Below are 1,153,433 nucleotides of genomic sequence, written 5' to 3'. Positions count from 1 at the left end.
TTCCTTGGTGCTGAGTCTCAGCTCATTCTAGAATTTCTGCCCCACATTACCAGGAAGGTCCACACCCCTGGGAGTCATGTCCCACATAGACAGGTGGAAGGTGATGAATTTGCTTGTTGTGTTGGCTGGAGAGAGAGGCCACATCTGAGCAACAAAAGGGGTTTTCTTGGGGGTGACTCTTAGGCCTAATTTTAAGTAGGCTTGACCTCTCCTTTGTTGGGTTAAGTTTCATATGAACAAACCCCAAGACTGGGGGCTCAGCCTATAGCTTTGGTTGTCCACACTGCTTGTGAGAATAGTGAGAACTCAATTTGGGGAGGTTGAATTTTCCCCTGTTCTCACCATTCCCCAAAGGGGACTTTGCAAATACTTTTCCACTCACTGAGCATATCACTCTGGGATTCATTGGGGCATCAGCTGGAGAAACCAACAAAATCTCATGTCCTACCCAAGGTTCCATGTACTTATGGTGTTCAACCAACTATCTACATAAGTTATATTAGGAGATGCACTACTCAAACTATAAATTTTGTACCAAATAAACATTTTTTGCTTTAGTCTCACACATAAGTTGAAATTTAAAAATATTAATTACCATCTATTTTCAGCACCCTGCAGTAATGACATTCTTTTGTTCTTCCTCATGCAAAAACATTTTTTTTAATTTGTACATTTAGTCACTATCATTATACACTCTAGGCATTCCTAGATTATACCAATTCAATTTTTATTGTCTTTATTTGTGATTTCATTTATGCCCCCAGCCCTCCTCCCTCTATCATTCTCACATTCAGCTTCATTCAGTGTTTTAACATAATTGTATTACAGTTAGGTAATATTGTGCTGTCCATTTCTGAGTTTTTATATTCAGTCTTGTTGCACAGTCTGCATCCCTTCAGCTCCAAGTATGCAATATCTTACTCTATTTCTATCTCCTGATAGTCTCTGTTACCAACGAAATATTCCAAGTTTATTCACTAATGCCAGTTCATATCAGTGAGACCATACAGTATTTGTCCTTTAGTTTTTGGCTAGTCTCACTCAGCATAATGTTCTCAAGGTCCATCCATATTGTTACATTACATATTTCATAACTTTATTCTCTATTACAGCTGCATAATATTCCATCTTATATATATGCCACAGTTTGTTTAGCCTCCCATCTGTTGATGGACATTTTGGCTGTTTCCATTTCTTGGTAATTGTAAATAATGTTGCTATAAACATTGGTGTGCAAATGTCCATTTGCGTCTTTGCCCTTAAGTCCTTTGAGTAGAGATAGCATATAGAGATGGGTCCTGTTTTTTAACCCATTCTGCCAGTCCATGTCTTTGGGGAGTTTAATCCATTAACATTCAGTGTTATTACTGCATGGGTAGTACTTTCTTCTACTATTTTGCCTTTCTGGATTTTATATGTCATATCTAATTTTCCTTCTTTTTATCTTTACTCATAGTCTTCCTTTCTACACTCTTCTCCACACCTCTCTCTCCTGTCTTTTCATATCTGTCTCTAGTGCTCCCTTTAGCATTTCTTGCAGAGCTGGTCTCTTGTTCACAAATTCTCTCAGTTATGTTTTGTCTGAAAATGTTTTAATTTCCCCCTCATTTTTGAAGGACAATTTTACTGGATATAGAATTCTTGGTTGACAGTTTTTCTCTTTTAGTAATTTAAATATATCATCCCACTGTCTTCTTGCCTCCATGGTTTCTGCTGAGAGATCTACGCATAGTCTTATTGGGCTTCCCTTGCATGTGATGGATTGCTTTTCTCTTGCTGCTTTCAAGATTCTCTCTTTCTCTGACTTCTGACATTCTGATTAGTAAATGTCTTGGAATATGTCTATTTGGATCTATTCTCTTTGGGGTACACTACACTTCTTGGATCTGTAATTTTAGTCTTTCATAAGAGTTGGGAAATTTTCAGTGATAATTTCCTCCATGAGTTTTTCTCCTCCTTTTCCCTTCTCTTCTCCTTCTGGGACACCCACAGCATGTATATTTGTGTGCTTCATATTGTCTTTCAAGTCCCTGAGTCCCTGCTCTTATTTTTCCATTTTTTCCCTATATTTTCTTTTTCTTGCCAGATTTCAGATGTTCTGTCCTCCAGTTCACTAATCCTATATTCTGTGTCTTGAAATCTACCATTGTAGGTTTCCATTGTTTTTTTCATCTCTTCTACCTTGCCTTTCATTCACATATGTTCTGTGATTTGTTTTTTCAGACTTTTGATTTCTTCTTTTTGTTCATTCTTTGCCTTCTTTATATCCTCCCTCAGTTCATTGATTTGGTTTTTGATGAGGTTTTCCATGTCTGTTTGTATTTTCTGAATTAATTGTTTCAGCTCCTGTATGTCATTTGAATTGTTGGTTTGTTTCTTTGACTGGGCCATATCTTCAACTTTCCTAGTGTGATTTGTTATTTTTCACTGGTGTCTAGGCATTTAATTACATTAATTAGTTTATTCTGGAGATTGCTTTCACTTCTTTTACCTAGGGTTCTCTTGCTGGTTGAATGTGTTGTCTCTCTGTGTTTTTACATTCAGTTCAGCTTTATCTGGACCTCTACCTTAAGTTTTGTTTAACAGAGGAGAATTTTTCAGTTCTTGTTTTCTTGTTTCTTGCCCTGCTTGTATGGTGCCTACCACCCCCCCCCCCCAACACACACACACTTAGGAGAGTCTACTTAGATATTATAGACCCAAGTTGGATTTTCCCAGACCAAACTGGCCTCCTATCAGGAGGAAAGAGTCAGCTGCATCGGTTTTCCCTGAGGGTTTTCCTAGCAGGTTGAAAGACTTCCTGTGAAGTCTCTGGACTCTGTTTTTCTTATCCTGCCTAGTATGTGGCATTTGCCTGCCTGCAGGTCCCACCAGCAAAAAATGATGTGGTACCTTTAACTTTGGCAGACTCTCCCCGTTGGGGGCATGGTGGAGACAGAGGAGAAGTTGTAGGCTGGTTTTAATGGCTTCAAATTACCAAGCCCTGGTGTCTGAATTCCTTGAGGGAGGAATTCCACCTGAGTTGGGATTCACTCCTCCTCTAGGGAAGGTACAGACTCCAGACAAGTTCTCAAACAAGCTTGTTTCTGCCTATGCCTGGGGCAGTTGCAGCCTGAGAGGCTCTGCCACTGTATCCAAAAGCAGTCAAGCATCTGTAGAAACACAGCCACAAAAACCTCTGCTTCCCCCCTTTTTTTTCCTTTCTGTCAGCCCTGCCCCCTTGGCACTGGAGCAAAAATTAGTGACCTCGCTTTGACCAGGTTCACCTGAGCTGGGGGCCTATTTTTAGTACTCAGAATTTGTTAATTAATTCCACAATTGGTGTTTGGTTGGGCTCAGCCCCTGCTGCTGGTAAAATCTCTTTCCTTTCCCCTCTGGGAAGCAGCCTGTGGGGGAGGGGTGCCAGCTGCCATGGCTTGGGGAACTCACAGTTCTGGGGGTGTTGCAGCAGGTCCAGCTGGTCCAGACTGGGGTACGCTGTGTGTCCAGTCACTGACGTGGCCCCAGGAGCTGTTCTGTACTGTTTCTGGTTATTTAGTAGTTGTTCTGGAGGACAAACTAAAACATGCACATTGCTAAGCTCCCATCTTGGCCTGGAACCTATTATTGTGTTTCTGATGCTCAAGTTTTTATACCTTGAGCTGTGTGTCTTTTACTAATTAATTTCATCCCTTCAATATTTATCTCTATCATCCTTAAAAACATCTTTGCTCTCTGGCAAAAACTACATGTTTCAACCTTCTTTTTCAAAACTCATTTTTTTTCCTGACTCAAGACATTGAAATAGCTACCCTCTAAGGATTCCATATTCTCTTCAGTACAAAACTAATCAGAAACAAATTAGGCATACCCATTGTGCTACAGGTAGAGTGCTATACTGTTTTTAAATTTTACAGAAAGATACTGAAAAAGAAATTTGATTATTTTCTAGAATCAATTTTAAAATTGATATCTTTAAAATTTAGCATTATGCTTAATATTATGTTATTTTGTCTTACATTTTCAAGGAAGTTTTTTGAACCACTAAGAATTTCTTTTATGCAAAAGGCAATCAGGTGATTAAACCTTAACTTTCTTAGTTTCTTAATGAGGAAATGAAGAACTTTCTGATTTTGTCAAAGCAATCCATGTCAATAGAATTGAAATAAATCAAGCTCATTTCAAGTTAATAAACATTATTGATCAATCTTCATGTACCCTCTCTGTTTTTAATAATTTTATTTATTCCATTTATTTTCTTTGTCATTTAGAAACGTCTTTGTGATTTACAGTGCAACTGTTTTGCACTCCAAACCCTTGCTTACTTAGAATTTATTTTAAGTGAAGAAAGAAAAGTCAATATAGAACTTCTCCAATGTCATTAACAATGGTACCGGCAAACCACATCCACCCTCTTCAGTCCTTCTCCTAGCAAAGGAATGTCTCCATTTCCCTCCAATTTTACCATCTCCTTTAGCCACCATTATTCCTTTATTCATCCCACATTTTAAAGGAATTCATTACTATATGAACAGAAGCTAGAATGGAATGCATATGCATTTACGTATATGTGTATGAGACTATATGCTTGTGTATATAGTTCGGTTATATTTTTCACATCTCTCCCGTGGAAAACACTGTTTATTCAGCTGAGCCAAAATGCATTTCTTGCCCCCTCCTCTCTTGCTGCTTCTCATTGTAAAGGGTAGGTAAACTAAATACTCACTTGTATGGTGACCATTGCAATTAGGCCATGTGACACAGTTCTGGGAAATGAGATGGAAGTTGCTAAGCCTACTTACAAATGATGCTCATCTTAGCATTTTCTTCTAAAGGAACTCAAACTATTGGATGGAGATCATTCCTGTAGTGTTGTAGCAACACAATAAGATTCCTACCTATGAATTGGCATGAGATACAGGCAGAATGGGATGCACTAGTCTGTACAACATCTTTAGGATTTGAGAAACAAGAGGACAGTGGTAGTTGTAATATCTGTGGATGTATTTGGATGTTATTGTGCCATCAAGGTGATGAAGGAAGAAAATGACAAGCTCAAGTCGGGCAACTGTCAGCTTAGACCACACTGTGAAAACCACTAGGCTATCAGGATAGTTTTATGGTTTGAATTGCATCCCCAAAACAGATTTGTTCAAGTTTTAACACCTGGTCTCGTAAATTTGATCTTATTTGGAAATAGGATCTTTGAAGATATTGTTAATTAATTGAGGCCAAACTAGATTAAACCCAATATGACTGGTGATCTTGTAAAGTAAAAGAAAGAGAGTGTAGATAGCCATATGATAGGAGCAGCCTGATGAAACTGAGACAGCCAATATTTTTAAAGACCCTCATTTTTAGCAATCAGAGGACATAATATACCAGAAATCAGTCTATAAACTTATTTGGAAGGCAGCAGTTACAAAGAAGGCTATATTTACAATGCTGTATAAGTCCCTTCGCTAAATTCATGACCCTGATAGGGAAGAAGGGACCTAAAATATGAAATAATATCTGGGTGTATACACAGGAGGATCTTAAACCACTAAATCTCCTGAAGCAGAAATGGCCCTTTCCTTTTTGCTGAGGGGTCACACCCTCCCCTGACCTGCAGACAGCAGGAAGCCCTCATCTGAGGAAGATACCTCACAAGATGATCTCTGCATTCTTCAAGAGCTGACTCGACCTCCACTTATAGCTTCTAGATAAGTGATTTTCAAACTTTAGCCTGCATAAGAATCACCTAGAGGGCTTGTGAAATCTTACATTGCTGAGTCCATCACCTGTAGTTTTTAATTCTATTTAGGTCAGGACCTGGGAATTTGTATTTCTAAAAATTTCCCAGGTGATGATGCTGCTGGTCCAAAGACCACACTTTTAGAACTACTGTTCTATAACAATAGTCAGGTACAACTCTCACCCCAACCCAGATAGGAAAAGATCTCTATCCTCTAAGGAATAAAAGGATCATTTATATTTTTTTTAAAAAAGAGCTAGGGTGGGCAATGGTGGCCCAGTGGCAGAGTTCTCCCCTGCCATGCCAGAGACCTGGATTCAATTACCAGTGCCTGCCCATGCAAAAAAAAAAAAAGTAGTTGTAAAATTTGATGAATTTGCACCAGTAGGAGCCAGGAAAACATGCCTGAGAGTGGATCTGAAGGTGTTGGATAGTCAAGGGTCAGATATAAAGCTGCTTAACAGAATTTATTGATATATAGACACTCTTCCATGACGCAGTACACTAGAAATAAAAACACTTGGAACCAACCTAAACATGCTGCTGGGATAGTTACTTGAAACCTGGAGATGATAATGGCCTGCAGTAAATGAAATAGAGATGCTAGAATTGCCTAAGCAGAGTATTGATGAAGAGGTCAAAGGCTCAGAGAAATGGACATGTCAGAATGGACTTATTCTATATCACCAGAAAACCCATCAATTATGGTCCTCAAGAAGGCCCAAAGATAATTTCTTCATCAAGGCAATAAGGAAATCATTGCATAAAGGTGGCTTCTTTCTGTAAATCAGGGTTGACAACAGGGCATGCTGCTGTGCAACTGGGATCTCTACTTTCAATGGGGAAGATGGGATTCCAAAATAGGAAAGACCAGGTGGTACCACTTAACTTCCGCAGGCAAGAGAGATATAGGCAGCAAGGATGGAATGACAACCAAGGGTTCTAACCCATAGGGATATACAGCAATGGTTAATAGAACTGAAGAGTTCCTAAAGGCAAGCTAGATGGGCAGACAACATAGACACTGCTTCTCCTCTATAGCCAAAAAAGAAAAAAGTGAGTAGCCAGAAGTTTGACAACAGACACTACAAGGAAATTTTATGATCCTTCACCTAGATTCCAGGCTTGAGCCAGTTCTCAAACCAAGATCCCATTGATCGCAGGGGAGGTTGATGTCCTTGAGGAAGGAGACTACAAAACTATAAATATCAACAACAGCAATTCCTCCTATCCATTACCAAAGTGATGGATGCATCCAAATACATGCAAAAAAAAAAAAAAAAAAGCTATAAAATTTGATGAATTTGCACCAGCTATTAATTATCGAAATTTTATACTGATCAGAGTGGAACACCCAAACCTTTCCATAGCTGTTAAATACAAAGACTGAAATAATACTGATACAATGGAAACATTTTTTTCCAAATAAACATTTTTTGCTTCAGTCTCACACAGAAGTTGAAGTTTTAAAATATGAATGACCATCTATTTTTCACACCCTGAAATACTGACATTCCTTTGTTCTTTCTCATGCAAAAACGTTTGTTTAATTTGTACATTTAGTCACCATCATTGTACACTCTAGGCACTCCTAGAAACACTTCTTCATGCCTACATGTTTGATGGTAATCACAAATGGAAATTAAACAACCACAACCAGACAAAGGCACGACAATTGTTGGGGATTGAATTATGTCCCCCAAAAAACAAAATCAGATTCAGGTCCTAAGCCCTGGTCTTGTGAGTTTGAACCTATTTTTAAATAGGACCTTTAAAGGTGTTATTAGTTAAAATATCCCCAAACTGAATAAAGGTGTACCTTGATCCAAATGGCTGAAATCTTTACAAGTGGAGGGAATTGAACATGGAAGAGAAGGCTACAGAGAAAAGCTGGAAATCAATGGAACCTGGAAGACAAAGGAAAGGATATCACCATGTAATGGGAAAGTCAAGGAACCCCAAAGACTGACAGCCAGTCAAAACACTACAGACCCTGAGAGGAAGCAGGTGTTCAGCTTCTGAAACTTCAATAAATTCCCACTCTTTAAGCCAACCCATTGTATGGTATTTGTCATAGCAGTCTGGGAAACTAGGACAGTAACCAAGGGCTCAGATGCACAGGAGTAGAGGGAGGGAGTAAGCAACTCAAATAAGCAGAAGTGTTGTCCAGGGTGAATCTAGGCTGGATGGTAAAGGAGAGAAATAGTGAGTTTCTGTCACATTTCAACACTGACTACAATAGTGATGTTTCTGGTTTGTCCCGCTAACTTTCTAGCTGCAAGTGGTTTATTTGGGGTTTTAGCATTGTTTTGGTTGTTGGTTTTTTTTTTTTTTTTTTTTTTTTAGAAATTGCAATCCGCCACAAACTTGAAGAACCAATGACAGGATGGGGTGACCTTATCATGAGGCATGAATGTATCTGAATGGTGCCAGAAGTGGACCACACCAGATGCTATATATGCCAGCCATATCCCCTCACCCTCACCATCTGTGCATGTCAGCCTAACTGCCAACTGCAGCACCTTCATCTCTTTGCCTCATGACTCTCTCTGGCCACTAAAGCCTGCTCTGCCTCCACATACAGCAGACATGGATTTCTTGTAAATGAATGCCCCACAAGAGCATCTATTAATCAAACACTGATATAAACACCCCAATTCCATCTCTCTGGTGAGATAACTCTTAGGCTTATATTTTACTATGTTTCAGCCCATGTCCTGGCTTCTTTTTCTTCCCCTCCTGGTTTCACGTCCTCACTCCCCTACCAGTGTTTTGAGGATCATCCCCAAAATAAACTGTTTGCACCCAGATATTTGTTTCTGTGTCTGTTCCTGGGAAGGAGTACCTATTAAAATATAGGTAAATAGAAAAAGAAAGAGAAATGTTCTTCTCGCTTCTCATTTAGGATTTTAGAAGATCATCATCTAACTCGGCCATCATCAATATAGATGTCTGATGGAGAGTGGAAGCTGTATTGAGTCACTTAGACATAAAGAAAGGGTTAGGAATACCATCCCCAGAATCTGTGAGGTTTGGAAGAGATCTAGAAATTCTCATACAAGCAACCAAGTGAACAGACATCATCAGGCTTGCTAGAGGGAAATGAAATGAGTCTTGTCGAAGCTACTGAGGAGAGGTAATTCTACCAAGAGATAAAGTGGAGCCAATTTTGGAGGATCACTGTGCCCTAAACACGCAAAGAGACCATACCACACATTTCATCAACTTTCAATTTCTCTAAGTAGTTCTAAAAGAATGCCTTATAATTGCAAAACACAAGGGACAGTGTCCAGAACCCAAGGAGAGCCCATAGCCTCACATGGACCAATTCCCACTTCTTGCATCAACATGAGGCTACATATGCCCTCCTTGAACCCAGATGCCATCTTCCAAGTAGGATAGGAGAGGAGACATCCTGATGGGAAGTTGAACTTCTAAATGTCTGAATACTTACATAAAATGAAACAGCTTTAAATGAGTAAAGACCAAGATAATTTTAACCAGAAAATTTATATTCTGTCACTACACAACCCACACTATTTAGCATGGGGGGTTCAAGAGGAAGTTTGTGTGCTAATGTCACCCCTACTGCATATAGATTTAATGTCTTTAAAGTGTAACTTAATCCCAATTCTTCTCATTTATTAAGGGAAAATGCCTTTGCAAACTATTTTTTTTTTTAAATGAAGCCCTGGAATACATGAAGAAGTATATTAATACACTTACACTTTCAAGAGCTGTGAAAAAAGACAAGTGCATCACCACAGCAGACTACACAGGCGGAAGAGTCCTTGGGGTGCAGTTGGTCACTCACCTGAGACCAGAAATAAATGGGACTATGACTTAGGAGATTTGGACCACAGGGGACATGTAAGGACCCAGCAGGCCCTCTCTTCTCCTCTGTGGCCCTCTCGTCCTTCTTCTTCACCTGTGTGTGTCCTATGCCTCCTCTTACCAATTTGTAATTCAGCCATCCTGAATCAAAGTGCTGTGAAGAAAGATAATGCCACAGAAGGGGAAGCTCCAGAACCTTGAACCTGAAAAAGTTCATTCAGAGGAAGAAATAGTTTTATATTTAAATTTTAAAATATCAAAAACCCATGAAACGTGACCTAGCATATAACTGCAAGAACAGTCATGTGAGGAGATCAGTGAGCTCCAGTTGCCTATACAACTATTAGCTTGAGCTTCAGACCCACATCTGTATGCATTAAGATGCCTTAAATCACAACTTTATAGAGAGTACTGTGCAAACTATGAAGTGCTTTATAAGCAAGAATATTGATAATGGAAAACTAAAATGAGAAAGACAATGCCACATATAAAATTTCTTTTACAGACTCTACCTGATAATTGGTATGGGAAAAAAAAAAGAAAAAGCGAGGATTAGATTTCTATATGGCTGGGAAGTGGGGAAAATTTTGGTGGTGAGGGAATCAGGGTATCGCTAAACCCTCTGTCAAGGAAAGCAGCAAAGTGAAGTAATTAAAGCCCAGATTTGATGCCAGATGGGCTTGGATTTTAATCCCAGCTCTGCCACCTGCTACCTGCGATCTTGAACAACTTATTTGACCTTTCTGAGAATTAACTGAATGTTGTATTAATTGACTGAGATCATATAAAGTCCCTAAAACATTCTAGATGCCCAATAGCTATTAATTTTCTCACCTATTCAAATCCACTTTCCAAAGCTAGGATAGGGAGGCGTAGACACCAAAATAAATAAGACTCAATATATAGATAAAAATGGGGGAAATCCAGAAAAGTGTGCAAAGGAGCACAAACCAAAATATTTTGCAGAAGGCTCTTTGAGATTCTAGCGTGTGCATTTTTGATGAATCTGCATAAATATTTCTATCTAATCTAAATAGTCAATTATTCGCTTTATAACGATACCTCCTAGCCATTTCCAGACTCCTCAAAGTCCTCTAGAGTCAATCTGAAATCACTGCTAAAACTGGGGAGCCTGTTAAAATTATGATCCCCAGTCCCAATAGCCAGAGTTTCTGATTCAAAAGATCCTACTGCATTTTCACAAATAGGTTAACATTTTGCAATAGAAACCGAGTTTTTCTCCCTGTTTTTCTTTCTTTCTTTTTCACTGAATTGTCTTGTTCTTCCCTTATTCAGTCAGAAACAGCATTACCTGGGGACAAAAAAAGTAACAGGAACAAGAATCTCTGATTAATAGCTTCCAGGTTACAAAATGCACCTTTTAATACCACAGAGACCACCGCTTTGACAGAAAAAAAAAGAGGCTTATTTTGAATACCAAAATCCAAAGACTATGCCATAAACAATAGACTTGGGGAACAGCGAGATAAGCCCCCATTCCTCAACCCCTATTCCCACCCCACTCCAAGAGTAGATAAAGCTTGCTGAAGTAGGGGAATAGGAGTCTTGCAGAAAGAGAATAAATTAAGTATGAATGTACAATTCCAGGCCACAAAGATTAGACCAAAACTCCTCCTCACTGATGCCATGGAATCATTAGAAAATCACTCTGGAATTTGGATAGAACCTCAGAAAAAAGGGGGAGGAATAGAACTCTGAATTTAACTAAGTTTAAATCTACAGTGACAGAATAACTGGGTTTAATTGAATGTGAGTTGATTAATTTTTCTGCCATCAGTTAGGAACAATAGCTATAGGCAGAAATGAAATTTGGTTCTATGAAAAATTTATTTTGCACATATTTTAGAAATTGTTCCACCTTATACAGTTTAAAAGAATCCTAATGTAAACTATGGGCTACAGTTAATAATGTAATTATAATTATATTGCTTCATCAATTGTAACAAAGATACCACGCATGCAAAATATTAATAGGGAAAGCTGAGTGAGGGCATTGTATGTGGGAATTCTGAGTTTCTGCAGGATTTTTCTGTAAACCTACAGATGGTCTAATAATTTTTTTTCAATCTCCCTGAGTACTTCTGATGCAGTTGGCTGTAAACCATACTCTGAGAACTACAGTGAATTATGTTGAGTAATTCTAGGTTCTTGGTAGAGATCTATTTGCTAAGCCTCTCCTGTAAATCAAAGATTATATTATTATGTGCTTCATAGTGTTAAGTATTAAATAAGAATCTTAATAAACTTTGACAAAACACACAAACTAGGACAGGCCACAGTGGCTCAGCAGGCAGAGTTCTCGCCTGCCATGTCCAAGACCCAGGTTCCATTCTGGTGCCTGTCCATGTAAAAAACAGAAAGGCACAAACTAGGTTTTAATTTCACGTTTTGGCATTCCTAATCAAGCTAATGTATGTTTTCTGCATTAGTGTACCTCACTTATGATAAGTAATCACTCCAGAGAACTTTCAAACATTGTTAGAAGATTCTTGCCTAGTCCCTTCCAAGGCTTATGGAACATACTTTCCGTTTGGTTTGGAGATTTTTTTTTTTTTGCCTACACTCCATATACTTCTAAACATAATTTAAAAAGTTGGTGTTGCTCTATAAGGGCTTTTGACTAAAAGCTCTTGACTAAAGAAAGCAAAAAAAAAAACTTCCTTTCATTTTAACTTCAGAGGATAAGGCATATTTACTATCAGTCATGAAATTTCCTCAAAATATTTCATTGAATGAAAAAGCCTGAGGAAAGGTTGTACCTCTTAAGAACACATCGTATAAATAAGGTTGATCTTTTGGTATTAGTTAAGGTGATGGAAGATGCTGTAACATACAGACCTAAAATCTCAGTACCTTGCCACCAATGAAGTTTATTTCCCATTCACATAAAGTCTGATCAGGGCAGGCAGGACATGCTGCATTCAGGAATCCAAGTTGACAGAGGCTTCTCCATCTTCCACATATGACTTCCAACATCTTTCTGGACCATGATACCCAGCCAGCAGAGTGGCAAAGAGAAAGAGTGGAGGATAACATGGGAGCACTTTATGGTCCAGACCAAGGGATAAGGCATACCATTTCTATGTCTCCTTAGACAAAACTTTTGCCACATGGCCCCACTTTGATACAAAAAAAAAAGCTGGGAAATGATAGTCTTGGGATGGACAGCTGCTTCTCACCAACAGCTCAACATCATGGAGTGTATCAGTCAAAGTCAGAAAAAAAACAACTCCATGCTAGGTGATTCAATAGAAAGAATTTAATACAGGGAATTACTCACAAAGGCATTTAGAAGAGCTGGAAAAAAAAACTGATAAAGACAAAGTAACCCCAAGATTAGCAAGCACAAGAAATTCTAACACTTCTGAAGGTGAAGTAACTTAGAAACAGGCAGTATTATTGCATCCCAAGAGTTAGAGTAATCTGATAGAAGCTGGAACCATGGTTGGTCTGTACAACAGGTGCTAGAGCCATCAGAATGTTCTGCAAGTCCCAAAGACCACACTGAGTTAAAAAGAGGGGAGGAAATATTTTGGCTGTTTTCTTCTTGCCACCTCCATTCCATTCCTGCATCTTATGCCTCTCCTTGGTCAAGTTTAGTCAAGAGACAGTTAGGAAGTCAAGGACCCCTGTGTTAGAGCAGGGAAAGAACAAACAGGCAAATAATCAGCACTTCCAGAAGCGTGAATTTTTGATGGACAGCTAACCATCTTGGCCACTTATTTTATATGACCTAAACAAAATAGAGAATAATTATGTAGATCTTGGCGAATATGTACTCTTTTCTGTCACAATAAGGAAACGTGGTACAGTTGCCCAGTCTTACAATAAATCATACCTGAATACGCTAATAGAATGAATGGTCTTTTTCTATGTCTAACATAAATAGAGGTATATTTATCATGAAGATAATGAATTTTAAGTTTCAAGACCCCTTACTACTTTCAAGGTCCTGGAAGAGCCCTAGAAATATATTCATTTGGACATATTTTTTTGTAAAAGTTTCAAAAGAAAAATATTTTAACTGTGTTGGCAAAAGATAGTGCATCTTTCCATTTCAAAATTCCCTCCACCATTTTTCCTTGGTTAATATTGTCCACAGACATTTTCAGGATTTGGTTAAGAGAAAGTTGAGCGAGGATACTTTCAGTTTGGTTTTAGAGAAATGCGTGTATGTTCACAGTCACTTCCAAATTTAGCTTAAGTTGTTATTAGCCATCCCATTGTAGGGATGTCTTGCCATAATACCACAATCAATATGTTGTCTTACTTGGGGTTGTAACAAACCCATAATGCATGGCATGAAATGAGCACCTTCTGTGGTATCTGTGACCAGACTTAGAGAACAGTGGAGGGGAAATAAAGTTTTAATGTATGGAATAAGAATGTGATATGTAGAAAATTCTACTGAATACCAGCTATGTAAAATTGTAAGCAGAGGATTCAGTTCTCATGGATACTTACTCAAAATGGAAGTTATCTCCATTTAAAAATATATTCAATAATGCATTTTATACAATTATAAAGACATCATATTTTTTCTTTTTTAATGGAGTTGTACCATAGAAGGTACATGTGCTTGAAGGGCATAAATGTGCATCAGTAATACAAGTGAATATGACTGTGTGTGAAATACAATGTCCTATGCATCTAACATCAACAATTTTAAAAACAAACAAATTTCAGTCAGGTATGTTGGAGAAACATTTTGTTTTCTTTACTGGAAATGACATTACAAAATTTTTGTTATAGGACATGCAATGAAAATGCATGTAACTAAAAAAAATATGTAAAAGGTAATAGAGATGTCAACTATTAATTAAAGATATATTTTTTACATTTTATAGATTTTGTGATAAACTATGTTGTCAATTTTTAAATTTTTCTCATTACTATGTAGATATTTATTACTATGTAATATTTCTCATTACTATGGCAAATATTTATGTAATTTTCTATTCATCATTTTGTATTCTTATTCTTGATGAAGGTCTCCAAAATTCTATCATCTTCAAGAGCCACAAAATCTTTCTGTGTTTCCTAAACACAAATTTTAGGGTGTACTTAAATAACTTCTTCATGTGCACCATTGTAATGTGCAGCACATTTAGGAAATAATTAAATTTATTAATGCAACATTTGGAATGTTTTATTGCAGCAGAATAGTTTTGAATTATCAATGAGAACATTGATGGGAAAGCACTCTGGAAAATAAATAAGTGCTATATCAATGCAAACTATTATCTTTATTATCCTTTTAAATACAAGCATCTGAGCTCTCAACATTTGTTTGATAACTATTTAGTGATCTTCCACTAAGTGCATGGCACTCCTGGGAACTATGGAGGATATAAAGATGAAATATGCCCAATACTTGCCCTCAGGGAATTCATAGTCTCAAGCATGATAATACTGTATATTGAACACAAAGTCAAGATATAAACTCTATGTCAGCAAACTTCATACTTTTTAAATTACAATCCACATTTTTAAATGGAGATCATGATCCATTACACACACACACACACACACACACACACACACACACACACAAAGATGTCACAAAACGATATTTGCCCTTACCGCATGCTGAGTCTCGTAGTTTTCTATTCTATTCTACTTTCTTCTATAAAATGCTGGTCAAAACCCTCTAAATTAATTCGATGTCTCACTAATGGGTCACGATCTGCTATCTGAAAACTACTTTTCTACGTGATTATTTTGTCTTATTGAGTGTGGACCTAAAATCCAAGAATTTAACCTGAATGAAAATGTCCTTCAGTTCTTATAAAATTTGGACCCTATTGGGTGAAAAAAACACATTGCAATCCTAACAGACCTCTTCTGCCAATTGCTAATACATTGTATTAAATTATACTATAATATATTGCAAAGACCTATAAGCAGTCCCTCCAAATACATACATACACACATGTGCGTGCACACTTACGCACACATTCATAAGCCTTCTGTGTGTATACGTTAAATTTCATTGCTTTTCACAGTGACAACTGCAATGAAAGCTCCCTGCAGGGAATCACAGGAGTCTGAGCAAGGGGTTATTTTAGTGATTCTTCACGATTCAAGAATTGCATTGAGCCACAAGAGATTTCTGACAGAACTTGGCAAGCTTTGCATTATAGCTAAGATTGTTTATTCTCTCGGAAAATTTGTCATAAAGGGGTTTGGCTCTTTTCTAAAGTATGGCATGTGTGTGTTCATATATATGCTATATATAAATATTCTATAGAAGATATAGATATCGATAGATGATATAGAGATAGAGATAGAGATGGATATATAGAGATACTTAAAGTCTTTAATGGCAACATTTATATCTAAGTTATGTATATGCCCTTATAATGGTAAATAATTATTTATTTAGAAAATTGATCACTTTCATGGAATGATACTGAGATCCTACCCCCTTGCTACAGAACTTATCATTATTTAAAATGCACTTTCCAAACTCAATTCTTCATGTCTCAAAAGATGATTCACAAAAATAGGTGTAATCATCGTGAAAACAGAAAATGTTATTTAAAATGCAAGACTATTAACCAGCTTCTATTTGTCCAGTTGATGAACAAAAGATTTACTCAATTCAATGTCCTCTTTGCATTTGATAGAGAAATAATACCATTCCCCTTCTTCAGATTTTCTCTTGACCTCAGAGATCAACAGCATATTATGTCCCTTTGGCCATCTCAGAAGTGGGCAAAAACAGACTGGAATAAAGGCATGACCAGCAACCAAGAAATGCCCCGGTGTAATTCCTGGAGGCTCTTCTCAAACCCCCACGTGTTTCACCGTGATCAAGGTGCCATGGGGACTAGTGAAAGAGCTGTTTAGTGATGTGAGGGTCAGAGATGATGGGAGTGGAAGGATAAGAAGGTGGAGAAAGTCAAGAATTGCTGTATCTAACTATATGTTTTCATCTATGCGTGTACCAAATCTATGCTTTAAGAAAACGTATGTTTTTCACCTACCAGTTACTGAATTCAATAACTGGATGATCAGGAGTTTTCTTATTTTGCAAATTAGTAGTCAAGTGCAGTTCCTGCATTTCCCAAGCTCCCAGTTCTCTATTTTTTTTCCATCATTTCCCACATTATTCTTTCCTGTAACCCATACTTTCCATAAGTCCCAATCCTTTAAGTCTGACTCTTTCCAAAATGACTCTTTTAGACCTAAAATCTGTTGAGCACTGTTTCCTCTGACTGTTACATCTTTCCTCCCTTTCCAAATAGGCAAAGTCTTAATCATTTCTCAGGCTCAGGCTCAGATAATTTCTCCTCTGTGACGTCTTCTCTGACTAGCCCGAGCAGTTCTTCTACTATTCCCCTTCATTAGATACAAGTTCTTTGAGAATTAGGACTGTATCATATTGACATTCTATCTTAGTGTCTTTATAAAACCTCATTTTACAATATTGAATTGATCAATCATTTGATCCATGGATAAATATGTCTGTTCCTGGATGCCCTACTTTATTCCGAAGCACTAGTCAACATTCTTCCTGAATTTTTCAAACGTTTTCATTAGTTTACTTGAGTAGTTTGCAATTCTTTCGAATTCTGTCTTTTTCTTACCTAAGATCTAAGTAAGTATCAAGGTCTTGTCTCATTTGAGGAATGTTATCACTGACAGTGGATGACTCCATTCCTGGAGTATGTCTGTATTACATTGGTTCCTTCTAATAGTCAGAGGAAAGCTATTTTGAAGGATTTGCCATTGCTATTACCATATTTTTGTACAGAAAGACTCTAACACAGGAGATATATCTAACAAGCCCTGGGCCAATAACAAAATTAAAGTTATCTGTTGCAGATTCTGCTGAATTTGAGGATACTTTCCTCCCTAAGTCAAACATCTCTGTCTGAATATGAAAATTTTTATTTCATATGGGTCCCAGGTCCCAGTAATGGCACTATTTCTTCAGTAATTGTGGCCCAAATGTAGGAATTGCTCATGCCTTAACACTGAGTCTTTGTAGGCTTGTCAGATCTAACATTTCTGAAAGGGAAAAAAGTGTTCTCATATCCTTACATTAATTATTCATTATTATTATTATTATTATTTGCAGGCAGCAATTTGGAACTATTTATCTGTGGTGAAACTTAGTTTTAATTTCCTTTTGTCTTGCTTGGAACTCACAGACAAGTTTTTCCTTATTTTATAAAATAAAGATAGCAAAATACCAACAAAGCACAATTTCTAAACAAAAGGAGTTTTTATTAAAAAAGGGATTTTATTCATTTTCCCTTCAATACACTGATGCAACTTTTCAGAAAATAGCTCAACAACCTTGGACCACTTTGTCTAAGAAAAATAATCAGAACATATGAGTTTCACCTGTTCCCATAAAAAGGAAAAAGTGTTAAATGGAAGCATTCCAGGGATATCAGGCACCAGTTGGGAATTTTTCCATAGAGTCCCCCAAAACATAGCTCCTGCTACTTTTTCTTTAGGAAGGCCAAGCCTTCAAATGTCCCAGAGAATCAGTCCTTCCACTTAATTTTCACCTACAAATAAAAGGAAGTTTATCCTCCAACCCAGGTGACTGGTGGTTCAAAAGGGTGGCAGACTTCAATAACGCTTCTAATGCAAGTCCTATTGCCTTTCAATAGAATTCCCTGGTTCTTGATTTTGCCAGCCTCTTTGGAATGGCTTCAAGTACCCCTTTCCTAAACATTCATTATCTCCTTCCAATCTTCTTGTCAATGGTCCTTAATATAGGTTCATAATATTTACCCCAAATTAATGTTACAGCTATCACTGAAAATTAATAGGTTGAATATTAGGTAAAGAATGCTCCAATAATCTTATCAAAGAATAAAGATCTGTACTGAGGCAGTACCATGGAAAGGAAAGTTTCACATTTAAGAGATATTTCAGAGTTAGATTCAAAATAATTTAGTGACCAATAGGGGGTGATGGAAAAGGAAGGAACTATTAAGAAAGAATGGAAATCAGACTGCTCTTCTAGTTAATAGTTACCACAGTAACTTGAAAGGAAAGTGTGTTAACGTGTGCATATGTGTGTGTGTGTGTGTGTGTGTGTGTGCATGTGTTATTGTGACGAATCCATCAAAACAACTAAGGTAAGCCAAATGAGATTTCCCATATCAGATCATTTTTGACCCATAAAAATGGAAATTTCATTTGACTCAACCTAAAGAATTAAACCCAGAAGAATCATTCTCATTGCTGATCATCTCATTGGCATATTACCAACTTTCCATTTCTGATATTCCTTGTGTGTTTATGTGCATTCAGGGAAATGCTCAGTGAAAATAGTACAAGCCTCCTTAACTCTCTACACTACCAGCAGATCTACAGATGCTTTCTTTTTAATAATAATAATGCTAGATAAGTGCACTTTCACAAAGATTATATCATATTATCCTCACAGTAATATCTCCAGGACGATATTATCCTCATTGTACATATGGAAACAGGCTCAAAGAGGTTAAACAGCTTGTCTGATGACAAATGGAAATAATGGCCTCTAAGTATTCTGGCTGCGAGTCTGCTGTTCTTTCCACTGTGCATGGACTGCCTATCTGTGAAACAGAAAGGAGGAGATGAGGAGAAAAAAACAAAACAAGGTCAACTTTTATGCTCTAAATGGTGATCTCTGTACATGAGCTCCCCAAATGCTTGTAGCAACTTACAACCACTATTTACCCTTGTCAGAGTAATTATACTTACCAGTATCTCACATTACATCATACGAAGCTTCTCAGTTGAGAAGACACTGGACTGTCTCATGGTACAGAAAGTTTTCCTGTCCTGCTGCCCTTTGGAAAATTCACCTTCCCTTGTGATATCTTCTTTCCTTGCAAAACTCTGTACTGTCTGGAGAACATGCCCACTGTGCTTTCTTTGTTTCGTAGAAGAAGCCTACAGAAGACTTTAAATTTCAATTTGAAAGATAAATAAATGCCTTCCAAAAAGGATGAATGTATTCCCCTAGGCCTCTTTCATTAATATGAGCTTCATGAAATACAGAGTTCAGTAGTGGGATTCAGGGTTAGAGGCAGGAAACCACACAAATTTAGAGGCACCTTAAAAAAACGGGAGACGAAAATGTGGTTTATTAGTTACACTAGTTACAGAATGAACAGCATATTGTATGTGCTGTGTTAGAGGTATGTTATGAATAACAAAAGCCCTGGAGCATTTACATATTTGTTTTCAGCAATCCTGGCAGTTGGATTTCACCATTCTGTGCCTCTTTGCCAGAATCACTAAACACTGGTACATATGGCATCTGAAGTACCATATGCCATAGAAAATGTTAGCTGATGCCTATACTCTTATATTATATTTTTACTTCAGATTTTTGCAGTTTGAACAAAGAATAGTAGAAAAAACAAAATATTGGACAAGCAGTAAACAGTAAAGTGAAAAAAAAGCCTTCAGAGAAAGCAAATAAAAGAAATGAATCTATCATGAGTTAACATGGTTAGATGATAATGAATAAGATATGGAAAGTAATTGTTTTCAACGAACAAATTTAGATAGCACTCTATTCTACTATTTTAGAGCTAAAGTCTACAGCATGAATTGTGTGTTTTTCTTACTTTGTTCTCATATTTCTTGCTAAAATCATAGTCTCCATTTGATTGAAGTTAATTAACATATAAGAAACAGGCAATGACATTTAAAACCCAAGTTAAACAGATATATTCAAATATCAGGAATTATTTTGCAATTTAATGCAGGTTGTTAACCAAGATTTTTAGCTAGCAAACAGCCTTTTTGTTTTTGTTGTTAGACACAGGGAGACTCTAAAATTAAAATCAACATAATTGAATTGCTAGTTCTCTCAAAACAAAGAAATAAGCAAACAAAAACTCATGCCCAACACGTTTCCCAATAAGAAAAACATCAAAATAACTGGATAGCTCTGTTATGTAACAGATAAGAGATAGCCCTTTGGGTATGATTTGGTGAATATCCCAAAGGAATCTCAAAGGAAAACTGTTCACTTACAATTTTCTGAGGGCACTTTGCTCTTCTTTTTTTTTAATGGATTTATTTTTACATGGGCAGGCACCGGGAATCGAACCCAGGTCCTCTGGCATGGCAGGCAAGCATTCTTGCCTGCTGAGCCACCATGGCCTGCCCGGCACTCTGCTCTTCTTAATAGTGTGAATAACTGGATACAAACTTCTTAGCCTGTGTTTTGTGATGGGCTGGAATGGGCAAGACATCCAAAATTGAGAACGTATTAAGCCACCCAACTCAGTGGCTGAAATAAGTGAGCTTACTGAGTAAGGAGTGAGGGAAAAAAAGCATGCCAATGAAAAGCATAAAATTCATATTATTTGGGCTACAAATCATCTAATAATGTTAACAGTGTAAAGGTACATCTGTATAGTGATTAACAGATTAAAAAAAAAAAAACACTTGTCCTTTTTAATACAAAATAAACTATTCTACATAGTTGACAGTGCTTTTCCCATTTCCCTGATGAGAAAACCAACCCAGAAAGGGCGCATTACTTGCCAATGATCACTTCTTGACCTTATATCCTAATCCATCTATTGGAATCCCATCCCACTCTAGAAGTGATTTTTGTTACAAACTGGAAGCTTGAAAACAAGATACCATTTTCAGAGGAACTGTGTATTGTCCAGTAAGATGCAAAATTCTATGTGACATAGAGTCATCAACTTTTCCTGAGTTTGCTCTGATTGAGGGCTATGAAAAGGCCTGAATAACCTCACGGGCTGCATTTCCCATGTCCCAATTATTCCAGCATCAAGAATCCCAGGGTCCCAAACTTATACAGAGAAACCAGATACATGAGGTTTCTTCTGTCATGCTACTGTAATCCTCCCTTGGCAAAGCTCCAAACCTAAAAAAATTAACAAAGTAGAGATCCAAGTCACTTAGTCAACCAAGTTTATTGTGCATCTACTATAAGCATAACATCACGTATGATTCAGAAGTGTAGAACTCATACTGGCTCTCAAACAATTTATAATCTATTTGGGAGGGGAAAACAACACACAGGGAACAAAGTATAATAACTGTTAAACTGTGCAATTTAATAACATAAATACAATAGAATTGAAGAAAGCAAAAAGCTGCACCTGGTGTCAAGGAGTACAAGGTGGCATCAGTTCCCTAGGAATAGGGGGATGGTAAAGAAAGGATCCAAGTTTTGTGGGCCCGAAGTTTATACAATTTGGGGAGACAATTTTAACAAAAACCAAAATTGCAAATAAAAAATTTGATCCAAAGACAATATTTACTTAGAATGAAAAAAAATCACAGATTTAAAAAATCTAACAAATGCTGCAAATGGAATAATAATATATTTTTAACTGTGATATATCACTACAATATTTTCATACATTTATGGACTGTGACCACTTCCATATAGCACATTTCTATACACATATTCTTTAAAGAGAATAGAAAAGTAGTGTACTCTAACACTGTTAATCAAAGTTTATTGGTAATTATTAACTTTTAGAAAAATATTTCACCTTCACAGTAGTTAGTGGTAATGTCATGCAAATTTTTTAAGTAGTCAAATTGGAATAACATCTATTAATTTTCATTCATATGCAAGCTGTAGGATTTCAGAGCATTTTAAGTTTTCTAGTACAGTGATTAATCATCAGTATTCTTTGAATCAATGATACCTTTTGCCTGGTTTGTTTTCAGTGTCACCATTGTAGTGTACAGTATGAATTTTATTTTTAATGTTGATATTTTGTATCAAATTAAAAGAATTTTAAATATTTTCCATTATTCTTATGATTCACTTTTTTCCATTAATTGTGTTATCAAGCTATCCAAAAGTGTATTCATCACTTCTATTCAAATTTTATCGCTTCCTCTTTGAAGTACTGCATTTGCTATGCTCTGAAAAAAAATTTTTAGTTAAAATCCATTTTTTTGTATCAGAATGACTTTTATTGCTTTATTTGCTAATTTTTTATTGCTTTTGCTTCATACTGCATTGTCTTTTTCAACAGATGAAATTTAACTTAGGGGATTTGTGATACAGAGCTGTTGGAGGGCTCTTGAAACAAAAAAGGCAACATGAGATAACAACAGATAATGACAGGAAGCAACCTCCACTTCTAGGGCTGAAGAACAAAGGGAGGAAACTGAAATTTTCAGAACCTATACATTCAGATTTAGAGCTTTATGAAGTTAGAGTTCAGACTGGAGGCGGGGCATGACCCTGCAACTAGATCCACAAATCCTTCCTCAATAACTCCATCTCCAATCCTGTTTTTTTTCTTAAATGGCTGGCTGGTTCTATATTTGGTTAAATCCTAAGTGCAGCACTATTCTGTGCGGTCTTCCTTTCCAGAAGCCCAGAATTTTCCAGACCATGAATTTCTAGTTTCTTTATACCCAAGTTTCAGTTCTCAGCTTATCTCTTTCCTGTTGCATTTCACTATAAGCTGCAAGGAGAAACCAAGCTGTGCTTTCCACATTGAATTGGAAAATCTCTTCTGCTAAATACCCAAGTTTGTGGCCTCTAAAATCTGCCTTCCATCTAAAACCAGCAGTCAGTTTTTGCCAGATTCTTTGCCACTTTAAAACAAGGATCACCTTCCTTCCAGTTCAAAATAACACCTGCTTCATTTCTGTCTAAGGCCTTATCAGAGGTATCTTTAGAGTCTCTTCAAAGCCTTCTAGGCCTTGTCTATTCAAACTCCTCACAACTCTTCCAGAATCTTCCCCTTCTCCTTTTAAAAAGCCATCCCAACACGTTTGGTATTTGCAAACCACAGTAGTACCCCACTTCTCTGGTACCAAAATCTGCATTAATTTGCAAGCTGCCAGAATGCAATACACCAGAAGTGGAACAGCTTTTACTTAGGGGAATTTAATAAGTTACAAATTTTCAGTTCTAAACCTATACAAATGTCCAAACTAAGACATCCAGTTAAAGATATCTTAATTCAAGAAAGGTTGCTGGGTCTGGAAACACCTCTGTTAGCTGGGAAGTCATGTGGTTGGTATCTGCTAGTCCCTTGCTCCTGGAATCAGTTGCTTTCAGCCTCTGTTCCTGTGGGGGTTCCTTGCTTTGCTTCTCTGGGGCTGGCTTTCATCTCTTGGCTTCCCTGGCTCTCTCAAGTTTCTGGCTTGCTTGACATCTCATGTCAACATCTGCTGGGCTTCGAGCATCTCCAAACACCTTGTCTCTGTTTTCTGAAGGAACTGTTCTCCAAACATAGAACAACAAGCTCTCTCTGTTGGCTCTCCTTTATCAGCTCAGCTCTGAAGTTTCTGTTGGCTCTGTCATTTCTGAACTCTCACCAAAGTGTTTCCTGTTTGAAAGGTCTCTAGTAAACTAATCAAGCCCCACCTTGAGAGGGTGGAGTCCCAGCTCCATCTAATCAAAATGTCACATGCACAACTGGGCATGCCACATCTCTGTGGAGATAATCTAATCAAAGTTTCCACCCTAGGGTGTTGAATCAGGATTAAAAGAAATGGCTTCAAGAACAATGTCGGGCAGCAGGCAACAATGTGAATGAACATGCGGGACATTTAGTGAGACAAAATAAGCCAGAAACAAAAAAACAACAATGGTATGGTCACCTTTAGAAAATGCTTATAAGAAAACAGGGGACTAGATTATAAGCTTTTAGAGCAGACACATTAAGTCTGAGTGGGTGATTATTATTTCTGGATTTTGAGAGGATTTTTTTATATACAGATAGATATAGATATAGATATAGATATAGATGTTTATAGATAAGAATGAAGCCAAACGGGTTGGGATTAAAGTAATTCAGAACATAGGGGTAAGGAAGTCAGTGTCTATATTTTAGAACTACACATACTCTTTGAGATCAATGGAAGAAAGATTTATTTGATCTGGAACTGAAATTTTTTTTAGTGCATAATCTAATTCAACCTATATGTATAGCTCATTTGAACAACTGAAATACAGAGAACACAGAATGAGAAAGAGGTCCTTTAATCATGTATAGATTATTGTAATGCCTGGAAACATCCCAGAGTATATTAACCAGAAATTCAAAAAGTATTGGCAAAGTCCTCTGAGGGAGGGGAGAAAGAACATGGAACTATTAAACCTTACCATCAGGGAATCCCCTGATACTGTGTCAAACTTTAGGGACACCAGAATCAATAGGCCATACCTTCCATCATGATAGGCATGCCTAAGAGTTACTTCTGGAGGACCTCTGTTGTTGCTCAGACATGGCACCATGGATCAACAATTCCATCCTGAACAAATGGGGGAAAAGAAGTGTAATTAATAAAGTATCAGTGGCAGAGAGAGTTCAAATAGAGTCAAGAGGCTACTCTGCAGGTTGCTCCTATGCAAACTTCAGGTAGACCTTGCTACCTATCATAACCTGCTAATCCCTAACCAGAACCATTCCAGCCAATCCTAAACCTAGGATTCCTAGGGCAATAAATAAGATTTCACAAGGGCAATAAATAAGATTTCACAAGGGTTCCAGGCAGTAGAGAATCTTCCAGAAACCTGCAACCTCCAGATGGGTCCCTGGTTCAGATAAGTCCTGAAACCTTATGAGAATAAGTTTGGAAAGAGGGATGGAAAGATCAAAGGTGACGGTGGAATTATACATAGAAGATAGGACTTAACAAATGAATATGAATGCTGAATCATTAAATTGATAACTCTTTTAGCCTCCAGTATTTTAGAGCAGCTAGAAGTAAAAACCTAAAATTGTGAAATTGCAACCCATGTCAAAGTCTAAAATATGTTCTACAACAAATTGTGGTGCTGTGTTTTGAAACTTATAGCTTTTTTGTATATATGTTATTGTTCACAATGAAAGAAGGAAAAAAAGTTGATTATGATGATAAAAAAGTATTTAAGGCTGCTAGCCTCCTATATTTTGGAACGGCTAGAAGGAAAAATATGAGAGGATACTATGGTACCCCATGACAAACTCTGGGATCTATCCTGTAACCACTTTTTGAAGAGCGCTTTGAAAACTATTGCTTTTTTATTTCTTTGCTTTGTATATATGTTATACTATACAGTAAAAAAAAGTTTTTAAAAAAAGAACCTACTAATTATTTTATATGTTATTCTAATTCCTAATTTTGTCATTCAGGCTTATTTTTATTTCCATTTTGATTTCTTTTGTTCCCTTTTTAAAATTCTAGCCATATATGCTTTTTAAAAAAAACATTTATTTCCACCCTTATCTCTAATACAGAGATCTAAAGCATAGTTTTTTTTTAATACTATTGCTTTAGTATCATTAGATAAATTTTCTTGCATAGAATTTAAATTTTCATTATCTTAAAAATATTGTCACTCAGCATAGCCTCCACAACCCAGATGTTATTTAATGAAATATTTTTTTCCTTTTAATTCTGTATATGCTGTTATTTCTATAAAAACAGACTTTCAAATTATGTGTACCTTTCTGCCTGTTCTCATAGTTTTGGCTACTTTTTTTTCATTGATTTTGGTATTATGTTCTTTAAAATGAGTAAATTCAGTACTGCTAGGTTTGAATTATTTAATGTAATTTTAATCTTTATTTACCATTGAAATTTTGATTGTGAACTTTAATTTATCAGAGACAATGGAAGCAATCACTGCTTATTTAATATTAGACCATATCTGCATTTCAATTTTTCTTCCATTTTAGATATTCCTTTGATTTTTGTATATGAGAATGGCTTGATTTTGTTTTCTAAATTGGTAAATTTTTTTTAAAGATAAATTGAACCCACTAACATTTAATAATTGTAATGTTTGTGGAATGCATAAATAAATAAATGATTTTTCAGATCCTTAGGGAAAAAAAGGAAAAGAAATGGCTTCCCCAACAAGATTGAATCGGGAATAAAACATGGCTTTTCTGGGGCACATAATACTTTCAAACTGGCACAATAATGTTGCCTCATTCTATTTTTAAAAACCTCTTTTTTGGTTTACAGTCCTATAAATCTTAACACATGTGTAAATGTGTATATACAATCATTACACAGAATACCTTTACAATCAGGATACAGAAAAGTCCAATGACCATCCAAAATGACCTTATTCCATCCTTTTATAAGCATAAAATCTGCCCACCCTTAATTCCTGGTAACCTCTCATGATTTCTCCATCACCACATTTTGTCTTCTCAAGAATGTCATTTAAATGAAAATATACAAGTATGTAACCTTGTCGGCTTCCACTCAACTTGATGCCTTAGAGATTCATCCACACTATTGCATTTATAAATAAATCATTTTTTGCTGAGTAGTATTCCATTATATATGTACCAAAATGTCTTTACCCAGTCCCTCATTGAAGGATATTTGAATTGCTTTTATTTAATTTAGCTTCTTTGATCTGTTATTGCAAATACCACATGATGAACTGGCATAAACATGGGAATTTATTGACTCATAGTTTTGAGGCTGGGAGAAGCCCAAAATCTAGATATTAGCAAGATTTGCTTTCTCCTTGAAGACTGTAACATTCTGGTGCCGTCTGTAGGCAATCCTTCAGGTTCATTGGCTTTCCCATCATGTGATGATACTGTATCATTTCTTATCTGGATTCCTGCTGACTTCCTTCTTCTCCCTCTGGTCTTTTCTCCTCCCGGCTTCCTGTTTCTCCTATTGATGAGGCGTCCAGCAGTCTGGATTTAGATCCATCCTGCTTCAATCGCCTGCAATTAACTAAAAATAACATCTTAACGAGGTGTTATTTACCATGGTTTCATACCCACAAGAACAAAGACTAAGATAAAGAATGTGTCTAAATTGGGACACATAATTCAATCTACTATACTAGTCACACTGGTGTGCACATTGGTGAATAGGTTTGTGTGTGAACACAAGTTTCCATTTCTTTAGGATAAATACCCCAAAATTAGGTTGTTGAGTTATTTGATAAATGTATGTTTAACTTTATTACAAAATACAACCAAACTATTTTCTGAAATGGCTGTGCTATTTGTTATTTGCCCCAGATACATGTGAGAATTCCAATTGCTTTGCTTCCTTACATCCTCACCAACAGTTGATATTATCAGTACATTTTTTATGTCAGCAATTCTAATACAATAAATGGTTTTAATTTGTGTACTCATAATGGCAGATGATGTTGAACATCATTTCATGTGCTTATTTGACATCCTCGTTAGTGAGTGTCTGTTCATATCCAGGATTACTGGGTTTTCCTTTTAGCCGTGTAATTATCTATTTTGGAAAGCTTTACTTCTTCACACTGCTACAAGCCATTCTCACCTGCCCATTCATTTCAACCTGGAGAACTCCTTTTTTGACATTTCTTGTAGGTCTTTTGGTGATGAACTCTGTTCTTATTTATTCACGAAAGTCTTGAACTCTTCCTCATTTTTAATGGACAGTTTTCCAGATAAATAAGTTTTGGCTGGCAGTTTTGCTCTTTCAGTATCTTAAGTATGTCTTACGGCTGCCTTCTCGCCTCCATAGTTTCTGATAGGAAATTGGCACATAGTGCTGAAGATGATCCTTTTTTATGCGATGAATCACTTTGCTCTTGCTGTTTCGAGAATTGTTTCTTTATCTTTGATATTTGACGTTCTAATATGTTGTGTCTCGAAGTATGTCATTAGGGTTTATCTTGTTTGGAGTACATTGTGCTTATGTATATTTAAGTACACATGTATATTTATACATAAATGTACATTTATGTCTGTTATTATGGTTGGGAAGGTTTCAGCCATTATTTCCTCAAATATTCTTCCTGCCCCTTTTCCCTTCTCTTCTCCTTCCGGGACACCTATGATACATGTGTTTGTTCTCTTCATGATGTCACTCAAATCCCCGAGACACTGTTCAACATTTTCTATGATTTTCTCAGTGCTCTTCTGACTGTGTGATTTCAAATGTCCTGTCTTCTAGTTCACTGCTTTTCTCTTCTGCCTATTCAAATCTACTGTTGTAGGCTTCGAATGTATTTTAAATTTCCATTATTTTGTTTTTATCCATTTAAATTCTGTTATGCTCCTTTTTATACTTTCTAATTCTCCTCTTTGTTTATACATTGTCTTTTTAATATCCGTTCTATATCTATATTTAGTTTATTTCCATCCATGTTTTCCTTTAGCTCCTTGAATTGATTTAGGAGATTTGTTTGTATTTTGATTAGCTTCTCCAATGTCTATGTTTCCTCTTAGATTTTAATTTGTTCTCTTGAATAAGCTATGTTGTTTCTGTTTCTTTGTCTGGCACATGATTTTTTTGCTAATATCTGGGCATCTGATTATTTTGAAGTGTTAACTCTGAAGTCAGTTTCTCCCTTTGGCCCGGGGTTTTATTGTAGGCTGGCTCTGTGTTAAGGCTCTTCTTTAATGTTGGGTTTGACCCAACATTAGGGCAGCCCATGTTTAACTCTTAGATTTTTTCTGGCTTTCTGCAGCTCTTCCTTGCCCTGAGTGTGCATTGTGACTTTGCAACTGTTTTACCTCCAAGAAAAGATTTATTTTCCTCTATTCCTTCTCCAGGAGCCCCAGGATATTGTGTTTCCTCTCTAGCAGCTATGAATTTCTCAGCTGCTCTCCAATGCTAAGGACTGTCTTTTCACTGTTGCTTTCAGTCTTCTGCTCACTTTGCCTTACAGTGGTCAATTTTTCCTCTTCTTCCCAAGCAGCTTTTCTGCCCCCAGCAACTTCTACGTTAGGTATCCTGCCCCAGGGAAACTGATGGGGCCGGTATACAAGAATGGTTGTGTTTTCTTTGTTTGTTTAGGTTCACCAGGAAGAGAGACCTGGTTGGGAGTACGCACCTGCTTTAGTTTGCTAAAACTGACAAAATGCAATATACCAGAATGGGTTGGCTTCACACACAATTGGGATTTATTAACTTAAAAATTTACTGTTCTTAGACTATGAGACTGTCTAACTCAAGACATCAAGGACAATACCTCAACTCTGTAGACAGACTTTCAGCATCTGGGACATCACTGTCACATGGGAAGACACATGAATGGCATTTGCTGGCCCTTCTCTCCCAGGCTTCATTGCTTTCAGCTCCTGACTTCAGTGGCTTCCTCTGTTTTATGTTCCTTTATACTTTCTAATGCAGACCCTTTATCAGATATATGTTTTGCAAATAATTTCTCCCATTCCATGGTTAGTCTTCTAACTTTCTTGATAGAATCCTTTGAACCACAAAATGTTTTAAATTTTGATGAAGTTAAATTTTCATTTATTTTGTCATTTGTGATTTTGGTGTCATATTTTTAGAAACCATTGCCTAATTCAAGCCCATGAGGATTTATGTGTGTTTTCTTCTGAAAGTCTTATAGTGTTAGCTTTTGCATTTAGGTCTTTCATCTATTTTGAATTACATTTTTTTTTAAATTCAGTGTGAGGTAAGTGTCCTACTCCATTCTTTTGCATATGGATATCAGTTGTTCCAGCACCACTTGTCAGAAACACATTCTTTCCCATCAGGTTGTCTGAGTATCCTTGCAAAAAGTAATTGACCATAAAAATAAAGGTTTATTGTGAACACACAATCCTATTCCACTTACCTTTATGTCTGCCCTTATTCTAGCACCACACTATCACAATTGCTGTAGCTTTGTAATAAATTTTGACGTTAGGAAGTATGAGTTCTCCAATTTTGTTCTTCTTTTTCTATATTGTCTTGGCTATTCCGTGTCCCTTTCATTTCCATGTGCATTTTAGGATAGGCTTGCCAACTTCAAAAAGCTAGATGGGATTTTGATAGGGCTTACATTTAATCTTTAGAAGGATTTGAGGAGTATTCCCATGTTAATATTGTCTTTTAGGATGTCTTTTACATAGGTCTTTAATTTTTTTCAGTGCTATTTTGTAGGTGTCAGTGTACATCTTTCACTTCCTTTGCTAAATTTATTTTAATCTATCCATTTATTCTACTTCCATTATCAAAATCCTGATCCCACCCCACATTATTTCTTACCAAAACATTCCAATAATCTTTTGACAGCTCTTTGAACTTCCACTTCTTGTCTCCCAAACCCATTCACCTCACAGTAACCAGAATGATACTTTTAATATCTAAATTATATAATGCCTTTTGCTTTTTTTTAAATCCTTCAAGTACATTTCATTTTCACATGAGAAAAAAAATGAAATCTCCTTTTCATGGTTTCCAGGGCTGCATGAACTTCTCTCCCATATTTTATTTCACTTAAATTCATTCATCATGTCCTATGGAATTTAGATTCAGTTGTCAACTTGGCCAGGTGAAGATGCCTAGTTATATTGCTGTGGACATGAGCCGATGGCATCTGAACCTCATCTGTTCCTGATTACATCTGCAGTCAGCTAGGAGGCATGCCTGCTGCAGTGGATGATGTTTGAGTTAATTGGCTGGTGCTTAAATGAGAGAGCTCAAAGTAGCACAGCCCAAGCAGCTCAGCACACCTTCTCTCAGCACTCACAGCACAGCCCAGACCTTTATAGATGCAGAAAGGTATCACCCCAGGGAAAGACGTTGGAACCCAGAGACCTGGAGAGAAGGCCAGCAGAGATCACTTTGTGTCTTCCCACGTAAGAAAGAATGTCAGTTGAAAGTTAGCTGCCTTTCCTCTGAAGAACTATACATTAACTAAATAAATCCCCTTTTATTGAAAGCCAATCCATCTCTGTTGTGGTGCATTCCAGCAGCTAGCAAACTAGAACATGCTCAGACTTTCAAACACATTAAGTTCTTTTCCACTCAAGGCCTTTGATATGCTGTTTTTTCAACCAATCATTCTCTCTGCTATCCCCAATCACTTCACACAAACCCTTCTACATAGCTAAACTACTCATTCACCAGATATCAGCTTAAATGTTACTTCTTCAAGGAGATTTTCTGTTCACCCAATCTAAATTAAGTCCCCTCCACCACCAGAATTGTTCTTGTTCACAGTAAGCTGGCTATTTTTCCTTCCTAGCATTTATTGGCAAATATTTAATTATGAGTGTATATGTTTAATGTTGGTCTCTCGTGTTACAGCCTTGGCTTGATAATACCACTGTATTACCACTCCTAGCATAATGCCTATTAGCAAAGAGAGAATGTTCCCATGAATACTTACTCACTGACAGGAAAGCAGAGGGAATTGCACAGAGGCTTTGAGGTAAACACTATAGCATGAGAATCAATATGCAAGCTATAAGGGAGAGTTTAGAATTCTTCTCAGTTGGATAGTGAGAATATACTGTGGAAAATAGGAGATAATGATAAATACATTGGTTAAAAAGTATGTATAGATTGGATAAAGTACAGAATGAGAAGTTGGTGTAGAATTTTGGGGCAGGAAAGAGTATCCCAAAGAAAATTATAACTTGAGAACATCTAATCAGAATTTAGAAGGCAGCATAGATTGGGGGGCTTGAGAGTAGAGAGGTCATTTGCAAGGCTGTTACGAACATTCCCACATAAGGTAGCATCTAGAGTGAACACTCTAAAATCACACCATTCTAAATTCCATTACCAGCACTGCCACTTGAGTAGTGGTGCAAACCTAAACTAACTATTAGATGTCTTTAAGCATGAATTTCTTCATCTGAAAGTAGGAATAATCATATTAAATATTATTATGTAGCATATTTTGATGTGAAGCTAAAATGAAAATATACTTGGTGTGCTGGTTTGAAAGGATATATGCCCCCTAAGAAAAGCCATGTTTTAATATAAATCCCATTTCATAAAGGTAGAATAATCTCTATTCAATACTGTATGTTTGAAACTGTAATGAGATCATCTGCCTGAATGATGTGATTTAGTCAAGAATGGTTGTTAAACTGGATTAGGGGATGACATGTCTCCACCCATTTGGGTGGGTCTAGATTGGTTTATTGGAGTCTTATAAAAGAGGAAACATTATGGAGAACGAGAGATTCAGAGAGAGCAGAACAACATAGCCACGAGAAGGAGGGTCCACCAGCCAGCAACCTTTGGAGACGAAGAAGGAAAATGCCTCCCGGGGAGCTTCATGAAACCGGAAGCCAGGAGAAGATGCTAGCAGATGATGCCGTGTTCACCATGTGTCCTTCCAGCAGAGAGAGAAGCTCTGACTGTGTTGGCCATGTGCCTTCTTACTTGAGAGAGAAGCCCTGAACTTCATTGGCCTTCTTGAACCAAGGTATCTTTCCCTGGATGCCTTAGATTGGACATTTCTATAGACTTGTTTTAATTGAGACATTTTCTCAGCCTTAGAACTGTAAACTAGCAACTCATTAAATTCCCCCTTGTTAAAAGCCATTCCATTTCTGGTATATTGCATTCTGGCAGCTAGCAAACTAGAACGCTTGGCAAAGTTTCAATAAATGTTAGTAATTATTTTTTAATAATAGAAGGAAAACACTGGGAGTGAACAAGGGAACTAATGTATCATTCTAAATCAATATAATTTATAACATACATGTGAGTTCTGCCCACTATTGGTAAAATGATTTATTTATAACATGGTAGAAAGAAAGGAAGAGAGAGAGAGAGGAGAGGAGAAGGAGGAAAGGAGGGAAGGAAGGGAGAAAGGATGAAAGGGAGAGACAGAGAGTGGGGGAGTGAGGGTTATATGAAGGAAAGAGAAAGGAAGGAAGTGAGAAGAGGAAAAATTATTTTTTTAACACCTGTATGTTAGGAAGTAAGAAACCTGCACTGTGTAATGGAGACCCAAAGGAACACCTGTCTAAACATACTCAAATGGATTATTCTCTGATGTAAAAGTTCGAGATCTGTTCTACTCCACAAGATCATCAGATTCAAGTTCCTTCCACCTTATTATCTGCATCTCCTTGGTCTGACCTGGTTCACCACCACATCTGCATTCCTCACAATGAAAAGAGAGCATATCCCTTCCTCAAATGCCACAGCCGAGAAGTTGCTCACCTCATTTCTGTTTATTCACATGCTAACACGCATCGTCAAGGGAGACTGGGAAGTGAACTCTTTATCCTGTTTGACCTTATGCCCAGCTCAAAGCTCTAATTCTATGGAAGATAGAAAGAATAAGTATTGGAGGACAAATCACAGTCTCTGCCAGTTATACTCCTACTATCTATGGGCAAGCACTGTGAAAGTTTTGCTGTATTTTCTTCCAATTTTTTTTTCATATGGAATGAATATGTTCTTGAATACATTTTCAAGAAAGTGGTAAAAGTATTAGATGGCAAATTGGTTTTTAAGTTTTCTTAACTTTTTTATTGTGAAATATAACATATATATAAGAATGATAAATTTCAAAGTGCATTTTAACAAATAGCTATAGAACAAATTTCAAAGTATGATATGGGTTATAGTTCCACAATTTCAAGTGTATTTTACTTCTAGGTGCTCTAAGACACTGGAGACTAAAAAGAAATATCAATATAATGATTCAATAGTCATATTCATTTGTTAAATCCTGTCTTCTCTATTGCAATGCTTCCTTCTCCTTTGATCCTTTCCCCAGTCCTTAGGGATATTTGAGCAATGACCATTCTAACTTCTTCGTGTGGAAAAGGAGTATAGATGTTATGGGGTAGAAGGACCCAATTCATGGATTCTCTTGGAGAGAATGGTAGCTCTGGATTTCAGATCTTATCTGGCCTAGGAACCATGTGGAGGTGTTAGGTTTCTGAAAAATAAATTCAGTGAGTGAAACTTTTATAGAGTCTAGACAGAGCCTTGGGTTAATTCTTCAGGGTTTACAGAAATACTATTCGTTGGGGCTTGACATGCCATGGCAATTAACAATATCTAAAGCCTTTGTAAGAGTAACCTCCAGAATAGCCTCTCGACTCTATTTGAGCTCTCTTAGCCACTGATGGCATTGTTAATCCCTTGGTGCCAAGGCCAGGCTCATCCCTGGGAGTCATCTCACACATTGCTAGGGAGACTTATACCCTTGGATGCCATATCCTACATAAGAGGGAGGGTAATTATTTTACTTGCAGAGTTGGGCTTAGAGAGAGAGAGGCCACATCTGAGCAACAAAAGAGGTTGTCTGGAAGTAACTCTTACATATAATTATAGGTAGCTTAGCTTCTCCATTGCAGAAATAAGTTTCATAAGATCAAGCCTCAAGATCAAGGGGTTGTCCTATTAACTTGGGAATCCCTAATGTTTGAGAGAGGGAGTATCAAAGATTTCCCAGGTAGGAAAGTTGAAAAGTTCCATCTTTTTCTACAGTCCATCAAGGGACTTTATCAATACTTTTTAATTATCTTCCCAACATACTCTAGAATATATCCATATATTACATTAAGCTATACCAAATTGTGAGACCTTGTTCCCAACTCTAGACTCCATGTGTTTTGGTTGTTTAACTGAACTGGCCAGACAGATTAAGTTAGACTGTGTCCTATAGAAAATTAAAATTTTGGACAAAATAAATCCATCTTCCTTTGGTCTCATACAGTAGGTGGAGTTCTAAAATACAGGCATCATCATCATTTGCCCAGTGTTCTGATTTATCTTAGTCCCAAACAGATCAGCATGGTTTTTATCTCTAATTAAAGTTTGATCTTTTTTTCAACTTCTCTAGCAGTTGCTGTATGTAGGAATGCTGACTTTCAGAGTTGCAGAACTCCACCTCTGAGTCTTAGGTGTCACACAGGTACCCAAGTTCCAGGAAAGTTCCGGGTTATAAATATATAGCACAGCATTTCAGAATTTAGAAAAAAAATGCTTTAAGTTCAGAAATAAACATGGCTGCTGTAAGAGCTTACAATCTAGACCACAACATTCCTATAAGTATTTTCTAAGAGACCATAAATATTGTTCTTTTGTTTCTGGCTTATTTTGCTCAACATAACATCCTCATGGTTCATTCACCTCATTGCATGCCTCCTGGCTTCACTTCTATCTGTAAGCCACACAATATTTCATCATATGTATGCCATAAACATCAGTGTGCAAATGTGTATTTGGGCCCCTGCTTTCAGTTCTTCTGAGTATGTTCCTAGTAATGGGGTCACCTATTCATATGTCAGCCCTGTATTTAGCCTGCTGTGGCTCCACTGCATTACCCTTAGGAGGGGCTGCCCCATTCTACTACCCTACGAACATTGAATAGGTATATCTTTCTCTCCACATTTTCTCTAGCAGTTGAATCTTTCTGTTTACTTATTTATTTTGAATCTGCACATTTTGTTGAGATATATTCATATAGCATATGCTCTATCCAAAATAAACAATATTTCACAGTATCCTCATTTAGTTGTACAATCATCATCATCACTCTCAATTTTAAACAATTTTCATTGCTCCAAAGAGAAAAAGAACTGATAGACATAGCCACACCAAAGAAAAAATCCTAAACTTCTTTAGCTCTTGTCCCCATCCCATTTATTTATCCCTAGTATTGTTGTGGTACTAGTGGTGTATTTCTGTTCAATGTAGACCATAGGATACAAGCAGTGTTTCTCTCATGCCCCTCTATTAACAACTCTTTGCACAAGTGTCATACCTTTGAAATAGTTTATGCAAGAGCTTATTTCTATTTGTAGTGCTAATCAGTGAGGTAAATGGCTCTAAACAAACATTTTCAATCATATTCACCTTCAATATGGCACTATTATTTATAATTCCACCAATGAATTACCATCACTTCTATCAATTCCCATATTTTAAGTTCAACCTTGTTAACAAGTTTGTACATATTAAGTAACTGTTCCCCCTTCTCAAGCTTCTGTCTATCTCTAGGCTCCTTATATTCTACACTTAAGACTCTAGTTTACATTTTCCAAGGGTTTCATGTTAGTGAAATCATACAGGATCTATCCCTTTGTGTCTGGTTTGTTTAGCAGAGCATTTTGTCCTCAAGGTTCATCCATGTTGTCATATGCTTCAGGACCTCATTTCTTCTTACTGCTGCATAATATTCCATCATATGTATACACCACAATTTTTTTTATCTACTCATCTGTTGATGGATACTTGCATTGTTTCCATCTTTTGGCAATTGTGAATAATGCTACTATGAACATCAGTGAGCAAGTGTCTGTTCATGACACAGCTTTCAGCTCTTCTGGATGTATACTGAGTAGTATATATAGTGCTGGGTCATAGGACAACTCAATACTTACTTTTCTGAGGAACTGCCAAACTGTCTTCCACAGAGGTTGTACCATTATGCATTCTCACCAGCAGTGAATAAGTGTTCCATTTTCTCCACATCCTCTCCAACATTTGTAGTTTCCTCTTTGTTTAATGACAACTACTCTTGTAGGTGTGAGAGGATATCTTGTTGTGGTTTTGATTTGCATTTCGCTTATAGGTAATGAAGATGAACATCTTTTCATGTGCCTTTTAGCCATTTGTATTTCCTCTTTGGAAAAATGTCTTTCATATCTTTCGCCCATTTTATAATTGGGTTGTTTGTTCTTTTGTTGTTGAGTTGTATGATTTCTTTATATATACTGGATATCAAACCCTTCTCAGATATATGGTTTCCAAATATGTTCTCCCATTGAGTTGGCTGTATCTTCATCTTTTTGACAAAGTCCTTTGAGGCACAGTAGCATTTGATTTTGAGGAGTTCACATTTATCTATTTTTTCTTTCATTGCTTGTGCTTTGGGTGTAAGGTTTAAGAAGCTAACTCCTATTAGATGGTATTGAAAGTTCTTCCCTATATTTTCTTCTAGGAGCTTTATGGTACTGGCTCTAATATTTAGGTCTTTGATCCACTTTGAGTCAATTTTTTGTATAGACTGTGAGGTAGGGGTCCTTTTTAATTCCTTTGGCTATGGATATCCAGTTCTCCTAGGCTCATATACTGAAAAAAAATATTCTGTCCCAGGTCAGTGGATTTGGGGACCTCGTCAAAGATCAATTGACTATAGATCTTGTGGTCTACTTCAGAACTCTCAATTCAATTCCACTGAACAATACATCTATCTTTGTGCCTATGCCATGCTGTTTTGATCACTATGGTTTTATAATAAGCTTTAAAATGAGGAAGTATAAGTTCTACCACTTCATTCTTTAGGATGTTTTTGGTTATTCAAGGCCCCTTTTCTCTCCAAATAAATTTACTAACTAGCTTTTTCAAGTCTTCAGAGTAGGTTTTTGGAATTTTGATTGGTATTGTGTTGAATCTGTAAGTCAATTTGGGTTTAACGACATTTAATCTGTAAATCAATTTTGGGTTTAATGACATTTAATCTTTCTATCCATGAAAACAGAATGTCTTTCCACATATGTAGGTCTTCTTTGATTTCTTTTAGAGATGTTTTCTAGTTCTTATGTAAGTTAAATTTTTTTCTAGATACCAGATTCTTTCACTTGTTATTGTGAATGGAATTTTTTTCTTAATCATCTCCTTAATTAGGTCATTATTGATATAATGTTTTTATATTATGGATATTTGGACATTAATCTCATATGCACCACTTTGCTGAATTTGTTTATTAGCTCAAGTAGCTCTATCATAGTTTTCTCAGTATTTTCCAAGTATGGGATCATGTCATCTGCAAATAATGAAGGTTTTACATTTTCTTTCTAATTTGGATGCCTTTTATTTCATTTCTTGCTGATTGCTCTACCTAGAACTTCTAGCACAATGTTGAATATTAGTGGTGACAGTGGTCATCCTTGTCTCATTCTCAATCTCAAGGGAAAGCTTCATGTCTTTCACCATTGTATCTGATACTGGTCTTGGGTTGTTCTATATGCCCTTTATCACAATGAGGAAGCTTGCTTCAATTCCTGCCTTTTGAAATATTTGTATAAGAAAAGAATGCTGAATTTTGTCAAATGCTTTTTCAGCCTCAATCAAGATGATCATGTGACTTTTCCTTTTTAACTTGTTAACATGTTGTATTACCATGGTTGATTTTCTTGTATTGAACTACTGTTGAATGCCTGAAATAAACCTCACTTGATTTTGGTGTGTATTTCTTTTAAGGTGCCATTAGATTGGATTTGCTAGCATTTTGTTGAGAATTTTTACATCTATAATCATTAAGGAGATTGGTCTGTTCTTTTCCTTTCTTTATCCAATATTAGTATTAGAGTGATGCTAGCTTCATAAAAGAAGTTAGGTAGTGTTCCATTTTCCTCAATTTTTGTAAGTGTTTGAGCAAGAATGGTGTTAGTGCTTTCTGGGATGTTTGGTAAAATTCTCCTTTGAAGCCATCTGGCCCTGGACTTTTCTTTGTAGGTAGATTTTTGATGATTTATTTAACCTCTGTACTTGTGATTGGTTTGTTGAGGTCTTCTATTTCTTCTCAAGTCAGGGTAGATTGTGTGTTTCTATGAATTTGTCCATTTCATCTAATATGTTGGCATATAGTTCATAGTATCCTTTCCAGATTTTTTTTTTCAGGATCCACATTAACAACCCCCCTCTCATTTCTGATTTTATTTATTTATATCCTATCTCTTTTTTTCTTTCCTGAGCCTAGCTAAGGATCCATCAATTTTATTGATTTTCTCAAACTACAAACTTTTGGTTTTACTGATTATTTCTACTGTTTTTGTTTGTTTATTCTCCAATTCATTTATTTCTATTTTAATTTTTGTTATTTCTCTTCTTCCATTTGCTTTGGGATTAGTTTGTTGTTCTTTCTCTCATTCTTCCAGATGAGAGTTAAATCCTCAATTTTTGTTCTTTCTTCTTTTTAATATAGGCACTTAAGGAAATAAAGTTCCCTCTCAACACTGCCTTTGCCACATCCCATTAGTTCCAATATGTTGTATTCTCATTTTCATTTGCTACAGATACTTGCTGATTTCTCCTGCAATTTCTTCTTTGATCCACTGATTGTTTAAGAGTGTGTTATTTAATCTGTACATATTTGTGAAAATTCTGGTTCTTTGGTGGTTATTGATTTACAGCTTCATTCCATTGTAGTCAGAGAAAGTGCTTTGAATACTTTCAATCTTTTTAAAATCATTAGGACCTGTTTTGTGTCCCAGTATATGATATATCCTGGAGAATGTTCTGTGAGCACTAGTGTAGAATGTATATCCTGATGTTTTGCAGTGTAACAATCTATATATGTCTGCTAGGTATAACTCATTTACCATATTGTTTAGGTTCTTTATTTCCTTATTGATCCTCTGTCTGGTTGTTCTATCAACAGAAGAGAGTGGTGTATTGAAGTCTCCCACTATTATTGTTGCAATGTCTATTGCTCTCTTCAGTTTTGTCTATGTTTGCCTCATGCATTTTGGAGCTCCTTGATTGGGTGCATAAACATTTATGATTATTATTTCTTCTTGGTAAATCGTCCCTTTTATGAATATAGAGTGTCCTTCCTTGTCTTATGACATCTTCACATTTAAAATCCATTTTGTCTGATATTAGTACAGCTATTCCTGCTTTCTTTTGGTTACAGCTTGCATGGGATATATTTTTCCATCTTTTCACTTTCAATCTATTTGTATTCTTGGGTCTATAATGAGTCTCTTGTAAACAGTATATAGATGAATCATATTTTTTAACCCATCCTGCTGACCAGTATATTTTGATTAGTGAGTTTAGTCCATTAATATTCAAAGTATTACTGTAAAGGCAATTCTTGAATGTACCATCTTATCCTTTGGTTTTTATTTGTCAAATCTACATGTTTTCCCTCTCTTTCTCTTTTTATCCTTTAGGTTACGCTTACTAATACTCTTCAATTCTGTGTCCTCCTCAAGACCTCTCTCTCCTGTCTTATTTTTCAGCAGACAGAACTCCCTTTAGTGTATTTCTTACAGAGCAGGTCTCCTGTTAATAAATTCTCTCAGCATTTATCTGTGAAAATTTTAATCTATCTTTCACTTTTGAAAGACAACTTTGCTGTATAAAGATTTCCTGACTGGAAATTTTTCTCTTTCAGAATCTTACATATATCATAACACTGCCTTCTATTCTCCATGGTGCTTGCTGAGTACTTCCAACTTAGTCTTGTGTGGCTTCCCTTGTATATAGTGAATCTTTTTCTCTTGGTGCTTTCAGGACTTTCTGCTTCTCTTCAGCATTTGACAGTCTGATGAGTATGTGTCTTGGAGTGGGTCTATTTGGATTTATTCTATTTGGAGTTCATTTGACTTCTTTGATTTGAAAATTTATGTGTGTTATAAGGGTTGGTAATTTTTTTCCAATTATATCTTTATATCATCTTCCTAGCCCTTTATTCTTCTCTTCTCCTTCTGGGACACCAGGGATTCTTATATTTGTGGGTTTCATTTTGCCCATCATTAACCTGAAATTCAATTCAATTTTTCCATCTTTTTCACCATTTGTGGCGTATTTCTCAGGGACTGGAGCCTAGCCAAACTTAAAATTTTTTAATGTTTCTCTCCCTCTCTATGTTCACTCCCGGCCCCCATATCGGTAACCTAGTTCACTGTTCCCCCTTCCCCCTCTTGTTGTAGACCGCCCATTTCCATAGCTCATCTCAAAGCCTGCAACCCTTCCTGTTATGCTCAACTCGTTCCATACCCCTAATTTCTACCCTCTGCCTGGCAACTGCCTACTACCTTGCATGATTGGCTGCCTCAGTGTGACGTGTAGACCCTTAGCTCCACCCCTCCTCCGAGTATATTTAAGCCTGTTGCTCGCCCAGCCCCGCGTCCTCGATAGAGCCCCAGGGTCTTCGGACCCCAGACGTCTCACTCTTCGGGTTCCCGGGTGACCCATCCCGGAGTGTAACAATAAAGACTTAAAACCCGCATCTGGCCTGAGTGACGACTTCTTCGCGACCGCCGGCAGGGGAAAGACGCTGGCTTCGGCTTACCCAGGTTAATTTCCGCGAGCTCGCTCCCCAACCCCACCCGGTGTGCCAGCCGGCCTGACCGACTGGAGCTCTCCGACGGCAACCATTGGTTCTTTAGCACATTCAAATCCAGTTGTCCTGTCCTCTAGTTTGCTTATTTGTTCTTCTGCTTCTTCAAATCTGCTGTTCTGTGTCTCTAGTGTATCTTTCATTTCTGTAAGATCTGCTATTTTTATTTATTCTTTCAAATTCTTCTTTACAGTCTTCTAGTGTCTTCTTAATATTCTTTATGTCTTTATCCAACCCAATGTACTTATTTAGGAGAGTAGTGTGAACATCTTTGACTAGTTGTTCCAAATTCTGTGTCTCCTCCCATGTTTTACTTTTGTCGTTTGACTGGGTCATCCTTTTTTGCGTTTTCATGTACTTTGCGATTTTCTGCTGTCTTCAAGGCATTTGATTATCTTGATAAGGTTATGTTGAAAATTGATTTCTCTCACTAATCAAAGATTTTGTAGTTGCTTGGGTTTGCATTGAAGACCTCCTTTTGCACTTGGTTTACACCAAATCAATGCTGAGACCTGATGCAGGAGGTACAATTCTAATTGAGGAGCTGATAAAAGCTAGACAGAAAGGTAATTTACCAGACTGAGCTTTCCATGTCTTCCCAGCAGATGGTGCTCTTGGGTCATCTCTTCCCCTCAGGCTCACCTCTCCCTGACTAAGTCAGCTGGCTGGGTCGGACGCAACCAGGTGAACATTCAGCAAGGCTGCAGGTCTTGGTTCATGCTGGAGAGGGGTGGGCAGTGTGCCCCTTGGTGGAAAATCCATTTGTGGTTACTATGGGTCTGGTGGTTCCCAGACTACCACATGGAATGACCATGGAATATGGGACTGAGTATTTTAACTACCCCTGCCCACAGCCATCCCAAGAGTGCTGGCAGTGCAATACAGCTCACTCCTTCATCCCCACCTATCCACCCACACATGCCATGAGTGCTTCAGTCCTCTGTGGAGAAACGTACAGGTAGCAGGACCCAAGGAATCTCATCTGCCAACTGTCAGATCAGCTCAGCTCAGTGTCTCCCCCTTCTCCCAATGGGAGGGACCCCCTGTCTCAGCTAAAAGCAGGCATGCACAGCAGCATTCCTCAGGGGGTGGGGTAGCCACTGTGCACTGCAAGGTCTCTATGCATATGTAAACCAAGTCTGCTGGCATCCAGGTTCCCCACAGGAGCTCTTGGCTGTGGAGTTGAGAGAGAAGAGCCCCCAAGCTGATACAGAGGTGGGAGTGCAGGAGCATGCTGCTCCTTTGACACCTGCTCTGGCCTGCATGTTGCAGCTTGAGTCAGGCACAGCTACGACTGAGTAAAATAGCCCTGCCCTCTCTATAGTAATGTCTCCACTTTTTCATCCAGGTCATCTCTATATAATTTAGAAGTCCCTCTCTGGTCACATGTGCCCTGGAACTACTGTGTCAGTCATTTTTTTGTCACTTCTCTAGATGTTTCACAGAGCAGCAGTGAATTCAGTCTACCCTATTTTGCCATCTTCTAGGAAGTCCCAAAGACTGGGATTTATATATGAATGGAGAGAAAATTATAACTGACTTCGAATTTCTACCCTAGTGGAGGTGGGTTAAGGGTACATCAAATGATGAACATAAGGGTAAACCATGGAGTATACATGTGATGGAATATTTGGTGAGTGCAGGAAGGAATGAAGTCATGTGGCATGCAACTAGGTAAATGAACCTTGAGGAAATTATGCTGAGTGAAGTAAGCCAAAAACAAAAGGACAAATAATATATGGTCTCATTGATAAAAAATTGACTGTAATGAACAAACTCTGAGAATTTGAGTTCATAAGTTAACAGGAGATAGAAAGTTGGCAGAGATTGGGCAAGCAATGAATAAGGAGAACAGAATGTTCAAATAAGGTTCATGTAAAGATTTCTAGATTGTAAGCTTTTATAGAAGTCACATCTGTTACTGAGTTTTAACTATTATTTCCAAATTCTGAGATGCTGTGCCCTTTGAGTATAACCTGATAGTTCCCTGGAACATTAGGTATCTGAGCAACACCTGAGATGAAAAGTTAGAGTTCTGTAGCTCTAAAAATCAGCATTACTCCATACAGCAACTGTTAAAGAAGTTGTAAAAGAAAGCAGACTCCAAGAGATATGAATGAATGGATCTGGTTAGGACTAAAGTAAATCAGAATACAGGGTAAAAGATGGTATTGACTGTATTTTAAAACTTCAAGTTCTGCATGAGACCAAACAAAGAGATGTTTATTTTGTCCAAAATTTGAATTTTTCTGTAGCACACTATCTAATTTAACTGTTTAGTCAGTTTATTTTAACAACCTAATTACATGGAAACTAGAATAGACAATGAGATCTTATTCTGTATAGGTTAATGCTAATATCCAGATATGTTCCAGAGTATTTGGGGCAGAAAATAAAAATGTATTTGGAAATCACCTAGAGGGACTGAGGGAAAATGTGGAACTATTGAACTTCCCCACCTGGGGAATTTCTAACATTCTCCCAGACATTATGGACTCCCAATTTAATAAGCCAAGCCCTTGATTTTGAGGTTTGCCCTTATGAAACTAATTTCTGCAATGGCAAAGTTAGGCTTGCATCTAAGTATGTCGGAGTCACCCCAAGAGATCCTTTTTTTTATTATTAATTAAAAAAAAATTAACTAATACAACATTTAGAAATCATTCCATTCTACATATGCAATCAGTAATTCTTAATATCATCACATAGATGTGTGATCATCATTTCTTAGTACATTTGCATTGATTTAGGAAAAGAACTAGCAAAACAACAGAAAAAGATATAAAGTGATAACATAGAGAAAAAAATAAAAATAATAATAAAAATAAAAAATAAAAATATATATATAAAAAAGGAAAAAAACAAGAAACACAAACAAACAAACAAACAAAAAACTATAGCTCAGATGCAGCTTCATTCAGTGTTTTAACATAATTACATTACAATTAGATAGTATTGTGCTGTCCAAGAGATCCTTTTTTGTTGCTCAGATGTGGCCTCTCTCTTTGAAACAACTCTGTAAATAAACTTACTACTTTCCCCCTCTACATGGGACATGATTCCCGGGGATGAACCTGGCCCTGGCATCATGAAATTGGCAATGCCTTTTTTACCAAAAGGGAGAAAAGAAGTGGAACAATGCAAAGTTTCAGTGGCTAAGAGATTTCAAGCAGAATTGCGAGGTCATTTTGGAGGTGACTCTTATGCAAGCTTTAACCAGATGTTGCAGGCTACCATGGTATGCAAGTTCCAACCCAACAGTTTTCTGAAAACCCTAGGAAGTAACCTGGGCTCTGTCTAAGTATCTATAAAAAGTTTTGTTAGTAAGTTTATTTTTTCCAGAAACTTAAGGCTTCCACACAAGCCCTGAAACTCAGAGGTACCAGCCTCTCCATGAACATCAACCAGTTTAATTCACCTACCTATAAGATCAATACCCCTTTCCAGCACAGACGAGGTAGAATGGTCATTGCTCAGTTATCCCTGAAGATTGAGAGGAAGATCAAATGAGAAGGAGGAGGTGTAACTGAGAAACTAGGATTCAGCAGTGGACTCTGACTAATGACTCATTACAAAGATTTTTCCTTTTAGTGTCTATTAAACAACAATAGAAATGCCAGCAGGAAATACCTGAAGCTGATGAACTATAATCCAATAGCTCTGGTCTTTGAAAACGATTATATAATTATATTGCAAAAAAAGTGTTAGTTGCTTGTGTTTGATTGGGTCTACTTCAGATTTTTTTTCTGTTTCACTGGTATATACTTATCTCTGACAATACTACACTTAGTTAACCTACCTCTATTGCAAGCCTTAAAATTGGGTAGAATGCAATACTATTGATCAATAAGACAGAGGGGTAAGGAGTTTTGGATGTTTGAGGTTTTCTTTTTTTTTATTTCTTTTTTTAGAGTAATGCAAGTGTTCTAAAAAATGATCATGGTGATGAATGCACAACTATATGATGATACTGTGAACCATTTATTATATAGTTTGGATTGGATTGTACAGTGTGTGAATATATCTCAATAAATTTAAATAAACAAATTTCTATCCTGAAATACTGAAACAATGACTGTTGTTTGAAGATTTTATGGAGAAGGGGACCATGCATAATGGTCTTGGTTTCAGCCCTTGAGGTGTTTGTAATGGTGGCTGAATATTCTGTTAGAGATAGTCTACTGAAATTATGGGATCAAAGTATAGATAACAGGTAATACAGAAGATATAATCTTCTGAGAATCTACTGCTTAAAAGTGTTAGGATACTTGACATCAAGCACAGTTATAAATTAATTATCCCGACACACTGAATATGAAAGGACTAAAGAGCAAAGGGCGAAGGACAGAGAGTTATTGAAAACTCACATATATAGAGGTAGTTTTTATGTCCAATCCCTATAGAAAAACAGGCACAATTAGTTTTCAAATATGAGTAACAGGAAATAACGTGGTCTACCTGGGGGAAAGGACAGGCTCTGTAGACAGATATATGAGATTCCTCGCATTGCTGCACCTCATCATCCCTAGCTGTGGGGTCTTGAACAAATTTCTCACACAATCTGAATTTTACCAGCTTCATCTACAGAGTAGAGATAACCCTTACCTGAAGGCTTGTTTTATGCAATAAAGATGATTTATTTCAAGTGCCTACTTCTGAATGGAAGTTATTATTAGCAAGAAATAAACATTTATTTTGTTTTTTCTTTTACAGAATATAGCTTTATTGATAGAATCTTACAAATAAAACATTATAGTTCACATCACGTAAGTTATTTTCTTTTCTAATTTCTGCTCGTAACACCTGAGTTAAAAAAAATACTGTGATGGAATTGCAGAACTATAAAGGGAAATATGAACAATAAAAACCTAACCTCTCTCTTTTGCAAAAACCAGACAACTTTTTTTTTAAGCAGATATCCAGCATTATTACTCTTTGGAAGAGGACTTATTAAAAATATACCTTAGGCAAACACATAAGCCTTCTTTTATAAACCCAGGTGAAAGACCAATTGGGTGAGTCCCAAATTGACACTAGACACAAAATATCTTTGGGTACAAGGACAGAAGACAACCAGCATCCTGGGGCAAGGGGGAGAAGTAGCAGAATCCCTGTCCTTGCATTACCATTCCTGCACGGGACATATACCTTTCCTCATCAAGTTAATAGGAGCTGAATCATCAAAGAATTTGTTTTATTAATTTCACACATATTTATTATTTATATATTGTACATGAAGAAGTACTCATTTTTGCTTTCACTCCTAATTTTCAGTGTTGCCATAATTAACTTGTTTCTCCCTATTAAAACAGTGGCTGTCAACTTTTTATACCGATATATATATATATCAGTTCACTTCAGTTTTCAAACTCTAGATTCTTAGGCAATTCTGAAAGGAAACATTTGTTTGTGCTGTGTCTATCACAAACACTCAGACTATAACATTTTTATCTAAGATTTCAGGAAAGAGAACATGTTTCTTTCTCCACCACTGTCCTCTTCTGTCATTTTGTCTATGGGTTAAGTTCAGGTTGAGAAGAAAATGTCAGGGGTGGAAAAGTTGAAAAGAAGAAAATTTACTTAAAACCTCAAGTCCATACGAACTCTATACTCAAGGGAAGTCATTATAGAATATCCTGTTGCTTTGGGGTGATTTGTTATGAGGTAGTCACTTTCTCTGAAGCCTGGCTTGTTTCCTTGGAGACAATAGTCAGCAACTAACTTAGCTAAGTGTTGCAAGACTGGTCCTAAACAGGAAGCCGCAGAATAGATGACAGGCCTGGGGCTACCCAAAGGAAGTCAAGAGGGTGTGTTCTTAAGTTCTTCCACCTCTGAGCTTGCAAATCCTCCCAAAACTTCTACAAATCTTTCAGAGGTGCTAGTAGGAAGCTTTAGGCTGAGAGACTCTGAGAAATGATTCTTAAAATTTGGATGCTTAGGTTTACAAAGCCTGTAAGGTTTAAGTGCCACTCAAAATTGTACACCAGAAAGGATTCTCAGACAAATTTATTTGTGAACAATAATAGTAGTGTGTTGGTTGTTCTCCACTGGTCTCCCTGAAATCCGTTCTTTTTCTTTCTCGGTTCAGCTTTGTGTCCCCAGAAGCTGAGCTGAGCAAACTGCATCATCATACTCTCTTGCTGACTAGCTTCCAGATGGGTTTGGCCAAATGGAAGGCAATAACAGGATATTAGAGAGTATAAGAAGACAAAGATTGGGTGTTTCTTCTCTGCTTCCGCCTTCTTATACAGCTGCCTTTCTGGCAATAGTTGTTTACCCTATGGCTCTCACTTGGCCTTTCTTCCAAGGTTTCAGTACTTACTGGGCTCTAAAAACACTAATCTCCTAATAGCATCTTGCTGTGCTAGTTTCTGGATGCTTTTCAGTTGCTGTGTCTTTCTGGATGCATCTCTTTTGTTCTCATAACCCAACCACACCTCTGTAAATATTCTCTTCATATGAACCATTTGGGCTGAATTCTATTTCTTTCTGCTTTCCCAACTGATACAAATAATTACTATGTATACTATCATCTCTAAGACTCACCACTACCCTCATTAACAACACATCATTAATTACTAACCCATTTTACTGCCGAGGAAATATGACTTATACAAGTGAAATACACAGAGACACACATATGATTCACAGAGCTGGGATTCAAACTCTAGTCCATCTAACAACCAAAGTCATTTTCTTTGCTTCATTTAAATTTGTAAGCAAGTTCTATTTATACTTTTCTTGCAAAGATTAATTTCATTTAAATATGTTGCAATTTATGTCAACTGTCTTATGAACTTATTAAGCACGAGTCCTCATTTTGAAATGGAATTTGACAATATTCACAAATAAATTGTGAAATTCAAGTGCAGTTACATTCTACTGGTAAGTTTTAATGACTATAATGAAACAGAAAACTTTTACTAAAATCAATGATAAAGCTTGACAACCTGCTCTTGCCTGATGCTAACATTAGCTCATCTTTGCCCTTTGGTTGTTTTGACAGAAACCCTTTGTTGCAACCCAACAACCATTCCCATTTCCCTTATCCTTATCTCTTTTACACCATAAAGGTTAGTTTCCCAGACTCCTTTGCACACATATACGGCTACATGACCCAGTTCTGGCTAATGAAAAGTGAAAGTATTTCTGTAACTGATAAAAAGAAGAATCACTTATTTTGCTTCTGTGCCATTCTTTACACTTAGTACTATGGTGTGATGCCTGGGCTATTACAGTCATCTTACAACCATGAGCCATTACACTTGAATTTATCATATTTAATTAAGAAAATACAGGATGCTCATTTAAATTTGAATTTCAGATAAACCACGGTTTTTAGTAAAAATATGTCCTAAATATTTCATAGCAGACATTTACACTGAAAATAATTATAATTTTATACATTATAAGTATATATACAATAAAGAGCTATTATAAGATTAGATTCAATTTAAGCCCTAAATTTTGCAAACCTTGAAACTTCAAGTTGTATTGTTGTTATATTGTGAGTTATATTGTTGTTAAGTACTGAATTAATAAAATAAGAAATACTGAATAGATAAAAAAGAATATTTATATGATATGTGTGTGGCATAAGGAAAAACAATATACTGAATATCAGGTTACCCATCATGTAGTGTAAGAAAAAAACTTAAACTCAGAGGATTTGAGTTTAATTCTATTTGGATTTTATCATTCCTTTGGTTTTTTTCATCACCTTGCTTTCCTTATTTAACTTTATTTCTTTTGAAAGAATACTAACCAAAATAAGACCTTTACATTTTAAAATGCAGTAAATATAACCTCACGCACACATAGCCCTCAAAAAAAAAAATTACAAGGCAAGGGAAATTCAATATTAGAAACAAAAAGGTACTCTTTATCTTGGAATTCAGAAAAACATTATAAACTCAGAAAAGTCGAAGGTCACAGAGGCTGGTCAGGTTCCTACATAGAAAAAGGCAAATGTCATAACCCTAAAAACAAAGAAGAGAGAAGTTAAGGGTAGAAGTTTTAGTCTTTGTGTGTTTTTAGACAAGAACCTCAACTCTGAGGTTTTACAAGCAACTCCCAGGTCCCTCTCCCAGCGTAGCGCTCTGAATACAGACCCCTGCCCAAGCCTCCCTTCTGAGATCATGCATATGTTTTCTTGCTAAATGACTCTTCACACCGTTATCTCCTCTCGGGATACATCTGCTGGGTGCCTCACATCCTGAATTCTGCTTTCATCTCTTCGTAGCTCAACACATTGTTTCCTCCAGTCCTGGTGCCAGGGTGGAAGGGAGCCATCTCGCCCGGCCGCACTCTGGGATTGGCAGCAAATGAATGATTGGCAGCGGGCATCTCTGTCAGGGCTTTGGCATTCGGCAGAGTAGAAGCCCTGTGCTAATGAATGCCATCTACACCTACCAGATGTGTCACTGGGTGACATGCCAGATCCTTTACATAATGCCATTCTGCCGGACACAAGACAGCTGGAGGGAGGGTGGTTCTTTTAATGCCTTGGGGTGGGGGCGGTTCTGCCTTTCCTTTATTTATTTATGTATTTATTTGTTTATTTATTTACGTTGGGCTAAGACCCATAGCTGAGGTTGTCTCCCACGGAGATATCATGGCTGCAGGAGAGCTGAAGTTCCCTAAATATCTTTCCGGCTGTCCCCCACACTTTTCACCTCTTTTCCCTTTCCTTGAGTTCTCACCCCCCTCCTCCATCTAGACTCAGGAAAAGCGAATCATCTTTAAGTGTTAAAGAAAAAGGAAATGTCACTTATGTCATCTGAAATGAAAAGAGGAAAGGAGACCACACTTCCATACACCCCTCCCCCCAAATTTCTCTCCTTCGCAATGCTAAATGTGTCAGGATGCACTTCCCACATCCCATCCCTTTGACAGCCTTTCTCTTGTTCTTTCCTTTTCCACAGTCCACCGGAAACTGGAGAGTATTGATCCCCAGGGATCATATCCTGTCAGTGCCTGTCCCACGTTCTGATTGAAGTAGTTGTCTTAGCGTGGAGAAGCCCAAATATCCATGGTTGGATAGGAATGCTTCCTGGAGTGGGATGGACAAAGTGGGAGGAAAGGGAAATGAGAAAACCACTTCTGGCGGACAGCGGTTGTGTGCACAGAAGAGTGTGTGCGTTCTGGTCTCCCAGATCATCCCCAGGGATGGAAGCCGGGAGGGATTCCAGGGTTCTCTGCTCTTTCTATAGATCTGCCAATCGAGGCTACCCCGAATCAGGGGTCTTTGAGAATCGCAAACTCTGCTCCCAGTGCTCAAAGGCCGTACCCTGTCACACGTCTCTGCCCTTACTTGTCTGCACCCCACCTCCCCACCACACACACGCACGCACTCGGGCGGGCAAGGCGTCACTCCCACTCGTAGATCCCTGGCCCTAACCCGACTCCCGCGCGAGCCGCCAGGCCCCTTCTTTTGCACCCTCACCCCGCCCGCTGCGGAGGCTCCAGATGGCTGCTCCTCGAGCTGGGCTCGCGGCCCCCAGACGCCGCCCGGCAGCAGCCGGCGGTCGCTCCCTCCCCCCAGCTGCTGCGGCAGAGACGGGGACCGCGCTCCGGGGCGGGAGGGCTCCCCAGCAGACTCCGAAAGGGGCGGGAGCCGGGTACCCGCAGGAGCAGCGCTCGAAGGGTAGGAGCCCCGCAGCCCCCCCAGGTGAGAAGGCCGAAGGGGTGGGCGCCAGGAGGGGAAGGGGAACCTGACAGCTCCCGTACCACCACCACTATCTCCACCAGTATCTCCACCATCCGGCTGCCACCTCTCCCGCGCCACGGGCGGCGAGCAGCAGTCACCGGCCTAGGGATTCCGCGGGACAGCGGGTAGTGGCTGCGCCGCCGCTAGGAGGAGCGCCCGGCCCCCGGGAGCCCAGACCCGCAGACAGGCTCTGCCCGGTGACCCGCTCGCGGGGCCCGCCCCTGCCGGGGAGAAGGCCTTCCAAGCTTGGAAGGTGCCCTCTTCTGCCCAACAGCGGTAATGCCTTTCGCCTCCGGCCGTCCCTTCACCGTTTTTTTTTTCCTCTCGCACTTTCCTCCTTTCTCTCTTTCGATTTGCTTCTCTCTTTTCTTGTTTGCCTGATTCTCTTCCTTTTCGCCTTTCCTGTCTGCATTCTGGAACTTTGCGGTCCTTCCCTTACCCCTTCACTGTCTCGGGGAGGGTTTTATCTGCCGGCTGGGAGCGGGGAGGGGGATGCATTTCGCGCTTAGGCGCTGGCCGGTCTCCACAGGTGCTTCCCTGGAGACTTGCGAAAGCAGCCCTGAGAATTGAGGCTGCGGAAACGCAGGCTGGGAAACTAATGGATTTGGAGGTGGGGAATGTGTTTGGGAGCAGCGCTTCCCCGGAGAGCCGACCTCGGAATTCTGTTTGCTTGACTGAAACATAAAGTTCAGGGGCTTGGTACCGAACTCCTTCTTTCCACCAGAAAGTCAGGACACTCGAGGGCATCCTCTCTTTACACACACACACACACACACACACACACACACACACAGGGAAGACCTCAAGTCGGCCTACCCGGACGGTCCTTCCTGTTTTCCAAAGAAACAGTTGGATGTGGGGGCGGGGGGGGGGGGAAGGGGGGCTTCAGATCCCCGCGTCCATCTGACGTCCTCTCTAATCCCCCACTTCTGACACGTGCCCACGGTGCTTTCAGACCTCGGCTAGCCCCCGCGCCGCCGTCATCCGGCATTAGACCCGCCGAGAGCAAGTTCCATAAGCTCTCAGCACAAATCCCCTCGGAAACATTAATCACAACGACCAGAGAATGCAAAATGTGGGCCCTTACGGTGTCTGCCTTTTAATCCTGAACATAATTCTGGAAAGCAGCATCAGACAAGGGCTCTATTAATCCCTTATACGAGTAAATGCGATCTCTGACCTGCTAGAGTTGCTTTCCTAATTTCACAAAGAGTTAGCTTTGCTAGAGGAAATGTTGAAGCGCGAAGGGAGAGGAGACAGTGAGAGGAGAGCCGCGGCGCATTAGCTCAGTAATGGTGTGCACTTCATTCAAAAGGCGCCCCTGAGGTGCAATGGAATCACTGGCCAGGAGTCCGGATATTTGGCATCGGAGGGGAGGCACAGCTAGTGCATTAGCTGGGCGGGAGGAGCGAAGTGAAGTTGGGGGCCCAGTTGGAACCCAGTTTTTACTTCCAAAGGCTTGGACCAATGACCTCAGTTGGGGTGAGGAGGCTACAAGCTCGTGACTGAAGGCTGAGGGGCGTACCCTCAATAGAGAGGGGTCAGGGCTCCTCGCACTTGAGATTTAACTATCATGTTCAATTAATCATATTTCCTTTCTTCCATTTTATTCAAAACCATCTTCCAGTTCCCTCATAATCATAATTTGCGCCATTACCTTTCATCTTTGATTAATTAGGAAACCGAAAAAGATAATGAAGGGTCGAGCCAATAAATTAGCTTTAGGAACGGACCGACAGACGTCCGGGACTGCCATGTGGGTGGGCAGTGCCCACCGACGTGGGTCTCGCGGTTCCCAGCGGCGGCGCTGGGGCGGGTGAAGGAAAAGGCGCCCGACGCCGGCTGAGTGGAAATCCACATTGAATTAAATCCAGTGCGTACAAGTAAAGATTTCCTAGCGTTTCCCGTGTGAGTCTCGAGAAGATGGGAGAAGCAGACTGGGTGGGGAGAAGCAGACACGGAGTGAGTGATTGTTTTTTTCGGTGAGGCTTCCTCACCAGCTGGTGACCCAGCTGAAAGCTCGGTCTCACTAGCGTGGAGGTCTGTTTCTTCCAGGGCTGAAATGGAGTTACATTTACTTCTGTATCCTCCACACTCCATTGCCCACTAGTCTGAAGAAAGGAGGGGAGGGGGGCGAGGGAGAGGGAGAGAGAAATTGATTGGTTCCGTTCTTATTATGATCCGATCGGTAGCTCCCTGGTGAAACAGGACAGCTCCTAACGCCGAGGCTCTCCCTGCCCTGGCAGAGGCGCCGGGCGAGTTCCGGGCTCTTCTTTTCTCTCTCCGTGAAATCGATCACGCCTCCGGACGGCTAGAGAGCACTTTGCCACTCTTCACAGTTTAGCCCCAGCCTCTTTAGCTTTCAATTGAAAACCAATTAAAGGTTTCTATAAATCTGTTAGCACTCCTTTTATCTAGGTATCCCTGATGCATGCGATATTGCCCTTTAGATGCCTCTTCCTTGTTTTGTTTTACAATTGTTGTACCAATATAATGCGGCCTTTCTTCTCCTGTCTCTATAGATACAGATACACAAGGAAAACCAAAGCTATTCAGGCTCCTCGTTTGTCCAGCAGACTAACAGTGGTGCCCTTTCTCTGCTGCTGCTTTCCCTGCTTCGGGAGCAGCAGTTATGGTAGAAGCAGATGGCTACTGATTGGGGGAGCTTTGTAGCTCTGATACTGAATACTTTATGGAAAAGGACTTTATCATGCTTCGTTGAGCAGAGGAACAAGGGGGTGAGATTTATGGCCAGGAAAAATAAATCTTTTCCAAGTTGCAGCTCCTTCTCACCAGTTGTCTTCTCTGCCCAGGGGTCGAAACACTGAGGATCTGGTTCTATTTCGTTTTATTCTCCTTTCCTCTAACAGCACTTTTTAGTCAGAGTCTTGGGGTGGGGGAAGGCATATTAAGAGCCGGAGGTTTATGAAATATCCCTGGTTTTTTGTTTCTGCATCAGCTTTCTCTAACCTGACATTAAAAAGCAGAAGGTATGCTGGTGTTTGTGCCATGTTTTACTGGATGTTCTGTTATTTGCTGGGTTTAAACATCATCATCCTATTCTCTATAGACAACAAAATGGGATATAAGTGCTCCCATCCAAAAAGTCAGGAGAGGACTCTGGTACTGAAAGAGAGGTGAACTGATGAGGCATATGATGATGCAGGTATGCTCCCTACTCTGAAAGAGTCTGCATGTGAAGGTAACTGAGAGATGTCTGTAAAGGTGACTAAGGTTTTGAACTCATTTGAGTTTCCAAGCTTCGGAGAATACACAAAGCCCAGCCCTCTACTGGACACCCAATTAGCCCTTAGCTATGTCCACATCTTTTTTCTTCTCCTCATCTTACTTCTGCTCTTGCTCTGTGTCTGCTGCTAGGACTTAAATTCTCTGTTCCTCTTCCCAGCACCTGTTCCTCTAGGGCAATGCCACCCTCTCTTTCATACCCTCTCTGAGATCTTCCCCTCCCAGGGAACATAACATAAAGTCACACAGAAATGCTCTTAGCATACTGAGGACCATGTGCCCGCTGGCAGCTGTGCACAGAGAGATGTGCACCCAATTCCAACTCTTCATCTCTGGTCCTTCAGCCTTCCACTTTAGACAGACCCCTAGTCTCTCTTGTTTTTAAAAAGCCAAATTCAATTCAAAAATATATATATATTTTGAGCACCTTCCATGTTCCAAGCCCATTTCCCTTGCCTCTTTAGATACTTTTAGCTTTGTCCTCTGAAACTAAAGTGGACAGGCCAGGGCAGTCCTGCAGCTTCCAGAAGTATCACTTAACTTTCTGCCACAAGCTACTTTCTTCCTATCACCAGAATACTACCACCACACACAAAAACAGGTAGCTCTGCACCTCATTTCTCCCTGAAGAGGAGAAAAAGTGAAGTAGGAAACCTAAGATTAAAAACTAATATTTACCCATCCTATAAAGGGACAAGCATGGAGAAATGTTGAATAAGTAACTTCAGAGCTCTTACTATGTGTTATGCTGGATGCTCTGTCAATCTTATTACATTTAAATTTTGTGATGACCTTTGAGTTAAGCATAATTATCACTCCTACTTAACAGAACCCCTGTTTCACAGGAAACAGAGGCACTGAGAGGCTTCTAGCAGTCCAAGCAAGTGGCCAGCTGGGATGTGCATCCATGGTGGCTATTGGCAATATTCACAGCCACCTTCTCAGAGAGATTTTCTTTCTGCTATTTTATGAGGAAACTAAATTCAGAGAGGTTAAGTGACTTGCTCAAGAATGCACAGCTAGTAGATTGGAGACCCTGGGTTCAAACCTAAGTCTTAATTCCAAATTAAGACCTCTTTCTCCCTGCCTCTCGGATCCTTCAGAAGGACGCTGAACCACGAGTCACAACTGACTGCTGTGGCTGGGTGCCCAGCCTAGGTGGGAAGTTTCTCAGAGCGTGCCATGGTGGGCACGAGCCAAACATAACGTGCCCGCTCTGGACTGCCATGTGCGGAAGGGTGCTCTGCCCAGGCTTCCCAGGCCAGATTTGTAGCTTTTGTCTGCAAGGCCTACAATGCTTACAGCACAGCCCACCCGCTAGTGCCGGGGGCGGGGCCTGACGATCAAAAGTGCTGGAACCCGCTCAGCTCTAGGGTCAACAGCCTGGAGGGATTGTTAAGGGGTCAGAACTGCTTGTCTGGAGGCTGCTGAGAGCAACTAACCTGCCCTCAAGGCCCACTTGCTTCTGAGCTCCAGCTGAGCCGCGGCCCTTCCTAGGAGGCTGTGACCTTTCGGAGGTTGCTGAGTCCTGACCCCCAGGTGCCCATTCCAGGCCCTGGTTTTCTGGCCACAGGACCCACATCAAGCTGTGACCCACATTTACCTACTTTTTTCATTCCAGTCCTGCTTTAGCCCCTGTCGAGCCCTAACTTCTCTGCTTTTCTAATGCGGCATTCCAACCCTCTGCTGATACTAGGCCAGATGAAAGGGTCCCTAGGATGGATGTGTCAGGAATAAAAATCCAATCTACCAAGACAGAAAACAGGCCGCACTTTCGTTAAGCAGGAAGCACGATTACGGTCTGCAGTTAGAACATCTGGGCCTTTCAGAGGTACAGGGGAGCCTTAAACAGATTCTTGCCTACTGTGTCCTTCACTACCTCCCTTTGGCCTCCCTAAAAACATGGAGGAATCCCCAGTTTTCACTGAGTTTCTCTGAAATCGGGTGTACATTAGATTTCCCACATTTTCTAATGGGGAAGAAAAGACAATGTTAATAACTAACAATGATGAGCACCTGAGTATTCACCATTTTCCAGGCATTATTCTATGTGCTTGATAAATATCAACTTAGCTTTCACAATAACTCGATGAAGAGAGAACGCCATTACTCTCTGTTCACAGACGAAGGCTTAAAGCACAGGTGGGTTAAATTACTTGCCGGGTATGGGGAACCAGGATTCGAACCCAGGCAGCGCAGCTCTGCCGGTGGAGGAGGTGATGGATTGGCTTGAACCTGAGTTGTTGGTTCTTTCTCTTGGGTCAGCTCTCCAGACTTCTAAGGGGAATGAATGTTCTTTAATGAAGATATTGAGACCTCAGCAGGTTATCTAAGCCCGAAATGAAACTAACTCCGGTTCTTGGAGGTAATCTCTTAGCGTCTGTTCAACAACTGGCTGTCCAAAGTCCTCTGGCCTTGGTTCCTTTACTGAACTCTCACTGAGATCTCCACCCGGAAGGCAGCTCTTGCCTGCCTTACTTTGACTAATGGGGGAAAGTAGGGCTGAGAGAAGTCGCCGGCAACCCAAAAAGACGTAACGTGGGCTCAGGCTCTGACAGAGGATGTCCCGCAACCGGCCTGCAGCGACGATCTGCGCGGGGGAGAGAGGGTCTGGATGGGGAGGGGGGGTCCATGAGGGATGTGAGACCACACCCTCAGGAAAACTCTGCACGGCCAGTGGTCGCTCAGGAGAGACAAGCATTGGCACTATTCCGAGGCCTTAGGAAGCTGGAAAACGTGGCATGCACTTGTGAACTGCGGGCGGGAATTTCCCTGCTTGGTCCAGGGCGCGTCTCGAGTGCTCTGAGCACAGTGCGTGGCCTCTTCCTGCCCCACGTTCACGGTTTGCGAGCTCAGCGTCTAGAAGGGCAAGCCCCCGCTGAAGGTGGCTTGTCTTGTTCTGCCCTGCTCCCGTGGCTGTCGGTAGTGTGGAGACTCTGCACTCTGGTGAACCATCGCAAGCGTAGTGGGAGGGATATCTGCCTTTGGGAATACCGTCTAGGCAATGCCCTCCCCGGATCTCTTCCAGGGAGACCTCGTTTGACCACATGGAAGCTGAACTTCGTCGTTTGGCCTTCTCTGCATTCGCATCTCTATTACCGTGCTGTTTACTGAGACACTGAGAACCCAAACTTCGGAATTGTCGGAGGTCTAGTCTTGCCGCCCAAACTCCGCACCTAAACTCAGAGCTGTGAGGTTTCTTGGACACTGAGCAGCTAATCCAGTCTCCCAAGCAAGAAATAGAGCCTGTTGAATTCTCAGCACGTTGGCTTTTCCCAGGATAGTATCACAAGGTCAGGGAAGTTTCACTTATCTGGAAACATTAACTTCCTAGAGACTCAGAGAAACCCAAAAGGATATACGTAATGCCATGAGGCATCTGATCACACACACAGGTACCAGACTCTATTTTCCCAAAATCATCTTCCGTGAAAACATGTAACAAGGAGCGTTGACTACTTCATGGGCATACAAACTAGGAAAATGTCCTGAAGGTTTTACTTTTCCTGCTACCCTCAGCATTCACCCCCATTCTTCTTAAACACACACACATAGTCTCTCTCTCTCTCTCTCTCTCTCTCTCTCTCTCTCTCTCTCTCTCTCTCTCTCTCTCTCTCTCTCTCTCTCTCACACACACACACACACACACACACACACTTGACTGTATCTAATCAGTTATAAAGTTCAGATCTCAACTGAAGGTAAGGTTTTGGGGAAATTTTAACATCCGCGTGATTATATGCAATACTCCAAGTATTAGAATTGAAGAATGGTTTGTGTTTGTAGTTTTAAAACAGTTTTGAAAATCTGTTGAAAAGTTATGTGATTTCCATATAATGTTTGAGGAGGAATCCCCCTACTGACCTTAGATTAATATCCCTGGGTGAAATCAGGAAACACAAGCAACTCATTTGAATTTGACATAATAAATGATAGTTTTCATTCAAACAATTTGCAATATGTGCAGGGGAGCTGTTTAGGTATGAGAACTTAATTTGTAAAGACATTAGACCATATTTCCAAGACTCTAACAAAGTGATGCAAATCATCATTGTTGTGGTTGCTAATTGATACCTACTACCCAAATCCTTTTCTTTTTTGCCTTCCTTCTCCTTAGAGAAAACCAGGTCTGTCTCTCCTTAGGCCTCAGGAAATTATGTTGTAGATGACAAGTCCTAGACAGGGTGCTTTCTGCCTAGACTGCTTTCCCAAAAGAGCAATGCTTTTTGCTGTCCATCCCCCAGTACTCCAATTTTGCACAGTTTAAGCCAACATCTAAGAAAATTAGACAAGATCACAGGCTAGGGAAACAAGTCTGCCCAGGATGTACCCACTGTGTTGATCAGTACCTGTCTTTTTAACACAGTCTAAAATAGAGAGGGAAGGGGGCAGAATTCTGCCACTGAATCTTGAGACAATCTCCCTTGTCCTGGGTAAAGAAATTTGAAATAGAGCCTCTCACCTTGATATATTCCCAAGGCCTGAAATCAGTCTTCTCAACATCTCATGCTCCTGTCCATTTGAGCCTGCTAGACAGCCCATGATGCCCAGTATGTCTGTAAAGCCTGGCCTGACACTTTCTCTGAGGAGTCTCAGAGTAACTGACCATGGGTCTGCCTACATTTCCTTCCCCTCACCCCACCCATGTACTGTATCTGTTCAAAAAACTGGTGAGTTTGAAAGAAAACAAGGCTATTCCTTGCAAGATCTCTAGGCATTCAGTTGGGGATGGGTACAGAAGCTGGGAGAATCCAGGTGATTAGAATGCTAGATACTGGATTTCATTCACAAGTCACACACACAAGTTGATATGAGATGTTGGTTCCAGATGTGTGATATTTGCCTCCAAATATCACTTTGTATTGTTAGCCTTGCTAGAGGTCATCCTGGCAGTCATTAAGCCAGTTGATTACAACCAAATCTGGGAGAGAAGCTGAATAAAAACAAAGCTCTCAAAGATTGTTCAGGTCCCAGCTGAAACGCCAACAGAAATATAGGTGGAACTTGGGATCCTTGCACAGAAGGTTTTAAACCCAAGAAAGGCAGATTATAACATAGTAATAGCAATAGTTGTAGAAGAAGCAGTCGCAGTAATAGCAGCTGTCATTTATTGAGAAAGAGGAAAAGTGTAAGAAAGAAGAGTGTGAGTCAGGAGTAATAATCGCTGCAGTTGGGGGCCTGGAGTCCCTCCTCTCAGGCTACAAAACTGTCCTTCCCTTAGACTCTGACTCTCCCAGGATCAGGCCAGAAAGCATTCACTCATTTAGCACCCAAATGAACCAACCACAATATTTAGGGTGAGGAACAGACCCAAACCAAGCTTGCTCTTTATATTTATATATAAAAAAAAGAATGCTTCTCTACTCCTCTGATCCTTTATCCAGCACAGCACATTTCTGTCTCTTCTTTATTCTCCAAAATGTAAGTACACACACACATAATTAAATGACCCCTCAATTTCCCTTTTTAAATCTATCAAGTAACATTCTCCAGTTAAAGGCAAAGTGATAAGAAATAAATTAATGACTCTTTGGACAATATTTTTGGAACAAGAGTGGTATTTCCCTCACTCTTCTACCTGGCCTTCTGTATCTGTTTCACATATAAGTTTATTTCTGAATGGTGAGGGAAGGGAATACAATGCCCTCCATGAAGTTCCACTTTCTGCCTCTCCCTTCCAGAGACTTCCCTTCAGGAAATTAATAAGCTTAAGAAGAGCTGCCACCGTCTGCTTTGTTGGCATCGTCTTGTCTTCCAGTGAGTTTTTCCTTTCACCATGAGTTGTCATACTCTTTTGGCAACCAAGCCTTTGCTGTATATTTCTTTGGAAATAGGATTCGAGAGGGAGGAACCAAAACCTAGAAAGGGAAAGAAAGAAAAACACTGTATTTTCATTCTGATAGCATAGTCCTTCTAAGTAAGTTATTCGTAGAGACTTTGCCTGCCTCATGTCACAGATACCGAGATATTCTAGACCCTGTTTCCGTACACTGGAAGGAGAAAAGGAATTCCCATCCTAGCACTGTCTAATAACCAGATTTATTTTCTTTCCCTTTCTCCACCCTCTCATTTAAGTCATAAAGGCACCACCTAGAATATCATTCATCAAACTCTCTTCAACCATTCTTCCAAACAACGCTATAGCTATCGACACATATACTTTTACTATGACAGCTAGAAGACTTGCTAAAGTGGAGCAAGGTATTTACACCCTTCATTGTTATCCCTCTAGTCACTTAATTGGAAATAAAATCCTAGGGAAAGGGCCTCTGAATGTATGCATAAGCCCATTGTTCCATGTGAATTAGATAAAACTTTTGACTTAGGTGCATTTTTATAGTACCATCTGAAATTGAATAAATGCCTCTACTTTTCATTTAGTATCACTGAATTCCAATAAGTAATATTGCAGAATGGTTTCACAGTAGGTTATGTATCATGTTAGCTTGTAAATTTCTAGAAAAATAAAAATAATTTGTGTAGTCTTTACTTCCTATTAATGATTATCATTTACACCACTTATTTTACCAAGCAAAAAGTGTACCACTTAAAACACAGGAAAATCCATGTCTGTCTGAAATTTAATCTTATAAATATATATTTTTTTACATCAGTCATCGTAAGACAAAGAGTTGGTTGGATTCATAAAATGATTGAATTTTTTTTATTCGAGGAAATTTATTCTGAAAGCAGGAAGAGAAATCTGATTAGAGAGTGGAAAAGTTGCAATGAGAGGAGACATCACCTGACGATTCTTCTCAATAAACCTCTCCCCTCTCTGATGCATAGACTTGTCACTGTTTTCTGGTTTGCAACTTGGAAGCTCAAGAGTTCCCATCCCCAACTTAAAAACTAGAAATATTGTTAATTTTATACAAACTGAAGTCCAGGTGTCAGTATCTCATAGGAGACATTATCTTAATGCCCTCTATATTTAAAAAGAGAAAGATTGGGCAAAAGTAAATTGCTCTCCATTTAGAGCTCAAGGTTTTCTTAATATACATATTCTGGTATGGAGGTATTTGTATTTACAGTATGGAAGAGGAATGTTTTAAGTGACTTGCATGGACAGATTGAAAATTAGGACTTTTCCTAGGAAAGGCAAGCTTCCTACTCTGCAAAAAGCAGGCAAACGAAGACACTGAAGAGTGTTCTGCTCAACAGATTAATGGAGTTAGCTTGCCTGGCATACCTCTTCCCCCAAACACAAATGTAATCTTTTGCTCTGTTGGGCCTCACTTTCCAGGGAACCACAGCTAACTCATATCCACTTCCCTGTCTTAACTTGCAGTTTACATCTGTATTTCTTCTGCCCTTTCTATTTTGCTCTTCTCTGAATTCACTTGAATACCAGGTCACTATCCTTCAGCTTTGAGAATTCCCCAGCCTCCCAGATGTTTGAGACAATACCTTCGACATTTATAACCTTTTCCTCCTTTCTTTAAACATGTGTGTGTGTGTGTGTGTGTGTGTGCAAAATAGAGAGAGAGGTATTGAAGCTGACATTCACTGGAGTAGCCCATTTCTGGCTAATATAGTTGCAGATTCTCATATACAGACACGTGAGAACCTTCACTGCTTTGGTCATTATATGAATCGCCCTTAGTCATACTATTTAAAATCGTCACGTTTACAAAAGAGAAAAGATAGTTTAAGATGAAAGAAAACTGTAGTTAGAAAGCTTTCTAGGAAAAGTCCGTAGTTAACCTAGAAAATAAGGGAGAATCATCCTTTCCCCCAGTATTTGGGGATTTTACCGCCCTTCCCCCGGTCCCAGTGTAATCCTAGACAGCCGGCGCTGTTGTATCGAGGGGAGCCGGAACTTGTGTGTGGGGTTGACCCGAATCGAGAGGAAAGAGAAGGCAGCAGAGGGAGCGAGACCAAGGAGAAGAGACCTCACTAAATGGAGAATTCCCGGAACTTCTTTATTTCTCCGTGGCAAAATCCCTTTTTGGTCTCCCTGGGATGGCAGATGCGCTCCAGGAAGGGCGAAGAGGATCGCCGTCTCACTGCGTGCGGGGGAGAGGATGCCACGCTGTGAGAGAATCAAACACTGTACATACCTTTTCCTTTGAAACTCCTCTATGCCAATTACCAATATACTCATTTTATTTCCACACCGAGTTTAATAAAATTAAAAAAAAAAAGGCCTCCTTAAATCTTGGATTTGCTTCGTCTGCTTCGGTGGCTACATAATCCTATTTATCCTAAAAGTGACAGGCTGTCCACGTCAATGTAATGGCAGTGGGGATAGAACTAGAGGAGTGAAAGCGTCTACACCACTCAAAGGCCTTCCTTCCCTTAGGAGTAGAGAGTTGAACTGCAAAAAAGAACCCGGAGATCCTCTGGCGAAAATGTGTTGCGGTCCCTGTTAAAGGAGTCAACTTTCACGCTGTTAAAGACTTGAAGTCATTAGCATCAGCTGCTGCACTGGAGGGCGAGCCAGCGCCCCTAAGTGGCTTAGCGCACAAACGAAGATCCCGGGACCACCGGGGCGACTGCATCCTCAACTCCACCACCGACTGGAGTGTGAAAATCTGTCCGTAGCCCCTCTCGGTAATATTTCTACGTTAAATCATTCTTCCTCAAACTAAGAGGTCTTATATCTCCGGCCTCACGCATCTTGGAAACCCCGGGAACTGCAGAACGCACCAGGCAGTGGATGGAAGAACTGGGTAAGCTTTAAGCCTGTCACCTGGGTTTCTCACCCACCCCCAGCACTACCACCCAGATACTCGGGTTCTGGGACCAGGCAATTACTGCACGTCCCTTCTGAGGGCTGGCAGCGTCCGCATTCCCCCCATTTTCCGCCGTCGACCCCATCTCCAGGTCCACGGAAAGGCTAAGCTGGGTTCTCACCAGGAGCATCCTCTCTGAATCCTTGGGAGGGTGGGATAGAGAGCGGAGCTTGTTTATCACCCCCGAGGCAACTAGGAGCTCTCAGCAGTATCAGCTCTAAGGAGAGCGAATCCCTCGGGGCTAATCCCACTCCCCCTCCTCTACAGAACTCGGACTCGGGGGAAACACCTGCAAGGGTCCCCGCGCTCGCTGCCAAGGATTCTCCGAGTGCCTTGCGAAAAGATAAAGGCCCTCTCCAATCCTTTTGGTTCGTCCCTTTCCGACTCTGAAACTGATTTTCACCTCCAGGACCGAAGCTCTAGAGACGGGGCGTCTCACAGAGAAGGCGTTGCCACTGAGGGAAAGACGCTCAGGACCTGCCTGGCGCGGGCAAGACCCGGAATCCGCTGCAAGGCAGGCGGCGCTGGAGGGAGCGCCCAGTCCAGCAAAGAGTTAAAGGGAGGGGACGTGGGCTGTCACGCGTCATTGGGCAGATTATGTGCAGCAAACAAAAAGTGTGTGTCTGCGTTCCAGTCAGTCACTGCATCGGGTCCATCTGTACAACTCTCTCCGTCTCTCTCTCTCTGTCTCTCTCTCTCTCTCTCTCTCTTCCCATCTCTCCATTTCTCTCTCCTCTCCTTAAGCAGCGCGGACAGGACAGCAGCACCAACACCTTTTGACATGGAAATACACTGATACAATAGGCAAAAAGAAACACTCGATTGCATCTCTCTGGTTCCAGGTAGCCTTCTTTGGGCGATTCGCTTCTGACCTTATTCCTGGTAAGTCTATTTGTATTGATGCGAGGGGGATGGGAGGAAGGCAGGTTTGGTGGAGTGGAAAATTTTGTCCCTCGTCTCTTCATTTTCCAGAAGAGGGGGGAAAATAATTGTTGCGGGGCTCTCTACTGCCAATAAGATTATACAAAGGGAGGAGCGGATGGGAAGCACTTTGCCAGAGAAGCGAGCGACTGTGGAGCGCGCGGCCGCCAGACAATGCCTGCCTAGAGGGGAGGAAGAGTGGCCGGCAGCCGCGACGGGCTTTGGGCGAGCCCAGCCGGCTCGGGGTAGAACAACCCAGGGCGCGGTAAAGAGCTGGGAAAGGTTGGGCAGCAGAGGCGACCGCGCGTGGGCGGGAGAAGCCAGGCTCCCGCGGCTGCCCTCGGCATGCCCAGCAGTTATTGTGACAGGCTCAAGGCTCGTGGCGGCGGTGGCCGCGGCGACGCGGACCGCTATTAGCCTGGCTGGCGTAGCGAGGACCTTTTCACCGTATTGTTAGGTAGAACTGCATTTTAATGACTGCCTTCCTGCTGTTGCCCCAAGTGATGGGGCGACCTCCCCGCACAATGAAGTGTTTGTGTGAAAGAGACTTTTAAATGGAAGACAGAAATTGGGGCATAAAATGTTGAATTGGACGAAATTGAAAAGGGGACTTAGGATTCCCTTGAAAAGGAGATGAGAGGTCCTGAAGTTTAAAGAAAACATACTTTTAAATGTGCGATTGGAAATCAGAAAAGCTACCCTGTGAGCGGTAAAAATGTCCAGTGATAGATGCTGTTACATAAAAAGTAAGTTTCCACTTCATGGATATTTTCTTTTATTTCTACTGTTTGGCAGATACAGCCCAACACTTGACATTTGGGGGATGAAGCAGAGTGAATGGAAAAAGAGGCTGCCAAAGTTTCAGGCTCTGTTAGATGGGAAGGGAAAAGAAAGCACCACATTGTAATCAAATTTACGGGATTAATTGGTGAATGAAAATTAAGATAAAATGGATGTTACTAATATTTCTCCAAAATGAACAGCTTAAGATAAAATGGATATTACTAATATTCTTCCAAAATTGAACAGATTTCCAAGAAAAGAATTAGGTCTACTTGTCCCTGCTATGTAAAATTACACAAAACATGCATAAATAATTGTCAGTGATGACATCATGAAGGAAAAAACTGCTTGGGGGAATCTTTTGATCAGTCGGAAAGTATGAACAATGCAAGCAAATTCACAGTCTGTTTAAAATGCTGTGTGAGGGTGTGTGTTTAATGATGAGAAATTTTGTATGGGGTGTCCAGTGGCAGAGGTAGAGAAACATCCCTTTATGGCAGCCTAATAGGGAGCTCTTCATCGGGGCATTACTTTCTAAATTCTGTCGAATTAAACAGCTGCAGAGCCTGCAGTAGACTACTCAAGTGGAGCTGCCCCCTCTTGCCCAAATAGGGTCGTATCTGGGGGAGTGAGAATTCACCAGTCATTACACACCTGATATTTCAGACAAGGGACACTTCAAGACTGCCTGTACCTGCGCACTTCATGAGCCACATGTGACTCGATCCACCCTCTTGTATAACGAGGTAACTGGGATTCACCCTCACCATAAATAAGCATGTATAGAAAAAATAATTACCTCTGCTTGCTGCTTTTAATTAAAGCCTCGGAGGGACAGTGCTGGATTATGGTAATGAGCAGACATACGTACCCTCTTGTAGGCTGCAGAGAAAGGTTATCTGACATGGAATCAGTGGCCCTGACACTCCACTTGAAATCCATTCGCCATGCTCTGCTGTCTCCGCCTGCTCGCAAAAGCTGCTCCCCTCTTTGGAAGAAAAAAAAATCAGCTCCCCAGCACCCAGTTCAGTACATAAGAGAAGAGATCCTCTCCTTCTCCAAGCATTTGAAGTTTTTTTTTCCAGTCAGTAAAGACTATATAGGCTAGTAAAAAATCCTATTGTTCTCCCCTCACCCCACCCTCCAAAAGCCCCATCTTCTACCAGGTAATGCAGAAATGACTAGTCTTTCTAGCTCTTTCTGTTATTTCTCCCAAGCAGCCAGTCCATTCTAGAGCCCCCACTATTTAAAAATTGTTTGAAAAAAGAAAAGAAAGCACCTCGTAGTTGGCATCTTAAATATCTGCCAGATTTAATCTACATTTTAAAATGTTTTGCAATGAGGACTATGCCACAATCAGTCAAGTTCAAGAACAATCTGTATAGCAGTTGGAACGTTCTGCCGGGATCTGTAGTAGTAAAGGAGTAATGAAACTTGCTTTATTGTCCTGTGTATCTGTCTCCAGTGATGGAGGAGTCCAGCATCCAGCGAGGTATTCTGGATGGAGATGCTAAGGCTGTCCAACAATGTCTGACAGATATTTTTACCAGCGTTTATACAACCTGTGATATTCCTGAGAACGCTATATTCGGCCCCTGCATCCTGAGCCACACTTCTCTGTATGACAGCATAGCTTTCATTGCTCTCAAGTCCACAGACAAGAGAACAGTTCCTTATATCTTCCGGGTAAGTCTTGGCCAATGCCGCATTGGTGTATGAGGGTAATGTCCTGTTGAAAGTGGACTAAGAATCATTCTAATGCAAGCTGAAACAGGTTACAAATGTAGAAAATGCAAGTATTCCCATTTTACAAACCAAAAATAGAAGAAAATTTAATCAAATTACTGTAAATCCATTTTCTGGAATAAATAGCTATGCCAGAAATGTCTAGATGAGTGCCTCAGTTCTGAGCTTTCCTGGTGATGAAGCAACTACTTAGCTCTTAGGGAGATTTCACATAGGCTGAGGCTATTGCTTACAAAGAACTTTCTGCAAATACTTTTGTAAGTATCTGGTACTTTTTACCTTCCTAGCTAGGTGGCCTCCTCTTCTACATATTTCTCCAGTAACACTAGTAGTGTCCAGAGTTCGTATTTAAATTAAAATGTTGATAATTTTTAGCTTAAGCATCATTAAATCCATATATTTGAGTTTGAAGATAAAGGGCTTCTCACTTCTCATTCTCTATAAGGAATGTTATTAATTGTTCAAGCCAAAATAAGGAACATGGATACTACAAAATAATTTCTAAGATCTAAGCTTGCTTTTTACTTGCAAAAGAAACAAAATTCCCCACACTTTTGTAATGTGGGATAGTTCGGAAGTTGTCAAGAGGCTCACAGGTAATTTAAATTATAAGAAGTTTGCTCATTTGATGGCTTGAATAATCTGTTTAACTGATGCAGCAACTCAAAGCCTGGCTATCTTGCCTGCTGGCTATGCCTCATTTCTTGAGGATGGGTGTCAACCTGTGCCAAGTGTTTGGAAGCTTTCTCTCAGATAATTACTTGTAAAAGACTAACATAGAGGAAACGGCCCTGGGTTCCTCTGGCTTCATTCTCTCCGATGGTCTTTCTCCTTTTCTCCCTTTCTCCCTCTTTCCCTTCCCTCCTTGCTTCATGTCTTCTTTCTTCAATTGTAGGTGGACACCTCAGCGGCAAATGGTTCCTCAGAAGGTCTCATGTGGCTGCGTCTGGTCCAATCAGCCAGAGATAAAGAAGAACAGAACCTAGAAGCCTATATAAAAAACGGACAGCTCTTTTACCGCTCCCTCCGCAGGATTGCCAAAGATGAGGAGTTACTTGTTTGGTACGGGAAAGAACTGACCGAGTTACTCTTGCTCTGTCCTTCTAGATCCCACAGCAAAATAAATGGTAGGTTGGTTCGCGACCCGCGTGTGGGCCCTAGGTAGCGGGCAGGAGACGTAGGGAGTGGCGGGGGCTCACCACGCGGTGTAGGGCAGCCCTCTTTTTCCGTTGGACCTCTCCTAGTAAGCCTCTGAGATGTACTCCAAAATGAAGCTAGTGAGGATAACTCGGAGGATACTTGGATTAATAACTATACTTCCCTCAAATAAGGAGGGCAAGTTAGATCAGATCCGACAGGATATTCTTTTCTTGGATACCCAGACCTTGAGAGAGGACGGTGGATTTGTGAAGGGGGTGGGAGGTGATGCAAATTGGCCTGGGGACGATGCTGGGTAATTGTGTGTGTGTGTGTATGTGTGTGTGTGTGTCTGCGTCTGTGTGTGTGTGTGAGCACGCTCCTATGCTGTTTGCTTACTATGCAGGGTCGTCCCCTTATACATGCCTGGAATGCAGCCAGCGTTTCCAATTTGAGTTCCCCTATGTAGCGCATCTGCGCTTCCGCTGCCCCAAGAGGCTACACGGCGCTGATATGAGCCCCCAAGACGAGCAAGGTGGTGGCGTGGGTACCAAGGACCACGGGGGCGGCGGCGGCAAAGACCAGCAGCAGCAACAGGAGGCATCCTTGGGTCCAGGCCCCAAGTTTTGCAAAGTCGGCCCCATTCACCACTACCCGGCCCCTTCGCCCGAGAGCAGCAACCCACCCACCGCTGGCAGTGGCGGCGGCGGCGGCAGCAGCACGAAACCATCCACGGACTTTCACAACCTGGCCCGGGAGCTGGAAAATTCCCGGGGAGGCAGCAGCTGCTCCCCAGCCCGGAGCCTTGGCAGCAGCAGCAACGGCGTCAGCCACCAGGAGGCGGAGCTGAGTCCCGACGGCAACGCGACCGGCGGCGCCAAGGGGAAGAGGAAATTCCCGGAGGAGGCGATGGAGGGCGGCGGCGGCGCGGGGCTCCTGGGGGCGCGAGGTCGCTTCGCTGAGCGGCCTCTACCTGCTTCCAAGGAGGACCTGGTGTGCACGCCGCAGCAGTACCGCACCGCAGGCAGCTATTTCGGCCTAGAAGAGAACGGCCGCCTCTTCGCGCCGCCCAGCCCGGAGACTGGCGAGGCGAAGCGCAGCGCCTTCGTGGAGGTGAAGAAGGCGGCCCGCGCGGCCGGCCTGCAGGAGGAGGCGGCCACGGACGGCGGGGGCGCCGCCGTCGAGGACCAGGACGCAGGCGGTGGCGGCGGTTCCTCCACGCCCGCGGCCGCGTCGCCCGCGGGCGCCGAGAAGCTGCTGGCCCCGCGGCCTGGGGGCCCCCTGCCCAGCCGGCTGGAGGGCGGTAGCCCCGCGCGGGGCAGCGCCTTCACCTCCGTGCCGCAACTGGGCAGCGCGGGCGGCCCCGGAGCCGGGGGCGGCGCGGGCAGCGGGGCCGTGGGCGGCGCCGGCGGCGGGCCGGGAGCCGCGTCGGACGAACGCAAAAGCGCCTTCTCGCAGCCGGCGCGCTCCTTCTCGCAGTTGTCCCCGCTGGTGCTAGGCCAGAAGCTCGGCGCACTCGAGCCGTGCCATTCGGGCGACGGTGTGGGCCCCACCAGACTCTATGCTGCCGCCGGCGACCCTCTGGCTGTGAAGCTCCAGGGGGCTGCGGACCTAAATGGGGGCTGCGGGGCCCTGCCGGGCGGCGGCGGCGGCAACGGCTTGCCCAAACAGAGCCCCTTCCTCTATGCCACAGCTTTCTGGCCCAAGAGCTCGGCGGCTGCGGCGGCGGCAGCGGCAGCAGCGGGGCCCCTACAGCTGCAGCTGCCCTCGGCTCTCACGCTGCTGCCGCCCTCCTTCACCTCGCTGTGTCTGCCCGCGCAGAACTGGTGCGCCAAGTGCAACGCCTCCTTTCGCATGACCTCCGACCTTGTGTACCACATGAGGTCGCACCACAAAAAGGAGTACGCCATGGAGCCCTTGGTGAAACGGCGGCGGGAGGAGAAACTCAAGTGCCCCATTTGCAATGAGTCGTTCAGGGAGCGCCACCACCTCTCCAGGCACATGACCTCGCATAATTGACGCGGAAAGGACACCGGCTTTCCACGCGCGCACACGCACAGTCAAGTCGCCTGCAAGAACCGAGCACACGAGGACATCCACCATCCTGCGCCCCGAAGCACTGCACCCAGACACATTCTCTCTCTCCCTCCTCCTCCTCCTCCTCCTCCTCTTTCTTCTCTCTCTCTCCCTCTGTCTGTCTCTCTCTCCCCCTTCACACGCGCGCGCGCACACACACACACACACACACACACACACACACACGGTCTTGAGAGGAGCCTTCTCATTTAAATGTTTACTGCGACATATACACACACGAGACAGAATGGTGGAATTTTGATTGGGCGGGTTGCTTGGTGGATTTTCTTTTGAACGCACGCATTTTCACTTTCCCAAAAACAAAGGTACATTTTTAAAAATGTCATATATTGCAACATATTGATGCATTTGTCATACGTTTCTACTTAAATTATTAAGCACTTACGATTTAGATGTAATAATTATATGTAAGGGCAAAATTTATTTTAGATATAAAGTAAAGGAGGAGGGTGAGATGCTTCCTGCATTTCTTGATGACAGTTTGTGTTCTTATAAATATAAACAAAACGGATAAAAAGGGGGTCTCGATTCAATTTAAGTTTCCAGGGGGAAGTGCATGTATCATGAAATGATTATGGACTTCAATGAAGAATGTCATCAATTATGTAAATATGTATTTCCTTTTAATACAAAGTGTAATTTTGTGTCAGTGAAATGGAGTCTGAATAGTTATGTGTTTCTTTTTTTCCTTGAAAGATTTATTAAACTTTATAGTTTATCTGGGTATGTTGGATGCTTTGACAATAAATGACTATTTTCTTCAAAGCAATTATTTGGAAAGTGTTTAAAAAATATTTTTGGTATCTAAAGACCAGAATTTGAGTAGGCAACCTTTATTTTCATTGACTCACTGAAAAAAAAAGGAGGAGATAGCAGAAGAGAGGGACAATAAGCTCTACTCCAGCTGCCTTTATTTATTCTAAGCACATTTTGAGCCCCCAAAGAGTGGAGACAAGTATTATCATTTAGAACATCTTTAACTGGGAAGTTTGGGGTTTCTTGATCAAAGGACAAATCACTTAGGCAAGGATGCCTGCCATGCAGCTAATCTGTCACCCAGACATCAGCATTCTTTTCAGCAGCAGGATAATTAGCATGTTCACAAGTGGCCAGAGACAATAATTTTCAAGCCTGGATCAGGGAGACCAGATTTAAAAAACAATAACAAACAAACAAACAAGAAAACTCACTTTACGTTCTACCAGTTATACCTACACAGAAGAATATCTCCTACTCCAGCATCCTACAGCATTCTGTTATTATCCTTTAGAAGACTACCTGGATAATTTTTTTTTTTTAAAGAGATCAAATTGAAATGACCATGGTTTGATGTAGTTTGTGTATTGCAGAGCTCAGCTTTCCTTCCAAAGGTTGGAGCAGATGCACAGCCTCTAGAGAAAAACTAGTTAAGAATCTTACAAATAACTTACTCCTTTCCCTACCCTTTCCCTTATGAAAAGTCCCTCTGTCTTCTTCATATACTGACAGTTCTTAGTTAAATGAAGTGTACATATGAAGGTGTCTGTGCCATGTCCAGCAACAATTAGGCACAACAAAATGAATAATGATCCTTCAGGTCTAGGGGTAGCATGCTTAATCCATGGGCATCTTCATCTCACTGTGTGAATGCTCTAGAAACAGAAACTGCACTGATTTAGCTATTATGGGAGATACATTTTCCCATTTCCCCCTGCCTTCACATCCTACCTATCCTCCCTCTGTCAGAAGGAAAACACACGTGACAAGGTCTAAAATGGGAAAATTGCTCAAGGCATCACTGCAGGCTATTCATTGGCTTTACCTCAAAAAGATTTCGAAGACTTCATTTTATTAAGGCTATTACAGAACAAGTTATGATTAGGGCAGGGAACAGGTAAGGATCAGGGGTAGGGCAAAGTGATGTATCCATAGAGATTGTGAACAGTTTGATGATAAATGAGGGTGGCTTTCTTAAGATCACCCAAAGTGATCCTTCTTTTGGTGCTACTTTTCTTTAAGGCCTGCTCTCAGTTTTCCTAGGGAAGAATTGGATGATCTGATACATCCAAAACCCAGCGAGGGGAGAGCTGTGGAAATTTCCAGTTTTAACCCTGCTGTTTGTGACTAATGTGGCCCTACATCACTTATCTTATTGGCATCATTTAATTTCCCTACATCTTGGTTTTCTAGTCTATGAAATGGGCAAGACATGTTCTCTTCTCCTTATATAAAGTTCTGTAGCACTGGGGACATATTTTTCCTAATAAATTAATTGGGCTCCAATTAAACTTGACAAAAGCTTTTCAGAGAAAAGACCAAGATTGTTTATGATGAGAATTTTATGGCAAGAAGTGAAGATACTTGGGGACAAGGGGAGGATGGGCCTCAAGGGATCCTCAAATCACAATACCTGTGAGGCAAACAAAATCAGCCGTGCTTGGAATTTCTAGAGCAAAAGTGTCAAACAAGCAAGAGAAGTCATCCTGGGGCTTTTCCAAAAAAAAAAAATTTTTTTTTTTTTATTGTCCCGTCTTTTCCATTCCAACCCTTCCAGAATCTCTTCTTCAATAAGCCTTCATTACTTTTTTTGGGGTTCATATAGAGACAAATTTCGGTCTAGGGAAAAAAATAAGCAAATACTACTTTTTAAAAGACTTTCCTTATAGTCTGGAATCAGATTTTCTAAAGGATACATGTAAACATTGGCCAAGCCTTCCCTGTGTTTTCTTTTGGATGGTCATTAACTTAATCATACCACCAGGAATAAAGCTGAACTTTAACTGAGCTACTGGCTCTTGCACTCCAGATAGGTGTGCTCGTGGCAGACAATTTAGTACTGGGTAGCCTTGCTCGTCGATCTGCCCGCAAGACCGTTTTGGCGGGAAGTAATAGTGGAACGGTGCCCACAAAGCTAGTTTTACCCTCAGCCAAAGCAAACTCAGAAATCGTGCATTTAGTGCTGCATTTTCAAGCTTTCCCATATTCTGATCCATGCCATGTGTGAACTTCCTCAGATTGGCCTTTTCGGAATTCCATAACCCCGCCCATCTGCTGGGCTAACCGAGGTCGCCAGCTGGGGCCACGAGCTAAAGTCTGCACACAGCAGGGAAGAATAGGGACACCGGGCCGTCTCGTCAATGAGCCGAGTTGGTCTCGCCAAGTCCAGTGCCGGGACCTCAGGCCCTGAACACTGGGGAAAAGGATAGCCGACGGGTTGCTGCACAAGTATTTGTTGCGTCCCAATCAGAGACACAATGCTTGGGATTGATCCCGCGCCTAGATTCTGCGATTTAAGGGCGTATTCTCGGAGCGGGAGTGGACTCCAAAACCCTCTCCGTACTTGTCCCTTTACTTCTGCGAGGCGTTTGAGGGTGGGGGGACGGCTGTATTTTCCAGGGTGTGTTAGTGTGCAGCGTACTCCCGAAGGCGTGCCGGAGCGCGGGAGCAAGCAGAGAGACGCGCACGCCATTCTGCGCGAATTCGCAGATGTTGGATGAACGAGACCGAAACCGGAACCTCCCGTCAAAGTCCCCAAGGTCTCCTTGATCCACTCCTAGGCTCTGCGTTCCTCTGGCACCTAAAGTCCCTTGTCTTGCTGTCACACTCGCGCGGAATCAGATGGCGAGCACAGAATTTTCGCCGCCTTCCCGCGCGCGGCGGGTGGGGAATCGTATCTCACCCAGGTTCCGCGTCTTCCTTCCTTCCCCGCCGGCTCTGTCCCTCCGAACAGCAGCGCCCGGCCAGCTTCCCGTCTTCTAGTGAGTTTTCCCTCCCCGCAGCTTATCTCCTTAGGCAGCCCTGCCCAAGGCTTGGGACCCAGAGCGTGGGAAACACCTGGAATGAGCCACACCCAAAAATGGAGCTGAGAAATGCCACGTCGATTCCAAGGTCCCGAATCCCAGAGTGGCCTGGCCTCGCGGGTCAGGATTTTTCCGTCTCAGTCTCCACCCACCCCCAGTTCTGCCTGCCCGGTCTCCTGTTCCCCTTTCCCCACCCAGGGCAGGTGTGCTACGACGAGGCCCAGACGCCCTCTTTCTGCAGCCGCCTTCAGCGCCGGAGCCCGAGCGCGAGATGTGGGTCGGACACGGTCAGCCTAGTAAAAGCGCCGGGCAAGTACAGCAAACACATTTAGATTTTCTTTCTTCTCCCTTGGCCCAGTTTTATGTCCTGGAATCAGTTTGGCTCATTCAATAGTATGCCCCGTTTCCCCTGCCCCAGCCTCTCCCCACCTCCATGCTCTTTCCCTTAAGCATCTCTGGAACTTAGTGTTCTTCCCCGCAGTTTTGCGAGGACCCCCCACCCCCACCCTGTCCTTGCATGTACAGACAAACTACATGTATGGGGAGCGTACCAGGCCAGCATGAAACTGCACCACAAAGTCTTGCCATTAACTGGAAATAGAGGACTACCTCAGCACCCGGGTATTGAAAAAGATGGACAAGTACCAAGACACACACACCAACACACCAACACACCCCGCACACCAACACACCCCGCACACCAACACACCGCACACACACACACAAGTGCCCCCCCCAAGCCTCCCACCCCCACACGCACACTGCTACCTCCTGAACAGTTCCTCCTACTAGAGGAAGGGGCCAGCATGTGGCTTTTGGGACTGAGGTGATTTGTCTTGCTTGGACATTGCATGGTCTTTCTCAGAAGATGAAAAGCTGCTTCTGAGGGGTATAGAAAATTTAACTCCTTCATAAGCCAAACTGAGAATGGGGTGAGAAGTTGGAGCAGCTCCTTTTCTTCCTCCAAATGCATTTTGTTTGACAGATAGGCCATGAGGCCCAGAATGTTGAGGCAGAAATATATACCTTAGAACGATGACTTAAATATCTCTGGCTTATCACCTACATGGGCACAGAGGAGGGAAGCTCTCCGTCTCTCTGCTTCGCAGATCATATTTGTAATACCACCTTAAATCTAACACTTAAAACTTTTTAGAAGTATGTCTATTCTCTAGGACAAGTGGGTAAAGAAACTGAGGAAAGTATTTTTTGAAATTCTTTTTGTTTTTTGTTCTCTAGGACTAGAGTTCTAGGACACGTGCCCTACCATTTGGCTAAACTAGTTGTGCTAATTATTACATATTTATCCCTTTTCCAGTTGTGTGCATATGTGTATGTGTACTGAAATACATATACGTGTGTGTTCGTACATATGCACATAGATGGAAATTGATACAAATAAATGTGTCTATCTATATATAAACATACAGATATGTTATAATTACAAACAGATGTATTTCAGTATACATACATGTGCACCCAACTCCCAGGCACTATTCTAAGCACTTTTCATATGTTAATTTAGTTCATTGTCACCCCTACCCTCCTAAGAGAATAGCTACTAAGGATCCTCCCACTCCATCATGTTTTAGGATCCTGTGATTAGTGTGTCTGTCACTCTGGAATAGAAAGATGAAATATAACAAAGTGCAATGGAAAGAATAGTGCCTCTCAAGTCAGGAGACAGGCTCCAGATTTTATGGCCTTTCCATCTACATATATCAGTTTCCTTTACTTGAAAATGTGGATATTAACCACCTGTTGGCTTATCACACAGTAGTGTCTTGAACAGCAAATAAAGTCATACTTTTCATACCATTATACATGACTGACTTTTCTGATGGAGAAACAAGATTAAGTTTTTAGCTTCAAACTCTCTTTCTAGGGTAGGTTTGACTTCCTTTAATGATTTTTGCTCATTTTGATCAGAAGGTGAAATAACAGCTGGTTTCATTTTGTGGCTGTGTATATAACTCTATTCTCAAATTTTCATCTATGTTCCAAGCTTACAGGAGGGTCACAGACTGAAAAATAAAGTAAACCTGTTTGTCCAACCATGTAGCTGTAGCTTTAATGGTTTTCCTGTAATAATATAAATTATTACTACAGTGCATTCCATACTTAAAAATTATAAGCCAGCATCATGTTAAGGATAAAAAGGGTTGTAATAACTTGTCTTGCTATAGAAAGGATGGTCAAAATGTGGAAGAGTAGCCCATTCTCCTCCTGGGGTTCCATGTAACAAATGGCACCTTGCTTTAGAAGGCTGTGCTGTGCTCAGTGCTTAATGAGGACATTTGATCTGCCCACCACGATGATCTATGATTGATACTCATTAGACAGTTAATATAATCTGAAAGGTTTCTTGACTCCAGCTCAAGTTGTTTAGTGCTTTTAAACAGATCTTGTGCCATAATGCACTATTTTATCATGCATTTCTCTTCTTTTATAGTATTTGAAAGAATGACTACAACATCTTCTTCTCTTTCCCAGATTCTTAAGGGAATAAATTCTTGGGGGTGGGGTGGGATATTTCGATCCTTTACAAACCAAGAAAAGGGATCAGATTTGGGGGAAAAAATCAAACGATGAAAAGTAACTAACTCTATCAGTTTTTGGTCCCTTTGCTTCTTTTCCCATACATGTCCTACCACCAATTTCAACTTCCTCACATCCTTTTTATGCATTTTCTCTGGAGACCAGTAGGACTTTGGATTTCAGGGGAGAAATCCAGAAATCAGTCCCATTCTTGATCAAAACCCTGATTACACTTTTCTCTGGGGAGTCACCCCTGGGTAGGTGTGTGGGTATTATGCTGGCTCCTGGGAAACTCAAAGTATTTTTTTCTTTATTTTGTTATTTTTTTTGGAGTGTGAAACTTTTTTTTGAAGCCTTTGTTTACGTATGTTCTCTCAGACAAGTAAATGAGATAAGATCTGTTTTCCTTTTGCAAGATTTTACTGGGCTTTGAGAAATTCAAACATAGACAAACAGCGACACCCAGCCCAGAAAATGATACAAATCATGCAGTTAAGATAATCTTTGTAGCCATGCTATTCATTCCTTCTCTAGGCTCAAGGGTTCAACTTATAGGCTAAGTGAGGGTGGAGGAAAGAAAATACGGATAATATTATGGCATCATCCGTCCTAGAAAGATTAAAAGCAGAGTTGGGAGAAGGATGAATTCTACTTTTCCATTAAAATGCTTTGGAGAGAATTCAAGTTAAAATATTTGATTTATCTGGCCTGGGTAGAGATGAGGCTTATCTTCAGGGGCATTTGTTTTGCTCTCTTAAGTCCATTTCAGAATCTCCCATCTTCAGCTGCCTCCTGCTTTCCAAAATCTTACTTAGACTTTGCCCCTCCAGAAGAGAGGTGATATCAAAACTTCCAACCTGTATGAATCAGTAGCAAGAAGAATGCTTGAATTATATGAAGGTATTTTCTCCATTTGGTTTTGGGGAGGGCTTAATTTCTAATTTAAGGGCAGCCTAAGGAAAGAGGAGGCATTGATATGCAAAGGTCCTTCTCCACCTGTGATGATATGATAAACTGCTCCCAAATCAGAGGTGTTAAGGGACCCCCCCCCTTTGAGACTGCATTTGAAAATATTTATTAAGCCTGGAAACATGCCTAAACTTGAAACCATACTTAGAAGGTCTAGCTTTCAAAAAATCTAGTTCTATAAAAATCTAAACCATACTTAGAAGGTCTAGCTTTCAAAAATCTAATTCTATGCACAGTAAAGATAATGGCATGGTAAAACAAGTCTCATCAAGTCACATGACTGCCAGCAGTTCACATCTCACTTTCTTAAATCCTTCAAATATTCAGAATGCATTTACTTTGGTTTTAGGCCAATTTTCTAACAGCTCAGAAACAGGGACTTGGGATTTCAGATGTCAGCTGAAAATTTCACTCTTTTCTGGAATGGAAGCTTTCCGGATAAGAAATTTACAGCCTACTCATTCTCCAGCTCAAGGAGTCGGGAGCATAAGATAAGGATTCTGAAGAGAGGAGACCTTTATTAATAACTTCAGATCTCACTTTGGAAAAGGCTCTAAAAGAAGGTAATTTCCCTAAGACTCCCATTCTCAGAGATTTTCATTATAAATCATAGGGTACTGATAGTTCACAGAAGAAAGGAAAAAGCAATATCTAGAGAACATTATAGAGGTCCCAGAAGGAGCGCTCTCTCTAAATCTCCTAGGTTGCTCATTAAAAATGCAGACTCCTAGCCACAACTCCAGAGAGTTGATGAGCTCAGGTAGGGGGCAGAGTCTTGCATTTTAAGCAACGCCCCCAAGTGAGTCTAGAGTAGGTGGTTCTTGATCTACTTTAAGGAACACTGAGAAGGGGCTAAAACCATAAACAGTGCTATGCAGACAAATTAACATGTTGGAGTACCTCAATTTAGAAACTGCCATGTTCCTGAAATATTGAGGGTAAATTGAATTACAGTGCTGTGAATACAGATTTTTAAATTTATTTATCTTCAGTGATGCTCTATCTTATTTCAGGTTGATTTTCAATTCTGAGTGATTCATAATACATTGACATTTTGCTCTTCCTTTCCCGCTAAAACCTGGGTCATTACTATAAATAACAACAACAAAAAAATGAAAATGCATGAGAAAGCTCCTGTTTAAGAAAACCTTTAAGCTAAATCTTGTGGAAATTAAAAAACATTTATGTACCACCCCTGAGGGATTTGCTTTTTAGTTTTTTGGTTTTAATCTATGAGGGTCTCTAAAATTGTGTCACAACTGGTTTGTATGCATATGACCTTCACCAAATCAGACTGTAAACCCAAGCCCACAAGAGCTCTCTCCAGCCACGTTTTTTTTTTTGAATGGATAATAGCAGCAGAACTGAAAAATTCTTGAGCTTCCAGTTTGTTCACTACTCCAGTTTTGTGCCCACCAATCGATGGCAGCTGCTCTGTGCTGGCCGATGCCCACACAGAGGCGGCTGCTTTCTGATTCAAAGCCTCTGTTGATTCAAAAGCCACTGACTCCTGCTGCAGAAGCTACTGGCACCGAGAAAACGGATGCTCCCAATCCTTTCATCTCATTTATTGACTATTTAATGCTGTCCCCTTCCACGTAGGGCTCAATCCTCAGTCTGAGTTGACTAGATCAGAAGAATCTGCCAGTAATCAGGTAATACAGTAGTCACAATCACACATTAATTCTGATTTTGCCCATTATCCTTGAACACAATATGGTCTCCTTGAAAGCATTGTTTAATAAGCATAGCTATGATAATTTTTCTCTGCTAGGCTCCTATGTATATGTCTGGACATGCTTAAATGAAAGGGTAGCACTGGAGCTGTAACTACAAGATAATTTTAAAGCAGACACATCTCTTTAATAGCAGAGACAGTACTGCTATTTCCCTAGCTGTATGAACTTGGATGAACTAACTTCTCTAAGCCTCAGTCTTCTCATCTGTAAAATGAGAGGGTCAGACTAGATCAGAGCTTCTCAGATTTTAGAGTTCATAGAAGTACAAGGAAGCTTGATAAATGTAGCTGGTTCCATTTCTATAGAGTTCAGAATCAGATAGTCTACCCCTATGGAATTTAGGAATTTCAATTTAAAAAGCAAATAATACTTGTCTAGATCAGTGGTTCTTCACTCAGTTCCTTTATATTAGGAACAATTAGAAAGTTAAAAAAAAATGACGTATGTGTGCTCCCACTCCAGATCAGAATATCTGGGCATGGGACCAGGGCATTGATGTACTTTAAAAGTTTTCCAAGAACGCTCCTAGATCTAGAACTCCAAGTTCCAATTCAAGGTTCTGGATTCTGTACCACAATATCTCAGTTTATAAACATGGAGCGTGCCGTGTATGCAGATTTACTAATCAGTTTTTTATAGCCTATTGGACTTGACAGAAAATAGCGTTTTAAAATTATTAGTTCAGGACCAACATACCTGTAAGTACAAACACAAATAAAAAAGCAAAAAAAAAAGCATTTCAAACACACACAGAAACATGTGATTTAGTAGGTGATTTTTCAAAGTCATGGTTGAAAATAGGCTATGGAAATAGTAATGCATTTTAAAATATTTTCACCTAATCTTGAAATGGTATTTTAAGAACAGAACTAAAAAAAAAATTTGGTGCTTTTTGCTACCAGTAATAAATAGCAAACTTGATTTTAACTAAAATAACAAATCACTATCAAATTTTCAATGAGATCATGTATAATTTAATTAGAATTTTAATTATGAGCATCTGTTAGGAAGAATCTATTATTGTAATTTTAATGCTGGGTTTTATAAGACAGCCATATACCCTTTGCTAATATATCCCTAGTTTCCTATGTCTCATTCTTGAGGTTCCTTTATTTTTAATTTTTAAATGGGTTTGGTTAAGCAGAAAGATAACCATCGTAATCTTGGGGGTAAAAAAAACCCCTTTAGACTTTAAAGAAAAAGATATGTTGCCACCTAGTGGAACATGGGCAGAATCTTCTGATTATAGTTCTCTTAAAAAATGTTTTATTTTCCTTTAGTTAGAGAATTTGTAGGTTGATAGAAAAAATCATGCATAAATTGCAGAATTCCCATATACCGCCCTATTATAATATCTTACATTAGTATGGTAACTTTGTTACAATTCGTGAAAGGAAATGTTAATAATTGTACTAGTAACTATAGTCCATAGCTTCTAATAGCATTCACTGCTTGTATTGTACGGTCCTATGCTTATTTTCTTAATTTTTATTCTCATAATGTATAACATATTCCTCAGCACTAAATATATATGTGGATGTGATTAAAGGGCGGAAATTTTAGGTTTAGTTCCGTTTTTAAACCACAAAATGGTACAAGATTTTTTAAAATTTTTAATTGGTCATGAATAATTCTGCTTAGTCATTTAAAGGATATTTTCCATGTTCAGCTGCTATATCACTTTTGGATTTTATGTTATATATTCTTTATATTTATTTTGCAAACCTCATGTATATACAAGTGCCACCTGCTGAGTGATATAATTGAACATAGTTTTTCTCAAAGACATTTAGCTAAAATGACAAAATAATTTATAGATAAATATGCAAAATGTTCACCACCCAGAGAAAGTCAGTAGTACCATAAATAGCTAGTGCAAATATAGTTGACTGAGCTTGGACAAGTCACATCTCTGGCCTATTTCCTTGTCTGAAAAGATGAGGCTGGACTAGATGATATGTAAGATAATTATAACTCTGAAGTGATTAGAATCTATACTTAAAACACTCACACCCATATTTATTAAGCTTGAGCTACTTTGAATAATTGAAATGTCGGTGACCTAATAGGTGTTTATCTCTGGAGTTATGTTTCAGCATAGTACCAAAAGAGGCTTATTAATGCGAAGGAAGTTTTTATCTATTTATTTGGTTGCCAGGTTCCCAGAGTTTTTCTTTTTTTTTTTTCCATAAGAGTTAAGGTGACCTGGCTAATTTTAACTGCAGTAATTTTATTTTAACTAGTGAACTTATCCTTGCAGCCTGTGTTTGGATATCGCATCATTTATTGTTTCCTGTCCTAAACTCTTAGGAAGTTGCTGTTAACTCTTTGACAGTTGCTGACCTTTAGCAGGCATGGAGCATGATATTAAGCGCGTGGTATTTCTGTAAGAGCCTTTCTTACCACAGGTCAGGGAAAGAAAAGCGAGTTTAGAGATACTTCCCTTTTAATAGCCCTTGGTATGTCCCGTCCTTCATTAGTTAACCATACTGTGAGTGTGCTCTCTGGAAAAGATCCTATTTCAAATGATGTAACTCAAGGAGCTTAAGTTATCAAATTGTTTTGGCTCAAATTGTTGGATACAATTTCTTTTGGTACAGTGTTAAGACAGAAGTGTTACCTAAAGACTGTCTTTCAAACAGGATGGGCTTAATATGAAAATGTCAATAAATCCAAGGGAAGTAAGGCTTATTTAGAAGATGTCATGCAGTACAACAGATAGGCAGTTTGCTATAACCACTCAGAAACTGTATATCATATAAGCATTGATAGGATAACAAGAAAATAAATAAAACTTATGTTTGAGGCAATGCCCAGAGATAAGGAAGACAGAAATATTAATTTTAAAATTTCAGGTAACTTTACTTTCTTTTCCCCTCTATATCATCCCACCCCAAAAACAAGATAAGAAAAGGAAAGGAAAAAAGAGAGAGAAATGGTAAATTGCACAGATTGTATTTTTCCTAAGTAAATTCAGGGAAGGTTGCTTCTAACAGCTGAGGAGATGAGTGAAGGCATCCAGGATCTCATTTTTCTTCTTAAGAACTACTTTTGTGCCTTCTCTTTAGTACTATTTGGTTCCTAGATGCGTTTATGTTATTCATTGCCCATTTTACCTATTCTCATTTCAAACAAGCAGAACTTTGGGAAAATAAAGTTACAAGCCGCAAATGAGAAGCTGGAAACTACTTGCCTTCTTCGAATGATTAACTGTTCCTTTTTTATTGCTATATCTATTTATTTACTTTTTCTTATTTATTATTTTTAATTGTTTTTATTTATTATAATTGATTATTTCTATCTATTTATTGCTATTACTAAAATAATTTAGTAACCAGGTCCACTTAATTTCAGAGGTAAAGTTACTTTCAGTTTATAATGTGAAATGCTCTTTATACTATGAGCTTAATGGCTACCTCACATCATTTGCATTGTCAGTATCACCAGCCTATTACATATCTTCTAAATCCTCGATTAGGTAGGTAGTCTCAACAATAAAATATGGGAGAGGGGTACGACATGTCTGAAACAACAGTTGGATGTGACAATGACAAATTAAGGGTCATGACATATGTCACTAGAGAAGCTATTTCTATAGGTTTCAAAAAAGAGAGAGACAGAGAGACAGATAGAGAGAGAGAGAGACCTCTCAGATTGATCTATGACTTACATTTCAACGTAATTTAATATATTAGTTCCTTGGACGGGTACATCTGTCAATTGATGGCCATTATTACTCTCTTTAAGATAGTATTTCTTCTCTGAATTGTAACGGAGCAGTACTAAATAACAAGCATAATGATGAGATGATGACATATCTAGTAACTTATAATTCAAAAATTCCATTTCCATTTAAGAAGAAATCTTAACAGCAGACTCATGCGGGTAGTTTAAAACGTAACTTTGTTTTAACTGCATTAATATTTTTCTTTTTATCATCCAAATGCACATTCATTAGTTGGACATTCCGGGAAAGTTGAGTTAGGGAAAGCTTAAGCTCTTTGTCATAATAAATAGAAGAGATTTCTAAAATCCTGCATCTCAAATTTCAGGCATTTTCTATGGTTGTATATAGTGAAATAATGAAATAATTTGGAAATACCATGGTATTCAGAATTGCGAGAGTGTTAAAATGGAAAAAATGCCCTAGAAATATAGGCAAAATTGAAAATGGTTCCTTCAGATAAAATGTCTTTCTCCTTAGGTATAAAATGTTTTATTAATCCTCAGTTCTATTGTACACATTATACATATGCATGATAATAACCTTATTTATATTCAACTTAACTATTCATTTGGCAATAAGCCTAGAATATCCTAGTGTTCTAAGAGTCAAACAAATGCCTCTGAGATTCAAAGTCTTTGTTTCTGTTTCAGTATTTCAAACCAAAACAAGCCTTTGTCTTCTTATTGTTGTACTCTAAAAGGTGTATAAATTGACAGGTTACACAAGCTGCCGAAATGCTTTCTCTATCTACCCAGCATTAAAGCCTTCATTTGGAAATTACATGTGATGATTTAAATACCTCTGCGTACTTGAATGGATTTATGTGGCTTCTAGATGGCCGGGTGAAAGCCACACGTTTTTTTGTTTTCATTTTATTTTAGGTATGTTGGTGGGGCTGAACTTGTTAAAACAGGGTTCTGAATTATTGGCTAGGCAACTAGTAAGAATGACTATTCAGATATTTAGATTCCTGATGACTTAACAAGTGTCCACCGCCCTTCCTGCTGTTCAAGGCTGTGTTGGAAAGTGGAGCAAAAACAGGTTTTGGAGTCAGAAAGAACTTGGCATTCCCACTTAGTAGTTCTGTTTTGTTGCAATACATGCTGTTGGCAAGTTATCTTACATTTATGAACCTCAGTTTTCTTCCCTGTAAACTGGAATATTGAAAAACATATAGAATTGTTATTGGGATTACAGATAAAGTATGGAATGCCCAAGTCACACTATAAGCACTAGATATATAATAATTATTATTTTCCTAACATCCCTCTTTAGATTTTTGTGAATTTTCCATTCTCTTGTGGTCTTTCAACTCTTGGGCCACAAACTCTTTTCTTAGCTTTGTGAATGAAGAGACACATCTCCTATGCTTTTTCTGCGTGAGGAAGAACATGTCGTTGGGAAAACTGAAAGGAGATATCCTAGGATACACGGTGTTCCTTTCTTTGTAGATGGGAAATTGAGATAAAGTTGAGGTCTGACCCATGGACTCCTCCACTTCTCAGAGTGGTTTCCTTATCTTCTCTAAACATCTTGGGTAAAAATCCATTCCCCCAGAATCGTTTGGAAGCTCACCACTCTGGAACTCCCTTCCCTGGTGGTCTGGTGGAGCCAGGAATTTCTGGCCTTTAGGGCACACCGGCCAGACCTGTTTGCTCACTCAAGCTTGGAGTGAGCAGCGTGGGTGGTCCTGATAAGCCAGCCACTTAATGGCCAAGATAAATTCTGAGCATCTGCGTACACTGATGAGACAAGTTGTCAGGTTATATTCTAAAGGAATAAAAACATGCATTTTATTTGTACATTATCTGGTTAAATTCTTAAAAATGATTCTTTATGGAATATTTTCAAATATCTATGCAACTTTGGAGAAAAATTAACCAGTCTCTTAAAATAGCCCTTTATCTCTCCCTTTTCTAAATTACCTAGGTGCTAGAAGAATTTAAACCAAAATAGCTATGTTATAGTGAGTATACATGGCTCTGTAGTTTCCATTCTAAAAGAGAATTGAGTAAAAAGGAGATAATAGGAGAGGGTCAAATTCAATCCTTGTTCAATTCAGATACGGTCTGAATTGTTTGAAGTGTGTATGAAGAGCAAAAGAAATTAATACTAAGCTTACATACCTCAACACATTTTCATATATCCCTGAATAGATGTGGGTCTGAGCTAGCAGAGGCTAATTGACCATTACTAGAGCTTCATTAATCTTATAAAATAATATTACATTGTTGGGGAAGACCTATAAGGTTCTGCTTCCCCTAATCTAAAGACGATTACTTATCATATGACAATTTTCCTCAGTTATAAAAACTAAAATGATCAGAGAATTGTCATATACTGTTCTGAAACTGTACAGTATGCTTGCATGGAAACATCGTTTCTGAATACTTTTCCTTTTCACTCAATAAGTTTCATCTGAATTTTTTTTTTACTTTTTGGAAAAGTGGCTCTCTCTCCTTTATTTTATACATAAAATATCCTGATGAGACATTCCATCTTCAACTCGGTAAGGACCTCTTTTGTCTTTACTATTTCATTCTACTACCATAAATCAGCATTTTGTACCCATGTGTCTGTAATGAGTTTCCTTCAAGACCCTGAAGTCAGGAAACAACTGGTAATGGTTTATAACACTTGTTCAGTGGAGGATCTGGGCTTTTGCAAAGGATTAGCCTGCTTTTAGAATTTGAGAAGCCAGCATGTGCTGTCTGGTCAGTCTTGTAGAGGTGTGCCTTAGGCCAGCAAAGCGGGGAAAAAAGAAATGAAATATTGGGGTCCAGAAACTCAAGTGCAGCTGAGATGCTATAACTCATTTCTCATGAAGGTAAACTATAACAGTCTTTGACTGGAAATGCATTTTTAAGCAATAAACACCATTCCACATGTAAAATGTATGTTTTAAAGTTTACTTTATTTCAAACACATTAGATTATATAAAAATTTGTGAAATCATTTTGAAGTGATTTTTACAATTTTGAAAATAAACAAAATAAATACTTTGCATTGCTAAATTTTTTTTTTTAGCATGGACAGGCACGGGAAATTGAACCCAGGTCTCCGGCATGGCAGGCAAGAACTCTACCACTGAGCCACCGTGGCCCCTAAATATGTTTTTAAATTAATATTATCGTGATTGTGTATCCACAGCAACTTATATTTACACTAAAAACCTTTATGTTTTCCAACATGAAAAGAGCCAGCTTTGTGAAGAAGCTAAAAGTCCACTAGAGGTCACTTTTTCAACTTATTTCCCTTACCAATTGAAAATTTCACCCTTGATCCTTGATCTTTATATCTTTCTTATATGCTTTCATTCCAAATATTGGATTTGTTTTCTCCCAGCAAAATTTCAGCTACTTCTCAAACATCTTTTTTCTGCAATTTAATACTACTCTTAAGAATTGTTTGCTTTTCCCTGGGGCCATTTATTCTTAATTTCAAGTGTATTTCTCCATTGTGACATTTTTAATATAGACTAATCAAGTTTGTATTTCTGATTATTTAAATTTCTGATTATTTCAATACCCAGATTTGAACACTTGTCATGTGTGGCTGCTTTCTAAAGTTTGATGGACTTTACAATGCTGCATTAGTATGAAAGAACCCGAGGATATACAGCATTCTTAAGACTTGTAAACATGCGCTCAAAATTTTTTGCTTCTCACCACAAACATCAGTACTACAGACAAAAGTCCAGTTTCCATACCTGTTGAATTATGTCTCTGAAATTCACCATTTTTACATTTAATTTCCTTAGCGCTCCATTAGAGCTGTTCTGAATCACTTGTGGAAAAAAAAATGGTATTGGCTCTTATTTGTGAATGCCTAATGTATTTTGCTTTAGCTAACAGAAGGGCATCTTTTTTCCCCCTTAGGCTTAGGGTTTGACTAGCATGAAAATGTTCACAAGCTGCTGTTATAATGTTAGTATAACTCCTTGTGCGAAAAAGTAACATTACAAACAGAGTCCTGTGTGTTTTCTATTAGGCCATAGAACATAAAGTCACTATTTCTTGGCTTTTTTATTAATATTATCTAAAAATTGGGATCACCTAGCTAGTTCTAATATTAGAACCTAACTGGAAGAAAGAATAGCTGTGGTGAACGGTTTGCCTGTGACTTCAAGCTGAAACGTTATTAACGGGGCTGGCTGAAAGGGCCAACGCAGGCAGACATCAATGGCTCGTCGTTCTTTTCACTGTGATGAAGACCGCCTGGCTAGAGAGTGAGCATGTAGCATTTGGCCGACTTCTAGAAAGCTTTGAGTGAGGACAGAAGGCAGAGCACACAAAGGTCGATGGTCAGCACAAGCCCATGAAGGATGTGACGGTTGCAGACGGGCAAAATAGGGATGGAGATGTCCTTTACCACGGCCAAAGGATAGGTCCTGGGAACCTCTTTGTGTGCGAGACCGTCCGTGAGGACTCTGCTGCCCCCTGCGGGTGAAGACTGTCTTTCGCAGCGCTCCCCGCTGCGCTGGCCCTCCCCTTGGCACCTGACCCAATTCCCGCATTCCACAGGTCCTTGGAGTCCGGTTTTGTTGCAAAACTCTCACCCACGCTGACTAACAAAAGAGAAAGAAAAGTTGATATTTAATAAAAAACAAAACCAAACCAAAAACCTAACCTAAACTCTACTTAGTTTACAATGTTAGCTAATAGTCGCGTTCGTCTTTTCATACATTTATTAGATATTTGTATTTCCTCTTCTGTGAATTGTTTATTCACATTTTTTGGCCCATATTTCCATCGGATCACCTGTGGTTTCAGGCTGATATTTAGGAGTTTTTATGTTTTTTGAGTATCAAGTGATTTTTTAATATATACACGAAAATATTTTTCTTCGGTCTATCACTTAGTCTTTATCTTTGTTTATGGCAACTCTGTCATAGAGAAGTGTTTATTTTGATGTTGTCAAATTTATCAATTATTTCTTTTATAACTCCAGTTTTGTGTCTTGTTTAAGAAGCCCACTCCTACCCCTAAAATAAGCGTATACCTTATATTTTCTTCTAATTCGTGCATACTTATCCTATATGCTTATTATTGTTGTTGTTTATGTCTTCAGATTTTCTGGGGATTATTTTTTGAGTATCCTATGATATGTTTCTAATTTCATTCTTTTTCCCAAATATTTTTGGCGCTACTTAATGAATAGTCCATATTTTCTTACTGATTTGAAACATTGCTTTTATTGCAATACATCTTTGGGAACATAACTACTATTATTACTATTTGTGTATTTCTGTGTAACACTGTATTTGAAAAATTACTACGTTTTGTTAACTAGTAGATTAAACTCTTTCTTATTCGTTCATCTTTCTCAAAATTGACTTTGCTATTCTTGCTCATTTACACTTTCATATTATTTTCGAATCAGGGTCATATGCTTTAGATAGATATGAAAGAAATGAATTGTCTTTCACTTAAGAGAGATTAAGAAACAAACCAGCATTTGAGGTCTGCTAAAAGACCAATTCACTTATTCATGGATATGAGCTGTGGGGTACCTACTGGTACAACGATATTTTATTTTTTTAAAAGTTTAGAATGTTCTTAGTCACTTTTATCCATGTTTGGTTAAGGTACAAAGTTCTGTTCCTTTAGGATGAGATAGACTATGTTAAAGAGTTTGGGGAGAAGGTGTTATCAGCTGTCTGAGTCATATGAAAAGAATCTTGTATGACTTCTGTGAAGTGTCCAATTCTATTAATAAAGACCTCTTCATGGCCCTTATGGAGTAAGTTAGCTTCTAAGTTTACCCCCAAGCAGTTGAATGCACACCTGTTGGATACGGTTATTTAAGATCATCCATTTAAATATTGGAAACTGCTTGCCACTAAAGGCAACCTTCCAACTGATCCTTGACAAAACCAGTTAATAATCAGATAGAAGAGAATCATATTAACCCAATAGGATGATAAAATTGCTATCTGTCACATGGGATTCAATTTGCTCTAACAGACAGTATAGTCCAGTTCAGCGCATATTTTTAGAGGTGCACAGACACAGTCAACCACACACACATACACACACACACAAACACACTACACACAGAAGTTAGTTCAATTCTTTCTGGAAAATGCTTTGTTCACTCTTGAGTCATTAGAGTTTGAGACAGTGCTTGATATATAGTAAGCTGTCTCCTAAATGAATGTAGAATAAATGAATAAAATAATGTTAAAAGAGATTTGGGTTTTTATCCCTTTTCTTTTTCAATTATATTCACATAACCAGGTACAGTTGTTTTATTTTAATTAGTTTTATTTAGAATAGTTACTATGTGCCAAGTACTATTCTAAATACCTTATAATTATTAATATGCTTGATAGTCATAAAACCATATGAGGTAGAAACAGTTATGAATCCTGATTTGTAGTTATTCAAATACTGGAATTATATCATACTGGTATTGTAATTAGAATAAAAAATAAGTATTATACTCTATTTATTTATATATAAACACAAATGCCCTTCTTGGCCCATATTTTCTTGCCCCCATTGTTGCTTTGAGTAAGTGTTGGGTTTCGAAGATTTATCTTTAAAATAGTAATAAAATAATACTCACGTGGAGCAGGCACAGTGCAAGGAATAGAACAATGAACAAGAGAGAGGAGAGCTGGTCTGCAGGAGGCGTACATTATTTTGGTGAGACAGACATAAAATGGAGGTGGATGAATAGATAAACCATAAGGGAATTAAAACTTTGGGACTGGTAAAAGATCAGAAGTCAAAGACAGCCTTTCTGAGAAGATGTCATTTGTGCTGATACATAAATGAAAAGAACAAGGCAACTATGTGAAGAACTGATGAAGAGACAGTCCAGGAAGAGGAAACAGTAAGTCATAATGTAGTAGCAAGATAGACAAAATTGTCAAACAGAGAGTTACCGTTCTTCATACTCCTGATATATTCTCGTTTTCCTCCTTACATGACTAGATTCCGTAATCCATCATTTAATAACATTCCCTTCAAAATTCCTTCAACACGTTGCCTCTCCTTTTGTTTTAACTACCTGGCAAAATACTCAACCAGGTTAAATACCCACTTACTACATGCCAGCACATAGGCAACCAAATATGGCTGGAGAAAAACATACAACCATGCTAACGAGTCTCACTTTAACTTTGGGACTCCTCATTGCAAGTGGACCTTAGCGTTGCCCAGAAATACTGTTATGCTTCCAGGATCAAGTCATATGCCCATTGTCTCAGATAAACTATCTGCATCTGTGGTCAAATAGTCTGCCTTATTGCCTGTTCGTTTGAATAAATAGTGCATGCAGCAGCTATGTGAGGACTACTTCTCTGTTGTACTCTGGGTCTCATTCTCTCTCTGAAATGAAAGGGTCCCATTTCATTCTTTTTCCTTGGGAGTATCCTGTTATTGCAGGACCATTTGTTGAATTTTTTGTTTGTTTGTTTTTGTTGGTTTCTTTGTTTGTTTGGGAAGTGAATGGGCCGGGAATCGAACCCGGGTCTCCTGCATGACAGGCAAGAATTCTACCACTGAACTACGCTCACACCCCCTCATTCTCTTCTGATTATGCAGGGGTTTGCTTGTGAAATTGTTTTGTTCTTTTCAGGTCACCAAATTATATCCTATTCCTGGATCATTCTCATCATTAAACAAAAGTGACAATACCTCTTTTCCTAAAGGTAAACCTTTTGCACATCTATGGTCAATTGATTTTCCCCAAGGGAGTTAAGTAAATGCAATTAGGAAAGAATAGTCTCTTAAATGAATGGGGTTGGGGAAATGTGCAGAAGAATTAAGCTGGACCCCTACCTTATTATACCATATGCAAAAATTAACGCTAAATAGAGCAAGAATCTAAATATAAGTGCTAAACCATGTATGCTGGTTTGAACTGCTTGGTGGGTATAAAGTGTATGTAAATAAAATATTTTTTAAAAAGTAAACATTAAAAAAAATTCTTCCTTCATCCATATCACCCTCTAACCACTGTCTCATATGTCGGCTCTATTTTACAACAAAATTTAAAATCCTCATTTATACTCACTTCCTCTTCTCTCATACATTCTTGACTCCATTACATAAACTTATCCTCTGAACCTGTTCCCGACACAGCTTTTGGAAAGGATGGCAATGATCACCATGTTGTCAAGTCCAATGGTTATTTCTCAGTCTTTAATTAATTCAAAATTTTAGCACTTTATTTTTTTCTTTCTTCATTTGCCCTCTGTACTACCTCCCTAATAGTTCTGTCCTAATTTCACTGGCTGAGACTTTTCAGTTTCCTTTGTTGTTTTATTTTTATCTCCCTTCTTTCTTAACTCTAACATCCTTGAACTACTGTTATTCTCTACCTCCATTTATTCACCCACATCCATGCCTTAAAACATCATTCATAGACTTGCTGCTCTCAAATTTGTATCTCTTGGCTTCCTAAAAATGTATGTCCTTCTTAAAACCCAGACATATATATATATATATAACTCCTATTTGACATCTCTCTTGCATGTCTAACGTGTAATTAGACTTTACCAGATCCAGAAAGAATTCTTGAGTCACAGACCTCTCCCCCTAACTTGCTCTAGCAGCAGGTCTTCTCATCACGATAACAAATATATTTTCATAATTTCTCATGCTGAAAACCTTGAAATTATCCTTGATTCCTGTTTCTATCCCACTTTGCATACAAGCTGTCAAATAAATACTGTTTGTGGTACATCAAAATATGTCAGAATATTATCTACTTATCATCAGAACTAAAACCTGGATTATTATAATAATCCCTAATGCTTCTCTCGGCTGTCACCTTTTCCTGCCTCCAGGTAATTGATCCAACTTACATGTTAAATGAATGACTCACAGCTGTACTGAGACTAGGCTGTAGAGGAGGCCAGAGTTGCTCCAATTGGACTAGTTGTGGTGAAGTGCTATTAACGATTGGATTTTGATACTTCTCACACACAAAAGTAGAAAGAACAGAAAAAAGAAACCATGTACCCAACTTCAGTAATGATGAACTCATAACTAATTATTTTTCGTCTATGGCTATCTGCTCATTGATTTTACTAAAATTTTCCAAGCACTTCTAGACATTAAACTTCATAAATATTTCTATATGTAATTCTAAAAGATACAGGATTTTTAGGACAAATACATTGTCCCAGTTTAAAAATTAAGAATAACTCCTTAACATCATCAAATATCAAATCAGTATTCAAATTTTCCTGATGGTCTTATACCATTTTTTTTATAGTTTGTACGCATCAAGATCCAAATTGCAATTTATTTGTATGTCTCTTAAATCTTTTTCTTTTTAATCTGCAAAGCCTCATGTATTTTTCCCTTTAATTTTTTTCCTTGCAATTTATTTCAGAAAGAAGCTGGGCTCTTTGTCCTATAAAATGTCCTACATTCTGGATTCTTCTGATTGTATTTTTTAGTGTCATTATGTCATGCTCCTCTCCACCTTTATTTCCTGTAACCTGGAGGTAAGATCTCTAAAGATGTCAACAGAATTCTTTGTAGGTGGTATTGTGAACAACCATGAGGAATCACACATCTGCTTGTCTCTGTTGGGAATGACGATGACGATTGATGCTCACTGCCTTATTCCATTATTTCATTAGATGTTGCAAAATGGTCATATTTCTAATTTGATCATTTATTCTCCAATTATTAGCTGGAATATTTCTGTATGAGTCTCATTGACTCTGGAAATCAGAGCCTGAGACAAGGACATGGATGCAGATATTTTATTCTGAAAGGTGATCCCAAGGAACAGGATTAGAAAACATGGAAGAAGAAAAGAGGGAAAGGCAATACAATGGTGTGTTACTGAGTTGGTCATCACTGTGGGCAGGTAATTGGAGACAAAAATTCACTGGGATCCTCTAAGTAGCTGTGTAAAATAAATTGCACATTTTTTTTTTTCAAGGACAGAATGAGAAATTTATCCTCTGATTCCAGTTCCCCATTACCCAGTGGTTGATGCCTGGGCTCCCTTGTTGCCACATAACACACACATTGAGAGAGAGAGGTGAGTTATGGCAAGTGGTCCACAATGAATTGATTGAGACTCTCTGGAGTGGAAAGCAAGAGATACATGGTATCATTGAGGCAAGGTGTTTTCAGGTTACAGCTGCATGAAGCTGGTAGTTCAAAGTAATGGCTAGAATGAAAATTAGAGCAAGAAGTGGTAAGTTGTTGAAGAAAAGCTGCATGACAAAACTTCTATAAAAAAGGAAATTTGCCCCCATTATCTATTTAGTTACCTTGAAGTTCAGGAAAAGCAAACTGGATTGCCACCGTTCCTATTTCTTACCAGTTTTCAAAATAGTGAGTTGGTTTTCTAGTATCCTCCAAAGATACTGGTCACTATGTGTTACTATGTGTGTGGTCATGTGCTTTTTTGGAAACATCGTAGTACGATGTTAAATGTAAACATACTTGTTTTAAATCCATTGTGTGTATAATTTTTAATGATGTTAAATTTTTCCAGGTTTGGCAATGGTTACCTCTTGAAATTGTCTTGTGAACACTTTGTAGTCATTAATAACTTCTTTGCATTCTGGTTAATAAAATAGCAGTTTGTTTGTCTCAGACCTGCAGTCAGTCTTACCTGTCAAGAGCATTAGTTCTTCTAATAAGAAATGGTATTTAAAGATTACATTTTAGACGTAAGGGATGGATGTATCTTGAAGGTAGAAACAACAGAAGTTCCTAAGTTGAAACCAACAAAGAAGACTGAGAAGCAGTGTCTGGTGACTTCAGAAGCAAACCAATGTAGTAATCTGGGAAAAAACCGAAGAAAGGGTTTATGTAAGGGTTGTAATCAATTTAGTCAGGCGTTTTTGAGAAGCTAAGTAAGACCAGGACTGAGAATTGTTCATTAGATTTAGTGACTTGATGTCACTAGTGACCTTAACAAGAGCAGTTTCAGAGGTGTATTGGAGACAAAAGTAGAATTGGATTGAGTATAAGCTGTATATACTTAAGTGCTCTCAATTCTATTTCATTGAACCATTTATCTAGACCTGGACCAGTACTGCACGATCTTAATTACCGTACCTGCATGGCAAGTCTTATTATCAAGTAAAGCAGGTTTCTTTTCCTTACTTTTCAGAAGTAACTTAACAATTCTTGATCCTTTACTCAGCTTTATGTATTTATATGGAAAATCCAAAGAAACTCACAATGACTTGGACTAATAGGAGAATTTAGCAAAATGGTTGATAGAGCAATATACAAAAAGTCAATTGCATTCCTAGGCAAATTAGAAAATGTAATTAACAGGAAGATACTTTTATAAGAACATCAAAGAATATAAAATATCTTGGAATAGAATATATGGACACAACCTCTAAAAAGAAAACTATAATTTATAAAAACTATATATAAAATTATATTTATATAGTCATAATATAAAATCATAACATGAGGAAACCTAAATAAACTAGTATACCATGCTTGGATATGGGAAGATTTACTATTACAAAAAATGTTATTTCTTCTTATTATATTTTACTGTGATTGGTGGAGGAAAGAAGACCGAGGTAGAGCCTTAGTGAGGATTTATACTTGAGAGTGGGAAAAAGTAGAAGAGGGGAAAAAAAAGAACTCCCCAAAGGGGCAAGGAGGCAGAAGGAATGGCATGATAGAGTGTCTGGTGAAACAAGGCTGGAGAACATTTCCAGAATAATTGAATAGCCAGTGTAATATATTAATGCCAGGCTAGGTTAAAAATGGTTGGATTTGACAATTAGGAAGTCATCTGTGAGTTTTGGGAGAAGAGCTGCAGGGAGTGAAAAAGTGAGTGAGTAGCAGGGAAATGGAGACTGAGTTCAGAAGATGAAAGGAGGGAGAAACAATAAAGATGCTAGCTTAGGAGATAACATGGTCTATAAAAGATTTTTTAAAGTAAAACTTTTTTTTTTTTTGGATTCGGAATTTTAGCTTAATTATAAACAAAGGGAAAGAACATAGCAGAGTAATAGGGGCTAGTCACTGTATTCAGTGACCACAGACAATGGTCCAATGGGACGCTTGCCCAAGTTTATTTTTCTTAAAACTGTCAGAAAATACCAAAATTCATTTCATTCTTGTTAACCAATGACATATAGAAACTTTTTCGTTCCTTTAAGTCTCATAATTTAGGTTGTAATGGTAAGTTTTGTATTTGGTAATTTTCCATAATGCTATTTTTCATTGAAATTTTAGAATTTACAAATCTTTTCTTCCCATTTTATCTCATTCAAATCTCAGAAGAAGACAGATTGCTTAGATTGGTTAAGTAGTGTTGCTCTACATTAAATACGAGGAAACCAAAAATAATTTTTTGTTTCACAGTGTTAATACTTTCATTTTCAAAAAACAGTAGTAAATTAAGGCTCTTTGACTTAAGCTATAAATAACCATGTGGACACAGAGCATTGCCGAGTCAAAAAGATATGTATAGGGTGCAAGGGTAGTTCAGAGGTAGAACTCTTGCCTGCCATGCAGGAGACCTGGATCAAATTCCTGGTCCATGCATTTTCCAAAAAACAAACAAATAACAAAAACAAATAAACAAAAAAAATTTTAACAAATGTTTCCTTCTAAATATTGGTTAACATTCTAATTAAGGAAATTAACAGGAGAGGGATTTAGTTCCGGCTGATTTAAAAAGGACAGAGTTTAGGGTGGGCAATGGTAGCTTAGTGGCAGAGTTCTTGTCTGCCCTGCCGGAGCCCCTGGTTCACTTCCCAGTGACTGCCCATGTAAATGAACAAACAAACAAACAAACAAAAAAAGGACAGAGTTTAGATATGTGCATGAAGGGATGGCAGGATTAGGGAACTTCTTTAATTATAGTAAAGAGTAACAAGACAATTATGTTGTTTTAATGTATTTAAAGAGTTCAAAATAATGATGATAGACATTATTTTAATTAACTCTAATTCCAACATAATATGACTATACACCTAATATGATATTTCACCTATGTGAAATATCCAAAGAATATATACAGTTTTTACAATTCCATTTGACTCTGATTTTTATACATTTCCATTTCAATTGATATTCCAAATTTTAAAAATATATAATTACATCATCAATAATGAAATTTAATACCCCCTAGTCCTTCTTTGACACTCAATCTATCGTCTGAGAAGGCTGGAGCAGAATAAGCACGTCAGTTTCCTTCTTTACGTTGAACTGCACATTGAACTTTGGAACTTTTGATTTCTTATAATTTCATTCAGTCTATCCAATTTTTTTCCTGTACAGTGTGAAAATCATGGTCTTTATCAGCACTCAAACCTAGATTCAAAACCCTACAACTTACTAAAACCTTGCCTTCAGACAAACCTTGTGAACCTGTCTTCTCACTTGTGAAATGACAAGTGTGACACATCCTGGACTTGATGTGAGATATTAGCAGAATAGCATAAGGACTCAGCATACAACAGATATTTTATACACATTAGTTCTCTGTCTCCTGTGTATTTCTTCTTTAAACTTCTTCTGGAGTGTTTTATTCATAGAGCTGTTCCTACAAAAAGTGAAGCAGTTTATCACTTGCAGTCCCAGTGATTTCCCTTTTCAGATATTAATGGCCTTTATCACCAATGATCTCAAAATATGTACACAGTTCTGTAATTTAGCTATTACTCGTGCTTAATATAGATTTAATTATGAAGTCCTTTGAGATTGAAAGGAGCTGTGCTGGTTTGAAGCCCTGTTTTGATCCTGATCATGTTTTGTAGCAGCAGCAGTTTCTTTTAATCCTGATTCAACATTGTAGGTAGAAACTTTCGATTAGATTATCTCTTCAGAGGTGTGGCATGCCCAACTGTGGGTGTGGCCTTGTGATTGGATAGAGATGTGAGTCCATCCATTCCAGGTGGGTCTTGATTAGTTTACTGGAGTCCTTTAAAAGAGGAAACATTTTGAAGAGAGAGAGCTGACACTGATGTGGATGCTTGGAGAACAGTTGCTTCAGAGAACAAAGACATGGATATTTGGAGATGCTTGGAGCCCAGCAGACGTTGGGTGTGCCTTGCCATGAGATGTCAAGCAAGCCAGAATCCGGAGAGAGTCATGGGAAGCCAAGAGATGAAAACCAGCCTCGGAGAAGCAAAGGGAACAATGCTCACAGGAACAGAGGCTGAAAGCAAAGGCGCCCAGGAGCAGAGGACAAGCAGAGGCCAGACATTTGCCTTTCCCAATGAGAGAGCTGTTCCAGACCCAAAGGCCATGCTTAAATTAAGGTACCTTCCCTGGATGTCTTAGTTTGGACATTTTCATAGCCTTAGAACTGTATGCTTATAACTGATTAATTTCTCCTTTTAAAAGCCATTTCATTTCTGGTATATTGCATTCTGGTAGCTTAACAAACTAATACAGGGACTTATAGATAATCCAGCCCATTTTTCAATTAAGAAAGTTAAGGGCCAGAAAATTTAAATAATTTATTCAAATATGCATTTGACAGTGCTGGTACTCAGTCCTTCTTCCCTTTGTCTTCTGCTCTCTGGATTACACCTCTTTCAGCATTTTAAGCATCTTGATAATTAGTGAATGAGAAATCTTGTGTTATTTTAAAATCATTTCTGGCCCTAGTAAGTAAGTGGAAGGGGGTTTCAGTGATGGCTGAGAGGTAATGCAGATGTTTCAGACAGATCCAGCTGCATAATTTGCAGGGCCTGATACAAAATGAAAATGTAGGGCCCCTTCTTCAAAAAGTGAAAAGAAAGAGTGCCATTAAAAATACTAAAATAGAAACCTTTTTCTTATTTTTCTCTTTCAACTTGTTATGGTGTTTTTTCATTTACTATTTTTTTTAAATGATAATAGAGAAAAAAAAAAAAACTACACGTACCATACCCCTTACCCCTCGCTTTCATTTACCACTATTTCAAACTGAATTTATTTTAACATTTGTTCCCCCTATTATTTATTTTTATTCCATATGTTCTACTCTTCTGTTGATATAGTAGCTAAAAGGAGCATCAAACACAAGGTTTTCACATTCACAGAGTCTCATTGTGAAAGCTATATCATTGTTCAATCATCATCAAGAAACATGGCTACTGGAACACAGCTCTACATTTTCAGGCAGTTCCCTCCAGCCTCTCCACTACATCTTGAACAGCAAGGTGATATCTACTTAATGCGTAAGAATAACCTCCAGGATAACCTCTCAACTCTGTTTGGAATCTCTCAGCCATTGACACATTGCCTCATTTTACTCTTCCCCCTTTTGGTCGAGAAGTTTCTCTCAGTCTCTTGATGTCAATTCTCAGCTCAGTCTAGGGTTTTTCTCAGTCCTTTGATGCTGAGTCTCAGCTCATTCCAGGATCTTTGTCCCACGTTGCCAGGAAGGTCCACACCCCTGGGAGTCATGTCCCACGCAGAGAAAGGGAGGGTGGTGAGACTGCTCATCATATTGGCTGGAGAAAGAGGCCACATCTGAGCAACAAAAGAGGCTCTCTTGGGGGTGACTCTTAGGCCTAAATTTTAAGTAGACTTAACCTATCTTTTGTGAGGTTAAGTTTCATGTGAACAAACCCCAAGACTGGGGCCTCAGCCTATAACTTTGGTTGTCCACACTGCTTGTGAGAATATCAAGAATTCAACTTGGGGAAGTTGAATTTCTCCCCACTCTCACCACTCCCCAAAGGGGGCTTGCAAATACTTTTCCAGTCACTGATCAAATCATTCTGGGATTAATCGGGGGATCACTCTGGACAAACCAACAAAATCTCATGTGTTACCTGAGATTCCAAGTACCCATGACATTCAATCAAACCATCTACATGAGTTATACTAGGAAACACTCTAGTCAAAATCTAAATTTTGTAACAAACATTTTTTGCTTTAGTCTCACACATAATGTGACATTTTAAAGTATTAGTTATCATCTATTTTCAGCACCCTGCAATAATGACAATTCTTTGTTCTTCCTCATGCAAAAACATTTTTAAAATTTGTACATTGTACATTTCACTATTATTTTATACACTCTAGGCATTCCTAGATCACACCATCTCAATCTTTAACATCTATCTTTCTTTCTGATTTCATTTATGTCCCCAGCCCTCCTCCCTCTATCATTCTCACATGAAGCTTCATTCAGTGTTTTAACATAATTACATTACAGTTAGGTAGTATTGTGCTGTCCATTTCCGAGTTTTTGTATCCAGTCCTGTTGCACAGTCCGTATCCCTTCAGCTCCAATTACCCACTATCTTACCTTAGTTCTATTTCCTGATGGTCTCTGTTACCAATGACATATTCCAAGTTTATTCACTAATGTCGGTTCATATCAGTGAGACCATACAGTATTTGTCCTTTAGTTTTTGGCTAGTCTCACTCAGCATAATGTTCTCTAAGTCCATCCATGTTGTTACATACTTCATAAGTTTATTCTGTCTTAGAGCTGCATAATATTCCATTGTATGTATATACCGCAGTTTGTTTAGCCACTCGTCTGTTGATGGACATTTTGGCTGTTTCCATCTCTTTGCAATTGTAAATAATGCTGCTATAAACACTGGTGTGCAAATGTCCATTTGTGTCTTTGCCCTTAAGTCCTCTGAGTAGATACCTAGCAATGGTATTGCTGGGTCATATGGCAATTCTATATTCAGCTTTTTCAGGAACCGCCAAACTGCCTTCCACAGTGGTTGCACCATTTAACATTCCCACCAACAGTGGATAAGTGTGCCTCTTTCTCCACATCCTCTCCAGCACTTGTCATTTTCTGTTTTGTTGATAATGGCCATTCTGGTGGGTGTGAGATGATATCTCATTGTGGTTTTGATTTGCATTTCTCTAATGGCCAGGGACATTGAGCATCTCTTCATGTGCCTTTTGGCCATTTGTATTTCCTCTTCTGAGAAGTATCTGTTCAAGTCTTTTTTCCATTTTGTAATTGGATTGGCTGTCTTTTTGTTGTTGAGTTGAACAATCTCTTTATAAATTCTGGATACTAGACCTTTATCTGATATGTCGTTTCCAAATATTGTCTTCCGTTGTGTAGGCTGTCTTTTTACTTTCTTGATGAAGTTCTTTGATGCACAAAAGTGTTTAATTTTGAGGAGCTCCCATTTATTTCTTTCTTTCTTCAGTGCTCTTGCTTTAGGTGTAAGGTCCATAAGATCGCCTCCAATGATAAGATTCATAAGATATCTCCCTACATTTTCCTCTAACTGTTTTATGGTCTTAGACCTAATGTTTAGATCTTTGATGCATTTTGAGTTAACTTTTGTATAGAATGTGAGATATGGGTCCTCTTTCATTCTTTTGCATATGAATATCCAGTTCTCTAGGCACCACTTATTGAAGAGACTGTTCTGTCCCAGGTGAGTTGGCTTGACTGCCTTATCAAAGATCAAATGTCCATAGATGAGAGGGTCTATATCTGAGCACTCTATTCGATTCCATTGGTCAATATATCTATCTTTATGTCAGTACTATGCTGTTTTGACCACTGTGGCTTCATAATATGCCTTACAGTTAGGCAGCGTGAGACCTCCAGCTTTGTTTTTTTCCTCAAGATACTTTTAGCAATTCAGGGCACTCTGCCCTTCCAGATAAATTTGTTTATTGGTTTTTCTATTTCTGAAAAATAAGTTGTTGGGATTTTGATTGGCATTGCGTTGAATCTGTAAATCAATTTAGGTAGAATTGACATCTTAACTATATTTAGTCTTCTAATCCATGAACACGGTATGCCCTTCCATCTATTTAGGTCTTCTGTGATTTCTTTTAACAATTTTTTGTAGTTTTCTTTGTATAGGTCTTTTGTTTCTTTAGTTAAATTTATTCCTGAGTATTTTATTCTTTTAGTTGCAATTGTAAATGGAATTCGTTTCTTGATTTCCCCCTCAGCTTGTTCATTGTTAGTGTATAGAAACACTACAGATTTTTGAATGTTGATCTTGTTACCTGCTACTTTGCTGTACTCGTTTATTAGCTCTAGTAGTTTTGCTGTGGATTTTTCAGGGTTTTCGACGTATAGTATCATATCATCTGCAAACAGTGATAGTTTTACTTCTTCTTTTCCAATTTTGATGCCTTGTATTTCTTTTTCTTGTCTAATTGCTCTGGCTAGAACTTCCAACACGATGTTGAAAAACAGTGGTGATAGTGGACATCCTTGTCTTGTTCCTGATCTTAGGGGGAAAGTTTTTTCATTTACTATTTAATGTTATTCTAAGTAAAGAAAAATGAAAATAAAAAAATTTAATTATTAGCGGGCGTTTTACCATTCACCTTCATTGTGCCAGGTCAGTTTTAAATGTAAAAATAAGAACATTTAACTCTATGCAGAATCACTGAAATTATAGAATTCTATTTTGTACCTTGTGCACATAGGTAGGTATTTTGCTCTTATCACAACAGTGGAAATGCTGCACAAACTAACAACTGTTCTTATTTCCTTTCTAGATAGGCACACATTCTATCAATACACTACCTTCAGCTTAATGTTGAGTAAGGAAGGTTTGAAAAGGAAAGTAAAGGTTTGAAAAATTGTCTTATGTTTCCTTTTTCTTCTGTGTCATCATTTTCAGCATATTTGGTGGGTAGTAAAACATGACAGCATCGCCTTTTTTTCTGCATTCAAAGCAAGTTTTGGTAGAACTGAAAGCCTGGCCTCTCATGCCTGTCAGCGCCCTCCCTTCCCACCGTAGTCTGTCTTAGATGTAACAGACTTACTTTGGACTAGCTTTGAGTCTCGCTGGCTTTGAGTGGCCCACAGTTCATTGGTCAGCTAGAATTCCTGGCTTATCGGGCCACAACGAACACCACATGTGAATGCGGAGGAAAGGAACAGTGGTGGTTACTCATTCACACCTCTTCCACTTACTTGTGTGTTTGTTCGTCCCATTAGACTTCATTTACAAAACACAAGTTTAAAGACCTAACTATTAAGACTTTCAAGATGGCAGTACCAGAACATTAAACTAAGTGTAAGGTCCTTCTGAGCCTAGGGCCCTATGTAACAGCACAGGCTGCATTCCATGAAGCTTGTCCAACATCAAATGTTCCTAAAATCAAACAACCTAGGTGGATACCTGGCTTGCCTATGCAGCAGGACAAACTTATTCCACTTTGTGTCACCCTTCTTGCCTCATTTCTTTCTAGAAACTTTTATCCAGAAATTCTTTCTTCACTCTTTACATACATCTTCTACAGAGCTCCTACTGCTCACTACCCTTTATTTTATTTTATACTCTTTTTTATCTCTTTTGTTTTAACTTAATTAATTTACTTGATCTTTAGCATCTCAATCATCAGTCATATGGACTATCTTTAATTAACTTCCTTCTTTTCAAAAACTTTTATTATTAACATTGCACATGATTCAAAAAGCTATTGTCCCTTTATTTGTATCATTCTTTCTGAAATACATCTTACAAATACCAGTTATTTCTACATAAATTTTGCCACAAATAAACCTAATAAGTTTCCATGTTGGAAAGGTGATAGTCTCCTTATAAAAGTAACAGTAGTAATTACTTTGCCTCTTGAAACTTTGGTCCATCTTCCTTGGTTTTTTCTTTTAAATATTTATAGTGTCGTCCAAACTTCATTTTTTTCCAAGTATGTAGGAACTAAACTATATTCCTTCAGCAGCTTTTTATCATTCACTATTCTAGTTCCTTTGAACTATCAGTAATATCAATCTACAATGAGTCATTAAGGAGAAATAGGAATAATAATCAAATTTAAATTCCTTTAGTATTTTATATTTATCAAAACATACATTTCATACACAATTTCTCATTTTATTTTATTTTTATTGATTTATTTTTTGAATGCTGTGCGGGGAGGTCCCATTTCATTGTCTTTCCATGTGATTATCCCATCATTGCAGCTCCATTTGCTGAATTTTTGTATGTTTGTTTGTTTGTTTTGTTTGTTTGGAAAGTTCATGGACCAGGAATCAAACCCGGGTCACCTGCATGGCACATGAGAATTCTACCAGTGAACTACCCTTGCATCTCCCTCATTTGATCTTTATGGCAAACTTGGAAATGATCAAAAATATATTTTTAGTCTTAAAATTAACAAAGAATTAAGTACTATATGTCAACATAGTATGTATTTCTCCCATACTCCTGAAGTTCAAACTTTCACAAGAATTTCTTTGGAAATTATATGTAGCCGTCTCTCTCCTCTTCTCCCACCCCCCAAGAAATGTCTCTAACAGAGGGAATATCAGGCCTTCATGCAAACAAAGAAAATAACCATTTCGGGGTAATTACAGCTAGTTTGGTTGATAGCCTATTGTGGTCACCATTCTAAAATCATAACTGAATAATTTTAAAATGAATGTCTTTACTCTAGTACATTTTAATTTGCACTGTTATTTTTTTCTAGGGAAAGTGTAGAGTACAGTAGAAGAGGAGACTGAGTAATCAGACCTCACCCTCCTGTATAGACCACTGTGGTTAGCAGAGCTTCACGTTTCATTTTCACCAACCGTGGGTAAAAAATATAAAACCAACTTCAAGCCCCCAATTTCTTTAAAGATATTTCATATTTTATTTCCCTTCAAAATTTAAATTATATACACTTATTCTTGAAATCAATATTGCTGCAAAATATCCTTTCTTATTATACCAGCATCTAAGGAGAACTTGGAGAACCATTCAACCTTAACTGCTTATTAAATGAATCAGCATTCCCTGTTTACACAGCAGAATAGTCAGTAGAAACCTAAATGCATTCTTATTCTGATTATATCACCTGATGAAATCATATTTCTATGATATATGACATTTATAATCATATATGTTATAACTGTATATTTATAATTATATTTATAATAATTTGATAGAACTACTAGGCTATCTATTCTTAGGTAAGTTTTAATGAAAGGTCTCAGTACTTGCTGCCTTCTTTGTATTATATTCTGATGATAAATTTCTATTTTAAATTCAGATTTCTTTTCCTTCTGCTAACTTTCCATTCCTTTAGCTGAGACACAAATACTTCAAATACCTTTTAACATTCACACTTCCCTTCTCAGTGGTTTCACTTTCCTTCCTTTTCCTTTCTCAGGTGTTCAGTTTCTCTACTGTCAGGTCCTTCCATCCCCTCCCCTCCCTCCTTCTTCCTTCCGGTTGACATATCGGACTGGGAGTTGTCAGTTCCCAAAAAGCAGAAGGTGAAAGCTTGCTCCTATCCCGTACTTTCTGACTGTTCCCCCATGCTGCTCCTCCTCTCCATCTCCTCACCCTCCCACTTCTCTCTACAGCCTCCTTGTGGCTATCTCTTTTTCTAGCATATTCTTTCTATTTTTTCTTCTGTCAGTAATTTCTTAATTAACTGCTACTGAAATCCAGGTGGTAGATATTACAACGTAATGATAGAGGTAGAAAGATAAAACTTACCTAGAAAGAGATGCTTAGGCCCTTTAAGTCACCGGAGAAGGGTCACACTACCAGCTAATGCTGAAACTTAGACTAGAGTTGGTGTCATTCTTCCCAGACAGTTCCAGGATGGCTTTTTACTTCTTTGACACTTTGGGTCCTTATAGTAGATCTTGGCTTGCCACCACCGCAATCTCCACTAAAATGGAGTTGCCCTGGTTTGATGAGATGCCATTAATATGTGTTGTGATTTTCCATTCATGGGAGGAAAAAGTATTGCAGATGTTGTGAATATCTTAAGAGACTTATCTATGAGGACTTACAAAGTATTGAGGTTTTTGCTTACATTCACACAGAGATGAAGACATACATCGTATTCCAGGGGCCCATGGAAATAACTCACAAGAAAAAGCCACCAGAATGTAAAATTACTTGATGGAATCGCGAGGAAGGACTAGAAGGGACATGATAGCTGTTCTCAAATAACTGTTCAATAATATAAAGATTAAATAAATACATTTATTTCCAGAGCCTAGAAATTGGACCAAAAGCGGAAGCATAGTTATACTGCTGTAAAGATAGCGAAGGAGGTTTTTACCGAATTAGACAGTTTACTTTCCTTTATTCACATTATGTTCTTTCTCCACAGCTGAGTTCACTCAAGGTGAGAAAAGTATTTTCTCCATTTTATTGGCGATTCTATCATGTCCTCCAGGCCTGGCTCGATAGATGAAATGAAACCTAAAATAATTTATTAAGTCCTCTTATCACAGTGTTTCTCCACATTTGGCAATGTCTGGAGACACTTTTAGTTGTCAAAACGAGGTGTGGGATACCACTGGACAGAAGCCAGAGATGCTGCTAAACATCCTTCAATGCACAGGGCAGTCCTCCACAAGAAATTATCCTGTCCAAAATGTCAGCAGTGCTGAGGCTGAGCAACCCTTATCTGTTGAGACAATAGCCTGGTTTGTAAGGCTAATTCTAATTAGTCCTGCTGCCTGATCCTATTTTGAATGCCAGAAGCCAAATATTACATCGTTGTTTCTCTTTATCAAATCTTGCCATGTGCCCCTTTCTCAGGGAGTTGGATACATTGGGTCAGGTTAGTGAAAGTTTTATACTCACAAAGGATAAAAGAATATTTACAATTTTCAAAATATATTTTTTAGAGATATCTCACTATTAGAAGTAGTCATAAATAGCTTCTTAATATAGCCGGATACTATTTGAGCTATTAATTTAAATTCTTTCTATTTTCTGTATTTCCTCTTTCCCTACTCTCCATCCAAGAAAGTGTCAGTCTCTGCATTTTATTTCCTTAGAGGAATTATGTGACTGGATAGAAGCAGAAGCAGCACACAGATATTCCGGGGTACAAATACCAAAACCCTTAGGAGAACCTAGAAGGTTTGTGAAAGAAGACAAAGTGATAGGAGAGTCTTAGGAATCAACAGGGTGTTTTAAAAATTCAAGGGTAGAAATAAGCTTCCCACCCATAGGCTAAATGTACAGTCTCCAATGTAGGAAGGGGTGATCTGGAGATAATTGTAAAAGGAGAGTGCTATCTTGGGGTTGCAATGCACGGGCAGTATTAGTTGGCATGAAAAGCTTAGAAAGAAGTGTCTAATGGATATATACGGGAGATACAGCACACTGATATCAGAGGTTCAGTAATGTGAAGAGATGGTTTAGAGTGAAACAATGGTATCCCTGAGACAAGGTATATTAACAAATGCCTGATAATGCAGGACTGCTAGTTCGTCTGAACCCTGCTCCAAACATGGAGTTAGGGATGGAGCGCCCTAAGAATGACTCATTAAAATTTTGCCAATGAGCAAAATTTATGAGGGCACAATGAACACTCATAGAAACTAATCCAATTGTTAGATAAAATGAATTTTATTTCTTACATCTGAGGCTTTGGAAATTCCTGTCTGTTATAAGAGTTGTATTCAGTTCTCTGCCACTGAAAGATGTTTAAGAAAAAGCTACTCTCCTCAAATAATCACAACTTTACTGCTACACAATGTAAGATAACTTTTTTTAAGCTGCTAAGTATAGTGGTTGTGAAATAAAATTAGTGGGTTACTACATGGGGAAAAAAACAGTTTATGTGAGAAAGAGAAAATATCAGAGTACATGAAACTTATCACACGTGGTTAGATTAAATATTACTTTGTGAAACATTTGTGTCAGACATACCTATGTATGTATGTACCGGAGGCCAAATAAAATGTATTTCTCAAAACAAACAGACAAAAAAACTGTGATAGTATATTTACAGCATAAGATTCCCCATTTTAACCACTTTCATGTGTACAATTCAGTGATATTGATGACATTCACAGTATTAGGTTACCATCACCACCATCCATTATCAAAATGTTTTCATCCTTCCAAACAGAAACTCTGTACCCATTTAGTATTAACTCCTGGTTGCCTCTGCTCCCAGTCCCTGGTAACTTCATATTTCATGTAAGTGAAATCATACAATATTTATCCTTTTGTGTCTGACTGATTTCACTCAACATATTATCTTCAAGGTTCATCCCTGTTGTAGCATATATCAGAACTTCATTCCTCTTAGTGGCTGAATAATATTACATTGTATGTATATGCCATATTTTGCTTATCCATTTCCTAATGAATATTTCATTCCTTATACCTTTGATTATAGTGAAAAATGCTGCCATGAACATTGATATAAAAAAAATCCCATTTGAGTTCCTGTTTTCAATTCTTTGGGGCATATACCTGGACTTGCCAGGTCACATGGTAATTCTATTTTTAACTTTCTGAGGAACTGCTAAAGTAAAACAAAAATGTTTTAAGGACACTGATCCAAGAGACTGTTAAGACTAATTCCATCAAGCTCTACATTCCAGTTTACTGCCTCATCACAAGAAGCCTCTTGTCCCCATACAACTCTGCACATTTTCTCATCTAGACCTCGTTTTTCTTCTTTCCTAACTCCCACAAATGTTCTACCATGTCCTCTGGAACTCATGAATTAAAGTCCATTATATCTTCAACTATATTTTTAATAAACTCTTCATCTTCTTGGCTCTAACTTAATCTTCACTCTCTGCAATAACTCTGCTTCCTCTGTTAACAAATTACTCAAGTCACAACTGTTTTTTTCTCTCATGCCCTGTGTCCTGAATTGGGTTAAGTGTTCTTCCAGAACCTTCCTCTAAAACCTCAAGTTTGTAGCTCACCCATAAGATTATACCGCTTCCTATCCTGCTTTTTAGAGACATCTACAAATACCCAAATCACCTTAGTTCTTGAAGATGTTACATTCTGGCTCACAGTCGCTCTCTCTATATAATACTTTCCCTGTTAAATCTCTTAATGATTTCCAAATCTGTATTATATATTCTTCAATACCCTTGCCTCACAGTTTCTTGATTTCCTTTCCTCTAATGGTCGTCTCTACCATCCACAATCATGGTTGCTATTTTAGACCTTTAATTGCAACCTCTCCTTTCATCCCCCCAACAAAATCCCATTTGCAAGTCTTCCACTGTTTGACCACTGCTTTCTATCTTTTCAACTCATCCTCTCTAGGATTTCAATTGCAATGAAGCTTCACCCCACCAAGGACCCACAAGCCATTGATTTTACCACCTTTCCCTCCCCTTTAATGTTATTTCTCTCATCTTCAGCTTAAATTTTACCACCTTAACACCCTTTCTTCTCTCTCTGTATTTCAGTTGGCTTGCAAAACTTTGTATAACTGCCCTTGGGCAGCTGGACATGAATGAAGAAAATGCCTTAACTATGCTGACTGGTTTTACTTTAAATTTATTACTACTTGCTTTAATGTTCTCTGGTAATCCAATTACATTTCCCTAGACCATTCACCCTAGATGATCCTTTCTTACCTCTTCTTTTTTCCAATCTCTAATAAATTCTTTCCTCTTCTCACTCCTCAGATGAAATAGAACTTATCAGAAGTAATTCCATATATTCCCACCATCACAGCTTCAAGATGAGCTGCATCCCTGACCTTTTGCTCTGCCTTTCCTCCTGCTGCTGGAGATGATGTCTGTACTTTCACTTACATGAAATCTTACCCAGTGGTTCTCAAACAGGATCGATTAGCTCTGCCGGAGACATTTGGCAATGCCCAGAGATATTTTAGATTGTCATAATTCAGTTCAGGAGTGAATGTTTCTGACATCCAGAGCTAGAGGCCAGGGGTCCTGTTACACACCCTATAACATATGAAAGAACCACCCACAATGGCTGCCCCAAGTGTCAAGTGTGCTAAGGTTGAAAAACTTTGTCCTACACTAATGCACTGAATCCCAACCTAGCACCTCTCCTTTCCTTCTTTTATATCATCAACTTTTCCCTCTTACCTGCTCATTCGAAATACAAACATATTGTTTGTCTTTTTCTCATACATGAGATCATATAAGGTTTTCCTCTTAACTGATCATACTCATACAAATATAATTAATATGCCTCTTATCTTAAATTTTTTTCTCATTTCCACATTCCTTTCCACCCACCTCCGCATTTCTCTGTTCCCCTTAAAAATAAAAAATTTTGAGTGAATGAAAGCATTGTTTGTGATAGGTATCTCTAAATCCTCTTTTCTCATTCTCACTTGAACCCATTGTGATTAAGCTTTCTTTCTCACCATCTTTCTTTCTCACCTTTGCAAGGTTAGCAAAGAATATCATGTTGTTGAATATAATGGTCAATTTTTATTTCTTATCTGACCAATAAACATTTTTTGACCTATTAATGTGTAACATGTTGAGCAATCACTTCCTCCTTCTTGAAATTGTTTCTTCTCTTGGTTTCTGACCACCCCCTTCTCAGTTTTTTTTTATCTTACCTTACTGGCTGAGGTTTTACAGTCTCTTGTTCTCTTTTTCATTTTATTCATATCTTAACTTGGAGTCTTTGGACCTCTTTTCTATTTATATTAATTTCCTGGGTGATTAATATCATGGGCCTCCTTGCTTTTCCTGGATCACATTAAGCATGTTTTTCTCAGAATATTCTTCCTCTAGATATCTGCATGGCTTGCTTCCTCACTTTTTATGTCTGTTTAGTGGAATTTATCAGAAAGGCCTGCCTTGACCATAAATAGGATTATTCCCTCTTCCAATCTGGTAGCTCAATCCTGCTTACTATTTTTAGTATTTTATTTTTTAGTACTATATTTACTTATCACTTGTCTCACTCCACTGAAGTAAAAGTTCCATAAAGGCCATGAGTTTTGTTGTTGTTGTTTATTACCCTATCCTCAGCATTTAGAATAGTTCTTAGTGAAAAGTGAGCACTCAAAGATACATTTTTGACTTACTAAATGGATTTTGTCACTACTATAATTGACATTTAAAACACCACCCCTTTAAAAATTATTATTAAATGTAATTAGAAAGCATAATATAATGTAAATTACTGAAATTGAATTCCGTTTTGCAATTCAACTCTCCCTTGAACAAGATTGACATTTTTGGAATGCTGTCCTCCTAGAGGAATATCTTTTTGCATGAGGCAATTTGTCAAGGCAAACATAATAAAATATTGATGTAATTCCATCACAGCGAATTAAATGGCTTCATACCATATAGTTACATAGTATCAAGGCAGCATCCAAATCCAGCAAAGCAGCGGTCCTTAGTGATTCACTATTTTATAGAATGTTTATGCAGCAGTCTGTCATCAGGAAATATTTTCTCAATTGAATCATATAAGAGATGTATTTTACAACCATTTCTAATTAATCGTTTTGAAAAGTCATCTTAACAGAGCTACAGAGAAGTTAGAATTGGAGGTTTAACAAGGTGTTCAGTCTCTGAATCTTAGAACTCTGGGTTCTTAGGGTATTTGGAGGTGCCCAAGTGCTTCCCTCAGATCATTGTTTCTTGAATGGAAAAAAAAAAAAGCAAAGCATCAGCACTAAATGAAAAATAAAATATCACTGTTTTTCTTCGTTTTCCTCCCTGCACGGTGGCTACAGCATATCGACTGCCTTCTGGCATGTGCACTCTGGGTGACTCTCACGTCTGCTGGAGTACCGCAAGCTTCTCTGTTATCATGGTGTGATCCTCCCAAGCCAATTTGGGGCTGCAGGCCACTACTTCTACTTTCATCACATTCTCTGTTTGCGTTTGTTCGGGGGGTTCCTGTCAACCTGCTATGACAGTCTGTTCTGTCCTGCTCCTCTAACCCTGTGCCACCATCTCTGTTCTTTCTCTGCTATCAGTAGTTCCTGAACTCTGGTTACCGACAGCTTGCCAACAGCACACTCTGTGCCCTTGTCATCTCTAGCCTATCACACCTGCTGCTGCCACCTGTTCCAGTACCTTGCCAACATCTCCCCTACTGCCTTCAGTGCTGGCCGTGCTCCTTCAGGGGGAGGAAGGATTTCTTTCTTAATCAGTGGCTGCTGCTGGACAGTGTCACAATGAAACAGTGACATCTGGGAAATATCATGTCATCTGTCCTTGAGATGGTGTACTACTCTCATTGTTGCCAAGATATTTAACCATGAAATTCTGAGGTCTTCCATGTTTCCTGCTGTAACAATCCTTTCTTTTCCTAGCTTTCTAAGAACCTCAACTTCCAAAATAAAATCTAATTGTTTGTTAAAACCATTCCAGTTAAACATTGTTCTTTAGTCTTCTTGATTCTATTTTCAAAATTTAGTTTGATATGAGAAGGGAAAGGGAGGGATATGTTGTAGATGAGCACTTGGTTCCAGTTTCAAGCATATTAGCTAGGATAATAGAAATAAGTCTAAAACAAAGAGACCTATTATGCTTACAGGTAGGTCCGAGTTAAACATTTACATTTTAATGTGGATATTAAATTGGTAAATGATCTGAAGAAGATCAGTAATTATGATACTGGTAACGGCATCACATACTTTTGGGTGAATGGTGTGTCCCTAATATTCTGTTTTTCCAAAATGCTGGAGAGAAAGCTGCAAGTGGCAAGAAAGAGACAGGAAAAGTGAGAAAATATAATTCGGATTTAATATAAATTTTCAGAACACAAGATTTTTTTTGCCAACTAAGAATCTAATCTTGCATATCAGTAGAATCATAGATTAATAGAGACCCTAAGCTTAACGGATAGGAAAAGGTATTAAAGCACTATGTAAGCTATTAACTGTTATGCAAGTATATGGATTTTACTTGAGAAGGTTATTTCGAAAGTAACACTTTTGGAAATTGTAAATTGACATCCTAATAAGGCAGTCTATTCCATTTATGAATAGCTTTAATTGATAGAAAAATTACATGAAGCCAAGATCCAACCTCAGTAAACTAGATCAGTGCTCTGGAATGATAACAAAAAAAGGAATCTGATCTAATTTGCAAATATTTCAAATATTTGCAAAAACACCTTTGCAAAACTGTTAAATACAGAGTAGTTATGTTTCTGCATTGTTGGAGGGGATGGTGAAGAGCTATACAATTTTTTGAAAAGTTATCTAGCAATATATATTGAAATGAAAAATGCATGTATCCTTTGGCCCAGCTATGCAAGTTCTAAAAAGCTATCTCACAGAAATAAAATTATTGGCATTTCTGAATGTTTATTATAGCATAATTAGTAATAATGGTAAAAAATATTGGAAGTGACTGGAAAGACTATCAAACACTATATATGTATTGTTTATCTATTCAATGAACATAAAGAAACTGTTTAAAAGAATGCGTTAGATTCATATGTAGTGATTTAGTCCAAGAAGGCTACCCTTGGTATATTTTTATGTGAGATTTGTATAATCATGTGTACTATAAGAGTTAAAGCAAACAAAAACCAACTCAAACATATATTTCAGGATATATGTCTGTAATAGTATAGAAAAAGGTATGGAAGAACATCTTATAGAATGTTAACATGTATTTTATTTTAAAAAATATCCATCTCATTTGTTTGAATGTCTGCATTTAAAAAATATGCTTTTTAAATTTATACATGAAGTCCATTTTTTTTTAAAAGATAACGCTCAATCAATGCTGTTTTAAAATTGTGCATGAAATTGTGGTCCTTCCAGGACTTTTGGCTTGGAAATGAGATCATTTTCCCAGTCACAATGGCAAACTTATAACTCAGGAACCATGATTTTTATACATTAATCATTAAAAATCCTGAAATAATTGTTCAACTTGAATTAAGTTAGAACAATATGGCCTCTGTCATTTTTGAAACATAGACTTTTAAATGGGATTTAAATTGGTTATGCAATTGTCAAAGAATTACAATTTCAAAACAGGCATAGTTCTCCAAATCTTTTATTTCTTATGTTCAACATCCCATGCTCTTTCAACCACACAATATGATAATATTCTCAGATCCTTGATATTTTTCATTCTCTAGCTCTATTTTAGGATATGTTATCCTGCTTTGGACACATTTGTCCACATCCTTATTACAGTATCCTAATATTACATTTGATTTTTGAAGCTTATCATAATAGAATTTCTACAGATATTGTGGCTAACAGCCCAGATCTTTTAGTTACGTGTTGTATTTGTGAATATTCTAACATGAGCTATGTTAGGCCCTGTATGTATCTTGTACCTAAGCAACTTATTTTTTTCTCCTAAATGTTAGACTTTACCATCATTGATTTTCAACTTGATTATGTTCACCACATAAAAATAAAAAAAGAACTACATTGTATATATCATATGGATAAAACTATGTGAAAATCCACCTTGAGAAATGTACCTTTGCTCTATTTGTCTACTTGCTCTGTAATAAGTCAAAGTGAAAACAACATTTGTTAGAGTCTGAGCTGCCCTTCACATCAAATTTTCAAATCAACATTTGTGCTCCAGCCTAGCTTAGAGCTTATCATCCAGTGAAGGTTAACAAAAAGTGTAGTTAACTAGACTCTAATCCCAGAGAAAGACTTATGACAAGTTCTATGCCATTCGTGGTTGGAAAACAAGTTCATATAAAAAAGGTACTTCTCTATGTATTTAATAAATCATACTGCTGATTTTTAGCTATGCGGACTGACCCCTACTTTCACAAAAACTTTGTCAATAGAGTAATGTTAATTTGATACCCTTAAGGAATTGATGAAAAGACACTGAACTCATTTTAACCAAGTGCCTGAAAAAATTGTTGAAATAAATGCCATTTTTGGAGGTGGACTCAGCAGGACTAATTGTTCAACTTCTTTAGCTTAGCAGGGTGGGAGACAGATGTGAGACAAATAATTGTATAAGGAGCAGTGTAGGAAAAAAAAATACAGAGAGATACAATTCTGGGAGTAGGGATTCTTGGAAAAGAGTGGAAATACTTTAAAACAAAGAGCATAGGAGGATCTAATCTAGATTTGGGATGGGGGGTGAGTTAAGAAAGTCTCTTTTGATGGAGTTCATTGTAAACTATATCACAACAAAGAGAAAGAAGAAATTAGTCAAGGAAAATGGTGGGAAGTGTAAGGGTCATTTCAGGGGACAGAGAGCATATATGTTCCTCCAACATTTCCTGCCCCAATTCTTTTTGTTTAATATTTTTATTGAGAAATCTTCACACACAGACAAACCATGTTATACAATCAATGGCTCACAATACTACCACACAGTTGTGCAGTCATCACCACAGTCATGTTTAGAACATTTGCATCACTCCAGAAAAATAAACTAAAAGAAAAACTCATACATCCCATATTTCTTATCCCTCCCTTTCAAAGACCACCAATATTTCAATCTACCCAATTTTTACTCTTTATCTTCCCCTACTGTTCATTTAATTTTTATCTTTATCGTTTTTTTTTTTACTCATCTGCCCATATCCTGGATAAAAGGATTACTAGACAGACGGTGTTCACAATCACACAGTTACAGTATAAATATTATATCCTTATACAATCATCTTCAAGAATCTAGGCTTCTGGAACACAGCTCAGCAGTTTCAGGTACTTTCCTCCTACCACTCCAATACACCATAAACTAAAAAGGTATTTCTATATAATGCATAAGAATAACCTCCAGGATAACTTCTTGAACTCTGAGACTTTATCTTGACTCATTTCTCTCTTCCCCCTTTTGGGCAAGAAGGCTTTCTCAAACTTTTTTTGAGATGCCCGGTCTGGAATCCCCCGAGATTCAGTTCCCGTGTTGCCAAGGAGATTTATACCCCTGACAGTTGTGTCCCTAGGTGGGGGTGGGGGGTGGGGGAGGAGGGCAGTGAGTTCACTTGTTGAGTTGCCTTAGAGAAAGAGGCCACATCTGTAAATAAAAGAGGTTCTCTGGGGGTGACTCTTAGGAATAATTGTAAGTAGGCCTAGTTTCTCTTTTTCAGGAAGAAGCTTTCCAGGGGCAAGCTCAAGATCAAGGGCTCAGCCTATTGAATTGGTTGTCCCCACTGCTTGTGAGAATATCAGGAATTCCCCAGATGGGCAAGTTTAATAGTTCCTCCTTTCTCCCCAGTCCCCCAAGGGAATTTGCAAATACTGTTTTATTATTTGCCCAAATGACTCTGGGATATATTGGAGCATCACACTAACCTGTACAAACCAACAAGACTTCATGCCTTATTCAAGATTCCATGTAATTATGGTGTTCGAATAAACTGACCATACAAATTAAATTAGATAATGTGCTACCTAAAATATAAATTTTGCACCAAATAAAACCTCTCTCCTTTTGGTCTCACACAGAAGTTGAAGTTTGAAAATATGGACCATATCGTCCTTCACCCAGTATTCTGGTTTACCTTAGTCCTATCCAGATCAGCTTCATTCATACCCCCCATTTTTCATTTAAAAGGACTGAGTCACATACCCCTTATAATTTAAATTGCATTGCATATTTCTTAGGGCCAATTAAAATCAAATTAAAATCTTGAATGTGGTGATGGTTACTCGACTTAAATTTGTCGAAATTCATAGACCAGTGCACTCAAAAGAATGAAGTGAATTTTACACTATGTAAATTATTAAAAGAAAATTTTAAAAGTACAAATTAAGCATAGCATTGATTCCTGTTGGCCAGTTGTCATTTTGTTTTCATCTTGAAAAGCAATAGGTGACATATAAGTGTGCACAGGATTACATATGCTTCCTGGAAACTCCAATCTTCCCTAAATGGAATGCTTGCTCTTGTTTTTATTTGTTTGATTGTTTTGCATTTTTAACATAAAAGAGGCTCTTTGATACAGCTTTAATATATAGGCAGACTAGGAAAATCCCTAGAAGAAAAGTGTTTTGTACTATACTGATTTGACAAATAGAGTGCTCTTTTAAGACTTTATTCTGATCCTACATGACTGGTGCCTTTGCTATCTAGAAGAGATAGGGCCATTCTCACTAGTAGAACACATGATATGAGCACCTCAATGTCATCACTCCAGGAATGGGAGGACATGAGAGATCATTATTTCATAGCCCATAAAACTTGCAGATCACTTTTGTGAAATTGGAAGCCTGTCGTTTCTCTACTTGTCATTTGATACCACTGTCTCTAATATTTACAAAAAAGGAAATCCCTTGCAATTTATACACCTCTTTTGCAATTATACATTTACTTAGAGTATACATTTAAATAGCATTTTCTTTACCTTTACAGAATTGAGGAACTCTGACTTAGAAAAGGCAAGTCTATTTATAGTCATTTGTTGACTTTCATCACAGTGTAGATCTCCCTCTTCTCCAAAGTGATTTTCTTAGAAATCTATGAGGAGAAAAAGGGTTGAATGTTAATGGTTAATAATACCGAGGTTTACAATGCACCAGGCACGACAGTTATTTGTTATTGTGCATTAGTTGTTGTTAGTAGTTGTTAGTTATTGTTATTGTGCATTAGTTCCTTAATTTTCACAACAACTAAAGTAGCACCCAGATTCAATCATTATTACTTAATGATTGAATAATGAGGAAGTTGAGGTCCAGCTAGGTTAAGAAAGTTGCTCCAGATTGCAGAACTAAGGAGTGTTCTAAGATTTTTGTCTGCCCCATGGACAGGGGCTTTGTGTGCCAAAGTTAGGTGTACTTGTGGGGAGAACTAATGCTGAAAAATTCACCCAAGCAGCAACTGAAGCTGATGTTTAGATTTATGTTGATTTTTTCCTATAGGATGCTCACATCTTGTGTCAACTCATATTAGGACCTCAGCACTTCCTGGTTCTCAACATTTATACAAGAATGCAGATGCTTGTGATTCCCTTTAAGAAGCTACAACAGAAGTCTGTCAGAATCTTCTGAACAGCTTTAAGTGGCAATATACTGAGTGTAAAACAATTGCAAAGGAAGAGTACAAAGGTTTCCCTCCCTCTTAGTAATAAATGCAAAGGAAATAAAGATAATAATAATAATTTCCAACATCTTCACCAGCTTTACCTTAGTAACAAAACAAGATCCTTTCCATGGAAATAGACAATTCCTTCATGATTTTTTTTTCTTAAAACACATCGGCTGTTTGGATTTTAAATCTTAGACTTGTCCAAAACTTTCATTAGGCTGATGCTTTGTTATATTAAACATACAGTCCTCTTGCCCATCTTTCTCCAAACAAATCAAAGCACATTACAAATGAGCCTTAATGCATGGTGAAGTCCTAAAATACTTTTTTAAAACTTTGAAAATTAATCCCATATAAGAAAAACTCTTAAAACTGACAAATTTAACATCTTTGTTTTATTGTTACAAAATGCATTAGATCTTGTTCCAAGTAATCTTTTCTAGCAAAGTAGCCCCTGAAAGGTTATTTAACTCAGTCACTGTGAGGTTATTTGTTTTATATTAGGATACAGTTGCTTTAACTACCATGAATCAGTCTGGCTGCTAGAAATGCATTCTGACATGAAGATCTAACGCAAAGACCTTCTCTTTTGAAGGGAAACAAGTTAACTCAAGAGATTCATACACCCTCCCAACTAGTATACTTGCTGGAGGTCTTATAGTCAGAAAATATGACACATTAGTGACCCTTACTGCTTTGCTGGTTCTGGCAATAAAAAGGATTGCTGTTTGAAGAAGACAGTTTAAAACACAGATGGGCTACTTTGCTTTGATTATCTTTGGGCTTGTCCTAAGAATAAGGCAGATAAATCTCATGTATTTCATAATCCACAGATATTCACTGGAATTATCTTTTAGCTGCTGAAACACTTGTAAGGATCATAATCTGAACTTCTAAAAACTACTGGACCAAGCTTTTGATTATTAATTTTATGTTTTACTATCTGCATTTCTCCAAGCTGAACTGATTAGAATATTCTTATACTTGCATATTAGACTTTTTCGTATATTAATGAAGTGCACTATTTTGACATATTTATTGCAATAAATTATATGTGCAATTATTTGACATTCATTGTCACATTTGTGTTCTTATTTGTTCCTCAAAACAAAGGACATTGGAGCAAAAATTATTACCCCGATTTTTACAGAGAAGAAAATGGAACTCTGAGATTTAATCAGGACACCACAGTTCTATGCTGTGTGTGCATTTATATGTGGGGTGAGCCGTTGAGGTAGAATTCAGTTATACTGAATTCCTTTGGGGGGTCTTTCCCACTCCACCTCCTGCTGCCTCCACAAAATGAACTGTGTGGAGTCATGGCAGGCTGCCATTCTGCTCTGCTTGAATCTTAAGGAAATCTGGACTGTACAAGGTTTACTTTGCTTTGTTTTCAAGTATGGGTACTACGACAACCAGCTACATTTCTGCCACAGAGTCCTCATTTTTCTGGTCTCAGATATTTCTGAATGTTGTCATTAAGATGAAATTCACACAAGAAATAAGTTTTAAATAGTTAAGTAATGTTTAGTATGTACATGTGTGTGTAAGAACAAGAGTGAATCCCTTACTTTTCTTTTCCATATTGAGTTCCTTCACATTTGCCTACACCATTTATGGAATGGAGTTCTAAAGGAAACTGAGGATGAAAACAAAAGCAGAGGGAAGTAAAAGCAGGATCCCTGATGCACTTTTACACATTCAGAAATCATGGGGTGAAATAAAATATCTGCACCAGGATCCCTTTTTTTATCCTCCCTAAAGTCGAAGTACCTGAAGAGTGGCTATTTCAGCAATGAGTCTGAAATAATGTAGCTCAAGCTAGGGAGCAGACTCTCAACCATTAGATTTATTTATTCATGGAGCAAATATTTACTGGATAACGACAATGTGTCAGACATTATTCTAGATGCTTGGCAAATATTTGTAAATTAAACAAAGATTCTTACCCTCATGGAGCTTATATGCTAGCTGGCTGAGGCAGACAATAAACAATAAATGCAATACAGAAGTATGTCCTATAATATGTTACCGGTGATAAATGAACACTGTCAGAGCATGGCTTCTGAAACTAAACTGTCCAAGTCTGAATCCCATCTCCTCTACTTTCTAGCTGTGTGACCTATCCACTCTGCGCTTAAGTTTTCTCATCACCAAACAAATAGACTAGATGATAGTGCCTACTCCATAAGGTTGTTGTGAGCATTATATGAATTAATACCTGGCCACAATGCCTGGCCCACAGTAAGGATAATGTAACTGTTTATTACATAAATAAATAATTTTGATTCAAGAAAAATAAAAAAGAAATGCAGCATGAGGATGTTAGGAGGTGTGTGGGGATCTTTTTATAGAGTGTGGCCAGGTGACATTTGAGAAGAAAAAACATTCCCCTTAAAGGAGATGAAAGATTTAGCCAGACAAATATATAGGGGATGAGCTTTCCAGAAAGAGGGAGCAGCCCATGGGAATATCCAAAAGAGAGAGCGTATCTGCTGAGTGGGGAAACCACAAGAAGTCAGTATGACTTGAAAGGAGGAAGCCTGGGGATTCGGAGGGCCTTGAAGGTCACCGGGAGGGTTTGAGTGAAATGAGAAGTGACTGGTGGTTTTAAGAGAAGTGGCATAAGCTAACTTTTATCTTTAAAAATATTACTTTGCTGCTTTAAGAATAAACTGTAAAAGGAAAAGTAGAAAACTGGGAGACCAGTAATTGCAACTCCCCATGTGAGAGGTGATGGTGGCTGGAATGAGGATGGTTGCAGTGGAGATGGTAAGAAGTGGTTAGATTTTGGGTATACTCTGAAGATGAAAGCAAAAAATGTTCCAGATAGACTGGATATAGGGTTTGCAGGAAAGAGAAAAATCAAAGATATATCCAAGATTAGAATTTATTTTAATGATTTCTCCAGTCTGCCCTCCTTCCTTCTTACAATTTTCTGCATCCGCCCCCGTTTTCCCTTTATATCTAATGCCAAGAGAACTCCGGAGTCTGGGAAGAATCCTAATGTAAAGAAAGGAGAGTGGTTTCATGAGAGACAACAGGACAGAAGAGAGAAGAAAAATCCATCTGGAGGAGGAATTCAGGCTGGCAGCTTCTCCCACAGAATATCATGGACATCACATCCAACTGGAAAGATGCAGATGGAAAGGCTTGATTGCCTGATCCTTGCAATACTCAGCTCTTAGGGTAATCCTTCAGAGGATGAGGCAAGTTCAAGAACTTCCCCATAACTAGTATGAATTTTTGCATACTGTGAGCATGGGGAAAAATTGGGAATTTTTTAAAAACATAAATATCATACTAAAACCTACCTTGAAAAAAATGGGGGCTTTTTGTCTCTTCTCTCCCTCCATCCCAAAATGTTTTCTCCTTCTGTTCTTCCTCCTCTATGTATGAGTATAAGCCATAGATAGATAAATATCTAGATGTCAAATAATAATTGACTAGAAATTGATGCTAACTTCCCCCAATGTCTTTCAGACTGGATATCCCAGTCTCTACATATAGAACCAGCCCACTTCCACCCACACACTGAGAATGGTGGTTTTCTGAAGGAAAGTACCACATGGGGAAAAATTCTTTTTTGTTCTATTTTTCATGTTCTTTCAACATTCCTAGGCTTCCTCTCTCTTTTCTTCTTACTTTCCCTCCTTCCTTATCATCAGCTGGAAGTTAGCTGTGAAAGCCATTTAGAGTTTGAAACCTGAAAGTCTTAGTATCTGTTAAATGATGTACCCCTCAAAAAGGAATTTTCCTCAAATCTGACCACAGTCATTCTCTCCCTAACAGATGTTGCGGCCCCAGGCTGCATTTCTCTGGGAGCAGGAAGAGGAGGGGGTAGGGATTCATCAGCATCTTCCATCAGAAGTCAATAAGCTGTCATTTGGCCCTCCATGGCCCTAAGCAGGTGCTCCTTCCCTTTCTTCTGACAATAGCGAATGTTCCCAAGACCCTCAATGACAGCCCCTAGGTTAGTATTTAGTGGCTTCACTGACAGGTGTTTCTCTGTATAACTAGACAACAGGTGTTTGCCCAGTGCAGCCTGCCAAAAGCCAGGGAACCCGAGTAGAAAACAAAGCCCATTTGCGAAAATGATTATTGTAATTAAGAGCTGTGGTAATGTAAAGGATGAAAACACATGCACACACAAACTTAAACTCTCATGAATCCTCAGTTCCCTGGCTAGAAGAAATGATAGACAACAAATCACCCTGCATGATAATGTACTTTTAAATGCCAACGTTCTCACTTCTTTTGGGAGAGAGGTTTAAATAACGATTGAACCATCTTTTGAAATCATTGTGCATAAGGATCTTCATTTAGGATTTGCATTATTGTGCACTTAGGAAATTATAAAGCAGTGCATGCTGAAAGGAGCTTTCCTTTGAGAAGTTTAGGATTTACTTGGGAAAACTGAAACAACTAAACAGCTATGCAATTATTAAATCAAAGTACTGGTGACTCTCCTTATAATTCCAAGTTCCATTTATGACTCTCAAGTCCCCAGCAGGAAATGTCTCATTTACAATCAAGAAAAAGTCTTGATTGTTATATGGTGTGTGCTCTCAATCTGTCCCTTGAGGATTGCACAGGAATTATAAACATAGGGCACGCAGTAGAGTGATTTGCATAAAGGAAATTCATTTTAAAACATCTGTGAATATAAACTTCTTCACTCATATGTTTCAGGAGCTAAGCTAAAATCTTTTCACTCATCTGATCTGAGCAAGCCACCAGAAGGAAAAAAAAAGTATGGTGTGGATTAAGGTCAAGGACCCATTAGATATCAAAAAAAGTTGGGGACTTTACCAACATGATTTTTCATATTTTGTATATGTGATCCTGATATTCAAAGAAAATTACATTTATTAAGCCCCTTTGCTTCATTTAAAATTCCATTTTGTTTATATTTACATTGGAACTAGGGGGGAAACATAGGGAGGTCAACTCTAGCTGTTACATATGGGGATTATCAAATGCTTTTATATAGTGATCGTTGAATGAAAGGTCCAGGACTTTTTGAGCTAGCTATTTTGCAACAACAGCAATAAAAGATTGGAAGATTCAAAAAGTGCTTCTCACAAACAGTTCTTCAGTAACCACATCATCTAGAGGTTAGAGGAAGGGAATTAGTTTTGTTTTGTTTTGCTTTAATAGCTTTAGGTAAGCAGAAATTACTTTTCGTACTTCCCAGAAAGTACTCAATTGTAGAAAAAGCATGCAAACAGCACTTCTCTAAAATGTAAGGCTTAAACTTTTCTGGGGAAACAAAAAAAATCTAAATCAAAGCAAAACATTGACTTACTATTGTTGAAGGCTTATTTCAAATTTTGTGCACTTGCCCTACAACAGTTGCATCTCAATTATAGTCCTCTTTCCCCTTTAGCACTAATGGAAAATAAACACCTTATTATGGAAAAGCTAAAGCATAGTTTGCGTGTGCTGGCTTTCAGACTTTGTCTGAGAGTTCAGCTTTGATCAAATTACTTTCTGAACAAATGGCCTTTGAATTGGCTCGTGAATGAATAACACATGCATGTGGTCTGGTTTCTGCAGCCTCCTATCTGTTTGTTGTTGATAGTAGGCTTGGTCTCACTTCTTTTCTCTCTACCCCTTTCCCATTTGGCACCCAGAAGGATGCCCTAAAAGGGGTACTGAGCTTCCTTTCTCTGTATTCCCATCAAGCATCATTTTTCATGTATGAAGGCCCATTTCCTCATGGCCTGTCTCTCAAGGTGTTACAACTATTCTAATAGCTTCTATTCAAATCACTACCCTCTCCCATATTCATCGATGAGAAAAGTTTCTGAGTCCCTGCCCTTCTTCTCATTCCATGCACTTCTTATAGGAATTAAGACTGGAAGTACTCTACTTTTCTACCAATGCCCAGAATGCCCCCTCTAGACATTATTAGATACAGGCTGTGCCAGGAACAAGCTCCCTACAAAGAGTAGAGTGGGCTCTGTTTGGGAACAATGGTGGCATGTGTTTTTCACCCATTTGTAACAAGCATAGGAAACTGCACTTCCTGTCTTCTATATCTGGCCATGGGTAAGATAAGGGGCTTCTAGTAATTTAAGAGTTGTTATTTCTTTGCAGTTGGAAAATGTTTGCAAGATAGCTGGAGGTTTATAGTGTTTTGGGACTCATTGCATAGATGTACCAGAAACTAAACAAAAATATTTCACTAGGTTACTGGAAAGCACAAGAGTTGAGCTCAATGAGAAAAAGTAACCAATTTCATTGAGCCAATTCAAGTCACAAAAGACCTCATTTTAGTAGCAAAGGTTGGCATGCTTTCTGACATCAAAGATGTGGAGGAGACCAGTGCAGGTTGCCATTACACAACAGCCCCCTTCTCAGATAGAAGTAATAGATGCTGCAGGAAAGGCAAGAAGGTCTAACCTCAGGCCCTGGTCAGTTTCTAACAATACCATCATCCCCCTCCCACCTCTCAGTCTGTTTATCTCTCACACATGGCCCTTCCTCCCTCCTCAGCCTGCTCAGTGTCCCTTTAGCCATAGACTATGTGTTGTTGCAGCTGCTGCTCACTTGGTGGTGAAAAGCCAGATCTGGATGAAATAAAGGGTCCTGTGAAGGTTCTCACTCCTCCAACAATGCAGTTGCCTCCATTAAAAATTGTATAAAACTAGAGAGACACCACCAGAGATCTGGTTAGAAAACCTGATACTGCTGTCAGGATACAGCGCCTGAATATGTGGGAGGGTAGGTGTGGCTGCTTTAGGCTCAGAAGAAGCCTTCCCTGGAAAACATTTTGAAAGCCACTGGTTTCTCATCTGCTTGGACCAAGCAAACAAACAAAAACAGACCTTGTCTTCCATTGTAAGGTTTGAAACCTAAGAAAAGGCCAACCTCACAGTGCTTGCACCTCTAGGAGCAGAGATTTGGCGCCACTGAGGTAGCTGGAACCAGTGCAATCTAGTTGGCAGTTAGAGAGCCTCCAGAGACTCTTTCTCATGCTTCCAAGAGTTGCTCACCCCCTCCCACTATCTGCCACTTGCCCCTCCCTCTGTCCCAGGCCAGATGTCCTCTGAATGTACCAGGTGCAGGTTCCACCTCTGAAACCTTGGTCTTGTCAGCCTTGGCCTCTGTTTACAACCAGAGAAACATTGAGAATAACACTTCCCTTGGGAGAAGGGAAGCTTGGACTCTGACTTCTTCATCTTGGTCATTCCGTTGAGCCTTTGCACTCCAGCCCAAGGATAAATGTAACTGTATCTTCCTTTGAATTGATTCCTGTGGTTAATAGGGTGTAGCTGCAACCACAAAGGAGGTGAGGCATAATTGGTCACTCAGTTTTCCACACAGAACTAGGGGCAAGTGGGAAAGGGGCCCCAGCGCCCAGCTTGCAAAAGGTGAGTCCGAGGTGATGGGACTACCAGATCTTGAGGGACTAGAGAAGGTGTGTCCGAGATGATGGGGACTGTAAAGTGAGCCTAAAAAGGTTAGGGTTGCAGCAGACCCACGTGCAGCCTCTGCCCCCTCCCCCCCATTAATGAGACCCATTAACCTGTTGGGTAGAGATTCTGGCCCCTAGTCAAGGGTTGTGGGCAGAACATAGCCTTTAGAGAAGCTGCAGGTATCCAGGCACAATCACTTTCTCTTTGACTTTGCTTCCAGGGCTAGGAAAGAGCAGGAATTAGGGAACCACACCTCGCACAAGTTCTTAGCGCACTCCCTTACAACCTTAACCAGGCTTTGCAAGTTGTAAATGGATCGTGATAGTTCCCGGGAGGGGGTGGCTTTTGGCGATTCTCTTTCCCGAAAGTCTGCAGAGAAAAAGTGGTAGGGTTTGTTCTTTTTTGGGTGGAGTTTACACCAGCAAAGCAAGGGGTAGCAGATGAGAAATGAGAATTTTTCAGACCTCGGATTTGGTGTGAACACAGATTCTGCCGAGTCGCGCTCCGGGGTGGATTAGGAAGGGCGCAGTCTAGAGCTGACCACGCTTTCCTCCACCGAGTTGCGGAGGGAGGGGTTTGGGCAGCTCAGCGCACTGTTCAGACTGGACGTCGTCTCCTCCGTTTCGTTATTCAGCTTTGCAGGCCTGTTTTTCAGGGCCCAAATTCATGTTTAACCTTTTATTATAACTTTTTAAAGTTTAACACCTACCCTAATTGGTTATGCACACCCAATGCCAATTCTGTTACAAGTGTGAGCGCTTGAGTGTTCATTTTCCCCCCTTAATGTGGAAGAAACAATCCCGGGCCTGGTTCACCAAATTTAGATCACTGCCCATAAGGGCTGGTTAATTCTCTTCTTTCAGTGGACTCCCGGGTGTTTCTAAAGCCTCATTATCGGACCTGGGAGGAGGCCATAGCGCACTTAGCCACCCGCCAGGTTGAGGTGGACTAAAGCCTAAGCAGGTGTCCTGCCCTATCTAGGTCTCTGTAAGCAAGTATTTGATTCTCAACTGGACTCTACATGACTGCTTCAGTTTCAGTGCAGGTGGGCTCTGAGAAGCAGAGAGCAAGAAGAAAAGACAAGAGGCCAAATCTCCGTTCCAGAAGCCTGGTCTCCCAAGAGTCCTAGTCGCCTTGGCCTCTCCGGTTTGGGGACGAGGCAGATGGTGCGATTGGGGAGGAGGCCACTTTACTGTTCTCTCAGCAGACTCCTCGTGAAGAGGAGGGGGAGAAAGAAGCAGCGGGATTTGCTTCGGGGAACCGTTGCCACTTTAGGCATGAAAGAGTAGATTGTGACTCGCGTGGTGCGGGGCGGGGACGCAGGGGGGCGGATGGAGGTGGGCGGACTTTCTGATAGGATCCGGCAGTGTCTTAAATCCTAACAGCTTTGTCACCGGCCTTAGGGCATCACCAGCAGAAGGCACAGTGCCCAGTCTCAGCATCCCACAATCATCCACCCCGAAGGAGGCAACTTCAGCCAAGTAGACCGTTCTGAGGGACCGCTGGGTCTGTTTTTCATTGTCTACTTTCAGGGCTGCCTTGTAAGAGTCTGCCTACCCACAAAGGTTAGGCCTGAAGTGTACATCTTCAGCCTAGAAAAACGGATAGAGAAGGTATGTTCCTCCCAGAACAGCATCTTATCTGGGGTGTTAGGAGCATGGTGGCCCTGACGTGCACATCTGTGTGCAGTGTACCCTTTCTTTCCCTCCTGAGCTCGCTGCCTTGTCCAGGTGACTTTCTTACAGTTGCCTTGATGTTAAGTGCTTTGACCACTGGAGAATTCCGATCCTGGACACCTAGGTCCATATACATTCTATAAGCTTTTCATTATTGAGATAGGAATCCTTAAGTGGGTACTCAATAATGGATAAAGGTGTATCTTAACGTCAACCTTGGCTTATGCTACATTGGCCTTATCGGTCAGTATCTGAGTCTTTTCATTGAAATGACTGATGAATAATGTATCAGAGCATAGTTTAAAGCTTCAAATACGTTTTCAGAAGAAAATTATTCCAAGAATGCGAGTCAGGTTTATTTCCCAGATAAATGACAGTCCGGAGCGATTGCATACAGGGAAATTCTCCGTTCTCAGGTTTCCTGAGCTTGAAATCCAGCACGCGCATCATTAATCATTCATGGGGTCGGTCCTTCAGTCAATGGCATCTCGGAGTAAGCTGAAGCGAGCTATTAGCTAATCCTTCCTGCCAAGGGGATCTTGGGTCGAGAGAGGACAACTGGGCTGTCAGTCACATATGCTGGTGCCCAGAGCCTGCCGCTCTTGACCCGGTCCCTAGCGCGGTGTGCATGTGCGCTCACTCTCTCGCAGAGACAGACCGAGAGCTTCCCAGAAGGGAAAAAAAAAAACGGTAAAATGTTCAGTGTGACAGAGAATTTCCAACAAGAAAGCAGCTCCAGTCTTGGCATAATGTTCAGCTTGGCTCTCAAAAAGAAACTCATTCCTTGAACTGTTTAATAAATAGGTAACAACAACAGCAACGAATCCAAACAACAGCAAAAACAGCTTTCACTCCCAACCGTGCAACACCAAAGCCTTCCCAAGTTAGGCTGCTAATCCTGATTTGTTCCCCTGCCGAGAGCACTTGACGCAGTGCAATTCCCAGGCGGGACGAGATGCTGGGGGATTCCCGGAGAAAGGGAATGTGATAGCGGGATCTCTTGCGGATGGGAAGGAAGGGAATCTGGAAATTCGGTGTTGGACAGGTAAAAGTGTTCTGCTGGGACTCTAGTGTGCGGCGAAGGTGGGAAGGACAAAAAAAGGGAAGATGCTGCGGAGAACCCTTTTCCACGTTTCAACTCCGTATTTCCGCCTCTGCTCCCGCAGAACTCGGCCGCTGGTGCCCCGCTGAATTCGTGCGGCGTTGGCTGTAGACAGGGACGAGAGATGGCCGGGCGGCGGGTGAAGACTGCTGGGGTGCATGGACCCGGTGTGGGCGTACCTAGCGTCCCGGGTGCAGCTTCCCTCCACCCGGCTTCTCCTCCCACTCACTCTCTCCCATCTCCTCCCTCCTCCACCCCCCTTCCCGCCCCCAGGACCGTGAGGCTCCCTCCTTGTACGGGCCAGTGAGTACACAAAGCGGCGGGTGAGGGGAAGCTTCCCAGGCGTGCACGGAACAGTGAGATCACTGGCGTTATAAATATCCCGGTACTAGCGCTGAGATCTGCTGCGGTGGCCAGTCGGCATCTCTCTCTCTCCGTCTCTGTCCCTCTGTCTCTTTCTGTCTGTCGGTCCTTCCTGCTCGCTTCCTCGAGGCTATGTCCACCCCGTGCGGCGAGGTGGGCAGCGCCAGAGGCACTCAGCTACACGGGGGCTACAGAGCCCAGGACCAGCCTTGCAAGATGCACTTAGGACCCCCGAAACTGGAAGAATGAGCTTGTTCTTCTTCCTCCTCCTCTTCCTCAGTCACCTAATCCTCAGCGCCTGGGCTCAGGAGGAGAAGCGCCTTGCCCCCAAAGGGCACCCCGGATCCGCTGTCACTGATAGGAACCCTGAAGGAAGCAACAGTAAAAGGAACAGCAGTAGTAGCACCACGTCTTCCTCTTCTTTTTCCTTTGCTTCCTCCTCCCCGGTGGCTTCTCTGGGCAGCCAAGGGAGCGGCTTGGAGCAGAGCAGTTTCCAGTGGAGCCCCTCGGGGCGCCGGACCGGCAGCCTCTACTGCAGAGTGGGCATCGGTTTCCATCTACAAATCTACCCGGATGGCAAAGTCAACGGCTCCCACGAAGCCAATATGTTAAGTAAGTTGCTTCTACAAAATCCTACAAATCCATCCTTGACAGGCGGCAGGAGATTCAGAAGGGAAACGGGGCGTTCTATGGGCCGCAGGCTGCTCTTCCTGAGCCGGGCCACCAGGACCCGGCTGGGTATTCGAACCGGAGGGCGGGTTGGGTGGAGGTGCGTCTGGATGGGCGCGCGCACGCACCCCTCGGTGTGGTGTGCGTGAGGAATGGCGAGTCCTTAGGTACAGGTTGCCTGGAGGCTGGTGCAAACACGGGAACCTCCTTTCCAATTTGCTCTTGGCCCCAAAGACGAGCCTCCAGCCGCCCTGGGGAAAAACAAAATTCTCGTTTCTTTTCCTGTTTACCTTCTGCTTCTGAACTAGGCTGACATTTTCCTTTAAGTAGCAAAGCGCATCCCTTTTCCCCATAACTGAGTTTTTTTCTTTGAAGAACCAAGCCTTAAATACCCAACTGCTGCCATAAACGTCAAGTTAGCATCATAGATACATACTTGTGTGTGTGTTGTGTGTGTGTATAAATATCCTACATATGTATGTATATGTGTGTTTTTGTGTATGTGTGTTTATACCCACGTACACAAACACACGCACACACACACCAGCTCGGCAGAAGACAGTAATCTGGAAAACTGGACAGTTTAGAGAGAAATACATGATGGATGCTGTAATTACTTACTCTAGAGTTGGGTTTAGTATCTTAAGTCATTACAGTAGCTTTGTTAGGAAGGTCAGACCACTTCTGGTCCCCAAGGACAATTAGGGGAAAGTTCTTTATTTTAGAAGAACCTTAGAGGAGGTTCAATTCAGCACAGGTATAAACTGTGTAGGATTTTTTTTTTTAAACCAAGTTAGACATATTCTTTCTGATCTTTCTTTCAGCAGTCTCTCTGTTTTCCTCCTCTCTCATCTCAGCTTCCCTTTTACCCCATCTGAATTTCCAGTCCATCACAGATGCTCCTCTGTCTCCTCTCACTGCCTCTAGGAAGCTTAGCAGAGACACGATTAGGGGTTGTGTGTGGGGCTGAGGCGATATCTGCAGGGCTTATCTGTGGAGCCAGATCGCTCTTGCAACGGAGGTCGGTCCACCTGATAGAACCATAACCCGAGCCTCTGAGATGCGTAGGGAGAACCGAAACGTGACCGGGAGATAGCGCTGCGCGCCTCCACCAGAACCTGGAGTGTAGCTCCCAGGAGTATTTAAATTGCCAGGTCTCAGACCAGCCACACCGAGAGCCGCTGGTCTCCTCTTTCCCGGCGCTCCTGGGGAGCGCGTGCCCCACCGCAAGGCTCTCAGCCTGGCAACCGTCTCCAGAGCCGGGTTGGCGGTAGGCACCACAGTGGGGTGTCCGGCTTGGTAACTTCCTCCGTGGGATTAAGTAGACCAAATGTGGAAGACCTGGTGGCTCATGCCTGGAGAGTAGCAGACCCACACCCGCCACCTGTCTCTGTCTAGTCTTTTGTGCAATGCCGCTCCAGCTGGAGGCAGTCGCGGGCGGCGAGGCACCAGTGCCCTGCATACACCTCAACCAGCCCGGGGGCTCCCACAGGCTGCCAGCCTCCCTAGAGGTGCCTGCTTCCACCTTATAAGGTTCATTTCACTTTTATCAAGTAACTCCCCTCTTTTGGTGCTAAGGGGCTAAAGGGTGAAGGTATATCTTTCTTAGATTTCAGGGGTGAGGAGGGTGGTGTCTTTTTCAGCATATGCATTTGTCCTTCTCATTTTGTCCCACCCAACTCTTCTCTCCATCGGATATCAGAGTGTCTTCTCCACTTGCAGTAACCCTTTCAGCTTTCTCGTACAGGAGAACTTCGTCTATTCTGTTCTTGTAGTTTACCCAGGAAATCAGCACTAGCAGAGCACAGTGTTTGTGTTCCAAGGAAAGACCCAAAGTTACATGGTACAAAGCAGCGAGCTGTCGACTAGGAGCTAACAGGGTGTGTCTGGGATGGGTTCTGGTGTAACAGGGATCTGTGACAAGGCTCGCTGCCAAGGTGTTCATCCTCTTCTCTACTTTGATTTTTGGAGCCTAGGCCTTGCCAGAGGGGAAGATGCAGATATAGGAGGGAAAATGAGAACAGGTCAACAAGGAAACAGGATACAACAAGGATATTTTCAACAACAACAACAGCAACAAATAAATAAATAAACACATCTGCCTATATCTATTATTCCCAGGGTATAACTTATTTAAACATCCATGTTGAAAGACATGTATGAAAAAAGAGGGAAATTTTCTAAATAGTGCCTAGGTAAAACTTTCTTGATTTAGTGAACCTTTTCATAATTCATTCCAGTTTACAACAGCCCTTCAGATTCTAGTCTGTTTTTCACATGCTTTACGCTCATTCACTTACTCGTCCTTTTTTTCTTGTACACAGCATTGGACGTTACCTCGCAAGGCTTGATATTTTGATTATCTTTGCGTTGGGGTTTCTTTGATTTCATCTTCTCTTCCTTTTGACTTCCCTAAATTTTTCTCACAGAAGAACACATAATATGAATGCTTCAAATCATAGTCATTTTCTGCTTTGTGATGTCTGGGCTGTTTATATGGCTTTGCTACTATTGATCAATGAAGCATTTATGGAATATCTCTTGTTTAGCAGAATGACATCTAGTTTGGAAATGTGAAATGCTCTCTGCCGTTCAGTAGCAGTGAAAAAGAACCAGTTGCCTGCTAACTTGCAGTTGGTCATGAACCTCCTGAGGGTAGCACTTGATCATTTTCTGACGCTTTCCAAATCAAGGCGCTGGCCATGGACTCTTTCATTTTATACCATCATCTACTTCTATTGTCTATGAGCTGTCAGTGAAGGAGACTCCTATTTTTTGTAGTCACAAGCTTGCTACTTCAGAAAAGAGTCAAAGCTTTGTCATGAAACTGCGTTCTAACAGATTCTCACAAATCCGATAGTTTTTGGTAGTATTTGCCATATAGAACAAAATGAATATATGTTTGACAAATATGATTTGACAGTAATTTTTTTGCCAGTTGTGGATATTTTCAAGTTACACCATCAGAACACTGTGGCTATAGATTTTGAAGCACAATTTGCTTAGTGTAGATGTACAAATTCATATATTGTTAGTTTCTCTTATACAATAGCTATCCTAAGTTTTGAAGACAGAAAGTGGAATTAAATGCAGCACATATAAACTCCATTGAGCGGTACATTGAGGAGGATTGAGAAAAGAGGGATGACAGACCTTAAGATCCAGATAATGGGTAGAAACAAAGGTGTTGCATTTATTTATATTCTTCAAGTTCAGTTTCAATACAATGCTTCTGTTGACTTGTCTTGAGCTACTGAGGAATAGGCAATCAGAAACTCATCAATTTAGAGGGGATACACAAAGCTATTTATATTAAAGCTATTGATACACAAAGTCAAAATATTCACATAAAATGTGAAACTTCCAGTTATCCATTTTGGCTACACAGAACCCTTGATTTTACTGATTATTAAAATATTTGTATTTGCTATTAATTTTTGTGTCATACACATTCAATCATTAGACAGTTCACAAGCCTAGTTAAACCAGAATCTATATATTCTATATTGAAAACCTCATGTGGAGAATTGCTGTTATTAATTTGATCAATGAAGATTGCTAAACTAAATATTTTCAAGACTCAGATTTGATAACTTGGCACAAAATATCTGTTGCCATGTGGCCACAAGTAGAGAAACTTCACTTTTAAATTATTTTTCTTGGAGGATTTTTTTGTGGGCTGCTTAAAGTTTTGAATGAATGCAATATCTATTCATTTCAATATCTTTGTCACTGAGAAAAGGGAGAAGTTTATATAATTGTGTCAATCACCATCAATAGTGCCCTATTATATTAAAAAATCTGGAGGGGACTAAGGTAAAAAATCTGAATATATGTTTTATTACTGAAATAATTTTACTTTCAATGCGTGCTTATGCTTGTAAATAGATTAAATAATCTATGTATATCTAAAAGACATCAAAAAGGGCTTGCCTTATAATTCCTCCTTCATTCAACCTAGATGTCAGCCCTGAAATTCCACTAATAGGGAATTATTCTTTCTGTTAAGCAATCTTCTTTTTTAAATTTTTATTTCATTATTTCCTAAAAAAATGCTGATTTTAATTAAACATAAAGTAAACTCTAGACATCTGTCATTTTTCAGCCTAAAAGTTAGCAAAACTGTTGACATAAGGCACAAGATTTTTTCCTCATACTTGTTATGTGGCTCCAGTTATATATAGATAAAAGTTTATGAAAATGTCAACATAAAGATAGAAGTCTAAGATTAAAATAAAAGTGTGTTGAAAAAAACCCCAAAAAACTTATCAATATTCCTTACTCTACAAAATAGCACCAACAAGAAGAGTAGAAGTGTTATAAAATGTTACGATAGTGTTTCAGACATGCACCTTGTCTGACTTTCCACTCCCTTGAAAATGACTTATCATGGAATAAGAAAGGATTAAAAAGTCTCTGGTTCGATGCACAGACTTTTATTGCATTTTTCTCTTAGATGAGATCAGGGTGTGAGGAATGTTTTCGCCCCTGGCTGTCACTACTTCTGAGTTTAGGAAAAGTGCGAGGTTTGGGGTGACATACTTCTAATCTGGAGAGCTGCACCTGAGTAGGAGGAGTTTGGGGAAGCTGCATCTTTTGGGAGGGGAGTCCTTACCTATGCTTCCTCCTTCACTTCCCTCACTTGGTGATAAGGAGATATTGAGAAACTTGTCGTTCCCTCACTTGTCTACATCACATAATGTATGGCAGCTTATAACTGGGCCCACCAGTTCCTGAGTTCCCAGGGCACTATTGCAGTCACTGGGAGGGATTTAGCTAAGGGTGGCCTGCCCTTGGGTTTGTGGGAGAAAATATTCCTGAATATGCTGACAGCATTACCACTGCTGCTATTATCATTGTGGAAAATACCCTAAATGGGCCCAAGAGTAGACTCCAACCCATATACTGAGGCAAGGGGGATGTGCCAGGTAAAAAGAAGAAAGACATATACATCATTTACTTCCTCTACTAGCCTTGGTGTGGGGGGCAGGGGAGCATCCTGGATCCTTAAAATCTCCCTTAGTTACATGTCTGTCTACATTTGCATAGTCCTATAAACACAGGGCAGCAGACATTAAAAAATTCAGGTCTTGGCAGTAATTGTTTTGGGTGGGTTTGCAGCATTAACCTGAGTATTGGAGAACTGTAGGCACTGTGGGTTTGATCTCAGCCATCGTTTCTCTGAGTGGTAAATCCAGTAGGGAAAAACAAAAACAAAGCACTCTTACTATCTAATTCATTTTCAAGTTTTAGAAAAAAGATGAGAATTGTGTTTGGCTAGTCTGAGCAGCCTGGTCTGAATTGTGCACAAGGAGGTGGCACCTTGGGTGTGTTGGCAAGAGAAGATTTGCCCTGTCAGTGAGAGGGTTGGGTGGCTCTGCTCCCACTGAGTGGTTGGGAGAAACTGAGGCATGCACTGTGACCACATACAGTTGAGCTGAGGAAGGCCAGAGTCCGGAATGTCCTCTTCTTTTGACCTTCTTAAAAGGGGGCCTATTAAGAATGATAACACGTTGTCACTGTCACTTTAAGGTGAATTAATTTATACTGAATCCTTTTCCCCTAAAGGAGAGAAGGCCAAAATATCAGTACTAAAACATGCATCCATGTATGTGTGCACAGGAGGTGTCTTGAAACGGAAGAAGGGGAGAGCGATAGGATCAAATAAAACAATCCAATTTGGCAAGTATTCATTAAATATCTATGATCTGTGGGAAAAACTTGGCCTAAGTTTTGCTTGTGGATACCAACTTGGCATCCTCAACATTAATTGCAAATTTTTTTATCAAATTATTACTGGCTCCTAATGGTAGAAGTCAGGAAATTACTGAAATTTAAAAAACAATCAGTTTTAGAGGCATGCTTTCTGGGATATTACATATAAGCAATTTAATGCACATAGTCTAAAAATGCCAACTGTACAATTATGTAGAATTCTTCAGTGCGTTAAACTTACTGAGGGTTGGCATAGAAAAGTTGGTAGGCCGGTGATCTCTTGGGAGAAAGTAGGGAACTGAATTTTAGGGCTTGCAAAATCTGCTCCAATATTCTAGAAGAAACGACAAGATTGTGAAATCACTGCCGTAATTACCTTGGAAATTAGGATCTTAACATTCTCCCAATATTGCGCCATACTTACATTAAGAGTTACAAGATCTTGCTGAAATTGCCTATATGAAAAAACAATTCTTTGATCTCACCTCATCTCTTTACTCTCCTGCATTCTTCAGAATATTAGGTAGAACAGTATGTTTAAAAATATATTTTTTTCAGCTTTCAGTTATTATAATTTTCTTAAAAGATCTTTCATTCTCAGTGAATACATCATTTTTATACTAACACTTAACAAGAAAAGAAACCATGCAGTATCTAGTAGATGCTAAGCTTTCATATATATTACTTCAATTATCCCATACATAAAATTCACTGCAATGCAAATTCTATATAACATTTGCACACAGAATGTCCAATGTGTCATGATGAGCCAAAATAGGTATTTCTGTCATTTGTTAGAAACTGGAGGCTTATGTAGGCAGAGGTAGTATTTCCATTAAACAAGTATTTGTAGTGCCCTTTTATCTGCATATCTTAAATATTAGTCAGCAAACACACTTAATGAGAATTTTACTTTCTGTACTATCATGCATTTTCCACTTAATACACAATATATTTGCATTTACTAAACCAGGTGATTTTCCAGAGGATGGAGAGAAAACCTTTATCAATCTAGAACCATGAGTAAATTGGGAGTCAACATACCTTCCACCAACTCTATATTGTCTCTTTTGTGTGTATCATTCTACCCACACACAATTTTTCTTGTTCTCCCTTTTTTACCCACATATATGCAGTGTTTCCAATAACATCCCCTACCTCCTAAATATCTAAATACCTAATACCATAATGCTTCCTCAACATTATTCTGTAATTCTGATAGATTTAAATCTAAAGTTGCAATAGATGTACTCTGCAACATTATTAGGAACAATGTTATTACAACATATTACATCTGTGCTCTTTAACTTTACAAACATTCTGTGTTCTTGATTACTATTTGATAAAATGATAATGCTGTGACTCTTTAGGTGTGCATTACAGTCAAGTAGTTTGGGTAGCAAAATCTGTTGTAAACTGCATTTTGAAAATATTTTGAAGAAAGGATTTGTGGGACACCAGCTTCTTTAGCAATTTCTCCCAAAAAACAAAACTGGTTCCTTTCAAAGAAGAATTTTTAGGTTTTTTTTTCCCTAACAAACATGAATAAATTGGTAGTGGCAGTTTCCCTGGGGTGTGTGTTATCCACTCCAGACTAAGAATGTTTATAAGAAAAAGAAATTTTCACCCACTCCTTTTTCCCCATGAACCTCCTGAGTATTTTCAAGAAACCAATTTGAATAACAAAGCAGAAATATTGCTGCAATTATGGTTAGCTCACGTTGCACACTACAAGTGCTCAATAAAGACATTCATATAAATGTGTGTGTATGTATATATATATATATATATATATGTATAGTATATATATATACAATATACCTCCTTGTAAACAGAATTATTTTATATGTACTTTAAATGCTGCTGGGAAAGGGCTATTTCGAGAAAATATGAATTTGTCTATGCAGCATAGAATCCTATTGCAAATCTCTGATTAGTATATATCTTCAGAATATTATAGATTAAAATGTTAACATGTTCTTCCCTCTTCCCTCTGTCCCTCCTTTCCTTCCTCCTTTCTTCCCTTCATTCCACTCCCTCTCTCCTTTCCACCCTGTCTCCTTACCATGTCCCCTCCCACCTGTGTTTCCTCTCTCTCTTCCTTCCTTTTCTTCCTAGGACAATTCTTTTATAACTCTAGAGAATACTCTAGTGAACTGTAGTATTACATTCTCTTTTTATTTTCAATTTTATACAGGTAATTCATAGAAAAATTATGCTTTTCTCATATTCATATAACATTTATATGAGTTTATGATCAACAGGTAAGAATTCCAACTAAATGAGTTACATCTACTTAAAGTAGTCTGTGAGCTATAGTGTATGATTCTCTTGACCCAGTGAAGGCACACTTGCAAATTTATGTAAAAGACACAGGAACTTGATTTGGAAATACTAACTGTGAAATATGACACATGAATGATAATAAAAGACCTCATTTTTTAAGAAAAATCATATAAATGCAAGATGTCCAAACCTTAATCCATTAAACACTTCATTGAGCCAATAATCCCAAATTATTTATAATGCTTTCAATAACTTGTTAGTGCATCTTTAAATGAACTCTCACTAAGTGATTGAGTATGGCATATTGCTTACTTATACTTTTACAATAGTGGTGATTTGGGAAGAAGAATTTATTTTATTTAAGTATGTATTATTTCCAAGGGTTTCAACTGTTTATATTAGTTTTGAATATGGAATTTCTGGCTTTAATATGGAAAGTAGTGCATTATCTCTGAGGGAAAAACAGTAGCTGAGATTATTTTGAAAAACATGTAGGAAAAAATGTATTTTCAGTTCATTTAGAACTTAAAAAGATTCTGTTGTCAAACATTGTTTACTAAGAGTAGTTTATTATATGTTAGAAAAAAATTACTAATGAAACCAAACCAAACCTTTACATTTTAAATTAATCATTTTAAAATGAACACTTTAAAGGCTATTCTTTTTTTAACATAGTGAATACCATGAAAAATAGGATGCTAAATACTAAATTTCATTTTTTTATGGTGATAAGGAATAGAAAAAAATCTATGTAGAAATGTAATCATCCATACTGATGTATAGAAGAGTCTGTGTTTTATTTTGGGATTTCTGTCATCCTAGGTATTTTGGAAATATTTGCTGTGTCTCAGGGGATTGTAGGAATACGAGGAGTTTTCAGCAACAAATTTTTAGCGATGTCAAAAAAGGGAAAACTCCATGCAAGTGTAAGTAGAACCACTTTATATTTGTTAAAGAAGTATTGGAGATTTTACATTTGTAAAACAAAACAAAGTGTTTACTAATATTGATAGATAGGACAGACAACTTGCCCAGAGAACCTAATATTTTAAAAAATTATATGTACATTTAACTAAGAGAATGGTGTATGTTTTTTTGTGTATGCACTTCAATGTCTTATTTGCTTGGAAATATCATTTGAAAACAAATGTGGTAGTTTATTACTTACATTCCAACTATACAGAAAACATTGTGGACATAATATAGTATGTAACAATTTCAGTTTATATGCTTATGGTAATTTGACTTTATTTTATAAATGTGTGTGTCTTTAGTACATACACTTCTTATTTAATTGTGATAAACTGTTCATACTACATTAAATTATGTCTAAGTAATGTAACATTTTCATTTTAAGTATGGAGAGAAGCACCCAATAATGTAAAGATTCTCACCCTCTGTAAAAAAAAAATGTAATTGATATATTTAAGAGATTCTCATCTTGTATTTTCATCACTTCAAATGTAATTACTTCTTAAAATATGAAACATTTTTCATTCTTAAAAAATTCTTCAGAAATTTTTGTTTGTAAATAAATCTGCAAACTATTGATTTCTATGTTTTTGTTATGGAAATGCCCATTACTTGGGAAGCATTGTAACATCTTAATGATAATGAAATATGTTTAGCTTATTTTCCTCATCTGCAGATTCTGTTTATTTGTATTAGCCCATACCCATGGCACTTAGAAGAAATTTGCATTTTTCTGTAGTGTACTAAGTTTTGTCGTATTAAATCATTTTAAAAAGTAATTATTTCTCAAAGTTAAGCCTTTTTGCTCTTATTAAATGAATTGGATAACTATCACTTTTTATTTTTAATTGAGTGTTATTAGTTGCAATTTGCTAGTTGTGATTTCTATTTTAGAGACCTTTAAATATTCAGCGAAAATTTCGTTTGATTCAGTGTCTAAGATTTTTTTACAATTTCACTTTCATTGGCATCTGAGGGTGATTTGTTAATACCTCTTGGAAGAGACATATAATTCAAGTTACTTCTATAGTTAGTTTGAGGATTAATTGTGAAAATACAGGTAAAGCTCAAAAAGCCATATTTGTCACACTGTAAGTGTTTAATAAATATTATCTATCACTATATGATAATCTGAGTGCAATATAAATATAATAATTTGCTAAAATTTCAGTTTGTTAAAATAAATGAAAAATCACTGTTTAAAGTCTTTATCTCCCATTGCAAGAATTATACAATTTTATCTACTTCATTTTCTGAACTGCTTATTATACTCTAGTAAGCTATAATATTCATAAAATAATTGTGATATTTTTGATATTTTTCATTTATTTATTTAAAGGGCAAAGTTTTGCATTGCTCTGTAATGCAAAACAAAACAAAACAAAACAAAAAAACAAAAACAAAAAAATAGGTCCAGGAGAGAAAACAATAATTGAACACATACCTGAACAGAAAAGCTATTCTGTAGTTACTGTGAGGTTTTACAATATTAAAACACCTTCAAAATTTAAGCATCACAATACACAATGCATATAAAGAATTTTTCTTTTATTGGTTTGTTTGTTTGGGGTGAAAAATCATCATCTTAATTTTTTAAAAATTCTTGATTTATGCCCTAACACATGCAAAACTAGACTAAATTTGGACCAGTTTAAGGATAATTGCCACAGAAAAGAAGTATTACAAATGGATGCCAATTAGAAAGGTCAAACTAAGAGGTTAGGAAACATGATCCCTCTGTCAAATGCAAGTAACAAATTTCTAGAAATTTGACCCAAATGTCTAAGGATGGCTGGTTGAAATAATGCAGATAATGCAAAAACAGCATCTGTTATTCTTTCTCATTTTGGCAGGCTGAAGTTATTTCATGGGTGACTTTTTAAACAGTGCAAAGCAAGTCTTGCTCTTGTCACTCACTGGAGCTCTTTGATATAAAAGTCATTCTGATGACTTTGAGCTGAATCGTAGATAAAAATTAAGCCCTACAATAATGTGGGTTCTTTTAAAACCAGTGGTCCAGGTCTGCTTTTTCTTGGACAATACTTTTTTCTCTAGCTGGAGACCTAATAAAATTATAGAGTGATTTAGTTTTAAGGACGTTGTATTTAGAAATAGTATTAATCCTAGCAATTATCAGCTTTATGCCCAGATGGTTTCTTTCCTGTTTTTAGTTTCTAGTTAAACATGTTGAAAAATTGGTCTTGTGACTTTAAATATGATTATTTGATTTCTACAAAATTACCATCACCATGAAGCCAAAAACCCCTATATTTTTAGGATTAGATGTATACTTTGTGAGTGACCTTAATAATTGTGCAGAAACATTTAAATATTACCTTTAAAGTTTTATCTACCAACTAAAAATGTAAAGTAGTCCTATAATTCTGAGGAAAATAGTGCTCAAACTTTATTGAAAAATATTCATGGATAATTATAGATTTCTAATATGGTTTCTATAGTAAGAATCAAGGTATTAAAAATTGATTAGGAAAAACAATATTTCTATAGTTCATTAAAACCTTTTTCATTTGCATAAACTCATTACATAGTAAAGTGAGGAAAGAGTCTCAGATGTTAAATTATTTTCTAACATGACACAGTTAACAAGTGACTGAACCAGAACTATGCCTGTAAAATTTTCTCTCTGTCCTTTTCTTTAAATGCTATAATACTTGGTAGACAAAAGCTAGTTTGAAATAATATGTTTTGTTTCGAATCAATTACATTGTTTTAATCTATTATTTTTAGGGGGCAATCCCAAGTCTTTAATAAGATTCCATATTTCGTCTGAAAATGAATACAGTGGTTTATTCGTAGAGCATTTGTAGCACTGTTAAATAGCTATAAAAATAGACAATTTTGGATTTGTGATTAAAGTTGCAAATATGACCTTAATTTTCTTTCTGGTTGCTTGTTCTCTCTCCCCTTCCCCAGTCTTATTGAGGACTTTGTGGACTGTCTTTTTTGTGATCTACTGTTGTGTCTCCAGTTCTTGATTGTAATGCTTATGGAGGAGGGATGTGGCTGTCACAGTACTTATCAAAGACTTCTACGAATGTAGGTTAGTCAATAAGATGATGAGTACATAGACACCCTTCTTAAGATGAACTTTCAAAACTGAACAGATATGTTTTGTTAACAGAAGATCTTTATTTAGCAAATGCTCAAGATCAATGGACACAACGATGGCAAACAGAAATTTCAGCCCAGAACAGTTGGATTTAGGCAACGTTTATGCTGATTTCATTTTTGTGCTAAGTTTCTTAATTCAGTAAGAGACGTTTTATTTGAACTTCAATCATTCAAGTGTGTATTGCTTCCTGCATTCATTCAAGCACCTAATATACACACAACTCCTTTTAAAGGCTTTACTAGCATATTCTAAAAATACAATGCAGCAAAAATCCATCACAAAGGTGATTTCAACATTTTCTCGCAGCATGAAGGTGTACAGTTTCTCCTTGCCAATATGTCCCAGGAATCTTGGAGGGTAAGAGGAGATGATTATTTCCCAAAGAGCCATAAAGTTTACTAAGAGCCATCACTGAGACCTCTGTCCTCTTTCTCAGCCCATTCCCAAGCTGAGGTACTCTCTGGGATTGAGCCCCCTTTTCTTTCAGGCTCTATCTTTCTGCCTGCCTCTCTGTTCCTACTTCCTTTCCTTCCCATCCTTCAAATCAAACAGGTTTATTGTCTTGCTTAAAGTTCCATTAAGAGTCTTTCTGGATTTCTCAGAGATGGGTCAAGAGGTAAGAGTGAAAAGCCTTTCAGGGTGGTGGTGAAGAGTATAGTTAGATTGTCCCAGATGCTAAATCCCACCTACTAGCTGTGCCATTTTAATCTCTCTGCTCGTCCATTTTCTCACCTGTAAAGGAAGAAAATGAAAGTAATGATCAATTGTGATATCTGGGCATTTTAAATGTGATCATATACATATATATATATATTTATCAGTCACTTAGAGAAGTGCCTGGATCTTTTTAAAAAAGATTTTCCATAATTTCCTCTCAGGTTGCTGTTTGATGATGCTCAACCTTGACTCTTATAAGGTTTTCTGATTTTGGGGTCAGTCAATTGTGACCTACTCAGATACTTAGACAAGCCCCAAATCTTATTTTATGATTAACGTTCTTTTCTCCCAAACTTTTTGTGCAAACAGTAGCCCGTTATCTCCTGGGTTTTCCTTTATCCCACAAATCTAATTTGAAAGCAAAATTCTCAGGCTCAAATTCTTAAAGAAGCAAGGATTTCCCATGGTCAGTCTTCTAATTCTTTCCGAGTCCTCTTGTGCATCTTTTTTTTTTTCCCTTAAAATAATTGCAGTTCCAGGAAACGTTAGTTATTGTGTGTAAGCTTCAGTCTTTACATATAGTAGGCAAGATAGCTTGTTAGCTGCTGAGGAAAAACGTTTTAGCTCATCTTAAAGATCCAGGGAGAAGCATGTGGTAGAATTATTTTTGTTTCTCAGGGTTTTACGGGATCATGTTTGGAAAGAAGGCTAATTGCAGAGTTTACGAAACAAGCATGGAATGCGTGCTTGATCGTTAGCCTTCAGCAAAGGAGTACAGCATCCTCCTTTCCTGATTTCAGAGGGTGCCAGCTGGCTTGCCTGCCTAGGATGAGAGTCTGGACTGGACTTCCTGAGCTAAGGGCAGAGTGAGGAGGAGTCAGCACCCCCAACGCTGGGCATGTTTGCTGAAAGGAGAGATGGAAGACTTGAGCAATAGTTATCATCATCATCAAAAACTAACTTATTAAGCTCTCCAGTTTGCCAGTCAAGACGATGAGCTTTATTAAGGCATTTGAATAGAAACATCTTTCGCCTTCCAAGAGATTTCGATTTACATAAGAAAATGGAAAGTCTAGTGATTCAGGCACCAAAATGGATTCAAGGTTCTGCATTTGCAGTAAATGACACTTCTTCCCTTCATCTTGCACTGGTCAGAGGGCCTGTTTTGCTGAGGAATTCTGGGTGTGATGAATTGACTTGGAGCTTCAGAGATTCATTTAAGCTTAAAGCAGAAAATGGTGTTATATCTCTCTGATGGTTTGGGATGTGGCAATTGTTTTTCATCAATCTTTTAACATGGAGCAACTTGAGGGCAGATCAAACTATAAAAAAACTTAAGGTATAGATATATATGATGTTATAGAAAGAGCCTCAGTCTAGGAATCGGAAGATCTGCGATTTAAGTCTCAGGCCTTCACTGACCCTTGATAAAATGGGCTTCAGATGGATCATTTTCCTTATTTTGCAGACTGAACATTCAGATAACAGTATCCTAATAATAGTCATAGAATTCTCATGGGAAATGAAATGTATGTAATACACCTGACACGTAGTATCCCCTAGTAGCCCAGCTTTTTGGAATTATTATTAAGAGAATCAAAAAGAAAACTCTTATCTTTTTTTTTTTGGTGTGTGGTCCAGGAATCAAACCTGGGTCTGCCACATGTAAGGAGAGCATTCTATCACTGAACTACATGCATGCTGAAAACTCCTATCTTATACTGTGTTTCTTCAAGTGTGGTCCTCACCTTACCTGTATCAAAATCACATGGCATGCAGGCTAAGGAGGCAAGTTTGTGGGTTTCACCTCAGACTCATGAAATACAATCTCTGGAGATGTGGCCTAGGTATTTGTATTTTGAACAGGCCACCCAAGTAACTTTAAGGCAATTCATGAAGTTGGGAGAAGAAAGCCCTTTGGTTGGGAGAAGACAGCCCTATATTAGCTCAGCTTGTTTATTATTAAAGCCAGCTTACACATTTCCCTGATTTCTCAGTATGAGGAACTAAGATATAAAATAGATGAATACTCAGTGTCAAGCAGGATAAATGGCCATGCCCTGGAGATAGCGTGTGAAGAATACGATCAGCCTATATGGAACTTTATATGGTTAAGAATAAAGTGCAGGTCTTCTGGGCCCATGCTGCCCTGCACTAGGGAACACTGCTTGGAAGCAATTGGAGCAGAGCCTGACTTTCATCTCCACTCACCACCAGGGCTGGGTTGTTGCCTTTGTGCAGGGAACATCCTTCACAGCCATACAAAACAGCCCTTAGGTGGCTTAGGCCACCTGTTTTGAGCAGCCCCATTGATGGAGATAGTGGGAACCAGGTAGCACTAGAATGAGTTAGGGGAACCAGAAGCTGGAATGCATGCAGTAAGGAAACTTTTCTGAAAGCTCAACTCAATCTATAGTGGGTTTTATTATGGTCTATAATGTATAATTTAAGGAGTTCTTGCAATTGAAAGGAGGTTTTAAAAATTTAAATTACCCTGGGAAATTTATTATCCCAAATTGTCAAATGGTAAATGTGCATACTTTGAGTACCTGTGGCTAAGAACTATGCTGCTTAATGGCCCTCTGCTGAACGATGCTTCATGCATGCATTAGTTGCAGAGCCTTACTTAGTTCGTAGGGTCACCACCTTGCCTGAACCAGGCTGGAATACTGACTGAACACTTGATCCTTTGAGAAGAAACTAGATCTCCTGATGAAAAAGTTCACTGAAATGTATGTTTCAAATGGTTCAGTTTCAGCATAGCTGGAAGAATTTTTCAGACAAAACATTAAATTAGGAGCCAATTAAGAAAGCCAAAACAGTCTGAATGCCTGTACTCCTGTTATGTGAGATTTGGAGTGGCTGAGGGGCTGCAAGTAGCGTGTGGGATCTCAGAACTCTGAACATCAGATGTCCCTTGAAAAGCTAGAGCCTGACCAGTCATTTCCTGCAAAAACTTCTCTTAAAGTTAGAAACTTAGAACATGAATCTTGGGGAGGAAGGGAGAAAGATTTTGGATGGAATAATCATAGGCATTTGGGAGGGTGAGTTTTCACTCCTATCAATGACCCTACAATGAGATAGATATATTGAATATACCATGGTGTGTGTGCATATGTGTGTGTGTGTGTGTGTGTGTGTGTGTGTGTGTGAGCCACCTCAACAAAAATTGACATGTTCTTTCTTTTCTTTGTCACCATAAGGTAAAACCCAAGGGTTAAATAATGCAATACACTTACAAAACCTAACTCGGTCAAAATTGAACAGAGCAATCACTGTTTTCTTAAAATGCAACTACATTTTAAGAAAAATGAATTCATATGCAGTTAAACATATTTACTATTCTTCAATGAAATCTCCACACCTTTCCAAAATGCAAATACTGTTATGCAGCAGGTAACAGTCCAGATGGTGGTAGCTTTTAATTTTAAAATAAAAAATTTCAAATTATTTAATTAAGTAGAAGAGTATTTAAGTTCTTTTAAAAGCTGAGCAGCTGTAGGCAAATCTACATTTAACTGGAAAAAAAAGTCTTTTTTTAATAAAAAATATGAACAGTAACTATGTGATCTTCTACAGTGATATAAATATAGCACCCTTGGCCTGGTTATATAGCCTTGTAGATTGTAAGCCTGGATGAAAGGAATCCCATAGTTGGTGACTCTTTAAAAGCCCAGCCTGTTAGAGATAAAATCCAGGGAATCATCAGCAAATTTACGGACCATCTAAATACATAGGTTCCCAACCCCCAAATGAAGAGTTGTATGGATTGAACCACACTTGAATGTAAACAACTTGGGTAAACTGCCATCCACAAGGTAAAGGTTGGGAAGGCTCTATTATTGGTTGTCTTCCATAATTTGCACAAGACAATAATTCCACGTGGCTGCCAACAATAATCTGTGTGGGTTGCCTTGCAGTGTTCAGACATTTAGATTATAAATCTGTAGTCTACATTTCAGAGAAAAGTTCGGCATTTTTAGAAAGACCCAGAAAAAAAGGATATTTTATTCCAGTATAGAACTATTTGGTCCAACATTGAAAGTGCAGGGGCCAAAATTTTTGGTGTTCCCAAGCCTAAGAATTCTATGTAAACTGTGCTCCCTGGAATGGTGAAAAGTGTGGCCTGGCTTGGGCAGGAATTCTTAATTCTTTGGGAGTAGTGGACTTTTTTGAGTTTGATGAAAGCCACAGATCCCTGCCCTACAAAACTATTTTGATTCTTATAATAATGCTATGGGTAAGAATTGTGGATAAAGAGGCTTCATTTTTGATCACATCTCTGTCTGACTCCACTGCTCATGCTCTTTCTCCTACACCTTATTCTTTCAAACTCCCCAACACGGCATACTAAACTTTTTCACAGCTTTTACTCACCTACTTTGTCAGCCTCATCTCTTGTTACTCTCCCCATACATCCTAAGTGGAAGTTACACTGAATTACTTAGAATTACTTTTATTTTTAATTTTTTTCCCACCTGGCAGGCACCGGGAATCGAACCCGGGTCTCCAGCATGGCAGGTGAGAACTCTGCCTGCTGAGCCACCGTGGCCTGCCTCATGCTGAGTTTTGAACATACAGTTCCCACTCCCCGAAATCCTTTCTCCTATCACCTACATAGCTAACATCTAGTTGTACTTGAAGGCTCAGCTCGAATGTGATCATTTCTAGGCTTCCCCACTCTCTTAGATGCCCTTCTTCTGTGCTATTATTGTACCCTCTGCATACTGCTGTCATAATTCTATTTTTCAAGCTGTACCATGATGGGATTTTACACGTCTGCTTTTTTCACTATTCTGAGATCTTTTCAAGGGCAGCTATTCTGAGTGTGTGTGTGACTGAAGCATCGCTAGTCATTCTGAATTACTTTTGTCTTTTCTGCATTAAACATACTCTTCTGTATCATGTGTGAGAATACATCTTTTTCCTAAAAAAACCCCCTAAGATATGCCGTATTAATAGGGCCAAATGCTACCTCTCTCTCAGAACGTGCTTGTTTCAAAGGGATAAACACAAAGTTATATAGTTTCACCAGGAGATAATTTTGTATGTACTTATTCTGATTTTGGGGGGGGGTGGCTTAGGAGGAAAAATGACAATTCTCAAAGTCATTTTAAACAGTAAAAATATGTAAATATATTAAGTTCCAATTATAATTTTTATGTGTGTTAATATGGGTCACTAAGAGTGTAGGAAACAGAAAGTGTTACAAACAAGAATAAAATAACAGCAAAGAAATAAAAAATAGCAAATGTAAAACAACTTTAAAAGAAGCAAATGAAAAGGAATGGTACAGGGCAGGCCATGGTGGCTCCGCATCAGAGTTCTCATCTGCCATGCTGGAGACCCAGGTTCGATTCCCGATGCCTGCCAACGTTAAAAAAAAAAAGAAAAGGAATGGTATAGCAGGAGTCAACTGAATTCTTGTTTTTTTAAATAGTAAAATCCTTGAATTTTATTACAAACTGAAAATATTGCCACTACTTACATTTCCTCTTTTTTTTTTTTTCCCTCCTTCTAGGCCAAATTTACAGACGACTGCAAGTTTAGGGAGAGATTTCAAGAAAACTGCTATAATACTTACGCCTCAGCAATACATAGAACTGAAAAAACAGGGCGGGAGTGGTATGTGGCACTAAATAAAAGAGGGAAAGCTAAACGAGGCTGCAGCCCCCGGGTGAAACCCCAGCATGTTTCTACCCATTTTCTGCCAAGATTCAAGCAGGTGGAGCAGCCAGAACTTTCTTTCACAGTTACCGTTCCTGAAAAGAAAAAGCCACCTAACCCCATCAAACCAAAGGTTTCGCTTTCTGCGCCTCGGAAAAGTCCCAACACAGTGAAATACAGACTCAAGTTTCGTTTTGGATAATATTTCATCTTTGCCTTGTGAGAAACCTTTCTTTCCCCTCAGGACTTTCTATAGGTGTCTTCAGAGCTCTGAAGAGAAATGTCTGGAAAGAGCCTCAGCTAGGCTACACTGTACTGAAGTCAGGGCATGTGTTTCAGTTTGGCTGAAGCGGGACTGTCTTCTGATAGCAATTGAACTGGAATTCTTTGTACTAATACAGAACACTGCCTCGGTTCAGCAAGATGTAAAGGCTTTTGCTTTACGCTTAGGAGGTATTTAGAACTCTGTATTTTCAGGAAGTTAAATAGCATGGACTACATATTTTTCTGACTTTTACAGATCAACTTGAAAGAACATACATGGTACATTTTTTATTTTTGGTTTCCAAAGAATATTTTGGTGCAGATAAAATATTTTATTAACTTTTGTTTTCTTGTTTTTGTTTTTAAAGAAAAGTACCTCTACATGGAGCATATTTTCTTAATTTTGTTGTTTTAATTGATAGAACATAAGCATCCATTTTAATATGGCTTATGAATTATACATATGTTTATAGCCCATTTGTAACGTGGATTTCTTTTGCGTTTTTCCTACTCATCGCACTTTTTATTATTATTTTTTAACATACCTCAGATAATGTAAGTTTATTTCTACATCTTAACATGTTTAAATTCTCTTCCCCAGCACTAAAGGCTCAGCTTGCATTTTGTGGGTGTGTGTGCATGTGTGTGTAAATTCCTATTACATGAATTCTACTCTTTTGTGGCTGGATTAGATTGGAAGTGAAGAGAAAGAATAAGGAATTGAAAACTGGAAGTAAGGAATAGGATTGCAGGTACAGGTGCACTAAATTTGCAGCATCTCATTGAGATCTAATTCTTTCTTACGTTCATTTTTTCTTTTATCTCCCCTCTGCTCTCATTCTTGAACAGCTGGAGGGATATATTTTACGCTGTCCATCAAGCGTACAGTATGAAATGAGTGCTTAAAAATACCTCTTCTATGGACCTCTGCTATCCCCACAGTATAGAGCCACAGGGAGCAACCCACTTAGAGAAAAAACATGGAGAACCGAACGAGATGATTCATTTAACAGCTGTCCATGTCACATCCCATTGTCAAAAATATTCTCATTATTCAGTAACCCACTTTGAGCTTCCTTTTCTAAAGTAACCATTGCAGTGAATAGATCTGCCCTTTCATAAAGAAGTGTTCTGATATATAAATAAAAGCTGGACCAGCAATATGGGAAACAATTTGGGAATCTGATGAGTTGAAGACGACACTTAATTCTCAGACCAAATATGAATTCTAGGTGTAAATCATAGAAAATATAAAAGAATTTATGTATTCATCTATTTTCTTGGTAATCATTTTTAAGGAACTCTACGAGATATGCGTTTATCTTATATTCAGAAATGTGGCAATAAAAAACTATAGTTAATATTTAAAAATATGTCTTTCATAGTAAGAGCAAAAGAGCTCATAGAAAGTTTGTGGTTTGTGTTTAATCATGCTTTCAAAAAATTTAAATACTGATAAACCTTTCTTTTCCCTTAGAATGAAGTATGATTTACACTTGGTGCCCAAATTCAAAGTGTAAACTTATAAAAATTGAATTTACTCCCACTTAAGCCCATTGCTTTGTTTCAATGGAAACAAACTATTTTAATTCATCCATCAATTAAAACATCATGAATCTATTCTAGTATGGTATCTTCTTAAAAGCCAATAATCTGATTAGACATTGTTTGCAGTTAATGCATACTTTTAAAAATATATAAAATGAGTACTATACAAGTTTTAATTAATTTACTCATTAAAATTCACCTCAGTTAAGTGAAACAATGAGATTGTGTGACTGAAGTTATGTCCGATTCTAATCCTATGGGTACATCATCTTATATACATATTTTATAAAGGTAAACACATTCCCTTAGTTTACTTTAACCAATTAAGAGTTGTACATTGCATATCAAGTTCTTCATACACATGAAAAATTTAACTTGTAAAATAGGAGACCAAATAATGGACTGTTAAATGAGCTAGGAAAACATGATATTAGTGATGATTAACAATAAGGTAAAAATAATGAATATATATATTGTATTCTATTTGGCTAAATACTGCTGGTAGTTCATATTAAACCAAAAAAAATTGTTTTTCTTATACTCCTAGTTCAATGTGATTTAGCATAAGAAGGTTAAAGTAGTGTAACTACCAAATATATACTATGCAAGTCAAGATTCATTGATTTCAAAAAATTTTTTTAAACTTGGCTTTAAACTTTCAATAATACATCTTTTGTATATGGGCGATACACAGTTACATTTAATTAATGTTCAGTGAAACATTATTTACCTAAATTAACTAATTGAATAATCTCATGTAAAGAAAACTTACTAATACCTACTAATTTCTTAGGGGGCCCCTGCTTAGGCCATTTTTCATGGTTTTTAAGTAATCCATCTAAAATTAGACAAAGTTATTCAATTATATCACTTGAATTTATATTAAACTTTAGGAACGTAATTTGCCTAGAAGATAAAAACAGACACATGTAGATCAACATTGCAGTTTTATTAATTAAATCACATTTAATATAGTTAAGTTTTGATATTTTTTATTTGGAGCCTCTACAGAGGTAAATAGAGGTTTCCACTAAGTTGTAACAAACTGTGGATTTTATTTCAAAAAGTCTATCATCATTTCTTTCTAAATAAACTGATTTGAGAATGTGGGTGTATATAAATTATCATAAATCCCTTAGCAGAGTTAGAGTGGCCTAACAGTTCAGAGTCATGCGACAATAAAGGGGATATTAACATAAATTATTTCCAAATTTAATAATTATTTAGTTTTAGATGTTTTTATTGCGTTTAATGGAAACTAAAATATCATAACTCTGATAAATAAATTTTTATAATATTGATCTTGAAATAGAAAACAATTTTTCACTATTAACATTTTTTACCTTTTCAAAGAAGAATGAATCCAAACCATGACTTCACTCATTTTAAGAATAAAATGAGAGTATTGTACTAAACAAGTATTTTAATTCTGATATTATTCTCTGAGAACCCTACAGAAAATTCCCTGTAGGGTTAATTTTAAAAAATGCAAACAGCATTGTATGCACTTTTGCAATATAAAGTAAACCAATATAACTTGTCAAAGGAATTCTACATCTCTTTTAAGAGTTATGTCATTACTACATCTAAAATTCTCATCATGTAAAAATCCATTTTTTAGCCAATGATTAGATTTAAAAATATTAGAAAGAAAGGTAAATGAGCATGGATCATTTATTTTGTTTTTAGTTCCAGTCCAATTAAGATACTAATAGAGGGAAAGAGTCAACCTCCTCTACCTTATTCTCACTTTATTGGAAAGTTGCAGGAGAGAGAAGTTACAAGAATTTAACCTGTGCTGAGTCAAAGAGAAGAATCCAACCTTATGTAAGTCAGTGGAGGCATTTTTACATCCAATAATCACAGACAACATTAAATCAGCCAGTCAATCTGCTTATCAAAAATCAGTATTTAAGTGACTTTATATAATCAAAAAATATTGGATTAGAAATCAAGGGCTCTCTTATATACTTTTTGGTTAATTAAATTGTTGTCCTGACTCTAGTATAAAATTACTCCAGATCACTCTTCAAGCCTTTGTTTCCTTCTCTGCATTCTAGTACATGATCTCTAACATCTTTTTCAGCCTTATCATCAATGACTGTATGAACCTTAAATTGTTGCAAGTTCTATGATATACCAAACAAGGAGGATGGTTCCTTCTTAGATAAAACTAAAAATCTACCTAGGGAAATGAGACAACCACACGAAAAAAAGTCAATAAAGTTAACACAGATATTTTTGAAAAGGCCTTGTCTTAGATTTTTTTTAAGAATGAGTGTGAGATTGAAGAAGTGATTTAGAAAAAAGGGATCAAATCTGGGCTCAGCATTTCATGAAGGACTTTGCAAATTTGAGTTCAACTGGAGGAGAAAGGTCAGAGGAATATGTTGTTAATAATACATTCAATGTATTATTCTATGTATTATTACATTCTATGTAATGTAATAATACATTCTATGTATTATTACATTTATAATGTATAGGTCTCTGATGTACATTAGGTGCTCAAAAATGCTGATAGGATGGATAGAGATGCATAATGTATTATTTCTAGGACCTTAATTAATTAAACACACAATTATTGAATATCTCTTTTGTGACTGACATTTCACTTCTTCCATGAAGTCTTTGGGAATTCATGAAGAAATGTTTTACATCACTTCTCTAAATAGAGGCAGCAATGACACCCCTTTCCATCACCATTCCCTCACATTCTCTATAATTAAGTGTATATTTTCTAAGGTCTTGTCTTAGCTAGCACTCGGCACTCAGGTAGTGAGACATTCATTTCCTTGCCCTATCCTTTATCAGTATGTTCCTTTCTTTGCACATTGCCCAATTCAAAATCAGGCTAATTAAAGGCGCTTAAGAAATGCTCTTAGCTGATAGCAATTTTGAATATTTTTTCCTTATGAGAAACTTTTTGGGGAGTCTGTTTTCTTTTAATTCACAGAACTTTCCATGATATGTATATAGGTCTCTGACATACATTAGGTGCTAAAAAATGCTGATAGGATGGATACAGATGCATAATAACATGTACTTGATGAAGATGATGCTTGCTGATGGCTAAGAGAATTTTCATATTAAATATGAAACAGCTCCTACAACAGAAGTAAGAACACCTGCTACTTCTCTCATTGGACTTGGACATTTCAAACACAAATTTTGAAACCAAACTAAAAATATCAGGCATTTGCAAACTGTATTTTGATATCAATAAATTAGTCATCCTGCAATTTATTGGCAATCATAAATATAGGTCACTATGCAAACTGTGATGGTTTTACTCTCTGTAGGCTATACAAATAGTCCAGTAGGATGTCAGTAGGTGTCAGTGGGAAAGTGAAGACATTCATTTTTGGTAATTTGTTTTTGGACATGTTTTCTTCCCCTTTCCTCAGATAAACTCTCTCTATAGAGAAGACTGACTTTTTCCTGTACCCTACAGAGAGATTAGTGAATGCATAATCACACGGTGACAGGTCTGGTTCCAATGTGTTTCTCATTAAATTCTCTGTCATTTTCTCTGTGGGAAACTGGAAAATTTATCAGATTTTCATACAGGGAGGTGAATTTCTGCTGAGGAAGCAGCACAATGCCTTTTACTCTCTGGAGTGCAATTATGGTTGTGCTTCCACAGCATTGCTTCCTTTTACGATAGCGCTCCCTTTATAGGCTGCTTGCATTCCGTAACCTGTTTCCATATGTTGATGTAGGTTATACATCTACATCTTTAAAAAGTTTGCTAGTTGTTCTATATTCTCCTCAATAAAATGTCCCTGAAATATCAGTATAACTGGACACTAGAATTTTAAATGTACAATGAGAATATACAATGACTTCTGTAACAGTTACCATCATATTGGGGCATGTGAAAGAATGAGTTTAAATTTTAGAAACAAAAAACAGCACAAAAGTAGTATGTTCTCATTCAATTCTTTTTTGCATCAAGGATGAAGTCCAAAGGGATGAAAACATGTTTTCTGTTATAGAAAGGAAGATAAAATAGTCTTGAAAATATCTTCTATAAATCCCTTTTGAGGCCTACTGTTCCTTTAAATTATATTAAGAAGGGAAGTCCTCATTCTCATTTCTGTTGGCTAGTTGTAGCAATGTATGATAAAATTGGTTGTTCCTGAGAAACAAAGTATGTTTTCATCTTAGAAATAATTCTGCCTAAGATTCTTTGCCTTCATTGTCTAGAGACAAGAGACAAAATAAGCGAAAAACAAATATTTCAACATGCTGGTGCAGAGCACAAACCACAAGATTTCACTTCTATTAAACTTGCAAAGAAGTTTAGTATTTAATGATGCAAAATCAACTAGGTCCAGTAAAAATCCAAAGTCCAAAGGAGCCTACTCGACCTAAAGGTATAAAGACATCTTGGTCACTGATATTTATGGCAGCAATTTCTAACAAAAGCCATTAATGCATTCAATGTTCACTTGGTCCCTATAATATACCAGGCATTTTGGGGTTCTGGGGATAGAACTAAAAACAGGGTCTGTTTCAGGGGAAACATATTCTTGCTTATATTAGCAGGGCAGGTGGATTATATCTTTTGGGTGTTTTATTTAATTATCAGTAGTTAATAATGACATTTGTTCTTGTCAAATGAATTTAACTAATACATTAGGAGGCTGTTCATCATAATGGACACCCAAATGTACACAGTATTATCTACTTGAGAAGCAATTCACAAGTTCTTTTGGTGCTCTCTTTGGGAATTCAGAACATTCTTTCTATTGGTTATAGACATACAAGGTATTTACAAAGATGCAAGATTTTTCTATGCTTAGTAAAAGATAATTAAGATCCACATAGGCTTTTCTAGAGAGACCTCAAATTCTTTTTGGTGGAGTCAACACTGATCTGATTTCTGGGTTTGAAAGATCAATGACATTGATTTCAGAATTGCTCAGAACTTGGAAAGACTAACTTGTGTGTCCCAGAGTTTGGTTTATTTCCCAAGACAAAGATGTGCGCAGCATAAAAACACATCTGTGAGTTAAAAAAACAACAACAAAAAACAAGAAGTGAATGTGGTCCTAAGACTTTCCTAAATTTCCAGCATTTTTCCTACCCGTTAGTGGGAAGCAGGAAAACTAAGATTAATTTAGTGTATTTTTTATAAAATGCCATCTCCCACTGTTAGTCTTAAACAAAGGATTATATCAGACTCCTTTGTGAACAGCTGCTGATTTTGTGGTGCTGGGATTAGCACAAACGAACCTCCCCCAGGACATTTGAGGGGTTGGCAAACGTTGCTGTGTCTATCATGGGTGTTACTTACAAAGGTACCCTCATAGTGGTTTCAGCCAACGTTCCTGTACCGTTGGCCAACAGTCAATAAATATTTCATGTCTCTTCTCCCTAGAGTTTGCTCATAGGACCACCCTGCAAGTGCCTGCCTCCGTGGTCAAAGCAGCATGCTGTGGGCGTAAAGGTAGTTGCGGAGCCAAAGGCAGGACGTGCAGAAAGAATTCAATGTGGTTAAAATCTGGGATCACTGGTCTGGCTTTGGGGAAACTGGAGACTACTTCATGCCAACACTCATTCTGTGAGGAGAAGCATGTCTACTGGGGGATTATCTCCAAGCATCCGTGTGACTCACATAAGGGTAAATGGAAGGAAGCATTCATAAGAGGTGAGCTTTCAGATTAGGAGAGAAATAGGGGCCTTTTTTACTTCTCACAAGGCTTTAATGGTTAAGACAAAGAATTAAATCTTTTTCCTTTTAGAAAGGGAGTTCTTAAAATTTCCAAAGGACAAGGACCCAAGTGAGAAAGAGTTCATGTTTCCCTAACTCTTTGAAACATGTCATGAGTTGTAGATCAAAACAGTAATGCACTAACGTGAACACCAAGTGAATTATCTGAGGTTTGGCCAAGGATCTAATTGCTCAATAAAGAAACTCAAAAGCCAGGGAGAGTAGAACGTGTTTTGCATTACCTAAGAAAATAAGAAGAAGACTGACAATGATATATGACATTGACTTTTGGACTAAATATTAGTTTTCTTCCACCCTAATAGAGGATGTGTCTAACTGTTGTAAATTATGATTTGCATAGCTGTTTATTTATTTCCTGCTTGTTCGCTTCATAGACATTGACTGAATACTTATTATATGCCAAATACTGTACTAAGTATTAGATACTCAGAGATAAATAAGACATGTTTGCTTCCCTCAAGATACTTATAGTCTAGAATAGAAGATGATAAATAAACAAACAGGCCCCATAAGCACAATGGTGGAGGGATTGGATTCCAAAGTTAATACTAATAGCCTTTATAATTCAGATACATTATTTACTACTATCCTTTTACATTTGAATAAAACTTTGTAGTTCTCAGAATGTATTTATCTACCTTAACTCATTAGATATAGAAGTAAATCACCTAAAAGGAAGTATATAACTTCTGAAATGTTGGAATTAAGACTTGGGTGTTGTGGTAGTCAGTCCAGATTTCCTTTTTGCTCCCGTGATGTTGTGCCCCAACCGCTAGAAATGTGAATTGCTCAGGGCTGTATTCTTTGGTCTGACAGAACTGACCTGCCAGAAATTCCACCTTCTCCTAGGGACACCCTGAGACCAGTTACTGGCTGAGTCACAAAATCAATGGCCTTACCCCCTTGTCTCAATTTGCTGTAAGTCTGAAGGGCTGTCCCAACCCCAAAGCACCTCTAGGATTGGCTCAGGCCTCGGTTGTAACCACATGGAAGACCAGCTTCTACCTTTACCCTGTCTTCTTCACTTCCTTATTAGTAAGGATGCAAGATAAAATACAACGCTGCCAGTTAAATTTGAATTTCAGATAAACAGCAAATAATTTTATAGTATAGTATGTATTTCCAAATATTTCATAGACTTACTGTATTTATATTTGCTATATCTGGGAACCTTACAGGCGTAACTCTTAAGAGCATTCCCCCCAATAAACTGTATGCTAATCTCAGCCGGTCTCAGAATCCATTTCCAGGCAACCCAATCTCTAGGAAAAGTTACTATGGTTAGTAAATACCATGGATTGCCAAGGATCATCAGAGAAAATTCAGAAGGAAGCTAGAAGAGGATCTTCTCACCACATATGGGGGATATAGTCATATTTTAACATTCTCATGGGCTCTAAGAACTCTATACTCATAAGCAATGCCAGATTCAGACATTTCAGTGGTTATACAAACCCACAAGTTTTATTTATCCAAAGTGTGATCTTAGGCCTGAACTTTCTGCTCTAGCACCCAAAATATTAGCTGGAAGTATGTGTGTTTATATATTGCACTAGAACACACGAACTGCAGTTTTCTAAATTACATAAGGAATGTAATAAATTTATGACTTATAATCACAATTTCTGAAAGTCTCTTAAAAAGTTGATCATTCCCTCCTTCGTGAAATGCATTTTTTATTTGATTTCTGATGTAAAACATGATCCTGGTCTCTTTGTTAGCTCAGTGGGTGCTCCTTCCTAGTCTCTGGCTAGCTTCTCCTCTATCTGACCTCTAAAACTTGCAGGATCCCCAGGATGAGTTTTTGCCTCTTTTCTATTATCTCTTTAAACTCCCTCCTCTGCTTTAAATATCAAATGTATGCTAACGACCCTCAAATTTAAATCTCTATCCTCAACCTCTCCCCAAGTTCCAGGTTCATATAATTATCTAACTGCTCTGCATTGCTACTTGGAAGTCTAACAGGTATCTCAGACCCAGCATGTCTAAACTCAACTCTTGTACCCAAACAGGTTAAGCCTCTTGATTTCCTTGGTCTAGTAAACATGATGATTTATGCAGTGACTGGAGCCAAAAGTCTAGGAATCATTCTTGTGCCTCTCTTTCCCTCATAAACCTCATCCAACCCACCACTATCTACTTTTTTTGGCTAATCCTTTAGAATAAATCCTGGCTCCTACTGTTTCTCTCTCTCTGTTCTTTAGCTTTGTACATTGTAATAGCATCCCAACTGGTTCCCTGCTTCCATCCTGCCCCAACAATAGTGGATATTGCAGAGAATTCAGAGAGAACTTTTTAAAATATGATCATGTCACTTCCTTGCTCAGAACCATCAACTAGCTTCCCTGTACACTAGAATGGATCTAGTCCTTTCCTCCCTCTACTTTTCCCTTCAACAGCAGTCAATCTTCCCTAACCATGATTCCCCATTCCCCGAGTGCCTTTCCCCAGTTCTTCATTAACTCCACTTTCTCCCTCTTTGGAAATGCTTTTTCTGCTGATTCTATCTAAATGTCTTCCTTCCATCTCATCTACTTATTTTTTAGAGCATTCTCCCCCTGTGTTTCATCAGGGAAATGAATATAAGGAGTCTGTCACCCTCACTGGAATGTTAGATATCTTAAGGGAAGATGCCTTGTTTGGCTTATTCACTGCAGTATCTCTGGTGTCTAGCAATGTGCTTGGCACACTGGAAGTACTCTTTACTTACTGATTGAATGATGACTACTATCCATTCTATGTCAACACTTGTTTTGAAGACACTAATTTATTTCAACTTGATTGTCATATTATGGAACAATCTGAGCTTAAGATACATTGCATCGCTTTTCGTATTTGCTTATATGCAATTTCGTTTGTCAGAAACATTAATTATTTCAGCTGATCCAAGCTGCGTAGGAATAGACAAAGTGCCCATGCACACGCCTCAGGAAACTGAGCCACACCTATTCACATTTGGTGTTACAAATGGCCATCTGATTCCAGATAACTGTACTTCACCCACTTGGCAATAAATCCCAAGATATGATACTACTGATGGCCACCCTCGTTTCGCAGCCCAGCACTCTCCCTCTTTTTAACTTTCTTGTCTTTCCTTTCAGCCCTTTTAGATATTTTCCTGTCTCTTCTCAGTTCACTTTCCTTCTTTCATGATAAAATTTTTCTTTCTGTCTTCTCTTTTTCTTGTACAGAGTACACTGGTATAAGCAAACTTCAAGATATTTTTTAAGGTAAAACACCATAATTATTTTAATATTTATATATACTTAACTAATTAATATGTGTAAAACTGTCATCATTTTTATTGGGTTCCCAACTGTTTTTTAGGTGTCACCAATGAAGTGTTTGGGTTTCGTGCCCCAAATCCCGTTTTCTCATAGGCCTTGTATGGAGATATTTAGGAATGCATATATTATGGTATAGCAGAAATGACTGTATTTTATCCTTACAGAAACTGAGATAGAAAGAATTACCCCTATTTTACAGATGAAGCAAAAGAATGACGTGCTTGGTGTAAGCCACAATGCGTTCTCTTACTGTAATGGGCGACTTTAGTCTTGTCCGTGGTATTCTCTTATTTTTATTTTTTTCTCTTTTTTTAATTAAAAAATTGTAAGTTTACAGAAAAACCATGCAGAAAGTACAGAATTCCCATATATATTTTCTCTCACACATGCAGTTTTTGCTATTAACATTTTGCAATAGGGTGGTAGCTTTGTTACAATTGATGAAATAATATTATTATAAATATACCATTAAATATAGCCCACAGTTTAAATTAGGGTTGACTTTTGTTATACAGTTCTATCCTAATGTATTTTTTTTATTCTTTATTCTGGTTATATATATGCAGATATTTCCCATTTTAACCACTTTCAAATATATAATTCAGTGGTGTTAATTACATTCACAATCTTATGCTAACATCACCAACATCCATCACTCAAAATAGAAGTTCTGCATCAACTAAAGTTAACTCCCCATTCCCTTACATCAATCTGTGCCCCTAGAAACCTGTATTCTAGTTTCTGACTCTATGAACTTTGCATATTCTAATTATTTCATATAGGTGAAATCATACATTATTTGTCCACAGATCCTTAAATCTTAATATAGATGATGTTTTTTAAATATATTATGACAGTTATTATGGAGATATTACTTAAAAATGTTTTCTACTACGTTGAATAGTTTTCCCCTGTGTGAAGCTAACTTAGGGCCTCTGATTCTTTTTTTATCTTTTAACTTTTATTCTAATAATATATATATGGCCTAAAATTTCCCCTCTTAACCACATTCACATCTATATTTCAGTTCTGTTGATTACACTCACAATAACGTGCAATCATCACCCCTACCCATTTCCAAAATTTCACAGTCAATCTAAATAGGAATTCTGTAAAAATTAAGTGTTAATACTCCATTCGCTACCACCAATCCAGGTCCTGGTAACCTATATTCTAACACTGAGTTTGCTTAATCTAGTTAGTTCATATCAGTGAGATCTTACAATATTTGTCCTTTTATGCCTGGTTTATGTCACTCAGCACAATGTCTTCAATTTTTGAGAAAGTCCCACTTATTTATTTTTTATTTTGTTGCTTGTGCTTTGGGTGTAAAGTCTAAGAAACTGTTATCTAAGACAAGATTCTGAAGATGCTTCCATTTGGGGCCTTGTACCCTTCCAAATAAATTTGATAATTGGATTTTCCATTTCCGGAAAGTAGGCTATTGGAATTTTTATTGGGATTGCATTGAATCTGTAAATCATTTTGGGTAGAATCGACATTTTAATGATATTTAGTCTTCCAATTCGTGAACATGGAATGTCCTTCCATTTATTTTGGTCTTCACTGATTTCTTTTAGCAATGTTTTGTACAAGTTATTTACATCCCTGGTTAAATTTATTCCTAGATGTTTGGTTCCTTTAGTTGCTATTGAAATGGAAATTTTTTTCTTGACTTTCTTTTCAGATTGCTTATTAGAAGTGTATGGAGTCACCACTGATTTTTGCATGTTGATCTTTTTCCTGACACTTTGTTGATTTTGTTTATTAGCTCTAGTAGCTTTGTTGTAGATTTTTCAGGATGTAGATTTTTTCATGATCTATATTGGATCATGTCATCTTCAAACTGTGAAAATTTTACTTCTTCTGTTCCAATTTGTAAGTATTTTTAATTCTTTTTTCTTGCCTAACTGTTCTGGCTAGAACTTACAGGACAGTGAGGATTAAGAGTGGTGACAGTGGGCATTCTTGTTCTGGTCTGGATCTTAGAGGGAAAGCTTTCAGTCTTTCACCATTAAGTATGATATTAGCTGTGGTTTTTTCAAATAAAACTCTTATCACGGTGAGGGAATTTCCTTCTATTCCTATATTCTAAGTGTTTTTATCAAGACATGATGCTGGATTTTGTCAAATGACTTTTATGTGTCAATTGATGATGTGATTTTGCCTTTCCTTTTGTTAATGCAGTATATTACATTAATTCATTTTGTTATGTTGAATCACCCTTGCATACCTGGGATGAAACCTACTTGATTATGGTGCCATTGGATTTGATTTGCATGCATTTTGTTGAGGATCATTGCATCTATATTGATAAGAGAAACTGTACTTTAATTTTATTTTCTTGTGGTGTCCTTTTCTGGCTTTGGTATTAGGGTAATGTTGGCCTCATTCAATTAATTAGGTAGTGTTCCCTCCTCATCAATTGTTTCAGAAAAATTTGAGCAGATTTGGTGTTAATTCTTCTTGGAATGATTGGTAGAATTTACTTGTGAAAGCATCTGGTCCTGGGATTTTTCTTTATAGGGATATTTTTGGACTGATTCAGTCCCTTTACTTCTGATTGTTCTGTAGAGATCTTCTATTTCTTCTACAGTCAGTGTAATTTGTGTATTTCTAGGGATTTGTCCATTTCATATAGGCTGTATATTTTGTTGGCATATAGGTGTTCATAGCATATTCTTATGATCCTTTTTATTTCTGTGTGGTCAGTAGCAATGTCTTCCTTCTCATTTATGATTGAATTTATCTGCACCTTCTCCCTTTTTTTCTTTGTCAGTCTAGCTACAGGTTTGTGAATTTCATTGGTCTTTTCAAAGAACCAACTTTTGATTTTGTTAATTCTTTCCATTCTTTTTTTACTTTCAATTTCATATATTTGCTCTAATCTTTGTTATTTCTTTCCTTCTGATTTCTTTGGAATTAGTTAGTTCTTTTTCTCTAGGGCTAATTTTTTCCGTGGATGTCTTATGTGTTATGTTGCCATGTTGATGACATCACTCAATTATTATTATTTTTTATGTTAGCAATCAGCTTTGACCTTCCAAGTAAGTTGTGTATATGTGAAAGAAATGAGGCTTAGATAATTTAGGCCCAAAGTCTACTACTGAAAAAGTCTAGACTGAAGTTTTAGATGATATACCCTTTTTATCAGGTTCAACTAACTGAGTTGATAATTGCTTGAGTCCATGCTTCATTTCTTTGTTTTTTATTTATTTATTTATTTTTTTGCATGGGCCGGTTCTGGGAATCCAACCCAGGTCTCCAGTTCAGCAAGTGAGAACTCTTGCCACTGAGCCACAATTGCACCTCCCAGTGCTTCATTTCTTTTGTAGGTCAGATATCCACTTATCATTCACTCATTTCAAATCACACAGGTTAGTGGCAAATACAAACAAAGCTAGTTAATATATTGATAACTATTTTAAACATAGAGTTTTAAGAAGCCATGACTTTTATTGTAAGAGAATATTTATCAAACATGTATTTTGTGCAGATATGTAAAAATAACTAAAGGATACTTAGTCTTCCTATAGTGGTTTCATGCACGTTTGTCTTGTCTCTTTTCTGTAGGATAAGTTCTCCAAACTGGGGAGCCATGTGAGTGTGTTGCTCTGTATTGTGAAATGCTGAGACTAGTGAATGGGAGTCTGTGTCCTGAACTTTGCTCTGTCCTGAATTAACTGGAAAAGCCTGGCCAAGACCTTTGATACCTTCGAATTTAGAATGGGAAAATTTAAAATTTCCCATCAATGTGAGCTGGATTTTCTGCTACTTTCCCTTCAGCCCAGTTTCCAAATTGGCTGCATTTAAGTCTGAACCCCTGTTCATACTGTAAGTACTGTCATGGGGAATCTTCTGTTCTTCTTCCCTAAAAGCGCCACAGATTTTGGCAACTCTTTTAAAATGGCCCTAGTGGAGAGAAAGGAATAAGAGAAAATCTTCTCTTAGGAACACACAGTCCTTAAAACTTTTAAACATGGAACTCTCATAAATTATTCATTTAGCAGTTATAGATGCTTAGGAGAGGCAAGTGTCAATCAGACCTGGTTAGTTTAATCAGTGCAATTAATTGAATTAATGAAAAAAATCAACACTTCTTTACTTCTTTGTTATTGTAGGCCAACTCTCAAAGTTCATTTAATACTATTCTACTTTGGCTCAGAAGGAGTTCATGAGATTATTACAATATGGCGCTAACCAAAAACCTTTAAAACTCTCCTACTAGATTTAACTCTTGTCTACAACTTGACTCTTCCAAAATGGATCACATTTCCTAGTATCACTCCAGTTTTGCTGCTGGTGTAGAAGTATCTTTCTTTTCTAAGATTCTTGTATTCTCCCTTATGGTGAATTCTTCCAAATGAAAAGAAAAAAAGAAAGAAAAATTTACCTGTTAACACAAATAGGGAAAAAAAAAGCCAAAGCAGTGATATAGACATATCATTTAGGTTAGATTAAATTGTTTCTAAGGCACTATCCAAATCTAAGCTTTTAAAAATGCAGAAAACTTGCTCACTAGTTGTAACCATGTTGATTGACTGACTGCTACATTAATAGCAACTTAAATCATCTGGTCAAAATCTTACTAAATTAGAAAACCACAGTATTAGCCCCTGTAAATACTGAACTTAAGATGTGCTTAACTATTTCAGTCATAAACTACATATTCAATAGTGAAGCACTCATTCTGAAAGCTTATGCTCTTTCTCTAAGAGTTGATAAGACTAATTTTTCATGTAGCTTGAGTGTGAGAAATGAGAACACTACTGTTATCAACAGCCCACCAAATGAGCAGACTCCTGAATTCTACAAAACATGGTCTGTTCTGTCTCCAAAATATAGTAGGGGGCAAAGAAAAGGGCACATGAAGAAAAATGGCATGCATATTCTTTGCAGAAGTTTTGACCACTGATATGATTCAATATAGAATATGTCATTTCTACATAATAAGATTCATACTTGCCATTATGAAAGTATTTTCACTTTTGATATATTCCCTATTCATGATAAAGTGTGACAAATGATAGTCACAGCAATTGGACACACAATATCTTTCTTCTAAGACTCTGAGTCAGTCTTCTTGGTGGATTACTAAACACATTCCAGAAATCTCGTAAGTTACTACTGGTCTAAAAATGGATATAATTAAAGATGAGTAAACCTACCGCAGAGTTTGATGTAATCTAAGGTAATTAACACAAACTATTTGCAAAGGACTTTATTCCACTTTTCTAAAGATTGCGTATATGTTACTACAAGTTCATATACTTTACCATTACAAAAGGGACCCCTGTACAAAGACAGATAAATCTACAATGTTAACATCTCTGTTGGAGACAGATCCAGTAATATTATAGTTGTGACATTGACCAGAGCCAGCCTAAGATCTGAGAAGCTTTCAAGAATTGCATTTTCTGAAGGATTTACCCAGTGATACCTCTAGTTTTAGGAGTACTATAATTTTGGAGCAATAACTTCTAATGCCTAAAATCTGATTGCTCCACCTTGGTTACTTTTATTGCTACGCTACCAGCTGCTTTCCATGGTGGGATGTGGGTAGGAGAGATCATTCACCACTCAAACCCTTCTTTTTCAGGTCTGACAGAGTTAATAAATTCTAGAAAATGTGACTCTTTTACCTGCTGTCTCATTTTCTCTCAATTTAGACACTATCTTTCCATAGTAAGGCTGTCAATTCCAGGTGGGCTTACTGAAAGAGCTACAAAGCAGGATAAGACTTTACATGTAATTTGTTCTATCTTTTCATTCATAATTAATCAGTACTTCTTATATATATGCCAGTCACTGCAGTAAGTCTTTTCACCTTATCTCTTTAATCCTTATAACAACTGCATGAGTAGGAGTAAGAAACTGAGATTGAAGGATTATATAAATTTCTCAGTATCAAAGGGTAGTAAGAGGCAAGGTTGGCATTCTAACTCAAATTCAGTGACTTCAAATTCAATGTCAGAAGGAGGGATATGATTTTAGTTTATATAGTATGCTCATCTTTGAAACTCTGTACTTTACTGTGTAGTTGAAGACCCAAATTTTCCTTTTTATATTGAGACAGCTTGGGGATATTCTAAGGTTTAGAAAAGAAGAGCAAATGTCAGATATGACTTTGATTCACTGAGTCTGAATGTGGACAATGTAAGAATTAGTCTGTTGGTGTACATGAGAGATTATGGAGAGCCAGGGCCTGGGCTCCCTCTCCATATAGAGAATAAGTTACTGCATGTAGTGTCTGCATGACCCAAACAGAAGTTAAAGGTTGATGGACTTTCTCAAACAGGAAAATAATATACAGGTGGTATCATAAACCACTTATCTTGTAAAGCTTTGAAACTCCTCTCCTCTGATATGTTGATAACAAATCTCCAAACCCTGTGTCATGAGACTCTGCTAAACTCTTTTCTCATAACCTATGGAATGGCCTTTTCCTAAACCCTTGTAAGCTGCCCCCGTGCAACCTCACCTTCATGAGGCACTGGCATCCATTTCTTAAATGACTTCCATCAAGAAGAATCTTCTCCTATTCATAAGTCCTACTAAAATTCATATCTAACTTCATGCCTAATGTGTTCTTTGGTCTTGGGGCTGCACCAATCCCTGTTTTTCAAGAGCTGGGTTGGAATAACTGGTAAGGATGGCCTCCCTCCTAGATGGATGAAGACTGCTGTGAGAATATGGGGATGACCTAAAAACTTCAGTAGTATTACTGTTTTGCAACAGATTGTAGGACAACTAAATCTTAGCAAAAAGAAAAAAGAATGCCAAGTAGTGGTTGACATGGCCTTGCTCATTTTAGGAGCCGTATATATGGCCACAGAAACAGAACAGGTAGCAAAAGCAACAGCTCACCATCTAGAGGAAAATTAAAAGTTGACAGAGATGCACACCTTGCCCAGGAGGAAATGAAAGATCCTCTGACTGATCGCCTGTGCCAAGTGGATGGTCAGTTAGAGATTCTGTTAGTCTCAGTTAGATATGGCTGAATCAGAGGCCATAAGTTGCTCATGCTTGAGTCTGGAGGATTTCAAGTACTCTGGGATGGGACCCCAAAGCATGGGACCCCATACACTCCTCCTCAGAAAAGGAAGGGGAGGATGAAGAGCCCCAACAGGTTCATCCTATAATACAACAGAAATGGAAAGCATTATAAGATCAACCCCTCAGGGTTCAGCAAGTCCAACCTCCTGAACAGAAATTACATGTTACTATGAGATTTTATACTACTACTGAATTGGGTGATTTAGACAAAAAACTAGGAAGTACCTGCCCAATTGGCTTCTACAGTTATGGGATAGAGCAGAGGGGCAGGGCTTTCTGGAGAAGAGATGAGTAAATTGGCATCTATTATAAGCCATCCTTTGCTATGAAAATTCTGGCATGCTAACACAGCTGAAGCAAAAACTGCCTCCTTATTGGTATGGCTGATTGATCGGTGCAAGGCTTCATGGCGGATATACAATACAATATCCCCATGGTTAAAATATGGAGGAGCTACAAGATTCTTTGAGGGCTGGGAATGAAACATGCCATTTATGCCACAGCTTTCATAGGTCCTTTCATTGAAGCTTTCATTGCAAGAATGAAAAACATGGTATTGCAATCTACCCCCCATCCCCCAACCATTACTATGGGCCTCTCCTGTCTATCCGAAATCTTCTAGTAGGATAGCCCATCTCCCTTGCCACTTATTCTGTAGCTGACCTCAGAAAGTCAGAGAGGCTACAGAGAAAGGAAGTGAGAGTAAGGACAATGGGAAAAACTCCTTGTGAGCATGAAGGTCCTAATCGGGATAGCAAGCAGATGTGGGCGGATCTCATTGCCACTGGCATAGAGATAAACGATATAGATAGGCAACCTAATGCAGTCCTTGTAAAACTATGGAGCAAACAGTTTAAGAACCAAATATTTAATAAAGTGAGTTCCCAAGCTCCCGAGAGAGAAAGGAATTCAGGAAAAAAACACCATTCAGAGCTCCAGTCCAGAACTTCGCCATTCCTGAAAGAGGTTTGGCAAGCCTCTTTTCCTCTTTCATAGGGGACAGGTTGATTTTCCCAGATATGAATAACAGCTGGGAACCCTGGGGATTGGAGACCACATGTAAAATTAATCATCTTCTGGTCCCCTACTTATACAAGGATACTTATACAAGAATTAGCACTTGTAGATAAGGGAGATGAATGTACCATAATTTGTGGAAATGTAGCCTGATTTAATGAACCCATGCTGGCCATAGATAGCTATGAGGGAAAGACAATCAGAGACAAATGGCATAATTTAACCTTGCAAATTGGAAGATTGCCCCCCTCCAATTGTATATGGTATGTATTTCCTCTATACTGGAATATATTTTAGGAATTGACCTTCTACAGAATGCCATGTTGCAGACCACTATAGGGGAACCCTATATCCAAAGTAGAGTGATTAGAGCAGTACTGAGAACAAGCTAAATGATTCCCTGTAAAATACCCCTGCCTCAGAGGGTCATGGTTACATAACAATATAAACTTCTGGGAGGACACCAAGAAATCTCAGCCATTATCAAAGAGTTGGATTGGGCAGGGATAATAACACCCACCCATAGCCCTTTCAATAGTTCTGTATGGCCAATATGAAACTCTGATAAAATGTGACATATGACAGTAGATTATCAGGAGTTAAACAAAGTAATACCACCTTTGTTTGCCGCTGTCCCAAACATCGTTGGTTTATTAAAAGAGATTAGTACCAATTGTGTCAATATAATTTTGTATTGGATCCTGCTAATGCTTTCTTTAGTATTTTCCTATAAAAATCAAAAGCCGGCCTGCATTCACCTTCACTTGGGGAGGCCAACAATGGACTTTCACAGGTCAAATTTGTGTACATAACCCAACCATCTGCAATGGTCTCATAGCAAAGGATTTGGCTAAGTGGAAAAGTCTTGCATGTGTAACTCTATTTCATTATACTGATGATGTCGTGTTAGCCAGTAACCCTCTTTTACAATTAAAGAGTTATAGGCTCATTGCTATCTCACCTTAAGAGCTGGGGATGGGCAGTCCATTATACTAAAATGCAAAGCCCTGGCTGTTCTATCAAATTTGTGGGTGTTGTATGGTTGAGTAAGACAAAAACTGTACCTTCTGCTGTAATTGATAAGGTGCAGTGTTTCCTTGTGCCATAAATCACAAAACAATGAATGGTTTTCTTAGGGTTATTGGAGACTTTTTGTTCTTTACTTAGCCCAAGTGTTAAAACCTTTGCATGTTTTGGTTAGGAAAGGGCATCCCTGGGAATGATGGAATACTTCCCAACAGGATGCTTCTGAAAGGGAAAAAGGGCAATAGCGCAGGCACAAACACTGAGACACATAGATCCAGACCTGCCCTGTGAATTGGATATAGCCAGCACTCATATTGGCTCTGGATGGGCTTTGTGGCAGAGGCACCATTCTAAATGAATGCCCCTTGGCTTTTGCTCACAATTGTTGGAAGGAGCAGAACTGAGATACAGCCCCTGGGAAAGCAATTGTGTGCTGCATATAATGCCTTATTGCAGGTGGAGGGACTGACACAAATTTGCCCCATCACCTTGAAAATGGCCATCCCTATTCAGGGGTAGATAACTGACACAGCTTCTAAGTCATGCTCTGGCAATGCCCAACTGAGCACACTGACTGAATGGAAAACTTACCTGCTATAGTGCAGCGTTTTCCATACCAGCCCTCTAAGTTCAGAAATGCATGGGAGTTTTGGACCAATGTCCTGTTTTAAAGATGCAACAGTTAAAGTCACTGTACCTGAAATAGTTATTGAAGTACCCACAATAGGAGGCATGGGTACCATTCCCAAATCTGCTTGATACATTGAAGAATCCGCTAGCATGCAGCCTCCTACATGGACAGCTGTGACAGTACAACCCAGTACTAACACTATCTGGTAGAAGATTGGTGCTATGGAAAGCAGTCAGTGGGCTGAGCTAAGACCAGAATGGATGGTAAAAGTGCATGACCCAGGAGGCATTCTCTCTGTACCAACAGCTGGGCTGTTTGAAAAGGCCTTTTGACCTGGATGGCAACCTGGAAGCAGGAGCAATGGACAGTCATAGATTGCCCCCCGCTCCCCCAGGGACAAGAAATGTGGAAAGACATCTTTGATATCTGCTAACAATGAAAGGTAACAAATGTCTATAATGGTCTATAATGTCCCTGCACATAGTCCCAACACGTTACCCTGGTATGTGGAAGCAGATGCACTCACATAGATTCAGAACAGCACGGCTGAAACCAAGGGAAGCAGTGGAATGGCTTCATCAGAAAAGTGAACATTGAGGGTATTAAACCCTGTGGCATCTGCCCCAGGAGTTCCAGCTGTCAATCACATATCAACAGCTAGTGGACGTCACTAGAAAGCGCCCTTTGTGTTCCTTCTATCAGTGATGTAGGGTATAGCAACAGAAGGAATGCATTGACCAGTCACAAATCCCAATGACTCGGTGGCAAATGGATTACATTGGTCCCGTTCCACTCTCAGAAAGGGGAAAGTATGCATTCACTGCAGTAGACAATGACACAGGACTTCTGTTAATATTTCCAGTGGAGAAAGCTAACCTGAGATCCACGTAGACTGTCTGGAAAGGGTAAGTGTCTGGTATGGAGTGCCTACAAAAATAAACAGTGATCAGAGGACCCCTTTCACTGGGCATATAACCCATCATGGGCTATGGATTAGAACAGCATGTGGGACATCTCATCTACTTTATAATCCCACGGGTATGAACCTTATTGAGTAAATGAATGCTCTCTTAAAGGAACAATTGAAAGATGATAAAAGGTCCTTTCAATAATGGAATAAGACTCTATCAGACCTTAGTCTATTTAAATGTGATGCCTCAGGCAGCTGCACCCATTCTTATTGAAATGCTAATGGAAGGAGTGATGCAGGCACTGAAAATACAAGTTAAAAGGCCAGCCACTTCCCAGCCTAAAAAGGGGAATGAAAATAATTTGTTGTTGCCTATGCCCCAGGCCATACAAACAAGGGAGAATGAGGTCTTTCGGACTTGGTGCTGGCCTATGCAGCTGCATTAGCTGGAAATCTTAAGCCCCTTGGGGACTAGGAGTCACCTAATATATTGTAACCAGACCATCATCTATACAAAAAATGCCTGTTAATTTTTTTATCAAGAATCTGAGTCCTCCTATTCCCATGAGAACATTATGCATGACTATATGGACCCTTCTTATACCCAGATTAACAACTGATGTAACTGTAGGGGACTCTCAAGATTTGCAAGGAGAGAATATCTGGTATTTAAAACCTCCCCATAATGTTACTCTATCTGGTACCTTATTATTAACCAATGGAATTCTGATGTATATATTATTAGATCAGCAGGAATTAGCCCTCATTGTTCCCCCAGAAACATCTGTCTTCTCATCCGCAGGACCCTAGCCAAATGCCTTCCTACAGTAGGCTTCAGTGGCAACTCATGCCCGCAGTCATACCCATATTGGGTCTGCATGGCTTGCCATGCTTGGGCGACACCAGCCTTCCTTGGACTGGGACCCCTGTGAACTGGACTGTGTGGAGTACGCTGCTGGCCTGGCAGAATTCAATGCATTGAAAAATATGGAGAAGAATCTTCTCATTTAAGACCGAAGTCCAACCACTGACTTATAATAAAATGAGTGCTTACTTCCCCTCCCTTGTATGGAAACAAGTGAACCAGACCTGACCCGTATTGGGGTATGTGGTATGTGATAATTTATGATGACTGATGGCAGAAACTATAACAGTAGACCATGCTGCCACTGTCTGTATGGAATGACTCGATGGAATTTGTGATGTGGGGAGGTTACCCCAGAATTGGGTAATTTTACTGTTAAACTACAAAACAATAGTCTTTTCCACTGGAAGAATATTTCCAACCAACTGGGGGGAAATCTTTCCCCTAAGGAATGTCTATGGATCTTTAGGCAAGATGGTTGGGCCTATTTACCCTATAACTGGAAGGATGCTATATGTGGGGACAGCCCTATGTCCCTGCTACATTAGATGACTCTTTATTCCATACTCTTAGTAACTGGGAAATGGTTAAAGCTATATACAGAATAAAACATACTTCCTTGTGGTATTATCCTTTAGCTATTTTTGTACAAAGTGGAGCTGCAATAGTTACTGAAGAACATGTGGCAGCTTTAGCCAATCATACTGCCCAAGCACTTAGTGATTCCAAAATAGCTAAATCCTTGCTATAACCACATGGCTTAGGAAATTAGCTATACAAAATAAAATGAGCTTAGATATCCTCACTGTAGTGCCAAGAGTCACCTGTGCCTTAATTAACGTATAGTGCTGTATATATATTCCTGATCATTTGCACAATGTCTCACAAGTTTTAAATCATATGCAAGAGCATGCACATAATATTGATCAATTATCAGTAAACTCCTTGTCTAAATAGTTTCATTCCCTTTCATGGCCAAGGTGGTATCTCTTTGCAGAGTTGTTATCTCTATGTGGGGGGCGCCTAGTATTCTGTTGTCTCTTATACTGTTGTTGTGGAATATGGATTCAATGTCTGCCCTATGGTTAATGTTGTCTGCTCTGTGGGCTGAATGGTGGACACCCAGGGCCCAGACTGCCCCTCCGTATAGAGAGTAAGTTACTGCATGTGGCCGCCTGCATGCCCTGGACAGAAGTTAAAGTCAAAGGGAGGAAAAGAACGTACAGATGGTATCATAAACACCCTTATCTTGTAAAACATTGAAACTTCTCTCCCCTAATGTTAATAACAAATCTCCAAACCTCTGCGTCATGGGACCCTACTGAAACTCTTTTCTCATAACCTGAGGAGTGAGATAAGCTACCTCCTTGCATCCCCACCTTCAAGGAGTACTGACTTCCATTTCCTGAATGCCGCCATTGGAAAGAATATTCTCCTGTTCAGAAGTCCTAATAAAATTCATGTCTAACTCCACGCCTGATGTGTTCTTTGGTCTTGGGGCTGCACCAACCCATGGTCTTCATGAGCTGGGTTGAAACAGAAATGCAGTAGCACAGGAAATAACTCGACAAAATGAGAGGTTGGATGTGGATTGCAGATATGCTTTAGTCACCCTGTACTATTAGAGGTACTCACTAATCTTTTGGCATATTCAGTCTTAATTCCTTCTTTTTCTTTTTAGGTGCATGGTCCCGAAATCAAACCCAGGTCTCCCGCATGGAAGGAGAGCATTCTACCACTGAACTACCAGCGCACACAAGTCCTTATTCATTTTGATCTGTGAAGAATAACATGGAATTTTTCTTTCCGTGGTTATGCCTAGAGCTATGCCTAAATGTGCTTTCATTTTGGGGATTAAACATCACCATTTATTTATTTTTTTGACATCAAAGAACCAGAAAACAAATTGCAGGAATCAATTGTCACAAAACCAAGGCCTATCTTTGAGATAGCTTAGTCTCATTATAATTGACCTGACAGTAGCTTAGGAGTCGTTGAGAATATTTTCCCTTTTCTTAGTGTCAAGATTCAATTGATGTATCACAGATCCCTAAAGGTATGTAGGGAACTCTTCCCTTAATTCCATCCTCTTCATTTCTAAGCATCTGTAATAGTCATGGTTGGGTTCAATGAGAGTTCTGCTTGCCTTGAGCATGAGATCATGCCCTAAGTAATTACAGTGAGCCTGTGGTGAAAATATGTGGTGAATATAATGTCAGAAAATCATGCAAATTTTATTATCCTCAGTGAAGTGGTGGCTGGTGGAGAACTTGTCAGTATTTGCAACTTGAAGCCTCTAATTACCTTGATTTACTTGTAGCACCATTCATAACCTTGCCGCTGTGCTGTTCCTGACAGCACTTTTGCATTTTACAAGAAAGGAATAATGCTATGTAAATAATTTAAAAACAATAAATCATTTAGAGTGGCTTTAAACCAAAACCTAATGCAGTTACTGGCTGAGTACTTGCTACACTTGACAGATAACTGGCACGAAGCATTCATCTATGTATAATAAGTATTTACTTTTAAAACCCACAAATCCAAAACAGGCAGAGTGAAGAAAAATGAGAGGTGAGCCTCTTCTACCCTGAATGGTCCTTGGTACCTTTGTAAGGTGGAACGGGAAAGTGAAATTAAGTTCTCTATATGGGACTGTTCTACTTAACACCCAGATTTGCTGAGTTATCCTAGATAAATTACTTAATTAAGACTGATTCTCACAAGTGGAGCGGCTGTGTTTTGGAGTACATAAACACGGCTGCGGCGGCACCAGGCCCACGCATACGCTGCAGGGAGAAAACTGGAAAGGTCAGGGAGAAGGAGGAGAGAAAACAGGGCTGATATGAAAACAGTTCCCACCTACTCTCAAGGGGTCATTTCTATTGCAACAAGACAAAGCAGATAATGAAAAGCAAAAAACGCAATAGCAAAAGCCTCCACTTAAGAAAAGGTCAGGACTACTTCCATTATGCTCGAGGGAAAACTGGGTCTGCCAGGTGCCTTTGGACAATTGAGTTCCTACTGGGTGCCAACTCTATCATTATCTCTTTTAATCCTTATAACAATTTTCTGAGGTAGGTATGATTATCCCCTTTTATAGATAAGAAAAAATTGATTAGATTAAGTAATTTGCCTGAGATCATCCAGCTAGGAAGTGATTGTCAGGATTAAACCTGAATCTCTCTGACTCAAGCAACACTCTAGCCCCATCCCCTTCCTCCACCTTTTTTTTCTCACTAACCAGATTTATTTCTTAACATCATTTATAGATTCATTTATGTTTTTGACATATTTGTGAGTTGGTCCTGTGAGCATTAAAAATAGTGGACTTCCTGGGCAGGGTGTGTTTCTGAAAGTCATCTAGTTGGGCTACATCCAGCTATTCCTCTTCCTCTCTTCAGAAAAGGGTGCTCATAGCTTCCACCAGAACACCCAGTGACAGGGTACACGCTCAGCATGTGTGAAATCAATGAGAGCTCCATTTCTTCACTAGGCCCTTCTCCCACTCCAAGGGTTATTCTCCCCAAGTTCCCAGGCAACTTCATTCTTAGTAATATGTTTCTCTTTCAGGGAGGCCTCAACAAGTCTGTTAAAATCCCCCAATATTTTTCCCCCAAATACTAACATCAAAAAATATATTTTCTTATATCATTGGTTCCACACTTTATTCTGCATAAGAACCACCTGGAAGGGTTGCTAAAATATAGATTGCTGCTTCCCACCCCTGCACCACCCCCCACCAGAGTTTCTGATTCAGCAGTCTGGGATGGGCATAATCTGCATTTCTAACAAGTTCCCAACTGCGCTGGTTTGAAAGGATGTATGCCCCCTAGAAAAGCCATGTTTTAATCTAAATCCCATTTCATAAAGGTAGAATAATCCTTGTTCAATACTGTATGTTTGAAACTGTGATTGGATCATCTCCCTGGATGATGTGATTTAGTCAAGAGTGGTTGTTAAACTGGATTAGGTGAAGACATGTCTCCACCCATTTGGGTGGGTCTTGATTGGTTTACTGGAGTCCTATAAAAGAGGAAACATTTCAGAGAGAGATTCAGAGACAGGAGAGAATGCTGCAGCACCAAGAAGCGGAGAGTCCACCAGACAGCGACCTTTGGAGATGAAGAAGGTAAATGCCTCCTGGGGAGCTTCATGAAACCAGAAGCCAGGAGAGAAAGCTAGCAGATGATGCTGTGTTCACCATGTGCCCTTCCAGCTGAGAGAAAAGCCCTGACTGTGTTCACCATGTGCCTTCTCACTTGATAGAGAAACCCTGAACTTCATCGGCCTTCCTCAACGAAGATATCTTTCCTTGGATGCCTTTGATTGGACATTTCTATAGACTTGTTTTAATTGGGACATTTTCTCAGCCTTAGAAATGTAAACTAGCAATTTATTAAATTCCCCCTTTTAAAAGTCATTCTGTTTCTGGTATATTGCATTCCAGCAGCTAGCAAACTAGAACACCAACTGATGCTGATACTACTTGTCACTGGGCCACAGTTTGAGACCAACAGCCTAAGAGAAATATTGGATGCACCTGCTGCCATTCCATTAGAGGTATTATTCTATTGAAACAGAAAATAAGATTATCTTCCTGAGAGTGGGAAAATCTACCTTGAAGGAGCGGATACTCCCCAAATTGTCGTCTTAGAATAGAAAAAGTCCTGAGACATGGAACTGGGTTTTAATGATGGCCCTTTGAAAGAATGAGGGCACCCTTTCTTTCTTAGGTTTAAATTCAGAGGTATCTGGGTAAACACCACCAGGTTCTCAGCTAACAAAGCTAGGACTAGGCAAGGAGTTTCCCAGCAGCTATTTAGGTAGGAAATCTTAAATTAAGGGACCCCATAAATTTGGGCTTGTCAGTTCTCTACTTAGCTTTGAAGGTTGATTGAAGGTTATTCTCTTTGTTTGATTATCTTCATTATGCTTTAACCTTTAGATATATCTTATTTAAATGTTTTAGTCTGACCTTTGGTGTACAGAGAAATGGGGAACAAGTAGACAGTACATATCTGGGCCAGGCTGAAAAACAGATGGCCAGCAAGGACAGAGTGGTGATGTGTGAGATTTGGAAGAGGAAATTTCTTTTTTTAGATCTCAAGGTGGGATTATTAGACATATCCTTGGTAATTCCAGTGGCCATTCTTGGAGGTTGTGGGCTTAGTTTTATTAGGCAAGACGGTAGGCGGTTCCAGTTCAGGGTTAGGAGGAAACTATCTAAATTAATTCATACAAATGTGATTGTCTTTATTATACAGAGTAATGGCAATTTAAAAAGAAATGTTTCTTAATCACAATTTTGATAGAATTGATGGAATTCAAGAATGGAAGAAACAATTGTTATTTTATTTTGACTGGTAGGTATAAGCTGGATAAGACAGTCTTTGACCGAAGTCCCACATTTCAGGGATTTTTTTTTTTTGCTTATAATACTCTATATCCTTCATTTGATTTGTGCTGAAAGTATCACTGTCTTAGAGATTTTCTCTTACTTCCTGTGCTGGTTCAAAACTGTTATGTACACCATAAAAGCCATCTTATTTAAACCAATCTTGTGGGGGCAGACCTATTGTCAGGTGGACTTTTGATTTGGTTTTTTTTGTGCCCATTTAAGGTAGGTCTTAATCTGCTTACTGGAATCCTTTACCAGGGAGACATTTTGGAGAAAGCACAGATGCTTGGTGACAGAATTGCCACGGGAGATGCTAAACGAGGACTCACAGAACCCGAAGCACCCAGAACCTGGAAAAAGCCGAGAAAGGTTAAGAGATGAAATCCAGAGTTTGTCCCCAAGAAGCTAAGAGAGGGCCCATAGTTGCCTAGAGAGAGAAAGCAATGAACTGTGAGCAAAGACCAGCACATGCCAGCCACATGCCTTCCTGGCTGACAGAGGTGTTCCAGATGCTGATGGCCTTTCTTCAGAGTCCGGCTTTAGGAAACCAAAACAGATCTGAATCATCAGGCAAGGAAGGGAATTACTGTACTGCCTGGGTGGTTGATCTTGACTATCAATGGGAAATAGAACTGCAACAACACAATGGAGGTAAAGAAGAGTTTTCCTGGAGTACGGGAGATTGGCTAGTTTGTCTCTTAGTACTACCACGCCCTGTGATTAATGTAAATGGAAAACTGCAACAACCCAGACCATGTAGGACTACCAAATGGTCCATAAACTTCAGGAATGAAGGTTTAGATCACCCCACCAGGCAATGAACCATAGGCAGCTGAGGTACTTGCTGAGGGTAAAGGGAACATGGAATGGATAGTATAAGAAGGTAGTGATAAATATGAGCTATGACCCCATGATCAGCTATAGTGTTTTTTGGGGGGGTGGGGAGTGAGGGTAGGGGGTGCATGGCCCAGGAATCAAACCCAGGTCTCCCGCATGGAAGGTGAGCATCCATGGCCAGCTATGGAAACAAGGACTGTAATGGTACGAGTATTTCTTCCTTCCTTTGAGATGAGGATGTCTGTATGTGTACATAAAGCAAACATCTTTGTTTCTTCTCTATCTTATCCTTTTATTATATGGCATAAGTTGTATCAGTCATGTTATAGTATTTAGGTTAGAGGATATCAAGTTTAAGCGTGAATGTTACCCAAGGACCTGCACCCTATCCTAGAGAGATTTAGTGCATTTCTGGTTGGATGCAGGTCAACTGAATATTGTTAGGCAAAAAAAAAAAAAAGCCTATAATTGTGTTCTATTTAGAGATTAAGTATGGTTTAATGTGATGTATTTGCCAAGTTGTCAAAAGGTGGACTGTGATGAAGTTCTTGTGTCAGCTTGGTCAGGTGATAGTACTGCCCAGTTGTCTGGCTAGGCAAGCACTCACCTAACCTTTACTGCAAATATATTTCATGGACTTAAAACACCAGTCAGTTGATTGCATCTATGGCTGATTACATCTGCAATAGACCAAGGGAGTGTCTTTCACAATGAGACAATCCAAGAGTTTGGTTTAATGCAATCAGTTGGATTTGATTTGGTCAGTTGGATATAATCTAATAGGTTGGAGACTTTTAAGGAAGAGGTGACAATTTCAGCAGTCAGAAGGCAGAACTTTCTTCTTTGCTTCAGCCAGAATTCTCTTGGGAATTCATTGAAGACCTTCATCATTATTGCCAGCTCATGGCCAGCCCTACGGAATTTGTGCATCCCCACAGCTGAGTGAGACACTTTCATAAAATCTCATATTTATAGATATCCCCTGTTGGTTTTATTTCCCTAGAGAACTCTGACTAATACACCTCCCAAATAGAAATCTCACTGCCCTGCCACACTCTGACACTTTATCTTGTTTTTATTTTCCCTTGTAATATTAGTACTACTTGAATTAATGATTTGTTTATCACCACCTGTCTTCCTCATAAAATGAGGCTACATGTAGAATGACATGTTTTCTTTTTTCTACTCTATTTCCAGTCCCTGGCACCTAATACATGTTGCATACATATTTGTTGAATGAAAACAATGAATGATCTTTTCCTGTTTTTCATAGCTTCTCTTTTCCTTATGAATGTATCTCAATATCTTTGGAAAACATCAACATTTTTCCACAGTTCTTCCTTGGGTCTGGAAAGGTGAAGGAAAGAAAGGAGTTACAATCTATTCATATATTGTAAATTAGGTGTTTATAAATTAAGAGCTGATCCTATTTGCTTCTAAAAGAGATTCTTGTGTATTAAAAATATGTAATGCCCTGGCATGTAGCATGTGTTCACTAAGTGTTGGTTCCTCTCCTTATTCTAAATTTTCAGTGATCCACATATATTCCTGGTTCATTGAGTTTATCCTGGTGTTCTCCAGACTGTGGTCCACAGTTCCCCTTTACTACCAGCAGGTCCCTCGAATTAATAAATTCGGAAGGACGAGTATCAGGTGAGCTTTTATTCAATTAGTTGTACTGGGCAAGGAATCAAAATATTAGCACATATGTGCCCCTTCATGTCTATATGGAATAGACAAGAGACATTGTATTGTGACCCCAGTTGTGTTACATAACATGTCTCTAAACATAATTGTGGAACATTATTCTGTTCAAATGGATTTGAAATGTTCAGAGGAAATGCATTGTTCTTTAAGAACTAAAACCAAATGGCAGCATCTTGACTATAAAATCTGCCAGAAGCTTACAAAAGCTATTGAGAGGCAAATTTGCTGAAGGTTAGACACTTATGAGATGGGAAACAGTTGAGGATAAGATTTAGACCTGAAAGAATTTTGTGTTTGGTGGGAATAGGTCATCATGGAGGAATGAACTTGATGGACCTTTATAAACTGCTCAGAGCAGGTTTCTCAAGGTGTGATCCCTTGTCCATCATCATTGGCATTACCAGGGATTTGTTAGCTATGCAAATTCTCTGGTGTTATCCCATACCTACTAAATCAGAAACTCTGGAACTAGGACCCAGTAATGCCTCTCTGGGAGAGTGTGATAATTGTAAAGTTTGAGAACACTGGCTTGGAGCAATTTTTTTAAAGAAAAGAACAAAAATGACAGAAAATGTATTGAGCTAAGGTTTCAGAATCTTAGGGATCCTTTTCTATAAGGTAGGGTGCAAAAAGTCTTCCATATTTTGGGGGGTTCCTCAGATGATTCTGATGGATGGCCTGAGTTGAGAATTATTGCTATAGAGACTTAAAGCTTGGAATATTGCCAAACCTAAAGTGGAATGAAAGAAAGTTAGTGATGCTTTCTTAAGGCACAATTTAATAAAGTACAGGTCAGTAACAGTTACTATTTAGTTGAGTTATCGGTTTCTATCACAAATGAGGAAACGGCATTGTTACTGTCCCTATTTCTAATATGACCTGTCTTTTACAGAGCTGCTGGTGGTCCCATGTATAAATAGATAAGTACACTCATAAATTGAGCCTACTACTCCATTTGCAACCATACTGAGGGGAAAGGGAAAATAATAAAGTTCATGAAAAGAACTTTGGTCTCAGAGTGAGAAGATTTGCATTGGAGCGCCTGCCTTGCCACCACCAAGAGCTACAATTAGGTGATGTAAGTTAAATTTTCTGCGCCTATTTCTTTATCTGTACTGCTGACTAAGCTTCGTCCCAGTTCTGAAATAAAAGCTTTACTCATTATTAGAGTAGTTTCTTTTGTTTCATGTAAGGTGGACATTTGTATATTATGAAGAGATCACTACTACAATGCATCTCAGATCTCTATTTCCCAGTCTTATTCCTTTGTCTTTTTCATCTATTAAAGCTAAAAAATAAATGATTTTCGGTAAATAAGATTGACGTGTAAGAAAAATGCAGAAATTGTTAGAATTGTGTTCACTCTGTGAACTTAGAATCCACTTTACCTCTTCCAAATGTAAAGTCACAAGAGCAATCAGAGCCACCATTAAGTTACCTGTAAAATCAAGTTGTCAAAAATCAAGTTGTCGGGCGGGCCGCGGTGGCTCAGCGGGCAAGAGTGCTTGCCTGCCATGCCGGAGGACCCCGGTTCGATTCCCGGCCCCAGCCCATGTAAAAAACAAACAAACAAACAAAAAATAGGGCGGGCCGCGGTGGCTCAGCGGGCAAGAGTGCTTGCCTGCCGTGCCGGAGGACCTCGGTTCGATTCCCGGCCCCAGCCCATGTAAAAAACAAACAAACAAACAAAATATAATAAAACAAGAAAATGTTTCCCTTCCTTCCATCCTTCCTTCCTTCTCTGTCTTTCCTTCCTTTCCTCCCTCTCTCTTTAAAAAAAAAAAAAAAAAAAAATCAAGTTGTCATGAAAGAAATGGAATTGCATGCAAAAAGATAAAAGCTTCTCAGGTTTCATTTTCTTTAGACTACTGTTAGGTAAGCTTACATTTGATATTGTGTTACTATTTTTTTTTTCCTTTATGATGTCCATTTAGAAACTAGGACTGAAGAAAGCTTGGCTGCATCACGTTCCTTCCTTCTCATACATGATGCTCCAGATAGCATGCTGTTCTGAATGGTACCATTTGAAGCCTATCACACAATTATTATACTCTATTCATTATGATTGGTTTCAACTGCTGGGTCTGGAAACCACGCAAAGATAGGATTCTAAATTCAGTACTTAGGAAGGAGACAGGGCTTCTATTTTTATTACTCCTGTACTCTATCCCTTTTACACTTTAATGTTGTAAATATTCCTTCTGCTTTAGCTTAAACGATCTCTTTTTCCGTCTCTCTCTATTCCTCCTTCCCTTTTTCCCTCTTACTCTAATATACATCCAAATATTAAATCAGAAGAACTCATCTAAGAATTTCATAGAAACATTTTTATTGTTGAAGTACAGGTCAATCAATAGATGTTAATTTTTATTTACATGTTTTGACAAATAATGATATATCTCTATTTAGATATATAGATGGTCTTTAACCAAAAAGTGGCTTTAGAGGCATTACATGATCCAGATTAGAAGGTGAACTAGAAAGTACTGGACCAGAAGAAATGAGAGCTCCACATGATAGTACTTTCTAATTATTGTGAAAGAAAAGTGATTGTTATTAGGGTGGATAGAGATGTACTTGCTGGATTTCAGCAAAAATTCTTTACACAGCTGACAGATGGAATCTAAAAATAGCATTGTGATTCACTGAGCAGAGCCTACCTTTTACCTCTACCATTCGGATCTATGTAGTTATATTAGGATACTTTTTCAGGTGTGACATTTATTTTGTGTCTCATATTGAAGTATACTGAATTTAGATCCAGAGTTTGAATTAATGTACCACAAAAGATTAAACCAAGATTAAAAACAAAAGAAAACAAAACGTAATCATTTTGCTGTCAATAAAAATGTTAATATCAGTGATAGCAAAATTATTATTACATAACAGCTATTTAAAACATGATTTTTGTGTTCATTTCATCGCTTCCAATTTATTTTTCATGTGTATTTTATAATACATATCCAATAGAAATAAAAAACAATATATACTACGTATATAATAGATTGATATTTTATGTATATAAAGGAGAACCGCCTATCCAAGGGATGATTTGTGACAGAAATTCTAAGTGACAAAGTTAGTTAGGTTGTAAGTGGGTAAATTAGGGTAATGGGTTCATCCACAATCAAAGGCAACTATAGTCTTTATTTATTTTAATCGATTTATTTTTTTGGCATGGGTAGGCTCCGGGAATCGAACCTGGGTCTCCAGCATGGCCACTGAGCAGAATTCTCGCCTTTCGCACAGCCCGGGAGTCTGCTTTTATTACATTGCATTTGACAAAGAGTTATATCAGTGATAGGAAAAGGTAGAAACAAGTAAGGGTGAGAAGCCAAGTTCTGTATGGAGATGCTCATGGAGGATATTAAGAAATGCTTGGAAATGGGTGAGCATCAGCAGGTATAGCTCCAAGAGGACAGCTAACTCTTATGATGAAAACTGTCTTATTTTCTGGATCTTTCCATGGCCAATCTATCAGCTTCTTCATTGCCTTTGATGCCACAATGACGGGGAACATATTTCCATTCCTTGGGAAACTTGATTAATCTTCTCAAAATCTGCTCTGTGGACAACATCTCTTTCCGAAGCCATTTTCCATCCATTTTCTTTCTACTCATCAATCCATCCCTTTGCCTTTGATGACAAACTTGTTATCTGTTCCAGTAATGAGTTTATCCAGGCTTTGGCTCTTCACTTGCTCAATTGCTGTGTGGGTTGCCTGCAGTTCAGCTCTTTGGTTTGTCTGCTGTCCAGAAATCCTCTCACTTACATTTAGAGGATTTCCAGGTCCCCAGTAGACTTCAAATCCTGCTTTTGCACCATCGCTACCATTATTTTTGCAGTTGCCATCTACATAAACAGTTGGAGTGTGGTCTCGGCCCCTGCCAGAAGACTATCCCCGTCGTCTCCAGGAGCTCATGTCGTCCTTTTCCAATCCGATCATTCAATGTCTCCTGGTATCCGGCTAGGGGTATCTTTGGTCTTCCAGATATAGCCTTTTATTTTTACTTTTTTAGAGAAGAGAACAACCCCAAACTAATAAAAATACCTATAAATAAGATGGCTTAATAAGAAAGTGATTGCTTTAGTTTAAAAAGAGAGATACAAATGAGTTATCAAGACAAATTCTCCAACTATGAGGTATGAAGTATTTCAAATACATAGTTAAGCAGGCAGACATACACATAAACATACATACACAATCAGAGTGATTACTTTGATGGTATAATTTATGTGGTACATACAAGACTTGAGAAATTGGATGCCTAGGAGACTTCTCACAGTCTATTTTACATCCGCTGATATTCAGTCAGAGCTCCTGTTACCTCTCTTCCTTCATTCCTTGATATAAACAATAAAAACTTAGGGCAAGAGAAATTTTAAACTAAAAAAGAAGACTGATGAATAAGTAGATGGATGAGGAATATTTTAGTACTGCCTCCCAGGCCTATAGTCTCCATACCCTTTTATAATCAATCCTTTTAATAAAAAAAAATTTGGTACTACGTCCAAATTTTATATATTTATTTATAAATTGTACAATTACTTCTGTACATAATTATCAATGATATTTATTAAAACAGAGTTAACTATTATATTGATTTATAGCATATCCAAAAGGACAGTTTCCTGTGACATTTTTTTTCATCTACCTTATTATCTTTCCCCATCTTTCATCAAGTAGGTGAGATGTAATTCTTATTCGCTGAACATTTTTTGAGCTCCTGTTATGTCCTAGGTACCATGCTAAACTCTCTAGATGACAGATAGATGAAATGGGATTGTCATATCTCATCTAGTGTGTGCCTAGTGCCCCTGAAAAAGACACAACCTGGACGTAATAGCAGCAGTTGAATTATTGTGGGCATATGGGTTCAATTCAGGCTGTGATTTGCTATTTACTTGCCCTCCATGGAAGGATTGCTGATTCCTGGGGGGAAAGGAGGTAGTAAATTGATCGATAAGGTACAAAAGTTTTAAAATGATATATACTACATAGTAGGTAATACATAATATGTTATATTATATAACACAATATATAAAATATAGAGAACAAAAATACATATATTTCATTATAAATAGATAATTTATAGTATATTCTTATTTTCTTTCAATTATAATGACAATAAATATGAGTATAACACATATAAATTAGTAGTTAATATTTTCAGGTAAATGGATTAAGAATGGAAATACAATTCAAAGTCTATTTGAAAACTTATGTGCCAAGCACTGTGCTAAATTTTTTACTTCTATTTTCTCATTTAGCTCTCTAAAACAACAGACAAGTTGTTGTACTTCTGTGACTCCCAATTTATGAATGAGAGAACAGAATTAGGAAAGGTTACGTGACTTGCCCAATATCATAGTAGCAAAAGTAGACCCAGGATTCAAATCCAGGTCAGTCTAGTTAATAGTTAAGGCTTGAGAGTGACTTCTAGAATGTTTTCCTTACTTCTTTGCTAATATGGATGCTCCAGTGTTTCAATGAGATTAAACAACAATGAGATCAAAATCAACTCTGAGATTAAAATCAGCAGCATTTAAATACAATTTATGGGGGCATGTTCGGATAAGTCACTTGTAAATAAGAATTTTTGTGGTTTGCTTTATTGTAAAATATGATAACTTGGGCTATCAACTCTGCCAAATTTTAATATACATTCAATAACTGTTTTTATAATAGCTAAAGTTTGGTCTTAAAAAGTAATGTGTGAGTGGGTAATTGCTAAAAACATGAAATAGAACCTGCTAAACTAGAAAACTAAATGCTTAAACTTTCCTTGTAATTATATTCATTGCCTTTCTAGATGCACATAATATGGACTATCTAAGAACAGAGCTGACCTTGCATTGTTGATTAATCTTCCTTCTGATGTGGGATTTTAACCTCATCTCAAACATTTCACCATCTCTCTCTGTCTCTCCCTCCTAACTTCCAGATTAAATCTCCTCAAAAAACATAGTATTTTCTAGGAGAAACTTCATGGCCACACAGCTTGTAATATTGCTTGGGTTCTGGGGATCACAGTACAAGGTCAGGTGGTTGCCCCCGAACTCATTGTCTTCTCTGTGGTAAAACACTAAACTGTCAGCTGAGCTATTTAAGGAATGTCTAAGAACATTTGTATTGAGGACAGCTGTGTGCATGCTAGATGATTTGGGACAGAAAGACATGTTAAAAGTGTCATGTATTCTCAGAATCAATTATGTAATCCTTGACTAACTTTTATTGATTTGCTATCAGTCATGTACCTATTACTGATAGTTTTTATTATTTAATGTATCACAAAGTGATTTCAGAAGTAGTTTTCCAAATAGAGTGGGAAAGTTGCCATATGTAGTTTTAGTTTCCTGGCTGCTAAAACAAATTCCACAAAATGGGTTGGTTTAATAAGAATAATTTGTTGGCTACAGAGTTTGAGGAGAAAGCATGGTCTTGTCTACACCTTGATTTTGCACTTTTAGCCTCTGAAATCATGAGACAATAAATTCCTGATGTTAAGACAACCAGTGAACCAGTGGGTGGTATTTGTCATAGCAGCTCTCTCAAACAAAGACACAATTTATAAAATGAGTAACAAATATCAATATACATTTCTTTTAAAAAGTCATACAAATGTCCAATAAACACATGAAAAGATGTTTGGTATCGTTAGTCATCAGGCAAATACAAATGAAATCACAAAAAAAAATACCACTTTGCCTCCTAAGGTGGTCTTTAATAAAAAAGTCAGGATACAACAAGTATTAATGAGAAAGGGAAGACATTGGATCCCTCATACGCCACTAGTGGGAATGTGAAATGGTGCATTGACTTTGGAGAATGGTGTGGTACTTCCTCAAAAAGTTAAACACAGAGTTACAGTTGACCCAGTAATTCCATTCCTAGGTAAATACCCAAGAGAAGTGAAAATATAGGTCCACAAAAAAAAGCTGTAGACTAATTTTCATAGCTGCATTATTCACAGTAGCCTAAAGATGGAAACAACCTAAATGTCCATCAACTGATGAGTGGATATTACATTTGGATTTCTGGTATATTGGTACAATGGAATATTGTTCAGTTACAAAAATGAATTACTAATGTATTACTACAACGTGGTGAACTTCAAAATATTGTGCTGAATGAAAGAAGCTTAGTTACAAAAGACCACAGATTGTGCCGTGAATCATTGTATGATTTCATTAACATGAAATGTCCAGAAGAAGCAAATCTATAGAAATAGAAACTAGATTAGTGGTTGCCTAAAGCTGGCAGAAGGAGAGTAGGGGAATTGAAGGGAGTGGGGTGGTACTAGGTAATGGGGTGCAGGATTTCTTTTTTTGGATGATGAAAATGTTCTAAAACTGATGGTAGTGATGTTTACACAACTCTGTAATATGCTAAAAACCGATCAATTGTACCCTCTAAATGAGTAAATTGTATGGTGTGTGAAGTATATCTCAAAAAAAAAAAACTGTTACAAAAAAATGAATTATTTCTGAAACAACAATCACATACTTTCAATATTAAGTATCCAGTACTTTCAGTGTGAGTTTTCCAGTTACATCTATGCAAAATAAACATTTTAAACTGTTTGTTTTGAAGATATCTCTATTTAGTCTGCATGAACAGACATCCAATATACTTCAAAAATATAGATTCTTTTTAGCTTTAGTTTGTCAATTATTAGCATTGTAAAGTTAATGGTTGAAGAGGTCAAAGGATATGAAATAGGAGAACAAATTCTGCAGACTTTTTTTTTTCTAAACAGGTGCACACTATCCTGAGAAACAGTTGGTGTAACCCTTATATCCATTTTTGGTTGATATCTTGGTCTAAAATACTATTTGCAGAAAGTATTATCTTGCCAATGAGTTGTACATTTACAACCTATCCTTCTTACGCTGGTATGAAAATAATCTTAGGGCATTGCACTAGAATCCTGGAAAAACCAGTGCAAGAGCCAATTCTGTTTGCCTTCTTGTCTCTCTTTTGCCTCTGAGCCTTTCTACTTAATAAATCTGAAAAATGTATTAGTCACAGTGGTTTTGTGATTCTATTTTTCTACAGCTCTGTGCTAAGTGAGCTGTTGCACTTCTGAACTAGAATTTCCCTGCTCTTTGCCATCTTTCATCCTGTGCTTTTCCAGACCTAAAATGTCAAAGTATCAAGCAGATGGGATTACATTTGGGACACTGCTTTGGGAGGGAATGACTTCATGCTTTTTTTGCAGATCTGTAGTTGTGTCATTTTAAAAGACAATGAACAGTTAATAAGAAAAATCTCATTGAGTCGAGTTCTGTCTCAATTAACTACTTTATTTAGATAAAATATTTGACACTGCAAAATAAAAATAGATTAGGCTGCTTGCTGAGGTACCTAGGAAATTGAAGTAGTCTAGATTTTCAGCGATAAAGAATTTTTAGTAACTCTTCAGAGAAGAGGGGTTTTAGGTACACTGGGCTATACTTCCAATCTCTTTTTTGTGCACCTGGGCTATAGAGGCTAAAACACTTCCGCCCCCATCTGGTCAGAAGGTAAGAAAGGCTCCCTTTTGCCAAGGTCCTGCTCCCATGGAGCATGAGGGAAGAATATCCTTCTTATGCTTCTTAAAAGACTCAGTCTTAGGGTTCTCTTGAGTAGAAGGTACAGCATCACATTTTTGTGATGGGAACGTACACTTTAGTTTTGTTATTCCCCTCCCTTCGCAAATTGGATTTTGGACCTGCCTGACTAGGATTATGTCCTAAATGCATTGCTGAATATGGATAGGAAAAATGTGAGTATAAGTAGTGGAAAAACAGTTGACCAGAAATCAGGAGTCCTTCTAGCCTCTATCACTGGCTCTGTCACAATTCCTAGCCTAGGATAATTTTTCCTTCATTTAATAAATATTTTAAGCATATATTGTATACAAGGTCTTTTCTAGATGACTAACTTCATTGGACCTCAGTTTCCTCATCTGTAAAATGAAACAGATGATCTTTAGGCTCTAACTTGATTATTCTATGATACAGAGAACAGAAACTAATAACACTTTTGACTGTTTGAATACCTTTCTTCCAAAGAAATCAGAATTTTCATCCATATTTTCACTTTTTTTTGATACAGTGCTTTCTTGTTCACTAAGATATTTTCCATTTTTCCAAGTGGTGTTAATAAAATCTCAGAAATGCCTTAAGCCACCACAAAAGTTAAATTAAAATTGTGTGTGTGTGTGCGTGTGTACACAACACTACAGTAAGGGAGATATGACACAAGGCAATCTATGTTATCACAAATTTTTAAGATAGTTGGAGTGTCTTTACAGTTTCAGTTTGAATAGAAAGGATAGGACAAGATATTTTTTCTTGGAAGATTATTGGATTCCATTCCAACTGCTCTATTTTCTTCTCCTTTTCTAGAAAATTAAAAGCACCAAATACACATGGGGAACAATCTGGTTGTGGCCCAGTTGTGGTTGGCAAAAGGTTCTTGGTCTCGGACATATCACGGACTATGGCGATGTTATAAACTGCCCTTCTCCACTGGTCATGGAGGTTTCAGCCTTGCTCAGAGTCACTGTGGGATATAGGAAGGAGGAGGAAGTGGCCCTTAGACTGGCAAGGAGAGCCTCTGCTCCGGTCCTGTGTGTTAAAGCTTGTCCTCCTTTTCCAGTTCTGCTTCTCTCCATTTGAGTCGTTCAAGAGGCCAAAAAGACACATGTACCCAGATCCGGAGTCTTTCCTTGTTCAGTAGGCTTTGTGCACCCAGAATCCCAGTATTATCTGTCTTCAGGGCATCCAAGAGACCCTTCTGCCCTGCAAGCACACGGACCCCTGCCCAAAGGGGTCAGGGTGGGGTTGGACCTCATATGCATTTGGCACCAGGGATGTGAGGAGTAGGAGGGTGGGTTCAAGGACATGCAAATTTGGGGTGTGGGACTGGGAGTAAGTATTAATTCTTCTTTATAAAAACAACCCCCCATAAAATCTCCACCCTCTATTCTTCAAGGAGCAAGGGAACTCATTTTTAGAATAATTTCACTGGAAGCCCAGGGCAAGATGCTCAAGTTGGTTAAGATGGCCCTTTGATCCACTTGGCCACTCCTTCAGGCATTCCTCAATCCTTTTGGTGATTTCTTCTCAAAAAGCACAAGATAGCCCCATGTGTATTCCTGAATGCTCTTAATCTCTAATCACAGCAGTTTACTCCACTGGGGCAGGGCTCCCTGCTTCCATGCACCTCATCCCTCATCACCCAAATCAACACAGATAGGTCTCCATTTGTTACAAAAAGGGCTATGCAGTTGTAAGCAGCTTAATTAAATAATTAACTCAATGTATCTCCGATGATCCATTTACTAATGATTGTGTTCTTTCTTCCAGGTAATGAAAGGCTGTATCTTGTTATAATCAACACCTTCTCAAAAGGCATTTCTAAGGAAAACCACCTCTACAGTAAAATGAAAAGTCCGAGTATCCTCACTTTGGAGAAGCAGAATCACCTGGTGAGGATCAGTCTTGTTGCTGTCCCTTGTTTGTGCTTGGAGTTTTCTCGTACTGGTTAGCGTTGCCATCATCTCTGCTGCCATCACTCCTGTGCTGCTCTCCTCTTGTGTGCATACAGTTGCCTTGTCCTTACTGAGAAGGCAAACTTTTTAAATACACTTTTTCCTAAATACAAAAGTAGCATAAAAGGGACATCAACTGATTACCAGTAATTTAAGAACAACCTGATTTACCAAGCACTGTAAATTGTGCTACAGCACAATTGTTGAAATCGCAAGGAACCTGGAATTCTCAGTCATGTAAGAAAAACAATCATTTCAATAGAAAAAGGTGGGAATGGGGACCAGAATCTAGTTTCAGATTCAGAACAACGAAGTCTTTTTAAGGTGCAACAGTAATGATCCTTGGCTGGAATTCAGGTAGGCTGCCAGGGGAGGTTTTGGCTGGCAGGTCTGAATGCCCTCCAAATCACACCATATTTTGGCCTTCACCTAGAGGGAGAAAACTGATCCTGCCAGGCATCATTGACAGACAAGGGGGAAGCACTGTTTAGAGCTTACTTTCAGGCTGGGGAGATGCAGGTTAGAGTGCCACCCACCGGAGGCTGGGCTAAATGCATTTCTGGGGGAAATATAAAGCAAAATAAACAGAAGCAAATCCAATTCCTCGCCAGAAGCAACAGCCAAGGTGATAGCTGGGGAAGCAGGGTAGACTATGGAGTAGAAGGAAAATTTATATTGCAAATGGAGAGAATAATAACAGAACACATCACAAATAGAAAAGTCAAAATTGGTTCTGGACTAAGATCCTTAAGAGTTATTTGATGTTATCTGATGTCCTTGCGAGCAGACCACATGGTTCAAATAACCCATAATTAAAATAAAAAGCAGAAAACATGGTCTCTGTTTTATGTTCTCTCATTTAACTTCACCGTTTTAACATTGGCTTGAAAGAAGCTGTAATTTATTATCACGGTTTCTCAGTGGGTAGATAAATATACAAAGGGGTTATAGGACTTGATTACCGTTCACAAGTAAATAAATGTAAGAATTAGAAGTGCACCCTGAGTTTCTAAAACCTAACCCCCATTACTATATGTACTAATTGTTGGCTTCTCAGGAAAATTGCCTTAAATACTTTTCTCTTGAACTGACCAAAAGATATAATTGCTTTTTATTTCTATTAGTATCCAAAGATCTACATAACAATTATATTAGCCCCAAAAGCCTATTAATTAAGATTGCTTAACATGTGGAGGAACAAATTGGTTATGTAATCATGCATATTATAATGGTAAATACATTACATAAGCCTATAATAGAAAGTGTGCAAAAATTTCATTAAAATAATATCATTATTCATTTTTGAGTAATTATGCAGGTTAACTTCTAGAAATCAGGAACTTTAATTTTATTTTTAATTGTTTAGCATATTCTTAGTCTGTTTTAAATGAACAATTAGATTTCCTCCTGCATGTCAGTGATTATTTGGAAACATCAAGAGATTTAGGTTAATTGAAGTGATTGCTAATATTCACTCTGTTCTTGATAAACTGCATTAGAAGAATGCTTTAAGCCTCTCATTGTATTTTTAATCAAAATAAGGGACAATGTTCTTAAACTATATTTTTAAAAAAATGTGTCTATATTACATGTACATTCTTTCTGTAATGCATAACCTACTGGGAAAATTATGAAAGAACTGATGGGGTAGAAACTATTTTGCTCTCCGAAGTGGTGATAAAGAAAGGCTCTCAAAGTACTCTCTAATCAATTTTTATTATCAGCCCTTTGCCAAAACCCGCAAAGTCCAGTAATTGACTCATAAAATTAAATAGTAAAAGGAAACAGGAAAAAAACCACTTTAAGAAGCATGGTGCATTATACATGGTATCATAAATGAAGGTCTAATTTGTCATTATTAATGCCTTTAGTTAGTCATAAATATGCATATAGAGTCACATTTTAAAGCTTTAGTCTTAATTTTTTCACAGAGTCATTGACAACCATTTCAGTTGTGCTGCTGACCATGAGGCCATGACTACACCTCCTTCTGTCTAAGTATTCTATGATGAGAGACAGGGACACAGATCAATATGTCCTAGGAAAAAGTACTTAAAGACATTGAAATTATCAAAGTATCAGCCATTTTGAAAAAAAGACACAGAGCTAGTAATGTATATATTGGAATATTCATATGACAATAAGATATTCTAAGGAGGCATAGAAAAGAGGAAATTTTAGGAAAAAGGCAAACATAATTTTTAAAAATGGTAATGCAGTCCTGATAGAAAAGCAACAACTGGAGAATCTTTTAATATTATTTCATACTTGGACATATTTGTGTTATATCCATTAAAATAAGTTTATATTGAAAGTCCACACTGTTGAAACATCAGTAGAAGACAGCAATATTCATTCTTAGTTTTTAAAATCAATATTTCCATATTCACTTAGCTAAAGCTAACTGTAAAATTTTAGCAAATGGTAATGCTATCTATTCATAAAAAACTTTTTGTTTTTTTCATAAATACGTTCTAAGATTAGTATGTTTTGTGTTGAGATTATTTGGCTACAGTTAGCTTTAGTCATGTCTGAAGTTTCCTAAAAGTAATATCCATCTTATCTATTTTGCATTTGAATATCAACTTGCTGATGCTAAATAAAACTTTTCTTCCACAATACCTACAACTAATGACTTTCTACATTTTTATTTAAAGGATCTTCTATATCTTGACATGTACCACCTTTGACCTAAATTTGCCACTTCAGTTCCACTACCACATTGTTCCTTAGAAATAACACCACATTGCTTGAAAATTTAATTCTACTTATTATATGACTGGCTGGCCATATGGACATATAATCTGGAGAGGTGCCTTAAGACAGTCATGCCTAGGAGCCAGAGTGTAGAACATAGCCCTATGAAGTAGGTATAAAAGAAGGAGGAAATATCTTGTATCACCTTCCAATTTCTACCTGAAATTGAGACTTCACACAAGAAAGAAAAGAAATCTAGGTACATTTCTTTCAGTTAAAGATATTTAACTGAACATTTCAATCAGATAAAGATTGGTTTAAAAATTGTCCACAGACTACTATTCTCAGGCTAAAATCTGTCCAAACAATTTTTATGAGGTGGTCTTATTGAAAAATGATCTTCCTGTTTCACAATGAACTGCATCTGTGGTGGTCCTTTCTGAAAGTGGATCTTGAGAGAGAATTTTATTTTCACATCTAGGCATCCATATCTTTCCTCTTTTTCTAGGTATATGAGATATGTCCCTGTATGTCTGAATCATGGCCCTTGAACTGTGTCATTGCATTTATTTTTGTGTGTCTGTGTATGGGGTGTGTCCTGTTAAACAGAAGCCTGTGGTCTCTTAATGCCAGATTCTTGAGGAATGAGGAAATGAAGAGTAACAGGGAAGACCTATGAGGTTAAATTTCAACTATGGATTTACAGGATGACATGAATGTAGTAATTTACTACATTCAGAGGAGATGGAGTATGATCTCTACAGTATTATGACTCCTGGAGACTGCCTGGGAGCAGAAGTGATAATAACAAGCCACTCACTCAAGATTTGTTTTGTCAGGCATACCAACCACAATAGCTAGCTGTGGTCCCTTTCACCTTTCTATAGTTTCATGGAAGCACTAAGTGATTTCCTATGAGTTTCAGTTGACTCAATGAAACTTATTAGAAATAAGTGCAAATGCGGTTGATATTTAGTTTCGACTATGTTCTCTTTGAATCTAAGACTTTTATAAAATATCAAATGATTACTTTTATAAAACTTTCTTGTGATGTGCATTCTTTCCATCTTTAAATTGTTATTGAGTACCTAATACATGCCAAGCACACTGTTGATGCTGAGGATATACTAATGAGGACTGGTAAGACAATATCTTTATTATATAGATTGTACATTCCAATAAATAAATATGAAAAAATGTTACTGGACTGGTGGTTTAGTATGAACCCTAATGTATATGTGACATTTAATTTGACATCACAATGACAAGGAGGAGCTAGCTGTGAAAAGATTGGTACTAATGGGGAGGGATGGCACTTTGGGCCAAGGGAAGATGATTGATCATGATGGGTTCTGGAAACAGAAAGAAGACCAATATACAATAACAGGCCATCTGTTAGTGGGAGAATAAGGTGGATTGACGTATATATTAAGATCAGAAAAACAGGCATGTAACTGATTCATATCTTTGTAAACTAGAGGAAGGAGTTTGGATTTTATTTCAAGTGCAATGGAAGTCATTGAGAATTTTAAATAGGAGACTGAGGTCATCTGATATACATTTTAAAAAGAAACAGTCTGTTCCTGGACCATGCACCCACCCATACCCACCAACACCCCCCCCGCCCAAAAAAAACAAAGAAACAGTCTGGCTACTGTGTGGGATCTGAATGAAGGGAGGAAGTAAGAGGGAAAGTAGGAGACTAGTTAGGAGGAGATTGTAGCTATCCAGGCAAGAAGTTACACTGGTTTGCATTGAGATAAAAATTGTGGAGATGGAAAGAAGCAGATGGTATAGAAATGTTTTTTGGCAGTTGATACAGCTAAACTTACTGATGGATTCAGTGTGGGGTGTGAAGCAAAGGCAGATACAAGTTGATTTCTGCATTCTTGTCTTGAGCAACTGAGTAGATGGAGTTGCTATTTCAAATGGGGAAGATTGAGGGTGGGACAGAAACAAACACATTTGACCACATAAACTGTGAGACACCTAATGGGTGTTTGAGTGGAAATGTCAAGGTGGTAGTTAGATATGTGAGTATGGAGTTTTGAAGAGAAGTCAAGACTAAAGACATACACTTGTGAATCTCTAATATAGAGAGATTATTTAAAGCTATAGAACTGGATGTGATTATCTGGGAAAGCATAGAGTCAGAAGAGATGAGAACACAGGATTAAGTTCTGGGAACACCTCAATATTTAGAAATTGAACCAAAGTGGTGGAATTAGCAAATATTAAGAAGGAATGTCAGTGTGGCATGAGTGTGCTGATAGAAGCCTAGAGAAGAAAGTATTTCACTGAAGAGAGACAACAGTCAGTTCTGTTTAATATCACTGAATGTTCAAGTATGTTAAAAGCAGAGACATATCTCTTGGATATGATAGCAAGGAAGGAATTGGTGACCTGGAAAAGGGTCAACTTAGTGAAGTGGTGGGAAAAGACGTTTGACTGGAATCAGCTTAGGAGAGCACCTAAAGGTGATGTGATGGCAACTATAGAATACTTTTTTTTTGTATGCTGTATGGCGGAGCCACATTTCAATATTTTTGCATGTGAGTATCCCATTATTGCATCGCCATTTGTTGAATTTTTGTTCGCTTGTTTTGCTTATTTATTTGTTTTATGGGAAATACATGGAGCGGGAATCGAACCTGGGTCTCCTGCATGGCAGGCAAGAACTCTACCACTGAACTACCCTTGCACCCCCAGAATACTTTTTGAAGAACTTATTTTTTTTTTTTTTTTTTTTTTTTTTTTTTATTAATTAAAAAAAGAATTAACAAAACAATTAGAAATCATTTCAATGTACATGTACAATCAGTAATTCTTAATAACATCACATAGTTGCATATTCATCATTTCTTAGTACATTTGCATCGATTTAGAAAAAGAAATAAAAAGACAACAGAATAAGAATTAAAACAATAATAGAAAGAAAAAAAAACAAAAAAAACAAAAACAAAAAACCTATACCTCACATGTGCTTCATTCAGTGTTTTAACATAATTGCATTACAATTGGGTAGTATTGTGCTGTCCATTTCTGAGTTTTTATATCCAGTCCCGTTGTACAGTCTGTATCCCTTCATCTCCAATTATCCCTTCTCTTTTTTTTTTTTTTAATTAACAGAAAAAAAGAAGTTAACCCAACATTTAGAGATCATACCATTCTACACATGCAATCATTAATTCTTAACATCATCACATAGCTGCATGATCATCATTTCTTAGTACATTTGCATTGGTTTAGAAGAACTAGCAACATAACCGAAAAAGATATAGAATGTTAATATAGAGAAAAAATAAAAGTAATAATAGTAAAATCAAAACAAAACAACACAAAACAAAACAAAAACCTATAGCTCAGATGCAGCTTCATTCAGTGTTTTAACATGATTACTTTACAATTAGGTATTATTGTGCTGTCCATTTTTGAGTTTTTGTATCTAGTCCTGTTGCACAGTCTGTATCCCTTCAGCTTCAATTACCCATTGTCTTACCCTGTTTCTAACTCCTGCTGAACTCTGTTACCAATGACATATTTCAAGTTTATTCTCGAATGTCCGTTCACATCAGTGGGACCATACAGTATTTGTCCTTTAGTTTTTGGCTGGATTCACTCAGCATAATATTCTCTAGGTCCATCCATGTTATTACATGGTTCATAAGTTTATCTTGTCTTAAAGCTGCATAATATTCCATCGTATGTATATACCACAGTTTGTTTAGCCACTCTTCTGTTGATGGAGATTTTGGCTGCTTCCATCTCTTTGCAATTGTAAATAATGCTGCTATAAACATTGGTGTGCAAATGTCCGTTTGTGTCTTTGCCCTTAAGTCCTTTGAGTAGATACCTAGCAATGGTATTGCTGGGTCGTATGGCAATTCTATATTCAGCTTTTTGAGGAACCGCCAAACTGCCTTCCACAGTGGTTGCACCCTTTGACATTCCCACCAACAGTGGATAAGTGTGCCTCTTTCTCCACATCCTCTCCAGCACTTGTCATTTTCTGTTTTGTTGATAATGGCCATTCTGGTGGGTGTGAGATGATATCTCATTGTGGTTTTGATTTGCATTTCTCTAATGGCCAGGGACATTGAGCATCTCTTCATGTGCCTCTTGGCCATCCGTATTTCCTCTTCTGAGAGGTGTCTGTTCAAGTCTTTTTCCCATTTTGTAATTGGGTTGGCTGTCTTTTTGTTGTTGAGATGAACAATCTCTTTATAAATTCTGGATACTAGACCTTTATCTGATATATCATTTCCAAATATTGTCTCCCATTGTGAAGGCTGTCTTTCTACTTTCTTGATGAAGTTCTTTGATGCACAAAAGTGTTTAATTTTGAGGAGTTCCCATTTATTTATTTCCTTCTTCAGTGCTCTTGCTTTAGGTTTAAGGTCCATAAAACCGCCTCCAGTTGTAAGATCCATAAGATATCTCCCTACATTTTCCTCTAACTGTTTTATGGTCTTAGACCTAATGTTTAGATCTTTGATCCATTTTGAGTTAACTTTTGTATAGGGTGTGAGAGATGGGTCTTCTTTCATTCTTTTGCATATGGATATCCAGTTCTCTAGGCACCATTTATTGAAGAGACTGTTCTGTCCCAGGTGAGTTGGCTTGACTGCCTTATCAAAGATCAAATGTCCATAGATGAGAGGGTCTATATCTGAGCACTCTATTCGATTCCATTGGTCGATATATCTATCTTTATGCCAATACCATGCTGTTTTGACCACTGTGGCTTCATAATATGCCTTAAAGTCCGGCAGCGCGAGACCTCCAGCTTCGTTTTTTTTCCTCAAGATGTTTTTAGCAATTCGGGGCACCCTGCCCTTCCAGATAAATTTGCTTATTGGTTTTTCTATTTCTGAAAAATAAGTTGTTGGGATTTTGATTGGTATTGCATTGAATCTGTAAATCAATTTAGGTAGGATTGACATCTTAACTATATTTAGTCTTCCGATCCATGAACACGGTATGCCCTTCCATCTATTTAGGTCTTCTGTGATTTCTTTTAGCAGTTTTTTGTAGTTTTCTTTATATAGGTTTTTTGTCTCTTTAGTTAAATTTATTCCTAGGTATTTTATTCTTTTAGTTGCAATTGTGAATGGGATTCGTTTCTTGATTTCCCCCTCAGCTTGTTCCTTACTAGTGTATAGAAATGCTACAGATTTTTGAATGTTGATCTTGTAACCTGCTACTTTGCTGTACTCATTTATTAGCTCTAGTAGTTTTGTTGTGGATTTTTCCGGGTTTTCGACGTATAGTATCATATCGTCTGCAAACAGTGATAGTTTTACTTCTTCCTTTCCAATTTTGATGCCTTGTATTTCTTTTTCTTGTCTAATTGCTCTGGCTAGAACCTCCAACACAATGTTGAATAATAGTGGTGATACTGGGCATCCTTGTCTTGTTCCTGATCTTAGGGGGAAAGTTTTCAATTTTTCCCCATTGAGGATGATATTAGCTGTGGGTTTTTCATATATTCCCTCTATCATTTTAAGGAAGTTCCCTTGTATTCCTATCTTTTGAAGTGTTTTCAACAGGAAAGGATGTTGAATCTTGTCGAATGCCTTCTCTGCATCAATTGAGATGATCATGTGATTTTTCTGCTTTGATTTGTTGATATGGTGTATTACATTAATTGATTTTCTTATGTTGAACCATCCTTGCATACCTGGGATGAATCCTACTTGGTCATGATGTATAATTCTTTTAATGTGTTGTTGGATACGATTTGCTAGAATTTTATTGAGGATTTTTGCATCTGTATTCATTAGAGAGATTGGTCTGTAGTTTTCTTTTTTTGTAATATCTTTGCCTGGTTTTGGTATGAGGGTGATGTTGGCTTCATAGAATGAATTAGGTAGTTTTCCCTCCACTTCGATTTTTTTGAAGAGTTTGGAGAGAATTGGTACTAATTCTTTCTGGAACGTTTGGTAGAATTCACATGTGAAGCCATCTGGTCCTGGACTTTTCTTTTTAGGAAGCTTTTGAATGACTAATTCAATTTCTTTACTTGTGATTGGTTTGTTGAGGTCATCTATGTCTTCTTGAGTCAAAGTTGGCTGTTCATGTCTTTCCAGGAACCCGTCCATTTCCTCTAAATTGTTGTATTTATTAGCGTAAAGTTGTTCATAGTATCCTGTTATTACCTCCTTTATTTCTGTGAGGTCAGTAGTTATGTCTCCTCTTCCATTTCTGATCTTATTTATTTGCATCCTCTCTCTTCTTCTTTTTGTCAATCTTGCTAAGGGCCCATCAATCTTATTGATTTTCTCATAGAACCAACTTCTGGCCTTATTGATTTTCTCTATTGTTTTCATGTTTTCAATTTCATTTATTTGTGCTCTAATCTTTGTTATTTCTTTCCTTTTGCTTGCTTTGGGGTTAGCTTGCTGTTCTTTCTCCAGTTCTTCCAAATGGATAGTTAATTCCTGAATTTTTGCCTTTTCTTCTTTTCTGATATAGGCATTTAGAGCAATAAATTTCCCTCTTAGCACTGCCTTTGCTGCGTCCCATAAGTTTTGATATGTTGTGTTTTCATTTTCATTTGCCTCGAGGTATTTGCTAATTTCTCTTGCAATTTCTTCTTTGACCCAGTCGTTGTTTAGGAGTGTGTTGTTGAGCCTCCACGTATTTGTGAATTTTCTGGCACTCTGCCTATTATTGATTTCCAACATCATTCCTTTATGGTCCGAGAAAGTGTTGTGTAAGATTTCAATCTTTTTAAATTTGTTAAGACTTGCTTTGTGACCCAGCATATGGTCTATCTTTGAGAATGATCCATGAGCACTTGAGAAAAAGGTGTATCCTGCTGTTGTGGGATGTAATGTCCTATAAATGTCTATTAAGTCTAGTTCATTTATAGTAATATTCAGATTCTCTATTTCTTTGTTGATCCTCTGTCTAGATGTTCTGTCCCTTGATGAGAGTGGTGAGTTGAAGTCTCCAACTATTATGGTATATGAGTCTATTTCCCTTTTCAGTGTTTGCAGTATATTCCTCACGTATTTTGGGGCATTCTGATTCGGTGCATAAATATTTATGATTGTTATGTCTTCTTGTTTAATTGTTCCTTTTATTAGTATATAGTGTCCTTCTTTGTCTCTTTTAACTGTTTTACATTTGAAGTCTAATTTGTTGGATATTAGTATAGCCACTCCTGCTCTTTTCTGGTTGTTATTTGCATGAAATATCTTTTCCCAACCTTTCACTTTCAACCTATGTTTATCTTTGGATCTAAGATGTGTTTCCTGTAGACAGCATATCGAAGGATCCTGTTTTTTAATCCATTCTGCCAATCTATGTCTTTTGATTGGGGAATTCAGTCCATTGACATTTAGTGTTATTACTGTTTGGATAATATTTTCCTCTAACATTTTGCCTTTTGTATTATATATATCATATCTGATTTCCCTTCTTTCTACACTCTTTTCCATATCTCTCTCTTCTGTCTTTTTGTATCTGACTCTAGTGCTCCCTTTAGTATTTCTTGCAGAGCTGGTCTCTTGGTCACAAATTCTTTCAGTGACTTTTTGTCTGAGAATGTTTTAATTTCTCCCTCATTTTTGAAGGATAATTTTGCTGGATATAGGAGTCTTGGTTGGCAGTTTTTCTCTTTTAGTAATTTAAATATATCATCCCACTGTCTTCTAGCTTCCATGGTTTCTGCTGAGAAATCTACACAAAGTCTTATTGGGTTTCCCTTGTATGTAATGGATTGTTTTTCTCTTGCTGCTTTCAAGATCTTCTCTTTCTCTTTGACCTCTGACATTCTAACTAGTAAGTGTCTTGGAGAACGCCTATTTGGGTCTAATCTCTTTGGGGTGCGCTGCACTTCTTGGATCTGTAATTTTAGGTCTTTCATAAGAGTTGGGAAATTTTCAGTGAAAATTTCTTCCATTAGTTTTTCTCCTCCTTTTCCCTTCTCTTCTCCTTCTGGGACACCCACAACACGTATATTTGTGCGGTTCATATTGTCCTTGAGTTCCCTGATACCCTGTTCAAATTTTTCCATTCTTTTCCCGATAGTTTCTGTTTCTTTTTGGGATTCAGATGTTCCATCCTCCAAATCACTAATTCTATCTTCTGTCTCTTTAAATCTATCATTGTAGCTATCCATTATTTTTTCTATGTTTGCTACTTTATCCTTCACTTCCATAAGTTCTGCGATTTGTTTTTTCAGTTTTTCTATTTCTTCTTTATGTTCAGCCCATGTCCTCTTCATGTCCTCCCTCAATTTATCGATTTCATTTTTGAAGAGGTTTTCCATTTCTGTTCGTATATTCAGGATTAGTTGTCTCAGCTCTTGTGTCTCATTTGAGCTATTGGTTTGTTCCTTTGACTGGGCCATATTCTCAATCTTTTGAGCGTGGACAGTTATCTTCTGCTGCTGGCGTCTGGGCATTTATTCAGATTTCTCTTGGTGTTGGACCCAGCAAGGTTGTAATATTTTTCTGTGAAATCTCTGGGTTCTGTTTTTCTTATCCTGCCCAGTAGGTGGCGCTCGTTGCACACGTTTGTCTACGGGTCCCACCAGTAAAAGGTGCTGTGGGACCTTAAACTTTGGAAAACTCTCGCCGTCCTGGGGGTTCGCTAGCCGAAACGGCTTGAGCCAGCCCGGGGTCCGAACGCAGGGAGGGTTGCTGGTCGCCGCAGCCAGGGAAAGAGCCCGTCCGAATTTCCTAGTCGGCCCTGGGCAACAAGCGTGGCGGGAGGGCGCCAGCGGCAGCGGCCCGCCCGAGAGAGTGCACGTTCCCCGGGAGTCACGGGTTTGGAAGGGGCCTCCCCCACCCGTCACCGTTCTCCGCGGCCTGGGGGTTTCCGATCCAATTCTCTCAGTTGGTCAGGGGGCTGCGCGTGGTGTGGGCGCCAGCCGTCTTTGTTTCAGGGGACCGCCTCTCCAATTCTCCCAGCCGGCCCGGGAAGGGGGAAGGGAGTAACTCCGGCCGCTTGCCACCCCGCCCGGTAAGGCCCGCGCGCCTCGGCGATCTCACCCGAGCTGCTTCTCTCAGCCAGCCAGCCGTTCCAGGATGGGGTACGCTGTCTTTTTTATCTCTGTTGTGGCTTTGGGCGCTTTCTGTATCGTTTCTACTCCCCTAGTAGGTGTCCTGGAGAAGAAACTAAGATCCGCGCGTCTTACTAAGCCGCCATCTTCCAGGAAGTCCTCTGAAGAACTTATTTTTTAATTAGAAATTTTTTTAAGGCAAGCAGATAAATATTACAGTAATTTAAAAATGTGGTGTCAAAGGAGTTTGCTTCATTTAAGGATAAGAAATACTAAAACATGTTTGTATGCTGTTGGGATTATCCATAGAGCAGGAAAAATTAATGAAGTCAAGGACAACATTATTGACTGCAAGATTAAGTGCCTGAGACGTTGAGAGAAGATTGTGTCTATACTATTAGAGGAGTTTATTTTTGATAGGAGCAGTGTATCCACGAGAACGTGAGGGAAGGCAGTGATCATTGGCCCAGGTTGCTGTAAGCTGGTAGACTGGTTGTTGGAAAGATTACTTATATATGTCTCAATTAATTGTGGGTGTCAATATTATCAATCACACGGGAGTGAGTATGGCACACATTGGGTTAAAGTGTGGGTGCACAAACAGCAATTTTGGAAAGAAAAGAAGACCTGAAATAGATTTTTTTTTCACCTGGAAAGCCAATATACTAAACAGTATGGTAGTCTTGCCAAGGATGGTGAGTGCCCATTTGAAATTTGTGACCAAGACATAATTTTATACAGTTCTGAGTTTTTCTCCAGCAAAATGCATTATTGGGGAACAATTTTACTCTTTCCCTCCTTTCTCAGAGATTTCCATAGGTTACACCTAAACACTTAATGGAAGCATGAGTTAGAATATTGTCATAGAATTCTGAAGCTAGGTGTGACTTCAGAGACCACTCAGTCCTAATTCACTCTTTTACAAAAGACAAAATATTCTATAGATTTTAAATGCTTAAAACACAACATTCTCACATTATTTCTGTGAAGTCAGTTTTCCACATTTAAAATCGATTTTTCTCACATATTCTACTCTATTATAATACACATACTTTATCATAGCAACCATAATTTTTTTGACTTATTTATAAATTTGCTTCTTCAAATCTGCTTATTTCATCTTCTTCTCTCTTTTTCTCAGTCAATTACCAATTCAGGCCCTTCTACTCCCATCCCTGAATTGTACTGTTTTTGAAGACATAAGGCGACCAGTCTCTCTTTTCCATTGTGTTCTCAGTGTCTAGTATATTGCCTGACTTTTTGGTTACACTAAATTATTGCTTGAGTGCATATGTTTTACTTTGGCTTTGATGAGTGAGAATCACTGAGAAAGATGACTGAAGACATCTTTTATTATGATTAGTTCATCTGCAGTAGAGAGTATTTGGTATCATGGAGAAGTTCAGCTGAGTCCAGTGAGTTGAATTAGCTCTTAATGGAATTGGCACCACTTTGGTTAATGCTTCTTTAGGAAGCCAATATTGTTCTTGTTTTTTTAAATTTTGTTTGTTTATTTCCCTTTCCCTTTCTGTATTGGCTTAGTTGCAAGGCTCTTTATTATTTAGACTTTCATGTGTGGCAAGAATGAGTGACTCAGAGATGTATGAGTGAAAAGTTTGTTAATACTTATAGGTCCTAGAACAGAAAGGAGAGGAACACCTCGCAGAACCACATGGGGAAACACGTCAGGAGTGTAGGCTCAATCAAGTAAGTGGGGAGTGAAGTGTTACAGTGGACTGGGGGCTATGTCTCCTAAGTGTTATAGGGGTAGAGCTGCAGTGGTTGGCCAAGCGTAAGTGGGGATAGTGGTGTTTGTATCTGACTCTTACAGGGCACGAATGCCCTGTAGGATGCGGGTAGGAGAAGAAGAAGCTGCTTATCTTATATAAGCAGGTATCAGAGGTAGTCACGAAGAACCTGACAACAGGGTCAAAGACACATTATGACAATGAAAACCTCTTATGCTATTATTGACCTTGGAGATGCTGAAGCAGCACAATGATGTGAAAAAGTCCCTATTTCATTTTAACTCATTGTGATAGATCCTGTAATGCTTCAGTTAACAGGGATCTTTGGACTGGATTATGTTGGCTTTTTGTGTTGTGGAGATGTTAAAGGTGAAAGGTGTTTATGTGTTGGCTGGAGGTGATGGCCAATAGGAGTCATTGCGGATTTTTAGAAGAATATATAGCATGGACAAGTTCTCCAGTGGAGGGTGAGGTGGGAATGGTGTGGTGTTGGTCCCCTGTGTGGTGTGGTTTTTTTTTTTTTTTTTTTTTAACATGGGCAGGCACCGGGAATCGAACCCGGCTCCTCGGGCTTGGCAGGCAAGCATTCTTACCTGCTGAGCCACCGTGGCCAGCCCTGTGGTGTGGTTTTGTAAGCACTATTTGGCTTCCCACAGTGTTTGCATGTATTACAGGGTGGTGGTGCAATCATGGGATTTATCACTCATGGTTTGGTAGTGTGGTCTTAGCTGTTGGGAATTTTCCAGAAGGTAGACAGCAATTTCAGTGAAGTGAAGCTCCGGGGTCATATTGGTGAAGACATCTCTGAAGCTGTTGTTGGATATTTGAGTCAGGAGTTGGAACTGGGTGTAGTACAGTCCAAGTGAAGAGGGTCTGGTTAGAGCAAGCCCTGGGAGAGTAAAATCTGTTGTTGCTGGCTCCTTGGTGAGGGGTGTCGTTATCTTCAGTGACAAGCTCTTGGCCTTGGGCAACATCACTTAAGGTGAAGTCATCTTCATCAATGAGCTCTTGGTCTGGGGTGATGTCATCTGTGGTGGCCAGCCCACTGGGGTAAAGCTAAAGCCACAGGGTCTTGGTTAGTGGAATTATCTTGGGTCATGAAGGCCATGATTTGTTTTCATAGGCCTTGTGGCTACTGGATTCACAAATCTCCTTTAGAGTTTTGGGATGATCAGAAGTACATTTATTGAAACTTGGGGCTGCTTTTTGGGGGACTTGAGATATTTTCATCTAGGAAAGGTATATTTTCTCAGCACATTTATAAACTATATTGATGTCTTAAGGTGTTAAGAAAAAACAATCCAGGGTTGCTTCTGCCAGCATAAGAGGTAGTGCACTGAAGCATAGAGTTCGTAATATCAGAGGTATGAGTTGGGGGTAAGCATGTAGCCAGTCTGTGGCCACTTCACCAGACAGTACTTGGATAGTTGTGGGTCTGTGGACTATCTTGTTTAGGAATTGATGCTATTATACCCATTTTTAATGTATACCCCTTATGAGTGGTGATTTATCCATGCTCAGTGGCATGTTGGTCTAAGATAGTATACTATGTTTGTCAGCATGTCTGGTTGGTACAATTTTAGAGTCAGTGTTAGACTCCCTGTGTTTGGTTGCTGCAGGCTCTCTTTGTTATGGTTAGGCACAATGGGTTAGCCAGCAAGCTAATAATCTATGCCATGAACAAGAAAAATATAAGCTATAGCTTGGGTGAGCATATTTTTTTTTTACATATGCAATCAGTAATTCTTAATATCATCACATAGATGTATGATCATCATTTCTTAGTACATTTGCATCGATTTAGAAAAAGAAATAGCAAGACAACAGAAAAAGAAATAAAATGATAATATAGAGAAAAAAATAAAAATAAAAAATACAAAATATATATATAAAAAAACACAAACAAACAAACAAACAAAACTATAACTCAGATGCAGCTTCATTCTTGGGTGAGCATTTATATCTTACCAGTTTTGGTGAGGTGTGTCCAGCAGCTTGAGATAGCTGTACCTCCACCAAGGGAGAGATGTTGGGTCTTAAATATCTCTTTAGCTCCTAGCCCAGTATCAATTGTACTGAGAATGAATATACAGGGTACACAAGTTGGGAATATGTGGCACATCTCAAGATTCACCTTTCCCCCAGGATTTCTTGCATCCATCTCCCCTATAATTATCTCCAAATACAGACTCCCCTTCTCCTTTATCAACACCTAAGAGATTTTCTTTCCTCTTCCTTTAGTCATTCACTGTAGTCAGAATAATCTTTCAAAACCATAGTTGTGATTACTTCTCTTCAAAAACTTTTGGCTCTCCTTTGCATGGTGAATATGGTGAAAATTTCTTAAATTGACAAATCCCACCTTGGTCTGCTTGAATCTACCATTCCATCTCTCCCACCCTTATACATGTCTCTCACTACAACCAAACTTATCTAGTCATTCTTCCTTTTCTTACCTTGAAAACTTAGTGTGATTCATTCACATGGACTTTCACTGAGTATCATTTCTACATCTCATTCCTCACATCCAGCACAAAGTACATGTCATCCTTTAAACTTTTCTTGCTCCCCTCTCCCCAGTTAGAACTGTTTTTTCCCTTCCTCTGAGTTTGTACAATGCTTCAAAATCTCTCCTTGCCTTGAGTTAACATTATTCTGTATTTTTTTTTTCCGCATGGGCAGGCACCGGGCATTGAACCCGGGTCTCTGGCACATTATTCTGATATTGTTAAGTATCTTTCACATAATAGTTTCTAAAATCAATGAGTGAAACACAGAACACAATTTTTCAGAAAACATTTTTTGAGGGCTCACACTGTTCCAGGAGCCATGTCAGATACTATGATTATAGTGGTGAACAGAGTTGACATAGTATTTGTCTTTGTGTGCATAGAGTTTTTAGGGAGCATAGACATTTAGCAAATACTTTATTGCAAGTGAGACACAACAAAGGGAGAATTAATAGGACACAGGACAAATATATTATAGGGGAAGTTCTGGGTTGAGTTGCGTTCCCCCAAAATATATGTTCAAGTCTCAATCCTTAGTCCTGTGAATGACCTAATTTGGAAGTAAGGTCTTTGTAGGCGCTATTAGTTATGATGTGGCCAAACTGGATTAGGATGGGCTTTAATTCAGTGTGACTTGTGTTCTTATAGAAAGGGGGGAATTGGACATAGACAGCCAACAGAGGGGAGAATGTCCAAACAAATGAAGCAGAGAATATTGTGGATTGCCGTAAACTACTACAAGAAGCCAGGAGTGAGACATGGAACAGAATATTCCCTACAGGCTATAAAAGAAGCATAGGCCTGTTGACACATTGTGAGAAAATGCACTTCTGTTATTTTAAGCCATTCCATTTGTGGTTCTTTGTTATGGCAGCCCAGGGATGGTAAAACAGGGCCCTAACATCCATCTATGTATGTATGTATGTATGTATGTATGTATGTATGTATGTATGTATGTATGTATGTATGTATGTATGTATGTATGTATCTATCTATCTATCTATCTATCTATCTATCTATCTATCTATCTATCTATCTATCCATCCATCCAACCACACATATACATGGTGTTTGAAGACCCAGAGGCAAAAGACATGATAGCTCCTTTGTAAACTTAAGGCAGTCTGAGCAGTCTGGTGCCGTTGGAACATGTCATATGTTAGACGAAGGGTACCAAATGAGGGTCAGAATGTGGAGAGCTTGTGAGTTGCATTAAAAGCATAATTTTACTTTATCTTAAGGGCAATTTCAAGCCAATGGAAGGCTTTAAATGGACAATGATGAGATCAGATCATCAGATCATTATAGTATTTTTAAACAATTGCTCGGACCCTGACCACATTTTGAAGAATGGATCAGACGGGGACCAGGAAGATATAAGCAGATCAGAAGAAAGTTTCTCTCCGAGTTCAGGAGTCAGTCTTCAATTTAGGGTAAGAACCAATGGCAATGAGGTCAGAGGGAAATCGACACTTTTACTACAGCTGCTTGGGAGATAAAAATAACAGGCTGTGGGTTTCAAGAGTGAGGGAGAAACAAGGTTCAAGACTGATGTTCAGTTTACTGTCATGAGTCACCCAAAGGACAAGGGCCCATATGTTGAGAGAGTGAACATTGGAGAAGAAGCAAGTTTAGGAGGTGGGGGAAGAGCATTAATTCTTTTTACAGCCAAAATGCGTTTGGTAGGCAGTTAGCTATGTGTCCTGGACCTCAGGAGAGTAACCTGACTGGTTATATAGATTTGGGAACCATAGGCATGCAGGACAGAACACATAAAGTACTGTTGTTACTGCTAGTACACACTTTTTCTGTCCTTATAGTACTGTGTCTCAGCAGAGTGTTTGACCCTATGTAGCAACCCAGGGGTCAGGAACCCCTCCCCTATGGAAACACATAGCATCCTGAATGATATTCATTAAAACTCCCCTCCCCTAATCACTGTTGGTAACCAATTCTCATGGGACTCTGCTGAAACTATGTTGTAACCCAAAATTGCTAGAGTCTACTGAACCTTATAAGCCACTCCCTTGGCACTCCCCCCTCTCTTGTTTGCATGGAGTGCTGACTTCCATTTCCCAACTGACTTCCTTTGGGAATAATTTTCTCCTGTTAATAAGTCCCAAATTTTAAAACTCATGGGTAGTTTTCTGCCTGGTATGTTCTTTGGTCTTGAGGTTGTGCTGAGATGTAACATTTGGTGAGTCAACCAAGAGACTAAAGAACTGCTAGCCATAAAGGGCTTGAGTATAGAGAAGTTTGAGTCCCCAAGGGGAACCCCTGTATGGCCTGTAATGAGTTCTCTGGTATTTAAGTCTTCCAGTACTGGGGAAGGAGACACTGCAAGGGTAATCCTAAGGTGGTCTGTTTCCTTGATGTGAAGAGTGGTCACCTACTTGCTTGACTGCACTGCAGTCAGTTGCTGTTGTTCTGTGCAGTACTGCTAACTATAGCAGACTGTCTCAAGGAAGACAGAGAAATCCACAAGTCTGTGGGAGTAATCTGAGGGTGGCCTGCTTCCTTGACATGCGGAGTGGTTGCCCATTTGCTTGACTGTGCTACAGTTGGTTGGCTGTTGTGTGTGGTATGGCCAGCTAAAGCAGACCATCTCAGAAAGACAGAGAAATCAATAGATTTGAAGGATGCATTGAATGAGAGGCTACATCATGTAAATAGGAGTTTAGAAATATTGGCATGCTGGTACGCTAGAGTGAATGGGCATGGACTCCCCAAGTGGGGCATTTCTAGAATTCACCAGCCTTTGGAGATGAAGAAGGAAAAGGCCCCCAGGGACTTTCATGAAGCAAGAGGCCTGTGGAGGAAGCTAGTAGACATCACCATGTTTGCCATGTGTCTTTCCAGTTGAAAGAGAAATCCTGAATTTCACTGGCCTTTCCTGAGTGATGGTAACTTCTTGTTGGTGCCTTAATTTGGATATTTTTGTAGACTTGCTTTAATTGGGACATTTTCTTGGCCTTAGAACTGTAAACTAGCAACTTAATAAATTCCCCTTTTAAAATGCCATTCTAGGGCTATGCGAAGGTAGCTCAGTGGTAGAATTCTCGCCTGCCTTGCTGGAGACCCCGGTTCAATTTCTGGTGCTTGGCCCCCCTCCCCCCCACACACAAAAGTCATTCCAGTTCCAGGGCAGCAGCTAGCAAACTAGAACAGTGCTGGTTTGAAAGGAAGTATGCCCCCTAGAAAAGCCAAGTTTTAATCAAAATCCCATTTCATAAAGGTAGAATAATCCCTATTTAATAATGTAAATTTGAAACTGTAATCAGATCATCTCCCTGGATAATGTGATTTAGTCAAGAGTGGTTGTTAAACTGGATTAGGTGACGACATGTCTCCACCCATTTGGGTGGGTCTTGATTGGTTTATTGGAGTCCTATAAAAGAGGAAACATTTTGGAGAAAAGGAGATTCAGAGAGAGCAGGACAACATAGCCATGAGAAGCAGAGTACACCAGCCAGAGACCTTTGGAGATGAAGAAGGAAAATGCCTCCTGGGGAGTTTCATGAAACAGGAAGCCAGGAGAAGAAGTTAGCAGATGACACTGTGTTTGCCACGTGCCCTTCCAGATGAAAGAGGAACCCTGCTCATGTTCACCACGTGCCTTCTCATTTGAGCGAGAAACCCTGAACTTTACCAGCCTTCTTAAACCAAGGTATCTTTACTTGGATGCTTTTAATTGGACATATCTATAGACTTGTTGTAATAGGGACATTTTCTCGGCCTTAGATGTAAACTAGCAACTCATTAAATTCACCTTTTAAAAGCCATTCCGTTTCTGGTATATTGCATTCTGGAAGCTAGGAAACTAGAACAAGAACATTAACCAATTCTCCCAGGACTGTGCTGAAACTACATTGTAACCAAATGTCACAAAAATCTGCTGAACCTGATAAGCCAGACCCTTGGCACTCCTCTATCTCTTGTTTGCATGGAGTGCTGACTTCCATTTCCTAACTGTTACCATTGGGAAGAATGTTTTCTGCTAGTAAGTTCTTAATTAAAAACTCATGAGTAACTTTCTGCATGGCATGTTCTTTGGTCTTGTGGTTGTGCTGGGCTGGAATACATTGTGACCATTCTCTTCTCAAAATGTTACCTTTATGGCAATAAATTGTAAAGAATAACCTATAGAGCCACTAAGAATCAGTTTTTCTCTGTTCCAAAGGAGGTGGTTGGGGTGATGATACCCATCTCCTATTCCATAGGCCAGTAGTAGTTTTCAACCCTTATCTACTGCTAATACTCATCAACCCAGTCCTGGAAAGCAGTTCCATTTTATACTTTTCTTTGTCTTTTCTGGGCCCTTCCTTTCACACTGTCACTTATTAGCAAAGAATGAGAAAATTCAGGAATAGAAAACTACATGAACACACTACATCTCCATGACACAAAAGCTGTGGAACCAGGACTCAAACACTTTAAAATAATTGAGACTGTGTGGAAGTCCAGTGAGTTCATTGCAAGAAATATCCTTAAATAACTTCCATGTAAGCATTATTACAAAGGGAAAAAGGTTCTCCTTGGTTGGTGGTTAGGCAATAGCCTTCACATGTAATCCACAGAAACTTAATAAGCAACTGGACAACATTCCAGACCCAAATCTCTTATAGCAAGCATGAATATTTTTTCTTTCTTACAACATGGTACTTTATTAAGTCCACCTGAATAGAGTCTCAAGTTTTTACTGAGTGTTTAGCATTATACTAAAATAATAAACAAGGCATTAATCATCTGTATTAGCTAGGATTCTCTAGAGAAACAGAACCAGCTGGAGATATCCATAAACATAAAATTTATAAAAGCATCTCACATAAATGTGGGAAAGTAAGGGTCCAAGGTCTGCAGGGCAGGCCATAAGTTGACAACTCCGATGAAGGTCCTCAACCAACTCTCAGGAGAGGCTGGCTGGCTGAAGCAGGAAGAGTGACTATCTCTTCTGAATACTCCTTAAAAGTCTTCCAGTGATTAGATTAAGCATGACTCATTGCAGAAGACAGTCCCCTTGGCTGACTACAAAGGCAATCAGCTGTGGATGCAGCCGACATAATCATGATTTAAGTCCATGAAATGTCCTCATAGCAGCAGACAGGCCAGTGCTTGCCTGACCAGACAACCAGATACCACCACCTGGCCAAGTTGACATATAAACCTGACCCTGACATCGTCCTATAATGTCAACCAAAAATATGATTTCTTTTCACTTTCCTAGCTATCGTCATCTATTGCTGAATATTTGGAAACAGAAAAGTGTAGAGCTTAATTTGAAATACTTTTATATACTTCATCAGGTAAGCACAGAATCAAAGTCTGTTTATTTCAAAGGAAAACTTAGATTTCACCCACATTCTTATTATCTTTAATTTTACATGGTCATTTTTTACTCAATCACTAAGCTAAATAAGGTATATATTTTGTTAGTTTTTCATAACTTATGCTTCTTCTCTCTTACATATTGGGGTTTTGTTGTAAATATACATAATCTTTGCTTGTCCTTGTGCAAAGGATGAATTTCTGAGGTTGGTGCAAAATTCCAAGTTTCAATCTTAAAAAATTCTGATCTCAAGTCAGAAATGCATGGTATTTCATGATCATAACAATGACCTTGTAATGAGAAATGGACTTGCTGAAACTCATTAAATTCCTCATTACACTCTTACCTGTAATTTCTCAGGTGCAGGTTCACAGGTGGTTTTGAATTTCAGTTGAAAGTTAAGAAAAAGAGATAATGGAATTATATTAATAATTCTAGACATTCTGTGAGGAACAAGTCTACAAGCCTAAATTTACACTTTCTGCCCTTCATTTTTACATTAATAGAGAAACATTTGTTGAAAATCACTCTCAATTGATGTTTCAAAGTGGAGGACTTTACTAGACTCTGACTGAAAATATTTCCTATGATTGTTTAATTCTAGATGCTTTAGAGATTAATTCATCAAAGGGCTTTTGCCCAAATGGTAAATCTAATGAGCTTTTGCCTGAAAATGAACAATCACAATGGATTATAACAGAACGATATAGAAAAAATAACCTTCAAAGTGATGAAAACTTGATGAAGAAGAGCTTCAAAGCAAATGTGGTAATAAATGCAAGCACTCTGGAGCTTTAACAGGAAGACTTTTTTTTTTTCAGTAGTACATGATTGCATGATTGCATCATCAGCACCCGAGGCAATTTTCATTGCATTCCTTTCTTGTTCAAGGACATGACTACTACTTTGAGCAAACACTTCAACCTAGCTTTCAAAGGTTTGCTACCAGCTTTGCCTCTTCTATCTAGTCAGTTTCATTTCTTCTACTGCCATTTCTGTATCCCTCAGAACTGTCAAAACAATTTGTGGCTTTTCCCAGAGGGATCAGATCCCTCCTGTCTCCACATTTCAAAATATCATGTTCCCTTTTCTCCTATTATTTGTGCCAATCCATCTTTCCTTACACAATTTGACCTCTTTTTTTCCCTAGTAAACCATAAAACAATTTCATAATTAGGTCCATGTAATAGAGGCTCTTCAAATCACTATTACCTCTGCTTTCTCTCTGTGGGAAAATGGGGAATAATAAATTATGCTAGTATTTTCATCTTTAGGACTTTGACAAGCCATTTACATTTATTCTGCCTCTATATTGGGAATAATAATAATGCTACTTTTTTGTGATGATTAAATTAAATAATACACATAAAGTACTTAGTATAGGGCTGACACATGATAAGGACTTAACAAATATTAGCTATTATTATTGTACTAAAAGAAATACTTTTATTATCTATACATAGTACATGACTGAATCTTTTCTAAACCTTTTCTTGTGCTCAATTCACCCAGAATAATGCCTCTTTCAGGAGAGAATGACAGAATTCTCTAAATAACAGAAAATGCTGAGAACTATGTCCCCACAAGCTGGGATGTTAAGTCACATGAGTTTATTCTCTATTGGACTATTTGAGTTTACAATTCCCTTATTTTTTTAGATATTAGATGATGTCATTTTGCTGATGGTTGTTAATTTTAACACTGATACTAGTTAATGAGTCAGTCCATGAGTAGCATTTAAGATGGTGCCTGGTATGCAGGGAGCATTCAATAAATGATTCTTCATCTGCTGGATCAGTTTATTATGTTATCAGTGTTCTGGGTTTCTCTCTCGCTTCTTTCTCTTCTCCCAGCTTCTATGATTAATATAAAAATAATGTTCAAAATTGTCTTTTAATGCATTTCCAAATATACTCATTATATAGGTGTTAATTTCCAAAAGTGATTTGTAAAATGTTAAAATTCAGAAATGGGTTCTGAAAAGTTTTGCGAGCTGCCATGTTGGATTATTTTCAACCCGTTTAAAAAATGTGAAGCTATGTTGTAAAAGAACACAAAAATAAGTCTGTAGTAAAAACATTTTCTTTTTAAGTTTCCACATATATTTCACCCTTTAAGAGGCAGCTTCAACAAGGCAAGGTTTTCACTGTATGCTTACTGAAATTTAAAAAGTTAAAAAAAAAAAAAAAAAGAAAGCAAGTACTTGGGACCAAAAGAAGTCTTTAAAGATATTTTTCTTGACTATGTTTCCTTTAGAAAATTCACAAATTTTGATACTTTTCCTCATACTCAAACATTAGCAATGATTCACCCACAAGATAGTATTTAAAAATAATGTGACAAAATCGTTTATATTTTGTTATTGCACTTGGTCACAAAACCATTTTCATAGACCTCTACTGTGATACACGTACCCTTGCAGATATGGACCTTCAGTTGCCTGAGAACAGACTTCGGTATTTTTGTGCTGCATAACATTGTTTTAGAATGAGATTGAGAACGCTGATCCACAATATTTTGTCTAAATACTCTGGAAGTACGTAATTTTAAACTCTGGCTTGCAGTTTGCCCCGTTGCTCCACATACTTCACTAAAAAATTGGGGGTGGGTAATTTGACCCGGAGCTTCCAGGAGTTAGGCAGAAGCTTGAAACTCTATGAAAACACTGGGCGGGGTTAACGCCCAAGGCGCCGCCGGCCTCCAATTGATTGGCAGGAACGAAGTGGGTGGAGCCTCCTCGTGCCTCGGTTGCTAGGGCCGCCGCGTCCCAGACTACCGCAATGGATCAGGAAGAAGGCCTAACCTCTGTGGACAATATAGTCACTCAGTTCAACACCTATGAAGATTTCCTCGACTCGCAAATCACTACAGTCGACTTGTACTATCTGGAGGTAAGGGCGGCTCCTACTCCGCGTCTCGCCCCTCAGTCCCTCACCCTGTCCCGGAGTTGTGCGGCGTGCGCCCCCTGGCGGTTGACAGCGCCAGTATGCGGCGTCTGGTCTAGGGTCGGCGGCGCTCAGTCGGGGAAGTGAATCGCCAGGTCCCCCACTCCTTGCTGTCCCAGTCCGGGCCGAGCTTGGGCCCCTTGTACTATCCGGCGCAAAAACACAGGGGCGCATTCACACACTCAGACACCCTGAGGTGTCCTCAGTTTCTGTGTCTTTGCCTCGCCTTCCCATTCCCAACTCACTCTCCTTTCAAACCTGTTCTTCTGGGCTCCACCACTGGGCTGAGAGGCCTGCTGAGCTTTCTCCCCTGCGATGTAATTCCGCCGATTCATAATAAAGAACTGTATCAAAGGGCAGTATCCTTGTTATAGTGAGGTTTAACGTAAATTATGGATTTTGAAGTTTGAAGGGTCCTTTATCTTCCAAAACATATTCATATGCTAGATATGAAAACCGTTTTAGGGAAATGGAAAAGTCAAATTCTACTCCTTTCTCTGCCACGGACATATTATGTGATCTTGGACAAATAATTTGATCTTTCTGGAATAATCTGTTAAAAAAAATCTAGGTGATATTTCTAGCATATCTCCCAGGTATAAAAATAAGCTTGCTAATATATATGTATCTTTTAAGATGTATGCTTTTACTGAAGTTAAAAAAAGTTTGTAACCAGAAAGAATGATTAAAGTAGACAAGGATTTTATAATCTGCCTATATATGACATTCTCATTCTTGGTAGATCACTAAAATATAACAAAGGATTTTTCTCTATGCTAATTTTAAGGTTGTCCAGTTAAACCAATATTTGGTATCCTTTGAACAAGTTAGCCTCTTAACTATTTATTGTCTCTTTTCAGAAATATTCATATATTATACAGGAAACATTCATGGTTTACTTGGAAAACATTTATATTTTATACAGGATGTACAAATTTGAGACAGGACAATAAAAAAACACACCATTATAGCCACAACGCTATTTTAGCTGCATTGTAGTGATTATGTTGTTCAGTCAGTTGTCCATTATATACAAATGAATTTTTTAATAGTATCATTTACAGAGGGCCAAAAACACTTATCTAAAGGTAAAGGCACTCATGTTTAATGTGCAGTTTCCATAGTCCTATGAACAGACAACAGTTATATACACTGTAAACACCACGGGGCATGAAATTCATTTTTGACCACAGACATCACTCTTACAGGAGCAAACGTATAAGGTCTAAAGTAAGGTGCCTGACTTTTCCTTTTCAAACAAACTTTTCATTTAAGAGAGCTGCTGTGTGGTTCACTGAGCACTATTTGCTCATCTCAAATGTGGTGCCAATGCTGGAAACGTTTCTGGCACCTATTCTGGGGAGTGCTTGCAGAGTCTGCAGTGTACTCCTCCGACTGTTCTCCATGGGGTGCAAATCTTCATCCTTTGAGAATAGATTTGATTTTTTTTTTTTTTAAGAAAACAGGCATAGTTATTCGCAGCCAAGTAAATTAGACTTGAATGCCACCCTGGATCAAATGTGAGGTACCACTATAGAAAAATAAGACCACTTTTCTTGTACAGCTCGTACAGTCCTAGTGGAGTAAGATTTTCCTAGAGTGACTGATGACTCTGTGAGGCAACACTCATTTGAACGGTATATCTGGGTAGTATGTTTGCAGCTTTAAAAATCAGTTTTTTTCTTTGGTTGCCTTTCACATAGACTTTAATATTCCTCTTCAGTTTCAGTCCCTTATGCTTTCTTATGGATTCTCCATTTAAAGCTGTGGCAGGCAGGGATCCAGTGATTGTCATGAAGCTCCGGCTTACAACTGGGGAAGCCTTTATGAGACCGATGGCAGCACATCTAATATCCTGGCCCATAGGGCAATGCTTGGCAATAAGATTTGGGGTGCCACTGGCACAGGGACTTGTACCCTTTCACATGTTTTTTCTTGCCCTGCTTGCAAGGATGCTCTCTATAGTGTGGAACTCAAACCCAGCAAGAATCTGCTGTCTTGATGTTGTAGTATTCAATGATGAACTTAAAATAGCAGCAGGTACATTTATGATCCACTAAACTCTTGGTGGGAAGTAACCTAAAGAGTTTCACCATAATGTGGTGGGACAAAATGGCCATGTACTGCTGAAGTTCCAAAAGCTGCTGAATTCTAAACCTAGTCTCCAGAAAGTTTTGAGACAGTTCCTTCTTCCAACTGGGTGTCTCAAGAACTGGTAATGTACTTTCCACAGAAGATTGGAGGACAAGTGGTTCAGCTGAAATGTTTTTTCTTCAGATACACTCTCAGCCTCAGCAGCATCTTCAAGCTGGCTGTCCTCTGAAGACTCTTTTGTTGTGCTTTCTTCAACTAGGAACAAATTGGCACTTATTAGGTGGCAAAAATAATATCCTTGGAAGTGGGTCGTCACAGGGGTTTAAACTAGAAGGCTTGTCTTTCCCGACCTTGGACACAGTGATGTTGATGCACAAAGATTCTTTTCTTCTTTGATCAGGATTTTGGCTAGTAAGCAGCACAAGATCTCTGCTTTTAAAAGCATCAACATTTGTGGGCAATTCAGTGGCTTGGGGACAGGTCTGAAGAGGAAAAAGCAACCCAACAAGTTCCTCTGTCATTTCCACAACACAGTTATTGCTGTTTTTCATGTCAATTTGCTCACCTGGCAAATTCTGCACTGTCCATATGGAAATTCCTATCTGCTGGTAATGAAGGAGAGCTGTGAGAAGCACTGTTCCAGGCCTGGTCCGCTTTAGGAGAAGAGTGGTCAGCTCTTGAGGGGCTACAGTCCACAGATACAGACCCCATGGGATTCATTTGAGTGTCAAGTGCCTCCAAGTCACCGTTTTTTGTTTTACTTTCATCAGCCTGAGTGCCATTTGCAAACAACACCCAGCCCACATTCAGACAGAAGCTGTTATTCCTCCAGAGGCTCCCAGGCTCATGCTGGTTCTGTTGTTTCAGACGCTGTGACTCCAGTTTGGCTACCATGTCAAGGACCTGGGCCGGCTCACTCTGGTTCACCAACCTCAAGATTTCACTTCTCCGTGGGTTCTTCACAGGTTCCTGGGGTAAAAAAGAGCTCAGAAGCTGGAGGGACACCTCTGGATTGCCCAGAAAACCTCACAATAGCAGATGAATTTGTGCAGCTTTTTGCACAACTGTCTAGCAGAGCTCAAGGAAGGCTGCCATCTGTATGACCAATAGAGGTCTTCCTGCATAGGCTGCGTCGCCACCGTCAGTCACATAATGCACAGAGCAGTGTGCAATGCCACATGCAAAAAGCTCACGCTGGTAGCACCTGCTGTTGACTTCCCTCATCTTTTCTAACTGTATGTTGGCTTTTTTAAGATCTCCTGATTTCTTCCTTCTTTTAGTAGCTCTCCCATCAATATCCCAAGAACTCTTTGTTTGTTAGATTCTATCCTGTTGCTACACTGGGGGGCTGCAAAGAATGCAATTTTCCCCTTGGTACTTCCTGGTTTCACAACAGCCCAGATATCCAGTGGCCCTTCTCCTTCTACACCCTGCTGGATTATCTTAGGTGGTGCGTTCTTTTTGGTTTTAACGCTCAAGCTGCTCTCTGCAGGACTCTTCCCACTCATGTTGCACAGAACATTTGGAGAGAGGATTCCAAAAGGCTTTCAAGATGAGGCTTTACTAAGAAAGGTTGGAGGAAAGATGCTTATTTTCATGTAGCTAGTTCTGCAGTTTTCATCTCTTATACCCCATGTGGTGGCTCCTAGGAGTTCTCAGAGCCTCCCTGCTGATTTCTAGAGGTCATTCTTTCTTCTGGAGTTTCCAGTGTGGCTTTAGGTGCATAACACAGGGCTTTTCTTCTTTTTAGTAAGTTCACCATGAAGTGTTTACAGGTAGAAGGTTTGTCTTCTAACCTTAACCGTCAGTCTCCTCTTAGGATTGACCTGTGCTCCTGCCCCACCTGGGGCCAGTCCAGGGGCTGCATCATCCTGGTACTGTGGCGGTAGGAGGCCTGGCTTGCTTTCCACTGCTGAAGCCCATTGAGCACTCAGTATGGCAGGTGGAGGCTTTCTAATATTTATACAATATGTATAAAATTATGAAAGTGAATTTTATGCCTTGCACATAAGTCAGTGAAATGGGGTGGTGGGGTGGTGGGGAGAATGAACCCAATGTTTCTAAACAATGTTTGATAATTGAACTTTTAAATAAATAAAAATGAAAAATAGCCAGTAAACATCTGAATAGAATAAAATCATCTTTATAGCAGATGTAGCACTTGTTGCCATGCTTAAGACTAGTATCAATAAAAAAGGTTTCAGTTTTTTTTTTTTTTTTTTGCATGCTGTATGGCAGGGTCATATTTCATTCTTTTTCCCATGTGAGTATCCCGTTGTTGCAGCACCATTTGTGAATTTTTTATTTGTTTGTCTGTTTTTGTTGGTTTCTTTTGTTTGTTTGCTTTTATGGGAAGTGCATGGGCCGGGAATCGAACCTGGGTCTTCTGCATGGCAGGGGTGAAAATTCTACCACTGAACTACACTTGCACCCCCAGTTTCAGTTTTTTTTTAAGGCAGGGAACTTAAAACACCAATGTAATTAGGGGTGAGAAATTAATATATTTTGTGTATTATCAATTAGAACTTTAAAGGTCTCCCAAATGGAAGATGGTGATTTGGAGAAGGATAAGGAAAAAATTATTTTAATATCTGGCATTGACTAAGCTTATTCTTATTGTACTTTCATAAAAATAAGATTTAGATGAATGATATTAAGGCAAGTCTATGTATTATTGGTTTGAGTAATGAAAATTAAAAAGTGCCATTATTCTTTGGGTACCAATATTCTCGAATATTTTTTGTGTATACAAGTTAAGTGTCACATGGAGACAAATGGACTCCCCTGAATTACTTGCTCTTTTTTTTTTTTTTTTTCTGTTATGGGCACCCAAAATGGACTTTGCTTTGATTGGAGCGAATTTTTAGTGACAAATAAGAGGTAGCATATTGTAGTTGTGGAAGAGCCTGGAGTTGTGATATTTGGTTTCTAAGTACGCAATGTTACATTTTTAATGAATTAAAAACTCCATTTGTTCACATACAAAATTAGGATGCTGACTAGATTTTGTCCAAAGCTCTTTATTATGTACAATTCTATGAGTCATCTACACATTCATCCTTCCATCCGTGCATCCAAGATTTCTTCCAACCACTTTTTAATTTAATAATCCTTCACCAAGGACCTTCTGTGATAGATATAGCCTTAATTGCTAAGAATTTAAGACTCATTTCCAGTCTTTACCTCAGATTCATTTATTCAGCGAACATTTTATAACAATGTACTGTCCAGGTACTTTATTGTGTAGTGTATTATTGTGTAGTATAGTATAGTATATTACTCTACTGCAGAAAGTTATAAATTTATTCCCGTAATAAGTTATTACCAATAACTTTCACGTGAAACAGTCTTACTGTCTATTCCAGATTTCTACTCTCCCCTCTTCCATCCTGCTCTGTGCCTCTGGAAGCTGACCTCTGTGGTTAGTGTTAACATGGCCCCTTTGGTTTGGGGTTGGTTTGGGCAAAATAGGAGATACCAGCAGAAGATCACAGGACTGGAAGAAAGAGGTCAAATAACTTACTCCCTGTTGACTATGGTTTGGAAGTGACTGCATTCCTTAGGTTTGCCAACTTCTCATTCCACTGCTAAAGCAATCTTTCCAAGTTCTGGCAGCCCTAGTGCACTGGTCATGGCGGTTTCAACTCTGCCCAGAGTGCTGGTTTGAAACTGTTATGTACCCCAGAAAATGCTCTGCTCTTTTAATCCAGTCTTGTGTGGCCAGACCTATTGTTGGGTGGTTTTTGATTAGGTTGTTTCCATGAAGAGGTGACCCACCCATTCTGGATGGGACCTTTTGTTTAGATCGTTTCCATGAAGATGTTGTCCTGCACATTCAAGGTGGGTCTTCATCTGCTTGCTGGAGTCCTTTAAGGGAGAGACATTTTGGAGAGAGCTGAGAACCAAAAGAAGCTAAGAGTGAAAGCACATGCCCCAGGAGAAGCCTGAAGTACCCACAGGAGCTGAGAGAGTCTTTTTGAAACCAATCCAGGAGAGAAGGTCCAGCAAATGTTGCACTGTACCTTCCCATGTGACAGAAGAACCCTTGATGCCATTAGCCTTTCAACAAGGTATCCTCTTGTTTATGACTTAGTTTGGACATTTTTATGTAAATTTGTAAATTTATAACCTAATAAATCCCCTTTGAAAAAGCCAACCTGTTTCTTGTATATTGCATTCCAGCACCTTTAGCAAACCAGAACAACCTCTGTTCTAGAAACTGCTTTTTCCTCTATCCCCTTTAGGCCTAGTGATTGTTAATGGCTTCCCATTATTACTAGCCCTGGATACTTCACCATCCCCTATTGGTTTCAGTTAATCCTGCCATTATCTTTGTAAATAGTGATATATACATATATTTATTATATTATATATTATATATATAATTTATATGATTTATTTTTATAGAGATATTTTTAATTAATTTTTTTGTTTAAAAAACTAGAGGTTTACAGAAATAACACGCATAAGATATATAACATACAGAGTTCCCACATATCACCCTATTACTAACACCTTGATTAGTGAGGTACGTGTGTTACAATTCATGAGAGGATGTTTTAACTATATTATTAGTTATAGGTTTAAAAATAGGTTTCACTGTTTTGTACAGTCCTACATTTTTCCTTTTGATTTTTATTCTAGTAATATATATATGAGTTAAAATTTCCTCTTTTAACCACATTCAAATGTATAATTCAGTGCTATTAATTACATTAACCGTGTTGTGCTACCATCACCACCATCCGTTACCAAAACTTTACAATCAATCCCAACAGAAATTTTGTACAGTTTAAGCACTAACTTCCCATTCCTTACCGCCAACCAGCCCCTACTAACCTATATACTAGATTCTGACACTATGAGTTTGCTTATTCTAATTACTTCACCTCAGTGAAATTGTACAATATTTGTCCTTTTGTTCTCTAGCTTATTTTAGCAAACATGATGTCTTCAGTGTTCACCCATGTTGCTATGTGAATCAGAACATCGTTCCTTTTTATTGCTGAGTAATATTCCATTTTACATCTATACCACATTTTGTTTATCCATTCATCGGTTGAAGGACATTTGGGATACTTCTATCTTTTGTCAATTGTGAATAATGCCACTGTGAATATTGTTGTGCAAATATCTGTTCAAGTCCCTGTTTTCAATTCTTTTGGGTATACCTTGTAGTGGGATTGCCAGGTCATATAGTAATTCTTTATGAGGAACCATTAGACTGTCTTCCAAAGTGGTTGCACCATTTTACATTCCCATCAGCAATGACTAAATGTTTCTATTTCTCGACATCCTCTCCAACATGTGTAATTTTCTTTTTATTTTGAATAATGGTAATTCTAGTGGATGTGAAACAATATGCATTATGGTTTTAATTTGCATTTTCCTAATAGCTAATGATATTAAGCATCTTTTCATGTGCATTTTAGCCATTTGTATATCCTCTTTAGAGAAATATCCATTCAATCTTTAGTCTATTTTTTTAAATTGCATTGTTTGTCTTTTTATTGTTGAATTGTAGGATTTCTTTATAGTTTCTGAGTTTAAACGTTTACAGATATATGGATTCCAAATATTTTCTCCCATTGAGTAGGTTGTCTTTTAACTTTTGTGATAGAATCCTTTGATGAATAAAAGTTTTTAATTTTAATGGGGGGTCCTGTTTATATTTTTCTCTTGTTGTTCTGCTTTGGGTGTAAAGTTTAAGACACAGTTGCCTAATACTCTGTCCTGAAGATACTTCTTATGTTTTCTTCTAGGAGTTTTGTAGTTTTGGTTCTTACTTTTTGGTTTTGATCCACTCTGAGTTAAATTTTTATATGGTGTGAGATAGAGGTCCTCTTTCATTTTTTTGCTTGATATTCTTCCAGTACCATTTATTGAAGAAACAGTCTTTCCTAGTTCAATGGACTTGGCACCCTTATCAAAAATCAATTGGCCATAGATGTGAGGGTTTCTTTCTGAAATCTTAATTCTATTCCATTGGTTTATTTTTCTACCCTGGTGCCAGTGCCATGCTGTTTTGACCACTGTAGCTTTGTAATAAGTTTCAAAGTCAAGAAATGTGAGTCCTCCAACTTCATTCTTCTTTTTCAAGATATTTTTGGATATTCCATGCCACATATCCTTCCATATAAATTTGATCATTGGCTTTTGATTTTTGCAAGAAGGCTATTGGAATTTTGATTAGAATTGCTTTGAATCTGTAAATAGCTTTAGGTGGAATTGACACCTTAACAATAAATAGTCTTCCAGTTGATTACCATGTAAAATCCTTCCATTTATTGAGATCTTCTTTGAGTTCTTTCAGCAATATTTTGTAGTTTTCATGTACACGTTCTTTACATCCTTGGTTAGGATTATTCCTAGATATTTGTTTCTTTTAGTTGCTATTGTAAACAGATTTTTTTCTTGCTTTCAATTCAGATTGTTCATTACCATATATGTGTTTCTATGTATAGGAAAACTGCTGTTTTTGCAGGCTGATCTTATTATTCACCACTTTGCTGAATTAACTTATTAGCTTTAATAGATTTGTGGTGGCTTTTTCTATATATATAGGATGGTGTCATCTACAAGTAGGGAAAGTTGTACTTCTTTTCCAATTTGGATTCCTTGTAGTTCTTTTTCTTGCCTAACTGATCTGGCTAGAACTTTCAGTACAGTGTTGAATAACAGTAGTGACAAAGGGCATCCTAGTCTTGTTCCTGGCATTAGAGGGAAAGCTTTCAGTCTTTCACTGTTAAGTAGAATGTTGGCAGGGTTTTTCATACATGCTGTGGTGGTTTGAAGCTGTATGTATACTGGAATAAAATGTCCTTAAATATAATCCATTCCCATAGGTGTAAACCTGTGTAAGTAGGACCTTTTGATGGGACTACTTCAGTTAAGGTATGACCCTCCCCCTCCCCCCATTCAGGATAGGTCTTAATCCTATTACTGGAGTCCATTATAGATGAATTTAGTATAGCATGGAAGCAAGAAGCTGAAATCAATGAAACCTAGAAGAGAATGGAGAGACCAGGAGACATCAACACATGCCTTCCCATGCAGCAGAAAAGCCAAGGATTACTGGCAGCTGGTTTTTGGGAAGAAAACATTTCCTTGAGGACACCTTGATTTAGATATTTTCATGCTCTCAAAACTGTAAGCCAATGAATTCCCATTGTTTAAGTCGATCTGTTTCATGGTATTTCCTGGAGCAGCCTAGGAAACTAAAATATGCTTTTTATCATGTTAAGGAAGTTTTCTTATATTCCTACTTTTCTAAGTGTTCTTATCAAGAAAGGACGCTGGATTTTGCCAAATGTCTTGTGAAAGTGTTTTTGTTTCCTTTAGTCACCCTTTTTGAGTTTTCCATCTATTGCTTACCAACACCCTGGTCTATATATTATCATTCAACACCTTGGGCCACTCTAAGTACATAAGTAGTATGTAAGTATAATAACTACAAAACCGTTGATATGATACTTGTTGAGGAATGAAGAAAAACATGGAAAGAAAATCAAGTGTGACAATAGTTAACTATTTGAAGAGCTGAGGAGGTGTAAGACAGTTAAGGAGGGTAGGGAGACTCTTCCTTTCGATGCCCATTTTATTTTGCTCATTTTACTATATACTTGTAAAACATTAAATGAAATATACCCAGTATTAACAACTCCATTTATCTCTGCTGATCAAATAACAGTGTTAGTTCTGAAAGTTAGTAACATCTTACCTAATTAAACCAATCCCCTAAATCAATAAACAAATATTTAAAAAGTTAGTCAAATTATTGTACTATGATTTTTTAGGTTCTTTCTCAGTAATTGTGTCAGGTTAAATGAACACAGTCCTTTCATCTCAATAGCTGTCTGTAACCACTAAAAAAGGAAAATTCCTAGTTGGATTGCTTTTCTCAGTTAAAAGATCAAGTGGTGTTCTTAGAATTATTTAAAAATTTCCCTGACTGATGAATCCCAATCATGGCCAAACTATTTACAGAGATTATCAACATAAAGTTTTACTTGGAGAATTATTATCCAATTATTTAGAAAATAGAAATAAATAAACAAGACAAATTAAGCCTTTGGGGTATACCTTTAAATTACTTCACAGGTATTGAATGAGGGAGGATCTAGGAAAAATGTAGTAACATAACATATCTTAATTGTACAATAAGCCAACCAACAAACAACCACTTTGTTTTTTACTTTATTTATTGCATCAAAGTGCAGAGTAAATGCTATTCCCTATGAAATAGCTTCATATATTTTAGTATCTGCTACAGTCTTTTATTTGTTCAATAGAAATCAAATTTAGCATTTATTAACTGCTCTCAGCTTTAAGGAGTGTATTAGTTAGGGTTCTCTAGAGAAACAGAATCAACAGGGAACACTAGCAAATATAAAATTTATAATCGTCTCACATGACCGCAGGAAGGCAGAGTCCAAAATCCGCAGCGCAGGCTGTGAAACCGATGATTCCAAAGGAAGGTCTGGATGAACTCCAGAGGAGAGGCTCACCAGCCAAAACAGGAAGAGAGCCTGTCTCTTCTGAATCCTCCTTAAAAGGCTTCCACTGATTAGATTAAGCATCACTCATTGCAGAAGACACTCCCCTTGGCTGATTACAAATGGAATGAGCTGTGGATGCAGCTGACGTGATCATAATCTAATTCTATGAAATGTCCTCATTGCAACAGACAGGCTAACACTTGCCCAACCAGACAAACAGGTACCACCACTTGGCCAAGTTGACACATGAAACTGACCATGACAAGGAGGGTCCTTATTTGTCATTAAGCAGATTTCTTGCCTAAGTAAAAATACCTAGTTTCCTCACAGATGTGAATTCTGTTAATCAGCAATGAAACTGAAGCAAGACTTGTGCATCTCCAATACTTCTAAAACTATATGATAGTTATAAAATTAAAATGTTATGAGCCTAATATCCTCTTCAGTATCTCAATTATCTGTCAAACAAACAATTCCCTAAACTTATATTTTGTATGTTTATATTACAATCCATTCAACTTTTATTCGTATTGATCTCAATAACAAGAGTAGAATCTTGGAGAATTCCCAAGGAGAGTGTGTAAAGTGAGACAAGAACAGGGGCTTAGAAAAAAATACTGAAGAACACCTGTTACTTCTGGCATGGAAGTGGAAGAGGTACTCAAAAAGAATAATGAGAATCAGAGGTCAGAGGGGTAGGGGGAAACAAAACAGAAGAATAGGGTGACCCAAAAGCAAGACATAGTTGGAGAGCACAACTAAACCCCCCCGAATGACATTTCACAAAACTAGGTGAAAGTTGTTCTCATGAATCCCAAAATAAAAGCTGATAGGGACAAACCACCAAAAGTCATAGCACCTATAAGGTATCATCCTCTGTGTGGGAGAAAACAATGGGCAACTCAAGGACCAATGATCAGGATAATCCTCAAATAGAGAGAAGATATTATATGAAAGTGCAAAGGTTCAATTTAAGAAGAGCAGCGGAAACTAGGAGAGGTGAGTTCAAAAGTTCTGAAGGAACCTTTTTAAACTCATAAAACTACCGCCCATGGCTCACTTTTGGGCATTGCTCTATTCTGTGGAGAAGTGATTAGGAATACAATAAAAAATGAGCAGATTTCAAATTTGAAATTGAAACTTGAAAGAAGAAGGTACAGATAAGAATGAAGGAGATGAAAAAGAAGGAAATCTCAGAAAACAAGTGCCGTATTTTTTTAATACTATGAAAACAAAATAAGAAAAAATTTCTGTGAGCCACATCTTCTAAAAATTCAGAAGTAGTGAAATTGAGTATGTAAAAAGCATTAAAGTCAAAATACATTCAAAATTGTAAGAAAACGAGAAGGAAAAGAGTAACATCCTTATGTACAATAAAAGCATGTCATAAAGACATGCTTACAGAATGGAGGAGGACTTTGTCTTCCTATTTGAATATAAACTAAAATATATTAAAAATTATATACATATGAATATATGTGAAATAATTCAGAAATGAGGTGAGAGAACTCAGGAATGAATTAGGAACAATTGAAAAACAACTTCAAAAAGAAAAACTAAACTAGAGAAAACACAAGAATGAATAAGCACAAGAGATAGTATCTTAAAGAAATAGAAGCTAAAAAAGGGAAACATTTTAAAAAATAAAAGAAAATGAAGAAAGAGAAAGAAAAAGATTAAAGAAAAACTGACAGTTACTGAAGATAGAAAGACAACCTAACCCAGTAGTCCCTGAAGAAGTAAATCAGGGCAAGGGAACAGAATAAATTACAATAATAATAAACTATAATTCAAGAAAACTTTAGGAACAACAAAAGAAATCTGAAACTACATATTTGATGAACACCCATGCATGTGCCTGCACCCAAGTCACGCCCTTCAGCTTTGGGCAAGAGCTGACCTGCGTAGCTGGGCCACATCTGCTCCCAGCCCACACAGGTGCAGCCACAGCTTGTTGCCCCTGAACTCTGTGCATGCATACACAAAAGCCCCGCCCCCTTGACAGTGCACTCCAGGGCCCCGCCCCTCAGACCTGTGCACCCATGCAGCCACATCCTCCCCCCAGCTGGGTTCCCACATATTTGTCCACTGACTTCTTGACACTTGCACCCGAGCCCCTGTCCCACAAACATGCACACTTGCTCCACCCCCTGGCTCAAGTGCCCTGCTCCCACAACTGGCAGGTGTTCATGGGCGAATCTGTGCTAAATGAACACTGCCCTGCACTAGCATGCGCATCTTCTCCAACCTCCTCCACCATGCCAGGGCACTGCCTGCCCAGCACCAACCCCCCCACTCCCAAGACCCATGTCCCGGAATCCCAGTAGCCTGTGCCAGCACTTACACACTCTCACATCTGCATCCAGGGCCCTCTGGACCCCTCCCCCTGCACAAGAACATGCCGCACTCTGTTCCCCCATTCCCCAACTTCTGTGTGACCTATCTTATGCTCTGATACCCACAGCCCCTAAGTCCACATGCCCACCCACATCCTACCTGCACACCAGTCCCCATGCATACGCACAGCCTCCCCATCCACCTCCCACCACATTCTACCTCTGTGTCCCCCATGCTGCACCCTGCTCCTGTGCTCCAAGTTCTGCCTGAGCTTCACCCCATACCTTGTCTGCTGTACTGCACCTTCACAACCCTGAAACTGCACCCCATGCTCACAGGCACCACCATAACCTGTGCCTATACCTGTGCTGCAATACATCACTGCACTATTGTGCCCTGCCTTGCTCCCCCCTCATTCTGCTCCACGTCCATCAAATGCAAAACTTTAGACTACTGAAGGAAATCAACTTCCAAAGTAAACCTATCAAGATATTTACATGCTTCATAAGCAACAGAAGATCACTAACCATATCATGATGCAGACAGATATAGCTCAGTCTAATGACCAAATTAAAACACCAGAAGAGACACAGACTTTGGAACAACTAATCAAAGATGTTAAGATAACTCGACTGAATAAAATAAGTGGGATAGCTAACGACATAAAGGAGATCAAGAAGCACTAGAAGAGCATAAAGAGGGATTTGAAAGAATAAATAGGAAAATAGCAGATATCACAGAGATTAAAGATGCTGCAGACCAAATAAAAAATATACTTAAGACACACAATAGTAGATGTGAAGAGGCAGAAGTAAGAATAAGCAAACTAGAGGACAGGACAACTGATTGCAAACACTCAAACCAATAAGTGGCAAAAAAGATGGAAAAATTTGAATTGGAACTCAAAGAAATGATGGACAAAATAAAGCACACAGATATAAGACCCATTGGTGTCCCAGAAGGAGAAGAGAAGAGTAAAGGGCTAGGAAGATTAATTGAAGATATAATTGGTTTAATCTGATTGGACAGATTAAACCTTATAAAGGATATAAGTATTCAAATCAAAGAAACTCAACAAATTCTAAATAGAATAAATACAAATAGGCCTTCCCCAAGACACATACTAATCAGTCTGTTAAATGTTGAAGAAAAACAGAAAATCCTGAGCAGCAAGAGAAAAACAATCTACTACATACAAGGGTAACCACAGAAGACTGAGTTCAGACTACTCAACTGGCACTATGGAAGCGAGAAGGCAGTGGTATGATATATTCAAGATCCTGAAAGAGAAAGACCTCCAGCCAAGAATGCTATATCCAGCCAAATTGTCCTTCATAAACTGAGGGAGAGATTAAGATTTTCACAGACTAACAAATTTTGAAAGAATTTGTCAACAAGAGACTAGCCATGCAAGAAATATTAAAGGGAGTTTTGCCAATTGAAAAAAAAAAAAAAACAGGAGAGGGAAGTCTGAAGAGTACCAGTAAGGGTAATTTACAGGATAAACAGAGAAAGAGGGAAATGAATATATAGCTCTGACAAATAAAATCCAAAAGATAAGTTGGAGGATTCAAGAAATGTCTTTTCAGTAATAACTTTGAATGTTAATGGACTAAACATACCAATTAAAAGATACAGATTCGCAGATGGATTAAGAAATATAATCCAGCTATACGCTGCTTACAAGAGACTCATCTTAAACGCAAGAATACAAATAGATTGAAAGTAGGAGGATGGAAGGAGATTTTCCACACAAGTTGTAACCAAAAGAAAGCAGGAGTAGCTATACTAATATCAGACAAAATAGACTTTAAATATAAAGACATCATAAGAAGGACATCATAAGAAGGACACTATAAATAAAAAGGGCAATTCACCACGAAGAAATAACAATCACAAATGTTTATGCTCCCAATCAAGGAGCTCCAAAGTACATGAGACAGACATTAGCAAAACTGAAGGGAGTGATAGATATTTCAATAATAATTGTAGAAGACTTCAATACACCACTTTCCTCTATAGATAGAAGAAACAGAGGATCAATAAGGAAATAGAGAAGTTAAACAACTTGATAGGTGAATTAGACTTAACTGACATATATAGGTTGTTGCACCCCCAAAACAAATGATATACATTCTTCTCTAGTGCTCATAGAACATTCTCCAGGATAGAGCATATGCTGGGTGTGCTGGTTTGAATGAATGTATGTCCCCTAGAAAAGTCATGTTTTAATCTAAATCCTATATCATAAAGGCAGAATAATCCCTATTCAGTACTGTATGTTTGAAACTGTAATCAGATCATCTCCCTGGAGATATGATTTAATCAAGAGTGGTTGTTAAGATGAATTAGGTGATGACATGTCTCCACCCATTTGGGTGGGTCTTGATTAGTTTCTGAAGTCCTATAAAAGAGGAAACATTTTGGAGAATGAGTGATTCAGAGAGAGCAAAGCAGAATGACATGGCCATGAGAAGCAGAGTCCACCAGCCAGCAACCTTTGGAGATGAAGAAGGAAAATGCCTCCCAGGGGGCTTCATGAAACAGGAAGCCAGGAGAAGAAGCTAGCAGATGATGCTGTGTTTACCATGTGCCCTTCCAGATGAGAGAGGAACCCTGACCGTGTTCACCATGTGCCTTTCCAGATGAGAAACTGACTGTGTTCATGATGTGCTTCCTCACTTGAGACAGAAACCCTGAACTTCATTGGCCTTCTTGAACCAAGGTATCTTTTCCTGGATGCCTTTGATTAGACATTTTTATAGACTTGTTTTAACTGGGACATTTTCTTGGCCTTAGAACTGTAAACTAACAACTTATTAAATTCCCTTCTTTAAAAGCCATTCTGTTTCTGGTATATTGCATTCCAGCAGCTAACAGACTAGAACAGATTATCGTACCAGGAGTGGGGTGCTGCTGCTGTGGGTTGCAAATGCCAAACAGGCTGGAATAGCTTTTTAAATGGATAAGGGGAAGAGTCTGGAAGAGTTGTGAGAAGCTTGATAGAGAAGGCCTAGAATGCTTTTAAGTGACTGTTGGTAGAAATGTGGACTCTAAAGACACTTCTGTTAAAGACTTAGACAGAAATGAAGCATGTGTTACTATAGACTGGAAGGAACGCAAACTTTATTTTAAAATGGCAGATAATCTGGCAAAATTGACTAGTGGCTTTGGCTGGAAGGCAGATTTTAAAAGTCATGAACTTGGATATTTAGCAGAAGAGATCTCCAAATTAAATGTGGAAAGTGCAGTCTGGTTTCTCCTCACAGCTTATAGTGAAATGCGACAGGAAAGAGATAAGCTGAGAACTGAACTCTTAGGTACAAAGAAACCAGAAATTGATGTTCTGGAAAATTCTGGGTTTTCAGAAAGGGAGACTTCAGAGAATAGTGCCCCAGATCAGGTCTTGGCCAAATGTGAAACCAGTCAGCCATTTCAGAGAAAGCCAGGATTGGACATGGAGTTATCCAGGAAGGATTTGTGGAAACTCCTTATGTCTGATGGACATGATACAAACCTACTGCATAGAGAGCCAAAGAGAGTGCTGTGGGACATGTATAAACGGAGCCGCTGCCAGTCTGGACTGGGGGATTTAGAGAAGGGACACACTGGAGGAAAAATAACTTCAGAAGCAAAATCATGGAGGCTGAGGTCTGAAGTCAGGAAGCCTCGGACCAGGAGAGTGGACCCATCTAAGCCCATGGAGAGGGTGAGTTTGCCCCAAAGGCAGAGGATGGGCCTTCTACCTCATTGCAGTGGAAGAGTCATGCCGCCTCAGGCCTTGAAGACGGTGAAGCACATGCCTTGGGGTTTGGGGAGAGCCAGGCTGCCACCACGTGGTGGGGTTGGGCATATGCTCTGGAGATGGCAGAGATCCCGGGTGCAGCCCCAATGCTTGGAGAGGGTTGAGCTGAGAAAAAGGTGGTCTCCCCAATGTCCTCCAAGCTTGCGTTAGGAGAGAGGCAGGCCTCTGCGTAGGCCTTTGGAAAGGGTGGGACTGCTGCTTTCTAAAGCCCTGAAGATAAATGATTCTCAGACTTTGAAATCTAATGGACTTTGCCCTGCCGGTTTTCGAAACTGTATGGGTCCGGTGACCCCTGTATTCCTTCTTCCCTATGAAAGCGTGTATATGTATCCTATGACTGTTCCTCCTTTGCATGCTGCCAGCAAATAACTTGTTATGAATTTCCAAAGGTCCAAAGCCAGAGGATAATTTTGCCTTAGGACAGACCATGCCTGTAACTAACTTTGATAGGAGTTTCTACGTTTCTAGCTTTGTATTTTATGTATATTGCTACTGAAATGGTTTAAATATATTGTTATGAAATGAATGTATTTTGTATATGGGGAAAACATGTCTTTTTTAGGGTCCAGAGGGTGGAATGTGCTGGTTTGAAAGGATGTATGTCCCCTAGAAAAGCCATGTTTTAATCTAAATCCCATTTCATAAAAGCAGAATAATCCCTATTCAATACTGTATGTTTGAAACTGTAATCAGATCATCTCCCTAGAGATGTGATTTAATCAAGAGTGGTTATTAAGATGAATTAGGTGACAACATGTCTCCACCCATTTAGGTGGGTCTTGATTAGTTTCTGAAGTCCCATAAAAGAGGAAACATTTTGGAGAATGAGTGATTCAGAGAAAGCAAAGCAGAATGACATGGCCATGAAAAGCAGAGTCCACCAGGAAAATGCCTCCCAGGGAGCTTCATGAAACAGGAAGCCAGGAGAATAAGTTAGCAGATGATGCTGTGTTCACCATGTGCCCTTCCAGATGAGAGAGAAACCCTGACCGTGTTCACCATGTGCCTTTCCAGATGAGAAACTCTGACTGTGTTCGCCATTGCCTTTTCACTTGAGAGAGAAACCCTGAACTTCATTGGCCTTCTTGAACCAAGGTTTCTTTCCCTGGATGCCTTTGATTGGACATTTCTGTAGACTTATAATTGGGACATTTTCTTGGCCTTAGAACTGTAAACTAGCAACTTATTAAATTCCTCTCTTTAAAAGCTATTCTGTTTCTGGGATATTGCATTCCAGCAGCTAGCAGACTAGAACACTGGGGCTCAAAGCAGGTCTTTGTTAATTTAAAGATATTGAAATTGTTTGAAGCACTTTCTCTGATCACAATGGAGTGAAACTGGATTATCAGTAACCACAAAGAATGAGAGCTTTCACAAATACATGGAGATTAAATTACACATTCTTAAACAACTGGTGGGTCAAAGAAGAAATTGCTAGAGAAATCAGTAGCTATTTGGAGGCGAATTAAAATGAGAACACAGCATATGAGAACCTATGGGATGTGGCAAAGACTGTGCTGCAGAAATTTATTGCCCTAAATGCCTATATTTTAAAACAAGAAAGAGCAAAAATTAAGGACTTAACAGCTCACTGGAGAAACTTGAGAAAGAACAGCAAACTGACCCCAACCAAATATAAGAAGAGGAATAACAGATTAAAGCAGAGTTAAATGAATGGGATAACCAAAGAATAATAGAAAGAATCAATAAAACCAAAAGTTGGTTCTTGAGAAAATCAATAAAGTTGATGGGGCACTAGCAAGGCTGACAAAGGAAAAATGAGAGGATGCAAATCAGAAATGAGACCCTGAACAAATAAAATAAATCTTAAGAGGATACTATGAACAACTATACACTAACAAACTAGACAACTTAGATGAAATGGACAAATTCCTGGAGACACATAGGCAACCTACACTGACTCAGGAAGAAGTAGAAAATCCCAACAAACCAATCACAAGTAAAGAGATTCAATCAGTTATTAAAAATCTTCCTACAAAGAAAAGCCCAGAATCAGATTGGCTTCACAGGGGAATCTTAGCAAACATTCCAGAAAGAACTAACACCAATCCTGCTCAAACTTTCCCAAAAAATTGAGGGGAAAGAAACACTACCTAACTAATTTTATGCAGCTAATACTAAAACCCGGTAAAGATGCTATAAGAAATGAAAACTACATGCCTAATACCCTAATGAACATAGATGTAAAAATTCTCAATAAAATATTAGCAAATCAAATCCAATAGCATATTAAAAGAATTATACACCATGACCAAGTAGGGTTTATACCAGAAATTCAAGGATGGGTCAACACAAGAAAATCCCTTAATGCCATACAACACATTGACAAATCAAAAGTGAAAAATCACATGATCATCTCAATTGATGCTGGAAAAGCATTCGACAAAATTCAGCCTCCTTTTCTGATAAAAACACTCCAAAAGATAGGAATCAAAGGTAACTACCTCAATATGATAAAGGAAATACGTAAAAAAGACCAGTAGCCAGCATCGTACTCAATGGAAAGAGACTGAAAGCTTTCCCCTAAGATTAGGTACAAAACAAGGATGCCCACTGTCACCACTATTATTCAACATTGTGCTAGAAATTCTAGCTAGAGCAATCAGTCAGAACAAAGAAATAAAAAGCATCCAAATTGGAAAGGAAGAAGTTAAACTCTCATTATTTGCAGATGTTATGGTACTATACTTGGAAGATCCTGAAAAATCTACAGCAAAGTTATTTGAGCCAATAAACAAACTAAGCAAGGTGGCAAGATATAAAATTATTGTGTAAAAATCAGTAACATTTCCTATATGCAAGCAATGAGCTAGCTGAGGAGTCAGTTGAGGAAAAAATTCCGTTCAAAACAGCAACTAAAAGAATAATGTATCTAGGAATGAACTTAACTAGGGATATAAAGGACTTGTACACAGGAAACTACATAACATTGCTAAAAGAAATCAAAGGAAGTCTAAATAGGTGGAAGGACATGCCTGCTGATGGATAGTAAGATTATATATAGTTAAGATGTCAATTCTACCTAAATTGATCTACAGGTTCAATGCCGTAAATAAAAATTCAAACAATTTACTTTGAAGACTTGAAAAAGCTACCTACCTAATTCATCTGGAAGGGAAAGAGACCCCGAATAGCTGAAAGCATCCTAAAAAAGGAGAATGAAGTGGGAGGATTAATTCTTCCTGTTTTTAAAACTCATTATAAAGCCACAGTCATCAAAACATCATGGTCCTGGCACAAAGATAGAAGCGTTGAGCATTGAATTGAATCAGGAGTGCAAAAATAGACCACCAAATCTATGGTTATCTGATTTTTGACAAAGCTTCCAAATCCACTGAACTGGGACAAAATAGTATTTTCAACACATGGGCATGGGAGAACTGGATATCAATAGCTAAAAGAATGAAAGAGGACCCCTACCTTACACCCTATGCAAAAATTAACTCAAGGCAGATTGTGGTAATTAGATTCAGTTGTCAACTTGGCCAGGTGAGTGTACCTAGTTTTGTTGCTGTGGACATAACCCAATGGTACATGAACCTCATCTGATTTACATCTGCAGTCGGTTAGGAGGCGTGCCTGCTGCAATGAAGGATGTTTGACTTAATTGGCTGGTGCTTAAATGAGAGACCGCAATGTAGCACAGCCTAAGCAGCTCAGCATACCTCATCTCAGCACTTGCAGCTCAGCCCAGGCCTTCAGAGATGCAGAAAGAAGTCACCCCGGGTAAAGTTGTTGGAACCCAGGGGCCTGGAGAGGAGGCCAGCAGAGACCTTCCTGTGCCTTCCCACGTAAGAAAGAACCTCAGTGGAAAGTTAGCTGCATTTCCTCTGAAGAACTAACAAAATAAATCCCCTTTTATTAAAAGCCAATCCATCTCTGGTGTATTGCATTCTGGCAGATAGCAAACTAGAACACAGATCAAACACCTAAATATAAGACTAGTACCATAAAGCTTCTGGAAGAAAATCTGGGAAACATCTTCAGTAATACGAGGTAGCTTCCAAAACTTTACACCCAAAGCACAAGCAACAAAAGAAAAAATAGATACATGGGAACTCCTCAAAATCAAATGCTTTTGGACCTCAAAAGACTGTCAAAAGTTGTAGAGAAAATATTTGGGACTCACACATTCTATAAAAGGTTTGATATGCTGTATACAAAAAGAAATTATACAACTCAACAGCAAAAGAACAAACAACCCAAATATAAAATGGGCTAAAGATATGAATAGGCATTTTTCTGAAGAGCAAATAATAGAGACTCAAAAGTACATGAAGAGATGTTCATTTTAATTTGGTATAAGGGAAATGCAGATCAAGATTACAATGAGATAACACCACACACCTATAAGAATAGCTGCTATTAAACAGGAAACTACAAATGTTGTAGAGGATGTGGAGAATTAGGATACTTATGCACTGCTGGTGGGAATGTATAATGGTATGGCCACTATGGAAGACTGTTTGGCAGTCCCTTAGGAAGCTAAATACCAAGTTGCCCTATGACCCAGCAATAGCACTACTTGGTATATACCCAGAAGAGCGGAAAGCAGTGACACAAACAGACATTTGCACACCGACGTTCATAGCAGCATTATTCATAATTGCCAAAGTTGTAAACAATCCAAATGCCCATCAACAGACAAATGGATTAATAAGCTATGGTATATACATATGTTAGAATGTTATGTAGCAGTAAGGCGAAATGACATCTTGAAGCACCTGACAAGATGGATGAGCCTTGATGACATAATGCTGAGTGAAATAAGGCAGACACAGAAGGATAGATAGTGTATGATTCCACTTTTATGACCATGGCTAAGGTAAAATCAGAGGCTTATAATACAGAATATAGGGGACTTAGAGATACACAGAAGCTAGAGATGGGGGAACAGTTAGCTAATGAGGTTGAACTCCAATGTAAAGGAATAGATAGGAGTGAAGATAGTTCACTAGTGGGTCTATAGGTAAAATTACCATATTGAAGGCGAACATGATTGAAAGGGGTTGTATAGACCTATGTGTCCCACTGATTAACACTACTAATATAAATAAGTTCTTACATGATAATTAAAGCATCTTCAGAGGTACTATTTACAAATGGGTTAACATCCACAGGACCATGGATTGGAACCTGAACATATCTTTTGTGGGGCACATGAATCAATTCCCAACAGATATCTAGGTATAGAAAGCATTTTTACCTTTTTTTATAAGGTAAAGCAAATTAAGTTATCATCAGACTTTTTAACAGCAATGCTTAAAAGCCAGAACCAAATGACATGACTTATTTAAGATATTCAAGGAAGAAAATGTTAGCCGAATGTTTTATACACAGCAAATGTAGCATTCAGATTCAAGGGGCACAAATTATTGTCAACATGAAAGAACCCATTTTTATCACAGTCCCTTCCAAAGTGATGCTTTAGACAACGTATGTTTTAGATGAAAACACATCTAAAAATGTGTTTCACACACACAAATTGACTAGAGTGAAATCCATGTGAAACTGATAGAGTTGAGCCTCCACTGATGCTAATACCACAAAAAGAGAGACAACTGGAAATTAGTTAATGAAGAAACAAAATACCACCTATAAATGTGACAAGTGATAGATCAAGTCTTTGTATCCAGTTGCTAATTTGCAGGAAATTGAAAAGACAGAGGACCACACTTAGCTGCACCATGAATATGCATTCAGCAGAAACTGGACTGTGAAAAATTGTAGCTCAAACTACTCAGGTTCTTCATTGACTAGGAAATGAACAGGAAAGACATAAAGTTAGGGAGGAGGTAAATTAAAAAAAAGAAAGATATCTGTAAAAGTCAGAGTGGTGACTCCTATGAGAAGAAACAAAATGGTAATTAGGAAGGGGCACATGGGGCTGCACCTGAGATAGGAAGTAAAGTTTTATTCTTAATATGAGTGGTAGTTATGAGGATGTTCATCTTATAATAATTAATTTAGCTCTATGTCTGTTTTATGTGGGCTTATATCTGAGTTTTAATTATTTATTTGTATGCTGTATAGCAGGGATCACATTTCATTCTTTTTTCCATGTGAGTATCCCCTTATTGCAGCAGCATTTGTTGATTTTTTTTGTTTGGTTGTTTTTCATTTGTTTGTTTGTTTGGGAAGTGCATGGGCTGGGAATTGATCTGGGTCTCTTTCATGGCAGGCGAAAATTCTACCACTGAACTACCCTGCACCCTCTCTGAGTTTTATTTTAAAATGAAAAAGTTTACTTAAAACTACTGACCAAACTTCAACTCTAAGATAAATCTTTAAACTTGAGTGATATAGTAATAAAGGTGATACTGTTTTGCTTTTTCTAAAAGGCTCAGCAATATTTGAGAGCTTATAAATAGTAGCTGACAAATCTGACCTAGGTATTCAAAATTCTAGTTTCGTGCACAAATGGTGGTAGTTTAACAGTGTTCAATTGCTAAAGAAGATTAGTAAGATCCAAAATGACAATCACACAAATCTGCAGTTTATTACAGGGAAAAAGATTGCAACATAGCAACAGCATTAAAGTAAGATGGTTTTTAACAGTCAAAGCCTGCCTCACAACAAGGGATCAGGAGAGGCCAGGTGCAAATCTATGCCTATATGGAAAAGAATACATTGAGAAACAACTCCTAGCATACCCCTTGATCTTGGTACAGACAAAACACCTAGCCAAGTGTAGTGTTAATTTCATGTGTAAATTTGGCTAGGTTATGGTGTCCAGTTGTTTGGTCAAGCAAACATTGACCTTATTATTACTGTGAAGGTAATTTATAGATGGATTTAAATCATTAGTCAGTTGATTACATCTAAGGCTGATTGCATCTGCAATCAACTAAAGAGATTGCTGATGAGGGAACATTTTTCCAAAGGTCATCTACTTTGTGTGGATGGAGAAGTGGACAAAATAAGAACATAAAGGATACATGGGAAGTGGCAAATGGCAGAGGCATATGTGGTTGAACTTCTAAGATGGAAGGGGCACTATATATCCAAGTAGACAAAATGAACTGGCCAGTCATTTTAGTCAGCCAACTTCTGTCATTGGTCGCCTCAGTGCTGGCATAATGGACACATTGAAGTAGTGACTACAATGACAGATATGGAAGCTGTGCTTGGGCCTAACAGCTTGGGTTTGCATTTATCAGGGCTGATTTAGTTATTGTCATCTCTGAGTGGCGCACCTATCAACGCCTTTGATATGGTACCACTTCTCAAGGCAACCAATCAAATTCCTGGTGGCAAATTGACCACGTGTAGTCCCTTGACTCTGGAGGGGCCATTAATTTATCCTGACAGGATTAGAACACCTATTACAGGAATAGATTTATCTTTCTTGTGTCAGAACAGGGGGTCCACAATTATAGCAAAGGAGCTATGAAAGTCAGCACCTGACCAGAGTCAGTTTGGAGGTGATACCTGAAAAGAATGGAGCGCCATCTTCCAGGATGTAATAAATACCATGAATCTAAGTTCTTTTCATTGTCCTATGTTCTCTTAGTCTATGAACTAAGAGTTTGAAACTGGAGTGGCCACACATCATTCCTCCCAGTGACCCACTTGTGATCTCTTTCATCACTGTGGTCTTTGTAAAGCTAGAGGACCTGGGCCTAATGGTGGCACAATTTTCATTAGGTGACTTGGTGAGGGTCCCATTGAACTATAAGCTACAACTGTTGCCTGGACTGTTTAGGCTTCTTGTCTAGGAATCAAGAGGCAAGATGATAAGCCACCACCTTCACAGGGTTAATTGACCCTGATTGCCAGGAAGGGGTTAAGACTACTGTTAGACAATGGGCCATGAAGGTTGTGTTTGGCATGCACGTGATTTTCTTGGATGCCTCTTGGCACTCTCTTTCTCATTTGTGGTAGTAAATGGACAATTGCAGCAATCAAAGATTAAAAAAGGACAAGACTTAAAAAGGTTCATACCCCAAGAATGAAGGTCTGGCTCATACCACTAATAAGCCACAGCCAGCAGAGGTGTTAGGTGAAGGTGAGGGGAATCTAGAATGTATAGTGCAAATGGAAGTATTTGTAGAGGTCCTGAGGTGAGCTGTAGCAGCCAGGTGTGCAATTCATTCCATTATTCTTCCTTTTCTAAAATTCCCCCAGGAAAAGAGGACAATAGGAATTCTTGAGGAGCTGCCATCCTCAAGCCTGTATGAAGTAGCTTTAAACAGTACAAATGGTAGACGTGATGGACCCCTTCATATCTTCTTTTATTTAAATTATACTTTCCTTTAATACATCAGCTCAAGTGCCACTTCCTTAGTCCCTCACAACCCCAATCTCAACTCATTTTCTCCAATATCCTCATAGAACTCTGTCCCTTTCCTTTATAGCCCTACCATGTTTATATTTGCATACCATTTTTTTCCCTCCAGTATCTAGCATGTATCTGGTCCATGGCAGATGCTAATATGTTTTAACCAAATAAATGAATGCATGAATGAATCCATCTTTTTCATGTTTGCCTTATTTTATTTGATTTAATGAAATAAAATTTCCCTTTCATTCAATTGTCCTTTTTCCCTGGTGTTTTTCCAGTTTTTAGAATAATTATTTTACTTTATTCTTTTTTTGCATGGGCAGGCACCAGGAATTGAACCCGGGTCTCTGGCATGGCAGGCAAGAAGTCTGCCTGCTGAGCCACCGTGGCCCGCCCTAAAATAATTATTTTTTATTTCTCATTTCGAATACCAGTACACCCTATTCTCAAAGACTTAATGGGGGAAAATGGGCTGTTTTAATGATTTCATAGTGAACAAGAATATAGTCTCAAACTTACTTCACTATAAATGCTGTTTGGTTCTTGAGAGATGAATGAGTGAAAGGGTGGTAAAAAAATTTAATAGACCATTCTGCTATGAATTAAACTTCTTTTAACGCCTTGATGATTTCTTATTCTTTACAATTACATTTAGAAAAGTAAAATGGAATAATCAATTTAAGTGACAAAATAATATATGAACATACTCTTATAATAATGAAAACTTTATAGATCAATCTAAAGTCCACTCGTTGAGAATTCCTTACCAAATTTTAGTCATCTTTCTCTTCCCCAGAGGGAACTGCTGTCATGTGTTTGTATGTATCGTTCTAGTCTTTAGTACATGTGTTTGCATAAATATAAGAATATTCTTCAGAAATATTTATTACTGTTTTGTTATTTCCTTCATAAAAGTTTTTATATATATATATATATATACATCTGTAACTTAAAAAAAATATAGAGCATGTCTCCATACCACTCTACATAGGTTCTCCTATCTTTAAAATTGCTCTACTGAATCCATAGTATCTTTATACCATGGTTTACTTAGGTTGGTCTCCCTCCCTCTCTCTCTTCTAGCCTCCTTCCAAATTTTATTTCCTACTTATATACCTATTAATCTATGCTTGTATATATGAAAAAAATTAAGTCAGTAATGCACTAGAAAGCAAGAATGGATAGCACTTTAGTGGACCAGAAATCGTGCATATTTCTGATAGGTTAGAAAGTAGAATCAGATTGGCAAATGAGCAATGAATACCAGTATTAGAAAGGTAAAAACAGACTTAAAGAAAACTCAAGTTAGAGTCACTAAAACACAAAGAGCAAGAGGGAGCCTATAATTGATTAAAGAGGTAAATTCTAAATAGTTAGGCCAGAGGCAGCGTTTGACTCAAAAATAAACCAGAGAACTGCTCTCTAATGGAAGTTAACTATATGCCTGATGAGGAGTCCTGGAGGGAATAAAGGTGTCTAAGAGATCTTCAGAAGTGGACTTGAAGTAACTGAATAGTGCTAGAAGCCTACAATACATCTGAGGAGGAGAAGAAAATCTGGAAATAATTACGCATATTATGTCAATCCCTTCCTATTTTGGTAATGAGGTTGAGAGGATACATCGCGCCTTCCATCCTTTTTCATGTCCACATATCTTCAGGTGGGGTCTGCTAAGTGTCATATTGTGCTTTTTTACACAAAACTTCCTTAGTTGTCTAATTGGAGGAGAGTCCAGTTGGGAGACAAACCTGTGCGACTGCAGAGGGAATCCACTCTAGTGACCACACCAAGTAACCCAGTCCTCCATTCAGAAGTTGTATACTCAGGCTTCTGAGGAAATACAACAGCAGGAAAGAAAAGGACCAGGATGAATACAGAGAACAATTTACTTCAGACAAAAACAAATCATTCTTTAAAAGCCAGAGAGAAATTTAAGTAAGTTCCAGTTTTCCACCTCAGAGATATTTTGGAATTTATTAAATCCATATTCAAAATAATAGGCTATTATGAAATGGGAGCAATAAAAGAGCAAGAAAGAATTCTTGAAAATTAAAAACATAATTGAAGCTTTTTTTTTTTAAAGGAAAGACAGAGAGAAGGAAGGAAGGAAGGAAGAAAGGGAAACATAGACAGATAGAAGGAAGGAAGGATAGAAGGAAGGAAGGAAGGAAGGAAGGGAAACATCTTTAAACATTTTCTTGTTTTATTGTATTTTGTTTTTCCGTTTTTTGTTACATGGGCTGGGGCCGGGAATCGAACCGAGGTCCTCCGGCATAGCAGGCAAGCACTTTGCCCGCTGAGCCACCGCGGCCCGCCCTGAAGCTTTTTTAAAAATGCTAAATAAGAATGGATACTTCTATAGGACAAATTAATGAATTTCTCAGAATGTAGAGCAAAAAAAGAGAAGAAAGTATGAAAGAATGATATGAAAGGAAATATGAAAGAATAATTTCAGGAGGCTCAACATTCATATAATAGACATACCAGAAGGAAAGCATACAGAAGGTGAAGAGGAGGAAATATAATAAGTCATTTCTTTGCGTTGGAAATAAGTACTGGATTGTAAGGGCTTGTGGCAGCTCAGAGCCTGCGCCCATTCTTAAATGACATGTAGCAAACCTGCTTTAGTGAAGGACAAAGCTCCAGAAAGTAAACAGTCTCCCTGGAGGGGGAGGAGTGTGCCCACAGATGTAAAACGGCATTGATTGTATCTTAGTCATAAAATTAATCTTAGCAAAGCATCAAGTCTCAAGCCCCTTTAATGATTAAACTAGAGGCCTGATGTCTTCATAATATATGGAATGTCTTTGTTCTAGTCATATTTTGCCCCCTGCACCCCTATCTCTTTGCAAAGTGCTATCCCTCTGAATTGCTGCCACTGGAGAATTTCTCCTGTTCGTAAGTCCTAATAAATCTGTGTATACTTCTCTGCCTGGTGTATTTTTTAGTCTAATGGTAGCTTCAGCCCATCCTTTGCACAAACATGATCTGGATCTGACCAGGTCTTATTAACTGTGTAGTCAATGAATAAAAATGATCCATTCCTAGGCAGATAATGGTGGAATTTCAAAACTCTGAGAATAAAATAATAGTTCAAAATAATTCATGATAATTTATCTATAAATAAGAATCAGATTGATCATAGACTTTGTATTACCAGTACTGATTCCTAGGAGAACATAGAGTAATATCTTTAAACTTCTGAGGCAATTTTATTTTGAATGTAAAATTTTTCTTCCTGGCTGTACTGAATATTTTCTGTTTGGCCCTCCAGATCTACATTTTATCTACTCTAACATGCTTGTGCTCTGAGCCCCATGCGCTGACTTTTGTTGACTACTTCAACCAGGCTCCCTTTCCCTTTGGCCAGTTGGGTTCAGCCAGTAGGAGATAACAAAAATAAATTAGAAGCCAGGAGAGAGAGATTGGGACATTTACTCTTCAAGATTTCTTCCCTATGGTGCTATAAGTTATCAATGGATGGTTTCCTCTCTCAAAGGTCACACCGCATACCAGACAACTCTGTCCCACAGCTATAGCTCACTCTGTGTTCCAGGAACTGCTCCCTCCCCTTACTCTCATAGACTAGTACTGCTAATGTCTTTAAGATCCTGTCATCCCCTGGTATTTCGTTTTCCATCAGGGACTTCTCTTAACCCTGTCCATCCCTTTGTAAATTGACTCAGCTATTAAATTCCCTTCAATTAACTCTTTTGAATGTACCATATAGTAAACTAGATAAATAGTTTCTAGTTAGCAAATGGGAGAGCAAAGTAAAGAATTCTGCTTTTTAATCAAGAACTCATAAAACTTACCATCCGCGGATCTTTTTTGAAATAATAACTTGAGAAAATGCTTTATTTATTTCCATGTGGAGTTTTCAAATTTATTAGTATAAATTTGTATATAGCTTTTTGTTTTTAATCATTGTAATTGTCACATTTCTCATTTCTGAAATTGACTTTTTGGGTACTCTTTTTTTCCTACCATTAGTCTTGCTAAATGCTATTTTATTGTTTGATCATTTGTTTTAAAGAATAAGCTCATAGCATTTACTGAGCCATTAGAGCTTACTTGATTCAATTTATATTTTGATTTATTTCCATTTTATTATATTTTGTTATTGTTTTAATTTATATTTTGTTTATTTTTGCATTTGTCTTTATTAAATATTTTCTTCTACATATTTTAGGTTTATTTGGTATACATTCTTCACCTCCTTTAGTTGAATGATTAGCTGTTTCTTTTCAGACTTTCTTTGTCTATTCAGTGCATTAAAGCAATTTTTTCCTTCATACTATTTTAAAAATTTCTGTCAGTATTGATATGTAATATCTTTGCTAAAAATTTTAAACTCTTTATTACAAAGGTTTTGGTTTGCTAAAGTTGCCAAAATGCAATATACCAGAAATGGAATGGGCTTATACAAAATGAATTCATTTAGTTATAAATTTACAATTCTAAGGCCATGAAAATGTCTAAATTATGACATCAACAAGAGGAAATCTTCACTCAGGAAAGGTTGATCACATCCAGGGTTTCTCTGTCACATGGGCAGGCACATGGTGACGTTTGCTGTTCTTCTCTCCAGCCTTCTAGTTTTAAACAGCTCTTTCAGCTTTTGGCATCTCCTGGGGCATTTCTTTCTGCATCTCCAAATGTCTATGTCTGAGCTTTCTCCTAAATGTTCTCCTCTTAACACTCCAGTAAGCTAATTAAGACCCACCTTGAATGGGTGGGGTTACATCTCCATCTAACCAGAAGGTCCCATCCACAATTGGGTGGGTTGCATTTCCATGGAAACAACCTATTCAAAAGGTCTACCCAGACAGTAGGTCTAGGGTGGTGCAAGCGTAGTTCAGTGGGAGGGTTCTCGCCTGCCGTGTTGGAGAACTGGGTTAGATTCCCAGACCATGCACCTCCCCCACCCCCAAATAACAGTAGGTCTGCCTCACAAAATTGGATTAGGATTAAGAGAACATGGCTTTTCTGGGGTACATAACAGTTGCAAACCAGTACACAAAATAAATTTTAAAAAATCAAAATATAAGCAAAAGCCTGACAGTATTTGCAAAGTGCATTTTCAACTTGCTATTACAATAAAACCCTGCAAATCAATAAAATAAATAAAGTCCAATAGAAAAATGAGAAAAGGATACAAGATAATTCTTATTTGGGAATTAAAAATCAACATGAAAATATGATTATATTTACTATTAAGGAGATAAATGCAATTTTAAACAATGATAATTTTTTTAACATACCAAATGGGTAAAATTTAGAAGTGATAGTATCAAATTGAAATGAAAGTATGAGAATATAATACTTTCAGGTGTTGCTGGTGGAAATGCAAATTGGTGTGACCACTTTTGATAATACTACATGCTAAATTTTCAATGTGGATATACCATTTCTCTGATTTTCTAATAATTAGTGTTTATCTAGAGAAAAACCTGTGAAAAGAAGCATGCACTATATATATATATATATATATTGTATGTTTCTCTGAAATAAAATTGAACAATTGGGAAATACCCAGATATTTATAAATTTGAGGAGAGAGACCAGGGACAGGAGACTGGAATACTAGGTAGTAGCTAAAAACAACTAGATTTGGATAGATGCCCCAATAAAGCTTCAGTTTCCATGATTATATAGTAGCATGAAAAATCAACTCCAAGTTATGTGCACATAGTATAATATCATTTATGGAAAGAACCTAAGCAGGTTGAAAGAGCAGCATCCAAACAATCTGTGATAAAATTGAGGGAGCAGAGAGATCAATCAGTAGAATTCTAAATAGAAATTCAGAAATCAATCTTAATATATTTAAGAATTAAGTAAACAAAAGTGAAGAATTTCCAATCAGTAGAGAAAGGATAGTTAATTAACAAATAATGGTTTCACAGTTGCCTGATTTTGAAAAAAAAAATTGAAAATGTAAAAGCACTTTTTTTCCAATACTGAACACCAAAATATATTCCAAATGCTTTGAACATTTAGATGTGAAAGCAAAACTACAATGTGTTACAGTAAAACAATGACCTGGTATTTTAGTTTTGTAGGTGTTGAAAGCAGATACAATGAATGGGTTGGCTTAACAATAGGACTTTGTCAACTTACAGTTTTGAGGCTGTGAAAAATGTCCAAATAAAGGCAACTTCAAGGTGATGTTTTCTTCCCAAACACTGGCTGATGATTATCTTTGACTCCTCTGCCATGTGCCAAGGCACATGGTAGTGTTTACTTGTCTCTCCCTTTCTTTTTTTGGATTTGTTGATTTCAGCTGCTTTCTTCCGTGGCTTTCTCTCTGTCACTGTCTCTTTCTTTCATTTTCTTTCTGCATTCATCTCGATTATAAAAGACCCCATTAAGAAAATTAACACCCATGCTGGCCATGCTTTAGCTGAAATAACCTTATCAAAAGATCCTACTTACACTAAGTTTACACCTACAGAGATGGATTAGCTTTAAAAGCATTTTTTTCTGGGTCACAACAGTTCCAAACCAGCATACCTGGGAAGAATATTTTCACATATTTTGCAGACATTTAGTTAGTATATTCAGTACACTTACAAAGTTTTTACAGATTAGTAATAAATGAGTAAAGGATTTAACAAAAAGAAGAAATATACATGACTGATAAACCTATAAGATAGTGGACTTCACTAATAATCAAAGCAATGCAAATCAAAGCAGTAATGTTTTTCATTGTCAGAGGAAGGAAGGTTAGAGATTTGATCAAAATTAAAAGTATTATTTGAATTAACAATTCTACTTCTAGGAATTTATTTATCTTTGTTCAATTATTTAGTTGGTAGGATGTTTATATCATTGTGATTTTTAATTGTGAAATATCTGAAACTATTTAAATGTCCAATAGCAAAGGATATATTAAGTTATTTATTCACTCAACAATTATTTTTGAGTGGTATGCTATGCTAAATAGTGACCTAAAGCTACAATAGTGAACTATGTACAGTATTGGTCCTCACAGAGTTTATGGAACACGTAATCACTAAAATGTATTGTATGTATACTTAATAAAAACATGTTCAAGTTATATTGCTAAATGGCAAGCAGGTAAATGCTGAAAGACTTTGCACAGCATGATTCTATTTTTGCTTTAAAAAAAAATACTGCCATGTCCAGAGCAAGGATCAAATCTCTACTCCTAAATGTCGGTGATTTTCTTTCAATGGTAAGATCGGGGGTGATATGCTTATCTTTAGCATCTATGTTTTCTACAACAATCATGTATTACTCTTTTTTTTATTAATTAAAAAGTTAACTAACAGAACATTTAGAAATCATTCCATTCTACATATACAATCAGTAATTCTTAATATCATCACATAGTTGCATATTCATCATTTCTTAGTACATTTGCATCGATTTAGAAAAAGAAATAAAAAGACAACAGAATAAGAAATAAAACGATAATAGAGAGAAAAAAAAACACCTATACCTCACATGCAGCTTCATTCAATGTTTTAACATAATTACATTACAATTAGGTAATATTGTGCTGTCCATTTCTGAGTTTTTGTATCCAGTCCTGTTGCACAGCCTGTATCCCTTCAGCTCCAATTACCCATTATCTTACCCTATTTCTATCTCCTGATGGTCTCTGTTACCAATGACACATTCCAAGTTTATTCTCTAATGTCGGTTCATATCAGTGAGACCATACAGTATTTGTCCTTTAGTTTTTGGTTAGTCTCACTCAGCATAATGTTCTCTAGATCCATCCATGTTATTACATGCTTTGTAAGTTTATTCTGTCTTAGAGCTGCATAATATTCCATTGTATGTATATACCACAGTTTGTTTAGCCACTCGTCTGTTGATGGACATTTTAGCTGTTTCCATCTCTTTGCAATTGTAAATAATGCTGCTATAAACATTGGTGTGCAAATGTCCGTTTGTGTCTTTGCCCTTAAGTCCTCTGAGTAGATACCTAGCAATGGTATTGCTGGGTCATATGGCAATTCTATATTCAGCTTTTTGAGGAACCGCCAAACTGCCTTCCACAATGGTTGCACCATTTAACATTCCCACCAACAGTGGATAAGTGTGCCTCTTTCTCCACATCCTCTCCAGCACTTGTCATTTTCTGTTTTGTTGATAATGGTCATTCTGGTGGATGTGAGATGATATCTCATTGTGGTTTTGCTTTGCATTTCTCTAATGGCCAGGGACATTGAGCCTCTCTTCATGTGCCTTTTGGCTGTTTGTATTTCCTCTTCTGAGAAGTGTCTGTTCAAGTCTTTTTTTTCCATTTTGTAATTGGATTGGCTGTCTTTTTGTTGTTGAGTTGAACAATCTCTTTATAAATTCTGGATACTAGACCTTTATCTGATATGTCGTTTCCAAATATTGTCTCCCATTGTGTAGGCTGTCTTTTTACTTTCTTGATGAAGTTCTTTGATGCACAAAAGTGTTTAATTTTGAGGAGCTCCCATTTATTTCTTTCTTTCTTCAGTGCTCTTGCTTTAGGTGTAAGGTCCATAAGATCGCCTCCAATGATAAGATTCATAAGATATCTCCCTACATTTTCCTCTAACTGTTTTATGGTCTTAGACCTAATGTTTAGATCTTTGATCCATTTTGAGTTAACTTTTGTATAGGGTGTGAGAGGGTCCTCTTTCATTCTTTTGCATATGGATATCCAGTTCTCTAGGCACCGTTTATTGAAGAGACTGTTCTGTCCCAGGTGAGTTGGCTTGACTGCCTTATCAAAGATCAAATGTCCATAGATGAAAGGGTCTATATCTGAGCACTCTATTCAATTCCATTGGTCGATATATCTATCTTTATGCCAGTACCATGCTGTTTTGACAACTGTGGCTTCATAATATGCCTTAAAGTCAGGCAGCGTGAGACCTCCAGCTTTGTTTTTTTTCCTCAAGATGTTTTTAGCAATTCGGGGCACCCTGCCCTTCCAGATAAATTTGCTTATTGGATTTTCTATTTCTGAAAAATAAGTTGTTGGGATTTTGATTGGTATTGTGTTGAATCTGTAAATCAATTTCGGTAGAATTGACATCTTAACTATATTTAGTCTTCCCATCCATGAATATGGTATGCCCTTCCATCTATTTAGGTCTTCTGTGATTTCTTTTAACAGTTTTTTGTAGTTTTCTTTGTATAGGTTTTTTGTCTCTTTAGTTAAATTTATTCCTAGGTATTTTATTCTTTTAGTTGCAATTGTAAATGGAATTCATTTCTTGATTTCCCCCTCAGCTTGTTCATTGCTAGTGTATAGGAACACTACAGATTTTTGAATGTTGATCTTGTAACCTGCTACTTTGCTGTACTCGTTTATTAGCTCTAGTAGTTTTGCTGTGGATTTTTCAGGGTTTTTGACGTATAGTATCATATCATCTGCAAACAGTGAGAGTTTTACTTCTTCCTTTCCAATTTTGATGCCTTGTATTTCTTTTTCTTGTCTAATTGCTCTGGCTAGAACTTCCAACACGATGTTGAATAACAGTGGTGATAGTGGACATCCTTGTCTTGTTCCTGATCTCACGGGGAAAGTTTTCAGTTTTTCCCCATTGAGGATGATATTAGCTGTGGGTTTTTCATATATTCCCTCTATCATTTTAAGGAAGTTCCCTTGTATTCCTATCCTTTGAAGTGTTTTCAGCAGGAAAGGATGTTGAATCTTGTCGAATGCCTTCTCTGCATCAATTGAGATGATCATGTGATTTTTCTGCTTTGATTTGTTGATATGGTGTATTACATTAATTGATTTTCTTATGTTGAAGCATCCTTGCATACCTGGGATGAATCCTACTTGGTCATGATGTATAATTCTTTTAATGTGTCGCTGGATTCGATTTGCTAGAATGTTGTTGAGGATTTTTGCATCTATATTCATTAGAGAGATTGGTCTGTAGTTTTCTTTTTGTGTAATATCTTTGCCTGGTTTTGGTATGAGGGTGATGTTGGCTTCTTAGAATGAATTAGGCAGCTTTCCCTCCACTTCAGTTTTTTTGAAGAGTTTGAGCAGGGTTGGTACTAATTCTTTCTGGAATGTTTGGTAGAATTCACGTGTGAAGGCGTCTGGTCCTGGACTTTTGTTTTTGGGAAGCTGTTGAATGACTGATTCAATTTCTTTACTTGTGATTGGTTTGTTGAGGTCATCTGTTTCTTCTTGAGTCAAAGTTGGTTGTTCATGCTTTTCTAGGAACTTGTCCATTTCATCTACATTGTTGTATTTATTAGCATAAAGTTGTTCATAGTATCCTGTTATTACCTCCTTTATTTCTGTGGGGTCAGTGGTTATGTCTCCTCTTCCATTTCTGATCTTATTTATTTGCCTCCTCTCTCTTCTTCTTTTTGTCAGTCTTGCTAAGGGCCCATCAATCTTGTTGATTTTCTCATAGAACCAACTTCTGGTCTTACTGATTTTCTCTATTGTTTTTATGCTCTCAATTTCATTTATTTCTGCTTTAATCTTTGTTATTTCTTTCCTTTTGCTTGCTTTGGGATTAGTTTGCTGTTCTTTCTCCAGTTCTTCCAAGTGGACAGTTAATTCCTGCATTTTTGCCTTTTCTTCTTTTCTGATAAAGGCATTTAGGGCAATAAATTTCCCTCTTAGCACTGCCTTTGCTGCGTCCCATAGGTTTTGATATGTTGTGTTTTCATTTTCATTCACCTCGAGATATTTACTAATTTCTCATGTAATTTCTTCCTTGACCCACTGGTTGTTTAAGAGTGTGTTGTTGAGCCTCCAGGTATTTGTGAATTTTCTGGCACTCTGCCTATTGTTGATTTCCAACTTCATTCCTTTATGATCTGAGAAAGTGTTCTGTATGATTTCAGTCTTTTTAAATTTGTTGAGACTTGCTTTGTGACCCAGCATATGGTCTATCTTTGAGAATTATCCATGAGCACTTGATAAGAAGGTGTATCCTGCTGTTGTGGGGTGTAATGTCCTATAAATGTCTGTTAAGTCTAGCTCATTTATTGTAATATTCAAATTCTCTGTTTCTTTATTGATCCTCTGTCTGGATGTTCTGTCCATTGATGAGAGTGGGGAATTGAAGTCTCCAACTATTATGGTAGATGTGTCTATTTCCCTGTTCAGTGTTTGCAGTGTATTCCTCACGTATTTTGGGGCATTCTGGTTCGGTGCATAAATATTTATGATTGTTATGTTTTCTTGTTTAATTGTTCCTTTTATTAGTAGATAGTGTCCTTCTTTGTCTCTTTTAACTGTTTTACATTTGAAGTCTAATTTGTTGGATATTAGTATAGCCACTCCTGCTCTTTTCTGGTTGTTATTTGCATGAAATATCTTTTCCCAACCTTTCGCTTTCAACCTATGTTTATCTTTGGGTCTAAGATGTGTTTCCTGTAGACAGCATATAGAGGAATCCTGTTTTTTAATCCATTCTGCCAATCTATGTCTTTTGATTGGGGAATTCAGTCCATTAATATTTAGTGTTATTACTGTTTGGGTAATACTTTCCTCTACCATTTTGCCTTTTATATTATATATATCATATCTAATTTTCCTTCTTTCTACACTCTTCTCCACACCTCTCTCTTCTGTCTTTTCGTATCTGACTGTAGTGCTCCCTTTAGTATTTCTTGCAGAGCTGGTCTCTTGGTCACAAATTCTCTCAGTGACTTTTTGTCTGAAAATGTTTTAATTTCTCCCTCATTTTTGAAGGACAATTTTGCTGGATATAGAAATCTTGGTTGGCAGTTTTTCTCTTTTAGTAATTTAAATATATCATCCCACTGTTTTCTTGCCTCCATGGTTTCTGCTGAGAAATCTACACATAGTCTTATTGGGTTTTCCTTGTATGTGATGGATTGTTTTTCTCTTGCTGCTTTCAAGATCCTCTCTTTCTCTTTGACCTCTGACATTCTAACTAGTAAGTGTCTTGGAGGACGCCTATTTGGGTCTATTCTCTTTGGGGTGTGCTGCACTTCTTGGATCTGTAGTTTTAAGTCTTTCATAAGAGTTGGGAAATTTTCAGTAATAATTTCTTCCATTAGTTTTTCTCCTCCTTTTCCCTTCTCTTCTTCTTCTGGGACACTCAGAACACGTATATTTGTTTGCTTCATATTATCATTCAATTCCCTGAGGCCCTGCTCAAATTTTTCCATTCTTTTCCCTATAGTTTCTGTTTCTTTTTGGATTTAAGATGGTCCATCCTCCAGTTCACTAATTCTAGCCTCTGTCTCTTTAAATCTACCATTTTAGGTTTCCATTGTTTTTTTCATCTCTTCTACTGTATCTTTCATTCCCATACGTTCTGTGATTTGTTTTTTCAGACTTTCCATTTCTTTTTTTTGTTCATTCCTTGCCTTCTTCATGTCCTCCCTTAATTGATTGATTTGGTTTTTGAAGAGGTTTTCCATTTCTGTTCGTATATTCAGAATTAGTTGTTTCAGCTCCTGTATCTCATTTGAACTATTGGTTTGTTCCTTTGACTGGGCCATATCTTCGATTTTCCTGGTGTGATTTGTTATTTTTTGCTGGCCTCTGGACATTTAATTACCTTAATTAGTTTATTCTGGAGATTGCTTTCTTATCCTGCCCAGTATGTGGCGCTTGTCTGTCTATGGGTCCCACCAGCAAAATATGTTGTGGCTCCTTTAACTTTGGAAGGCTCTCCCTGCTGGGGGCGTGGTGGAGACAGAGGAAAGGTTGTAGGCTGGTTTTAATGGCTTCAAATTGCGAAGCCCTGGGATCTGAATTCCATGAGAGAGGGATTCCACCTGAGTTGCGTTTCACCCTTCCCGTGGGGAAGTTTCAGGTGGTAGACAGCCCTGAAAGCAGCCTGTTTCTGTGCCCGGGGCAGTTACAGCCTGTGCAATTCTGGCGCCGAGTCCAGATGCAACCAAGCCTCCGCAGAAACAGCCCCAGAAGGTTCCACTTCGTCCCCTTTCCTCCCTTTCAGTCAGCCCAATAGACGACTTTCGCCTTGATCAGTTTCACCTGAGCTGGGGGCCCACTTCTAGCAGTCAGAATTTGTGTGTTAATGCCACTATTGGTGTTTGGTTGGACCCAGTCCCTGCCACTGTTGGAGACTCTTTCCTTTCCTTCTGGGAAGCCACCTGTGGGGGAGGGACGCCGGTCGCCGGCCGCTGCGGCTTGGGAAAGTGCACGCGGCTCGGGAAACTCACTGTTGCGGAGTCTCGCAGCCGGTCCAGCTGGTCCAGACTGGGGTACGCTGTGTGTCCGTTCTCTGTCGTGACTCTGGGAGCTGTTCTGTACTGTTTCTGGTTATTTAGTAGTTGCTCTGGAGGACGAACTAAAATGTGCGCACCTTACTAAGCCGCCATCTTGGCCCCTCCCATGTATTACTTTTTAAAGAAGAAAAAATAGGGTGAAATTGACAGCACCCATTTTGTTTTGGGATGGGTGGCCAGGCACCCAGCTTTCCAATTGTCAGACTTTTCATTTCTGAATCCTAGGTCAGGAAACAGAAATAGTATGTATTATTATTTTTTCTTAACCAACTTTCAGATGGGTCTAAGATTTTCTTTTCCAATCCAAGTCTATGTGTCTGATTGAAATTTCTTATAGTGTTTGGAAAATTATGGGTTCTGGAAATAAGGATGCTGTTAAGTACTAATGCTTGGCATTAGGTGCAGCTTTATCCTCTGTGTCCTTTCAGGGCATCATTTTGGGAGGAAAAAAGTTGTGTTAGAGTTGGTAAGTCAAGATTCCATTTTAAACCAAATCCTCTGTGATAGTTAATTGAATGTGTCCACTTAGCTCGATTATGGTGTCCATTTGTTTGGTCAAGCAAGCACTGGTATGCTTGTTACTATGAAGATATTTCATGGATTTAAATCATTAGTCAACAAATTGTATCTCTGACTGATTACATCTGCAATCAACAAGGGAGATTGCCTTCAGCAATGAGAGAGGTCTCATCCAATCAGCTGAAGGCCTTAAAGAGAGAAAGGATAATTTCAGCAGTTAGAGAGAAGAATTTCTCTCTCTACTCCGGTCAGCTTCTCCTGGGGAATTCAATATCACTTTCATCGAGTTTCCGACTTGTGATCCGACCTATGGATTTCGAACTCGCTATGGTCTCGTGAGCCAATTCCGATAATAAATATTTTAATATTTACAAATCTATATCTATTTATATATAGATTATATGTATATATATGTATCAGTACTAACACACCCGCATATATAATCTCTGGATGTTCTTTTCTCTGGAGAATCCTGACTAATACAGGTCTCGAGAGGTTTAGCTCCTGGGATAATCTTGCACATTGTACCTCCCTCAGGCTAGTAGTTTTGCTTTTAAATAGGATTATTCCAGTGGTACAAACTTGTCATAATGGAGAAAGGACTTGTAATTTTATCAGTTAGAGCATGGTAATGGTAGGTGGGGCAATCACCGTCAACTTTCTACTTCTTTTTTCAGTAGATCATACCATTTGTTGCAATATAGATTAGTGTAGGTAAGTGCAGAACTCTCTAAATTACTTTGTGTAGCCCAGGTAAGCAAGGCACTCAGGAATTCCTAAGGCACTCAGGAATTTACAATTCACTTAAAGCACAAGATAAATATAGCAACTTTTTGTTTTTACTCTGTTGATCTCGAGGGAATTATATTCTTATAAAAATACACATTCTTACAGAGCTGAGTTGAGAGTCCTTCCCAGAAGCTCATTTTTAGTAATATATTTAAGAGAATACACATTCAAATTATCTCATTTTTGGAAACCAAATCCAAAATATACATTGCTTTTTTCTAATAAATATTAATTCCGCTAGGGGGAGCTATTTGCTCAGTTTTGTGTTGGGAATGGTGAAAGGGAAATGTACCAAGCAGGGTTCTGGTCAAAAACATGGCAAATGTTTCTGGGCCTCCCAAGGCTGATTTTTCCACTGTAAAGTACTGAATTCTATGTAGAATTCAGTATTTGCTTTTTAATGTTTAACAAAGAAAGTAGCAAGTTTTCTTAGATTTATAGTCTCTAAAAATGTTGTGGTTTTTCTGTGTTTGAACAGACCCTTTAAAATAGCCACTATGGATTGAATATTAATCAGGAATCCTATATTTTCTCATTTGATTCTGTTAGCTCCTTCATTCACCAGTGATATATTAATTAAGAGTCTTTAGCAAAAATTATATGTTGTTTTCACTGTATTTCAGACTCTAATATTTTAGTTAAGGTGATAATATAAGACTATTATTAATATGTAAACATTTTTAAGTAATAGTTTAGTGATTTCATGTAAAATGATACCTCTTCAAATTTTGGGGAAATGATATTCTTTTTTGAATATAACATGCAAATGACAAAAATGTGTGAGGCAATTCCTAAAGTATCTGAAATATAAAAGGCCTAAAAAATTGTGGGGGAATTTGTTATTCAATTTGAAGCTTTTTTTCCCTGTATTCCTACTACCCTGTTTTTATTGGTACCAACATCATATGTAAATAATATATTACTAGTTAAATAGGGAATTCGTCTGTTCCTCTTTATTTTGTATTTGAAGATGTAATGCTCTGTGTCATCAGTTAATTGAGTTTAAGGAAGTAAGTCTCTGAAATGTTGAATAGTCTAAAAGAAGCCCAGTTTTCTTTTTGTGCCATTGTTTTTTTAAAAAAGTCTTTTATGAGCACTTATGGTCTCTTATTTTATTGTTTTAAAGATGCTCTATTAAGTGTATACATCTGTTCTCATAGATTAAGTAAAAACACAACAGACTTTTGTCCTCTATCCTCTTAGAGAAAAGTTAGTGATTGATATTTTATTCTCATTTCAGTTTATATCTATGGGAATGGGACTACCAGTTCAGATGGACGTGTGTATTGTTAGAAAGAATTCTAATTTTTCATAGTTTATAGATTTTGTCTCATTTTGAAGTAATAAATTTAATTTTGCCATTTAAACAGTTACTTAGTGTACACTGGATAAAAAATAAGATGCTTTATTCACCCACAAATCTAACAATTGGTTTTCTGTTTAGGACGAAAGTCTCGCCCGCCAGTTGGTGGAGCTAGGCTACCGAGGGACTGGAGAGGTGGTGAAAAGGGAAGATTTTGAAGCAAGGAAGGCAGCTATAGAGATTGCAAGCCTGGCTGAAAGAACTCAGAAAAAGTAAGTGTCCAGTTCCAAACCTAGATTTTGTATTTCATTCTAGAGTTTCTGGAAGAGTCCCGTGTAGTTGACATTATTGGAATTTGGAAACATTTGCAGAAGCAAATAGAACTTGGAATATTCCGAACATGTGTTCTGCAGATCAGGAATGGAAGAATTGTAATCTGTTTGCAATAAAGCCACAGGCAACTTTGAGCTACTAATTTAAGAAATATAAATACCAGAATATGGTCAGAATCCTAATAAAATCCTGTTAAAAGTAATTCAATATTATTGGTTTTATGCATTTATGCACTCAATTATGAGTGACTTTTGTTCCAGCATTCTTTGTATTTTTGAAGTTTATAAATCTTTGGCATCATGTATGTTCTCACATTTTTCAAGCTTTCATTCATTCAATTCCATTCATGAACACTGGCTTTTGTTAATGTGACTAATATATGGTTATATAGCATATGAATCTAATTAAAAATGTTAAAGACAAAGGGATGTACACCTGAAGTGAATTGCACTAAGTTAATGACAGTGTTAAAAGGACTTGATGAAGTAATCATCTACTTAGTTTTTTAAAAATGAATGATTAAATTGTAGATGTTGGTATATCCCGTAATCATGTGTAGAAATTCCCGTATATTTATTATTAGAAAATAACATTTGGTGGTGGAATGTGAGTTGATCTGGGGAATGTACAATTTTAATAGATAATTCTTGTTGTTACTGTGTTTCAGAACAACAGAATATTGGAATTTATCATAATGATATTCAGTAATATATTAGTTTTCTGTTGCAGTGGCAAATTATCACCAACTTAATTGCTTTTAACAACACAATTTTATTATCTTATAGTCTGTACATCAGAAGTCTGGGTACAGCGCGGCTCAGATGAGCTTTTCTGCTCAATTTATCACAGGGCTGAAATCCATGCGCTGGCTGGACTGACTACTTGTCTGGAGACTTTGAGAGTGAATCTGTTTCCAAGCTCACCCAAGTTTTTGCCCGCATTCAGTTCCTTGTGATTATAGGATGGAGACGATCCCTGTTTCTTTGTTGGTTGTCAGCTGGTTGCTGGTCTTTGTTCCTAGAGCCTGTGCACAGTCCTTCTCAGGGTTTTCAAATAGCGCACTTCCAGCCACAATGGGTAGAGTCCCTCTCGCACGCCTCATTTCTCCAGCTTCCCCCTCTGCACCATCGTCTTTCTTACCAGCAGTCGGAGAAAAATCTCTCCTTTCAATAGCTCATTAAAAGTTTGGTCCCATCTAGCTAATCCAGAACAACCTCCCTATTTTAAAACCTGCAACCTTAATTACAACTTCAATGTCCCTTTTCCCATACAACGTAACATATTTATAGGTTCTAGGGATGTCTAGGGCGTGGATATCTTCGGGAGGCCGTTCTACCTAGCATAGGTCAAAAATTTACTGCACTCAAAATTACTCACTTTCAACTTCTGTTCTTAAAAAATGAAATGAGAATGATATCTTTATGTTTTGTTTGTTAACTTTTTTTTTAATTAATAAAAAAGTTAAAAAAAATGAGATGATGTGAATTGTAGGTGAACAATTTAATGTGTCTTTTATAAAGTTTCAGGAGGAGTATTCACTATCTGTGAGTATCAGAATAATTGTCTACCAGTCAGGAGAAGTGCTCAGATATTTTGTGAGACTTTATAGTTTTATTAGCAATATAACCTACTTTATTTCAAGAGGGGTTGGTCATGTTTAAAGTATAAGTTCCATCAGTGACACATGTCTATCCTTATGTTTGAGGATCAAAGTGGGTATTTCCTCTATGCAAGGTCTTTAACTGGCCAGAGCTGGAAGTCATCAGGTTACTTAAGTGCCATCATGGGAAGCTAATCCCCACCCTGAGCTGCTAGATTGGAAGGCTTTTTTTTTTTATCTGCAGATTGCTTCTGGTGGCTTTTTTAATGGGATGGGCTCCATATGTTCTCCCTTGCCCCGTGAGAACCACTTTGCTCCCTCCCTTCCTGGTCCAAGTAGATTCAACAGTAGTACCAGCAGAGGGTGTCTTAGAGTCGCATTTGTCCTGGTCCTTTATTTGCTAGAGAACCACTGAGAAAATATGCATGGAAATCTGACCACATGCCAACTGGTACCAACTCAGAAACACTTCTTTCAGATTATCTTATTTTAATTTCTCTAATATGAAGGTGAGCAACTCCAAACAGATCATTGTCCCTTGGTCTAGCAGTCACAGAGGACCCATTTCAAGAACTGCTGAGATCTAGAAATATGTTAGTTAGTCATAATATGTCCACAGGACAAAGAGACTAGAGAGAAGAAAATTAAAGATATTCAGAGGGGGAATTTTGTTGATGGGATGTCTTAGAGAAAGGTAAAAGATGAAAAAAGTAATTGGGGCTTTTATTCAACTAATTTATTTCATGAATATCCATACATAGCCATACTGCATTAGGAACTATGCAAGGTTCTGGGGATATAATAGAGCATATGACAGTACCTCCCTTTGAGGGGAGAGGGTTATAGAATGAGTGCTAATCAGAACAGAACTTCATTTTAGGGTGATAACAATGTTTTCGAATTAATGGTAATGGTTGAACAACTTTATGAATAAACTAAAAATCATTGATTGAATCAGACACTTAAAAAATCAAATACTGAAAAAGCAGACACATTTATGGTATGTGAATTTTATCTCGATTAAAGAAAGACAGTTGCAACAGAGGAAGATAAATGCTGTCATAGGTGCTATGGAAACACACTGAAGTAGTTCTCAATCAAAATGAGAAGTGAAGGGGTGTAAAAATCAGGGTAAGCTCTCCCTGAGGCATGACTGCTTAAGTTGATGTTTAAAGGATAGGTAGGAGTTAATCAGGCAAAGAAGGGTGTGAAGATGGACACATCCACTTTGCCTCAATTCTATGATAAATTCACCTTCTTGACAAGTCATTCTTCCATCCTCTTTGTCTTAATATTTACCTGTTCCTCTGCTAAGACATTGTGTTCCTTAAAATTGTACCAGCTTATTTCTTACACTCCACATTTATTGGATTGGCAGAAGGTGGGCAAGTTTCTGCATTCTCCCAGCTCACTCAACCTTTGTTTCAGAACCATCTCTGCTCCACTATCATGTAAATATCTCTCTTCTACTAAGATTCATGCCAGCTAGCTTTAGTATCCACAAAGTTGAGGCTATAAAGACTGAGAGGAAAGGGGTAGAAATAGTTTAAGTGGTGGCACTCTTTTTTTAGGACAGAGTATTTTCTCCTTCAGGTGCTGGCCATGATGTTTACTGAGGCAGATACAAGCTTAAGCTTCAGATAATTTCCCTTTGTAGTATAAAGTTCACCTGAGCTCCATGGGTGGTAAAGAGATGGTGGCTCAGACTGAGAATCGGGTTCCTGGTTTCTAGTTAGTGATAACAACTCAGTCATCCTTCAGGCTGAACAATCTCTTGGATGAGCTTGAAAGATCATTAGCCTCCTCACTTTGGATCAGCTTGTCTTTTTAGGATGAGTTAGACTCTCTTAAGACTGGTTCCAGAATAATGACCTTATTTTACTGAAACACAGCACATGAAATGTGGATGGATAAAGTAAATGGTAGTCCTGGTTGAGCTGGTAATTGTATTGGTTAGCCGTTGCCACCTTTTTACTTTTTTGACGACTTTGTAATTCAGATCCTGAATGTACAGGGATCCCGATAATCTTTTCTTTCTTTTCTTTTTTTCCTTGATGACCCAGGAAAATGCTCTTGTGCCCTTTTATCTTCAGATACATCTGGAATTAAATTTAAAACCTGGGCAAGTCATTAATCTATATCATATTAGTCAACCTAGTCAAATATCAAGTGTCAGTTTTTACATTTTGGTGTGTTTGGACTTGTCTTGCTCAGTTTGTGCTTTATTTTTATTAGAGAAGTTGTAAGTTTATAGAAAAATCATTCAGAAAATACAGTTACCATGTTACCCCCCATTATTAACACTTTGCATTAGTGTGGTACTTTGTTATAAATGATGAACAAATCTTTTTGTAATTATATTATTAACTAGAGTCCATAGTTTACCTTAGGTTTCACTGTGTTGTACAGATCTGTTTTTAAAAAATTTCATTCTAGTAACCTATGTACACCCTAAAATTTCCCCTTATACTCAAATTCACATATAAAATTCAGTGGTGCTACTTGCATTCACAATGTTGTATTACCATCACTACCATCCATTACCAAAACTTTTCCGTAACCCCCCAAATAAATTCTGTCCAATTAAGCATTATCTTCTTTATCACCACCCTGGCCCCTGGTAACCTGTATTCTAATTTCTGACTCTGTACATTTGTTTGTTCTAATTATTTCATATCAGTGAGATAATATAATATTTGTCCTTTTGTGTCTGGCTTATTCCACTCAAAATGGTGTCTTCAAGGTTCATCTATATTGTTGCTTGTATCAGAACTTCATTCCTTTTTATGGCTGAATGATATGCCGTTGTATGTGTAAAGCACATTTTGTTTATCCACTCATCTTTTGATGGACACTTTGATTTAACAACTTGGAATAATTCCGTGAACATCAGTGTACAAATATATGTTCAAGTCCCTACTTTCAATTATTTTAAGTATATACCTAAAAGTCGGATATCTGATCGTACGGTAATTCCGTACTTTCTGAGGAACTGGCAACCAGTTTTCCATAGAATTTCCACCATTTTACATCCCCCCAACAATAAACGACTGTTCTTATTTCTCCACATCTTCCCCAATGCATGCTCTTTTCTGCTTTCAGTAGTACCCGTCCTAGTGGGTACTAGAAAGATGTCTCATTATGATTTTGATTTGCATTTCCCTAATGGCTCATGCTGTTGAGCATCATTTCCTGTGCCTTTTAGCCATTTGGATATCATCTTTGGAGAAATGTCTATTAAAGCTTTTTGCCAATTTTAAAAATTGGGTATGTTGTTGAGTTGAAGGATTTTTAATATTCTGGATATTAAACCATTTTTGAGTATGTAGTTTACAAATATTTCTTTCATCCTGGACTTTGTCCTTTTTTCTTATCTTTTATTTTGAAAAACTTCAAACTTACAGTAAAGTACAAAAATAATACATAAATATTACATAGAACTCCAGTATACCCCCTCACCTAGAGACCTAGGTTTACCAGCTTTTAGCATTTTATGATGTTTATTATATAACTTTATCACCTGTCTATCTGCTCTATCTCAATATATGAGAGCATGTTGTATACATCATGCTCCTCTAACACTTGACACTTCCAGGTACATTTCCTGAGAAGAAGAACACTCACTAAGTCACCTTAGGTGCATCCGTCAAGTTCAAGAAATTTAATGTTAATAGAAAACACACAATCCATATTCCAATATTTTCAGTTGTCCCAATTACATCCTTTTTTCTGGGTTGTTGGTTGCGTTTGGACTTGCATGCTGTTCTGTGATGCCAACAGTTTTTCATCTTGATGACATCCCATTTATATTCTTTATCTGTTGTTGCTTGTGCTTTATGTATAAAGCCTTAAAAACCATTGCTTAATACAAGTTCATGAAGATGTTTCCCCAAGATTTTTTTCTAGGAGTTTTCTAGTTTCAATTCTTATATTTAGGTCTTTGATCCATTTGGAGCTAATTTTTTTAATGTGGATTGAGGGAGAGGTCCACCTTCATTCTTTTGCATATGGACATACAGTTTTGCCAGCACCAGTTGTTGAAGAGATCTTTCTTTCTGGAGCGGGTTTGGCACCCGTGTCAAAAATCACATGGTCACAGATGTACAGGTTTATTTCTGAACACTCAATTCAATTCCACTGGTCTATATGTCTGTCCTTATGCCATACTATATTGCTTTGATAACTATAGCATTGTAATAAGATGACTGAGGCGGTTGAGATCTTACCCTTCTCAGGCTAGAGGTGCTACATTTGCCTGTGCTCATCTAAAATCCAGTAAGGGAGTACCAAGCGGTGTTTAAGTGAGTCACCTGAGTTCAACACGTGTTCTCCCTTCCATTCTGTAAAAGCAGCCTCACCACCTCCTGCTGATCAGCATTAGCTACTTTTCACAAGACGATTACCCCTCTTCTTGCTTGTTGGTTCATGGGCACAAGGAGCACAAAGTGTCCAGGTGGCAGCCATAATTTGTAGTTCAATAGAACCCTTGTGTTTCTTGGTGACAGTGTCTTAGAGGATGGCACCTTGTCCTTAAAGGATATTGCTTCTACACTGTCACTTTAACTGTGCTTTTAGCAGACTGTTCCACTTTCAGGCAGACAACTTTTGGATAGAATGGTATGTGACATAAAACCAGGAGATCCCATGGTCTTGTGCCCACTCCCACATCATAATTTTTTTTTTTTTTTGCTGTCAAGTGAATTTTCACATAGACAAAAGGACTTAGCCAGTTGATGTCATTCAGTCTTTGCCAGTAGCCTTCTCAAGGTTGGCATCATATCACATAAAAAAGATGTGAAGTTACACAAAGGCCCAATAGCATGTACTCCCTCTTACAACTGTCTGGCCTCACTGGTCCTTATGATGACTATAAGCCCCTGGCTGCTGGGTGTTAAGCTATCATTTGGCACTGTTGCATCGAGGTACTATTATTCATTTCTCTCATTGAATGAAGGTCTGGGGCAAATTATTCTATTTTCAGTCCTGGCCTGCAGAGGAGAGCCACCTCTGAACTTCTTAGTGATTCTGGTGCTAATCTGGCCAGTATATTTCTGATAGCTTTGGTGGGTGAGGATTCTCTGTTTCTTTCCATAGACCATAATTCTCTGGTATGTCTTCTCTGGTATGTTATTCTAACATGTCTATTTTCCTGAACCCTTTAATCTCTTCCTCAAAAATTTTTTTCTGCAATTCAGGTATTATAGCTGCACTCAGCGTAGGCCATAGCTTTTTCCAAGTTTCTTGGAACCACTTGCCGGGATTTCCCTGGAGAACAGGGGAGAAGAAGGGGTGCTGCACAGAATTAAGAAATGACAGACACAAGAAGTTAGTTAAGTGGGGTCAGGGGACTCAAGCTCATCTCCTGGTGTCCCGAATAAACTGACATCCACATATTTATTGTGTTCTCACATGGAAACTGCTTTAAGGAGTATAAATCAAAGCAAGATTATTTTTGAATATCTGTCATGCCTGCAAAGCTACAAAGTTTGGGTCACAGTTCCTGCCCCAGAAACTTTATTTCTTATCAGAGTGCTCTCTTTTCAGATCTCTTTGGGCTCTTGAGTCAGCATCCTTGAGAACATCTGCTTCAGCAGTTTACCACATTAGCAGGGCATGGCGTGCCTATGCCCCATGTCCGCAGTCAGCCCTGAGAGCACTTGCTTCTGCAGTTCACCACATCAGCAGGGCACAGCATGCCTATGCCCCATGTCCTCACCTGTCAGCCAATCGCTCGAGCCTTCCGAGAGCTGACTCCAACAACCACTCTAGAAGTGAGTTTGTGTGATTTCCTGGAGTTACTTACCAGAATGCCCCAAGTCAATGAACTCTGCTCATACAGTCTTATTTTCCGGCTTCCCGGCTGAGTACCCCTCTGGCCCTTGCTGGCATATGCTGTTTAGGTCTTGCCGCTCCTTTTCTCCCTCGTCACACCTGACATGTCTGGCTGTGGCTTAACTTCTGTTATAGGCCTCATGGCCCGAAGTGGACGTGGGGACAGCTCCTGTAGTTGGTTCATATTGTCTCATGGGAACAAGTTCTCTGTCTTTTCTCGTTGCATTGGGGAAAAGGGAGGGTGCTAGCTCTTTTTTTCCCCCAGTTTCTCTCCAAGTTTATAGTATTATGAAAGTGCTATAACAGCAATACCATCAACAGATGCATTCTGCTTTTTATACAGTACTTCATATTTTACAGAACATTTTTCCATTCATTATTTTCATTTAATTCTCACACATGCACACAATACGGATGATAGCTTTTAATGTAGAAGAGTGGGCTACTGCTTCAGGCAGAAGATTCAGAGGTCTGAGGAATGAAATTCTTCAGGAACATTTACTCTGATGTCCCCATCCTCTTTGTCAAGAACCTAGGTTTTCTTAACTAGAGCTTTGATTTTGTTCTATCAAGTCTGCCTCTGCTGAGTGTCTGATTTTCTCTGGACTTTGCCACTGTGACTGTGAAATGCTGGGCTTGACCTTCATTTTGTTCTGCTTGCTGGCTGCATGAAATGAGATTTTGTTTTGATACTAGACAAATACACTCTCTAGCTCTTGTATTTTGTTTCAGTTGTTGGTTACTTGTTGATACATTATCAACCTATAGGTTATTAATTGAATTTAGCAACAACTATCTACTTCCATTGTTCTCATATTTATCATTCCCCTCCTACATTTCAAATGACTGAATCATCTTTTTTTTAGCAGAGCATTCCCCTCCAATGGCATGGCATCACAGGTCACCGCAGGTTAACATTTAATACTTGGACCACCACCTTGTGCCAAGGCTGTCTGCCTGCCACTCACCTCTAGGAATGGGGACCTCATTACTAAAGGCTGATTAAAATAGTGTCCCTCGGATCACTTTTTGTACACATGTACTGATGCATATTTGCAGGAATTTCTCTTGAGTAAAATGTTGAGGTTTTAATTGCTGATCCTAGCATATGTAGCCATTTGATTTTAAAAATAAGACCAAAAACTTTTCCAAAGATCATATATAATCTATATGCCCATTGGCAGTGGATGAAAGAAGTTCTTTATTTATTTCCTCTCCAACACGTGATGGTTTCACATTTCTTAATTTTGTGTCAGGTATATGGATATAAATCATAGCTTGTTTTGGTCTTGATTTGCATTTCTAGTGAGATTATCTCTTCATATATTTAATGACCATTTGCATTTCATCATGTTTGAAATGTTTGTTCATGTATTTCACATTTATCTGTTTGCTTGTTTTCTTCCTTATTGTTTTGATGGAATTTTAAAGTATCTCATCCTGATACTATTCTATAATGAGTTATATGTTCTAAGAGAATGTTCTCCAATTTGTAACTTTCATTTTCACTTCCTTTATAATGTCTTTTGATGAAGAGGAAATCTTAATTTTATATATTCAAATTTATCACTTGTTTTCTATTAATAATTATTTTCTGCGTCTTGCTTAAGAAAACTTTCCCTGCCCTATCATCAGAAAGATATTCAACTATATTTGCTTCTAAATATTTTAAAATTTTGTTTTTGACATTTAAGTCCTTTATGCAAGGAGGGTAGTAGAGATTCAATTATTTTTGTTTCCATGTAGATAAGATAACTATTTGTTTTCCAGTTCCATTTTTGAAGAGTCCTATCTTTCCCCATTAGTTTAACATGTCACCTCTGTTTAATGTGGTGTATCTTTTTGGACTTTCCATTTAATTTCATTGGCTAGTTTGTGTGTTTCAATCCAATATTATGTCCCTCTTAATTATTATAACTTCACAATAAATTGAATTGTTTTGTCAGATTTCAAGAAAAATATTGGATCTAATTGGAATAGTGTCTACTTTTTAGGTCAATTTGAGAGAGAATTAGCATTATAAAGGTACTGGGTTTTTGTATCTATGAACATTGGATGCATCTTTATTTATTTAGACCCTTTTAAACCTCCTTTGGTGAAGTTTTATAACTTTTTCTTCACAAGTCTTACAATTTTGAACTAGATTTCTTCTGAAGTAATTTATAATATACCATAAAAGTGCCCTAAACATCCCATTCTGGTTGTTTATAGCTTGGTACAGATATAGAATAAGTTTCTTATATTGATCTTATCTATTTTCTTATACTGTTACATTATTTCTTATAATTTGTTTTTTAAGAATTAAATAAGTTAATACTTAATAAGTATGCTGGTTTGAAAGGAAGTGTGCCCTCTAAGAAAAGCCATGTTTTAATATAAGTCCCATTTCATAAGGTAGAATAATCTCTATTCAACACTGTATGTTTGAAACTGTGATTGGATCATCTGCCTGGTTGATGTGATTTAGTCAAGAATGGTTGTTAAACTGGGTCAGGGGATGACATGTCTCCACCCTTTTGAGTGGGTCTTGATTAGTTTCTGAAGTCCTATAAAAGAGGAAATATTTTGGAGAAGGAGAGATTCAGAGAGAGCAGAGAATACTGCAGCACTACGAAGCAGAGTCCACAAGCCAGCGACCTTTGGAGATGAAGAAGGAAAATGCCTCCCGGTGAGCTTCATGAAACAGGAAGCCAGGAGAGAAAGTAGCAGATGACGCTGTTTGCCATGTGCCCTTCCAGCCAAGAGAGAAACTGTGAGTGTGTTCACCATGTGCCTTTCCAGATGAGAGAGGAACCCTGAACTTCATCGGCCTTCTTGAACCAGGGTATCTTTCCCTGGATGCCTTAGATTGGACATTTTGATAGACTTGTTTTAATTGGGACATTTTCTCAGCCTTAGAACTGTAAACCAGCAACTCATTAAACTCTCCCTTTTAAAAGCCATTCCGTTTCTGGTATATTGCATTCTGGCAGCCAGCAAACTAGAACAACAAGCATTTTAGTTTTAAGTGTCTGACACTTAAAATGTGCTCAATCATATCAGCTATTCTTATTATCAGTTCAGTAATGCAGGTACAAAGTGAAAATGTCTCTAACTCAGGTAGCCCATGTGGAACTAAAATATGATGAGTTACCCAGTAAGTGGATATTGATGCGTTATGATAAAATCAAGCCTTTGTCCTCAAATAAACATTTCCTCCTAAACTCTTATCACTATACTCATCCCTGGTATTCTGGTGCAGCTAAAATCAAAATGTTTTCCATTAATCTTTTATTCCTCTGATACCACTGAGTTTCTCATCTGGTCTTTGACAACTCTATTTACAGGGATCTTGTCTGGAAGGACTACTGATTTAGAAACAACTGAAGATTTTCTTGTTTTCTAAGTTCCCTGAGTATGAGACCAGATCCATGACAACTGAGTGCATTCTAATAAATCCTTAGATTCTTAAAATTAGGGTCATGAGGGACTAATTTAATCATGGAGGTGGGAAGTCCAGTGCTGGAGTGGTAGAAGGTAAAGTCTTGAGCAGAAGAGTTCTTTGTTATGGCAATATTAGGTACAAATGATTAGCAGAACATATGGAAAATCTTTAAAATAAATTAACATTATAGAAATAGATTCAGAATTAAAACTGAACTTCTATATTTGTTGAACTGTTTTTACCAAGTTCCAATGTTATCACTTTTTGTTTTGTACTTTATTTAATTTATATATTTTTCTCTCTTTGTGTGTATATGTCTTTGTATCTCAATGTTAGATATATAAACTTTCATGGGAGTGGATTATTTGATAGTAGATTGATCCAATTGAGGACATTTTCAGTATACTATAATGAAAATTATTATTGGTAATGTAGCTATCATTTGCTGATACATACTAAGCACTTTGTATGTTTTAACTTGTTTAATGTTCATAGCCACCTAGATATAAGTACTTTTGTTTATATTTCACAGATAGAGAAACTAATTGAGGTATGCAGATTTTATTAATCCAAGTTTATACAATGAATAAGTGGCAGAAGCAAGACAGAAACCTTTGTAGTTTGGTGTCAGAACTTGGCTTCTTTACTACCATATTCTTTTGCTTAATATAATAAGTAATGGCATTAAATGTCATATCTTCTGAACATAACCTCTTTCTTATATATTGTTCTATATATTTTCAACCATATAAGTAGTGTGACCAAGCCAATGCTAAGGTAGAATCATATGTACCAAGTACCGCCTGATAATATTGGATTTGTGAAAGAATGGCATGAAATGTAAGTTTATCTTTATCAGAAACAAACTAACCTGTTTCATTCACTCTTAAGTAGCAAGTTGGGCAGTGGAGCTTTTTGATGACTTAACATTCATGTCCTTAATATGTTGACTTTAACACAATATTAAATTAGTTTTGAAAAGCTGCAGGTGTGTTTGGGTAGCTTTCCTCTCAAAGTAGTGAATTTGTAACATTAACAAAACTGTTTTTACACCTGGATTTGGACAGTGATAATGAACTTTCTCAGCCTAAGAACGAATTGGGACTCCTTTTCACATTTTTTTCTGTGCTTTTAAAACATTTTAATTCTAAATAGTTTGGAAAAGCTCACAGCAATAAATAAATAAAATTGGTTTACATAGGTGCTAGAAAACATTTCCTTTTAATGTGATTGTTGCTCTTTGTAACAATAATTTTCACGCAGAAGGGGCTGGAGTATAGGAAATAATTTGCTTATAAATTCCAAGGTTGTTATCTGTAAATTTAAAATGTTGCTCTTGGTTTGAATTCTTTTCCTCTTTTTAAAATATTAACTGATAGTTTTAACATTATTTATATGTGAACATTAAGCTTATTCCTGACATAGGTTCTTTGTACTGGCTATTTTTTTCTGCTTGGGAAGTTCTTCTGCCTGATAGATCATTTATGACTGGTTCCTTCTTGTCATTTAGATACCAATCTATATGTCATCTCTTAGTAGAGGTCTCATCAGACAGCCATCCTAAACTAGCCACCCAGCAGTCACTTGCTTGCTACAACATTGCCCTATTTTATTTTTCTTTGAAGTCTTATCTGATATATTTTTGTCTATTTTGATTTGTCTATATGTGCAATATCTTTCTCCTCAATTGCATATACGTGCCTCATGAGCAGACATTTTTTCTCTCTTGGTCACCACTATCTCATCAGAGTCAATCACAGTGCCTGGTATATAGTAGGTTATCAAATTCTGGCTGAAAAAATGACTTTTTGATTTAGGACTTGAAGGTGTCTGTTGCTTTATGTGTTAAGAATGAAGTAGCAGTGAGGTGGTTTGTCACTCCCTTTTTGCAAAACTAATGTTTATTCAGCATTGACAAAGGAAACTCAGGTTTGACACCCATGGCCTAAACTAAAAATTAAGTGATTTAACTCATGTAGTTTGAATCTATATTATTTAAAAACAGTTCACCTTACCTAAATCGTCATGTATCTTACTGAAAATCATTTCTATTGTGCCGTTACATCCTTATGTAAAATTGCTCTAAATGAGATTGCTTGATCAAAGTTTATGCAGTTTTACATTCCATCACTAAGCTGTCCCCCAGAAAAAGGCACATCTCAATCTTTCAAAGGTGTAAACTTGAGGTGAAACTTCTGCATGAGAATTTGCCTTTCAGTTAATTCTGTAGCTCATTCCATTTCCCTAAAATCCTGCTGTGGTATGTCAGCTATGTTGGCAGGTGATATTGCCTAATGGTAAAAATGATCCCTGATGGTAAAGTGCACTTGGATAGTAATAGCTCATAGGAAGATACACTTTTGGGCTTTCCTGAGTGTGGTGACTCTTGTAAACGCGTCCCCTTAAAGGATTCTGGACGTCATACTGGAGTTGTTATGCTAGCTTTGGACCTCTGCGGTGCATGAGGCTTTGGAATTTGGGTAGATTCTGTGTCAGCCACTTGTGGGTCTTATTTCCTTTTACCTGAGCCGCAAAGATTCCTACAGAAAAGAAACACCTGAGGCTGCCCTACTAGCGGTATATGGTTTGTGTCTTTAACCTTCTGAGTAGTTTGATGGCAAGTGTAGCCTATGGTAATCTTGGGAATCAGTGTTTAGTTGAACCTTAGAAAATCTATGATGGGTGTTTTAGTTTGCTAGGCTGCTGAAAACAGTATACCAGGAAATCATTTGGCTTGAACAATGGAAATTTTTTTTGCTTATGATTAGAGCCTGGGAATATGTTCAAACTAAGGCATCCTCAAGGTAATGCTTTCTTCGTGAAGACTGGAAATCCTTGGTTTCCCTGGCATATGGCAAGGCACATGGCAGTCTGCTGGTCTCTCCTTTCTTTTCCAGGGTTCCTTGCTTTCAGCTTCTTGCTTCTGTGGCTTTTTTTCCCTCTCTCTTTCTGTATTCATCCCATTTATAAAGACCTCCAGTAAAAGGGTTAAGACCCACCCTGGGCTATGCTTTAACTGAAGTAACCTCATCGAAAGGTCATTTTTACAATAGGTTTACACCCAGAGGAATGAGTTATCTATAAGAACATGGTTTTCTGAGGTACATACACTGTCAAACCACCAAAGAAGGCTTTCTAAAACTCTGACTCTAAGCTCTGTTTAGTATGACAAAATCCTTGTTTAATTTTGATATTTTAAATATTATTCGTAGGGATGTTATATTCTTTTGATTTCCTCATCATGAAATGGGAATGATAATACTGTTTCCATTAAGTTTTTGAGTTTTTCACAGCTTGTTGGGTCATTTAAATGTATAATCTACTCCATCGCAGAATGTATTTTGTGCATATGACAGATTCTTTAATATTTTTAAATTTAAAGAATAGTAAGGAAAAAGGACAAAAATGCATTCAGTAAATGCTTGTATATTTATAAAGGGCTATTAAGTTTCTCATGTTAGTATATTGAAGTCCTTCTGCAAACTTTTAATTAGTAGTCCTGTTTCAAATATGTCAATCAGTCATTCAATTTATTCATGGAATATGAATTTAAGACTGGACTTATTTCTAAGTTTCATTAGACTTAATACACTTTAATAAATTTCTGAGTAGCACATTATTTTACTTCATTATAGAGCCTGTCTTCAGCTCCTAAAAAAGTATTTAGATATAACTCTTAGTATAGTTATTAGATATAGCCCTGACAATACTTATGAATGAGACCAACTCACATTATTTTATTAGCTCGCACAAAACTGTGACATAATGGATATTATTTTTTTTTAATTTTACATACCCATCAGGGTGTGCCATATCTTACCTGAGAAAAAAGTAATATTACACATACACAAGACCTTAAAGGAATGAGTTTAGATAGACATAGGAATGTCAGTATATCAATTTAGGGTAGGTTCAACCTTCAGAGTATTTAATGAACTTTGTACATTTTTTCCCAAGATGTCAAAACAGTATTTAGTCAGCTTTGTACATTTGCTTCCAACGTGTTTAAAGGCCTAGTTCTACAGAAATAGGTCAACAAGCCTTAGGTTAGAATGATATAATAGTGGTTGTTTTCTTCTAAGTTTTGTATTTCCCAGTGGATGTCAGATTTACTCTTTATCCATTTATAATGCAAACAGTATTAGATATCATTCATATTTATCAGGTAAAGAAAAACTTTTCAAACTCCGATACTTGTGAAACCCTTCACAATATTACTATGCACTTGTTGACTATATGTTATGTTTAGGCTATAAATAAGTATCATCTCACGTGGTTTCCACAGTAACCTTGAAACATTATTGTTCTCATCTCCATTGTATAAACAATTGTACTGAGGCACAGAGAGGCTATACTATCTTACTCAAGGTTAAACAGCTGGTAGGTGGCTGAGATCTGCATGATCCAAAGTTTGTGTAGTACCACATCTATGCAGTCTTATAGGGGAAAATATAAACAAGAATAGCCAAACTTTTTATTACCCTCAGTTAATTATTCTTAAAAACAGGGTTATGTTTTTTTTTTTTTTTTTTTTTTGCTGCTTAGTGATAGGGCAACAAGGCTAACTAAATTGCTATATCATTAAATTGCAATACAATAGAGAAAATACAGTTTTTCATTTGTGTACTATGTCAATTAATGGAAATAAAAATTAAAATAATAAAAACAGAGCACAAAATAATCAAACATACAGAGTACAGCCCTGCCTCCTCTCACCTGAGGTGTATGAGTTTTCTATTGCCATGAAAATTCTACGTGACAAACAACTCCAAAATGTAGTGGATTAAAATTATAACAACCATTTATTCAGTTCAAAAGTGTGTGGATTGACTGAATTCTGCTGCTGTGGACCTGGCTCAGATGATCTTGGCTAGGTTTGTTGCCTGGTCTTCGGTCAGCTGGAGGGTTGCCTGGGATAACTCAGCTCTGCTCCATGTGACTTCTTAACCTCTATCAGACTAGCTTGAGCTTGTTCTCCTGACAGGGTCAGGGGTCTAAAGGAGAGCAGCCTGGGCTTAGAACTGGCACACTTGCATCTGTATTATTTTATTCACCAAAGCAAATCACAAGGCAGCCCAGATCCAAGGAATGGAGAAATAGACTGTACTTCTTGAGAGAAATCACAAACATGTACTAGTTTATAGATACAGGGAAGGGTGTATGAAAAATCAAAGCCATTTTTTTTGCAATTATAAATTAAACTGCATCCTGAATGTGATGTGTTTGACATTCATTTGCTTTGCCTTTTATATATTTTATTGTATCTATATGTGTTCTTTGTTGTTGAAAAATCGTCACACACAGTCATTCTATATATAGTATGCAATCAATGGCTCACAATATCATCACATAGTTGTGTATTCATCACCATGATCATTTTTTAGAACATTTGCATCACTCTAGAAGAAGAAATAAAAAGAAAAAAGAAAAAACTCATACATACTGTATTAGTTAGGGTTCTCTAGAGAAACAGAATCAATAGGGAACACTTGCAAATATAAAATGTATAAAAGTGTCTCATGTGACATCAGGAATGCAGAGTCCAAAATCCTCAGGGCAGGCGGTGAAGCCGACGACTCCGACAGAAAGTCTGGATGAACTTCACAGGAGAGGCTTACCAGCCGAAGCAGGAATGGGGCCTGTCTCCTCTGAATCCTCCTTAAAAGGCTTCCCGTGATTAGATTAAGCATCACTCATTGTAGAAGACACTCCCTTTGGCTGATTACAAATGGAATGTAATCATTTGTAATGATCATTTGTAGTGATCAGCTGACATGATCATGATCTAATTCTATGAAATGTCCTCAGACAGGGCAGCACTTGCCCCACCAGATAAACAGGTACCACAACTTGGCCAAGTTGACACATGTCCCTAACCATGACAGTCCACCCCTTGTCAACTTGGCAGCTATATATATGTATCACCTTAAACTACACTTAATTTCCAAATAAAAAAAATAAAACACGCATTTTTTTAAACCTGACAATACTCAACTGTCCTGCATATACTGGAAACACATTAAATCTCTCCAGAATAGGGTGGAAATCCTTGGGCAACATTCATTCTTAAACTTGATATCTTACAACTTAAATAATATAAGATGAAAAAAAAAGCATTACAGACCTCGTTTCTGTAACTGATCATGTGGTCGAAGTTCATATTTGTCACTACCTTCTTCCACTACCCATTCCATGTTCCCTTTACCCTCAGCAAGCAAGCATTTCAGCTGGCCATGGTTCTTTGCCTGGTGGGGTGACCCAAACCTTCATTCCTGAAGTTTCAGAGCCATTGGTAGTCCTGCCTGGATTGCATTGTTGCAGTTTTCCATTCATTTTAATCACAGGGCATGGTAGTACTAAAAGACACCGTAGGGGATCTCCTATATTCCAAGAAAACTCTTCTTTACATCCATTATGTAGTTCCAGTCCTACTTGCTCCTGATAGTCAGGGTCAATTACCCTAGACAATAATGTAATCCCTTTCTTGACTTGTTGATCCAGTGGCATAAATAGCCCAAAGTGACCAGGTGGCAGTCTTAACTTCCAGTTTAGTGGAATCATTGTTGTTTCTCCTGGAGGGAGCATACCCTGTTTTGGAACTAAAACCTGGAGACCAGCAGAGCTCAGGGTAAAAGGGACAGGAAGCAAAAATTTTCCTAGTGGATCACTAGGGGTAATAGTGAGTGGTACCACACCCCTTTCCACCCCTTGGTTCCTGGACCCATGGATTCTGGCTATGGGAGAAACAGTACCATACAGCAGATACTGATTCAGAGCATACACAGCTTCCTGGAGAACATCATCCCAGCCTTTCAAGGTATTGCCACCTAGTTGGCAAAGTAATTGAGTTTTTAAAAGGCCATTCCACTGTTCTATCAATCCAACTGCTTCTGGATGATGGGGAACATGGTAAGACCAGAGAATTCCATGAGCATGTGCCCATTCCCATACTTCATTTGCTGTGAAGTGTGTTTCTTGATCCGAAGCAATGCTATGTGGAATACCATGACTGGATAAGGCATTCTGTAAGCCCATGGATGGTAGTTTTGGCAGAAGCATTGCGTGCAGGGAAAGCAAACCCATATCCAGAATATGTGTCTATTCCAGTTAGAACAAATCGCTGCCCCTTTCATGAAGGGAGTGGTCCAATGTAATCAACCTGCCACCATGTAGCTGGCTGGTCACCTCGGGGAATGGTGCCATATCGGGGGCTAAGTGTGGATCTCTGCTGCTGGCAGATTGGGCACTCAGCAGTGGCTGTAGCCAGGTCAGCCTTGGTGAGTGGAAGTCTATGTTGCTGAGCCCATGCATAACCTCCATCTCTACCACCATGACCACTTTTTTCATGAGTGCATTGGGCAATGACAGTAGTTTCTGGGGAAAGAGGCTGAATGGTATCCACAGAACGGGTCATCTTATCCACTTGATTATTAAAATCTTCCTCTGCTGAAGTCACCCTCTGGTGTGCATTCACATGGGACACAAATATCTTCATGCTTTCTATCCACATACTTCTTCCCCAGACCTCTTTGTCACCAATTTTCCAATTATGGTCTTTCCAAGTCCCTGACCATCCAGCCAAACCATTAGCAACAGCCCATGAGTCAGTATACAAATGCACCTCTGGCCAGTTTTCCTTCCAAGCAAAATGAGCAACCAGGTGCACTGCTTGAAGTTCTGCCCACTGGGAGGATTTCCCTTCACCACTGTCCTTCAAGGACACCCCAGAAAGGGGTTATAATGCTGCAGCTGTCCACTTTCAGGTGGAGCCTGTGTGTCGTGCTGAACCATCTGTAAACCAGGCCCGAGTTTTCTCTTCCTCAGCCAATTCACTGTAAGGAACTCCCTAAGAGGCCATAGCTCTGCTCCAGGAAAGAGAAGTCAATGTGGCAGGAGTGGAAACCATGGGCATTTGGGCCACTTCTTCAGGTAACTTACTTGTGCCTTCAGGACCCGTTCTGGCTCTACCTCGTATATACCATTTCCATTTTACAATAGAGTGCTGCTGTGTACACCTAACTTTATGGCTTGGTGAGTCAGACAACACCCAGCTCATGATAGGCAACTCAGGTCTCATGGTAACTTGGTGGCCCATGGTTAAGCGATCAGTCTACTGATCTCTACTGGACTAAGGTCCAGTAGCAGGCCAAAACTTGTTTCTCAAAAGGAGAGTAGTTATCTGCAGCAGATGGTAAATCTTTGCTCCAAAATCCTAAGGGTCTGTATTGTGATTTTCCTATAGGGGCCTGCCAAAGGCTCCAGACAGCATCTCTATTTGCCACTGACACTTCCAGCACCATTGGATCTGCTGGATCATACGGCCCAAGTGGCAGAGCAGCTTGTACAGCAGCCTGGACCTGTTGCAGAGCCTCCCCTTGTTCAGGTCCCCATTCAAAATTAGCAGCTTTTCTGGTCACTTGATAAATGGGCTGGAGTAGCACACCCAAATGAGGAATATGTTGTTGCCAAAATCCAAAAAGACCAACTAGGTGTGCCTCTTTTTTGTTTGTAGGAGGAGCCAGATGCAGCAACTTATCCTTCACCTTAGAAGGGATATCTCAACATGACCCACACCACTGGACACTTAGAAATTTCACTGAGTTGGAAGGCCCCTGTATTTTTGTTGGATTTATCTCCTATCCTCTAATACGCAAATGTCTTACCAGTAAATCTAGAGTAGTTGCTACTTCTTGCTCACTAGGCCCAATCAACATGATATCATCAATATAATGGACCAGCGGGATGTCTTGTGGGAGGCAGAAATGATCAAGGTCTCTGTGGACAAGATTATGACATAGGTCTGGAGAGTTGATATACCCCTGAGGTAGGACAGTGAAAGTATATTGCTGATCTTGCCAGCTGAAAACAAACTGTTTCTGGTGGTCCTTACTAATAGCTATTGAGAAAAAAGCATTTGCCAGATCAATAGCTGCATACCAGGTACCAGGGGATGTATTGATTTGTTCAAGCAATGATACCACATCTGGAACAGCAGCTGCAATTGGAGTTACCACCTGGTTGAGCTTATGATAATCCATTGTTATCCTCCAAGACCCATCTGTTTTCTGCACAGACCAAATAGGAGAGTTGAATGGGGATGTGGTGGGAATCACCACCCCTGCATCCTTCAAGTCCCTAAGAGTGGCAGTAATCTGCAATTCCTCCAGGAATCCGATATTGCTTCTGATTTACTATTTTGCTAGGTAGGGGCAGTTCTAGTGGCTTCCACTTGGCCTTTCCCATCATAATAGCCCTCACTGCACGAGTTAGAGAGCCAATGTGGACATTCTGCCAGTTGCTCAGTATGTCTATACCAATTATACATTCCGGAACGGGGGAAATAACTACAGGATGGGTCTGGGGGCCCACTGGAGCCACTGTGAGATGGACCTGAACTAAAACTCCATTGATCACCTGGCCTCCATAAGCCCCCACTCTGACTGGTAGTCCAGATTGATGTGTTGGGTCCCCGGGAATTAATGTCACTTCTGAACCAGTGTCTAATAATCCCCAAAATATCTGATCATTTCCTTTTCCCCAGTGCACAGTTACACTGGTAAAAGGCTGTTGAGCTCCTTGGGAAAGGCTTGGATGAAGATTAACAGTATAAATTTGTGGCATTGTAACAGGTTTCTCCCCCAAAAGGACCTGGCCTCCCCTTCATTCAAGCGGCTCTGGGTCTGTAAACTGTTTCAAGTCCGGAAATTGATTAAGGGGCCGTGACTCTGTGTTTTTGTAACTCAGGTTAGACTTCTGTTCACTTGACCTAGAACTCTTTTGTTTATACAGCTCGAACAAGAATTTAGTAGCCTGCCCTTCTACTGTATTTCTAGGTACCCCATGTAGCCAATGCCACAAATCTCTGTGTGTCGTATAATTTTGACGCCTGCTTTGAGTTTTCTGTCTATTATAATAGCCACGTCTATCCTGTCTTTGGCGATTAAGTGCTGCCACCTGGCTTCTGCCAACTCAGGATCCTGTCATCCCCATTGTGTTTAAAGATTCCAGGTCTGTGACAGCAGTTCCTACAGTAATGTCTGACCTACAGAGAAGTGCAACCACAGAGCTCTTTCGGGATGATGGTGCTAGTCTCACAAATTTATTTCTCACTGTTCTGGTAAAAGGTGCATCCTCTGGACATTCCTGGGGTGTAAGAGCAGGCTTTGCATGATAAATCCACTCTAACATTCCAATCTCTCTAAGCCTCTGGATCCCTTCATCTACATTATACTAGGGCAGTTCTGGCATTTCAGCCTCAGGTAATGTTGGCCATCTTTTGATCCATGTTTCAACCAACCATCCAAACAAACTGTTAATGCTTTTTCTCACCACTCCAGCTATAACATTGAATGCAGGATCTCTGCTTAGTGGGCCCATATGAATTAATTCAGCCTGATCCAGCCTTATATTCCTCCCACCATTATCCCACACCCTTAAAATCCATTGCCACACATATTCCCCTGATTTCTGTCTATATAAATTGGAAAACTCACACAGTTCTTTTGGAGTATAATATACCTCCTCATGTGTGATACTTTGTACCTCACCTTTAGGGGCCTGTTGGGATTTTAGTCTAGTTATAGGTCTGGAAGAAATGAGGGGTGGTTGGGGTGGTTCATGAAAAGAATTAGAAATATCTTCCAAGCCATTTGCTTGAGGGCCTTCAGTTGCAGTTTCATCTGGTGAAACAGGATTAATCGCTCTAGGGCTAATCCCTTCAGGAGGAGGTTGGGTGGCTAATTCCTCAAGGAAGTCTAGAGGTGGGGTGGTTATGTCCTCAGGACAAGCTATTACAGGGTTATCTAGAGAAGACTCAGCATGATCTAGGGTTTCAACCTCACCCCCAACATCATTATCAATCCATATGTCACCATCCCATTTTTCAGGGTCCCACTCCTTTCCAATCAATGCCCTCACTTTAACGGCAGACACCATGCAATATTGAGATTTCAGTTTACGTTGTAAAGTTGCTACTCTAACAATAAGATTCTGAGTCTGATTTTCAGAGATCTCAAGTCTACGGCTACAGGAAATAAGATTTTCCTTCAGGATACTCATAGAAACGTCTACATCTTTCAGACGGCATTTAAGCTTTTCGTTTGAAGCCTTAAGCCCATCCCTTTCACCCCTTAATGTAGCCAGTGTATCTAACAACAACCAACCAACATCTCTATATCTCTTATTTCTACAAAACTCTGTAAAGGTGTCAAAAACATTATCCCCCAGAGTCTGGTTTCATACAAGTGAAGCATTAGGAGAATCGAATGATGATATTTTGACTATCTCTTTTACCAGCTCACCCCATGGATTGGGAGTGTCATTCTGATTATGGGAATCAGAGTCCTTAGTGTCTCTGAGTCCAGTCAGAGTAGAAAACCATTCATAAAAACCCATTTTTAAGGTTCTGTTTCTTAAGAACCACTCCTGGTACCAAATGTATTCGTTAGGGTTCACTAGAGAAACAGAATCAACAGGGAACACTTGCAAATATAAAATTTATAAAAGTATCTCATGTGACCGTGAGAATGCAGAGTCCAAAATCCTCAGGGCAGGCTGTGAAGCCGATGACTCCAATGGACGGTCTGGATGAACTCCATATGTGAGGCCCACCAACTGAAGCAGGAATGGAATCTGTCTCCTCTGAATCCTCCTAAAAAGGCTTCCTGTGATTAGATTAAGCATCACTCATTGTAGAAGACACTCCCCTTGGCTGATTACAAATGGAATCAGCTGTGGATGCAGCTGACATGATCATGATCTAATTCTATGAAATGTCCTCAGATAGGCCAGCAACAGACAGGCCAGCACTTGCCCCACCAGATAAACAAGTACCATAACTTGGCCAAGTTGACACATGTCCCTAACCATGACACATGCCATACACTTTACCCCTCCCTCTCATTGACCGCTAGTGTTTCCATCTACCCAATTTATTTTACCCTTTGTTCTCCTTAATAGTTATTTATTTATCCATGTTTTTTACTCATCTGTACACACCCTGGATATAAGGAGCATCAGATACAAAGTTTTCACATTCACATAGTCACACTGTAAACATTATATCTTTATACAATCATCTTCAAGCAGTTAGGCTGCTGGAACACAGCTCAACAGTTTCAGGTACTTTCTTCTAGCCACTCCAATATGCCATAAACTAAAAAAGAATATCTATATAATGCGTAAGAATAATTTCTAGGATAACCTCTTGACTCTGTTTGAAATCTCTCAGCCACTGAAATTTTATATTGTCTCATTTCTGTCTTCCCTCTTTTGGTCAAGAAGGCTTTCTCAATCTCTTAATGCCAGGTCCTGGTTTATCCTAGGCTTTTTGTCCCATGTTCCCAGGGAGATTTACACCTATGTTAGTCATGTCCCATGTAGGACAGAAGTCAGTGAGTTCATATTCTGAGTTGGCTTAGAAAGAGGCCCCATCTGAGCAACAAAAGAGGTTCTCTGGTGGTGACTCTTATTCCTAATTTAAGTAGGCTTAGCCTATCTTTTGCTGGAATAAATTTCATGGGGTGAACCCAAGATTGAGGGCTCAGCCTCTTGATATGAATATCTCCACTGCTTACAAGAGTATTAGAAATTCTTCACTTGGGGAAGCCGAATATTTCCTCCTTTCTCCCCATTCCCCCAAGGGGACTTTGCAAATACTTCCTTATTCACTGCCCAAATCACTCTGGGGTTTATCAGAGCATCACACTGTGGCAAGCAGGCTTTGGAGGAGACAGGCCTCTCCCCCACCCTTCTGGCTCAGCTGCCTCCCAAACCCCCACCCTGAGGCTTCAGGAACAGTGAAACTGCAAGTAGGCAAGATTCCATGCATTTATGATGTTCAACTACACCGACCATAAAAGTTAAATTGGGAAATGCACTACACAAATTATAAATTTTGCACCAAATAAACATCTCTCCCTTTAGTCTCACCCAGAAGTTGAGGTTTTAAAATATGAACATTATCATCCTTTACCCATTGTTCTAGTATACCTTAGTCCTATCAAGATCAGCTTCACTCATACCTCTAGTTGAAGTCTGATCCCATTTTCAACTTTTTAAACAGTTCCTATATTGGGTGCTTCTCACTTTCATAGCTTCAGAGCTCTAACTCTGAGTCTCGGGTGTCACATAAGTACCCCAAGTTTCTGGGAAAGATCTTGTTATATACAAACAACTCAATGTCTCAGAATTTACAATGAACAGTTACACCTCATGAATATATGTGACTCATGAATATATGTAAGCAGTAAGAGCTTACAATCTAGGAACCCTTTATAATAAGCCCCAACCTTATAACCCATGCTCTCAACTTTTGTTTGCTGAATTTTAAATTATAGTTAGTCCATATGATTGAGGAGTGATAATATTTGTCTTTTTTTCCTGACATTTCATTCAACATTCAGCTCTTCAGGGTCATTCGCCTAGTTGCATGCCCCACAACGTCATTCCTTCCTATGTCCATTGTATGTATACACCACAGTTCATCTTTCCATTACTGAATCATTGTAACCTTAGGCCACCTCCATTCATTGTTCGTCAGAAACACTGCTGCCATAAACACCAGTGTGAAAATGTCCATTTGTGTCTCCATACTCAGTTCCTCCGTATACTGAGCAAATAAATTTGAGGATCATATGGGAAACCCACCCCTAGCCTCCTGTGGAACCACTACACTGCCCTCCAAGGGGCTGCACCTCTTATTTCCCTGCTGATAGTGATTAGGAACATCACTTTCTCTGTATTTTCTCCCGCACCTCTCTGTTTATTTTTAAACAATTTTATTCACACATCATACACATCATATGCCAGACTAAGCGTATAAACATGCCTTCGCCACCATACTCTATCTAAAGACATTTCCTTTTCTTCACAAAAAAACCCATGTCCCTTCCCATCCCCCTGCCTGTTAACATTTAGTTTTGGTGTAATGCTGTTGTTCTATTCAGTGTTACTACTGTTGACTATAGACACTGGTTTACATTGATTGTACTTTTCCCCATATACCATCTGTTTTCAACACCATGCAATACTGACATTCAATTGTTCTCCTTCAAGCACAAACTTTTTTTAATTTGTACATTTAATCATTACTATTGTTTACACTAGGCATTCTTAAATTGTACTCTCTGATTCTTAATCTCTGTCTTTCCTTCTGGTTTCATAAGGGCTCGCAACCCTTTTCCCTCTATCATACTTCCATTCAGTTTCATTCAGTACTTATTTTATTGAGCTACAATCAGGTGGTATTGTGCTACCCATTTCTTAATTTTTACAATCAGTCCTGTTGCACAGACTGTATTCCTTCAGCACCAGTTGTCCAATTTTTACCCTGTTTCTATCTCCTGATAACCTGTGTTCTTAACTTCAATTCTCCAAGTTTACTCTTTAATGTTAGTTCATATTAGTGAGACCATACAGTATTTGTCCTTTTGTTTCTGGCTAATTTCACTCAGCATAATGTCCTCAAGGTCCATCCACAGTGTTACATGCTTCATGACTTTATTCAGCTGTGTGATATTCCATTGTATGTATGTACCACAGCCTTTTTAGACCCTCATCCATTGATGGATATTTGGGCAGTTTCCATCTCCTGGCAATTGTAAATAATGCTCCTATAAACATTGGTGTGCAAATATCCATTTGTGTCCTTTCCCTCATGTCCTCTGAATAGATACCTATCAATGGGATTGCAGGATCATATGGCAATTCTATACTTAGCTTTCTGAGGAACTGCCAAACTGCCTTCCACAGCAGTTGTACCATTTTACATTCTCACCAACAGTGAATAAGTGTGCCTGTTTCTCTACAACCTCTCCAGCACTTGTTGTTTTCTGATTTTTTTTTTTTTGACAATGGCCATTTTAGTGGGTATCAGATGATATCTCTTTGTGGTTTTGATTTGCATCTCTCTAATAGCCAGTGAAGTTGAGCATCTTTTCATGTGCCTTTTAGCCATTTGTATTTCCTGTTCTGAGAAGTGTCTGTTCATGTCTTTTGCCCATTTTTCAATTGGGTTGTTTGTCTTTTTATTGTGGAGTTAAAGAATCTCTTTATATATTCTGGATACTAAACCCTTATTTGATATGTGATTTCCAAATATTGTCTGCCATTGCGTAGGCTGCCTCTTTACTTTCTTGACAAAGTTCTTTGATGCACAAAAGTTTTGAATTTGAGGAGTACCCATTTATCTATTTCTTTCTTCAGTGCTCGTGCTTTGGGTAAGATCTAGGAAACCTCCTCTTACTACATGTTTTATAAGATATTTCTCTTTACATATAGATGGGTCCTGTTTCTAACCCATTCTGCTAGTCTATGTCTTTTGATTGGGGAGTTATCACTGTAAAGGTAATACTTCCTTCTACCATTTTGCCTTTTAGATTTTATATGTCATATTTAATTTTTTTCTCTTTTTACCTTTACTGATGTTGTTTATTTCTATACTCTGATCCAGACCTCTCTCTCCTGCTTTTCCCTACTGTCTGTAATGCTGCATTTAATATATCTTGCAGGGCTGGTCTCTTGTCCACAAATTCTCTCAGTGATTGTTTGTCTGAAAATGTTTTAATCTCCCCCTCATTTCTGAAGGACAATTTTGCTGGATATAGAATTCTTGGTTGGCAGTTCTTCTCTTTTAGGATCTTAAATATATCATACTACTGCCTTCTCACCACCCTGGTTTCTGCTGAGAAATCCACCATGCTCTTGTTGGGCTTCCCTTGTATGTGATGAATTGTTTTCTTCTTGCTGCTTTTAAAATTCTCTCTTTCACTTTGACATCTGACAGTTTGATTAGTAGGTGTCTTGGAGTATGTCTATTTGGATGTATTCTGTTTGGGGTACACTGTACTTCTTGGATCTGTTATTGTATGTCTTTCATAAAGAGTTGGGAAATTTTCAATGACTATTTCCTCCATTAGTTTTTCTCCTTTTCCCTTCTCTTCTCCTTCTGGGACACCCACAACATATATATTCATGCACTTCATGTTGGCATTCAGTTCCCAGAGACCCTGCTCATATTTTACCATTCCTTTCCTGTATTTTCTTTTGCATGTTGGATTTCAGGTTTCCAGTTCTTTAGTTTACTAATCCTTTCTTCTACCCTTCAAATCTGTCATTGTAGGTTTCTATTGTTTTTTTTATCTCTTCTATTGTCTTTTGTTCCCATAGTTCTATGTTTTGTTTTTCCAGAATTTCAATTTCTTCTTTTTGTTTGCCCAGTGCCTTTATATCCTCCCTCAACTCATTGATTTGATTTTTGATGAGATTTTCCATGTCTGTTCGAACATCTTGAATCAGTCATTTCAACTCCTGTATTTCATTTGAATTGTTGGTTTGTTCCTTTGACTTGGCCGTATCTTCAATTTTCCTAGTGTGACTCATTATTTTTTACTGGCATCTAGGCATTTGATTTCCTTAATTAGTTTATCCCAGAGGTTGTTTTCACTCTTTAACCTTGGATTTTCTTGCTGGTGGCTTTGTTTTCTATCTGTTCTTTCGTATTCAGTTCAACTTGTTCTAGACTTCTAGCCTAGGTTCTGTTTAACTGATCAGAATTTTTCAGTTTTTGTTTTTCAGTTTCTTCCCCTGCCTATATGGAGACCCCCACTTTTTTTTATTTGAGGAGGGTCTTCTCAGATATTACAGACCCCAGTCAGATTTCTATGACTGGACTCACCCACATCTCAGGAGAAAAGATTCGCCAGCATCAGTTTTCCCTTCAGAAAGACTCAGCAGGTTGTTAGACTTTCCTAAGAAGCCTCTATACTCTTTTCCTTCTCTTGCCCAGTATGTGGCACTTGTCTACCTATAGCTTTCCAACATGGTAAAGTGATGTGGTGCCTTTAATTTCAGCATATTCTTCCTGCTGGGGGTGTGGTTGAGACAGAGGAGAGTTTGTAGATTGGCATTAATTGCTTCAGTTTTCCAGTCCCTGGGGCCTGAATTCCTTGAGGGAGGGATTCTATTTGAACTGGGTCCCACCATTTTCTTGGGGAAGGTACAGCTTTTAGGGAATTAACTCCTTTCACCTGACTAGTTACTTTGTCTCTTGCAAGAGCTTGATTCTGCCCTTGCTTGGGACAGAACTGGTGCCTGAGAAGGCTTCTAGTTCATCTAATGAGCTGTTAAGAAGTAGAAAAAGAAAAAAAAAAATTCCTTTTCAGAGCAAGACCCCCACTCCTGGAATTTGTCAATCAAGAGCTTAAGTTGTACATGGCTCTATGTATCTGCAGGCTCTGTGTGCTCTCCCCTCCCCACTTTTTTAGGGTCCAGTCCTTTTCCCGTAATTTGTACTGTCCCACTCAAAAAGCCTCATTTTTTTCCTTTCTCCATCGGCCCCATCCCCATATATGTGTTCTTAAAAGAGTATTTTAAATTGACTTCATAAAAAGATTATATTGCCATATGAATCTTTTGGTATATGCTTTCCTCATATTTAATACTAGCAATCATTTACATTGTTGTTTGTTGTTTAGTTTCTTTATTATAGACTTCCATATAATATTCTACTGCACTCATCACCGTTCAATTTTACACTTTCCTGTTGGTGAGGGTCTAGGTTGCTTACAGGCTTTACTGTTGTGAACACTGCTTCTACAATTATGGCTCCTGAAGCCCATGTGCAAGAGTTTCTCCCAACATACAACATAGTTTGGAAAATGTCGGTTGTTTAAAATACATGAATGTTTAACCTTCCAATGTGGCTGGACCAATCTGCCTTCCTGCCACCAATGAATAAAACAATGTTTGGATCCATATCCCGTTTATGGTAGTTCAGGTGTCAGCTTGGCCAGGTGATAATGCCCCGTTGCTCTGTTTCTGTGGACTTAAGTCATCAGTGTGTGAAATTCATCTATGGCCGATTACATTTGTGGTCAGCTGGCGAGTGCCTTCCACAATGAGTGAGCTTTAATTCAATTAGCTGGAGGCTTAAAAGAGAGAGGTCAGAAGGAAGCTCAGCAGCTCCGAATACCTCATCTCGGCACTCACAGCTCAGCCTAGGTGTTTGGAGACGCAGAAAGGAATTGATCTGGGGAAGGCCATTGGAACCCAAAGTCAAGAGAGAAGATAAGCAGACGTCACCATGTGCCTTCCCATTTAACAGAGAACTTCAGATGAAATCTAGCAGCCTTTCCTCTGAAGAACTATAAATTTTTAACGAAATAAGTCCCCTTATTAAAAACTGGTCCATCTCTGGTGTGTTCCATTCTGGCTGCTTTAGCAAACACCACCATCTAATGCTTGTCTGGTTGTTTTATTTGTGCCAATTAAATATTTTTAAAATGGCTTCTTATTGTGGTCTTGATATGTGTTCTCTTATCACTAAAGATATCGAATAGTTTTTCATATGTTTATCAGTCATTATTATGAAAATCCTGTTTGTGTCTTTTGCCCATTTTTCACTGGGTTGTTTGTGCTTTTCTTATTTATTAATTCAGGGATATTTTATATACGTTTGTATTAGCTATATAACTTCTTCAACTAGCTTCTCACAGTTGGTAATTTGCTTTTTCAAGGTCTTCAAGGTATTTTTTGATAGTAAGAATGTGAAATTAACTTGACTGTGAGGTTACTGGGGAGGCACTGAGTAAGTTGTACTTTTGTGTGTGCTAATTTATAGGAAGGATGAACGCTGGTGTCTCCTGCACACATTGCCTAGATTGTGTTCTGACATTTCAGAGAAGGGCTATGACTGGAGACACCCAGGAGGGGCTCAGAAGACATTTGAGAAATTATGAAGAAAGTAACCTATATGTTTTATGACTTATATCTTAAAGTGAAATAATATTTTGCTTTTTCTTTAAATCACCGCAGCATTTTTCCTTTACATCTTTAGTTTTCAGCATTTCTAAACAATTAAATGGTTATGTGGTGTATTGTAAAATACAAGCTGCTGAAAAATACATATTTTGGAGAAGTAACAGTGCATATGAAATGAGAAATTTGTACATAATTAATTAGGTATCTTCATGAAAGAAAACAGTATGTAGGATAAGAGAAAATACATAAGAACTGACAACTGGTTGCAAATAGTTACTTAAAATAGTTCAAAGTAAAAAATTACAGTTATCAGCAACTCCCAAAAACTCAGAAATGTGTCATTTAAGAAATGCTTTCAAAAATTTTAACCAGTGCAGATGTCATAAAATGTATGTTTAATGTTTATTATTACAGAGTAGAATGTGAATTGAAATTTTTAAATTCAATGCAGATTTAAAATGTGCTGGGAACTCACCAGTTTCACAAATTTATCAACAAATCCTTCTGTAAATGTAAATTCCTCAGCTTGTTTTGTTATTGTTGTTTGCAAGATGCTCCTATAAAGTTTGTTAGATTAAATCGTTCTTTGACTAGAAGAAAATAGATTTTCTACATACATATCATGAAAAAAAAACCAGGTTTCTAAAATGTCAGGGAGATGTAAATGTTGATGGTCATTTTGTGGATTGGATGAATTTTTATTTTGTTTTCACAGCTTTTCTATTTTAGCTTTTGTAGAAGGTAGAAAATTGTTCTGAAGCTGTGCATGTCTAAATTTGTTTTTTTACTGAAAAGGAAGGAATTAGTTGAAGCACCTGAAATCTGATATGAATATGGAGGAAAGTGCCACAGAATGATAGCACACATAATTACAAAGCAAAGAGGCTTAGAAAGAGCAATCTATTATTGGGAAAAAAAAAAAGACAAGTACACCACTTGGAATATTTTATCAAGAGAGGGATACAGAAGTGAAAACTAATCCTTCTGCTGTACTTGGCATTATTACTGTATTTGATTTTGGTCTTTACATTTGGCAAAGAGTATGGAGACTCTGGAGACAGTCCAGCGAAGATCAGCAAAAGTGATGCAAGGAATGGGGACTAACTCCTCAGAGAAGGCTCGGTGGGATCAGGACTGTTTAACTTGGAGAAGGGAAGGATAAGCGGTGATTTAACTGTCTTCAAGTATTTGAAAGGTTATTATATGGAAGATGCAGAACAGATGTTCTTTACTTCCACAGGAGACCAAATAAAAGGAAATACCTTCAGATTGTAGCAAAAGAAAAAAGTTCAGTTAGTCATAAAGATGGATTTAACTATAAAGAAGGGATTAAACACTGAAACAGGTAACCAAGGAATACGGGGCAGTTCAATCCTTAGAGATCTTTAAAACCAGAAATAGATAGCCATCTGCCTTAAATAGTTTTAAGTGTCTTCCCACTTCAGTGCAAGGAGCTAGCTTAGCCCTCCTGCTAAAATTCTTCAATGTACTGTGCATGCAGTTTTCACTCTTGTGAAAGTTACCTGGAAGGCAATTGTTTAGGAATGTGTACTCAAGGAAAAGAAGCTAGAATTCTGCAGAGGTGGGTATTACTGATCTCTTCCTTACTCCATAGGTATTGGTGATTTAAAGAGGGAGAAAGTGCTTCTTAATCTGTCCATTTGTAGAACTGCAGTATATGTGGCCTTTCTTCTTTGAGCTTTCTGGATCTGCAAGGATAATTCAGGAAATCATAGTAGCTATTGTTATACTGAAGGTCAGGTATTATATTATCTCATTTAATCACAGGGAAATGGTGCGTTTCTTCTTTCACAGATAAGGAAACTGAAACTTAGAGAAATTCAGTAATTGGCTTAAAGTTTCTCAATAAGTTAGTGACAAAGGCAGAACTCAAACCTTGGTTGGCTTCTCTCACTTTACTGTTCTAGGGATAAGTTGCACACACTTAGAAATATCCTACATTGATACTGGAAGCTTCTATTAATATTTAGATTATGCTGAACTCCAAAAATAATAATCTGCTTTAGGAGAACATAAGTAAATATGTGTTGAATATACAAGGACTAAGAATTAGATTTGGAGTAAAATTTGGTGATGTTTTGTGACATGTGTCATAATTAAATTGCTCTCCTTCACCAATGCAGCATTATATGTATCCAAGGATGAGTATTTCCTTTGGTCATTCAACCCACGAGTAGGAAAACTGAATGGTGGCATCTAGATGATGTATTCAGAATTTGAACATCTAGATTTCTGAAAGGTGTAAATGATATGGAAGACCACAAGTGATCACACAGTTATATTAAATTTATGGTTGTACCAGAATGTAACTAATTTGGAGGAAATTTAAAGAAATAACAATTCATATACATTATTTGGTACTTAATTCATCAAACCTGTTCTCAATTCACTAACTGTTCTCATTTATTACTTCACTTAATTTTATTACTGCCTGAAGTTGATTAGAATTAACCTAATCTTAATCTTTGTATTTCTACTAAAAAGTGCTTCTGGGAAAATCCAGATGGATCAAGGAATATAAACCAATGCATTTATTTAAAAATTATCAATTTACATGTTATAACATTTATATCATTTTAAGAAAAATGGTGCCTTTCTCATTTACTTATCAATAAACTACTTTTGAGATTCTGGGCCTATGTATCTCACACTATTAAATTATCGCATGGTTTCTTTCACTGTTTTGTTGTGATTTCAGATGATACTTGGGTAGTTTACCAGACTACTGGTATTAAGGGTCCTTGAAGGTTATTTTTAGGATGAAGTTTCTCTTTGCCCAGTTTCGTTTCTGGATTCCAGAATTCTGACTTTTTTTTTTTTTTTTTACTTTGTGATAAACAGAAAGAAGGAACAGTTATATATTGATATCATAATAATAGATAACGTTTATTAAACATCACTATTAATGTTCCTGCCTTTATAAACACAGGGGACATTGTGGCAGATTGAGTTATGTACTCCCAAAAATTATGTTCTTAATCTTAATCCATACCTGTTGGTTGTGTATGCATTGCAAATGGGCTATTTTTGGTTAAGGTGTGGCCAACTGAATCAGGATGTGTCTTAATCCTCTCACTGGAGGCCTAGAATTCAGTAGGACCCAGAAGAGAAAGAAGAGGATATTGCCATGTGTTGGGAAAGCCAAGGAACCCAAGGACTGCTGGCTAGCCAGGACACTACTGACCCAAGGAAGAAGTAAGCCTTCTATCCTCTGAAATTATGAGTCAATGAATTTTTGTTTTTAAGCCAACCCATTGTGTGTATTTGTTACAGAAGCTGGGACACTTAAGATGGACATTGTGTATTCTATGCAGTCACTTGTTTCTTATGTGCCAGGTACTACTCTGAGAGATTTGCATGTATTAACTCCTTAAAAACTCATAATAACCGTACAGAGTAGGGGCTGTTATTAGGCCCATTTTACTGAAGGAAAAAACTGAGTCACAGTGATACTATGTAACTTAACCAAGTCACTCAGCCAGTAAGTGGCAGAGTTGGGATTCATACCCAGGTCATCTAGAAAGAATGCTTTTAGTCTCTGTACTCTGCTGTCTCTCTACTGAGATCACTTGCCTATACAAAAACTCATAATGGTCATTTCAACTTTTAAGCTTCTGCACTTAAGTTCTGATCAATTGCCTGAATACTATGCAGTTTTTTCTTATTAAACACTAAGCATACCAACTTTACAATACAGATAAGTATATAAGTTGCTACTAAATGCAATGTGCTTTGCCTGACATGTTTTGGGATGCTAAGTTATGTAAGGAAAAGCCCTTTTCTTTAAGGAGTTTTTACCAAAAGAAAGGAGTAAAGCACGAATTCACCTATTATTACTTCAGGCTGAACAATTGTATGAAAGAAACATAAGCTACATATTTAAGTAGCACAGAGGAGGGAGAGATTTGTTCTTGTTTGACAAGTGTGGTGCCATGGAAATGCCTTAGAGAGAGAGAGCGAAGGATTTGTATTAAGTAGGGTGATCATGAGACATGTGAATACAGACAGTGGGAAATAGGGAAATAGGGGTATAGAAACTGATAAAAGTTGTGAGTCATGATTTCAAATTTCTAGGAGATAAGTCTGATTGACCTAAATCAAATCAGTTGTGGCTAACAGAGTCATATGGTCCATTGTCCTCTCAGCAAGCATGAGGTGTCTTCTCTGAAAGGGAGGCCCAGTCGGCTCCTTGGAGCAGGTGTGATGAGAACGTAAGGGATGGAGGACATCTCTGGTATAGTGGGACATGTCTGGATAAAGCAACTAGAGAAGTATATTTTTTCTGAATCCCATTTTTTAATGAAACATAGTTTAAAAACTTTTTGTAGAGCATCAAAAGAGTTCTACATAATTCTAAAGTAGAATTTCATCAAGCCTAGGGAATAAAAATGAAGCACAATCATTAGGTCAATGGTTTTCAAAGGTTTTTTTCATTTTTTTCTTTAGCAGAATCTTTTTGCAAATGAAATCTCACATGAAATCCTCCCCCAAATAAAACGAATGAGGTGGAATATTTTGGCTGGATTATTGTCAGAGGGCATGGAACCCAACCTATACCATCTTCTGAAGGATAGATGTTTATATGGTATATGAGGCAATTCCTTAAAATAAAACTCCTTATGTATATATACACACACATATACATATATCCTATTGGCTCTAAAGAACTCTGAATGATACAGGTGGCTATTTATATACAATCATATTTCATATCCTATTACATTTACAAGTGTTTCAAGTAACTCCAGGTGCTGCACTGTGATAGAGGGGGAGGTTTTGATAAGAAAGTGGTTGTGATGTGACCTGCTGTTCTGTGTCTCCTTAGCACCCATCTGTCCCTTGAATTTTAGATCCTGTTCTGTTATTACTAAAACACAACTCCGTTTTTGTCATTCTCTAGCTCAAAACTCTGCTTCCCATTACCCAGGACCTCAGCCTACTTTTTCAATCTATTTTCTATGATTCCCTTTCACATTTCCTTTCACCAAAACAAACTATTCACTGTGTCTTACACAGACCTTGTACAGCCCTGCCTCTCTCCCTTTCCTTATTCCTTTGCTTGATCATTCACTTAGCTACAATGTATTGGAGATCTGCTCTGTGCCAGGCACTGTTTTGTTATACTGTCTGGAATGGCCTCTCTCTTAATCTTCTCAAATATAAATCCTATCCATTATTCAAAGCTCAGCTGAAGCATTTCATGATGCATTCTTGATATACCTTAGTAACCCTACTCTCCTCTTCTTGTGGGCTCTCATAACATACTATAGTATTATCTGTATTTTTCCTAGGAGAATTCAAGTCCTATTTTGTGCTATCATAACTTATATTAGGTTTTTAGAGCCTTTATTAGATTTACCATCTCCTTGAGGACATAGGTTATGTTTTAGTCCCTTTGCTTCCCCCATAATCCTATCATGTTACTTTGTAGCTTCTCATATGCATTTATGGGACAAATAACTGAAATTAGATTTAAACCAGTTTAAATACAGACTGATTTCTGTGTTGAGATATTAGGACAATATATTGATGATGCTTTGTGGTCTTGGTATAGTGGCTTTCTAAACAATTGGAATTTACTGATTACTTATTTTATATTCCCATAAATTTTTATTTCCTTCTGGCTTCCCCTTACTTAAAATGTTTAGATAAAAAGGAAAAGCAGGATAAACTCAAAGAAAACAATTTAATATAAAGTAAATCAGGTTTTGAACCCAAAAACCCCAGACCCTTTAAGAGAGGAACTCCATGAATGGATTTTAGGGAGTCTTGGAACTTCATGAAATGATATGCACATCTTGTAATGGTTGAGTGTGGTAGTTTGCAGGCTGTATGCTCCCTAGAAAGGATCATGTTCTTTTACTCCTTTCCTTTGGCTGCAGATCTACTGTAGATGGGACCTTTTGATTACATTATTTAAGTTACGTCCAGGGTGGGTCTTAATATACTTATTGGAGTCCTTTAAAGGAGATGAAATTAAGAGAAGCACATAGAGAAAAGCCCTGGAGAAACTGAGAGGACCCACAGAAGCTCAGAGAGGAAGCCACTGGAGCCATAACTGAAAGCAACAAGATCCAGGAGTGAAGGAGCAGCGAATGCCAGCCATGTGCCTTTCCATGTGACAAAGGTGTGGCAGATGCCAACAGATTGTCTTTAGAGTCCAGGTATTGTCCTGTTGATGTCTTGAGTTGGACATTTTCATGGCCTAAGAACTGTAAATTGTATGTTAATAAATCCCCATTGTAAAAGCTAGCCCATTTCTGGTATATTGCATTTCATCAGCTTTAGCAAACTAAAACAGTGAGTCAATAGTTGTAATGCAATTTCCAAGTGGAAAACACACTTTTATACAAAACACAAAACACAACAAAAATTACTGTTCTGATTACTTTTCTTCATCCATCCACTTTATCCTGGTATTTCAAAGAATGGCACTACACATATATGAAAGGCTTTTTAAAACTAAGCTCTACGTATAAATTAATTTTAGAAATTATTATGGTTGTCAACAAAACTCCATGCCATGGAAACAGTAATTCATCATGGTTTGCTAAGAGACCATTCATTAGTAGGACTTAGACAAGTAAATGCCAAGGTTGTTTTTTTTCCATTTTAATGGAAAAATATGAAGTTAACAGGTCCAAAGACTGAACATTATGAAAGAGTATGCAATGTGCTCCCTAAATACTAAAAAGTAGTGAAAAATATACCTTACTTCAGGGCCACAACTTGAGTAACAGAGAAATCAGTGACCAGACACACAACACTATCATTCCACTGAATTTATACTAATAACAATACACTGTAATTCAGTGTCTTAAGAAATTGTTGGTATAACACACTTAATGGAAAACAGGCCTCTGCACTTTAAGAAATAAGTGACCTTTTCTTCCCTCACTAATGTTAAAACATTGATTTTCCATTGCCACCCAAATTAAAAGAATCCTCAGTTTAGCCCTCTATAGCCTGGTAGCAAGCTGCATTTTTAACTTCATCTTCCAATGATTTCAGATAAAAATCTTAAATTTCTTATAACATATTTGAGGGCCTCATACCTTTCCAGCTGTCTGCCTTTGCTCATCATGCTGGTTCTTCCTTGCCTGGGAATAACTAATTCAGCTATTCATTCAACCAGTTTTTACTGTGTCTGTTCCAACAATGAACACTGTGGTACAAGGATGAATAATATATAATCTGTCTTTAGGCAGCTAATAATCTAACCCCACCATGTAAGTAATTAAGTAGAATAAGGTAGTAGTGGGTTCTTTATATGTTTGTCTAGTACAAGCATGTGTATAGTACAAGTATCCATGCAAAAGAAATAGGTTCTTACATTAAAACCTATATAAGATAGACCTGAAGCTCTCTTCTGACAAATCAACTTTCAAAATAGAATTTTGCTGGGAGGATTTGCAACCTAGGCATTTTATACCCCAACTGCCATCTTTGTGTAAAGCACAATAGAAATTTGTGTACGTGGAAAGGTTTAGAAAGCACTCTCACCCATGTGCCCTTCTTGAAAATGTTATTTTAAGAAGTATTCTAAATGACTAAGAAATTAACCAAATAATAGAGAAATCTTATAATAAATGGACTATTGGTGATCTCTGAAATCCATCAAGTGTGACATAGCTAAGGTTGCCAGATTTAGCAAATAAAAATATAGGAACCCAATTAAATTTAAATTTCAGAGAAACAATAAATAATGTTTTAGTATGCTATTATCCCAAATATTATCCATTGTTTATCTGAAATTTAAAATTTAACTGGGCATCCCGTTTTATATCTGGCAACCCCAAAAAGCAAAGAAAATGCCTTTGAGCTTTAAAAGCCATGGTATTTTAACTGCAAGAGCCCAGATTTAAAGGTCTGAGTGCTGCCATAATAACAGACTTAATAATAAAGGGTGTAGAACTAGATTGCATCCTTTCACTCACTAATCATTCTCCAGACAAATCCAATGGGAAGAAGTGAGAAGGGCCTGGAATGGAGGCTGGATCTGATGGGACTATTCAGAGAGGCTCAGAGTACAGACAAAGGCCAGGCCCAGGGAGCCAGGTCTGGGTGGTACCTGTGGACCAATTCTCTTCTTCCGGTGTGCAAGATTTATCTTTGAGCTATGGAAAATATTAACTGGCTCCCCCTTCTGTGGGAGGGACCTTTTTCATACAAAGTCTCGTTCTACCTTTAGATCCAGTCAAATGGGCCCACTGCCCCAGGTTCCATGCCTTAGGGAACCAACACTTTGAGTGTTTTTCTCAAAACGTTCTGTTTCCTGTGGTTCTTGAGACACTGATGTATCAGCCCAACACAACCTCAAGACCAAAGAACATGCCAGGCAGAAAGCTGCCCATGGAGTTTTAAATAGGGATTTATTAACAGGAGAAGATTCTTCCCAACGACAACCAGATGGGAAATGCAAGTCAGCACTTTTGCAAATGGAAGTCAGCACTACTCACTGATCAGAGGAGGAGACAGGGTTTTATAGTGAGTATAGACAAAGAAGACAGAGCCAAGAGAAAGCCTATACATGTTCCTAACAAAGTTAACTATTATAGTAACATTTCAAGGTTTCCTGAAACGTACAGGATATAGATTCAGCATTGATACATTATAGGGAAAACTGGGTAGATAATCATTAAAAGTACCATTTCAAGGTTTTCTGAAACATACAGGATATAGAATCATTCCAAGAAGTTTCAGGTGGTCTATTTGAGTATCTTTATCATTCTTTCCTCCTCTGGAAAGGTCGTTTTCCTTCTGTCCTGTGCTTTGGTCATGCAGTCTGCTAAGTGCTTAAAGCTCTTTTTATTTTTCTCTTCTCCTAAGGGAGGGAGTCCTGACCCTTGGGTTACCACACAGGGGGTGGCAGTACCTTCTAGGTGGGGCATGGCATCCTGAGCTCAGACCTGTCTTTCTGCTTTCTGGTTGCTGAAAGCTCTTTTCTTCAATGTTTTTAATGTCCTCTTATGGTTCCTGGACTGGAGTGGGGCTGGGCCAAGATCAGTTACCTTGTGGGCTACAGTTCCTACTTCTCCTTTTAGGGTGTCTCTCCTATCCTGGACATGGGACCAGTCAGATTTCACTAGAGCTCTGGGACTCACACCTATGAGGTCAACTCAGGCTGGTGTGTGGGTCCTAGTTTCAGCAGGTAGTTTTGGTGAATGGATCTCTTCCTGACTGGAGCAGTATTTCTTTCTCTGAGAGCCCATAGTGCCAAAATGGTGCTGACACCCTGATTGTAGGTGAGTCACTCATATGGACAATGTACCAGTTCAGGGCTCTGTGCTACCGACTGAACTTCGAGTTTTAATTGCTTGTGTGGGCCTGTGCGTCTCCTGTGATGTTGCTACCTCCAGTTTAGTACACTGGAGGATGGTAGAGGCAGCAGCAGGTGACCCTTATTGGCATCTGAGGTGGTCACCCAACCCTTCTGCAGGCTCTGCCATGTATCAGGCAACCTTATGAGGGGCCATGCCTTATCATATCAGAGAACTTTAGAGACCATTTTCTGCAGCTCCAATGAGCCCTCCTGATTGATGACCTCTCCTGCCTCCCAAGACTGCCTCCCTAATCAGTCTTAGGCCATGTCAAAAGAGGGAGAGACATTCCTTGCCCCAGTGGTACTGCTCTTCTCTCTCTTCTTGTGAGCCCTCCTCTACCCTCCTCACCTTTGGTGGTGAGTGGAAGGCAGTGATGCGACATTGAAAGAGATCACATCTAAAAATGCAGTGATTATGGCCTAAAGAGTTCAAGAAAAGACGCTGTTGTAAGATATGTTCTTCTATGTTATGAAATTCCAAAGGGTAAATGACCATATAAGGAGCCATAGTTCATTCTTCCCTGAATATTCTGATTAAGACTAGCATTTGTCACCATTGTCAATAAACACAAAGTCATCCTTTGAGAGTCACTGGACACCACCATTCATTGGTGGCACCATGGAGGATGTAATTGGCATGAAACAACTGGTGTGAAGGAACTACAGAGGTAAGACTATCTATACTGTGTCAATACAAACATGTTCTGAAGAGCCATGCACTATGAGTAATAACAGGAATACTACTTTTCTTTTCCTAAGGGAGTTAGGAAATTACCTTTGGCAATAAAAAACATAAATCGAGAACTCTTGGACCTGTTCAGGAAGAGATGCTGTCTAGATACTAGGAGGACCCTTCGTAGGCACTGATTAGACAATAAAAGTGTTAAATACCTGTTCAGGTTCAGTCCGAGTTCATACAAAGCATGGATCGCTGCTGCTGAGAGACTGAGAAACACCAGGCACAAAAACAGACACAGATTTACTGGGACTTAAAAACAGGAGACTCTCTGCTGGTGGCTGATCTGGAGGGGTAGCACGCTGCAAAGGGACAGGGGTGCAAGTGATAGGATATGATTTTAGAATAAAGTTATCCCATATAGTATGAGGATATTGGGTGTGTAGTATAGTCATTAAAAGGGCTTAGGACCTGATATTTTATTAAGATTAATGTTTAAGACTAAGAAACAATCATTGCCATTTTATATCCATGATTACATTCTTCTCCCTCCAGGGATATTTTTACTTTCTCGAACTTTGTCTGGGCTAAGGCAGTCTTGTTATATGCTCAGGGTCTTATTCCCATTTAGGAGGGGGACCAGGCCTTAGGATACCATAATCTACCCTCATGTAACAATTGTGTTGACCATAGGACAGATTGTATCCATATACCAACAATAATATAAAAGATGACAGAATAGTAATAATCCCAAACATAAGGCAGATAATCCTACAAAGAGATGCCATCAAAACTGAGTAAGAGAATTAAACCAAGTGGAAAGGGGGTCAGTAGATGATTGATCAATATTGTGTATATGCTCTTGCATTTGATTTTAAGTTTGTGAAATATGTGAGTGATCAGGAATATATACCCAACATTGCATGTCTATAAGGGCACAAGTTCCACCTTGGGCCACAGTTAAAATTTCTAAATCTATTCTATTTTGTAAGACAACTTTCTGTAATTCAGTTGTCTCATCATTTAACAATAATATTGCCAATTTAGATTCATTAAGTGCATGAGCTGTATGATTAGCTAAAGCTGTTATATGCTTTTCATTGTAATCATTGTAATCATTGCAACTCCTCTTGGGGCAAGAATAGTTAAAGGATAAAATCATCATAAGGTATATTTCACTCAATATCTAGATTTAACCATTTCCCAGTTGCTAGGAGTGTGTGGTAAAGAATCATGTAATGTGGCAGGGACATGGAGTTGCATACAAATGGTAGTGTTACTTTAATTAACGCATAATAATTCACTGTCATGTGTCAAGTTCCTTCAGGTTTCCGTACTGGCTACACAGAGCTATTAAAAAGACTATTTCTTGTTATTAATATTCCCACTCTTTTTAGTTGCAGAAATTTCTTGATGTACCTCAAGAGCTTATATTTAATGGCTCAATCCTCTGCAAATGTGGTACTTTTACAGGGAACCATTATGCTTGCCCCTTTAAGACAGCTTTCACTACTCTACACCAGAGGCAGAATTGTCCTATGGTAGTTTGTAATGTGGAATTTAGGAGACATACAATTCCTAATATATATTTGGGTATAGGAGAAATGTATTCAGTGTCTTCTGGGGGTGGGGTGGGGGGACAGTCTCCTAATTTGTAAAATCAAATTGTGTCATTTGGCTCTGATTGTCTTTCGCTTAAAGCCATCTATGCCCAGCATTGGTTTGTTAAATCGGGTCACATTTCTATAAATTAGATTACATTCAGCTCCAGTGTTTACTAGTGCCCACACTCTCTGTTTGTTAGTAGGGGACCAATAAATGGTTAACTCTGTATGTGGCCTCCCATCCCTGGGATCTCTGGTTATTGCTTGTACCTGGGGGTCTTGACCCCACCCCTACGGGAGGGGATATGTAGCTTGCCAAATCTCCTTGTGGTGTGGAGGGTTCTTGTGTTTTAAGAGGGGTTTCTTGTTGGTTTATCTTCCCCTTCAGCTGTTCAGGGATTCATTTTGGTAAAGCTTTGTCTTTGGGTGATTGGCTCCAAAATATAACTAAAACAGCATTTGTTTGTTTATCTACAGTTCTAGTTCTGCCCCTATGGCAATTCTATCAGTCCGGATTTGCTTATGTGAGACCCGATTAGGGCCATTATGTTCGTGGAAAGTCTTTCCTGTTACCCTCACTCTTCCAGAGCCGCTCTGATTCCCCAGTGATCTGCAGTGGCTTGAGCAGCTCTCGACATGGGTTGTCCCACTAGAGAATTCAAAATGGACACAAGGGGTCCATACAAATGATTCGGAGCAGAGGGCAGGATGGTATCTTTCATTCATACTGCAAAAATTTCATTTTGTGAACTGCAAAATTCTCAGAATATATTGCATGTTTCATCCTGAGACTCCATAAAACATCTTGCAGTTCTTCCATAGGTGTTCAATCGTGAGTACTGTGTGGAATATCTCCTTCATCAGGACAGGGAGCCTTTCATACAGGCATTAGCCAGGCTAAAAAAGATACTGTTTCTTCTTGATTTAGGTTGGCATGCAGGCACTGGTGTAGGGTTGGGTGCATTTTAACAGATGCTAGCTTACTCCTTTTCATCCCAGTTATTATTACACCCTCAGTGTAATAATTACATAAGCCGATTAGGTAATGATTCTGACTTTCTGCCTATAATGCTGCCTGAGATCACCTAATTCAGCAGCACTATTATCTGTCATAGTAATGTTGAGCTTCTGAGGGTCCACCCCATGGTGTTTTTAATTTTTACTGTAGCAGTGGGTTTGCCTGCCAGGGTGACTCCTCTTCCCATACTTTCCCATACCTCTTCCTTTTTCTCCTCTTCATCCTCAGATTGGAAATCTTTGGGATCTTAATCCCCCCTGGATTAGTTATTATTCTCTGGACTCAAACTCGGGGTAATTTTGAACCACAAACTTGAGCATATCTACAAGCTAAAGTTTCTAATTGACCATTAACACCATACAGGTGCTCGGTTAAGGCATCTTTCATGTCAACTTGAGCAAGCCATGTGCCCTCTTTTAATTTAAATCCTTCTCTAGATGGCAACTGTTGTTTTTGCCACCTGTTCTGTCTCTGTGGCCATGTGTAGGACCACTAAAATGTGCCAGGCTATGGCTGCTGCTACTTGGCATTCTCCTTTCCATTTGCTAAGTTTTAATTGTCTTGTTATCTGTTGCAAAATAGTTAGCAACCCTGCTGGAGTTTTTATGGCATCACCATATTCTCACGGTATCCCCACCAGTCAAGAAGGGCAGCCACCCCTCCCTGCACAGATCATGCAGGCCAACCCAGAATTTCTCCCACTGAGTCTCCCTTTTCTGGACTCATGCCTACTGCTGCCAGTGGTATCTCAGTCTTCTGACTGGCTCGTGAATTGTTCAGGCTTAGACCAAGTTCATGCAAAGCATGGACTGGTGCTGCCATGAGACCGAAAAGCATGCCAGGCACAGAGGCAGACCTAGATTTATTGGGACTTATGAACAGGAGAGAGTCTTTGGAGGTGGCAGGTCCAGAGGGATAGTGCACCACCTAGGGAATGAAAGGGGCAACATATATATATGATTTTGGCACAAAAATATCCCATGTAGTATGAGGATATTGGTCCTCTAGTATAATCATTTAATGGGTTTACATCCATGATTACATTCTTCTCCCTCCAGGGAAATTGTTTACATTCTTGACCTTTTTCTTGGTTAAAACAGTCTTGTTACATGCTCAGGGTTTTATTCTTGTTTAGGAGGGAGCCTGGACCCCAGGCTCTGGGCCTTCACAGTACTTCTTACCTACTGCTAAGTAATCATTGATCACTAAAACCAGTACAGAATTTTTTTATCATATAGAATTTTGAATGTCATAATATATTATTTAATGTAATTGTTTATAGATATACAAGCCCTGCACACTTTAGGGGCAGTCCACCCAGACCAATTCTTTGACCATAGATTGTTCATAAGGAGTGATACCTATTCATGCCTGAGCGCATTTCAGTGCACAGATATTTGCAGGAGACAGTACCCCTTTCAAATCCCCCAAGGCACTGTATACGGCCATGGACATGTAGAAGGGTCATGGAGATATGCGAAGGTTCCCTGTGTGAAATTAAATCAGATCACTCCAGCTGATAATCTCCACCAGAGCTTGGGCACCTCGTTTCCAGTCATAGTCACATAAAGATTGAAAAGTTTATTTGAAAAGTTTCAAAGCAAACTAAATTATACAACAAAGTCTACATAGAAAACGACATTAAATTAAGTAGCTAGAAAGCATTAACAGGAAGAAAGGAGTATAGGGTGTTTAGGAATTTTATTTTACATTTTGTTATGTGTGATAATGATATTGTATGTGTGTGTGCATGCCGTGTCTATATTTTAAAATTATTTCCATTAGAGAGACAAATGAAATAAGATATATAAAATTTCCTTTAAAATATTTGAGGCATGGGGAAGATAGAAGGTGATAGATTAAGATTTATAAAACATCGATAATTGTGGAGGCTGGGTGATGGGTACTTGGGGCATTCAATACAGGCATAGGGAATTCACTGTACAAATATTTATTAAATCAATGCACATTTCCTTCAACTCCTTCAAATTCTCATAGCATTCTATGTTACTCTAGATAGCTCATGTATGTTTTGCTTTCTAATAAGTGTTAGAAATTACTAATTTCTAATGAGTAATTACTATTGCTTTCTAATTAGTAATATAAATATTTTTATATTAATATAAAGCTCTATTCAATATTTCTATTTATTAACCCTTTTTTTTTAACCTCTTGCAAAGTCTAGCCCTTAATTTTAAATACAATTTTTTTATACGGTGTTCTGGTTTGCAAAGGGCTGGAATCCATTATACCAGAAATGGAACTGCTTTTAAAAAGGGGGAATTTATTAAGTTGCTAGTTTATAGCTGTAAAGCTGTGAAAATGTCCCAATTAAAGCAAGTCTATAGAAATGTCCAAGCTCAGGCATCCAGGGGATGCCTTGGTTCAAGAAGTTTGATGACATTCAGATTTTCTCTCTCAACTGGAAAGGCACTTGGCATACATGGTGACATCTGCTAGCTTTCTCTCCAGGCTTCTTGTTTCGTGAAGCTCTCCTGGGGGCATTTTCCTTCTTCATCTCCACAGGTTTCTGGCTGCGTAGGCTCTTGTTCTCATGGCTCTGTGGCTGTCTCCAAAATGTTTCCTCTTTTAAATGATTCTGGTAAACTAATCAAGACCCACCTAGTATGGGTGGAGCCATATCTCCCTCTAATCAAAGATTATTACCCAAAATTGGGTGTGTCACTTCCTCATGGAGATAATCTAATGAAGTTTCCAACCTATAGTGATGAATAAGGATTAAAAGAAATGACTGCCTCCGCAAGATGGATCAGGATTAAAACACGGCTTCTATAGGGTCCATAATCCTTTCAAATGCACATACTATATACCCAGCACAGTGTCTTACATGTGGTAATTTCTCTATTAATATTTGTTAAATGAGTAATGCATGCTTAATATATATCTATCAAATTGAAAGTGATAACTGCATGCCAAATGACACTTATGGAATTCTTGCATTTTGTTCCTGGTAACCATTTCTTCACTGGGAGCATGAAAAAACTATTTTCCTTTACAATCGAACACATTATTACCACTCATAAATTTATGAGAATTTAAGTAGCATTAGAGATACTGTTGCAAGATCAAGGATTATTCTCTCCCCTTCCTTTTCCTAGGGGAAGGACTGATTTAGTTCTGTGAAGCAAGAGTTATTTTCTTGTCCAATTATCTCTCCTGAGGTCCCTCCACTTAGAATCTTTGTAAATGTAGGTATATAAATACAAATTTTTCCAATTAAGGGAGTCTTGCCCTTAGCAAACTTCTAAAGAGTTGTGTTCTGGATCTGCAGTAATAAAATTCAGGAGAGGTGATGTACTGAATTTCAATCACATGTTGCGTTGTTACATATTCACTGTTTCAAAACATTTCCTTTAATGTAGCTTTTGTAAAAGAGTGGCATTGCTAATTAAGTCATAGAATGGGCTAGGGAGTGATTTTACACTGGGGAATGAATAGATGCCTGTCAAAAACTGACTGAATTAAAATAAAAAAGTCTGGTAAATAAGGTAGATGAAAGCTGATACTACTAAAAATACATCAAATATGTTTGTGTGTGCATATTTTTAAATTTATAGATGAAAAAAGGGGATCATTTGTTCACCAGTTATGCATAGTGAACAATTTGATGATGTCAGTATATTTAATAAAATTCACCACCGAAGACAGTGAAGCAGTGACCTTTGCTTAACAGATTACCTAGAGCTTTTAGCTTTCTATGTTTTTTTTGAATTGACTCAATGGCTGCAGAAAGGAATGAAGCCATGAGGCATGCAATGAAGTGAATGAACCTTGAGGACATTACATTGAGCCAGAAACAAAAGGACAAATATTGTATGGTGTCACTGATATAAACTAACTATAATGAGAAAAGTCGGAGAATTAAATTTGAGAGCATAGGTTATCAGGAGATAAAAAGTGCGCAGAGATTGGGCAATTGATGATTAAGGAGTATAGAATAGTCAAAAAGGCTCATTGTAAAGGTTCCTAGATTGTAAGCTCTTGCAGCAGTCACATTCTTTCCTGAGTTTTAACTGTTACCTCTAAATTCTGAGATTCTATGCTCTTTGTGAATAACCTGGTAATTCCCTGGAACTTTGGGTAACTGAGTTACACCTGAGACTCAGAGAGTTCTGCATCTCTGAAATCAGTATTACTCCATTCAGCAACTGCTAAAGAAGCTGAAAAAGAGATCATACTTCAATTAGAGATATGAGTGAAGCTGCTGATAAGGACTAAGGAGTGAAAGATGATATTGCCTCTATTTAAAATTTTCAACTTCTGTATGAGACCAAAGGAAGGGATGTTTATCTTGTCCAAAATTTAAATTTTTTGTGGTGTACTAATTTAACCTGTCTGCTCAGTTTATTTAAACAGCACAATTGCATGGAAACTAGAAAGGGAAGGAAATCTGGTTATTTTGTATAGATTATTGTAATACCTTGATATATTCATGAGTATTTGGGGTGGAAAATAAAAAAGTATTTGCAAAGTCCCTAGAGGAAATGGAGAAAAATGTGGAACTATTGAACTTTCTCATCTAGGAAGTTTCTAATATTCTCTCAAGCATTGAGGGCTCCCAATTAAAAATGAGCCAAGCCTTCTATCTTGAGGCTTGCCCTGTGAAACCTATTTCTGTAATAACCAAGCTAAGCTTTCTTATAATTATGCCTAAGAGTTACTTCCAGAGAACCTCATTTGTTGCTCAGATGTGTTCTCTTTCCCCAAGCTAACTCTGCAGGTAAACACACTGCCCTCCCCACTACATGGGACATAACTCCCAGGGGTGTAAGTCTTCCTGGCCTTGTGGAACATGACTCCCAAGGATGAGCCTGAACCTAGCATTGTGGGATTGACAATGTCTTCTTGAAAAAAAGGGGAACAGAAGTGAAACAAAATAAAGTTTTAATGGCTAGGAGGTTTAAAATAGAGTCAGTAGGTCATTTTGGAAGGTACTCTTCGGCAAGCTTTGGATAGATTGCAAATTGCCACAGTATGCCAAACCCCAGCCAACAGTATTTCTGAAAATCCTAAAGAATAATCTGGTGCTCCATCTAAGACTCTAGAAAAGTTTTATCTATTATGCTTATTTTTTTCAGAAAGTTTTTCAGATGTCTCCTATGCCAGGTAAGCCCTGAAACCCAGAGGTACTAGGGTCTCAAGAATATCAACCAGTTTCATTTCTCTATCCCATAATGTCAATACCTGTTTACAGCATAATAATACAGAATAGTTTAGAATGATCATTGCCCAGATATCCCTGAAGATTGAGAGAATGATCAAATGAGAGGGAGGACATGTAATTGAGAAGTTAGAATTTACTAAATGATTATGGCACTGACTCATTATAGAGATATTTCTTTTTTTGGTTTCTAGTATATTAGAATAGCCAGAAGGAAATACCTGAAACTGTTGAACTGTAATCCAAGAGTCTTGATCTTTGATAATTTATGTATAACTATATAGCTTTCATCTTGTGACTACGTGATTGTAAAATCCTTGGATTTCACATCCCTTTTACTCAGTAGGTAGGCAAATGAATAATAACATAAAAACATGTATGGAAAAAAATTGCTTGGGAATATGGGGGAAAAAACTCTTATGCAAACTATGGACAATAGTTAATAGTACTACTTTAATGATCTTTCATCAATTGTAATAAATGTAACTAATGTCACAAAATTTGTATAATTACAAAAAAAGTGCTATCATCAATTGTAATGGTTTCTTCACCAGTGCAAGTGTTGGTGGTGGGGAGATGCATGGGGATTCTGTATTTATGCATGATTGTTCTGTAAACCCACAACTTCTCAAAGGAATTTTTTTTAATAAAAAAAGAAAAAAAAACATGAATTTGACATTTAACATATCAATGTTAAATATAAAAACATTTTATATTTATTTGTATATATAAATATATATTTATTTCTCTGATCATATCCAGCATTTATCTACTAGAGATTATTTCAGTTATTATTTGAAGGAAATAATGAGAGGAGATGCGATGTTATATTTATTTGCAATTTCTTTTGTTTATACTAATATGACCATATTTATGTTATGTTTTCTGGAAGGGTATGGATATTTTCTTTATATTGGCATATGGAGTTCTGTAACAATTTTCTAAAAGGTGGAGAATATATGAAGATTGAAGAGTATCTATTGTTCTTCATAGTCATTGAAAAAAAGTGATTTTAAAAGCTAGAATTCAGCATTTATAAAGCTGGAATGTAGTTAATTTAGGTGACATATAAGTTAGAATTTTCAGAGATTTTTAATGATTTTTTTTTTCTTGGGCAAGATATTAACAGCAAGCCTCTGCTTTCTCATGTATAAAATGAGGGTAAATGAGAATACCTACTAACAGGGTTGCTCTGTAAATTCAATGAGGTAATCTGTCAAGTTTAGTACAATGCCTAGCAAAAGGTAAACTTCAAAAAATATTATCTATCATTATTAGTAGTGGAAGATTTAGTACACATTCTAATAACTTTTATTAGATTGCTAAATCCACTAACTATTTTAAACAGGGGGATAGTATTTAATATGAGAGTTGAATGAATCAGCATACTGTCAACACTGTGAAGGTAATTCAGTCCTTGCTGTGTTTTTCCCTAAAAAAAAAAAGGCTATTTGATACCATGTCTTCTAGCAATTCTAAATGTATATTATTTTCTTGAAGTAATATATTACAACAAATTTAAAATCTGATTTTGTTTTTGGACTGTAAATTACTTTTAAGTACTTATGCATAGAAAGTGTTATATATGTGTAAATTAGTTTTAATCTACACCTTAGAAACTGTGGAAATAACCTAATAGGGAATCCACACTCCTAGGAAGTTAATTAGCATTTGAAAGCAACAGTTATCTGAATCAGTTCAAGAAATTTCATTAATTAGCATAAGTGATGTGCGACATAATTTTTCTTTTATGAAAAAAGGAATTCTCAAGATATGTAGACAGGATAGAAATAGGCACTACCACTTTTGTATAGCTGGATTAGAAAAATTAAGTGTATCCAGCAGCTTAATCAATTTGGAGTAGTACAGATATTCCTTCACCCCTTTATCCCACAATTTAAAGGAGGTTCATTGTTTTAATCAACTAGATACTCAGCTGAATTATATAGCACCAGAAGACTGTATTTGTCTCTAAGTTCATCTTTTATATAAGCTGCTTTTTGGAGAGTTGCAGAACAAAGTGAGGATTTCATGGAACTTGTAGAACAGAGTTTGTGCCTGCTCGAGATAAATGCTTGTATGTGTGGCACAATACATCGTGACGCCAACACCCTTTTAAATATAATCTGGTAGCAAATTGTAGAGGAGGATACTTTCAGTTCTCATCTATCTTTGACTATTTGAGGTGGCTGATACTTAGTAAAAATAAGAAACAAAGAAGAAAAATTGACCTGTTTTGAATAGCCATACAATTTAGTTCAATTCTCAAAGACCTACTGGTTTTATCCCAGGTTTTCAAGCTTGCAGGTTAAAATCTCAGACAAGGAGTTTAGTTTGGTTAGTCAGTTAGTTTTTTCTGTCCCTGGTATCTTACATTTGGTGGTGTGCTGTATTGGCTCATACTGACTCACAAGAGCTGGTTGGGCATGAGCAGCTTGAAATTGAAAATGGTGAGAGTATTCACACACTGACCTTGGCAAACTCTATAAAGCAGGGTTTTTATCCTGAGGACTTGTTAAACGTCTACCAATATTCCACTAAATATCTCTTAGAAAGTGCTGGTTTTTCATGGTCTGGTATCCACTTTGAGTGGTCTGTCTTCATGGCTCACTGGTTAAAAAAAAACATCTCGATTACTTTTACTGTGGAAGCTTAAAAAGTCTGTATTTTAGTTCCCTAGGCTGCTCAAAGCAAATAGCATGAAATGGGCTAGGCTGAACAATGGGAATTTATTTACTCACAGTTTTGAAGTCAAGAAAATGTCCAAATCAAGGTATTATTAGGGCGGTACTTTCTTCCCAAAGACCAGCTGCTGGTGATTCTTGACTCCTCTGTCACATGGCATGGCATACGGTGGCATCTGCTGGTCTATTCTCTTCTAGGTTTTGTTGATTTTAGGTTTCTTGCTTCCCAGACTTTCTCTTTCTGTTTCAATTTTATTCTCTTAAAAAAGACCTTAGAATAAGATTAAGATCCATGTTATTAAGTTGGGTCACACCATAACTGAAGTAGCCCCATGAAAAAATCCTGCTTACAATGGGTCCACATAACACAGAAATGGATTAAATTTAAGAACATGTTTTTTTTTCCCCCCTCTGGGGTACATATAGCTTCAAATATCCACAGTCAGCAAATATTTAAAAAGCTCATATATTTCCTGCTTTCTTTTTGGGACCCACATTACTTTGTTGTATGAAGATGTGGGACACAGTAAGCTATAACCAGAAGTCACAGAATTGGCCTGACCCTGTAGCAGAAGAGCTTGATTGAAACAAAATTCAGAGATAGAACCCAAATAAAGTCAAGACGGTTGATGGAGCTGAATATAGAAACAACGGTTCATGTATTAATTTCCACAAGCTTTTAAAGAATTTCTGTTGACAATAAAGCTGTCACAGATCTGTATTGTTCTCTATATAAATAATTTTTTTATTAAATTAAAACTTTAGTTTTGAGATAATTGTAGATTTACCTGCAATTGTAATACACAATACCTAGATGCCATATACCTTTTACCCCATATTCTCCAATGTTAACATCTTGCCAATCCAGAGTACATCATAACCAGGATATTAAGATTGATACAGTCAAGATAAAGAACATTTCCATCACCACAGGGATCCCTCTAGTTGCCCTCTTTTTAACTACATCCACTTCTCTCTCCTCCTACCCCTCCTTAACCCTTGGCAGCCTCCAATCTATTGGCTCCATTTCTATAATTTTTTTCAGTTCAAGAATGTTTTTTAGATAAATGGAATAATTCATGAATGTTTGTATTTTGGATGTTTTGTGGAAGTTTTTTGGTGATGAGATGCAAACACAGGTAGCAAGACAGCTGACAATGCATGAAAGGACAGTTTTGTTAGGTCAAAGCCCTTGAATATGTAGAGCGGATAATGGGGGCCTGAGGTTTATCTGACCTAGGCTCTTGCAAGGGCCTTAGGAGGGAAGAGAGATGAAAATATGGGTCTTAGACTTTTGCCTTTATCGTGAACCCAGAGAGGAGGATAGGGCTTTCCAACAGATGCTGAAGATTGGCAGAGTTAAACCTTATATAGTGAAAAGCAAAAGGGGTAAGGGCCATTTGGAGAAGTTGACAGCAGCTCTTGTCATGCCTGTGGTCTATCTAGTAGTTGAGATATTTAAGGACATATTTAAATTGTTCATTATGGTTTGAATGATCAGTCTAAATAAGAGCACTATAATCATAATAAAAACTAGTCCTATTACTAGTAATTGGGAGTTCTGGTGGAGCCAGTCTCCTTAGGTAATGGGGTTTAGCCATGAGAAAAGGTCCCAGGTAGGCTTGAAGATAGTGAGGGTTTGGGAGGAATTATACATTTTAAGAAAGGTGTTGGGATTGTAGTAGTTAGGTTTAGGTGTCAACTTGATCAGGTGATGGTACCCGAGTTCTTCTGTTGCTGTGGACTTAAATCATCAGCATGTGAAATTCATCTATGGCTGATTACATCTGCAGTCAACTAAGGGGAGTACCTTCCACAATAAGTGATATTTTAATTTGATCAGCTGAAGCCTTAAAAGGAGAAGTCAAAAGAGAGAGAAGCAGCTCAGCACAGCTCAACTTAGTGCTCAGAGCCAACATAGACCCAGATGTTTGAAAATGCAGAGAGGGAACACCAGGAAAAGCCATCTGAAACCAGAAACCAGGAGAGGAGGCCAGTAGAAGTTTCTGTGGCCTTCCCCTGTGACAGAGGAACCCAGAAGAAAGCTAGCTGCCTTTCCTCCAAAGAACTGTAAATTTGTAACTAAATAAATCCCCTTTATAAAAGCCAGTCTTTTTCTGGTGTATTGCATTCTGGCATCTTTAGCAAACTAAAATAAGGATTTAGTGTATCTGTTTCTGCATCTTTAGTAAATTGCATTGGACTTGTCTTGAGTTGTTGATGCACATGCAACCGGCTCTGCTTGTCGTAGCACAAATTCTACCCTACCCCCTTTATCCAGCAGATAGTCCTATGCTAATCTATTGTCAAAGGCCATTTGAGCCAGGGAGCAATGCTGTTGTTGCATGAGGCCCAGGGACTGGTGTACCAGTTGTACATGGTGGGCTATGGTGACTGACAACTGTTGATAGGCCTGGAAGATATTTACTTGTTTTTGTAGGGATGTGGCTCCCAGAGTGGCTCCAGTGACCCTGGCAAGGACTCCTAGTCCTAAAAATATGGGGCCAGGAGGTTCTTTCCATAGGCTACTGTCTGTACTGTCACATGTAGACCCAGAGTCATGGGTCCACAGAGGGCCAACCCCTATCTGGCAAAAGTAGTGAAAAGAATGGGAAGTGTTGACCATCTAAGGTTGGGGCCACAGAAGATGCTGATTGATGCATCCATCAGAGTATAGGTCTCTTGAAGGGCTGTGTGGAGATAGCTTCAGTTGTGTGGCCAATTGGTGACATTTGGTCAAGGGGCCTGGAGTCTGGGCAGATATAGAAGGTAAAATAAATGGTATATTAATTTAATATAGTCATTAAGTTCTGGGTCTGTGCGACCCGCAACTTCCTAGTAGGCATATTTGTGAAGGACAGATAATAGCCACTCTGGGGTCATCTTGTAGTTTTAGGGGTTCCCAAGAGTCATTGATCTTTGTCCCAAACAGAAAATAATCTGGGGCCACTTTGGCAGGGTATTGTACAAGCTTTGGGGTGGAGGCCTGCCCATGGTGGTGGCATTTCCATTGTAGTAGTTTATGGGATGCTATTTCAATGATAAACACAAAAAAATTGTCCGTAGGTAAATATAACAAAGAGGTGGTTCAGGTGTCATAGGGAAAAGGATGGTGAAAGTAGAGATATGCACATGGGTTTGGAAGGTACTCTTAACAGTGAGTAGGGAACCCTTTAGTTGGGACTGTAGGGCAGGAGATATAAACATGGGTTTGGGGGTTACTCTTAACAGTGTGCAGGGAACCCTTGAGTTGAGATTCTAGGGTGTGCAGGACCGTTAGGGGTCTGCGAATCTCAGAGTGAAGTGATAATTGTGAAAGAGTGGTTTACAATTGTGCAGACTTTAAGGTACTGCATGAGCTTGCTGGGCAGACAGTTGGCACTCTGTGCAGGGTATAGGTCCAAGTCTGAGTACCAGGACTTCAAGTAGTGCTTTAAGCACTGTACTCCAACTTTTGCAGTGGATTCAACCCAAGACAGAGCCCCTTCATTGGTCATGGGCAGGAACAATATTCATCTAAGGCAAGCGAGGTGATTGCCAGTGGCCAACCCAAGGGTGGATATACTGTGCTTGTAGCAATCCATAAAAATGGAGAATTTTGTCATGAGTTTTTAAATACCATTGCCCAGTTTTCATCATGATATCTCTGTAGGTTTTGTAAATGGTTGTTGTTATAGAGCTCCATGACTTTTAGGGGGTTGTCTAGGATGCACCTAGCAAAGGCTTTGGCTGCATGTTTTCATGTAGCCCTCTGCATTTCCCTCTATAGGAAGAATATGTTTTGTTGAAACTTACATGCCAACTGTGGACATAATTAAATGGATATTAAGTTTTTGAAAATCTTTTGCAATCTAAGCTCTTATCTTAGAATGGGTTTATGTTTGGTAGGGTGGGTTAGAGGACAGTTAGCTGTGCAGGTTTGATTGGATTATACTCATGAGAACTTTGGTGCTGTATAACAATCTTATTTAGGTTATTACTGAGTCAAAACTCACTTATGCATTGGTGTCAGTGGGACCATTTGATGGATAGCCTTGGCCATTAGCTATGCTTGGTGGCATGTTGGAAGTAGGTGGCACGTTGGAGAGCAACAGAGAGCCGTCTCTTCCATCCCATTCCTGGGTACAATTTTAGGATTAGTCAAATAATATTTGAGCATTCCTGGGCCTGTATGTTAAGGCCTTGTGGTTTGGTAAGTAAATCTATGACCCATAACTTCCTGACACCTCCAGCAGTGATGGGAAATGGTTCCTTATAATTAATATGGCAATGGAAAGAGGTTTTATCTCCCATCCTGTGGAATGTGACCATATCTGTGGGATATTAATGGGCAGGTTTGGAGCATAAACCAAGCTTTTACTATTTTAGCCAGTGATGAGCCTAGAGGAAACCCCTTTTTTGTGCCTACTCCACCAAAGCAGAGGGACCTCTGAGCCCTGAGGCACCAGGGGCCCAATATGTCAGTTGGGAGGGAAGCTTGGGTGGTCTGAGTGGGCAGTTTCTGAAGGACCTACCAGATATGCTGTACAAGAATGAATTTTTGGTTCTTTTTTGGTAAGGCCGTTGAACAGTGATTCTGCTATGTTTGAGTCAAACATGTGTGGAAATAGATGAGGCTGCAAGCTGTTTCCAAATGTGGAGTCTTCCACAGGGGCCTTTCTTGTTTTCCATTTGACCCAAGAATTAATGAAGATATGGAGGTAACTGGCATCTTAGAGGACCCTGGAGGGCTGACTGGACCACTTCCATCAGTGTCAACTATCTAGACCCCAAACAACCATGTTGGGTAGGTGGGGTGTTTGAGGTTGGGTGATACGCTATGGCCCTTCAGTGAGCTGTGTTGCATACAATGATAGCATTGTCATCAGAAAGATATACCAACTCCTTTTACATGTCAAGACAGTTTTTTGCAAGGGGTTTCCCACTTGACTAGAGGATGGGGTAATGGGGGAGTCATTACCAGCATCTCAAGATCCATAGCAAGAGGCTGAGCATGGGAAGCCACATTCTCTTTTAATTTGAAAAAGACCTGTTTGTCAAGTTTAGCCCTCTCCTATGGGTACCATTTCCATTTTATCAGTGAGGCTTCAGTGGCTGAGCTTAGCTTCTGCTGGGAATTAACTCTCACATATGGCATTATGAGAATCTGTGTATGCAAGCAACCAATTGTGGCCTTGTAGGTGCCTCTGCTTTTTGTTTTTTGGTTACTGTGTACTCATGATACCTTGTCATGTACCTTCCCTTCTTCAGGGGGTCTGGAATAGAAACTGTGGAGTTTGGACAATTCTCAGTGTTGTAGAATTGAGTTGGGGCTAGGACTCCCCAGGAGCTGACTCTCTCTCTCTTCCTCTTATGCTGTTTCTGGGGCTGAGTCCAGGAGATTCTTACTTCTTGGAGTCCATCTGGACCACCTGTTGCTGTGGTCAAATTAATTTTCATACAGAAAATGGGCTTGAGTAGTCATTGAGGGCAATGTCAGCCCCAGCATCAAAAGTGAAAGAATGTGTCACCCTTAAAGTCACAGGAGACAACCTGGTTCTCAGTGTAGCTCAGGATTCCCTTTAGGGGATACTCTGAGGCCTGCTTTAGCACCTTGTTGCTGTCATCATATTTGGCCACTTTCTCCAGATCGCAGGCAAGATTCACAATGGACACATTATGGGTGGGCAGGGGTGAATGTGGAAGATCATGCTAGTGAGTTTCCCATTCAGCTCCAGGATGATCTTGGCAGCCCTGGGATGATGTTGGCAGCCCCAGTAAATGCAGGAATGAGGTTCTGGGCAGACTCACAGCCACTAGGATTTTCTTGGGAGTGGGTGGGCTATCTACCATCTTCCATATGGCAGTGATGGACTGTGGACATGAGTCTTTTTGTGATGCCAAAGTTGTCATGGGTGGCCTTGCCCAAGGGCACCAGGCAGTTGGTTGTGCAGGAAACATTGCTGACAATCTTGAGGGAGTTGTCAAACTTCTCATGGTTCATGCCCATCACAAATATGGGGGCATAAGCCAAACAGTAAGAGATGATGACGATTGGCCCCACCCTTCCAGTGAGCCCCAACCTTCTCCAGAGTTGTGAAGACACCAGTGGACGACACAACATATTCAGCACCAGCATCACCCCATTTGATTTTGGTGGATCTCACTCCTGGAAAATAGTAATGAGATACCCATTGATGTCCAGCTTCCAGTTCTCAGCTTTGATGGAGCCTTTGAACTTGTCATGGGTGGAATTATACTGGAACATGTAGACCATGTATTTGAGGTCAATGAAGAGATCACTGATGGGAATAATGTGAAATTTGCTGGAGTTTACAGCAGCTCTGATGACCATGCTTCCAATATGGCCAAATCCATTTATTCTGACCTTCAACATCATGTCTCAGGGATATAACTGGCATTGCATGAAAAAATGAAGTTATCTATCAAGTGGGGAGGAGCACAGAGACAGCACCTCTGTTTTTTAAAAGAAGTCCAATAAACAACCAGGATTTTCCATGCTTAGTCCAAGGACTCCAAGAGGCATATTTGGAGATAACCAGGGCCCCTAATTTAAGATCTGCTCCTTGTGAGACAAGGAACAAGGCAAGGGAAATGGCTCAGTGTGCCGATTCTAAGGAACATTGTTGGGGCCCTTCCCAGTGGAAAGTGGCCTATGTCCATGTGATTCTGTGTATAAGCCATAATGAGAATGAGAGACATGGAATGTATTATCTCCAGAACATGAATAATCCTAATAGGTGTTGTGCATGCCTTGGGTAAAAGGTGGGCTTGTGTTTGATTTTGGTGGGAATCTATTTGCTCTCAGATGACCACATGATACCCAGAAATTTGACAGAGTTTGATGGACTGTGTATTTAATGTGGTGCTATTGCCAAGTGTCATTTTTGTAAATGATGTGTGAGTGTGGCTAGGTGCCCTTTGGAGAATCATCCCTTAATTGGATGTCACCTATATCGCTATATAATGCCAGTAACAAGCAGTTTTTTAAAAAAGACTATTTCTTAAAGTCTTGGTAGCAGCAATTAGGAATTTTTATTTTTAGGTATGGACTCTGAGTAAAACATGTTGGCTAACTCGGTCACAGCAAAGCAATTGGCCATGTTCCTATGTATATCTTTTATTAATTAGTTGAGTTAGGAATGAGAATACTGATAGGCAGACCTTGTGCACTAATTTGGTATAATTGTTGTTTAATGCCCCTTCATTGGTGGAGGCTTTAAGAACTAGCCCAATAAGACTATTGTATAGGGAGATGGTAGGTATAATGACCTTGAGGAGGTTTTGGTTTATAAACTGGAGCCCCATAGTACTTGTTTCAGGCTATATTGAGGCATTTATCATTTTTATTGGAAGGGGAAGTTCCACAGGGATCCCATTTGGCATTACTTAATAAGGGACTCAAACCTTTGGTCTTATTCCAGGTGACCTGTTAGGTATTTATAAATGTTTCCTATAGGAAAGTAAGAGTAAAAGTATCACCACTAGGGGTAGCTGTTTAATAAGAGTTACTCTGTCGTCACACCTCCCAGGCGAACAGGGGACTGAGTCTTTGAAGTGCAGGAGGAGGAGGAGTAGGGTCCTTTAGGGGAGGAGTCTTCTGGAACCATGTAGGGTGGTTGCCTGGACCTGATAAGCCTTGACTCTGGTGGGAGACGACACATCCTACCAATAACTCATCCGGGTCCATAGTTTCACTGATAGTGTGAGCCTTGCAAAGTTGAGCAAGGCTGCCCATGCAGCTGGGAGTGGGGAGGTGAGAGGTAGGGGTGGGCTCTCTGTAAAAGTGTCAAAGAGGGCCTCCCCCCAAATCAGAGACTAACTCTGGGTCTCTTTTGTCTGAATGTTCAAAGAAATGTCATGCCTATTACATTATATCAATTGTTTTAAGCTTCAATCATATGTCATTAATTGTATACAGTGTGCATATGTCTTGGTGGTAATACCTGTTATGGATGGGTATGTCTTTTACTTTTTGAGGTCATTAGGGGAGTATCTCAGAGCATTTAGTGATTTGGAGTCCTTGGCAATACCTGCTAGTCATTTCATCAACTGGGTGTGTTACTAATAATTTGGACCTGTATTGAATACCCTTAGCAACCAGTCAGCTGTTGTTTTTACCTCCAGCTGAAGAAAATCCTCAAGAATGATTTGAATTTTCAGTCTGGTAATATTTCTGGCTTCAGTTTCAGTATCTTCCTTGTCTGGGGTTCGTTTGACCTTTATAGGTCATTACTGGAAAAATTTCTGAGTCCTTCCACTCTGTCTCATATTCTGCTGCCTTTCTCTTCAGAGTGTCACAAACACCTCAGAGGGGTTAGGGTCCACAGCTATAAATGCCAGGGTGGCTGGATCACTGGGCAATTCTCCCAGATCCTCTGCTCATAAGACTAACACTGTAGTATGTTGATGTGATGCAGCACTCAAGAAAGTCAGGCATATCGCATGGGGGTTTTACATTTCTTCATCATTGAGGAACCTCACTGAGGAGCCAGCACAATGTGATGGTGTCCCTTGCATTTGCTAACAGATCCTCAGCCTATGGGAGCAGAGGATGAAAAGGGGCAGCAGCAAGGACAACAGCAATGTAAAGATCACGGTGGTGTGCCACGTTATCCAGGCCAGAAGTAATCTTCCTATGTTCTCTGGCAGGGGAAATACTCTGTAAACCCAGATAAGATATAATACCCTTGGACAAAGTCTGGCAGGTGCAGCTCAGACAGGACTGGCAGTGGAGCGTCCCATCTTGATATAATGCCGTCAATGGGCCTCTGATTCGGCAGACACAATCAACAGCAGTCCTGTGAGTCCTCATCCCTTAGGTAGCCTAAGACATATAGACCATTAAGAACAGTGTTAACAACAAACAAAGAATAGTGGTAGCTGCAGGTTTTTTTAGATGCGCTTTATCAAGTTGAGGTAGTTCCCTGTGTTACTATTTTTCTGAGTGGTCCTTTTTTTTTCTTCTCATGAATGGGTGTTGAATTTCATCAGTTTTTTTCCTGAATTGGTTGAAGCGATCATGTAGTTTTTGTAGCCTATTACTATGGGGGATTATTATCATGATTTGGAGCGTTGTACTCCAGAAAAACATAGTCTTATACTTAATCCATTCCTATGGGTACGAACTCATTGTGAGTAGGCCCTTTTGATGAGGTTACTTCAGTAAATGTGTGGCCCAGCTTAATCAGGATGGGTCCTAATTCTATTACTGGAGTTTTTTTTATAAGAATGAAGATTCAGACAGATAGAGAGAAAACCATAAGCAGGAAGTTGAAAGCCAGTGGAACCCAGAAGGGAGGGCCCATGAGGGGCCACCAGGTTCACTGCCATGTAACAGAGGAGCTAGGGACCAACAATTACCAAAAGCTAGCCCAAGACTGCCAGTCTTCTGTGGAGAAAGCATTGCCTCGATGATGCATTTAATCTTTCTTGGCCTTTTAGAAATAACAAATCTCGAATTTTTCTATTCATCTCTATAGGAAGCCTTCTTATCCTGCATCTGAGAGATTTTTTCAGTCCTCAATGAATGATGTGAACAGCCCCTAAAATATGTATGACATTTTGGGTAAGATGTGTACATTTATGTAGAAAGGCCATTGTTTTAAAATTAGATCCTCAAAGTTATATGATCCTAAAAGATTAAGACCCATTCCGCTATAGTATGTAGTTGCCAATGTTAGTGTTGTTTTTCCTTTCCCAAATCAAGGAGCTGCTCATTAAATAGCAATTTAGGTATTTAAAGGGTAGGAAAATGTCATAAAATTTTTGTGAAGTCATTTCACCTTTATTTCATCTCCTTATAATGCTTAGAAACCATATAAAAAGGCAGAAGGCAGTATTCTGTTTATTTAAAAATATTTAGCAGCAGGTTCAAATTTTACTTTTCTTTAGATTTTTGATGTGTGGTGTCTATTAATTTTTAGGTATTAATACTAATTAACAAACAGTCATTAAGTATCTCCTGTTGGCCATATATTAGATGCTATGAATATAAAGAAAAACCATTAGGCAATTTCAAGGAATACCTCTTCTCTTAAACTTTACATTTCTCAGAAGATAATTAATAAAGTTAATATTCTAGGAAGCAAGCCACTAGCGAAGCCAGAGCCCCACTAAAAACAGAAACAATTGATGGAATATGGTTTTGGTGAAATTCGTTTGAGTGCCCTACACTGACCTCTGTTCTTGTTATTTTGCCTGCTTTCTATCTGATACTGTTCTTTGACTCTATATGATAATTCCTCCCATTTGTGGTTAACTTTTTTGTCTCTAGTTTGATTCCTGGTTATATAAAACTGGGACTTTCATTCTGCTCCTATCCTTACCTATCCAATTCCTGCTGTAAAAAGCTTGTTTTAAATGGAAAACAGGCAGGGGCTATTCTTTAGCTATATTTGATAAAGTGATTTGGGAAGGAGTTAGGCTATAGAAGTAATTTTAATAATGTAAGTGATCTACATGGGGTTGGGGAATGGCTGGGGTGCAGAATCTGAAATCTTGATCTTAGTAGCATTTTGTTTTAGCCTGTTGTATTAATACTCTAGGAAAATAATGTACAAATGTAGTACCATATGAAGAAAATGTCTCATTGGAAGAAAAAAAATGAACTGATTATGGTAAAATATACTTCAGCAGAAATAACACTGCATTCTTTTAACGTACTATCATGAATAGAGGTAAACCAATATTTCCAGAGTTATTGACACTCTACATACAGCGTGTATTTTTTTTGGCCTTAAACATTTTCCCAGTAAATCAGATTCATTGCATTTGGCAAGATTTTCAGAAAGAGCATGAGGTTATTTCTGGGATGAGTATTTGACAAGTTCACACAATGTTCAGAGTTCAAAGTTGAAATCATAGTACTGTTTTTCTTGACAAGAGCTCTCTCTGGCAAATTGCCTAGGAAAATCTGGTAGATCTCCATGCATCCCTCCCAATATTCAACTAATATTGTAAAATCAGTCATCCGCTGTGACTGACTACTTGCTCTTGAGTCATTTTATTTGAAAGAGATGCCTTTTTATTAGCCTTGTTGAACACGGGTGAATTTTCTATGTGAAACAAAATAGGTACAATTACAGAAAGACTCAAGTACTCTTTGGACTAAAAATTGATGAGAAAATACATTGTTAAAGATAAATTTTTATCTTTAAGAATGTGAAATATCTTAGAAAATTATGTTATTCATAAGATTTATTTATATAAATACCTACCTATTTATCTCTGAATAGATTTTATAGCCTCCTAGAAATGTTTCTGCTTTAATTGCATTTGATAATGTGTTATCATTGCATTTCTACTATGACATTAACATTCTTCACTTGCTAATTTATTTTGGTGGCCGTGGTGCTGAAATTTTATGTCATTTTGAATTATAAACTCTGCTTTATGGAATTCTTATACTACATTCAGTTAGTATAGATGCAGATAGATACTACAGCATGAGTCTAAAATTTGATTTTAAGAAAGTGAGCATGCTATGAATAAATATGTATAATATTAACTAACTTGATTGTAGTGGAGTTCTTTGGCATCTATTTAATAGGATGAAATATTACTCTTTGAAAGAAGTTGATTGGGGGTAATAGCTATAATTCTTAATTTGTCATTGCAAAAATTATGTAAATGAAATATTAGTAAATATTCAAGGTTTAGATAAAAGAAATGGCTTGGATGTTAAAAGAAAAAACTAAAATTGTAAATCCCTATGTTCAAGTCCAAGTTTTCTTCTCTATGTACTATTACTCTCTCTGGATTTTGTGTTTAAATTGGTATCAATTAGAACATGCAGCTTTATAGCAGTCTTCTAATTTTTTTCATCTAACAGTGTTCATAAACATTTTTGTCATCGTACCGTGTTTTTCCATACTTTTCATTTTAGATTTTTGTATATATTTATAAGTGAGATACATGCCTTTATTAATAAATATTTATTGAGCGCAAATTATGTTTCAGGAGCTGTTTAGGGCGTGAGGATTCCTTAATAACTTAGAAAAATCCCCTGCCATATGGAGTTTACTTTACAATGGTGTAGAAGGTAATAAAGAAAACATACAAATCCAATGGTCAATTCTCAGTTCTCATCTTTAACTTGTTAGTGGCATTTGAAACGTGATGGTTCCTCTACCTTACGATATTTTCTTTCTTTAGCCTTGTAATTGTCCTAGATTTTCTTCTCTGGCTGTTCATTCTCAATTTCTTTTGCCGGTTCCTTCTTATCTCCTGAATTTCTTAATTTCGGAGTATCCAAGGGCTCAGTCCTTGAGCTTCTTTTCTTACTTTCCTCCTTTGCTTCTGTAATAATATCTATTAGTATGGTTTTAAACTCTGATAACTACCTACTTTTAAATTTCCAACTTAGACGTCCCACTGATCTCCAGACTCATTATTGAATTGTTTACTCCACATCTTCTCTTGAATATCAAATATACTTGAAATCCTAAAATTCCCTCCAAAAACCTACCCTAGCCAAAATCCTAGAAGTTATCATTCACTTCTCCCTTTCTCTCCCAATGCACATCTAATCCATTGCCTTTACTATTTTTTGTATGCTGTATGGCAGGGGTCAATTTCTTTTTTTTCTATGTGAGTATCCCCTTATTACAGCTCTGTTTGTTGAATTTTTGTTTGTTTGCTGGTTTGTTTGGGAAGTTCATGGGCCGGGAATTGAACACGGGTCTCCTGCATGGCTGGCGTGAATTCTACTGCTGAACTACTCTTGGATTCCCCCACTACTTTTTTTTTTTTGTATACTGTACGGTGGGGGTCACGTTTCATTCTTTTTCTGTATGAACATCCCCTTATTGCAGCACCAGTTGTTCAGTTTTTGTTTTTTTTTTGGTTTTGCATTCATTCATTTGCTTGTTTTATTGAGAAGTACATGGGCTGGGACTCGAACCCAGCGAGAATTCTAACACTGAATTATCCTTGTACCACGGCCACTATTGCTTTTTTAAGCTCTTTTTCCCTTTGCTTCCTCAAATCCAGTTTTTCTAAGTTATTTGCTGCCCCTGCAATACTCCAGATATTCTCAATCTTAAATCTTTTACCTGAAAATCTCTTCTTCCAGATATTCTGATGGATTACTGTGCCAGCTTGAAAGGATTTATGCACCCTAGAAAAGTCATGTTTTAATCCTGATCCAATTTGTGGGAGCAGCTTTTCTTTTAATCCCTTTTCAGCACGGCAGGCTGGAAACTTGATTAGATTGTCTCCGCCAAGATACGACACACCCAATTGTGGATATTAACTTGATTAGATGGAGATGTGACTCCACCCATTCCTGGTGGGCCTTGATTACTTTGTTGGACTCTTTTAAATGAGGGAGCATTTTATAGAAAGAGACAGAGCCACGGAATCTGTGAGAGCCATGAGAACTGTGAAAGCCCATGCTGCTGGGGACCTTTGAACTTGAAGAAGAAACACACCCCTGGAGAGATTCATGAAATGAGAAGCCTGGAGAAAGAGCTAGCTGATGTCGTCATGTTCACCATATGCTTTTCCAGTTCAGAGAGAAACCTTGAACTTCCTTGGCCTTTCTTGAGTGGAGGTAACCTCTTATTGGTGCCTTAATTTGAACATTTCTATAGATTTGCCTTAATTTGGACATTTTCACTACTTTAGAACTGTAAACTTGCAGCTCCATAAATTCCCCTTTCAAAACATTGTTCTGTTTCTGGTATATTGCATTCTGACAGCTAGCAAACTAGAACAATTACTTTCTGAAAGTCCTTCAGGTTTATATCCCAAAGTCACCTCAGTGATACCTTCCCCCGACCAATCCATTTAAACATTTTATCTCATTTGCCCCCCTGTGGCTATCTCATCCTTATCTATATTTCCTGCTAGGTTTTTCTCTATTGCATTTATCATTCTCTAACATGCTGTATACTTTACCTACCTTATACTTGTTAGATCCTCCTCCATTAGAATGTGAGCTCCAAGGCAGGGATTTCCACCTGTTATGTTCATTTGGCATGCCCTGGGTCCTCAGTGGAATGTGGTGGTCCACAGCAGAGAAACTACATCTCTGCAGGTTTAAATTCTCTCTTTCTTTCCTGTTTTTTTTCCTTCCTTCCTTCTTTCCTCTTTCTGTCCTCCCTCTCTCCCCATTCTCTTTCTCACTCCTTTTTTCTCCCTCCTTTACTTCTTCCTTCCTTCTCTTCCTCCTTCCCTCCCTTCCTTTCTTGCTTCTCTTCTTCTTCCTTCTCTTAGTTCTTCTTTCTTACTAGGCTTGGTAAAGCCACTAACTTAGGACCAGCTCTTTTACTTCTAGCTCTCTGTTCGACTTGGCCGCCACTTGGTTGCATGATAAAGCTGTGTCCTGTCTCTCTGGGATATCTGTTTATTCTACTATTTGACCTCTGCTGCTGGCAGCTCAGTAGCCTCTGAATGTCACTGATTTGTGGCAGCAAATGTTATCCTAATTTGGGATTGGCTTTCCTTCTACTGAGAGGCCAAGCTAAAAACTGAAGTCTGTTGCATGCCAGCCTTGTTCTGGATGGCTCTCCTTTTCTTCCCGTGGTACTCTACCACATTCATACGATAGTTCATTGTCCCTTGTAACAGAATTGTAAGCCTTATGAGGGAAGGAACATTTCTTGAATCCTCAAAGTCTAAACAGTGCTTGCTCCATAAAAAGAAGATCATAAGTATTTGTTGAATGATAGAAAAGTGACTGAATCTCACTTATGAATATAGATAGAAAAATCTAAAAGAAAATAAAAACAGAAAATATCTTATGATGATAAAATATTGGGAGTTCTCACTAAGTTCTTCCTTCTATTTGTTTCATCTTTGCTATTTCTAGGGAAAGGTCTTTGCAGTTTTTGGCACAAAATTACCAAATATTACACAGCACAAACCTTAATTTCAAAAATGTACTTTTGTGCATTTCAATGGGAATCTGTAATTGAGAAAAGGGGGGTTAGTGTGCAAAACTTGCCATCTTTCCCAGAACATACCCATGACATTTTTAATGAAAAAATAGTATTTCTGAGCTTTGTAATTTCTCATATGTGCCTGAAAGAGCACTAAATGACTCCCTCCACTCTCAAAGAACAAAGATTTACCCTCATCAAAGAGACTACAAAAATGTGTGGCATGGCAGGTTTTGAGCAGTTGTTTTGCTACACCTATTGTTCTTAGTGTATTCTGTTGATCTGTTTGTTCCCAAATTGTAAAATATAGAGATTAAAAAAACACTCCTAAAAGATGAAGTTTTATAATTTCTCCTTAAATGTTATGTTTTGGAAATGATACATGTATCATATACTTGAGTGATTAGAAAATCATTTTATTTTGTGTGTAGATGGGATGTTTCTGCTAATGCTTGGACAGCTTTCTAAATAACATGTCCCAAAGCCTATAGCTATGCATTTTCTAAAATGGTCTGTGCTGGAACTAAATTCTTATTCTAGGAGTGGAAGGTGTGTTGGTTTGTTAAATGCTGCCAGAATGCAATATGCCAGAAATGGGTTGGCTTTTATAAAGGAAATTTATGAAATTACAAGTTTACATTCTAAGGCCATAAAGATGTTCAAAATAAGGCATCCAGAGAAAGAGATCTTGATTCAAGATGGGGCTGATTATGTTTGGGGTTTCTCTGTCAGCTGGGAAGGCACATGGCAATGTCTGCTAGCTTTTTCTCCTGTCTTCTCGTTTCAGATGACTTCCCCGGGCTCATTTTCTTTCTGCATCTCCAAAAGTCTCTCTATATGTCAACTCCAAAGATTTTTCCAAAATGATTCCCTCTTAAAAGACTCTAGTAAGTGACCCTTGAAGGGTGGTGTGTAGTCCGGTGCAAGTTGCCGGAATGTGATACACTAGAAGTGGAATGGCTTTTAAAAAGGGGCATTTAATAAGTTACAAGCTTACAGTTTTAAGCCTATAAAAATATTCAAACTAAGGCATCCAGGGAAAGATACTTTAATTCAAGGAAGACTGATGGGTCAGGAATACTCCTGTCACCTGGAAAGTCACACGGCTGACATGTATCTGCTAGTCTCTTGCTCCTGGGATCCATTGCTTTCAGACTCTGTTCCTGTGGAAATTCCTCACTTTGCTTCTCAGGTTTTCATTTCTTGGCTTCCCTAGGCTCTCTCTAGGGTCTGGTTTGCTTAATATTTCATGGCAACATCTCCTGACCTCCAAGCATCTCCAAACACCCATATCTCTGTTCTCTAAGTGTCGGCACATGTGAGCTCTGGGCTCGGTTGTGTCTGAGGCTTCTGTTCTTTCTGGCCCTGTCTAAAATGTCTCCTCTTTTCAAGGATCCCAGTAAACTCATCAAGACTGACCTGGAATGGTGAAGTCACATCTCCATCTAATCAAGAGTTCACACCCTCAATTGGATGTGTCACATCTCTATGGAGATAGACAAAAGATTCTAACCTATAGTGTTGAATCAGCATTAAAAGAAAGTGCTGCATACACAAGATTGAATCAGATTAAAACATGACTTTTCTTGGGCACATAATACTTTCAAACCGGCACACATAAGAATTTATTTTATGACAAAGGTAACATTACAAATCAGTGGGGAAAAATAAAAAATAAAGGTTACTCACTAATTGTCTTAGAACAAGTAGATTACCTTTTGGAAAAATTCTCTACTTTAACCGTTACGAATGGATGAAGTTTGTCAATGCACACGCATGCATATTAAATTATAAATGTGCAAAAGAAAAAATGATTTAGATTGTAAAAATCGGGATGTCCTTTGGAAGCTGGGCATAAAGCAGATGAGTCATGAGCCTCCATTCTAAACCTCAGACACTCCAGGCCCATTCTAGGCTCAATGCCCATACACTTCTTATCCCTTTTCTTAAACCTCATCTACCCACCTTAACTCTAATAGCATCAAGTCCTGCTCACTTCCTTTAGATTTTTATGCAGACGACACCTCTCACTGAGGTCTACACTCTCATATTTCAGCCGTATCCTAATCTTCTTATTCCCCTGCTCCCTATTGCTGAATTAATTTTCTCCTTAGAACCTGTCACCATCTAATAAAATGAAAAATTATTTTACTTATTTACCTTGTTTATTATCTAAGTTTCTCCAACTAGACTGCAGGAGCCATGAAAGAAGAGAGGATTTTTCTGTTTCATTCACTTCCCAAAGCTAGACTACCTGGAGCATACTAACTGGTCAAAATATGTTTGATGGATAAAGGAAGGAAAGAATGAATAAATGATCAAGGAAGTAAGAAGAAAGCCTTGAGAAAATGTGTAACTGAAACCAAAAGAGGAAAAATTACCATAGTGCTATCGCATAGAGAATCCAAAACAAATGTGTCCATTAGAAAAAAATCAGAATGTCACTAATGATTTCAGCAAGAGCAGTTTGGAAAATAATTTTCCACAGGTTTTTTGCATTTCAGCAGTGTTGCTAGCAGAGCCAGAATATCTTTCCAAATATGTTTATATAGATAGAGAGAATAGCATGTTTGTCACCTGCACTGGTTTGAAAGGATTATGTGCCCTAGGAAAGTCACATTTTAATTCTATTCTAATCTTCTGGTTGCAACCATTTTTTTAATCCTTATTCAATAACATAAGCTGAAATCTTTTGATTATATTATTTCCATGGAAATGTGACTCATCCAACTATGAGGATTAATTTAGATTAGAGGGAGATATGACTCCACCCATTAGGTGGGTCTTGTTAGTTTACTGGAATCCTTTAAAAGAGGAAGCATTTTTTAGAGAGTCCACATTTGGAACCACAACAGAGCCCACACAGCCAGAGACCTTTGGAAATAAGAAGGAAAATGGCCCCAGGGGAGCTTCAGAAAATAAGAACCCAGAAGAGAAAGCTAGCAGACATTGCCATGTGCCCTTCCAGCTGAGAGAGAAACCCTGAACATCATCAGCTTTCTTGAACCAAGGTATCTTTCCCTATATGTCTTAGATTGGACATTTCTATAGATTTGCTTTAATTTGGACAATTTCACAGCTTTATAACTGTAAGTTTGCAACTTAATAAATTCCCTCTTTTAAAACCCATTCCATTTCTGGTATAATGCATTCTGGCAACTAGCAAACTAGATCAGATTTTGGTACAAGAGTGGGGTGCTACTGCAGTTTGCAAATACCAAACATGTTGGAATGGCTTTGTAAATGGATAAAGGGAAGATTTTGGAGGAGTTATGAGGGGCTTGATAGAGAAAGCCTAGAAAACTTTGAAGAGACTGTTGGTAGAAATGTGGACTCTAAAGATCCCTCTGATGAAGAACTAGACAGAAACAAGGCGTGTGCTATTGCAAACTGGGAGGAAGGCGATCCTGGTTTTAAAATGGCAGATAATCTGGCAAAATTGACTAGTGGCTTTGGCTGGAAGGCAGATTTTAAAAGCCATGAACTTGGATATTTAGCAGAAAAGATTTCCAGATTAAATGTAGAAAGTGCTGGAGCAGCCTGGCTTCTATTCACAGCTTATAGTGAAATGCAACAGGAAAGAGATAAGCAGAGAACTGAACTCTTGGGTACAAAGAAACAAGGAATTGATGTTCTGGAAGATTCTGGGCTTCCAGGAGGGGGGCCCCAGAGAGTGGTGCCCCATGTGAAAATTTGGCCAGATGTGGAACCAGTCACCCATTTCAGAGAAAGCTAGGATTGGAAATGGAGTTAGCCAGGAAGGATGAGTGGAAACTCCTGCTGTTTGATGGGCACAATCCTTGCTTCCTACATAGAAAGCCAACAAAAGTGCTGTGGAACCGCTGCCAGTCATGACTGGGGGACTCAGAAAAGGGACAATGTGAAGGTAAAATAATTTCAGAGACAGAACTATGGAAGCTAAAGTCTAAAGTCAAGAAACCTTGGGCCAGGAGAAACAGACCCACCCAAGTATTTGGAGAGGGTGAGTTTGCCCCAAAGGCAGAGGATGGGCCTTCCACCTCATTGCAGTGGAAGAATCCTGCTGCCTCAGGCTTTGGAGAGTGTTTAGCAACTTCCATGAGGATTGGAGAGAGCCTGGCTGCCACTACATGGAGGGGCTGAGCATGTGCCCCGGAGATGGCAGAGAGCCCTGCTGTGGCCCTGATGCATGGAGAAAGTGGAACAAATGAAAAAGCGGTCTCCCCGATGTCCTCCAAGGTTGCATTTGGAGAGAGGCCAGCCATTGCATAGGCCCTGAGAAAGGGTGGGGCTGCCCCTTTCTAAAGCCCCAAAGATAAATGACTCTCAGAATTTGATATCTAATGGAGTTTGCCCTGAAGATTTTTGAAACTGTTCGGGTCCGGTGACCCCTGTGTTCCTTCCAATTTCTCCCTGTGGAAATGGGAATATATAGTCTATGACTGTCCCTCCTTTGTATGTTGGTAGCAAATAACTTGCTCTGAGTTTTACAGGTCCAGAGCCAGAGGAAAATTTTGTCTTAAAACTGTCCATGCCTGCAACTGACTTTGATGAGATTTTGTACTGCTTTTAACCTTGTATTATGTTTGTATTGTTATGAAATGGCTTAAGGATTTCTGATACGTGATGGGATTCATGTATTTTGTATATGGGAAAAACATGTCTTTTTTTTAGTGTCCAGAGGGTGGAACATGCTGGTTTGAAAGGATTATGTACCATAGAAAAGTCATATTTTATCCTCATCCAATCTTGTGGGAGCAACCATTTCTTTTAATCTGTATTCAATAATGTAGATTGGAATTTTTGTATCAGATTATCTCCATGGAGCTGTGACTCACCCAGCTCTGCATATTAACCTTAGATTAGTTTAACCATCTGAGGTTGGCCTTGATTAGTTTATTGGAATCCTTTAAAAGAGGAAGTATTTTGGAAAGAGTCCCGGTTTGGAACCAGGACAGAACCCGCACAGCCAGAGACCTTTGGAGATGAAGAAGGAAAACAGCCCTGGAGAACTTCATGAAAACAAGAAGCCAGAAGAGAAAGCTAGAGGACTTTACCATGTGCCCTTTCAGACGAGAGAGATCCTGAATGTCATCAGCCTTCTTGAACCAAGGGATCTTTCCCCGTATGCCTTAGATTGGGCATTTCTATAGATTTGTTTTAATTTGGACAATTTCACAGCTTTAGAACCTGTAAATTAGCAACTTAATAAATTCCTCCTTTTAAAAGCCATTCTGTTTCTGATATATCACATTTCAGCAGCTAGCAAACTAGAACACCACCCATTTTAAGAAACTGTGTGCTCTCTCAACTCAGGATTCCTCTCCCATAATGCACCTCACTTGTGTGCAGGTATCAAGAGCCTTATTTGTGTTTTCCTATGAGAACTGGAGCACAGAGAACAGGTGCAAAACTTACTGATAACTGACTATTGACCAGCGCTGTGAATAATAAATTTTCCTGTATTGCTGACCCGTGAGTCTCAGTCTTCGGCTAGTGTCCGCAAAACTATGACAAGCTAACATATTAGTGTGTGGATAGGGTAAAATCTCAGACTCTTCACAGTTCTAGCTAGACAGATGGCATAATGACAGCATTAGCAATGATAAAAATCATTCACTTCCACTCAATAAAATACTAAATAACACCTTAGAACCATCACCTAAATTTCTGTTTCATCATATATTTCTATTCAGTTGCATAACATTCATGTTACATAATTCACTGCAGAGTTTTCTCTGATTGTCATTACTCTTAGCTACAAGCACTATACATACTCTGGCTAGGCTTTTCAAAAGAGAAGAATGAGAGTCATATGGAGCATAACTTCCCAGACTACCTAAAATATGAAACAGAGATGTCCCAACCAATTCATAAATTCACGGGCAAGAAATAAACACTTATTTTTATACACTACTGAGATTTTGAGGTTGCTTGTTGTGCAGAAATAATTAACTTATCCAAAATCCAAAATGTCAACACCTTCAATGTGATAGCTTATTTCTCTCTCATGCAGCATTCCAAAAATTGGCAGTGCAGGTATGGTGGTATGGTGGCCATACTGTACAGTTACCCAGGGATGAAAGCAACTTCTATCTTGCTGCTCTCCCTCCCTCTCCACAAAATTATCTATATTTCTTGTTCCAGGAAAGCTTACTACCTTACCTATGTTCTAAACACATGATAGAGTAAGGGTCAGAGAAAGGCAACTTTCCTATAAAGACATCCTATTTTTCGCCCATCAATTCTTCTCACATTCTATTGGACAGATACTAATCACATGGTTACATCTTTCTCTCCCTCTCCTTCTCTCTCTCTCTTACCTTTCTTGTACATAGCTGAAAATTAGGAGCTATATAATTGTGAAAGAAGAAAAAAGAGGAAATCTGAGTACAACTAGCATCCTTTGCCACAATCTATCCATGTAGCACCCAAATATCTCTGTCTTTCACATGTAAGATCTTCACCTTTCCAAGGGAGCAAACGCTAACATCCTATCAGTTACTGAAAACAATTAAAAGTCCCTCATCTATGGGTAAAGAGTAGTCGTCTCCATTAAGCATGGATGTGCAGCCTCATGGTTTGGAAACCTGGAAATTAAAATATAAGTTTGTCTGTCCCCAACATATTCAATACTCAAGGCTTTTGAAGAAAGAGAACACAACAATCTAAAATTCTCCAATTCAGACGAGGGTGATTGGGAAATATATAGCAGTTATTAGACCATGACAATTATCAAATCCCAGTAGGGAGGAACTGCAAATATTACCTGATCCAACAACAGATTAAGCCCCTTGGTTAGCCCACCTGGAAGTCCCTGATCTCCTCTATGGGAAGAAATATCTATTGTTCTTCAAAGTCTTTGATTCTAACCTCTGGAAGGTGTTCTCTTTTCTTCCATCCTCCTTTCTCATAAACTGAGTAGGCATTAGAGAGATTACTCTGCTTGGAGTCTGCAATGTTTTTGTAGCCTGTTTCTTGCTTTTCCAGATTTGGCAGCTCAGGGATTTCCTAGGGGTTGAACAATTACAGGCTTTTGCAGGCCAGGTTGTTGTGCTGTAGCCATACAATTACCTAAAAAACTTAGCAAGCTTCCAGGCAATTTGTTTTGGATCAGTTCCATGTGTAAGTAACTAGAGCCAAAGATCTAATCTGGATGTAGTTTTTAGGCCTGAAGATGCTTGTCTTTTCCTTAACCCTGTGTGCTTTGTTCACCCCCTCTCTGGGTGGAAGCTACCCAGATTGAGGCTATATGAACCACTTGGTTTTGGTGGGAAAGCAATATCCTTAATTTTATTTTGCCTCTGGTCTGGCACCCTCATCTGGCAGGCATCAGACTTATACCCTACTAAAGCAGTGGCTTTGAAGCCCCCAATTATAACTGATTTGGTTTCGAATACAGAAGGAGTTGACTTTTTCAACCCTTCAAGTCCTCAAATTATAGGATTCTCAGTGAATTATTTTGCTAGCCTGGCACAAAGAGCTTTTCTTAGAACTGTATTCCTTTCTACTTCTGTTTGCAGATATTAACTCCAGCCTAAGTTCACCTCTTTCACATGATTTTTCTGAAAGAGCAAGAAGCAACCAACACATAAAAATTCCATCTTTCCTATGATATCCACTAATGTAATGGCCTCAATTATCATATAGTCTACCTTCTAAGATAGTGCAAGCAACAGTTATAGCATCACTTTGCCTTAACATATAAAGGATCATCAGGTTTTCACCTCCGATATCTGTATCTCTGCTTCTTGCCTCTCAACTGCTAAGCTTATGCCATGTATTCAAGTTATGTCATTTTATATCCCCCACTTCTGATACCAAATTCTCTATTAGGAATTAGTTTTGGTATGTGTAACACATATTCAAGTAAAGCACATAAAGAAATTAGAGGTTTAGTCTTTTCTCATTGCAGTCTGGATGTAGTAGTCTAAAATTCTGATGGGGCAGGGTAGGTGGGGGGAGGCTCAGGCTCAATTTATCAAGTAACTCAGTCGTCTCTAAGATATTGCTCTTGTCTATATGTGCAAGATAACTTATCACCATAAACAGTTCTCTAAAAAGTAAACTAAGGAAAAAGAAGCAAAAGAATATATCCTGGAAGTGTCACACATCAAAGGAGCTTGGGAAAGAGAATCTTTATTTGGTGTAGCCACATGTCCTGCAAGAAAAGCAAGAGTCCTTTTTAATGGGAGAAGGAAACAAAGAATTTTAGGGGAAAAAAAGGAGTCTCTGTTGTAAGCTTATTTACTTGGATCTAACATATTTGTGCATTATTAACTAATATTTATAACAATAATGATTCAGTTGTTAGAACATCATTTTAACAATAGATGCTATTTAATGATATTTTTTAGATGTTGTTCTAGTTTGCTAGCTGCCGGAATGCAATACGCCAGAAATGAAATGGCTTTTAAAAAGGGGAATTTAATAAGTTGCAAATTTATAGTTCTAAGGCTGAGGAAATGTCCCAATTAAAACAAGTCTATAGAAATGTCCAATTTCAGGCATCCAGGGAAAGATACCTTGGTTCAAGAAGGCTGATAGCATTCAACGTTTCTCTCTCAGCTGGAAGGGCACATGGCAAACATGGCAGCGTCGGTTGCCTTTCTCGTGGCTCTGCAAAAGGACTCTCTCCAAATTGTTTCCTGTTTTAAAGGATTAGTGGGTGGAGCCACAACTCCATGGAAGCTACCTGATCAAAAGTTACCACCCACAGTTGGGTGGGTCACATCTTCATGGGAGCAATCAAAAAGCTCCCAGCCAGCAATACTGAATGAGGATTAAAGGACATGGTTTTTCTGGGGTCCACCACAGGTTCAAACCAGCGCATTCCAGCCTTTGGACCCCAAAAAGACATACTCTTTCCAAAACACAATCATTCCATAACAATATTAGAAAGCCTTAAACCATTTCAGTAGTAATATAAATGCAATACAAAGTCAGAAACCGTATAAAATCACATCAAAGTCAGTTACAAGCATGGTTTGTTCTAAGGCAAAAATTTTCTTGGGAAAAAAATTTCCCTGGCTCTGGACCTGTAAAACTCAAGTTACTTGCTGTGAACATACAAAAGAGGAATGAACTTCATAGGATGCATAAATCCATTTTCATAGGGAGGAAGGAAAACAAGGGTCACAGGACCCAAGTAGTTTCGAAAACCTGCCGCGCAAACTCCATTAGACTTCAAAGTCTGAGAGTCATTTATCTTTGGGGCTTTAGGATATGGCAGTCCCACCCTTTCCAAGGGCCTAGGTAGAGGCCTGCCTCTCTCCAAACGCAACCTTGAGGGACACTGGGGAAGCCACCGTTTTCTCAGTTCCACCCTCTCCAAGGATCAGGACTGCATCCAGGCTCTGCCATCTCTGAGGCATATGCACAACCCTTCCATGTGATGGCAGCCAGGCTCTCCTCAAATCCCAAGGAATATGCTTCACCTTCTCCAATGCTTGAGGAGACATGACTCTTCCACTGCCATCCTCTGCCTTTAGGGAAAACTCACCCTCTCCACGTGCTTGAGTGGGCCTGCTGTCCTGGCCCGAGTCTCCTTGACTTCAGACCTCAGCCTCCATGGCTTTGGCTCTGAAGTTATTTTTCCTTCAGTGTGTCCCTTCTCTGAGCCTTCTAGTCCAGACTGGCAGCAGCTCTGTTTATAAAGGTCCCTCAGCACTCTAGTTGGCTTTCTATGCAGTGGCTTCGATTGTGCCCATCAGACATAAGGAGTGTCCACAAATCCTTCCTGGATAGCTCCATGTCCAATCTTGGCTTTTCTGAAATGGCTGGCTGGGTCCACATTTGGTAAATCCTCATATGGGTCACCACTCTGGGGTCTCCTGTCCTGAAAGCCAGGATTTTCCAATTTCTGGTTCTTTTGTTCCCAAGAGGTCAGTTCAGCTTATCTCTTTCCTGTCACATTTTATTATAAGCTGTGAGTAGAAATCAGGCTGCACCTTCCACTCCACATTTAATTTGGAAATCTCTTCTGCTAAATGCCCAAGACCATCTTCTTTCCAGCCAAAACCACTAGTTAACCTTGCAAGATTATTTGCCATTTTAAGACAAGGATAACCTTCCTTCCAGTCTGCAATAACATGTGTCTCATTTCCTGTCTAAAGCCTGGTCAGAGGTAACTTTAGAGTCCACATTTTTGCAACAGTCTCTTCAAAGCATTCTAGACCTTCTCTATCAAGCTCTTTACAAGTCCTCCAGAATCTTCCCCTTATCCATTTAAAAGGCCATTCCAATATGTTTGGTATTTGCAAAGCACAGCAGCACCCCACTTTCCATACCAAAATCTGTTCTAGTTTGCTAGCTGCTGGAATGCCATATACCTGAAAACAAATGGCTTTTAAAAAGGGGAATTTAATAAGTTTCTAGATTACAGTTTAAGGCTGGGAAAATATCCCAAATAAAACAAGTCTATAGAAATGTCCAATTTAAGGCATCCAGGGAAAGATACCTTGGTTCAAGAAGGCTGATGGCGTTCAACGTTTCTCTCCCAACTGGAAGGGCAGATGGCAAACATGGTGGCGTCTGTTGCCTTTCTCATGGCTCTGCAACAAGGACTCTCTCCAAAATATTTCCTCTTTTAAAGGACTAATAGGTGGAGCCACAACTCCATGGAAGCTATCTGATCAAAAATTATTACCACAGTTGGGTGGGTCACATCTTCATTGGAACAATCAAAAAGCTCCCAGCCAGCAATACTGAATGAAGATTAAAGGACATAGCTTTTCTGGGGTCTGCCACAGATTCAGACTGGCACTGCTGTATCTCAAGGTGCAATAACCAAAATATGGAAGTTCCTAATTTTAGCATAAATAGACAAATTTACCTTCTATGTTTTGCTTTTAATACCTGATACATAATAATTTGTATCATTTGATAAATTATTTTATCAAATAATTTTGATTATTGATATTTATCAAATATTTAAATTTGATAAATAATTTTTGAATGAAAGAACTGACCGATTATCACATATTTATTGAGTACTTGCTATGAGCCCATAACTGTGTTAGTAGCCAAAGAAACTAAAAATAGCATATGACATATGAATCCTTAGTGGAATCAGTTGGAAGCGTTTTACTTGATGATACTAGAAACTTGAAGCTTTGGGTAAATCTAAAAAAGATTATGAATACAGTTATCAAAAAATTTCAAGGAAACCCTAAGTGGTTGTACAGAAAATAAAGTTTTTCTAAATTTAATGTTTCTAAAAATAATTTTATAAATTAAAATAAAATATAAAAATTGAATACCTTCTCTTTAACTTACTTTGAATTTACAAGTTCCTCCAAGGGCCAGTGAATTAATTAGTATTTATTTATGTAATTTTTATATTATTCCAAATTGGTAACCAAATACACATTACTTAAGGATTTAGTAAAAATAAGGTAAATTTAACATGAAATTCCCTACATGTGTTATTACTTATTTAAAATTGAAATGTTTCTCAAATAATTTAAATCAATGAAAAATAAGTGAACTACAATGAAATGAGTTTCTGTTTATAACTATCAAAATCATTTGTGTTTTTTATTTGAAGAATAAGTGATTCATTTGTATTTTTGAGCAACTGAGAAAAGCAGAACTTGGGAGTGGCAGTTTATTTTATAAAGTAAAGTAGTATTCCAATTTTCCACAAACATTTTTTTTTTTTTTATGTCCTTCTGTGCTGGTTTGACACTGTTGTGTACCCCAGAAAAGTCATGTTCCTTAATCCTGATTCAATATTATTGGGTGGGATCTTTTTAATTAGGTTGTTTCCATGGACATGTGACCCACCCAATTGCACGTAGGACCTTTTGGTTAGGTGGTTTCCATGGAGATGTGTCTCCACCTGTGCCTGTTTGAAAATGTTATGTACCGTAGAAAAGCCATATTTTAATACTGATCCAATATTGTGGGAGCAAAATCCTGATTTAACACTGTAGGTTGGAATCTTTTGATTAGATTATCTCCACACAGATGCGACACACCCAATTGTGGGTGTGCTTTTTTGATTAGATGGAGATATGACTCCACCCATTCTAGGTGGGTCCTCTAAAAAAGGAAACAGTTTGGAAAGAGCTCAGAGCAGACAGAGCTACAGAAATGACAGAAGCTTCTGAGCAGATGGAGAAAGCAGATGTAGATGCTTGGAGAACAGTTGCTTCAGAGAACAGAGACATGAATATTTGGAGATGCTTGGAGCCCAGCAGATGTTGCCATGAGATGCCAGAACCTGTAGAGAGTCAAGGGAAGCCAAGAGATGAAAGTTTACTGGAATCCTTTTAAAGAGGAAACATTTTAGAGAGAGCCAGAAAGGACAGGAGCCTCAGACATGACAGAGCCCAGAGATGACACATGCTGACACTTGGAGAACAGAGATATGGATGTTTGGAGATGCTTGGAGGTCAGGAGATGTTGCCATAAGATTTAAGCAAGCCAGACCCTGGAGAGAGCCAAGGGAAGTCAAGAAATGAAAGGCTGGAGAAGCAAAGTGAGGAACTTCCACAGGAACAGAGGCTGAAAGCAACGGATCCCAGGAGCAAGAGACTAGCAGATACCTGTCAGCCGTGTGACTTTCCAGGTGACAGAAGTATTCCTGACCCATCAGCCTCCCTTGTATTAAGGTATCTTTCCCTGGATGCCTTAGTTTGAGTATTTTTACAGGCTTAAAGCTGTAAGCTTGTAACTTATTAAATGCCCCTTTTTAAAAGCCCTTCCACTTCTAGTGTATCACATTCCGGCAACTTGCACCAGACTACACACCACCCTTCAAGGGTCACTTACTAGAGTCTTTTAAGAGGGAATCATTTTGGAAAAATCTTTGGAGTTGACATGTAGAGAGACTTTTGGAGATGCAGAAAGAAAATGAACCCGGGGAAGTCATCTGAAACGAGAAGCCAGGAGAAAAAGCTAGCAGACATTGCCATGTGCTTTCCAGCTGACAGAGAAACCCCAAACATAATCAGCCCCATCTTGAATCAAGATCTCTTTCTCTGGATGCCTTATTTTGGACATCTTTATGGCCTTAGAATGTAAACTTGTAATTTAATAAATTTCCTTTATAAAAGCCAACCCATTTCTGGCATATTGCATTCTGGCAGCATTTAACAAACCAACACACCTTCCACTCCTAGAATAAGAATTTAGTTCCAGCACAGACCATTTTAGAAAATGCATAGCTATAGGCTTTGGGACATATTATTTAGAAGCCTAGCCAGGCATTAGCAGAAACATCCCATCTACACACAAAATAAAATGATTTTCTAATCACTCTAGTATATGATACATGTATCACTTCCAAAACATAACATTTAAGGAGAAATTATAAAACTTCATCTTTTAGGAGCGTTTTTTTAATCTCTATAGTTTACAATTTGGGAACAAACAGATCAACAGAATACACTAAGAACAATAGGTGTAGCAAAACAACTGCTCAAAACCTGCCATGCCACACATTTTTCTAAATTCTCTTTGATGAGGGTAAATCTTTGTTCTTTGAGAGTGGAGGGAGTCATTTAGTGCTCTGTCTGGCACATATGAGAAATTACAAAGCTCAGAAATACTATTTTTTCATTAAAAATATCATGGGTATGTTCTGGGAAAGATGGCAAGTTTTGCACACTAACCCCCCTTCTCTCAATTACAGATTCCCATTGAAATACACAAAAGTGCATTTTTGAAATTAAGGTTTGTGTTGTGTAAGATCTGGTGATTTTGTGCCAAAAACTGCGAAGACTTTTCCCTAGAAATAACACAGATGAAACAAATAGAAGGAAGAACTTAGTGATGAGTGTAAGACAGTTTCTGTTTTTATTTTCTTTTAGATTTTTCTATCTATATTCATAAGTGAGATTCAGTCACTTTTCTATCATTCAACAAATACTTATGATCTTCTTTTTATGAAGCAAGCACTGTTTAGACCTTGAGGATTCAAGAAATGTTCCTTCCCTCATAAGGCTTACAATTCTGTTACAAGGGACAATGAACTATCGTATGAATGTGGTAGAGTACCACAGGAAGAAAAGGAGAACCATCCAGAACAAGGCTGGCCTGCAACAGACTTCAGTTTTTAGCTTGGCCTCTCAGTAGAAGGAAAGCCAATCCCAAATTAGGATAACATTTGCTGCCACAAATCAGTGACATTCAGAGGCTACTGAGCTGCCAGCAGCAGAGGTCAAATAGTAGGATAAACAGATATCCCAAAGAGACAGGACACAGCTTTATCATGCAACCAAGTGGCGGCCAAGTCGAACAGAAATCTAGAAGTAAAAGAGCTGGTCCTAAGTTAGTGGCTTTACCAAGCCTAGTAAGAAGGAAGAACTAAGAGAAGGAAGACGAAGAGTATGAAGAAGAGAAGCAAGAAAGGAAGGGAGGGAAGGAGGAAGAGAAGGAAGGAAGAAGTAAAGGAGAGGGGGAAGAAAGGAGTGAGAAAGAGAATGGGGAGAGAGGGAGGACAGAAGGAGGAAAGATAAAGGAAAGAAGAAAGGAAGGAAGAAAATAGGGAAGAAAGAGATAAATTAAACCTGCAGATACTCATGACCTTCCTTTAATTAAGGTATCTTTCCTGGATGCAGTTTGAGCATTTTTGTAGTCTTAGAACTCTAAACTTATTACTTAATAAATCCCCTTTTTAAAAGCCTTTCCCTTTAAAGTATATCACATTCTGACAGCTTACTTGAACTTTCGTCTGTTCCATTAATCTGTTTTGCCTATTGTTTTAATCATTACTAAGATGTTTTTAATTATTGCAACTTCTTTTTGGAAATTTCCAGGTTTTTCACCTCTAATTTTAAAAGGGAATTTTTTTTTCCGCAGGAAAAAGGAGGAAGAATATTTTCATTAAAAATGATCGCAACCTTCGGCAGGCGATGGTGGTTCAGTGGCAGAGTTCTCACCTGCCATGCCAAAGACGTGGGTTTGATTCCTTGTGCCTGCCCATGCCGAAAAAAAAAAAAGCAGTCCTAAAATTGAAATTAAAAAGTATATATTCATTTGCTACCACCTGCTTGTGTGAAAATATTTATCACTGAGATTACTATGAAAAATTTGAGATGGTCACAAAAATTCTTTATGGGATTTGCATTTAGGCATTTCAAATATAAAACCATTTACTAGACAATTTATGTCCATAAGAAATCTCACTTCTTACTAAATATTTTGAAAAAATTAATAAAATTTCAGTTTTACTCAATCTTTAACATCTTTCCTAATCTTTTGTATTTCATATATATATATATATATATTTTTTTTTTTTTACCAAATACTCTTCCTTTTCCCCTCTTCTCATTCCTTCCTCTCCCAGTAACCTATAATCTGCTATCTCTGCAAATTTCCTCAATCTAGCCATCTCTTGTAATTGATACACAATTTTTGTTCTTATGTGTCATGTGTATTTCACTGAGCATATTGTTTTCAAGGTTCTTCCATATTGCAGCATGTGCTATAATGCTATTTCTTTTTCTTATGGCCAGATAATAATCCATTGTGTGTATGTACATGGTGCAACATGTATGTACAAACACACAATGTACAAAATGCGTAAATATTTTGCTTATCCATTCATTTGTTGTTGGGTGCTAGGATTGATCCCATCCTTTGGCTTTTGTAAATAATGTTGTGTTCACTCTATTTAGTTATGTACCTGGTTGGGTCAAATGGTAATTCTATATTTAATTCTTTTTGGAACCACCATGCTACTTTCCACAGTGGCTGCACCATTTTACATTCCCACCATTAATGCACTAGAATTCAAATTTCTCTGTATTCTCTCCAACTCTTATTATTTTCCTTTTTCTTTTTCATAGCCTTGCATGTGTTTGTGAAGTGCTATCTCATTGTGGATTTGATTTGCATTATCCTAATAGCTAATGATGTCGAGCACCTGTTCATGTGTTTATCATCAATTTGTATATCTTCTCTGAGGAAATCTTTACTCAAATCCTTTGTCCATTTACCACTGTTTGTCTTTTTTTTTTGTTATATTGTTCAAGTTATTTATATATTCTGTATATTAAACCCTTATCTGATAGGAACTATCTTCTCCCATTCTATAGGTTGTCTTTTCACTTTCTTGATAATTTCCTTCCATGCACCAAAGTTTTTAATTTTGATGAAATCAAATTTATCTATTGTTTCTTTTGTTGCTTGTGCTTTTGGAGTCACATCTAAGAATCCATTTCAGAATCCTAGGTTTGGAAAAATTGCCTCTATGCTATCTTCTAGGTATTTTATAGTTTTAGCTCTTAAATTTAGGTCCTTTATCCATTTTGAGTTGATTTTTGTTATGGTGTGAGGTACATTCTTCTGCACATAGACAGGCAATTTCAGCAACACCATTCGTTAAATAAACTATTATTTTCCCCACTCAGTGTACTTAACACCCTTGTCAGAAATCAATTGGCCATTGTTATGGGGGTCTATTTTTGGTCTTTCACTTCTGTTTCACTGATCCTTTTGTCTATCTTTGTGCCAATATCACACTCTTTTGATTACTGTTACGTTGTAGTACAATTTGAAATTGGGGTGTGAGAGTCCTCCAAACTTGTTCTTTTTCAAGAGTATTTTGGGTATGTGGGACCCTTTGCAGTTCCATATAAATATGGAGATTTGTTTTTCTACTTATGAAAAAAAGGCTGTTCCATTATAATAGGGATTATATTGAATTATATAATGATTTGGATAATAATTGATATATTAACAATGTTAACTCTTTCAATCCATGAACAGGAGCTGCCTTGCCATTTATTTAGGTCTTTATTTTCCTTCAGCAGTGTTTTGTAGATTTCATAATACAAATATTTTGCATCCTTAGTTAAATTTATTCCTAGATATATTATTTTTTCAGGATGTTATTATAAATGGAATTGTTTTCTTACTTCCCTCTTTGGATTTTCCACTGTGTTTAGAGAAACACAATTTTTTTGAGGGATAATCTTGAACCCTGTTACTTTTGCTGAATTCAGTATTTGGCTTTAATAGTTTCCTGGCTATTTATCATGTTGTTCTCAAATAGAGATAGTTTTACTTCTTCCTTTTCAATTTGGGTAACTTTTTAGTTCTTGCCTAACCTTTTTGGCAAGATCTTCTAATACAATATTGAATAGCAGTAGTGAATGTGGGCATCCTTGTCTCATTCCTGATCTTAAGGAGAAAGCTTTCAGTCTTTTACCATTGAGTTTGATACTAGCTGTGGGTTTTCATAAATGATGTTTATCATATCGAGAAGGCTTCCTTTTATTTCTACTTTTCTGAGTGCTTTATTGATCAAGAAAGGGTCCTATATTTGGTCTCTTTTATATTATAATAATAAAATACAAAGAAAATGCAGTGCATTTTCACCGAGCCCCGTATAGGTACTCCCAAATTAACTTTTGTGAAGGAAATTGTTTACGTGTGTTGTAGACAACAGTTTGTGAACCAATACTTTATAATTCATGAGGGGAGAAGAGTGAATTAATAACTAGTGGATTTATAAAGACAGAATAAAGGAACTTCTTTAAAATAGGAAGTGAAGAGGGCAGTGGTTGGCTGGGACTTCCTGGAAGATGGCGGCTTAGTAAGACGCGCGGATCTTAGTTTCTTCTCCAGGACACCTACTAGGGGAGTAGAAACGATACAGAAAGCGCCCAAAGCCACAACAGAGATAAAAAAGACAGCGTACCCCATCCTGGAACGGCTGGCTGGCTGAGAGAAGCAGCTCGGGTGAGATCGCTGAGGCGCGCGGGCCTTACCGGGCGGGGTGGCAAGCGGCCGGAGTTACTCCCTTCCCCCTTCCCGGGCCGGCTGGGAGAATTGGAGAGGCGGTCCCCTGAAACAAAGACGGCTGGCGCCCACACCACGCGCAGCCCCCGGACCAACTGAGAGAATTGGATCGGAAACCCCCAGGCCGCAGAGAACGGTGACGGGTGGGGGAGGCCCCTTCCAAACCCGTGACTCCCGGGGAACGTGCACTCTCTCGGGCGGGCCGCTGCCGCTGGCGCCCTCCCGCCACGCTTGTTGCCCAGGGCCGACTAGGAAATTCGGACGGGCTCTTTCCCTGGCTGCGGCGACCAGCAACCCTCCCTGCGTTCGGACCCGGGCCGGCTCAAGCCGCTTCGGCTAGCGAACCCCCAGGACGGCGAGAGTTTTCCAAAGTTTAAGGTCCCACAGCACCTTTTACTGGTGGGACCCGCAGACAAACGTGTGCCACGAGCGCCACCTACTGGGCAGGATAAGAAAAACAGAACCCAGAGATTTCACAGAAAAATATTACAACCTTGCTGGGTCCAACACCAAGAGAAATCTGAATAAATGCCCAGACGCCAGCAGCAGAAGATAACTGTCCACGCTCAAAAGATTGAGAATATGGCTCAGTCAAAGGAACAAACCAATAGCTCAAATGAGACACAAGAGCTGAGACAACTAATCCTGAATATACGAACAGAAATGGAAAACCTCTTCAAAAATGAAATCGATAAATTGAGGGAGGACATGAAGAGGACATGGGCTGAACATAAAGAAGAAATAGAAAAACTGAAAAAACAAATCGCAGAACTTATGGAAGTGAAGGATAAAGTAGCAAACATAGAAAAAATAATGGATAGCTACAATGATAGATTTAAAGAGACAGAAGATAGAATTAGTGATTTGGAGGATGGAACATCTGAATTCCAAAAAGAAACAGAAACTATAGGGAAAAGAATGGAAAAATTTGAACAGGGTATCAGGGAACTCAAGGACAATATGAACCGCACAAATATACGTGTTGTGGGTGTCCCAGAAGGAGAAGAGAAGGGAAAAGGAGGAGAAAAACTAATGGAAGAAATTATCACTGAAAATTTCCCAACTCTTATGAAAGACCTAAAATTACAGATCCAAGAAGTGCAGCGCACCCCAAAGAGATTAGACCCAAATAGGCGTTCTCCAAGACACTTACTAGTTAGAATGTCAGAGGTCAAAGAGAAAGAGAAGATCTTGAAAGCAGCAAGAGAAAAACAATCCATTACATACAAGGGAAACCCAATAAGATTTTGTGTAGATTTCTCAGCAGAAACCATGGAAGCTAGAAGACAGTGGGATGATATATTTAAAATACTAAAAGAGAAAAACTGCCAACCAAGACTTCTATATCCAGCAAAATTATCCTTCAAAAATGAGGGAGAAATTAAAACATTCTCAGACAAAAAGTCACTGAAAGAATTTGTGACCAAGAGACCAGCTCTGCAAGAAATACTAAAGGGAGCACTAGAGTCAGATACAAAAAGACAGAAGAGAGAGATATGGAAAAGAGTGTAGAAAGAAGGAAAATCAGATATGATATATATAATACAAAAGGCAAAATGTTAGAGGAAAATATTATCCAAAGAGTAATAACACTAAATGTCAATGGACTGAATTCCCCAATCAAAAGACATAGATTGGCAGAATGGATTAAAAAACAGGATCCTTCTATATGCTGTCTACAGGAAACACATCTTAGACCCAAAGATAAACATAGGTTGAAAGTGAAAGGTTGGGAAAAGATATTTCATGCTAATAACAACCAGAAAAGAGCAGGAGTGGCTATACTAATATCCAACAAATTAGACTTCAAATGTAAAACAGTTAAAAGAGACAAAGAAGGACACTATATACTAATAAAAGGAACAATTAAACAAGAAGACATAACAATCATAAATATTTACGCACCGAATCAGAATGCCCCAAAATACGTGAGGAATATACTGCAAACACTGAAAAGGGAAATAGACTCATATACCATAATAGTTGGAGACTTCAACTCACCACTCTCATCAAGGGACAGAACATCTAGACAGAGGATCAACAAAGAAATAGAGAATCTGAATATTACTATAAATGAACTAGACTTAATAGACATTTATAGGACATTACATCCCACAACAGCAGGATACACCTTTTTCTCAAGTGCTCATGGATCATTCTCAAAGATAGACCATATGCTGGGTCACATAGCAAGTCTTAACAAATTTAAAAAGATTGAAATCTTACACAACACTTTCTCGGATCATAAAGGAATGATGTTGGAAATCAAGAATAGGCAGAGTGCCAGAAAATTCACAAATACGTGGAGGCTCAACAACACACTCCTAAACAACGACTGGGTCAAAGAAGAAATTGCAAGAGAAATTAGCAAATACCTCGAGGCGAATGAAAATGAAAATACAACATATCAAAACTTATGGGACGCAGCAAAGGCAGTGCTAAGAGGGAAATTTATTGCTCTAAATGCCTATATCAGAAAAGAAGAAAAGGCAAAAATTCAGGAATTAACTATCCATTTGGAAGAACTGGAGAAAGAACAGCAAGCTAACCCCAAAGCAAGCAAAAGGAAAGAAATAACAAAGATTAGAGCACAAATAAATGAAATTGAAAACATGAAAACAATAGAGAAAATCAATAAGGCCAGAAGTTGGTTCTATGAGAAAATCAATAAGATTGATGGGCCCTTAGCAAGATTGACAAAAAGAAGAAGAGAGAGGATGCAAATAAATAAGATCAGAAATGGAAGAGGAGACATAACTACTGACCTCACAGAAATAAAGGAGGTAATAACAGGATACTATGAACAACTTTACGCTAATAAATACAACAATTTAGAGGAAATGGACGGGTTCCTGGAAAGACATGAACAACCAACTTTGACTCAAGAAGACATAGATGACCTCAACAAACCAATCACAAGTAAAGAAATTGAATTAGTCATTCAAAAGCTTCCTAAAAAGAAAAGTCCAGGACCAGATGGCTTCACATGTGAATTCTACCGAACGTTCCAGAAAGAATTAGTACCAATTCTCTTCAAACTCTTCAAAAAAATCGAAGTGGAGGGAAAACTACCTAATTCATTCTATGAAGCCAACATCACCCTCATACCAAAACCAGGCAAAGATATTACAAAAAAAGAAAACTACAGACCAATCTCTCTAATGAATACAGATGCAAAAATCCTCAATAAAATTCTAGCAAATCGTATCCAACAACACATTAAAAGAATTATACATCATGACCAAGTAGGATTCATCCCAGGTATGCAAGGATGGTTCAACATAAGAAAATCAATTAATGTAATACACCATATCAACAAATCAAAGCAGAAAAATCACATGATCATCTCAATTGATGCAGAGAAGGCATTTGACAAGATTCAACATCCTTTCCTGTTGAAAACACTTCAAAAGATAGGAATACAAGGGAACTTCCTTAAAATGATAGAGGGAATATATGAAAAACCCACAGCTAATATCATCCTCAATGGGGAAAAATTGAAAACTTTCCCCCTAAGATCAGGAGCAAGACAAGGATGTCCACTATCACCACTATTATTCAACATTGTGTTGGAGGTTCTAGCCAGAGCAATTAGACAAGAAAAAGAAATACAAGGCATCAAAATTGGAAAGGAAGAAGTAAAACTATCACTGTTTGCAGACGATATGATACTATACGTCGAAAACCCGGAAAAATCCACAACAAAACTACTAGAGCTAATAAATGAGTACAGCAAAGTAGCAGGTTACAAGATCAACATTCAAAAATCTGTAGCATTTCTATACACTAGTAATGAACAAGCTGAGGGGGAAATCAAGAAACGAATCCCATTTACAATTGCAACTAAAAGAATAAAATACCTAGGAATAAATTTAACTAAAGAGACAAAAAACCTATATAAAGAAAACTACAAAAAACTGCTAAAAGAAATCACAGAAGACCTAAATAGATGGAAGGGCATACCGTGTTCATGGATTGGAAGACTAAATATAGTTAAGATGTCAATCCTACCTAAATTGATTTACAGATTCAATGCAATACCAATCAAAATCCCAACAACTTATTTTTCAGAAATAGAAAAACCAATAAGCAAATTTATCTGGAAGGGCAGGGTGCCCCGAATTGCTAAAAACATCTTGAGGAAAAAAAACGAAGCTGGAGGTCTCGCGCTGCCTGACTTTAAGGCATATTATGAAGCCACAGTGGTCAAAACAGCATGGTATTGGCATAAAGATAGATATATCGACCAATGGAATCGAATAGAGTGCTCAGATATAGACCCTCTCATCTATGGACATTTGATCTTTGATAAGGCAGTCAAGCCAACTCACCTGGGACAGAGCAGTCTCTTCAATAAATGGTGCCTAGAGAACTGGATATCCATATGCAAAAGAATGAAAGAAGACCCATCTCTCACACCCTATACAAAAGTTAACTCAAAATGGATCAAAGATCTAAACATTAGGTCTAAGACCATAAAACAGTTAGAGGAAAATGTTGGGAGATATCTTATGGATCTTACAACTGGAGGCGGTTTTATGGACCTTAAACCTAAAGCAAGAGCACTGAAGAAGGAAATAAATAAATGGGAACTCCTCAAAATTAAACACTTTTGTGCATCAAAGAACTTCATCAAGAAAGTAGAAAGACAGCCTTCACAATGGGAGACAATATTTGGAAATGATATATCAGATAAAGGTCTAGTATCCAGAATTTATAAAGAGATTGTTCATCTCAACAACAAAAAGACAGCCAACCCAATTACAAAATGGGAAAAAGACTTGAACAGACACCTCTCAGAAGAGGAAATACGGATGGCCAAGAGGCACATGAAGAGATGCTCAATGTCCCTGGCCATTAGAGAAATGCAAATCAAAACCACAATGAGATGTCATCTCACACCCACCAGAATGGCCATCATCAACAAAACAGAAAATGACAAGTGCTGGAGAGGATGCGGAGAAAGAGGCACACTTATCCACTGTTGGTGGGAATGTCAAAGGGTGCAACCACTGTGGAAGGCAGTTTGGCGGTTCCTCAAAAAGCTGAATATAGAATTGCCATACGACCCAGCAATACCATTGCTAGGTATCTACTCAAAGGACTTAAGGGCAAAGACACAAACGGACATTTGCACACCAATGTTTATAGCAGCATTATTTACAATTGCAAAGAGATGGAAACAGCCAAAATCTCCATCAACAGAAGAGTGGCTAAACAAACTGTGGTATATACATACGATGGAATATTATGCAGCTTTAAGACAAGATAAACTTATGAACCATGTAACAACATGGATGGACCTAGAGAATATTATGCTGAGTGAATCCAGCCAAAAACTAAAGGACAAATACTGTATGGTCCCACTGATGTGAACGGACATTCGAGAAAAAACTTGAAATATGTCATTGGTAACAGAGTTCAGCAGGAGTTAGAATCAGGGTAAGACAATGGGTGGTTGAAGCTGAAGGGATACAGACTGTGCAACAGGACTAGATACAGAGACTCAAAAATGGACAGCACAATAATACCTAATTGTAGAGTAATCATGTTAAAACACTGAATGAAGCTGCATCTGAGCTATAGGTTTTTGTTTTGTTTTGTTTTGTTTTGATTTTACTATTATTACTTTTATTTTTTTCTCTATATTAACATTCTATATCTTTTTCGGTTGTGTTGCTAGTTCTTCTAAACCAATGCAAATGTACTAAGAAATGATGATCATGCATCTATGTGATGATGTTAAGAATTAATGATTGCATGTGTAGAATGGTATGATCTCTAAATGTTGGGTTAATTTCTTTTTTTCCGTTAATTAAAAAAAAAAAAAAAAGAGAAGGGATAATTGTGAGGTATAGGTTTTTTGTTTTTGTTTTTTTTTGTTTTTTTTTTCTTTCTATTATTGTTTTAATTCTTATTCTGTTGTCTTTTTATTTCTTTTTCTAAATTGATGCAAATGTACTAAGAAATGATGAATATGCAACTATGTGATGTTATTAAGAATTACTGATTGTACATGTAGATTGGAATGATTTCTAATTGTTTTGTTAATTCTTTTTTTAATTAATAAAAAAAAAAATTAAAAAAAAAAAAAAAAAAAAAAAAAAAGAGGGCAGTGGTTAGAAAGGTTTGACTGAATGAGTCAGATATATCAAAATAAAAAATGATATAAATATAAAATAGAATAAAGAAAAAAATTGTGAGAAATTGAGAAAGCTTTGCCAATTGTTATAGTAATTTAGCACTCAAATATGTGATATTTTTATTTTCTAGTAATTTAACACTCATATAAGGGCTCATTATTATTATTATTTTTGGTATAGTTTATGGCAGGGTCATATTTCATTATTTTCCATGTGAGTATCTCATTATTGCAGCACTGTTTGTTGAATTTTTGTCTGTCTGCTTGTATTTTGTTTGTTTGTTTTCGGGGAGACGTGCATGGACTGAGAATCGAACCTATGTCTCCCACATGGCGGGAGGGAATTCCACCACTGAACCACCCTTGAACCCCCTGCCCCGCCAAGGACTCATTATTTTTTAAATTTGTGTTTATTTCAGTGTAGAAATGATTTTCATGTGATTAAATACTGATCAATGAAACATAGTATTGATGGAATGTGGTATTATCTATTGAAATACTTTCTTTTTAAGTTAAACTAAGTTGTTTATACTTGATTTAAAGTCTACTACTTTTGACAGCTGTGCCAGTTTGAATCTGTGGTGGCCCCAGAAAAGCCATGTCCTTTAATCCTCATTCAGTGTTGCTGGCTGGGAGCATTTTGATCGTTCCCATGGAGAGGTGACCCACCCAATTTTGGGCGGTGACTTTTGATCAGAGAGCTTCCATGGAGTTGTGTCTCCAACCATTGAAGGTGGAGCTGCTTACTGGAATTCTTTAAAAGAGGAAACATTTTGGAGAGAGTCCCTTTTGTAGAGCCACGAGAAAGCCATCAGATGCCGCCATGTTCGCCATGTGCCCTTCCAGCTGAGAGAGAAAAACATTGAACTTCATCGGCCTCTGGAACCAAGGTATCTTTCTCTGGATGCCTTAAATAAGAAATTTCTATAGACTTGTTTTAATTGGGACATTTTCTCAGCCTTAGAACTGGAAACTAGCAACTTATTAAATTCCCCTTTTTAAAAGCCATTCTGTTTCTGGCATTTTGCATTCCAGCAGCTAGCAAACTAGAACAACAACATAATATCTTCATTTCCTTTCCTTTTCTGGCTGTTTTGCACAATTAAGGACAGTTCCAGTGATAGATAGTTCAGATTAATTAAAATCTCCTCCTCACCTTTACCCATTACTCTAAACAAACTGCGTATTGGTGAGAAGGAGCCTAATTCAAGTTTGCTTACACTGATCTGCTAATTGCTCAGTGAGAGACTAGATTCAATCAGGTCTAAACCTAGCCTGTTACCTGGAAAATTGTTTCTGAGAAAGTGAATCTGCCATAAATACTTTGAAATGTGCTGGGTTTGTCACCTGTTAACTTGTACCTAGTGAGCAGGTAGGCACGTAACTCAAGTGTTTCGAACAGTTGAGGGGAGCAAAAAGCATAAAAAAGACCAGAAGAAATGGAAAGATAATTTTACCTCCAGAGACATTAAGGGACCGTGGGGGCTCAGGGAAGCCTGCCCTTTGAGAGTGTGCAGGTCACGTATTTGGCATTTGTAGTACACAACACATTGTAACATGAATCTTTTACTTAGGTTAAAGGGACATGTAGCCTTTGCCTGGCCCTGTGACTATCTTCTAGTCAATTACAGCAGCCTTTTGAGTCATACAGGCCCTCAGCTATTCATTTCATTCCCCGCTTGTTCTTCCTGATATCCACCTCATAGAATAAATAATAGGTCACATGAATCCAAATTCGTTTTTCTAGCTACTGCCATTTCTGGGAAAGAGAAGAGGATAACGACTTCAGAATTTCTTCTAAGAATTTATTGGTCTCTTAGATTTGTTAAGGACATGATTATCTGTATGCAACTAGCTAAATTATATTGCCATGCTGCTGTTTGGATAAAACCCATTTGTAAAATACACACAATAGTAAATTTATTTTAGATTTCAGAAATTTAATGCTTTTTGGAGGTAAAACTATTATTGTTAAGCTTGTTAACATAAAAGGGGCTTCAAATCAAGCTGAATTAAGAACACTGTGGTGCAACAATACGTTTGAAAAATAATGTAATTAAATTATTGCATTTTACTTGATTATCTGTTGAACCATAGAAGTGGTGAGAGTAAATTATGGGATTTGTTTTAAGGGATATAACATATTTCCCCAAATGAAAACATCTGTCCACATTGATGTTTGCCATTAGTCATCTTCAGAGATGCTAATTTAGCTTAAAGCAATTCACCCTTCTCAATTCACCCTTCTCAAATGGTGATTCATTTTAAAATGATGTTTCCATCAAAGACACCATGAGAAATGGGAGTTAAAAACAGATGGCCAGGAGGATGCATTTGGTACTTAGAGTATTTACATAAAGCAGCCCCTAGTGTTTGCATAGGGATTGAGAGCAGAGGAAAAACTAAAATTGGTGCAGGTTATTAACTTGCCTGACTTAGAGAGTCAATGTAAACCCTGTGTAAAACTCATGAAAACCACAATCTTATCAAGTTTCTTGTGATTGGCATGGCATGCATTCATCCATGGGGTTATAGAGTAAGCAGTGAGAGCTCAATCTCTTTCCTTTATTCATGTTTGAGGAAACTTTTTAAAATTATATAAACAGTTAGGAAAGATCATACTTTTGCCTGTACTGAAGATTGCATATCATGCACATTCAGGTATTTAATAAGCAATAGAGTTTTCTGTGAATATTCAGCTAGAGACACTTAAACTTCTATAAGAGTACTTGAAATAAGATATTAGATCTCAGTTTCATCCTTTTATTCATTTGTTTTCAAACTTCAGTGTGGATTTATTTCTCTCATAAATTCTGATTTAGTTAGTATGCTGGTTTGAAAGGGTGTATGTACCCTAGAAAAGCCATGTTTTAATCCTAATCCCATTTTTATGCTTTACATGGTGGACAGATTACCTGAAAACTAGCATCAAAGTTTAGGCAAAATTGGAGACCTCTTCCCTTCAGAAAGAAATGACACTCTGGATTGAATGTGGACAACTGTTGTGGAGTCAATGCCCAGAGCAAAGACCTCAGCATTTCTGGCACATAGGAGTCTTCAAGCAAAATGGTTTTTCACCACCAAAAAGTTCATCAACACCCAGGCACACAGTTCCCTTGTAATTAGTTTCTTACTGGCTTCTATTTGACTCATTCCTAAATGTGAAGAGGTGACTACTTAACATGCATTTGAGGAAGCTTAAAATATAAGAAAGAGAATCTAAGATAAATATGAAAAAAAATCCCATTCGTATATACATACACACATACATGCACACATATAAAACAGATACTTAGATTATATGGGGATTTTAATGAACTTCCTATGCACATACGGTACGTTTTCACATTCTATTCAATATTAAAAAAAAAAACAAGGGTGGAATGCTATGCAAACAACCCTTGGAGAACAAGAAATTAGCCCTCAAAAATTTTTTTAAAAAGTTACGATTTAAAAAATTAGAAAAATAGATGGTGAAGTTGAGAACAATTCCTACAGAGTAGAAAAAATCAATACTAGTAAGTGAAAATTTTCATCTTGTAGCATGTAGGCCAAGAAAATAAGAATATCCTTAAAAGGACTTGACATTTTTAAGGTTAATATTTAAATATAAATTTTGGCAGTCACCAGTTTATAATATTCAATGATTCACATACATATGAATTATGCTTTATCTATTTATTTTCTGGTATTAATTGAACACCTATATGTCTGTCAATACTATGAGCATAGAGATCAAAATATACAAAAATTGCTGTATCCATAGGGCTTATGTTTTGTTGAAGAAAAACATAAACAAGTGATATAAATATATAATATAATGGATTATCATAAGTACTTTGGAGAAAAATAAAACAGGATAGGAAGATAGAGAGTGGAGGGGATGTAGTTTTTAAAGAAATATCAAGAGAGACCTCATTTAAAAGATGACTTTTGATCAAAAAGCTGAAGGAACTGAGGTAGAAAGCCGTGAGAGCAGATAGGAAAAGTACTTCTACACCGAGGGAACATCAAGAACAAGGACACTTAGGCAGGAGCAAACTTAGTATATTTCAGAAATAGCAAGGAGGTCAGTGTGGGCTGGAGTGGAATTATTTAAAGGGATATGAGGTCAGAGAAATAAAGAGGTTGGGCAGATACATGATAAGACAGTATGTAGATCCATGGAAGGACAGCTTTCACTTTTGAGATGTGAAGCCATTGGATGGCTTTTGAAGAAGAATGCCATGATCTGATGTAAAATTATCTTTCTCTAACTTATTATGTATAGGTTGTAATGGAAACAAGAATGGCAGCAGGGGTAGCAGCAAGAGCTTTTTTATTGTAAAAAACCAAGGAAGACATAGTGCCACTTGGACCAGGATGAAAGCTGGTCAACCAGGAGTTGGTGAGGGGTATCAGGGTTTTGGATAAAGTTTGAAACTAGAAAAAATATACTTTTTGATGGCTTAAATATAAGGTATGAGAAAGAGAAAGAGCCAAGGATGATTTCAAATGTTTTTTTTCTGAGTATCTGGAAGGATGGAATGGTTATTATATTAGGTAGGGTAGACTGGGAGAGGAGCAAATACGACAGCTGAAATCTGGAGTTTATGTCTGAAACAGGTCAAGTTTGGGATGCTATGTAGAAATAATCCAAGTGGAAATGGGGCAGAGCAGTTGGATAGCAATTTGAGGAGTTAATGTAGAGGTCTGGGCTGGAGATATCAATTTGTGAGCCATGTAAGTATGATGGTTTTAAAAATCAGATGAATAGATAATATAGAGAAAAGAATTCCAGGGATGAGGCCTGCAACACCCCAACTTAAAGAGACAATGAGGAAGAACTAGCAGAGATAGAGAAGGTTGGTCAGAAAGAGACCCAACAGAGTATGGTGTTCTGGATACCAGGAGAAAAATATTTCAAGGCTGAGACAATGATCAGTCATACCAAATATTTTTTTGCAAAAGTGTTTTCATCTGAGAATGGATAGTAGTAATGTTCTTATTGTTTTATGGGGCTTTAGAAGAATACAAAAATGAAAGTTATACTGAGCAAATGTAGTTTGCACTATACCAAAATGTAGGCTTTTCAACTACCACTTTGAAGTTTTTGAGTAGAAATAAATTATTCAGTTAACCACTAAATTGAAAGGCAAGGGTCATAATGTTGGATGATCCATAGGCAACACTTTCTCCAACAATCACAACAATAATTCACATGGAAAATTGGGTAATTGTCTTTGTTACTTGCCTTTGCCATCATGGCATCTCTGAAACCCTAAATCATCATTCAGATAGCTTAGAAAGTTGTTTTTGGGTAATCTCATTTCCTTTGTTTGAGAAAGATAGTCAAAGAAGCTGCCGTGCTGGAGGTATTTAGAAATATATTCCTGTGAATTTTCGCACTTTGTAAAATTAAATGGAGTGATATGTATTTTACTTATGGAATCTCCTTGGCTTAGACGAATTGACAAATTAGTAGGAAATATTCTTGCTTTTCATATACTATCTGAGCATCTAGAGTGCTGCTAAAACTTCATTTATTATAAATATGTCAATATATGATAGATTAATTTGTTGAGATATTATTTGTAGTTTTTCCTTAAATCCTTCTGTACCCTAATCTGCCAAGCAGGTAGCTAGCTAGGTCCTTCGCATTTCAACTCATTTGTTTTCTTAAGGCTTCTGTTTGGAGACAGTCCAACCTTTGAAAGTAAGGAGATATGCAGAACAATTTTTCTTGGTGACTCGGTAGAATGCAGGTTGTCAGAATTCCTGTGGAGGAGAAGCACCCTGCATAGTAACCTAGGAACCTGGACCCTAAGAAAGAGGTTCACAGCGATACCACAGATTCTGTGCCTCAATGTGGCACAAGAGCACACATCAGCTCTCAGGGCCCATTTGACTGGAAGCAGTGAACATTATTTCTCTGTGACCCACAGGAGGCGCTGGAACAATTTTATGTGTGAGAGTTCCATTTGCTACCAACATGCCTCCTATTCTTGCCCTTAATTCTTAGGCTGTTTCAAAATTCAAGATTTTGTAGTTATAATTTCTCTCCTGAGCTGACATTACTCTGCTGCAACTTCCCAACCCCCTCAGAGCCTTTTCAGATGTGCTCCAAGCTTCTGCAACCATATTATGCTGTAACACTAATTTTTCATTGAATTCGTCATGCAGCTCCTTCCCCTAACTAATATTAGGCTGTCCATCTGAGGACAAAACTTTCTGGCAACTATCCACTATACAGGTTACTTATTTGTTCCATGTGTCCCAACATTAATTCCCTATTGATTTTCTGGACTCCTACATCCTCCAGTAAAAATCCTCTTTCTACTTTGAGACTTACTCCTGACAGTCTCTGCTATTCTTCTGTGACATATTCATCCATCTCTTGTGTTTTTCAAGGATTTTGGCATCTAGGTCACAAATTTGTCTGTCACTTGAAGTGGTGCTCTCATCCTCCCTCGTCACTTCCAGTGGTTCACACAGCTCTGAAACATCACAGTTCTTAGACTTTCTAGACTTCAGTAACCTGTTCATGGCTGCATCCTACATTTTCTCATTTTAAGACCTCTCTTTTATCTTTGGACTCAAAATTCTGTTGACCTATGTTTTGGTCACAGTTTCTAATCTATTTAGCTTTCTCATCCCATATTCTTCATTGTCTTAATCTCCAATTCCTTAATTACTTTTACTTCAAGTCTTTCCTTTCCTCTCTGGCTTCACTTCATTTTTTTTTTTTTTATCACTATTCATATATTCCTTTGCCTGTATTCTCAATTTCTTAATCTTTTCTATCAGTTTAATCTCTGTCTAGCTAGCCAACAAGCTAGTTATCATCATCATCTTACCTAACTTCTTGAATTACTCCTACCCAAACTCTTGGTCTCAGCAGTTGGCTAGCTTTTCACCAAATTTTTTTACTTTCTTCCTGGGCATACAGTTAGACATGGAGTTAGATGTTTGTTCTTATAATGGTTCAGTAATTTTCAGGACGTTCACAGAGCTTTGCAACCAACACCACAATCTGATTTCCATCAACCCCAAAGATCCTTATGCCTATTTTCAGTCAAACGCATTTGCAACCCAATCCCAAGCAACAGTTACTCTTTCTATCTTTGAATTAGGTGTTTCTGGACTTTTCATAAAAATAGAATGACATATTATGTAATCTTTTGTGCCTTGCTTCTTTTACTTAGAATAACGTTTTCAAGATTCATCCATGCTATAGCATGTATCAGTATTTGGTTTCTAGTTTATGGATAAATAATATTCCATAGTATGGCTCTATTACATTTTTCAGACATTCACCAGTGGATGGAATTTTGGATTTTTTCCAAGATTTGGCTATTTTGATAATGCTGTTCTGAAAATTCCCACGTATGTATTTATGTGGAAATGTGTTTTCATTTCTCTTGTGCAGAAACCTAACAGTGGAATTGCTGGGTCCTATAAGAAAAGAATGTTTCACTTTTTATGAAACTGCCAAACTGTTTTCAAAGTTACTGCAGCATCAGTCCTCCCATCAGTTACTCCCATCAGTCATGTTTGAATGTTACAGAGTCTCCACATCATCACCGTATTTTTTTTTTTTTAGAGAGGCTGTAGGTTTACAGAAATATCATGCAGAAAATACAGAATTCTCATATACTGTCCCCCACACATACAGTTTTCCCTATTATTAACAGTTTGCATTAGTGTCACACCTATGTTACAATAGAAGAAACAATTTTATTATAATTATACTGATAACCCTATAGTTCATAGTTTGCATTAGGGTTCACTGTTTATGTTGTATAGTACTGTGGTTTTGTTTTTTTAATTTTTTTCTAGTATAGAATAAAATTTTATATAACATAAAATCTTCCCTTTTTACCAACCGCAAATATATAATTCAGTGGTGTTAATTTCACTTACAGTGTTGTGCTACCATCACCATCATCCATTACCAAAACTTTTCCATCATCCCAAATAGATATCCTGTACCAATTAAAGCATTAATTCTTTATTTATACCTCTACTCCAGACCCTGGTGACCTCTGTTCTAGTTTCTGTTTCTATGAATTTGCTTCTTCTAAGTATTTCATGTAAGTGAGATCATACAATAACTATCCTTTTGTGCCTGACTTATTTCACTCAATATAATGTCTTCAAGATTCGACCGTGTTGTCACATGTATCAAAACTTCATTCCTTATTACTATTGAATACTATTTCATTGTATATATATATATATATACCACATTTTGGTTACCCATTTGTCTACGGACATTTGAGTTGCTTCTCTCTTTTAGCAGTTGTGAATATTGGTGCTATAAACATTCATGTGCAAACATCTGAGTCCCTGCTTTCAATTTTTTGGGTATATACCTTGAAGTGGGATTGTCCAGTCATATAGTAATACCATATTTAACATTCTGAAAACCAAACTGTCTTCTCAAGCAATTTTGCCATTTTATATTCCCGTCAACACTGAACAAATGATCCTGTTTCTCCATATCCTCTCTAACACTTGTTTTCTGCTTTTAATAGTAGCCATTCTAGTGGGTGTGTAATCTCATTGTGGTTTGTATTTGTACATCCCTAATGGCTAACGACATTGAGCATCTTTCCATTTGCTGATTGGCCATTTATATATCATCTTCAGAAAAATCTCTATTTGAGACTTTTGCCCATTTTTAAATTGGGTTGTTTGATTTTTGTTGTTGAATTGTAAATTTTCTTTGTATATTCTGGATATTAAACCCTTATCAGATATTAGACCCTTATCAGCTGTGGTTTCTGAATGTTTTCTCCCATTCTGTGGGCTGTCTTTTTACTTTCATGATGAAGCCCTTTGATACACAAAAGTTTTTGGTTTTTATGAAGTCTCATTTGTCTGTTTTTTATTTTGTTGCCCATGCTTTATGTACAACCTAAGAAACCATTGTCTAACACAAGGCCCTGAAGATGCTTCTCTGTGTTTTCTTCTAGGAATTTTGTAGTTTTGATTCTTATATTTAGATCTCTGATTCACTTAGGGTTAATTTTTCTGTATGGTATAGTGTTAGGGGCTCACCTTCATTCTTTTGCATATGGATACCCAGCTTTCACAGCACTATTTGTTAAAGAGTCTATTCTTACCCACTGAGTAAATGTGGCACTGCTGTCAAAAATCAATTGGCGGATGTACAGGTGGTTCAGTGGTAGAAGGCTCGCCTTTCATGGGGGGGACCTGGATTCAATTCCCGGACCATGCACCCCCCCAAAAAAAATCAATTGGCCATTCTTGCCCCACTGAATGGACTTAGCACCTCATCAAATATCAGTAGGCCATACATAGGAGGATTTATTTCTGAACTGTGATCATTTTAATTGCTTTACCCCAGTTATGTTTAAGAGTCTGTCTTACTAAGAATAATGGCTCCATTTGGACTGTCATCTCATTTACCTTCTCTGAGATTTATGTACATCAAGCATGGGCAACAAAATAAAAAACAGACAAATCAGACTTCATAAAAACTAAAAACTTTTGTGCATCAAAGGGCTGCATCATGAAAGTAAAAAGACAACCTACAGTCCATCTGGAATTCTCAAGAAAGCAGTGGTCAGGCTAATATAACTCTTTCTTCAGTCCCCTCACTGACATTTCTTGAATGGGAACATACATGGATTTCCTCTCTCCTTCTTGTATTTTCTACCTTGCCCCCTTGCTGACACTTTCCTCTTAATGTATAAATACACTGAATTCTCACCCTATTAAAAACAAATGAAATAAACAGCATTTCCTCAATCTTGAAACTCCTGTATTTCCTATTATATCTCTCTCCTTCTCTTGAATAGTTCTCCTGAGAGAGTAATCTCCATGCACTCTGATCAACTCAGTACAGCTGGTTTAGCCTACTATTAACCTAAGTTATTCTTGATAAGGTCACCAAAGACTTTGTAGTTCTTAATTTAAAACTAAGTCAATATTCTCCACATTTTTTTTTTTTGCTTAATTTTCTGCTGAATTTCCTGTTGTTGTCATCTCCCTAGCCACACACACCTGTTTGTTTCTCTGGTACATAGCTTTTGTTGACGCGGATTTAATGTTCTTCTCTCTGTCCCAACCCCTTGCCGCCGATTTGTTTATTCAGTGTCATTGGTAGTCCTTTGCTCTCTTCTCTCTTTCTAAACTCAGAGTGATCTCATCTCACCCAAGCTTCCCCAGTTTACAAAAGCCCTAACCTCTCCCCACTTTCAGATTTGTTATCCAACTATTCATGTGAAATCTCTGACTGGATGACTCATAGGTGCTTTCAGTTCAGTAACTCCTAAAGTGTACTTGTTAGCTCCCCACCCAGGAAAAATTCCAACTTTTCCTAAATTTTCCTTGTCAATGAATGACAAAGTCCTAATAATAGCATGTACTGGAAAATTTACATTTTATCCCCATAAAATTCTGCCCAGAATATTGGAGAATGAGGCAAGGAGGGCAAGAAAAATTGACCCCTCAGAACAACAGAACGGGACTGGTGAATGCCTGAGTGAAATCTGAAGTGAAATAGGAGCTATGCGTATTAGGTTGCCTTGAAGTTTAGATGTGAAAAAAGCACAGTGTTTGCTGCCCCCAAACAACAGTGAGTAGGCCAGGGACAATATCTTTTGGCAACACTAAATCTGAATAAAATTACTTAAAAAATAACACGAGACTTCTTAAAACTATTATAAAGTAAAGGAAAAGAAACATTTGCCTAAACATTCCAAAGAAAATCCCAACTCTGAAAATAATCTATAGGGATTGGCTCCTTAAAAAAACGCTATCATGGAAATGAATAAATTAGGAATGGATGCTGCAATATTATATGAGGAAAGAACATATATCACCAAAAGAATGTCTTTGAAGAATTTTATGAACAAAAGGAAATGACCTTAAAAAAGACTAAACATAAATACTTAGTTGAAATAATGCTAGCTCCTTTCAGTTTTTCATACATTATACTCAACAGAGTAGAGGTTCATTGAAGTGGTGTTTTGCTTACTAGGTAATACTATTACTACATGCATAAGTTCACATGCACAAACATTAAAGCTCTGCCAATTGGACCTGGTCTTCATTATCCACGAATGTCTGTAACATTTCATTTTTAAAGTTAAAACTGTTTTTAAATTAGAAATGTATAAAAGTATCTAACTTCAGCTAAATTACTGCTGTTTTTGGCTTCCTTTAACTAAATAACAAGAAAACTGATTTTGACTTTATTTTGTAAAAAACAAAACAAAGCAAACCTATGTATACCCGCACATGCACGTGCACGCACACGCACACACACACACACACACAAAATCAAGAGCTTCTATGCCAAATTTAATCCTGGAGCAAATATAAGACCAAATTATAACTTCCTAAAAATATGGAAGGTTATTTTGTCCTTAACATTATTATGTGGCCAATTGCTTACTGTAATATTTATTTACATTACTAGTTAAGCTAAAGGAAACTGAATGCAGCTGCATAACACACAAAAATATATGCTGTATTTTCTATGGGTTTTCCTCTTTTGAGCATTACTAAGAAAATGATGTATTTATCTATAAATGAAAAAAATTGACATTCATTGGTCATTCAAACATTGTAATAATGCCGAATATTGCAGCCATACTGGGTAATGCACAAGTTTAAAAACAATGAGTGTCTTTCAATATTTTCCAATATTTAAAACTTTGCTGTCAACATCTCATAACTTTACAGATGGAGTATATCGTCCAGGATTCCAAACTTCAGAGGTTTACAAAATAAACTACAAACCAGCAAACTTTCATTTTTGTTTTATTTCCATTATTTTTTTAACCTTTCTCTTTAAACACTTTCTTTCTTGCATTTGCCATTTGCAGATAAAGTTAGTGGTATTAAAATAATTCATTTTTAATAAATTCTAAATGTGTTAAGCTTTCTGAGAGTTGGACCAAATAACACAACTGTAAACTGCAGGAAGTTTATAGCCTCTACTCCCTTCTCATAATATTTTGACATTTTCTAGTGTGCTTCATATTAAACAAGTTCCTGGAATATTATTGATTGATAGAAAAAAAATAAGGATCCTGTGAACTGAAGAGAATACTTTTATGTCTTTTATTTACTTGGCTATTTGACTGTCTACTCTGGTAAATTGAAACTAACCAGTATTTTTTATCATTTATGATGGACATATTCATTTTATAAGGAAAAGAATTAAAACAGTAAATTATTTCATAATTCCATTTAAAAATTTCTTTCCTATGACTAAAGTATTTTAATGTACTGATCAAACTTTATTTACAATCCATAGGAGAATGAAAGTTATAGTTTTGGGGGGGTGTAGAATGTAAATCATCCAGATTATTTTGTTAAATTACTAATCTTTGCATTGTATGCAATGAATTTTATTTTTCAGCAGACAAAATTCAAGAAAAGATGTAAATAGTTAATTTGACATTTATAACTTATATAACACCCTAATTTAGAAACTCAAATAAAAATGCTTGAAAATGCATATGTAAAAATCCCAGTAAGACCCTCTAGCTTTAAATATAGACTAAGCTTGCAGGAAAAGTAGGTGATGGAGGTACAGTCTTTCAGTTGAAAAATCATAGTTCCTTGTGCAGGGAGAGAAAGAAAGGAGTGAAATTTGTCACATTAGAAAAGAGTTATTAGAGGGTTACAGGGATAAAGATTCTAAAATGCCCTACAGATGTGGGGAGCAGCAGGCCACGGTGGCTTAGCAGGCAGAGTTTTCTCCACCCATGCTGGAGACCCGGGTGCAATTCCCAGTGCCTGCCATGCAAAAAAAAACCCAAAAAGATCTGGGGAGCAACCCCTAGTTTGATGGTGAGGGGTGAAGGAACTAATTCCTTCAACTTTCTATGCTCTTCACTGGTCCTTCATCTCTTTACACATTCTAAGAACTGTTGCTATTTTATGAAGAAATTAAAATATATATCCCCACCCCACCTTGGAACAGTGAAAGAGAAGGAAAAGCAAGAGATGATATAGAGCAACAAAAATTTTTAACAATCCCAACCCAAACCAAACCAGCCTAACAATCAAACTATAAAACATAGCCCTACATAACAAATTGTAACCTTACAACTCATTTTGGAGCTTTTTTCCCTAATATTCTAACCATCCTAAGGCTATTTTGTTTTTCTTCAAATTTAGATAAGCAGGGCTTCTGAAAAAGGCAGTCCTGGAAAAAGGAAAAGGAACACCAGACAAGTATTTCATATAATTAACTTTCACAGCTCTGAGGACTGCAGCCTGGCAACTCTAAGCTATGTGTCACATAGAGCTTTCATTCAGTGGCCGTAATTTCTGGGAAGAAAAAGATCATCTCAGAGGTCCAGAGGAGATAAACTATTTCTAGGTCTTTGAGGCTCTAAGTTGTAATTTTTAAAATTAAATGAGGATAACTGAAAACAATTCAGGATACCTTTTAAAAACGCAAGTTGTTTTCTAGCCATTTTGAATACATAGAACTAATAGTCAAGGAAAATTATCTAGTTTTATGTAATGTCATTGCAGACCTGAGTAGCACACTAATAAATATTGAAAATGGCAAAAAGTATAACTTAGAAGCCCCTTCTGAACCAGGATCTTTCTAAGGCCTTTCTGTGAGAAGGAATAAAAAAGTCTATGCCATGAAAATAACACCAAAAATATTCATTGTTATATTCTTTTAAAGAAAAGATCCAAGTATCACAAGATTCTAAAAATTCTATATAAATTGGTTGTACATATTTTAAGAAAGGAATTTTTTTTAATTTACAAATAGTCAAAGCTATCTAAAATAGGGGCAAAACTACCCTATCTCAATATGTTTAGTCTAAGTTCTCAGTTTTGAGGTACTGTGTTTTCTGGACTATTTATCAGCACTAGAATGGACTGTAAATGGTCACTGGGCTTAACAACTGGGATAATTACTTTGTTTCTGGTCCCCAAAAAGCCAACTGTAGTTGTGAGGCTTCTTTCCTTCTCCTGCCTACTGCAAACCATACAGAGTCAGCTGAAAGCAGCCTTCCTTATTCCTGGCCTCTGGTTTTGTTGTCCTGCTCATCCAGAGCCCCTGTAGCTGACCGGAGGTAAGCTTTTCCACCCCATCATCACATATTCTCCGTCTCCATGATGCTGCAGTCCTGAATTAGCTCAGGCTCTTGTACTGTAAGGTGTAGGTAGCAATCAGAAGAGCTAGACAAATGTATCAGTGGCAAACGATGAAATAACTTTATGTCAAGGTTTTGTTTATGAAGTTGAAAGAAGGTAATTGTATGTCTCTCTTTCAACTGCAGAGAAGATATAGCTCTTGATTTTATATAGGTGGATTTTATGGTGAACACTCTAGAAGAAGGCTGTGAGGGGAGGGCTGGGTTGTAGAACTATAGTCTTGAAGCTGGGTTTGCATAGCCATACACTGTTTTTCCTCTAGATTGTGTTTGAGGTTAATGTGGGTTTGGGGCAGTAGTGCGCTAGAGTCAGCTTTCATAGGCTCATGAGTTGATTGTTCATAGCTTTTCCCAGACTGGTAATCCATTGATAGCTTGAAATCTACCTAAGTAGTATCTATACCATGGAAAATGGCAAGATACTCTGCCCACTCCCTACATCCATCCAGCTGTTAAAAATGTGGGGCTATTGATGGTGATTGGAGCAGAGCAGCTCAACCTGTTCTCAGCCCACACCTTGGTGGTGCCCCACCTTAATGACTTCCCAGGACGCGAGCCTTGCCTGTCATTTTCCTCTGCTTCATTCGCTGTCATTTTGCTCTGGATTTTCTTTCTGGACGAATTCACCCTCCCCTCTTTCTAGATTTCCTCTGTACCTTTATTGTAAACTCATCTGCCTCCTGAATGTCTTCATAGAAAGAGTTGACCAATCCCTTTCCTTCTCTCAATTTAGCAGTCTTCTAAGGCCACAACTCCACCTGTATCCCTCTTTTTCAATTTGTGGGAAAATATTTTCCTTTCAAGTGCTCTCCAACTCTGGAAGATGTGCTATAGTTTAAGCAGTACTGATCTTAATACCAAATGCTGTGATAATATGAGACCTGTGTGGACAGAGAATCAACTTACAGAAAAAAAAGTTCATACCACATAAGCATAATATTACCTGTCTTGTTTCTTTTAACACTTATATGTAACCTAGATTTTTCATTTACGAAGTAATATTGAACACAGGAAATATGCCACTATTGTAGATGTCCTTTTAATAAGGAAGGCAGTAAGCACAAAGATAAATATTGATTCCTTGATTATCTTTAGAAAACTCATTGTTAAATGAGTGGCTTAGGAAAAGATAGTATTTCTAGGTATCACCTGCTTCTCTTCCATTATTCTTTTTCTAAGTGACTAGATCTACATTGCCAAACATTTGGATGCCTGAGAAAGAAGCAATCAGCTAAAATACTTTCTGAAACACTGCGTATATTTAAAAACTTTACTAGGCCAGTGGTTCTCAAAATGTGGCCCTTGAACAGCAACATTAACGTCACCAGGGAAACAGTTAAGAATGCAAATTCTCATACCATAGCTCACATTTACTAAATCAGAAACTCTGGTGGAAAAGCCTTGCAGATTTGTGTTTTCAACCCCCCCAGGCAACTCTGATGCCTGCCATTATTCAAATGGGCCTTGGCAAGAGTTTACTGCTAGTGTGGAGCATATTTTTGAAAAATACTATGTGATTTGGAGTAAGAAGAGGTGCATAGGCATTTAAGATTTAGTATTTACTGTTTATGTGACCTTGGTCAAACTACTAAGTTTGCTCATTTGAATGAAAGTTTTCTCATCTGTTAAGTGGGGATAATAACAGTATCTTATTGCAAAGATATTCTATGTGAAAACACTTGCAAATTATGCAACAGTATATGAATAGTATGGAAATAACGGCATTGACAATAACTAACAATATATAGAAGATTGCAAGGTTGGGATGTTAGGAAAAGATGCCATTCAATGTATAATTTGTGTTCTCCAATCAGAGAAACCAGGTAAGAAATTTCCTTTAAGAGTTTGTTGGGAAAATTGTCTTATAGTTCAAGAAATATCCTTATTTTTCTAATATTGAGAATTATGTAATTTATCATGTTTTGATTTTTGCTGTGGCTGCTAGGAAACTTGGGACCTAATTTGATACTCATTTCCCTCAATTATGTAAGTCTTCTGTATGATATATCTAATTCCTCTTCTCCTTGGTTCTTGCCATCTGTTTTACTTTTGTTTACTTATTTTATGTAAGTTTTTAATTATGAAGCTTCTCACAGTTAAAAAAAACTCTTCTTAGTAAAAAAGAAGAGAAAAAGTAGGATAAAGCTGTGTGATCATTTGATTTAGCAAAAGAACTTCACTTAAGAATGGTAGGAACACTAGGGCAGTCTCCATTCTGAAGAAAGTTTCCCATGTCCTCTCTGTGGTCATGAGCTTTATCAGTATCTGCTTTCCCTTTGTATAATGAAAAATGCTTCTTAGGTACATTAGAGTAGTGAAAAGATCACTAGACAGTAATTAGAAAAATAAAGACTAAGTCTTTGCTACCTTGGACACATCCTAAATATCTTATATTCAGTTCCCTCATCTGCTGAGTGCACTGTGACAATCAAATAAGAATATGTATGTAAAAACACTTGGCAAACAATAAAGCACTAGACAAGTTTGAGGTGAAATATGTAAAACTTTCTCACATAAATACTATTTGTTGAATAAATTAATAAGGGAATGAATGGATGAATTATCAGTGTACCTTCCGTTTTGCTCTCTAATGCTGTATCTGAATATATTGACTTTCAGAACACATTTTAGAGCAATGTTTTCATAAATCAGATTCATTTCATCATTAAGAACAATGTATCCATTTCATATATATACCATCTTCAGTTGGAAATATGATATTTTTAAATACCTTATGCAAATGTACTTATTATATATGGCAGTACTGAGTCACTTGATGCTATTTAATGACCCATACTGATTTTTCTTTTAACTTTAATTGGGTTATGAAAGTTGTCTCAATTTTATGAGATTATTTGGTTAACTCAAAATTTGTCAGCAGTTTGTGAGTCAGGAATGATCACATGGTGTGTTTTTAATGAAGTTCTGGGATACATTTCAACAGATTTTTAAAAATTTATTTTTTGTTTTACCAAAGTGCCATCTTTCATTGAGCAGAACATTAATTGCCTCAAGAGAAATGTTCAACCAATGAGAAGCACAGTTCATCAATCCCTTATTAGCATAGCCTGAGGGAGAGTGACCCTTCCTAGTCCTTACAATGCAAGGATCAGGTCTTCAGACTGCTTCTCCTTCTTTGGAGAAGGCATGTGCTCATCTTCCTTCCAGCATTTACTTTCACTGTGCATTAAAATTTTGAGCCGTGAAAACGGAAAGAAGAGAAGTGTTTAAAATTGAGGAAATAAGGTAGTGTGAGGGAGATGTATATTTCAGCAGAGAAATCAATTACAAATATATTTGTTTGCATTTTACATTTTATACTTCAACCAAGCAGCTTATAAACCCTATCAAATGAAATAAAGTTCTAAATGAAATAAGCTATTACTAATTAAGAGTATAATAGTGATAGAGAACATTAATTTGTACCAGTGCCAGTCAGGCACCAATATTTTCTGTGTATTTATTCATTTAATGTACAAAACAACCTCCTACCAGGAAATACCACTATAATCCCCATTTACAAAGAAAGATTATAAGGTTTAGTAAATTTGCATAGTTTCCTCACGCTTCTGGTAGTAGGTGGTGCAGGTAGAGCTAGATTGTCTGCCTTGGAAACCTGTTTGCTCATAACTAATGGTTACACTGAAGGTCGTTGTGCACCAGCTAAACACTACTTTTTTTTTCACTACATTGAATTTGTTGTAATTATTTGGCATGTATTGATCTTTTGTTTTTTAAAATTTTTATATTTAAACAATGTTATTCATCCACCAAACAGTCCATCCTAAGTGTACAATCAACGGCTTAATCTGGTATAATCACATATTTATGTATTCACCACCACGGTCAATATGAGAACATTTCTTCCGAAAAAATATTCCCCTATTATTGACATTTAGCTTTGGTATAGTGCCTTTGTTACAATTAATGAAAGAATATTACAATGTTAATATTAATTGTAGACAATGGTTTAATTGTATATTTTCCCATTTGCCACCCTATTATTAATATCTTGTAATGGTGGCAAACATTTATTCTAGTTCATGTAAGAACTTTCTTATATTTGGGCAATTAACCACCATCATTGTCTACTCTAGGTTTCGCTAAGTTACACATTCCCAGTTTTTGTCCTCTAGCTTTCTTTCTGATGACATACGCAACTCTAATCTTCCTCTTTCAACCATACTCACACACTTAGCTTTGTTATTTACACTTACAGTATTGTGTTACCATCCCACAGTATTTTGTTATCCATTTCTGAACATTTATAATCAACCTCAAATACTCTGTACTCCATAAGTATCAATTGCCCTATCTTTACTATCATTCTATTTCTGGACAACTTACACACTCGAATTTAACTCTCAGAATTTGCTCATTATTGTTAGTTCATAGTAGTGAAACCATATGTTGGCTTATTTCACTCAACATAATGTCCTCAGGGCTCATCCACGCTGTTGCATACATCAAAACTTCATTACTTCCTATGGTTGCACAGTATCCCATTGTATGTATATGTCACAGTTTGCCTATTCATCTATCAGTTAATGGACACTTGGGCTGCCTCCTTCCTTTAGCAATCGTGAACAATGTCACCACAAACATTGGTGTGCAAGTGTCTATTTGTGCCCCTGCTTTCAGTTCTTCCAAGTATATACCTAGTATTGGAACTTCCAGAGTATATGACAATTTTATACTTGGCTTCCTGAGGAGCCATCAAACTGCCTCCAGAGGAGCTGCACAAGTCTACATTACCACCAACAGTAAATGTGTACCTATTTCTCCACGTCCTCTCCAGTACTTGTAGTTTTCTGTTTTGTTTTTTTGAAATGTTTTATTCACATGCCATACAATCCATCCTAAGTGTACATCAATGGCTCTTGGTATAATAGTTATGCATTCACCACCACAATCTTTAACACTACTTTTGATAACATCAGATATGTCAGAAAACTAACCAACTCTTTCCCCAAAACTAAAAACATAACCCCAAACAACTATTAGAAAACAGTCCAACGCCCCGAAAATGAAAACAAACCTCCCTCAAAACAAATATATCAATAAATGTTCATTGATACACTTATTGATAATATATGTCATATTCATTATGTCATGTCTTAAAGTAGCAATACTATGATATTTAGAAAACCTTGGCAGGAAAAAATCCTCTGGTTATATTAATTCCATGCAACCATAAAAAGGAATTGTTGCTAAATGCCAGCAAATGAGGTAGTAAAAACTTTAGAAAACTTTGCACAGCAGGGAGACACTCAAGGGGGACTGGGAGGGAAATAACTTTTTCAAGTTGTTTAATTTTTCAACGTAAAACAATGATATGAGGTTTAGGTATGCTTCATGAACTATTTAATTTAAGGATGTATTGACATGCAGAATAAGATATATTGATTTTACAAAATGATATTTTTTTGAAATTTAACATTCACACTCCAAAGCGTGACTGCCAGTGTTTCTTTAGCTGTTAAATGGGAGAGCCCCTCGCGCTCCTTCCCACACACCTGTGTTTACATTGAGGCCTTGGCAGCACATGACCTTGCAGCCATCCTTCACTGACAGCTTTCGGTTTGCCATGGCAAGCCCTGCTGTCCCTGCACTTTCACTAGCTAACACTGTTAGAATGTTGATTTAGGAGTTCTAAGCTTGGAATTTAATATAAATCAGTTTGTTGGATCTCACTCATTTTAGAATGTTACACAGACATTTCCTTAAATACTAAATTGGAATCGATTATGTCTTGTAAATACTGTTGAACTTTAAAAAGGGAGCAGGAGAGACAGTTGTTTTCAGGTAACTTTTATTTGGACTTAAGATATTTTCCTCCTCTTTGTATCTCTTGGACATAAGGATCATGGACATAATATGAGTTATTTAGTGAAGTAGATAGCAGGAGGGCTAATGGCTTTCTTTGACTCTTCTTAGGTTTTAGGAAGAATATATTAAAATAAGAGAAACCAATAATACAGCACATTTGCAGTGAGAGCCAAAATCAAAGTTTTGAGCTTCTGGTCAACCAAGATGGCAGTGTAAGATGCTCCAGGCTGTTGTTTCCCCACAGAAACTTTGAATAAGTGGTGATAATTTGTGAACCATCTTACTCAAAATCCAGAAAACAGTTAAAGGGTTGCAGGAACTGGGTGAGTGCCTTATTGAGAAAACACTATTTTAAAAACCATAGTAGAAGCTCATGATACCCTTGCAGGTTCCTCTACTCTTCTCCTCAGCATGCTGCAGAGTCAGCTTGAACACCCTTTGTGAGTCATTGGCCATTTTCTGGAGAGAGATAGAACATACCAGGGTGGCTATATTTTGGTGCCAGTCTTTTGCCTGAAAAATTGAACTAGGAAAGTTGCCTCAGGATTGTCCTCCCAGAATTTGTACTCTACAGTGCAAGAACAGTCTGTGGAAAGCTAAAGCAGTATACAAAAACAATCAAGTCAAAGCAGTTTGGGGCAATTGATTTCCTGCTTTTAAGTAGTATAATACAGTATGCCAGACAGAGAAAATGTCTATTTCATAATAAGTAGGGAGGGCATTCACATTAGTGTAATCAAGGGGATTCCTAAGACAATAACCAAGCACAAGCTCAGGACAAGATACAGGCTGAGAAAAGATGGAGAGGACTCTGCATTTCACATTTACCTTGGGCCAATCTTCTATATAGGAGGGCTAAGCTCTAAAGAGGAACAAGCTGGTGCAGATCCAATTTGCAAAGACTGTGAGAGGTGTTTGTTTACATTCGATTGTTTGTTTTTCTTAGCACCTGTCACTCAAGGATATTTCTGAATAAGTGGAATTTACCTCAGGTATACATTGGTGGTTCAACATAAGAAAATCAATTAATGTAATATATCACGTAATAGAAAAAAACCCCAATATGGTACCTTTAATGCAGAAAAGCCGTTGACAAAGCCAGGCACCCCTCCTTTTTAAAACCACTTAGAAAACAAGAAATTGAAGGAAACTTCCTCAACATGAATTAACACGGTATGTGAAAAACTCATAGCAAATGTCACACTCAATGGTGAAACACTGAAAGATTTCCCTTTGAGCTCAGGAAAAAGACAAGAATGACCCCTGTGACTACTGTTATTCAATAATGTACTGAAAGTCCTGCCTTAGGAATTAGGCAAGGAAAATAAATAAAAGTCAGCTAAATTTTAAAACAAGAATTAAAATTTTCCCTACTTATGGATGACATGATCCTATATATAAAAACTCTGAAAAATTCACAACAGGACTACTAGAGCTAATAAACAAATTCGGCACAATGGCAGGATATAAGATCAACAAGCAAAAATCAGTAGCGTTTTACACAGTGGTGATGAGCAATCTGAAAAAGAAACCAGAAAATCAATCCCTTGTACAATAGCAACTAAAATAATCAAATACCAAGGAATATATTTAGCCAAGGATGTAAAGACTTTATATGTGGAAACTACAAAATATTGCTAAACCAAAGTCAAAGAAGGACTAGAATAGCTCGAGATTAGCCCTGCTCCATGGAAAAGTCAGAGAAGGGACAGGAGGGTGACTGAGGGAGCAATTTGGGACTGTGGCTGACCTGGGAGAGCCTTCTGCACCATGTGTGACAGCCCTAGTTGCAGAGGCTGAGGAACTAAGAGCAGAGAACTGGAGCCTGGCCTGGAAGTGCAGAGCTGTAGAGCCTGCGGGACTGCATGAATGGGTACACGGGACTAGGAAGTAAGCCAATATTGTGTTCCTTGGGCATGCTACCCTCACCAGCGACTCAACCCACACCCCATGCACCTGAACCCACTCACCCACTCCCATTCCCCATGCACCAGGCACCTCCACCCCACCAGCCCCCACTGCACGTACTTGCCCCACACCTCCACCCCAAGCGCAGTCCAACCCACCTCTCCTACAACCCTCTGGAACACTACCTTCCCCTCCTTGTTCCCCGAAGGCTTTTACCAGTGCATAAGGGTTGTGGGGCACTAACCTTCATACCTAGGCTACCCCCGCTTGCCTCCAGCCATAGAGTCGCACAGCCTCACCCGGCCCTCCCTGAGCTCCCTGCATGCATTTGCAGCATTCCCAGGCCCACGCATGCGCAGTACTCCCAATCACATCATTCAGCTCTGGGAACTGCATGTTACAGCAGTCCTAGAACCACATATGTGCACAGCCCTCAGCCTCACTCCCCAGCTCTGAAAAAGTGGCGACCTGCACAGCCGGGTCACATCTGCCCCCAATCCACTAATGCCGAGCTGCTGCCACCACTGAATGCATGTGCACAAAGGGCCCTGGGCCTTGGACCAGTGCACACCAGCATTACATCCCACAGACTGGTGCACCTGCACAGCTACATCCTGCCTGGCCACTGGGTGTCCACGTTTACAAGCACCAGCATAAAATCCCCAACCTGCACCCGTCCCTGCCCTGAAACAAATCATCGTACTAAGTGCTCCACCCCATGCCCTGCTCCCAGCTGTACAACCATCCCACAAACACAAGGCCTTAGACTACTGAAAGAAATCAACTCGCGAAGTAAATCAACCAGAATACCTACATGCAATGAAGACAGCATATCACTAAGCATATTACAATGCAGACATATATAGACCTGTCTAATGACCAAATTAAAATACCTGAGGAGACACAGATATTGGAACAACTAATCAATGATGTTCATATAACTCTACTGAATAAAATAAGTGGGACAGCAAATGACCTAAAGGAGATCAGGAAGACAGTAGAAGAGCACAACGAGGAATCTGAAAGAATAAATAGAAAAATAGGAGAAATCACAGAGATTAAAGACTGTTGGCCAAATAAAAAACATACTAGAGGCGCACAACACCAGATTTGAAGAGAAAGAACAAGTGATATAGAAGACAGGATAATTGATTTCGAAGACTCGTGATAACAAATGGCAAAAACTCTGGAAAAAATTGAGTGGGAACTCAGGGAAATAATAGACAAAACAGAATGCACAAATATAAGGATCATTGGTGTCCCAGAAGGAGAAGAGAGGGGTAAAGGGCTAGGAAGAATAGTTGATGATATAATGGGGGAAATTTTCCCAACCCTCATAAAAGACATAAATATACAAGTCAAAGAAAACCAAAGAACTTCAAACAGAATAAATCCAAATAGGCTTTCCGCAAGGCACATACTAATCTGTGTCAAATGCTGAAGAGAAGTGGAAAATACTGAAAACTGCAACAGAAAAACAATTTACTACATACAAGGGAAATCAAATAAGACTGAGCTTAGACTACTCAACTAGCACCCTGGAGCTTAGATGGCAGTGGTGTGATATATTCAAGATCCTGAAAGAGAAAGACTTCCAGCCAAGAATTCTGTACCCAGCCAAATTTTCCTTTAAAAGTGAGGGAGAGATTAAAGCTTTCACAGACAAAGAAGTCTGAAAGAATTTGTCAACAAGAAACCAGCCCTACAAGAAATACTAAAAGGACTTCTGTCAGCTGAAAAAAAAAGACAGGAGAAAGAGGTGTGGAGGAGGGCATAGAATTGGAGAGTACCACTAAGGGTAATTTAAAGAATATAAAGAGTAAGAGGGAAAAGAATATATAGATCTGAGAAATAAAATAAAAAAAGGTAAGATGGTGGAATCAAGAAACACCTTTTCAGTAACAACTTAGGATGTTAACGGACTAAATTTGCCAATTAAAAGATACAGATTGGTAGAATGGATTAAGAAACATATTCCAGCTTTATGTTGCTTACAAGAAACTCATCTTACACACAAGAATATAAATAGATTGAAAGTGACCAGATGGAAAAAGTCTTCAATGCATGTTGTAATCAAAAGAAAGCAGGAGTAACTGTACTAACATCAGACAAATAGATTTTAAATGTAAAGACATTACAAAAGACAAAAAGGGACACTATATACTAATTAAAGGGTCAATTCACTAAAAAGATATAACAATCATAAATGTTTATGCTCCCAATCAAGGAGCTCCAAAGTACATGAGACAGACATTGGCAAAACTGAAGGGAGCATAGATGTCTCAACAATATTAGTAGAAAGCTTCAACTCCTCTATGGATAGAACAACCAGACAGAAGATCAACAAGGAAATAGAGAAGTTAAATAACTTCATAAATGAATTAGACCTAACAGACATATGTAAGTCACTGCACCCCAAAGCACAAGGTTCTACATTCTTCTCTAGTGCTCATGGAACATTTTCCAGGATAGATCATATGCTGGGGCACAAAACGGGTCTTTATAAATCTAGAAACACTGAAATTATTCAAAGCACTTTCTCTAATCACAATGGATGAAGCTGAATCTCAAAAACCACCCAAGAATGAGAACATTCTCAAATATATGGAAATTAAATAACACACTCTTAAGCAACCAGTAAGTCAACAAATAAATTGTTAGAGAAATCAGCAGCTATCTGGAGATGAATGAAAATGAGAATACAACTTATCAGAACTTATGGGATGCAGGAAAGGCTTTGCTGAGAGGGAAGTTTATTGCCTTAAAATGCTTATATTAAAAAACGAGAAAAAACAAAAATTGAGGACTTAACAGCAAACCTAGAGGAACTTGAGGAAAAAAACAACAAATTAACTCCAAAGCAAATAGGAGAAGAGAAATAACAAAGATTAAAGCAGAGATAAATGAATGGGAGAACAGAAGAACAATAGAAAGAATCAATAAAACCAAAAATTGGTTCTTTGAGAAAATCAGTAAAGTTGATGGGCCACTAGCAAGACTGAAAAAAAAAAAAAGGAGAGAGGATGCAAATAAACAAAATCAGAAATGAGAAGGAGTGCATTAACACAGACCCTGAAGAAATGAAAGAAATCATAAGAGGATACTATGAACAAGTATACAGCAACAAACTAGACAACTTAGATGAAATGGACAAATTCCTGGAGACATACAAACAAGCAGCACTGACTCAGGATGAAATAGAAGATCTCAACAAACCAAGCACAAGTAAAGAGATTCAATCATTCATCAAAAATCTTCCTACAAAGAAAATCCCAAGGCTTCACAGGGGAATTTTATCAAACATTCCAGAAAGAACTAACACCAATCCTGTTCATTTTTTTCCAAAAAATTGCAGAAAAAGGAACACTACCTAACTCATTTTATGAAGTTAATATCATCTTAATACCAAAACCAGGTAAAGATAGTATAAGAAAGGAAAACTACCGGCCAATCTCCCTAATGAACATAGATGCAAAAATTCTCAATAAATATTAGCAAATCGAATCCAACAACATTTTTTTTTATTAGGCAATTCGTAGACTTTTAATTCAGTTTACAAACCTTTTTCTAATTGTAAGTCTAGCAAATTTTATCACTCTTAAAGAACGTTTGAATTCAGTTTGGGTGCATTCACAAATTTAACAAAAATGTTTAAATCTTCAAACATTTTAGATTGCATTTATAAATTTGACATGTTTTTTTCTCTCTATTATCATTTTATTTCTTTTTCTGTTGTCTTTTTATTTCTTTTTCCAACAACATTTTAAGAGAATTATACAACATGACAAAGTGGGGTTTATACCAGGAATGCAAGGATGGTTCAACACAAGAAAATCCATTAATGTCAGACAGCACATTAACAAATCAAAAGGGAAAACACATGATCATCTCAATTAATGCTGAAAAATCATTCAACAAAATTCAGCATCCTTTTCTGATAAAAAACACTCCAAAAGATAGGGAATCAAAGGTAACTACCTCAATATGATAAAGGGAATATATGAAAAACCAATAGCCAGGATCATGCTCAATGGAGAGAGACTGAAAGCCTTCCCCCTAAGATCAGGTACAAGACAAGGATGCCCACTGTCACCACTATTATTCAACATTGTGCTAGAAGTTCTAGCTACCTAATCAAACAGGACAAAGAAATAAAAGACATCCAAATTGGAAAGGAAGAAGTAAAACTCTCATTATTTGCAGATGATGTGATACTATAGTTAGAAGAGTCTGAGAAATATACAGCAAAATTACTTGAGCTAATAAACAAATTCAGCAAGGTGGCAGGATATAAAATTAATGTGTAAAAATCAGTAACATTTCTATACACAAACAATGAGCTAGCCGAGGAGTCAGCTAAGGAAAAAGTTCCATTCAAAATAGCAACTAAAAGAATCAAGTACTTAGGAATGAACTTAACTAGGGATGCAAAGGACTTGTACACAGAAAACTGCATAACATTGCTTAAAGAAATCAAAGGAGCTCTAAATAGGTGGAAAGTCATTCCCTGCTTATGGATAGGAAGGCTAAATATAGTTAAAATGTAAATTCTCCCCAAATTGATCTGCAGATTCAACATGTACCAATCAAAATTCCAACAACCTACTCTGAAGATTTGGAAAAGCTAACTACCAAATTCATCTGGAAGGGAGAGAGACCCTGAATAGCTAAAAGCATCCTAAAACAGAAAAACGAAGTGGGACGATTAACACTTCCTGACTCTAAAATTCATTATAAAGCCACAGTGTTCAAAACAGTGTGGTACTGGCACAAAGACAGAAGCATTGAACAATGGAATCGAATTGAGAGTGCAGAAATAGACAACCAAATCTATGGTCAAGTGATTTTTGACAATGCCCCCAAATCCTCTGAACTGTGACAAAATAGTCTTTTCAATAATTGGGCATGGAAGAACTGGATATTGATATCGAGCACTGCTATCTTACACCCTACACAAAAATTAACTCAAAGTGGATCAAACGCCTAAATATAAGAACTACCACCATAAAGCTTCTAGAAGAAAATGTGTGGAAACACCTTCAAGACTTAGTAATAGGAGGTAGCTTCCTAATCTTTACACCCAAAGCACAAGCAGCAAAAGAAAAATTAGATAAATGGGAAATCCTCAAAATCAAATGCTTCTGCACCTTAAAAGACTTTGTCAAAAAGGTGAAGAGATAGCCAACTCAATGGGAGAAAATATTTGGAAATCATATATCAGACAATGGTTTGATTTCCTGTATATACAAGGAAATCATACAACTCAACAACAAAAGGACAAGCAATCCAATTATAAAATGAGCTTAAGATATGAATAGGCATTTTCTGAAGAGCAAATACAGATGGCTCAAAAGACATGAAGAGATGGTCATTTTCATTGATATAAGGGAAATGCAGATCAAGACTACAATGAGATACCACCTCACACTTGTAAGAATGGCTGCTATTAAACAATCAGAAAAGTATAAATGTTAGAGAGGATGTAGAGAAACTGGAACACTTATGCACTGCTGTTGGGAATGTAAAATGGTGCAGTCACTATGGAAGACTGTTTGACAGCTCCTTAGGAAACTAAATGTGGACCTGCTCTATGACCCAGCAATAGCGCTACTGGGTATATACCTAGAAGAGCTGAAAGCAACAACACAGACATTTGCACACTGATGTTCATAGCAGTATTATTCACAATTGCCAAAAGAAGGAAACAAAGCAAATGCCCATCAACAGAAAAGTGAATCAACAAAATGTGATATATATATATATATATATATATATACACACACACGCACATATACAGTGGAATATTATGCAGCAGTTAGACAAAATGATGTCCTGAAGCACATGACAAGATGAATGAACCTTGAGGACATAATGCTGAGCAAAATTAGGCAAACACAAAAGGATAGATACTGTATGATTCTCCTTTATGACCAGCATAAAGGTATAATCAAAGGCTTATAATACAGAATACAGTGGATTTAGAGATACAAAGAAGCTAGAGATGGGTGAACCATTAGCTAATGAGGTTGCACTCCAATGTAAAGGAATTGATAGGAGCAAAGGTGATTCTCTAGTGTGTCTAGAAGTAATATTACCGTATTGAAAATGAACAAGTTTGAAAGGGGTCGTATAGACCTATGTGTCCCACTGAGTCACACTAGGAATATGAATGAGTTCTTGTAAGAATTACTTCAAATATATGATTCTTGTATAAAGAGTGTTTAAGTCCAGGGTACAGGGGAAAAACTGCTGTTGCATGCTATGAACTATGTACAAAAGGAAATCATCCGAACTACCACAGCAACAGCAGAGGTAAATAATGGGGTGAGGGACAAGAATTAAGAGGAGAGTTAGATCTCTTATTTGGTGAGGATGTGTTTATTGGTTTTCAGTCTCTTTGGAACAATGAAATTATCTAAAATCGAAAATGTTCATAAACTGTGGACTTTGGGCCCTCTACATGATGCCCGATGAATGCAGATGACTGAAGGATGGACTGAGGGGGAAATAGAATGGTGAATGGTAGTGTATACTTATGAATGAAGGTTGTGCTGCTACAAAAAGGAAAATTGTCATGAGGCTTGCAATGATGTGAATGAACATGTGGGACATTTTGGTGAGGCAAAATAAGCCAGAAACAAAAGAAGAAGAATGTTATGGTCACCTTTGAAAATGCTGATAAGGGGCCTAGATTGTAAGCTTTTAGAGCAGACACATTAAGTCGTGAGTGGTGATTATTATTTCTGGATTTTGAGAGCCTGTTATATATATATATATATATATATAACCTGATATTTAGAGATAAGAACAAAGCCAAACAGACTGGGGTTATAGTAATTCAGAACATAGGGGTAAGGAAGACAGTGTCTATATTTTAGAGTCACACATACTCTTTGAGACCAATGGAAGAAAGGTTTATTTGATCTGAAACTGAAATTTTCTGTAGTGCACAATCTAATTCAATCTGTCTGTATAGCTCATTTGAACAACTGAAACACAGAGAGCACAGAATGAGAAAATGCTTTAATGCTGTATAGATTATTGTAATGCCTGGAAACATCCCAGAGTATATTAACCAGATAATGAGAAAGTGCTGGCAAAGTCCCCTGAGGGAGGGGAGAAAGACTATGAAACTATTAAACCTTACCATCAGGGAATCCCCTGATGTTAAACTTTAGGGACACCCAAATCAATAAGCCATGCCCTCAATCAGGAGACTTACTGCTGTGAAGTTTATGTAGGTAACAGAGAAACTTAGACTACCCCTATAGGCATCCCTAAGAGTTACTTCTGGAGGCCTTTGTTGTTGCTCAGATGTGGCCTCAGTCTCTCTAAGCCCAACTCTGCAAGTGAGATCATTGCCCTCCTCCCTACATGGGACATGACATTCAGGGGTGAAAGTCTCCCTGGCGACATGTGAGAGGATTCCCATGGATGAATCCAGGACTGGCACTGTGTGATCAACACTTCCATCCTGACCAGATGGGGGAAAAGATGTGTAATTAATAAAGTATCTATGGCAGAGAGTTCAAAAAGAGTCAAGAGGCTATTCTGGAGGTTGCTTTTATACAAGCTTCAGGTAGGCCTTGCTACCTATCGTAACCTGCCAACCCCCAACCAGGACCATTCCAGTCAATCCTAATGAACACCTAGGGCAATTTATAAGATTCCACAGGGTTCCAGGTTCTAGAGTAACTTGCCAGAAACCTACAAACTCCAGATGGGCCCCTGGCTGAGATAAATCCTGAAACCTATCCCAGCCTCTCCAGAACATCAGATAGTTCCATCTCCCTAGCCCATATTAGTGACAGGCCCTTCCAATATCAAATATTTAGAATTTCCATAGCCCAAACAACCCCAATGAGAGGTATGAAAAGATCAATGGTGATGGTGGAATTATGTATAGATGATAGGACTTAACAAATGAATATAAATGCTGAAGCATTAAACTGATATCTCTTTTAGTGTCCAATTTTTAGAGCAGCTAGAAGTAAAAACTTAAAATTGTGAAACTATAACCCTTGTCAAAGTCTGAAATATATTCTACAATTGTGGTGCTGTGCTTTGAAAGTTATAGCTTTTTTGTATATATGTTATTGTTCACAGAAAAAGGAGAAAAATGTCGATTGTGATGATAAAAAAGTAGTTAAGCCCGCTAACTTCCTATATTCTGGAACAGCTAGAAGGGAAAATATGAGAGAATCATATGGTAGCCCATGACAAACTCTCGGATCTATCCTGTAACCAGTTTGTGAAGAGTGCTTTGAAAAGTATTGCTGTTTTATTTCTTTGCTTTGTATATATGTTATACTATAAATAAAAAAAAAGGTTAAAAAAAAGTCAAGGAAGACCTAAATAAACAGAAGGGCATTCCATGTTCATGGATTGGAATACTAAATATTGTTAAGATGTCAATTCTACCCAAAGCAGTGAACAGATTTAACACAATCCCAATAAAAATTCTAACAGTCCTATGTTAAGAAATGGAAAAACCAATTATCGAATTTATATGGAAGGATAAGGGGTCCCAAATAAGCAAAACCATTTTGAAAAAGAAGAAGAAAGTTGAAGGACTCACACTTCCCTATCTTAAAATTTATTAGAAGATAGAGTAATTGAAACAATGTGGAACTGGCAGCTCCAAACTGCTCTAGAAACCCTCTAGGCATTTTTTCATCTTCAGCTGTTGTGGTTTTGAACTCCAGTATTTCTCCTTGGTTTCTTTTTAAAACTTCTCTTCCCTTGGATGAACCATGTTTTCCTGTTTCTTTGTTCATCTTGAGTGCCAGGAGCTAACAAAAGCAAGAAAACCAATGCTAAATACACCCTCCTATAAGGAATGATAATAAAACAAATGCAAAGTGCCGACACCTCCCTGTCTTATCTGAGCCAGTGTGGTGTCTTATCTTGGGCTTGTGCTTGCTAGTAGCCTTAGGTATTTCCTTGTTTACAGGAATATGAATGCCCCCTCTATTTCCTATGACATAGACTTTCTTCCCTTCTGGGTGCTTTATTATAAGCCTTAAAGTAGGTAAACCTTTGCCCTAGGATGTTTATCTCAATTGTTTCTCATACTACATTAGCTCTCCCATCCTGTTTTTGCCTGGAGGGAAAATTCTGCACAGGGCAAGCCAGAAAAGAGATTCCTAAATCAGTCTTAATCAGCAGTAACAAGGCCAGAGACCCACAATGGAATGGCTGGCCGGCCCCATGCTGCCCTGGGGTGGGTAAGGGAAGGGCCACCAAGGGCACCAGGAGCTTTGCCCATGGCATTGTGAAGCTGTGATTTCTTGATTTAACACTTGCCTAGTAAATGCAGCTCTTTTGCAGTTTTCCATAGTTTTGAGGAAAGGTACTTGTCTTTAAGACTCCTCTGTTACTTTTGCCTGATGTTGATTGGAATAATAGATGCTCTCAGATCTGCAACCCCAGCAATTTTGATACTGAACTATAGTGGTGGGCTCTCTGTCCAATGCACACAACAGCCAATCCAGTTTCTTTGAAACTGGGGTTTCAAAGAAAGAAAAAGTTTATTGCTATGCATGAAGCAGGAGTTCAGACGGCCTCTGTGTCCCAAAATCTGTCCCTCTGAGTTCAAGGAGTTCAAAATTTTTATGGATTCAAACTACTGGGAATGGAGTTATTCTCATCACAGTAGTTGATATACATGGGGATAGTATAAACAGGACTAGGCTAGATTATAATTATTCAGTAATCATAATATTTTTAAATTCTTAATTTCTTGGTTATAACTTGAAGTAGCTAATCAAAATCAGTGGCCAGTGATTGGATTGCACAGCCCCAGATTTGGGAACTGGGTCATTATATCCCACCTTGACATCAACAGGCTGTACTAGGAGTAGGATCAAAGACTCCACTGCTGGCTTTCGTGAAGCTGTAGGTAGGGGATAGTAGTTGCTTCATGGAGAATGAAATTATTTACCACAATTTACCAGTCTCTTACTTGTGCTTTTTCCTTTTATGCTGCACAATGTTTTACTAGACTCAAGTTTCAAAACAGTTGGGTCAGACAGTCCTGCCAGTTCAATTAATGTTCTGGAAGAGGGACTAATTCCTTGATCTTTGTACTCTGCCATCTTCTCCCAATTTTTTCCTTAAGTCCAATTGATTTTTGTGTGTAGGAATTCAGATGTCCTGTCCTCTAGTTCACTAATTCTTTATTCTGCCTCTTCAAATCTACTGTTGTTGGTCTCCATTGTTTTTTTTTTCCATCTCTTCCATGTGCTTTTCATTCCATTACATTTTGCCATTTGTTTTTTCAAACTTTTGGATTATTCTTTGTGTCTGCCCAATATCTTCTTTATATCTTCATCTCTTTTGCCATGTCTCCCTTCAATGCTTTGGTTTGATTTTTGATGTGATTTACATGTCTGTCCAAACATCTTTAATTAGTTGTTTCGTTTGAAATGTTGGTTTGTTCTTTTGACTGGGTCATATCTTCGATTTTCCTAATATGACTCATTATATTTTGTTCGTGTCTAGGCATTTGCTTTCCTTAATTAGTATATTCAGGAGGTCATTTTCACTCTTTTACCTAGAATTGTCCTGGTTGGCTTTGTTCTCTATTTGTTCTTTGGCATTTAGTTCAACTTATTTTAGACCTCTAGCATGGCTTCTGTTTAACTGATCAGAAGTTTTCTGCTCTTGTTTTTCTGATTCTTGTCCTGCCTATAGGGAATCTTTTTTAAAGGGGTCTCCTCAGATATGATTGACCCCAGTCAGATTTTCCCAGACAAGACAGGCCCACGTCTCAGGATGAGAACATAGCCAGTATCATTTTTCCCTGAGGGTGACAGCTGGCAGATTGCTAGACTTTCCTATGAAGCTTCTAGACTCTGTGCTTTTCTTACCCTGCCCAGCCTGTGGCACTTGTCAGCCTACAACTTCCTACTAGCATAAGGTGATGCAATACATTTAATTCTCAGCAGCATCTCCATGCCGGTGGTGGTTGAGTTAGAGGCTGAGATAGGAAGCAGGCTTAGGTTGCTTCTGTTTTTCATCCCTTGGGGTCTGAATTACCTGAAGGAGGGTAGCCACTTAAGCTGGGCCCTGACCCCTTTTCTTGGGGGAAGATTAAGTAATTATCCCCTTTCACCTGTCTAGTTGTTTTTTTTCTCAGAAATTCCTTAATTCTGCCCTTGCCAGGGCAGTGCTGAAGCCTGAAAGTGCTTGCAGTTCTAATGAGCTATGAAGAAGTGAAAAATAAAAAAGAGAAAGAAAGCTTTTTCAGAGCCAGACCCCAGCTCTCCAGGTTTGTGAATGAAGAGCTGGAATTGGTACATGGCTTTATGCATACCCAGGCTCTGTGTGCCCCTTTTCTTGGGGCCCAGCCCTTTTCCAGTATTTTGTACTGTCCAACTCAAAAATCCCTGCCTCTCCTCTGCCAGGGCAAAAACTCTGGGTTCTGTTAATATTTATTGCAGGTTTATATGTGCTCAGCAATCTGAATAGGTTAATTAATGTCATAATTGGAACTTGGTTGAGCTACCTTCCTTGCTTCCAGTGGGGTTTATTTCTTTTTCCCTAGGGGAACTAGCCTACCAGGCCTGTAGGGTAGGGGCAGTGGCCTCTGTGGCTTTGGAGACTTTCAGTTCTGTGTGTGATCTCAGCCATTCCACTTGTTCCAGACTAGTGTATGATTTGTGTCCAGCCATTGATGTCCTCCAACAGTTGTTCCATCGAGGTCCTGACTTTTTACTAGCTGACCTGGAGGATGAACTAAATTCCATGTCTCATTATGCCACTATCTTGCCCCACCTCCTGGCCAATTGATTTTGACAAGAACGTCCAGTCCACTCAATGGGGAAGGAATAGTCTCTTCAATAAATCATGCTGAGAACCAGATATCTATATACAAAAGAATGAAGATGAAGCCCCCCTCCTTAACATATGTAAAAATTAACTCAAAATGGATGAAAACCCTAAATATAAACTATAAAGCTTATAAAACTACTATAAAAAAAAACATAGAGAAGCATATTCAGGACCTTGTGTTAGGCAGTGGTTTCTTAGACTTCACACCAAAAGCACAAGCAGTGAAAGAAAACTTAGATAAGTAAGACTTTATCAAAATTAATTTTCTTTTTTTGCAACAAAGGATTTCATCATGAAACTCAAAATGCATCACACAGAATGGGAGAAAAATATTTGGAAAGTACCTATACAATAAGCATTTAATATCCAGAATATATAAATTAATCATACGATTTGACATCTAGAGACCCAACCCAAGTTAAAAAATGGGCCAACGACTTGCGTAAATGTTCCTCCAAAGAAGGTATGCAAATGACCAAAAAGCACATGAAAATATGGTCAATATCATTAGCCATCAGGGAAATGAAAATCAAAACTACCATGAACTACATTTTCACCCTGGTAGACATAAAAAGTTTGGGGTAAAATGTGGAGAAATAGGAACATAGCATTGTTATGTTCTCAATATTTCTCTGAATGTTCAGAGAAATCTGAACATTCATTGTTGCTGAGAATCTAAAAATGTGTAGTCATTGTCAAAGACAGTTTGGTGGTTATAGAACTAGTGTATAACCCAGCAATCCCACTGTTTTAGTTTGTTAATGCTGCTGGAAATGTAATATACAGGTAACGGTTTGGCTTTTACAAAGGGAGTTTATTAAGTTACAAGTTTACAGCTCTTTTTAAAGTTTTTTTTAATTGTATGTTTAACAAATAAACAAAGTAAGAAAAAGCAATAATTTTCAAAGCACATTTCCAAGGCCATACAAATGTCCAAACTAAGGCGTCCAGATAAAGATACCTTGGCTCAAGAAAAGCCAATGCCTGTCACATGGAAAGGCATGGGCTGGTTTCTGTATCCTCTCTTGGCTTCTGGTTTCACATGGCTCTGTCAGCTTCTATGGGTCCTTCTGGCTTCTGGCTTGCTTAGCATCTCATGAGAAGGCGCATGTTGACATCTGCAGAGCTCTGCATCTCCAAAGTCCATGTCTAGATCTCTTCTCTCTCTGTCAGTACTCCAGTCATTGCCTTTGGCACTCCAAGCATCTCCAGACATCTGCATCTATGTTGCTTCTAAGCTTTGTCCAAAATAGTTCTCCTTTTAAAGGACTCTAGTAAACTAACCAAGACCCATCTTGAATGGGTGGAGACACATCTCCATCTAATCAAAAGGCCACACCCACAATTGGGTGAGTCACATCTCCATGGAAACAACTTAATAAAAAAGATCACACCCAAACAATAGATCTTCCCTCACAAGTGTGGTTTACCATGGAAAGAACATGGCTTTTCTGCAGTACACAGCAGTCTTAACCCAGAACATTACATCCTCTGGATCCCTCAAAAAACATGTTATTCCCATATACAAAGTACATTCATTCCATCACACTATCACGAAATCTTTAAGCCATTTCAGTAACAATACAAATACAATACAAAGTCAGAAACAGTAAAAAAATCTCATTAAAGTCAGTTACAGGCCTGGTCTGTCCTAAGACAAAAATTTCCCTTTGGGTGTTGGCCTGTAAAACTCAATACAAGTTATCTGCTACCTATATAAAATGGAAGGACAGACATAGGATAAATATTCCCATTTCTGTAGTGTGATATTGAAAGGAAAATAGGGGGTCAAATGTCCCAAATAGTTCCTAAAACCTGCAGGGCAAGCGCCATTCAATTTCAAAGTCTGAGAGTCATTTACTGTTGGGGCTTGGTAAAGCAGCAGTCCCACCTTCTCTAGGGGTTATGCAGTAGCCCTGTTCTCTCCAAACATTGGGATGAGGGTTGCTACATTGGGGGGGGGGGTGCATTGGAGAGACCACCTTTGTCTTGACTCTATCCTCTCCAAGCATCGGGGCAGCACTCACTACTTTGCCATTTCCAGAGCACATGCCCAATGCTCTCAGAACAATGGGGCAATTTCCAGGCTCCCCCAGTCCCCAGGCAATGTGTTCCACCTTCTCTGAGGCCCAATACAGCAGTCTTCTTCCTACCCTCTGTCTCCAAGGCAAACTCATCCTTTCCACATGAATGAGTGGGTCTGCTCTCCTGGGCAGAGATTTCTTGGCTTCAGACTTTAGTTTCTGGTTCTGCTTTTTAAGTAAGTTTTCCTCCAGTTTGTTCCTTTTATTTCAGACTGGCAGTGGTTATGTTTATACATGTCTTGCAAGACACTTGCTGGTTTTCTGTGCAGTATACATGGATCACACCCATCAGACTATAGGACTTTCCACAGATCCCTTATGGAAAACTCCACCCCCAATCATGATTTTCATGATTTGTCCTGACTGGTTCCATGTTTAGCTAAATCCTCATGTGGGATACTATTCTCTGGGATCTCACTTTCTGGAAGCTCTGAATTTCCAGACCATCAATTTTGGTTTCCTGATAATTTGGTTGAATTATCAACTTATTCCTTTCCTGTTGCATTTCACTATAAACTGCAAGGAGAAACTAGGCTGTATTTTCCACATTTGGAAATTTCCTCAGCTAAGCATCACCTTTAAATTCTAACTTCCATCCAACAGCAGTACTTAATTTGCCCAATTCTCTGCCACTTTAAAACATGGGTCACCTTTCTCCCAGTTTGTGACACATTCATCATTTCTGCCTAAAGCCTCATTGGAGGCATCTTTAGAGTTCAAATTTCTACCAGCAGTCTATTCAAATTCAGGCCTTTTCTATCAAGCATATCACAATTCTTCCAGAATCTTCCCATTACCTATTTAAAAAGCTATTCCAACAAGCTCATATTTGCAAACTGCAGCACCCCATTTCACTGGTACCAAGATATGTTTTAGTCTGTTAATGCTGGTGAAATGCAATATACCAGAAATGGGCTATAAAGGGAATTTACTAAGTTACAAATTTATAGTTCTAAGGTCATAAAAATGTCCAAACTAAGGCATCCAGAGAAACATATTGTGTTAGTTAGATTCAGTTGTCAACTTGGCCAGGTGAGCATACCTAGTCTTGTTGCTGTGGACATAAGCCAACGGTACGTGAACCTCATCTGTTGCTAATTACATCTGTAGTCAACTAGGAGGCGTGTCTGCTATGCAATGAGTGACGTTTGACTTAATTGGCTGGTGCTTAAATGAGAGAATGTAATGTAGCACAGCCTAAGCAGCTCAGCATTCCTCATCTCAGCACTAGCAGCTCAGCCCAGGCCTTTGGAGATGCAGAAAGAAGTCACCCCGGGGAAAGTTGTTGGAACCCAGGGGCCTGGAGAGAAGACCAGCAGAGACCATCTTGTGCCTTCCACGTAAGAAAGAACCTCAGTGGAAAGTTAGCTGCTTTTCCTCTGAAGAACCAACAAAATAAATCCCCTTTTATTAAAAGCCAATCCTTCTCTGGTGTGTTGCATTCCGGCAGCTAGCAAACTAGAACACATACCTTGGCTTAAGAAAAGCTGATGGTGTCTGGAACCCTTCTGTTAACTGGGAAGTCATGTGGTTGGCATCTGCTGGTCTTTTGGTTTCTTGTTTCAAACAGCCTCCCTGGGCATGTTTTCTTTCTTTATCTCCAAATGTGTCTGTCTGCTCTGAAGCTTTTTCCAAAATGGTTTCCTCTTAAAGGATTCCAGTAAGCAGACTAAGACTTACTTTGAATGGGCAGAGACACATCTCCATGGAAACCACTTAATCAAAACGTGCCGCCCATAATTGGGGGGTCACATCTCCATGAAACAACTTAATAAAAAAGATCCCAACCAAGCAATAGGTCTGCTACTACAAGTTTCGATTAGGATTGAAAGAACATGATTTTTCTGGGTTACATGACAGTCTCAAAGCAGCATACTCACTTCTAGAGATATACCAAATAGAATGGAAAGCAGGGACTTGAACAAATATTTGCCTTCTGATGTTCACAAAACCTGAAAGATGGAGGCAGCCAAAGTGTCTCTTAATGGGTGAATGGATTAAAAAATATGGTATATATATATATATATATATATATGTAATGGAACATTATTTAGCCACAGAAAAAGAAAATTTCTGTTACATGCAACAAAATGGATGAATCTTGGTCATCATGTTGAGTGGAAAAGCCAGACATAAAAGGACAAATATTGCATGATCTCATTGATATAAAATAATTAGGATAAGCAAATTCAGAGAGTTAGAAACTTGAATACTATTTACCAGTTGCTGGGGTGGATATAGGGAATACTTAATTGGTACAGAGTTACTGTGTGAGGTATAGAAAAGCTATAGTATTGTATAGTGGTATGGTAACACAACATTGTAAATGTGGTTAACATCACTGAAATATTTATTTGAATGCAGTTAAAAGGGGAAACTTCAAGTTGTATATATATTACTAGAATAAAAAATTAAAAAAATAAACATGACTGTACAACTCAACCTTAACTCTAATTTTAATTTTTAATTTCCTAATTTTAATAGAAAAATTAAAATAATATTGCTTCATCAATTGTAACAAAGGTAGCATACTAATGCAAATAGTAACAATAGCAAAAACTACAAGTCAGGTAGGGTATATGGGAACTCTATATTTTCTGCATGTTGTTTTCTGTAAACCTACAACTTGTTTATTAAATAATATTTTTTTGATGCTGCATTTATCATGATAAAGAGTGGTGCACATTTAACCTTATAAAAATAAAACAGAGGTTATCTCTGTCAGAACTCCCCTGATGAATTGTTCAATTTCAGTTTCTTAGGAAATAAGGGATACTATGGCTATATTCAAGCACATCATTAAGCATCAATGAGGTGGTTAATTGACATTCATTTTTTCATTGATTCATGAATAAATCTATTGTAAACTATTTATTCACCACCTTGCTTTGAGACAGATACATTGGTGAAGAAGGTAATCAGCTCCTGCTCTCAAGGAACTTTAAGCTTATTAGGCTTAAAGTTAATAAACAAGCAAATAGACTATTATAATAATGATATAGAAAGTCCTGCTAGGAGAACTGCACACTGCCCTGATAAGCTAGAGTAGGGGGCATTAATTCAAATGTATGAGGACAGATGCTGCACAGAGAGAGACACAGTAAAGATAAGATCTTGTGATTGAGTTATGGTTGCCCACTTAAAGAGCTAGGTAAAGAATATTCCAGGTAGAAGGTAGAACATACATCTATTCCTAAAGGCAATAAAATATTTCTGCAAAACAAATTCAATCAGAGGGTCAGCATCATCACTTCTTCCCAAATAGTTCTAAAATCTAATTTCAAATTTTATAGTTTTTGGTATATTTTTATGGTCACGCACTTTTAGAAAATTTAGTTTTTAACTTTTGGAAGAGGCAGTCTCTATTATAAAGTAGCTCTTACTTTGAGAATTTGGGTTCTTTTTGAGTAAAATAGGAAAAGTGTTAACCTGTTCAGAAAATTTAGCAATTCATTTTAGTGAATAAACCAAACTGTTTACAAATTACATTAAAAGAAACTAATCATATTATTTTTAAAACTTTTATTATTAAAATTTTTTACTTTATTTTTACTATTTAAATTATATTTTGCTTTACTGTTTAAATTATATTTTGACTTTGAAAACTGCAATTTAAATTGACAAATTAAAAAATTTTTTCATGGTCATGTCTCAAGTTTCTCCAATTTTATGTTTTCAAAAAGCAAAGGAATATATTAAGTAATAAGCTAAGAAGTATGTGTTAATTTGAAAGCACATATTTTGTTTGAGAAACATGATTCTGTATATTTAAAATTTTTTTATTGTGAAAAATAATATACATACAAAATAGCAATGCATTTCATACCACAACATAACAATTAGTTATTGAACAGATTTCAGAGTTTGGCATAGGTTAAGTTCTACAATTTTAGGTTTTTCCTTCTAGTTGCTCTGAGACACTGGAGACTGATAGATATCACTATAATGATTTAGTAGTCATACTCATTTGTTAAGTCCTACCTTCTCTGTTATAATTCCACTTTTTCCTTTGATCTTTCTCCCTATACTTAGGGATGTTTCGGCTATGCCCATTCTAACTTTTTCATGTTGGAAAACATTATCAATAGTATGGGAATGGGGGATGGAACTAGTTGATTTTCTGGAGAGGCTGGCCCCTCTGGGTTTCAAGACTTATCTGGCATAGGAACCCATCTGGAGGTTGTAGGTTTATGGAAAGTAATCAAAGTGTATGGAACCTTTGTAGAATCACAGATAAACCCTAGGTGCTTTTTAGGATTGTAAGGAATGGTTTTAGTTGGGGTTTGGCAAGCCATGATAAAGAGCAATATTTAGCTGATGCTTGTGTAGGAATAGCCTCCAGAGTAGCATTTCCACTCTATTTCAACTCTCTCAGCCACTGATATTTTATTTGTTACAATTCTTTTCCACTTTTGGTCAGGAAATCATTGTCAATCCCTTGGCGCCAGGGTCAGGCTCATCTCTGGGAGTCATGTCTTGCAGGGATACTTTCATCCCTGGATGTAATGTCCCACATAGTGGGGAGGGTCATGATTTCATTTGTAGAGTTGGGCTTAGAGAAAGAGAGAGAGGCAACATCTGAGCAACAAAAGAGGTCCTCTGGATGTAACTCTTAGGCATAGCTAGAGGTAGGCTTAGCTTTTTTGCTACATAAATAAACTTCACAAGAGCAGGCCTCAAGATTAAGGACTTGGCCTGTTGATTTGTAAGTCCCTAATGTTTGAGACAGTATCAAGGATGTTCCTGGTGGTAAAGTTTAATAGTTATATTTATTTCTCCCATCCCTCAAGGGACTTTGCCAATACTTTTTAATTATTAGCTCAATATACTCTGCTATGTATCCAGGCATTACATTAAGTGCTACAGAATTACAAGTACTCATTCTCATTCTGGGCTCCCTGTGTTTAGGTTTTTTAAATCCAGACAAGTTGAGTTAGGTTGTGTGGTACAGAAAATTTAGGTTTTAGACAAAATAAACCTCTCTTACTTTGGTCTCATTGATTAGGTGAAGTTCTAAAATACAGACAATGTCCTGCTTACCCCTGTATTCTGATTTACCTTAGTCTTGAATGAAGATAAGCTTTGGTCTTATATCTATTTGAAACCTGGTCTCTTTTTCAGTTTATTTAACAGTTGTTGTATGTGGCAATGATTGCCTTCAGAACTGTAGAACTTCTACTGTGAGTCTTAAGTGTCAACCAGTTATCCACAGCTCCAGGGAAATACCAGTTTTACATATACAGTACAATCTTTCAAAATTTAGAAAGGACAATTACAGATCCGGACTAAATGTCAGTGCTATAAAGCTTACAATTTTCTTGTAAGTATTTTCTCAATGGACCATAAAATATTTGCTCTTTTGCTTCTGGCTTATTTGGATCACATAGTGTCCCACACATTCATTCACAATGTTGCATGCCTCATGGCTTCATTCCTTTCTGTAGCAGTACAATATTCCACCATATGTATACACCACAGTCCACCCTTATATTGCTCAGTTGTGTATCCTTCAGCCACTCCCATCCATTGGCATCATGTATAATGTCCAAAGTCAACAGTCCATGTCTCACATTTATCCTCACTTAGTGGAGTAATTATCAACACTCTCAATTTTAGACAATTTTTGTTGGTCCCAAGAGAAAAACAACTGATAAACACATCCTCATCAAATAGAAATCTGAGGATGTCTTCCTGTTAAATATAACCCATAGCATGCAATAGTAGTTTTCCCCTATACCCTGCTATTATAAACTCTTTGTACAAGATTCATACCTTTGGGGAAGTTCATGCAAGCGCTTATTCATATCTGTAGTGTTAATTGGTGAAATACATGGCTCCATACAACCCCTTTCAATCATGTTCACTTTCAATATGGCAATATTACTTATAGATCCACTAATGAACTGCCTTCACTTCTATACATTACCTTACATTTAAGTTCAACCTCATTAGCTAACTGTTTTCCCATCTCTAGCTTCCATGTATCTCTTGGTCCCCTATATTCTGTATTATAAAATCTGATTCTACCCTTACCAAAGACATAAAAATGAGATCATACTGTATTTATCCTTTTCTGTCTGGCTTATTTCACTCAGTACAATGTTCTTAAGGTTCATCCATGTTGTCATATGCTTCAGAACATCATTTTGTCTTATTGCTACATAACATCCCATTGTTTGTATTTGCCACATTTTGTTTATCCTCTCATCTGTGATGGGCACTTGGATTGTTCCATCTTTTGGCAATTGTGACTAATGCTGCTATGAACATCAGTGTGCAAATATCTATTTGTCTCACTGCTTTCAGCTCTTCTGGATCTATACCAAATAGTGGTATTGCCAATTCATAGGGCAACTCAATATTTAGTTTTCTAAGGAATCCCCAAACTGTTTTGTGCCCCAGCATAGGATTTATCCTAGAGAACATGTTCTAGAGTACTAGAGAAGAAAGTACGTCCTGGTGTTTTGGTGTATAACAATCTCTGTATGTCTTTTAGGGTTAATTCATTTATCAAATTGTTTAACTTTTCTATTTCCTTGTTGATTTTTTGTCTTATTTTCTATCTATAGAGTAGACTGGTGTATTACAGGTTCCCACTATTATTATTGAAATGTCTATTGTTCCCTTCAGTTTTGCTTTGATTGGGTGCATAAACATTTATGATTAGTATTTCTTCATGGTGAATTGTTCCTTTTATCAATATGTAGTATCTTTCTTTGTCTCTTATGATTTCACATTTAAAGTGAATTTTGCCTACTATTAGTTATCTACTCCTGCTTTCTTTTGGTTAAGGCTTGGATGGAACATTTTTCCATCTTTTCACTTTCAATCTACTTGTATCATTGGGTCTAAGATGAATCTATTGTAAGCAGCATACAGATGGATTATATTCCTTAATTCATTCTGCCAACCTGTATCTTTTAACTGGTGGGTTTAATCTGTTAATATTCACAGTTATTACTATAATGGCATTTCTTGAATCTACCATCTTGTCCTTTGGATTTTATTTGTCAGTCAATATATTCTTTTCCTTCTTTCTCTTTTTATACTTTAAGTTACCCTTACTGTTACATTTAAACTCTGTGTCCTCTTCCAGACCTCCCTCTCCTATCTTTTTTTCGGCTGACATAACTCCTTTTAATTTTTTCATGGGCAGGCATCGGAATTGAATCTGGCTCTTTGGCATGGCAGGTGACAACTCTCCCTGTGGAGCCGCCATGGCCCCATAACTCCTTTTAATATTTCTTGTAGGACCAGTCCCTTTTTGACAATTCTCTCACTGTCTGTTAGTCTATGAAAATTTTCATCTCTTCCTTACTTTTGAAGGACAATTCTGCTGGGTACAGAATTCTTGGCTAGAAGTCTTTCTCTTTCAGGATCTTAAATATATCAAACCACTATCTTCCCACCTCCATGGTGCCTGTTGAGTCTTATGTGAACTCAGTGTTATGTGGTTTCCCTTGTATGTGGTAGATCACTTTTCTCTTGCCAGTTTCAGTATTTTCTGCTTCTCCAATATTTGACAGACTAATTAGTAGGTGTCTTGGAGTAGGTTTATTTTGTTTTATTCTATTTGGGATTTGTTAGGCTTCTTTGATTTGGATATTTATGTCTTTTATAAGAGTTGGGATTTCCCCCCCATTATCTTCTCAACTAATCTTCCTAGCCCTCTTCTCTTCTCCTTCTGGGACACCAATAATTCTCATATTTGTGCACTTTCTTGTTCATCATTTCCCTGAGATTCAATTCAAATTTTTCCTATTTTTCTTTTGTGAATTCAAAATCAATTGCCCTGTCCTCTATCTTGCTGATTCTTTCTTCTGCCTCTTCAAATCTGCTGTTGTATGTCTCTAGTATATATTTTTATTTGTTCTACAGTATCTTTCATCTCTTTGTTATCTGGTATTTTTCTATTTATTCTTTCAAATTCTTCTCTGTGTTCTTCTAATGTCTTCTTGATCTTCTTTAGTTTATTATCCAGCCCATTGAATTTATTTAGTAGAGTTGATTAGTTGTTCCAAAGTCTGTCTCCTCCAAGGTTTTAACTTGGTCATTATGCTGGACTATATTGTCTGTAGCTTCATATGCTTTGTGATTTTCTGTTGCCTTTGAGGCATGTAATTATCTTGATAGGATTACTCTGGAAGTTGATTTCCTTCAGTAGTCTAAGGTTCTGTATTTGAGGGATGGGAGAGGGGCAGGGTGCAGTGCTATGATGGCAAGTTGTGGTACAAAGCTAGACATGGTTTAGAGGCACTACACTAGTGCCTGGGAATGTGAAGTGTGGTTCGTGGGGTTATGGGGTGGGCCATGTGGGGGCTGTGGGAGCACAGTGCAGCTCAGGCAGACCTCAAATTGCAGTGGCAGGGCACAGCATGGGGGAAACAGAGGCAGGGCACAGTGGGAGGTGGGTTGGGGAGGCTCTGCAGATGCATGGGTTAAGGGGGTAGTGGCACACAGAGCAACAGGGTGTAGGGAGCAAGAGGTGTGGCGTGCTTGGGGGTGGGTGTGCAGGAAGGTCATGGATACCTGTGAGGGGTGTTGGGGTCAGGGTATAGGGACTCTGATTTTGGGGTCCAGATGTCAGAGTTCAGGGGCAGTCCTTAGGTGTAGAGGGGTAAGGTGTATACACTAGTGTGGGGCAGTGCAGGTGGGGGGCTGGGGGTGGGGCTGGCATGGTGCTGCATGCGTGCACAAGGTAGCAAGGTGGGGTGCATATGTGTGGTTCTTGAGGGGGATAGGGCATGGGTTCTTGGGGCAGCAGGAGGTATGACCTGGGTGTGTGCGGTGTGTGTGGGCAGTTTGTGGTTCATGGGGAGGTGGGAAGGGGTGCTTTTAAGCTCTTTTCTTCAGTTCTCTGCATCTCAATTCCTTAGGTTTTTCCATCAGGACCTTCATATGTGGTGTAGAAGACCCTCTCAGGTCATTCGCACCATGGAATTGCTGTCCTGGTTGTTTTTCTGTCACTTCCCTAGCTGTTCCTTAGAGCAGGGCTGAATTTGGCCTATTCTATTCCACAATCTTCCTGGAAGAACCAACTTGTATGTATTTTTAGCTTATTGAGTTTTGAATCTCTTCAAATACCTGAAAGCTGAGATGATTAACGTGACAAATAGTACTCCTTATTTTTATAAAAGGAAATAAGAAAGTGCATTATGATTGCAACCTTGTTTTCCTGCCTGGAAGTGTCCTGGGTGGGATAATAAATTTAAAGTCAGTTTCCAAATATATAATGGTTTATGAGGTATTAAATAACTCCCATGCTTGCCTGTCAAAAAACCCATCTAATATAAATTCATCTTCTTTATTATGAGGCTACTAACTTTGAAGCTTGACTTTAGAAATAATTTCCCACAACTCATCATTAGTACACTATGATAACTATTTAAATGTGCTTTTCTTTTCTTTGCATGGGCAGGCACTGGGAAATGAACTAAATATGCTTTTATACAGTATAAATGAAATGAGTATTTGTCAGGTTAGAAATATTCAAGTAAATGATGCAAAAGAGTATCAGACTGAGTTGCATAAGCCGATACTTGAGGTTTGTATTTGAAGTGATAAAAAAGGAATGAAAAATTAGAGAAATATACCTGCATACTCATCATTTATTTATTCATTCTTCCATTCACCAGCATTATTTGTTGATTGAGCTATTATAGATCCTGGGTTACAGGGATTAAGTAGATAGACAGGGTCCTTGTGTACATGGGCCTTCTATCCTAATAAGATAGATAATAAACAAGTAAACAAATCAATTCAAAATGCAATCTCCAATTGTAATTAGTGCAATGAAGAAAATGAAGCAGAATGAGGTAACCGGGTGACTTAGATGGTGCCAGTTATTTTATGTAGCCTGCTCAGCAAACGCCTCAGTAGACTGAGAAAAAGCAAGCAATGCAGAGATCCAAGAAGAGACCTTCCCGACAGAAAATAACATGATGGCTGCGAGGGGGAAGAGTTGGGCATGTTTGAGAAGTAGTGGGAAGGACTGCATGGCTGAGAGCAGAGAGAGAGGGGGTTGCTACCAACAGAGGTGGAGTCCAGAGAGGTGTACAGGGGCCTTCACAGATGGAGACTTGACAGCCACGTAAGAACTGTACATTGTTAAGGATGGATGTCACATTTATATTATAACTGCAGTAGCCCAGGTGAGAAATGATAGTGGCTTGGTCCAGGGAGGCAGCGAAGGAAGTAGTCTAAATCTGCAACCTCTTTTCTAATCATTTCATTCTCTATCAGATGGCTTTTCCCTAGGACACACTCTCCCATTAAGCCCTCTCAAGTGATGGTGGGTCTTTCCCACACCTTAATACCCAGATAAATCCTCCCTGTCTGCCTGTGCCAGTTCGAAACTGTTGTGTACCTTAGAAAAGCCAATTATTTAATCCTCATTAAATATTGTAGCATGAGATCTTTTTGATTAAGTTGTTTCCATGGAAATGTGACCCAACCAATTGTGGATGGGGCCTTTTGATTAGGTGGTTTCTATGGAGTTGTAGCTCTGCCTATTCAAGGTGGGTCTTAATCCACCTGTTGGAGTTCTTTAAGAGGGAAAAATTTTGGAAAAAGCTTCAGAGCTGACACAGAGACATTTGGAGATGCAGAAAAATTAAATGATCCCAGGAAGCTGTTTGAAAGGGAAAGGTGGGAGAGAAAGCTAGAAGACATAAGCATATGCCTTCCCATCTGACAGAGAAATCCAAAATGTCATCAGCCTTTTCTTGAGTTAAGGTATTTTTTTTCTGGAGGTCATAGTTTGGACATTATTAAATGATCCCAGGAAGCTGTTTGAAAGGGAGAGGTGGGAGAGAAAGCTAGAAGACATAAACATATGCCTTCCCATCTGACAGAGAAATCCAAAATGTCATCAGCCTTTTCTTGAGTTAAGGTATTTTTTTTCTGGAGGTCTTAGTTTGGACGTTTTTATGGCTTTAGAACTGAAAATTTGTAACTTAATAAATTCCCTTTATAAAAAACAGCCTATTTCTGGTATATTGAACTTCCAGCACCATTAACAGACTAAAATACTCCCTAATCCTCCAGCTTTGAAAATCATATCTTCAGACTGTACCATCTACCACCCCCTTCTTGATAAAATCTATAGACTTATAGTTTAGGTTTCTGGATCTCTGTCACTTTCTTTATCACTGTACCTCTCATTAATTCTTGGTGATTCAGTAAACATGGAGATAAGCCCTCTAGTCTGGCCACTCAGCTCCTAAGACTCCTCTCCTCCAATAAACTTGGGTGCTAACCTACCTTATCCATTGCATTTCATGGTCAGTCCCTAGATCTTGCATTACTAATGTGTGTTATCCTGTCATAATCTGAATTTCAAGCATCCTACTTTCTCCTCTTCAACTTTCTACTTTAGTTGTCTTGATATATTCTTTGAACTCCATGAGACCTATGGCCTGTTGTTCCCAGTATCCTTTACTGTCTTCATTTTCCCTTTTCCTTCCTTTCTTAGTTAAGATTCCATAACTGTAATCCCTCCCTTACAGACATTATCAACTCACATGCTCCGATTTTATGTTTTATTATTGTTGTCTGGAAAAACTACAACCCTGGTTAAATCCGATTCTCACTCTATACACCTGCACGTGCAGTGTAGCTGAGTGAGCTGAAACTGGCCAGAGAAAATCTTGCAACTGTGTTACCTGGTCTCAGCTTGAATATATGCCCACTAACTTTTGTGGATCCTTTGTGCACCTGCAATCTTACCACTTTTCCGTAGTGCATTTATTCACTCTCACTTTGCTAAACCAGTGGTCTTCAGACAGTTTTGCTCATGTACTCATTAAAATTGTTTTGGAAAACAATGTACTCTCTCATGTATTACTTGAGTTGACATATAGTGTTTCCATTGTAATTTAAATGATTATACAGGAAGGCATACCTGAGGTTTTGTAACCACCTTTAAAAATAGAATCTAAGTAACATAACAGATGAATGTATACTACTTCCCATTTAAAAACCATGCAGACATGGTCTTTTTAACAATTGAAAATATTAATTGCTCATTTTTCTTCTTGACTGTTGTTTCATTCCTCTTTCCTCACAGAACTTAATTGTAGTATAAAAATTTTTGTTTGATAGCCTTTCTTTATCACCCTATCAAACTTGCACCTAATAAAATATAAATTGAAATTTACAAACTGTTTATTTTTATGAGGATTTAAAGAAATGAATTGTAATATTGTAATTATTTTGAGTATTGGGCAAATAAAAAATCCATGATTAATTTTGAAAGATAATATTAAGCCTAAAAATTAAACCTTCTTGGAATTCAATATCAGAAAACGCCTGACAATTTTTCAGTTCGAATGAATATGTTCTCCTGTGTTTTCTGAATATAACACTATGAATTGAATCTATTTCTTTACATGTTCCTTAGATGAATGTTTAACTCTATCTTTGGAAATAAATAAGGTTTAAATACTTTCCCTGGGAACACATTGTTGTACTGAGTATCTTGGCCAAAAAACAAGACAAACATATTTGGTAGGATGTTTATATGGTAGATTCACCAAAAATTTTTAAATAATTACACCTTAATTAGGGAGTACGAAGCAATAATATCAGACATCCAGATGTTTAGGGTGACTTCTGATTCACCTTAAATTCATGGGGTAAACTGCATTAATTAGAATGGAATGCCTAATGTTAATTTATCATAGTTCATGATTGGAGAGATCTGGAAGAATGATTGGGTGGATATAAATTGTGATTTATTAATTTAAAAAATAGAAGGACTTTTGTTAATTTAGTCTAAAGGAGTGAAAAGTAATATCTGTAATAGCAGTTTTTTTTTTTTTTTTTTTTTTTTTTTTTTTTAAAAGGAAAGACAGAGAGAAGGAAGGAAGGAAGGAAGAAAGGGAAACATCTTTAAACATTTTCTTGTTTTATTGTATTCTGTTTCTCCGTTTTTGTTACATGGGCTGGGGCCGGGAATCGAACCGAGGTCCTCCGGCATAGCAGGCAAGCACTTTGCCCGCTGAGCCACCGCGGCCCGCCCAATTTTTTGATGTCGGCCACAGTGCCTTTGGGGATATTTACTGCACTTATTTGGGTTAGAAGGTGATGTTAATGTCATCCTATTATCATGGGCTCTAGTTTTTAAAAAGTGAGTCATTGAGGCTTAAAGTGAAAATATTTGGACATGAAAATTTTGAATCCAAATTATTTAAGAATCATAAATGAAGTATATGAAAATATCTTGGAGAGATATTTTCCATGCAATGGTTTTTAAAGCACTTTCTGTTTGAGGATAATGGCTTTTAAGGGATATCAGGGTTCCGTAGTCAAATATACTTGGGAAATGCTGAGTTTAAGAAAGTCATGCTCATTTCTTCATTGCAAAATTTCTCAGATCATTTATTATGCTAATGTGCACAAGAAAACCAGTTAAAATACTTTCATATCCTTAAGAAAACACTAAATTAGACTTTAAATAAATGTTTGCATCATTACTTGTTCTTCAACTGTTAAGTAGTACTAGGGCATAATACTGGTCAAAAGTAAAAATATTTGTGACAGGCTAATAACTTAATAAATTATTTTCTATGAAAATTAGTCTGTGTTTTAATATTATAAAGTCCATTAGTCAAATAAATTCAAACTAGATATTTTAATGTTATGGGTCAACAGGACTTTTTGCAATACAAACAAGAGTACTTTATTACACTTTAGTCAAAAAAATTGTTTAGTTCAATAAAGTTACCCTACAACTTGGAATTTTAGATAGAAAAAATGTTTGTATTGTTACTAATTGATTCAAGTGAACACCTGGTACATTAACACATTCTGGGAAACTATAGAAACCAAGTGACAAAACACTTGCAGTATAATGCCATTAAGCTAAAACATATGCTCTAATTTACACTGGCCAAGAATCTGCTCATAGTTATATCCAGATTTTTTTCATTGTTTTACTCAGATGTTGCAATTTAATATAGGTCTGGGTACTACCTACTTGATATATATTTTTCTTTATCAACCAGAGTATTTCCCTTAAAAACAAATAAATGCAAAATATTTAACTGTTTCTTTTAAGAATTATCCCCATACTTCTTTATTATTATTACATAGTACTCTGAGGATTTTATATGAAAATGTTTAAGTAGATATTGTGAGGATATTGCTAATTGTTTATTGGATCAATTGTTTAAAAATTGAATTCCCAGAATATATCTATCAAAATTAATTTCCAACTACATTGTGTGTACAAAACCCCCTGATGTTTTAGGACTGGGTTTGTACTGATCATTTATAACTCAGCTTAAGCTTGTAATATAACATTCATTTGCACATAAAATATTTTTAAAAATTATTCTGTATTAATTTACTTCATAAATCTATCCAAGCAAGTACCCTTGTTAAAGATTAATCAATTAACAAAGGTGGTGTTCATTATTCCTGGGAAATTATCAATATGTCCAGTGGATATGTTTTAGGCTACTGGTTTCTTTTAGACATGCAAATAGAAACGTCATATTCTAAGATAGTGATACCATCTTGTATGGCAACTGGGAAAGCATAGTCATAGATACTTTCTAAGAATAGATATCACTGTTTAAAAAGCTTAGTATTGGGCAGCGTGATAGTGGCTCAGTAGGCAGAATTCTCGCCTGCCATGCTGGAGACCCAGGCTCGATTCCTGGTGCCTGCCCATGAAAAAAAAAAGAAAAAGCTTAGTATTGGTAGAGCTAGCCAATTGATATTCTGTGGATTTTGTCTGACTTGTGAAGGCAAATAGTCTGGACAAAGGTGCCACTATACTTTCGCTGAAAATGAGAATGCTGTTGTGAAGTTCATAGTTTCTTGTTTCTGGAACATCTCTATAAGCCACAGAAACAAAATAATGTGCTAAAATTATCAACCACCATCAATAAAATCCCTGTGGTGGATTAAATTGTGTATCCTCGTATGGACATGTTTTTGGTCTGGGTCCACATTCTGGTGGGTATGGACCCATTGTAAATAAGATCTCTTTCAGATGTTTCTTCAATTAAGGTGTCATTCCCCCCGCCCCCTTGAATCAAGTTGGGTTTCAATCCTGATTACTGAAGTCCTTTATAGGCAGAGTAAAAGTCAGATGGAGAGAGGAAGCCACAGGAAGAACCTGGAAGCCAACAGAATCTGGGGAAGAAAAGAGAGGATACAACCAAGTACATTGCCATGTGACAGAAAAGCCATGGACCAAGGGTCGCCACAGTCTTCAGGAAGAAAACATCACCTTGCTGATGCCTTGATTTTGCACTTCTCCTAGCATAAAAACTGCGAGACAATAAATTCCCATTGTTTAAGCCAGCCCCTGGATTGGTATTTGTTTTAGCAGCTAGGAAACTAAAACAATCCCCTAAACTTGTAGAAAATTATATAATATTTTAAGATCCATATATATTGGTAAGCTACTGATTTTTAAGATTAACAGATTTGAACTCATTGCCATTATACTCAGCTTACCCTAATGCATATATATATAATTTTTTTTTGCATGGGCTGGCACCAGGAATCGAACCTAATGCATACTTTTAAGCCTCATTGAAAGTGTAAATTCATCTACTGGTTTTTCAAAGTACATATGAAGTAACTTTGTTACATATTTTTCTTGAGACAATTTGGATTCCTGACTGTAGCCACTAATTGCTGATAAAATTTTAAGAGTGGAAGGGAGTTTGGAGACCTAGTCTCTATTTCTTTATTTTATGGATTGAGGAAACTATGCACAACCCTGAGGGCTTAAAAGTGGCTTGTTTAAAATTTTCATGTAAATTAGCATCAGGGCTGGGACTAAAACATGGGTGTCCCTACTTCTAAACCTGAAAATAGAAAATATATTTGAATATTATATATTTATTATTGCTAGTTAACATGTGATTAGAGCTGTACTACCATGTGTTTTTACCCATTTATTCTGTATTTCTAAGAATTTTACATGCAATTGGGCCTGTTTTATATCCAGGACAGTGTACATAGCTATACTCAATATCAAATATTTCATTTATAGAGCCATTCCAAGAAGTAAAAAGAGAATATTTTGTGCTCTGGTATATATTACCATAGTATTTGAAAACATGGGAACACATATGTTTTTAGTGATTGTATGAAAAAGGATTACTATCTAAAACTGGATAGTAATAAAAGAAATGGAGGAGTCAGAAAATCTTGTAAAATGAATCTATAACTGCACAGGTGGCAACTCTATCTGGGGAAATAGAATTTAAAGAAAGATTTTATGATGCTTGAAATTCTTTTCCCAGAAGTGTGTACTAGATCAATAAGAAAAAAATACGCACTCAAACCTTTATATCAGTACTGACTGTAGCTGTCTTTTCTCTTTCCTTTGTTAATGAACAAATGTTAGAGGATGAGAGAAAGTTTATAGTGAACAACTATGGGTTGTCACTTTTGTCTATATGATATTCCTATCATTTGGTTAATAATATTACCCTTATAGTGTTCTTTATGGGAAGATTAAAATACTATTTAACATTATGATATTCCTAGGACATTTCCTATTAAGTCATCCAAGAAAATAGAAAATCTTAGCATATAAACTTTATGAAATTTCTTGTGTGCAAGCTATAATGACACACAAATTTTAGAAATTATTCAAGTTAAAGCAATCAAAAATAAAGCAGTAGAAAAGTTAAAAAAGGAAAACTAAATCAAACATATTAATGGCAAAACTTGTATTTGAATTAGGTCTCTTGCTGAACACTAGGTCTCAGTGAATGACAATGTTACTTAAACATTTGTCTTTTAAATATATTTAATAGTATATGTGTAAATTCCAAAGCAGGGGCTTTAAAGAGAATGCAGGTATAGTCATGGTAGACAGAACAATGGCCCCTAAAGATGTCCATGCCCTAATTCCTGGAATCATACATTACATTACTTAATATGAGAAAGAGGAATAAGATTGCAGACAGAATTAAGAATGCTAATCAACTTACCGTCAGTGTAATCGTAAGGGTCCTTAGCAGTGGAATAGGGAGGCAGAAGAAGAGGTCAGGGTGATTTGATATGAGAAGGATTCAACTTACCATTTCTGGCTTTGAAGATGGTAAGGACATGAGCCAAGCTAAAAAAGCAAAGCTAGAAAAAGCAACGAAGAAGATGTAACTCTACAGCCTCCAGAAGATAATGAAACCCTGCCAACATCTTAATCTTAGCCCAGTGAGAACTGTGTCAGGCTTCTAACGTACAGAACTGAAAATAATAAATTATGTAGTTTAAGTCACTAAATTTGTAGTAATTTGTTGCAGCAGCAATAGAAAATGAATACCTCTGATGTGATTTAAGTATTCTTTTTCTCTCTAATTACATTTCAGATGAGTTGCATAGATATCTTATTTTTCATTCTTATCATTGGGTTCCAATTTTTAGAAAAATCTTTTCCTCATTTTTAATTCTATCTCCTTTATTATATATCAAGTTTATCCATAGTCTTCCCCCCCACCCTTTGGCATGGGCAGGCACGGGGAATTGAACCCAGGTCTTCGGCATGATAGGCGAGAACTCTGCCTGCTGAGCCACCATGCCCCACCCTATCCATGGTCTTTTATAGTGTGTTTAAGGCAAGACTAAAGTACAGGCTATAACAAGATGAAATATGAGGTCTACATTATTTAAAAATCTGAAGGAAAAATTATAAAAAAGGAGTCTTTTATAATCATCAGTTTTTAAGAATTTTGTATATCATTTGCTGAAATGAGTTTTTTCACCCATTGAAAGTAGGCAATTTAATGGTTTATAGTGTGTTCATGGTGTTGTGAATTTTCACAATTTTCGAATATTTTCATCACCCCCAAAAGAAACCCTGTATGTTTTAGCTATTATGCCTTAATTCCCCATCTCTCCAGCCCTAGACAACTATCAATCCTTTTTCCGTCTTTGTGGCTCTGTCTATTTAGGGCATTTCATGTAGATGGAATCATACCATATGTGTCCTTTGGTTACTGACTTCTTTCATTTAGCAGATTTTCAGGGTTCATCCAAGTGGTAGCATGAATCAGAACCTTGCTCCTTTTTATGCCCAATAATATTCCATTGCATGGATGGACAATATTTTGTTTATCCATTCATCAATTGGTGGACATATGGGTTGTTTCCAACTTTTGGCTATTGTGAATAATTCTTCCATAAAAATTCCATGAGAATCAATGACTTTGTATTTAAAATTTTGAGGAACTCACAGATCAATTTCCAGTGTCTGCACCATTTTTTATGTTCCCACTCACAATGAGTGAAGGTTCCAATTTCCCCACATCCTCTTTCGATTACAGTCACCGATGTGGGTGCAGTGCAGTATCTCACTGTGGTTTTGATTTGCCGTTCCCTGAACTAATGATGTTGAGCATAATTTCATGTGCTTTTTAGCTATTTGTATATCTTCTTTGTTGAAATGTCTATTCAGATCTTTTGGTCATTTTTAGTTAGGTTAGTTTTTATTATTGAATTATAAGGATTTTTTATACATGTGGTCCAAAGAATTAAAAAATATTTTTTATTAGAGATTGTAAATTTACAGAAGAGCCATGTGTGCTGGTTTGAAAGGATGTACGTACTCTAGAAAAGCCATGTTTTAATCCTACTCCCGTTCTACCAAGACAGCTGTTTCTTCTAATCCCTATTCAGTACTGCATGTTTGAATCTGTAATTGGATCATCTCCCTGGAGATGTGACTCAATCAAGAGTGGGTATTAAACTTGATTACACAGAGATGTGACTCCACCCATTCGGGTGGGTCTTGACTAGTTTACTGGAATCCTATAAAAGAGGAAACATTTTGGAGAATGAGAGAGTTTCAGAGATCACAGAGAAGAACGACATAGCCACAAGAAGCAGAGTCCACCATCTAGTGACCTTTGTAGATGAAGAAGGAAAATGCCTCCTGGGGAGATTCATGAAACTGGAAGCCAGGAGAGGAAGCTAGCAGATGATGCCATATTCGCCACATACCTTTCCAGATGAGAGAGAAACCTTGACTGTGTTCACCATGTACCTTTCCAGATGACAGAGAAACTCTGACTGTGTTTGCCATGCTCCTTTCCACTTGACAGAGAGACCCTGAACTTCATCGGCCTCCTTGAACCAAGGTATCTTTTCCTGGATGCCTTAGATTGCACATTTCTATAGACTTGTTTTAATTGGGACATTTTCTTGGCCTTAGAACTGTCAACTAGCAACTTATTAAATTCCCCTTTTTAAAAGCCATTTCATTTCTGGCATATTGCATTCTGGTAGCCAGCAAACTAGCACACCATGTAAAAATACAGCATTCCCATTTACCCCCTTGTTGTTGACACTTTGCTTTAGTGTTAGTACCTTTGTCACAATTGATGAAAGAATATTAAATATTTACTAATAATTATAGTCCGTAGTTTACCTTAGGTGTATTTTTCCCATATATCACACCTATTAGTAACACATATTAGTATGGTACATTTATTATAATTCATGAAAGGAACATTTTTATGAGTTCCACAAATGTGGAACATTTGTACCACAAGTTATAGTGGTACAATTTTTTATAATATGGACCATTTTTAATAATACTGTCTACTGTGATATACAGTCCTGTTTTATCTTTTAATTTTTATTCCAGTAACATATACATAATCTAAAATTTCCCCTTTTAAATCATGTTCACATATATAATTCAGCAATGTTAATTACACTCATAATAGTATGCTACCATCACCATCATCTATTTCCAAAATGTTACAATCAACCTATATGGAAATCTTGTACAAATTAAGTATTAACTCCCCAATTCTCTATCCCCAACCCAGTCCCTTATATATCCTGGATGAATTTGCTTATTCTAATTAGTTCATATGAGTGAGATCATAAAGTATTTGTATTTTTGTATCTGGTTTATTTCACTCAACATCTGTGAGGTTCATCCACATCTTTGCATATATAAGGACTTAATTCCTTTTTATGGCTGAATAATATTCAGTTGTATGTATATACTACATTTTGTTTATCCATTCATCAGTTGCTGGAACTTAGGTTGCTCTCATCTTTTGGCAATTGTGAATAATGCTGCTATGAATGTTGGTGTACAAAACCTATTAAATTCCCTGCTTTTGGTTCTTTTTGATATATAACTAGTAGAAGGGTTGCAAGGTCATAGCATATAAATAAATGGCCGCTTTTTATATCAAATCCACCTTTTGCTGAGGAGATTTTTGCTTCTTCTTTAACAAATTTTAAATGTCTGCTAAGTTTTGTTAATTTCAGTTTTGTGTCTGTAACTGTAGTGCCCCAATTCAACGAGTAATTGAAGAGATCATATATTAAAATGATTTCTACAAAAGGCATCTAAATGATATTGAGTAAAGATACCTAATAAGATGCATTGTTTTATAAATGAATATGTTTTATAAATGAAAGTTAAAGAAGAGTGCATTTAATTATTACATTTATCTGAGTGGGTACAGACACTTTCCTAAAGAAAGTGAATATTGATGACAGAAATTAAATCAATTTGAAGTCTAGGTTAGAAGCTGAAGATTTTTCTTAGTAAGATTTGCTTTCCTATATCATAAAAATGTAACAAATTTTGTTTTTAGTTTTCCATCATGGATGCAGTTTTTTTTTTTTTTTTTTAAAGAGAGAGGGAGGAAGGGAAGGAAAGACAGAGAGAAGGAAGGAAAGATGGAAGGAAGGAAGGGAGGAAGAAAGGGAAACATCTTTAAACATTTTCTTGTTTTATTGTATTTTGTTTGTTTGTTTGTTTTTTACATGGGCTGGGGCCGGGAATCGAACCGAGGTCCTCCGGCATGGCAGGCAAGCACTTTTGCCCGCTGAGCCACCGCGGCCCGCCCATGGATGCAGTTTTATTACAGAAAAATTTAAGTGAAAAAAAATTATTGCAAACTTCAACACCTCCTCACATGGTTACTCTAAGCATTCCTATCTTTCTAAATGCATATATGTTTCTACAGCTTTGATAATGCTGAAATTCCCTTTATATCCAACACCTTTGTTTATGTTTGCTAAAGCTGCCTGAATGCAATATACCAGAAATGGATTGGCTTTTATAAAGGGTATTTATTAAGTTACAAGTTTACAGTTCTAAGGCCATACAAATGTCCAAATTAAGGCATCAACAAGAGGATACCTTCATGCAAGAAAAGCTGATATAATTCTTATATATCCAGGGTTTCTCTTTCAACTGGGAAGGCACATGGCTGGCATCTCCTGGGTACTTTGCTTTGGGTTTGCATTGCTTTCAGCTTCTGAATCTAGTGGCTTTCTATATTGGCTCTCCAAGCATCTGCAAATGTCTATGTGTAGTTGTCTGCTCTCCATATTGTCTCTTTTTATGACTCCAGTACTAATTAAGACCCGCCTTGAATGGATGGGGTCACATTTCCATGGAAATAATCTAATCAAAAGATCCAACCCACACTTGGGTGAATCGCTTCTCCATGGAAATAACTTAATCAAAAGATCCCATCCACAATAAATCTGCACCCACAAGATTGGGTTAAAAAAGCCTGGCTTTTCTGGCTTCAAAACAGCACAGCCATCATCAAAAGTAATCATTAGCATATTTGTTTAGGATGATTATGTCACCATTGTAAATTATTATGAAATTGTTTTGCAATGTCATGCCAAGCTTACCTTATTCATTCAACAATAATTTATTGAGTGCTTATTATGAGTAAGCCAGTGGGTGAGATACAAAAATTAATATTAAGATGCTCTTAAAGAGCTAATGGCAACATTAAATCTAGCTTTTGAACACCAGATGCAGAATAGCATAGCTATTAAGAGTTTAGAGTCAAAGAGTGCATGCTCTGATTTGATATCCTGGCTGCCCCATTTATTATGAAAGCTCAGATTTTTATTAACTCCCTGTGTATCAGTTTACCCATTTAGAAAATAGGTATAATAAATAATACATACCTCATGGGATTGGTGTAAGAATTAAATGAATAATAGTGCCTGACAAACAGTAAGAACTCAATAGGTCTTATCAATTTTTTCTTTATTATTATTATTTTTTCTTGATAAGAAATGAAACCTAACATCCAATCTTAAGAAGCAATTGAGTGATATATTAGACTAAGTTTGATATTCACAAACAAGTAGAAAATGTGGCTGAGTTTCAATTTATGTAAAAACTCTAGAAAATTTTGGAATATTCACAATATGTCACTGCAATAATTTAGAATCCTAATGTGTTATTCAAAAGAATGAATGGATATAAAAGACTTTTTAAAAATTTTCTTAGTAAATTGTTGAAAGAGAGAGATAGCTTCTGAAGATCTCCGTTTGAACTCCTAAAAGTTTAAAGAAATGAAACTACAAAATATATATTAGCTTGTTGTTATGTAATAACTCTGTAAACATCAACAGATAGGATTTTTAAAGTCAATGCCTGTGGTAAGTATGTCTTTTATTTTATTTTTTCAGCCAAAAATCTCAATTGGCCATAGACGTGTGAGTTCCTTTACTTACGTTTTGAGCTGAACTATATACGAACTCTTATTTTGCTGCTGTGTTTATAGCTAGTATTTTATGTATTTGTACCATTACATGTGTCTTTGTACAATTGTTCAACTTTAACCCAAGTTGCTAGAAACAGAAAGCCAATTTCCTTATTTTATGGGTTGCTATTTAGCTTAGTTTTTCTGTGAAAGTTTGAAAGTTATTTGCACCTAGTGGTCACTTTAATGCTTTTTATAAACATTGCAATTTTTTTAAGGGCTTATATTGCTTATATCTCCCATGTCCTGCATCCTAATTATTAGTAATCTGAAGTTATGTACTTCGTTTTAATTTTTATTCTTTTTCCTCTGAATTTTTATATATCTAGGAATGTCTATCACCATCACACTGAACAACAGCTGAATATAAGATTATTGGGATGCTGTTTTAGTTAGGTGCAGGCTAACCTGTTGCAGTAAAGAGATTCAAAATATCAGCTCAAATAAGATAGAAACCTAATTTTCTGCAAAGTCTGTCATTTGACCTATTTAGGACTACTAAATAATTTTGCTGTAAAAGGCCATTGAGGCACCTCGGCTGGTGGGGTCATTTCTGCCGTTACATTTGGTTTTCATCTCTGTTTCAGGGTAGATGCTACAGTGGCATTGTTTACTAGCCAGGTGGAAGAGGAAAAGAGGAAGTCCATGGCAAGCATATTTACTTTTAGGAGGAAGACCCGTAAATTATATGCATCGCGTTCTTTTGGCTTAACTATGGCACATAACCGCACTCAATCTTAGGTTATGCAGATTCTAGTCTGGCACAGCCATGTGCCTAGTTTAGACCTCTGAGATTCCATTTCTAAAAGGAATAAGGGTGAATGGATAGGATTCTGGAAGGTAATTAACAGTCTGAAACACAGGCATCTGTGGAATTTTTTTGCCTGAACTTTTTTTTCAAGCTGTGCACATATATATATATTTTTATCACTTTCTTCTTTGGTTAAAAATTCCACTGAGGTCTTCCATGAAGTGTTAATTGACGGAGTGCATATTTTATTCAAAATTTCAAAGCCTAAGAAATTATGGGGAAGACATTCCAATAGGCCAAGGCAGTTTCATGTATTCATATGTGCTTTTATGATACACATCTGTGTGTGGTGGAGTATTTTGTTTTCGAATGACAATTGTTTATTAGTTGACAGTTCTGTGGGCTGGCAGTTTGGGTTGGGCTAAGCTGTGTGGTTTCTCTTTTTAAAAAATTAAAAAAAAATTATTTTAGGGAAGGAAGAAGGGAAGAAAAAGAGAAAGAGAGAGAAAAATGAGAGGAAAGGAGAAGGGAGAGAGAAAGGAGAAAAGAAGGAGGGAGGGGGGGAGTAATGTGGGCAAGAGAGCACAGCATTCTCCATTTCTCCCCCTAATCTTCATCTAGATGATACTAGAGCAAAATGTCAGAGGAAGTGGCACTGACTTTCCACTTGGGAGCTGATAACTTCTTGGCTTATTATTCAGAGCAACTCATTTGGCACCTGACCCTTGTCATTGTCATATTTACCAGAATCATAGTATCAAGATTATACAGTATCTTTCTTTTTGTGTCTGTCTTATTCACTGAAGATTATGCCCTAAAGGTTCATTCATGTTGTCATATGTCTCAGGATCTCATTTCATTGTTTTTCTGCATAATATTCCACTGCATGTACGTACTACATTTTTGCATACCCACTCATCTGTCGATGGGCTTGAATAGTGCCACTGTGACCATCAGTGTGCAAATGTCTATTCATGTCACTTCTTTCAGCTCTTCTGGGTATATACTGAGTAGTGGTATTACCAGGTCGTAGGGCAACTCGATGTTTAGTTTTCTGAGGACCCATCAAACTGTCTTCCATAGCAGTTGTACCAATATACAGTCCCACCAGCAGTGAATAAGTGTTCTAATTTCGCCACATCCTCTCCAACATTTGTAGTTTCCTATTTGTTTAATGGTAGCCATTCTTACAGGTGTGAGATGATACCTCATTCTAGTTTTAATTTGCATTTCCCTTTAGTTGAAGAAGATGAGCAACTCTTCATGTGCTTTTTTAGCTATTTATATTTGCTCTTCAGAAAAATGTATATTCATATTGTCTGCCTATTTTTTAATTGGCTGTTGAGTTGTATAATTTAGGTATATGGTATATCAAACTTTCCTTATTCTGATGTATGGTTTCCAAATAAATTTTCTCAGTGTGTTGGCTGCCTCTTCACTTTTTTGACAAAATCCTTTGAAGCACAGAGCTTTTGATTTTGAGGTGCTCTCATTTATCTATTTTTTCTTTCATTGCTCGTGCTTTGGATGTAAAGCTCAGGAAACTATTTCCTATTACCAGTACTTGAATACATTTCTCTATGTTTATTTTCCAGGAGTTTTATAGTCCTGGCTCTTATATTTAGGTTTTTGATTCATTTTGAATTAATTTTTGTATATGGTGTAAGATATGGGTCCTCTTTCATTCTTTTGACTATTGATATCCAGTTTTTCCAAGCCCATCGATTGAAAAAGTTATTCTGTCCCAATTCGGTAGATTTTGGAGCCTGTCGAAGATCAATCGACGGTAAAATTGGTGGTCAATCTCCATACTCTCGATTCGGTTCCATTGATCAATACTTCTGTCTTTGTGCCAATACTATGCTGTTTTGAATACTATGATTTTGTAGTTAGCTTTAAAGTTGGGAAGTGCTAATCTTCCGACTTCACTCTTCTTTTTTAGAATGTCTTTAAGTATTCTAGATTTCTTTCCCTTCCAAATGAATTTAAATAACTAGTTTTCCCAAGTTTTTAAAGTAGGCTGTTGGAATTTTGATTGTTATTGCATTGAATCTATAATTAGTATAGGTAGAATTGACATCTTAACAACATTCAGCCTTAAAGTATGCTTTTAAAAAACTTTTCTAGTTGCATAAAAATATTAGTAGTTTATGTATGGATATGCAGTCATTAAATAAGAAGAGATTTTAAGCTGACAAAAATAAATTCAACTTTCAATAAAATTCTTTAATCTAGAACTTATTGCTGACAGACTGCCTCTTAAATTCTTTTTTTTTTCTACAGAGAGTAAATGAATTGAAACAAATAAAAGTCATTTTTCACCATTGGTAATTAAAGAGAAAGAAATATTTGTTGTATGTATGCATACTGTATTTCAGGGTAGAAACAGTCCCAGCTAATGAGAAAACATTCTTTATAGAAAAATCTCAGCTAAAAAATTTAGAAGGAATGATGGAATTATAAATCTCATTTTACAATCCTATTAAAATGATTGAATAAGTCAAGATCACCATAACAGATATTAAAACTATTAAGAGAAAAAATACTAAATAACTTTTAGTGGAAGGACCAGTCTGTCATTGCTTAGGGTTAGCATCACTAATGGAGACAACTAGGCATTATGTGTTCTTGATATGCTACTATATGTGTTTCATGGCACCACTTATGAAGTATTCTTTCTAAAGAAGTTGGAGCTGATTCTAATAGAACCTTTATAACTAAATGTACTTTTCATGATATGTAGAGAATGAGTTGAACTATATGGGGAGGCAATCAGAAATCCGAAGTTTGGGGCATTTTTAGTACAACAAACCCTATTCCTCCAAGACAACGGAATGGGGTTAGGATAGGGAAGGGGTAGTTCTTAATTAAAAAAGACTTAAAAATAACTAAATTAGATGTGTGGATTTTCTTTAGATCTGAATTTTAATAAACTTTAAAAAGGTATTTTTTAAGATGATTGAACAAATTTTGAATGTGGATTGGGTATTGAATGATGTTAATGGATTTTTAATTTTTTTTTGCATGGGCAAGTACTGTGAATCAAATCCAAGTTTCTGGCATCCAGCATGGCAGGCAAGAACCCTGCCTGCTGAGCCACTGTGGCCCGCCCTGTTAATGGATTTTTAATATTTTTGTTAAGTGTGGTTAATTTAATTATGCTGTATAAAATGTCTTTCCTGATACAGGTGAGGGTAAAATGACATTATGTGAGGAATTTGCTTTAAACCAATACAGACTAAAAATGAAAGAAAAAAAGCCCTAGAATTCTACTGTGTTGTATTGGTATTTCAGACCTTATCAACCCCTGAACATCTGGACATTTCATAACCAGATAGATTAGGTGGTGTATTAGTTAGGGTTCTCTAGAGAAACAGAACCAAAAGGGAACACTTGCAAATATAAAATTTATGAAAGTGTCTCACGTGACCGTAGGAACGCAGAGTCCAAAATCCACAGGGCAGGCTGCGAAGCCGACGACTCCAATGGATGGCCTGGATGAACTCCACAGGAGAGGCTCACCAGCCAAAGCAGGAATGGAAATCTGTCTCCTCTGAGTCCTCCTTAAAAGGCTTCCCATGATTGGATTTAGCATCACTAATTGCAGGAGACACTCCCCTTTGGCTGATTACAAATGGAATCAGCTGTGGATGTAGCTGACGTGATCATGACCTAATCCTATGAAATGTCCTCATTGCAACAGACAGGCCAGCGCTTGCCCAATCATATGAACAGGTACCACAACTTGGCCAAGTTGACACCTGTCCCTAACCATGACAGTCCACCCCTTGTCAACTTGGCACATATATATATGTATATATATCACCTTAGACCATACTTAATTTCCAAATGAAAACAAATAAGCACACATTTTTTCTTTTACCTGACAATACTCAACTGTCCTGCATATAACTGGAAACACATTAAATCTCTCCAGAATAGCTTGCAAATCCTTGGGCAACATTCATCCTTAAACTTGCTATCTTACAACTTAAATAGTATAACAAAAACAAACAGCATTACAGTCCTCGTTTCTGTAACTGATCACGTGGTCGAAGTTCATATTTATCACTACCTTCTTCCACTACCCATTCCATGTTCCCTTTCCCCTCAGCAAGCACTTCAGCTGGCCGTGGTTCTTTGCCTGGTGGGGTGACCCAAACCTTCATTCCTGAAGTCTCAGAGCCATTAGTGGTCCTGCCTGGATTGTGTTGTTGCAGTTTTCCATTGATTTTAATCACAGGGCATGGTAGTACTAATAGACGCCCCAGAGGATCTCCTATATTCCAAGAAAACTCTTCTTTACTTCCATTATGTAGCTGCAGTCCTACTTCCTTCTGATAGTCAGGGTCAATTACCCCAGACAATAATGTAATCCCCTTCTTGGTGTGTTGATCCAGAGGCATAAGTAGCCCAAAGTGGCCAGGTGGCAATCTTAACTTCCAGTTCAGTGGTATCACTGTTGTTTCTCCTGGAGAAAGCACACCCCGTTTTGGAACTAAAACCTGTAGACCAGCAGAACTCAGGGTAGCAGGGACAGGAAGCAAAAATTTTCCTAGTGGATCACTAGGAGTAATAGTGAGTGGCACCACACCCATTTCCACCCCTTGGTTCCTGGACCCATGGATCCTGGCTATGGGAGAAACAGCACCATACAGTGGACGCTGATTCAGAGCATACACAGCTTCCTGGAGAACATTACCCCAGCCTTTCAAGTTTTTGCCACCTAGTTGGCACCGTAATTGAGTTTTCAAAAGGCCATTCCACCGTTCTATCAATCCAGCAGCTTCTGGATGATGGGGAACATGGTAAGACCAGAGAATTCCATGAGCATGTGTCCATTCCCGCACTTCATTTGCTGTGAAGTGTGTTCCTTGATCCGAAGCAATGCTATGTGGAATACCATGACGATGGATAAGGCATTCTGTAAGCCCACGAATAGTAGTTTTGGCAGAAGCATTGCGTGCAGGGAAAGCAAACCCATATCCAGAGTATGTGTCTATTCCAGTTAGAACAAATCGCTGCCCCTTCCATGAAGGGGTCCAATGTAATCAACCTGCCACCATGTAGCTGGCTGGTCACCTCGGGGAATGGTGCCATATCGGGGGCTGAGTGTGGGTCTCTGCTGCTGGCAGATTGGACACTCAGCAGTGGCTGTAGCCAGGTCAGCCTTGGTGAGTGGAAGTCCATGTTGCTGAGCCCATGCATAACCTCCATCCCTACCACCATGACCACTTTGTTCATGAGCCCATTGGGCAACAACAGGAGTTGCTGGGGAAACAGGCTGACTGGTATCCATAGAACGGGTCATCTTATCCACTTGATTATTAAAATCTTCCTCTGCTGAAGTCACCCTCTGGTGTGCATTCACATGGGACACAAATATCTTCATGTTTTTAGCCCACTCAGAAAGGTCTATCCACATACTTCTTCCCCAGACCTGTTTGTCACCAATTTTCCAATTATGGTCTTTCCAAGTCCCTGACCATCCAGCCAAACCATTAGCAACAGCCCATGAGTCAGTATATAAACGCACCTCTGGCCAGTTTTCCTTCCAAGCAAAATGAACAACCAGGTGCACTGCTCGAAGTTCTGCCCACTGGGAGGATTTCCCCTCACCACTGTCCTTCAAGGACACCCCAGAAAGGGGTTGTAATGCTGCAGCTGTCCACTTTCGGGTGGTACCTGCATATCGTGCTGAACCATCTGTAAACCAGGCCCGAGTTTTCTCTTCCTCAGTCAATTCTCTGTAAGGAACACCCCAAGAGGCCATAGCTCTGGTCTGGGAAAGAGAAGGTAATGTGGCAGCAGGAGTGGAAACCATGGGCATTTGTGCCACTTCTTCATGTAACTTACTTGTGCCTTCAGGACCTGCTCTGGCTCTATCTCGTATATACCATTTCCACTTTACAATAGAGTGCTGCTGTGCACGCCCAACTTTATGGCTTGGTGGGTCAGACAACACCCAACTCATGATAGGCAACTCAGGTCTCATGGTAACTTGGTGGCCCATGGTTAAGTGTTCAGTCTCTACTAAGGCCCAGTAGCAGGCCAAAAGCTGTTTCTCAAAAGGAGAGTAGTTATCTGCAGCAGATGGTAAGGCTTTGCTCCAAAATCCTAAGGGTCTGCGTTGTGATTCTCCTATAGGGGCCTGCCAAAGGCTCCAGACAGCATCTCTATTTGCCACTGACACTTCCAGCACCATTGGATCTGCTGGATCATATGGCCCAAGTGGCAGAGCAGCTTGCACAGCAGCCTGGACCTGTCGCAGAGCCTCCTCTTGTTCAGGTCCCCACTCAAAATTAGCAGCTTTTCTGGTCACTCGATAAATGGGCTGGAGTAGCACACCCAAATGAGGAATATGTTGTCGCCAAAATCCAAAAAGACCCACTAGGCGTTGTGCCTCTTTTTTGGTTGTGGGAGGGGCCAGATGCAGCAATTTATCCTTCACCTTAGAAGGGATATCTCGACATGCCCCACACCACTGGACACCTAGAAATTTTACTGAGGTGGAAGGCCCCTGTATTTTTGTTGGATTTATCTCCCATCCTCTGACACGCAAATGCCTTACCAGTAAATCTAGAGTAGTTGCTACTTCTTGCTCACTAGGTCCAATCAACATGATATCATCAATATAATGGACCAGTGTGATGTCTTGTGGGAGGGAGAAACGATCAAGTTCTCTGCGAACAAGATTATGACATAGGGCTGGAGAGTTGATATACCCCTGAGGTAGGACAGTGAAAGTATATTGCTGACCGTGCCAGCTGAAAGCAAACTGTTTCTGGTGGTCCTTACTAATAGCTATTGAGAAAAAAGCATTTGCCAGATCAATAGCTGCATACCAGGTACCAGGGGATGTATTGATTTGCTCAAGCAATGATACTACATCTGGAACAGCAGCTGCAATTGGAGTTACCACCTGATTGAGTTTACGATAATCCACTGTCATTCTCCAAGACCCATCTGTTTTCTGCACAGGCCAAATAGGAGAGTTGAATGGGGATGTGGTGGGAATCACCACCCCTGCATCTTTCAAGTCATTAAGAGTGGCAGTAATCTCTGCAATCCCTCCAGGAATACGGTATTGCTTTTGATTTACTATTTTGCTTGGTAGGGGCAGTTCTAGTGGCTTCCATTTGGCCTTTCCCACCATAATAGCCCTCACTGCACGAGTTAGAGAACCAACGTGGGGATTCTGCCAGTTGCTCAGTATGTCTATGCCAATTATACATTCCGGAACTGGGGAAATAACTACAGGATGGGTCCGGGGGCCCACTGGACCCACTGTGAGACGGACCTGAGCTAAAACTCCATTGATCACCTGGCCTCCATAAGCCCCCACTCTGACTGGTGGTCCAGAGTGACGTTTTGGGTCCCCTGGAATTAATGTCACTTCTGAACCAGTGTCTAATAATCCCCGAAATATCTGATCATTTCCTTTTCCCCAATGCACAGTTACCCTGGTAAAAGGCTGTCGGTCTCCTTGGGGAAGACTTAGAGGAAGGTTAACAGTATAAATTTGTGGCAGTGTAACAGGTTTCTTCCCCATAGGGACCTGGCCTCCCCTTCATTCAAGGGGCTCAGGGTCTGTAAACTGTTTCAAGTCTGGAAATTGGTTAAGGGGCCGTGACTCTGTGTTTTTGTAATTCAGGTTAGACTTCTGTTCCCTTGACCTAGAACTCTTTTGCTTATACAGCTCCAACAAGAATTTAGTAGGCTGCCCTTCTATTGTATTTCTAGGCACCCCATGATTTACTAGCCAATGCCACAAATCTCTGCGTGTCATATAATTTTGATGCCTCCTTTGAGTTTGTTGTCTATTATAATACCCACGTCTACCCTGTCTTTGGTGATTAAGTGCTGCCACCTGGCTTCTGCCAACTCGGGATCCTGTCATCCCCATTGTGTTTAAGGATTCCAGCTCAGTGACAGCAGTTCCTACAGTAATATCTGACCTACAGAGAAGTGCAATCACAGAGCTCTTGAGGGATGATGGTGCTAGTCTCACAAATTTATTTCTCACTGTTCTGGTAAAAGGTGCATCCTCTGGACATTCCTGGGGTGTAAGAGCAGGCTTTGCATGATAAATCCACTCTAACATCCCAATCTCTCTAAGCCTCTGGATCCCCTCATCTACATTATACCAGGGCAGTTCTGGCATTTCAACCTCAGGTAATGTTGGCCACCTTTTGATCCATGTTTCAACCAACCACCCAAACAAGCTGTTAACACCTTTTCTAACTGCTCTAGCTATAACATTGAATGCAGAATCTCTGCTTAGTGGGCCCATATCAATAAATTCAGCCTGATCCAGCCTTATATTCCTCCCACCATTATCCCACACTCTTAAAATCCATTGCCACACATATTCCCCTGATTTCTGTCTATATAAATTGGAAAACTCACACAGTTCTTTTGGAGTATAACGTACCTCCTCATGTGTGATACTTTGTACCTCACCTTTAGGGGCCTGTTGGGACTTTAGTCTAGTTATAGGTCTAGAAGAAATGAGGGGTGGTGGGGGTGGGTCATGAAAAGAATTAGAAATATCTTCCAAGCCATTTGCTTCAGGGCTTTCATTTGCAGTTTCATCTGGTGAAACAGGATTAATAACTCTAGGGCTAATCCCTTCAGGAGGAGGTTGGGTGGCCAATTCCTCAAGGCAAGCTGGAGGTGGGGCGGCTATGTCCTCAGGGCAGACTATTACAGGGTTATCTAAAGAAGGCTCAGCATGGTCTAGGGTTTCAACCTCACCCCCAACATCATTATCAATCCATATGTCACCATCCCATTTTTCAGGGTCCCACTCCTTTCCAATCAATGCCCTCACTTTAACAGCAGACACCATGCAAGACTGAGATTTCAGTTTACGTTGTAAAGTTGCTACTCTAACAATAAGATTCTGAGTCTGATTTTCAGAGATCTCAAGTCTACGGCTACAGGAAATAAAATTTTCCTTCAGGATACTCATAGAAACCTCTACATCTTTCAGACGGCACTTAAGCTTCTTGTTTGAAGCCTTAAGCCCATCCCTTTCATCCTTTAATGTAGACAGTGTATCTAACAACAACCAACCAACATCTCTATAACTCTTATTTCTACAAAACTCTGTAAAGGTGTCAAAAACATTATCCCCCAGAGTCTGGCTTCGTACAAGCGAAGCATTAGGAGAATCGAATGATGATATTTTGACTATCTCCTTTGCCAACTCAGTCCATGGATTGGGAGTGTCATTCTGATTACAGGAATCAGAGTCCTTAGTGTCTCTGAGCCCAGTCAGAGTAGAAAACCATTCATAAAAACCCATTTTTAAGATTCTGTTCCTTAAGAACCACTCCCGGTACCAAGATGTATTAGTTAGGGTTCTCTAGAGAAACAGAACCAACAGGGAACACTTGCAAATATAAAATTTATGAAAGTGTCTCACGTGACCGTAGGAACGCAGAGTCCAAAATCCACAGGGCAGGCTGCGAAGCCGACGACTCCAATGGATGGCCTGGATGAACTCCACAGGAGAGGCTCACCAGCCAAAGCAGGAATGGAAATCTGTCTCCTCTGAGTCCTCCTTAAAAGGCTTCCCATGATTGGATTTAGCATCACTAATTGCAGGAGACACTCCCCTTTGGCTGATTACAAATGGAATCAGCTGTGGATGTAGCTGACGTGATCATGACCTAATCCTATGAAATGTCCTCATTGCAACAGACAGGCCAGCGCTTGCCCAATCATATGAACAGGTACCACAACTTGGCCAAGTTGACACCTGTCCCTAACCATGACAGGTGGCGATCACATACAGAGCTTTAACCTAGTTTTTTTTTCACTAGATCAAATCTTTATTATTGAATTCCTACATATCCAAGGCAGAGCAATGTATAAAGCATTTCCCAGAATCAGAGCACTTACTCAAAGAGAAAGCAGGAAACTTCTTACCACTATGATAATGTCACTATGATAATGAAGGGAGTGTGGGGAGCACAGAAGTGGAGCACTTATTTCCGGGTGGAGATGAGAGTAGAGTTGGATGGAAGGAGCTAGAAAGGTGGTAAGGAGAACAGGGCACCTCAGGTAAGAGGAATAGTGTGAGAAAAGCCACTATCCTTAATAAACAGTTAAACCAGTGAAAGTGCATATATGCATGAATGAATGAACAGAATCTGGAAGGAGAATGTAATCCATAGGGATTGCATGCTAGGAGAACAGGTACAGAGATAAATGTAACCAGACTGTAAATCCTAGGAAGAAGAACTTTGGGGGAAAATGCAGACAAGTTGATTGAGGCACATTGTGTAATACTCTGGCTGTCTGATTAGAAACGTGTTTCTAAAATGCTGTTGCTTCCTTCTTCTTATTCGTGGTCTACATAGTCATTATAAAATTAAGGCTAGGGAGCCTGGAAGTAACCAAGCCTTCTGTCTTTTAAGGCCAGTGTTTGCTAACAGTTTTGCATCCCAGTAAGAGCAGATGCATTAACCTGCAGGGTGTGACTGGGTTTGGAGGAAGTGTGTAATTGTCCTTGGCTAGAGAAATGTCAGCAGCCTAGAAATATGCACTGATATATATATATACACATGTAGATGCACCCGCTTTGCCCTGCCCGTGCACGCACACTGTCCTAGGACAGCTATGAACTGGAGGGATTTTACGTCAGAGTGGGGGATAGCAATTCCAGAAGATCTAGAGAATTTGACTTTCTTCCTCACCTTTATATGGGCCAGTTGTGTAGAGATTTCGGATGTGTGTTGCAGGTATCAGAGATATCTGAGTAGACTCAAAATCCCAGCTAGGTAGATGTCATTATAAAACATTAGCCCTTCAGAGATAATGTAGATAGTAATTTGCCATGGAAACAACAATGTGGTTGATCAATCAACATTACATAGTGACCAGAACAGAGTGTTTGGAGTCAGCCTCCTACCGGCTATGATTTTGGGGCATGTGGCCTAAATCAGTTTGAGCTTCTCTTTCATCATTTGATAAAGATTGCTTCTAAAATGATAAGCTCAATAGGTTTCAAAATTAATGCATTTCCAAATAATACAGTATAAGTACATCACCTACCATCCATTATGAAGACTGTCTCATGACCCAAAAGAGAAACACTGTACTTATTAAACAAAAACTCCCAATTACCCCCTGGTTCCAGCTCTTAATAATCTCTAATTTACTTTGTCTCTAAGGATTTGCTTATTTAGCTTTTTCATATAAACAGAATCATCCACTAATTGTCCCTTTCTGCCTGGCTTATTTCACTCAACATGGTTTAAGTGCTCATCCATTTTGTAGGATATATCTGAAACTTCATTTCTTTTTATGACTGAGTAATATTCAATAGTATGTTTATACCACATTTTGTTTTTCCATTCATCTGTCTATTGACATCTGTGTTGTTTCTACCTTTTAGCTACTGTGCATAATGTCTCTGTGAACACTGGTGTACAAGTACCTCTTCAATTCAGTTTCTGTTTTCAATTCTTTTGGGTATATATCTAGAAGTGGAATTTCTGGGTTATATAATTCTGCGTTTAATTTTTTGAGTAAAAGCCAAACTTTTTTCCATTGAGACTGCACCATTTCACATTCCAAGCAACAATATACAAAGGTTCTAATTTTTCCACATCCTCACCAACACTTGTTATTTTCCAATTTTTGAAACCTAGTGTGTGTGTGTGAAGTGGTATCACGTGGTTCTGGTTTGCATTTCTCTGATGGCTAATGATATTGAGCATCTTTTTACGTCCTTATTGGATGCCTGTTTATCTTCTTTGGAGAAATGTCTATTCAAGTCCTTTGCCCATTTTTGAATTGGCTTGTTTCTCATTTTGTTGTGGAATTGTAGGAGTTCTTTATTTATTCTGGATATTAACTCCTTAGCAGATACATGAGTTGGAACTATTTTCTTCCAATTTTTAATTGCCTTTTCATTTTCTTGATTATGTCTTTTGATGTGCTAAAGATTTCAATTTTGATGAATGCCAATTTATCTGTTTTTTTCCTTCAGTTGCTTATGCTTTTGGTGTCATATCTTAGAAACCTTTGTCAAATCAAAGGTCATGATATTTTTCCCTTATGTTTTTTCCTAAAGGTGTTATGGTTTTAATTCCTATATTTACATATTTTATCCATTTAGAGTTAATTTTGTATATGGTGTGTGTGGGTAGGAGTTCAGCTTCATTTGTGTGTGTGTGTGTGTGTGTGTGTATCCAGTTTTACCAACACCATTTGTTGAACAGACTATTCTTTCTTCATTTTATGCACTTGGAACCCTAGTCGAAAATCTGTTGGCTGTAGATGTGTGATTTCATTTCTGGATTCTCAATTCTATTCCGTTAGTCTATATGTCAGTCTTTATACCAACACATCTTTTGACTATTATGACTTTGTAGTAAATTTTGAAATCAGGAAGTATGAGCCTTCCAACTTTGTTCTTTCTCAAAATTGTTTTGGCTGTTTGAGACACCTTGCTATTCCATAAGAATGTCAGCCTTCAATTCCTTTTAAATTTCATTCTTCATAGTGTACTTTTACTCTCCTCTGTAGCACTTTAGATATTAATAATCTAAATTTAATTTTAATGGTGAAGCATTGTAGTCTTGTGTTATAGAACCTAGTCACTGAGTTCTTACTTAAGCAATTTAGAGACTGTTAATATAATTTTTTTATTAAATTGAAATACATAATATCTTATCAAATAATAAGTTCTATTTCCTTCTTAAATGCTATTTAGGTCCTAACTGTCTCCTCGCCATTAGTGGGAATGAAAGCAATGTACAAGTTTCCCTCCAGATAGGTCCTGAGAGCCTTGCTCTGATACTGTTTTCTAGAGGAGGATTCAAATGCCAGTAGCTTCCACTCCCAGGGCTTCCTGCTTAAGAACTAAGTTCTAGCTCTATTGTTTGGCTCATGCTCATGCGATACAAATTCCACAGGAAGGAGTTTCTTCTCAGCTTTTTGTTCAAGGCAGGATTCAGGGAAAACCCTGTCCGAATTTGGCTGCTGAAGGAAGAAGTCCTAAATCTACTGTTGGGTTTTATATCCTGGGTCCTGTATGTTTTTTCATCTTTGGTTGCCAAAAATGGAAGTTGTGGCATAATCTTCTCCTCTTAAAGAAAAGCCATCGATTAGATTGATCTGTAAAGGTATATACAGTGCAGTAAAGAAACAAAGTGTGTCTCTTTTCAGTCTGCTAAAGTTCCTATGCTTCTCTGATATTTAGGGCTCCTAGTCCCCAGTTACCGTGTCTCTTTGTGAATAACTCACCTGAGAGGCAACCATGTCTTAGTTACCAGTCAACATTACAGACCAATGCCTCCACTTGGACAGTCAACATTACAGACCAATGCCTCTACTTGGACAGTCGACATTACAGACCAATGCCTCTATTTGGACAACTCTAATAATTTTTTGAGTTCCCATTCTTTTAGACTCTGTAGAGGGCAGCATTGATTTCATTGGTCCATTGAAAGAAAACAAAAACCAGGGTGGGCCACAGTGGCTCAGCAGGCAGTGTTCTCGCCAGCCATACTGGAGACCTGGAGACCTGGGTTCAATTCCTGGTGCCTGCCCATGCAAAAAAAAAAAAAAAAAAAAGCTTTTAAGAATTTAATACCCATAAAATGGTATCAGCCTTCTTCAACTTTTTCAAAAACTTGAAATAAATACCCCACATCTACTGATAACTGTCATTGAATCTTTGAAATTACTTAATTTTCTGGGGAATATAGAAATGCAAAACAAGTCTGACTTCTCAAGTGTAAAAATGGGTCTTATTCTTCACGTAGGATTTTTACATTTTAAAAATCATGCTATTTGTGGGATTTTATTTAAATATAGAGGCTACCAGTTTGACTGTTAGACAAAACAGTGGAGCATCAATCTCTATCCAGTATCTTATGCCATATTTTTGTTTAACTCTTCACAGATATGGGTTGGAGACAGAAGAGGAAAGGAATTGCTGCCTATCCAAAATGTCTTTATTAGTTTTATTCCTTTGGCTCTAGAAGGCATAGGAGGGTCCTAATTTATTCCCTTTTGGCTAACATCTTGTTTGTTACTAATTAGTATCAGCAAGGAATGTCAAGAATAGGGGAGAATTATGCTGATTTAAAGAGAGCAAGCTGTGTGCAAGGTGACAGTGTTTGGGTTGGAGGGAGTGGGACCGTATAGGAAGTTCAGGGCATCAAATATAAGTTTTAAGCTTTCATTTAGGATTGATCTTCATCTATGTTCTTCTACATTGTAGCTATCAGGACTCTGATTTATATTTAGGCCGAAAAACTTGTTTTGACAGAAAGGAGCTGGCCAGTAAAGAGCCTTAGATGCGTGATTCAATACCTTTGTCACATGGTCCTACTAATAATTAGTCCAGGGAATGTGTCATAGACTGCGAAGCAATGATGCTCAGTACCTTATCTGTTTTCTATACCTCTGATGGAAAATGGTATATCATAAAGCATTTTCAAACATTTATGCATACTAATTTTTAAATGTCATTACCACAAATAGGCTTTATTTTTATTTATTAGTATATATAAAATATAAAATAATAATTTGGACAAAATACGATTGCAAATTGGTATATGAATGTATATATGAACAGTTCTCTATGAATGTTTAAATATGTTAAGTCTTTGTATTATTAAATAAGGAAATGAACACCACCTGCAGTAACCTAGGGGACTGAGTATAGATGAATCCTGAGGAATTTTGCAAACACACAGAAATCCCAGTCAGGGGTACTGGATTATTATCAAAGAGATGCAGGGCTGTACTGCAACTGCCAGTACAGAGAAATTTTAAGCCCCACTCACTCATGTATTTATTAGTGCTTACTAAGAACTAATTTTGTGCCAGATTGTGTGCTAGATAGTGTTGATAGAGCAATAAATAAAATAGATGGCAACTGCTCTTAAGCAATCAAATATAGTTTATCTTTCCCAAAGGAAAAACTGTTGGAAGATGGGAGATATTCAACCTGGAATTGGCAAATAGAATTCACATGGTAAGATAATGTCAATGTGTCTCTCAGCGCTGTTCAGAGGAGTAGGTGCTATGATGAGTGCTTTCAATCTATTGGCCTTCAAAAGAACTTCTAAATGTAAGGTCTCCTGGATCTTCATGTTTGCTTGAAACAAAAGTAATTATCCAATATTCCTTGTCCTTGAGGAACAATGAGATTTCATTAGATTTAACAGAAAGAATGAACTGGAGCCAAGGGTGTTATGGCCTCCCTGAATGTTTCTTGTCTATTTGTACTGTGTTCTGATTGGAGCTGGGTTCAGAGATTAGGTTCCTGCTAGGTGAACAACATGGACCTTAATTCCCCAAAAAGAAACCTCTAAAGGCATTCTTACAATTATGTTTAGAAACAATTTCCCATAATGTTCCTGCTGAATTGGGAACTGCCATTTAAATGGCTGCTGCTCCTCACTCACTGCCTGATTTTGATAAGCTCTAAAGTCTTTTCTCTAATTGCCAACAGAAGAATGGAGAGAGTAGTGAGTAAACTAGCAATTGGACTTAAGGCAATATGAAATTTATTAAGATTCAGTGACTGGATAAAGTTTCAACTTTAGTGACTATCACAAGGAGGCGAGATAACGTAGAAGAAAATGAAGGTAAACTTAGAAAACAAAGTCCTTCTTCTAGCTGGCACTTGTCTGAGAGGATATGTAGGAATCCAACTAACTGGAGAAGTACCAGGAGCCAAGACTATTTATGATGAATTGGTTTACATAAGACAGTTGGTCTCCTCCTTTTCTCTGGAGCTAGGGACTAGAGTTAGTTTTCTCTCTTCTTGGACTTATGTAATAGTGATATTCTAGTGCTTTTATGCAACAAGTTTTGAAACAAGTTCCTCTAACTACTCTACCTGAGCTGGTCTACTTGGCAAATACATTGAGATCTACAGACGAATAAATATAACTTCATTTTTTTGACTTTTAGGATTATTTGACTGTCTGCTCTTGTCAGACTCCTTGAGCATTCCAGCAACCTTTGATATTAATATAGATTTCTGCATAGAATTCCGTGATTTGAGGAAACAGTGATTACTTGCTGATGCAAATTTACAATTTATTTGACAGTTATAATTCCCATTATTAATTAGCTTCAGGTTTTAGATCAATTTCTTAAGCATTTGATTAGTAGAAATCAGTATTTTCTGAGTCTTGTCACTGTACAAGATCAATTGTACATCTTCTAATGTGATCAGGAATCTGCATCACACATTGCTAGTTCTCCCAATTGTAATTTGTCTTCATATCTTTATGGACTCATTTTATCTTTTATATATAGCCTTTTGCTAAGTTGAGCTTTCTTCTCAAATGCCAAATCCCAAATCTGTTTGCACATTTCATACAGTGTGTCCTCCCTTCTCCCATTTCTATGTGCTGTTTTAGTATAACACTATTTCAATTATATCAAATAGTTTGGAAAAATTTACAGAACTTTTCTCACCAAAGAACATATAAAATAATCAATTTTATAATTTCAAACTATTATGCAGTACATTATTTTAACAATAATAGAAGGTATATTCATTTTTTAATTGTATCAACAATGATCCTTGTGAACCATGATAAGTAAAAAAAGCATAAATTTCATTTTATTTTTTTCTGACATTTCTCATTCTGTTCTACTTAATGTTACAATGTGAAATTTAAACACAATCTGTCCAGCTTAGGTGTTTGAGAAATAATTTATAATGATCTATTGGTCTTCTCATACGTCATCTTACATAATGAATGTATGGAAATTTTTTGTTTGCCGTGGATACAGAAATACTTCTGTATTTTGATTCTTCCAAACCTGAGCGTCTTTGGCACTTAGTACTTTTCTATTTCAGCTTGCCTGTGCTCATAATCTTAACCAGCCTACTGACTTTGGTTTATAAGTCACTACCCACTCTTGCTCTTCTAATTTATCAACTCCCTTGCCATAAAGTATAAGAGCCATGGCTGCAGAAACCTCTGCCTTGATCACTATGCATCCTTCATATCTGAAATGTGCAAAGAGTTACTGGATAATAATAGATGTTGGATATTGAATAAATGGTGAACCAAAAGGTCTTTCATCCTATTCCTCAAGAAAAAGTAGGCTTATATATTCTCAGAATGCAGAATTGACATTCTTCAAACCTAAAATAACTTTTCTGGGGTATGAGTTTTTTGTTACTGAAATTGGCACCATTAAAAAAAATCAAATGCATTTGTTTTATAATCCCATAGTTTTAATCCCAAAGCATTACCTAGGTTTTATATGTAAGATTTAAATCATTAAAACTGTCTAATAATGCTGTAAAATGTTTCTACAGAAGGGTCTGCTGCGTGTTTCAAGACAAAATTATTTTCAATCTTAACTTCTTCTTGTATAAATTTCAGGTTCTGTAGTATTTCCTTTGAAGAGGATGTTTTTCTTGGTTAGTCCATTTTAAGAAAGGCAAATTATTAGTTTTACAGTACTTGAGCAACTTGTCATCCTCTTAGTAAAAAAATTTAATTTAGCATTTTACATTGTTTGCTCAGAGTAAAAATATTCTGACATGAAATTCTTTGTTTAATATGTTAATTTATTTTCTAGTATGGATGCCACTAAGCTATGGATCAAAGTTATTTGATTATAATAAAAATAATTGTAAAATGTTTTTCAGGAAAGACAATACATTTTATATAATGGCTATTTTAAAGTACATTTTTTTTTAATTCTAAGGATATTTTTGACTTAAAAATATAATTAATATAGACTAGACACCAGATTTTCTGCACATTTAAAATGCTCAATTAAATAGTGGTAGTAAATCAGACTTAGAATTCTCAATTCTATTTGATAAGAGAACTTAAGCAATAATGAACTTGGTTAAAAATTTTTAAAAATAGCTATTTTCTGGAAAATGTTATTTAAGAATAACATATATGTATATGCATATCTGTATATAATAGTTAACATTCACAAATAGGATGTACGGATAACATAACCATATTCTTTCCTTATCTAAGTAAAAGATTTGTGGTGTTGAGATAAGCACAATATTACAAAGCATATATATTTGTGTAATTTGAAAAACTTACTTTTCTGTTCATTTTCTCCAGATTAAATGGGTTCACAAAATCCAGTGCCGAGGAGAATTAATGAATAGGAAGTTTGTGAAAAGTAAATTAGCATATGGCTGCTCATCATAATAAGGTGGTACTTTGGAAGACCTAGGGAAAATAGTTGGGACCGCTAAGAGGTCAATAGCAGACAGTTTTCATATAAGAGAATGTGGAGAGACTTAGAAAGTATGTATGGGGGAACCAGAAAGAACTACATCTATGTATAACACTTAATTTTTAAATAAAACTTGAGAGTTTTCGAAACACTTTCTGATGCATCTGAGTCTCTCACCAACACTTGAGGTTGATGTACTTGTAATCATGTTCTGTAACTGCACATATCCTGCATTTCCATGGCTTTGAAACCACTTATATACTGATGTGGTGATTTGAAGCTATATGTACCCCAGAAAAAACATGCTCTTGTATCTATTCCATTCCTGTGAGTGTGAACTCATTGTAAGCAGGACCTTTTGATGAGGCGACTTCAGTTAAGGTGTGGTGCACCTCAGTTAGAATAGGTCTAAATCCTATTATTGGAGTCTAATATAAGTGGAATGAAACTTTGGAGAGAGAGAGAGAGAAAGCCACAAGATGTAAGAAGCTGAACGTGGACGTGAAGGGAGAGACCAAGAGATTATGTGTTTGCCTTGTGACAGAGAAGCTAACGATTGCTGGCAACAACCCCCAGAGGGTTGGTCTTTGGGAAGAAAGCATCGCCTTGATGACACCTTAATTTGGACTTTTTCCCAGCTTCAAATCATAAACTCATAAATTCCCTTTATTTAACCTAATCCATTTCATGTTATTTGTTTGAGCTTCCAAGGAAACTAAAATAACTGATAACTCTTAAATTTATATTCAGCTCTGCTCTCTCTTTGAGTTTAAACCTCATCTATCTGTCTCGTCTATATCTCATACTTGGGTGCTTGCTATTCTTGAACTTTACAAAATTCTTGTTTCGCACACCCATTTTTAAACAAATTTGTTCCTCTTTCCATTTCTCCCATCTCAGTGAATTGTATCAGCTTGTTCCTGATGTCAATGTCCAAGAGATAGTCTAGATCCCTCCATTTACTAAATCCCTAACATTCAAAATATCAGCAAGTCTTATTGGACTAAAACATATCTCAAGTTCTTCCCAAGCCACTATCATGGTTCCCTATCTGGTTCTATGTTTCACTCTTCTACATACTTCATATGACAGGCAGTGCAAGATTTTGAGAAAAAGCAAAACAAAACAACAGCATCCGTCTGATCAGGTGACTTCCTTTCTTAAACTTTTGCTTGACATCTCTTTTTCTGAGAGGAAAATCCAAACTCGCTTCTGCAAGATCTGGCACTTAATTATCCATCTATAGCTCTTAGCATTCTATCTGTACTCATGAAACTCTGGCCATCCTACTTTCCTTCAGTTCCTCACACTCTAAGTGCATTCCCATTTTATTTGTATTTGCTGTTCCCTCTGCTTGGATGTTCTACTGCATGTTCTACAGATGTGGTTCATCCTTCAGGGCTCATCCCCTTTCAAGTCCCAGCTCAAGGAGTGGTTGCTCTGGTCCAGTAGTGAATTTAAAGAAGGCACGAAGAGCCACTGGTAGAGGGGTCATATTTAATCATTCTTTTCCGCTCTGATGCTTACAAAGCAGTAGTCCCTTGTGTACTAAATTACACAAAAGTGGCATTTTACCAATAGGTGGCGTCATTCTTGGATGAATGACTGGATGCATGCATGTTGTATCTTTGGTTACATAACAGGTGCTGAATCATGGTTATATAAGCTATACTGTATCATGCTCCCTTGGAACTTCAAACCCAGGTGCACTTACAGTGGTCATTTTAGCAGGCTGTTCATAATGAGCAATTTTTTTTGTGCCCCAAAGCCCCAATATCAGCTATTTCATGACCACTCGAATTAATTGAGCCCTCATCAATTATCATGTTGACTAACTTCATAGCATTTTTTTCAACCACATTTAATTATCTTGCTTAATTATTCAAGTATTTGTTGTTTCTTTCATTCCACTAGAATGAAACATTTGAGACAGCTAGGATCTGGTTTTTTTATTGCTCTAACCTCATTCCCTAAAGCAGTGATCAAAATTAATAAATACTCAATATTTGTGGAATAAATGAATGTGCTAATATATGTAGCAGAGACTTAAACAAATCAAAGTGATTGTCTATGGCATTTAAGAGTCTTTAATTCTATTATAACTGACACTAAGTCCCTTATAATCTGAAAAGAGATGTGAATTCTTTTTACCTCATATATTTTGAAAGAAAATAATCCAGTTTATAAACTAAATTGTATTTAATTTTGTTAAGGCGTGCATAGATAGGATTAACTTTATGACTTTGGTGTTCGTTGATAACACTAGAATTCAATATTAACTTATATCTTATAATGAAAGTAGCAAGAGGAAGGAAAAGAAACAACTATTTAATTTGGCTGAAACTTAAATATCCTTCCTGAAATGTATACTTCTATGCAATAAAAACCTAAAGGAAGTACAAATTAAAATGTGTATTTAAAATAACATTTTAGAAAATCCATATAAAGAAACATTACCTTTAGCAGCCAATTCTTGGTCATTGTGAACTTTCTAATGCAGGTAAAAAGAAATAATTAAATTTAATGATTTTCTTCTCATTTAGATAAAAATATTTTCCTTATTTCTACTTAGATAACTTTACAATCCATATCAAATTTTGCTTTTTATCCAGTTTCCCAAAGAAGAATTATTATTGTGAAGTGACTCTTGTTATTTCTATTGATATAGATTTCCTTCCTTGGCATTGACAAATGAGAAACTTAAAACAGAAATATCCTAACTTTAAAGTTAAATGATAGGGCAGGACATGGTAGCTCAGCAGGCAGAGTTCTCGCCTACCACGCCGGAGACCTGGGTTCGATTCCCAGTACCTGCCCATGAAAAAAAAAAAAAAAGGTTAAGTGATATGTCATCAAATATGATAACATTGATGCTCAGTATTATGAAAATAACTTTTGATATAGTGATACATACTTCTTTTAGATAATAGAAATATTTTAAAAATGACAAAATTGCCTTATTCTGCCAAGAAAAAGCTGTTGTTGGTATTTTGATGTGCTTTATATTTTTCATATATGCATATATATTATATGCTGTTTACAAAATTTGGATCCTACCATAATTATATAAATAAATAAATAAATATATATATATATATATATATATATACATATCTTTTTTTTTTTTTTTTTTGCATGGGCAGGCACTGGGAATTGAACCCAGGTCTCCGGCATGGTAGGTGAGAACTCTACCTGCTGAGCCACTGTGGCCCACCCACACCATAACTCTATTTTGAAACTTGCTTTTTAACCTAACAGTATATTGTGGACAATGCTCAAAGACACTGAATATTTTTCTATACAATATTTTAATGGTACCGCTTTAAGATGAATCACAATGTTTAATTTAGGATTTTATTGCACTTCATATTTCACTAAACAATATTTTCTTCATCTAATACAGTTGCATTGTTTTCTATATCTAATACAGCATAATGATTATAATATGCTTAAAACTTGAATTTCTTCTTCTATAATACTGACAAGTCATTTTTACCATTTAGTTATTTAACTTTGAATCTAATATTCTGACTGTACCATTTCTACATTACTGTATTTGTCTAATAATCCTATTCTACCCCTTTATATTCTACCTTTTCATATTTTGGTCTAGATTTTTTTCATATTCCACCATCTAGGTGGAAAATCTCTGGTAGTAAAGAGGGAAATTTAACCTGCTTTCAATATTTTTTGTTTTACTTCTATGAATTTTAGGGGACTAGGTGCATGTAAGAATTTAATTATATGAGTTAATTCTGTCATTTTAAACCTATCTCCTCTTGATGGTTAGCTTTTTTTGCTAAAGTAAATAAACATTATAAAACAATATTTATGCAGTTAGAATCAAGAGTATGGTGGTAAAATGTCTCTCATAACTTCTCACCAAGCCTTGCCATTTTATGCCTAGTATTTTATTGAGCTAAAATAGTGATACATTACATTAGCCTATCTCTAAGGACTTTAGACCTAACTGTAATAAATTTAGAAACTTGCTAATTTTATTTACTTCATTTTTGTTTGAATGACCAGTTTACACATTTTTTTCTTTTGACATAAGTTCAAATTTTATTGATTTGAGGAAACTCTTAGTTAAACTTCCTTTTAGTTCTAAGTCCACTGCAATCTGGATTTATCTCCTATCTCAACTAAAATAGCCTTGCTAGCATCACTACGGACTTCTAGTTAATCAACCCATTGATTATTTAATATTGTTATCCTAAGTAATCTTTCTGAAGCATTTGATGCTATTGAGAAGGAATTCCAGAAGATGGTGGGAAACCATGAGAGAATGGTTCCCTATTGGGCAGCCACCTTTGGGTGGCCTCTTCCATTTCTATTTAATTCATGGAAAGTAGTTTCTACTAACTGTTGAGTTTTTGGCTCCACATTCTTCTGACTTATTAATTTCTTCTTGGGCAAGCTCATTTAAAAGAAGTTTCCTAACTTTTCACATACAAAAGCCTGATATGTTCTATTAAAATATTAAATAAACCAAACTACCACATTTTAAATCACAATAATTCTAATTCAATATACTCAATCTTCTAATTTGTTGGAATAACCTGCTATTTTGTTGAAACTGCTGTCAAAGCTATAGTAAATTTGTTCTAAAATGGTTTAATATTTGTGGTATTTGGCAGCATATGCAGTAAGTCTTTAATTGCATCTCATAGACATTCAAGTTCCATCTGTCTCATATGTGCCACCAACTCAAAGCATGTCATCAATGCACGTCTGTTTCCAGTGCTCATAAACAAGATACCAACAAACCCACAATATTGGTACACACTGTTCTGGACTAGGTTTTAAAACGTTAACCACAGGAAGCTATTTAGTTCCTTGTTTTTTTTGAAAACTTTTTCCCTCCATCAGGCTGCCTACGTGCTTTTTGTGACATTTTAAATTTCCCAGATCCTCTAAAGTACTCAAAACTACTGGAATAACCAAATGGAGGTGATCCTATTTACTTACATAAAATGTCTCTAAAATGACAGCTATCTAAGCCTGATTGTTCTGATACTGGAGTTTTAATAAAGCCCACTGAAGCGTGTAAATTGTGTAGTCACAGCAAGTACAGATTAGTACATTAATGTTCAACATTTCTGATAATTTATAAAATAACTTAAGCCCACGTAACTCTGGTTTATTTCATCACCATTCTCAGTAATTTGTATTTACAATATGGGTTATTGCTCACTGAATTTTAAAATATTTTAAATGACAGAGAAAAAAGTACTAAAAATGGAATTTTTACATTGTACCGTACTTAAAGGCAGACACAATTTTTTTGTGGTAGGTGCCTACTTCGTAGTTAAAATAATACATCCTTTACCAGTTGCAATTTACATCTCTCTCTCTCTCTCTCTCTCTCTCTCTCTCTATATATATATATATATATATATATATATATATACACTAAGAAAATATTTTCTTACATAACTTTGAGAAGGGTTCTAAGAGTGTTCATAACAGTATAAACCCGTTTCAATTTTTTTAAACATAAGAAAGTTCTTATACCAAATAATACCAAAGGTGGTATTATTTTTCATGCTCTATTTATTCCCTTTATTTGTTGTTTCTTGTAAATAACCTACCAGAGAAAATGAAGTCTATAAAATGTAGGACTTTAGAAAATGTACTGTTTCATTCGTTCTTCAGTATGATTTTTAATCTTTCTAATAATTTACTCAGGTGATAATTTAGTATTTTGGTTCTGCTCAATTCTGCCAACTGCCCACTGTTTTGCCACATAATAAGCAATTTGAAATGGTTTCATATTTTGGGCCCATTATTAATTATTCTTAACTAGAGATAATGTTCTATAAAATGCCATTCTTAACTAGAGATAATGTTTTTAATATTATTGACTACTTATAGCTGGATGGAAGAGCCAAATTTGTGTGGTATTGGCAAACCATGATTATATAAAAGACCATTGTGAGTAAGAATATAATATGTCAGTATTTGGAACTTGTATTATTTTGAGGTTTTGCAGATAACATATTAGTAGGTGATTTGTTTAATAAAATATGGGGAAATATAGTATTATGCCTTGTATTTTGATTGATGATATGAGATAAAATTCAAAGATGTTTCTCTCATATTTAAAATCATAGCTATAGGCAGGGCCAGCTTGTCACTAAGATTTCACAAAATTGCCGTACAAAGTGTTCTAGTTTGCTAGCTGCCAGAACGCAATATACCAGAAATAAAATGGCATTCCAGGTGTTCTCTGTTAATCTCCTCACAACTCTTCCAGAATCTTTCCCTTATCCATTTAAAAAGCTGTTCCAGCATTTGGTATCTGTAAACTGAAGCAGCACCCCACTTCTGTGGTACCAAAATCTGCTCCAGTTTGCTAGCTACTGGAATGCAGCACACCAGAAACAGAATGGCTTTTAAAAGGGGGAATTTATTAAGTTGCAACTTTATAGTTCTAAGGCCAAGAAAATGCCCCAGTTAAAGAAGTCTATTAAAATGTCCAAATTAAGGCACCAATAAGAGGTTACCTTCACTCAAGAAAGGCTGATGTAGTTCAGGGTTTCTCTCTCAACTGGAAAGGCACATGGTGAACATGGCGAAGTCTGCTGGTTTTCTCTCCAGGCTTCTTGTTTCATGAAGCTCCCCCAGGGGCATTTTCCTTCATCATCTCCAAAGGTCTCTGGCTACATGGGTTCTCATGATTCTCATCACTTTAAAAACAGACTCTCTCCAAAATGTTTCCTCTTTTAAAGGATAAACTAATCAAGACCCACCTGGAATGGATGGAGTCACATCACCCTCTAATCCAAGGTTAATACCCACGATTGGGCTAGTCACAGCTCCGTGGAGATAATTTAATCAAGTTTCTGGCAGTACTGGATAGGGATTAAAAGGCTGCTTTTATAAGACTGGATCAGAACTAAAACATGGCTTTTCTAGGGTACATGATTCTTTCAAACCAGCACACGAGGTAAGTCAACTTCAAAGCTTTTGCTCCATTTGTGCAATTTTTTTGGAGTTTTGTACCAGATGCTCATTTATTCAGTGAATTAAACTTTTAAATTTGTAAATTTTCTTTACTCATGTGATCCTTTTCCCTTTTCTAGATAGAACAAGACAAATTAGATGCTAAATAAATGATTTCATTTACAGTGAATTTTGTCTGGTTTATGATTGCTGGAGTGTCAATGGGAAGCATAAACCTAGGCTGTGAAATGGGTAATGAAGGAGGAATAAAATGGATAGATACGTGCTGTTAACATTCTAAAGGGGGTATGTGAGAAAATGTGTGGTAAATGATTATTCTGTAGGATTTTGAAGCACCATTTCCCATGGTATAGATCGTTAAACTAAGTTATCACAGAAAACCTGAAGAGTTACATGAAACTGGTAAATGAGTTGTTCTTCCTTAGGGTCTGATGAAGCTTACCCTCAACTAAGTTTCCCAAGATATCCTTATGTTTTGTGGTTGTTGTTGTTGGCCCGTCTGTTTTTACAACAGCGTTTCTTTAAAATGTTGCATGTTTTTGCTGCTTCTACTTCTCTCAATCCTTAAATAGTGATTTGATTTACTGGCCCAATTTTATTGGAATTCTTCTGGAAAAAAACAAGTTTTTTGCTGAGTTCATCTTCATCTTACCTGACTCACACCTGCTCTCCCCTGAAACCAACACATCTTGTTCTTATCTCAACACTTTCCTACTATGCCACATCTCTTTCCTGGTTTCCTTCTGCCTCCATTCATCCTTTTTTTCTAGGGGTAGGGAGAGCTGTTTCCCCTGAATCCACTACCTCTGCCTAATCTTCCAATAATGGTGTTCTTCAGACATCTCACATCTGCTTCTTTTGTATTCTCATTTGACTTGTTTTTGTTGTTCTCTCTCACTTAGTCCTTCTGCTACTACTGATGACTCCCAGTTTTATGTGCAACCGAACCCTTACTTAGGGAATTTCAGGTTGACCAGGATGGCAGTATAAGACACTCCAGGATTGTGCTCCCCTACAGAGTCTTTGGATAACTAGCAAAAATTGATAGCTCCATTTTCCTAAAAACTTTGGAAAACTGTTAAAATGTTGCAGTAACTGGACAATTGGAGAATCAAGAAAACACAACTTTAAAATCCTGAAGAGAAGCTCATTGTGTTCTTGCTGGCCCCTCCTCACACTCTCCCTGGTGATGTGTGGAGTTGGCATCTATGCTCCAATTGTGTTCCTGCTCCCATTCCAGAGTGCACAGAGTAACCTCTATGTCCGTATTGGTGCACCTGTATGTCAGTGCCAGTCTACTGGGGGGTAAACTGAATAATGAAACCACGGAACTCGTGTTTCACTTACCATCCCAGAAATTGCCCTGTAGGCAGAAGCATCTTGTGGACACCTAAAGTAGTGTAAGAAACAATTATATTTAAAAAGGCCTGGGGCAGAAGATGAGCTGCTTTAAAACATACGATAGAATACCCAGGAGGGGGGTAAGGCTATTGCATAGGGAATCTATACATGGGGGAATTCTTAAGCTTATGAGCCCCAAAGCCACAAGACACAGGCTCAGAAAAGATAGGATCAGTTTATTTATTAGGGAAATTAACCAACACACTTTTAAACAACCGGTATGTCAAAGAAGAAATCACAAGGGAAATTAGAAATTGTCTTGAAGTGAAAGAAGTTGTCTTGAGGTGAAGAAATTAAAACTTGTCTTGAGGTGAAAGAAAAGAAATTGTGTAGAGGTGAAAGAAAACTTATGGGATGGCAGTGCTGAGAGGGAAATTTTTAGCTCTAAATGCCTATATTTAGAATGATTTCAAGTCATAGATTAACTTCACAACTAGAGGAACTAGAAAAAGAAGAACAAAGTAAAACCAAAGAGTGCAGAAGGAATGGAATAAAGATTAGAGTGGAAATATTTGAAATGGATAATTAAAAAAAATAGAACTAGATAACGAAAAGTTGATTATTTGACTAGATCAATAAAATTGAAAAACGTTTAACTAGATTGTCAAAGAATGAAGAGAGGGAACAAAATTAAAGGTTACCAGGGGCTGGGGTAAGAAGACAGGATTAATGCTTACTTGGTACAGACTTTCTGTCTAGGTCACGGAAAATTTTAGTAATGGGTAATAATGATGGTAGCACAGTACTATAAATGTAATTAACACATTAAATTGTGTATTTGAATGTGAATAAAAGGGGGAAATATTAGGCTATATACATATTACAAGAATAAAAGTTTAAAATAACCACAGAATTAATTGTATAACACGGTGAATCCTAAACTAAGCTATGAATTATAATTAATAGTATAACTATAATAATATACTTTTATCAATTATAAGAAAAGTATCATACTAATACAAATTGTTAGTAAGTAAAATTCTACATGAAAGGGAAATGTATGGGAAGTCTATACTTCGTGCATGATTTTTATTTGTACCTACAACTTTTCCAATTAAAATAAATAAATCGAGGGAGATCTGATTCATTTGTTTAAGTGGGGGAGAGTTTGTTAGGAAATATTTCCATGAGGAAGTGATAATTGAGGTGTGCAAACAGTGGTAGTAATGAGGTTATGGAGAAGTAGTTGAACAGACAAGATTCTTGCATCCCGTCTATATTAGTTTCCTGCGACTGCTATAATAAATCCCCATTGACTCGATGGCTTAGAAGAAACAGAAATTTATTCTTTCATGGTTCTGGAGGACATAAGGAGGTGTAGCAGAGCCATGCTCCCTCTAAGAATCCTTCCTTGTCCCCTTCCAGCTCCTTGTGGGCTCCTAGAAGTCATCATTGTTCCTTGGCTTGTAGGTGCCACACTCCAATCTCTGCCTCTGTCTTCACTTAGCTTCCTTCTCTGTGGGTCTCTGTGCATCTTCTCCTCTTCTTATAAGAGCACTAGATATTGGATTTAGGACCCACCCTTTCTTAGTGTGAATACATTTTAACTTGATTACATCTTCAGAGACCCTCTTTCCAAATGAATTTTATGGGACAATAATCAATCCACTACATTTTCCAAAACTATATACATTTTATTTTTGTAGATGATAACCAGCCCTGGAGGATTTTAAACAAGCATTTTGTAATGACAATGACAATGACAATGACAATGGCAATGCTTGTTTAAAATCCTCCAGTGCTGGTTATCATATACAAAAATAAAGTTCAAACCTTTTAGCCTTCATATCCTGGCCTCAACTTACTTTTCTTCTGCTTTCTAACACTATCTCTGATCTGCTGGTTGGTCCCTAAATGTAATTACACGTTCAGGAAGACTGTGATTTGGTTTCTTTTTTTTAGTCTTCCCTGCTCCTGAATTGTTTTCCTTCAGAAATATTTTTTTTTCCTGGAGCACATTTTACTCATGAATGACTAATTAAATATTATTGTGCATCTGCAGGTTCCCACCAAATGTACTTTCATAGAGCTTTTCACATGGCTCTATGATATTCTTATTTCATGCTTATGAGAGGCAGTATTACATAGCTACCAAGAACAATGGCCCTGGATACAAATTACATGGGCTGAAGACACTTATTCCTTCATTTGTGGCCTGTGTGACTTTGTGCAAATTAATGGTAGTACCTCTTTCACTGAGTTGAAAACAGATCAAATGTATGTATCTCTTATGACAGTGCCTAAAATATATTAAGCAGTCAATGTTTAATGAGTCTTAGTTGTTGTTGTCACTCTTTTTTTGTATATCTTCCAATTATTTCAGACTATGACACATTTGGACAAAGCCTGTCTTATTTACCTTTGTGCTTGTCAGAGAATAAATAAAGAATAGAACCTTGTTAGATTGAGTGAAAGATGAGAAAATATTAAAGTTTTCAATTCAAGCCTTGTTTAGTTGATGGGGTGACATCTTCTATTACAACCATTCATTTATTCAACCCCTACTTTGTTTTAGACACAATCCTAATAACCGCAAATGAATTGATAAGCAAAGAAATTGGTACATGCCCTTATAACTTTTACAGAATGGTGGTTAAGAAAGACATTAATAAAATAATCACACAAATAGATGTACAATGCAAACCATATCAATTGCTTTGGAGGGGCAATACATGGCATTTATGGTGGTTATTATGGAGAGGTTGACTTGGGAGGTTATTATGTAGAGGCTGAATGGCTTCACAGAGTTAAGATGGATGAGAAGATATTAATGTGGTATTAGAGAGTATCTGGCAATTGTGAGTGAAAGATGCTAATGTGGTCAGGTCAGAATGAGTAAGTGGTATTGTGGTTGGAGAGGGGCTACAGAGATAGATCTGTAGACTACAATAAGAAAATGTACTAATGGAGAGGCAAAGCTTAAATTATTTTAGTTCATTAATCCCAAAATTTCTAAAATTTAGGAAAGTGTGTGGAAAATGGGGGTAAGAAGTTACCATAGAAATCATAAATTATTATTTCTTGGCAGGGAGACCAAGGCTAAATGTATTGAAATGGGGCTGCATGTGGTTACAAGGCCTAAAAAGACTAGAAATAAAAGATGATAATGATAAAGAATGGCTATATAAGAAGCTTGTGAAAATACACCTTATCTTCTTCATAATTTTTTTTGAGACAGTAATATATTAGGTACTTAGAGTTTGGAATTTTCATTTCTTTCAGATTTATATAGGAAATATTGAACTGTGCTGCCAAGCTATGTGTGTAGTGACCAAAATTTAATCTGAATCTTTTTTAAGTGGAAAAACTAGCTTGCTACATTTTAAAGCGATATTCTTTTCTCTATTAATTTATTTGTGTACGTGCTAATTGATGTATGAAATGGCTTCCTGTTATTAAAGAGAGTGGCATAAGCTTTCAGAGCCTTCTCTCATGCACAGTTGTATTTGTTTTGACAGGCTGGGAACTATACAATAAAACTACTAAAAGTTTTATTTTTAAAAACTGCAAAATGACTATTACTGTAAAATATTTAAAAGATAAATCATTGTATAAAATGTGATTATCTTCATGGTGGGATCAACAATGCCATCCTGACCAAAAGGGGAAAAGAAGTAAAACAAATAAGGTATTAGTGGCTGAGAGAGTTCGAATAGAGGAGAGAGGTTATTCTGGAGGTCACTCTTAAGCATGCTTCAGTGAGACATTTCTACTTCTCATAACTTGCCAAACCCCAATCAAAACTATTCTTGCCAGTCCTAAAGAATATCTAGGGTATTATAAGATTCTACAGAGGTTTCATGTACTAGGGTAAAAATCTAAAATTGTGGAATTGTAACCCATACCAAACTCTGAAATCTTTTCTACAGCTAGTTGTTGTGATGTGCTTTGAAATGTCTTCCTTTTTTCTATACATGTAATTTTTCACAAAAAGTTGATTGTGACGATAAATGTATTGCTATATGATGATATTGTGAACCATTGATTGTTCACCTTTGATGATTACATGGTATGTGAATATATATCAATGAACGATAAATAAAGAAAAGATCAAAGGAGAAGGTGAAATTATAAAAGAGAACGATTTAACAAATGAGCATGACTCCGGAATCACTATATTGATTTTTCTTTTAGTCTCCAGTGTCTTGGAGCAGCCAAAAGGAAAAACCTAAAATGTGGAACTGTAATGCATACTAAACTCTAAAATCTGTTCTATAACTAACTGTTGTGGTATGCTTTGAAATTTATTGCTTTTATATATAGATATAGATATAGATATTATTCTCAATAAAAATTTAAAAACACACAAAAATTGTGATTATCTTTATGAATAATGACCAAAATAGGTATAAACGACCTCAGAATTTCCCAGCCATTACACTTGGATACTAAGCAGTACTAAATCAGTGACTTTTAAAGTACAAACATGTATAATTATGCGTATGAACGGAACATATCCTCCTTTAAATGTGAAATCCTGGAAAAGACTTTATTCCAAGGGTTATTGTACATAGTATATGAAGAAAAAATATTTTTACTATTAATAAAAATATATTGCAAAGGTAAGGCTTATATCCTATACTAAGTTTAAAAGCACTGGTTTTATGGATCTTTTACAGCTCTTCTTTTGGATGATTCAGTTTTATTCAAAATCTAACCTATCACCAAAACATACTGATTCCACCTCAAAATGAACCCTTAAATTCATTGATAACTCCCCATTTTCCCTGCCACTGCACTAGTCCAATCAAATAATCTTTTTATCAAGACCACCATATCAGTCTCTACATGGCCTGGGTGCTTTCCCTGCTGTTTCCCTTCACAAGCCTACAGTGTGATGCTTTTTTATGACATAAAAGGTATGGGATGGTCAAAATTTAAGTCTTAAGAAACTGTGTTTGAGTTGTAATCCAGCTGTGCCACTCTTTGGGGATTTATGTTGTGCTTTCTTCATTTAAAATGAATTTTAACTGATTTCCATATAAAGACAGGTGACACTTAAAATAGTTTATCCCTATACTATGCACTATGCTTAGTCAGACCAAAAATAACTTTAATTATACTAGCTAGACACACTTTTAAAATTGGTTTCTGCCGGTATACAAGAATAATCTGTAATTGAGACCTTACAAATTATGTCATGTCTACTGTATTCTAGAAAAAAGTAAAATAAAAATCCCTATATTTAGATTGTACGGAGAAAAGTGTTATTTTTCTAAAGGAAAGCAGTTAGTCACTATAAATTTGATCTTTTCTACTCGTTTACTTATCTTCTGAAATTTTCCATGCTTCTGCTTTTTTTTTTCTTTTAATATTCAAATAAAATGACCACCCTTGCAATAAATTGCTTTACAGAGAAGGGTTGTGTTATGATATATTATTCTATGAGATAGCTCTACATAACACAATTATTTTTCCATAGTGTAGTAGAAAGAAATGTTTCTCTTTCCGTCTTTCATTTTGGTTATTGCTGGGCTGGATTGAATCTGTTGTGTACCCCAGAAAAGCCATGTCCTTTAATCCTCATTGTTTTAATGCAGAATGCAATGAGTAGAAAAACACGCTATTGCTTTTCCTGTCAAAAAGTATCAACAGTTTTTTCTTTTTTCTTTTTTTTTTTTTATACCTCAGATTCAGCTTCATTCAGTGTTTTAACATGATTACTTTACAATTAGGTATTATTGTGCTGTCCATTTTTGAGTTTTTGTATCTAGTCCTGTTGCACAGTCTGTATCTCTTCAGCTCCAATTACCCATTATCTTACCCTGTTTCTACTTCCTGCTGGACTCTGTTACCAATGACATATTCCAAGTTTATTCTCAAATGTCCGTTCACATCAGTGGGACCATACAGTATTTGTCCTTTAGTTTTTGGCTAGACTCACTCAGCATAATGTTCTCTAGGTCCATCCATGTTATTACATGCTTCATAAGTTTATCCTGTCTTAAAGCTGCATAATATTCCATCATATGTATATACCACAGTTTGTTTAGCCACTCGTCTGTTGATGGACATTTTGGCTGTTTCCATCTCTTTGCAATTGTAAATAATGCTGCTATAAACATTGGTGTGCAAATGTCCGTTTGTGTCTTTGCCCTTAAGTCCTTTGAGTAGATACCTAGCAATGGTATTGCTGGGTCGTATGGCAATTCTATATTCAGCTTTTTGAGGAACCGCCAAACTGCCTTCCACAGTGGTTGCACCATTTGACATTCCCACCAACAGTGGATAAGTGTGCCTCTTTCTCCGCATCCTCTCCAGCACTTGTCATTTTCTGTTTTGTTGATAATGGCCATTCTGGTGGGTGTGAGATGATATCTCATTGTGGTTTTGATTTGCATTTCTCTAATGGGCAGGGACATTGAGCATCTCTTCATGTGCCTTTTGGCCATTTGTATTTCCTCTTCTGGTAGGTGTCTGTTCAAGTCTTTTTCCCATTTTGTAATTGGGTTGGCTGTCTTTTTGTTGTTGAGTTGAACAATCTCTTTATAAATTCTGGATACTAGGCCTTTATCTGATATGTCATTTCCAAATATTATCTCCCATTGTGTAGGCTGTCTTTCTACTTTCTTGATGAAGTTCTTTGATGCACAAAAGTGTTTAATTTTGAGGAGCTCCCATTTATTTATTTCCTTCTTCAGTGCTCTTGCTTTAGGTTTAAGGTCCATAAAACCGCCTCCAATTGTAAGTTTCATAAGATATCTCCCTACATTTTCCTCTAACTGTTTTATGGTCTTAGACCTAATGTTTAGATCTTTGATCCATTTTGAATTAACTTTTGTATAGGGTGTGAGATATGGGTCTTCTTTCATTCTTTTGCATATGGATATCCAGTTCTCTAGGCACCATTTATTGAAGAGACTGTTCTGACCCAGGTGAGTTGGCTTGACTGCCTTATCAAAGATCAAATGTCCGTAGATGAGAGGGTCTATATCTGAGCACTCTATTTGATTCCATTGGTCAATATATCTATCTTTATGCCAATACCATGCTGTTTTGACCACTGCGGCTTCATAATATGCCTTAAAGTCAGGCAGTGCAAGACCTCCAGCTTCGTTTTTTTTCCTCAAGATGTTTTTAGCAATTCAGGGCACACTGCCCTTCCAGATAAATTTGCTTATTGGTTTTTCTATTTCTGAAAAATAAGTTGTTGGGATTTTGATTGGTATTGCATTGAATCTGTAAATCAATTTAGGTAGGATTGACATCTTAACTATATTTAGTCTTCCAATCCATGAACACGGTATGCCCTTCCATCTATTTAGGTCTTCTGTGATTTCTTTTACCAGTTTTTTTAGTTTTCTTTATATAGGTTTTTTGTCTCTTTAGTTAAATTAATTCCTAGGTATTTTATTCTTTTAGTTGCAATTGTAAATGGGATTCGTTTCTTGATTTCCCCCTCAGCTTGTTCATTACTAGTGTATAGAAATGCTACAGATTTTTGAATGTTGATCTTGTAACCTGCTACTTTGCTATACTCATTTATTAGCTCTAGTAGTTTTGTTGTGGATTTTTCTGGGTTTTCGACGTATAGTATCATATCATCTGCAAACAGTGATAGTTTTACTTCTTCCTTTCCAATTTTGATGCCTAGTATTTCTTTTTCTTGTCTAATTGCTCTGGCTAGAACCTCCAATACAATGTTGAATAATAGTGGTGATAGTGGACATCCTTGTCTTGTTCCTGATCTTAGGGGGAAAGTTTTCAATTTTTCCCCATTGAGGATGATATTAGCTGTGGGTTTTTCATATATTCCCTCTATCATTTTAAGGAAGTTCCCTTGTATTCCTATCTTTTGAAGTGTTTTCAACAGGAAAGGATGTTGGATCTTGTCAAATGCCTTCTCTGCATCAATTGAGATGATCATGTGATTTTTCTGCTTTGATTTGTTGATATGGTGTATTACATTAATTGATTTTCTTATGTTGAACCATCCTTGCATACCTGGGATGAATCCTACTTGGTCATGATGTATAATTCTTTTAATGTGCTGTTGGATACGATTTGCTAGAATTTTATTGAGGATTTTTGCATCTGTATTCATTAGAGAGATTGGTCTGTAGTTTTCTTTTTTTGTAATATCTTTGCCTGGTTTTGGTATGAGGGTGATGTTGGCTTCATAGAATGAATTAGGTAGTTTTCCCTCCACTTCGATTTTTTTGAAGAGTTTGAGGAGAGTTGGTACTAATTCTTTCTGGAATGTTTGATAGAATTCACATGTGAAGCCATCTGGTCCTGGACTTTTCTTTTTAGGAAGCTTTTGATTGACTAATTCAATTTCTTTACTTGTGATTGGTTTGTTGAGGTCATCTATTTCTTCTTGAGTCCAAGTTGGTTGTTCATGTCTTTCCAGGGACCCGTCCATTTCATCTAAATTGTTGTATTTATTAGCGTAAAGTTGTTCATAGTATCCTGTTATTACCTCCTTTATTTCTGTGAGGTCAGTAGTTATGTCTCCTCTTCCATTTCTGATCTTATTTATTTGCATCCTCTCTCTTCTTCTTTTTGTCAATCTTGCTAAGGGCCCATCAATCTTATTGATTTTCTCATAGAACCAACTTCTGGTCTTATTGATTTTCTCTATTGTTTTCATGTTTTTAATTTCATTTATTTCTGCTCTAATCTTTGTTATTTCTTTCCTTTTGCCTGCTTTGGGATTAGTTTGCTGTTCTTTCTCCCGTTCTTCCAAGTGGACAGTTAATTTCTGCATTTTTGCCTTTTCTTCTTTTCTGATAAAGGCATTTAGGGCAATAAATTTCCCTCTTAGCACTGCCTTTGCTGCGTCCCGTAAGTTTTGATATGTTGTGTTTTCATTTTCATTCGCCTCAAGGTATTTGCTAATTTCTCTAGCAATTTCTTCTTTGATCCACTTGTTGTTTAAGAGTGTGTTGTTGAGCCTCCACGTATTTGTGAATTTTCTGGCACTCTGCCTATTATTGATTTCCAACTTCATTCCTTTATGATCCGAGAAAGTGTTGTGTATGATTTCAGTCTTTTTAAATTTGTTGAGACTTGCTTTGTGACCCAGCATATGGTCTATCTTTGAGAATGATCCATGAGCACTTGAATAAAAGGTGTATCCTGCTGTTATGGGGTGTAATGTCCTATAATGTCTGTTAAGTCTAGCTCATTTATAGTAATATTCAGATTCTCTATTTCTTTGTTGATCCTCTGTCTAGATGTTCTGTCCCTTGATGAGAGTGGTGAATTGAAGTCTCCAACTATTATGGTATATGTGTCTATTTCCCTTTTCAGTGTTTGCAGTGTATTCCTCACATATTTTGGGGCATTCTGGTTCGGTGCGTAAATATTTATGATTGTTATGTCTTCTTGTTTAATTGTTCCTTTTATTAGTAGATAGTGTCCTTCTTTGTCTCTTTTAACTGTTTTACATTTGAAGTCTAATTTGTTGGATATTAGTATAGCCACTCCTGCTATTTTCTGGTTGTTATTTGCATGAAATATCTTTTCCCAACCTTTCACTTTCAACCTATATTTATCTTTGGGTCTAAGATGTGTTTCCTGTAGACAGCATATAGAAGAATCCTGTATTTTTAATCCATTCTGCCAGTCTATGTCTTTTGATTGGGGAATTCCGTCCATTGACATTTAGAGTTATTACTGTTTGGATAATATTTTCCTCTACCATTTTGCCTTTTGTATTATATATATCATATCTGACTTTCCTTCTTTCTATACTCTTCTCCATACCTCTCTCTTCTGTCTTTTCATATCTGACTGTAGTGGTTCCTTTAGTATTTCTTCCAGAGCTGGTCTCTTGTTCACAAATTCTCTCAGTGACTTTTTGTCTGAGAATGTTTTAATTTCTCCCTCATTTTTGAAGGACAATTTCGCTGGATATAGAAGTCTTGGTTGGCAGTTTTTCTCTTTTAGTAACTTAAATATATCATCCCACTGTCTTCTAGCTTCCATGGTTTCTGCTGAGAAATCTACACATAGTCTTATTGGGTTTCCCTTGTATGTGATAGATTGCTTCTCTCTCGCTGCTTTCAAGATCCTCTCTTTCTCTTTGACCTCTGACATTCTAACTAGTAAGTGTCTTAGAGAATGCCTATTTGGGTCAAATCTCTTTGGGGTGCGCTGCACTTCTTGGATCTGTAATTTTAGGTCTTTCATAAGAGTTGGGAAATTTTCAGTGATAATTTCTTCCATTAGTTTTTCTCCTCCTTTTCCCTTCTCTTCTCCTTCTGGGACATCCACAACACATATATTTGTGTGGTTCATATTGTCCTTGAGTTCCCTGATACCCTGTTCAAATTTTTCCATTCTTTTCCCGATAGTTTCTGTTTCTTTTTGGAATTCAGATGTTCCATCCTCCAAATCACTAATTCTATCTTCTGTCTCTTTAAATCTATCATTGTAGGTATCCATTGTTTTTTCCATCTTTTCTACTTTATCCTTCACTTCCATAAGCTCTGTGATTTGTTTTTCAGTTTTTCTATTTCTTCTTTTGTTCAGCCCATGTCTTCTTTATGTCCTCCCTCAATTTATCGATTTGGTTTTTGAAGAGGTTTTCCATTTCTGTTCGTATATTCAGCATTAGTTGTTTCAGCTCCTGTATCTCATTTGGACTATTGATTTGTTCCTTTGACTGGGCCATATGTTCAATTTTCTGAACATGATCCGTTATCTTCTGCTGGCATCTGGGCATTTGATCAGATTTCCTTGGGTGTTGGACCCCACAGGTTGAAAGATTTTTCTGTGAAATCTCTGGGTTCTCTTTTTCTTATCCTGCCCAGTAGGTGGCGCTCGTGGCATACGTTTGTCTACGGGATCCACCAGTAAAAGTTACTGTGGTTCCTTTAACTCAGGAAAACTCTCGCCGTAGGGGAGGTTCAGCAGCCGAAGCAGCTTGGAAGAGTGCCAGCTGGCCCGGGGGTCCGAATGCGGGGAGGGTCGCCGGCCGCCGCAGCCCGGGAGAGCGCCCAACCGAATTTCCTAGTCGGCCCGGGACGCCAAGCATGGCGGGAGGCCGCCAGCTGCCGCAGCCCGGGAGAGTGCACTGTTCCCAGCCGGACCGGGGAGTCACGTGTTTGGAAGGGACCCCCCGGTCACCGTTCTCCGCGGTCTGGGGATTTCCGACCCAACTCTCTCAGTTGGTCAGGGGGGCCTTGCGTGATGGGGGCGTCAGCTGCCGCAGCCCGAGGGGACCGCCTGCCCAATTCTGCCAGCTGGCCTGGGAAGGAGGAAGGCAGGAACTCTGGCCGCTTGCCATCCCGCCCGGGAAAGCCCGCGCCCCTCGGCTATCTCACCGGAGCTGGTTCTCCCAGACAGTCAGCCATTCCAGGATGGGGTACGCTGTCCCTTTGATCTCCGTCGTGGCTCCGGGAGCTGCTCTGTATCGTCTCCAGTCCCCCAGTAGCTGTTCTGGAAGAGGAAAGGTGAGGGTGGCAAGGCTGTCGAGGCCGGTGGTGGAGGAGCCAGTGAAGGCGAAAGAGGGCATGGTGGTGGTTGGAGAGCCGCCGGAGCAGGAGGAGAAAGGGAAGGATAAGATGGCGGATAGAGTGCCACCGGAGCAGAAGGGGGAAGAGGGAGAGGAGGCCGGCGGACAAAGAGGGAGAGGAGGGCGGGCTGGCTGGCGGGGCGTGAGCGCCGCACCGGGCCGGCGGACAAGAGCAACAGTTTTTTTCTTGACCTCGCTCTAATCGGGCTTCCTTTCATATACCTCTTCAGTGAAACTAGTCTTGTTCAAGTTACCATTGATCATCACATTTCTAAACTCAACAGTCCTGGTTAGAGGTGGTCATTTTATTCCCCTTGAAACTCCCACCTTTGCTTGGTTTTCAAGGCTCTTCAACGATACCAAATTCCCTCGTTTCCTTCCCATTTCATGGTCATTCCTTCTCAATCTCATTGACTGGGTACTTTTAAAAGTCCATACTTTTAAGTGCTGGAGTACTGCAGATCTGAGAATTTGACGTTTTTATAGCCAATTATATATTCACACCTCCAAATTTATGTTTTCAATCCAGACTTTTCAAAACCTCATACTTTTATATTCAAGTGCCTAGTGGACATCTCTATTTGGATGCCTGCTAGGCAACTCAAATTTACTGAACTTCTGATCCCCCACTTCACCTCCAAATCTTATTTTCCCATTTCTCTCACAGACTTCCCCAAATTAGGAAATGGAAAATCTGTCTATCTCCATTGTTCAGACCAAAATATATTGGAATTATCATGATTCCTCTTATTTTGTCCTATCTCACATCCATTTCCTCCCCTCTCTTGCCCCTGTACCAAGAGTGGGTTAGTTGAACCTCTTAGCTATATTCTTTGCTTCCTATACTGACTCTTAGCTATATGAATTGCATTCTATATATTTTGCACCTTATCACCCTGCCTATTTTTCTTTATTGTCTCATAGGGGGCAAGGACCATGTATTTTCTATTGTGTCATCAGTGCAAAAATCGTGATAGATATTCAAATAAACATTTATTAAATGCATGGATAACATGTATATCATATATTGAGATTCTTTCAACATCATATAATTAATATTTGTAGTTTATTCAATGTTTACTTGAGGATTATCTCTAGCAACCTAAAAGTTGGTTGAAAAGCTCTTCTTAAATACACAGTGCGTAGCCTCTCTTTTTCATCACAGTGCACAGGCTTCCTTTTGAATTAAATTTTAAAACATACTGATAACATTCTTGATAACTAGATTATAAAAATTAACTAATAAATATTTCCAATAATATTCTCATTAGTTTGATTAAATTTTGAATCAAAATTTCAATCTAAGAGAATTAAGTGTTGATTGCCCAATATCAGATTGAAATTTTAAATAAAATACAAGTTCAATTACTTCAATAATATTTATTAGTATTACAATTTGCATTTTCACATCTTGCTTCTCTTCAGAGGATTGAGGTAAAAAAAGTTGTTTAATATTACCCTAATTTCTTGTACTGCTTTTTAATGTAAAACTTAGGTGTAATAGTGGAAACAAAACACTGACTGTCCTTATGGTCATGTTTAAAATAAAGCAAAAGTTAATTTCACTTTGTCCCTAACACCATATACAATAAAATATCATTTTAATATAGTACAGTTATTTCACATTTTTAGATATTTCAAAATCGCCACAATGTCTTCAGATATACACTGCACATTGGATAAATTTATTGGAATTTTAATGGTCTGGGAAAGGCAAGTGTGTCCTGCACTGTCAGCACCGTATGTATCATTCAGAGATTAAACTTTTTAATAAATTATTAAAATTTTAAAGTTTATGAAGCTACATGGTTATCTAGGAAACATTTTAGAAGACCTCTTTAGGTCTATTCTTGTTTCCTTACTTAAGTAGGAGTAGAAAGTATGTAATACATATTAGAAAGAGTTGCATAAAAATTGTTAAAATAAAATGGATTTTAGGGTTGCATGGGTAGTTCAGTGGCTAGAATGCCTGGCTTTCATGTGGGAGACCAGGGCTCAATTCCCGGACCATGTACCCCCGAAAAGAAACCTAAAAAAAAAAGAATTTTAAATGTTTATGGTCACTTTGGTTACCTCATATATAAATAAAACTTCCAGTCTTTGATAATTTTTATTGTCAAAGTATAGGAAATGGCATTTCACACTTTTATTCTAATTAATTATATAATACCATTTAAAATAAACCAAGAATACTTGTTTAAAAATTATTGCATGCAATTTACATCAATTGAAGGAATCATTTTCTAATAACAATTCTTTATCAACATGTGCATAAATAACTGGATTTATATAATATCAGACTAGCCCATCCACATTACATGAAATCATTGATAGTAGATAGTAATTTTTTAATAATCAATAGCTCTTTATATGGTCACAGTTATGCATTCACTACCACAATCAATATTAGAACATTCTCATTGCTTCTGAAAAAATAATCCCATCCCTTATTATTGATCTTTTGGTATGGTGCCTTTGTTACAAGAAATGAAAGAATGTTACAATGCTATTATTAGCTATAGACCTTAGTTTGCAGTAATTGGATTTTTTCCCATATACCACCTTATTATTAACACCTTGTAATAGTGACACATTTGTTCTAAAGCAGGGTTTCTTTATAGCTCTTGGCTCATCCACTATTCAATAAATGAGGGCTGTCTTGGTTCACTGACTCCAAAAAAGGAGACCTCAGGAAAATGCTGAGAAAAAATAAGAAAGCAAGAGAATATTTTGCTTTGGGAGGATGTGGAGATGGGGATAAGGGAGAAGGAACATCAAAGAAATGAAGAGAGTTTGACTTAGTTTGGAGACTCCCTGAGAAAGTAGTCATGCACCCTGACTGCCAACCCCACACCCAAGCTAAGTCCCAGGTGAGGGGTAAAAGAACTCCCAGATAAGATTTTGGAGATTGAAGAGATTAGGAGACCTAAAGCTTACTCCTGTGGAAGAGCCCAATATCTGGATAAGGGTCTAGTTCCCAGAATAGTAATAGCTAAATAACATCTCTTAACAGAATGACCTGAACCTGACCCATAAACTTTCCCATGGCCCAGTATACTCTACAATAGTAGAATAGTACTCAGGCACCCAGGGGGGACATGCAAATAGCAGAGAGAGTTGCTAGACAGGACTTAATGGATGAGATTGGATTTGACAGAACTGTCACTCATTAGGCTGACTTCCAAGGACAGGACCAGATAAGGTAAAATTTAGAGGGTACAAGCAGGGACAAAATACCACTTGAGATCTTGGGCATTTAGACTCAACCCTTAGCAAAAAAGTGTTGGAGTTTGGGTGTGTTTAAAGATTGAATTGTTATTGCAGAATGAATGGTTATTTTTCCTGCACAACTGAGTGTGTGGATGGGTGGATGTAGTTTCAAATATGCTTCATGCATTTCTTTTTTAAAGTGCATAGTAATGAAAATTTAAATTAGTATGGATCTTTGACTCACCAGACAGTGACAATGACATGATGAGAGTGATAATTGCTTATTTACATATAGGGGATCTTCAGTTGACATAGTACTTTGTGAGGTCCAGGCTGACAAAAATAATTTCTGTGGGTGATCTAGAAATGGCATTGCCCTTATTGTGAGATATTTACAAGAGGAGAATCCAGATACTCTCTATTATATATGCAAACACACCATTCATAAATGACTCCCCATCTGTTGTACCTAGGAATTAGTAGACAAAAGCCAGTTATTTTCTGCCTTCCAGATCCAACGCTGAGTAATTCCCCAGTTCATGGTGAATTGCCACCTTCTCTCAGTGTTTTATAGGTTTATTATGGAACATGGCTCTCCAGATACCAGAATGGGCCAAATGACAAGTTGCCAGCAGAACAATGTGGGACATGGTTGAGAGAACTTTTTAGACTCAGAACAATAAACTTCTAGAACTAGAGGTCAGCACCAGAAGTATATCCTTTTCTAAATCTAAATCCTGAGGATAACTTCGTGACACAAGATATATTGATGCTGATCTTGGTGACTAATGAGGGTATTGAGGAATGAAGATTCTTAAACTACAGGGTACAGTGTGGTTGGATATAGATGCCTAAGTATGTATTTTAGTTTCCCTGATTGTTCAAGCAAATATCATGAAATGGATAGAGTTAAGCAATGGGAATTTAATGGCTCACAGTTTTGAGGCTAAAAGAAAGTCCAAATCAAGGCACCATCAAGGTAACGCTTTCTCCCTGAAGGCTATGGCATTCTGGGGTGGCAGCCAGCAATCCTTGGTCCTTGGCTTGTCACATGGAAAAGCACATGGCGGTGTCTCCTGGTCTCTCCACACTCTTCTGAGTTCTGTTAATACTCAGCTTCTGGCTGCTCCATCTATGGCTTTCTCTTTGTGTCTGAGTTTCATTCCACTTATAAAGGACCCCAGAAATAGGATTAAGACTCATCCTGATTGAGGTGTGCCACACCCTAACTGAAGTAACCTCATCAAAAAGGTCCTACTTACAATGGGTTCATCTCTACAGGAATGGATTAAGTTTAAGAACATGTTTCTCTCAAGCATGTAGAACTCCAAACCACCACAGTCCACTCTCTGTATCTCAGAAAGCTATGTCCTTTCTACATGCAAAATATATTAATTCCATCACAGCATTCCAAAAGCTTTAAGTCATTTCAGTAACAATGTTATGTACATAGTCTCATAAAAATCTATTGTGGGTGTGACCTATTCTAGGGCACAATTCACAGGTCTTCAGACCTGTGAACTCTAGAAAACAAATTATCTGCTTCCAGTGTACAAGGGAGGGACAGGTATAGGATGAGCATTTCCATTCCAATAGGGAGAAATTGAAGGAAAACAGGGGTCATGGGTCCCAAACGATTCTGAAACACAGCAGGGCAAACTCCATTAGATTTTAAGGTCCTAGAGTCATCCATGAATCGGTGGTTCATTCTTCAGGCATGATGGATTGGCAGCTACACCCCCAACAAGAATTTGCACAGCAGTCATGCTGTTCCCAAACACTTGGGCGAAAGTTACACGATCTCCAAGCATCAGAATGATGGCCAGCCTCTCCCATTAACACTGGAATATAGGCCCCACCATTTCTGATTATTGGGTGGCAGCACTCTTCCTGAAAAATGGAGAGGGAGGCCTGCCTTCTCCAAGAGCCAGGACAGATTCATCCTTTCCACACTCTTGGGTGAGCCTGCTTTCTTGACCTGTGGAGATCTCTTCAGTCTTAACCTCGGCTTTCATGGTTATGTCCTTGAAGTAATTCTTCCTATAATTTTTCCCTTCTCTGTCCCATTCAGTCCAGACTGGCAGTGATTTTTCTTATACAAATCTTGTAAAAATCTTGTTGAATTTGCCTGCAATTTGCAGGGGTCCAAACCATCACTTTTTGACTTCTTTGTGCCCAGGAGTTTATTTCTCCAACCCACCCCTTTCCTCTCTCATTTCACTATAAGCTGCAGAGAGAAACTGGGTTAAACTTCCTCAGTTAATTTCCGAATCTCCTCAGCTTAATATCCAAGTTCATTGCTTTAAGTGCTGTCTTCCACCCCACATCACTACACAATTTTCCAAGTTCCCTGCCATTTTAAAACAAGGATTTCCTTTCTTCCAGTTTCCAATAACACAGACATCGTTTCCATTTAAGGCCTCATCTGAAGTACCTTTAACATTCATATTTCTACCAACAGTCTCTATGAAGAAATCTAAGCCTTTTCTAGCAAGCAGTTCACAATTCTTCCAGCCTCTACCCATTATCCAATTCAAAAGCCATTTCCACATTTTTAGGTGTTTACAATAGCAGCACCCCACTCTCCGGGAACCAAAATCTGTTTTAGTTTCCTGGGATACTCAAGCAAGTACCATGAAATGCGTTAGGGTAAACAATGGGAATTTAATATCTCATGGTTTTGAGGATAAAAGAAAATTCACATCATCACATCATCAAGCTGATGCTTTCTCCCTTAAAACTGTGGCATTTTGAGACTGGCTTCCAGCAATCGTTTGTCCTTAGACTGTCACATCAGGACATGCTGGCATTTCTCTTCTCTTCAGGGTTCCATTGATGTTCCGCTTTTGGCTGCTCCTTCTATGACTCTCTGTCTCTCTGTGTCTGAATTTCATTCTCTTGTAAAGGACTCCCATAATAGGATTAATGCCCATCCTGATTGAGGTGGGCTGCACCTTAACTGAAATAACCTCATCTAAAAGGACCTATTTACAATGGGTTCATGCCCATAAATATGGATTAAGTTTATGAACTAGTTTTTCTCCAGGACATACAGCTCCATGTTACCGTATTTAGTCTGGATTAAATCTAAAGTATATTTGAGCATACACTCTAAATATATGAAATTATTTACTTTTAACTTTAAACACATTACAAAAACTACAACATGAAGCTCTGTATTTTATTAGTTTTTAGCATGTTAGAAATATATGGCTGAATCATGTAAAAATATTTTAGAGTAAGAAAACCTTTGTAGAGAAGGTGGAATAATATGTGAGTATTTAGTGACAACTGCACTCTTTATAAAAAGGAAACAAAATTTTAAGATGTAGTTTCTTTCAAAATGTAAAGTTAAAGCTGAATAAACACCAATTTTTTTTTTTGGTGATTTCATATATAAATGTAGCTTGTAGTTAAGAATAGGTTGTCCTGTATACTCATAGTAGTTTTCCTTATTCAAGTTTTGAATCTTGGCCTTTGTGTGGGAATATTGGAAGTCTATAACATGTTCCCCTAAAGTTGCTTATTTCTAAAGCATAGTAACTAGTAACAGAATTTATCAGATCATAAATAATCTGAGGAACATATTTCATAGAGCAAATTACTATTTCTTTACGTAGAATTTACTTTTACAGATGTTAGTATTAGTTAATCAACAATAGTAAATCATACATTTTGAAGACTGAACAGTTTGCTTCATTTAGATAAGTGCTGAAGTATCTAAGTTGTTTAGAAAACACTTGAGCTTATCACAAAACATATTCCTTGACTACCCTTTGCCCAACTGTAATAAATTGCTTTTTTATTCTGCCTGGGCAGGCACCAGGAATCGAACCCAGGTCTCCGGCACAGCAGGCAGGAACTTTGCCACTGACCCATTGTGTCCTGCCCTAAATTGTTTTTTAAAATGGATTGGAACTTCTCATTGGTCTGCAAAATTCTGTTGGTTCCACTTTGCCCACACATTCTTCACCAGGCTGGCTTTCTGGGCACGCGCACTGTGCGGTTAGTTGCACAGCCTGCACTTGGAAGGGTCCTATGCTTGGTGTAATGCTCTGCTGCAGCAGTCTTGAAATTGTTATTAACTTTTAAAATTATTATTATTTTCATTTTGTTTTCTTTAACTTTTTAAAACTTTATTGTTTTAATGGAATTTCGTTGAGATATAAACTCAAATATACTCCATCCAATGTATACAATCAGTGGCTCACAGTACCATCATACAATCGTGTATTCATTACCACAATCAACTTTAGAACATTTTCATTACTCAAAACAATAAAAAATAAAACTAAACAAGAACATCCCAGACATCCCATACCCCTTATCCTTATTTATTTATTGTCTTTATTTTTATTGCTTATCTGCCCTGTGGGGGTTTGAAAGGATTTATGTACCCTAGAAAAGCCATATTTTAATCCTGATCCAATCTTGTGGGAGCAACCATTTCTTTTAATCCCTATTTAATAACATAAATTGGAATCTTCTTATCAGATTATCTCCATGGAGATGTGACACACCCAGTTGTGGGTATTAACTTTTGATTAAATGGAGATGTGACTCTATGCATTTCACGTGGGGCTTGTTTAGTTTACTGGACTCCAAAAAAATGTGGAAACACTTTGGAGAAAGCTCCAGAATGATGAAAGAGAGACAGAGCCACCAGTGAGCAATGAAGACCACCCACGACAGCCCACACAGCCAGAGACTTTGGAAATGAAGAAGGAAAACACCCCAGGGAGAGTTCCGTGAAATAAGAATCCTGGAGAGAAAGTTAGTAGCTGTTACCATGTTCACCATGTGCCTTAACAGTTGAGAGAGAAACCCTGAACTTCATCGGTCTTTCTTGAGCAAAGGTAACTTCTTGTTGGTGCCTTAATTTGGACGTTTTTATAGACTTGTTTTAATTGAGATATTTTCACGGCCTCAGAACTGTAAACTCACAACTTAATAAATTCTCCCGTTTTAAAAGCTGTTCCATTTCTGATATATTGCAATCTAGCAGCTAGCAAACCAGAACATACCCTATACTGGATAAAAGAAGTAGCAGTCACAAAGTTTGCACAATCACAAAGTCACATGATAAAAGCTATATACTTATACAATCATCATCAAGAATCAAATCTGCTGGATTACAGTTCAACAGTTTTAGGTGTTTCCTTCTAGCTATTCTAATACCCAAGAAACTAAAAAGGAATACAATTATAATGCATAAGAATAATCTCCAGAATGACCTCTTGAATCTATTTGAAATCTCTCTCTCTCTTTTTTTTTTTTTTTTTTTTTACATGGGCAGGCACCGGGAATCTAACCATGGCAGGGCGAGCATTCTTGCCTGCTGGGCCACTGTGGCCCGCCCTATTTGAAATCTCTTAACTACTGAAACTTTATTTTGTTTCATTTATTTACCCCCTCTTGGTCAAAAAGGGATTCTGAATCCCATGATGCCGGGGCCCATGTCCCACATGGTCAGGGAGACTGATACCCTGAGAGTTATGTTCCACATAGGGTGGGTTATACAAGTGTCCATTCGTGTTCTTGCCTTCAGTTCCTCTGAGTATATACCTAGTAATGGAATTGCTGGATCATGCAGAAATTCTATACTTAACTTCCTGAGGAAGCACCAAAATGCTTTCCAGAGCAGCTGCATTTTTCTACATTCCCACCAACAGTGACTAAATGTGCTTCCTTCTCCACATCTTCTTCAGTACTTGTAGTTTTAAATTTAATTTTATAATGCCATTCTAGTAGGTGTGAGATGATATATCAATGTGGTTTTGACTTGCATTTCCCTACTAGCTAGTGAAGTTGAGCATCTTTTCACATGTTTTTGAGCCATTTGCCAAGTGAGGGAGACAGCCCAAATGTCCATCTGTGGATAAGTGAATAAACAAACTGTGGTATATACACATACAATGGAATATCATGCAACTGTAAGACAGAGTACAGTCATGACACATGCAACAATGTGAATGAACCTTGAGGACATTATGTTGAGAGAAAGAAGTCAGAAATAAAAGGACAAATATTGTATGGTTTCACTCATATGAAATAACTACAATGAGCAAATTCTGAGAGTTAAATTTGAGAACACAGGTTATCAAGGGATAGAACGACAGTACAGATTGGACATTTGATGCTGAATTAATGCAGAATGTTCAACAGGATTGATTGTAAGGATTCAGAAATGGGTAGCATAATATTATCTGATGGTAGTACATTATTGTAATTATGATGAGCAAAACTGAAGTGAGTTTGGTTGAAAGAGGAAGGTTAGGGGCATGTATGGCACCAGAAGGAAAGAGAGAGCTTAAAAACTGGAACTGGATAATGTAGAAAAACCTAAAGTGCATAATGATGGCAATTAAATGTATATATGAGAAAATTTTTACCTGAGGGAGAACAAATGAATGTTACCATTGTAAGATGTTGAAAATTGGATGGTATATGGGGCAAAATACAAATAATGCAAACTAGGATCTATAGTTAACAGTAACTGCCGGTTTGAAAGTGTTACATACCCCCCAAAAAACCTTGTTCTTTTAATCCTGATTCAATATTGTAGGGTGGAAACTTCGATTAGATTATTTCCAAGGAGGTATAATCCACCCAATTTTGTCTGTGACCTTTTGATTAGATGAAGATGTGACCCCACACATTCAAGGTGGGCCTTGATTAGTTTAGCAGAGTCCTTTAAGAGGGGAAACATTTTAGAAGTGACATAAATGCAAACATTTGGAGATGCTTGAAGTGCTGCTGAGAGAAGATGCCTAGACATGGATGTTTGGAGATGCAGAGCCCAGCAGCCATCACCATTGTGCCTTTCCATGACATGCTAAGCAAAGTCAAAAGCCAGAAGAATCCACAGTGGCTGAGAGAGCTGTGTGAAACCAGAAGCTGTGGTAGGTTGAAGATGCCAGCCACATCTTCCCATGTGATAGACATTGGCTGTTCTTGAGTTAAGGCATCTTTTTATGACCTTAGAGCCAAAAACTTGTGACTTAATAAATCCCCTGTATGAAAGCCAACCATTTCTAGTATATTGCATTCTAGCAGCGTGAACAAACTAAAACAGTAATATTATAATATTGTTCCTCTAATTGTAACAAAGGCAATATACCAAAGCTAAATGTCAATAAGAGTAGAATATAAAGGAGGGGTATGGGATTCTTTTTGTTGCTGTTTCTCCTTTTTCCTATTCTTATTTAAAATTTTTTTACTCTTAGTAACTTTTTTTATTGTATAATATAGCATATATACAAAGCAAAGAAAGAAAAAAGCAATAGTTTTCAAAACACTCTTCAACAAGTAGTTACAGGACAGATCCCAGAGTTTGTCATGGGCTACCAAACAATCATCTTCTTAGTAACTTAAAAAAACACATTTTTATCGACAAATCTTTACACACATACAGTCCATACATGATGTCTAATCAGTGGTTCACAATATCATCACACAGTTGTGCATTCATCACCATGATCATTTTTAGAACATTTATATTGTTCCAGAAAAATAAATAAAAAGAAAAAGAAAAAACTCATTTGTACCATACCCTTTACCCCTTCCTCTCATTAACCACTAGCATCTCAATCTACACAATTTATTTTACCCCTTATCCTCCCTATTATTTTAAAATTTTTTTATTCATACTTTTTAACTCATCTATCTATACCCTGGATAAAAGAAACATCAGACACAAGATTTTCACAATCACACAGTCACATTGTAAAAGCTCTATCATTATGCAGTCATCTTCGAGAATCAAAGCTACTTTCTCAATAAAATTATTAATTAGAAAAGACCCTACCTGCAGGATGGAAATACTATATAATGCATAAGAATAACCTCCAGGATAACCTCTCAACTTTGTTTGAAATCTTTAAGCCACTGAAACCTTATTTTATCATATTTCTCTCTTTCTGTCAAGAAGGCTTTCTCAATCCCATGATGTTGGGTCTTGGCTTGTCCCAGGAGTTCTGTCCCACATTGTCAGGGAGATTTACAGCCCTGGGAGTCATATCATGTAGAGGGAGAAGGCAGTGAGTTCACCTGCTGAATTGCCTTAGAGAGAAAGGCCACATCTGAGCAACAAAAGAGGTTCTCTGAGTGACTCTTAGGCATAATTATAAGTACGTTTAGCTCATCCTTTGCAGGAATAAGTTTCATAGGCACCAACCCCAAGACCGAGGGCTCAGCCTATTGATTTGATCAGCCCTACTGCTTGTGAGAATATCAGGAAATCTTCAAATGGGGAAGTTGAATATTTCCTCCTTTCTCCACAGTCCCCCAAGGGGTCTCTGAAAGTACTTTGTTTTCACTGCCCAAATTATTCTGGGATATCAGGACATTACACTAACCTGGAAAAATCAACAAGATCTCACACCCTATTCAAGTTTCCATGTACTTATGGTGTTCAACTAAATTGACCATCTAAGTTAATTAGGTAATATGCTACCCCAAATATAAATTTTACATCAAATAAGCATCTCTTTCTTTGATCTGACACAGAAGTTGAAGTCTTAAAATATGGACCATATAATCCTTTACTCTGTATTCTGCTGTTCTGACAATGTGGGACAGAACTCCTGGGACAAGCCAAGACCCAGCATCATGGGACTGCGAAAGCCTTCTTGACAGAAAGAGAGAAATATGATAAAATAAGGTTTCAGTGGCTTAAAGATTTCAAGTCCTATCCAGTTCAGCTTCATTCATATGTCTAAGTCTTATCCCTTTTTAAAATTTTAAACAGTCCCAGTTTGGGGTAGTGCTAACTTTCATAGCTTCAGAGATCTAACTCTGAGTCTTAGGTATCACATATATCACCTGAAGTTTCTGGGAATGCTCAGGTTATATATAAACAGCTCAGTATCTCAGAATTTAGAAACACATTTACAACTCCTGAATATATGTGACTGCTGCATGACCTTACAATCTAGGGCCCTTTACAATAGGCCCCAGCCTGATAACCCATACTCAGTAGTTCAGTTCTCTGAGTTTTTGTATTATAGTTAGTCCATATGGGTGAGGCATGATAATATTTGTCTTTTGTTTCTGACATTTTATTCATCATACAGTCCTAAAGGTTCATTCACATATTTGCATGCCTCACAATTTCATTCATTCATATGGCCACTCAGTAGTCCATTGTATATATATACCACAGTGTTCCCTTCCTTCCCTCAGTCCTTGTACCCTTAGCCCACTTCCATCTCTTGTGAATAGCTAACACTGCTACCATAAGCACCAATGTGCAAATGTCCATTCGTGTCCCCATATTCAGTTCTTCCAAGAATATACTGAGCAACAGGTTTGTAGGATCATATGGCAACCCCATTCCTAGCCTCCTGTGGAACTACCAAACTGCCCTCCTAAGGGCTGCACTTTTCAGTTTCCCTGCAAACAGTGAATAGGTACATCTCTTTCTCTTCATTTTTCCTAGCACTTGTTTTTCTCTGTTCACTTTTAAACAGTTTTATTCACACATCATACAATCCAACTTAAATAAATAGACGTGTCTTCACAACCATAATTTATATGAAGATATTTCCTTTTCTTCCACAAAGAATCCATAGCCCCCCCTAAGTCCCCTGCCTGGTAACATTTAGTTTCGGCATAATGCCTTTGTTACATTCAACGGAAGCACATTACAATGTTACTATTGACTATAGACCCCAGCTTGCATTGATTGTACTTTTTCCTGCATACCATCCATTTTCAACACCTTGCAGTGTTGACACCAAATTGTCCTCACTCTTTCCAAAACGTTTTTGTATTTATACATTTAATCACCATCATTGTTCACTCTAGGCATTCCTAAGTTATACCATCTCAGTCTTCATCTGCTATCTTTCCTTGTGGTTTCATAAGTGTCTCCAGCCCTTTTCCTTCAACCACACTCATATTACTTCATTCAGTGTACTTATATTGTTAGTCAGATAGTATAGTGCTATCCATTTCTAAAGTTTTACAGTCAGTCTTCTTGCACAATTTGTATTCCTTCAGCTCCCAATGCCTTATTTCTATCTTATTTCTATCTCCTGATAACCTATATATGTTCTTAATTTCAATTCTCAAAGTTTATTCATTAGTGTTAGCTTATATTGGTAAAATCGTATATTGTTTGTCCTTTTGTTTCTGGTTAATTTCACTCAGCATAATGTCCTCAAGCTTCATCCACGTTGTTGCATGCTTTATCACTTTATTCTGTCTGACAGCTGTATGGTATTCCGTTGTATGTATATACCACAGTTTGTTTAGCCACTCGTCAGTTGATGGACATTTGGGCTGTTTCCATCTCTTGGCAAACAGAAATAATTCTGCTATAAACATTGGTGTGCAAATGACCATTTGTGCCCTTGCCTTCAGTTTCTGAATATATTAATTATCTAGTAATGGGACTGCTGGATCATATGGCAATTCTAAACTTAGCTTCTTGAGGAAATGCAAACTGCCTTCCAGAGCAGTTCTACCATCTTACCTTTCCAGCAATGGTAGATAAGTGTGCCTCTTTTGCCACATCCTCTCCAGTACTTGTTTTTTTCTTTTTTTTTCTTTTTTTCTTTTTTTTTTTGATAATGGCCATTCTAGTGAGTGTACGATGATATCTCATTGTGGTTTTGATTTGCATTTCCCTAACAGCCAGGGAAGTCAAGTATATTTTCACGTACATTCTTAGTCACTTCTATTTCCCTTTCTGAGACATGGCTGTTTATGTCTTCTGCCCATTTTAAAATTGCATTTTTTGTTTTTTTATTGTTGAGTTGAAGAATCTCTTGATACTAAACCCTTACTGATATGTGGTTTCCAAATATTGTCTCCCATTGCATAGGCCACCTTTTTACTTTCCTTTCAAAGTTCTTTGATGCACAAAAGTGTTTAATTTTGAGGAGATCTCATTTATCTACTTCTTTTTTCAATTCTCATGCTTTGGTGGTAAGGTCTAGGAAACCCTTCCTACTATAAGATTTAGAAGATATTTCCCTACATTTTCCTCTAAAAGTTTATGGTCTTAGCTCTAATGTGGAGGTCTTTGATACATTTTAAGTTTGTATAGGGTGTGAGATATGGATCCTTTTTCATTCTTTTGCATATGAATATCCAGTTCTACAAGCATCATTTAATAAAGAGGCTGCTGTGTCCCTAGTGGATTGGCTTGACCACGTTATCAAAGATCAATTGTTCACAGATGAGAGGGTCTATTTCTGAACACTCAATTTGATTCCATTGGTCAGTGTATCTATCTTTATGCCAATACCATGCTGTTTGACAAATGTAGCTCTGTAATATATTTTAAATCATATGGTGTGAGACCTCCCATTTCATTTTCATTTCTCAAAATATTTTTAGGTGTTCAGGGCATCCTGCCCTTTCAAATAAATTTGGTTATTAGTTTTTCTATTTTTGCAAAGTAAGTTGTTAGGATTTTTTTTTTTTTTTTTTTTTTAAAGGAAAGACAGAGAGAAGGAAGGAAGGATAGAAGGAAGGAAGAGAGGAAGAAAGGGAAACATCTTTTAAACATTTTCTTGTTTTATTGTATTTTGTTTCTCCGTTTTCGTTACATGGGCTGGGGCCGGGAATCGAACCGAGGTCCTCCGGCATAGCAGGCAAGCACTTTGCCCGCTGAGCCACCGCGGCCCGCCCAGTTGTTAGGATTTTAATTGATATTGCATTGACTCTACAAATCAGTTTAGGTAGAATTAAAATCTTAACTATATTTAGTCTTCTAATCCACAGACTGTCTTCCATTTTTTTAGGTCATCCATGATTTCTTTGAGAAATTTCTTGTAATTTTCTGTGTATAGGTCTTTTGTATCCTTAGTTAAATTTATTCCTAAATATTTGATTCTTTCGGTTGATATTATAAATGGAATTGTTTTCTTGATTACCTCCTCAGATTGCTCATCACCAATGTATAGGAACAGTACTAATTTTTCAGTGTTGTCTTGCACCCTTCCTATTTCCTTAGTTATTTATTAGCTCTACTTGCTTTGTTGTAGATTTTTTTGGATTTTGACATATGGTATCATGCCATCTACATACAGTGAGAGTTTTACTTCTTCCTTTCAAATTTGGATGCCTTTTATTTCTTTTTTCTTGTCTAAATGCTTTGGCTAGAAATTCCAGTACAATGTTGAATAATAATGGTGAGAGTATGCATCCTTGTCTTGTTCTTGATTTTAGAGAGAAAACTTTCAGTCTTTCCTCATTGAGGAGGATGTTCATATATATTTTCCATTTGTTATGTTAAGGAAGTTCCCTTCTATTCTTATTCTTTGAAGTGTTTTCATCAAGAAAGGATGTCAAACTTTGTCAAATGCCTTTTCTGCATCAGTCAAGATGATCAATTGTTTTTTCACTTTGATTTGTTGTTATGGTGTATTATGTTCATTGTTTTCTTATGTTGAACCATTTCTGCATTCCTGGAATAATTCCCCTTGGTAATGGTGTATAATTCTTTCAATGTACTGCAGGATTTGATTTTCAAGTATTTTGTTGAGGATTTTTGCATCTGTATTCATTAAAGAGATTTTCTTGTCTTGTAATAACTTTGTTTGGCTTTGATATTATGGTGGTGTTGGTTTCATGGAACAAGTTAGGTAGCTTTTCCTCTTCTTCACTTCTTTTGAAGAGTTTGAACAGGATTGGTACTAATTCTTTCTGGAATGCTTGATAGAATTCACATGTGAAGACAATTGGTTTTGGGCTTTTCTTTTTTCAAAGCTTCCTGATGACTGATTCATTCTCTTTATTTGTGATTGGTCAGTTGAGGCTGTCTGTTTATTTTGAGTCGGTGTTGGTTTTTCATGCCTGTATATGAAGTTGTCCATTTTATCCATGAAGTTTAGTTTATTAGCATACAGTTGCTCATTGTATCCTCTCATTAACTCCTTTATTTCTGGAGGGTCAGTGGTAGTGCCTCCTCTTCTATTTCTGATTTTACTTATTTGCACCCTTTCTTTCTTTCTTTTTTTTTTTTGTCAACCTAGCTAAGGGCCCATCGATTGTATTGATTTTCTCAGAGACCCAATTTCTGTTTTTTTGACTTTCTCAATTGTTTTCATATTCTCAGTTTCATTTATTTCTGCTCCAATCTTCATTATTTCTTTCCTTTTGTTTGCTTTAGTGTTAGTTTGCTGTTCTTTCTCTAATTCTTCCAGGTGAACAGTTAATTCCTTGATTTTTGCTCTTTCTTTTTTAATATAGACATTTATGGCTATATTAAAATAAATGCTGTTTTATTAATACAGTGTCCTTCTTTGATTCTTTTAATTGGTTTACATTTAAAATTGAATATTAATATAGTTATTCCTCCTCTTTTCTGATTGTTGTTTGCATGCAATATCTTTTTCCAACCTTTTACTTTCAACCTATTTTTGTCCTTTCTTCTAAAGTGAGTCTCCTATAGATAGCATATATAAATTATATCAATGCCTTTACTGCATCCCATAAACATTGATACTTTCATTTTCATTTGCTTTGAGATAGATACTGATTTATCTTGTAATTTCTTCCTCTTCCCACTGGTTGTTTAAGAGTGTGCTGTCTAGCTTTCATATATTAGTGAATTTTCTGGTCCTCTGCCTATTATTGATTTCCAACTTCATTCCATTATGATATGAGAAAGTGTTTTCTATGATTTCAGTCTTTTTAAATGTATTGAGATTTGCTTTGTGACTCAGCATATGGTCTGTCCTTGAGAATAATCCATGAGCATTTGAGAAAAATGTGCATCCTGTTGTTGTAGGGTGTAATGTTCTGTAAATGTCTGTTAAGTCTAGTTCATTTATCATATGGTTCAAAATCTCTGTTTCCTTACTGATCCTCTGTCTAGATATTCCATCCCTTGCTGAGAGTGGGGAATTGACATCTCCAACTATTAAGATAGAGGTGCCAACATCTCCCTTCAGTTTTGTCAGTGTTTGCCTCATGTATTTTGAAGCACTTTGGCTCAGTGTATAAATATTTATGATTGTTATGTCTCCTTGTTTTCATTATTTCTTTTATCAATACATGGTGTCCTTCATTGACTCTTTTCATCATTTTACATTGAAGTCTAGTTTGTTGGATATTAGTATAGCTATTCCTGCTCTTTCCTGATTGTTGTTTGCATGAAATATTTTTTTCCTCAACCTTTCACTTTCAACCTATTTTTGTACTTGGGTCTAAAGTGTGTCTCCTGCAAACAGCATATAGATATGTCCTCTTTTAATGTCATTACTGTAAAAAGGAGTACTTTATTCTACCATTTTTTTTTTTGGATTTTATGTCATATCTGGTTTTTTTCCCTCTTTATTTTTACTGATAGTCTTCATTTCTATACTCTTCTCCAGACCTCTGTCTCTTACCCTTTCTTGTCTGCTTGTAGTGCTCCCTTGAGTATTTCTTGCATCGCCAGCCTCTTAGTTATAAATTTTCTCAATGATTATTTGTCAGAAAATGTTTTAATCTCCTCCTCATTTTTGAAGGACAGTTTTGCTGGGTGTAGAATTCTTGGTTGGCAGTTTTTCTCTTTTAGAATCTTAAAGATATACCCCTGTCTTCTTGCCTCCATGGCTTCTGCTGAAAAATCCATATATAGTCTTATTGAGCTTTCCCTGTATGTGATGGATTGCTTTTCTCTTGCTGCTTTGAAAATTCTCTCTTTGTCTTTGACATTTAGCAGTCTGATTAGTAAGTATCATATAGCATGTTTATTCGAATATATTCTATTTGGGTTATGCTGCACTTCTTGGATCTGTAAATTTATGTCTTTTATAAAGGATGGGAAATTTTCAGTAATTATTTTCTGCATTAGTCTTTCTCCTTTTCCCTTCTCTTCTCCTTCTAGGACACCCACAGCATCTATATTCATGCACTTCATGTAGTCATTCAATTCCCTGACACTCCCTGATCATATTTTTCCATTCTTTTCCCTATATTTTCTTTTGTGAGTTGCAGTTCAGATGTCCAGTCCTCTAGTTCTATAATCATTTCTTCTGTCTCTTCAAATCTGTTGTTGTAGGCTTCCATCTCTTCTATTGTGCCTTTCTCTCCCATAAGTTCTGTGATTTGTTTTTTCAAACGTTCGAGTTCTTCTTTATGTTTACCCAATGTCTTCTTTATATGTTCCTTCAACTCAATGATTTCATTTTTTATTGATTTTGCATGTCTGTTCAAACATCCTGAATTAGTTGTTTTAACTCCTGTGTCCTATTTGAAGTATTGGTTTGTCCCTTTGACTGGGGCATATTTTCAATTTTCCTAGTATGACTCATTATTTTTTCTGGCATCTAGGCATTTGATTTCCTTAGGTAGTTTATTCTGGAGGTTGTTTTCACTCTTTTACCTAGAGTTTTCTTGCTGGATGGCTTTGTTCTCTATCTGTTCTTTGCAGGCATATTTGAGGGACATGAATGCCTGGTTGATTTGTACCAAATTCGTATAACCTTAGTTCAGTTTTTGTTAATACCATGCAAAGGAGACTTAGGGAATAAATTGTACAATATATTATGAAAATAAGTTTTTTGATTAGCTGGAAAAGATGAGATGGATTTTTTCTTCAGTTTATAAAACTTTTATTAGTAAGTATCATAACAGTTAGAGCCATTTCAAAGTGAAGATGTTGACTTTGTTTCTTTGGTTTTTCATTAAATTACCCTTTAAGAGAATGTGTAATAGGGATAATCACACTTTGATTCCTATTTTTCATCTTAATCCATCTTTTAAAGTCATATGGTAACATTTTTTCTTACTTTAATATTTACTTTAAACACCAGTGAGCCTGTTTGAAGCTATTATGTACACCAAGCATGCCATGTCCTTTAATCCTCATTCAGTATTGCTGGGTGGGACTTTTTTGATTGTTTCCATATGACCCATCCAATTGTGGGTGGTAGCTTATATTAGATGGTTTCCATGGAGATGTGTTCCCACCCATTTAAGGTGGAGTTGTTTACCGGAGCCCTTTGAAAGGGAATCATTTTGGAAAAAGCTTTAGAGCCACTAGTACCAACAGAGACCATGCAGCCAGAGACCTTTGGAGATGATGAAGAAAACGCTCCTGGAAGAGCTTCATGAAACAAGAAGCTGGGAGAGAAAGCTAGCAGATGTCGCTTTGTGCCCTCTCTGCTGAGAGAGAAACCCAGAACTTCATTGGCCTTTCTTGAGTGAAGGTAACCTTTTATTGGTGCCTTAATTTGGACATTTTCATGGCTTTAGAACTGCCAACTTTCAACTTAATAAATTCCCCTTTTTAAAAGCCATTCTGTTTCTGGTTTATCACATTCTGGCAGCTTTCAAATTAGAGCAACCAGTATAACAGATTATTTCTCCCAAAGAGAATTTTATTGCTTAACTTAACAAAATTCAGTTCCATCTTAATATTCTTCAGTAATGAGTACAAATTAATATCTTCCAAATAAAGGTAAAAGTTATATATGATATGTTTCAGAAGAGAAGTGCATATGCTATTTTGTCCAAATTGTAAAACCAAGTTACTTTTTAAATGTTAAGTGACGTCCTCACTATTTGTTTTATTAAAAAAAGATTGCTTTAAAAATGTGTATATTAAAATATTTGCAAAATGAACTCCAAATTTCATTAAATATTTACATAAAAGCAAGTAAACTACACCTAGTAACTGAATATATAACTAAGTATAAAAAGTAATGTTAGTGATATGTCAGAAGAAATTCAAAGAGAAATCCTTTAATTATAGATTTTAATGTTTTGGTTTAAAGTCATTTGATACATAGTACAGTATGAATATCTAATTCATTAATTGCTTACAGAGTTTTATTTTCATTTGGGAACTGGATGTTTACACTTCAGTGTATGATATTCTTTAATATAGATTCTGTTCTAAGATACAGAATATATCATACATATAAATTTAAAATTAAAGACACAGAGCTGATAATTATTGGTATCTTTTAAAAATTAATTTTATTACAAATACTCTATAACCACCATACAAAACTCCTTCTTCCTATACTTATAACTTTTTAAATGTGTGTGCATATGTATGTGTATGTGTGTGTATGTGAGTATGGGAGAAATCAGTTCTTTTACACTTAATGCCATTAACAAAAGTATTATTTGGGGGATGTATGGTAGCCTAATGCAAAGAAAATAGAATTTGGGAATTTTAAAATAGCATCAGTACTTAAAGTTATTTGTGATACTGTATGATTTGCTATAAACCAGTGGAAACAAAAGCTGTATTAATTAATGTTTTCTAAATGTATAGCTATTTATCCAGCTTAATTACTTACTGCTAGACTTCTGATGTGTTTGGTGCAGACTTAGAAAAATGGAAATTCACTGCTTTACCCTGATGGATAATGGATAATTTTCTTTCATTTTGGCTCTTTTTTTAGCCAGTGAAGATATTTTGTTACTTCTCTGAGAAGGATAGCTGAGAGCATATCTTATTAGCAACCAATAGGAGTTTTTAGTATTTTCTTTCTATAGTAATACTGTGGCCTAAATTTTAATGTTCCTGTTTATTGGAGAAGCAGTATAAAATGGTGGTTAAAAGTACACTATCTGGGTTTGAGTTCTGCTGCTTTCATTTATGAACGCTTTGATCTTGGGCAATTTTAACCTCTTTATGCCTCTTTATACCTCTTATTATAGGGATTAATTAAGTAAGTATATATGAAAAGCTCAGTACTGAGGGGACATAGGGCTGTATAACTTGGGAACTGTTACTATCGATATGAGATGCACATGAACTTTTTTTAGTTTATTAAAGCTATAGTGAAATTTAATCTATAGTGGAATAGATAAAAATAACTACATATCTTAATCTATTTTCTACTAGGAAATAATGGTTTAACATAGCTGCAAAATACTGAACTATCTAAAATGACTTTTTAATCGTTTTCCACTGAAGTTTATATGACTGATATTTTAATACCATTTTTTTTCACCTAACGAAGAAGGTGTGATAATGAAGTTGGCCACTATCACAGCACTTACAATGTACTTCTTTCCTTTGAATGTTACTAAATAAAGATAAAATCTTCAAATAAAGCATATTAATGTATATTATAAAGCTACTGACCCCAGGCCTCTCACATGACCTAGAAAGAATCTTTATATCTTTTCAGGAATGTCTAACAACTACACTCAAATCAAGCATAAAATAGCAGTTCCCCTTTTGTTTGAGGTTATATTAACTAGGGAATTACCTTGATTGCTAGTTTCTTTCAGGTTCACTGTAGAAATCACTGCACTAAGGTTAAATTTTATGTGAACTCCTGAGAGATCATAGAGCCCTAGATATAGATTTTTAAAATATCTTGAGTTTTGGAAATTAATGGTCAAGTTTTTAAAGAGAGGGACCCTCTCCCTCCCTTACCTGTTGTCAGTTCCTGTACAAATCAGAGTTTTCTGCCCTAAATCCCAACCTTTTAATTTTGGTAAAATCAGATTGAAATGAATTCTAAGTGCAACTTTCAAGGAGAAAAATAGTAAAATGTTCACTTATACTGACTTTACCTTGGAGTGATTGTTGATGCATATTTTGCTCAGTAAATGCTAGTACCTTTCTTTCTAAATAACAGAGTTACATCTTTTCCCATTAGCCATCAACCAGACTAATTACCAAGATACCCACTCTGTTGAAAAGAAGTAGCAGAAAGTGACAAAGTATACTATATGAAGTAGAGTTTTGTCCTGCAAAAGAAAAACTGCACACAACTTTTAGAGAATAACTTGGGGAGCAATGTGCTGTAGAACACATACAGAAAACAATTCTAAATGAAAGCACTTAGTATAGGAACTCATGCTTTGGATACATCTTACAGCGTAGTCTGATGACTTTTGGTAAATAAGTTATTATATAGGTGTGAGCCGCCTATTAAGACAACTAGTGCCATTTGGTAATGAGGCAGGATAAGAAAGGAATTATAGATGAAGCACAAGAGTTCCACTACCTGGTTTAAATCCAAGCGCTACCATTTACCAGCTGTGGGACCATATGTAATTTGCTTAACTTCTTGGTATCTGTGTTTTCTCATCTGAAAGATGAGGCTATTAATAAGAAAAAAAATCTTATGGTTAGTTTAAGGATTGATTGAATTATGATCTTAGAAGAATGTCTACTTCTTAGCACTCAGTAAATAAAGACTATTTTATATTTTATTTGGTAATTTATTAATAAAATCAATACAGTAGCAAAGACAAAATAGCTTTTCCGTTTTGAATTCTACTTTGGGATGATTAGTGTTGTAAAAACATTTCTGAACCATTATCTTTTGGTATCTGGTTTTCATAGTGACTAACATTTAAAGATGTGGAATTTGAAATATTGTTTTAACTCATCTAAGTTTTAGATATGGTGGTATCTGACTACATTTGGGAGAAGATATTAATAAAAATACCTGCAAAATCCAATTTGCATTATATTTATCATTCATGTATTTTAGAAGACTGAAAAATTGTAAACAGGAACTGTATGCTCTGAATCTTTAACTTGTAGCTTCAACATCTTTGCAGAGGAAGGCCATTTCAAACTAAATGTAATCACAAGTATTTAATTCTACAGAACTACTGTAGTGTCTTAGATATACAATTTAGAAATGTAGATTTAAGGCCAAATTCACATTCTAACAAAGTTCTAATGTCTAAAGACATATCTGAAGCTAGCTAGTGAGTATAAAATGCAATGATAGTTGACATATATTTTTATTTTAAAAGTTGAATCCATAAATAAAGTAAAAATTTTAAGATTCAATCAGGAAACATTTGCAGCTATAGTATACAAAGTAAGAACTTGGAAATTAAATTGTACATTTAAATTCCAACACAATGCAAATATCTGTCCTTTCTCCCATCTTCCACCACCAGCTCCAATATTAATGGCATAAAGGGCCCAGATACCAGACCCACGCTGACTGAGTTCAAATCCTAGTTCCTCTACCTCCTTGCTGTGTGACTGACTGGGAGAATTATTTACCCTCTCTTTGTAATAACTCAAACTAGTACCTACATCATAGGTTTTATTGGAGGACTAATTTTATATATATTTCACAAACAAATTAAGTTCATAACTGAAAATCCCCATATTCCCATATGTACTTTTTCCTCCAAATCAGTCATTACTTTTGCCTCCTTTCTCAACACATAAGGGAGAGGAGCCTGGGAGTTCAAAAACTTCTTCACTCTTGTGTCCTAGATGTAACAATACTTTTGAAATGATTTTTTGTACTATTTTATCTCTTTTCTCCTGTCTAGTCTCTTTTCCAGCACTTGATATCCTCCTTTCAGTCGCTCCTATAAAAGAATGCCTTTTAGCTCCCTGCACTGGTTGTCTAAAGCCTTTTCTCAAGTACTTTCTTGGTGTGTGCTCTATCATAAAATAACTTTCTACCCTTCTTTCTCTCCAGTTGCAGAGAAATTATATTAGAGCCCTATACAAAAAGGCTTTTTGGATATCAAGAATGAAAAAATTCAGTAAAATTTTTTTATTGATTCAGTCATATTGGAGAAGACAGCACTTTTCACTTGCCTCTACAAGATTCACTTAATTACATATAGTCCTATATTTGGCTGTTTAAAATTTTATTTTATTTATAAAACATAACCATATACAAACAAACATTTTTACCATATGATCATTCCATTATTGTTATATTATCAGTAACTCACAATATCATCACATAGTTCTATATTCCTCATTATGGTCATATATTTGTCAGTTTTATAATTCTTCTCTCTTCTATTCCTGCTCTATCCACATAAGTGATTGATGATAATGATTTAAATGATATGATGATTTGATTTTAAGGTAATTTACTTGAAGGCAAAAAAATAAATAGTAGATCAAGCATATTTCTAATTATAACCTATGCTGCACTAAAGTTTTAAACTTTTCTAATTTTCATTTAAAAAAACAGTATAGAAGTGTTACATTCTTATGTCTCCTAATATTAGAGTAAGCATGTGTCCCTGTTTTGTCTGCATAGTCAGCAGTTTATATCAGTTGTCCCAGAATAATAATTTATAACACCCTCTTCCAATCTAAAAAAATGGGTATGCTTTGGTCAGTGAAGTGTATTCATGTTCTATCTAGTATAGATAATTTCCTTGTGAAGTGCTGTTATAACCAACAAATTCTAGAACTTTACAGGGATAGCTGCTGTGGGTCACAACTACTGGTAAAAATCGTACCCATTCATAGCAAGTGTCAATTCTGCTGCTGGATTGTTCTTATTGGTGTTATATTATGATGCATTCTTCCTGATATTTTTATGTCCATGTTTCATAAAGTGCATTCTAGTAATTTATTAAAATTACAGTCTACCATTTAAGTTCACTTTTTTTCCCTAACACATTTCAGCCCTGTTAAAAATTTTAATTTCCGCAATGCACAGGAATTGGTGTTAGTGTTCAATAGAGGGAAGATATTTTGGAAGCTACACATTATTAGATAATTGTATCCTCAAAGTAAATGCTGGGCTTCAAGAAGTCTCCCCTTGTTTGTAAAATAAATGTTTGATATTCTGTAGACACCAAATAGATAGATGTAAATGAGTAGCATAGCAAATAATTTTCTTAACTTTTAAAATTAATTGATAAGTTATAATAAGGTACTTATTTTTTCAAAGTAATACAAACCACAATGATAATAAAATTCTTACTACAGGAATAGCCGATCACTGTTATACCCATTTATTATGATAAGCACAGTATAAATGTACACTAAGAAAGAATTAATTGAATTATCCTATACAAGATATTAACTGAAAAATTTTTAACCCATGTAAGTTTAAATATGAAGGAGGAAAAGTGACAGTACAGAGGGAAGAGAGTAACATGAAATAACTGAACTTCTTATCATAGTGAATTGTGTTCCAGTGAATATCTGTGATATAATTACTGTTGAAAATTATCAGTGATCTTTCTGGGGCCCTTCAAAAATATATTTCCTGCACCTTGTTACAAATTTCTTCCATGGTCAAAGAGAAGCTTTGTGATTTCAACTAATCTCAATTTAAAATTTATACCATATTTTAGATGAAGGAAGGATTGGGGGAAATTTGGCCCTGTACTTTTTGTAGGGTAATTTGAAACCAAAGTTTGAAAACTGCATTTTATGGGAAGGACTTTGCTCTTTGATCCTGTTATTAATCTTTCAGGAATTTAATAACACAAATCAATTTTATTATTTAACCAAGAGGTTCCCAATAATTACAGTAAACTTTTAAGGGACTGTAATAGTAAAATGGGAAAGAGAAGGTCAACAACAGATTGGTCCAGAGTTTAAAAAGTCTTTAATTCATCAAGTCAATAGGATGAGAATTATTGGCATAAAAATGAGTTAATTCAGGGGAATTATCAACAGGTAATTTGGTCAGCCATTACCAAATTAAAATGATTGTTTGAAGTCCACAAGTCCCTTGATGCTGAGATTGGATCTCATCAAAGGGCTTATCTTTAGAGCTTCTTTTATTAAATCACATCTTTGTATAGCTGGTGATTCTTTTTCCACCTTTCTCATTTCTCTCTCTCAATTTTATATATATCTTTGAATAGATTATAGTTGTTGAAAAGAGTACCATTTATCTACTTTGTGGAAAAAAAATCTAATGAAAATAAGAGTATGATAAACTCTTCATTCAATGAAGTTATTCATTCAATAACTATGTATTAAAATTGATGGACAAGAAAATATTAGCATTTTAATATCTTAAGTTATTATATAAAAGACCAGTTTGTCTTATTTCTGAATTTAATTGGATGAAAGCAGTTTTCTTAATGCAAAGTATTAATGCATCATCTCCACCCCCCCAGGACTGTGTCTATTACAAAAAAGGAACAAAGACCTAAAGACATTGCATATTCCCTTGCTTAAATGTCTTTTGAGGTCACATTTTCAAATATTAAATTTCAGCATTTTTATTCTACAGAGAAAGAGAAATTATCTACTTTGTATTTATTTGTTTTAACTTTAACTTCCAAAGAAATGTTTTGAAAGCAGATATTAATTGTGACTATGTTTCCACTTAGTTCTTTCCTATTAGGCAAGATTTCTTGAGGAATGTAAGTGACTGCTTGTGGGAAAATCTTGAAATATATTTTCACACAAAGGCTATTAATAATTGGAATTAAGTCGGATGGTGAGATTGTTGTTGAAATAAATGGTCTTCCTCACTGTTTTTTTGCGGAAAAGCCCAACATTATTATCCTATTTGTGTGTCTTAATTGATCCTGTTCATTTCTCTAGCTACTTCTACCTCTGCCAATTCTTTAGATAACTGTCTTAACTATCTATCTCATTTTGTCTCCATTTTAGTTTGTGTTCATCTTTGGAAAAAAAAATGGTGCGTTCAGAATATGCTGCCTAACTCTTTAAAATGTTACACATATTTCTAAAGCATTTTTCTTGTCAGAATGCTTATATTTAGTTAATGTAGTACAATTAAAACTTTAAATGTATTTCTTCTTAAAAGAAAGCATGATGTCATCAGAGTTAGGGAAACAAACTGTTATAATATAGATAATATTGTAATATAAATTATACAAATGGTTCCTTTTTTTTTTTAGTGGAATATAGAGAACCCAATAAACCTCCTTTTCTTCTTCAGGGTAATTAGGGACTTAATGCTATAACATTTGTTCTGGTGCTCATTTCCATATCCATTTCTGTACATTTGTTCATTTAATAATATTTTAGATATCTTGTATGCATAAGGCTCTGGGATGCAGATGGAGGAAAAAAGGAAAATTTAATATAAATCCTGTCTTGAAAGAGTTTATAATTGAGTGTGAGTGACAGATCATTTAAATGATCATAATAAAGAAGATAAAGTAAGAAATACAGGCTTACTGTAAGTGAACAAGGTATGATATTTAATGGGAAACCAGAAAATTAGATAATTTCTAATGTTCAAAATGTAGTTTCTGTCTTAAAGCTTCTGGGGAAACCCAGATACAAGGTTTAAAAGTCAGTGGGCAACTTCTGGGAAGATGGCTAAATAGAGTAGCTTGAGATTAGCCCTGTTCCACTGAAAAGTTAAAGAAGGGACAGGAGGGCGACTGAAGCAGTGATTTGGGACTGCGGCTGACCTGGGAGAGCCTTCTGCACCACATAAGGCAGCCCTGGTTGCAGAAGCTGAGGAACTGAGAGACAGAAAGCTGGAGCCTGGCATGGAGGCATAGAGATGCAGAGCCAGCAGGAGTGCATGGATGGGAGCCAGGGACTAGGAAGTAAGCCAGGCCATACCAGCACAGCCCTGTGACCGGCAACTCATTCCACACCCCACACCCCACACACCTGAACCCCGTCACCCACTCCCACTCCCTGTGCTCACGCGCCCCCACCCCACCAGTCCTCACTGCATGTACCTGCCCCACACCACCACCCCAAGTTCAGCCCAACCCAACTCTCCTGCACCCCTCCCGAACACTATTTCTCCCTCCCTGTAACTCCAGGCTGTTGTCAGTGCATAAAGACTGCGGCACTAACCTCCATACCTAGACTACCCTTGCCCCCCTGCTCATAGTGTCACACAGACTCACCCTGCGCCCCCCACGCCCAGTTCTGTGCATCTGTTTATGGCACTCCTAGGCCCATACATGTACACGGGCCCCCAGTCATGTCATTCAGCTCTGGGAACCACACTTTATAGCAGCCCTAGAATCGTGCATACACATGGCCCTCAGCCACACTTCCCAGCTCTGAGAAAGTGCTGATCTTTGTGGCCAGGTCACATGTGCCCCCAATCCATGAAGGCATAATGCCAACTTGCTGCCACACCTCTGTGTATGCTCACAAATAGCCCCATGCCTTAGACCAGTGCACACCAGATTTAAGGCCCCCAGATATAGTACCCACATTGCTATATCCTCCCTGGCCACTGCACACCCATGTTCACAAGCATCAGTGTAACATCTCCATCCTGCGCCTATGCCTGCTGTGGAACAAATTACCACACTGAGTGTCCACACCCCATGCCCTGATCCCTGCTGTACAACCATTCTGCAAACACAAGGCCTTAGACTATTGAAAGAAATCAATTTCCAAAGTAAATCAATCAAGATATTTACATACCATGAAGACAGCAGAAGATTGCTAAGCATTTCACAATACAGACAGATACACCCCTGTCTAATGACCAAATTAAAACATCAGAGGAGACACAAACATTGGAACAACTAATCAAAGCTGTTCATGCAACTCTACTTAATAGAATAAGTAGGATAGCAAATGACATAAAGGAGATCAAGAAGACAGTAGAAGGGCATAAATAGGAATTTGAAAAAATAAATAGAAAAATAGTGGAAATCATGGAGATTAAAGACTCTGTTGACCAAGTCTTTTGTGCCTAGATGCACACAACACCAATTTGAAGAGACAGAAGAAAGAATAAGTGATATAGAGGACAGGATAACTGATTTCAGAGACTCAAAACAGCAAGTGGCAAAAAAGATGGAAAAAGTTGAAATGGATCTCAGGAAAATGATAGACAAAACAAAGCACACAAACATAAGAATCATTGGTGTCCCAGAAGGAGAAGAGAGGAGTAGAGGGTTAGGAAAAGTTGAGGATATAATGGGGGAAATCTTCCCAACCCTCATAAAGGACATAAATATACAAGTCAAAGAAGCCCAGTGAACACCAATAAAGCCAAATAGACCTTTCCCAAGGCACTTATTAATCAGTTTGTCAAATGGTGAAGAGAAGCAGAAAATCCTGAAAGCAGAAAGAGAAAAATAATCTACTATATACAAGGGAAACCAAATAAGACTGAGTTCCAACTACTCAACTAGCACCCTGAAGGCGAGAAGGCAGTGGTATGATATATTCAAGATCCTGAAAGATAAAGACTTCCAGCCAAGAATTCTGTACCCAGCCAAATTGTCCTTTAAAATTGAGGGAGAGATTAAAGCTTTCACAGACAAAGAAGTCCTGAAAGAATTTGTCAACAAGAAGCCAGCCCTACAAAAATGCAAAGATGAGTTCTGCTGGCTGACAAAAAAAGGACAGGAAAGGGAGACCTGGAGGAGGGCACAGAATAGAAGAGAACCACTAAGGGTAATTTAAAGAGTACAAAGAGAAAGAGGGAAAATAATGTATAGAACTAACAAAGTAAAAAAAGATAAGATGGTGATTTCAAGAAATGCCTTTTTAGTGATAACTTTGAATGTTAATGGACTAAACTTACAAATTAAAAGACACAGATTGGCAGAATGGATTAAGAAACATAATCCAGATATATGCTGCTTACAAGAGACTCATCTTAGATATAAGGATACAAATAGCTTGAAAGTGAAAAGATGGAAAAAGATTGTCCATGCAAGTTGTAACCAAAGAAAACAGGAGTAGCTATATTAATATCAGACAAAATAGATTTTAAATATAAAGACATCATAAGAGACAAAGAAGGATGCTATATACTAATTAAAGGGTCAATTCACCAAGAAGATATAACAATCATAAATGTTTATGCTCCCAATCAAGGAGCTCCAAGATACATGAGACAGCAATGGCAAAACTGAAAGGAGCAATAGATGTTTCAACAATAATAGTAGGAGACTTCAGTACACCACTCTCCTCCAAGAGATAGAACAACCAGACAGAAGATTAACAAGGAAATAGAGAGGCTAAATAACTTGATAAATAAATTAGACCCAACAGACATATATAGATCACTGTAACCCAAAACACAGGTTATACATTCTTCTCTAGTGATCACGGAACATTCTGCAGGATAGATCATATGCTGGAGCACAAAATAGGTCTTTATAAATTTAAAAACATTGAAATTATTCAAAGAACTTTCTCTGATCACAATAGGATGAAGCTGGATCTCAATAACTACCAAAGAATGGAACATTCACAAATATATGGAGATTAAATAACACACTCTTAAACAACCAGTGGGTCAAAAAAGAAATTGCTAGAGAAATCAGTAGGCTATCTGGACACGAATGAAAATGAAAATACAACTTATCAAAACTTATGGGATATGGCAAAGTCTGTGCTGAGAGGGAAATTTATTCCCCTAAAACTCTATATTAAAAACTATGAAAAAGCAAAAGTTGAGGATTCAACAGCACACTTTGATGAACTTGAGAAAGAACAGCAACTATCCCCAAAGCTAATAGAAGTAGAGAAATAACACAGATTAAGGCAAATATAAATAAATAGGAGGACAAAAGAAGAATAGAAAGAATCAATAAAACCAAAAGTTGGTTCTTTGAGAAGATCAATAACATTGATGGGCCACTAGCAAGACTGACAAAGAAAAAAGAGAGAGGATGCAAATAAACAAAATCAGAAATGAGAAGGGGTGCTTTACCACACCTGAAGAAATAAAAGAAATCATAAGAGGATATTAAGAACAACTATATGCCAACAAACTAGACAGCTTAAATGAAATGGACAAATTCCTGGAGACACATAAACAAGCTACAATGACTCAGGAAGAAATAGAAGATCTCAACAAACCAATAACAAGTAAAGAAATTCAATCAGTCATCAAAAATCTTCCTACAAAGAAAATCCCATAGTCAAATGGCTTCACAGGGGAATTTTATCAAACATTCCAGGAAGAACCAACATCAATCCTGCTCAAGCTTTTCCAAAAAATTGAGGGAAAAGGAACACTACCTAATTCATTGTATAAAGCTAATATCACTTTAATGCTAAAACCAGGGGAAGATGCTATAAGAAAGGAAAACTACCGGCCAATCTCCCTAATGAACATAGATGCAAAAATTCACAATAAAATATTAGCAAATCAAATCTAACAACACATTAAAAGAATTATACACCATGACCAAGGTGGGTTTATACCAGGAATGCAAGGATGGTTCAACCCAAGAAAATCAATTATTGTAATACAGAACATTAACGAAGCAAAAGGGAAAAATCACATGATCATCTCGATTGATGATGACAAAATTCAGCATCCTTTTCTGGTAAAAACCCTCCAAAAGATAGGAATCAGAGGTAATTACCTCAACATGTTAAAGGGAAATTACCTCAACATGTTAAAGAGAATATATGAAAAACTGATAGCCAGCATTGTACTCAATGGAGAGAGACGAAATCCTTCCCCCTAAGATCAGGAACAAGGCAAGGATGCCCACTGTCACCGCTATTATTCAACATTGTGCTAGAAGTTCCAGCTGGAGAAATCTGACAGGGCAAAAAATAAAAAGATCCAAATTGGAAAGGATAACTTAAACTCTCATTATTTGCAGATGATATGATACTATACTCGGAAGATCCTGAGAAATCTACAGCAAAGTTACCTGAGCTAATAAACAAACTCAACAAAGTGGCAAGATAAAAAGTTAATGTGCAAAAATCAGTAACATTTCTATACACAAGCAATGAGCTAGCTGAGGAGTCAGTTAAGGAGAAAATTCTATTCAAAATAGCAACTAAAAGAATTAAGTACTTAGGAATGAACTTAACTAGGGACATAGAAAACTACACAACATTGCTAAAAGAAATCAAAGGATATCTAAATAGGTGGAAAGACATTCCCTACTTATGGATTGGAAGGCTAAATATAGTTAAATTGTCTATTCTCCCCAAATTCATCTACAGATTCAACACAGTACCAATCAAAATTCCAACAACTTACTTTGAAGATTTGGAAAAGCTAATTATCCAATTCATTTTGAAAGGAAAGAGACCCCAAAAGCTAAAAGCATTCTTAAAAAGAAGAACAAAGTGGGAGGATTAACACTTTAGAATCTATTATAAAGCCACAGTGGTCAAAACAGTATGATACTGTCACAAAGATAGAAGCATTGACCAATGGAATCGAATTGACAGTGCAGAAATAGACCACCAAATCTATGGTCAACTGATTTTTGACAATGCCCCCAAATCCTCTGAACTGGAACAAAATAGTCTTTTCAATAATTGGGCATGGAAGAACTGGATATCAATAGCCAAGAGAACAAAAGAAGACCCCTATGTTACACCTTACATAAAAATTAACTCAAAGTGGAACAAACACCTAAATATAAGAACTAGCACCATAAAGCTTCTAGAAGAAAACATAGGGAAACATCTTCAAGACCTAGTAATAAGGCGTTGCTTCCTAAACTTTACCCCCAAAGCACAAGCAACAGAAGAAAACATAGATAAATAGGAACTCCTCAAAATCAAATCTTCTGCACTTCAAAAGACTTTTTCAAAAAGGTAAGGAGACAGCCAACTCAATGGGGGAAAATATTTGGAAATCACATATCAGACAAAGGTTTGATTTCCTTTATATACAAGGAAATCATGCATCTCATCAACAAAAGAACAAAAAATCCAGTTACACAATTGGGTAAAGATATGAATAGGCATTTTCTTAAGAGCAAATACAGATGGTTCAAAAGCACATGAAGAGATGCTCATTTTCATAGGCTACAAGGGAAATGCAGATCAAGACTACAATGTGATACCACCTCACACCTATAAGAATGGCTGCTATTAAACAAACAGGAAATTGCAAATGTTGGAGAGGATGTGTAGAAACCGGGGCACTTATGCATTGTTGGTGGGAACATATAATGGTGCAACCACTGTGGATGATTGTTTGGCTCTTCCTTAGGAAACTAAATATCGAGTTGCCATATAACCCGGCAATAGCACTATTTGTTATATACCTAGAAGATCTGGAAGCAGTGACACAAATAGACATTTACACACTGATGTTCATATCAGCATTATTCACAATCACCAAAAGATGGAAACAAACCAAATGCCCGTTAACAGACGAGTGGATCAACAAAATGTAGTATATACATACGATGGGATATTATGCAGCAGTAAGACAAAATGACGTCTTGAATCATATGAAAAGTTGGATGAACCTTGAGGACATAATGCTGAGTGAAATTAGCCAGATACAAAAGGATAGATACTATATGATTCCATTTTTATGATCAACATAAAAATATAATCAGAGGCTTATAATACAGAATATAGGAGACTTAGAGATACATAGAAGGTAGAGATAGGTGAACCATTATCTAATGAGGTTCAACTCCAGTGTAAGGGAATAGATAGGAGTGAAGGTTGTTCTCTAGTGGGTCATGAAGATGAACAAGATTGAAAGGGGGTGTATAGACCTACGTGTCCCTCTTTTTAATACTAGATATATGAATTAGTTCTCACAAGAATTACTTCAAAGATATGTACAAAAAGTGTTTAAGCCCAAGATACAGGGGAAAAGTTGCTATTGCATGTTATGAGCTATGTTCAAAAGGAAACTATCAGCATTACCACAGCAAAAGCAGAGGTAAATAATGGGGGGAAGGACAAGAGTTAAGAAGAGGTTAGGTTTCCTATTTGGCAAGGGTATGTTTATTGGTTTTCTTTCTCTTGGGAACAATGAAATTTTCTAAAACTGAGAGTGCTTATGGGCTGTGGACTTTGGGTGCTCTACATGATGCCCAATGAATGCTGGTGTCTGAAGGATGCCCTGATGGAGAAGTAGTTTGGCAAACGATGGAGTATACTTATGAACTAAAGGTTGTGCTGCTACAAAAAGGAACAAAGTCATGAGCCATGCAATGATGTGAATGAACATGTGAGACATTTGGTGAGACAAAATAAGCCAGAAATAAAAGAAGAATGGTGTGGTCACTTTTAGAAAATACTTATAAGAAAAAAGGGGCCTAGATTGTAAGCTTTTAGAGCAGACACATTAAATCAGGAGTGCTGATTATTATTTCTGGATTTTGAGAGGCTGCTTTATGTTTACAATCTGATATTTAGAGATAAGAATGAAGCCGAACAGGTTGAAATTAAAGTAATTCAGAACATAGAGGTAATGAAGACAGTGTCTGTATTTTAGAACCACAGATACTCTTTGAGACCAAGGGAAGAAAGTTTTATTTGGTCTGGAACTGAAATTTTCTATAGTGCATAATCTAATTCAACCCATCTGTATAGTTCATTTGAACAATTGAAATACAGGGAGCACAGAATAAGAAAGAGGACCTTTAATCCTGTATAGATTATTGTAATGCCTGGATACATCTTAAGGTGTATTAAGCAGATAATTAAAAAGTATTGGCAAAATCCCCGGAGGGATGTGAGAAAGAATATGGAACTATTAAACCTAACCATCAGGGAATCTCCTGATGCTGTGTCAAATTTTAGAGATACCCAAATCAATAAGCTATGCCCTTGATCATGAGGATTACTCTTGTGAAGCTTATGTAGGTAGCAGAGAAGCTTAGACTACCTATAGGCATGCCTAAGTGTTACTTTTGGAGGACTTCTTTTGTTGCTCAGATGTGGCCTCAGTCTCTATAAGCCCAACTCTGCAAGTGAAATCATTGCCCTCCCCTCTACATGGGACATGACATCCAGTGGTGAAAGTCTCCCTGGTGATGTGGGAAAGGACTCCCAGGGATGAATCCAGGACTGGCACTGTGGGATCAACAATTCCATACTGATAAAAAAGGGGAAAAGAATTTGTAATTAATAAAGCATCAGTGGCAGAGAGAGTTCAAATAAAGTCTAGGGGCTATTCTGGAGGTTGCTCTTATGCATAGACCTTGCTACCTATCATAACCTGCCAAACCTCAACCAAGAACATTCCAACCAACCCTAAAGAACACCTCAGGCAATATATAAAATTCCACAAGCCTTCCATGCAGTAGAGTAACTTTTCAGAAACCTACAACCTCCAGATGGGTCCCTGGTCCAGATAAATCCTGAAACTAGCCCTGCCTCTCCAGAACGTTAGATAGTTCCATCTCCCTATCCCATATTAGTGACAGACCCTTCCAATATGAAAAATTTAGAATTGCCATAGCCCAAACACCCCTAAAGAGAGGGATGGAAAGATCAATGGTGTTGATGGAGTTATACAAAAAAGATAGGATTTAACAAATGAATATGAATGTTGAATTATTAAATTGATATCTCTTTTAGTCTCCAGTATTTTAGAGCAGCCAGAAGTAAAAACCTAAAATTGTGAAGTTGTAACCCATGTCAAACTCTGAACTATGTTCTACAACTAATTGTAGTGCTGTGCTTTGAAATTTATAGCTTTTTTTGTATATATGTTATTTTTCACAAAAGATAGAAGGAAAAAAATTTGATTGTGATGATAAAAGAATATTTAAGCCCTCTAGCCTCCTATATTCTGGAACAGCTAGAAGGAAAAAAATGAGAGAATCATATAATAACTCATGACAAACTCTGAATCTGTGCTGTAACTACTTACTGAAGAATGCTTTGAAAACTGTTGCTTTTTTTAGTTCTTTGCTTGTAAATATGTTATACTATAAAATTTAAACAGTTAAAAAAAAAGTCAGTTGTGATGGGGTATGTTTTAGTTTCCTAGGCTGCTCAAGGAAGTACCAATGCAATGGATTTGCTTACACAGTGGGAATTTATGTTTCAAGGTTTTAAGGCTAGTGGAAAGTCCAAATCAAGGCATCATCAAGGCAATGCTTTCTTCCCAAAGACTGTGGCTCTGTAGGATGACTACCAGTGATCCTTGGTCTTTAGCTTGACACATGGCAAGGCACATGGTAGCATTTCCTGGTCTCTTCCTTCTCTTCCAGGTTCCATTGATGTTCAGCTTCTGATTACCCCACCTGTGGCCTTCTCTCTTTCTGTCTGAATTTCTTCCCATTTTTTTTTTATTAATTAAAAAAAGAATTAACAAAACAATTAGAAATCATTCCAATCTACATGTACAATCAGTAATTCTTAATAACATCACATAGTTGCATATTCATCATTTCTTAGTACATTTGCATCGATTTAGAAAAAGAAATAAAAAGACAACAGAATAAGAATTAAAACAATAATAGAAAGAAAAAAAAACAAAAAAAACAAAAACAAAAAACCTATACCTCACATGCAGCTTCATTCAGTGTTTTAACATAATTGCATTACAATTGGGTAGTATTGTGCTGTCCATTTCTGAGTTTTTATATCCAGTCCCGTTGTACAGTCTGTATCCCTTCAGATCCAATTATCCCTTCTCTTTTTTTTTTTAATTAACGGAAAAAAAGAAATTAACCCAACATTTAGAGATCATACCATTCTACATATGCAATCATTAATTCTTAACATCATCACATAGATGCATGATCATCATTTCTTAGTACATTTGCATTGGTTTAGAAGAACTAGCAGCATAACCGAAAAAGATATAGAATGTTAATATAGAGAAAAAAATAAAAGTAATAATAGTAAAATCAAAACAAAACAAAACAAAACAAAACAAAAACCTATAGCTCAGATGCAGCTTCATTCAGTGTTTTAACATGATTACTTTACAATTAGGTATTATTGTGCTGTCCATTTTTGAGTTTTTGTATCTAGTCCTGTTGCACAGTCTGTATCCCTTCAGCTTCAATTACCCATTGTCTTACCCTGTTTCTAACTCCTGCTGAACTCTGTTACCAATGACATATTTCAAGTTTATTCTCGAATGTCCGTTCACATCAGTGGGACCATACAGTATTTGTCCTTTAGTTTTTGGCTGGATTCACTCAGCATAATATTCTCTAGGTCCATCCATGTTATTACATGGTTCATAAGTTTATCTTGTCTTAAAGCTGCATAATATTCCATCGTATGTATATACCACAGTTTGTTTAGCCACTCTTCTGTTGATGGAGATTTTGGCTGTTTCCATCTCTTTGCAATTGTAAATAATGCTGCTATAAACATTGGTGTGCAAATGTCCGTTTGTGTCTTTGCCCTTAAGTCCTTTGAGTAGATACCTAGCAATGGTATTGCTGGGTCGTATGGCAATTCTATATTCAGCTTTTTGAGGAACCGCCAAACTGCCTTCCACAGTGGTTGCACCCTTTGACATTCCCACCAACAGTGGATAAGTGTGCCTCTTTCTCCGCATCCTCTCCAGCACTTGTCATTTTCTGTTTTGTTGATAATGGCCATTCTGGTGGGTGTGAGATGATATCTCATTGTGGTTTTGATTTGCATTTCTCTAATGGCCAGGGACATTGAGCATCTCTTCATGTGCCTCTTGGCCATCCATATTTCCTCTTCTGAGAGGTGTCTGTTCAAGTCTTTTTCCCATTTTGTAATTGGGTTGGCTGTCTTTTTGTTGTTGAGATGAACAATCTCTTTATAAATTCTGGATACTAGACCTTTATCTGATATATCATTTCCAAATATTGTCTCCCATTGTGAAGGCTGTCTTTCTACTTTCTTGATGAAGTTCTTTGATGCACAAAAGTGTTTAATTTTGAGGAGTTCCCATTTATTTATTTCCTTCTTCAGTGCTCTTGCTTTAGGTTTAAGGTCCATAAAACCGCCTCCAGTTGTAAGATCCATAAGATATCTCCCAACATTTTCCTCTAACTGTTTTATGGTCTTAGACCGAATGTTTAGATCTTTGATCCATTTTGAGTTAACTTTTGTATAGGGTGTGAGAGATGGGTCTTCTTTCATTCTTTTGCATATGGATATCCAGTTCTCTAGGCACCATTTATTGAAGAGACTGTTCTGTCCCAGGTGAGTTGGCTTGACTGCCTTATCAAAGATCAAATGTCCATAGATGAGAGGGTCTATATCTGAGCACTCTATTCGATTCCATTGGTCGATATATCTATCTTTATGCCAATACCATGCTGTTTTGACCACTGTGGCTTCATAATATGCCTTAAAGTCAGGCAGCGCGAGACCTCCAGCTTCGTTTTTTTTCCTCAAGATGTTTTTAGCAATTCGGGGCACCCTGCCCTTCCAGATAAATTTGCTTATTGGTTTTTCTATTTCTGAAAAATAAGTTGTTGGGATTTTGATTGGTATTGCATTGAATCTGTAAATCAATTTAGGTAGGATTGACATCTTAACTATATTTAGTCTTCCAATCCATGAACACGGTGTGCCCTTCCATCTATTTAGGTCTTCTGTGATTTCTTTTAGCAGTTTTTTGTAGTTTTCTTTATATAGGTTTTTTGTCTCTTTAGTTAAATTAATTCCTAGGTATTTTATTCTTTTAGTTGCAATTGTAAATGGGATTCGTTTCTTGATTTCCCCCTCTGCTTGTTCATTACTACTGTATAGAAATGCTACAGATTTTTCAATGTTGATCTTGTAACCTGCTACTTTGCTGTACTCATTTATTAGCTCTAGTAGTTTTGTTGTGGATTTTTCCGGGTTTTCGACGTATAGTATCATATCGTCTGCAAACAGTGATAGTTTTACTTCTTCCTTTCCAATTTTGATGCCTGGTATTTCTTTTTCTTGTCTAATTGCTCTGGCTAGAACCTCCAACACAATGTTGAATAATAGTGGTGATAGTGGACATCCTTGTCTTGTTCCTGATCTTAGGGGGAAAGTTTTCAAATTTTCCCCATTGAGGATGATATTAGCTGTGGGTTTTTCATATATTCCCTCTATCATTTTAAGGAAGTTCCCTTGTATTCCTATCTTTTGAAGTGTTTTCAACAGGAAAGGATGTTGAATCTTGTCTAATGCCTTCTCTGCATCAATTGAGATGATCATGTGATTTTTCTGCTTTGATTTGTTGATATGGTGTATTACATTAATTGATTTTCTTATGTTGAACCATCCTTGCATACCTGGGATGAATCCTACTTGGTCATGATGTATAATTCTTTTAATGTGTTGTTGGATACGATTTGCTAGAATTTTATTGAGGATTTTTGCATCTGTATTCATTAGAGAGATTGGTCTGTAGTTTTCTTTTTTTGTAATATCTTTGCCTGGTTTTGGTATGAGGGTGATGTTGGCTTCATAGAATGAATTAGGTAGTTTTCCCTCCACTTCGATTTTTTTGAAGAGTTTGAAGAGAATTGGTACTAATTCTTTCTCGAACGTTTGGTAGAATTCACATGTGAAGCCATCTGGTCCTGGACTTTTGTTTTTGGGAAGCTTTTGAATGACTAATTCAATTTCTGTACTTGTGATTGGTTTGTTGAGGTCATCTATGTCTTCTTGAGTCAAAGTTGGTTGTTCATGTCTTTCCAGGAACCCGTCCATTTCCTCTAAATTGTTGTATTTATTAGCGTAAAGTTGTTCATAGTATCCTGTTATTACCTCCTTTATTTCTGTGAGGTCAGTAGTTATGTCTCCTCTTCCATTTCTGATCTTATTTATTTGCATCCTCTCTCTTCTTCTTTTTGTCAATCTTGATAGGGGCCCATCAATCTTATTGATTTTCTCATAGAACCAACTTCTGGTCTTATTGATTTTCTCTACTGTTTTCATATTTTCAATTTCATTTATTTCTGCTCTGATCTTTGTTATTTCTTTCCTTTTGCTTGCTTTGGGATTAGTTTGCTGTTCTTTCTCCAGTTCTTCCAATTGAACAGTTAATTCCTGCATTTTTGCCTTTTCTTCTTTTCTGATATAGGCATTTAGGGCAATAAATTTCCCTCTTAGCACTGCCTTTGCTGCATCCCATAGGTTTTGATATGTTGTGTTTTCATTTTCATTTGCCTCGAGGTATTTACTAATTTCTCTTGCAATTTCTTCTTTGACCCACTCGTTGTTTAAGAGTGTGTTGTTGAGCCTCCAGGTATTTGTGAATTTTCTGGCATTCTGCCTATTATTGATTTCCAACTTCATTCCTTTATGATCCGAGAAAGTGTTGTGTCTGATTTCAATCTTTTTAAATTTGTTAAGACTTGCTTTGTGACCCAGCATATGGTCTATCTTTGAGAATGATCCATGAGCACTTGAGAAAAAGGTGTATCCTGCTGTTGTGGGATGTAATGTCCTATAAATGTCTGTTAAGTCTAGCTCATTTATGGTAATATTCAGATTCTCTATTACTTTATTGATCCTCTGTCTAGATGTTCTGTCCATTGATGAGAGTGGGGAATTGAAGTCTCCAACTATTATGGTATTTGTGTCTATTTCCCTTTTCAGTGTTTGCAGTGTATTCCTCACGTATTTTGGGGCATTCTGGTTCAGTGCATAAATATTTATGATTGTTATGTCTTCTTGTTTAATTGTTCCTTTTATTAGTATATAGTGTCCTTCTTTGTCTCTTTTAACTGTTTTACATTTGAAGTCTAACTTGTTGGATATTAGTATAGCCACTCCTGCTATTTTCTGGTTGTTATTTGCATGAAATATCTTTTCCCAACCTTTCACTTTCAACCTATGTTTATCTTTGGGTCTAAGATGTGTTTCCTGTAGACAGCATATAGAAGGATCCTGTTTTTTAATCCATTCTGCCAATCTATGTCTTTTGATTGGGGAATTCAGTCCATTAACATTTAGTGTTATTACTGTTTGGATAATATTTTCCTCTGCCATTTTGCCTTTTGTATTATATATATATATCATATCTGATTTTCCTTCTTTCTACACTTTACTCCATACCTCTCTCTTCTGTCTTTTCGTATCCGACTCTAGTGCTCCCTTTAGTATTTCTTGCAGAGCTGGTCTCTTGGTCACAAATTCTCTCAGTGACTTTTTGTCTATAAATGTTTTAATTTCTCCCTCATTTTTGAAGGACAATTTTGCTGGATATAGGAGTCTTGGTTGGCAGTTTTTCTCTTTTAGTAATTTAAATATATCATCCCACTGTCTTCTAGCCTCCATGGTTTCTGCTGAGAAATCTACACATAGTCTTATTGGGTTTCCCTTGTATGTGATGGATTGTTTTTCTCTTGCTGCTTTCAAGATCCTCTCTTTCTCTTTGACCTCTGACATTCTAACTAGTAAGTGTCTTGGAGAACGCCTATTTGGGTCTAATCTCTTTGGGGTGCGCTGCTCTTCTTGGATCTGTAATTTTAGGTCTTTCATAAGAGTTGGGAAATTTTCAGTCAAAATTTCTTCCATTAGTTTTTCTCCTCCTTTTCCCTTCTCTTCTCCTTCTGGGACACCCACAACACGTATATTTGTGCGGTTCATATTGTCCTTGAGTTCCCTGATACCCTGTTCAAATTTTTCCATTCTTTTCCCGATAGTTTCTGTTTCTTTTTGGAATTCAGATGTTCCATCCTCCAAATCACTAATTCTATCTTCTGTCTCTTTGAATCTATCATTGTAGGTATCCATTGTTTTTTCTATCTTTTCTACTTTGTCCTTCACTTCCATAAGTTCTGTGATTTGCTTTTTCAGTTTTTCTATTTCTTCTTTATGTTCAGCCCATGTCTTCTTCATGTCCTCCCTCAATTTATCGATTTCGTTTTTGAAGAGGTTTTCCATTTCTGTTCGTATATTTAGCATTAGTTGTCTCAGCTCCTGTATCTCATTTGAACTATTGGTTTGTTCCTTTGACTGGGCCATATTTTCAATTATTTGAGCGTGATCCGTTATCTTCTGTTGGCGTCTGCGCATTTAGACAGATTTCCCTGGGTATTGGATCCAAAAGTTTGGAAGATTTTTCTGTGAAATCTCTGGGTTCTGTTTTTCTTATCCTGCCCAGTAGGTTGCGCTCGTGGCACACGTTTGTCTGCGGGTCCCACCAGTAAAAGGTGCTGTGGGACCTTAAACTGTGGAAAACTCTCGCCGTCCTGGGGGTTCGCTAGCCGAAGCGGCTTGAGCCGGCCCGGGCTCCGAACGCAGGGAGGGTTGCTGGTCGCCGCAGCCAGGGAAAGAGCCCGTCCGAATTTCCTAGTCGGCCCTGGGCAACAAGCGTGGCGGGAGGGCGCCAGCGGCAGCGGCCCGCCCGAGAGAGTGCACGTTCCCCGGGAGTCACGGGGTCACCGTTCTCCGCGGCCTGGGGGTTTCCGATCCAATTCTCTCAGTTGGTCCGGGGGCTGCGCGTGGTGTGGGCGCTAGTCGCCTTGGTTTCAGGGGACCACCTCTCCAATTCTCCCAGCCGGCCCGGGAAGGGGGAAGGGAGTAACTCTGGCCGCTTGCCACCCCGCCCGGTAAGGCCCGCGCGCCTCGGCGATCTCACCCGAGCTGCTTCTCTCAGCCAGCCAGCCGTTCCAGGATGGGGTACGCTGTCTTTTTTATCTCTGTTGTGGCTTTGGGCGCTTTCTGTATCGTTTCTACTCCCCTAGTAGGTGTCCTGGAGAAGAAACTAAGATCCGCGCGTCTTACTAAGCCACCATCTTCCAGGAAGTCCTCTTCCCATTTTTAAAGGACTACAGTAATTTATACTGATTGAAATGTGCCACTCCATAACTGAAGTAGCCTTATCAAAAAATCCTACTTACAATGGGTTCATATCCACAGAAATGGATTAAGTTTAAGAACATGTGTTTCTTGGGGTACATAGAGCCCTAAACCATGATAGTGTATGAAGAAGCTCTTATATTAAGTATAGCCAACATTTTCAAGAAACAAGCCTCAATTTATTACCAGAGTAACCCATCAGAATGCATATTTACAGGAGTAGCATTGTGTTTACTTTTTTACAATTGTGTTCTCATCACCCAGTTCAGAGCCTCCATGTAGTATGAGCTCAGTAAATATTTTTTGAATGAATGAGGTGATTAATGTAAGGATTTATAATATTGGATTTATCAATAAGGAGTTCATTTGTAACTTTGGTGAAATCTGATTTTCAATGAAATGTCTGATTTCATAATTTTTTTGAGGAATAAGTGAAAGGTGCCTACATATAATTCCATGTGTCGCAAACTCTTTCAAAATTTTGATTATGGAATAGGGAGAAAAGTAATAGGAGATTAGAATCTAAGCACTTACACTGGTTTGTATAAGGATATCTGTTGTTTTAGATCAGAAAGATCTGAGCATATTAAAGTTCTGGTAGAAATCTCCTTAAGAGAAAGCAGATAATTAATAGAAGTAAGCCCATGACAATTTCTCTGCCACGGGAAGAGAAGTTATGTGGAAGGCCATACTGTCCTCCCACTGTAACAAGGCAGAAGTCAGGAAGCATTCATGTGAATGCAGTGAAGTTTTCAGAACTTGTGGCAGAAAATTGAGGGAATTCTATCGGTTTTACTTTTTGTTGTGTAATATTAAGTTTATTATTTTATATTGAAAAAGTATGTAGGCAGAAATTTGAGATGAGTAGGGACATTTTGCAATGTCTGTTGTGGAAAATCGGGACAAAATTTTCACTGGTGAAAACTCGAAGTATTTCTAGACAGCAGTGAGTAAGCTGTTGCTGTTGGCATTCACAGAACTATAGTGACACATATCAATTTCTTATTTTCTCTAGCAATGTTCAGCAATTCAGGCATTGAAGACAGGTATTTGAATTTAATTGGTGATGGTATATGTTGGTGATTAAAACATGTTCCCCACAAAAGCCATGTTCATGTCCCAATGCCTCTGTGGGTGTGAACCCATTTGTAAATAGGACCTTTGAAGAGTTAGTTAGTTGAGGTTTGCCCAAACTAAATGAAGGAGTGCCTTAATCCAATATATCTGATATCCTTATAAGCAAAATAAATTGAACACAGAAGGAGTAGCTTCTGGAAGCAGCCAGGCTAAAGTCAATGGAACCTAGAAGAGAAAGGAGAAGCCCACTCCATTTGTATTGCCGTGTACCAGAAAAGTTAAGGACCGAGGATTGCAGGCTGTCAGTCCAGAATGCTGCTGTCTTCAGTGAGAAAGCATCACCTTGCCAACAACACCTCAATTTTGGACTTTTCCTAATGTCAAAACCATGAACCAGTAAATTCCCATTGTCAAAGTCAACCTGTGATGTGGTATTTGTTTTAGCTCCCAAGAAACTAAAACAGTACCTTATAGTGACACTGACAGGCAAGTAGTTTGAGAACAATGGTAAGATAGTGATTGGTGTTCGGCACTGTGGAGTTGAATATGAGAGGAAATAATGTAGAGACATGAGTAAGTTGCTTGAGAGGGAGAATATAGAAAGGTTACATAATTGGATGCCTTGCTGGGTCTAATACTAGGTGCAAGAGGTAAATGACTATATGATAGAGCTGGGATAATAGACAACTGTGGTCATTTAAGTTTGAGGGTTTTGGAGTGAAGCAATTATGGATGATGACAAGATCTATAGTATTTATAGGGGAGTGGGTTGGTAAAGTGGTATAGAGGTGAGGTTAACTGTGTATGAGGATGCAGAGCAACTGGACAATTAAGATTGCTGACATGAACTTTGAAGACATCTAAGATAGTAAGATGGTGGCAGCAATTGATGTCTAGAAAATGATGCTGAGACAAGAGAAAAGGTCTTTAATTAACGTGATGGAGTGAGTAACAGATTGGTAAACAAGGTAGGAGGAAAGCCAGAGCGCTATACAGACCTTTAAAGATAGAGATAGGTCTCAAGATCTGGAGACATCACTGAATATTTAGGACAATAATAATCACTCAACCTGCCCCAACATAAACAAAATGTGAAAAAAATGAACACTTCCACTTGTGATTTCTGTAGAAGAAAACTAAGTTTTAGTTAAGACAAGAATATAGAAAACATATTTGATGAAGATGTTCACAATACAGTTCAGTTTATTTTTCATGAAATTGCTTTTTCTGGACCACATTGTTTTAAGATGGAGGAAAACCCTAAAATCTGTGGTGAATACCCATGAGAGAGAAAATGACTAGAGAAGGTTTCATCTTAGGTGGTAACCAAGGAAAGATATCAAGACTGTTAAGTTGAAATGGCCATCAGGTCTCCAGATTTCCTCTCAATGAAGCTCTGGTGAGTGGGAGAATGAGGCCCTCAAGTTTTTTTTGAATGAGTCATTTATGACCTGATTTGGCATTTGACCTAGGTCTTGAAGAAGTGGGCAGGAATTTGCTTAGCAAAGAAAACATAGGAGTCCATACCAGGGAGAAGGAATGGCACACACTAAAATATACAAGTATGGAAGTACTTGGCAAGTGAAGTGATTCCCAAGAAGTTCAGTGTGAATGCAGCAATAGCAAATGTGTACTACCGTAGTAAACTACATGGTTTGACTGTTAAAAATTTTATCCATTTGGTGATTAAAGAAAAAATAATTTTTTTCTCTTTTATCTCTGTAATCCCATTGCCTAGAACAGTTATTGGCATAGAGAAAGCACTCAGTTAATATTTGTCGTAGTAAAAAAAAAAATACATTTGCAGTGACCTAAAGCTTTGAAGAATAAGTAACATGTTTGAATTACGACTCAAAAATATTATGAAAGGCTGGAGTAGGCCAAAAACAGTGAGATAAAATTTAATATAAGGATCAATATAAAATTTTAGACTACTTATGTTCAAGTCAACCATCTACGTGTAGGATAGGGGAGTGGTGATAGTAATGACCCATGCTTAAAAACATCTCAGGGCTAGAAAACATAGATATTTAAACTGATCATAAGCCAAATATATGTCAACAGTATCATACAACTGCCAAAAAATCTTGGGCACACAAATGTGTGTTGCATAATAGAAGTTACATAAGTAAAGTAGGCAAGAGCCCTGCAGCCTATACAGGTCAGTCCACCCCTGGGTCCTCATTTTGAGTTCTGAGTGTATAATTTTATGATACATATAGTGTCGGAAGTGCAGTTAATGAGTATTGAGATGAGCCAGAACAGAGTCAAGGAGGGGAGGCTTTCCACAACCTCCCTGCCCCCCTAATGCCCTTCTCCCCTCATCATCCCAGACAATCACTAATTTAAGGTCTTCTTGGAGACTCTGCAACAGGTATTTGGAGGTAACGTGAAATGGACAAATGTTGACTTCTAAAGCATTTTATTTTATTTTCTACTGAGCTCTTTATTCAATTAAGAATTAAGTTTTGAGCATCTGCTCTATTTAATTATACTATGTTGTGCAAACAGAAATAAACCTAGCTAAAGTAATGTTCTGGAAGAGCCATTCTTTAACACATTTTATCTTCTTGGAGCACCAAAATGCTGACTGTATTAGATAAGTGGAGTATATCCAACAGCAGTATCTCGGATTTCACAAGGGTCTTGTTCTCTATCAGCATTCTTTCTGTGATATCATTCTCTGACACAATAGGGAGGGTTAGAATTCCCCTCTTTGTCAGGAGAATCAATCTTGCTTAAGATTCTTTCATCCTTAAAGTCCACTCCCTCACCTTCAAGATGAGGGGTTTTATCATTAAAACATTCCTCATGGGGAAATAGCTCAGCTATAAAACAGCTTCACCAAATTATGTCTCAATAACATGCGGGTTCACAAGGTCTATGTTTGTGAGAAGGTATCCTTACTTGTATTCAAGAAGATGGGATTGTCAGTATTTATCTCTACTTAGGTGTACGTGGGTGGGCAAGAATAAACACCAATGATTATGCATATTTGAACAATGTAGCTTGAAAGTTTATAGAATTGAGGCCAAGTTTATAAAAATTAAAACTACAGCTATATTTATTCACCTTTAATAAGATTTTCTGCTTTTATTTATTTTTGCATGTTTCATATGGGTTGAAAGCTGAGATAGAATAATAATTTAATTCTGTCTTAACTTATTCTGCACATAATTTAAGGCACCGTATAGCGAGCAAACAAATTAGAGGTCAGAAAGAATGTGGTTTAAAGAAATAAAGATAAATGGAGCTAGGAATGGACTCTCATGAAAATGCACACTATAGAATCACGCACCTGTGAATAGTGTACCATAAAGTTTGGTTTTGTAGCAGTCAGTGGAAAAAGGGAATGTTGTAAGTGGAGCAGATAAATAGAGAAGACGTTTGCCAATGAAGCAATTACACCAAATTGTAAATCAAGAAAACCTGGGGACACTTGAAAAGTGTCAAATTAGCAAAAAAAAGAGGGTTAGATATTAATAACTGAACTTCTGGAGATTTAGAGTTCATTTCTGAGGGATCAAACTGATAAAAAAAATAGCTTCCAGTATAGATATTCTCTGTAAAACATTTCCCAAATGAGATTTGATTAGGCACAGATTTTCCCTATGTACAATAAAATGATAAATTTTATTCTAATATTTATCTGGTGATAACAAAGTTGATGTTCACTTGAATATTTTACTATCTGTTTTAAATTACAGTTGTTCCTGTTTCTGTTTTATGGAACTAATGTTTTTATACTGTGAAAGCAATTTGATGACATATCGGCTGTGGCTATGATGAAAGTAAAATAATGTTTTTAATTTAACATGCATAAAATGTCTCCCTCTTTGCCAAATTATTATACACTCTTCTGAAAATGGTAAATTACTTAAATGAAATGAAATATTTCCTGAAATAAAGTTAAATGTAACAAAGAAGTGATAAAATAAATGCAGAGAAAAAATTCTATTTAATAAATACTTGATCTTCAAAGTATGGTGCTATTTCCTATTTCAAAAATAAAATTTATAGATGACATGTTCTCAGCCCTCAGGTAGTTTACAGTCTGACAGTAGAAATGAGACTAATTTAAATATATTAAAACGGACGAGGAGGACAGGAAGTAATAGGAGTTGGAGAAGGAGGAATATTCCTAGGCACAAAGCCACTTTCAAGTAGACAAAGCAAATTTTGGCTTCTAGCATATGACCTAAAGTCCAACAAGAAATAGGTATTAGCCAAAGATATCTCTCACTATCATTTTAGTAGAGACTGTCAAAGACTTTTATGTTGTTATAACTTCAATGCCAGCTTAATAATTAAAGCAAACAACTTGAAAATTTAACACCTTAATATTTATCATCTAATGATTTTTCTAGTATTCATTTTATAGTGTGTACAAAGTGAAGAATCTTGTGGTGCTAGAAGAAAGTATATAAACTTTGAAAAACTAAAGGGCACCAAAAACAGACTCTAAAACCTTAAGTCCTATGCAGATATCCTTCTCAATGATCATTTCCCTAAACTGAAGTCCTATTTATCTGGCCAAAGGTAGGATCCCAAGTCTTGAATCCTGTGTCTAAAGGTTTGTTTCTTACCAGAAATTACCAGTTTTTCAATATACAGACTTCTGCCTACTTGTCTTCCCAAAACCTTGTAAATTTTATTGTTAAAACCCTCATTTATGACCACCTGCCCTAAAATAGAACACCACAGCTGGACTCCTGCCACATGTCCAGTGTCCCAGAATGGTTTTCAGAATCCCCCAATTTTTCTTTTCCTTAAAATATTTAAATTCATTAAAAAATGAACACATTTTCTTCTTGAAATAGATTCTTCCAAATTCATTGTATTATTTGGGTTCTTTTACATGTCCTATAAAAACTGGTAGCATCTTACACTTCTTTTACAGCTTCACTCCTCATATGGTCATTTGCCATGACCTGCCAATTTTACTTCCATTTTGGATTGTTTTGTATCTTGTATGAAATAAGGGCCTACTTTCATACTTTTGAATGTGACTATGCAGTTTTTCCAGCACCACTTTTTGAAAGACAATTCTTTCTCAACTGAATGAACTTGGCCTCCTTATCACAATCAATTGTCCATAGAGGTGAAGGCTTATATCTGAATTTTCAATTTAATTACATTGGTCTATATGTCTGTCCTTAGCCAGTGCTATACAGTTGTGATTACTGTAGCTTTGTAATAAGTTTTAATTTCAGGGAATGTGAGTCCTCCAACATCATTTGTCTTTTCACAGATGATTTTGTCTATTCAGATCCTCTTATCTTTCTGCATAAATTTAATGATTGGCTTTCATATTTCTGCAAAGAAGGCTGTTGGAATTTTGATTAGTATTGCATTGAATCTGTAAATTGCATTGAGTAGATTTCACATATTAACAATGGTTTGTCTTCCACTCCATGAACATGGAATGTCCTTATATTTACTTAGATCTTTAAAAATTTCTCTAAGCAATGTTTCATAGCTTTCTGTGTATGAGTCCTTTACATCTTAAGTTAAATGTATTCTTAGAGATGTGATTGTTTTAATTTCTCAATGGATTTTTTTCTTGATTTCCTCTTCAGATTGTTCATTACCAGTGTATAAAAATACTAATTTTTGCGTGTTGATTTTGTTTCTTGCTGTTTTGATAAATTCAGTTATTTGTTCTAGTAGTTTTTTTTTTTAAGATTTTATTTATATTGGATCATTTTATCTGCAAATAGGGAAAGTTTTACTTTTTCCTTCCCAATTTGGATGCCTTTTATTTCTTTTTCTTGACTAATTGATATATTTTGATATGTCCTGAAATTAAGTCAATAAGATTAGCTTATGTTTTGTATGAAAATAGACAAATGCCCTTCCTGGGTGAACTGGTTTGCTAAAGCTGCTGGAATGCAATATACCAGAAATGGAATGACCTTTAAAAAGGGAATTTCTTAAGTTGCAAGTTTACAGTCCTAAGGCTATAATAATATCCAAACTAAGGCACCCAGAGAAAGTTACCTTGACTCAAGAAAGGCTGATGTGTCCAAAATACCTCTGTCAGCTGGGAAGGAACATGGGTCTTGTCTGCTGCCCTCTTTGGCTTCTCAATTCAAATAGTTTTCCTGGGGGCACTTTCCTTCTGCACTTGCAAATGTCTGGATCTCATGTTGATACTGTCAGCTCTTTCTAAAATGGCTCCCTCTTAAAGGTCTCCAGTAAGTGATCTCCCTTGAATGGATGGAGATGCATCTCCATGGAAACCATCTAAATACAGTTGGGTGGGTCACATCTCCATGGAAGCAACTTAATCAAAAAGATCCCACCCAACAATATAGAATCAGTATTAAAGAACATGGCTTTTCTGGGGTACACAAAACTTTCAAACTGACACACTGGGTTTTGCCCTGGAATATCCTACAGGAACCTTGAATTCAATATAACCTAAACTAAACTTATTCCACTCTCTCCATATCACATTCCTCATCCAGTATTTAAATCTCAGTGACTGACATCACTATATGTCCAGTGTCTCAAAAAAGAGGCCAAGATTGCTCCTTTTTTTCTTCTCTATTTCTCACTGTTTCTAAGACTTCTCAAAAAATTCCTAAGTTCTATCACGTTTGCCATCTTAATGATCTCAAATGCATCCATTTCTATTTACTCACATTCTTATTTCAGCCTATGGGCTCTCTTGCCTGGATTGCTCTGATAGCAAGTGCTCTTACTTGCTTTCAGAATTTCTGCACTTTAGTCTACTCTCCACAAGTAGCCAATGCAATCTTGTTAAAACACAGTGTAACATCCCAGGGACTTCTAGACCCATTCTGATCTGGCAGCAGCTTGCCTGTCTTCTTCTCTCTTGATGAACTATCTCCTCTCTAGCCAGAGTCACTTACACATCTGCAAACTTTCTGTTCTCTTCCCTCCAGGTCTTCCTCTCCCCTGTAGGCTCTCTTCTAATCCCCTTCCCTGAATAAATATGACTCATTTCTGAAGTCTCAGTTTGGCCACACTAAAGGTTTGAGAAGCCTTCCTTGCCCCATTTTTATAATACACTGCATCAAATAAGGCAAATAATGTCCTTATTTTCATAATATTACCTAAAATAATAGGTGTTTTCAAAAAGTGCTGAATGCTATTATGTGTTTATTGTCTATTTCCTCTCAATCTGTGCTGAATGTTTCCCTCATTGATAGTAGTAGGCTGAGTTGGCTGTTTGGATCTTATGAATTCAGTTTAATCATAAACCAAATATTTTCTTTTTCTGAGTGGCTACTAATGGCATACATTTTTATTCTGAATTTTAGATAGAAAATTATTTTAGAGCGCCCTGTTAGAACTGATGTGTTTCTTATTTTTTTTTCTGTGTATGTAAAGAGAAATTAAGAACTGCTTTCTCACCCACACATTGCTGCTTCCTTATTTAGATACAAAGCCTTCCTATTCTTGACAAACAAATTGTAGGGAATTGTAGTAGGTTGTAGCATTCACTTGTCTATGTACAGTAAGTAATAGAGCACACCATGGGCCCAAACGAAGGAGATTGAATTACACATAAATGAATTGAATTCAAAAAGGTAGATTTTCCTTTTTCTAGTGTATTACAAAATTTTAAAATGCTTTATCACTTGTTTTGAAAACAGTATTTGAAGACAGTGAGGAAAGAATAAATGTGACCTGTAGAAAGTAAGTGTATTATAAATCATCATGTTGAAATATTTTTTCTTACAAATTATAAATACTAATATTTTAAATGCATACAAATCAGCAAAACAGATCACATTTTTTTGTTTGTTTGTTTTTTACATGGGCAGGCACCAGGAATCAAACCCGGGTCCTCTGGCATGGGAGGCAAGCATTCTTGTCTGCTGAGCCACCTTGGCCCACCCAACAGATCACATTTTAACTAGTGTGGTGAAAATATTTCCATGAGAAATACTAGAGATTTGAACTTCCAGATGTGTGCTTTGGAATATGAATTTGTGATGTGATGACATCACAAAAAATTTTGAAATTATATCTGAAACTATGGCTATAGGGTTCCAAATTCGAAGTGCAAAGAGTAGCAAAATATAACCTCATTATAATATTTGAGATTTCTTTCCGGTATATTATATTTCATTCTTAAGATACAGATATTTCCTAACATAGTCAAGTGAAATGATTTTAGAGTACCTTAAAATAATATGGGTAATCTGCTATTGAAATGATATTTTCTGGACAGTATCATTTATAAAAATCTGATGTAAAGAAGAAAGTTGTTTAATTATGTTATAATTCATTTTTGTGCCATTTCTGAATTATAAAATTTTTCTTCTTTTTATTGCAATAATGCTACTCATTCACTCCATTCAACAGATATTTATTGAGAATCTCCCATGTGTCAAACTTTGGTCCAGGCACAAGGATTCAGTTTATCAGTCAACAAAATAAAGTCCCTGTTTTTGTGGTGGTTATATGCTGTGGATTATGCGAATGCATTGAGTATTAGAGGATGATGGATGCAACGGAGGAAAAGAAAGTAGAGATGTTGGTTTAGGTGTACCAGAAAAGAGATGGTGTGCTGTCAATTTTCATAGTGTGTTGTGGGAAAGCCTAACTGATAATGGGGACATGTAAAAATAGACCGAGAAAAGTGAAGGCTATGGCAGAGGGAATTTGTGGGGGGAAGTAATTCAGCAGCATGAAAAGCATGCGCAAAATCCTGGAGGTGAACGTGTGTTTCGAGGTGTAGCTGGAGAGGATACGTGAGTGCCGGTAGATGAGAGCCAATACATCCACCGGGAGGATGGGTAACGGTACAAATTACCTATGGCCATTTACGTCAATGTATGGACTTAGTGCTTTGTTTTAAGAATATTGGAAGCTTTTGAATGGTTTTAAGCAGAAATGATTTATATTGTAAAAGTATGGCCATGGCTGCTTTGTTAAGAGACAGCGGAGGAAACGGGGATACCAGTTAAAAGGTTGTTTTTATAAGGTAGGCAAGAGATGAATATGGCTTGTACCAGGATGCAGAAAGGTGGAAATAACAAAAAGTGGCTAGATTCCACATATGTTTTGAAAGTACATGTCTTGGATGTGAACTGTGAGTGAAAGAATGAATCATGAATTATTTAAAGTGTTTGATTTTAAACTTCAGTTTATACATTTCTTTTTAATAGATAGGGCATAATTTAAAATATTTTTTAAAGTTCAAGACAAAGTACTTGTGTACATACATTAATTTTACTAGTTTTCAATGTTGTAGTCTGTGACTCAAAGATTTGTTTTCATTTGTTACTCTAGTGCCCAAGGTGCCACCTGCAACTAATATAATTTTTTAAATTTAGATTTATAATACATCGTACTCTCCCACGCATGTCAGATTTTTAGCCTTTTATCATCTTTTAAGATCTTCAAAGAAAAACCACAAATACTGTCTTACACTGTGAGGGGCACTGATAATGGCCCTCGATATCCATTCTTGTATTCTTTCTTAAAAATAAATCTCTGATTTGTTTCATGGGGGCAATGTGTCCAGCTGAGAAATCCTAACCTTCCAAATGTCCCTTGCAATAAAATGTGGCTGGATGACCCAGTTCTGACCAATAAGATGCAAAAAGAATTTGCCCATAAAGCTTCTGAGAAAGATTTTTAAAGGAGACAGCCGGCACGCTGCTTTGTCCCACTGTCTTCCTCTTCCCACTGAAACTTGCACTTAGACCCTGGAGACCTGCAGCCATAGTAAAACCTCAGTCGGACATTTAATGTCTTGCAGGCCTAATTATTTGGGGAGCACCTTATTTCAGCTTAATAATTTTCCTATATTTTAAATATGAGAAATTAACATGAGGAACAATTCAGTATGTTTCAGGATCCTTTGCTGCTGAGTGCTAGAAATATGATACTAAAAAATGAGAATCTGTCTACTATAAAATATTTGATTTTTATTTCATTTCTTTGCAACATACTAGCATGTCAGATTGGAAAAGTACATTTATATTGTCTTTTTCATTTCTCTGTAATGCCATTTAGACCTAGGATGGTGTCCTATCTGATTAATCTATCTGATTCAATTGTTAATCTCTCTGAGTCTCAGTTTCCTCATTTGTAAAATAAAATTAATAGATAATTTCTCACTAATTTGTTGAGAGGATTGAATGTGATATTGTAGATAAGTAACATAAGTCCCCTGAAATACTATATACAGCACATGTTTGGCACTTAGTAAGAACTATTGCATGTTAGCTGCTACTATGGGTTGATGTTAGTATTATTTCTGCTGATCATCATAGATATCTGTGTTATTCATTAGAGTAACTCAGTGAAATATTTTTCAAGTAAAATTTGGGTTGCACACATTGTTTATAAAAGCAGGAAGGAAACTGTATAGAGCAGAGGGTATCACATATCTGATATAGCTTTACTGAGGATGGCTGCCAGACGAGTCTCAAGGACCCCTCACAGGAAGAAAGCTTTTTACCTTTTTGTTCTCATAACTTTAATGTCACTGGGCAGAGCATCTCAATACTCAAACACATCTTAATAACTTACTGTGCTTTTGTTGTGTCTCTTTCCCATCTGAGAAAGTCTAAACCTTATGTATACTATGCCTTTTTAAATTTCTGTGCAAATATTATATTCATTTGAAAAGCTGTTCACCTGCTCCCCTCTAATCAGAGTTGAGCAATCTTAACATGCTTCTCTGCAGAACAGTATTTAAGAAGCCATTAAAAACATTAAATCCAGAGACAAGCACAGGTGCATGGCTTCTGGCTTCAATTCATTTGCATAATAGTAGCTGAGAAATTGAAACTGTCATTGGTTACCTGGCTACGAACAAAAGATGAAAACATTGTATTAAAGTATGGTTCTCCAAATCTGTCTACTTTTTGCTCTTTTAAAAAGACAAATGAATGTTGTTAACATTTATTAGTGTATGCACAGGTGTGGAATTCTAGCTTCCTATTTATAAATTCTTTTACTGGAATGTACCCACTTCATCTTTAAACCTCGTTTTTCCACTCTTCCAGTTAGAAAAGAAGTTTTGGGGCCACTAAATCCTTCCACTTTTCAGGGTGAACACCTTTTGCAATTGTAATTTTAGAAAAGCCTTAACTGTTGAGAAAACAAAGCTACTCAGCTTCCTGTCTCGGAGGAACTTTAAAAATATGAAGAAGATTCTTTAGACTAAATATACATGAGCCCACAGACTATCAAAATTTGAAACAAAACAAAATTCAAAAAGTAGTCTAACAATAATTTAGCAATGCAGACAAAAATCTTTTCATGAAATTGAATTCCACATCCTACACACAAATATTCCAAGGTTGTTCATCACAGAGTTATTTATAACATCCAAAACCTGTAACAGTATGAATAAAATTTAGAACCCACATTCAGTAGAATATTAAGCTATCCTTTAAAGTGATGTTGTGTATATTGCAGGGTGTTGAAAACAGATGGTCATTCATATTTTAAAACCTCAACTTTTGTGTGAGACTAAAGCAAAAAATGTTTATTTGGTACAAAATTTATATTTGGACTAGTGCATTTCCTAATATAACTTATATGGACAGGTTAATTGAACACCATAAGTACATGGAACCTTGAGTAGGGCATAAAATTTTGTAGGTTAATCCAGTGTGATGACCCGATAAATCCCAGAGTGATTTGAACAGTGAATAGAGAAGTATTTGCAAAGTCCCCTTGGGGGAATGGTGAGAAAGGGGGAAAATTCAACTTCCCCATTTGGAGAATTTCTGATATTCTTGCAAGCAGTGGGGACAACCAAATCAATAGGCTGAGCCCTCAATCTTGAGGTTTGTTCATATGAAACTTATCCCCACAAAGGATAGGCTAAGCCTACTTAAAATTATGTATAAGAGTTGCCCCCAGAGAACCTCTTTTTTTGCTCAGATGAGGGCTATCTCTCTCTCAACCAATATGGAAGGCAAACTCACTCCCTCCCTCTCTCTACGTGGGACATGACTCCCAGGGGTGTAAACCTCTTTGGCAATGTGGGACAGAAATTCTAGAATGAGCTGGAGCTCAAAATCAAGGGATTGAGAAAATCTTCTCAGCCAAAAGGGGGAAGAGAGAAATGAGAAAAAATAAAGTGTCAGTGGCTGAGAGATTTCAGAGTCAAGTGGTTATCTTAGAGGTTATTCTTATGCGTTAAATAGGTATCCCCTTTTTAGTTTGAGATGTATTAGAGAGGTTAGAGGGAAGTGCCTGAAACTAGAGCTGTGTTCCAGTAGCCATGTTTCTTGAAGATGAATGTATAATGATATAGCTTTTTTTTTTTTTACATATGCAATCAGTAATTCTTAATATCATCACATAGATGTATGATCATCATTTCTTAGTACATATGCATCGATTTAGAAAAAGAAATAGCAAGACAACAGAAAAAGAAAAAAAATGATAATATAGAGAAAAAATAAAAATAAAAATAAAAAATACAAAAATATATAAGAAAAAAACTATAGCTCAGATGCAGCTTCATTCAGTGTTTTAACATAATTACATTACAATTAGGTAGTATTGTGCTGTCCATTTTTTTTTTTTTTTTTTTAGAAATCATACCATTCTACATATGCAATCAGTAATTCTTAACATCATCACATAGATGCATGATCATCGTTTCTTAGTACATTTGCATCGGTTTAGAAGAACTAGCAATATAACCGAAAAAGATATAGAATGTTAATATAGAGAAAAAAACTAAAAGTAATAATAGTAAGAACAAAACAAAACAAAACAAAACAAAACAAAAACCTATAGCTTGGATGCAGCTTCATTCAGTGTTTTAACATGATTACTTTACAATTAGGTATTATTGTGCTGTCCATTTTTGAGTTTTTGTATCTAGTCCTATTGCACAGTCTGTATCCCATCAGCTCCAATTACCCATTATCTTACCCTGTTTCTAACTCCTGCTGAACTCTGTTACCAATGACATATTCCAAGTTTATTCTCGAGTGTCAATTCACATCATTGGGACCATACAGTATTTGTCTTTTAGTTTTTGGCTAGACTCACTCAGCATAATGTTCTCTAGGTCCATCCATGTTATTACATGCTTCATAAGTTTATCCTGCCTTAAAGCTGCATAATATTCCATCGTATGTATATACCACAGTTTGTTTAGCCACTCGTCTGTTGATGGACATTTTGGCTGTTTCCATCTCTTTGCAATTGTAAATAACGCTGCTATAAACATTGGTGTGCAAATGTCCATTTGAGTTTTTGCCCTTAATTCCTTTGAGTAGATTCCCAGCAATGGTATTGCTGGGTCTTATGGCAATTCTATATTCAGCTTTTTGAGGAACCGCCAAACTGCCTTCCACAGTGGTTGCACCATTTGACATTCCCACCAACAGTGGATAAGTGTGCCTCTTTCACCGCATCCTCTCCAGCACTTGTCATTTTCTGTTTTGTTGATAATGGCCATTCTGGTGGGTGTGAGATGATATCTCATTGTGGTTTTGATTTGCATTTCTCTAATGGCCAGGGACATTGAGCATCTCTTCATGTGCCTTTTGGCCATTTGTATTTCCTCCTCTGAAAGGTTTCTATTCAAGTCTTTTTCCCATTTTGTAATTGGGTTGGCTGTCTTTTTGTTGTTGAGTTGAACAATCTCATTATAAATTCTGGATACTAGACCTTTATCTGATATGTCGTTTCCAAATATTGATTCCCATTGTGTAGGCTGTCTTTCTACTTTCTTGGTGAAGTTCTTTGATGCACAAAAGTGTTTAATTTTGAGAAGTTCCCATTTATTTATTTCCTTCTTCAGTGCTCTTGCTTTAGGTTTAAGGTCCATAAAACTGCCTCCAACTGTAAGATTCATAAGATATCTCCCTACATTTTCCTCTAACTGTTTTATGGTCTTAGACCTAATGTTTAGATCTTTGATCCATTTTGAATTAACTTTTGTGTAGGGTGTGAGATACGGGTCTTCTTTCATTCTTTTGCATATGGATATCCAGTTCTCTAGGCACCATTTATTGAAGAGACTGTTCTGTCCCAGGTGAGTTGGCTTGACTGCCTTATCAAAGATCAAATGTCCATAGATGAGAGGGTCTATATCTGAGCACTCTATTTGATTCCATTCGTCAATATATCTATCTTTATGCCAATACCATGCTGTTTTGACCACTGTGGCTTCATAATATGCCTTAAAGTCAGGCAGTGCAAGACCTCCAGCTTCGTTTTTTTTCCTCAAGATGTTTTTAGCAATTCGGGGCACCCTGCCCTTCCAGATAAATTTGCTTATTGGTTTTTCTATTTCTGAAAAATAAGTTGTTTGGATTTTGATTGGTATTGCATTGAATCTGTAAATCAATTTAGGTAGGATTGACATCTTAATTATATTTAGTCTTCCAATCCATGAACACAGTATGCCCTTCCATCTATTTAGGTCTTCTGTGATTTCTTTTAACAGTTTTTTGTAGTTTTCTTTGTATAGGTTTTTTTGTCTCTTTAGTTAAATTTATTCCTAGGTATTTTATTCTTTTAGTTGCAATTGTAAATGGGATTCGTTTCTTGATTTCCCCCTCCGCTTGTTCATTGCTAGTGTATAGAAATGCTACAGATTTTTGAATGTTGATCTTGTAACCTGCTACTTTGCTGTACTCATTTATTAGCTCTAGTAGTTTTGTTGTGGATTTTTCCGGGTTTTCGATGTATAGTATCATATCGTCTGCAAACAGTGATAGTTTTACTTCTTCCTTTCCTATTTTGATGCCTTGTATTTCTTTTTCTTGTCTAATTGCTCTGGTTAGAACCTCCAACACAATGTTGAATAATAGTGGTGATAGTGGACATCCTTGTCTTGTTCCTGATCTTAGGGGGAAAGTTTTCAAATTTTCCCCATTGAGGATGATATTAGCTGTGGGTTTTTCATATATTCCCTCTATCATTTTAAGGAAGTTCCCTTGTATTCCTATCCTTTGAAGTGTTTTCAACAGGAAAGGATGTTGAATCTTGTCATGATATAGCTTTTATAATGTGACTATGTGATTGTGAAAACCTTGAGTTTGATGCTTCTTTTATCTATGGTATGGACAGATGAGTAAAAAATATGGATAAATATAAATAAATAATGGGGGAACAAATGTTAAAATAAATTGAGTAGACTGAAATACTAGTGATCAATGAAAGGGAGTGGTAAAGTGTATAGAAAAAAATGGGAAGAAAGGTTAAAATATATTGGATAGATGGAAATACTAGTGGTCAATGAGAGGCAGGGGTAAGGGCTATGGTATGTATGAGTTTTTCTTTTTCTTTTTATTTCTTTTTCCGGAGTGATGCAAATTTTCTGAAAAATGCTCATGGTGATGAATATACTACTATGTGATGATATTGTACCCATTGATTGTACACCATATATGGAACATTTGTATACTAAGAATGTTCATAATGTTTGTATGTTGCCTTTTATTTGTTAACTAAAAAAATAAAAAATAAAAATAAAAATAAATATATATATACATATATAATACTGGAAAAAAGTGATATTACAGAAAATGGTTTCATTATCTGGAAATATATTGTAGATTTTTAAAGTAAGAAATTGAAACAACAAATAGGTTGCATAATAGTATGTACAAACAATGGGAATATACATATATATATATATATATATATATATATATATATATATACATACATATATTGATTAAATCCATTGCTGTGCTCAGAGGAATTGTGAGGTAAATACTGTGATTCTGTTGGCATGGAATACCCTACTTAATTATTGATAACTACCATGGTGTTTTAGTCTGCTAAACCTACCAGGATGCAACACACCAGAGATGGATTGGCTTTTAATAAAAGGGGATTTATTTAGTTAAAAACTTATAGCTCTTCATAGTAGGGTGGGCCATGATGGCTCAAGGGTGGGCCAGGGTGGCTCATCAGGCAGAGTTCTTGCCTGCCATGCCAGAGATTTGGGTTCGATTCCCTGTGCCTGCCCATGCCAAAAAAAAAGCAAAGAAAAGAAAAGAAAAAAAATATATATATATATATATAAACTTATAATTCTTCAGAGGGAAGACAGCTAACTTTCATCTGAGGTTCTCTCTTAACACAAGAAGGCACAGGGTGACGTCTGCTGGCCTACTCTCCTGCCTCCTGGGTTCCAACAGCTTTCCCCAGGGCAATTCCTTTCTGCATCTCCTTTCTGGCTTCTGGACTGAGCTGCAAGTGCTGAGATGAAGTATCCTGAGCTTCATGGGCCGTGCTCCATTGAGCTCTCTTCTGCCCTCTCTCTTTTAAGCCTCCAGCTAATTAAATTAAACATCACTCGTTGGGGAAGGCACCCCCCTTAACCAACTTTAGATATAATCAGCCATAGATGAGGTTCACATACTAATGATTCAAGTTCACAGAAACTATCACCTGGCTAAGTTGACACCTGAACCTAACTACGACACATGGTTAAAGAAAGGGATACTAACATCTTGAATGCCAAATATTTAAAATTCTTGCACAAAACTGTAAAAGCAATTATTTCATGGAGATGGCAGTGAAGGGGATTTTAATTTTCTTATTTTTGTTTCTTTCTGGTTTTAAAACCTTTAAGGAAATGAATGTTATTTTTATAGCATTGGAAAAGTGTATATATATATCCTTAAACTTAAATTATTCACAAATTAAGCAGAAATTCATTTTACAAAGAAATCAATCAATCCTGTTATATTTTTGATAAAATTTAGAAAGTTCAAAACTTTTATAAATTCTCTATATTAAGCGATTTCATCTCATATAACTTTAGAAAATTTATGCTGATTTGGTCTTAGTGTAGGTATATGTACTTAGGTGCAATGAATAAATGATTTTGACAACTAGAAATGAAAATTATTTTAGATTTGGTGATTTTTCTTAAAACTTAAAAAATTTACTTTTTAAAATAATATGATCTAAGACGAACTTAAAAACTTTACTTTTTTAAAAAAATGTATGATCTAAGACTATTTTAGCAGTCAGTTGATTGTCAAATTAAGATTTTTAATTTTATATTTTCGTGCCTACAATATAAAGACATCTTTTTGCTTTAAACATAATTGGTTCACATAATGCTAGAAATGCCACTAAAATAAAGACATTTTCTTTTACTAACGCATTTTACGGGTCACACTGAGAATTAACTAGCATGTTCCCATTTGAGAAAGTAAATGTATATTTTTAATTTAGCATAGTTTTTCCTTCTTTTGTAAATAAAAGAATGATTGAACCCATCTGACAAGAATAATCAGAGATGAAATGACAAGAATATGAAAAAGTGTTTAAAATTCCAGATTCAGCACAGTGTTTTATCTGAGTTCTAAACAATAAAATGAGTAAAGAGAAAGGAGAACATTGCACCCCTGCACCTGCCCTAGATAAGATGATGTGATATGAGTAAATAACAGAGAGAGGAGACTCAGAGTTTAGCCAATTTGTATATTCCACTAAGGAGAATCATCTTCAACCTGAATAGGGCAAAGCACACATCAAAAAAATGTAAAAAAGCTACAAAACATATTTGCTTGTTCCCCTTTCTTAGTGCCTAAACTTACATATTGAGAGAGGAGGCCAAAAATGCTCATCATTCTGTTTTTAGAGTTATCTCTGAGAATAGGAGAAATACCAGGAGACCTGAAAGGGAGCCCCCATCCTCCAGTTTTCCAAATGGGAAAACAAATTGAATTTAATGAATTCTAGACTGAGGTGCTTCATATCAATCTCTAACCAAATTTTGAATGGCTAAATAAATAGCTGATTGGTAAACACTTAGGGGGAGAGAGATGTTAACACTCAAGAGAGAACCCTGATACTCACAAACAAGAATCTTAAAAGTGGTTTTTCTGTTTTGATAAATTTACTAGGTTGGTATTCATTCACCTTGCCCTGTGCTTTAATCAGGCATGAATGAATTTTGCAAATGCCTTGGGCAATTAGTTAAAAATGGCTTTAGAGTTTACTAAGAGCAATACTTGATCATATGAACAACAATGTTCACATTTCTCCTTTGTGAGCCTCCCCTCTCCAAAGACATCAAGCTGTTGACACATATTTTATCACATATATTCTTAAAAGTACAGACTTAAGGGGTGAACTTTACATTGTACCATGAACTAACCCCTTCCACAGTATGTTTGACTTGTGGGAACTATATTTTGTAGTAAAGATGTACAAATTGGAGTACCTTCAGAGGAGTGTCATCAAGCTAGGGAGAGATCTGAAACTACTGTTATGCTGAAGATGTGAAGAAACTGGTAATATTTAGCATAAGGAGTGAGGACTTAGGAGGTCACATAATAGCTGTCCTCAAGTAGCTGAAGATTTGTCAGTTGGACAGATATAATTATGAGGTTTAGGACAACAGAACAGAAACAATGGGTGGTAGTTATAGGGAGGAAAATTTCAACTCAGCATAAGGAGCCATTTTCTAATAATTAAAACTGCTCAGCAGTAGCACAAATTGTCTTTAAAAAAGTCTCCGCTATTGGAAATACTTCAGCAGAATCTGAATTACTTTAAGGATGCCATTGAATAGATAGCTACACTGGATAGGAGCACTTAGATTCCATGATTTATGATTTTTCTCTATCACAGGTCTAATAAGTATTCCACCAGGGAATTCTGAATCATGATATACGTGTATCACTAAAAGTATTTTGTTTTTACTGCTCTGAGATTCATGAACGAAAATGAATAAAAAAGTGCCACATGCTTTCACCACTCTTAGATTAAGGCACCTAAACACCTTGTATAAACAATGTTCATATTCCTCCTTTGTGAGTTCTTTAGTAAATTTTTACGATGTGTGCTAAGTCTAAAGACATCTTCTGACCAAGGGTAAATTTAAAGAACAGCTTGGTGGTTTCTCCAAGGACATATACTAAAATGGAATTTATTTACAATTTATACTGATAAATTTAATTATTAGAAAATTATCTGAAAATTTTCTCACTTAAAATTATATCAGTTACCAGGTAGATGGTCATCTATCATATTTGTGGGTATACACACCTTTGGAATATCTGTCCTGTGTTTGTAGAGTTCCTCAGATTAAATGACTTGTCCTTACCAAAGCAGAAGTCCAAGGATCAGTCTCTCAGCCACTCTTACTGTTAGGGTGTGCACATGCAACCAATCAGTACATGTGGATTTGGAGAGGTCCAAGATGGGTGAAGCAAGCACATTGGGATATCTTCCTCATGTGGTGAGTAGGGCAGCTAGCTCTTGGGGCTAGCAGTAGAGGATCTTTTGCAATCTACTTTTGATATTTTTAGTACAAGTTTCAGAGTTTGTCAGAGCTGTGATATCTTATCAAATGGCAGAGGCAATAGTGTTTTTGCCAAAGCAATCAACTCCATGTGTTTGGGATTTTTCCTAGAACTACAGTGTTTTAGTTTATAAGCTGCTAGAATGTGATATACAAGAAATGAAAGATCTTTTTAAAAAGGGAATTTATTAAGTTTCAAATTTACAGTTCTAAGGCAATGAAAATGTCCAAATTAAGGCAAGGCCATAAAAATGCCCAAACTAAGGTATCCAGGGAAAGATACCTGGGCTCAAGATGACTGATGATATTTCGTGTTTCTCTCAGCTGGAAAGACACATGGCAACATCTGCTACAGGCTTCTTCAACAATTTTCCCAGGGGTGTTTTCCTTCTCTGTCTTCAGTGGTCTCTGGCTATATGGGTTCTGTTGGTTCTGAAGTTTTTTCTAAAATGGTTCCTTCTAAAATAGCTAGAGTAAGCAACCCCACCTTGAATTGGTGGAAACTTCATGAAAACCATCTAATCAAAAGTTACCACCCACAATTGGGTGGGTCACATTTCCATGGAAATAATACAAAGGATCCCATGTAGCAATATTGAATGAGGATTAAAGGACATGGCTTTTCTGGGGTACACAACAGATTCAAATTAGCACATATTGCTTCTGTGTTTGGCCTTCTTAGAAATCCTATGTGCTGTCTTAGATCCTTTGATCAATTTTTTTTAGGCTTAACCATATTCCTACTGCTTACCCTAATTTCATTTATGCTTAGCCAGAGTAGATTCTGTTGTTGGTAACAAAGAGCATTGAGGTTCTTCTTTCTAGTAGTCTAATTTTTCCAGAAATTTCTTTAAAAAAAACAAAACAAAACAGAGGATATAATTTCAAACAATTAAAAATATTATTTAACTATTTTAATTAAGTATAGATATCAACTAAATGATTCTGGTTTGAGATGTAAGTAACTACTGTATTACATAATGATATGGAGAAGTTATAGGCAGGTTAAACAAATAAGAGCTTGCAAGACTATAATTCCAATATCTCAAACAACGATGGAAAGGAATAGCAGGTGATTTCACTTTCAAAATGCAATTAAAAACATAGACATTTATGACTGTTTTGATGACACAGAGATTAAAAGGCAAAAGACACTGCATATTGAAATTAAGCTAGAAGCAAAAAAAAAATGAGGTTATCTAGCACACCCTTACTCATGAATAGGAAGTCAAAAATCTTTTATTTTAAAAAAGAGGATAAAATATATATTTTTCCAAATGTAGTTTTTATTTCCATGATGTAAAGTACATACTGGATACTAAAGAACTAATAATAATAATAACACATTAAGAGCTAATAAAGAGGGAGGTGGGGCAAGATGATGGCATAGTGAGGTGTGGAATTTATTTTGTCTTCCACAGCAACTAGTAAATAGCCAGGAATGGTACAGAAAAACTACTAGGGGAACATCAGTGACTGGATACACAGCATACACCAATTTGGACCAGGAGGAGTGGTTGAGATCCCACAAAAAACTGTAGGTCTGCCAAGCCAGAGGCTGGTACCCCACCCCCATGGGCACAGTAGGCTCATTCCCTGAGGGGAAAGGAAACAGATTTTACAAGCAGCAAGGGCTTAGCTCAGTCAAGCTCCAGTTTTGGAATTAATTAACAAATTCTGACTACTGAAAACTTGCCCCCAGCACAGAAAATTGTGAAATAAGCACTAAAGGAACCACAAGTTTTTTGCCCCTGCAGAGAGGGCACAGGACTGACAGTATAAACAAACAAACAAAAAAACAGAGGCTGTTTGAGGTGAACAGCATAAAGAGGTCTGGACCCCAAGAAAAAGAGGCACTTAGAGCCTGGAGATACATAGAGCCCTGTACCAACTCAAGCTCTTGATTGACCCGAGAAGTGGTGGTCTGGCTCTGAAAAGGCTTTTTGCTTTTTTTTTTTTTTTTTTTTTAATTATTTCTTAAAAGCTCATTAGGCAAAACTGGAAGAACGCTTATGCTCCAGCACTGCCGAAGGGAAGGTCAGAATTAAGCTTGTCTGAGGCTCAAAGTAACTTGTCAGGTTTAAGGGGATAATTCCCTGAAGTGTGTTTCTTCCTTAAGAAAGGGGGGCGGGGGTGCCCAGCTCAAGTAGAATCCCTCCTTTAAGGAATTCAGGCCCCAGGGAGGGGAAAACAGAAGTGGGGTTATAAAACAAGTCTCAATAAATTTAAAAAGATTGAAATCACACAAAACACTTTCTCAGATTATAATGGAATGAAATTGAAAATCAGTAACAGGCAGAGGGCCAGAAAATTCACAAATGCATGGTGACTAAATAACACACTCTAAAACAACCAGTGAGTCAAGGAAGAAATTACAAGAGAACTCACTAAATATCTCAAGGCAAATGAAAATGAAAACACAACTATAAAAATTTATGGGATGCAGCAAAGGCAGTGCTGAGAAGGTAGTTTCTTGTCTTAAATACCTATACTAAAAAAAGAAGAAAGAGTAAGAATTGAAGAATGAACTGTTCACTTGTAAGAATTAGAGGAAGAATAGCAAACTAACACCAAAGCAGCAAAAGGAGAGAGGTAATGAAAATTAGAGCAGAATTAAATAAAATTGAGATATGAAAACAAAAGAGAAAAATCAACAAACTTGAGGTTGTTTCTTTGAGAAAATCAATAAAATTGATGGACCCTTAGCTAGGATGACAAAAGAAAAGAGACAGAGGACACATATAAGTAAAATCAGAAATAGAAGAGGGTACATAACCACTGAGCCTGCAGAAATAAAGGAGGTAATGAGAGGATGCTAAGAACAAGTATATGTTAATAAACTAGACAATGTAGATGAAATGGACAACTTCTTAGAAATGCATGAACAGACAACATTGACTTGAAAAGAAAGAGGCAACATCAACAAATGAATCACAAGTAAAGAGGTTGAATCAGTCATAAAGAAGCCCACCAAAAAGGAAAGTCCGGGGTCAGATGGCTTCACATGTGAATTTCACCAAGTGTTCAAGAAAGAATTAGTATTGATCTTGCTGAAATTCTTCAAAAAGATTGAAAAGGAGGAAAAGCTACCTAACTATAAGGCCAATATTACCCTAATTCCAAAGCCAGACAATGAAACTACAAGAAAAGAAAATTACAGACCAACTTCTTTAATGAATATACATGCAAAAATTGTCACACGATACTTGCAAATCGAATCCAGCAGCACATTAAAAGAATTATATACCATAACCATGTGGAATTTATTCAAGGTTTGGAAGGCTGGTTCAACACAAGAAACTCAGTTAATATAACAAACCATATCCATAAGTCCAAAGCAGAAAAAACACAATATCATCTTGATTGATGCATAAAATGCATTGGACAAAATTCAACATATTTTCTTGATGAAAGCACTTCAAAGGATAGTAAAAGAAGGGAACTTCCCTAGCATGGTAAAGGGAATATATGAAAAACCCTCACCTAATATCATCCTCAATGGGGAAAGACTGAAGCTTTCCCTCTAAGATCAGGACAAGAATGCCCACTGTCACCATTGTTATTCAACATTGTGTTGGAAGTTTTAGCCAGAGCAATTCGTCAAGAAAAAAATTAAAAGCCATCCAAATTGTAAAGGAAGAAGTAAAACTCTCACTTTGCAGATGACATGATAATATATGTTGAAAATACCGAAACTTCAACAGTAAAGAACTAGAGCTAATAGATGAGTACAGCAAAGTGGCAGAATATAAGATCAGCACCCCAGAATTATCATCTATACACTAATGATGAGGGGTCTGAGGAAGAAATCAAGAAAGCAATTCCATTTTCAATAACAACCAAAAGAATCAATTTTTTAGGAATAAATTTAACTAAGTATACAAAAGATCTATACACAAACAACTGCAAAAATTTGCTAGAAGAAATCATGGAAGACCTTTGTGCATCAAAGAACTTTGTCAGGAAAGTAAAAAGGCAACCTACACAATGGAAGAAAATGTTTGATAGCCATTTATCAGATAAGTGTTTATTATCCAGAATATATGGAGATTCTTCAACTAAACAACAAAAAGACAAACAACCCAATTAAAAAATGGGCAAAAAACATGAACTGACATGTCTTAGAAGAGGAAATACCAATGACTAAAAGGCACATGAAATGATGCTCAACTTCATTGACTATTAGAGAAATGGAAATCAAAACCACAATGAGATATCATCTGACACGCACAAGAATAGCCATTATAAAGAAGACAAACAAATAGAAAATAAGTGCTAGATAGGATGTGGTGAAAGAGACACACTTATCTACTGTTGGTGGCAAGGTAAAATGGCACAACTGCTCTGGAAGGCAGTATAGCAGTTCCTGAGGAAGCTAAGTATAGAATTGCCATATGATCCAGCAATCCCATTTCTAGATATATATTCATATATCCTTACCTATATATGAAGGTAAGGATACTGTTCTAATTTACTAGCTGCCAGGATGCAACACACCAGAGATGGATTGGCTTTCAATAAAAGGGGATTTATTTGGTTAATGTATAGTTCTTCAGAGGAAAGGCAGCTAACTTTAAACTGGGGTTCTTTCTTACATGAGAAGGCACAGGGCGATGTCTGCTGGCCTTCTCTCCAGGCCTCTAGGTTCCAACATCTTTCCCTGGGGTGATTCCTTTCTGCATCTCCAAAGGCCTGGGCTGAGCTGCAAGTGCTGAGATGAGGTATGCTGAGTTGCTTGGGCTATGCTACATTGGCCTCTCTCATTTAATCATCAGCCAATTAAATCAAAATCATTCATTGCAGCAGGCATGCCTCCTAACCTACTGCAGATATAACCAATGACAGATGAGGTTCACATGCCATTGGCTCATGTCCACAGCGATAGAACTAGGCACGTTCACCTGGCCAAGGTGACACCAGAATCTAACTACCACAGATACAAATGGCCATTTCACACTGATGTTTATAGCATTATTATTTATGATTGTCAAGACATGGAAACAGCCCACATGTCTGTCAACAGAAGAGTGGCTAAACAAGCTGTATTCTACACATACGATGGAATATTATGCGGCTGTGAGGCAGAATAAAGTCATGAAGCATGTAACAACTTGTATAAACTTTGAGGACATTATGCTGAATGAAATTAGCCAGAAATAAAAGGATAAATAATATCTGGTCTCACTAATATGAACTTACACTAATGAGCAAACATTGAGAGTTGAAGCTAAGAACACAGGTTATCAGGAGATATCAATATGGTAGAGACTGGGCATTTGGTGCTGAAAGAATACAGATTGTACAACAGGACTGACTGTAAAAATTCAGAAACGGATAGCACAATACTACCTGATTGTAGCACAATAATATAAGTACAGTGAATGAAGCTGAATGTGGGTATGATTGAAGGAGAAGGGCTGGGGGCACATAAGAAACCATAAGGAAATATAGAGGGTAAAGACTGAGACGGTATAACTTAGTAATACCTACAGTGAATAATCATGGTGATTAAATGTACCAAAAAACACCCACAAAAATATTTTTGCATGAGGGAAAACAAAGGATTGTCAATATGGGAAGGTGCTGAAAATGGATAGCATACAGGAAAAAGTATAATCAATGCAAGTTAGGGCCTATAGCTAACATGTAACATTGCGATAGGCTTCCAAGGAATGTAACAAAGGCATTATGCCAAAACTAAACAGGGAAGGGCTATGGATTCTTTGTGGTAGAAAAGGAAATATCTTCATATAGATTTTGGTGGCAAAGGTATGTCTGTTTACTTAGGTTGGATTGCATGATGTGCAAATAAAGCTGTTTAAAAATGAACAGAGAAACAAGTGGTAGAGAAAATGCAGACAAAGAGATATACCTACTCACTGTCAGCAAGAAAACTGAGAGGTGCAGCCTTTTCGAGGGCAATTGGTGGTTCTCCAGAAGGCTAGGGGCAGGGTTGCCATATGATCCTGCAAAAGCTCAGTATACCTGGGGGAACTGAGTGGGGGGCACCAGTGGACATTTTGCATGCTGGTGTTTATTGTGGCAGTGTTCTTAATTCACAGTGGATGGAGGTGGCTTAAGGGTACAACTACTGAGGAATGGAAGGGAGAACTGTGGTGTATACATACGACTGACTACTGAGCAGCTGAGAAGGAATGGAGTTATGAGGCACTCAACCAGGTGAATGAACCTTAAGGACTGTATGTTGAGTGAAATGTGAGAAACAAAAAGACACATATTATCATTCCTCATTCATATGGACTAAGTATAACATAAAAACTTGGTGAACTGAGGTCAAGAGCGTGCGTTATCAGGTTGGGGTCTTTTGAAAACGGTCCTAGATTATAAGCTTTTATAGCAGTAACATATATTCAGTAGATGTAACTATTTTTTCTAAATTCTGAGATATTGCACTGTTTGTGTATAACCTGGTCATTCCCAGAAACTTTGGATATTTGCATGACAGCTGAGACTCAGAGTTAGAGCTCTGAAGCTATGAAAGTCTTCAGTACCCCATACAGGAACTGTTTTAGGGGATCAGACTTTGACTAGAGATATGTATGAAGCTGAGCTGGATAAGACTAAGATAAACTAGAATACAGAGTAAAGTATGATATGGTCTATATTTTAAGACTTTAATTTCTGTGTCAGATCTAAGGGAGAGATGTTTATTTTGTGTAAAATATGTATTTTGGGTAGTGTTTTACCTAATTTAACTCCTATAGTTAGTTTAGTTGAACACAGTACATGGAATCTTGAGTAGGGCGTGAGATCTTATTGGTGTGTCCCACAAGTGTGATGTTAGTGTGATGCCCTGATATATCCAAGAATAATTTGGGCAGTGAATCAAGAAGTACTTACAAAGTCCTTTAGGAAACTGAGGAAAAAGGAGAAAATATTCGACTTCCCCATTTGGAGAATTCCTGATATTCTCACAAGCAGTGGGGACAAACAAATCAATAGGCTGAGCCCTCAATCTTGGTGTTCGCCCCTATGAATTTTATTCCTACAAAGGATAGGCTAAGTTTACTTATAGTTATACCTAAGCATCACTCCCCAGACAACCTTTTTATTGCCCAGATATGGCCTATCTCTCTATGCGAACTTGGCAGGTGAACTCACTGTCCTTCCCACTATGTGGGACATGACTCCCAAGCATGTAAATCTCCCTGACAATGTGGGACAGAACTCTAGGGATGAGCTAGGACCTGGCATCATGGGATGGAGAAAGTCTTCTTGACCAAAAGGGAAAAGAGAATAATATGACAAAAAAAAATTCAGTGGTTGAGCGATTTCAGAGTTGGAAGGTTATTCATATACATTATACAGATATACTTTTTTTAGTTCATGGTGTATTGAAGCGGCTTGAGGGAAGTACCTGAAACTGTTGAGCTGTGTTCCAGTAGCCTTGACTCTTGAAGATAATTGTATAAGTATATAACCTTGTAAAGGTTATATCCTTGTAAAGGTGATTGATTGTGTGATTGTGAAAACCTTGTGTCTGATGCTCCTTTTATCCAGGATATGGACAGATGAGTAAAAACAATGGCTAACAAATAAATAAATAATAGGGGTGATTAGGGATAAAATAAATTGAGTAGAATGAAATACTAGTGGCCAATGAGTGGGAGGGGTAAGGGGTATGCGATTATGATTTTTTCTTTGTATTTTTTTTCTGGAGTTTTGCAAATGTTCTCAGAAATGATCATGGTGATGAATACACAACTATGTGATGATATTGTGAGCCATTGTTTGTATGGACTGTATGTGTGTGAAGATTTGTGAATAAAAATATTTTAAAATAATGGGGGGTAAGGTGTATAGGTAGATTAGGGTTTTCTTTTTTATTTTTATTTCTTTTTTGAATTAATGAAAACATTTTAAATTTAATCATGGGGTTAGTATGCACAACTATGTGGTGATATTGTGACCCAGTGATTGTATACTTCGGATGGTTTCTATACTGTGTGAGTGTATTTCAATAAAATTGCACAAAATAGGTTTTAAAAAAAGCTAATAAAGACCTCTTAATGTGTTACAAATGGTCTCAAATAATTTTTATCCTTTTCTATATAAAGGAACCTTGGTATAAGTAACCTTGGTAGCAATTAGCAGGGGTCTAGCAAAGCCCTTCAACTTTAGTGAAACTGTCATCTGTTTCTTGGTAGGAACTTTTATTTTTGATAATTATCAGAGCTGCTAACCACATAGAGGGATCAGAGAAGATGATTTAATTCTTGTTCTCATCCCTGTGTCTCAATGAGAGGAAAACCTTGTTACAAAAGAGAAACTTGCTGCCCTTAAGACATTTAGTAACATATGTCTCTTTCTATCTATCTATCTATATCTATCTATCTATATCTATCTATCTATCTATCTATCTATCTATCTATCTATCTATCTATCTATCTATCTATCTATCTATCTATCTATCTATCATATCTATCAATGTTTTCTTTTCTTTTTTTGTTTTTTTGGCAAGGAATGTGATAGAGATACTACTTTTTTTTTTTTTGGCTTGGGCAGTGACTGGGAATCGGTCCCGGGTCACCGGTATGGCAGGCAAGAACTCTGCTTGCTGAGCCATCATGGCCTGCCCAGAGATACTATTTTTATGTGATTTAGATGTAATGTGAACATAAAATAAATGTTCACTTGACAGGAAAGATAATCATGAGAAGTAATATACGTGCAGTTTTTTCTAACTTTCCTTAGACATGACAGAAATACAATTTCTCTGTTATGTGCACTCCCTCTAAATGTAGTTAAGTTCCTTGGAACTCTGTTTCCATCCTGACCATTATAAGGATTAAATGTTTCTTCAAAGAAACAGATAGGTCAGTTCATTTGAGTTTGTAAATGTGTTAAAGCATATATGAGTTTTTATTCTTAGCATTATATATTAGTCAAGAAAACATTAGAATATTTTTGATGTACTATTATAAATCCTTTTTTTCGTGCTTATTTTGTACTCATGGTACTTCATAGCATTTACCGAACTGTGTTTTAATCATATGGTTAATTTTTCATCTTCTTCCATTGAATTTATAACTCTAAGGTGAGAACTATGTATCATTGCATTTTTTTATTAATTAAAAAAAAATTAACTAACACAACATTTAGAAATCACAACACAACAAATGTAATGTGAACATAAAATAAATGTTCACTTGACAGGAAAGATAATCATGAGAAGTAATATACATGCAGTTTTTTCTAACTTTCCTTAGACATGACAGAAATATTTGTGAGCTCATTCAGTTCACAAATCTTTATTGAAGCAGTCTGCTGCTCAATAGAAATATAGAGTTAATCAAAATAAATAAGGTTTTTGCTTTCACTTACTTAGTCTAGTTAGGCAACACATTTAACAATTTAATACCAAAATAAATGTTATGCATGTAATAAAGGAAAAGAAGAGGTCTCTGTGACTTTGTGGGAGACCTAAATCTGGTAGGAAGTTCAATTTGTTTACCAATTATTATTAGACAAGGCTACTGATGAGCCTTGGCCAATGATGAGCAAAGCAATCAAGTAAAGAGGACAGATTCATAAGAAAAAAAAGAAAAAGAAAAATCCATTATAAATCATGAGAGCTATGCTCTCAAAATCCATTTACATAACTAATTAATTACATAACTCTATGATGAAAGCAGCCCAGTTTCTATGAATGCAGTGTGAGTTTTTGTCTTAGCCCAGTGAGGCTCCACCATCTCTATATCTGCATGTGTGATTTTGTGTGAGGTGGGACTCTGATCAGCACATGATGGTTTGTCTAACTCACTTCTCCCTTCCACTAACACTGTCTTCTGTAATAAAACTTTAGTTTCAATCTGCTGTATTGATTTTCCAGTGCTGTGATTTTCTTTTATTGGAATTGTCTATTGGCACACTATGTGTCCTAAGTTAGGTTGAAGTTCAGAGAGGGCTTTCTGATATACGACATTTAATCTGATATATTACAAATAAGAAACAATTGGAAAGACAAAAAAAAAAAAGTGATGTTTTTAACAAAGGAATCATTTTGTGGTGAGACCCTGAAGTGGGAAAAAGCATCACATGTTTTGTGAACTCCAGATGGTCTTTTAGTAATGTAGTGAGAGGAGGAGAGTGGCAAGAGGAGTCTTTCAAAGACTTTTTAGGACAGATTAGTGCTTTTAGCATTCTATCCAAAGTATGATGGGAAGCAAGGGGTTTAATTATGACTATGGCACATTCACACACACATGCACCCACATATTTTTAAGGAACTCTGGCTCCAGTGAGGAAAATTGAATCGAGAGTAAAATTGTAGAAATCATCTTACAGGCTTTCATAATAATTAAAATGAGTGACGATGTCTTTAGGAAACTAAATGGATTCTGGATATATTATAGAGGAAGAAGTAACAGGACCTGGAAGAAAGATAGGAAATAATGTTAAACTAATGAAATGTTTAGGACAGTGTTTCCATAAACATATTCTATAACATACTTGTTATGTGTATGCTGATAGATGTTCTGTGAAATAACAAAAAGTGATTCTGTGGTTGTGCTGATTTGAAAGGCAGTGCGCCCCTTAGAAAAGCCATGTTTTAATCAAAATCCCATTTCATAAAGGTAGAATAATCCCTATTCAATACTGTATGTTTGAAACTGTAATCAGATCTCCCTGGATGATGTGATTTAGTCAAGAGTGGTTGTTAAACTGGATTAGGTGATGACATGTCTCCACCCATTTGGGTGGGTCTTGATTGGTTTATTGGAGTCCTTAAAAGAGGAAACATTTTGGAGAATGGGAGATTCAGAGAGAGCAGAGCAGAATGACATAGCCACGAGAAGCAGAGTCCACCAGCCAGTAACCTTTGGAGATGAAGAAGGAAAATATCTCCCGGGGAGCTTCCTGCAACAGGAAGCCAGGAGAAGAACCTAGCAGATGATGCCATGTTCACCATGTGCCCTTCCAGATGAGAGAGGAACTCTGACTGGGTTTGCCATGTGCCTTCTCACTTGAGAGAGAAACCTTGAACTTCATCAGCCTCCTTGAACCAAGGTATCTGTCCTTGGATGCCTTTGATTGGACATTTCTATATACTTGTTTTAATTGGGACATTTTCTCGGCCTTAAAACTGTAAACTAGCAACTTATTAAATTCTCCTCTTTAAAAGCCATTCTGTTTCTGGTATTTTGCATTCCAGCAGCTAGCAAAGTAGAACAGTGGTGAAATAACTTTTGTAAACACAGAGGCTAGGCTAAATTAAAGAGGTTTCTTTATTAGACGACTTTTCAGTGCCTTAAATATGCTAACGTAGACTGTGGATTTCTCAACAGGGTGACTATAGAAACTTTCTTATTGTTGATGAATTTATTGTAAGCTCAGTCTTTTCTTGAACATGCTTTATGACTTCTCATAAAGAATAAGGAATTCTCAGAGAAATGTATTGATTGTTCATATTAAATTCTGTATTCTAATGTAGTCTTCTTTTAATTCATTAAGAGTTTTTATGCCTTAAAAATTGAGAGGAAAATATATTTTGAAAAAGTTAAATATAGAATATAATTTTTGGTAAGTTTATTAAACAGAAAAATGTATGTATATTATGAAATACATTTTCTCATTGCTTCAAGGTACATTGGAAAATATGAAAAATTTCCTACAAAAGTTACTCTTTGCCAAAATGTTTTCTTCTATTCGTTTAAAAATCTTTAAACATTACCAGTTCAAGAAATAGCATATTTATTTTTATATTACATGGAATTTAACTATCTATAAAATGCCATTATAATTAAGTTTTTAAAATTATATATGATTATAGGAACAAAATAAGCAGCTACTTAAAATTGCATACAATCTAGCCTTAATCGGCCTGTTATGATAGATTTTATCTATTCAAAAATCATTTATTGAGCTCAAACCTGTATTAGGCTCTGTCTTATATGTGATATGTAAAATTATGAATCACATGGCCTTTATGTTATAGCTAGTAAATACTATTAAATATTAACATTTGTTGATTTATATTAAGTGCAGATTTCACTTTTGCATTTTAACTGAATCAGCAGAATCCTGAGTCACTATATCCAACTCTTGAATCTCTAGCCTACATTTAAATACACCTTTATTTATATATGTCTGGCTGATATGATACAGACAAATTATATTTTTTTGTTGCCTAAACTTTACTGGCTACAAAATATCCTTAGATCTTTGGTTGGGTTGCATCATTTCCTTGTTTAAGTGGCTTAATTATAGCTCTTGTTTTATTGTCTATTAGTCATATGAAAAATGATGAAGAGGATGACTCAGATTCTTCTTTCTTTTAATCCTTTATGTTTCTTATCTTAATGATAAATTTGTCTCTGACAGATAATTCTGGGAGTAGCAATGTATATAACAAATTTTTTTCTAAATATTTAAAAGTGGAATGTTTTTGTTTTTATCATTCAATTAGCAAGATTTGCTGTAATCACAACACACCCCCCCCCCACACACACACACTCACTCAACATACTTCTAAGTATGAAATACACAGGAGAAAAATAACCTATTCTTATATACTGAACTATGCTATGACCACATAAGGAGAACCTCTCAATTACATTTTTTTTTTCCTTTTATGGAAGTGGTGGTTTTTACAAACTTAGCAGAAAGCTGATAAAAGAAACTTTAAAAATATATATTGTTAATGCTGGTTAAGTGGCATGGGTCAGGCTGCTGGCAGCTCTGTTAACTGTTTGAAACATACGTGCCAATGTTTGGTCAGGTGTGTACTTGCAGTGTAAGCCAACATTCTGATAACCATGGAAACTGTTCAACTAAAGTATATGAGCAACAATAATATTTTTTTTAAATAATTTACTCTGTGGGGTTTCAAATATCATATAGTAAGTACAGTTTTTACAATTACTTGTTCCTTTTATTGAACAATAAAATATCTGGTAGTAAGGCCCTTACAAAGGCATTTCCTGTACATTATATTATATAGGTAGCAATCAAATTTTTATAGTAGATTTTTCATCTGACAACATGCTAAAAAGGCAAAATTACTATTAGTCTAAGTTTTAAAAAATGATTTCCTAATCCAATTATTGTTATGGGGAAAATTTCAAAATATTTTAATTCAGAAATGAAATATATCGTTGAAAGATAAGCTATACACAAATAAAATACCTTTATTCTTATTAAGTATACGCTGTTTATTTCTAGTTCATATAGATTGATATAGATTCTAAGTCCAGATAACAAATTAACTCTTCTTTTTCTTTTGGGTTTTAGTTTTGTACATGAAAATTTATTTGTACAGTTCTTCCAATATTGAAAATGACTATATATATACATATACATCTTATGTACCATATGTATATATAGTCATATATACATATATACATATACATTTTATATACTATAATTATATTATTATATATTGATTGATATTTGAATTTTTATGAATAAGTTTTTCATGTCAGTAATATAAAAAAGTTTTTAGATACAATTAATCACAGAAAGAATAGAATCTAGTTTCTTTTCTTTGTTAGAGAAGCATAACAAATAAATGCTGCCTAGAACATTAATTAATAAAGGATATTAAAATATCACTGGTTTTAATTGGAAATACGGTGCCAGTTAACTCAGATTTCCAGGCCTGATTGCTTTTGTAATTGGGCAAATGTAAATAGGGCCTGCTTTTGCTGAAGCAGATAGTGCCTTCAAACGAAAATGGAAAAGAAAAATATTCTTTCACTGACCCTAACCTGTTAAATGTTTTCATAGCACATATGTAGTTTTTCCCCTAACCCTGAGCCAACCAGGTGAAATTCCGAATCAGAATAGCATGGGCCAAAATGCTTTTTATTGGAAATGAGTGGTTTATTTTATTACTTAGACTTTAAAGTCTTCTAATATGCTTCCTAAGTATTTGCATGGTGCAGAATATTATCAAGGAAACCGTAGAGAGTCAAAGCACTACAGAAAAAGGGAAATATTTTGCTAACATGAAAGCTGACCTTTAAAAAGATTTAAATCTATTTTGATTAAGATTTTATTACTGTATGCAATAGTTTTATTCTTAGAGAGCGTGTGAGTGGATAGCTAATGAATGAAAGTAAAATTTATGAAATGAGGAAAATTTGAAATAATATGTGCCTTTCCATTCATGGCATATAAAAAAAAATCACTCATTTTGGGCATAGAGGAAAAGGCTTGCACTTATTCATTCTTAAGAAATGTATTTCTTCCTACATTTCTAAATGAATGTGTGTTCTGGTTATCTATTTCTGCTAAAAATATTACAACTTTAAATATCTATTTTATTTTGCACAAAGATCTGCGGCTCAGGACTTCAGGAAGAGCTTGGCTGGGCTGCTGGTCTTCTGCTCATATGCGGTCTGTCATCTTTGGCAGCTAGGGTCGTAGAGTCCACTTCCAAGATGGCCTCTTAGCTCACATGTTTGGGGCCTTAGTGTGCTCCGTCCTGGACCCTCTGTCTCCAGGTGGCAGCTCATTCTCCCACAGTGTCTCCACGTAGCTCAGGCTTTTCACAGCATAGTGATTTCAGAACAGTTGTTTTTCTTACCTGGCAGTTGACTTCCAAGAAAGTGCATTCTAAGAAAGAAATAGAGGGAAACCAGTACAATTAAAAACTGGGCCCAGGGTGGGCCACGGTGCCTCAGCAAGTAAAGTTCTCACCTGCCATGCCGGAGACCCGGGTTTGATTCCCCGTGCCTGTTCATGTTAAAAAAAAAAGAAAAAAAGCTTGGCCCAGAGCTGGGTCATTGTTAGTTCCCTATATTCTGTTGATTACAGTTATCAGACTCAAGGAGGGGAAGTAAAAACAAAAAGCAAATGAACAGACAAAAACCACCTTGATTAGAGGGATGACTAGGACATAATGCAACATTGTTTATAGGATGGGAGACATTGCTGCTGCCATCTTTGGAAAACACAATCTAGCACAATGTTCAATAAATCTTTTCAAAAAATATTGGTCTAGAAGGACACTGTATGATTAACCTGTTCAGAATGCTTACATATCTAGTTAATCTGAGTATAAGGAGAGACAGGTGATGATAGAAGAAACCTAAAATTGAAACATCAGACTAACTAACTCCAAACGTTACTGCACCAGCTATCTGTTTTCTAAATGATCTTCCATCATATAATGGTAGTGATGATGATAAAAAAAAAATCAGTTTTATTTATTGAGCACTGTCTGTGTCGCAGGTATCCTGCATGAATTAAAGCCCACAACAATCCTACTGCTTAGGAGTCTTGGGACTCCTAAGAATTGCTAAAAGGCAGCAAGCAGACATTTCCAGCAATGTTGCATTCGTCTAATTTCTTCCTTGACCCACTGGTTGTTTAAAAGTGTGTTGTTTAGCCTCCATATATTTGTGAATTTGCTGGCCCTTTGCTTGTTATTGATTTGCAACTTCATTCCATTATGATCTGAGAAAGTGTTTTCTATGATTTCAATCTTTTTAAATTTATTGAGACTTGCTTTGTGGCCCAGCATGTGGTCTATCCTTGAGAATGAACCATGGCTACTTGAGAAAAATGTGTTTTCTGCTGTTGTGGTGTGTAATGTTCTATAAAGGTCTGTTAGGTCTAGTTCATTTATAATATTATTAAAACGCTCTGCTTCCGAATTTATCCTCTGTCTAGATATTTCATTCATTGATGACAGCAGGGAATTGAAGTCTCCAACTGTTATGTTTGAGGTATCTACTTCTCCTTTCAGTGTTGTCAGTGTTTGCTTCATGTATTTTGGAGCACTCTAGCTCCATTCAGAAATATTTATGGTTATTATGTCTTCTTGTTTCATTGTTCCTTTTATTAATACATACTGTCTTTTTTGGTCACTTTTCATTGTTTTACATTTGAAGTCTAATTTGTTGAATGTTAGTATAGCTACCCTTGCTTTTTTTAAATTATTATTTGCAAGAAATATCTTTTTCCAACTTTCACTTTCAACGTAATTTTTGACTTTGGGTGTAAAGTGAGTCTCTTGTAGTCAGTATGTAGATGTGTCCTGTTTTAAATCCATTTTGCTGGTCTGTTTTGATTTGGGAGTTTAATCTATTAACATTTAATGTTATTACTATAAAGACAATACTTTTCTTACCATTTTGTCTTCTGGATTTTATATGTCATATCTAACTTTTCTTCTTTTCATATTTACTGATAATATTCATTTCTATACTCTTTTCCAGTCCTTTCCTGCCTCTTCCTATCTCCCTGTAGTTCTCCCTTTAGTATTTCTTGTTGAGCTGATCTGTTAATCACAAAATCTCTCAATCACTGTCTGAAAATGTTTTAATCTCCTCCTAGTTTCTGAAGGACAGCTTTCTTCAGTATAGAATTCTTGGTTGGCAGGGTTTTTCTTTCAGAATCTTAAATATGTTATATCACTGCCTTCTTGTCTCCATGCTTTCTCCTGAGAAATCAACTCATATCAAGCTGTCTTTGTATGTGATGGATTGTTTTCTCTTGTTGCTTTCAAACTTCTCTCTTTGCCTTTTACATTTGACAACCTGATTAGTAAGTGTTTTGGAGTAGGCCTATTTGGATCTATTCCATTTGGGCATGTTGTACTCCCTGGATTCGTAATTTTATGTATTTCATTAGAGATGGGAAATTTTCAGTAATTTATTTTCTCCATTAGTTACTCTGCTCCTTTTCCCTTTTCGTCTCCTTCTAGGACACCCATAACACATATTTTCATGTGCTTCATGTTTTTATTCAATTTCCTGAGACCCTGCTCATATTTTTTGATTCTTCTCCCATATTTTCTTTTATGTGTCAGATTTCAGATGTTCCGACATCTAGTTCACTAATCCTTTTTCAAATCTATTGTTGTAGGTCTACATTGTTTTTTCATCTCTTCTATTGTGTCTTTCATTTCCATAAGTTCTGCAATTTGTGTTTTCAAACTTTTGAGTTCTTCTTTATGTTTGCCCAATGTCTTCTTTATATTCTTCCTCAACTTCTTGATTTAATTTTTGATAAAATTTTGTATATCTGTTCAAGCATCCTAGATTAGTTTTTTCAACTCCTTTGTCTCATTTGAAATGTTGGTTTGTTCTCTTGTTTGGAACATATCTTTGATTTTACTACTATAACTTGTTATTTTTTGCTGATGTCTAGGCATTTGATTTCCTTAATTACTTTTTTCTAGAGATTGTTTTCACTCTTTTACCTAGGATTTTCTTATCAGATGGTGTCATAGTCAGGTTCATGTGTTAACTTGGCCAAATGGTGGCACCTGTTTGTCTGGTTGGGCAAGTGCTGGCTTGTCTATGATGAGGATATTTCATAGAATTAGATCATGATCACGGCAGCTACATCCACAGCTGATTCCATTTGTAATCAGCCAAAGGAGAGTGTCTTCTGCAATGAGTGATGCTTAATCTAATCACTGAAAGCCTTTTAAGGAGGATTCAGAAGAGACAGGCTCTTTTCCTGCTTCAGTTGGCGAGCCTCTCCTGTGGAGTTCATACAGACCCTCCATTGGAATTGTCGGCTTCACAGCCTGCCCTGAGGATTTTGGACTCTGTGTTCCCACGGTCACATGAGACAGTTTTATAAATTGTGTATTTTTGAGTGTTTCCTGTTGATTCTGTTTCTCTAGTGAACCCTAACTAATACAGATGGCTTCATTCTCTATCTGTTCTTTGGTATTCAGTTCAACTTCTTTTAGACCTCTAGCATAGGCTCTTTTTAACTGATAAGAATTTTTCTGCTCTTGTTTTTCTGTTTCTTGCCTTGTCTGTATGGAGCCTTAATTTGATGAGGGTCCCATCAGATGTGATCAATCCCAGTCAGGTTTTCCCAGACCAGAGAGGTCCACCTCTCAGGATAAAAGCATAACCAGTATCAAGTTTCCCTGAGGGTGAGACCCAGCAGGTTGTCTGACTTTCCTATGAGTCCTCTGGACTCTGTGCTTTTCCTGTTCTGCCCATCATGTGGAGCTTGTCCACCTGCAGCTTCCCATCAGCATAAAGTGATGTGGTGCTTTAATTTCAGCAGCCTGTCTCTGTCAGTGTTGTGGTTGAGACAGAAGCTCACAGAGCATTCTGGCTTTGGTTGCTTCTGTTTTGCAGCCCCTGGGGCCTGAATTCCCTGAGGGAGGCCCTCCACTTGAGCTGAGGCCCATCTCCATTTTCTTGGGGAAGATACATTATTAAGACTATTGCCCTATCCACCTGACTATTTACACTGTCTCTCAGACATGCCTTATTTCTACCCTTGTGTGGGGCAGTGCTGGAGGTTGAAAGTGCTGCAGTTCTATTTAATGAACTGTTAAGAAGTTAATAAAAGGCCTTTTCAGAGCTGGAAAGCAGCTCCCAGGGTTTGACATTCAAGAACTAAAGTTTGTATGTGGTTCTGTGTGTCCCCAGCCTCTATGTGCCCCCTTTGCTTGGGGTCCAGTTATTTTCCAGTATTTTGTGCTGTCCAGCTCCTCAGAAAGCCTCTGCCCCACCCTCTCTCTGTTAACATGAAAACTCCTGGTTGCTTTCTTGCTTATTTTAGGCTTATCTGTGCTTAGGGGTAGTTTTCAGCAGTCAGAATTTGTTAATAATTCTGCAGTTGGAGCTTGGTTGAGCTAATTCCTTGCTACTAGTAAAATTTGTTTCCTTTTCCTTCCAGGAGCCAGCCTGCCATGTTCATGGGGGAGGGCTGCCAGTCTCCGTGGCTTGGAAGACTTATAATTTTGCACGGGATCTCAGTGATTTCACCCATTCCAGACTGGTGTATGATGTGTGTCTCATCCCTGATGTGCCCCTAGCAGTTGTTCTGTACAGTTTATGGCTGTTTACTAGGTGTTCTGGTGGACAAGCTAAATTTCATACCTCACTATGCCACCATTTTGCTCCCCATGCCACAACTTGCCCCCAATAATCATTTATTTGCTTGTGATTCTCAATTTGAGTATATTTTCATGGGTGGAGCTTGTCATTGTTCCATGTAGTATCTATTAGGGTTGGAATATGCAAGATTGTGTCTTCACTTACATGTCACCTTTGCTGGGATAGCTGGAACAAATTGGGATTGGCTGTGTATCTCTCTCTTTTCATTTGGGTTCTCCATATAGCTGGCTATGCTTCCTTATTTTATGGCAGATTCAGGGTAGTTGGACTTCTTACATGGTAGATGCCCTCCTTCAAAATTCAAAATAGAAACTTTCAGGTCTTCATAATGGCATGTCTTAATGTCAGTTACACTATATTATACATGTCAAAAGAAGGGCAAATAGATTCCATCTCTTGATGAAGGCATGAAAAACTCACATTGCAAAAGAATATGTAGAATGGCGACATTGCTGCAATCAACTTTAGAAACATAGTCTATCATGTTTATAAACTTAAAATAATCCTGATAAAATGATCGTGTTTTTTAGGAACTAGGAAATTTAATTTTAAATTTATTTGACAAAGGCAAAGAAGCAAGATTCTCCAGGAAATCCCTGAAAGAGAAGAAAAATAAGAAAGCTAGCCTCTTCAGATACTAAAACACATAATATAGCTTATATAATCACTATATTATAGTACTGAGGTATGAACACAGAGCTAAAGTAATGGAAGAAAACTCAGAAATAGACTCAAATATATATGGACATTTGCTATATTATAAAGGCAAATTTTAAAACAAAAGCAAACAATCAAGGGGAAAAAAACACTCAAATTCTAGAAGAAAGCATGGTGAATTCCACTATAATCTGGAAGTGATTTGAAATCCATAACCAGTAAAGGAGAGATTGATAATTTTAATAACATAATGCACCATAAGTAAAGTAGAATGACAAATGAAAAATTGATGAAATATTATAGCTTATATCACTGGAGAAAGAACAAAAATTCCTCACATTTAACCTGGGACTAGTCAAGTTTCTTGACGTACTATTTAAAGATACTATCAAAGTATAATTAGTAAAACCCAGTCCATAGGAAATACAGTTTCTTAAACATGTAAATTACAACTGAAAAGAGTGAAATTGAGTGAGACACTATATACTGAAATAAGCTTGAGATAGATTAACCACTTTCATAGATGGGCCTTATCTGTATACTAATAAGAGATCTTTGGGGAAATATGAACACTGTCTGATAATAGATAATATTAAGAAATTTTCTTGATTTTCTAGGTATGATGACTTTACTGTATGTAATTTTTTAAAAAAAGAGTCTTTATCTTTTATGGATAAATAGTAAAATTTTTACAAATGAAATGATATGTCTGGAATTGGGTTCAGAATAATCCAGAGTAGGTAGCAATGTGATGAAACAACATTGCCTAGGCGTTTGTATTTGCTGAAGCAGATTGTTGGGTACATGGTGGTCCCCTGTATTAATCTCCCCTCTTTCATGTATTTGAAATTTTCCATAGTAAAAGATTTAAAACAGCAGTGTTAAAGTGTTAAAAAGTAAATTAATGAATTAAATTTAAAGAAATGATCTCTTATGGAATTATTGCAAAATGTGAATAAAAAATAAGTACATTTTTGGTAAATAAACCACTGTGGAATCATTGTAAAATATAAATAAAAATATATAAATTGAGATCCAGTCAAAATCAAAATCAGTGTATACCAATCTAACTAAAGTCTTTCTTATTTTATTATACATGAGCATCTCAGTAGTGGCAGAATTACCAAAGAAGAAAAGGCTTATGTACTATAAACTTCTCAGCTAAGAGAATTTTTCATATACATGAATATGGGATTCATACCTAGGTAGTTGAGTCTGGCTTGAAAAAAAGAAAAAAAACAGAAAAATTGTCTCTACAAATGAATGTCCTTGAGTTCTGCATGTGCTTGATCAAGGAGGTAGGTTTGAATGAAATCCAGCCTTGGCCAAAAAGGTGAACTGTAGCAACTTATAAAATGGCATCCATACTCAAGTTACTGGATTGCCATCTGTCAGAAAATCTAAATAACTGTTGTCCAAATCATTCTGTGTCGATTATAAGTGGTTGCCTTATTTGGGTCTCTGTCTCCCCAGAGAAAGTGATCTCTTTTTGTTGTTCTTATTTACATTAATGTACCATATGTGCAGCAATGGATCTTGCTACAAATAGGCAATTTAAAAAACTGACCCAATCACAAAAGCACCTCTCCTCCCATAGTCCTGGACAGTCCTGGGAAAATAACCATATTGGCACCAAAGTGGCTGAGGGTGTCTGATATACTGTGGCACTGAAATTCAGGTGACTATAATGGGTCAGACAAATAAGGAGGCTTGGTCTCAACCTGAGCATGAGGCTTACTCCAAGATGGTGGTTCTCAAAGTGTGGTCTCAGCATCATCACTTGACAACTTGTTAGAAATGCAAATTCTCAGGCCCCAAGCCATACCTACTGAATCAAAAAGTCAGACTGGGAAGTGAGGTGAGGAGAATAAAAAGCTGTTTAATAAGTTCTCCAGGTTATACTGACATACACTAAATTTTGAGAACCACTGATCCATGGTATCCCTAATCCTTTGCATTACTTAAGTCCCCAAGTGGACATTTCTGCTTCCTGATCCAACTCCATTAGCTTCTCCTGTTTCGTGACTGTTTCACAGAATTAACTTTTCTTTCACTCCTATTTGTTTCACCAAAAAAAATTCTGGTGCCCCTTTGATGTTGGATGTGAGTTAATTTGATTCAGTAATGTTCGTATCTAGCCATCTTAGGATCATCAAGCTGCATCCCATCATACCTTGCATATGGCCAGCCTGAGGACTTTCATGAGCATTTTTTCCTCTTATGATTCATGTTTGCTTAGTAATTAAAAATATGTTTCTCAGTAACTCAGCCTTTTATTGTCTGGGCAGTATGGTACAGTGTGAATAGTTTTAATTTGGAACAAGAATCTCTCTGTAGGTAACATAGCTTCCTAACTCACTGGGCCCTATGAAAATTACTTTTCTTCTCTCTGCCTCAATTTTCTCACATATGTGAGAATAATACTTATAACATAGAACTTGGTAGAAAAATTAAATGAAATAATACGTACTGCACTTGGCTATACATATTAGGTGTTAAATAAGCATTTGGAATTCTTTCTATGGCTCTCAGGCATTATGTCTCTGAAACAAAAGCCTTTGCAAGCTCAAGTTAATGAATAATTCCCAAATCATGAATAGGTCCCAAAGCTGTTCTTGCAGAATCTTGATCCCTAGCAATTCCCTAACTCCAAGGCTTGCTAAACTTGTGACATTGCAATGAAATATTTTGTGTTAGTTTGCAAACTGCCAGAATGCAATATACCAGAACTGGAATGGCTTTTAAAAAGGGGAATTTAATAAGTTACAAATTTACAGTTCTAAGCCTATAAAAATATTCAAACTAAGGCATCCAGGTAAAAATACTTTAATTTAAGGAAGGCCAATGGGTCTGGAAAATATCTGTCAGCTAAGAAGTCACGTGGTTGACATCTGCTGGCCTTTTGCTCCTGGGCTCTGTTGCTTTCAGCCTCTGTTCTTGTGGCGTTTCCTCACTTTGCTTCCCTGGGGCTGGCTTTCATCTCTTGGCTTATCTTGGCTCTCTCCAGGTTCTGGCTTGCTTAACATCTGATGGCGACATCTGTTGGCTACAAGCTTCTGCAAATATCCGTGTCTCTGTTCTCTGAAGCAACTGTTCTTCAACCATTTAATCTGCTCTCTCCATTGGTTCTGAGGCTTCTGTCATTTCTGTCTCTCTCCAAAACATCTCCTTTTTAAAAAGATTTCGTTAAATTAATCAAGACCCACCTGGAATGGGTGGAGTCACATTGCCATCTAATCAGAGGTCGTACCCACATTTGGTTGGGTCTCATCTCCATGGAGATAATTTAATTAAAATTTATACCATACAATGTTGAATTAGGATTAAGAGAAATGGCTGCCTCCACAAGATTGTTTTCAGATTAAAATTTGGCTTTTCTGGGGTACATAATATATTCAAACTGGTACAATGATCTAATCACAACTGATGGTTTTATTTTCTCCCATTCCTGACATTGTGTTTCACTCAAGAAATTTCTCTACAGTGTTTTTCTAGTGAATATTTTCTACCCATATTTCCAAAGTTTTTTTAGTGGCTTGTCCTAGAGCAGCATCCCATTTCTAATGGAGTTCTTTATATGGTATTCAAAGAAAACAAAGGGTTTGGACAACAACGAAGATGACTGTCACCTCCTTTACCTTCTAGGAAAAAAATCCAGTTTCTTAAGAACTCGCACAGGGGCAAATTCAAGGAGTAAGTTAAACATTGATTTTCATTTTCTTATCACAAAGAAGTTTCTTATACTTTCTCAATTTATTGAACCTGAATAATGCCTCAAACATCTTGCTTTCTGTTTCAAACATTCATTCTTAAATATTGTATGCCTAGAATATTGTAATACAGATCTGTAGATGGTATTCAAAGTACTTTCCCAGCTCATGGGGATTGAAGATCACTCCCCTCCATCACAAGTGCCATTATTTGGTTACAGCATACCAAATGATTACTTAATTTTAGGATAATGAGTTAGACAGAGCTATATCTGGATAGCAGAGTAGCTCAGTAAATATTAGGTAGGGCTTAATTCTCCCTGTCATTTCCCAAAAACTGATAAATATTTTTTTTAAACTTTGAAGAAAATGCAGAATCCATACTTCAAGTTACATAAAAGGAGTATAATAGGGGCTTATACAGAAGGCATATACATCAAGCCTTCCTATTAGTTTTCTTTAGGTATCTTTATCTCTGATGGTCTTCCTCTGCCATACAGTCCTCCCTCTCCCCCTCAGCCATTCCTATGTTCTTCCGCTCTGAGCATTACATTAAAGCTCCTATATTAGTCAGGGTTCTCTAGAGAAACAGAATCAACAGGAGATATCTGTAAATGTGAGATTTATAAAGGTGTCTCACACAACTGTGGGGATGTAAGAGTCCGAAGTCTGTAGGGCAGGCCACAAGATGGCAGCTCCAATGAAGGACCTCAATGACCTCCCTAGGAGAGGTCAGCTGGCTGAAGTGGAAAGATTCTCTCTTCTGAATTCTACTTAAAAGCCTCTGAGTGATTAGATTACTCATTGTAGAGGACACTACCCTTAGCTGAAGGCAGATGTGATCAACCATGGATGCAATACCAACATGCTTATGATTTAAGTCCATGAAATGTCCTCACAGCAACAGCTATGCCAGTGTTCACTTGACCAGATAGCTGGGCATCATGACCTGGTCAAGCTGACACATGAGCATAACCATGTGTCGAACCCTTGTCAACTTGGCAGCTATACACATCATCTTAAACCATTCTTAATCTCTAAATAGAAAACAATAACAGACACAATTTTTTTCACCTAACGATATTCAACTATCCTGAATACAACCAGAAACACACTAAATCTCTCCAGAACAGGATACAAGTTCTTGGGTAATATTCATTCTTAAACTTGATATCCTATAAGCTAAATACTATAATATGAACAATACAATTTATGTCATATGTTAAAAGGAATAAATGAGAGGAGAACAAATATATTTGCTTTATGTACATAGATACATAGATACTCATTATAGAGAAACGATGAGGTATACCACTACAATCCTCATTTCTTTAACTGGTCACATGGTCATAGTTCATATTTATCACCACCTTTTTCCTCTATGCATTCCAGGTTCCCTTTACCCTCAGCAAGCACCTCAGATGGCCATGGTTCTTTGCCTGGTGAAGTGACCCAAAACTTCATTCCTGAAGTTTCTGAGCCATTGGTAGTCCTGCCTGGATTGTGCTGTTGCAGTTTTCTGTTGACTTGACTCACAGGGCATGGTAATAACTAACAAATGCCCTAGACATTCTCCTGTATTCCAGGAAAGTTCTTCCTTACTTCCATTGTGTAGTTATCATCCTGTTTCCTCTTGATAGTCAGTATTAATCACCTCAGAGAGTATAGTAACCCCCTTCCTTGCCTTCTGATTCAGTGGCATGAGAACCCAAAGTGGCCAGATGGCAGTCTTAACTTGCAGTTCAGTGAAATCATTCTTTTGTCTCCTGGTAACAGCCCTCCTCCTTTCAGAAGAAGACCTGTAGAGTCTAAGCAGGTCTTCTTCTGAAAGAAGAAGAGTTTAAGGTTTCAGGGACAGAAAGCAAACCTTTTTTTATTGTATCAAGAAGGGTGATAGTGAGTGGTGCCACTCCCATTTCCACCCCTTCATTCCTATACCTGTGAATCCTGGCTATGGGAGAAATAACACCATGCAGTGGATGCTGATTCAGACCATACCCAGACTCCTAGAGAGCATTTCCCCAGCTTTGCAAGGTATTGCCACTTAGTGGGTGCTGTTAGTGAATCTTCAAAATACCATTCCACCATTCTATCAAGTTAGCTGCCTCTGGATGATAGAGAACATGGTAAGATCAGATAATTCCATGAGCATGTATCCATTCCCACACTTCATTTGCTGTAAAGTGGGTTCCTTGATCAGAAACAATACAGTGGAAAATACCGTGAGGGTGGATAAAACTATAAGTCCATGGATGGAAGTTTTTGCAGAAGCATTGTATGTAGAGAAGGCAAACCCATGTTCAGAGTATGTGGGTATTCCAGTTAGAACAAATCATGGCCATTCCATGATGGAAGTGTTCCAGTGTAATGAGTTACCTTTGGGCATTCATTTGCAGTTTCATCTAGTGCAACAGGATTAATCTCTCCTGACAGAGGATCTAGAGTTGTTTCCCCAGGGGAGGTCATTACATGTCTCCCAGGAACTGAAGATTTAATCTCTTCAGGAGGAGGTGGGGTGGCCAACTCCTTTGGGCAGACTAGAGGTCCAGAAACCATTTCCTCAAGGCAGGATGGACCTCAAATAACTCTTTCTTCAGGGCAGACCATTACAGGTTTTTCTAGAAAAGACTTAGCAGAATCTAGGATTTCAATGTACCCACACTTATTATCAATCCGTATGCCCCCATTCCAATTTTCAGGGTCCCAATTCTTCTCAGCCAATGTTCTCACTTTGACAGCAGATACCCTGCAAGGTTGAGATTTCAGTTTATGTCTTAAATATGCTACTCTAACATAATCTAGGTCTGATTTTTAAAGATCTCAAGTCTACTACTGCAGGAAATAAGATTTTCCTTTAGGCTACTCATGGAAACTTTTGCATCTTTCATAAGGTGCCTAAACTGCAAATTTGAAGCCTTCAGCTTATCCCTTTCTCTTACATGTATCCAACATATCTACCAACAACCACCCCGCATCATTATATTTCTTAATTCCATAAATCTCTGTTAGGTGTCAAAAACACTCTCATCCAGAGCCTTACCTCATATACATGTATAATTGGTAGAATCAAATGATGATATTTTGTGTATCTGTCTTGCCAAGTTACCCCATGGACTGTCAGTGCCATCTTGATTATTGCAAACAGAGTCATTAGTGTGTTTGCATCTAATCAGAGTACAAAACCAATCGCAAAAAAAAAAAATCTAAAAAAAAAAAACAAAGCATTTTTAAGATCCTACTTTTCAAGAACCACTCCTGGGATTCATCACAGCTGTAGTAGTCAGGGTTTTCTACAGAAACAGAGCCAAAAAAGATATCTGTAAATATGAAATTTACAGAAGTGTCTCTAGTAACTATAGGGATGTAAGCATCCAAAATCTATAGGGCAGGCCACAAGCTGGAGGCTCCAGTGAAGGTCCTCAATGAACTTCCCAGGAGAGGCTGGCTGGCTAAAGAGAAAAGAGGGATTCTCTTTTCTGAATCTCCTTAAAAGCACCTGGGTGATTAGATTAAGTGCCACTCATTACAGAAGACACTCCCCTTAGCTGCTGCCGATGTAATCAGCTGTGAATGCATCCAACATGCCCATGATTTAGGTCGATGAAATGTCCTCACAGCAACAGAGAAGTCAGTGCTTGTTTGACCAGACAACTGGACACCATCACCTGGCCAAGTGAACTTAACCATCACAGCACTCAACCCTTCCTGATGTGTAGCAGATATATATAAAAGAAGTGTCAGGGTGGTGTGATGGTGGGTCAGTGGCAGAATTCCTATCTGCCATGCCAGAGACCCAGGTTTGATTCCCAGTGCCTGCCCATGAAAAGACAAAAATAAATATTGGCTCCCAATTTGTTTGCTTTTCTCCAGTAGGAAGTTTCCCCCCTGGAATTCCATAGTAACAAATTCTTCTTCTCCTACTGTAGCATCTTTCAAAGTTATTAATTAATTGGAGAGACACACAGAGAGGTAAGTCATATATAGCAATAGCATAAAGACATTGAGCCTCAAGCATCCAGCTTTCTAAAACCTCATTGGCTCAAGGGGCAGTGCAAGACTAATTTAAGGATGCTGTAGAATTAAAAGATTGATTCCCACTGATAGGGAAGATTTCCAGTGAAGTTTGGAAGCAGGCGTATGAAACAGGTAGCAAATTGCCATTCCGACTGTGTGGTTACTTTCCTTGCTTTCTGTTTTCTCATTGGCTTTCAGGCAGAAATAGAGCGAGAAGATCAGGAAGTACATTCCAAATCAGGATAGAAGTCTTAGCAGTCTCCTTGAAGAAAGTAAAGTGTGTTTAAAAAATGAAATTAAACCCTTACAGAGACTGAGAATATCTTTCCTCTTTATGCTACCTTTTCTCCTAAGTACAAGAACATCTTAACCTGTCATATTTAAGAATGAACTAAGGATTCTTGCCAAATGTATAATAAATAAAGAGTTCAGAGACACTTTCTCACACAGAGGCCAACCCATTTGTCCCCACAAAGAAAAGCACAAGTTTTCACCCAAGGGATATGAATTCTGCTGATGTAGGACACCATAGATTTTAAGACTCCTACTTGAATTTCCCTCAAAATAAAAATGAAAAGAAACAGCTGTCTAGTGTGTATATTAGCACTTCTCATCTTTCTTCTGGTGCTTCTGAGAGTGGAAGTTTTTCCCAGGGATGCTGATAAGCATTTGATAATATAAAAACACTTTCAAACTGAAAAGGGCAGGGAAAATTGTGTCATTTTTCTTCTCAATTTAAATTTAATACCCTTTTCTTCTTACCAATAAATGAATCCCATTTCCCAAGTATTCTTGTCCTTTTTGGAAAGTAATTAGAATATATTGATGATTTCTGAAAACTCTTTGGACATCATAGTGTGTGGTATAAATGTTCCTAAACAATAAACATTTATGAATGTAGTTCTCACTGACTTGATTCCTATGGAACATTATTTCATTAGGGTAGAAGAAGAGCAAACAGTGATGAGAAATAACTTAAAAGAAAAAGTGGGAGACTGAAAAACCATATATAGGATTCAACTCCACTGTTTTTATCTCTATCTTTAAAAAGTAATCTCTTTGCTACTAAAATCTTTTATTGATTTGGGACCCAAAGGGAAGGACTGGAGATTGCTCACTGATTTCTTTCATTTTGGCTGACAAAGCCTATTTCAGTATAAACGTAACAAATCACACTGAAAATGCTAAAAGCATAGGAATGTAAAGGAAAATTAGAATGATGTAGTCTGAAATTTTCTACAGTTTTGCAGCTGTGAAATATAAACAATATATATTATACTATTTAAATTTGTACATTGTATTCTAATATACCAGAGCCATTAAAATATTGTATGCATTATTATTAAATCAATGAAAATCTCAATTGTTGAATTTCATAATATGCTTTGTTTAAATTATAAATTTATTTTCTGCTAATGAAGTAAACAAAAATCTTCAGTAATATTTGGGAAAAGATGGTTAGTGCAAAATAAAATAATGCGATAATATTGGGAAGTGTGTTCCTAAAAGGTAAAACAGTAAGTATGTACCATCGTGATGAGTTAATATTATGAAAATACAGTGGACTGTGAGAAGTATTCATATCTCTCAAATTAGTCTACATTTTTTATCTAGAAGCCATTGCATGTATTAGGTACTTTGAAGCTTTTAAATAAATACATTTCAAAATCTAGAATTGAATCATTTGCTATCAGCAGTTACTGAATTAAAAAAAATGCCCAAATATATGCAAGTATATTATCCCTTTGTTCTTCTCTAAATGTTATATGAATGCCAGAAGGGTATGGAAGTAATCCAAGAAAAGTTGCAATCAAAGTTGTGTAAATTATTTTTCCATTCACTTCCAAGAAAACAGAACCAAAAAACACCAAAAATGAATGCTGTTGAAAGATACTCACAGTTTTCCAGCATTTATTGTGGTAATTAAATTATTTTTCTCCTTTGTGAATACACCAGATTACATTAATCGATTTTCTAATATTATAAATTGTACTCTTAACTACAAAAATTAACTCTTATTGAGATCTTTCTACAGATTAAGTTGGAGTACAAGGTAGTCAGTTTTTTTTTTATTTCCTTTGTGGGGAAGCAGAAGAATGAAGGGTGGCAAAAAGGAAATGATTCGTGGAAGAGATGATTTTTGAGCTGAGTCTACATGTATGTTGGTAGAAGAGAGGAGGGAAGAGATTTCTGGATTTAGGGTTCAGAGTTATCAAAAACACAGGGATAGCAGTTCAACAGTGGCTCAGGGGCAGAATTCTCACCAGCCATGCCAGAGACCCAGGTTTGATTCCTGTAGCCTACCCATGCCAAAAAACAAACAAGCAAACAAAAAAACACAGGGAGCTGCATTAATCACAATTGCCAAAAGATGGAAGCAACCCTAGTATCCATCAGCACATGAACGGATAAATAAAATGTGCTATACACATACAATGGAATATTATTCAATTGTAAAAGTGACGAAGTTCTGATGCATGCAACAACATGGATGAAACTTGAAGATATCTTGTTGAGTGAAATTAGCAGAATCGAAAAGGACAACAATCGTATGATCTTATTAACATGAAATAATTAGAATAAGCAAATTCATAGTTTCAGATACTGGAATATAGGTTACTAGGGACTGGGTTGGAAGTAGAGAATAGTGAGTTAGGCCTAATTGGTGCAGACAGTCTGTTTTGGGTGTTGGAAAAATTTTTGTAGTAGATAGTGGTGATAGTAGCACAGCATTGTGAATGTGACTGACACCACTGAATTGATTTGAATGTCATTAAAAGGGTAAAATTTTAGGTTGCATGAATGTTATTAGAATAAAAAGAAAAAGAAAATAACAGACTGTCCAAAACAAAGAGTGAAACCTAATGTAATGTATGGACTATAGTTAATGATAAAATTGTAGAAATATTCTTTTCATCAATTGCGACAAAGCTATATACTAATATTAAGTGTTAATAATGGGGAGTGGGTATGTGGGGATTCTATTTTCTGCATGATTTTTCTGTACAGCTACAACTTCTCTGAGAAGACACACACACCTCACCAAGGAACTGTACGATGACTGGTGTGCATTACTCAAGGAGATTGATAGAAAATCAAGAAATAAGGTATTATAACCTAAGAGGAAAGAAAAAAAGGTTTTGAGGAACTTTGAATTAGCCCCAGGTTTGGGAGAATTCTGGTGATCCAAAAGAAAGGTGAAGTGAGTGATAAGAAAATGAAAGTCTGCATGTAAATTAAAGAGAAGATAGATGGGAATAGAAGTTATGAATGAATAAAAACGGGAGAGTCTAACAAAGCTGCCTGATGCAAAATAAATATTCAAATTCCATTTTAATCTATATAAACACAGGAAGCAGGAAATGAAACAAAAATATTTTCACATAGCATTAATATCATATAGCCAGAAATGAATCTATAAATAGACTAAAATAAGACTTATTAAAACAAAAAGTTTAAGGCTTCATCGAGAGACATTTAAAAAAGCATAAGTAAGTGGTAAGATATACCATCTTCATGGTTTGAAGCCACAATATTATAAAGGTATTAACTGTCTTCAAATTGGAAATTCAAAGAAAAACCCCAACCTGTTTTTTTATATGGAAATTGACAAACATTCAAAAATTTTTATGGAGATGTAAAGAAGAAACAAGACATTTCAAAGTGGTAAAGATAATTTTCCTCTTTTGTGCATAAAGATTTATTAGGAATGTCATAATTAATGGTGTGCTATTGACATGAAGACAGGTAAGTGGGAACTAGAAGAAAATAGAAAACGAACTTACACATACAGAAGAATGTATGATAGCTAGACATTTAACATATGACAAAAGTGGTACTGCAGGATCTTTTCAGTACTTTTTAAAAAAATCATAACATCAGACAATATATTGAGGCACAAAAATGCTGATATATTGGCATGCACTCAAATTAAGAGCTTTTAATAATGAAAAGCCCCTTAAAAGAGCAAAAATGCAAGCTACTGGTGGGAGGATAAATTTGCAGTGAATATATCAAATAAAAATCTAAATTTCAAAATATGGGAAGAACTCATACAAATTTAAGAAATAAATAACTCAAAAATAAAGAGGACAAAGACTAGAATGGGCATTTTGCATAAGAGGGAATTCAGATGGCCAAATATCATATTAAAGTAATCAGGAAAGGCAAATGAAATCCATAGTGACATACTAGTACAGACACACACTGGATTGCTTCACATGAAGAGATCATAAACTACAACTGTTCTGAATGAGGTGGAGCAAAAGGAACTCTCATGCCCTTGTAGTGGGTGTGTAAATGGTTCAACCATTTCAGAAACAATTTAGGCTTGTTCGGTAAAGTTGAAGTTACAGATATCCTATAACACAGGTAATATATATTAATATATTAATGACATAACAATATATTAATAATTTATAATATTAATTAATTATAATATAATAATTAATAATAATGACACTTCATGTTTCCATTTTTAAAAAGTTCACAAGCTGGCAAAATTAAAGCTTATAATAAGATTATTATTTAACCTGCAATAAAAAGCAGTGATACTCATATAAGCTAGAGGCTGAATTAAGGTAAAGCATGAGAGTGAATATCATCAAGTGAGAAACTGTTACCTCTAGAATGGCGAAACTTGGAACCGTGGGCAGGGAGAGATGAGCTGGGGTTTTGGGGATGTAGTCATTATTCTATTTCTTGACCTAGGTGGTAAGAATCAGGGGACTGGCTTTATAATAATTGATTTAACTCAATATTTAAGTGTTATGCCATTTTTATATATGTGCTATATTTCACACTAGTAAAAGTTAGAATAGTCTTATAATGAGTATATTGTTTTAACATAAATTAATATTCAAGGTAAAGAACAAGATGTTTTTCTCCACACCAAGTCAAATCCTTGTGTTTTATGTCATTGGGACCCTTTAGTGTTGATTTGGCTTGAAATCCTTTGTACCTTCTTAAAGAGAGCTTGAGAGGATCAACAACTAACTTCAGTAGTTTATTCTAGCATGTTGTGAACAGGAGATGAAAACTTATTAGCTTAGCTCCCATGATAAAGGAAAACTTAAAGTAGTTCCCTGTTGTACAAAAGATAAGGCAAGCAAGACAGTATGGAAAGAAAAATAAAATGTGGAAAGTGAGTTCTGAAACTCAACAAACAAGAAAGAATGAAAAGATTTACCAGGGTGAGAAATATTTATGAAAATTTTATTTGAAGAAAAGTAGGAACCCCCCCCATTTATGTAAAGAACAAAGCAAAAAAAAAATAGCATATTGTCTTAGAGCAAATGTACAAGATGATCTTTCTTTGAGAGAACAGGCACTTCACATCAGAATATTTAAAAAAAAACATTCTTCCATATTTAATTGTCAAATGAAATGCCTAAAACTCTGCACATTATGATAAATAAAATAATATTTTTATCAACGTTCCATTTGGCCACTGAAAATCAAATTTCAGTTATTTGAGCCATGCAAATAGTTCTGTATAAATTTGCCCACGGGAAATCAAATTGTTTCTGAAAGCTTTTTTCATAAAGTTTGCTTGTTTCTTAAGAAGATAAAATTATAGTGTTTTATAATAAACATTTATTTGTTCATCTACCGTTGCTGATTTTACTCTCCACTAAATTTTTCCAAACTGAATATAGAAAACATCATTTTAAAGCAACTGAGTCACAAAGAGGTTGAATTACATATTAAACAAATATTAATGGGGAGAACGAAAATTCTAGAAATGTGAAATGTTGGCTATGTCAGAGTTCACTGACTTTCAAAGAAATCAAATGTACTTCTGAATAGAGAATTTGATCAGGATCCCACTGGAGACTTATGGCTGTTTAGTTTTACATAGAGGTCTCAGCAACTCCTGACTCCGACAACTCCCAGGGACACCTTCAGATGAAGTTTGCAGGCCTGCCCCCACCCAATATACCCCTGCTGGCTTAAGTGTCTTCTTCCCAGTGTATTTTCACTATTTCTGTGATATGAAAATATTTTGATATACATATAATGTCTTGACATATTGTGAGACTTCAGTATAGTAGAATAAATACCTTGTAATCAGTGAGATTTAGATTTAAAGCTCAAAAAACAGCTGATTATGATCAAGTCATTTAACCTTTGAGTCTCAATTCATGTCTAGATTGGAAATAAATATTTGCTCCTATTAGGGCTTGATTTGAACATAACTGAAAATGTTTACAACATGCTTAGCATAGAAACTATAAAAAGATGGCACGCAATAGATAAATGTATATCTATTAAATTTCTTCCCAGATTTGACATTTTTATGATTATTCAGAAACGGCTTATTAAAATACATCTTAATGGTTAATTAAACCTTGAGTATTAAGCACTTCTAATTATATATTTAAAATTCTAAGGTGAATGATTACAGGTCATAATTATTCACTGAAAAGAATTATGATCTTTAAAAATAAATGGAAGGGTGGGCCACAGTGGCTCAGCAGGCAGAGTTCTCGCCTGCCATGCTGGTGACCCAGGCTCGATTCCTGGTGCCTGCCCATGTTAAAAAAAAAAGAAAAAGAAAAAGGGGGGGGTGCAAGGGTAGATCAGGGGTAAAATTCTCACCTGCCATGAGGGAGACCCAGGTCCAATTCCTGGCCCATGCACTTCACAAGCAAACAAACAAACAGACAAACAAATCTCCTAACAAACAAACAAAAATTCAACAAATGGTACTACAATAAGGAGATCTGCACATGGAAAAAGAATGAAATATGGCCCCCACCATACAACATACAAAAAAATAAAATAAAATAAAGAAATGAGGTTTAAGGCCAAGAAATTAGTTCATTTGCAAACTTGAAAATGTTTTTATTTTAACAGTTTTCCAAATTTGCTTCTCCTGTATTTTTTATTCCTTCCCCTGGAGTATTAATCTAATAATCTAGTAATGTGTTACATAAATGACGTTCTTAAATCATAATACTGTAGTCTAATTGTTGAGTGTGAAGGATATATTTAGAGTCATTTTTGTAGGATTAGATAAGTACTGTAGCCAATGATTAAACATGATTGGTAAAAATTAACTCATCCATATAACTTTTACCCCATTTTGAAAGTGTAATAGAATGCAAATCTAGTATTTGCCTAGAGAAAATTTAGAACCCTAAGATTTTGTAACAGATCCACTTCACTTCTTGAGGAAGTAACTCCTTTTCCACATTTATTTAAGCATGGTTTCTCAGGTCACTGCCTCTTAAATAAACCCAGTTAAATAAGAGCAATACATGTTAAAGATTTAAAAATTTCTTACCACATACTCTGCATGAGAAGTTTCAAGTTCTCAGACATAATCATGGTAAAAGCATAACTTTCCTGTCAGTTTCAAGTATCTTAGAGGTCATAGACTCTTATTCTCACTGTTGCAAATTTATAGCAAAATATTTCTATCTTCCTCATAGAGGTTATAGGAAATGATTCAATTCAGTGTGTATATGACTTGAGCAATAGTAAAAAAGGAACAGCATGATTCCAGTGTATTTTCCACGTGATAGTCATATTTCTTAGACTCATTATAAATGAATGATGTTTGATGGTTGATGACACAATGTGAATTTTTTTTTAAAATCACACATTTTATAGCTGTTAGAGGGTTTAGATCATTTAGCCCACCGTGAAACTATGGTTCAGAAGTATGTGTTGACTTGATCTAATCAGTCCATAACTGAGTAGAAATTAAACATTAATCTCAAACATTATACTTCAGTTTTATTTCCATTGTCTCGTGCTTCATTTAAAAGGCCTAACTTCCTGAACGTTTTAAAAAAATTATGCATTTTAATTGCAGAACTAATAGTGTCTCCAGGTAAATCTTTAAACTATTAGATTAAGGCTAAATTTCATTTTGATCAACAGGCCAATCCTACAACCTCATTTTTTCAGAAGGGTGACCATAAATCAAATGGTGATGATATCTAGTTGAATTATCTCCAGTGGAAAATAATTTTAAAAACCCAAAATGACAGAGGGTGATACAAAATCAGACTTATTTCCATTTTATATTCAAAAAGTACAGAGGTTGTCAATCAAGGCTGTGCTAGTGCTCCAAAGCATCTGAAACCCTATGCTTTTTCTCTTATTTCATCATAATAGTGGCCTCCAGTTCATATCCAAGATGGCAGCTGGAGCTAGGGATCACATCTATTCAGCTACAGTGTCCTCCTTTAAGGATACTTCCAGGAAGTTGCATGTAATTTTCACCTAGATACAATTTTGCAAAAGTTAGTCACTTTTCACAAATTTGCACAAATCTAGGTGCAAGAGAGGCTAGAAAATTGTCATTATTCTGGGTAGCTAGAAGCCCTTATAAAAACTGAGGCTTTAATTTTTATGAAGGATGGGGAGAACAACTATAATAAAGCATCAAATAGTGTTGCTTTAGTTAGTAAGCTGCTGGAATGCAACATAACAGAAATGGAACAGCTTTTAACAAGAGGAATTTAATAAGCTATAAATTTACAGTTCTAAGCCTGTGAAAATGTCCAAATTAAGTCAAGACCATAAAAATGTCTAAATTAAGGCATCCAGGGAAAGATACCTTGGTTCAAGAAGGCCATTGATATTCGGGGTTTCTCTCTCAGCACATGGTGATGTCTGCTAACTTTCTCTCCAGGCTTCTTCAGTGGCTTCCCCAGGTTTCTGTCCATTCTGTTGGCTCTGTCCATTCTGGTGGCTCTGAAGCTTTTTCCAAAATGGTTTTCTTTTAAAAGGCTCCAGCAAGCAACTCCACCTTGAATGGGTGGAGACATATTTCCATGGAAACCATCCACAATTGGAAGGGTCATGTCTCATGGAAACAATAAAAAAGATTCCACCCCACAATATTGAATGAGGATTGAAGAACATGGCTTTTCTGGGGTACATAATAGCTTCAAAGTGGCACACGTGTCTTCCATAGTGAGTGTCCACCAGTAGCAAGAGTTGCACTGCCTATTATTTCCTTTTTCTTTCTGGCTCAGATATCTGCTAAAAACCTGAGCCATCACCAGGAGAGCTAGGATATTAAGAATTTCTTCCCTATTAGTAAATGCCTCCTAGAAATAGTTTACTCTCTTGCATTTCATGACTGTTAAACCTGGAGTTTCTTTCTTTCTTCCTTGGCACTCTCATAAGCATCTATTCCCAGGAATAACAACAACAATAAAACAGTTACAAAATATATAATGAAATAAACTACTCACCAAATGATACAGTATGCTTTTTTATAAACAGACAGACACACTCACATATATACATATATGCATATAAATGTATTGAAATTATACTTGAAGGATGCATATAAAATTGATAATGATGGCTATCTTTGTTGTTTGAGATTGGGGGTGATGATCAAATTGGGTTTTAACTTATCTGTAATGTTCTAAATATTTACAACAAAATAGGGTTTGTAGGGAGCTGCAGGTGGGTAGGGAGATGACTTACCACATGGAAAACCTTAGAAACTCTGCAGTACCTTAGATGGAAAAGCCATTGTATCAGATAAAGCTTTTGGTTATGTGCAATAGAATACTGATCCTGATGAACTTAATTGAAGGAGGGAATTTACTGGAAGAACACAAATTATCAGAGATTCGAAGAAAAACTTGATTGATAAAGCTATGCAGTAGGAATTTAAAATAGCCTCTATGACTCTAGCTATGTTTCATTGTTGAATTTCCCTGTTCTTGGTTTAAATTCTCAGGAGGTATAGTCAAACTGATCAAGATTGAGGCATGTCTGTTAGCTGAGCTTGTGGGTAAAGATTGTAAGGAAGCAAGTACCTTGGTTGAGTCTCCTTCTGGAACAGAATGTGGACAGAGCCATTGCCCAAATTAAGATCAGGGTTCTATTACCAATAAAAAAGTGTAATATTGAGCAAGCAAAACCAACAGGTGTCCATAATTATCACAGAAGACCAAATACAGAAATCAATTGAGATATATTTATAAAGGCCTCATAGCTATGAGAACCCTCACTCAGTGCCAGGTGATCTGTTTTTAGGGCCCACTTTCGCATGCTTTTTTTCAGGGAAGGCATTGTATGCTACTTTAGGAACTTGAACCCTGTCTTCCAGAAAGTGGTAAACGCACAAGGATTTTAGGCAAGAAAATAAGATGCTGGAATTTGTGTTTTAGAAATAATACTCAGCAGCTATGGGAAATATAGCCTGGAGGAAAGCAACACTGGCTTGAGTAATTAGGAGGTCCTTGCAAAACTTTAGCATGAAACTATGAATAAGCCTAATTTATAGCAGTGTGAAGGATAGAATGGAAGGGATAGGTTTGAAAAATGTTTCAGATGGAAAATAAACCTGGTGATTGCTTAGAGGTGAAGAGTGATTATTAACAGTTTTCATTAAATCAATATAAATGTCATAATATATAACCTACTGATTATTTTGTTGATTTAAAAACATAACCTTTTAAATTGATCATAATTTGCCTGCTTTTGCTTTTCTAGCTTTAGGTTTCTTGGCTTGTAGTATCAGTATCAACTAATAATCCAAATAGTTAAGATACACATAGAAAACAACCATTAACAAATAGCAATGGAGACATTTAGATATTTAAGAATATTTCAATCCATTATTTTCTCTAAAAGTCTTCCATGTTTCAATATTTATGATAATAAATCTCTAAAGTGTCAAATTCATTTGTTTCCTTACACAAGAAAGATGTGTGTTTCTCCATTGCTCTCAAGATAATTTATTAACTATTTAACCAAGAATGTAACGTTCAAAATATCCTTTCAATTTTTAACTTACGGTCTGCATTTAAAACCATAATTTGTGAAAAAATTCCTATGATGTGTGAACAGAGGATTAGTTACAATGAGTTCATTTTACAATTTCATCATCAGGGCAGGTTAGGTTGTACTATACAAGAAATGGCCTAGATCTCTGTGGTTTTCAATAACAGACGATTATTTATCAGTAATGTTATGTATCAATAACAGGTTGACAGATGCCCTTCACTTAGGAGGAATTAATTCAAGGCTGATGAAACAGACACATAATAAAAAGTTTGCTGAATATATAGGAAACTGCCATGTGAAGAAATAATCAATATTTCACAAATCACTCAAATACATTCTGCCTTAAGTGATTCAGTGTTGCTTGGTTGAGATCTTTGTGATGATATTCCTTTAAAAAATTACATTCCAAAGGAAGTCATTTCTCTCTTGAATTCCTAAAACTCCCTTTTACCGACAAAGAAAATTCAACCTAGTCTCCTTTCTTGCCTTTAGTATCTGTACTCAGAGAGATAAAATTAACACTCTATTTCAGTACTACATTGGTTTAAGCTTATACTGCTTTAATTGCATGCTATATTCACATTGTACTGAAATTATAAGTAATTTAAAATTATTTTGGGAAGTGAGATGTATAATATGCTAAATTTTTAGTGCTGTGATAAAAAGAATAAAATAAGCATGTGAGTGAAATTAATAGTATCTGCCATTAGTGTTAATATATATATATAATATTTATAGACTTGATTCTAATTATTTATAAGTAAAGACTTCATAGCTGTACAAAATAAAATTAGGGCTCTTATAGATTTTAATTGTGTCTATATGGTTTTCATGTTATAAGGAAATTGTCACTTGAAATAAATAAGCATGATTGTTGGCCCAGAAGTGTTTAGGCATATTCATTGTTTAATATAACTGAAGATTTGCTTTTTACAGGACACTAACAAGTGCTGGAAAAGACTTACAAGATAATTTTCTGAAGGCCTTAGCTCTGAGAGAAGAAGACAACCGCAGTGGAAAAGTGAGCGTGAGTACATCATCTAATAGCCAAAAATGCATTTATACTAAAGGCACAGTTAACACTAAAATATAACTTTTAATTTTGTCCCTGAAAAGTACTTATAAGGGCTATAATATAGTTATTTATTATATATGTGTTATAGAAATATATTTGGAAAAATATTTTTATTCCCATTTACTTTTTTGTTGTTAAAAGTTTGGGGTTCTACACATCTCTTGCAGACAAAATGCTTATATTTGTTATGTCAAACTTTGTTGAAATTTCCTGCATCTTTTCAACTTAATTTACTGGTACACTCCCCCGAATCCCATTACTGCTGGCCCCTAAGTTTTGTCCTGATTTTTTGCTACCTTTAGAAGATACTGACCAATATCTTTTCTATAGACATAGTTTGGAAGATTGGATAGAAACTATTTAATTAGAGAGCTACGAATTTGGATCATTGAAGAAGAACATGGCTTTGTTTTATTAAAATGTGTCCTGGATCAAATAAATAAAGATTGCTAATATATTTGGAGGCAAATATTTCATTCCATACTTAATTAATGTCATATAGGTGATCATCATCTGTAAGTCTTTAAATGTTCCAAATGGAAAATAATGAAGAAGCTTTTCAGCAATACTCATACTGAAACTGTAACGTGACTGATCTACAGGAAAATAATCTGTATAACTTTCACCAAAATTTTGTAAATAATTGTTGGATTATTTTCATTATCAGGTCAATCAAGAATTTCACATGTAGACAAAGTCCTTGAAGTACCTTAGAGAGAAAATAAGATCTCATATTGGTTAGTTGATTCAGTAGAATTAACCCAGACCTGGGAAAGAGGGAATGCTTCTTACAGCAAGTAATATGAGTGAGATTTTTAAAAGTAGACTTAGAGATTTTGGGCAAATGGAAGAGCATACACAAATGTGTTGACATCTAACAGACTGGAACTAAAACATGCTTAGTAAAGCTGAGTAAACCAAAGGGGTTGAAAATGCAAGAAGTGAGACTGGAAAGCTGTACAGCAACTAGAGTCTGGAAGACATTTTAAATCATAAAAGAAAGTTTGGACTTTGCCCAACTCTTAATAGAAAGAGTAGCTAGAAAAGTTGGAAGAGAGGTAGAAGAGCCTGGTGTGACAGGAATCCATGATAAGGAGTTGCAGGAAGGAGCAAGTGATCATCAGTGGTTAGGCAAGACAAGGACAGGAAAAACATTGTTTGGCCATATGTAGATCTTTTTTTTTTTTTTTTTTTTTTTGTATTCATCACCATGATTATTTTTTTATTTTTTTATTTTTTTTAATTTTTTTATTAACGGAAAGAAAAAAAAAAGAAATTAACACAACATTTAGAAATCATACCGTTCTCATATGTAGATCTTTTAAAAAACTAATTGACAAAAGCAAATTTGGTGGCCTAGTAAGGTAGAAACCAGATTCCATAGAGTTGAAAGAATGAATACCCAGTGAGGCGACAGAACCAGCAGGTATAGACAGCTCTAGAAACTCTTAAGCCCATATTTTTAGGCACAATGGTACACTTCCTCTCAGAAATATCTTCTCTAGTCTTGCTCTTCCATTGGTAAATCTTTCAACAATGAATGATAGCACCATCCATTCTGTTACCTATATCAGAAGTATGTCAGTTATTGTGACTTCTTACCTTCTCTCATCCATATTGAATGAACCACTAAGCCCTCTTAAATATAAGTCAAATAAGTTCACTTTCCAGAATCCCAACTATGATTTAACTTGATTCAACCACCATTATATTTTCAATAAATTAATAAAACAACCTCCTAAATGATTTTGCTACTTACATTTTTGCCCAACTAACATCCATTATTGAATCATTTAATGGATATTTCATGTGCACCTGTTCAAACCTGAAGCCATTCTAGTTGCTAGAAATACTGGGAGGCTGAAATACTGCAAAATCCATGACCTTAATTAAAGGGTTTATATTTTGTTATTTCTTTCCTTTTGCTTGCTTTGGGGTTAGTTTGCTGTTCTTTCTCCAGTTCTTCCAAGTGGACAGTTGATTCCCGAATTTTTGCCCTTTCTTCTTTTCTGATATAGGCATTTAGGGCAATAAATTTCCCTCTTAGCACTGCCTTTGCTGCGTCCCATAGGTTTTGATATGTTGTGTTTTCATTTTCATTCACCTCGAGATATTTACTAATTTCTCATGTAATTTCTTCCTTGACCCACTGGTTGTTTAAGAGTGTGTTGTTGAGCCTCCACGTATTTGTGAATTTTCTGGCACTCTGCCTATTATTGATTTCCAACTTCATTCCTTTATGATCTGAGAAGGTGTTGTGTATGATTTCAATCTTTTTAAATTTGTTGAGACTTGCTTTGTGACCCAGCATATGGTCTATCTTTGAGAATGATCCATGAGCAGTTGAGAAAAAGGTGTATCCTGCTGTTGTGGGGTGTAATGTCCTATAAATGTCTGTTAAGTCTAGCTCATTTATTGTAATATTCAAATTCTCTGTTTCTTTATTGATCTTCTGTCTAGATGTTCTGTCCATTGATGAGAGTGGGGAATTGAAGTCTCCAACTATTATGGTAGATGTATCTATTTCCCTTTTCAGTAATTGCAGTGTATTCCTCATGTATTTTGGAGCATTCTGGTTTAGTGCGTAAATATTTATGATTGTTATGTCTTCTTGTTTAATTGTTCCTTTTATTAGTAGATAGTATCCTTCTTTGTCTCTTTTAACTGTTTTACATTTGAAGTCTAATTTGTTGGATATTAGTATAGCTACTCCTGCTCTTTTCTGGTTGTTATTTGCATGAAATATCTTTTCCCAACCTTTCACTTTCAACCTATGTTTATCTTTGGGTCTAAGATGTGTTTCCTGTAGACAGCATATAGAAGGATCCTGTTTTTTAATCCATTCTGCCATTCTATGTCTTTTGATTTGGGAATTCAGTCCATTAACATTTAGTGTTATTACTGTTTGGATAATATTTTCCTCTACCATTTTGCCTTTTGTATTATATGTATCATATCTGATTTTCCTTCTTTCTACACTCTTCTCCACACCTCTCTCTTCTGTCTTTTCGTATCTGACTCTAGTGCTCCCTTTAGTATTTCTTGCAGAGTTGGTCTCTTGGTCACAAATTCTCTCAGTGAGTTTTTGTCTGAAAATGTTTTAATTTCTCCCTCATTTTTGAAGGACAGTTTTGCTGGATATAGAAGTCTTGGTTGGCAGTTTTTCTCTTTTAGTAATTTAAATATATCATCCCACTGTCTTCTCGCTTCCATGGTTTCTGCTGAGAAATCTACACATAGTCTTATTGGGTTTCCCTTGTATGTGATGGATTGTTTTTCTCTTGCTGCTTTCAAGATCCTCTCTTTCTCTTTGACCCCTGACATTCTAACTAGTAAGTGTCTTGGAGAATGTCTATTTGAATCTATTCTCTTTGGGGTGTGCTGCACTTCTTGGATCTGTAATTTTAGGTCTTTCATAAGAGTTGGGAAATTTTCAGTGATAATTTCTTCCATTAGTTTTTCTCCTCCTTTTCCCTTCTCTTCTCTTTCTGGGACACCCACAACATGTATATTTGTGCGGTTTTCATATTGTCCTTGAGTTCCCTGATACCCTGTTCAAATTTTTCCATTCTTTTCCTTATAGTTTCTGTTTCTTTTTGGGATTCAGATGTTCCATCCTCCAGTTCACTAATTCCAGCCTCTGTCTCTTTAAATCTACCATTGTAGGTTTCATTTTTTTTTTATCTCTTCTACTGTATCTGTCATTCCCATAAGTTCTGTGATTTGGTTCTTCAGACTTTCCATTTCTTCTTTGTGTTCATCCCATGCCTTCTTCATGTCCTCCCTCAATTTATTGATTTGGTTTTTGAAGAGGTTTTCCATTTCTGTTTGTATATTCAGAATTAGTTGTCTCAGCTCCTGTATCTCATTTGAGCTATTGGTTTGTTCCTTTGACTGGGCCATATCTTCAATTTTCCTGGTGTGATTTGTTACTTTTTGCTGTTGTCTGGGCATTTAATCAGATTTCCCTGAGAGTGGGACCCAGCAGGTTGAAAGACTTTCCTGTGAAGTCTCTGGGCTCTGTTTTCCTTATCCTGCCCAGTATGTGGTACTTGTCTGTCTGCAGGTCCCCAGCAAAAGATGTTGTGGCTCCTTTAACTTTGGAAGACTCTCACTGCTGGGTGTGTGGTGGAGACAGAGGAAAGATTGTAGGTTGGTTTTCATGGCTTCAAATTGTGAAGTCCTGGGATCTGAGTTTCTTGAGAGAGGGATTCCACCTGAATTGTGTTTCACCCCTCCCACGGGGAAGATTCCGGTGGTAGAGAGCCCTGAAAGCAGCCTGTTTCTGCGTTCGGGGCAGTTGTAACCTATGTAATCCCAGCACTGAGTCCAGAGGCAATGAAGCCTCTGTAGAAACAGCCGCAGAAGGCTCTGTTTTGCCCCCTTTCCTCTTTTTCAGTTAGCCCAATAGGCGACTTCTGCCTTGATCAGTTTTGCCTGAGCTGAGGGTCTATTTTTAGTAGTCAGAAGTTGTTCATTAATGCCACTATTGGTGTTAGGTTGGACTCAGTCTCTACTACTGTTGGAGACTTTTTCCTTTCCCTCCGGGAAGCCGCATGTGTGGGAGGGGCTCCGGTTGCCGGCTGCCACGGCCTGGGGAACCGCCAATCCGAAGCTTCCAGCTGGCCCGGGAAGCCACGCGTGGGGGAGGGGCGCCGGCCGCCATGACCTGGGGAACCGCGATCTGAGGCTCCCAGCCAGCCCAGGAAGACACGTGTGTGGGAGGGGCTCCGGTCACTGGCCGCCGCGGCCTGGGGAACCACCGATCCGAGGCTCCCAGCCGGCCCAGGAAGCCGCGTGTGGGGGAGGGACACTGGCCACCGCGGCTTGGGGAACCGACGATCCGAGGCTCCCAGCTGGCCCGGAAAGCCACGTGTGTGGGAGGGGCTCTGGTCGCTGGCCGCCGCGGCTTGGAGAACCGCTGATCCGAGTCTCTCAGCCAGACCGGGAAGGAGGGAGGGAGGGGGGCCAGCCGCCAGCCGCTGTGGCCCGGGGAAGCGCGCACCGCTCGGGGACCTCACCGCAGCAGAGTCTCGTAGCTGGTCCAGTCGTTCCAGACTGGGGTACACTGTGTGTCTGTTCTCTGTCGTGGCTCTGGGAGCTGTTCTGTACTGTTTCTAGTTATTTAGTAGTTGTTCTGGAGGAGGAACTAAGACGCGTGCACCTTACTAATCCGCCATCTTCTCCAGAAGTCAAGGGTTTGTATTTTAAAGAAGGGAGATAGAGAAAAAGAAAGACAAAATAAAAAGTGGAATAACTAATTTCATCTCTAGATAGGTATTATGGAAAACAAAATCAGAAGATTGAATAGGAAGTGATTGTTGATTGCTTCAGCTACTGTACCCAAGAAATTCACTGTAAGAGATAACATCTGTTGGGACTTGAATGACATGGAAAGGGAAGCCATGGAGTTGGGAGGGGGAAATTTTCTAAGCAGCTATGGGATCAAGAGGGAAAGACATCTCAAGCAGAAGGAACTGCAAGTAAAAAGCCTGAGATAGCAGCAAGCATGGCATGTTCAAGAAACGGAGCAAAGATCAGTATGGCTGGAATATAGTGAATTAAGTTGAGTATAGAGACAGATGAGATCTGAGAGCCATTCCATGTAGATTTTTAAGGAACTTGGATTTTATTCTCAGTATAATAGAAAGGCATTGGAGTATCTTAAGCAGAAAAATCATATGATCTTTATCGTTTACGAAGTTTGATCTCACTGCTGCTATGTGTGCTGGGAGGTAAGGGGAAATGGCTAGAATGGAGGCAAGGAGATTAGTTAGGGAGCTTCTCTGGTAAGTCAGCAAGAAACGAAACTCAAGGTGGTACTAGTTGAAATGAAGTAAATTTCCTGATGTTTTGCGGTAGATCAGATAGGACTTATTGATGGATTGCATGCATAATAATAAGAGGAAGGAAGTTAAAATAACCGGTAGATTTTAGGAGTTAGCAGTTAGGTGCATGATGGTGCCATTTACTTTGACAGGGAAACATTTGAGGAATGCAGACTTCAGAAATCAATAATACAACAGATCTGTTTTGACTATGTTAATTTTATGATACCTACTATTAAATATCCAAGTGGAGAAGTTGAGTGCCCATTTTCCTCTGGATTTGGAATTTAGGGGAAAACCATGGGTTGAAATAAAATCTCAAAGTCATGAATTTGGAAGTGGATTTGTGTGGGGAGATGAGCTAGTTCTGCTTTCGGAGGATCTATTTTCTCCACACTGATGCTCCAGATGCTCTCTATTGCACATTTGTGAATATGTCCCTAGAAAAATTTCCTAAATTTGCCTTTTATTGCATATGAAAAATTGTTGATATTTAATTTTTGATGGATAGTCACTGGTTTCAAAGTAGGAATCTTACCAGAATCATAGCTTTCTTACTCTGAAAGTAACCTGACTCTCAAAATATGGTCATTTATAAGAGCCTTTGAATTTGTGATATTATTAAAATATAGAGAGTGCATGGCATTGTTACAATGGTGGCATTTAAGCCTTATTTTTCAATTTCCTTGTCTTGTCTTACAGCAGGCATCAAAATAGTTTTAGAGAAAATAATTTACAGCAGAGTATAACATATTGTAGATAGATCTAGTTTATTAGGGTCATAAGCTTACTTAAAAGCTATTTATAAGTGTGCAGGCAATTTTTAAAGTAATTTTATAAAATACACAGTATTTGTGAGATTTGAAGCTATTTTGGTTCACTGTCAGCAAAAATTATATGTGAGTTTTATGAGGTCTACAGCTCCAATGTGGCTGGTCTGTAATAGTCTGAACTTTCCAAAGGAAATGACTATTTCTTAAAAATTAAAGTTTTTCTACATAATGTGTGGGTAAGAAGTAAATGGAGACTTCATCCCAGAGACACATTTACTACTCTCTTTGTTTCATTTCATTGAAAGTAAAAACTAGAGAAATTATGCTGCAGTTTGTATAGTTTTAGAACGTACTTGATCTGCATGGCCTAATAAGGCTTGAAGGACTAATTCCACAGCAGTTTTTTAAATGTAATTTTCTTTCTATGTAGCTAGGAAATTAGAAGATTAGATGTACTTTCCTACACTCAAAACTTAATTTTAAGTTTGGTAATTCCAGGTTTCAAATGCCATTTAGTTTAATTAATTCTGATTCTGGTTGTTCCATTTCTCCCACTAGTCAGCCAGTTGCAAAATTGATTTATTGGTCTTTCCCGTTTAGGCCTTGAATTTACTCTACACTTGAGTTTGGAGTCTGGAAGCCAACACCTCTATCATCTACCCCCCCTCCTCCCATCCTAACCACCCCTCCCCCCATCCTAACACTTTCAGTGCTCAAATTATAGGGTTATTTGCTTAGAATGATACATTCATATCATCACCACAAGCGTACTGCTTTGACATGAAGTCTTGAGGGGGAGCAGGGTTGTTTTCTTTTTTTAATTAAAAGATTATACTACTATCAAAGACTAAAAATTCCTGAACATTATACTTACTTCTCAGTTTTCAGTGATTTAGCTGGCCAGAGGCTATTGGCATAGTTTTGTTTAGATAAATTATTTAATTAAAAAGCTTATATTAAGCCAAAAATAATATGATTTGTGTATGATAAATTGTTGATATTTAATTTTCATAAATACCTATTGATGGTATAAGTGAGAAAGGGCCTAATTGTTGGATACCATTGAAAGAATTTGCACAAATTGATGATGCGATCAGGCATTCATTTTAAGAAGAGTACATTGGCAGTAATAATTGGCATTAAGTACAATGTCTGTAGGGGTGGAGGTGAGATATGAGACAGGGAGGGCAACTGGGAGGCTATTATGGCAGTTCAGACAATAGATAATGAAGGCTGGTGTAAAGAAAGAGCAGACTGAATGAAGATGGCTTTGAGTAATAATAGAGAAAATCCACAAATTATGTTGTTTGTTTTGATGTAGGAAATGACAGAGAACAAGTTATTAAGGATTATTCACATGTTTCTATTTGGGGGAGTCAATGGAGAGTGAGCAGCTGAATATTTTTAATAATGAGAGTTAAGAGTGGTCCTGGGCGGGCCATGGTGGCTCCGCAGGCAAGAATGCTCGCCTGCCATGCCGCAGGACCCGGGTTTGATTCCCAGTGCCTGCCCATGTAAAAAAAAAAAAAAAAAGAGTGGTCCTAATTTTAGAAGATAAGTGGTTTAGTGGTTAAGAGCTTAGACTTTACAGGTCCAGATTCATTGTTTACCAAGTATTATAGATGGCAAAAGGAGTATGCTACATTTTCTAAGTAATTTCCTGCACTGTAGTGTGGGATTTAAAAGGGTACCCTTGTTTTGATATATTGATCATTGAAAAAAAACAAACATAGAATAAATATTTATATATGGTAAGTATTCAATAAATTTTTTTTCAGTAAAGAAGTATAATACCACTTCTAGAACTATAATTTGGATTAAAATAGATGTGTGGAAAAGACGCAATACTTTTGGTGATTTTTTTTAAGAAAAACATTGAAAAGCTTTGACTTTCTCTTTAGAAAATACACTTGAAGTTGTTCTTTGAGAAAGTCAGGTGCTTATGAATTTTATTAGAGCTCTAAAGATTGTTAGTCATTGGCAAGATAGTATAGCAATCTGAATATTTAAATATACTTTATGCAATTATTTTAAAATGTTATAGAAACCACAGTCCGTTTTATTAATTTTCTACTCTATGTAGACCATTTTGCTATTTGCCATTAAATAGATGTATAAGATGTGGGCGTCCTTCATGGTATTTCTAATGTATAGTGATTATGTAATCCCTTAAGTGACTAAGTGGCAAGTGGAGCGATTTGGTTATTATTCAGATGGAATAAACTAAAAGATGCCAATTAGCTGAATAGAAAATAAAAAAATAAAATACATGCTTCCTATTCAGAGATTCATGAGAATTGTAATGAATGGTCACATGATATTTTGGGCTGGGAAAGTAGAATCTGTTGACACTTCGTTTCCCACTGACTGTTGGCTACATAAATAGTTTCATGACTGGCTAGTTTTGGCTTTGAAATCTTCATTATTGAAGGTGGTATAAAAACACTTCTTAGAGCTTCATCTTCAGAGTCATTCAAAGAAATCACTGTATCTATGTCAGGAAAACCTATGATTTAGGCATTTCTTAATATACCCATTTCCTGTGTTGAAATCTCCATGAAACATAAGATTGCGTTGTATATGACCAATAATATTGTGCTGACATGATCTTTTTCCTCCTTGCTATTTTCCAACTTCTATAAAATGTTCCCTTTCAAGAAAATGGAGGCATTATACATATGTTTATTTCTTTTAAAATTGAATCCATGCTTGTCTGCTAATAAACCCTTATGGAAATTATATGACTCATACAGACAAGCCCACCTTCTTTTCAAACACATTACATCAATGTTTCGAAAATAAAATGCTATCAAATTCCATTTCACTAGAAAAAGTAAAGTTGAATAGATCTTTAATTTTTTATTTCCTGGATAAAATTATGATACAGAGGCAGTGAGGAATGCAGGAAAAAAATAGAGGTTATAGAGCCAGATGAGTATGTTTGATTTCTGGATTTCCCACTTATCACAAGCTGAAACAAGTTTTTCAACTCTACAGAGTCTGAGTTCCCCCATCCACCACATGGGGATAATTTTTAATAACTGAGATATTTCTAGAATAAAATCATATAATGTGTAAAGCACACATAAGCCTAACACTTAGTAGGTGCTCAATACATTATGGTATTATGTGCTTGTGTTAGGTCAGGTTCCCTAGAAGCATAGTCTAAGAGGCAGACTTCAATGCAGTTGCTCTCATGGTGAGGGAACCTGTCCCTTTCTCCCTTCTTCTCTCCATAAATTAATCATTAGCTGCCACAAGGGTCCAATGAGTGAACAGAGGAAGTAAAGGCATTTCTCTCATCTAATGACAAGCTTTCTGCAGGGTGCAGATGTAAACCTTTAGCTATTAGTGTCTGAAGCACGTGCAGTTGAGTACACCAGCCAAGGCAAGTGGGTTAAGGAGGGACACCAGCAGTATCTGGTGCAGTGCCCTAATACTGCAGACAAAAGCTTAGTTACAGCTGCTTCTGAAAGAAAAGAATGCCACTGCTTCAATAATGCAATCTTATGTAAGTGAAACATTTATTTATTTAAGACAATTAGTTATCCTATAATTTTAAGTATAGATATTTATTAATCATTTTTATATGAAAGATGACTTTTTTTAAGTATCTGTGATGATTAATTTTATGTGCCCACTTTGCTAGGTTATGGTTCCAGTTGTTTGGTTAAACATTGGCCTAGCTGTTGCTGTGGAGATATTTTATAGATGGGATTAGCATCTACAATGAGTTAACTTCAAATAAAGGAGATTGCCCTCAAATAATTTGTGTAGACCTCCTCCATTCAGTTGGAAAGACTGAGGATTCCACAAATCAGAATGAATTCTACCTCAACAAACATACCACTTTTCTCTCATATTCCAGACTGCTGTCTTCCCCTAAGAAATTTGGACTGATGATTTCAATGGCATTCTTACTGGAGTTTCTAGCCTCCAGCCTGTCCTGTGGAATTCAGAATTGCCAGCCCCACAATCTCATAAGCAAATTCCTTACAGTAAATATCTTTGTGTGTGTGTATATATATATATACAAACACATATATAAATATGTGTTTTATATAAATATACATACATTTTAAATGAAAATATATAAATATAAAACATGTATGTAATGTTGGTTCTGTTTTTCTGGAGAACCTATTTTTTATTGTTTACGTTAAGCCTGTTACTTATTTATTTCTATTGAAATTTAATCAGAAGTGCAAACGTAGTTTTCATGTCCAGGAATTTTGCATACGTAAGATGCTTTTCCATTTGTATCTTCATCCGCTAGTATATGTCCATACATATAATAGGTGCTAACTTGCTGTTTTGGATTGATGGAAATCTACTTATGAGGGAGCAACCAGAATTATGTTCCAGTATATGGACAGAAGAAATGTCTGTGGTTATAAGTCAGAATTGTTATAAGGAATGAGATATAGTTTATTACTTTCCAAACACTGTCCATTTTCAGATCTAGTGCAATATACTTTGAATGTTTTAGTCATTTGTGGAGTAGGAAAAAGAGTAAGTTGATTAAAGATCACCAACATTTGAAAAATGGATCACTTTGTCCCCTGTGGAGGGATATTACCAGTGTTCTAGGAAAACAAGTACCTTTGGATATTAGTCTAATGGCAATATAGTAGGATTATTTCTAAGTTACTAACAATATGGATATCTTCCTAAAGAATGTATTATTTTTCTTTATAAGTGAAAATAGTATTAAAAAACCCATTGATTTCTTCAAGTAAAAATTGTACCAAAAAAAAGTTTACGTGAATTTTCAAGTCCAGAATCTCTTGACTATGAATCTGAAATCCAAAAAAGCTCTTAAAGCCAAAGAATTTTTTAAGCTCGGAGTAATTTGCGATAGACCTGTTCTGATATGGAGCTATTTATAGACAATTTCCTTTTCTGTGACTATTTAGTTCATTGCATAAGTATTATTGAGTTTCATTATTGGATACTATCTTATGCCTGGGGATGTTGTACAATATAAGAAATATAAACTGTCCAAATATCTACCATATTGCTTTATGAAAATCCAAATATTTTGAATTCTAAAGCAATTCTGGCTCCAAAGTGTTCAGATAAAGAATTATGGACCTGTACACATTTCATAAATGTATGAAGCATTAATTATGATAAAGGGAGCTGCATAAGAAATCAAAATAAATGAAATCTTGATGGTTTAATATAGTGAAAATTTATTGCTCTCTCACTCATGTTCTGTTTCATGTCCATGTTAAACCAATAGTAGGACTTTTTTTGCTCCATGAACTCATGCAGGGATCTAGACTAAACTAGACTGATAGACAAGCTCTATTTGTCTTCATCAAGTCGCTACCACAATGCTCTGGGTATTAATACTCAAGGAAGGAGAGAGTGGAGAATCATACAGAAGGTTCTTAATGGGCCAGGATTGGAAGTGTGGTTCACAATACCTCTGTTTCAATTTTATTGTCCAAGACTCAGCCGCACGGTTACACCTAATTGGGAAGACTGATGCGTGTAGTCTAGCTGAGTGTCAGGGGGAAAGGGACATATGACTGATGAACTACTGGTTGGTCGTAATATCTGCTGCATATGCATAATGGATACATTATATTCTTATGTCATATTTCCAGCACAAAATATTTATTTACAGAGAAAAATATTTCTTAATTAACACAAAATGAAAATCCCTGGAAAAGACTGGAATACAAACCAAAATATTATTCAATAATGGCATAATTGAATATCAGTGGGGGAGGGTAGAAAATTCAGTAAATGTTATTGGGACAATTGGGTAGCCATCTGGAAATAAATGAAGCTGGATACTACCTTATGCTACCCTTCAGTATAAGTTCTAAATGGAAAATATTTTTAAATATGAACAATGAATCCGTGAAAGTACCAGAAGGAAATATGGGCTAATCCCTTTATAATCTAGGAATAGGGACTTTTTAATTATTTCATCAAAAAAACATAAAATAAAATATTAACAAATTCAACTGAATATAAAGCTAAAATATTTGCCTAGAAAAATTAACACAGAGATAACATTAGCAGAAAGTCAAATGGCATACTCAAAAAATATTTACAAATCTTTTTATACATGAAATGCTAAACTCCTTAATGTATGTATTTTTTAAAAAGCCAAAAACTCCGTAGCAAAATGAATAAAGGAACAATAGCAACAAAAAAAACCAAAGCAGAAAACCCCACACAAGTAACTATCAAGCATATTAAAAGTTTCTCAACCTCATCCTCAATAGGAAAAAAATGAACAAAAGTGAAATAACAAAACTTTTTTTTCCTTAACAATTTGTCAGATCTACAAAGGTGCTTGACAGCCCTCCTGGTTTACAAGCTGTGGGGAAACAGGCACTCTCATACATTGCCGGTATAAATAGGAATGAGTACAGTGTCTTTGAAGGGGAATCTATCACTTCTGGGAATTTTCCTACAGAAAGGCTCACACATATGAGAAGTTGTGTAATTGATTGCTCCACTGGGGTATGGTACTTGAAAATTGGAAACAACCCAAATGTTTATCAGTGTTACCCATATACAATATAAAGGAATGCTGTAAAAGAATGAGAACAGTCTTTATATACTGACATAAAAAGATCTCCAAGATATATTAAATAGAAAAGAAAAGTTCAGAGAAGTATTAATAGTATGTTATATTTTCTATTAAAAATCAGGGGGAAATAAGAATATGTATTTGTATTTATTTAATTTGGCATAAAGAAAGTTTGGAAGGAAACACCTGCATTGATGAAAGTGGATGGTTCAAGACAAGGATGGGACAGATATTTTTCATGGTATAACATGTTTTTTTTTTTCACTTGAAACATGTAATTTTATTATTTATCTGTAAAATTAAATTTCCAAAAGTTTTAAGGTATATACATTAAAATATGTAGCTATTAAATAAAAAAATTATAGCTTTCAAACCAACAATATGTTTTAAAAGTAGACTGATCTCTAAAATTGTATAAGTTCAGAAAAAGGTGGGAAATGAGAGAAAGAACAAAAACATATATTAAACAGAAAAGAAAACTTAAAATAGCCTGGTAGAAACTAGTCCAAATATACCAGTAAGCACAACAATTGAAAATAGATCGAGTATATTTATTAAAAGACATGCTCATATTGTATAAGAAATCAAAATTATGCTACTTTTGTTGTTTATTTTTAAATTAATTTATCCCTATATATTATCTAAAGGAGTGACATGGTATCAAATGGCTTACCATAAAACAAACAAGTAAGCACAAAACATACCTGTCCCTTAACTTTTCTAGCCCAAGTTCCGCTTGAGACAACCACTTTTTCAGGATCAGTAAGATGCTCTGGTTCATATTATACTTTTCTTGTCCCCACCTTTGAGTCTCCCATTTCAACAAGGAGCCCTGATTCCATTTAGAAAAGAATGGGGTTTAGGAGCCAAGGTATGGGTACTAGGGGTCTAATTGCTACTCTTGGGACATTGTTTTGAAGTCCTCCAGAGTTAGAAAATGCATTTTATGTAAACATCTATATTTTTATCTATATTTCTTCTCACTTCTCCCTCTTTCTTTTTCCTCTGTCTCTTCTAACCCTTCTCAGAAAACAGCTCAAGTAATAATAATAATAATAATAATAATAAATAGAAAATACATACCATACACCAAAAAAGAAAGCTATGTTAATATGAGACAAAGTGCAATTTAAGGCAAAAGGGATTCATGGGGATAAAGACAAGCATCACATAGTTACAAAAAGTAATAATCATCAAGAATATATAACAGGGCAGTGCAATGGTGGCTCAGTGGCAGAATTCTCACCTGCCATGCTGGAGACCTGGGTTTGTTTCCTGGCGCCCCCATGCAAACAACCAACAAACAAAACCCCCAGAATATATAATAGTGATAAAATTATATGCCCCAAATAGCAATTTAAAAATATATAAAGCATACTACGCAGATTTCCAAGAATAAACAAGCAAATCCACAATCATAACAGGATATTATAGCACAACTCTATTGAGAAAAAATAGATCAAGCTAATTAAAAATTAAACTCACTATATATGCTTTATATATATTTATGTATGTATTATCTATAAGTACATTTGTATCATTTATAAGACTTCCCACATATATGCTAACAAATGAATCTGGATAAATGCTAATAAAGTAAGATATATGCACATTTTCTGACCATAATACATTAAATTAGTAATAAACAAACAAAACATCAAAAGGATAAAAAGTCAAGTACCCAATGATTACTCGTGGTTTAAAGAAAAAAGTCACAATAAAATTTACAAAATATTTGGAGCTGGATGATAACGAAAGTATCTCAATAGTACTTATATGGTGCAACTAAAATATTATTTACAGGAAAAATATATAACCTTAAATACATTCATGTAAATAACAATAAATAAAACCATGAACAGGGGAAAGACTTCCAGGAAGATGGGCCAGGATAGTCAGATATCCTATTGAACAGGATAGTCAGAACTCACTCCTCCACCATGAAATAACTAGAGAACATGCAGAAAGTGACAAAAGAAGCAGTTCCGGAGTCCAGGTGACCACAAGGACCTCTGCATTATTTAAGGAAGGTGTGGATGAAAAAGCAGAGAAACTAGAACTGACAAATTGGGGTGAGTGTACACACGTAAATCGTGACTATCCTTAAGGCTCGCTGCCTATGAACAGCTTGGTCAGGCAGCCGAAAAGCTGCACACCCTTGCTTCAGAGAGGTGGGGGAGGCGATCTTTCAGACCAGCAGCCTAGTATTATTGTGTGGGAATCTGGGAGCCAGTAGATGCATGTTAGCTACATACAGAGTCCCTGTGTTTGCCCTGTGCCTACCCCACCCCCCCATACCTGAGGCAGGCTTCTGCAGGCACCTGGAATTAGGGGACTCTGGGAAGTTCTGCCCTCAGGAGAAAAGGGGTTCATAGAGCCTACCTGACACACTTTGGATTGGCCAGTGAGAGACACACTCTGGATCCTGAAAGATTCACTCAATCATGTATAAACAGAGGCTCAGGGCGCTCACTGCATACAGGAACAGAGATGTTGGGGCAGGTGGCAACATTGCAATGCTAGGCACCCTTCCCTCAGGCTGCCTTGCTGGCCAATGAAAAGCAGAACCTGGTCCCAAAGCCTGGATTCTTTCCACACAGGGATCCCCAAACCCCTAAAACCTAGAAGCTAGAGTCTTTGCCATGGTGCACAGTACCCATTCCTCATCCCAGGAGCCAGCAGCTTCCACACACCTGGGGGCCTGTGTCCTTGATGGAATTTTTACCTGGTCTGGACCCTGCCCTTAGGGCTGCCACGGTCTGGGAGAGGCAGGGTTTTGGGGAAGAGGTGGCCCAAGACGGCCTCTGCTGGGAAGATTGGGAAAGTGCATATTGACAAGCTGCTCCTCTACCCAGCCTCCAACAGATTTCTTAAAAGGGTTGCTCCCCTGAGTTAGGCCCTAGCTTTGGTTTGGCAGGGAATTACTGACAAAACAAGTGGCAAAAGAGATCTTCAATGCAAACCTAAACAAAAAACAAAATATTAAATGAGTGAGGGAAATCAATTTTCAAAATAACCTTATCAAGATAATAAAATGCTAAAAACTAACAAAAAAATCACAAGCCCTTTGAAGAAGAAAGAAGATACGGCCAAGCCAATACAATCAAATTAAAAAGCCAGAGGAGACAGAATTTGGAACTAATCAAGGTTGTTCAAACAAATCGCCTAAATAACTTAAGTCAGTTAGCTAAGGAGATAAAAGAGATATTAAATAGAGCATAAAGAAGAATCTGAAAGAATACATAGAAAAAGAGAAGATCTTATGGAAATGAAAGATACTGTAGATCAAATTAAAAATACACTAGAGACACACAACAGCAGATTTGAGAAGGCAGAAGAAATAGTAAGTGAATTAGAGGACAGCACAACTGAATTTGAATGCGCAAAAGAAATGGTGAAAAAGTTGGAAAAATTTGAATTGGATCTTAGGAAAATGATAGACAACAGGAAACATACAAATATAAGAATAATATGGTGCCCCAGAAGGAGAAGAACAAAGGGCTAGGAAGATTGTTTGAGGAGATAATTGGGGAAAACTTTCCAACTCTTATAAAAGATATAAATATTTAAATCAAAGAAGCCCAAATAGAATAAATCCAAATAGTCCCACTCCAAGCACGTACTAATCACACTGTCAAATACTGAAGAGAAGGAGAGAGTCTCGAAAGCAACAAGAGAAAAATGATTCACCACATACAAGGAAAGCCACGTAAGACTAAGTGGTGACTACACAACAGGCACCATGGAGGTAAGAAGGCAGTGTTATGACATATTTAAGATTCTAAAAGAGAAAAATTGCCAACCTAGAATTCTTTATCTAGCAAAGTTGTCCTTTAAAAGTGAGGGAGAGTTTAAAATTTTCACAGATAAACAAATGCTGAGAGAATTTGTTAACAAGAGACCTGCCCTGCAAAAAATACTTAAAGGAAATTCTTTCATTTGAAAAAAGAGGCAAAAAAGAGAGACTTGAAGGAGAGAATAGAAATGATGATTACCAGTGAGGGTAACTAAAAGGATAAAAAGGAAAAATAATAGTTTCGACAAATAAAAGTCAAGGGATAAAATGGATGAAGTAAGGGAAGGTTTTACTGTAATAACATTGAATGTCAATGAATTAAACTCCTCAGTAAAGACAAAGATTGGCAGAATGATTGAAAAAAGATATGGTGTATCTATACGCTGTTTAAAAGAGACCCAAATTGACAAATAAGTTAAAAGTAAATGGATGGAAAAAGATATCCCATGCACACAATAAAAAAAAAAAAAGCATGAGAGGCTATACTAATAACAGATAAAATAAACTTTAGATGGAATGATGTCATAAGAGACAAGGAAGGTCACTATGTATTAATAAACAGGATAATCCATGAGGAAAAAGTAACAGTCATAACTGTCTGTGCATCCAATCAAGGTACTCCAAAGTACATGAGGCAAATACTGGCAAAACTAAAGGGAACCAACAGGCATTTTTATAATAATAGTGGGACACTTCAATACACTACTCTCTTCAAAAGATAGAATATCTAGACAGAGGATCATCAAGGGAATAGTGAATCTAATATGATAAATGAATCATTCTAACAGATATATACATACATATTCTTGCACCCCAAAACACAAGGATATGCGTTCTTCTCAAGTACTCATGGAACACTCTCCAGGATATAATGGGGCACAAAACAGATCTTAATTTTAAAATGATTGAAATTATTCAAAGCACATTCTTCAATCATAATGAAGTTGAAAATCAATGAACACCAAAGAACTGGAACTTTCACTAACATATGGAAGTTAAATTACAAGTTCTTAAACAATCAATGGGTCAAAGAAGAAATTGCAAGATAATTCATTAAGTACCTGAAGATGAATGAAAATGAGAAAACAATATATTGAAATATATGGCCTGCAGTGAAAGCGGTGCCAATTAAAAAGAAGAAAGAGCTAAAACCAAAGACCTAACTGACCAAGTGAAGAAGCTAGATAAAGATCAGCAAACTAACCCTAAGGCAAGTAGAAGAAAAGAAATAACAAAAACTAAAGGGGAAATGAATGAATTGGAGAACAACAACAAAAAATAAAAATAGAATCAATAAAACCAAAAGTTGGTTCTTTGAAAAAAACAACAAAATTCATAAACCCTTAGCTAGACTGAAAAAGTGAAACAGAGATGTTAATGAATAAAATCAGAAATGAGAGGGGGATCATTACCAAACATCAAAGGAACAAAAGATATCATAAGATAATACTATGTACAACAGTATGCCAACAAACTAGACAACTTAAATGAAATAAACAATTTCTTAGAAACACATGAACATCCTATACTGACTTGAGAAGAAACAGAAGAGCTCAACAAAACAATCACAAGTAAAGAGATTCAATCAGTTATCAGATCCTACAAGGAAAAGCCCAGGGTCAGATTGCTTCACAGAGAAATTTTGCCAAACATTCCAAGAAAAACTAAAACCATTTCTGCTCAAATTCTTCCAAAAAATAGAGGAAAAAGGAACACTACCTAATTCATTCTATGAAGCTAAGAACACTCTAATACCAAAACCTAATAAAGATACTACAAGAAAGGAAAACTACAGGTCAATCTCCCTAATAAATTATATGAAAAATTTTCAACAAAATATTTGCAAATCGGATTCAGTGGCACATCAAATGAATCATGCACTTGACCAAGTGGGATTTATTCCAGGCAGGCAAAGGTGGTTCACCATAAGAAAATCAATTATGTAATGTATCACATCAACAAATTAAAAGGGAAAAAAATCACAGGATCATCTTGATTGATGCTAAGAAGGCATTCAACAAAATTCAGCAACATTTTTAAATAAAAACACTTCAAAAGGATCTTCATTATGATTAAGGGCATATATGAAAAACCCCAGCCAATATTATAGTCAATGGGAAGAGACTAAAAGCCTTGCTTCTGAGACAGGGGACAAGACAAAGATGCCCACTGTCACTACTGGTATTCTACATTGTGCTTGAGGTTTCAAGAAAAAGAAACAAATGGCATCATATCAGAAAGGAAGAAGCAAAACTCTCATTATTTGCAGACAACATGATCCTATATTTGGGAGATCCAAGAAATCTATGACAAAACTACTTGCACTAATAAACAAATTTAGCAAAGTGGTGAGATTCAAGATAAGTATGCAAAAATTAGTAGTGTTTCTGTGCACTAGTAATGACCTAACCAAGGAGGCAATTAAGAAAAAGTCCATTCACAATAGCAACTAAAAGAATCAAGTACCTAAGAATAAACTTAACCAAGGATGTAAAGGACTTGTACTCAGAAAACTATAAAACATTACTTAAAGAAAGCAAGAAAGACCTAAATAAATGGAAAGACATTCTTTGTTCATAGATAGGAAGCCTAAATGTCATTATTATATCGATTTCATCCAAATTGATCTACAGAGAAAATACAATACCAATAGAAATTTCAACAACCTACTTTGCAGAGTTAGAAAAGTTAGTTCTCAAATTTACTTGGAATAGAAAGTGGTCTTGAATAGCCAAAATATTCTGAAAAAGAATGAAGTGGGAGGTCTTATACTTCTTGACTTTTAAGCTTATTATAAAGCCCTAGTGGTCAAAGCAGCATGGTACTGACACAAAGGTAGACATATTGATCAATGGAATCAAATCAAGAGTTCAGAAATAGATCCTCAGATTTATGGTCATTTGATTTTTGACAGGGCCTTCAAATTCACTGAACTGGAACAGAATAGTCTCTTCAATAAACAATGCTGGGAGATCTGGATGTCCATATCCAAAGGAATGAAAAATGACCCCTAACTTAACACCTTATACAAAAATTAACTCAAAGTCAATTAAGGACCTAAATATAAGAGCCATTAGCATAGAATTCTTAGAAGAAAATATAGGAAAACACATCCAAGACTTAGTGATAGGAGGTAGCTTCTTAGATCTTACACCCAAAGCACAAACAGCTAAAGAAACAAATAGATAAGTGGGAAATCCTCAAGACTGAACAATTCTGTGCTCCAAAGGACCTGTTGAAATTGTGAAAAGACAGCCAACTCAATGAGAGAGAATATTTGGTTACCATGTATCTGATAAGGGCTTGATATCCATTTATATAAATAAATTTTACAACTCAACAATAAAAGGACAAATAATCCAGTTATAATCTAGGTAAAAGGTATGAATAGACATTTCTCCAAAGAGGAAATACAAATGGCTAAAAAGCCCATGAAAAGATGTTCATCTTCATTAGTTATTAGGGAAATGCAGATCAAAACCAGAATGAGATATCTCACACATATAAGAATGGCCCCTATTAACCAAACAGGAAACTATAGATATTGGAGAGAATGTGGAGGAATAGGTGCACTTATTCACTGCTGGTGGGAGTATAAAATTGTATAGCTACTGTGGAAAATAGTTTAGTGGTTCCTCAGAAAACTAAATATTGGGTTACCATATGACCTGGTAATTCCTCTATCAGTATATATGCAGAAGATCTGAAATCAAGGACACAAACAGATATTCGCCCACTGATGTTCATAGTGCCATTGTTCATGATTGCCGAAAGATGGAAACAACCCAAATGTCTATCAACAGAAGAATGGATAAACAAAATGTGGTATATGCATATGATGGAATATTATGTAGCAGTAAGAAGAAATGATGTCCTGAAGCATGCAGCAACAGGGATAAGCCTTGAGGAAATAATCCTGAGAGAAATGAGTGAGACACAAAAGGAAAGATATTGTATAATTTCATTAATATGAATAAACTAGAATATTTAGACTCAGAATCTTAAAATATAGAATATAGGATATCTACTAATAGACAGAAATTAGAGAAGGGGGAGTGGTAATCTATTATATTCAGAATGTATAGCAAGGTTGAACTTAAAGTGGTTAGCAGTAGATATGGGGTGAGGGTATCTTGTTAGTGGGAAGATTAGGAATAGTGTTTTATTGTAGGTGATTTTGATTAAAAGGGGTTGTTTACAGTCATGTATGTCACCAGTTAACACTACAAATTTAAATAAGTACTTACTTGAACTGGTACAAATGTCAGACACTGGTACAAACTGTTAACAATAGAATGGTATGGGTGTATATGTATTGCAAGTTATGAACTATAGTTAACAGTAATACCTTGAAATTCTTTCATTAACAATAACTGGTGTACCACACAGATACTTGGTGTCGGTATTAGGGAGAGATAAGGGATATGGAGTGTTTTGGGCTTTCTTTTTTTGTTGTCTGATAATTTTTTGAAGTAATGAAAATTATCTAAAACTGAATGTGATAATGATTGTATAACTAAGTGATCATACTGTGAGATATTGATTGTGTAATTTAGACGCAATATATGATGAATGAATATATCTCAAAATCTGCAAAAAAAACATGAACAATCAAGATAAATGAGTTAAGCTTTCAGTTTCAAGTTATAAATAGATGAACAAATTAAATTTAAATTAGGAGGAAAAATATTTTAAAGATATAAGAAATTAATGGACTAGAAAAAAGAAATGTTTGACAATATTAAAATTTAGCTCTTTAAAAGACTAGTACGAATGATAACTAGTAAGAATGATCAGGAAGAACTTGAAAAGTTCTTAAATGGTTTTTAAATGAAAACAGGTGATGTAACTACAGACTGTAGATTTAGAACAATTTTCAAAGCAATAAATCAAATACCTTTATGTCAATATATTTAAAAATAGATGATAGAAATATAGAGTATAAAAATTGACACTGAAAGAAATATAAAAACTGAATAAACCAATGATCATGAAAGAAATTGAATCAATCAAAAGTCTCCCCTCATTCTGGTAAGAACCCTTTTGACAGAATATACTGGATTCAAGATTTTACAGGAGTTTTTTCCAATATTGTAAGGAAAGGTAATCTCTAGCTCTGTCTTATAAATTATTGAACGTTGGGGGGGAGGAATCTACTTATTTTCTGCAGCATTTATAAATTTGATATCACACAGATAAAAACAGTGTAAAATAAGGAAATTATAGACAATTTTACTTGATTAAGGTTGTTGATGCAGAACAGCAGATGAATTTATCTCAGGAATGCAAACTCAACATAAAAAATTTTGTTAAGAAGATAGCCTATATTAACTGATAGACAAAAATCTATATAATTATCTCAATAGACAGAACAAAATTAAATAAACTTCAGCAATAATTCATGTTAAACAGCGTTGGTAAAGAATACATGGGACCTTTCTTAACTTGTTAAATGACAGCAAAATTCTAATGAAGGAAATGGTGTGACTTTTGCTTAAACAGGAGGGAGGTGCTGTTGGAAGTACCCTGGCAGATTATGCAGAGATTGCCAGCCTGTATATCCTAGTCAATGGCAGCATGTGCACACAGAACTTTTAATTAGCTGGCAGCCAAAGTTTGCATAAAAAAATGTGAAACAAGATTCACTATTCCAGGACTAGAGCGTTTTTTCCCTTTTTTTGCTCTTTTATACGTTCCATTTTTGCCACTATTCATTGACACAGTCTACAAAAATTCCCATTTTGACTATTTTTCTTCAAATATTGAATTCAGTAAAACAATAAGACAAAGCACAAAAAGCAAAGTATAGGAAGTGGAAAGAAAGAAATATATATAAAAAATATCTTCTAATGTATAGACATATATATGAGTATCAATGTTGTGAAGTCAAGAGAATCTTCAGGTAAACTTTGAGACTTTATGAGAGTACGTTTTTTTTATACACAAAAATTAGTAATGTTCTTATATACCAGTATTAGCCAAGAGGAAAACAAAACATCATGTTTACTATAGCAATGACAAGTATAGGATAAGAATAAATTTTAAAGCTATGTATGTATCTTAGTTTGCTTGTGCTGCTATAACAAATATCATTTACTTGTTGACTTAAACAACAAGAATTTATTATCTTGTAGTTTGGGAGTTGAGGAGTTCAAAATCAAGGTATCAGCAGGATCATGCTTTTTTTGTAGTCTGAGTGTTCTGGTGGTGGCTTGCTGGCAATTCATAATTAAATCTCTACCTGCATCACATGTCCATCTACCTCTTTCTGCCTTCAAATTTCCTCTGCTTATAGGGACTCCAACCATATTATTAAGGCCCACTGTGGTTTAGTTTGGCCTCACTTTAACTAATAACATCATCAAAGATGAGAATTTGAAAAATAAGATATATACCTTCTAAATCCCTGGAGAATTTAATATGTCTAGTAAATGTTTATAAATAAATAAACAAATAATGCAGTCAAGGGGACAAACACAAAAGACAAACCTTGGAGTATGTTTTAATTTCCTAGGCTGTTCAAAGCAAATGCCGTGAAGTGGGTCAGGTTAAACAATGGAAAGTTAATCACTAATAATTTGACCCTTGGAAAATTTCAAAGTTATGATTTCTTCCTGAAAACTGGCGTTTTGGGTTTGACTGCTGGTGATATTTGAGCCTTAGCTCTTCTGTCACATGGCAGTGCACATGATGGCCATTCCTGGTCTCTCCATTCTCTTCCAAGTTATGCTGAATTTCAGCTTCTGGCTGCTCCCTGTGACTTTCTCTCTTTCAAACTGAATTTCATTCATCTTATAAAGGACTTCAGTAAGAGGATTGAGACCCACTTGATTGTTGAGTGACATCTTCACTGAAGTAACCCCATTAAACAGTTCTACTTACAGTGGGTTCACACCCACAGAATTGGATTCAATCTAAGTAAATATTCTTCTGGGGCACATACATCTTCAATCCACTACATGGTAGCAGGGCACAATTCTCAACTCTAGACATGGAACCCAGACCTAGAAGAAGTTCCTTAGACCACAGATGTCCTACCTAACCCTGTTCACCTTAATGACAATGGTTCAAGTTAGGTCAGTGGGATTCTCACTGTTGAAAACTGAAATTTGGAATGAAGACACACAGAAACAAGGAATCATTGAAGCTAAACCTTGTAAAGAGATGGTTCATGGACTCAGATGCCTGAACTGCCATGTGTGTCTCTCTCCTGATGGTATCTTGAGTTTCCCCTGTTTTATATTCTGTGAAATACTGCAGGACCAGAAATCCCCCATTTTGCTTAATTTAAAATTCAATTTCTTGGCTTACAACGAAAGGAACCTTAAGTTTAACCTTAAAATTAGTAAAGTTCATTTTTAACATAGAGAGATAATCATTTAGCAGCATTGTTTTCAGAACACAGATGATTTCCAATTCTTTCCAGAAGAAATCTTCCAAAGTACAGACAGAATGGAGCCTGTAGAGTCATGCTTTATGTCCATCTAAGAAAGTTATTTCTAAACCTGATTCTTTGTACTTTCTTTTTTTACTGATGTTTAAATATTAATTAAGAACTTTTGAAAATATGCTGCAAATTTTGATAATATGCAATGTAAATTAGGATATGAGGTGGATCCAGTAGGGTGTAAAATTAATTGAACATATAGTAATTGCTGTGAGCAGATGAAGTCCTTTACTTCTTAAAACTTTTATGCTAATGAAATAAAAGAGGTTTCCATATACGAATGAAGAAACTTTTCAGATTATTTTGGAACTGGACATGTGCATTGAAGGACAAACATACTCACTAGACTATTTGACCCTTGATGCAATATAAATAATATTTCTTTCTTCAAATCCATAAATTTTAAGAAAAAACATCTGGCTGCCTAATGCTAAAAGTGGCTTTCATATTGTAAATGATACAAAATAAGCAATGAGGAAATGAAAAATTATTGATGCATGAAATGTATTATTAGAAATGAATGCAATAAATAGCTATTCTGTCAACAAATAATTTCCGTTCTTAAAATTAATGGAGCGTCTGATTAAGGCAGATTCCAGTAAAAATCAATCATCAGGCAATATGCTGAGAGTATTATAATAAATAGCAGAGCTAACATTCAGAGCAGTGAAAGGGTTATAACAATGACCACTCCTTAAAATTTATGGAAAATGTTTGTTGGGTTTAATTGCAAAATGTGATGGTGAATTTAACACAGAAAACTGAAGTTGTAAAACTTAACGATTCTGATTTAATGTGCATGCTATTAGAAGAAAATTTTGCTGTATCATATTTAAAATATTTTTTCTTTGGTTTTCCAATTGGATATGATTTTGTATTTTAAGAGGTTGTTTGCTCTCAATAAGGTTTGAATCACAAACGAAAATGGAAGAATCATGTTGATTTCTCTTTTCCTCCTTAACTCTCTTATATGGTGAATTAAGTGCTCTTGACATTTGTCTACTTTGCTAAGGCTGCTGGAATGCAATGCACCTAAAATGGGTTGGCTTTTAAAAAGGAGATTTAGTTAGTTATAAATTTATGAATTTGGGAAGGCACAAGGTGACATCTGCTGGGCTTCTCTCTCAACTTCTGGCTTCAAACAGCTTTCACAGAGATGGATAATTTCTGCATCTCCAGACATTTGTGTCTGAGCCCTTTGAGCTTTGAGCTCCATTATGCTGGACTGTGCTGAGCTCTGCTGGGCTGCTTCTCTCTCTTCTGACTTCTTTTAAGCCTCACTCATTGTGGAAGGAAAGCACTCCCCTTAGCTGAGTGCTAACATAATCAGCTATAGATGAAATTCACATGCTGATGATTTAAGTCCACGACAATAGAACAACTGGGTGCAACACTTGAACCTAACTACTACAACATCCAAGCTTTGAAACAGTATTAGTTTATTTGGATCCTATAGCTGAAAAGAAACACAGTTGAGGCTTTTCATTCTTTTCCCCCATCTTCTAAAATCCAGTGGAAGGATGTATTTTACAGCTGGGTTTTCATGGGATTGTGGTCCTATGGATGAGAAAGCATTGCACATGTTGACATGTGCTCATCTTTGGACCAGTTCTAGATATCTCACCATTGCTGGTCTTTATAGTTACTCATCCTGGGTAGAACAGCAGAAGTAGAGTGAGTAGATCGCAACCAAAGTTTCTGTCATGAAGAGCAAGAATACCTGTTTGACTTGATGTGAGGGCTTTATATATTGATTCCTTGCTTTAGCACTTGAGAGAAGAAGGAAGAATCTTAGAAGGGTCAGTTTATGTGTAATTATTTCTGGAAATCTCCACTCTTCATATTTGAACAATATAGGACAAATGCGATGTTATCATAATTGTAATTAAGAAAGTCGTCTTATCAAATGCTTATTTTGTGCTAGCACTTATAATTTGTCAAGTTTATTGTAAAGTTATTCATAATATTTGCTTAGCATTTTAATGTCTGTAGAATCTATAGTGATATTCACTGTCTTATTCCCAATATTGGTAGTTTGTCTCTTCTCTTTTCTGGGCAGTCTGGTTAGAGGTTTCATTGATCTTCTCAGAAACAACTTTTAGCTTTATTTAATTTTCTTTATTGATTTATTATTATTTTTTAAGTTAATTGATGTCTGCCGTTTATTCCTTCTTTTTTTCTGTTTTCTTTGGGCTTAATTTGCTCTTCTTTGTCTACTTTCCTAAGAAAGAAACTTAAGTCTTTATATTTGAGGCATTTGTTCTTTTCTAATATAGGTGTTTTAGTGGTACAAATTATCCTGCTTCCTCAAGTGTTCTGATAAATATATATATTTTTTCATTTTCAGGCAGTTCTTATTGCTTTCTAATTCCCTTTTTGATTTCTTTTTTGGTCTATGGATTACCTAAAAGTTGTATTTAGTTTCCAAATATTATTTTCTAGCTCTTAGGTTACTCCAACTTTTCTGAGATTGTTTAATCTATTAACTTGAATTACTCTTTATTTCTTTAAGTCTCTGACCCAGTTTTTGCTAATGTTTATCTCTGACTTTGCTCTTCCCATTTCTCTGTTCTAGTATGTTAACTTTTTTCCTGTCTTCTTTATTTATTGCTTCTACATGGAAATTTAATGTTTCTTTTAAAGAACTGGATTTTACTACCTTTGTAGTAAATATTCTTTATTTCACCGGCATACCATGTGTCCTGAATACAGAGCAGAGAATTCTTCTGGAATACAGAAGAGAGATTTTTCCCTCTTGTACATTCCTCCAATCATATGTATTTGCTAATCTTCCAATTGCTTTCTGAAACCCTAAATTTTTTGCATCCCTTTTCTCTTACATACTTTAATGGCTTCCTTGCAGTTATTTAGACAACAGCTTCTGTGGTGGTTTGAAACTGTTACATACCTCAGAAAAGCCATTCTTGTGGGTGCAGACTTATTGTGGGTAGAACCTTTTGATTAGAATGTTTCCATGGAGATGTGACCCACCCAGTTCAAGGTGGGTCTTAATCCTCTTTGCTAGAATCTTTTGTGAGAAGATAAAAAGACAAAAAGCCAAGAGAGTCCAGAGACATTTATAGAGAGAAAAATGACCAGAGAATTTTGGAGAGGGCCCATATAGAATCCAGAAAGAGAGAGAAATGCCCTGGAGACACTAAGAGTGGACCCATAGGACACAGAAAGCTCAGACAGATGTCCTCATAGAGCAGCAAGGAACCACAGAAGCTTAGAGAGAAACCACTAGAATCAGAAACTGAAACCAATGCAACCCAGGAGCAAAGGCCCAGCAGATGCCAGCCCAGTTTCTTCTCATGTAACAGAGGAATCCCAGATGCCACTGGCCTTTCTTCAGAGTCAAGGTATCTTTTTTCTCTCTCTCTCCTTCTTTCTTTCCTTTCTTCCTTTGTGAAATTAGCTTCACTATATTTACTAACGATGAATTATTTATTAATAATCTTAGATATATCCTGAATTAGTTTGTTAAAGTTGCTAGAATGCAATATACTAGAAAGGGAATGGGTTTTATAAAAGGAATTTATTAAGTTATAAATTTACAGTTCTAAGACCATAAAAATGCCCAACTACCACATCCAGAGAAAGATACCTTGATTCAAGAAAGGCCGATTTGGGAAGGCACATGGCTGGCATCTGCTGGTCCTTGTTCCAGGTTCTGTTGCTTGCAGCTTCTGTTGCCGATTGTTCCCATCCTATACTTCTGTTGCCTTCACTTAGCAAATGTGGGACATACTCTGGGTTCTGGCTTACTTAGTATCAAATGGGAAGGCACATGGCAACATCTGCTGGGCTCTGGTCTCCAAATGTCCGTGTCTTGGCATCTTGTTAGTTCTGAAGCAACTGTGTCTCCTGGGTCTTCTACATTTTCGCATGACTGTGTCTGCATCTGCATCTGAGTTTCCTCCAAAATATTTCGCCTTTTAAAGGACTTCAGTATACTAACACAGACCTACCTTGAACGGTTGGAATCACATCTCCATCTGATCAAAAGGTCACACCCACAATTGGACATACCACATCTCCATGGAGATAATCGAATCAAAAGTCCCACCCTAAACAATAGGTCTTACACAAAAGATTGGATTAGGTAAAGGACGTGACTTTTCTGGGGTATGTAACAGCTTCAAACTGGCACATATCCTAATCCTCAACAATAAACAGCAGAGCTTTATTGTTAAAGAAGAATTGTATCACTACAGCCCTTAAACCAAGAATCTAATGTTTGAAAGGATCATAATTTGCTCGTATATAATATGTACATATATAGTAATATTTAGTTTGTATGTGTGTATATAAAACATTCTGTTTATTTAATAAGGAAATTTTTACTAAAACAGATTTTCCCATACTTTATTACTTGGAGTGACAGGAAAAGTAAATGATTTCCCCAAGAAACAGGTAAAAAAATTCACATCATATAAGTATTCTTTAGTCAATATATTTGGGGAACTTGCCCCAAATTTTATATGCTATTGCATCCCAGCTCTTGGAGGGCTTGGGCTGTTGGGTCAGCCTGAAGACCAAAAGACACATCAGACATGGAATTAGACATGAATTTTAGTTAGGGTTTATGAATGGGAGGGGATTCTTCCTGATGGTGACTGGTTAGGAAATGGAAGCAGCCCTCTGCAAAAGGGGCACAGGAGTGCAAGGGCTTATAAGAGTTTAGGGCAAAGGTGTGAGAACAGAGTTTCAGCAGTGTCTCACGATACAGGGGTTTGGAGGTTTGTTATCAACAGTGATCAAAGGAGTGGAGTTTCAATGCCTTGTTTACAATACCATTTGTACATTCTGCCCCCCTGAGGAAGTCTGATGTCTTGTAATGTCTATCTCGGTCATGTAGGTGGCTACGTGCAATGATCTGTTCTCAATGTAAAGGAGAGAATTGTCAATATAGAAAAGAATTCCAGGCCCTGGACCCCCACAATCCACCCCAAGCAGCAGACTGCATTAACTATAGGGCAGACATTGTATCCATATTCCACAGCAACAATATAAAAGCGAACAGAACACTAGGAGTTCCATATGCAGAGATAACAATCCTACAAAGAGATGTAGCCATGGCCAAGAAAGGAAGTTAAACTGTAACCTAATTACTAGGAGTATGGGGTAAAGAGTTATATAAGGTAGCAGGGATATAGGGCTGTGCCCATGTACGATATTCTGTAAATGAGAAGATTCTTTTTCAGATTTTCCAATGCGCTGAATTCTATCAGGCCAGCAGGTTATTCCATGTAGTACAATTTGCAGGTGTCATAGTCCAAAGAAGGCCAGTAGCACTTGAAGATGTCAAGTCTGTGCAAACCCAACACTGGCTCTGATTGTGAGCATGAGTTACCACTGATGGCTACTGTAGGCTACTGTTGGGTGCTATGGGTGAAAAAAAAGATGTTTATGGGTAACAATAAGAGGTAATTCCTGTTGATCTAATGATATACATGCCAGAGTTCTACTGGTTGACAAGAAAGTACCATGCAGAAGAATATTATGGGGAGATTTTAAATACCAGATATTTCTCCCCTTAAAATCTTGAGAATCTTCTACCATTACATTAATTGTTAATCTGAGCATAAGAAGGGTCCACATAGTCATGCATAAAGTTCCTGTGGGAATAGGAGGCCCCAGATTGGTGATAAAGATTTTGCCAGGTGTTTTCTGAATAAATTGAGATCCTATTACAATATTTTTGCATCAGTCCCTCCACTTACAGTAAGGCATTATATGCAGCACACATTGGTTTTCCAGGGGGAATGCATCTCAGTTTTGCCCCTTTCCGTAATTGTGACCAAAAGCCAAGGGGCATTTGTTTAGAATGTTGCCTCTGCCACAGAGCCCACTCAAACCCAATATCAGTGCTAGCTGTATCTAATTCACAGGGCAGGTCTGGCTCTACATCCCCTGGTGCTTATGCCGGAGCTATTGGTGTGGGGGTTTTGTTTGTTGTTGTTTGTTTGTTTGTTTTTGCCTTTTTAAAAGCAGCCTATTGGGAGGTACCCATTTCCTAAGAATGGCCTTTCCTAATTGTTCTAGTTTGCTAGCTGCTGGAATGCAATATACCAGAAACGGAATGGCTTTTAACAAGGGGAATTTAATGAGTTGCTAGTTTACAGTTCTAAGGCCGAGAATTAAAACAAGTCTATAGAAAAGTCCAATCAAAGGCATCCAGGGAAAGATACCTTGGTTCAAGAAGGCCGATGAAGTTCAGGGTTTCTCTCTCATCTGGAAAGGCACATGGCGAACGCAGTCAGGGCTTCTCTCTCGGCTGGAAGGGCACATGGCAGACACGGCGTCATCTGCTAGCTTACTCTCCTGGCTTCTGGTTTCAAAAAGCTCCCCAGGAGGCATTTCCCTTCTTCATCTCCAAAGGTCGCTGGCTGGTGGACTCTCTGCTTCGTGGTGCTGCAGCATTCTCTGCTCTCTCCGAGTCTCTCTCAATCTCCAAAATATTTCCTCTTTTATAGGACTCCAGTAAACCAATCAAGACCCACTCAAATGGGTGGAGACATGTCATCCCCTAATCCAGTTTAACAACCGTTCTTAACTAAATCACATCAGCTAGGGAGATGATCTCATTACAGTTTCAAATATACAGTACTGAGTAGGGATTATTCTACCTTTAAGTAATGAGATTTATATTAAAACATGGCTTTTCTTAGGGGGCATACTTCCCTTCAAACCAGCACACTAATCAAAACATATAAAAGTTTTAACTTTTGGACTCGGTGAGGAACAAAACGTCTTCAGTCCCACAGGAAAGCCATTAGTTGTTTTGATGTTTGTGGGGAAGCATTGCACCTTATCAATTACAGTAGAACGCATAGTTTTTTGCCTTACCTGACCATATAACACCCAAGAATTTGATAGAACAGTCCGGGCCTTGTGGCTTGTTGAGATTGCCCATCCTGGGGACTCAAAGTGAGGTCACAATGATCCTGAGGCTTCTTTTAATTCCAAAAAAAGAGTTACTTTTCCATTTAGCCAAATGGCAGATGGTTGGGCTATGTATATTGCTTTGGGGAAGCGCAGTAAAAGTCCATTGTTGGCTTCCCCAAATGAAAGCAAAGCCAGGCTCATTTGACTTTTCCAGGGAGATACTAAAGAAAGCATTAGCAAATCCAATACAAAATGATATTTACACAATTGGGTAACAATTTCTTGTAATAATGTTCGGGACTATGGCATGCAATGTTGGTGTTACTTTAATTCCCAAAATTTTATTGTCATGCCCCACATTCCATCAGGCATTCTTACTGGCCATACAGGATTATTGAAAGGGTTGTGGGTGGGTTTTATTATCCCCACCCACTCCAACTCTTTGATAGTGAATGAGATTTCTCAGTGCTCTCCAGAAGTTTATATTGTTTTGTAGCCACAGCACTCTGAGGTGAGGCTACTTTTATATGGTGTCATTTTGCCCCTTTTAAAACCAGATTCCACCAAGTTCTTACACACTGGGGTCCCATCCTGGAGTAGCTAAAATCTTCTGGACTTGAGCTTGAGGAAACTTAAGGCTTCTGACTTGGGCAAGTCAGAGTCTCTAATTGACCTTCCACTTGGTGCTGGCAAACAGCCAGAGTCCTTTGTTTCTGCCTGGACAAGGTCCATAGCGCTTTCTCATTTTAATTCCTCCTCTAAACAGCACCTGATAGTTTTTGCTATTTGTTCTGCCTTGGTAGCCATCTGCAGAGCTCCTTTGAGGAGCTGCTATGGCTGCTGCTATTTGGCTGTCACTTTTCTTTTTACTCAAATTTAGTTGTCCTGTCATTTGTTGCAAAATAGCAATCTTGCCAGAGTTTTTAGGGCACCCCCTACTCTTGAGGCAGTCCCAATTCATCTGGAAGGACAGCCCCCTCCCCACATGGACGATAGAGGCCACTCGGGGATTTCCCCCACAGATTCTCCCTTCTCAGAACTCATGCCCTCAATGGCTAGTGGCTCCTTAGTCTTCTGCCTGACTCACCAATTGCTCCAACCCAGCTCTTGGAGTGCTTGAGTCAGAGCAGCCCGAAGACCACAGGATGTGTCAGGCACAGAGTCAGACATGAATTTTAATCAGGACTTAGAAATAGGAGAGTATTCTCCCCAGTGGTGTCCAGTCGGGAAATGGAAGTCAGCACTCTGCAAAAGAGGTGCAGGAGTTGAAGGGCTTATAGGGGTTTAGGACAAGGTTGTGAGAATAGAGTCTCAGCAGGGTCTTGTGACACAGGAGTTTGGAGTTTTGTTATCAACAGTGATCAAGGGAGGGGAGTTTCAGTGCTTTGTTTATGATACCATTTGTACAATCTTTTCTCCCTGAGGAAATATGATGGCCTTTAATGCCTGTCCTGGTCACATAAGAGACTAGGTACAATGACCTGCTCTCAATACGGAGTGGGGGTACTCTTAATATGGAGGGGAATCCTGGGCCCTGGATCCACACATATGCACCAGCTGCTTTGTAATTGATGCAAACTGATAGACCAGTACTAAGGTGACTTATGCTCTGAATACTTTATACCTCATTGCATTAGGGTAAGGAGTAATGAAAAACAATTTTTAAAATGACATCTCAATTATTTGAGAATATGCTCAAGTGAACAGAAAATTCAGCAAATTATCTGGGGGATTTCTATGGACCTAAGAGGTGAAGGTGTCATTAAATTATGCTGCGTACCACTTTGGCATATTTACTCAGGTATGAAATATTTATTAAGTTATCTAGCAAGAGAAATTATGTGACTATTTATTTTCTTGTGTGTTTTCTGAACTGTCCAAGATTCTTCAAAAAAATATTTAGGGAGGATGAACATCCAGTTCTAAAATACTTTTCCCTCTGGGGGAAGTGAGGTTGGCAAGACAAGGAAGATGTAATACTTTATACCTGACCCCTAGTGAGGGCCCCCCTTACACTTGTATGTCTTTGTTATCTTCCCCTGAATGAGGCAGAATTGAGAAAATGAACCATCTTATTTCTATTATTATCTTTTTGGAGAAAGAGGAGGGAGAGGAGATATTACGGAGCAAGGGAGTGAGGAAGTGAAAGAGAAAGAGAGGAGGGAGGAAGGGAGGAAAAGCTGGAGAAAGAGAGGAAGAAGTACGTGGCTTGATACCAGCTTTATTATGAACCACAACGTCTTAGAAATGGAGGTCACAGAGTTCATCTTGTCCAGTCTTTTATGGAGATCCCATTTTTCCAGATTCTCTGAAAGAAAGCCATGTGGCCTTTGCTTGAATAGTTTAAATATTTTCTTTAATAGTCAGCTCATTCTTTATAAATTGTAAATTCCATTGCTGTGTGTTCTCATAAATCAGCAGGGTTTTTGTGCCAGGTGGAATCTGCCTTCTTTTAGGGATTCACCTTCTAGAACAACATAGACAAATGCTGCTCCCCAGTGTTGGAACTAGCTTTCATTTTCTCCTTTAAGTTTTCTGTTTTCTTAGATTAAATATTTTTAATTCCTTTAATCATTTCTATTTAAGCTTTCAGCATTCTGATTACTTTCTTCTTGATATACCATATTTTCTAATGTGCCTTAATAACTTTTTTAAATTGAAGTATAGCATACATATAAAGGTATACAACTCATAAATGTGCAGCTCCACAAATTACCATAAAATGGAAAAACTATTTGACCACCACCCAAAATAAGAAAAAGATCATCACCGACATATAGAAGCACCATTGTACTTCCATCTAATCACTGCCCTCTTACCTACAAATGAAATCATTGTTCTGACTTTTAATACCAGGAAACAGTTTGGTCAGTTTTTGAAATGTCCAGGGTCTCTTGACCATTTTTCTACTATTTATATTGTTCTACTTTGCTAGCTACCAGCATGCAATATACCAGAAATGCAATGGCTTTTAAAAAGAAGAATTTAATAAGTTGCTAGTTTATAGTTCTAAGGCTGAGAAAATGTCCAAATTAAAGCAAGTCTAGAGAAATGTCCAATCTAAGACATCCAGGGAAAGATACCTTGGTTCAAGAAGGCTGATGAAGTTCAGGGTTTCTCTCTCAAGTGAGAAGGCACATGGTGAACAGTCAGGACTTCTTTCTCTGTTGGAACGGCACATGGCGAACACAGTATCATCTGCTAGCTTTCTCTCCTGTCTTCCGGTTTCATGAAGCTTTCCAGGAGGCGTTTTCCTTCTTTATCTCCAAAGGTCACTGGCTTGTGGACTCTCTGCTTCATGGTGCTGCAGCATTCTCTGCTCTCTCCAAGTCTCTTTCAGTTTCCAAAATGTTTCCTCTTTTATAGGACTCAAGAAATTTATCAAGACCCACCCAAATGGTGGAGACATGTTGTCACCTAATCCAGTTTAACAACCACTCTTGATTAAATCACATCTCCAGGGAGATGATCTGATTACAGTTTCAAGCATGCAGTATTGAATAGGGATTAGAAGAAATGGCTGCCTTTACAAAATGGAATTTGGATTAAAACATGGCTTTTCTAAGGGACATACATCCTTTCAAACCAGTAAAATATATATATATATATTTTTTAATATATATATATATATATTACTTTTTCTTAATGATTTTTGTAATTCCCTAAATATTCTGACTACAAACTTTTTGTAATTCCTTATATATTTTAGTTTATATTCTGTGAATATCTTATCCCACTCTTAAGGTTGCTTATTTGTTCTCTAATGGAGGTTCTTAACTTTATGGGGTCCAATTTATGAAATATTTCCCTTATGGTTTGCACTTTTTCTATCGTCTTCAGAAAATCTTTATATCGCGAGGTCACAAATATGTAGTCCTGTATTAGCTACTAGAATTTTTATGTCTTATTTAAAGTTAGATAAATAACTTATCTGCAATTACTTTTTCCCAGATGGTATGAAGTAAGCATCAAGTTCCTACTGCATATCCTACTGAAGATATCAAGCAGGCATATATATAATAATATGGATTTATGTGAAGTTCTGGGTTGCAGTTAAAATTTCCTTGGGGGGCAATACATGTAAGGGCACTAAAGTTATGAGATTGAGTGGTATCACTTACAGAGTGAGTATATATGAAGAAGAAGCCTGATTACAGAATCTTGGGGCACTTCACTCTGTCAAACAAAACCAGATGCAATACTTCACATGTACCTAATACAGGGTACAGTATATTACAGCTTCCTACAATTCGGGTACTGCCTTTAGTAGTTTTTCTTATTATTCCATTAGAATAAGACACAATGAAGCTACAATATAAATCTAATTAAATGTTCCAGTAAACTAGAATATCATTTTTAAAATATGAATTGTTGTTAAGCCAAGTCCTTCATTCTGCAATAATTGGATAGCTTATTTTGAATTTAAAAGCAGTAATCTATATTTTTTCCTTCAATATTTTGTGATGTTATTGTGCTAATCAGGTCAATTGTCCTAGCCTATCAGCATATGCTGGAGTCCTAGATACATTAATTCAATATGTTAGCTATCTCTCATTCATCCATGCATTCTACATTTAATAAGAAAGTGGCTGGTAATAAATACTGGCTAGCTTAAGATCACACCCTGAAATCCATGATTTGCTCACTAAAGACCTTCCTCCTCTAGCTTGACATTACTCCCAATTTCAAACCTTATTTGAGCAAAGTTGTTCAAATCTATCTAAACTACTGTCATCCAGGCCACATTTCTTCAGCTTTTCTGAAGGAAATTGGAGAGACAGCCATCTTTTTGAACCCCACTTCAGAGAGTCTTGAGATGGAGCATCCTACACTTGAATTTTGGTCACATTCTCATCAGAGTAGATCATTTTCCCTATCAATTTATTTCATCCCTGGAAAAAGGATACTCACAAGATGGTATTATAGATGCCCAAATGCCATGCCAAGGCCTCTGGCCACCTCAAATTATATGAAAGAAAAAGTTGTGTGCAGAGCAGCTTTAATTAAACCAAATCCAAGAAGAAAAAGTCATTAAGTCTGTATTCATTTCAGTTGCATCATTTACCAAGTACCTGTTTCTGCAATGCACTCTTTTAGATGTTATGGACGGCATATAATGAATTATGGATTACTGCACTCATATTTATATCTAATCCTTTACACTGCTGTTGAATCCACAACTCTATATCCTATATTCTTCATTTTCCATGTGATACGTTCCCAAATTGTGATTCCACTGTTTCTTAAGACACTCCATAAGTTGTTGCAAGGTGATTTTCTGTCTTCTCCTTATTAGTAGGAACAATATTTATTTATTTACCATTATGTTCCTGGTGCTCATGTCTTGTGAACCACCTTTGATTGTCTTCTGTGATACATAGGGCTGTAATGGCACAGATCAGGACAATAAACTTTATAGAGGTTAAGCCATGTAATTAGTGGTCCAATGGGTAACAGGGGAAAAAAAATTCCCCTTCCTAGGCTCATTCTTTTTTTTTTATCTAGTCTCCTAAATGTGACTTCAAGATTGCAAAGGTATTGACTTCAAGAATCCATTTGGACAAAGAGTACAGACTCAGCATTCTCCTAGGTGAACCTCTTGATTGTCCTTATGATATTCGTATAAAATAAAGTACTGCCACTCTTGATCTGGCAGGCTAGTGCTGCTGCACTCCCAGGAAATCTTTGAGGTCTGAAATTCATATTTAGGTTACAAGGGATCATTGATTCCTGAACATTTACAGTAGAGCCTTTATAAGACACATGACCAAATCATAATATGTGCCCTTCTCAATGAAGCAATGAAGTTTGTTGATTGTAATTAGGAAACTTTGATGTTATACACTTGAACCTGAGATATAAAACAAAGCAGAAAGCTAAAGATTACCAGGTCTCAAAGGGAAAAGTTAGTAATCCATGAATAATAAACAAAGAAAATATTTTTTAAACGACAGGGTGTCAGAATACCTTTGAGATCAGTTTAACATGTGAGTTCCTCACATATATAGCAGATTACCTAAATTCCCACTGACCTTGGCCACCATAGGAGGGTAATATTTTTAAAAGAATGAGCTGTACTAAAACAGTTTCTGCAATATATTAGGCACAAATATCTTTCCTTCCACATTAGGCATGCAGAAAATTTTCCCACCTGTTTATTTTTCCTTAAACAAACATATTATCTGATATAACTAGTCCAAAGAAAATTTTCTTTTCCTCTACGTGAATGAACTCCCCTCTTACCCTTTTGCGAAATCCTGGAGTTCTGATGTAGTTCAGGATCTTATATTACATCCATGTCACTCTTTGGAATCACTTCAATAGTATAGTGCCTTGAATTATTTTCAAATATTTAATCAGCTTCTGTCTAAGTCAATTTTCTCCTTTGAACGTATAAATTTATTTTCTAAATGCAAATATATTATGATACGAACTGGGCTCCCTGTGCTGCTGTGCAATTTTAAACTGTAATCAAGCTTTATCTTAAAGTGTATTATAGGTGCAAAAAGTGGAAAGCTTAAGAATATTTCCTCAAGTCTATACTGAGGCTCTCATACAAGTTATTGTATACTGTTTGTTTATTGTCTTTTCACAATGGAAAAGAGTGATTCTGGATGTCCAGAATACAAGGGCAAGAATTCCTAATAAATGGATTTTGAATTATTCTGTGGTAAACATAATAGGCTCTATAGCCAGTTTTAGATTAATTGTTAAACTCTGGTAAAAGCTGTAGCACTTTGGGAAATTTATATACCCCTCTTTCCTTCAGTTTCCACAGCTATAAAATGGGGGTTGCAATGGCATTCAGTCATTGGATTATGGAATATTTTAAATAAGATAGATTATATGATGGGTTTAGTATGGTGGTTTTAGTGAATGATTAATAAATATTAGTCATTATTAAATATACCTGTATTATCATATAAAGTCATAATTTTCACAGATGGCTAGAGGGAAGAATCACTGGGGAAAATTTAAAGATTCATTTCTTTGCGTTTACATATGATAAAACTGAGATCCAAAGAGAAGACAGCTTCTTATACCTATTTTAAATATCTAAGAAGATAAATCAGTGAGATTAATCTTCTACTCTCACTATTTCATCATATGGCATTATAGCAAACAGAAAAATTTTTGCTCCTACAACTTATCTTTGCTTAAATTTTGTATTTATCTGATTTTGAAACTTCTTAAAACATTTTCATTTGATGAATTTTCCTTGACTAAGCATACTGTGATTTGTGCATTTTGAAGTTATATACGTATATAATCAAGCTTTATCTTAAGACTATTATAGGTGCAAAAAGTGGAAAAATTGAGAATATTTTGTCAATTTGATACTGAGGTTCTCATACTAGTTAGTGTATACTGTATTTGCTTATTGTCTTTTCACCATGGAAAAAGTGATTCTGGATATCCAGAATACAAAGGTGATAATTTTGTATATATATAAACAAAAATACTGTTGGAGTTTGAGGACATAATTTTTGTATGATTCTTCTGTTACTCACCTAAATTTAGAAACATCAGAGAAAATATCCTAAAGTCATATGAAGTGAGAAAAATGATATTAACGTTCAAACAGATGAATCTATACTGGAAGATTGGCTTAGGGTGAAAATAAAATGGGCTTGTTATGCTGCTTTTCCCCTAGTCTTCACCCTGTTACAGGCTAGCCTGAAACATTCCAATCCTTTACTTCCTCGTTGGTTTTCTGACTAGATGTTCTATCCATTTTTGAGAGTGATATATTAACGTCTTCTACTATTAATGTAGAATCATCTGTTTCTCCCTTCTAATCTAGCCAAAGGGAAAATTTGTTCACCTCACACTCAAGACTTTTGCTTAATTAGCTCCACCCAGTTTAAATAAACATGAACCCCTAACTCATCCATTTTCATGGAGAGGAGTAAGAGATAGAGCAAAGTGGTAAAATAAAAAAAATCAAAACATATAATGCAAATAGGAAGGTAGAAATGTATGCCTATTAAAGTTAGACTACTTGACAAGAAGTCTTGCAATCACTGTAATTATGCACAATTGCCTTAGAGGTTCTAGCCTCAAAAAAATAGCATAACAAAATAATAGCAATAATAATAAAAACATGGAAAAGAAGTCTAAAGTATCAAGAGAACACAGTGATAACAATGTATATTTTTCCTCCATGTTCAAGTGAATTGGTTGAAAAATCATTAAAACTCATAAGAGAATTCAGTAAGGAGAGCAAATACCATAGCTTTGCTTTATAGCAGAGTTGAATTCTGGGATACAGTTTTAAATATAAAAATAATTAACCATTAAACTTAGGTTGATGAAAGTCAAATCTGTATGGTTCCAGCAGTTCATTTCCTCTCCTATTTTTTGGTTGCTTAGGAGAAAGCTGGCTCTGACTCTAGGGCCCATTAGCTCCTGCTAAGGCCACTGTTACGAATCACATAGAATGACTGCGCCTTGGTCTTATCAATATGTGGAGCATTATGGATGCAGGACAGCTCTCTGCTGGAATGGTGGCCATGTGCACATAGACCTGAGCACTGGGTGATGAGAGTTGGGAAGTGGAAAGAGTGGAAAGAGGGTGCACTCTACCGATTCTCTGCTTGTCAGTTTTCTCTCAATAATCCCCTTGTTGTACCTGTACTATGAGTCCCTGGTGGTGTGTGCCCATGATCTCCATGCTTACAAAACTGGAGGCGAATATTCATAGAATTTTACAGTGGGGAAGATCTCTAAAAATGACAACAAAGCAAGAAGTAGCAAAGACAAGGAACTATAGATTTGACTAAATAAGACTTGGCATGTTAAAATTTCAGATAAACAAATAGTAAAACTGCGAAAATTATGCACAGCGTATTTTCTATATCAATTTTAAAAAGACAGTCTGTAATAGCAAAATAGGCAAAGGAATTCAGGGGCATACAAAAGTGTCCAAACATACAGTTACCACTTTATACATGTGTGGTGTAAAACATGTACGTTAAACAATGAGATACAAGCTTTGCTTCTCATTTGGGTACATATATATATATATATATATATATATGCATCATATATATATATATGATAATAACTCATTGAATTTTGAGAGTCAGAGACAATCACAAAAATCATATTACTGTTGGAAGGAGCATATGTCAGAAAATAGAAAGTGTGTATACCTTTAACCATTTATAGAAACTGTTTCTAAGGAAGTATTTATGAATCTTTTAAGGCTTTTAGGATGCTAATCATTACATTGATTTTAATTTATAAAAAAAATTTACTTTTACTGTTATAGTAAAGAAATATTTAAATTATGATTTGTCTAACTAATGATGAGGTTTCAGAAAAATATATAAATGACCTAAAATGCTGTCAATATATAATTACAAAATAAAAAGCCCCGAATCTCTTGTTATCTCATCCTGGATGGCTATTCACAAAGGTTTCCCTTAAGGGAAGAAAATCCCTGGAATTATCTCTGGGTAGTAGAAATATAGGGTCTCATTTCTTTTTCTGCATTTCTCTGCATTTTTCAAAATTTAACAAAATATGTTATTTATGGTTACAAAATCAAAAATGCCCACTTAAAAATGTATTTGATTCTAAATTATGTATTTTAAAACCAAGGATTTTTATTTGTTGAAACAATTATCCTCACCTTCACTGAAACAGAAATTTTAACTCCATCTGGTCCTAGTTAAGGGAGGACCCATGTCTAGAAAGAATTTTTTAAACTTTTAACAGAGACACACTCTTTTTTTTTTTTTTACCTGGGCAGGCACCGGGAAACAAACCCAGGTCTCCAGAATGGCAGGTGAGAACTCTGCCCCTGAGCCACCGTGGCTCAGCCCAGAGACACACTCTTAAATGAACTCTTAAATGAATTTTGGGGGAAGAAAATAGCTTTTGAGTCTCAAACACTAAAAGTTTGAAGAACTTGTGTGTACATATGGCAAAGAATAGAGTAGGGGGAAATGCAAGTTAATGCATTTTTCCTGCCCTGTAATATAGCAAATGTTTGAATGGCTGAGAGTAAGAGAAAAATTGGAAGGCTATGTGACTAAAACTTAGAAACCGGTAGATCGCTGGAAAGTGGTCAAGTGCCTCATCCACCCTGTCGGCCAGGTCTTAATACATAGTGGTGAGCCAAGATGATTGACACTCGAAACATGTTTTAGGAAATCTCAGAGCAAATATTTACCTGGCTTCCCAAGGTATAGTCTGAGTTTACTTCAAACCGTATAGAAATGCCTGGATTCCAGCATGGTACCTGGGCAGCTACACTGTGAAGGTAAGGTACCTGGCAGGTGGCCTGAGGGCAGAGACTTGAAGCCAAGTATACTCTCAACAAACCTAAGGAGGTCTTGATTTCATGATCTGGAGAATATAAAATGAGCTGGGTGGGTCTGGCAACTGGAAACCACTGCTTCAAGATAAATATAGGACAACAATAAAAAAAAAAGGACAAATAGTACAAAGGTCTAAATTGCCAATCACATCAGAAAGTCAAGACGGATGGATGCCATAGACATTGGATTAGACCCTGTCTCCACAGGCCACGATACCAGAAAGACACACTTAATCCCAGGAAGTTGAGAAGGAAAATGGGGGTTGAGTGGGAGGAAAATTCAGAACCAGCCAAATATTTTCCTCAAAGAAGTAAGTTTAAACCAAAAAAGTAATTGAGTTTATTTTGCACTGACAAAATTACATGTTTTGACACCAGTGAAGATTCACAAGGTAAGTTAAATTCTATTATAGAGAAAATTTTAAAAGCTACATTTTTCATGCCTGAATTATGTAAAATTCATATCTCAATTAAAAGAAATGCCTATTTGTAATCTTTCTTTGTCATGTTGAAATAGTTTATTCATATTTTAGGAAGTGGGACTTAGATGATTTTCATGCAAGAGATAATTCTGTACAGATACAGTTTTTTTTTCTTTTGAACAACATTTACTTTTCAAGCAAATGCTTAATAAGCATGTTTGTGACTTTATTTTCCAAAGGTGAAAAGTGGCCAAATGAGAGGAGAAGGAAAATACCAAAGTGATTTCCCCAAAGTGTTTTTATAATTATCATTTTTTCTTAAACATGAAAGAATTTACACTAATACATCTTACTCTAAATACAGACTGGAAAATTGACAAAGTATATTATATAGCCAAGAGGAAATGACTCTATGGGCTACTCCTACTGACTTTACTGTATCAGCTTTTACATACAAGAAATAGAAGCATCTATCAGGAATGTCTTTTCAAGAATGAGCTCTTTGCCTGCAGTATTTCATTATGGTTTTAAACATAGCCTACAAATAAAACGAAAGGAGGATATTTATTTGTTTCTACAAGAAAGAAAACAGTCACCCATTAATAAAAATTGTTATGCCAGCTTTCTTTTTCTGTATCTTTATTTGGAAATAATTTCAAAGACCAGAAAACTCCAGGAATACCTGTAAATTCTCTAATCAGATTTGCTTGTTGGTACCTATCATTTTTAATGTCACTTTTCAAAAATTGTAACATATTACATACCTCTGCAAAAGTAAGTCATGCTACATTGTTTTCTGTGTCTTCTAGGCAGCACCTCTGTCTCCAGGGTTTTTTTTTGGGAAAGACAGCTTTTGCCAGTCTTTCATTTTGGTACCGAAATGAGTACTAAATAGCCTTTCTTTTGTAATCCTAAGAGGGGACCCTTGACTTGTTAAGAATCAAATAAACTTACAACTGTCCTAGTTAATGAATTAATGAATGAATATATAAACAATAAATCTTACTTGCGGGTATAAATTTTAAAAGTGAAAGCCCCACTCTCCAATCTCACAGTTCTTCTCTGGTGAGTATATGTATTTTGTGAATCTTTCCAGAAATATTCACTGTGCAAAAACACAACCAACAGCTGGAACAACACAAATATCATTATAAACAGAGATATAAGTATAAATACGCATGTAGGTAGAATTAACAAATAAAGATTTACAAAACTGTTTCCATTTTTAAGTAATGGGATTATACTATATATATTCTTCTGCAGCTTGCTGTCTTCGTGTAATAATATTCCAGAATTAGCTTTTGATATTAGCTCATATGGATCAACCTTTCTTCTTAAAGGATGCTTAATATTTCACTGTATGGATGAACAGATTTTTAATCCATACCTCAAATAAGCCTTTAATTTTTTCCCTTATTTTACTGTAACCGAACTAACAATAATTTTCTGTGTACTTCTCTTATGTAAAGTTTTTTTTGAGATAAATTTCTAGAAGGGTATTGGTGCATTTTAATTGTGATAATTGTTAAATACTTTTGATAATCATTGTTAAAAATACATAGTACATAGTATGCATTCAGTAAATATTTGTTTAAGGGAGGATGGAGTGAAAGGGAGGAAAAGAGGAAGGGAGAAAGGGTGTCAGGCAGGCTGGTCTTTTCGGGGTAGGATCTCCCTAACTTAAATTGAAAGACAACAGGGACCATACAGTCAAGATTATGAATGCCTTTAATTACCAACTTTATGTTGTGAAATTTTGGTATCTTACAGAAGCAGCTTAAATGTCACTTTCTCAGGAAGGATATAGAACATAGGAGGTTAAATCTTTTTGTTTATGACTTTGTGGTACCCTAAATGACAGCAGGCTTGTAATTTTATTTTCAAAGTCTGTCTTCTTAATATAGATAAAAAGCAAAGAGCCTGTAAGGACAGAGATCATGTCTATCTTACTTTCCAGTGTAGTCCCTGCTTCAGGTGTGTATATATGTGTTCAGAATTTGTTAAAAGCTAAGCAAGAGACAGACAGAGAGGAAGGAATAGGGAGAAAAGAAGGTTGATAGTGATGCTTGGGATTAGAGCTGTAAAACTCTGAGAAATAATATGTGAGAATGGATGGTAAGATAAAAAATATAGAGAGAAAACCCTGAGATGTAAGAATTTCAGTATTTTCTGACTTTAGAACCAGGAAACATTGTGTAATTTTCCAGAAAACCAAAAGTAGTTGGTGGCTATGCTCAACTTCTGTCTGCAGGGTGAAGCCAGAGCATTGCAGGGACAAGGTTTCAGCCAGGATAAGAGGGGTAGATTTTAGGACTTGTTTAAAAATTTTAAGTTGTGAAAGAGAGCTAGGAAATGTGTTGCTGTAGATGTGAAACACTTAATTTTATTCTCTAATGTTGTAGAAATAGAGATATTATTATGGTCATAAATCCATCGCCGTGGGAGTAGGAATTGATATAATGATATGAAGGTTATATGAAGCTTTTTTTTAGCTTATTTTTGTCTTAGATTAGAGTGTAATATAGTGGAGACATTTACAAAGCATTGCTAAACTTATTATTATTTCAAAGTCCACTATATAATAATATATGGAAAATTCACATTAAAATTTACTATCTTAAATTTTATAGCAATCACATATTTTTTGAGATATCTAAATAATTAGTAAATAGATTACTACACTTATAAGCCTGTCACTTTTTCTATATCACTATATTTTGGGGGCTGTATGCTTCCTGTTTCCACCCATATTGGAAAGTGAGGTCATGAAAGAAAAATAGTGAAATTAAAATAGATTTTCCTCCCAAATAACAGCTTGTACATTTATTTGATCATTTTATTTATCAATAGTCTCTGTACCATTCCTGAATGGCATAACTGATTTCAATAATAACAGAGGATGGGATTCAAATTACACTTTCAGCAACAAGATTTGTTAACATATAGAACATGCCTCACTTGGATTTCCTCTCTTAATTTATTGGAGCCAAATCAATCTGAGGCTGATGCTGCGCATAACTTGAGAGACAACTGGCAGAAAATAGTGCTCATGGAAAATTTTCCTTTACAAGTTAGAAAAACATTTTGGCTCTATCCTACTTAAACTGCACTCCAAAGTCTATTGCTACTGTTTTCCGAATTACTCACTGGCTTGATGAATGTCAGTTGCAAGTAGTGCTTTTATTGTGAGGTACAGATGTTGATATTTTCCATGATTTTCTTGGAATAAATGAAGAGCTTTCAAATTTTTTAAAAAAACTAATTTTTGATATAATGAAAGAACTTTGATTTTTACTTTTTAAAGATCCATATATAGATATGGTATATATATATGGTATATATATACCCCCTATATTTTTATTCTTAAATTTTAAAGAAAGTTTATGTATTAGCTAGGGTTCTCTAGGGAAATAAAATCAGCAGGAAATATCCGGTAGATATAAAATTTATAAAAGTGTCCTCATGTAACTGTGGTAACAGAGTCCAACATCCATAGGACAGGCTGTTAAGCTGATGACTCCGACGAAGGGTCTGGGCGAACTCCATAGGACAGGCTTGCCAGCTGAAGCAGGAAGAGAGAGTGTCTCATCTGAATCCTCCTTAAAAGCCTTCCACCGATTAGATTAAACATCACTCATTGCAGAAGACACTCCTCTTGGCTGTTTACAAATGGAATCAGCTGTGGATGCAGCCGTTGTGATCATCATTTAATTCTATGAAATGTCTTCATAGCAACAGACAGGCCAACACTTGCCCAACCAGACAAATGGGTACCACCACCTGGTCAAGTTGGCACATGAACCTGACCATGACAGTTATTTTAAGAACTTGTCCTCCTTGACAATGATAGAAAGCAGATGGGATGAAATCAGGTTTGATGAGTGATCATGAAATCGGGATAGAATAATCATGTTGTATGTCAGAAATGGGACAGAATCCTTGCATAAAACTGGGTAAAGCTTGTATGCGTGTGCATGGGTTTGTATGTGTGGCGAGAAAGAGAGAGAAGAGGAGGGGAAAGGAGAGAAAGGAAAAAAGGGAAGGAATGAATGAAAATGTTTCATGATAAAACCCAATCCTACAAATGGTTTGGGATTGCCTACATTTAGATTTAACTGGGTATTTGATGTTCACATAGCGTGTGCGACTGTGAAATCAGGAGCAGTGAATATGAAGAAATACATGGATGAATTTCTTGAAAAAGTTTCCAAGGAATTTAGTTTATATATATTTGCTATTTGAGCACTTCAGACATTTAAAAAATAATCTAACATTATGTTAAATAATGTGACTTTGTAAATAAAGAGGACCCGTGCCTTGTGTATAATTATTTACGCTAGGAAAAATGTTATAGTAAATCTAAATAATATTCACAGTTATTTAATACACTGAAATTTTTGTGTGTTTATCTAGGTTAAGAACTTTTAATATTATGGCATGCTGTCATACAAATATTTTCAAAGTTAGTAGGAGAAGAAAGCTATTTGGGGAGATATCTTTTTACAAATGTCTCAAGATTTGGTTTATAGGGTTTAGTCATTAAAGTGAAAGGATTATGTTGCAACTTTTTCTTAATGTGGGGTTATTTTAACAGATTAGTTCTTTATTATCATATGAATTTTAAGCAACTTAGTACTAAATTCTAATATTTTTTCATTCCTTGTTTCTTTTTGTAGAGGACTAAAGCAATCATCAGATATATAAATGTGGTTTGTGTATGTGTCATATTTAATGCTTACAACTTTTCCTATTTCTTGTATATATGACAATTGTGGGATTTCTTATATTTGATAAAAATGTGCTATAGTATTTTTTAATAACTTCTCAGTGATAGTCTATATATTTACATTTTTGTATGTTACAATCTGGAGGTTTTGTGCTCATATCCCTGGGCCTACTAAAGGATTTTATCTGGTAAAATTATAATTTTGCTTAATTCATAGATGCCCTTAAAAATGACAAAGTGGGCGGGCCGCGGTGGCTCAGCGGGCAAAGTGCTTGCCTGCTATGCCGGAGGACCTCGGTTCGATTCCCGGCCCCAGCCCATGTAACAAAAAACGGAAAAACAAAATACAATAAAACAAGAAAATGTTTAAAGATGTTTCCCTTTCTTCTATCCTTCCTTCCTTCTCTCTGTCTTTAAAAAAAAAAAAAAAAAAAAAAAAAAATGACAAAGTGAAATGAGGAGCCAAAATTTTTAGATTATGTTTGAGAAAACCAAATACATTTTAGTAGTTCTACCTTTCTCCAAATAATTATTTGTGTACCATCTTGCCCATGGAGGTTTCTTAAGAATTTTTAAAAGGTAAAATCATACTTATTAGTGTCTGTGGGTTTTCTGACACTTTACACACTCACTTCATTTTATTTATTTATTTATTTTGCATGGGCAGGCACCGGGAATTGAACCCAGGTCTCTGAAGGATCTCTGCCTGCTGAGTCACTGTGGCCCGCTCCGTACTCACTTAATTTTCATACTTTATAAAGTAGTTCTAAGTAGTTTATTAATTGAAGAAATTCTAGTTCCCCTTTGTATCCCTTCTCTCTGATCACATTAACAACTTCTTTAATTTAATAGAAGCTCAGAAAGTCTAATGAAAATAAATAGCACCAGTGAGATGCAGAGTGAAATGAGTGTTACTCTATGCAGAGAAGACATTACACTGATTTCATAGGAAAATTTATCATTCTCACCTCCAGCCCCCAACCTGGACTTAGCTTTTCACTGAAGTGGTGGAAAGATTCAAATTTAAGAAAAAGACAATAAGTTCTAACAAAACGTGAATGCAATTTTAATCCCTATAGGGAAATAGCCACTTTCTGTTTTTCCTCTCCCATTCTATCTGTACCTTTTCCATGACATTTCATCACATTCTTCCTTAAATGATAGTAATTCACATCTCTATCTTTTGTCCACAGCATTTTAAAATTTTCTTTAACTGTTTCTTAGCCCAATACCTTGAAAATAATAATACAAAATGTATGTTGGTGTAATTAATTTCTGTAAGTTAAAGAACTTTTATTTTTTAAGGTCATGTTAGGATGGACCCAAAGCTAAAACATCTTATGTATTTTTGATATTATAAACACTAAAAAGTGATATAAACCCTTTTTTTACATGAAAACTTGTGTTTCATGTTCAATTATAATAATACAAATCTTCTATACCCAGATCACTCTCTCAAATCTTGTTGTTAGCCAGAAACTTGCTGGCAGAGGGGTTCCCTCAGTCATACTTAAATTGTTTCAGGTGGCCTATAACCATTATGCCATTATCAGTTGGGGGATGAGCTGGTCACACTGTTTGTAGTTTCACTAAGTTGTTCTATCAGCTCTCCAGAAGTAAATGCAAACAAACGTGTTCCAAGCCCCTTCGGAGCACACTGTAAATCTTTGTAACTCCACTGCCAACTGGTAAACCACAGGACCACACGACAATTCCCTTGAGACAGTCATGTTATTCCTGTCAGACTTTTCTTCCCTCATTTATCAGCTGGACGCTTTCATCTCCTTTTAAAGTTATGGCCTTTCAAGCAGGGGTGAAATTACACCTATCAGTAATAAATGTTCCCAGCACTCTCCATTATTCTGTCACTTCACAAAAGAAATTAAAAAGAAGCACAGCCTATTCTACATTCAGTTAGCAACACTTTTCTTCTGTCTCTATAGTACTTTCAAATGTCTTCCAGTGATGTAATTGTCAAGAGAATTTTTTTAAGTCATGTAAATCGGGGAACTATATGAGAATGTTGGGCAAATTAGATTCCAGTGAGCTACACTTTATATTCAATAGATGTATTAAACTTATTTGACAGAAAGATTTAACTATATATGTAATCTACAACGACAATCTAAATGTGCCCCTCAGTACATGTGTTCTGTTTATTTTTTCTATGTTACACTCCGATAACCTTGCAGTTGACTGTAAGACCATACAGCAGGTGCACCTGTGCAGCTACCATTTTATTTACATAGAGAACAAAGTTAATGTTTTATCAAATCCAGGCCACACCTGGGTTCTGACATTAGTAGGAAGCAGGGTTCAAATCAAAGTTGCAATATACTTTTAACCTGATATTTGAACTCTGTTGAGCAAACACTCTGAGTTCTCTTAAAAGTTTTGAGGACTTGGACTTATAAGTCCCCATTAACTGAAGGATGAAAGGGGAGCCGGAAGACCAAATACATTACCCAGAGATGCTTCTGTTCAGTACACTCTGTCTGGACTTAGTCATGAGAATACTTGAACTGTGGCATTAATGCCCACACTGTACACTATCCCAGGCAGATAATTCTTTAAATACAAAATGTATTTGGCCTTATGTACTTGCGTATAAGGTCAAAAGTTTTGATGAATGCCCTAAACCTGAACTAGATGAATGAATAAAAATGTTATGTGTGAACTTCACAAATCAATGGTGATGGCCGTTCTCTAAAGGTTTTCTTTTATACTTCAAGGAGAAATCATATTTTTAGAGTAGTGACACAACTAAGAATGTGTGAAAACAGACACCAACAATTATTAGCAAAACATTGTTTTACTTTTTATCAGGATGTAAATAATTATTTTATATCTATATCCCATTTCTTATTTCTTGTCTATTCATTTCTTCTTTCTCTTAGGGGGAAAGTAACACCATAAACTTAAAGATGGGGCCTCAAATATATGGGGAAGGATAGATTAATACAACTTGTACTAAATAATCTATCTCAAAAGCACAATGCTGATTTAATTTCTTTGGAAAGGATTATATGCAATATAGTTAGAGTCTGATGAGAAAAAAGGAACCTATAGTATCTATTTCAAAACTGATCGATTAATACCCTTAGTTATAGAAACATTCTCATCCATATATAGAATTAAAAATGAATGACTATGTGATGATGTTAAGAATTACTGAGTGCATATGTAGAACGGTATGATTTCTAAATGTTGTGTTAATTTCTTTTTTTTTTTCTTTCTTTCCGTTAATAAAAAAATAAATAAAAAAATAAAAAAAGAATGACTATTATTTAATATCATGTTTTGCAAAATCTCTAAATGTATACAAATAAAAAATTCATTAAATTGAATGATCATTATCTGTGTCCCCATATCATCCTTCTATGAAATACTCCTGTTATTTAATTTAAAGTGTTCCAATAATACTATCGCTTAAATAGAGTCTGAACTTTTTTTTTCTGTAAAAAATCAGAACTTTATTTTAAAAAGGAATGGCCTGGTCTTGAGAACTCCTGAACTCTATATAAGTTATGTGTTCAGAGACTTGCCACCATTGGCTTGGCCAGGATGTTGTAGCAGAAATTCCTGTGCTGGGCCATCAGTTGGACTCACAGATAGCCAAGCCTCCTTGCTGGAGAAACATCAACATTTGAAGAAACAACTTTTTGTTTTTGCCCAAGAAAACAGACGGAGGGAGTGTTCTTTTCCATGGTCAATGACTCGATTGGCCTTTTTGGTGTCTGCTGTTTTCACATCTTCCTCCATGGCCAATGGGAATAAGTGTTGATGAGAATTTTTTTTTTCATTTGAGTCACATTTTAAGTCCTCTGATTGAAGCATGAAGGTCATTTCCTGCTTAATGCTCCTTACCTTCAACATTCACCAAGCCAAGCCATTTGGGACAGCATGGCTGGGGCTGAGGAGCACGAAGCACTCCTCTCTGTCTTCATCATGAGTCTGAACTTTAATACCCTCAACCTTAGGAAACAAGTGCAAAATGCCTCTTTATACCCCAAATCCTCATACTGTGCCCTTGGGCTCTTACTCAAAGTCTCCTATTTAATGTGTGGTTCTTAACAAAGTTTGACCATCTGGCTTACCCTTTTTTTGGAAGATAAGAAGCATCAAACTGAAAGAATTGAGTACAGTAGTGAGAAAGGCAAGACTAACAGTTAAGGAGAATAAAGAAAACTAACTGTGATGTGTTAGGTACATTATTAGGCACTTTTACATGCATTATCACGTTTGATGCCCACAACCCTACAGAAGTGTATTTATTTCATAAATAAGTAAATTAAGATATACTAAGCAAATTTCTCAAAGCTAGTAAATGACATTAATTTGTGCTGGTTAACCTTAAGATTTTCTGGTGGATGTTCACAGAGATGACATGAATTACCTATACAGGATTAAATGTTGTCTAGTATATTGTTAGAACAAGAAGTATAGAATTCATTTTAAGGAGATTCTTTTCAGGTGGTTAAAATATACCGAGTTTGACACTTGAATTTATCAGTATTACATCTTTGATTTTGTGGGGAACATCCCATTTTCAAAATAAATTGATACATTATTGTTTTGGTGGTATGTGTAAGTTCTTTGGGTGATGAGATGAAAACAAATAGCCAGCCAGTTGAAAATGCATAAAAGGACAGCTTTGTAAGATCAAATTCCATGGGAAGGAGGGTGAAGGAGGGCAGTGGAGGAGCCCAGGACTTACCTATGCTAGGCTCCTACAAGTGCCCATGGTGTGGAGGGGGGCTGTGGGGGTGGGAAGGAAGAACACTACATATGAATCCTGGGCTCTTGCCTTTATTATGACCCCATGGGGTAGAGGCCAACTCTCCTGCAGATACTGGAGATAGGCAGTTTCAAACTCGATGGCATGAGAAACAGAAGCATTAAGAGGAGGTAGAGAAACTGAGGGCAGCTTCTTTTCATCCAAGCCATAGCGAGATATGTGCCTTGCTAAATTATATGGCTTGAAAGGACAGAAAGGGCAAGAGGAGTGTTTTGAGAAGAAGCGGCAAAGGCCTTTAGGAGAAGAGACAACAGGGACTGTTTGGAGAAGCAAAGGGCAGTTCATACCATCCAAATGATAAGGTGATGCATGCCTTGCTAGTTGCAGTTATGCCCCGGGCATGGTTAGTTGGGGTGTTAACTAAGCCAAAATTATAAGGCACCAAATATAGTTTATTTTATGGCATTATAACTATTTCACACATTTCTGTTGTTGTTGCTGCCTGAATCATTTAACAATGAAATCACTGTAGCATCTGTGGGGATACAGATAAATTCAAATAACTCAATGCATTCAACTCAACTCATTATAAGTAAAAATTACATTATTTCTTTCATAATCTCTCCAAAACTAGGTCACATACATAAGACCAACCAGGACAAATAGAAACGCTTGATTTTTCCCTCTCATCAGCCTTCTCCACCAAAGTTTCAGTTAGTTTTTAATTTTTATTGATATGCCCACATGCTAGATAGCAGAGTTTCACACAATGCAGTCCACACATCACCTGCACTGAATCACCAGTTGCTTCTGTAGAAAGTTGAATTAGGTAATCTAAGAGTGGGCTTATTAAATTTGGAGACATATTGCCTTCTAACTTTTCATTTTATATTTTGAGATGACATGTTCCACAACTGACTGAAGTTCACAGGCTCCTCCATACCTGCAAAGATAAGGTTTGACTAAAACACTATTTGCAGAGACAAAAATGATGGGGAAGACAAACATTTATCTTCAGTTTATAACTCTGATGACTGTTGGCAATGCTTTTCCGTATACCTTTGCCATGGAAAAAGCAAGCAAGTGCATTTTTAAATTAATTTTCCCCACTTTATTTTATGAATTACTGTTGTTTCCCAATGAGTATGGAGTTGTTTTTTTGTAATTTGAAACTAGTTTGTGGATCCTTATCTTATCTGTTAAGTGTACTTGTATTTCTTTGTATTCCATTTTACCTCACTGTATAAAAAATAAAATAAATAAAAATTTTTAAATAAAAATTAAAAAGCCACCTACTTTCTAGTTAAATTCACTCCAGCAGAATGGTGAAGTCAATTTACACTGAAATAATTTTATTCTCTCTACCTCAATGGGAATTTTGATTAAAATGAACTTTGGCTTGAAATATTTTTGGCTTTCAAGGAGTGATGCAAAGCAAAAGAAAATATATTCCAGCCAGAAAATGTCCTACAAGGTGCATTTGTATGACTAATGACATCCCGATCCCAGTAGCTCTATGTTTAATAGAGATGGCAGACAGTACTCATCAGTGATGTAGTGCCAACTCAGAATTAAGGCCCTTCAATTGAAAAGAGACCTTGATCTAAGAGATATCACAGATACTGTAATTAGAAAAGGTGGCTCTGATTTGATGTAGGAAATAGGGAAAACCAGAACCAGGTACTCTGAAGGAAAAACATGTTGCATGTGATCTTAGAAGCTAGACTGGACTAGTGAAAGCTTTGGAGGCAAAGTTAATGTAGATTGGTTGATAGAGAAATTAGAAGGAAATGCAGCTTTTCATTGTTTTTTTGTTTTGTTTTAAACTTGGAAGATTAAATACTGACAATTGCTGGCAATGTGAATTTTCGTGAATGTTCTGACAGTTCTTAAATTTCAATTAGGTAGTCCCATTTATTAAACATTTTGAAATGAAAACATTACTTGCACTTGCTGTTAAAATGTTGTTTGGTGTTGAAATACTGAAATGGTATCTACTCAGAGGAGTAAAACCCTATTTTAATGTCAAGATTCGAGAGCCACCTTTGGTTATATCTACATCAGAACATTATAAATCAGTGTACTTAATTATAACCTCACATTCCCATTTCTTCACTGACATATTTAAATATCTATCAACTCATTTTTTGAAATGCCACATTACATCATGGATTTCCTCAGGGTTAGATTATTAAAACTTCATTTGTGTTTGAATAATATACTTAATTTGAAATTCCTATAATTTCATTGTTTCCTCTTCCTGCTCTCTGTGAAACTAATAAAGTTCAGCTAATACCAAGAACTGGGGCTACTAATATTTCCTAATATGAGCAAATTAGTTTACTAACTTGACTTTGAAAACCCTGATCTGAGTTTAGTGAACTGAAAACAATCAGTGTGTAGAATGTAGAAATCGTTGGCTATCTACTGGTCAAACATTGTTCACTGGCTAGGTAAACATTGATATGGAAGCAAAGTTTTACAAGTGCAAAGTAAATTTCAATGTGTTTACTTTTCTTAATATTTCCGTCTACCTATAACAAAGTATACTGGGTTACTGGAAGTCAATCTTCTTTACAAAGTAAAACTTTAAGAATGTTCTAATACATGACTGCAATGTGTCTATTCTGGAACAGAAAGCTGTCACTACTGACCCACCATAAGGTGGGTATGCCTCTTGAAACTTTTAGCAAGGTTAGCTTAGAAGTAATCTACATTTTCTCAGATTCATTCATCAACCTCTGCAAGACTTTTAGATCATTGGAAAAAGCCATTTTATTGTTTGCAGCTATGAAATAGGGTGAGTTTTAGCTAGAAAATCTGGACTCAGGCAATATGAGAAAGAGTTAAAGGTGAGGAGAATGTTAATCTCATATCTCACCATAGTTATCTCTTATAATGAAATTTTTGCCAATAATCAATGAAAATCATAAGTAAAATTTTGCCACAAGTTTAATTTTCTTTAACAATGGTACACAGACAGGTAGAGTCTTTCAGGCTGCAAGGAAAACTCAAACGACCTTAAGTTTTAGGGGTAATTTTGAGGGCACATAAGGCAGAGAAAAATAGGAAAAGCCTGTTATTCTTGAGTTACTATATTGTAGTTTAAGGATGATTTGGTGTCTGAGTTCTAGTGACCATGAAGTCATGTAGCCCCCTGAATAGCCGTACATTGCTCCCTCAACTAAAGCTCATTATTTTGACTCTGCCCTTATTCATCTAGGATTCTTTAGCTCAAACTGCTACCAGCAAATTTGCTTCACACTGTCGTGTCCCATGCTTCTCCCTGGCTTTGCCCTTGCATGACTTCTCCTGACTCACTATCAGCTTCTAACCGCACTGGGTTTTCAGCTTCTTCCTCTACTACCAATTACAGAGTTTATTTGCATGCCTCATGTTCAAGTCTCCCAAGTGAGAACAACATTTCACTCATTTGAGTAAAGTTCTTGCTTCAGAAAAGCCACTCTTTGGCCACATAACTTTCCCATCTCTCCAACTCCCGGCTTCCCCCTGAGATGTTACTACTTTGGTTCAGTCAGCTGTGAAAAAGTAGTTATGTTGCCAGACTCTCTCATGTAAGATAGTGACAGTGTAGAACACACCTATCTTACATAACACAGGGAACAACAGAAGAAAACAGAAAATCAGGCATAAAATATATAACTTTTGTGCTGATTTGAAAGGATGTACATACCCTAGAAAAGCCATGTTTTAATCCTAATCCCATTTTGTAAAGGCAACCGTTTCTTCTAATCCCTATTCAGCATTGTATGTTTGAAACTGTAATTAGATCATCTCCCTGAAGATGTGATGTAATCAAGAGTGCTTGTTAAACTGAGTTAGGTGGAGGTGTGTCTCCACCCATTCGGGTGGGTCTTGAGTAGTTTCTGGAGTCCTATAAAAGAGGAAACATTTTGGAGAATGAAGGAGATTCGGAGAGAGCAGAACGACATAGCCACGAGAAGTGGAGTCCATCAGGCAGCAACCTTTAGAAATGAAAGAAAACGCCTCCTGGGGAGCTTTGTGAAGGGAAGCCAGGAGAGAAAGCTAGCAGATGATGCCATGTTCGCCACATGCCCTTCCAGATGAGAGAGAAACCCTGACTGTGTTCACCATGTGCCTTCTCACTTGAGAGAGAAACCCTGAACTTCATTGGCCTTCTTTAACCAAGGTATCTTTCCCTGGATGCCTTTGATTGGACATTTCTATAGGTTTGTTTTAATTGGGACATTTTCTCAGCCTTAGAACTATAAACTAGCAACTCATTAAATTCCCCTTTTGAAAGCCATTCTGTTTCTGGTGTATTGCATGCTGGCAGCTAGCAAACTAGGACAGATTTCCACTTATGAAATCATGGTAAATTTACTTAAGGTCTCACTGCCTTAGGTTACTTATATATAAAATGGCATTAATAATAGTTCTTACCTAACTAGGTAAGAGTTAAAAATGTTAATACATGTAGAATTAACTGGGATATAGTTAATAAACATTAACCACAGTAATCACTAAATGTATACAAATGGAATAAGACATGGCTTCTATCTACAAGTAGTTTACAAATTACTTAGGGAGATAGGAATTGCATAGTGTGTCTAGGGTATCTAGATTTGCGTGGGTGTATCTCGGGTATCTAGAATTGCATAGGTGTCTCTAAGACCACCCTTAGAGACGCCTAAGGGTGTCTTTCCTAGAAGGACTAGAAGGACTCAAAAGATTCAGAAAAGCTGTTATACTCATGTTAGTATATATTACAGTGATAAGATACAGATTAAAATAAACAAAAGGAAAATGCACATGAAGCAAGGTGCAAGCTTCCAGGTTTCCTTTCCCAGTGGTGTTACAAGTATGTGCTTAATTCTCTTAGCAATGATGTTTGTAAACTGTGAACTGTTTTCAACCAGGAGGCTCACCTCCGCCTTGGCGTATGGGTGTACTTAAGGGTCGATCACATAGGCACGCAGCACCTGCATGACTGACTTCAGTTACTCAGACTCCAGCACCCAGAGCCAAAACAGGTGTTCATCATAAATCACACTGTTTGTGTGAACTGATCAAAGTGGAACTGCATGACCCAAGGCCTCAGACATAGAGAAACACTCTTATCAGGCAAAATATTCCAAAGTCTCTGAGGCCATTTCACAGGAACAGGCCAAGGACCAACCCTAAATCCAAGCCTTTCTTGGGAATGGCAAGATTTGAGCAACCCAGCCTGCTGAGTTAACCTTTTCCTACACACATGGCTTGCAGAGTGACTTGTGATTTAACCGTGTCCAACTTTCAGTATCATCTCTAATCATTTCCCGTACTGTTTCCACCAATCCATACCTTATGTTCACCAACTCCTCAAACATGTGATTGTCTCTAGTTTCTCTGTATCCTGGGTCTTTGCATATGTTCTTTCTTCCTGGAGTTTCTGCGTCCCTTTTTTAATTTTTGGGAAGAAAAGTTATTTAAGTTTTAATTTTCAATTTTTGTTTACATTTAAATACCATCTGCTCTGTAGAGCCACCTGTGACCTTCTCAGTAGTCTAAGTAGTGTAGTTTCCAATGCAATTTGTATATATGCTTTACTCTTCATTATTGGATTGTAGCAGTTAATATTTTTGGCAGGAAAATGTAGTCATTCAAACTTGGTTGAGGGCATTTTTAAAGAGGTGAGGGCAGTGTTAAGGGATGTGCACTGCACAGGGAATAACAATAGTAGAGAGCTACTGCAACTTCTAGGCCTGAACTTTTACTGGAACAACTGCAACATAAGAATAACGATAGCTTTAGTAGGAGGCCCACCAGACAGGTCCTATGGCAATAGATAAAGAAATATAGTCATTACCAAACCATCCTATCCAGAGGAAGTAAGTAAGGGAATGGATTCTTTGTTTACTCTCTTTTGTTCTCTGATCTCCTTTCTGTGTCACCTGTTGCCTGAACAAAGCTAGATGACGAGAAAGAATGGATGAGGCAAATGGAGGTACAAAAAAATTTTATAGCACAAGAGGATATGATCCGTGTAGTATCTCAGTTAAAACAATCTAACAAAAATCTCAGTCAAATTTTTGTAATTGTTAAATGTTCTGCATCTAATCGGGGAATTGACCAAGATTAAGGTACAGCAGGTATCCGGAATATATTAACCTTCCCTCTAGGGCAAAGTAATAAGATACGCCCTGATTAAACTGTGGAAGAGGAGCCAGACCTTAGTCCTGAGGCTCTCAGAGAGATGAAGATCTGGATAGTACCTCAGTGCACCCTTCCAAGCACAGCATCGAAAGGTATGCTTGCTTACCCTTTCCTTCAACTTCTAAGGGATTCATAATTAGCCTAGTTCACCTTTGCTTAGTTACTAGCTCTCCAGAAAAGGGGAATATGTGATTGTTACGTTCATTTGTCAACTTAGCTAGGTTATTGTGCCTGGTTGTTTAGTCAAGAAAACACTGGCTTTATTGTTACTGTGAGAATATTTTGTGGATTTATAGCATCAGTCGGTTGATAGCTTCTGTGGCTGATTATATCTGCAATCAACTAAGGAGATTGCCCTCAGCCTTAAGAGAAGTCGCATTCAATCAGCTGAAGGCCTTAAAAGCGAGTACTGGTGATTTCAGCAGTCAGGAGGAAGAATTTCCATCTCTATATATGGAAGCTGAGGCCTGCCAGCTTCTTTTGGGGAATACACTACAAATCTGCACATCCTATTTCCATGCAAATGTTTACTGCGTGTCTTCCCAACTGAATTGTAAACTTTCATCTGTGTGTTTTTGGTGTCTAGTTCTGGAACCAGGTCTAAATGGTTCTTCCTTGTGACCCTAGGCCTTCTGATTGCCCCAAAACTTACAAAACAAATAATTATTTCAGGTGGGCTTATTGGGTATGTACGCTAAAGGAACTATAAAAATACTATATATAGCGTTCACAGGACTTCTCAGATTCATGTGAAGCACTAATGGCCCCAGTAAGCTAGCTAGATCAAGGATGAAAACATTTTCACTGAACAAATTCATACAATTCTAATGAGAAAATTAGCAAAAAGTAGAACATCCTTATAGGGGTATAATTAGATATTCATATATACATAGACATATGCTTATATTTATTTTATATATAATATACTTAGTTTTAAAATTCTAAATATTGGATTTATAATAAATTAACAATGCTAACAAAGATGCTGAGATATATTCCTAATGGAAGCATACCTTGATACATATTTTTTTAAGTCATATATCTCTATAAAAAGTAAAATGTACATGGCTTTTTATCTAGCAATTCCCACTCTTGGAACTATACAAAGAAATAGAATGGCAAGGATATATGAATGAGGTTGTTTATTAAACTATTGCTTAAAATAAGTGGCAAAAATGAAAAATAAGAAAGAAAAAACTAATTGCTCCCTTGTAAGTGGTGCAGAATTACAAACTGGAAAAGCCAATATCAATTTTAGGCCCTTGGAAATAGACAACTGGAGGATAACACCTGAATGGAAGGGTTTTGAGTGTCTGTTTTTCTAGTTGCCATATGGTTCTCTACAACATGTGTCATATTTACCTAAAGTCTCTCAGAATTGTGTTAGATTTCTTGGTTGGTTGAAAAAAAAGAATCTCCTTCTTTCCTCTTTCAGAGACTGATGGCTCTCTATGGACCTGACAACCAACCCCACCTTCTTATTGATTGAATTCTGCAACAACACCCCCATCCATACACACACTCCCCCCCATCCACTTAGCCTTTTGTTCTTTTACAGAGCAAGGATGAGTGCTATGTTATGAATTCATCAGATGATCAGGTTGGTTCATGGTGTGCCCTAGTTCATAGTATACCGTAAGTTCATTTCAGATGGCTTCAGAGATCTGTGGCCCAGAGAAGAATATCCTTCCTAAGTCTTTTCATTAATACCTTAGTATAGTAAAATTGCTTCATATATACATTAAGAGTGGCATATTTTATGGCCAGACTTTTTAATAGTATTTTAGCACAAAAAAACAGAGAGGAAGAGGTTATTTGAAATTATTTTTCTGCCCCTATTGGCCTACATGAATCTACTTTGAAACTGTATTATAAAGACATTCTCAAAGCAATGAAAAAATGTAGGCTCACTTTTCTTACTTTCAGAAGGGACCATATAGATTTTAGCCCAAAGAAGTTATAGCAGAAGAAAATAATACTCAAAATTGGAGAAATAAGAGGAAAGTATTGATTTATGTGTTAGTCCTAAGAAATCTTAGTACTATATGAAATATCACACAATTATGGCTGAAAATAAAGTCTGGAAGGAATAAGCTTTATTCTTTCAGGTGTTTGATGCAAAAATAAAAGGTAAAACAAGGTATATTTCTTGAAATGAAAACATAATAGGCATAGCATAAACCAAGCTGCATTTAAAGAAAAATATTATCTGCAATATGTGAAAATTTTACCTCATGAGTATAAAGTAAGGAGAGTAAACAGTTCTCAAACAGTGACACTGTACTGAAAGACAAGCAAATAAGTAATTTGTTAATTATTCAACATAATTCCCTCAAGTTTGCAGTCAAATACTCTTACATTCAAAAGTACATCATTGTGCTGGTTTTAAAACACTTATGTACCCTAGAGAAACCATGTTTTAATTCTAATCAGCCTTGTGCTAGCAATGGTTTCTTCTAATCCCTATTCAGTCCCGTATGTTTGAAACTTTAATTAGATCATATCCCTGGAGATGTGACTCAATCAAGAGTGGTTGTTAAACTGGATTAGGTGGAGACGTGTCTCCACCCATTCTAGATGGGTCTTGATTACTTTACTGGAATCCTATATAAAGAGGAAATATTTTGGAGAAAGGAGATTCTGAGAGAGCAGAACGATGCAACCATGAGAAGCAGAGTCCACCAGCCAGCGACCTTTGGAGATGAAGAAAAATGCCTCCCGGGCAGCTTCATGAAACAGGAATCCAGGAGAGAAAGCTAGCAGATGATGCCATGTTCGCTACGTGCCTTTCCAGATGAGAAAAAACCCTGACTGTGTTCTCCATGTGCCCTCTCACTGGAGAGAGAAACCCTGAACTTCATCAGCCTTCTTGAACCAACGTATCTTTCCCTGGATGCTTTAGATTGGACATTTCCATAGACTCGCTTTAATTGGGACACTTTCTTGACCTTAGAACTGTAAACTAGCAACTTATGAAGTTCCCCATTTTAAAAGGCATTCCATTTCTGGTATATTGCATCCTGTCAGCTAGCAAAAGCTGTGTTAAAAAAATATCGAGAGTTACAAAAATAATTTAGAAGTGAAATATGATGTTTAAAAAGATAAAATGGAAGCAAAAACCAAAATAACATAAAAATTATGGAAACTTAATTGAGAGAGAAGTAAGGAATATCTTTCTGAAGGATCTTACAGTCTAATCAACCACATGAAAGCTGATTATTTCCATGACTTTTGTTATCAATGAACTAAAAGATGTATTAATTTCTTCCCAATTCAATTGAGGGTAAGATGGCCAATGACAAGTGGATTTTTCCTTACTGCAATAAAGATAGGGTATATTATCTTGTAAGTAAAATGAACTATTAGCTATGAAGGCCCTAAATAAATACATTTAAACAATAGAAATGAGATAATTTATTTAAAGCATATGGGAATTGCATAATGAAAATTATCATTAAAATATACTCAGAAGAAGTGAGACATCTGTATGTGTAACATTTATTACTTAAGTGATCTTTAATTATCCATTATTTTTGCAATTCATTCAGAAATTAGGGAAAATTTTAAGTAGTTTGCAATTTTTTAATACATAGTAATTTCTTTGTCTGAACATGCAAAAATATAAACTAAAATATGAAAAGAATGACCTCTACGACATTCAAATCCAGCTGGAAACAGTTTGCTTCCACGGAAAATATTTGGGAAAATTAAGTTCAAACTTTATATTAGCAATGAATCACATATCAGAGCTCACTGAATCAAAATGCCACAAGGTGGCAGTGGCTTGCTCAAGGGAGTCCTAGAGGACATTGAAAGCACTTGTCTTTGGAGTTGACATTGTAGTTCCTTCTCATAGTTTGATAAATGTCCTGCTTGAAACACATGGAATCTACTGAATATATTTAGTGTTGAAGAACGTTGAATGACTCATTTCCATGACTTTTATTACTCTCTTCAATTCAAGAAGAAGGAAAGAACTAAAAAATGGAAGAAAACAAATATTTATTATATATTATGTGCCAGACATCTAACTAAATACATCACATATATTATATATCTAGGACATATTTAGATATTTAGTAGATATTTTACTATTTATATTTTGGTTATTCGAAGGCAGATAAAAGACCTAAGCTTCAATTTTTTATAGCAAAAGTTCTGCTAACCACTACTTTGATAGGTCTACAATGCAGTGCTATTTGGCAGTTATAATCCTAACTATAAAGACACCCCAAATTCCATAAATCTTAGCAAATTTTTTAAAATTCTACCAGATTAGATGATCCAGCATGTTGAAATTTTGAAAATATTTTAATAATGCAATTCCAAATGCTAGATTTAAGTTATATGATGCACAGACTCATTACAAACTATAAATTAATTAATCTATCTGAGGATCCCTATACTCTTCTAAAGGCTTGCTTAGTAATGTATTTTCACATTTATTAAAAACTCACACGTTATAAAATAAGTTATTTGGTATAGTGTCTTAAAATGTAAATTGTTTTGTATTTTTGGAAGCTGAGAAATAGTTCTATATTTTGCTGTTTTTTCCTTCAAAATAACCATTTTTTTTCACTACTTGGATAAACTTGTCAAAAGTTTGAAATAGCTCAGGCACCTGGAAAATGAAATTTTTTCAGGACGTAAAACTCATTTCAGAGAAGGACAAAAAATATAGCAATGAAGTTTTCAGCATATACATTTAATTATTTAGCACATGATATTTAAATGATTTATTCATGAAATTAATGATCTGTCTATTATTAAGTAATACATTGACCATAACAGCATGATATTTTTAAAGTACTCAAATGGGATTATTTGATTAATGACAAACTTTCCATGAAACAAATGCCAAGATTAGGCCGACTTGTAAATTATGTTTTTCTTACCAAAACATACATAAGAGTCATGTTAACGTAACTTTAACACAAACTTTTTTAGAGACTGTTACCACTTCCCATTAGTGACAGAAAATGCCATTTAGACTGTTAAAATATTAAAATTATAAAGCATAGGGGCGGGCCGCGGTGGCTCAGCGGGCAAAGTGCTTGCCTGCTATGCCGGAGGACCTCGGTTCGATTCCCGGCCCCAGCCCATGTAACAAAAACGGAAAAACAAAATACAATAAAGCAAGAAAATGTTTGGAGATGTTTCCCTTTCTTCCTTCCTTCCTTCCTTCTATCCTTCCTTCCTTCTCTCTGTCTTTCCTTTAAAAAAAAAAAAAAAAAAAAAAAATTATAAAGCATAAAACAAGAATGATCAATTGCAGGCCCTTTCATAAAATGAAGTTTCTTCCTTTATTGAAGCAATGGTGGTGGTGGTGAAGACTTAAGGTGTCATTTTCTCAGAGCTGCAGGGGACTTTTGGTTGAAGGGCTGCATTTACTTGGCAGGTCAAGAAAGCTCGCCTTTGAGGAGCCATGCAAGAAGCTGTTAGTTCCTTACTGATTGTCTCCTCAGTTAAGTGTGGAGCCAGTCTGTACTCCTGGTCCTCTTTCAGTTGGGAAAGACTGATTGTGGAAAGTCCTCTCTGGCATGCCCCTCCTGCTAGGTTTTGTCTTTCAGGGAAAAGCAGCTTGAGATAATGAAGAGAGTGTGAAAAGCTATAGAGGAAGGAAGTCTGGGGCAAACGCTTTCTGGCTTCAAGAGGAAAGATCTTGGGAGGTCTCTCTCCTGAGAAAGAGAGACGACAACCAAATTGTTTCATTTTCACAGATTAAAAATTGTGAAATTTTTCATTTCACAATAACTGAAGTGAAAAAAAATGTTCAGGAAAGTTGCAACAGCAGGTTGGAGCTAGCAGAAGAAAGAATCAGTGAATTTGAACATTAGTCACTTGAAATGAGTCAGGCTGAGGAGCAAAAAGAAAAAAAGAATTATAAAAAAGAGAAAATAGCCTAAGACACCTCTGGAGCACCATCAGGCTTACCAGTATATGCCTTATGGGAGATACAGAGGGAGAAGAAAGAGAGAAAGGGGCAGAAGGAATATTTAAAGAAACAATAACAGAGGATTTTCCAAATTTAGCAAAATATGTGAATATGCACATCCAAAAAACCCAGAGAACATCAAACAGGATAAACATAAAGAAAAACACACCCCATTATATATTGATACACTATAAAATGCAAATAACAATGACGGAGTTCTGAAAGCTGCAAGAGAAAGGTAATGTGTTACATGCAAAGGAGTCCAAAAGAGATTGAGTTCTGATTTCTCAACAGAAACCATGGACACAAGAAGGCAGTGAGTGGAAATACTTAAAAGTGATGAAAGGAAACAATTGCCAACCAGGAATTTTATATCTGGTGAGCCTTTCTTTCAAAAATGAGGAAGGAACAAGAAATTCCCAGATAAACAAAAATCGAGAGAGTTCATCACCACTAGACCCACCCTACAAGCAATGCTGAAGGGAGTTCTTCAGACTGATGGGAAAGAAAACTACAGTGGTACGAAGCAGCATAAAGAAATAAAGACCTGAAATAAAGGTAATATTTGGCAATTATAAATGCCAGTATTATTATAGTGTATTGTTTGGTATGTAACTCCACTTACTTCCTAAGGGACTAAAATGCAAATGAATAAAAAGTAACGATAAATCTATGGTTTGGGACATGCAATATACAAAGATATAAGCAGTGACAAATATAAAATAAAAGGTGGAGGGATGGAAGTATATAGGAAAAGTGTATGTGTGTGCTATTGATGTTAAATTGTTATCAAACCAAATATGACTGCTGTATATTTAATATGTAAAATTTTAACCCCATGGTAAACATAAGGAAAATAAATGAAGAATATATTCAGATAGAAAATATGTTACCATACTCAATATGGTACAACATAAAAGTAACATAAATATAAAAGTAAGCATTAGTGGGAGAATTTAGGGCTAAAAACGTGTAAGACATTTAAAGGCTAAATACAGAATGGCAGAAGTAAGTCCTGTATTATCAATAGTGACTTTAAATGTATATGGATTAAACTCTCCAGTCAAAAGGTAGAGATTGTGAGAATGGATTAAAAAGGATAACCATACTATATGCTGTTTGCTATAAACTCACCATAAATTCAAAGATACAGAGTAGGCTGAAAGTGAAAGAATGGAAAAAATACACATAGCAGCAAGTAGCAACCAAAAGACAGCAAGGGTAATTAGACTAATATCAGATAGAATAGACTTCAAGTAAAAAACAGTTACAAGGGACAAAGATATGGGGCAATTCAAGAAGAAGATGGAACAATTATAAATATATATGTACCTGGTTTAGCTTGCAAAAGCTGCTGGAATGCAATATACTAAGAACAGAATGGTTTTTAAAAAGGGGAATTTATTAAATTGCTTGTGTACAGTTTCAAGGTTGTAAAGATTTCCAAATTAAAGCAAGCCTATAAAAATGTCCAATCTAAGGCATCCAGGGAAAGATACCTTAGTTTAAGAAAGCTGATGATGTTCAGGGTTTCTCTCAGCTGGAAAAGCATAAGGGAGCTCTGCGAGCTTTCTCTTCAGTGGCTTCCCTGGGGGTCTGTCCATTCTGTTGCCTCTGTCAGTCCTTGTGGTTCTGTCAGTTCTGGTGGCTCTTATAACTCTTTCCGAAATGGCTCCCTCTTAAAAAACTCCAGTAAGCAACCCCACCGTGAATGGGTGAAACACATCTCCATGGAAGCCATCTAATTGAAAGTTACCACCCACAATTGGGTGGGTCACATCTCCATGAAACAAACAAAAAGCTTCCACCCAGCCATATTGAACAAGGATTAAAGAATTTGGCTTTTCTGGGGTACATGACAGATTCAACCTGGCACAGCACCTAACAGTAAAACCCCAAAATACATGAATCAAATACTGAAAAATTTGAAGGGAGAAATTTATGGTTCTATGTTAAAAGTAGAAAACTATAATACACCACTTTCATTAGTGGGTAGAACATCTAGCCAGATGATCAATAAGGAAATACAACTCATGAACAACATAGCAAATCAACTAGACCTTACAGACATATATAGTACACTTCATGAAAAAAACAAACAAAAAACAGAATGCACATTCTTTTCAAGTGCACCTGGATCATTCTCCAGGACAGATGATATGTTAGGTCACAATGAAATGAAACTAGAAATAAAAAATAAAAGGGAAAAAAGAAAATTCATAGATATGTGGAAATTAAACAATTAAATAGTATTAAACAACCAATGGGTTAAGGAGGAAATCATAAGCAAAATTGAAAAATATTTTGAGATGATTGAAAATGAAAATACAACTTACTAAAACTTATGAGATGCAGTGATGGCACTGCTGAGAGGAAAACTTATAGTTTAAATGCTTACATTAGAAAAATAAAAAGATTCCAAATCAGAGAAATAACCACAAAATTGGAAGAACTAGAAAAAGAAGAGGACAGTAAACTCAAAATGAGCAAAAGGAAGGAAATAACAAAAATTAGAATGGAAATAAATTAAACATGAAACAAAACGATAAGCAACAAACTCAAAATTGTTTCTGTGAGAAGATCAATACAATTGATGAATCATTAACTAAAATGACACAGAAAAGAGGAGAGAGGATTCAAATTAAAAAAAATCAGAAATGATTGAATGATTGAATCAGAGAGGATTCAAATTTAAAAAATCAGAAATGAAAAGGGGGGACATTGCCACTGAGCCCACTAAAATAGAAAGGACTGTAAGAAGATACTATGAACAACTGTATATCAATAAATTAGATAACCTGGATGAAATGGGCTAATTCCAGAAGCACACAAACTGCCTACCTTGACTCAAGAAGACATAGATCACACTCAATTAAATACCAATAAAAAGATTGAATCAATAATCAAAAACCTCCCTCCAAAAAGAAAGCCCAGGACCAAAATGCCTTATAGGGGAGTTCTAGAAAGCATTTAAGAAGACTTAACACCAGTTTTACTCAAACACTTCTAAAAATTTGAAGAAGAGGGAACACTCCTCAAATCGTTCTATGAGGCCAATATTATTCTCATGCTGAGACCAGCTAAATATACTACAAGAAAAGAAAACTACAGGCCATTATGTTTATGAATATAGATGCAAAAATCCTCAACAAATCCAACAGCATATTAAAAGAATTAAACACCATGACCAAATGGGTTTTACCCCTGGTGTGCAAACTTGGTTAAACATAAGAAAATAAATTAATGTAATACATCACCTTAACAGAATGAAGGAAAAAAACAAAACAAAACATGATCATCTCAATTGATGCAGAAAAGGAGTTTGACAAAATACAGTACTCTTCTTTATGAAAACACTTAGAAGTCTAGGAATAGATGGAAACTTCCTCAAAATGATAAAGGGCATAAATGAAATGCTCACAGTTAACATCTTGATGAAAGACTTAAAGTTTTCATTTTAAGCTCAGGAACAAGATAAGGAGGGCCACTGTCACCACTGTTAACATTGTACTGTAAGTTTTAGCAAGAGCAGTTAGGCAAGAAAAAGAAATAAAAAGCCTCGAAATTGGAAAGGAACAAGTAAAACCTTCCTTAGTTGTAGACAATAGGATCCTACATACAGAAAATTCTGAAAAATCCACCATCAAGCTCCTAGAGCCAATAAAGGAATTCAGCAACGTGGTGGGGAACAAGATCAACATGCAAATATCAGTAGTTCTTATATAAACAAGCAATGAACAACCAGAAGAAGAAATCCAAGAGAAAAATTCCAGTAACAATAGCATCTAAAAGAATCAAATATCTAGGAATAAATCTAAGTAGGTAAAGACATGTTTTGTAGAAAACTACAGAACACTGCTAAAAGAAATCAAAGAAGACTGTGATGGTTTAGAGACTTTATGTATTCCAGAAAATATGTTCTTAAAGTTAGCCCATTACTGTGGATGTGAACCTAGTTTAAGCAGGATCTTTTGGTGAGTAGAATCTTAAGTCAAGAAATAACCCACCTCATTCAGGGTCAGTCTTACTCCTCTACCTAAAGCCCTTTATAAGATGAAATTCAGAGGATGAAACAGAGATTGAAAGACATGGAAGCTCATAGAGAAAGCCTCAGAAGCTGAGAGAGAAAGTCATGGAAGGCAGAAGCTGGAAGCAATGAAACGGAGATGGGGAAGATCAGCAGACGACACCTTATGTCTTGCCATATGACAGAAGAATCGAAGTATCATCTTGATGATGCCTTGATTTGGACATTTTCGTGGCTTCAGAAATGTAAGCTTGTAAGCTATTAAATCCCCATTGTAAAGGCTAATCCATTTTATGGTGTCTATGTTTCAGCAGCTTTAGCAAAATAAAACAAAGCCCTAAATAAATGGAAGGATATTCTATGTTCATGGATTGGAAGACTAAATGTTGCAATGTTAATCCTACCCAAAGAAATTTATAGATGCAACACATTCCTAATCAAAATTGTAACAACCTTTTTTATAGAAATTAAAAAGCCAATCATCAAATTGATATGGAAGGGTGTAACATCCAGGGAAGAGGGGAGGAAGAGGTTAATGAATTGCAGTGGGAGTTGTTGTCTCCATGTGTTGGCTGCTGGTGTCATCCACTGTCTCCCAGCAGGCTGCCCTGGGATCCAGTCACTGGTAAGCTGCTGCTATCAGAAAGTTACATAAAAATCTTCTTCCTCAAAAGTAGAGGGGAGAGGTGGCATGGTTGAGCACCAATCATGACTTTTGATTACTGAATTCAGATTGGTGGGTCCTCACTCTGAGCTACTATTTCAACCCCACAGACAAAGGTGGCAGCAGCCATTGTTTCAACACCATCTTTGACAGGGGCAGAGGCAGTGGAGGTTTAAAGACATAGTGCTTCTTTAAGGCTGTGGGGCACAGTTTGCTGAAGGGAGCTGTCTGCTGGGCAGGCCAGGAATGTGCTTCAGGGAACCATCAAAAAAGCTTTTGATGTCTTTCCTAACCTTCTCCCCAGGGCACTTTGGAACTGATCTGTGTGCCCCTTTATGGGTCCTTAGTTCTGGTTTGTCTGGGAAATACTGACTTGGAAAAATACTCTCTTGGTGACACTCGTCTCAGAATTTGCCCTCCAGGCAAAAGCAGCTAGAGAAAATTAAAGGAGTGTAAAAAGGGAAATGGGAAAAAAAAACTGTAGAAACAAAACAAAAACAAACAGAACAGATCAAGATTCCTGGATAAAGAACAGAGGAAACAAAGGTGTAAAACAATTGCACAAATAGTACAATCCTAAAAATTGTACTGCATATCCAGGTGAAGAATCAGATAAAGAAGAGCTGAAAAACTTTGATCAGTTAAATACCAGCTATTCTAAAGGTCTAAAATAAGTTTAACCAAGTGTCAAAGAAGGGCCTTCACACAAAGCCAACTAATAATAAAACACTATACAAGAGAGGGAAACTGACATTCAGGGCAAACTCATAAAGACAACCAGATACCTAGATATCAGCCAAAAATTACAAGCCACACCAAGAAACAGAGAGATATGGCCCAGTCAAAGGACAAATTAAAACTTTTAGAAGAGACACAGAACTTGGAACAACTAATCAAATATGTTCAAACAAATCTCCTAAGTCAATACAAGAACATGAAGGAAAATATGAAAGAAGAACCTTATCTCACACCATGTAACAAAATCAACTCAAAATGGATTAAAGACCTATATATTAGAAACCAGGGTCATAAAACTCCTGGATGTAGGGAAGCATCTTCAAGATCTTGTGGTAGGCAATAGTTATATACACAATAGTGTATATAACACCTAGTTTCTTAGGTGTTATATACAAAGCACAAGCAATGACAGATAAAATAAATAGATGGGACCTCCTCAAAATTAAAAATTTTGTGCCTCAAAAGACTATGTCAAGAAAGTGGAAAGACAACCTACTCAATGGGAGAAAATATTTGGAAACTATATATCCATTAAGGGTTTAATATCCAGAATATACAAAAAAAATCCTACAACTCAGAGAGAAACAACCCAATTGAAAAATGGATAAAAGACTTGAATAGACATTTCTCCAAAGAGGAAACAACAATGGCTAAAAAGCAAATGAAACAATGCTTAACATTGCTAGTAATTAGGAAATGCAAATCAAAACCACAATGAAATACCAGTTCACAACTACTAGCATGGCCACTATTAAACAAACAGAAAAGTACAAGTGTTGGAGAGGATGTGGAGAAATAGGTAACTTCATTCCCTGCTGTGGGAATGCAAAATGATTCAGCTGCTGTGGAAGATAGTCTGGCACTTCCTCAGGAAGCTAAGTATAGAATTGCTGTATGATCTGGTAATCTCACTACTATGAATGTACCCAGAAGTATTGAAAGCAGGGACTTGAATAGATATTTGCACACTGATGTTCACAGTGGCATCAATCATAATTTCCAAATGATGGAAGCAGCCCAAGTGTTCATCATCTGATGAATAGATAAATAAATGTGCTATATACATACAATGGAATATTATTCACTTATAAAAAGTTTTAATGCATGCAACAACGTGGCTGAACCTTGAAGACCTCATGTTGAGTGAAATAAGTCAGCTACAAGTGGAAAAAATGGTATGATCTCACTGACTTGAAATACTTAGAAAAATCAAACTCATAGAGTCAGAATCTAGAATAAAGTTTAGTATGGGACAGGGTGGGGATTAGGGAATAGGAAGTTAAGGGGCTTAAAATGTACAGGGTTCAAATTTGGAATGATGGAAATCTTGGGTAATTGATGGTGTGATGGTAGAACATAATTGTGAGAATAGTTAATGGTACTGAAATATATAGCTGAATATGATTAAAAAGGGAAATGCTAGGTTTTTATGTGGTAACAAAATTAAAACATTAAAAAAATCCATTGACATATACTATACAATGACCCTAAGTTAAACTATGGACTGTGTCAATAGTACAATTTTTACAGTATGCTATCATCAAATATAAGAAATGTTCCACTTCAATGCAAGTTGTCAATGATAGAGTGGTATATGGGAATCCTGTAATTTATACATGAGTGTTTTATAAACCTGCAGCTTTTCTAATAAAGAAAAATGTTATTGAAGGGACCCTTGTTAAACATGATTATTTTTCAACTTAAAACTGTCATTATTGAAAAAATTAAATGCCCATCTTAATGCTGTGATTACTTCTTAATATTGAGAAACATATAAACCATATGCATTAATTAATAGCCTTCACTTTTCTTCATAACATGTGAAAATGTTACTTCACTTTTTAAATTACAGCCTAAAAATTAGCATAGTTATTTTAAAAGATTTTATGACTTAGTTTAATTTTTCATTCTTAGGAGATATTTTATTAGAGGTAAGATATAATGCATAAAATACCTAAACTCTTGAACTGTCATCCAGTAGTCTTGATTCTTGATGATAATTGTATAACCGTATGGCTTTTGGGAGACACCCTGTGATTGTGAAGGCCTTGTGACTGATACACCCTTTGTCAGGTGTATTGACAGAGGAGTAAGAAAATAAAGACAAATAAATAAATGAATGATAGGGGTAAATAGTAGGGGATGGTTCAGGGGTGTTCTTTTTTATTTTTATTTTTTTGGAGTAATGAAAATGTTCTAAAATTGATTGTGATGATGAATGCACTATCTGATGATACTGTGAGCCATTGATTGTGTACTTTGGATGATTATATAGTATGTGACTATATCTCAATAAAATTGCATAAAAAGATATAACAATTATATAATGGCTTGAGTTTTTATATCTGTGAAAGTACTATCAGGAGTGTTGTAATTTCATTCCTTAGTTTTCCTTGCATATAATTGCATATTATACAAGTAAATTGGCCAATAACAAATTAATAAAATCTTATTCCAAACTTAGATATCTCATAGGAGAATAAATGATTTGCAATTTTACTATTCCTTTAAATTATATGCTTGGCACAGAAAACAAACTTACAGAGAAATATTTTCTCACTTGAAATATTTTTAACAATATAGAGAATAGAACTAAAAAACATGGAATTTTAAAAATAAAAATGAAATGTAAATGCTTGCTCACAGAATTGTACTATAAACTCTTGAGACAGCACAGTATAATGATTAAGTGTACAGGTGCTAGAGCCAGATCAAGCTCAGTTTAAATCAACTCTATTGCTAACTTCTTGAGCGAGTTATTCAATCTCTGCTTCTCAGTTCCCTATTGTGTAAAATGGGGAAGATAATAGCTACTTATTGTATCATTGTGATTTATATACAGATATTATATAATATATACTGATATATATATATACCTACACACATATATGTGATATATATGTATCAGATGCACACATATCCCTTAAAATAGTATTCCTGGTACTTTACAAACATGGCATTTATTTTATCTGTAATTACGTTTTACATTTTCAGCTCAGCTGTTTAAAATATTCTACCTTGATAGCAATTATCAAAGTTGTATGATTTTAGAGTATATAGACTGAATAGATGTGTGAGAACACACACATTTTTTATAGACTTCTTTGATTGCATCATTAAAATATACTCAAAAGTACAATCACACTGCATCTCCTACTTCGAGTTTTTTTAAGCTTCTGAAAGCAATTAGGGACATTTTAGTTCTTTGATGACATCATTATGAACATCCACTATCATTTAAGTGTTGTGGTATTAAAGTGGTGTTGGACGAAGAGTTCCATTTAGTGATTGCCAGTTAAACTAGAATTTGCTATAATATGAACAATATAGCATACCTTTTTTCTAATTTGAAATGGACAAAATATGAATAGTGAAGTGAATTTGATATTATGTATTCCACTGAGGTTATTGTAAATCATTTCTTTTAAAAAATAGTTCTATGGTCTTAAAAATTTTTATCCTGGTAACAAATAAAATTTCTGAAAAGTATGTGCAGATGGAAACATAAGGGTCACAAAATTGTACACTACAAAAAATGAAGTAAATATAAAAGTAGATGCTAAAGGAAAAAATGAGGGCAAAAAATGCATAAGTCTTACAAAGAATAGGTAGCAAAATAGCAGAAGAAAGTGCTGCATTTTCAGTAGTTACTTTAAATATAAATAAATTGGGCTCTTTCGTCCAAAAGCAGAGATGGCAGAATTGATTTTTAAGAGTCTCATCTTAAATTCAAAGACACAAGTAGGTTGAAAGTGAAACGATGGGAAAAAATATACATAGAACATGCAAATAGCAAAAGAGAGCTGGGGTGGCTACACTAATATCTTTTAAAATAGACTTAAAGTAAAAAACTGTTACAAAGTAAGACACTATGTATGAATAAAGGGGTTAATTCAACAAGACGATATAACAATTATAAACACATATGCACCTAACAGCAGATCACCAAACCATACGAAACAAATACTGATGAATTTCAAGGGAGAAATAGGTGGTTAATAATAACAGACTTCAATGTACTCTCTCAGTAATGCATAGACTATCTAGACAGAAGACCAATAAGGAAATAGAAGGCTTGGATGACACTCTGAACCAACTAGACCTAACAGACATATATAGAACACTTCACCTAACAGCAGTGGAACACACATTCTTCTCTATTGCACATGGCCATTCTCTAGGTCACAAATTATTCTCAATAAGTTAAAAAATATTGGAATCATACAATATAGCTTCTCGGACCCCAATGGAATGATACTGGAAATCAGTATCAGAAGGAGAACTCATATTGGGAATTCACAAATATGTGGAAATTAAACAACACACTCTTAAACAACCAATGGGTCAAAGACAACATAAGGGAAATTAGTAAATATCTTGATGTAAATGAAGAGGAAAACACAACATACCAAAACTTGTAGGATCCAGCAAAGACGGTGCTGAGAAGGAATTTTATAGCTCTAAATGTTTACAGTAAAGAACAAGAAAAATGCCACGTCAGAGATTTAACTTCACATCTGGAGGAGCAATAAGAAGGAAAGCAAACTAAACCCAAAGCAAGCTAAAGGAAGGAAATACCAAAGGCTAGAGTGAAGGTAAATGAAATAGAGAACTAAAAGTTATAGAGATAATCAACAAAACCAAAAGTCAATTCTTTGAAAAGATCAATAAAATCAGCAAACATTTGGCTTCACTGTCAAAAGAAAAGAGACAAGACACAAATAACTAAAATCAGAAATGAAATAAACAGAAGACCTTACTACTGATCTCACAGAAATAAAAAGAATTGAAAGAGAACACTGTGCACAACTGTATGTCCACAAATTAGGTTATTTAAAAGAAACGGAAAAATTCCCGGAAACAAACTACCTACATGGACTCAAAAAGAAGCAGAAGATCTCAAGAAACCAACACAAAAAGTAAAAAGATTGAATTAGTAATCAAAAATCTCAAAGAAAAATCCAAGATCAGATAGTGTCACTGCTGACTTTTACCACACATTCCAAGAAGCATTAAAACCAATACTGTGCAAATCTGAAAAATTGAAGAGGTGGGACTATTTCCTACTTGTATGAGGCCAACATCAACCTCATACCAAATCTAGATAAGATCCCACAAGAAAAGAAAATGACAGACCAATATTCCTTATGAAAATAGATACAGAAACCTGCAACAGAATACTAGCAAACCAAATCCAACAGCACATTAAAGTAATTACACACCATTTTCAAGTGTAGATAATGTATTATACTTTCCCCAACAAATTTGATATATTAAATGATTGCTTACCAAAAAGTTCTATTTCTCTTAATAAACATCTTTACTTTAGAGTAATCTAGCTTTATAATGCTCTGTAATTCTCAGGATTATAAAGTAAGAAATGAATTGCATGCTTCGTTATAGAAAATTTTCATTTGTGACATTTTCAGATCTCTTCTGTTAAGCTCACCTTGACTTTAATATAAATAAATTTAAGCTGAAATCATGATTGTTACATGTGTCTTTCCCTAAAGGATGTGTATTTCATGAGTGAGAGAGATGCCCTTGCCTTTGAATCTGGAATAAAATCTCTTTACCAGTAGGTTAAAATCTAGAATCTGCTTTTCTCTTCCCTCTCTTCCTTTTCCCTTCTACAAACAGTCATCCTATATCTGGCATAGTCCGTTTTATCCTACTTCTGTGCTTCTTTACTCTGAACCCCACCCCCAAAATGACATTCAAAGAACATGAATTTAAAGTTTAAAATTTTAAAATAACATAGCGTTTTATTACAATCTAAAATAAATTCTCCAAAATGAAATGGATTACAAATTTAATATATATTGGTAACTGCCATGTCCTCTTTTTTCTCCTATTCTTATCATTGAAATTAGTAAGAGAGAAAGTGTAGAGATGAAATAAACAGGTTAATTCAGTATTTTACAGGCTCACTTTCCTGTCCACCACTACCCACAAATTCCTCCCAGGAAACAGAGTGGCAGCTTGCTAGAAAACCGATTTTTATGACCTGTGTTAGTATCAAAACCAGCAATCGATTAATTTACTTATGAATAAGTAGTATTTTCTAAACAACTATGGGTCCTAATTTATTCAACTGTATTACCTTAGACAACTACCCAGGATTTAAAGATGTTAGATTAGAAGTTTTAATAAATATGTTCTACTGATCATTGGGTCATTTTGCATTCTGTTAGGAATTGAAATATTATATTTCCTAGAGGAAACTTCACATAAGTTCACTAATACCCAAAGGAAATGTTCCATGAAAAGCAAACCTTATCAGCACATCTGCTCAGTTAATAGGAGTTGCATACTGTTAGCAAAATGATAAGCCTTTTGTCTACTACCTCAGTTGTCATCTAATTATGGCCACTAATAAACCTCATGGATTTAGAAATAAAGACCATCTCTTTCCTGAAAGCCCATTCTCTTCTTCAGAGAGGCAGATAAAATTAGGGAAGGGAAAAAGGGAGTATTTGTCTGGCTGGGCAGATCAGCAGCCTTAACCTTGGCAGTTCATTTGTTATCAGATGCCGTGACGGGGATCATCTGCAGACCCTTCCTTTTCAATATTAAGAAGTTCAGCTATTGGCGAATAGTGTACTTCACTTGTAACTCGTTAGACAGAAGACATTTTACCCAGTTGTTTATAAACATTTGCTTTTCAAAGGAAGTCAATAAAAACATAAAATGTTTTATGATTGAGAATTTTTAGTGTTTAGCTTCATAGCATTTGTTCGTGAGTAATCAAAGGGCATGCTCAAGTGATTTAGAAATAGAATGTAATAAATTTCACCTAAGGTAAATCCCTTCATATGATAAATGAGGAAAGCTCAGCTAGTTTAGGAGATATGCCCAAAGTGACATAGTTAGTGACAAAAGTTGTTCTAAATCAAAATTATCCTGTCAACCTATTTTATATGCTTTGCACAACACCGTTAAGAGAATGGGATAGGGCAGGCATCAACAAACTATGATCTGTGTGTCAAAATTCAGTCTACTGTCTGTTTTTGTAGAAAATGTTTTGTTGGTGCATACTCGTTCATTTACATATGGTCTGTGGCTTCAAAAGCAATGTTAACTGATTGTGGCAGAGATTATTGTGTGGCCCAAGAGGCCTTAAATATTTCTTTACTGGCCCATTACTGAATCAGTTTACCCACTTCTAGGATAGAAAATTAAGGTATAAAAAAATGAAGTCTTTTTGTGTGGATTGATCAATGTATGTATCAAAAATTAGTTTGAAACTATATTCTGAGTCTCCAAACTAAAATCAAGATGATGTCCATTCATGGATGTTATAAAGAATTTATATGTTCTTAATAACTTCCATAATTACTTTTTATTCACTTTTTTTAAAGATCAAGAATATAAGACTCACTGTATTATGTTTAATAAAGAAAGAGTGTTCTATAGAAGGTTATGAAAGAGGTATTGATAATATTCTCTAAGTTTTATTCTAAGAAAATAGGGAGAAAATGAGAAAAAAGTCATTGTCAGCAAGGTATAATAGGTACAATGTACAGTAAAAAAGCAGAAGTGATAGACATGCATTTTCTTTCTTGTGAAACTCCCTTTCGTTGGAAAGAAATGGTTGTCAATGCCTGTGCATTTCCTTGACAGATTATACCGTACCGCACAATGGCAGTGTTTGTCTTTGGTCTGCAGACCTAAGACCTTTAGTACTTGATGGGACCTTGTTCAGTACAGGTAGTAATAAGGCGGTCAGTCATGCAACCGAAAGATCGAGTTTAAAGTTAAAATTAACAAGGAATTCCCAGCACTATAACATTTCATGATATGTAAAGGACTCTACCAGCCAGACTCCTTTACTTGTCATAGCTCCCCAAATGAGACTACAAGTCTGACATGAAAGATATAAACAATTAAGTAGCCTCATTTTATAGAAAAGAAGCAAGAGATGCCCAGAAATGAAACACTAGGGCAAGCCTATTAGATGACTTAAAATAATAGCAAAAGAATAATTAGGGAAAGTCTGTAACCTCTATCACATCCTTAAATAAACAATGTTCAAGTAATAGTTTAACTAGAGGTCATGGCACCTTACTTCCCAGTCTTCACTGGAGGAGTCAAATTTAAAAAAATCAACATAATGCCTGTGTTTCTTTAGTCAGACATAGTTGATTGTCCTAAAATATGTAATTTACAATGTTATGGCTTGTTTCTAGCAATAAGGAAAATCTTTTTTCATTAACTTTCTGCTTGCACTTAGTATTTTGGCAGGAGAGAAGTTGGTCACTGCAGTGAATTTTGAAATGTTAAGAGTTCAAGGTGATCCACCTTAATCACATCCCCTTGTATTGACAAATGAGGAAACTGAGACTCAGAGACTCTCTTTCCTAGAGTTATGCAGCTAGTAGGAGCACAATTGGTAGACAGAAACAAAAACAGAGAACCTCCTATCAAAGGCTCTGTACATTACAGCCCTGATTTATGAGCCTGGAAAATTTCATTCAGTTTGGGTGTTAAGGTGGGGAGGAAGTTAAATTGAGGACATTTCCTTCAACATTTATCATGCATTTTACTGATGTGCACGTTTGTAGTATTATAACTTTGAAGCCAGTTTGAACATCTTTCTTGGAGGTAAGAGAGAGGGAGCTCATACTTCTCTGAGAATAAGGCCTAGGTTACAGTTCACAGTTTCAGTGACAGGCTTAGATCCCTGACCAGAGTTTCTGGATCTCCAAAACTATCATGTTTTCCTTATGGAAAATTCCCCATTGTTCCCTTCAGTTCCGATAAAATTAGAAGTCCAACAACAGTGCCATGGGTGATCCATTATGTGCACAGGCTACCATTCTTATATTCACTGAACAATTTAGAATGCTAATTACGTATTAGGTGTTTTATCAGGCATGAAAGCTACAAGGAACAATAAGAAACCAATAATTCCTCTAGCCAGGAAGACAGATGTAAAAGTCAAGGTTCTCAATTCAAAGTGAATAGTGCCATTAGTGAGCAATATACAGATGCTCTAAGGAGCATAGCAGGCTGTAGCATTTGTTCTTCATTTCACAGAGGAGAAGAAATTTGAGAAGGCCAAGAGGGCACTTTGGTGTGGAGGAGAGATAGGTAACAGATATAAAAACTTACAGCAGGACCGCTACATAATTTGTGAGGCCCAGTGAAAAATGAAAATGTGAGACCCTTGTTCTAAAATTATTAAGGATTGCAAGATGGCAGCAGCAAGGCATTAAGCCAATTGTGGGGATCTTTTGAATTCAGGATGCTGTCTGGGAGGTATCCTATGAAAGCAGCTCTGATTTACTGTATAAATGGTAAGTTGTTAGACCTGTCTAGAGTACCAGAGACATGTACATGGGTATATCAGGCTGGCAAGAGATGAGAGCTGGAACAGTAGATGAAACTAAGCCTTAGTAGACAGTACTGCTTGCCAATCAACCAGGCTTACCCATCTCACCTCTTAATAAACCACCTGTTTTATTCAAGGAAATATCCCTCTGGCAAGGCAACCATATCTCAAGATCAGAGCTTAGTACTGATTAGCCTATGAAAAAAATAATTATACCCAGAGTATTTTCATTGCCAGTAATTGGTTTAACAGCAAAATTTCTATTCATGTATTTCCCTCCAAGGGTGCTGGAAATACATGTAATCATGTTGCAGGAATAGTCCTGGGAATTTCATAGATTCCCCAAAGTGAACTTCAGTAGTGACACTAGTTTTCACCTACAAATTCATTGTATTTCTTTAAATGTAGTCTGTTTTTCTCTGTGTCTATTTTCTGGTGAATTATTGTGTTTCTCCCATGTGCACATTGCTTATTTTCTGTGTCTCTGACAGTTACTCAAGATTAATTAGTGGTCCCCCTGTGTGTAGAAAGTGACAACCTCTGCAGTTTATCATTGAAGAATATCATCAATTACTTTGCTCTCCAAAATCTGGAAGAAAATATTTTATATTTCAGTGAAAACAACAAAGTGATATGCAAACAAATACGCTATGTCCACTAATTAAACTTGTCTAAATAATTCTGTCACCATAAAGCTTAAACATTTGCTAAATACATCAGATGAGTTCATGAATTTTAATATATTTTATCATGGAGAGTAAGGTGTTGGAAGATTTTTTCGTTGGATCTTCAAAGTATATCTTTGCAAATGAATTGCTTTATCTACATAAATATATCATTACATCTATTTCTTTAAAATCATTTCTGTAAGATTAATGTAGTCATTAAAGCATATTTAGCTACATAAAATAAAACTTCTCTTTATATCTTATTTCAAAATGGTATTTATCTGGAGATTGCACTGTATTTTGCCCTACTTAACTTGAGTTAATGATTTTTAAAAATGTGCATATACTGTTTTTACAAGTTTTAGTTCTTCATGCTGTACAGAAATCGTGAATAAGAAATCTAATCATGGCTCATATTTCATGCAGCTGTGATGGAACTAGGTAGGAAATCACACAGATGTGATCTAAAAAACTGTTATATGACTACAAAGGGGGGTAGTCACATATCTTTGAGCGAAACAGAAAAGCTCTCAGAAAAACAGTGTCATATAAGATAAGTAAATGGCATAGGAAGAAACTGTAAGCTTGAATGGAGCAAATTACAATTCACAGGTACTCATTAGAGGGGTCGTTCTAGGAAAAGGGCATCAACCAAGAAATAAATTAAGCTGCCAAGCAACAAGGGTGTTTATTTGGGGTATTGTAATTGCGCTTTAGGGAGCACAGATTCAGGCAGCAACCCAAATTGTGCCCCATTTTGGCACTTCTAGGTAGGGGATTTTAAAGAAAAAGTAGATTACATAAGTTGTTTGTGATTGGTGGATATTTGGGGTGTTCCAAATGTATTTCAGGTTAGAGAGTTTACGGAGTTTCTTATCTTGTGGTTTGTTTATGGTGTCTGGATTCCTTAGGTTTTTGAAGAACATTGTTCCTTGAGGCTTTGCATACTTTGGCAGTTTGTGATATCTGACTGAGGCACGCGTAAGAATAACCTCTGGAATGACCTTCCAACTCCATTTTAAATCTCTTATCCATTGTAACTTTACTTGGTTTTATTCTTTTTATAAGGGGAACCTATAGTAACAATGGTACCGCTGGGTAAAAGGATGTACCCCAAAAGTTCTTGGAGAAATCTAGAGCTCAGCCAAGGGCTGGTGCCATGAGGGTCCTTGGCTGAGTCTTGGGAATGAATCCAAGGACTAGTCAATGTGAACCATCAAAAAGTTTAATAAGCTCAATGCTGGAGAACTCCAGGAGTTCTAGGCTGCATGCTGTGGAGCTCCAGGAATTCTCTGCCAGATGTCAGAGGGCCATGGGAATTCTCAGAGAAATCCAGACCCCACCCATGGGCCTGTGCCATGAAGGTTCTTGACACAGCCATAGGAAACTCACCCCGAGGAAAGAACTTGAGGACTAGTCAGTATGTACAGCCAAAGAATCCAAAGACTAGCCAGGTGTACAGCTCACAAGTTCAATGTGAGTTAAGATACATGCTCAAAGATGAATGTGGTCATTCTCCAAAAAGTAGAAGCTGTTTGAGGCCAGGATCATTGTATTATAAGGACTTAGAGGGGCCTTCCTCTAAGGGCCCCTCTAAGTCCTTATAATACAATGGCTATGCTAATCAGGAATTGTGAGCTGCACTTTTCATAGGTTCTTTTCAGGTGCCAACCTGAGTGAGGGCTAGGTGTGTCTGGGCTAGGTGTGTGGGGCTGGGGTGGGGCACACCAAAAGGAACTTTTTGTTAGGGGTCTTAGGGTCACTTCCCCCTTTCTCCTCTCCTATCTAACCTACCTCACCTACTTTAGGAAAAAAGGAATAGTTTCGCTTTGTGGCTAATTGGAGGTAACTATTTGAAGCTAATGGAAAGATTTTTAAATAATAAGCCCTTGAAGGCTAGTCTGAGGAGTCTGTATTTAATCTGTTGCTTTTAGGGAGCTAACAGAAAGTGCAGAATATCATGATTAATATTTTGTTTGGGAGAGATTTATCTGTTAACAATGTGAAGAGTGATTTGAGCCTGGAAAGATTGAGGCCATGGGATCAGGTTGGCAAGGATATGATAAACACAGACCCTTAGAGGAGTTGGCACCTGATTGAATCCGGATTTTAAAAAGGCACTGAATCTCATATTAAGCCAGGAAATTGAATGGTGGTGTTGTTAATAGAACTAGAAAACTCAGGAGAAAAAGCTAGTTTGTAAGAAATTATAATTAGTTATGTTTAGGCATTCACAAATGTTGCAACCCAACTCTTGGAGGGCTTGGGTCAGGGCAGCCAGAAGACCAAAGAACACACCAGACAGAAAGTGAGAAATGAATTTTAATTAGGACTTAACGAACAGGAGAGGGCTTTCTACAGTGGTAGCTGGCAGTGGAAAATGAAGTGGAAATCCTGGGCCCTGGATTTCCACAACAAAGTAATAGGAATTCTTGGTTCCCACAGTACCAGATTACCAATATCTACCTTGATAATTCAGTGAAAACTCAACAGTTTTACCAATATACTATAGAAACATTATATGATCTACTACATGCCAGACCCTGCTGTAAGTGCTGGGGCATTAAGCAGTTAGCAAAACAGATGCAGAAATAAATTCCCTCCCCTCACAGAACTTACTGCAAATTCTCATGGTTCATAAAATGTGAAAAAAATCCAGAGAGTTGCTAACCTGGAGAAGTAAAAGTTGTTTCAGGTAGGAGAATGAGAAAGCTTTGTATAACTCCCATCAAGAATTGGAAACAAGGAATTTTATAATAGATTGAAGAGAAAAAAATCATTGTTTAATTTCTTGTTACAATGTATTATACCCTTTTGACAGATATTAGTAACATTAGACTGCACAAGATCCTTTAATATCAATAAAATATATTGACTTCAACTTTGTTTAATTCAAATTTTCCAATGTAAACATAGCTCTACTATATGTTTTCCCAAACTGTAGATTATTAAGATATTGGTGGACAAATCTTTTAAACAATCCACAGAATTAGTTTTAGGTTCAACATTTACCCTGTGTCTCTGTCAGTATTTTGTATCTCACATCAGAAATACAATATATTAATTCTTAGTTGATACATCAAATTTTGTGAAACATCAAAAAATGTCATGCTGTTTGGGATCCTCTTGTTATTTTCTTTTTTTCTTTTTAATAGGGTGTGATCCTGGGATGGAATTATATATAACAAACAGAGTTAAAAGACACACACATATAATCTCTCTAGGACAGTTAACTATTGAAATAAAAACAAATGTAATTATTTGTTCATTTTTTTTATTGTTTCTTTAACTTTAATGCTCTGATATTTGCCAAAGTTTTCTTAAAGTTGTATTCATTTTCTATTGCTGCTTTAACAAATCACCATACATTTAATGGCTTAAAAAATACAATTTTATTATCTCACAGTTCTGGAAATCAGAACTTGGATATGGGTCTTGCTGCAATCAAATCAAAGAGGTGACCAGGCAGTATTCTTTCTGAGGAGGCTCTAGTGGCATGAGTGGCTGTGGTGTAAGGGACATCCCTTCCTACGAAGTGTTCTTAGATGTTCCAGCAAAATCACACTTTCACCATGAGATAATAAAGGTTTGGAACACAGTAGACTAAAGAATCACTTGCTGGAGATAATTTATGCCCATTTATTTTTTTTATGTCCAGTCTGTTTGTGACAGTGGATCTTCTTGATGGAGCATGTGCTCTGTGTGCTGAGCAGTAGGCTACAGCAGAGTCACCAGCCCAAATCTTGCTTTTCATAGGCTCCCTTTATTGGGAACTTTTCCGCCATTATTTTCCTCTAGAAAAGGAAGAATTCTCTTCCACCTCTAAAATTCTATGATTTTTATGGTCAATACAATTCATGGATCATATTACCATAGAGGGAGTCTGACGTTTGTTTTGACATGAAAGAACAGAAGAAATGTATTATCTGAATAGATGAAGATGTGGACATTGAGAGTGGGAGGTTAGACTTAACATGATGCAAATGACTGCCTAGATTTATAGTTGACTTATAGTAGGTAATATTACATTCAGAAGCTAAGTTAATTTTTTTTAAGGTTGCTTCTGTGACAGTTGGTTGGGAAAATAGCTACAAAATTAAGAATTTAAAATGTATGAGTTGTGTGCCATCTAACTTGTAGAACATGATAAAACTAGGAAAAAAGAAAGGGCTAACAGCTCTCTAGATAGTAGAAATGTTTTCCCACCCTTCAGAATATTTTTGAGGTTGGGATGAGATTTTTGGCTTCTGTCATGTGATGCTCTTTCTCTGAATTGGCATATTTTCCAAGACCTTGGTTTCTTGGAAGGGCAAGGACTGGTTATTGCCTTTTTGGATGAACGATAGCAAGTAAAAATGGAGAAAGTACTTGTAGACATATCTGCATGGAATTTCCTTTTAGAACTTTTGTCTCTACTGTGATTGAACTGCACTTAGTTGAAATATTTGAAATTTAGTGTGTCCTCCAAACATGTGGTTATTTCCAATCCTTAGTTTTTAGGACTTTTAACACACCAGTCACTGAAAAGGCAACATCATTCCCCAAGTGTACTAGAATCTTTGAACCACAAGGTAATGAAAATGAATAATTTTAGCTGCCAAACCACAACAGTGCTTCCAGTGTTTGCAGTCTTGCTTTAAGCAGATGCAAATTCATGTGTTCTACATTTGTATTAGAGAGTTCAGCTTTGACATTCCTTCAATCCATGCAATATTTGTTAAATAAAAGAAAAGGAAGGACAAGGCATGCTTCACCCACGTGTAATATTTAGTTAGCCTGGAAATTCTTTCACCATAGGTGTTACTGAACAGTACTAAACCACTGCTAGCCTCCTGAAATCAATTTAAATTGATAGCTGGTGACTTATTATCCTAATTTCTGATCAGGTAATTGCCATAGAGCTACTGTGCAAAACAAGGTTAATGCAGTCTATTGCAATAGAAGCTCTAGTCTCAGTTCCATGTTTTCAAATTCTGTATTTAAATAATTACCTCTTGTGAGACTTACTTTTATTTTTTGTGTCTTTTAAAAGGTTAGAAAAAATGGCAATCCAAATTCTTTAAAAAGTTTTGTCAAGGAAAGGTCAAGTGCCATGACTTTATTTATTTCTAAATTTTCAGTGTAGAATTTTGATTGGTAGTACTCATTGCCTTCTTGCAATCCTGGATGTCAGGTATCATGGAAAGTCCTGTTATAGTTTTTCTTCTTCCCACCCTCACTTTCATTCCCTTCTTTTCCCTCTACTCTCTTTCCTTCTGCTTCAAAACCATAGAACATATGCAGTTGCACTATTAAGGTGACATAAATACAGAATGGATTAATAAATATTTTAGTTTTATAATGTATTCTCTAATATAACATGATTTTGAAGCATATATAGTTAGAAAAATTGAACTAGGTCTGAGCTAAGTTTTTCAATCATTCAAACATATAAACATTTCTAAAGCACTGAAAAATGAGGTGCAAGAACATTGCTATCAAAGTATATGAAAATTTATCCTTAAAATAGCATTTTAAAATTAACGAATATTATAGAGCACTCCTGTGCATGGCATTATGCTTGATGCTCATTACTGGAGAGCAATGGTCTTCAAAGCATGTGCTGGCAAAGGTTAGTGTTTCACAGAAGCTCTACACATATTCAGTAAAGTATAATTTTTAAAACTCCCATGCGTCCTAAAATCTCTCAGGTCAACCAATTTGTTATGAGGACAAAGTATATTTGATTTTTGTGTAGATCAAGAAGTAACTTTCTCTTTCAATCACTCTGCATATGGTTGACCTTATAACATTTTAAATAAAATGGATGACTGTACCTTAGCACTGATCTTATTAAAATTTCACATCAGTGCATGCCCCCTTATTTAAAATAGTGAGAGTGAAAATTAATTTTACCACATTCAGAACCATGGCATACAAAGTTGTAGTATTTATAACGTATAAAGTATAATATGACAGGGCATTTGTACATGTATATAATTTGTAAGTGTGCATATAGGTATTTATACATATGTGTATGTATTTTATATGTATAAGTATACATATAAGAACATATAAAAGTTTATAAGTATTTATATAATATGGAAATATATAAATGATGTAAGTATATATCATTTTCAAATATTTTTACTGGTAGTGGTATATGAACAAAAAGTTCTGAGATTAATCTAGAATATAAGTTCCGTAAAAGAATGTATTTTTTTTTTATCACTCTCAGAACTTATCACAGTGTCTTCCATATTTTGGTTTAAAAATGTTTGTTTGTCAAATTAATAGATGACTTCACCACACTTGCACAGAGCTCAATTAAATGTCAGTGAAGTCTCAGTTATGTCTTCTTGGTGTATGCTTTGCCATAGTAATCAGTTGTACAATATTCAGTATAATGTCATAAAATGAGTTGTAAGATGATAATATACATAGATTTAACATGTATTTTAAGTTTGGCTGCATTTTTTATTTATGACAGAAAATCCAATTAGTGTTAAGTAGCACAATAAAATCTCTGTAAATCTATGCTTAGTCATTCACGGGACTGTGAAATGATCCATTGCTTATGAAAACCTGCTGACTGATGCCCATGGTAGAATCGACTAACACAGCTAATGGGTTACTTGTTTGCAGGTGCACTTTTGCCCCCGCTAGTTGTTTTGTATGCTAATTAGGAATAATTTATATTTGTCCTGAAACCTGTTTATGCCAGTTGTTATTTTGTTTAATATTAAATTAAATTTAAAACTTAATTTTCATGTAATTGAATAAACTGTTATATGAACAGGTGAAATGTGAGAGGAAAAAAAAAATGTTTCTAAGCAAAGTAAGTTAAGTACTTTGGAAAGCCCTGTTTAAAATTGCAGTTAAATTAGGTATGGAGAAAAATTATGAATTATTGAAAAAAACTGATAAAAATCCAGATGATTTCCATATGCAAGTTGCTTCCAACATATCTTTAAGCTCCTTCCGCTACAAAGAAGCTAATACTAAATATTAGAGAAGATGATGTGTGCATGTGAAAGGTGAGTATATGAGAACTCTGTATTATCTGCATTATTTTTCTGAAAACTACAATTGCTCTAATAAATGAATAAACAAACAAATTGGGAAACACCCTCCCAAACGCCTACACAAAGAAAGATTGCAGTTATCCCTTCCACATCATGACTTCCCCTATCACGGTTTTGATATATCACGAGTCAGCATAGAAAATTAAATAGGAATTTGGGGGAAGTTTTGTGGAAGCTGCAAAATGGCTGCTGTGGTCGACTGCCACTGTGGAGTTAATGAGTTGACACTAAGGCATATCAAGAAAAAAGAGAAAAAAATCCACGAAGCCAGTGTTGCAGCTACATCAACAACTGCAAATCATTTGCATAAGCCACAGTATCCCTATCTCCTGCACATAGAAAGTGCAATACACTTTTGGGTGCAGCACTTTTATAAAAAAGGCATTCCAGTAGACTCTGGTATCATACAAGAAAAGGCTAAGCCTTTATATGATTTCTTTAAGAAAAATGAAGTTGAAGGATCCACCCCTATGAATCTTCAGACCAGCAAAGGCTGGCTTGAAAAATTTACAAAAAGATTTAGCCTATGCAATGTAAAAGTAAAGGAAGAGGCAGCATCTGCTGATCAAGAGGTAGCTAGGGAGTTTACTGAAACCCTGAAAAACTAATTGAAGATGTCTGCTCTGGAAGGAAAGGACAGCCAAAACATTTTATGCCAATTTTCCAGATAGTGGGGTCATCGCACCCTTAATCCTGCAATCAGAAAGGGATAGCTGCATAAGAAACTCTCAAATGCAATCACTTGCATACAAAAAGTTATCCATACTTTAAAAAATAGTAATTAGTGGACATTTGTAAGTTTCCCATAAAAAGTTAAAGTAAATGTGTGTCCTTCTAATGGTCCCCTCTGGGATGGTTACATTCATGCATCACCTGGGCCAGGTAATGGTGTCCAGTTGTACAGTTAAACAAACACTGGCTTGTTACTGTGTGGTCATTTTGTGGACATAAATCATGAATAAGTTGATTGCATCTATGGGTGATTATATTCACACTCAACTGAAGAGGTTATCTTCAGCAATAAGAGATGTTTCATCAAATCAGCTGAAGGGTTTAAAAGGCTAAGTGATGATTTCAGTAGCCAGAAGAGAGAATTTTAATCTCAAATTCACCTAGCCAGCTCCTCCTAAAGACTTCATTGAAAACCTTCATCGTAGTTCCCAGCATAAAATCTTCCCTACAGAATTTGGACTCATGCATTCCACAGTTGTGTGAAATACGTTTACAAAATCTTGTATTATTTACAGTTATCTCTTACTGGATAATAAGAATATCCAATAAGAATAATATATCTCTTGTTATTACCTGGCCAATACAGATTTTGATACCAGAAGATTGGGGTGCTGAGATTGCAAATACAAAAAGTGTTGAAATGGCTTTATAAATGGGTAAGAGGAAGATTCTGGGAGAATTGTGAGGAGCTGATAGAAAAGACCTAGATTACTTTGAAGAGATTGTTCCTAGAAATTTGGATGCTAAAAGTATTTCTGATGAGGCCTTAGAAATGATGAATGTGTCATGCCAACTGGAAGAAAAGGTGATCCTTGTTTTTTAAGTGGCAGAGAATTTTGCAAAATTGAGTCCTGATGTCAGATGGAAGGCAGAATTTGAAAGTGACAAGCTTGGATATTTAGCTAAGGAGATTTCCAAAATAAACATTGAATACATAGCCTGGCTTCTCCTTGCAGCTTATAGTAAAATGTAAGAAGAAAGGGATAAGTTGAGATATGAACTTCTGGGTACAGAGAAATCAGAATTTGATAGGCATTCTAAGTTTCCAGAAAATGAGTCCCCAGAGAATAGTGCTCCATGTGAGGGTTTAACTTAATATGGAGCCAATCAGCCATTTCCGTGCAAGTCAGGATTGGAAATGCAGTTATCCAGAAAGGACTTGTGGAAGGTCTTACTGTTGAGACCCCTATATACTGCATGTGAAACTGACAAGTTTATTGCAGGGTCTGTGTGAAGAAAACCACTTCCAGCTTGGACTAAAAAGGACATAAAAAGGACAGATTGAAAGAAAGATGACTTCAAAGGCAAAACCATGGAAGCTGAGGCCTGGCGTGAAGACACCTTGGGTGAAGAGTGGTTCTACCCATTTATGTGGAACGGGTGAGTATTCTCTGGAGTTTACAAAGATCAGGCCCCTCTTCCTAGTCAGAAAGTGTGTCACCACCCTAGGAATCTCAGATGCGTTGGGGATTGTGGAGGGATTGTGGAGATCTTGCCCGCCCTGCTGTGCAGGAAGAATGCTGCCACCATAGTATTCAGAGAGGGTGGAATGGGATTGGGCAGAGTCTAGCCACCACCCCACTGGCCTAAGGGGTTTGAGCCTGTGCCCTGATGATTGTGGAGAGTTCAGCTGCTGCCCTGATGCTTGCGGAGGGTGAGGCCTAGAGTCTGGCCATCCCCCACTGCTTGGAAATGTTGTTCTCTTCACTCCAGTGTTAGGGGAGAACCTGGCCACTGTGCAAGCCCCTGAAAAGGGTGGGGCTCCCACTTTCTGAATCCCTGAGGACAAAATTTCATGGTATAAAACACTCTCAGACCTTGAAGTCTAATGCAGTATGCCCTGCAAGGTTTTAGAACTGGAATCAGTCACCCCTGTTTTCCTTCCTTTCCCTTGGGAAAAAGGAATGTTTACTCTGTGAATGCCCCCCCCCCCTTTGTATATTGGAAGCAGATAATTTGTTCTACAGTCCATGGTTGGAAAGAAGTTTTGCCCAAGGACAGACCATGCCTATATCTGATTTTGATGAGAATTTGAAAATTCTCATCAAAATTATTCATTGCAATGAAATGAATATATTTTGTATATGAAAGAATGTCTTTATGTGGTCTGGAGGGTGGAATGTTATGGTTTGAAGCTGTATGGCTCCCTTAAGATCATGCTCTTAAAGCTTACACATTCCTGTAGCTGTAAACCTATTGTGGGTGAGACCTTTTGACTATGTTATTTCAGTTCAGGCATGCCTCAGGTGGGTCTTAATCCTCTTAAAGGAGCCCTTTATAAGTGCATGAAATTGAGAGAAAGCACAGATGCTAAAAGAGAGAAACACGCAGAAGCTCAGAAAGAAAGCCACAGATGGAGCAGAAGCTGACAGCACTGGAACCTGGGAGAGAAGAACCAGCAGAGGTTGCCATGCCACATGACAGAACACCAGCAGCCTTTCTCCAGGAGGAAGTTATCACCTTGTTGAAGCCTTGATTTGGACATTTTCATAGCCTCAGAACTGTAAACTAGTAAAGCTAATAAACTCCCATTGTTAAAATCAGTCCATTGCATTTCAGCAACCTTAACAAACCAAAACACCCTCCTTAATGATTCTTTTGACAAACTAATTACCAGTTTATGTCACACTAAGGGAACTTCTACAATAATTTTAGCTTTGAAAATTTCTTCTACTCCTCTTTCCTGCTTCTGGGGCAATGTAATTGAAAAAGCTTGACATTGAAAAACAGGATGTGAGAAATCTGTTACTATTTTCAACTTAGCCATGCAAGTGAGGATTCATTTGATATTGTGTGTTCTAGTTTGCTAGCTGCCGGAATGCAACACACCAGAGATGGATTGGCTTTTAATAAAAGGGGATTTATTTTGTTAGTTCTTCAGAGGAAAGGCAGCTAACTTTCCACTGAGGTTCTTTCTTACGTGGAAGGCACAGGATGGTCTCTGCTGGTCTTCTCTCCAGGCCCCTGGGTTCCAACAACTTTCCCCGGGGTGACTTCTTTCTGCATCTCCAAAGGCCTGGGCTGAGCTGCCAGTGCTGAGATGAGGAAGGCCGAGCTGCTTGGGCTGTGCTACGTTGTGCTCTCTCATTTAAGCACCAGCCAATTAAGTCAAACATCACTCATTGCAGCAGACACGCCTCCTAGCCAACTGCAGTTGTAATTAGCAACAGATGAGGTTCACGTGCCATTGGCTTATGTCTGCAGCAACAAAACTAGGTATGCTCACCTGGCCAAGTTGACAACTGAATCTAACTAACACATATCCACCTCTTGTCAACTTGGCAACTTCAAGCATCACCTTAAACAGTTGCAAAAAATTCTCTTCTTGCTGTGGACCTGTGAATCTCAAAACAAGTTATCTGGTGCCAATATGCAAAGGAGGATAAACACAGGATCCATAGGGAGAAACTGGAAGGAAAACCTGCAGGCAAACACCATTGGATTTCAAAGTCTGAAAGTCATTTATCCTTCGGCTTTAGAAAGTGGCAGTCCCACCCTTTCTGAGGGCCTATGCAGTGGCCCACCTCTTTCCAAATCAACCTCAGGGAACATTGAAGAAACCACCTCTTGGCTCCACTCTCTCCAGGCATCAGGGCCACCCCTGGGCTCTCTGCTATTTCTGGGGCGCACGCTCAACCCCTCCATGTGGTGGCAGCCAGGCTCTCCCAGTCCCCCAAGGAGCGTGCTCTGCCTTCTCCAAGGCCTGAGGCTACACAACTCTTCCACTGCAACAGATGAGAGGCTCATCCTCACCCTTCAGGGTAAACTAACCCTCTCCATGTATATGGGCGGGTCCACTCTCCTGGCCGAGGTTTCTTGGCTTCAGACCCGAGCTTCCATGGCTCTCACTCTGCAAACTCCAATCTCTCCCTTTTGTGTTCTCCTTTATCAAGATTGGCAGTGGTTCCATTTACACCAACAGTCCCTTCACGCACTCTAGGACTTCTCCATCATTCTCTTCACAATTCCTCCAAAATCTTCCCCTTAGCCATCCAAAACACCATTCAAACATATCTGGCATTTGCAAACCGCAGCAGCACCGCCACTCTCCGGTACCAAATCTGTTCTAGTTTGCTAGCTGCCAGAATGCAACACACCAGAGACAGATTGGCTTTTAATAAAAGGGGATTTATTTTGTTAGTTCTTCAGAGGAAAGGCAGCTAACTTTCCACTGAGGTTCTTTCTTACGTGGAAGGCACAGGATGGTCTCTCCTGGTCTTCTCTCCAGGCCCCTGGGTTCCAACAACTTTCCCCAGGGTGACTTCTTTCTGCATCTCCAAAGGCCTGGGCTGAGCTGCAAGTGCTGAGATGAGGAATGCTGAGCTGCTTAGGCTGTGCTTCATTGCACTCTCTCATTTAAGCACCAGCCAATTAAGTCAAATGTCACTCATTGCAGCAGACACGCTTCCTAGCCAACTGCAGATGTAATTAGCAACAGATGAGGTTCACGTGCCATTGGCTTATGTCTGCAGCAACAAAACTAGGTATGCTCACCTGGCCAAGTTGACAACTGAATCTAACTAACACATTGTGCAACCTAAAGAAAATAGAGAAATAAAGGAAATGGCATGCCTATCAATATGAAAACAAGTGTAATTCAGATCCCTTCATTTCATATGTCTCCTAAAAGCCATGTTTTCACTGATTGATTTCAAAATAAGTAAAGATTATAAGTGTGAACCAAACCCAAGAAATTCTAATGCATATTTCAATATATCACACATCTATATAAATTTTCATCTGAAAACTGCTTCTTTGCCAAAAATGTTTCAAACACTCTATTTTAGAGTGTAGCAAAATTGATTTAGACCCCATGTGGACATTCAAAGAACAAGAGTAGGGGCATATTGCATTAACACAAAGGAGATCAGCAGATTGTGAGTTTACTTCCTACTAAGGGGATCAGAAAGACTTCATCTAGGAAGTATAATTTAAACTGAGCCTTAAAAAATAAGTGGTTTTCTGGCAGATAGACAGTAGGAAAAGTAATTTCTGAAAGAGGAAACTAGACAAGCAAATGATATTAAAGGAGAGCAAAAAGTATTTATAAAAGAAGGAGAAATTATGGTCAGGGAGCCAGGTGAGGGAGGGAACTGCCTTCAGGCCAAGAGAATTGGAACTTAAATAGGTTGGCAATTTTGAGCCACTGTTGGTGCTTGAATTTAGAAATTATGCCATAATATTTTAATGATTAATTAGCAGAACATCCATTTAAATGAGTATAAAACTGTTATGGGAAAACCTGTTAAATAACAACTCATTCTGCCTGTAGGGAGGCTTCTTTAGAGAGGTCACTCTGTCATAAGTTGAAGGATACACATTTGGACTTATCCAGCACGACTGGGTAGCATTATTTGAAGGGGAGAGAGACCCAGGGTCAGAGACACCAGTGCTGAAATGGCTCAACACAAAAATAATCCATAGATTTAGTAATTTGGTTCCTTTTCATTTTCAAGTAATTCCTGTCAAATTTTAATAAATTCCAAATTCATAGAACTTAAGGAATTTTATTTCCATCTACGCTTTAGTTCCATTCTCTTATATTCACCAATCCCTTCATTAAGTTAATATGTTGGAAGTAATTGACTAATTTAAAATGAACACTTAATAAAATAAAACCTTTTATATAAAAAACAATCATTATTCTGAAGAAAAATAAAGCAAATAAAAATGTAATTTTGTGTGTGTAGACAAATAAAACATTTGTTCAAATTGTATTATATGGTTAGAAAGATAAATTGTCATCTGGTTCCATTTCATGTACATTATAAAATGTCTTCTTTCAGCATTAAGGAGTTTCCTTTCATAAATCAGTGAAAAATATGTACTTTTAGAAGTGGTCTTTCAGATTTATACATGGTTAATAGAGAAAACAAGTACAATTTTATCATTTATTTGCAGCGTTGTACTGGCTTTCATTTGGAAGGTTAGTTAACTTACACATCAGCAAATAGCAACAAATAACTTCATACCACAAAGTATGTGACTTAAATAATACACATTTTTATAAGAAAATATGAATTGTGTGATATACAGCATCATTTAAAAATATATTTGGAAGGTTAATACTTGAAAGAATTTTCAGAATTCAAAACTTCCATTTATTAAGAGCTTCAGTTTTCATGTAATCAGATACTCATTTTTAAAATAACACATTTTAACTAATTTTTATCTGTGAAGAAGAAAATTTGAAAATCAATAAATAAAACCAAAAAATTGCTCTTAATCCTGACATCAAGAAAGTACTCTGTTCAATATGTTCTATATATAATTTTTTTACTATTTTCTCCAGCAATGATAAAATTGCAATGATACTTAGTTTTATTTCAATTAATCACTTATTTCTCATATTCTAAACACTTTTTCATGAATATGATTTTAATTACTACACAAATGGCATTGTAGATATCTACCATAATTAATTTGGGCATGAACGTCTTTATGTGGTTGTCATGTAACCATAGGATTGACTGCCTTAGACCTAAATAGGACAGGGGAACACCTACAAGCCTTTTGATTCATACTGTGAAACTGCTATTGAATTTATATGCCTACTTTTGGGTGTATGAGCAATCCACTTTCTTCAAACCCTACCTTAGGCAGGATCTTGGTTTCTTTTCTGATTTTGCCATTTTTTTTTTATTCTTTGCAATTTGCTTCTTAAAATTCCTTTGTGAACATTTTCATACTTATTGGAAATCTGTATCCATTTTGCAAATTATATATTAATATCTTTCCTGTGGATTCATACTGTGTGTCTTTTGTAATTTAGTTTACAGTATTTTTCTTTTCTTGTCCTTTGACTTGATATTTTGTTTATAGTGTCTTTGGAATGAAGATATTTATAATTTGATTTGTCAAAGCTAAGAATCTAGTTTCCTGTCTAGGCTTTCAGGTGTGTGTGTGTGTGTGTGTGTGTGTGTGTGTGTGTGTGTGTGTGTCTGCATGTATGTGTGCATCTGGTAAATGAGCAGAAAGGAGGGAAAAGCACATACGTAAATTTTGAAATATTAATCGACACATATTCAGTTTTATTCAGGACAAAGTTGAAGATACTATGTAAAATAGTTCCTCATATTTATGAATTTGGGGATTCGTGTCTAGGTTGAGGTTTTGAAGATGCTATGGGTTTAATGAATTTCCCCCCCCCAAAAGATATTACTTTGCAATAAGAAACCAAGTCTTACACTACTCAAAATCAATGAGTTTTGGTGGTTCAAAAAATACAGAGGAGAGAATTCCCAGGAAGATAAAAAGCTACATTTATAGTAGAAGACCAAAATCATTACTATGGTTAAGTCTCTCAAAACTTTCAAGGCTAATAAGGCGATTGTCACATTTTTATCCGATGAGAACTTGAAGCTGACTACATGATTGCCAATGAATGTTTCCCATTAGATGTAACATTACATTTTAGATGATGAAATATTGCTGTTAATGGCTGTAGAATTTCAATTGTGCCAAAAATATTTCATCAAGCGGATTCTCTGCATGAGGTAAAATCTCACCAAGTATAAAATTTTATGAACAGTGTTTTGTACAATATGTATTTTACATATTTGGCAAAACTGTAAAGAAAAGCAAGAAATGAAAAAAAATAAATTTCAGGATAGTAGTTACCTCCAGTAGAGAAGGAAGGGGGTGTGACCAGGGAAGGATACACAGGGCACCAATAACAACAAAAATGTTCTGATTTTTAACTGAGAGGTATTTACACAGGAATAATACTATTCTTTATATATATGTTATACATAGTCTTTGAACAAGCTGCTTTATAATATTTTGATAATTAATTTAAAAAAATGCAAAAATATTTTAAATGAATATAAGAATTCAATATTTATTGAATGCATTCTGTGTGCCAGGCACTTCTCTCAGGTTCTGGTTCCCCATTCCTATGTTATGGCCATACACCATATTGATCACCTACACTGATGGTGCTTCTGTCCATTACTTGTCTTCTTTCAGTTCTTGGTGGTTGAACCCCCTTCCTTGTTGTCCACAGTCTTTGCTGCAGCAGTCCCCTGGGTAATGTCTTCCTAAGCAGCCCAAGCAGCATACAAATGGGCTTGGCCTTAAAAACCCAACCCCAAATTCAGAATTTACTTACTTGACCATTTTGCCTACAGTCTCTGATTCATGCCCCCTGTTTTCCAAATGGAGTATTAGTGAATCTAATAAACTAATCTGTGAAAGTTGTAAATAAAAGAACTAAAGCCTCTTTTCTCTTTTGTCTCTACTTTAGCAACGCCTTCGGAGACAATGTCCTTGCCTTCGATTTCTACTTAAAACAGGGAAATGGTGCTTAAGCTTTATCCCAAATCTCTTCTCAGCCCTACACTTGTATATTCAGTACATGCCCCACTTGCATATCAAACACTATAAAATTGAATGAATAATTCATCACACTCACCCCGAACGTCTTCTTCTTGACCCCTGTGTGATGAATAGTTAGACCAGGTGGTACAGGTCAGATAAATAGGGGTCATCTTAAAGTTACTCCCTCCCCATTTCTAGTGACTCTGTCTTTGCCATCTGTATCAGTCAGGGTACTCTAGAGAAACCAAATTAGCATGATGATGATGAATGTGTGTGTGTGACACACACATGACATTTATTATAAGGAATTGCCCCACACAACCATGGGGATTGGTGAATCTGAATTCTGTAGGGCAGGCTGCAGGCTGGAAACTCTAGTAAACATGATATCAAAATCCTGAGTCCAAATTCCCCAGAGGAAGCTGACAAGACAGAAGTTCTGGCTAGAGTTGATGTTGAAACCTTGAGGCAAAAATTATTCTGACCTCTGGACCCTAGTTCATGCTGTTGTGTCCTCCAGTGGATTGGATGGGGCCTACCTACAAAATAGATGGTAATCTCCTTTACTGAAGGTCAACAGATCATAGATGCCAATCCCATCTATGGAATACTTCCACAGCCACAACTAACAACTAATTAGTTTCTGACCAAACAAATGGATACCATAAATTAATCAATTTGACACATGAAATCGACCATCACAAAGGTAGAATTTTTTACTTGTATTTTTGCACCCATGTCTTTAGTAATAATGTAGAGTCAGTAGGATATCCTAAATATGAATAGACTCTGCTCTTATGAGTCTTATGGTCTAGTAACAGAAATGGACAATAAATCAATCAACTTTTCTCCATCTCTGCTCCCCACCCCATGAGTCCAAGCCATCATCATCTCTTGCTTGGAATCTGGCAGCAGACTCAAAATCGGTGTCCACGCTTACATGCATGCCCTTAAATCTTCTCTTACTAAGATAGAGGGCAGGTATTTAGGTGGTATTTCTTGGTCAATGTAGATTGCTCTTGAAATTTTGGGAAACTCTGTGGTGCTCCAAAGTACTGATAGTTGTTTTTTTGTTTTATTTTTTAACTGTATACTATACTAAATAATATACTTTTGCAGTATGGTTTATGAGTTTTTTCCTTTTCTCCACCCTTTAGGTCACTCTAATTTTTAGGTCTGATTAATCCATTGAGAAAAATTTTAATGAATTATTATCTGAGGATAAAATGTCAGTTGAAAATTAAAATAGTCCCAGAGCTATAAAAATGGCCACATTTTTGCACTACTTTAATAATTTATACAATTATCTGTTCCTTATTGTATTATTATTTTTCCTTATTCTATTATTATTTTTAAAGAACAATAGATTTTCCATTTATTTAAGAAGTACTCTGAGACTTCTATTTCTTAGTCATTTTAGCTTCACCCTCAAAAGGAAATATTTTTATAAAAAATGGTTTCTAGTGTAATTCCAGCTAATGAAAATATCAACTTATTACATTTATTTAAAAATTATGCCCTGTAGTACTGGATTCTATACAGTTAATGAAAGGCAGTCAAGTTTTCAGAGAAACTGATTTAAGACAATAGGTAGTATTCATTAAATTATTGGTAACATTTCAGTTGTACATTTATCATTTCCAGTAATCTAAATTGATGCTAAACAGTCTTTCTAGTATGATCAGTAGAAAGAACGGAATTACTATGAAGTAAAGGCAACACTGAAAACTACCAAAATAGCCTATCTTCCATTGGTGCCTGATACAATATCACTGAAGTACTTATTTTAAAAGCAAATATTCTGGAATCTTGACAGGAAATATATTTCCTCTGTTGAGGTAGGCAGGATTGGTATGGAGAGTGCTGCAGCTGCATTGGATTCCCAAATGCTTTGTCTGTGTTGTTCTTGTAGAGCAAATAAGAAAAGCCATCCCCTCATTTTCCAACTACAATAGAAATACTTTTTTTTCCCTTTGAATAATGGAACTAAATATGATTCCATTTTATTTCCTTATAACGTTAAAAACAGTACACCCTTCAACTTAAAGACACAGCTGTTCAGATGGTCAGGCACAAAAGAAGCTCAATATTCTCAAAGTGAAAAGTAATTATGTAAATTTTAGCTACTGGAATTATAAACACGGGGTTTCTAAGAGGAAAACTGGACAGATGCCAACTGCATTCTATGAAAACACTGATGCATATTACAAAAACACTTACATTTCATCATTCCCCTCCATTGTCGGCATGTAAATCAACCCTTTACTCTGCACCACTTGTTTCTTCTAGTTGGAGGTGGAAGTCAGGTGGCTGGAAGTTACTTTAATGATTTCCTCTCGTCTGCCCATAATGAACAGCTGCACTGAATGCTGCAACAACATTTTGAATAGCATAGACCAATGTTCAGCTGAGATTGAAAGAAAACTGTAGCTTTATTTTGCTGGCTGTTTCAGTGTTTGCACTGAACATTTTCCAGACATGTATTTGAATTGATGCAGAACAAATATTGCTGCAGTTTGATATTGAACAAAATGGACTATTATTGTTATAGGACCTATGAAATAAATTTTAAGTTGCTTCCTATATTCTTTGGAAAGTCCTTGTAATGTTTGATCAAAGCTAGAGAAATTTTTCCTTTTTGGAGTTTCTAAATATTCCTATTTAGTATCTTTTATGACAGAAGGTTTGTGAAGAAGAGGAAACATTTAAAACACAAGTAAGAATAATTGATAAAGGAACTATTCCAAGAATGAATAGTCTACTAATACGTTACAAGATTTATGATAAATTTTTTAAATAGAAAATAAGAGACTCTTCTAGCAGTGACTGCTTACTGAAATGGTGATTACCAAGTAGAAAGGATTCCATGCAGTTGGCATTCAACAGCATCCAGTTATCATATGTCCTGAAAAAACTTTGAGTTGGAATGGAATTTTTCAAAATGGAATTGATCTTTTTGAACAAAGCCTTCAGACTAAATTGATTCCACAGGGGCAGAATTGCAGACAAAGACCAGTTCTTCCATCTGCTATCACACACAACTCACAACCACCACAAAGGCACTGTGCTTGATAACAACAGTTGGGAAAACAAAATAGAAAAAAATGGTGACTATCTTTCCTCAAGAGCTCACAGCAGATGTTCTTTGTTTTTATATTCTCCATCAATCTCTGGATCAATCTGAGGTATATTCTATCCACAAAGGTTTTCAGTCAAAGACTATAAAATTTTCTCTGGTAACTTTAAGCAGAAATAACAATGCTAAAGAATATTAAGGAGTTAGCAGACTTCTTAGGAGGGCAAGAGCACCAAACTTGGACGATACAGATGATAGACAGACTGAAAAAAATAAAAAGAAAGCAGGCTGCATCATTGTTTTATCCCCTAGCTTTTTCAAGTGGGTGATGAGGAGATATCAGGTAGGGAGTCAGGTTGAGATAAGGGAAATGAAAAATAAGTTCTGTTTTGGACAAACTAAATTGAGGGTATTTGGATAACAACCAAGTAGAAATGTCTAGTAGCCCCTAATGATATTGGATACCGTTCTGGAGTTCAGGGGAGAGAGCTGAAGTGAAGTCAGGTATATCTGAGCCTTTAATATGATGTGAAAATATGAAAAAAAAAAAAAAAAAAAAGGAAGTCCTTTCTTTCTCCTTTTGTTGTCTACAGTCTCTTTGCAATGAGAGTCAATGTCTGGACCAGACCTTCATTACTTATGAAAGATTCAAAAGAGACTTCTAGCCCTTGACCTAAGAGCTTTCTTTTCATATTTCCAACAGGATATCTTCCCCCTAAAAGCCCACTCACACATTAAATTCAATTATTCTGTAACAGGAAAAATATCTTGGAAGACAACAATCAGCTTTTTTCCTGCCTTTCTGATTACCTAAGATACCAGCCAGCCATTTTGAGGTAGATGGTTCAATGGAGGACTAAGAAAGATTGAAGAATAAAAGAGTAGCATTCTGATTTCCTATTCTAGAGTAAAAGGTGAAGCCAAGCTTTGAGGATTTCCTTCAACATCCATTTAGTATTATGAAGTCATAGTCCTGGAAAACCCGATTAATGGAGTTTCTCGCATAGTGCACCAGATGGCTAGTAACTCTTAGCCAAGAGCTTTGAATGTTTAAATATTTTGAGTATGTCAATATTTTGAATTAATTCATTAAAGAATGATTTTTATTAAGTATTACTTTAATATGGATATAATTTTTGAGCACTTTTTTGTCTCCTGCCTGCTCAGCCATAGAAAAGATGATAGCAATTGGTATGCCAAAAAATGTTTTTAGTGCAGGAGCATATTGTATATCTTTTATACTAATAACATATGAATGATTAGAATACAGAAAAATACGGTATTATGTAATGGAAACCACCCTGGAATAACAGTTGAGAGACTGGTTCTAACAACTAAGTTAGCTGAGCTGTGTTATCATTAACAAACTATTTAATCCTTCTGGGCTTCAGTTTCCTCATCCTTATAATAAGGATATTGAAATGGATTATCTCTAAGATGTGTTCCAGCACTAAAATTTAATGAAAACGTAATATTTGGCAACTAAGCCCGATAGTGATTTAGTTCCTTTCTCTACATACTCCTTGCAAATGTTATGGTTATGAAAAATAGCCTTCCCCTCTATTGAAGTGTGTATTGTGCATCCTTTCCTGTGGCAGAGGGAAATCTCTCATGAATTCTGTATATACATATATTTGTTAATGTTCCATCAGTCGGGAGATTGATGAGGTGGAAGTTTAACAAAGGATGAAAAACAAGTCGTACCCAGGTGTTCAGAGAGAAGGAATGTGTCAGGAAACCAAGAGAAATCACAAGGTTAGTTAATGCTGGAGTCAAAAAATTGTGAGAAGCCAGTGAAAGAAAGGAGATGGAAAACCTGGAGAATTGAAAAGCTTGGTTCCAGGATTCTGGGAATTTAGACAACAGAGGATATTTCTACTTAGGCTTCAGAATAAGAATTAGGTTTGCCTACTTCCTTAGTTGCCTGAGGACTTAAAGATAAAGGTGAGGGAAAAGAAATGTTCCTAAAGTGTTAAAAAGAAATGGGGGAAACACAGAAAGGAGAAGAAATTGGAAAGAGAATGTATTGTAGCATAGGATTGGTCAAATGTAATGCATAATGTGACCCTGAGCAGAAACTACCAGTAAAGTTCCCCTAAGTTCACAAATACTTTGTGGAAGAAACGTTTTGGAGTGAAACCTGAAGAGCTGATTTTCATGCAGGCATCCATGTAGCATAAGGCAGAGGCAACCATCGAGAATTAGAAAGCCTGGAGTATACTAGCACAGCAGGAATTTCCAGAATTTTGAGAAGGCCTTTGCAACCTGTAACCTCAGGAACTGATGGAGAATAGGGATACACAGGTGCCATCAGGATCCATATGAAAGAGGAAAAAGAGCAACTGTTTTATGGAATGGGCTGAAATACATAGAACATATTGTTTTTATTTTTCTCCGATCAAACTTGTTCCATGAAATTTGCCTTCCTTCTCCCCCAACAACATTTTATTTTCTTCGCCCATAGCAATAGTTTCCTGATAATTCAAATTCACTTTCAGTTTTTTGAAGTCCCACCCGGTCTGAGTCAAATCTTTAGTCTAATGTCTTTTAGCATCCAAGATCCAAGATTTCAACTTATATTTGGAGGAGACTGTGATCTGTTTTTTGTTTGTTTGTTTATTCTTTTGAACCCCTGTCTTCTGCATCTGGCTCCTCATGTTAGGGAAGGAGAAGGGAGAATAAAGGAAGATAAAAGTTAGTCTTATGTGATTAAAGTTATTGTATTGGGCTACCAATTTCTTCAGTCATGAAAAATGCCCCAAAGCTAGTCTCCCTGGTGGAGTATGCCAAGGGGCTTTTTGACCCACCTTCACCCCACCCCCACCCAAACCATAGGAACACCACCATGTAGTGCCCTGACAAGCCTGATGAAATCTTTGCTTGACCTTTTTGCCAATTTTGTTTCTTTCCCTAACTATGCAACCTACCAGACATAAAAATAAGGAACATAGGCTATTAACTAACTCTGTGACACTGGACACATTACTAAATATCTGAATCGCTTGTTTGTAAACTTTGAATTGCACTTTCAAAGTTTGTATATCTTTTATACTAATAACATATGAATGATTAGATACAATATACAATCATTTAAAATGTGTAAGGTGCTTAGATCAGTGCCTGGTACACAGTCTGCAATGTCTATTATTGTTGAGGCTGGATTTCCCTTGTCCTAATAAGATGATCATGTCTAAGATCAGGGGAGCATCCTCAAGAGTCTGCCAGAAGGCTTGACTCACCAGAAATAATGCATTCTTATAATGACAAATGGAGAAGTTAAGTTTACCCCACTGCTGCCTGCTATCTCCTGAATGTACCTTCTTGTACCACTCCAGCTAGCTTTCCACCTATGTTAGTTTCCTAGGGCTGTCATAACCAAGTACAGCAAACTGGGTAGCTTAAGTAAGTAGAAGTTTATTTTCTCATACTTCTGGAGGCTAGAAGTTTAAGTCAATTTGTGGGCAAGGCCATGCTTTCTGAGAAGGCTCCAATGAAAAAATCCTTTACCACTTCCTAGCTTCTGGTGGCTCTTGACAATCCTTGGTGCTCCTTGGCTTGCAGTTGCATCACTGTAATCTCTTTCTCCCTTGTCACATGGCCTTCTTGATGTGTGTGTCTCCCTCTATGTGTCTGTCCTCTTTTTACAAGGACATCAATGATTGGATTATAATCTTCCTGTTTTTAAATAAGGTCACATTCTAAGATTTCACTGGGACATGAATTCAGGGGTTGGGGGGATGTTATTCAACCTACTATGTCACCCCAAGAAAGAAAAGAGAAAAGACAAAGCTCTCTTTACTCCTACAAATATTCCTCAACTTGTCTTCATAATAATTCTATAGTCTTCTTTTACACAGATTGCAGAAGAGTTTGATAGAGAAAGGAGGAATTTGTCTGTCTGCTAAATAAATCCCTTTGTTCAGCATCTCTCTCTAGAATTTGGGGACACTTTTCAAACATTATCTGCAGTTTTGAGTTTTTAGTCAAAATTCTGCAACAGCAAATGTTAAAATTTATTTAGCATACTTTTTATAGGCAAAATATTCAGCTCTATTATAGAACAAAGAGAGAGCCATTTTAATCATTAGGTGGTAACCATTACCTCAGTAATAGAACCCTCAATTCTATCACAAGCACCAAGTTGATTCTTAAAGGTTTTCTTTGTTCATTCTAGAGTTATAAATTTCATAAGTAAGTTTGGAAAGCACTTTCTTTTTATTATTAAACTCCTTGAATTTAGTTTGTTTTGGTGATTGTTGGAAGGCAGAGAGGAATAAAAACGAAGCTTGTTCCTTAGATATTTTCCCAACATCCTAAGACCTATCAGAACTATTTTAAAGATGCTATCATTTCAAAAGTAATTTTAAATGTCAGTGAAAGATTCAGTTTAAAGCCAGCATTTTGCAAGTAAGGGAAGTTTGAAGAAAGTAATTTTTCAGGTCGTTTATGTTCTTTACTTACTCCAAACATATGAAAAATAGTTTAGGATATTAAACATACCCCATCTTTTGGGCAAATTTATTCTCTCTAACTTCCTGTTTTTCTTCTTGCCTAATTTTAAGAATAATGGGCGGCGAGGTAGTAAGCATTGTCACTTTTTAAAAAATAGTTTATTCACGTGAAGTTCATATAACATAAAATTAACCATTATTAAATGAACAATTCAGTGATATTTGATACAGTCACAATGCTGTGCAACCACTACTTATATGTAGTTCCAAAATATTTCCATCTCTCCAAAGTAAGACCCGTTACTCACTAAGAAGTTTCTCTCCATTCCTCCATTCCTCCCTACCATCATTCTTTTTGTTTTATTCTGTTAACATATATGCAATATAAATTTTCCCACTTTAGCCATTTTCAACTATAATTTTCAGTAATGGTAATTATATTCACAATGAATTACATTCATCACCATCCATTACCAAAACTTTTCCATGCTCTTAAACATAAACTGTTTATCCATTAAGCATTAACTCCCCATTCCCCTTCCCGCAACCCCTGGTAACATATAATCTATTTTCTGGTTCTATGCATTTGCATATTCTAGTTCTTTCAAGTAAATGTAATTGTACAATATCTGTCCTCTTGTGTGTGGCTTATTTCACTGAACATGATGTCTTTAGTGTTCATCCATGTTGTAGCATGTATTAAAAGTTCATTCCTTTTTAACTGCTGAATAATATTCCATTGTATATTTAGCACATTTTGGTTATTCATTCAACAACTGATAGGCACTTGCTTTGCTTCCAGCCTTTGGCTGTTGTAAATAATCTAGCTATAAACATAGGTACATATCACAAGTGTCTATCAACAGATGATTGGATTTTTAAAATGTAATATATACATGCAGTGGTATATTTTTCCATCATAAAAAGGAATGAGGGTGGGCGACAGTGGCTCAGTGGCAGAGTTCTCGCCTGCCATGCCAGAGACCTGGGTTCAATTCTCAGTGCCTGCCCATGCAAAAAAAGAAAAAAAAGAATGATAGAAAGAAGAATTAAGTTTGAGGACTCACACTTCCCAATTTTTAAACATTACAAACCACAGTAATCAAAAAAGCATGGTACTGGCAAAAGGACAGACATATATACCAATGAAATTGAACTGAAAAAAGCTCAGAAATCAACCCTCACATTTATGGCTAACTCATTTTTGACAAGAGGGCAAGACCACTCAACAGAGAACAAGTAGCCTTTTCAACAAATAATGCTGGGAAAACTGGATCTCCATTTTCAAACAAAAAAGGAGGAGGGCCCTTCTACCTCAAACCTTATACAAAAAACCAACTAAAAATGGATCAGGAAAATAAATATAAAAGCCCAAACTATCAAACTCCTAGAAGAAAACATAGCATCTTCAGGAACTTGGGTTAGACAATGGCTTTTTGGACTTTACACCCAAAGCACAAGCAAAATAAGAAAAAAAAAAAAATAGATAGATGATACCTCACCAAAACTTTTTGTCTCAGAGGACTTTATCATGAAAGTAAAATGACAACCTATACAATGGGAGAAAATATTTGGAAACCACATAACCAATAAAGGATTAATATCCAGAATATATAAAGAAATCCTTCAACTTAACAACAAAAAGTCTAACAAGCAAATTAAAAAATGGGCAAGAACTTGAATAAATATACTTTCAAAGAAGATATGCAAATGGCCAGTAAGTATACAAAAAGATGCTCACATCATTATCTATCAGGGAAATGCAAATCAAAATCACAATGAGATACTATTTTACATCCATTAGATCGGCAGCTATTAAAAAAGAAAAACAGAAATAACAAGCGTTGGAGAGGATCTGGAGAAATGGTCATACTCATTCATTGCAGGTGGCAATGTAAAATGGTGCAGCCACTGTGGAAGACAGTTTGGTAGTGCCTTAGAAAGCTAAGTATAGAACTGCCATATGACCTGGCAATCCCACTACTAGACATAAACCCAAAAGAATTGAAAGCAGGGACCTGAACAGATATTTGTACTCCAAAGTTCATAGCAGCACTGTTCACAATTGTCAAAAGATGGAAGCAAACTGTCTATCAGCCAATGAATGGATAATTAAAATGTTTTTTTGTTTTAAAAAATACAAATAAACTGTTAGTATTTTTTTAAAATAGTTTTAAAAAATTATTAAAGAAGTTGTGGGTTTACAGAGCAATCATAAAGTAGAAGATTTCCATACATTGCATTGGCGTGGAAAATTTGTTACAATTGATTTTTTTTTGTAAGTGCACTTTTTTTAAAAGTAGTTGCCTTGGTTACAATTGATGAAGAATTATTAAAATAGTACTATTAACTATCATCCATAATTTACATTAGATGTATTCTTCTCCATATACCTCCCTATTAGTAACACTTTGTATTAGTTTCATACATTTTTATAATTCATGAAAGAACTTTCTTATACATGTACTGTTAACTATAGTCCATCATCTACAACAGGTTCACTGTTTTATACAGTCCTATGTTTTATTGTTTAATTTTTATTCTAGTAATGTATTAAACCTAAAGTTTCCCCTTTAACCATATCCCATATAATGGAATGTTATTCAGTCATGTACAAGAATGAAGTCCTAATGCATGTGACAACATATGTGAAATAAGCCATGCCCAAAAAGACAAATATTGTATGATCCTGCTGATTTAAATATTGATTTGAGGGCGGGCCGCGGTGGCTCAGCGGGCAAAGTGCTTGCCTGCTATGCCGGAGGACCTCGGTTCGATTCCCGGCCCCAGCCCATGTAACAAATACGGAGAAACAGAATACAATAAAACAAGAAAATGTTTAAAGATGTTTCCCTTTCTTCCTTCCTTCCTTCCTTCTATCCTTCCTTCCTTCTCTCTGTCTTTCCTTTAAAAAAAAAAAAAAAAAAAAAAAAAAAATTGATTTGAAATAATTAGAATAAGGAAATTCAAAAAGTAAAATCTACAATGTAAGTTACCAGAAAGCCAGACAGGGCTAGAGAATGGGAAGTTAATGCTTAAAATGTTCAGGATTTCTATTTGGAATGATGGAAATATTTTGGAAATGGATGATAGTGGTGGTAGTACAACATTGTGAAAGTAATTAACAGACCTGAAATATGTATCTGAATGAGATTAAAAGGGGAAGTATTAGATTGCATATATGGTAACAAAATAAAAATTTAAAAGCAAAACAAAACAAAACATGGGAATATATACATTTCACAGTGAATTCTAAATTAAACAATGGAATATAGTTAATAGAACAATTTTGAAAATGTGCTCTCATTAAATGTAATAAATGTTCTGCACCATTGCAAGGTGTTAGTAATAGGGTGGTATATGGGGATCCTGCATTTTATGCATGATTTTTCAGTAAACCCACATCTTCTTTAACACAGAAAAAGAAAGAGAATACTAACATAAAAAGGAATGTAGTTCTAATGCATGCTACAACATGGGTGAGCCTTGAAGACATCATGTTGAGTGGTAAAAGACAGAAACAAAAGGACAAATATTGTATGATTTTTCTTATCTGATACAGTAAGAAAATTCATAGTGACAGAAAGCAGCAGTAAGTACCAGAGGTAGGGGAGGAAGGAATGGGAAGTTATTGCTTAATGGGTATGAGTTTCTGTTTGCTGTGATGATAATGTTTTGGAATTAGAGTGATGAAAGTTACACAATATCATCATTGTACTTAATGTCACAGGATAGTTAATAAAATTGGCTAAAATGATTTTATGTTTTGTATATTTTACCCCAATTAAAAAATAAATAATTTTTAAATGGTCAATGTACTTGAATAGACATTTCTCCAAAGAAGATATACAAATGACCAAAAAGAACATGAGAAGACACTCAACATCATTAGCTGTTAAGGAAATGGATATCAAAGCCAAAATGAGATATTTCTTCACACCAACTAGAATGGTTGTTAATTTAAAAACAGAAAATAAGTGTTGGCAAGAATGCCAAGAAATAAGAGCACTTGTACATTTTTAATGGAAATGTGGAATATTGCATATGCTGTGAAAAACAGTTTGGCAGTTCCTCGAAAAGTTAATGCAATCTTTTACAATTACCATATGGCCTACCAATCCCAAAACAATTGAAAGCGTTATCATTTTTAAAGAGCAGTAATCCTGGGTGTCCTTAAAATGGGCTTAGATTTCTTGGCTACAATTTATTTTATTTTACTTTGATTTGTGAGTTTAAGAAGTGAATATTTTCATTTCCCCTTGCAAATATGATTTTGATTCACTCTTAATAACATGTTTTGGTGTTTTGGGTGGATGAACCATGTAGATGGAGCTGTGAATCACTGTTTGGTAGGGTGGTTCCTGAAGAGCTGTGTAGATAAAGCTAATATACTCATTTATAGATTCAGCCCTTTGCTTTAAGATTTCAATTATTTATAAAAGCAAGTATGCTTAAGACAATCAGCGATCAGCCTTATATTAGTCAGGGTTCTCTAGAGAAACAAAACCAACAGGAGATATCTGTAAATATGAGACTTATAGAAGTGTCTCACCCAACTGTCGGGACATAGGAGCCCAAAACCTGTAGAGCACGCTGCAAGCTGGCAGCTCCAATGAAGGTCCTCGACAAACTCCACAGGACAGGCTGTCTGGCTGAACTGGAAAGAGAGATTGTCTCTTCTGAATTCTCCTTAAAACTCCGGTTGATTAGATTAAATGTTACTCATTGTAGAAGATACTCCCCTTAGCCAGATGCAGATGTAATCAGCCATGGATGCAACCAACCTGCTCATAATTTAAGTTCATGAAAAATTCTCACAGCCACAGATAGGCCAGTGCTTGCTTAACCAGACAACTAGGCACCATTGCCAGGCCAATTTGACATAAGAACCTGACCGTCACTATCCACCCCAAGTTAACTTGGCAGCTTATACGCATCACATTAACCCATACTTAATCTCTAAATAGAAAACAATAACAGACATATTTTCCCTCACCTAACAATACTCAGCTGCTCTGCTTACAATCAGAAATGAACTATATTTCTCCAGAATAAGGTGCAAGTCCTTGGGTAATATTCACTCTTAAACTTGATATCCTACAACTAAAATACTATATATAACATTAACAATACACCTTACGCCATATGATGAAGGGGATGAAATAGAAAGGAAAAAAGTATTTGCTTTATGTACAAATACATAGAACCCCTTACAAAGCAATTTTACGGAATCAGCCTTCCCCAAGGAGACCTGTGACCTTGTACCAGGGCAACTGTGGATTGGGAAAAATGAAATGATCAGCTATTTGGGGGACTGTTAGACACTGGTTCAGAAGTGGCATTAATTCCAGGGGACAAAATTGTCATTCTTGTCCATCAGTCAGAGGGGAGGCTTATGGAGGTCAGGTGATTGATGGAATTTTAGCTCAGGTCTGTCTCACAATAGATCTATTCTGTAGTTATTTCCTGAATTCCAGAATGCATAATTGGAGTAGAAATACTGAGCCGCAGGCAGAATCCCCACACTGGTTCTCTGACTCATGGAGTAGGAAAGGCCAAGTGGAAGCCACTAGAACTGCTCTTAGTAAATCAGAAGCAATACCAGATTTCTGGAGGGATTGCAGAGATTAGTGCCACTCTTAAGGACAGGAAGTTTGCAGGGGTAGGGATTCCAACCACATCCTTATTGCACTCTCCTATTTGGTTTGTGCAGAAAGGAGATGGGTTTTGGATGATGACAATGCATTATCATAAACTCAGTCAGGTGGTAACTTCAATTGTATCTACTATTTTAGTTGTGGTATCATTGCTTGAGAAAATCAGTACATCCCCCAGAGCCTGGTATGCAGCTATTGATCTGGAAAAGGCTTTTTTCTCAATAGCTTTAGTAAAGATCACCAGAAACAGTTTGCTTTCAGCTGGTAAGGCCAGCAATATACTTCACTGTCCTACCTCAGGGTATATCAACTCTTTGGCCCTATGTCAAAATCTTGTCCACAGGGACTTTGATTGTTTCTTCCTCCCATAAGACAAGAGACTGGTTCATTGTATTGATGATATCATGTTGATTGGACCTAGTGAACAAGAATTAGCAACTACTCTAGATTTATTGGTAAAGAATTTGTGTATCAGAGGATGGGAGAGGAATCCAAGAAAAATACAGGGGACTTCTACCTCAGTGCAATTTCTGGGTGTCCAGTGGTGTGGGGCATATTGAGATATCCCTTCTAAAGTGAAGGATAAGCATATGGCTCCTCCTACAACCAAAAAAGAGGCACAATGCCAAGGTGGTCTCTTTGGATTAGGGAAGACAACATATTTCCTGTTTGGCTGTGCTACTACAGTCCATTTTTTGAGTGACCAGAAAAGAAGCTGCTTTTGTGTAGGGGAGATTTGCAACAGGCCCAGAGAGCTGTAAAAGCTGCTGGATATTTTATGCAGCATATTCAATGGTGCTGGAAGTGTCAGTGGCAAATAGAGAGCTGTCTGGAGCCTTTGGAGAAGACTCCTGTAGGAGAAACCCAGTGCGGGCCTTTAGGATTTTGGAGTAAGTCCTTGTCATCATCTGCATACAACTGCTGTCCTTGGAGAAACAGCTTTTGGCATGCTACTGGGCCTTGGTAGAGACTGAATGCTCTACCAAGAGGCTGGGAGTAAGTTGAACAGTGTGAATTTTGGGTAGTGTAAAAGGATGTTTCCCCAAGGATACCTGACTGTTCCCTCATTCAAGGGATTCTGGTTCTGTAAACTGTCTGCAGTCTGGGAATTGATCAAAGGGCCATGACACTGTTTTTTGATTCAAATTAGACTTATATACACTTGACCTAGATCTCTTCTGCTAATATAGCTCAAACAAGAATATAGTAGACTGCCCATCCATTGTACCTCTAGGTACCCCATGATCTACTAGCCAACACCATAGGTCTCTGTGATTCAGAGTATTTTGACTTCTACTATCTGCAAGCCATTGTGGTGGCCACACTCACTTTGTATTTGGCAATTAAGTGCTGCCACCTTCTGCCAACTTGGGATCTAACCACCCTATTGTGTTTAAGAATTATAGCTCAGTGACAGCAGTTCCCATAATAATATCTGACTTACAGAGAAGGGTGACTACAGAGCTCTTCAGGGACAAGAGAGTTAGTCTTATAAGCTTATTTCTCACAATTCTGGTAAAAAGTGTGTCCTCTGGACTTTCTTGGGGGGTAGATCAGACCTTCCATGATAAGTCCACTCTAACATTCCAATCTCTCAAAGCCTTTGGATCCCTTCATCTACATTATACCAGGGCAGCCCTGGCATTTCAAACTCAGGTGTTGTTGGCCACCTTTTGATCCATGTTTCAGCCGACCACACAGACAAACTGTTAATACCCTTTCTAACCCCTTCAGCTACAACAGTGAATGCAGAATCTCTGCTTAGTGAGCCCATGTCAATAAATTCAACTTGATCCAACTTTATATTCCTTCCACCATTATCCCACACCCTTAATATCCATTCCCACACATAATTCCCTGATTTCTGTCTATATAAATTGGAAAACACATGCAGTTCTTTTGGAGCATAGTATACCTTCTCATGGGTGACATTTTGTACCTCACCTTTTGGGACATGTTGGGTTTGGTCTAGTTATAGGTCTGGAAGACAAGAGGGGCTGCGGAGGTGAGTCATAAGAATAATTAGAAGCCAATTACCACTGGGCATCCCTTTAGAGTTTTCTCTGGTGAAACTGGATTAATCTCTCCAGACAGATGATCAGGGGCTGTTTTCCCAGGGGAGGTTGTTACATGTCTCACAGGCACTAGAAGGTTGATCTCTTCATGTGGAGGTTGAATGACCAACTCCTACGGGTGGACTGAAGGTCAAGAAGCTATTTCCTCAAAGCTGGCTAGAGATCAGGAAGCTCTTTCCTCATAGCCAGCTAGAGATGGGCGGCTATGTCTTCAGGGCAGACTTTTGCAGGTTTATCTAGAAAAGACTCAGCAGAATCTAGTGTTTCAATGTCTCCACAGCCATTATTATCAATCCATATGTCTGCATCCCAGTTTTCAGGATCCCACTCCTTTCCAATTGAGGCCTTCATTTCAATAGCAAACACCCTGCAAGGTTGAAATTTAACTTTATGTTGTAAGTGTGCTACTCTAACAATGAGACCTTGGGTCTGATTTTCAGAGATATCAAGTCTGTGGCTACAGGAAATAAAATATTTCTTCAGGATACCCATAGAAACTTTCACATCTTTCATAAAGTGCCTAAACTGCACATTTAAATCCTTCAGCTCATCCCTTTCTTTTATAACTGTATCCAGCACATCTAAGAACAGCCAGTCAGCATCATTTTACCTTTTAACCCCACAACTCTGTTAACGTGTCAAAAACACTCTCACCCAGAGGCTTGCCTTGTATAAGCATACATTTGATATTTATCTCTCTTGCCAATTCATGCCATGGACTGTCAGTGCCATCTTGATTATTGTATTAGAGTCATCAGTACCTTTGCATCTAATTAGAGTACAAATCAATTGTAAAAACCCATTTTTAATATTCTGTTTCTCAAGAACCATTCTTAGTACTAAGCTGTATTAGTCAAGGTTCTCTAGAGAAGCAAAACCAACAGGAGATATCTCTAAATAAGAGATTTATAAAAGTGTGTCACACAACCATGGGGACATAAGAGTCCAAAACCTATAGGGCATGCCACAAGCAAGCAGCTCCAGTGAAGGTCCTCAACAAACTTCCCAGGAGAGGCTGATTGGCTGAAGCAGAAAAAAAGATTCTCTCTTCTGAATTATCCTTAAAAGCCTTTGGTTGATTAGGTATCACTCACTCCAGGAGATATTCCCCTTAGCTGAATGAGGATGTAATCACCCATGGGTGCAACCAATTTGGTCATGATTTAAGTCCATGAAACATCCTCACAGCAACAGATAGGCCGGTGCTTGCTTGACCAGACAAGTAGGTACCATCACCTGACCATCAGAAGCCTTATCAGATGTTAACTTCTTATTTTAACATGTGCTTCTTTTTTTTTTTTTGCATGGACAGTCACCGGGAATTGAACCCGGGTCTCCAGCGTGGCAGGAAAGAACTCTGCCACTGCGCCACCATCGCCCGCCCTATAACTTCTCATTTAAAATTTTAAATAACCTATTTTGAGAGCTGATAAGGGGTAAGAGAAGGAAAACACTGAGGTCTAAAGAGAATAAGCAGAAAAGGAATTATCAGGAAAGCTGAATTCTGGAGGAGAATTGTTACTGTCTTTATAGACCGTTCCTGACATGAAGTAAACATTAAATGAATATCAATTTAAAATTTCGTATACAGGATATAGCATAAAATAAGTTTTTAATCAATAATAGGTATTACTAGTATTCTTTCTTTTTGTTTTTCAAATTTTTTTGTTATATTACTGGTATTAAAATTATCAAAATGTGGTACAGATTCAGTGTCTTGTCAATAAAATATACAATGTAAGTTTTAAACATTGGAATAATCATTCCTATTATCTATCTCATAGATAATGAAAGGTAAATTTATTAAGTTGCTTTATAAAATACATATTCTATCACCAATTTCTGATTTACTTGTATATAAAATGAAGACTGTGAAAAACACAAAATATTGTCAAAGGTTTTTGTAGTTCTCAGTTTGAGAGGTTCAATTTAGATGATGAACACACTTGTTAATGATAGCAATAGCTATCATTTATTGATTATTTCCTGTGAACCACACTTTTGCTCAGAGCTTTGCCCATTTTATATCTTGAATCCTCCAAACAACCCTATGATTTAGATGTTGTTGACACCCCCACTTACAGATGAGAAAACTGAGGCCCAGGGACCTCAAGTAACATGCCACAAATCACAGTGGTAGCTAGTGACAGCTTATCAGTGTGATTTCAGAGGCCATGTTTGTACTTTCAAAATTGCACCTAACTTTTTTTTCTAAAAGTTCCAAGATATTACAAACATTCTATATTCTTAATAATATACTTTAAATGTTTAGAAGCGAAGCACTGTGTACTACAGAACGACACATGGTATTTGCCATTACAGTGTGATATTTGGAAGATTCCAGTTATCCTCTTCAAGTTATATTAAAAATAATAATAATAGTTAAAATTTATTGAATCCTAACTTCTAAGCACTGCCCACCCTATATGCCTATTGAATTTATTCTTTCTAATGAGACTTACAAGCACAAGTTACTTTCCCAAAGGTCACATTTTCACTGCTCTTAGGCAAGACATTCCCTAACCCTAACTTTAAAACTCAGAGGCAGTATTTTATGACTATATTTCATTTTTCAAGTTTCAGCTTATTATTCTGGCCCACTGAGATCCTTCCAATCTTGTTTTTGTCATACCACACATTAAACCTCCCTCCTAGCTCTTGGAGCCTGACATTGAATAATACCTCCGATGATATCTTTCCAGTTGTTCACAAGAATGTTGAACAGCTCAAGCCTAAGGACAGCGCCCTGAGGTGCTCCACCAGAGAACTCCCCTGCGTTCGTATCAATTCATCCTTCAACATTCTGTGAGGGCTGTTGACTTACAGGTTGTGAATTACATCTCATTCAGCCCATTTTTCTTCATCTGATGACAGATTTTGTCAAATTCTTTCTTCCTCAAAGATAATATGAGAAGGAATTTGCTTTTCTATAAACAGATGCAACAGTAATGGGACAGGGTAGGTTCCACAGAATATAATGTAAAAGTGGAGCCACTATTTTTTTTAAATTTCTGGTTTCACTGTGTTATGGTCAGAGAAGACTCTATATGATTTCAAAATTTTTTAAATATATTGAGATTTTTTGTAGGATAACCATATGAGTCTCTATATTCCAGAGAATGTGCCATAAGCGCTTAAGACTGCATTTTTGTATGATTGGGTGGAGTCTTCCGTGTCTATTAGGTAGAATTCATTTATTGTGTTTTATAAGCTGCCTATTTTCTTATTGATCTGCTGTATATAAGTTCTATCTATCTTCAAAATTGGCCACTGAATCTTCCAAATATTATTGTAGTACTATCTATTTCTCCCTTAAATATCATCAACTTTCCTTCATATATTTCAAGTCTGTTTTAGGTGCATATATGTGTCTAATTCATATACCTTCTTAATAAGTTGAGCTTTATTAATTTATAATGTCCATTTTTGTTTGAAATGCTGTTTTTAGTTAGAGAAATTGTAGGTATACAGAAAAATCATGCAGAAAATGCACCGCATACTCATGCAAAATTTTCCTTACTATTAAGGAAAATTTCCTTACTATTAAGGAAAATACTTTGCATTAGTGTGGTATCTTTGTTATAATTGTTTCAATACTGAAATTATAGTTATACTATTATCTATACCATAATTTAAATTAAGCTTCACAATGTTGTACATTTCTATGGTTTTTAAAATTTTTTATTATGGTAACATATATACAACCTAAAATTTCCCCTTTTAGCACATACATATATAAAAATTCAGTAATGTTTATTACATTGAAAATGTTGTGCTACCATAACCACATCCATTACCAAAACTTTTCTATCACCCAAATGATATATATTAAGCCCACCCCACTTGGGCTCTTGGCAACCTCTATTCTTGTTTCTGATTCTCTGAATTTACATATTTCAATTTTGTCATATCAGTGAGATCAGACACTATTTGTCCTTTTTATGCCTACTCATCGTGATGTCTTCAGAGTTCATACATGCTGTAGTATGCATCAGAGCTTTGCTTATTTTTATGGCTGAATGATATCCGTTGTATGCAGTTACCATATTTTGTTTATCCACTTATATGTTGCACAACTCACGATGGGCACATGAGTTGTTTCCATCATTTGACAACAGTGAAGAGGGCTACTATGAACTTTATGTGAAGATATCTGTTCAAGTCCCTGCTTTCAATTCTTTTTATTTTATACTAAAATTTTAGTGGGTGTGAAATAGTATGGTGCTGTGGTTTTGATATGCATTTCCGTAATGGCTAATGATGATGAATACATTTTTATGTGCTTTTGGTCATTTGTATATCTTCTTTGGAGAAATGTCTATTCAAGTCAATACCTATTTTTAAATTGAATTCTTTGTCTTTTTGTTGTTGAGTTGTAAGTTTCCTTTATATACTCTGGGTATGAAACCCTTATCAGATATGTTGTTTCCAAATATTTTCTCCCATTCTGTTGGTTGCCATTTCACTTTCATGAGAGTCCTTTGATGTACAACAAATTTTACTTTTGATGATGTCCCATTTATCTATTTTTATTCATTTATTGCTCATGATTTTGATGTAAAGTCTAAGAAACCATTGCCTAACACAAGGTGCTGACAATACTCACCTATGTTTTCTTCTAGGAATTTCATAGGTTTGGTTCTCTTATTTGGGACTTTGATCCATTATGAGATATTTTGTATATAGTTATCTAGCTTTCTTTTTTATGGATATCTAGTTTTCCCAGCATCATTTGTTTAAGAAACTATTCTTTTCCCATTGGCAACCGTGTAAAAAACCATTGGCCATAGATATGAAGATTTCTGAACTTGGATTCCATTGGTCTATATGACCATCCTTAGGGAAGGATCACACTGTTTTAATTACTATAACTTTGTAATACGTTTTAAAATTAACCAGTGTAAGTCTACCAACATTATTACCATTCAAAATAAATTTGATGATTGAATTTTCCATTTCTGCAAAGAAGGATGTGGGAATTAGGTTGGGGTTGCATTGAATCTTCAAATCACTTTTGGTAGAATAGATATCTTAACATATTTAGTCTTCCAATCTATGAACATGGACAATCTTATTTTTTTAGATCTTCTTTGATTTCTTTCAGCAATGTTTTATAGTTTTCCATTTAAAAGTCTTTCACATCATTGGTTAATTTTTTAAAACAGTTTTATTCACACACAATATAATCCATCAAAATGTACAATCGATGATTCTCAATATAATTACAGACCTATGATTGCTATGGTAAATTGAATTTTTTCTTGATTTCCTCTCCAGATTATCAATACAAATTAGTATATCAACATTACTGATTATGTCATGTTGATCTTGTACCCCGACACCTTGCTGAATTTGTTGTTAGTTCTAGCAACTTTGTTGTGGATCTTCCAGGATTCTGTCTATGTAGAATCATGTCACTTGCAAATAGGGAAAGTTTTACTTCTTCTTCTCCAATTTTGGTGCCTTTTGTTTCTTTTTCTTGCCTGGCTGTTCTGGCTAGAAATTCAAGTACAATGTTGAATAACAAACATTACAGTGGGCATCCCTTTCTTGTTCCTAACCTTAGAATGAAGGTTTCATTCTTTCACCATTGAATATGATGTTAGCAGTAGGTTTTCATATATGCTCAGCATGTTGTTAAGGAAATTGCCTTCTATTCTGAGTTTTTTTTAAATGTTTTTACTAAGAGGGTTATTGCATTTTGCCAAGTGTTTATTCTGCATCAATTACGATAATCATATGCTTTTCCTTCATTCTAGTCCTACATTCTAATTAATGTAATTTGATATATTACATTAATTACTTTTCTTATGTTGAGCCACCCTTGTATATCTGGGATAAAGCCCACTTAATCATTGTATATAATACTTTTCATGTGCTGTTGGATTCAGTTTACTCTTATTTTGTTGAGGATTTTTGCTTGTATATGCATAAAAAATATTGGTCTGTAGTTTTATTTGCTTGTGGTATCTTTATCTGGTTTTGACATGAGGACTTGTAGAATGAATTAGAGAGTGTGCCACCTCTTCAATGTTGTGGAAGAGTTTGAGCGTAACTGGAGTTAAATCTCCTTGGGACATTTTGTAAAATTCCCCTGAAGGCATCACAGGGGATGCTTTTCTTTGTTGGGAGGTTTTTTGTCATTCACTCAATAACTTTACTTATTACTGTTCTGCTGAGATCTATTCTTGAGTCAGTGTAGGTAGTATGTATGTTTCTAGGAATTTGTCCAGTTTGTCTTGGTTTTCTAGTTTGCTGGCATACATTTGTATATAGTATTCACTTTTAATCCATTTTATTTGTTTGTCCTGAGCAGTAATGTCCTCATTTTCATTTCTAATTTTAGTTATTTTTGTCCTTTCTCTCTTTTTCTTTGCACATCTTGCTAATCTTTTCAAATGATCAACTTTTAGTTTTATTGTTTCTTTATGTTGTTTTTTTCAATCCATTTCACTTATCTCCACTCCAATCTTTGTTATTTTCTTCCTTCTGCTCACTTTGGGTTTAGTTTTCTGTTTCTTTTCTAGTTACTCCAAATGTGTCTCTAAGCCTTTGATTTGAGATCTTTATAGCGTTGGGAGCTGTTCATTTCCTTCTCTACACTGCCTTTGCTGCATCCCATAAGTTTTAGTATATTTTAGTATATTTAGTATGTTTTTGTATATTTAGTATGTTTAGTATATTTTAGTATATTTAGTATGTTTTTGTTTTCTTTCACCTCAACATATTTTCTAATTTCCCTTATGTTTTTCATTGGACCCACTGGTTATTTAAAACTGTGTTGTTTAATTTCCAAAATATTGTAAATTTTTCAGTTCTCCCTCTGCTATTGATTTATAGCCATACTCCACTGTGGCTAGAAGAGACACTTTGTATAATTTCAATATTTTTCAATTTACTGAAACCTGTTTTGTGACCTAAAAAATGTTTTGTGATTCTAAAATGCATAGAATATAACCCATGTGCATAATGAAATGTGTATTCTGCTGCTGTTGGGTAAAGTGTTCAACATATGTCTGTGAGATCTAGTTGGTTTACAGTATCTTTCAAGTCCTCTATTTCCTTATTGATTTTTCTCTCTATGTGTTCTATCCATTGTTAAAAATTGTATAATGATTCTCCTCCTATTAGAGCCATATATTCTCAAATCTGTCAGTATTTGCTTCATGTATTTGGGGCTCTGCTGTTAGGTGTCTATACATTTGTAATTGTTATGCCTTCTTGTTGAATTAAGCCCTTTATTAGAATATAGCATTGTTTTAGTGTCCTTGGGTGCAATGGGTTTGCTTAAACAATGGGAATTTATTAGCTTATACCTTCAATGCTAGAAAAGTCCAAATCAAGGCAATACTTTCTTCCTAAAGATTGGTGTTCTGGGACAACTCCTGGTGAGCCTTGCTCCTTGGGCTTGCCTAGCTCACAACAATGCATGTGGTTGTTTCTCCTGGCCTCTCCCTTCTCTTCCAGGTTCTGTTGAACTTGAGCTCTTGCTCCTGTACCTTTCTCTCTATCTGCCTCAATTTCATTCTTCTTATAAAGGACTCCAGTAGGAAAATTAAGACCCATAGTGATTGGGCTGGACTACATCTTAACTGAAATATCCTCATCAGAATGTTCTACTTAGAAAGTGTTCACATCCACAAGATTGGATTATGTATAAGGGCATATTTTCTGGGGTACACATAGCTCCAAACCAACACAAGTGTTCTTTTTTTGTACTTAAACTCTATTTTATCTGATTTTAGTATAACAACTGCATATCTCTTTTAGTTACTAGTTGTACAAAATATGTTTTTCCCATCCTTTCACATGTACCCTACTTGTGTCTTTGCCTTTAAGGTGTCTTTTGTAAACCACATATTGTGGTGTCATACTACTTTATCCATTCTACCAGTATCTGCCTTTTGACTCAAAGCATAATACATTTTCATTTAAAATAACCACTGATAATACAGAACTTTCATCTGTCATTTTTCTAGTTGGTCTTTGTAAACCTTTTACCTTTTGTGTCCCTCAATCCTTCTGTTAATGCCTATTTTCCCTTTATTTTTTTTTTTATGTTTTGTATTGTATCATTTTGACTCCTTTCTCATTTCTTCTTGTATATATATTTTTAATTACTTTCTTTGTGGTTACTGCAGGGTTTAAATTTAATATCCTTAATATATAACAATCAAATTTGATTTGATACCATTGTAAGTTCAACAGCATATACAAGTTCAGTTCTTATTGCCCTCTATCCTCCAACCCTTTTTGTTATATTGTTCAAATCCTATATTTATACATTGCATGTACCAAACCATAGATTTATCATTACTTTTTATGTGTTTGCATTATAGAACCTGTAAGAAATAAAAAAATGGAGTTGCATAAAAAATATAATGAAATCATATTGACATTTGTAATGACCTATAAGACAACTTTATTTATTTTGGCCAGTTTGATCCATTGTCTGTTTTCCTTTGCTTTCAGTGTGAAGAACTCCTTTTTAGTATTGCTTTTAGGTCAAGATTTGTGGTAACAAACTCCCTTCAATTTTTTTAAAATCTGGGAATGTTCTAATCTCCGTCGTGTTTGAAAGGCTGTCTCACTAGATATAAAATTCTGGGTTGGCAATTGTTTTATTTCAGCACTTTAAATATTTCATGCCACTGCCTTCTTGCCTCCATGATTTCTGATGAGAAATCAGCACTTAACATTTTGGGCCTTCCTCGTATATAATATATTGCTTTTATCTTGCAGTTTTGGGGACTCACTCATTGTCTGGCATATTCAAGTTTGACTACTGTGGGTCTGGGCTTGGTTTTCTTCAAGTTTATCCTTTTTGAAGTTCATTGGGCTTCTTGTACATATACAGAAGAAGATACTCCTATCTTTTGTTAAATTTGCAAAGTTTTCTGCCTTTCTTTCTTTGAATATTATTCCTATCCTTTCTCTTTTTTTGTCCCTCTGAACTTCTCTAATGCATATATTGGTACACTGGATGATGGCCTGTAGGTCACTTAGATTCTGCTCACCTTTTCTTCTCTTTTTTTTTCTTTCCGTTCCTCAGCCTGAATCATTTCAATTGTATAATTTTCAAGTTCAGTTTCTTCTGCTAGCTCTAAACTGCTGTTGAAACCTTATAGCGAACTTCTTATTTCTTCAGCTCTATTATTTCTGTTTGGTTCCTTTTCAAAATTTCTATCACCTTAGTGAGAGTCTAATATTGTTTAGTCACCATTTTCCTGATATCCTTTAGTTCTTTTTTCATATTTGCCTTTATCTCTTAAAGCATGTTGAACATCTTTTTTTTAGTCTCCCAATGCATTCTCAACCATATAAACAGATTAATAATTATATAATTTAATTCTTAAATCTGTATAGGTACTCTTGCTTCCTAGTAAGCTTTCACTAAGTGCCCAATATCTACATTTTCATAAAGTCAGAAGTCCTAAATATTTCCCTTGTGTATACATTCTAATATGTACTTTTTCTGTCATTACCGAGAGTTTTAATAAGAAGACTGAGATTTATTTTAAAACATAAAATTTACAAGGATACCTGGAATAGTTCTACTTCTTTCACTATTTTGAGCCTATCAACCCCGAACTTAAAGAGTATCTCTTGAACATATTTATATTTTTAGTCTAATTTTAAAGTTGATAAGTTCTATATATTTACATGGAATTTAACTGCTTACGTGGAACATAACTGCTTAAAGTAAGTATTTTGGAAGTTTTTTCATATTAGCTTTTGAAATTAGGAATAGCACCTCCCTTTATCAACCAACAACATTATATCATGTTTTAACCATAAATAGATTTCATTTTGCAGATATGACTACATTTGTGATTTAGTAAAATATGTGTGATATTTCTTAAGCATATACTTCTTATACTGTACCTACTGACCATAGTAGATACTCAATAAATATTTATCAAAGGGGTTATATATTATCATGGAATTTTAGTGTATATCCTTTTCTGTATTATAAAACTTTCTTCTTTAAGTTTTAAGGAATGAAAATTAGTTATAATATCTTAATATTGGTAAATTAAGTTGATTATCACCTTTTTATAATTTTCAGAATTTCATAGACTTCAGCCACACTTTTTTTTAGCCATACTCTTTTTTAAGTTTCATTTTCCAAACTTGGCTCAGCCACTTCAAATATAATTTTTCAGGAGAGCAAAACACTTACCACAGTAGTCCATTTCTGAATTGTGCCAAATTGGTTACATCTGTTCGGTTCTCCAACTAACTGGTCAGGACGTGAACTTCCTGGTATATGTGGTTATTGTTTGGAGTCATCATAATACTTTGCTTGTTGTATTTATTTCTATTTGTAAATCTAAAATGTCTATTTTTAAAAATCTTTCTACCTATTACAGGCTAACTTAATTCTTTAGAATCAGGATGTCATTAATATTATCTAAACTTGATCGCTTTGATATAACTGAAACCACTTTTCTTGTTCTATACCCAATGATAAGGTTTAGTTACCATTTACCATGAAAGTAGCCCTTTATATCATTTAAAACTCTCACTGAAAATCACACCACACTTTTCTTCTTCTGAGTAAATAAATTTATATCTTTCTGTAGATTATATTATGTCTGTTTACAGAGTCTTGATACTGTGTTTTTCTTTCCACTGAAATATAGGAGCTTCAAACATAAGTTTATATTTTGTTTGTCCCAAATTAAAGACTATCAAAATTTAATAATATAATTAGAACTTGTAAAATAGCAAAGTTCACATAAACAGTACAGTGGCATTCATCTCTATTATTTGTGTATAAGATGCAATTTAAAATACATTACAATTATTTAAAATTTGGATCTGGATGTAGGTTTACCAAGACAGGAAACATTCTTCAAACCAGAATTAAATGCTCTATGCATGTGATTATCCTTTAAAACTTATCATGTAAAAGAGATCCTTGACCCTACACATTCACCTAACATTCTTCCAGAGTTTTCCTCATTTGTTCTAAGAAGCTATTGTTTGGCAAATGATTCTCAGGGTGCTATTGAATCTAGGTTGCTAAATTCTCAGATTTGTTTTGAGATTTCTAAGGGAAAAAATCCAGGGTTTCACGATTAACTACCCAATGCATAATGTCTGCTTTAAAAACAATGAACACAGAAAAATATAACCCAGTACTTGGGAATTGAAATCTTGCCAATTGCACTGAAGTGTTAATTCATTATGTCATACCACACACATCTGATAAGGGAAGACATAATGTTGTTTGGATAGGTTCTTGTATACAAGAACTGTATAGGTCAAGTAAAGAGCTGTTTTTTATTTAATAACTGAACTATGCAGGTGCTAATTTGGACCATATGTACGACAATGCAGAAATAGATTATTCCACAGTGGAGTGGTAGTTTGTGTCTGAGCTGATATTAAGGGGAATTTTTTTTGATTAATTAAGGTACTTATGTACTGGTTAATTTAAACCACAGAAATCAATTGACATTACTTTGTAAAAAATTAAGCTTGCAGAAAACTGTCATAATACTGAAATTTTTCCTGTTCCTTCTCTTCACACACCCTGACTTTTTGAAGCTCCCTGTGGACCAATTCATTTGAGAGAAACATATTGGACACTGGGAAAGGCCAAATTAGAACTGAGGCAGCAACTGACTCCCTCATTAAATATGCCTGTCATGGGATCTACATAGTGTATCTGGCACAAGTAATACTGAATGATTCAGATTCTTAATATTTTTCATCTTCTTGTGGGAACTAAGTTAGAAAAAGGACTCCAGAGGTAACTGCTAAGAGCCATTTTCACAATGTAATTGAAAATTTGTACCAACCAATTGAATATAACAGACATGTTAAGGATTAAATAAATTCATGGGACTTTGGTGAAAATTTTGATTTAATGCCATTAGAATTAAACACTAGGATTGCTGCCCTACCTAGATATGCCCTATCTAGTGACATATTTCACAGCCTTCTACCTCAGTTACTCATTTTCTTCTCTGGTTTTTCGTGTTTTTCTTCTGTCTCCTTTGAAGCTGTTATAAAAAAATGCTTTAATTTGCATTGTAAATATTATCTCTTATGTCTTAGGAAACATCATTAGAGCTAAACAATTCCTCAGATTATTATAATTATACAAATGAATCTGAAGAACATTTGCCATTCTACTGGACTCAAAATTTTGGACCAGCTTACTATTGTGTGTTGTGTTGCCTCTGAGCAGCTTCAGAGTGCATGGTACAGTGGCAGCACATGAATCCAATTCCTAATGCAAAGATTCAAGATTTCAATAGAAAATAGGTATTGATCATAACTTTGGCAATTACCCAGGAAGATAGCCTTCTCTGAACCCAGATTTCCCCTATAATGGAAGGGTTCCTGGCTGTGCTGGGCCACTGATATGAAGTATCTGCCCTGAAAAACTAAAATATGGAAAATTTCCCCAAAATATGTAAAACTGATCTCCAGAGGTGATTTGGAGATGATATGCATAATATAACATTTCTGTTCCGTCCTTTACACTCCCATCTGAAGTCACCTGAGTGAAGCTCCTTATCCACCTGTTCTTTTTTGCTTATAGTTTTCAAATCAAATTTATCCTCTCCAATATATCCATACAGGTCCCATAAGTCTCTATGGAACCTCCTTTGCCAAAGTTACCCTTCTCCTTAGAAAACGCCCTTTGCCTCTATAATAAAACCTGAAACCCATATTTGTGTGATCAATTTGTTCCATAATCTGGCCCAACCTACCATTCAACTGTTTCTCTTACTATGTTCCAACATGAATCTTGGCTTGAACCAAGTTTATACCATCCCTGAGCTTATGATATTATCATGTGAACTCACCTCTAACCTCTCATCCAATTCTATTTCCTAGCAATGTGCTCTACCCTCCTATCTGTTTATCAAAGCCCCATATTTCACTTTCCCATCTTAAACCCTCGCTCTACCAGCCTTGGCCTCCTCAGCCACAGAATGCTTGAAGATAATTATTATAGAATCTCAAGAATATTCTACCTAAAAGGAGTTTTGTAACTGGTTTATCTTAATATGCATATTTTACAAGTGAGAAAACTGAGACCCATGGAAAATAAAATTACCAGTTGCTAATAAGGAAAGCTTTAAAGATCCACAGTAAGAGGGCATTATCATTGTAAATTTTAGAATGATAGTTTGTCTCTTATATCAATCACCCAGTAATTATGTAGTAAGTGTTTTGTAAATAATTTGATTATAGCATCTTGATCAGATTTACATGATGGAACTTAATGTCTGTTTTCCGTTATCCAAGGTGATCTAAAAGAGTATTGGTTTCCATCATTAGAAACTTTGCAACAGTAATCTTTTGTAAGATATATTAATTCAACTCAGTAGATCATTCCCATTTTATCAGCCATAAAAAACTTAAGTTGGTCCTTGAGGAATCAATCCTAGAATTTTTCTGATCATTGTTTATGCAAAAATTGTTTAAAGCCTTCTATTTAAAAAATTATTATGGGTATAATTGTCACTGTCCTAAAAACTGGTGTTTTGAGCCCACAACTTAATATTGAAAATACAACAGTTGAATTACTGGAAGTCACACATGCAGTACATTCTTTGGAATCTTCTTTGTTTGTTCACTGCTGAGCAACACTCACAGCTTTGTATTTTTTCACCTGAATAAATAGTGCCCTGCATTTCACCCTTTGAGGTCAAAACATACATCTTTGCAAAATGGGCATTCTTCAGCTCTTTTTCCTGCCAATTCTAACGAAAAGCAAAAAGCTCAGCACTCATGCCACATAGCTGAGAGTGAAGTCTGTGATTTTTATTCTTATTTTGAAAGCCCAGATACTGGTCATCAGTAGTTCTATACATGGCCATTTTTCCCAGTAAGAAAGAACTGTATCTATGTTCTGTCTCCACCTTTGATAACCAAAATAGTTTCAAAGTAGATTTGCTGAATGTTTAAATTTCATTATAATATATAATGTGTGTAAAAGAGTAGCCAATATCTTCCTAGTGTTTGAGGATCCAATTATTATTTGCCAGAATAGAATGGTACTTAACTGTGATATCTTTAATTCTAACTTAGAGTAGCTCTTACAGTCATTTAAGTTTTCAGTAGAAATCACGGTATTTCATTATTTATGACTATCAATCATGAGTAGAAAGCATGGTTACTATTTTTAAGGTATCACAGATTATTTGCAACTTATATTAAAGTAAAACTGTTCGTTTGTTTTGATTGGGTCTTGAGTTTCACACCTCCTAAAATAAAATAAATGAGACACAGTGAATTATGTTGGACAAATTCATTATAAATTTTATAGTCCAAAGCAGAAACCAAAGCTTCGTTTTCATAGCTTGGGTGGGTCTCCACAAAATGGCATTTTGTTAGATGCAAGGGCCAATTTTTTTGGACTAAAATTGTTTTAGTGCCCCAGCTCCTTAGGGTTTTCTGACAAATCTTATACACACTGTAATATTTGGAAGTGTCTCACAGTAGCACCATTAAAACAAACTAAATATATACTTAGATGTGATGAAAACCAAGCTAGTACAAATGTGCAGATGGTTTCTTTATTTGGGCACAGGATGGTATTTCAGCAACAAATTCACACATTAACACTCATTTATGGAAAGGGGATATGTTAACTGGTAGCCAGTGAGAACTATGTTGGATAATGTCAGATATATTAGAAAACAGATCCCATTATCATCTCTGAAATGATTATCTGTGTTACTGATTATCTAACTATGTTAGTGATTATCCATGGCCTGCTGGAGTCTTCTTTTTTATTTGTGTGTTTTGTTTTATGTTTACACCCAGCTTCATCCCACTTAGCTTATTCTGCACACAAAGGTCAATCTGAGGTCCACTTGCCATTCCCAGTAGATAACTCCACTATCCAGAAGGGACAAAGCTGTATTCTATTCATCTTCTTGCACTTTTTTAGAGTGAGAGTACCACCCAGATGAATATGAGCATCTGCATAAATAGCATTTGCATTATTCCCCACCACCACATCCCAAAATGATTCTCTCATTTCGTACACCTGAAGTTCAATGCATAGGGAACAAACTACGGCAGACCACACATGCTCTACTAAAGCTTTAGGGATGTCCAAGTGGGTCTCTTTAAAATGAAATACTATCTGATATGACCAAACATGGTCAGTGTGACAGCTGAATGATGGAAGATGAAGAATCCTAGCATTAATATAGCACAGACACAAAACTGAAATTCTGCTGCTGTCACTTCTTAGCTGTGTGACTGATGAAGCACTATAATCTCTGAGGGACAATTTCCTTAAAAAGGGATGAATAATATTCATTTCATGTTTCTTTTGTGCATATGAAATGATATATTTCATTTAAAGACACTAAAATAGTGTCTGTTTTGTAATAAGTACCCCATATTAATGGGGTCTCATTAATGAATGAGTCTACTGTATTTGGATATCTGAATAAGTTAAATTAATTTGACTTATTTCTCCTTAGTTTTCATTCAGTCCAATGCCATAAATATTTTGGGGGTCTTACTACATTCCAAGTACTGTTTTAGTTTAAATGATTGCTGATTTCAAAGGGTTCACACATATCCTGCAAAATATTGCCAATACAGGTAAGTATTGCAGGTCAAGTATATTTAGCAAATATACGGCAAATTCTGCTATTGGTTTCTCCTTTAAAACAAAGTCCCCTGGCCCCCAACCTCCCCAACTAAAATATCCCTAGCAGTCCAATTATGTCTAGCATTTGTCCAGTATTATCTCAGAAGTATTTTGGGCTCCACTGTAAACAGGGTCTGTTTTTTTCAGTTTTCACTTCTTGGTTGCGGGGGGGGGGGGGGTCTGAATTTGTTTTGTTGGGCATTGCAGGCTACTCTTCTGGCTCTGGGTGACATGACAATATATTGCATTATGCTACTTCATTTCTGCTCCAAGAAATATCATGATCTCTATTGAGGCTTTTCCTGAATCCACAGTTCCACATCAGCAGATAGAGAAAGCACATTTAGACTTCTAGGATTCAGTACCAGAGATATCCTGAATCCTCACAGTGCCTATGATAGGCAACAATATGGCAAAATGTGTCAAGTGTAAGGTGACATTTTTAATTAGAGGGTCCCAAGAGGTGTTGTTAACTAACATTTTAAATTTTCTTCAATTGTTACCAATAGTCAAGATCCAGAGAACAATTGAAGAGGTGCTGTATTTGGAATAATTCCTCATCTCTGATAACCAGGGCTTTGCTAGTAGGTCAAGTTCATTGTTGTGCATTACCATCTGGATTTGCCATTAGCTCTTCAAATTCGACACTTCCAAAATTTAACTAATTTTCTCATCTTTCAACCTGTCTTGATTTCTGATCTATTCCATTTTTTTGGTCAGTTCTTGATGTCTTTGTCTGTAGGTTTGAATTCTCCAACAGAGTTCTTAAACCCTCTGTTTAAGGTTATCATGCATGCTTGAACTTCAACCCTAAACCTAGACTCAATCTGAGACCCCTGTTCCTCTGGAACATTATATGTGTGGAGAAAAGGGACAGAAGTTGGTGTTGAAGAAATAGGTAGTGTCTATATCATGAAGCTCAGTATTTATCTTCAAAATCATTGGGAACCACTGAAAGCAGGGTAGTAACCTATCAGAATTTAATGTTAGAAAGATCCTTCTGGCAGGATTAGGGATGGATTGGCAAGAACTAAAAGCAAAGAGTGTAGTAATCATACAGTTGAGAGATAATGAAAATCCAAGAAGATCTATATGATAAGTAAATAGGAGCAAAAATGAGCAGAATTTATAATAACCCATTTAAGGAAGTGATTTTCATCTTTTCTGGCTTCCAAGCTGAAGTCAATATAGTATTAAATGTGTAAATGGATAGGCTGTAAAGGCAGAATATCTGGCTTTGATAGAATACTACTTTCTAACTGTGCAATTACATGAGCTTTCTCTTTGTATACTACTACTACTATTAGTAATACTAACTTCATAGTTTTTTTTAAGCAGAGTGAATTTATATTTGTAAATTCTTAGAACCGTGACTGACTCATAATGAACATACAGGAAATTATAGCTATTGCAGTTCTACTTTGTAATTGATATTATCATTGGCATTATTATTTTAATATTACCAAATGGACAGTGATGCCATCAACTGGAATGGGAAATACAGGACACAAATCAAGTTTGGAAGTTGTTAATGGTTTAAATTTTAGGCTTATTGTGTCTAAGGTGCCAGTCACATACCCAGGTGGCAATGTACAAGATGATTCTGGAGCTCTAACTGGAAGAAAGTGAATGGAGAAGATTGCGTTCTAGAAAAAGGTATTGCTAGGGCTAGGGTATTAAGTAGAATCCAAAATGTTTAGGAATAAATGAGATGAGAACGTGGTAGCGGGCTATTTAGCTTATTCTTAATGGAAGTTTTAGATGAGAAAGGAAATAAGCATGGCATTCATCAGAGAGTTATTGGTCAAGGGGAATTTTTTTTACGAAAAAAAATTTATAGACTGAGCTTAAAGGCAAAAGGATTCAAGGATAGGAGATACCTAACAATAAAAATCATAATGAAAGCAAATAAATATTAATTATTTGCTAATAGAGAAACGTACTTATTTTGGGTCAATCACTGTTTTGAACACTTAGATGCATCATCTCACTGGAACCTCAGAACCAAACAGTGTGGATCCTATTGTTACCTACATTTTCTAGATGAGGAATTTGGGAATTTGAGAGGATAAGCTAGAGAAGGTGGTCTTGAACCCAGGTATTCCTAATACCCAAATTCACACCTTCAAAACACTATGCTATTTTGCCTTCTATACTTGGAATAAAGGGGATAATGGGTAACAATTCTAAAACAAATGGTAGGGCTTACAACTGAGAACACAAATGGAAAAATCAAGATCATCAAATAGTTGAGAACATGGCTTGAGAATCTTTGTGTTGGGTAACGAGAAGGTATTAGATGAGTATTTCATTGTCTGACATCAATCATCAAGCAACTAAGTAATTTACTACTTTTGGAAATATATTCACTCTTGAGAAAGCACTAAGACTCCTTTGGCAAAAAGGATTTTAAGTTGATCATTAAAAGCAGTAATCCTAGACATGAGACTATACCGATTTTCAGCAGGAAATGCAATGTGATTTATTGGTGTTTCTTTTTTTTTCTACAGAGGCCTGATTGTGGTTAATAGGGCAATTGTTAGAAGAGATCTTCTTTCTTACAGCAGTGTTGGTGAACTATAAAATACTTTGTACTTAAATTATATTTCACCTTGTTTTTAGCTATGCTGCATTTTCTTGCTGGTTGAAGGGGGCAACAAACAAGCCCATTGATTCATATCATCCTGTAAAGTAGAATGCATGCTTCTACTTTTTACAGGCATGAAATAGACAGATTATAAACAAAGAGTATGCCAATGTGATACTACTAGTCAGCCTGGCTAAACAAAATCCAAATCAAGTGCCAAATATTGTGAAGAAACAGTTTATGTTCTTTGCATATGACCAGGTTTTATTCCCCAGAGATAAAATGGGGCTGAAATTGATACTATGAGGCTGAAATTCAATTTGTATGTGGGTAAGAATGATACTAAGTCCTAGATGTACTGCCAGGATATATCTTTCCAAACAGGTGGAAAAATGAGGTGGAGTGATGCTGAAAAGATGCATAAATAGATTTAGTTTTATGTTATCCTTGCAAAAATATTGTCAATCTTTTTCAGTTACTCAAGTGAATCTCCAGATCAGAACCTTCTCTCTACCTACTTTGTATTTTCTTCTGCTTCATATAATATAGAAAACATATTTCAATGTTGAAATATTATTTTTCAGAAACTGTTTTCATATGTATTTCATATCATGAAATACATCATGATTTGAAATTTATCGTGATTTGATATATTCTCTTTTTTCTGTTCAAAAGACATTTATCACTTAAATTTCTGGCACACAAAATTTCTCTTGGAAATCCTGAATAAATAAATTACTTCTCTGCTTTTATGTACAGTACCAAGCTGTTTTTTTTAAGTGAAATGGAGATAAATACCTTACCAAATGTCCAAAATGTTGGCATCAGAGCAGGCCAATCTGCATGTCTGGTGCAGATTAGGTCACTCTAGAAGTGCTCAAATAAGCCCATGTAACAATTTTTATTTATCCCTTTTAAAGTTATTGCTATTTAGGTAAATTCCGGAAATTTTGTATATATTTTTTTCTTAGTCATCTTCCTTTACAATGACTACTAAGAAAGAAATGTATCCCTGCACATTTTTCACATTTTATATTTTCAACAATCAGCATATGGGCTCTCAATTAAGTTTGTTTATATTATGTATTTCCTCCCAGTTATCTTGTATCACATAACAAAGGGGCCTCATCAGAAGAATTCAAAACTATTTCATTTAGTCTGCATTCTGATTCATTGGGTTTTTCTACGTTAGGCTTGGAAAAGGTGACATAGTGGCAGAAAAAATGCCTAACCTTCTGGAAAGATATCATGGGAATGAACTGTGCTAATGTCATCCTTCATAGCCAGATCAAACTCCAGCATGACATATACACAATTGTCTCTTTTCTACCTATGAATCCATTCACCTTCCATAACCTGTCTTGACTTAATGGGATTAGAGGGAAATCCCCACCTTCCTTTAATATAAGCATTGCATATGTCTATCTAATAAAGAAGCGAATAAGGACTTGCTTGTTAAATGTTAACCCCGATGGTTATCTATAGTTTTCTTGTCATGCAGACTGCCTGTGATTGGACCTGAATCTGCTGATCTGGTGCACTCTTTAACATTCTCTTAACTCAGAGGAAATACCAGAGTCAAAAAGACCCACTGAAAAAATAATCTAATTTTTACCCTCCTTAAAGACAACCCAGTCCTAATAAAGTATTGGATTCTTTTTTTTTTTTTTTTTTTAACATGGGCAGGCATGGGGTATCAAACTTGGGTCCTCTGGCATGACAGGCAAGCATTCTTGAGCCACCGTGGCCTATCCTGCACTTGGATTCTTGAAATGGGATATTGATTAATGTCTTTAGCCCTTCTGCTGAGAATAATAGCATTATTCTTGCAAACATGAATGAAAATTTGAAGAGATAAGGCTGAGCTTAAATGAAATGCTGGGAAGGTGAGAACTAAAGCAATTTTGAAATATCTAGATAATTTTACAGAAATATGTAGAGAAATATCTCCAGAATTGTCAGTAGAATTGTCTGTCTGCTGCTCTCTTCTGCGTTTTCTCATTTCTCTTAGGTCTCTGGAATCTGTGAGAAGACTATATGCTTTCCTGCTGCTGTCCATTTGTCCCTCTGCAGTCACCGGTACACAGATAATCACATGCTTTCCCTCTCATCCAGAAAAAAATACACAAAAGACACTCTATTCTATGTTCAATTATTACAGAACAATGTCACCTGATTTCTAACCTGAAAACCAGGTAATCTAATGAACTAACATATGCACATTTTTATTGGGGAAAAGCAGAGCATCTCTTTTCTCTGGGCCCTTTCCATCACTTACCTTTTTTGTCCACACATGGATTTAAGAGAAACTTTAAAAAAAAAAATACTTAAAACTTGTATATAAAACTTGAAAAAGTTTTACATACAAACAGCTTTTTTTTTTGCCCTCTGAGCAGTCTGAATAGTATTATACCTGTAATTCACCTGCTTGGGTTCACATCTGGCCTCTTCCACTTAACGGTCTATTTGGCTTTAACCAAAACCTTTGACTTGTCTGTACCGCCTTGCTTATTTTAAGTATAAAATAAGTTAATAAATGTAAAACATATAGAACAGTGTTTAATATATAATAAACAGTCAATATGTGTTAGCATTTCATGTAACTAGTTATGCACATGCCACGTCAGACCAAGGACTTTACTTTAGCAGGCATCTAAAAAAATCAGTGTATATCACCACTTTATGAAAAGTTGGGAAGGAACAGTGATATTGCACACAATTTATCTTCTAAAAAAGTAAATCTGTTTGTAAGCTGAACTTGTGGTTCAGAAAGTTGATAGTCAAATCAACTTTTTAAAAGAATTATATCTCAAGAAACCCATAGGATATCTTGGAAGTGGTGGTAAGCAGCTATTTTTGAGTCTTTATTAATGGCTGATCTACATATTAGAATTTTTCTTCTCTGATTGTTATATGCTATGTGAAATATAATAAGGCTGTGAAGTATATCAATATGATTACATTGGCCTAAGGGCTAAAGATGATAAGAAGAAGTAAGTAATAAAATGTAGCAAAAATCAAGGAGGGTAACTGAAATTTAAAAAGTAGCTGAGGTCCTTCAATTACTGATTATTATGAATTTAAATTCTATTCATATTTTGGTGGTTTTAGAGGTTGTGAAGTTTTTATTTGCTTAAAGATACTTCAATTAATCCCCAGAAAATGCTACATAGTTCTTGATATTCAGAGCCTTCTATACCATAGCACATTCTACCTTTTCAGCACCCTCTCTCCAAACTTCCCCTGAAAGTACACAGTACTACTACCAAACAAGAATAAATACATATTCCTCTTTCATATTGTTCTTTCACACCATCTTGCTTTTGCTCTTCTATTTCTCTATTTTAGCCCATCTCTAGTTGACAATATCCAGCCCACTTCCTCCATAAATCTACAGCAAGACAAATTAGGGAATTGTGTCTGGGGAAGGAAAAGAAGCAGAAAATATAGATTACTCTTTTAGAAGTTTGTTAATGAAAAGAAGGAGAAAAGGAATGATATTGAGAGGGTTTAGGTAGTTTCCTTTCTCTCTGTCTATCCCTTTTGTCCTTAAGGATGTGGAAAATGTTACTTAGATTGAGAGCAAGAAACTAATAGGGAGTAAGAGAAGATTGCATTTGCTACAAAAAAAAGAAGCTCAATAGAGAAAATGTGGAAGCAGTGGAAACAAACCAGCTCAAGAGTAAAGATGGATGTATATCTAGAGAGTCCAAGTGGTATATGATGAAGCTTGAAAAGAAGAAAGGAAAGTTATTAATCTGCTATGGGAAGTTAGAACCTTTATATAGGTAAAGATAAAGAAAGGTGAAAGGTAAAGAATTTGTGTGACAGGTAAAGAAGTTGGGTGAAGATGTCCTGCATCTTCTCAGTCACAATAACTGCTGGAAATGAGAAATGCAGAGTTGCAGGTAGATACTTGAGAAGAGTAAAAAGAGTTCTGGAAGAGCTATCACAGAATATAAAATAGGCTGCGAGATGAATTTAAGGAATGTAGAATTAATATGAAGACCTAGTTAAGATTAGATATACCATATAGAAATTATTCAAGCAGCGTTTAAGGAATCTCATATTTTATTCATTTCTAAGAATGAGACATGACTTTGTACAGTTACATTTTATGGTTAAGTTCATGATAGATATAGAAGATAATGGGAGTGATTATAAGTCAGTGTTATTGTTGGTAAAAGATCAAACATTCCTGAAATTGCAGAAGTAGCATGCCTTTCTTCAATCCTTTAATTATAATAAAATGGATAAATATTGGATGCCAGAACAACCTAACCTAACTGTCATAAGACCTGACAGTTCTTGATAGAACTATATCTGCAGATGTAGCAAGCACTGTTGGAGGTTTTCAGTCAATTCTAATTCTGTTTTTTAAAGCATTTATTTAAGTGGTTTTACATTAATGGGAGTAGTCAGTCGAGAAGAACTAAGCCTACAGGAATAAATGGCTGTTTTACCATTTTAGATGTTTTGATAAAAATCTGTTCAGGCTCACTCAGTTTTTAACAATAAATATCATAATGGGGGAGTTACAGGAAGATGGCCAACTAGAACAGCTCAAGATTAGCCTTGCTCCATGGAAAAGTTAGAGAAGGGACAGGAGGGCAATTGAGGCAGCAGTTCAGGAGAGCAGCTAACCTGGGAGAGCCTTCTGCAACACATGCAGCAGCCCTGGTTGCAGAGGCCAAGGAACTGAGAGGTAGAAAGCTGGAGCCTGGCAAAGAAGTGCAGAGCCACAGAGCCTGTGGGACTGCATAGACGGGAGTGCAGGACTAGGAAGTAAGCCAGGTTGTGTTCCTTGGGCACGCTACCCTCACCAGCACAGCCCCGTGACCGGTGACTCACCCCACACCCCACACACCTGAACCCCATCACCCGCTCTAATTCCCAGTGCTCCAAGTACCCCTACCCCAGCAGCTCCCAGTGCACTTACCTGCCCCACACTACCACCCTAAGTGCAGCCCAACTCACCTCTTTTGCACATATCCAAGCACCCCTCCCCCTCCCTGTTCCCAGAAGGCTGTTGCCAGAGCCTAAAGATTGCAGGCACTAACTTCCATACCTAGGCTACCCATACCCCACCACCCATAGTGTAGCACAGCCTCACCCTGCCCTCCGTGAGCTCAGCATATGCATTTATGACATTTCCAGGCCCACGCATGTGTGCAGGCCCCCAATCACATCATTCAGCTCTGGGAACCACACTTTACAGCAATCCTAGATCTGCACTTGTGCACAGCTCTCAGCCTCACTTCCCAACTCTGAGAAAGTGCTGACCCATGCAACCGGGTCACATCTGCCCCCAGTCCACTAAGGCATAATGCCACTGACCTGCTGCCACGGTTCTACACATGCACATGCCCATGCCTTAAACCAGCTCACACCAGTGTTACACCCCCCAGACCAGTGCACCCGCACAGCTACATCCTCCTTGGCCACTGGGCACCCACATTCACAAATATCAGCATAACATCCCCAACCTGCCCTGAAAAAAATCACCTTACTGAGTGCTCCACCCTGTGCCCTGCTCCCTGCTATACATTCATCTCACAAACACAAGGCCTTAGATTACTGAAAGAAGTCAACTCCCAAAGTAAATCAATCAAGATATTTGCATGCCACAAAGGCAGTAGAAGATCACTAAGCATAGCACGATGCAGACAGATATAACCCTGCCTAACAACCAAATTAAAACACCAGAGAAGACACAGATGTTGGAACAACTAATCAAAGATATTCATACAACTCTACTTATAACTTTAGTGGGATAGCAAATGAAATAAAGGAAAGCAAGAAGACAGTAGAAGAGCACAAAGAGGAATTTGAAAGACTAAGTAGAAAAATAGTGGAAATCACAGAGACTTTGTTGACCAAATAAAAACATACTAGAGGCACCCAACAACAGATTTAAAGAGACAGAAGAAAGAACAAATGATATAGAGGACAAGATAATTGACTCTGAAGACTCAAAACAGCAAATGGCCAAAAAGATGGAATAAATTGAATGGGAGCTCAAGGAGATGATAGGAAAAAAAAGCAAACAAATAAAAGAATCATTGGTGTCTCAGAAGGAGAAGAGAGGAGTAAAGGGCTAGGAAAAGTAGCTGAGGATATAATGGGGGAAACTTCCCAACCCTCATAAAGGACATAAATATACAAATCAAAGAACTCCAAAGAACTCCAAACAGAATAAATCCAAATAGGCCTTCCTCAAGGCACATACTAATCAGTCTGTCAAATGTTGAAGAGAAGCAGAAAATCATGAAAGTGGCAAGAGCAAACAGTCTACTACATACAAGGGAAATCAAATAAAACTGAGTTCAGACCACTCAACTAGCACCCTGGAGGCTAGAAGGCAGTGCTATGATATATTCAAGATCCTGGATGAGAAAGACTTTCAGCTAAGAATTCTGTGCCCAGCCAAATTGTCCTTCAAAATTGAGGGAGAGATTAAGGTTTTTCAGACGAAGAAGTCTTAAAAGAATCTGTCAACAAGATACTGGCCCTAAAAGAAATGCTAAAAAGGAGTTCTACCAGCAGGGGAAAAAAAAATAGACAAGAGAAGGAGGTCTGGAGTAGGGCACAGAATTGAAGAGTACCACTAAGGGTAATTTAAAGAATACAAAGAGAAAGAGAGAAAAGAACATATAGATTTGACAAATAGAATAAAAAAGATAAGATGGTGGAATGAAGAAATGCCTTTTCAGTAATAACTTTGAGTGTTAACAGACTAAACTTACAAATTAAAAGATAGATTGGCAGAATGGATTTAAAAATGTAATCCAGCTATTTGCTGCTTACAAGAGACTCATTATAGACACCAGGATACGAATAGCTTTAAAGTGAAAGGATAGAAAAAGATTTTCCATGCAAGTAGCAACCAAAAGAAAGCAGGAGTAGCTATATTAATATTGGACAAAATAGACTTTAAATGTAAAGACATCAGAAGAGACAAAGAAAGTCATTATATACTAATCAAAGGGTCAATTCACCAAGAAGATATAACAATCATAAATGTTTATGCTCCCAATCAAGGAGCTCCAAAATACATGAGAAAGACATTGACAAAACTGAAGGGAGTGATAGATGTTTCAACAATAATAGTAGGAGACTTCAATGCACCACAGTCCTCTATAGATAGAACAGCTGACAGAAGATCAACAAGGAAATAAAGAAGCTAAGTAACTTGATAAATGAATTAGACCTAACAGACATATATAGGTCATTGCACCCCAAAGCACAAGGTTATACATTATTCTTAGTGCTCATGGAACATTCTCCAGGATAGATCATATGCTGGGGCACAAAACAAGTCCTTATAAATTTAAAAATATTGAAATTATTCACAGCACTTTCTGTGATCACAATGGGATGAAGTTGGATCTCAATAACCACCAAAGAATGAGAACATTCACAAATATATGGAGATTAAATAAAACACTCTTAAACAACCAGTGGGTCAAAGAAGAAATTGCTAGAGAAATCAGTAGCTATCTGCAGATGAATGAAAATGAGTATACAACTTATTAGAACTTATGGGGTGTAGCAAAGGCTGTGCTGAGAGGGAAATTTATTGCCCTAAATGCCTATATTAAAAAACAAGAAAGAGCAAAAATCAAGTACTTAACAGTAAACCTGGAGGAACTTGAGACAAGAACAGAAAACTAACTCCATAGCAAATAGAAGATAAATAACAAAGATTAAAACAGAGATAAATGAATGGGAGAACAAAAGAACAATAGAAAGAATCAATAAAACCAGAAGTTGGTTCTTTGAGAAAATCAATAATGTTGATGAACCACTAGCAAGATTGACCAAGAAAAAAAGAGAGAGGATGCAAATAAACAAAATCAGAAATGAGAAGGGGTGTATTACCGCAGACCCTGAGGAAATAAAAGAAATCATAAAGGACACTATGAACAACTACACGCCAACAAACTAGAAAACTTAGATGAAATGGACAAATTCCTGGAGACACATAAACAAGCTACACTGATTCAGGAAGAAATAGAAGATCTCAACAAACCAATCATAAGTAAAGAGATTCAATCAGTCATCAAAAATCTTCCTACAAAGAAAATCCTAGGGCCAGATGGCTGCACAGGGAAATTTTATCAAACATTCCAGAAGGAACTAACACCAGTCCTGCTCAAACTTTTCAAAAAAATTGAGGAAAAAGGAACTCTACCTAATTTTTTGAAGCTAATATAATTTTAATACCAAAACCATGTAAAGATGCTATAAGAAAGGAAAATTACGGGCCAATCTCCCTAATGAACATAGATGCAAAAATTCTAAATAGCATATTAGCAAATTGAATCAACATGTTAAAATAATTATACACCATGAGCAAGTGGGCTTTATATCAGGAATGCAAGGATGGTTCAACCCAAGAAAAGCAATTAATGTAATATAGCACATTAACAAATCAAAAGGGAAAAATCACATGATCATCTTGATTGATGCTGAAAAAGCATTTGACAAAATTCAGCATCCTTTTCTGATAAAAACACTCTAAAAGATAGGAATCAATGGTAACTTCCTCAATATGATAAAGGAAATATATGGAAAACCAATAGTGAGCATCGTACTCAATGGAGAGAGACTGGAAGGCTTCCCCCTAAGATTAAGTACAAGACAAGGATGCCCATTGTCACCACTGTTATTCAACATTGTGCTAGAAATTCTAGTTAGAGAAATCAGGCAAAACAAAGAAATAAAAGGCATCCAAACTGGAAAGGAAGAAGTAAAACTCTCATTATTTGCAGATGATATGATATTGTACTTGAAAGATCCTGAGAAATCTACAGCAAAGTTACTCGAGCTAATAAATAAATTCAGCAAGGTGGCAGGATATAAAACTAATGTGCAAAAATCAGTAACATTTCTATACACAGGCAATGAGCTAGCTGAGGAGTCAGTTAAGGAAAAAATTCCATTCAAAGTAGCAATTAAAAGAATCAAGTATGAACTTAACTAGGGACGTAAAGGACTTGCACACAGAAAACTATATAAAATTGCTAAAAGAAACCAAAGGAGATCTAAATAGGTGGAAAGACATTCCCTGCTCATTTATAGGGAGGCTAAATATAGTTAAGATGTCAATTCTCCCCAAATTGATCTATAGTTTCAACACAGTACGAATAAAAATTCCAGCAACCTACTTTGAAGATTTGGAAAAGCAAATTACCAAATTCATCTGGAAGGGAAAGAGACCCTGAATACCTAAAAGCATCCTAAAAAACAGCAAAATGGGAGGATTAACACTTCCTGACTTTAAAATTTATTATAAAGCTGCAGTGGTCAAAACAGCATGGTACTGGCACAAAGACAAAAGCATTGACCAATGAAATTGAATCGACAGTGCAGAAATAGACCACCAAATCTATGGGCAACTGATTTTTGACAAGGCTCCCAAATCCTCTGAACTTGGATAAAATACTCTTTTCAATAATTAGACATGGAAGAACTGGATATCAATAGGCAAATGAATGAAAGAGGACCCCTATCTTACACCCTACACAAAAACTAACTCAAAGTGGATCAAACACTTAAATATAAGAACTAGCACCATAAAGCTTCTAAAAGAAAATGTAGGGAAGCATCTTCATGATTTAGTAATAGGAGGTAGCTTCCTAAAACTTTATACCCAAAGCACAAGCAACAAAAGAAAAACTAGGTAAATGGGAACTCCTCAAAATCAAATGCTTCTGCACTTCAAAAGACTTTGTCAAGAAGTTGAAGAAGCAGCCAACTCAATGGGAGAAAATATTTGGAAATCATATACCAGACAAAGGTTTGATTTCCTGTATATACAAAGAAATCATGCAACTCAACCACAAAAGGATGAACAACCCAATTATAAAATGGGCTAAAGATATGAATATGTATTTTTCTGAAGACCAAATACTGGTGGCTCAAAAGCCCATGAAGAGATGCTCATTTTCACTGGCTATAAGGAAAATGCAGATGAAGACTACAATGAGATATCACCTCACATCTATAAGAATGGCTGCTGTTAAACAAACAGAAAACTATAAATATTAGAGAGGATGTGGAGAAACTGGGACACTTAAGCACTGCTGGTGGGAATGTATAATGGTGCAGCCACTATAGAAGACTGTTTGGAGTTTCCTTAGGAAACTAAATCTTGAGTTGCCCTATGACCCAGCAATAGCACTACTTGATATATACCCAGAAGAGCTGAAAGCAACGACACAGACATTTGCACACCCATGCTCATAGTAACACTATTCACAATTGCCAAAAGATGGAAACAAACCAAATGTCCATCCACAGGTGAGTGGATCAACAAAATTTGGTATATACATATGATGGAATACTATGCAGCAGTATGACAAAATGATGTCCTGAAGCACGACAACAAGATGGGTGAGACTTGAGGACATAATGCTGAGCGAAGTTAGCCAGACACAAAAGGATAGATACTGTATGATTCCACTTTTATGACCAGCATAAAGGTACAATTGGAGGCTTATAATACAGAATATAGGGAACTCAGAGATACATAGAAGCTAGAGATGGGTGAACCATTAGCTAATGAAGTTGAACTCCAATGTAAGGGAACAGATAGGAGTCAAAGTCATTCTCTAGTGGGTCTATAAGTAATATTACCATATTGAAGATAAACAAGATTGAAAGGGGTTGTATAGACCTACATGCCCCACTGATTCACACTAGAAATATGAATGAGTTCTCATAAGAATTACTTCAAATATATGATTGCTGTATAAAGAGCGTTTAAGTCCAGGGTACAGGGGGAAAAACGCTATTTCATGCTATGAGCTGTGTTCAAAAGGAAACCAGCAGTGCTACCACAGCAAAAGCAGAGGTAAATAATGGGGTGAGGGACAAGAGCTAAGAGGAGGTTTAGATTTCCTATTTGATGAGGGTGTGTTTATTGATTTTCTGTCTCTTGGGAACAATGAAATTATCTAAAATTGAGAATGTTGATGGACTGTGGACTTTGGGCCTTCAGTCCAATGAATGCAGGTGGCTGAAGGATGCACTGATAGAGAAGTAGATTGGCAAATGATGATGTAACCTTATGAATAAAGGTGGTTCTGCTACAAAAAGGAACATTTGTGAGACATGCAATGATGTGAATGAAATGTGGGACATTTAGTGAGACAAAATAAGCCAGAAACCAAAAAACAACAATGGTATGGTCACCTTTAGAAAATTCCCATAAGAAAACAGGGGCCTAGATTGTAAGCTTTTAGAGCAGACACATTAAGTCTGGAGTGGTGATTATTATTTCTGGATTTTGATAGACTGTCTTATATATGTAACCTGTTATTTAGAGATAAGAATGAAGCCGAACAGGTTGGGGTTAAATTTTTCAGAACACAGGGGTAAGGAAGAAAATGTCTATATTTTGGAACCACACATACTTTTTGAGACCAGTGGAAGAAAGTTTTATCTGACCTGGAACTGAAATTTTCTGTAGTGCATAATCTAATTCAACCTATCTGTATAGCTCATTTGAACCACTGAAACACAGAAAGCACTGAATAAGAAAGAGGTCCTTTAATTCTGAGTAGATTACTGTAATGCCTGGAAACATCCTAGAGTATATTAAGCAGATAATCAAAAAGTATTGGCAAAGTCCCCTGAGGGAGGGGAGAAAGAATATGGAACTATTAAACCTTACCATCAGGAAACCCCCTGATACTGTGTCAAACTTTAGGGATAACCAAATTAATAGGTCATGCCCTCGATCATGAGGCTTACTCTTGTGAAGCTTATGTAGGTAGCAGAGAAGCTTAAACTACTTATATGCATGCCTAAGAGTTACTTCTGGAGGACCTCTGTCATTGCTCAGATTTGGCCTCAGTTTCTTTTTTTTTTTTTTTTAAAGGGAATTTATTAAATTGTAAGTTTACAGATCTAAGGCCATAAAAATGTCCATGACACCAACAAGGGGTTATCTCCCCTCCACTCAGGAAAAGCTGATGATGTCTGGAACCCTTCTGTCAGCTGGCAAGGCATCTGGATGGCACCTGCTGGGGTCTTTGGCTTCTGGAGTCCTCTGTCAGCTGGGAGGACACATGGCGACATCTGCTAGTTTTCTCTCCCAGCTCCTTCAATGGCTTTCCCCAGGGTCATTTTTCTTCATCTCCAAAGGTCTCTGGTTGTGTGGGCTCTATTGGTTCTATAGCTTTTTCCAAAACGGTTCCCTCTTAAAGGGCTTTCCAGTAAGCAACCCCACCTTGAATGGGTGGGTCACATCTCCATGGAAACAATGAAAAACTTCCACCCAGTAATACTGAATGAGAATTAAAGGACATGGCTTTTCTGGGCGTACATAATAGCTTCAAACCAGCACAGCTGCCTTTAAAATCCTCCCTTCATGATAAATTCCTATCCTAAATGAGCCCACTATTGCTTTGAATAAATGTAAACAACTGGGTGGTTGGTCATAAAGTAGGACAGGAAAGCTGATAACGGTTTAAATTTCCACAACCACTTTTGAGAACAGTTTGACACTCTCTAATAAAGTTGAAGGTGCACATACCTTATGACTTTGCAGTAGAACTCAAATACTTAGAGCAATCCTTGTATAAATGCAGTAGGAGGGAATATCTGTATACTCTGCATTTTGGGGGGACAGAAAATATTTGGAAAAAGTTCAAATATCTATCAGAGAGAGACTAGCTAGATACAGTTTAGTTGGTACATTTTTATAATGGCGCACGGAACGTGATCCTACAGAATAAGTTTGGCCCAAGTTTGATAAGCACTTGAGGTCAAAAAATGAAGCAGGCTGCATACACCATATAGTAAAAGAGTAACAGTGTAGTAGGGAATTTACAGAGTGGGGTGCTGGTCCTGGGGGGCTGCAGGACATCCAGAGTAGCGCTCCACACCACCTGCGAGTTACGGGGGTGGGGGGTTACATTTAGTAAGAAAAAGGAAGGGACAGAACCAAGCCAGGATTTGAAAGATCATTAACATGTTTCTTTGAAGTTACTGAGAAGTAGCAGGAGCAGTTCTAGTACAGCTACTATTGGATGTAGGAATGGGCACACGTGCTTTAAGAAGCGCTTACAGGGTGGGGGTGGGGTTGCCTTACCTAGGAATTTATGGCTTCTCTGGGTTATGACCTCACACATGTTCATGCAGTATTTAAATCAATGAATTCAAAATATGTGCACCGATATGGATAGATCTTTAAAATATGATGTTGAAAGAAAATAAATTTCAAATTAAAAAAAAACAGTATGATACCATTTATGTAAAATCTAAAAATATAACAACCTGTATATATTATTAATAGATACAGTGTATGGTAAAAGTAAAAAATCGTAGACTGGATCTAGTAAATCTATGATAATGTTTACTTTGTTGGTGAGAAGGAGGGAGGTTGTGTGGAACAGGACTGGCGAGAGAAATAGAGAGGAGTTGACTTTCCTTTAAGGTTTTATTTCTCAAAGCAAACTGATAATAAAAATATAAAGATAAGTCAACATTCTTTTTTAGAATAATGGGATTTTACCTTTGTACTCTGCAGTATTTTATTTATGCTTTTGAAAATGGAATACCAAAATAGTAAGAGAATGTCTGTGCCATTTAACTAATGCATTACTGTGTGATGTGCAATATATAAATGTAGCTGTTTAATTTAAACATGTAGGTTATTTCTATAAAGGTTTTAGAGTGTAAAGATATATTGAAAAATTGGAGGATTTCATCTTTTTTCTATAAAAAGTTATTTTCATGTTTGGGGTCTCTTTGGGATTGGCCTTTCCTGGTGCTGGGGGAATGGAATCCATCAGCAGTTCCCAAACCTGGCTGTTCTTCAAAATCACCTGGGGAGTGCTTTAATATGCAGAAGTCTAAGCCACACCCAGGTTTATGAATCCTGTTCTCTGGGGGTGGAGCCTAGAGACGGGTTTTTTTTCCCTTTATTTCCTAGTGCTTGAACATTCCTAGGGGAGTCTGGCAATTAGTCCAGCTTGGAAACCCAACTCCAGATGTCCTCTTACGTTTGTTCCCTTCCTACTGATTGTTTTTTACGGATTAATTGGCTCCCTACAGGAAAGGAGTGTAGTTAAGGTTCTTTCTCAAAGAGAGATTGGAAGTAGGCGATAGAAAAGGTTTCCATTTCATAAAGCAAGCCTTTCTTCTAACAGGGTGAAACCAGTAGGCATATTCCTTCTTAACTTATAAATCTGCCATGGCTTAAAATGGCCCATAATGCTTACAAAACAGGTACCTCCAGCATCCTCCTTGTATAAAAGTTCTGAACAGTTTTCTCACCTTGTTGACCCCTTAGTTCATTCCCTTTGTCTTCAAATGTGCTACAAGTAGTTGACTAAAAGTAAGAGCATTATAATTTTGGCTGCTAGGAAAAATAAACATTACTGCAATTCTGCTTATATGAGGTACTTTATCAGTACAAAGTAACTAACTAGTGTGCACAGGACTTTTGAATTTCAGGGTTCTTTACCCTCTATTTGCAGGTAAATGTAACTTCCATGTGTACCACAAAATAAGTGAGAAGATAGCTTGTGCCTCTGAGGCTTTTCCTTCCTGAGGAAGGCCTCACCATAAATCCATCAGTGGGTGACTAGAGGAGTTATGTGTCTTTCAGTATTTTAACTTGTAAATTCTTTGGCCTCAGTTTCTTATGCCCAGCTCTGCAAAGTGAAATCATCGCCCTACTCCCTACATGGGACATGACATCCAGGGGTGAAAGTCTCCCTGGTGATGTGGGAGATGACTCCCAGGGATGAATCCAGACTTGGCACTGTGGGATCAATAACTCTATCCTGACCAAAAGGGGAAAAAGAAGTGTAATGAATAAAATATCAGTGGCAGAGGAAGTTCAACTAGAGTCGAGAGGCTACTTAATGGAGGTTACTCTTATGCAAGCTTCAGGTAGACCTTGTTAACTATCCATAACTTGCCAACCCCCAAACAGGACCATTCCAGCCAATCCTAAAAAACACCTAGGGCAATATATAAGATTCCACAAGGGTTCCATGCACTAGAGTAACTTTCCAGAAACCTACAACCTCCAGATGGGTCCCTGGTCCAGATAAGTCCTGAAACCTAGCCCAGCCTCTCCAGAACACAGATAGTTCCATCTCCCTACCCCATGTTAGTGACAGACCCTTCCAATATCAAAAATTTAGAATTGCGATAGCCCAAACAACCCTAAAGAGAAGTATGGAAAAATCAAAGGTGTTAGTGGAATTATACATGGAAGATAGGACTTAACAAATGAATATGAATGCTGAATCATTAAACTGATATCTTTTCGTCTCCAGTATTTTAGGGCAGCTAGAAGTAAAAACGTAAAATTGTGAAATTGTATCCCCTGTCAAAGTCTGAAATATGTTCTACAACTAAATGTGGTGCTGTGCTTTGAAATTTATAGCTTTTTTGTGTATGTATTATTTTTCACAAAAAAAGAGAGAAAAAAGTCGTTTGTGATGATAAAAATGTATTTAAGCCTTCTAGGCTCCTATATTCTGGAGCAGCTAAAAGGAAAAATATGAGAGGAAAAATTTGTTCCAGAGAACAAACTCTGGAATCTGTCCTGTAACCTCTTGTTGAAGAGGGCTTTCAAAATTATTGCTTTTTTAATTATTTGCTTTGTATATAAATTATACTATACAGTAAAAAAAGTTTTTTAAAAAAAGATCTTAGGGGACCATAAAGCTACTGTTTTTAAACTCTACCACAGGCTCAGTTAGAAACTAGAGATGGTGATTACGATGAAGTAATGTGGAGTGGAGGAGGCATGGTGCTAGCATTTTTTTCTTAGGAAAAGAGAAAATACAACCACCTCTTTGCCTATACCTCCAAATATATTTTAATGCAATAAGTAAGTACTCTTGTTTTTTAGAAGATGAGTATATATTTTTTAAAAGTATACTTTCAAAAGAATATTTTCCGAGAGATTCAGAGAGAGCAGAGAATGCTGGAGCACCACGTAGCAAAGTCTACTTGCCAGTGACCTCTGGAGATGAAGAAGGAAAATGCCTCCCGGGGAGCTTCATGAAACAGGAAGCTAGGAGAGAAAGCTAGCAGATGATGCCATGTTTGCCATGTGCCCTTCCAGATGAGAGAGGAACTGTGACTGTGTTCGCCATGTGCCTTTCCTGATGAGAGAGAAACCCTGAACTTCATTGGCCTTCTTGAACCAAGGAGTTTGAAGAGACCACAATTGCTTGAGCAAAAGATCTTGGAAGTACCAAGGAGGAGAGAGTGGAAGGAGGCAAGATTGGAGTCAAGGAGATCAAATCCAAGGTTTAAGTGAGGAGTATCTTAATAAGCCATTTACAACTTCCAAGGCACTGGAGCCCCCCAGCTCTCCCTGCAGATTGGCGATGTGGTGTGGATCCAGGAGACCTGTGGAGTGTATAAGTATAAATTAAAAGTTAACCAGAACAGACTTCCGGAGAAGATGGCGGCTTAGTAAGGCGCGCGGATCTTAGTTTCTTCTCCAGGACAGCTACTAGGGGAGTAGAAACGATACAGAACAGCACCCAAAGCCACAACAGAGATAAAAAAGACAGCATACCCCATCCTGGAACGGCTGGCAGGCTGAGAGAAGCCGCTCGGGTGAGATCGCCGAGGCGCACGGGCTTCACCGGGTGGGGCGGCAAGCGGCCGGAGTCACTCCCTTCCCCCTTCCCGGGCCGGCTGGGAGAATTGGAGAGGCGGTCCCCTGAAACCGCAGCAGCTGGCGCCCACACCACATGCGGCCCCCCGGACCAACTGAGAGAATTGGATCGGAAATCCCCAGGCTGCGGAGAACAGTGACGGGTGGGGGAGGCCCCTTCCAAACCCGTGACTCCCCGGGAACGTGCACTCTCCCGGGCGGGCTGCTGCCGCTGGCGCCCTCCCGCCACGCTTGTCGCCCGGGCGACTAGGAAATTCGGATGGGCGCTTTCCCGGGCTGCAGTGGCCAGCAACCCTCCCCGCATTTGGACCCCGGGCCGGCTCGAACCCTTCCAAGCCACTTCGGCTAGCGAACCTCCCGGACGGCGAGAGTTTTCCAAAGTTAAAGGTCCCACAGCACCTTTTACTGGTGGGACCCACAGACAAACGTGTGCCACGAGCGCCACCTACTGGGAAGGATAAGAAAAACAGAACCCAGAGATTTCACAGAAAAATCTTCCAAACTTTTGGATCCAGTACCCAGGGAAATCTGTCTAAATGCGCAGACGCCAACAGAAGATAACGGATCACGCTCAAATAATTGAAAATATGGCCCAGTCAAAGGAACAAACCAATAGCTCAAATGAGATACAGGAGCTGAGACAACTAATGCTGAATATATGAACAGAAATGGAAAACCTCTTCAAAAATGAAATCGATAAATTGAGGGAGGACATGAAGAAGACATGGGCTGAACATAAAGAAGAAATAGAAAAACTGAAAAAACAAATCACAGAACTTATGGAAGTGAAGGACAAAGTAGAAAAGATAGAAAAAACAATGGATACCTACAATGATAGATTCAAAGAGACAGAAGATAGAATTAGTGATTTGGAGGATGGAACATCTGAATTCCAAAAAGAAACAGAAACTATCGGGAAAAGAATGGAAAAATTTGAACAGGGTATCAGGGAACTCAAGGACAATATGAACCGCACAAATATACATGTTGTGGGTGTCCCAGAAGGAGAAGAGAAGGGAAAAGGAGGAGAAAAACTAATGGAAGAAATTATCACTGAAAATTTCCCAACTCTTATGAAAGACCTAAAATTACAGATCCAAGAAGTGCAGCGCACCCCAAAGAGATTAGACCCAAATAGGCGTTCTCCAAGATACTTACTAGTTAGAATGTCAGAGGTCAAAGAGAAAGAGAGGATCCTGAAAGCAGCAAGAGAAAACAATCCATCACATACAAGGGAAACCCAATAAGACTATGTGTAGATTTCTCAGCAGAAACCATGGAGGCTAGAAGACAGTGGGATGACATATTTAAATTACTAAAAGAGAAAAACAGCCGACCAAGACTCCTATATCCGGCAAAATTGTCCTTCAAAAATGAGTGAGAAATTAAAACATTCTCAGACAAAAAGTCACTGAGAGAATTTGTGAACAAGAGACCAGCTCTGCAAGAAATACTAAAGGGAGCACTAGAGTCAGAACCAAAAAGACAGAAGAGAGAGGTATGGAGAAGAGTGTAGAAAGAAGGAAAGTCAGATATGATATATATAATACAAAAGGCAAAATGGTAGAGGAAAATATTATCCAAACAATAATAACACTAAATGTTAATGGACTGAATTCCCCAATCAAAAGACATAGAATGGCAGAATGGATTAAAAAGCAGGATCCTTCTATATGCTGTCTACAGGAAACACATCTTAGACCCAAAGATAAACATAGGTTGAAAGTGAAAGGTTGGGAAAAGATATTTCATGCAAATAACAACCAGAAAATAGCAGGAGTGGCTATACTAATATCCAACAAGTTAGACTTCAAATGTAAAACAGTTAAAAGAGACAAAGAAGGACACTATATACTAATAAAAGGAACAATTAAACAAGAAGACATAACAATCATAAATATTTACGCACTGAACCAGAATGCCCCAAAATATGTGAGGAATACACTTCAAACACTGAAAAAGGAAATAGACACAAATACCATAATAGTTGGAGACTTCAATTCCCCACTCTCATCAATGGACAGGACATCTAGACAGAGGATCAATAAAGAAATAGAGAATCTGAATATTACTATAAAGGAGCTAGACTTAACAGACATTTATAGGACATTAAATCCCACAACAGCAGGATACACCTTTTTCTCAAGTGCTCATGGATCATTCTCAAAGATAGACCATATGCTGGGTCACAAAGCAAGTCTTAACAAATTTAAAAAGATTGAAATCATACACAACACTTTCTCGGATCATAAAGGAATGAAGTTGGAAATCAATAATAGGCGGAATGCCAGAAAATTCACAAATACGTGGAGGCTCAACAACACACTCTTAAACAACGAGTGGGTCAAAGAAGAAATTGCAAGAGAAATTACTAAATACCTAGAGGCGAATGAAAATGAAAACACAACATATCAAAACTTATGGGATGCAGCAAAGGCAGTGCTAAGAGGGAAATTTATTGCCCTAAATGCCTATATCAGAAAAGAAGAAAAGGCAAAAATGCAGGAATTAACTGTTCACTTGGAAGAACTGGAGAAAGAACAGCAAACTAATCCCAAAGCAAGCAAAAGGAAAGAAATAACAAAGATCAGAGCAGAAATAAATGAAATTGAAAACATGAAAACAATAGAGAAAATCAATAAGACCAGAAGTTGGTTCTATGAGAAAATCAATAAGATTGATGGGCCCTTAGCAAGATTGACAAAAAGAAGAAGAGAGAGGATGCAAATAAATAAGATCAGAAATGGAAGAGGAGACATAACTACTGACCTCACAGAAATAAAGGAGGTAATAACAGGATACTATGAACAACTTTACGCTAATAAATACAACAATTTAGATGAAATGGACGGGTTCCTGGAAAGACATGAACAACCAGCTTTGACTCAAGAAGACATAGATGACCTCAACAAACCAATCACAAGTAAAGAAATTGAATTAGTCCTTCAAAATCTTCCTAAAAGAAAATCCAGGACCAGATGGCTTCACATGTGAATTCTACCAAACGTTCCAGAAAGAATTAGTACCAATTCTCCTCAAACTCTTCAAAAAAATCGAAGTGGAGGGAAAACTACCTAATTCATTCTATGAAGCCAACATCACCCTCATACCAAAACCAGGCAAAGATATTACAAAAAAAGAAAACTACAGACCAATCTCTCTAATGAATATAGATGCAAAAATCCTCAACAAAATTCTAGCAAATTGTATCCAACAACACATTAAAAGAATTATACATCATGACCAAGTAGGATTCATCCCAAGTATGCAAGGATGGTTCAACATAAGAAAATCAATTAATGTAATACACCATATCAACAAATCAAAGCAGAAAAATCACATGATCATCTCAATTGATGCAGAGAAGGCATTTGACAAGATTCAACATCCTTTCCTGTTGAAAACACTTCAAAAGATAGGAATACAAGGGAACTTCCTTAAAATGATAGAGGGAATATATGAAAAACCCACAGCTAATATCATCCTCAATGGGGAAAAATTGAAAACTTTCCCCCTAAGATCAGGAACAAGACAAGGATGTCCACTATCACCACTATTATTCAACACTGTGTTGGAGGTTCTAGCCAGAGCAATTAGACAAGAAAAAGAAATACAAGGCATCAAAATAAGAAAGGAAGAAGTAAAACTATCACTGTTTGCAGACGATATGATACTATACGTCGAAAACCCGGAAAATCCACAACAAAACTACTAGAGCTAATAAATGAGTACCGCAAAGTAGCAGGTTACAAGATCAACATTCAAAAATCTGTAGCATTTCTATACACTAGCAATGAACAAGCTGAGGGGGAAATCAAGAAACGAATCCCATTTACAATCGCAACTAAAAGAATAAAATACCTAGGAATAAATTTAACTAAAGAGACAAAAAACCTATATAAAGAAAACACAAAAAACTGTTAAAAGAAATCACAGAAGACCTAAACAGATGGAAGGGCATACTGTGTTCATGGATTGGAAGACTAAATATAGTTAAGATGTCAATCCTACCTAAATTGATTTACAGATTCAATGCAATACCAATCAAAATCCCAACAACTTATTTTTCAGAAATAGAAAAACCAATAAGCAAATTTATCTGGAAGGGCAGGGTGCCCCGAATTGCTAAAAACATCTTGAGGAAAAAAAACGAAGCTGGAGGTCTAGCGATGCCGGACTTTAAGGCATATTATGAAGCCACAGTGGTCAAAACAGCATGGTATTGGCATAAAGATAGATATATCGACCAATGGAATCGAATAGAGTGCTCAGATATAGACCCTCTCATCTATGGGCATTTGATCTTTGATAAGGCAGTCAAGCCAACCCACCTGGGACAGAACAGTCTCTTCAATAAATGGTGCCTAGAGAACTGGATATCCATATGCAAAAGAAGGAAAGAAGACCCATCTCTCACACCCTATACAAAAGTTAACTCAAAATGGATCAAAGATCTAAACATTAGGTCTAAGACCATAAAACAGTTAGAGGAAAATGTTGGGAGATATCTTATGGATCTTACAACTGGAGGCGGTTTTATGGACCTTAAACCTAAAGCAAGAGCACTGAAGAAGGAAATAAATAAATGGGAACTCCTCAAAATTAAACACTTTTGTGCATCAAAGAACTTCATCAAGAAAGTAGAAAGACAGCCTACACAATGGGAGACAATATTTGGAAATGATATATCAGATAAAGGTCTAGTATCCAGAATTTATAAAGAGATTGTTCATCTCAACAACAAAAAGACAGCCAACCCAATTACAAAATGGGAAAAAGACTTGAACAGACACCTATCAGAACAGGAAATACAAATGGCCAAAAGGCACATGAAGAGATGCTCAATGTCCCTGGCCATTAGAGAAATGCAAATCAAAACCACAATGAGATATCATCTCACACCCACCAGAATGGCCATTATCAACAAAACAGAAAATGACAAGTGCTGGAGAGGATGCGGAGAAAGAGGCACACTTATCCACTGTTGGTGGGAATGTCAAATGGTGCAACCACTGTGGAAAGCAGTTTGGCGGTTCCTCCAAAAGCTGAATATAGAATTGCCATACGACCCAGCAATACCATTGCTGGGAATCTACTCAAAGGAATTAAGGGCAAAGACACAAATGGACATTTGCACACCAATGTTTATAGCAGCGTTATTTACAATTGCAAAGAGATGGAAACAGCCGAAATCTCCATCAACAGAAGAGTGGCTAAACAAACTGTGGTATATACATACGATGGAATACTATGCAGCTTCAAGACAGGATAAACTTATGAAGCATGTAATAACATGGATGGACCTAGAGAACATTATGCTGAGTGAGTCTAGCCAAAAACTAAAGGACAAATACTGTATGGTCCCACTGATGTGAACAGACATTCGAGGACAAATTTGGAATATGTCATTGGTAACAGAGTCCAGCAGGAGGTAGAAACAGGGTAAGATAATGGCCAATTGGAGTTGAAGGGATACAGACTGTGCAACAGGACTAGATACAAAAACTCAAAAATGGACAACACAATAATACCTAATTGTAAAGTAATCAGGTTAAAACACTGAATGAAGCTGCATCTGAACTATAGGTTTTTGTTTTGTTTTGTTTTGACTTTACTATTATTACTTTTATTTTTGTCTCTATATTAACATTCTATATCTTTTCCGGATATGTTGCTAGTTTTTCTAAACCGATGCAAATGTACTAAGAAATGATGATCATGCATCTATGTGATGATGTTAAGAATTACTGATTGCATATGTAGAATGGTATGATTTCTAAATGTTGGGTTAATTTCTTTTTTTCCGTTAATTAAAAAAAAAAAAAGAGAAGGGGTAATTGGAGCTGAAGGGATACAGACTGTACAATGGGACTGGATATAAAAACTCAGAAATGGACAGCACAATACTACCCAATTGTAATGCAATTATGTTAAAACACTGAATGAAGCTGCATGTGAGGTATAGGTTTTTTGTTTTTTTTTTTTCTTTCTATTAATGTTTTAATTCTTATTCTGTTGTCTTTTTATTTCTTTTTCTAAATCGATGCAAATGTACTAAGAAATGATGAATATGCAACTATGTGATGTTATTAAGAATTAGTGATTGTACATGTAGAATGGAATGATTTCTAATTGTTTTGTTAATTCTTTTTTTAATTAATAAAAAAAAAGAACATTTTCCACGTGTTTAAGTGTATAGATTAAGGTTTGTTAATTTTTAATTTTTATGTTCTCTATAAATGGCTATCTTTGAATTTTCAAAATTCATGTTAAACTCCCTTTATTATCCTAATTTGATTTCAAAATGTAGGTTCCCATGAGCAACTATATCCAGATGAATTCTTTAAAAATTTGTCATCATTATTGGCTTTTGTTTCTATGTGGTCTGTATTATGTCTTAAGCAACTACTGTTTATTTTTTTCTCATATTTGAAAGTTGGGTTCATGTGAACCTGTTTTAAAACATTGGAAACTTCAATTAAGCAAAAAAAAAAAAAAGATATTCCAGAACCTCTGCATTGTCTGGGGATAATAAATAAATGTTTATATTAAGTATTGGCCTGGCCAATTAGCATAAGCTTCAAAGCTTCAAAGAATAAAGAATTGACCTAAAGGAATGTTTTTTTTTTGTGGGAAAACAAGAATTTAAATCTGATTTTAAGTTATCATTCTCTTCTTTCATAATACCTACCAACATACAAACATAAAAACTTTTGATAATCATAGAAATGAATATATAAGATTATAACCTGAATAAGTATATGGAGAAAGTTTTAAATATTTTGTAGATACATTAAGTTGTTCCCATTTGAGGGATAGAAGTTTGTGTATGTGTTGTGTGTGTGATTGGCATATGCATAAAACTGAGTGCTCCAGTTTCCTTTGACCTAGTACCAGTTTTTGAGTGATAGTCTTTGAATGAGTTTAGGTCAAGTTAGTTTTGAAAACATTTTTTAAATATAATTGGATATGCATATGGACTCCTCTGGTTTTATGCATGGGCATGAAATTTTGATTTAGTCATTTATAATGCTGATCAAAATATCTCTACCTTAATGGAGTTGTTCTTGAACAATATACACAAGAATTAACTGAATGCCTTATTAAAAATTTAGATTTCTAATGAAATAAAATTGTGGAGGATAGAGGCAGGAATGTGCTTTTATAATAAGGTCCTCTCAAAGCTATTCTTATAGGGATCCATGAATCACATATTTAGGAACAGTGCCTTAATTAAGGAGGGCAAAAAGGAATATTTCTCTGTTGGACTCTTTTATCATGCATCTTATATTAAAGCTGAAGCAAAATGATGTTTTTCAAATTAAAATTTCATGTCTTCCAGAATTTTATTTAACCTGATTTCTATAGTGACACATGGAGACCTCAACCAATAATCTATGCCTGCTTTGCCTTTGAGTGTGAAACATCTTAGTTTTAGAGTAGAGGCTGGAAAATTATTACCTGTAAGTCAAATATAGCCCATTGCCTGCTTTTTACAGGGCTTGTGAGCTAAGAATGGTTTTGACATTTTTTAAATGGTTGGAAAAAAATCAAATGGAGAATAGTATCTCATGACATGGGAAAATTATATGATATTCAACTTTCAGTATCCTTTTAAAAAGTTGTATTAGAACACAGCAATGCTCATCTGTTTACATTTTATCTGTTTGTTGCTTATGCATTCCAATGACAAAGTTGAGTAGCTGCCTGTACGTAGTGACCTCATCACTTCCCACTGCTGTGCGGCACTACCAGACGTAGTGTTGCCATTGTGACTGGACAATGTTTCAAGTGTATATGGCCATACCATCACATTGGCATAGCATTGGGCTTATTATGCAGTGACATGACAGCTGTGCTAAATGAATATATGTCAACCTCAATGTCACAATATACCCAACTCATAAGAAAGCAAAAGTCAGAGAAATTAAGAAAGCTAAAATGGAATTTCTTCACAAGAGTAAAAAATGAAAATAAGGCTGTAACCAAAGTCTGTTTCTGAGCGTCTCATTTGTTAGTCAAGTAGGAAAGCCATTTAACCATGTTGAGTTAATTAAATTGTATTTTGTTTCACCAGCTGAAGAAATGTGTACAGAGAAAATAAACTTGTTTAAAACTATTAACCTTTCTGTGAGTATGGTTGCATGAAGTGTTGAGGATATTGGCAGCAACATCAATAGTCAAAAAAAAAAAAAAAAAAACAAGTGATTTTGAGTGGTTTCCTTGGATCTTCATGAGCTAACAGATGTTATCAGTACTGCTCAGTTGTTTATTTGAGGAGTTAAAGCCAAATGTCAAGTTCCTGAAGAATTATCTCTCATGTATAGTCTGCATGAAACTACAGGTAGGAACATTTTCAAAGAAGTTGAGAAAACATTAATTTAATACAACCTGAAGTAGAATCAGCTAAGATGTTACAATTGATGGTGGTGAAAATAGAGAACAGAGAAAAGTTAGTTGGATAACTTTACAAAGCCTGTGAAATAAAAGTGTGAAAAGCATTTAGTACTTTGTGAAAAATATTTGAACCTACAATGCATTATTGAGCAAGTAGTTTTAATAGTGAACTATAATCACTCTCAATAACATAAACATCCTTAGTTATGAATGTGTCAGAAATAGAAACTGAATTTCTGCCCTACTAACCAGTTCAATGGCTTAGCAATGGAAGACTTCTATTGTAATTTCTTTCAGCCAGAACCTTCAATATTTTTCAAACAAGAAGAGCAAACCTCAACCAATATTATCAAACTTTGAATAGCTTCAGAGAACTAGCTTTTGCTTCAGACTTAGTGTTTCTTAGTGAATACAACCAAAATTACAAGCTAAACAGTGCTTATATGTGAAATTTATATTGCAGTAAACTCATTTCAATGACAGTTAACTTTGAATCGAAATGTATTACTTTTCTACTGCTGTGAAACAAATTACTACAAATATAGTGGTTTAAAATAACACTCATTTATTAGCTCACAGTTCTGTATGCTGAAATCAAGGTGTCAGCGAGGCTGAGTTCTCATCTGAAGTCTCTCAGGAAAAACTTGCTTCCAAGCTTATTCTTGTAGTTGGAGAAATTCAATTCTGTTCAGTTACAGGATGGAATTCCCAGTTTCCTTGCTGGCTGTCAGCCAGGGGCAGCTCTTGCCATCCAGAGGCTCCCTACGTTTCTTACTATGTGGCTCCTCCATCTTCAGGCCTACGAAAGTGCATCAAATCCTACTCAAGTGTTGAATCTCTGACTTCATCTCTGTCCTCCTGAACAGATTTAAAGGGTTCATGTGATGAGGTCAGGACTATGCTCATAATCTCACTTTCTTAAAGTCACTTGTGCCTTGCAGCATAACTTAATCATAGGAGTAAAATCCAATTCCATGGATTGCATAAGGTGTGTACACCAGGGGTGCAGACCTTCGGGGCCATCTTAGAATTCTGCCTACCACACACAAGTAATGGCCAAACTGAATTTTACATTTCTTGTGCTGCTGTCAAATGGTAAAATAAAAAGTGAGATTTCCATTTCCATTTAAATTTGGAGAGAATATATTTTCAAACTATTGATCCAGCAGTATTTTTCAGACCTTAATGAAAGTACATGGGACATGGGTATACTTCAATTGAGAAGCTTCCACATAACTGTCAGGTAGAAGTGATTAATCTGCAATATAATGACATGCTGAAAGGCAAATTTCAAAAGGAAAATGTAATATAATTCCACAAATGCCTTCCAAATAATGAATATGCTCCATGAAAATTGCATGCTTAGTGGATTAATATCAATATTTCTCAATACCTATCTGTGTGAAAACATTTTCAAATATCAAATATATAAAATCTCACTACAGATTAGCATTATCAGATGAACATTTGCAATTGATTTCAATGAGAAAGAATAGTGAACCCCAAATAAGCAAAATGTTATTTCTGAAAATGAACTCAATTTTTATCATCTGTAGATCTATCTTACAAAAATTGAACTCTATTATTATTGTTAACTTTTGAATGCCTTCAATTAAAATTTCTGGAATGTTTGATTCCTACACATCCTCAATTTTTCCTCTTGATCTACAAGCCCTAAAATATTTACTATCTGTCCCTTTACAGAAGAGTTTGTCACCCCCTCATTTAGAATCATGCAATTTGCTATTGTTCCATGTTGAGAATGATAACCTTTATATTTAGTGCTTGTTTTTTTGTGATGTCCCATAAAAGACTGACCTGTGTTCACCAAGAATATATTTTATGGTTTCTCGGTATTTGCAGCTCTCTTTTGACCATTGCTCATCTGTACATCTTTAGCCTCAGGTTGATTAATCTTAATTATAAACTTCATGCTCTGGAAACTTTGGCATACATAGAATTTTCTATTGCTCAATCTCATTTTAATGTTTTTATTTACCTTTTTTAATAGTAGATTTAGAAGGTATATTATTGTGTGTGTATTTGTGTTATGTATGTATTATATATATATATATATAAATATATCTGGTAATATATATATTATATATATTACACAAATACACACACAATTATATACATACACACATCTTCTGGTATTCCAAGTATACACACATAAATATGCACATTCATACATATTCACATTTACATGCAGTGTACTGAACATACTAGAAAAAGGAGAAGACAACACCATGTGTATTGCCATGTGACAGAAAAGCCAAAGACCAATGATCACTGACAGCCAGCCCCAGCACACCACAGTCTTTGGGATGAAAGTATCACCTTGCCACTGCCTTGATTTTAAATTTCTCTTAGCCTCAGAATTGTGAGCCAATAAATTCTTATTGTTTATGCCAACCCATTGTATGGTATTTGTTTTCACAATCAGGTAACTATGACATATACATATAATATAATGTATCTTTATGTATATGCATTTGCATATGTTTGATTACTGATATCTTCCTCTAAACAACAATTATACTTCCACCCTAAGCCAAAAGTTGGCTCTCAAGAGAGGAATAGGGGTAGTTTGCTAGTAAGAGTTTACATCAATAAACTTTTTCACCTATTTGCAAACCTCCAGGTTGAAAATGTTTTAGACTAATCAAGATATATATATATATATCTTTCAATAAATTTATCAAGCTACCTTTTGTGTCATTCCATTCCTGATCTCCATTTTTGAGAAAGTGTACTTCATGATTTCTTCAGATAACCTTACTCACTCCTATGATTTCAATTTCTGAGCACTGAAGACTCCTAAACTTATTCCTAAACCCCATATGTTTGGAACAGTTCACATTCCAGATCTGTGTGGACAGGCCTGCCAAATTTGACATGTTCAAATGAACTCATATGTACATCATCTCCTAGGATGAAACAAAACCAACAAAACCACCCAACTCTTCTCCATGAATTTTCACTTTGGTTATGGATTTTTCATTTTCCTTATATCCTCATCTCTCTATTTCTTTTCATTCATTAATGAATTATACATTTATAAGTTTGTTCTAAGGGCCAGGCACTGCATTAGTTATCAGGTAGTGAACTGGGAGATAAAGAATGAACACAACAGGCTTAGTTCCTGCTCTTACTTGCTCTCATGAGCTTGCATTCAAGTTTGGGAGAAAGACCAAGAATATATAATAAAATCAAGGGAAATAAAATAAAGGGCAAAGATATAAAATGCTTATAAATTATGGTTAATGCTATTTCTATTTATTCATTCAAATGTATTTGTGTGTTCCTTTCTCTGAGTCCGACACTCTTCTAAGTATTCTATATCTAGGTATTGTAGATATAGCAGCAAACAAAATAGGCAAAACTCCCTTTCCCCTTGGAGCTTACATTCTAAAGGGAAGGAAAAAGCAAGAATTGAATAGATGAAGGCACAGGTTCTCCATATAAATATATATATAGAGAGAAAGAATGCATAGAGAATCCTTTATGATGGTAGGACTCAGAAGTTAAGACCTAAATAATGAGAAGAGCTATTCGTGCAAAGAATTGAAGAAGCATGTCCCACTTAAGGGGAACATGTATAGAAAGATCCTGAGGAAGGCTCCAGTGCCATATGCCCAGCATATAGTTAGTTGTTGAGTAAATATTTGTTCAAGGTGCTTTTGTGGCATGTCGCATATCATATGAGGAAACGTCTGGCACAAGAGGAGGTGGGGAAGATACACAGATAGTATAGGATATTTCAAACTTCCAAAGAAGATAGGATTTCTTCCAATCTAAGCAAGGGATGATATCATCAGATTTAAGATTTGAGAAAGTAATTCACCACATCACGAATTACTATCATCTCCATGCAGTCGACTCTTTCACCTTGTGATTAGTCAAACTATTATTCTCACCATCCCCTAAATATTTAATGCCTCACTAGCATTACATGGCTGTACATACTATATTCTGTACCTAGGAGAACTTCACATGTTCCTTTTTGATGCAATCTTCCCCCATATCCTTTAAACCACAGCTCCAGTATTACCTATCTTATGAAGCTTTTCCTGACTCCACTGACTGATTCAGTTGTTGCTTCCACAGTTTTCTCACAGTCTTGATTTTACAGTATTCCTTTTTATTGCAGACTATACTTACATTTGTCACAAATAATTAGAACATCAGCTTTCCAAAAGACAAGAGTCTTCTACCCCATATTTTGTCTTCAATCTCATCCTGTACCTTCTTTGAGCCACAATAATTAGCCAGCCTTTTAGCAGTGTTCTCAACTAAGGATATCAGGTGTTTCTGTCCTGGTAGTCTTTAAAACCACTGTTATCACTGAAGTCGTTATGTATACCAGAAAAGGCTGTTTTGTTGTTGTTGTTGTTTTGTTGTTTTTGTTGCATGGGCAGGCTCTAGGAATCAAACTTGGGTTGATTCTACCACTGAGCTACCATTGCATCGCCCAAGGCCATGCTTTTTATTTATTTACTTTGGTAGGGAGGTGGATGGTCTGGGAATCGAACACAGATCTCCGGCATGGAATGTGAACATTCTACCACTGAACCACTCATGCACCCCCAAGGCAATGTTCTTTTAATCCTTTCTATGGGTACAGAGTTAATGTAGGTGGGACCATTTAAATAGGTTATTTTAATTAAGATATGACCCACTCCATTCAAAGTGAATTCTAATCCTCACACTGGAGTCCTTTAGTAGAGAATAAAGGACATGCAGAAAAAAACCCAGAGAGATCAGAGAAGCCTTAAAGAATCTGAGAGATGAAATTAGGAGAAAAGTCTGGGAGAAGCTAAGAGAGGAAGCCACTGAAACCAGAAACTGAAAGCAATGAAACCTGGGAGCGAGGAACTAGCAGATGCTGGCTATGTACCTTCCCATGTGACAGAGGTATCTCAGATGCCAGTAGCCTGTCTTCAGAATCCAGGTATCATCTTGCTGATGTCTTGAGTTGGACATTTTTATGGCCTAAGAATGGTGAATTTTAAGTTAATACATCCCCATTGTAAAAGCCAACCCAATTCTGGTATATTGCATTCCAGCATTTTTAGCAAACCAAAACAAACACCAATAATCCACAATCCTCACTTTGGTATTATCACCTCTACTATATATTGTGTTCTATTTATCATTTGCCTTAACTATTAAAACTTTCTATCTTCTACAGAATATACAGCCTCATTATTGCAACTCAATAGCTGACAGTTGCCTAATATTTTTTGAATATAATCTTCCTTCATTCCCATTCTTCCTGTCTTAGGCATAGAAAATAATTTCTAGAGTCACAGATGTTTCCTTCAACTCTACTTACGCCTCTTATCTGGACAGTAACCCCATTATTTCCAACTTTATGTCTATTATTTTTATTTTTTGCATTGGCAGGCAATGGGATTTGAACCTGGGTTTCTGGCATGGCAGGTGAGAATCTGCCACTGAGCCACCATTACACTGCCCTCTAACTTAGAATATTTTTAAACTTTAATGAGTGATTCCTACATGTGGCTAAATCATAATTATCTGTGTAAAAAACACAAAGTTAGAGTAAATGGATGGTCTCTTCTAATTCAAGAAAGTACTAGATAGCTTGCCACAACTCTTCCAACTGTGATAAATCAGATTAAGTGGTCTTTGAAGCCAAGAAAAATTCAAGAATCTAATGGAAGACTTTCTGAATGTGCAGATAATACAAATTATAAACTTTGGATTATTATCATCTATGAAGAACACATCATTTAAGATTGAGACTATTGGCTCTAAATCAGGGAATCTGGACTTAACATCAATTGCAATTGGGAATATTGTTAACCTTATTAGTATATCCAGATGACAGCTTCTCACCAACAAACTTAACTGTTGACAGATTTTTCAGTTAAGTTGTTTTATTTTGTATAATTTTCACAGTCTGACCATTTGCTAGATATATAAGATATTTCCTGATTTCAATCAGTTCTCCCTTTTGAGGCATCTACACAGAAGGGACTGATCAATAGAAGTTTTATATTTAGCATTCCTCTTAAATTTTTATTGTCTTTACAGGCCATTTAGATAAGAGACCAAACTTAGTAATAAATAGAGACATTCTATTTCCTTTGTACTTTTGCTTTTGCTGTAAATGTATTCCAGATCCATTCTGTTTTACTAAACACAAGGTAAATTGAGTCCAACATTCCAGATGATGCTTGGAATTTTATTTATTAGATTCAATATACTATTTACAGTTCAAATTATACTCTACATAGAGAAATTCAATTGGGAAAGACTCGATATTTTTCATATAAGGTATGCTATATTAATGTTAAAATATTTATGAAAACGCCTTTGATGTTAATATTTTTAACATAATAAAAGCAAGCACATATGGACCTATCCAAACAGCTTTCTTTCTCAACAGGCAATTTTCAAAATTGTTATGCAATAAATTCTCTCTGCTTATGATCACTTTCCTACAGAACAATCACAATAATAATAACCTAGTCAAGAACAAATAAAATTTAAGACTGATATGACATGAGAATATGTCCTTGTGCTTACATTTTAAGTTATCAATAAGCAAAAGCAGGACATGATATATTTAAATAGATGACTATAAGCATTGTTTTCAAATATAAAGAAAAACATATTTAAAGATTAATATAGTGAACCAGGGCAAGGTTAGTTTGAGTTTATCATCTAATCAGTAGGGTATCAGCTTTAAAATTGTTTGTTATGGTCATGCAAAATAAATGTCAGCTGCTTTTGCTATTGAAAATGCTTTGGCTATTAACACTTCACATTTTTCAATAGTGGTAAAAGTATGCTAAACCAAAATGAACCCAGTAAATGTTATTACTAAGGTAAATGTATTCCTAATGAATTCCTTTCATATTTAGATATCAGCCAATAGCTAGAAAAGCCCATTATTCTTTCTAGAGTTAAGCTGTTTCATTTTTCAAAGTGTTTTATATTTGTTAAAGGATGTGGCTCCCTTGAAAGACATTTTGACATATCTTTCTGCTACATGGGTAAATGAAAGCAAATGATAGCTATTGTAAAGTATAAAGACAAAAGAAAATTTTGCCAAGGTTGCAAACTAGTGTAAGCCTGTAATACATTTAAATAAACTGGGTTAAATATCGGGGTTGTCAGAAACACTTATGTAATTCTGTTCTCATTCATATTGCTATATAAATCACTACTTGTATAATTATGAATCTTTATTAAGCAAGGTTCTTTCCAAGTTTAAATTGGTTCTTCAACCTGAAAGGATTAGTGCTTTACCCACCTCTAGCGGTTAAGTTGCTGGACAATCAGATTTAGTAAATGCCCATAGTATTCTGTCATCCATAAGTTAGATAAAATGTGACACAAACACAGACTAGGTGCTTGGAGTTGCTAGGATCCAGGTTGAACAAGAGGTTTGTTTTAAGTCAATATTTTCTGCAGTGATCCAGATTTCACTAATGTTGATAGCAAAGTGCAAAAATCTCTGTACATTATTTCAGTATTGTAGAAGCTCAAGACATATCTGAGGAAGGAAGGAAGATAAGGTGGGAGGTTAAGTAAATGTATGACAGGGTCTCCAATTTTAAAAAGAATATTTTAACTTAATATAAGTTTGATTTTAAATAATACGCACATATTTCATGAGCCTGGAGCCACATCTCCAAGTCTCATGGCTGTGCAACCTTGAGCAAGTTGCTTTAAATTTGTATGCTTCCATTTCTTTATCTGTAAAATGAGGATAATAGCACCTACCTCCTCTGGTAATATAGAAACTAAATGAATTAATACTTGTAAAACCCCTATGATGCATACCAAGCACATAATGTATGTTAGCAACGATCACAGCTATTGCGGAACCATAGCACACAAAAACTGTGATGTTTACTGCTATGGCTACACATACACAGTAATGTAGAACTGATTGGCTTCTCATTATATCTCTGATGACTACTGGGTACTTAGTCATCAAAAAAATTGATGACTATTGGGTACTTATCAAAATTATCTAAAAAGGAGCTGGAGATTCTGATGTCGTAACAGTGAGAAAAAGAAATGAAGATTGAGTTAGATAGGGTAGTGCTGTTAATAGACTAGCCCAGGAAAATTGGCAGGATTAGAATATGGGGCTGAAAGATGAGAGAGATGTTGGCTGGGTTACTAACTGGATGTCTCCAGGCTTGAAAGACCAAGCACACTGGGACATTTTATTTTAACCTCATAATTTGAGGTCCAAACAAGGTAGGTGAAGGTATTTGTTTTCTCATTGCCTAGGATGGCTGAGGAAAAATAGGTTTAACTTGATATAAGGAAAGTGATATGCAGAGGGTAGAAAAGTGAATTAAACTTATCAGAGCTTCCAAAACAAAAGTCAAAGTTTGGATAGAAAGAAGGAAGCTCAAGAAAAGATACTGGGGGAAAGGATTTTGATTCTAATTCTGCCACTAAACTGTATGATTAGGACAAGTAACAATCTGAGCAATGACTTTCTTACTTTGAGCATAAGAAAGTTGGAATAACAAGTATCACAGATTGATGGCCTGGGACCAAATGTGAAGAACTGAAGTGAGGTTTTTTTGTTTGTTTAAAAGATTTTTCATCTGAAAGACTTAAAAGAGTATACTACACTCCCTGATTCTTCCAGGACTCCCGTTACTCTGCAGACTTGTCCCCTACATGCTTTACTTGCATTTCAGCTTGATATCTCTCTGCCTCACTTTCTATCATCTTCTTCATCTAAGATTTCATTGGTCTCTATGTATAATGACGGACTCAATAGTAATACTGGCTAATATTTGTGGAACTCCTTTACCCAAAACTTCACAAAATTCCCAGAACAACTTTACAGGGTAAGCACAGGGTATGGGACAGGTAACCTTATATTTATTTTATAGACAAGGAAATAGGGGCTAATGGATGTTACACTTAGTGGCCTAAGGCTGCATAGTTTGTGAGTAGCAGGGTCAGTGTTCTAATTCTCACGCTATGCCATACACCATATACTCTGTATACCATTTTGATCACTATTGCTATTTTTTAAACTACGGACTCATAAAGGAAAAATGCTTATTTATCTTTGAGATGTTGGCATCCAAAAGGCTTTATTTTCTGATTATGCTGGAAAAATGAACTGCTACCTCTCATGTAGCCCCTCCAAGTTAAGCTTAAGATATTTTCTTAGCTAGACATTGTAGAACAGAGATTCTATGACTCAATTCTGTCCTTTTTTAAAGCAGATTCAAGTGTGTAGTTGGACTTATTGTCCTGATACTTAATATTACATCTTTTGCTTACATTTCTAAATGGAGTTAGAGTCTCCATGGTTAAATTCTGGTATTAGTAATGGGAAAGCCATAGTTCCCTAGTTCAAATGTACAAGCAACTGCAAAGTTCTCCTCAAAAGTTTAATTAAACCAAGTTTCTGGTGGGCTCAACACTTGCTGAGGCTGTGACTACGAATTAATCACACTCATTGAAAGCTAAAGGTATAAATCTTTGACATCATGCCTCATTACATATTTAAGTCTTTTGGTTACCTCCCAACAGTCATACTCTCTTCAAAATCATTCCCATCCAAAATCTGCTCCATAAATGGTGTCAAAGTTATGACTATTTAGCATACTAAGAAAACACACACACACACACACACACACACACACACACACACACATTTGTGCCACTGTTAATATTACTAAGCCAATACCTCTGGAATAGAGTAGATTAGATTCATTTTGCTTCATGTGTCAACAAAAACTCCAGACATGCACTAATTCCAGAATCTAGGCTATTTGTGATTTCATGAAATATGAGGAGAACCAAATATCAAAAAACTTCATTTTTTAGCCATCATCTCAAGCTTTTAGTAATGGCTCTATAGAAAAATCTTGTTTTTACTTGAGTGAATTAAATATGTAAGTCAATAATGGTCACTAATTGTATAATCCATACTGAACATTTTTTAGTTATTTTATTCACTAAAATGAGTAAATTCTAAATTTTAAAATAAACAACTAAATATATTATAATTGGTCCAAAAACTTTTAAAATCATAGATAGAATTTTTTAGTATGATTTGTCTTTTCATGATAACTGGATTAATGCAACTAATTCATGAACAGTTTATCCTAAATTTATCTGTTCATCTTTAAAGTTGTGGTATAGAGCAGGCCACGGTGGCTCAGCAGGCACAGTTCTCACCTGCCATGTCAGAAACCTGGGCTCAATTCCCGGTGCCTGCCCATGCAAAAAAAAAAAAAAGTTGTGCGACAAGATCTGCCCCTATTTATAATGTGAATGTACTTTGTTCTTATAGACATATTTTCTTCTCTCCTTTCTTCAAAAAAGGAAAATACTTTATTGTCATTCTTAGTTTGGGTTATTATCAAACAAGTATAATTACCTAATTATATTTTTATAATAGTATACTTTAAGGAGATGTTTTTAAACCTCTATTGTTTTAGTGTTAATATTATACATTTTATTATTCAATGGCTGAGTAATGTGGCTGTGGTCAACATTATGAGCTTCAGTAACAGATAAATCTGAAATTATAGATCAGCTGCACTTATAATATGCATGTGACCTTGATCAAGTTATATAACATGTCTAGGCCTAAACTGCATCATTTCTACAGTATACATAATAATAGTATCTACTTCATATGACAGTTCTAAGAGGAAAACAAGATGATGCATCATAAAAGGTTTATGTAGTATTTGATGCACGGGTGGTTCAGTGGTAGAATGCTCACTTTTCATGCAGGAGACCCAGGTTTGATTCTCAGACCATGCACAGTCCCCCCGCCCCCCACCAAAGAAAAGGTTTGTGTAATATCAAGCACTCAATTTATATTATCCTTCTTATCTAAATAAATCTCCTGATGACTATAGAATGACAGAAAATAAACCTGATTACTTTAAATATATTATATATATATATATACATACACTCATTTCTGCTTCATTTTGTGACATACGTGTTCCTTAAAGTCACCATGTAATGCATAATCATGAAATAAAATCCACAAGGCATATGGAGAAATAGGGTTAGAGGTTCAACGCTCAAAAACTTTGTTAATGACCTATTAAAAAAAGAAAGGAAAGTAATAGAAATGGCAGCATATTTTTACACATGTTTAGTGCTTAAGAAGTGCATAGATATTGTAGGAAAATATGGAACTTTACCTTGACATAGATGCAAAATTTGTTTGTGGAAGTGGACATCAGGAGGGTTACAGCTTGTGAGTTATTGTGAAGTGGTAGAAGGAGAGTTATCTGAAATTAACCACTCAAATGTGACTGGGAGTGGTTCATGCTCCCATGCTGATCTAAGGTAGCAGGTAGATGTTTGAGATGAGTACATGTGCATTTTGTGCATTTCTATGGTACTCAGTTCAATTTTCTGCATTCACCTGTGTTTCTCAAGGAGGAAACATAACATAAATAAGTAGAAGGGAAATCATGCAAAAAACACAGCATTACCATAAACACCCCATTGGTAACACTTTGCATTAGTGTTGTATCTTTGTTACAACTGATGAAAGAATATTAAAATTGTGCTATTAACTACAGTCCATAGTTTACATTGGGGTGTATTTTTCCCACATGCCATGCTATTGCCAATCCCTTGCATTAACGTGGTACATTTGTTTGATACATGAAAGAGCATTTGTATAATTCTACTATTTACTACAGTCTGTCATTTACATGAGGGTTCACTGGGCTGTACAGTCCTTTGTTTTATCCCTTAATTTATATTCTAGTAACATATATATGACCTAAACGTTCCCCTTTTAGCCACATTCACATATAATTCAGCATTGTTAATGACACTAACAATGTTGTGGTACCTTTGTCACCATCCATTTCCAAAACTTTACCATCAGCCTAATTAGAAATTCTGTACTAAATAAGCATTAAATCTCCATTGCTTATATCAAACCCACCCCCTGCTAACATATATTCAAGATTCTGACTCTATGGGTTTGTTTATTCTGATTATTTCAAATCAGTGAGATCATACAATATCTTTCTTTTTATGTCTGACTTATTTCCTTCAGCGTAACATCTTCAAGGTTCATCCATGTCGTCACATTATCAGGGCCTCATTCCTGTTTATGGCTAAATTGTACGTGTATACCACATATTGTTTATCCATTCATCAGTTGATGGACATGGGTTGCTTCCACCTTTTGGCAATGGTGCATAATGCCACTATGTACATCACTGTGCAAATATATGTTCGAGTTCCTGTTTTTGAATCTTTGGAGAATGTTCCTATTAGAGGGATTGCCAGGTTGTATTATAATTCTATACTTAGTTTTCTGAGGAAGTGCCAAACAGTCTTCCACAGCTGCTGCAGCGTTTTACATTCCTACCATCAAGGAATGAGTGTTCCTCTTTCTCCAAATCTTCTGCAATACTTGTAATTTAGCATTTTTAAAGTAGTAGCATTTTAATGAGCGTGAAATGGCATCTCATTGTGATTTTGATTTACATTTCCCTGATGGCTATGAGTTTTTAGCCATTAGTATATCCTGTTTGGAGAAATTTCTATTCAAGTCTTTGCTCATTTTTAAAAATTGTGTTGTTTGTCTTTTTATTGTTAACTTAAAAGATTTCTTTGTATATTCTGGATATTAAATCCTTATCAGATATGTGGTTTCTGAATATTTTCTCCCATTGAGTAGGTTATTTTACTTGAAAAAAATCTTTTGAGGCATGAAATTTTTTATTTTGATGAGTTTTCATATGTATTTTTTCTTTGGAGCCTCATGATTTGGGTGTAAAAATCTAAGAAACCACTGCCTAACAAAAAATCCTGAAGCTGCTCCCCTACCTTTTCTTCTAAAAGTTTTATGGTCCTGTTCTTACATTTAATTCTATAATCAATTTTGAGTTAATTTTTGTATATGGTATGAGATAAGGTCTTCCTTTTTCTTTTGCATATGGATAGTCAGTTCTCTTAGCACTATTTGTTGAAGAGACTATTCATTCTCAATTAAGTGGACTTCAAAACTTGTAAAAAATCACTTGTCTATAGGGGTAAGGATCTATTTCTGAGCTCTTAATTTAATTCCATTGATCTTTATATTTATCCTTGTGCCAATACCATGCTGTTTTGGTGACTGCAGCTCTGTAAGAAGCTTTAAAGTCAGGAAGTGTGAGTTCTTCAACTTTGTTCATCTTTTTCAAAATGATTTTTTGGCTATTTGGGACCCATTACTCCTCCAAATAAATTTGATAGTTTGTGTTTCCATTTCTGCAAATTAGACTGTTAAATTTTTATTGGTTCTGCATTGATTCTTATATCATTTTTGGTTGAATTGATATCTTAACAATATTCAGTCTTCCAATCCATGATCATAGAATGTCCTTCTATTTATTTTATCATCACAATCGACTTCTTCTGTGTGTGTGAAAAATAACACATATACAAAAAAGCAGTAAATTTCAAGGCACATTGCAACAGTTAGTTATAAAACAGAATATGGTATGGTTTACAATTCCACAATTTTAGTTTTTTCCTACTAGCTGTTCTTAGACACTAGAGATTAAAAGAAATATCAATATAATAATATGGCAATCATAGTCATTTGTTAAACCCTACCTTCTCTGTATAACTCCACCATCACCTTTGACCTTTCTCGCACTCTTTAGGGGTGTTTTGGCTATGCCCGTTCTAACCTTTTCATGATGGAAGGAGCTGCGGTGGAATTAGTTGATGTTCCGAAGTGGCTGGCCTCTCTGTATTTCAGGAGTTATCTGGTCTATGGACCCATCTGGAGGTTATAGGTTTCTATAAAGTTACCTTAGTGCATGGAACCTTTGTAGAATCTTATATAATGCCCTGGGTGTTCTTTAGGATTGGCAGGAATGGTTTTAGTTGGGGTTTGGCAGGCTATGATAGGTAGCAATGTCTAACTGAAGCTTGAGTGACTCCCAGTGTAGCCTCTCCACTCTGTTCAAACTCTCTCAGCCAATGATACCTTATTTGCTACCCTTCTTTTCCCTTTTTGGTCAGGATGGCATTGTTGATCCCATGGTGCCAGGGCCAGACTCATCCCTGGGAGTCATCTCCCACGCCACCAGGGAGACTTTCACCCCTGGATGTCATGTCCCACATAGTGGGGAGGGCAATGATTTTACTTGCAGAGTTGAGCTTAGAGAGAGAGAGACCACATCTGAGCAACAAAAAGGGGTCCTCTAAAGTACCTTTTAGGCATAACTATAGGTACGCTTAGCTTCTCCACTATATACATAAGATTCACAAGAGTAAGCCTCAATATCAAGAGCTTGGTCTATTGATTTGGGTGTCCCTAATGTTTAACAGAGTATCAAGGTTTTCCCTGGTAGTAAAGTTTAATAGTTCCATATTTTTTCTCCCATTCCTCCATGGACTTTGCCAATACTTTTTCATTATCTGCTTAATATACTCTTGGTATATCCAGGCATTACATTAAACTATACAGGATTAATGTCCCTCATTCTTATTCTGGGCTCCCTGTGTTTGGGTTATTTAAATGATTTATCCATACAGGTTGAGTTAGATTATGTGCTCCAGAAAATTTAGGTTCTGGACAAAATAAACCTTTCTTTCTTTGGCCTCATAGAGTAGGTGAAGTTCTAAAATACAGACAAGGTCTTCCTTAACCCTGTATTCTGTTACCTTAATTCTGATCTGATCAGCTTTGTTCTTATCTCAAAATACCAAGTTATACATATAAAAACAGCCTTTCAAAATCCATAAATAACAAATACTGGTCTGGACCAAATGTGACTTCCATAGGAGCTTATAATCTAAGCCCCAGTTTTCTTATAAGTATTTTCTAAATGAGACCTTTTGTTCCTAGCTTATTTTGCCCCATCAGATGTCCCACAGGTTCATTTACAATGTTGCATGCCTCACAACTTCATTCCATTTTGTAGCAGCACATTTGATCACATGTATACACCATCGTTCACCATTCTGCTTCTCAGTAAGTGAATGCTCAGCCACCTCTATCCACTCAGCATCATATATAATGTCCAAAGTCAACAGCCCATCAACACTCTCAATTTTAGGTAATTTCCTTGCTCCCAAGAGAAAGATAACCAATAAACACACCCTCACCAAATAGAAAATCTAAACCTCTCCTTAACTCTTGCCGCTCCAATCATTATTTGCCCTAGGTATTGCTGTTGGTGTTTTCCTATTAAACATAGCCCATAGCATGCAGTAACAGCTTTTCCCCATACCTTGAAATTATAGACTCTTTGTACAAGATTCATAACTTTTCAGTAGTTCATGCAAGAACTTACTTATATTTGCAGTGTTAATCGGTGGGTCATATGAATCTATGCGACTCCTTTCAATTATGTTCACCTTCAATATGGTAATATTACTTATAGACCCATCAGTGAACCACCTTCTCTTCTATCTATTCTCTTACATTTAAGTTCAATCATATTAGCTAACCATTCACTGTCTCTGGGTTCTGTGTATTCCTAGGTCCCTTATATTCTGTAGTATAAGTCTCTGATTTTACCTTTACCATGGTGCTGAAAGTGGAATCATAGAATATGTATCCTTCTGTATCTGGCTGATTTCACTCAGCATTATGTCCTCCATCTTGCCATGTGCTTCAGGACATCATTCATCTTATTGATACATAATATTCCATTGTAAGTATATACCACATTTTGTTAATCCACTCATCTGTTGATGGCCACTTGGATTGTTTCCATCTTTTGTCAATTGTGAATAATGCTGCTATGAACAGTGGTGTGCAAATGTCTGTTTGTGTCATTGCTTTCAGCTCTTCTGGGTATGTACCAAGTAGTGGTATTGCAGAATCATGGGGCAACTCAGTATTTAGTTTTTTGAGGAACTATTATTAAGACTGTCTTCCACAGAGTCCCACCAACAGTGCATAAGTATCCCAATTTCTTTACATCTTCTCCAAAATTTGTAGTTTCCTGTTTGTTTAATAGCAGCCATTCTTATAGGTGTGAGGTGGTATCTCATTGTAGTCTTGATCTGCATATCCCTTATGGCTAATGAAAATGAGTATCTGTTCATGTGCTTTTCACCATCTATATATGCTCTTCAGAAAAATGTCTATTCATATTTTTAGCCCATTTTGTAGTTGGGTTGTTTGTTCTTTTGTTGTTGAGTTGTATGTTTTTTTTATGTATATGGCATATCAAACCTATATCCAATGTGTGATTTCCAAATATTTTCTCCCATTGAGTTCCTGCCTCTTCATCTTTTTTGACAAAGTCTTTTGAGGCACAAAAGCATTTGATTTTGAGGAGTTCCCATTTATCTATTTTTTCTTTTGTTGCTTGTGCTTTGGGTGTAAAATTTAGGAAGCTACATCTTATTACTAGGTCTTATAGATGTTTTCCAACATATTCTTCTAGGAGCTTTATGTTACTGGCTCTTATATTTAGGTGTTTGATGCACTTTGAGTTAAATTTTGCATAGAGTGTAAGGTAAGGATCCTCTTTCATTCTTTTGGCTATTAATATCCAGTTCTCCCTTGCCCATTTATTGAAAAGACTAGTCTGTCCAAGTTCAGTGGATTTGGGGGCATTGGCGAAGATCAGTTGACCATAGATTTGGTGGTCTATTTCTGTGTTCTTGATTTGATTACATTGGTCAATACTTCTTTGTGCCAGTACCATACTGCAGCCTTATAAATTTTAAAATCAGGAAGTGTCATTCTTCCCACTTTGCTTCTTTTTAATGATGCTTTTGGCTATTTGGGGTCTCTTTCCCTCCAGCTGAATTTATAACTGATTTTTCCAAGTCTTCAAAGAAGATTGTTAAAATTTTTATTGGTACTGCATTGAATATGTAGATCAATTTGGATAGAATTGACATATTAACCACATTTCCTGTCCATGAGTAAGTAATATTTTCCCACTTATTTAGATCTTCTTTGATTTCTTTTAGCAATGTTATATAGTTTTCTGTATACAAATCCTTTAGTTCCCCTGTTAAGTTCATTCCTAGATACTTGTTTATTTAGTTTGCTATTTTGAATGGAATTTTCCCCTTAACTGAAGCCTCAGTTAGGACATTGTTTTTGTATAGAAAGATTACTGATTTTTGCACATTAATTTATATCCTGCCACCTTTATGAATTTCTTTATTAGCTCAAGTAACATTATTGTAGATTTCTCAGGATTTTCCAAGTACAGTATCATGTCATCTGCAAATAATGAGCTTTACTTCTTCCTTTCCAGTTTGGATGCCCTTTATTTCTTTTTCCTGCCCAATTGCTCTAGCTAGAACTTCTAGCACAATGTTAAATCATAGTGGTGACAGAGGACATCATCGTCTTATTCCTGATCTTAGTGGGAAAGTTTTCATTCTCTTAGCATAGAGTAAAATGCTGGCTATGGGCTTTTCACATATGCCCTTTATCATATTGCGGGAGATTCCTTCAATTCTTACCTTTTAAAGTGTTTTTATCAGAAAGGATGTTGAATTTTGTCAAATGCTTTTTCAGCATCAATTGAGATGATCATGTGATTTTTCCTTTTTGATTTATTAATGTACTGTATTACATTAATTGATTTTCTTGTGTTGAGCCATCCTTGCATTCCTGGCATAACCCAACTTGGTCATGGTGTATAATTATTTTAATGTGGTTAGATTCAATTTGATAGTATTTTCTTGAGAATTTTTGCATTTAGATTCATTAGGGAGATTGACCTGTAGTTTTCTTATAGCATCTTTACCCAGTTTTGGTATTAAAGTGATGCTACCTTTATAAAATGAGTTATGTAGGATTCCTTTTTCCTCATTTTTTTGGAAGAGTTTGACCAGGATTGGTGTTATTTAGTTTTGAAAGTTTGATAAAATTCCCCTGTGAAGCCATCTGGCCCTGGGCTTTATTTTGTAGGAAGATTTTTGATGACTGATTGAATGGCTTTACTTGTGATTGCTTTGTTGTGATTTTATACTTCTTCTTGAGTCAGGATAGTTTGTTCATGTGTTTCCAAAAGTTTGTCCATTTCACCTAAGTCGTCTCATTTATTGGCATAGTGTCCTCTTATGATTTTAAAAAATTTCTCCTCTGTCTGTGGTTATGACCTCACTCTCATTTCTGATTTTGTTTATTTGCATCCTCTCTCTTTTTTTCTTTGTCAGCCTTGCTAGTGGTCCATTGATTTTATTGATTTTCTCAAAATAACCAACTTTTGTATTTAATGATTCTTTCTATTGTTTTTTGTTGTTGTTGTTCCCCCATTCATTTAACTCTGCCTCAATCTTTGTTATTTCTTTTCTTCTATTTGCTTTGGGGTTAGTTTGCTGTTCTTTCTCTATTTCCTCCAGATGAGCGGTTAAGGCTTTGATTTTTGCTCTTTTTTCTTTTTTAATATAGGCATTTAGGGCAATCCATTTTACACTCAGCACAGCCTTTGCCACATCCCATAAGTGCTGATATGTTTTATTCTTGTTTTCATTCATCTCCAGATAGCTATCAATTTCTCTAGCAATTTATTCCTTCACCCACTGGTTATTTAAGTGTTATAATCACCATATATTTGTGAAAGTTCTTGTTCTTTGGCGGTTATTGATTTCCAGCTTCATTCCATTGTAATCAGAGAAAGTGCTTTGAATAATTTCAGTGTTTTAAAATTTATAAAGACCTATTTTGTGCCCTGGCATAAGTTCTGTCCTGAAGAATGTTCCATAAATCCTAGAGAAGAATGTATATCCTGGTGTTTTGTGGTGTAACAACCTATATATGTGTATTAAGTCTAATTCATTTATCAAATTGTTTATGTTCTCTATTTCCTTTTTGAAGGAAATCTTCTGTCTGGTTGTTCTCCCTGTAGAGGAGAGTGATGTGTTGAAGTCTCCTGTTATTATTGTTGAAACATCTATCACTCCTTTCACTTTTGCCAAACTTTGTCTCATGTACTTTGGTGCTCCTTGATTGGGGGCATAAACGTTTATGATTGCTATTTCTTCTTAGTGAATTATCTTTTTAATTAATATATAATGTCTATCTTTGTATCTTGTGATGTCTTTATAGTTAAAGGGTATTTTGTCTGATATTAGCATAGCTACTCTTGCTTTCTTTTGGTTATAACTTGTGTGGAACATCTTTTTCTGTCTTCATTTTCATGTGCTTTTGTGATCTTTTGCTGCCTTTGAGGCATGTAAATATGTTGATAGGATTACTTTGGAAGTTGATTTCCTTCAGTAGTCTAAAGCTTTGTCTTTGCAGTATGGGGGCTGTGAGTGGGACACATCAGTGCAGTGATGGGTTGTGGCACAGTATAGGCATGTGTCAGGGACATTGTGCTGGTTCCTGTGAGCGTGGGGTATGGGACACGGGGTTGTGGAGATGCGGTGTGGGTGCTGTGGGGTCAGGGTGCAGTTCAGGCAGACCCTGGAGCACAGGAACAGGGTGTGGCATGGCAGAAGTTGGGTGAGGAAGCTGTGCCTATGCACCAGGCTTGTGCATTGGCAAGATGTGAAGCATGGGGTTTGTGGGTACTAAACTGTGATGGAACAGAGGTCAGGGCACACAGAGGTCAGGGTGCAGGTGTGTCCTTGCACGGGGGGGGGGGGGTCCAGAGGAACTGGGATGCAGAAATGTGAGTGTGCAGGAGGTGGGCACAGGTCACAGGGGTGACAGGACTTGGATCATGGATGGGTGTCATTGGGTGGGTGGGACCCAAGCGCAGGTGCACAGGTGCTGGGTGTTTGGGGCAGGGATGCACACGTGTGCAGGTTGGGGGCTATGTGACACAGATGTGCATGTGAATACCTGCCAAGTCTGTGAGCAGGGCACTTGTGCCAGGCGTTGGGGCAAAGGTGTGTACCTGTGTGGGGCATGGGGCGCATGGTACAGGAGTTGAGAGGTCAGTGTATAGATGCAGAGGCACCTGGCAGGAAAGATGTGGCTGTGCATGTGTGCAGATCTGGGGGGACGGGACCATGGTGTATGCATGCACACAGCTCAGAACAGGATTGCACAGGTGTGGGCTGGGGTTGGGTGTGGCCTGGATATGCAGGTAAGCACTTGCCCAGAGCTGGGGAGGCAGGACAGGGGTGTGCATGTGCACGGGTCTGGGGGAGTAAGCCACACTTGCACACCACCCCATCCCTGCCCCACAACCTGCGACTCTGCCTACACCCCAGGCACCTAAACCCTGCCACCCGCCACTGATTATAGCAGTGTGCAGAGGGCCCAGAGGGAGCCGGGTGGGGTTCCACAACTGTATGGGCTGGGGGTGGATGTGACCAAGATATGAAAGTGAGTGCCTACAGCCTGACTTCACAGGTGAACACCTTCAGGGTGCAGGGAGGGAGAGCTGGGGGGGTCGAGGGACTGGGAACAGGTGTCAGGTCTTGGGAAGGGCAGGAGGTGGGTCAGCCTGGAGTAGGCATGTGCTCATTTGTGGAGCAGGGTGGGGGTGCTTGGAGTGCAATCAGGAGTGATGGGTGGCGGGTGGCAGGGTTCAGATGCATGGGATGTAGGCGGAGTCGCAGATTGTGGGGCAGGGATGGGGTGGTGTGCGAGTGTAGCTTACTTCTAGTCCTTGTCTGTGTACTCTTGAGGGCTTCAGGCCTTCTTTTGGAAAGAAGTGCATTAGGCTATTTGCACTAGCTGGATGATCTCAGGTTTTCTGAGTGTCCATTCTTCAGCTTTTGCAACCAGGGCCTCCTTATATGGTGGAGAAGACCCTCGCAGGTCAATAATACACTGGAATTGCTGTCCCGGTCATTTTTCTTTCACTTTTCTAGATGTTTCTTGGAGCAGGAGTGAACTTGACTTATCTTATTCTACCATCTACCTGGAACTTCGCTTCTATTTATTTTAGATTGTCTTTCATTTCTTTCAGCAAAAATGTATGTTTTCTATGTATAAGTCTTTTGCATCCTAGGTTAAATTTATTCCTAGATATTTGATTCTTTTGGTTGCTATTGCACATATAATTTCTTTCTTGATTTCCTCCTCAACTTGCTAATTATTAGTGTATAGAAGCACCACTGATTTTTGCATGTTGGCTTTATGCCCCACGATTTTGTTGAGTTTGTTTACTTGCTCTAGAATATTTGCTGTAGATTTTTCAGATCATGTCATCTGCAAATAGTGAAAGATTTACTTCTTTATTTCCAATCTGGATTCCTTGCATCTTTTTCTTCTTGCTTAATTGCTCTGGCTAGAACTTTTAGCACAATGCTGAATAACAGTGGTGACAGTGGGCTTCTTTTTCTTGTTCGAGATCTTAGAGGGAAATCTTTCCATCTTTCACCATTCAATATGTTATCTGTGGGTTTTTTCATAGATGCCCTTTATCATGTTGAGGATGTTTCCTTCTATAGTGTTTTTATCAAAAAAATGATGCTGGATTTTGTCAAATACCTTTTCTACATCAATTGAGATGATCATGTGTTTTTCCCCTTTGTTTTGTTAATGCGGTTATTACATTAATTTATTTTCTTATGTTGACCCACCTTGCATGTCAGGGATAAAACCTACTTGATCTTGCTGTATAATTATTTTAAAGTGCTGTTGGATTTGATTTGTAAGTATTTTGTTGAGGATCTTTGCATCTATATTCATAAGAGAAATGGTCTATAATATTATTTTCTTGTCTTACCTTTATGTGCCTTCAGTATGAGGGTGATGCTGACCTCATGGAATGAGTTGGGTAGTGTTCAATGTGGGAAGAATTTGAGGATACCAGAGGAATCCCACAAAGGCCTCGCCAAAAGCAAGAACAATTACATCTGTGGCACCACCATCAGTAGTAATCAAGATTTATGGAGCAGTTATTAGGCACGAGACTATTTGCCAAGCACTTTACATGACCCAGTGCAATCCTTACTTCAACTCTGTGAGTTAGATACTCTTGTTTTCCCCATGTTTAAAGAATGTCACACACCTAGAAAAAGTGTGAGCTAAGACTCAAACCAGATTGTTTTTAGAGGCATGGGTCTTAAACCACCATGCTATGCAACCAAGCTTATTTAATTTATAATTTCACATGAAATAATGGAGTAATGAACTTTGGGATAAGAACTGAATAAATTTATCTTCTAAAAGAATCCATGTGAATGGAATTTTGTGATTGCTTTTGTCCTTGCTTCACAGAGGCTTTTAACTTGCAAGTTCTCTGTTATTTTAATGGGTGCCTGGACTTTAGAGAAGTAGGCTTCTTACAGGCAAGTAGAAGTAAGCCACAAATCAAACCCTAGTAATCTAATAAAGTAGTGAAATATATTTTCTATACTTCTTATCTCTTAACCATTATTTTTTGTTGCATTTAACCTTAGGCTAACCTAAACCTCCACCTTAGGTTACTTGTGATCTAATGTTGACTTCCTCACCTCTTAGGGAAAAGTCTTCCAAGCTACTAGTTTGAATAGTGATATGCTAGTGATTCAATGGATACTCTTCCTAAGGGAAGTTTTATATTAAGGATAGGCTATAGCAAGTACAGAGGGGAGAGAAACTTCAGAAGAACTTGGAAACAGTTGCCGCCTGAAAAAACTAACTCTAGTTTTTAAATAAAATCATCTGATTCTCTTGCTATGACATTCAAATCATATAGTCAGTAATACTTATTCAGGTTCCATCTCTCAAAGCAACCACTTGTTATAATTGACATTCATCATCGTTGGATCACCTGGAGACAATGTTCTGAATAAAGAATGAAATACCTGAATATATGGGCAGTTATGATTCTCAATTTAACACTTAAAATAGCATTCTGGTTTGAGCTATTACATCTCTATGAGCTCTGGTTAATGTGAGTCAATTCCTGAGAAATAAATACACTCTCAGATTTCTTTTAAATAAAATTTGTAAGCCTGAAACACTGAGGGTAGAACATGGAGTTATAGTATATCCATTAAGAAAAATTCTCTCCTTTGAAGCCACTTGATAGCAATCCAGTTTTTTGTTCGTTTGTTTGTTATTTTGTTTTTTAATGTTACTCCCTTACTTTGCTATGTCTCTCCTTTTCCAAAAGTCTACAAGACCTGTATTGCAAGATTTAGAAGGGAGAGAAAATTTTGAAAAAAGTAGTCATTCTCATTACCTCCAGACCATACTATGTAGGCAAACAGGATCAGCTTTAGGAATCTACTAATCATACTTCCTACTTTGACTATTTTCCATATTATTCTAAGGAAAATTTCAACTCTGACAGCTGACAGTTTCTTATAATTGAGTTTAATCCAAACCTTCATTTTAAAGCCGACAAAAATTCTTACTACATTCTACATGGCTGACTCTTGGCAAATTTGAGAGTATCGATATTCTTACTGAAACCTCATAATTTACCAGGTAGTTCCCTGTCTTACCCAATAAATCTCATTTTCTCTTCTCAAAAGTTATTAAACTTCCTGGACAGTGTACCAAGTTGGGCAGATGTTTTGAAGATCTTCCAATATATCCAAATTAGGAAATAGGTGTTTAAATTTCCCTATATAAATATATTAGTTCTGAAATTTGGCTGTGTGCTATCTGTGAATTTGATGGAAAACAATAAAGAAATACAAAGCCTCTATATGACCTAACCTTGTTTAAGAGAGGAACAAAATGACAGGTTGACTTACCGAAAATATTTTGGTCTCTATAAATCCTGGCAATAGTTATTCTGTTGATTGTTGATAACACATAAAACAGTACTTTCCCCAAAAAGGTTTGTGTTTTATTTGTGATGACATAATTTTTTTCCTTATTTCTGATGTGGAAATAGCAAAATTTATAATTTCCTGAATATTGTCATAAATATTGTACTTCTGAAAGACCAAAATGAATCCATAGTTAGTATTGGCAATGAAAAATATTTCATTGTTCATCAATGAAACATTATGGGTGGGTATTTTTTAGAAATAAGAAATATATTTTTAAAAACCAACAAATTTTGTTTTTAAATCTATAAAATGCACATTTTCCCTTAAATGAATGTTTTAAAAAATATTTATTATGTCACTACTGCATAAACTATTAGAATATTGCTATTGACAGTTTGATGGAATTGGATGATTTTAAGAATGTTTGAGCCTATTATCACCATTGTGATTAATGGGGGGTTCAAATTGAGAGTGGCAATGGTAATAAATGCAGAGCTGTGTCTAGAAGTCAAGTAGAATATTTTTTTCATCAAACCTTCCTGAAATTGCACCCATTTTAACAGTAACTATGACACAGCAAACTGTCAGTGTAAACAATTAATATTTTTCTAGGAACCTGATTTGATTTTAATTATGTCAGAATCTGTAAATAATCCTTTCATTTGTAAACTTACTAAGATAAGATTGAAAAAGCTGAAAGATGGCAGGGGTAGTTACCTAAAGCCTAGAAAGCCCCAAACTAAAATAAAGAAGAGAACAAGTCTTACATAACAAAACAGAAACAGGGAAATAAAATCAAGATGATAACTTTGTTAGTAATCGCTTTTAAACATTGAATCACTATGTTAATTCAGTGTGACTTCTGGGTATCTTATATGTTCCACCCAGCGATCCCAAGAAAGAGACAAGGCACATAGTATTTTCACTTTGCAGGTGAAGAAAATGAGGTTTAGAAAGTTTAGATATTCTGTTGCCTCACAGCAGTGAAATGTCCAAAAGGATTATTCTAAATAATCTTGTTATATGCTATAAGAAAGGGAAAGGAGTTGGTTTGGGCATCAGACTTCAGTTGAGTTCATTGATGATACTTACTGATATGTTCACATCCAGGCAAAAACAACTGGAACACAATCACATTGCTGTGCCTTACTTCAAAACATTCACTCCCCTGGCAAACAAGAACAACAATAACAACAACCAAAAAAAAAAAAACCCCTACATCCTTAATATGCATTCCGGTTCCAGTAAAAAGCTAGACGACTTTGCTCATGTTTTGTAGCCTATTTCCTTATTTACAATAGAGATGATCATCCTACCGCATTAAGGTTTATGCCATTAAGTGAAATTATGTGACAAAGCACGTCTTGGCCTGGTACATACCTAATTCCATACAAATTTTAGTTGAATCTGAATATGTACACATCCAATATACTGTATAGGTATGAGTTATGGAGTCCCAGCTATTTTCACACTAGTGTCAACCTTGAAAGTCCCAGAGGGCCTTTAGTAATCAGCAGTGATAGAAAGCTTGCCCTGGGGTTGCAAATAATGTTTCCTCAGTCTGTCTTTGGAGTTTTGACCTTTGTAGTGTGATGAATGACAGGCGAATTTGGGATGGGAGCATATGTTCACTTAGGGGAGGATCTAATGGAGGCTAAAGGGGATAGCCTCACTGAGGAAATGAGGATGTTTAAGCAGAAAACTGCAGGATGAGTTGAGTTAAGCTGTTTTTAAATAAGAGAAAAGAATCAGAACGTCTGGCAATGATTTTCTCCTGTGCAGTTCCAGCTTCTCCCATGGCATCTGAGCTATACAAAGTCATAGTTGAGTGCTTTGTTATGACCACCGTTTGTTACTGGAAATAAACTCAGGTCAGGAGAAATCACATATGACTGCTACTCTTTCTTTCCAACTACTGGTAGACAATATATCTGAAACCCCACATTCCCCTAAAATATATTATGGAAAGACCTTTAAGTTATTTTTGTCTTAGGATCATTGTTCAAAAACATTTTTAAGTCTACTTTCTTTATATAAGAATGAATTAATAATAATTATAGCAAGAGCTACCATTTGTCTAGTGCCTGCTCTGTCTTAGGAAAGGTTTTACATTCATTAGTTCTAATTTGATAAACAACCCATAAGACTGGTATTTTTGTCACCATTTTGTACATATATAAGTGGAGGTGAAATTCGTTTAGTTTCCATTTTCTTCTATTTATCATAAAGTTTTATCTTTATAAAATATTGTTCAACTCTGTGCTGGTTGAAACATTTGACTTTCCCCATTTTACAAACATCTTTTCATTATTAATTGCCACCACTTTATGACCTTTTTAGTCTTAAAATTATAATTGTATATTATTTTCTCCTGACTTCTCTTGTAATTTTACACTTAGTAACAGCGATATCTTACTAAGAGTTAGAGCCAGAATTGCTGTGGTTCAGAGAAAGGAAAGCGAGAATGAGAGAAAAGAAGATAATACAAATTCTTGTTAGTAGTGATCATTAGTATAAATTTTCTGAAATAGGTTCCACAATACATTTGAGTAATATTTTATAGCAGTGTGTGTCTTAGGAATATTCTACTTGAAAATAAAGAAAGAAAACCATGGGGGAATTCTAGGGGAAAACATGGGAGATTATCCACTCATACTCTGGGAGTAAGGACTGAATTTTCAACCTGCCATCTCTAATCCCCAGCATAAAGTTCAATACATTTTTGGTAAATTAAAGAATATACAAAAAGAAGAAAAAAAAGATCAGTTCAATAAAGAAAGTGTTTTAAACCCTTATTTTCATCAATGCAAACATATGGACGTCATGTCTTTCTTTAGTATTTTGGAAAGTTGTCAAGAGTACACAATTAGGGTCACAGTAGCTTAGCAGGCAGAGTTCTCGCCTGCCATGCCAGAGACCTGGATTTGATTTTGGGTCCCTGCCCATGTTAAAAAAAAAAAAAGTACACAATTAATGGTAAGAAAAATTTAGGGTGTAGGATGCAAGTGAAAGTCAGAGAGGAGCTTTGAAAAACATTGAAGATGAAGGCCAAAAAAGGTAAAATATTATTTAAAAACAAAATATTGCAAAGAATGATCACAATAATGTCACAAATAAAACATCAATAAATTTCATGAAGTAAAAATATCAGAAAACTAGAAACCATTAATGAAGTAAAAAGTTCTTTCTATCTATAAATTAAAAATAAATTTGACTATTAAACAGCTTTCATATAAAAAGGGGAGGATAAACTAAAATTAAAGAATTTCTAAAAATAACGATTATTAAAACCAATATATATCAGGACTAAAGGGATATATTTAAAACACTAATCAGAGGAAAATCCATTGCACTAAACATTTTTATCCTTTAAAATGAAGGAATAGAAATGAAAGAATGAAGCCCTCTGTTATTGCCCTCTTGGTACATAGATGAAAAGGAAGGAAGAGAAGCAAGTGAAGGAGGTGCTAGTCCCCAATGGTTTAAAAAGTTGAGACTTTCATATCTGACCTGAGTGAAATAACAGGGACCAGATTTACCCTCCTTCATAAATGAAGAATTGGACAAAATTTATGAAAAAAAAATTCCTATGACATTGTGTATCAAGAAACAAAGGATAGTGATCTTTGAGATATGGGAAACAAATGAGCCCTGTTATTGATGGAAAATGCTTCCTGGACAAAGTTTATAAGCTGCAGTGTAGGGAGGGAAAACCCAGTCTCCCTCAGTTAAGGTGACAAAAGTGTTAGTTTGGGGAGGGCAAGGCAGCTATGGTACACTGTGCAGAGAACTGGAAAAAAGTGAGCTTCACAGAAGAAAGCTTCAGATATCTGCAAAGGGTCCCCCACAAGAAATTGAGCTGAGTACTGATCAGTGATGTATATAAGAAACTTAACTGTAAAAACAGATTCAGAATTGGCACAGGTGATAGAATTCATTCTCAAGGATATTAGGATAATGTAACCGTGTTCCATATGTTCATGAAGTTAAAGAAAGGTTGAACATGGTAAATAAAGAGTTGAAAGATATAAAATTAGATCCAGATTGAACTTCTAGAGATAAAAACTACAACATTTGAGAAGGGAAATACACTGGATAGAATTAATGGCAGATTAGACACTGAGGAAGAAAAGAGTAATGTACTTGAAAAGCTAGCAATAGACTTTTCATCCAAAAAATAAACATGCAGAGAAAAAAGAATGAAAAATGTGCTGTGGATACATTTTCTGTGGATAACTTCAAGCAGCCTAGCATACATGAAATTAGAATCCGTGAAGGGGGGAGCACAGGAAAATATTTGAAGAATTAATGGCTGAAAAATTCAAAATGTGATGGAAACTATAAACCCACAGATCCAAGCTCAATAAACTCCAAGCATAAGAACAATAAAAATTACACCAATGAACATCAAAATCAAATTGCTTAAAAACAGCAATAAAGAGAAAATCTTAAAAGCACCCAAAGGAGGTGGGGAGAAGATAACTTACATACAAAGGAACAAAGATAAGGAAGATGACAAATTTCTAATAATAAGCAATACAAATAGGAAAGCATTGGAGCAATATCTTTAAAAAACTGAAAAAAAATAAAAAAAACATTACCATAGAATGCTTTAACTCACAGAATTATCTTTTAAGAAATGAAGGCAAAAAAAGATGTTTCAAACATGCAAAAGCTGGAAGAATCAATCATGAGAAAATCATTGCACTACAGAAAGTGTCAAATGAAGTAATTCAAATAGAAGGGAAATTATACCAAATGAAAACTGGAGTCTACACAAAGGAATGAAGAACACCCAAAATTGTAGCTACGTAGAAAAACAGGAAGATTTTTAAAATTAATTTAAGCTCTAATAGATAACCAGCTTTTAAAGCCAAAATAGCAACTCATGGGTTTTCTAGCACAACCCATAAAATAAAAATTGTTAAATTGAACTTCATCAATATTAAGAATACCTGATCTTCAAATGACATTGTTAGGAGAATGAAATGACAACCCCATACTGAGAGAAAATTCCATAATACAATTATGCATACAATTCCATAATACAATTATAATACAATTCCATAATATGGAATAACAATTCCATGATAAAAGAAGCAGAGGAAATATGGATGACACACAATGGCTTTAAAATATACTCAACATTGCTAGTCATTAGAGAAATGCAAATTCAAACCACGAAATGCTACTACACACCGTTAATATGTGAAAAATTAACAACACTGACTATACCACTTGTTGGCAAGTATGTGGAAGAACTAGAACACTTGGGCACTACTGATGGGAACGTAAAATGATACAAACTTAGGAGAAATGTTTGGCAGTTGTTTTAAAGGTTAAATACATGTCTATCAAATGACCTAGCCATTCTACTCCTGGAGAAATGAAAAATATATGTCCATAAAAAACTTGTACATGAATGGTCATTAAAGCATTATGTTTAAAAGACCCAAACTGAAAATAACCCAAATGTCCATGAACAAAGGATGAAAAAGTTATAGGCAAGACTCCTTAGCGAAACAAAAGAAATTAACTGCTGATATATCATAGAACATGGGTGATTCACCAAATGATTATGCTAGGTTAAAAAAAAAAAAACAAATAAAAAAAGTCTATAGATGAGTCCATTTATACAAAATTGTAAAAAAAAAAATCTAAAATAAAAACTGATGACAGAAAAACAGATCAAGAAATCTTTTGTGGGAAATGGATATGTTCATTTTTTTGCCGTGATGGTTTTATGGGTACATATACAGGTCAAAAATTAAATTGTACATGTTATTGATGTTTCTTTTATTGTATATAAATTATTCCTTTTAAAAATATAAAAATAAAATAAATATGTGAATTACTTACCCAGATCAAAAACCTAGATTTTTTAAAAAAAAGGTAAAACCAAAGGAAGCTCAAGGAAGGAACTGCTGAAGAGAGAAGTAGAAATCAAGTTAGACAATTGAAAAACAAGCCCTCTAATCCATAATTCAAAATCCTATTTCATGAAAATCTTAACAGAAAAACAAATCACCAACTGACTTCATCAAGAAGAAAAGGAGGGACAGATAGGAAAAAATACAATAAGCGATCATAAGACAGAAACATTAAAACATAAAAATTCCATTTAACAGTAAATTCCAAAAATTGTAATACTATCCATGTCTTTATTTCCTCAATTTCAACTCAAGACTCAGGTGGTTTTCAAATGTTTCCATAATCAAAAATGCCACTATTGTGTCTTCCCCAGAAAATGCATCACAAATTTATAATGAATTTGTTAAAAATTTCCGGATATTCCTGAATTCAGTCATAGCCTTGGAGGATAAGGGGAATCGATGTTAAAAAAACAACAAAGAAGCAGATCTTGAATTCTTAATCTCAAAATGAATGCTTATGCTCCATAATGCTAATGAGTCCATATGTGTCAAAAGCAAACTGTAAAACAGGAAACTTCCGTGTAGAAGCCAGTACTTATTAAATGAAAAATTATAAAAATGTGCTAATTTAAAATACAACACAAACTGCAGCAACTGTTTAGAAGTTAAATGCACAAGGCTTTTTTGTGGGTGAAAATATTTTATCATTGACATTTTAATTGTCAGCTCATGAAAACTGTGAAAAGCAAACTGACTTTAGTTGGTCGCATTATGTTTGAAATCTGTACACACTCCCTAATTGCCTGCACCCAGATTATTCCCGATGCTCCTTTCTTGATACACCACTTCTAATTACTTCTTGAATATTTCCTATTGAATATTTTATTTCTGCTATTATTTTTCTAATTCTATACCTTTTTGCCTTGTTCTCTAAGTGTTCCTTTTTTATGTATCATGGATGAAATGCTTTCTCTTAATTCTTTCAGGATATTAGTTTTATATATTTTAGGTGTTTTCTTTCGCTTTCCTCATTAGTCATATTTCCCTGGGTCTCCTTTTTGATTAACTTTTTTATTTTATCACATTTATTTCACATTAAATACTCCCTTCAAATTTCTGATGGTTCTTGATTATTTGTATTTAAGAGAAAGCACTTCAAAGCTTATTGGAAGGACTTGTGCCTAGCTATTTCCAAAGGTGGATCTCACCACAGGGTGAATCATCTAATTAATTTGAGGACACTTAAAGGTCGTTTATATATATTTTTTCCTTTCATAAATCAGTTTCACTATCAAGGACTTCTATAATCTTCTGCCCATAAAAGGGAAGAAAGTGAGCATGTATAGTTTTGCCAGCGTGGAACCTAAGTGGAAATGGGGCTGGGGTCTCCTTATTCAGAACTTCCAGTTCGTAGATTTCACTTACAGCTCCTGTTTCAAAGTAGCTTCTGAACCTCATCCTTGACCGGCATGTGGCTTCTAGAAACCCCGTTGCTCAACTTCTCCAAACGTTTGCAGTGTTAGGGGAGGGAGGAACACCTTCCTGGCTGTCAGAGCCGGGGCGGAGTTGGGGGGAGGTGGTTCAAACTGGTCCTCATAACCAGACCCACATCATTCTCCTGAGGTCAGCCTAGCACCTGCTGGCACTTTCAGGTGCCCAGTGCTTCTAATTTTTCCCTCTGCAGAGGGCATTTGGGAGTCAACTTTTCCTGTTCAGTTAATTAACACTCAACATTCTTGCTTTTTACGTCATCTACAGTTTTATGAGCTTCTCTTTCTCACTCACTTTTTTCCTTTTTCTCATTGCTTATAGGTTTATAGGATTTTTTGTCCTTTACTGTTCATCAGTCTTCCCAAGAGAGCAGAGGTTAATGGATGTGTTTATTTGTCATATTTAACTAGAAGACCGAACTCTCCCTCTATGGCACAAGTAAAAGAATCACATGACAAGTTATAGGTTGAAACTGCTTAAATTTTCAAGTGTTTGTCAATTTTCTTTTTTCAAAAATTGCCTTTTTAGGTGACCACTGATATTCAGTAAATGTAACCATGTTAAAAGAGAGAAGAAAATGTTTTTAAATACATTTATTTTGGACTTGCTTTATATCTATGCTTATTTTAAAGCTACATAAATTAGAAATAAATGATTTTTTACACCAGCATTCAAAGTTGAGTAAATAACCACCAAATAATGAGAATGAAAAGGAAGGATAAAGCAAAACGTATCAAGAGATGATCTTTTTCCCCTCTGTGCTTCAGTAATGATGAAATGTACTATGAGCTATCTTTCTTTGCAATGCTTTTGGCATTCTGCATACATAGCAGAACAACATTAGCATATGTTCTTTCCTTGATTTTCCATTTCTTCACTAACTTAAACATTATGGGGACTGACTGTATTACTCACTGTTGCTGTAATAAAGTAGTTGGCTAGAAATGGATGCAAATTAAGTCTGATATTTTAAAGATACAGCTCATGTTTTTACAGTATTACCACAGAACCCATGAGGTATTATATAATCAGTTGGATACAGGTATGTGTTTACCAATTGGTCTTTTCTCAACTAAAAATATTTTTCACTATTAGTATTATTTTATTTTCAGTTCAGTAATTTAGCTCAGAAAAAAACTCTTCTTAAGTTTTCCTCTTTCTACACCCCACCCCCAGCCTACCAGCAAAAAGAAAATAAAAAATAAATAAAAGAAACTAGATCATCCTGAGTTGGGGCAATGTCCTATATGTTCCAAGATAACATTTAAGTATTTTAACAAAAATATTTACTTTCAATATGAAAGATGTTTTATGTATCCTTTCTAGAAAAAAAATATTTTTATTTCAGCTCACTAGTAAAATATGACATAGTTCAGAATTCCAGGTCATTTAATGAAGGAATCTACATGTTCCTATTTTCCTTCTAGGCCTTTCTATTTACTGCTTTAGTACTATAATTTTTTTTCCATAGCTAGAATATCGTTGGAATATCATTTAACTTGCCTGTATTTCATTTTAATTTCTTCAAAAGAATGAAGAGCATAGAATACGAACTATAGTCAACTATAGTTGTGTGTTGCTACTTTTAGGGCAAAAATGGCTCAATCAGTATTAGAGTGGCTGAGTTCAAATCTTGGTTCCACCATTTATTGAACTGTGGAGCCATGACCTTGGTTTTCTCATTTTAAAAAGAGGACTAATAATGACAACAAGTTGGATTGTCAAAAAGTTTAAAGAAAGGCAACATACATAAGAAGCATAACCCAGGGACAGGTACCTAGTAGGAAAATAAATGCTATCTATTAATTGCCATTATTATCATGAACTATTATTATTGTTACTAAAAGAGTTCATTTTAAGATGCTGACCAAGTCCATCCTGTTGTTAGATTTGGGACAGAAGCCCTCAGTCTTGATTCCTGACCCTTAGCTTTTAGTGACAAGCAACATAGTTTCCGGAAAATAATATAGAAAATAAATCTAAATTAGTTGATGTAGTATGTTAGGGTATTCTTAATACTGTCATGAAGTGATAGTGATATTAAATTTGTCAGTAGCATTATTTCACAGTAGTTAATTTGAGTTATAAAATATCTAAACAAATAATATATTTAATGAATTAATAATAGAAAAATAATTTCTGTGCCAAACCATGGAATTTGGGGATTTTTCTTCTGAACATAATACAATTTAAAAACTAATAACAACAAAAAAAAGATTTCCAACTGATATATGGAAAGGAAACTATCTTATTTCCATATTCAACACTCACTAATTAATTTTCCAATTGATTTCATTTGTTGTGCAATATTAATAACTTTTTTCTGTCTCCTTAGCTTCCAAACCTGTAGAATTTTCTTTTCTCTAATCTTAGAGCTCTTTTCTTTTATTCCAAATCCACCAAACTTTAGTTTAACTCTCTCAAAAATTTAAGGATAAGGGAATCATAGACTAAAAAATACAGTGAAAAAACAAAACAGTAGACTGAGGATTCCATTTTTCTTTTCTTAATAATACTCTTTTTCCAGTAGCATGCTTTAATTTAGTTCATTAGAGAAGGAAGCCAAGGCCGCAGAGCTAGCAAAAAGTGAGGGGGCAGGGGGAAGATAGTTCTGGTTATTGCTACAGTCCTGGCTGTAAGACTCCCAAGTCTGTAACTCCTCAGGGAAAATAGGCGCAGCTCCATGAAACCCTCCTCTACATTGTTCATTAACTCCTGCATCCACGTAACTAGTTCAAATAGCATGTGGATCCCAATTCCACCCATTTTCACAGGTTTGTGTTTTTTGTTTTTGTTTTTGCATGGGCAGGCACCAGGAATCGAACCCTGGTCTCCTGCATGGTAGCTGAGAACTCTGCCTGCTGAGCCACTGTGACCCGTCTCAGGTTGTTTTAATTAAATAAAGCATGAAGAAAGTTGGAGTTACCTGCCTAGATATAACTCCAAGGTGTTCTGGGCTTACTTACATCTGCTCAGGTTCTCTCTAGGTCTGACATTCTCTGCTGATCTTGACAGAGCTGATGCTCCCAAGTAGGTGTACATTTTATCTGAGATGACTGAGCTTTTCATAATAAATCAGAACTAAGTAATTTTAATACTCGTTTTTCTGATGTATCACAAACCAACATTGCTAAGGTGAACTTTTTTTTGCATTCTGAGTAACCTTCTCAGTATGTATCCATGATGTTTTTCAAATTAAAAGATAGTTTTTTTAAAAGAAAGTAATTTTATAGTACACAAACAGATGTATAGTATATCTGCAGTATTATAATTTCATGTGTATAAACTAGGATTTTCAATATAACAGTCAATAATTAAATGAAAGTATCGGGTTCAACAGTAGACCAGATGTTCATGTAGCATTGTACTCAAGCATTCTGGACTGGCATAAATTCATAAATGGGCAAACACTTCCATGGCATTAAATAAAATATTTTTGTGGTAGGCAGCTTCTAAGATGGTGCCCATTGATTTCTGCCTCCTGGTATTCATGAATTTATGCAATCCCATTACCTTGAGAGGGCTGCGCTTAGTGATTCACTTCTAACAAGCAGAATATGACAGAAGTGATGATATGTCACTTATGAAGTTAGGTTATAAAAGGCTGTCTTCCATCGTGGGCTCTCTCTCACACTCTCTCTGAGATCACTCACCCCCCATTCCCAGGAAATTAAGAAGCCATGTATAAACACCCCGAGGAAAGGCCTCTTTGAGTAAGCTTAGAAGTAGATCCCTAAGTCCCAGTCAAACTTCGAGATGACTGCAGCCCCAGCCACCAGCTTGCCTGTGATCTAACAAGAGACCTTTAGTCAAAGGTCCCCAACTAAGCCATGCCTAGATACTTGATTAGCAGAAACTGTGAAATAATAAACGTTTATAGTTTAAGCTGCTAAATTTGGGTGTACTTTGGGACAATAGATAATTAACACATTGTTCTTCACATTGAAGAAAGTGAGCCTTCTTTACCTATCACCTCAAGGGTGCATTATTTCTGCTTTGTTACTTTTGTGCATCTCATTATATTGCATTTATTTGAGAGGTACGATGATCAGAAACTTAAACCTAACTCTGTGTACCTGTTTTCTGCATGCATGCGTTCAAAACTGACAGTTACTTCTCCTCTTGAAAAAAATAAAAGAAAACCTTGGGGAAAGTAGATGTCTGGTTTATTTAGTTTTCTGTTTAACTTCTGAAAAAATGGAAAATGCCAATCAAGTCGCATGTTGAAACTGGTACAAGGTGATTGCACTTTGCAAAAGTAAATGCTAACTTATAGTATATGAGTAAATAAAAACAGGCACAGTAAAATCTCCAGGTCTTCTCCATTTTAAAAACGACCTATGGCAATTTTCCCTGAAATCTCCACTGACAATAAAAAGGAAGGCATGCATGCAGAAATGCACAGTAATGGCTTGTGAAATAACTTTCAATTTACAAGGAGTCAGGCATTCTGGTTTTTATCAGGGCCCAATGACCATTACCAGGCTTTAATGGGTGCAGGTGCAGTTGTTTCTTCACATGTTTTTGTTTTCAGTTAATCCTGTTATCACTGGCTGTTACCAATGCCTGCTCCGTCTGCTTGCCCTCATCTCTCACTCATTTAGCACTGCCGTGGCAAGATCAATTTGACAGAGGCAAAAAAACAATTCCCTGATTTGGCCATGATTTGGCCATGATCAAATAGTGAATGACCTTCAATTGTTAAATTCATTGGCCAAAAACTAGAGACGCCTTTGATCAAGTTGGTTTTCATGAACTATCTATGCTTTTTTCCTCACATTTTCATGATTATTATTTGTAAATTTCCTAGGTATAGAATTCTAGAGATTTGAATTCTCTTCATCCATCAATATTCCCCTTTGCTGATTTATATTTATAAGCTATAACCTTTAATTTGCCAGTATGTCACATGTTTGTTATAAGATATAAGCACTAATTGCCTCATTACTGAAAGCTTCCATAAATTTTTCTCCTTATTATAGGCTAGTTCTACTTAAATGCCATGCAAAACTTTCCCTGCATTAAAAAAAGTAATGCTGTATGTTTTGAGTGTAGATACTCAAAATGGAAAAACACCAATCTGATTGGAAGTGAGCCAAAGGGGTGGAATATTTGAAGGAAATGATTCAGTTTCATGGTTTTCCCTCATAAAACTCGCTATTTCCTTGGAGAAAAGTTGTAGATACTCTGGGAGTTTGGTTTAAGAATCACTCACCTTTATACTTGTTTCCAGTAGCATAGCTCCCTCAAACCTGCTGCCTACTTTCCCATTACACATTAACCTCCGCTCCTCAACTGTTTAATAATTAAGTAATTATTTGCAGTTTCGACTAGAAAATGTGATCACATACAAGGGTTATTTGGAAAAATTCCTCCAAATTTTCTTCTGCTTAGTCAATAAAGGAAAGAAATTTCAAATGAAGAAAAAGTCTTCTGAAACACTACAAACCTTAATTTCTACTTGTCCAATTCAACATTTAGAAGTAGAGCAGCAGTAGTTTCTAATGGTCCTTGTCCTTCGCTTTCTCTTGCAACTTCAAGAAACTTTCATCTCTACCAGGGAAGCCTTCCCTGACACACTTACTCAAAACCCACACTGAGTACTTATCACACTGCATTATTTTCTATTTATTTGTCTGTATCCCTCTAGACTTTGAGTTTATTCCTATCTGCCTTCTTTGTGCAAGGATAGAGTCTGCTATATAATAGGAACTCAATGTTATTGAGCAAAGGAAGCAAGAAGGAACAACTTCCACATAAATTTTTCTTCGTTTTCTAAGAGTCATGAATAAGTTTTGAATTATCTTCTGACTAACTCTTGTGAATCATAAGACTTACAGAAGTATTGTGTATGGATTACCATCAGAACATCCAGGTATATTGCATGTATGCTACATGCATGTATACCATAAAGTCAGCATTAATTGTGCCCACACTGGTAATATGACTGAAGAAACTATAGTTGCTTATCTTTAAGTAATTATACTTTTGAAATGATAAAAAAATCTCATTTTATAACCACTAGCAGGCTACTATTAAAAAATGGAAAATTAAAAGTGTTGAAGATAAGGTGGAGAAATAGGAATGCTCTCATTGCTGATGAGAATGTAAAACACTTTGGTGATTCCTCAGAAAGTTAAATATAGAATTATCATATGACCTGGCAATCCCACTTCTACGTATACACATAAAATAATTGAAACCAGGGACTTTAATAAATATTTTCAGATCAATGTTCATAACAACATTATTCATAGGTGCCAAAATATGAAAGCAACCAAGTGCCTATCAACCAATTAATGGATAAACAAAAGTAGTATATATACCCAATGGAATATTATCCAGTGGTAAAAAGGAATGACGTTTCTGATACATGTGACAACATGGATGAAACTTAAAGCCATCGTGTTGAGTGAAATAAGCCAGTTACAAAAGGATAAATAGTGTATGATCTCACTGATTTGAAAAAATTAGCAGAAAGAAACTCGAAGAGCCAGAATCTAGAATGTAGATAATCAGGGGATGGGGTAAGGCTTAAAATGTACAGAGTTTCTATCTGGGACAATGGAAAAGTTTTTGTAATGGATGGTGGTTGTGCTGGTTTCAAACTGTTATGTACCTCAGAAAAGCCATGTTCTTCTAATCCAAGCTTGTGGATGCAGATCTATTATGGGTGGGAAACTCTACTTAGGTTGTTTTCATGGAAATGTGACCCACCCAATTTTGGGTGGATCCTCTTGGTTAGAATGTTTCCATGAAGATATGACCCTTCCACTCAAGATGGATCTTAATTAGCTTACTGGAGTCCTTTAAAAACAGAATGTTTTGGAGAAATCTCAGACACAGATGCTTGAAGATGTTGAGAGAGATGGTTTGAAACCAGAAGCCCAGTAAGAAGGATAGCAGATGTTACTATGTGACTTCCCACATGACAGAGAAATTCTGGACTTGATCAGCCTTTCTTGAGTTAAGGTATCCTCTTGTTGATGCCTTAATTTGGACATTTTCATGGCCTTAGAATTGTTACTTAACAAATCCCTCTTATAAAAGCCAGTCCATTTTCTGGTATATTTTTTCGGTATGCTAAAGTTGCTGGAATGCAATATACCAGAAGTGGCTTGTTTTTTATAAGAGGATTTATTAAGTTACAAGCTACAATTCTACAGCTGTGAGAATGTGCAAATTAGGACACCTTCTTGGAAGAAAGGCTGCTAGCATCTGGAACACCTGTGTCATCTGGGAAGACAATTGGTGACATCTGCTATTCTTCCCTGTCAGCTTCTGGTTTCAATGGCTTTCTCAGTTCCTGTTTCCTGTGACTTTCACTCCAAGCATCTGTGGTTCCTCACTTAGCTTCTCAGGGACAATCTCTGGGTTTCATTTCTTAGCTTAGCATTTCCAAACATCTGTGTCTTGGTTTCATTTCTATGCTCTCTGTGCTGGCTCTCCTTTCTTTCTCTCCATAAGCTCTTTTAAGGACTTCAGTAAATTAATTAAGAGCCACCTTGAATGGGCAGGGCCACATCTCCATGGAAATAATCTAATCCAAAGGTCCAGCCCACAGTTGAGTGGGTTACATCTCCATGAAAACAACTGAACCAGAAGACCCCACCCACAATAAGTCTGCACCCACAAGATTGAATTAAAAGAACATGGCCTCTCTGGGGTACATAACAGTTTCAAACCAGTGCAGTGGTGATGGTATCACAGTGTTGTGAATTTAATTAACAGCACTGAATTATACGTTTGAATATGGTTAAAAGGGAAAAATGTTAGGTTATATAGATAATGCTGGAATAAAAATTGTTTAAAATTCCCATGGAACTGAACAACATAGTGAACCCTAAATTAAACCATGAACTATAAGTAACAGTACAGTTATAAAAATATACTTTCAACAATTGTAACAAATGCCCTACATCAGTCCAAGGTGCTAACAATAGGGTGATATATAGGAATCCTGTGTATATGAATGATTTTTCTGTAATCAACTATTTCTCTGCTAGAGCATACACACACACACACACACATATATATAGTGTTTATAATAGTGTTGAGGTCTAAGTATACATACCAGTTTGCACTAATACTGAAAATCTGTGTAATGCCTTAAAACTTGAAAAGGCATGCAAATGAAACTTTTAATAGCTACTAAATTACTCTTTGAACTTGAGCCAATTTTAATGAGCATCTAATATTTTCTCATCTTAACACAGGGCATTAAGCTGGGAATAAATAAAAAGATTCTGGATAGTGTTCTTATATGGAAAATAAGACATTTCCTAATGAAAAACATTATTGATTGATTCATTTATTTATGTAAAAAATAATTATTGAGTTTCTAACGAGTGACAGGCACTATTCTATTACTGGGATATAGCAGAGGATAAAACAAATTCCTTTCCTTCGGAGGTTACACTTTAGTGAGGGAAACAAACTATAAACAAATACATGTAGATAAATAGATGATTGTACAAATGATAGATAGAGAGATTATTGATATATATATATATAAATCTAGGTATACAGAATAATACCAGTTTTTGATAAGTGCTGTGAAGTAAATTTGGGTGTCAGAGAATGAGTGAGTGGCCTATTTAGATACAGTGGTAAGAAAACTTTTTATGAGAATGATGATAATCAAGAGCTGAAAAACTTTTCTGCAAATGAGATAATTTTAAAGATTGAATGGCTTCGGAGAAAAAAAAGAGATAGGATACAAACTCTGAGTGCACAGGGAAGACAAAAAAAGTTTGAAATTAGAATAATGGTCTTAATTCAGTTTGGCATGTAGACTCTTCAATGCCCTGTGTCTGGAAGTTCAATTCAACACAAATTCATCTCAGAAGTGGAGGCAATCTTACATCTTACAGGAAATGTAACACACCTTTTTAATTCAATTGTCTCAGCACTTCATGTTTGAAAAGGTGACGTATTTGTACAGAGTGTACTGATTTATGAAAACAGATATTATGTAAAAAAGTTATAATGTAAATTCTGTTGACATGACTGCATCTAACTACTTTTATAGTTGGCTCAATCTTATTGTCCGTATATAAAGTACAAATATGATAACATACTATATGTATGATACATACTATATCTATATCTATGTATGTACACACACATATACTCTGGACAAGTGCATTTAAAATATATCATGTATTTCAGCCATAGAAAGTTTCAGGCCTTTTCTCAAGTATTATTTTGTTAATTCTCATTAAAGTATTAAGGTTCCTTTGAAGTAGAATGGCAAATAATTAGTTATCAACAGATAACTAATTATTTCTTTTATGGGGGGTGCATGGTCTGGGAATTGAACCCTAGTTGTCCATATGGAAGGCAAGCATTGTACCACTGAACTACCCATGCACCTAGAGAATTGCTTTTATATCACTGAAAGAATCAGAATTAAGTCATCAGGTTTCTGTTTTAAATTCAAGCAGCTGGTAAAGTTTTTGAAAAGATAGGATTTTGTTCACTTCACTGACATATTAGTGTTAGATTTGGGAGGAGCAGGTTGCCCCTAATTTAAAACTTTCTCACCCATTTTGTGAGCTTTTCATTAAAAACACACACAGGAATAGTAAATAGTTTTTGAAATCATATGTCTAGAGGGATAAAAAGATTCTCATTTTTTCCTTATAGAAGTAATCTAAATTTATGTGCAGTTTCATTTTCAAATTAAAAATAACCATTAAATATGCATTTAAATTCGTGAATGCACTTGACTTCAAAGAGTTATTACGTTGTTGTATGTGGTCATGAACCAGGTCTCATTCCACAATAGCAATGCTCACTTTTTGATACATAAATCGCTGAATTTTTTCCACTAACTCTTTAATCTGGCATGCAGACACTAAAGTAACCTTTGTAGACCACCAGGGAAAGATTCAGCACAAAATATTTGTAGAATTATGACTTAAGTTTCCCTGTATTTAAATGAGAAATTATCTAGAATTTATTTCTCAGCAATGACAAAAATAAGAGGAAGGAAAGGTTTAAACATCAAAGCTGAAATTAAGTTTTTAGTTAATTTTATTTCTATGTGTACTATTTTCCAGACACAAATGCACACACACACACACACACACACACACAAGCACAAAGGTTTATCTGATTTTGTGGTCAGCTTTTGACATCTGATTAAATAGGAAACACACTTGATAATGGCCATTAATATATGTGGATAAATTATTATAAATATAAAATAATGTTAAATTGAGTTTTGAGTCCACAATATATAATGAATTGGTTTTCATGAGTTTCATGAGCTAAGTTTCTTCCTTAGCTTAAGTAGGGATCTTAAAAAATGACTATTCAGATCATCAGTGATATGTGAGTATGAGTAGAATTGGAATCTATAAAATGTGACATAGTTTGACACATCAGAAGCCATAAAAGTAAATGTATATAAAGGTCATTCATAACCAAATGCAACTTCCCTAGCAGTATTCATCTGAAAGAGTGCATTCAGTTTGAGCATTGTGTTTATGAGTCATATTTAGTAAAAGTGATATGCAGAATAGCATTTATGTTTGCTTTTTTATCAAAGTTTTATTTTATGATTTACATTTACAGAATAGTTGTGTTAATAGTGCAGAGTCTTCATATACTCTGCACCCAGTTTACACCATTAACATCTATTCTAGTTTGCTAGCTGCCAGAATGCAATATAACAGAAATAGAATGGCTTTTACTTTTTTTTTTTTCACGTGGGCAGAAACCAGAAATTGAACCCATGTCTCTGACATGGCAGGCTAGAACTCTGCCTGCTCAGTCACCATAGCCCATTCAGAATGGCTTTAAAAAGGAGAATTTAATAAGTTGCTAGTTTACAATTATAAGGTCATGAAAATGTCCCAATTAAAGCAAGTGTATGGAACAGTCCAGCCTAAGCTGTGCCAGTTTGAAAAGATGAATGTACCCTAGAAAAGCCATGTTTTAATTCTAATCCCATTTTGTAAAGGCAGCCATTTCTTCTAATCCCTATTCAATACTGCATGTTTGAAACTTTAATTAGATCGTCTACCTGGATGATGTGACTCAATCAAGAGTGGCTGTTAAGCTGGATTAGGTGGAGATGTGTCTCCACCTATTCCAGGTGAGTTTTGATTAGTTTACTGGGATCCTATAAAAGAGGAAACATTTTGGAGGAAAGGAGGCGTTCTGAAAGAGCATAATGACTTAGCCACAAGGAGCACAGAGTCCACCAGCCAGCGACCTTTGGAGATGAAGAAGGAAAATGCCTCCCAGGGAGCTTCATGAAACACAAAGCCAGGGGAGAAAGGTAGCAGATGATGCCCTGCTGACCACGTGCCTTTGCAGATAAGAGAGAAATCCTGACCACGTTTGCCATGTGCCTTTCCAGATGAGAGAGAAACTGAGTCCACCAGCTAGCAACATTTGAAGATGAAGGAGAAAAAATGCCTCCCGGGTAGCTTCATGAAGCAGGAGCCGGGAGAGAAAGCTAGTGGATGATGCCATGTTCTCCATGTTTCTTTCCAGATGAAAGAGAAACCCTGACATGTTCACTATGTGCCTTCTAATTTGAGAGAAAAACCCTGAACTTCATCAGCCTTCTTGAACCAAGGCATCTTTCCCTGGATGCCTTAGAGTGGACATTTCTACATACTTGCTTTTTGTTTGTTTGCTTTTTTTATGAAAAAAAAAACAAGATTGAGAGCTCAGCTTATTTCTTTGGTTGTCCCCACTGCTTGTGAGAATATCAGGAATTCTCCACATGGGGAAGTTGAATTTTCCCCCTTTCTCACCATTCCCCCCAAGGGGACTTTGCAAGTACTTTTTTATTCACTGTTCAAACACTCTGGAATTTATCAGGGCAGACTTATAGACTTGTTTTAATTGGGACATTTTCTCAGCCTTAGAACTGCAAACTAGCGACTTATTAAATTCCCCTTTTTAAAATCCATTCTGTTTCTGGTACACTGCATTCCAGCAGCTAGCAAACTGGAACATAAGGCATCCAGGGAAAGATACCTTGATTCAAGAATGGTGATGAAGCTCAGGGTTTCTCTCTCAAGTGGAAAGGCACATGGTCAGCACAATCAGGGTTTCTCTCTCATCTGGAAAGGCACATGGCAAACACAGCATCATCTGCCAGCTTCCTCTGCAGGCCTCATGAAACTCTCCCAGGGGCATTTTCCTCATCTCCAGAGGTTGCTGGCTGGTAGACTCTGCTGCATGGCTCTTGTCATTCTGTTGTCCTCTGCTCTCTCAGAATCCCCAAAGGTCTCTGGCTGGAGGGGACTCTGCAATTCTCTTGGCCTTGTGGTACTGCTCGGCCTTGTGGTACTGCTCAGCCTTGTGGTACTTTGTTGTTCTCAAAAGGAACTCTCTACTTCATGGTTCTGCAGTGTTCTGAAGCTTTCTCTAAAATGCTTCTTTTATAGGATTCCAGTAAGCTAATCAAGACCCACTTAGAATGGATAGGGACACATCTCCATCTAATCAATTTTAATGTTCCCAATTAATTGTGTTGCATCTCCATGGAGATAATCTAATCAAGTTTCTAACTTCTAGTGCTGAATAGGGATTAAAATAAGCCATTGCTCTCACAAGATTGTTTAGGATTACAACATTTCTTTTTTAGGGTACATAAATCCTTTCAGACCAACACAACCTTTCAATCCTATGTCAGTTTAATATATTTGTCACAGTTAATGAATCAATGTTTATACCTATGCCAGTTTGAAGTTGTTGCATATCCCAGAAAATTCATGTCCTTTAATCCTGATTCAATATTGTTTAAGGTGGAAACTTAGATTAGGTTCTTTCCACGGAGATTGACCCATTCAACTGTAGGTGTGATTTTTTGTTTATATTACTTCCATGGACATGTGGGACACCCAATTGTGGTTGTGACCTTTTGATTAGATGGAGGTGTGACTCTGCTCATTCAAGGAGGGTCTTGATTAGTTTGCCAGAGTTCTTTAAAAGGAGAAACATTTTGGAGAGAGCTCAAGGCCCACAGAGGTACAAGACATTTGGAAATTCTTGGAGTGCCAACAGAGAGAGCAGATGCCCAGACATGGATGCTTGGATTTGCAGAGCCCCTCAGATGTTGGCACGTGCCTTCCCATGAGATACTAAGCACACCAGAGCCCAGAGCTGAATAGGTGCTAAGTGAAAGCCCATAGATATTTAGAAAAGAAACCACCAGCATCAGAAGCTGGAAGCAACAGAACCAAAAACAAGGACTAGCAGACACAGCCACGAGCCTTCCAATATGACAGACATCAGCCTTTCTTGAGTCAAGGTATCTTTCTCTGCATGCTTTAGTTTCAATATTTTAATGGCTATAGAACTGTAAACTTGTAACTTAATAAATTTGCTTTACAAAAGCCATTCAATTTCTGGTATATTGCATTCTGACAGCATTTGACAAACCAAACCAATACATTATTGCTAAGTAAAGTCAATTCTTTATTAAGATTTCCTTAGTTTTTACAAAAAGTCCTTTTTCTCGTCTAGAATCCCATCCAGGATACAATGTTGCATTGATCCTTCAGATCCCTTTAGGTTCCTCTTTGCTGTCACTGTTTCTCAGATTCTGTTTTTGATGTGTTTGGCAGGTTTGAGGAGTACTGTTTAGGTATTCTGTAGAAGGCCTCTCAGTCGGTATTTCTCTATTTTTCTCATGATTAAGTGGGGTTATCGGTTTTGGGGTAGAAGATCACATAAGTAAAATACCATACTTATCAGATATCAAGAGTACATGATATCAGGAATGGGAGAAGATGGCGGCTTAGTAAGACGCGTGATCTTAGTTTCTTCTCCAGGACAGCTACTAGGGGAGTAGAAATGATACAGAACAGCTCCCAAAGCCACAACAGAGAAAAAAAAGACAGCGTACCCCATCCTGGAACGGCTGGCTGGCTGAGAGAAGCCGCTCGGGTGAGATCACCGAGGCGTGCAGGCTTCACCGGGCGGGGCGGCAAGCGGCCAGAGTCACTCCCGTCCCCCTTCCCGGGCCGGCTGGGAGAATTGGAGAGGCGGTCGCCTGAAACCGTGGCAGCTGGTGCCCACACCACGCGCGACCCCCCGGACCAACTGAGAGAATTGGATCGGAATTCCCCAGGCCGCGGAGAATGGTGACGGGTGGAGGAGGCCCCTTCCAAACCCGTGACTCCCCGGGGAACGTGCACTCTCCCGGGCAGGCCACTGCCTCTGGCGCCCTCCTGCCACGCTTGTCGCCCCGGGCCAACTAGGAAATTCGGACAGGTGCTTTCCCGGGCTGTGGTGGCCAGCAACCCTCCCTGAGTTCGGACCCCGGGTCGGCTCGCACTCTTCCAAGCCGCTTCGGCTAGCGAACCTCCCGGATGGCAAGAGTTTTCCAAAGTTAAAGGTCCCACAGCACCTTTTACTGGTGGGACCCGCAGACAAACGTGTGCCACGAGCGCCACCTACTGGGCAGGATAAGAAAAACAGAACCCAGAGATTTCACAGAAAAATCTTCCAAACTTTTGGATCCAATACCCAGGGAAATCTGTCTAAATGCACAGACGCCAACAGAAGATCAAGCTCAAATAATTGAAAACATGGTCCAATCAAAGGAACAAACCAATAGTTCAAATGAGATACAGGAGCTGAGACAACAAATGCTGAATATATGAACAGAAATGGAAAACCTTTTCAAAAACGAAATCGATAAATTGAGGGAGGACATGAAGAAGACATGGGCTGAACATAAAGAAGAAATAGAAAAACTGAAAAAACAAAGCACAGAACTTATGGAAGTGAAGGACAAAGTAGAAAAGATAGAAAAAACAATGGATACCTACAATGATAGATTCAAAGAGAGAGAAGATAGAATTAGTGATTTGGAGGATGGAACATCTGAATTCCAAAAACAAACAGAAACTATCGGGAAAAGAATGGAAAAATTTGAACAGGGCATCAGGGAACTCAAGGACAATATGAAGCGCACAAATATACGTGTTGTGGGTGTCCCAGAAGGAGAAGAGAAGGGAAAAGGAGGAGAAAAACTAATGGAAGAAATTTTCACTGAAAATTTCCCAACTCTTATGAAAGACCTAAAATTACAGATCCAAGAAGTGCAGCGCACCCCAAAGAGATTAGACCCAAATAGGCGTTCTCCAAGACACTTACTAGTTAGAATGTCAGAGGTCAAAGAGAAAGAGAGGATCTTGAAAGCAGCAAGAGAAAAACAATCCATCACATACAAGGGAAACCCAATAAGACTATGTGTAGATTTCTCAGCAGAAACCATGGAGGCTAGAAGACAGTGGGATGATATATTTAAATTACTAAAAGAGAAAAACTGCCAACCAAGACTCCTATATCCAGCAAAATTGTCCTTCAAAAATGAGGGAGAAATTAAAACATTCTCAGACAAAAAGTCACTGAGAGAATTTGTGACCAAGAGACCAGCTCTGCAAGAAATACTAAAGGGAGCACTAGAGTCAGATACAAAAAGACAGAAGAGAAAAGTATGGAGAAGAGTGTAGAAAGAAGGAAAATCAGATATGATATATATAATACAAAAGGCAAAATGGTAGAGGAAAATATTATCCAAACAGTAATAACACTAAATGTCAATGGACTGAATTCCCCAATCAAAAGACATCGATTGGCAGAATGGATTAAAAAAACAGGATCCTTCTATATGCTGTCTACAGGAAACACATCTTAGACCCAAAGATAAACATAGATTGAAAGTGAAAGGTTGGGAAAAGATATTTCATGCAAATAACAACCAGAAAAGAGCAGGAGTAGCTATACTAATATCCAACAAATTATACTTCAAATGTAAAACAGTTAAAAGGGACAAAGAAGGACACTATCTACTAATAAAAGGAACAATTAAACAAGAAGATATAACAATCATAAATATTTACGCACCGAACCAGAATGCCCCAAAATATGTGAGGAATACACTGCAAACACTGAAAAGGGAAATAGATACAAATACCGTAATAGTTGGAGACTTCAATTCCCCACTCTCATCAATGGACAGAACATCTAGACAGAGGATCAATAAAGAAATAGAGAAGCTGAATATTACTATAAAGGAGCTAGACGTAACAGACATTTGTAGGACATTACATCCCACAACAGCAGGATACACCTTTTTTTCAAGTGCTCATGGATCATTCTCAAAGATAGACCATATGCTGGGTCACAAGGCAAGTCTTAACAAATTTAAAAAGATTGAAATCATACACAACACTTTCTCGGATCATAAAGGAATGAAGTTGGAAATCAATAATAGGCGGAATGCCAGAAAATTCACAAATACGTGGAGGCTCAACAACACACTCTTAAACAACGAGTGGGTCAAAGAAGAAATTGCTAGAGAAATTAGTAAATACCTCGAAGCAAATGAAAATGAAAACACAACATATCAAAACTTATGGGATGAAGCAAAGGCAGTGCTAAAGGGGAAATTTATTGCCCTAAATGCCTATATCAGAAAAGAAGAAAAGGCAAAAATGCAGGAATTAACTGTCCACTTGGAAGAACTGGAGAAAGAACAGCAAACTAACCCCAAAGCAAGCAAAAGGAAAGAAATAACAAAGATCAGAGCAGAAATAAATGAAATTGAAAACATGAAAACAATAGAGAAAATCAATAAGACCAGAAGTTGGTTCTATGAGAAAATCAATAAGATTGATGGGCCCTTATCAAGATTGACAAGAAGAAGAAGAGAGAGGATGCAAATAAATAAAATCAGAAATGGAAGAGGAGACATAACTACTGACCTCACAGAAATAATGAAGGTAATAACAGGATATTATGAACAACTTTACGCTAATAAATACAACAATTTAGATGAAATGGACGGGTTCCTGGAAAGACATGAACAACCAACTTTGACTCAAGAAGACATAGATGACCTCAACACACCAATCACAAGTAAAGAAATTGAATCAGTCATTCAAAATCTTCCTAAAAAGAAAAGTCCAGGACCAGATGGCTTCACATGTGAATTCTACCAAACGTTCCAGAAAGAATTAGTACCAATTCTCCTCGAACTCTTCAAAAAAATCGATTTGGAGGGAAAACTACCTAATTCATTCTATGAAGCCAACATCACCCTCATACCAAAACCAGGCAAAGATATTACAAAAAAAGAAAACTACAGACCAGTCTCTCTAATGAACATAGATGCAAAAATCCTCAATAAAATTCTAGCAAATCGTATCCAACCACACATTAAAAGAATTACACATCATGACCAAGTAGGATTCATCCCAGGTATGCAAGGATGGTTCAACATAAGAAAATCAATTCATGTAATACACCATATCAACAAATCAAAGCAGAAAAATCACATGATCATCTCAATTGATGCAGAGAAGGCATTTGACAAGATTCAACATCCTTTCCTGTTGAAAACACTTCAAAAGATAGGAATACAAGGGAACTTCCTTAAAATGATAGAGGGAATATATGAAAAACCCACAGCTAATATCATCCTCAATGGGGAAAAATTGAAAACTTTCCCCCTAAGATCAGGAACAAGACAAGGATGTCCACTATCACCACTATTATTCAACATTGTGTTGGAGGTTCTAGCCAGAGCAATTAGACAAGAAAAAGAAATACAAGGCATCAAAATTGGAAAGGAAGAAGTAAAACTATCACTGTTTGCAGACGATATGATACTATACGTTGAAAACCCGGAAAAATCCACAACAAAACTACTCTTCCAAGCCGCTTCGGCTAGCGAACCTCCCGGACGGCGAGAGTTTTCCAAAGTTAAAGGTCCCACAGCACCTTTTACTGGTGGGACCCGCAGACAAACGTGTGCCACGAGCGCCACCTACTGGGCAGGATAAGAAAAACAGAACCCAGAGATTTCACAGAAAAATCTTCCAAACTTTTGGATCCAATACCCAGGGAAATCTGTCTAAATGCGCAGACACCAACAGAAGATAACAGATCACGCTCAAATAATTGAAAACATGGCCCAGTCAAAGGAACACACCAGTAGTTCAAATGAGATACAGGAGCTGAGACAACTAATGCTGAATATACGAACAGAAATGGAAAACCTCTTCAAAAACGAAATCGATAAATTGAGGGAGGACATGAAGAAGACATGGGCTGAACATAAAGAAGAAATAGAAAAACTGAAAAAACAAATCACAGAACTTATGGAAGTGAAGGACAAAGTAGAAAAGATAGAAAAAACAATGGATACCTACAATGACAGATTCAAAGAGACAGAAGATAGAATTAGTGATTTGGAGGATGGAACATCTGAATTCCAAAAACAAACAGAAACTATCAGGAAAAGAATGGAAAAATTTGAACAGGGTATCAGGGAACTCAAGGACAATATGAACCGCATGAATATACGTGTTGTGGGTGTCCCAGAAGGAGAAGAGAAGGGAAAAGGAGGAGAAAAACTAATGGAAGAAATTTTCACTGATAATTTCTCAACTCTTATGAAAGACCTAAAATTACAGATCCAAGAAGTGCAGCGCACCCCAAAGAGATTAGACCCAAATAGGCGTTCTCCAAGACACTTACTAGTTAGAATGTCAGAGGTCAAAGAGAAAGAGAGGATCTTGAAAGCAGCAAGAGAAAAACAATCCATCACATACAAGGGAAACCCAATAAGACTATGTGTAGATTTCTCAGCAGAAACCATGGACGCTAGAAGACAGTGGGATGATATATTTAAATTACTAAAAGAGAAAAACTGCCAACCAAGACTTCTATATCCAGAAAAACTGTCCTTCAAAAATGAGGGATAAATTACAACATTCTCAGACAAAAAGTCACTGAGAGAATTTGAGACCAAGAGACCAGCTCTGCAAGAAATACTAAAGGGAGCACTAGAGTCAGAACCGAAAAGACAGAAGAGAGAGGTATGGAGAAGAGTGTAGAAAGAAGGAAAGTCAGATATGATATATATAATACAAAAGGCAAAATGGTAGAGGAAAATATTATCCAAACAATAATAACACTAAATGTTAATGGACTGAATTCCCCAATCAAAAGACATAGAATGGCAGAATGGATTAAAAAACAGGATCCTTCTATATGCTGTCTACAGGAAACACATCTTAGACCCAAAGATAAACATAGGTTGAAAGTGAAAGGTTGGGAAAAGATATTTCATGCAAATAACAACCAGAAAAGAGCAGGAGTGGCTATACTAATATCCAACAAGTTAGACTTCAAATGTAAAACAATTAAAAGAGACAAAGAAGGACACTATATACTAACAAAAGGAACAATTAAACAAGAAGACATAACAATCATAAATATTTACGCACCGAATCAGAATGCCCCAAAATACGTGAGGAATACACTGCAAACACTGAAAAAGGAAATAGACACAAATACCATAATAGTTGGAGACTTCAATTCCCCACTCTCATCAATGGACAGAACATCTAGACAGAGGATCAATAAAGAAATAGAGAATCTGAATATTACTATAAAGGAGCTAGACTTAACAGACATTTATAGGACATTAAATCCCACAACGGCAGGATACACCTTTTTCTCAAGTGCTCATGGATCATTCTCAAAGATAGACCATATGCTGGGTCACAAAGCAAGTCTTAACAAATTTAAAAAGACTGAAATCATACACAACACTTTCTCGGATCATAAAGGAATGAAGTTGGAAATCAATAATAGGCGGAATGCCAGAAAATTCACAAATACGTGGAGGCTCAACAACACACTCTTAAACAACGAGTGGGTCAAAGAAGAAATTGCAAGAGAAATTAGTAAATACCTCGAGGCAAATGAAAATGAAAACACAACATATCAAAACTTATGGGATGCAGCAAAGGCAGTGCTAAGAGGGAAATTTATTGCCCTAAATGCCTATATCAGAAAAGAAGAAAAGGCAAAAATGCAGGAATTAACTGTTCACTTGGAAGAACTGGAGAAAGAACAGCAAACTAATCCCAAAGCAAGCAAAAGGAAAGAAATAACAAAGATCAGAGCAGAAATAAATGAAATTGAAAACATGAAAACAATAGAGAAAATCAATAAGACCAGAAGTTGGTTCTATGAGAAAATCAATAAGATTGATGGGCCCTTATCAAGATTGACAAAAAGAAGAAGAGAGAGGATGCAAATAAATAAGATCAGAAATGGAAGAGGAGACATAACTACTGACCTCACAGAAATAAAGGAGGTAATAACAGGATACTATGAACAACTTTACACTAATAAATACAACAATTTAGATGAAATGGACGGGTTCCTGGAAAGACATGAACAACCAACTTTGACTCAAGAAGACATAGATGACCTCAACAAACCAATCACAAGTAAAGAAATTGAATTAGTCATTCAAAAGCTTCCTAAAAAGAAAAGTCCAGGACCAGATGGCTTCACATGTGAATTCTACCAAACGTTCCAGAAAGAATTAGTACCAATTCTCCTCAAACTCTTCAAAAAAATCGAAGTGGAGGGAAAACTACCTAATTCATTCTATGAAGCCAACATCACCCTCATACCAAAACCAGGCAAAGATATTACAAAAAAAGAAAACTACAGACCAATCTCTCTAATGAATATAGATGCAAAAATCCTCAATAAAATTCTAGCAAATCGTATCCAACAACACATTAAAAGAATTATACATCATGACCAAGTAGGATTCATCCCAGGTATGCAAGGATGGTTCAACATAAGAAAATCAATTCATGTAATACACCATATCAACAAATCAAAGCAGAAAAACCACATGATCATCTCAATTGATGCAGAGAAGGCATTTGACAAGATTCAACATCCTTTCCTGTTGAAAACACTTCAAAGGATAGGAATACAAGGGAACTTCCTTAAAATGATAGAGGGAATATATGAAAAACCCACAGCTAATATCATCCTCAATGGGGAAAAACTGAAAACTTTCCCCCTAAGATCAGGAACAAGACAAGGATGTCCACTATCACCACTATTATTCAACATTGTGTTGGAGGTTCTAGCCAGAGCAATTAGACAAGAAAAAGAAATACAAGGCATCAAAATTGGAAAGGAAGAAGTAAAACTATCACTGTTTGCAGACGATATGATACTATACGTTGAAAACCCGGAAAAATCCACAACAAAACCACTAGAGCTAATAAATGAGTACAGCAAAGTAGCAGGTTACAAGATCAACATTCAAAAATCTGTAGCATTTCTATACGCTAGTAATGAACAAGCTGAGGGGGAAATCAAGAAACAAATCCCATTTACAATTGCAACTAAAAGAATAAAATACCTAGGAATAAATTTAACTAAAGAGACAAAAACCTATATAAAGAAAACTACAAAAAACTGTTAAAAGAAATCACAGAAGACCTAAATAGATGGAAGGGCATACCGTGTTCATGGATTGGAAGACTAAATATAGTTAAGATGTCAATCCTACCTAAATTGATTTACAGATTCAATGCAATACCAATCAAAATCCCAACAACTTATTTTTCAGAAATAGAAAAACGAATAAGCAAATTTATCTGGAAGGGCAGGGTGCCAGGAATTGCTAAAAACATCTTGAGGAAAAAAAACGAAGCTGGAGGTCTCGCGCTGCCTGACTTTAAGGCATATTATGAAGCCACAGTGGTCAAAACAGCATGGTATTGGCATAAAGATAGATATATCGACCAATGGAATCGAATAGAGTGCTCAGATATAGACCCTCTCATCTATGGACATTTGATCTTTGATAAGGCAGTCAAGCCAACTCACCTGGGACAGAACAGTCTCTTCAATAAATGGTGCCTAGAGAACTGGATATCCATATGCAAAAGAATGAAAGAAGACCCATCTCTCAAACCCTATACAAAAGTTAACTCAAAATGGATCAAAGATCTAAACATTAGGTCTAAGACCATAAAACAGTTAGAGGAAAATGTTGGGAGATATCTTATGGATCTTACAACTGGAGGCGGTTTTATGGACCTTAAACCTAAAGCAAGAACACTGAAGAAGGAAATAAATAAATGGGAGCTCCTCAAAATTAAACACTTTTGTGCATCAAAGAACTTCATCAAGAAAGTAGAAAGACAGCCTACACAATGGGAGACAATATTTGGAAATGATATATCAGATAAAGGTCTAGTATCCAGAATTTATAAAGAGATTGTTCATCTCAACAACAAAAAGACAGCCAACCCAATTACAAAATGGGAAAAAGACTTGAACAGTCACCTATCAGAAGAGGAAATACAAATGGCCAAAAGGCACATGAAGAGATGCTCAATGTCCCTGGCCATTAGAGAAATGCAAATCAAAACCACAATGAGATATCATCTCACACCCACCAGAATGGCCATTATCAACAAAACAGAAAATGACAAGTGCTGGAGAGGATGCGGAGAAAGAGGCACACTTATCCACTGTTGGTGGGAATGTCAAATGGTGCAACCACTGTGGAAGGCAGTTTGGCGGTTCCTCAAAAAGCTGAATATAGAATTGCCATACGACCCAGCAATACCATTGCTGGGTATCTACTCAAAGGACTTAAGGGCAAAGACACAAACGGACATTTGCACACCAGTGTTTATAGCAGCGTTATTTACAATTGCAAAGAGATGGAAACAGCCGAAATCTCCATCAACAGAAGAGTGGCTAAACAAACTGTGGTATATACATACGATGGAATACTATGCAGCTTTAAGACAGGATAAACTTATGAAGCATGTAATAACATGGATGGACCTAGAGAACTTTATGCTGAGTGAGTCTAGCCAAAAACTATAGGACAAATACTGTATGGTCCCACTGATGTGAACAGACATTCGAGAATAAATTTGGAATATGTCATTGGTAACAGAGTCCAGCAGGAGTTAGAAACAGGGTAAGATAATGGGCAATTGGAGTTGAAGGGATACAGACGGTGTAACAGGACTAGATACAAAAACTCAAAAATGGACAGCACAATAATACCTAATTGTAAAGTAATCATGTTAAAACAGTGAATGAAGCTGCATCTGAGCTATAGGTTTTTGTTTTGTTTTGTTTTGTTTTGTTTTGATTTTACTATTATTGCTTTTATTTTTTTCTCTATATTAACATTCTATATCTTTTTCTGTTGTGTTGCTAGTTCTTCTAAACTGATGCAAATGTACTAAGAAATGATGATCATGCATCTATGTGAGGATGTTAAGAATTACTGATTGCATATGTAGAATGGTATGATTTCTAAATGTTGGGTTAATTTTTTTTTCCGTTAATTAAAAAAAAAAAAAAAAAGAGAAGGGGTAATTGGAGCTCAAGGGATACAGACTGTACAATGGGGCTGGATATAAAAACTCAGAAATGGACAGCACAATACTACCCAATTGTAATGCAATTATGTTAAAACACTGAATGAAGCTGCATGTGAGGTATAGGTTTTTTGTTTTGTTTTTTTTTTCTTTCTATTATTGTTTTAATTCTTATTCTGTTGTCTTTTTATTTCTTTTTCTAAATCGATGCAAATGTACTAAGAAATGATGAATATGCAACTATGTGATGTTATTAAGAATTACTGATTTTACATGTAGAATGGAATGATTTCTAATTGTTTTGTTAATTCTTTTTTTAATTAATAAAAAAAAAGTAAACCAAAAAAAAAGAGTACATGATATCAGCATGTTTGCCTTCATAATATTGCTGTGAAATTGTTTGCACAGTAAAATTCCATTTTTTTCTCCTTTTCTATAATATACTCTTTCAAAGCAAGTGCAACCCAGAAGTGGAAGGTTAAGCTCTCCTCCTTGAGGGGGCAAGTAGCTACATAAATAACCTGCAATTCTTCTTAATGGGATATTTTTCTCTTCCCTTTCATCAATTTGTTTTATTAAATTGCTTTAAAAATCACTTTTCTTTATCAGTAAGGATTCTTTGGATATTTTTTATATTGTGGGTTACAATTCAATACTTTATCTATTTTGTTCCTCGAGTTAGCCCATCTTTGGCTGTTTGGAGCTATTTCAGTTTGGCCAGACTATTTTGAACAAATGAATGTGAAGAGGAAAATGGCTGCTTATCTTGCCCAACCTCACTAACTAGATATATCTGAATTGATTCACAGAATTGAACCAATGAATACAAATCCTATATCAATTTTCTAAAGTCTTCTGGCTCTCAATCCCTCATGACGAAACAAACATGATGTAAATACCTCAAGGTCTGAGTAATTTAAGGTCTGGTGCTGCTCTGGAAGCAAGGAATTGGGAATATCATGGAAGGCAAAAAGGACCTATACTTGAGGCTTGGTTCAACTACTTATAAGATTATTAAAATTTGGGCAAGAGAAATTAACCTTCAAGAACCAATTTATTAACTAGTAAAAGAGCCACCTCCTATTTCACAGGATTGCTGTAAGGATTAAAAGAAAGATCATATGTAGTGCTTTGGCACAGTAAATTGTTATCAAGTAGTAGGTTTAAAACATAGTACTAAATTGCCACCTTTTAAAGAATTGTGCACAAAGTAGGCCTTAATAAAAATCTATTTAAAAAGACTAATGTGAAAAGTAAGCCTATTTAAGTGGTGTAAAATATTGTTTGGCATATATGTTACCCAGAGGGAAGTAACATTTTTGTATATGATTTCACTAGAAAGATGCCATGGATCTTTCTTTGAGTAACAAATCTTTTCCTACTTTAGAGTGATTTCCCCGTTTTGTTATTCATGAAGTTCAGCAGGTAGTATCTATGTGGTTGACTTGACTGCCTTAAGACGGAGAGATTGAATCAGCTCCTTGTGGTGTATCACCCTTGAGCAACTGATAATTAAAATTACATTCATATTCAAAGAATAGTTGATTCTACAGTGAAAATACCCTAGACTCTGACAGCTGTTTTCACACATTTCTATTCAAGGAGATAGCAAAATATCAAGAGTTAGTAGGTAGTCTTGTGGTGACACATTTTGCAGTTAGCCTGGGAAAATTAACCTAATCAAGCTCATTCAAAGCATTGCTGCACAGATAAGGCCATTAGAAAAAACAAACTAGAGAGTAGGGAATGGTCTTTAGAATATGCCAAGCTAGATAAGATTGAGGGATCATGATAATAAAGACTGGATTTTGTATGCACCACTTTAAAGAAACCAGAGTGGGCTCAATGGAAATTGGGCTCTGAGCCCAAGAAGAATTAGACAGGGAGCCTAAAGGAAATTTAATGTTCTCTGCTTCTCCTTGCTATTTAATTTGGTTTTGGAAGAAATCTCTATTTATGAGACAATTTTAAGTTTATCTGGAGCAGGTGGATGATGGTTTTAAGTCTATGTAGATGAAAAAGCAGAGAAGAAAAAGAAAAGGAAACGTAATAGGAAAAAAAGGACAGGACGCCACAAGAACATGTCAGAAAGCTGTAGAAATCTTTGAAGAAATAATTTGATTCTCTGTAATATAAAGGGACTTTTTAACTTTTGCCTGTGCCAGATGGATGTTTGATTTGTTTTTCTCTGTTTCACAGTTCAATTAATCTATACTGCAATAAAGACTTAAAATACTCTGCTTTGATTTATTAGCTAACATTTCCATTGAAAGCGCATTTCATATGTTATACGGTATATCAAATATATAAAGGACTTATTTCATTTTGCTTTAAACACTATCTTATTTAAGGCTGTGAACATAAAGATCAGGGCAACAGTCTGCAAATAAATATTGAACGAGGTAAAGAAAGTAATTAATTCATACATCTTATAAAAACAAAAATTATTTTCCCCATGCAATATACAGAAATTGTTTATACATGTAAATCATGGCTAAAATGTTCTTAAGCTTCTAAACAAAATCTCATAAAATCATAAAATCTCAGGTTTGGGCAGACCCTCAAAATTTACTATATACAGTGAATATCACTAAGAAATTTACAAGTGAACTTCCTCAGTTTTTCAATGAATGTAAACATTAACTTTATTTCATTGTTATTCAATTTATTGAAATTGTATTTTAAAGAAAAGGGTATAACAATTATTGTAGCAGCTCCAGACACCAAAATCTAAGCTGGGACAAAGTCAAATTCATTAAAACAATTGGCAGAAATATCTCAATTCACGAATTTTAAAAATGTATGAATAAATTATAAGTAAGCAATGCACAAAACAATTCCTTTCCAGATCCTGGTGTTACTGGATGAAGACAGTATATTTTTTTGCCTGATGTGCTCAAATGACCAATTTCTGAGACAAAGAGAGAAAGAGTTTATTCCTAGGCACAAAGCAGGAAAACAGATGGCTTATAGGTCCAAAATCTGTCTTCATGAACTACAATACTTCTGGTAGCTTTATAGTATTAAAAGATGGGCATGTTTTAGGATAATGAGCACAATGGCCCCAGATGATGTAATTAGAGGTGATCTGATTATTGGGCATGCACAGATTGATTACATGCTTAGTCACAGAATGTATGTAAGAAATGGCGGCCTTAATATGATGGGCATGATTTTTAGTATTATAATGAGGTATAGGTGACTTAAAGAATAAAGTCTAAGCTACTGTGCACATCAGGTGGGCCTATTGTGATTAGATCCAGCTTTGGTTATCAATATAACTTTGGACTTGGAGTCTGTCAGTTCTAGGCTAACCCAAGGCCCTTCATTAATAAACATTAGGGGTTGTCTTTAATGTTCACAAGACTCCAAATTTGAAAACCAGATACAATGGGCACAAGTGAGGGTCAGTCACAAGGTTTTTACAGAGTCACAAAATAAAGGCTATACAATCATTATCAGAGATCATGGCAGTTGGATTACAGTTCAAAGAATCCAGGTATTACCCTCTGTCTACTCCAGTATAACAGAAAGCAAAAAGTAATACCTATATAATAATTCAGCAACCATAATCATTCCTTAAATCTTAATTTCTCATTTGTACTAGGGCTGGATTTGCCCTTTTCAACTTAAAAAAAATTCCACAAAGAGAGTAAGAATAAATGCACTATTAATAAAATGAATAATTTGGTGATTCTAAGGTTATGCTTCTTATACCTTAATGAGCTGATTATATTAATGTCTAAAGAATGCAGCTTAGCACATCAAGAATATTATTATTAAGTGTAAAATAAAAAGTAAAAATGGCAAAAACAAAGCACTTTAGACCAAAATCCTGGATTATAGCCAGGTTTATAACCTGCATCTGTTTTATTTAAACAAGCCATTTCCATATCTAGAACAGCTATAAAATAGATTTTATATGTAAGTATAATAGTTGTGCAAATTAACTGAATCTGGGATAACTTCAAAGCAAAGACACTTTCAAAATTGTGAATTCCATGAAAAGCAAGGTGTTATTAACGTCTCTCTTCTAGGAATGGGTTCTTCTCAAGTTAGCAAATTTCAACTGTCTTATACAGTTTAATAATATATAATATTTCTAGATTATATATGCAAAGCACATACTCATTTGGTGAGCTCATTGTTTACTGCTTGGTAAGAATGAAATGTTATTAAAATTAATAAATTTTGAGGCTCCCAGAAGTACTTATGCACAATTTCCAAAGGTTAAGGGAAAAGTCAGAATGACTATATGCATATAAGACAGCAATATTCTCAGAATCAAATTTCTTTTATTTTGGAGTCTAGAAGTATGGAACTAGAATGTTGCCACAAAGGTAAATCAATGAGCAAACAAGTGGCAGTCTTGTGTTTAGAGCCGAAATGTTTAACAGGTCAGTGTGTTTTCTGTTTCCATCCCAGCTGCCATGACATCAGCATATCTACGGACAATATCCTGAACTTCCAGCTCTGTTTCTCTAAAACAGTCTTCATGCATGCATCACCAAGGCAATAGCTCTAAAGTAAACAGAGGCTATGATTTCACTACTAAACACATTACTTTGACGAAGAACAGTCACACAAAAGAAAGGAGGGTGTTGAGGTGGTTGGCACTTAACCATATACTGTGGTATGACTCATTGCTATGCAATTATTAGATGAGGGCTTTCTAATCTGTCCATTGGTATTATCAGTAGTTTAAGGGAGCTGTCTTTTAGCCCCAAGCAGCCAGTAGGTATCTCTTATCCACCTATAATCTGATTTTGCATATAGTGTTAGGTAGGGAGATCAGTTTTTCCCCGGATGGATGTCCCATGAGTGTAGAACCATATTAAAGAGACTGCTCTTTCCTCTCAATATTTCTGTGGCACCTTGGTTGTAAAGGAGATGGCTCTATATTGTAGGCATATTTCTCTACTGTCCTTCCTTTGTTCCACTGGTCTATTTGTCTATCCTTGCACAGCCTCACCTTGTCTGATTTAATTTAGATTTATGATAAGCCTTGATATTCAGTAGAGTAAATCATCCCACCTTGTTATTGCTCAAGATTGTCTTTTCTAATTGTCCTTTGCATATCCATACCTGCTTTAGAATCAGTCAATTTTCATTAAAAAACCTGATTTGAATTTTGTTGCATTTATAGACCTAAATAACTTAGGGAAAATTAATGTCTCTAAAAATTGGCTTCTTAAATTCAAGATAATTTTTTAAAGTTTTTATTAAGATTATTTCTATTTATTTAATATTGTTATTATTATAAATGGTACCTTTATAATTAAAAAATCATTTTCTTAACTCCTAGTGGCTGGTAACAGAAGTACTATTGATTGTTTATTAATATTAAACTCACTAGATAATTCTAAAAAGGCAATTCTTTTTCATTTACTAGATCCATAATCATATTATATACAAATGACTAAATTACCATTTGTTCTTTCCAAAATTCATAGATTGCATACTAGTCTGCATTCTCTAGGGAAACAGAATTGACTGGAGATATCTGTAAATATTGTGAATTCTTTATAAGAATTGTTTCATATGATTGTGGGGATGGGCAGTCTAAACTCCCTAGGGCAGGCCATAAATTAGGAATTCAGATAAAGGTTTTGATTAATTCTCCCTGAGAAGCTGGCTGTTTTCTCTTTTTAAAGCCTTCAATTGATTAAATGAGACTTCTCTCACTTTTGAAGGCATTCTCCTTCGTTGATTGTAGATGTAATCAGCCAAAGATGCACCCGACTTACTGATGATTTAAGTCCGTGAAATATGCTCACAATTACAATCAGGCCAGTACTTGCTTGACCAAACAACAAGTCAGCATAACTGGGCCAATTTGACACATGCACTTAACTATCACAGTTGTGTTTCTTTTTTCTTTTCTTATTTCAAATGAGGGCTTGCACCACAGTTTGAATGGAAGAGGTATAGTCAACGTCTTTACTTGTTCCTGTTTCAGAGAAAATGATTATAGTATTTTACCATTAAAAGTATGAATTTTGCTTAGATGTAGATCCCATTTAGGAGATTAAGCACATTTTTCCTAACCGTAATTTTATTGACTTTGTTTATTATCACAAATTTTTCTGTACCATATTCTCCATGACCATATGATTCCCCCCCTTTTCTTAATTATATTAATGTGTTGTGTTGTTTTCTGTTAATATGCTGAATTACATTGATTGATTATTTTTTAGTATTAATAAATATAACCTGGTAATGTCATATTATCCTTTTATATATTACTAGTTTTAGTTTGGTAATATTTTGGCCATAGATATTTGCAGCTTTATGAAGAATGAGATTGGCCTGTCATTTTCTTTTCTTGTAATGTACTTTTAGAGTTTCCATGTCAAGATTGCATTGGCCTCATAAAACAAGTTGAGTGCATTTCCTCCTTTTCTATACTCTGGTAGAGTTTGTGCATGATTAACATTGTATTCTTCCATAAATGATTAGTAAAGTTCATTAGTTAATCTATCTTGGAGAGTGTTTTATTTGTGGAAAGATTTTAAATCATTAATTCTCTTTGAAAGTTTTTTTTTCTTTTCTTTAGTTTAGTCCCTGAATATATAGAACATTCCATCTCACTGTCTTCCCTGAAGTACTTTTGTGTAATTGTAATTTCCTCTCTTAAAGGAGTTGATTTCATTAAGGGGCTTTAGTGCTTTGTGGCTTTGAGACCTCATCACCATGTTTTCTGATCTGAAAGCCTGGCTTACTTGAGGCTCAGAATAGACTCTTGACTTCTCTGCTGAACTTTTCTGCATTAAAAGCAGCCTTGCTATGGAGTGCTCAGCCAAACATCTTGCAGTGTCTTAAACTCTAACAGATCTTGCTGCACACCCCATGGAGGGTTGTTAAGTAACTTCAAAGATTGAGCCACATGGTTAGAAAATGGAATCCATACATGCAAATAGACTTTTTTCCATGTAGACAAGCTGTCAATTTTTCCAAAGTTATTTTCTACATCTTTCAAAGTCTGGAATTCTAATCCCTTTCCAGTAGCTAGTGACTAAATTTCCAGATGTGATAATAACATAGTTTACCAGTTGTTTTTCATTTCAGTAACTCTGGGCACAAAGCTAAAATTCAATACTTCTATCCATTATAATACCTATATTTTTAATAGATAAGCAGCGATGTAGGACCCACACCAATTTTTCAAAATCACCACATGTTCTTAAAGAAAGAATTAGTTAACATCTTAAATATGCTGAGCAATTACATTGATTTATTTGGAGTTGTTAACTAATTTGTTCTTATTTATGTTCCTATTTCATGAGGTCATTTTTTGGCTAATTTTTTGCTACAAAAAAGTAGTCAAATTTGAAGCACATCTCAAGGATTCCCTTACCTAAAAAATCTTCATAGGCACTGGTGTATAAAAGAGATCTTAAAAATGAAAAGTCTTTGCTTTAGAACTATCAAAATGATACATTCGTAACTTATTGATACTAGAGATGTTCATCCCAAAGTTAATTCCATTACTTAAGATGAATTTAATATTTAATGCTTAGAATATTTGGGTTTATTCCATTTAGGTAATGTGCATCTCAACACAACAACAAAGTTAATTTTCTGAAAGGTTGAACTGATATTACAACTTGGAAAATTAACTTAGTTTATCAAATTTCTCTAATGGCAGTAGGAAACAGATTCACACTCTAAATTTCACCTTAATTTGGACTTTCTTTTAGCCTCAAAACTCTAAGCTAATAAACCCATCATTTAAGCCAACTCATTGCAGAGTATTTGCTTGAGCACCCAAGAAAACTAAAACAAAGCCTTAAAAAACAAGGTCAGAGTGATAATGGGGACTGGGGTGGGTGGGAGGGGTGGTTACTGTAGAGAGGACAGGTAATGCTGGGACTTTGGCTTTTACTCTGAGTGAAATGCAAAGCCAGTAGAGGGTTTTAAGTAAAATAAGTAACATGACCTGACTTAAATTTGAAAGTCCTCTGGCTACTGTGTCAAAAATAGGATATTACAAAATCCAGGCAGAACATGATGGTGGTTGGACCAGGTGGTGCGATGAAGTTGGAGAGAAGTGGTAAAATTCCGGGTATCTTTTTGAGGGAAGAACCTATAGGATTTACCGTGGGACCAGTCAGGGAAGATATGAAAGGTGTTGGCATGAGTAATTCTACATATGGCATTGTCTTTAACTGAGACAATAGGAGATGGTTTAAGAGGGTGGGGTGTATAAAAGGAGCTCAAAATATTTCATAATAGGACCTTAATTGCTAAGTTTGAGATACCTAAAAAGAAATATAAATAAGGAAATAAGTAGGTAAAATAATTAATCCAGGAAATTTTAATTCATATTATAAGGTACTATAAGGCAGTTGAGTAAACTATATATGTATGATACATCTTAACCATAGAAAATGTGTATCCTGATATTTGCTCAAACTATATCAGGATTAATGGAGGGACCAGAAATAAGGTGTGAATGCTAAGACTTTCCTTGGTTTTCCTGTGTTCCTACCTGACTTTTACTTGCTAGACTACAAGGAACAGAGATTCCAGCAGCTTTCCCCTAGGTATGCTATCAACAAGTGGCTCAGCAAGGACTGCAAAAGTCTCTAATAAGCAAGTTCACCAGATATTGGTTTCTCAAAATAGGGGATTTCTCAAACCAGTAACTCTTTTAACTTATTGCATAGCCCTAGGTTTCCAATTTGTTCTGCTGGTTCCTTCTCCCTGCCAATTCTTCTTTAAACATGTGAGGTAACAATGGATAGAGACCCTCTTCTGAAGAACAACCCATATTGCACCCTTGGGTGCTGGACCAAGGAAGCTGCTCCAGGGATGGTGAACGTCTGGGAGGATGTGTGCCCACTGCCAACCTTGTGCCTGTAAACTTCTGACTTGACCTTGCCCTGTGTGTCATTTGTGATCCTAACATCCAATATGTTATTTGAAAACAACTGAAAATACATGAGAAAAAGGAAAATTATGTACACTGTACAATACGTTGGTATAGCAGAAATATGTCCAACCCTAAAATATGGTAGGATTCTGAAGTAAAGTTAGAATTCCTTTTACTTGAAGATCTTTTGCACTGTCATAGAAAGTGATAAGAATAATCTCATCTTTAGTTTCTTCTTTTTTTGAGACAAACAAATACTATTTATTTATAATCTCCTATAGTAAAGGAATCAACCACCATCACTTGCATTAAATTAGGAGATTCAAAAGCAGGGAAAGTAGTGGGAATGTTTTATAGTGGAAAAACTGAAGACTTCAGTTGGCCCTGCTGGGGAAATTGACTCTAGGCTAAATAAAAGTGGGGCATCCTCTGCAATTGGTTAGATGTTTTCCAAGAGCCCCTAAATTGGAATGGGGCATGCATTTAAAAATTAGGAAAGCTATTATTTATTGTTCAAACCCTGTGCCCTGCACACTCATTCATTAGCATATGGATTGTCAGGTTTGGTCTGGGGTCCACCTTGAAGAACAAAAGATACTGTTACCAGCCAGAGGTCTCAGCCTGACAAGCAGAGCAGCCAATACTGTGATATCAGGTTTTCAAGAAAAGAAAGCTTTATTGCAAAGTTCATTGGCAAGGAGGCAGGTGGATAGACCCAAATCTGTCTACCTGATCTGAGAGCTAAGAGAAACTTTCTGGGAATGGGAGGTGGGAGTTGGAGACAGAAGTGAAGAGATTTCTTTTGGCATAGTGCAATTGGTTAATTCCAGGGTTGTCCATTTAGGGCAGGGTGCACTTTAGACCAGATCTTCCTTATTGAAGGACTTCTTGCTTTTGATTTGTTTCTGATGTCTCCTTGTCTTCATAATCTTGGTTCCTGTTATCTCAAAGGTCTTCTAAAGGACAAGAGTCTTTGTTTTACACATGCTTAAATTATGTAGCTTGTAGTCAAGCTTGGCTGTCTACAAAACAAGTTCCACAGAAAAGGTTATGAAAAGAGGAAAGTGCAGCAAACAGGCTTTGGCTTGTCCATGGTTTTGATACTACTGTCATGGTAGAGGTTACTGTTAGGCAGGACCCCTTCCCCATTGAAGTAACCAACCCTTATCAAGCATTCCAAGTAACTCCCCCCACTCATAACTTTCAGGAGGCCCCTTGCAAAACCAAACCTACCCTATCCCACAAGGTATTTGCTTGAGTGTCTTTGCAACCCCCCCTGACAGCTGCATTCTTTCTGTAACTCCCTTTATCCAACATCTGCCCTCTGGCAGTTACAGCCCCAGCAGCTACAATTTTGTGATAAGCTGCCTTATAGGATATCCACCCTCTGGCAGTTAACAACCCTGCATGACTACAGCAGCAACTAACTTTTAAACCCCACCAATGAAGAGTTGCCAACTCCCAACTTAGCTGGCACTGCCCCATGCATCTAAACTGACCAATAAACACTTGACAACTTCCCACTCCCAAGCTAGACAAAGAAAACCCACTGTCTCCTTTTCCTTATTTCCCGCCAACCATCCTATATAATCTGAACCCCTTCCCTTGTTCTCCACTGTTGCCATCTTAAGCATCAGCCCACCTGCGCACAACCTTATAATAAAACTCCTTTCATTAAGTTTTGGTCTCCTCTCCTCCTTCCTCGTAGAGAAATCTATCAGTTACCTCCCAGAAACTGGGGACAAGACCATCCAAGATGTTTATTGTACTAAAAACCTGTATATTTCCAAAGTTACCTACCTTCAAATTTGAGTTGCGTACTTCTGAAGAAGTTATGAATTATCCAGTTATGCTCACCAAATAGCTCTTTATGCTTTCAAAATTTCTATTCTTCTCACCTAGCCACACTGTATAAGGTTTGATATGAATATTTGCTTTCCACTGTGTCTAAGATATATGATCTTTTGGTAGCTAAGGATTCCTTGAAGTCTTTAAAGATGATATTCTACTCAAAAAATTCCCTACAAAACTTTCAACTTTTCTAAAAGCCAGTGCAAAAGTGGGAGAGAAATCCAAATTAAGTAATGTGATCTGGTTTTCTTTCTGTGTATTGTTTATATTCTGATCTTCTATAATGTCTCAGTAGTGGTCAATCTACTGAGTGTGTAGGTTGAACAGTGAATTTACTACACGCTGAGTTTACTACATACTAGTTACTCAATTGGTATTGCCATTGCCATCTTTGACAACTAATATTCACCTCATTTTCTTATTACTTAGTTTCTTTTGCCAATTTCTCTCCTGATATCTGACCTGAAATGGTGGAGTTCACAGAGCTCTCTCTCCTAGGTCTTCTTTTCTCACTATTTACTGCCTCTCAGCTTTTCTTGGCTTTTGCTGTCATTTATATATGGATGAATTCCAGATTTGTATCTTTGGATAAAACACCTTTCCTGAATTTCTGATTTTTAGACCTAACTGACTAAGGAATATCTCTAATTGGATGGCTTATGGGCACCTGAAATCAAATGTGTCCAAAAATGTACTCATGAACTTTCCACAACTCTCTAGTGTTCCTTACTTAGATAAATTATAATGCCATAATCCTATAGTCCAAGTTTTAGTGAACCATCTTTTGTACCTCACCATCCTCATTTATTAAGTAGTCTAAATTTTGTTTTTCTACTTCTCAAATATTTCTTTAGTTCCAGCCACTATCAAGTCATAGATGGATTACACCAAATAGCTCTCTAATTAGTCTCTTCCATTTACTTCCAAGTTCCAATACTTTCTTCACACTTTAGGGTCATGTATTTAAAATGCAAATATTACTTTGTCACTTTCTTGTTTAAAGCTCTTAAAAGATTTCTCATCCTTTAAGATAATAAAAAAATCCCTTAATCTCTTTTTTTAATACAATTTTAACAAGATATATTCATGTACCACATAACAATCCAAAGTGGACAATCAGTGGTCCATGGTATCATCATATAGTTGTGTATTCATCACCCAATCAAATTTTGGAACATTTTCATCACTCCAAAAATGAATAAATTGAAAAGAACACCCAAAACATACCGTACTCCATATCCCTTGCTATTATTTGTTTATTTATTTATTGTGTTTATATCCTTATTCATCTGCCCATACATGGATAAAGGGAGTGTCAGTCACAGGTTTTCAGAATCACACAGTCACATTGTAAAAGCCACATCGTGCTTTCAATAATCAACAATGATTTGGTCTTTGAATATTCTCCAGCCTTGTTGAATGTCTCTGCCTTTCCTATTAAATTCAAAACTCGTGAGAACAAATTGTTTTCTTTATTCGCACTTAGCTGATGGTTCAATATATTTTTATCAAATGAAATAGTATTCTTTTTCACATTACCATTTCCCTGGAATATCTTTTGGGGGAAGGGGTTTAAGATGTTCATCTACAATATTGTTTGTGAAGTTGCTCAAATAATTTGTAAGTACAGTCTTTGTATATTGTATCCCTAAATAAATTTTTTTCCTCACCCAGTGTACTCTGCAAAATTTCTGCCACTATTTGTTTTTGGCTCTGGAACTGGCTTCATCTTCTCATATGGACTATATGTTCTGATAATTTCCCCATGTGTTCTGCCTGTGTATTCTTTTCCATACTAGACGAGTACACATGGCTATTTCTTTCGTTTCATCAAAAAAGAAATTAGGATACAAATTTTAAATTAATCTTCTATCTATACCTATGATAATATGAATAAACTAATACTTTCTATTTTCATTTTATGCATCCTCTTTCTCTGCAGAATATGGTAGGTTTTACTCTTAAACTATCTCGTCTTCATTTTTTATTGGCAACATTTATGCAGACTTACATGTTTGAGATCTAGTGTCTACACCTTTAAAGAGAAAGACAACATTCATTTATTTATTGAGTAGTTAAAGCCATTTGACCTCTCTTTGGCTTGGTTTCCTGTGCATAACAGAGAAATAAAAAATATTTTATCTTATAGAACTGTTGTGAGAAATAAAAAAGAAAGCACTTATCATAGTATCTGCCACTTGGCAAGTGATCAATAAATTCAGTGACTACTGAAGTTAAACTTAGGACAATAAATAATTCATTATAAACTATTGTTTGTCCTTTAAATACATTTTGAAACATGACATTTGACAATACTTATGTTTCCTAATGTAGAATTTCTAATATTTTAAAAATAGGTTATACAAATACAAGAAGAAATCATTCAAGTTGTAGAATTGCATTTCAAAATAGTGATTTTTTAAACAATGAAGAGTATGACTGAAAATATTCATAGCTTATACTTGATATGTCTATCATAGATTGCTAAGGACTGTGCATACTTAAATGAGAAGAGGACTTTTATTTTGACACTCATGTCATAGTTAACGTTTGTAACACTCTGATGTACTTCCTTATAATTACTGGGTTTAGATCTGGAAAATGCCATTATCACGCTCATTACATTCATGGCAACAATGAAATCTTTGAGTGAGAATCATAAATCTTGTATAATAAGAGTACACCTGTGGCCTTGCAGTCTTGGAAAACAGCCATAACTTTCAACACCAGTGCAAGTGCACCTGTCTATCAGATAAGGAAGCACAATGGCCATTAATTATATTATTTCTTTCACTATCTTATGGGCTTGGAACCATTAGTGTTATTTACAGGACATACTTTGAATTTGATTTAAGTCATGTTGAAAGCTGCAGCCCATATGTAAGTTACTTTGGCAATACTGTGGTTTGATGTGTAGTGAAGACATCAGAGATGAATGTGCTTTGAATTATGTGAAGCTCTGCTTAACTATTGCTTAAGAAAGATAAAATCATAATGAACATTGCAAGTTGATAACATGGTCAAAGTTCCAGAGTTGGTGCACGTTTTACTTGAGAACTTGCAATAGAGAAAATGGAGGGAGGAAAAGAACCCAGAGATTCCCAGGTGGCATGGTAAATTTTCAAGAACAAAATTTATAAAATGGCATGCCTTCAGTGTATAAAATGAAATATGAAATAAGTGAAGGACTTCAAAAATAGAATTATCTTTCCAACTTTCTTAAGTTTTAAAATTTATTAATTGAAAATTTTAGTTTAATATTTACCACTGCCATCATTCCTAAAGTTACTCCATTATTTTCTCTATTCTATCTTCTCCAAACATCAGAAGTGACAGTCACAAATTTCTATTCATTAAAAAATATGGAAAGATAAATGGACTGTGGGGTTACCGAGAAGAAGAGGAAGGAAAAGAAGAGAAGAGGAGGAAGGAGCAAGAGAAGACAAGAAAGGAAGATGAAGAAGAAGAGGAAGAGAAAGAGGTAGAGATCTCTGCCCTATAGAAGTCTATAGTCTACTGAAGAAGATATTACCAGGTGCAAACTATCTGTAGTTCGATTCAGTTTTGTACTATAAGTTTGACCAAAACAGAATACAAATAGAAAGAGTGGAACAATCAGTGCCAGCCAGAGAACTCTGGAAGAAGTTCATGGTAGAGGGAATATGTACCTTTATGCTCATATACACATCATTATTGAAATCAATCATCACGTTTGAATTTTAAGATCTGGGCAATTTGAATCAGCATTTAATATTTTTATAATAATGTTGTATGTATGAACAGGATTAATTTTTTAGGACCCAATCTGAATATAATGTCCTTAGTTGCTATTTATGCAGTGGTGATATTAATACATGCCAAGATGTCTACGTTAGCATTCAATTCAAAGAAATATTCTATATTTAAAGATTGTTTAATTTATAATGATATACATGGGCTGTTTCCCAAAATCATTTCCAAATGTATATGTCCTGATATGTTACCTTGTGGTTTTACCCTTTTACCATCATTCTAGAATAAAAATTTGGAATTCAAAGGAACTATGTAGGCTTCCTTAAAAAGGAAAAAAATGGTCAGTTTGTTTTCACTGCTTAAATTTTAAGTAATTAACAAATTGTAAACTGGGATATTTTACCAAGAAATGAAAAATTATCCGTTTCTATCTTAAAGTTGTCTCATTTTTGTTAGTTATTGTGCTGGTTTGAAAGGATTATGTGCCCTAGAAAGCCATGGTTTAATCCTGATGCAATCTTGTGGGGGCAGCCATTTCTTTTAATTCCAATCCAGCACTGTAAGTAAGGACCTGATTAGATTGTCTCCACAGAGATGTGACTACCCAATTGTGGCTCTTAACCTTGGATTAGAGGGAGATGTGACTCCACCATTCCATGTGGGTCTTGGTTAGCTTGCTGGAATCCTTTAAAAGAGGAAGCATTTTGGAAAGAGCCATGAAGCAGAGAGCTCACACAGCCATAGACCTTAGATGAAGAAAGAATACCCCCCCGCGGGAGCTTCATGAAACAAGAAACCTGGAGAGAAAGTTAGCAGACTTCATTATGTTCTCCTTGTGCCTTTCCAATTGAGAGAGAAACCCTGAGCTTCATCGCCCTTTCTTGAGTGAAGGTAACCTCTTGTTGGTGCCTTAATTTGGACATTTTTATAGATTTGCTTTAATTAGGACAATTTTCACAGCCTTAGAACCATAAACTTGCAACTTAATAAATTCCCCTTTTTAAAAGCTGTTTCGGGTGGGCCACAGTGGCTCAGTGGCAGAGTTCTCACCTGCTGTGCGGGAGACCCACATTCAATTCCCGGTGCCTACTCATGCAAAGAAAAAAACACCTGTTCCATTTGTGCTATATTCACATTCTGGCAGCTAACAAACTAGAACAGTCATTGAATATACATTGAAAATACATACAATTAAAAGGGAATGTTATATTCTTATAAATCATAACCAGATCGTTGGAAGTTCAGCCTACATCTCTATTGTCTACAGCTATTTTGAGACTCACAAGATGAAACATGCTATTTACAAATGTGATTACTATGCTTTTTCCTATATATTAATTTAACAGACCTCTGTAAAACTGGATGCAAAGAATAGCTTAAAGAAATGCATCTTGTCATTAGGAAAAAAAAAAACATTTCAAACATATGAAATAAGAAAAATTTCAATAGATGAAATTTAACAGATTTTATAAATAATATAGCCTTTGATTTTCCATAAATCTTTATGGAAAATGAAGTAGTTATAGTTTCTATTGAAACTATACAGCAAAAATGAAGATTAGTGATAATGGTTGTAGAGATGTAGTTTTGTTAGCCAAAACAATGAAGTTTTAGGAAATTGGCATTAATGCCCTTTATCATCTTATCTGGTTTCCACAGTAATCAGGGAATTCCAAGCATTCTGGGAAGATCATTATCCCTAATATTTGGTTCTCCAACATCTATACTATGTGCAACATCTAAATGAACTTATATCCCTGAATTTTGTTATCCCTTCAAGATGATAATTCTTAACCCAATTAAAATGGACATATCATTAAAAAGAGCTTTCTAAAAGTGATAGATTAATTTTAGGCAAAATGGCAGGATAAAATGCCAAAAACTGATTTTTTATCACACAGAATTTATATGTGCATCCACATTATTATTTTAATGTGAATAGTTTTATACAGGTGCGATCCAATTATATTCTCTTCAGTGATTCATGCAATGGATGTATAAATTTGAACTCCTATATATGCTATAATAAGAAATAATAAGAAAAAAGATGGTTGTATAGATAGCTTTGACTATGCTATACTTTTTATTATGATAGTTAAATATGTGACTATTAACTTTTAAATCTTTCCTTAAATGCTCTGTTAGATTAGGAAAGTACACAAAGGATAAATGCACATATTAAAGTATTATCATCAAGTAAATGCATCCAAATAAATGCCACTATTTTCAAGAAACAAAATGCAAGCTATCATCCCAGGTGTACTCTGTGTGCCCTTCGCCATCAATATCCCGTTCCCCTTCACTAAAGCACACAGTATCCTGACTTGTAACTGAATAAATGAGTCTGTCTTGATATTGAACTGTTTAAAAATGAAACCACACAGTATGTTTTCTTTATGGCTTCCTTTGCTCAGTGTTATGACTGTGATATTCATTCATGTTATTATGTACAGCAATAGTTTGTTCATGCTCATGTTTGGAAAGTGCCTTAAGTTGTGTTCCCCAAAATTAACCCCCAAGGCAAGGATGAGTGTGAAAGTAATTTTATAATTTTTAATAAAATTCCAGGGGAAAGAGGCAGGGGAATTTTGAAATGGTAATGGGAAGGTTGGAGCCAAGCAAGGGTACAATATAAGCAAAGATCCTAGGAGAGGTGCTTGCCCAATCTCACAACGAGCTCTGGACAGAGTGTAAAGTGTACTTCAGAGGTGTCTGGATCAGGGATAGAAAAGATGGAGAATTATACCTTTGTGCTTCTCAGTCATTCATTAAGGGTTTCCTCTAGAAGATATAAACTCCAAGGCATTTCTGTCTCTCTAGAGGCAAAGCAAAGAGATCCCAGTGCTGGATGTCGAAAATGAAAGCACATGCATGATGATGGCAGAGGGATCCCAGGAGATATGAGTGGAGCGATAAAGATCTGTTACAAATAATATACCATTGTATACATACGCCATGATTTATTTAACCATTGTATGTTGACAGGAATTTGGGTAGTTTTCAGCTTTTGGCTATTATGAATAATACTGCTATGAACATTCTTTGACTTGCTTTTTGGTGGATTTGTGTATACATTACCATATGAAATATGCCTAGCAGTGGAGTTGCTTGGTCATAGCCTATAGTTCATCTCTCATTTAGTAGAACGTGGTACCAGTTTCCCATAGTGGTTTTAACAGTGTTTATGTCTACCAGGAGAGACTTCTGGTTGCTCAATAACCTCACCAAAATTTGGGGTTGTCATTCCCTTCTTTGGCCAGTCTTCTGAGTTTGTAGAGATTCTTTGTAATGGCATTAATTTGCACTATGATGATTTCTAATGTGGCTGAGCATTTGTTCATATTTAATGGCCATCTGGATATCCTCTTTGGTGAAGTTGTGTGTTTAAAAAAATGCCCTATTTTATATTGGATTGTACTTGATTTGTAAGAGTTCTTTATGTAGTTTGGATTTGCGTATCCATTGTTATATGGTGTAGTATAAAGATGTCAGGTACTAATCCCTGGAACCTGTGAATGCTACCTTATAGGGTGAAGAGTTTGTATAAACAATTAAACTAAGAAATGTGAGATGGAGAGATTATCCTGGGTTACCCTTGTAGTCCATAATTGCAATTGCATGTGTCTTTTTAAAAAGAAAGCTGAGTAGATTTGACACAGACACACAGAAGTCAATATGGCCAGAGGTGCAAAGTTGTGGAAGGCAACCACAAATCAGAGAAGGCTGGCATCAAGGAGAAGCTGGAAGAGTCAAGGAACAAAACTGTCCTACAGCCTGCAAAGAAAGTACAACCCTGCTGATACTCTGATTTTACCCACTGATAAGGATTTTGGACTCCTGGCCTACAGAACTATGAAATAATAAATTTGTTTTGTTTTAGCCAGCAATTTCTGGTACTCTTGTCACAGCAGCCTTAGAAAACTAAAATATATAAGTTACAAATATTTCCCATGCTGTAGCTTTTATTTTCATCCTTTTAATGATGTCCTGATGGACAACTGAATTTCAATATACTCCAGTTTTCAATCTTTACCCTTATGGTTTGTGTTTTTTCCTGCCACATTAAAGAAATGTTTCCCTATTGTAAGGTCATTAAGCTATTCTCCTATATTATCTGTTTTTACCTTTCATATTTAGAGCTATCATCTACCTTACATTGATTTATGTCTATAAGGTAAAATTGGAAGATGAGAGGTTTTTTTTTGTTTTTTTTTTTTTTTTTGCTTTTTTTTTTCCCTTATAAGAATATCTCACTGACTCAGAACTATTTACTCAAGAGATTGTCCTTTCCACTCTATTCTTCTGGCAGAGCTTTAATGTAAATGAGATGACATTTATTGTAAATATGTTTTTCCATTGTCTCGCCTGTTCTACTGATCTATTGTCTGTTCTTGTACAAACTCACTCTGTCTGAATAAGTTTAGGCTTATAAGAGTCTTCATAACAAGACAAGGAGATCTGGAGGAGGACACAGAAGTGAAGAGTACCAGTAAGGGTAACTTAAAGGATAAGAAGAGAAAGAGGGAAAATAATATATAAATCTGACAAATAAAAAGCAAAGGATAAAATGGTTGATTCAAGAAATGCCTTTACAGTAATAACTTTGAATGTTAATGGACTAAACTCACCAATTGAAAGAGACAGATTGGGGTATTGCAATGGTGGCTCAGTGGCAGAATTCTTGCCTGTCATGCCAGAGACCCTGGTTTGATTACTGGAGGCTGTACATGAAAAAAAAAAGATACAGATTGGCAGAATGGATTAAGAAATATGATCCATTTATATGCTGCTTACAAGAGATTCATCTTAGACCACAGGATACAAATAGATTGAAAGTGAAAGGATGGAAAAATATTTTTCCATGTGTTCTAGTTTGCTAGCTGCTGGAATGCAATATACCAGAAACGGAATGGCTTTTAAAAGGGGAATTTAATAAATTGCTAGTTTACAGTTCTAAGGCCGAGAAAATGTCCCAATTAAAACAAGTCTATAGAAATGTCTAATCAAAGGCATCCAGGGAAAAATACCTGGGTTCAAGAAGGCCGATGATATTCAGGGTTTCTCTCTCATCTGGAAAGGCACATGGTGAATACAGTCAGGGTTCCTCTCTCATCTGGAAGGGCACATGGTGAGCACAGTCAGGGTTCCTCTCTCATCTGGAAAGGCACATGGTGAACACAGTCAGGGTTCCTCTCTCATCTGGAAGGGCACATGGTGAGCAAGGCATCATCTACTACTTTCTCTCCTGGCTTCCTGTTTCATGAAGCTCCCTGGGAGGCGTTTTCCTTCTTCATCTCCAAAGGTCGCTGGCTCGTGGACTCTCTGCTTTTTGGTGCTGCTCTTTCTGAATCTCTCATTCTCCAAAATATTTCCTCTTTTATAGGGCTCCAATAAAGCTATCAAGACCCACCCAAATGGGTGGAGACATGTTGTCACCTAATCCAGCTTAACAACCACTCTTGACTAAATCACATTATCCAGGAAGATGATCTGATTACAGTTTCAAACATACAGTATTGAATAGGGATTATTCTACCTTTATGAAATGGGATTGTGATTAAAACATGGCTTTTCTAGGGTCCATACAGCCTTTCAAACCAGCACACTATGCAAGTTGTAACCAAAGGAAAGAAGGAGTAGCTATACTAATATCAGAAAAAAATAGACTTTAAATGTAATGCATCAAAAGAAACAAAGAAGGACACTACATATTAATAAAAGGGACAATTCACCAAGAATAATTAATAATCATAAATGTTTATGCCCCATCAAGGAGCTCGAAAGTACATGAAGCAAATATTGACAAAAGTGAAGGGGGAAAGAGATGTTTCAGCAATCATACTGGGAGACTTCAAGGCACCACTCTTTTCTTTAGATAGAACAACCAGACAGAGGATCAACAAGGAAATATAGAACTTAAACAATTTGATAAATGAATTAGACCTAACAGACATAGATAGATCATTACACCCCAAAATACCAGGATATACATTCTTCTCTAGTGCTCATGGAGCATTCTCCAGCATAGATCATCATATGCTGGGGCACAAAACAGATCTTTATAAATTTAAAAACACTTAAATTGTTCAAGGCGCTTTCTCTGATCACAACGAATGAAGCTGGAAATCAGTTGCCAACAAAAAAAACCCTAACTTTCACAATATATGGAGATTAAATAATGTACTCTTAAACAACCAGTGAGTCAAAGAAGAAATTGTTAGAGAAATCAGTAAATATCTGGAGACAAATGAAAATGAGAATATAGCATATCGGAACCTATGGGATGTGGCATAGGCAGTGCAGATAAGCAAATTTATTGCTCTAAATGCCTATATTATAAAAGAAGACAGAATGAAAGTTCAGGACCTAACTGCTCACTTCAGGGAACTAGAAAATGAACAGCAAATTAAACCAAAGCAAACAGAAGAAAAGAAATAACGTTTAAAGCAGAATTAAATGAATTGGAGAACAAAAAAAATAATAAAAAGAATCAATAAAATCAAAAGTTGGTTCTTTGAAAAAATCAATAAAATCAGTGGACGCCTACCTAGGCTGACAAAAAAAAAAGAGGATGCAAACAAACAAAATCAGAATTGAGAGAGGAATCTCATTACCTCCTTTATTTCTGCAGGATCAGTGGTTATGTCTCTTCTTCCATTTCTGATTTTATTTATTTGCATCCTCTCTTTTCTTCTTTTCATCAACCTTGCTAAGGGTCCATCAATTTTATTGATTTTCTCACAGAACCAACTTCTGGTTTTGTTGATTTTCTCAATTGTTTTCATGTTCTCGATTTCACTTATTTCTGCTCTAATCTTTGTTATTTCTTTCTTTTTCCTTGTTTGGGGTTAGTTTTCTATTCGATTCCTAGTTCTTCCAAGTGAATAGTTAATTTCTCGATTTTTTCTCTTTCTTATTTTTTGATACATGCATTTAGGGCAATAAATTTCCCTCTTAGCACTGCCTGTGTTGCATCTCATAAATTTTGATATGTTGTGTTTTCGTTTTCATTCGCCTCAAGATACTTATGGATTTCTCTTCTCAAGGAAGTAAGTTCTTCCTTGACCTACTTGTTATTTAAGAGTGTGTTGTTGAGCCTCCACATATTTGTGAATTTTCTGGCCCTCTGCCTATTATTAATTTCCAACTTCATTCCTTTATGATCTGAGAAAGTATTTTGTATGATTTCAATCATTTTAAGTTTATTGAGACTTGCTTTGTGACTCAGCATATGGTCTATCCTTGAGAGTGAACCATGAGCACTTGAGAAAAACATGTATCCTGCTGTTGTGTGGTGTAATGTTCTTCAAGTCTAGTTCATTAATTGTATTACTCAAATTCTCTGTTTCTTTTTTGATCCTCTGTCTAGATGTTCTGTCCATTGATGAGAACAGGGAATTGAAGTCTCCAACTATTATGGTAGATGGTTTTCTTTTCATTGTTTGCCTAATGTATTTTGGAACACTCTGGCTCAGTGTATAAATATTTATGATTGTTATGGCTTCTTGCTGAATTGTTCCTTTTATTAATACATAGTGCCCTTCTTTGTCTCTTTTAATTGTTTTATATTTGAAGTCTAATTTGTTGGATATTAGTATAGCTACTCCTGCTCTTTTTTGATTGTTGTTTGCATGAAATATCTTTTCCCAACCTTTCACTTTCAACTTATGTTTATCCTTGGGTCTAAAATGTGTCTCCTATAGACAGCATATAGATGGGTCCTGTTTTCTAATCCATTCTGCTAGTCTGTGTCTTTTGATTGGGGAGTTTAATCCATTAACATTTAGTGTTACTACTGTAAGGGCAGGACTCTCTCCTACCATTTTGCCTTTTGGATTTTACATGTCATATCTAATTTTTCTTCTTTTTACCTTTTCTGATAGTCTTTATTTCTACACTTTTATCCACACCTCTCTCTCCTGTCTTTTTCTATCTGTCTCTAGTGTTCCCTTTAGTATTTCTTTCAGTGGGTCACAAATTCTGTCACTGATTTTTTTGTCTCAAAATGTTTTAATTTTCCCCTCATTTTTGAAGGACAATTTTGCTGGATATAGAATTTTTGGTTGGCAATTTCTCTCTCTTAGTATCTTAAATATATCATACAACTGTCTTCTTGCCTCCATGGTTTCTGCTGAGAAATCTATGCATAGTCTTGTTGGGTTCCCCTTGTATGTGATGGATTGCTTTTCTCTTGCTGCTTTCAAAATTCTCTCTTTCCCTTTGACATCTGATTAGTAAGTGTTTTGGAGTACATCTATTTGGATCTATTCTGTTTGAGGTACACTGTACTTCTTGGATCTGTAATTTAAAATCTTTCATAAAAGTTGAGAAATTTTTAGTGATAATTTCCTCCATTAGTTTTTCTCCTCCTTTTCCCTTCTTTTCTCCTTCTGGGACACCCACAACATGTATATTCATGCCCTTCATGTTATCACTCAATTCCCTGAGTCCCTGCTAATATTTTTCCATTTTTTTCCTTATATTTTCTTTTGCTTGTCGGATTTCAGATGTCTCATCCTCCAGTTCACTAATCCTACCTTCTGCCTCTTGAAATCTAACATTGTAGGTTTCCATTGTTTTTTTCATCTCTTCTACTGTGCTTTTCTTTCCCATAGGTTCTGTTATTTGTTTTTTCAGACATTCAATTTCTTCTTGTTCATCCCTTTCCTTCTTTATATCCTCCCTCAATTCATTGATTTGATTTTTGATGAGATTTCCCATGTCTGTTTGAACATCTTGAAATTGTTTCAACTCCTGTATCTAATTTGTATCATGGGTTTGCTCCTTGGACTGGATCATATCTTCGATTTTCCTAGTATGTTTCATTATATTTTTTGATTCATTATTTTTTGCTGGCATCTAGATATTTAATTTCCTTAATTAGTTTATTCTGGATATTGTTTTCACTTTTTTAAATAGGATTTTCTTGCTGGATGACTTTGTTTTCTATCTGTTCTTTGACATTTAGTTCAGCTTATGCAAGACCTCTAGCACAGGTTTTGTTTAACAGATCAGAATTTTTCAGTTTTTGTTCTTTTGTTTCTTGCCATGCCTGTATGGTACTTTTTTTTCTTAGGAGGGTCTACCTCGGTATTATAGACCTGGTCAGATTTTCCCAGACCACATTGGCCTCCTCTTAGGAGTAAACAGTTTTCCCTAAGGGTGAGACCCAGCAGGTTGACAGATTTTCCTGTGAAGCCTCTAGACTCTCTGTTTTTCCTATTCTGTCCAGTAGGTGGCGCTTGTCTGCCTGCGGGTCACACCAGCATAAAGTGATGTGGTACCTTTAACTTTAGCAGACTCTCCGACTGGGGGTGTGGTTGAGACAGAGGAGAGGTTGTAGGCTGGCTTTATTTGCTTCACTTTTACAGACCCTAGGACTGAATTCCTTGAGGGAGGGATTCCACCTGAGCTGGGCCCCACGCCTCTCCTGGGGAAGGCACAGCCTCCAGACAAGCTCTCAGACAAGCTTAATTCTGCTCTTGCCTGGGGCAGTTGGAGCCTGAGAAGCCTTCCAGTTGTATCCAAAGATTAGTCAAGCTGTAGAAACACAGCCACAAAAGAAGAAAAAAGAAAGAAAGAAAAGAAAAGGAAAAAAAGTCCTTTTCAGAGCAGGACCCCCGAACCTCAGGTTTGCCAATCAAGAGCTTAAGTTGGTATGTTGCTCTATGTAATGTATCTCCAGGTCCTATGTGCCCCTCCTTTCCTTCAGGGCCCAGACGCTTTCAAGTATTTTGTGCTGTCTGATCAAAAAAACCTCTTTTTTTTTTCTTTTTCCATCAGCCCTGCCCCCTCTGCATGGGGCAAAAAACAGCAATCTCAGTTTTTACTTGAGGTTCAGCTGAGCTGGGGGTCCATCTTTAGTAGTCAGAATTTGTTAATTAATTCCACAATTTGAGCTTGGTTGAGCTCAGCCCCTTGCTGAGGAAAGTCTCTTTCCTTTCCCCTCCAGGAACCAGCCTGTGGGAGAGGGGCACCAACCTCCGTGGCTCGGGGGACTCACGGTTCTGAGTGAGATCACAATCAGTCCAGCTTGTCCAGACTGGTGTATGCTGGGTGTCTGGTCACTGACGTGGCCCCAGCAGTTATTCTGTACTGTTTCTGGCTATTTACTAGCTGCTCTGCAGGATGAACTCAATTTCATAACTCACTAAGTTGCCATCTCGGAACTATAAATAAATTCTTGCATGAACCACTTCAAAGGTATGGGTATTGTACCTGAGTAAATAATAGAGGGGTATGGGGAAAAACTATTATTGCATGCTATGGTCTATGTTTAATGAGAAGATGTCAACATTACCATGACAATACCAGGGGTAAATAATTGGGGAAGAGGAGGACAAGAATTAACGAGAGGCTTGGATTTTCCATTTGGTGAGGGTGTGTTCAATGTTTATTTTTCTCTTGGGACCAATGAAATTCTCTGAAATTAAGAGCATTGGTACAGCTATATGAAGATAATGTGAGGCACGTGTTGTCTTTGGACATTTTACATGATGCCCAGTGGATGGAAGTGTAAGAAGGATACACTGATTCAGAAATAGAATAGCCAATGATGAACACATTTGATCAAATATTGTGCAGCTACAGAAAGGAAAAAAGTCATGAGGCATGCAACCAGGTGAATAAACCAGGGAGACATTATGTGATGCAAAATAAGCCAGAGACAAAGGAACAAACATTGTATGGTGTCTTTTAGAAAATCTTTTCAGGAAAATTGAGGCCTAGGTTGTAAGCTATTACAGCAGTCACACTTAGTCCAAGGCTGTAATTCTTAATTCTAGATTTTGAGATGCTGTGCTATGTATGTGGTGGCATTTCTCTGGAATTTTGAGTACCTATGTGACACCTAAGACTATGTTAATATGTATAACCTGGCATTTCTATGGGACTTTGGGTACCTGTGTAACACCTCAGACTCAGAATAGGAATCCTGCAGGACTGAAATTGGCATTGCCACATACAGCAACTACTAAAGAAACAGAAAGGGAGATCTGGCTTCAATTAGAGACAACAACAAAGCTTCTCGGTCAGGACTGGGGTAAATTAGAATACAGGAGGACATTGTCTGTATTTTAGAACTTCACCTACTATACGAGACCAACTGAAGGAGGTTTATGTGTCCAAAACCTAAATTTCCTGTCACATATAATTTAATGCAACCTGTCTGGATAGGTCATTTAAACAACCCAAGCACATGGAGCCTAGAATGGGAATGAGGGTTTGTAATTCTGTAGAGCTTAATGTGATGCCTGGATACATCTCAGGGTATATTGAGCAGTCAATTTAAAAGTATTGGCAAAGTCCCTTGAGAGATTGGAGAAAAAATATGGAACTATTAAGTTTTTCCACTAGGGTAACCCCTGATATTCTCAAATCTCAGGGACTTCCAAGTCAATAGGCCAAGCCCTTAATCTTGAGGCTTGCTCTTGTGATGCTTATTTAAATAGCCAAGACGCTAAGCCTACCTATAGCTATGCCCCAGAGTTTCTTCCAGAGGATCTGTTTTGTTGCTCAGGTGTACTTTCTATTTCTCTAAGCCCAACACTGCAAGTAAAATCATTACCCTGCCCACTATGTGGGACATGACATCTAAGTGTGAAAGTCTCCTTGGCAATGTGTGTTATGAAACCCAGGGATGAGCCTGGCCCTGGCACCATGGAATTAGCAATGCCTTTCTGACCAAAAGAGGAAAAGGAAATGTAACAAATAAGCGATCAGTGGCTTTAGAGAGAGTTCAAATAGATCCAAGACTCTATTCTTGAGGCCACTCTTACTCAAGCTTCCCCTAGATATTGTATGTACTTTGGTTTGCCAAACCCTAATAAAAACCATTCCTGTCAACCCTAAAGAACATCTAGGGCTGTTTTGTAGAATCTGTGATTCTACAAAAGTTTCACGCACTATAATTACTTTCCCAAAACCACAACCACCAGATGAGTTCCTAGGCCAGATAAATCTTGAAATCCAGAGGGGCCAACCTCTCCAAGAACATCCGCAAGTTCCATCCCCCTACCCCATATTATCCACAGCCCTTTCCAACATGGAAAAGTTAAAATGGCCAGAGCCAAAATACCCCTAAAGACTGGGAGAAGGCTCAAAGGAGAAGGCTATAACAGAGAAGGTGGAATTTAACAAAAGAGTATGACCGCTAAAAGATTGTATTGATATTTCTTTGAGTTTCCAGTGTCATGGAGCACCTAGAAGGAAAAACTTAAAATTGTGGAACTGTAGCCAGTACTTAACTCTGAAATCTGTTCTATAACAACTTGTTACAACGTACTTTGAAATGTATTGCTTTTTTGTATCTCTGTTATATTTTACAATGAAAAAATGTAAACAAAAAAAAAGTCTCAAAAGAGGAAAATGAAAGTCTTCATACTCAATAAATTCACAGAATTTGTTCTTCAAGTTTGTCTTGGATATTTGGTCTTTGCGTATTCATTCCTACTTTAGAATCCACTTTTCAATTTTCCCAAAAAACCTGATAGAATTTTCATTTGAGTTTGTTGAGTCAGTAGAACCATTTGGAGAGATTTGATGCGTGTTAAAAAGAAATGACTTTTCTTTTTAAAAGAAAAGAAAATTTAAATACTGATTGCATATGTAGAATGGTATGATTTCTAAATGTTGGGTTAATTTCTTTTTTTCCATTAATTAATTAAAAAAAAAAAGAAATGACTTGTTCAATTCATGACTATGCTATTTCCTATGAATTTATTTAGGACCTATTTAATTCTCAAAATGATTTCTTAAAATTTTCATTTCATTTCTTTCTATTTGATGTTTGTTATTACAAATGAAACTATGAAAAAATTACTTTCTTAACTCTTTGTGGCTGAGATAAAGGAATCTGAATAGATTTTTTTTAAAAAATATTAATTTTCTATCAAGCCAAATATTAAACTTGCTTATCAATTCTTAAAAAAAAATTTTGAATTTTCTCTGTGCACAACCATATCATCTACAAATAAACTGTTATTTCTTTTTTCTAAAATTCATAGATTTTATTTCTTTCTTTTGCCTTCTTTCAGGATGATGATCTCCGCTACAGCTTGATTAGGGGTGGTACTTATAGAATTCCTGATATCAGAGGGAAAGAGTTTAATATTTTATCATTAAGAATGAGATTTAATTAGGTGGGGTTATTTTGTAAATATTGTTAAGAATATTTCCTTATAATCTTAATTTTACTAACATTATTTTATAAACAAGTTTTCATGTTCTATGGTCAGATTCTTATTTGAGATTATCATTTGATTTTCCTTTATTCTGTTAACATACTGAATTACATTAATTGATTTTTAAAAACTATTAAACATAAACTGGCAACGACAAATTCACTCTTTTACATATGGCTAGATTTGGTTTGCCGATACTTTGGTCAAAGATGCTTGTAGCTATGTCTGAGAATGAAACTGGTCTGTAGTTTTCTTTCCTTGTAATACCCTTTTCAAGTTTTGGTATCAAGAATATGTCGATGTCATGAAACAAGTTTTCATGTATTGCTCCCTTTTCTATATTCTAGAAGAGTTTGTACAAGATCAACATTATTTCTTCATTAAATGATTAGGACAGTTCACTGATGAATCTATCTGAACCAGAAATTTTATTGTATAAAGGTTTTTTTGTGTGGATTCTAATAAATTATTTTATTCACATGTTAACTTAGGTAGGATGTTATTTTTAGGAATAGATATTTTTCCACAAATTTTCTAATTTATTGGCATAAACTTGTTTTTAATATCCTGCTGTAATCTTTCTAATATCTGTAGGGTCTAAAACAGTTTCCTTTTTTTGCATTCCTGATATTGGTTGTTTAAGCCTCCTCTCTCTTTCTTTTATCATGAGGGGACCTTTTATTATTTTTAACAACAATCCAAATGATTCTACAAGGTTCCTCTCCTTTTAACGTTTATATTTCCTTCTTTGTATTTTCTTATTGTTTATTATTAATTTGTTTTTCTATCTCTTTGAGATGAATGTTTAGAGATCATTGATTTTAAAATGTATTTTTCTCTTATAATATATGCATTTTATGCTATTTCTTTTTCTCTTAACATAGAGTTAGTTGTACCCCGCAAATGTTTGTAGAGAATTTTTGCAAATCTTTACATTATGATTTAGAAAAAATATTTTTAAATTTACAAATGCAGATTTTTGTTATTGATGTCTAGATTAATTTCACTATGATTAAAGAATAAAACCTTTCCTGGAAGATGGTGGCTTAGTAAGACGCGCGGATCTTAGTTTCTTCTCCAGGACAGGTACTAGGGGAGTAGAAACGATACAGAAAGCGCCCAAAGCCACAACAGAGATAAAAAAGACAGCGTACCCCATCCTGGAACGGCTGGCTGGCTGAGAGAAGCAGCTCGGGTGAGATCGCCGAGGCGCGCGGGCCTCACCAGGCGGGGTGGCAAGCGGCCGGAGTCACTCCCTTCCCCTTTCCCGGGCCGGCTGGGAGAATTGGAGAGGCGGTCCCCTGAAACCAAGGCGGCTGGCGCCCACACCACGCGCAGCCCCCGGACCAACTGAGAGAATTGGATCAGAAATCCCCAGGCTGCGGAGAACGGCGACGGGTGGGGGAGGCCCCTTCCAAACCCGTGACTCCCGGGGAACGTGCACTCTCCCGGGCGGGCCGTTGCCGCTGGCGCCCTCCCACCATGCTTGTCACCCAGGGCCGACTAGGAAATTCGGACAGGCTCTTTCCCTGGCTGCGGCGACCAGCAACCCTCCCTGCGTTCGGACCCAGGGCCGGCTCAAGCCGCTTCGGCTAGCGAACCCCCCGGACGGCGAGAGTTTTCCAAAGTTTAAGGTCTCACAGCACCTTTTACTGGTGGGACCCGCAGACAAACGTGTGCCACGAGTGCCACCTACTGGGCAGGATAAGAAAAACAGAACCCAGAGATTTCACAGGAAAATCTTCCAAACTTTTGGATCCAATACCCAGGGAAATCTGTCTAAATGCGCAGACGCCAACAGAAGATAACGGATCACGCTCAAATAATTGAAAATATGGCCCAGTCAAAGGAACAAACCAATAGTTCAAATGAGATACAGGAGCTGAGACAACTAATGCTAAACATATGAACAGAAATGGAAAACCTCTTCAAAAACGAAATCGATAAATTGAGGGAGGACATGAAGAAGACATGGGCTGAACATAAAGGAGAAATAGAAAAACTGAAAAAACAAATCACAGAACTTATGGAAGTGAAGGACAAAGTAGAAAAGATAGAAAAAACAATGGATACCTACAATGATAGATTCAAAGAGACAGAAGATAGAATTAGTGATTTGGAGGATGGAACATCTGAATTCCAAAAAAAAAACAGAAACTATCGGGAAAAGAATGGAAAAATTTGAACAGGGTATCAGGGAACTCAAGGACAATATGAACCGCACAAATATACGTGTTGTGGGTGTCCCAGAAGGAGAAGAGAAGGGAAAAGGAGGAGAAAAACTAATGGAAGAAATTTTCACTGAAAATTTCTCAACTCTTATGAAAGCCCTAAAATTACAGATCCAAGAAGTGCAGCGTACCCCAAAGAGATTAGACCCAAATAGGCGTTCTCCAAGACACTTACTAGTTAGAATGTCAGAGGTCAAAGAGAAAGAGCGGATCTTGAAAGCAGCAAGAGAAAAACAATCCATCACATACAAGGGAAACCCAATAAGACTATGTGTAGATTTCTCAGCAGAAACCATGGAGGCTAGAAGACAGTGGGATGATATATTTAAATTACTAAAAGAGAAAAACTGCCAACCAAGACTCCTATATCCAGCAAAATTGTCCTTCAAAAATGAGGGAGAAATTAAAACATTCTCAGACAAAAAGTCACTGAGAGAATTTGTGACCAAGAGACCAGCTCTGCAAGAAATACTAAAGGGAGCACTAGAGTCAGAACCGAAAAGACAGAAGAGAGAGGTATGGAGAAGAGTGTAGAAAGAAGGAAAGTCAGATATGATATATATAATACAAAAGGCAAAATGGCAGAGGAAAATATTATCCAAACAGTAATAACACTAAATGTTAATGGACTGAATTCCCCAATCAAAAGACATAGATTGGCAGAATGGATTAAAAAACAGGATCCTTCTATATGCTGTCTACAGGAAACACATCTTAGACCCAAAGATAAACATAGGTTGAAAGTGAAAGGTTGGGAAAAGATATTTCATGCAAATAACAACCAGAAAATAGCAGGAGTGGCTATACTAATATCCAACAAGTTAGACTTCAAATGTAAAAGAGTTAAAAGAGACAAAAAAGGACACTATATACTAATAAAAGGAACAATTAAACAAGAAGAAATAACAATCATAAATATTTATGCACCAAACCAGAATGCCCCAAAATACGTGAGGAATACACTGCAAACACTGAAAAGGGAAATAGACACAAATACCATAATAGTTGGAGACTTCAATTCCCCACTCTCATCAATGGTCAGAACATCTAGACAGAGGATCAATAAAGAAATAGAGAATCTGAATATTACTATAAAGGAGCTAGACTTAACAGACATTTATAGGACATTACATCCCACAACAGCAGGATACACCTTTTTCTCAAGTGCTCATGGATCATTCTCAAAGATAGACCATATGCTGGGTCACAAAGCAAGTCTCAACAAATTTAAAAAGATTGAAATCATACACAACACTTTCTCGGATCATAAAGGAATGAAGTTGGAAATCAATAATAGGCGGAGTGCCAGAAAATTCACAAATACCTGGAGGCTCAACAACACACTCTTAAACAACGAGTGGGTCAAAGAAGAAATTGCAAGAGAAATTAGTAAATACCTCGAGGCAAATGAAAATGAAAACACAACATATCAAAACTTATGGGATGCAGCAAAGGCAGTGCTAAGAGGGAAATTTATTGCCCTAAATGCCTATATCAGAAAAGAAGAAAAGGCAAAAATTCAGGAATTAACTGTTCAATTGGAAGAACTGGAGAAAGAACAGCAAACTAATCCCAAAGCAAGCAAAAGGAAAGAAATAACAAAGATCAGAGCAGAAATAAATGAAATTGAAAATATGAAAACAGTAGAGAAAATCAATAAGACCAGAAGTTGGTTCTATGAGAAAATCAATAAGATTGATGGGCCCCTATCAAGATTGACAAAAAGAAGGAGAGAGAGGATGCAAGTAAATAAGATCAGAAATGGAAGAGGAGACATAACTACTGACCTCACAGAAATAAAGGAGGTAATAACAGGATACTATGAACAACTTTACGCTAATAAATACAACAATTTAGATGAAATGGACGGGTTCCTGGAAAGACATGAACAACCAACTTTGACTCAAGAAGACATAGATGACCTCAACAAACCAATCACAAGTAAAGAAATTGAATTAGTCATTCAAAAGCTTCCGAAAAAGAAAAGTCCAGGACCAGATGGCTTCACATGTGAATTCTACCCAACGTTCCAGAAAGAATTAGTACCAATTCTCCTCAAACTCTTCAAAAAAATCGAAGTGGAGGGAAAACTGCCTAATTCATTCTATGAAGCCAACATCACCCTCATACCAAAACCAGGCAAAGATATTACAAAAAAAGAAAACTACAGACCAATCTCTCTAATGAATACAGATGCAAAAATCCTCAATAAAATTCTAGCAAATTGTATCCAACAACACATTAAAAGAATTATACATCATGACCAAGTAGGATTCATCCCAGGTATGCAAGGATGGTTCAACATAAGAAAATCAATTAATGTAATACACCATATCAACAAATCAAAGCAGAAAAATCACATGATCATCTCAATTGATGCAGAGAAGGCATTCGACAAGATTCAACATCCATTCCTGTTGAAAACACTTCAAAAGATAGGAATACAAGGGAACTTCCTTAAAATGATAGAGGGAATATATGAAAAACCCACAGCTAATATCATCCTCAATGGGGAAAAATTGAAGACTTTTCCCCTAAGATCAGGAACGAGACAAGGATGTCCACTATCACCACTATTATTCACCATTGTGTTGGAGGTTCTAGCCAGAGCAATTAGACAAGAAAAAGAAATACAAGGCATCAAAATTGGAAAGGAAGAAGTAAAACTATCACTGTTTGCAGACGATATGATACTATACGTTGAAAACCCGGAAAAATCCACAACAAAACTACTAGAGCTAATAAATGAGTACAGCAAAGTAGCAGGTTACAAGATCAACATTCAAAAATCTGTAGCATTTCTATACACTAGTAATGAACAAGCTGAGGGGGAAATCAAGAAACGAATCCCATTTACAATTGCAACTAAAAGAATAAAATACCTAGGAATAAATTTAACTAAAGAGACAAAAAACCTATACAAAGAAAACTACAAAAAACTGCTAAAAGAAATCACAGAAGACCTAAATAGATGGAAGTGCATACCGTGTTCATGGATTGGAAGACTAAATATAGTTAAGATGTCAATCCTACCTAAATTGATCTACAGATTCAATGCAATACCAATCAAAATCCCAACAACTTATTTTTCAGAAATAGAAAAACCAATAAACAAATTTATCTGGAAGGGCAGGGTGCCCCGAATTGCTAAAAGTATCTTGAGGAAAAAAAACGAAGCTGGAGGTCTCACGCTGCCTGACTTTAAGGCATATTATGAAGCCACAGTGGTCAAAACAGCATGGTATTGGCATAAAGATAGATATATCGACCAATGGAATCGAATAGAGTGCTCAGATATAGACCCTCTCATCTATGGACATTTGATCTTTGATAAGGCAGTCAAGCCAACTCACCTGGGACAGAGCAGTCTCTTCAATAAATGGTGCCTAGAGAACTGGATATCCATATGCAAAAGAATGAAAGAAGACCCATCTCTCACACCCTATACAAAAGTTAACTCAAAATGGATCAAAAAGACTTCCGGAGAAGATGGCGGCTTAGTAAGACGCGCGGGTCTTAGTTCCTCCTCCAGAAAAGCAACTAAAGAAACAGAAACAATACGAAAAAGCTCCCGGAGTCACGACAGAGACCAAAAAGACAGCGTACCCCATTCTGGAACAGCTGAACGGGCAGGGAGAATCTGCTGCGGTGAGATACCCGAGGGGCGCACGTTTTCCCGGCCGGGGTGGCTGGCGACTGGGGTCCCCTCCACGCACGTGGCTCCCCGGTCTGACTGGGAACGTTGGATAGCGGGGCCCTCCCGTCACGCTTGGCGTTTCGGGCCAGCTGGGCAATTAGGACCGGCACTCTCCCAAGCCGCGGGGCCAGCGACCCCCGCCTCCACGCGCGGTTTCCCGGGCTGACTGCCGTGCAGACAGACGAGCGCCACGAGCGCCACCTACTGGGCAGGAAAAGAAAAACAGAGCCCAGAGATTTCACAGAAAAACCTTTCAACCAGCTGGGTCCCACACCCAGGGAAATCTGATCAAATGCCCAGACACCAGCAGAAAATAATGAATGACGCTCGGAAAATTGAAGATATGGCCCAGTCAAAGGAACAAACCAATAGTTCAAATGAGATACAGGAGCTGAGACAACTAATGCTGAATATACGAACAGAAATGGAAAAACTCTTCAAAAACCAAATCAATAAATTGAGGGAGGACATGAAGAAGACATGGGCTGAACAAAAAGAAGAAATAGAAAATCTGAGAAAACAAATCACAGAACTTATGGGAGTGAAGGACAAAGAAGAAAAAATGGAAAAAACAATGGATACCTACAATGGTAGATCTAAAGAGACAGAAGCTACAATTAGTGAACTGGAGGATGGAACATCTGAATTCCAAAAAGAAACAGAAACTATAGGGAAAAGAATGGAAAAACTTGAGCAGGGGATCAGGGAACTGAATGACAATATGAAGCGCACAAATATACGTGTTGTGGGTGTCCCAGAAGGAGAAGAGAAGGGAAAAGGAGGAGAAAAACTAATGGAAGAAATTATCACTGAAAATTTCCCAACTCTTATGAAAGACCTAAATTTGCAGATCCAAGAAGTGCAGCGCACCCCAAAGAGAATAGACCCAAATAGGCGTTCCCCAAGACACTTACTAGTTAGAATGTCAGAGCTCAAAGAGAAAGAGAGGATCTTGAAAGCAGCAAGAGAAAAACAATCTGTCACATACAAGCGAAACCCAATAAGACTATGTGTAGATTTCTCAGCAGAAACCATGGAAGCTAGAAGACAGTGGGATGATATATTTAAATTACTAAAAGAGAAAAACTGCCAACCAAGACTCCTATATCCAGCAAAATTGTCCTTCAAAAATGAAGGAGAAATTAAAACATTTATAGACAAAAAGTCACTGAGAGAATTTGTGACCAGGAGACCAGCTCTGCAAGAAATACTAAAGGGAGCACTAGAGTCAGATACGAAAAGACAGAAGAGAGAGGTATGGAGTAAAGTGTAGAAAGAAGGAAAATCAGATATGATATATATAATACAAAAGCCAAAATGGTAAAGGAAAATATTATCCAAACAGTAATAATACTAAAAGTTAATGGACTGAATTTCCCAATCAAAAGACATAGAATGGCAGAATGGATTATGACCCAGCAATACCACTGCTAGGTATCTACTCAAAGGACTTAAGGGCAAAGACACAGACGGACATTTGCACACCAGTGTTTATAGCAGCATTATCTACAATTGCAAAGAGATGGAAACAGCCAAAATGTTCATCAACAGACGAGTGGCTAAACAAACTGTGGCGTATACCTACGATGGAATATTATGCAGCTTTAAGACAGACTAAACTTATGAAGCATGTAATAACATGGATGGACCTAGAGAACATTATGCTGAGTGAGTCTAGCCCAAAACTAAAGGACAAATACTGTATGGTCCCACTGATGTGAACCGACATTCGAGAATCAGCTTGGAATATATCATTGGTAACAGAGACCAGCAGGAGTTAGAAACAGGGTAAGATAATGGGTAATTGGAGCTGAAGGGATACAGACTGTGCAACAGGACTAGATACAAAAACTCAAAAATGGACAGCACAATAATACCTAAGTGTAATGTAACTAGGTTGGAACACTGAATGAAGCTGCACCTGAAATATGGTTTTTTGTTTGTTTGTTTGTGTGTTTGTATCTTTTGGTTTTGTTTTTTTTCTTTTTCCTTTATATATATATATATATTTTATTAGTATTATTATTTTAATTCTCTTCTCTATATTAACATTCTATATCTTTTTATGCTGTTTTGCTAGTTCTTTTCCTAAATCGATGCAAATGTACTAAGAAATGATGATCATACATCTATGTGATGATACTAAGAATTACTGAGTGCATTTGTAGAATGGAATGATTTCTAAATGTTGTGTTAATTTCTTTTCTTTTTTTTGATTAATAAAAAAATTAAAAAAAAAAAATGGATCAAAGATCTAAACATTAGGTCTAAGACCATAAAACAGTTAGAGGAAAATGTTGGGAGATATCTTATGGATCTTACAACTGGAGGCGGTTTTATGGACCTTAAACCTAAAGCAAGAACACTGAAGAAGGAAATAAATAAATGGGAGCTCCTCAAAATTAAACACTTTTGTGCATCAAAGAACTTCATCAAGAAAGTAGAAAGACAGCCTTCACAATGGGAGACAATATTTGGAAATGATATATCAGATAAAGGCCTAGTATCCAGAATTTATAAAGAGATTGTTCATCTCAACAACAAAAAGACAGCCAACCCAATTACAAAATGGGAAAAAGACTTGAACAGACACCTATCAGAAGAGGAAGTACAAATGGCCAAAAGGCACATGAAGAGATGCTCAATGTCCCTGGCCATTAGAGAAATGCAAATCAAAACCACAATGAGATATCATCTCACACCCACCAGAATGGCCATTATCAACAAAACAGAAAATGACAAGTGCTGGAGAGGATGCGGAGAAAGAGGCACACTTATCCACTGTTGGTGGGAATGTCAAATGGTGCAACCACTGTGGAAGGCAGTTTGGCGGGTCCTCAAAAAGCTGAATATAGAATTGCCATACGACCCAGCAATACCATTGCTGGGAATATACTCAAAGGACTTAAGGGCAAAGACACAAACGGACATTTGCACACCAATGTTTATAGCAGCGGTATTTACAATTGCAAAGAGATGGAAACAGCCGAAATCTCCATCAACAGAAGAGTGGCTAAACAAACTGTGGTATATACATACGATGGAATACTATGCAGCTTTAAGACAGGATAAACTTATGAAGCATGTAATAACATGGATGGACTTAGAGAACATTATGCTGAGTGAGTCTAGCCAAAAACTAAAGGACAAATACTGTATGGTCCCACTGATGTGAACAGACATTCGAGAATAAATTTGGAATATGTCCTTGATAACAGAGTCCAGCAGCAGGTAGAAACAGGGTAAGATAATGGCCAATTGGAGTTGAAGGGATACAGACGGTGTAACAGGACTAGATACAAAAACTCAAAAATGGACAGCACAATAATACCTAATTGTAAAGTAATCATGTTAAAACACTGAATGAAGCTGCATCTGAGCTATAGGTTTTTGTTTTGTTTTGTTTTGATTTTACTATTATTACTTTTATTTTTTTCTCTATATTAACATTCTATATCTTTTTCGGTTATGTTCCTAGTTCTTCTAAACCAATGCATATGTACTAAGAAATGATGATCATGCATCTATGTGATGATGTTAAGAATTAATGAATGCATATGTAGAATGGTATGATCTCTAAATGTTGGGTTAATTTCTTTTTTTCCGTTAATTAAAAAAAGAAAAAAAAAGAAAAAAAGAGAAGGGATAATTGGAGCTGAAGGGATACAGACTGTACAACGGGACTGGATATAAAAACTCAGAAATGGACAGCACAATACTACCCAATTGTAATGCAATTATGTTAAAACACTGAATGAAGCTGCATGTGAGGTATAGGTTTTTTTTTTTTTCTCTTTCTATTATTGTTTTAATTCTTATTCTGTTGTCTTTTTATTTCTTTTTCTAAATCGATGCAAATGTACTAAGAAATGATGAATATGCAACTATGTGATGTTATTAAGAATTACTGATTGTACATGTAGATTGGAATGATTTCTAATTGTTTTGTTAATTCTTTTTTTAATTAATAAAAAAAATAAAAAAAGAGATATTATTAAATATATTAAAAAAAAAAAGAATAAAACCTGCCTCTGAAATTTTTTGAGATTTCTTTTACAGCTAAGTCAATTTTGTTAAATGTTCAAACAGTATTTGTAAAGGACATGGACTCTGCCTGTTACTAGGTACTGTGTACTACATGTGTCAATAAGGTCATTTATTATTCATGTTTGCCCACATTTACTTTTCATATTTTGAGGCTAGGCTATTAGACACATACAAATTTAGAATTGTTATATCATCCTTGTGAACTGAAACAGTCTTGCTATATGTGTGAAGAGCTTGAGAGAGAGGGCATGTAATCCCCATGTGTCTGTAGTTCCTAAGTGTTCTGTCTTATCTTACTATCTTTCACCTGGCTTTCAGAGGTTTGTGAAACATTTCAGCTAAATTTTTTTCCAGGCATCCGTTGGTAAGCAAGTACTCACAATTCGTCCTTGGAAATGCCTGTCTTTCTTTGAATTCATGTTAATTGGGTTAGCCTGCAACTTCAGCTCTTCAATTCAAGAAAAATTGTATATGTGCAGACTGTCTGAGGTTATTGTTGTTAAGGTGGAAATGATGTTCTTTCCAGCTTTCTACCTCCTAAGCAAAATATATATTAGTCCTCATTTTTTAGTATTTTTGAGTTGTTATTTGTCAGAAGGAAAGAAGAGATATTCATCTGAGAGATCAGGGATTTGGTGAGAACAGTTTGAGGTTTGTCTAGGTCAATATTAATCAAATAAGATAGAGTAGAGTTCATCATAGCCCCCAAATATAAATAATTAGTCAGTGGTGTTATTCCCCTATATTTTTTGTCTGATTTTTTTAATAGAAAGACTTGAAATGTAACATAAATTGGTGTGCTCTTTGAGAGAGCCAAATAGAGCTAATACGCGTTAAATATAACAAATACAAAATTGACTCTTTTGACTGAGGTAAATCAGAATACAGGGTAAAGGATGAATTTGATTGTGTTTTAAATCTTCAATTTCTGTGTGAGACCAAAGGAAGAGATGCTTATTTGGTGTAAAATATATATTTTCTATAGCACACTATCTAATTTAACTTGCATGGTCAGTTTATTTGAACACCATAATTACATGGAACCTTGAATCAAGAGTGAGATCTTGTTGATTTGTACACTGTGTGATGTCCCAACATATCCCAGAGTAATTTGAGCAGAGAATAAAAAAAAGTATTTGCAAAGCCCCCTTGAAGAACTGGGGAAAATTTTGGAAATAGTAAACTTTCCCACCTGGGAATTCCTGATATTCTGACAAGCATTGGGGAGTACTAATTTAATAGGCCAAGCCCTCAATCTGGGGGCTTGCCCTCATGAAACTTACTCCTGCAAAGGAGAAGCTAAGCCTACTTGTAATTATACATTCCTTTATCCAGTGCATGGACAGAGAAGTAAAAAAGTAAGGACAAAAAACAAATAAATAAAAGCAAGAATAAATGTTGTGGGATGTTTTGGGTGCTCTTTTTCTTTTTATATATATTTTTGAATAATTAAAATATTCTAAAATTGATTGTGATAATGAACATTTTCATTATTCAAAAATATTGTGAACCAATGATTGTACACTTTGGATGATTATATGGTATGTGAATATATCTAAATAAAATTGCATAAAAAATCTCCTTTGGGGTCAGATCTCCTTTTGGAGTCTCCTTTTGGAGTCAGATCTAACAAGACAACAAGCAACCAAGCAAAAATCATCACAGAAACATTTTAGGCTTTTTATAAGACATATTTTACAGTTCTCCCCATCATTTGATTGCTTTTAAAACCATTTTTCAATGTTTTCACAATCATAAATTATGACAAAGTACTTTGAGACTGAAAATAGAGGACCATATCATGTATGAGAAATGTTTAGAAGACTATTTAGAAGGCTTTACCATTAAGTTATTAAGTTCTCCCTTTAACCTTCAGGGCGATAAATGGATAAAGTGAATGGCAATTGAGCTAATGGGGAAGTGGAAATTCAGCATAATATAATTCATGTTAAATCCTAGATAAGTCTTCATCACTGTTAAAGAAACTGGGATGCCTACTTTCATGGTTATAATCCCTGTGAAACTAGCAGTATAATTTTCGTTAGGTCTCTGTGGTAAGCAAAAACAGCAACTCAACCCGTTTTGCAAGAAAGTATTTTTATACTTTTACATGAATAAATAAAATAAATGGTGCAGACAGGCTCGTTCTTTTTCCTTTGGTGCTTTTAGTACAAAGGGCAAGTTTCCGAGACAGACCTCCATTCTGCCCATAGCGCCATCAGAGATCTCTGAGTGCTGCAATGTATGGACTCTTCCATGTCTGTCTTCAAGAAAATATCAGTGACCTAGATCTGAGATCATGTGGGGAAAAGCACATGGCCTCTGCTGGACTCCTCATTTTCCAAAAAAAACCCTTATCTTTCAAAAGAATTAATAAGCCTTTACTTCTACATTTTGCATAGTTTTAACAGAGAAAATAATACCTGTCGAATCAATTTTAACAGTTCTATGATAGAGAAATCAAGTAATATGATAGATTAATCTCTATGGCTTTCTTAAATTTACTTTTTTTCTCATTTTCTCTGCTCCAAGTCTTTCCTTTTTTTATCTTATTTCTCTCTGAGAAAAGTTTGGTTCTACGTTTGGCCAACTGCCTTTGCATAGTGTGACTTTATTCTGTCTTTACACTAACATTATTATTTATTCTCTAAATATGAAATAAATATATTTGAGTTTGCTAAAGCTGATGAAATGCAATATACCAGAAATGGACTGGCTTTTACAATGGGAATTTCTTAACTTACAATTTTACAGTTTTAAGGCAATGAAAATGTCCAAATCTAGGCATCAACAGGATGATACCTGGCAGGCTGCTGGCATCCTCAGCTCCTCTTTCACATGGGAAGGCACATGGCACTTCTGCTGGTCCTTCTCTCTTGGGCTTCATTGCTTTCAACTTCTGACTTCAGTGGATTCCACTCTGAGCTTCCCTGGGGCTTTTTTATTTTCCTTCTTTTGATCTTTTATCCTCTTAATAAGAATTCTAGTAAGAGGATTAAGACCCACTCTGAATGAAGTGTGTTACATCCCGACTAAGTTAGGATCCTACTTACCAAAAGATCTGATTTATAATAGGCCCACATCCATGGAAATAGATTAGCTTTAAGAACATGTTTTTCTGGGGTTACATACAGCTTTAAACCATTATAATATATTTAAGTTGATTATTTTTCTATGTCAGATAACCATCACTGAACTTATTTTAAGACTGTTATCCAACAACTGACATGGAATTGATGGGTTCCTATATACTCTATATTAAGGTTGGCAAACTATGACCCTAAGGCTGAAATCTGGCTCAATATTGTTTTTGTTCAGCCCATGAGCTGTGCAATTACATTTTTTAAAGCTATAAATAAATAAATACATGAGAATTACATTTTGTGACATATGAAATTCAAATTTCAGTGATCATAAAAACAGTTTTATTGAGTCATCCCACTACTTATCTGTTTGCAAATTATCTACAGCTGCTTTTAGACTATGGTAGATTTGCATAGTTGCAACAGAGCTGTGTGGCTGATAAAGCCTAAAATATTTATTATCTAGACATTTCCAGATAAGTTTGCTGACCTCTGCCATATATCTAGTATGTAGATCGATCAAGATCAGAAATATTTCAAGGGGAAAGAATTGTGTCAAACAGTATATGATGCCAAGAGGTGTATATCATTATCCTTATTATAGAATTTTTGACTTCTTAAACTATATTGGATGCTTGCAAAATAATGTATTTGACATTTGTGATTACATTCAGCTTATGCTGATTCCTCCTCAAGAATGCACACCCTGTGATTTGAATTTTAACCATTTTATGTGGGGAGCAATTTTCATATAATGAGAATGATTACTCAAACCACAGGTAGAAATCAATAGTCTTTTCCTATAATCACATCTCGTCTAAGTTTGATTTCTTCCTGTGTTTTAGTAAGTCAATTTTTAAAGTCTCTCTTTTTAAATGTAATTTTATTAAGATATATTCACCCACCATACATTTCATCCAGAGTATACAATCAATAGTTCACAGTATCTTCACATAGTTGTGCACTCATTGCCATGATCATATTTAGAACATTTGCATTACTGAAGAAAAAGAAACAAAAAGAAAAAAGAAAACCCCAAATATCCCATACCTGTTATCCCATCCTTTTACTGACCACTAGATTGGATTCTACCCAGTTTTAATACTTGCAATAGGGCTAGGTTAACTAAGCAGTGTCGTATTGTCATATATATATATTATGATATATATTATATAAATATGTATTTTATATATATGTATTATCAGTGGAATAGAACAAAATATCCAATATAGATCCACACAAAACATGGCAACCACCTTTTTTTTTGCAATATAGTTATACCATCATTATTGAAGACCAGAGCTGCTGGATCACATCCCAGCAACTTCAGATATTTCCTTCTGGCTACTCTAAAACACTAAAAAGAAATATCTGTGTAACACGTTAGTAGTCATAGTCATTTGTAAATGAGAAGTCCTAGTTTCTCAGTTGTGCTTCCTCCCTCTCATTGGATCTTTCTATCAATCTTCAGGGATATCTGGGCAGTAACCATATTAACTTTAACTTCATGTTGGAAAGAGACATGGACCTTACAGGGTAGAGGAATGAGACTGATTAATGTTCTTGGAGAGACTGATACCTCTGGGTTTCTGGATTTATCTGGCATAGGATCAATCTGGAAGCCTTAGCTTTCTAAAAGAATAAACCTACTAAGAAAACCTTTTGCAGAGACTTAGAACCTAGAGCATCCCTAGGGTTTTCAGGAATACTGTTGATTGGGGCTTGGCATCCTATGGTAGTTTGGAACATCTGGCTAAAGCCTGTATAACCTTCAGAATGACCTTTCAACTCTATTTGGAATCTCACAGCCATTGAAACTTTACTTTGTTCCATTTCTTTCCCTCTTTTTAGAAAAGAAAGCATTCTCAATCCCATGCCTCCAGGCTAGGCTTATTCCTGGGAATCATGTCCCACATTGCCAGGGAATCTTATACCCCCGGGAGTCACGTCACATAATAAGTGGCGGTTACTGAGTTTATTTGCAAAGTTACTTAGAGCAAAAGGCCACATCTGAGTAACAAAAGAGACTCTCTAGGTGTGACTTTCAGGCATAATTACAAGCAGGCGTTGCTTTGCCATTGCAGAGATGTTTCATAAGGGCAAGATCAAGGGCTTGGCATATTAAACTGGAAGCTCCTCATGCTTGAGAGAGCATCAGGAATCCCCTAGTTTAATAGAGAAGTTTAATAATTCCACATTTTCCCCCCAATCCCTCAAGGGAACTTTGCAAATACTTTTTTAATTTTCTGCCCACAATACTCTGGAATGTGTCTGGGTGTTACATTAACGTGTACAGAATAATAATATCTCATTCCCTATTCTAAGTACAATGTAATTAGATTGTTTAAATAAGCTGGCTAGAGAAATTAGATAGTTTGTTACAGAAAATTTAAATTTTGGCCCAAGTAATCATCTCTTCCTTTGATCTCACATAGAAGTTGAAGTTTAAAATGCAGGCGATATCATCCATTCCTCTGTGTTCTGATTTACCTTGGTCTTAACCAGGTCCATTTCCTTCATATCTTTAGTTGGAGACTGATATCTTTTTTCAACTTCTTTAACAGTTGCTGTGTGGAGTAATGCTGATGTTCAGAGCCGCAGCATTCTGACTTTGAGGCTCAGGTGCCAAATAGAAATGTTGCAGGGTACTACAGAGTTATACACAAAGAGCACAGCATCTCAGAATTCAGAAATAATCATTAAAACTCAGGAATAGATGTGGCTGCAGTAGGAGCTTACAATTTAGGAGCCTTTACACTGAGCCTTATTTGAACACTCCGTATTCCTTAATAATCGATTGCCCAATCTCTTTCTATCATCTGATAACCCATGCACTTGAATTCAATTCTCAGAGTTTTCTCATTGGAGTTAGTTCATATTAGTGAGACTCTACAGTATTTGTCCTTTTGTTTCTGGCTAATTTCACTCAACGTAATGTCCCCAAGGTTCATACACATTGTTACATATTTCATGACTTTATTTTGTCTTGCAATTAGCTACCCCCACTCATTTCTGGTTACTGTTTGCATGAAATAGCTTTCCTACATTTCACTTTCAACCTATTTTTGTCCTTGACTCCAAAGGGTCTCTTGCATATGGCATATAATGGGTCCTGTTTTTCAATCGATTTTTCTAGTCTGTGTCTTTTGATTGTGAAGTTTAATCCATTGCCATGTAACGTTATTATTGTAAAGGCACTACCTTCTTCTACTATTTTGTCTTTAGGATTTTATGTCATCTCATTTTCATTTTGTCTTTTTACTCTTCCTGATAATCTTCATTTCTACACTGTTTTACAAATTCTCTCTCCTGTCTTTTCCTATTTGCCTGTAGCACTACCTTTAGTACTTCTCATAGGGACAATTTCTTATTCACAGATTCTCTCAATGGCTGTTTGTCTGAAAATGTTTTAAACTCTCCCTCATTTTTTGAAGAACAGTTTTGCCAGCTATAGAATTGGTTGGCAGTTTTTCTCTTTCAGTATTTTAAATATATCATAACATTACCTTGTTGACTACACAGTTTCCACTGAGAGATCTTGGAAACCATGTAGTCGACAAAGAGATCTAAGAGAGCTTCACTTAATCTTATCAAGCTTCCCTGGCATGTAATGGATCACTTTCTCTTGCTGCTTTCAAAGTTCTCTCGTTCTCTCTTTGTCTTAGATATTTGACAATCTGATTAGTAAGCGTCTTGGAGTAGGTCTTTTCAAATCTGTGCTGTTTACGGTACACTGTACTTCTTGGGTCTGGAATTTTATGTTTTTCTTAAGAGTTGGGAAATTTTCAGTGATTATATCCTCTGTTATTCTTTCTGCTCCTTTTCCCTTCTCTTCTCTGTCTGGGACATGCAGAACACATATATTCATTCACTTCATGTTTTCATTCAGTTCCCTTAGACCCTCATCATATTTTTCCATTGTTTTCTCTCTCTGTTCTTTTGTGTGTTGCATTTCAGATCTGGTCCTCTAGTTCATTCATTCTCTCTGCCTTTTCAAATCATCTGTTGTATGTCTCTATTGTGTTTTTCATCTCTTCTATTGTGCCTTTCATTCCCATGAGTTTTGCCATCTGTTTTTTCAAGTTTTTGAGCTCTTCTGCATGATCACCCAGGGTCTTCTCTATATCATTCATCTCTTTTACTGCATTTCCCTTCACTTCATTGATTTGATGTTTTATTTGATTAGAAGGTTTATTCGAACATCTTTAATTAGTTGTTTCAACTCCTGTATTTCAGTTGAGGTATCAGTTTATTCTTTTGGTTGGATCATATTGTGGTGCATCCTGGTTTGAGCCACAATTATCTCCTGGTGTCTAGGCAGCTTACTTTCTTGCTCAGTTTTAATCTGGAGGTAGTTTTCTCTCTTTTGCCTAGGATTTTCTTTTTGGTTGGCTTTGTCAGCTATCTGCTCATCTGCCTCATTGGTCAATTGTCAGATATGATCTGCCCCCAGACTCGCCCCGAAACCAAACACCCATAGTGGCCTGCTGCAGGGATCAGGATCAGCACTGGATGGCACAGCAAGGTCTGTATGGGTAAAACAAGTCTGCTGGGGCCCCGTGGTGCTGTTTCACCAGACTGTAAGACCTGTGTTTATTTTAGGGTACTGCTTCAACATTTGGGTTGTTCATATTTCTCAGCTAAAATAGGTCCGTTCCCATGCAGAGGGTCAAGACCATCTCCCATATGTCTGAGTTATTTTTCTGGAGGATCTCTGAAAATGCCCTTCAATTTCCTTACACCTTCTGGTCTGCCCAGCAGATGGTGCTGTTTGATAACTTAATTGTCCTCAGTAGCTATTTGCCTCAGCCCATGACAGAGTGGTGCTTGAACTGTGGGGTTCCTGTGCCCTCACTTTGTCAGCCAAAATCTGGCTCAATGTGGGACTCTATCCCCCACTTTACCCGAGGCAGAGAACTCACCCAGCTGACCCAGCTTTTGGCTGACCCTCAGGCAGGGATCAATCCATCTGCTGCTATTTCCCTCAGGAATGGGGGGAAGGACTTTAGAACTCAGGGCTGGAAGTACAAATTCTGTCCACATTTTCTCAGACTCTTTATCCCTCAGTGATCTGGGCCTTGAAATGCTCTGCCCTGTCCCCCAGGTCTCCAAACAGTAGAGGACTATCTCACTGCTGTGGGAGAGTTTGTATTCTCTGCCCCCATAGGAGCCAGCTGCTATTTATGTGCCCTTCGTACGCTGTATGAAATGGAAGCAAAGAAAGGGTAGAGGACTGGGCCCGTCCAGGTCGGAGGTTTCCTACCTTATGTTTCCCCTCTCTTCAATTTGGCATTTGTAGGGTCCTTCTCCAGTCTATATCTTTCAACAGCATTCTGACAAATTCAGAATTGTCCTCTTTTTTTTTTTCATTGAATCTTTGGGGAAACATTTTCAGTAGCTGTTTACATCACCATGTTGATGCTGTCTCTCTCCCTAGAGTCTCTCTTTATTGTTTCTCTACATGAGAGACTTTGGACGAAAAAAAAGTAGAAAAAAGGGAAGTCATAATTAGAAACAACTATTTGGTATTTGAAAACTACTGAGTTCAATTGTTTAAAATGTCTTATTAGCCAAAATATTGGTTCATATTCAAACTTCAGTAAAAAGTAATTTTAAAATTGCTTTTCTTGTCGTTCAGTGGTAGAATGCTCACCTTCCACATGGAAGATATGGGTTTGATTCCTGGACCATGCACCACCACCACCCAAAAAAATAAGAAAAAAAATTGCTTTTCTTGTGACTACAAACAATTAAATTTATCAGCAATGAGGAGGCCAGTATTTCAAGTTGGAGATTTCTTCAACTTTTATGTATATTTTTTTCAAAAATATTTACAGATAACTAATTTATATATGCCTAACATTTTCTTTTATAGTTTTTTGTACTGTTTTAACAGATTTTCATAGTTTTTTTTCACCAGAGCTAAGATTCGGTTATCTAGTTCATTAATCTAGTGTTAGTCACTAGCAAGATAATATGGACATTATTTCTTTGTTAAATATTAGCTATAATTTTTTCACAAAATCAGGTTTTATTTTAGCAATCTCAATTAAATTAAATTGATACTTCCTCATAGGCTATGTCCCATGACTTATTCATAATATAAACATTGTTGCAATTAGGCCTAAAGTTTAAAGCATAATAAAGAATGTCTAAATGACATCAGTTTGTGAACCTAAGTGATTTTAATATAGAAATAAAACCATTTCCCATCCAGAAATGTTCACTAATTTTGGTGACAAAAAAATACGTGTCTGCCATGTAAAGATGATTTGTTTTCTAAGGTAGCAGAACTAAGAGTATCATTAAGTCAGAGACGACCAGAAAGCAGAAGTAAACAGTGGCAAATATGGGTAAAGTTGGGTCAAATTGTACTGCTTGATTCCTACAATATTTTATATGTTAAAACAGAATAAAATAAAAAGCGGCATTATGCATGTCTTTTGTATAGTCCTGGATTGTTATTTGCAAAATTTACTTTGGGAAAAAATAGTGACACTCATTTAAAACATTTTAAATATAAATTGATATTTTTTACTTTATTTTTGAAAAGTAAAAGCATGATTGCAAGATGCATAAAAATTACTTTGTGCAATGACTCGTGCCTACAACTTGCTTTTTGTCAGCGTAGTTCAAATCACTTTAATTCAGTAAATATTTATGAATAACTCTTATGTGCCAGGCACTGTGTATTAGGCTCTGAAGAGGATGTGAAGTTGAGCAACATAGAGACCTGGTCTTCAGGGTGTGCATAGTTCTACAGGAGAAATAAATTATATACAACTACATGGCCAAATATGTATTAGGTGAGTTAATAGGGAAAAATAGTAGTAGGTTGCTGTGATGGTTTTAAACTCTTTGAACCCCAGAAATGAACATGTTCTTAAAGCTAATCCATTCATGTGGGTGTAGACTTATTGTGGGTGGGGCCTATTTTGATCAGGTTACTTCAGCTAAGGCATGGCCCCAGGTGGATCTTAATCCTTTTATTGGAGTGCTCCATCCGAGTTCAAATTCAGAGAAACTCAGAGAGATTAGACAGAGAAGCTACAAGAGACAGACACTAAAAGACAGAAACACATAGAAAGAAAGTCACAGATGGAGAAGTCAGAAGCTGAAAGCAATGAAAGCCAGGAGAGAAGGACCAGCAGAGGTCACCTTGTGCCTGGCCATGTGCCAGAGGAGTTCCAGAACTCCAGCAGTCTTTCTTCAGGAAGAGGGTATCATCCTGGTGATGCCTTATTTAGGACATTTTCACAGCCCCCAACTGTACACTTGCAAGCTAATAAATCCCCATTGTTAAAAGTCAGTCCATTTCTTGTATATTTCATTTGGGCAACTTTAGCAAACAAGCAGTTGGGGTCTGAATATGGAAAACCCTTAATGGTATGGTAGAAGTTTGAACTTGATTCTGTTCTAATTTAAAACTTTTGAGCTTAAAAAGGGAAAGAAAAAATCTATGGATACACATATCAGTTTCTTAGATTGTAAATATTAAATACTATCTTAAATACCATTTGATTGACTATTAAAACTATGTACATTTTCAAAATATCAAGTAGAGTTATTGCAAATATCAACTTTGCTATAGTAGTGATATATGTTAATAAACATTTTCAAATTTTTTATTTCAGGAATTTGTTTTACCTAATATTACTATAGCTCCCTATTTTTTTTTTTGCTGTAAAATATAGCATATATATACAAAGAAAAGAAAGAAAAAAACAATGATTTTCAAAACACACTTCAATTAGCAGCTACAGAACAGTTCTCAGAGTTTGTCATGAGCTACCATTCCCTCATCTCAGATTTTTCCTTCTAGCTGCTCCAAAACACTGGAGGCATTACCAGAGTAATAATGATGGAATCATAAAGTATCTGTCCTTTTGTGTCTGACTTATTTCACTCAGCATTTTGAACTCAAGTTTTGTCCACATAGTTACATGTTTCAGGACATCATTTTGTCTAACTGCTGCATAATATTCCATTATATGTATATACCACGTTTTGTTTACCCACTCATCTGTGGATACGCACCTGGATTATTTCCATCTCTTGGCAATTGTGGATAGTGAGATAGATTTATGAAATACATTGTACAAATAGACTTTACAATGATTACTTAGATATTTTATTTAAATAGGCCTATGGCTAAACTAACTAGGATATCCATCTTAGGTGGTTAAGATTTTCCTATGTTGATTGTAAAAACATTTGTATCTTCATATTTTCTTGAAATCAGGAAAATGTTAAGTAACATAGATCACTACTATAGCAATGTAGATATTTGTAATAACTTTCTACTTGATACTTTGAGAACTTTACAGTTTTGACAGCTGATCAAATGGTATTCAAGTTAGTGTTTAATATTTAGAATTTAAGAACTGTGCTATCTGAATGAGTAGATCTTTTCTTTGTTGCCTTAATTTTAAGTTGGTTTGTGAAACTTACTGCACAAACATAAGTTTTGCAGTGATTATTTTGATACTTTGTTTAAATATGCCTATAATTAAGCTAACTAAGAGATCCATTCTTGGTGGTTCTAATCGTATTGTTTATTTTTGTAAATAAAAATGTTTTTTAAAAAAGGAAAGTAAAATGTAAGCAAACTTGTCTTTTTATTTTGTTTTTAATTTTATTTAATTTTTCTCCTTCCTATCACTATTCTTAACAATGCTTAGAAATGGAAAAAAATAAGACTAGGTTTATAATATGGGTTTTGTGTGTCCATGGCATTTTGACACCACCATTATTTCATGCCTTTGTGTCATTTCTTAAAAGAGTATAGAACAATAAATAATGGGGAGGGAGAGGAGGGCATGGGATTTTTAGGTGTTCTTTTGCACTTTTCTTCTTTTTTTTTTGGAGTAATGAAAATGCTCAAAAATTGATTGTAATGACAGACACACAACTATTTGATGATACTGTGAACCACTAATTGTACAATTTGGATGATTATATGGTATGTGAATATATAATATGCTTCAATAAAATTGTATTTAAGAAAGAGTATAGGACAGATTTTCTGGTAAACAGAAAATGGAATTATTTAATATCAGTGTTGCAGAGGCAGATAAAAATAGAAATAAGGTCATTTTACATGACTTTTATACTGAATTTATTTGGTAACTTAATTAATTTCCAGATTGATTTCCCATAGTGTATTCACCTCAGTATGGTGAGCTTTAGCTTTTTTTAACCTCTGAATCTCATTACAAAAATTTGGGAGTAGGTAGGTTTTATTTTGTTTTTTGAATAAAGAACAAGCTTTTAAAACTTGTCTCTTTAAATAAACTTAAACATTCAGGTCTTTTTATAAGTCAGAGTGGATTAAGAAGAAGATAGTTTCTGTAATATAAAAGACTCCATCTAAATTGAATCAATAACAGATAGATTGTCATTTTTAAAATGCCTTGTGTAGTTCACTCTGGAAGATTAAGATTACATCTTGATTCAATTGGTTGGGGAACCTAATCCTGAGTTCAGTGCGTGTTATTTCTGTTAGCTCCCAGGCTCTTTTATACCCAGCTGCAAAGGAAGAATCCTTTTGCAATGGTGTGTAAAATTGAAGTATTCTTTCTTTGAGTTGTTTGTCCATCTGTTCAGAAATAAACTCTTATTTGGGAATTTCTGTCTATTCCTTCTGTTCACTCTTTCCAGCAACCTCACTAGGACAGACATGATTTAAGGGGTCTACTAAAAATTATGGAAATAAGTGTACTGGGAAAAGTTTGTCTACAGTGCAGGTAGTCCCTTCACAAGTGTAGCACATTTGTCCAAGGCAAGAAAAAATCTTCATTTAGCTTACCTGATTTAGTCAATTTTATGTTTTTCATAACCGTTATATGATAGACTATCTTTGTAAATTCCCCAATATGGCTAGATTTTTTTCTGAAATGAAAAATCTCATAGAAAATCATTAACATTATTTTTATATTTAGTATTTTTAATATCACTTTAAAATCAAGGCATGAAATAATCCAAAAGAAAGAACTAATTATTGGTTATTACTACTTGTAATACCCAGGGTTATTATTGCCAGGGTTGACTTCTAAGGTTCAATCAAGAAAACAGAATTACTATGAGAATTAAAGAACAAAGGATTTATTACAAAAATAAGACCTTACAGATTTGTGGAAGAAAGTGAGGGTTTGAAAGGGATTAAGTCAGAAAGAAGAGCTATACATAAAACAGGGGAGAGTAAGAGCAAACTGGCATCCGCCACCACCTCTGTGTCTACATCTTCCATATCTAACAGTGACAACACTCAAAGCACAGTGACTACTGCTGAATTTCCTCTTTCCAAGCCTTATGCAAATTTCTTTTTCCCAACTTGAATCAGGAAGTATACAGGTAAGGGGATTCTGAGAAACGTAGTTTCACCTTAGGTTGACACAGTACAAAATTACCACAGCACTATTTTTTAAAAATATTTTTATTGATAAAAATAAAAATTAAGTTATTGATAAATCTTAACATGCAAACATTCTTAGCATACAAACATTCCATATGTGGTGTACAATCAATGGCTCACAATATCATCACAAAGTTATGTTTTCATCACCATGAAAATTGTTTTGAACATTTGCATCACTCTAGAAAAACAGACAAAAAAGAAAAAACTCATATATACCATACCCCCTACCCCTCCCTCTCATTGACCACTAGTATTCCCATCTACCCAATTTATTTTAACCTCTGTCCCCCCCTATTATTTGTTTGTTTTTATCCAAATTTTTTACTCATCCGTCCATAAACTAGATAAAAGGAGCATCAGACACAAGGTTTTCACAATCACACAGTCACATTGTAAAAGCTGTATCATTATACAATCATCTTCAAGAAACAAGGTTATGGGCAGGCCACGGTGGCTCAGCAGGCAAGAATGCTTGCCTGCCATGCCAGAGGACCCGGATTCGGTTCCCGGTGCCTGCCCATGTTAAAAAAAAAAAAAAAGAAAGAAACAAGGTTACTGGAACACAGCTCTGCCATTTCAGGTACTTCCCTCCAGCCACTCCAGTACACCACAAACTAAAAAGGGATATCTATATAATGCTTAAGAATAACCTCTTAACTCTGCTTGAAATCTCTCAGCCACTGACACTATTTTCTCATTTCTCACTTCCCGCTTTTTGTCAAGGTTTTCTCAATTCCTTGATGCTGGGTCCTGTCTCATACTGGGTTTTCTGTCCCATATTGCCAGGGAGATGTACAACCTTGGGAGTCATGTACCACATACTGGGGGTGGGCAGTGAGTTTACTTGTCATGTCAGCTTAGAGAGGAAGGGGCCACATCTGAGCAACAAAAGAGGTTCTCTGTGGGTGACTGGTGGGCCTAATTTTAGTAGGCTTAGCCTATCCTTTGCAAGAATAAGTTTCATAGGGGCGAACCCCAAGATTGAGAGCTTAACCTATTGATTTGGTTGTCTCTACTGCTTGTGAGAATGTCAGAAATTCTCCAAATGAGGAAGTTGAATATGTCGTCCTCCTTTCCCCCCACTGCCCCAAGAGGACCTAGCAAATATTTTTTTTATTCTTTGCCCAAATTACTCTGGGATATATCAGGGCATCATACTAACCAGGACAAACAAACAAAGCCTCATGCCCTATTCAGGATTCTATGTACTTATGGTGTTCAACTAAAGTGACCATCCAAGTTAAATTAGGAAGTGCACTACCCAAAATATAAATTTTGCACCAAAAAAAAAAAATCTCTCCCATTAGTTTCACGCAGAAGTTGAAGTTTTTAAAATATCAGTCTTCTGATATACCTTAGTCCTATCCAGAGCAGCTTCATTCATATTTTTACTGAAAGTCAGATCCATTTTTCAACTTTTTAAACAGTTCCTATATGGGGTATTACTGACTTTCATAGCTTCAGAACTTTTATTCTGAGTCTCAGGTGTCATATAAATACCTGCAGTTTCTGCGAATGACCAAGTTATAAACAAACAGCTCAGTATCTCAGAATTTAGAAATAACAGTTACAAGTTGTAAATACATATGACTGCTGTAAAAACTTACAATCTAGGATCCTTTACAATAGGCCCCAACCTGATAACCCAGGCTCTCGACTTTATTTCACTGAGTTTTTATATTATAATTAGTCCATATGAGTGAGACATGGTATTTGTCTTTTTGTTTGTGACATTTCATTCAACATACAATCCTTAAGGTTCATACACTTAGTTGCATGGCTCATAATGTCATTCCTTCTTACAGCCAGTTAGTAGTTCATTGTATGTATGCACCATAGTTCCCCCTTCCATTTCTTAGTTGTACCCTTAGGATGGTTCCATCCATTGTGGATTGCAAACAGCACAACCATAGATACCAGTGTGCAAATGTCCATTCGTGTCCCACACTCAGTTTCTCCAGGAACCCACTGAGCAAGTGGGGTTCAGGATCATATGGCAACCCGACCCCTAGCCTCCAGTGGAACCACCACCATGCCCTCCAAGGGGTTGCACCTCTCATTTTCCCTACTGACAGTAAATAGGTACATATCTTTCTCTACATTTTCGCTAGTACTTATTTCTCTCTGTTCATTTTTTTTTTTTTAACATGGTCAGGCACCAGGTAACAAACCTGGGTCACTGGCATGGCAGGCGAGAACTCTGCCATTGCGTCACCATTGCCCGCCCTCTGTTCATTTTTAAACAGTTTTATTTGCACATCACACAATCCAACCCGAGTGTAAACACATGCCTTTGCCACCACAATCTAACTGAAGACATTTCATTGTCTTACACAAAGAATTCATACCCCTTCCCCACATCCCCCACCTGTTGACATTTAGTTTTGGCATAATGCCTTTGTTATATTCAGTGGAAGCATATTACAATATTAATGTTGACTTAGATCTTAGCTTGCATTTCTTGTACTTTTTCCCATATACCATCTATTTTCAACACCCTACAATATTGACATTCATTTCTTCTCTCCAAAGCAAAAACTTTTTTCTTTTTGGTACATTTAATTATCATTGTCTACTCTAGGCATTCCTAAATTATACCATTTCAGTATCTTCTCTCTTTCCTTCTGGTTTCGTATGTGCCCCAGCCCTTCTTCCTCTATTATATTCACATTCAGCTTCACTCAATGCTTATATTATTGTGCTACAATCAGGTAGTATTGTGCTATCCATTTTTGATTTTTTATAGTCAGTCCTGTTGCACAATCTGTATTCCTTCTGCACCAGTTGCCCAATCTCTACCTATTTCTATTTTGTGATAATCTGTGTTCTTAGCTTCAATTCTCGAAGTTTGCTCATTAATGTTAGTTCATATTAGTGAGACCATAGAGAATTTTTCCTTTTGTTTCTGGCTAATTTCACTCAGCCTCATATCCTCAAGGTGCATCCACGTTGTTACATGATTCATGATTTATTCTGTTTTACAGCTATGCAATATTCCATTGTATGTATATACCACAACTGTTTAGCCTCTCATCCATTGATTGACATTTGAGCTGTTTCCATCTCTTGGCAATCATAAGTAATGCTGCTATAAACATTGGTGTCAAATGTTCATTTTGTGCATTGCCCTCAGGGCCTCTGAAAATATAACTAGTAATGGGATTGCTGGATCATATGGCAATTCTATACTTAGCTTCCTAAGGAACCACCAAACTGCTTTCCAAAGTGGTTGTACTATTTAACATTCCCACCAGCAGTGGATACATGTAGGTCTTTCTCCACATCCTCTATAGCACTTGTAGCTTTCTGCTTTTTTGTTAATGCATTGCAGTAGATGTCATATGATATCTTATTGTAGTTTTTATTTTCATTTCCCTAATAGCCAGTGAAGTTGAATATCTTTTCAAGTGATTTTTAGCCATTTGTATTTCCTCTTCTAAGAAGTGTCTGTTCATGTCTTTTGCCCATTTTTAAATTGGATTGTTTGCTTTTTTGTTGTTGAGTTGAAGAAACTCTTTATATATTCTGGATACTGAACCCTTATCTGATATGTAGTTCCCAAATATTGTCTCCCATTGCATAGGCTGCCTTTTTACTTCTTGGCAAAGTTTCTTGATGCACAGAACTATTTAGTTTTGAAGAGTTCCCATTTATCTATTTCTTTCTTCAATGTACATGCTTTGGGTGTAAGGTGTAGGAAACCCCCTCCTATTACAAGTTTTATAAGATATTTCCTTGTAGTTTCTTCTAAAAGTTTTATGGTCTTAGCTCTAATGTTTAGGTCTTTGATCCATTTTTAGTTAATTTTTGTATAGGGTATGAGTTATGGATCCTCTTTCAGTTTTTTGCATATGGATATACATTTCCACAAGTACCATTTATTGAAGAGGCTGCTCTGTCCCAGGTAGGTTGGCTTGACTGCCTTATCAAAAATCAAGTGTCCATAAATGAGAGGATCTAAATCTGAACACTCTATTCAATTCCATTGGTCAGTGTATCTATCTTTATGCCAGTACCATACTGTTTTGACCACTGTAACTTCATAATATGCTTTAAAGTCAGGTAGTGCAAGACCTCCTACTTCATTTGTCTTTCTCAAGATATCTTTAGCTATTTGAGGAGTGCTTCCTTGGTCTTGTCTTTTCTCTTTCTGCAAAATAAATTGTTGAGAATTTAATGGGTATTGCATTGAATCTATTTATCAATTTGGATAGAACTGACATCTTAGCTATATTTAATATGTCTTCCAATCCATTAACACAGTATGCCCTTCCATTTATTTAGGTCCTCCTTAATTTCTTTCAGCAATTTCTTGTAGTTTTCTGTGTATAGGTCTTTTGTGTCCTTATTAAATTTATTCCTAAATATTTGAGTCTTTTGGTTGCTATTGTAAATAGAATTTTTTTGTTGATTTCCTCCATAGATTGTTCATTACTAATGTATAGAAGTACTACTGATTTTTGGGTGTTGGTCTTGTAACCTGCCACACTGCTGTACTCATTTATCAGCTCTATTAGCTTTGCTGTAGATTTTTTTGGGATTTTCAACATATAATATCATATCCTCTGTAAAGAGTGAAAGTTTTACTTCTTCCTTTTTAATGTGAATGCCTTTTATTTCTTTTTCTTGTCTTAGATCCCCCACTCTGTAATGTTTGAATACTAAGCTCTTTCTAAGTCTGTTTTCCAAGGAACATAACCTGTGACATGGAGCTTTGGTAAAAGGGTGACCTAGAAACAATCTACCCCATGATACAGTATAAAATTAAGGAAAACCATCTGTTTTTCCAACCCCATATGTAAAGGAAAAGAAAGAATACCTGAGAAATCTAAAAAGATCAAACATCTACAAGGAAAAACCATTAGACTGAGAAGTTAAAATGTCTTCAATGATATAAAGTGTTAGCAAAAATAGAGACCAAAAGACAATGAGAAAATACCTTCAAATTTCAAAGGACAATAACTGTCACTCTAGAAATCTGGACAAAGATAAACTGTTCTTTAAGCATAAGATTCTACTTCTGCAGATAAAAATAACTTGCACATTTTTTAATTCTGAAGATACTAGAATTTCCTCCTCTACAATGTTACAATAAGAAATCTTTGATAATGGACAAAGATTAATCTTAAATATATTATGACATCTTTATAGCTAATGAAACACTTTAATATATTTTCAGTTTGTTACACACATATACACACACACCCTGAAAGTTACTGTACTGGATAGTACTAGTATCCCTGGTTCACAGAACATGAGACTGAGGCTCTGAGAAACTTTATGATACTCCAGGACTTTTGAATCCAGTTTCTACTCTTTCTCTACTATGCCACACTAGTTAAAACCGACCAGCCAATCAAAAATAAATATACTAGCATGAATGTTGGGATCTTGTGTGTCAGATGCCATGCTGGACATGGCCTTTTGTTCTTGGGTCCTAAGTAATTGAAATTTTGGCTGATTTTATCAAATTTTGCTTTACAAACTTCTATGAAGCTATGCCTCATTTTAATTTAACTCCTAAATGTAACACATTTAAGAAGATGGTCACTTTGTTAAAATTGCATGTGAATGTGTGTGTGTTGAAAAACTAATTTTTTTTTCTAAGCAGATATGAATAATAGTACATTTCTGCAATTGCTAGATAATGTAATAAAACCAAGAACTAGTTTAGTATTACTTCGGCATTCGGTTGTATCCTTTTTAAGACTTCCATCACCTTACTTCTCTTGTTGGATGACCTCTGTTTAAGGAACTTAAGTTGATTTTTCTTTATTACTTATCAAATTCAGCCCTTCTTTTTCAAAGTAGACCACTTATTTATGTTTCTCTGATTATTCATTTCCTTTCATTTGACCTATTTACGTTTTTGTCAAGTAAATGAGTAATAGTGTTGAGGTTTAATTTTAAAACCCAGTGCAGGAATTTCTAGTAGAATGCATAACTTCTGGTTGTACACAACTTGTTTGACTTGGGTATAAAAAAACGTATCTGTGCCTTCAGTTTTGCAAGTGAGAGAATTTAATAAGTAAGGTCCAGAGTGCCACCACATTATTGGCATCCATCATTTTCCCTTCAAGAAGGATGAATCATGTAAACAAACACTAATGACACCCAGGATTCTAAGCACTTCTTTTGAAAAGCACGGAGGGTTTCACAAATGTTCTCAGGAAGTTGCATGATGCATCTGAGAAGTGGGAAGGCATTAATTAATAGTAATTTGTTTCTGCTTATTATTTTGAGTATAAATGTTTTACTTTGCATTTGAGGAGATAGAGGTGGTCACAAGGAACAAAGAAAACAAAATCAGTGGAAATATGAACAACTTAAAACCATCAAGCAGGTTTTTACATTCACTGACAGAAACATTTGATTTATAACTGATCATAAGAAACCTGGTTCTTTCATACTATATATAGTCACTATCATGAAAATGGTGGCAGTGTTCCATATAGATTCATATGTGAAGGAAAAAAATAAATTTCTTATGCTCATGCCCATTCTATGTTGATTTGCCTAAGTAGGGTCAATGTACGACAATGCAAATATACAGAAAGCCATTTTGGGGGCAATTAAAATTGAAAGTGTTATGTTACCTGAAAACTTCTTCTAGTGATTCAACTTGTTTTGTTTTTTGTTTTTCTTTTTTTTTTTTTTTTGCATGGACAGGCACCGGGAATTGAACCCGGGTCTCCCGCATGGCAGGCAAGAACTCTGCCTGTGGAGCCACCATGGCCCGCCCTCAACTTGTTTTAATACCTATTGATTAAGTTTCTACTCTGTTCTAGGTACTTTGTTATATTCTGGGATCAAGTATCCATGGTAGAGATAAAAAGGTGAATAAACCTGACCTAAAACAAACTGTCATTTAAGAAGAATGCAAGCAGGACAACAAACAAATATAAATATAATATAGGGAAGATGAATTATGTATTAAATAGAACTACAAACAGCACATGCTGTAGGTGCTCCGAGGATGGACTGATTAATTCTGAAAGAATTCAAATAAAGCTTAATGCAGAGTCACTTTAATTTGATCCATGAGGTGTGGCAAAGTTTTTCAAAGAGAATAGGTTAGGAGAACAGAGTACATTGGGTCACCTTAGGCTAAACCTTTGATAGACACCAAATATGTTTAGTTGAAAAATAAGCTTAAGATTTAAATTACTTTTCTAAGAATAATAATGCATATTATTGTGCAGTACTTTTGAGATAACTGACACTTTGTTTAGGGCTTAATAACAATGATTTCATCCACAAACTGTGCTATAAAATAAGTAGTATTATCTTATTTTGCTGATTCAGAAACTGAGGCTTAGTGAGACTGCTGCATACTTTTTACAAAAGGTGACATGACTCATTAGTGTCTATATTTGTTTTCTATTGCTGTGTGAAATATTACTATAAATTCAGCAGCTTAAAAAAACACCCATTTATTATCTCATAGTTTAATAGGTCAGAAGACTGGGTATGGATTAGCTCACTAGGCTGAAATCAAGACTTTAATTGGGCTTGTAATTCTCATCTGAGACAAGGCATCCTCTTCCAAGATCATTGGTTGTTGAAATGATTTCTGCAGTTGCCTTGGTTCTGCTCTCAGCAACTAGAGGCTTCCCACTTTCCTTGCCAAGTGACTCCCACAGGCAGTTCCCATTGTAGATATTTTCTTTCTTCTGGCCAGCAGAAGCTCATCTCTGGTTTCTAAATCCCTCTCCAGTCTGCTTGGAGAGTCTTCTACATTTTAAGGTAACTGGCGTGATTGAGGCACAATTCCTTTTAATCGATGAGCTTTTAAAAATAGAGACAAGTTATTTGTCCCCAGTACTCCCAATGTACAGTGGTGGGATAGGCATAAAATAATACCTATAAACCTTTTGATTCAAAAAGGTGAAAATGGAAGGTAATAAGATGTCACTGGTCTAAAGCTGTTCTGTAACCTCCAGCCAAGAAAATGGGAGTTTCTTGATTTGTTTTCAAGGCCTGACAAGAATTCTCTGTCTCTCAGCAACCTCCTCTGTTCTCTTGGTTCCATCTTTTGAGTTTCCTTCCTTTTTATGAAAGTTATCACATATTTTCATCTGGGTAGTTTATCAGTCTGCTTCCTGCCAGTACAATTTGAGGGAGGGTGGTTCTCACACTCTCCTTTCATTTGTACTCTCTCTGTTCCTTTCAGTGTTTCAACTTATGTAATTTCTTCTAGTACTATAGACAAAAGCTGTATATCCATAAAACTTTTCAAGATGATCCTTTTTGGGACTCCTCCTGAGCTAACTGAGGGACAACACTTTTAAGCTTCTTTGGAACCCTCTAGCTTAGTTGAGATGATACTATTCGTGCCAGTTTGGAGCTGTTATGTAGCCTTGAAAAGCAATGTCCTTTTTCCTGATCCAGTCTTGTGGGGGCAGCCATGTTTCTTTTAATTCTGATTCAATATTGTAGGTTGGAAATGTTGATTGAATTGTTTCCATGGAAATGTGACACACCCAGTCGTGAGTGTGGCTTTTTGATTTGATGGAGGTATGACTCTGCCCATTTATGGTGAGTCTTGATTAATTTACTAGAGTCTTTTAAAAGGGGAAACATTTTGGAGAAACCTCAGATGCAGATGCTTGGAAAATAGTTGCTTCAGAGCTGACAGACACAGGCACTTGGAGGTCCTTGGTGTGCTGACAGAGACCAGATGCCTAGACATGGGCAGAGCCTAGCAGAAGTCTCCATGCGCCTTCCCTTGAGATGCTAAGCAAGCCAGAACCCAGAGTTGTGGCCCCAAAGAACAAAGTGAGGGCCCGTAGACACTTAGAGAGGAAACCACTGGCATCAGAAGCTGGAAGCAGCAGAACTGAGAACAAGGACCAGCAGATGCCAGCCACCTGCCTTCCCTTGTGACAGGCATTGACCTTTCTTGAGTCAAGGTATCTTTCTCTGGATGCCTTAGCTTCGACATTTTTTTTTAGCCTTAGAACTGTAAATTTGTAACTTAATAAATTTCTATTTAAAAGCTGTTCCATTTCTGGTATATTGCATTCTGGCTGCATTTAACAAGCCAAAACACTCTTACTTTCTTGAAATAGCACTGGTGTGACTGAATAATCTTTTGAACTTTCAGAAGTTTTGTGGAAAGGTGGTACAACCATATCCCCTGTATTTTCTCTATTTCGGAAGTAGTCTCTTAATTTTAATGTCTCTTGCAAGTCTCTTGGTTCCATCTTTTGAGTTTAGCCCCTGCAGTGGGGGCCTTTTTATTTCTCAATTTCTCTCTCTTCTCTCACAGTTTACTATAAACAACCCAAAGATTGTTACAAAACTTTGCCTGGAATTCTTCTCAATTATGTAGCCAAGTTTATTAATCAAAAGTTCTGTTTTCCATGTAACTGCAGGATGCAATCTTCTTAAGTGTTCTGCTACTACGTGGCAAAGATCCCCTTTCCTTCACTTTTCAAAAACATGTTCTTCCATTCTTTCTGATATGTCACTGGCAGTCTTCTCTTAACTCCAGATTTCCTATAAGTCTGTAAAAGGCAATTTAGGCTTTCTCTCCTATGGTTCTAAGAGTCCATTAGCTCTTGTCCACTGCTTAATGTCAAAACTATTCCCTCATGTTAGGTATTTGTTACAGCAGCACTCACTTGAGGTACCAAAGTATGCATTCGTTGTATATTTCTGTGTAACCAATTATCACATGGGTAGCAGCTTAAAATAACACATTTATGGCATCTCACAGTTTCTGTGTGAGAAGCGTCTAGCATGTTTTACCTGGGTCTCTCCAAGAGCACATTCAGGGAGAAATTTTTAAAGCTTTATATTTTTAAGAACAAGACAATGCATATAAATTTAAACAAAACAAGGTGCATATGAAAGCTAAATACTCTTTCTGAACTTCTAAACACCACCCTCAGAGGTACAGAAATATTTTATGTCACATTTATAAACAGAAATTATAATTCTGAACAGTACAACTTATATAGGTAATATTTTTCACCTTCACAGTCAATTCATTGAATAAAATCCATCACAGGCATACCTAGGAGATATTGAAGGTTTGGTTCCAGACTATCACGATAAAGCAAATGTCTTAATCTTATTACTTGAGTCCTTTATAAATGCAGAGAAAAGCCATGGAAGCAAGAAGCTGAACTCAACAAAACTTGGAAGAGAAGGGAGAGACCAGCAGACATTGTCATGTTCTTTGTCATGTGACAAAGCAGCCAAGGATTGCTGGTATCCTTTCCTGATTTTTAAATTTGCTTACATAAACAAATATATGGGTACACTTTAAAACTTGATTTCCTATTTTTTTTAAACATAGATTTCTTTGGACAAGGCTTAAATCCTCATCTGAAGCTTAGAGAAATACGTGCTGCCAATATTGTTGGCATAATACAGTTCTTTTTCTTGTGAGACTGTGGTCTCTATTGGCTTGCTATCTGTAAGCTAAGGAACACTCTCAGCTCCTAGAGGTTATACTCAGGTGCTTGCCACATGGCCCCCACTTTAAGTTGTCTCACAGTTCCAATATTTCTGACTTCATGAACATCCTTTTAAGGACTTGACTGATTAGGTCAGGCCTACCCAAATATTTTTCTGTTTGATTAACTCAATGTAACCAATTAATATCTGAGTAATGAGATTGCTATATCATCATATCCTCATGTTTCTTTCACAATAAAGGGGAGAGGAATAAATGAGGCATGTGTAGCAGTGACGGAAATCCTAACGGCCATTTTAGAATTCTACCTACAGCAGTAGCATAGCCATATATATGGAATGTTACACTATCTCACCATGTCCTAGAATTATTTTAAAGCATATTTAGTAATACAATATGTTAAAACCAGCACAGATACACATGCTTTTTCATAGTATCAAGCACAGACCAAATTTATTTACTTCCAACCAATACCAAACAATGTCGAATCCAACTAAAGTTTTTATTGTATAAAAACTGGATATCATAAGACCACTGGCAATGTCTGCCTCAAGTTTTATGACTGCTACCTGGGTTTTGTTGGCCAATTCTTCAGGTTATTATAGACATTATGTTCATTATTATGACCTTTAATTTCTGGTGGATAAAAGGTGTGGAAAATAATGGCACAAAATATCCTTTGAAAATGCCAGGAGGAGTATAATAAAGGACATGAAAATCTAAGGTTTTATCCTTTCACCACAGAAAGGCAACTTCAAGGTACCAACCAGGTAAACAGATGGTAAAGATCAGTGGTCAGTTAGAGATTAGTGGAAATCCTTTGCTTTAAGAAGGGCCTTAAAAACATCAGTGCAACCGAGGGAAAAGGGACAAAGATGTCTCAAGAGTCACTACAGAAAAGTGTGGTACAGTCAACTAAGCACCTCTGGGGATGTGAAGAAATGGGAGTGGGCTTGCCATAAAGGACATAGGAACACAATTGCATGGGAACTTGGTAGTATTAATCTAGTGTCACTCTGATTCAGGTGGTGCTCCCATTTCAAAGAACACAACTCCTTTCTAAAGGGAATGGTAAATATATGTACATCATTAAACTGGGATGAACTAAAATCTCATATGTGATAAGATGCATATTTTTCTAGAGCTACTTGGAAATTCACATATTCTTAATATGCACTATTGTCTTTAGAATGACTTTAAAAATTAACTATAGAATCAACAAAGTTCTGAGACATATAAAGTACGTAATCAGATATCCATAGAAATTGTGACCTTGCTATACTTTAAAAATATGAAGTAAATTCCAAATTGTATGAAACAGGAATAAGTTACTTGAGTCCCAGTAGAGTATATAGAGTTTGTCCAGAGTGTGAAGTCACTGACTCAAACCAGATAAAACATAATCTCTGCTAAAGCTTCTTGATTAAGAGGACTGATGCTATTACTGTACCCCATTTGAGGGTATATACTTGAATTTATGGTGTTAATAATTAGAAAAAGTGGACTAGTGTGGCCCTCAGTGGCAAGGGAAGAATCCATCTGGATATCTGTAGTCCATTTTTTCTTTCATTCTGTGAGATGGTAACTTATAATTTCCCAGGCTGCTTAAGAAAATGCCATGAAATGTGTTGGCTTAAACAGAGGGAATTTATTTGCTCATGGCTTTAAGGTCAGGGAAAAAATCCAGGCATCATTAAGGTGATGCTTTCTTCCCAAAGACTGATGTTATGGGCCAGTGATCCTTGGCTCCTCTGTCACATGGCAAGGCACATGGTGGTATCCTCTTTTTCTTCCAGGTTTTGTTGCTCCCCATGGCTTCTTCTTCTTTTTTGAGTAAAGGAGTTGTAAGTTTGCAAAAAAATCATGCACAAATCACGAAGTTCCCATACACCACCCTGCATGTTTTGTATTAGTATGATATATCTATTGCAAATCATAGAAGAAAATTTTCATAATTGTACTAACTTTAGTTCATCATTTAAAAGAAGGTTCAATGTTTGTGTTCTACAATCATGTTTTTTTATTCTAGTAATATGTACATAACTAACATTTCCTTTTTTAATCATATTCAAATACATAAATCAGTGATGTTAATTAAGTTCACAATAAGCAGCTCATAGAGTCAGAATCTGAAATGCAGATTACTAGGGAACAGGGAAGGGCTGGGGAATAGGAATTAATGCTTAAATTGTGCACTTTCTGTCTGGGCTGTTCGTAAAGTTTTGTAATAGATGGTGATGAGGCTAGTTGGCTTTTGTTTCTCAACATATTTTAAGATTATATAATTAACCAGTTCGAAAAATGAGATGAGAACATACTCCCCAACCAAGTATTCTTTGCACTAGACTACACTGCAAAATAAGAAACCATTTGAAAATTAGCTAAAATAAGCACCAGAACACTAAAAGTGAGAAAAAATCAGTGCAAATTTGTTTATACAAAAGCTTAAAATCTTGGGTTTGTGAGCACAATTTTGGAGAGTATTTTTGAAAAACTGGCCATCCAAATAAAACATGTTTGTCTGGGATGCAAATTCATAAACAAAATAGCTGTATGAACTGAAAAGGCATGAGTCTTTGTTTGCCTCATTATTATTTTTAACATATTGAAATATTCCAGTAAGTGATTGAAATGCAGTTTAGGAACCAACTGAGTCAACAAAATAAATATGACAATTTCATGCCATTTGAGGATATTGGCATTTTATAAAAGAAATTGTCTTGTATGGTGGTTCTGGCCCAGTTTGCATTTCTTTCTTTTTTGCCCTGGATGTGGATCATTGCACTAGTTTCAAAGCACTCTCTTGCCAACTCTAGCACCATGGCAATAATTGGAAAACTGGAATGGATGAAATACTTAAAGGTAATAGAGACCTTTACAACTATTTAGGAAATAGTTGTATAGGTGCCAAAGAGAGGGAATATTCTAATACATCATGCTAATTGGGTGATTTTCACGTTTGCCAAAAGTTCATGAGTTTTTCCATCAACTTGCTATACAACTTCATGCCTCAGTAGTTGTTCAGCTTCTGCTTAAATATCTTAGTTTCCTGGCTGCTAAGACAAATACCACACAATGGGTTGGCTTACCAATAGGAATTCATTGGTTCACAAGCTTGCTTTCTCCCAGAGTAGATAGCATTCTGCCTCTCTGGCAGTCCTTGGATTACTTGGCTTTCTTGTCACATGACAGTGTCCTCTCCTTTCTCTTCTGGCTCTACTGAATTTCATCTGTGGCTCTTCTCTTTTACTTTCTCTTCATAAGGCCTAGAAATAGGATTAAGGTCCATACTAATTTAGTTGGCCATAACTTAACTAAAAATAACAACTTTGGAAGGTCCTGTTTGCAATGGATGTATTTACAGGAACGAGGATTAAGATTATAGACATGTTTTTCCTGGGATACATAACTTAATCTGTCACAATATGTAAAACAGAGAATTGTTAACCTTGCAGGGATTCTTAACATGGGGTTATAGACTTCATAGGAAACCTAAGAAAGTTTCAGGAATCAGATAACACCCTGAAATTATATGAAATTTCTTTGGATATGTGGGTAAGTGTCCTTCATCAGATACTCAAGAGCATCACTGATTCCAAAAGCACTAAGAATCACTTCTTTGCAGGGATAACGATTTCTGTTTTCAAACAGCTCAAATAATTTAAAAAATCAGACACAAAACGATATTACAATAACAATTTTTACCTCTATATCCTAGATACATCTTTTTAGATGATAGAAAAGTACAGTCATTCAGCTTGATTGTAACTCTTGAAATAGAACAAATCATTCACCATTTTCTCCTGAAATCTCTTCCATTTTAAGCATCTCCATTTTCCTAAGCATTTTTTTCTGTGATGGTTGGTTTCATCACCATCACAGCCTTTCTCTTTTTTATACACACTCTGATGTGGTCATGTACTGCTTCTTAAAATGTGAGTACTAGATTACAATTTTTAGTTTGAGCTAAATAACATACATCAAAGTGTAGACTATCCTGTAAACTATTTGCTACAAGTCCATAAAGTTACTAAAATTGTGCAGCCTCATTCCTACCCCAGTCCTCAGACCCTACTGAATCCACTCTTTACCATCACTAGGACAACTGATTCCTTGATCTCACCCTCTGTTGAGACACCTAGGTGTTTGCTTTTGACTTTTCATTCAGGTTAGACAAGGTCTCACATTTAATTACTTCAGCACTGATTTTAGCAACCTCCCAAATTTCCTGGCATGGCATATGGGAAAGAACAAGTCATATGGATATAGAATACTCAAGCTAGAATCTCAGTTCTATTACTTAAAGTCCTGTAGTCTTGGACAGTTTATTTAAGATCTCTGAGCCTCGAGCTCATCTATAATATGGCATTATTAATATAATTGTCAGTATTTTGAGAATTTTTAAAAGATTATACATAGGTTTCTACAATATATTTAGTCTGTACCTCTTTCTACCATTATTTTTAAACAAAATGTTATGTTTCATAGTATTATGTACATGAACGATGTTGAGGAATGCTTATTAATTCTTCTGCCTTATACCACATGCATCCCCCTACCCTTTAGGGTCATCTTTCTGCTGTCCCCTTTACTCACACAGCTTCATCACACAGACTTTCCTCCTCTTCCTGAAACACAGTAACACAAACTCCTATTTAAGAGTTTTTGCAGTTGCTGTTCATTCTATCTGGAATGCTTCTACCCCTCTTCTCTTCCTCCATTAAGAAAATAAGTTAGTCCCTCTCCTCCTTCAGGTCTTTATTTTCAAGTAAAGCCAACCTATCAAGATTACAGCTTCTACCCCCTAGTGCTTTATATTTAGGAGATAAACTTAAAAGTGTCTTGTCATACCAAAAACCAAGGAAGCTACCAAAGACTACCAGGGTTGTGTGTCAAGGAAAGTGTCATCATCAAAAAGAGGATGATATTTAGATGGAGCTTCCATTTCTGGATATTTTGAAATAAACTGTATGAGACCAGCCATCCCATTGAATATACTACAGAATTTGTATAAAAAACAAGAGTGAATAAATCAATCCAGTGTTTTTGAAGACACCAGAGTACAATCACATGAGAAAGCATTTGAGGGTCATGCATTCCAGAAAGGAAATACACATTTAGATGAGCCAAACCTTCTCCACCATTTTTCCCAATGGAATATTCACTAATTTTCAGACAAAACATTGAGGTGAAGCAGAAAGTGATGGTTTAGAGAAGGGATGAGCATTCTGTGACCCAAGATCAATTCCAGCCTGGTGTGAGCACTAATCCTTGTATGTTTACATATTGTCTATGTTTGCTTCTGCATGAAAATAACAGAGATGACCAGTTGTGTCAAAGACTGTGTAGCTTGAAAAGATGAAAATATTTTCTTTCTGGCCCTCTACAGAAACATTTGCTGATCCCTGACCTAGAGCTTTCCACTGTCTCATAAATCGGTGAGAAAAAAATAGCAACTAGAATTTACCAAGGAATCCAAAATTTGAGATGCCTGAAGTAAAGGGAATATCAGAGAAAAGAGCCTGACATTCTGCATAGCTAATGCCCATGAGGCTTTTGCTAAATCCTAAGGGCATCCAGTGGTGAGAAGACCAGAAACAAAACAGAAATCTGCTGCCAAGAGGTTAAAAAGTGAAATGTAGCTTATGTCCTTTACACAGAGGTGGAAAGACACATATTGATTTTAGGGCTTCCAGTGAGAAAAGGCATTGGAAAATATACTAGTATTTCAACTGAGACCCCAGAACTATCTCAAAATATACCAGCTCCCACAAACCCTGATACACATCTGCAACCTACCTCAATCCTAGATTTGGATCAAAGTGATTTATGCCAACTTCTATTGCCAAGTAAATCCTCTCTGGAAGAATATATCTTTATCCAGAGTTTCTACAATGTTCATAGGCAATGCCTTTCAGTTGATCAATATTTAACAAAAATGTCAGGAGGCAGGAAAAGCAAGAGAAAAAAATAAAAGAAAGATTGAAAAGTGATCAAGATATTAGAGTTACCAGGTGAAGACTTTAAAATAACTGAGACTAATCTATCCAAGGGAATAGTTGACAAGATTGTTAATTAACAACGGAACTATAATGTAAGTAAAACATGAGAATTCCAAGCTGAAACATAAAATTAATGAAACTAAGAACACTATGGATATGTTTAACAAAATTAATTGGACTATATCACTGACAGAAAAAAAGAATAGAAAAGACATAAAAAATATAAGAGGAATGGACCCAGTTAAATGATCTAATATAAGTGTGATAAGGAACCCAGTAGACAGAAGAGAGGGAATGTATGGATCAAAATTTGGAGATACTAATTCAGAGTTTTATAAGATAAACTAAAGGTATCAAGCCTCAAATTAAAGAAACTATTAATCTCAAAAAACAACACCTAAGTATACCACAATGAATCTTGTGAAAGTCAGAGACAAAGAGAAAGCTAGAAAAGCAGCCAGAAAGGGGTACAAAAAGCACATTAGCCTTGAAAGAGGAGCAGTAAGACTTATGCTACCTATATATCAGAAACAACAGAAGCCAGATGAAAATGGAAAGATAGCGAGTTCTGAAGTAAAATAAAAAAATTGCACATGAATCTGTTCAAACTTCCAATCGAACTATAGGAAATGCACAGAGATATAAGAAAATGTTAAATGACATCAAGAGAACAATCATCCAAATCCAGAATGTGGAAAATTCTGAGAGCAAATGACTTGTTTTCAACAGATAGATGGAGAAAAAAGAGAGGGAATTGTGCTGAAATACTTATCAAGCAGATATCATGTTTAAGTCTTGCTTGGGTCTAGATCTCAAATTAACACTAAACATACATTTATAAAACAGTTGGAAAACTTCAGCAGTGATAATGCTCTTTCAGAATTTTTTTTAATATCTTTAATCTGTAGAGGAATAACTAGAACAAATTCAGGTAAATGATATAAATAAGATTTACTTTAAAATAATTCCATGGAAATGTGGCTATAAGGAAGGGTGAAACAAGATTTGCCATGTTGATAATTTCTGAAGCTGGTTGATAGGTACAATAAATTATTATATGATTATTTCTATTTTTGTGCATTGGAACATTTCTACTACTAGAAAGCAAAAATTAAGAAAAGAGAAAAAACTTATCTTTAGCCATTGCAGCTGAATAAAAATAACTTACAGTTCAATCAAAAAGGAATATTTGTGCAATTATTTTATTATACCAAAATTCCTGATACCGCCTCAAAAATATGAAAGTCAAAATTTGCAACTGTAATTTTTGAAATTTCAGTCTCTTTAGAACAGTTCAGGAACATTTTTAAAATGTCCTCATTCTTTGCAATTTGTGCTGTGGAAACTGGTTCAAACCTTCCTAGCTAAAGTATAGCATATATTCAGAAACTGGATTGTGCAAATTATGCTTTTTACATCAACCTGGAGAGGAAAAAATCCTATTCTTGACCTCTACTAGCCCTTAGAGCTCCTTGTATGAATTAATTGCTTCTCTTGTAGGCAACATGGTTAGGATGTGGGTCTCAGTTTCTGCTGGTTCCTCAGCTGCGTGCTATTGTGCAGTGAACAAATTAACATGTTTTTGTGGCAGTCTTGGGGTTATTGAATCTTTTCCCTATATTCCAGTCTTTACCGTTGGTTAAACTGAACTTATTTACTACTCCATCTTTCTTCGCAGACACTATGGGTGCAAACTGCTGGTAGACCCTTAACAGATGGCTCTTCTCTCTATATGTCACATGGAATCTGCCTCTTGACATAAACCAGTGATCTGGCAACATGACCACTTCTTCCAGAATTATAAAGGGTTAGAAAATAACACACATCTCTTTAAAATTAAACTTTTAATTTTTTTTATATAGTTATAGAATCACATTCAGTTGTAAGAAATTCTGCTAGGACAGATACCACACAATGGGTTGGCTGAACAACAAGAATTTATTGCCTCATGGTTTCAGTTTGGAAGACCTTCTTCCTTCTGGGATTGGTAGCATTCTGGCTGGCTGGCAATCCTTGGGTTCCTTGGCTTTCTTACACATGTTTTTTACACATAGAAAAGCTATGTTATCCCCTTTCCTTTCTGAGTTTCATTGATGTCCAGCTTCTGCCTCATGCCTGGGGTTTTTCTCACTATTTCTGAATTTCTTTTAGTTAAAGGATTCCAGTCATCCGAATTAAGACCCCAATCTCATACAGTTGGCTACACCTTAACTAAAGTAACATCTTCAAAAGATTCTATTTGCCATGGGTTCACACATAAAGGAATGCAATTTAAGACCAAGAACATGTCTAATTTGGGATTACATAACTCAAGCCACCACACAGGGTGATCCCATGTGCCCTTTATGCATTTTCTCTCAATGACGAGATCTTGAAAAAATTGTAATACAGCATCCCAATTGATACTGACATTGGTTCAATCTCCATTCATGCTTCTTCAACTTACTTATACTCATTTGTGTGTGGGTATTTAGTTCTATGCAACTTTCTCACATGTCTGGATTAACCCACACATTTTTGGTACAAATACTATGTGTTAACTGAACACTTGTGAAAAGAAGAGCTAGCTCTTATATAGAATTTAATATATGCTTGAAATAGCTCTAAGCATTTTACATATAGTAAAACTTCACAATTCAGAACAATTTTAAGAGATAGGCATATTATTTTCAACACTTTACAAATGAAAACACTAAGGAACAAAGAAGTTAGGCTGATCTGTGCAGCCTGGTCCAATTTTGTGCACTTACCCTCTACATTCTAATCCTTGACAAACAAGTTTATCAGCTATTCCATATCTTCTAAAAGATAGATGAAACCTTTTTGAGTCAATACTGATATTTAATATGTTGCCTAGCTCTGCCATAGAAAAGCTATTTTTTGTGACTCCGCCTTCAGGTCACAACCTACTACTATGTATCCTGCTTGCTGCAGTAGTTTGAGATTAAAAGAACCATGCAAGTTAACTGTCTAGCATAGTGTTGGAGAGAGATTAATGAGAGTTATTTCCCTTCTTGTTCTCTTTAACTTATTCTTTCTTCTCTATTTCACCACAAACAGGTCTAGAATCTATAAACACATCTGGATTCCTACAAAATAATGAATTCAGATAGTCAAACATTGTTCACATATATACTGCAAGAAGCTGCCACCTTTTAACTTTCTTTTAGTTTCTCCCAACCCTCTCCCACTCCCAACTGCCTTGCAATCTACTTGGCATACCTCTTCCTAAATCTTCACGTTTTCACTCCCTTACTCAGAATTTTAATGTCTTCTTCTCAAACTTTGCCTATCTCTTCTTATTATTTACTCAGTCAGTCACTGACTCACCTACTTAAAAGTTTTTTGTTTTTTTTTTTTTGAGGAAATCACATGCATGTAATTGGGTTTGAGAAAAGAATCAAGCTCTCCAGAATCTGATTGAATTATAACTTCCAGATACTTTGGAGCAGGGCTCAAAGAGCCCACTTTCATTTATTACAGTTTTCTAATATTATTTCCTATAACTTTTACCAACCCTCTACTTCCTCCTCTTCCTATTTCACATTCTCACTTTTGTTGCCATGTTTGTTCTTTGTTGCTTTGATTCATACTCCTTTTTTCCTTACCTGAAATATTCTCCTCCTTCCCCTCTACTATGCAGATCTATTCATTCTTCAAATAATCTCAAAAAGGATTTCTAAGTTAGCTCCTTCCCTCATTGTAAAATTTTGGAAAGCAATGCCACTTTCTTAGAATCCCACTCTTGCTATTAAATAATCTTAGGCAAATCGATTATTTATTCTCATGGCAATTAACATAGCATTCCACATATACTGTCCAACCAGGTATTTTTGTTGAATAACTAACGTGAAATGTTTAAAATATCTCAGCCTGGTATATAGAAACTATAGATGTACTCAGTATTAAAGAGAACATCAGTAGTCTTCTAAGGCTACACATTTAAGTTATGGATAGATTTAGAAGCAAGTAAACGATTCTCAACTAATGTCATAATTCTCTTAGCATCAACAATGTCTTTTTATATCTATTGCTACAAGCTTTTAATCAGAAAATCTTTGTTCTTGGTCACATATATAGAGTTATTGCTAATGACCGATTCTAATATAAATTCAACTGTTGAACCTATATATATATATATATACATAACTGAATCTGGAAAAGAAACATGGATTAAAAATGATACTTGAGCCTATCAATGACAGTGCATTGGGTGGCTAGGTAGGCACAGACTGTTTATAGTAGAATTAGATATGTAGTTGGTATAAATGAAAATCTATAGAAGAAAGGGTTGATAAGTTTATTTTAAAATTTTTTCTTTAATAACTTTATTGAGATTATCTGTGATCCTTGCAATTCACACATTTGGAGTGTACAAGTCAATGGTTTTCAGTGCATTCACAGATAGGTGCAACCATCACCAGAGTCAATTTTTGAACATATTCATTACCTCAAAAAGAAACCTTGTACCCTTAGCTATCATCTTCCTTCCTTCCATCCTTCCCAGTCCTAAGCAATCACTAACCTATTTTGTCTCTGTAGTACTCCTATGCTGAATATTTCACATAAATGGAATCATATGATATGTGATCTTTTGTGACTGACTTCTGTCACTTAGCATGATTTTTTTGAAAGTTCGCCAATACTGCAGCATGAATCAATATTTCCTTCCTTTTTATGGCTTAATAATATTCCATTAAATGAACATATCACATTTTGTTTTTCCAGTCAAGTGATGAACATTTATGATGTTTACACTTTTTGGCTATTATGAATAATGGTGCTGTAAACATTCATGTGCATATTTTTTGCATTGACATCTTTTTTCATTTCTCTTGGGTAAATATACAAGTAAAGAACAACTTACTATAGAGATGAGCTCCATAGACAAATCTTTCTCTGACCTTTGCAAGAAATTTGAGAAGCAGAAGGAGGTGGCTGAGGGCTATTGCAAGAAGGATCACTGAAGGGGTATGTTAAGGATTACACACTAAGATTTATAAAGGAAGCCAACAATACCAACCATTGAAAGCCCAAACATAAGAGAAATGCAATAAGGAGGTAATCACTCAGGTATGGTGGAAGGCCCAAATGGAGGCATTGGCCTCTCCAGGTGATCTTAATAAAGGAGAGAGTAGATATGGCTCCGTTCACTGGAAGCCAACTAGTAAATGACTGAAGAAAATGATGAAGTGATCAGAATCTGTGATGACCTGATTTTAGGCATGGAGAAATCAGATGTGGAAGACACTGACCTTTTCTTCTTCCTCTGTCTGTTTGCGTGATTCTGTCTGAAAGCAGAGTCTGCTGTACTTTCTTTACTCTTATGGTTTTCTTTTGATGGAGGGCTAAGTAATCCTTAAAAAAAAAAATAGAAAATTAAGCATAAGGTATTTTTGACTTCTGAATTTTATACTTTTTCATGCTACATTTGATTTAAGGGCTGATGCTAATCTTAAAAAAAAGATTTAATGAAAAAAGGTACAAAGAAAGAAATGACACACACAAACACATATACACAGAGTGATCCAATATAACAACTGGCAACATTTAGTTCTAGATCCTGTAAGTCTTCTCTTTATTAAGTTAACTTTTCAAAATTAACATATACTATTCTTTTACAGGGCCTTACACAAATAAAAGCAGATGTAAAAAATAATTTGAATTTATCTATTTTTTCAGTAAAATACAGTCCACATATAGAAGACTGCAGAGGAAAAAAGAAATTTTGCATAATACTTAATTAGTGGATTACTTGGGAAAGCCTTTTGTGACCTGTGAAATAATCAAAATATATATGGACACAGATTACATATGCAAGATTGAGGCTGGATATGCATCTCCATCCACTCAGCTGATACCCCAGGGAGTTACAAAAAAACATATCTATATATACCATAAATATATATACATATAGATTTAGCATTTTATGAATATAAATTATATTTTATATATAATATACAGGAATGGGATTGCTGGGTTATATGAGAACTATTTTAATCATTTGAACAACTGCCAAACTGTTCTCCAAAATGGCTGCAATGGTTTCCATTCCCACTAGCAGTGTATTAGGTTCCAAATTCTTCATATCCTCACCAACATTTGTTGTCTGACTTTTTGATTCTAGCCACCCTAGTGAGCATGAAGTGGTATCTCCTTGTGTTTTTTATTTATATTTTTCTCTGGTGACTATGTTGAGCATCTACTCATGTAGTTATTGAGCATTAGTAATTCTCTTTGGAATAATATCTATTCAAGACCTTTGCCCATTTTTTAGATTGTGCTGTCTGTTTTTTTTATTATTGAATTGTAAGACTTTTTTTATATATGCTAGATACAAATCCCTTATCAGATAAAAGACTTGCATATATTGTATCCCATTTCATGGGCTTCTTTTTCATTTCCTTGATGTTGTTCTTTGAAGCACAGAGGTTTTAATTTTGATGAAGTCCAAAGTGTCTACTTTTGTTTGCTTGTTTCTCATATTTTTGGTGTCATATTTAAAAATACTTTGTCAAGTCTAAGATCATGAAGCCTTGCCCTTGTGCTTTCTTCTAAGGGTTTTACAGTTTTAACTCCTACATTAAGGTTTTTGATCACTTTCTGAGATTTTTTTGCGTATAATGTGAGGCGATGGTCCAACTTCATTCTTTGATGAAACCTCGTGGGCCTAGATTTTCTTTGTGAGCTGTGCTTTTTTAATTACTAATTCAATGTCTTCATTTGTAGAAAATCTAATCATTTTCTAATTCTTCTTGAGTCAGTTTCAGTAGTTTATGTCTTTATAGGAATTTTCTCATTTCATCTAAGTTATCTCATTTATTGGTGTTAAGGATTCAATCATATGCCCCACAAAAGATAAGTTCATATCTTTATTCTCATGCCTGTGGGTATTAACCCATTTGTAAATAGGACCTTTAAAGATGCTATTACTAACTTGTAGACTTATTTATGACTAGGAACTTTAATGACTCTGTTCAGATGAGGCCAAATTGAACGGGGAGGGGACCTTAATCCATATGACTGAAATCCTTATAAGCAAAGAAATTCAGATAGAAAAATACTACTGCATTGATAGAAGCCAGAAATCAGTGGAAATAAGAGGAGCAGACACAAAAAGAGAGAGAGAGAGAGAGCTCAACACATGATGAAGGATTGCTAGAATGCTACAGACTAGAGGAAAGCAAGCCCTGGCAACATCTCAATGTTGAATTTCTAGCCCTAATTAATTAACAAGGTTGTATATTGATTTTCTGTGGCCTAGCCCATTTGAAGTGTTCTATCTGTCTCAAACATTTAGTTTCCATAATTGAAGTGCTTAGATAATTGAAGAAATTGGCCAGATCATACAGGATAGGGATGTAATTTAGGATAGAAGAAGTGGAAGAGAGGTAGTATTAGCACGACCCAAATTTCCAAGCCACAATAGAATAGCAACCATGGAATCACTTAGAAAGGCAATATAATAATGTGGGCTCTGAAATCCAACCTACTCTTCTACTCTTGGCAATGCAATTCCAGGCAAGCCACTCAGGCTCTCAGTGTTCATTGTCCTCCTCTGTGGAATGGGATAATGATATTATCAACTGCATAGCATTGCTATATATAGTATAGTAGACATGTTATTTTTGCCCAGCTTCCATTGACTATTTTTTCTAATCGAAGGTCCTAATTTTCCTCAGATATGTATCTCCTCCTCCCTTTATCTATGCATTCATAAGCATGTGATTACATGGCCTATTAGAGAATTTCCTTTTCCCAGCCCTGTGATAGGTTCAAAGACATTGACATTGTCCAGTCAAAGCCAAAATGATGCAATGAGAATTTTTACATGGGTTATTGATAGAGAGACATTTTGTTTTCCACTGGACTAGAACCTAGAATAATGTAGGGTTAAAACTGCTAGAAACCATCTTGCTGTGAAGAATTTGAAAATTTAAGATAATCTGGAGACCAGCAAATTCCAAGGATAGCTAGAGACCAAGGAAACAATGTTCAAGCTCCTGATTCTAGCAATTTGTGAAACAGTCTCCACCACTCCATGTTTTTATTACTTGAACCAAAAAAATTCCTTTATTTATGTTTGGGGCTAAAGTCAATTGAGATGGATCTTCTGAAACTTGTAATGAAAAAAACCCTAATTAAATGAGGTTTAAATGAGATAATCCATATATATCTCCGATTGCAGTTCCTGAAACATACTGGTGCTCAAGAAAATAATTAAGATTTCTTGTGTGTTCATTATATGGTTGATATTATTCTATTAGCTTCACCTAATTATCTTATTTAATCCTTACAATCTTAGCAGGCAGGGTATTTAAATTATTTATTACTGCATAACAAATTATCCCAAAATTTAGAGGCTTCAAACAACATTTATTATTTTATTATTTCTGAATGTCAAGAATTTGGAAGTAGCATAGCTGAGTGGTTCTGTCTCAGGATCTTCCATGGATGCTTCAGTTAAGATGTATATTCATGCTTGAGATATCTGAAGGCTAGACAAGGGCTGGGAATCTACTTCTAAGATGGCAGAGTAAGTGATTTAAGAGAGCAAGACAGAAGCTGCAAAGTGACAGTCTATCATTTACACAGTACTTTATTGACTTCACATGTCAGCCCTATTCAGGGATACCACGGGTGTGAAGACCATGAGGCAGGATGATTGGGAGCCATCTTAGAAAATGACTACCCTATGGGGTTTAATATTACCTCCATTTTATGGATGACAGAAGTAAGAAAATTTGAGTAAGTTGTCCAAGGTCATATAGTTAATAAGTGGCAGAACAAGATTTGGGACCCCACCTATCCTGTTCTAGAACCTGTTCTCTTAACCACAGTACAATCCTTTTTCATTAACTGCCTCAGTAGAAATTTCCTATTATTATTTATTATATATTCAGGTAGCCATTTTCTTTCATAAATGAATGCAAAACTATAGAATGTAAAACATTTAATATTTATTTTGATAGTCAGGTTCATGTGTCAGCTTGACCAGATGGTGGTGCCCGGTTGTCTGGTCAGGAAAGCGCTGGCCTGTCTGTTGCTGTGACGACATTTCATGGACTTAAATCACGGCCACATGGCTGCATCCACATTGATGGCATTTGCAACCAGCTAAGGGGAGAGTCATCTGCAATGAGTGATGCTTAATCTAATCACAAGAAAGCTTTTAAGGAGGATTTAGGAGAGACAATCACTCTTCCTGCTTCAGCCAGCCAGCCTCTCCTGAGAGTTCACTGAGGACCTTCATTGGAGCTGCCAATTCATAGTCTGCCCTACAAATCTTGAACTCTTAAATCCTCATGGTTGCATGAGACATTTTTATGAATTTTATATTTACAGATATCTCCTGCTGATCCTTTTCTCGAGAGAACCATAGCTAATACATTTATTTATTTGTATTTCTTTAATACTGAAATAAATATTCGTTTTGGGAGCATGAGTGTTTCAGTGGTAGAATGCTTGCCTTCCATGCAGGAGACCTGGGTTCGATTCCCAGCCCATGCCACCCCTCCAAAAATATATATATCTATATTTTTATATTTATATAGTTATAAATTTATTTATATATAAATGTATATATTTATATATAAATTATAGCAAATATTAATAGGGTTAAAAGTAATATATCCTTGCAAAGAACTTTTTCAGAGAGCTTTAACATATATTATAGCATTTGAAACATCATCCCTAGTGTCTACATTGGTCAAACCCAATCAGTAGCCAATGCAGTTCTCAGCGTCAGCCTTTTGGGAATAGGGCCAGGCAGAGAAGAGCAAAGAAGTTGCTGCTGGGGCAAATAAAATACAAGCCTAATATCACCACACCTTTAGTTAGTAAATAACTTATTTGGAAAGAACAAAAACATTAATAGTGTGAAAAATATCCTTATGTAGAATATACTTTTTAGGGATCTTCCAAAATTATTTTAGCTCAAAAAAAATATCCTGAATAATTAATATTTCATCCTTGTTCCCTGTTGCTTATTGTTTTAAATATCCTGTCTTTCTTCATTCTTTTATATTCTTTTTTTTGACCAACAGTGTATTTTGAAGGCTTATTCCAGCTCATAAATGACAGTTTAATAACTTTATCTCTGCTGTTCACATGGTGTGTCCCATATTACAGAAGAGGTAAACACTTTGTGACTGATAAGGAAAGCAAATTGTATTAAATAATTTTATTTAGAAAAAACTGTTACAGCAGGAAAGCAAATTGTATTAAATAATTTTATTTAAAAAAACTATTACAGCAGGATCAGGTTGGTAGATGCATTCTCAGTGAAATTTCATTACTCAGTGAAAGCTTCTTAAGCTTTGGCTGCACTAATGACCAAGAGAAATAAATCTTTGCAATATTTTCCTTGTTATTGTGGCTTTAACTCTTCATGTTTGCTTGCCATCTGTGATTTTTTGTTTTAAGCAAAAATTTTTATTTTACCTATATTGAAAATTCCCTGCTGAAATTGGTTTATACTTCAACGAATAAATATATGGCATCCTAGTTTCCCACTCCTAACGATGGTATCCCATTCATCACAGTGCTTGAGGTAAGGTGTTTTCTTACCTATCAATTCTAAAATTCTTCTTATAGAGCATTTCTAGGGTTCATTATTTCCATAGCCACAATTTCAATCCATACTAATCACCTCTGGCAATTCCGTGTTGATCTCCTGCATTAAATACTCTAATTTTTTTTTTAACTAGAAATCTTGACAGTTTAGACTGATGGGTTCTTATGTAAACAAACTTGTTTTGGATAATATGAAATAAAAATGTTCTGTATATAGTAAGAATCATTAGGCTACATGGAAGGAAAGAGGTAAAATTACTGGGCTATTTATTGAAGCCAAGTGAATAGATATTTTTTTCTCAGTCCTTCCTCAAGTTGATATTTTCCACAAAGTGTGAATTTTTCTTTTAATTGAAGGAGTTATAATTAGTTTCATCAATATAGGAAAGTTCCCCGCTTCAAAAAACAGTTAAAGTAATTGAGTGCAGAAAAATAATATTTTTTTGAGGTACCCTTCTCCTTGAGCCTGGAAGTAAAACTCTATGTTCCAAGCCAAGCAGAACAGGATAATGAAGAAAGAAAAAAACCTCATTAAATTGTAAGTGTTTTGCTTTTTAATGTCAGAAAGGACCTCCACATATTTTCTAGAAATCTTAAAATTTAGAATTGCTATTGTATTTGGCTCTGATTTAGCCAGTAAATTAGATACCCTGAATTGTAAGACATATATGATAGACGTGTTGCTAGTGAAAAAGACTCACTGTTTAATGGGCTGCAGTTTCTACAGAAATAACTGTGGTACTCCAGACTAGTTTAATGTTAATGGTTTTAAAAGAGTAGCCCTTATGCAATTAAGTCATAGTTCTGAGTGGAAGAAAGGTAGAGAAGGAGATATTAAAACCAATGAAAACACTGCTGACCAAATTGCTTTGGTTACTCAATGTAGAGATATAACAGGTTAAAAAGTGGTTATCTGCAACACGATGCCTACAGTATAGTCCAAGACATTTTGACTTTCAGATTAATGAAACTGTAAAGATAAATTGCCACCTACGTACTTACTTACTTTTCAAATATGAAATACTTGTAAAACTGAACTATAATTGTGGACTATAGTCCTCTTGTGAACATTAATAAAAATTCGCCCAAACCTAAATTATGCTTTCCACAACCTTTTAAAGTAAAATGAAAAAAGAAAGAAAGAAAGTAAGAAAACAAACCTCAACCAATTATAGTAACAGTGCTGCGTAGGAGGTTTGCAAATTTATGATACATTTTGACAGCTGTCTCTTACTGGAATCCTATCAAGACAATCACCAAAATATTTTGAATGCTTAAAATGAGGGAATGCTAAATTTGTAGCTGTGCCTCAGCCACCGGAGGCCCCAGAGTTCGAAAATGTTTTTTGGTTACTACAGTGCTACCAGTTCTTGAAGTCAGCCACATTCCGTAACCCAGATCCCCCAGTGATTTATACAAAATATTTATTTTATATGTAATTCCTCACTATTCATAATGTCTAAACCACTTATACAAAGTCACTTGGCCAATAAAATGGGGAAATGGAATACACAAAGGTTATCCTTATAAAATGAGTTTGATGATTAGAAAAATAATACTCCCAAATGTGTAAAATGACAGAATGATGTCAAGATAAAGGAAGGAATAAATGGAAGTGTGCAGGGCTGATCCTGACCCTGATATTATCAAGAATATCTTAGAATATGATTACGTATAGGTAACGGCTTTTTTCCTGGCCTGGGCACTGATGATATATAGTATACTGTTCATATATACCCATATGGTCAAACTCATAGTTCCTTTTTTGTTGTTGTTACTGTGTGTGGCTGTATTTTAGTTACAATGAACTTAACCTGAGTTTCAGTTAAAATCACCTTTTCCCATTTTTCTGCCCCTGCTTCCTTTCCCTGTCCCTTCTCAATCACCCTTGGTTAAATTGGTCAGTGGATCCCAGAGTTTATCTAGAACCTATCTAGTTTGAGGTCCCTTTCTTCTGCTTTTCTCCTTCTTTGCCAGCATATCTTTCTTGCTTAGCAAAGTATCTCCTTCACATACCTAAAAGCATCCTGAGGAAGTTCAAGAGAGCCAGTAGGAAACTAAAGTTATGCAGAAAAATCAGCCCTAGGCCTTGTTCTTAGGCAGTCCCAAGCAGTTGTTTATTAGCGCCCCTATGCCAAGCACAGTACGAGACAAGATTGACATATTTAAGGTATATATTTAGAATGTGACCCCAATCTAATTCCAGTTTACCTGTTACCACTTCCTACCTCTAACCTTCAATTTATAAGAATATCAAACACCGTGGTGTTTTCCATCTCTGCTTTTGTTAATGTTGTCCATTTTTCCTGCCGGGAAAAAAGTTTATAAATCCTCCCTGACACAGCTCAAGTGTCATTTTCTCCAGAAAGCTTTCTTCCACAGCTCCAAGATGAATTATATTTCCCTTCTGCTCCCATCTCTCTGGGCAACTAGTTGGAAAACCTGAGTGTGCACCACAATCCCCCACAGAGGCTCGTTAAATTACAGACTCCTGGGACTCGCTCACTGAGTTCATGATTCAGTAGGTCTGGGATGGAGCCCAAGATTTTGCATATCTAAAACATCCCAAGAAGATTTGATGATGCTAATCCAGGGATTAGCTTTGAGAATTATTGCTCCAGGCTTTAGTTGAATGTAGAAAATTATAAGATGATGTAGAGTTTCCCCAATTCAACTGTGAATGCCCTGAACTCAAAGGACTTGGTCTTATTTGTCTTTACATACTTTCAATACCTAGCACAGTGCCTGACACTCAGAAAGCAATCAATAAACTAAGAAAATAAGATCTCACAGGCTGTGAGTTAGGCAGAAATAGCTTTTTAGCCTTATTAAACAGAAATATATCTGTAACCTTGTTATGCCAGTAACTAACTGAACTAGCTGTTGGATAACTTGGGTAACTATTTTACCTTTCAAGCCTTCGGTTTCTTCATCTCTATTTGGAGATTTAAAAAAAATAGTACCCCCACATCAGACTACTTTGAGAAAATTAAAATTAATTAAATGTATTGACCCAGATATTACATATATACATACATGTTTGATATAATCCTTTCTATGGGTTGTGTGTGTGTGTGTGCTCACGTATGGTATAGTTGTTAAGTCATTAGCAGATACATTTTAAGTACTTGGTAAGTGGTACCATTCTAGACTTATGGGTAAACTTCTTTGAAACGTCCCTCTCTTCTGTGCGCTAATCTGTATTGACTGCACAGCTTACACTGGCCAGAATTTACGGGTGGGGAGCAGGGGAAGTAGGAAGAGGAGAAAAGCCCTTATATAAAGGATGCACAATCGGCCCCTGAAACATGATTTTCTGTGGTAACTGAAAAGTCATTGTTTATTAAAAGTGGTTTAGGATTAGACAATATGTTCTTGGATTTTCAAAGTTGTGGTTTTCATTGGAATGGGTAAGCCTTTAAATTAACTGTGGTTGACTTAATACAAGCATCTAATACTTTCTTCATCTCCTATATCTGCCTCCTTGGCACCTTTCCCAGTCACTGAGTGTTCCTGAAACACTATTCTTGAATGGTGATTAACATATCTTATAAGGTTATTTTTCTACCTGAAAATTTTATATATGTGTAAACTAAATCCTGAAGATTTCTATTATGAAAAAAGTATTAAATTCAAGGAAATAAAGGTGAATAACTTATCTCCATTGAAATATACAATGGACAGTGGACTGTATCCCAATTAGTGTTGGAAAGGAAGGAGGGTGCTTCAAACTGTTAGGTTTTTAGGATATCATTGAGACTACCCCTATTGCAATCCTGAAACTGAGCATGGATTTGGAAACAACTTACTCCTGTGCTGGAGTGACTTAAGTATCAAGAAGAAATTGACTCCTTAGTATATTTGAGAGGAGTTTGGGAGGTGAGCAATCTGAAAGTACTGTTAACTTCAATTAAAATCTAACCCATTCTGCCTAATATGATAACCTCATTAACTTGAGCAAAAGTTAATGCTAATATAAAGTTACATAATTAGAATTATTAGAAAATTATTTGTTAATACTCTGATAAAATTCTTCTGTCTTAACCACTTATAAAGAGATGCTTAGTTAATGACCATTTGTGAATGAAAAAACAAACATTATTTAGCAACGACTGTGCTTCAAACTCTTTGACATACATTTATTCTTCACTTGCCTTCTTTTTATCACCACTTTAGAGATGAGCAAATGTAATCCAAAATGACAGAAATTTGCTCCAGGAAATGACTTTAGTAAACAGTCTTGGAACCAACTGTTGAGTGCAAATCTACACCTGAGTACATTTCAGCCTGCTGCTTTATATCATGCATGAAAATCTATTACTCTGTTCACCTATTTTCAAGCTACATTAACATCTTTCAATATATTGTCATCTAATTATTTTACTGATATAGACCGTTCACCTAAGGCTTGCTTTATCTTTAAAAATATGAAAATTGTGCCTTTTACCCTTACATATTTTAACCTGTAATGGGCAGATAACGATAAGTACTAATATATCTATTAGTATTTTATTCATTTAGTAGGAATCAATAGGAGACTTGTTGAAAATTATGCAATAAGAAAGTTAGTTTATGCCACTGTATTCTTTCCCCAAAAACATTTTTGCTCTTCGATGCTAATTCCTGTTATAGTCCTTTTTGTACTTAAGATCAAGTGCTATCCTCTTTATACAAGAATATGTATAGTTTACTATTTTAGAATTTGAAAACCACCAGGTCCTATCTCAAATATATAGGTTTCTTTAAATTTGGATCTATGAATGACACAAATTTAAATAATATGCCCATTTTTTTCAATAAAATCGGTTTATTATTCCATCACCTTACTCAAGAAATTTTAGTGACATCTCTAAAAAGTAAGATTGATTGTTGGTCAAATGTAATAGGTAAACCTTCCAGCATAAAGAGGTACCTTTAACTTTCATAATGAAAACCTAAACCCATTTTTCTCAAAGAACTCTTTGCTTTCACAATCAAGCTCCTGTGCAGTTCAGTAAAAATAAGATCCTTATGTTTCTGATTCATTTTCAATTAATTCAGATAACAATGTCAGGCAGCACATTTTGCTGTCAGAGAAACTTATTGTGTTGTCTCTATAAGACAAATTTTCATTGAAACAAAGCTTTCAGTATTTTTTAAGCATGCTTTAAATGTTAAAAGTGAATTATTTGAAAAATTATCTAAATATGATTCTTTTATTCATCATGTTGATTAAAATACCTGAAGACGTTATCTCTAATACCTAGCTTATTTTGCAAAAAAAAGACTCGATGCAGGGGTTGTGGGATGGGAAAAGGAGTAAATAACTTATTTTAAGTAAGTTTTGAATGAGATGGGGAAGAGGTTTTAGAATTCTAGTCTCATCCATTTTGAGGACTGGCGTCACTCTAAGTGAGTACTTTGACTTGTGGTATACTGTGATTATGATATTGTTTTTTATTTTACTTCTTATTCTCATTCTGTCATATTCCATTTGTAAAGAATAGTTGCATGATGGGCTCTTTAATACTTCTTTTAACATGGGTACATGTTAAAAGCTTCTATATTATTGGATCATTAGTGGTCTTCTATGAGTAATTTAGACATTCTCTCCACCATCTTAGAAGCCCCTACTACACTCTTTCTGCCATCAAAAACAGTCTTTGACATTTGAAACCTACAGTGTTTGGAAGAAATTGTGGGAAAATCATCAATATTTGAAATGAGTCCCACTGTGACTTCTCTGCATTTCTTTCCATCTCCCTCAATAAGTATAATTTTAAAAAGTTATCCTGTCTTTCATTTGGTCTTTCTATGCCGTAGCATTTAGTGACCACTTAATTATAACACCTTTCATAAGTTTTGAAAAAGTGCATAGTTTTAAAAATGTATACACTATGTAAAAAGTTGCCATTTACATTATGGCACTTGCATTATTAATTTGTGTAAATTTAATAACTTCTTTACATTGAAATCTCCCATTAACCTTAAACCAAAACCTGAAGAGGTCTGCCCTTCATTGACAGAGTTAAAGTGAAAGGAAACTGATATAAAGGATGCATTTTTAAAAGGAGTGTCCAATAGTGCTTAATGGAATATGAAAAAATTCAGTACAAATTCTTTAATCATCTGCATACCATACTTCAAGTAAATCATTAAAATTCACACACCTAATCAGTGATAGGGACATAATTCAAACCAAATCTGTCTGACACAAAATTCCATTTATGTTCCTTTATTCTACAAATATTTAGTAAATGCATTTTTAGTTCGTAGGAGAATTACACCCTGTTGTAGGAAAGAAGTGTATACCAAAAGTTACAATTTGGTGCAATAAGGGCAAATTACTAAAATGCATGTAGAAATGGGGATGGTCTTGATGAAGAAATGGCCAGTGCTGCCTGGATGGATCAGAGAAAATCCTACAGGAAAAATATATTGAAAGAGTTTTGACATATTATTAGGATTTCACCAAGAAGATCCAGTATTGAAAGGATTTCTATTAGACACAACAGAATGTTGAGAAGTCTGGATATCCACAATAGCATCGCAGTCTAGACTGCAGGCTGGACCACAGGCTGATGCAAGGGCCAGCTGACAGGTTAAAAAGGAAGGTGGAAACCAGAAAAAGGGAAAGTTTACATTTATCTCATAGATCAGTGTTGACCAGTAGAAATGTAAGAATGGACACATACATAATTTTAAGTATTCTAGAATACTTTAAAAAGAAAAAAGGCAAATTAATCTTAACAATATTTGTAGATAAAATATAACACATTATATATATATATCTCATTTAGCCCAATGTATCCAAAATATTATCATTTCAGTATATAATCAAAATAAAAGTTATTAATGAGATGTTTCACATTACATTGTCATGCTAAGTTACCAAATTTCTGTATCTCATTCTCATAGCCTCATTTCAGGTATTCAATAGTCAGTTGGAATTGTGGTTACAATATTGGATAATATAGACAATACAAACAATAAGGATATTTTGAAGGATTTTAAACAGGAGAATAATGTGACAGTTTTGTGTCTCTGCAGTGGCAGTTTGGAAGGTGGTTAATAGGGAAAAGATTGGAGGCAAAGCTTGTTTGCAGCAGTACATGAAAGGAGAAGGAGGGTCTGAACTAAAGCAGTGAGCATAGGGCTGGCATTGAGAAGTATATCGATGGTAGAGCTGAATGTGTTAATTCAGTGTGTTGTATGAGGGAAGAGAAGGTTTCAAAATTATGCCCAGTTTCTCACCTAGAGTGTCTATAGTTAATTGTCTTATTAACCCAAAAATGAAATATTAAAATACAAGCTTGTTTAGAGTGAGAAATGATTAGTTTTATTTTGGATCTTCTGGGACATGGAAATAGAGATATTCTTGGTTAAATATGTGGTTATGGAGCAAGTGATTCAGTCCAGGGAATAAGAGACTTGAGAGTCAACAGTGAAGGGTGGTTAAAAAAAAAACACCTTGGGTGTAGATGAAATCACTTAAGAAAATGTGGAAGGTAAGATGAGATGAAGATCAAGGACAGAGCTCAGAGAATATCAACATTGGGTGTGCAGGCATTAGTAGGAAAGCCAAATAAGTAGACTGCTAGAGGCTTAAGTAGAGGAATGAATGGTCAGCCTTGAATTCTCTGCCTCAATAAATGGCACCTCTGTTAACCAGACACCAAAAGTGAAATCTGACAAGCATTCCAGACTTTTCTCCACTCAGATCCCACACTTTCTTGGCCATCAAGTCACAGAGATTGTGAATTTTGAGACTTTTAACATCTTTTTTCTCTCTTGAACCCATTGCCTTTCTTCAGGTCTGTTTACTACTCACTAGGAAGATTCTATGATCCTTCCTCTTCCCTGGAATAATTCCAGTTTGCCTTCCACACTACTGCCAAAGTAATCTCTCTAAATTTCTCCCATCTTCCTCCCTTATCTCTTTAACTAATCCTCTTTGGTCTGGTGATCCTTGCCAATTGGTACTCTCTACAATTCCTCTGACACACCAGGAACTCAGCACTTCCATACTTATACATAGGCTTCTTGTTTTGCCTAGAATGCCTTTCCTTTTATTCATTCATTTGTTCAATTTTTCATTCATTTATTCATAATTCAAGCATTCATTTACTTATTATTTATCCATTTATGTAAGTATTCAAGCATTTACTAAGGATTATCCATGGCTAGGCCATTAACTCAGTGTCACACATATGAAGGCAAATAAAATATACTTTCTGCCTTCAGAAAACTCAAAAGTCAAACAAAAAGTGACTAGTAAATATAATGTGGTAAATGCAAAGATGTTATAGCATGTGGAAGATACCTTCCTTATACAGCTCAGAAATATGCTAGAGAAGGTAGATGTTGCACCTAAGTTTTAAGAGATGTGTAAAGAAAAATGAACAAGATGAATGAGGCCATGGAGACAGAAAACATCTCTGCTGCCAGGTCATAAAGTGTAAAGCAGGGAGTAGAGAGAAATAAAGAAACACAGCAAAAGAAGAAGAGGCTAGATTATGGAGAGTCTTATATGAATGGCTGAAGTGAGTTACTGAAAGTCTTCAGGACTAGCGGTGACATGGCCAGATGGTATTTTGTGGAAATCACTCTCAATATATTGGGAAGGGGAGACTGGAGTTGGGGACAACATTATAAGCCAAAAGACAAGTTAAGAGGATACTGGAGAATCCCAGTGGATGGAATGAAAAATGTACATTGAATCTTGAACTTTATATTTGACTCTCTGCAGCATAGTGCAGTGGTTAAGAATACAGGCTCTAGAGTCTAAGAATTTCTTGGATTCGAATCCTGCCTCTTCTACTTCCTACTAGTGTGTCCTTGGGCAACTTAATTAGCCTCTCTGTCCTTTAGGTTTCTCTTCTACAAATCCTCATAGGACCAGTGTGAGGATTAAATGAGTTAATAAATGCAAGGACTTAAGTATTGACATACTGTGAGAATTATATGAATAATTATGTACTTTAATCACTTGAACATTGATCATTTATGTATGAATCAGGTGGTGATAGTGCTCTAATAACCAAAAATATTAAATTCACTACAGCACCCACAAGTCTAGATAAATGAGAATTTGTCAAACTTTTTTTTTAACCTTAACATCTTAATAGTGCAATTTTTAAAAATACTAGGGGAAATTCCTTTAAAATGGTATCGTCAACCATTTTATGAAGAAAATTGAAACACATATATTGTAAATATATTTGTAGATGTGATTGAAATTAAGAAAATTTACTTTATTCGTATCCATATAGTTACACCAATTTCTGTTGTGGTTTGTAAAATTTTCATGCACATGAAACTTAAATTGTGTTGCTGTAAGTCATTGTTCCATTCTTATCCATTCTCTGGATATCATTTCTCCTGGCTTTTTATTCTTTTTCATGCTTCTTATGTTTCCATATTCACATAATTTATCTCTGGGAGAATTCCAAGGGACAATGATGATTTAAAATACTAATTAAATCCCAAATAACCTTGTCAAATCTGAAAGTAGACAAGTTTAAATCAGATATGATAAAGTAATGATAGCTGTCATGTTTCAGGGTTTACTGTTGTATTATCATTTATTCTTTACCGTAATTCCAATATTATAATTTCTATTTTACAGGCAAGGAAATTCAGGCACCCAGAGGTTAAACCATCCATTATCTTTATAGAAATTTATATCTTTAAGAACACAATAAAATAAAAAGAAAAAATGTGATTAAAAAAAAGAACACAAGGATAACCTTCAGAATGCAAGATTTAGGTTGTGTATATGAAATACATTTTGAGAATGTGTTCTGTTGCAGATAATATTGAGGTGACAAAAATCATATTTACTGAATCCATAAAAAGTTCACCTATGCTCTTTGTAACTCTTTTGTCAGAGCACAATTTTTTTTTAATCACCGCACATTTTAAAAACAAAGTAATCACAAACCTTCAAAGGAAAATGAAAGAAATAGGGTTTTCACTAAATTGTATGAGTCATGAAAGCAGGTACCAAATCTCTTTTGTTCATAAAATAAATTACTTTGGGGGGGGTGGGGCATGGGCAGGCACTGAGAATCGAACCCAGGTCTCTGGCATGGCAAGCAAGAATGCTGCCACTGAGCCATGGTCACACCGCCCAAAATGAATTGTTTTAAATTAAGTCCAAATATATTTAATGAATAGAGTAGCAATTGGTTTTTGAACACCTACTCAGAGTACAATAGTGTGTTAGAATCTCTGAAACTAAAAGAAATATGATAATCTCTGCATTCAAGTATCATATAATATACTTAAGGAAAGTTCTAGTAAGAACAGCATGTAAAATAATAATTAATTAGAGACAAGAAGGATGCCTTAAACACCAAAAAAATAAAATGCTAGAATAGAAACTAAAGGAAGCTAGGGACTCACTTCCTTTTATGCATTTTTTACAAAGAAGGAAAATAAATATTAATGCTGATTGAGTTGATTAGAAATGGATGATTTATTGACTACATGCATTATGCTGGTCATTGATAACCTTATTACATATGGTGTTATTTAACATCAAGTCCCGTTAAAGAGATTAAATCCATAATCCCCCATATTCTAACTGTTGACAATTTCAGAAAAAAATTCCTTTTCTTGCTTTCTCAATCCATGTTTCTAAACATCAATTCCTTAATTTATTGAATACCTAAAATATGACAGGTCCTGGGCTTGGCTCCAGAGTTATGTCCTTGAAGAAATTTCTTATGGCAGTCAGATTTAGAGCCAAATATAATATGAGAACACCTCTATACTTAAAGGACTTTCAAAGAGAGACTCATTTCAACAATATTTATTGAAGTACCACCATGATCTAGATCACTGTTCTCGAAATACATCACTGGAGATCCATCACAAACAAAACTGGCACAAAAAAATTGTTTGCCCTATGAAAACAATTAGTTTTCAGTGCCACTGAACCTTTGATGAAGAGATAATTAATTCCAGTGACTGAGGAGTCAATAGAAACTATAAAAGGCTGGTACACTTAAGCTGGGCCTTGAGAATGAGCTGAAATTTGTTGTCAATAAGAAAGGGATTGTTTGCACTGGTAGAAGTGGCAGCCTTCCAAAGGGCAGTGAAGTATACAAGGGTGCCAAAAGGTCTGTTCATATACGATACTGGTTTCCTCTTAGATGATAAGAAATTACGGAACCAAAAGCCTGTTAGATGGTAGGAAATCCCAGGGTATTTCTACAATATATGATGTTAATTTTCAATCACTTGAAGATGTTAGTTTTGTTAATAATTGAAAAAATTATAGCCCCAATTATATTAAGTATGCTTTTAAAATGAGAAGGAATTACCTTTGGAGTCACTCATGAAGGGTGGAAAATATCAATTGAAGAATGATAGTTTGTAGATATAAAGCTGCACCAATTGCTTCTTCTCTTAGAAGCAAATTATCTACCTGAAACAACAGGATTCCACATTTAAAGACAGGGTTTTTTTCCTTTTAACGTACAAACTTTTTTGGGAAAGAAGAGTAGTTGTAATGAAGGTGATAAAAATACTTCCCTTTGGCACTCCATTTTTCCTATGGAAAAGTTAACTGTTTGAAATAAAATTTAGTTTTAAAATGAACCACGTATAATTTTTATTATACATATACAACTGTGTTAGTTTGAAAGCTGCCAAAATGCAATATAGCAGAACTGGAACAGCTTTTAAAAAGTGAAATTTAATAAGATACATGTTTATAGCCCTAAGCCTATAAAAATATTCAAACTAAGATATCCAGAAAAAGATACCTTAATTCAAAGAAGTCCGATACATCTGGAAACACCTCTGTCAGTGGGAAGTCATGTGGCTGGCACCTGTTGGTCCCCTGCTCCTGGTCTCCATTGCTTTTAGAGTCTTAGTTCCTGTGGGGGGTTATCACTTTGCTTCTCTGGAGCTGGCATTCATCTCTTGGCTTCCCTTGACTCTCTCAGATTCAGGCTTGCTTAACATCTCATGGCAATGTCTGCTGGGCTCCAGGCATCTCAAACATCTGTGTCAGCTCTGCTCTCACTGTCTGTTCTCAAGTATCTATCAGCTCTATCTTTCTCTCCCAAATATTTCCTCCTTTAAAGGACTCCAGTAAACTAATCAAGACCCACCTGGAATGGGTGGAGTCTTATCTCCAGCTAATCAAAAGATCACATCCACAGTTGGGCATGTCATATCTCTGTAGAAATAATCTAATCAATAGTTTCCAACCTACAATATTGGATTAGGATTAAAAGAAACTGCCTCTACAAGCTTGAATCAGGATTAAAATATGGCTTTTCTGGGGTACCTAATTTTTTCAAGCCAGCACAACAATCATGTCATGGAATACAATATAGAAGTATATTATGCTTTTCTGAGTTACTTTAGTTTTAGATTCAAAATTAATCCATATGTCTGCCAGCTATGAAGTAATTAACAGATATTTCACTATGCTATACCCTGTACATGTTAAAAAGGTTGTGCTTATTTATCACAAATAAGGGCCAGAGAAAAACCAGAAATTATTCAGGAACATAGATTCAATGCTTTAAAATGTTAATGACTCAAATATAAAAAGTGTTAATTTTTAAAAAATAGGCTTTAGTAGGATAATACGCTCTGAAAACCAGAACATCAATAACGGTTTCTGGGTATTTTCACGCGGTCATGGCACACAGTACTGAAAAGATGCTGTTCTTTTGCTCGAACTGGTTTAAAGAAGGACATTTACATTGAATACATATGATAAATAACAGTCAAACAAAAAATTGTGATAGTAGTTTTTTGTATTCCCCTAACTACTGATGTTTTTCAGACACTAAAATTTATAAGTTAGCAAGCCTCTGTTCAGTAATGATGCATCTTGTAGTTAAAATAAAAACACAGCCCATCACAAGATGCAATATAATAAACGACTGGGAACGTGAGGGTGATTGAATGGCCTTATTTCTAAAATTCTTAAGGTAACTCTACCATCAGATGTCATAAACAAAATCCAAAACAGAGTGTGCCTTTGGGGCTGTGAGCAATTTAAACAATATTAGTGAAGAGCAAAGAAAGCAAAAGGGAGAAAATAAGTATTTCATTTTATGATGTAGAAGCCTTAAAGAGTTATACATTAATTAAAAGATTTTATATGTAAATATTCACAAATAAGTAGAATATTCCAGTTTTTCCACGTGATGTGGAGATATTGTGCTAAACTAATTCATTTGGTTGTCAAACATTTCTAAGCTCCATATGTTGACTCTTATGCCAAAAAAAACCATACTTGTCCAAATTCTTTGAGTTGCTGATCAGAATTCTATTTGAAGGCATTCATTCATAGATCATACAATGCTGTTATCTTGAAGGACCTTTTTGAAAGTATTTGCAGGCTGAATGGTGGAAGCATTAGTTTAACCTGAAATACGAAACATAGTGATGTATTGTCAATCCTGTATTATAAGTTATCTTCCTTTAAAAGATCCCCATAATTTCATGAAGAAACATTGAATTTAAATGTGAATAGAAACACATGTTCCAAAGTGTTCTAAAATACATTCTGTTATTCTGACGTGCCATGCCTTTACTGTGTTTTGTGAAACAGAAGTCTTTGATTTCAGTATATGTTACATGGTCAGTAATGTTGCCTTTTCATTGAGTATATAGTGATATTTTCTGTCTTTCCATAAAATAAGCATTTCAAAACCTGCTAACCTGCCATTCTATGTGCTACATATGTTAAACATTAACTAATATGATTTTTTCAAGCATCTCTTACATGTGACACATACAGGACTAAATGCTTGTGAGAGTCTTGATTCTGAAAACCACAATTATAGGTTAGATGCTATTCTCCTTTCTTATGTGTGGTTAAATTTTAATGTGGTCATGGGACGTAGTCACATGATTTACAATCAGATGGATTAACCACCGACTTATGCCTCACATAAGCCTTATAGATTCATATGCATACCTTCCAGATGCAGAGAACATACAGAAACACTTTCATAATGGATTATTCAGACTATTTTGAGTGGGGATAAACCAATCCAAAGCAAAAACAGCTTTTACATATGGCATCCACAGCCGTAACATTATTTTGCCGAAATTGCACAGATGAAGCAAAGATGTCCTTGAAGACAGAAAAACAAAACAAAATTATTTATAGCTAGAGCTGTCAAATTTAGAGTAAACCTTTTGGCTCTAACCACATTTGCTGCAGAATTTTTCTGGCTAATTGTAGACTACTTCTGCTTTACATGGAGACATCTGCACTATGGCACACCCTGTAATTATATGGGAAGGGATCACGCATGATTTTGTTGATAGCATATTATAGAGAAATCCTTTGGTTGGCAATGGGATTGCATTGTTTCAATCTAGGGGGCAAAAATGAAACTTTTAAGAGAGTAAAAATTTCCACAGAATAAAATATGCAACATTTTAATGATACCATTTCATATTTTTTCTTGACTGCTTAAAGAGATGCTTTAAATCTGTGTGTTCGTATCTGTATGTGTGAGAGACGTGTCTACACAGCTGGGATTATCCCTCCAGCACACATTTGAAACAAGTCATCATTGCCACCACCATAGTTCAGGCCCTTATCACCTCTTCACTAGTTATTACAAAAGCTTCTTAGTTCAAAATTTATTAGTGTAAACGTCTCCTATCTAGGCTGCATCGAGACTCCTCATTCATCATTCTATCTTGAACTCTAACCATTATAGCAATCCTACCAAATATTTGTCTCTATCATGTAACACATCCCCTCTAAAAGCTTCAAGATCCCCCATCCTTTACATAACAGAAGTCAGGCCCCTTTACTTGGCTTTCAAGAACCTCCAAAGCTGCTCCCAAACTTCTCTTCTAACAGTTTTCCTTCCTTATTGTGCTACATCAATATAGGGTTTGAAAATGCTTGTGATCTTCTGGATTCAGATTGTCTTGGTTTGCAGTCCAGTAGCATCCCTTACCAGTTATGTGACTGGAGATAAGTAGTTTAAAAGCTCCATGGTTCAACAGCTTCCTCTATAAAGTGGGTCTAATAATAGCACCTGAATTTTAGGGTGTTTGTGAAAACATAACATAGTGAAGATACAAGTAAAACAACTGGATAAGTGCCTGGCACATAGTAATCACTCCAAAATTGAAAGCCATTTTATTGTGGTGGTTGCTATTTTTCTGAGGACACACACTAGGTGTCTTCTAGCTGAATCGTTCCTCCAGGGGTGTATTGCCTAGCAAGCTGTGTTTTAACTAGTTTTTTTTTTTAATTTTTCATATTTTTAGACTGATTTTTACTGTCTGCTACCTTACTCAAGAATATTACCAACCCAATCCTTCCTTGAAGGAATTTAACTGGAGTCCTCTGCCTATTTTAGTATGAGCCTATCCATCTCTTAACTAACCCAGTTCAGTTGCCACCTATAGAGTAAAACCGTTGATCAAATCATTCCTGCCTGATACAAGTGGTCCCTGCTGTGAATCTTCTGCTGAAACTTGCCTCCTGTTATCTTCATTTCATGTTATCTTTTTTTGTCTTTGCACATGCATACACCTTCTGGCCCCAGCAGGACTATACACATTATAAAGATGAAAACTAAACCCCACATTTTTATACTTCTTACAGTAACTTCAATATTGTAGCATATATGTTAATTGATTCAAATTGCTTCTGAACTTCATGACGAATGTGGTTCTCTTCATTTACAGAAAAATCTGCCACGAAAACAATTCGCTTAAATAGGAGTAATCTTTCAGCAAAATGTTATTATTAGACAAATTGTATTTTTTTTGTAAATGCTAATACCTTTCCAGTGATATCATGTTACACTGATACCCATAAGTATATGTATCCAATATCAGTTGCAAAAAATAACATATTCCCCAAACAAATATACAAACCATATATAATGTGACTATTACAGTGTAGCTAATCTTTAAAAGATTTAATTTTATAAATTGTGATCAGCTATGGAATAACGTATTTGTCATATCAGATTTCATTTTAAAATCAAAATCTCTGCATTCATTAGATGATGAATCCGTTTGTGTGTTTGAAAATACATAACTTGAATTTGCCACCGAGTTAATATGATGGGTGCGCTGAGACTTTTCACTGAGTTGTTAATAATTAGTGCTGTGAGAACAAGGGCCAAGGCCATGGGTTTGATCTCCTCCTGGCCTGGTTAGTTTTTCTCTGCTTTGCAGCTACTGATGATCCGCTTTACCACAGCTGGCTGACTCTCAAATCTGTGGTCAGTCAGAGGAGTGACCTACTGACAGTGGGTCAGTTATATCAGCTTTGTGTTCAAAGTGCAGTGAGTTGAGAGGTTTCATTGCTGGAGAGTCGATTGTAAAGGACTTCAAAGACTGAAGATAAGACATCTGGCACTTATGACTTGGAAAGTTCATCTTGGTGTAAATAGAAGACCCACAGCCAGAAATGGAAGAAAAGGAGAGGAGATGCAAAAGCAAAATGAAGAACAAACAGGAAATGTGGTAAAAAGCTAGGAACTGAACAAATCTGAAATAAAAAATATTATGGAAGGAGATAAATATATAAAAATGCAATAAATGAAGAGATAGAAGGTTACAGAAGGATTTTGAAACAAAGGAAGCTAACAAAAGGGTCCTATGAAGGAAGAGTGAAATAGCCATCACATAGTTTAATCAGTGGGAGAGAAGTATTTTTTAAATGAGACAGAAGGTAAAATGTTCATATATTATTCAAAAATTAAGCTTATAAAATGGTGAATAGTGTGTTTATGGTCTGCACCATTAAGACAAATTAACCCATGAGTCACAGCTGGAATGAACCATTTTCTGATTTCCCTCAATGTTTTGACTTGGGTGCTTATTGAGCATCTCTTATGTGCTGGATTCTTCTTTGACTGACATGGACCCTGCTTCCTCTGAGACCTTAGGGCTGGAGTGGACTCAGAGAAATACTGACACTTTTAAGGCAAAGGGCAACAAATGTTCTGATACAGATTTGTATGCAGAGGGTTACACAATTTTCTGTGACTGAGTAAGGAAAGCTTCCCAGAGGAGATGACACTTAAACTGAAAAATGATGCTTTAAACAATGTCTGAGACACTGAACTCTGTCATGAAAAGTAGCTTGCTTTTATTCCATTTATTTGCTTAGTAAGTTATTGAATCAACTATGGAATCCCTGAGAACCCTTCAGTGTTTTACAATTTACTCTGGAACTTGCAGGCTACTGCAGACAACCAGAAAGATCATATCAGCAGCATTAGTTGTCACATTATTTTCAAATTAAAAAAAGTTTCACATGGTAAACATAGAGCATTCCCCTTAAAATGAATTTGCTGCAATTTACTACTGAGAAAATAATTTAGTTGATCAAAATTTACCAATACAATTTTCAGATCATTTTATTCAAAAGACTGGCTAATGGTTGGTTGAGATTGCTGCATTATTTATTATAATGCACTTTTTCATACTATATATTTGGGTCTAACAACATCACTAATGTATTTATAGGCACACTCGTTAAAGTGTACAGACATTTTTGTAAGAAATTATTGAAATTTCACATGAAGTGCTATCTTCCCTCACAGATTCTATTAATAAACTTTCAGAAAATGTTAAATTAGAAGATAGAATATATATTGCCTTAAAACTTTAAAATATTTTAACTGAATGCTTCATAATATAATAATTGAAAATCTATCATCACGTATTTAGTTGAGCAGATATATAAAATACTTTCTCTTCCTGTATGCACAGATGCTGATGTGCATGTAAAAACCTATGAGCAGGATAAAAATACATGCATTCACACAAGAAAATAGCAAGACTCAAGCATTCAACAACTACATTTACAAAAATCAGATTTTTGCTAAGAAAGGAATTTTTTGGAGTTTATGAACTTATTTTTAAAACTGTATTAAATTTAAATTCTTAAAAGAATTTTCGTGAAAATCAATAAGAGTTGTATAGAAGATATTAAGCAATGGTGCACAATGGTTCTCCATACTTAGTTACAGAATGGATGTCCTTTTCTGTTGATCTCAATTTAATTGAGGTCAATATATTGTCCAAATAGTACACCTTCTAGACTTATGAACAAAAAACCAATAGCTCATCAACTTTATCACTACCAGTGAGGGACATCTTCAACAAATGAAAGCACTGTATTTAACTCGCATAGAATTCAGAAGTTTAGGAAACTAGAGCTCATATAAACATCTACTTTGGAGGAAAAACACATATGTGAATAGCCATAATAGCTGTTATAAATCAAACCAACCAACGACAACAAAAAGAAAACTGAATTAAAATAACTTCATAAAATCATTGCCAGCCGTGTAACTATAAATTTGTATCCAAAGTCCAGAGTGTAATGCCCTGTACAGCAAAAAAAAATTTGGCCTACTTTCCTACCCAGTAAAGAAAAAAGAGTCAGGAAATTTTGAGGGAGTGTGTGTTAATCCACACCTCATTATGAAATCAGTTTATTTCAGTTTTTCTGAATATATTATTGTTAAATAAAGATAGGCTGTATTTGCTTTCTTTTTTGTTGTTGTTGTTTTTTTTTTTTTGCTTTTGTTTTCTCTTTTTTGTGTGCTGTAGGTGGGGTCACATTTCATTCTTTTTCCATGTGATTATCCCATTATTGAAGCACCATTTGTTGAATGTTTCAGCGGGTGGGGAGGGAAGCGCATGGACTGGAAATCAAACCCATGTCTTTCATGTGTCAGGCAAGAATTTGACCACTGAACTACTCTTGCACCCCCTGCTTTTTTTTTCTCTCTTTCTTATTAAAAAATTATGTTTTAAAAAGTTAATGTAACACATATTCCAGCCTACTGGGATTGCATATACTTTAGCTACCTCTGCAAGGATTGGAATGCTTTTATTTAGGGTAATAATTTTTCTTTTTATTTCTTCTGTCATTGCTCTTTCTCAAAACTCTAAGTAGAACATTATTTCTTAAAAGTTTTGTAAAGTGTGCTTGAACAGGTTGAACTCTATTACACTTCATCACTTCCTTTAAACAAGTGATCTAACGAAGTCTTTTCCTTTTAAAATGTTTGTTGAGACATTCACACGTGTTGCTCAGCAACCCCCAAACTTGTTAAAATCACACATCTATCATCATGCTCTGGAAGTGTACTTGATGTTGGTGCTTAGTATCAAACACAGATGGACATGAGTGTCATCATGTCATTAGTAAACCCATAAGAGAATAATTTTCCATGTTTATAGTAGATTTTGAAAGTCGTTAGATGGTTTCAATGGAAGGTAAATACTTGAGCCAGAACACACATTCCATAGAAAAAATATGCAAGAAATCAACTTCCCACTGAGTTTTCTGTTCAAATGATTCTTTTTTCTAAGAGTTTTTGTAATTTAGGAGTAATTTTAATGTTTCCAGTGGGTTTAAGCTCTGAGTATGAGATTTTAAATACTGCCTCATTGCATTTAACAAAATTAGTAACTTTTGTTTGCATTCAGCTATTAATTTAAAATAAAATTGAAAAAATGTTGGATTCCTTTCTGAACAAAGTAATCAGTTTGACTGAAGGGAAATCCCAGAAAAATAAGTGGGGTAAAGACTGAAGTTACCTTTTATCTCCATCTGGACATCCCAGGGAGAAAAAGAATTATGGGGCAAAATTTTTTTCCAGGACAAAGTCTTCATTGGATGTTCTCATTCAGATCTCAGGGCAGTACCTCACGAGATGTAAATACCAGAAGAAATGCTACCCATGCACCTCAAATGAAAAAACAATCTGGCCTTCCTTCACAGTCATAAGAAGTTAGCTGGCATGATCAGTCCCTACTTCTACCAAAGGCAAATTGGATTTATCAAGTACAGATATGAACAAATGAACCAAAATTGCCAAACATTTGATGAAAACCATTGGCCAAAGAGAAATGCCAGACTCAACAAACAGAAGAATTAGCAACCAAAATGAATTAATAGCAAAAACAGAGTACAACTTTAAAATTGTTATTTAATATACTTAGAGCCATGAGAATACTGCACCTATAAAACAAAGTTAGATTGCTATGTAAAAGAAAGAGAAATTTGCAAAATAAAAAAATATGGTATAAGACGTTTACTTTTTCAACTTCATCCCAACTCTTTTCTAGCAAACCTATTACATATTAGAGACTGGAAAGTGAAAGTCGGTATTTCTCAAACTCCACCTCATGAGTTCTATGAGGGACCTACCTAGCTAGCTTCTTCAAAGGAGACAGAGAATATGAAATTTGGAAGGCAGAAGTAAACATGTTTAGGTGGAGTCCACACTTTAGTTGCTTTTGTTGTGTCTGTTGGCAAAGAGGCATTTGGCTTTTCTGAGGCAGCTCTAGCAGAGATCCAAGTCTTTGTTCTCTGGCTTCCTGAGCACTCAAAGAAGCAAGTGACATCTGTTTTCTGGTGAATATCAGGGCTGAGGCTTCATGGTCTTCGAACCAGCAGAGGATAAATGGCACACTATCCCAGGATTGTGACTGAAGCATTTTCGACCTCGAGCCAGTCATTGTGATAGCAGTGTCCTCATCATGGCAGAGGCGGCAGCCCCCTCACCTGGCCAATTCTATTGTGTTGTTCTGGGAATTGTTCCTGGACTTTCCAATTGCAGCCTCCTGATACCTATGCAAGCATCAACATTCTCTATTTACTTTTTTTCTACTTAAACTAAAATGAAATAAAACCCTGATTTATATGTGGTCATTTAAATAATACAATTTCATATATATGGGCTGAAGACCAAGATAGATATATTTGGTGACTGAATAACAAGCTGGAAGATCAAAATAAGGTGATCTGTAAAATGTAGCACAAAAGGACCTGGAAATGAGAAGTATAGAAAAAAAACAACCCTGAAGGATGAAAGATAAATCAACAAGTTCTACCATTTGTAGGCATTTTGGAGGCATAATAAACAAAGAAATAAAAGAAAATACATTCCCAAAGTTGAAAACAAGCTGAGCACACACACACACAAAACTCTCTGTCCTCCAAGGCAAAGAGAAAATTCTATATTTTAAAAGTAAGTGTTCCATAAAGAAACAATAATAAAATTGGCTACATACTTCTCAACAACAGTATTGGATATTAGACATTAGAAGATAATGGGGCAACTACTTTCTGTGTTCCAAGGACAACACTTTCTAACCTAGCTTTCTAGAATGTCAAGCTAGCAATAAAGTATGTAGGAAAAGAGACAATTTTTCTAGAGTCATGTCTCAGAAAATCACTACCTTATTAGAATTACTCATAATTATTTAAGAGTTTTATAAAAGATTTCCAGCAATATGAAGTAAACCCAAGAAAGAGAAAGACAGTGAAAAAATGAACAGTAATAAGAACAGAAAATAGTTAAACTTATAATCAGGTAGAAATACTGATGAAGAATTAGTGTAAAAATTAATAAGACGGCAGGAAAAACAAGGTAGGAAACATTTAGCTACTCATGATAAATATGAATTGGTTAAATTTATTTATGAAAATAGATGTTATGTTCATCCATTGCTACAAGCATAATCAAGCTATTAAAAATAATATAAAGCAGATTTATATGTACTGACCTGGAATGTCCTCCAGGTCAAACACTAAGTGAAAAACAACAACAACAACAACAACAACAAAAAACGAGTAGCAGAACAATATGTAAATTATTATCACAAGTATGTTAAACATTGTTTACATGTATATATGTATAAATACTAATACACAAAAAATGGTTAGAAAGTTGCATGCTAAATTTTTTACAATATTTCCCTCTGGGGTAGGAATTGAGCTAGAGAGGAGTGAGGTTGGGGAACTGCAGTGAATAAACTTTTTGCAATAAAATAGCCAATACCAGCTACATTAAAAGTAAGAAATATTTTGCTAGTTTCCAAAGATGTTATTCTGTCAACAAAAAAATTTTGATCTCAGAAAATTATTACATATGCAATCATAAATCTCCTACTTAAGAAACAATTTCTACAAAGAAAGTTGTTCATGGAGTCAAAGGATTGGTACAGTACATCAGAATTTGAGAATAAGAAAAGATACCTTCTTTTGAGATAATTCTCTATATAAAATATATGCAAAGTTTTCTCCAAAGAAACTCACCCTGACAGAAGATTTTACAATCCAGGACACCTGTGGTATCGATTTTATTTCACAGTGAGATTTTTCCAAGTTAGTAGAGAAAGTGTTGGTTAGCCAAGACAAACATTTCAGTCCTCATGTCAGATATATTCTCACATTTAAGTTTTTTATTACTCAATGTCCCACCAGAAACATTGCACCAATTTGCCAAACCAAGATGTTTGGGGATGCTTATTTTATGTAACACTTGTAAGGCTATGAAAATAGTTCTTGTTTCATTTGCATTTTTGCTTGACAGTTAAGATTGACATGTAGGATAACTCTGGCACAAAGGTGTAATTAGAATTATTTCTTGTTTTAAAGCTAAAATAAATAATAAAAGTATTTATAAATAATAACTTAGAGAGTATGTATATTATTCTCTTATCAATTGTGTCAGCGTGAATCCATTCCCTTTATTCTCATTATCAAGGGAGAAATTGATACATTCGAATGAGAGTAAGACGAAATACTTGATGACCTTGACAGATACCATGTAATTCTCAACCTGAAACTGTCAGTGCACCACCCAGATTCCCCTTCAGATTAGAGGCACTAATTTCCCAACTACCAGCAGCCAAATCCCTCCTCAGTCAAAGGAAACTGCTCCAAAGTTAGGCCCCATCCTGTAGGCAGCATACATCCAATGACTGGCCGATATTGGGGGATGGAACTTACAAAGGCCTATCCCAATTGAGACATCTCAGAAGACCATCCCTGCTCCAAAGCTAACTAGAGGACTAGTCGAAGCATTTGTTCCAGCTTATTACAGTTCAGCTTCTCACTGTGTCCAGTCCTGCTTCCCTCACCCTTCGCAGTGCTGATTCCTAGAGTTCCCCTCAAAACCTCCCCCATGCATATATTCATTGCAGAATCTGCTTACTGGGGAACCCATTTAAAAGCAATCACTCTTTCAAAACCATCCTAAGTTCAGAAGTGTCAGTTTACTTTATTCCAGTTTTCTTTTTTTATATAAATATTCTGTTCATTGAAAAGTGTTTTTATAAAGGTAGTAAATATTCATTATAGAAGTGTAAAAGGATACAGCAGAAAAGCAAAAAGATAGTAATAGCATTAGTTCACAAATATGGCTAATGATGACAGGTTCTCCTGTATAGTACTATTTTTCTTACAAAAATAAAATCATCTAATAAAACTGCTACACAATCTGTATTTTACCTTAATAAATTATGAAATTTTCCATTCTATTATCTCATTTTCAACTGCTCCATAATGTGTCAGGGAAAAATGCACCATAATTTATATTTATTTATGGACTTTTAGTTTGAAATTTTCAGCTATTAAAATGATTCAGTGGAAAACATCCTCTTGCATGCATGTTAGTGCACATTCATTGTTACTTCTTTAGAACACATTTTCCACTGAAGAATTGCTGGATCAAAGGGCATGCACAAATTTAAGGTTCTTATTACTCAATTTCCCACCAGAAACATTGTACCAATTTGCCATTCGGAGGTGCTTGGGGATTCTTATTTTTTACGATACTTGGAAGGCTGTGAAAATAGCCTTTGGTGACCTGCACAAAAATATTAGCCTCTACCTCAAATTTCTTTTAGTGTTAGTATTTTCTTCTAGTGCTTTCCTAATTTCTTTTTCAAGCTATTTCTATTTTAGAAGGTAACTGTTTATATTCTTTTGTTTGGGTCCAAATGGTCTGCCATTTTTTTCTAAAAGCATTTCTTGAAACTGCTTGGAAACATAATATACTATTTCCTTTTTATGCTGAATTGCGCGGGTTACATTTCATTCTTTTTCCATGAGAATATCCTGTTATTGTAGCACCATTTGTTGAATTTTTGTTTGTTTGTTTTCTTTCTTTTGTTTGCTTGTTTGTTTGTTCTTTGGGGGGAAGTGCATTGATGGGGAATTGAATCCCAGTCTTCTGCATGGCAGGTGAGAATTCTACCATTGAACTATCCTTGCACCCTCAGTATTAATATATACTTGAGTCGATTGCTTTTGGTTCAATTGCTTTATCTGACAACATCTGAAATCCTACCAGAATATGAAAGCTATTGCTGCTTTATAGTATTCTTGATACCTGGGCAGACACTCATGTCTCATCAGTCGTATAACATTTCATTAGACAATCTTACACATTCTTTCAAGGAAAAATAAGCAATCATGGAATCATGGTATCAAACTTCCTTCCCTGACCAAATAAAGCCTAGATGTAAGATAATTTTTCAAAACTGGAAAAAGCAGATCAAAGAGAGCTATTGAAACAGAGATTTGAGAAGTCCTGATGATAATTTATTTAAGAAATTTAAAAAGTGAGTTTTACATTAAAATGACACCAAGAACAATAGAAATGTACCATTTAGCTCATTTAGAGCCCTCAAAACAGAATCCCTGAGTGTGAATGTACTCAGAAACAGCTGAATCACTATATTGGACCTAAATTATTGAAGCACATCGAAAGAAGGTGAACCAAAAGGTTCTCTCTCACAGGAAATGGCCTGTGGGTGGAAGGAAAATATTTTAATTTCACAGTGTCATAGGCTGGGTTTGGAAAGTGTGTACATGTAACTCAGAGTGAGACATAACTATTTAGGAGGATTATTGGACATTTGCAATGTAAACTGGAAGAATGTATTTTTCTTTCATTTAGGTATAGTAGGAAGCCATCTATGAAATAGATTTAATGTGTAGTAGATGAAGGCTGAAAATGATAACATTTGAGCAATTAACCCTCAGCAAGGAGAAGCAGCTATGTAGGATTTATGACAAACTCTGCCAAAGACAACAGAGAATTCAGAGAGTAAAATTGAATTATCTCTGGACCTCAGAAAAGTCACAGCTGTTTTTAGAAGAGCTTAGGTACAAAAATACTCATGAAAAGCTAAGACTAGTCAAGGAGTACAGCATCCTAGGACTTTTCTTTTTAATTTATTGATTAAAAAATTTTAACAAACAAAATATAACATTAACATAGATAATCAGTAATTCACAATATCATCACTTAGTTGCATATTCATTGTTTCTTAGAACATTAGCATCCATTCAGAAAAAGAAATAAAGACAATAGAAAAAGAAATAAAATGAAAACAGAAAAAAACATTATACCTACCATACCCCTTACCCCTCGCCTTCACCGTTCACTAGAATTTCAAACTAAATTTATTTTAACATTTGTTTCCCCTATTATTTATTTTTATTCCATACGTGCTACTCATTTGTTGACAAGATAGATAAAAGGAGCATCAGATACAAGGTTTTCACAATCAAGAAACATGGCTACTAGAACACAGCTCTACATTTTTAGGCAGTTCCCTCCAGCCTCTCCATTACATCATGAATAATAAGGTGATATCTACTCAATGCGTAAGAATAACCTCCAGAATAACCTCTTGACTCTGTTTGGAATCTCTCAGCCATTGACAGTTTGTCTCATTTCACTCTTCCCCCTTTTGGTTGAGAAGGTTTTCTCAATTCCTTGATGCTGAATTTCAGCTCATTCTAGGTTTTTTCTCAATCCCTTGATGCTGAGTCTCAGCTCATTCTAGGATTTCTGTCCCACATGCCAGGAAGGTCCACAGCCCTGGGAGTCATGTCCCACATAGACAGAGGGAGGGTGGTGAGATTGCTTGTTGTGTTGGCTGGAGAGAGAGGCCACATCTGAGCAAGAAAAGAGGCTCTCTTGGGGGTGACTCTTAAGCCTAAATTTTAAGTAGACTTGACCTATCCTTTGTGGGGTTAAGTTTCATATGAACAAACCCCAAGACTGGGGGCTCAGCCTATAGCTTTGGTTGTCTACACTGCTTGTGAGAATATGAAGAATTCAACTTGGGGAAGTTGAATTTCTCCCCATTCTCACCATTCCCTGAAGGGGGCTTTGCAAATACTTTTCCACTCACTGAACATCGTAGGACTTTTGATTCGGAGCATAAAGGTGTGCTCATGGAAAGAAGAGCTCAAATCAACTGGTAGATTTTTGTGACTGCTGAGACAAAAGCTGGATATTAATGAGCTAATCATGCCCACAAAAAATAAATAAGTTTTCAGATCAAATGATTCAGACAAATGGTCAAAGTTAAATTGATTTCTAGGCAAAAAAGGAAAAATAATTAGCTAACTGATGCAGGGGAGGAAATTGTATAATTTATGTTCTCAAAAAGAGTAAGAAGATAAGTAATAGAAGTACTCTTTTCTAGGCTATAACAACTCTTTGTGCACACTGAAACATCCCAATTTATAAAATCCAAAAAAAGCTTTTAGCTTAATTACTGTGAGAGTCAACATAAAACTGACAAAAACAAATAGAACAATGTTGTCAACATCATGCTCTGACCCTTTTAGAGATCTTTAAAAAGGCTCCATTCTCAAGAACAGTCAAAGCTTCCTGAGTACTTGTCATAGGATTAACTCTTTCTAGAAAAGTTCTTGGGAACCAGCTCTTGGAAGACTGAAAGTTTTTTGATTTGTTTTTTTTTTGGGGGGGGGGGCAGGAAGGGAGGGGTCTACAGAGAGCTTGAGAAGTGATAAGAGAATTTCAGATTAAAGTGGCTGCATCACAGCAGCAAAACCAAATGTTAGTACTATAAGAAGGGCTAAAATAAATATGCTTTCCCTGACTTCTAAACACAACTTTAATGTCGCATGGATTTGCACTTTAATAAATTCACATTTTTGGAAATAGAAAGAAGTATTCTAGTACTAGAGCACCTTGTACCGTAACACTATAATAACTCTTGGTCATACATTATGATTTTTTATTTGCATATTCCATCTTGTAATTGTACTAAAGACCATGGCTCTATGCATATATCCAACAATGTTTATTGAATTTCTGCTACCTGGAGGATATTTTAGACACAAGTGATACAAGAAAGAAAAATGAAACAACTACAAGCTCTGCCTCATGAAACAAACAGATAAGAGATCAGACATAGCCAAAGAACAGGATCAGACAAGGAGTGAAGGGAGTTGAGGATGGGTGTTTGGTGTGTTCGAGGGACAACAAGAAAGTCAGTGTTGCTGGGGCAGAGTGAGCAGCCAGGGGCAGGGGAAGGCCAGGAGGGCAGGGAAGTAAGTGAGATGACACATGGAACATGGAAGGCCTTGGAGGAAATTGCAATTGTTGTGACCTGGCAGTTACAGCACGTGACCTGACTCCAGTTTTAAAAGGACCCACTGGTAGCTGTGGGTCAGGATGGTGGGTAGGCAAGGAAGGGGCTGGAAGGGCAGATGCTTTCTTTCTGTGTCCCATCGCCTTGCGTGGCACATTGCCTGGTTCAGTAAATGTTCATTGAGTGAATAAATGAATGAATGAAGATGTTTACAACTGATTTTATGAATATAAGAAATAGCAGCTATTCAAATGATACAATTTTCAAACAAGAGCATTTTTAATAATATAGATCATTATTCAAAGAGAAATATTTTAAGCAATGAGAACCGATTAAAGGATTTCCAGACTAAAAATCTTGAGCCACTGTTAACCTTACCACACCCCTTTAGGTGCAACGAATGGGATTCTTAGTAGAGTAGTTAGTTATAGGGAAAAATGGCAAAGATGATCATAGAACTGATTTATCAGAAAGCAATCATGCTAGGTAAATTCCATAAATTAGCAATTTCTTTGGCAGACATTGTTTTTGCATATTGTAATTTAAACGTTAAACTTGAGATGCTTTACCATGAGTAAACCTAAGTAGGCCAGTGACCTGCCCATGTACTACTGAATAGTGTTGGACATTTGTCACAGAACAACCTTAAGAAAGCTCCAGTTTTATTCTGGGGTCAAAGAAAATGTAAGTTGAAGAGGAAACAGTTTCAAAATTTAAAAAGGTTTTTGTTTCCTTTTATTCAACTATGAGTAACAGATTTAAAATCCTGTGAAGGATTTCTAACGCCTTTAATAGTAACACTGTTCCCTCGTTTTTCAAAAACAAATTATACAAACCAACTTCTGAAGAAGAGAAATGCCTCAGAACCAAGCCGAGGATGTGTTCTTCTGGTAAAAGTTGAAATGAAAAAGCAGCACACCTGCCTGCAGCTGCTTGCCCCCTCCCTTCACATATCTCACAGGGCCTCTCCATGTGAAGTCGCGTCCAAGTCAAACAAGTAGCAATTTTAAAGTAGCACCTAAAGAGGAACTCAGGCAGCGTTTGCCAGCAAAATCCCAGACCCTAAAAGTTCCTGCTGCACAGGCTTTATTTTCATTTCCTTGACCCATTTGCAGAGAGTTGTTACTGATGGCCTGCGCTGCCTCCCTGTACACAGCCCACCAATAATAAACAGAGTCCAGCTGACAGCCCGAGACACCTGCAGGACGCTCACAGTGCAGGATTGTTCGTCCGAGGGGAAACGTTTTCACTGGGGGAGGATGGGTAGCATTCACTGGCTGCCTTGGCTCAGTACACACCAAACGCGCGCGCACGCACACACACACACACATACACCTGAAAGAAGTTTACTGAGGACCCTTCTGAGGGCCTGCGGACTGCCAAGAGAGCTAATAGAAAAGAACCGCTGACTGTGGGGAGTGATGTGTGAAAAGGCCTCTGTATGCAGTCATCCCCTTGTACACCAAGCACTTGGACCAGCTGAAATTAGTTTTGCAAAAGTTTGGTAGAAACTACATGCAAGCCTTCACAGACATGAAGGCATTGAGCTTATTATTCCAATTTCTCGGGATCCAACATCTTATTTATTCATAAATTACATGTTTGCCAATGAAAATACTTTGTTGAATGTCTGATCAAGCAGGTGCATTCAAGCAACCTGAAAAACCTTCATTAACATTTAAAAACATTTGGGTTTCTTGGAATTGACAACAAAGGTCTTTTTTTATTCAAACTTGAATTCAAGTTTGAAAGAATTTTCTAAATAACTTAGAAAATCTGATTTCAGTTGGTAATGGATCAGTAAGAATACATATAACATTCATTATGTTATGAAATTAACATTTCAATAATAATAATTAACCTCTTAAAGGAGTCGGTTGAGTGTTTAAAATATTCAGTTCATTCAATGTTTTTGATTAATTCGTATTCATGACAGAGGAAGAGAAGAAAAGCTGATTTCATAATTGTGCAGCTTCCAAGACCTAAGATTCAGTTCATGTATCATAATATTGTTGAACAGGATAAGATCTATGAGAGAGCATGAGAATAGAATAATACTGAACCCAAAGATGTAATATGATATGAGCAAGGACTACATAAAATAGTCATGGACAGGGTTAGCATGGAAACTAGATTCTGCTTGCCTAATACAATGTGCTCTTTCTAGGATATCTTGCTGCTTATCTTGGTGTGCATGTCTTTCTCATAAATTTCTCAAAGATACGGTAGTCTTCTGTATGAAAAATGAGAAATTGACCCACATTAAATATTTTAAAATTGTGGCTTAGAGATTCTAGTATACTGGAATCTTTTGATCTCATTTATTTCTCAAGCAAAATGCATCTTTCTGATGGTCTTTAAAATAACTTAAATCAAGTTTTAGGAATAGTTCAAACCATTCTTGCACAAGAGAGAGCAAATCTGCTACAGTTTAAGCAGCAATGCAGCTGCAGAAAGGCTATGGACAAGACCTGAAGCTGGAGAGAAGCCAGCTTGCCTTAAAGAATTCCACCTGGGCCCACTTAGCACCTCCTCCTTTACCTTGACCCTAAACACCTGCCCTTGAACCCTCAGGGATGGGAGTGGTACCTAGAGAAAGCAAGATTTCTTAGAACTTAGTTCATGTTGATGAGATCTTTCCAGGATTCTTCAATTTCCGTTCTCACAGAAAATGGCTGGAAAATATTTAGCCTTTTACCTGCCTACCTTACTTGTCTTCTTTCTTCCAACAGACAATTGAAACTCAGGGCCAGGAGTCACTGTGATATATTAATAAATTGGAAACTACAGCACTTCCCCACATTCTTGTTTTATTATTTTCATCAAAGAAATCCAAAGGATTTACTGACACCATTTTTCATTTCATATAACCAGAACAATTGAAACAGTAAATAGTGGACTAGTAAAATTCTTAAATAGGAACATTGGTTCAGAAAATAAGAAAAAAGTTCCAAGTGTATATACTTCAGTATACTTGGTCTTAAATAGAAACCTCACTGTCCTATATCCAACCATTGAAATACAGATATTAAAGTTACTTTAGAAGCATCCCAGGAACTTCATTAGAACTTCATTCATTCAGCAAATAATAATTCCTGTAGCTTACACTGACAGAATACCTATTTTGTGCTTGATTTTGAGTTAATTATTCTGCATGAATGATATTTATGGAAGCTTTGCAGCAATGTATGTGGTAAGTATTTTCATTATTCCCCTCTTCTAGCTACAAAAAACCCTGAGGTTTAGGGAGATTAAGAAACTTGCCCCAGGTCACCCAGCTAAGAAATTATCCAATTGGCAACTTGAATAGGGCATCTTGCAAAATCATTAATTATAGAATGTAGACACTAAGTGTGTAAGTGTTCATTGTATAACTCTTTCAATTTTGCTTTATGTTTGCAAACTTTTATAATAAAATAGTGGTGTGGGAAATGCTACTTTAAGTCCCATGGGGCTGTCACTGATAGAGCATATACTGACTCTTTTGGTATTCATTTGGAGCTATACCGTTATAAACACTAATGCAAACCACAGGCATTAAAATGCATAGTCATCCAACTATTCCAAAATGGGCATGATTTATAGATTATCATCAAATTCTAAAACTCTTTATAGAATGCCCTGCTGCTAAATAATCTATGTGTGGGCCACCCAGAGCCCCACATTGCAGCATGAAAAGTATACAAATGGACAAACGAGTAATCGGAGCTGAAGGGATACAGACTGTGCAACAGGACTAGATACAAAAACTCAAAAATGGACAGCACAATAATACCTAATTGTAAAGCAATCATGTTAAAACACTGAATGAAGCTGCATCTGAGCTATAGGTGTTTTTTTGTCTGTCTGTTTGTCTTTTTTTTTCTTTTTCCTTTTCTTTTTTTTTTACTATTATTATTATTTTTATTTTTTCTCTATATTAACATTCTATATCTTTTTCTGTTGTTTTGCTAGTTCTTTTCCTAAATCGATGCAAATGTACTAAGAAATGATGATCATGCATCTATGTGATGATGTTAAGAATTACTGATTGCATATGTAGAATGGAATGATTTCTAAATGTTGTGTTAATTTCTTTTTTTTCTTTAATTAATAAAAAAAAATATGATGCCTGTTATGATAGGGGACATGCTGCTGTGAAATCCTCTAGAATAATGATCGCAGGTATGGATAACCTTCCAAAGAAAAGAAAGCATGAGAAGATGTTAGCCAGGTAAAAGAGCTAAGAGAGGTGGGTATGTGTTCTAAACAGAGGAATTAATGTACAAAGACTGAGAAGCAAGAGAGAGTTCAGCAAATTCCAGGAATGTAAGATACTTAGTATGGCCAGAGCTTCAAGTGTGGAGTGCAAATGTAGCAAGAGAAAAGCCTAGAGTCTTGTCAGGGACCAGAATGAGGAAGGCCTTGTTGAGATTTTATCCCAAGGGCACATGTCAGTCTCTGGAGAGGCTGTGCAGGGGATTGACATGTTAGCTCCCTCTCTCTGGCTTCAGCTAGAATGAGTAAGCCCAAGAATAGGGAACCTAGATCCTTGTAGTAGAACAGGTTAAGAGGCTATGGCGGCTATACTAGGGTAGTGGCAACAAGAATGGATACAGACGACAATACTCGAGCTAATTAACAGGTAGAAGAATCAGAAAGTGGTGACTGCATATGAGAAGAGCAAGAATTCAAGGGTGATAATAGCTGACTTTTAAAAAGTCTCATCATGGTATAGGGACTGCATTAAGCGCATTATATATGTCGTCTGATTTAATTCTTACAATAATCTACAAAATGTGCACTATTTTAGAGATACTGGCTAACATGTCCAATGTCATATGATAAGAAATAGCAGAAGAGGGGCTGCCATTGAGGGCTAACTCCAAACCCTAGCTTAAAACCATCTAGACAGTCTCTCCCCAGCAGGGCAGATGGTGTGGCCATTTTACTGAAAAATGATGAGAGGGGATGTGTGAGGGAAGGGGCTTAAAGAAATATATATATAAACATTTTAATGGAAATGTATGTTATGTATAATTTATCAGTTTCATTATCTATTTAAAATAGTTTTAGCATGTCTCAAGTTAAATAGGTCAACTAATATAAAACTTTTAACATAAGCTAGAATGAAAATTGATTCTATTTAGCAGTGTTTCTCAGTTCTAGCTATAAATAAGAATCACCTGTACAGTTTTAAAACCTATGCATGTCTGGGCTTCACCCCATGCGGGGCTGATTCAGTAGGAATGTGGAAAGGCATATGTATTTTTCTTAAACTCCTCATGAAATGCCAGACCTGTAAGCCACCATTTTTTTACAGTTTATGGGAGTGTTTATCAAAATGGGAAGCGGGGGTGGTGGTACATGCTGGATCACAGGCATTAAGGCTTTGGGAGTACTTGTTCAAATGTAGCTCCAGGGCTCCCCTTCTGTGTTGCTAGATCAGAACCTCTGGTAGTGGGGCCTAGAAACTATAATTTAACTAGCTCCCTAAGTGATGTTTATATGCCATTAATTCTGACAACGATTGGCATGCAGTAGTTGTTTATTTGCATTCATATTATAGAAATATTTTAATAATCAAAGCTATTCTATTGGTGGATTAGTCTTCAAAATGTGAACTACTGATACTATCTGTTTTAGTTTGCTAAAGCTGCCAAAATGCAATATACCAGAAATGGACTGGCTCTTAACAATGGTGATTTATACGTTTACAAGTTTACAGTTTTGAGGCCATGAAAATGTGTGCTCCAAGGCATCATCCAGTGATGTTTTTTATCCCCCGAAGACCAGCTCAGCGTCTTTGTCTTTTTCTGTCTTTTGTCTCTTTGTCTCTGTTTCTGTCTCTTTTTTCTCAGTCTTCTGGGTCTGAATTTCATCCCCTTATAAAGGACTCCAGTAAGAGGATTAAAACCCACCTGAGGCATCCTCAGCTGAAATAACCTAATCAAAAGGTCCTGCTCATAGTAGGTTTATCCTCACAGGAATGGATTAGCTTTAAGAAACATGATCTTCTGGGGTCCTTAAGGCCTCCAAATCATCACACTACCCATTTAGGACATACCTGTTTAGAATCCAACATTTTTCTCTTCATTGTTTTTAACTGTTTTAAAAAATATATAGTACTTCATTTCTCATCATTGCCAAATCAGTCACTGTAGTGTGAAAGAAAGCACAAATTCTTGAATCAGCAGGAACTGGTAATCGTTAGTGGTGTTCCAAACAATTTTGCATGTCAGAACTATACGATGCCATTCATAAAAATCTAGGCCATGGCAAGCAGACAGGAATACTTTCCAAATAAGGGCTCCACAGAAAACATATATCAGAACACATTTTTCTGTCAGAACAATAGCACAATACATACAGGTTTATACCACTTTGATGTTTGGAAATATTTATTGTATTATTACTCTGAGACTCAGAGTTTTCTCTGGATCTAATAGTTAGATCCAGACCTTCCATGGACCTAATAGTTAGGACAACCAAGTTCAGTTGTCCAGGTTAGGCACTGTGCAACTCCAGGGAGCACCATCCCCATCCTAAGTCTGCAATGCACAACATCATTCCATTGCTTAAAGGCAATATTTATTTCCCAGGGAATTTTTAAATTCTTAATTAAGTCTGGTTTTCCTATCTGTTGCATTGCATTGGAAAACATGGCTATTACTTGCAATGCTAAAAATATATGTGCTGACTAAAATAGTTTTGAAAGTACATTGGTAAATAAAAGAACAGCAAGGCAGGTATTCACCAAAGATAACATCATTGATGATTTGGTTCAGTAAAAAAAGTAATAAAAACTGTGGCAGCTGATCACAAAACACATTTAATACAACTTTAAAAAATATCATGACTTCAAGTAAATGTGAAAGTTCTGATCTCCCCTTAATTTGGCTTTAATTTAAAATGTAAAAACTTAATGTCATTTGTTTTTAACCTCAACTGTTTAATTAGATATTAGGTGGGTGACATTTATTTCTTTTCCAGAACAGTTGCGTTTGTCACAGAAGCCAAGGTCCCATTTAGAGAATGTATTTTATGTTACAGAAATATCTGTTGTGATAAAAGAATAATTGATTAAGTGAATCCTTTTCTTAAACAAAGAGGTTCCAATATAAAAATTGCCACCTTACATTTGTGTTGGAAGTAAGAAGATAGTATTTCTCAAATGTTTCAAAAATTTGCCATAATTTTACAATGTGGAAATTTCCCGGTTAATGAATTTATCATTCTTAAAAGAAAATCAGGCATTTCTTCATTTGTTTTTACTTGTTCTGCTTTCTTGATTTTCTATATCAAATCAAAGAGTATAAATGTGAAATATCCATAACCAGAAGAGAGTATTACATTCTAATCTTTGTGAGTTTATGGTAATTACATGTTCTCGACCATATAGTTTAACAGTAGTTTAGTCAACTAGCATGTGATTACACAAAAAGATATTTTGCAGTATTTACTGAATATAATAACCGAAAGTGGATGAAATTTCTCAGATATTTAAAGCTCACAATTTACAAGCCCATAAACTTATTTTTATAAAGTACTATCATTTAAATTTTGGAACATTGCCATGAATACAAATATATCATGCTTTTGACCCTGAAAATATATTGAGTATTGATCATTAAAAGCAGTAGTTGCCTATTTGGGAACTAAGAACCCACAAGCTCCCTCTAACACACATCTGACTTCCCAGCTACCTACTTTATTGTTACTTTATGGAGATACCAGCAGTTCTAGTGAGGGGGAGAGAAATGTCATGTACTAGGCCTATTATGTACCACATAATGGGCCAGGCAGATACTTTTACAAAATCAGGAAAGGAAGGAGAAGAGGCAAAACATAAACAAGACAATCTTGTTACCACTTGGCACCTCTAGTAAGCTTAATATGAAAGTACACTGAATTTATTGATTAAAATTCTGTTTGAGGATTTTCTCTCCATTTTATACATCCATTTCAATTTCTCCCACTAATAGGTATGATTGTTGAATGATTATTGGAGCTTTTAAAAGGAAATTAGAATTTCAATAAAACCTACCCTCTATGGAAAACCCTGGACCAGAGCATGCCTGCTTTAATGCAGGTAGAAATTTCTTTTGTGGATGTGAAGAAGTATTTGGCCTCTTTAGCACTGACATTAGCCCTGTAGTGATGCATTAAACAACTCAATTTCATCATCCTCAATGAAATCCAGGCATTCATTTTTGGCCCAGATTAGAGTGAAGAATGGAAGCTGGCAGAGAACATCCCAAATACATATAACAGGGTAAATAACAATGGAATGTTCACAGGTTAGGTTTCCAGGGAGACAGGAGCAAAAAAGTAGTTACTTGAGATACTTCAAACTGGAATTAGTTGCTGGGTGCTAACGTTGTGTGTGTATAAAGAAGCAGCATGCTCAGTTTTTTGTTTTATTTTTTTGTCTTTGTTTTTCTTCAAAGTGTTCCTTCACAGTTCTTAGCACTGAATACGTATTTATTGACTGAATGAATTGGTATTAGTAAGACTGATTTGTGACTGAATCATGGGGTCCTGATGAGGAAGATGTGACTGAGGGCCAGGTGTGTGAAGAAAGCCTTAATCTCACTTTTCATCTGAAAAACTGAGGCCTAATAAAGGGCTTTGCTGCCTTCTAGGTAGCTGAGAGGATTATTTAAGACCACAAAGCTCTTTAAGAGAGAGTATCTGTCATGGAATAAATCCTTGATGGTTACTGGTACTGTTATTACTATTGCCAATGCTACAATGTTTACTACTTAATCTCAGGCCAAAGTGTTTCAAAAGCTCTGCATTTTATGAATGAAATAATGATCTGCTGAAAACAGCACCTTGGAACCTAATTCTCACACAATAGGAGGAGTAAATGGAAAAAGAAGAGAAAGGGGGGCAGGAAACATAAAAATATTACAGTGGTCCAGAGGTGAAGCTAGGGGACATACCAGTGGAGATGAAAAATGAGGCACTGGTGTGAAGACTCCTGTAAAACAACAATTCACTGGGAAAGGGTGAGGCCCGAATTCTGGTTCCAACCTGTGTAATTCAGATAATAATGGCAGCATTGAACATTGGTAAGCTCATAAACTTACCTGTAGAAGGGTGTCATTGGAGGTAGTATCGATGTCATAGAGAAAAGCATGGACATATAAGGCAGGACATTTGAAATCTTGTTCTAATTTTATTACCTAATGGTTCAGTGACCTTGAGCTCTGTACTTACACTCTCTGAGCTTTAATTGTTTTACATTTTCTGCCCAGAATGCCTGGAAGTTAGAATGAGATTTCTAATAAAAGATAGTTCAAAACCCAATCTTATGGGGGTACATGGTTAGTTCACCCATCTTTCAGGTGGGAGACCCGGGTTTGATTCCCAGACTATGCACCCTCCCTCAAAAAAAAAAAAAAAAAAAAAACCCAATCTTATGGGTATTATTATTATTACAATTGTTGAGTCAAAATCTTTTGGGAGGTGAACAGCATTGAACATATATGCCCTCATGTGTTTGTGACTACTTTACTCACTCCACTACCAGACTCAAGTGAAATTGCCCTTTGAGTCTCCCTAATTGGGATACCATGTTAAATCGTACCAGAGGTGGTTCTTTAACTCAGAATCATGTAAAGAAAATGGACAAGATGCAGAACAGCATAACCTCACTAAGGAATTCATAATTGAATTTACTAAATCATGTGTACACTAAACTTAACATAACAAGCAATGGGATTCTCATGTTAGCACCCAAACACACTTTGTTAAGTAACTGGTAAAATCCAGTCAGATATGGCAAGGCGAAATGTCTGCATCCTGGCCCTCCCACTCTTTTTTCTATCACCTGGCCCCATGTTACCTTCTGACCTTTCCAGTTTTTCAAGTTGCCTAATGTCACCCAAACTAGAATCGTAAGAAACTTGCTTCTCTCTATCAGGGACTTCACTAATTATAGGAAATTTCCAGGTTTTCTGTGTGCAGTCTCATAATATTTAGATTCTAAATGCAGAGTCTCCATCAAATATTTATGTGACATTAGTGGTCCCTGGTCCTAGTAGTTACTCTACACTTTTCTAAAAAGCAATTCTGAAGTAGGTAATTTATTCCCCTTTGTTCTGTAGTTCCTTCATTCTATGATCTCTATCCAATTACCACCATTTCCTGACAATTCCAATTGCTAAATACCTTTGAGCAGTGCTGCACAAATATTAATGTGCCTATAAATTACCTTAAATTATAATTAAGTACCTAATAAAAATATAAAATAAATAAAATGAAATATGTACAATAAAAAGTATTATTAAGTATGTAATAATGTACCTATAAATTACAACACCTTAATTTTCCAGGTGTTATGACAAATATTGCACAATGGGTTGGCTTAACAAGAGGGATTTATTGATTCATGCTTTGGAGCTAAAGATACAAAGTCAAGTTATCAGCAAGGTGATGCTTTTCCCCCAAAGTAAGTAGTTTTATGGTATGGGCTTGCTGCAATCCTTGGGGTTCTTTGGTTTGTATCTCTGTTTCCCTGTCACATGGCAATCCCTCTGTCCTTGGGTCTGCTCTTCAGTTCCAGATTCGCTCCTTATTCAGTAGGGCTATATCTTAACTAAAAATAGCATCCTTAAGAAGTCCTATTTATAATGTGTTTACACCCAGAAGAATACAGGTTAAGATCAAGAACACGTCTAAATTGGGGTTCATAATTCAAACTGCCACATAAGACTCCTAGGGATTTTGTTAAAATGCAGATTCTGGGTCTTTAAATGCAGGTTGGGGTGGGGCCTGAGATTCTTTATTTCCAACAAGCCCCCTGGTGATATCATTGCTGTTAGTCCTCAGTCATATTTAGAGTTGCACGACTCTAGAATGTTTCTATTCCCCCTCCTAGCTTCTTCACTTCCTTTGCTAGCCATCATTTTTTCTTGTTTGGATTACTACATTGTCTTCCTCAATGCCTCCCCATTTCCAATCTGGCCCTCATCTGATCTATTCAATACATTATAGCCAGAGTAATCTTTAGAAATACAAATCTGATCGTGCCCCTTTCCTGCAAACAATTCATGTTCGATTCCTGGAGCCTGCCTGTGACAAAAAAATAAAAATAAAAAATATATATTAACTCCCCTTACAATATTTTATTTTATTTTTGTATAGTGCTGTTAAATGGTATTCTAGGATTTTTTCATTTCAAGAATCATGATTGTTAGGGTAGTTTTAATACTGGAATTGTTGCCTTTCCTAAGTTAAAGATGCATAATCATCTTTAATAGTACTATTTAAAAATATTTTATTTAATAACATGATAGATGATCTCTTTTGAAGTGAATGATAAAAACCATCCCTAGTTTAAAGAATTAGCAAACTGAGATGGAAGGAAATAATCATCTGTGAAATTCCTGTAGCAACAGTAGTTCCTTCTTATATACCCCTTATGGTTATACTTAGCCAAAATGAGAAAATACAAAATAATTCATGCTGAAAAGGTAAACTCCTTATAAAATCAGATTATTATTCAGGGGAATTTTTAAATAACTTCCCAGAAAATAATTCTCAAAAGGATAAATGGTTTTTAAAAGTCTATGAAATTCCCATTTAAAAACAAGCTAATAACATCATCCTCAACGGGGAAAAACTGACAACTTTCCCCCGAAGATCAGGAACAAGAACAACAATGTTATTCACCATTGTGTTGGAAGTTCTAGCCAGAGCAATTAGACAAGAAAAAGAAATACAAGGCATCAAAATTGGAAAGGAAGAAAATTGTATCACTGTTTTCAGGTGATACAATACTGTAAGTCGAAAACCCCCCAAAATCCATAGCAAATCTACTAGAGCTAAGAAATGAGTACAGCAAGTGGTAGGTTACAAAATCAACACTCAAAAATCTGTAGTGTTTCTATTTACTAGTAATGAACAATCTGAGGGGGAAATCAAGAAAAGAATTCCGTTTAAAATTGCAACCAAAAGAATAAAATATTTAGGAATAAATTTAACTAAGGATACAAAAGACTTATACAGAGAAAACTACAAGAAATTGCTGAAAGAAATCACAGAAGACCTAAATAAATGGAAGGGTATACCGTGTTCATGTATTGGAAGATTAAATATAGTTAAGATGTCAATTCTACCTAATTGATTTACAGATTCAATGCAATACCAACTAAAATCCCAAAAACTTACTTTGCAGAAATAGAAAAACAATAACCAAATTTATCTGGAAGGGCAGGGTGTCCAGAATAACTAAAAATATCCTGAGAAAGAAAAATGAAGTCGGAAGTCTCACACTACCTAACTTAAAGGCATATTATGAAGCTACAGTGGTCAAAACAGCATGCTAGTGGCATAAAGACAGATCTACTGACCAATGGAATAGAATAGAGTGTTCAGATATAGACCCTCTCATCTATGGACAATTGATCTTTGATAAGGTAGTCAAGTCAACTCACCTGGGACAGAACAGTCTCTTCAATAAATGGTGCCTAGAGAACTGGATATCCACATGCAAAAAAATGAAAGAGGATCCATATCTCACACCCTATACAAAAATTAACTCAAAATGGATCAAAGACCTAAATATTAGATCTAAGACCATAAAACTTTTAGAAGAAAATATAGGGAAATATGAAATTTATAATAGGAGGTGGTTACCTAGATCTTACACCCAAAGCACAAGCACTGAAGAACGAAAGAAAGAAATGGGAATTCCTCAAAATTAAACACTTTTGTGCATCAAAGAACTTTGTCAAGAAAGTAAAAAGACAGCCTCTGTAATGGGAGACAATATTTGGAAACGATATATCAGATAAGGGTCTAGTATTCAGAATATATAAAGAGATTGTTCAACTCAACAACAAAAAGGCAAACAACCAAATTTCAAAATGGGAAAAAGACTTGAACAGACACTTCTTAGAAGAGGAAATACAAATGGCCAAAAGGCACATGAAAAGATGCTCAACTTTCCTGCCTATTAGGGAAATGCAAATCAAACCCACAATGAGATATCATCTCATACCCAACAGAATGGCCGTGATCAATAAAACAGAAAATGGCAAGTGCTGGAGAGTGTGTGGAGAAAAAGGCACGCTTATCCACTGTTGATGGAAATGTAAAATGGTACAACCACTGTGGAAGGCAGTTTGACGGTTCCTCAGGAAGCTAAGTATAGAATTGCCATATGATCTGGCAACACCATTGCTAGTTATTTACTCAGAGGACATGAGGGCAAAGAAACAAACAGACATTTGCACACCAATGTTTATAGCAGCATTATTTACAATTGCCAAGAGATGGAAACAGCCCAAATGTCCATCAACAGATGAGTGGCTAAACAAGCTGTGGTATATACATACGATGAAATATTATCAAATTCTTAATTCTTAGACAGAATTAAGTTATGAAATATGTAAAAACATAGATGGAACTTGAGGACATTATGCTGAGTGAGATTAGCCAGAAACAAATGGACAAATACTGTATGGTCTCACTAATATGAAATGACATTAGTGAATGAACTTGGAGAATTTCAGTTAAGAACGGAGACCATCGGGAAATAGAAATAGGGTAGATATTGGGCGATTGGAACTGAAGGGCTACAGATTGTGCAATGGGACTGATTGTAAACATTCAGAAATGGATAGCACAATACTACCTAACTGTAATACAATAATGTTAGAATACTGAATGAAGCTGAATGTGAGAACAATAGAGGGAGGAGGCCTGGGGGCACAAATGAAATCAGAAGGAAAGATATGCAATAAAGACTGAGATGGTATAATCTAAGAATGCTTAGAGTATACAATGATAGTGACTAAATGCACAAATTTTAAAATATTTTGCATGAGAAAGAACAAAGGAATGTCAATAATGCAGGGTGTTGAAAATAGAAGGTAATTAATATTTTAAAATCTTAACTTATGTTTGAGACTAAAGAACAAAATGTTTATTTGGTACAAAATTTATATTTTGACTAATGCATTTCCTAATATAACTTATGTGGACAGCTTAATTGAACACCATAAGGACATGAAACCTTGAGTAGGGCATGACATTTTGTAGTTTTGTACAGAGTGATGGCCTGATAAATCCCAGAGTGATTTGAACAGTGAATATAAAAGTATTTGCAAAGTCCTCTTGGGGGAATGGCGAGAAAGGAGAAAAATTCAGTTAACCCATGTGGAGAATTCCTGATACTCTCACAAGCAATGGGGACAACCAAAACAATAGGCCAGGCCCTCAATATTGGGGTTTGTTCATATGAAATTTATGCCTGCAAAGGATGGGCTGAGCCTAGTTAAAACTAGGCCTAGAAGTCTTCCTCAGAGAACCTCTTTTGTTGCTTTTTGTGGCCTCTCTCTCTCAGCCAACATGACAAGCAAACCCACTTCCCACCCCCTCTCTACATGGGACATGACTCCCAGGGGTGTGGACCTTCCTGGCAATGTGGGGCAGACATCCTAGAATGATCTGGGACTCAGCATCAAGGGATTGAGAAAGTCTTCTCGCCCAGAAGGGGGAAGAGAGAAATGAGACAAAATAAAGTGTCAATGGCTGAGAAATTTCAAACAGAGTCGAGAGGTTATCTTGGAGTTTATTCTTACGCATTATAAAGATATCACCTTGTTAGCTAAGGTATATTGGAGACGCTGGAGGGAACAGCCTGAAAAAATAGAGCTATGTTCCAGTAGCCATATTTCTTGGAGATGATTGGATAATGATATAGCTTTTGCAGTGTGACTGTGTGGTTGTGAAAACCTTGTGTCTGATGCTTCTTTTATCTACGGTATGGACAGATGAGTAAAATAATAAATAAATAAATAATGGGGGAACAAATGTTAAAATAAATTTAGTAGATTGAAATGCTAGTGATCAATGAAAGGGAGTGGTAAGGGGTATAGAAAAAAATGGGAAACAGGCTAAATACATTGGGTAGATGGAAATATTAGCAGTCAGTGAGAGGGAGGGGTAAGGGGTATGGTGTGTATGAGTTTTTTTCTTTTTGTTTCTTTTCCTGAATTGATGCAAATGTTGTAAGAAATGATCATGGTGATGATATTACGAGTTTTTTATTATACACCAAGAATGGAGTGATCATATGGTAAGAATGTTTTGTGTGTATGTTGTTATGCTTAAAAAAATTTTAAAATTTAAAAACAAAAAGCTAATAATCTCCCTGAATGTGTTCAAAAGGAAACAAAAGCCTCTGGTCTTCTTTCCAGAGTTACACTTGCAACCCTTTTGCCTGCCTTGATTCTGAGATCTTGAAGTCCTTGAGAAACATCTTTTCTGAGAAATGATCCAGGCCCCAACCAGGAAAAGCTAAGCACAATCTGAAGTTGATGTCCAGATTGTTTTTGTTAATCCACTCACTCTACCAATAACAAAACCGCCTTACAGGATTGTTGTGAGTTTGCAAATAAAATTACTTTTATGAAAACCCTTATACAAAGGCTAGTTATTTTTAACAGCTTAACTCACTCAGGAAAACTGAAAAAGTTTATCCATTTGTCTATTTGCCTTGTTGACATAATAAATACCTTTTAATGTAAAAAAATTCATAAATTTGATATTTAGTTATCTACATTCAAATAAATGTTTACACAATCAAAATATGTAACTTGTGCTGGATGGTATATGTTGTGTTTGAATCTTCATTAATGAAGTATAGCATTTGACTACTTCAATGGCTATGGGTATCAAAAAACTGTTTACTATTTTGACAGTCCTGACAAAGTAAACAAATCATACATGCAGAAAGAACTTGGACAACTTGATATTTTAAATTGATGCCAATAGAAGTAGACAAGTTGATGTTTTGTCTTAAAGCTAAATGCTTCTAGGTTACATTGACTTAATTATCATGGTTAAAACAAAGTATTTTAAATGAACAGATAACGAGATAAACACACATTTATTTATTCACTTTTTATCTTATGATTGCAATTTTATATTTGCACGTTGCCCTTTAACCACATCCTGTATGTTTTGGATTTTGGAGAGTTTAGGATTAAGGGTAGTTCTTATCTGATGTTTACTCTCAAGTTTTGTTTTGATTTTTTTCCCTAGCATGATAGATAAAAGTTTCGAGCTCTTTAATGCTCCTTCTGGAATTATGAGCAAAGGAAAGAGAGGCTTAAGATGATCTTATTTTTATTTAAGATTTATTAAGTACACAGATTATTCCAGAATATTTATCAAACAAAAAACTAAAATGACCTGAAAAATTTTGTTTGCCTCACAGATATTCAGAAGAACAATTCAAATATCTAATCAGTCTAACTACCTTTCTTTTTTACGACTGAGGAAACTAAGTCACAAAGAATTTAGGTTCTTTGTCTCTGTTCATGTAGCTGGCTAATGGCAGATCTAAGGGTAGAACCCTGAGGTTTTCATTCCTACACAGTGCAGACTCTTCCTTTTATAACAAACTGCAACTCACTACAACAGAATGTTTCCAAAATGGATAAATATGCAATATACACCAGAATGCATGCATCTGAAGGGCAAGGATAGTATCTTCTTCACCCATGAGCCTACCATGCAATCCTAATAAACATTATAAATATATCATGAATAATCGAAGACTCTGGCTAGGCTCATTTCATTATACCACTTGGAATAAGAAATCAGTGCATCATCTTTGATAGAGATAAGCATCTTAATTGAAGGTCTACCTATTCAATTAGGCTGTACTGTGATCTAACCTTCAATAAGGCCACAACTGTTATTATACATGAGGGAATAACACCCCCAGAACACTTCCATTGAAAATCCTGATGTTCAAAGTGACCATGCAAAGGGCCCTGTGCAAATATCATTTTACAACCCTCAAGCTGATGGTTCAATACAGTCTCTGGCTATATTGTTATGGTGCCCAGATGAGCAGTGAAATCTACACAGGTTCAGCTACCAAGTAGGTTTCTTTAATCAAAATTTTAGAAAGAAACTAAGTAATAGAAAATTACAAAACTTCTTTGGATAATTTAAATTATACCTCATTACAATTATGATTATTATGATTATTTTTGCTCCAAAATTAGCATCCCCATGTAACTAAAACCTGTTTAACAACAATCTCCTCCATTAAGACCCTAAAATAACACAGGCAAATATCCTCTGTTAAAATGAGTCTTTTGCCCCAGATCTAAAAGTAGACCCAATTGTAAACTAAGCAAAACCACATGAAGAATGCCTTTTGTCTATCCTAGATGTTGTGCTTAGACACTCAAAATAGATCGAGAGGTCTTCGTGTCTTCTTTGCCCTAAGCTCCCGTCAAAATCTGCATTTATTAGTCAAATAATAAGAAAGTCTTGGCAAGAAAACAAGCCAGGATTTCTTTCTAAGACAAGAGGAAACTGGTCTAATCCATTCACTCCAAGTTTCTCAGTTTACAAACAAGGAAAAGAGACAGAATATCCCTAGCACCTCTTGCTAAATATACATCCTGGATCATGGCTCATCACTCCTTCCTTAGGGTTGAATGAAAGTGATGGCTGATGGCAGTGGAAGAGGTGAAGGATTTTAGTTAGATATTTCTTATGCAAAAACATATAGATAAGAAGTCTCAGCATGATTTTTGGGTAATATCCGTGGGTTATCGAGTTTCAACCCTTGTTCCACCAGCTATGAGATGATGAATCTTGATCGAGTTGTTTACCAATTCTACCCTAGACACCGGGGCTTGATGACTGCTCTCTCCTTTTCAATTTCAGTGGCTGACCCCTCTAGCCTTTCCTCACTACTAAGGTGGTAGAGTGGTAGGAGACTGAAATGGTGAAGAAAATGAGCCAGGAATCTAACGAATTCGGCTGCTAATTCCAGCCCTGTTACATGTATTTTGGGTAAATTACTTAACTCCTTTTTTTTTCTTTCTTTTTTTGGCATGGGTAGGCTCCGGGAATCGAACCTAGGTCTCTGAAATGGCAGGCAAAAATTCTGCCAGAGCCACTGTTGCATCGCCCACTTAACTCCTTTTAAGTCATAGTTTTCTAACCAGTAAAAATCAATGAATGTGCATCCTTAGTAAATTCATTCTAAGTGTTAAGTAAAATGATGCACATAAGGTCATGCAGTGCATGACCCCAGGTTGGGCATTCAACAAATAATATATTTTAATATCAATAGCTAAGTCCTGGATAAGAGCTTAATGGAATGTAGGAGACAGGGTCTTAAAGCCAGCTCTAATCTTAGTCTCAGGACCATCTCTGACCTAAATTACAGTTTTCCTTTCATGTGGTTCGGCCTAAGTCATTAGACTATGATATCAGGAATTGCTAACAACCTTCAAAGTAATAGTGAACGTCACTTGCCTCAAGTTTTCATTTCCTTCATACTCTGTAGGGTAGAGGGCAAGGTTTGGTGTTCTGGGGTACCTTGGCTACATCCAATTTTAATGCCATTCCTTTAACCTAGTCTAGGTAAGACCAACATATAAGGCCTGAAACATAGTGTTTGTTTCAGTTATACTTGTATAGATTGTAGCAGTTCTCTACTCATGATGGTTTGGGGCAAAGTATTCACCTTATGATTACACCTTATCAATCACATTTTTTTCTTTATTAGAGAATTTGTGGGTTTACAGAACAATCATGCATAAAATACAGGATTCCCATATATCACCCTATTATTAACACCTTACATTGGTGTGGAATATTTGTTATAATATATCTAATAAATGTTTAATATCAAGAATATGGAGAAATCCTTCAACTTAACAACAAAAGACAAACAGGTGGGTCAGGGGTAGAATGCTCGCCTTCCATGTGGAAGACCAGGTTCGATTCCCAACCATGCACCATCACCATCCCCCCCAAGAAAAGACAAACAGCCCAATTAAAAATGGGCAAAGACTTGAATAGATGTCACTCATCAATCACTTTTATTCTCTTCTCTTTATCTGTAATGCCATCTTCTCAATCCCTACACTGTATTCTCTAGAAAACTGTTCAAATTCTTCCATGATGGCTTTAAATAAAAAATCTGACCATGATAGTCATTTGCATAGAACAGCTCAATGACTTCCCATTACATTTAAATCAAAATGAAAATCATTTTTAGAGCTACTTGACTTACCAAATTTGGCTTCTACCTAATCTCCAACTTTTGTCTCTTGTCATTCCCAGTCAGCCCACTTCTCAGCCCTCACTATATTCCATTCACAATGACCTTCGAGTTTCTTAAACAAGCCATGCTATTTCCTGTCTTAAGGCCATTTTACTTGCTTTTCCACCTACCTAGAATGCTCTTCCCTGAAATTTCCTTATTACTGGCTCATCATTCAAGTGTCAATTAAAGCATTTCCTTCTCAGAGAGGATTGACCCAGACGCTCTAATAAAATAGCCAGCCCCCTTTCAATTAATTTCAACCTTATTGTTCTCACACCACTACATCTCTACCTGCAATTCTTTGTTTGTGTTTTTATGATCCTTTCTTTCTCCATGGAAAAGCAACTATTGAGAGGAGGGACCTGGTCTTATTCACCATTTATTATCAGTGTCTAGAACTCTGGCACATGGACTTTCAATAAATATTCATTATATGTGAGAATGAAGGAATCGTCTGATCTCTTTCTTTAGTAGTAAGCTGGTCTCAGGTGCTAACCATCTTACTCTGAAATTTATTTAGTGCTGAATAATGAAGTTTAAGATTTATTACCTTTATAGCAGTAGTTTCTCTTTCTCTTTACCCCTTTCTTAACTCTTCTCATGATCATCCTGCATTTCATATTCTCTCACTGATTGCTATGTGGGGCAACATCGCCTCTCTTTTTGGGGTAGGGGAGGGATGGGTGCTTGGATGGACCCTATATTTTCCACAAGAAGGGACTCACTTTCAGGCAGTGTTATTTGGAGATATCTATTCACAGAAATCATAAACATTGCTCTAAACTATTTGGGCTTCTCCTGAGCCCCTTAAGTAATTCCAGACGACAACTGTTTTTCACATCTGCTTTATCTTTGCACTTTTAAATTTTTGTATTACTGCTACATTCCTCATACCCATAATTAATTTTTTCATTCTTAACCTGTGTTTTCTATGTTCCTCAATACCATCCCCTGATAACTTAAGCAAAAAAATAAAGCACACAGCATGATTTCCTATCATGCCAAAATGCATTAATTTATCTAGCCGCTCATTCATCCATTCATTCAATTCATTTAACAAATATTGAGTTCCTGGTATGTACTCAGCACTGTTAAAACCCTGGGAATACAATAAAATAAAGAATAAAGAGCCTGCCTTAATGTAACTTACACTTTAGTAGATATTGACAGCAATAAGCAATGCAAATATTATTTGTATTTATGTATTCTAAATATATAATGAAATATATTTAGAAATACAGTATATCTAATTTGTTTGTCCATCTCTACTCTTAAAGCTGAAAATTAATTTTGTTGTAAGTAGACCTGATATATATATATATATAAAAGGCGCATTACATTAAGATTTACTCAATACTTCATTGTTTATTCAGTAATAGTGGAAGGATAACATACAGCTACATTTTCATATAAACATTAACACACTGTCGCAAAGAGAAATTCAGCACATTCTCTGATTTTTTGTTTGTGAGTTTTCTTATAACATATGGAGTAACTGAATAACCAGGTAATAAGCTGACTATATTTCTAGAACATTAAGTTTCTTTCAGTATGTCTTCCTTCCCCCCACCCCCCCAAAAATATACATTATTTGTCAATTCAGAAATGTTGGTATCATTTCCTCAACCTGTGATTTAAAGCCGTGGAAAAATAGTTACTTCCTCTGCTATTTAACCTAATTTGGTTATAGGGATTTAAAGGCTTATTCCATTAACTAAAATAGCTTGATATTCTATTGATAGGTGTTATAGTTTACTAGCTACTAAACAAATACCATATGTTGCCCTAACAATATAAATTTATGGGCTCATGGTTTCAGAGACGGGAAGGCATGCTTTCTCTTGGGCTCAGTACCTAATGGCTGGCTGGCAAACTTTGGGGTTCCTTGGCCTTACCATCATATGGCAATGCACATGGCAGCATGTTCTCCTCTATCTTATAGGCTCCGTTGACTACCAGGTACTGGCTGCTTCCCGTGGCTTCACTTTCCTTTGCTTAGAAGGCCCTCAGCCGTATTGGATTATGGTCCACCCTCATTCTGTTTGGGCACACCATAACTAGTAACACCTTCAAGTGTCCTATTTACAAATGGGCTCATATCTACATGACTAGAGCTCAGGATCTGAACATCCCTTTAGTAGAGGACATGATTCAATCTAAAACAATAAGTTAAATTAAAAAAGTCATCCTGAACTCCAAATGGGAGTCCAAAATGGATTGATCAGGGAAACTGAAATAAGAATTTGAGTAATTCCTTTATTCTACTCATAATCTTGTACGGAAGGAGTAATGTGATGTTTTATAACCCCCCATTGATGCTAATCTATACACATGGTTGAGGACCTTGCCTAGAGAATGTGCTCATTTTCACAACATCAGTGCATTACAACTCAGCTATTCTTCCATGCTTGCTGGAAATGCAGATAGCTGTAATGAAAAGAGTAAACGTTTAAAGTTAATAAACTTTGATTCAAAGTTCCAACTCTGCCAGTTACTAGTTTTGGATTCTTGGGCAGGATATGTAATACTGTCTTTATGTGATTAAAAAATGGAAATAGAAATATATAACTTACTGGAAGTACAAGTCAAATCCCTGTCACAATTATTTATTAAACCATTATGTGGCTTTACTTGTATTTCCTCCATTTATTTACCAATTTGCATTTGTCTCCTTGAGGCTGACGTGGGGATTATCCGTAGCAGATTGATAGGCACTAAGCACTGTGCTGAGTATATTGTCTGAATCAGTAGGCTTCAGGCACAAGTGAAAACCAAGAGAGGGAGTAAAGATGAAGGGGTGAAAGATATTTACCTCCTCTCTTTCTTTTTGTTTCTTTATGCATTTAATCACTAAACATTGTTGTTTGTCTTCTCTATTCTGAACATGATACTTATCTGTGGAGGTACTGAAATAAGCAACAGGCTTCCTGAGCACACCAGTCCAGAGACTAATAGAGGTACAAAGGAGTCAAGAAAACAATAAGATACAGTGTGAAAGAGTCAGAAAAGTGCTAAGAAACTGTTTCTAAAGATGGAGCAGGGTTTGGTATGCAAAATCCTCCCAGAGAATGAGTTTCAAAGAATAAGAGAAAATGGCCACTACTGACTCACTCTAGATTTTTGGATGGAGCAATTGTCTGTCTTATAAACTCGTGGTTTATAATGAAAACTGTAAATAACTGACCACATATTCATATTCAGTGAATTATAAGAGTTATAGAGAAGGTTCAGATATCAATGTATAGCTTCCCTTCACCAAGGGAGTGGTTTTAACCCATAATCAGTTTTGTTAATGGATGAAATTCTGTTCTGGCTTGGTCATATCCTCCATTGTATGTCTCAAGATACTCTTATCCCACTGGGATGATCATGTTTTTTTCAGCCCCCCCTTCATCTTTACTCCCTCTTTTAGTTTTCACTTGTGCCTGAAGCCCATTGATTCAAACAAATACACTCATCAAGTGCTTACTGCCTCTCAACTGCTACTGATAATGGTGCAATGTTGCAGTCTTCTGGACAGTGTAACGCCTCCAGACACTGTTGTTAGCCCGTTGACGTGAACAGAAGCTGCTGGATTATCCAAAATTGCCCCATGCTCATTCTGAGATTGTCTTTTATTCTTCTTAGCAAATGTATTCTCCCTGAAAGATCAATGTCCTGCCAAAGTTGGTCATGAAAAGAATATAAAAATCCTGGGCAAGAGGAATCGCTTTCTTTTAGGAGTATGAGCTGAAAACAGAACCTCCTTTCCTGGCCACCCAATGAGCACTGCATAGAAGTAAGAGCACAGACACAATAGCCAGATACATGGATATAAATCCCAGCTTTGCCACTGTCTGGCTGTCTCTGGTACCATTGGTTTGCTGCTTCACTCTTCTCCACTCTATTTTCTGCCCAGAAATGCTATTTCTATGGGAGTACATGCATGGCTCCAGGGCTCTGGCCCCAGAGAGATTTGGTCAATGCAAAGCCCCTGCAGGAAGCTAATTTCTGACATAGTGGGTTAAATAGAGCCCCCTAAACACACCATACAAGGATATCTACATTCAGAATCTCAAATAATATGTCCTTATTTAGGATAGTAGTTTTCACTTATTTATGAAACTAAACATCTCAAGATTAGATCATCCTAGGTTAGAGTGGGCCCTATCCAATGATGGTTGTTCTTATAAGAGATGAAAAGGAGAAGACCCACAGAAACACAGAGAGTAGAAGACCATGTGAAGATGGAGACAGACATTGGAGTTATGCAGGCACATGCCAAGGACTGTCAAGTAGCCCTAAGAAGCTGGAAAAGGCAAAGAATGATCCTCTCTGTCTTAGTTTGTCAGGCTTCTATGACAAATACCACACAGTGTGGAGGCTTATAGAATGGGGATTTATTGTCTCATGATTTCAGAAGCTAGATATATAAAATCAAGGCATTGGCATACTTTCTCCCCAAGTCTGTAGCATTCTGGTGCTAACTTGCTGCAATCCTTGAGGTTCTTTGGTTTACATCTCTGCCTCTCATCACATAGGAAACTCTTTCTCCTGTGTCTGTTTTTTGTTGTTGTTGTTGTTTGTTTGTTTGTTTTTTAGTTTCCACTGACTTTGGCTTCTGCCACCTTCCTTTGGCCTTCTTTTTGTAAAGTCCCCAGTAACAGAGATTAAGACACATCCTGATTCACTTGGGCCATACCTTAACTAAAAAATAACTTCTTCAAAAGGTCCTAATACAATGGGTTCACACTTACAGGAATGCAGATTAAGGTTGAGAACGTGTTTTTTGAGTGTATACATAGTTTAATCTATTATTCTTATACAGCCTTCAAAAGGAGTATAGCCCTACCAGTACCTTGATTTAGGAATTCTGGTCTATAGATCCATGACAGAATAAATTTATATTGTTATAAATCAACAAATTTTTTGTTACCATAGCACTACGAAACTAACACACCTGACCCTTCCACTTAAGATCACCTGCAGTTGTCTATGTCCCTTAATAGAAAGTCTCTGCTTTTCTCCAGAAGGCTCAATCTACCCAATTCTCTCGTTTTTGGAGTTCTGATACATTCTCCCTTCTGAGGGTGTGAGGGCAGGGGTAGTAGCAGGAATGGTGTCAGCTTCACTATTGGTAGCCTTAGTTTCTTGCAATATCCCTTGTGGTGACCCTATACTCCATATCTTAGGCCTCTGTAAATAAACAAATGTGCCATTGGTTTCCTGCTGGAATCCTGACTGACACATCAACTATATTGTATAATGCTAGTCCAGTTACTTAACCTCCTTGTGCTTCAATTTTTCTCATCTGTAAAATAGGGCTACTAATGACACCTACATTATGGGAGTGTTGTTAGGATTTAGAGGAATACAATCCAAAGGACATAGCACAATGCTTGGTACATAGCAGGTACTCAATAAATGTTAGCTTTTACTGCTGCTATTATTATGTTGTATGGTAATACTTTCTATGCTGCACCATTAAATAGATAGCACCCTGGCAGCTTTACTTGTTGGTCTTTGTTAATCACTTCAATCCCCAAACCATGTTGGCTATACACCCACATGAACTGGGCACCAGGAGAGGTGCTAAGGATACAAAGCTAGATAAAGACATGGTCTTGAGCCTGTAAGGATCTCAAAATCTACAATATAAAGGAATAAATACCAGAGAGAGAGAGAGAGAGAGAGAGAGAGAGAGAGAGAGAGAGAGAGAGAGAGAGAGAACTATTCCAAACTGTTTTGAGAGCTCAGATGAGAAGAAGAGAAAGTTTCCAAGATGATGGTGAAAATAGGACCCAAAATGACAGTTAGCTCTGTCATTTTCTTATGGTAGAGAAAAGAAGATAATATGCTACTGAGGATACATCTCTAAGAAAAATACAAGCTGCCAGACTGTGAATGTACTGAGAAGACAGTTACAGTTATACTGGTCATTTGGGAGTAGATTAGTGATAAATAAAAGGAAAACTGAGGGGGGAGAAAACTCAATGCAATTAACTTCAGAGAAAATGGAACATTTTAAAGAAAGGAAATGTAATTATAGCTAGAGGAAATAAATAATATGACCTCACTGATTTTATGGTTCAGAGATGGCTAACATGTAAATGATACTAAAATTGAAAATACTGAATAATCATTTAATCCAAAATTATAAATAAAACTGTATTGGGGATGTGAGAGGTAGAGTTTAACAGTGAGTTGAGAGGAGGGAAGAGAGAGGTGATAGAGATAAATTGTCCTCTTTTTCAGTTAAGAAGTAGAAACAGGAAGAAAAAAAGTAACAAATGTCAGTATTAATATGTTGAAAACAACTAAGAGTCAAAAGTTTTTCTGAGGTACAGATAACAAGATTGAAGAGAAGTAGGGAAAGTCACACTATATTTTCTTATAAGCGCTGTAGGACTATTTGGGTTTCAGAAATTTTATGAATGTATTATTGTATAAAAATAAATATTAAATTAAAAATCCACAATCTTGCACAAAAGGGGGTTAAATAAAAAAGGAGAAAAGAGGGTAATCCAGGAATAGTAGTTTTGTGTCAGGTTATCATCAACCTACAATATTAAAGAGGTTGTATTTCAGAATTGCAAGGAGGTAATATAACAAGGAAAGCATCCTTAGATTCTGTTTTAGAGAAGAAATTCTGGAGCAATTTGGAAGATAGATGGAGTAAAGAATGAATGATAGCTGGAAAATCTGATATGATAGTTCAGCATAGAAATAATATGTATTGAAATAAGATAATGGCAATGATTAGGCAAAGCAAAAGGTTGATTTGAAGTATATCTTAGAGGTAGAGATAAAATCAAGAGAATTTGGTGATTGATTAAATGTAGGAAGTCAAAGAGAAACCAAAGTTAGTACATAGCCTTCTACTTTTTGATTGATGATGAAACTATTTGCTGTTGTAGAAAGCATAATTAAAAGCAGATTTATAGAATGATGGTAGTTTTGAGATTGAGATGCCTGGATTATATCCAGTTAGAATAATGTAGTAGACAGTAACACAAAAGTTTTATAATTCAGGGAAAATGAGTTTGAGAAGCTGGAGTTAAGCATTTGAAAGCTTCTGGTTTAGAAGTAACAGTTGAAGAGTTTGCCCAGGAAAATAATGTCTGGCTAATCTAAAGAACATCAATATTATATTTAAGGAGGAGCCAATAATATAGCCTTTAAAATATTCATTAACTCACTCGTTTGTTTAATCCTTCTTTCCACAAATATTTATTAAGCACCCACTATGAGCTAGGTTTGTACAAGTTCTTTGTGAAATGTTCATCCAAAATTTTCCCGTAGTACTAAGAAATTTTTTTCTGTGAGGCCAGGACATTATTTTTTTTTTCAAATCTCAAAATTTTGATGTGTTTTTAGGTGAAGGAAAAAATACATTTGTAGATTTTTATTATTTCATAATTATGCCCTTTAGGGAAAATAGATGATTGGAATGGAGAGGGAAGAAAAGTCAGGGACCGATATTGCCTATGTGGGACCTCAAAGGTATAGAAGAATGTCTGGGTATTTCAAGCAATCTGGTTCTATTAAATTGGCCCATAGGCAGTAGAATAACAGTGGCTTAGAGTATGGCATGGCCCAGTCAAAGCATCATAACAAGAGGAAAACTCAAGTAAACCACAGGAGCATGTAGGAATAGTAGTTCCATTGTGATAATATGGGGTGGACTGGAACCATTTGCTAGGATATCTAGTCTTCATCCTCTACTTCAGCTGATCTATCATTTTGAAATCAAAATGTTCTCATGGATCTCGACATTATTATATTGGTTACAGTAATCTCAGTGTGGAAATAGAGATAAATCACTGTTATTAAAATCCTGGTGATATGACTTATCAGGAAGGTTCAGTTAGTATTCAGACTAGGGAGTGTACTACTACAATGCATGTTGGCATGCAGTCTACATGTATTTGGAATTCTTTGGTCAATGATGAGAATATCTTAGAAGGTGTCTGATAAGAGCTGATTTTTAATCTTCAGACCTGCCTAGATATTTCACACTTCAATTATTAAAAACTGGAGGGCTGTATCTTCAGAATTCCTTCATACCTTCTCTCCCCTTGTTTTTTGTTCTTTCCCTTTATTCTTTCTTGCCCAATGTCAAGCCAGGAATAACAAACACATTACCCTAAGACCATGGTTCTCAAAGTATGGTGACCCTGATTAGCAACATCTGAGAACTTGTTAGAAATGTCAATTCTTGGACTCCACTTCACCATACTGAATCACAAACTCCAGGCATAGGGCATAGCAATCTGTGTTTTACATGCCATTCTGGAAATTCTGATATGTACCAAATTTAGAAAACTACTCAAAAAAGACAAAATGAAGAAATCAGAGATAAAGTAAGAATAAAATAAGATGAATAAAGCAGAAAATTTTGAAGTAAAAAATTGTCTTCTCAGGGAACCTAAATTTTGGTTCTACGTTTTCTAGCAGATCAAAGAAAAGAAGGAAAAATGATCAGTTTATATGTTTTCTTTGATATTACATTCCCCTCAAGCTAAGCCTCATTTCTCTTTTGCTCTTAGTAGAAAGTTTCTCAAGGGTTATTTAAATGAAATATATTTTTTAATTTCCTTATTTCCCAGCTCAGTCTTCAACCCATCATAATTGGCTTTCCTTTCTCATCATCTACAGAACATACTGTTCATAATTAATGGACAGTCCTCTTTCATCGCCCTACCAGACTCTCAATAACATGCAACACAACTGACTACCACTTTCCTTTTGATACATGCACTTTGAGAATACCATCAATTCATCCATTTAACAGATATTTATGTAGCAGCTAGTATGTCTCAGTCTCTATGAAAAGGCAATGTTGACATTGTGGATAGTAAGAAAAACACAGTCCATACATTTGTGGCACCTACAGTCCAGTGATGGATAAAGACAATATTAAAGTATGGTCAAATATATGAAAATAAATTCCAGATAGATACTAACACAATGAAGAAAAATAAATCAGGGAGCAGAGACAGAGCCTGGAATATGTGCTCTGCTTTAGTTAAAGTTGTCAAGGACGACTTCCAAGAGGAGTGAAATTTTAGCAGGAACCTAAATGAAGAGAGGGTCTGGTTTGGTAATACCATCTCTAGCAAAGAAAACATCACACAAAAAGGTCCAAAGGCAGAAACAATTTGGCAAGAAGGCCAGTATGCCTAGAATAGAGTGAGCTAGAGAGAAACTAGTAGGAACAGACATTGGAGAGATATACAAGGACCACATCATATATGTTGCAGGTAGAAGCAACAGAGCTTGTAGATATGAGGTGTGATTAAAAGCAGGAATCAAGAACTGCTAGGTTTTGACAGAGCAATTAGGTAAATGGAAGTTACCTACTATTTGTTGTGCTGATTTGAATCTTTCATGTACCCCAGAAAAGCCATGTTCTTTAATCCACATTCAATATTGCTGTGTGGGATCTTTTTTATTGTTTCCATGGAGATATGACCTACCCAATTATGGTGGTAACTTTTGATTAGGTGATTTCCATGGAGATGTGTCTCCACCCATTCAAGGTGAGGTCACTTACTGGAGCCCTTTAAGAGGGAAACATGTTTTGGAAAACCTCAAAGCCGACAGAGCCAAGAGGGCCCACACAGCCATAGATCTTTGGAGATGCAGAAGGAGATACCCTAGAGAATCCTATGAGATAAGAATCCGGGAGAGAAAGCTAGCAGACATCACCATGTGACTTTTCAGTCGACAGAGTTGTTCTTGACCCATTGGTCTTTCTTAAATCGAGGTATCTTTCTCTAGATGCCTCCATGTGGACATTTTCACAGTCTTAGAACTGTAAACTTGCAACTTTATGAAGTCTCCTTTTTAAAAGCTGTTCCATTTCTGATACATTGCATTTCAGCAGCTTACGAACTAAAGGACTTGAAGAGGAGCAGGTTTGGTCAAGCGCGTGTGGTAGCTTGAAATCTGTGGGAATGCAATATACCAGAACTGAAATGGTTTTTATAAAGGAGAATTTAATAAATTACAAGTTTACAGTTCTAAGACTATGGAAAAGTCCAAATTAAGGCATCCAGGGAAAGATACCTTAATTCAGGAAAGGCTGATTCATCTAGAACACCTCTGTCAGCTGGGAAAGCATGCTGGTCCCCACAATTGGCTGTGTCACATCTCCATGGAGATATTACAATAAAAATAATCTATATTATTGAAGCAAGATTAAAAGAAACTGCTGTTCTTACAAGATTGGATCAGGATTAAAATATGGCTTTTCTCGTTGCATAATTTTCAAACTGGCACAGTTAAGAAAGGAAATCAAGACTTTTGTGATGGGCATGTTCAGGTTGATATACCTCTTGGACATCTAAGAAAAGAGAAAAAAATTATATACAGAAGTCTGAAATTCATGAAAGAGTTAAAATTGGTGCTTAAAGCTTGAGGCTGAATTAGATGAATTGCTGTGCAAGGGTAAATGGAGAAAAACTGAGGATGTAGACTGACCCTTGGAGCACTTCTTAGAAGTCAAGAAGAGAAGGGACCAGTGTAGAATATATCAGTGAAGCAGAAGACAATCCTGGGAATATGTGACATCACTGAAACCAGATGAAGAAAATGTTTCAAGAAAGATAGAGTTAAACAATTATTTCAAATGCTGCTGGGAGTTCAAGTTACATAAAAATTAAGATTTGACCATTGAACCTGGTGCGATTGAAATATTAAGTATAAGAAACAGAGCTATTTTAGCAAAGTGCTCAAGGCAAAAGGCCGATGTAGTGGCTAAATAGAGAGTGAGGATTTTGCTGTAAAAAGAAATAGAAATTCGGGGCAGTAATGAGCTGTTTCTTTTTCAAATGCTAGATACTACAGTATATTTATAAGCCAATAGTAATGATCTTGCATATAGTTAAAACAAACAAACAAAAACAAGATCTAAGAGCAACAGGAGAGGAAATGTGATACAATGCCTGGATATCTTATAATGGAATGGAAAGAAGAACACTAATCCAGAAAGCAAGTGGATTGGTAGATTTGGTGAGGAGAAGATGAGGTCATTCTCTTCTGATTCATTTCATTTTAAAAGAGAAAAATCATTGGTTGTGAGGAAATGGTGTTGTTGAAAGTTTGTGGAGAGAGGAGAAAGTATGGAAAAATTAGGAGTATGGGAACAAGGAAGAACGTATTACAGACAACTATCAGTCAAGGGCTAGGGGTCCACTTAAATTTATGGTCACTAATTTGTAGTGAGACCAGTCATCATAGTTCTTTGTTTTCTCTAGCAAAGCTCAGTTGTTCATATGCAAAATTGGATTGAAGAGAAAGTTGGGTAGAAATAGGATTAGAATTTTTTTTAGTGAGTGTGACAGAAGGTGTGTGCAAGGCATCTGTAGGCAAGGGAACAATTATGATGCTGAACTCTGGAATGTAAGCTGGGTGAAGAGGGTAACGAGCAGTGAAAAGTAATAGTTTAATGGATTACAGACTCTAAAGTGTTGAAAGAATTGTTGGATTGGGACTTTTAGAGTATGCAAAAAAGAGAGCTAGGAGATGGAGGTCAGAGAGTAGTATGTGCAAAGATTTTGAAATGGTGGAATTAAAGAAAGAATATATTCATCATAAAATTTAGAAAATTCATATTTTTAAAATGTATATTATAATTTTACAAAGGGTCCATGCACTGGGATAACTTTCCAGAAACCTCCAACCTCCAAATGGGTCCCTGGACCAGATAAGTCCTGAAGCCTAGAGGGCCCAGCCTCTCCAGAACATCAGCTAGTTCCATCTCCCCACTCCATATTATTGACAGCCCCTTCCAACATGAAAAATTTAGAATGGACATAGCCAAAATACCCTTAAAGAGAGGAATAGAAAGATCAAAGGTGTGGTGGAGTTATACAGAGAAGGTAGAGTCTAACAAACGAAGATCTGATTGCTGAATCATTAAATTGATATTTCTTTTAGTCTCCAGTAACTTAGAGAAGCCAGAAGTAAAAACCTAAAATTGTGGAATCATAACCCATACCAAACTCTGAAATCTGTTCTGCAACTAATTGTTGTGCTTTGAAATTTATTACTTTTTTGCATGTATGTTATTTTTCCACACACGTACCCACATAAAAGTCGATTGTGATGACAAAAAAATATTTATTCCTTCTAGCCTCCTATATTCTGGAGCAGCTAGAAAGAAAAATCTGAGATGATGGTATCGTAGCCCAGAACAAACTCTGGGATTGTCATGTAACTACTTTTCAAAGAGTGCTTTGAAAACTATTGCTTTTTTCTTTCTTTGCTTTGTATATATGTTATATTATACAAAATAATAGAAGTTAAAAATAAAAGTTAAGAAAAATAAAAACAAAAAATGCATACTATATGCATGCTTTATTCTTCATATAAGCATGTTTCTGAAGTTTTTACTTTCTATCAATCTACTACTATAACAATAATATACAACTTTAATTATTGTAGCTTTATATCTCGTAATTTTGTTGATTAGTCTGTCTTTTCAAAATTAGCTTAGATATTCTTAACAATTTATTCTTCAAGGTAATTTTTTAAACAATCAAGAATACCAATTTTGCTTAGGATTTAGTACAATTTTTAGCAATACAGTCTCCATTTAGTTTTTATTTGTTTTTTTGTTTGTTTTGGCATGGGCAGGCACCGGGAATCAAACCCGAGTCTCCGGCATGGTAGGTGAGAATTCTGCCACTGAGCCACCCTCATACAACCCTTCATTTAGTTTTAATATTACTTTAGAAAAGGTTTTTATAAAAAATATTTGGAGCAATGATTTAATTTTAGTAAAAAGCACAATGAAAATAAAGATTATTATAAATTTGTAAAATTTATAATTATAAAATTATATATTAATAATTTGTACAATTATCTCATATTACATCAACTTACTGAATTCTCTTGGAAGTTTATGGTTGACTTGGATTATCTACATAAATTATCAGCTTGCATACAAATATGATAATTATTTTCTCCTTTCCAGTATTCAGAGGTTGTTTTAACTTTTGGACTTATTAAACTTCCCTAACATTTTGGATACTAAAAGTGAGAACAGATATTCTTAAATTATTCCTATACTCACTGGTAATGCATGAAGCCATCTCAAATATGAATGTTTTATAAATTGGTAAAGAAAAACTTAAGTCAATGCTCTTTACCTTAGAAATCAAATCCCCAACCTTTGTAAATTGAACAAGCTAACTACATGCAAAACTTATGGTAAATAATTATAATAGCTTGCAAAAATGGCCACAATTCTTCAGTCTGTCCTTTACCCTTCCCCCTTTTCAGTGTCCCTTTGCAGATTCTCCTGTGAAGAGAAGAAAATGTTTTTTCTGCCTCTTGAATGTGTGCTAGTCTTGTGATGTGCTTTGGACAACAAAATGTGAAATAAAAGCATGAACTTCTGAGCCTAGGCTTACAGCAAGAAAGACAAAAAACTGTCTTGAATTAATCCTGCAAATTTTGTAAATATTAAAAATATATGTTTCTAATTGCGATTGAGTAAGAAGATAATTTAAAACTAATTATCAGCATAAAATTTCAGAAATCAACTTGGTTCAGAAAAAGTTATAACGGCAGAATATTTGAAATGTTTAAAACCAATTATCACCAGAGAATTGAGATACTGTTTGAAAAATCACTTCTCTTTTGAAAAGAAGATTCCCTAGAACTAATAATTCATAAAAGTATTCCAGAGTTTTTAAAATTCTAGCAGACAAAAATTCCTTCTTCATTTGTCTCCACCAGAGAGCATATTAACAGTCTCAGAGGGGTAGGGGTAACACAAGAATTTAGCTTTTTTGACAGGTCTTATACCCTAAAATGAGTATTTCAGTTTTAACACAGCAATATACTGCTTAGTATGTTTTTTTTTAATGACTTTGGCTTCACAGTCAATAAAGTCCCATTTTGATATATCAGGTTTATGTCTCCTCATTAGTGTTTGGCAAGGAAAATCAGGCAACATATGTACTCAACTTATAACAAGCTTATGAATTTGTATTTTAATCCACTTCTGGGAAAAGGCAATCAGCAAAAGATCCAAATGATATATTAATGGTCTAAATTTCACTTTAATTCATCTTTTCCCAAAACATGAGACGTAATGAGGACCTTACTAAGAATTCCATAAGAATAATAAGTATTCTGTTTGACTAGCATGGGTTCACATTGGAGGTCACAGACTATCTCAGCAAAATCTAAGATTCCACATCTTCTTTCGTGTCTAGTTCTCCACTTTAATGTCAACAATATATGTATTTTGATATTTCGGAATTGCTTTTGTTTTCTTTTGTTGTTGATAATTAAAAATAATCTAGTATTTTCTGCTTAAACTGGTAATAAATGCAGATCAGTATTCACTGCTTAAAATGAATATGATTTGATTTATTTATATACTTCTGTTGGCTTGCTCCTTGACTTGATATAGAGAGGAGTAAAGTGACTTATCTGAGGAGAATATGCACTTTGGAAGATTTTCCTTAATAAACATAATATCATCACAAAAGAAAAGCAAATATATATATATATATATATCTGTGTGTAAAGTTTTCATGTATCTTGGGAATTTACGTGTGATTAAAAGACACTAATAGAATGTAAAAGACATAAATTCTATGATTCTTTTATTATGAGAAATCCTGAAACGGCAATTCTATAGAGATAAAAAGTAGATTAGTGATGGCCTTGGGCTGGGGTTAGAAGCAGGCATAGCTGCAAATGGCACAAGGGAGTCTTTGGTGTAATGAAAGTATTCTAAACTTGGATTGTGATGATGATTGTACAATCTATAAATTTATTTAAAATCACTGAATTGTATGCTTAAAACTTTAGGGTGAACCTTATGTTATGTTATATAAATAACATAATGAAGCTGTTTAAAGAAAAAAAATGTTTTTAAAGAAACTTAATTATCTATAACATTTTCTAATTCTGTTTAAAACAATGAAAGTTTCCAAGCAGGAAAACTTTCAGTTTCTAAAATGCGTCACATTCGGGTTCAAATAACCTTAATTCTTCAAGGAATTATCTTGGCCTATTCTGCCTATTCTGGATGCCAGAATCATGAATTTATTGTCAATTGAGTCTATTCTTTATGTGTATAACAATACATGGAAAGATTATTTAAATTTTAACTTTATAATACATTCAAACTTTTAACAGAGTATTGCTAAATTTAACAAATGAATGGAACCATGTACTGCAACCTCAACATAATTATCTATCCCTAGGCAAAGGATTTGAGATATGATTATTCCATTTCCTTCTTCTAAGGAACTGATAGAACTCTTATAAAAGTATTAAACAATGGCGATAGTAATAGTAAACTTTTTTTTTAAGTAATAGATATCTATCTATTGAGTGCTTACCATGTGCCAGGTATTGTTTATTGCTTAGCAAAAATAGTCATATTTAATTCAAATAGCCACACTGAAAGCCAAGTGTTATTATGACCTTTTAATAAAACAGGAAACTGAATATTAAAAATGCAATTAACTTAGCAATGTCGCACATTAAATAGATGGCCCAGCTAGAATTTGAACCTGTCTAACCATTGTGCAGTGGTTGAAACATGGGCTTCCTGGGAAGCCTACTTGGGTCCAAGTGTGGGTGCCTCTATTCTCATCCAGTCCTAGGGAAGGTTATTAAAACTCTCAATAGTTTCAGCGCCCACATTTATAAAAATATGTATAAAAATGGTATCACATTTCCTCCACTAGGCGCCACAACCACAGGAAGGACAGGCAATTTCTTCCTGTGGGACCCACGGAGGAGGTGCCCATAACTCGTGGAGTACTTGGGCCACGTGCAATTGCAGCAGTTGAGGGACCAGCTGAGCCACATTTCAGAGTCCGAAGTGAAAGGGAAAATGTTGATAAAAGAATATTGAAATATTATTGTTGGAGACTTCCAGAAAGATGGCAGCTTAGTAAGACACGCAGATCTTAGTTCCTCCTCCAGAACAGCTACTAGGGGAGTAGAAATGATACAGAACAGCTGCTGGAGCCACGAAAGAGATAAAAAAGACAGCGTACCCCATCCTGGAATGGCTGAGTGGCTGAGAGAAACCGCTCCGGTGAGATCGCCGAGGGGCGCAGGCTTCCCCGGGCCGGGGTGGCAAGCGGCCGGAGTCCCTCCCTTCCTCCTTCCCGGGCCAGCTGGGACAATTGGACAGGCGGTCCCCTCAAGCTGTGGCGGCTGGCGCCCCCCCACACGTGGCCCCCGGACCAACTGGGAGAATTGGGTCGGAGAACCCCAGGCCGCGGAGAATGGTGACCAGGGTCCCTTCCAAACACGTGACTTCCCGGTCCGGCTGGGAACGGTGCACTCTCCCGGGCCGTGGCGGCTGGCGCCCTCCCGCCACGCTTGGCGCCCCGGGCCAACTAGGAGATTCGGACGGGCGCTCTCCCAGGCTGCGGCGGCCGGCGACCCTCCCCGCGTTCAGATCCCCGGGCCAGTTGGCACTCTTCCAAGCCGCTTCGGCTGGTGAACCTCCCCCACGGCAAGAGTTTTCCAAAGTTAAAGGACCCACAGCACCTTTTACTGGTGGGACCTGCAGACAAACGTGTGCCACGAGCGCCCCCTACTGGGAAGGATAAGAAAAACAGAACCCAGAGATTTCACAGAAAAATCTTTCAACCTGTTGGGTCCAACACCCAGGGAAATCTGACTAAATGCCCAGATGCCAGCAGAAGATAACGGATCACGCTCAGAAAATTGAAAATATGGCCCAGTCAAAAGAACAAACCAATAGTTCAAATGAGATACAGGAGCTGAGACAACTAATGCTGAATATACGAACAGAAATGGAAAACCTCTTCAAAAACGAAATCGATAAATTGAGGGAGGAATAAAGAAGACATGGGCTGAACAAAAAGAAGAAATAGAAAAACTGGAAAAACAAATCACAGAACCTATGGAAGTGAAGGATAAAGTAGAAAAGATGGAAAAAACAATGGATACCTACAATGATAGATTTAAGAGACAAAAGATAGAATCAGTGATTTGGAGGATGGAACATCTGAATTCCAAAAAGAAACAGAAACTATCGGGAAAAGAATGGAAAAATTTGAACAGGGTATCAGGGAACTGAAGGACAATATGAAGCGCACAAATATACGTGTTGTGGGTGTCCCAGAATGAGAAGAAAAGGGAAAAGGAAGAGAAAAACTAATGGAAGAAATTATCACTGAAAATTTCCCAACTCTTATGAAAGGCCTAAAATTACAGATCCAAGAAGTGCAGCACACCCCAAAGAGAATAGACTCAAATAGGCGTTCTCCAATACACTTACTAGTTAGAATGTCAGAGGTCAAAGAGAAAGAGAGGATCTTGAAAGCAGCAAGAGAAAAACAATCCATCACATACAAGGGAAACCCAATAAGACTGTGTGTAGATTTCTCAGCAGAAACTATGGAAGCTAGAAGACAGTGGGATGATATATTTAAATTACTAAAAGAGAAAAACTGCCAACCAAGACTCCTATATCCAGCAAAATTGTCCTTCAAAAATGAGGGAGAAATTAAAACATTCTCAGACAAAAAGTCACTGAGAGAATTTGTGACCAAGAGACCAGCTCTGCAAGAAATACTAAAGGGAGCACTAGAGTCAGATACAAAAAGACAGAAGAGAAAAGTATGGAGAAGAGTGTAGAAAGAAGGAAAATCAGATATGATATATATAATACAAAAGGCAAAATGGTAGAGGAAAATATTATCCAAACAGTAATAACACTAAATGTCAATGGACTGAGTTCCCCAATCAAAAGACATAGATTGGCAGAATGGATTAAAAAAACAGGATCCTTCTATATGCTGTCTACAGGAAACACATCTTAGACCCAAAGATAAACATAGATTGAAAGTGAAAGGTTGGGAAAAGATATTTCATGCAAATAACAACCAGAAAAGAGCAGGAGTAGCTATACTAATATCCAACAAATTAGACTTCAAATGTAAAACAGTTAAAAGGGACAAAGAAGGACACTATCTACTAATAAAAGGAACAATTCAACAAGAAGACATAACAATCATAAATATTTATGCACCGAACCAGAATGCCCCAAAATATGTGAGGAATACACTGCAAACACTGAAAAGGGAAATAGACACATATACCATAATAGTTGGAGACTTCAATTCCCCACTCTCATCAATGGACAGACCATCTAGACAGAGGATCAATAAAGAAAAAGAGAATCTGAATATTACTATAAATGAGTTAGACTTAACAGACATTTATAAGACATTACATCCCACAACAGCAGGATACACCTTTTTCTCAAGGGCTCATGGATCATTCTCAAAGATAGACCATATGCTGGGTCACAAAGCAAGTCTTAACAAATTTTAAAAGATTGAAATGATACACAACACTTTCTCAGATCATAAAGGAATGAAGTTGGAAATCAATAATAGGCAGAGTGCCAGAAAATTCACAAATACGTGGAGGCTCAACAACACTCTCTTAAACAACAAGTGGGTCAAAGAAGCAATTGCAAGAGAAATTAGTAAATACCTCCAGGCGAATGAAAATGAAAACACAACATATCAAAACTTATGGGACGCAGCAAAGGCAGTGCTACGAGGGAAATTTATTGCCCTAAATGCCTATATCAGAAAAGAAGAAAAGGCAGGAATTAACTGTCCACTTAGAGGAACTGGAGAAAGAACAGCAAACTAACCCCAAAGCAAGCAAAAGGAAAGAAATAACAAAGATTAGAACAGAAATAAATGAAATTGAAAACATGAAAACAATAGAGAAAATCAATAAGACCAGAAGTTGGTTCTATGAGAAAATCAATAAGATTGATGGGCCCTTAGCAAGATTGACAAAAAGAAGAAGAGAGAGGACACAAATAAATAAGATCAGAAATGGAAGAGGAGACATAACCACTGACCTCACAGAAATAAAGGAGGTAATAACAGGATACTATGTACAACTTTACGCTAATAAATACAACAATTTAGATGAAATGGATGGGTTCCTGGAAAGACATGAACAACCAACTTTGACTCAAGAAGAAATAGATGACCTCAACAAACCAATCACAAGTAAAGAAATTGAATTAGTCATTCAAAAGCTTCCTAAAAAGAAAAGTCCAGGACCAGATGGCTTCAATGTGAATTCTATCAAACATTCCAGAAAGAATTAGTACCAACTCTCCTCAAACTCTTCAAAATAATCGAAGTGGAGGGAAAACTACCTAATTCATTCTATGAAGCGAACATCACCCTCATGCCAAAACCAGGCAAAGATATTACAAAAAAAGAAAACTACAGACCAATCTCTCTAAAGAACATAGATGCAAAAATCCTCAATAAAATTCTAGCAAATCGTATCCAAGAACACATTAAAAGAATTATACACCATGACCAAGTAGGATTCATCCCAGGTATGCAAGGATGGTTCAACATAAGAAAATCAATTAATGTAATACACCATATCAACAAATCAAAGCAGAAAAATCACATGATCATCTCAATTGATGCAGAGAAGGCATTTGACAAGATTCAGCATCCTTTCCTGTTGAAAACACTTCAGTAGATAGGAATACAAGGGAACTTCCTTAAAATGATAGAGGGAATATATGAAAAACCCACAGCTAATATCATCCTCAAGGGGAAAAATTGAAAACTTTCCCCCTAAGATCAGGAACAAGACAAGGATGTCCATTATCACCACTATTACTCAACATTGTGTTGGAGGTTCTAGCCAGAGCAATTAGACAAGAAAAAGAAATACAAGGCATCAAAATTGGAAAGGAAGAAGTAAAACTATCACTGTTTGCAGACGATATGATACTATACGTCGAAAACCCGGAAAAATTCACAACAAAACTACTAGAGCTAATAAATGAGTACAGCAAAGTAGCAGGTTACAAGATCAACATTCAAAAATCTGTAGCATTTCTATACACTAGCAATGAACAAGCGGAGGGGGAAATCAAGAAACGAATCCCATTTACAATTGCAACTAAAAGAATAAAATACCTAGGAATAAATTTAACTAAATAGACAAAAAACCTATATCAAGAAAACTACAAAAAACTGTTAAAAGAAATCACAGAAGACCTAAATAGATTGAAGGGCATACCGTGTTCATGGATTGGAAGACTAAATATAGTTAAGATGTCAATCCTACCTAAATTGATTTACAGATTCAATGCAATACCAATCAAAATCCCAACAACTTATTTTTCAGAAATAGAAAAACCAATAAGCAAATTTATCTGGAAGGGCAGGGTGCCCCGAATTGCTAAAAGTATCTTGAGGAAAAAAAGCCAAGCTGGAGGTCTCGTGCTGCCTGACTTTAAGGCATATTATGAAGCCACAGTGGTCAAAACAGCATGGTATTGGCATAAAGACAGATATATCGACCAATGGAATCGAATAGAGTGCTCAGATATAGACCCTCTCATCTATGGACATTTGATCTTTGATAAGGCAGTGAAACCAACTCACCTGGGACAGAACAGTCTCTTCAATAAATGGTGCCTAGAGAACTGGATATCCATATGCAAAAGAATGAAAGAAGACCCATATCTCACACCCTACAAAAAAGTTAACTCAAAATGGATCAAAGATCTAAACATTAGGTCTAAGACCATAAAACAGTTAGAGGAAAATGTAGGGAGATATCTTATGAAACTTACAATTGGAGGCGGTTTTATGGACCTTAAACCTAAAGCAAGAGCACTGAAGAAGGAAATAAATAAATGGGAGCTCCTCAAAATTAAACACTTCTGTGCATCAAAGAACTTCATCAAGAAAGTAGAAAGACAGCCTACACAATGGGAGACAATATTTGGAAATGACATATCAGATAAAGGTCTAGTATCCAGAATTTATAAAGAGATTGTCCAACTCAACAACAAAAAGACAGCCAACCCAATTACAAAATGGGAAAAAGACTTGAACAGACACTTCTCAGAAGAGGAAATACAAATGACCAAAAGGCACATGAAGAGATGCTCAATGTCCCTGGCCATTAGAGAAATGCAAATCAAAACCACAATGAGATATCATCTCACACCCACCAGAATGGCCATTATCAACAAAACAAAATGACAAGTGCTGGAGAGGATGCGGAGAAAGAGGCACACTTATCCACTGTTGGTGGGAATGTCAAATGGTGCAACCACTGTGGAAGGCAGTTTGGCATTTCCTCAAAAAGTTGAATATAGAATTGCCATATGACCCAGCAATACCATTGCTAGGTATCTACTCATAGGACTTAAGGGCAAAGACACAAATGGACATTTGCACACCAATGTTTATAGCAGCGTTATTTACAATTGCAAAGAGCTGGAAACAGCCAAAATGTCCATCAACAGACGAGTGGCTAAACAAACTGTGGTATATACATACGATGGAATATTATGCAGCTTTAAGACAGAATAAACTTATGAAGCATGTAATAACATGGATGGACCTAGAGAACATTATGCTGAGTGAGTCTAGCCAAAAACTAAAGGACAAATACTGTATGGTCCCACTGATGTGAACCGACATTTGAGAATAAAGTTGGAATATGTCATTGCTAACAGAGTCCAGCAGGAGTTAGAAACAGGGTAAGAGAATGGGTGATTGGAGCTGAAGGGATACAGACTGTGCAACAGGACTAGATACAAAAACTCAAAAATGGACAGTACAATAATACCTAATTGTAAAGTAATCATGTTAAAACACTGAATGAAGCTGCATCTGGGCTATAGGTTTTTTTTTTGTCTGTATGTTTGTTTGTTTGTCTTTTTTTTGTACTATTATTATTATTTTTATTTTTTTCTCTATATTAACATTCTATATCTTTTTCTGTTGTTTTGCTAGTTCTTCTTCTAAATTGATGCAAATGTACTAAGAAATGATGGGCAAAAAAATGGTATCTATCCATTAGAGTTTTTGAAATAATTTAATAAAATAATGAATGGAAATTTCCTAATACTTTGCTCAGAATCTAGTGGTTTCTAACAAATGTTAGCAAGTATTATTAATACTAGGAATAGCTTGTGTGCACTTTTGAGGAAATTACATATTTTATGAATGAATCCATTGAATTAATTAATCCAGAGTGTTTGTTGACTTCATTCTAATTCTTGGGATGGCCACAGAAGAAAAAATAAACAAGAAGGAGAAATATTTCAATTAGCCCTTAAGTTCTTTCAACTACCTCTCATTTCTGTTCCATTATTTCTTATCTACTATAACCCCACAGGGGTTAAAATGATTTAGCACTAAATTTTAGATGTCGAATTATAATTTCCTGATAATTTGTCACCAATTACCACACATTGGCAATTTTACTCTAGCTTTTAAAACTCTTTTATGACTATTTTGTTAATTAGAAAAAATTTAATTTTAACATTTTTCATTTTGCCTTTTTAAGTTTTTGCACATATGTACTTGGAAATACATAAACCATTTTTTTTCATTTGTCTTGTACAGATTTGTATGAAAACATTTTGATATTATTGTCTTTTCTTGGTCTAAAATTACAGATTTTTTAATTGAGAATTTTATTCCTGTTGAAAATAAAAGAAACTGTAGAAGCTGTCTTAGTTTGCTCAGGTTGCCATAACAAAATACCACAAACTAGATGCAAGACAAAGTTATTGATTCAGAGTTTTGAAGGCTGGGAGTCCAAAATCAAGGTGTCAGAGACACCATGCTCAATCTGAAACTTGTAGGGGAGAATCCCTCCTTGCTGCTTTTAGCTTCTGAAGTTTGCTGGCCATCCTTAGCATTCCTTGGCTTGTAGATGTATTTCTGCCTCTGTCTCCACATGGCATTCATTCTTGCCTCCATCTTCACATGACATTATCCTCTCTGCATCTGTCTTCTCTCCTCTCATTGTAAGGACATTAGTCATTCCCAGGGGTATAAATCTCCCTGGCAACATGGGACTAGACTCCCAGGGGTGAGCCAGGACCCAGCATCATGGGCTTGAGAGAGCCTTCTTGGCCAAAAGGGGGCAAAGAGAAATGAGACAAAATAAAGTGTCAGTGACTGAGAGATTTCAAATAGATTTGGGAGGTTATCCTGGAAGTTGTTTTTGATGCATTATACAGATATCTCTTTTTAGTTTGTTGTGTTTTGGAGGAGTTAGAGAAAAGTGCCTGAAACTGTTGAGCTGTATTCTAGTAGCCTTGATTTTTTAAGAAGATTGTATAACTATATAGCTTTTACAGTGTGGCCATGTGATCATGAAAACCTTGTGTCTGTGGCTCCCTTTATCCAGGGTTTGGACAGATAAGTGAAAAAAATAAGGAGAAAAAATAAGTAAGTAATAGGAGGCTGAGGTAAAAAAAATGGGTAGATTGAAATACTAGTGGTCAATGACAGGGTGGGATAAAGGGTATGGGATATCTGAGTTTTTTCTCTCTTCTTTTTATTTCTTTTTCTATACTGATGCAACTGTTCTGAAAAATGATCATGGTGATGAGTGCACAACTACATGATGATATTCTGAGCCATTGATTATATATTTTCGATGGGCTGTATGTGTGTGAAGATATCTCAATAAAACTATATATATATTTTAAAAAGGACACTAGTCATATTGGATTAGGACTTATGCTGATCTTGTTTGGACTCATCTTTACCAAAAATATCTTCAAAGACCCTATTTCCTACTGATAATATCTTCAAAGACCTTAGTCCTGTAAGACTAAGAATAAGGACTTGAATATGTCTTTGTGGAGAATGCAATATAGATGCAATGATTAGTCACTAGAATTCCCATTGAGATGGACACATTTCTGTGTAGGTATTTACCAATTGGGTGCTTAGGGGAGATGTCAAGCCTCTTAGAGTACCGAAATATGAACTGAGCTGTTCCACACAAGACAAAAGGAAGATATTTTTCTGCTGCTCTATTGAGATGAGTGAGAAACAGGAAGAATGAAGAGGTTGCACAATGGCTAAAGGGAGAGGTTGCATGATGCATAGCAGTGTGATCTCATCTTGTGACTTCACTCGTCTCTACTTCATCCCAAATTAACTAAACTAACTAAATGAAAGTACGCATTTGGTGCTAGTATTATTTCATTTTGCTTTGTTTTATAGAAACTGAATGGGTTTTGCTGTAACCTACCTGAAGGAGTAGGAATTATGAATATGAGAGGTGTGGAATTATTTGCTGTATGGTAAGACCCAGGCACAAAGAAAATTTCAGCAAATGAGTACTAAATTACTTACACAGCACAAAGGGTCCAAAAGAGCAGGGAAAGAGAGCCCATCATGGATGGTCTCCTGGGAAAGCCAATTGCTCAGGTCAGGGTTGATAGATGCAGCTCCACGTGTTGCCCATTACACTGGAAAAGAGAGGATCCTGTACTGTCTGAAATTAGGTATTTATATCCAAGGGGGAGGAGGCCCTGCCATGAGCAAAAAAACATAAATCAAGCAACCTTCATGAAGAGTTACTCCCCTGATAAGCACCTGGAACTGCTGGTTTCTGGTTTGTTTTCAAGTTATGGTAAATCTGCTCCATTAGATCTAACATCTCTGCCAGACTGCTAAATGAAAACATATTGAAAATTTTGCACATAATGAAAAGAAGGAGGGTAAGCTAGGTCTGGGAGATGGCTGCTGAGCATGTCTGTAACTTTCTCAGCAAGAGGCATGGGGAGTTTGAATAACTTCCCATGAACATATAGCTGGAAAATGGAGGAAGGGATCCACATTCACCCAGTTTGTCCTCACTTGATGTACTTTTGTATCAGAAAACCGCAGACTCACAAAAATCACTCACATAGCAGGCACTTTAGTCTATTGAGGCAAGAGCAATGAGGTTTAAAATAAATTTAATAGATTTCCATGGGCAGAATTCTTAACCAACATATATAATAATGTAAAATAGTGAAATTATAGTCAATAAGTCATTTTACCCACAAAGGCCTTGAAGAGTAAAAAAGTTAAAATACCTGTCCAAGTTTAAAATCGAGAATTCAAACTTGTGTTTTCAATTCTGTAAGGTCTGTTTTAACCCCAAAATATTTATTTATTTAATCCCTGCTTAATTTGCCAATTAATGTAAGAGATAATTTACTACAGTGATGGTGATTTGTTTCTTTATCCCTGTAATTCTATTTTTTTTTTTTTGCTGTAAGTGTTTTCAGGCTATGTTTTTAAAGATGCATTCAAGTTTAGAACTGTTATATCTTTCTTTGAGCTGAATCATTTATAATTATGTGATACCTTCCATCATTAGTAATTGTTATGTCCTAAAGTATATTTTGTCAATATTACCGACTCTCTTTTGGTTGGAAATTTTCTCATATATATTTTGTAATCATTTAACTTTCAATCTTTAATTTCTCATGTTTTATATGCTTTTTAATCCATTTTAACAACTTCTGTCATAAATAATTGGTCCATTTACATTTATTGTAATTACTCACATTTTTAAATTTATGACTACCATTATTTTTTGTACATTTTCTTTGTTCTGCCTCTAACATTTTTTCTTGCCTTCTATTTAATTAATGTATTACTTTTTCTTATTTCATCTTTTCCTCAAATAATTTAAAGGTCATGTATCTTATTTCCAATTCTTTAGTGGTAATTCTAGATTTGTACATAAATACCAAATTCTAAAATTAATCAACATATGTGCCACCAATCTGAAAAATGAAACAACATTCCAACAATAACTCTGGTCACCCGTTAAACATACATGCTTATTTCAATAATTTTAGATTCAGCATTCTTTTTTTATTCCTAAAGGTATTATTGATTTATACCATCAGTACTTCTTTATATTTGCCCATGTATTCACCACTTTCTTTGGTCATAATTATTTCTTGGACCTTTGACTTTCTAACTGGAATCATCTTCCTTTTGCCTGAAGTGAAATCAGAATTTATTTGAGCAAGAGTCTTATTGGACAATTTCTCTCTCTTTTTTTTCTCTCTTTTTTGGTCTGAAAATATTTGTATTTGCTCACTAGAAAGATATAGTCCTTGAGTATATAACTGTAGGATGATTCTTATTTTCTCTTGATACTTTGAAGTTACTATTTCACTTCTTTTTACTTCCCTGCTCTATGTTGAAGCAATTAGTCCTATTAGCCCCACTACTAGAGAGACCAGGTGTATTTCCTATCACTCCCATCCCACAAGGTCCTGAAATCATTGGTCAATATCTCTGGTTTGGAAAATACCAGGGGTGCAGCAGACTTTAGGGCTATGTGTTTTGGTTTGCTAAAGCTGAAGAAATGCAAAAAGTCAGAAATGGGTTGGCTTTTACAATGGGGTTGTATTAACTTACAAGCTTAAAGTTCGTAGGCCATGAAAATTGTCCCAGTTAAGGCATCAACAGGATGATACCTTCTCTGAAGACCAGTTACTGGCAAGCATAGGTTCTTCTGTCAGATAGTAAGGCACATGGCCATGTCTGCTGGTCCTTCTCTCCACAGTTTTGTTGCATTAGCTTCTGACTTCTCCATCTGTGGTCTTTTCTCTAAACTCTGGGTGTTTTTCTCTTAGCCACTCTGTGGCTTTTTTTTCTGTGAGCTTCTCTTAATTTCATCTTTTAGCTTCTGTATCTCTTTTATCCTCTTACAAAGGGGTCCAATAAGATTATTAAGACCTACCTTGAATGAGGTGGGCTGCATCTCAGTTAAATAACTTGATCAAAAGGTTCTGCCTACAATAGGTCTACACCTACTGTAATGGGTTAAAAGAATATGACCTTTTCTGGGTCTATAACAGCTTCAAACTACCACACTCTGTTTCCCTATTTGGTTCCCTCCTTTCATTTTTATTGCCAACACATCAATACATTTTACAAGTTATTTTTCGGGAATATTCTGAATTTTTATGTGTTTCCAGCAGGGACTTCAGTCAGAATATCTGGCATGACATTTTGATGGAAAAAGAAGGCTGATCCATCCGTCATTTTTAGAAAAGTGAAAGGGAGAGAAGAGTTTTACTTTTTCTGTTAATAGAGTTCTGTTTTAAAAGTAAAGGACTATTTTGGAACTTTTGTTCTCTCTATGTCCAAGTATAACTTGCATAACATCTGGAGCCGCCCTGATAGTGAAGAGATGTCTACCACCTTTAGGACTACATAGGCAATATTGATAGATATGCCCCATGGTTTTGTTTAAGCAGGGGCAACAGTGCTTGTTATGGGTTTAGTAGTGTAAGAGTCTTAAGAAGTCATTTTGAGTTACTCTCCATTTAAAGCTTGTACTGAAGAAACTAAAGAGTAAGTGGCTAAGCACATGGAGAAATCAGTGTTTATTTTAGAGCTATATTGGGGAATTATGAAGGACTGAGATATTGAAACTTTAATAGATTTAGGACAAGAATAACAATGTGTGCTAGTTCCTATTGCTGGTCTATTATAAACATCACTAATCCATCACAACTTCCCTCCCCCTTATACCAAGAACATGCCTCAGAATCCTTCTCAGCACAGTATTCTCGGCATCCAATGCCAAACAACCAGAGTAGACGGGCAAGATGAAAACTGTCAGTGGAATAACTATAGTAAATTATATCTCTGTTCTTCCATTTTCTAACTGGGATACTCTGCTAGCACTTTGCTTTCTTAGGTACAGTGGAGAATAGATTCCTTTCAATGTCCTGGTTTTTGGAAGTTCTGCTTCCTGTGGTCACCCATATTAATAATTTATATAATTGACTACTTAAAAAACCCAACAAGCAACAACTTAGTAATTGCTGAAGGGTAAAAGAAAGGCTTGTTTATGGGGTCTTTCAAATAAATACTTTGTTATGAAATTCTACACTTTAATCTAGATTAAATCATAAACACATTAAGATATTCCAGCTATAGTAGATTGTTTTTCTTTCTTTTACTTTACCTACAACCTAAGATCAATATCTACTGGCTTAAAGGGAAAAAAGCTACAATTCTGCCATTTGCATTTCCTTGTTTTTACTAGGGCTTTGTTCCAGCTGTCCTATTGCCTTATGAATCCTATTCCAGATCTTTACCTGAATTACTCCCCTCAACTTGCAGATTTTGGCTTAAATGTCGCTTCCTCAAGGCCTTCTTTGATGACTCTATCAGAAGGAGACTTCACCACCACCAGTTCTTTATCTAGTCAGTCGTGCTCTTTATATGCTTTATGCATTTATCACTCAATGAAACATTTTCTTTCCTTTTTCATATTTATTTTCTGCATCCCCTCAATGGAACATAAGTTCTGAGAAGTCAGGGCCTTGACAGTGCTGCTTATCACTGTATCCTTGGCATGTACAACAGTGCTTAAAACTAAGTAGATACTCAGTGATGTGTGTGAAGGAATTAACATGAATGAGAAATATGTCAAAATTGCCACTTGTTTAATTTTGACCTATGAAGTTCATTTTGTACAGGTATTTTTTGGTACTTATGGTAATAAGATAAAGGGACCTCACTGAGTTCTCTATAACAGAAAGAACTTAGGAATTCAAATGGGAAAAGAATGCAGTGATTAGAAGAACAGACACATGAGCCTCAGTTTATATCTGGTTTTGCCACTTATTAGCCATAAGATATTTAGTTAGTTACTTATCTCTATTCCTCAGTGTCATCGGTTTGCTAGGCTTCTATCACAAATACCACAGAATGGTTTACAAAAGGTTAACTGAATGGGTTGACTAAAAAAAGAAGATAGGAATTTATTGTCTCCTTGTTTCAGATGTTGGTAGACTTGTTTCCTTCCAGTGTCAGTAGCATTCTGGTGAGCTAGCGATCTTTAGCATTCCTTGACTTTCCTGTCACATAGCAATGACCTCTCCTTTCCCTTCTGGGCTCCAGCTGAATTTCAGCTTCAGCCTCCTATCCATGGCTTTCTCTTTGTAAAGATTAAGACCCGTCTGAACCAGTTGGTTATACCTTAACTAAAATTCACATCTTCAAAAGATCCTATTTACAATGGATTCATATCCACAGGAATGGGATTAAGATTAAGAAAAATTTTTTTTCTGGAATACATAACTCAATCTGGCACACCCAGTTTCTTTATCTATAAAATGTCAACAAAAAGAAAATATTATGATTGGGAGAAGGGGAAACAAGTTAACATATGAGAAAAATTGAAATAATATCTGCCCCAAGGAAACACTCTTTAAGAATTACCTATTGATATTGTTATATAAGCATGTTATAAATGTACCTTATGCTCAGTTAACCTTTTGTAAGTTTCTTCACCTATCAGGAGAAAATAATAATACCTATTCACAAAACCACTGGGAGGATGAAATGTAAAGCACTTGGAATAGGGCCTGGCATGCATAACACTCAATAACTGTAGCTCTTACTATTGTTTATAATTTTCTTGTGTGTTTTATTTATTTATTCTCTCCATTCTTTGTTTCCTGTGTTCCAGTCTGTGATCTTTATTCGTGACAAAAATGTTCATGGGCAGGAGGTGTCAGGATACATTGACTATGCCCACAGACTGAAGACTGAAGATTTTGAAGTCTACTTTAGTGGGAAAAAAAGATTTCTTCCAAGGTCCACAGATCTGAGGTAAATTGTACACTCAGTTTTTCATACCTTCAATAAGAGATGCTCCTTCAGAGGCAAGGATGGAGGATTTTTAATTTATTTTCTACATTGTGCCTAGAATTCTAATGTAACTATAGTAGGAATGTGCTAAGACTGGTTATGAATTAAAATATTAATGACTTTTAAAACAGAAAATGAGCGTAGATGCATGTTTCCTTTAATAGCCTGCAGAAAAGAACTCTTCAAAGGCAAGATAACAAGTAAATTTTCAACAACATTCCTTTTAAATGATAAATAAAGCCCATAAATTGCTAACCTCCTAAGACTTATCTGCTTAGAAGTCTTTGCCTAAAGCATCTGCCTGAAGTAGTTTGTCTCAATTTCCTCCCACTTTTTTTGACTGCTGGCCAAGGCACAGGCCTGTCTGGCCAGCTCCACAGCATTTCCTCTCTCATCACTTTCCTAGTCTCCAATGCTTTCCCACCCATCGTTCTTTTTACTATTGATTCCTTACCCTTTCTTCTGGAATTCTCATTCCTACACATAGGGTCTATCTACAGTGTTAATCAATTCACAGACTGATCCTTTTACCCCTTTCTGAACTTTTTCTTCTCACGCTTATTACAGAATCCAAATGTAAAAGCACATTCGGCTTTGACTATCCACTATTGTATCCAGATCATTACTTGACATTGGTAGCAACACTATCCTCCTTGGAGGTCGCTGCCATCCCCTGTCTATCCTCATTGCTATCATCAAAAGACTTCCTAATCCCTTACTCCTTTAATGGAATCACTCCTTTTACTATCCAACCTAGACATATGTCAAGTCATTTAACTTGCTCCTTGCAATAATAGCCACTCACCGTGTCTTCTTTGTTTGTCTGCCCTACTAACCCCTAAAAGTAGACGGATCCAGATATCCCTTTCATTGTACCTGCAGCTGGAACACTGAACACTGCTAAAGGAAATCTTAGAAAATTTCACAAGGGTGCAGATGACTGCTGCTACTAATGTGTGGTCTTCAACTTCAACTGGGCCTTTTGTTCCCCTCAAGCACTGTATTATGTGCTCTTTCTCAACTCCTATTTCAAACATTCCCCCAACCAAATGATATTCTAAAGCTTTGCCACCCTCTAAAATCTCTTTTACCCAACTGCTGACCCCTCCCAATATATGATTTGCCTCATGTTTCACAGAGAACATTGGTTCTAAAGTAACAAGGCATTTATCAACCAGTGCCTTTCTTAGAGAACTACTCTGATTATTTCTCGTCATAATTCCATTCTGGCATCCCTTGGCCCCTCAGCCTACCATTTACATACATTCAGAACTGGTCTGCTCTGTAACTGACCCTTGAAATTCCACTATCACATCTTGTCCTTCATCCCTCCTCTTACAGGGCCAACTTACTTCAAATTTGGACACATTCACCCAACACAGCAAAGCTCAAGCTTCCATAAAAACCATGAGAGAATATTTGCCATATAAGTGATTAAAGGTTTCCTGGTGACATATCTGAAACAAAATAGGTCTGACTCTAGGTGTCTTTCCTCTCTGCCCCAAGAAATAGTTTTCTCATTGAAAAGACGTTCTTTTTGACTAAAGGAAATACTACTCCATATATACATTTACTTTCACAGTGCAATTTTTTGGAGTCCATATTGATTTTTTTTTTATTAAAGAAGTTATAGATTTACAGACCAAACATGCACAAAATATAGGATTCCCATACACTACTCAACCACCAACAACATGCATTGGTGTAGAATATTTGTACCATTTTATGATAGCACATTTGATTATTGTATTATTAATTAAAGTCCATGGTTTAAGTTAGGGTTCACTGTTTATGTGATGTAGTTCCATGGATCTTAAAAAAATTATTCTGATACCATGTCTACAATCTGACATTTCCCCTTACAATCATATTCAGATATATATTCGATGCTGTTAATTGTGTTCACAAAGTTGTGCTACCATTTCTATCATTCCAAATAGGAATTCTTTACATTATAAGCCTTAACTTCCTAGTCCTTGTTCCCACCTTATCCCCTGGTAACCTATATTCTAGATTCTGACTCTATGAGTTGAGTAGATTTTAGGAATTTTTAAATTTATTTTGCATATTAATTGCTCCCTTGCCTGTTATATGTATTGAAATTTATCACTGTTGGTACATAATTCTCCTTTTCCTTTCTTTACGTTGATTTCTGATGGCCAGAATTTCTAATTTTCATTAATCTTTTCCTCTATGGTTTAAAGTTTTTCTGTTTTGTTTAATATATTCCTACTTCTCTGGGGTCATTAAGATATATTCTGAGAGAATGTTGCAATCTTACTTTTTTAAAAATAACTTTAATCCACCTAGAATTAATGTTGTATCTGGTGGTTAGGTAATGGTCCACTTTTTGTATTTTGTGGTTATTTCCATAAGAAAAATCATTTGTCCTAGCAACATTTATTGAAACCCTTCTCCCTATCTGCAACACCATTTCTGTCATAAATCAAGTCCCATATATGTTGTGGGTTATTTCCGAGTTCACTCTTCACTTTTATTGTTCTCTCCCTGAAATAATAGCATCTTGCTTATTTTTTATAAATTTGTTTTCAATAAAGCATGAATTATTTCTGTCTAGAACTTCATCAGAGGTATCTTTAGAGTCCACATTTCTGCCAATAGTCTCTTCAAAGCATTCTAGGCCTTCTCGATCAAGCTCCTCACAACTCTTCCTAAATCTTCCCTTTATCCATTTAAAAAACCAATCCAACATGTTTGATATTTGCAAACCACAGCAGCACCCCAGTTTTCTGGTACTAAAATCTTCTAGTTTGCTAGATGCTGGAATGCAATATATCAGAAATGTAATGGCTTTTCAAAAGGGGAATTTAATAAGTTGCTAGTTTAAAGTTCTAAGGCTGTGAAAAATGTCCAAATTAAAGCAAGGATATAGAAACATCCAATCTAACACATCCAGGAAAGATACCTTGTTTCCAGAAGGCCAATGAAGTTCAGGGTTTCTCTCTACTGGAAAGTCGCATGGCAAACATGGTGATGTTTGCTGGCTTTCACCCCAAGCTTCTTGTTTGATGAAGTTTCCCCAGAGAAGTATTCTTTCTTCATCTCCAAAAGTCTCTGGCGATGTGGGCTCTCTGCTTCATGGTTCTTTCAAAAATGCTTGCTTCTTTGAGAGGATTTCAGCAAACTAATTAAGACCCACATGGAATGGATGGAGTCACATCTCCCTCTATTCAAAAGTTAATACCCACAATTGGGCTAGTCACATCTCCCCAAAGATAATCTAATCAAGTTTCCAGCATACAGTGCTGAATGGGTTTAAAACAAATGGCTGCCTCCACAAGATGGATCACGATGAAGACTTGGTTTTTCTCTGGTGCATAAATCCTTTCAAACTAGCACAGTTTATGTAGCCCCATATTTCTTCTATTCAGAACTAAAGCCAACCAACAAAGACTTAATAAAGATTTCATTAGGTCCCTTTCTATTTTCGCACATTTTGGAATGCAATTTTATTCTGAGGGTGTAGGAAGAGACATTTTTATGATTAGAATATTGTCTTAAATTTTTATCATGGAAAATATAAACATCAACAGAGAACTGCAATGAAATGCAGCAGTGAAAAGACTCCTGAGAGCTTGATAATATTATTCATTCAGATTCTGTCTTGACCATGTCTTTAAGATTCAATACCTTCTGCTAATCATGCTTGTGAATAACTAATATAAATGAACAGCAATTTACAATTTACCAAGTGCATTCACAGTTCCCCAAAACAACATCTGATATAGGTATGACCAGCACTTTTGTTTTACCATCTGAGAGGAAAAAATAGGGTAAACCAGTTCTGAATTTCATAAGCTAAACAGAGACAGAGCAAGAACAAGGTTTTGGCTATTTGGTTCCTAATTCAGCTTTCATCTCCCTAGCTCTATTCTGAATTGAAGCTTTTATATCCCTAGGACTGTTGCACAACATAGAAGTTTTGAGTTATATTCTGCCCCACATTTAGTTTCTAACATTTTCAAGTCTAAGTGTTTGTTGAATAAAGATCTAAGGTCTACCACTGGAGCTTCAAAAATCCCTAGACTGGATAGTCAGGAGGAAATGAAAAAGTTCTTTGTTTCCATTTGGATATTCCCCTAGCTATTCATATACTTGATCACAGAATGCCCCTAACTGCTAGAGCTTTGAGAGATATTACTGTCAAATGTCCTTCACAATCCAGTTGTCTGTTTTATTAAAAATGTTTAAAGTTTCAAAACCACTGAAGTTAAAATTATAGTTTTGCTTATGTTGTACTTAAGTGCATTCTTATGAAAGCATTCTAGTTCTAAAGTGTTAAAAAATATATGAACAAATGACCACAGTACTTCTGCAAATAGCATTAAAAATATTGCCTATTTTAAAAGTTACTGTTGCTGCAAATTCAAATTCTAATGAACCATTAGAATAACAGCTTAGTATCTTCAACAGACATTTTCTAAACCTGAAAGAGGAGGGAACATTTTGGGTGAAAAAGGATGCTGATCCAAGGTGACCTGTTAGTACCTAGAGCCACTTGATACTTACAGTGGTGTCAATGGACTAGCAACATTGTTATCACCTGGAAGCCTGTTAAAAGTGAAACATCTTAAGTTCATCTCCATTCACAGAATCAGAATCTTCATTTTAACATGATCTCCCAAGTGTCCGTGTGTGTATTAAAGATGGGCATGCATTCTCTAGACTCATGCTGCCCAATACTTGGCCACTAGCCACATATGAGTACTGAGCACTTAAGTGCTTAGGTATTTGAGTTTGTGACTTCCATTTTAAATGATCAGTGTAGAATTTTTAGAAGTCACATTTGCTGTGAGTTCAGTCCTGGTCTTCTTTGCCCCACCATTATAAATGGGTTTAATTTCAGCTCTATCTCTCTCAGGCTGTCCCATAACTTTGTAGTTAATAAGACTGGACCAAGCCAAGTCAGTCTTCGATGATTACTATGATGACAAAAATTAACTTGAGTAATTCCTGTATGTGAAGGCTGTATTAATCATTTTACCTAGTCTTTACAACAATCTTATAGGCTACAGATTATTTTTTACATTTTTAACATTCAAAGAGACTGCATCGTTGAAGTATTCAATGGTTTAACCAAAGTAAGACGAAAACACATATAAACTGGCAATTAGAAATCCAGGACCAAACAGACATGTGCAGAGGCCTTAAATAACAGACTTTTTATTAATACACTATTCTACTTAGACTTTGTCATGAAAAGATGTTATTTTCCTTTTGAATTCATATTCATATCCCAGGCATTGTCAGGTCATATATTTCTTTGGCAGGTATGTATCTCACTTGACAGTTCCCAATTTGGGATTGTTTTTCAGAGCCTTGAGCAATCTTGCTGTCCACAGTTAAGACTGGGGAATTCTGGCCATCCTGCATTCACCCTTGCCACTTCCTCTTCTCATTGTACTTGGCAGAAACCAGCACTTTGTACTTAGCCAGGCCTTTATTTTCAGTCACTGTGAGTAAGAATTGCAGGGCCCCACAGCTTTGTGTGTGGAAGAACTTTGGACAGAGCTAAAACTGGTCTTTAATTGTGGCTTCGGCCTAAAAGTGTTTAAGGAAAACTTGGCCTTAGCTTGTTGAACCTCAGTTACGTCCCAGGATACTTTTAGAATCTATTCATTTCCTCTGAACCGTGGTTCACATAATTTTTATAATATCTATTTGGAATATTTTATAAATAAAATTTAATTTTCCAATATTTAGTGAATAATTTCTCTATATTCCATACCAAACAGTAAATACTATCTGTCATAGAAAGTTAAGGATGTAGAAATGAGTTTCTAAAAGCTATATTCAGATGGATCTTTTTCTGCCTGTCTATGAAACTCAAGTATATGAAGACTGATATACCAAATCAAGAAGATCCTACCAAATCTTCCTGAAATATCCATCTACATCATTCAATGGTAGAATTTCATCCAGACCCTGCTTTGTTCATTGATTTCAAAAATAAAGGATTTCTTCCAGGTCCTGTTTTATTCACTGCTTCAGGAAGGGGGCAGGATGAGATGGTGGCATAACGAGATGTGGAATTTAGTTACTGCCCCAGGGCAATCAGTAAATTAGCCAGGAACTGCCCAGACCAACTGTTTGGGGACTTTCATGACCAGACACAAATCATACACCATACTGGAATGAGTGGAATGGCTAAGATCCCATATAGAATTGTGAGTTTCCCAAGCCTTAGAGGAGCTCACAAGCCCCTCCTCTACTGGATGGCAGGCTATCTCAAAATCGGTTCCCTGAGGGAAAAAGCATCCCTCTCTACTAGGAGCAAGGAATTTAGCTCAACCAAGCTCTAGTTGCAGAATTAATTAACAAATTCAGACTGCTGAATATAAGCTCCAAGCATGGATAAACGTGAAACAGGCAAAAAAGGAACCCAGAGTTTTCACCCCAGCAGAGAGGGGGCAGGGCTTATGAAAAGAAAAACAAAAACAGAGACTTTTTAAATAGGAAGAGCTGAAAATACTGGGAAAGGGGCACATAGAATCAGATAGCAACTCCAGCTCTTTTTTTGGAAAGGACTGGGGTCCTGCTCTTTCCCTCTCTCTGCTTTTTATTTTTATTTTTTTTAACATCCTAATAGTCCATTAAATAGAACTGCAGACATTCTAAGTCTTCAGTGCTACCCAAAGCAAAGGCAGAATTTACTTATGTCTGAGAGACAAAGTAACTGGTCAGGTGTAGGAGATAATTACCTAAAGGGCATATCTTTAAGTAGTCTCTACTGGGAGCAAGGGAAGATATCTCAGCCAAGCTCCACTTGTGGTTTTAATCCCAGCAAGGAGGAGGCTGGGCTGACAGACAAAAAAATAAAAGAAATAAAAAAGAATAAAGGTGGAGGATTCTAAAGTGAGCTGAGCTCAGAGTACTGGAAATGACAGCACATAGAGCCAGATTCAAACTCTGACTCTTGACTGGCAACACTTTGGGGCTGGGGACTGGTTCAGAAAAGGGATTTATTTATTCTTTTCTAAAACTATTCTAAGTAGCTTATTAGAGAAAACATCAAGCATTTTCAATTGTCAGCGGTACTCAGGCAAGGATTAAGTTAAGATAGGTCCTTCAGACAAAGTAATGAGTCACGTGGGGATGGTAATTTCCTGAGGGAGGTAGCATCCCCAAGAAAATTGGGGGGTTAAGCCCAGCTCAAGTGTTGGTCCTCCTTCAGATAATTCAGGACTCAGGGGCCAGAAAAAAGAAACAACCTTCTATCTCAGGATCCCAACACAACCACATCCCTGGCAGGAAGAATCTAGTGAGAAGTAAAGACACTGCATCACTTTATAGTGGTAGAGAGCAGTGGGCTTACAAGTGCCACTTTCTGGGCAGAGTAGTACAGAGTCAAGATGCTTCATAGGAAGGTCTGACAACCTGCTGAGTCTCACCCTCAGGGAAACTTGCTACTGATTATACCCTCATCCTGAGACCTGGGACTGTTTGGTCAAGGAATATCTGACCAGGGATAATCAAATCTGGGGAGACCCTCCTCAACACAAACACTCCATATAGGGAGGGCAAGAATCAGAAAAACAAGAGCCAAAAAATTCTGATGAGTTAAAAAGAAGCTATGCTAGAGATCTAGAATAAGTTCAACTGAACAACAAATAATAGATAGAGAACAATGCCATCCAACAAGAAAACCCTTGGCAAAAAAGTGAAAACAATAAAGTAATAAACTAATCAAGGAAATCAGATGCCTACACACAAGAAAGAAATTATAAGTCATACTAGGAAAAACAAAGACATTGCTCAGTCAAAAGAATAAGCTCACATTTCAAACAAGATAATGAAGTTGAAACAACTAAAGAAGGATGTTGAAGCAGACATGCAAATTCACATATAAATCAAATCAATGAGTTGAGGGAAGATATGTCAAAAGAGATGAAGGATGTAAAGAAGACATTGGGAGAACATGAAAAACAACACAAAAGTGAAAAAACAAATGGCAGAACTTATGGGAATGAAAGGCACAATAGAAGAGATAAAAGATAAAATGGAGACCTATAATAGCAGATTTGAAAGGGCAGAAGAAAGGATTAGTGAACTAAAGGCAGGATATCTGAAATCCCACACACAAAAGAACAGATTGGGAAAATATGAGCAGGGTCTGAGAAAACTGAATGAAAAGATGATGCAAATGAATATATGTTTCATGGGTGTCCCAGAAGAAAAAGAGAAGGAAAAAGGGACAAAAAGAATAATGGAGGAAATAATCACTGAAAATTTTCCAACTATTATGAAAGATATAAAATTAAAGATCTAAGAAACAGCATACCCCAAACACCATAGATCTGAATAGACCTACTCCAAGATACTTACTAAACAGATTGTCAGATATCAAAGACAAAGAATTCTTAAAGCAGAAAAACTAAGTGTGTATCTCTCAGCTGAAACCACAATGGTAAGAAGGCAGTGTATGCTATATTTAAGATACTGAAAAAGAAAAACTGCCAACCAAGAATTCTATATCCAGCAACTCTCCTTCAAAAATGAGGGAGAGTTTAAAATATTTTCAAATAGATACTGAGAGTGTTTGTGAATAAGAGACATGTTCCACAAGAAACAGGAAAGGGAGAATTATAGGCAGGTAGGAAAAGACAGTAGAGAGAAGTTTGAAGAAGAGTGTAGAAATGAAGCCTGTCATAACTCATGAAGCATGAAAACACATGGACAAAACTTGAGGACATTATATTGAGTGAAATTAGCCAGAAACAAAAGGAGAAATACTATCTGGTCTTGCTAATATAAACTAGAATTAATGAGTGAACTTTGAGAATTAAAGTTGGGAACACAGGTTTCCAGGATATAGGAAGAGGGTAGTGATCAGGCATTTGATGCTGAAAGAGTACAGAATGTTGAACAGGAATGATGATATAGATCCAGAAATGGATAGCACAGTATTACCTGATGGTAGCACAATATTGTAAGTACACTGAACAAAAAAGCCTTCCTCTTTACGTTTGAAAGAGGAAGGCTTGGGTCATGTGTGACACTGGAAGGAAAGATAGAAGATAAGGACAGGAACTGTATAACTTAATGAAACCTAGAGTGAACAATGATGGTGATTAAATGTGCAAATAAATGAATGCTTTTACATGAGGCAGAACAAATGAATGTCGACATTGCAAAGTGTTGAAAGTGGGGTGGTATATGGAAAAAAATACAATCAATATAAATCAGAGTCTATAGTTAACAGTAACATTGTAATATTCTTCCAGTAAATGTTACAAAGGCAATATGCCAAAGCTAAATGTCAGAAAAGGAGAAGGTATGACATTCTTGATGTTGGTGTTTTTTCTTATTTTATTTTTTAGTTATTTTAATGTTTTGTTCTTCATTTATCTGTTTTCTTCCTCTTCCTTTTTCTTTACAGAAGAAAGGGAAATGTCCTCACATATACTGTTGTGGTGAATGCATACTAAGTGATTATACCAGGAAAAGTTTATTGTACTTAAGATAGATTATATGATATGTGAATAAAACTGTTTAACAAATAAGCAAAAAGATATGAAAACTGGAAAAAAAGGTTCACCAAGGAATATACTTTTTCCCTGCCCACTGTTGGTAAAGGACTAGAATGATGCAGCCTATCTGGAGGGCAGTATGATAGCTCCATAGGAGGCTAAGGCTGAAAGGGGGGACATGAATGGACATTTTCACGTGGGTGTTTTATGGTGGCAGTATTCAAAATTTGCAATAGATGGAAGTGGCTTAAGGGGACATTGACTGATGCATGGTGGTCTATACATACAATGGAATATTGAATGGCTGCAAGAAGGAATGAGGTTGTGAGGCATGCAACTAAGTGAATGGACCTTGAGGACGTATGTTGAGTGAAATAAGCCTGAAACAAAAAGACAGACATTATAATACCTCACTATTATGGACTAACTATAATGTGCAAACTCTGAGAATTAAATGAAGAGCATAGATTATAAGGGGAAGGCTTATTGTAAACATTCCTAGATTGTATGCTCTTAGAGCAATTATACCTATTCCTGTGTTGTAACTGTTATTTCTAAATTCTGAGATGCTGAGCTCTTTGTGTATAACCTAGTCAGTCCCTGGAACTTTGTGTATCTCTGTGACACCTAATATTCAGAGCTAGAGTTCTTCAGCTATGAAAGTCAGCATTACCCCTTATACCAACTGTTAAAAAAAAAACTGAAGGGCAGACAATGGTGGCTTAATGACAGAGTTCTCACCTGCCATGCCAGAGACCCAGGTTCAGTTTCTGGTGCCTTCCCAGGAAAAAAAAAAAAAAAAAAAAAACTAAAAAGGAGATCAGACTTCAGTTAGAAATATGAATGAAACAGATCTGATTAGGACTAAGGTAAATCAGACTAAATTTTATTCATTAAATAGATATCCATTTTTAGTTTTTAATGGGTTAAAATAACTAAGCTGCTGTTGAACTGTATTCCAGTAGCTTTGATTATAGTGTGACTGTGTGATTGTGTAAACCTTGTGGCTGACACTCCTTTTATCCGGTGTATGGACAGATGAGTTAAAAATTAGGACAACAAATTTAAAAATAATAGGGGCGGATAAGGGCATGGAATGGTTTGGGTGTTCTTTTCACTTTTATTTTTATTTTTCTTATACATTTTTTTTGAATAATGAAAATGTTCAAAAATTGTAGTGATGAGTGCACAACTATATGATGATACTGTGAACCATTGATTGTACACTTTGGATAATTACATGGTATGTGAATATATCTCAATAAAATTGCATTAAAAAAATAATAAACCAGAATCCCAGAGCAATCATATGGTCTCTTTAATTGTCTGGAATGTGCTTCCTTGAAAATTATGTCTCTGGGTAAACCTTAAGTGAATAATTAGAGTTCTGAGACAGCCTTAAGCTTATTGAGAACACTGACTTTGGTTAAGGCAGGATTACTTTTTATGCAAGATTTTTTACAATATCTTTATATTGTTAAAAAAAAAAGCTTTAAAAACAGTACAATGACTCGTCAACACACTCATACCTTTATTTAACAATTGTTAATGTTTTTCCAAATGTACTTCCACTCTCCTTTTATATATGTAAATTGTGCATGTGTGTGTGACACATTTGAAAGTAGTTTGCACATTTCATATTTCAGCTCTAAGTTCTTTACCATTTATTTTCCAAGAATAAGGACACTCTCCTACATAATTCAATACCATTATCATACCTAAGAAAGTTTATTATTATTTCCTGTTACCATCTAATATCCAGCTCATTTTAAAATTTTGCTAATTGTTCCAATAATATGTTTTATAGCTAGTTTTGAGAACCATGATCCAATCAATGTTTATAGATTGCATGGCTCACATCTCTTGACTCTCTTTTAATCTCAAACAGCACCACCATCCCTTTCCTGTTAAAAGGGATAAAAAAAAGATTTTTTTTATCCTTGGTCATGACACTGACTTTTTTTTTAAATATGGAATGCTTAATGAATTCACATGTCATACTTGCACAGGGGTCATGCTAATCTTCTCTGTGTCATTCCAATTTTAGAATATGTGCTGCCAAAGAGAACATGACACTGACTTTTTTAAATTTTTTTTTTTTAAGAGATCATTTTATTAGTTTTTGCTTGTTTGTTTGTTTTTTACATGGGCTGGGGCCGGGAATCGAACCGGGGTCCTCCGGCATAGCAGGCAAGCACTCTTGCCCGCTGAGCCACCGCGGCCCGCCCGACACTGACTTTTTAAAGTGATAATGCCAGTTGTCTTTTAGATGACCCCATATTCTGCCTTCTGTATTTGTTGATTGCTTCCTTGTCCTATCATTTGACTTGTTTCTCTTATCTCTGCATTTGCTTTAACCTGGGAGAGAACTCCAAAAACTTGATTGTATTTTATGTAAATTTTTTTTTTTAGCAAGACTTCTCTACTGGTGAGTTATATCACATTGCATTATATTAGGAGTCACGTTGTCTTATTAGTAGTGTTGCTCAGTTTGACCCTTCCTTAAAGAATAATTGCTCTATCTTTCCTCTAAAACAGCATATTTTCCTTCCTTTTGGCAAAAATTTTATAGTAGCTAAACTAACATGAACTAATAATTATTTATTTATATATAATTATTTCCTGTCTATAAACTCTTTTCAAAAGAAAGGTTTTTAGTAGCAAATTAACCTTGCTACTGTGTTTTTCAGTTAATTGTCAAAAATAGAAGAAAGATATTTTCTAAAACAGCATTCAAATAGAAATAAAATTATAGTCTAGAGCTAACAGGAATTATGGAGAACTTCCAGTGTGCCAATGAACTGTGCACAAATTCATGGAGCTTAAAACAATTTTCCTAGAAAAACTATCATATCAGAGACATAGCTGATCTCATCTCACAAAATTCCAAACCCATCATTTCCATGGAAAATTAATTTTGTTATATGTGTTAGAGAGAAAATTAAAGACTTCAAATAAATGTCCCTATTTTTCTACAATTTCCCTGACTCAGGTGTTATGATGGCCATTCCATTTAGGTTGATGAAAGAAATAGCAATGCCCCTTTATCACCTTCTTTCAGGTACCATAACTATGACCAGGATGGAATACAAAAGTAAGGTAGCATGATGCTTCAGGGAATATATCTTTCTGGGATAAAAGGCAGTATCAATTCCTACACTTGGAGTTACATATAAGTTAATATATTGCAGGTAGATTTTGTTCAAAAGTCAAACATCCATAACTTGGGGAACACTAGAAATCTCGTGATGATTAGAAATCTAAGGATGCTTGAGTCTAAATCCCACAAATGAGTAGAGGATCAGTTAGCTTGCTTAAGGACAAAAGCATAGATGTAACAGAAGTGGGGCTAGATCACACTTTTCCTAACTTCTAGTCCCTATTCTTTTAAGACTCCAGTATGCTGTATATTAATCTATCATTTATATATATGACTTGAATATGCTTTTTTTGCTTTACTTCATTTTATTTTTAAAATAGTACTAGTATAACCCAGGTAATAAGCAAAAACTAGCTCAGTTTTCCTAATTATAATTACATATCACTATAGCTGAGTCAACACACAAAAAAAGTGGAGAATAAAAGCATGAGGACTAAATCCAAATCTATCTATGATCCTTCCCATAGGGAAATTCTGAAGGCATTTTCAAGCTTCAAGAGTTTGGATTAATGTCTAGTAACACTGAATTCTACTTAAACACTTAAATATGAAAAAAATGTTAAGATTTAAGACAACAAAACTTTCCAGTATTAAATGAAAAATCCCCACAAACTTTTCCAGTTCTCTTCCACAGGTCTACCCACCTTTCCTCTTATACTTTGCTTCAATTACAGAGACTTCTCACTGCCTTCTAGATACATCATTCTGTTTCATAACCCTCTGCCAGAAGCACTTGTATCTACATCCTTGAGGACACACTTCAAGTGTGATCTCCTACTGCAAATGTCTTTAATTCCCTGAACTGAATTTACCAATGTTATTCCATAACATTTTGTCCATAGCTTTCCTTTACATCATTTAATAACATGATATTATCGTATTTTAATGTGAGCTCTTCAAAAACAGTTACAACCATGGTTTTGGAGGTTTGGCATACACACACATATACTTCCTCTCTCCTCAGAGAAAACCAGCAAAGAACTGATGCAAAACAAACAATGGAGATTTATGTATGAAATAAGAGATTTATTTATCTATTTATTAGATATTTATTGAATATCTTCTATATACCAAGTTCTAGGTCCGAAGATAGAACTTTTATCAACACAGAGGAAGCCTTTTCTCATACAGCTAATATTCAAGTAAAGGGAGACAGAAACAAACAAACAACAACAAATAAATCTATCTATCCATCTATTTGTGTAGGTGTGTGTATATGCTTATTTGTGCATGCCTGTTTATATGTATGCATGTGTATGTGTATGTATTAGTTCAGCTGATATAGATATATAGTGGCAGAGGAAGATAAGTGCTATGAAAAAAAAAGAAGGTAAACCAGGGTAGGCCATGGTGGCTCAGCAGGCAGAGTTCTCGCCTGCCATGCAGGAGACCCGGGTTCGATTCCTGGTGCCTGCCCATGTTAAAAAAGTAAACCAGAGATTTCTGGTTATTATTTTAATAGGGTAGCTATGGAACGTCTCACTCTTAAGCAGGCATTTGTATAAAGACATGAAGGAAACAGCCTTGGAGACACCAAAGGGAAAGCTTTCTAGGCAGAGAATGCAACAAGCCAGAGGCCCAACAGTAGTCAATGTGAAGAAAGGCAAGGAGACCATGACGGCTGCAGAGCAGTCACCAAGGGGAGTGCATTAGATGGCAGGGTCAGAGATCATGCACATAGGACCTTACAGGCCTTTGTAAGGACCTCTATTTTATTCTGAATGATGTGGGAAGCTACTGGAGAATTCTGAGCAAAGGACTGAAGTGACATGAATTAACTTCTTAAATGATCATGGTGTCAGCTGAATTGAGAGAACACTGTTGAGATAATAAAGATAAAAGCATGGAACTTCTAAGGCTTCTAGTTCCAAAATATCAGCTTTCTCAATGGCAGTACAATAATTTGTTTTCTGGTAACGGATGGTCTAGATCTGTGGTCTCAAACTTTAGCAAGCATCATATTCCTGGATCCCAATCACAGGGATTTTAATTCAGTCGATTTGGAATGGGGCCCAAGACTTTGTATTTTCAACAAGTTCCCAAATGATGTGGATGCTTCTGTAAGAATTACTAGTCTAGTAAGATGCTTCCTACTTTCCTCCATCAAATCTAGACAATGTAGTGATAACTGCAAGTCCTCTTCCTCATCTGCCTGTAGGTCTGCAGTTTTCTCTCATTAACCAGCTACCTTATGAATGAAAAGTATGAAAAAGAGAGAGTCAGTTGCCTCTGTATTGACTTTTAAATGCAGTAAACTTGCTCCTGGTCATATGTGACCCAAAGGATGCTTCAAGCTACCACTCTTCAGTAGAGTAGTTCTTCTCTACTCCTGTGGAAATGTGGAGAAATATTCTCATTTTTAAATGTGTTTTAGTCATATCTATACCCTTGTCACATTTTAGCTTAGGGTAGGGATGCATTTAAAAATCTATTACCTGAATAAGTGGAATTAAATGAACGATTTTTACTAAGAGAAAATTTTACTTAATTTTGGAAGATTTAATAATTGTAGGTTCTTATTTAAGGTTTTTAGCTTTTAAAGAGAAAGACATATTTTAGCATTGTGGACAGCAATTCACATAAAAAAGAAAAGTTATATATTACTTTTACTCACAATTGATACATATTTTTAGTAATCCTGTGTATCTGGCCCAATAATTTTGAAGTTGTCATGGCTATTAATACTATTGCAATTCTATTTTTAGCAATTTGTAAAACCAAATTGGTCTTACAAATGTTTAGGTAAAGACAGCAAAATGTGTGTCATTTTGTATTTTACTTACCCCTAGTTTTAGGAGTAAAATATCAGTCATCTTAAAAAAAAAAACACTAAATAATTCAGTTCAATTTTATGATCTGTTGATCTGAAAAAACTTGAGAAGAATAAAAGAGTTAATTATATCTTATCCTGGTCTACTTCAAAGATTTAACACCTAGTTCCAAGCACACTCAACTGAAGTAATGAAATCTAACTGCAGTTCTTCTTAGCATTCAAATTCGGGAGAGAAACAACAGAATTACATGCTATTTAGCTTTGGAAATGTTAGTAGGGAATATATGTTCAGTCTTGCACACACACACAAAGATAGTAAAGACTTGCTAACACATTAATAATCTGACTCATTTATGTTCTGCCACCCATAAATTTGTAAAGGCACAATAGAAAGAAAGCTAATTTGGTAACATGGATCTAAAGATATCTACCCCAACATTTTTATTCTTTAATCCTCAGAATTTTTACTTGCTATCAATATTTGCTTGATTATTTCTTTTTCATATTTCCCTTTGATTTTCTATTATCAGAATAAATATGATCCTGATAGGCCCTCAAGCTTTGTAATTCTGATCATGAATACACTTTACAATCTGGTAAAATGTGCATTAACTCTGTGCCAAAATTTAATGGAATGGAGTCATGGCATTTTCTTAAGTGGTTCAGCTACTTTGTCATAATAAAGAAAGCAATAAACAAGTTCAAACATGGAAAGGCAAGTCACTGGGAATGCCTACATTCTTTCTTATTAGTTCTCCTAATCTCCATCCACTGTATCCATCCAAGTAGAAGTCTGCAATGTCAAACCTTTGGTATTTTACAGTGTACGTTTTAGCCTAAAGGCCTTTGACTGTGATTCACTGCCAATAAAATGGACATAAACATAAAAGAAGGTAGGGAACGAGGAAGGAGAGGAGAGGATCAGATAAGAGAGGAGAGGAGAGGAGGTGAGGAAAGAAAAAAAAGGAAAAAAGAAGGAATTCTAATCCATTTAAATCAGAAAGAAAGAAGGAAAGAATTTAACCTGAAGTTTATTGAAATATCTCTAAATTAGTAAATCTTAACTATTTTCTTTGTGAATACATGAAATGGGTCAGTTTAAACAAGAATTATTGCTCTGGTTCTTCAACTCATATTGATTTAAGTCATTTTAAAGAAACTTGGAGGAAATATTCTGTAGAAGTTGGTTAATAAGCCAGCCCTTCAGTATATCAAAACAAATTAAGAAATTTTCTTAATTTGCTAGAAAACTCAGTTTTCTTTGTTTTTCAAATGCATATCTTCATGTTCTTTATAAATCTATGCCCTGTCACCACTAATTTTTAGTGAATATATATGCTTTGAAGAATGCAGAGCCAGATAACTGTTTGGTGTTTTTCTGTATTCAAGTTTTCTTGAATGCTTGCTCAAAAAAGAAAGAAAGAAAAATTTAGCAATGAAAACTGCCCCAAAGAGATTTTAGTCATTGTTTCTGAGAAAGCCATATAGGATTAGCCCATAGTTTAAACTTGCCTGGAGATGAAAATGAGATATATCTCATCTGGAAAGCAGCTGTGCAAAACCATGGAAGATAGTGGTAAAGAAAAACCACTATTAGGTAAAAAAAAAAAAAGCAACAGGAAGATGGTGAAAAGGGTGAAGGAATAAATTAGAATCCATTCAAACAAAACTTATTTGGATGATTGAGGAACAAAGTCTTTTCTTGCCAATTCAGTAAATATTTAATCTGGAGAAGCATACTTCCACATCTGGCTTATGTTTAAAATTGTAAATATTACCTTGTTAATTTTTTACTTCATTTTTATGTAAATTTAAATTTATTAATAAGGATGAAATAAAAATCAGTGGAGAGAAGTGGTATTAAATACTTCAAATGCTAGATACTTCAAAAAATATTCAAAATAGAAAATAATACTTGCTTTCTTACAAGTGCTTGTTAAAGTATCTAAAGAAGAAAACTGAAAATTTAGGAAATAATAAAAATTTATATTGTTTGAATATGAGTCACCTACTATATCAAATAATTTTTTAAAATTCCCCCAAATCTTAGCCAGAGTAATAGTTGTTTTTGGATATATACTTCACAACATGATTTTCAAAGAATGTGTACTCCATCTAAAAGAAAAAAGAAAAGAAGTGAAAAGGTTTCATTTACGTTTATTTGCATGAGGACGGTATTTTTAATATTTGTATACAAGAAAAACTAGTTCCAAATTGAATTATTCCTCTGTTTTCTGAGAGAGACTTCTACTCTTTAAGTCAGCCACACAAATTAACGTGTGGTTTCCCAGGGCTTCTGGCTCTTCTTTCCAGGGCTTAATAAAAAGTCAGGATATGTGTAAACCAAATAAGTTCACAAAAAGAAGAGAAATGGAATACATTGCAAGTCTGCCTACCTGGGAAGAGAAATAAGTGAAATTGAGCAGTAATTCCTCTCTGCTTCTGAGCATAATAATTAAGATAATAACTTACCTTTGTGAGTTTATAGCACATTTTCACAAACATTTTAGCAGTTTAATGTTCCTTCACCCATATGCTTTATTTCACCTATTAATTATAACACAATGACTCAATAATGAAATGTAATCTATTATTCTAGAAATGGTATGATAAAATAGCTACAAAGTTTTACAAGACACAAATTAAAGTGTGATTCATTAATCATTAGGGAAAGGGACAGGAAAGGCTGTTGTAAGAAAGTAATTCAGTTCTTCCTTGGAAAATGAATAGGAATCTGCTTAATAAGCAACAGAAGAGCAGGGTATTCCAAATATGATCAGAAGCATGAAAAAGCTTGGCAAGTATTAGGAGCAGTAATAAATTGGTACCTGTGTATCAATGCTAAACTCCTGGATAAATCATATTCTAGAAAAGAAAAGCTAGAAGGGAAGATAAGAAACATAGAGAAAGAACAAGGTGGGCTAGCCATGAATTCTTTAGGAAATATTTCAGAATGGTTTAGTTATTGCAGGAGAGAGTAAATTTTTCTAAAACTCTGCATCATGAAATTCCATATTAGCATTTACTTTGAGTGAGGCTCTGCTGACAGTGGGAATTCACAAAAAAGCAACTTCTCTTACCTTACATTTGGTAGATAAAATTTCAAGCACAAATGGATTAAATAAGGACATGAACAGTTCATAAAACCACTGGGAGTACTGAAGAAACAGAATCTAGATTAAGATTAAGCTTTCATAACAACTTCTGAAGCCACCCTGCAAAATGGAGCTCACGAAAGAACTACAGCCTTTATAGTAATCAAGAAACTATATTATCAGTAAGCCTCCACCATTGCTTACACTCCAGAAATAGATTGCATCTGCAACGAAAAGGAACGGCATAGCAGGAATCTTCAGACACACTTGACAGCTCTAGAACTTGCCTTTTCTGCCATCATCTGTTTGAACAAAATCACTCCTTATGTCTGTGTCTCTCCCCACGTTCATAGTATCAAATCAGTTTCTCATGTGAGTCCTTCTGACTGGTGAAAAACAAATCACACAGAAAAACCCAGGCAAAGTAGCCTTATAAAAATAGATTTTTACTTCCCACCTCTGCAGTACCTGAAGGCACATGAGAAAGGTATTCGAATGGGTACTATGCAAAACTGTCATGGTATCTGACAAAAATGATGAGTAAATTGAATAATCTACAAGTTTTAGTAAATAATTTCAAGGGAATGAGCAGAAGGCTAAGACTGAGATGCAGGCAGGAGCTACTCTAGACAACATGATCAAGGACACATTCCCTGAAGAGGAAGAAATTTAGGCTCGTTCCTAAAAGGAGAGAAGTGCTTCCTAACTTCTCATGTGAAGAGCAGCAAAAAAGATGAATTTAGGTAAAGAGCCACACAATGGGTGGTAGTTAAAGAACAAGGACTCTGGAGCCAACATGGGTTAAAAACTACTTCTACCCTGGTTTGCTTCATGATCTTGGGCAAATTATTCACACTCTATAACTTAGTACCCTTCGCTATTAAAGGGTGATAATAATACTTACCATGGAAAGCCATTTTAAGGATTATGTGAGTTAATATATGTGAAGCACCTAGACCAGAGACTGGCACATAGTAACAAAGTTTGTTATTAGTTTTGCAAAAGTTTTGAGTTACCTATGAAATGTATCTAGAGTTGAGAGGTCTGGATATGCAAATGTCAGTTAGTGCTGAAATTTCTGGGAAGCAATGTGACTAACTAGGGAAGAGAAGAGAAATAATGCGAGAACACGAAATTTTAGTTGTTGGAAAGACAGAAAGAACCAGAAAACTAAACTAAGGAAAGTACAATGAGGTAGGAAGAAAAGCAGAAGATAGTCATGCCATGAAATAGAAAAGAGAAAAGTAGGAAGTGGCCACCTGTTGGTTCCAAGTGAGTATTAAAAGATGTCCATTCTATCTGGAAACATGGAGAACAATGGGGATCTTTTTAATAATTTCAGTCAAGTGGAGATGATATCTGGTCAAGGGAAAACCATTTAATAGTGATTGAAAGGTGGCTTGGAGGTGGTGAAGGAGAGATAGCATGAATGGAACCAAATGTTTGAATAGAAAAGAAACAAAATGAAAGTGGAAAAATGTGTGTGTGTGTGTGTGTGTTGGGGATAGATAGGGATACATCTAATACATCTCTCATAGGACAGAGAGATAGAAACAGAGAAAGAGTTTTTAGGTTAGGAGCTATCGGAGGAACTGAGAAATCATTAATACCATTCCATACTATGGCATTCTAAATCAACTTTTATGTTTTTTTTTCTCTTATTCTCTTACATATATATATATATTTCATTTCCTATAACTATGTAATGAATATTATAGGGATAATATTAAGATAGGAGAGACAATTTCTGGTTGTATGTTCTAGGTTTAAAAAGCCTTGACTTTGGAATCAATCAAACTTCATTTCTAATTTGATTTCTGATTCTGGTTCTATCATCTTGGGCAAGTTTCTTGACCTCTATGACTCCTGATCTCATATATTATAAAAGTAGATAATAATACCTACTTCACTTGGTTGTTATTAAGAAGATTAATAAATAATTTCACTTAAGTACCTGGGATGAAAAGTAACCCATAGTAGATACTTAATATATTAAGGCACTTTTAATCATTGTAATAGGAAGGATTGTACACCAATGAATGGTGAATAAGAATGAGTGAGATAAAAAGAATTTATAAAGTCTAGCGAATACAAATTGTCATAGGTCATCTATAACAGGAACTATACTTCTCTGAGAAAAAAATTAGTAAGTCTTAGAATTTTAGTCCTGAAACTGGAAAATGTACAGCTTGTGAAGCATACAGCATAAATCATCACTATGGTAAACAACTAAGTACAAATCAGAGGACAAGGGAGCCCATTGAGGCATAGAAATCAGTGGAGAGTGGGTGGGAGGGGCAAAGAAAATATATCCAGCAAAGTATAAAACAATTTTAGCTATAGAATCTGTTCTTATAGCATCAGAATAAAGCATGCATACATGCACACTCATGTGAACATACATAGAATATTGAGCAATATTTTTCAAATACATTACTTTATCAAAGGGTTAAATTTTTAGCAGCTATCAGGGTCTGCCAGAAACATCATCTTCTCCCTTGAGTCAATCACCCAAGAATCAGCATAATGATATAATAGGTATTACCAGATACTCGAGGATCCTTCTGGTAGTTAGAAAAAAAAAAAAAGAACAGAAGTCATTTGCTCTCCTATCATGCAAGGTAGTTAATTTATTTTTTTTCAGAAAGCTATCTGTCTTCCATTTGTCAAATCTATGATGCATCCTAACCCTTAAGTATTGGCACAGGAATGTGACATCCTGTTTTGTCTAATTGAAACTTTAAAACAAATGGAAAGACCATCATTGTGCTTATTTTTCATCCCATTCCACTGTTTAGAATACCAGGTTTCTGGACTACAGATATAATCAATTTATCCTCTTGGCTGAATTACTGCAAGCAATTTGCCCACTCTCGCATTTCTTTTGGGTATGAACACCTAGTTTAGCTTGAATGTGACTAAAAGCTTAGGAAGTCTAAAATTTCCAAAGAGAACTCTAAATTAAATCATTTTTTTGAACTTTAGATTGGCTTTCATTTTTCTTCTTAAGAATTACCAACTGAGCTTCCGGAGAAGATGGCGGCTTAGTAAGACGCGCAGGTCTTAGTTCCTCCTCCAGAAAAGCAACTAAAGAAACAGAAACAATACGAAACAGCTCCCGGAGTCACGACAGAGACCAAAAAGACAGCGTACCCCATTCTGGAACAGCTGAATGGGCAGGGAGAATCTGCTGCGGTGAGATACCCGAGGGGCACGCGTTTTCCCGGCCGGGGCGGCTGGCGACTGGGGTCCCCTCCACGCACGTGGCTCCCCGGTCTGACTGGGAACGTTGGATAGCGGGGCCCTCCCGTGACGCTTGGCGTTTCGGGCCAGCTGGGCAATTAGGACCGGCACTCTCCCAAGCCGCGGCGGCCAGCGACCCCCGCCTCCACGCGCGGTTTCCCGGGCCGACTGCCGTGCAGACAGACGAGCGCCACGAGCGCCACCTACTGGGCAGGAAAAGAAAAACAGAGCCCAGAGATTTCACAGAAAAACCTTTCAACCAGCTGGGTCCCACACCCAGGGAAATCTGATCAAATGCCCAGACACCAGCAGAAAATAATGGATGACGCTCGGAAAATTGAAGATATGGCCCAGTCAAAGGAACAAACCAATAGTTCAAATGAGATACAGGAGCTGAGACAACTAATGCTGAATATATGAACAGAAATGGAAAAACTCTTCAAAAACCAAATCAATAAATTGAGGGAGGACATGAAGAAGACATGGGCTGAACAAAAAGAAGAAATAGAAAATCTGAAAAAACAAATCACAGAACTTATGGGAGTGAAGGACAAAGAAGAAAAAATGGAAAAAACAATGGATACCTACAATGGTAAATCTAAAGAGACAGAAGCTATAATTAGTGAACTGGAGGATGGAACATCTGAATTCCAAAAAGAAACAGAAACTATAGGGAAAAGAATGGAAAAACTTGAGCAGGGAATCAGGGAACTGAATGACAATATGAAGCGCACAAATATACGTGTTGTGGGTGTCCCAGAAGGAGAAGAGAAGGGAAAAGGAGGAGAAAAACTAATGGAAGAAATTATCACTGAAAATTTCCCAACTCTTATGAAAGACCTAAAATTACAGATCCAAGAAGTGCAGCGCACCCCAAAGAGAATAGACCCAAATAGGCGTTCTCCAAGACACTTACTAGTTAGAATGTCAGAGGTCAAAGAGAAAGAGAGGATCTTGAAAGCAGCAAGAGAAAAACAATCTGTCACATACAAGGGAAACCCAATAAGACTATGTGTAGATTTCTCAGCAGAAACCATGGAAGCTAGAAGACAGTGGGATGATATATTTAAATTACTAAAAGAGAAAAACTGCCAACCAAGACTCCTATATCCAGCAAAATTGTCCTTCAAAAATGAAGGAGAAATTAAAACATTTTCAGACAAAAAGTCACTGAGAGAATTTGTGACCAAGAGACCAGCTCTGCAAGAAATACTAAAGGGAGCACTAGAGTCAGATATGAAAAGACAGAAGAGAGGGTATGGAGTAAAGTGTAGAAAGAAGGAAAATCAGATATGATATATATAATACAAAAGGCAAAATGGTAGAGGAAAATATTATCCAAACAGTAATAATACTAAAAGTTAATGGACTGAATTTCCCAATCAAAAGACATAGACTGGCAGAATGGATTATGACCCAGCAATACCACTGCTAGGTATCTACTCAAAGGAACTAAGGGCAAAGACACAGACGGACATTTGCACACCAGTGTTTATAGCAGCATTATCTACAATTGCAAAGAGATGGAAACAGCCAAAATGTCCATCAACAGACGAGTGGCTAAACAAACTGTGGCGTATACCTACGATGGAATATTATGCAGCTTTAAGACAGACTAAACTTATGAAGCATGTAATAACATGGATGGACCTAGAGAACATTATGCTGAGTGAGTCTAGCCCAAAACTAAAGGACAAATACTGTAAGGTCCCACTGATGTGAACCGACATTCGAGAATCAGCTTGGAATATATCATTGGTAACAGAGACCAGCAGGAGTTAGAAACAGGGTAAGATAATGGGTAATTGGAGCTGAAGGGATACAGACTGTGCAACAGGACTAGATACAAAAACTCAAAAATGGACAGCACAATAATACCTAAGTGTAATGTAACTAGGTTGGAACACTGAATGAAGCTGCACCTGAAATATGGTTTTTTGTTTGTTTGTTTGTGTGTTTGTATCTTTTGTTTTTGTTTTTTTCTCTTTCCTTTATATATATATATATATATATATATATATATATATATATTTTATTAGTATTATTATTTTAATTCTCTTCTCTATATTAACATTCTATATCTTTTTCTGCTGTTTTGCTAGTTCTTTTCCTAAATCGATGCAAATGTACTAAGAAATGATGATCATACATCTATGTGATGATACTAAGAATTACTGAGTGCATTTGTAGAATGGAATGATTTCTAAATGTTGTGTTAATTTCTTTTCTTTTTTTGATTAATAAAAAAAATTAAAAAAAAAAAAAAGAATTACCAACTGAATTCTTCCCTGCATTAGTCAGGGTTCTCTAGAGAAACAGAATCAACAGGAGATATCTGTAAATACAAGATTTATAGAAGTGCCTCACGCAACAGTGGAATAAAGAATTTAAAATCTGTAGGACAGGCTGTGAAGCTGGCAACTCTCAGGTAAGGTCCCAATGAATTCCATGGGAAAATCTCACTGGCTGAAGAAGTGAGAAATTCTCTCTTCTCCCTTAAAACTCTTCAACCAATCGGATCAAGTCCAACTGATTAGATTGTCTCATTTGTGGAAGGTATGCCCTCAGTTGATAGTAGATGTAATTAATCACAGTTGTAATCAACTGACTGATGATTCAGTAAACCAGCCTTCTGGTTTATCAACCAGCCATAATATATCCTTGTGGTAATGGTTAGGCCAGTGCTTGCCTGACGAGACAACTGGGCACCATTACCAGATCTAGTAGGTTGACACTAGCTCCTAACCATCACTGTCCAAACCTTGTCAACTTGGCAATTATACACATCACTCTAAAACATGCTTAATTTCTAAATAGACACAATAACAGACATATGTTTTTCCTAACAATACTCAACTGTTCTGCATACAACTGAAAACACTCTAAACTCTCCAGAATAAGGTGAGTTAAATACTACAATATGAACAATACACCTTATGTCATATGATAAGAAGAAAACAAGATATTTGCTTTATACACAAATACAAGCATACCCATAACAAAACAAGGATGAAATACTCATACCACCACAGTCCTCATTTCTATAATTGGTCATATGGCTGTAGTTCTTATCCATCACTACCTCCTTCCACTACCCATCCCATGTTCCCTTTACCCTTAGCAAGCACCTCAGCTGGCCATGATTCTTTGCCTGGTGGGGTGACCCAATTCTTCATTCCTGAAGTTTCTGGGCCATTGGTAATACTGTCTGGATTGGGTTGTTGCAGTTTTCCATTGACTTTTGTAGTAATGACAGACACCCTAAGGGATCTCTTGTATTGCAGGAAAACTCTTCTTTGCCTCCATTATGTAGTTGCTGCCCAATTTCCCCTAGATAGTCAAGATCAATCACCCCAGCCAGTACAGTAATCCCCTTTCTTTCCTGTTGTTTCAGAAGCATGAGAAGCCCAAAGTGGCCAGGAGGCAGCCTTCACTTCCACTTCAGTGAAATCATTGTTGTATGTCCTGGTAGGAACACTCATACTTTTGGAACTAGGACCTGCAGATCAGAAAAGCTTATGGTTTCAGGTACAGGAAGCAAAAATTTTTCTAGCAGATCACTAGGAGTGATAGTGACTGGTACCACTCCCATTTCCAGCCCTTGATTGCTGGACCTGAGAATCCTGGCTATAGCAGAAACAGCACTATAGAGTGGATACCAGTTCAGAGCATACACAGCCTCCAGGAGAATATTGTGCCAGCCCTGCAAGGCATTGCCAACTCTTTGGCATTGTAATTGGGTCTTCAAAAGGCAATTCCACCATTCTATATCAGCCCAGCTACCTCTGAATGATGGGGAACATAGTAAGACCAGAGAATTCTATGAGCATGTGACAACTTCCACACTTCATATGCTGTGAAGTTGGTTCCTTGATCAGAAACAATGCTGTGTGGAATACCATGACAGTAGATAAAGCATCTATAAGTCCATGGATGATAGTTTTGGCAGAAGTATTACATGCAGAGAAGGAAAACCCATGTCCAGAGTATGTGTCTATTCCAGTTAAACATATCATTGTCCCTTCCATGATAGAAGTGGTCTAGTTAACCAACCTGCTACCAGGTAACAAGCTGATCACCTCAGGGAATTGGACCATATTGGGAACTGAGTGTGGGTCTCAGCTGCTGGCAGAATGGACACTCAGCAGTGGCCATAGCCAGGTCGGCCTTGGTGAGTGGAAGTCCATGTTGCTGAGCCCATGCATAACCTCCATCCCTACCACCATGCCCACTTTGTTCATGAGTCCATTGGGCAATGGCATGAGTGGTGGGGAAAGAGGATGACTTGTATCCACAGAACAGATCATCTTATCCACTTGATTATTGAAACCTTCCTCTGCTGAAGTCACCCTCTGGTAAGTATTCACACAGACACAAATATCTTCATGCTTTTAACCTACTCAGAAAGGTCTATCCACACACCTCTTTCCCAGGCCTCTTTATCACCAATTTCCAGTTATGACCTTTTCATGTCCCTGACCTTCCAGCCAAACCATTAGCAACAGCTCATAAGTTAGTATACAAACACACCTCTGGCCAGTTCTCCTTCCAAGTAAATTGAACAACCAGGTGCACTGATCAAAGTTCTGCCCACTGGGAGGATTTCCTCTCACCACTGTCCTTCAGGGACATCTCAGACCTGAGTTTTCTCTTCCTCAGTCAATTGACTGTAAGGAAATCCCCCAAGAGACCATGGCTCTGAGCTGGGAAAGAAATGTGGAAGGAGTGAGGGCCAAGGGCATTTAGGCTATTTCCTCATGTAACTTATTTGTGCCTTCCGGACCTGCTTGAGTCCTGTCTCTTATACACCATTTCCACTTTATGTACTGCTGTGCATGCCAAACTCTAAGGCGTGGTAAGTCAGACAGCACCCAACTCATTATAGACAACCCAGATTTCATGGTAAATTTGTGGCCCATGGTTAGATGTTCAGTCTCTACTAAGGCCCAGCAGCAGGCCAAAAGCTGTTCTCTTATAGAGGTCTGCCTAGGGCTCCAGACAGCATTTCTACTTGCCACCGACACTTCCAGCACTATTGGATCTGCTGGATCGCATGGCAGAAGTGGCAGAATCCACTTACACAATGGCTGAACCTGTTGGAGAGCCTCCTCTTGCTCTGGCCCCCACTCAAAATTAGCAGCTTTTCTGGCCACTCAGTAAATGGCCGAAGTAGCACATCAAAATGAGAAATGAGTTGTCTCCAAAATCCAAAGGGGCCAACCAGGCATTGTGCCTTCTTTTTGGTCATAGGAAGGGCCAGATGCAACACCTTTGAAGGGATACCTAGAAATTTCAGTGAGGCGAAGGACACCTGTCTTTTTGCTGGGTTTTTCCCATGTCCTGACATGCAAATGCTTTACCAATAAGTCTAGAATAGTTGCTACTTTTTGCTCACTAGGTCCAATCAAATATAGTATCATCAATATAATGGACTAGTGTGATGTCTTGTGGGAGGGAGGGATTTTCCAGATCAATAGCTGCATACCAGGTATCAGAGATGTGTTGATTTGCTCAAACAGTGATACCACATCTGTAAAAGCAGCTACAATTGAAGTCACCAGCTGCTGAAGAATACAATAATCTACTGTCATCCTCCAAGACCTGTCAGTTTTCTGTGCAGGCATCAAATAGTAGAGTTGCATGTAGAGTTGGTGGGAATCACCACCCCTGCATCCTTCAAGTCCTTAAGAGTGGCACTTATCTCTAAAATTCCTCCAGGAACCTGGTATTGCTCCTGATTTACTATTTTGCTGGGTAGGGGCAGTTCTAGTGCTTCTACTTGGCCTTTCCTACTGTGTCAGTTTGAATCTGTGCTGTACCCCAGAGAAGCCATGTCCTTTAATTCCTATGCAATGTTGCTGGGTGGAAACTTGATTAGATTATCTCCATGGAAATGTAACTAACACAATTGTGGATATTAACCTTTGATTAGAGGAAGATGTGACTCCACCCATTCCAAGTGGGTGTTCCAGTTTACTGGAATCCTTTAAAAGTGGAAGCATTTGGAAAAAGTGAGAGAGCCATGACAGATCCACAAGAACCATGAGAGCCCATGCAGCCAGAGACCTTTGGAGATGAAGAAGGAAAATGCCCCTGGGAGAGCTTCATAAAACAAGAAGCCTGGAGAGAAAGCTAGCAGATATCACCATGTTCACAATGTGCCTTTCCAGTTGAGAGAAAAACCCTGAACTTCATTGGCCTTTCTTGAGTGAAGGCAACCTCTTGTTGGTGCATTAATTTGGACATTTCTATAGACTTACTTTAATTTGGACATTTTCACAGCCTTAGAACTGTAAATTTGCAACTATTAAATTCACCTTTTTACTGTTCCATTTTTGGAATATTGCATTCTGGCAGCCAGGAAACTAGGACAGATTTGGGTACCAGGAGTGGGGTGCTGCTGCAGTTTGCAAATACCAAACATGTTGGAATGGCTTTTTAAATGGACAAGGGGAAGATTCTGGAAGAGTTGTGAAGAGTTTGATGGAGAAGGCCCAGAATGCTTTGAAGAGACTGTTGTTAGAAATATGGACACTAAAGATATCCCTGATGAGGCTTTCGACAGAAATAAGGCATGTATTTTTGCAAACTGGAAGGAAGGTGATCCTTGTTTTAAAATAGCAGATAATCTGGAGAAATCGACTAGTGGCTTTGGCTGGAAGGTAGGTTTTATAAGCCATTAACTTGGATATTTAGCATAAGAGATTTCTGAATTAAATGTGGAAAGTGCAGTCTGGTTTCTGTTTGCGGCATATATTGAAATGCACAGGAAAGAGATAAGCTGAGAACTGAACTCTTGGGTATAAAGAAACCAGAAATTGGTAGTCTGAAAAACTCTAGGCTTCCAGAAAGGGAGGCAAGAGAAAATAATGTCCCACATGAGGATTTCACCAGACATGGAAGCAGTCAGCCATTACAGGAAAAGTCAGGATTGGAAATTAAGTTATCTAGGAAGAATTTGTGGAAACTCCTTTTGTTTGATGGGCATGATCTGAGTATATTTCATAAAAAAATCAACAAGAGTGTTGTGGGATCTATATAAATGAAACCACTGCCAGACTGGACTAAAACTACTAGAAAAGGGACAAAATGAAGGTAAAATGTCTTCAGAGGCAGAACCATGGGAACTAAGGTCTGATGTCAAGAGATCTCTGGCCAGGAGAGTGGATCCACCCAATGGTCTTCTGAAAAACAGTTCAATATTCAACAGTGGCAAATTTAAACAGTAGATAGCCATCAGCTAATTCAATGAAATTCATTAGATAGTTTTAATTAGCTATAATACTCAATAACATAATCACTTATCTTCAAAACTTGCTGTTTTCAACATTTATAAAAGGATTCATAGAAAAATAGTTATACTGAATTTATACGTGATTAATAGCAGAGAGAAAATCTCTTTGAACTCCCAAGACATATAAACTTAGAAAATCTATCATTTTATTTGTTGATAGACTTCATCATTGTTATTTTATTGTTACTTTAAATAATTCTTACACTGTACTTGCAAGCTTTAGACCCTATTTTGATCAACAAACATGAGGTGAAATTAGCTGGTGTCTGTGGATTTAAATTAAGTTGAATTTCCAAGTGTAGTTTGTTGGGGAATATTATATTTACTACTCTCTGACAGGCATTATGCTGTGTGTTATCTGGTTTTATCCTCATAATAACTGTATTGGAAAGGTGAACATTTTTGCTCTGAGGATCACTGGATCTAAACAATGCTTCTTAAGAAATGGTTCACATTCAAGGAGGGTGGCAGAATAGAATACTTCATCCCTGCTCCAAGGAACAGTTAGGGAAGTGACAGAAAAACAAGTGGAACAACAATTCCTCAGTGCAAATGACCCGAGAGTTTCTTCTACACTACATAGGGAGGCCCTGGATGAAAAAGCTGAGGAATTGAGATGCAGAGAACTGGAGACCATTGGCTAATGCAAAGGGCCAATATGCTCCTTTCCAAACTAGGCATGGAGCCCTCAGAGCTACATGGACAGGGAGGCAAGGACATGCAAGTTAGCCAAGACACATTCCTTGAATGCACCACACCCATATGCACATGCATGCTGCCAACCACATGGTCTATGACCTGCCCCCAATGCACTCAAACCCCACTCCATCTGCACCCCAAGCACCCTTTCCCTGTCCCCCACCTAGACCACTGCCTCACCCACCAGCACTCCACACATTCAAGCCCCACCCCTGGGACTCCAAGCACCTCCAGCACCCTCCATGTTTAGTGGAAGTGCACACCAATGCCCCACCCCCCAAGCAGGCACAGACCTGTCCAGATAATGCACAGCACCCCACACAAAAGTACACCCATGCCCTGCTCAATGCCCGCCTGAAACACATGGACATGTATCCCGCCCCTGACCCCTGCATCCTGCTCCACAGACCCTATGCATGTATGTACCCATACCTTCCCCCCCCCACTTTTGTGTCTAGACCCCTGACCTCAGTGCCCCATACCCATCACCCATGCACTTGTGTACCCATTGCCCATCCCCCTGCACCTTGACCCTGGTGCAACAAACACTCACCCTGATCCCCATGTCCCCCATGCCCCTCACCCTGCCCCACACCCATGCCCCAAATGCAAAATCTTAGATAAGTGAAGGAAATCAACTTCCAAAGTAACCTATCAAGATAATTAAATGGCTTGAATTCAACAGAAAATCACAAAGTATTTGAACATGTAGGCAAATAGAAACCGGCCTAATGACCAAATTAAAACACTGGAGAAGACATAGACTTTGGAACAACTAATCAAAGATGTTCATAGAGCGCCACTAAATGAATTCATTGGGTTTCCTAATGACATAAAGAAGATCAAGAAGACACTAGAAGAGCATAAAGAAGATTGGAAAGAATAAGTAGAGTGAGATATCACAGGGATGAAAAATACTGTAGACCACATAAACAACATGCTAGATTCACACAACAACAGATTTGAATCAGAAGAAAAATAAGTTAACTAGAAAATAAGGTAATTGATTTCAAATGCACACACACAAAAAAAAATGGCAAAAAAAAGATGGAAAATTTTGAATTGGACCTCAGGGAAATGATGGACAACACCAAGTGTGCAGGTATAAGATTATCAGTATCCCAGAAGGAGAAGAGAGGAGTAAGTGACCAGGATTATTTATTGATTTATTGATTTCATTTTTTATTAATTTTGATGACTAGGATTATTAGTTGAGGATATAATGAGGAAAACTCCCCAATCTTTATAAAAAACATATATATGGAAATCAAAGAAGCTCAATGAACCCCAATTGAATAAATTGAAATTGGCCTACTCCAAGACATATACTAATTCACCCTGTCAAATATTGAAGAGAAGCAGAAAATCCTGAAAATGGAAAGAGAAAAACGATCTACTACATACAAGGGAAACCACATAAGATTGACTTCAGACTACTCTACAGGCACCATGGAGGGGAGAAAGCCATTATATCATATATTTAAGATCTTAAAAGAGAAAGACTTCCAGCAAAGACTTCTGTACCCAGCCAAAGTATATTTTAAAAGTGAGCAAGAGGGCAGGCCACAGTGGCTCAGAGGCAGAGTTCTCGACTGCCCTGCCAGAACTCAGGTTTAATTCCTAGTGCTGCCTGCCCATGTTAAAAAAAAAACAGTCAAGAGATCACAGTTTTCACAGACAGACAAAATTCTAAAATACTGCCCTTTAAAATGAGAGGCAGATTAAATATTTTAAATATTTTAAAATATTTTCAAATAACAGTCACTGAGAGAGTTTGTGACTAAGAGATTGGCTTTACAAGAAATACTAAAGGGAGCACTACAGGCAGATAGGAAAAGACAGGAGAAAGAGGTCTGGAGAAATGCATAGAAATGAAGATTATCAGTAAAGGTAAAAAGAGAAAAAAAAATATGACATAAAATCCAAAAGACAAAATGGTAGAATGAAGTAGTGCCTTTATAGTAATAGCATTAAATGTTAATGGTTAAATTTCCCATTTAAAAGACATAGGCATAGGCAGAATAGATTTTAAAAACAGGACTCATCTATATGCTGTCTATACAAGGACACAAGGACAAAAACTGATTGAAAGTGAAAGATGGCAAATGCATTTCATGCAAACAACAACCAGAAAAGAGCAGAGGTAGCTAATATTAACATCCAACAAATGAGACTTCAAATGTAAAACAATTAAAAGAGACAGTGAAGGATAATATGTATTAATAAAAGGAATGATTTAACAAGAAGGCATAACGATCATAAATATTTAGCACCAAGCCAGAGTGCTCTAAAATGCTTGAGGCAAAAACAGTCAACACTGAAGGGAGAAGTAGACACCTATGCAATAATAGTTGGAGATTTCAATTTTCCACTCTCATCAATGTATCCAAGGCGGATCAATAAGGAAACAGAGATTTTAAATAATATGTTAAATTAACTAGACTTAGTAGATATTTACAGAACATTACACCCCACAACAGCAGGATACATATTTTTCTCAAGTGCTCATGGATGATTCTCAAGGATAGACCATATGCTGGGTCACAAAGCAAGTCTCAATAAATTTAAAAAGATTGAAATCATACAAAATACTTCCTTGGATCATGAAATCAAATGATGTTGGAAATCAATAATGGGCAAAGGGTCAGAAAATTCACAACTATATGGAAGATGAACAACACTCTTAAACAACCAATGGGTCAAGGAAGAAATTACAAGAGAAATAAGTAAATATCTTGAAGCAAATGAAAATGAAAATACAATGTATCAAAATGTGTGGGATGCAGTAAAGTTGGTGTTGAGAGGGAAATTTATTGCCCTAAATGCCTACATTAAAAAGAAGAAAGAGCAAAAATTAATGAATTAATTATTCACCCAGGAAAACTAGAGAAAGAACAACAAACTAACCCCAAAGCAAACAAAAGGAAAGAAATAGTAAAGATCAGAGCAGAAATAAATGCAATTGAGAGTATGAAAACAATAGAGAAAATGGAAAAAAGCAGAAGTTGGTTCTTTGAGAAAATCAATAAAATCCATGGATGCTTTGCTGGGCTGACAGAAAAAGAGAGAGAGAGAAGATGCAAATAAACAAAATCAGAAATAGAAGAGGGAACACAAACACTGTTCCTGCAGAAATAAAGAAGGTAACAAGAGGATACTATAAGCAATTACATGCTAATAGACTAGACAATGTAGATGAAATGGACAATTTCCTAGAAAGGCATGAATAATTTAATATTGACTCGAGAAGAAATAGAAGACCCCAACACACTAATCACAAATCAAGAAATTGAATCAGTCATCAAGAAGCTTCCCAAAAAGAAAAGTCCTGGACCATTTGTCTTGATGTGTGAATTCCACCAAGCATTCAAAAAAGAATTAGTACTGATCCTGCTCAAACTCTTCAAAAAAATTGAAGAGGAGGAGAGCTACCTGACTCATTCTATAAAGCCAATATCACCCTAATACCAAAGCCAGACAAAGATCCTACAAGAAAATAAACTCACAGACCAATCTTTTTAATGAATATGGATAGTAAAAACCCTCAACACAATATTTGCAAATTGAATCCAGCAGCACATTAAAAGAATTATACAGCATGACCAAGTGTGATTCATCCCAGAGATGCAAGGCAGGTGCAACAGAAAAAAAATCAATTAATGTAATACACCATATCAATAAGTCAAAGCAGAAAAACACATGATTATCTCGACTGATGCAGAAAAGACATTTGACAAAATTCAATGTCATTTCTTGTTGAAAACACTTCAGATGATAGGAATAGAAGGGAACTTCCTCAACATGGTAAAGGGAATATTTGAAAAACCCACTGCTAACATCATATTGAATGGAGAAAGACTGAAAGCTTTCACTCTAAGATCAGGAACAAGACAAGGATGTCCACTGTCATCATTGTTATTCAACATTGTACTGGAAGTTTTAGCCAGAGTGATTAGGCAAGAAAAATTTAAAAAAAGGAATCCAAATTAGAAAAGAAAAAGTAATCACTGTTGCAGATGACATGACGCTACACGTCAAAAACCCTGAAAAATAGACAGCAAAAGCTACTAGAATTAATATATTGGTACATCAAAGTAGCAGTGTACAAGATTAAAACCCCAAAATCAGTAGTGTTCATATACACTTAGGAATGAGCAATCTGAGGAGAAAATCAAGAAAAACATTCCATTTATAATACAACCAAAAGAGTCAAATAAAAAGGAATAAATTTAAGGACACACAATATGCATAAATGGGAATCTACAAGAAATTGCTAAAAGAAATCATGGAAGACCTAAACAAATGGAAGAGCATATGGTGTTCGTGGACTGGAAGACTAAATATAAGGTACAGTCAAGATGTCAATTCTACCCAAATTGATTTATAAATTCAATATAATACCAAGTAAAATCATGACAACTTACTTCGTAGAACTAGAAAATCAAATAACCAAATTTATTTGGAAGGGCAAGTTCTCCAATTAGCTGAAAATATCTTAATTAAGAAAAATGAATTGGGAGATCTCACACTATCTGACTTTAAAGCATATTACAAAGCTACAGAGGTCAAAACAGCATGGCAGAAAGATAGATGTACTGACCAACGGAATTTGAATTGAGTGTTCAGAAATAGACCCTCCATCTATACACAATTTATCTTTGATAAGGCAGTCAAGGCAACCCAACTGGGACCGAGTAGCCTCTTTAATAAATGGCATTTGGAGAACCAGATATCTGTATGCAAAAGAATGAAAGAAGATCCATATCTTACACCCTATACAAAAATTAACTCAAAATGATTCAAAGACCTAAACATGAGAGCTAAGACCACAAAACTTTTAGAAGAAAATGTAGGGAAGTATAAATCTTGTGATAGGAAGAGGTTTCCTAGACCTTACACTCAAAACACAAGCAATGAAAAAAATAAAAAGGCAAATGGAAGCGTCTCAAAAGCAAACACTTTTGTGCATCAAAGAATTTTGTCAGAAAAGTAAAAAGGTAGCCTATGCAATGGAAGACAATATTTGGAAGCCACATATCAGATAAAGGTTTAGTATCTAGAATGTAAAAAGAGATCCTACAACTCAACAACAAAAAGAAAAACAACCCAATTGAAAAATGGGCAAAAGACATAAACACTTTTCAGAAGAGGAAATACAAATGACTAAAAGGCATATGAAATGATGCTCAAGTTTACTGGCTATTAGGGAAATGCACATCAAAACCACAATGAGATATCATCTCACACCCACAAGAATGGCCATTATGAAAAAACAATAACAGTAAACAAGTGCTGGAGAGGATGTGGAAAAAGAGGCACATTTATCAACTGTTGGTGGAAACGTAAAATGGTGCAACAGCTCTGTAAATCACTTTGGTAGTTCCTCAGGAAGCTAAATATAGAATAACCATATGATCCAGCAATCTCATTACTAGGTATATATACAGAGGAACTGAAGGCAAGGAAACAAATGGACATTTGCAGACAGATGTTTATAGAAGCATTATTTATTATTGCCAACAGATGGAAACAGCCCAAATGTTTATCAATGGACAAGTGATTAAACAAACTGTGGTATGTACATAAGATGAAATACTATGCAGCTGCAAGACAGAATGAAGTCATAAAGCAGGTAGCAATGTGGATGAACCTTGAGGACATTAGGTTGAGTGAGATTATCCAGAAACAAAGGGCAAATGTTGTATGGCTCACTAATATGAGCTAACATTAATAAATGAATTTTGAGAGTTAAAATTAAGAGCACAAGTTATCAAGAAATATAAAGAGGACAGATACTGGGTTTTTGGTGCTGAAGGAATACAGAATATGCAATAAGACTGATTATAAAGATGCAGAAATGAATAGCACAATACTACTTGATTTTAGCACAATGCTATAAGTACATTGAACAAAGATGAGTGTGAGTACAGTTGAAGGAGGAAGGTTAGGGCATCCTCCTCCTCAGGCCCGGAGGAGTTGAAAGCTCAGGCAGGGACAGCTTGGGTGGACCTGTCACAGATCAGCGGGGAGGCCATGGAGCAGTGCCCACCACCACACCACCCGCCGGGCCGTGGCTGCCCCTGCTGCTGGTGGCGCTCTCACCACATGCCTCAGGGCCTGTGCTGTGGCTGCATCCACTCTCGGTGAAGCTGTCCCCACACCCGCTGCAGCTCACGCCCGAGAACTTCTTGATCAGCTACAGGGCCCAGGTCCACGGCTGCTTGGAGGAAGCATTTAATCAATTTTATGACTATATTTTTGGTTTCTACAAATGGCATCATGGCCTTGCTAACATTCATACTGGAACAGAGTTAAAGCAACTTCTTGACACAGTTGTCCCTGATTCAGAGTGTGATATTTTCCCCAGTATCTCTTCATATAAGTCCTATCATTTAGTTGTGAATGGATCAATGGCTGTGCTCAAGGCCAGTAGAGTTTGGGGAGTATTACAAGGTTTGGAGACTTTTAGCCAGTTAATTTATCATGTGGAACTTTTAACATCAATGAAGCCACTGTTATTGATTCTCCAAAGTTTCCTCATAGAGGAATTTTCATTGATACAGCCAGACACTCTTAAAACTCTGGATGCCATGGCTTTTGATAAGCTTAATGTTCTCTACTGGAACACAGATGATGATGGGTCCTTCCCTTTTCAGAGCATCACTTTTCCAGATTTAAGCAATAAAGGAAGCTATCTTTGTTCTCATGTTTATACACCAAATGATATCCACATGGTGACTCAATATGCTTTATTAGGAGGGATTCGAGTCCTACCAGAGTTTGATACCCCTGGACATATGCAATCTTGGGGAAAAGGTCAAAAAGATCTCCTTACTCGATGTTATAATAAGCAAAAAGAAATCTTGGACTTTTGGACATATAAACCCTGTTCCAGATACAACTTATGACTTTCTGTCTAAATTTTTTGAAAAAATTAATATGCTGTTTCCAGACCAGTTCATTCATTTGGGAGGCGAAGAAGTAGAATTTGGATGTTGGGCATCAAATCCAGAAATCCGAAATTTCATGATGCAAAAAGTCTTTGGCACAGATTTTACAAAACTATGATATTTCTTACAAGCTTTCAGAAGCTTTTAGAAATTATTTCAACTACAAACAAGAGCTCCATAGTCTGGCAAGAGGTTTATGATGATGGTGGGAAGCTCCAGCCAGTCACAGTAATTGAAGTATGGAAAAATGAGAATTATCCTGGGGAATTACATACAGCATGTCACCCAAGTTGGCTTCCCTGAAATCCCTGTGGCTCCTTGGTACTTAGATTGGGTTAATTACGGACAAAATTGGAGACTATATTATCAAGTAGAACCTCTTGATTTTCCTGGTACTGAGGAACAGGAAAAAACTCATCATTAGTGGAGAAGCTTGTCTTTGGGGAGAATATGTGTATGCAACTAACCTCACTCCAAGATTATGGCCTTGGGCAAGTGCTGTTGGTGAAAGCCTCTCGAGTCACAAAGAAGTCAAAGATGTATATGATGCCTATGACAGACTAAGAAGGCACCGCTGCAAAATGGTCATCCATGAAATAGCTGCAGAAACTCTTTTTACTGGATACTGTGAGCATCACAACAAAATGCAGCAGTGAGTCTTAAAGAAGAAAAATGGGAGGCAGGAAAAGGCCACAATAATCTGTACTACAATTGACTTGGTTTTGAAATCATGGAAATTAAGATTTGTTAGTCTGGTTTTGGAATAAAACATATCTTTCTTTTGAATGAAAAAAAATGTGGAAGGTTAGGGGCATGTAAGACACAAGAAGGAAAGATAGAAGATAAATACTTGATTTATAACTTTGCAAATTCTAGAGTAGTCAACGATGGTGATTAAATGTACAAATATAAGAATGCTTTTGCATGAGGGAGAACAAATGAATGTCAACATTGCAAAGAGTTGAAAATGGGATGGTATACAGGAAAAATATAATCAATGTAAGCCAGGGTCTAAAGTCAACAGTAAGATTGTAATATGCTTCCACTGAATGAAAGAAAGGCATTATACCAAAACTAAATGTCAACAAGCGGGAGATATAGGGGAAGGGTATGGGTTTCTTTGCAGAAGAAAAGGAGATATGTTCATATCTATTGTGGTGTTGAAGGCTATGTGATTATACCAGGAACCATTGATTTTTTACTTAGGTTAGATTGAATAATGTACTAATAAAACAGTTTAAAAATGAATAGAGAGGGGGGTGTGCAAGGGTAGCTCAGTGGTAGAATTCTCCCCTGCCATGTGGGTTCCATTCCTGGTCCGTGAACTTACCCCAAAACAAAACGAACAAGCAAAACTAACAAACAAAAATTCAACAAATGGTGTTGCAATAATGGGATACTCAATTATTATGGAAAGATTATGAAATGTGACCCTGCCATACAGCACACACAAAAAAATGCATAGAGAGAAACAAGTGCTGGAGAAAAATATGGAGAGGGAGATTTTCCTACTGTTGGTAAGGAAGCTGAGAAGTGCAACCTATCAGGAGGGCATCATGGTGGCTCCAAAGGAGGCTAGGGGTGGGGTTATCATATGAAACTGCAACCCCATTATTATATATATACCTGGAGGAATTGGGAATGGGAACACAAATGAACATTTGCACACTTGTGTTTATGGCAGCAGTGTTCAAGATTCACAATGGTTGAAGATGGCCTAAGAATATTATGACTGAGGAATGGGAGGGGAACTGTGGTGTATATATACAACAGACTATTGAATGGCTGTGAGAAGGAATGAAGTTGTAAAACATTCAACTAGGTGAGTGAATCTTAAAGACAGTATGTTGAATGAAATGTCAGAAACAAAGTGACAATATTATCATGCTTGACTCGTATAAATAGCCATAATATACAAGCTTGGAAAACTGAAATTGAGAGGATGGATTATCAGACTGGGGCCTATTGTAAAGGGTCCTATATTGTGAGCTCTTCCAGCAGTCACATATATTCAGGAGTTGTAACTGTTATTTCTAAATTCTGAGATACTGTGTTATGTGTGTTTAACTTGGTCATTCCCTGTAACTTTGGGTATTTATGTGACACCTGAGACTCAGAGTTAGAGCTCTGAAGTTATGAAAGTCAGCGCTTTACCATATGGCAATTGTTAAAAGAGTTGAAAAAGTGATCAAACTTTGACTAGAGATGTGAATTAAACTCATCTGGATACCACTAAGATAAATCAGAATACAGGGTAAAGGATGATATGGTCCATATTTTCAAACATCAACTTCTGTACAAGACCAAATGAAGAGATGTTTATTTTATGTAAAATTTTTATTTTAGGTGGCAAATTATCTAATTTAACTTTTATGGTCAGTTTATCTGAACACCATAATTACACAGAATAGTGAATAGTGCAGGAGAACATGTTTTGGTTTGTATAGGTTGGGGTGAGCCCCTGATGCACCACAGAGTATAAAAGGGTGTCTGCAGAGCTCCCTAGGGGGGAATGGAGAGAAAGGAGGAAATGTTAAACTTTCTCATCTGAGGAATTCTGGATATTCTCACAAGCAGTGGGGACAATACATTCAATAGACTGAGCTCTTGAACTTGGGGTTCGCCCCTATGAAACTTATTCCTGCAAAGTAGAAACTAGGTCTGCTTATGACTGAACCTAAGAGTCAACCTTTTTTGTTCCTGAGATGTGGCCCATCTCTCTAAGCCAACTTGGCAGGTGAACTCTCTGCCTTCCCTGCTTCATTGGACATGGTTTCCAGGGGTATAAATCTCATTGAAAACATGGGACAGGACTCCTGGAGATGAGCTGGGCCCTGGCATCATAGGACTGAGAAAGGCTTCTTTACCAAAAGATGGGAAGAGAGAAATGAGACAAAATAAAGTCACTTGATGAGAGATTTCAAACTGAATCAAGAGTTTATCCTGGAGGTTATTCTTATGCATTATATAGATATCCCCTTTCAGTTTTTGTTTTAATGGAGTAAGTAGAGGAAAGTATCTAAGGTGTTGAACTGTATTCCAGCAGCCTTGATTTGTGAAGATGATTGTATACCTATATAGTTGTTACAATGTAACCATGTGATTATGAAAACCTTGTGTCTGATTCTCCCTTTATCCAAGGTATGGAAATATGAATAAGAAGGTAAGGACAAAAAATAAATAAATAATAGGGGAAATAAGAAGGAAAAAATGGTGTCATGATCAGGTTCATTTGTCAATTTGGCCAAATGGTAGTCCCTGTTTGTCTGGTTGGGCAAGTGCTGGCCTGTCTGTTGCAATGAGGACATTTCATAGAATTAAATCATTATCACATCAGCTGCATCCACAGCTAATTCCACTTGTAATCAGCAAAGGGGTGTGTCTTCTGCAATGAGGGATGCTTAATCTAATCACTGGAAGCCTTTTAAGGAGGATTCAGAAGAGACAGGCTCGCTTCCTGCTTTGGCCGGCAATCCCCTCCTGTGGAGTTCATCCAGACCCTCCATCGGAATCGTTGGCTTCACAACCTGCTCTGTGGATTTTGGACTCTGTGTTCCCACAGTTATGTGAGACACTTTCATAAATTTTATATTTGTGAGTGTTTCCTGTTGATTCTGTTTCTCTAGAGAACCCTATTACAACTTGGTACCAGAAGTGGTTCTTAAGAAACAGAATCTTAAAAATGGGTTTTTATGAATATTTTTCTACTCTGACTGGACTCAGAGGCACAAAGGACTCTGATTCCCATAATCAAAATGACACTACCAATCTATGGAGTGAGTTGGCAAAAGAGATAGTCAAAATATCACCATTCGATTTTCCTAATGCTTCTCTTATACGAAGCCAGGCTCTGGGGGATAATGTTTTTGAGACCTTTACAGAGTTTTGTAGAAATAAGAGGTATAGACATGTTGGCTGGTTGTTGTTAGATACACTGGATGCATTAATGAGTGAAAGGAATGGGCTTAAGGCTTCAAATGAGAAGCTTAAGCACTGCCCGACAAATGTAGAAGTTTCTATGAGTATCCTGAAGAAAAAATCTTATTTCCTGCAGCCATAGACTTGAGATCTCTGAAAATCAGATGCAGAATCTTATTGTTAGAGTAGCAACTTTACAATGTAAACTGAAATCTCAATATTGCATGATGCCTGCCATTAAAGTGAGAGCATTGATTAGAAAGGAGTGGGACCCTGAAAAATGGGATGGTGACATATGGATTGATAATGTTGTCAGGGATGAGGTTGAAACCCTAGGTTATACTGAGCCTTCTCTAGATAACCCTGTAATAGTCTTCCCTGAGGAGATAGCTGTCCCACCTCCAGCCAGCCTTAAGGAGTTGGCCACCCAAACTCCACTTGAAGGGATTATTCCTAGAGTGATTAATCTTGTTTCAGCAGAAGAAACTGCAAATGAATGCCCTAAAGCAAATGGCTTGGAAGATATTTCTAATTCTTTTTGTGAACCACCCCCACCACCCCTCATTTATTCCAGACCTATAACTAGACTAAAGTCTCAACAGGCCCCTAAAGGGGAGGTACAAAGTATCACACATGAGGAGGTATGTTATACTCCAAAAGAACTGTGTGAGTTTTCCAATTTATATAGACAGAAATCAGGGGATTATGTGTGGCAATGGATTTTAAGGGAGTGGGATAATGGTGGGAGGAATATAAGGCTGACTCAGGCTGAATTTGTTGATATGGGCCCACTAAGCAGAGATTCTGCATTCAATGTTATAGCTTAAGGGGTTAGAAAAGGTATTAACATTTTGTTTGGATGGTTGGTTGAAACATGGATCAACAGGTGGCCAACATTACCTGAGGTTGAAATGCCAGAACTGCCCTGGTATACTGTAGATGAGGGGATCCAGAAGCTTAGAGAGATTGGAATGTTAGAGTGGATTCATCATGCAAAGCCTGCTGTTACACCCCAGGAATATCCAGAGGATGTACCTTTTACCAGAGCAATGAGAAATAAATTTATGAGACTAGCACCATCATCCCTGAAGAGCTCTGTAGTTTCACTTCTCTGTAGGTCAGATATTACTGTAGGAACTGCTATCATTGAGCTGGAATCCTTAAACACAATGGTGATGACTGGATCCTGAGTTGGTAGAAGCCGGGTGGTGGCAGCACTTAATCGCCAAACACAGACTAGATGTGGCTATTATAATAGACAGCAAATTAAAAGTAGGAGTCAAAATTTTATGACTTGCAGAGATTTGTGGCATTGGTTAGTAAATCATGAGGTACCCAAAAATACAATAGAAGACTTCCGGAAAAGATGGCGGCTTAGTAAGATGCACGGGTCTTAGTTCCTCCTCCAGAACAGGTACTAGAGAGGTAGAAATGATAGAGAACAGCTCCCGGAGCCACAACAGAGACCAAGAAGACAGTGTACCACATTCTGGAACAGCTGACTGGCTGGGAGAACCTTCTCCGGTGAGATCGCCGAGGGGCACGGGCTTCCCTGGGCCCGGGCAGCAGGCAGCCGGAGTCCCTCCCTCCCTCCTTCCCGGGCTGGCTGGGAGAATTGGACAGGTGGTCCCCTCAAGCCATGGCGGCTGGCGCCCTCACCACGCGCGGCCCCCTGGACCTGCTGGGAGACTTGGATCAGAGATCCCCAAGCCGCAGAGAACGGCGACCAGGGACCCTTCCAAACACGTGGCTTCCCGGTCCAGCTGGGAATGGTGGATAGACACACCCCCAAGCCGCGGCGGATGGCGCCACCCGCATCGCTTAGCGCCCCGGACTGGCTGGGAAATTTGGACAGGCGCTCCCCCAAGCCGTGGACGCTGGTGACCCTCCCCGCGCGTGGATTCCCGGGCCGGCTGGGAGATTCGGATTGGCATTCCCCCAAGCCGCTTTGGATGGCGACCCCCCCCACAGCGAGAGTTTTCCAAAGTTAAAGGAGCCACAGCATTTTTACTGGTGGGACCCGCAGACAGATGAGTGCCACGAGCACCACCTACTGGGCAGGATAAGAAAAACAGAGCCCAGAGATTTCACAGAAAAATCTTTCAACCTGCGGGGTCTTACACCCAGGGAAATCTGATTAAATGCCCAGATGCCAGCAGAAGATAACGGATCAGGCTGAGAAAATTGAAAATATGGCCCAGTCAAAGGAACAAACCAATAGTTCAAATGAGATACAGGAGCTGAGACAACTAATGTTGAAATGGAAATGGAAAACCTCTTCAAAACAGAAATGGAAAACCTCTTCAAAAAACAAATCGATAAATTGAGGGAGAACATGAAGAAGACATGGGCTGAACGAAAAGAAGAAATAGAAAAACTGAAAAAACAAATCACAGAACTTATGGGAGTGAAGGACAAAGTAGAAAAGCTGGAAAAAAACAATGGATACATACAATGATAGATTTAAAGAGACAGAAGCTAGAATTAGTGAATTGGAACATCTGAATTCCAAAAAAATGAAACTATAGGGAAAAGAATGGAAAAATTTGAACAAGGGATCAGGGAACTGAATGACAATATGAAGCGCACAAAAATACATGTTGTGGGTGTCCCAGAAGGAGAAGAGAAGGGAAAAGGAGGAGAAAAACTAATGGAAGAAATTATCACTGAAAATTTCCCAACTCTTATGAAAGACCTAAAATTACAGATCCAAGAAGTGCAGCACACCCCAAAGAGAATAGATGCAAATAGGCGTTCTCCAACACACTTACTAGTTAGAATGTCAGAGGTCAAAGGGAAAGAGAGGATCTTGAAAGCAGCAAGAGAAAAACAATCCATCACATACAAGGGAAACCCAATAAGACTATGTGTAGCTTTCTCAGCAGAAAAAATGGAAGCTAGAAGACAGTGGGATGATATATTTAAATTACTAAAAGAGAAAAACTGCCAACCAAGACCCCTATATCCAGCAAAATTGTCCTTCAAAAATGAGGGAGAAATCAAAACATTCTCAGACAAAAAGTCACTGAGAGAATTTGTGACCAAGAGACCGGCTCTGCAAGAAATACTAAAGGGAGCACTAGAGTCAGATACGAAAAGACAGAAGAGAGAGGTATGGAGAAGAGTGTAGAAAGAAGGAAAGTCAGATATGATATATATAATACAAAAGGCAAAATGGTAGAGAAAAATATTATCCAAACAGTAATAACACTAAATCTTAATGGACTGAGTTCCCCAATCAAAAGACATAGACTGGCAGAATGGATTAAAAAACAGGATCCTTCTATATGCTGTCCACAGGAAACACATCTTAGACCCAAAGATAAACATAGATTGAAAGTGAAAGGTTGGGAAAAGATATTTTATGCAAATAACAACCAGAAAAGAGCAGGAGTAGCTATACTAATATCCAACAAATTATACTTCAAATGTAAAACAGTTAAAAGGGACAAAGAAGGACACTATCTACTAATAAAAGGAACAATTAAACAAGAAGACATAACAATCATAAATATTTATGCACCAAACCAGAATGCCCAAAAATATGTGAGGAATACACTGCAAACACTGAAAAGGGAAATAGAAACATATACCATAATAGTTGGAGACTTCAATTCCCCACTCTCATCAATGGACAGAACATCTACACAGAGGATAAATAAAGAAATAGAGAATCTGAATATTACTATAAATGAGCTAGACTTAACAGACATTTATAGGAAATTACATCCCACAACAGCAGGATACACCTTTTTCTCAAGTGCTCATGGATCATTCTCAAAGATAGACCATATGCTGGGTCACAAAGCAAATCTTAACAAATTTTAAAAGATTGAAATCATACACAACACTTTCTCGGATCATAAAGGAATGAAGTTGGAAATCAATAATAGACGGAATGCAAGAAAATTCACAAATACATGGAGGCTCAACAACACACTCTTAAACAACAAGTGGGTCAAAGAAGAAATTGCAAGAGAAATTAGTAAATACCTCGAGGCGAATGAAAATGAAAACACAACATATCAAAACCTATGGGATGCAGCAAAGGCAGTGCTAAGAAGGAAATTTATTGCCCTAAATGCCTATATCAGAAAAGAAGAAAAGGCAAAAATGCAGGAATTAACTGTCCACTTGGAAGAACTGGAGAAAGAACAGCAAACTAACCCCAAAGCAAGCAAAAGGAAAGAAATAACAAAGATTAGAGCACAAATAAATGAAATTGAAAATATGAAAACAATAGAGAAAATCAATAAGATCAGAAGTTGGTTCTATGAGAAAATCAATAAGATTGATGGGCCCTTAGCAAGACTGACAAAAAGAAGAAGAGAGAGGATGCAAATAAATAAGATCAGAAATGGAAGGGGAGACATAACTACTGACCTCACAGAAATAATGGAGGTAATAACAGGATACTATGAACAACTTTACGCTAATAAATACAACAATTCAGATGAAATGGACGGGTTCCTGGAAAGACATGAACAACCAACTTTGACTCAAGCGAAATAGATGACCTCAACAAACCAATCACAAGTAAAGAAATTGAATTAGTCATTCAAAAGCTTCCTAAAAAGAAAAGTCCAGGACCAGATGGCTTCACATGTGAATTTTATCAAACATTCCAGAAAGAATTAGTACCAACTCTCCTCAAACTCTTCAAAAAAATTGAAGTGGAGGGAAAGCTACCTAATTCATTCTATGACGCCAACATCACCCTCATGCCAAAACCAGGCAAAGATATTACAAAAAAAGAAAACTACAGACCAGTCTCTCTAATGAATATAGATGCAAAAAATCCTCAATAAAATTCTAGTAAATCGTATCCAACAACACATTAAAAGAATTATACATCATGACCAAGTAGGATTCATCCCAGGTATGCAAGGATGGTTCAACATAAGAAAATCAATTAATGTAATACACCATATCAACAAATCAAAGCAGAAAAATCACATGATCATCTCAATTGATGCAGAGAAGGCATTTGACAAGATTCAACATCCTTTCCTGTTGAAAACACTTCGAAAGATAGGAATACAAGGGAACTTCCTTAAAATGACAGAGGGAATATATGAAAAACCCACAGCTAATATCATGCTCAATGGGGAAAAATTGAAAACTTTCCCCCTAAGATCAGGAACAAGACAAGGATGTCCACTATCACCACTATTATTCAACATTGTGTTGGAGGTTCTAGCCAGAGCAATTAGACAAGAAAAAGAAATACAAGGCATCAAAATAGGAAAGGAAGAAGTAAAACTATCACTGTTTGCAGATGATATGATACTATACATCGAAAACCCGGAAAAATCCACAACAAAACTACTAGAGCTAATAAATGAGTACAGCAAAGTAGCAGGTTACAAGATCAACATTCAAAAATCTGTAGCATTTCTATACACTAGTAATGAACAAGCTGAGGGGGAAATCAAGAAACGAATCCCATTTACAATTGCAACTAAAAGAATAAAATACCTAGGAATAAATTTAACTAAAGAGACAAAAAACCTATACAAAGAAAACTACAAAAAACTGTTAAAAGAAATCACAGAAGACCTAAATAGATGGAAGGGCATACCGTGTTCATGGATTGGAAGACTAAATATAGTTAAGATGTCAATCCTACCTAAATTGATTTACAGATTCAATGCAATACCAATCAAAATCCCAACAACTTATTTTTCGGAAATAGAAAAACCAATAAGCAAATTTATCTGGAAGGGCAGGGTGCCCTGAATTGCTAAAAGTATCTTGAGGAAAAAAAACCAAGCTGGAGGTCTTATGCTGCCGGACTTTAAGGTATGTTATGAAGCCACAGTGGTCAAAACAGCATGGTATTGGCATAAAGATAGATATATCGACCAATGGAATCGAATAGAGTGCTCAGATATAGACCCTCTCATCTATGGACATTTGATCTTTGATAAGGCAGTGAAACCAACTCACCTGGGACAGAACAGTCTCTTCAATAAATGGTGCCTAGAGAACTGGATATCCATATGCAAAAGAATGAAAGAAGACCCATATCTCACACCCTACAAAAAAGTTAACTCAAAATGGATCAAAGATCTAAACATTAGGTCTAAGACCATAAAACAGTTAGAGGAAAATGTAGGGAGATATCTTATGAAACTTACAAATGGAGTCAGTTTTATGGACCTTAAACCTAAAGCAAGAGCACTGAAGAAAGAAAGAAAGAAATGGGAGCTCCTCAAAATTAAACACTTTTGTGCATCAAAGAACTTCATCAAGAAAGTAGAAAGACAGCCTACACAATGGGATACAATATTTGGAAATGACATATCAGATAAAGGTCTAGTATCCAGAATTTATAAAGAGATTGTCCAACTCAAAAACAAAAAGACAGCCAACCCAATTACAAAATGGGAAAATGTCTTGAACAGACACCTCTCAGAAGAGGAAATACAAATGGCCAAAAGGCACATGAAGAGATGCTCAATGTCCCTGGCCATTAGAGAAATGCAAATCAAAACCACAATGAGATATCATCTCACACCCACCAGAATGGCCATTATCAACAAAACAGAAAATGACAAGTGCTGGAGAGGATGCGGAGAAAGAGGCACACTTATCCACTGTTGGTGGGAATGTCAAAGGGTGCAACCACTGTGGAAGGCAGTTTGGCGGTTCCTCAAAAAACTGAATATAGAATTGCCATACAACCCAGCAATACCATTGCTAGGTATCTACTCAAAGGACTTAAGGGCAAAGACACAAACGGACATTTGCACACCAATGTTTATAGCAGTGTTATTTACAATTGCTAAGAGCTGGAAACAGCCAAAATGTCCATCAACAGATGAGTGGCTAAACAAACTGTGGTATATACATGCGATGGAATATTATGCAGCTTTAAGACAGAATAAACTTATGAAGCATGTAATAACATGGATGGACCTAGAGAACATTATGCTGAGTGAGTCTAGCCAAAAACTAAAGGACAAATACGTATGGTCCCACTGATGTGAACCAACATTCGAGAATAAACTTGGAATATGTCATTGATAACAGAGACCAACAGGACTTAGAAACAGGGTAAGATAATGGGTGATTGGAGCTGAAGGGATACAGACTGTGCAACAGGACTAGATACAAAAACTCAAAAATGGACAGCACAATAATACCTAATTGTAAAGTAATCATGTTAAAACACTGAATGAAGCTGCATCTGAGTTATAGGTTTTTTTTTGTTTGTTTGTCTGTTTGTTTGTTTGTTTGTGTCTTTTTTTTACTATTATTACTATTTTTATTTTCTTCTCTATATTAACATTCTATATCTTTTTCTGTTGTTTTGCTAGTTCTTTTCCTAAACCGATGCAAATGTACTTAAAAATGATGATCATGCATCTATGTGATGATGTTAAGAATTACTGATTGCATATGTAGAGTGGAATGATTTCTAAATGTTGTATTAATTTCTTTTTTTCCTTTAATTAATAAAAAAATACAATAGATGGACAGTCTACTTTATTCTTGGTCGAGCTATATAAACACAAAAGTTCTAGGTCAAGTGAACAGAAGTCTAACCTGAATTAAAAAACACAGAGTCATGACCCCTTAATCAATTTCCAGACTTGAGACAGTTTACAGACCCAGAGGCCCTTGAATGAAGGAAGGGCCAGGTCCCTTTAGGGGAGACCCTGTTACACTGCCACAAATTTATACTGTTAATCTTCCTCCAAGCCTTTCCCAAGGAGACCAACGGCCTTTTACCAGGGTAACTGTGCACTGGGGAAAAGGGAATGATCAGATATCTTGGGGATTATTAGACACTGGTTCAGAAGTAACATTCATTCCAGGGGACCCAAAATGTCACTCTAGTCCACCAGTCAGAGTGGAGACTTATGAAGGCCAGGTGATCAATGGAGTTTTACCTCAGGTCTGTCTCACAGTGGGTCCAGTGGGCCCCTGGAATCATTCTGTAGTTATTTATCCAGTTCCAGAATGTATGATTGGCATAGACATACTGAGCAACTACCGGAATCCCCACATTGGCTCTCTAACTTGTGCAGAGAGGGTTATTATAGTAGGAAAGGCCAAGTGGAAGCCACTAGAACTCCCCCTACCTAACAAAATAGTAAATCAGAAGCAATACCAGATTCCTGGAGGGATTGCAGAGATTACTGCCACTCTTAAGGACTTGAAGGGTACAGAGGTGGTGATTCCCACCACATCCCCATTCAACTCTCCTATTTTGTCTGTGCAGAAAACAGATGGATCTTGGAGGATGACAATGGATTATTGTCAACCAGCTCAACCAGGTGGTAACTACAATTGCAGCTGCTGTTCCAGATGTGGTGTCTTTGCTTGAGCAGATTAGTACATCCCCCAGTACCTGGTGTGCAGCTATTGATGTGGCAAATGCTTTTTTCTCAATAGCTGTCAGTAAGGACCACCAGAAACAGTTTGCTTTCAGCTGGCAAGGTCAGCAATATGCTTTCACTGTCCTACTTCAGGAGTATATCAACTCTCCAGCCCTATGTCATAATCTTGTCCACAGGGACCTTGATTGTTTCTCCCTCCCACAAGACATCACACTGGTCCATTATATTGATGATATCATGTTGATTGGACCTAATGAGCAAGAAGTAGAAACTACTGTAGATTTGCTGGTAAGGCAATTTGCATGTCAGAGGATGGTATATAAATCCAACAGAAATACAGGGGCCTTCCACTTCAGTGAAATTTCTAGGTGTCCAATGGTGTAGGGTATGTCAAGACATACCTTCTAAGGTAAAGGATAAGTTGCTGCATTTGGCCCCTCCTATGACCAAAAAAAGAGACACAACACCTAGTTGGTCTCTTTGGATTTTGTCACCAACATATTCCTCATTTGGGTGTGCTACTCTGGCCCATTTATTGAGTGACCAGGAAAGCTGCTAATTTTGAGTGGGGACCTGAATGAGAGGAGGCTCTGCAACAGGTCCATGCTGCTGTACAAGCCAAGCTGCTTTGCCAGTTGGGCTGTATGATCCAGCAGAACCAATGGTTCTGGAAGTGTCAGTGGCAAATAGAAACGCTGTCTGGAGCTTTTGGTAGGCCCCTATAGGAGAATCACAAAACAGACCCTTAGGATTTTGGAGCAATGCCTTAGCATCTGCTGCAGATAACTACTCTCCTTTTGAGAAACAGCTTTTGGCCTACTGGCCCTTAGAAAAGACTGAATGCCTAACCATGGGCCACCAAGTCACTGAGACCTGCGTCACCTATCATAAGCTGGCTGTTGTCTGATCCACCAAGCCATAAAGTTGGGCGTGTGCAGCAGCACTCTACTGTAAAATGGAAATGGTATATATGAGAGAGGGCCAGAGCAGGTCCTAAAAGCACAAGTAAGTGACATGAGGAAGTGGGCCAAATGCCCATGGTCTCTGCTCCTGCCACATTACCTTCTCTTTCCCAGACCAGAGCTATGGCCTCTTGGGGAGTTCCTTACAGTGAATTGACTGAGGAAGAGAAAACTCAGGCCTGGTTAACAGATGGTTCAGCATGATATGCAGGTACCACCTGAAAGTGGACAGCTGCAGCACTACAACCCCTTTCTGGGGTGTCCTTGAAGGACAGTGATGAGGGGAAATCCTCCCAGTGGTCAGAGCTTCAAGCAGTGCACCTGGTTGTTCATTTTGCTTGGAAGGAGAACTGGCCAGAGGTGTGTTTATATACAGACAGTTGCTAATGGTTTGGCTGGATAGTCAGGGACTTGGAAAAATCATAACTGGAAAATTGATGACAAAGAGGTCTTTGGAAGAAGTATGTGAACAGACCTTTCTGAGTGGGCTAAAAACATGAACATATTTGTGTCCCATGTGAATGTGCACTGGAGGGTGACTTCAGCAGAGGAAGGTTTTAATAATCAAATGGATAAGATGACCCATTCTATGGATACCAGTCAGCCTCTTTCCCCCAGAAATTCCTGTCATTGCCCGACGGGCTCATGAAAAAAGTGGTCATGGTGGTAGGGATGGAGGTTATGCATGAGCTCAGCAACATGGCCTTCCACTCACCAAGGCTGACTTGGCTACAGTCACTGCTGAATGCCCAATCTGCCAGCAGCAGAGACCCACACTCAGCCCCTGATATGACACCATTCCTCGAGGTCACCAGCCAACTACATGGTGGGAGTTTGATTACATTGGACCACTCCTTTCACGGAAGGGGCAGCAATTTGTTCCAACTGGAAATAGACACATACTCTGGATATGGGTTTGCTTCTGCCAAAACTATCATCCATGGGCTTATAGAATGCCTTATCCATCGTCATGGTATTCCACACAGCATTGCTTATAATCAAGGAACACACTTCACAGTAAATGAAGTGTGGGAATGGGCACATACTCATGGAATTCTCTGGTCTTACAATGTTCCCCATCATCCAAAAGCAGCTGAAGTGATAGAACGGTGAAATGGCCCTTTGAAAACTCAGTTGCAGTGCCAAATAGGTGGCAATACCTTGAAGGGCTGGGGTAATGTTCTCCAGGAAGCTGTATATGCTCTGAATCAGCATCCACTGTATGGTGCTGTTTCTCCCATAGCCAGGATCCATGGGTCCAGGAACCAAGGGGTGGAAATGGTAGTGGTACCACTCACTATTACCCCTAGTGATCCACTAGGAATATTTGGCTTTCTGTCCCTGCGACTCTTAGCTCTGCTAGTCCATAGGTTTAGTTCCAAACAGGGAAGTGCTTCCACCAGGAGAAACAACAATGATTCCATTGAACTGGAACCTAAGACTGCTACCTGGTCACTTTGGGCTACTCATGTCCCTGGATCAATAAGCCAAGAAGGGGATTACATTATTGGCTGGGGTGATTGGCCCTGATTATCAGGGGGAAATAGGACTGCAACTACACATTGGAGGTAAAGAAGAGTTTTCTTAGAATATAGGAGATCCCCTAGGGCGTCTTTTAGTACTACCATGCCCTGTGATTAAAATAAATGGAAAACTGCAACAACCCAATCCCAGCTGGACTACCGCTGGCTCTGAAACTTCAGGAATGAAGATTTGGGCTATTCCACCAGGCAAAGAACCACAGCCAGCTGAAGTGCTTTCTGAGGGTAAAGGGAACATGGAATGGGTAGTGGAAGAAGGTAGTGATAAATATGAACTACAACCACATGATCAGTTACAGAAATGAGAATTGTTATGCTGTTTAGTTATGTTGTACTATTTAAGTTGAAGATATCAAGTTTAAGAATGAATATTACCCAAGGACTTGCACCCTATTTTGGAGAGATTTAATGTGTTTCCAGTTATATGCAGGACTGTTGAGTATTGTTAGGTGAAAGAAAAAAATGTGTGTTTTATTGTTTTTTATTTAGAAATTAGATATGGTTCAAGGTGATATGTGTAGCCGTGAATTTGACAAGGGGTGGACTGTCATGTTCAGGTTCATGTGTCAACTTGGCCAAGTTGACCTGTTTGTCTGGTTGGGCAAGTGCAGGCCGGTCTGTTGTGATGAGGACATTTCATAGAATTAAATCATTATCATGTCAGCTGCATCCACTGCTGATTCCATTTGTAATCAGTCAAGACATGTTTTCTACAATGAGTGATGCTTAATCTAATCACTGGAAGTCTTTTAAGGAGGATTCAGAAGAGACAAGCTCTCTTCCTGCTTTGGCTGGCGAGCCTCTCCTGTGGAGTTCATCCAGACCCTCCATTGGAATCATCGGCTTCACAGACTGCCCTGTGGATTTTGAACTCTGTGTTCCCACAGTTATGTGAGACACTTTTATAAATTTTATATTTGTAAGTGTTTCCTATTTCCCTAGAGAACACTAACTAATGCAAATAGGTATATTGAAATACTAGGGATCAATGAGAGGGAGGGGTAAGGGATGTATGAGGGGTTTTTTTTATTCCTTTTTCTGGAGTAATGCAAATGTTCTAAATGATCATGGTGATGAGTGCACAACTATGTGATGATATCGTGAATGTATAGTTTGGATAGATTGTATATGTGTGAAGGTATCTCAGTAGAAATATATTCTTAAACAAAACTGAAGGGAGCAATAGATGTTTCAACAATAATAATGGGAGACTTCAATATACCACTCTTCTCTGTAGATAGAACAACCAGACAGAGGACCCACAAGGTAATGAGAGAACTTAACAATTTAATCAATGTAATTAGAAGTAACAGATATGTATAGATCTTTACACTCCAGAACACCAGGACACACATTCTTCTCTAGTATTTATGGAACATTCTCCATGATAGATCAAATGCTGGGGCACAAAATGGTCTTTATAAATTTGAAAACATTGAAATTATTTAAAGCACTTTTTCTGACCACAATGGAATTAAGCTGGATATCAATAACTACCAAGGAACCAGAACTTTCACAAATACATGGAGGTTAAATAGCCAGTGGGTCAAAGAGGAAATTGCTAGAGGAATTGTTAACTATCTGGAGACAAATGAACATGAGAATACAACATATTAAAACTTATCGGAGGCAGCAAAGGCAGGGCTGAGGGAAAATTTATTGCCTGAAATGCCTATATTAAAGTGGAAGAAAGAGCAAAAATTGAGGACCTCTCTGCTCACCTAGAGAAACCAAAAAAAGAACAGCAAACTAACCCCAAAGAAATAGAAGAGAAATAACAAAGATTAAAGCAGAAACAAATGAATAGGATAAGAAAAGAACAGAAGGAATCAATAAAACCAACAATTGGTTCTTTGAGACAATCAATAAAATTGTTGGACCCTAGCTAGGCCGACAAAGACAAAAATAGTGAGGACGCAAATAAACAAAATCAGAAATGTGAGAGGAATCATTAACACCAACCCTGAAGAAATTTTTTTAAAACATCATAAGAATATGCTATGAATAACTAACAAATAAGCTAGAAAACTTAGATGAAGAGGACAAATTCCTAGCAACATATGAACAATGAATCTCTACAAGAAATAGAAGATCTCAACAAACCAGTAAAGAGATTCAATCAGTCATCAAAAATCTTTCTACAAAGAATAGCCTGGGGGCAGAAGGCTTCACAGGGAGTTTTATCAAACATTCAAAAAGGAGTTAACACTAATCCTCAAACTTCCAAAAATTTGAGGAGAAAGGAACACTGTTTAACTAATTTTATGAAGCTAAGATCACTCTAATACCAAAACCACGTAAAAATACTATAAGAAAGGAAAATTACATGCCAATCTGCCTAATGAACATAGATGCAAAAATTCTCCACAAAATGCTCACAAATTCAATGACCTATTAAAAGAATTATATGCCATGACCAAGTTGGATTTATACCAGGAAGACAAGGGTGGTTCAACAGAAGAAAATCAATCAATGTAATATAACACATTAACAAATTAAAAGGGAAAAAATCATGTGATCATTTTGATTCATGCTGAAAAAAGCATTTGGCAAAATTCAACATTATTTTCTCATGAAAACACTTCAAAAGGTAGGAATCAAAGGAAACTTCTTTAATATAATAAAGGACATATATGAAAAACCCATTATCAGCATCATACTCAATGGTGAGAGATTGAAAGCCTTCCTAAGATTGGAACAAGACAAGGACGCCCTCTTCACCATTATTAGTCAACATTATACTAGAAGTTCTAGCTAAAGCAATCAGGCAGGAAAAGAAATAAAGGCATCTAGATTGGAAAGAAGTAAATTTTTCATTATTTGCAGATGGCATGATACTATATTTGGAAAAACCTGAGAAATCTATGACAAAGTTTTTTGCACTAATAAACAAATTCAGCAATGTGGTGAGATATAAGATTAATGTGCAAAACAGTAATGTTTCTATAACAAGCAATGACCTAACTGAGGAGACAAGGAAAAAATTCCATTCAAAATAGCAACTAAAAGAATGAAGTGTCTAAGAATAAACTTAACCAGGGTTGTAAAGGACCTGTACACAGATAACTAAAAAACATTGCTAACAGAAATCAAAGAAGATCTATATAGGTGGAAAGACACTCCTGGCTCATGAATAGAAAGGTTATACATAATTAAGATGTCAATTCTACCCAGATTGATTTGCAAATTCAATGCAATGTCAATCAAAATTTCCAATAACCTACTTTGAAGATTTAGAAAAGCCAGTTATTAAATTCATTTGGAAGACAAATAGACCTCAAACAGCTAAAAAATATCCTTTAAAAGAAAAATGAAGTGGGAGGATTAACATTTCCTGATGTTAAAGCTGACTATAAAGCCACAGTGGTCAAAACAGCATGGTACTGGCACAAATATGGAAGTATTGACCACTGGAATCAAATTGAGAGTGCTGAAATAGACCACCAAATCTATAGTCAACTGATCTTCAACCAGGACCCCAAATCCACTGAAGTGTGACAAAAAAGGCTTTTAAATAAATGTTATGGGAGAGCTGGTTATCAATAGCCAGAAGAATGGAAGTGGACCTTTACCTTACATCCTATTCAGAAATTAACTCAAATTGGATCAAACACCTGAACATAAGAATCAGTACCATAAAGCTCCTAGAAGAAAATATAGGCAAACATCTTCAAGACCTATTAACAGGAAGTAGCTTTCTAAACTTTACATCAAAGCACAAACAATGAAAGGAAAAATAGATAAACAGGAACTCCTCAAAAACAAATGCTTCTGTGCCTCAAAAGGCTTTGACAAAAAGGTGACGAAGCAGTCAACTCAATGGGAGAAAATATTTGGAAATCATATATCGAATAGAGGTTTGATATGCTGTATACATAAAGAAATCATACAACTCAACAACAAAAGATCAAGCAACCTGATTATAAAATGGACTAAAGATAAAAATAGGCATTTTTCCAAAGAGCTAAAAAGCACATGAAGAGACACTTATTTCCATGTGCTATAAGGGAAATGCAGATCAAGATTACAATGAGATACAATCTTATACCTTGTATGAAGAGTTAGTAATATGACGATATAGAGGGGGACAACTATTGCATGCCATGGGCTATGATTAACAGGAAGACATCAACAGCACCACAGAAAAACCATGGGTAAATAAGCCCAACTCTGCAAGAAAAATCATTACCCTCTTCCCTATGTGGGACATGATACCCAGGGCTCAGTTTCTCCCCAGCAAAGTGGGATATGCATCCCAGTGATGAACCTGGCCCCAGCACAATGGGATCAACAATGCCTTTCCTGACCAAAAGGGGGAAAAATCTAATTTTAACAAAATAAGGTATCAGTGGCTGAGAGAGTTCAAACAGAGTCAAGATGCTATTCTGGAGTCTACCCTTATGCATGCTTTAGCTAGATATTGCTATTTACCATGGTTTGCCAAACCCCGACCAATACCATTCCTGCCAACCCTAGGGCTTTATCTATGTTCCATGAACTATGATTACTTTCCAGAAACTTACAACCTCTACATGGGCTCCTAGGCCAGATAAGTACTGAAACTCGGAGGGGCCAGCCTCTCCAGAACATCAAATAGTTCCATTCCCTATCCCATATTTTTGACAGCCCTTTCCAACATGAAACATGTAGAATAGGCACAGCCAAATACCCTCAAAGTTTGGGGAAAAGACCAAAGGAGAAGGTGGAATTATAACAGAGAAGATAGAATCTAACAAATGAGTAAGACTGCTTCATTATATTGATATTTCTATTAGTGTTTAATGTCTTGGAGCAGCTAGAACAAAAAACCTAAAATTGTGAACTGTAACCTGTGCTAAACTCTGAAATCTGCTCTAAAACTAATTGATGCAGTATGCTTTGAAATTTATTGCTTCTTTGTAAATATATTATTTTTCACAATAAAAAAGTAACACTGTGCTCAGTGGCAGAACCCTTGCCTGCCATGCCAGAGACCTGGATTCAATTCCCAGTGCCTAGCCCATGCAAAAACAAAACAAAACAAAGCAACACCACTGTGAAAAATTGTTTTAGAGTCAAATTAGGTTGGGAATAGCTTCTTAGAGATATGGAGTGCCTATTAGTATGTTAATGAATGAGGCCTTCTGCAGTAAATACTCCTGACTCTTTCCACCCCACCCCAAGGTCCAGGTCAGATTGGCACACAGGAGCTTCTTGCTTGGGTGCTATGAGGAAAAATCTTAAGAGGCCTAAGGTAGATAACTTCATCTTATTGCTTCATACTGCTTTAGTCTGCAAGCTGCCAGATTGCAGTACATCTGAATTGGAACAGCTTTTATAAAGGGAATTCAATAAGGTACAAGTTTACAATTCTAAACCTATAAAAATGTCCAAACTAAGGCAGGGAAAGATACCTTAATTCAAGGAAGGCCAATGGGTCAGGAACACCTCTGCCTCACATCTCATGGTGACATCTGCTGGGCTCCAAGCATCTCCAGACATCTGTGTCTCTGTTCTCCAAGTATCAGCATCTGTGTCACCTTGGCTCTGAGTTTCTGTCAGCTGTCATTTCTAATTCTCCCCAAAATGTTTCCTCTTTTAAAGGATCCCAGTAAACTAATTAAGACCCACCTGGAATGGGTGGAGCCACATCTCTGTGGATATAATCTAATCAAAAGTTTCCACCTGCAGTGTTGAATCAAGATTAAAAGAAACAGCTATTTCTACAAGAGTGAATCAGGGTTAAAACATGGCTGTTCTGGAATACACAATACTTTCAAACTGGCACCACACCCTGGTAATGGAAATTCTCTTTTCCCTCTCATTTCCTTGAAGGACTTTTTCCTTGGATTTTGACTTTCCTCACCATTTGTATGATATAATCTTGAAGCTGATATTGGAGTTTGGTCCTAGAAAAAAAGAGACAAGAAAACAATTCAGCCAGTTTGTTATAGACCTTACATAAGCCTGCTCTAAGGAAAGACATCATCAGCCTGCTGGAAGAAAAAACATTCTTAGTGGTTCCCCATGGTTCAGCCAAGATCATTAAAAGAATTCTTTGGGATTTGGGGCAAAAGCCTAGCTATAAAAAGTATGCATGTCTATATCTTAGAAGAAGTGATTTTTTGATGTAATGAAACATTTATACTTTGAGAACCATGATGCATGTCAAAGTGGCTAATTTGGAACTCTTAAATCTTTTTATAGGCATTAAAAAGCATGTGCTAAATAGGAGAAAAAAAATGTTCTGTGGTAAAGGAATAAAAAGTGGTTTTGCAATATGATTGAAATTATGTTCAAATACCCAGACATATGACATTTAAAAGTATATGTGATGTATCAATGAAATTTATGTGCAAAAAGTATATAATAAAAATATGATTCACATTTTATATGTTAAAATAAGATAATTTTTAAAAGCCATGGTACTCCCACTCTCTATACTTTTATATGAAAGTCCCTATTTCTTGAGACTGGGAAATGTTTAATTAAAGTAATAGTTGTAATGGAAAACCATGCATTATTTGACAAATTTTACCACTTCCACCATTTGCTCATTAGAACCCTAAGCCAAGTTAATGATCAATACATTCAAATCTGACTCATCCTGTTGGGGTGTGGGGAGGGAAACAGAAAAAAAAGCTCTTAAACTAAATTTATTGGTGAATTTATCCATAAACATGAAGTCATCTAAATCTTTCTTCTGAACTGAGACTGCCGGACTGATTTCCATTGATCCTTATAACCATTCAAACATTTTTTTATCTGAAAATATATCCAGGAGAGAAAACACTAGAATTCTAAAGACTAATTATTCTTTGTGTAAAAGAAAAGCTGGTGATGCTTTTCTTCCTACCCAGAATGGTGTCCAAAATACACTGAGTCCACCAAAATAAACCTGCCAGGAAACTTAAGGGACTCGGCCTCACATCATCTTGTTGCTGCAACCGAAGAACAACTTGGTTAGTTCCCATTGGCTTTCAGTGGAGAGTAGGCTGTGGCAAAGGGCTCATCCCGGCAATTTTTCATCATGATTTTCATCTTGAGATTATCAGACAAATGTAAAGTGTTTTCAAACCTTTCTTAGGAAGCCTAAAGTACATTATTAATTTGTGTTTGAATGTCTTAACACTCACAAAGTATTCTGGTGTTCTCCCAATGGTCCAAAATATTCACTAAAGTTATAGAATGTGTAATGAACTGCAGTGTTGCAGTTAAGACACTTGACATCTGTACTCGATGACAACTTGACTGCAGGTAGTAGATAAGTCCTGGGGGTTACATTTTTCAGAGCTGTGAAAATCGCCACAAAGTACAAAGTCACTAACGCTTAATTTATCTTGTTGATAGGATGTCCACCAGAGTTTAAACTTTAAAAAGGACTTTTTCTGACTTGAAGTGTTTCTTCTTCCCCTTCCTTGTTTAATATTTTGAGAATATAGACATTCCAACCTGTTTAAGTAATAAGGTTTGGAAAAAATTAACAAAGAGGTGATCCAAGATAAAGTTCCCCAGGTGCCAGGATTTTACTTTTCCATATTCTGCCTTGATGATATACCTACCTCTCCTAATTAGAGCTAGCAGAGAGAAAGTGTTTCCTTTAAATACTGCTGCTTCATTATTATCTCTATATCAAAATATTTTGAAACTAAATGTGCAAGCCAAATTGCCTTCTTGGTATTGGTGTGCCTCATCTCAGGTCATCTCAGGTTGCTAAGGTTGTTCAATTTTCAAGTGGTGGAAATATGTGCTAAAGTAGACTGCAAGCTCATTGTTGCAACCTTTGTGTGCTAATGTTCACCTCTCCTATATCACTACCATAACTATAGATTTATTCAAGTGTTTGGAAATCCATTTTAAACACACATACACATACACAGAGAGGCATTCTAAATTAGTTCCATGTGATTTGAAACCTCAGGTAATGAAGCTCACATGTTTGCCTTAAATGCTAATGATGACATTATCCCCCTCAAGCCTCTGAAAGCATGGCCCAGACTTTGAAATCTACAAAACATATTTACAATTCCATTAATTCACACAATTATCCCCACTTTTTTCGATGCAAAACCTGTAATTAGATCCAACTTCTGGGGGAGATAGTGGAGTAGGAAGGTTGAGGACTCAGTTCTTCCACCAAAACAACTATCAAACAGACAGAACTATCTAAAACAACTAGTTTGAAATTCCAGAGACCAGAAGAACACTGAACAACATCTAGAGAAGAATAGGAAGAAGAGGCTGATAAATTAGGGTAAAGAACTAGAAACTGTCCTCTCCATGAGGCAGCTGCTGGCACCTATCTCACACTCTTGAGGCTAGCCATGGCAGAGTGCAGTCCCTGGTTAGCTGCTTATGCTAGAAAGGGACATAAAAGTCCTATTCCCCAAGAGTAGGAATTTGCATGACAGGTCACTAATCATGGTTTTGGATTAGCAAATTCAGTTTGCTAGGTCCCAGCTCTGAGGGAAGCTATTGTTTCAACCCAACCAGACAAAGGTGGTGGCAAACATTGTTTTAACCCTGTCCTGAGGAAGGCAGAGACAGCCATTGTGTCAGCCATCCCCAGACAGCGGCAGAGGCACTGGAGATTCAATGGCACAGCCCTTGCTCAGGGCTGTTAGCTGAAGGGCTCTGTTTTTTGCTTGGCAGGCCAAGAAAGCTCAGCTTTGGAAAAGCTTCCTTCTATTGAAAAAGTTTCCTTCTATTCTTAATGTTCTATGTGTCCCTCAAACTCTTCCATAAAATTGAAGAGAAGGAAACACTCCCTAACTCATTTTACAAGGTGAGTATCACTCTCAAATCAAAGCAGGATGCTAAAGCATACAAGAAAAGAAAACTACGGACCTATATCTCCTATGAATATAAATATATAAACCCTCACCAAAATACTAGCAAACTAAGTTCAATAGCATATTAAAATCATTACACACCATAATCAAGTGTGATTATCCACAAGCTTGGTTCAAGGTAACAAAATCAATTAATGTAATATACCACACTAACAGAACAAAAGGGCAAAAACACAAGATCATCTCAACTGACAAAAAAATACGTGGGAAAATATAGGACCCTTTCTTGATAAAAATGCACAGAACACTAGAAATAGAAGGAAACTCTCTTAACCTGAAAAAGGGTATATATGAAAAGCCAACAGCTACCATCCTATATAATAGTGAAATGACTGAAAACTTTCCCTCTAAGACCAGGAATGGGACAAAGATGCTCACTCTCACTCCTATTATTCAATATTGTACTGAAAGTTGTTACAGGACAGTTATGCTAGAAAAAGATATAAAAGGCATCTACATTGGGAAGGAAGAATTAAAATGTTCCCTAACTGCAGTTGATATGATCCTGCATACAGAACATACTGAAAAATCCACAACAGAGCTCCTTGAGCTAATCAATGAACTCTGTAAAGTAATGGCATAAAAGATCAATACCCAAAAATCAATAGTGTTTCTATATACAAGCAATGAACAATCGGAAGAAAAAAATCAAGAAAAACATCCATTCAAAATAACAATGAAAATAATAAAAAAAACCTAGGAATAAATCTAACCAAGGATTAAAGGACAAAAAATGTTCATATATTGAAGACTAAATATTATGAAAATTTCAATTCTATCTGTGCTGGTTTGAAAAGATGATGTGCCCTAGAAAAGCCATGTTTTAATCCTGACCCATCTTGTGGAGGTAGCCATTTCCTTTAACCCCTATTCAGGACTATAGGTTGAAAACTTGATTAGATTATCTCCATGGAGATGTGACACACCCAATAGTGGGTATTAAACTTTGATTAGATGGAGATGTCACTCCACTCATTCCAGGTGGGTCTTGATTAGTTTTCTGGAATCCTTTAAAAGAGGAAACATTTTTGGAGAAAGCTTGAGAGCCACAAGAACTATGAGAGCCCATGCAGACAGAGACCCTTCGAGATGAAGAAGGAAAATGTCCCTGTGGAAGCTTCATGAAACAAGAAGCCTGGAAAGAAAGGTAGCAAACATTATCATGTTCATCATGTGACTTTCCAGTTGGGAAAAACCCTAAATGTCATTGGGTTTTTGAACCAAGGTATCTACCCTGGATGCCTTAGATTGGACACTTCTATATTCTTGCTTTAATTTGGACATATTCAATGTCCAAACTGTAAGCTTGCAACTTAATAAATCCCCCCTTTTTAAAACTGTTCTGTTTCTGGTATATACCACATTCCAGCAGCTAGCAAACTAGAACACAACCCAAAGTAATTTATAGATTCAACAAAATACCAGTCAAAATTCCAACAACCTTCCTTGCTGAGATAGAAAAGCCATTCATCAACTTTATATGGAAGAGTATGGGATTCAAATAGCCAAAGCCATCCTGAAAAAGAAGAATGAAATTGGAGGACTCACACTTCCTGATTGTAAATCTTATTACAAAGTCACAGTAACTAAAAAAGCATGGTGCTGGCTCAAGGACAGACATATAGACCAATGAAATCAAATTGAGAGTTCAGAAATCAATCCTCACATTTATGACCAACTGATTTTTGACAAGGTGGCAAAGACTACTCAATTGGGAAAGAATAGTCTCTTCAACAAATGGTGGTGGGAAAACTGAATGTCCATTTGCAAAAATGGATCCCTACCTCACACCACATACAAAAATAAACTCAAAACAGATCAAAGGCCTAAAAGTAAGAGTCAGAACCATAAAACTCCTAGAAGAAAATACAGGGAAGAATCTCATGGTTTCTTAGAATTCACACCCAAAGTACAAGCAACAAAAGAAAAAATAAATGACTGTACTTAATCAAAATAAAAACTTTTCTTCCTCAAAGAACTTTATCATGAAAGTAAATGAAAACCTATACAATGGGAGAAAATTTTTGAAAACCACATATCCAATAAAGCATAGAAGCCAAGAGTTTAAAGTAAGACCTACAGAATTTGTTGCAAGCTGCTGGCCTCGGGATGGCAGCGGTAAACTGTGGCGATTGTTATGTAGAGCAGTCTGGGAGGAAGAGAATGTTTACCCAAAACAGTTATGTTAAGTATGAAGAACACTGTGAGATAAGAATCTTGCTCCCTCAGGAAATACCTGCATATCTATTGACATCCTGTGGTATATAACAAGGATCTGGTTGAGAATAAAGTTGTCTGAAGTCTGTCTGAAGTAAACTCAAGCTTCAGACCCCCTGAGGCCGTCTGTGTCTTTCTTTCTTTCTTCCTTTCTTTTTTTCTCATCATTCCTTAATATCCTTCGAGCTCCATTTCAACAGGAAGCAACAATAAAGGATTAATATTCAAAATATATAAAGAAACCCTTCAACGTAACAAAGACAACGAAATTTTAAAAAGGGCAAAAGAATAACCATTGCTCCCAAGAAGAAACCCAAATGGTTAGAAACCACATGAAAAGATGCTCAACATCCTTATCCATAAAGGAAATGCAAATAAAAACCATGAGATACCATTACACAGCTACTGGATTGGCTGTTATTAAAAAAAAAAAAGATAAGAACAAGTATTGGAGAGAATGCAGAGAATTAGGAACATTCATTCATTGCTATTAGGAATGTAAAATGGTGCAGCATCTGTGGAGCACAGTCTGGCAGTTCCTCAGAAAGCTAAGTATAGAACTATCATATGATCTAGCAATCCCATTTACTAGGTATATACCCCAAAAATTGAAAATGAGGGCTTGAACAGATATTTGGACATTGATGTTCATAGTGGCATTATTCACAATTGGCAGAAGTTGGAAGTAATCCAAGGTTCCAAAAACCAATAAATGGATAAATAAAATGTGGTACATATATACAATGAAATTATTATTCAGCTGTAAAAAGGATTTAAGTCCTGATACATGTGACATACCTTGAAGACAACATGTTGAGTGAAATAAGCAGACACAAAAGGAAAAATATTGTATGATCTCACAGTTTTGTGAAACAATTAGAATAAACAAATTCATAGAATCAAAATCTAGACTATAGATTACCAAAGGAGAGGGTGGGGATAAGGACTGGGAAGTTAAGGCTTAAAATGTACAGGGTACATATTTGGAATGATAGAAATGTTTTGGTAATGGATGGTGGTGCTGGTAGCACAGCACTGCAAATGTAATTAACAGCACTGAAATATATATCAGAATATGATTAAAAGGGGAAGTGTTAGATTGTATATATGGTAACGGAATAAAAAAATTTTAAGCCTATGGAACTACACTACACAGTGTACCCTAATGGACTTTAACTAACAGTACAATTATAAAAATGTGTTACCATCAATTGTAACAAATATTCCACACAAACACAAGGTGTTGATGGTAGAGTTGTATATGGAAATCCTGTATTTTATGCATGATTGTTCCAAAAATCACAACTTCTCTATAAGGAAAAATAGCATTACATAAAGTAAACACCTATAATAACTTACTAGCAACAAACATCTATAGTGGCAGCTATGAATTTTCATTTCATTGCCTTTATTTTTTCTCACTGCTTAGCTAATAACAATGAACTATATTTGGCTCAATATTCATCAAACTTCAAAAAGTTAGTGGGGTGAGATATCCTTGTGGCAAAGAGTTTAGTCTTTTCCAGAGCAGATGATCCTAAAATTATAGCTGGATATTTGTTGCTATATTTTTGTTTCTAGCTTTGGAACTAAATTTACATTTGTAATTTAATTTTAATGATAATTTTAACAATAAGATCATAATTAACTATTCTAGACAGGTATATATAATGGCCTAATGTTTTCAAAGAAACATATATTAATAATATGTAATTTAAATTACCATGAAACACTTGCACTATAAATCTGATATATAATGTATGCTTTGCTGTTTAAAATTTTCATCCTGAGAAAGTTCTTTATTTATGCCTTTCTTAACCTTCAAGTGGAATACTAAATTATTATAATTTGTATTCTTCTTATTCTGTTTTTTGTACTTTCTTTTTTATTAACATCTTTAATTAAATTATAATCAATTAGCAATTTCTTGTTTTTAGTATTTTGTATTTCCTACTTTCATGGTAAAGGGAATTAAATATGTATTTTTCACAATATCACCATATAGCTGTGCATTTATCATCAGAATCAACTTTTTTGTGAAAAATAACATATATACAAAAAAGCAATAAATTTCAAAGCATATCACAACAATTCATTGTTGAACAGATTTCAGAGTTTGGTATGGGTTACAAATCCACAATTTTAGGTTTTTATTTCTAGCTGCTCAAAGATACTGGAGAGTAAAAGAAATATCAACATAATGATTCAGCAATCATACTCATTTGTTAAACTCTACCTTATCTGTTTAACTCCACCATCATCTTTGATCTTTATCCCACTCTTTAGGGGCATTTGGGTTATGCCCATTCTAACTTTCTCCTGTTGGAAAGGGCTGTCAATAATATGGATGGGGGATGGAAATAGTTGATGTTCTGGAGATGTTGGCCCCTCTAAATCTTATTCTTTTTTAAATTGAAAATATTTAAAAGTTCCACAATTATAAAAAAAATCTCTTGCTATCATAATAGGAATAGTGTACATTTTTAGAAAACTATGCTTTAAGCTCTCCATTCAATTTCAGTGTTTTTCTAAAACCAACTTAGAGCAAAACAGGTTTTATAATGGTTCAGTGTAGTAAAATAATTGAACTTTCCTCAAAATCATAAGTAAAATACAAACAACCTTTTATTAATTGCTCATGTTTTTAATAACAAGTGTTTGAATAAATACATGCTTTAAAAAGTCCAAAAATTGAGTTCTACATCTAAATTTAGCATACGTGGAAAAGGTTCAGAATAACTGGGTGATATGTTTGATTATGAAATAGTCTAATAGTCTAATAGATTAGCACAGTCTAATAGATTAGCACAGCAAAGTTTATATCTGAACTTTACTTCTGAATAGATAGTTTATTTTACACAAATGTTAACTTAATTTAAACAGGTCATTGTCATCATTGTCTACTCTGAAAGTAGAACAGTTTAGGAAATATAAACTCATTCTCTGCACGATTGGTGTTCCCTCTCCAGTTAGCATAGATAATCAGAACTACTTCCAAAAAAAAAAGCAATTTAGGTAATTTAATAAATGTTCAATAGCACTTTATTTTAGCAAACAATTATAATCCTTTGACTTTCAATTTCTTGCCTCATTCCAAATTTACACTTTAATTCAAAATACAAATAATTTTTATATTTAATGTATTGAAAGGATTTTCAATTGTATACTTAAAAATATTTAAATCTAATAAAGTGTGATAAGTTGTTTCTCCTTTCCTATGTCCCTATGTCTCTTCTTTTGGCCTGCTCCATTGTTTTAAGGTTTTTGTTTGATTCTGTTTAGTTGTTTATTTTGTTTACCATCTTGTGTGAATCTTTTCTTTTATTGTTTCCCAACTGTTTTCACTCATGCACTCTTCCCATTCCATTTACAAAATTCACATTCAAAGATATTATTCTAAAAAATCACACAAAACAGTTTACAAGAACTTTCACCTCAACTATAAATGAACATTGGAGAATTTCAGTTAAGAACAGAGGTCATGAGGAGATAGAAATAAGTTAGAGTTTGGGTAATTGGAGATGAAGGGATACATTGTGCAACAGGACTGATTATAAAAATTCAGAAATGGATAGCACACTATTACTTGATTGTAGCACAATAATGTAAGTACACTGAATGAAGCTGGATGTGAGAATGATAGAGGGAGGAGGGCTGGGGGTATATATGAAACTAGAAGGAAAGATAGATGATAAAGACTGAGATGGTATAATCTAGGAATGTGTACAGTGTACAATGAGAGTGACTACATGTAAAAATTTTTAAATGTTTTTGCATGAGAAAGAACAAAGGAATGTCAGTGTTGCAGGGTGTTGAAAATAGATGGTCATTCATATTTTAAAATAACTTCTGTGTGAGAATAAAGCAAGAAATTTTTATTTTGTACAAAATTTATATTTTGACTAGTGCATTTCCTAATATAACATATATGGACAAATTAATTAAATACCATAAGTACATGGAACCTTGAATAGGGCATGAGATTTTGTAGGTTTGTCCAGTGTGATGCCCCAATAAATCCCAGAGTGATTTGAACAGTGAATAAAAAAACATTTGCAAAGTGCCCTTGGGGGAATGGGGGTAAAGGGAGAAAATTCAACTTCCCCATTTAGAGAATTCCTGATATCCTCACAAGCAGTGGGGACAACCAAATCAATAGGCCAAGCCCTCAATTTTGGGGTTTGTTCATATGAAACTTAACCCTGTAATGGACAGGCTAAGCCTATTTAAAATTAGGCCTAAGAGTCACCCCCACAGAACCTCTTTTGTTGCTCAGATGTGGCCTCTTTCTCGTTCAGCCAATACAGCAAGCAAACTCAATGCTCTCCCCCTCTCTTTGTGGGACATGACTCCCAGGAGTGTAACCCTCCCTGGCAATGTGGGGTAGAAATCCTAGAATGGGCTAGGACTCAGCATCAAGAGATTGAGAAAATCTTCTTGACCAAAAGGGGGAAGAGAGAAATTAGATAAAAGAGTGTCAGTGGCTGAGAGATTTCAAACAGAGTCGAGAGGTTATTCTGGAGGTTATTCTTATGCATTATATAGATATCTACTTTTTAGTTTAAGGTGTATTAGAGTGGCTAGAGGAAGTTCCTGAAATTGTAGAGCTGTGTTCCAGTAGCCATGTTTCTTGAAGATGATTGTATAATAATATAGCTTTCACGATGTGACTGTGTGACTGTGAAAATCTTGTGTCTGATGTTTTATCTATGGTATGGACAGATGAATAATAAATATGGGTAAAAAATAAACAATAGGGGGAAAATGTTAGAATAAATTTGTATTCTAGTAGAGTGAAATACTAGGGATCAATGAAAGGGAGTGGTAAGGGGTATAGGAAAAAATTAGGGAAACAAAGGTTAAAATATTTTGGGTAGATGGAAATACTAAAAAAAAAAACAGCTATATGTGAATGTGCTGATAAAAAAGAAGGTAAATCAAAACATTTTAAGATCAATTTTCTTACTAACTCGGAAGTTTGATAGATTCGGAACCAGGCATTCAAAATGACAGATTTTTTTAAACCATTTTTTTAAAACATACATTGTATGTTTGCTAAAAGGAAATTTAAATTGAGTGCATTCATCATCCAAATTGATATCAGGCTTACAATGTTAGGAAAAAAATCTGGCTGCAATAAGATTCTGGTCAATTCTATAAATCTCATGATGACTTTCATGTCATACTAAAGTACATCACACCAGCTTCTAAAACCATGCTGCATACCAGAGAGAGGAAATCAAAATTGTTTCTGTCAGGATCAGAACAATGCATAAGAAGTACTCATAGATGGGGAAAATTAGTTACAAAAATGGAAAAAGCATTTATTTTACATTCACAAAACCTGTATCTATTTACTTGGGTTTTATTTTTTCATCCCATGCAAAAAATGGTTTGGTCTGTGACAGTATAACAGACTTAGATCTCATTTTCACAAGCGGTGTTGATTGGAACTGCCCCAAAGGAAAAAAAAATGTGTATTTTACTTTTCTTTATTTGAGGAATGCTGATCTCAGGGCACAAGGCTAACCTAACCTTTTTCTTTTTCAAGAGAAAATATTAAACATCTGAGCCCCTAAGTGAAATAAGTTTGGCTTGTCGAGAATGTTGAGTATTTTTTGGCCTTTCAATCATAGGAAAAACAAAAACAACTACCAATGTTATACTAGCATCTATCAGGGAGTTAGGTATAGTGAAAAGTGCAAAAGAAACTTACAGTATTGTGCCTGTTCTCCACCAGCAAAGTTAACACTTAGGTTTCAGTTAGAGAATAATTACGTATCAAATTATCATCACACAGGACCATGGTGGCTCAGCAGGGAAGAATGCTTGCCTGCCTTGCCTGAGGACCCAGGTTCGATTCCTGATGCCTGCCCATGTGAAAAAAAAAGCAAATTATCATCACACACCTGGCCTCTACCTATTACAATATGCATGTATACATATTATGCATTCTCCAAAGTCAGTAGTGTTCTGGGAATAGAAATATTCTGTCATATGGCTGTCTCTCTCTCTCTCTCTATGGCTTCTCATACTTCTGGCTTTGCGTATAAGGAATTAGACATATTGAATGAAACCCCACCCCAATTTAACAGCACCTTCAAGGATCCTATTTACAAATAAGTTCACACTCAAACAAAGCAGATTGAAATTGGAACTTGTCTTTTTGTGTTATATGAGTTAATCTCCTGCAAAGGCCAATGTAGTTTCTGGTACAGTCTGAGTCTTCATCCAGACAGCACTGCCTATTAAAGTTGGTCACCACTACTAAGTACCACTGTAGGGATATTTCAGTTTTTTGGAAAGGCACTGCAAAGCATGGGCACCCCTGAAATCCGAGTCCCAGGTGGGTGAGCTATATACACAAGAAAAACATGTTCTTGAACTTAATCCATTCCTGTAGGTGTGAATTCTTGTAAACTGGATCCTTTGATGAGGTTACTACAGTTAGGGTGTGGCACTTAGGGAAGGCCACAGAGAGAGAAAAAGCCAGAGAGAGCAACCAGAAGCTAAAAGTCAATGGAACGTAGAAGAGAATGGAGAGGCCAAGAGAGGCTGCCATGTGTATTGCCCTGTGACAGAGGGGCCAAGGACCAGGGAGCACCAGCGGCCAGCCTCAGATTATCAGTCTTCAGGAAGAGAGCTTGCCTTCATGAGGCCTTGATTAGATTTCTCCTAGCCTCAAAACGATGAGCCAGCCAGCAAATTTCTATTTTTTAAACCAACCTACTGCATGGTATTTTCTTTGGTAATGAGGTATTTCATTGCGTCTGAGGGCAGTACTGTCAGAAAGAAGGACCTGGAGCTGAATTTGAAATATAATAAAGATCCAGATCAGAAGAAAGGATGACTTGACTGTGAGTGAGGAAGAAAGGTTGTGAGATAGAAAGGGAGAGATCCCAAATAAGAAAGATGAGGGGATAAACATATTGCATGTGGACAACATGGAAGAGACTAGCCAATCATTACGTAAAGATGAGTTGAGGAATTGTGGTGTATACTGTGAAATGGCTCACTTGCTCTAAGTTCCAACTTCCATTTAATATGCCTTTGTTCACTGTGGAACTCTGGATTACTGAAAGACACATCCATCAGACTCCATTGCAACTATATTCTGGCTAAGAAATTGGTGTTACCTGCTTCAATCTACAACTGTGTTTATGCAGAGAGAGAGGCAGGCTTACACTTCCTGTTTGGTGGTATGCATTAAGGCTGAGGAGGTATAGTGAGCTGGCACTAGGGGCAGCATTCTAGTTTGGCAGGAGAACTCCCAAACTTGACAAAGGCTGAATGGTTCTGAAGCCCATAGTTATAAAAGAGGTCCCCTTCCGTTAGCATGCAGTTTCTCTTTTTTTCTCTTTAATCAGTTTATTTTGAGGTATATTTTATATACAATAAAACTTCCTGATTTTGAAATCTATAATTCATGAATTTTGGCAAATATATACAGTCATCCAACCACCAACACAATCAAGATAATTTTTTATCATTCTCCAAAATTTACTTTGTGTCCTTTAGCAGTCAATCCCCAACTCCTGCCTTGGTCCCAATGAAAAGCTTTCTAGTATTATAGTACGAATTTTTCTTAAATTACATGAAAATGGAATTTTAAAGCATGTAATCTTTTGTGTCTGGCTTTTTTCACTTAGTATATTGCTTATGAGATTTATTCATGTTAGTTGCATACACCATGAGTTTATTCCTGTTTATCTTTGAGTAGTATTCCATTGAATGGATATGCCACAATCTACTTATTCATTCATTAGTTGATAGATATTGAGTTTTTACCATTTGTAGCTAATATAAATAAAGCAGCCATGAACATTCATACACAAGTCTTTGTACTGACATGTTGCCTCTTTTTTAGCCAAAAACCTATCAGTAGAATTGCAGGATCACACAGCAAGGCCATAAATTAACATTTTAAGAAACTGCCAAACTATTTTTCAAAGAGGATTTACCATGTTTCTTTCTTACCAGCAATGTATGAGTCTTTTTAGTTTCATATCCCTGCCACCAATTGATATTAAAGTCTTTTTAATTTTACTTATTCTAGTTTATTTGTAGGATAGGGTGTCTCATCCTTAGCACTATTGGCATTTGGGGTCAGATAATTTTTTGACTGGCCTGTGCATTGTAGGATGTTTACTAACATCCATGTCCTCTACCCACGAGATGCAGTAGCAACCCCCCAATTTTGACAACTCAAAATTTCTTCAGATAATGCCAAAATTCCCCTGGGAGTAATTGCCTCCTCTCCCATCAGTTGAGAACTACTTATGTAGTGGTATAGTGGATTTAATTTACATTTCCCTAATAAATAATGGCAATGGGCATTTTTTTTTGTAGGCACTTAGACAAAGGGCTAACATAGAGTCGGGGTTACCTATTTCTTTAAATGAGCCTAATAGAATTTTGTCTTTAAGGAACTTGTCAATTTCATCTAAGTTGACAAATCTATTGACATAAAGTTGCTCATAATCTAGGATGTATCTACTTTTCATTTCTGATATGAGTACTTTGTGTCTTTCTCTCTTTTTTTCCTTCGTGATCACTCCAGCTAGGCTTTATCAATTTTATTGGTCTTTACAAAGAACAGGCTTTTATCTCTTATTTTCTCTTCAGAATTTCATTGATTTCTGCTCTTGCCTTTATTATTTCCTTCTTTTTGACTTAGATCATTGATTAGAGACATTTCTTCTTTTCTAATACAACTATCCATTGCTGTAAATTAATCTCAAAATATTTCTGTAGGTACACCCCACAAATTTTGACATATTTTACTTTCATTTTCATTCTTTTCAAATATTTTCCAAATGCTATTGTGATGTTTGCTTTGGAGTGTCTTTTCTAAAAAATTTTAAGTACACTCACCGTGGTACTCAGTGGTTGGGAACAGCTTTAAAGGACAGTGATGTCTGAATGGGGAACTAGATGTACCAGAACCTATGCTGGCACTTGCAGGGGGTTACATCATGTAACCCACAAAAGACATGTTGAAGTTTCAAACCACTTTATTTAGAGTGTGAAACTATTGGTAAATAGGAACTTTGAAGGTGCTGTTAATGTAGGGTTGGGTTTCATTTAAAATGGCTAATTCCTTATAAGCAAGGCCAGAAGTATGAGAAGCCAGAAAGATAAAAGGCCATAAAACAGAAGATTGTTATTCCCAAAACTCTACAGACTTTGGAGAATACATGCCTTTGCTGAAACCTTGATTTTGGACTCCTAGCTTCCAAAACCGTGAGCCAATAAATTCTGTAGTTTAAATTAATTTGTGTGTGGTATTTGTCATAGCAGCCCTGATGTATTAGTTTGCTAAAACTGCTAGAATGCAATATACTAGAAAGAGAATGGCTTTTAAAAACAAATTTTAATTCTCCTGCTTTTTTTCTAGGCATTGAAACATGCACTCCTAAAATAGATATTTTAAGAAGGGGACAGAAGCCAATATGCACAATATGATACTGTGTCATAAGTGGTATGATGGTAGAGATTGGAACCATCTGGGGGAACACAGAGAAGGAAGCCCTGTAGCTCCTCTTGGGGAATTTGCAAGTGATACTCCCCAGAGAGTATGTAATATTCTCTTCTCTGTACCTACATGAAATTTTGTAACCTAAAATATTAGAGTTAGGAGTGAGAACCCAAATATCCCTAAATTATTTAAAGGATGACTTTAAGTTTCAGAGGTGCATGAGAGGTTTGATTCAGAAGGACTTTGAAAAGAGTATTCATGTTCTTGTCCATACTGAACCTGAAGGTGGAATGGAAGGGAATGCACATTAGAGTTCTAAATGTGATAATTTTATAATTCAGGGGTCTTTTGGAGCTGGTGTCCATGCCAGCTGCCTAAGGAATTAAATTCAGTACATTAATGTTTTAAAAAAAAAACGTTTACAGTTAAGAGCATCATGTCAAAATATTTGTGAAATATAATTCAATGTTATTCTTTCAAAATAGGAGAATTTGTAATCTTTGGGGTATGACTTTTGTGCTCATCTGTTTTTCCCATGATATGGAGATTTTCAAAAGGATCTATTAACTAATTTTCTAATTTCAAGAAAAGAGATTTAATAAGTTATAAGTTTACAGTTCTAAGGTCCTAGAAATAACCAAATTAAGACACCAGCAAGAGGCTACCTTCACTCAAGAATGGCTGATGCCATCCAGAACATCTTTGTCAGCTGGGAAGGCACATGGCTGGCTTCTGCCATTTCTTTTCTCCTGGGCTCCATTGCTTTCCATCTGTGTTTCCTGTGGTTTCCTCTCAGCATCTGTGGGCCTTTGCTTAGTTCCTCCAGGACAGAACTCTGGATTCTGGCTTGCTTAGCATCTCATGGGAAGACACATAGCACTCTAACCATCTCCAAACATCTCTGTCTCTGTCAGCTCAGAAGCAACTATTCTCCCAGCATATGCATCTGCTTTGCTGTGCTCTGACAATTCTCCAAAATGGTTCCCTTTTAAAGGACTCTAGTAAACTAATTAAGACCCACCTTGAATGGGTGGAGGTACATCTCCATTTAATCAAAAGGTCACACCCACAATTGGGTGCACCACATCCCTGTGGAGATAATATAATCAAAGATTCTATCCTAGAGTATTGAATCAGGATTAATAGAAACAGCTACTTCCACAAGATTGGATCTGGATTAAAACATGACTTTTCTGGGGTACATAATTACAAATTGGCACACCTGCAAACTAAGATAGCCCTGTACCCTGGTCCTCCTCTCCAGGGTGCTCTTTATGCTCTCTAAAATTTCATCTGAAGTATTTTTATGTCTTCTATGTTCTCTCCTTATCAAGTACATTTTGTGTATATTTATAACATTAATAATAGCCAGTTATGGTTCTTGTTTACTAATTCCATCATCTTTATAATTTCTGAGCCTTTTTGCATTATTTCATATTTTCTTCTGGTTATGGTTCATATTGTCATGCATTTTTCTAAGCCTGTTAATCCTCACAGGTTCCTGGATCCTGGGGACTGTTGTTTTTGCCTTGTTGGGTGCTGAATATTGATTTATTCCCTTAAGGAATGTTGCGCTCTGACCTGAAATGAAGTTAAGGTACATAGAATCTGTTCCTTTTGAGACTTGTTTTTAGCTATGTTTGAGTTGGTCCAGAGCAGCTCTAAATCTATATCTAGATTGTACCAGTACTAAAGTGATATAATTCTTGCAAATCTGCTAATAACCAAGGCATGCATTATGATTTTCACAATAACCCATGGATCATCCATTCGCTACATGCTTGCTGGTAGGTACATGAACTGTTTCCAACCTTATGTGATTTCTGGGAACTCCTTCTTTGATAACTTCAATACATTTCCATTTTCTTAAATTTAGCCAGTGAAAGTTCCTTTCATTTAGCCAGAGCAAGTTTCCAGAAAATTCTGAGAGAAGAATAAATAAATATATATATTTATTGATATATGAAAATATCCTACGTCAATATTGATATATGAGAATGTCCATTGTAGAAGGCATTGAAAGTCATGCCAAACAGCCAAGTTATAACTTGTAAGGATGGGACTGTTATTCGTTCTTGAGAAGGTAAGAGATATGATATATAGGGGATCAAATCTAGGATGAAGTAATATGCTCCATGTCTCAAGAAAAGAAAGTCTAGAAATAGGAGGCCAGCTAGAAAGTTGACTAAGTAATCCTGGAGATATCCAGTAGGGATAAGCATAGAACAGTAGGAAGAGAGAAAATGCTTAATGTGAGCAACATCTTAAAGGAATAAATTATTTGGAAGGAGAGGCTTGGTGACACACTGCATAGAATGATATTGAGAATGGAAAGGGTACAGTTAAAGTTGACTTCAAGATTTCTAACAAAGATGCTACTAAAGGAAATAATGTAATGAAAAAATAAAAATAAAAAACAATTAAAAATACAAAGATTTTTAAAAGAACAAAAATTTAAAAATAATGTAATGAGCCATGAAAAGCAGCTTTAAAGGATGATGAGTAAGTTTTGGACTGGTGTTTTATGATGAAGGTGGCACATCCAAGTAACCAGGTCTTCGAGGCCATTGAAAGATAGCACACTGTTTCACAGATAATAGATCTGGATAGGGGACGTAAAACTGACAAAAAATAATCAATATAAATAAGTTTAGTTGCTTTAAACAGATCACCATTCAAAATTCTATCCTCATGTCAATCATACTTTAGTAAAAGAAAAACTAATAATAATTTACTCAGTTTTAGATTTTTAATGCCTTTTGGTTTCCCCATTTGAAAAGGAATTAGAAATATCATAATATAAGGGAAGCTATTCTTCTGTGTAATTATTTACACAAGTATTAGAAGCCTCACATGAAATGTTATGTTTGAGGGCACTCCAACCCATATTCCTTACCAGAATTTTGGCTAGCCTTCAGATAAACCAGTCTCTAAATAGTTCAATAGCCACCACCAGCAGTTGCCAGGCTAATGCTTTCATTTCCCCTCCATGGCACAGTTCCCAAAGAAGCTGAGCCTTTTGTGTTTTGAGGAAAGATTTCATACAGCAGAAATAGTCACTAAAAACACAATAGTTTATTATTTGCCTGTTTTCATGATACATTGCCAGGATAAAACTCACAAATTTTCTCGTCTACAAATGATTTCCTGTTTGCGATCTATTTCCCATATAGCAATCTATTCACTATTGCTACTCTAAATTAACCATTAGACAAACACACAAAATCATAGCCCTCTAGGGAAACTTAGAAATTTAACTACTGTAAAGACTGCATTGTATAGATGAAGAAATTGTTGATGAGAAATGATAAAGCGTGCCCAGATTAGACGTACAGAACAAGAGTTAAATTTCTGAACTTTTTAGCTCGGTGTTTTGTGCTCTATTGTCAATTCTTCCCCTTTGCAAACATTTTCTAAAAGACTCTTAAGATAGGGAAATGCCAATCAAACATGGTTGATTTGATTTGTTCACCTTAAACACCAGTATGTAATATTGTTCTGGTTTTCTGTTACCCTCATAAAGCAATTGGACAATTTCCAGTTGGCCTATAAAGATTCAGTTGCTTTTGCAACAAATATGAAACAAGCATTTTGCTTAGATCTCTTTTGTCACTACATGCCTTGACTCTGATTATGAGATAAACTTCTAGTTTCCATGGCTATGAATAATGACAAAGTAAAATTTTCCCCTCTTAAAATGGTAGAAGTTAAAAAATTAATAGGTTATGATTCAATACTAACCATATCTACCTTATGCTTGTAGACCCTAACTTAAAAATGATTCATACTTTGGAAATTTGTTAGTTATTGAAAGCGTTTTTATAGTATTTTCCCAACAATGTTATATATGGTAATTAGGTAGAGTCTATGATGCTAGTAATTCTATGGTGTGTTTGTGTGTATATGCATTTTTAATATATATAATTTTTAATTTGAAGGGCAACCAAATAAACTCTGTTATTTAGAGTACTGTTTTTATGTAAAAAAAAAAAAAATGTTTTCCCAGTTCTGCTTGTTGCCCGTTATATTTCATCCCCAGCCCTAATGGTGAAGGGAGACTTTCCTACCCCAACCCAGACACAAGCTACATGTTAGCAGCTCCAGTAAAGTAAAAGAGAGAGAAAGAGAAGGGGAGAGGCTGATAGTATCCCACAGTAATGTATAGGCTGCTTCAATGGCAGTTGTTAAAACTGGGGAAGTTTGGGTTCCGGGAAGTGATTTCCATGAATGTAAGTTTTATTTACAGCATTCAGCTATAAAGAAACTAAATGAAAACAAAAGATCTGTAAACAGCGAAGGTGGCCCAGGTCCCCAGCAGCAAGTGGGCAGGGCCCCACACAACAGCATGCGTGACTGTCTAAGCTTTATGCATAAAACCCAGGGATTGCCTGTAGTTTCCACATTTTGGCGCTGAACCCACACCCCTGAGGACTTGAATTTATTTTCTTCTTACTGTTTCAGTAAATACACTCTTAATTCTTCTAAATACTAGTTCCTAAAATATGATACAAATTCTGCAAATTACAAAGCAGAATATCCCTAGTTCGAATAGTTTCCAGATTCTACAATTCAGGTTATAATCCAATGTGTTATATTAGTATTTTCGCCTCTAAATGGTTTAATAACCATGTTGAATTACCATGCAACCCTCTAATTCAACTTATTGGACAAATGTGGTACATGAAGTTCAAGAATTTAGCCTCTGGTCATAATCATGTCTAAGACAGAAATACAGTCATGTGTGCTTCTCGGCACATTGTAATTCAAGTGGATAGAATTCCCTATTATTGCTTCAGGCTATTGCAAAGTTTTCCATTTTCAACTATTAGTATGAGATCCTCAGGTAAAGCTGAATTATCCAGTACTTAAGCTTTGAGCAGTTATGCAATTCCAAACTGCATAACAAATTGTTTTTCTTCTGAGTTCATCACTCAAATTCAATATGTTGGGATTACTGTATTAATAAGTGGATACCATTTTCTATTGGTTTAGTAAAAATTTATCTGGTTTACATAGAATCAGTACATCAAGTTCATTCAAGTAAAACTTAATAAATGTTTATTAATTCCAGGCACTATATTAGATACGCTATTGTAAACATTTAACATCCAGATAGAATCAAAGGGAGCTGCAATTTTCTTACATGACCTCAACTCCCTCAGGTATCAAAAGTTGGATACTTATCCAAGATCATTTGCACAAGCAGGAACTTAATGTGTCTACTTAGGTACCCAATCCAGCCCCACAATATAGGTCGCAAACATAGCTTCTCTCTGAGAGAATTATCTAACCTGCTTGAAAAACTCATTAAAAATTTGGACTTACACAACTGTGTCTATGCAACATACTACTCTTCTATGATCAGTACCCATCCCTCCCTCCCACCACTTCCTCCCCCAAGTTCTTGCTTTGAAGTTTCATCTACCCTTGTATGTCCCTTTCAAGCTTATGGGTCAAGACCGAAAATCCTGATCAGAACTCCTTCCTGACAAACAATTTACAATGAGGGTTTGTCAGTGTCCAGCAGGCGACCATAGAGCTGGAGTCCTATCTCCCCACTCTAAACCTGACTCACCTATCGTCCTTCTATTAAGTACACTCTGGATCCTATTGGAGATGGACGCATTGCCTAACTGAACCAAATTGAACCAAAGCTAAGCAAAGCAATGGGGATGAGGAATGTCAGCATACCTAATCTGCTGCTGTACCACACATGGGACAGAGCCTCATAACTCAAGTCTTTAGTAGATGTTCACCAAGAATTCTCCCTAAGTTTTCAGAGGGTGTGTCATGTAGATGTTCTCTCAACCCCTAATTTTAGCACCTTCTCCTACTTTCCTTGCCAATAGTTTATCTTTGTTTTAGCTATTTTCCATCTGGTGCTCCTGAGCCCTGCCTTAATGACACATCAACCTCCAGTCTCTTTTTGTTGCTTATAAATAATGTTGGCCTGAATTCTCCTGAATACTAATGTCTTCCTCTTGGGGTGGAAGGTATGAGCTTGATATCAGTTTCTGCCAGTTTTGGGGGAACGCTGAGGATGTGGGAAATGAGGCATTGAGGTGTGGCTAAGGCAAAGTTGAGGGCTTTCATTCTGGGCTATGGATGATTCTCTCAAAGCAACTGAAATTACATTGTTTACCACTAAAAAGAGTATTTTCCTATTTAGAGTTACTTGATCTAGTCTTTATGAGATGCACGCATTCTATCTATTAATCTGACTTTTATTCTATTCCTTGTGAATGAAGAACCACCTTCTTACTTACTAATGAAATGCTTGCCCCTTTCTAGTATAAATTTTCGTGACAATTTCCCCCATATTAACTGAAAAGACTAGGTGCCATATTCAATTATTTTAACCCCTGGGAGGTTTGGCAACTGTTCAGTATATCCTCCCACATATCACCTATTAATTTATTTTCTCAATTTCTATTGCAAACCTACTATGTGCCAAGTTCAGTACTAAATGATTTGATAAAAGATGAATAGGACACAATTCTTTCCTTCAAAGAGCTCATTTTCTAGAACAATATCACACCAGCAGAGACAATTATAAAAATAATTTGGAAATGCTCAGGGTATTTTCCTAGCACAGAGGAGAATGTAGAAAGAATCAGTGTGGGAAAAAAGGAAAGACTTCATGGAAATTGTGTTTACAGAACATGGGGAATGACATTTAGGCAGAGGATACAGCAAGGACAGGGATATGGAGTTGAAAAATAGCATAACATATGAAAGAGAAACTATTAGTAGTTCAAGGTTGCTATAGCATGAACCTCACTCTGGGAATAGTAAGACTTGAAGGGCCATGTAAGGCAAATTAAGAAGCTTGGAATTTTTTTTTTTTTTTTACATGGGCAGGCATCAGGAATCAAACCCAGGTCCTCTGGCATGACAGGCAAGCATTCTTACCTGCTGAGCCACAGTGGCCCACCCAAGAAGCTTGGAATTTATGCTATAAATTATGTTGAGTCATTGAAAGGGATAAAGGGATTTGTACTAGGGAATAACATGGAAATCTGCCTGTGAGAAATACCCCTGCAGGCTGTGTGAAAGATGAATTGATTAGATATAAAACAGGAGGCAAGGAGAGAAATAAGTTGCTGATGAGGCCCTGGATTAGAGCAGTGGTGGAGGCAAAATGATAGGAGCTCAGATTTGGGAATATTTATAGAAGAAAACTGACAGGGCTTGGTGAGTGCATGGAAATGGGATATGAAAACAGGAAGACTGAAGCACAACCCTCAGATCTAAAATATGGGTATCCTGATAAACAGAAGCATCAACAAATATAAGAGAAAATTCAGGGGGACAACTGATCAGGGGAAAGATCAAGGACTCAGTTCTGGACATGTTGAATTTAAAGAGCTGTGAGATGACTAGAATACAGCAGATAGATATGCAAGTCTGCATTTCTGAGACATCTGGGCAGAGAATGCAGATGTAGAATTCATACATCAGGATGAAATTATCCAAGCAAAGCACAATCTTTTTGTCTACTATTAGCAGCAGCAACATTTTTTGTGTTCTTACACAGGAGTCAAGCAGCTTTATTCACTGTTTTGAAGAATGTCATTTTTATTATTATGCATATTTATAAATTGTGGTTTTAATATGGAATGTGTCAGTGTGTATATATATGTAACGCATGCACAGATATATGCATGTGAGATAGATGGTTGGCAGATATGCTTAAAATTTTAGTTTCAAATTAAAATACAAGAAGATAAGGAAACATGCAATCTTTATGATTTTATGTATAAAAACTTGAGGGATAATTTTAAAATCGTTCTTAAAAGCAAAACAATAGTTTAATGTTTAAAACAAATGGATTCCATGTCAATTCTTACTGCCAGACAAAAACCTCAAGGATGCTTATTTTCTCAAAACTATCCCCAGTTTATCCTCCAAGATTTCTAAAACAATCTTGCAAAGCCTATCACTTTCAGACAGATACTTATATACAGAAGAATACCAATTTTTTTTTATCTAGCTGATATGCATTTTATAATAATGGGTTTCTGTTTCTTCTATTTAAAAAGAAAAATTTTGTTTCTTTCAAACTTAAAAACAACGCATACTCGCTGTGGAAAATATGTAAACTAAAAAAGAATATATAATGTCAAAGAGAAAATTGAAATCAATCCTAAATTTCCAATTCAAAGTGTTAAAGAGTTATAAACGTTATAAATATTTAAAATGTCATAAGTATAAATATTTTAAATGCCATAAATATAAACATTGTACACATAGATAAAAGAAAATAGGTGGTGGGTTACTGAGCAATATATTGTGTTCACATAATCGGTGACCATAGGTCAAATGTGTGCTATTAATCAGCTACCTGCCTGCAACTTGCTAGTCAAAGGCAAGAGCTGGAAAACTTGTACATTTTCTTTAGATAACGTGCTCAAAAGGTGGAAAAAATTGCTAGGTTAAGAAATGCTCCTTTATGGCCACTGCCTACAGTGGGTTTCTTCTGAGAAGTCAACAGTTTACCTGCAACAAATCAGGGGAAAAGTGGCTGATACACCTGGGCATCTTTCTAGTGTGCAGAGTTGGAGTTGAATCCAGCTGAGTGTCAAGCTGTGTGAGCCCCTCACTACACCCACCACTATCCATTTCTCTACCTCCTTTCACCTTTGTCTTCCATTATAATCTCTCAGTCTAACAGTGGCTCTATAAAATGCCACCATTTTACTCTAAGGAAGGGGAAGGTGCCTCAGAAGAGACAGTGGCTGGTGAGCAGTCAGCTATTTGTATAGGTTTGTGTGTGAATATATTTATTTGAGGTCTTACTGTATATACACAATTCTAAGTCTTATGTTGTAAACACTTCCTCTTCTCTCTTCATGAATATCCATTGCAATAGCTGCCTGTGTTTTATTTTGTGATGCTGTTTCCAAAGTTTCAATCATTGAATATTATTTCAAAATCATTTCAAGTCCCTCTAGGACTCCTTAACTTCCATTAGTTTAAGTGTCAGGACTCCTAAAAAGTATGGACTTTATGTGGATCCACATGTAAAACCACATGTAAAAAAGGACATTTATGAGGCAGTTAGGGAAATCTGAGTCCTAACTGGGTATTTGAAAGAATGGTATTATTGAAATTCTAAGTTATAATAATAAAACTTTACTTTTTTAAAAAAAAACAGCCATCTGCTAGTAGTCCATACTGAAATTTTTTCAGATGAATGAACTGATGTCTGGGAATTACTTTAAAATTATCTCGTTGGGGAGAGGGAGTTTGCTGTGGTGGAGAAAGAACAATAATAGGTCATTTGTGAATAACTTAGCTGAACACTGAATGATGGATACATGGGCATTTATCATTTCTATTCTCTCTACTTTGGGGTATGCTTGAACATTCCACAATAAATGTTTTCAAAGGGGAAAGGGGTTGGTTTGGGTCTAATAAATGTGGGTAAACATTTTGTAAACTTTGTGTTTATCTTTAACCAGTGCAGTGTCCTCTAATATTTTCTATTCTAGTCCACAGAATTTTATATTTTAATTCTGGTTGTGGCCCACTACATCGATTTTGCAGTTCAAAGAAGGACCACAATATCCTTGTTTTAGAACCATTATTCTCCAGTTTGAACCTCTTGTTGACCCATTTTGCTTAATAACGCTTAATTACAAGTGTTGGTTGTAGAACCAGTTTATGTCAGAATTTGGGCCTCTGATTGTCTAGAATAGAGTTTGATCCACTTAGGCTCTTTCCATATCATCACTGTTATAAATAATCCTGTGAAGAATCTTTATGTACATATATCTTGTCTGGAATAACTAGACATGGAATTAGTGATCAAGGGATATGGATACTCACAAGACTTGTTGCATGGACTGCCAAATCACTTTCCAAAAACATATAATATCTTGTACTGCCACAAGAAATCAGTGAGAAATCTTGCCTCACTGTACCCTAACTAGTAGAGAGTATAATACTGTCTTTATTATTGCTAATTTTGAAAGAAAAAACTTATTTTACTCAAATTTCTTTATTACTAATTAACTTTATGCTTATTTCAGTTATTCATTGGCTACTATTTTCTCTTCTGTGATTTATCTCTCCTTATCCTCTCCCAATGTTTATAATAGAAGTAATTTATAGTTTTAAAATTACTTTATAAGAGGGCTTGACATTTTGAGGATATTCATAGCACATATTTCCCCTATCCGTTGTTTCTCTTTATTTTATTTTGTTTCTGACTTATTTTGACATAAAAATGTTTTAAATTACTGTGAAGTTAAATTGAACAACCTTTTTCATAGGATTTCTTCTATTATTTTTAAGCTTAGAAAGTCTCTCAGTGTCTACCATCGAATAAACAGTAACCTATATATCACCTTTTTCATTTCCTCTAGAGGCTTTATAATATTAATTATGCTCTTAATCTTCTTCCTCTGTCTTTCTTCAACAAAATATTGCTGGTTTACTTTTCAGCTTTCATTATCGTTATCAAGTTTGAATGTGTATCAAAGACATAGCTTGCCAGCTTTTTAATAATGAATAAATAGATTTTTAAATGCAATGTGTTTACTCAACTCTAGTGATCTCTGCTTCCAGTGGGGTGCCTGATGCTTCTGTCACACTGGCAAGAAAGTTTTCCTTTGCACAAACAAAATAAGTTGCTGAGTATGTGATATAGTTGGAAGAGAGGCAGGAAGCCACCTCATCTCAGATCCTAAAATGTTTCCCTTTACCAGTGATAAAACATAGTCCCACAATTAGAGGTTTATGACATTGGCAAATGAAAGAACAGATTGATTATTCCATATGAATATTTGAGTGGCTGATAATGTCCTTACCCCACACTCTCAATGTAGCAGGAGACTGGAAAAGAAAAAAGGTGAAAGTAGAGAAAAGAGTGAAAAGGCCCTGATTCTGTAGATGAGTGCCAAGGAGCACCATTTGTGGCAGTCTCATGGTAGAAGGAGAATAAACTCAACGTTTATTGGCACCTATCAAGCTCCAAGTACTTCAGTAACTGTAGGAATAGTGAAAACACCATGGTTCCTACCTTTTGTGTCTCACAGCCTAGTTGAAGAGATAAGATAGTAAGTCAATTACTATAAGACAGAACTTTAGTTTCTATAATAGGGTATCAATAAAGCTCATAGATTGGAATATAAATTAGGATGATTTAGGATTGTGGGTTTTCCATAGAAAGTGTTGTGTAATATGAGGTTTTAAAAAAAATTTTATTAGAGAAATCATGGGTTTCTAGAACAATCATTCTTAAAATATAGGATTCCCGGTGGCTCAGCAAGCAAGAATGCTCGCCTGCCATGCCAGAGGACCCGGGTTCGATTCCCGGTGCCTGCCCATGTAAAAAAAAAAAAAAAATATATATATATATATATATATGATTCCCATACACCACCCCACCACCAATACCTAGCTTTGATATGGAACATTTATTACAATTGTTGATAGAATCTGTTTTATAACTACGCTATTTTTTAATAGTACTTACTTTTGTTACAACTGATGAAAGATTATTAAAATAGTACTATTTACTATAGTCCATAGTTTACATTAGTATTTTTTTTACCCCATATCACCCTATTGTTAACACCTTGCTATTTTGTTGTAATTCATGAAAGAACATTCGTATACTTGTAACATTAACTATAGCCCAGGGTTTTGAAGGATCAGTAGGACATAACTAGGTGGAAAAAAATTATGGAGAGGGCATTCTAGGCAAAGGAAACAGCATGCCAAAGGGAGATATTGGCTGGGCATGAAATGTTGGGTTTAAAGAAATGCACATAGTTGTAAAAGTTCAAGAGAAATAAAGGGTTGAGCGTAGACAGTTCAGCCAGAAAGAAAGCTCCCAAGGAAGCTGCCAAGTCTGGGATGGGGGGTTGGGCTGGAGGGAGTTGTGTGCTAAGCTTCAGCAGTATCTACAGAGTGACTGGTATTAGGAAAGGTGTTTAATCAAGAATGTAATATCTGATGTGATATTTTAAAAAGATAACTATGATTGCAAGGTCATGGTGGATAAGAGGTAAAGCAGATAAAAGAGAAGCAGAGATTGGGAAGCTATTATATTAATTCAGGTAAGAATTGATGTATGATGCATCATTTGGAGAGAAGTGGATAGCTAGAAGAGAGATTAAGGAGATAGAATCTATAGGATTTGATGATTGACAGGATATGGGGGTAGGGGATAGGAAGAAGGAAAAGCTTCCTACAACCCACATTTCTAGGTTGTATAACTGAGTGCACAGTGGTACGACTCATTGATGACTTTTATTTAGGAAATTATGACCCATGATTTTTTGTTTCTTCTTGTTTCACTATAAAACCTAGCAAAATAGGGAGAACCAGTTGCAAAGGAAAAGAATGAATAGTATTGTAGTATGGGGAGAAAGGTTTTGATTTAGGAACTTACAGACTGAGTATAAGGCAGTGGCCTTACTTATAAATAAAAAATATTGAACATTTTATTATTGAAGTGACAAAGGCTTTCAAAAGGAGATATGCCAAGTGGGAAATGAGCAGCTCTAATTCTTTCCACTTGATATTTTTCCTCCATGGTGATTCTTACTATAATCATCACAATAAACCTCAAACAGAAGGCTGCTCCCATTTTAATTCTGGTCCAGCAGGATCCAGCACTTCTTTCCTTTGTTTAGCTTTGTGCAGTTGAAACAGGGAGCGTTTTTTAAAATAGCTTTTCATATCATGAACAAAAATACAAATTATTTTTTTGTGAAAGGTTAAAGGCTATGAAGATTTTTGCTTCTCACTTTGCCTATGGTTGTTTTTCTTACTATGGAGATTTTCACTGTTTCAGCCTGTGTTGTTTCAATGTTATTTTTGTGATTTATTCCTGATTACATTCTAATTATAACTTATATTCTTGATTTCCGAGGCTTGAGTACAAAAGGAGATCACATTCCTTTTAATGGTCAAAATAAATTCTGAGACTCCATTCTATCCCAACAACCCAACTCTCCTAAAATATCTAAATAGTAGATGTCTACCATATTAGTTTTCTATTGCTATGTAACAAATCACCACTAACTTAGAGGCTTATAATAGCATTCATGCCTTATCTCACAGTTCTGAAGGTCAGATATCTGGCATAGTGTGGCTGGATTCTCAGTTCAGAGTCTCAAAAAGCTGTAATTAAGGCGTCAGCAAGACTGTGCTCCTTTCTGGAGACTCTGGAGAAAAATTTGCTTCCAACCTTATTTAGATTGATGGCAGAATTCAGTCCCTTGTGGCTATAGGACTGAAGTCTCCTCCATCATCCAGCCAGCAACAACATGCCAAATCATTCTCACACTTTGAATTCCTTTCTCTTCTGCATATGATTTCTTTGGACCCATCAAGATAATCCAAGATACTCTTCTTATATTAAGGGCAACTGATTAGTAAACTTAATTACATCTGCAAAAGTCCTTTTTTCTAAGGAATATGCATGGGTACAACACCAGGAATTAGACATCGTAGAAGATATCTTGAACGCATGATACAACACCTACTGATTCCCAAGGAAGTATGCCTTAGTTTCTGTCCTTTGAAGCATTTAGGTTCACAAAGCCACTTCCAGTAGTCAAAGAGTCCCTTTTCTGTTGTTAAAAGTTGCCCCTGTTGCAACCCAGCCATCTAGCACTTCAGGCACTTTCCTTGCCCAGAGAGTTTTGATTAAAACACAGTAAACCCAACCTCCTCAGAACCATCTTCCTTGTCCTCCCAGGTGACCCTTAGTCCTGAACAAGCACCACCATCAAAACATGACTATGCATCCACTTTGTAAAATTCTTGTCCATGGAAGACCAATACACATTACTGATCTGAGGCTCTGATGCTCCTGCTAATCTGGTAAGGTCTCTTCAGGTACAGTAGCAGAGAAAGAAGTCTCTCTCCTCCAGTGTTATACTCCATCTCAGCTCCACACCTGCTTAAACCTGGCTTCTCAGTACTGGTTTATAATATCATGACACTTTAATCACACATCTATTTTAGATTAAACAAATTCAAAGCCATTTTTCCATAAGGCACTACTTCAGTGCCTGTGCCTGTAGAGGTGGCCAGTCTACCTCGTGCCATTCCTTGATTGACCCTGGTTTTTGCTTTCCTGAGTTTCTGTCTGGACTCAAGGCCTGCCATGCTATCCTGTCCCATTATGGCTGACCTTATTTCTTTTAATGAAAATCCCTATCTTGTCACATAATCAGGACTAGAAAATTATAATTCCAGCAAAACCTAGAAACTATCTACAAATACGAAAGAAAACTCTGGTGATTACCATACAGACTTTGTGGCTATTCATGCAAAGGTCAATAAGCTTAAAGAGCGTTTCAATATAATGTAAAAATGAGAGATGAGTTTGCTGGTATAAAAGCTCAAAATATCTTCATGGTCACAAAATTTGTGACCTTCCGGGATAGAAAGTATACAGTAAGTGAAAGAATGTTTGCTATTTTTTGAAAGCAGAATGTTAGTCTTGAAATTCTAACCCAAACAGTAAAGATATACTCATCTATAAAGTTTCCTCAGCCTAACATGAATACACATTATCCCCAAACAGGACAAAGTTACCAATAGCTGCCACCAGATTTAAGTCTTTTTGTCTCCTTTCTTTCCTGCATTTGATAAAGTGGATCTGTCCATTATTGTTTTTTAATGAGTTCTTCATTTAATAAATCTGAATTCATTTTTACCACATGATATTGCACACTGTCATCTGTTTTTTTTTTTGGATTCCCAGCTTTTGTAAAGGCTACAAATAAATATTAGGTCACATTTGTCAGCAATGACTCAGATGTTTCTTTCTAATGAATTGACCATAACATTTCCAAAGATCTGCAATGGCCAACAGACCATAGGAAGACATTTCTTTAGGCTCCTGCTTGAAACCAACAGCTCCATCAAACTGCTAGCCTTGATTCAGGGCCAATGTCATCTGTTTTTGAAACAGAGTTCTTTTTAACAGATATTAATTTAAAAATCATAGATACTATGAGTTGTGAGTAAACTGGTGGAGAGTAAGTTTCTTTCTTTTGACTTAAAACCTCAACTTCAACACAATAAAGGATGAAGGCCAAGGAAAGCATGATTGATCACTCAGAATGCTATTGTTTCTATAAGTTGAAGCTTCAGATGAATGAGTTCAGGCCAGATGCAACTGTTAAAAGATTACTTAATGAATGGACTATATGGAGATTGTACAAAGTGTTACTAACTTCAATCATTAATACCTTAAATAGCACTATGTTGTTAATTGTTACTCAAAATAAAAAACCTGTTTTGAGCCCCCAGAAGACTGCATATGCACAGGACCATGCCACTTAGTGTCGTTACAGATCTCAACAGAAACTTTTGCTTTCAGAAAGAGTCACAACGTTTAAGACAATGGCTAAAATTGTCATTTTAATATGAGAAGTGTGCTTTCATTAAATATATATCATACTGGTGATACTGGCAAGGTTGACTGTTACTCCAAATGTTGATAGCCATAAAAACTAACTTGTACATGATGAGACAATGAGAAAAAAGCAATACTTCTGAAACAAACCTTAAAAGCAATACCTTTGAAACAAAGCTTTAAAATAAAAAAAAATGTTCACTGTGGTTTGTTTCTACAGTATCGTTTTATGACAGTAACACAAACACAGTCAGAGCACCTTAGAATTCTCTTTATATCCCAAATAAAAGAAAGATTTACATTATTCATGAGTCATACTGAATTTTAAAAAAAGATCAAAGGTACACTTACCCCTTAGACAGGTTAAACTGTCCTTGGATTTACAGCTTTAAAATCATTATTGAAGTTGTTTGCAAAAGGAATAGAGAATTAAAAAGCAAAACAAAACAAAATATTATTCTTGGGAATGGAAAAGTCTTTCATTTGCTGTTATAACCAACAGTTGTCCTTCATTAAATCAAAATTGGCAAAGGAGAAGGGCCACAAACACAGATCTATTTGAGCAAGCTGACCAGTAAACATTGATGTTTTAAAAATGAAGATTATATACTGTATGTCGCAAGTCCCAACTAGGCAATGTCAAGCGACATCTATTTCCTTGCTTGCTTTGTGATCTTAGCTCTTGGTGGTGTTACAGGTCCGGTGGCACTTGGCTTCTTTTTCTCTGCAGACTTTAAAATCTGAAGAGTACATTAGCATTTCATTTGTACCCATTATGGCACCTGCATTGTCAAACTCTGCACAATAATTAGGTGCAGAAAACAGAGTGACCAACTGCCCCCCTGGCAAAAAATTAAGTTCCACTTTCAGCCACCTAATAGGCTCAACCATGCTGCAACCACATCTGCAGCAAATATGAAGGTTACTCCTCAGTCACTTTTTTTTCTTTTTTCTTTTTTTTTTTTTTTTTTTATATGGGCAGGGACCGGTAATCGAACCTGGGTCCTCTGGCATGGCAGGTGAGCATTCTTGCCTGCTGAGCCACCATGGCCCACCCTCCTCAGTCATTTTCACCCCAGCCTAAGACATGTTTATTTGGGTCAGACCAGAAAAGATCACAAGGAAGACTTTTATATACTACATCAGTTGGTCACATAGTTTGCTGAATCTCTTCCATAGATTGAAGGGTCTCCCATTATTTTGTTTACCTTCTATTCCCTTTGGTTTCCATGGCACTGTCCTATCCTAATTCTCCTCCTGCATATGTGTGCAATTCTCTGCCTCTTTCTTAGGCTCTTGTTTTACATTGATTTTAACTGTTGGGTTTATATGATCTGTTTGCAGTCCACCGTTCTTCTCATTCCCACCAAATGGGCAGAGCACAAAGCCTAGGTGTGGTAAACGGAAATTCCTTTTTATAGAAACCGGAGGCTTGTGTAAAATGTGTTTCCCTCTAACATTCCTAAGTGGTAAGACCACGATCCACCCTGTCTCTCGAGCTAGCAACCTAGGAGTCATCTGTAACATTTCTCACTGATGACTTCTAAACATGTTCTTTTCGATATATCCCATGAATGTCTCACTTGTTTTCCTATTCTCCAACTCAATACAATCCTTTTTCAATTTTAGACTGTTATTAAAACAGATTCCAAACTGGTATACTGGCTTCTAGAATTTTCCACCCTTTTTCCTTAAATCTATTCTCTACCCGCTGCCAGGATGATCTAGCCAAACTGCACACTCGACCATGTCCCTTCCTTGCTTACAACCTCAGATATTCCCACTGCCTGAAGGATTAAGACCACGTTGTTTGGTATAGTATATCAGTTGGGATTCTCCAGAGAACAGAAGTAACAGACTATATGTGCATATATGTTTATGTGTATGTGTATATATGGATGTAGGGTGTAGTAGTGTGTATGCATACCTTGTGTGTATGCATGTGTGCTCCTTGCTCTTTGGCTCCCAATTGACTGGATGAGGTCCTCCCACATTATTGAGGGCAGTCTACTTTACTTAAAGTTGATCGTATATATGCTAATCACATCTACAAAATATCTTCACAGCAACATCTAAACTAGCATTTGACAAAGGAACTTGGTACCATAGCCTAGCCAAGTGGGGAAATAAAATTAACTTTCACCTGAGGTAGCCAAGGTCCTCTGTAATTTGGTTCCTGGGTATCTCTTCAGTCTCATCTCCTATCCTCCTGCTTGCACCTTCTGTTCCTTTGATATTGAATTGCAGGCCATCCACCCCCAGCATTGTCCATTCCATTTCTTAACAGCATGGTTTCTCTACGTCATTTTCACTAGCTTGAAGGCATTTTCTATTCCCATCCCCATCACTTGGCCTGACTAATTTTTCTTACTCATTTAAGATTCACTCTGGCATTATTTTCTTCAGGAAACTATCCTTAAGTGCACCTTCTCTATCTTCAGTCTAGGTAAATTTTTAATTCTAGACCTATTTGTATCGTTTGGATTATTTGTTTTCTCCTATTAAACAATCAATTCATGAGGCCCATAACTGTATCTTATTACTCATTGTGTTCCAAACACCTACATTTGTGACTGACACAATGAATACATGAATGAATGAACGTGACTAAACAGACGCTTCTTTCAGCTTCTTGCTTTGCTCTAAGCCACATGGTCTCTAGACAATAGAGACCTGCAGGAAATATTGGGAAAAAGACCTTAATCTGAACACAGTAAAACCTGAAAGAGGCTGGTTTACTTAAATTCAAATATTTTCCTTTTTAAAAGTTCCCAAGTGGACTAGTTGGGTGATATGAGGAGGATGAACTGGAGGTGATATCCAATTTGGGATATGGTCCTTTAATCTAGACAATTGGCAAAATTGTCATGAAAGACAAACTGCATTTGGAGACTTTCTGGACCAGATCACACTCATCTTGGATTGAGTGTCCTATATCTCACTCAGGTGATAACCCTGGTACTAGCATAGGAAAATGCCCCTACAAAAATCCACTCATTACGGCATCCATAACATTATGATGATCACTGGAAGGTAAAAAAAAAAGCAAGCTCTGGAACACAGAGAGACTACATAGGGTGGCTTTATTTCAATCACCACCCTAATTTAGTCAGAAAACCTATGTTGAATTGCAACAAAATCCCCCCTCCCCTAAGCACACCCTCCCTGGTGAATTCAAGCAAAGCTCAGTGTTTTGATGTTTCCAATTCTGCTTTAATGCATAGGGTGAACTGTTTTTGAGGGTGTCACCCTGTACCTTCCCTTAGATGAAACAACTTCTTTGTGCTGCTTTTTCAACTGTGAAGGAAAAATTGGGATCCCAAAGTTCCTTATTTAAAGTTTGTTCCTTGCCTTCCTTTCTCTATGGTTTTCTCTCAAGGGATAATTTTTACTGTTTCCATGAAATGGGAGGACATTGGGCCTAATCTGAAGACCCTACAGACAATAATTATTGGCAAAGAACAACAGTGGGAATATCTTCTTAAAATCATAGATTGAATGCTGGTTTTGCTATATTATAGCTATAAAATATCATAGCTTTGATTTCCTTCTCTATAAAATAACAATACATGCATACATACATGTATAAATACATATATGCCCTGGCCATCACACATGGCTGTTGAAATATTAAATAAGAGAAGGAGCACAGAAGCACTTAAAGTGTAAAGCACTACACCAATACAAAATGACATTAATAACAGCAGATTTAAGAATGTCATGAAAAGAATGAGATCAAGGTAGACCTATTTGTGACTCTTACCCCATCCCTGCATCACCCACTTAGGGTTTTGTTCTGGGCAAGTGCATCCTCTCAGCCTCTTTCCCACAAATGACTACATGGCTCAATTGCTAAATAATGCTGGAAACATTCTTGCTTGACTTTGACATTCTTACTCCCTGATTTGTCGTTGAAAAGTACTCCAGAATGTTCCTTTGATTGCAAAATCAAAAACTCAGGAAGAGTTTTGTGGAACTCATAAATCTAATTCTATAACCCTATAGGGGGAGGTCTGGTAATAGATATGCCTGTAATTATCACCTGCCCCATCCAGACCTTTCTGGATCTACCAACGAAGCATTCCAGAGGCCTCACAGAATAGCTAGCATTCCCAGTGAGGAGGCCATCTGACTGTTTAGGAGTATGGAAGCAGGTATGGAAACTTCCTTCAGAGCCTCTATCTATTAGGAGAGTCCCTCAAAACAAGGGCCAGCTTGGAGGTGACTTAAGATATCTGCCTATTGAGTTACATTATGAGGACCTGTTGCTGTTAGTCAAGTTTCCCAGAAACTGCAGTTCATTTACCTCTCCCTCGTGCCTTCTACAACCAGTCTACCTCCTGACATCACACTCATAGTCCAAAGCACATGGAATGGTGAACATGCTAGGCAAATGCCTACCTGCCATCTTTCCCAGGTGAGAATTTGGAGTGATGGGCACCTGGCAATGAACCCTTTTTTCTACCTATCTGTCTTAGAGTGATAGAAGAGCAAGCCCCAATAACTCTCCTTGCTTTTTTCATTCTGCTCCCATATGGGCCCTAAAGGGAAGTCACACCCAAAGTTCCTGCACTTTGGTAGGAAACAGTTAAGAACTATATTTTCTCATTTAATTCTCAACCTAAAGCAATTTATCTTCTGCCCATCTCTTAATACACTACTGGAAGTCTCTCAGAATGGTTAACATTGATCTTTCTAACTTAACTTTTCTGTAATATTAGATGTTTCTTTCTCTTTACATCCTGTAAATTATGTTACTTTCACATATACTAACCCTATGTCCTATATTCTGATGATTCCTCCATCAATTTTCAGCTCAGACCTCTCTCATGATGTTTCTATATATAACAACCTTCTTGAGCACTTAAGTTTGATGATTCACAGGGGCATCATATCTAACAAGTCAAAAACTGAAGTCAACATTTTCTTCCTCAAATTTAAGGTTCTTACTGTGTTTTCTCTCAGTGAAAGAAACCAAGTCCTCCTGGTTGCTTAAGGGCCTCACATGAGAATCATTCTTTCTACTTTCCCCACCACCACCTACCTCTGTAACCAATCATCAAACTCTATTGATGATACCTCCTAATTCTCTTGCATTTGTCTTTTCCTTTCCATCTCTTACTATCTTTAATTCAAACTGTCTTTCTCTCTCATCTCAACTGGTGAAATAACCTTCCTGAGTGTTCTCCTATCAATCATACCTGCATCAAGTCAGCTCTTCATACTGCTTCCAAAAGTATATTTCTATATATTTTTATGGGCTTGAACCATGTGACTTTCTTACTTAAAATCTTAAAATACTTCCTTTTCAGCTTTGGGATAAAATTCAAATTTTCTGTCTAGGATATATAACCGGTGTCACCTACCTTCCCTCTCTCTCTCTCCCTCAACCACACACCCACACACCTTTTTACTTTAAAGGGTACAGCAGCTCTTCTTGTTTCTGCACACTACAGCATGCTCTTTCTCCCTTCTCTGCCTTTTAATGTACTGTCCTATTTAGACTGCCTATCCCTGCTGCTTTCCATCAGGACAATTCTATGAGAAATACATTTCACCAAGACATATATTCTATTTTGACATCTGTGATCTAAAAGTAACTTACACAAATTTCTAATGTATCACTTCCACACTGTATTATCCTTTGTTTGCGTGTTTGACTTCCCATAGACTGTGAGTTCCTTGAAGGTAAGAACTGCTCCTTTTCATCATTAGATACCCAGGACCATTCCCAGCACAGAGAAGATGCTCAAATTTTGTTGAATTGGGTTGAATGACCTTTCTGATTATTTGTCACTGGGCTTTTAATGTTCTCAATTATTTTTCTGATAGTTACAGTGAGTTTTTTGCAAGTTATCTGTATTTTCCAAATTGGCACATACATTTATAAAATAGCCAATTGAAATTAGAGAAACGCTATATAGCTATGAAAAGAAGCCAAGCTAACTAACTTATGGAAACACTAAATTTTAGATTTCATATTCTTACCAACCAAAATAACTGATCAAACATATATTTGTACATGGAGTATGATATTTCAGAAAATTAGTTTGCTAAAGAATGTTTTACTGCTTTGAAAAAATGGAAAAAAGGAACAAGCATATTTATTATTCTAGATTAAATTTCATGTCTCTATACCACAAATGAGATCCCATGTAATATGATTTCTCCACAGCTATAAAAGAAAAGAAAAAAATCAACCATAAGAAAACATGTTTTAGCATTGTTTAAACATCTTCATCATATTTTTGGCAAATCATTGACATAACTTTGGAAATATTTTGCACAAACGTTGGTTAAATCAACTCTAAAACAGCAGAGTTTAAATGGCTTGTAGGTGTAGAGACCACACATCACAGTTTTCTCAGGATAGTACTGGCTTATGCTTGTTGTCTTGACACAGTTATAGAAAATAGCCCCTTTCTCTCTCAAAAGGGTCCTAGTGTGGAAAAAATATTATGAGGTCATCCTACTTGTGGGCAGTCTACACAGAGATGTGTAGACTTAAACTTAAGAGTTTACGACTTAAATATCCCCATGATTGATATGAAATCTCCCAACCTTTCTCTTTTCAATAAAATCATTTGATTTCACTTTCTAAAACTTGCTTTTTAGTTTATTTCTGGTTTTACACATTTCCTTTGAATATGAATGTTTTGCTATTCTAAAAAGTATATCTTGGTAAATACTCCTTCTTTCATGTGAAATACTTTGTTTTAGTTTGATAATCATACACAATACTTAGGTAACATACCCAAAATGTCTACCAGTGCAACTGTATAAAACCCAGAAAGATTCAATTATTAATTTATAATGATAAGGCAAAACTTCTTTCTTATCATTATAAACTGCACCTATTCTTCTCAGATGAAGGGGAATAAGGTAGAGAACATTACCAATATAACTAAATTTGCCAGTGATGAAACAGGAAGTTAAGCATGTTTTTATTTAATGGCATCTATTTTCTTAATGAAGTAAGAGATCAGGCCACCTCTGAGAATAAAGAGGAACGTAGGGGAATAGGAAAAATGAGAAAGATAATGAATAATAAAGAAGATTAGAGATGCAAAAACTATTTTGCAGTGTCTAAATCAAGCTGGAATTAGAGACTAGAATTTAGAATTATGACAGATAGTATAGTTGTGCTATTTTCAGCAAGCGTTATCAGAAGACAATATATAGGAACAGGAAAGGCAACTGTTTTAATTGATAGAGCTGGTATTATTCAATATGAAGAGGATCAATGAAGCAAGAAAGTTAAGGTTATAGGCTAGCGTTTTTGATTGATGAGTAAATAAAGAAGTAAAAAAATATATATTTGGTTGTAAATTAGGAAAAGAAACAGTGATGGGCCAAAGAACCTGTCTCAGTTTCCCAGGTGGATATGACAAATGCAACACAATGGGTTAGCTTGTGGGAATTTATTGTCTCGTGGTTTCAGAGGTTGATAGCTTCTGGTGCTGGCCTGCCAGCAATCCCCGGGGTTCTTTGGCTTCATCATCACATGGGAAAATATTCTCTTCTTTCTCTTCCAGGTTCCCTCTGACTTCTGGGTTTTTTGTGCATGACCTTGTCTGACTTTGTTGAGTGGTTTCTTTATCTTTATAAAACATCAAGTAATCCAGATTAAGACCCAACCTCATTCAAGTGGGCCACATCGTAACTAAAAATAATGTCTTCAAATGAGTTCACACAAACAGGAAGGTAGAGTAACATTAAAAACATGTCTATGTTGGGGTACATAATTCAACCTACCATGGAACCAAGCCTCAGTGAGGTCAAAGCAATGTAGGTGAGCTAACAAAAAGTGCTATTGAACACCAAGATTTCAGTTGTGGCAGTGTCTAAATTGTGGATATGGATACAGGTAACTGGGATGAAGTAGAATTAAAGATTGAAATAAATATCATCTCACCATCATCAAATTCATCAAAATATCCTGCACTGGATAATTACTTTACGACTTAAAAGTAATCAAAGAGTGGTAGGTAAAAAGAGCATATAATTTAGATTCTATATTCTGGGCTTCAGATTGGTCTAGATTTACTGGATAGGTGAACTTGAAAAAGTCTATTTTCCTCTCTTGGCCTCAATCCCTTCATATATAACATTATTTTTCATATAAAAAAATAACATGCAATAGCCTTATTAAGAGCAAATTAGTCTACATATATAAAGGGATAACATACTGTTGATACATATTAGATATATCTTCTCACATGTAGTTTTTTGACAAAGCCCCTTTTATACTTCCTGCCCCTTTAAGGTCCTATTTTCTCTAGATTTTCTTCTTCATACCCTGGAAATACAATCAAAAGTATTACATGTTTTAAAATGCTGTCCCTTAATTCTATATCCCTTCCCAATGTTGTCCTAGTTTCCTTCACAATTAAGTTTCTTAAAGGAATTATTTTATTCAGTAATCTTTTCTCATCTTCCCTTCAATTCTCTACAACCTGAATTTTACTTCCACTACCTCACTGCAACTTCTATACTATAATGTCTGTCTAAATACCAATTTCTATGGAATCTTTTCATGATTTACAGAATCTATGGAGCATTTGGCACTACTGTCTTTCATGAAGTGCTCTTTTTTGATAGATTCTCGTCTCTTCTGTTTTTGTGACAAAATAGCTCTTTTCTGCTTCTTTTAGATGTTTCAGATTAATGTTTTTTTTCTCTCCTTTGCTGATTCCTCTTCCTTCTATCTGAAGTTGGTGTTCCCTAAATTTTGCCCTTGTCTACATGTTCTTTTTGGCCATCTCAACCATCCCTTTGGATTTGATAGCATTAATACCTGAGTAGTTTATTCATCTTAGAACACTCTCTAAAGCTTCAGAAATTCATCCATAATGTGTTTATTCAATTAATGTGTGTTTGTCATTTACCATGTGTCAGGTACAATCTAAAAGGAGGCATTGGAAATGGTGTAATGAACAATATGAATCAGTCTCTTCTCTGTCTTAGATGTTTCACAGGCATTTCAAGTTCAACATTTCCAAATTGAACTCCCCACCACTACCAATCCCTGCAATCCTTCCCTACTCTTGTATTTTATATCCTAGTAAATAAGTCCATCTACTCAGGAATACAAACCAGAATTTTTACAGTAATCCTAGAACCTTCACTTTTCTTTATCACTCTCATAACCATCAAATCCATCCATTCCACTTATAAGCATCTTCTTAAAACTGGTCACTTTTTTCTAGCCACAAATACTCTTCAGTATTGTCTGGTTACTACAAGTTTTCTCTATCCCTTCTCAGTGTAGTCCTAGTTTTCTTGGTTTCTTCACAATTAAGTGAATTTCTTCACAATTAAGTTTCTTCACAATAATACTCCGCAATGCTTACAAATTTATCTGTATAAAACATATGTTTTTATCATAATAATCGACAACTAAAATGTTTTAATGGTTCTCTATCTTCTATGAAAAAGTCCAAATATTTTCCCATTCCTGTGAAGTCCACTAAGTCCGTCTGCCCTTCTAGCAAAGTCTTTTCTAACCTCCAGTGCCCCCTACAAGTCAACTAAATGAGATAACACACATCTGCATGAATGTGCCATGAGGTTTTATGTGCCCATGTCCTATCATGTGCTTTTCACCTGCTTAAAAGACACTTCCACCCAGAATAACCTGACAATGTATCAAGACTTATCATAAGTTTCATTTACATTGTCAAGTCTTCCCTGCCCCTATCTCTGACCCCCAACAGTCCTTTCAATCTAACCCTTTTAAAATAGAACCTTCACAGTATTAACATAGTGTCTTCTGTCATTTGATGCTGAGCAAAGACTCTCTTATTTATTTCCCACTGCTCCCTACATCTATTCATAACTTTCTTTGTCCTTTGTTTGATGTGATATTAGATTCTAAAGTAAACAAGGAGGGATATTTTTAAAAGCTAGAATTTAATTGCAAGTCTAAAAGATCTGCTTAAATATTGTGCTTCTTCACAGAGCAATTAAAGGGTTTAACCTTCAAAATGCAGCCTATACAGTCTCATGCTTATATGTAAATAATGTGGCCTAACCAAATGAAAGCCAGTTTAAATTACCTTAGCATGCATCCAACACAATGGTAAGCACAAGTACACAGATAGGTTCTGGAATAATATGGCTACATAGTCAATTATAAGGTGGTCATCCAGATGATTGAGAATAAATTTATATTATTTATCAGAATGCTCAAAGAGAAACCACATACCCCATGAATGTTCTATGGATCTCAGTTTGAGAAACACTGGGCTAGATCCCTGTTACCCAAGAACACATTTTATTTCAGATAGATACATAATTTTTGGACTAACATGAATATATTAGGTACTTATTAAATGTTTATTGGATAAAAAAACCTGAAGGCCATCCCTGATTTCTTCCTCTCCCTTATTTCAGCATTCAATCAGTCACTCCTTCACCCTTCTCCACTCAAATTAAAACAAGAAATATGAAATCAAGTGCCTAACATGATACAAATTCTTGTTATCTCTTGTACCAGACCTTATAAAAACGAACCAACTTAAACTGGCCATCTAGAAAAAAGTGAAAATTGAACTGTGGAGATAGAAATAAACCAAAGATTTTTTAAAAAGCTATTCTGTAAAATCAAAATTGTCACAACAATCAGTCCAATAAGAAAATCAACAAAACTTGAGAAATCTCTCCATCAAATTCAACACCTTACTCTTATTCTTTATCCTAATCTCTAATTTTTATTTTATAGGGATTAATATTTTTCTATTTTTATTAACCTGTTTAATAAGATATGAAAAATTTAGGAGACTCATTTTCTATTGTTACTATTACCATCATTACTATTATTATTGATTTAATGAGTGAGTATCTAGGAAACCAAAAAGAATCAATTGGAAAAAAAGCTTGAACTAATTAGAGAACTCTATTAAGTTGGCCAGATGCAAAATAAATCTATAAAAGAAAAAATAATACATTTATTAAATAATAAAACAGTTTATAAGTATCTCTTTAATAATAGCAACCAATAATATAAAATACCAAAAAATCTGAACAATTATTCAATTATTCTAAACTAATGAATTAATTCAGCATATATACTTGTTGATTATTTATTATGCTATATAGTGTTCCAAACATAGGAATAGTTAATAGTTAAATATCTTAACAATAAAATTTCCCACGATTGGGGGAAGGAAAATTTACAAAGTATATCAAAAATTCATCAGAATAAAATAAACAGATGAGAATAGATACATTCTTATTTTTTTTTCAAAATGAGATCTATAATGTAAATTTTGACATGCAAACATAAAATATTCTACAAAGCTACAATAAATAAATCAGTTTGACATGGATATAAATATGAATGGAGCAGGAAAGAAAGTCCAGAAACAGGTATTATCATATTTTTAAAGAGTTCATCATGAACCATTTCATGAAGGAAGAATTAGTCAACAGTCTTATGTCAATTAATTACCCACATTTATTGTAGCCCTAGAGCTTGTACGTATAATTTATTTCTTCCATTTTCAAACAAACTAGATGTCATGGTAAATAACAAAACAACATCCATCTTAATGAGCTCAATTTTTTGGCCCTTATGTTTAAGAAAACTCCAAATATTTCCAACCCATGCCTTCCAAGTTTGTCATTTCCATTCTAATTGTAGGGTAGAGGAAGACCATGGGAGGTTTTGTGGACTTGGGCTAGAGGTGATGTGTATCACTTCTGCTCATATTCCATTGTCTAAAATTCTGTCACATAGCTACAATGCAAAAGAGATATGAATTATAGTTTGGAGATGTGCTCAAGAAGTTGAAAGTTTGCATTTCAGTGAGAAGCTATCATCAATTGTCATGGTGCTCCAGCATGCACCACCAACAGTATGTAGGAGAAAGTAGACCATGTGTGCTTAACAGAGCAGGCTGTGGGTCAAGCTCCTGTTAGAATCTCCCTGATGTCATTTCCCAATGGTGTCAGTTCCACATGTGTAAAATGAGATAATTTTATTCCTACATTTTTGGATTGGTGATAAAATTAGATAAGATAATTGATCCATTAAGCTCAGAACAGTATCCAGTACATGGTAACCATTAAACAAATGTTAGCAATCATTATTAATATGAGTGTCTATTACCTATATATCAGAATTGGCATGAAAAATTGAAAACACAAGCACAGCTCTTTCCAGTAGAAGGGCCTAGCTGATCCAGGCTTTATAAATGAGAAAATCGTCTTTAAGTGTGAAGGTGATTTATTGCAAATGCTCTTGTAAGGAACTTGAGGATTCTTCTTAAAACCAGATCAAAGTGGGGATGTGAGTAAGGGTTTTTACAGGTAGAGAAAAGTGGGTAGGGGATCAAAAACTAAGTAACGGCTGTATGAGTCATACTTGTCAGGTCAGTGATGACATTGGATCTTTGTGAGGAAGGCACCAGCAAATTTCTCAATCTTTTGTTGTTTCAAGCACATCTTGTTCCAGCTTCAGTGATTAGATTTAGATATTGTTGTGCAAACTCTTGTGTATGGGGTCTTCATTGACTCTTTTCTGAGCTAACCAGAGGAATGTCAAACTTTTGTCTTTTGAGGAGGAAGACACTGTTTCACTGGGCCACAGTGTGTCCCTGATGCTATTCTGTTATCTATTCCTATAAGCAGAATAACAGAAAGGCTAGTTAATGTTCTTCTGGCAACCAAGTACAAACTGCAGACTGCTAATCTCAGCTAGGGTAAGCATATTTTCTAACTGTCAAAATGGAGCCTGTTTCCTATCCTTGTCTAGGAGAACAGAACTATTGACCAACAACCCACATTGCTTCAACAATCATACCATATATACACACACACACACTGTGGTGGTTTCAGACTGTTATGTATCCCAGGAAAGCAATGTTCTTCAAATCCGACCTTGTGGGGGCGGACCTATCATTGGGTGGGATATTTTCATTGGGTTGTTTCTATGGAGATGTGACCTGCCAATTCAAGGTGGATCTTAATCCACTTACTGGAGTCCTTGAAGAAGGAGACATTTTGGAGAGAGCAGACAAATGCTTGGAGAGCCAATAAAGAGAGCAGAGAAACACAGATGTTTGAAGATGCAGAGAGAAATGCCCCTGGAAGCTGCTAAGATGAGAAATAAAATCCAGGGTTTGACCCAAAAAAGCTAAGAAAGGACGCACAGATGCTTAGAGAGTGAAAACCACTAGACTCAGAAGTTGAAAATGACAAACTATGAACAAGGACCAGCAGCTGCCAGCCACTTGCCTTTCCAGACAGAGGTGTTCCAGATACCAGCTGCCTTTCCATTTAAGACATATCCTCTTTCTGTTGCCTTAATTTTGGACATTTTCACAGTCTTAGAATTATAACTGTAACTTAATAAATCCCCTATATAAAAGCCAATCCATTTCTGGTATATTGCATTTTGGCAGCTTTAGCAAACCAAAACACATCCATACATATATATAATTGGTCTAGATTTTAATAAAGCTATTAATTTGAGGTCTGAACAACGAGATAGGAATATGCGGTATAAATTATGCCACTTTGAGCATAGCAATGACTCAAACACTCTGCTAGAGTTATCTATATTTGTATTTGTCATAACTAATTATTTAGAAAGACATATATGCTGTTTTTTCTTGGTTTGCTAAAGCATACCAGAAATGGTTTGGCTTTTAGAATGGGGGATTATTAGCTTGTAAATTTACAGTTCTGAGGCCATGAAAATGACCAAACTAAAAGGCATCAAGAGAAAGAAAGCTTCTCTGAAGAAAGGTTGCTGGTATCTGAGGTTCCTCTGTCACATGGGAAGACACATGACCTGTGTCTGCTTGTCCTTTTTCTCTCTGAGCTCTCTCCATCAGCATTTCTCTTTCTTTTTCATCCTTTCATAGGAGGATTTATACTCCCATAAAGGATTAAGACCTTGAATTGGATGGGTGTGCTGGTTTGAGATTTTTATTTACCCAGAAAAAAAACATGCTCTCTTTCCTAATCCAATATCGTGGGGCTAAACCTACTCTTTAGGGTGGAAACTTTTGATTAAATTGTTTCCATGGAGATGTAACACACCCAAGTGTGAGTGTGGACTTTTAATTAGCTAGAGATGTGACTCCACCCATTCAAAGTGAGTCTTAATTAGTTTACCTGAGTCCGTTGAAAGGGAAACATTTTGGAGAAACCTCAGGTGTAGATATAGACATAAACGTTTGGAAATACAGAAGCCCCAGCACTGCCAGGAGCTGAGAGAGTTGACAGAAGTTAGGCAATTGCTTCAGAGCCAACAGAGATGCAGACATTTGGAGATGCTTGGAATGCCAACAGAGAGAGCAGGTGCCTAGACAGATATGCAGAGCCCAGCATGTGCCTTCCCATGAGATGCTAAGCAAGCCAGAACCCAGAATTGTGCCCTGGAAGAGCTAAGTGAAGGCCCACAGATGCTTACAGAGGAAACTATTGGCATCAGAAGTTGGAAGCAACAGAACCAAGAACAAGGACCAGCAGACATCAGCCATATATAAGTCTTTCCATGTTCCAGACATTGGTCTTTCTTGAGTCAAGGTGTGAAAGAAAGGTTGACACTAACATGCCTTTCCTCAATGATATAAACATATGACCTATGCAATCAGTTCTTTCTGAGTTATGTAACATTTGAGGGTGAACATATTATATCTTCAGATAATAGCAAGCAAAATGTTAATATTGATATATCAGAAAGTGACTATATAATTCAGAGTGAGTTTAATCAATGAAGTCTACTCTTTGAATAGAAGGAAGAGAAGCAATAGAGGACAAAATATCCCAGTAAATGATAAGGGAAAACTGATTAAAAATAAATATTACAAATATTTGAGAGGCCTGTGGGTCATAGCTATATTTGAGTTACCTCATATACCTTCCCTTTTTAAAGCAAACATAATATTACAAATGTGTTAACAGAGATAAGATATGCAAAAATACATATTGAGGATTCCTCAAACTCATAAGACAGCATTGTATTCAGTTTTAACAAATATGTATAAAGTAAGGCTTGGAAAAAGTAGAAAGTTTCCACATAAGAACACCAATAACAAGGATAAAATGCTAGAACGCAATGTTGAACAGTTAAAAAAAAATGCATGCACTTTGAAACAAGAAGATCTCAGTTGAAAGCTTAGTCCAATGACTTTTCGGTCAGAGTGTCTTAACCATGCCAGTTGACTTCCTCTATCCTCCTTGGCCATCTCTGTAAAATAAGAGCAACTTCTATGGGTTGTGATAGAAGACATTATCTTGCTTGGCATATGGTAACCACTCAAACACAAATAGTTTTACACTCTCCATAGAAAACATATTCCTGAAAATTAGAGTCTACAAAAAGTGAATTAATTTGAAGTTGGTTTGCAATGAAAAAAAGGAGTGTTTAACCTGTTCTTCCTTTTGGTGCACAGTCTTAATATCCTGAAGAGTCTGATATGGAACAATTAAAATGCATTAATTTTCTTCTTGACTTCCTGGGGCATATAATATCGGAATAAGCCCTAAGTATAGAGTATCCAAACAAGGACATTATGCAAAATGTTAATAAATATGTACAAAATTATTTGAGAATAATCCAGCCTAATCTTTTCTGTAGCAATTTTAACCTCAGATGTGTTCTATATGATAATATGGACTGTGTCCCTATCCATTTGCCAGTCCCCATTGAGACAGAACAGTTCCAAATATTTTCTCAATTATATCTGTCAATGTAATGCATTATATATATATTTATATATACATATATATAACTAATAAAAATTTATTTTATAGCTTTTACAACTGGGACAGTCAGATCGCTGTTTGGAATTCGAGTCCCAATTACCAAGTGATTTCTGATAATCCAGAAGGCTTACTTTTCAAATACAAAAGAGATAGAAAAATTCTCAATGTGGATCCTAAGGTAATTTCTGCTTTGTACATATGAAATGTTTCAACATTTATTGTATTTCAACCATTATTCAAAAAATTATTAAGTATTTGACTCCCTTATGTTTTTGAATTTAGAAATGAAAAAAATTATTTTGAAACCTGGAGCATGTACCATCTTAAAAAATTAACAAATCATCAGAAATCAATAAAGAAGAGTTTTGGGGGTGATATAAAGAAAATTCACAAATGGCAACACTTCTCTATGCTAAACATCAGAATTAGTTCAGGGTGCCAGGGAGCAATGCATTTGTTTTCTCTGACCTGGGGAAATCCCTGATATTTTTGCTCTGACTAGGGATATGAGGCATAATAGGAGAAGAAATACGAATTCACAAATGTACTTACCATTCTAATATCCCTTTTTTATAGGAGACTAACACTGAAAACAATATACTATTTAATGTATTTTTTTAATTTTTTTATTGTATAACATAACATATTATGCAAAGCAAAGACAAAAAACAATAGTTTTCAAAGCACTTGTCAACAAGTAGTTACAGGAGAGATTCCAGAGTTTGTCATGGGCTGCTATAACATCATTTCAGATTTTTGCTTTTAGCTGCTCTAGAACATTGGAGGCTAAGAAGAATAAATATCTTTTATCATCACCATCAACTTTTTTTTCTTTTTTGTAAAAAATAACACATATACAAAAAAGCAATACATTTCAAAGCACAGCACAACAATTAGTTATAGAACAGATTTCAGAGTTTGGTATGGGTTACAATGCCACAGTTTAAGGTTTTTACTTCTAGCTTCTCTAAGATACTGAAAACTAAAATAAATATCAATATAATGATTCAGCAATCATCCTCATTTGTTAAATCCTACTTTCTCTGTATAAATTCACCATCACTTTTGACCTTTCTCCCACTGTTTAGGGGTATTTGGGCCATGCCCATTCTAAATTTTTCCTGTAGGAAAGAGCTGTCAATAACATGGGATTTGGAGACAGAACTAGCTGATGTTCTGGATCAGCTGGCCCCTCTAGGTTTCAAAATTTAGCTGGTCCAGGGATCTATCTGTAGATTGTAGGGTTCTGGAAAGTTACCCTAGTACATAGAAACTTTGTAGAATCTTATATATTGCCCTAGGTGTTCTTTAGGACTGGCTCAAATGGATTTGGTTGGAATTTGGCAAGTTATGATAGGTAGCAATGTCTAACTGAAGTTTGTGTAAGGGTGACCTCCAAGAGTAGCCTTTCAACTATCTTAGGACTTTTTCAGCCACTGATACCTTACTTGTGAACTTCTTTTCCCTCTTTTGGTCAAGATGGCATTGTTGATCCCACAGTGCCAGGGCCAGACTCATCCCTGGGAGTCATGTCCCTTGCTGCCAGGGAGATTTTCATCCCTGAATGTCATGCCTCATGTAGGGGAGAAGACAATGATTTCGCTTGCAGAGCTGGACTTGGAGAAATTGAAGTCACATCTGAGCAACAAAAGAGGTCCTCCAGATTGGGGGCTTAGCCTATTGCTTTGATTGTCCCCATTGCTTGTGAGAATATCAATCCTGGGGTCTGTACATATGAAACTTAACCCCACAAAGAACAGGCTAAGCCTACATAAGATTAGGCCTTAAGAGTCACCCCCAAGAGAACCTCTTTTGTTGCTCAGATGTGGCCTCTCTCTCTCGCAGTCAACACCACAAGCAAATTCACTGCCCTCCCCCTCTCTACATGGGACATGACTCCCAGGGGTGTGGACCTTCTTGGCAATGTGAGTTAGAAATCATAGAATGAGCTGGGACTCAGCATCAATCCCTTGAGAAAACCTTCTCGACCAAAAGCAGGAAAAGCAAAATGAGACAAAATAAAGTGTCAATGGCTGAGAGATTCCAAACAGAGTCGAGAGATTATCCTGGAGGTTATTCTTACGCATTATATAGATATCATCTTTTTAGTTAGGGTGTAATGGAGAGGCTGGAGGGTACTGCCTGAATATGTAGAGCTGTGTCCCACTAGCATTGTTTCTTGAAGATATTGTATAATGATATTGCTTTCACAATGTGACTGTGTGATTGTGAAAACCTTGTGTCTGATGCTCCTTTTAGCTACCTTATTGACACACAAGTAAAACATATGGATTAAAAATAAATTAATAATAGGGGAACAAATGTTAAAATAAATAAATAAATAAATAAATAAATAAATAAATAAATAAATAAATAAAAATAAAATAAAGAGGTCCTCCAGAAGTTACTCTTAGGCATATCCAAAGGTAGGCTAAGCTTCTTTGCTACATACATAAGCTTCACAAGAGCAAACTTTGAGATCAAAATCTTAGCCTATTTATTTGGGTGTCCCTAATGTTTGACACAGTATCAACACTTTCCCTGGTGGTAAAGTTTAATGGTTCCATATTTTTTCTCATTCTCAAGGACCTTTGCCAATACTTTTTGATTATCTGCTTAATATATTCTAGGATGCATTGAGGCATTGCATTAAGTGATACAGGATTAAAAGCCCTCATTCTTATTCTGGGCTCCCTGTGTTTTGATTGTTTAAATGAGCTATCCAAACAGGTTGAGTTAGATTAAGTGCTACAGAAAATTTAGGTTCCAGACAAAATAAATCTTTCTTCCTTTGGTCTCAAAGAGTAGGTAAGTTCTAAAATATAGATGATGTATTCTTTACCCCTGTGTTCTGAATTACCTCAGTCCTGACCAGATCAACTTCATTCTTATTTCTACATACCAGGTTATAAATATATAAAACAGTCTATTAAAATCCAGAAATAATAACTACCACTCTGAACTAGATGTGACTACTATAAGCTTGCAATCTAGGCCCTTGTTTTCTTATAAGCATTTTCTAAAGGAGACCATACAATAATTGCTCTTTTGTTTCTGGCTTATTTTGCCTCACCAAATGTCCCACAGGTTGATTCACCATGTTGCATGTCTCATGACTTTTTCCTTTTTGTAGCAGCACAATATTTGATCATATGTGTACACCATCTTTCAACAATCTACTTCTCAGTCAGTACATCCTTCAGCCACCTGCCATCATTAGGTAACATGTAAAATGCCCAAAGTCTACAGTCCATCAACATTCTCAATCTTAGGTAATTTCATTGTTCCCAAGAGAAAGATCACCAATAAACACACCTCACCAAATAAATCTAAACTCCCCCTTAACTCTTGTCCCTTCCCCAATTATTTACCCATTGTTGCCATGATATTACTGATGTTTTCTTGTTAAACATAGCCCATAGCATGCAGTAGCAATTTTCCCCCATACCCTGAACTTAAACACTCTTTGTACAAGAATCATACCTTTGAAGTAGTTCATGCAAGAACTTACTTCTATTTCTAGTGTTAATCAATGGGACTCAGATCTATACACTCCTTTTAATTATATTCACCTTCAATATTGTAATATTACTTATAGACCCACTGGTGAACCACCTTCCCTTCTATCTACTCCCTTGATTTGAGCTCAACCTCATTTCTAACCATTGGCCCATCTGTACATTCTATGTATCTCTAAGTCCCCTACACTCTGTATTATAAGCCATGTACTAAAGGTAAATTTACCTTTACCATGTCATAAAAAAAAACTTCATAAAAGTGGAGTTGTACAATATCTATCCTTTTGTGTCTGTCTTATTTCACTAAGCATTTGTCCTCAAGGCTCACCCATCTTGTCATGTGCTTCAGGATGTCATTTTGTCTCACTGCTGCATAATATTTCATCATATGTATATACTACATTTTGTTAACCCACTTGTCTGTTGATGGGCATTTGTATTGCTTTCATTCTTTTGGCAATTGTGACCATCAGTGTGCAAATGTCTGTTTTTGTCACTGGTTTCAGCTTCTCTTGGAATATAGCAAGTAGTGCTATTGCTGGGTTATGGGGCGACTCGATATTTAATTTCCAAAGGAACTGCCAAACTGCCTTCCATAGTGGCTGCACCATTATACATTCCCATCAGCAGTGCATAAATGTCCCAGTTTTTCCGCATCCTTTCCAACATTTATAATTTCATGTGTGTTTAATAGCAGCTATTCTTATAGGTGTGAGGTGGTATCTCATTGTAGTCTTGATCTGCATTTCCCTTATGGCTAATGAAAATGAGCACCTCTTCATGTGCTTTTGAGCCATCTGTATTTGCTCTTCAGGAAAATACTTATTCACATCTTTAGCCCATTTTATAATTGGGTTGTGTGTTCTTTTGTTGTTGAGTTATATGATTTGTTTATGTGTACGGGATATCAAACCTTTTTTCAGTGTATGGTTTCCACATATTTTATCCCATTGAGTTGGTGCCTCTTCACCTTTTGACAAAGTTGTTTGAGATGCAGAAGCATTTGATTTTTGAGGCATTCCCATTTATCTATTTTTTTGTTTTGTTGCTTGTGCTTTGGATGAAAGTTTAGGAAACTACCTCCTATTACTAGATCGTGAAGATGTTTCACTAAATTTTCTTCTAGAAGCATAATGGTACTAGTTCTAATATTTAGGTGTTTGATCCATTTTGAGTTAATTTTTGTATGGGGTATAAGGTAAGGGTCCTCTTTCATTCATTTGGCTATTGATATCCAGTTCCTATGGCCATTTATTGAAAAGATGATTTTGTCCCAGTCGTGGATTTGGGAGCCTTGTCAAAAATCAGTTGACCATAGATTTGGTGGCTTATGTCTGCACTCTCAATTAGATTTCATTGGTCAGTACTTCTGTCTTTGTGCCAGTTACCATGCTGTTTTGACCATTTGGCTTTATAATATATTTTAACGTGAAGGAGTGTCAATCCTCCCACTTTGTTCTTTTTTTTTTTAGATGCTTTTAGCTGTTTGGGGTCTCTTTCCCTTCCAGACAAATTTGGTAACTAGCTTTTCCACGTCTTCAAAGTAGGCTGTTGGAATTTTGATAGGTACTGAATTGAACCTGTAGATCAATTTGGGTAGAATTGACATTTTAACTATATTTAATCTTCCTATCCATGAGCAGGAAATGTCTCTCCACCTCTTTATATCTTCTTTGATTTCTTTTAGCACTGTTATGCAGTTTTCTACGTACAAGTACTTTACACCCCTAGTTAAGTTCATTCCTAGGTACTTTATTCTTTTAGTTGCTGCTTTTGTATGGAATGTTTTCCTTAACTGATTCCTCAATTAGGTCATTGATTGTGTATAAAAATGTTACCGATTTTTGCACATTAATTTTATATCCTGCCACCTTGCTGAATTTGTTTATTAGCTCAAGTAACTTTGTTGCAGATTTCTTAGGATTTTCCAAGTATAGTATCATGTCATCTGCAAATAATGAAAGTTTTACTTCCTCCTTTCCAATATGAATGCCTTTTATTTCTTTTTTCTGCCTGATTGCTTTAGCTAGAACTTCTAGTACAAAACTGAATATACTGGTGACAGTGGACATCCTTGTCTCATTCCTGATCTTAGGGGGAAAGCTTTCAGTACTCTCCATTGAGTATAATGCTGGCTATCGTTTTTTCATATATGCCCTTTATCATATTGAGGAAGATACCTTTGATTTCTATATTTTGAAGGCTTTTTTATTAGGAAAGGATGTTGAATTTTGCCAAATGCTTTTTCAGCATCACTCGAGATGATCATGTGATTTTTCCCTTTTGATTTGTTAATGTGCTGTATTACATTAATTGATTTTTCATGTGGAACCATCCTTGCATTCCTCATGTAACTCCCCACTTGATCGTGGTGTATAATTCTTTTAATGTGTTGTTGGATTCGATTAGCTAGTATTTTATTGAGAATATTTGCATCTATATTCTTTAGGGAGATTGGCCTGTAGTTTTCTTTTTTTATAGCATCTTTACCTTTTTTATAGCATCTTTTTTTATAGCATCTTTTTGGTATTTAAATGATGTTAGCTTCATAAAATAAGTTAGATAGTGTTCCTTTTTCCTCAATCTTTTTGAAAAGTTTGAGCAGGATTGGTGTTACTTCTTTTTGTAATGTTTGATAAAATTCCCCTGTGAAGCCATCTGACCCTGTATATTTACTGTGTAGGAAGATTTTTGATGACTGACTTGTGATTTGTTTGTTGAGATCTTCTATTTCTTCCTAAGTCAGCGTAGGAGGTTGTGTGTTTCCAGGAATTTGTCCATTTCATTTAAATTGTCTAGTTTGTTGTCATATAGAATTGTCTTATGATTTTTTTATTTCCTCAAGGTCTGTGGCAATGCATCCCTTCTCATTTCTGATTTTGTTTATTTTTCATCCTCTCTTATTTTCTTTGTTAGCCTTTCTAGTTGGCCCATTGATTTTCTCAATGAACCAATTTTTGTTTTTATTGACTTTTTTCTGTTGTTCTTTTGTTCTCCTATTCATTTAAATCTGCTTTAATCTTCATTATTTCTCTTGCTTTATTTGCTTTGAGGTTAGTTTGCTGTTCTTTCTCAAGTTCCTCTAGGTGAGTAGTTAAGGTCTCGATTTTTGCTGTTTCTTGTTTTTTAATATAGGCATTTAGAGCAATGAATGTCCCTTTCAACACAGCCTTTGCTGTATCCCATAGTTTCTGAAATGTTGTGTTCTCATTTTCATTTGTCTCCAGATACCTACTGATTTCCCTAGCAATTTCTTCTTTGACCCATTGGTTGTTTAAGAATGTGTTATTTAATCTCCATATATTGTATTCTTGTTCTTTGGTGGTTATTGATATCCATCTTCACTCCATTGTGATCAGAGAAAGTGCTTTGAATAATTTCAATGTTTTACATTCATAAAGACCTGCTCTGTGCCTCAGCATATGATTTATCCTGAAGAATGTTCCCTGAGCACTAGAGAAGAATGTATATCCTGGTGTTTTGGAATGTGGTGACCTATATATGTCTATTAGGTCTAATTCATTTTCAAGTTATCATCTATCACTCCGTTCAGTTTTGCCAATGTCTGTCTGATGTACTTTGGAGCCCCCTGATTGGGAGTATAAACATTTATGATTATTATTTCTTCTTGGCTAATTGTCCCTTTTATTAATATATAGTGTCCTTCTTTGTACTTATGATGTCTTTACATTTAAAGTCTATTTTGTCAGATATTAATATAGCTACTCCTGCTTTCTTCTGGTTACAATTTGTGTGGAATATCTTTTTCCATCTGTTCACTTTCAATCTATTTGTATCCTTGTGACAAAGATGAGTCTCTTATAAGCAGCATATAGCTGGATTATATTTCTTAATCCGTTCTGCCAATCTGTATCTTTTAATTGGTAAATTTGGTCCATTAACATTAGAAATTATTATTGAAAAGGCATTTCTTGAATCCACCATCTTATCTTTTGGATTTTATTTTTCAGATCTAAATAGTACTTTCTCTCTTTCTCTTTTTATCCTTTAAGTTATCTTTACTGGTACTCTTCTATTCTGTGCCCTCCTCCAGACCTCCCCTTCTTCTATCTTTTTTTTTTTTGTCAACTGGCAGAGCTCCTTTTAGTGTTTCTTGTAGGGCTGATCTCTTGTTGACAGATTCTTCCAGGATTTGTTTGTCTGTGAAAATTTTAATCTCTCAGTTTTGAAGGACAATTTGGCTGGGAACAGAATTCTTAGCTGAAAGTCTTTCTCTTTAAGGATCTTAAATATATCATACCACTGCCTTCTCACCTCCATAGTGTCAGATGAGTATTCTGAACTCAGTCTCATGTGGTTTCTCTTGTATGTAATAGATTGTTTTTCTCTTGCTGCTTTCAAGATTTTTTTTTTTCTGCTTTTTGTCAGCATTTGACGGACTGATTAGTGTGTGTCTTGGGGAAGGCCTATTTGAATTTAATCTGTTTGGAGTTTATTGGGCTTCTTTTGACATGCACATTTATGTCCTTTATGAGGGTTGGGAAGTTTTCCCCCATTATATCCTCAACTAATCTTCCTAGCCCTTTACTCTTCTCTTCTCCTTCTGGGACACTAATGATTCTTATATTTGTGTACTTTATTTTGTCTATCATTTCCCCGAGATCCAATTCAAATTTTTCCATCTTTTCTGCCATTTGCTGTTTTGAGTGTTTGAAATCATTTGTCCCGTCCTCTAGCTCAGGTATTCCTCCTCTTTTCTTCAAATCTGCTGTTGTGTATCTTGAGTATATTTTTATTTTATCTTTTTAATTTTATCTGCAGCATCTTTAATCTCTGTGGTATCTGCTATTTTTCTATTTATTCTTTTACATTCCTCTTTATGCTCTTCTAGCATCTTCTTGATCCCCTTTATGTCATTAGCCACCCCATTTATTATATTTAGTAGAATTATAGGAGCATCTTTGGTTAGTTGTTCCAAAGTCTCCTCTGCTGTTTTAATTTGGTCACAAGGCTGGGCTATATCTGTTTGCATCATGATATGCTTAATGATCTTCTGTTGTCTTCAAGGCATATAAATATCTTGATAGGTTTACTTTGGAAGTTGATTTCCTTCAGTACTCTAAGGCTTTTATTTGTGGGATGGATGTGGAGTGGGATGCAGGGCACAGGGTAGGGCTCAAAAATGCAGTGATGCATTGCAGTGCAGATATAGGCACAGGCTGGGGATGCTATGCTGGTGCCTATAATCATGAGGTGCAGGTCGTGGGGTTGTGGATGTGCAGTGCTGGAGCCCAGGGTGTGGGATGCAGCTCAGGCAGATCTTGGAGCACAAGAGCAGGATGTAGCATATAGGACATAGAGGTAGAATCAGGTGGGAGTTGGATAGGGAGGCTGTGTGTATGCACAGGGGCAGGTGTGCAGGTAGGATGTAGGTGGGCACATAGGGCATGGGGGCCGTGGATATCAGGGCATAGGGTAGGTGGCACAGAGGTTGGGGCATGGTGTCAGAGAAGTGTGTTGGTGTGTCCTTGCACAGAGGGAGGCATCCAGAGGGCCCTGGATGAGGATGTGGGAGTGTGTAAAGTTGGGCACAAGTCATCAGGGTTGCAGGACATAGGGAGGTGGCATCTGATGGATGGTGCTCTGTCAGGGGTGTGCAGGGTTGGAGGTGGTTGGAGCAGGTGGCCATGTGTGTGCAAGGCGGGGGCTATGTAGCACAGATTTGCCCATGAGCACCTGCCAGGTGTGAGAGCAAGGTGTTTGTGCCAGGAGATGGACAAGTATGCATGTTTGTGGGGCAAGGGGTTGGGGTACAAGGTCCAAGAAATCAGTGCACAAATGTGTGGGTGGCCGGTGGCAGGGAGGATGTGACTGTGCAGGTGCACGGGTCTGAAGGGCAAGACCCTGTTGTACACTGGTCTAGGAGGCGGGGCCATCGTGTGCACATGGGCATGACTCAGGGCTGTGTGCATTCACGAATCTGGGAGGGTCATAAATTTATGTACAAGTGCTCAGAGTGGAGGTGGGTGGGTGTTGCATGACTGTATGGGCTGGAGGCGGGTATTGCCTGAGTATGAAGGTAAGCGCCCGCAGCCTTTATTGCTGGTGACCACCTGCAGGGAATAGGGAGGGGGAGGCCACAGGAATGGCGGGGAGAGACTGCACTTGTGGAGGAGAGGTGAATTGGGCTGCAACAGACAAGTGTGCACGTGGGTTGGGGGTGTAGGGTGGTACCCAGGGGTGGGGAGGAGAGAGTGAGGAGGTGCTTGGAGTACAGGGAGGGGGGTCAGGGATGGGGTTCAGGTGCATAGGGTGTGGGGCAGTCATGGGTCACAGGGCTGCACCCATGAGGGTACTGCATTGGAGGAACGCAGCTTGGCTTAATTCCTAGTCCCCATCTCCCCATCTGTGCATTCCTGAGGCCTCCAGGCTTCTGTTTGGAAAGGGACACTTCAGGTCTTTTGTTCTCTGCATCTCAATTCTTCAGCTTTTGGAGCCAGGGTCTCCCTATGTGGTGTAGAAGACCCTTCCATGTCACACCCTGAAATCGCTGTCTTAGTCACCTCCCCACCCATTTTCTAGCTGTTCCTTGGAACAGGGGTGAACTCAACCTATCCTATTCTGCCATCTTCCTGGAATTCCTCTCAGTGTATTTCTAAGTACTAACTTAGAAATTTATTTAAATATTTAATATATGTCTCCCATGGTATTTTGAATTTACTCAAGGAAAATATATTTACATCATGCATATTTTCAAAGGTGGAATTTGCATGTGACTGAGAAATTTTCATCATGTCCTATCATAAATCTGGTGATGAAAGCTGAAACCTTACCAAAGTCATTGTATGATTTCTTTTATTTAAATCCTGAAAAATGATGTTGCTTACATGACAGCAGCATTCTAAAATCCAAAGACAGAAAGAAGAGTTTATCACAGTTAAAAGAAACAGGAATTGGGTGATATGACTGCGGTGAGGCAGGATGGACCAAAGGAAAAGGCGAGTTTGGTTCCAAAGGTTTTTCCTACTGGATTGTAGCCAATTAAACAGTCAGGAACTGTCAGAAATTATTTATTTAAAAACCCTGCAGTACGGCATAATGCTATGCAGCAACCAGTAAAAGAGCTAGAGGACGAAACTGGTAAATTGTGTAAAATACCGGTGATTTGCATTCTCCACATAGCAGCAACAATTGCCCATACCCCAACCACACAGCAGGCAGCAGTAAGGTACCAGCACAGTTTGCTGTTTCCAAAGTGAGACATAAAACCCACTTCACCAAGATCTGAAGATATATGGCCTGAGCACTGAGCATTGCTCTTGATTAGCTACATCAGGAAAGCAATGTACTATGTACAACGGAGTCACAATTACTCATCAGAAACCATGGAAGTGAGAAGAAAGGTGTTTTAAATACTTGAAGTTCTGAGAGAAAATGATTACCACCCAAGAATTCTATATTCATTGAGACTTCATTTTTAAAATGAGGGAGGGATTAAGATATCCCCAGATAAACAAAAGATGAGGGAGTTCACTACCATTAGACCTTCCTAAAAGGCAATACTAAAGAGAGTTCCTCAGAAAGAAAGAAAAGACATTAGATAGTGGTTCAAAACAGCAAGAATAAATAAAGATCTCTGTTAAAGGTAAGTACATGCACAATTATAAATGCCAGTACTACAGTATGGTATTTTTTCCATATATAGTGCAACTTTTTAATTCCTACAGGTGCTAAAATGAAAATGCATAAAAAGTAATGATAAATCCATATATTTATATATACAATGTACAGAGATATAATTTCCAACAAGTGCAAAAAGAGGTGGGATAGGAACAGTAGAGTATAGAAAGAGTGTATGTGTATGCTATTGCCGTCAAGTTGGTATCTAATGAAATATGATTATTACATATTTAGAATGTTAAATTTTAATCTGATGGCAACCATAAGGAAAATCCCTGGAAAAAAGATATCCAGAAAAAAATGAGAAGTTTCTCAATATGATTTAATACGAAAAAAATCAACTAAATAAGAAAATAGACATTAACAGAACAGTTGAGGGACAAAACCAGCTGTAAGATTTACAAAGACTACAAAGCAGAAGAAAGTCCTGCATTATCAGTAGTAACTTTAAATATAAATGAATTAAAGTCTCACTCAAAAGACAGAGATTGGCAGATGGATTAAAAAGCAGACCCAAATATTATACACTGCTTACAAGAGGCTTAAATTCAAAGAGAAAAGTTGGTTGAAAGTGAAAGGATAGAAAAAAATATATACCTTTGGTTCATTCCCGGGTTTTGGCACCAACGTAAATAGATAGATAGATAGATAGATAGATAGATAGATAGATAGATAGATAGATAGATAGATAGATAGATAGATAGATAGACCGACCATGCAAGTAGAAACCAAAACAAAGCTGGGATACCTATACCAATATCAGATAAAATTGACTTTAAGTAAAAAGCTTATGAAAGACAAAGGAGGACACTATATATTGATAAAGGGGCCAATTCAACAAGAAGACATACAGCTATAAATGTATATATATGCAACTCAGAACAGAGCCTCAGTGTATATATATATGAAGCAAATATGGACAGATTCAAAGGGAGAAATAGATTATCTTCATTAATAATAGGAGACTTTAATACACCAATTTCAATAAAGGATAGTACAAATTGACAAAAGATGAATAGAGAAATAGAAGTATTGAATGATATTCTAAAACAATTAGACATATATAGGAGCAGAATGCATGTTCTTCTCAAGTGCACACGCATGATTTTCCAGGATAGACCATGTCTTACACCACAGAAGAAGGTCTTGGTAAATTAAAAAAACACTGAAATAATGCATTATATCTTCTCTAACTACAATGGAATAAAGCTAGAAAAAAAACACAAGAGAAAAATTAACATATATTTGAAAATTAAACAATGCACTCCTAAACAACCAGTGGGTTAAGAAGGAAATCACGAGAGTTATTAAGAAATATATTGAGATGAATGAAATGAATATTCCACGTACCAAAACTAGTATAATGCAGCAAATGCAGTGGTGAAATGGAAATGTATAGCTCTAAATGCTTACATTAAAAATGAGAAAAGGTTTCAAATCAAAGACCTAACCTCCAAACTGGAGCAACTAGAAAAAGAATAAGCAACTAGAAAAAAATTAAAACCAACGTGAGCAGAAGGAAGAAAATAATGAAGATCAGAGCAGAGATTAAATGAAAATTAAAAACAGATATTTTCACCCTGATGTTCATAGTGGCATTATCACAATTGCCAAAAATGGAAGCAACCATAGTGTCCATCAACTGATGAATGGATTTAAAAATGTAGTATATGCACACAAAGGAACACACAAAGGAATATTATTCATCTGTAAAAAGAAATTAATTTCTAATACATGTGATAACATGGATGAACCTTGAAGATATCATACAGAGTAAAATAAACCAGACAAAAGGAAAAATATTATATGATCTCACTGATATGAAATAATTAGAATAAGCATACTCATAGAGTTAGAATCTAGAATGTAGGTTACCAGAGGATAGGTGATGGTAGGGAATAGGAGTTTATGCCTAAGTTGTACAAAGTTTCTACTTGGGATGATGGAAAAGTTTTGGAAATGGATAGTGGTGATGGTAGCACAACATTATGAATGCAATTAACAGCACTGACCTATCTATTTGAGTGTGGTTGAAAGGAGAAATTTTAGGTAGCATCTATTTTATTTGAAGAAAACTTAAAAACAAAATCCATGAGATAGTACAACACAGTTAACCCTAAAGTAAACCGTGATCTATAGTTAATAGTAAGATTTTAAGAATGTGCCATTATCAGTTGTACCAAATGTACCACATCAATGCAAGATGTTAATAATAGGGTGATTTATGGAATCCTTTTATTTTATGCATGATTTTTCTGTAAACCCACTTCTCTTATAAAAATATTAGAAATAAATGCATAAAATTCTCTTATCAAAATAGGAAAAAATTGTTTCATATCTACCTGCTACAATTTCTTACTCATAAAGAGTACTCAATAACTATGTGTTCAAAGAATGAATGAATGAATTACCATAGCAAGAAATAGAATATCACCTGCCATCAAATTCAGCTTGAAACAACAGAAACCCTATAACAGTGACTTAAACAAGATAGAAGCTTCTTTCTCTCCCATATGAGTCTAGATATTGGCAGTCCAAGGTTGGTGAGTGAGCTTCATGGTCATCTGGCCAGGGTAGCCCTCAGATTCTTGAACCAAATGGATCTCCAGCCAAGACAATCACATTTCAAGCAGAAGGCCTAGAGGGGGCTCAGAGAACACAAAAGACCGTGCCCATGAAACGTTTTTAAGGAAATTTCCAAAAAGCTACCACGCAAAATTTTGCTTACTTTCCATTGCAAGTGCATTATAATAAGGTCACATCTAGCTACATCCAAAGCTAGGAAATGTAATCTTTATTCAGGCAGCCATGCACCCAGGTAAAAGCAGGGGTCCTGGGAAAGAGAGAGAGGATTGGGCAGACAGCTAGGAGCTCTAGCATGACACTGTCTCCTTAAAGAACACTCTTTTTGGTCTCACTATCTCCATTAGTAAAATAAAGGGAATGGACCAAAAAATTTTTATGGCCCTATTTATTATGAATCTATGAATACCAGAGAAGTTTATTAGTATGTCATTTCTCTAGTAGTGGCTCTTTACTATCATAATTTAGTGTCAAAATGTGATCAATTGAGGCAAAGCACAGAAAGCTTGATGAACAGCATTAACAGATTTCCCCCCTTTTTGAAGGCTAAACTATATATATATAAGAAAAGATATAAAATTATTAATAACTTCATTCAGATGTGTGAAATACATTTTTGAATCAGTTTATGAATGACATCACTCTTTTAGGGGACTGTTTTAACAAACGGCATATACATACTTCAGAGAGTATGTCATAAATTGCAGGTTTTATGGTTGGCAAATCATTATTGAATGCAAATTGCTATTTGAACATGGTTCAAATCACTTTAACTAAAACTCTCACTTCCAAATAATCATGGGATTTCAAGGGCTTAATCAAAATTATAGTGAAATATAATATTTTCCTCTTTTATTCAGGAAGATTTTGGTTATAATTCAAAAGACTCATGAGTTTGAAGGAAAGCTTCCAGATCTTAGAGGAAAAAATAAGGATTCAGTTAATGAGTAGTAGAATATAGAGTGGTTGAGACACCTGACGATATCTGAACACTTCTATTTCTTTAAATCTTATTTCAATTTTATATTTTTGAAGATAAAAATTGCCAGAGTAATTGGAAAGCATATTGATCTAAGCATCAGTAAACAAGATGTGCTAGGTCTTGCTTGAACTGACTGCCTGTCCATGAGAAATTCACTTAGCCTCCCTGGGTTTTAATATTCACAACTGGAAAACGAAAATGAAATGAAATGAAAATAGTTTCCACAAATGAAAACTAGAAAATTGTTTTGTTTTGTGCTTTTTATTGTTAAGTTCCCTTTAAAGTTCCCAGCCAATCTGCATAGATTCTGACTCAACAGGGTCCACAATTAAATATTTCTAATAAGCAGCTGGTATGATTCTGCTACAGACAGTCTATGAGCCACACTTTGAGAAACCAAGAAAGACAATAAAGAGTTCTGACACTCAATTCTCATACGTAAGTGGAATAACACTTATCTATTTTAATTTGTGTTGACTAGATATAAATTTAATATTCACATCCCCTACATAACTTCTTAACTTATTCACCCTCTTCAAAGACACATAACCCTTTTATATTTAATATATCCAGCATAATGACTTTTACCGACATTTAGGAAAATGAGAAACAAGCTAATATCTAACTTTAAAGAATACCCAATTTAGAATTAGATTTTTATGCTCAATATTTTTTCCCACTAATTTTGTTTGAAATTCCTAAGATGACTCCAGAGTTAAGGTGCGGTAAGATATTGTAAGAATAATACAACTCAACTTTCCTTTTTCTTTCCTTCAATCGTTTTGAAATCTTTTATTCAAAAATTAAAGAAGCCAAGATTAATAAAAGGTGGTAACAGTGATAAAAAGGATGTTTCCTTTGTACAACACAGATGTAGACTCATAAATTCTGGATACGGTTCCCACAAAACACGGTTGTTTGTGAATGGCAACAGTGGAAAAAAAGAAAACTGTCCAGGTCTTATAATAAGTAATATGAGTTCATTGGTTCAGAAATTCCAAATGCAATAAGAGTTTGGTTGCATTGAAAACAGGACCACTGGCTTTAACTTCCCTGCAGCTGTATGACATCTGGAACAAATAAGGCAAGTTTCTATTTTTGAGTGAGGAGTGCTTGTCTGAGTGATTCACACCCACCAAAATGTTTCCAGTGTACTAACTTTAGAAGGGTTGAGTGGAAGTACTTTGCACTTACCCCCCTACATTATCTGGACAAATTTTAAAGAGGCATTTTTCTTTTACTTTTAAGAAACGGGAGTGTTTGCATTAGGTCTTAGCATAAAATACGTGGTCTATGGCAAGAGAGATAGAACGAGTGAAAGAGAGAGAGAGAGAGAGAGAGAGAGGGAAACGGAGGGAGGTAGAAAGAGATTGCATAGAGTAGTAAAAACAAGAAATCTTTAGCTATGCTAGCTTTTCTCAAGCCTGTGAGAGCCCATCACCTGGCAAAAAGCCTGGTTAGTGTTTATTAAGTACTTAATAAATACTCTTTGAATAAATTATTGAATGAATAATTTTCTCCAAACATACAAAAATAATGCTACACTAATCAGAATTTGTGGAGTGGATTGCATCATCAATACTTGTGGCAATGATAGCAAGAATGAGTATAGCCTCCCCACTCTATATTAATCCAAAATAGTCAAGAAATTTTTGCAGGAATTTGTCAGTGGAGGCAGCTAATATGGCCATATTCTTAGGTTTTGTGGAGGTTATTCAGAAATCTTTATTTTAGCCTATGCTTTCCAGTCTGCTTGAGCAGTCCCAGGCACAAGATATTTAAACTACCTCAAATTACGACTGTTGAATTAGAATATGTTTTTTACTTAGGTGAAAAAGAGACTCAAACAAGTAAAATGACTTATTCAAAGACATATAGTCAATTATCGGTAGAATTTAGCTATGGAGCTTAAACTTAACTGTTATGAGACCCTACGGAGGATGTACAGAAAAGTAAGATGTCAACTCTTGTACCTTAAGAGCTTGCAGCATTTTTAGGCAAATCATGCATGTAAAAAAAAACATAACTGCAATATAAGGAAGAAAGTGATATGTGGCAAAAGAGAGAAATGTTTTGGGGATTCAATGGAAGAAGAAATTACTTTTCATCTGGGAGTAGGAGCCAATGGAGAGGGGGTGGGGAGGAGACGAAGTCAAGGATAGTACTGGTCATAATGGAGGAGGTCATATTTTGGCTGGGACTTGAAGGGTAATTAGGAATTGAACGCATAGAAACAGAGAGGTAGGTAGTACCAGGAAAGAACCCTATTAGCAAAGGTAAGATTTATGAGCCTCAGCAGGCAAAGGAAAGCTAAATAAATTCATTTGGTTGATGCATTCACTTGAAGAAGGAATAGAATGGGAATTAAGCCTGAAAATATCATGACAAGCTTTTTTTAGGGTCTTTGGTTTTTATTTTAGAGAAGTCATAGGTTTCCAGAAAAATCAAGCATAAAATACAGAGTTCCCATGTACTACCTTACTGTTAACACCTTGTAGTAGTGAGGTACGTTTGCTGCAATTGGTAAAAGAAAATTTTTATAATTGTACTATTAACTTAGTCCATGGTTTACTATAGGAGTCACTATTTGTATTCTACAGTCCTATGGATTTTTTTCCAAGTTTTATTCTAGTAACATTATATACAAACTAAAATTTCCCCTTTTATCACATTTAAGTATGTAGTTCAATGTTGTTAATTGCATTCACAATGTTATACAATCAACACCATCACCATCATCCATTACCCAAACTTTTCCATCATCCCAAACAGAAATTCTGTACAATTGAATCATTAACTCCCCATTCCCTATGCCCACCCCAGCTCCTGATACCTGTATGCTAGTTTCTGACTCTATGACTTTGCTTATTTTGATTATTTCATATTAGCAAGATAGTACAGTATTTGTCCTGTGGTTTGACTTTTTTCATTCAACCTGGTGTCTTTTTTCTGGAAGAATTATATTCCATTGTGTGTATACACTACATTTTGTCTACATGAAGAACTTTGAATGCACGACTGGTGATGATCTTGGACTGAACTTGATAGGAAATGGACAAATATCCAACGCTCTTGTGTAGAGAAACTACCAGTTCAAAGCTTTGTTTTAAAAAGATTAAAGTAGAGGCTGCTGAGTAGGACAAACTATGGAAGAAAACAGGGGAGGATGAGAGCATAGCAATAATCCAGACGAAGAGCAAAGAGGACCAGAACTAGGGGTTATACTATAGTTAAAAAATCAGAGTTGATGCCTTTAATATTGCAACTACCTGATCATTCAGGTAAAGAAAGAACTTAAAGAATGCTATCTATTTAGAAAGAGTGGTTGGGAAATCTTACCCCTTTCCAACCATCAAAAGACACTGTGAAATTACTACTGTATGAGTACAGGGAAAAGGGTGAGCTGGATAAATGAATGAGAAGTCTGCAATTCTGTCCATTCTTCCATCCCCCTTGTTCTAGTTTGCTAGCTGCCAGAATGCAATATACCAGAAACAGAATGGCTTTTAAAAAGGGGAATTTAATAAGTTGCTAGTTTACAGTTCTAAGGCCGAGGAAGCATCCTAATTAAAGCAAGTTTATAGAAATGTCCAAGCAAAGGCATCCACCCAGGGAAAGATACCTTGGTTCAGGAAGGCTGATGAAGTTCAGGGTTTCTCTCTCAAGTGAGAAGGCACATGGCAAACACAGTCAGGGCTTCTCTCTCAGTTGGAAGGGCACATGGTGAACACAGCATCATCTGCTAGCTTTCTCTCCTGGCTTCCCTTTCATGAAGCTCTCCGAGAGGCATTTTCCTTCTTAATCTCCAAAGGTCATTGGCTCATGCTCTCTCTGCTTCATGGTGCTGTAGCATTCTCTGCTCTCTCCGAATCTCTCATTCTCCAAAATGTTTATTCTTTCATAGGACTCCAGAAATTTATCAAGACCCACCCAAATGAGTGTAAACATGTCATCACCTAATCCAGCTTAACAACCACTGTTGATTAAATCACATCTCCAGGGAGATGATCTCATTACAGTTTCAAGCATACAGTATTGAATAGAGATTATTCTGCCTTTACAAAATGGGATTTTGATTAAAACATGGCTTTTCTAGGGGACATACATCATTTCAAACCAGCACATTCCTCTTCCTCATTTCATGTTTACCCAGTACCTGCTGGTCACTGTAAAGTATAAAAATGAATCAGAAAGGTGGATTTCTTGCCTTAAAAGAGCTTTCGGGTTAATTCATAAGTGAATGAGGAAATACAATTTGAACAGAAATACAAGCTGGAAAGTGGCCTCTGAGAGATACAGAAAGAGAATTTAGAGAACCAATAATTTACTTTGGACCTAAGGGATTTAAAGATAAAATAATGGAGGAGATGGCATCTTGATCGTATCTCGAAAGATGAGTATAATGAGACATGGAAAGAAGAAGCAAAGGGATATTCTGATAGGAAGACATCACATATAAAGGTATAGAAGCCCAGACCATGTGGCTGTGTGGAGGACAGCACGGAGGGGAGTTCCTCTTGCTAGAAAGTGGATCTCAGACTGGCCGGACATCAGAATCATGTGGGAGGTTTTAGGATATATGATGCCCTAATTTAACGGGTCTTGGTAGAAGGCCTGGGTAACTGCATGTATCAAAAGCTCCCCAAGTGATTCTGATATGCAACCAGGGTTGAGACCCAAGGTGCAGAAAGTAAAGTAGTTCAGAGAAGAAGTTTTGGAAGAAAAGTTGGACTCCAGCTGTAGAAGCCAAGACAGACTAATGAGTTTTTGCAACTCCACACAGTTCATTGAGAATAATTCTTTTGTTGGTGAAACTTCACTGGTACTCCTTTAAAATGCAAAAGAAAGTGGTTGCATGAAAAATATGAAGTTTCATAAGATAGAGTTCCCTTTTTGTTACTTTTTTTAAGTCTAGTAGAGTTCATCTTCAATATAGTTGCTTGAGAAATGACTGATAACAAAGCAAGCAAATGAAAAAAATGTTAAAAGATTTTGGCAATGTGTGGTTTCTGTAAGATGTAGGAAATTGATGAAACAAAGACACTATTATGGAACAAACATTTCTGAATCCATTCTGAGTGTCACAGAACTTGGAAGGCATATATAGTGCAGAATGAGCATTAATTTAGTAGGATGTATTTTTTTTTCTCTTTACATGCCATTACTCATGTACAACAGGAGTCCTCTAATTCAGATTCCTGTTTTTGAAAATTCACAATTGTTCGAATAAAAAAATGAGCTACTTTGTAATGCAAAATGTTTTCACAAGAGCTCTTTATCAACATCAAGCACAGGTGGTTCTAAATATTAGTTGGATTTGATATCCAGTGCTTAACTTTGTAAGATTTTTATTAGCTGTTTCTTCACCTTACTCTATGTGCATAAAATAATACAACTTCATTCCTTTAAAAACATGTTTTAATTCAACACTCTTAATTTAGTTAATTTATACCTTTCTGGGACTGTACAAGCAAACTAGGAAGTATAGAGCATATACCAAAAATATCTGGATAACTTCCACAGAAATATGACCTCACTAGTTGTTTCTGCTGATAAATTGCTGCTATTTTTTAAACTGACCTGTTTGGAGCATTATTGAGTGGGGATGGCAGTACTCATTCTTGCTGTCACTGTCACATCAAGAATTACTTAGTGAAATATGTTTGTCCGGAGACTCAAATGAAGCTATGTGACAGAAGCGTGTAAAGCATAAACTAAGAAATGTAGATCAGGAACCTTTTCTGATTGTGTTTGTCATTGTATATTCAGCTCTTTACTTGGTAGGTACTCAATAAACATCTGTGTAGTAAATAAATTGAATATTAAATATTTGCTAAAGAAATGAATAGTTGAGCCAAAAATCATCCTGGAAACTTTTAAGGTTAATTTTAAAATATTTTAAGATCTTACTTGCTAGAAACATCTGTAGAGCTGAAGCTATTTTTAGTTGAAACTAATTTGGTTTCCGTGCCTTTCTTTCCTTGGTAGGTGAGTAATCCCTTAGGTGCTTTGCTAAACTTTGAAGTACTGACACTTGGTGACCAGGACAATGGCAAAGTATTAGGTCCGTGGGTGAAAGATAGAAATAATTATTTTATTATTTATTTTACAACTGTGTAGTCATTATTGTATATTATACAGATTCTAAAACCAAAAATGTTGAATTCTACTTTCTTCTTTTATAAGCAAAAATACCTAGCTGAAAAAGAGTTACAGTTTTAAAAATAACTTCTACCAATTTATTTTTAAAACATGTTTTTGTTTTTGCTTTTTATTGTTTTTAATTTAGAGGACGGTGTCTTCTCACAGCTCTTCCCCTTTGCTTTCCTCTCAAGCAACCCCTCACTCAAGCACTTGCTACCATTATCAGGAAAGTTGTAAATTACCTCTTTAATGCCACCCTCTTAGTTCATTGACTGTCCTTAATTTCTCTTGTCAACCAGACCTTAAAATCCCAGCCTGTCACAGGCTCAAAATTGTTCTTCTCAAAATGGAGGTCCTTGGCATTCCTACATCCTCAGGACAGGTGGTTCAAGTTTTAGTTCTTAGAGCAGCTCACTCCCAATGAAGGTCTTCAATTTTACAACCTGTCTTTTTATAGGACCCAGGTATATTTTCTCTTGGCCTTTTTTTAAAAAGAACATACTGAACGTAATAAGCTTAAGCAACGCTATGCTTTCTTCAAAGTCTCCAACAGTTTTCCCTCAAAGCACTGCAAAACTGAATTAATACTGGACCACTGGGGCATGGGAATCACTAACACCATATTTTTGGCCCCTAAGATTTCCTTGGAGGCATCTTGTAAACATTGCTTTAACTATGGCATGGTCACAGTTATTGAGTATATCTGAGGCCTTGCCAACTTTCTGGTTTTGCTGCCCAAATTATTGAATGTTCAGCTGATTACAGCCCTAAAACACCCACACACTAAGTAGCTTTTAAATATTTTTCCCCTCTACAATTACCTGGTGTACCTGCATAGAAAATCTACCACATGTAAATTAAGTATTTACTCAACTAACTGCTGCTAAAATCAATGGCCTTAAGGAATACATTAAAAATTACATTGCAGAGCTTGGCTTTTATGAATTAGAACTCCTAAAACTTTTTAAATGCAATACCCTCCTCCTGACCTGGAAAACTGATTTTAATTATATGTACAATATTTATAGAATAATCCTTAGCAATAAGGACATTTTTGTTAAATGCCCAGTTCTTGAACTTGTACAAGAAGTATCGCACAGGAAAGGTGAGCTGGAGGAAAGAAAAAATTGTTTAGAATTGTATTATTATAATATATTGATGTTCAGTAATAAGACATTGAAAATTATAACCTTCTACCATCCAAGTTGAATATCTGCAGTGGAAAAGAAAGTATGTAGTCCAATAAAACATGCATGACAAAGAAAAATTACTGTTTTAAATTTCTAATTGCAAGAACAGCCTAATCAAACATGATGCCAGAGGTAAGAGAGGCCAACATGGCCTAGGGAATTGGGGATGGAGAAATTTGAGGAAAAGAGATTTGGTCTCAATTCATACTCACTTTTCCACAAAAATTATCGCCATAAATCATAACGAGGAGTATGCAGAAAGTGCAGGAGATTAGTTTCATGGCCAATGAAATGACTGCATAAGAACAAAAGTAATCATTTCTTCCATGATCTCAAAGACCTGGTAGCTAATGACAAAAATAGCAGGTGCAGGAAAACACATGCATTAGGCACCAAGTCATTGCAGGTGCAAGTCCACATTTAAGGGACTACTTGTAATAGAAAGAAAGAACATGATTTCTTCTGGGTCTCAAAAGTTGAATAAGTAGTCAACTCCCTAGACTCCTTCTTGACCACTCACCACCACTGCAGATGCTTACAATTTCTGAGGCATGGAAATCCCAAAGCAGAGTGAGGGATGTTAAAGTATATTGGAACACGGAATACAATAGCTGGAATGATGATCAAGGTCCCAAGTGAGAGAGAAAAATCCCTTGTTAACAACTTTCAAGTGGTTATTGCTGACTGCAATATTTTCGGCATAAATATTGGTGACCTCAGCCATGTATCTTGCCTCAAATAGCTGAAGCAAGTATAACAATACAAGAAAAAAGAATGACTGCTTAAACTTGGTAGTCCAGAAGACTACCTCATAAGCACATGAGGCTGCTCTAAAAGACAGGCTATTAACCTTTTGAAAACACAAACACATTTAAAATATGATGGCTATTATGTATTTTCTCCAAAACAATATCAAATGCACAAATGTCCATAATACAGACTAATATAATAATGTTTTAGGATATTCAAACTTCTTAATAAGCCCTACTTTAGAATTCTCAACCCAGGACCTCCCTGGGAGCAAATAAAAGGAGATGGAAGAACTATAAAACAGATTCAGAGTTGGGGAATGGCTATGAGGGCTCAGACAGGGAAAAGTTAAGATGGTGTGATGGTTAATTTCATGTGTCACTTTGACCAGGTTTTGGAATCCAGTTGTTTGGTCAAGCAAGCACAGGTCTAATTGTTACTGTGAGGATATTTTGTAGATTTAAATCATCAGTAAGTTGTATATGGCTGATTACATCTACAATCAACTGAGGGAATTGCCTTCAACAATAAGAGAAGTTTCATCCAAACAGTTAAAGACTTAAAAAGTAAAATGGATGATTTCAGCAGCCAAAACAGAATTTCCAACTGTTTCAGCCAGGCAGCTCCTTCTGGGAGAATCCAGGAACAACCCAACTTGTGGCCTGTCCTAAGGAATTTAAACTTGCCCATTCCCATAGTCGCATGAGACAATTCTTACTAAAATCTTGTAAGATTTGCAGATATCGCCTCTCAATTCTGTTTACCTAGGGAACCCTTACTAAAACAAATGGACAGTATGTACAATGGGTAGGAGTGACATGGATTTTATCTGCTTTGTGATGAAGGCAAAGTAGTTAACCCATTTGAGCTCTTCTCTACATCTATTTTTTTTCATCTATAAAATATGAGAAATAGTACTTCTATTTTACAAATATTGGGGAGAAGATTAAATGAAAAAATGTGCTTAAGCCTGCCGTTGTTCCTCAAAAAGTTAAACATAGAAACTACTTTATCTCCTACCAATCCCACTTCTAGAAATATACCCAAAAGAAATGAAAGCAGGAACTTAAACAGATATTTGTCCACTGTTGTTCATAGCAGCATAATTGACAGTTGCCAAAAGGTGAAAGCAATCCAAGTATGTCTCAATAGATGAATGGATAATCAAAATGTGGTATATACATACAGCAGAAATTTATTCAGCCATAAAACATAATAGAGTTCTGATATGTACTACTACATGATGAATCCTGAAGACATCATGTTGAGTGAAATAAGTCAGACATGAAGGAACAAAGGGAGAGATTGCATGATTCTACTTATAGGAAATAGCTAGAATATTCATGTAGACATAGAGTACAAATTACCAGGATCAAGGGGAGGAAATATGGCCTTGTGGAAGGAATTAGGGAGTGTTCCCTTTTTTTTTACTTTTTTGGAAGATTTTAAACAGAATTCGAATTAAGTCTTATTGGAATGTTTGTTAGAATTCCCCTGTGACACCACTGATCCTGGACTTTGTTGAGAAGTTTTTGATTACTGATTTGATCTCTAGTATTTGATTTTTTGAGAACCTCTATTTCTTCTTGAGTCAATGCAGATAGTTTATTTCTAAGAATTTGCCCATTTCATCTAGGTTACCTAATTTATTGGTGTACTGTTGTTCATTGTATCCTCTTATAGGCCTTTTTATTTCAGTGGGGTTGGTAGTCCCCCTTTTGATTGCCAATTTTATTTGTATCTACTCTCTTTTTTTTTGCCAGCCTAATTAAAGGTTTGCCAATTTTATTGGTTAGTTCAAAGAACCAACTTTTGGTTTTGTTGATTCTCTCCATTGTTTTTATTTCTATGTTATTTATCTCTACTCTAATCTTATTTCCTTCTTTCTGATCCCTTTCGATTGAGTTTGTTCTTTTTCTAGTTATGCCAATTTTGAGGTTAGATCTCTGAGTAAAAGTGTTTTTTAGCACTATAGATTTCCTTCTCAGTATTGCCTTTGCTGCATCCCATAAGTTTTGGTAAGTTGCATTTTCAAGTTCATATGCCTCAAGATATTTACTACTTTTCCTTGTGATTTCCTCTTTAACTCATTGGTTGTTTAAGAGTGTTGTTTAACTTCCACATATTTGTGAATTTTTGCTTATTTCTAACTTCATTCTGTTGTAGCTGGAGAATATACAAAGTATGATTTCAATTTTTTTTTAGTGTATTAAGAATTGTTTTGTGATGTAACATATGCTGAAAATGATCCATGTACACTCAAGAAGAATGTTTAATCTGTTTCTGTTTGGTGGAGTGTTCTCTAAGTGTCTGTTAGGTCTAATTGGTTTAGAGTATATCACTGATTTTCTGACTTAGATGTTCGATCCATTGTTGAGAGCAGTATATTAAAGCCTCCTGCTATTAATGCAGAATTGTGAATTTCTTTCTTCAAATCTGTCAGTATCTGTTTCATATACTTTGGGGTTCTGCTCTTAGATGCATATATATTTATAATTCTTAAATCTTCCTGTTGAATGTTTCCCTTTATCGGTATATAATGCTCATCTTTTTTTTTAATTTTTATTAATAAAACCAATCAACATACAATATGAACATTCTTTTTTATCACATAGTTGTTTATTCATCATGATCATTTCTTAGAATATTTTCCATTCAGAAAAAGAAATAAAAAGAAAACAGAAAAAAAAATTCATACATACCATACTCCTTACCCCTCCCATTCATTGATCACTAGCATTTGACATTTGTTCCCCCTATTATTTACTTATTTTTAATCCATATGCATTACTCATCTGTCCATAAGGTAGATAAAAGAAGCATCAGATACAAGGTTTTCACAATCACACAGTCACATTGCAAAAGCTATATCATTATACAATCATCTTCAGGAAACATGGCTACTGGAACACAGCTCTACATTTTCAGGCAGTTCCCTTAAAGTCACTACTGATAATACAGGACTTTCTTCAGACATTTTGCAATTTAACCTTTTTAAGTTGTGTACCTTTTTGTGTTCCTCACTTCTGTTAATGCTTACTTTTATATTTATTTGATTTGTTGTGTTGTATCTTATTAAGAGATGTCTCAGTTTTATCTGGATATGTTTTTCAATCTAATTTCCTTGTGGTTACCAGGAGGTTAAAATTTAACATCCTAAATACATAAAAATCCTATTTGGTATGACACAAACTTGATCTCAGTAGCATGGAAAATATATTTTTCCTATACTCCTGTGCCCCACACCATTTTTTTTCTTGCTACCACATATTTTTGTACATTATATGTCCAAAAGCACAGATTTATCATTAATTTTATGCATTTGTATTTTAGCTCCTGTAGGAAATAAGATGTGGAGTTACATAACAAATAATATACTACAATAACACTCAGATTTGTAATTATCATAATGATTAGTTTTACCACAGGTTTTTATCTTTTTATGTCACTCTGAACCACTGTCTAGGGTCCTTTCCTTTCAGTCTGAAAAACTCCCTTTAACGTTGTTTGTAAGGCAGGTCTAGTGGCAAAGAACTCCACTTTTCTTTATTTGAGAATGTCTTAATCTCACCCTCATTTTTGAAAGAAAGTCCCACTGAATATGAAATTCTTGGCTGGCAACTGTTTGCTTCCAACACTTTAAATATTTTCAGCCCATTGGCATCTTGTCTTCCTTGGTTTCTGATGAGAACTCAGAACTCAATCTAATTGGAAATCACTTGTAACTCACTACTTTTCTCTTGCAGCTTTCAGAACGCTCTCCCTGTCCTTTGCCTTCAATATTGTGGTCAATATGTGATGGGATGTATTTTTCTTCACATTTATCCTCTTTTATGTTCTCTGTCCTTCCTGAATGTGCATATTCACATCTTTTGCTAAGTTGGGAAGTTCTCTGTCATTATTTCTTTGAATATTCCTTCTGCCTCTTTCTCTTTTTCTTGATCTTCTGGGACTCCCATAATGCATATGTTGGTGTACTTGATGGTGTCCCAGAGTTATCTTAGGCTATTGTCACTTGTTTTTTGTATGCTGTATTGTGGGGTCACATTTCATTATTTTTCCGTGTGAGTATTCCGTTATTGCAGAGCCATTTGTTGATTTTTTTTTGGTTTTTTTTTTGCCTTGTTTATTTGTTTGGCTTGTTGTTTGTTTGTTTTTGTTTGGGGGGAGTGCATGGGCCGGGAAAAGAATATTGTCACTTTCAATAATTCTTTTTTCGTTCTGCTCCTTAGCCTGACTTACTTTACTTGTCTTGTTTTCAAGATCAATGACTCTTTCTTCTGCCAGCTCCAGTCTACTGCTGAAACCCTCCTGGGAATTATGCATTTTAGTTACTGTGGTCTTCAACTCTGGCAGTTTTGCTTAGCTCATTTTTAAAATTTCTATCTCTTTACTAAGGCTCTCATATTCTCATTCATTGTTTCCTGATTTACTTTATTTCTTTCTTGTTATTGTCCTTCATCTCCGTGAGCATTTTTTCAGATCTCTTTTTTAAAGATTTTATTCGGTGCATCCACATTCTCATCATCTTTGATAAGATTTTTCTGGATTTTTTTTCTTTTCTTTTAGTCATTTCCTGTTTCTTTTTTTCTTAGATTCTTATCACACACGGTACAATGTAATATTTTAAAATCTTAACTATGAGATTGATTTCCTGAGATATCTGTTTCTTGATTTTGTAAGAGCTGTTGATAAGACAGACTTTATTGTGCTTTGACCCTCCTCTCAGGAGTGTCTGCTCCTGGGGAATGCAGTGTGCAGGTATTTCTGTCTCTCTGGGCCTCTTTCTTTTCCTGCTCTTTGCTTGTTAGTTGTTTTGGAGTTCCCTCATATCCAGGATTTTGGTTTTCCCCTTTGTTTCCCAGAAGACAAACCTCTCTCTTTTCAGGTGTTTGAAGCTGGCGTGCCATTCCCCAGACTGTCCACCTCTATTTTACCATTCTATAGTTGGCGCGCTGCTTTTGTTTTTTTCATGCTCCTTTTGGCTGGAGGGAAAGTTCTGCGAGAGGGGGTATGCTGGAGAGGACTTTCCTAATCAGTCTTTTGCAGCCAAAACAGGGTTAGGGACCCACAAATGTGGCCCAGACAGACTTCAAAGTGCTCATGGAGGGGATCAGGAAGGTTGCCAAGAGCTTCCCCAACAACTTCCCAAAGCTCCTGACCTGACCATCAAATGCAGCCCTTCAACTCATTGTGCCCTGTAGCCCTGAGGAGACACAATATCCTTAAGTCTTCATCAGTCCAGGGAGGGTAGAAACAATGGCTGCAGCTACCTTTGTCCAGGACAGGGTGAAATAATAACTGCCCTCAGAATCAGGCCCTAGCATTCCAAAGTTGCTAACCAAAGGCTGTGATTAGTGGTCAGCCCTGCTCACCCCTGTTCTTGGGAAAGAGGATTTTCATGTCCCTTTCTGTTACCAGTGAGTTAGCCAGGGGCTGGACCCCTTTCGTGGCCTGCCATGAGAGTCAGGTGTGGGCACTGTAACTTGTACAGAGAGAGCAATTTACTCTTCTTTACTGTAATTTATCAGCCTTTCCCTCCTGATCTTCCCTGAATGCTGTACCATGTTCTTCTGGCCTCTGGGATTTCAACATATTTTGCTTCATATAATTCTTGCCTATTTAATCGTTGTTTTGGTGGAAGGACTGAGTTTTGGAGCTCCGTATTCCATGATTTTTCCACAATCTTCTCTACATTAATTTTAAATTATTTTGTATATAAATGGTAGAAAACTTTTGGCCATCATATTTTTAGTGAGATACTACAATTTAAACAGGTTTCATTATTTATGATCTTTTGGCATATAAAAGTTTTAAATTTATATAATTCAAATCTTGATTTTCTTTCTCTGTTCCATTGTTTCTATATGTAAAAAGATTCTCAGGCTAAAATTGGACAAATACTTACCTATATTTTCTTGTAGCTTTTTTGTTTATGGCTTTCTTTATACATTTAAATCTAGAATTCTACTGGGATTTGGTGTATTTGGTGAATGGAGTAAGATTAGGGTCTAATTTTACTTTGTTCTTTCAATTATTATATTTCAGTAAATTGTTATTACTGTTGATTTATCCCAATATCTTGTTTTATCTATTTGGTTTTATTCCTTGTTTATATTTAACTAGGAGTTCTTCTCTCCTTAGGCTAAGTAATGACTTTAGGCATAAGACTTTTAACAATGCTTTATAGTGCACTATATATTTATGAACTGAGGGTTTTAATAAATGCTGAGTTTTCTTAGACAACTGCATTGTTTGTTTTGGCCATTGTTGTCATTTTGTGTGTATATATAATTTAGCAGTCTCGTTATCTGTTGCCAAAGAAGAATTTTTAAAAGAAGGTAGAATCACCACTCTCATACAGATATAAAATGAACACATCAAAAACTTTTTAACTCATTAATTAATGAGGGACCTAGAAACATGCTACAACTGGTTTGAAGGGTAATTCAAAGATCAGAGACATATGAGGGAAAATGACATTCTGAAATGAATTTACAAATAGATGAAAAACGTGTCTGGTCACAGGTCAAAAGTCTGTTATGTTTCACCGAACACAATTACTTTGCAGTTCAATATTCAATAATTATTTGTATCATTATCAGTTCTCTAAAACTTGCCGAGTTGCAACACAACTCAAGGGAGAGAAAACCCAGATAACTGATAGGCAGTATTTTATTTTTGCCCTTTTCAAAGTCTCTCATAATTTTTCCTGACAGTCTTCTCCCCCTTTGTTATCATAATAATTTCAAAGAAAGATTATTCTTGATCATTAAAGAGGTTGGTCTCATTAGTTTTGCCTGATTGTTTATATAGGTGCAGTAAGAGTGTTATTTTACCATATAGGACTACTAAGTTTGCTTTGTAAACTCTAAGGCCATACAGTTTGAATAAATTCTAAATTAAATTCTGTCTGGCAGTTTTCATAAGGAATCTCAAATTGGACTTTAAAACCTTCTTTTATTTGTTATCCTAAGGCTAGGAAACTAAGTCCAAGAAACTCTCCAACAGATTTCACCTGCAGTACCTATAAATTTGGGTAAATTCCTCTCCTTTCAGGATCTCCAAAGTCCCTAAGTTTATTTATATATAATATTTTGGGATGCTTTAAGCCAGGAAATAGGCCAGTTTTCTGAGACAGCTTTAATGCCTTGGCTTCAGAAATCAAGCTTAGTTCCTTAAAAGTGGCTGGCTTTACCTGATTAAATGAGCATCATTTTCAAATTTAACATTCCAGGGAAGGCCTTGGTTTTACAATTTGTACAATTATATCCTGGTAAAAAAAGGAAGACAGCTTCTTATTTCACTTATGCAAATAATTAAATTGCCATGAAAAATAAAGAGACTTAATAAGAATTTCTGAATCCTTAAGAGAGTGTGTGAAAATCTGGTATTGTTTTTAAATGTTTCATTGCAGTTTATAAAAGCATACTTTACTAAATTGCTATGGGTTACAGACTGCTTAAGGAATAAAAAAAAAAAAACCAGGCTTTTGTATATATTCAGAAAATAGGACACAAAAACAACATCAACAACATTCTAGACAAATATCCATGATAAAATTTCTCTCTTTAGTTCGCTCAGCCTTATTATAATTAATTCCTATTCCACTGGTCTTGGGTTAGCAGTCACATGTAGCCCCCCGCTTTGGCCTAAAAGAAGTCCTGGAAATCCTGACTCAATCCACTGGAGGAACAGACTGAAAGTTGTCGAACGGTTGTTGGCTCAACTTTGTAGTGTCAGAAATTTGAAGTAACTGATACGTTATTTTCTATGAGAGTCTATGATTGTTCTGTGTTGAAGATGCAAATTCTGACCTGTAAGCTACAGCATAGACTTCAGAGACACATAATATGATACTGTCTTATGTAGATGATAGGGACCTAAAATAACTGTAGTAACTTGCTAATGATAATTTTCAAATGTAAATGGTTTGATGAGGATTAATAAGAGTAATACAGCAGACAAGGAAATTTTGTTGTTTCTGTGGCATGCAAAACAGAAATAATAAAGCCATTACCAAAAAAAAATCTCAAGAATAATTAATACGTCTATTTTAAAAGTGATCAATGAATGCTATATCTGATTCAAAAATTGGATGAAAATAATTTCTTATAGAAGAAAATATCTTGAGATATGACCTAAAATAAACCTGTGACATTATTGTTGTTTTTTTTTAAATACCAAAAAATATCAAGTAAAAGACCTAGTAAGTCTGCAGTAAAGCGTGTGGCGGTTTGAAGTTGTATGTATCCCTGAAAAAAAGATGTTCTTAAATTCAATCCATTCCTGTGAATGGGAATCTATTGTGATTAGGACCTTTGAATAAGGTTTTATATTACCTAAAGACTTTGGGAATTTTATTCAAGTTGACGTATGAAAAACTCAATTACTGTTGAAATAAAGTTGCCAGAATAATGGTTCAGTTTAGTGAACGCAATTTTATTATCTTAAATATTGTTGTAGGAATAGTTGTAGCTTAGTTAATCAGTAAATCTGGTAAGCTAAAGAAAAATACCCTCAGGTAGAATGAAATATATCCTTTTATTTTACTTAACACTGATAAATCAGAGATGTAGCTGTATTTATTAAACCAAAGTTGTTACACTAGTCTCATTTGCAAAAGATTTGTCTTAATTACATGAACTTAAATTTTCAAAAAATTTCTGAGTTTCTGTGAGAATAACTATAAGCACAGCACATTTAAAGTATCATAACTTTAATTTCCTCATATTCTTGGAATTCCATGAATATTTGATTTATAAAAGAATTTATCTCTACAGGCCAATCAGAATAAAGTTCCTTTAATTTTAACTTAAGACAATTTTAATCTAATTTATTAGTACCCTCCAGAGATAGGAAAATATCATACACATTCACACAGTGAGAAATAAAGGCCTTTCTGAATTACAGGCGTGAGCAGACAGAACACAGAAAGAGCTTGTAGTTTAAGAACTTAACAACTACAGGTCAAAAGTAAATGCAGAAACACACAAAAAAAACTCAGAGTCCATATGTCAAAGTGCTTTGTCTCAGTTCCTAGTGGGCCCATAGTTCTTAATTTCAGCTGCAAATGCACAAATAGACAAGAAAAATACTAACAAACCAGATTCTCTGTAGTCTAACCCAACTGAGAATAAATTTCTTTAAGGCATTAAACCATTTGCAGAGATCACCAAATGGTTAGTCTATAAAACTAAATTCCCAATCGTTGCTGCCCTCATTAAGGAATAGCTTGGTTATTTTAAAAGTACCAAATAAATAAATAAATAAATAAATAAATAAAAATAGTCAGAAGGAAAATATATAAAGAGACAAAGAATCAGCAAAGTTAGAGTTTTATTGCTACTTGAGGTTCACCTCTGGAAGCCAAGAAAAGATGTGACTGGAATTAAACTACCCACCAATGCAGATTACTCAACTATCAGGTGAATCCATTGGGCATTACACTGCCTCCGAGATGTTTACAAGATAAATTTCTAAGGAGGGTATAATTATGACTCTTATACAGATATAAAATGAACATGTCAAAGATTTTATTTAGTTCATTAATTATGGAGAGAACAGTAAGATGTCATACCCATTCAAAGGAGAATTCAAAGAGCAAAACACCTACAGGGAATTAGGAATTGTGAAATAAATTTGCAAATACATGAAAAATAGGTCCCTATGCAGTGCAATAATTAATTGCCATCCACTGGACACAATTAATTTGCACCTCTAAAGACAAGAATGGTTTGCATTATTATCAGTTTTCTAAAACCTCAGAGTTGTAAAGTAGCTCAAAGACAATGAAAGACAGAAATAAACTGTTTGGGTTAGGTAATCAGGACACCCACTTTTTTTGTTTGCCCATTTCATAGTTTTCCCAATCTTTATCTCCTGAAAGATGGGTCCAAAATATTCTTCTTCAACTAACACAAGAAATTAAGTTCCATGGAAAAGAGGAAATACCAAAACTCTTTTCCTTTCTTAGCTCTAAATTTCTTATCTCTTCCCACAACCAAAGAGAGAACAACTAACATCATTCTTTTTTATATCAAATGTGTACAATGAAAAATATTTTCCTATATTAGCTGTTTTCTAACTTTATTAGTATCCCTATCTCCACCAATCATTTGAGAATTAGCTCCATGGGAATTTTTCTCTTCTTTCCTTATTACTATTCCATTTGTAAATCATTGCACCCACAGGTGCTCCTAAAGAACCTGCAAGTATTATAGAACATCCTGAATAAAGGTAAAAGGGCCACATCTTTTTTCACAGATTAAAATTGAAAAAAAAAAGGCAACTCAGCTTTTAAACTGGTAAAACCTTTTCATAAAAGCCACCATAAATATAATGCACTTCCACTAATCTGACTCAATTCAAATTTGTGACACATTTTTATGTGACAAATTTGAAGTCAAGATAGAATTTTTGTTGACTTATTACTCCTGTAATCACATGTATTTGCAAAGCCCTTCCCTGGGAATTCTGCAGAATTAGTGACCCAAGCGGTTCAGCAGAGTACGGACAAACAAAAGTCTGGGATGCTACTTTGTTTTGCAGAAATTTTCAGTAAAGTCACAAACCAGGGTCTCTAAGCTCCTAATAAGAATCATCATTGCTCCCGAATAAAATAAATCTGGGGGGAAACTTGGCCACAGCCTTTTTATTTCTCCTTGCTATAAAAAAATCATTTATTGCCAATTATTTGCATGAACTTTTCTGACTATCAGTCTAATTTATGTATTTTAGGTTCCACCAGGTGACAACTCAACTAGATCGCCTATCCAAACCAAACTCTACATACAAGCTGTCATTTTTGACCATGTTTCCAGAAGGAAGACCTAATTATCAACATGTTAGATGGTCCCCTAATTGTTTGCTGACTTTAAATGAATCCTGTAGCCAGAAGCAAATTAGAATAATAAATGAGCCCTTTAGCAAGAAGGCAAATTAGAATAATAAAAGTTAATGAATAAATTAGAAGGAAAAGCATATCTCAAGTGTCTTTTTATTGTACCTATAGGGTTTTCTAATTTGAGGGTTTTCTTTTCTTTTTTTATTTCCCTGAACTCTGAAGCTGATTGCAACAATTCATAGGATAAAATTCTGTTACTATCAAAGTTATGGTAATTAGTGACATATGTCATCGGTCAGATTTTCTGAAACAAAAATATTTGAGGTCCTAATCATATAGTGTAACAAACCTTATGCCATGGCAGTCCTATCATCTGAAATCATTAAAGATTGTTGTAGGACCTTAAATTGGAAGACAAGGCAAGAGGAAATATAAATACAAAGTTTTCAGGAGTACTAACAGAGTAAATAATTTCTGAAATATCCCATGAGATTGCATATAACATGAACGTTTATGTGACTGGACAATATGAACCCCATGACAGTGAAGTTGACAAAAAAAAAAATCTAAAAGAAACCATATTTTAGAGAATGAGGATTTCATAAGACAAAAGAACAAGTTTTCCCAGTGTGTCCCTGAGCAGAAGAGATTATTCAACGCTATTTTGTATTTAAAATTCATGTTCGGCTCTTCTCCTTCGCATTCCCTCCTCTTCCTTTTTTAAATAATAAGGAGTTAAAGCAATTAGATGGGACCAAGTAACATAGGCATCTGTTCAGTGTGTGGACAGTGGGTGTGGCAGAGCCCAGAGCAGAGTGTCTGAGATGGAATGCTGTGAGGAGGGTATACTCATCAGAAAATCCTAGCCTGGCTTGAGATGTCAGATTGCAAGCAGCCTGAGTGGAGTCGTATTGAATTGGAATTGGTTGTATCACTGTGAGCTCATAGTTTCCATAAATATAATGACAATTTAATATAGATATAAATATAGATGCTAATGTGTTTATGCATACGAATTCCCACTCTCCTCCATTTAGAGGGCCTAAGAGCAGCAATACTTTGTTAGCAGTGAGCACACCTAGCACCCAGGTTTTTTTTTCTTTTTTTTTTAATTAATTTAAAAAAAAATTTTAAATACCAAAAAACACCAAACAAGCACAGACATTTGTAACTTTTGATCATTCCATTCTATATATAAATCAGTAATTCACAATATCATCACATAGTTGCATATTCATCATCATGATCATTTCTTGGAACATCTGCATCTATTCAGAAAAAGAAATAAAAAGAAAACAAAAAAATTCATACATACCATACCCCTTACCCTTCCCTTTCATTGATCACTAGCATTTCAGTCTAAATTTATTTTAACATTTGTTCCCCCATTATTCATTTTTATTCCATATGTTTTACTCATCTGCTGATAAAGTAGATAAAAGGACCATCAGACACAAGGTTTTCACAATCACACAGTCACATTGTGGAAGCTATATCATTATACAATCATCATCAAGAAACATGGCTACTGGAACATAGCTCTACATTTTCAGGCAGTTCCCTCCAGCCTCTCCATTACATCTTGACTAACAAGGTGATATCTATTTAATGCATAAGAATAACCTCCAGGATAAACTCTCAACTCTATTTGGAATCTCTCAGACATTGACACTTTATTTTGTCTCACTTCACTCTTCCCCTTTTGGTCGAGAAGGTTTTCTCAATCCCCTAATGCTGAGTCTCAGCTCATTCTAGGGGTTTTCTCAATCCCTTGATGCTGAGTCTCAGCTCATTCTAGGATTTCTGTCCCACATTGCCAGGAAGGTCCACACCCCTGGGAGTCATGTCGCAGGTAGACAGGGGGAGGGTGGTGAGTTTGCTTGTTGTGTTGGCTGGAGAGAGAGGCTACATCTGAGCAACAAAAGAGGTTCTCTTGCGGGTGGCTCTTAGGCCTAATTTTAAATAGGCTTAAAAGGATAGGTCTCTTGTGGGGAGATTCGGGGCTCAGCCTATAGCTTTGATTGTCCGCACTGCTTGTGAGAATATCAAGAATTCAACTTGCGGATGTAGAATTCTCCCTCTTTCTCACCATTCTTTGTAATACTTTTTTATTCACTGTTCAAATCACTCTGAGCACCCTGGTTTTAGTATAACAGTTTCTCCCAAAAGAAACCAGGACTTCAAGAAATGGCAGTTCCAGGCTTGAGACAGGAAAAGAGTAAGAATATGGGATTTTTTTTCATCAGGTAATTGTGTATTCTTCACCATGTTCATTTATAGAACATTAGCATCATTCCAGAAAAAGAAAAAGAACTCATATGTTCCATGTCCTTTTACCCCTCCTTCACTTTGACCACTAGTATTTCAATCTACTCAATTTTTACCCTTTATCTCCCCCTATTATTTATTTATTTTTCATACTTTTTTTTTTCACTCATCTATCCATAGCCCAGATAAAAGGAGCATCAGATACAAGGTTTTCACAATCACATAGCCACATTAAAAAAGCTATATAGGGTGGGCCACAGTGGCTCAGTGGCAGAGTTCTCGCCTGCCATGCCAGAGACCCGGTTCAATTCCCAGTACCTGCCCATGCAAATAAAAAAAAAGACAAAAAAGCTATATACTTATGCAGTGTTCTTCAAGAATCAAGGCTACTGGAACACAAGGTAATAGTACTTCTCTTTAGCCAGTGCAAAACACCATAAACTAAAAAAGGGGTTATCTATGTAATGCGTAGGAACAACCTCCAGGATAACCTCTCGTTTCTGTTGAAATCTCTCAGCCACTGACACTTTATTTTGTCATTTCTCTCTTCTCCCTGTTGGTCAAGAAAGCTTTCCAACTCCAATGATGCTGGATCCCAGCTCATTCCCGGGAGTCAGGTCCCATGTTGCCAGGGAGGTTTATACCCCCCTGGGAGTCATGTCCCACGTAATGGGGAAGGCAGTGAGTTTACCTGCCAAGTGGCTTAGAGAGAGAGGCCACATATAAGCAACAAAAGAAGCTCTCTGGGGGGTGACTCAGGCATAATTAATTACAAGTAGATTTAGTTTCCCCTTTGCAGGAATAAGATTCAGAGGGGCAAGCTCCAAGATAGAGGGCTTAGCCTATTGAATTTGTTGTCCCCACTGCTTGCAAGAATATCACAAATTTCCCAGATGGGGAAGTTTAATATTTCTTCCTTTCCCCCCAGTTCTCCAAGGGGACTTTGCAGATACTTTATTATTCTCTACCCAAATTACTCTTGGATATATCAGGGCATCACACTGACCTGTACAAACCACACATGCCCTATTCAAGATTCCATGTAATGGTGCTCAAGTAAACTGACCATACAAGTTAAGTTAGATAATGTGCCATCCAAAATATAAATTTTGCACCAAATAAACATCTCTCCCTTTGATCTCAGAGAAGTTGAATTTGAAAATATGGGCCATGTCATCCTTTACCCAGTATTCTGATTTGCCTTACTCCTACCCAGATCAGCTTCATTCATATTTCTAGATGAAGTCTGATTACTTTTCAGCTTTTTCAACAATTGCTGAATGGGGTAATGCTGACTTTCACAGCTTCAGGGCTCTAATTCAGAGTCTCAGAAGTCACATAAATACCTGAAGTTTCCGAGAACGACCAGGCTATATACAAAGAGCTTAACATCTCAGGATTTAGAAATATCAGTTACAACTCCTGAATATATGTGACTGCTATAAGAGCTTACAATCTAGGACCCAATTTAATAATCCATACTCTCAACTTCATTCTCTGAGTTTGTATATTATAGTTAGTACACATGCGCATGATAATATTTGTCTGTTTGTTTCTGCCATTTCACTCAACACATTGTCCTTAAGTTACATTCACCTAGTTGCATGCCTCACAACTTCATTCTGGGACATCTTTTTGCAACAGAAAGTGAAGAAATGCATCGAAAGGACACAGAGCTGATCTTGAAAGCCTCCTACTGGCCAAATATGGGACAGTTTGGTCACCTAAAAAGGACTGATAACAGGAATAAAACATGAGACCATGAGTCCATACTGATACACATAAATAAATAAATCAGTAGTTTGATGAAGAACAGTTTATTTACATACTCTCTCCCCATAAAGTACTTATTAATTATACCAAGAACAATTAAAAAGACTGGTGAGCATCACAATGATCAAAGAGAAAATCATCAATAATGAGGCAAACAAATTGTACCCCATCCAATAATATGAAACAGAGGATTGCAGCATCAATTTTCTGATAATCTAGCCAAAACTACAAAACCAAATCCAGTCATGAAAAAACTTAGACAAACCCAAATCGAGGGATATTACACAAAATTGTAATCTTCTAGTGTCAAGATCATCATAGTGAAGTAAAAGACTAAGAAAGTGTTCTGATCAATGAAAGTCAAGTGAGACATGAAAGCAAAATGCAACACATTATTCTGACCTGGCTCATTCTGTAATGAGGAGCATTATGGAGACAAGTGGTGAAAATTGAATTGTTTCTACAAATTTGGTGGTAAAATGTAAAAATAATTATTTCTTGATCTGAATGATTATGTTATAGTTTTGTAAGATAATGTCTTTGTGTGTAAAAAAGTACGCTAAAGCATTTTGTATTCATATCATTATTTATTTCAGGTGGAAAAGGTCTTTGTTTTGTACTTGCAATTTTTTATAAGTCTGAGAATTTTGAAATAGAATAAATATTTGATCTATGATATTCATAAATTCAAAACTCTATATTCTAGTTTGCTAGCTGCCGGAATGCAACACACCAGAAACAGATTGGCTTTTAATAAAAGGGGATTTATTTTGTTAGTTCTTCAGAGGAAAGGCAGCTAACTTTCCACTGGGGTTCTTTCTTACGTGGGAAGGCACAGGATGGTCTCTGCTGGCCTTCTCTCCAGGCCTCTGGGTTCCAACAACTTTCCCCAGGGTGACTTCTCCAAAAGCCTGGGCTGAGCTGCGAGTGCTGAGATGAGGAATGCCGAGCTGCTTAGGCTGTGCTATGTTGTGCTCTCTCACTTAAGCACCAGCCAATTAAGTCAAACATCATTCTTTGCAGCAGGCACACCTCCTAACCAACTGCAGATGTAATTAGCAACAGACGAGGTCCATGTACCATTGGCTCATGTCCACAGCAAAAGCACTAGGTGTCTTCCCCTGACCAAGTTGACAACTGAATCTAACTACCACACCCTACTACTATAAACTAAAGTTTATATTGCTATAAATTTTATTAATCTGGCCATGGATTTGACCATTTTTTTTTTAGTTATAGAGGTTGTAGGTTACAGAACAATCACCTATAAAATACAGGATTCTCACATACACCTTTTTGTTAACAATTGCATTGGTATGGAATATTTGTTACAATTGATGACAGAGCATTTTATAATTGTACTATAAACTTTAGTCATTAGTCTAACTTAGGGTTAACTGTTGTGTAGTGCATTTCCATGGATGATTTTTCTTCATTTTCATTCTATTACCATATATACCCCCTAACATTTCACCCTTTTCACCACATTCAGATATATATTTCAGTGTTGCCGATTACATTCCCAATGTTGTACTACCACCACCACTATATATTACCAAAGCCTTTTCATCATTCCAATTAGGATCCCTGGACATTTTAAGCCTACCTTCCCTATCCTCTAGTAACTAATCTTTTTAGATTCTGAGCCTGTGCATTTTGGGGGTTTTTTTGCTGTCAAAATGGCACACAATGGCTGTACCATTTTACATTCAATCAAAGAATGAGTGTTCCTATTTCTCTGCAAACTCTCCAACACTTTTAATGACCTGTTTATTTTTTAATAGCAACATTCTAATAGCTCTGAAATGGTTTCTCTTGTGGTTTCCATTTGCATCTCCCTGATGGCTAATGATGTGAAAATCTTTTCATGTGCATTCTGCCCATTCGTATATATTCTTTGGAGAGATGTTGATTCAAGTCTTTTGTTCATTTTCAAATAGAGCTGTTTGTCATATTATTATTAAGTTAAAGATTTCTTTATATATTCTGGATATTAAACCTATATCAGATATGGGGTTTCCAAATACTTTCTCTCATTGGGTGGGTTACCATTGTACTTGCATAGTAAAGTCTTTTGAGGAGCAAAAGGTTTTGATTTTCAAGAGGTCCTCTTTATTGTTTCTTTTGTAGTTTTTGCTTTGGATGTAAAGACTAAGAAACCATTGTCTAATGCAATATCCTGAAGATGCTTCCCTATGTTTTCTTCTAGGAGTTTGACAGTTCTGGCTCTTATGTTTAAGTCTTTAATCAATTTTGATCTTATTTTTGTATAAGATGTAAGATAGGGGTTTTCCTTTCATTTGCAAATGTTTATATAGTTGTCCTGGCACTGTTTCTTGAAAAGAATATTCTTTCTGGAATAAGAGACCTTTGCCCTCTTGTTGAAATCAGCTGGGCATAAATGTGAGGGTTAATTTCTGAACTCTCAGTTAGATTCCTTTGGTCATATGTCCATACTTGTGCCAGTACCATGCCATTTTGATTACTGTGGCTTTGTAGCAAGTTTTAAGATTAGAAAATGTAAGTCCTCCAACATCATTCTTTTAATAGATGGTTTTGACAATATGGGGCCCCTTACCCTTCCATAAAAATTTGATGATAGGCTTTTTCATTTCTGCAAAGAAGGTTGCTAGTATTTTGACTGAGATTCCATTGACTCTATAAATTACTTTGGGTAGGATTTGCCCTTCCAATCCATTAACACAGAATGTCCTTCCATTTATTTAGATCTTCTTTAATTTCTTTTAGCATTATTTTTTAGTTTTCTATGAACAAAGCCTTTACATCCTTGGATAGATTTATTCTTAGATATTTAATTATTTTAGTGGCCATGAAAGTCACTTGACTTTCACGGCATCTAAAAAAAGGGATGTTTTTCTTGATTTCTTCTCCTGATTGTTAATTGCTTTTGTATAGAAGCACTTCAGATTTTGAGATGTGACTCATAGTATTCCACTTTGCTGAATTCATTTGTTAGCTCCAGGAGCTTTACTGCACATTTTTCAGGATTTTCTATATATAGGATCATGTCATTTGCAATTAAGGAAAGTTTTACTTCTTCCCTTCCAATCTGGATGCCTTTAATTTCTTTTTCTTGACTAATTACTCTGGAGAGAACTTTCAAGACAATGTTGAATAGCAGCATGATGATGGACATCCTTTCATTCTTTCCTTCTTTTCCACTAAGTATGATGTTAGCTGTGGGCTTTTCATATATGTCCTTTATCATGTTGAGTAAGTGTCACTGTACTCCTACTATTCTAAGTGTTCTTATCAAGGAGATGTGCCAGATTTTCTCAAATGTCTTTTTTGTATCACTTGAGATGATCATGTGTTTTTTCTCTTTATTCAGTTACTGTGATATACTGCAGTAGTTGATTTTATTATGTTGAACCACTTTTGCATACCTGGGATAAATCCCAATTCATCGTGGTGCATAATTCTTTTAATGCACTATTGCTGGGATTTTGCTGAAGAGTTTTGCATCTATATTCATAAGAAATATTGGTGTGCAATTTTCTTTTCTTTTGGTATCTTTCTTTGGCTTTGGTTTGAACATGAATTTGGCACATAGAATGAATTAAGGAGTGCTCCCGCCTTTTCAACTCTTTGGAAGAGTAGAGCAGAATTGGAGGCAAGTCTCCTTGGAATGATCAGTAAAATCACCCTGTGAAACTTTCTTGTTCTTGACTTTTCATTGTTGGAAGGTTTTTGATTACTGATTCAATTTCCTTATTAGTTATTGTTTTCTTGAGATTCTATTTCTTGTTCAGTCAGCGTATATAGTTTGTGTGCTTCTGAGAATTGGTCCATTTCCCCTAGGTTATCTAATTTATTGGCACCCAGTTGTTTGAAGTACCCTCCTCTATTCTTTTTAATTTCAATGGGGTCAGTAGTCAATTCCCCCTTTTAATTTCTGATTTTATTTATTTGTATTCCCTTTTTCTTCTGTCAGTCTAGTTAAGGTTTGTCAACTTTATTGATCTTTTCAAATAATCAACTTTTGGTTTTTGATGATTCTTTCTATTGTTTTTTGCTTTCTATTTCATTTATTTTCACTCTGATCTTTATTATTACCTTCCTTCTGCTTCTTTTAGGTTTAGTTTGGTCTTTATCTTCCCCCTAGTTCTTTCTGTTTTAGGTTAGGTCTCTGATTAGAAGTTTTTCTTCTTTTTTAATGTGAATATTTAGAGCTGTACATTTCCCTCTTAGCATTGTCTTTGTTGCATTCCATAAGTTTTGATATCTTGTGTTTTCATTTTCATTTTCCACAAGATAGTTCCTAATTTTCCTTCTGATTCCCTCTTTAACCCATTGGTGATGTAAGAGTATGCTGTTTAATTCCAACATATTTGTGAATTTTCTATTGATCCTACTGTTAGTGAATTTTCTATTGATCCTACTGTTAGTGATTTCTAGCTTCATGTCATTGTGGTCAGAGAATATACATTGTATGATTTCAATTTGTTTTGTGAGCCAAAAGATGATTCATCTGCACTAAAGAAGAATAGGTGTTCGTTTCTGTTGGGTGAAGTGTTCTACACATGTATCTTAGTTCTAATTGGTTCAAGTCGTAGACTTTCTTATTGGCTTTCTGACTAGATGATCTATCTATTGTTGAGAGTGCTGTACTAAAGTCTCCTACTATTAATGTAGAACTGTCAATTTGTACCTTCATTTCTGTCAGTATTTTCTTTATGCATTTTGAGGCTTGGCTCTCAGGTATAAATCTATTTATAACATATATAATGTATAGACATTATATATGTATAACATATATAAATAAATATAAATATGTATTTATGACATTTTCCTATTGAATTGTTTCCTTTATCTGTATATAATGCCCATCTTTGGAAATCATAACTGTTTTTTATTTAAAATCTTTTATCTCATATTAATATATCCTCTCCACCTCTCTTTTGGTTACTATTTGCATGGTATATATTTTTTCCATCTTTTCATCCTCATCCTACTTGATTCTTTGAAGTTAAGGTGAGTCTCTTGCAGGCAGCATATAGTAGGTTCATGAATTTTTACCCATTCTTGCATTCTCTGCCTTTTTACTAGAGAGTTTAATTCATTCACATTAAAAGCCATTACTGATACTACAGGACATTCTTCTTTCATTTAACTATTTATGCGTTGTACTTTTTTTACCCTCAATTTTATTATTGCCCACATTCATTTTTATTTGATTTGTTGTGTTATACCGTATTGAGTGCCTTCTCATTTTTATCTTGACATATTTTTCATATATTTTCTATGTAGTTACCTGAGGATTAAAATTTAATATTTTTAATATATAACAGTCTTACTTGGTGTGATACAAAATTTACTTCAATAGCATATACATATACATTTCCTATATCCCTCTAACATCCACCATTTTTTCTGTAGTTGTTACCGCTTATATTTTTGTACATTATATGTCCAAAAACATAGAGTTATCATTACTTTGCTTTTTAGCTCCTGTCGGAAGTAAGAAGTGGAATTATATAACAAAAATGCACTACAATAACACTGGCATTTATAATTACCATACTGGTTAAATTTACAGCAGAACTTTGTGCCACGTTGAACGATTGTCTAATGTCCTTTCCTTTCAATCTGAAAAACTTCCTTTAAGTTGCCTATAGGATAGGTCTAATGGTGATGAAATCCCTTAGCTTCTCTTTATTTGAAAATGTCTTAATCTTTTTGAAAGAAAGTTCCACTTTATATAAAATTCTTTGCTGGCAGCTGTTTGCTTTTCAGCAGTTTAGGTATTTCAGCCTACTGACTTCTTGTTTTTATGGCTTCTCATGAGAAATCAGAGTTCAGTCTAATTGGAGCTCACTTGTGCATAGCACATTGCTTTTCTCTTGAGCTTTCAGAACTCTCTCCTTGACCTTTGCATTCAATATATGATAGGACATATTTTTCTTCATATTTATCATCTTTTGTTTTCTCTGTACTTCTTGGATGTGCATATTCAAGTCTTTTGCTTAGTTTGGGAAGTTCTCTGTCATTATTTCTTTGAATATTCCATCTTCCTTCTCTCTTTCTTCTCCTCTGGGACTCCCATCATGCACCAATCCATGTGTTTGATGGTGTCCCATAGTTGTCGTAGGATATTTTCACTTTTAATGTTTCTTTTTTATTTTCTGTTTCTCATAATGAGCCTGACTCATTTCAATTGTGTTTTCTTCAAGTTCACTGATTCTTTCTTCTGCTAGGTCCAGTATGCTGCTGAAAAATGTGACAGTTAGGTTTGTGTGTCAACTTGGCCAAGTAATTGTGCCCAGCTGTCTGGTCAAGCAAGCACTGGCCTAACCATTACTGTGAGGACATTTTGTATATTGCATCTATTACTGATTATATGTACAATCAACTAAGGATAGTGTCTTCAGCAATGAGTGATATTTAATCCAATCAGTTGAAGACTTAAAGGGAGAAGATGTATTCAGCAATCAGAAGAAAGATTTTTTATCTTTACTTCAGTCACCCAGCCTCTCCTAGGGAATTCATCAAAAACCTTCATTGGAGTTGCCAGCCTGCAGCCTGGCCTATGGAATTTGGACTTGTGCACCCCCACAGTTGTGTGAGACACTTTTATAAAATTTCATATTTACAAATATCTCCTGTTGTTTCTTTTTGCCTAGAGAGCCTTGACTAATACAACTTTGGTACCAGGAGTTGTTCTTAAGAAACCAAATGTTAAAAATGGATTTTTGTCATTGGTTTTCTACTCTGATTAGATTCAAAGGTGCGATGACTCTATATCCAATAATCAAGATGTCACTGACAGTCCATGACATGACTTGGCAATATAAATAAGCAAAATATCATCATTTGATTATTCTACTCATACACTCACATGATGCAAGGCTCTGGATAAGAGTGTTTTTGACAGCTTAACAGAGTTTTGTGGAGTTAAAAGGATATAATGATGTTGGACAGTTGTTCCTAGATACACTGGATACAAGTATAAAAGAAATAAATGAGCTGAAAGTTACACGTGAGCAACCTAAGCACCCTATGAGAGATACAAAAGTTTCTATGTGTTTCCTTAAAGAAAATCTTAATTCCAAATGCAGAGTCTCATTGGCAACTAAATTCTCAAATATGCCTGGGTCTGCTGTTAAAGTGAAGGCATTGATTGGAAAAGAATAGGATCCTTAAGGTGGGGATGGGAACATATGGGTCTATAATGATGGCAGTGAAGACATTGAAATCCTAGATTCTACTGAGTCTTTGCTAGATAAACCTTTAATGGTCTGCCTTGAGGAAACAGTTGTCCCACCTCCAGCCTTCCCTGAGGAGACAGCTTCCCAAACTCCAGTTTGCTGTGAAGAGTCTGCCATCCAAATGTCAGTTGAAGAGATTAACCCTTCAGTGCTTGCCAAACCTAGAACCACCTTCCCCAAGGAAACAGCCTTCATTCCTGTGTCTGGAGAGAGCAATTCTGGAGAGATGAAACTGCAAAGGAATGCCCTGAGGTAATTTGCATGAGAGATACTTCTAATTCTTTTCATGATCCACCCCCTCCCCCTGCCCCGACTATACTCTTTCCTTCCAGACCTTAAATTAGACTAAAATCCAAACCGGCTCTGAAAGGTGAGGAATAAAGCATGATCCATGAGGATGTATACTATACTTCAAAAGAACTGCATGAGTTTCCAATTTATTTAGACAAAAATCAGGGGAATATGTGTGGGAATGGATATTATAAGTGTGAAGTTATGGTGGAAGGAATATAAAGGCTGAATTTATTGATATAGGCCCACTAAACAGAGATTCTGGATGCAACGTTAAAGCTTGAGGGGTTAGAAAAGGCTTTAACTGATTGTTTAGGTGGTTGGCTGAAACATGGATAAAAAGTTAGCCAACATTATCTGAGGTTGAAATGCCAGAACTGCCTTGTACAAAGTACATGAGAGGATCCAAAGGCTTAGAGACACTGGAATGTGAGAGTAGATTTACCATGTTGGTCTTGTTCATCCACCCCAGAATGTACAGAGTGCATACCTTTCACCAGGGCCTTGAGGAGTAAATTTGTGAAATTAGCTCCATCGTCCCTGAAGAGCTCTATAGTCACCCTTCTCTGTAGGTCAGATATTACTGTGAGAACGGCTGTCACTGAGTTGTAATCCCTTAACCTAGTGGGGATCTTCATCTCCCAAGGTGACATAAACTATGGGGAAACAGTCACCAAAGTCAAGGTAGGCATGGCAACCATAATGGACAGCAGACTGAAAGCAGCAATCAGAATAATTTAACTCACAGTGTCCTACAGTGATGGCTAGTAGACCTTGGGGTACCTAGAAGTAAAATAAATGGACAGTCTACTAAATTTCTGCTTGATCTGTATAAGCAAAAGAATTCTAGGTCAAGTGAACAAAAATCTGATGTGAATTACAAAGACACAGAATCATGGTCACCTAAACAATGTCCAGACTTGAGACAGTTTACAAACCCAGAGCCACAAGAATGAAGGGAAGGCCAGGCCCCCTTGGGGAAGAAGCTGTTATACTGTTCTCAAAATTTATACTGTTAACATTCCTCCAACCCCTCCCCAAGAGACCTATGGCCTTTTACCAGGGTAACTGTGCACTGAGGAAAAGAAAATGATCAGATATTTCACAGATTGTTAGACACTAGCTTAGAAGTAACATTAATTCCAGGAGACCTAAAACATCATTCTGATCCACCAGTCAGAGTAGGGGCTTATGGAGATCAGATGATTTAGCTTAGGTCCATCTCACAGTAGGTCTCTGGACCCATTCTGTGGTTATTTCCCTAGTTCGGAACTGCATAATTGGTAGGAAAAGCCAATTGGAAGCCACTAGAACTACCCCTACCAAGTGAAATAGTAAATCAGAAGCAATATCTGATTCCTGGAGGGATTGCAAAATTAGTGCCACCATCAAGGACTTGAGGGATGCAAGAGTGGTGATCCCCACCCCATCCCCTTTCAACTCTCTTATTTGACCTGTGCCAAAAACAGATGGGTCTTGGAGAATGGCAGTGGATCATTGTAAACTATAGCCACTGCTGAGCACTCAATCTGCCAGTAGCAGAGAGCCAAAGTCAGTATCTGATATGGCACCATTCCCTGAGGTGACCGGCCTGCTCCCCAGTGACGCTGGGTCACTTCTATCATGGAAGGGGCAATGATTTGTTCTAACAGGAATAAATTCATGCTCTCCAGATATGGGTTTGCCTTTCCTGCATGTAATGCTTCTACTAACACCACCATCCATGGACTAACAGAATGCTTTACCTGCCATCCTGATATTCCACCGAACATTCTTCTGATCAAGTAACCCACTTCACGGCGAATGAAGTGTGGGAGCGGGTACATGCTCATGGTCTTCTCTGGTCTTATCATGTTCCCCATTTTCCTGAAGTAGCCACTTTGATAGAATGGTGAAATGGCCTCTTGAAGACTCAAGTACAGTGCCAATTAGATGGCAATACCTTGAAGAGCTGGGGCAATGTCCTCCAGGGGGCTGTGTATGCCCTGAATCAGCATCCACTCTATGATGCTGTTTCTCCCTTAGCCAAGGATTCATGAATCCAGGAATCAAGGGATGGAAATGGAAGTGGAATCACTCACCCTTACCCCTAGTGATACTAGAAAAAAAATTTGCTTCCTGTCCCTGAAACCTTAACTCTCCTGGTCTACAGGACTTAGTTCCAAAAGGAGGAGGGCTTCCACGAGGAGACACAACAATGATTCCATTGAACTGGAAATTAAAATTGCCACCTGGCCACTTTGGGCTTCTCAAACCTCTGAATCAACAGGGAAAGCAGGGCACTACTATTCTGGCTGGGGTGATTGATCTTGACTATTAAGGGGAACTAGGACTGCAACTACATAATGAAGATAAAAAAAAGTTTTCCTAGAATACAAGAGATCCTCTAGGGTGTCCTTTAATACTAACATGCCCGATGATTAAAGACAGTGGAAAACTGCAACAACCCAATCCTGGCAGGATTACGAATGACCCAAAATCTTCAATAACGAAAGTTTGGATCACCCCACCCGGCAAAGAACAACAGCTATGTTAGTGATTTGTTGAAGGTAAAGGGGACATGTAATGGGTAATGGAAGAAGGTAATGATAAATATGAACTATGACCACAAGACCAGTTATAGAAACAAGGACTGGTATGAATGTTTCTTCCTTGTTTTGTTATGAGTATGCTTGCATTTGTACATGAAGCAAATATCTTTTTTTATCTCTATCTTATCCCTGTATCATATAAGTTGTATTATTGATGTTATAGTATTTAATTTATAGGATATTACATTTAAGAGTTAAAATCCCCAAGGACTTTCACCCTATTCTGGAGAGATTGAGGGCATTTCTCATTATACACAAAACAGTCAAGTATTGCTAGGTGAAAAAATATGTACAATGTTGTTTTTCATTTAGAGATTGAGTATGGTTTAAGGTGACATATGCAGCTTCCAAGTTGACAAGGTGTGGACTATGAAGCTTAGGTTTATGTATCAACTTGGCCAGGTAATGGTGCCCAGCTGTCTGGTCAAGCGAGCACTGGTCTAACCATTACTGCAAGGACATTTTGTAGACTTAAATCATCCATAAGTTGATTATATCTATGATTGATTACAGCTAATGTCAACTAAGCAGAGTGTCTTCAGTAATAAGGAACATTTAACCCAATCAGTTGAAGGCTTAAAAAGAGGCATGATGACTTCAGCAGTCAGAAGAGTGCATTTTCATCTCTACTTCAGCCAGCAAGCCTATCCTGGAGAAATCATCAAAAACCTTTATTGAAATTGTCAACTTGCAGCCTACCCTATAGAATTTGAACTCATGCATCCCCACTGTTGCATGAGACATCTTTATAAAACTTCATAATTATAGATGTCTTCTGTTGGTTCTGTTCCCCTAGAGAACCCTGACTAATACAAAACTCTCTTGGGACCTTTTTTTCATCTATTCATATCCTTATCTCCAGTAGTCAGTTCCTCTTTAAAATTTCCATTTCTTTTTTGCGATTCTCATTTTGCTCTTTCATTGCTTTCCTGATATCCATTAGTTCTTTCTTTGTGTTTTCCTTCATTTCCTTGAACATTTTTAAGATCATTTTTTAAAAAAAATCTTTATTTATTATGTCCATCATCCTGGTCTTCATTGATGTTTTCTCAATTTTTATCCTCTTCCTTTGGATGATACATTATTTCCTGTTTCTTTGTCCTGTTCATTTAAGGCACACTGTCATTATAATATTTTAGAAGGTTAACTGTGGGATTTATTCCCTGAGATGTCTGTTTTTTGATTTTGTAATCAGCTGGTGATAAGACAGAGATTTCTTTGAGTTCATATAATCATAGTTGATTGATAGTCAATGAATCTATTTACTGCCTCATTTCATTCTGAATTCTTTTCAGCAAGACCATATATTTATCTCCTATAAATATTTAAATGGCATCTGAATTTGTATTCAGCATTTCCCTCAGGTCTTGCTTGCCCTGTGGTCAAAGTTCTAAGAATCATGCTAATGCAAATATTGGAGATTAAAGTTATCTTCATGGAAGTTCACAGACGTGACTTTCACACAGTTAAAAATAAAGAGCAATCAGTCCAATAACTGTTGTGTATGAGTCCAAGGTATGCAAAGAAAGTAATTTTGAACTGAAGCTAATGATTGAGTGCAGGACCAAGAAAAGAAAGGAGTACTCCCTTAGGACCAAAGAAGGAGATGTGTGAACCAGCAGAAAGAACAGTGGGCCAAAGAGACAGGACCAAAGAATGAGCTAGCCAACTAAAAGGAAATGAAACAAGAAATTGGGCAATGCAATAAGAATAAAATGCATTAAGAACCAGACTATTCGGCAAATTGAAGTTGGTAATTGGCCAAACCTCTTTATCTCTCCAGATTTTGGCTCTTGAAAGTTCATCCCTTCCAAATCCAAAAATCTATTAATTCTACTTGCATTTTCTTTAACCTATTTATAGACTCCCTCAGATGAAAAAAAAAATAGCCATATAATTTGTGTGTAATTTTCCACAAGTGATAGTTTAAGTGTGTTATTCAAGACTCTGGTTGCAAGTGACAGAAATGCAATTTGAAATTTTATTATAAGAACACAAAGATACCTCACAGAACTAAAAGAAATGTGCCTGCATCTCAAGAATAATAATAATCAAAGGTTTGAACACTATCATAAGCACCCCGGGTTTTAAGGGAAGCGCTTGGTTATGTGCCGATGTACAGAAGGGGAGGGGTCTGTACAGAAATTTTTCTTATCCTGCCTACATGCAGTTTTAAACATTCCTGGGGTGAGGGAGACTTCTCAACGGGAAAAGGGCCTGAGTAAACAGGGGCCTGCCTGCTGTGAGAGGAAATGGCTTGGGCAAACAGGGGCTGCCAGCTACATTCCCCCCTTTGATGCTTGCCAGTGGGCAATAGCATCACCTATATCTCATTCTTTGTTTTGTTGCAGGTGTTGATATGTCCTGATTTGAGCTGGGTGTGGAAGCAAGGTAACCATGCAAGGTTTAGTCCCCTGCAAAGTTGGGGGGGTGAGGGTCTGTACCCCACCTCTGTTGGCCCCAAGTTTTCTCCTGATAGCCCCTTTGCAACTGTGCCTATCTTAGGTTATTCCTTCCCTGAGAAATCTTACCCACCTTTGGCCAACCAGGGGCCAAGCAGGGTGATGTGAAGTGTGCAAGTGAGGGAGAGGCCACACCCCCCAAAAGGGTCCAATCTTTCCTCAACAGCCTATGCCCTCTGACCTCCATGCCCAGCACCTACCTTGGGATTCCTTCACTTGCTGGCGGGGTCCTGGCTCTGGTCACATGTTTTGGGGAACCCAGATTTTTTCTTCCAGTGAGGGCCCAGCTCATAGCTTTGGGCAAGAGACAAACGGCATTGCACCAGCGCCCAAGAGGCCTCCACCTCAGCACAGCCAAGAGTTCCCCCCGATCTTGTACACACTGCACTACTGGGAGGACTGCACCAGGAAAGGTGTTGGATTTGGTGGGGGTTAAAACTGCAGATGTGTTGAAGGTCAGGTGGACTTGGGAACTGTTTCCCTTTTGAGGGGTTATGGCAATAGCCTTGCCACCCTAGAGTAGCAAAAACAGCACTACTGAACCTGTCAAGGTGGGATTATAGCACACGGGGGGACCTTCCTTTAGGGTGCATACAAAATACTGGGTTCCGTTAAGAATGCCGGACTGAGAACTGCCCTGGCATGAATACAGGTTACAGAGAACTATGTTAGTTTTCACATTTTTTCCCAATATACATGGTCTTGAGGCATGCCTGGCATGTATCATTCCCCGTGGAAGGGCTTATGACCATGCCAAGCAGAAACAGAGGAGTGAATCACATGGTGCTGGCTACAGGGAGTGCCACCACATGAATGTACAGTTAGCCTCAGAGGAGAAATGGAGACACACACTTTGGGCAGTGGCTAGGAAGGGAGAAGTTACCTCCATAAGAGAGATCCCACCAAATTAGAGTAAAGTTGGTTTTCAGGAAGAACTCCAGGTGACCTATTTCCAAGAGGGCTAAAACTGCTAAATGAAAGACAAATGCAAAGAGCAAGAAAAGGCAGTCCACAGACCTGGAAGACCATGATGTCCATGCATCAGTTCATCAATCTTTGACCATGCATGGATCAGTCTGCTTCTGAGGTGACTGAGGCAGGGCTCGGAGGTCTCCTCAGGCTTCAGCCGTGCATTGACTAGCTGCTTCTGGTGAGCTAGATCAGAACAATGATGGTCATTCAGGCCTCACTAGTGGGCTGGTAAGCTGATCTTGGCTGCAATGGAGGAGGGTGCAGTGGCTTCTGGAGAATAATATGCCTCAGGTGTTCAGGATTGGGGTAAATTCCCAAGGCCATCTGCAGTGGCCCTCTTGACCCAAAAGTGATGAATCCATGGATGATATCCACAACTCTGACAGCTGTTGGAGTTACTACAACAACATGGTAAGGACCTCTCCATTGAGGCTGGAGGAAGCCTTTTATTATTTTTTTTTTCCAGTCTTTTACCCACACCAAGTCCCCTGGCTCAAACTCACATAAGAGAGGGTAGATGCTAAGGGGTTCAGGTACTGCTTCCAACACCTTCCTTTTTAGTTCACCTAAAACTTTTCTTAGCTTTGACCATAATTTCCTTTTTCACAAAGCTTCAGCAACTTACTATATTTGTTCAAGCTTTATCTAACATTTTCCTCATTCTGTAACAGCCATTTGTTTTATCTTAGGATAAAATGACTTTCCTTTCCCTTTTAGTAAAAACACATCCTTATATCCTTCATACTTAAGTCATTACTTTAAACAAACATTTCACCACATACAATTACCATCAAAATCGAATTTGTCAGAATAATGTTAAATACTTGAAATGTTTTAGTCAATACCTGTTTGAAACATCTTGCCCATTCTTTTGCAAGTGAGGAATAAGGTAAATCATCCCATCCTGGGATTTCTTGGTTTTTTACTTTGAGTTTAGGGGACTTTTAAAAAAATAACATTATCTCCTAATCTATGTCCAAAGCTTATGACTCACTATTAATTTATTTCAATAACATTTTGAAGAGGGTTACCGACTTAAAAATTCCCAAATGTCTTATAGCATTAGAAAGTACTAACCAAGGAGATAAAACGTTTAAATCCAAAACATTCTGCATACAAAAAGGACAAGAAACTGATTAACTGTTATCAAGAATGGTCCTCATAAACCATGACAATATTCAGAACAGCACAGTCCATATTTTCTGCACAAATATTCTAAAGCCTGTCTTACTGGCCTTCACCACTATGAAGCCATGATAAAATTTGTATCCTGCTCATAGTGCCAATTTTCTATCAAGAAAGGCAACATGACATTTGTGGCCATTTAATTTATAGGTGTGGACAACACAGACTTCAGTGATATAAAAACAGATTTTATTAGGAAAGTAATTAAAGAAAATAATTAAAAGATAGTAATTAAAAGATTCTTCAAAAATAAAGCATAGTTATATCACCAGATAAGATGGCACCAACTTCTGAGGAGAAGAGCTGGAGCGTTTCAGAAGCAGCATTTTAACTTTCATTAGTAAAAATCCACAGCAATCTTGAGGACAGCATTCAGAGTCTCCTTAGTTAAGATCCATAGCAGAGCATAAGGTTTGATGAGGTTTTCTTCCTCTCTCATAAGATCCTTTTTCCTCTTCTCTGAAGGTTCTCCTCTTTCTTTCTTTACCTGCTTGAATGCAGTTTTTTTTTTTATGATATCTTTACATAATAGTGGCCAAATTCCAATGAGCTTATGTGACTGGGCCCAGTTTGGTTCTCTGGGAACTGGCTAGGGACGGAGGAGCTTCCTAGGACATAGATACCTTTATTAAATTATACCTCCTTCTGGGATGATAGCAAATCTTCCCAGCTAGAGCACACATTTCAATAGTTTCTTACCAAGGTCACACAATAGCAACATCAGTTGTACAGAACAGACTCTACAAATTTATTTTTCCTTACTAATTATAATTTCCTTAAGGCAGGAATGATGGTTTATTAATTTTTGTTTTCTTATTAGTATTTAACTAACAGGGTAGTCTTAACACTTCCTTGGTAGACTATGCAATTGTTATTGTGTGTAGCAAAATCTTGTATTAACAGTGTTACAGGACTGTCTGCTTAATGAGATAAATTTTAAAACCCTTACACAGATGTTTTCCTCTTACTCTGAAATGTGAAAAAAATTTATTTATAAGACAGGGTAATGATAATTTCTTTTTATCCTCCCTGAAAGTGGTCCACTCTAATTCACAGTTTCCTAAGTCAGCCAGGGATCAGCTTGGCTCCCCAATCATCAGTGGAAGCTTTCTTAAAGTTGGATATTATGCCCCCTGCACTGGTGTCTTACTGACTTCCCCAAGGCAATTAAAAGGGAATCTCTACCCATTCACTTATATTTACAGAGGGTTCACTGTAGGCCAAGATCATAATAATGAATAATCGCTTCCCTCAAGAAATTTAACAGCTTGGAATACAAAAGAATTTAAGAGCTTTTATGTTTTTATTGTGTTGCCACAGTTGCTGCTATTTTGAGTGGATTCCTTCCTCATTATAGTAACTTATAGATTGTAGCTACTATGTGAATACATCTGAATCTGAATATTTATATTTTACCTGTCCTCATTACTAAATCATTGATCTGTTGTTTTCCAGTTGATATCCTAAAATCGTATAAGTCCGTTTTATGTGCAAATGACAATTTTGTCTCCTCCTTTCACCATGTCTCATTTCTGCTTCTATTACATTCACTAAGACTTTGCCGACCATATTTAATCATAATGATCATGCTGGTGTCTTAGGAATGCCTCTAGGAAAGTGTTTTCCAAAGTATGTTCATTGGAGCGCAAGTCCTTTAAGAGTCTCTGCCAAAAATAAACAAAATTCTGTGGTAAAATAAGGTTGTGAAATTGCATACTAAAATTTTCTCGTAGAGACTCAGAACGTAACTTATTATTGACTCTGAATAGTTCCAAAATAAAGAGAGCTAAGTTTGTTTAACCTAGATCCCAAACAAATTGTCCATTTATCAACAACTCCTCTGAAATTCACCATGAAATACCAATGAACATCTGCTTTACTTGAGATTCTTGTTTATTTGTTTACTTTTTTATTTGCAAGCCATCAAAAAAAAAAAAAAAAAAAAACAAGTCTCAGACATTTAAGTGAAAAAGAAATTTACTGGAATCCAAGGAAGAATTGACAATGGAGACTCATTGGGCACAGAGTGACCAGATGTCCGTCCATGGATTAGTCAGCAATAGTCAGGGTCACATGGTGGAGATGACATCTGGAGGTACATCTCTGTGTCTCAAGGGCTGTTTCCCAGAGAGGGAGATTATTATGAGTTGAGAAACCACCCCAAGACACAACTACTATGAAATCTCTTGAAGCAAATCCTGTGACAGATACTTTACTATAAACCGTTATGTATGATATCTACTCTTGATTTAATATAATATCTTTATTTTCTGGGAAGTATACTTCTATTTATAGTTTGGGTTTTTGTTTTTGTTATTTTTTAAGACTTCACCAGGAGTATGGATTAATTTTTTTTTCCAGAAGTGGATCTGACATCATTTGAAACTATTATTAAAAATAAAATTAAGAGTGCATGGGTGGTTCAGTGGTAGAATGTTCACCTTTCATGCAGGAGACCTGGGTTCAGTTCCTGGACCATGCAGCATCCCCCCCAAAAAATAAAATAAATTAAATTAAATTAAATGATATATACTAGCATGTATACATTTCAAAATATATTCCAGGTAAAAATGCTTCTTGGATGATTCTTTTAATAAGCAGCTTAATTTGGTTTGCTTGTGTATTATAAAAGATTTTTGCAACCTCATATATAGGAATGCTTTTCTTATATATAGTTTTTTCAATGCTATGTTTAACAGCTTTTTTTTTTGTTTATTTGTTTGTTTTAGCATGGGCAGGCATTGGGAATTGAACCCAGGTCTCCAGAATGGCAGATGAGAACTCTGCCTGATGAGCTACCATGGCCTGTCCTTTAACAAATTTTTATTTTAAAAGTTAAGTAAGCTTGATTAAACAAAAAGTAGACACTTTTCATATTCCAAGAAAGCTTTTATATAGAATTAGAATTACCTTTTCTTTGCAAGTTTGTCATAACTCTCAACTTTAAAACCATATGGCTGTGAGGCATGCAACTAAGTGAATGAAATGTAAAGGCTGCATGTAGAGTGAAATTTCAGAAGCAAAAAGACAAATATTATCATGCTTCACACATATGGACTAACAATAATATAAAAACTTGGTGAACTGAAGTTGAGAACCTGGGTTATCAGGTTGGGGCCTGCTGTAAAGGTGCCTAGATTGTAAGTTCTTACAGCAGTTGCATATACTCAGGAGTCATAACTGTTATTTCTAAATTCTGAGATACTGAGATGTTTGTATATAACCTAGTCATTCTCAGAAACTTTGAGTATTTATGTGACACCTGAGACTCAGAGAAATGAAGTATGAAAGTCAGCAGTACCCCATAAAGGAACTGTTTAAAAAGTTGATAAAGGGATCAGACTTTGACCAGAGATATGAATGAAGCTGATAAGGATAGGACTAAGGCAAATCAGAATACAGGATAAAGGATGATGTAGTTCATATTTAAAAACTTCAACTTTTGTATGAGAACAAAGGGAGAGATGTTTATTTGGCACAAAATGATTAATTTGATTAATCATTGCCTACTTTCACTTAAGTAATCATTTCAGTTGAACACCACACGTACATGGAATCTTGAATAGGGCACGAATTCTTGTTGGTTTGTATAGGTTACTGTGATGCCTTAATATATCCCACAGTAATTTGGGCAGTGAGTAAAGAAGTATTTGCAAAGTCCCCTTGGGGAAATGGGAAGAAAGGAGAAAATATTCAACTTTTCTATTTGGAGAATTTCTGATATTCTCGTGAGCAGTGAGGACAACCAAATCTATGGGCTGAGCCCTCAATCTTCGAGTTTGCCCCAATGAAACTTATTCCTGCAAAGGATAGACTAAACCTGTCTATAATTATGCCTAAGACTCACCCCTTGAGAACCTCTTTTGTTGCTCAGATGTGGCCCTCTCTCTAAGCCAACTCAGCAGGTGAATTTACTGCCCTCCCCACCTATGTGGGACATAACTCCCAGGAGTGTAAATCTCCCTGGCAATGTGGGACAGAAGTCCCAGGATTCATTGGGACTTGGCATCATGGGACTGAGAAAGCCTTCTTGACCAAAAGTGGGAACAGAGAAATGAGACAAAATAAAATTTCAGGGGTGGAGAGATTTCAAACAGAGGCAAGAGGTTATCCTGGAGGTTATTCTTATGCTTTATATAAATATCTCTTCTTAATTTATGATGTATTGGAGAGGCTGGAGGGAAGTACCTGAAACTGTTGAGCTGTGTTCCAGTAGCCTTGATTCTTGAAGATGATCTTAAAGATGATCTCAACGATTGTACAACAATACTGTGTGATTGTGAAAACCTTGCATCTGATGCTCCTTTTGTCCAGGGTATGGAGAGATGAGTAAAAAATATGGATTAAAAAATAAATAAATAATAGGGGAATAAGCAGTAAAATAAAGTGGATAGATAGAAATGGTAGTTGTCAATCAGAGGGAGGGGTAAGGGGCAAGGGATTTATGAGTTTTTTCTTTTTTCTTTTTCTTTTTTTTTCTGAATGATGCAATGTCCTAAAAATGATCATGGTGATGAATGCACAACTATGTGATGATATCGTGAGCCACTGATTGTATACCATGCAGGGATTGTGTGTGTGTGAAGATTTGTCAATAACAATATATTTCAAAAATATGTCTCCAAAAACTTTTCAGAGAGAATTTTTATAATTTTCTGTTTTAAAACAATTCAGGTTTTCTATTTCTTGAGCCACTTTTGTATATTAAATTTTTCTTAGAAAAATAATCTACTTTATTGAAATTTTCTAACGTATTTTTCTAGAATGGTAAATAATATCTTTGTTAGTATATTCCCTCTGTACTTTTTCTGATAACAAATTTCTAATTCTTATTTTTTTAAATTCATGTTGAAACTTCTACCTTCTCTCAACTATGTAAGAGATTTGGTTTTAAAGAACTTACCATTTTATTTATGAATTGACCTCATTCTGCTTTTCTATTAATTTTGATTCTATTTTTTATTCTTCATCACATCCCTCTTCATGCTATTTTGAGTGTGTGCTGTTTTTCCCATACTCCTTGAGTCATGATTAGTCATTTTTTATTTCTGCCTTTAAAATAATGAAGCCATTTGACACAAAATCTTTTCTTCTGAGTATAGCTTTAGCCACAATACCAAATTTTGAGAATTAATGTTTTCACTTTCCTTATTTTATAAATAGTCTATACTTGTAGATTTGCATTTTTCTTTAGACCAAGATTTTTGTTACTTTTTTTTAGTTTAAAAGTAATGAGGGTTTTATTTAAACTTGTGAATGTGATTTCTAATTTTTTTTGCATTGTGTTCAAAGAACCTGTTTTCTACAGTTCTACTTTGGGGATTTTGTTGCTATTTCTTTGTAACAGCCTATGCTCAGTTATAGTTTTTAACTTAATGTTCCACAGATGATTGAATAGAAAGCATATCGTCTGTTTTAGCATGTTAGTTAAATTTTGATATCATATTATCCAATTACCTATGTCTTCTGTATGTATGTCTGCATGTCTGTATGTCTGTATGTCCTTATGTCCTACTGTCTTTCTGTATATATGATAGCCTAGCAGAGGCTAACAGAGATACTAAGTTTTCTATAGAAAAAGTGTGTATTTCTCCTTTTAACTCAATAATTTTTGCTTAATTGATTTGGAATCTCTGTATCTGCTATTTATCAGTATGGTTGGGCCTCTACTTAGACAAAGGGACCTTCAATTTCCTTTTTTTAAAACATTAATTCTACTTTTATGGAAATTTAAAGTACCATGCCTGCTTTAACTTTGTATTTATTTGTCTGATAAATCATTACCCATCTTATTACTACTTTGAACTCTTTTTAATATATATTAATATAATCTGTAAATACAGACTTGGGTTCATTTTTATTTTTTAACATATATTTTCTTTCAATAATATTTATTGAAATTTAAAATCAATTTTGTACTAATATTTACAAGTATGCTTGATTCTATGTTTATGGTGTTTGAATGTCACCATCACTCCTTTTATACTATGAAAACCTTTTTTAAATTGTAATTTTATCAAGTAGTTTCTTTTTTAATTTTAAAAAATTACATTTACATTCTCATAAATAATTTAAACAATAGAAAAATCAACAATAGAAAAATGAAAGTGAAGTCCCTTCCTGACAAGCCAAGACTAAGGTAAGGCAAATGGGGTGTCTAGGGCATAAAATGTAAGAAGATAAAACCTCCAGGCACTTTCTTAAATACACCCTCTCGCCTCATCCTAATCTGAGTCCTAAATTCATTTTTGGCCAGAAAAGGCACGACTACTAATAGCTTCATTTATTTCTTTCCAGAGAATTGTGTCTGTGTGAGCATGCGTGTGTGTACGTGTAGCTCTTTTATCTTTGATGTCTGCCACATGCTGCTCCTCATTGCTCCATTCATTTAGAATGAGGGTCATTCATTCACTTCTTTAAAACATATTTATTAACAGCCTAATCAGTGTCTACTGTTCGGCATTAAAACAAGACAAAGTAAATGTCAAAACTCTATTTCTGTTCACATTCTTTATGTATTTTGTGCAACAAAATTAATATGTATCCAGAATAAATTCCTGAAAGTGGAACAACATTTATGTATGTTTAAAATAAATGCTGATGGGTATTTACAAATCGCTGTACCAAAAAGTTACACCAATTCACAATCTCACAGTGCATATGAGGGTGCATCTTCTCTTACACTGATAACGAGTTTTTGCAATCTCTTCATTACCTGTTGTTCTAATAGGTAAGCATCAGAATTACATTTTAGTTTTAGGCTGTAATCATTTAATTATAATTCAGTTTGAGCATATTTTTGCATATGTATTGAGTAACTGCATATTTTTTGTAGTTTTGCCATTTTTATGGTGATGTTCTTCATTTTCTAATTGATTTTGAAAGTTTGGGAATATTCTAAAGTTGTTACTTTTTTCTTAAATATAAAATGCAAATATTTTTCTCAGCTGGTTCATTGTCCTTTCGGTTTTTATGGTAACTTTTCCTATACAAATATTTGTATGGTTGTTTGTCAAGCTTTACTATAACTGTTCCTATGAAAGTGGATTTAATTTTTAATTAATCAAGTTCAATTGTGCTTTTATTAAAAGATTTCTGCACCCAAAATTATAATTTTTAAATATCATTTTTAGATGTACATTTTTAGTCCATTTTTTATTTATCTTGAAGAAAGGAATGATGCAGGGATTTAAAACGATTTTTTCTCAAGGAGCTATTAAATTTTCTTTAACTTTTTTTGAACAATCCATCATTTCCTCACTTATTTGAAACCTTAAATTTATCATGATTTCTCCCTTTTTATTCAGTTTATTTCTAATATATACTTATTATAATTTTCTGGGTAATTGCATAATGTTTTAATTTCTCTTTTTCTTAAAATTACTCTTAATATCTCTCAGAGTGAGGTCATCTTCATTAAATTTTTTTCAGTTCACATTCAATATTTTTACATAATTTTTTATAACATTTTCAAAATCCGTAAGAAGGTATAAGGATTAACTATGGAATCTAAGAATGCATTTAGAATAGTACTTGCACATAGTAAATGTTCAATAAATTTCAGCTTTTTAAATAAATAAATAATTTGCAAATGAAGGAAAATCTGTACAGATTTGTCCTTGCTACCGGAGAAGATGGTGAAATTTCCACAGTCCCCATTTTGCACTTGGATGCATTTGCCTGTTGCTTGAGTTCTATATTTATATCTATTCCTCAACCATAGCACAATGTATATTGTGATGATCTAATACCATACCATCTTTAAGAATAAATTATACAATTGAGTGGAGATATGAATGAATCTCATCTGGATAGGACTAAGGTATATCAGAATACTGGGTAAAGGAAGAGATGGCCTATATTTTAAAACTTCAATTTCTGTGTGAGAACTAAAGGGAGAGATGTTTATTTGGTGCAAAATTTATGTTTTGGGTATGTGAAAGGTTTAGGAGGTGAAAGGGTGAGAAAGAAGGATGGTACCCTGGGAAATTTAAAGTAGGTGCGTTTATTTCTGCCCTCCCGGGCTGAGCTCACTGAACCCAAGATGGAGGGAGTTGAGTCAGCCCCTGGGTGATGGTGTGGGCGGTTTTTAAGCAAGGGGGTCAGGTGACCTCTGGAAGGGGCAGTTCTTTGGAAGTCAGGTGGTCAGAAGGGGCGGCTCATCAGTTCCGGAAGTCAGGTGTCCAGAAGGGGCGGTTCCAGAACACATGTTGGGAGGGGCGACACAGCCCCACAGCTCCAGTTGCAGTGCCTTTCCTGGTTCCCCTGACCTAACAGTATGCACTTTCTAATTTAACTTATATGATCAGCTTAGTTGAACACCGTAAGTACATGGAATCTTGAATAGGGCATGAGATTTTGTTGGTTTTTCAATGTTAGCGTGATGTCCTGATAAATCCGAAAGTGATTTAGGCAGTGAATAAAGAATGGGGAGAAACGGGAAACTATTCAACTTCTCCATTTGGAGAATTTCTGACATTCTCACAAGCAATGAGGATAACTAAATCGATAGGCTGAGCCCTCAATCTTGGAGTTTGCTTCTATGAAGCTTATTCCTGCAAAAGATAGGCTAAGCATACTTAAAATCAGGCCTGTCACTCCCAGAGAACCTCTTTTTCTCAGATGCGACCTCTCTCTCTAAACCGAGGTGGCAGGTAAACTCACTACTCTTCCCCCACATGTGGGACATGACTCCTAGGGGTGTAACTCTTCCTGGGAACATGGGCCAGAAATCCCAGGATTAGCTGGGACCCAGCATCAAGGAATGGAGAAAACCTTCTTGACCAAAAGCAGGAAGAGAGAAATAAGACAAAATAAAATGTCAGTGTCTGGGAGGTTTCAAACAGAGTTGAAAGGTTATCCTGAAGGTTATTCTTATGCATTATATAAATATCTCTTTTTAATTTATGGTGTATTAGAGGACCTAGAGAGAAGTACCTGAAACTATGGAGCTGTGTTCCAATAGCCTTGTTTCCTAAAGATGATTGTATAATTATAAAACTTTTACAATGTGACTGAGTGATTGTGAAAACCTTGTGTCTGATGCTCCTTTTAGCTAAGGTATGAACAGATGAGTAAAAAAATATGGATAAAAGATAAACAGATAATGGGGGACAAAATTATAATTAATTGGGTAGATGGAAATACTAATTAATGGTCAATGTGAGGGAGGGGTATGGTATGTATGAGTTTCTTTTTTATTTCTTTTTCTGGAGTGATGCAAATGTTCTGAAAAATGATCACAGTGATAAATAGACAACTATGTGATGATATTGTGACCCATTGATTGTACACAATTACAGAATATTTGTATGTTAAGGATACTTGTATGTTTGTATAATAAGTTTTATTAATAAAAATATTTTTTAAATAATTGAGGCAGTACAACTCTCCTAGTTGAGGTAGGACTTTCTTCCTGTGCTCATGATGCCATATGCCAATAGTGTTATAAGAACTATAATTATAATTCTCAGCATGCACTCTTACTAAGATTCTTCTTGTTTCCAACCAAGGACATTGCACCTCTTAGAGTAGCCAAGTTCTTTTAAGAGGAGTGTGGATTAGTGGTACCATGCCAAAAAACAGTGCTTTATACATTGCAGCCTACAAAGCCCTACGGTTATGTTTGAGAGCATTAAAGACCTCCTCAAATAGTGATGAAACAATTGTAACAAATGTTCCACACTAATGCACAGTGTTAATAATATGGCAATATGTGTGAACTCTGTCTTTTAGGTAATTTTTTTCTATGACTTCTCTAGTCAAAAAAAAAAAAAAAAAATTAGTGAGAAGCGGCAGAGCCAGAGGAGCTCCAAGATGCCTGAGCATTTTTGGTCAGGACAGCTCTCCTTATTTGGGGGCTTTAAGAAGTACTCATTTGAACAAATGCTGACTTTTTGGATTGGATAATTCTTTATTGTAAGGGATGTCCTATGCGTTGTAAGATGTTTAGCAGGGCCTCTGACCTCTACCTACTAGATGTCAGAAGAACCCCCACCATACTTGTGACAGCCTAAAGTGTCTCCAGACATTGCTAAAATTCCTGGGGTGACTGTAGTAGTAAGGGTTCTCCAGAGAAATGGAATTGACAGGTTTATAGGAATTGGCTCATGTGACTATGGGGATTGGCACAAATCCAATCAAATTCCATTTGGCGGATCACAAAGTTGGGAGCTCTGATGAAGTTTTGATTCAATCCCAAGGAGAAGATAGCTGGCTGAACGAGAGCTAGAAAGTCTTCTTTCTGACTGCTGAAATCATCAGTTCTCCCTTTAAGGCTTTCAACTGATTGGCTGGGACTTCTCTCACTGCTGAAGGTAATCTCCCTTGCTGACTGTAGATGTAATCAACCCCAGACACAATCATCTGACTAGTGACTTAAACGCAGGGAATGCCTTCACAGTGACACAATGCTAGGGTTTACTTGACCAAACAACTAGACACCAAAACTTACTCAACCTGACCCAAGAACCTAACCATCACAGCGGCAAAATTGTTCCCAACTGAGAATCACTGATATATAGTACATTGTACTTTTGTGTAGGTGAGGCTACCGTAGTAGATGCATAAAACATCTCCATATTTCCCTTCAATTTGGAAAGTTCATTTTTGATAATAAACAAATTATGTCTATCAACCCACTTTGGTGGCCTTTAATTAGCAGAAATACCGTCAAGACTTAGATTTAGTGTTTTAGTATTTATAAATTTAGGAAAAGCTGCATCAAGTCTCCTAGTGAGATACCATTTAATACCCAGCTCCTGGAAGATTTCAAATTGGAAGTTAAAGGCACAGTGATATGGGCCTTAACAGTTAAGGATGATCAGCTAATGAACTTAAAACAAACAAGTAATTTCTTCTCATGTTTGGATTTCAGCCTCCAGAAGACTATCAAAATGTGCAAAGAAGTGGACACCTGGTAACTGAGGTTAATTTTGAACTGGTCTTTAATTTCACCTCTTTCCACTTAGTCAATTAGGACTTTTAATGTCTCCAAAACCTCATTACTCTATTCTTACACTTTAGAAAATATATCAGTGACTACTACCAGCTTTCAAATCTTCCTTTTGTTTCTCTCAATCCTTGATCATGATGATTCTTATTTTATTAATATCTATTTTGAAATATCACAACAGCCAATCTTTAGAGAAGGCTAAAATAATTTAATTCAAAATGGCTCATAACCTTAAAAAAGACAAAAGTTAGAAAGGATTTCTCTTCTCAAAAATTATTTCTTAAAAAATATGGCCGTGCAGGGTGCATGGGTAGTTTGGTGGTTAGAATGTCCACCTTCCATGTGGGAGACCCAAGTTCGATTCCCAGACCATGCATCACCCCAAAAATATATATTTGATCATGCAGCCAGTAGTTTGTTGTGGTTACTTCCTTCAGGCAATCAAATAAACAAGTAGGTGTTTGCTAATCTGATTATGTAAGTGATAGATTTTTTTAAATAATTTCTTTTTTGTTGTTAGCCCATTTATTCCATATATGGAATTATATTATTATGTAAAAAGTACACATTTACTGTGCAAGTTATAACCTCATGTCAAAGTCAAAAGACCATTAAATTTATAAACCTAATTTTTAGTATTTATTTTGCCAAGTATTTTGAAAAATAGTATTTATTTTGAAGTATCACTGTAAGAAGTACTCACTGCTATAACAATGAGAAATTCCAGTTAAGTTCAAACCTGTACAAAATAAATAGCTAAGGAAAATGAAAAGTTAGAAAATCTGATATATATTTAAAAAAAAAATTGTACAACAAGTAAAACCTCCAAGAGGTTCTTGGAAATATGTGTGACAAAATCTTTGATTTGGAATTCCTGCACTTAAAGGGACATTTGCTACATTTCCTGACTTACCGCTGACTCTGACTTTGCCCAGACATAACATATTACATGTTATAATACAAAGCACGAAGACCTTATAATGCCTCTGTTTGGAACATCATAGAGGCCAACACATCCCAGAAACTTTCAACAGTCTTAACTTTAGAACTGGACTCGCCTTCTGATTTTCTACTGCCCACAATTTACTTGCAAATTCTTTTACTGCTCTGGACCCTCATTTCTTCAACTGTGCTACTCTAGCATGTCCTAATTCTTTGACTCTCATTAAACACAGTTTCGGATATTGTACTGGGGCCTCCCACACATGTAGGTTTAGAAATAGCTTACAAGTCTACCTCCAGTTATCCTCTGATGAGTCAGTATGCAACTATTAGCACTTGAAGGCCTACAACCAAAATTGACAACTGTGAGGAGTGCATTAAAGAATGAATGTTTACTATCTAAGTAGTGACATCTTTGAAATATGTGTTCATTCATTTATTTATTCAACGAGTGTTTATTAAGCACTGTGGTATTTAGGTTCAGGTGTCAACTTGGTCAAGTGAAGGTGTCTAGTTCTATTGCTGTGGGCATGAGCCAATGGCATGTGAAGCTCATCTGTCGCTGATTATATCTGCGGTCAGCTAGGGGATTGTCTGCTGCAATGAATGATGTTTGATCAATGCAGCATGGCCCAAGCAGTTCAGCATACCTCATCTCAGCACTCGCAGCTCAGCCCAGGCCTTAGGAGATGTAGAAAGGAATCACCCTGGAGAAAGCTGTGGGAACCCAGAAGCTGGCAGTAAAGGCCAACAGAAATTGCCCTGTGCCTTCCCATGTAAGAGAGAATCTCAGATGAAAGTTAGCTGCCTTTCTTCTGAAGAACTATAAGTTTTTAACTAAATAAATCCCCCTTTATTAAAAGCCAATCCATCTCTGGTGTGTTGCATTCTGGCAGCCTTAGCAAACTAAAACAAGCACATACTATTCCTGGTAATTTTCTAAGCCCTGGTACTGAAGCAGTAATTAACATAGTGAAAGTCCCTGATCTCAGGAAGATTACTAGCTTCCAGTGAGGAACGCAGAAATATATTATTTCAATATATTATTTTAAACTGTGCTTCCAAGATTGAGAGACAACTGCAGTATAATATAAAGATCAATGATTTTGGATGCAAGAGATTTGCATTTGTGTGCCAGTTTATTCACACTTAAGCTGAATTAATTTAAGTAGATCCTAATTGCATTCTCTGATCCTTAGTCTCCTCACATGAAAAATAGTGAGAATAATAACCATTACTGTTAGAATTAACTGACATAATACACAAGAAAACTCTTTACAATAAAATATCAAAAAGATGAAAATATGCATAAGGTCATCTTCAAACAATAGGTTCTTTTTCTAGCATTGATAAGTCTTGTTCTAGTTATCCTTTTGATTATTACAGAACAATTCTAGAAAACCCAATAGTGCAAAATTCTTCAATTGTCCAATATAATTATCTTGATTTCTGTTACATTCAGTGGAACATCAGTTGACAATGGCAGAACCTAGGCAAAGGGCCAGGAAAATTGGTGGCTAAGCCCCCAAATTAAATACAGATGATGCTAGCGCAAGTGTTAGTATTATCGAGAGGCAAACCTCAATATCCTGATATTAGACTGAGATAACAACTTTTGATATTTTGAAATGAATGTAACCACTTTTAGAAATGCCAAAAAAATTTAGTACATGCACTGAAATTTAGGATGGAAATGATTAAATGCCAAATTTTATTTTTGCATTCAGTATGAAAGTCGACAACATAAAATAACCATATATTCTAAGTTAGAAGTAGAATAGGAGGCCACTAATTTTGCTCTTTTAATGTATTCATTTGAGAAAATACAATCTGCTTTTTATTTTTTAATAAGTATTATGTAAGGGTGTTTTATGTAAGCTGACATAACACATAGACATATGGGTATATGTACTCCCCCTAAAACAAGAGACTATATCATTACGATAAAATTTCTTGGCTTCAACCTGTTTCCCAAGGTTTAGATTCATGCTTCCAAATGCCTGTTGAGTTTTTTCTCCTAAATAATTTACCGGCATATCAAGCTTAACAAGATCAAAATAGAATTCATATTTTTTCTTTCTAAACCTTGTCCTTCTTCTGACATTTCTATTCCTAATTCTCATCATGTTTTATCCAGGAATTTCCACCCACTTTCAAAGTCTATTAGAGCTCCAGGATGTGTCTTCTATCAACATCCCCTTCTTTACAACCTCGCTACCACTGCGCTAGCTCAATTCTATACCATCCCTTACATAGACCATATCAAAAGTCACTTAATTATATATTCAAAATAAGTCTCTTCCCAGTTTCGATTCATGCACAGTCTGGAAAGCCAAATAATGGTCCCCAAGACGTTAAGCCTCATAATCTGAGCATGTTACTTTACATGAAAAAAAAGGGGGCTTTGAAGATAAGATTAAGTTTAAGGACTTTGTGATAAGGGGATTATGCTATATTATCCAGGTGGCTCCAATCTAATCATAGACATTCTTAAAATATGCTGTAATCAGAGGGAGACGTGATTAAAGAAGGGTAAAAGAGATGCGACACTGCTGCCTTTGAAGATGGAGGAAAGGGGACAAGAGCCAAGGACTGCAGATGGCCTTGAGAGGCTGAAAAAGGCCTTTCCTACAGTGTCCAGAAGGAACATAACCCTGCTGACACCTTGAGTTTAGCCAAGTGAGATCCATTTCAGATTTCTAAACTTTAGAACTGCAGAAGTGCAAGATAATGAACTTGTTTTAAGCCTCCAAGTTTGTGGTAATTTGTTACAAAAGGAATAAAAACCTAATCCATGCGTAGCTAGGTTAATCAAATTTAAGAACATATCTGATAATTTCAACCCTCCTTACTTACTCCCTACTCCAACTAAAGATTGTAAAGATTGTCAACAGCAACCCTTTGCCTACCAAGTATAATTCAAAGGACTCGATCTTGCAAAGAAAAGCTTTTATAGTTTCATCGCAGACATCTTCAACTATTTCCCTTCACCTTTACACAGCTAGGAAACATCATAAGTCATTCCCTAAACAGGTCATTCACTTTTCCGCCACTGCACCTTTACACATCTTTTGTATGGACTGTGTTTCCACTTTGTCTGCACTTAATGAGACTAGAGTCTCAAAGTTTAAAATCCTTTGCTGCTTCCTCCGAGTGACTTTATCTGATTTCTGTAGCTGGAAATGAGTAATTTCTCTCTTCTATAAGTTCTTGATCATTCTTTATACCTCTTAATTTTTTATTTAGCTCCTTCTACTTTCTTAATGTATGCACAAATAGTGTTGTGTTCTTATTAAGTCTATGAACTTTTTAATCATAAGAATCATGACTTTTATCTTGTTTGAAATGCTAAGTTCAGGTCATTGTCCTAAATAAATGTTCAAGAAGTGTTTTTTGAACAAAAAGAACAATTAAAAGAGTGAATAAATCAGTGTAGAAAATGCATTCATTTATGACATTTTCTATGGACCAGTTTAGCAAAGACCTGGAAAAATATATGTGATCTACTTTAAATGGAACACCCTTAGATTTTTAATCACTAATTTCATTGAGTTAGCATTATGATCTAAGGAGTAAATATCATACTATAGCCTTAGCAGGAAGTCATAATGAAAATCTTCTGATACAATAATATTACCTGGATCTCTCTCTCTAACATATAATAGAATAAACATTGTAGTTAGTCTTTAGATCATGAGCATTCTTATAGTCTGAACAATTTTCTTATGGTAGGGTTCTTTAAGTTTGTTACAATGTTCTCTATTCACTGATTTGGTTATTTTTTCCATATTTTAAAATAACAATTTTATTTTCTCTGAACATTGTCATCTCAGAGCCCCAGGCAGACGGAGTGAGGCAAATGTGCCAAAATATGAATGACAGGGGACTGATTTTCCCAGAAATGATACACAGCATAAAATTTCTCAGAATGTCCCTCTGGGCTTTGGAACTTCTCAGCCAAAGAGAATGCAAATTATATGGGCTGAAGTGGGAGTCATATAAAGAGAAAAGGGATTAGGAAATTGATTCAATCTTTCTAGAAAGGAGAATCTCTCTCTTCTTCGCACAAAATACCTCCATTATTCCTACAAACACCTCTACATCTAAAATGGCATTGTTGAAAAATAGCACCTTTATGGAAAAGAAAACAACTATTGTTGGAACATAAAAAATGTGGAAACAAAGAGGGAATAATACTTAAATTCTATTAAAGAGATCATTTATTGAATGCCTACAATGCTGGACATTAGACTAGGGCTTAGAGATACCAAACTTCATATATAAGGCCTTGCTTTCATGGAGCATAGGCTCTAGACCAATTCATGGTTCATTAATTCACCAACAGGCTAACTGGTTTCAATAGTTTGTTTTCAGTGATTTGACTTTTGGTAAACTGACCTGCTTCTGAGAAGTTCTGACAACTAAGAATCTGATGCTAGGAACAGATAATTAAATGATTTCAATTTAGAAAAGTGGTATGGCAGAGGTTTTCACAAGATTATTTGATAGTCTAAAAAAAATCATCTAGAAAGCCTTCTGAATGAGGTGATACCTAAGTAAGCTTGAAAAGGAAGGAATTATTCAGACAATGGTAGAACATCCACAATAAAAGAAGAAACAAATTAAATTCAGACATGAGAGAAAACATAACATGTCTGTGAAACTCTAAGTGGATTAGGCCTGCTAGAACAAAATATCTAAGGTATGAATGACGAGGCAGAAAGAAGGAGAGGTAATCAAAAGCTGGATCATGGAAGGGCTTGTGCACAATACCCATGCATTTGCATTTTATTTTGAAAAATCCAAGGAAACTAGTCAGAAAAGGTTGAAATACCAATAAGATTCAGGTAAGAAGAAATGGAGGAAAAGATTTTTCCATTTTTTAGATTAGATTGCAGAGGGAATTAAGGGGAAAAAGAGAGGCCTGTTGATATTTGAGCAGCAGACAGATGTGATTATATTGCTTACTGTAATGGATAAATTGGATTGGAGAGAGGAGAGGCAGTCACATAGGTAGCAATTGCAAAACTTCATGCAAGAAATTATAAGGCAATGACAAGAGGCATAGAAAGAAGGATACAAATGTAAGAAATATTTGGGTAGTAGAATTAATAGAGTTCTATTGGCTATAAAGACAAGAGAAGAGAAGAAATTGCAAATGATCCAATGATTTTTAGCCTGGGAAATTGAGGAAGCAATGATGAAATTAAATAATATTGAGCCTAGTAAAAGTGGCATGGAGCTAATTGTGGAGGAGGAGGGAGATAAGCTTGGTTTTTACTGTGTTGACTTTTAGTCCAGCATCTACACAGACTTTAGCTTACATTTATCTAACAGCTAAAAATGTATAACTTGGTGTGATGCTATATTTTAAATGTTTTCTATAACTTTACCCATACATGTAATTTATATGTAAAATCAGATGCATGAAAGAGGCTTTTGCACCAGTCTTTGGAATAGTTTCTATAAATTCTCACTTGGGAAAGGGAAAGAGATTAATCATTGCTCAACACCCACCAAGTGTAGGCATTATTTTAGAGTCTTTTTGAATATTATGTCTTCTAATATATGAGAAAGTGAAGCAAAATGATGCCCAGGAAGGTTCAGGTAACTTAGAGGTAAAGCCAGTGCTGTCTGTTTAACTTACACTGTAATTCTATAGGTTACTGCCTCTTTGTACCCAAGGCCACAAACTAACAGATGCTGTTCGTTCCTGAGCGTGAAGGTAGACTAGAAACAGAACAGTACTTTATATTTTGAGGACACCCAACTTTATACATCCTTGGTAAAGTGGGATTACATTTGGTAATTTGGTAAGTAATAGGTTAAAACTGTAATATATCACTTGGACACAGGATGGCAATATTCTAAATAAGCGAATGTCTACGCCCTTATGTTGGGGAAAGTCTTACATAGGGTTTGTATTACAAACCCTGATTTCTGAGATCCCATTTCTGAGAAACACCTGGCTTTCTGCCCATGGTGTTTTTGCCAATAGAAAAGGCAGTTTGACTAAATCTGCCAGTCAGTCCATCCAAACATGTAACAACAGGTCAATCATATTATCTTTACTAATGGAAACAATATACATGGTAAATTAACTTCTGGATGTGAAGGGCTAAATCACATTTTCTTATAGTGAGACTAAGAATCTGAACACATTCAAATAATTTTTCCCAGTGGAAAATGTGAACATCAATAATTCTGCAGCATTCAGATCTGATGAACATATTCTGAAACAGATGTGGTCTGGGCGTGAATGTGTTTTACCCCCTAAATTGGGCACTCTGTGGAATCTTTTATTAATTGGATCTGTTTGGAGCAGCATAACACAAGATTAAGAACTTGAAGAGGAAGAAATGAGGATAACAGAGACAACTGGCTGGAATTTGGTATTAAAACAGAGGGGAGGGATTATGGATGGAAATGTGAAAATTGTTAGCTGATATATTTCTACATACAAAAAACCCTGAAACTTGGGGGTGCAAAGGAAGTTCAGTGGCAGAATTCTCGCCTGCCGTGAGGAAGACCCCAGTTCGGTTCCAGGCCCTTGCATGCCCCCCCCCCCAGAAAAAAAAATTCAATGAATGGTGCTGTAATAATGGGATACTCACATGGAAAAAGAATGTATTGTGACCCCCACAATAGAGCATACAAAAAAAAAAAAAAAAAAGCTTTCGTATCCAAAACCTATGTGTGTTTTTGTGTTTTGTCACTTTGTTTTGTTTTGTTTTGTTTTGAAAGATTTAAGGAATTGAATTTCAGCCAGATTTTTTACAATTCAGAAAGTAATATGTCAGGTCCCTCAGAGTTTATGCGGGTTAAACTCTAGGAAAAGCCCCTCACTTCCTCAATCTTTTTGGAGACAGACCTTTACAATATTTTCGAAATCAAAGCTAATGAAATGAATCACACAAACCAGCCATGCACCATAAAATCTCAGATCTTGGCCATTTCCCTGGGCTATGTCTCCAAATGGCAATAAGGAAAAGTAATACTAGGAACTGCAATTCAGCTGAAAAAGCCTATTGGAACTTCAGCTCTCAGGAAGGATATCGATGCTCAGCTGGCTTCAGGTGCAAGATGTGTGTCAGGTCAGAAAGGACTTACACCTTCAGCCACTCACTCTGCTAAACTCTGCTACCATCACCTTTGTACAGCAAGTCATATTTTGAAATGCACCAAAAAATTTATACTAAAACAAGCGAAAAACAAAAACAACAGCAGCACAAATCTTGTTCTCCATGAGAGTATATAAGATGTGTATACCATTCAAGTGCTATCTTTTGCTTTTACAATATGATTACTATGTGAACTTAATTGAGATTGCAGAAAATTACAGAAGATTCTGAAATATTAGACCAAAAATCTCCTTACAAATACAAGACAAAGATATCCACTTTAAACACCATACTAGAAGTTCTAGCAAGAGCAATTAGGCAAGACAAAGAAATGAGGCATCCAAATCTGAAAGGAAGAAGTAAAATTATAGCTGTTTGCAGATGGCATGATCCCGTTTATAGGAAAACCCAATGACTCTACAAGGTAGCTACTAATGAATTCAGCAAAGTGGCAGTGTACAAAATTAACATGCAAAAAATCATGAATGTCTCTGTATACAAGCAATAAAAAATCTGAGAAAGAAATCAAGAAAACAATTTCCATTTGCAATAGAACCAAACAAATAAAATATCTAAGAATAAATTTAACCGGGGATATAAAAGACTTGTATGCAGAAAGCTGTAAAACTTTGCTAAAAGAAATCAGAGGTGATCTAAATAAGACATCCTGTATTCATGGATTAGTAGACTTAATAATATTAAGATGCCAATGCCACCCAAAGCAATCTATGAACTCTATGCAATTCCAATAAAAATTCCAACAGCCTTCTTTGCAGAAATGGGAAAGCCAATCATTAAAGTCAAATGGAAGGATATGGAGCCCCAAGTAGCCAAATCCATCTTGAGAAAGAACAGAATTCAAGAACTCACACTGTTATCAAAGCTTATCCCAAAGCTACAGAAATCAAAACAAGCGTGGTGTTGGGATAAGGATAGACATATAGATCAATAGAATAACATTAAGAGTTCAGAAATAAACATATCTGCGGCCACCTAATTTTTCACAACGGTGCCAAGTCCATTCAGTGAGGAAAGAATACCTCTTCAACAAATTATACTAGGAAAACTGGATATACATATGCAAAAGAATGGAAATTGAACTCTACCTCACACCACTTTCAAAAACTAACCAAAAGGGATTAACAACTTGAATATCAGAGTTAAAACTATAAAACCCTCAGAAGAATATATAGGAGAATAAATTCAGGACCTCACATTAAGCAATTTCTTTTTAGATTTTACTTCAAAAGCATGAGCAACAAAAGAAAAAATAAATTAGACCATCAAAATTTTTAAATTGTGTGCTTCAAAGGATGTTATCAAGAAAGTGGAAATACAACCAAGAGAATGGGAGAAAATATTTGGGAAACATCATTCTAATATGAGTTTAATATCATGAATATATAAAGTACTCCTACAACTCAACAGCAAAAAGACAAACAACTCAATTATAAAATGAGCCAAGGATGTCAATAGACACTCCTCTGTAAAAAGTATACAAATGAACAGTAAGCTCATGACAAAACTCTCAACATCATTAATCATTGCATGAAATGTATAAAAGCCAATATGAGATACCATTTCACCCCCATTAGAATGGCTATTATTACAAAGCAAAATGACCAGTGTTGGCAAGGATGTGGAGAAATAGAACCCTCATACATTATTGGTGTGGAAAACAGTATGGCAGATCCTCAGAAAATTAAATATGAATTTGCCTCAAATTAAATATGAATGAAGACTCAACAATACTGCTTCTAAATATATAACCAAAAGAATTGAAAGCAAGGCCTCAAAAGTGTATATGTATACACCAATGCTGACAACAACATCATCCACAATAGCCAGGCAGATGGACATCCATCTGTCCATCAACAGATAAATGAAGGCAAAATAAATGTGGTATACATATGCAATGGAATATTATTTAGCCATAAGAAAGGAATGAAGTTCTGATACACGCTACAACAAGGATATAACTTGAAGACTTTATTATAATGCATGAAATAAGCCAGACACAAAAGGACAAAACTGTATGGCTTCAATTACATGAAATATTGCAAATATGCAAATCCACAGAGACAGAAAGTAGAGTACAGCTTAACAATGACCTGGAAATGGTAGCTGACGAATTATTACTTAGTGGGTACAAAGATTCTGTTCTGGGTATTGAAAAAATGTTGGTAACAGATGGTGATTAGGATAGCAAATATTGTGGAAATAATTAATACCATTGAACTGTATAATTGAAAGTCATGAAAATAGGAAATTTTATGCTGTATATATGTTACCACAATAAAATTTACAAATTTAAAAGAAAATGTGTTGGCAAAGGCATGGCTATTTATTTAGGTTGGATTGTATGATGTGCAAATAAAACTCTTTAAAAATGAACAGAGAGAAATAAGTGCCAGAGAAAATGTGGAGAAAAAGATGTACCTGTTCACTGTTGGTGGGGAAGCTGAGAGACACAGTCCCTCTGAAGGGCAGCATGGTGGTCCACAGGGGGCTAGGGGTGGGATTGTTACACGATCCTACAACCCTGCTGGATATATAACTGAAGGAACTGAGTGTGGGGACACAAATGGACATTTGTACACTGGTGTTTATGGCGGCAGTGTTCCTGATCCACAATGAATGGAGGTGGTCTAAGGGTACAACAACTGAGGAATGGAAGGGGGAACTGTGGTGTATGCATACAATGGGCTACTGAGCAGCTGCAAGAAGAAATGAAATTGTGAGGCATGCAACCAGGTGAATGAACCTTAAAGGTTATGTTGAATTAAATGTCAGAAACAAAAAGACAAATATTATCATGCCTCATTCATATAGGGAACTATAATATACAAACTCAGAGAATTGAAATTGAGAGCATGGGTTATCAGGTTGGGGCCTATTGTAAAGGGTCCTGGAATGTAAGCTCTTATAGCAGTCATGTTTATTCAAGAGTTGTAGCTTTTATTTCTAAATTCTGAAATACTGAGCTATTTGTATACAACCTGGTCATTCCCTGAAACTTAGGGTATTCATGTGACACTTGAGACTGAGTTAGAGCACTGAAGCTATCAAAGTCAGCATTACCACATACACGAACTGTTTAAAAAGTTGAAAAGGGGATTTGACTTCAACTAGAAATATGAAGGAAGCTGAACTGGATAGGACTAAGGTAAATCAGAATACAGGGTAAAGGAGATATGGCCCATATTTTAAAACTTCAATTTCTGCGTGAGACCAAAGGGAGAGATGTTTATTTGGTACAAAATTTATATATTGGGTAGCATGTTATCTAATTTAACTTGTGTGGTCAGTTTATTTGAACACCATAATTACATGGAATCTTGATTAAGGCATGAGATCTTGGTAGTTTATACAGGTTAGTGTGGTTCCCTCATATATCCCAGAGTAATGTGGACAGAGAATAAAAAAGTATTTACAAAAAAGTATTTAGGGGACTGGGAAAAAGGAGGACATATTAAACTTCTCCATTTGGAGAATTCCTGATATGTTCACAAGCAGTGGAGACAACCAATTCAACAAGCTGAGCCCTTGATTTTGGGATTCAACCCTATTCAATCATATTCCTGCAAAGGAGCAGTTAAGCCTACTTATAATCATGACTAATAGTCACCCCCAGAGAACCTCTCTGTTGCTGAGATGTGGCCTCTCTCTCTCTAAGCCAACTTGACAGGTAAACTCACTGCTCTCCCCCACATGGAAATGACTCCCAGGGGTGTAAATCTCCTGTCAAGTGACAGGTCACTAGGGGTGGAACTCAGGCCCCAACACCCTCTCATCCTGCAGCAACAGCCAAAACTTAGAGACCACTGACTTGTGCCCTTTCCCTTCTCCCTCCTCCTTGCCACAACTCATGATGCCTCTTGCCAAATGCTACCTCCTGCAAGAAACCACATCAAAGAAGGACTTATAGCAAAATCTCCACCAATAAAGAGCAAACAGGTCAGCACAAGCGCAAAAAGAAGGAAGCAAAAATACTAACCAAAGGCAATCAGACAAGTTGCCAAATGCAGAGTTCAGGACTAATAGGGCAAGGCAAGCTTCACAGTATCAAAGGAGAAATACATCACAACACAGGTGGGCATTTTCTTCAGGCTGTTAAAGAAAGTGTTCCTTTACCCTTTCTCCCTCCCTCCTACTTCCTCTTCACCCTTCCCCCGCCTCCTCCCCCCTCCCTCCTTTATAATAAACCCCTTTCAACCTCAGTTCGCTGTGTGGTTATGAGTATTGGACTGAATCCCCCCAATTTGTTCTAACAGCAAGATGGGATAGGACTCCTGGGATGAGGCAGAACCTGGCATCACGGGATTTAGAAAGCCTTCCTGACCAAAGGGGGAAGTGAGAAATGGGAGAACATAAAGTTTCAGAGACTGGAGAGATTTCAAACAAAGTTGAGAGGTTATTTTTTACGCATTATAAAGATATTCCTTTTTAGTTTATGGTACATTGGAATGGCTAGAGAGAAATATCTGAAAGTGTTGATCTATATTCCATTAGCCTTGATTCTTTAAGATGATTGTATTACTATATAGCATTTACAGTGTGACAGAATGATTGCAAAAACCTTGTTTCTATTGCTCCCTTTATCCAGGGTATGAACAGATGAATAAAAAATAAGGAAAAAGAAAGAAAGGAAGGGAAAGAAAGGAAGGAAGGAAGGAAGAGAGAGAGAGAGAGAGAGAAAGGAAGAAAGAAGGAGACATAGGGGGTTAAGGAGTAAAAAAAATGGGTACAATGAAATTCTAGGGGTCAATGAGAAGGAAGGGTAAGGGGTATGGGATGAGTGAGTGTTTTCTTTTTACTTTTTATTTCTTTTTCTGGAGTGATGCCAATGTTCTGAAAATGATCATGGTAATGAACACACAGCAATGTGATGATATTATGAGTCATTGATTATATGTATACATGTATGGACTGTATGAGTGTGAAGGTTTCTAAATAAAATATTTTTTAAAAAAAGAAAATATGAGAAAAATGTATTTTATTGGCTTTCAATCCCTCTAATTTTCTAAAACATGGTAGAGTTTCTTAGTAGCTCAATTGTCAGCTTCTGGATATAAACATCAACATTATAGTAAAATGCTAGATGACACAGGTCAAGTTCTCTAAGTCGTTTTTTTGAAATATCCTCTCCCACTTGGGCTAATATGAAACCCCACTGAAGAAAGGAATCCAACTCTCCAAAGAAAAGGAAAACAACTCTCCAAAAATTTTGTGTGCCCCAAGTTTCTTTCAATCATTTCTTTATAGTCTTGTGATAGGTAATAGGCCAAGGGGGCCTACAAGCTTTACAGCTTCCAAGTATGTTCTGTATCTCGCTTTATTAGGTTTTTAGAGACTCAGCCAAAATCAAGATAAAAAGAAAAGCCAAAATTGACATCTTTTTATCTTTTGTATACATATCTATAAATAAGTTTGAATTTATATATAAAATATCTTGAGCAATATGTAAACACCCTATAACTTAACCTCTGGAGAAAAGCATTTGGGGGATATATTTACTTTTTACTTGACTGCTTCCTTTTGTAGTTTATTTTTGCAGTGCAGACGTATTATCATCTTGTTGCTTTAAATGCTCCTACAATAATTCTGGAGCTCAATTAGAACTGGAAAAATGAGAATCAGAAAAACAAGGAGCTAATAAAGTGGTTACCTACAGTGGATGGGTTTGAAAGGGAACGAGAGCAGCACTTTTTAATGCATATTTTCTTATATTGTTTTGGTTTTTCAAACCATGTAAATGTATCACATTTTCAAAGACAAAAGAACTTTTGCAAACCAGACAGCTGAAGCAAATAAAGGAAGAAATTAATATCTTCTTCGACTTAGATGTAGTATATTTATATATGTTACTTTCTGAACTTATTGTATGTTTAAATATTCCAAAATTTTTTAAGTGTAAGGAGAAAAGGTAAAACAGCACAGAAGTAACAGTTTAAAGAACATTTGCCCTGAAGTCGAAATATCAACACCACCAATAATAATTACAAGAACAAAACTCTGTTCTATCCTACCTGTGTCAACCAGGCTTATTCACCAGGGACGTTGAGCAAGTGATTTCTTCATTTATAAAATGAAGAGCAGAGTAATTGCATAATCCTTACCAAAATTATGAAAGGATATTCTTAAAGTTCTTTATAAAATGTAACATCTCATGCAAATATTACCATTTTTTCTTCTCATTATATTTTTCTTACCTTTGGGACCACTCTTTATTTTTCTTTATTTACTCTCCAAATATTGACTCATTATATGGATAGCAGACTGCTGTCTTCATTTCCTGAATATAAACTCTGAATTTCCAAGGTAGGCAATCCAAAAAAAGGAATCTTCACACGGGGAGAAAAGACAAGGCATTGTACCCTAGACTCTTGTTCCCTTTAGATTAAACCTTCTGTATGGGAAAATGGCTCTCTATTTTGACTGCCATTTTCTTAGCAGCCTTAAGGGGCACTGTTCTCCCTTTATCCATCTGGTCTTATTCTTAGAATGACTGATCTTTGCATAGCTGAGAATAGTCCAACACATTTAAAGATACTTTACTAAATCCTTGGAAAGACATTAGACAAATAACCTTATTTATAAAGTATTGCTTGCTCTTCAGATGTCATAACCCTGTCCCAGTCTAGCAATTGTCCTCCATCCATGTAGAGGGCTTATTTCAGTACCCACAATCAGAAGATGCCCTCTCAAAGCCATTTTTACATGCATTATCAAAGAATAGGACATAGAGTGGCAGATGTTTCCTCTTTAACCTCTTTAAAACCTATCAATGATGACTTCCGGAGAAGATGGCGGCTTAGTAAGATGCGCGGGTCTTAGTTCCTCCTCCAGAAAAGCAACTAAAGAAACAGAAACAGCCCCGCAGCAGCCGAGCCGCCCGACCTCCCTACCCCCTCTCTTTCTCCCCCGGACCGCCGCGCGGCGCACGCGCCCCGCAGCAGCCGAGCCGCCCGACCTCCCTACCCCCTCTCTTTCTCCCCCGGACCGCCGCGCGGCGCACGCGCCCCGCAGCAGCCGAGCCGCCCGACCTCCCTACCCCCTCTCTTTCTCCCCCGGACCGCCGCGCGGCGCACGCGCCCCGCAGCAGCCGAGCCGCCCGACCTCCCTACCCCCTCTCTTTCTCCCCCGGACCGCCGCGCGGCGCACGCGCCCCGCAGCAGCCGAGCCGCCCGACCTCCCTACCCCCTCTCTTTCTCCCCCGGACCGCCGCGCGGCGCATGCGCCCCGCAGCAGCCGAGCCGCCCGACCTCCCTACCCCCCTCCTCCCCCTCCTGCTCCGGCTGCTCTCCAACCAACACGGTGCCCTCTTTCCCCGCCTTCACCGTGCTCCTCCGCCACCAGCCTCGACAGCCTTGCCGCCCTCACCTTTCCTCCTCCAGAACAACTACTGGGGGAGTGGAGATAATACAGAGCAGCTCCCGGAGCCACGAGGGAGATCAAAGGGACAGCGTACCCCATCCTGGAAGGGCTGACTGTCTGGGAGAACCAGCTCCGGTGAGATCACCAAGGGGCACGGGCTTTCCTGGGTGGGACAGCAAGCGACCGGAGTCCCTCCCTTCCACCTTCCCAGGCCAGCTGGTAGAATTGGACAGGCGGTCCCCTTAGGCCGCGGCGGCTGGTGCCCCCACCACACGAGGCCCCCCGGAACAACTGAGATAGTTGGGTCGGAAATCCCCAGACTGCGGAGAACAGTGACCGGGGGATCCCTTCCAAACACGTGACTCCCCCGTCGGCTGGGAGCAGTGCACTCTCCCGGGCTGCGACAGCTGGCGCCCTCCTGCCACGCTTGGTGCCCCGGGCCGACTAGCTAATTTGGCCGGACGCTCTCCTGTGCTGCGACAGCCGGCGACCCTCCCCGCGTTTGGAACCCCGGGCCGGCTGGCATTCTTCCAAGACGCTTCGGTTGCCGAACCTCCCCTACGGCGAGAGTTTTCCAGAGTTGAGGGACCCACAGCAACTTTCGCTGGTGGAACCCACAGACAGGCGTGTGCCACGTGCGCCACCTACTGGGCAGGATAGGAAGAACAGAACCCAGAGACTCCGCAGAAAAATCTTTCAACCTGTGGGGTCGAACACCCGGGGAAATCTGACTAAATGCCCAGACGCCAGCAGAAGATAACGGATCACGCTCAGAAAATTGAACATATGGCCCAGTCAAACGAAGAAACCAATAGTTCAAATGAGATACAGGAGCTGAAACAACTAATGCTGAATATACGAACAGAAATGGAAAACCTCTTCAAAAACGAAATCGATAAATTGAGGGAGGACATGAAGAAGACGTGGGCTGAACATAAAGAAGAAATAGAAAAACTGAAAAAACAAATCACAGAACTTATGGAAGTGAAAGATAAAGTAGAAAAGATGGAAAAAACAATGGATACCTACAATGACAGATTTAAAGAAACAGAAGATAGAATTAGTGATTTGGAGGATGAAACATCTGAACTCCAAAAAGAAACAGAAACTATCCGGAAAAGAATGGAAAAATTTGAACAAGGTATCAGGGAACTCAAGGACAATGTGAACCGTACAAATATACGTGTAGTGGGTATCCCAGAAGGAGAAGAGAAGGGAAAAGGAGGAGAAAAACTAATGGAAGAAATTATCACTGAAAATTTCCCAACTCTTATGAAAGACCTAAATTTACAGATCCAAGAAGTGCAGCGCACCCCAAAGAGATTAGACACAAATAGGCGTTCCCCAAGACACTTACTAGTTAGAATGTCAGAGGTCAAAGAGAAAGAGAGGATCTTGAAGGCAGCGAGAGAAAAACAATCCGTCACATACAAGGGAAACCCAATAAGACTATGTGTAGATTTCTCAGCAGAAACCATGGAAGCTAGAAGACAGTGGGATGATATATTTAAGTTACTAAAAGAGAAAAACTGCCAGCCAAGACTCCTATATCCAGCAAAATTGTCCTTCAAAAATGAGGGAGAATTTAAAACATTCTCAGATAAAAAGTCACTAAGAGAATTTGTGACCAAGAGACCAGCTTTGCAAGAAATACTAAAGGAAGCACTAGAGTCAGATACAAAAAGACAGAAGAGAGAGACATGGAGAAAAGTGTAGAAAGAAGGAAAGACAGATATGATATATATAATACAAAAGGCAAAATGGTAGAGGAAAATATTATCCAAACAGTAATAACTCTAAATGTCAATGGACTGAATTCCCCAATTAAAAGACATAGACTGGCAGAATGGATTAAAAAACAGGATCCTTCTATATGCTGTCTACAGGAAACACATCTTAGACCCAAAGATAAATATAGGTTGAAAGTGAAAGGTTGGGAAAAGATATTTCATGCAAACAACAACCAGAAAAGAGCAGGAGTGGCTATACTAATATCCAACAAATTAGACTTCAAATGTAAAACAGTTAAAAGAGACAAAGAAGGACACTATATACTAATAAAAGGAACAATTAAACAAGAAGACATAACAATCATAAATATTTACGCACCGAACCAGAATGCCCCAAAATACGTGAGGAATACACTGCAAACACTGAAAAGGGAAATAGACACATATACCATAATAGTTGGAGACTTCAATTCACCACTCTCATCAATGGACAGAACATCTAGACAGAGGATCAATAAAGAAATAGAGAACCTGAATATTACTATAAATGAACTTGACTTAACAGACATTTATAGGACATTACATCCCACAACAGCAGGATACACCTTTTTTTCAAGTGCTCATGGATCATTCTCAAAGATAGACCATATGCTGGGTCACAAAGCAAGTCTTAACAAATTTAAAAAGATTGAAATCATACACAACACTTTCTCGGATCATAAAGGAATGAAGTTGGAAATCAATAATAGGCGGAGTGCCAGAAAATTCATAAATACATGGAGGCTCAACAACACACTCTTAAACAACAAGTGGGTCAAAGAAGAAATTTCAAGAGAAATTAGTAAATACCTAGAGGCAAATGAAAATGAAGACACAACATATCAAAACTTATGGGACGCAGCAAAGGCAGTGCTAAGAGGGAAATTTATTGCCCTAAATGCCTTTATCAGAAAAGAAGAAAAGGCAAAAATGCAGGAATTAACTGTCCACTTGGAAGAACTGGAGAAAGAACAGCAAACTAATCCCAAAGCAAGCAAAAGGAAAGAAATAACAAAGATTAGAGCAGAAATAAATGAAATTGAAAACATGAAAACAATAGAGAAAATCAATAAGACCAGAAGTTGGTTCTATGAGAAAATCAACAAGATTGATGGGCCCTTAGCAAGATTGACAAAAAGAAGAAGAGAGAGGATGCAAATAAATAAGATTAGAAATGAAAGAGGAGACATAACTACTGACCTCACAGAAATAAAGGAGGTAATAACAGGATACTATGAACAACTTTACGCTAATAAATACAACAATTTAGAAGAAATGGACAGGTTCCTGGAAAGACATGAACAACCAACTTTGACTCAAGAAGAAATAGACGACCTCAACAAACCAATCACAAGTAAAGAGATTGAATTAGTTATTCAAAAGCTCCCTAAAAAGAAAAGTCCAGGACCAGACGGCTTCACATCTGAATTCTATCAAACATTCCAGAAAGAATTAGTACCTACTCTCCTCAAACTCTTCAACATAATCGAAGTGGAGGGAAAACTACCTAATTCATTCTATGAAGCCAACATCACCCTCATACCAAAACCAGGCAAAGATATTACAAAAAAAGAAAACTACAGACCAATCTCTCTAATGAATACAGATGCAAAAATCCTCAATAAAATTCTAGCAAATCGTATCCAACAACACATTAAAAGAATTATACATCATGACCAAGTAGGATTCATCCCAGGTATGCAAGGATGGTTCAACATAAGAAAATCAATTAATGTAATACACCATATCAACAAATCAAAGCAGAAAAATCACATGATCATCTCAATTGATGCAGAGAAGGCATTTGACAAGATTCAACATTCTTTCCTGCTGAAAACACTTCAAAAGATAGGAATACAAGGGAACTTCCTTAAAATGATAGAGGGAATATATGAAAAACCCACAGCTAATATCATCCTCAATGGGGAAAAATTGAAAACTTTCCCCCTAAGATCAGGAACAAGACAAGGATGTCCACTATCACCACTATTATTCAACATTGTGTTGGAAGTTCTAGCCAGAGCAATTAGGCAAGAAAAAGAAATACAAGGCATCAAAATTGGAAAGGAAGAAGTAAAACTATCACTGTTTGCAGACGATATGATACTATACGTCAAAAACCCAGAAAAATCCACAACAAAATTACTAGAGCTAATAAATGAGTACAGCAAAGTAGCAGGCTACAAGATCAACATTCAAAAATCTGTAGCTTTTCTATACACTAGTAATGAACAAGCTGAGGTAGAAATCAAGAAACGAATCCCATTTACAATTGCAACTAAAAGAATAAAATACCTAGGAATAAATTTAACCAAAGAGACAAAAAACCTATATAAAGAAAACTACAAAAAACTGTTCAAAGAAATCACAGAAGACCTAAATAGATGGAAGGGCGTACCGTGTTCATGGATTGGAAGACTAAATATAGTTAAGATGTCAATCCTACCTAAATTGATTTACAGATTCAATGCAATACCAATCAAAATCCCAACGACATATTTTTCAGAAATAGAAAAACCAATAAGCAAATTTATCTGGAAGGGCAGGGTACCCCGAATTGCTAAAAACATCTTGAGGAAAAAAAACGAAGCTGGAGGTCTCGCGCTGCCTGACTTTAAGGCATATTATGAAGCCACAGTGGTCAAAACAGCATGGTATTGGCATAAAGATAGATATGTCGACCAATGGAATCGAATAGAGTGCTCAGATATAGACCCTCTCATCTATGGACATTTGATCTTTGATAAGGCAGTCAAGCCAACTCACCTGGGACAAAACAGTCTCTTCAATAAATGGTGCCTAGAGAACTGGATATCCATATGCAAAAGAATGAAAGAAGACCCATCTCTCACACCCTATACAAAAGTTAACTCAAAATGGATCAAAGATTTAAACATTAGGTCTAAGACCATAAAACAGTTAGAGGAAAATGTTGGGAGATATCTTATGGATCTTACAACTGGAGGTGGTTTTATGGACCTTAAACCTAAAGCAAGAACACTGAAGAAGGAAATAAATAAATGGGAGCTTCTCAAAATTAAACACTTTTGTGCATCAGAGAACTTCATCAAGAAAGTAGAAAGACAGCCTACACAATGGGAGACAATATTTGGAAATGACATATCAGATAAGGGTCTAGTATCCAGAATTTATAAAGAGATTATTCAACTTAACAACAAAAAGACAGCCAACCCAATTACAAAATGGGAAAAAGACTTAAAGAGACACCTACCAGAAGAAGAAATACGGATGGCCAAGAGGCACATGAAGAGATGCTCAATGTCCCTGGCCATTAGAGAAATGCAAATCAAAACCACAATGAGATATCATCTCACACCCACCAGAATGGCCATTATCAACAAAACAGAAAATGACAAGTGCTGGAGAGGATGCGGAGAAAGAGGCACACTTATTCACTGTTGGTGGGAATGTCAAAGGGTGCAACCACTGTGGAAGGCAGTTTGGCGGTTCCTCAAAAAGCTGAATATAGAATTGCCATACGACCCAGCAATACCATTGCTAGGTATCTACTCAAAGGACTTAAGGGCAAAGACACAAACGGACATTTGCACACCAATGTTTATAGCAGCGTTATTTACAATTGCAAAGAGATGGAAACAGCCAAAATCTCCATCAACAGAAGAGTGGCTAAACAAACTGTGGTATATACATACGATGGAATATTATGCAGCTTTAAGACAAGATAAACTTGTGAACCATGTAATAACATGGATGGACCTAGAGAATATTATGCTGAGTGAATCCAGCCAAAAACTAAAGGACAAATACTGTATGGTCCCACTGTTGTGAACGGACATTCGAGAATAAACTTGAAATATGTCATTGGTAACAGAGTTCAGCAGGAGTTAGAAACAGGGTAAGACAATGGGTAATTGAAGCTGAAGGGATACAGATTGTGCAACAGGACTAGATACAAAAACTCAAAAATGGACAGCACAATAATACTTAATTGTAAAGTAATCATGTTAAAATACTGAATGAAGCTGCATCTGAGCTATAGGGTTTTTTTTTGTTTTTGTTTGCTTGTTGGTTTGTTTGTTGTTGTTGTTTTTTACTATTACTACTACTTTTATTTCTTTTCTTTATATTAACATTTTATAGCTTTTTCTGTTGTGTTGCTAGTTCCTCTAAACTGATGCAAATGTACTAAGAAACAATGATCATGCATCTATGTGATGATGTTAAGAATTACTGAGTGCATATGTAGAATGGTATGATTTCTAAATGTTGTGTTAATTTCTTTTTTTCTTTCCGTTAATAAAAAAAAAAAAAAAAAAAAAAAATATTAAAAACAAAACAAAAAAAAAAAAAAAACAAAAAAAAACCTTACATGGATTCCCATTGCTTTGAAATGTTTCAAATTCCTTAAAAGATGCGCATCTCGATAGAGTTGCCACTATATGCATGTGGCTATTAATAATTAAATATCAAATTAATTAAAAGTGAATTTAAAAATTGAAAAAAAAAAAAAAAAAAAAAAAAGAAACAGAAACAATACGAAACAGCTCCCGGAGTCACGACAGAGACCAAAAAGACAGCATACCCCATTCTGGAATGGCTGAACAGGCAGGGAGAATCCGCTGCGGTGAGATCCCCGAGGGGCGCATGTTTTCCTGGCCGGGGCGGCTGGCGACTGGGGTCCCCTCCACGCACGTGGCTCCCCGGTCCGACTGGGAACGTTGGATAGCGGGGCCCTCCCGTCACGCTTGGCGTCTTGGGCCAGCTGGGCAATTAGGACCGGCACTCCCCCAAGCCGTGGCGGCCAGCAACCCCCGCCTCCCAGCGCGGTTTCCCGGGCCCACTGCCCCGCAGACAGACGAGCGCCACGAGCGCCACCTACTGGGCAGGAAAAGAAAAACAGAGCCCAGAGATTTCACAGAAAAACCTTTCAACCAGCTGGGTCCCACACCCAGGGAAAACTGATCAAATGCCCAGACACCAGCAGAAAATAATGGATGATGCTTGGAAAGTTGAAGATATGGCCCAGTCAAAGGAACAAACCAATAGTTCAAATGAGATACAGGAGCTGAGACAACTAATGCTGAATATACGAACAGAAATGGAAAAACTCTTCAAAAACCAAACCAATAAATTGAGGGAGGACATGAAGAAGACATGGGCTGAACAAAAAGAAGAAATAGAAAATCTGAAAAAACAAATCACAGAACTTATGGGAGTGAAGGACAAAGAAAAAAAAATGGAAAAAACAATGGATACCTACAATGGTAGATCTAAGGAGACAGAAGCTACAATTAGTGAACTGGAGGATGGAACATCTGAATTCCAAAAAGAAACAGAAACTATAGGGAAAAGAATGGAAAAACTTGAGCAGGGGATCAGGGAACTGAATGACAATATGAAGCACACAAATATACGTGTTGTGGGTGTCCCAGAAGGAGAAGAGAAGGGAAAAGGAGGAGAAAAACTAATGGAAGAAATTATCACTGAAAATTTCCCAACTCTTATGAAAGACCTAAATTTACAGATCCAAGAAGTGCAGCGCACCCCAAAGAGAATAGACCCAAATAGGCGTTCTCCAAGACATTTACTAGTTAGAATGTCAGAGGTCAAAGAGAAAGAGAGGATCTTGAAAGCAGCAAGAGAAAAACAATCTGTCACATACAAGGGAAACCTAATAAGACTATGTGTAGATTTCTCAGCAGAAACCATGGAAGCTAGAAGACAGTGGGATGATATATTTAAATTACTAAAAGAGAAAAACTGCCGACCAAGACTCCTATATCCAGCAAAATTGTCCTTCAAAAATGAAGGAGAAATTAAAACATTTATAGACAAAAAGTCACTGAGAGAATTTGTGACCAAGAGACCAGCTCTGCAAGAAATACTAAAGGGAGCACTAGAGTCAGATACGAAAAGACAGAAGAGAGAGGTATGGAGTAAAGTGTAGAAAGAAGGAAAATCAGATATGATATATATAATACAAAAGCCAAAAAGGTAGAGGAAAATATTATCCAAACAGTAATAACACTAAAAGTTAATGGACTGAATTTCCCAATCAAAGACATAGAATGGCAGAATGGATTATGACCCAGCAATACCACTGCTAGGTATCTACTCAAAGTACTTAAGGGCAAAGACACAGACGGACATTTGCACACCAGTGTTTATAGCAGCATTATCTACAATTGCAAAGAGATGGAAACAGCCAAAATGTCCATCAACAGACGAGTGGCTAAACAAACTGTGGCATATACCTACGATGGAATATTATGCAGCTTTAAGACAGACTAAACTTATGAAGCATGTAATAACATGGATGGACCTAGAGAACATTATGCTGAGTGAGTCTAGCCCGAAACTAAAGGACAAATACTGTATGTTCCAACTGATGTGAACCGACATTCGAGAATCAGCTTGGAATATATCATTGGTAACAGAGACCAGCAGGAGTTAGAAACAGGGTAAGATAATGGGTAATTGGAGCTGAAGGGATACAGACTGTGCAACAGGACTAGATACAAAAACTCAAAAATGGACAGCACAATAATACCTAAGTGTAATGTAACTAGGTTGGAACACTGAATGAAGCTCCACCTGAAATGTGGTTTTTTGTTTGTTTGTTTGTGTGTTTGTATCTTTTGTTTTTGTTTTTTTATTTTTCCTTTTTATATATATATACTTTTTTATTAGTATTATTATTTTAATTCTCTTCTCTATATTAACATTCTATATCTTTTTCTGCTGTTTTGCTAGTTCTTTTCCTAAATCGATGCAAATGTACTAAGAAATGATGATCATACATCTATGTGATGATACTAAGAATTACTGAGTGCATGTGTAGAATAGAATGATTTCTAAATGTTGTGTTAATTTCTTTTCTTTTTTTTGATTAATAAAAAAAAATTAAAAAAAAAAAAAAACCTATCAATGAGTTCCAGTTTCTACTCAGAAACTATTCACCATCTCCAGAGTTGATCCTGCTAACGGGTGCATAGTTTTACACCAGAATCTGAAGAAGACAAACTCAAAATTTATAGCACACAATAAACATAAACACAGAATAGTAGAGATAATATTTCATTATATGGGTCTTCAATAAACATCGGCTAGAGGAAGGGAAAAGGGAAGCAAGGGAAGTGGGGGAGGTGATCTCCATTTGGAAGAACCTTCTCCTAGTATTAGCTTCCCTAAACTCTCTTATTGATAAATGATTATATCGTTTATCTTTTCTAAATGGTTAACATTCTTTCCAAAAATCAGGACATTAACAATAGGTTGCATGGCATTATAATAAGGGTTCCAGCTGTTGGAGAGAGTGAAGGGGGTCAAGATTTATAAATGACACTTTTAAATCAGAGACTTATGCACACACATACATACAGATATACAGAGTTAACTTTCGTTTTAGTTTTCCAGTTGCTAAGCAACCCATACAAGTTGGCTTAAAAAATGGGAATTTATCAGTTCACGGTTATGAGACTAGGAAAAGTTCAAAACTGAGGCATCAGCAAGGTGATGTTTCCTTTTTGAAGTCTATTGGCTGCTAGTAACCCTTGGGGTTTCTTGGCTTTTCTGTCACATGGAGATACGCTCTCCTTTCTCTACCAGCATCTAACTTCTCATGGCCTCTCCTTCTGGGTATAATTTCCTCTGCTTATAAGGACTTTAGCCAATTTGTGTTAAGGCCCAACTCATCTGATCTGGACACACCTTTTAACTAATAACATCTTCAAAGGTCCAATATACAAACGGGCTCACACTCATAGGACCAGGAGTTGGGAGATGAACATGTCTTTGTGGGGGACACGATTCAATCCCCAAAACCTTTCAAATCAAATTTAATATAATTTTAAGACACTTCTGGAATATTCAGCAGGTAAACTAGATTTAGGGTCTCAGAAACAGAAACTAAAGGGATTGTAAGCTTCAGAAAAAGCAAAACATCTGCTTGTTTGAGTTTCATGTTTAGGACATGATCCATATAATACAATTTAGGCAAAGGAATTAATGCATAAAGTAACTTGAATAGACAGCAGTTTGCCATTTTCTGTAGTCTTAAATCCAGTGTCTGTGTTTGCACTTAAATAAGATTTTAAAAGGAAGAGAGAGAGAGAGAGAGAGAAGCCCTTGAAGAATTTTGCTCAGGTTCTATAAAGTCCAAATATTTCATGTGTTATAATATAAAACTAAAAGAAATTGTTTTAGTCCCTGGGGAGACATATTTTTCCTTTCCTATTTTCTTATTTAATTACCTACTATTTTAATGGAGATGATCTTAAAACTCAGGAAGTGAAAGAATACAGGAAAAATGCATAAAGGCTCTTGAGGTAGAAATGACCTCAGACACAGATCAGAAAACATTAGAGCCATTATTATTACAGGAGAATGAAACGGGGGCTTCCTAATCAAATTAGTGAAGGAGAAATAAACTTTCCACTGCCAAAAAGATTCAGTATTATGAAACAAACCCACTTTCTTATATGAGTATAGCATGAATCATGTCCAATTATGTAACTTTTAAAATGTCACTATAAAGAGAGTAGAATTAGGGATGATTCAGAAAAAAATCCAACATTCAATCGCCAAAATGGAACTTGTCTCCATTCATTAAAAATGCTCCATGTGCATTTCATTTGAATGATAGCAAATATTTACAATCTGAATGGCAGTTCTTGAAGAATCTGACCATTCTGATCAGATTCTTAATCTTTCAAGCAGTGGTTTATGCTTCAAGATGCTTTACCAGTAGAAAAACCTGGGATCAAATTCAGGGGCATTCAAGCAGCCTAAGTATTCTACTATTCCCTACTTATTTATTAAGGCATTCACAACATTTCTAGTCAATGCATATTCCATACAAGGCTCAGTGGTATGAAAAATATTGTCTGCCTTTATGGAGATTTCTAAATAATAAGGAAAATGGTTAAACAACAATTATGATAGAATGTGATAAATACCATTATTGGAAAAGCACAGTATGTTGCAGAAGCAATTCAACGTAGAAGCAACTAGACTTATCTCGGGGTCTGTGAGTATGGAGTAGGGGAGACTCCAGGGAAATGATTCTAAAGGTGATAGAGGGCTGTTTTGTTTCCTCCACCTCTATTTTCTCTTCTATTTTTCCCTTTTACCTGTTTCTAATCTTTTTCCAAAGTTTTTCTTTTCTTATGCTTCCTGTTCCAATCTACCAGTGGAACCTGCTATTGGTTTCTTTAATATTTCTCTAGTTGGAAGAGATATAGGACTTAAGCAACAGTCCTCCTTGTAACTGAAACTCAATTCATATCTAAATTCGGTTTCCTAAAACCACAGAAACCTATAGCCTTGTGGAGTGAGTGAGTATTGAACCTGTTGTTAGAAGATCTGGGGATTCAAATTTTGGCTGTGCCATGCAATAATAGCTATGTGATAAACCACTTAACTTTCCAGATACTCAAAGTCTTCATCTTCATAATGAACCTACTTTGCAAAGTTGCTGAAAAAGAGAAATGAAGTGCAAATGGTTGTATAAAACGCATTCAAACAAAGGAAATGTTATCATCAAAGGAACAAATAAACCAAAAAGTGTGTCTGATTTGATTCAACTGAGAGGTGCTTTAGGATACTTCATTTGAAATACATAAACCTTATCTTGCAATAGTGCCATCTAAGAAATGAATTAAATTGCCGAATTGAGTTAGATGGGGCTAAACTGTGCAGCAGATTGTTTGATTTTTTTTTTTAGTTTAGTTTTTTTTTTAATGACTTCTGTTAGTGAGATTAAAGGACTTGAACATGACTGATGATGTTTGGAGAAATATTTTTGAAAAGATTATGTGTTCATCATATGCCCTATTTTAATTTATATAACTTTTTTTCAAGATAGAACAAAAGCTTACTGTGTAAATCTCTGGAAGTAACTTGACTAATACTTTTAAATGGGGCTTAGGGAACCTTTCTTATTTGATCTTATTTACTACCTGAAATTATCCACTTTTTACTTAACAGCTAAACACTACTGAGCAATCTGCACTTTATTTTCCATTGTCTACAACTGACTCACAAAAGAAACATAATAACTCAAGGGGAACGATATAAGAGAGAATCACCATAATGCTTCACACATACAATAAACCTTAATCCAGGATTTAGAGTGATAATCAATCTTTTCTAGTAGTATCTCCAGACAGCGGGTCACCTTTGAACAGAAACTTTGGCAAAAGTGTATTTCAACCTATAACATCTTTGTATTTTACAAAGAACCTGGTCTACTTTATTTTCCTATAAGATCATTTTAGATTTCTATTCCTTTGGACAAAGTAACGTTTAATACAGGATATTTCAAGGACACTATGTCCATTTTAGTTACTGACTGATTCAGTCACTCTTTGAACAAATATTTGTTGAGGAATTGGTATGTGTCCTTTTAAAGGTTATTTCATTTAATCTTTACAACAACACTGTGAGGTGCATATTATCCTCATTTCAGAGTAAAGACACTTATTATTCCCATTTAGGGGAAAGACACTTGGGCAGGGAGTAACTATGTAAAGTCCAATCAAAAGCATACATCACTTTTTGCCATCTTTGCATTCATGGAATTAGTTTGTTTCTCTAAGCACACTAGAAAATAAAAATCAAAACTTGCTTTGAATTGTTTTTAAATGGTGTTCCCTTCCCTGTGGAAAGGGGCTTTGGAGTTAGTGTGCCATGGCTGAGAATGCTCAATTAGGTCTCCATATGGGCTCACCAATGCTGTGTTAAAATGGGCTGGGAGCAGGGGCGGCAAAAGAACTGTAATCTGTTTACTCGTATCGAGATGATTTGCCACCTAGTGGTAAAATTTAGTAAAGCTTTTGGAGTCTATTATGACAACTTTAACCTTCCTTTAAAATTATACTTTTCTTAGCTCTGGATAGGGGTCCCAGTTTTGTTCAGCTACCTCCAATGAACAGGACAGACACATTTTCATGATAAGTTACTAGGCAGAGATTTAGTGATAACAAAAAAACTTCTTTGGCTCTACCTTCCTTGAGAAAAGGGTAAAAATGCACACATCAGCTGCTGCTGCCCTTGGGAAGGGTATGCAGTTCTTTCTGCAACAAAACCATGCAGGCGCAATCTTCAGTCAACATTGCAAGGAGAAGTAGGAACTGGGTGCTTATGGAAACATACATTCTCTGCCCTTAATTTTTTTTCCCTGGCTTTCAAAAGGGTCATTGGCAAGTACATTACTTCTTGGATTCTCACTTTTCTAGTTTATAAATTACAAACTGAAGTATTGCCATCAAGTGACAAACATAAAGTATTTTGGAACTTTCAGATGAACACTATGCAGACGCTGCATTTTGCCAAAGATTCTGAAGTAGAAGTCTGGAGAAGCTTGGAACTTTAATTAAATGACCAGGCAGGAAATATATAATTTCTAAATTTTGTATTGTTATTCATATATATATATTTTCCATTTTCTATTAGAATGGGATTTGTCACTGAAACATCCATGCGTTGGGATTTAGGGCCAGGGTGAGATTTTGTTTAGGAGTGGGAATGCATTTAGTCCCTCATTCTCAGATAAAACATATCCAGTCAAGAGCCCCACAACTATCTGTGAGACAGATGGGGACTCCTGATGCATACCAGGCAACTGTTCTTCAGCAAAGAAAACAAAAAACCAGGTGCAGAATGTATAGGAACTGTGCAGATGGGCCTTCAAGGGGTCCACTGTTTATAAGAAAAAGGAATGAAACTCTCATCATTGAGCAGCCACTGTTCCTGGGGATCTATTTCCCCCAGCTGGTCTCGAGCAGAATATCCCCCAAAAGGCCCAAGAAGCAGCTGTCAATGACCTTTGCTCCTTCAAAGGGAGAGGCTGGGTGGCCGCTGTCACCCTGTCAAGATGTGCTAATTACTTGAGTGCTGAGAATCAGAGCCTACCTACTAGAACAGTATTTCTGTAACCTGTCCACCCCACACATCTTTTTCCTCTGTCCTTTAATCTTTTCAAGGAAAACAGTTTACAGCTGTTTCTAGACAGATTCCTGGCCTCTCTTTCCTCTCAGTTGTGTATTATCAGCTCCCAGTTTTATCTGATATATACTATTTTAGGAATTGAAAATCAACATAGGGAGAAGAATTTGGAAAGAGAGGAGGACCCTCTTGATATCTACTCTATGCCAACTGCATATCCATCATTTATAGATACAGCTTCATCTTATCATCATAACCCCCTAGAAGAAGACATTATTATTCACAGGCAAGGAAACTGAGGCTAAGGGGCATGTGAGATCCTCCAGGCTCTCTTCTCCCCACTTCATGTTTTATACTGCTATCAGATTAATCTCCCAATGCCCTTCACTTTGTCTAAAAATGAGATACAGACTCTTCCATGTGCCTTTTAAAATGTGATCTCAGCCTGACCTTACAACAATATCTCAAACTCCACACTAACACAAATCTCTCCACCTGTACCCCAGGAGCTCCTGCCCTTCCTCATGCAATTAAGTCTCCTTTAACCCACTTATTTTACTCTTATTCCTTCCTCTCATCCAGGGAAAGTCTACCATGTTTCACAGCTCAGCACCAAGATCAAGTCCCTCATGAAACCTTTACCTGCCTTTAACATGTTACACCCATTGTAATCCTTATCATGTCAAACTTGTAACCCTTATCACAGTCCATTGAAGAGGATATTAAACTATCTGCGCTTGCCCTTAAAATCCCCACCAAAATAGAATATATTAATTATCTCCGTGTACACACTGTATTAGGAATCATGTAAGGAAAATTAGAGAAAGTGGGCAGAATTTCTCATGTCTTCTGAGTTGTGTGGAAAGAAAAAGAGTGAAAGAGAGAAAGGAGAGGCAAAGCAAGACAATGAGAGGAAAGGCGAGGCAAGGCAAAGAGAGGAAAAGAGAGAACTAAGTGAGATAAAACACCATTAAATAAGTGTAGAGATTATGACATTGAGTTTCCAAGTAAAAATCTATTGTCATTCTATTTTACCTAGAGGCATTGAGATCAAAGCTTTTCAAGTACTTATATCTATAGGGATGGCTGAGGTGAAGGGATATTAATATTGCATCCCTACAATGGACAAGAGCCTATTTATTATGTCATTTCAAACATAAGTGGAGATGTGCTAATACATACTAGCTGCAGATACTCTGAAGAAACAAACACAAAAGAGCCCCAGTCTATAGTCTTTTTGCCAGTTTCAGTGGTATAACTATGTTCACTACTGCTGTTTTTATCTCAAGTTATTAATGTGGCATCTCATATCATGGAGTTGGAGGAGATGTGCACAACTGACTGTCATGACCTGGTGCAAGCAAGAGCCAGGCTCTGCTGCAAAAGCCAATCATTCTCCCTAGTAAACAGACAGGGAAACTTAGAATTTCAGAGAGGTTTTGAAACTGTGCAATATCATATAGATGACATACAGAAGAGCCATGATTTAAGTCAGAAATGTAAGATTATAAACTCCATTCTTTTCTGCTAGAACAAACTGTCAGGACTGTATCAACAAGTGATTGAATTAAGAAACTGAACAAAGATACCCTTCAATCCCCTGATGTTTCTACAAAGGTTAGGACGGCAGATCACAAAGGAAGAGTCACATGATGGACAGATCCTTAATAAGACTCCTACAGGGTAGCAATCTCCAGGAGCACAGTGATAGTTATTAGAAAGATAAAGAGACAGACGAACAGGAATCCAGCTTCACCTCTGCACATGCTCTTCCTTCTACTTATTATTCAAAACCCTCACTTTCATGGAAATTCACTACTTTCCTGTAGCCCTTAACCTAACCACCCAATGAATTTCTGTTTATAGTCTGTATTTTTCACTTACTTCTCTCTTTTTTTTTATTTTATTTTACTATTATTTTATTGTTGTTCTTTGGTCGTTAGGGGACTGAAACAATGCATGGCACTCTTTCCCAATGTTACACAGAAAGCATGATTCATTCTTAATGGTCAGGAAAGTAGTTTGGTCAAATAGGATATAGAGGTGGTCACAGAGTGAGGATCTGTTAATGGAGAGGACAAAACTATGTTGTCAAGGTCAAATCGATTCATTCGGAGGCATATAAAATGCTCCCATTAAAAATTTTGAGGAACAAATTAACTTCTTCATAAAGAGCCAATGGTGGCTCTGTGGATACAGAGATGAATTTTGGTTCTTCTCAGTGGCACAAACTATGGTCTATTTTTTAATGCATATACCTCTCAGATCCCAATATCTTACAGAGAAAAGGGGATGTTTTAGTGCTGTAATGAATGGACGAAATACACATCATCTTATTCCTGTAATGAAGTTGCCTGATCCACTGTTTTACACTAAAATTGGTACAAAACTTAGCATTTATAATAAAATGGATCAATTCCATTATAGTTGGCATTGCCTATCTAATATTTCACTACAAAACAATTCATTTTTTTATGAGACCTTCCAGTTAAATCTAATGAAACATTTTTTAAAATCATATATTTGGCAGTCATTTTTGAGCCGTTACCTTTTTTGTCTAACGTTTTCCTCATGAAGAGAATCAGTCCCGTCTCCCACTCCCTAGCACCCCCTTCACATCCTCCATTCGTCAAGCCATTTGTCAGCACACAGCGGTATCCAGCATGCCTGGACTCTGTCAGGTTCCCATCTGGGAAGCAAAGTGAAGCTGTCTGAAGTCGCCTGCAGAGCCACCTCCTTACAATGACCAGAACCCAACCTATGTGAAACCTGCCACTCCTGAACGCGCTCATAGCACAGAGCTCGCTGAGTAGCTGTGACACATCTATCTAGAGCACCATTAAAAAATAAAGTAACAAATAGACAAGAAACAGGTATTGAGACTTGGCTCAAAGAGTCTCCAGAACTCAGTTTCCTCATCTTACAGCAGACAGGATCTGGGCTAATGATTGTAAGATCATTTCCAGCTCAAACCCTTCATGATAAAAAAATAAATAAATAAAACATCACCAAGCTGTGCTTTGATTTTACTAACTGCATAGGCAAGATTCAGGGATTCAATGAGTAAAAATATTTTAACTTTTGGGTCTTTTGGCCCTAGAAAGAAAAATATGTGACGTACTGGAGTTTGTTTTGGTTATCTTGGAAATTCTGAAACAAAGGACATAAAAATAAATGATCTCAAAAAGGGATGCTATCTGTTGATGCAGGAGAAAACAGACTTGACATTCACTTAGCACTCACAAGGGCCTAAATGCTTTCAGCAAGTACACAGAAGAGGCAAGTTCCTGCAGGTGACAGCATCTTGGTGGAGTCTTCTCCTTAACATTAATAGGTTTGAGCACTTCATTACGTATGTCATTTCTCTTTGAGATGGATAGGCTAAGAGAATCCAATACCCTGATTAAATAATAACTGCCACATAAGGAATTGTGTTAAGCACTTTCCAAACATTATGTTTTTAATACTCACCAGAGCATAATCTCTCTGTCTTACAAGATGAGGAAACAGGTTCAAAATGTTAAGCAACTTGCCCCAAATTCTATAGCTTTTAAAACAAGGCAGAGCTTGGTTTTAAACTCTGGTCTCTCTAATCGCAAAACTAATTTCCCCTAATATTTCAGTTCAAAGTATGGCCCAAAGATGACCTGCATGAGAACCACTTGGGGTGCCTAATATTCATGCAGTGTCTGGGCCCCATGCCATGCCTTCCAAATCAGCATCTCTTCTGGTACCCAGGAATCTAGCTTGTTTGTTTTAAACAAATTTAAATAAAACAAGCTTCTCAAGTAATTGTTTTACACATTCAAATATGAGAGCTGCTTGCCTTTCTAAATAAAACTCATAAGAACCCAATATGACCCAAATTACAGAAAGAATTATAACAAGAAATGTAACTACCAAGAACACTATAATAGGGTGGGCCACGGTGGCTCAGCAGGCAAGGATGCTTGCCTGCCATGCCAGAGGACCCGGGTTCAATTCCCGGTGCCTGTCCATGTAAAAAAAAGAAAAAAAAAAAAAAAAGAACACTATAATACTCATTCAGCTATCCAGTCTATTCTCCCTCCAGGGCATAGGAAATTAAACTCCTCTCAGGAGGAGGTCTGCTGAACCAGCACGGAGTAAGTGGCAAGGGGGTTGGATTAATTAAAAAGTGATGTTATCTTGTCCTTCTCAATAAGCCTAAATCCGATGAGGAAACCAGTTTGCACAGCGCCCCCTATGCCTGCCAGTGTTAATTACACATGGAAAAAATCTTGCTCTTGGTCTCCAGGCTGACCCCAATCTCCCATTGATACACTTTGGTATGTGTGTCAGTTGGTATGTGACCACATATATACGGTTAAGGTTCTTGGTTTTAGCTTCTGAAGAAATAGCTTAGATACTTTGATTAGAGTGGGGACAATTTCCTAATCACCTCCTTACTTGCATACCTGCAAACTATTCGGCAGAAAATAGTTTTGCAGATACTAAAGTAGCTGAGACATATACCATCTCCCAGACACTATTCCGAACACTTAACTTGCATCATCTTAACTAATCTTCACAGCAGCCGTATGAAGAAAGTACTCTTAATGGTTCGCATGTTATAGACACAGAAACTGGGACACAAAGGGGTTCCCAAGGTCACACTATAAGCAGCCAAGCTAGGATTTGAGCATCTGCAGCTGGGCCCCAGCCCGTGGTTTTATCTGCTATAGTAGATTGCCTCAAAGAATATTTTCTGTGTTTGTTTTTACTGTTTTTATTCTTCGAGGGTGACAAACAGATCTCTACATTCAGGTGGTATTTTAAGGAAAAGATTGTAAATGTAAAAAATTAAAGGTATGACTGACTCAGTAATATATTTGTCACATACACCAGAAATAAATTTCCATAATACATTCAGGTATATTTCCTCTCCCATTCAGTGATCTTAAAATTACATAATGTAAATTCTAAACCCGAACATCACTGGGACTATAAAACCAACTCAGTAAAATGGTGCAATATAAATACATCATTCCTCTCCTCCAATTATAACATTTCTCCCAATGTTCATCTTAATTTTTTGCTGATAAATTATTTGAGTCACAAGAATTTGAGTTAATTTAAACTTATTATTTTATAATACTATCCTCACTGTATCACTGCCAATAGTGAAGTTAACTCCCAAGTAAGCTAAATTACTTTATAATTTTTAAATTTATTTTTAAAAGATTCCTTTGAAGATCAGTGGCATTCAGGAGGCAAGGGTTTGCAGGCATGATAAATCAGACACATGATTTGTTTGTACTGTGGCTCTTTTTTGTGTAGAGCTTTGACTTTACAAAACAACCTATAACTTCCACATTGTGTACACACTGAAATTACTTACTGCTGGGTATCCATCGGATAGAGATGGGGTTGTTAAGAATTTTCCAAAGAAGTGATTTAGGAAGCTATAACCTCTGTTGGAGTTTGGAACTGGACAATGTTTCTTCTTGAAGTGTTTGTCTTATTTTTATAAACAAATTAAAGGTGGAAGAATGTCTCTTCTTTTCTTCTTCCATTGCTTTGATTATACGTTTGGTTGCTAAATAGCAACCAGTCCATAATATATCACTTGAAGAAAAACCCCAAGAAACTTATCCCAATTGAACAGGCAAAATATATTATAACATTGCATCAAATCGACATTAAAGTTAATTATAAACAACACAAAGACCATTTTAGACTTCCTACTTTACTAGATAGGTCAAGCATTCAGTCAATTCATGCATCACCAGGTGTGGTGGTTTGGAGCTAGTACCCTAGAGAAACATGCTCTGAAACTTAATCCATTCCTGTGCTCATGAACCCATTGTAAATAAGAAATTTTGATGGGGAATAAAGGTGTGGCTCACTTTAATTAGGATGCATCTTCAACCTATTACTGGAATCTTTTATAAGTGGAATGAAATTCAGGCAGATAGAGAGAAAGTCACAGAGGGAGCAACCAGAAACTCAAAGTCAGTGGAACCTCAGAAGGGAAGAGAGAGGCCAGCAGAATCAGCCAGGTGTGTTGCCATGAGACAGAGGAGTTAAGGCCTTGATTTGGACTTCTAGCCTCAAAATGTGAGCTAATAAATTCTGTTTGCTTAACACAACCAATTGAATGGTATTTGCTTAAGGAGCCGAGGGAACTAAAACAAAGTGAATCAAATATCTCAACCAAGTCAACAAAAGAATAAATGATTCACTTGTAGGTGAATGACAAGGTGGATATCAACAACCCTTAAGGGGAAATATCAAGTATGTATCTTACACATAATGTCCATGCTTATCACCTATGAGGGTATGTATTCAAGGACCAAATTTTCCAAGATTTTCCAGGACAATACTGATTTCAAACATTCTGCCCTGTCCACTCCATGCAATTACTGAGGGGCTCCTATATGCCATGCAAAATAGATCACTATTTGTTAAACTGTGTTATAATTTTTTATTGGAAAATATGATAAGAATTGACTTTTACTTACTCTACTATAAATGGGCTTTCTGGGGCGGCGGAGGGGCAGCTGTCAAAATGTGAATCATATAATTGGGCTTGAAGGAGTTAATTTGAAGGGGTTTGCGTTTCTGGAATGATTGCCTAGATTCATAAACTCATCCCCATCTACTCTTCACTAGTTGTGTGAACTAGGGAGAGTGATTTAAGCCCACTGAGCCTTAGCTTCCCCATCTGCAAAATGAATAATACCCACACCTTCTCCACTGGGCTGCTAAGATAAATTAAGATGATAAATGTAAAGTTCTTAGAATAGTCCCTAGCACACACAAAGTTCTCATTTAACAATTTAAATGACCATTGGTTGAAGCCTAATAGAGATATTGCCATTTCCCCTCAAAATCATCTCAGTAAAATAAGAAGAGTATTCAATTTGTACTATAGTCACAGATCTGTTTATATAATTTACCCATTCTTAGAAAATCACCTTACCTTCTACCTGGCTTTTAATTTATAGTATGCAATTACTGTATTGTTATATAATTAATAACTTTACAATAGAAAAAATATTCTTGTTAGTATCTTATTTTATTACTTTAATATAAGGAAAATAATTTGAATGTCAATACTTCCTTTTCTTTATTATATGTCCATGTAAATATTAAAATCATTGCAACTGCCTGTTACACCAGAACCAAATTACATAAAATATTGCATCAAAAGAAATATTTATGATCCATTTTTTTGGTTTATTTATTATTATGGTTTTCTCTTAAGCAATGATATGACATTTAAAATATTAGACATTTTGTTTCCATTTGTAATAAAAGGTTGAAGAATGAAATATCTATTTGACATATGTTTTTCTTGAGATAGGAAATATTTATGTGTGACTCCATTTTCCTGTCAGTTGACAAGCTAAATAGAAGGCAAAATCTGGAAAAAGTATATGAGGAGGAGAAAGAAGAATCCACTAATTCTTGAAAATGTAATGTCACAATAAGTAATTATAAAGGACCTAATTGATGCTTGTGGAAAACCAGTTCTTACAAGTCCACTCTGCAGAAAGAAAGATGACAAAACTTGTGACTATCAATTGTGTAGTGCTGAAGTGCCAAAGTATAATGCACTGGCTAATGCAGTATGGGGGTTTATTAAGATGCTTTGGAACAACTTTAAAGCATACCATTGGACACAAGCCCAGTCTAGTCACGTCTACATACACTCAACACCAAGCCTCACCAATAGTAAGAATTCATAAGATGTTAGCTGAAAATGAATGAATGAATGAATGAGCTTGATCCTGGACTATAGGCTAGAAAATGCAGGATCATTTGTGTTGTGTGGACTATTTTTGTTGTGCCATTGTTTGATTTTCACAGAATGGCAGTCAGTGAACCTCTGCACATCAGTTTCTTCATAGGAAAATGGATAAAATAATACTACTGCTATAATTTAATAACTTTTCCTGTCTCAAATAGCTATTGTAACTTCAAATTACAATACTCTGAAATGTACAAATTCTGTACAGAAATAAACTATTTTTCTATTGTGCTGCTTTCATAAAAAAGTAGAAAGCCACTGGTATTGTCCTCATCGATTTTTCTCTCTAATCTACCGTTCTCTAGCTTTCATATCTAGAGATATGGGAACAAGGTTAAGGGTAGAATAGAAAAACATTGGTATACAGAAGGAAATTGGAGAGTCTTTAGTCAATTTTCTCTGCTTCAGAGGGATTATCTAAAGAACGGGTAAAGGAAGAAAAGAGAGTCAGAAGAATCCTTGTCATTTTCACCCTTTGTAAGTCAAGCACTGGATGATTTATACAGAGCCAAGGTGTGGTGAGTCTCTGAGGGAAAAGGTGAGAGATAGTAGTTATAACCATAAGCTGAAGAACAGTCGTCACAAGTTCAAAGTGTTAATAGCACACTATGTCAAGCATGCTATTTTAAGTTTCACTTATCCTCACAGGTTGCATCGTGTGAAAAGTGTAGCCCTCCCTTCTGAAGGCAGAGAGTGTTTAGGGGGAGACAGATCAGAAAGGGGAACTAGAGTTCTCTGTGTTAAAATATTAATTATATGTGGGTGGTATTTTTAAACAGAGCCAGGAGTTGCTATTGAAATGCAAATGTGTGTTTACTGCCATGAGGGAGATGTTGTAAAGAAACAGACAATACCCAGAGCTGGAAATTGCCCCGTGGGCCAAGGGCAGATGTTGGGCAAGAACGCAAACAGGCAGGGTGGACAGGAAGAAGGGAGGAGGGCCAGGGGTAGGAAAAGACCAGAAAGAAGTAGAAAAGGCCAGTAAGGACATCCCATGAGAGTGGATTAAAAAGTCACAGCTGAGCCCAGCTGTGATTCCTTAAGAAATTGTGATTTCTCCAATCCGAGAAAGGAATCACATGATTCATACAGGGTGTGGTCAACTTGAGAGGACTGAAAGAATGCTCCCAATTGAAGCAAAAGTGGTGAAGATGATCTAAGCTGCCTTAATAATGTGAAACAATACACTTGGTGAGATAAGTATCAGATATTCCCTCCCCTTATAGTAAAAGTTGTTTTGGGAATAAGGTAGGCTTAGAGAACCCAAGTGCAGAGCAAAACAGCAGTATTACTAGAAATGCAATGAAGAGAGGCAGAAAGGCGTGAATTGAGGTCATATATATTGGAGAGATTTTCCATTAAATTTTTTACCAACTAAATGGTTGTAGAAGAGAAAACTGAAGACTCACCAGGAATGGGTATGGGAGAAATGGGGAAACACATATAATCATACCCTCCCTCCTTGTTTTATCACTTCCCCACCTTAAATCACCCTGAAATATGAATAAGAACGACAGGTAGATAGGCTCATAGATTTAGACACGTACCCAATTGAACAATTACTATTTTGGGACAGTTTAATATATAAGGGAAAAATGCTAAAGGAAATTGAATACATGTAGATTGAGTGAGAAGTAGAGTTAGAAGTGAATTCCTACTGTCATGTCTCCTGTAGACTGAAATGTCTTTGTATGTGACTAATGTGCATATGAAGTATCACAGACATTGGATGCAATTCAAATGAAATTTAAAAATCAGTTGTCTTAATTCATTCATTCAATTAAAAATTATGTATGTGCCACATGCCAAACAGGATGCTGGGTATATAGCAGTGAGCAAAGAAGGGCATTGAGTACATACTTTATGGCCTGTTTATAGAAATGGGAGAGTGCTTAATGAGTTGTCCTAAACTTCATTACCCAGACCTTTTATCCTTAATGAGATGGACAACAAGAAAACATTAAATGTACTTTTATCACAGGGAAGGCAGAATCAATTTATACTGTACAAAAAGGAGTATATCAACTGTGCGCAAAATGCATGTATGGGAGAGAAATTCAAGAATTTGAAAGGTTGAGAAATTGTTGCTGAACTAATAGAGTTAGGAGGATAAAGAAGTGAATTTGGGTGGTGACAATGAGAATGTGGGGGGAAAAAGGATCAGAAGACTATTAGATCTTTGCCAGAAGAACTGTCAAAATGTGGGAACAATTAGAGACAAAGAACAAAAGAGAAAGGAAAGATTCCAAAATGATGAGAAGCTTTTAGCTAAGGAAGTTCACACTGTAGAGAATGATTTCCTACATCTAGACATACATGACCTAAATCACTCTGGGAATCACAGAAGACCATGAAATTGGCACATTCATTAAGTTTTCCTCAAAGTAGCAATAAGTCATGTCAGAATGTTCACAGCTCTTTTGGCACTGGGGTCAAGAATGGTTCTTAGACTTCAGTGTTACTTATCTTACATTCATCAGTAAGATCTTTAATGTTAGCATATGCTGCATTAGTGCTAACAGTTTGTTTTACAGTTGGCAGAGATACTCTTCATCTCACCAAAAAAAGAGGTAAGTGTTGGAGGAAGAAAAACATTTGCAAATGACCCTTTATTTATTCTTAAGAATATGGGATTCACCTCCTTTCACAGATAAGAACGTCTCTTTGTCTGAAAACACTAGCCACCAAGGATTTCAAATTTAAGTTCAGAGAGTAAAGAATAAGGATAAAGGGTAAATAACATTGGATCAGAAGAAAACTTTTTTCTAGTCCTCTTCTGCCACTTGTTAGCTGTGTGGTCTAGGATAAAAAAGGCAACCCATGTAGTTAAACACATACACACAAAGCTGGGAACTTGGGTGATGTTCATTCATTCATTCATTTGGCAAGGTTTTTGAACATCCCCCGTGTTAGGCCCTGGGCTAGGTGCTGGAGATATTGAATTGGAGCTCACAAAACTGGGGAAGACAGAAAAGAAAACATGAGGTAATAATGGGGAAACACAAGACACACAGAAATGTTGGGACTGTTACCAGAGAAGACAGGAAAGTTCACCTTAGCTACAGAGACTTCACAAAGGAAATAAAATCTGAACTCAGTCTCAAGAGTTCGGTAGGAGTTTGCCAATTGTACCTGCTGAGGAATTGTACCAGAAGGAAGAACTGACTGGTAACCAGGAAACTGAAACCCCTTGGATTGATATTTAAATGTTGTATTTTGAAAATAGTCTTGTAAATCTAAAACTCAAAACTATTTTTTTCCAGAGAGTAATACAGTCTTTTGAGAAGAGATTAAGAGGGTTAAGAGCATTTGAAGAAATTACCTTCTTTAGGAGAAATTATTGAGATTTTCTGAAAGCCTCAAAAAGAGTTGAGCAAAATTCTCATTCCCGCATTGATATATGAGCAACATAGATAAGGGACTTTTTAAAGTAGTGACTTACTAATTCAATAATTTTACTAAGTGCCTCAGTACTTACAAATTTTTCAATGTGTTTCATTAGTGTTTGCTCTACTGAAAAGGGCTTAATGGCCTTAAATGTGATTGTAACCCATTCCAAACTCTGAAATCTGTTCTACAACTAATTGTTGTGATGTGCTTTGAAATGCATTGCTTTTTTGTATATATGTCATTTTTCACAAAAAAGGAAAAAAAGTCCATTGTGATGATAAATATATATATATATTCCTTCTAGCTTCAAGTGTTCTGGAAAAATCTGAGATAATGGAATGGTAGCCCATGACAAACTCTGGGATCTGTTCTGTAACTAATTGTTGAAGAGTGCTTTGAAAATTGTTGTTTTTTTTCTTTCTTTGCTTTGTATATATATTATATTATACAATAAAAAGTTAATATTCAAAGTTTTAAGTTTTTACTTCTAGCTGCTCTAAGGTGGTACTGGAGACTAAAAAAAATATCAGTACTTATTACCCTAAAACCTGCCCATTTTTTAATACTATGAAACTATTAGGATTGTTGTAGTTTGGGATTATTTTGGGCTAATAGGCCATCTTCTCTTGCTTTTGTCTAGTAATAAACTCTTTCTCTTCTTGAAACCCCAATGTCTCAGAAATTGGTCATTCAGTACATTTGGCAGAGAACTCATTGCCTTTTTCCAGTAATAAATCTGGCCCCTTGGATCTCAGAACCTTATATTCCGAATCCTTTCATCACCCTGACTATTTGGAAAAAATATATTAAGGTAAAAGTCTTAATAAAGCTAAGTTTGAATAATTATTGAGCCAGTTACTTCCTAACAGGTGTTCTTAGATAAATTATTTAGTCTCTCTAAGTCCCTAATTCCTTATTTAATAGAAGTAATAATAATTATTCCATAAGAGTATTATATGGATTAAATAAGATAATGTAAAGTACTTGGCACAAAGTAGAAACTCAAAAAATTGTAGTAAAATTTTGTCTCTTTCAAGACTATTGTATTACTTCATTCCAATATAGAGATTATTTAGTGCAAATCTTACTATGGTATTCTAATATATTGCTCCCAAATGGGACCTTAAGAAATGCATATTATCACCCATATGTCAAAGAAAGGAACAACAAAACATATTTTGGAAGGTTATAGTTGGAGGATACATAGCAAAAACTGCTGTTTTTTAGATCTGCTATGAATCCTCATGTGTAGGTAAATGGAATTATGGAATGGAATCAAGTAATTACCATTTGAAAAGACAAATTCTTATTGCTCTGATTCTCTCAATCATAAGAATTAAACACTGATAAAAATAAATTAGGAAATTCCTAGATGCTCATACAATTGAACAGAATCCTTTATTAGTGAGCAGCTAGAAGTAAAAGCTATTTTTTAAAATTGTGGAATTATAATCCATGCCAAACTCTGAAATCTGTTCTACAACTAATTGCTGTGATGTGCTTTGAAACTCATTGCTTTTTTTGTATATATGTCATTTTTCACAAAAAAGAAAAGAAAAAGTCCATTGTGACGATAAATATATATATATATATATATATTCCTTCTAGTTTCAAGTATTCTGGAAAAATATGAGATGATGGAATGGTAGCCCATGACAAACTCTTGGATCTGTTCTGTAACTAATTGTTGAAGAGTGCTTTGAAAATTATTGTTTTTTTCTTTCTTTGCTTTGTATATATATTATATTATACAATAAAAAAGCTAATATTCATGATTGGTTATATCACATCTTTATGAGATAATCGAATCAAATGAGTCTAACCTACTGTATTGAATCAGGATTAAAGGAAACGGCTGCCTCCACAAGATTGGATCAGGATTAAAACATGGCTTTTCTAGGGTACATGATAAAAAATAATACTTTCAAACCAGCACAGAGGTTGAACTTAAATGTTTGGAAATGGATAGAGGTAAAGGTAGCTTGTTATTGGGGTTATAAATAATAGTGCTGAATTATAGGTAAATTTGGTTAAAAAGCTTTGTTTAGAATGATGTATGTCACCAGAAGGAAAACTAGAGGTCAAAATATGGGATTATATAACACAGTGAACTTTGAGTTGGACATTGCTTAAAATTAACACCACAAATATAAAAAAGTTATTTCATGAAATTTATATGACAATATATTTCAAGTATAATATATGACACTTGTACAAAAAGTTAATAATGGATTGATATATGGGGGTAAAGATACCTATTGCAAGCTATGGACTATAGTTCACAGTAACACCTTAATTCCTTTCATCAACAGTAACAAATGTACCAAACCAATATTAGGGGTCAATAATGAGGGGGAGGATAAGGAGTATAGGGTATTTGGGATTTTCTTTTTTTATGTCAATTTGTTATTTTTCTTTTTGGAGTAATGAAAATGTTCTAAAATTATGATTATACAACTAAGTGATGATATTGTGAGACTCTGTATACTTTGGGAGGATTATGTGGTATGTGAATATATCTCAATAAAATTTGCAGTTAAAATTTTTTTTAATTTTTTTAAAATTTAAAAAGATTGGAAGGTTTTAGGCTAATGTGTACAAGGGTTCCAGATAATGTAATTATAAGGGATCTAATTATTGAGCCTGCACAGGTTGAGTACATGCTTATCCACAGAACATTTGTAAGAAAATGGTGGCCTAATATGATGATGGATGTTAAAACCCAGTTCCTGGGGAGCTCGGGTCAGGGCAGCAACATGATCAAAGAACACACCAGGCACAGAACCAGTCATAAGTTTTATTAGGATTTACAAACAGGAAAGTCAGGGCAGAGGAGTTTTAATGCTTTACAAGATAAGGGGGTTATGATGCCATCTGTACAATCTTTCCTCCCTGAGGAAATCCGTGGACCTTTAACTTCCATCCCGCTCATGTAGGCAGCTTCATGCAGCAACTTACTCTCCATATGGAGGGGGAGCCCAGACTCTAGGTCTCCACAATAGGGCCTGATTTTTAGTATTATAATGAGGTGTAGGTGATGTATAAGTTAAAGTCTAAGCTACGGTGCACATCAGGCAGGCCCATTTTGGTTGGATCCAGCTTCAGTTGTCAAGAAAACTTTGGACTTGGGGTGGATTAGTTCTGAATTGCCCCAAGACCCTTCATTAATAAACATTATTATAAAATCACGTCTTTAGTGATCATAAGACTCTCAAGTCGAAAAACCGGATAAAATGGGAAAAAGAGAGGGTTAGTCACAAGGTTTTTACAATCACAAGGGTACAAGATAAAGGCTACACAATCATTAGCAAAGGTAAAGGAAGCTAGAATACAGTTCAGAGATTTTAGGTATTTTCCTCTGTCTACTGTGATAAACTGGAAAGTGAAAAGGAATCTACATGATACTTTAGTAATCATAATCATCCCTTAAATCTTAACTTCTTGGTTAAAAGAATCAAATTCTGGTTTTATAATTTAGTAATTGCTTAACCTTGGAATATCGGTTAACTCTCCAAACCTCCCTAGTAAGATGGGAACAATAACAACCACTACATAATTAGGTGATTATGAGGATAAAATAAATGATGCAGGTAAAGCAACTACTGGTGGTTTCTTAGCATATGACAGTGTTCAGAGAATGTTAACTACTTAATCTCTCTATCATCCTTTCTGCTGCCATCATGTATTGAGCACCAACTAGGTCAAACGCTGGACCAGGAACATGGTATTTCATCTACTCCTTTCAACAACCTCATAGGGGTTAAAACACATTTTATAGATGAGTAAATGGAGACTCACAGAGATGTAATAACTCACCAAAACCTCTGAGCAGTGTGTAGAAAGTCAGTATTTTAATTCAACTCTGACTCCAGCAGGATCCGAGACTGCCTCTCGGGATCATCATTGCAGGGTCTACATTTGAACGATAATGATTTAATGGCGATTACATGTACCATAGTATACAAGGCAAATCTCCTTCCACATGCTTTCTACTTCCGATATTCATTTTTGGGCTAATCAGAAATCCTCAATGTAAGTATAGCTAGTCCAGCACCTTGAATAACTCCATATCACAATTTCATATCAAATTTTTAAACATAACCCCTCTTCTTATATTGTGTCTTGAAAGCATGTTGTCAATATCTGTATGCTGAGGGTTTTTTCCCAGATTTTTTCTGGCAGATATTATTTTCATTGCCTTTTCAAGAGCATAATGTTGTAGACATCAAAGTTCTCAAGAGGCATTAAAATAAGTTGACCAACCACCCCTATTTACCCAGGACAGAGGTTGCCCAGCATGTGGAAGTTCCAGCGCTAAAATCAGACAAGCTAGGACAAGCTGGCCACGCCTACATTAAAGTGACTCCTCCCCAAAGCAGATTACCTGGTGAAAAGGAGTGCTAGCCTTACACAGATTTGCAGGATTCTCCCAATTATTGCTTACACATGTTATCCAGCCAATCAAGTCAAATGTTATTAACTTGCATTCCACTAGGTTTTATAAAGAAGTACATAAAACAAGAATTGAAACAAAAAAAAGAAATTTTTAAGACATATTTTAAACTTTTCATTCAAACCACAAGATAAATTTTGCAGAGACCCTCTCCTAATCCTATTGCTCCCCTGGAATACTGGTGTTTTGCATGTACCAATCATTTCAGGACCCAGTAAATAAGCCTCCTTCCACTACCAAGGAGGCATAGAGATTTAAGAGAATGGTCTTATTCATTTAATCCCCAAATAACCTAACAATATTATATGTAACCACATAAATGCATGCGTATACATGTATCCATATGTGTGTGGGCACTATGTAGGGGAACTAACATTTAGGGAGGATCACTAAACTACCCAGGATCACAATTAGACAAGGGGAATGGCAGAACTCTGCTCAAACCCCTAAGTCCATTCTCTTAAATCTCTCTATATATAAAACATATATGAAACCCTAATTACTCACTTTTATAAACCAGCGTATCAGAGAAATTAAATTCAAACTTAAGAACAGAGTCTAATTAGAAGCAAAGGAGAGCACAGTGTTAATGTACAGCATATACTCAAGGATGGTGGACCCTGAATTAAAAAGTTGCCTGGAGGAATTGAGTTTTGAGTGAGACTTGAAGACCTAAGAGCAAAGAGGAGGAGACAGGATGAGAAAATGCATTTAACGGTATAAATAATTCATTTGGTCAGCAACTATTGAATGAACAGCTACTATGTGCCAGAATAGTTCTCATAGTTCTAAGACTTTCACTGTCTTCAAATCATGTAGTTTGCACTAGGGAGTAGGTTATTCATGGCAAGTAGATTAGGTGTGTTGAGTTCCAGAAAAATGTAAGTGGAAAGGAAAAGGATGGTGTGGATGAATAGAAACCTTGAATTCAGGATTGAGGAATTTGTGTGTTAAGTTTATTAGATCCTAGAAAGTCACTATAGATTCCTGAATGACTATCAAGTGATCAAATTGGCTATGTTAGTTCTGTTGCTCTGTGTGAGACGATATAGATCACAAGCAATAACTCTAAATTGTCATGGGTGTAAAGGGTCCTATTGTTGAAGAGTAGCACATTCATAATGACTGTGGAAATGGAAAAGATATTGAAAAAAAAAACCCTCCCTAGACTGACTTTGAGCAGGACTTAGGTATATATTCGGATATTACCCTTCCATAAAAAAAATACCATAAAACACCTGTGTTTGGTAATAAAATCAACCACGCCTCCTTTACATCAAGAGTTAATCTACATTCATAAATATTTAATAAGACTTCTATCACAGCCTGGTAAATGGAAATGAATAAATCCACCTCTCTGAAGACCTAGAGATAAGTAATTCCACAAAATATCTCTAGTATATCTATTATATCACCTTTGCAATGCTGTAATAGAACCAATACTAACACTTTGTACTTATGAACTGCCTCACACAGAAAGTCTCAACTGTTTTATGGACCATAAATCCTCCCAACACCCTTCATGAGATAAAGAATAATTACTCTCTCCAATTAGCAGGTAAAGTAAATGGGAAACAAGCACAGCTGAACGACTTGTCCAAGGCCACTAAGGAAAGACGAAGTTCACTTGTTCTGGAGACCTAATTAAGCAGGGCTGATCCCCCACAAAATAGTGAGGTAGATAGTACTATATAAATTACCTTTTCTACTTCCATTTTCTTTCTCTACCATCTCTTGGCAACCCACCTTAGCTTCCCTTAGGTGTTAGTTGATACCAGTTGATAATGTTTAAGGTGTTAACCTTCCCAGGGATATCTACATTTTATTAGGGGGCTGTTGAAGTCTGGCTGAATTTCAAGAACCAAACAAAGGAGCTCTTTGGATTGCTGATGGAGAGATTGCTGCTTTCTTATAACTGCTGAGAGGGGGCAGATACCTCTGTACTCTGGCACCCTAGAGATCATCACCAGAGAGATGATCTGTGCATACTGATTAATGTAGTAGGAGAAGACGAGAGAATCTCTGCATACTGAGAGAGAAACTTCTTCTCCTACTACATCAATCAGTATGCGGAGATTTTGCATTATTTCATGGACAGAAATCAGGACCCAGTCTGGTTCTATTGGAGCCGTCTCAGTATTAGGCAGTTGAGTTCCTGAAAATATTCTGAAGCTCTGTTCTCTGTGCCCACATATTGTGGGTGACTTGTTTCCTGACATTTGCTGAGAATGCAATCTACACACTGCCACCAGATGGGATTTCTTTTACCTACCAGGACAGGCATTTCCTGTGGCATTTCCAAGGATATAAGTGACTTTTGAAATCTCTTCCTACCTGAGAAAAGGGAAATGAAATGATTTTAAACCAACAGAAAAGCACTCGATTTCCCACTGCCCTTTGCTGAGATCTGTACCCAATTTCCTTACTTAATTTCCATTGGTCAAACTATTACATATGATTCAAGAGGAATGTGGAAACTAGGAACTCAAGGCTGAGGTTTGCTTATGCTCACTTGCTATCCTTTATGACATGCATCGCTGTACTATACAAGTGCTGAATGCAGAGAGAAAATATTTTTAATGCTTTTTTTTTCCATCTTTTCATCACTGGGAGAGAAGTGGTACCAACTCCTCCCATCTAACAGGGCAACAAATTTCTGCTATCAACTTAAAATTCCTCTGCAAAACTTCTGTCAAGGTTGTTGAGAGACAATAGAGTATGCTTAGGTGAAAAAGGAAGCGTTTCTCTTTTCATCTTGCCACCATCTCAGGTGACCGAATTAGAGTATCACTTGTGCCTCCATGTTCTTCATTCAGCCACTTTCCTGAAGGGTATTTTCTGTAGGAATTTATTTACAGCTCTAGACAAAGAACTCTCCTAGGTGCTATATATAATTCTTGTCCTTAAGAAGTTTGCATTCTAGAGGCATATATGTCCTCAAATGCCATTTGGGATTATCATTTAACATCTCATATGTTTATGTTTACAAATCAAAATGGACTGGAGTCATCCAAGAAGGCTTCATGAAAGAAGTGACATCTGAAGTTTGCTGACTTAGGAGGATTAACATTTTAGTTTGGTTGTATCTTGTATACTAGGAAATTTACACCAGAATGTTTTAAAGCAGGAACAACCACACAGTACTGCAACAGATTTGTGTGTGGGGCGGGGGGGAGGTTATTCCTTGTCAATCCTCAGAATTCAATAATATATATAGAACTAGCTCGAAAAGGTAATAAGTTTCTTTTTAATTATTTACACTCCATTCGAAATACGTAATTCAATAAAAATGTATTGCATACTTATACAGATATGGGGATCACAAATATGGGAAAAAGCAGACTTTTGTCTTGCCAACCTCAGGATCGCTCAGTTTCCATTCAATTTTAATTCCTGTCCAGTCAAATCCTACTCAGCTCACACAGTACTATCCAGACGCTCTGGGTCTGTTTACAGCTCAGCAATAGTTACCAGGATCGACAACATGGATACTTGAAATATTTATATAGCGTTTATGCAATCACTTTTCATTGCCCAGTAAAAGAACTGATTTGCAGGGCCTGGGCCCTTGCCAGAGTTACCTAGATCTTAATTTTATAAGGTAAGATTTTAGCCCAGAGTTCAGAAATTGAACAACAAGGTAGAGGAGGTGTTGGTAAGTGATCATTTGTGGTAAAAAAAAAAAAAAAAAAATGCTGTTTGCTTTTACCTGGGCAGATATCCAGGGGCAGTTTAAAATGACTTCCTTCAAGGAAGAAATGCCAGAAAAACACCTGGAAACCCCTGAAGCAAAAGTAAAGAATAAAATTAGTCCCCAGCAGTGATATTTATCATCTCTACACCCCATCCATCCACAGTTTAAAAGCATTCATCTCCATACCTAAGCAACTTTTATTGATCCTGTTAAAGTTTTATATTGGTAACAATGGGTCATCTGAGTAGCTACACCTGGGAATTTGCAGGGGTGAAAAGGCGGGCACTTCCAACTATGCTAAATGGATGGGTGCCTGGGTTGCTGAGGTGACACACGACTCAATAAAGTGCCCTTCAGCTCCAGAGACTGGGGTAGGGGTAGGGTAGGGATGGGGGTACGGGGGTGGTCAGGAACCGCTTTAGTCCAGAGCCTACAATCTCCTGGACTGCATTTAGGGGTAGGGTTGGTGGGAAGGTGGAGGCAGAGAAGAGGAAGAAGGGAGAAGATGGGAGAAGTGAAAAGAAGGGGACTGAGCCAGAGAGCAGAAAAAAGGAGGAAGTGGAAAGCAGGAGCCATGTGCGTTGCAGCCTTGCCAGCTCATCCTTAGTTAAGGGGGCTTGCCAGCATGACCGCCTGGGAGAAAAATACTATGGAAATACTACGTACATTGGAATATGTAGGTCACAATTGCTAGGACATGAAATAATGTCTAAAGTGTTATGCTTTTAGAAACTCCATTTAGTAAACAGCCACCAAAGAAGTGAGGTGGAAAAAGAGAGATGAATTTTAAGTTTATAACAAATAACAAATTTCCCCAAAAGACAAGACTCAGATTCAATAAACTGCTGTGTACAAAAATGACTTATAGGCTCAAAAGAGAAAAATCTGCTGGTATAAAAGAAGGCCTTTAGGAAACCATAGGAATTTAAGCACAAATTATAGAAGAAGGACCACCTGAACAGCCTACAGGAAGAAACTGATTAGGGCACAGGGTTGATTGAGTTCCACAGGGTAGGTCTATAGACAGCACAGACTGCACATGGAAAACAATACAAACAGCACCTGATGAAGCTCACCAAACAAATCCCAAGGAATAAATGAACAGCCAACGGAAGGAGAACCTTCAAAGTGGGCTTGCAAAATCTCTCATGCTTTGATTCAAGCATGACACAAAGCTGTCTTAAGAAGAAGTAAAATCTGTTTATTTTTGGGGGGTGGGGGTAAATGGGAGGGGGATGGAGGAGAGTCAGTTCTCATCTCATAGCACCATTATCAATAGAAATTTTCAGTAAAAGTGACATTGAGCAATACAAGGGAAAATGTGGCTAATCATGTTGATTAGTTATAAAAATTTAGTGTCCATGTTGTTCTATGATAATTATGGAACAGAATATGAAGTAAAATAAAAAGGGATCCATTCCTCCTTATCATATCATTTTTAAATTTTTTAAATTAATGGAAAAAGGCAAGATACTGTGTGAGCTTAAAGATATAATCAGCACACGAAAGTATTTGCAGCCGTAGGCATAGAACAAGGGAGACTGGGAAGATATATCCCAAAATGCTAATTTTGGTTTTGTTTGGGTCCTGTGACTATGGGTGATGCAAAAATATATAAAACAAAGTTTCTGCCCTCAAGGAGCTGACTAATTCTAATTCCTTATTACATTCGTTTAGTCATCTTTAATTTTCATGTCATTAACACTTTAAGGCATGTTTTGGTCGAAAAGCAGCTGAAATGAATTTTAAAAAAGAAAATGAGCAGAAGCAAAAATAAATGTTTATTTTGTGCTATAGGGATATGAACATTCTTTTAAAGTCTATACAGTTACATAGGAAAGCAAAAAAATTGGCATGAGATACTGTAACACACCTCAACTGATTTGATTCAGTTCAGCAACTATTTGTAAAGCATGCAAGGATGTGCAAGGGAATTTAGGCAAGTCATATGGGGGTAAAAGATAAAGAGTGTCCCTGCCTTCAAGGTCCTTGCATCAAATCAGAGGTAAGATCAATATAGGAACACCTGCCCCACCCCCCAACTCCAAGTTTACGCTATGTATTCTTGTCTGATTTTCCTATTTAGGACATTGAATGGAACCATAACCTTTGGGCAAAACTCACTGATTGACTGATTGATTATTCTCAATGTAAATCATCAAACAAGTAGGAGATGGTCAGCCATTGGTCAGGGCTCAGCAAGCAGGCTCTAGGTAGGGACTTTGCAATTGCTCTTCCTATTGTCTGGAACAGTTTTCTTCCAGACTTTCTAATGACTGTCTTTTGCATCATGCAGCTCTCAGTTCAGATGTCATGTCCTCAGGTAGGCTCTGCCTCACACTCCTAGAATACTGTCTTCTCTGCGCCACAACACACACACACCATTCTCGTTCCCATCACCTTGTTTATATGATCTTCATGGCTCTTTTCTTGAAATTCTTATTTCTTTTTTTTTGGCGGGGGGGGTAACTAATGTCCATTTCTCTTGGAACATTAATTTCATTAGTTTATGGATTATATAGATCATTTTAAAGGCTGTATCCCCAGCCTCAAGAATAGTAAATGGCTCATAATATACATTCATTGAATATTTGTAAATAAATGAGGGAGGAAACACCTGCATCAGCCTCTCTGGGTCTCCCTGTTCACACCTAGGCTTCATAGAAAGACAAACAACCACTTTGTTCCCAGTTGCATCTCCAGATCCAAGAAGAATTTCTGGTATATAGTGGATGTTCAGTAAAAAAAAAAAATATATATATATATATATATATATAGGCAAAAATGATGGCAGGACAGGGGCCAGGATGAAAATGACCCAAAAAGCAGAAAACTGAGAGCAAAAATGTTGTATAAACCAAATTGTGTACTTGTGAGTTGATTTCTGTGTGTTGATTTCTATGAGCCTTTAGTAACTCATTATTCACAAACTCCAGACTTCTCAACTACGTGGCAAAAATTAAGTTAGAGCTGTGTGACCAAGCTTAGGCCAGAATAAGTAAGAAAGGAGTAGCAGAATCCCACAGAACATCACAGTAGAAGAAATAGCCAGAGAGAGGCTAGGCAGATGGAAAACATTTGGGGAAGAAGAATCAGAGAAGAGCTCCAGCCACTCCCTCCTAAGGGATGTTCTTCCATCACTGCCAGCCTGAAGGGGCAGCATTTCATTTTAGTAGAGAAGCAGCCATTTCCTTATAAAAGTAAACCAACACAACCCAAGATAGACTCTTTAAGGTGCTATAAGAGAGGTTCTAAAGGTTATGAAGATTTAAAAGACTAAGTGCTCATATTCCATTGGATTGATTAGGAATCACTTCATAGAGAAGGTAGCATTTTGAAATAGATCTTGAAGAGGACAAATCAGGCAATGAAAAATAGCAAATGAAGGAAAATGGAAAGGAATAGTCTAGTAGAGATGGAGCATGTGTCATACATGGGAAAGAAGAGGTAAATGCCAGAAAATTAGGCTGAGGCCAAATTGTAGCAGGCTTTGAGTGCCAAACTGAGATTTTGTTCTTTTTTAAAATTAATTGGTAAAGAACAGCTGTTTATTAACTTTTTGAGAAGACTTACTACTGGATTGGGAGAACAAATCTAGTGGCAATATTTAGATAATTAAATGACTCCCAATACCCCCATGATCTTAGATAATCCCCTCCATCTTTAGTGTGGTGGGGGGGGGAGCCATGGATTTGATGGCATATTAGTCCTCTGATAAGCTTATGTTATATGGCCCCTTTAACTTTAAAAGAGAAATTATCCTTGGTGGGCCTGACCTCATCAGACAAGCCCTGTAAAGGGATGGGGCTTTTTCTGGAGAAAGAGATTGGAAGCACAAGGGGGAGTCAACATGCAAGAAATCCTCTTTTTCTGGTTTAAGGCTGTAGGCGCCACATGGCAGACCTAGCAGGTGGACTCCTAGGAACTTATCTCAGTCCTACAGCTAAGGAACTGGATCCCACCGACAGCCGGAATGAGATTGGAAGCAGTTTCTTCTCCATAGCGTTCAGACAAGAACACTGCCTAGCCAGTAGTGATCCCGAGCAGAGAACCTGCTGAGCTCATTCAAACTTATGACACTACCGATCTATAAGATGATAAATGGATGTTGTTCAAAATCTCTACGTTTGTGGTTATTCAATGCTAGAAATTAAATTCTGTGAGTATGAGGAAGAACTGGAAGACATTTTGGAGACTCTTAGAGTAGTCTAGACTAGAAGGAATTAGTAAGTAAATTAAAGAGGTTGCAATATGAATAAAGAAGACAGGAGAGATATCGTATAACACTTAGTAATGGTTTAGATATGGTGGTCAGAGTGTAAAGATGAATGAGAATCTGAGATGTGGAACTCGGATGGCCGAAAGGATGGTGGCGCCATCGACAGAAGCATGGAAACCAAGAATATGTTTGGAGATGATCAGTTTCATTGTAAATGTGCAGACTTTATGATATCCACAAGTTTACCAAAAATGGGGAAAAGAGGAAAATATGGTAGAGAAGTTAAGGTTAGGAATGTCATTTTTGGAGTCTATGATACTAAATAAAAGTGCATAGCTAAAGTGAATCAACTGAGAATATCATTAGAGAGACAGATTGGCCAGAAGTTGTGAGATCATAAAAGGAAGGTCTCTCCCACCTCTAGGGGGATGATATTCTCCCTCTTCTTGGAGTATCCTATCAGAAATTCTCCGGGGAAGCTGTCCACTGAAATATCTCCTCCATGCAGCCCTCCCTAGCTTACTGGACCAGGTAAAATTATCCCAACATTTATTAAGTGGTAATACCCCTATTTCCCCAGCAGACTAAGTTTTGGGAGGGCAGGGATCATTTCATTTCATCTTTGTATTCCCAACACCAAATTAAGTGTTAGGATCATAACAGATACTAAATATCTGTTGAGTGAATGAAACAAAGAAGTAATCAAAAAGATAGGCGGTGAACCAGAATAATGTCATATACATAAGATAAAAAAAGGAAGAGGTTTCAGGAGAGGGTGGTAAGCCATGTCAAACACTTAAAGATAGATAAAGACAAAGAAGGAAAAAAGCTGTTAGTTTGGTGATTGAAAATGTAGTGTCTAATACAAAAACAGTTTCTACTGTTAAGAAATGAAATGAAGTGACTATAGGTAGTGGAGAAGTGAAATGTTTAGTGTAGACTCTTTTTAAAGAGGTTTGGAGGTCAAAGGAAAGTGATAGGATGATGGCTTGTGAATTAGTTGGATAAGGAAAAGAGTTTTGACATTTGTTTTTGGTTTTAGAATGGAGAAGAACTAAACAAGTTTGTAGTCAGAATAGAAAATGACTAATAAAAATAGATCCATAGAATCTCAAAGTTTGAAGAGTCATTGTAGAGGACTTTGGTAGTATATCCCCAATTTCCATTGCTCTTTTTGCCTTGATAATTGAACCCAGGTTCTATTCGTGGCAGCAATGTGCCTGCCCAAGGCAGGATACCTGATTTCCTAGCCTCTTCTGCAGGTAGAATATGGCCAGGACAAGATTTTGGCCAATGAGATGTAGAGGTATTTTCCAGGGCTCTGAGAGAGCTTTCTCTTTTTCTGATGAAAGGTGGAAATATGGTTCGTGCCTCTTTTCTCCTCCTTTCTTCCTTGAACAGGGACTTGATTACTGGAATTGCAGTGGTGATCGGGTGACCCTGAGACAGCAAGAATGAAGGAAATGCCAGAAGGCTCACAGAAACATGGCACTGACTTTGTAAAGCCACTGAACAAATGCCAACAGCTCCTTACCCGCAAGCATCTTACAATAGGAGGCAAAATAAACCCCTTTATTTTTAAGCCCTTATGAGTAATATTTTTTTTTCATTTATAGCCAAGTAAGCTCCCAACTAATGTGCTTAAATGTTTCTAATCAATCTTTTAATATTGGAATCAGCTCTACAATTTCCTCCAAGTTGTTATTCACCTTAGGTTATATACATCCAGAGGCATTCCGTAGTTATTGAAATTGTTCAAACCACTTTGGAGAGCTTTGCCCATTAGAAAACCTCTTCTCATAACTTTTCTAGGTTCCCTGTTTTCTCCTTGATCTAACACCCAAGATCCTTCATAAACTCATCCTATCATTTCATCTCTATTTCCCCTGTTCTCTGTATGCACTCTGTTCAAATTCAGTCTTTGTCCTAGCAGGTACTGCCTTATTAACATGCCAAGCCTATTCTTACCTATGGAACTTACCTTTCACTGCATCCTTTCCTGAATTACAAGTCCTGTATGTTTTACTTACTTAAAATCCTACTCATTTTTTCAAGGCTAGAAATCTTTTCCAGGAAATCTTCCCTGGCCAGTCCATCTCTCATTCATTTTCTTGCAACTGCCAAAGCAAATTATTATATAATCTACAAAACATGGTTGAACACTATAGTAATACTTCTCCCATTACTTCTTAATTGTTCTATGAATTCTTCAATTCGCTGACTAGAAGTAAACTCCTCCAAATCTGAGATGAATTCTCCCCACGTATTTCCCCCACAGGCTCTAGTACAGCTTTATATACGTTTCAGTAGTAATTGTTGATGGGAAGCTTTTACAAGATAAACGTAGATGTGATTAAGAGCACTAATAAAAACATGAATTAAACACATACACATGCACACGTCTTTTGTTATCAAAAGCTCAACTCCATAGAAATCTACTGAAATTCCAAATTTGTATTTGCTGTTTTTTTTTCAATTATAGAAATCTCCTTCTTTAGCTCTTTTTGCATTTAAGGAAACAGACTTACAAAAGTACTCTGGTTCTGTAGTTGGTTTTAGCAGTAACATAAAACAGGAAAGCCTTATTATAAAAAAATACACCTTTTAATTAATTAATCTGACTCAACTGAGAAATCAGATACAAGGCACTTGGAGCAGCACATTCAGCTCTCAAGACAATCTTTCTGAATAGCTGCAAATTCCCCAAACATCAAGGGAGTCAGATGCTCAGCCAGAACTATGAATTCTTGTGATTTATTCCCTCTGGGGGGAGACATCTAAAGATGGCAGCAAATCCTGAAACAATATAATCTATCTTGTCCTGGTATCCCATGGCCTTTGGTAAAAGAAACACTGTGGGGCTCCCTTGAAATATCACAAGGTGGCATCTTCAGGTGTTCTGATGAGGGAACTGTTTGCTTCCCATTCAACTCAAATTTTCCTAGAGGTCAGTTGGAGGGTCCAGCGAGTCTAATATGTACTTGTCATTGGTACAACTCTTCCAGTGCTGGTTTCATCATTCACTCCATCTTCCCGGGTCAGTTGCAAATAAGCCATTTTAGGTCTAGGATTTGGCCCCTGTAAGTGGTCTCTGGTGTGCTGGCTTTCATTTGAACTTTCTGTTCTATTATTGCAATGACAGCTGAGAGTCCCTGCTAGCTATTATTCTATCTGCTCAGCATTTCTTACTTTATTTTTCAGAATACAGTGACTGGTTACTAAATTAAAAAGATGAATATGCCTTGGACAAAAAACAGTGATTCTAAAAGCTGACTCTTTTCATGCATCTGAAAAATGCTAGGTACTAAGTCAGTCCCTTGACATGGATTAACCAATTGTTCTTTACAACAACCCTGTGAGACAGGAACTATTATTGTATATTATGGTTCAAATGATAAAATGGAGGCATAGAAAACGAAAGATATATACGGCTAGGAAAAGGTGAAGGCAGGCATTGAACACATGCAGTCTATTGCAGCAATTGCATCATAGTCTCCTACAAATGAGTTAGATTGAGTATAGAGTATCAAATGTTGTAAAAAAGATATGCGCTAGGGTTAAGGAAGTCTCAGGGGTGGTTTCAAAGGGGAGTAGGACGGTCTTTCAGAATTGAGGATTTGGGGTGACCCAGAAACATATATATAAAGTCAGAGATGCCCACCCAAATAGTGGGAGTGACAAAGATTTTTCTTCTCAATTTGACATTCTCCTTGGGCAGAGTATAAAGATGTGAGGAAAACTTCAGTCTGACCTAGAAAGAGGAGACAGCTCACAAAATGGAGAAAGAGCAGAAAGGAGAGGAAAAGGCAGTAAAAGTTCACAGGGGAAAAATCAAAGGGGAAGACTCTGCCGGTCTATTGAATTTTGTGATTAGGTCTTCATTATCAATCACAAAAACTATTGTGTTCTTTATGTCAGTAAAAAATCACATGCATGATCTCATTTAATCCTCACACTCATCCTTAAAGTATGTGTTATTATCTATAGAACTGTTCCAGGGGTAGCTAAGGGCAAAATCCAAACTGCAGTGGGTTGAAAAGTGGCAGAGTGGGAGACTGTAGCCTGCATTTGGGCTAAGATTAGGGATAAAGGATTGAGCCCTTACTAAAAGTTAGCCAGTGTGCCAGTCACTTTAGCACTGTTTTCTATTTGAATCCAAATACAACTCTAAAAGGGATGTGGTTTTATTCACGTTTTGTAGCCCCAATGTGAGTCCCGCTGCCTTGCAGAGAGACAGACAGCTGCAATGGAGAGTTACTGAGGGCTTTCCTGGAGCAGGCACCGTGCTAAGTACTGCTCCACAAACGGTCACGCTGAATTGTCAGTGTAAATGCTAGTTTCTCATTATTAGTGATGTGGTGATTAAGGGCCTGAGTCCAGGAGTCAAACCACCTGAGTTTGGAGCTCAGTTCTGCAACGTACTGCATGACCCGTTGCCTCAGTTTCCTCATCTGCAAAATGAGTTTCGATGTGAAGGTTCTCTAAAGATAATACATGTGAAACTTAAAGAACAAATGCCTAGGGCACGATAAGTGTAGGAAATGTGAGCTAGTAGTTTAATCTCTGTTTCTCAGATAAGAAGAAAAGGGAGCAGGAAAAATCTCAAAGCTAGCATCTGAAGAGCCAGCTCGAGGCTCAGGAGTCTAAGACTTGGAAGCCTGATGTTTTACCACACTACACCATCCTCAGGGAAACTTCCAGAGAGGCAATCAAGACACCAGAGAGAAAGAGAAACAGAGATGTCGATGGTGAATTTCCTCGATTATTTGCATTTAAGATGAGAGAGTCTCATACATATTTTTCTCTTGAGGGGAGATGAGTAGGGGCAAAAAGAGTCGGGAGAGAGAGGAATTATATTGGGGCAAGCCTTTCAGAGAACAGGAAAGAAGGGAAACGACAGGTGCGGGGATCCACAGCCTGGGTCAGCACAGGAAAGGAAGAGAGGAGGGATTCACACCGTGATTCTGTATGGAATCAGGAAAGGAGGCAAGGAACCGAGAAAGAAGACAGGAAGAAGTTCGTATTTTCCTCTGTCCACGTGCTAGCCAGGACACAGCCACTGTTCTTGAAAAATCACAAATAGAGAGGAAAAGAAGTCCGTTAGACCATTTCTTTCTCCATGATCTTCTCCCTTCCCCTCGTCTTCCAAACCATCCCATCTCCTACTCTCTCTTCTCTGTCTCTTCCTGAGGGTTCTCTCCTTATTTCCCCCTTTGCTTTTCTCCCTGCGACAGCCAGGTCCGGGCTGCCGGCGAGGGCGAGGACAAAACTGACTGTGAACTACACAGATCAGCCAAAGGACGAAGTCAGTCTCAGTCTCTCGTTCTCTCTCGGTCTTTCTCTTTCACACATGCGCGCGCGCGCACACACACATACACACACACACACACACACACACACGCATACTCTAAAACTCTGACCAGCCGCGCAGCGGCTCCGCCAATCCCTAGAAAAGGCAAGCGAGCAAGCGCCTCCTGGACCGCTGCGCGCACCCCACGCCGGCATTGCGCCCCACACAGCACTAGTTCCGACCCCCCGTGCGGCCTCTTGGGCCGGGTGTTCCCGAAAATAAAGCTGGGAGGGAGGGTAGAGACAGATTCTGAAAACACCCGGGCCACACACGCCGCGACCTTCAGCTCTTTCTCAGCGTACAAGTGGAGACGGCGCCTGCAGCGCCCTGTGCGGGTGAGGTGGGAGAAGAGCCCACCTGCGGTTACGCAATTCCGCCAGCGCAAAAAGTGGGGTTTGTCACTGTCCTGCTCAGGCCGGGTCCAGGGCTTTTGGCGGTCTCGCCCTGATTTGGGGTTCAATCCTTGGTTCTCCTGCCGGTCCGTCGCTGCTCTAGAGGGTACCCCCGCGACGCAGGGAGCGGGAGCGCCGCACCGGGACCTCGCCATGGCTGGGGTGCGCAGGCTGCTCTACTTGTGGCTGGGCTGCTTCTGCGTGAGCCTGGCGCAGGGTGAGAGAAGGAAGCAGAATTTCCTGGAGCTCGGCAAGATTATGCAAGGAGACCGCACGGCAGGTGGTGACACTGGTCCGGAGCTGCAGCCGCGCGACAAGGTGTCGGAACATATGCTGCGGCTCTATGAGAGGTACAGCGGCGGCGGCAGGGCAGACTCAGCGCTGACGCCCGGCTCCCTGGAGCGGGTCTCCCAGCCCCGGCGCCCCCAGCCACTGCGCGAAGGCAACACGGTTCGCAGCTTTCGAGCCGGAGCAGCAGGTGAGTGCGGAGGCGCCCCTTTTCGCCGTCCGGTCCTTTCTTTCGTGCGGACCCCTCACAGCTTCCCTGAAAGCCTCTGCTCGTCGTTGCTACCCGGAGACCTTTCCCCACCCTCCGCAACTCTCCTGTTGTACTCCTCGGTGCACTCTGTCACGCACAGCATTTTGCCAGCTGAGTCCCCGAGGGAGAAGTGGAGAGACGAAGGGCAAGGAACAGTGGAGGGGGTCGGCTGGAGGACCTGTATGGAGAAAGGGAAGGGGTGACATCTCATACCCAGTAGGGTCCTCCTGCCCTGGGTGTCTGGAGCACCCCTGTAATACCTTATGCTGATGATTCCTAAGTCGGGCAGCGGAAATTCTCTTGGGGCTGGGCTTTAGCCATGTTTATCGAGAAACAGATGCCATTTTATGCCAGCCCGTGGCCCCGGAGAGAGAAATGACACTTGAACTAGAAGCCATCACTTTGCCTTTTGGGTAGCCCCTACTCCAGATCTTACAGCCCTCTTAACTCATTTGCTCCCTCTTATCTTGCTAAGTTTCTTTGATACTTTCTACTTGATGGTCCCTTGGTGGCAAACACACAAGCAAACAAAACCAGGTGCTTGGGTGTTTCAATATCTAAAACCCATCTGGGCAAAAGGGTTGTCTCCACCCTGGGAGGGTTGGAAGGGGAGGGGGCAGTAGGGGAAGTAAACACTTCTAGGAATCCACCGATGAAAATCTGCTCATCCCATTTTTCAACACAAATCCTTGCGGAATGAAATTCATGGCTTAACAAGGTTTCTCCCAACCCCTGTGGTGAAGCATAAAACTTATGCTAACAGCCTCCCTCCCTGTGCTAACAGCTTGAGGGAACGTTTCCTGGATACTAACTGTTTACATGCTTTGAGGATGCACCAGGCTTTTTTGTTCACAACATTCATGATAAAGGGAAATGTTAACTGCAAAGCGTGTCTTCTGCGAAATGTTGAAAAATAGCCAGGAATCTTCAAGTAACGAGGCCATCCCTTGCTGCTCTATCAATTCTGTCAGAATCACTGAAAGAAATCTCCCAAGCTTTGATATGTAGAACTCCTGGAAAAAAGAAAACTAAGGCATCCATCAAGGAAAGCCCTGAGTTGACACTGTAAATGCACTCTAGAGCTCATAGGCATGATGACATTTACAATAACTGTGAGTTATGTTTTCTAATGCAGAAGTCTTTAGCTAGAGTCTGAGCTGAACCAGATTTCATTTTCTTCTTAAAACCATGAGCATGATCTGTGAGGAACTGGCCTCTGCTAAGGAAACAGAAGCCTGCTCAGGGTTATTCTCAGCATCCCAGCCACTTGCTGAGGCTGTCTTGACAGCTGACTGCACCAGTGAATACTCTGTTCACCTTTAGTGCAACTCCGAGGCTAGAGTGCAATGAAGGAGCAATGTGGAAGCAACAAGAGTTGAAAGGAAGTTGGATGGGCAAACCAAGTGGCAATAATCTTAATAGTCTTTTTTTTTTTTGGTAATTTTCCTAGCAACTAACTGAGGCACCCAAGAAATGAACAATATTTTTTGTATCAAGTTTGTTTGCTTGTTTGTTTATTTTAGTTTGAATCACATGGTTTGGAGGTAGAATGTGAGTTTATATCATTTACATATGTTGTGCTGCTTTTGGTTTGGTTTTGGCTAAGGGAGCCGTGACTGGTTTATCGATAAGAATTTGAATACTTTGGGTGACATATCCGTTTCAGCTTCAACTTATTCAGTGCATTATGATTTCAGAGAGTCCCTTATCATCCACTCTGTAGTCTTATATCATCAAATGATAAACTGTGATACTGAGGCCAGACATTCCCTTGACATGATGAATTGCAGCTTGAAACAGATATACAAGGCTCTGTGTCCTGATAAGAAAAGTAATCCCTTTAGCATCCTAGAGACTACCCTAACTGGTAGAGAGAAAAGCAAATAGTAAGCTGTGCTCCAAAATCCAATTGTTTTATTTTCTGTATTTTTCAAAGGCTTAATGACTTATTCATCAAACATAGACAGTGGTTTTTATGGAAGCTTAAGTGTCATGTTACCACACTGGAGACTCCTGGAGAGGTGGTTCATGTTGGATCTCTTCCAAGAGTGTTTAGTTACTAACACTCTTAAAAGACCTTATTATATGGCAGTTCTGGCTCTAATAAGGCAGGACTCCAAAAAGGTGCCGAGGCTTTCATGTGTGTTTCTCTAGCTTCATCCATATCAGAATTTCCATGGCACCCTTCACCTCATGACATAGGTTCAGATGTAGGTGAAAGATGCTGCCTGCATTAATAAATTAGATGTGATTTCTATCCAAAGTGCTCAGGTTCCACAACACATGGACTTCTCTGTGCCAAGGATGTTACAGATTTCAATGGAAGGTCAGGTGGTGTGCTTTATATCTGGAATGGCTGCTGATCTGGGAAACTTTTGGAGTGCTTATTCAGGCTGAGTTACAGCCTTAGAGCCCTGTTTGCTTCTCGGAGCACACTGATTAAAAGTATTTATTGTTCTAAACCTAGAATATCTTTGGTTGAATTTTAGCTGCTGTGGTCTCCCTCTGATTACTTTCTACTTAAACCATTACTTGATGGTGGGTGGCATTCATCCTAAATATACTTATTGCTAACCCCTTTTCTCCTCCCTAAACGCTACTCAGCTGGTGTGCCAAAGCCGTAAGTCTGGAATACTTATAAGATTTTTCTGTGTATGATCTGTAAAGGTTTATGTAAAGATAGGTTTTATCTTTCCCTTTGTAAGAGATAATCTATGAAACTGTTGATGGCACAGACAAGTTCAACCTCATAAAACACCATCTTGGAGGAAAACTAGAGGAATATAAAATCAGCTTTTATTTTAACCTTGGTTTGAGTTATTCTTGACTACTATGTAATAAAAGAAGAATACTTTAATTACGATAGATGGTGTGTGTTCCTTACCTTCTCACCATTTCCATAGTCTCTTAATCTTATTTTTCTTCATAAATTTAACTCCTTTAGGAACAGCGATTCAAGCACATATATCCTTATAAGAAAACTATCGCAGTTTTGATTTATGACATGTAACTACCACAATATTATAGTTCAGTGAATATACGGTGACTTTAGACACACTCATACACATGCACACACATACACAGACTTCATAAACAGAAGGAAAAAAATTTGAGGTCATCCAGCCCACAAGTGAATATTTTCCTTCAACAAGGAGAGGGAGATTCATTCTTACCATACTAAAAAATGCTTTGAAAATAAAGAATTGTGACTTTGACATATTTTTGAATTGCATGGCTAAAATATAAGGCTTTAGGGAAAAGACTATGTAATTAAGGGCTGAATGATCATGTGATAGGAGCCTTTCCTATAAAATACATGGACCACAGTGAAAACATTGTTTTTAATAGGCTTGACGGGCAAGGGGATATAATAACTTTATTAAAACATAGTTACCTTGAAATGTCTGGTATCTAGAAATATGCTCGAAATTTAAAGAGTGCTTGGATTATCTGATGTTTTTATTTAAAGGACAATAGTGCATCTGGAGTGGGAGAGCTGGATGAGCAGCTGCTTTGAATTATACACTACTTTGAATACATGATAGACCTTAATGAAGTTTTTACTGTAATAAACAAGATAGCTTTACAATCTCTGACATTTAAAATCCATAATACTATGAATTCTTGATTATCCATGCTAATGGAAGGAGAAAGAGAATGGATTATGTAAAAATTTAATTTAAATTTAGCTTTGTAGTATAGCTAGGCACACTCAGAAAGACCCAAGACTGTGGAGGTCAATGAAAAAAAATCTCCTAAGCACATAATCCATTCAGGAAATACTATAGAATATAGAAAATGAATTAAGAGGTTTACATACATTTTTATCTGTGCAGTGGAACTTCATGAGCACTTGATTTACCAGGTTCTGATTTTTCCAAAAATTAAATAGGGTCATGAATGCCAAATTTCCTTTTAAACATTTTAGAAATATAAGAATTTTTATTTAGCAGATAGGTTGAAGAAAGGAAATCCATCCCTTCCTTTTTTTAGAAAAAGAAAGGGGTATCATGATGTATTTTGCAGACAGTTTTTCAAAAAACTGTCACTCATCTCAAAACCTTTTACATCTGATAGCCTGATCTAACTTTCCATGAAAAATTTTCACAAAACAGCGTCTCTGCAGATGTAAACAGATGTGACATAAAATTAGGTTCCATGGTCAAATAAGTTTGGAAATTCCTCTTTTTGCTGTGGGCCCTTAAATGTTTATAAACCCTTTTAAGAAGGGAACCTTGAAAGAACATTTTAGATAATTTGGGTTCCAAGACACCTACTTGGGGGAAACACTGGTTCAGGGGTTTCCTAAGTTAGCAAGAAAGAAGATGTGCAAAATTCATAGTGAATTTTTGTATGTCTTCACAACTTGATATTTTTATGTCTTAGAATGTTGGAAGGAAGCCATGCCCTGAGTTTGTCTAATTACTAATTAGGTGATTGTTTAAAAAGGTGGTAAAAATAATTGGTGATGATGAATCTTAATACTAAATACAAAAGTGAAAAAATTCTAATTTCTCCTTTTTTATTTACTTATCTAAGGTTGTTTATTTATATTGTTACTTCCTGGGATTGGGTCCGGTTGGCATTGCACTATCTTTCTGCTTTCATGTTTTAAATGTCTCTGAATGTACTTTCAGAGTCTGCTGTCATTGAATTTCATTTCCCAATTTCTTTATCAGTTCTCCTCCATCATTGTCTTCTATAGGATTCCTCTGTTTTTTCTTGTTTTTTTTCCCCATAGCTGTGTTTTTCAGAGCCGTTTTATTTGTGGAAAAGTTCATTAGAGATCATACACACCACTTTGTTAATGTTTTATCACCATTTTTATCTTGATGAAAAACACATTTACTCAAGACATCTATCGAATTCCTCATATAATCCCTATTATTTGTTGTATTTCTAAACTGTAATGAAAATTGTATCTATCAAATTATTCTAGTGAAAACTATTGAGCTGCTTTGCATTTATTTTCTATTTCTTTTCAGGATTTTTATGCTACAGCAAAAGTACATTCCCCCTAACTTTTGATGGTTTCTTATCTATTAAATTTGTATAACCTAGTAATTAATGTTAGTATCTTAACTTTATTTTGGTAGTGGTAGTGGAAAGAAGTTTGACAGCACAAATAGTCTCAGCTTGAATTCTCCTATACCGTGTTTCAATTTAAAGTGAATTTTTATGATTGTGACAATAGGCTTTTATAATGGAAATACCGATATAGTATTATCCAAATGACACAAGTATACCAGAATAATATCTACTTTGGCCTGTAATAAATTATGGCAATGTATGAAATAATTCTCATTATTGCATCTTTATTTTAAACCCATGGGACATATTTAACAGTCCATAAAAATACCAATTTGTCACACATTAGTAGTAGTAGCAGTTGTGTCCTAGCATGCTGGTACATAGCAGTTCTCCTGGTAGCACACATTCTCAAGGATATTTTAAAGGTATGATGTCTCCCTTATCTAAAACATCAGTATGCAGGGCATGAAGTCAAATGACCACGGTGTGTATTGACTCCTTCAATGATCTACCCTCCTTTAAACTCCACTTCTCCAGGCAATAGAGATGCAGTCAGTGCCTTTTCTACATTTGGGCATGCTCTGAATTAAAGTGTTTGGGCAAACTAATCCTAGTGTATTTCTAGCTTAGGTTAGCTCTATTTTACTAAGTGAGAATCTGTAAAATATTCCTTTTATAAAATAATTGCCTCCAATAATTTTAGAGATATGAGACTCTTTGTCCAGACCTCTCACTTTATATTTAAAGCAACTGAGGCCCAAAAAGCTCTTATTTGCTTTTCCTTCAAATAATCTTTTAATTTACTTGCATGGAACCTATCTAATGATGATTTGAACTGACTGTAATTACTGAATTTAGGTGTGGTTAAGATGGACAGTCTTCAAGTAGAGAAAAGATTGCTAGAGTTTTGATTTTTCTCTTACCTGAGGTTAGGAGTTAGGAGATCTAAATTCCAATCTTGGTTGGACTGCTAATTTAAAAATCATCTAATAACACTATTCTCAGTTTCTTCATCTAGCAAATGGATTAAATTATGCCTGTTGTTTCTGGCTCACAGCAAGATGGTTAAACTCAAATGAGAAAATGAATGGGAAAATGCATTGAAAGTTTTGAAGGCCTATGTAAGTGAGATAGTCTTACTATTTTAAATATTTTCAGAGATTGTCTCCCTATAGCTTCCCACAAAGCCTGAAACATATTTAAAGTGTTGATAATATGCATTTGTGTATAGCCCAGAGGATATATTTGAGTGACAGTGTAAACATAAATAAGAGGTAGTCCTGTTATAATACCATCTGTGAGATCCAAAACCTACATTCAAGAAGTTACTATTTTTGTCTTGACCCTGGTGGCTGAATGGAGCAGGGTGGCAACTTTTTATAGTGATTTCTCAAAGCTAGTTGCTCTCAAAGTCTCATCCCTTTATCAGCAGCATCAGCATTGGCATTACCTGGGAACTTAGAAACAGAATTTCTCTGCCCCACCTCTCGGTAGGGGTTGGGCCCGGAAATCTGTCTTTCAACAAGCCCTCCAGGTGATTCTCACACAGGCTGAGGATGGAGAAACACTGCTGATGGTTTATGTCCCTATCGTTTTGGGTGTTTTGTATCAACCAGTGTGTGAAATCTAGGATTGTTTAGCAAAGCTATGCCTAGTCTCAATTGTCCCTGTAGCGGATCTTTCCATGAACATATGGTTTATTAGCTTATATAATGGGAAGATCGTTTGCTTTGGAAGTTGTATTACTGTCTCTATGAGGGCTTTTTTGCCTTGGAGAAGGCTTCAAAGTCGTCTGATTAAGACATTTTACTCTTCCCTCCCAGCTCCTGAACATCTGAGGCTTCATGGATCTGCTAAAAGGAAGATATCAGTGCAGGGACCTATGAGGCAAGTCACTGGAGGGCAGGAGCAGAGCTGGTTCATCCTTATATTTCAAGGGCCTAGAAGAGTTTGCCAAATAATAGGCTCAGTAGATATCTCAGTTGAATTGAATTCAGTGTTCAAGGGACTAGCAGAAGAAGAGATAGTAGAAAAGCTATTAGCCAGGCAAAGGATCCTTTAAAAATAAACTCTCCATAAAGGAATATTCCACTAGGCATTTTACCATTGATATATTGAATGGCAATGCTAATCTACTTTCTACAGAACTGTTCTAATGATAATCTCACTCCCCTAATGAAATGGAAGGAAACTCCATGTGATATTTATACTTGAGAAGGGCTTTTGTCCACTTTGGGAGCTTAAACCTACTTGAAAGTTTTGTTCACTTTTGTGTTAAGTAGGAAACACTTTTGAATATGGTAAGTTTACGCAGCTGTTTTCAACAAATGTGACAAATATTCTTGGGGATATGAATGTTCCAGGCTGTGTGAGGTACGGGGAATGCAAAGATTTATAGGAAATGGGTCTGCCCTCCAAGGGCTCACAGTCTAGGAATGCCTGTGGGTGGAGACTGAGAGTAGATAAGCTGAGAAACGAACATTTTGTTATTCTAGAAAAACATACAGTACATCAAAATCTTTGGCCATGTTTTAGACTTTGGACATAGAGAATGGTTATTTTTGACCTCCTGTGAAACTCAATTACTTGACTGGAACTCTGCAAGAAAAACAAAATTCTATAGCTTTTTGTACTATTTAGAAACTGTTCATCTTGCATTGGCCTGAAAGCTGAAGGCGCCATAGAGAATCTGCAGTCTTGACTCCATGATCAGCAGCAGATATTCAGCCACTGACTAGGGGTGTACGGGACTCTGTCCTAGGCACCCCTGGCATTTCTAGCAGCTGTACTTTGTTTGGAGAAAGAAGTGGAAAAAAAATTGCTTCTTAGTTACATATTTTCTGTATGACTAATATGTTTTTCCTGCTTCCAGGGAAGTTAACTAATCATCAAGATTTCATTTAGTCTATTTGTTTTAAAATCAGACTTTACATAGAAAGCTTTCCATTGTATGTTCTAATTCCATTTGAAAGCATGCTGTGTGGGCCATCACGAAGGTGAACTGCTGCTTAGTCCCCGGGCACTGCATCGGCTCCTCCTTGAGAGTAGCTGATATGGTGCAAAAGCAAGATTGGTCCTGTGTCTGAGCTGGAGCTCCTGAATCAGATGCTTGGTTTCATTAGGTGCAGGTGCTTTGTTTTCACATGAACACAGAAAGAAATCATCTGCCTTTATTTAATAACTGGACTCCTAAAAGGACCATAGAGATCATAGCAGTCCTTCTCTGACATTAGTTACTAAACTCCCTGATAACTTCTATGGTCCGTCATTTCAACATTCTAAAACTGTGAAGGTTGGACTAAATTATTTTATTCATAAAAGAAGCATTTACTGAGTACTGCTTAAGGTCAAATTCTGTCCTCTGGCTGAAGATCCTAATCCAATACAGGGTCTTCTCCTTAAGGAGTTTATGATCTTCTGGAAGGAACTAGAGTGTGGTGAAGTTTGTAATAGAGGCAGGGTCCTAACCAAAGATGTGGGTTGTCAGGACAAGCTTGCCTCAAGGGGTGGAGCCTCTTCTTTGCCTTAAAAAACAAGTCTGTGCTATCAAGGAGAAAGGGTGGGTAAGAGCATTCCTGAGTGAGCAACAACAGGTGCAAAGTCCTAACAGGTGTGTAAAAGAGAGTGTAGTTTGTTCAGGAACTCACCTGACTTCTGAGCCCTTTGCAGTTCTCAGATATTATGACTCTAGAAAATTCAATATAAGATAATGTCAACGGCAAACACTAACTAGAATGCAATGGATATATTCTCGGCAAGAAAAATCCAGGCTTCTGCTGTTGCCAGCAAACAGTAAGAAAATAGCACCACCTATTGGTAGTTATATTTTGGCATCTAAAATATTCCCTGTGAAGAGTTGGAAAGCCTGTTGTAGTTACTTGCAAGGGATCTGAGAGGTTATGGATTTACTTTTTCTTTTATTTTTTTTGCATGGAGGGCACTGGGAATTGAACCCAGGTCTTCGGCATGAAGGTGAGAATTCTGCCACTGAGCCACCATTGCACTGCCCTTGAATTCACTTTTCGTACCCTACCTTCAGGAGAAGGAATTCTTCTTAAATAGTCTTAAATTAAGACCATCTATCTTCTGTGTGCCCAGTCCCACTGCTGGATCTCACTACGTCAAGTTAGACAAAAGATAGTTAGGAAGTCATTATTTCATTGGCTTGGAATCTGCTTCCATTCAGCCATCACCTTTAGATCTCCTCATCTTTAACACTGGAAGGAAAACCCTATTCCCTCTACAGCAACTCAAGTACTTGGAAACAATTCTCATGCCATTGATAATCTTTTTCTTTTCTTTCTCCAGACCATGTAGTCTTTATTTATATACCTCAACTTGTAAGAGAGTTCCCAGGCTCTTCAACATTGTTTTTACTCTCTTGGTTGCTCTTTTCTATATCAATAATCTGCCTAAAATGAGGGCATCTAAAATTAAGTATGCAACTCTAGATATAATTGATACTTACTTCCTAGTACCTGAGAACTATCTGCAGCCTAAAAGTGTGTATGTTGTTGGTGGGTTTTTTTTTTTTTTTTTTGGTAACTGATAAAACCCACCATTGCTTTAAAAATTATTATTATATCAGTTTGTTCTTATTAATCAGAAAGTATATCTGTTGTACAAGTTATCAGGTTTCTGAGTCAATTATTCCCAAGAAGTAAATATCTGAGTACTGTACTTCAGAAAAGAATAAACACTAAAGCACTCATTCTTCATTCAACTGAATATCTATATTTGAATATAGGGATCTGCAAATGTAGATTAATCTGTGCTACTACTTATGGGGAAGAGAGAGAAGACTAACACAAAATTCCCATTCTTAAGTGTGGAAGTATACTTATTTGAAAAATTAAATTAATATGTATGTATTAAAATTTTTCATAATGAGTTGTTATTGAATGGTTGTTCTCACATATTTCTGCTTGTAGGAAGTTGTCTCATTCTTTTCTATTCCTTTATACTCTTTTGCTCAGCCCCATGCAACTCTCTTTTTACTGTTTTTGTCTATTGTAAATACTAAATAAATATTTGCTGGTTTGTTTTGGGGGAAAAGTATTAATTTGCACAGAAAATAGATGCTAGGAGGTCAGAGAAGGGAAAAATAAAGTATGAATTAGAGAGGTTAAGGAATGCTTGGTGACATGGTTGAGACTTTGAGCTCATTAAGTTAAAGAACCGGGGGGTCTACAGCAGGCAGAGAGTGTCCTCCCTGGCCTGGTCGGAAATGACCAGGGCAATGGTGTCAACTGTTGGGCATAATATCACACCTTTGGTTAGGAGTTAAATGTAAATTGGCCATCATTTTTTTGAACTTAGGAACCTTAGATAAACTGAGGACTTCAAATAATTAGGTAATTTGGAGTATTTTTGTGAAGGCCTATACAAACATCAGGAATATTGCTTATACGAGCCCGTCTATATACACAGCATTGTATACTGCTAGAACGTGTCCCTCCCGTCCTTTCTCCATCATTCCCTTCCCCCTTCATCCTTAAGATTGGGTTCAAAGGTCACCTTTTCCCAATGTGTCCCTCTTTCCCCTACATAGGTAAAGTTAATTGTTCCATCGTCTATACTCCAAGAGAAGAGTTCACACCCTTGCCAGCAAGTCTCATCATTATGGTTAACTACCTGCATATTGTTGTGAATTCCTTCCCCCTGCCTCAGCAGAGTCCATTTGTACAGTCCTAGGACCCAGTTCAAGGTCCAGAAACTCACAGATGCTCAATTCATATCTGTTAAATTAAAACATTTGTTTTGTTTCCTGTTCCTTGTTGGTTATGGTTGTATTTATGTTCGTAAGATTTAGCTAATTTAGACATGTAAGCACATACACAAATTACATAATTGAAGCTATGTAGATAATTTCTAGCACTGTATGTAATCTAGCACTGATGCTAAGTTGCCCTTTAACTTTAGCTAGAGCAGTTTGCTGGTCTTAAATTTTTGTTTGTAGGTTGAAATGATTAGTTACAGCTGGAGGGAAAATTAAAAAGTAATCATCAATATTATCTTTGTCAATATGTCCATAAGGGAAAAAATGTTGCATACCAAGAAGGGAATCTTTTGCTCGATTGACTTCTTGGTTTACATATTCATGTTTAAAAAAAGTGTTTTTCCCTTTTTCTTTCTGAACTACATGACTATAAAACTATTCTAGACCACCACTGTCCAATAAGGTATATAGTGAATCACAAATGTGAGCCAGATATGTAATTTTAAAATCTTAGTAGCCACATTGAAAAATGTGAAAAGAAATATGCTATACAAATATTTAATACAATATACCCAAAATATTACCATTTCATATTAATGAGATATTTTATATTATTTTTATACTAAGTCTTCAAAATCCGGTATATACTTTACACTTACACCAAATCTCAATTCGAGTACATGTGGCTATTTGTTATTGTATTGCACAGTCTACCACTGCAGTTAGCTAGCATTTATTGGGTGTGTGCTATGTGCTATGTGTTTTATCTGTACTCTTTCAATTAATCTTCATAGCAACTGTGCAATTGGCACTATTGAGCTCATCTTGTAGATTAGAGAGGACTAATGAAGGGTTAGTCACTTACCTGAGGGCTGCTGTTGGGAGTGGTGGAGCTGATGTTGGGCCATAGGACCCTGACTTCAAAATAGCAATTCAAAATAATGCATTGAATTTAAATGAGAGTCATCCAGAGCAGCAGTATGGTAGATTCTGAGACTTTTATGAGAAGATGATGCAGATTAGACACAGAGGTAGGGGCTAGTTAACCGCAGGTCACGAGGTATCTGGAAACATGTTTGAAAGCAAGAAACATTTTGAAGCAACATATGTGGAAAGAGCAGAATTGTTTTACCCATTGAGACATTGCCACCCATATGCCTTATAATTCACTTATTCCCTGCCAATATATTTGTTAGGCAACCGTTTAATCACAACATACTTAGAACAGAGTGACTTCTTTCTTCCATTGTAAATTTTGACTTGCTACACAAAGTTTGGGTAAAAGTGTATGCTATGATGACTGGTATGAATTAAGTCTAAAATCTCTGAACAACCCTGATGCCATGGCTTCGTTATAAAGATCTGTAAAATATTATTCTGGTGTCATGGATTATACAAATGTGCACAAATGGCAGTTTCTTCCTTTTCCTTCACAAAGTTTAAAAATGAGTAAAACATGTTTCTCAGTGTACTTCCCTTGTGCTTAGGGACTCAATGAATTTATTTTGTTTCCACATCTTTATAAAAATGTTTTGTTTTTACTGAAATATGTTTTTGATCAAGAACATAATTTCACAATTGCATGTGTATTTCTGAATCAAATATATAAATGGAACAAGTCCATGGAGGGAGGCTTATGCTCAGTGACCCATCCGGCACTGGGGATGCTTGACTTCTAACTCCAGGCTTATCACTAACTCAGAGATCTTCAGAGAAGCAACCAACTTCTGCCTCTCTGCCCCCTTACTAATATATTTTCTGCTCGCCTACCCTCTCTTTTTTAATATTGTTGGCAAATCTTCATACACATACATTCCATACATGGTGTACAGTCAGTGGCTCACAATATCATCACATAGTTGTATATTCATCACCAGTTTTTAGGACATTTCATATTTCAAACATATCATCAGTTTTTAGAGCATTTGCATCACTCCAGAAATAAAAAGAAAAAAGAAAAAACTTAAACATACCATACCCTTTACCCTTCCCTCTCACTGATCACTAGTATTTCAATCTACCCAATTTATTTTACCCCTAAACCCCCCATTATTTATTTATTTTTTATTCACATTTTTTTACTGATCTATCCATACCCTGGATAAAAGGAGCATCATACACAAGATTTTCACAATCACACGCCCACATTGTAAAATGTATATTTTTACACAGCAGTCTTTAAGAATCAAGGCTACTGGAACACAGCTCAACAGTTTCAGGTACTTCCCTCCAGCCACTCCAGTACACCATAAACTAAAAAGAGATTATCTATATAATGCATAAGAATAACCTCCAGGATAACTTCTTGACTCTCTTTGAAATCTCTCAGCCACTGAAACTTTATTTTGTCTCATTTCCTCTCCCCACTTTTAGTCAAAAGGCTTTCTCAATTCCTTGATGCCAGGTCCCACCTCATCCCAGGAATCCTGTCCAACGTGGCCAGGGAAATTTACACCCCTGGGAGTCAAGTCCCACGTAGAGGGGAGGGCAGTTTGTTCACCTGCCTTGTTGGCTTAGAGAGAGAACACCTACTCTCTCTTGTTTCTGGATTTGAAGAAGGGGAAATGTAATTGACTAGTTTTGATAGTCTTTGTTGAATCATATAGAAGAAATTGAACTCTTCGATTCATGGGATGTAATAATCTTCAGACACAGCTGCATGAATATTTTAATATGTGGCTCATTTTTCTTCAGGGGAACACAAACTATTAAGATATGTTGTCTCACTTACCAAACACTTATCCTCCACTCTGAACTTTGTGAGGCAAGTAGAAGGAAATAAAATTCTTGATGCATTAATGCCAGCAATAAAAAAAGAGAGAACTGATATATCAGAAGCATGGGACCCTTTATCAACTGTGATGAACACATCCCATTTAATTCTGATGACATGAGAGGTAGATATTATCTCCATTTTGTTAATGAAGAAATTAGCTTGCCCAAAGTTACATAGTTAATGAGGAGGTGAGCCAAGACTTTAATCAAAGCGAGTGTAATTCCAAGCCCTCTGCTGGTGATCAGAAGATTATGCATTGCCTCAGGTAAGAAACTATTACAATATTTTCCCAGATTTATAGGAATAGGTCTTGGTAGTCACAGAATTCAAAGCTGAAACTGTCAGTTGTCTGACCACTAAGCTTACTTCTGGGTTATGACCTTCAAACATTTGCAGTGCTTCAATAAAGGAAAGAGCAAATTGCTGACAATGGCTGATCCTTGCTTTGATATTTTTCTAGCTTTTAAAATTATTCTGTTTACTCTCTTTTCTCCCTCCTAGGGACCCTTCAAAGCAAGGGGCTGCAAATTTTTAACCTGACTTCTCTAACCAAGTCGGAAAACATTTTGTCTGCCACACTGTATTTCTACATCGGAGAACTGACCAACACCAGCCTGAGTTGCTCAACATCCCAAGGATGCTCGCATCATGCTCTGAGGAAACACATTCAGATTGATCTCTCTGTTTGGGTCCTCACACCCAGTGGGAACCAAAGCCGACTCCTCGGTCATCTTTGGGTAAATGTAGCCACACCTCACCGAGACGTGGCCTGGATGTCTAAAGACATCACTCAACTCCTGAAGAAGGTCAAGGAAATTGAGGAGTTCCTCATAGGATTTAACATTACTTCCAAAGGACATCAGTTGCCAAAGAGGATTTTACCCTTTCCTGAGCCTTATATCTTGGTATATGCCAATGACGCCGCCATTTCTGAACCCGAGAGTGTGGTATCAAGCTTAAAGGAACACTGGGCTTTCCCCACGGAAGCTGTGCCCAGACTGGATAGCCACATCAGGGCTGCCCTTTCTGTTGGGCGGAGGAATAAGCGCTCCACCCGGGTCCTGCTGCCCCTGCAGAACAATGAGCTTCCTGGGTCAGAATATCAGTATAAGGAGGAGAGTGTGTGGGAAGAGAGAAAGCCTTACAAGACCCTTCAGACCCAGCCTGCAGAGAAGAGTAAGAGCAAAAAGAAACAGAGAAAAGAACCTCACCAGAAAAGCCAAACACTGCAGTTTGATGCACAGACCCTGAAGAAGGCTAGAAGAAAGCAGTGGATCGAACCTCGGAACTGCGCCAGGCGATACCTTAAAGTGGACTTTGCAGACATCGGCTGGAGTGAATGGATTATCTCCCCCAAGTCCTTTGATGCCTATTATTGCTCTGGAGCATGCCAGTTCCCCATGCCAAAGGTAGCCGCTCTTCTTTGTCCTTTATCCACTTCCTATTTCCATAGGGTAGAAAGACGTACTGCCTAAGGGGTGTCTGTGTGTGTGTTTGCGGGTTAAGTGTGTGTTCTTAATCTACAAAATCCATCTGGACCCTTATTTACTACATTTTAATGTGTAATAGGTAATATGCTCATGCTTGTTTTTCTTCTTTAATGATTGTTTTCTTTAAATGGTTTTTTAAAATAAAGTTACATGGAGTCAGTATTGGTATAAAGAAGGGTATGAGAAAAAAATATGTGGAAAAAGTGTTTTTTTGTTTTGTTTTGTTTTGTTTTGTTTTGCTTCTAAACATGGTGCGTATTCAGCTGTGTGGGCATGTGTGAATCTGCACGCGCTACCTGAGCCAACCCTTGGATGGTGAAAGGCTCTGTGTGGGGTACATTCAGGGGATTACGGGGTGACAGGGAAGTTGAGGGAAGAGCTAATCAGATTGATGCCCTGATGCAGAACATGTTTTGATCAGTAGTCCCTTGTGATCTGAGTTCTCCCCACAGAGGTCAGGATCACGGTTGGGCTAGGTAAACCGGCCTTATGAAATCTGCCAGATGCTGATTTAGTTTGCATTCCTGCTAAACATCAAAAAAAAAAGGAGGGCAAAATAGGATATGATAGCATATAAAGTTCTTCCAAGAGCCGTTTCAATCTGTCAGAGCTCGGCTGAGTATCTTCCAAGATCAATAGGGACTGCGCTTTATCATATCAATACTCAGTATCCTGACAAATGTATTTTTAGCAGCCTTGTGACTCTTCCTTCTGTCTTGCACAGCAAGTCCAAGGGACTGTTCTCTTTGAATTTAGAGTTAGTAAGATATCAGGGTGTTCTCTGGCCTTCAATTTAGCTTATAGCTGAACTTCAATTCTTAGCTTTTAACAGTTTGAATCTCTGTTATGAAATGAAAAGTGGCTCTAGGGTAGAATTCAGATGAAGGATAGAATTTTTTGTGCAAAACTTGAAGTGAATCACTTTTTCCTATTGTATGATAACGGATGAAAAAAATATCTTGCCTCAAAGAGTAACCAACTTCTGCTTATGAGTCTTTAAAATGGCTTCTTCTCGTTCTGGTTCTATAACTGGTGAACTAAATGTCACACACGCAAAGTGAAAGGCTGACTTCACAAGGCTGGATCAGTCTTGGGGCCAGGAGCTTTATTGAAGTTCCATTTTCTTTGGAAGTCCCTGATGGCTGAGCTTTCTACATTTTCTAAGTCATTGTCTTTACCAAGGATTTTTGCCAGTTCCATACTTTTTAACCTAAACACAAAATATATACATTTACAGTTATATAAAGCACATTGTTTTGCCTACATATTCATATATAACACTTCAGTGATCAAATAAAATTTGTTCAAGCTGAGATAATATTTAAAAGCTCATACCCAGAACAGATGCTAAATATAATAGACAGGAATGAGTCCGTGCTTTACAGTGCGGCTTGCCTTTGTGACATTGAGAAGCAGGAATTAATTGTTTTAAATGGGTCTCTGAGTTTTCTAAATAATCCTTCTCACTTCCATAAACTGTAGTTTCTTCCAGATTCCCTGGGGAAGGAGATCTGTCCCCCCTCCCCCACATGATTCCAATTTTCAGGAACCAGGAAGCCATGAAAATGTGAAGTTATTCAGGAAGTTTGTTTTTCAACCCTTAACTGCAGAGAACTGGTGTAGTCGCCACCTCTCCACAATTATTCCCATTTTCCCTGCTTGCCCTTCCCAACAACCCATACTTCTGCCTGCTTTTACAGCAATTTTTCTGTTGCTTTCATGGAACTTCACCATGGTTGTCAGTTAACTAAAGAATAATTTAACAATTGATGAAGAATAAGTTAAGAATGGCAGAGATAAGTTTAAGGGAAGGAGTACGTTAGTGAATCAGAACAAGTAAATGTAAATATTCATAGAAAGCCTCATCAATTTTAATGTGCCTACTAATTGTCTGGGGATCTTTTTAATCCATAGATTCTGATCCAGTGGGTGGGGGGATAAAGCCTGAGATCCTGTATATCTGACAAGCTCTGAGGGGATGCTGATACTACTAATCCACAAACCATACTAGGAATTGCCTAAAATCAAGAGCCAAATCCTTTTGCTCTGAATCTTGGTTCCATGACTTACCAGCTGTCATTTCTTTTGAAAGTTGGTCAAAGTCTCTACATGTCAGCTTTCTCATTTTTAAAATGGATATGAAAATAAATAACAAAAATACCTACAAAATAGGAACAGTGGACCAAGTAACTGAGGTAATGGAGTATCTAGCACATAGTAGGTGCTTAATAACTATTTGCTATTGACGTTATTACCAATGACGATTGCTGAGATGGAGAAGACTAGAAGATTAAATATAGGAGGCTGAAGAAAGACTGTGTAGGGAAAAGGGATCAAGAGAATAAAAGTTATATGCAAGAAAAAGTTTTCTAAGTGTTCCTAGTCCCTTTTCACAAGGGCTCACAAGCCAGTGAGCTCTTCCAGGAAGGTTTCATGGGAGAGTAATAGAATCAGGAGTGCATCATTTGCAGCAACCAGACTCATCATAATATTTGTCAAAACTTGGAATGGCATCAGAACTCTAGGGAGACATAACAGAGCTAAGTGTAGGGTTTTCTCTCTGAGCTTGGGATTTCCTTTTGCCAAGTTGAGAGTGGAAGCCTGGCTGTTACGTGGAGTTACGTCTCTCATCACCTTCTGTGGATCTGCTTAACCTTTAAAGCTTTCTAGTGGTTCATACCTGAAGCCTTCCAGGTTTTATGTCTTTCAAGTGCTAGAATAACTAAAAGGATGGGAAACATGAAGCAATATGAAGCTATTATATGTGGGGTCATTCAATAAGCATCAGTATTATCAACACAGTGTCTAATATGGTAAGCAGAGTTAAATAAAAATACAATATGAGCAATGGAGGAAAGCAAAGTTCTCTGACCAGATCAGTACGAACGCATGTGGAATAACTGAGGTGCCAAAGAACTTTCAGACTTAGATATACATTTTGCTCCTGAGAAAAGTTCTCCCAGGCCAGACTCCTGTTGGCCTAGCCTCCCTTTGGCCTCCTGAGCAAAAGAAAGTCTGCTCTATACGGTGCAGCTCTATGTCTGCAAAAGTCGACAACCTGTTCTGTAATTCAGAACAGCTGTGCTCTGCCTTTCCCAAATTCCAGTCTTTGCCCTTTCACTGATTCCAATTAGATAGTTTTCTGGGCTATCACACCCATGTGGGCTGGACTGGAAAAGTGGGGAGCAAAGTCCCATGGCCCAGGTCAGGAATGAAGGCTCTTAGCTGATGACATATCTCCCCTGCTAGTGCATTTGTAATCGGATTCAACTCTCGGACATCATATGCAGTTTGGCAGGTGCAGGCCTGACTACTGCAGATTCCATTCACAGACACCGCAGTTTGAATTTTTCTGATTTCTACCCTTACAGCCAATCTGTTTTCCAAGAGAGAAACCCTTGGAATTCTGCCATGAAATGAAAAATACCCATATAACCAAAGCCAAAGCCTGGGCCGTTGCCTCTCCTCACCACCTTAGCAGAGATGGAAAACAGAGTTCAGATGAAAATGATTCAGCCATTTTTGCTGACAGAAATCCAAGAGAACCAACAAGGATAGAGGAACTGAAGTTATTTTTTTTTTTTTTTTTTTTTTTTTAAAGGAAGGAAAGACAGAGAAGGAAGGAAGGATGGAAGGAAGGAAGAAAGGGAAACATCTTTAAACATTTTCTTGTTTTATTATATTTTGTTTGTTTGTTTGTTTTTTACATGGGCTGGGGCCGGGAATCGAACCGGGGTCCTCCGGCATGGCAGGCAAGCACTCTTGCCCGCTGAGCCACCGCGGCCCGCCCCTGAAGTTATTTTTGCAAGGAAGGGTGCAAAAGCTAAGAATAGCGAGGATGTAGAATTGATCCTTTGAACCAATTGTCCCATTTAAAGCAGAAGTTTACCTTTATAAGGTCGAAAAGAAATACCTGTGATTAATTTTCTGTGTTTTCCAATTTCAATGTCTGGTCTTGAAGACGCACTCTAAAAAAGAGAAATAACACGGGTTTGATTTGTGATTGATATATTCATTAAACTATGTAAAGAGAGTCATTAGAGGCAGAACCTGAAGTGAAATAAACAAAACAGTTATGGATTGGCAATATGCTTCACACCAGCAAATGACTGTATGGATTTTTTGCGCATAACATAATCTTTCTTGGTAGGGGCAGCTTGATCAGAAGATTCCATAGTGAGGGAAAAAAAAAGAAACTCCCTGGAAAACTGAGAGGTTCTTGATAAGACACCAACCCAGAATCAAAAGCTTGTGCCTGAATTCCAGCAAGCCCACCAGAGACAGCTCATAGTTTCTGAATCTATCATTTGCAAACTGGAGCATGCAAAAAAAAGAACAGGAATTTTCCTAGGAAACACCCATGAATATTTTCCATATCTATGTTGGGTCATTTGCCCAGAACGTTTTGTTGATGGAAATTATTTCTACAGAAATAGGTAAAATGGAGGGTATGCTATTTCTTATAACTGTCACAGCCTTTCAACAAGTATTTATTCATTGTCTAGAGTATATACTGTTCTAGGCACTGGGGGACAGCATGGACAGCAGTATTTATCGTTTGTAGCTTCATCTAATTAAATAGATCTACTTAGTATGAAACTTAGATATTGTAGGAGTCATTAAAACATTAACAATAACAAATTATATCAGAAAATATGCAGTTTTAAAAATATTATTTTGGGCTATATGATAATCCATTTGGATGATTAAGCCTTTAGATCAGCTTAAGAGCAAACAGTAGAAAAAGTGAACAGCTGAAAAAGTTTTATTTAGAAATTACCTACACTGATGAAATAAATAGGGGGCTATTGAATTCCTATTGCACAATACCAATTGCAGTTTATGTCAGTTACCCAAAATTTATTGGCAATGCAGGACAGATGATGTGCAAAATAAAGCAGCATGGGCTTCCTCTATTTTTAAACAGAGGGAGAATAGCCTTTTGTGCAAAATTAATTAATTGAAAGTTAATTATTTCTTTTAACATATACTTAAAGTCTCTCAGGAGAAGGAGTAAAAAAAGTCATCAAGACTCATTTTTAATGGTTTATACCTATTTAGAATAAAGTTGAAAACAATAAGTGAAAGATCTGATAAGACAAATCAGATTTTCCCTTTCCCTGCCAGAAATAATTCTCTGTTTTCTCTTTTACAGTATAGCAGTTTTCTAGATTATTTTCTTCTCATTTGGCTTGTATGTGCCCTTTTAACTTGATCCAGTTTCCCCAGTCTGGGAATTTTTGCAGTAAAAAATTAAAATACCAATTCACTGGGGCAGAGGTGCTGCGCCATGAGAACCATGGCTCAAAATCCTGAAATCAAAAAGCCAGAGATTTGGCTCAAATCCCACTCTTGAGTTGACAGGTAATCTCAGGCAAGTGACCAAACTTCTATTTCTAAATGTGTTTAAAACAAAACTGGCTTCACCTGCCTGAAAAAGATAATGGCAAGAGAAGTGATGTTGAAATGTGCGGTATCTCTCATGAAGAAGTTCTTTTTATCACTCTGGCAATTCCTAAGCATATAGGCATGCAAAAGTGACTGTCCCTTCAACTTTTTTAGGTAGAGGCAGAGCTGTTAGGGCTGGCCAAATAAAACCACGTTTCACATGGATGTTAACGGTCCCAGCTGGCATTTTCTTGGGGAAGAGATTTTAACCAGGATGCTTTGATCAATCTTCTAACATCTATAGGATAAACTTGGGTCCTGTAGATTATTCCCTGGAGATATGGCCCATTCTTAACACATAACACTGCCAAGTTTAAGTCCAAGCCCATGGAGCAACAGTGACCCCCAGTGGCCACAGGTGTGGTGTTCTTAACCCCAGTTTAGGCTTCTAAGGAGAACTGAATATTTACTTAATGGAGTATTCATTATCCAGTTTCCTCTTGACACATATTAAATTAAATACATCAGTGTCCCTTCTCACCTGCTTGGTTCTTTAACAACAAGCCATAAATATCACTCCAGTAGCTACATTAGTATATCTCTGTTAACTAGAGTGTTTGTTTGGGTGATTTATGATTACCTTAAGGGAAAGAACAAAATCATCTTTTTGTTTTAATCCTGTTGTTAAAAAAATATCCTAGAATGTATTATTCCCTTGTTTGGTCCTGAAAACAATTAGTCTTTTTGTAATTAAATGATTCTTGTTCAAAGAACTGGGTTCAAATCCTCATCTACCACTTTCTACCTGTTTGACCTTAGACATGTCATTTGAGCTTTCTGAACTTTTCCCCCATCTGTAAAATGTAAGAAATGTAGTTTGCCATAAGGATTAGAGATACTTCATGTAACACGTCTGGCATGTGGCAAGCACCTAATAAGTGATAACTATTTTGGTGTGGTGATATTGGATTGAATGTATGGTGACACCAGGGCTTATTGAATTGTTGGAATGAATTCATAATTAAGGATTTTATATGATGAGGGATGAAGAGCGGAAAAGTAGATCCACCTAACATATGTGTTTTTCCCCTGCCTCTTTTTTCTAGTCTTTGAAGCCATCAAATCATGCTACCATACAGAGTATAGTGAGAGCTGTGGGGGTCGTTCCTGGGATCCCTGAACCTTGCTGTGTACCAGAAAAGATGTCCTCGCTCAGTATCTTATTCTTTGATGAAAACAAGAACGTGGTACTTAAAGTTTACCCTAACATGACAGTAGAGTCTTGTGCTTGCAGATAACCTGGCAAAGAACTCAGTTTAATGCTTAATTCAATCGTTAGTTTATTTTTATGGACTTTTAGATGTTTGTTTGCACTGCCAATGCATTTTGTTCCAAAAAAATTTTTTTATAATCAAAAGAGAATGAGCAATAGACTGAAGATTCCCACAAAAGGAGAACTGGATTGTACTTGTTTCTGAATGTAACTAAAAGCAAGATTTTAGTAAATATGGGTACATATTTCTCTCTCTCTTTTTTAATCCCACAAGAGAAAATATCACTCAAACTGATTTGGAACTGTTAGAGAATACACTGATTTATTTTTGTAATGGGCTTTGGAGATAGACTGGACAAACAGCAATAGATTATCATGTATCTCTACTCATCTAACAACGAAAGGGAATAGGAGAGTAAGTTCATGTTTTGAAGTAGGCTTATTGCCTTAGATTCCTGAGCAACTCAGCAAGTGCTAAGTAATCCAATGAACTTTGATGTTTATCTCAAGCTTTTTTTTTTTTGAGAATCCTGTTTACCCATGTGTGTTTTTCCATATGTCATTGTATAAATGGTATAATGGAGAATGTGTGCTGTGTGCTATATGTGTGTGTGTGTGTGTGTGTGTTCATTTGCCCTCTGTAGGAAGGTTCGCTTAACATGGTTTTATAATCAGCCTACACAAGGCCCTCTGTATTTTTTTTTTATATTCTTGCAAGTACCATTCAATTATAAGAACTTTACCAAAAATGACAGAGTGATTCCAGAGCATATACTGAGAGTTACCACTTGACCCAGCAATTAAATTGGAAATGTAGTCGTTTTCATTTCATTGCCTCCCAGAGGAGGGAACTAGGAACCCAGTTTTCAAAAACCCAGATGTAATTCCTCTCCTATACATTTTTTTACAAGTCCTTTCATTTGTTCCTCTAAATTGAATAAAAAATGCTTCCTGAGGTCATTAACGTTTCAGTTCCATTAATATGTCTTTATTTCCTGTGAAGTTATCAGTAGATGTTGAGACGCGAAACTGCTGGAATTTTGGAGATTTCTTTAAATGACCAATTTAAAATACACATTCACACATTGAATATTATTCTTCAGCTACACCCTAGTCTTTCTACTTTTTCACATGGATCAAGGCTTTCGGCTCAGTCACAGAAACTATGCTTTAGAAAGCTCACTAAAAATTATCCGCCAAAAAAAGGAGTCAAGCATAGAGACACTTGTTTGTTTTTTGTCAGTTTCCATTTGCCATAAATATTTTCTTTGACACTTTTGTCCTTGAAAATTGCTCCACATTTTTTTTCCACTCACAAGCATATTCTTGTGTGACAGAAATGTTTTCAGTCTGTGAGTTGTTGAAGTTCCCTATCTGTGGCGACTCCTAAACTTAGTTCATTCCTTCCTGATGATTAGAGACAGCTGAGCCAATCAAAGGCTATGAAGTAGCAGAAGGCACTACTTTGCCTTTACCTATCTACAGTGATTCAGATATTTAATAAACATTTACTGAGCACCTATTTTGTGAGGCACTATATTAGCTGGCATCTGTAGTGCCCTCGCTGGTAAAATGAGGCTGACTGCGGTAACTTGGGTTCGGATTCCTAGTGCCTGCCCATACAAAAAAGAAAAAAAAATGAGGCTGACTAGCTGAGCTGTAAGACCCTTCTGGTGCTGAAAGTTGGGTTTATAATACATGCTATTTCATAGACATTTTCCTTGAAAAGGGGATAATGATCTGAAAACACTATCTCTTTTCATAAACCAAACTGTAAGCATATCCTACCCTTCAATGTTTGGTAGATGAGTACAGCATTCACTGTGGTATTTCTACATCACTGTTTCCAGGTGATTGCCATGAAAAGAAGCTCTTTGACATTGGCATACACAAAAGTGGATGTAAATGTGCATCAACTCTATGAATGAAACAAACTAGTTCTAAATAATGAATTACTTTCTGATCCCTGAGTTTCTATTTCATTTTTCCTGGTAGAATAAAGTTAAAGATTCACAGTGATATGGGCGATAAAATTATTTTTAAGATCTTGGCCAGACTGTCTTTTAGTAAAGCAAACTTCTTTTTCATTGATAGATTTGCGGCAATCCATAGTTCAATTTTTTTTTTCTAGAGATGTATCAAACAAAATGTCCAGTAATTTTTAGTATAAATTTTCAGCCTTCTTGTATCCAGATGTCTTTTTGTTACCTTTCTTAATTTGAATCAGTGCCCATATAGTACAAATTAAATCTTACAATGTAAAAAAAAAAAAAAATCTAAATAATAAAATTTTCCCAAGCAATAATAAATTAAGATTTCATTTAAAGTAGTAATTGATATGACAAAATTATAGAACAACGAAAAAACTTGGGTAGTCTCTGAGCAGCCGAAAAGGTTTGTGATCAGTTGTTATTTCTGAGTGACCTCGTGACAGTCTATTTCTTCACTGTATTGAGTACAAATTTTGGTATGAACAGGAAACAGTTTATTCCCAAAGAAAGAAAGAAAGCTCACTTTTCAGTAGTGAGGGCTGAAGCAAATGGGTTAATATTTTAATCGGATAAAAATTTGTTTGAAACTGGTTTTTTCAAAAACTGTTCTCTTGAAATCAAATTCTGGGGCTACCATTGTCAATATGGTATTTTAAAAGTGCTTTGTTGTAACTGGTGTAAATAATATACAGTTTATAGGGTTTGGGGTCATCGAATTTAAATTGGAAGATTAGATCCCCAGATCTCAGGACTATAATATGTCAGATAAATTTTACATTCATCTAGCTATATATTAACTGATAATCATTTATTCATTAAGATTTTTATCTTAAAATTTCTGAATAAAGCTCTTGTTGCCAATTTAATATTTTCATAAGCAACCATATATGTATGTAGTACTATTATCAGCCCGATTTATAGACATTTTTCTATATAATTACAGTATTCAGTTTCATCTTTCTGCTTTCACTCTGCTCTGTTCTAACAAGTAACTAAAGTCTGGACATTGACTTCTTGTTAAATCAAGGTTGGGTTAGAGAAAAGCTATGAGCACTTGCTGTGTAAGATTAAATAAGAGATAAATAAAAAATCTTGGATAGTTCTGACTTCTCTTTATTGCTTTTCCCCCTGAGAATTGTATTTTAATGTAGCTTATAGGTGATTAAACAATCCCCTTTTTCTAAAAACTAGGCCTTCCCTATAGCTCTTCACATGAATTTCTGTACTTGTTCAGTTGAGAATTTAATGCTTGTACAGTCAATGACAATTTAAATATATATTATATATGTATATGGAAAAACTTTTAAAGATGCTTTTTATTTATTTAATGACTGTTGCCTTCCTGTAATGGTAATAATTTTCATCCTGAGATGATGAGAGAAATCTTTTTACTATAGTTACTAGATGCAAAACAAAACCTGAATCTTAAGTCAAATCCACTAAAAGGCATATTGCAGTGAAACTTGTGAAGGACACCTCACTACTGATGTATAAGCTTTGCTTAACTTGTATCATTTTCTTCCAGTAATATAAAAATTTTATTATACAGTATGAAAATAAAAAAAAATGCTTAATTGAACATTTTCCCTATTCTTTTCTACTTATCATTGGGAAAGACTGCATTTTCAAAACTTTTAAAATTATGCTGCAATTAAAAATACGTAATAAGGCTTGGGCACACAGTTGAGCATTTGCAGATCATTTCACAAATGGAGCTCTGAAACATACTATCAACATCATATGATTAGTTTTGTGGGACAGTTTTGAAATACACACATAGAAGAAAAAATTAGTGTTTTCTTATGCCAAATTAGTGTTTTCTTATGCCTTCCAAACTTAAGAATCTCAACCTGAATTGCTTCTTTTCTTGTTTGTTTTTAACCACAAAGTTAACATTTCCTACATGGAGATGTTATTCATTCTGGATGCCTGACTATTTTGACAATAACTTTATTTCATCAGTCACTGTTACCACGGCCTTTCCAGTGTAGAATAACAATCTAAATTTAATCAAAATGATGACTAAGATGAATTTAGCCATTTTTGTTTAGGCGATAGCTTTTTTCCTTAGGAAAGACGTTATCTGTGGTTAAGAATAAAATGTGCTTTCATAATGTTTTCACTCTTTTAATCTAACTCTGTTAGATTTAATCAGACTGTGATGTTGAATCAAAAACCATAGAATTCCTGAACTACAAGTCACTTCAGAGGTCATCTTGAACACATTAACTACTCGGTGCTTTATTTATCTCTCATGTGAACTGGGAAAATAAAGTTCCTGCCTCATGAGTTTGTTATAAGGTTTAATGAGACAATACATGCAATTACTTAGCCCTGTGCCTGAAACAGAATAAAGACTTAGTTAATATCAGCTCTCATTATCATTATCATTAACACCATCATCTCCATCACCAGCATCTCTCTCCACTTTCCGAGGGAGGGTATCTACCATCATGCCACCCTCTGAAAACTGTTCCCCATCAATAAGCATGGGTTCTTGGACACTGACAAAGCTGGACAACTGACAGAAGCTGGACTAATGTTAGTGAAGCTGGGAGGTGATTTAGCGTCAATGAGGGGCCAAGAGGCTGACTGTTAGCTCCTAGGTATGTGTAAAAGTTTAAACAGCCAACCTGCAGAGACAAAAAAAAAAGAATTGTGCACAGACAGAGCCCTGGGTATTGTAGAGGGAGGAAAGTAGCTTCCTTGGCTCCTGATGATATTCCAGTTTATTTTCATTTTCCTCATTGTTTTTGTTTGGTAAAACTGATGAAATGCAATATACCAGAAGTGGGTTGGCTTTTACAATGGGGATTTATTAACTTACAATTTACAATTCTTAAACCATGAAAATGTCCAGCTCAAGGCATCAACAAGATAATACCTGGACTCTGAAGACTGGCTGCTAGCATCTGGGACTCTTCTCTATATAGCAAGGCACATGGCTGGCATCAACTAGTCCTGCTTCCCTGGGTTTTGTTGT

General features: G+C 36.8%; 4 protein-coding genes, 3 non-coding genes and 2 pseudogenes across 16 annotated transcripts; 5 read left to right on the top strand and 4 right to left on the bottom strand.

Annotated features, from left to right (window-relative positions):
• Positions 1–50,865: 50,865 nt before the first annotated feature.
• On the top strand, positions 50,866–70,401 carry PRDM8 (PR/SET domain 8). 7 transcript variants are annotated; one of them, XM_077143046.1, is made up of 5 exons: positions 63,640–63,869; positions 65,358–65,437; positions 66,157–66,377; positions 67,333–67,564; positions 67,981–70,401. In XM_077143046.1, the coding sequence occupies exons 3-5, from the start codon at positions 66,159–66,161 to the stop codon at positions 69,591–69,593; spliced, it is 2,064 nt and encodes a 687-aa protein (XP_076999161.1). In that variant the 5' UTR covers positions 63,640–63,869; positions 65,358–65,437; positions 66,157–66,158; the 3' UTR covers positions 69,594–70,401. The 7 variants fall into 7 exon arrangements, with proteins under 7 accessions (XP_076999164.1, XP_076999161.1, XP_076999159.1 ...); XM_077143044.1 differs by having other exon boundaries at positions 65,304–65,437; XM_077143047.1 differs by lacking the exon at positions 63,640–63,869 and adding an exon at positions 64,278–64,654.
• Positions 70,402–89,875: 19,474 nt separating this feature from the next.
• Positions 89,876–89,948, bottom strand: TRNAD-GUC (transfer RNA aspartic acid (anticodon GUC)). The gene has a single exon. It is a non-coding gene; the product is annotated as a tRNA-Asp (tRNA).
• Positions 89,949–126,815: 36,867 nt separating this feature from the next.
• FGF5 (fibroblast growth factor 5) lies at positions 126,816–146,246 on the top strand. Of its 2 annotated transcripts, none has more exons than XM_077142413.1 (3): positions 126,816–127,182; positions 136,063–136,166; positions 145,524–146,246. In XM_077142413.1, exons 1-3 carry the CDS (start codon positions 126,816–126,818, stop codon positions 145,869–145,871), a joined length of 819 nt encoding a protein of 272 aa, XP_076998528.1. In that variant the 3' UTR covers positions 145,872–146,246. The 2 variants fall into 2 exon arrangements, with proteins under 2 accessions (XP_076998528.1, XP_076998529.1); XM_077142414.1 differs by lacking the exon at positions 126,816–127,182 and adding an exon at positions 128,494–128,772.
• A 64,275-nt stretch (positions 146,247–210,521) lies between these two features.
• Positions 210,522–1,067,931, top strand: CFAP299 (cilia and flagella associated protein 299). 3 transcript variants are annotated; one of them, XM_077143042.1, is made up of 6 exons: positions 210,522–210,684; positions 251,748–251,878; positions 539,439–539,523; positions 901,167–901,309; positions 1,004,505–1,004,634; positions 1,067,758–1,067,931. In XM_077143042.1, the coding sequence occupies exons 1-6, from the start codon at positions 210,574–210,576 to the stop codon at positions 1,067,857–1,067,859; spliced, it is 702 nt and encodes a 233-aa protein (XP_076999157.1). In that variant the 5' UTR covers positions 210,522–210,573; the 3' UTR covers positions 1,067,860–1,067,931. The 3 variants fall into 3 exon arrangements, with proteins under 3 accessions (XP_076999157.1, XP_076999155.1, XP_076999156.1); XM_077143040.1 differs by having other exon boundaries at positions 539,439–539,529; positions 1,067,758–1,067,930; XM_077143041.1 differs by lacking the exon at positions 1,067,758–1,067,931 and adding an exon at positions 1,038,005–1,038,241 and having other exon boundaries at positions 539,439–539,529.
• LOC143668323 (F-box only protein 34 pseudogene) lies at positions 212,445–214,655 on the bottom strand (annotated as a pseudogene).
• On the bottom strand, positions 912,804–912,908 carry LOC143668662 (U6 spliceosomal RNA). Its single transcript, XR_013168527.1, has one exon. It is a non-coding gene; the product is annotated as a U6 spliceosomal RNA (small nuclear RNA).
• On the top strand, positions 931,173–938,709 carry LOC143668534 (beta-hexosaminidase subunit beta pseudogene; annotated as a pseudogene).
• Positions 988,132–988,268, bottom strand: LOC143668620 (small nucleolar RNA SNORA2/SNORA34 family). The gene has a single exon (XR_013168487.1). It is a non-coding gene; the product is annotated as a small nucleolar RNA SNORA2/SNORA34 family (small nucleolar RNA).
• Positions 1,067,932–1,125,916: 57,985 nt separating the features above from the next.
• Positions 1,125,917–1,152,010, top strand: BMP3 (bone morphogenetic protein 3). Its single transcript, XM_077143039.1, has 3 exons — positions 1,125,917–1,126,722; positions 1,140,810–1,141,717; positions 1,148,293–1,152,010. Exons 1-3 carry the CDS (start codon positions 1,126,398–1,126,400, stop codon positions 1,148,482–1,148,484), a joined length of 1,425 nt encoding a protein of 474 aa, XP_076999154.1. The 5' UTR covers positions 1,125,917–1,126,397; the 3' UTR covers positions 1,148,485–1,152,010.
• Positions 1,152,011–1,153,433: the final 1,423 nt, after the last annotated feature.

Source organism: Tamandua tetradactyla, chromosome 24, assembly GCF_023851605.1.
Source record: "Tamandua tetradactyla isolate mTamTet1 chromosome 24, mTamTet1.pri, whole genome shotgun sequence".
In the NCBI taxonomy this organism is placed as follows: domain Eukaryota; kingdom Metazoa; phylum Chordata; class Mammalia; order Pilosa; family Myrmecophagidae; genus Tamandua; species Tamandua tetradactyla.
The sequence above is the reverse complement of the archived record's forward strand: the minus strand, read 5'-3'. Positions and strand labels throughout refer to the sequence as shown.

Bases quoted from the DNA above. Each gene is read 5' to 3' on its own strand.
- PRDM8 (XM_077143043.1), top strand. From the start codon at position 64,624: ATGTCCAGTGATAGATGCTGTTACATAAAAA. The intron at 64,655-66,156 runs GTAAGTTTCCAC...ATCTGTCTCCAG, and splicing joins TAGATGCTGTTACATAAAAA to TGATGGAGGAGTCCAGCATC. The intron at 67,565-67,980 runs GTAGGTTGGTTC...CTTACTATGCAG, and splicing joins ATCCCACAGCAAAATAAATG to GGTCGTCCCCTTATACATGC.
- FGF5 (XM_077142413.1), top strand. From the start codon at position 126,816: ATGAGCTTGTTCTTCTTCCTCCTCCTCTTCCTCAGTCACCTAATCCTC. The intron at 127,183-136,062 runs GTAAGTTGCTTC...CTGTCATCCTAG, and splicing joins CCACGAAGCCAATATGTTAA to GTATTTTGGAAATATTTGCT. The intron at 136,167-145,523 runs GTAAGTAGAACC...CCCTCCTTCTAG, and splicing joins AGGGAAAACTCCATGCAAGT to GCCAAATTTACAGACGACTG.
- CFAP299 (XM_077143040.1), top strand. From the start codon at position 210,574: ATGGATCAGGAAGAAGGCCTAACCTCTGTGGACAATATAGTCACTCAG. The intron at 251,879-539,438 runs GTAAGTGTCCAG...TGCTTTTTACAG, and splicing joins GCTGAAAGAACTCAGAAAAA to GACACTAACAAGTGCTGGAA. The intron at 1,004,635-1,067,757 runs GTAATTTCTGCT...TTTGGATTTCAG, and splicing joins TTCTCAATGTGGATCCTAAG to CCTCCAGAAGACTATCAAAA.
- BMP3 (XM_077143039.1), top strand. From the start codon at position 1,126,398: ATGGCTGGGGTGCGCAGGCTGCTCTACTTGTGGCTGGGCTGCTTCTGC. The intron at 1,126,723-1,140,809 runs GTGAGTGCGGAG...TCTCCCTCCTAG, and splicing joins CTTTCGAGCCGGAGCAGCAG to GGACCCTTCAAAGCAAGGGG. The intron at 1,141,718-1,148,292 runs GTAGCCGCTCTT...TCTTTTTTCTAG, and splicing joins GCCAGTTCCCCATGCCAAAG to TCTTTGAAGCCATCAAATCA.